The 861,243-nt window shown below is 38.2% G+C and overlaps 6 protein-coding genes, 3 long non-coding RNA genes, 1 other non-coding gene and 1 pseudogene across 15 annotated transcripts; 8 read left to right on the forward strand and 3 right to left on the reverse strand.

Moving 5' to 3' along the window:
* The first annotated feature begins 192,618 nt into the window (after nt 1-192,618).
* Nucleotides 192,619-193,510, forward strand: LOC147581026 (uncharacterized). The gene is made up of 2 exons (XR_015250825.1): nt 192,619-192,982; nt 193,317-193,510. It is a non-coding gene; the product is annotated as an uncharacterized LOC147581026 (long non-coding RNA).
* A 13,356-nt stretch (nt 193,511-206,866) lies between these two features.
* KCNQ5 (potassium voltage-gated channel subfamily Q member 5) lies at nt 206,867-735,306 on the forward strand. Of its 6 annotated transcripts, none has more exons than XM_025926156.2 (15): nt 206,918-208,522; nt 558,243-558,333; nt 591,777-591,903; nt 625,509-625,684; nt 626,791-626,916; nt 640,035-640,145; nt 646,915-647,010; nt 659,294-659,388; nt 663,375-663,401; nt 668,217-668,273; nt 672,098-672,318; nt 707,896-708,004; nt 727,537-727,668; nt 729,496-729,622; nt 730,926-735,306. In XM_025926156.2, the coding sequence occupies exons 1-15, from the start codon at nt 208,107-208,109 to the stop codon at nt 731,886-731,888; spliced, it is 2,874 nt and encodes a 957-aa protein (XP_025781941.1). In that variant the 5' UTR covers nt 206,918-208,106; the 3' UTR covers nt 731,889-735,306. The 6 variants fall into 6 exon arrangements, with proteins under 6 accessions (XP_086563351.1, XP_025781941.1, XP_086563350.1 ...); XM_086707224.1 differs by lacking the exon at nt 668,217-668,273 and adding an exon at nt 670,824-670,844 and having other exon boundaries at nt 206,920-208,522; XM_086707226.1 differs by lacking the exon at nt 206,918-208,522 and adding an exon at nt 540,781-541,388.
* Nucleotides 294,526-294,631, forward strand: LOC112862976 (U6 spliceosomal RNA). Its single transcript, XR_003223832.1, has one exon. It is a non-coding gene; the product is annotated as a U6 spliceosomal RNA (small nuclear RNA).
* On the forward strand, nt 308,189-315,115 carry LOC147581027 (uncharacterized). Its single transcript, XR_015251324.1, has 2 exons — nt 308,189-309,967; nt 310,241-315,115. It is a non-coding gene; the product is annotated as an uncharacterized LOC147581027 (long non-coding RNA).
* A 6,532-nt stretch (nt 735,307-741,838) lies between the features above and the next one.
* KHDC1L (KH domain containing 1 like) lies at nt 741,839-742,565 on the reverse strand. Its single transcript, XM_086708393.1, is given in 3 exon segments — nt 741,839-741,870; nt 742,155-742,322; nt 742,439-742,565. Coding segments are annotated over 3 exon segments (327 nt in total).
* A 7,630-nt stretch (nt 742,566-750,195) lies between these two features.
* LOC147581029 (uncharacterized) lies at nt 750,196-752,437 on the forward strand. Its single transcript, XM_086707227.1, has 3 exons — nt 750,196-750,443; nt 750,669-750,848; nt 751,814-752,437. The coding sequence occupies exons 1-3, from the start codon at nt 750,266-750,268 to the stop codon at nt 751,969-751,971; spliced, it is 516 nt and encodes a 171-aa protein (XP_086563353.1). The 5' UTR covers nt 750,196-750,265; the 3' UTR covers nt 751,972-752,437.
* Nucleotides 752,438-755,172: 2,735 nt separating this feature from the next.
* On the forward strand, nt 755,173-755,782 carry LOC112862511 (cancer-related nucleoside-triphosphatase pseudogene; annotated as a pseudogene).
* A 56,729-nt stretch (nt 755,783-812,511) lies between these two features.
* Nucleotides 812,512-813,628, reverse strand: DPPA5 (developmental pluripotency associated 5). Its single transcript, XM_025926090.2, has 3 exons — nt 813,466-813,628; nt 813,213-813,392; nt 812,512-812,788 (listed from the first exon to the last, which is right to left on the reverse strand). The coding sequence occupies exons 1-3, from the start codon at nt 813,575-813,577 to the stop codon at nt 812,730-812,732; spliced, it is 351 nt and encodes a 116-aa protein (XP_025781875.1). The 5' UTR covers nt 813,578-813,628; the 3' UTR covers nt 812,512-812,729.
* Nucleotides 813,629-830,210: 16,582 nt separating this feature from the next.
* On the forward strand, nt 830,211-832,290 carry KHDC3L (KH domain containing 3 like, subcortical maternal complex member). Its single transcript, XM_086705944.1, has 3 exons — nt 830,211-830,379; nt 830,571-830,774; nt 831,010-832,290. The coding sequence occupies exons 1-3, from the start codon at nt 830,211-830,213 to the stop codon at nt 832,074-832,076; spliced, it is 1,440 nt and encodes a 479-aa protein (XP_086562070.1). The 3' UTR covers nt 832,077-832,290.
* Nucleotides 832,291-835,628: 3,338 nt separating this feature from the next.
* Nucleotides 835,629-839,241, reverse strand: OOEP (oocyte expressed protein). Its single transcript, XM_025925856.2, has 3 exons — nt 838,966-839,241; nt 838,576-838,755; nt 835,629-837,975 (listed from the first exon to the last, which is right to left on the reverse strand). The coding sequence occupies exons 1-3, from the start codon at nt 839,153-839,155 to the stop codon at nt 837,896-837,898; spliced, it is 450 nt and encodes a 149-aa protein (XP_025781641.1). The 5' UTR covers nt 839,156-839,241; the 3' UTR covers nt 835,629-837,895.
* An 86-nt stretch (nt 839,242-839,327) lies between these two features.
* Nucleotides 839,328-847,679, forward strand: LOC147581030 (uncharacterized). The gene is made up of 3 exons (XR_015250826.1): nt 839,328-839,432; nt 844,712-844,818; nt 847,295-847,679. It is a non-coding gene; the product is annotated as an uncharacterized LOC147581030 (long non-coding RNA).
* The last annotated feature ends 13,564 nt before the right edge of the window (nt 847,680-861,243 follow it).

The raw sequence follows: 861,243 nt of genomic DNA on the forward strand, positions 1-861,243 counted from the left end.
GAACCAGACAAGACCCCGAATAGCCAAAGCAATCTTGAAGAAAACCCGAGCATGAAGCAACACAATCCCGGACTTCCAACTATACTACGAAGCTGTAATCATCAATACATTATGGTATTGGCACAAGAACAGACACTCAGATCAACGGAACAGAAGAGAGAACCCAGAAATGGACCCACAAATGTACAGTCAACTAATCTTTGACAAAAAAGGAGCGAATATCCAATGGAATAAAGACAGTTTTTTCAGCAAGCGGTGCTGGAAAAACTGGACAATGACATGCAGAAGAATGAACCTGGACCACTTTCTTACAGCATACACAAAAATAAACTCAAAATGGATGAAAGACCTAAATTTAAGACAGGAAGCCATCAAAATGCTCGTGGAGAAAGCAGGAAAAAACATCTTTGATCTTGGCCACAGCAACTTCTTACTCAACACATCTCCAGAGGCAAGGGAAACAAAAGCAAAAATGAACTATTGGTTACCTCCACAAAATAAAAATCTTCTGCACAGAGAAGGAGACAGTCAGCAAAACTAAAAGGCAACTGACAGAATGGGAGAAGGTATTTGCAAACAACATATCAGATAAGGACTAGTTTCCAAAACCTATAAATAACTTATCAAACTCAACACCCAAAAAACAAATAATCAGTGAAGAAATGGGCAAAAGACATGAATAGTCACTTCTCCAAAGAAGATATTCAGATGGCAAACAGACACTTGAAAAAATGCTCAACATCACTCATCATCAGGGAAATACAAATCAAAACCACAATGAGATGCCACCTCACACTTGTCAGAATGGCTAACATTAACAACTCAAGCAACAGCAGATGTTGGTGAGCTTGCAGAGAAAGAGAATCTCTTTTGCACTGCTGGTGGGAATGCAAACTAGTGCAGTCCCTCTGGAAAACAGTACGGAAGTTCCTCCAAAGATTAAAAATAGAACTACCCTACAACCCAGCAGTTGCACTACTAGGTATTTATCCAAGGGATACAGGCATGCTGTTTTGAAGGGGCACACGCACCCCAATGTCTATAGCAACACTGTCAATAGCCTAAGTATGGAAAGTGCCCAAATGTCCACAGGTGGATGAATGGATAAAGAAAATGTGGTGTGTATGCGTGTGTGTGTGCATACACACACACACACACACACACACACACACACACACACGCATGCATACACACAATGGAGTATATCCAGCAATCAAAAAGAATGAAATATTGCCATTTGCAACTACGTGGATGGAACTAGAGGGTATTATGCTAAGCAAAATTAGAGAAAGACAGATAGCATATGACTTCACTCATGACGACTTTAAGAGACAAAACAGATGAACATGAGGGAAGGGAAGCAAAAATAATATAAAAACAGGGAGGGGGGCAAAAACATAAGAGTCTCTTAAATATGGAGAACAAACAAGGTTACTGGAGGGGTTGTGGGAGCAGGGGATGGGCTAAATGGGTAAGAGGCATTTAGGAATCTTCCTGAAATCATTGTTGCACTATATGCTAACTGGGATGTAAATTAAATAAATAAAAATTCAAAAGAAATTCTTGCATTAGCTTTACATTTTTTTTTCGTCAAAGACGTTTCCCTTTTTTCCAAGCTTTTATTTTAACCCATTAACATAGATTGTAATATTAATTTCAGAAGTAGAATTTAGTGATTCACCACCTTCATACAATACCAGTGCTCATGGCAACCATTGCCATCTTTAATACTCTTCACCCATTTAACCTATCCCCCTGCCCACCTCCCTTCCAGCAACCCTGAGTTTGGTATCTGTAGTTAAAAGTCTATTTGGGGCACCTGTGTGGTTCAGTCAGTTAAGTGTCCAACTCCTGATCTCAGCTCAGGTCTTGATCTTAGGGTCATGTGTTTGAAGCCCTGTGTTGTGCTTCACTCTGGGCATGAAGCCTACTTACAAAAAAAAAAAAAAGTTTTATGCTTTGCCTCTCTCTTTTTTCTCCCCTCTATGTTCATATGTCTCATTTCTTGAATTCCACATATGAGTGAAGTATGGTATTTGTCTCTCTCTTATTTTGCTTAGCACAATACACTCTAGTTCCATTCATGTCATTGCAAATGGCAAAATTTTATACTTTTTAAAAAATATTTATTTTTGAGAGAGAGAGATAAACAGAGTGTGAACAGGGGAGGGGCAGAGAGAGAAGGAGACACAGAATCTGAAGCAGGCTCCAGGCTCCCAGCTGTCAGCACAGAGCCCGATGCGGGGCTTGAACCCACAAGCAATATGATCATGTCCTGAGCCAAAGTTGGATGCTCAGTGGACTGAGCCACCCAGGTGCCCCAATATTTCATACCTTGATTTCACACCATATTGCTGAGCAATATTCCATTATCTATGTTTATTTATATATTCAAATATTCATATATAAACATACACATATGTATGTATATCCCAACTTCTTTATGCATTCATCTGTCAGTGGATACTTGGGCTTTTTCCCTAATTTGGCTATTACTGATAATTCTGCTATAAACATCGGGGTGTATGTATCGTTCAAATCAGTATTTTTGTATTCTTTGGGTAAATACCTGGTAGTGCAATTGTTAGATACTAGGGTAGATCTATTTTTAACTTTTTGAGGAACCTCCATCCTGTTTTCCAGAGTGGCTGCACCAGTTTGCACTTTCACCAATAGTGTAAGAGGGTTCCCCTTTCTCTGCATCCTTGCCAACATCTGTTGTTTCCTGTGTTAATTTAGGCCATTATGACAGGTGTGAGGTGACAGCTCATTGTAGTTTTCATTTGTATTTCCCTGATGATGAGTGATATCGAGCATCTTTTCATGTGTCTGTTAGTTGTCTGGATGTCTTCTTTGGAAAAATGTCTTTTCATGTCATCTGCCCATGCCTTAACTGGATTATTGTTTTTGGGGGTGCTGAGTTTGATTGTCCTTTATAGGTTTTGGATATTAACCCTTTATCAGCTATGTCATTTGCAAATCTTCCCCAATCCATCAGTTGCCTTTTAGTTTTGTTGATTGTTTGCTGTGCAGAAGCTTTTTATCTTGATGAGGTCTCAATAGTTCAGGTTTGCTTTTTTGTTTCCCTTGCCTCCAGAGACATATCTAGTAAGAAGTTGCCAAGGCCAAGGTCAAAGAGGTTGCTGCCTGTTTTTTCCTCTAGGATTTTGATCATTTCTTGTCTCACATTCAGGTCTTTAATCCATTTTATTTTTTTTTTTTAATTTTTTTTTTCAACGTTTATTTATTTTTGGGACAGAGAGAGACAGAGCATGAACGGGGGAGGGGCAGAGAGAGAGGGAGACACAGAATCGGAAACAGGCTCCAGGCTCTGAGCCATCAGCCCAGAGCCCGACGCGGGGCTCGAACTCACGGACCGCGAGATCGTGACCTGGCTGAAGTCGGACGCTTAACCGACTGCGCCACCCAGGCGCCCCTCTTTAATCCATTTTAAATTTAGTTTCCAAACATGCAAATAGATGCACATAATGTTGTTTGTGTGTCCTATACTTTATTGCATAGTGTATGGAAAAATAATTTTCTTCTATGGACTTGTGCTTTCTTCTACCACAAGGTTCTTAATCTGTTGTATCCTTTGGACCCCTGTAAGGCCTGGTGAAGTCTATGGATTCCTTCTTAAAGTAATGTTAAACTAATTTAAAAACTACATAGGATTCAAAGGAAACTAATTACACTGGTAAAATTAAAAATATTTTAAAAATAACTTGTGATGTAGTAATACATGACTTCTTTAATGATGTGCTAAATAAAGTGACAGATCGAATGACTACTGTGAAGTGGTGATGAACATAAATGATAGTTCAAAGTATCTGCAACAACTGTAATATGATATAAAAATATGTTATTGTATTGACAACAAGGTCATAGGTACTGCTATGCTATTGTTATGGCTTGCTGCCTACAGTATCAATTGTAAGAAATGATAATTTCAATTAGAGGTAGGAAAGACAAAGGAAGGTGCAGTGTTCTGTTTTGTTGTGTTTCTGATCCAAATTCACAAACTTACTGAATTGCTTCCAGGGTCTCAATTTACCTTGGCTGCAATTACAATTTTCCCTGCCTCAGTTTACCCTGATCAACAATTACACTCTCATATCAACTGTAGTAGAGCTAATGGCTAGTGTATTTTTTCTCCCTTTTATGCTTTATTCCAATATTGTTATAAGGAAATGGCTTGATGAAGCTCTTTGTAAATACTTTTGAAATTATTCAAGGTAGAAACAATGACATAAACTAGTACTTCAGTCCCTGGCACATAGAACATGTGCAAAAAATGACTGTAGGGGCCCCTGGGTGGCTCAGTCGGTTAAGCGTCCGACTTTGGCTCAGGTTGTGATCTCATGGCTTGTGAGTTCAAGCCCCATGTCGGGCTCTGTGCTGACAGCTCAGAGGCTGGAGTTTGCTTTGGATTCTGTGTCTCCCTCTCTCTCTGCCCCTCCTCTGCTCGTGTTCTTTCTCTCTCCTTCAAAAATAAATAAACATTAAAAATTTTTTCAAAAAATGATTGTAGAATGAGCAAATGACAGGAAGATTGAGAACCCTATTTTCTCCTAGATCACTGTTTTCAGTCTATTAAAACTCGATCTCCTTTGGATGAAAATAAAAATTTCAACTCCTACATCCAACATGGCTAGAGTTACCATGTCCAAGGGGTCTATAGCCTTCCTGCAGTTGAGAAACAAAGTAAATTCCATACTTTTTTTGTTGCTTCTAGTCAAGATTTTTCTTGTATGCTATTCTCCCGCTTGTATTCTAAAAACAATACTTTTGATTTGGGGTAACTGGGTGGCTCAGTATAAGCATCTGACTTTGATTTCAGCTCAGGTCATGATCTCACAGTTTCCAGGTTCGAGCCCCATGTGGGCTCTGCACAATGGCCACCTAGAGCCTGCTTGGGATTCTCCCTCTCTCTCCCTCTACCCTCTCTCTCCCTCTCTCTCTTTCTGCCCCTTGCCCACTTGTACTTTCTCTGTATCTCTCAAAATAAACTAAAAAAAAAAACACTTTTAGTTTGCTTCTGCTTTATCTAATTGTATCATTATATCAAAGATGTTGTTTTGATTTCTCAAATTATTCATACCAATATGGAGACTTCTACACTGGAGATACAGTAGTTTAGCTCATTAAAATTACAAGTATAACCAATATAAAAGGTGCTATGATAAAAGGATCCCAAATGTTACTATTTAATTGTTTCTTAATTATCACAACAGTATAATTTTAAATTATAAATTGATTTAAACTCTACAAATCCACCACCACTCTTGCTAGCAGTTGGCCTATTGAAGCCTTTTCCTTCTTGCTTTCTGAAAGTAACTAAAGCCAAGGTCAAAATCTCTTCCACTATGTTCTTTTGTAAATGTAAACCCTCTGATAATATAAAGGAAAGTACACATGTCCAGAGAAAGGGGGTGGAGGAAGAGGAACTTTGAGAGCTAAAAGAGGAACAGGGGGGGACATTCTTAGAAATGTCCAGTGAGAAGATAAAGGGCAACTTGGCCCTAATAATGGATGGCCTTAACAGCAATAGCTCAGCACTGATCAGACATTATCCCAAAGTCAAAAAAACAGTGGGCATTCATTGTTCAACTTCCCTTTTGTACTCTAATGTTACAATTGAATTTTTCAAAAATTTGTGACAGGTCACTATCACTTAAGAGAAATGATTTTGGAGATGCTATTTCCTATACAACAAAATAGTTTTCCATATTCTCTTTCTTTGTCCTACAGTTATCTCCCTACTGTGACCCACCCACAGCTCCTCCAGTCTAAAATGTCTTTTGATTCTTCTCTAAAGAAAAGAATGCAGATCTTCCCCTGTGTTCTCCACCAAGGAGCTACTTGCTACTCACTCATCTGAGCCCTCCTACCCTATCTAGGCCCTATTTACCTCAGAGGTAGCTGAGATCAGTGCTTCTTAAACCTCAATGTTGCAACAATTCACTCAAGATTTTATTATAATTGAGGTTCAATTTTAGAAGTTTGAGGTGGACCTCATATTATATATTTTTAAAAAGCTTCCAGGCAGGATATATTATGCTCAATGCAAAACAAAATACAGGAGTCTCGTGTTTAAAAATTAAGAATTTCAAGATGGTGGCAACAGAGCATTAAGCCAAGTGCTGCGCCTTTCCAAGTGCAAGGCCCCAAGTGACTGTACAAGTTTATGTACACCTATGAAGCCAGCCCTGCTCTCAGGTGATGCAGGAGTTGGTGGATGTTACTTTGAGTAGAAAACTGTGAATGTCCAGGCCTAGAAAGCAAAACCTTGTGGTTAGCCATCCTTTCCGGTAACTTTTTCTCTACTAAGAACAGTGCCTAGGTAAAGATTTTTCAACCATTTAGATCTCTGATTGATTTGATTAAAATTGGTAAGTTGATACTTCTGAAGCAATGTTCTAGGAATTCTCCCCTCCTTCCTTTGGAACACCGTTTCTCTTAACAAGAGCTTTTCAAATGATGTTCTAGAGAAGTGAGGGACAGTTTCTGTCTCTAGATATTTGTAGAAAAAGATAGGTCTCAGAACCTTCACTCTTGCTCCAACCAGAGCTCTGAGCTTTCAACCTGCCTAGAAATTTCTCTAGAGGTTGGAGAAAGAGAATGTTGGTGAAACTCAGTCAGGAAAGTTCTACTGTTGTGAAAAGTTAAATGGAGACAAAGAGAATGATTCTTCTAATCTAACAGAAGCCACACACCAACTATGAAATCCTATTTCCTAGTACCTTAGGCCATCAAAACCTTAGTTGTTTGGAGAGTTAAATAAACAAGTAATCTAACAAAAGTTCCAACAATTTAGGATTAGGCGGCCTCTCAGTTCCAGGCATAACAAGAAGCCCAGTAGCAGACTGGGGGTTAGCTAGCCTCCTGAAATCTGACCCTCATCATCCTCCTACTCCAAGTGCCTGAGTGTTGGCTACAACTACAGAATAGGATGGGTGGGGATTAAGAAAAGAATTGGAAATTCAAAACAGTATATCTATGTGGAATGTTTTCACCCCCAAGGAGGCTGTGTAATATTTGTGAATTTCCACTGATTTAATAATAAGCAAACAGAAGTTGTATTATATGGTCCTTCTTAATATTCAATTTCAAATCTCACCCTGCCATAACGGTTTAATGCCAAAAGCTCAAAATTATAAACAAAGGTTTCTGTCTCCAATCCAGGACCTCAATCCCTGCCCTCTGTTGGTAAGAACTGAAATCTCATCAAACAAATGGGAGTGGTGGCACAACTCAGCCACAAGATGGCAGTAGTGCTTCACGCAGCTCAAGGAAGCTGCTACAGGCAGAAGTACCCGTGGAGGGGACAGTACCACTGTGGAAGTCTTAAGTAGGGAAGATTTAGACTGGGACAGACTGAAGTTTAAGATCAAGGACAAAACTTGGGGAAAACAGCTTCTTTCAAGGAAAACATACCCAAAGCTTTCCTTATCTTTATTTCCATTAAGAATTAGTTAAGAGGTCTTATTTTGTTGAATGAATTCTGAGTTAGGACTCACCTTCCTTAAGAGTACAGTGGGTTTATTTCAGTCCACAAATATATCTGCTCATAAAATATAATTTCCATGTATTTAATAGTAAACTGCCCTATCTCCAGGGCTAATGCCACCACACTCCCCTCTAGTTGCCATATAGATATGCCAAGCTGAGGCCACGTGCCTGAGACACCAGGACAGAGCATCAATAGCACTGTGAGCCGCTTTCCAAGGCAGGACCATTTTTAACCCTTGAAAGATCTGGAAGGAGTTGCTTGTTAGTTCCCTAGGGCTGCCACAATAAATTACCACAAACCTGAAGGCTTAAAACAAGAAAAATGTATTGTTTTACAGTTCTGGAGGCCAGTGTAAGCAGGACCAAGCTCCCTCCAAAGTCTCTAGTGAAACAAACCTTCCTTGCTTCTCTCAGCTTCTGGTGACTCCTTGGATTGTGGCAACATTACTCCATTCTTTGCCTCCATCTTCATATGCCGTTCCTGTGTCCCCTGTGTCTTCTTCTCTGTGTCTTACAAAGACAGTCATCATTGGATTTAGGGTCCACCCTAAATCACCAATGATCTCATCTTGAGATCCTCACCTTAATTAAATCTGCACTCTTCTTCCAAACCAGTTCACATTACGGTTCCAGGTGGACTTTTATCTGGGGGTGGGGGCACACCATTCAACACACTACAGCTTGGAGGTAGGTTATTCCCTGACATCTAATTATTCTCACCAGAATTATGGAATTTCAGTGAATCTGAACAGCAGCCAGTAAATATCAGGCCAAGTATCAAAGTTCACTTGACTATGAATATGGGAGTTTCTGAAGAAGCATCATTGCTAAAGAAACCCCCTTCCCCAGAAAGATGTTTCTGTGAACTTTTCTGTGATCTATGACATAATTTCCTAGTAACCTAAGCCCTCTTTGGTTTAGAGCATTTCAATATTGTATGTGTGTGTTTAATAAGAGTTCTCCTAATGCATTTCTAATTCATATATGAACATTATAACAAAGATACTATAATAATGACAAAAATATTCTATTTGGATTATTATTTTGTGCTAAAACAGGAAAAATTGGATCTGAAATCTCATTAGCTATGTGTCACTGTGGAAAAGAAAGAGGGACGGTACTACCTACATGCTTGCCTAAGGGGAACATATATTAAAGTATTTTAAAATACTGAAAACGCTGAAAAAATGAGAGGTGTATTTTGCTTTCTCTCCCATATTCATAGCAAGTGCAGGCACACATGTAGTCACAGGAATAGACATAGAGCCTGAGCTCTGGCTACTGAAAGTCCAGTCCTCCAACCAACAGCAGCAGCATCACATGGGAACATGTCAGAAATGCAGAACCTCAGGTCCCACCTTAGACTGAATCAGAACCAGGTTCCCTGCTCCCTGGGTGATGCACACAGATGCTAGGGTTTGAGAGGCCCAGCTCTGTTTGGACAGTTTCATACACTCAATGGTGATCCTCAATATTTTCCCCATTATTAGGAGCTCCTTGGGAACACTCCAGATATGAGCAGTGGTTGACAGAGAGAAAAGTCACTCTTTCCTGCTATGTGGACCCTCTTCACTGACAATCCCCAGCCAGCCAGATTACATACCACAATCACAATGCCTGGCTTGGACATCAGTTGAGTTCAGTTTTGATTACTGTGGAAGATCAACGGGGCTATACTGATTGGGGAACCATACAAAATTCTGTGATTTTCACCTCAATATTTTAGTACTGTAGTCTGGCATTTTCTCAAGCAACTGAAAGAGTAACTGCGAGGGAAGGCCACGCACATAGTTAAAAATAAAAATAAAATAGGAGAACAAAAGAGCCCCCCAGATAATCCTTTGATTTTTCTTGCTCTGGATTCCCTACAGGAACAATGGGAATAATGACGACATTCTTCTTGACAGGGTAAGACCCATGCTGCAAAAGCATTTCTGCTTTAAGGTGCCCAGATGAAAGATGCTGTACAAACACAAAGTGATGGCAACTAGGTTGGCATTTTTGCAAGAGAGAGAATCTCTGATGTGGTCTCTTAGTTTTTAAAAGCAGAGAGAGTGCTGACACTCCTGCAGGGCTTCCCTCCGTCTCACTGTGGTTTGGTGAGCTCTGGGGTTGGGGCCCTGGTTGTCAAGGAAACTGCTGCGAGAGAGACTGGGATGGCCTAGGTTCTTGCTTGATTGGTGGAGCTGAGAGCAGATTTCACATGAAAGACATATATTTTGAGTGACCAGGGAAAAGCAAATGATGGCCAATGAAAGGAATCATGCCCATCTTCTCCACAGAGTTCACTTGAATAGAAACTCATAACAATTTTTTGCTTCTTTAGGAGCAAAAAACAGGATGTACAAACCTTAAGCCTAGACTGTGGGCTCTATGGAGAATCACTGTCTTAGCTGGGCACAGGAGCCCTATCCTTCTTCTTGTGGGCCAACCTGGGTACGTAATGACTAGGTCAGCCTCAGATAATGTCTTTGCCTTGTCTTGGCACAATGCTCATAAAGGACCGTAGAAAAAAAATGTTATCTTGCCATCTTCTCCTCTTGGAAGAGATACAGGATTTGGATTTGCCATTTATTTGTCTTGTTTACTGCATATCTTTGAACTCTTCTCAACTGCCTCCAGATAGAATTAGTTATTCCTCTGTGTTCCCAAGTACAATATTCCAGCCTTTATTATCACATTCTACTGTAACTATTTTGGGCCTGCTCCTTTTACCACTCAAGTAATTTCTTTAAGATCAAGGATAATGTTTATTTCTCTATTCCAAGTATCTGGCACAGTGTCTGACATGGTTGGTCCTCAGTAATGATTTGAAAGAAATACCTGCCTCTTAGTGAAGTCTGAGAGAAGGTGGAGCAGACATAACCGAACAATGAGTTTTCAGAAAAACTCAGTGATGTAGAGACAACATAATCACTACACTGAAGACTCACTAGTTGCCAGCACTTTATATAGCTACTGCACTTGGTTTTAATGTTCCCACCAACACTATAAGGTAGGTAGGGTTGCCCTAACCTATTGAAAAAGAAACAGATCCTCCAAAAGGTTAAGTAAGTAACACAGGTGCCACAACTAGTCCATTGCTGAGACAGCATTTGTATCCAGGTCTCTCTAACGCAAAGCAATGTTCTTAGCCATTAATGCCAGAATATTCTAGGGCCTTGTAAAGGGTCATGTAGAGCCTCTAATATGTTATCTCTGGAGTAAAGAGCACAGACCTCTTGTAATGATAAAACCATCCTTGGTGATAAGGCATCAGGCAAGATATCAGGTTAGGTGGTATTCACTTGGAGCAGGTGATGCATGATTAATAATGCCAGTACAATTACAGACAAAGCACATTGGGGAGCAAATCCATGTTGCAATAATCCCTAGCTCTGTAGCCTTTTGCAAGTAACTTTCACTGTACTACTCCAGAGCGATCACTTTCAAAGTGGGGCACGCAATGTCACTTTCCTAAAAAGGCTTCTGTGAGAATTACATTAGGCAATGTATGCAAATATGCGTAGTACAATTCCCAACACATAGTTAGTAATGAGTGCTCAACAAATTACAATTATCATCTATATTACCTATATATCATACTAATAATTGGTATTATTTCTATTATATAAAGGGCTTTTTAAGGCTGAAGGAGCTGCTCAAATCTGAGCATCATCAGAGTATCATTTGAAAATCACCCCTTCTTTAAAAGCTTAGAGAAGCTGGGGTGTCTGGATGGTTCAGTCTTTTAAGTGTCTGACTCTGCTCAGGTCATGATCTCACAGTTCATGAGTTTGAGCCCCACATCGGGCTCTGTGCTGACAGCTCAGAGCCTGGGGCCTGCTTCAGATTCTGTTTCTCCTTATCTTTCTGCCCCTCCCTGGCACTCGCTCACTCTTGCTCTCTCTCTCAAAAATGAATAAACATTAAAAAAAATTAAAAGCTTAGAGAAGCTGAAAAGATGCCACCCAAGAGAAGAGGAAGGATTCTGTCTGGTCGGTTGGCATTCTCATCACAACTTTCCAACATATCATTGTGGGATTTGCATAAGTCATTTGACATCTTTTCCACATCTGTGAAAGGAAGTAGTAAGAGCAAATAATACTTTGTGGAAGTGCTTTGAAAACTAAGGAGTAACAAACAGAGGCTCTTATCTTCTTTCCTATTTACCAACTAAAATTCACAAAAACATTTTTTTTTCCCTATTTAATGTAGATAGACTGGAAGACCTTTGGGTCTCCTCACCTTTACACTGCCCCACTAGCTTGGTAGGGGTCAGGAGAGGAGAAAAACATGTTTTCTTTCCAAAAAGCTCTTTAACAGCCTTTTTAAAGGACTTGGTCTTCTCTTTATATTTTTTTGACATTTTTCTATTTCTGTAAATTCATTGTCACACACGAATCCATTTCCCCCACTCCCTCACCCCCACACCAGTAGAAATAGAACACTACCCTGTAGAAGCCATCCACAAGTAATGTGATAGCCCGCACGCATGCTTTTCTAGGGATTCTGTAACCATGAGCTGCCAATCAGCAGCCCTGCTGAGGAACCCACACCACTGAATTGCCCTCTTCTAGTATTTGCTGCCAAGGCTCCTCCTCCACTTTAGATGAGCTGCCGTGGTCCTCAGTGCTTAACAAGTGTACATGACTGATAGACTGCTCTCCATTTCTAGTGTTCTTCCTGCTATCATAAGACCTGGGTCCTGTGGATGCCACCGCCAATATACATTGTAATTGGACATATTGGTAACATGCAGAGAACACAATTTACCTTCCAGAGACCAGTGGTGACCTTCTGAGAGCTCCCTGACAGCTGAGATGCAGAACTTGCTGACTTTCATCCCATAGCGTTTGGGCAATTGGGTTTGCTTTGCTCCCAAGTGTTTTGTTTTAACACTGCAAAAAGGTAATGTATTTACCGAAGAGTGATTTAAAGACATTACGGTTTTCTTTACAAACAAATTTAAGAACAGGAATTGTCCACTTTTTAAAACCTCTACATTTCACCCCTCCATATAATCCACTGAATGGCCTGTATCAAAGGTAATCTCCCTCCCCATTTGACTTTCCAAATAAATTTCTATCATTTCTTAATTATCTTGGGTTTAGGCACTCCTGAAAAGTCTCTGGGCACAGGTTATAGAAGGGCAGGTTTTTTCATCTGCAATTGAAAATAAAACCACCAGGGAGGAGCCAAGATGGCAGAACAACATGGGAGGTTTTTTTTGTGTCTTGTGTCCATGAAATACAGCCAGATTAACACTAAACCATCCTGCACACCTAGAAAACTGATCTTAGGAGTAACACAAAAATCTGCACAACCTGAACCACAGAACTCAGCAGGTACATGGCACGGAGAGGTGAACTGGGGGAGAGAGAAGATGTGGAGGGCACGAAGCCATTTATCCTTGAAGAGAGAGGATGGAGATGGTGGGTGGGGGTGGAGAATATGGGAAAAGCACCCCCCCCAAAGCAGCTGGAAAGAGAGTGGAAAAATGGAAACAGCTGCAGGGACTGAAATAAAAAAGGAGAAAGGAGAAAAGAGAGGGTTTAAATTCCATTAAGACTCTATAAACAGGGGGATAACAGAGTCTGAAACTCTGCAGCACGATACCTGGCAGTGCTCTGGTGAGAAGGTTGAATCCCCAGGAGCAGAGTGAAGTCCAGAGGTTTTGGGGCCACATGGGAAGAGGCAGTTCCCCTGCTGGGAGGACATCTGGTAGAGGCTGTGTGGCACCCCCACAGGCAAAGGTCCCAGTGGACCAGGGAGAACAACCACATTCCCTGGTGCTGGAACAACATCGTGGAGGTGAAGCCTGATCCCAGATGTGTGCTATGATTTTTCATAAGTCCTGATATTGCTGCTACATGATGGCATGAACTTTTTCTGGGGTGGGCTGGCACCTAGCTGCAGTCTCTGGGCATCGACAGCAACACAATCCAGCGAAGATACCTGGGTGCAGCCAGCAGCAGGCTACTGCTTGGTGATACCCTCCCACAGAGGGGCAGAATGGGTCAAAGCTGCAATCCCTCACAAGTAAGCAGTCAGGAAAAATAGCTGCATATGAGATAAAACTCAGGAGGGAGGTGCTGCCTAGGGCTTGGTCACAGACAGTATAAAAGCGAGGAGTGGACTTAAGCCAGAGACAAAGGAAGGGTGCATGATTGCAGATCAGGGAGAACACAGTTCTGATACTAGAGACTGGGTAGCTGAGTGACGCCATTTTCACCGCTCCTGCGCATGCGCATACGCACCTACAAGGACCACAACAATCTGCCACAGTAAGCTATGCAGCGCCATCTAGTGGAGAATGGAGCCATTACACTAAGTCCTGCCCAACTGGGCCAAACTGGCTCTTCAGGAACACAAATCTCTCCGCCTGCTTAGTTTACTGACCACAAAGCACTCATAGTTTGACTTCTAGAGGAAAGTGAAGTAATTTCAATCATATTTCAGTCCGTTCAGTGGTCAATCTATTCAATTACCTATTTTTTAATTTTTGTTTCTTTTCTTTTTCTTGAATACAGAAAGAGAAAAAATTACTTTTATTTTCAATTTTTATTAAAAATATTTTCTTTAATTTTTTCTACTATATTCTTTACTTTTGTGTAAACTTTTTCAAATTCTATTTTACTTCCATCATTTCATTTTATTCTATTTCAGTGTATTCATTTTTTCAAATTTTCAAATGATTTCTTCTTTTTTCCTTTCCTCTTTTTTCTCTAAACTCCCAAGCCCCTTTCAACACCCAGAAGCAAATACACCTAGGATATAGCATCATTTATTTGATTTTTTTTGTCTGTGTGTTGTCTTTAATTTTTTAATTTAAAATTTTTTTAATTTTAATTTTTTTTTACCTCATTAATTCCTTTTCTCCCTCCAAAATGATACAATGAAGGAATTCACCCCAAAAGAAAGAGCAGGAAGAAATGACAGCCAGGGACTTAAAGAACACAGATACAAGCAAGATGTCTGAGTCAGAATTTAGAATCACAATAATAAGAATACTAGCTGGAATCAAAAACACATTAGAATCCCTTTCTCTTGAGATGAAAGAGTAAAAGCTAGTCAGAATGAAACAAAAAATGCTATAACTGAGCTGCAATCTCGAATGACTGTCACGGTGGCAAGGATGGATGAGTCAGAGCACAGAATCAGCGATATAAAGGACATATTATTTATGGAGAATAATGAAGCAGAAAAAAAGAGGGAGACTAAGACAAAAGAACATGATTTAAGAATTAGAGAAATCAATGACTCATTAAAAGGGAACAACATCCGAATCATAGGGGTCACAAATGATGAAGAGAGAGAAAAAGGGGTAGAAGGGCTTTGTGAGCAAATCATAGTGGAAAACTTTACTAACCTGGGGAAAGACACAGACATCCAAATCCAGGAAGCACAGAGGACTCCCATTAGATTCAACAAAACTGACCATCAACAAGGCATATCATAGTCAAATTCACAAAATACTCAGGCAAGGAAAAATCATGAGGGCCTCAAGGGAAAAAAATTCCTTAACCTACAAGGGAAGACAGATCAGGTTTGCAGCAGACCTATCCACAGAAACTTGGCAGGCCAGAAAGGAGTGGCAGGATATATTCAGTGTGCTGAATCAGAAAAATATGCAGCCAAGAATTCTTTATCCAGCAAGGCTGTCTGTCATTCAAAATAGAAGGAGAGATTAAAAGTTTCCCAGATAAACCAAAATTAAAGGAGTTCATGACCACTAAACCACCCCTGAAAGAAATTTTAAGAGGATTTTTCTCTGAGGGGAGAAAAGATGAAAAAGAAAAAAAAGACCAAAAGCAACAAAGATTAGAAGGACAAGAGAACACCAACAGAAACTCCAAGTATACAAGAAAACAAAATTGCAATAAATTCATATCTTTCAGTACTCACTCTAACGTCAGTGGACTAAATGCTCCAATGAAAAGACATAGGGTAATAGAATGGATAAGAAAACAAGATCTCTCTATATGCTGTTTACAAGAGACCCACTTGAGATGTAAAGACACCTTCAGATTGAAAGTAAAGGGATGGCGAACTATCTATCATGGTAATGGTCAACAAAAGAAAGCAGGAGTACCCATATTTACATCAGACAAACCACACTTTAAAATAAAGACTGTAACAAGAGATGAAGAAGGGCATTATTTCATAATGAAGGGAGTCTATCCACAAAGAACAAGTGGAAACATTTATGAACCAAATGTGAGAGCACCCAGATATATAAATTAATTCATCACAAACATAAACAAACTCATTGATAGTAATACCATAATAGTAGGAGACTTCAACACCCCACTCACAGCAATGGACAGATCATCTAATCAAAAACTCAACAAGGAAACAATGGCTTTGAATGACACACTGGACCAGATAGACTTAACAGATATATTCAGAACATTTCATCTTAAAGCAGTGGAATATACATTCTTCTCCAGTGCACATGGACCATTCTCCAGAATAAATCACACACGGGGACACAAATCAGCCCTCAACAAGTACAAAAAGATTGAGATCATACCGCGCATATTTTCAGGCCACAATGCTATGAAACTCTAAATCAACCACAAGAAAAAATTTGGAAAGGAAACAAATCCTTGGAGACTAAACAATATCCTACTGAAGAATTAACAGGCTGACCAATAAGTTCAAGAGGAAATTAAAAAGTACATGGAAGCCTATGAAAATGATAACACCACAGCCCAAAACCTCTGGGACAGAGCAAGGGTGGTCATAAGAGGAAAGCATATAGCAATCCAGACCTTCCCAAAGAAGGAAGAAAGGTCTCAGATACACAACCTAACCTTATACCTTAAAAAGCTGGAAAAAGAACACCAAATAAAACCCCAAACCAGCAAAACACAGGAAATAATAAATATTAGAGCAGAAATCAATGCTATCAAAATCAAAAAAACGTAGAACAGATCAATGAAGGCAGAAGCCGGTTCTATGAAAGAATTAACAAAATTGATAAACCACTAGCCAGTTTGATCAAAAAGAAAAGGACCCAAATAAATAAAATCAAGAATGTAAGAGATCACAACCGACAGCAGAAATAAAAACAACAATAAGAGAATATTTTGAGCAATTATACAACAGTAGAATGGGCAATCTGGAAGAAATGGACAAATTCCTAGAAACATATACACTACCAAAACTGAAACAGGAAGAAACAGAATATTTGAACAGACCCATAACCAGTAAGGAAATCAAATCAGTAATCAAAAATCTCCCAAAAAACAAGAGTCCAGGGCCAGATGGCTTTCCAGGGAAATTCTACCAAACATTTAAGAAAGAGTGAACACCTATTCTCTTGAAGCTGTTCCAAAAAAAATAGAAATGGAAGGAAAACTTCCAAACTCATTCTATGAAGCCAGCATTACCTTGATTCCAAAACAAGACAGAGACCCCACTAGAAAGGAGAACTATAGACCAATTTCCCTGATGAACATGGAGGCAAAAATCCTCAACAAGATAATAGCCAACCGGATCCAACAATACATTAAAAAAATTATTCACTATGACCAAGTGGGATTTATACCTGGGATGCAGGGCTGGGTCAATATCCACAAAACAATTAACGTGATTCATCACATCAATGAAAGAAAGGACAAGAACCATATGATCCTCTCAATAGATGCAGAGAAAGCATTTGACAAAATGCAGCATCCTTTCTTGATAAAAAGTAGGGATAGAAGGAGCACACCTTGAGATCATAAAGCCATATATGAACGACCCAATGCTAATATCACCCTCAATGGGGAAAAACTGAGAGTTTTCCCCCTAAGGTGAGGAACAAGACAGGGATGTCCACTCTCACCAGTGCTATTCAGCATAGTATTGGAAGTCTTAGCCTCTGAAGTAAGACAACACAAAGAAATAAAAGGCATCCAAATTGGCCAGGGGAAGATCCAACTTTCACTCTTCACTCTTCACAGATGACTTGATACTCTATATGGAAAACCCTAAAGATTCCACCAAAAAACTGCTAGAACTGATCCATGAATTCAGCAAAGTTGCAGGATATAAAATCAATGCACAGAAATTGGTTGCATTCCTATACACCAACAATGAAGCAACAGAAACAGAAATCAAGGAATCGATCCCATTTACAATCACACCAAAAAACATAAAATACCTACAAATAAATCTAACCAAAGAGGTGAAAAATCTATACACTGAAAACTATAGAAAGCTCATGAAAGAAATTGAAGAAGACACAGAAAAATGGAAAAAGATTTCATGCTCCTGGATAGGAAGAACAAATATTGTTAAAATGTCAATATTATCCAAAGCCATCTACATATTGAATGCAATCCCTATCAAAATAACACCAGCATTCTTCAGAGCTAGAACAATTAATCCTAAAATTTGTATGGAACCAGACAAGACCCCGAATAGCCAAAGCAATCTTGAAAAAGAAAACCAAAGCAGGAGGTATCACAATCCTGGACTTCAAGCTATACTACAAAGCTATAATCATCAATACAGTATGGTACTGGCACAAGAACAGACAGATCAATGGAACAGAATAGAGAACCCAGAAACGGACCCACAAATGCATGGCCAACTAGGTTTGACAAAGCAGGACAGAATATCCAATGGAAAAAATGCAGTCTCTTCAGCAAGTGGTACTGGGACAACTGGACAGCAACATGCAGAAGAATGAACCTGGACCACTTTCTTTACAGCATACACAAAAATAAACTCAAATTGGATGAAAGACCTCAATGTAAGACAGAAAGCCATCACAATCCTCAAGGAGAAAGCAAGAAAAAACCTCTTTGATTTTTGCTGAAGCTACTTCTTACTGAAAACGTCTCTGGAGGCAAGGAAAACAAAAGCAAAAATGAACTACTGGTATCTCATCAAAATAAAAAACTTCTTCACAGTGAAGGAAACAATTAACAAAACTAAAAGGCAACCGATGCAATGGGATAAGGTATTTGCAAACGACTTATCAGATAAAGGGCTAGTATCCAAAATCTATAAAGAACTTATCAAACTCAACACCCAAAAACAAGTAATCCAGTGAAGAAATGGGCAAAAGACATGAATAGACACCTCTCCAAAGTAGACATTCAGATGGCCAACAGACACATGAAAAAAATGCTCACCATCACTCATCATCAGGGAAATACAAATGAAAACCACAATGAGATACCACCTTACACCTGTCAGAATGGCTAACATTAACAACTCAGGCAACAACAGTTGTTGGCAAGGATGCGGAGAAAGAGGATCCCTTTTGCATTGTTGGTGGGAATGGAAGCTGGTGCAGCCACTCTGGAAAACAGTATGGAAGTTCCTCAAAAAACTAAAAATAGCACTACCCTATGACCCAGCAATTGCATCACTAGGTATTTATCCAAGGGATATAGGTATGCTGTTTCAAAGGGGCACATGCACCCCAATGTTTATAGTAGCACTATCAACAATGGCGAAAGTATGGAAAGAACCCAAATGTCCATCGATGGATGAATGGATGAATGTCATCGATGGATGAATGTATATATATACAATGGAGTATTACTCAGCAATTAAAGAGAATGAAATATTGCTGTTTGTGACTACGTGGATGGAACTGGAGGGTATATGCTAAGTGAAATTAGTCAAAGAAAGATAAATATCATATGACTTCACTCATATGAGGACTTTAAGACACAGAAAAGATGAACACAAGGGAAGGGAAACAAAAATAATATAAAAACGGGGAGGGGAACAAAAACATAAGAGACTTTTAAATATGGAGAACAACCAGAGGGTTACTGGAGAGGTTGTGGGGGAGGGGGATGGGCTAAATGGGTTAGGGGCACTAAGGAATTTACTCCTGAAATCATTGTTGCACTATATGCTAACTAACTTGGATGTAAATTTAAAAAAATAAATAAAATAAAATAAAATAAAATAATATAAAATAAATAAAACCACCCAAAACTAGAGGTCTTTCATCACACCCTGGCTCTGCCAAGATCCCTTCCCTGTGCAATTCCGTCATCAGTAGCGACAGCATCTCAGACTGTGCTGGAAGCAGTGGGCAGGCTCTGGCCCCAGATCTTGCTGTGGGTGGGGAGCTGTTTAGTTCACAGAAGAGGGACACATGTGATCCTTGTTGGTGACAGACTGCTGAGCATCTATACAGCTGGTTAGAAGAAAACTAGTGAGCTTGTTCAAGAGTCTGCCTGTGGTAATCACCTTCTGGATGGGGAGAGGACACTAAAGAGGGCTATTCAGTCCCTAAGCAGCTTTGCCCAGGGATGGAAAGGTTCCTGCTGCTCAGTTGCTATTACTTTGTAAATAGAAGTATTTCAGCCCAGATATTCATACATACTATTCAGTTAATAAGGACTTTTGATTTTGCAGTTTATCTAGTTATTAAGAGTATAGCCTCACTTGAGATTCCTGCTGTTTTTCCATAGCCAATTCCAGAAAGGCTGCAGTTACAGGCAGTACCGTTTGAACGTGCTCAACACACCCAGGCTATCAAGCCTTAAACCAAACAGGCTCATCTCAGCTTAGTAAAAGAAGCCATAAACAGAGACAGAAATGCAGTTCAAACATTATATTTAGCATTGCATATGCTTAGGTCAAAAGCAGCCTTACAAAGCAGCAGTGCCAGAAATCTGGTTTAGCTCCCTAAGTGTGATTGAATCCCAAATTACCAATGCTGGCAGGAACTACTCATTTTATAGAGGAAGTGACTAGGCCTGGAAAGGTGAAGTGACCTTCTCACACTCCTAGTTGGGGGCAGAGCCAAGACTAGAACCAGGTATCATGAAACCTGGGACACCCGCACTAGTGCCTCTGGGTGTCTTGTTTTTGTTTGTCCATCAGAGGTAATAAACAATTCACAAACCTTATCTCATTTGATTGGCACACTTGTTATATTGATTTCTATATAACAATCTATTAAGTGAAGATGGAAGCTTCCTGATTTTCAATTCCCCTTCCTCTGCCTCTGGAGTTTACTCCTCAACTGGAAAGATCTCAATTCGGATTCATTCCGGTAATGTCAAAATGCCAGAAGTCACATATCCATGTGCACATAGGCAGCTTTGTTCCCTTGTTTTTCCTCAATACAGGCTCAGGGATTTCAGAGATCTGAGCAGGCTCAGGAAGAATTATTCAGTGACAGACACACAAAGGAAACAAGAAAAAAAAAGACATGAGAGAGATTTGTTTTAGAAGAGTCATTCCTGGCATTCGCTGACATTCAGAAGGATCAAGACGGAATGAGGGGAAAATGACTAACCCAGAAGTCTGTTCACCTCAGAAGGTGCTGTTTCTGTGGCTCCCTGCATGGTAGGGGGGTGGGGGGAGAGTAGGGCAGGGTTGTGGGGAGGATCCCTGAGGAGGCAGCTAGGCCAGCACAACTGTACGTATGTGCACTGAGTTTTGTCAGGAGGTTTGGATTCCTGCACAGCCCTGCCATGAACTTGTGCAAATCATTCACTCCTTCTGAACCCCTCTCCTAGGACATATAAGAGTTGAAACATATCATTGTTTCCAAAACTTATTACTATTGTTAATATTATTATTATTATTGTTATTAGTATTATTATTTGTGAAGTAACAGGTTTTCTTTAGAGGAAAGCAAAAGCTTAATCTGTAAAAGAGCTCTTTTTAATGGCCTGGCTTTGGTGGTTGTGTGGGTAACTACACTTGCGCTGCAGGCCCTCCCCTGCCCAGGTCCCTGGGGTGGCCCCTGCATGCTCTGTGGAGCAGGGTCTAAAAGCAAAGGGCTGGTCTCTCATTTCTTACCTTATTATTTTTGCTTCCATGCAAATCTGTCCTCTGTGCCAAGTACCTTCTAACATATCACCAGGAGGGGAAAAGAATCCAGATGGTTCACCTCATACTCTGATCCCCAGAGTCAAAGTGAACAGTGCCATCCAGATGGCACTGAAAAGAAGAACTGCTCCCCCTTCTCCCCTCTCCCCCCCACAAACACACACCACAACTGAACCGTTTAAGACTCATGGCTGAAAGGTAGAACTTAAAAAGATTTCTGTTTTTGTCACAAAAAATGCCTTGAAACATCTAAACACCATTTGATAAAAGACTAGTTCTCTTAGTGAACACAAGGTAGGAGCTATATGTAAATTGACTTGAAAGTCCCCTTTTTAATAAGAATGATATCAAACAGGTACCTTTCTCAGTTTCATCTTTCGTCTTTAGGAGTATCTGGGCTGTCACTAGGTCCTGCCTTTTTTGTTTGGACAAAAACATTGGTAGGCACAGGGCAATGGCATCTTCCCCTTCAATCCTTTTGTTTTTGCTTCTTTTTCTGTATCTGGTGTGAAAAGAATGAAGTTCTAGATCATGATTTCACGCAACAAAGATTTTTCTAAGTAGTATTCAGTAGAGTAGTAATAGGTAGACTTTCCCCAACTCTCACTGATTTCTTTAGCTCCCAGGCTTTAAAATCACTTGAGTCCAGTAATCTGTAGATGGAAATTGCGAGCCATTTTCTGTGAATGCTCACGTCTATCAGTGTCATGTACCTATAAGTGTTTATCACCCAAATAGGATTCTTACTAATTCCTAAGAGGTTTTACAAAACCACCAACAACCACATTTTATAATACATTTTTTCCCCTGAAATGTCATGAGCAACATTGCCTTAAAATGATCGCAAATGCAAGAGGGAGGACGCTAAGTGTGAATTCCCTGTTGTTTTAGAATTTTGGCTAAGGCCCCAAAGCTGATAAAGAAGAGTGTTAATTGTCTGCACATTCTAAAAGGAGATGCCAGAGCATTTAGACAAAATTTGCTAAGTGGTAATCCAAAACACAGTTTGGCCACCTATAACTCCACACTCCACTTCTAGGGTATTTATGAAAAAGGGACTGTGGGAAGGTTAGGAGTAAAGATTTTCTCTGGGGACAGTTGCCAGAATGCAGTGTATCACCCTTTGGGGGTAAGAAAAGAGCTGGCTTTGCTCCACAACAAGCTATGTGAGGAGAGCTTCCAGGGAGCCATGCATGGGCGACATGAGCACTTGCCAAGACCAGGGAGGGTGACCACCCACTCCTGAGGGATGTTTGTTAAGCTGCAGAAATCTGCTGGCCCCACAGCCTCCGATTCTTACAGATACTCCCTTGGTTAGCTGGGATGTAGTGTCATAAGGACTTGCACTGGACTCTCACCTGGGGAAGACTAAGGGATGAAGGCAGTCTGTAGATTCCCCCAAGGCAGGATGAACACAGAATGCTTAGGATGTAAACAGCACTCCTATCATGGGTCTCTGTTGATCAAGACTCTGCTCTAGAGCACTTCCTTCCAGGTGGGGGCATCCCTGGCAGAAGGATTACAATTGGAGGGGATGGAGGTGGGTGTGGGTGCGGGTGTTGTAAATGGCCAGCCAGAGATTGCATTCTCACCTTGGAATTGGGGCTACAAGAAGGCCCAAGTGACAGGATTCACAAAGTCTGTGTGCATCCCTAAACGTGACCCAGCACTGAGCATTTGGGCACCTCCCACACTCTGGAGCACACCAGTGCTGGACCACAACCTTGTCAGTCCTCACTTTCTCTTCCCAGCTCTCAAGATAGCAGCCAGAAGTGCCACAGAGAGGAAGTCGAGATATGGAAAGGAAACGGATTATACCCCACTCTGTTCTGTAGATTTCTGAATCCGAATCAAGCCCATGCTGGCGAAAAGTGAGAAGCTTAAGTTGGATGAGAGGCTGAAGTTGTGATATCAGACTGGACTATACTTTTCAAAAACTTATGGAAAATTTCGGTCATATGAAAAGAGAACAGTGTAGTAAGCTTCCACATACTTATCACCCAGTGCAAATGGCTATTATCTAGATATACTCTACCCATGCCCTTCTGCACATTAAGTTCAAGCTAAACTATATTGGACTATCTTATATCTAAATTCAAAGACTCCACTTTGGTATTTGGCCACTAGCAGCTTTCAGGTCTCACACTTCCCTTCCTTTTTCTGCCCCACTCAGAAGCCAGTAAGAAAGCTCGGGGTGTTCCCTCCCTTGGTGCAAACCACATAAATGTGTGACTATAAAGATTCCATAGATCTTCTGGTCTTTTAGTTATTAATAAATAGACTTAGTTTTATTGTTTTGTGGTTGTCCTATCAAGGGAGAAATCAATCCCAAACTTGATATTGGTCTGGGTATCAAGACTGATGGTGACACGCACGTACCCAGAGGATATGAAGAGGTTTGTTAATCATAGAGTAAGATTTTCTGGGGACAGCGTGGCAAGCACCCAAGCTTGATCTGGAATGGTTGAGCCAAGTGAGGAACAAGTGGTTTTGGCTTTTATTGTAGTTAGGAGGTTGGGCCTGGGTGAGTTCCCTGCAGCTTGCAGAACACCCCACCCCCTACCATCACCTCAGGATATACCCATGCTTCCTGTGCTTGCACTCCTCCTGGCGGTTGAGTCCTGAGGCAGTATATAAACGGAGGGCTGAAAGTTGCTGCAGATAGCAGTTCCTTCCAGCACAGCACTGTTGTGCCAGAATGCAGAGGCCAGAGTGGTGTGGCACTTTTCCCAGTATCAGCTCCTACTGGGAATGCTGAATGTACATTAATAAATTAAAGCCCTTTATACGTGAGTTTCTAGGAATATTTTTATTCCCTATTTTCATTACTTGTTCCTCTTGACCAGTTGATGCTAGAGGCCATCACCAATCCAAAGAATTAATTCAGCAAATCATCTGGCAACAATACCAAAAATCTACCTCTGGCTTATGTAGCTGGACACATTCCTTGTTTTTAATTCCAGAACTTTGAGATCAGCTCATCACCTGAGAAACTATTCAAGGTCCTTGAATGGAATACCATAAAATCTCCTGGGGAAAACTGTTTCTTCTCTCTAGATTTTTTTTCAAGGAACAAACCCAGTGTACCAAAAAATATTATAAAGCCTCAATCTTCCAATCCTCAAAACAGTTTCCTTCAGGAATTTATCACTTCTCAACTAGTAAGTGCCCATTTTGACAGGATATAAACAGTGGTATATTGAAGCCAGGCTAAATGAACCAATGGTGCATGTCTCTTCCCAACTCTGTGTTCAGCTATGTCATGTTAGTATCAGCCATGGTAGGAGTAAACTTCCACAGAAGTTGGTAAATGCTATAAATCAGGGCTTTTCATATTAGACAGCCAGTTGTTAAACATTTACCAGCATACTGCCAGTTAAGGTTGAACTGGGAGAAGGAGAAATTAATGGAACTTCAAAGATTTTACCAAAATGTGGCAAAAATGTGTAACTTTTTAAAAAAATATACTTACTTTTGATAGGAAAAAAAATGCACACCTGCAAATGAGTTGGGAGGGGCAGAAAGAGAAGGAGACAGAGGATCCAAGCAGGCTCTGCACTGACAGCAGAGAGCCCAATGTGCGGCTTGAACTCAGGAATCGAGATCATGACTTGAGCCGAAGTCAGATGCTTAACCTACTGAGCCACTAAGGCACCGTGCCCCCAAAATGTATAACTTTTAAAATGAAATGACCTGATTCTTATCTCTTTCCTTATCTCTCACTTATCTCCTTGCTTGTTCCATATATGAGAATAAAGCGGTGCCCTGTAATATATCTTCAAAATTCTAGGTTTGATGTAGTATGAGTCAAATTCAGGTGAGTCTGAAGTCAGAATTCTGGCTCTTCCACTTTCTAACTACATGACCATCGGAAATTTTCATTAAGCTTGAAAATATATTTCCTCAACAGCAAATATAAATAATAAGAACTTTCATTTTATGAAGTTATAATGAGAAATAAATAATGCCTGGCACTTAGTGGCCACCTATTAGATATTTGTTAAGTAAATGCTGTATGAATGCTTATAAAAGCATTTTGTCAATGCCTGTCATTAACTGAACATTTAATAAATGTTAAATAGTATAAAATTAATTTCAATAGTGTAAAATTACCATAATTAAGTCATTCATTTTTGAAATCCTTTCCATATACACACTAGCCTCCCCAAATGTTACAAGTCAGGATCCATTTTTAAAAATCTGACTACAGATGAAACAAGAGACATTTATTTCCCCTCAAACAAAAGTCCATTCACTGCTCTGACAAGCTAGAGAAGGAGACACTAGATTAAGGATGACAGACGAGAGTTGATGCACCCACACATGACAGCTTGCAGATTCTGGGTGTGCTATAGCATATTCTCAAATAATATTTATCAACCATCCTTCTGTGCCCACTGCTTTATGTATTTTGACAACACAACCTTTGAACACACTCACTGTAACATTCATTTTTATATTCAGATTTTAAAATTCATCTGAACAAGTCATTAACAACTTTAGCCCTTATAAAGTTCAGTTATCTTAGAGATTAACAAAATATTGAACTAAAGAATACAACTCTGGGGCGCCTGGGTGGCGCAGTCGGTTAAGTGTCCGACTTCAGCCAGGTCACGATCTCGCGGTCCGTGGGTTCGAGCCCCGCGTCGGGCTCTGGGCTGATGGCTCAGAGCCTGGAGCCTGTTTCCGATTCTGTGTCTCCCTCTCTCTCTGCCCCTCCCCCGTTCATGCTCTGTCTCTCTCTGTCCCAAAAATAAATAAACGTTGAAAAAAAAATATTAAAAAAAAAAAAAGAATACAACTCATTGCATATAAAATGAGAAAAAAAGTCATGTTCCCATATTTGTTTTTAATGGACTACTTTTTGAGAAGTTTTAGATTTATAGAAAAATTGGGCAGAGAGAACAGAGTTCTCAGGGCACCTGCCTGGTTCAATTGGTAGAGCATGCAACTCTTTTAAAAAAAAAAATTTTTTTTTTAGTGTTCATTTATTTTTGAGACAGAGACAGAGCATGAACAGGGGAGGGGCAGAGAGAGAGGGAGACACAGAATCTGAAACAGGCTCCAGGCTCTGAGTTGTCAGCACAGAGCCCAACGTGGGGCTCAAACCCACGAACCGTGAGATCATGACCTGAGCTAAAGTCAGACGCTTAACCGACTGAGCCACCCAGGCACCCCACAACTCTTGATCTCAGGGTCATGAGTTCAAGCCCCATGTTGGGCACAGAGCCTATTTAAAAAATTTAAAAAAGATTTAAAAAAAAAAGGACAGTTTTCATGCCTCCTCACCCCCTTCCTTATCCCAGTCTCATCAATTAGCAACAACTTGCATTACTGTAGTATGTTTGTTACAATTGATAAGCCAATATTAATATATTAAGTAAAGTCTATAGTTTATATTACGGTTCACTTTTTGTGTTGTATATTCTGTGGGTTTTAACAACTGTATGATGCCAGCTATCTACCATTACAGTATCATACATAATTCTTTCACTGCCCTAAAAATGTCCTGTGCTCCCCCTGTTCATCCCACCTTTCCTCCTTCCTGTGAACTCCTGGCAATCATTGATCTTTTTATTTTACTATCTCCATAGTTTTGCCTTTTCCAGTATGTCACATAGTTGGAATCATACAGTATGTCGCTTTTTCAGGCTTCTTTAACTTAGCAATGTGCATTTAAGTTTCCTCAATGTCTTTTGGGGCTCAATTGCTAATTAAAAAAAATAGTGGAATAATATTCCATTGTATATACCAGTTTGTTCATACATTTACATATTGAGGACATCTTGGTTGCTTTCAAATTTTGGAAGTGCCATATTTTAAAACTGAAATGCTAGATTAAATAGAATGTCCTAAATTTCATTTACTTACCTTATAGAGTATGTTATTTGTTATTTCTTAAATAAATGTACAGGAGCATGTGAATGGAGTCATGGATGGTCAAATAAGTTGAAATACAATTTTTTTAAAGACTGTTATCTAGCTTAAAATTGCGTCATTTTTAATTTAAGTATCTATTTCTTTGAGGATCTGTCTTATCTGGTACTGGGGGCAGATTTATGTCTCTCTGTAGAACTTATTGGATAGATTAATGGTAGCAATAACTGTTACAGGAAATAGAAAAAATAATGACTATTTGCTTTGGATAAAAAGGAGGAAAAAAAGAAACAAGCTGCAAATTTAATGAACTGGTAGTCAGCTGTCAGAAGAAACTGTGCTTTCATACAACAGTGAGTATACAGCAGCTTATAAATCATATTTAAGACAGACAGAACTTTCTTAAGGAAAAGTAATCAGAATTAATGGGAATCTATATAGAATTCTTCCCTGTTGATTCCCTACTACCACTATTTCCTGTTTCTTCCCCATTCTTTGAAAAATGGTACAAATTCAAGCGTCAGCAAATGAATTGCATGAGTATTAATAATCCATCCTGCAGGGAGATTTAATTTAGTTAATCCAGATCATCTTTTTATAACGTTCTTCCCTTCTTTTCAGCAAGCCTATAGGAAGCCATACCTCAAGTAATAAATATATGCCAGACATATGTGCAGGGTTTTCTTGGGGTGGACAGTGCAATAGTATGAAACATGATACCTGCCTTCTAAAGTTTACAATCTACATAGAGAATAAAGATGTGGACACATGCCACAATAGTGAGCAATACTGTACTGCATATACTTAACTGCTAGTTATACACAGTTCACCAATTAGTGAAATAATTCTGATGGGACAGAAGTCATTAAGACTCGAGGCCAGTTGAAATAGGATTGAACTGGACTATCAGAAACATGTAGTATTTGGATACTTAGGGAAAACTGGAGACTTGGGAGTTGGGGCAAAGTGCCTGTCAATGAGAAGGCTAGCAAGATTGGTGGAAGGCATTAAGAACAAGCTATTTGATCTAAATCTAATCCTTAGGGCAGGCATAGTCTAAAAAATAGTTCTATGTCTTCATGGGGTTTATATCTCATTTCCTCAGCAGCTGGCTTATCTCTTTTACTTTATAATGGAACCCCAAAGTGTTGATTTTTCTTGTGACTTCTATGCAGTTAATATAATCTGGTTATATTGGATTTAATTCATTTTTACTTCTCCTAGGTGCAGGTTTTCAGTAGATAAAGGACAAACTGGAAATCCGTCTAGTGAATTTGCTATATCAAAATGCACCCATATTACTGTTTCCTACCCAGGTTGTAGAAAACAAAATAATCGGAAATCTCCTTTACCTTTTATATCACAGAGTGGTGGTAAACATTATGATTGCTTCATTTTAATATAGTTCATTTTAATAAATATAATACTAGAAAAAATGTTAAACCATGTAATCAACAGCCACTACTAAAATATCCATAAAGGTGACAATGTGTTCTGCCAAAATCAAATTCACAGTTGGTAGATATTAAAATGCTAACTGCACAAGTACATCCATACTGGGCTCTTAAAATCACTTTCCTTTTCATCATCAAACCTAGCAGATGATTTTCACAAGATAAGAATGATTCAGAGTTTTCATCTGCAACATCACAGGGAATATTAAAATGGTGGTTATAGTGACCATCATAAAACTGAGAATATTGGAATAAGTAAACACCCAAAAGTAGCTGGCCTGGACAGAATAGGCAATAGCCAAAAAATTAAAAATAAAATAAAAATAAAGTGAAGTTTCACAGATGAGTGAATTTTTAAGGCAGATTTAATACCAAAAGCTCTGGGAAAACTTTATTTTACTTCTTCATCACTGTTCACTTAACAGATGGTAATTAAAGAAATAAGTAGAAACCTAAGGGCATATGAAAGTGGCAACATTTAAAAAGTTTTAAGGCAGTCCAAAATTTTAGTGCTTGCCAAACTTATATTTTAATTAACCTCTGTTCAACATATTGTACTCCTTGGTTTCTTAGTCACATACTTACACTCATTGTGTTCAGACTGACTCACTCATCTGTTCAATATCCTTGACCAATCTCTCCTAACTCTTAAACAACAGAGGTTCCGAGTGCAAATAGCTGTTCTCATTGTTTCTAGAAATCATCTGTGGGATATTTGGATCTTTTCTTTAGTCACCTCAGCAATGGTTACAAAAAAGGGCAGTGTCGTGGGCCCAGTAACAGTAAAGATCTTCTGGTGTCCAGAAGCCAAATTAGTGGTGCCTGAATTTTTATTCAGCCATCACTAGTACGTCCTGCATATGTCCCTAAACTGTCATCCCACTCCTCCTCACATCCCCCATGCTCATGCCACAGACTCTTGCATTTCTGCTATCACCATACTGACATACAGGTTTTTTCTGTGTTGTTAACCCTGTAGCTCCAAATTAGAGAAGCACTACTTTTGGTTGCTAAAACTTCAAATGTAGTAATTCCCTCTTTCCTTCTTTCCTTCCTTCCTTCCTTCCTTCCTTCCTTTTCTCTTTCTTTTTCTTTTTTCTTTTCTTTTCTGATATCATGATACATTTTTCTGTCAGGGTGTATCTTGCCCTAGAAGCTGCCTGACAGGCTTACAAGGCCACCATCATTCTCCAACCTTTCTAAGGGTCTCTGATCTTTTGTCATCTTCCTTCCCATGACGATGCCTCCAGAGGTACATGGACTCCTTGGCCAGATGTCTTTGCCACCAAGGAGTTTCCAGTCTGATAGGACAATAAGCATGTAAACCAATAGTGACCCTCTGGCATCATAAGCACTTACAGAAGAATGTGCTGTGGGAACAGAGGGGAAGAAGGCACTGACTGCACCCAAGAGTGTTAGAGGAGGTTGGTGAGGGGATTCACTGGAGGGGAGAGGAGACCCAAAGTACTGAGCAGGAAGGGAGGCATGGCCAGGGCTCAGCTGCCTGCCCAACACAGAAGATCCCAGAATCACAAGTGTTGGGCTGGAATTACTACTATACACAGAAAGTATTGGGTAATAACACAAGGAAGGAAGAAGAACCCAGATTTCGAAGGTTCTTTCATGCTTAGCTATGGAATTTTCATTTTACATGCTAGGCCATGGTGTATCTCTGAAATAATTTAAGAAGAGAAATAAGACCTGCCTCTCATTTCAGAAAGAGAACTCCAATAGCAGAATTAGAAACCTGGGGGCATACTTTAAGGATATTTTGGTTTTAAGGAACATGAACAAATGGGCTAAAATTAACAAAAAAGGAAATTTGCTGTAAAATGTTATCTCATTTCTTTGAGGAAGTTATTAACAACTAAGACAATGGACAGAACCAAGGGTGCTACAGGAATTGTGGGCAGTCTACCTAAAGTGGCACCATTACTGTGTATCAGTTCCACCAACTCTTGGTCTCTCTGTCCCTCTATTCAAAAATATTTCAGATTTTTAGAAGAAAGAATCTGATGGCCCAACCTGGATTACCATTCATATTTAGGAAATGGGGTTAACTAATAGCAGCCTGGCCATTAAGTTTCCTCTATTAGAGCTGGTGATTTGCTAAAATTGAGTAGCCACTTACCAAAGAGAGTTAGAAAGCAATTGCTCTATAGTAAAATGGGACAGTTAGGATTAAAAGGAAAATTATATAACATATTCTACATGTATTTGTCAGAAACAACATAGATTTGGTAAATGATTGAATATGGAAAACAAAGTAGACTAGAATGGCTCTTCTGGCTTGGAAGATGGGATACAGGCATTACTAGTCATCAATATAGAAAACAAAGAAGGAAGAGAAGATTTGAATGAGATGACTGGTTCCATTCTAACCCTTTTAAATTTGAGAGCCCTGTGTTCCATACCCATGAAGAGATAATCAATGGAGAGTTACGATCTAATTTGGGAGCTCAAAGAAGACAAAACCCTGGATATCCTTAGTGTGACTGTATCCCTGGAAGCCATGGATGTGGATGCTATCACCCAGGGAGACCATGTAAAGTAGGAGAGAGAATACAAGACTCCTGAGCACATGGCATAGAAAAGTCAAGTAAGAAAAAGAAGGAATAAGTGTTAATGTATTTATTTAGAAAATTATTGGTGACTTTTGTGAACAAAGGGATGACAAAGCAGAGACATGGTGACATGGGACTGAATAACAAATTAGAGGTGAGAAAATATAAACAGTAAAAAAAAATTGTATTCTTTTTTTTTGAGAGAGAGAGAGACAGCAAGACAGAGTACAAGTGGGGGAGGGGCAGAGTGAGAGGGAGACACAGAACCTGGAGCGGGATCCAGACACTGAGCTGTCAGCATAGAGCCCAACGCAGGGCTCGAACCCACGAATCGCAAAATCATGACCTGAGCCGAAGTCGGATGCTTAATCAACTGAGCCACCTAGGAGCCCTGAGAAAATATAAATATTCGGTATATAATGGTGTTATTCTTTCAAGAAATTTGCTCAAGGTGAGAGATAGAATGGATTGTATTACACTGAGTTGTTTTTGTATATAGTGACATAATACATAAAAAACTTGGAAAATAAAGAAAAGCATAAAAAGCATATATTGCAGACTTTAGTAACAGTTCAGAAGAAATGGATATAAGCATTTTACTCATGAGGAAGAGATGTTTATAAAAAGCTGAAAAAGTAAATAATGGCAAATCTTTGGAGAAACCAATAGTCATTGTGAGGGATTTGTTTTAGGAAGAAAACACTTCATCCTGTGAAATGGGAAGTAAGCAAGAAGGAAGCTGAGAGGACTTGTTAGTTTCTTCTCACTAGGAAGTAGAAGACAAGGCCCTCTGCCAAGAAAGACGGGGTGGGGGACTTGAGTTAAAGTGAGGTACTGAGTTGAAGATAGTGGTGGGAAGTGGGAAAGTGATCTTTCCAAGAACAAGGAATTCAAGGCTACATAAAAGGCTCAGTGGATATTGGAAATCATACATTTGTACAAACTCCAATCTGAAAAGTTTTTGAGATATTTTTTTTTCAGCAGGCTTCCTAAGTCTTCAGGTAGGAGGAGAAAAGGTAAATGGATGAATAATGGAGAAATGTGGCTTCACATATGTGAGGTAATAGAAAAGATATATATTGGTCTCTGTCCCTCATTCCTGACACAGGGATCCTGAAACCTTGTAAGTTCCTAAGTGATAAGAGCACTAGGACCACCTTTTGTTCTAATATTTGGTCTTTGACCCTGGTTCTTGACATAGGGTTCTCAAGTCCTTTGTAATTTCCTGGGTGATAAGAGTATCTTTTGTTCTTTTTCTTTTTCTTTCTTTTTTGTTTATAATATACATCCTTAATTTGTTTCACAGTCTGCTTAGAGTTAATATTTTATACTTCACATAAAATGTAAAAATCTGACAATTGTATAAGTCCATGTACCACCCCAAACTTTATATTACAGTTGTCACATGTATTACAGTTTCTTATATTATAAATCTCCAATATGATATTACAGCTTTTTGTTTAAATATATATGTATTCTGTGCATATATAATATTAGAATATATATGAAATTTGGGGGATTTAAAAAAATTTGTTCTAATAAAGTGACTCAGGATGACTCCTGAATGGGGTCTGTTCATAAAAACAAAAACAAAAACAAAAACAAGCCAATGTTAGAAGCTTGGAACTTTCAGCCCCAGTCCCATTCTCCAGGGAGAGAAGAGGGACTAGACATTGAGTTAATAATTGATCCTGGCTACATAAGGGGTGTCCATAAAATGCTAATACTGTTATGTTTGGAGAGCTCCAAGTTGGTGAATACACCCATGTACCAGGAGAGTGGTGTACCTCACCTCTACAGGGATAGAAACTGCTGAGCTCAGGACCCTCCCAGATCTCACCCTTTTTATCTCTTTGTCTGAGTGTTCATCTGTAAACTTTAATAAACGGATATACATAAATGTTTCTCTGAGTTCTATGAGCTGTCCTGGAAAATAATCTAGTCCAAGAAGAAGATCATGGGAACCTCCAATCTGTTGCCAAGTTGGACAGAAGTTGTGGGTAATATGGAGACCTACTACTGGCGACTAGCAACTGAAGTGGAAGGCAGTCTTGAGAGACTGAGCCTCTACTGTGGAATCTGATTCTATCTCTGGATGGGTAGTGTTAGAATTGAGTTAAATTGTAGGGCACAGAGCTAGCGTCCCAGAATTTCTTGATGTGGGGAAAACATCTGGTGTCAAAAGAGGTTGCAGTGACAGAGTAAAGACAACACCCAGGAGCAGTCGGTTTTCCTACACAATATATCAGACAGAACAAAAACACAAGTTGGTAAGACTTTGAGACACTGGGAAGGACTAGTTGAAATAATTTGACCACAGTATTCAAGCCATAAAGGGAAGAAGAAAAGCCAAAAGGGAACTGATCAAATGGAATTAAAGAGAACAATCTAAGACCTACTGGTCTCAGTTAATGAAAGATTTAATAAAAGCAAATGAGAGTGAAAGGAGAGGAAGATTTGGTTGTGGAGGGGAATATCAAAGTTGTGTTTAGTTAACAATTCCAAGAAAGAATATTGATTAAATAGACAAAAGTAATTTGATTTAAAATGATTATGAAACTAAGCCTCATCTATGGGATGTACTGTTTCCTTTGAAAACTGAATTCTTCCAAGGTTATGGCAGGAATTGGAGGTAACACGGTAACTGACACAAATATTAAACTTCTGAAAGAGGGGGCACCTGGGTGGCTCAGTCAGTTGGGCATTTGATTCTTGGTTTTGGCCCAGGTCATGATCTCACAATTTGTAGGTTTGAGCCTCACATCGAGCTCTGCACTGACATCATGGAGCCTGCTTGGAATTCTCTCTCTCTTCTTCTCTCTCTGCCCTTTCCCCAGTCATCACACATTCTCTCTCTCTCTCTCTCTCTCTCAAAATAAATAAGTAAACAATAAAAAAAAAGAATAAAATCCTGAAAGAGTGTGTATCAGTGACATGAAGAACAGTGATGATTATATTGTTTACGGCCAGAAGGTGGTACAGCTGCACAATATGAATCTAAAAATAACTCTTTGTTTTTTAGAGAAATGTGAGACAGCAAAAATTCCAAAGTGGCAATGGAGAATGACATGAAAGTCTTCAAAATGCCTTTAAATACCTAGGAGTGGAGCAAGAAGAATGCTGTTAAATCAAAATAGCTTATTAATAAATATAATACTTTCAAATATGCTGGTTTTTATAACTCCAATGTTTCATTTTTTAAGGTATGTTAGACATATGAAAAATAAAATAATTAGTAAATAAAACAGTCCTTAAATTTAAATATGACACTAATGGAAGGTTTACTATCTTGTCAGGAAACAGATCTTTCTGGTGTTAAAATAGGGAGTCATCCTATTTGTTGACCAAAAAAAGTATGTGTGCATTTATTGTGAACATTTTATGTTAGCAATAGAAAAATATCCTCAAAACTCCATAAGACTGCAACTTAAGAATACTGTACATTTCCAGGGCGCCTGGGTGGCTTAGGCAGTTGAGCGTTTGACTTTGGCTCAGGTCATGATTTCACGGTTCATGAGTTCGAGCCCCGTGTCGGGCTCTGTGCTGACAGCTCGAGGCCTGGAGCCTCCTTCAGATTCTGTGTGTGTCTCTCTCTCTGCTCCTCCCCTGCCCACACTCTGTCTCTCTCTCAAAAATAAATAAAGATTAAAAAAAAAAATACCATACATTTCCAAATGACCTGGGGTAAGAGGTTGTTAAAAAACAAAAAACAAAAATATGGAATGACTTCCAGAAACTATTCATAAGAGCAAGTGGCTTTTTATTTCCAGAAGTTAACCATTTCACTTGTTATAGTCCCTTTGAAAGTCTTTAGGAAATGCAACTAGGGCTGTAGGAAAGAAGAAAACACGAGGCTATTAAGAACCATAACTGAGTGCCTATAGCTCAGAAAGAAGAATTTTCTGGCATATGTTTCCAGTCAGACAACAATTAACTAATGATTATACTTATGGATGGTTAAATTTCATAATAAAATGTTCAAAATATTAGAAAACTTCTGGAGTCACTCATCAGGAAAAACATTTAAAAACACAAGCTAACACCAAAATGTTAACAGAGATTATCTCTAAATGGTGGATTACAGGTGCTCTTTTCTGTAGTTTCCAAAATCTCTATAATGAACATCTATAGTTTCTAGAAGACATACCTTCACTTCTTTGGATTATTGACAACCTCTGATGCTAAATATACATTCTTTTTGCAATCCTTCTAAAATAAGTAATTAAAAGATGAAACATATATGTAGAAAATTTTTCCTGGGTTGATAGGTCGAAAATTTGGAAACATTCAGAAAAGAGCAAAAATTTTAATACATGGAGTTTTTTTTCTTCCAATTGAGAAAAGTGGGAGTATGTAAAAAAAACAGCTCATGGTTAGGTCTTTAGTTCTCCCCTAAGTATTATTCAGGGCCCAGCACATCTTTCCTTCTCCCTCCAGGATGGACTCAATTTGCTCTGATCTTCCAGCTACCTGAAGCTCTACATTACCAGATGTAACACTAAATGTAGCACTTATCAATTTTGTGATTTTAAAGATAATGTGTTGGGGCGCCTGGGTGGCTCAGTCAGTTGGGTGACTGACTTCACTCAGGTAATGATTTCACAGATTGTGAGTTCAAGACCCATGTCAGGCTCTGTGCTGACAGCTCAGAGCCTGAAGCCTGCTTTGGATTCTGTGTCTCTCTCTCTCTCTGCCCTTTTCCCACTCATGTTCTGTCTCTCTTCTTCAAAAATAAATTTAAAAAATTTTTAAAAATTTAAAAAAAAGATAATGTGTTAAAAAAATGATACTTTCCTATACAAAATACACATATAAATGGACCTGTAGTAACAAAGCCCTCTGTTCTTGCTAATTGGGAAAACAGTGCTTCTCATCATCTGCTCCCAGCCCTGAGTGCTGACCATTATCTTCAGAATCCCAGCCAGTGGAGGACTCTCTGAGTTGAAAGGATCCTCTGAAGGCCAACTGAACACCTTGCCCAGAGGAGCAAACCATCTGCAGGGTTAACTAACTCACTGAAGAACTGAAAAGAGGATACTTTTTGAGAAGCTGAAGACATGCCACTCTTTCTGCCTAGATATTGTGCCATTAACACATTAAGAGAAAACTCTGTGGCACTGACAGCACCAATCAGAACATTTCAAGAACTTTCTCAGAGAGTAGCCTACTATAGGGTGGAATTATTCTTTCAATTTCATTTCATGCTGAAATGCTTTTTCCTGCTCTGGGCCACCAAAATATTAATTCTGTATAGACATACTTTTAACAATTTGACATAAGAATTGATAGTCTTCTCCTTCAAGAAGATGAGTGCCGAGACAGCGGAAGATGGCTGCGTAGGAGGACGCTGGGCTCACCGCGCGTCCTGCTGATCACTTAGATTCCACCTACACCTGCCTAAATAACCCAGAAAACCACCAGAGGATTAGCAGAACGGAGTCGCCGGAGCCAAGTGCAGACGAGAGGCCCACGGAAGAGGGTAGGAAGGGCGGCGAGGCGGTGCGCGCTCCATGGACTGGCGGGAGGGAGCCGGGGCGGAGGGGCGGCTCGCCGGCCAAACAGAGCCCCCGAGTCTGGCTTGCAAAAAGCAGAGGGGCCTGACGGACTGTGTTCCGACAGCAAGCGCGACTTAGCGTCTGGGAGGTCATAAATTAACAGCTCTGCTCAGAAAGCGGGAAGGCTGGAGGACAAAGGGAAGGAGAGCTGCTGAGCCCCCGGACGACAGAGCTCAATTTGGTGGGGAACAAAGGCGCTCGCCAGCGCCATCTCCCCCGCCCATCCCCCAGCCAAAATCCCAAAGAGAACCAGTTCCTGCCAGGGAACTTGCTCGCTCCGCGCAAACACCCAACTCTGCGCTTCTGCGGAGCCAAACCTCCGGCAGCGGATCTGACTCCCTCCTGCTGCCACAGGGCCCCTCCTGAAGTGGATCACCTAAGGAGAAGCAAGCTAAGCCTGCCCCTCCTGCCCCCGTGCACCTTGCCTACCCACCCCAGCTAAGACGCCAGATCCCCAGCATCACAAGCCTGGCAGTGTGCAAGTAGCCCAGACAGACCACCCCACCCCACAGTGAATCCCGCCCCTAGGAGAGGGGAAGAGAAGGCACACACCAGTCTGACTGTGGACACAGCGGTGGGCTGGGGGCAGACATCAGGTCTGACTGCGGCTCCGCCCACCAACTCCAGTTATACACCACAGCACAGGGGAAGTGCCCTGCAGGTCCTCACCACGCCAGGGACTATCCAAAATGACCAAGCGGAAGAATTCCCCTCAGAAGAATCTCCAGGAAATAACAACAGCTAATGAGCTGATCAAAAAGGATTTAAATAATATAACAGAAAGTGAATTTAGAATAATAGTCATAAAATTAATCGCTGGGCTTGAAAACAGTATAGCTGACAGCAGAGAATCTCTTGCTACAGAGATCAAGGGACTAAGGAACAGTCACGAGGAGCTGAAAAACGCTTTAAACGAAATGCATAACAAAATGGAAACCTCCACGGCTCGGATTGAAGAGGCAGAGGAGAGAATAGGTGAACTAGAAGATAAAGTTATGGAAAAAGAGGAAGCTGAGAAAAAGAGGGATAAAAAAATCCAGGAATATGAGGGGAAAATTAGAGAACTAAGTGATACACTAAAAAGAAATAATATACGCATAATTGGTATCCCAGAGGAGGAAGAGAGAGGGAAAGGTGCTGAAGAGGTACTTGAAGAAATAATAGCTGAGAACTTCCCTGAAGTGGGGAAGGAAAAAGGCATTGAAATCCAAGAGGCACAGAGAACTCCCTTCAGACGTAACTTGAATCGATCTTCTGCACGACATATCATAGTGAAACTGGCAAAATACAAGGATAAAGAGAAAATTCTGAAAGCAGCAAGGGGTAAACGTGCCCTCACATATAAAGGGAGTCCTATAAGACTCGTGACTGATCTCTCTTTTGAAACTTGGCAGGCCAGAAAGAATTGGCACGAGATTTTCAGTGTGCTAGACAGAAAAAATATGCAGCCGAGAATCCTTTATCCAGCAAGTCTGTCATTTAGAATAGAAGGAGAGATAAAGGTCTTCCCAAACAAACAAAAACTGAAGGAATTTGTCACCACTAAACCAGCCCTACAAGAGATCCTAAGGGGGACCCTGTGAGACAAAGTACCAGAGACATCACTACAAGCATAAAACATACAGACATCACAATGACTCTAAACCCATATCTTTCTATAATAACACTGAATGTAAATGGATTAAATGCACCAACCAAAAGACATAGGGTATCAGAATGGATAAAAAAACAAGACCCATCTATTTGCTGTCTACAAGAGACTCATTTTAGACCTGAGGACACCTTTAGATTGAGAGTGAGGGGATGGAGATCTATTTATCATGCTACTGGAAGCCAAAAGAAAGCTGGAGTAGCCATACTTATATCAGACAAACTAGACTTTAAATTAAAGGCTGTAACAAGAGATGAAGAAGGACATTATATAATAGTGACAGGGTCTATCCATCAGGAAGAGCTAACAATTATAAATGTCTATGCGCCGAATACCGGAGCGCCCAAATATATAAAACAATTACTCACAAACATAAGCAACCTTATTGATAAGAATGTGGTAATTGCAGGGGACTTTAACACCCCACTTACAGAAATGGATAGATCATCTAGATGCACGGTCAATAAAGAAACAAGGGCCCTGAATGAGACATTGGATCAGATGGACTTGACAGATATATTTAGAACTCTGCATCCCAAAGCAACAGAATATACTTTCTTCTCGAGTGCACATGGAACATTCTCCAAGATAGATCATATACTCGGTCACAAAACAGCCCTTCATAAGTTTACAAGAATTGAAATCATACCATGCATACTTTCAGACCACAATGCTATGAAGCTTGAAATCAACCACAGAAAAAAGTCTGGAAAACCTCCCAAAGCATGGAGGTTAAAGAACACCCTACTAACGAATGAGTGGGTCAACCAGGCAATTAGAGAAGAAATTAAAAAATATATGGAAACAAACGAAAATGAAAATACAACAATCCAAACGCTTTGGGACGCAGCAAAGGCAGTCCTGAGAGGAAAATACATTGCAATCCAGGCCTATCTCAAGAAACAAGAAAAATCCCAAATACAAAATCTAACAGCACACCTAAAGGAAATAGAAGCAGAACAGCAAAGGCAGCCTAAACCCAGCAGAAGAAGAGAAATAATAAAGATCAGAGCAGAAATAAACAATATAGAATCTAAAAAAACTGTAGAGCAGATCAACGAAACCAAGAGTTGGTTTTTTGAAAAAATAAACAAAATTGACAAACCTCTAGCCAGGCTTCTCAAAAAGAAAAGGGAGATGACCCAAATAGATAAAATCATGAATGAAAATGGAATGATGACAACCAATCCCTCAGAGATACAAACAATTATCAGGGAATACTATGAAAAATTATATGCCAACAAATTGGACAACCTGGGAGAAATGGACAAATTCCTGAACACCCACACGCTTCCAAAACTCAATCAGGAGGAAATAGAAAGCTTGAACAGACCCATCACCAGCGAAGAAATTGAATCGGTTATCAAAAATCTCCCAACAAATAAGAGTCCAGGACCAGATGGCTTCCCAGGGGAGTTCTACCAGACGTTTAAAGCAGAGATAATACCTATCCTTCTCAAGCTATTCCAAGAAATAGAAAGGGAAGGAAAACTTCCAGACTCATTCTATGAAGCCAGTATTACTTTGATTCCTAAACCAGACAGAGACCCAGTAAAAAAAGAGAACTACAGGCCAATATCCCTGATGAATATGGATGCCAAAATTCTCAATAAGATACTAGCAAATCGAATTCAACGGCATATAAAAAGAATTATTCACCATGATCAAGTGGGATTCATTCCTGGGATGCAGGGCTGGTTCAACATTCGCAAATCAATCAACGTGATACATCACATTAACAAAAAAAAAGAGAAAAACCATATGATCCTGTCAATCGATGCAGAAAAGGCCTTTGACAAAATCCAGCACCCTTTCTTAATAAAAACTCTTGAGAAAGTCGGGATAGAAGGAACATACTTAAAGATCATAAAAGCCATTTATGAAAAGCCCACAGCTAACATCATCCTCAACGGGGAAAAACTGAGAGCTTTTTCCCTGAGATCAGGAACACGACAGGGATGCCCACTCTCACCGCTGTTGTTTAACATAGTGCTGGAAGTTCTAGCATCAGCAATCAGACAACAAAAGGAAATCAAAGGCGTCAAAATTGGCAAAGATGAAGTCAAGCTTTCGCTCTTTGCAGATGACATGATATTATACATGGAAAATCCGATAGACTCCACCAAAAGTCTGCTAGAACTGATCCATGAATTCAGCAAAGTTGCAGGATACAAAATCAATGTACAGAAATCAGTTGCATTCTTATACACTAACAATGAAGCAACAGAAAGACAAATAAAGAAACTGATCCCATTCACAATTGCACCAAGAAGCATAAAATACCTAGGAATAAATCTAACCAAAGATGTAAAGGATCTGTATGCTGAAAACTATAGAAAGCTTATGAAGGTAATTGAAGAAGATTTAAAGAAATGGAAAGACATTCCCTGCTCATGGATTGGAAGAATAAATATTATCAAAATGTCAATACTACCCAAAGCTATCTACACATTCAATGCAATCCCAATCAAAATTGCACCAGCATTCTTCTCGAAACTAGAACAAGCAATCCTAAAATTCATATGGAACCACAAAAGGCCCCGAATAGCCAAAGTAATTTTGAAGAAGAAGACCAAAGCAGGAGGCATCACAATCCCAGACTTTAGCCTCTACTACAAAGCTGTCATCATCAAGACAGCATGGTATTGGCACAAAAACAGACACATAGACCAATGGAATAGAATAGAAACCCCAGAACTAGACCCACAAACGTATGGCCAACTCATCTTTGACAAAGCAGGAAAGAACATCCAATGGAAAAAAGACAGTCTCTTTAACAAATGGTGCTGGGAGAACTGGACAGCAACATGCAGAAGGTTGAAACTAGACCACTTTCTCACACCATTCACAAAAATAAACTCAAAATGGATAAAGGACCTGAATGTGAGACAGGAAACCATCAAAACCTTAGAGGAGAAAGCAGGAAAAGACCTCTCTGACCTCAGCCGTAGCAATCTCTTACTCGACACATCCCCAAAGGCAAGGGAATTAAAAGCAAAAGTGAATTACTGGGACCTCATGAAGATAAAAAGCTTCTGCACAGCAAAGGAAACAACCAACAAAACTAAAAGGCAACCAACGGAATGGGAAAAGATATTTGCAAATGACATATCGGACAAAGGGCTAGTATCCAAAATCTATAAAGAGCTCACCAAACTCCACACCCGAAAAGCAAATAACCCAGTGAAGAAATGGGCAGAAAACATGAATAGACACTTCTCTAAAGAAGACATCCGGATGGCCAACAGGCACATGAAAAGATGTTCAGCGTCGCTCCTTATCAGGGAAATACAAATCAAAACCACACTCAGGTATCACCTCACGCCAGTCAGAGTGGCCAAAATGAACAAATCAGGAGACTATAGATGCTGGAGAGGATGTGGAGAAACGGGAACCCTCTTGCACTGTTGGTGGGAATGCAAATTGGTGCAGCCGCTCTGGAAAGCAGTGTGGAGGTTCCTCAGAAAATTAAAAATAGACCTACCCTATGACCCAGCAATAGCACTGCTAGGAATTTATCCAAGGGACACAGGAGTACTGATGCATAGGGGCACTTGTACCCCAATGTTCATAGCAGCACTCTCAACAATAGCCAAATTATGGAAAGAGCCTAAATGTCCATCAACTGATGAATGGATAAAGAAATTGTGGTTTATATACACAATGGAGTACTACGTGGCAATGAGAAAAAATGAAATATGGCCTTTTGTAGCAACGTGGATGGAACTGGAGAGTGTGATGCTAAGTGAAATAAGCCATACAGAGAAAGACAGATACCATATGGTTTCACTCTTATGTGGATCCTGAGAAACTTAAGAGAAACCCATGGGGGAGGGGAACAAAAAAAAAAAAAAAGAGGTTAGAGTGGGAGAGAGCCAAAGCATAAGAGACTGTTGAGAACTGAGAACAAACTAAGGGTTGATGGGGGGTGGGAGGGAGGAGAGGGTGGGTGATGGGTACTGAGGAGGGCACCTTTTGGGATGAGCACTGGGTGTTGTATGGAAACCAATTTGACAATAAATTTCATATATAAATTAAAAAAAAAAAAAAAAAAAAAAAAAAAAGAAGATGAGTGCCTTGGGGCACCTGGGTGGCTCAGTTGGTTACATGTCTGACTTCGGCTCAGGTCATGATCTCCTCATTCATGGGTTTGAGACCCTCGTCGGGCCCTGTGCTGATAGCTCAGAGCCTGGAGACTGCTTCTGTGTCTCCCTCTGTCTCTGTACCTCCCCTGCTCGTGCTCTCTCTCTCTCTCTCTCTCAAAAACAAACATTAAAAAAAATAGTGCCTTGCTGTTGTGTGCAGGTGTAAAGGAAAACTGTGGATTTGTATAACCGTTGTCTTTAATATCACTTCCAAAGTAGCAACACCTCATTGCTTGGCAGGTGCTCAGCATTTGATTTTGTTGACCCATGTAAAGGATAGAAAGGAGAATTGAAAAAAACTTTGAAAGTCTAGATTAATCTAGATTATAACTGAAGAACATTTGATGGACAGTTTAAGAGAACAAAAGCTGGTAGGAGGTACTCAGCCCAACATAAATTTAATGTGGAGATAGTTTTGGAGGCTAGGGAAGAGACATTCCCCCAGCAGCTTGTATTCCTGGTGAGATCGTTGGGAAGAAATGGGGAAAGAGGCTTTGAAGTTACTTTCCATGTGATGTGAACATAAACCTCTTTTGACACTGGGTTGAGCCACTGCAGTAAAGATTTAAATTGCTCTTCAGTTATTTTGGATTTAAGATTTGTGTGTTTTTGGCTAAAACAGTATGTGTAAACTTACTCAAAGGCTGCCTGGCTTTGTGCAGGTGAAATGAAACCATCAACTGGGAAAGGTTTTCCATTAATCTGAGATACTAAACGTTAAGAGAAGGTGTCATCCTACAGATAATGACTATGTCTACATTTCTGATAAGCAATTTCCCAACCAAGAGTTTTAGCGTGTGGATTTGGGGGCAGATGCAATGGTGAAAATGTCCTGAGCAAATATAACAGATGACATAGTGGTGGAGGCAACTTGCCAGAAGGAGCAGAGTGCTTCCGCACAGCCTCGATGGCAATTGAGCATTACACTGAAGCTGAACGATGACATCCAAAGGAGAAGACGGATGGAGATAAAACACAGTGAGATACTGCCTTTCTGGGAAGCAACCAGGCTCTGTTTTGGTACAGTGAGTTCCATTTTTTGTGTGTGTGTGTGAGTTCCACTTTTTAATTGTTTTTAATTAATCCTGATTCTCCCCTGCTGTCCTGTTGGCATCTTTTAAAACTAACAGATAGTTAATTTCCACCATTTATTTTTCCTTTGTCCTTGTAAAAAGCAGTTAACCATTTTTTCTCATCTTTACTAATGAAACATTCAAATCACAGCTGATGTTGTCAAATGCCCTTCTTCCATGGTCTTGAGGTAGGCAGTTCAGTAACTCCTCAGGAAGTGACATTTATATTCTCACACCCCTAACCTTTAACTTACTTCTTGCCCATTTCCTCCACCACACAAATGAAACCTGTGATTTTTACACACAACTATTGACAACCTGAGTCCAAATGAAGAGCAGATTCATTCATTTCTCTACATCCAAATAAGTTATGTAGAAATGCTTTTCTAAACTTCACCAAAAGAGTTACACTTCTGCTTTTTTCCAAAAGGTATAATGTTCTGGTAAGAATCTTGTTGGAATTATCAAAGGTCACTACTGGTAAGAACATTAAAACAAAAGACCCTTCTTCAAGGACCTCAGCATTGCCTGACAAAGTGAAAATAAAAGAAATATTTCTAAAGAAGGGAGAGAATCAAATGAAAGTCATTCCAAAGAGCACCATATGGCCCACAAGATGAGGGTATGGAAGGCTCATGTGCTGAGGGAAACACACAGATTCTGGAAATCAAAAATGACCCCCCCCCCAACAAAGTAGGTCATCCCTCATAACCAGATTCCAAGACCAAATTTCTGTTGCATTAACATCTTATACTTCTAATTTAGTCTACCTCTGTTGACATAAATGTGTCTTTTAAAAGTGAATTCAATTCTCATCTCAGCATGGTTCACATTTGTGGTAAAACTAAATGGCTTCATCTCAAGGGTGATGTTGTAGAGCATATGTTACTCAATTATAACATCATCTGATTTGAACAAAAGAGAGAGAGAGATACATCTGAACTCAGTTTAAAAGCATTTAGATGCAAAATTTCTATCCTTTACAAATCTAGCTAGCATTGTCATAAAAGTTGAATGAAGTTTAAGAAGTAGGAAAGAACTTTTCTAGCTTCCTTCAGGGCAAGGCTTCTCAATTTTGGTACTATCGACATTTTAGGCTAACTAACTCTCTTTTCTTAAAAAATAGATTTTTAGAGTAGTTTTAAGTTTACAGTAAAACTGAGCAGAAAGTACAGACAGTTCCCATATATCCTTTGCCTACCATAATCTCTTTTTTGTAGGGAGCTGTTGTGTGCACTGTAAAATGTTTAGCTGGCCTCCCTGGCCTCTAAACTCTAGACACCAGTCGCATCCCCCAATTGTGACAAACAAAAATGCCACTAGACATTGCCAAATGTCTCCTGGTGGGCAAATTCATCCTTGGTTAAAAACTACTGTTTCAGAGTTTGGCCTTACTCCTAGACGAAAAATAGGAACTAGATTCTGTCAAGTTTCTTAAGAAGTATCATTTTTTTTTAAGTTTATTTATTATTTTCAGAAAGAGAGAGAGAGAATGGGAGAGGGGTAGAGAGAGGGAGAGAGAGAATCCCAAGCAGGTTCTGCACGGTCAGCGTGAAGCCTGATGCAGGGCTCAAACTCATGAAACTGCAAGATCATGACCTAAGCCAAATCGGAGAGTCAGACACTTAACCAACTGAGCCACCCAGGAACCCAAGAAACATCATTTTTGAGCCCTGTTTCACTCAGACAGAAGAACTTAGCTAGACATTTTACAAGAATTTAATCTCTTCAGATAAAGCCACTACAAACTCATTCATAAATATTTCAGAAAGATAAGACAGTTGGGGTAAAGGAGAAGGGATTGGGAGGAGGAGGCCAGAGATATTCCTTAAGAAAGACCTTGCACACGGAGGTAATCTAGGGTCTTTCTCAAGCCTGACATGTCCAGATGCTCAATATATTGGAAAGAATTATTAAAGAATTGATCAGATTCAGGGCTTTGATTCACAGGAACAGAGCTTATAATTGATTATTAAATAGAACAACCACAACTATTTGTTAATTTACAATGAGAAACCTCACTGTGAAAGAACTAAAATACACATTGGCTATAACTGCACAGTCTCCTCAAGTAGGTTAGCTGTATGGAAACTGAATTGTTGGAGGGTGCTTAGTGAGCATGGAGTCAAAACAGGGGAAGTACATTTGTAATCTGACAATGTAAAGGGCATCTGGGTTTGGTTAGCCTGAAATGCCCATCTGCACATTGGGATCCTTCCTTCTGCTCTGGGGCAGCTCTGGGGGAGTCATGTCTGAATCAGTGCTCCCACAGGTGAATGGGCCAAAGAAACATGAGAAAAACTTTGTTTTTAATTTTTTTAATGTTTAATCATTTTTGAGGGACAGAGACAGAGTGTGAGCAGGGGAGGGGCAGAGAGAGAAGGAGACACAGAAGACACAGAATCTGAAGCAGGCTCTAGGCTCTGAGCTGTCAGCATAGAGCCTGACATAGGGCTTGAACCTAAGAGCAGTGAGATCATGACCTGAGCCGAAGTCGGACACTTAACTAACCGAGCCACCAGTCACCTCCATAAAACTTTTTAAACTTCAGATTCATGGGGGTGCTTGGGGAGCTCAGTCGGCTGAGCATCTGACTCTTGATTTCAACTCAGTTCACAATGCCAGGGTTGTGGATTGATTCCACAACCCCTGTGTCAGGCTCCACACTGAGCATGGAGCTTGCTTAACACTCACACTCTCTCTCTCTCTCTCTCTCTCTCTCTCTCTCTCACCCCCCCTCCACCCCCTGCCCTTCCCCTGTCCACACATTTCCACACACTCCCTCTAAAGAAATTAAAAATAAAAATTTTAAAAATTCAGATTCATGGACTCCTCTTTCAGAGATTCTTATTTAGTAGGACTGAAATGGGGCCTGCTCACCAGCATTTTAAACAAGTGTCCCAGATGCTTAAGAAACACTGAACTGTGGTCGTCTTTCAATCTGCCTATTTGCCTCTACTTCCACAGGATTCTGATTGATGCTGCTCTGGTTAACACAGTCTTCCTCTTGGCCTGTTAACAGAGGGCTGTAGGCCTGTAACCTACTTCGGAGGTTGCAGCAAAGCCTGTCAGCCTGGACAACTCTGTCTCTGTAGGTGATGATGAATCCATGGGTATTGATTTCCCTTAAAAGTGTCAGCATATCTCTCTCCCTTATCGGGAATGGAGAGTAGAAAGTAGAGATACTACAGTTTCAATCCCATGTGACATCTATAAATACTAAAAACAATGTTTTCCAAAAAATATTGAAGATAATTAACTTCAGGAAAGGACATTCCTCTCTTTCAAGCAGATTGAGACATTTAAGTGTTAATTTCAAGTTATTGATATTAGTGATATTATGTTGCAGACTAGGAGTCTGGAGTTCTCTCTTGTCTAGCAAGAGAGTAGATGCAGAATTAAATACCAGAGGGGCTAATGTCCGGGAGAAGACAAGAGCCCCGAGCAAGGGTTTTGTCTCCATATTTACTGAACTCACAAGATATTACCCACGTGGTGAACATGAAGAAAACAAGATCTTACACAAGTGGTAAACATGAAGAAAACAATCAGCTAGCAATCATTAACTTGTGTAAGAAGCAAAGGGTGGGGGGGGGGGTGGGGCAAGTGATGTTTGTGATCAAGGTCATTGGTGTCAGATGGAAAGTAATTTCCTACACATGATATAACAAGTTACTTGTGATTCCATTACAATATCTTGCTAGCTAACCTCAGGTGCTTTCACCCCATGATGGTGGCTTTTCCACCCTAAGCTTTTTTTTTTAATGCATTTATGTAAGTAGAACCTATTTCCCCACAATATTATAAAATAGGAGGGCAGAATCTTTCATACTAAAAGTCACCCCCATTTTTCTCCTAGTCACCCAATCACTAAATGGAATTTCTTGTTCTTCACATTAAAGACTCATCTGTCTATTCATTCTAGAAACATTTATTGGTTATGTAGCAGCTGCAATTTTTAGTTTTTGAGTCATAAAATCTCTTCTAATTCTCGCACAGAATTAAAAGACTGGGACTGAGGTGGGAGCAGAGAAACAAGCAAAGGGTCTCTGGGTTTGAAGAGAAAGACACAAACTCTAACAGATAAGGATGTGGTGTGGGAGGAGAAGGGCAGCATGCAAGGTTTCTCACACGATGTTACACCTGAACTGACTAGAAAGGGTAAAGAGGAGCTTGCCAAGCCAAGCAAGGAGAAGATGACATGCTAATGAGTGAAATGGGAAGTGCAAAGACAGAGTGGTGTGAGAGAGCCTGGAGCATCCTGAGATCTCTGTTACTGGTTTGGCTGGAGGATGGGGTACATAAGGGATGTGGGATGTAATGGGAGGCAAGCAGGAGCCACTCCATGAAGGATCTTATGCTGAGGAATTTTGATTCTATAGATCAATGTGAGGACGAGTCCTCAGATGCTCAAAAGCAAAGGAAATGACATTACACCGTGTATGATTAAGAGAAAAAAAGGTTTCCTAGAGTGAGAGACTTGAGAAGAGGCTAAAAGTTTGGCATGAGGAAAGAGCATAACCAAGGAGAAGGCACAGAACTGTCCAGCAGTACTGAGCATCTTGCTTCAGTTTTAAAAACTGTAATGCTCTGAACAATCAATTTGCTTTGGGGACTTTTTTGGCAGTGCTCAGAAGTCCAGCTGCATAGCAGAGAAAGATTATGGTTGAATTAATTCACAGTGGTCATGTGTAATTTTTCTAGATCAGGGAGTCAGTATTTTTAGGTCTGAAGAAGACATGTGGTAGAAGGTGATGGACAGGGAGGAAGGGGAAGGAAGGGTCAAATATATAAGGGCTTAATGAATTTGAGGAACATGTGTGTAATAGTAATGAAGAAGTAAAAAAGAAATAGGGAGATTGGTTGTGATAAAGATTAGACTACTGAAGAATAACATTTAAGAAACAGACCAATTGTAGGTCATGAGTTAATACTGTGTACGACCATATAGGAAGTCTGTGTGATAGATACCTTTTCAGTTATCTGCCTCATCTACCACTCATCCCTCCCTTCTAGTTTTTAATTGAAATACTGACATACAACGGTACACATGGTAATCAGTTCAGATATACAACATAGAGATTCGACAACTCTAAGTTATGCTGTGCTCATCACAAATGTAGCTACCATCTGTCACCATACAACACTATTACAATACTATTGACTATATTCCCTATGCTGTATCTTTCATCGGCATGACTTATTCATTCCATAAATGGAATTCTATACCTTCCACTTCCCCTCACCCATTTTGCCAATCCTCCCACCCCCTTTCCTCTGGCAACCACCAGTTTGTTCTCTGTATTTATGGGTCTGTTTCTGCTTTGTTCATTTTGTTTCTCAGATTCCACATATAAGTGAAATCATATATTTGTCTTTCTCTGACTTATTTCACTTAACATCCTCTAGTTCCATCCATGTTGTTGCAAATGGAAAAATCTCATTCTTTTTTATAAGTGAGTAATATCCCATATTATACATATATCACTTATCTTTTATTCATCTCTCGATGGACCCCTAGGTTGCTTCCATATCTTGACGATTGTAAGTAATGCTGAAAAAAACATAGGGTAGCATGTATACCTTTACATGTTAGTGTTTTTGTTTTCTTTGGGGAAATACCCAGTAATGGAATTACTGTATTGTACAGTATTTCTATTTTTAATTTTTTGAAATTAAAAAATTTCCACAGTGGCATCAATTTACATTCCCACCAACAGTGCACAAGGGTTCATTTTCCTCCACATCCTCACCAACACTTGTAATTTCATGTGCTTTTGTTACTAGTCATTCTGACTGGTGAAAGGTAATATCTCATTGTGGTTTTGATTTACACTTCCCTGATAATCAGTGATGTTGAGCATCTTTTCATCTGTCTGCTGGCTATCTGTATGTCTTCTTTGGAAAAATGTCTATTTGAGTCCTCTGCCCATTTTTTAATTGGATTATTTTTTGGTGTTGTATTGTATGAGTTATTTATTTGTGGATATTAACCCCTTATTGGATATGTCATTTGCAAATATCTTCTCCCATTCTGTAGGTTGCCTTTTCATTTTGTTGATGGTTTCCTTTGCTGGGAAAAAGCTTTTTATTTTAGTGTAGTCCCAATGCTTACATTTGCTTTTGTTTCCCTTGCCTGAGGAGACATATCTAGAAAAATGATGCTAAGGCTGCTACCAAAGTGATTACTGCCTATGTTTTCTTCTAGGAGTTTTATGATTACAGGTGTCACATTCAGGTCTTAAATCCAGTTTGAGTCTATTTTTGTGTATGGTATAAGAAAGTGGTCCAAATTCATTCTTTTGCATGTAGGTATTAAGTTTTCCCAGCACCATTTATTGAAGAGATTCCTTTTGCCATTGTATATTCTTGTCTCCTTTGTCGTAGATTGACTATATAAGCATGGGTTTATTTCTGGATTCTATATCCTTTTTTATTGATCTATATGTCTATGTTTGTACTACTACAGTATTGTTTTGATTATTACAGATTGGTACTTTTTCTTGAAATCTGGGACTGTGATACCTCCAGCTTTGCTCTTCTTTCTCAAGATTGCTTTGGGTATTCAGGAACTTTTGTGGCTCCATAAAAATGTTAGTATTACTTTCTCTAGCCAACTGAAAAATGCTGTTGGCATTTTGATAGAGGGTTCACTGAATCTATACATTGCTTTGGGTAGTATGGACATTTTAACATTAGTTGTTCCAACTGATAAGCATGGAATATCTTTTCCATTTGTTTGTGTCACCTTCAATTTCTTTCAACAATGCTTTATAGTTTTCAGCGTATAGATCATTCACGTCCTTGGTAAAAAGTATTTCATTCTTTTTAGTATAATTATAAATGGAATTGTTTTCTTAATTTCTCTTTCTGCTATTCTGTTATTAGACTCACTCTCTTCTCTTACCACTGAAACCACAGTGGATAGGATGGAGGACCCTGTGTTCATATTGTGGCAACCCTGACTAACTGAACTCATCAGTTTTTCACTCTTGGGGATCTAAAATCAGAATATTAGTCACTCTTTTTTGTTTGAACACTGGTGCTGTAATGCACCATCATCTTTGCCAGTGCCTAACTCAGCAGAGAAAACCGACAGAGAGTAGAGAGAGAGAGAGAGAGAGAAAGAGAGAGGAGAGGGGAGGGGAGGGGAGGAGAAGAGAGAGAGGAAACATGCAGAAAGAAACAAATGAGAACCCTTATACCCATAAGAGAGAAAATCTATTTTTCCAAACGGCTTCCCAGTTCTCAGGCTCTTTCCTTGGATGTTCTTGGTACAATTGGTTTTCCTAAGCTTGCCCTCCTTAGGGGAAGAAAAGCTCATCCACACTCAAACAGTTCAAATCTAAACATTATTCACTTATCAGATTGGCTATAATGTCACTGTTCAGTAGTTGCTTTGGTGAGTAGAGAAAAAGTAAAATAAAAGGTAGAGAAAATATAAGAAAAATACTCTCATATTCATTTGCAAAAGAATATGAATGGGAACCATCTTTTTGAAGGACAATTTGATAATATCTTGTAAATATTCATATATACATTCCTTTGACTCAGAGATTACATCTTACATATTTTTAATAGTACACAAAATTTTCTGTATGTATAATTCTATTCATTGAAATATTGTTTGTAATAGAAAAAAAAACAAGTTAGAAATGTGGTACATGTCCACAAATGAATTACTTAGTTACATTATGATATATTTATATTCTTACTATACAGCCTTCACATGGGATGGGATAGATCTTTATTTGCTAATGTAGAAGTTTTCTAAGAAACATTGAATGAAAAGGCAAGGTATCAAAGAGTTTGAATACTCTAATTCCATTTGTGTGTATTTTAAAACTATATATTTTTATATGCAGATATGCTCATAATATTTTCTGACTGGATACACAAGAAAGTGATTAATTTGTGACAGATTTGAGTGGGCTCAAGGAGAAAGGAAACTTTCTTTTCATTCTATGCCTCCTTTCTGCACTGTTAGTTTCCATTTGTTTTGTTTTGTTTTCAGCATGTCCATATGTTGCTTTGGTTTAAAGAATAAAATCAACTTGCTCTCAGGAACAAATCAAATATGGATCATGTATACCAGGGTTACTCAAAGTACTGGTCTATGACAAGTTCAGGTGCTTATGTCAAAATGTAAATCAACACATTGCTTCTCCAGCAAAATAGTTTCCCTGAAAAATAATAATGTCAGCAGAACTGAACAGTATGCTCAGTGATGTAGTCGATTTACATTCCAAGGCAAGCTTTTCATCCTTCACTGGTTGGCAACAAAAAGTTCTTGTGTGGTTTTCAATCACACACTGAATAACACTAATGTATACTTTAAAATGATTTTAGGAGAAATTCTCACCTCTTCCAAGCATATTTGTACGTCCTAAGCATATGGTTAAGGTATTTCCTTGGGCAAAATTCTTGGTTTTTAAAAAAATTTTTTAATGATTATTTTTGACAGAGAGAGAGAGACAAATTGTGAGCTGGGGAGGGAAACACAGAATCCAAAGCAGGCTCCAGGCTCTGAGCTGTCAGCACAGAGCCCAACATGGGGCAAGAACTTATGAACCACCAGATCATGACCTGAGCTGAAGTCAGCTGCTTAACCAATTGAGCTACCCAGGTGTCCCCAGGATACCTTTCTTAAGGCCCCTGGTCCACACAGGCATTCAGGGACTGAGGCTGACAGAGGCTCTGTCATCTTTAACATGTGGCTTTAATTGTAGCACTATGTGTCAACATTGGCAAGAACCAGGATACAGTTCTCCCTAGATTCAACAGCGCCTGGGATATGCAGTCCCAAAGTACACGGCTTCTTCCTAACAACAATCTGACACTATGGAAGAGAAGGGTGAATCTTTTGGCTATCCCTGTCACAACAATCTGCATTATCTGTTCCAGCACTAAAATGTAAATCAAATAGCAATCAAATATGCTTTTTATCAAATATTCATTGATATAATAAGGGGTTAAAATTCTGACCATTAACTTTAAATACATCTTTTCATATATGTAAGTACATGCCTTCCTTACCAAACTATGAATGGCAATCCATATTAAAACACTTTCTAAAATATATTTAACTTGAAAATACAGGGTGACCTGGTAACTATCTGGTGATTTAATGTGATGCAGTAACCTAACCTACTATGGTGGTAGGCCTGTCTTTTTGGTTGCTTCCCCAGACTACTCTACAAATAGCTCACCTACCCAAGTGGATGAATCCTGGAAGTGATGCTTAAATTCCATAACCCAAACTCTTTTTTTTTTTTAATTTATTTTGAGAGAGCACGAGTAGGGGAGAGGCAGAGAGAGAATCCCAAGCAGGCTCCCCACTGTCAGTGCAGAGCCCGATGCGGGGCTTGAACCCACGAACTGTGGATCATGACCTGAGCCAAAACCAAGAGAGGGACGCTTAACTGACTGAGCCAGCCAGGTGCCCTCATAACCCAAACTTTTGCCAATTGTCTGAGGTGAACCTGAAAAAGCTGGGCTAATCAGGGATACAAGAACTAGTTAATGTCTGCCAGGCTCTTAACCACAAAATGATGCAGTGGTGGGCTGGAGTGGCTATATTGGCCCCAGAGAAGAAAGGTATCACACAGAGAAGTGAAGATGAGAAAGCATGTGGCCCTAGAGAGTGAGAGTCACTGAGAAAGTAGTGACTACATTCTGATGGCTTTCCAATCCCTCTGAGGTTTCCTTGTACTCCTATCTTTATGATTAATTGACCCTTTGTTTTTCTTTAAAAGTTAGTTTGACTGGGTTTGTGTTATTTGAAACAGCTGTAGGACAACTGTCTCAGTCACCCCTTACAAATTTCTTGCTTCTATAGATTAGGGTGTGAAGGGAAATCTTCCTTTGGCCCACAGAACTCAGATGTCTACAACTTTTTAAGGTAGACGTGACCTAGGGACACCGTTGTATGTTGGTTTGATATAATTTCCACTCCATTTGTTTATAGCAAAAATGAAACTGTTTTTTAAGAGTGAAGTTGTTTTGATATGAGTGAGGTAAGCTGTGACAGGATATCATCATCTCATCTGTTGTCACTGATAAGAACTCAGTAGTTCAGCTGCTAAGGGGCCCCACTGGGGCTTATCAATAAAAACACATGAAACAGCAACTATGGCAAGGGAGGGCACATTCAGACTATAAATACCAAAAGTTTGTAAGGACTACCTGAGAGTATTTGGCCTGGGTGAGGGGACTCTTTGCTGATCTAAACAGTTCTCTGAAGGCCTTGGGGCAATTAGCTCCCACCACAGTAAGGCAGTAGTAAAAATCATGCAGTGGCCCCCACAAAGGAAATCCTCTTGCCTGTCAACACCCCACACCATCCTTGCTTAGCACTGTGATCCAGCAACAGGAGACTTTTACTCTGTCAGCTGAACATCAGTTCTCAGTCAGCTAAGCCATCTTTTTGAAGTACCAACACCTATATAGGTACACCTCAACTAAATTTGGACTTTATCCTTTCATCTCCCTTTGCCTGGAAGAAGAATGTGATTAATCTATCACTGGCTTAGAATATGTTACTCCTATATAAAGCTTATTAAGAGACATTATCCTGTACGGTAGTGGCTTGTGAAATTATAATTCCCACAGTGAACCGGTGTTAAATAAATTGCTGGCAAAGATTAAACTCAGTCTCTGAGCATTAATTTGCCTCCCAAAACACAACAGCCACTAAATCTATTTTTTGAGCAAAAAATACAGATGGGTCTGCTCCCATGTTTTGCTCATGCAGACATCTCTTGCAAAAATAGGTGAAAGGCACAAAACAACTGCTAATTTGTTTTTAAGAACAGATTTTTTACTTTCTTATATGTCTATCTCATATAGCACTAGTAGCCTCACTTTGTACTTTGTACCTGACTTTATGAAAGATACACTGGACTTTAAATTGCATGAGCTTGTCTAATGTGTGCTGTATTTTTTACCTTGTGGCTCTTCACCAATTGTGGATTCATAATAAAAAAGTCCTCAAAGCTTTTGCTTGAATGATAGCCAAACTCAATTTGCTGATTTTGATCCTGAAACCATAACACCAGACATATTATCCTCTTGGGCCCACGTTTACAAAAGTATACAATCGTGTGAACAGCAGTAATTTCAATTCAGTCATTGTCAATGATCAATTCTTTTATACAATCTTAAAGTATTGAGCATATTTTTCTTTAATTTACTTGCCTATCCAGATGAGTATGTCTAAGTGGTTTCATTGGAAATACATTTATTCTTACTTCAAAAATGCATCCAGTGATCAAGAGGAACATCAGTCTTGTGGCTTTGTAGTTTGTCTCTACTACACTAAAAAATATTTCCTCCCTAATTCATTCAGCTGAGCACCTTGTTCCTTTCCTACTTTGAATTTCCAGCAGGCCTTCCTGTGGCCTGAGGGAACTTGAGAAGGAAGCTGTAAGCTTTGGGGACAGGTTGAAGTCAGATCCTCTGATTAGGTCTGAGGAAAGGGTCCATGAGGAGGTTTGATTGGCCTCTTTGCTGATTCCTAGCCTGAGATTAAGGTGCTAAGGTGTGAATTTGGAAAAAAGACTTACCAGACATTTTTAATGAGCATGATTTTAAAAATGTGTTGAGTTCGTACTAGTCCTTCCCATATTTCCCCATTTATCTACCATTCATGAAAACTATGGTGTTTAAATATCTTTTCCCAAGAGAACTTGAGTTTTTGTTAAAGATTTGAGGAAAGAGGTTTCTGGGCAAGGGCAAAGTCCCAGAAAAGTTAGTCTACTTTAGCCACTAGCTCATTGATTTTCATGGTGTAATAAGATTGCGGTTGTTCAGTGTTCTTTCCTTAGGTGACTTTTTTTCTTCAATAGCAGGAAATACCAACCAAGGAGAAAGATTTTTTTTCTCAGTGGGACTTTATATGAATCTATAAAATCCAGCCTGTTTCTATGGTCTCATCTTACCCACATCCGTTGGTTCTCCCTGTCTCTATCTCTTCTCTCTAGTTGCTTCTATCTACTCTTAAACCAATTATTACAAACTTCTTTTCCTTTTCAGTCTTTTGTAATGCCCCTGTCTTATACCTGCAGAGCTGCAGCCACATAAAGTATGCCCAAATAAAATTTGTTTATTCTAATGAAAACTTGAATTGCAGACTGTCGTTTGCTCTCAAGCTCATTCTAAGTGACATTTACTCTGGATTTCTTTCTCCGTTTAAAGGGCGATCTTCCCAGATCTCTAGTCCTTTATACTTTATTGCTCTGTAAAATGGCCCGTTTTATTTAAACTTAATAGCAAATCTCTTAGCGACCACTTAAATGTGGCAGTTATGTGCTTAAGTATTGTTTTCTTATATATGTGTTAAAACAAAATCCTAACCTTTTTTTCCTTTTCTTCCCTTGAGCCAAACTCACCGGCACCAGGATCCCTTCCGAACTTCCAAAGCGCCACACCCGCACTGGGCTCGGGAGGGTGAAGATCCAAGCCACGTGGCTGGGGCCTTGGGGAAGGTACTTCCGGTTCTGCCTTTGTTCTTTGGCAGCCAGCTGCTTCCAGTATCTGCCTGACTTCTCCCAGGTGCGGTGCAGGGGACGCGTCCCAACCACCCAACTCCCTTCCCCTGCACACACAGGTGATACGTGCCCTGGTGGTTACCCGTGGGGCGCCACGGTGTGGTCCTTACTGCGCTTGGCTCACTGTCGCTCTAGGAACCCCGGCAGCAGGGCACATGGGGTAGTGTGCCCCGGTTCGGCTGTGCAATCGGCCTGGGACGGTTCCAGGCGCCAGGCTGTGATAAGCACGGCCAAGTAAAGCACAGGGGGTCAGCAGCAATGTCAGTTACTCAATCCATCTGGAAACAGCCATGAGAGAGTCAGCGGCTCACGTGAAGGCGGCTCACCTGAAAGCCGGCGTGGCGCACCTACTGCTGTTGCTGCTGCTTCAAGAACCCGAGTAAGTTTCTCCATCGATAAAAGATGTCCATTCATCCTCTTTTTGATTGTGAAGTGTTAGAGGATTGGGGAGCGATTATCAAGAAAGATTTGAGGTTGAAGTTCACTCTCCCAGCATCATGCTAAACAGGAAATCCCTTTTCACAATCCTGTTAACTCTTCTTACCTCTTCTATTAACTAATGCTGTTTTGTTTATTTTGTTTTGTTTTAGTTTCTCTGAGTCTCAGTTTCTAAATCTGGGAAATCAAGGATATAGGGTTTTGGAGTGGTGGGGATTCAGAGCTGACATCCAAGAAAGAATTCTTGAAACATCTTTGGTGCAAAAAGGTGATTTTATTAAAGCATGGGGACAGGACCCGTGGGCAGAAAAAGCTTCACTGGCGTTATAAGAAGTGACTGCTTATATACTGTGGAGTTGGGGGAGGTAAAGTCGAGAGAAAGTTTCTTAAAGGGATTTCCATATGCTAAGGAAGACTCACAGATTGCAGGAGGCCTAGCTTTTATCAAGCTAAGGTTGTTTTTCCCTCTGACAAAGCATTAACATTAAGCTAGTAGGGAGTTCCTGGAGATTGGGCTATTGAAAGATTGCCTTTTTCTTACAGTTTACTAAGATATTTGTGAACTGATGGAGACTCTGTCGGTTTAACCATTTGTTTTCTGTCCTTTCCTCTGTTCTTGGGCAGCCAGGAGTGCTTGAGGAATGTCACACATAGCCCACCTGGGAGGGGTGGGATGGGAGGAGGAGTTGTTAGCTTGTGTTTTGCCCTCAGCTCACCTTATGCTCCCTCATCAATAGTGCTTCTTCTAACTCCAAAAATCTTGTCACCTTATTAATAAATCAGCAATTTTTCCTCTTTACAAACATCTTTAGAATTCCCTCATGAAAACTAATGAAGAATATGCTCTAAGATTATGATTATCAATTCTCTAAGCCTCAGTTTTCACATAGAATGAGATATTTTTTAGATTCCTTTAAGACGGATAACACTGTTATGCATGCGATAGATCCTTGCTGTCTTTTCTATTTAAGATTTTTTTTCCACTACAGATTAATTTGTATGTTTTCTGTTGTCATAAACCAAAAACTCCAGAACCTTAGTGCATTTCCTGGCTATAAGAAAGCTTAGAGCCAAATTCATTGTCCAAATGATGTAATATGCCAAATGCTGTGGCTGAGGAAAGCATCTATTTCCTTTCAGATATATTTTGTTCTCTATTATCCTCAAATGCCTTTACTTGGAGAATTTCAATTTGTAGGTGTGAGCAGAATGCAAGATATAAATTCAATTCACAGCACAATCTCCAATTCCATGCTGATGCATTTTCAAGTTCTTGGTTATAAATTAATCCACTCACCTCCCAGTCATTTGGCAGAAGCCATGAGTAAAAATTTATTCTCCTCTGTCAGCATCTCTGTCCAGGGATTAAGGAACTGTTTTGAGGGATTAGAGTATGAGAAGTTGGTCCCAGAGAGGCATCCTTGGGGCCAGAGTGGACAAGCTGTCCAGAGACCATAGCAGTTTATGCAAGAATTACTTGTTCACCTGTGCTCTAATGGAACTGTTTTGCATAGGTGGATCTGTAGGTTCCCTAAGCCTGCATAATTTTCAATCTTCTATACCCCAGTGGGCATCACTGGTGCAACATAAATGTATCTGTTCTTATGCTGATAACTGTAGCTCCTTAGTTCCTTTCTATCTCAAGGTCCAGGATTATGATTTTTTCTCAAGTTAAAGCAGTTATGTACAAGGTTAATGGTGTGCTAAAGATGTGCAGTGCATAACCTATACAACTGTAAATAGCTGCCTTATGGAATGTTTCTTATAATCTGGCTCAGGAGAACTGTTGTTGGTTTCTACTTGTAGCTTTGATCAATCCAGCATTAATCCGACTAGTAAATGTTCAGCAATCTGTTTTTAACTAAGAAAAATCATGCCTTTCAGAAATCACACAATAGATAATATGCACTGAAAATAGTTACCACTTGTTTTTGAACTACCAATTTTTTTGTATCCAGTATGAACTCCGCAGCTAAAGCAGACAAAAAAAAGTGACTGATTTCTGAGAAACAAGAAAATAAATGCATTAGCTTAAATAAACTCAAGAATGTATTCAGTTTCATGTTTTTTAAAAATAGCTGTGTAAAATAAGCCTTATTAAGTATTTAAAAAGTAGAAATGGGTTTGAGTTTCATCTAGTGGAATTTAGTTTAGTTTAGACTTCAAGTTAAGTCATGAAAAACTCTCCAAGAAAGATACAGGGCTATCAGTCTGACTATTCCTCAAAAAGCAAATTAAATAAAATAAGAAAAAAGTAAACTTTAATGTGCATTACCTCCAGGTCCCATATCAAGGGCTAAATTTATAAATAATGTTTGTTCAATCAGATTTTGAAAACACTTTGTTTCTATTTGCTGTGTTTCAGTTTTAGGAGAAAGGGACACATTAGCAAGGAGATCAGATTGACACTTTTCAGTGTCACTTTTCAGAGGAGGTTCTGGGGTTAGTACACATTTAGTTTAATTTCTTACTACATCAGAAGATAAAGATGAATGAATGCTATTGAGAATAATCTAGTTTATGAGGGTCTCAAACATCCACAAACCATTTAACTGTCTCGATTTAACCATTCTTTTTCATGCAGGCATAAGAAAAGTGCATGATTTAGAATCTCAATGGTAAGAGAACAGAAACATTTTAACCTGACTCCTGAGCTACATAGTACTACTTCCAAGCTACTTCTCCTAGAAAATAAAAATCTCATGATGTTATGCGAATGTAGAAATGAGACCCACACCCCCTGATTGGAAACTAGTTTATGGAAAGCCGCAATGTGAAAGGCAGATCAGTTACCAGATTACTTCAGGGATTGTTCAAGAATCTCAGAAGTTTTCCCCACATGCGGGTTTTGTAGTTTTCCCACACCTGAAGAATACCATCTCTATTCCTGGAGAGTTTCCCAGCATTGGCAAATACATCTGCTGTCTGACGAATTTTCCCTATCTACCTCCCAAACCAGCAGACTGGGTATACAAAGACCAGCATTCAGTATTCCACCTTATCTGAGTTTGTATCCTTGCTCTGTTCCTTCATTCAACTTTGTCTTCAGAGCACTTACCACTGCCTGATGTTATTTTAACTATTTGTTTATTACCTGTCTTCCAAATGAGAATGCAAATTCTAGGAGAACATGGAGTTTGGACAGTTTTGTCCTTTGTCATAACCCAAGCACTTAATGTAGTGCAAGGTACCTAAAAGTCACTCAACAAATACTTTTTGAATAAATGAATAAATACATTTTGGCAAATGTATTTATTTGGACACTAGTGAATTGTCCCTTTTCCACTTTATTAGGTGTCTAGAAGAGAATGCTAGTTCAAGTGATTCCATTTTTATGGTACCCTGAGTTATTAAGTAAATTATAATGAACACTTAAAAGTTATTTTTATTATATAAAATACCTTTTATTTTATTATATAAAATAAAATATCTTAAGTGTTTGATAGTTCTTTGCTTTTGATTGCTTTTTCCCAAGTTATTTGTCTAGGCACTAATTAAGAGATCTGAATCCTTACCATCAGAGTAAAAGTTCATATAAAGCAAGTATTTTATTTCACTAAAGTGTTTAGCAGGGATAGGCAATCCATCACCAAAAAAGGAGACTTTCAGCAAAGCTAGGCTGTGAGCGTTCAATGAAATATTTTTCCATAGGACACTAAACATTTTTGTAAAATGCAAATTTCTATTAAAAGTTAGTAAGATAAGACATCTGATTCTCATTTTGACAAGTGTAAAAAACATCTTTTCCTTTGTTAAAGAGAAACAGGCCCTCCCTAATGGGCTTTGAGGTGACTTCCTCCGTTCTTGTATCTTTGTATTGCTTGATTTTAAAAACATAAACAAGCATTTACTGATTTAAAAAAAAGGGGGAGGGGGCGGTAAAAAAAAAAAAAAAAGAAACAGGCCCCAATTGGTGTCACTTACATTAAGCACCTCCAGGACTTAGTACCTAACCTAATTGTGGTTTCTGCCTCCCTCTGAAGTGGAGTTTTAAGCAAATCAGTCTGGAATTTCCTGGTCAGCACTAGTGAGATAACCTGCCAGTTAAAACCTCCTGCCTTCCCTTAAGGTAACCTTACTTGAAATAATCATATCTTTTGCTGATAACTGATATGCGAAACAAAGGCAAAAGAAAAAAATTAAACTTTCTTACAACTTGTAGCCCATTGACAAATCTTTGAAACAGGCAGAGTGGCCTCCCTCTAGGAACTCAACTGCCTCAATGATGACACTTTGCTAAGGGCAAAAGGCAATCTTAGCTTAACATTATCCCAACCTCCAGGATCCTGTAAGTCTACTTTAATATATAAAAATTCCTTTGGAATCTTCCTTTGTCTCTACCCCCCAAATATATGTTGGCAATCATACTCCAAGCATATATCTGAAGGGTCTCATGACTGAGTTTTACTGAACAGTAATAAATGACCTTTTCCTAATAATAGCTAGCCTCCTCAGGGTCCTATAACCCTTGTATCCAAAATACCTTACAGGCTTGTGCTATCCCTACCCCTCTCCGAACTTGAAAGTATGTAATCAGCCACTTTTCCTGACCCCAGTGAAGCTCTTTCTCTCCACGGATCCTGTATAAAACCACCTTTTTTGCACCAAAAACAGCTCAAGAATTCTTTGTTGGTAGTAGGCTCCAAACCCCAACATTTCCACGTCAGTAACCTTGTTTCACCACATTTCTGCCTATAGAATCTTTCTGCCTATAGTTCTTGAAGCTCTTTTTTACTTGCTAGATGGGATGCTGTGCAATTCATGAATTGCTTAATAAAACCAATTAGATCTTCAAATTTACTCAGATGAAGTTTTTTAACACCTTAATAGATATTTATTTGGGGTAATGTTTAATTATATAAAACTTTACTCCCCATGAATTTAAAAAACAGTCTTGTAATGAAACAGAATAAATATACCTAAGAGTACATAAAACATAAATTAGCAGCTTACTGAAAGATAAAATAAAAATCTTAGTAAACTATACTCAGGTAAAAAACAAAACAAAACATATATATATTAAATATTACTGACATCTCTCAGAAATTCCTTTCTGTCCTTTCCCTTCTCAATAAGAACCAATATCCTATACTTTACTATAACCAATCCTTGATTTTTCTTTAAAGTTTTACTACCCAATCATATACCCCTAAACAGTGTAGTTTAATTTTGCCTGTTTTTGAACTTTTTGTACAATTCTTTTATATTCTTCACTTAACAATATGCCTTTATAATGCATTAATATTATTGTATAGAATTGAATCTGTAATTTGTACGGTGGAACATATACAGTATTGTTGATGGATATTTGAATTGTTTCTAGTTTGGGTCTGTAACACAGTGCTGTATGGATATTCTTCAACAGGTGTCATAGTGTACATAAGCATGTGTTTCTTTAGGATGTATATCTGGGAGTAAAATTGCTGATCATGGGGTATTAATATAATAAGTTTTAGTAGTTACCCTTAAACATCTGTCTAAAATTGTATCCATTTATACTTCTCCCAGTAGTGAGAACATATTCCCATTTGCTCTACAGGATAACAGACTTTTAAAATTTTGCCGATATACTAGGTATATAATGGTATCTCATTGTGGTTTTTATTTGCATTTCTCTGATGGCTAATGAGGTTGAGCACCTTTTTATATGTCTTTTTAGACATTCAGATTTTTGTGAAGTGACTTTTGTCCATTGTCTTTGTTTTTAATTGATTGTGGACCAATGTATTCTAGATGTGCACCTAAAGACACCTGTGTGTGTTGCATATGGTTTTTCCCTCTCTGGGTTCCCTTTCAGTGGTGTCCTTTGATGAACAGAAATTCCCAATTTTAATGAGGTGGTGGGGTAGGAAAAATAATGTTTTCCTCTACTCTTCTAGGTTCTTGGCTGAGATCCCCCTGCAATAAAAGATTAATAGAAGAAAAACAAAAAGTTTAATAACCTGTATACCTCCTGTACACATGGGAGAGACCCAGGAAAACTGAGTAACTCTCCCAAGTGCCCTAAGCCCTCACCTTAAATAACATCTCCGACTAAAGACAAAAGGAGTGGGCAGAGGAGGCCAGTTATGGGAGGTTACAAAGAAAAGCACAGTAAACCGGGATAAGGTTTTATGCATATTTAAATCCTTACCTTCACCATTGATAAAGGGTTTCTAGAGATTAGAGTCATTGTTCTCTTCCTGGTACAGAGGGGAAGACAACCTTATAAATGGAAATTTCCCTTACAAGCACAAATGTCTTTTATAAAAGGGTAACTTTTACTTGTTTTTCAGAGCTTCTCCTGGGTCTGCAGGTTCATTAAAAATATGCAGCTTAAAATAATCCATATGGCAAAGAGGCATATTTTAGGGTGAAAAATTTCTCCCCTTCTAGATTAAATTTATCAGTATTTTTCTTTAAGAGTGCTTCTGGTATCCCAATTAAGGAATTGTTCCCTAACTATCATGAAGATAGTGTTCTATATTGTGTAAAAGCTTTATTGTTTTCATTTTCACATTTGTGGCTATGACATATCTATAATTTATTTTTGTGAATGATGTGAGGTAGAGGGTCCAGTTTTTCCCCCATATAAACCCAAGGGTCCCAAAAGGGAACAGTGCAAGCTCCATAGTAAATCTGCCTCTGACTATACCTTTATAATAAGATTTAATAGCCATTAGAACCTCTTCTCCCAATTTGCAGTTCTTCTTCAGAGTGTTTGTGTTACTCTTGGCCTCTCCATTTCTATACAGATTTGAATTAAGCTTGTCTTGTTCCACAGAGATCCGTATAGGGATTTGGACTGTGTAGGGATTTGTGTAGAGATTGCTTTGAATTTATAAATCAGTGTTGGAAGAGCTGACATCTTTACAAAATTAAATTTTCTGATTTATGCACAGAGTATTTCTCCATTTATTTCAGTTTTAAAAATTAACTTGTTAAATGTGTATTAATTCCTACAAAGAAGTCGTATGCATCTCTTCTTAATTACTAGTCCTTAATATTTTGTTGGTATAAACTATATATTTTATAAATTTCATTTTGTAATATTTATGGCTGTCACAGAGATAGATATAACATTGTGTCATAGAGATATAACATGGTTACAAAGTTTAGTAACTTTGCTAAATTCTCTTAAAACTAACATTTTGTCTGTGGGCTCATTTGAATATTTTTTGTCAAAATTTGTGAAACATAACATTTCCTTACCAATTCTTATGTTTCTTTTTCCTTGTTTACTGCAGTTGCTAAAACCATCACCGTACAGATGAATGGAGATGATGATAATGGCATCCTTAGTTTCTGTGTCAAAATATACCAGTAAGTACAATGTTTCTTGTAGATTTGTTTTACAAATACAGTTCATCCTTTGAAGAACAGAAGTTTGGATTGTATTGGTCCATTTATATGTGGGTTTTTTTTTTTTTCAGTAAATATAGTACTATAAATTAATACTCTTTTATGATTTTCCTAATAACATTTCCTTTTCTGTAGCTTACTTTATTGTAAGAATATGGTATGTAACACATAGAACATACAAAATATGTATTAATTCACTTTTTATGTTGTCATTAGGGCTTCTGGTCAACAGTAGGCTGTTGGTAGTAAAGTTTTGAGGGAGTTAAAAGTTATACACAGATTTTCAACTGCCCAGGGGGTCAGTGCCCCAACCCTGTATTGTTCAAGGGTTAACCGTCCTCTTTTCAACCTGAGGAATTTTTATTTTTTCTTAATTTTAAAGTTTTTAATTATGAATGAATGTTTAATTTTATCAAATGGATTTTCTGCAACTATTAAAATACTATAATTTCCCTCCTCTAATGTCTTAGTAATGGAAAATTCTATTGATAGGTTTTTGAATGTTAAACCAATATTGAGTTTCTGGAAGTTACTCAATTTAGTCATACATATTACCCCTTTATAAATTGTTTATTAATAATAATTTACTAATGTATTAGTAATAAATCTGTTAATTTTCAAAGGATTTTTGCATGTATGTTCACTGGTGAGAAACGCTTCTATAATTTTGCATCCCTAGTTTTAGAATCAATGTTATATTATCCTCATAACCTGATTTGGGGAGTCTACCCTTTCATTTTACTACTTTTTTTTTTTTTTAATTTTTTTTTTTTCAACGTTTATTTATTTTTGGGACAGAGAGAGACAGAGCATGAACGGGGGAGGGGCAGAGAGAGAGGGAGACACAGAATCGGAAACAGGCTCCAGGCTCCGAGCCATCAGCCCAGAGCCTGACGCGGGGCTCGAACTCCCGGACCAGGAGATCGTGACCTGGCTGAAGTCGGACGCTTAACCGACTGCGCCACCCAGGCGCCCCCTCATTATACTACTTTGAAAGAGTTTTGGTAATATTACAACCATTTGGGCTCAGTGTCTTTTTTGATAAGAATTTTGATTACTATTTATTTTAATATTTGTAGATAAATTCTTGAGGACTTTCTTTTCTTCTTTCTTTCGGTTTCTTATGTCAGTTTTGGGAAGTTTTATCAGTTTGATTTTCTTTTAACAAAACCAGCTTTTGGCTCTTTTGGTCTCCTCTATTGTACAATTTGTTCTGTTGTATGAATTTCTGCTCTTACCTTTATTTTTTCTTTCTTTTACTTTCCTTTGGCTAATTTTCTTTCTATAACTTCTTGATATGGTTGCTTACTTCACCTATTTTCAACATTTCTTATTTTCTAGTGATTGTGTTTTAAATAAAAATATTCTCTAGGTAATGATTTAGCAGCAGTTATGAAATCATATTTTCTTTATCATTCAATTTGAAATACTGTCTAATTCATTAGGATTTTTTCTTTGAACCTATATATTATTTACATGATTATTTTTATATTTCCAAACATATGGATATTTCCTAGTTTTATGGTGGTTTTTCTTTTTTTCCATGTTTATTTATTTTTGAGAGAGAGAAAAAGAGACAAAACCTAATCAGGGGAGGACAGAGAGAGAAGGTTGGGGGGCAGGGGGACAGTGGGACACAGAATCTGAAGCAGGGTCCAGGCTTTGAGCTGTCAGCACAGAGCCCCATGTGGGGTTTAGACTCATGAGCCATGAGATCATGACCTGAGCTGAAGTCAGGTATTTAACCAACTGAGCTACCCAGGCGCATTGGTAGTTTTTCATTTTTAACATAATTGTCTTCTGATGCAAAAAACCATAGTCTCCAATATTTTAATCCTTTAAATATATTGAGCCATGCTTTATGGCCAGTATATGGTCAATTTTTAAAAATAATAGTACGTGCTTGAAAAGGCTGTGAATTCTGCAGTTAGTTGTATGAATTTTTTTTTTTAAATGAAAGAACGATGTAGTCTTGCGCTGTTTAGTGCTAGCAGAGCAAGAAAACATGAGTTACCCAAATAGGATTAGAAATCTCTTTTGTTCTTCCTATCCTCTATATGTTCCTAGAATCTTTTAAAGCAGCTGTTGGTTAGATAGAAAAGGAAGAATCAGTTGTGTCTGCCTATGGGTTTTTCAACTTTGTTTATCTGAGAGGTTCACAGCAGTGTGGTTATGTCCAACTTTTGTTTGTTTTTCCCCACAAGTCAAGAGACAGCATATTTTTAGAATTTCAAATATCAGTAAATAATACATCTGGGAAAGAAAAACTTGCTGTTAGTAACATACACCCACTAATCTATAATGAATAACTATAAATTCAATGCTGTTCCTTAGAAGGAATCTCAGAGGGTAATATTTGAAATCATTACTTTTTAACCTGGGCATTCATTTTTAGCTTAACACTATTGCAAACAGAGTCAGTTTTACTTTTTACCTGTCTAGCATTCTAAAGAATCTTTTCAGTGAAAGTGATTTCATTTTGTATCAATAACATACCTAGAATACAATGATGTCAAAACAGTGGGGGTGCCATGTCCAAGAAAAGCAAATAAAATGGGATACCAACCCCCAAGTATTGAATTTCCAGTGAATTTATATTACTAGAAATTCATGAGATCAGTTCACATGACACTGATTGATGTCCAGATAGCACAGAATATAGTGATAGACCAAGTCTTCTTTTGAATCTTGTTTTAAGTTGTCCAAGTTCAGGTAGGAATCCCGGGAGGCCATGGCTCCATTTTTTATTAAGTTTTCTATTATTTTGAATGAAATGGCTAGAGCAATATCCACTGAGGATGGTGGTAATAATTGAGAAGTGGAAACAAAGAAGCTTAGCGGAGATGACTTCCTATCCCTTCCTTTGGTGGCTGTGGGACCTTGAACAAGGGACTTAACCTTTGTAGCCTTGGTTTTCTCATCTGTGAAATTAGAAAAATCATTCAAACATTATAAGGTTGCTGTTTAGAATCACATATGATTCTGTGTGACTACACAACATACACACATGTTAAGTGTATACGACGCTTTGAAGATTTGATTATTTCTATGATTATGAAATTAGTATTAGCTTCTGGAGGAAAAGAACCTACAACATGAGAGAGGGACTTACCGGTATTAGGAGGCAAATGGATTGAGGCTTTTAAATGCAGCCAACTCTCTCCTTATGGCTATTTCCCAAAAGCAACAATTTCCATTTAAATCTTTGGAAATACAACAAGATAAAGTGCTTTTCAGATGACAAGGTCCACTCCAAGACACAAGTGGCTTTTACATAGAAAATAACTGGATAATGAAAACAATATCCAAAGCCTCCTGTCAGATACTGTCCTTTTCCACTGTGATTTATTTTACTTGAGGTACAGCCATCTCTGTGTCATTGTGTGGTCTGGTTCCTTTTAGATGTCCTTTCAGATAGAAAGGAAAATGATTTTTCAGGTTTTCTCAGACAGGAAAAACAAAATGCAACTAATTTATTTATGATTCTGTTTTGTTCAACTCAGTAAGTGTATTTTTCTTTTGAGCTTTGTTCCAGAAAAATAAAAATATGGTTCTCTTTACCAGAAGGATTTGAGAAGGGGGGACTTTCTGAATGCCATCAAATAATTCGTTGTGTTCCTTAGGGTAAGCCACCAAGTTGACATGCTGCCATAGAAAAATGGGTAGTAATGATTTGTTTCTTCTTTAACCAAAAAGACACAAAAAGACAAAGTTAATACAGCAATGATAGTAATGATACAGTAATAATATAATGTAGTAATACTAATTATAAATAGTTACTTCTAATAATAAATAGCTTATATTTATTGATCACTACTTATAAGTCAGATACTCATCCAAGCACTTAATTAATAAATTAATAATGTTTTAATTCTCATTATAACCCTATATCAAAGCTTTTTGAATTATCCCCATTTTCAGATGAGGAAATGGAGGCACACAGAGGTTATAAATAACTTGCCTAAAGTCTCAGGACTAGTAACTGATGTATTTAAATTCAATCAGCATGTTTCCAGAGCCCATGAAAAACCTTGTTGCTTTTCCAGTGAAATGACAGATGTTAAATTCTCATCCCCAACATCAAACATTTAATGGGTCAGCAGAGATCAGTGTTGAAATGACTATTAAAGTTTGCTTGTTTGTTTGTTTGTTTTAAATAAAGTATTGGGGCGCCTGGGTGGCGCAGTCGGTTAAGCGTCCGACTTCAGCCAGGTCACGATCTCGCGGTCTGGGAGTTCGAGCCCCACGTCGGGCTCTGGGCTGATGGTTCAGAGCCTGGAGCCTGTTTCCGATTCTGTGTCTCCCTCTCTCTCTGTCCCTCCCCCGTTCATGCTCTGTCTCTCTCTGTCCCAAAAAAATAAATAAACGTTGAAAAAAAAAAAATAAAGTATGTCCCTCATGTCTTAGCTAAAGCTAAGTATATGATTACTTTTCTCTTGTGGCAAGAAAAACCTGGTTCTTTGTGAACATTATGACATATAGAGGGTATACTTCTTTTAGTCATTCTACAGTAACTTCACTGTGGTTCATCCTTTGAGTTCTAAGGCTTTATTTCGCATACTTTCTCATAAGCCTTTTTTTTTCTTTCCTTCTGGAAATCTTGGTTCATACTGACTTGCCCACACCTCAGCATTCCACATCTACATGCTTAGAATATCTACAAAGCTAGTTGCATCTGTCCTTCATAATACTCTTGGAGCAACCTCCCCTCCCCAACAATATACATCTTTCGCTTGAGGTTGTTTGACTTCATTTGAGCACAAAGTGCAAAGAAGCCTACCAAGTCAGGGAAGAATTGAAATTGACGCTACTTCACTTGAATTTCTCTTTCTGTTGCATCTCACATTCTGCTGTCAGAGTAATCTCCCTTGAGTATCAGGCAGTCAGCTTTATTGATTTCCATTTTCCTACCACAGAAAGTGAATGTATCACCTTTCTTCCCAGGCCTCCTTGACCGAAGCATGCCCTGATACCTAACCTTGCCCTTGCATCTCTAGTTGAGCTGAAACACTGCTTAACATGATTTTAGGCCACTTTTTCAGATGTTTTGTGCTGCTTGTTCTTTTTTTTTTTTTTTTTAATAAATGTTGCTGGAACACCTACTATATAGTGGGTATAGAGCAAGGCACTTACCAGGGATGACTTCCTTTGTCAGTATTTCTTACCTATATTTCAAACTCCACTTACTCCATTTTTCTCATAAACAACGCTTGGACTTTTCCAGGACCCATTATTCTTTATTAATTTAATTCTGTCCCCTCAATTAGGTAAGAACTAGCTGCTAATAGGCTTTAGACCTTTGTATTCGTCTAAAGTGCTTAACATTGTGCTGAGTAAATTAGCAAAACTACTTGTTAATAGAGGGACTCCAATGAAATCCTTTGCCTTATTAGAATTTCAGTCCAATGAAGGTCTCCACCCTTTGCTTAGAAAGTGATGATGAGTTGTTAGGAAACTGATGAATTATTATTGCCATCTGTGCAGATGTAAGTGAGGAACATAGAGTTGCTTTTGCTTTTTAAAAAGAATGGTGTTGATAAGTGTCTGAGGACAGCGGGGGTGGGATGCAAGGGGAAGGAAGGAACTTACTTTCATCTTATACAACCCCCTCCAAATCCCTTGGTTTTCTTCCTTGTATCTTTTTACCAGTACAAAACTTTTTTTGACATATCATAGTTTCCAGTTCTCTGCATTTTCTAAGCACACTTTTGAGTGTTCTTTCTTTTAGAGCTAGGAATTAACCCAGCTCTCTGACCCCTTGCCTTATACTATAAGATCATACTTTCTGAAATTCTTATTTTATGCTAGTCAGTCCTAGAACTGTACACACAACGTTTTCTTCATTTATTTTGTAACATCTCTAGCCATTTCCAACATATCATACTGTAAGTAATTTGGCTTACTCATTTAATCAAAGACCCATTTTGTTAATGTTACTTTGTAATTCAGTTCTCAATTCATCTTTTGCAGCACAATTGTTATGAATTTTCAATTTATTTTTATATCTATTTTTATAGCTGCCACTTTTACAATGTGGCAAGCTTTTTTTTCTTAACTTTTAAAAACATCATTTCCTAAAGAAAGCTGTCCTGAAATCTGGCTTTTTCAGCAAACTCAACACCCACACAATAAAGATAGAATGACAGAAGTTAGAGGTGGAAAAGATGCATAAGGTCACCTTGCCTATTTTTTTTTAAGCAAATACAAAAATGTGTGCACAATAATGTTTGAACCTATATAACTTAGCATTTTAAGCTTAGAAAATATTGTTTACAGCCCCCATTATATTTTATCTTATCTATAGGTTCTGCTAATAAAACTATATTACCTTTGCTATTCACATTTTTCTTCAAAATCAATTTGTATCTTTGTGATAGAATGTGAGTCTGATTGATTCTAAATTTATTTTATCTTTTAAAGTATAATAATAATAACTTTTCTTTTTTTACCTTTTCCCTCCTGTTCTGAGGAGTAGCATTTTCCCTGTCTGTTGCAACAAATCATCTCAAAACCTTAATAAGTTAAAGTAACAGCAGTCATTTGTCATTGTTTGGCAGGGAAACTGGCCTCAGCTAGGCAATTTTTGTCCATGGTCCCTTATGCAGCTGCAATCAAATGGTGTTGGCTGCTGGAGTCATCTTAGAGGTTTTTGTTTGTTTTTATTTTGTTTTTTAAGAGAGAGCAGGAGTGTAAGTTGGGAAGGGGCAGAGGGAGAGAGAGACAGAGAGAGAGAAACTTAAGCTCTGTGCCCAGCATGGAGCTGTACTTGGGGCTCAATGCAGGGAGCTCCATCTCACAAACCGTGAGATCATGACCTGAAGCGAAATCGAGTCAGACGCTTAACCAACTGAACCACCCAGGTGCCCTAACTGCTAGAGTCATCTTAAACACTTTCTCATACACATGGCTGTTGGCTGGAACCTCAGCTGGGGCTTCCAGCCAGAACATCTATAAGTGGCAACTTGATCCCAAGGCAAGTATCTCAACATAGATGTAAAGGCTATACTGCCCTATATGGCCTAGCCTCTGAAGTTGAAAAGCATCATTTCACCAAACAGTCACAAGGAAATGCCCAGGTATAGGTAGAGCAAGGTGGGGGATTGGTTGAAGGTGGGGAGTAGATCAGATGGGGAAATCAACCCACCTCTGGATGAAGAGAGTGGCAAAAACAGGTGGAATGAAAGACACTGTTACTGCCATCTTTGGAAAATAAATCTTCAATAAATCGTCATGTAATATAAATAGTTATATAATCAACTACTAATTCTTTGCAAATGTATAGAGAATTAAAGTTTTCAGTTTAGATTCCAGTTTCAACCTCTTTATACACCAAGCTTTCATAGGTGCCACTGATAAATAGGTCTAGAAATATGCACAGCTCTTCACTTTACTTATTTTTTCAGTGTTTCCGTATCACTCCCTTTAAGAAAGGTGAACTCAGCAGAGAAGAAGAGAAAAGGGGCTTGGTAATTCATAATCTGCACACTCTATTCTATTTATGAGCTATTGGCTATAATCACGTCTTCAATGAGTCCAGCTATTTCCCTATTCAATGTGTGACCTTGAGTGCCAGTTGACTTCCTGAAGTCATTGTGGTTAAATTGTCCTGAAGTTCTCTTTTAACTCTCATGTTCTGGAATTCTAACTCTTATATCTGCAGGTTTGAAACTCTATTTTCATCTGCTAAATAAACATCATTACCAGTATTACCAGATAATTATCCTAATGAATGTGCATATGTTTATTTTTCTATTTTGAACCCCATGGAAAACCATGAAACCCAATTCCTGTCACATGTTCCCTCTTCACAAATAAAATAAAAGGATTATGTTTCTACTTGGAGTGGAGTTTATCTAAATTACACATATTATTTTTCCTCTCCCTTTTATCCTAGAATAGTCCATGAAGCCTCAACAGCTTTCCCATGGAAACAGTAATACTCTTCAGACAACATATCCTTACTTGGCTTATTGATAACATTTTCTCTATCAAACATGAATCTGTGGTAACATGATAAAATGAAAAATCTGGATTCTGTCAGAAGCATGAAACTCATTAATGAAAGTAGTTATTAGTGTGTGGAACTTAACACAGCACAGCAATAACCTTGTGGATTTATAGATAAACATGAAACCTGAATCTTTGAAACAGCCTCCAAAATTGTCTAAAGCAATGGCCAACAGAGGTGGCAAAGCAGTGGTTAATACTAGTCTGTAATGTCACTCATCAATAATCTTTTATTAGTGGAGTCACTTTGAATAAAATCTTTGGTTAGGTACAGATAAGATCTTCTTTCTCTATCAATTACAACTTTCAGCGTTTAATTCACACTTTACTGTATCTCCTAAAAGTATTTCTATATCCTTCCACAACCAAGTTTTTACCCTGTCTTGCTGTTAACAAGATGATTTTTCTCCCACAATTTTCTCTCCCATTTTGACCTTGAAATCAACACGTTCTTCTCCCATCTTTTATACATAAACTGTTCCCTCTAACAATTTTTTTTCTGTTTATACTCCTGTCTAAATACAAATTACAGTCATAGATCAAATCCTCTGTGAATGCCTCTGCTTGTATTCATGGCTCTACTTACAAGCATGTGTACTAACACATAACTAGACATTGGGGAAATCTTATTTATCTTCCCTACCTTTATTCATTGTATTTTATTCGTTCTAACATCAGTCTTGACTGTGCCTTCAAATTGATTTGTGGGAGCCAAGCCAAGAGTAGTGAGGAGCTCTTCAGCTCTGGGTCTTTGCAAGCTTCAGGTCCTGGCCAAGGGCACTGCAGGAGTACAACAAGAAGACAATGAGAATACAGGCTGTGAAGTCTCTCCTCCTTTGAACCATCATGACTCATGCTCCTGAGGGAGAAAGTCAAAGGATTTGTTGGCATTTCTCTCCATCTCTCATGTGCCAACACTCCATGTAAGCACAACATTTCTAAAGTCAGCTTGAGACTAAGGGGACAGAAGTGACCCACACTGAAAATGCCACTGTGCTCATCACAGCCTGTCATCCAAATTAGCATTTGGAAAGTGGCCGGACCCAACACCCAATCAGTGAATCCTGTTTACTTAATGATCTCATCCAGAAATATCTGGCTACTGAAGGGAGAAGGAACATAGCTGCTCTGACATTAGCAACGTGCCCCATGCTATGTAGGAAGGCAGCCCACCAATGCAGGCAGACCCTATAGAGTCCTCCTGAGGAAGGTAATTTAGACACCTTGATCCATCACTGCAGGTTTGAAGCTGCTTTTTTCCTTTCCTGGAAAAAAAAAAAATACTTATTAAGCAGCCTGATAGGAAAAATATAGTTTCCTTTCTTCTTACTTGCCCCTTAAAGCAAAAATGCAATTTTCAACATATAGAAAAAACAGACTGAAAATTCATAAAAATCAGCATTGCTTTTACGCTTCTTTTCTGTCTTCCTCCAAAACCAGTCTTTTTTTAAGTGGCCAGTGAGAATACATAAATGTAACTGGATTAAAAATTTGCTTTTAATATGTGAAGAGAATACTTATAATGTGAAAATATTCTAGAAAAAAAGAAATTTCCCTAAGAAGCGTAATTAAAATCAAGGAAAGAAAATTAGAGGAAAGATATTGATAGCCTACATGGACTCTGATTAAAATTAAAATTAAAAGCATATTGGAATAGACTGATATGTCTGGCTGATAGATCTCTTTTTCTTATTATTTCTCTGCACAGTAGCAGAGAAATGGAGGTGAAAGGCATTTAGGAGCCTTGAGAATTAGCTGTATTTCTTAACTATCTCTTTTCATATAAAACAAAATTCTATATGGCTACATATTTGTCTTGGGGTGTGTAGGTGCATGTGTGCGTGTGCATGTGTGTATGCCTGTAAATTAACATATAGAATAGAATTTTAAAATAATTGTAATGGAATGAAATTCTAATGTATCTAATGTGACCAAAATTTCAAAAAACAAATATGGTGTTGAAGGTGGGGAACTAGGCTGTTGGTGTTGTCTCGTTGGCAACTCTGGGGTGTTTCTTTGGTGGAATGTTAAACTGCACTGCCCCCCAGTCTACCCTACACTGTGAGCTAAATGAATGCCTCATTCCTCAAACTCCAGATCTGGACTTGAGGTAGCAGATAAGAGGTGGCTTCCGGTTTGGGAGTATCATGAATAAAACTACTAAAAACATTTGTATTCATGTTTTCGTGTAAACATACATTTTCATTTCTCTGGGATAAATGCCCCGAGAGAGCAACTAGTGGGTCACACAGTAGTTATACATGTATTTTTGTAAGAAACTGCCAGTTTTCCAGAGTGGCTGTACCACTTTACATGCTTATCGACAATGTATGAGTCATCCAGTTTCTCCTCATCCTCACCAGCATTTCTTAAACTAAGTACTTTTTATTTTAGTACTATTTATTTATTTATTTATTTATTTATTTACTCATTTATTTATTTTAGTACTATTTATTTTATTTTATTTTTTATTTTTATTGTTGCCAGGCACACACTCACTCACAGACTTAATATACCCACAAACCAGCTGTGTTCGTGGGTAGTACGGGGAGGAGAATATACACTCACGTATCATAAGTGGCCACCACAGCACTTCTTTTCCTAGCTCTAAGAACATTTTGTGTAAACTTGAAGACTTAAGTGGTTAAGTAGGTACAATGTTTACTTTTAAAATATCAAAATTACCAAAGTTTGTGTCCTTGACTGGGCCTGCGTATTTCCGTTTAGCCAGAAAACAGTGCATTATGGATGTCTCAGTAGGGTGTGTTAGGATGATGGATGAAGAGTTTCTTTTTTTTTTTTTTTTAAGTTTATTTATTTATTATCTTGAGAGAGTGAGAGTGCAAGCGAGGAAGGGGTGGAGAGAGGGAGAGATAGAATCCCAAGCAGACTCTGCATTGTTAGTGCAGAGCCTGACACAGGGATCAAACTCACTTAAGTGAGATCATGACCCAAGCAGAGATCAAGAGTGGACACTCAACTGACTGAGTTTGTTATGTGAGGCAATTACACCAGAATAACAATTCTGGTCATCCAGAATTCAAGTCAACATTGATAGGCTTTTATTAAATAAAACTTATTGAGGCAACTGGGTGGCTCAGTTGGTTGAGCATTGGACTTCAGGTCATGATCTCAGGGCCAAACCCTGCATCAAACCTGTGCTGACAGCTCAGAGCCTGGAGCCTGCTTCGGATTCTGTGTCTCCCTCTCGCTCTGTCCCTCGTCTCTTCCCTCCCTGCCACTTGTGCTCTCTCTCTCTCAAATATAAATAAACATTAAACAAAAATAAAAACAAACTTATTAAATAACTGTATATTCTGGCCTTTGTCTGCAAAATGATGTCATATCAGTTTTTAAGATCCACATGTCCTCTTGTGATGTCACTATGTCATCCTTTTCAGAGACGTTAACAGGTAATTGTTAGAGTCTCCAAAAGGAGGATGAAACTGGCATGAAACTGGCAACTAGTCTGTCAGCTGCAGCCCATGTTCCATGTTTTCCATCTTGTTCTTTAGCTCCAGCTCCCACTTGTCCATTATCATTGGCCATGAATCTCTATGGAGATCCGCAGACATTGTTGACTATGCCCATTGTGAGAACACATAAATATCAAAGTTGTGTCTCTCGGAGTTTCCAAAACTTCCAGTCTTTGGTTCTCAGAGTAGTCTGGGTTTTGGAAAGAGTGTGGAGAATAATGTGCTCTTCCATTGTCTCTTTCCCATTAGCTCAGAGTTAGCTTATATAGATCCCTCAAAAACCGTTTTTCTCTGATCCCATTCTTTTCCCTCTAATGAAAATGTTTTTCTTCTCAGAGCTACAAAATCTCTTCAATCTCCATTTTAGTACGGGTTTTCCCTTACTTATGCATAAACAAAACAAAACAATACGACCCCCTCCATACCAAATTTTTTTTTTTAATTTCAATATTTTACCTAAAATAAAGCATCTGAAGCAAAAGAGATTTCCAGTACTTAGTTCTTATACATAGAAAATAACTGGAAGTTTTGAAATTATAAGGTTTTGTTTTTATTTTGTTTTCGTTTTGTACCGCCCCTCCCCCAATAAAATTCTTGGCTTAATTAAAACTGCTTATAAGACGTATACTTATGTCCTCAGCAGTCTCTGATAACACATGGTCTTTTTTTTAAAAAAAAAATTTTTAATGTTTACTTATTTTTGAGAGAGAGAGACAGAGAGCAAGTGGGGGGAGGAATAGAGAGACACACAGAATCTGAAGCAGGCTCCAGACTCCAAGCTGTCAGCAGAGAGCCTGATGCCAGGCTCGAACTCACGAACCGCAAGATCATGACCTGAGCCAAAGTCAGATTCTTAACCCACTGAGCCACCCAGGCACCGCATGATAATACATTGTTTTAAATGAAGACCTAGGGGCGCCTGGGTGGCGCAGTCGGTTAAGCGTCCGACTTCAGCCAGGTCACGATCTCGCGGTCCGTGAGTTCGAGCCCCGCGTCAGGCTCTGGGCTGATGGCTCAGAGCCTGGAGCCTGTTTCCGATTCTGTGTCTCCCTCTCTCTCTGCCCCTCCCCCGTTCATGCTCTGTCTCTCTCTATCCCAAAAATAAATAAACGTTGAAAAAAAAAAAAAAATTTAAAAAAATAAAAAAATAAAAAAAATAAATGAAGACCTAAATCATGTAATGATGACAGCAGATTCTTAAATGATGCATCCTTGCAAAGCCCTACTCTAGAAATCATGATTCCTTTGTTCCTATGTATGTAAAACACCATACCAGATGCTTTAGAACATGCCAAGATACCTATCCTCCATGGCTTATAGCCTGGAAGAAAAGGGATCGATCAATTGATCTATGTATCTACCTATCTTATGTGAAAAATTTATTTCCAAGATAGTCTGGGAATAACCATGATTATCTAAGGGAAGAAGAGTATATCTTTGGTTTGAGTTTTTAAGAATTCTTGGAAGAGTAGAGATTTGACTTAGGCATTGAGAGAGAAATGATACATCGATAGGCAGCTGTGAAGGAGAATGTCCTTGCCCGCAGCCCTGAAGTAACCACCTGGACAAAAGTATGGATGCATTGAGATGTCAAAGGATGGTGAAGAAGGAATATGGTGAAAATTGAAGGTGGTAAACTGAAATAATCAGATTATTGAGACACTTGAGCAGCTGGCTAAATGTTTGAACTTAATTCTCACTTAAGTGAATGGATATTGGATTTTTGAGGCAGAGGAAAAGTATGATCAGATTTGGGCTTTAAGGAAAATATAAAACCTGTCAACTTAAAAAGTAATAGATAACCTTAAAATAGAGAAAATGGGAGAGGAGAAATATATAAGTGTTTATTGTAGTGTTAAATGCAAGCAATACGTACCAAAGACACACAGCCTATTAAGATTGCCACATGACATCAACAATAATGACACTAATAGGAATTGTGTACTTGTCCCTGCTTAGCTCAGGATCAAATACCAATTTTTTGCTTCTTAAAAAAAAACAAAGATGAATATTTTATTGAATTATATTAAGTTAAATGAACCCCATCCAGAAACAAACTGCCTTGCTTTAAGGAGTCTGTTTTCTCTAAATGGTCTCATTGTTTATATAATAACAATAGTGGGGAACCTGGATGGCTCAGTCAGTTGAGCACCCAACTTTGGCTCAGGTCGTGATCTCGTGGTTTGTGAGTTTGAGCCCCACGTTGGGCTCGCTACTGTTAGTGTGGAGCCCACTTTGGATCCTCTGTCCCCCTCTCTCCTCTCTCTATCCCTCCCCCCACTCACACTCTCTTTCTCAAAAAAAATATAATATTAATAATAACAACAACAATCATGAATTGTGGTTGTAAGATTCAGTATGGATTTGTCTTTAGGTGCTGTCATCTTGAACTGTATTGCAGCAGTCTAAAAATGTTTTCAAAATTGTTGTCCCTTGGAATCTAGAAATAGGCCTGTTGGCCATGAACTATGAGACTAGCTGAAAAAATAGCAAATGAAATGCACATTATTATTCATAGGAACAATTAGGCTAGTCATGCTATAATCAAGCTATCAATCTTACATTGAGCTGTTTGCTGTCCCTGATGGCTTCATTATACAGCTAAGTCAGGAGGAGGATACTGCCAGTAAAATGAAGAATCCCTTCCACTAAAAACAAAAGCACTAGAGGTGGGGATACAGGAAGGTAGAAGTAGCTGATGTATTTATAGGGAAAGTTTTACCTTCTTACTGAATTATCAGGGCTGTACATAACTTCAGAAAGTTTAATTCCAAAATCTCATCACCATTATCTCTTTACTGGTTATAATCCATAAATGTTGCTTGATGATTTATTCAAGCAATGTATACCAGGCATTCATATAGCTCAAGAGGTTGAAAAATTAAACGTAGTTTCTTGATATTTTGCTATTAATCCACAGGGTTTAATTGCTGTTCTTACAGCTTTTTCATAGGAAATAAGTACTTTCTCCATAGAGTTACGATGCCGTATCACTAATGTGTGTGTGGAGCACAGGCTTTCTCTAATTAAAAAAGGAAGAGAGAGAGAGAGAGAGAGAGAGAGAGAGAGAGAGAGAGAGAGAGAGAAGAAAGAAAGAAAGAAAGAAAGAAAGAAAGAAAGAAAGAAAGAAAAAGAAAGAAAGAAAAAGAAAAAACTCATTTATAGCAGAGGTCAGGAAACTGCAACCCCTGGACCAAATGTGGCCTGCCGCTTGTTTATGAAAGGCCTACAAGCTAAGAATGTTTTTTACATTTTTACAATGGTTGGTTAAAAAATCAAAAGAAGAATAGTATTTTATGACATGTAAAAATAAAATGAAATTCAAGTTTCAGTATCCATAAATAGTATTATTGGAATAAATCATGCCCATTCATTTATGTGGCTGCTTTTAAGCTACAGTGGCAGAGTCAGGTAGTTGGAACAGAGACCCTGTGACCCACAAAAGCAAAAATATTTACTATCTGTCCCTTTATAGAAAATGTTAGCCAAACTCTGGTTTATAGCATTCCCGGAACAAGGAATCATATAAGAAGTTAAGAGTCACTTTGTTTTTGTTTTTTAAGCCAAGAAGTTTTTAAAAAATTATAGCTATCTAGTAAGAAAGCAAAAGTTTTCTTTACAAGGTTTCGGTTTGTGTGACAGAAATGCCAGAATTCTTACTCTGGTGCCTAAAAGAATGTGATTTTGAACCATGTGGAAAAATAAGGGTGAGCCAGTAAAATAATACATGAAAGGACATAGTGTAGGCCTGAACTCCCTGCAAGGCTTGAGAAAATATAGAGAGTTACGGAACGTGTGCCTGTTTGCATTTCTTTCTGGCAGGCATGTAAAACTGAACTATTTATAGTGAGTCAGGCAATGGCTACATGCACTTCAGCTAGAGAACTACCTTGGAAAATAACAGGAACAGTTTTCTGGATGAAGGGGAAGAAGAAAAGCCTCCCTTAAATAAACCAGGATTTTAAAAAGTCAAAGAAAAAGAAGGATGTGGTACATACTTGAAAACATGAGAGGTCATGGCTGCTACTCTGACTTGAAAACTCTGCTTTCACCAACTCTGAGGACTTCACGGTCCCTCTACCGTGCAACTGGCACAGCCACGGGTTCAGCCCTCTAAACTAGTAGCTTAAACCCATTCCAACACACACAGCTCCTGTTTCCAGTGCCCCCCATGTAAAACAGAAGAGGAGAAATAAATAATCTTTGGAGGTGTCTGTTTTTATTCTCTGTTCCCTACAGATCAAGAAAACAGAACCCGTCTCAGTGGTTTTCAGGCTTCCGTGGCAGCTTGTGGTGTTTAGTGGCACCACAGCACAAATCAAAGGAGCAGATCAAACTGCCGCTGCTATGGAAAGAGACGCAGAGCTCAGAGGGAGCCATTTACAGTCCTCTAACGTGATGCAGAGCCTCGTTTGGGCTTCTAGAGCTCTGAGGACGTACCAGTTTGAGCATATTTCAGTGTACATCACTAGGATTCATCTGTTGCTTGTAAATAAAAGGACGAGCTCTGTGTTTCAGGACTGAAGCCCCCAGATATCTGAACAACACCACTGTGCAGTGCAGCTGGTATTACAGAACCAGAACATGACACTTTCAGGGACAACTGTTGCTTCAGGGCCAGCATCCTACTGCTTTATTGGCATAGCTGTTGGCTGTTTCGCTAGCTTAGCTGTGTGGCCTTATCTGGTTTTGATTTGATTGCCCTAATTTATTCCTCGGTTCATTGAATTTGAGCAGCTGCTCCTAGATTCACTCAACCTTTTCTTGCTATCATCCATCCTTGCATACAGCTCCTTATCCCTAAGTATCGAAAAACGGAGAAGCATTTTCCTTTGCTAAAACAAGTAAATTGTTCCTAACTAACTGGGTGGGTTTAGTCCGATAGATCTGATTCTCACATCTATACTTTCTCTGAGATGATTCTATGATTGTTCTGAGATCTTGCTATAGATTTTGCCCCCGTTTCCAGTAATCGGACAGATAACATACTATAATTTAGCAATTTGGTTTTAGCTGTTGGTTAACTTTTCTCCAGGTGTGATCCTGGAGTCTTCATTTCTGATTCAGATGCTTGGTTTACAGCCTTCATGTAAATTCAGAATTTCATTGTGTGAATCAGTAATATTTTAAACGATGTTAGAAAATTGACAGTCATCCTGTAAAATGTAATGAAGACAAGAAAGAAAGCAATAACGGAAGATGAAATAAGTGCTAGAGGTTGGCAATCAACAAAAATCGACATCTAACTGTATCTAACAGTTTGTATCTAATACTTGCAAAAGTAAAGTCTTAAGTCCAATGATAGAGAGGAAGATTCTATTCTATTAAGAGCATTGTATGAAAGGTAAAAAGTACAGAGTGTTAGGTATATCAATTTTAGAAACATTATACATATAGAGTAGAGATTAATAAAAAAAAAAAAACTACCCCTTGTTCTATTACATTCTAAACTCTAAAATCACACTTAATCTAGGGGCGCCTGGGTGGCTCAGTCGGTTAAACGGCTGACTTCGGCTCAGGTCATGATCTCACAGTTTGTGAGTTCAGGCTCTGTGCTGACAGACTCTGGGTCTCCCTCTCTCTGCTTCAGATTCTATGTCTCTCTCTCTCTCTCTCTCTGTGCCCCTCCCCAACTTGTGCTCTGTCTCTCTCTCTCTCTCAAAAATAAATAAACACAAAATAAAATAAAGTCACAATCTGGACTCCTCCATTTTAGCAAAATGTACAATACTGTGTTGATGGCTAACAATTCAATCACTCCCTTGTGGAAAGAGGAGATACAAGATACTCAAAAAGAGTTATTACAAAATCTCTTCAACTATTCAGTGGAAAATGCAAGTGGCAACTGTTCCAACAAATATAAAAGCACTTATAATGCATGTAAAACAGACCTTTAAAATTATGATCCCTAACTTGTTATAAGCAAGGGCACACAGGATTTGGAATAAATAGTCCTGGGTGATTAGGACAAGTCATTTCAATTTACCAAATCTTAGTTTCTTTCCTATAAAATTGGGGATGGAAAAAAATAAAAGTAAACACACACACACACACACACACACACACACACCACACACACACACAGTGGGGATGGGAATACCGGCCCCCCAGAGTCTGAAGAAATGAGATAAGTATGTGCGGAATATTTACATAAAATCGATTTGTAAGTTAGGGAGCAACTACATGAAAGTGATTTTGATTCAATAAACTTTCTGTCTGATGCCAATAATAGTGATATTGGTAGTAATTGTTGTTTCTGGAGCACCTGGTAATATTAAGTCTTCTGCAAAGAGGTTATATTATACTTTCTCTAACCTATATGACGACCCTGAAAAGTTAGATACTGTTATTACTCCTCTGACTACAGGATACACTTCCTGGGAGCTTAGTTCCTAATTATATGTACACAGCTTCTTTGCCAGCTATTTTGTAGATAAAGGCCTAAATACCGGACTATCTTATTTATCCTTTAAAAACTGGCTTCAGCTGCACCCATGTCCTCACACTGGGCCTAGGACCCTTCCTCTTTGCTTCAGTGGCAGTTCTTCCCTTCTCTGAGAGTTTAGACAATATCACAAATAAACAATGTAAGATACATAAGGACTTTTAAGGAAGAGGAGGAAAGAGGAATTCTTCTGATTTTACATATATGACCCAAAAAAGCAGTGATTTGGAAGGAAGAGCTCAAAGATAAAATTAAAACTGTGGGTCTGGGGCTGAAAGATGTTAATGATGCTATTGGTTAAGGGGGCGGGGGAGGGTATTCTGTTCCTTTAAAAATTTATTTCTTCTGGGTTTTCTTATTTGTTTTAGAACTGTGAGAGCAAGTGCTTCCCTCCATGAACTGCAGATTTAATTCTATAATTTTCTAGGTGAAAGAGACATCTTGATGAATGACAGTAAAGGGATTTAGTGGAAAGAACAGGAGGCAGTAAAATATCGCCTGCTGCGGTGCCAAGGTGGAGTTGAGGACACGGTTCCCAGGCCTTGCTTTTGCTCAGTCTCCGATTTGATGCTGCCCCAGGGCTGTGCCCACCTGAGTACCCACCTCATGCAGGCAGGCTCTGTTATGGAATGATGCCAAAGCATATTGTGCTTTAGATTATAAAACTCCTGTGTTTTGGGATATTTTTACAAAGAATAATAAATTGTCAGTTCTCAAAGAGACACACTGAGATGTGTGGGAAATGGTAAATCTGTGAATGAGAAAAAGAATCTCAAACAGGTGCTCATATTTCCACACTGATAAATTACAGAGAAATGTCTCTGGCACAGTTCTGCTAAGCCTGAATATTGCTCTGAATGGTTGTCTAGCCATCACTAAGCAAGCAGGGCTTGTTATGACCTTCATGGCCCTTAGCCACTTTTGGCTTTGTGGGCCCCTTCCTCCATAAAAGTCATAATCAAAAATTTTTAAATATTTATTAAAGAATATATTTTAAAGGTATTCATATAAAGATGAATATATTTATATTGTATATTGAAACATTTTATTTATAAAATTTATATTTTTATATATTTTTATATATTTATATAAATATAATATATTTATATTTTTATATATATTTATAAATTTATATTTATTTTATTTATTTATTTATTTATTATATTTTGACATCAGCATTACAATACCCTGGTACAAAGAATAGGGAATTTTCCTTCTATTTTATGTTTCAGAACTAACTGAATGTTGTAGAGTCATTTTTTCTTCAAACTAAAACCTATCTGTAAATGCATTTGAACCCAATTGCTTGAGGAAAAGAGAGTTCTTGAGCAACTTTTTTTCACTTCTTTTTGGTTTACTAATTTATTTCATGTTTCTTCTTCATGTAAGCTAATTTTATGAGAAAAATTATCCATTTTACCAATTTCCTTATATTTATTGGCCAAGAATTATATATCATGTGTTCCTAAAACTTTTATCGCTCTCAATCTGTGGTTGTTTAATACTTTTCATTCTTAATGTTCATATGGTTTTCTTTCTCTTTCTCTGGATTTGCTATGCTAGAGAGTTGGTTATTTTAATCTCACTTTCTAGTGAGATTTTTGAGGTTTATTGATCAAATCTACCATTATGCTTTTAACTAATTTTTATTTCTTTTTTTTTTAATGTTTATTTATTTTTGAGAGAGACAAAGTGTGAGTGGGGGAGGGCCAGAGGGAGAAGGAGACATAGAATCCTAAGCAGGCTCCAGGCTCTGAGCTGTCAGCACAGAGCCTAATGTGGGGCTTGAACTCACAAACCGTAAGATCATGACCTGAGTAAGTAGGATGCTTAACCAACTTAGGCATCCAGGCGCCTCTGTTTTTATTCTTTATAACTTAATGAAGGAATTTAAATGATATATTTTCTTCTGACTTTAGCTTTGGCTACAGGCTGTATGTTTTTGTATATAGTATTTTGGTTTGGTGATTTCTAAAAAGCCTTTGTCATTTTAATTTCTTCATAATCCTATAATTGTTTATGAAAATTCCAAGTGATTATTGATTAATTCCAAGTCATTATTTTTGCCACAGTTAAAACTTAAAAAATAAAATTTCATTTTCATTTCATTGTGCTAAATATTTGGGCTGTACATTTTCAGTTTTGGAATTAAGATTTTTTTCTGGACTAAGAATTTTTAGATGTTCTGAAGACAATGGAAAATAAGATGCATTCTCTATATGGTAAAAGTTCAATATAGATATTTTAAATCTAATTGTACTATTCAGATTATATCCCTCTCTTTTTTTAGTGTTTATTTATTTTGAGAGAAAGAGACAGAGAGGCAGAAAGAGACAGAGAATCCCAAACAAGCATGGTGCTGTCAGCACAGAGCCCTATGCAGGGCTCGATCTCAGAAACCAAGAGATCGTGATCTGAGCCAAAATCGAGAGATGCACACTTAACCAACTGAGCCACCCAGGTGCTCTGGGATTATGGATCTCTCAAATGCTTATTTGTGGTCATATTACTTTGTCAAAGATTAAGGAAAATGTGTTAAAAATCTCTCCAGTTACGTATTTCTACAAATGTTTCCTTTTATTGTTTAGTGGTTTTTCTTCCTTTATGTATCTCACTGTGACATATTCAGTTCATTAATGTTCATTAAAATTACACCTACATAATGATTTGGACGCTGTTGAGATAACACAGTCACTTTAGTACCATAGTTAACATTTTTTTATTCTGCATTATTTTTTGTCTGATAGTAACTTCTTCCTTCTTTTCTCTTCCTTTACCTACTATCCTTATATTTGATATCTTGTTATCACTTTTTGATATATTTCATGCTTAGCCTATCAGTAGACATTGTTTTTGACTCAGTATAAGCGGTTTCTTTTTTTTTTTTCTTTATGTCTTTATTAGGGATATTTAAGCTATTTATATTTAAAAAAAACAAATATTAAAACTTTCTGTCACTCAGTTCTAAGATATCTGGGTTGAGTTTTGTGTGTGTGGTTTTTTTTGTTTGTTTTTAGGTTTTTTTTTTTGCTTCTAGAGAATTCTTTATCTCTGCTCTTTTGATATATATGTTATTCTTTTTTGTTCCTTTGATTTGGGCTTTCCTATAATTTTGAAAGCTATATACTTTATTTTTCATTTTGCTGATGTTTAACCCTGCATTTTGTAAAAGTAACCTCTTTTTTCCTCTTTTTCTCTTTTTTTATCCTCTTTAACCTCTTTTTCTCTGATTACTAAACACAAAAATAAAATATCTTTTGAAAATTTGAAACAAATGTTTAAAATATTTTTATTTCTCCTTGCTACATGTTGAATTTTCAGTCTTTATTAATGCAATTATTTTGAATATATAATATTACCATTTTTATTACTAGTTTTTTACATTAATAAATTCTCTTTAACATTTAAATTTACTTTTAAACAGTGTTCCCTCATCCCTTCCTTGTGTTTTTACAGATTTTCATAGGGGAAGGGAAATGTTCAAAGCTTATTTATATGGTCTGTGAATTTCTCAGTTTGTGCCCTGATCCCATGGGCTGGATCCCATGACCTTGGGATCATGACCTGAGCCAAAATCAAGGGTGGGATGCTTAACCGACTGACCCACTCAAGCACCCTTGCTGAGACTTTTATATATGAATCTGGAAAGAAAGAAGTGCTTTCTTTCCTCAAGTCAGATAGTATAAGGATGTGACTTAGATGCTCCTTATGTATATAGAAAAGCCTGAGATAATGAGGCAGGCTTACAGGAGAGGATGGGATAAGAGATGAAGGGAAAAAGAGAATGTCTTGAAAGTATCATCTAAGTCCCTAGAGAAAGACATTAATGCCTAAAGTCAGCTCCTAGTGTTTCTGTACATCACATGAGCTATTAAATTTCTTTAGTTAAATACAACGTTATGCTAGTTAAGTACAGTATTTTCTTATTCATCTTTCAATTATAAGTACTTGGTATACTGCCTGGCTTGCACATAACAGAATCTCAATAGGTGTTTGTTATACAATAGATGTTGTTCATTTTATAGCTTCTCCATAGTGACACATGTCTTTCCTATCTCAAAACTTCAGCACCCAACAGTAAATCCATTTCATTCATTTCCCCCTGTTTTCTTCAACCACAAGTGCTTGGAATTTTCCCTGGAAATGTGGCCCAAGATGGTAGTTCTCCTACCAAGTTCACTATGATGCTAGTTTACTGGGATTAAATTAGGGAGGAAAAATTATATATCTAGGGCCAGTTCAACATTTTCCACTTTTTTGGTGTTTGATCTCTATCTTACTTTTTTCAATACTTGCTCCACTCATAATTGGAAAAGGTAAGGGATATTCTGTTATTGAGTGCAACCTCTGGGAAGACTTTCCATGGCATAGCCCTTGGCCATGGGCCTTAGAGGCTATTGGAAACCTCAGGAGTAGAGTGTCAGGTTCCAGGTACAGTCTAGATTTTTTGACCAACTTATTGTGTGACTTGCACAAGTAATTTTGCTTCCGAGGTTTTCAGCTTTCTCACTTGAAATACCAGGATTTGGGTCAGATGTTTTCTAAGATTTCTTTCATCACTGGCATGGTATGATTTCATGAATCTTTGCAATCAAAGATGTTTCATCAAAATGAATTTTGTTGTGTGTCAATTATAGGAAAACAGTGTTCCTTATATTTGTAGATATGTCCTGATATTGATATTTGATCTTAAAACATATAGCATGCACTCTATCAGCATGTATCTCTGAAGGATTGTTCTTTATGTGTCTTAAATATTAGAACTAAGACACATTTCCAGATATAAAGGTATATATATCTATATGTAGGTCAAATACTCTGTTATGGTCTTTCATTTTTTTGTATGTGAAATTAAAAACACTGCTTGAATAGGTAAGAGTAATTATTGTGTACATTGTAGTAAAACAATATTGACTGGAAAAGAAATTTCCTTCTATGCACCTCCATTTTAATATAAAGAATTTGACCTAAAGAAAAATATCACTCAATAAATTGACAGTAATACTTTTGGCAAATAGGTTAAAATGGTGGGCAAGGCACACATCAGAAGTCAAAATATTGTGAATATTTATATTGTTCTTTGTAGATTTCAGGTTCTCCTTTCTGCTAATATTACAACTGTGCCATAAAAATTTTATCTCAGGAATCAGAGTTTAATTTTTCTCCTTCTTTTGACTATGAATGAAGAGTGATTTATGAAGAAATATATAAAAAGAAGAAAATATTTATGCATTCTCTTATCAGTCACCTCATGTAATTTTCACACAATCTTTCTGTATATATTATTGTATAATGAAAGAAACTGAAACTCAGAAAATGTAACAGGCCAATAAATGAGAGCAAGAATTGAACTCAGGTGTGTCTGACTTATTGTACATAACATGTAATAAGATTCTAAACAGCCCTTTCCTTGTAATTGGGAAAGTATGAACAGTTTGTTATATGGTTTATAAAACATTCAAAACACTAATACCAGCTTCAGAATTGATTACAAGTCAACTTTTTTTTACTCATAGTAATAAATAGCTGTCAAGCACTTGCTAAGAATGAGACATTGTACAAAATACTATATGTGTATGACTTTATTTAATTCTCATACAAACCCTGTGCAATAAGAACAGAGTTCTATTTCATAGATTTACATTTTACAATTCTGAGAGGTTAGGTAATTTAATTTGCCCAAATACACAGTTGGTAAATGGAAGAGGTGGATCTGAATCCAGGTCTCCCTGACTCAAAGGCCCATGCCCAATCACTCTACTGTAACACTGGTCACTAGATTTAAATAAAATGAAAGCTGAGTTCTATGCTAGCTTTTTGCTAGCTCCCTGAGTAACTTTCATAACTAATTTAACTTCTTTTGGCTTTGGTTTACTTCTATATAAAATTAGGGAATTGAATGAGAACACTGTAAGGATTTCTTTCTCTTTTCAACATACTTCGAGTTTCCATGGCCTGAGGCAAGTACCTGGATGAAGCACTCCAGACTTCTTCCACTTGACTTTATTCTTACCTTAAAAAAAAAAAAAAAAGACTGGGTCTGCAATCTCTGAACTTGAGCTCCATATCAATTTTTTCTTTGAGAGGTAGCAGGGGTTTCACACTGCCTGTGAAATACTGGTACAAATCCCAACTTATGTTGTACAAGTTGTCCTCCTGGGTTCATTTAAGAATCCGTATGAGAGAGTGCAATGGATTTTAGAAGAAGGACCTTTTAAAATTATTACTTCTTAAAAAGCAGAATAAAAACAGAAGAACCTACATCAAACCTGTAGAGTTTTTTCCCAACATGCAAAAATTTGGATACGAAGGAAAAGTCTGCATCTATTTTAATCATCAAAGTTTGGGTTGGTGATAAAAATCTGCAAAAAAAAAAAAAAAACTGTACTTTTACATGTTTCCTCTTGTACATTCTTTTTTAAAAAACATGAAATATACACACAGCAGTACTCTTCTTAATACACAACGTGTACATATCAGCCATCTTAAATAAATTACAAGCACCTTAGAATTCTCCTCTGTGCCTCTCTCAGATCACATCCCCCAACCATCCTCCTGAGTTAACTTCTAACCTGAGTTTTGTGTTAATCATTCCCTTGTTTTTCTTTATAATTTTACCATTAGTGTGTATACCAACAATGTTATGTTTAGTTTTGCCCGTTTTTGAACTGTATATAAATGAAATGGTCAGACTATGTGCATTCTTCTATGACTTGCTCTTTTCATTCTCTATTATTCCTTTAAGATTCATCCAAGTAGTGTGTAGCTATTGGTTTTTCCTTTGTGATTAATAATATTCTGTGGCATTATATATACCACAGTTTATCCATTATATTGTTAATGGATCTGTAGGTTATTTCAGGTTTTGTTTTGTTTTTGCTATTACAAATTATGAACATACATTTATCTGTTTCCTGGTACATGTTTGGAAGCCCCTCTAGCATTATACCTGGGAGAGACTGTTAAATCTTAGGGTATGCATTCCTTAGCTCTACTAAGCCAGTTTGGTTTAATTGATAGTTTAAAAAAATTAATCTGTTGTAAATATTTAACATTCTGGAGCATGAAAAGAAGTCATAATCCTATTGAATTGTAAAATCTGGCTAACCAAGATGTTAGTAAGTCCTACTAGAAGAGCAGAACATTACCCTGTGTTGAGCTACTAAAATAAAGAGGTAGTGTAGTTTGTTAAGAAACAAGAAAAACAGCATAGATAATTGCCACAACATGGATGGAGCTAGAGTGTATTATGCTAAGTGAAGTCAGAGAAAAACAAATACCATATGATTTCACTCGTGTGGAATTTAAGAAACAAAACATGAACATGGGGGGGGGAGGCAAACCATAAAAAGACTCTTAATTATAGAGAACAAACTGAGGGTTGCTGGATAGGGGGTGGGGGGATGGGTTAATGGGGTGAGGGACATTAAGGAGGGCACTTGTGATGACACTGGGTGTTATATATAAGTGATAAATCATTAACATTCTCCTGAAACTAATATTACACTATATGTTAACTAACTGGAATTTAAATGAAAACATGAAACAAACAAAAATAAAAATAAAAATAATTAAAAATAAAATGAAAATTTGAGACAATTATAATTTTATTCTCAAATTTTGATATAAGTAACTAATTTCCTTTTTTATAAAATAAACACTAATTATAAATTTTAAAAAAAGAATGGCATAGGAATGGCTAAATGAAGAATATAGGAGACCATTCTGTTTCTAGAAAAATAATTTAGAAAGATGGGCAAGTCTTATTTCTTTTCTATTAGTAATTAGATTCTTTATAAAAAAAATGTTTATGCATTTATTTTGAGAGAGAGAGAGAGATAGCATGTGGGGGGGAGGAGGAGGGAGAGAATCCCAAGGTGGAATCAGGACAGAGCCCGAAGCAGAGCTCAAAGCAGAGCTCACAGTTTGATTCATTATAAAATGACCTGAACAATACAGAGTTCATATTTATCTTATGAGTTTATACTTTTTTCCATTATGGAATCTCTTGGAAGTTATTCTATATGGCCCTCAAAAATAATTGCTTAAATGTCTCTGTTTAGGAATTGTTCTGAGCCTGTATGCCATGGACTTTAGTGGGTACTAAGAGCTATTCCATGTGGACATGGACACATGGACAGTAACTCCATGTGTACAGTAATATTATCAGTGAATGAAGAAATGTAACACCCTAGGTTAATCCTGTGTAGGTTTTCTATCTTCTTAGTCAATAGATAAATAGATTTCAGCTATTATCATGCAGGTAAGAAGAAATGTTTGATATTAAAGATGTTGAGATCTGAAAGTTTGGGAACTAACTGCTGTGTAATGTACATCTGTATCTCTAACGTGTGTGTGTGTGTGTGTGTGTGTGTGTGTGTGTGTGTTCATTCAAACAGGCACACACATGTCTCTAGATAGGGTTTATGAAAATCCATACCACCAAAGGATAGCAGGATATTAAGAAAAAAATTTTCTGTAGATATGTACCTTCTAACTCTGAGACAGCATTTTAAATTATTAAACAGAATATTTAACATTTGCACTTGAACATTTTATTTGTAAACATAAATTAGAGAACACCATTAAATCAGCAAGATTTCTCACACTGCAGAAGGAACATAGGGTCCCTTTTAGTTTCATCTTTGTAAACATTATTTATAAATCACTAAATAATAGGGAGAGGATCAAAAGCTAAGTTGATTAAATATGAGTCAGAAAATAAGATGAAGCAAAAGTTGAGTAGTAGTATCTTTTCTTATTTATTGTCCAGGTATTGAAAAATTAAGGTTCATTTTTTTTCATTTTGCCAATTCAGTTTTGTTACTGAAAAGCACACAATTTCTTCCAAACCAGGAAGTAATTTTGAGCAGCCCTGAATATACATGTGGGTGCATTTATTTTCCCTTCATTTGAGCAAAATTTCCTTCAGTGGAAGAGACTAATCTTTTAAAAATAGTATAAAAATGATACCCCGTCCATACAGTTCAATTTATAATTGAACTCTTCAAAGAAAATAAAAATAACAAGAATGATTTCTTACACGGTTAAAATTCAGATAAAGATTTTTCTTGCTAATGCTCCTCCAAGAACTGTTATGGAAAATCACTAACCTGGCTTCTGACAGTGTTTTCATGTAGAACAAAATATAAATGACAGTATTTTCATTACTGCTAATAATGAAAATATTGATGTCTAAATGTTTATACTCTGGAAAACTATATGAGAGCTTAACTGAATAAAACATGTGTTGATCACTGAAATAGATTTTTTTAATTTATAAAACAACCGGCATCTAATGTCCCACATGGGGTTATATCTTCTCCCCTAGTGATGCTTAAGAGAAAGAGTTAAAGTGAAAAACAAAGTGAGGCAAACATACCAAGAAAACAGTAAACATTAGAAAAATTCTTAATTAGATGATTCATGAGGGGCACTTGGGTGACTCACTTGATTAAGTGCTGACTTAGGCTCAGGTCATGAACTCACGAGCTGTGAGTTCGAGCCCTGTGTCCGGCTCTGTGCTGACAGCTCAGAGCCTGGAGCCTGCTTCAGATTCTCTGTTCCTCTCTCACTCTGCCCCTCTCCTGCTCATGTTCTGTATCCCCCCCCCCCCCCCGTCTCAGGAATAAATAAACATTAAAAAATGAATAAAAAACAAGATGATCCATGAAGTCCCTACACTTGTTTGTGCCGCCCCTGCCCCCCGCCCCCCAAGGGTCATTCAATAAATAACATGCTTCAGGGAGTTTGTGTAAACAGTGTCTTGGCACCAGGGAAAGGTGAGATTAGAACCAACTCCTGGAATCAGTCCTGGTAGCCTGGCTGAACTCTTCAGTGGTGTGAGTTGATGCACAGAGATTATATGCAGTGTAGTTTGTCTTTCACATCTGCTATGTTTACAGATGTGAAAATATAGATATTGTAGCATACATACAGATGAATAGCCATTTGAGAACATTGAAATCTGTTACTCTTTTAACACAATTATTCCTTGCTTTTGCTCTCCAGTAGAAAATTTTCCCTTCCCACAGAAAAACAAAATGTCACTGTGCAGAGACTTAACAAATGAGATTAGTGTTTGGAGAATGAGGGTGGCCTTTGTGGAAGTGTTTGGAGTCCTTGGCAAACTTTATCTACTAACAAGCAGGGGACATTTACAAGGTCAGACTCCTTGCAAAAGGCTGGACCTGCATCTCAGAAGAAACCACTGCAGAGTTCATCTATTCAGTCAGAAGACAGAATCTCCTTTAAAGCACAGTCCCAAAACAATGATTATTTCTCATTTTGAGAGGACGATGGGAACTCATCTTTCCCTCCCGACACTTCTCCATTTATTCCACGCTGCAACAATATCCCCTTAGCTAATAGATACCTACCTAGAGGTAACTTTATAGTCTTTCATCTACTAGATTAAATTCATTTTCCCCCAAAGGAAAAGTGTCTATCTTTTTACATATTCAATTTTTGCTTATACTTTAAGAATATATCATTAATTTGTTCATCATCAATTTGATTAGGCATAAAATATAGCAAGAATGGCAATGCTTTACTTCTATTTTCTAAAAGAGCATAACCAAGCAAGCATCGACCACTATCAAGTAATTTCTAATCTTTCTTGGCATCTGAGGTATTTAAGTTCTGGTTTTGACTGCTTTAAAACAACCATGATGTTGCATGGCATTGTAACTTAGAATTTGTCTAAATATAACATTGAACTGTGCCATCTTCAAGGCTAATATATAAGAACAATTTATTTGGTCAAGTTGAATGCACTAGGCTAAAGAATTCTGTAATTAAAATTCACTCATGTTACATAGTACAGTAACTCATGTACGGTACAGTACAGTGATAAAAACTTTGCTTCTTGGAAAAATGATTCCCCAAAGAAGCTATGCCTAAAGTTACAGAGATCCTCCAAACTGAGGATGTGAATGATCTGAGGAGCTCCTTACAAATATCAGAGGTCTACTGACTCAGTGAATATCTCCTGTTTTCATAGCATAAATTCAGCTCCTTCTAAAAACTCTTTTTTTCTAAGTTTATTTATTTGGAGAGAGACAGAGACAGAATGAGCAGGGGAAATGCAAAGAGAAAGGGAGAGAGAGAGAGAGAAAGATAGAGAATCTCAAGCAGGACCCATACCTTCAGCGCAGAGCCTGACGTGGGGCTCGAACCCAGGAACCATGAGATCATGACCTGAGCCCAAACCAAGAGTCGGCCGCTTAACCGAGGGAATGACCGAGGTGCCCTATCCTTCTAGAAACTCTTGAAAGCACCAGTGTTAGTATTCTGAGTTACATGTGACAAAAAACCAACTCAAAAAGATAAAAAAGACATAATGAAATTGAATGGTTTACATAACTGAAAAGGTCAGGGCAACAGGGACAGTTTCAAGTGTGCCTTGATGCAGAGAATGGTAGATGTCACTAAGACTCTTCCTCTGGATCCGTGCCTCATGTAGGTTCTTCCTCTCATGAAAGCAAGATGCTTGTAGCATCTGCAGCAACCTCACATCCTTCCAACCTCAAGTCTAATGGAGAGAGGACCTGCCTGTCTCAATATTCCCAATTGAAAGTTTTATTATGTCTCCTTGGCTTTGATTGCATTACCTGTCCATCCCTCAATCAATTACTCTGATCAGAAGAATATAAGAATACAAAGTGCCATTAGACTTGGGCTTTAGGCACCTGTTCCACTCCTAGAGTTGAGGATGGAGGCCATTATGGAAAGGAAAGAATGGGGGAGAATGAACCTTAAACTAAAACTGGAGCTTTTTAGGGGTGCCTGGATGACTCAGTTGGTTAAACGTAAATAAAAAACAAAACAAAACAAAACATAAAACGAAAACAAAAAATGGAGCCTTCTGCTGAAAGGAGGATGACTGCTGGGGACACCAACCATGAAATTCACTGTTCCACCCTCCTAGAAACCTTTGCTATCAGCTCACCAGACACAAGCTCATCTAGTATTATTGTTCCTTATGTGTCAGGGATGTTTAACAATTCATAAATGAACGCATAATTTTATAGGCCTAATACTTACACTCTCTAATACAATATTTAATTTTTTTAAGTTTATTTATTTATTTTGAGAGAGAGGGGAGAGGGACAGAGAGAGAAAATCCCAAGCAGTCTCTGCATTGTCAGCACAGAGTCTCACATGGGGCTCAGTCTTATGAATTGCGAGATCATGACCTGAGCCGAGATCAAGAGTAGAATGCTTAACTGACTAAGTCACTCAGGCGCCCTAATATTTAAATTTTTTTCCAGTATTTAAATTTTTAATGAAATTATTAATTATTTCAAAGTTAATACTAATTATTCCTTAAGTGGATTCTTTGTATTAACATCCACAAACACCTGGTTTTTATTTTTTATTTTATTTTTTTTTTAATTTTTTTTTCAACGTTTTTTATTTATTTTTGGAACAGAGAGAGACAGAGCATGAACGGGGGAGGGGCAGAGAGAGAGGGAGACACAGAATCGGAAACAGGCTCCAGGCTCTGAGCCATCAGCCCAGAGCCCGACGCGGGGCTCGAACTCCCGGACCGCGAGATCGTGACCTGGCTGAAGTCGGACGCCTAACCGACTGCGCCACCCAGGCGCCCCAACACTTGGCTTTTAAATTCAGGATGTACAATTCAAATTATATTGTAGTCAATTTTTTTTTAATTTTTTTTCAACGTTTTTTATTTATTTTGGGACAGAGAGAGACAGAGCATGAACGGGGGAGGGGCAGAGAGAGAGGGAGACACAGAATCGGAAACAGGCTCCAGGCTCCGAGCCATCAGCCCAGAGCCTGACGCGGGGCTCGAACTCACGGACCGCAAGATCGTGACCTGGCTGAAGTCTGACGCTTAACCGACTGCGCCACCCAGGCGCCCCTGTAGTCAATTTTTTTAAAGTGATCAACATTTTAAAAAAATTTTTTTCTTAATGTTTATTTTTGAGAGAGACAGAGACAGAGTATGAGCAGGGAAGGGGCAGAGAGAAAGGGAGACAGAATCTGGAGCAGGCTCCAGGCTCTGAGCAAGCTGTCAGCACAGAGCCGGACACGGGGCTTGAACCCACAAACCGCGAGATCATGATCTGAGCCGAAGTTGGACACTTAACCAACTGAGCCCCCCAGGTGCCCTATATTTTAGTCAGTTTGAGGGAAAGGATGACATTAGGATAATTTACAGTTGCACAGAGGTAAACCAAGTCATCAAACTCTTTCCTCCCTGATAAGAAGGCATTATATGATACTGCATTTAATTTTTATTATTAAAGACCCTTAAAAATAGGAAGAGCAAAGATTGATTATAAGTAATATGACTTACAAATAGGAAATAATAAAAAAGCATATTACTAGGTACAGACATTCCAAGTATAAAGTTATCATTTAATATCATATTAAGTACTAATTTTTCATGGCTGGAAAGAACTATAGAGATACTTCAATCCTAGAACTTCATAATAAAGATATTTTCTTTATTATGGTAAGTTGTTTGTCATTATTTTCTCATAAGACAGAACGTCCAGAAAAACACATTTATATTAATATATCATTGTGAAATGGATTAATTTGGGCTGATTCTATAAAGAACTCTCTGCTCATCCAAGAGGACACAACTGCACCCCAACTTAGCTGATTCCTTCTCAGGGCTTTGTTCATTCCAAGAGTCATTGAGCCTCTCCATATTCATAGCTCTGTGCTAGGTGCTGGGATACAATGATGAATAAGATAAATGTGGCCCCTAATCACACGATGCTTCCAGTTCAGTGAGGGTGACAGACAGCAATTATGTGACAGTTGACCCTTGAACAACACAGGAGTTGGGGGTGCCAACCTCTCCATACAGTCAAAATTTGTGTATAACATTTGATCCCCCCCCCCCAATTTTACTAATAGCCTACAGTTGACCAAAAGCCTTACCAGTAACATAAAGTCTATAAACAAATGTTTTGTATGTTACATGTTTTATATACTGTATTCTTATAGTAAAGCTAAAGAAAACAATGTTAAGAAAATCATGAGAGAAAATGTATTTTCAGTATCATACTCTAAGAACTTGCATATAAGTGGACTTGCACAGTTCAAACCCATATTGTTTAAGGGTCACCTGTATTCACCAAATCCAGTCTTCAGTACAAGGTATAATTTTTGTTATAAAAGAAAACTTCATTGTCCTGTTACATCATCTCCAAGTCCATCTGGCCAAGTCTAGAGGCTTAGGGAAATTGCCTTTGAGTAGAGAATAAGAAAAGGATGAACATCTGGGTGGTATCACATGATCAAGGCTCTGACAGCCGTCTGCCCATCTGGAACACAGAGGACAAGGTAAGGAAGTTACTTTGGGGCTAGATCATGCAGGAACTTGTAGACTGTAAGGATTTCAGTCTTTAAAGTTTTGGGCAAAGGGTGACATAATCAGATTTGCATTTGAAAAATCACTCTAGTTAACATGTAGAGAATAAATGCAAAGGTTGGTGTAAAATTATGTCAGGAAGCTGATAGAGTGGTCCAGGTGAAATAAGATGATGCAGTGGTGGCATGTCCTAGAGTGGCACTGTTGGAAAGATTTGACAGATTTGAGAGAGATTTTAAATAAAAAATAAAAAGACGCATTGGTTCTCACAAGTTATGAGTCATTATATGCCAGCAATTTTTTTTTCAGTGTACTTTCTGAGGCCAGTAACCAGTCTGTTTTCCTACTGAGACTCAATAAATACTGTCATTCTCTGACAGTCATATTCCTTTGTTTATTATGATATAGCAATACCTGTAGTAATAATGATGCCCACATCCTATAGCTTTCCAGTTAATGCAGATGCCTTTTGACCATAGCCTTCATCTCTCATCTTGTTAATTCAAGTCTTTTTGCTCCTGACTACACTAACTCATAGACACCTTCACGAAATGTAAAAGCATACAACAATCTAGGGTGCCTATATACCTGAAAATATTCTGAGTTATATTATAGTTTATAGATATCCATTCCTTAAATCTTTATAGTAACATGATCTGGAGAACTATGGAAGTCAGTAAAGATAGCTGACCTGACATAGCACACTATATGGATATTTTTTTTCCTTTAGCAAATGCTCTATCCTGAAATTTAAAATCCACATTTAGACTAAAACGATGTTGTATGATTACATGCCTTGCAAACCTTCTATTCTGATTCTACCTTCTCTTTTCCCTCCCTGATTCCTACAGTATTGGTGTTCCCCAGAATCTCTCTGTAGGCCCTTTGCTCTTATTCTAAACCAGAGATAACCAAATCACTGATGCTGCTCCTGAGCTGTCCACCTGAATGTCCAATTGCTTGTATGTTCATTCAGTTAACAAACATTTTTGAGAGCCTGTTCTATCCCACCTCCTATTAAGTGCCTTCATAAAATGGTTCTTCAAAAACCCTAATCACATACCTGAAATTAAATCCATCAGGCCCCCAAATCTACCCATCACTCTCATATTCATCATTTCAGTGAAAGTCAACATAGCTCACTTGCTTTAACTTCACTCAACACCTGCCCCTATCTCTCCCTCCCTTGCTGTCCAGTCACAAGTTCTATGGCTCTTCCGTTTAGACCTCATTCAGATTCACCTCTTTTCCTGCCTTCCTTCACTTTCAGGGCTTCAATTTGCACCTTGTCACCTCTAGTATAATAAGCTCACACTGTATTTCCCTTCCTCCAATGGGGGCCCCCTTGCCAATCATTCTTTCCAATCCAAGTCATCTGTTATGAAGGCTGATCTAATCATGTGACTCATAGAAACCTCAAGGGTGATGTTTTCTCGTTAGGATAGAATACTAGCATCTCAGTACAGCAAATAGAACCCTTAGGAATGTGTTCTTTAACCCTTTAGCTACATTCTAGTGCCATCAGCCCACTCCCCTTCAGACTCTAGATGCAAATCATTTCTTGTTCAGTAGGTTGTAACATGCTCATGTCTCTGCATTTGCTCTCCTTTCTGCCTGCCTCTATTATTACACTTCACCTTCAAGATTCTTTTCAAGTATTCTTTGCACAGGATTTTCAGCATCTGTGCTGCTGAAGCGAGCACTCTGCATGGGGTTTTCAGCTTCAGGCCCATGTGTGCCCCTGCCATTCTACTTTGTCCATCTATTTATTGAGACACTCAGATAACAGCCTACTTCTCTTTTATTCACATTTCACTCTGCCACTCAAACCAACTTTCTGGAGCATAGATCCTTTATCCCCTCAGATCTACCCATAGTACATGAAATATAATTAAATGATCAACAACATTTGCTGAACTAATGTTAATAATTATAATATATTTAAATGATTTTAATGATTTGTATGATATGGTTATTATGATTATAATTATAATATATTCAAATGATTTTTAATGGTTTTTAAATGATTTTAATGATTTGTATGTGCTAAGTATTTTTTAGCAAATCTGGGAGAAATGCACGCACACCTATTAAGAAACCAAATACCACCACTACTATTAAATGACAGCAAATGGGTCGTTATGAGAATTTTTTGGACATTTTTCATGCATATTGCAATCATTGGAAGCAGACTGAGTTATCGGAAGCAGGATTTGCAATCACTGGATTGGCCAGTTCCCATTTTCAATCTTCAATGCTGAGTCTAAACAGCAAATCCATGCTTCCTGTTGTGAAAGAGTTAAAGCTCTCCAATGGTGCTCATTTCTAACAGGTGTTCTTTCCTTATTTGTTTTTTTTTAATAAAAAGCTTTAGTATGAGATACAATTATGGGGTAGTTTTCCTGAAATGAAACTAGCAATAGGAGTCAATTCAACATATATGTGAAGAATCATTTCAGAATATTCTTTTTTTCTGATTTCTAGACAACTCTATTATTATGAATAAATCACATGTAGTTCTCTTGTCACCATAGTGTTTGGCAAGGAAATTTGCAGTGTTTCTTCTTTAATCTTAAGAAGCACATATCTGCCAACTTTTATGTTGCTCTTGGAAAGTAATAAATAATTACACTTCATATGTCAGCATATCAGTACCTGGTATAGGGGAGAGAGTATTCATTGGTTTTCTAAGTGAAAGAGTAAAAAATTGAGAAAGATAAAGAGGTTTTGCCGGTGTTTTTCTGTAGAAACATTTTTCTTTTAAAAAAATATATGCTACAAAAACTATACTAGCAATAGGGATGTTTATCATGATATATATACTTTCATGACGAGCGTGGTGAATATTTTGATTGAGACTTTGAACAGCACACTTGTGTAAATAAACGTTTTTAAATAATTTATATTTCAAGACAAGATTTAAGCTGTGCTGGTAAGTCTGTCAAAATTACATTTCCATATCCACACTTCTGCTAAGCATAGTAGCATAGCTGCCATGAATCCTAAATTTGAATACACAACTTCTATAAGTGGGACATAGAATGCTATTTCTCAAATATAATATGGGGTCTTTTTGATCTGTCTGAAGGCCATGGGTTTCTTTACTCCATTTGGTGGTGATACGAACACAGAAGGCTGGAAAATGGTATTGTAGAGGAGGGAGGCTATCCATATTCATATAGGTATTTTTCTGAATGTATTTTATGAATTGGAGAATTGTTTGTACCAGAAAGTGTCAAAATTTTATTAGAAATATTCCCTACAGTTTGGTGGACTAACATAAAACGAAACGAAAACAGGAGAGGATTTTTTTTTACATTCTTTTACATAGAAGAGCAGCCCTACACATGGTGTGGGAGAACAAGCAGGGCGAGCAAGGGATCCACGTGGTGGGGAAGGAGAAGTAGGGCTTTGCAGATGCAGCTGTCTAGTACAGGTGTCAGTGCCTGAGTAGGATGAGGAGTATATCTGAAGTGAGGATGAAATGAAGTATTGCAGCTACAGTGGTGTATGTAAGGGAATGCTCAGGGGGCAGTAGTGAGGACAGCCCCAGGCAAGTGGTGTCCGAGCCTGAGCAGAGTTAGGAGGGTGTCAGTGCAGGGAGACAAGTTGCAGTTGCAGTGAGGCAACAAGGGCTGATGATTGGTTACATATAGGGGGTCTGATCACAAAAATGTATTAAGGATGATGGGAGCCGGGTTTCTTATAGTCGAGACGGGAAGTACAAGTATGGAAAAGTAGGAAACTAGGATGAATCCTTCAGTGTTGTATCAAAATGGGAGATACGATATGAACCTATGTTTTATCACTTACTGAAATGACATAGAAATAGATACAGAGGTAAATATGTGTGTATTCGGATTCTCCATAGAAGTAGAACCAATATGCCTCTGTGTATGTGTGTGTGTTTATGTATATGGTTTGTTATAAAGAGCTCACGTGATTATGAAGGCTGAGAAGTCTCAAGATCTTCAGTTGGCACACTAAGACCCAGGAAAGCTAGGCCAGCAGGCTCAAGACCCAGGAAGAGCCAATGTTTAGGTTTGAGTCCAAAAGCAGGACAAAACTGATGTCCCAGTTCAAAGGCAGGCAGGAGGAATTTCCCCTTACTTGTAGAAAGATCAGTTTTGTTGTTCTATTCAGTCCATGAGTGGGTTGGATGAAGTTGCCTGCACTGAGAAGAGCAATCTGCTTTACTCAGTTTACTGTTTCAAATGTTAATCTCATGTAGAAACACCCAACACCCTCACAGACACAACCAGAATAATATTTGATCAAATGTCAGAGCACCCCATGACCCAAATTGATACATAAAATTAAGCATCACAGTGTGTGTGCTTGGGTGTCTGTGTTTAAAAACAGCTAGCTTCCAGATCTTGGTTACTAAATACTATTCTCCCTAAAAGTGCTCCTTAGAGAAATGGCTGAATCCAAGGCTGGGCAGGGTAAGTGTAATATGATCCTGGAACATCTTGTCATACCATATAAGAGTGCTCAAAGAATGATGAGGACATGTCAAAGAACACGGGAACCAGCTTGGAAAGGCTCCTACTGGCCAAAGCCGGAACAACTGGAGCATCAAAATAAGTAATAATAGCAACAGATTGTAACATCAGATAAAATAAGAATCCATGAGCCCATAATGTTTCATGAGACCATCCCTCATATTTACATAATCTCAAAGTACAAATGCACTAAATATGTACTAATTACAAAGAAAAATAATAATTTTTTCCGTGAAGAATTATGGTAAATGCTACTTTAAACTAATGGCCAATATTAACAGTAAACAATAATAGGACAACTGTATGTCTTCTTTGGAAAAATGTCTATTCGTGTCTTCTGCCCATTCTTAAACTGGATTGTTTTCTGGGTGTTGAGGTTTATAAGTTCTTTGTGTATTTTGAATACTAACCCTTTATCAGATATGTCATTTGCAGATATTTTCTCCCATTCTGAAGGTTGTCTTTTAGTTTTATTGTTTCCTTCACTGTGCAGAAGCTTTTTATTTTGATGAAGTCCTGATCGTTTGCTTTTGTTTCCCTTGCCTTAGGTAATACATCTCATAAGAAGTTGCTAATGCCAGTGTCAAAGAGGTTACTGCCTGTGTTCTCCCCTAGGATTTTATTGGTTTCCTGTTTTACATTTAGGTCTTTAATCCATTTTGAATTTATTTTTGTTCATGGTGTAAGAAAGTTTAGTTTCATTTTTTTGCATGTTCCTGTCCCATTTTCCTAAAACCATTTATTGAAGAGACTTTTTCCCATTGCATATTCTTGCCTTTTTTGTTAAAGATTAATTGACCATATAATTTTGGGCTTTCTGTTCTGTTCTATTAAACTATGTGTCTACTTTTGTATCAGTACCATACTGTTTTGATTACTATAGCTTTGTAGTATAGCTTGAAGCCCAGAATTGTGATGCCTGCAGCTTTGCTTTTTTTTTTTTTTTTTTTCAAGGTTACTTTGACTATTCAGGATCTTCTGTGGTTGCATACAAATTTTAGAATTGCTTCTTCAAGCTGTGTGAAAAATACTGTTAGTATTTTCATAGGGATTGAATTAAATGTGTAGATTGCTTTGGGTAGTATCATTTTAATAATATTTGTTCTTCTAATCCATGAGCATGGAATGTTTTTCCATTTCTTTGTGTCATCTTCAATTTCTTTCATCAGTGTTTTATAGTTTTCAGAGTACAGATATTTTACCTCTTTGGTTAGGTTTATTCCTAGGTATCTTATTGTTTTTGGTGCAGTTGTAAATGAGATCGATTCCTTGACTTTTCTTTATGCTGCTTCATTATTGGTGTATAGAAATGCAACAGATTTCTGTGTTTGATTTTGTATCTTATGACTTGACTGAATTTGTATCAGTTCTAGCAATTTTTTGGTGCAGTCTTTCAGGTTTTCTATATAGAGTATTATGTCATCTGCAAATAGTGAATGCAAACTGGTGCAGCCACTTTGGAAAACAATATGGAGGTTCTTCAAAAAGTTAAAAATAGAAAAAAAAAAATAGAACTACCCTACGATCCAGCAATTGCACTACTAAGTATTTACCCAAATAATACAAAAAATACTAATTCAAAAGCATACATGTACCCCAATATTTATAGCAGCATTATCAACAATAGCCAAATGATAGAAAGAGTCCAAATGTCTATCAGCTGATGAATGGATAAAGAAATTGTACACACACACACACACACAATGGAATACTATTCAGCCATAAAAAGAATGAAATCTTGCCATTTGCAACAACATGCTTGGAGCTAGATAGTATTATGCTAAGAGAAATAAGTCAGCCAGAGAAACAAATACCATATGATTTCACTTATATGTGGAATTTAAGAAACAAATGATCATGTGGGAAAAAAAGGCAAACTGAGAAATAGATTCTTAACTATAGAGAACAAACTGATGGTTAGCAGAGGGGAGGGGAGGTGGGGGGAATAGGTTAAATAAGTGATGGAGATTAAGGAGAGCACTGGTTGTGATGAGCACTGGGTATTATTGTATGTAAGTGTTGCATCACTAAATTGTACACCAGAAACTAATATTACACTATATGTTAATCAACTGGAATTTAAATGAAAAAAAACAGTAATAGGAAAAATCAAATTATGTATTGATAGGATGTAGTGAGACAAATGGAATATCACTTATGTGGTATTCCTGCAATAAATAAAATGCATATTCTGAATCTATGAGAAAAAAAAGACAAATGCAAATTGAGGAACATTATACAAAATAGCTGACCTTTATCTTCAGTAGTGTCAAGTTGTATGTCAAGGAAAGACCGAGGATCTGTTACAAATTGGAGGAGGAAAGAGATGCGACAACTAAATGCAACATGTGATTCTGAGCTATATCCTTCTGCTATAACAGACATTATTTTAAAATTCATAAAACATAAATGGCTATAAGATTATATAGGAGTGATATATTTATATTAGCTACCTGATACTGATGGTTTGTGGTAATGTAAGTTAATGTCTTCATTTATAAGAAATACTCATTGAAGTATTTGGGGTGAGGAGCATCACATCATCAACTTACTGTCAAATTCAAGGGGAGAAAATTTCTTTATTCTTACAGCTTTTCTCCACGTTTGAAATTGTTTCAAAGTAAAAAATAAATACATATGCTACAGGACATTTTATTGCATTAACAGTCTGAGATTTCACTTGTTTCCTTGAGAATACAGCTCTTTTGTTATATTCCCTTAACTATATTATGCCTGTTTATTTTGGTGTGAAAAGGCAGTAAAACTATATCCTTATAAGTTACTGATTATGACTTTTTACATCTTAAACATTCTCGGGTTTGGATTTTCATTATGCAAAAACCATATCAAAAGAGTGGTAGTTGAATACATCTAGTCACAGGGAATACGTTCTCATATTTCCTCCTTGGATACATCTCTCTCTTTCTGTCTCTTTAGGAACTTTCCCAGTATTGTAATGCTCCCTGCCATTTCAATGAAACTGCTTTAACAGTTGTTATCACCTGTCTCTCTCTTCATTTTTAAATTTTGAGGATAGTTATCAGTTCTTTCTTGATGTTGCTGAAACATTTGATATTTTTGGCCTCTGTCTCCTTGAAACTCTCAAGTCACCAGACTCCGTGATAAGGCTTTCTTGCACTCCTCTTGCCTCTCCAGGAATTCATTCTTCTTAGTGGAATTCATTCATAGATTCTTTTCTCTCTGAGAGCCCTTAAAATATTGATGCTTCACCAAGTTTTGTTCTGTTTCATCTCATCCCTAAATGCACACTTTTCCTGAGCCATCTCTTCAGAGTCTTGATGGCTACCTATTTGCTGATGGCCTCAAATTTCTCTTGTAGCAGAATAACCCACTGCCTACAAACACATCCACATTTCTATCCTTGAGTATCTCAAAGCCAGTAAATACAAAACTGAATTCATCATCATCTCCTATTTTCCTACCCTCCCTTAAATCCCCTCCACTAGGCTTGGTGCTCTTTTTTATTCCTCACATTGCCATCTATCTACCTAATGGCCAAAAAGATGTTTTTTAACTTCCTTTTTATTAACTGTATCCATACATTTCTTTTTCTCCCCTCCAGTGTCTTAGTTAAGATCACCCTTATCTCTGCTCTGGATTACAGCCTCATAGTTGGGTGTCCTGAACAGAAGCTTTGCCCCGCTCTCATTTGTCTTCATGATGATGCCAGAGCATACGTGGTAAAGCACAAATCTGGCTATGAAAATCCTCTGATGAAAATTCTATGTTGTCCCCATATTGCCTTTGGGCAAAAAGCAAAAACTTGTTAGCAAGATGTGAATGATCTTTCCCAGTTTGGCCACTGCTCACCTCTCCAGCTTCATCTTTTCTCATTCTCTCTTATCAGTACTGTGCTCCTTGCAGTTCTGTGACAAAGTCATAGTTTATCCAACTCCCATACTGGAATGCACTTTATGCCCCCATTTCCTTTCTCTTTTTTTCACATTGTTAACTGTTGGGCATAAATAGGAGATACCATGTCTTCCAAGGAGCCTTCCTTGATAGCCCCTCTGCCACTGGTTGTTTCCTCAGAATCCTGTGATTATCTTTTATTAGTATCAGAGCACTTATCATATTGTATTACTATTTTTTTTAACATTTTTAAATTTTTTTTTTATTTTTGAGACATAGAGAGACAGAGCATGAACGGGGGAGGGGCAGAGAGAGAGGGAGACACAGAATCGGAAGCAGGCTCCAGGCTCTGGGCCATCAGCCCAGAGCCTGATGCGGGGCTCGAACTCACGGACCGCAAGATCGTGACCTGAGCCGAAGTCGGACGCTCAACCGACTGAGCCACCCAGGCGCCCCATATTGTATTACTGTTTTAATAACCACAGTCAAGCTTAAAACCCTTCAAAAGCTTTGCATAACTCTCAGAATAAAATCTGATTGTTTATTGAGGTTCAGAAAACTTTATGTTATCTGACCTCACTCTAAATCTCCCACCTCATCTCTTACCACTCTTTATCTTCCTCAGTGCTCACACGTGTTGCTGGACTTCTCTTTGGTCCTCAGATTTGCCATGCTTATTTGGAGACTTGCTTGCAACTCCTGGTCTTTACATAGCTGACTCCTTCCTTGTCATTCATACCTTACCTTAAATATCATCTCAGCAGAAAAGCTTCCGACCACCCTATCTCCTGCAGCCTCTGTCAGTCTCTGTCACTGTATGCCATTTCAGTTCTCTGCATAATGCTCATCCTGGCTGAATGTTTTTCTTAATTATTAATTTTTTTCTTATCTGTGTGCCCCCAGCTAGAAGGTAAAACTCCGTGAGAGCACAGACGTTGTCTACCTTTTTTTTACATATCCCAAATGCCAATAAAATGCCTCAATAGAAAGAATGACTCCCTTATAAGACTATAGGATTCTTGAGGACAGATTCTATTTTAATAATGTCTATTTATATGGTATCATTCTTGATATATCAAAATCAGTAATCTCATTCATTCACTCAACACATATTTAAGGGATTTCTGTATCCTAAGCACTGTGTAGGAGATGCCAGTGAGACAAACAGTCCAGTGACAAAAATGCATAGTCTACCACGTATGCAAATGCAGTTCAATTTTACCAAGGTTGGAAGCTTGGAAGTTGTCCAATGTTTCAAAATCAGCCTTTACTTCGAACATGCAATATAAAATAATTCAAAAACCTATACCAAGTGAAATTTAGCACCCTTACTGATCTTACTAGGAATTCATCAGGGGATGAATTAGGTTTAGAAGCTATTTGTCACCTCTTGCCCCACATCCCTGCCCTGAGCTTCATTCTTGATGTCTTCATCTTTCTTCCTTTACTATCCCCGCTCCCCCAACAAGGGAATTTCCTTCTAGTCCACCAAAAACAAACTTGTTGTATGTAACTGACCTATAATGAAGATTTGGGGACTTATGGGGAAATTATAAATCAGAACAGAAAACAATCTTCTATTAAACAGAAGCTCCAAAGGCTCTTTTCCCTAACAAGAAAGTTCTTACTAACAGTATTTCTCCTTGGTCTACAGCCTGCCACTGTACTGGTAGATGCTACCTCTACCTACAGAGATCTTTCTCTCGGAAAGTTCCCATTTCTCAAATATTTAGAAAATTTAGCTTCCCTGTAGCACTCATCCTCTCCTAAATCAGTCCACATTTCTCATCACAAAGGGGCCACTAATAGGTTTTCCTAAGCAGAAGAGCTATCCACTCCCCTTGATGGGGGAGTGATTCTATTCAAACAGAGCAGAGTTATCATCTCCCTCACTTTAGATATTTGCTTTCTGTCAACAATCCCTAAAATTACACTTTGCTTTAGGTAAAACATACTGCACAATTGATTCATTGAAACTGTTTAGAATGATATCTTCAAGACTTTCAGAAAAGTTGCCCTTCAACTGCATCTCTGTCATTTTGCCCTTGTTTACATGGAATTTTAACTAAAGTACCGACATTTGTCCCTGATAAGTTTCATCATATTATATTTGGCCCATCATTTCAGCATGTCAAGATCTTTTAGAATTTTGGTTCTGGCGTGCAATATAAACTATCCCTACCAACTTCATGTCAAATGTAATTGTTTAAGTATATTCTCTATCCTCTCATCAGCTACCAAAAATGGATCATAGGCATGTGCTGCTTTGTTACAGGATTTTAATGGCTTTAAAAGACAAAAATCAAATGAGATTGATAAAAATATAAAGATAGGAAAAAAGGTAAAAATCAAATGAGAAGATTAAAATTTGCCAATTGAGACATCCAAAGACAAATGAACATCTCATGTTTAGGCATGTATCTCCCTCCCATTTCTCTTGATAATTCCTTCACTACTTATTTTGAGGTATAGGTAATTCTGGAGATGGAATGAGGCATGGAATGGGTGGTTGCCATAAAACATATTTTACTTTTATTTTTTATATTTTTTAAATGTTTATTTTTGAGAGAGAGAGAGAGAGAGAGAGAATGTGTGCTCAAGTCGGGGGAGGGGCAGAGAGAGGGGGGCGGTGGATCTGAAGCAGGCTCTGCACTGACAGCAGAAAGCCCAATCTGGGGCTTAAACTCAAAAACCATAAGAACATAACTTGAGCAACTCAGATGTTCAACGGACTTAGCTATCACAGCACCCCCACCATGAAACATATTTTAATGTGGCAGGGCCAGAAGTAGTCTAAGGCAACTAAGAGGCCAAAGACAGAAAATTTAAGGAGGCACTAATTCTCAGGAACTTGCAAGAGCAGGGTGGCCTTGCACAACTTTGGGAGTGAGTGCCCTTAAATTTCACATGGTAGGTTTCACTTGTCATCCTATTCAAAGTCCTATAATGAGGAGGAACATTTAACTTATAGAAGGTGTCCTTGCCAAAGTTTATTCCTTCAGCCTAAGCTCCAGCTGTCATATTTCCACCTTCCTCATTGCTAGCTGAAACCCCTTAGTCTTAGCAATCTTCAAACTATGCTTGAAATTTGTCCTCTCTGCTCATTTCTCTAGTGATCTAAGACCACAAGTATTAGGAGGGAGCTCCAGGCATCAGAAATAATAAGAAATATACTTAACCTACCTTTTAAATCAATAATATAGACCAAAAAGGCCAGTTTTTTTTTTCATTCAATACATTCTGTAACTTTTTGTATTATTTTCTTTGTTCTGCTTTCCCCATTTCCTTGCAGTTTGGTCCACCAGTCCAGGTCCATCACTTCAGGAAGGGCAGGGTCATAACCAATTATGGCTTAGTTAAGTATATTGGGATCTTCTTGGCAACCCTGTGTCGGTGCATACAATTAATTTGCTCTGTCCGGAACTGCTGGACATGCTTTCTTGGGGTCTGACTTGCTAGCCTGTATCCAAATCTCTGTTCCCCAGGACTGATGGTTAAATGATCATGGCATTTCTTCCTTTCTCTTTCTTCATGCCCATCATTATTATGCCATAGCTGCTGAGTACCTGTAGATGTTCTGTTCTCTGTTACAAAATTATGTGTCTCTTCACCTATGCTGTTTTTTTTTAATTTTTAAAAATGTTTTTATTTATTTTTGAGACAGAGACAGAGTATGAGCAGGGGAGGGGCAGAGAGAGAGGGAGACACAGATTCTGAAGCAGACTCCAGGCTCTGAGCTGTCAGCACAGAGCCTGACGTGGGGCTCGAACTCATGGACTGTGAGATCATGACCTGAGCTGAAGTCGGACACTTAACTGACTGAGCCACCCAGGTGCCCCTATGCTGTTTTTATATAGCATATATATTTTATATAGCCTATATATTTGTCTGGTTGAATACGCACAAATCCTAACTCTTTTTTGTTTTAAAAAGTAGGTTATTTCATGAATGGACAAATGAACTAAGGAGAATGAGCAGCAGGCATTAGGTGTCTCAACACTCAGAAAGCCTGATTAAATCAGCCAAGCTGCTAACGTGCCTTATGTAAAAACTTGGAAGCCAGGCAGATGGCTTCTATATCTTAATGTCTTTGGTATAGTTATTCCTCACCAACTGTGAGCATTGCTTTACTTAAGCATTGTAGTTGGAAAAAAATCATAATTGACAAAATTAATGCCTAGTGAATAAAGAGGACTCAGAGAAAAATAATAAAAATATATCCTGTATGTGCATGTTCATTTGCACACACATGTTCCCATGTACATACATGAATAGATGTACATCACAAAGGGCAGCCAGTGCCAGAAAAAGCACAATTCTTTGCCTCTCTTGTGCCAGTGTCACCCTTTTCATTATTCAAAAACAAGTAGCCAAGGTGGATTCTTAATGAATCTATGATAATATTATGCTAACTTTATGTAAAGCAGGTTGCATCCTCCTTAATGTTTTAAAATTTGATCCAACTATATTAAAATTTCATGGTTTTATTTTTTATTTACATATTTCCTCATGATGTTTTCACAAGTCCTATTTGCTCTTTCAGCAAGACTATTTTAAGACATTATTAGACATTACAATAGGCAGTAGTAATACAACAGTGAAAACATCTATAATCTCTACTTTCATAGAATTTATAAACTAGAGGGACAGACAGAATTAAACCTGTGTTTAAGGAAATATGTGATTAGAGATACATTGCATCTCATTTCCAATCAAACAGTTCCATTGCAATTTTATAAAGCCACTATCTAGAAAAGAAGAGGAGATGGGTCATAAACAAATAAGAGATTTTAGGAAATTTATGGAATACATAAAAGAGGTGGAGAAGTGTTAACTGGTGAATTAGATCAGAGGAACTCTCCAGCCTAGACTACACAGAGAGGTTTGTAGTCTAAACCCATCTGTAATGCACAATCTAGTCAATGCTTGGGACTGAAAAATGCTACACTCGGCTGAGGGCAAAGTTAGACATGAGGCTAAAAATAGGAGGAATAATAGAGTATCTGTTGGTGGCATGGTTAACTATCCCAACCTCTAAGTGAAACCAGTTCAAAAGCAAGCTCCTATCCACCAGGCAAGGGGTACTTCTCTAAGGAAGGTGAACAGTCCTAGAGAAAATAACTTATTTAAAGTTCCCTCAGCATAAGAAACTTAAATGTAGGATTCCCAGGCCCCCGCCCTGGCCCCTACCCCAACCCTGCCATCATTTTTAAAAAGTGCTTGCCTGTGAATTAGCAATAGAGGTACCAACATATAGAGAGAGGTTCCAATCAGCTCTTTTACCAGCTTATTTGTAAAAAAAAATAAACAACTAAGATTCACTAGAAGTCTGAAGAAAGCCTTTAATGTGGAAGAGTGGCCAAAATTAACATAAAAACCAACTTCAAAAAAAAAAAAAAAAGTAGGGGCACCTGGGTGGCTCTGTGGATTAAGCTTCTGACTTCAGCTGAGATCATAATCTCATGGTTCGTGGGTTCAAGCCCTCTGCTGACAGCAGAGAGCCCACTGCGGATCCTCGTTCTTCCTCTCTCTCTGCCCCTCCCCTGCGTGCATTCTCTCTCTCAAAAATAAATAAACAAAAGAAAGTAAACAACAAAATACTTCTTTTTTTTTTTAACGTTTATTTATTTTTGAGACAGAGAGAGACAGAGCATGAACGGGGGAGGGTCAGAGAGAGGGAGACACGGAATCCAAAACAGGCTCCAGGCTCCGAGCTGTCAGCGCGGAGCCCGACACGGGGCTCGAACCCACGGACCGCGAGATCGTGACCTGAGCCCGCGAGATCGTGACCTGAGCCCGCGAGATCGTGACCTGAGCCGAAGTCAGCCGCTCAACCGACTGAGCCACCCAGGCGCCCCAACAACAAAATACTTCTAATTGTTATCCTTAGAGGCTCATGGGGAACTTGAATCCACAAGATAAGAATAGGAAGCTATGAAAGTAACAACCAGAGAATTAAAATGAGTTCCTATGAAATATATTGCTGCCAAAAATGTTATAGGTGAATTGGAAAATAAAGATAAAGAATTCTCCCAGAAAATACAGGAAAAAAAACTCAACCCCTCCAAAACAAAACAACACAACACAACAACAAAGACTGAAGATGTGAGAGAAAAGAGAAGTGTGGAGAAACAACATACAACGCTGCGGCTTAAGCTATCTTCCTAAAATGCAAACCATACCTTCTATTCTCCAGTTCATAATCATTTAAGTTTTCCCAATTGCCCTAAGTAAAACTCTTTTCACATAAGAGATTTTGTAGTTTGATGCTTTCTCTCCAGTTGAGACTCATAATTTTTCCTGTTACCTCCTAGACTCTAGACTCTGTGAATACTTCTCTTTCAGAAGCAGCCTTCTTTCCCATTGCCTTCTTCACCTGGCTTTTCATACTCCTTCTAGAATAGCTGGAGCATTTCCTCAAGGAAGTTTTTCAGAATTCCCCTAATATGGAATTTTGTTTACTCATAAATGTCTTGCATTAAATTGTGAAGTTGTAATGGTAGGAACTGCAGTTTTTTCATTTCTATTAGATTAAACAGTGTGAAATTATTGGTTTTAGGTCATATATTCCCTAGGTCACATATAAGCAATTTTGTGTAATTTAACTTGATATATCCCAGCACTTAGTGTAATACTTGGAGCTTAATGAATGTTAGATAATGTTTTGTTGAAAGAAATATCGATGGGGAAGAATTATTCTTGAAATCTAGGTTTTTATGGTTTTGGAATAAAGGCTTCATTGTTATATTATAAGATCAAATATTTAATATTTTAAGATCAGAAACTAAACTGTCATAATTTAAATCAGCAAAGTGTGTTAAATTAATGATTTCAGCTATGCTACTATTTCTGAAACTCAATCACAAAATCTCTCTAACACAAGAAAGCAATCATTAGTTGGAATATAAGACACACTAAAAATCAACCAAAAATACACTTAAGCTCTTAATATATAAACTATGGATTTTTTTTAAATAGTCTATGTGACTGGACTTTTTCATATGGAAGAGAAAAGTAGATTTACTGTTGAAATCCTGTCTTCTGCCTCCCTGTGGTTAATTTTCAGCTAGCAGTATGTACTAAAATCAAATACTTTTTCAGTCATTCTTGGCTTACATGGATGTTTAAAAGAAGGTTACCCACTGAATTGGAAATGAAAAAAATATTGATTGAACATAGTGAATCAATTGGAACTTTTAGTGTTTTGCATCTATTTTGTTTGTTTCCTACAAACTTTCCAATTAATTCACTGATTTTGATCAAATTTGCTGTACTTCAATTTTAAGTCTCAGTATCAATGCCAATCTTAGGAGGGATCTTCCAGTGTGCAAAGTTTGTCTTCAAGAAATTCCTAACCTCAGGTGAGACTAGAACATTTCTTGAGCAAAATCACAAAGTATGTCTCAGATAGTGTCACATCTGTCTTCTGCATTTCATATGGTGTCTCTTTTCCTTATATTATGACTCAGACACATTTCTAATTAGAAATTGAAAAGTCTTACACCTGACATAGGAAGTGTAGACTTTGATGACAAGAGCAAGAGGTATTAACACAGGCAGACAAGTTTTCCCACTACCCTGAAAGCATCTCAGTTTCTACCTTGCTCTGTGGAATATGGTACTATATTAATTGTGAAAACATGAGAAACTAAACTCTCTGAGATTTTATTTTGTCTCAAAAGTGGATTAAAATACCACCTATCTCATAAGTGTGAGGATTGTACAAGAAACTGCATGTATACCTCATAACAGAGTGCCTGACATATAGTATGTGCTGTATAACTTTTAGCTGTTGATATTCTCTATTCCCCCAAACAGATGATGCCTAGCTTCTTACTTAAAATAGAAGTTCCATACCCTAACTTTGGCAGTCCTGTTTACCCTTCATCTAGATTTCCCCAATGGTGACATCCTGCCTGGCTATAATACAGTATACAGTCCAGAATATCTATATTGGTATAATCCACAGAGTTTATTCAGTTTTCACCAGGTTTGTGTGCCTGTATGTGTGTGTATGTATGTGGAGTTCGGTGGAGTTTTATCATATATGTGGATTTGTGCAATCACAGCAAGATACAGACTTTCATCACCAGATTCCCTTGTGCTACCTCATTTCTGACCTCATCCACTCACCTCACTTCCTATGTCTAACCTCCAACAAGCAATAATCTGTACTCCATCTCTATCTTTTTATTATTTCAATTGTGTCATATAAGTGGAATCAAATAGTACATACTATATAACCTACCCTGCTGCTGTGAACCTCTTCTCTTAGAAGATATGGCCTATTGGAGGCAATAACTTTTTCTAACCCAAACATTAAGGTCATCTTCTTCACTGTAATTTCTGAAAAATGTTCTTTCAAACTTCCCTGACTTGAGAACATCTCTGTAGAAATTTGGAAAGAAATTTGACAAAACCTTCATTTGAGAAGTGATTGAAACTTGTTGTCTCACTGGTGGTCAGAGAAACTTGACCTGTTTTCCTGTGTTGAGGGCACAACATGTATTTCTAATGAGGTGACTTTCCAGAAAGTGAAATTCCTTATGTTCTGGCTTTTTAAAAGTGAAATAGAAATAAATTCCATAATACATTTGAAAACAAAACAAACAGCAACAAGAAAAATGCCTACAAGCAGGACCTGCAACAGGTGGAGAGAATGAGAAAACAGGGCCCTGAGGAGGGGAGGGGAGGGGGGTGTGCCCACTGGGCCTCCATGTCCCCTCCAGGATCAGCTGTCCCACCAAAGGCCTGACTTCTTGCATAAAGAACAGGATAGGAGACAGTCTTCCATCTGCACACAATGCCACTTGGAGTGGTAGCTACCACATGATTCCTGTGCGTCTTGGAGCCCATCCTTTGGGTGAGGGACATGCTGCTGTGCTGCTACGGAGAGGAGGGGGGATCTCGTGCTGTAAAACGGTGCTCACTAGTGTGTGCACAGCCTCCTGCTTGCCCAAATGCTGCACCTGTTGGCTGACCAGCTGGCTGCCTTGCTGCACTCAGCTCAGCCACTGGGGAAGCATGAGAAAGATCAGAAGCACAGAAATCAGGAGTTGGATCTGTATAAAGAGGAGAGGTCCCACCTCAACACCCCCATGGAACATTTCTGTAGCCTCTGGACTCAGTGCCCAGTGATGCCAGGACAGCCCACAGGAGGATGCCATCTGCACTAGCCAAGACCACCTGTCTTCCACATGAGCAAGAAGGTGTAGACCTGGAGGATGAAGAGAAGCTTCTAAGATGCTTCAAGCCCCAGTGAACTCATTGAGCATCCCATGAGGGAATGGAGTGGGATGGAGGGTATGGGATTAGTGAAGAATTAATAAATAAAGTTAAGGCCTTTCGAAAAAAATAACAATAACCCTTTCCCTGCATATCCCATCTGGCGGAAATTAATAAAGCCATCTGTTGTCAATAGTTAATATTTTCTGTTCAACTCTCCTTCATCCTGCACAAAAAATTATTTGCAGGGTTAAGAAGCTACAGAGCATTTGGGGAGCTGATACCACCACACTTCTTTGATAGCTCCCAAGTAGATGTACACCAGTTCAATTGTCCCCTTCCTAAATTTCGCTGAAAGCCCAGTATCTCTCTAGTCTGAGCCAATGGCTTCTACTCCCCGAACTGTCACCAGTTCCAGGGGCTTATGCAGACCCAAAGGAAAGTCTAATCCAATATCCTCTTCTAACTCTTACTCAGGAGGATAAGAGCCCTTTGGGCTTTCAGTTGGCTATTGTCCCCCTACTCCTGCTGCCACATAAGGCATCAACCTTCTAAAACCCCAAAGATGCATTTCTCTTTCTCCTTCTCCCCCACCCCACCCCGCCACCTGCCTTGTCTCACCCTTGAGCTTGACTGCTCTGGGGAGACCATTTTAAAGGAGTCACTAGTCCCAAGGAACTTCCCAGGTCAAGGTTGAGCAGAGCAACTCAACACAAAGTTAGTCTTATCTTTGCCTAGACTGCCTGCTACACACATTCTTCCCATGGAGTTTAATCAAAGACTTTATTTTGAGACAAAACTCTAAATGTGAACAATTTGCCCTGGCAATAGGCTTTTATCTTTCTAGGAATCAGTCAACAAAAGCATCACATGAGTGTTGATGTATGCTGAAAACTGAAGGAGGTGCTAGGTTAGTAGAAGGATGTGACTGTGATGAATAGCAGCCAGAAAATATTTATGAAGGATAATCTAGAATCCCACATACTTTTCCATACATTTTCTTTAGCCTCTTAAAAAGTTTTAAAGGCAGTTATGAAGAGGAAGCTATTAGTACCAGAATATCTGAGAGAAGAACATTCAGAAATATTACTTCTTGGAGGAGTTGGTTACTAATAGCCTTTAAGTCCAGTACATTTCAGATAAGATTCCTAAAACCAAAGCTTCACTTCCACTTTACATATAAGAGATCTTAGGATCACTTTGCTCACCTAAACAGCCATACTTCTCAAGAACCAGATAAACTTTGGATACAAAATAAATCCCTCTCTTGGAAGGGAGCCTTGAAAGATTATGCCAAGAAACCTCTATCTCCTGCTTTAAGTGCTTTTCAGCTCCTGGAATGATTTCCTATTATTTCATTTTATACCACACTGAATATTTCTCACTTATTCAGCTTTCTTAATTCCCAAAAAGCATCTATTATTTCTTCCTTCCTTGGTGTTTCTTCCCTTGTCAGAAAGAAATGTCACTCCCACAGTTGTTTCCTTCTTTTATGTGAGAATAGATCATTCTAAAATTATTTCATTTACCAGGTGGTGAGGTCTTTTCAACCTCTAATGAAGTGCTCTTCACTGAACTTAAGCCACTTTCACAAAAGGTATAGTTTACAAATTCTTTTCTCATTTGTATGGTTAACTTTATTCTTGTGATACGCCTTTTAAGACTGTTCTATGTTGAGTGTAGCTAGCAAAAGTCAAATAATGTTTGCATCGTGGAGGGAGATCTCAACACTCTAGCACAGAAAACTGCAGGAGTTTTTCAAGTGCTAACATATCTATATGTATTTAGAGAAATATAATTGTGCGTTGCAAATGTCAAAAGCAGTTTATTTACACAGAAGAATTAAAGTAATTAGATCAAAACTAGGAGAATAATCATATAAAAAATTACATGAAAAGGACATTTACTCTTTCTCTTTAAACAGAGTTTAGCAATTACCTTTTTTCAGACTTTGCCCTTGAAAAATCTTACAGAAATCCAGGATGGGAGAGCTTAAATGTCCCCCAGATATAACCACATCCTTGAAAAATGATCTTTCAGCCTATTCCTAATCACCTCTAGCAATGGAAAATACCATTTCCAAAGACTGTCTTTTTTCCTGGATTTCTGGCTTTCCTGGAAGAACTCAGTGCATTTAAGTATAAACACTTCAAATAACCACTGCTCCCACCCAGGAAGCTGCCTCCTCGTTATCTATAATCATCCCTCATGAGCCAATATTTTTATTTCCAAAACTTGGACCCGTTGGTTCTAGCTTTGCCCTCTTATACCACACAGAAGAAATCTAATCCATCTTCTGGGTAAAAACACTATACTCAAAGACCACCCATCATGTGCCCTCCCTCAAGTCTTTATTCCTATAAATTAAACATCCCATTCTCCTACAACCATGTGATATGGTTTCTAGACCACTAGCTATTCTAAACACCTCCCTCTGGCTACCCTTCAGGAATCTCTTTAAGTATCCTTGGACAGATGATTCCTAGTGAGGTCTAATCAACACAAAACCCAGCAAGACCACTTAGACACACTCTATAAACCTAGCCTAACCCTCAGGAGCTTTCTAAGCCAACACATCTGCTCTTTATTCATTGAACTCACAGTTGGCTAAACCAAATATCCTCTGTCCTAGAACTGTACAATTTGATTTCTGAACTCAAACATATCACTTTGCTTTTAGACATCTTACATTACTTTGTTGTATTTACTTTAACAGTTATTTATGTTAAAAGTTATATTCATTTTATTTATTTATTTTACAGTTATATTTTAAGTTATTTTTGATTCCTGTTTTTTTCATCTAAAATATTAATCTTTCTAAATTTTTAATATCTAAGTTTGAGTAATATGCATCAATGTATTTTTCTAAGTCTATGTATTTACGCTGTTGAACAGAACAGGATGAAACACAGAGTCTTCTGTCGTGTTCCTACAGAAATACAACCAGATTGACATCAATCCAATAACCTTTCCCATTCTCTTTGTGGCATAGCGACTCTGGCCCAACTACTCCAGCCTGACCTTCAGAAATAGCCATCCCTCTCTACTGTTTCCTTTACACGTGGGAAGAAAGAGCAAAGTCTGTCAAGACTACCACACTTTTACAGACATTCCATCACTTTTCCCAGGTACTCAAAGCCATACTGACCTACCTAGTAGTGAATATAATCAAGATTCTTATTAATTATGAGTCACCGAATGAATGCATATGGGGATTCTTTCTTGTTCCAAGATTCTTTGCATAGCAAATCCTCTACACATATCATCCCAGATAAACGTACATCTTAGACATCTACCCCGTGTTTAAGAAAAGGAGCAGGTGTCTTCATCCCAGCCACCATCTTTCTGCCATGTTGTCCAATCTGAATCCTTCAACACTAGGAACTTCCTCATACTCCAGAATTTTCTCTATCTCACACACATCCAAAATTAGAGCATACAGCCCATGCTGGATGTTTTCATAAAAGGTGTGTATATTCCTAAATTAGCCCTTTTTATGCCTTTGAGTTAAGATGTTAATGTTGACAATAATTAAATGTTATTATTATTAATATTTTCATTTTAACAAAAGCTGTCAGTGTCCTGAACCAAAGAAGTATATATTGTGGATTCTTGACATCCATTTCATAAAAGCAGCTACATGCTTTCACTGATATGCAAACAAACCCTGAAACCATTACCATCCCTCTAAGGCTGGAAAAAGCTGATCAGTGTATAGATACTCCTCTGAAGTAGACTTGATTACTATATTTCTTTTTATTTTATTTATTAATGATGAGCCCTGTTAACTTTCCTAGTTAGAATTAAATAGGTGATTTTATTTTAAAATGTGCCTGATTAATAAGGATATTTTACTCCAAAGTTCAGTTGTTTTGTATATTTAAAATATCCTAATTAAGAAAAAAGTCAGAAAGGGGTGCCTGGGTGGCTCAGTCAGCTAAGCGTCCTACTTCGGCTCAGGTCACCATCTCATGGTTTGTGGGTTTGAACCCTGGGTTGGGCTCTGAGCTGACCGCTCAGAGCCTGGAGCCTGCTTCAGATTCTGTGTCTCCCTTTCTCTCTGCCCCTCCCCCACTCACACTCTCTCAAAAATAAATAAACATTAAAATTTTTTTTTAAAGTCAGAAAGATTTCAAAAGCAATACCTAAAAAACGGTTATCTACAAAAACAATAATAATAACACCAGTATCACCAAAGCATTATTGCAACTAACCTGGAATGTCAGCTTTTGTTTTAAGATCTTAAAAACTACCACTGAAGCTTCATCCCATCTTCTCATTAAAATGTAACCAAGTTTTTAAAATTATCATAACAGCATCTGTTCCTGAAAAACAATTTACCAGATCTCAAGTGTTTTATGATAAATTTTATCCAATTTAATTGAAATTAAACTACTTCATATGCATGTAAACATGAATGTATACTTTTTGAGTGCTTATATAAATTTTAGTCAAAATTTTATTTGTCTCTAAGAATTTTATGGCAGTCCCAGCAAGCTTAACAATAAAAAGGCTTGTTTTCAAGGATTTGCATCAAGTGGTTTGTTAAAGAAAAATTATCATTAAAAATGTATAGTATCACAGTGTCCTAGGATTTAGAAAGGATTTTGAAAAAAGACATCTTAAACTTTTAATTCTAGATGTTTAACCCAAAACTAAGCTCAGAGAGATGAGTAGCCATTCTTTTTATGGACAGTTACAGAAAAGATTTCATAACCAAGAGTTTCCACAGTATGTCACCATCCCTATTATTTATTACAAAAAAATTCTAACCACTTACCAAGGTCATAACAACCTTTACTTTCTAAAACTCCTCTTTGTGGTTTTCCTAGTGTTGGTGGAGTGGGAAGCAATATCCCCCTCTCTCCTAATGTATAGTGTACTTGAAATCCTTTCTCAGGTTATCATGAACTGGCTTTTTCTCAAGCTCAAATTCAGTGGGGATCACAGAGAAAGAGAAGAAATTTTCACAACGTTTATCTCCCAAAAAGTTTGCTTATAAAGGCTCAGTGAGTCTTTTCAGATTAGGCATTGCATGAACTTTACAGGATTATGGCTGTCTTTCACTGTCACTTCAAGTTGGTTACTGTCCCCATTTGATGGGAGGGCAGCAGATAATAGTGAGGATTGTAGAATCTAATTGTATGGGTTCAAATCACGAACTGTTTACAATACTGGGTAACTTGGGAAGTCATATAAGTTTTTAAGTTTTGGTTTCCTCATTCATAAAATGAGGGTTGATATAAAGAATTAATAACAAGATGTCATATGAGACTTAGTCCTGAGTGTGTATAAACTCTTCTCCTCCTCCTCCTCCATCATCATCATCATCATCATCATCATCATCATCATCATCATAACTATCCTCACAGTTTAATTAAGTAACTTACCCTGGGTCACAGAATAAGGGTTTAATCTAGACCCTCTGACTTTAATCCCCAGGCCTTTCTCTATATTATGCTGTCTCCATTATATATAACCTTGAACTATATCAGGAAAGGACAGAAGATCAAATAAATCAAGCTAAATCAACCTTAAGCTAGTAAGTGAGAAGCACCACTTATCAAAAATTGGCATGATCTAGTTAAGTCATTCTAGTGTAAGTTGACAAGTTATCATTTCATCAGCCACATAGGAAGAGAATAAAAAATCTCCAGTGATGTGACTTCTTATCAGACCTTCACAATAACACGTTAATCAGACAGAGCTGGTAACAGCATCTCTGAACACAGGTTCAGAGAAGATAAATGTTTGCCTAGATCACTGAGCGGCTAACTATGCTCAGTAAAATGGGTTCATTATTTCTCAGAGGAAGCTAGCATACATGTAGAACATTACTGGTTGAAAATCACTTCCTCATTCCAAATACATAAAGGGCTATTGATTATTATGTTACCCGTGAATTTTTAGCAGGTCCTAAATTAACTCTATTAACATTGGCCTTACTGTTGATCACTGTGGATTTTTATATGATATGCAGCCCCCGCATCGTTTAATCAGCACCCCATACTACTGCAGTCTTGGCCCTGATTATGAATTTTCTAAATAGTAACTATTTGGCTATCTGCCTTTCATTGTGGTTTGTTGAGTCTAAACCATGCTAATCAATCCTATTGCTTCTCTGCCTTTAGCAATCTGTATTTATAGTACTATGCCACCCTCAGAATTTTTTTTTTATTACAAAAGATTTGCCTATATAAAGATTTTATAAACCTAGCAAAGATAGATTTTGGTACAAAATAAGATTATCTTAGAGATATATGTAAGAACATTCACAAGTGTATTTATTAATATTTGATGCACTTGAAAAATCAGAGTGGGGGGAAAGCATCTGTGGTGAGATGAACATATGTAGCAAGTTTGTTCATTGCTTGTTTGAGACTGTTGATCTGTCAATATATATACTGGGTAATTACTCAATTTATAAGTGTTAAATCTGAGGGATCTGCTAAGAGAAGTACAGTAAAACTGAATACGTTAGTTAGTATCCAATAATAGAAACTATTAAAATGTATGGAGAAAGATGTTCCTAACTCAGTGCGTAATTTCTCTTGTTCGGTCATGGAAGAAACCATGTATATAAATTGTTTTAGTTAACACTCAAGAATTTGCAACAAGGGCATAAGGGAGAGGTGATGTTCTAATTTCTTATGAAAACTGCTTCCTGATGAATTTTGCTGCTAATTTCCAAATATTCTGTGCACTGTGAACAGTTTTACAAAGAAATGGTTTTTCCATGAGTTTATTCGAAGGAGAATGAACAAGATATAGAAGAAAATGTTTAGAGGAGCCCGGGTCAGGAAGATGGCGGCGTAGGAGGACGCTGGGCTCACCGCGCGTCCTGCTGATCACTTAGATTCCACCTACACCTGCCTAAATAACCCAGAAAACCGCCAGAGGATTAGCAGAACGGAGTCGCCGGAGCCAAGCGCAGACGAGAGGCCCACGGAAGAGGGTAGGAAGGGCGGCGAGGCGGTGCGCGCTCCACAGACTGGCGGGAGGGAGCCGGGGCGGAGGGGCGGCTCGCCGGCCAAGCAGAGCCCCCGAGTCTGGCTTGCAAAAAGCGGAGGGGCCTGACGGACTGTGTTCCGACAGCAAGCGCGACTTAGCAGCTGGGAGGTCATAAGTTAACAGCTCTGCTCAGAAAGCGGGAAGGCTGGAGGACAAAGGGAAGGAGAGCTGCTGAGCCCCCGGACGACAGAGCTCAGTTTGGTGGGGAACAAAGGCGCTCGCCAGCGCCATCTCCCCCGCCCATCCCCCAGCCAAAATCCCAAAGAGAATCAGTTCCTGCCAGGGAACTTGCTCGCTCCACGCAAACACCCAACTCTGCGCTTCTGCGGAGCCAAACCTCCGGCAGCGGATCTGACTCCCTCCTGCTGCCACAGGGCCCCTCCTGAAGTGGATCACCTAAGGAGAAGCAAGCTAAGCCTGCCCCTCCTGCCCCCGTGCACCTTGCCTACCCACCCCAGCTAAGACGCCAGATCCCCAGCATCACAAGCCTGGCAGTGTGCAAGTAGCCCAGACAGGCCACCCCACCCCACAGTGAATCCCGCCCCTAGGAGAGGGGAAGAGAAGGCACACACCAGTCTGACTGTGGACACAGCGGTGGGCTGGGGGCAGACATCAGGTCTGACTGCGGCTCCGCCCACCAACTCCAGTTATACACCACAGCACAGGGGAAGTGCCCTGCAGGTCCTCACCACGCCAGGGACTATCCAAAATGACCAAGCGGAAGAATTCCCCTCAGAAGAATCTCCAGGAAATAACAACAGCTAATGAGCTGATCAAAAAGGATTTAAATAATATAACAGAAAGTGAATTTAGAATAATAGTCATAAAATTAATCGCTGGGCTTGAAAAGAGTATAGCTGACAGCAGAGAATCTCTTGCTACAGAGATCAAGGGACTAAGGAACAGTCACAAGGAGCTGAAAAACGCTTTAAACGAAATGCATAACAAAATGGAAACCGCCACGGCTTGGATTGAAGAGGCAGAGGAGAGAATAGGTGAACTAGAAGATAAAGTTATGGAAAAAGAGGAAGCTGAGAAAAAGAGAGATAAAAAAATCCAGGAGGAATGAGGGGAAAATTAGAGAACTAAGTGATACACTAAAAAGAAATAATATACACATAATTGGTATCCCAGAGGAGGAAGAGAGAGGGAAAGGTGCTGAAGGGGTACTTGAAGAAATAATAGCTGAGAACTTCCCTGAAGTGGGGAAGGAAAAAGGCATTGAAATCCAAGAGGCACAGAGAACTCCCTTCAGACGTAACTTGAATCGATCTTCTGCACGACATATCATAGTGAAACTGGCAAAATACAAGGATAAAGAGAAAATTCTGAAAGCAGCAAGGGGTAAACGTGCCCTCACATATAAAGGGAGACCTATAAGACTCGTGACTGATCTCTCTTTTGAAACTTGGCAGGCCAGAAAGAATTGGCACGAGATTTTCAGTGTGCTAGACAGAAAAAATATGCAGCCGAGAATCCTTTATCCAGCAAGTCTGTCATTTAGAATAGAAGGAGAGATAAAGGTCTTCCCAAACAAACAAAAACTGAAGGAATTTGTCACCACTAAACCAGCCCTCCAAGAGATCCTAAGGGGGACCCTATGAGACAAAGTACCAGAGACATCACTACAAGCATAAAACATACAGACATCACAATGACTCTAAACCCACATCTTTCTATAATAACACTGAATGTAAATGGATTAAATGCGCCAACCAAAAGACATAGAGTATCAGAATGGATAAAAAAACAAGACCCATCTATTTGCTGTCTACAAGAGACTCATTTTAGACCTGAGGACACCTTTAGATTGAGAGTAAGGGGATGGAGAACTATTTATCATGCTACTGGAAGCCAAAAGAAAGCTGGAGTAGCCATACTTATATCAGACAATCTAGACTTTAAATTAAAGGCTGTAACAAGAGATGAAGAAGGACATTATATAATAGTGACAGGGTCTATCCATCAGGAAGAGCTAACAATTATAAATGTCTATGCGCCGAATACCAGAGCGCCCAAATATATAAAACAATTACTCATAAACATAAGCAACCTTATTGATAAGAATGTGGTAATTGCAGGGGACTTTAACACCCCACTTACAGAAATGGATAGATCATCTAGACACACGGTCAATAAAGAAACAAGGGCCCTGAATGAGACATTGGATCAGATGGACTTGACAGATATATTTAGAACTCTGCATCCCAAAGCAACAGAATATACTTTCTTCTCGAGTGCACATGGAACATTCTCCAAGATAGATCATATACTCGGTCACAAAACAGCCCTTCATAAGTTTACAAGAATTGAAATCATACCATGCATACTTTCAGACCACAATGCTATGAAGCTTGAAATCAACCACAGAAAAAAGTCTGGAAAACCTCCCAAAGCATGGAGGTTAAAGAACACCCTACTAACGAATGAGTGGGTCAACCAGGCAATTAGAGAAGAAATTAAAAAATATATGGAAACAAACGAAAATGAAAATACAACAATCCAAACGCTTTGGGACGCAGCGAAGGCAGTCCTGAGAGGAAAATACATTGCAATCCAGGCCTATCTCAAGAAACAAGAAAAATCCCAAATACAAAATCTAACAGCACACCTAAAGGAAATAGAAGCAGAACAGCAAAGGCAGCCTAAACCCAGCAGAAGAAGAGAAATAATAAAGATCAGAGCAGAAATAAACAATATAGAATCTAAAAAAACTGTAGAGCAGATCAACGAAACCAAGAGTTGGTTTTTTGAAAAAATAAACAAAGTTGACAAACCTCTAGCCAGGCTTCTCAAAAAGAAAAGGGGGATGACCCAAATAGATAAAATCATGAATGAAAATGGAATTATTACAACCAATCCCTCAGAGATACAAACAATTATCAGGGAATACTATGAAAAATTATATGCCAACAAATTGGACAACCTGGAAGAAATGGACAAATTCCTGAACACCCACACTCTTCCAAAACTCAATCAGGAGGAAATAGAAAGCTTGAACAGACCCATCACCAGCGAAGAAATTGAATCGGTTATCAAAAATCTCCCAACAAATAAGAGTCCAGGACCAGACGGCTTCCCAGGGGAGTTCTACCAGACGTTTAAAGCAGAGATAATACCTATCCTTCTCAAGCTATTCCAAGAAATAGAAAGGGAAGGAAAACTTCCAGACTCATTCTATGAAGCCAGTATTACGTTGATTCCTAAACCAGACAGAGACCCAGTAAAAAAAGAGAACTACAGGCCAATATCCCTGATGAATATGGATGCAAAAATTCTCAATAAGATACTAGCAAATCGAATTCAACGGCATATAAAAAGAATTATTCACCATGATCAAGTGGGATTCATTCCTGGGATGCAGGGCTGGTTCAACATTCGCAAATCAATCAACGTGATACATCACATTAACAAAAAAAAAGAGAAAAACCATACGATCCTGTCAATCGATGCAGAAAAGGCCTTTGACAAAATCCAGCACCCTTTCTTAATAAAAACCCTTGAGAAAGTCGGGATAGAAGGAACATACTTAAAGATCATAAAAGCCATTTATGAAAAGCCCACAGCTAACATCATCCTCAACGGGGAAAAACTGAGAGCTTTTTCCCTGAGATCAGGAACACGACAGGGATGCCCACTCTCACCGCTGTTGTTTAACATAGTGCTGGAAGTTCTAGCATCAGCAATCAGACAACAAAAGGAAATCAAAGGCGTCAAAATTGGCAAAGATGAAGTCAAGCTTTCGCTCTTTGCAGATGACATGATATTATACATGGAAAATCCGATAGACTCCACCAAAAGTCTGCTAGAACTGATACATGAATTCAGCAAAGTTGCAGGATACAAAATCAATGTACAGAAATCAGTTGCATTCTTATACACTAACAATGAAGCAACAGAAAGACAAATAAAGAAACTGATCCCATTCACAATTGCACCAAGAAGCATAAAATACCTAGGAATAAATCTAACCAAAGATGTAAAGGATCTGTATGCTGAAAACTATAGAAAGCTTATGAAGGTAATTGAAGAAGATTTAAAGAAATGGAAAGACATTCCCTGCTCATGGATTGGAAGAATAAATATTGTCAAAATGTCAATACTACCCAAAGCTATCTACACATTCAATGCAATCCCAATCAAAATTGCACCAGCATTCTTCTCGAAACTAGAACAAGCAATCCTAAAATTCATATGGAACCACAAAAGGCCCCGAATAGCCAAAGTAATTTTGAAGAAGAAGACCAAAGCAGGAGGCATCACAATCCCAGACTTTAGCCTCTACTACAAAGCTGTCATCATCAAGACAGCATGGTATTGGCACAAAAACAGACACATAGACCAATGGAATGGAATAGAAACCCCAGAACTAGACCCACAAACGTATGGCCAACTCATCTTTGACAAAGCAGGAAAGAACATCCAATGGAAAAAAGACAGTCTCTTTAACAAATGGTGCTGGGAGAACTGGACAGCAACATGCAGAAGGTTGAAACTAGACCACTTTCTCACACCAGTCACAAAAATAAACTCAAAATGGATAAAGGACCTGAATGTGAGACAGGAAACCATCAAAACCTTAGAGGAGAAAGCAGGAAAAGACCTCTCTGACCTCAGCCGGAGCAATCTCTTACTCGACACATCCCCAAAGGCAAGGGAATTAAAAGCAAAAGTGAATTACTGGGACCTTATGAAGTTAAAAAGCTTCTGCACAGCAAAGGAAACAAGCAACAAAATTAAAAGGCAACCAACGGAATGGGAAAAGATATTTGCAAATGACATATCGGACAAAGGGCTAGTATCCAAAATCTATAAAGAGCTCACCAAACTCCACACCCGAAAAGCAAATAACCCAGTGAAGAAATGGGCAGAAAACATGAATAGACACTTCTCTAAAGAAGACATCCAGATGGCCAACAGGCACATGAAAAGATGTTCAGCGTCGCTCCTTATCAGGGAAATACAAATCAAAACCACACTCAGGTATCACCTCACGCCAGTCAGAGTGGCCAAAATGAACAAATCAGGAGACTATAGATGCTGGAGAGGATGTGGAGAAACGGGAACCCTCTTGCACTGTTGGTGGGAATGCAAATTGGTGCAGCCGCTCTGGAAAGCAGTGTGGAGGTTCCTCAGAAAATTAAAAATAGACCTACCCTATGACCCAGCAATAGCACTGCTAGGAATTTATCCAAGGGACACAGGAGTACTGATGCATAGGGGCACTTGTACCCCAATGTTCATAGCAGCACTCTCAACAATAGCCAAATTATGGAAAGAGCCTAAATGTCCATCAACTGATGAATGGATAAAGAAATTGTGGTTTATATACACAATGGAATACTACGTGGCAATGAGAAAAAATGAAATATGGCCTTTTGTAGCCACGTGGATGGAACTGGAGAGTGTGATGCTAAGTGAAATAAGCCATACAGAGAAAGACAGATACCATATGGTTTCACTCTTAAGTGGATCCTGAGAAACTTAACAGGAACCCATGGGGGAGGGGAAGGAAAAAAAAAAAAAAAAAGAGGTTAGAGTGGGAGAGAGCCAAAGCATAAGAGACTGTTGAGAACTGAGAACAAACTAAGGGTTGATGGGGGGTGGGAGGGAGGAGAGGGTGGGTGATGGGTATTGAGGAGGGCACCTTTTGGGATGAGCACTGGGTGTTGTATGGAAACCAATTTGACAATAAATTTCATATAGAAAAAAAAAATGTTTAGAGCCATTTGTGATTTTTAGGGGGAGGAAAAGTTGACATATGTTTACTTAGCATCACCTTTATTTAACAGGGAGATGATATTATAACTACATGAGGAATGTGCTTCCCTTGAAAGTCTGCATTTGGACTATAAGCTACCCATGAGTTTGGTTTTCAAATGTAAACATTATGCATATACCAGCAACAAACCTATCTCCCCAAAATATTATGAAGTTTCACTATATGCCTAGATACATATAGAAAAAGAAGCACTTTGCCAACACTGTATTAAGTGATTATTTAGTTGCTTTTAAGATTTATGTATTCACCCAAAATGTTGCTCTTGTGAAATTGTATTGTAATTATTCTAATAGAATGTGTGGCCACTTTTCAAGATGTTCTATTAAACCTATTACTTATTAAAGTCTTTATTGGCTCTTTCCTCTTTACAAGTGAGAGGCAGTTGGAAGTATATCACTACCAGATGGAGTGGGAAATATATGCCCAGGCTGGGTATTGCTACTCTGACATCAAGGAATAGGAGAGTTTTCAGAACACTCTTTAAAAGTAGAGAAAACTACTCACTGTGCTTGTTTTCTTTTTGATACGGATCTTATAGAGGGCAGCATATGGAAGCAACATTTTCCAGATTACTGCCCCCTATGCAAAGGGTGGCGGTCAGGCCATTCCAACAGCATGCATCAGTGTCATGCCGTCTCTCCCTCACTGAGGGGTCCCATGGTGGCTCACAAGGGGTGGCACCCTACCTGCTAACCTGCCTTGCTACAATCAAAAGCTAGGAAAGACACCCCCCCCCCATCCTGCCTTGGGCCTTATTTCACTTCTAACAGCACTGTTTCTGATTCACAGTGGCCAAGATGAGTGGCACAGGGGAGCCATCTTATGCCCCTTGTGAAGGGCTCTGCCACTCCCCTGTGACTCTCCCTCTCTGCATCACACTGCTGACCCCTGGCTGCACTGGATGCCAAGCTTTTTCAGGTAACTTTCAGCTTGTTTGTGTCCCGCTGTCTGATCCATGGCTCTGGGGTAGAGTGTGGGCTTTGCCCTGAGGCTGCCTCACTGAGAGGCTGCTTCTCCTTGATATTGTTCTAAAGTGAATTTGCATCCTTCAAAGATTCATACACCACTCCTCCCCTCACATTTTAGGAGGTATTACTCCTCTGTATTCATAGGAGCTAGATGGAACCCCTTTTCACCAGCACCCTTAAAATTTGAAGCAGCTGGTTCTCATGCTTCTACCTGGAAATTATTTTCCATTACTTTAGGATTTCTTCCTGTGGGTCATCAGTGTCATAATCCCAGTAGGTCTTTATGTCTTTCTGATGATTTTTTTTCTTTGGAAATTTAAATTAAGGACATGAAGAAAAGTGAAGTCGATTCAGCTCTCCAGGAATATAATATTAGCAAATATGTAGAAAGACATGAGAAATAGGAAAGAGGTGGTACAGTGGTGCTGTCTTTAGAGTTGACAACGAAGACTCCTCAGCCAGGCATAGAAGTGCTGGCTCATATCCGTTGGACCCCAAAACCCATGTCTGTCTTCCCTCTACCCCAGTGTTCTACTGTATGATTCAAATGTCCTCCAGAAGCTGTATTGCAGAACATCCCCTTCTGTGTTTTAAGTGTGAAATAACTACTTCTCTTGATCTTGTGGAAGTCTCCAATTGGCATCCTGTGAGTGACTCAGTGTTGCTTAATAATCTGAATTTTAATGCCAGTAGAGAAGGTTTCATCAGGTTTAATAAGCCTTTGTCATTCTCTGTTACAATATGCTTTGCTGGCTTCACTTATTTGCATACTATGAGTTTTGAGCACCTATAGACCATGTCCTTTGAAAATCTCCATTGCCCTTTTCACTGCAGAATCACTGGTATGTTAGCATAGTGCCTAGCACACGGGGGTACTTAGTAAGTATTGAATGATAAATGAATGAATGAAATCTTTTTTTTGAAAAAAATGTGTGTGCAGGTAAAGAAAGAGACGTAAAAATATAATAATATATAAAATATACTGTGAAAATAAACTATACTAAGATCTGACTATGCAGAAATGTACACAACAGGTACCTCAGATTATCATACTTCCCCAACTCTGGTACATTGGATTTTCACTGCTTGGGTTGTTAAAAGTTTGTTGTGGTTGTTTTGTGTGTGTGTGTGTGTGTTTGATTCTAAACAGTATTGGGTGTTTTTTTTAATTTTCTTTTTATTCTTTTAAATTTATATCCAAATTAGTTAGCATATAGTGCAACAATGATTTCAGGAGTAGATTCCTTAGTGCCCTTTACCCATTTAGCCCATCCCTCCTCCCACAACCCCTCCAGTAACCCTTAGTTTTTTTCTCTGTATTTATGAGTCTCTTATGGTTTTTCCCCTCCCTGTTTTTATATTATTTTTGTTTCCCTTCCCTTATGTTCATCTGTTTTGTCTGTTAAAATCCTCATATGAGTGAAGTCATGATTTTTGTCTTTCTCTGACTAATTTCATTTAGCATAATATCCTCCAGTCCCATCCATGTAGTTGCAAGGGTTATTAAAAGTTTAGATTAGTGTGTCTTGATATCTTTCTCCCTATTTTTGCCCTAACTTCAATCTGCAAGTGGTACAGTTATCTATACTTTTTATTATATGCATGTATGTGCATGTGTGCATGTGTTTCAAGAGCTTCGGCGACATAAAAGGCTTATAAATGTTTGCCTCAAGAGTCTCAGATGATCACCGAACACTTTTGAGCTGAACATCTCTCCTTTGAGGCCAACACATTTGAACTTCAATAACTGTAACTAGGCTTGCATTGCTCTTGAGTATGGCAGATTTGAAATCCTTTGACATCTCTTTATAATTTCTGATGTGAAATAAATGTCTATGAAGATGCCTAGAAATCACATTCTCTTTACCCCTGAAAATTGTGTTAGGTTTTTCAAAGGTTACAGAAAGTTTCTACCTGACCACCATACTTTATCACCATAGCCCTGGCATGTTTGTGAATAGGACACCAATTTTTTGTTGATATTTATATTTTCAAGACTACCTTATCATATGATGAAAACATCTTCCCTCTGTTATGGTGTCTAAAATTTATGCTGTCCTCAATTGTCAGTTTTAGGCCTAGATATCAGAATTGGGTTTAGAATGATGATCATTTCACGTTTTGCATCCTACCATGTTCATACAGGTCTCTCTTATTAATTAATCTCAAATATTGATCCTGGCTTATGTGTGGTTTATTTGTAATTAAACTAAAATAAAATTTTGAACACTCATCAGTTTCATGAAGGTAATTACTGCTAAAATGGCATGTTTTTATAATTTTAGGGTAACACATACTCAGTTGTGGAAAACAGAAACCCCCCCAAAAAATCACATTAGGAAAAAAGTCATCCTTAATAACAGTAAGTACTTAAAGAAAGCTTATTATGTACCAGGAATATTTTAGGCACCATACATTTATTAGCTTAGTTAACTCTCACAAAAATCCTAGGAAATAGACATATAGGCCTTCATATGGTCCTAGGGAGTACAACAAAACAAAACAAAACTCATACTCTCTAAAATTACACACTAAAAATCACAGAGTTTATTGGAAAAACAGAGATAAGACAGTTAAAACTTAGGTATCATAGCACTATTACCATAACACTGAGGGAAACATTAATTTGTACTTTCAGAGACAACTTTGACAACTGGAAAGGCACTTCACAGAGGCTGGAGGCTCTCTCTGAGGTGGGGAATTCTGGCTTTTAGACACTGGCAGGCAATGCAGATGAGAGTGAAGATCTGAGATTGTATGGTGGCATTTAAAGTAGGCACAAGAGGAAGTGACACCTGATAAAAGCCCAAAACCATGCAAGACTGGAGGTCTGCTAATGAAATCAGCTGGGCTTGGAGTTTTCTTTGTGGGAACTTTTTAGATGACTAATTCAATCCCATTACTTTTTATAGATTTATTCAGTTTTTCTATTTTTTTTTTTTCCTGAGTGGTAGTTTGTGTCTTTCAGTGTCTAATTGTGTCTTTCTATCCATTCCATTAAGGATATCTAATTTTCTGACATACAATTTTTCATAGAGTAATATTCCATTATTTTACTTTTTAAATTTGGAAAATTGATAAGTCCCCTATTTTATTTCTGATTTTAGTAATTTAATCTTCTCTATTTTTCCTTTGTTATCCTAAGTAAAGGTAAATTATTCTTTTCTATCTTTTTAAAATACCGAGTTGCATAGATTTTGTCTATTGTTTTTTTTTTTTTTTTTTGCCATTCTCTATCTCATTTATGTCCACCTTCTTTATTATTTCCTTCCTTCTGTTTCCTTGGGTTTAATTACCTCTGCACAGTGCATTTCCTGCATCTCTTAAGTTTTGATATGTTGTGGTTTCATTTTAATTCATCTCAAACTATTGTCAAATTTATGCACACACCAAAACCTGGATGCAAATTTCTATAACAGCTTTATTCGTAATTGCCAAAAACCTGGAAGCAACCAAAATGTCCTTCAATAGGTGAATAGGTAAACAAACTGGTATATCCATACAATGGAATGCTATTCAGAGAGTTTTTAAAATGATTTTAAGAAGTCACAAAAAAAAGACATGGATAAATATTGAATGCATGTTGCTAAAAAGAAGCCAGTCTGAAAAGACTATACACTATATGGTTCCAACTATATGACATTCTGAAAAAGGCAAAGTTATGGAGGTAAAAGATCAGTGGTTGCCAGGAGGTCAGAGGAAGGCAAGAGGGTTAAGCAAGTTGAAGTACAGGGAATTCTTTTAGGGCAGTAAAACTATTCTGTAGGAACTCTAATAGTGGATACATGACACTATGCGTTTGTCAAAACACAAAGAATGAATCTTAATATGTGCAAATTAAAAAAATATTTTGGAGTTCAGAGAACCTAAAATGGAATTCAAAATTGACAAAACAGTCTAATTGTACTACAAATATTTGAAGCAACCTCACCGAAAGAGAAGTGTGTTTTAAAAAGTTGATAAAAATGTTTCCCATGGGGGTATGGGTTAACAATTCTGATACCTCTATAGATGTACCCTGGAATTGAACAATTAAGTAAATGGATGGATGGTGGAAGGTTACAGCCAGGTTTCTCACTGTTAGGCTGGGATGTTACATGTAAGCAAGAGAAGAAGGCTAGAATGATCCATGTCGTAATCAATCAGAATTGAAAACATTAATACGAATTCATTTTTAGCTTAATATACTTGTAAATTGTTACATATAGAAATATATATAGGTCTGCACACACTGATTAATAGACACATTTTCTTATGCTGCAGTCTGAGAGGGCCTAGAAGTAACACCATCCCAGTAACAATAGTCACACCTAGCTCCCATACCTTGGTTTCTAGTACATTATCCAATAAGGACAGGGAATTCCATGGAGAAATAACTGATTGTAGTACTGGCATAGGGAATATACAACATTATCCTGAAGTATCTTGTAATATCATAATTTTAGGAAATCCTCAAAAAGAATCTCACAATGATAATGGGGTAGTAAGTGTCCTTCCAAAATTCATTTTCATACAGAACCAAGGAATGTGACCTTATTTGGAAATACTGTTTGCAGATCTGAAAATACTCAAGATGAGGTCATACTATAATAGGTTGGGCTCTAAGTCCAATGACTGGTATCCTTATAAGAAGACAAGGCACTCAAAGACATCGCAAGGAAAATGCTATGTGAAAACAGAGACGAAAATGGGAGTGATGAGTCTACAAGCTAAGGAATGCCAAGAACTGTCAGCAAGCATCAAAAGCTGGAAGACACAGGATTCTTCCCTTCAGCCTTCAAAAGGATCATGGCCACGCCAACACCTTAATTTCAAACCTCTGGCTTCCAGACTGTGAGAGAACACGGTTCTGTTGTTTTAAACTACTGCATTTTTGGTACTCTGGTGAAGCAACTCTAGAAAACTAATATAGAAGGTATATATGAAAGAGGCATAGACAGCTGGAAGAGGTCCCAATGGCCAAAGCCGGAAAAAATTTAAGCAACAAAACAAATAAAATAGTATTGTATTATAACCCAAAATATAAAATACATATCCATAAGGTCATACTGATATAAATTACTAACTGAATAAATATATGTGGAAAGGGGGTAATCCTTTTGGTAATTCTTTGGTAATTAATCCATGCAGAATTCCAAATAATTTACTTTACTTTCAAGGAGCTGGAGCAAAATCCTCAATCCTTAAATGTGGGCTATTCATAGTGATTTTATTTTGAAGAGTATAGTATGGAAAAGGGGGGTTATAACTTCACAGTGGAAAAATAAGACAAACATTACTTCAGCCAAGTAATTAAGGACAACATCAATATTAAGTCATGTTGATAGTATACGGGCTTCATATGATGTGATGAAAATTCCATTTTCCCCTCTGTAATCTTCCTCCTAAGAACACATACAAGTGGTCTAATCAAGAGAAAATATCTGACAAATCCAAATTGAAGGATATTCTACAAAATTCCTGATCAATACTCCTCAAAACTTTCAAGGTCACCAAAAAAAGGGAACGGGAGCCTGGGTGGCTCAGTTGGTTAAGTATCCGACTTCAGCTCAAGTCATGATCTCACGGTTCATGAATTTGAACCCCACGTCGGGCTCTGCGCTGAAAGCTCAGAGCCTGGAGCCTGCTTCAGACTCTGTGTCTCCTTCTCTCTCTCTCTGCCGCTTCCCAGTTCATGCTCTGTCTCTCTCTGTTTCTCAAAAATAAATAAATGTTTAAAAAAAATTAAAAAGATCAGAAGTCTGAGAAACAGTCACTGCCAACAGGAGTTGAAGAAGCCATAATGATTAAATGTAATGTGGTATCATGGATGGAATCTTAGAACAAAAAAGACATTAACTAAAAACTAAGGAAATCTGGATAAAGTATATGCTCAAAAAAAATTAGCCAAAAGGATCCAAAAAATATTTGGGGTCTGCCCAAAAACAGCACATACAAATTTATTTTTAGTAGTCATAGAACATACACCAAGTAAAACCACATTCTGGCCAATAAACAAACAAACCTCAACAAATTTAAAAGAATTGAAATCTTGAAGAGTATGATTTCTGACCACTAGAGAATCAAGCTAGAAATCAATAACAGAAAGATACCAAGTAAATTCATACCCTTGGAAACTATACAACAGACTTCTAAATAACCCATAAGTCAAAAAGGAAATCTCAAGAGAAGTAAAAAATGTGTTTAAATGAAAAGGAAAATAAAACACGTCAAAATTTTTAGTATGCAGCTAAAGCAGTTCTAAGAAGGAAATTAATAATACTAAAATACATTAGAAAAGAGGAAAGTCTCAAATCAGTAATCTAAGCTCCCTCATCAAGAACCTAGAAAAAGAAGAGCAAAATAAATCCAAAGTACACAAATGGAATGAAATAATAAAGATAATAAAACTAGGGCACCCGGGTGACTCAGTTGGATGAACGTCCTACTCTTGATTTTGGCTCAGGTCATGATCTCCCAATTCTTGATATTGAGCCCCAAGTGGGGCTCTGCTTGGGATTCTCTCTCTGCCTCTCTCTGCCCCTCCCCCACTGTCTTTCTCACACATGCACAATCTCTCTCTGAAAATAAATAATTAAAAAAATAAACCAAAGAAGCTGAAAACAAAAGAGACAAAATTAATGAAACAGAAATCAATTCTTTGAAAAGTCCAATTCCAGGTTTCTAGATGGAGACCTTTACAGCTGGTCCCTATATACTTTTGATATGAACCCATCATTTTTTTTTTTTTGCCAGTTTCTTACTTTCTGATGAAATAAGATATTGTGAGATTATCTAGTACTTTCTATGTCCCAATCCTAGAATTGGCTCTTTGTCCCAAAAGTACTGATTCCTTTTGGAAAGAGTAGTATTTACAAACCAATGTCAGGTCAGTAGATTTACTTATTGCTCTGGTGTGTCATTGCTTCTAAGGCTTCTCAACAACAGAGCTTTACAGTGTGTGTGCGCGTGCGTGCGTGTGTGTGTGTGTGTGTGTGAAATGGATTAATTGGTATTAATTTCAATTCAATACCACTGGGTACCTTATACAATTTTTTCTTTCCTTATTTTTTAAATCCCTTCTCCAGCAGTGATAACCTTGGCTCCCATTATTTTTAAAATATTTATTCATTGGCATAGCATAATTCAAAGAAAGTAGCTTCAGAATTGTCAACCCATAATAAACCTGTTAATAAAAGCCCTTTTTATATGAACAGTGTATTTATTTTTCCTTCATTTTTTAAATGATATTTTTGCTGGGCATAGAAATATATGTTGACCAGTTTTTCTTACAGAGGTTAAAGAAGTCTCATTTTCTTCTAGACTGAATTATTTTTGAAGTTCTGTTGTCAATTTGATCCTCTATTCCACTGTATGTTATCATTTCTGATTGCTTTTTTTCATATTTATAATTCTATTGTTTTTTTTAATTAAGATACAATTAATACAGCATTATGTTAGTTTCAGGTATGCAACATGATTGCAAAATGCTTGCAATACCGACATGTACACTACATGATATTGTTACATAGATCATTTTACCCCATAATTTTACCTCTGTTTTTAAGATTGTCATTTCTATTGCTCTAACTTCAAGTTTATTAACCCTTACTTCTGCCATCTCCAATTTGTTGTTAAACCCATCAGTGAAATTTTTTTTCCAGATACTGAACTTTTCAGTTAATTAATTTCCATTTGGTTATTTTTCCCTTGTTTGTTAGTGTCCACTTCTCTAAGGAGATTCTCTATCTGTTCACTCATTAAGACTATATTTTCTTTTAGTTCTTGAATATGTTTATTATAACTTCTTGAAAGTGCACAACCACTAATTCTACCATCTGCATCATATTAGTGTCTATATCTATTGACTCCTCTCTCCCTTAATTACAAACACCTTTCTCTGTTTCTTCACATATCTGATAATTCTTAAATTTTATACTTAATTTTGTAGATAATCTTTTGTAGAGAGGGAATCTATTATTGGCTTCTGACTATGTTTATTTTGTTTTAGGAGGGAGTTCTCTTGGCTGGACTTGAACCATAAGCTCCGTTTTCCTCGCATTTGGCAGGAGCTGAATTTGCAGCTCAGTTCTCTCAGCATTTTAGCTCTTGTAATCTCCCTCATGCTTGCATAATTCAGGGTTCAACCAAAGATTTGGATACAGTTTTTTGTAGATTATTATTAGATGTTATTATTATCCACTGTATACATCCCTCCTTTTCCATATCCCCCTAACTCTTCAGTCACTGCAGTAGTACCTGACTTTATCCATTGACTCCTCTAGCCAGAAAGACAGTGGTTTTCTGCTCTAGTTAAAATTTCCTATCACTGCAGACTGGAAGAAAGCCATATGTATGGGAATCTCTCTCAGTTAACTTTTCTCAAAGATGATTCCCCTTCAATTTCTGCCTGCTTTTATCCTATGCCTTCAAATAACTGCCTTTTTAAGTAGTATTTTGTACAGGGCTTATAATTGTGCTCTACAGTAGGGTTGGTCCAAATGAAGGTAATCCACTATTACCAGAAGTAGTACCTCTGCCTGTTCATTTTTTTTTAAGTTTATTTGTTTATTTATTTTGAGAGAGAGAGAGACATGAGGGGGCAGAGAGAGGAAGAGAGAGAGAATCCCAAGCAGGCTCTGTGCTGTCAACACAGAGTCCGGCATGGGGCTCAAACTCACAAACCTGGAGATCATGACCTGGGCCACAATCAGTTGTTTTAACTGACTTAGCCACCCAGGCACCCCCTGCCTGTTCATTTTTTTATCATCTCTTTTCTCTTTCATTTCCTTAAGCATATTAAACTCACTTTATATTTTGCATCTAATCACTCTGATTACTGAATATTTACTGGTTCATTATTTCTTCTTTATCATAAGTTGGCTTTTTTTCATCTATTTGTGAAGTTTTTTCTTATGGGTTCATATTTGTTGATACTTTTTTTTTTTAATTTTGAGGTCTGTATTTAATGTTCTTTCCTGGAAAATTTCAGTTTACTTTTGTTTTACTTTCATTTTTTGGTTTGTTTTTGTTAGACATGGAAAAGGATCCTCCAATTCAAGATGACTTCAAACCAAATTCTTATTTTTTTGGAAGAATTATATATTGAGAATTATGGCTTCAAACCCATATGAGAAATTTCCCCCCTCTCTATCTAAAGCCAGATCTGTGAGAGGCAAGTTTCTTTATTTATGTATTTCACCCTTTAAGCATGGGTATTACCCTTCAGGGGGTAGGGCTTTGCAATAGGATGTCTAATCCAATATTTTCTTTTATATGAGAACTGAGCATTATCTACTGAATTCAGTCCCATCCTACCTCTAGGACCATATCTAGGGTTCATTTCTAGGTCATTGAAGCAATTTAAAAGATGCTCAGAGCAGCCATGGCTTCAGTTATTGCTTACTTCCCTAGACTTCTCCTTTACCTTAGTTTTTGAATTTTGACTTTTCCCTTACTTTGTTAGTGGCTCAGCTGGTCATTTAGAAATTTTTTTTTTTGAATCCAGAATTTTAAATGTTTGGTAGCCTAAGGGTTTTTCAGGATATCTAATATATGATGTCAAAAAGAGAAAGTTTTTATTCTAGTTTTGAATTTTTTTCCTTATATTTAATTTATTTACTTTTGTATTTAATCCAAGTGTTGAGAAAGTTGTGGGTGAATTTATTTTTCTCAGCAGGAAGGTCCCCTTTCGGGACTTTCTTCAGTGTAGTGTCCTGTACACTGCATATAGCAGGAATTTTGCACTATTGATGCTATATTTTTAAAGTTTCCCAGGCTGATGCTAGATTTATGTTCCTATTTGTAGTAATAAAATGTGTTTGTAATCTATAGTCATGCTACTGACTTTCTTGGGAACTGTGTTAGTGATACTACCTGTCTACAAAAATGGTTAAAATTAAGTAAGACTGTTAAAGAATTAAACTTTGTCTCAAGTGCAATTCTGTTTTTATGAATTTATGGATTTTGAGAGAGTTATGATCAGAAAAACATGATTCTCCTACTTCACGTAAGTGAAATTTGAGTGGCCATCTAATCATTTCATTCCTCTCAAGCAAAATGGTAATAAAATAGTTTTTTATAGATTAGAATGTAATCTATTTAAAAGATTTCCAAAGAAAACCACATTTAAAAAATGTATTTATTTTCTCTGACTCTAAGGAAACTTCTTTCTTCTACAAACATGGTCTCAGTCCCATATGTCCCACTCTTGTCTATTACAGTCCTCTTAGTTACCAAAGTTATCTGACCTATCTGAAGAGAAATGCCAAAGGTCTTTATAAATATTTAGGAAAAAGAATAATTCTCTTTTCATTTTGGCCCATTAAGCCATCAAAATTACTGTAACTTTGCAGGGTAAGGATGGCACAGATCTTTTGCTATCCCCCACTCTCACAGAGCTTACTATTGCAAACCACCACACCTGCCCCACCTGGCCTTCCACATTTTTGAGGTAGGTAATGCAACATTATTTTATTTTCCCCAAGTAGTTATGTTTAATACAGTAACTTGGTTCCACCTATTAAACCAATCTTCATTTTATCGCCACTAGTCAAGTTGATCCCTAATTCTTTTCATCTCTTCTCACAAATTCAGTTTTCATATCTTTAAATAATACCAATGGTTTTCCCCTGGTATTCAAGACTATGATCCTCACAATAATCTCAAGTCATCATCATTGCCCTTTTACATCTGAAAAATTTGTGCGTGCACACACACAGACCTACACACATGTATGCATACACACACACACACACACACACACACAACCCTGCATGGAAACATTTCAGTTCAGGTAGATTGACTTTGTTAGAACTTTTAATTCTAGGCTCACCTGTACAATTATAAATGTTTCTTTTTTATTAATTTTTTTAATGTTTTATTTTTTTGAGAGACAGAGAGAGACAGAGTGTGAGTGAGGGAGGGACAGAAAGAGAGGGAGACACAGAATCTGACGCAGGCTCCAGGCTCTGAGCTGTCAGCATAGAGCTCTATGCGGCTCTGGAACCCACAAATGCAAGATCATGACTGAGCAGAAGTCAGAAGCTCAACTGACTGAGCCACCCAGGCACCCCCATTTATAAACTTTTTTTTTAGTGTTGAAAACTATTAACCAAGGCTTTCTGACACTGGAAGCCTTGATGCTTAAGACGATGCTAAAGTAGAAATAGAGTCAGGTGGCATCATAGAATTTTATAGGTGAGATATATAAATATTTATATTTATTTATTTTTTAAAGTTTTAAATGTTTGTTTATTTTTGAGAGAGAGAAAGAGACAGAGCGTGAGCAGGGAAGGGGCAGAGAGAGAGGGAGACACAGAATTCAAAGCAGGCTCCAGGCTCTGAGCTGTCAGTACAGAGCCCAAATGAGATCATGACCTGAGCCAAAGTCGGATGCTTAACCGACTGAGCCACCCAGGTGCCCCTATTAATTTATTTTTAAAAACTCATGCCATACACTTTTTATGGTTAATGCACACAACATAAAATCTACCAATTTAACCATTTTAAAAATACAATTCAATGGCATTTAGTACATTCAAAATGTTGTGCAACCATTACCACTGTGTAGTTCTAAACATTTTTATCACCCCAGAAAGAAACCTGGTGCACATTTATTAGTCATTCCCCATTCTCCTTTCCCTAAGCCCCTGGCTACCATTAACCTGCTTTATGTCTCTATGAATTTGCCCTTTCTGGATATCTAATGTAAGTAAAATCACATGTACACAATATGTAGTCTTTTGTATCTGGTTTCTTTCAGTCAAGCTTCATCTATATTGTAGAATGTATCAGTATTTCATTTTTCTTTTTTTTTAATTTTATTTACTTATTTCGAGAAAAAAGAGAGCGTGTATGAGTGGGGGAAGGGCAAAGAGATAGGGAAAGAGAAAATCTTAAGCAGGTTCCTCATTGCCAGCGCAGAGCCCAACACTGGGCTCAATGTCATAAACTGTGAGATCATGACATGAGTCAAAATCAAGAGTCGGATGTTCAACTGACTGAGCCACTCAGGTTCCCCAGTATTTCATTTTTCTTGTGACTGAATAATATTCCACTGTGTGGATATAACATATTTTTCATCATTCCATTAGTTACTGGAGATTTTTTTCCCATTTATTGGTTATTGTGGATAGTGTTACTGTGAACATTGTTGTACAAGTGCTTATTTGACCACACGTTCATATATTATAAATTCTTTCGGAATTTTGGAAATTGGGAATTATGTGACAATTCTATATTTAAGTTATTGAGGAACTGCCAAACCATTTTCCACAGCAGCTTCACCACTTTACATTCCCACCAGCAATGCCTAAGGACTCCAGTTTGTCCACATATGCATTGAAACCTCTTATTTTCCATTTTTAAATTAGAGCTATCTTAGTAGATACAAAGTGTTATCCATTATGGTTTGGATTTGCATTTTCCTAATGACAAATGATGCTGAGCATCTTTTCCTGTACTTTTTGGCCATTTTATACCCTGTTTGGAGGAATGCCTATTGAAGTCCTTGGCTCTTTTTTTTCTTAAGTTTATTTATTTATTTTGAAAGAGAGAGCATGCATGAGCAGGGGAGGGGCAGAGAGAGAGGGAGAGAGAATCACAAGCAGGCTCTGCACTGTCAGCATGGAGCCTGATGTGGGGCTCGAGCTCACAAATCACAATATCATGACCTGAGCCAAAACCAAGAGTTGGCCACTTAACCAACTGAGGCTCCCAGATGCCTAGTCTGTGGCTCATTTTAAATTTGTGTTGTTTTTCCCTTTGTTGTTGAGTTGTAAGAGTTCTTTACATGTACCACACACTAGACCCTTATCAGGTATATCATTTGCAAATATTTTCTCCTATACTATGAGTTGTCTTTTCACTCTCTTGATAGTGTCCTTTGATTCACAAGAAGTTTTAATTTTGATGAAGTCCAATTTATCCATTTTGTTGTTGTTGTTGTTGTTGCTTATGCTTTTGGTGTCATATTTCAGCATCCATTGCCAAATCCAACATCATGATTTACTTCGATTTTTTTATTCTAAGAATGTTATAGTTTTGGATCTTATATTTTTGATCTATTTTGAGCTAATTTTTTAATATTATGTGAGGTAGTTATTGACCTTTATTCTTTTGCATGTAGATATCCAATTTTTACAGAATCATTTGTTGAAGAACCTGTTCTGCCTGCCTCCATTAAAAGACCTTGACACTCTCGTCAAAAATCAATTGGCCAAAGATGTAAAGACTGATTTCTGAACTCTCAGTTGTATTCTACTGAGCCATATGTTTATCTTTATGACAGTACCAAACTTTTTTGATTACTATAGTTTGTAGTAAATTTTGAAATTGGGAAGTGTGAGTCATTCAAGTTTGTTCTTTTTCAAGATTGTTTTGACTACTAGAGGTAATTTGCAATTTCGTACAAATTTTAGTATTTTTCTTTCCATCTGTGCAAAGAAAAAGGCCATTAGGTTTTGATAGGGGTTGCCTCAAATTTGTAGATCACCTTGGAGGGTATTGCCATCTTCATAATATTACATTTTCCAATCTATGAACAAACAGTATCTTTCCTTTTGTCTGTTTCTTTAATTTTTTCACCATTGTTTTCATAGTTTTCACTGTATAAACTTTGCATCTCCTTGGCTAAATTTATTAATAAATTTTTTTTGGTGCTTTTGTAAAAGATACTTTTTCCTTAATTTCCTTTTTTGGATTGTTCACTATTAGTTTGTTAAAATGTAACTGATTTTTGTGTGTTGATACTGTATCCTGAAACCGGGTACTTTAGTAGCTCTAATAGTTTTATTGTTGTTCTTAATTTTTTAGGATTCTCTCTATATAAGATCATGTCATCTGTGAAAAGAGAGAGTTTTACTTCTTCCTTTCCAATCTGTATGACTTTTACCTCTTTTTATTATTGCATAATTGTTTTGGCTAGAACTTCCAAGCAAAATGTTGAATGGAGGCAGGTGTTCTTCTTGTTCCTGATCATATGGAAAAATTTCTTTAATCTTTTAATTAAAATTTTTTTCGGGGGTTTTGTTTTGTTTTTTGAAAATGCCCTTTGTCTTTCTGAGCAAGTTTCTTTCTATTCCTTGTTTGTGGCATGTTATACCCATGAAAGATTATTGGATTATGTCAAATGCTTTTCTGTAACAATTGACATGGTCACATGGGGTTTTTCCCCCCTTTTTTCTATTTATGTGGTGCATCCTATCAATTAGTTTTTATATGTTGAACCATCTTTGCATTCCTGGGATAAATCTCACATGGCCATGGTGTGTGATCTTTTCAATATGCTGCTGAATTTGGGTTACTAAAATTCAATTGAGGATTTTTGCAACTATATTCATTAGAGATACTGGTTTATAGTTTTCTTTTATTGTAATGTCTTTTTCTGGCTTTGGTTTCAAAGCTATGCTGGCCTCACAAAGTGAACTATAAAGTTTTCCCTCCTCTTCTACTTTTTGGTGAAGTTTTCTTTATTCTTTTTTCTTTCTGCTTCTCAGACTGGATAATTTCAATTGTCCTATCTTCAAGTTCACTGATTCTTTCTTCTTCCTGCTCAAGTCTGATGTTAGTATATTCTAATGAAGTTTTCATTTTAACTATTATATTTTTCAGTATCTAAATTTATATTTGGCTTATTTTTATAAATTCTCTTTATTGACATTCTCTACTTGATGATACATTCTTTTCCTGGTTCCCTTTAGTTGTTGTTGTTCTTGTTCTTGTTGTTGTTGTTCATTATTACATTTAGCTCTTTGAGCACATTTTAAAAAGTTGTTTTAAATCTGTCTCATAAGTCCAAAGGGCTTTCTCAGGGATAGTTTCTATTCATTTCTTTGTGTGTGTGTGTATAAATAGACCATAGTTTCTTGGCATACCCCATAATTTTTGTTGACAACTTGATATCTTAAATATTATAATATAGTGAGGTGCCTGGGTGGCTCAATTGGTTAAGCTTCTGACTTTGGCTCAGGTCATGATCTTGTGGTTCATGTGTTCAAGCCCCACATCAGGCTTACTGCTATCAGCGCAGAGCCTTCTTCAAATCCTCTGTCTCCACCTCTGCCCCTGCCCTGCTCATGTTCTTTCTCTATCAAAAATAAATAAACATTAAAAAAATAATAAATAAATAAATAAATAAATATTATAATAAAGTAACTCTAGAATTCAAAATCTCCTCCTTCCCCAGAATTTATTGTTGCTGCTTGTTGTGGGTTTTACTTATTTGTTTAGTGCCATTTATAAAATATTTTTGGAGAGACTAAAGACTTTGTTGCATATGGCCACTAAAGTCTCTAGATGCCTGGAGTCAAAAAAAAAAAAAATCCCCCAGTCTTTGCAGCAGGGCTCTCTCTGTATGTTTGTTGGGACATGTCTTCAGTGCTCCAGCTGTTTACAATTCTGGCTTGGCCTTGTTTTCCTATTTGCATGGGCTTGAATGCCTATGACAGTTAAGAGCTTGAGATCTTCTCAAGTTTTTTCTGAGCATATTTCTAACTCTGATCATGAGCATGGCCTTGTAGATTCCCTGATATACATGAGAACTTTTCAAAGCCCTTATTCCTCAAAAGCATCTTCTTTCCAGCATTTCCTTCCAGCTTTTTTTTTAAATGTTTATTTATTTTTGAGACAGAGAGAGACACAGCATGAGCAGGGAAGGGGCAGAGAGAGAGGGAGACACAGAATGTGAAGCAGGCTCCAGACTCTGAGCTGTCAGCACAGAGCCCGACGCGGGCTCAAACTCACCAACTGTGAGATCGTGACCTGAGCCGAAGCTGGACGCTTAACCGACTGAGCCACCCAGGCGCCCCAACCTTCCAGCTTTTTTGAGGTGTCTATTGTTTCCCACAATTGATATCATTTGCCTTACATGGCAGCAAGTTCATTTGCCTTTGAATATTTTCAACCACTGCCTTCTGCAGCCATGTTACTGCTTCTCTTCTCTGAAAGAGCTTTGAATTAGAGAAATAAAAGCAAACTCTTTGCATTAGGCTTCAGGGAGCTCCAAGAGAGATCAAAACAGACAGCGATAATTCTTTGAAAACAAAGTTTTCTGTGTTCCCTTTCGCCCTAGGAGCCCACACTGGGGATGTGGACTGCCATCTTCAAGACTGCCATCCATCTGGGGGAAGTAAAGTCAAGGGTAAGTTAAATTCTTACAAAGTTATCTTGCCAGTGTTCAGTTGCCTTTTTATTGATTGAAAGTTCAGTTGATTGCTGTGAAACCTTTGACTGTTTTCCAGAGTTCTAACAAAGTTGATTCTGACAGTTTTTGCCAGGTTTTCCAGTGTTTCTGCAGTGAGACATGCTCTTTGAGTTCCCACCATTTTTGATGATGTCACTCCTACCGATATACTTTTAACTATTATTCTTACACATATAAAATATATTTGCTTGAACACAGAACAGAAATTATTTTTTTCACTCAGTATTCATATTGGGAACATACTAAAACCTATCCTAAAAAGGTAGATATAACCACAAACAAGGCAGCCTGAAATCTTATCTCAGAGGTTTATATGCTTCTGAGAACATACAAGATACCAAAGCTACCAGGTCAACTACTAGGACCCATGGGCTAGCACCTGCTTTTGTAAACATTTACTGGGATGCAGCCACACCCATTCCTTATATATTGACTGTGGCTGTTTTTGTGGTATGGCAGCAGACTTGAGTAGTTCCAACAAAGCTGAAAATATTTACTATTTGGTCTTTCACAAAAAAGCATTTGCAGACTCCAGAACTAAGGTATTGATACTGAATACTGAGTTTTGAAAAGGAAAAAAAAAAAAAAAAAAAAGGACAGAGCCCCTATGCATGTAAGCATGTGTACATGTTATGATTAAATGTATTGTATTTCAAATATGCAGGAAAGGAACAATAAATTATTAAAAGGTACTTATTTGATCTCAGTGTGGCAAATAAATTTCTTAATATTTTAAGAAAAATACCATAGAGAAAATACTAGTAAATCTACCTTCCAATTAACTATGCTACAGTTTTGCTTTTGTGTGAGTCTGAAATTTTTAATATAATTTTGACATCACTCTATTATTAAACTTTCTGTACGAATGAAAAATTATGGCCTGGACTGAAAATTATGGCCTGATCTTAGGCAAGAGCATGGCTCTAAAATTATGCAGCATTAAAGAAGATGTATTCCAAATTTACAAGATAGGCTTAGCCTAAACTGAAGAGGATTTGTATGTATGAAGCCAAGGAATATTATACACTTTCATGATGATTATTTTAGAAGCATAGCCACTTGGCACCAGACTGGACATTGACTGATGTACTAAATCTTAAAAGTAAGTAAATTCACCTAGAGACACAAGGAAACTGATGAGAATTGTCTTGCTGACTTTAAGAAAGAAAAAAACTTCAGGCTTATTTGTCACTAACAGTGTACTGGAGGGAGGACACAGTTTTGTGTATCAGAAAGAGGATATCAATATTATAATATTACGGGTGCAGAAGTAGGACCTAATAACCTGAGGAAATAAGTACTATAAAAATCACAAGGTTTTTTGTTTGTTTGTTTGTTTTCCCTTCTGGGCACAAAGATTAGAGATAAACATCATTTCTTTGCACCCTAGAGAACTAAGATGAGCACTGGACGTTTCTCTAGAAACATTTGAACTTGCTTCCTTAAAATCTGAAAGCAATTACCATAAAAATATCTGAACTATATATTACCACTAACTTCTAGGAGCATTGCTGGCTCATAAAAAGGCATAAACTCATATGCTTTTTATTGTCTTTCTTAATCTTGAAAGAATTGTTGATTTAATTAAAGCACAACTTCTTTTTAACACAAGACTCAAATCATCTATAAAAAGCAATATATTTCATGACCCCTAAGAATATCACACTAACTTGGTCTTTTAATACACCATAAGAATGTCAATTAATGTCAAATTTAACCCAAGATGGACACATTAAATTCCCATTGGCTTGAAATATTTTATTAGATGCTTTTGAATGTGTTCACTCTGGAGATTTTTCTGGTAATCATTAAGGAATGTTTGTACCTCAGAAGTTGAATCTCTTCCTCACATGTCTATACTGTTTTCCAATCATCTAAGTGTGATGTAGTTTTAACTGGAAATCACCGGTGATGAGACCGGCAAAGAAGCTGGCTGAAGCAAGCCAGATCTTACACCTGTAAAATTAGAAACAAGATACCTTAACCAAGTGGTAACTGTCAGTGGTTACATATGAATGTTATTTTTATGGTAGAGTATTACTCAAGCCTATTTTGAAAACCTCAAATTAACCAGCAATTCAACTGCTCGGGATTGTTAGGAATGAAGACACAATTAATTATAAAGAGGTTACAAATTTGCAAAAGTAATTTACACTGGGCTTTGAAATTATAAATATAAATGTTTTCATGACATTTATTTTTGTTTTGCATTTTTCTTGCCACTTTGAAAATAACAAGGAACTCTTAACACATTATTACCCTGTGTTCAGCTCTCTGCACCGATCCTTTGCTTCATTTGATGTGGAGAATAACAGCAAATCTGGCTGAGGAAGGAGATTTAAAGAATGTTAGAAAACAACAACAAATCACAATGCCACAGATTCAGGGTCAGAATGCTGAGCTTGTAAATGAGTACTGGCACCCAGATAATATAGCCATGTATTTGATAGAGAAGGAAAATTAGCTGCTTAAAAATACTTTCACATAAGAGTAGAAATAACAAACTTAAAAGAGATTTTTAAAAACTCTACTTTTTGATACTTTAGTATGGGTAGCAGTGATCTGGAGAAAGAAAACATGAGACATCCGAGAGAGGGTATAGAAGCTAAGCTTAATGTGCAGTTCTGAAGTAAGAGATCACAGAATATCACATCAGGTAGCAACATTGCCCACCAAGGTTGGTGTAATTCAGGGGATTACGATGGTACCTAGAACAAGTATGAGAGTGTAAATTTAGTGGGATTAATTCTAAGTGAGTGGGGCAAAACTGATAAGGAATAACCATGAAATGGTGTGAAAGGATAACTAACATTACTGGATCTTCCCTCCTGGTCTGTGGGAGCTAGGTCTGAGTTGGATCTATTTTGAGCAAAGGAGTATGCATCCAGCTTTTGCAAACAATATTAGGTTGTATAAACAGAAACTAAAACTAAATGCCATGGGGGAAAAGCAGAAGTGCTGTCACACAGTCATTTTTTCAGCTATATTAGGACTGGAAATAATAGACCAACAGAAAGTAAGAGCTGAACTAAACCTTAGAGATGTTTTGGATCATCACATTCTGGGATGCAGATATGAAAACTGAGATACAGAGTAGCTTGTGAACTAAATGTGTGTGTGTGTTATAAGTGTACACACACACACACACACACACACTGCCCTGATATGAATTACTGTCTACCAGTGTAGTTTTCTTCACTTTGGTATCAAGCCCAGTGTGAAAACTCTTTCATGAGTAGCATTGTTTGCCCGTTCATCATTAATAAACACAGGGGTCTAGGCTTGCTAGCACATATGTAATACAGGAAAGAATCAAATCTTTGTGAGACAATGCACTGGAAATTATCTGAAAGGGCATTCACAAAACCAACAACAGTACTTACCTCTAAAAAGAGAGTGAATGGAGAAAAATTAGGGTGGTGGTCAAAGGCAATTTTAGCCTCATCAGTTTTGGACAGAATGCCTTCATATACCATTTGTGGAAATGAAAAATCAATTTGAAAAAGTGTTTTAGTAGATATACTAAACACTAAGTTAATCTTAGCATATTTATACATACTTACATATGTGCTTTCTCAGATTTATGTTTTTAAAATTGCTTAAGACAGAAAACACATAGCATCATTTCCCCAATTCTAGATATACTGTCTTAAATAGCTATTTCTGAACAAGCATATCAAGAGTCAATTCTTTACCTTTCAGTTTCTACCATAACCTCATGTGTATTTGTTCTAATTGATAGATTACTATATCACAAAACCCACAAAAGACAGATTTTCTTTCTATTGCACCTGCCTCCAAACCTGGTATCCTATAACAGAAGTTACTATCAAGTAAAATTTTCTCTTAAGGTGCCGTTGGGTGACTTGGTCAGTTAAGCGTCCGACTTAGATTCAGGTCATGATCTCACAGCTCCTGAGTTCGAGCTCCGCAATGGGCTCTGTGCTGACAGCTCTGAGCATGGAACCTGCTTGGGATTCTGTGTCTCCCTCTCTCTCTGCCCCTCCCCCACTTGTTCTCTGTCTCTGTCTCTGTCAAAAATAAATAAACATTAAAAAATTAAAAAAATTTTTTTTCTCTTAAAATTTTAGGAAGTACCAAGAAACCAAAATATTTATAAAGAGAGGAATAGAATTTCAGACATTCAAATATTTCATGAAAGTATGCTAGATATACACAAACCAAAGATAATAACCCAGGGCTCTACCTAATGTTTACAGGTTTGTTATACCTTGATGGGAATCAGTCTCATCTACAGAGGCTAACTTCTGATGCTGTCATGTTTACCAAACTTGAGGCTAGTATTCACATTTACATTTTGAATATTGATACTTGAATATTGATATTTGAATATTGAATATTGAATTTTGATATTTTGGATATACTATAGTCATCACATTCTAATATAATGTGCATAGGCATATTATAGAAGTTGAGTTTTGGAGCTGGTAAGAGCCTTCAGAATCTTCTAATTCAGCTTCTTCAAATGAGATATTGAGAACCAAAAAATTATTGACTTAAAATCACTCAGCAAGTTAGTAGTTTGGGACATAGGTACTAATCCACATATATAAATGTAGTTTTTAAAATTTTTTTAATATTTATTTTTGAGACAGAGAGAGACAGAGTGTGAGTGATGGAGGGGCAGAGAAAGAGGGAGACACAGAATCCCAAGCAGGCTCCAGGCTCTGAGCTATCAGCACAGAGCCACACACAGAGCTTGAACTCACGAACTGTGTGATCATGACCTGAGCCGAAGTTGGATGCTTAACTGACTGAGCCACCCAGGTGCCCCTAAATGTGTTTTCTTATATGCAACCAAGTTAGAAATGTAAAATAGGTATGAGAAAGAAAGCATTGCAGGAGTTCATTAAATATTCTAAGGTACACCTAAGCAAAAGCTTGCCTCTAATAGATTTTTTAAAAAATATATTATTTTTCTATTTAACAAACCTTGCTTTGTCTCAGTTAATATTCTGCATTGTCCAATGCTTCCCAATTGCAGTTAAATTCCTAGCACTGTTCCTTTCAGATAGAGGATTGTTAAAACAAATGCACTCTTGCCAATTCCCCCATCAACTCGTTTTGTAAACTCTGTTTTTTGCTCTCTTCCTGGGACTAAATCAAACCTATGAAGTCCTACTGTGTAATTCCCCTTCATCTTATATTAAAAAGTGCTCTTTCTCCTGCAATCTGATGTACAATCGAAAATTTCATACTGCTAATAAACAGCATGGATCCCTGGGTCAGAAAGCTGACCATCTGTGTGCCAAACACCTGGGTGTAAAGTATGAAGCCTCTCAATATTGATTCAAAACACGGATATAAATTGGAGAACTCTGGAATGTTATCAGACAGAACATTAGAAGGTGCTAATAAACTCACAACTTCACACAGTGCCTTGTAGATGTTGCTTCAACTTCTCTTCAGTTTTTCTTTCTATCCTTTTATGTATAGACCTGCCAGATTTAACAAATAAAAGTACAAGATACCCAGATAAATTTGAACTTCAGATAAACAACAAATAAATGCAATATTTGGAACATACTATTTGGAACTACAAAATTCTTTGTAGTTCATCTGAAATTCAGATTACCTGAGTGTCCTGTATATTTTATCGGGCAACCCTATTTGTATACAAATAATTTTGAGCTACCTCTAAAGATATAATCTATTTGGCTTTTCCTATGAGCTAATATGTGATATTCACAAATTTGGGGGAAAGAGATTTTCAACAAGTAAATATCGTATGAACTCTGCTTCAAGACCTACCTAGGGAAATTTGGCAGACTTGGTTTATTAAGTAGTCAAACATTTTCTTAAAGATTCAATAATATTTTAGGCTTTGCAGGTCACACAGTTTCTCTTGCAACTCTTCCTTCATAGGGTTAAAGCAGTCACAGACAATACATAAGTAAGTGAGTGCAACCATATTCCAATAAAACTTTATTTAAGAAAACAGGTGTCTGGCCAGATTTGGTCTGCAGGCTGTAGTTTTCCAATTATTGTCACATAGCCAATACTCCTGTGACATTAAATTTATCTTATTGGAAAATCAGTCCATTCAGTTGGATAAAGCTGTACCTTCCAAAAATCATAAAAAATAGCGTGATCTTTAAGGGAAATGGAAATCAAGGTTTTGCATGTATACTCTGAAACTACATATCCCTCTGCTATTGAAGAGAGATAAGAATGACCATACGATTAATTAGGTTTGTAACACTAATTAGAACTAAGTAATTTTAGAACATTATACTATTACCTAGTTTATAATACAGAGACATTGTTGTTTAGCCAAATTACTACTTTTTAAAAAAAACTTAATGGACATATTTAACATTAAAAATGAAGGTGCAGGCTGGTATTTCAAAGAAGATAGAAAATTTAAACAAGAGAAGTAACACTGAACAAAGCAAATAAAAAAGGATATTGTTATACAAGTGCAGCTGAAAGGCAGAAAAATAACAAGATATGGCTGGTAGGATAAATTGAGAGAGACAAATTTTTTTTTTATTTATATATGAAATTTATTGTCAAATTGGTTTCCATACAACACCCAGTGCTCATCCCAAAAGGTGCCCTCCTCAATACCCATCACCCACCCTCTCCTCCCTCCCACCCCCCATCAACCCTTAGTTTGTTCTCAGTTCTCAACAGTCTCTTATGCTTTGGCTCGAGAGAGACAAATTTTAAGCAGTTTCCATGACTCATTGCTGAGCCACAGTAACCAGAGTGGTGCAGACTGATTCAAAATGGATATAGGGAAAGTGAATATGGTGTGGAAGAAGACAGACAAAGAGAGTCAGAGACCAAGAGAGGATGAAATGGAGTGATGTCTTAGAGAGATACCTTTCCTGGCGAGACGTGTGGAAAATAGAGACAGAGAGATTGGTTTTGTTTATGATCTCTTGCCAGCAACTACTTGCTTACAATATGGGAGTTAGGTCAAAGATGATGGGTGTATCTGATGATGACAGGAAAGCCGTTTTTTTACAGTGTGTTTTGCTGTCCTAGGAGTTTAGTCTGGTAGAAAGGACTCAGGCATACGTTTAAAATCAGTCATGCATGTGACAGCCAACAATGTATTTCAAATAATCCATTGAAACAAGTGTTTCATTTGCTAAATTTGAGGCACAAAGAGATGTAAAAGCAAATTGAGTGGAAAAAAATCACTTTATTAAATGTTTCTTTTTATCTTTTCATCAGCATCAAAGCCAGAATCAACCTGACACAACAGTAATTGTATAAATGGCTGAAATGAAGTAAAGAGGTTATTGTCATTGAATAGCTATCTCCATGGCAATAGGAATAGATTGTGTACAATAAAGAGTGAAAAGAAGTAAATGAATAATGAATAAATACAATGCATATTCTGAGAGAACTCAGAAGCAAGCTGATGGTTGAGAGGGTGCCAGAAAAGTTACCCAGGAGTTCATGATACCAGAAATGACCAACATTCTAACTTTGTTATTTGTGAAATAAAATTGTCCCCTAGTTCGAATGCAAATTTAGAGGAAATGGCCCAGGATAGCTTTAGCTAGGCACAGTCATCACAAAAACAGTAACTGAATTAATCTTAACAGGAGATTTTATATACTCTGATCAAATTAACCTTAAAAAAAAATCTCCAGCTCCTGTGTGAATATTTTGCGTTTGTCACGTTAAAATATATGAAGAAGTCTTTGTTTCTGATGAAGTCACTAGATATCATCAAAGGCAAAATATATCTTGCTGGATGCGTAGTAACTAATCTTTATTGAGCACTTTATAATGCCAGGCATGGTGTTAAGTGCTTTTATATGTCTCACAACAACCCTGGGAAGGTGGTATTTTAAATATCTCTATTTACATATGAAAAAAAAGAGGCCCAGAAAGGTTAAGTAACAGTCTCAGGGACACAGCTGAGAAGTGACAGTGCAAGTTTTCTATTGCCAGGCTGTCCAGTCTATATTAAAGAGTTTTATATATGCCCACACAGATGGTCACTCACCACCTCAGGCAATAGTCAGTGTGGCCTTCATTAATTTATGATGATGGCACTTGGGTTCTGTGTACAATCTTTCCTGTCCTGGGTCACAACCATGGCTCATCTCATCACTCATGATGTTGGTTCCTGGCTGGGAAGGTGATCTAGTGGTGTCATCTACTACCACACCGACTTCCAGAGTTGATTCTGTGATCTTACTGGCTAGAAAGGTGTGCCCTTCCAACCCCCTCAGTCTGTGGGCAGCCCTCCAGAGACCCATTCTTTAGTTGTAGATATTTATAGAAGCCATCATCTTTCTGAATGGAATTAGTAAAGTGAATGCTGAGGGTGGTTCTATTCAAAGTATGTTCCTCAAAATAGCAGAGCAGCAACACCTGAGGGCTTGCTCCAAAGGCAGCTTATTGGTCCTACCACCCAGCTTTACTATATCAGTATCTTTAGGATTTGCATTTTATGAAGACATCGAAGTGATTTGTATGCATGTTAAAACTGGAGAAACATCAACTTAGAGGACTTCTTCAGCCATCTCTTTTCCTCACATTTAGAAGATCCATTACTGTGTGTCAGGGGAGTCTTCCAGGACTCAGTCTCAGCTGACCAGAGATTTCTCTAGGAAGACATGGTAGGTGACAGTTGTAGCCACACTTGAAAATTGCTCTTATTCATAGAATTGTAAATTGGAAAATGTTTTTCTTGGAGCCTTAGTTCTCCTCAGATTGCCAATGAAATCAATGACACAAAAGTTTCACCTTGGGATCAGACCTGTCACAGTTTTCAGTTACTCCTTGACTTTGGTGTGTGCTTCACTGCATAAAAAAACTCAAAGCTGAAACTGAAAAACTATATTGAATTCAGGTCAATGTAAGATGGTGGAAATCATGGCAGCTGACAGTGAAAGCTTAGTGGCAGACTTGTGACACAGAAACACCACTCCTGCTTCCCATTCCTTCCCTTGATTCCTGGCTGCCTCAGCAGTCACCTTTCCCTAAATGTTTATTTAATATTCAGGAGATTAATTCTGATTAAGTGCTTAGTGCCAGAGTCTTATCCTGCCAAATAAGGGTTTATAGTCTACTTGAAGTGATGCCATCAGTGCCTAAATTATAGAAGGATAATGTAAATAAAACAAGAAGTTGCAAACAAAATCACCAATTATTTATATTACCAGCTAGGTGGAAGCTCTAGTGAAACAGAACCTGGTCTCCCTATTTATGATAAAGCCCCAACAAACAATCCACGAAAATAAGAAAACTTAACTTGAATGTCAGTTGTCCAGAACCAAGGGTCTTCAGTACAGATTACAAACCAATCAAGCAGTTTTTAAAAATCTCGGTTTTTCACTAGTGGTTAGTGTAGATTTCCTTTAACTTTAAAATTAATTTGCTTCTTATTTTTCATCTTGTACTAAAAATTTACCCCCACCTGTCTCCATATCTCACTTCCTCCTTGTCTATCTCTGTATCTGCCACCCTATCTTTGAAGTTTTTGCATCTCTTTCCTTGTGATCACACAACTTATTTTAGAACTGGCCAGGGTTTCTTTAGAAGGTTTCAATCTGGACTCCTAACACCCAGAATTTAAATTCATTTTGCATCCCGGACAAAGCAGGAATAACAGACTTGTAGAGACAGACATGACATGAAGACAGATGCCAAACACAATAGAGGGTTAAGGAAAGGCAGATGCCAAAGGGGGCAAAATTCAAATAGGAGAGAAATGAATCAATAAATACATACGCAGTTAAGAAGTCCAAAAGAGAGAGAGAGAGAGAGAGAGAGAGAGAGACTAAAGACCCCTTAAAAAGGACCACAGGATTTTACAAGATCCAGACAAAAGACTCTCAACTAATCATGGTCAAGATATGTGAAATTTAGCACTTACACTTACAGCTAACTTACCCATTTTATACATTAAATAGCATAATTACTCTTCAGTTGTGAATGTACCTGATTATACCCATAAGTGGAATGGTAAAAGTCATTGTTATATCAAAATTTTAGTTAAATATGTTTTATTTCCTAATATTATATTAACATCAGCAAAATTATTGCATATGCTGCATGTAACTTTTCAGAAAGCAAAAGTAAAGAAGCACTTTGGCAGGTGGGCAATATAGAATACATGGTCTATAATACAGCTTTCTAAAGCCTCTCCTGATTTAATAGTAAGACCCAAACAGAAGCAAATTGTCAAGTGTGCAGCCAAGTGGTCTGCTGAAAGAAAGTGGCCACATTAATCTGCATTTTGGCCCTCATGAGTATCTAACCCATTTCTGATATTTACCTTACTTTTGAAAAATAAAATATACAAGCAAACATAACTAAATATATTGTTTAGGAATACTTACAGATGATAATATTTTCCTAAAGAAAAGGGAAGCTAAACATAAAATTCAGGATAAATGTTATCTCCCAGAAGGAAGGCAGTGGAATGCAATAAGGAAAAGCACAATGGTATTGGTGATATTCTAGTTCTTAAAGTGAGTAATGAAAGTTCATTTTGTTGTTAACCGACATGCCTTATATGTTACATGTCTTCATATGCATAAAATTTTATGTAATAAAAATTTAAATAAATCATCCAAATATTTATTATGCTGCCAATCCATAGAGTGCTAATTAAAAAAAAAAGAAATTATGAAAATTCACAAGTTTGAATACTAATTATGTGGGGGATTAAAGGAGGTTTATGCCTTGAAATATTTTTCTAATTGAGTTGAAAACAGAGAACACATCACTCTGCCAGAGAAAAGGGAAGGACTCCTGGCCCTTCTGTTTCTTGGTTTTGCTTGAATGTAAGAATGACAATTCTGCTTTTTTCCAAGAATAACTCTAACCATTTTTTCTCAGAACAACTAACTATAAGTTTTACAGATAGTCTGTGATAGAGTTTTTCTTAAATACTAGAGTACCATGTATTTTAGTTTGGATAAATTTCTATAAATGCCACTAGAGGGTTGAAGGATCTACTGTAATTCTTTAAAAATCTTTCAATTTTTTTTTTAATTTTTTTTTCAACATTTATTTATTTTTGGGACAGAGAGAGACAGAGCATGAACGGGGGAGGGGCAGAGAGAGAGGGAGACACAGAATCGGAAACAGGCTCCAGGCTCTGAGCCATCAGCCCAGAGCCTGACGCGGGGCTCGAACTCACGGACCACGAGATCGTGACCTGGCTGAAGTCAGACGCTTAACCGACTGCGCCACCCAGGCGCCCCAAAAAATCTTTCAATTTTTAAAAGCTAGGCACATTAGAACAGGCAGAAAATGATAAAGACTTGTTGAAGATGTGGTTTGCCAACATATGTGAGTGTCTTAGAATATGGATATGAACAAGATAGATAAATGGAGACTGGGTAACAATGAGGTAAATTTACAACTTGTTAAATGACCATGCTCTAAATGTACTGACTCATCAGTGAGTGGTGGACAACAGGGCTCTTAACCTCAGGTGATCCAGTAGAAGTAAATAATCCGTACTAGGTCTACCAGATTGTATGAAAGTGGGAAAATTAGCTAATAAAAAGCAATATCCCAATGTTCTTCACAAACTAGACTGATGAACCCAATCCAACAAAATACATTTAATCAGAGTATATGTAAAGTCCAATACTTACTTTTAAAAATACATGGCAAGACAAATTTTTGCGAAAAGTTTCCAGAAGTGAATTTGATTTCTGTCTGCATGAATAGTGGTAGAGTGTCCAGAAAATGGAGGCAATCCTTCTCCACTCTAAACTGTTCAATATCCACTCAGGACATTTTCCATTTAAGTGCCACATCTTAAAGGAGATATTGAAGAAAACAACCAAGAAGATACTGAAGAAAACAACCAAGATAATGAGCTGCCTTGAATCAACATCGCATATGGAATAGTGGACGTCAAAACTGAAGAAGAAAAGACATGGCAAAGAAAGGAAAGTCAGAGTTCAACTATGTGTACAATTACTTCAGGCACTCTCATGTGAGTAATTAATTTGATTTGCACATTTCTGCCTTGAGGGGAGAACATAGCCAAAGAAAGGAAGAATTATCTAACACTTATTTTTCCTGGAGATAATTATGAGAATGCTAAAAGGGAGATTAAAATATTTGACTCAGGATTATATTAGATTAATTTTAAGATTACTTCCAAATCTAAAGAGTGTGTGTGTGTATGTGTAATTTTAAATTTAGGTACTTTTCCCAACTAATACAATATTTTTAAGATTAAAAAAATTATTAGCTGAATAAAATTTTGCCTTCAGCCATAGTATAAAGGCAGAGAGAAACTAGAATCAATAGAATCTAAAAGACCTGATGTTAAGAAAAAGATTAAAGCAAAGAAAATTCAAATATGGTAACCAAGACAGCCTTAACTTTCTCCTCAGCTTGACTAAACTTTAGACAGGCTACCTCCTGGCTTTATGCCCTGAATTCCCTTTTTCTTAGAGCATTTACTTTAAAAAACATAATTGTTTTCCAAAATGATGTCTCAGCCCCTTTGAGATGTAAATCTTCTCCTAGCCTCTTGCCTGATTTATGAGTAAGGAATGTCTTTCTCGGGGACCTGGGAACTACTACTTTGAAATGAAATCATTAAGGAAGATAGCACCAATTAGCAAACACCAATGGCCTAAAACAGACAAAAGCATTTATAAACTCAGGAATAACTCAGTGTTACAACCCAACTCACTGCTTAGCCTCTCCCGTCAAGTGCTTCAGTACTTTCTACTTGCTCACCCCAGCACTTTGAAAAGCCCTCCTTTCCTTCTGTTTCAAGAGAATTTATTTCAGACTGAGGTCTCTCTCCTATATTTCAATAGCCTTGGATAAAATTTCCCTTACCTGTTCAACTTTCTCCAGTGCCGTTTTAGTTTTGACAATGACAGCCAAGGTAAGACCCAAGGATAGAAAGCCAAGCAAGGTGACTGAGTGGCTAAGTCGGTCCAACAAATATTTTCAAATTCCTATCAGCCCTCTGTAGTATTTACAGACTACTGGCATAAAAAGGCATTGCCACAAAAGACTTTAATACTGAACAGAAAATGAGTCAAGTGGCTTAAGAGATCTTATAAAGTTCAATGAGAGAATCACAAATTTCTATGGTTGGTGTTAGAGATGAAAGGCACAAGAGTCATATGTAAAACTCCAGAGACAACAAAAAGCAATAAAGTTTTGACACAGCTAATACTAGGTCAGCTATTAGGCATAAGTAGCAATAGCGTTGTTGAGGAAGTGACATGAAGTATAAGTGGTGGAAAAAATGGCAGAGTCTGTCTCCACTCCTCATCTCTTGATTGGTATATGGTCACCAAGTGGGGTCTCCCTCCCTCCCCCTCTGTGTGTGTATGTATATATACATAATACATACATATATGTATATATGTATACACACACATGCACACATATATATGACATAAGGTATGTAAAACATTTGGCAAGCACTATTATTGGTTGTTGTTACTACTGTTTGTATCATTAAATTTATATTATACGTTTTAATAATATAAACAGTAACAACAGCAGTAATACATGGTGCCTTGCCAAGTGTTTTACATACCTTATGTCATTTAATCCTTCTTACTATCCAATGAGAAAGATACTGTTACTATTCCCACTTCTTTGATAAGGGAACTGAGAGATAAGTCATGCAGCTAGCACATGATGAGGCTGACACTTAAACTAAAGCTGATTCTAGAAGCCATATTCTTATCTAATTAATCCAGTGATCCTCAATTCTAGCTAAACAGTAGAATCACCTAGAGTGCTATTTAAAAATATCAGTATCCGGGTCCCATCATCAGAGATTCAGATTTAATTGATTTGGGGTGATACCCAGACATTAATATAAAAAAAAAAAAAACAAAAAAACAAAAAAACTAAAATTGAGTAAACTCTTCTCAAGGTGACTATAATGTTATTAACTGTGGCACTAAGCTATCCTGTTTCTCCTCCTACCATTTCTGTGGTAGAAATAATAGCATAAATCAATACCAACAGAGGCAAAGCCGGCTTTTCATCACTTCTTCACCTCTAATTCACATTAGAAAGTAGTTTCCACCCTCACCATACTCTCAGACTGCCCATGTTAAGGCTACTAACTAACTTCTATCTGACAAATCCACTGTCCTTGTTATACTCCATCTTCCTGCATCATTTGACACCATGATTAAAGCATCACCCCTGAAACTATACTTCTTCCCCGTTTTGTAAAATATGCTAACTGTCCTGCTGTTCACAATGGATTTTCTTCCATGTCTCATCTTTTTTTTTTTTTTTTATTATTTTTTTTAAAAATTTTTTTTTAACGTTTATTTATTTTTGGGACAGAGAGAGACAGAGCATGAACGGGGGAGGGGCAGAGAGAGAGGGAGACACAGAATGGGAAACAGGCTCCAGGCTCTGAGCCATCAGCCCAGAGCCCGACGCGGGGCTCGAACTCACGGACCGCGAGATCGTGACCTGGCTGAAGTCGGACGCTTAACCGACTGCGCCACCCAGGCGCCCCTTTCCATGTCTCATCTTTATAATTTTCCAGAGTTCCATCTTTGTTGTCTACCTTTCTCATGTGCATTCCAGCAGAGTATCTCACCAACTCCCACATTATCAAGTATCCCTGAAGGAAAACAAACTCTCCATTACTGTCTCCAGCCCCTCCTGGACCTCTGTTCCACACATCTAGCTGAATATTCCAAATGTCTCCACCTGCCTCATTGCAGACCAAGAGTGCTGGACCTTAGGGGAGTTACAACCCTCAAGCCTGGGGTCTCTCATTTTGTGCAGTATCTGTTGTTCTATGCATTGTTTAGGAGCAGGGTGGTCACTTACTCCTCAGCAACCAAGGGAAAAGTGAACCCATCATGCCTTCCAGACCCACCTCTCTAGCCTTAGAGGGCATCTATAGTGCTGATGGTAATGAAAAGCTTATGAAGAATATTGTTTTAATAGAATTTTAAGGAAACAGAGATCAGGGAAATATATTCTGTTAGGTCTTTTACCTATTTCCTGGTTCTTCTGTACACAGTTTATCTACCAGGGCACAAGCCAAAGGAGAAAGTGTTCATAGTCATGACTGGTTTGCTATTTCCCAGATTTCTTTATTCTGACTCTTTGTGCTGCTAACTAGAACTACTATATTTGAGTTTTTATCTTTTCTTTTTACTTCCAATATTTAAATAAAGAAATATAATTTATTTCCCAATTACTGTATATATAATTGATACATTTCCTGCTTTTTTCTCATCTCTGAGATCACATTTGTTAAAACATGCTACCTTGAAAAAACCAAATTGTTAATGTCTGTTTTTGATAAAGCAACATTGATTAATTTTACTCTGTAAGGTAATGAAAGAAATAATTTACTTTATTACTACTTTAAAATTTTATAGTATTATTCTTAACAGTCATGGTACTGCTGATGATAGTGATAACAGGTAAGCTATTTTATTTGGTGAACCTTGTTCATAATTTATAATGCCTATTACTAGAGTGTTCATCTTAAATTTTTATCTTTAATATATCAGAACAGAAGAATATTATAGCATCCTATTCTTTATATTACTAGAGTTATGAATGAGTAATAACTTAAAGGTATATAAATTAAGCACCTGGCTCAGTAATCAAAGTCCAAATGTATATGAGTTATAAGCCCTGAGGTGCCTGCTCATTATTAAGTGATAATTATCTGGGTGGATACGCTATTTCATTTATCAAAAGCGCATGTGTTTTGCAATTTATATAAAGACAAAAATCCAATTAGAAGTTTGCAAATGTAATCATTCTATTACTGAATATATTAACTTTGTCATATTAAAATAATCTCCCCTGTGTTAAAGTTTTAAATCAATATCTGTCATAATTTCCTTTTGCTCACAAGTTAATATGTATACCAGGCATACTGGATACATGATTCTCTTTTTAACTTCATAAGATGTAATACTAAAAAAACATTTCACTGTGCTCTAAGTAAGACTTGCTGAGACTTGCCTATGAACAGAGATTCTCCAAGATATTTTAATTTATTTTTATTTTCCACTTTCAGCATAGTTCTAAACTAAAAAATTGAGATAGGATGGTTTATAGTCTAATTTTTGATAGAAATTTTTGAACTGAGTTGGAATCTATTGTGTTTTACAATAGAAATCTTTTTTAGAGAATTAATAATAGGGAGAAAAACTCAAGCAATTTTCATGGATAATTCACCATTAGGAATGTTCATTATGATATCCAATTGAGTATGAAATAGGTGAATTAATGATGGATTTCACTTGCCCTTCCAACATGAAAGCACTGTCTACTCTGTAAAACAAAAAGCTTCCTGAGAAGTACGACCAATGTGTATTTCTGAGTAATAGCTTTAGGAAGAAAGAATTGCCTGTTATTGACTAATTTTGATCAATCCCAAAAAGTCTGGCATTTGGCCACTGCCTACCTGGTCCTGTATGACCCACAGACATGTGCACTGACTGCCAGGGAATCTGCCAGACACTTTTCTCCTGTAGCCTGTAGGCCACAGAAATGCAAATTGAGACAGAAATGCCCTTGGCTGCCTGCACAACTTCTCTCTTTGGTTGTCTGGCAGGAATACTCAGCCAAAATTAACAGTCTCCCATCTTCAACCTCCTTCTCACATTTCCCCAGCAGTGCAATTCCACAGTTATTAACAGTAGAGAATTCCTAGTTTGATACAGAGTCCAAGCATTAAAAACATAAGAAAATAACTTAAGTCAATGGAATCTTAAGGGTAGAAACTGGGAATATTGTTTTTGTGTGTGTATGCAGGATAGGATTTTGTAGTCACATGCCAAGGAAATAGAATGTCAGAAGACTACCTGATAGATAGCTCTAACAAAAGATGTGAGGACTAATATGCTCCTGGATTATTAAACCAAATACTGGGATTACAAAAGTCATAGTTTTCTCTGAAGGAAAAGAGCTATTTGGTAGTATCTGTCAATTTAAAAAATAGTGACAAGATGAGCACTCTGAACTCAGTCTCTACAGATTCTTTCCAGGCAAGGCTTCCATCTTGAGTGCACCCTTTGGAAGTTGGGATCAGGTATATCTAGGTGTCTTGATGTTCTTTTCAGCACATCTTTTGTACAGTGGAGTTAGTGTGATGGAGGGGGTAGGAGCATGAATGAACTTTAGAATCCTAAAAGATGGGTTTGAATCCCTCTTAAACCACCTAGTAGCCAAGTGACCTTAGGAAGTTTATTTAGCCTTTACTAACCTTTAGGGGTTTTTTTGAGCTTAAAAATGGAAATAATAACTGTAAGAGTTGTTGACACAATGAACTGAGATATCATTTACAAAGACATTAGCATTGTGCCTTCCGTGTAACAAATGCACAAATGATACTTAGAGTGCAAGCATTTTTATATTCTTTGATGAAATGAGTCCTTCTACCTTAACATCTTAAGTTGTAGCTCTTTTTCTTCCCATACTAAGCATATTTCTTCATTTTCTACTAACCATTTATACAATCTTGTAAATTCAAAGATTTGTGTTACCTTCTTTAATTTCTACTCCCTAGTTCCCTCTGACATATTTTCTGTGGAATAAATTCAGTAGTCAAAGAAAAACTGTACACTCACCTTATCTATAAAAGATTTTCTGATCCTTTCAGAAGAATCACTACCTTCCTCCCCTGTGTTCCACAAAGAGCATAGTATTTACTTGACTGTCTTTGGTTAGTTGTCTGTTTATCTCTATCCCTTGATAACATGTAAGCTCCTTGAGGGCAGAGATCATGGCTTACTTGTCTTTATTGAACTTAATAGTGTGAAAAACAGCTTCCAAACACATGCTTTGGGAAGACTAATACTGAGAATCTTCTGGCCAGCAATGTCATTTGGCATTTGGAAAGCCACTAGGGATGGAAAAGTACAATCAGACATTCTGTTCGATTTTTTATAGTAAATGCCACAGTGAAAAGTGACTGAGCATTTGGGAGGCCCCCTGGAGTGTCACATTTTGAAGTAGTAGCTTTTGAATGCTGTTTTAGGACCAATATCTGCTCTAATATTGTGTTGTTCAAAGACTATGCACAGCAGAGGATATCAGTAAGCAGTCTTTTACATTCTCTCTTTTTTTGTCTTAAAAAAATAAGAGAAAGATTGTCTTCTGTCTTTAAAGATTGTTAATTACTCAGGACTTCAACAATAATGATAATGTGATTTTGTTCCACTTAAAATTCTCAAGATACAGATATAACTTAAATCAAAATTCAGCTTATAGTTCTAAAATGTCAGAAAGATGAAAACCGAATAATTCATGATAATTATAGTCATGGGAGGTCAGTGCCATTAGTGATAGCAATTTGAGTATTAATTCACACTTGCTGGACATGTAAAATATAACAAACCTTAATTATCTTTTCTTGTTTCTTTTTTAAACTATTGGTGATCTTGCCACTTAATCTAATAAATACTGTGTTTACATAAATGAGATTTTTTAAGAGAAATGTTGAGGAAAAAGGTTCAATAAAACAAATCGAATATACCAAGAAGGACATATCTCATCTTTTCAGATTTTAGAAAAAAGTTTACTCATAAATGCAGCTTCTTAGCAATACCACACAATAAAAGCAGACTAATAAAACAAGTAAATGGTTTAAAAAATAGAATAAGTTAGGAGAGCCACTAATTTCTCCATCTTCTCCAATTACAACTTTTATACTAAAATTTAAGTGGACCTAAAAAGTACATTCCAAATGAAAATAAAAGCTAGTTTTGAATTTTAGCCAAAATATATAACTACTATTTCATAGCAGAGGTGGAGCAAAATGTATTATTATCCATCGTTCTAAAAACTAATGACCTCCACACAGTGATGATTTCTGATGAATTTTAATGGAAATAAAATTTCTAAAGTTTAATTATAATACATTTTACTGTATTTAGAAAGATCTAACCAAGTCTCATGTTAAGAACAGATAAAAAATTAAAATTTCCATTTTAACTCTTTCTTAGGTTTAGCTACTAAAAGATGGAGCTTAAAAGGTAATTTCATTTTGCTTTATAAAGTATTCTATCTGTTGTAATATCTAAAAAGGAAATTGACAGACTACATTCAGCCATAAAACACACCTTAACAAATTTAAAAGAATAGAAATCTTATAAATGTCTACTCCCAGACCACCCTGAAATTAAACTAGAAACCAATAACAGAAAGATAGCTGGAAAAACCTCAAAATACTTAGGGATTAAACAACACACTTCTAAATAGCACATGGTTCATAGAACAAATATCAGGAGAAAATAATATTTTAGACAAAATGATAACACAACATATTAAAATTTGTGAGATGAGGAGAAAGCAGTGCTTAGAAATTTATAGTATTGACTATGTATTACAAAAGAAGAAAGATCTATAATCCATAATCTGAGCTTCCACCTTAGAAAAGTATAAAAAGAATGAATTAAATTCAAAGTAGAGGAAAAAGAGGATGGTGAGGGTGGAGTAAGAGGACCCTCAGCTCATCTTGTCCCACGAACACAACTAGATAACTGTCAGATTATCCTAAATACCCCAGAAGTTGACCTGAAGACTGGCAGAACAAACTCCACAAATAAAGGAAGAGAAGTTCATACTGAAGAAGGTAGGAAGTGTGAAGACATGATTTAGGAGGGAAAGGGATCCTGAGGTGCTGCAGAGGGGAGGGAGCCATGGTTGAGAAGGGAGAGAGAGGAGCATCCAGGGGAACACACGAGGAAAATGTTTCCCCAAAGCCATTGGCTTAGAAAATGAGAGGGACTGAATTCACGAGTTCTTACAATCATTAGAATTTAAAGCCTGGACTTCTAAAGGTCAGTAGGCTTGGCTGGGATAAAGCCCAGAGAGCACTGCACTGCTCCTGGAGAGAAGGCAGGCAAACAACCCGGAGGCAGACAGCATGGAGGCAGAGATCTGATGAATGCCTGGGGCACACAGTGGGGCTATTATTTGCCCTGAGAGGCAGCATTCATTGACATGATATAAAAATATATATCTCACATTTTCTTTATCCATTCATCCATCGATGGACATTTGGGCTCTTTCCATACTTTGGCTATTGTTGATAGTGCTGCTATAAACATGGGGGTGCATGTATCCCTTCAAAACAGCACATACAGGAGATTAATTTTAGACCTAAAGACACCTGCATATTGAAAGTAAGGGGATGGAGAAACATTTATCATGCAAATGTATGTCAAAAGAAAGCTGGTGTAGCAATACTAAAGTCTAGACAACTAGACTTTAAGACAAAGACTGTAACAAGAGACAAGGAAACAATACAAATGTCTATCAACTGATGAGTGGATAAAGATGTGGTGTATGTATATACAAATGGAATACTCAGTGATCAAAAATAAGGAAATCCTGCCATTTGCAACAACATGGATGGAACTACAATGTATTATGCTAAGCTAAATAAGTCAGAGAAAGACAAATATCATATATTCACTCATATGTGGAATTTAAGAAACAAAACAGATGAACATAGAGGAAGGGAAGCAAAAATAAGATAAAAACAGAGAGGGAGTCAAACCGTAAGAAACTTAAATACAGAGAACAAACTGAGGATTGCTGGAGGAGTGGTGGTTGGGGGGATGAGCTAAATAGGTGATGGGCATTAAGGAGGGCATTTGTTGGAATGAACACTGGATATTATATGTAAGTGATGAAGCACTAAATTCTATTCCTGAAATCATTATTACACTATACGTTAACTAGGTTGGATTTAAATAAATTTTTTTAAAGTAGAATCAAACTAAATAGATAGATAGATAGATAGATAGATAGATAGATAGATAGATAGATAGAAGGGTACAAAGTACAATATCCATTCATGATAAAAAAAAACTCTCAACAAAGTAGGGTTAGAAGGAACGTACCTCAACAAATAAAGGCCATCTATGAAAAACCCAAAGCTAATATCATCCTCAATGGGGAAAAGCTGTGAGCTTTTCTAGGTAGGAACAAGACAGGGATGTCCACTCTCACCACTGTTATTTAATATACTACTGAAAGTCCTAGCCACAGCAATCAGACAACAAAAAGAAATAAAAGGCATCCAAATCACCAACGAAGAAGTAAAACTTTCACTATTTGCAGATGATATACTCTATATAGAATAATACTCTATATAGAAATAATCTATATAGAACATCCTAAAGACTCCACCAAAAAAACTGCTAGAATCAATAAATGAATTCAGTAAAGTTGCAGGATACAAAACCAATGTACAGAAATCTGTTACATTTCTATACACCAATAATGAAGCAGCAGAAAAAGAAATCATGGAAATGATCCCATTTATAGTTGTACCCAAACAATAAGACCTAGGAATAAACCTAACCAAAGAGGTGAAAGACCTGTACTCTGAAAACTATAAAACACCAATAAAAGAAACTGAAGGTGACACAAAGAAATGGAAAAACATACTATGCTCATGGATTGGAAGAAATTGTTAAAATGTTGATACTACCAAAACAATCTACACATTTAATGCAATCTCTATCAAAGTACCAATAGCATTTTTCACAGAGCTAGAGCAAAGAATCCTAAAATTTGTGTGGAACCACAAAAGACCCTGAGTAGCCAAAGTAGCTTTGAAAAAGAAAAGCAAAACTGGAGGCATCACTATTCTGGTATTCAAGTTAGATTACAAAGATGTAGTGATCAAAATAGTGTGTTACTGGCACAAAAATAGACACATAGATCAATGGAATAGAATAGAAAATCCAAAAATAAACCAATAACTGTATGGTCAATTAATCTTCGACAAAGCAGAGAAGAATATCCAATGAAAGTGTGTACACACACACACACACACACACACACACACACACACATATGCATACAGCAGAATATTATTCAGCCATAACAAAGAATGAAATCTTGCCATTTGCAATGACATAGATGAAGCTAGAGTATAATATGCTAAGCAAAATAAGTCAGTCAGAGACAGACAAATACCACATGATTTCCTTATATGTAGAAGCTATGAGATGAAACAAAGGAGCTAAGGGAAAAGAGAGAGACAAACCAAGAGAAGACTCTTAACTGTAGAGAACAAGCTGATGGTTACCAGAGGGTGGGAGGATGGATGAAATAGGTGATGGGGATTAAGAACTGCACATGTTGTGATGAGCACTAGGTGTTGTATGGAAGTGTTGAATCACTCTTTGTAATCTGAAATTAATATACACTCTATGTTAACTAACTGGAATTTAATTGAAAAAATTAAATTTACAGTAAGCAGAAGAAATTAAATAATACAAATTAGAACATAAATAAATAAAATTGAAAATAAGAAATCAGTATAAAAAATCACCAAAAGCTAGTTCTTTAGAAAAATCAATAAAATTGATAAGCCTCTAGCCAGACTATCTAAGAAAAAAGGAAAGAAGGCATAAATTGCTATTATCACAAGTGAAAGGGGACATCACTATAGATCCCATGCACTTTAAAAAGATAATAAAGGAACATGATGAACAACTCTCTGCTCACAAATTTTATAACTTAGATGAAATGAATCTGTTCCTTAAATGATACAATCTGTTAAAACACACAAGAAGAAACAGAAAATCTGAATATGCTTATACCTATTGAAGAAATAGAATTATTAATTAATACCCTTTCAAAACAGAAGGCTGGGTTTACTTGTGAGTTCTACCAAACATTTAAAAAAGAAATGACACCAATTTTCTACAATCTCTTGCAGAAGATGGTAACAGAGAGAATACTTCCTAATTCATTCCCTAAGACCAGCATTATTCTAATGTCAAAGCCAGACAAAGACATTATAAGAAAAGAAAAATACAGACCAATCTCTCATTAACATATATGTAAAAATCATCAACAAAATACCAGAAAGTCAAATTTAACCATATTTAAAAAGAATTATACACCACAATCAAATGGGATTTATCTCAGGTATGCAAAGTTGGTTCAATCAAAAATCAATTAATGTTCAGTCAAAAATTCATTAAACAGGCTAAAGAAGAAAAATTACATGACCATCAGTGTAGAAAAATATTTAACAGAACTCAACACCCACTCCTGAGGAAAACTCTCAGCAAATTAGGGTTACAGAGGAACTTATACAACTTGATAAAGTACATCTACAAAAAACAGCTAACATCATACTTTGATGGTAAAAAACTCAAAGCTTTCCCACTAATAGCAGCAACAAGGCAAGGATGTTCCCTCTCACCACTACTTTTCAACATTGTACTGGAAGTCTTAACTAACATAGGAATACAAGAAAAGGAAATAAAAAGTATGTATATTGGGAAGGAAAAAATGAAATTATTCACAGATGACCGGGTCACCCTTGTAGAAAATCTGGAACAATCAACAACAACAACAAAATCCTAGAACTAGTGCAATATAGCAAGGCTGTAAGATACAAAGTTAATATACAGAAGTTAGTCACTTTCCTATATACCAGCAATGAACAAATAGAATTTGAAATTAAAAAGACATTACCATTTACATTTTATCACTCAAAAAAACAAAAACCCAACAATACCTAAGTGCATATGAGAAAACTACAAGGCTCAGATGAAAGATATCAAGGAAGAACTAAATAAATGGATAGTCATGTTCATGGAGAGAGAGATTAAACATTGTCAAGATGTCAATTCTTCTCTGCTTAATCTGTAGATTCATTACAATTCCAGTCAAAATCCCAACAAGTTATTTTGTGGATATTGACAAACTGATTCCAAAGTTTATATGGAGAGGCAAAAGACACACAATAGCTAACTCAATTTTGAAGAAGAACAAACTTGGAAGACTAACACTACCCAACTTGCAGACTTACTATAAAGCTACAATAATGAAGGCAGTGTGGTATTGGCAAAAGAATAGACAAATAGATTAATGGAACAGAATAGAAAGCCCAGAAATACATCCCCATAAATATAGCCAACTGATTTTTGACAAAGGAGCAAGAACAGTACAATGGAACAAAGATACTTTTTTCAACAAATGGTGCTGGAACAGCTAGACATTCACATGCAAAAAAAAAATGAATCTAGACACAGACCTTAAATCTTTCACAAAACTCAATATTTGATTATAGACCTAAATGTAAAATGCAAAACAATGAAATTCGTAGAAGATAACATAGGAGAAAATTTAGGTGACCTTGAGTATGGTGATGGCTTTTTAGATAGAGCACTACGGTAACAATCCATGAGAAAAGGAACTGATAAGTTCTACCTCACTCAAATTCAAACCAAATAGAAACCAAGAACATCTTCAATAGGTGACTGGATAAATAAACTGTGGTACATCCAGAGAATGTAGTATAATGTAGTTCTAAAAATAAATGAAGCATCAAGTCATGAAAAGACATGGAGGAAACTTAAATGCATATTACTAAGTTAAAGAAGCCAGTCTGTAAAGGTTACTGCGGTATGATTCCAGCTGTATGACATTCTGGAAAAGGCAAAACTACGGAGACAATATCATTATCAGCGCTTATGGAGGAGAGAAGAATGGATAGGTAGAGCACAGGATTTTCAGGACAGTTAAACAATTCTGTATGATACTACAATGGTTGATACATGTCATTGTGCAATTGTCAAACCCCACAAAATGCACAGCAACAAGAGTGAACCTAGTGTATATTATGGACTTTGGGTGATGATAAGGTGTCAGTGTAGATTCATCAGTTTTAACAACACTGTGGTTGAGGGTGTCTATTGGGAGGAGGTTCTGCATGTATGAGGGCAGAGGGGCTGTCTGTACTTTCTGCTTACTCTGTTATGACTCCAAACCTCAAATAAAAATTAAGTCTACTAATTAAAAAAATGTTTAAGTAACAGTGTCATTTATTCTCTGTACACTACTACTCAAGAATTGGAAATGTTATCAAACCAGCTGCAGCAAAATTGAAAATAATGACTTACTACATGTATACAAAACTACCACTTATTATATATGTGAAAAATTTTTATTTGTTTCTATTCCTCAAAATAATGTAAAGACTTTGTTATTCCTGGGCCATTGACAGCTTTAAAATTGCTCTCCAGAATTGCATATCTCAAACTTATTTGATCCTAAAACAGTTTTTAAATTATGATGTATTGACAGAACCCCACAGGAATTCATTAACCTACAAGGTTTCATATGCCTTAAACATTGAAAATATAACCATTGTGTGCTAAAGGTACAAAACCAGACGGTGCAAATGAGCAGATGGTCTTCCAGCACACAGCTTTGGTGAATGCAGCCTCTGCTTTAGCACACTGTCTAATGGCATACTCCTTTTTTTACTTCCTAATACTCTCAGGAATTTTTCTTAAAGTTAGACTCTAGCATAATAATGAAAATATATATATATATAAGTATCTTAAACTTTTTATTAAGTTAAAAAAGTACATCTAGAAGGAAAGGAATTGTTAATAATTTTGCATAGAACACCTTACTAACATCTTAAGAAACACTTGTATTCTATAGAACAGGATTTGGAAAATTCTGCACTAGGTGATGAACTCTCTTCAGAATAAGGGAAGAATGTTCTATTGGAAGACCCCAAGTGAACAAACAGTATTTTCTTTCATCCTGGCAAACACTGACAAGAATTTTTTTTAAATATAATTTATTGTCAAGTTAGCTAACATACAGTCTACACAATGTGCTCTTGGCTTTGGGAGTAGATTCCCATGATTCACTGCTTACATCTGACACCCAGTGCTCATCCCAACAGGTGCCCTCCTCAATGCCCACCACCTGTTTTCTCCTCTTCCCTGCCCCCTCATCAACCCTCAGTTTGTTCTCAGTGTTTAAGAGTCTATTATTGTTTGCCTCCCTCTCTGTTTGAAACTATTTTCCCCCATCCCTTCCCCATAGTCTTCTGTTAAGTTTCTCAAATTCTACATATGAGTGAAAACATATGATATCTGTCTTTCTCTGACTGACTTATTTCACTTAGCATAATACCCTCCAGTTACATCCATGCTTTTGCTAATGGCAATATTTCATTCTTTCTCATTGCCAAGTAGTATTCTATTGTATATATAAACCACATCTTCTTTATCCATTCATCAGTTGATGGACATTTGGGCTCTTTGCATAATTTGGCTATTGTTGATAGTGCTACTATAAAATTAGGTACATGTGCCCACATGAGTCAGCACTCCTGTATCCTTTGGTTAAATTCCTTGTAGTGCTATTGCGGGTTGCAGAGTAATTCCATTTTTAATTTTTTGAGGAACCTCCACACTGTTTTCCAGAGCAGCTGCACCAGTCTGCATTCCCACCAACAGTTCAAGAGGGTTCCTATTTCTCCACATCCTCACCAACATCTGTTGTTTCCTGAGTTGTTAATTTTAGCCACTGTGACCAGTGTGAAGTGGTATCTCAATGTAGTTTTGATTTGTATTTTCCTGATGATGAGTGATGTTGAGCATCTTTTCATCTGTCTGTTGGCCATGTGGATGTCTTCTTTGGAAAGTGTCTCTTTATGTCTTCTGCCCATTTCTTCACTGGATTATTTGTTTTTCAGGTTTTAAGTTTGGTAAATTCTTTATAAGTTTTGGATACTAACCCTTTACCCCATATGTCATTTGCAAATATAGTCTCCCATTCCATCAGTTGCCTTTTAGTTTTGTTGATTGTTTCCTTTGCAGTGCAGAAGCTTTTTATCTTGATGAGGTCCCAATAGTTCATGTTTGTTTTTATTTCCCTTGCCTTTGGAGACGTGTCAAGTAAGAAGTTACTGCAGTTGAGGTCAAAGAGGTTGTTGCCTGTTTTCGTCTCTAGAGTTTTGATGGTTTCCAGTCACATTTAAGTCTTTCATCCATTTTGAGTTTATTTTTGTGTATGGTGTAAGAAAGTGGTCCAGCTTCATTCTTCTGCATGTTGCTGTCCAGTTCTCTCTGCACCATTTACTAAAGAGACTGTCTTTTTCCATTGGTTACTCTTTCCTGCTTTGTCAAAGATTAGTTGGTCATACATTTGTGGGTCCAATTCTGGGGTCTCTATTCTCTTCCACTGGTCTATGTGTCTGTTTTTGCACCAATACCATACTGTCTTGATGATTACAGCTTTGTAGTAGAGGCTAAAGTCTGGGATTGTGATGCCTCCTGCTTTGGTTTTCTTTTTCAGCATTACTTTGGCTTTTGTGGTTCCATACAAATTTTAGGACTGTTTGTTCTAGCTCTGAGAAGAATGCTGGTGCAATTTTGATTGGGATTGCATTGAATGTGTAGATTGCTTTGGGTAGTATTGACATTTTAAGAATATTTATTCTTACAATCCATGAGCATGGAATGTTTTTCCATTGTTTTGTGTCTTCTTCAATTTCTTTTATAAGTTTTCTGTAGCTTTTAGTATACAGATCTTTTACATCTTTGATTAGGTTTAGTCCTAGGTATTTTATGGTTCTTGATTATAAATAACATCAATTTCTTGATTTCTCTTTCTGTTGCTTCATTTTGGTGTATAGAAATGCAGCCAGTTTCTATGCATTGCTTTTATGCTCTGTGACTTTGCTGAATTCATGTATCAGTTCTAACAGCTTTTTGGTGGAGTCTTTCAGGTTTTCCATGTAGAGTCATCCATGTCATCTGCAGAAAGTGAAAGTTTGACTTCTTCTTTGCCAGTTTGGATGCCTTTTATTTCAATTTGTTGTCTGATTGCTGGGGCTAGGACTTCCAACACTATGTTAAACAACAGCAGTGAGAGTGGACATCCCTGTCATGTTCCTGATCTCAGGGGGAAAGCTGTCAGTTTTTCCCCATTGAGGATGATATGCACTGTGGGCTTTTCATATATGGCTTTTATGATGTTAATGTATGTTCCTTCTGTCCTGACTTTCTCAAGGGTTTTTAAGATAGGATGCTATATTTTGTCAAATGCTTTTTCTGCATCTATTGACAGGATCATATAGTTCTTCTCCTTTCTTCTATTAATATGATGTATCACATTGACTGATTTGTGAATATTTAACCAGCCCTGCAGCCCAGAAATGAATCCCACTTGTTCATGGTGAATAATTATTTTAATATACTGTTGACTTCAATTTACTAGTATGTTGTTGAGAATTTTTGCATCCATGTTCATCAGGGATATTGGCCTGTAATTCTCCTTTTATGTGGGGTCTCTGTCTGGTTTAGGAATCAAGGTAATGCTGGCTTCATAGAATGAGTCTGGAAGCTTTCATTCCATTTCTATTTTTTGGAACAGCTTGAGAAACATAGGTATTAACTCTGCTTTAAATGTCTGATATAATTCCCCTGAGAAGCCATCTGCCCAGGACTCTTATTTGTTGGGAGATTTTTGATAACTGATTCAATTTCTGTGGGTTTCTATGGCTATGGGTCTGTTCAGATTTTTTATTTCTTACTGTTTGAGTTTTGGTAGTATGTAGGTGTCTAGGAATTTGTCTGTTTTTTCCAGGTTGTCCAGTTTGTTGGCATATAATTTTTCATAGTATTCTCTAATAATTGTTTGGGGGCGCCTGGGTGGCGCAGTCGGTTAAGTCCGACTTCAGCCAGGTCACGATCTCGCGGTCCATGGGTTCGAGCCCCGCGTCGGGCTCTGGGCTGATGGCTCGGAGCCTGGAGCCTGTTTCCGATTCTGTGTCTCCCTCTCTCTCTGCCCCTCCCCCGTTCATGCTCTGTCTCTCTCTGTCGCAAAAATAAATAAATGTTGAAAAAAAAATTTTTTTAAATAAAAAAAATAAAAAATAATTGTATTTCTGTGTGTGGGTTGTGATTTCTCCTCTTTAATTTGTAATTTTATCTATTTGGGTTCTCTCTCTTTTCTTTTTGAGAAGTCTGGCTAGGGGTTTATCAATTTTGTTTATTCTTTCAAAAAAAAAACAGCTCTTAGATTCACTAATCTGTTCTACTGATTTTTTTTTGGATTCTGTGTTATTTCTGCTCTAGTCTTTACTGTTTCTCTTCTTCTGCTGGCTTTGGGGTTTCCTTTTCTGCACCACTTCTAGTTCCTTTATGTGTGTGGTTAGGTTTTGTATTTGCGATTTTTCTTGTTTCTTGAGATAAGCCTGGATTGCAATGTATTTTCCTCTTAGGACTGCTTTTGCTGCATCCCAAAGGGTTTGTACTGTCGTGTTTTCATTTTCATTTGCATTCATATATTTTTAAATTTCTTCTTTAATTGCCTGGTTGACCCATTCATTCCTTAATAGGATAGTCTTTAACCTCCATGCATTTGGAGGCTTTCCAAATTTTTTCTTGTGGTTGACTTCAAGTTTCATAGCATTGTGATCTGAAAACATGCATGGTATGATCTCAGTTTGTTTATATTTAATGAGGACTATTTTGTAATCAAGTATGTGATCTATCTTAGAAAATGTTCCAAGTGCACTTGAGAAGAATTTGTATTCTGCTACTTTTGGATGAAAAGTTCTGAATATATCTGTCAAGTCCATCTGGTCCAGTGTATCATTCAAGGCCATTGTTTCTTTATTGATTTTCTGCCTAGGTGATCTGACCATTGTTGTAAGTGGAGTATTAAAGTCCCCTGCAATTACCATACTTTTATCAATAAGATTGCTTATTTTTGTGATTAATTGATTTATATATTTGTGTACCTCCCAAGTTGGAGACACATTTACAATTGTTAGCTCTTTTTGATGGATAGACCCTATAATTATGATATAACACCCTTCTTAATATCTTGTTACAATCGTTAGTTTATAATCTTGTATATGTAGAAGTATATAAGTATGGCTACTCCAGCTTTCTTTTGACTTCCAGTAGCATGATAGATGGTTCTCCATTCCCTCACTTTCAATCTGAAGGTGTCCTCAGGTCTAAAACGAGTTTCTTGTAGGGGTGCCTGGGTGACTCAGTCAGTTAAGCGTCTGACTTTGGCTCGGGTCATGATCTCGTGGTTCATGAATTTGAGCCCCATGTCAGGCTCTGTGCTGACAGCTCGGAACCTGGAGCCTGCTTTGGATTCTTTGTCGCCCTCTCTCTCTGCCACTCCCCTGCTCACACTCTGTCTCTCTGTCTCTCTCAAGAATAAATAAATATTAAAAATTAAAAAAAATAAAATAAAAACAAAATGAGTCTCTTGTAGAGAGCATGTAGATGGATCTTGGTTTTTTATCCTTTCTGATACCCTATGTCTTTTGATTGGGGCCATTTACATTAAAAGTTATTATTGAAAGGTATGGATTTAGTGTCACTGTGTTATGTGTGGGTTTCATGCTTGTGATGATGTTTCTGGTCCTTTGTAGTTTTTGCAGCATTTCACTCACAGTGCCCGTTAGGATCTCCTGCAGGGCTGTTTAGTGGTCATGAGCTCCTTCAGTTTTTGTTTGTCTGGGAAAGCTTTTATCTCTCCTTCTATTATGAATGACAGCCTTGCTGGATAAAGGATTCTTGGCTACATATTTTTCCTATTCAGCACATTGAATATTTCCTACCATTCCCTTCTGGCCTGCCAAGTTTCAGCAGACAGGTCTGCTACTACCCTTATGTGTCTACCCTTGTAGGTTAAGGCCCATTTGTCCCTAGCTGCTTTCAGAATTCTCTCTTTGTGGTTTGTCAGTTTCACTATGATATGCCGTGGTAAAGACCTATTCTTGTTGAATCTGAAGCGAGTTCTCTATGCCTCCTTGATTTGGATGTCTGCTTCCTTCCCCAGATTAGGGAAGTTCTCAGCTATAATTTGTTCAAGTAAACCTTTTTCCCCTTTCTCTCTTCCTCTGGAATTCCTATGATACAGATATTATGTTTCATTGAATCACTTAGTTCTCTAATTCTCCCCTCATGGTCTAATATTTTTTTATCTTTTTCTCAGCTTCATCATTTTCCATAATTTTATCTTCTATTTCACTTGTTCTTCCCTTTACTTCTTCCATCCTTGCTGTCACTGCATCTAGTTTATTTTGCACCTCATTTACAACATTTCTTAATTCATCATGACTATTTCTTAGTTCCTTGATCTCTGCAGCGATAGATTCTCTGCTGTCTTCTATACTTTTTTCAAACCAAGCTATTAATCTTATGACTATTCTAAATTATTGATCAGATATATTGTCTATATCTGTTTTGTGCAATTCTCTGTCATTTCTTCCTGGAATTTCTTTTGAGGAGAATTCTTCCACTTTGTCATTTTGGCTAGTTTTCTGTCCTTTACATGTTTTAATAACTTGTTATGTGTCCTACACCTGTGAGCACTACTATATTATAAATGGGTCATACACTGGCCCTTCAGGAGGTGTTTTTGGAGTGTGTTGTACGCTCTCTGTTGGTGTAATTCTGGTTGCTTTATCTCCCTAGTAGTGGTGGTTTGGACCTTCCACCAGGTGTGCTTGGATTTATTCATTGAAGTAATCCTGGAAAAATTTTAAAGGAGGTGGTGGTGGAAGAAGCCTTATTGCATACAAAGAAAGAAATGACAGGAATGGGGAAAAAGAAAAGAAAGGAGAAAAAAATTAGCCAGGCAGAAAATCAGAGAAACCATATGGCTTCATCCAGAGAGAGAGAAAAGAAACTAAAGAAGAAGGAGATACAGAAGAGGTATAAAAAGAATAGACTACAAATGTCTGCTTAAACAAACCAACAACCAGAATAGAGAAGGGAAGAAATAAGAGGAAGAAATCAGAGAATGCAAAACTTCTAGAATGATATCTGATGTTGCCTTGGAACCAGTGGCTTCACTGGTCTGGAGGAGGGGCTGTCTGGTTCTGTCAATGTCAATCTTGCTCTAGTACATAAGTAGTTACTAGCACAGAGGGGCGGGGTTTGGTGAAGGCGGTCCCGACTCCACTGTGGGTCCACTGTTCCCTGAAGCCCCACTGTGTTGGTGACTGGGGAAAAAATGGTGATACCTCAGTCTCTCCTTCCCGGACCAGTGTCCCCAACCACTCTGTTCTGTCTGTATTCACATGCTGCGCAGGTTTGAGCAGACTGGTTTGTCCCACTGCAGTTTGCAGTGCCTCCCAGATGCTTGACTGGGATTCAAACCCCGATGTCTTAAAGGATCCTGCTGGCGCACCTTGGTTCCAGGGTAAAGCCACTCCACCCAGCCAACAAAGGGCCTCTGGCTGACAGGCACTTGCAGGGTCTTTTATCCTTGGAGCGGCTATGTTCCTTCTTCCAAGGGAGGGGACTGGTCTCTCCAGCTAGCTATGGATCCTGGGGCTGGCTCCCCCTCCCTCCAAGCACACACAGGGAGGCAGGCCTCGGCCCAGAGAAAGTACCACAACCCTGGATCTTCACTCTTAAGGCTGTTAGAAATCGGTTACTTCTCTGTTTTTTCTGTTCCCCAGTCCATGGTCTGGGGAGGTTTCTCTCTTTTCCAAATACAATCCTACACTCCACAGCCTCTCTTTCTCTTTCTTTTGTCTCTCCACAGAAGTGGATCCTTCCCCTCTGCACGTACGCCACCTGTTTTATCTCTCCCAATTTATAATCATGCCCCTGTGGCCCACCAAGTTGTCCACAAGGGCCCTGGGAGATGTTTCTGTCATTCTGTAGCCCGGATTCCTGGAATTCCAAGTCTTCTGCCTTCAATTTACTGTTGTGTATGCGGGACAATGGAACTCTGGGTCCCCCTACTTCTACGCAATGTTGGTTCCTCAAGTTAATTTTCCTGAAAAGAATATTAACAGTGAATTTGCTAAGCTCTAGTGTCATTTCTTCTCTTCTCTTAAGAGACACTGCTGGAAATGGGGGATATATTTATTCAAAAGCTGGTGATTCCTTGAGTATATGGGGCTGGCAGAAATTATTAAAAGCCTTCTTGAAAACAGAATAGGCTCTTCAAGAAATGATAAATATTAAATTCACAAGCCAGTATTCTATTTGTGTTTTAGTTTGATATATGGGGCTCCTAGGATCTCTAACTGACCTATATGTTATTTCCTTCCTCCCTCTATACAACCATCCTGGAGGAAACATTTTCTATATAAAGAAATGAGACAAGAACTACTTCATCTCTCTACAGTAGCTATCATATTTATTTTCATCTGTATTATATTTAGGATTAATTTGATTAAAGTTTCCAATTAATATCAGCAAAAAGCACAAAAAGTTTTTATAATTGTTAGTTTTGGATGGCATAAACCAAATAGAATAAGAAATCATTCATGGAGACAGAATGTCATTGAGTGATGCACATTCCCCAAAACCCAGGCTTTGTATATCCATGTCCTCTAATGAATTCATTTTCTTTTAATTAAGGTTCAGTTACTGAGAGAAGACTGAAAAGCTATTTTCCCCTTGTGTAGTTCAGTGTTCATTATATGTTATGGTTTTGATATATAAACATGTGCTATTGATACAATAATAGTTTGTATAACTATTACCTGTGGACAAAAAAAAATGATGAAATTAGCACTGTGGATACAAAAGAAAATAATCTAATAGTGATTTTTCTCTAAAGTACAACACTGACTTGAAAATGTCCTTGATTTCTATTTTCCATTGCAGATATTGGATTGGCTTCAGTTTTTTTCTATGGTTTAATCATATATTGTTGAATATCTAAAAATATCATAACTTAACAATACAGTCCTGCAACAAATATCAGTTTGCTCAAGAAAAGCCCAAGACAGAGAATAAGAGCATAAGTGTGACAAAAAATTCTACAGCACCACATCAGTGGAAATATAGGGAAGGAAGTAACATAGTGAAAGCATGAACAACATATTGTGGAAACAATCAGATGTTCGCTGTGCCATCTATTGTACGAATAATCCTTTTTTTGAGATATAAAAACTACACGTATTGTATTTTATGTTTCCAAGGTTAAAACAAATAAATGTGTTTAATCTGAAAATGAAAAGGTGGTGGCTGTGACAGCTCACATTTCAGAAAGTAGAACTTAAAGTTTCTACTGTGTAACTTAACTTGAGAAGGCCTGATTCAATTAGTTACTACATCTCATTTTTCAAGCAATTTTCAGTCCCTGAGGAGCAATTAAGGAAGGCCTCTTCCTGGCTGCTTTGCTAAATGTTCTTAGTGCCATCTGCTGCATGCTTCCGGCTACTGTAGGGGGGGACTACTCTAGTTAACAGGAGTTTATGGATCTAGAAAGAGTTGACATCATATTTATCAATTTGGAATCCATGTGAGGAAAGAAATCACACTATAATAGCATTCTCATATAGAAAACTCTTTTGAAACTATCTTAGAAATAGTTAACAATAATATGCTTTGTGATTCTTACACTAAAAATATTTATTCAATGTTTCTTCTATTTAAAAAGTGTATGTGTAGTAATGTCATCTGATATCTATCAGTAGCATCAGCTTCAGCTCTTCTAAAATGAAGCTATTATTATCTTTCAGCTTGCTCCTTAGAAAAGTAATGAATCTATTTTATTTGGAAGCAGCAAAAACAATTTGATGGCATTAATAATAAAGTTTATTTGGTATATTCTTTTTTTAATTAAAGGGCTTATTGTTGAGCTAAAAAATAAGTAGGAAGATAGAGAAAGACATTTTAAAAATAGATGACCCCATTATTCAGAAGAGTGTTTCCAAAGATACATGTTGATAGCTAACTACCGCCTAAGTGTAAAAGAAAGTCTATTTGTAATTATGTTGTTTTGAGGAATAGGTAAGTATCCAAGTATGCAACCCTATGACTCCTTAACCAATAACACCATTTGGAAACGTGGTCTGTAACTATTCTGAATATTGGTGCATATCATATAACCATATTCCTTTGATATTTTATTTCCTGACTTAGATTGTCTTTTTCTGAAATAAAACTCATTAAAATGTAAGGTCTGGTGTGTGTTAGGGTGGCTGCCAGTGAAGACCAAGCTGTTGAGTCTTTTCTGGTTGTAATCTGTCCCCTTATTCTAATTCTGAAGGTCCTGAATGTCCTTAAGTTTCAAGGAAATATGCCACTTGGAGTGACTCCATTATTTAATGGATGCTTTTCCATCACTCACCCCACCTAGTGGGTCATTCTTTGGATCACCTGCAAGAGGCTCAGTAAGTACTAAATTTCAACTCGATTTTCATACTTGCTGTAACAAGCATGATTAAACATGCTCTGTTAAGATAATTACACAGTTCAATCCTTAACAGTTGAATTTATTACCTAAAATATGTGGGTATAAAATGTCCAAAGAGGACTACCTGTCTTTATCTTTTAAACTACCTATTTGTAACAGTTACTCTTAGTAATCCCTTGAGCCAGATTTTTTCTTTTTGTTCCAAAGAATCAAACCTTTCTTTCACCCTGTCCACAGACCATCCTCATCTGGCAGGTAATTAATTCAGGAATCCTATTCCCAATAGTGTTTTAAGATGTTAGCCTCCTAAAAAGTACACAAGCCAGTTTCTCAAAATTGGAAATGAAGCATAATGCAATATAATGCAATATAAAAGATAAGCTTTGTTATCTTTTACAGTTAGTGATAGTTAAGTGATAGTTAAGTGATAAACTTTTATCACTCTGTCATAGTGCAAAAAGTGTTTAATTATGTATAAAGCAAATCTCAGTTGCAAAATGATGAAGAAATTAGAAGTATTAGAGTAAAAGACTGCATGGACAAATATGATCAGATGCCCTACAAGCTAACAACAAATATATTGCAAAAATACTTAGATTGTCAGGACTCTTGAAAGAAAGTGTCAGCTTTTATTTCTAAAAGCCAATTGATTAGAGCTGATCAGAACCTTTCCTAATCACAATGAAAATAATAGATTTTCTTTTTAAGTCACTAAAGTAAATGTTATTTTGTGTACAAAGAGGCAGAAGTTCACGGTGTTTGATGCAAGCCTAAGTGTACTCCTTGGTAATTCTTGTCACACACACACCCTATGGTGATTAGGAAAAGAGTACTAGTTTGCCAAGAATACCTGGCAATATCTGCTTTATTTATAAGACACCCTATTTGGGATTAATAAATAAAAGATATAGCTACTGTATTCTACCTGTCTTAAGTCTCTCTTTTTCATGTTCCATCTAGGACCCAAGTTTTTATGCTCTCCTGATGTCTCTTCTCCTAGATCCAAGTAATCTGATAAAGCCCATTCTCTCCACACTATGGTGAAATGGGAGATTATACATCCATAAAAAAACAACCATATGGGCAGGGTTGTACCTTCAAAATACTCGCATGTCAAAGTTAACTTCACCATAGCTATGTGATGGGCCAGTATTACTTACCTGTTATGGTTGGAAAGTGTATACTGCTCTCCCTATTCATTCTTTTCACTTGACGTTATTTAACCCATAATTGCTCAAGAGAAAATAGTAGTGAAACTGGCATGTGAGCCTAAGTCTACTGGACTCTAAAATATACTCCTTTCTCAAAGAACTATACTAACAAATATCAAAAAAGCTATATAAAACCCAGGTTTAGACCCAGGACATCTCTTGAGTTTCTGCCAGTGATCTAGTCTATGCTGTTCAGAGACTTGTTCAAGAATAAAAGTCCAAAATTTAGTCTTATTTTTCCACCTGTAGTTTTTTAAAGATATCCCTTAACTTAGTCACCTGCCTCTATCCTGACATATTTAACATTTAGTCCAACTCATTGAATATGTTATCCAAAAACATTTTCTGTTATCCCTCTCTAGGCCATCTTCACACTTAGTTCAGTCTTTCTTGCCTGCCCCTTCACCATTTGCCCTCCCTTTTGGATTAACCCACATTCTCCACCATACCAATTCTCTCTTTTCTACTTTTAGAAGAGGGACTTCTTGAAACATTCCAGAGAAGACAGAAGAGGTCTAGAAATGAATATAGTAAAACAGATGGGGGGGGGGGGGAATATAAGATAAAATTTGCAAGAATGGTCTGGGATAATAAAACAGAAATGAATGGAAGATTTACTTGTGTTGGAAGAATGGAACAGGCCATTTCTAGGTAATAGTGGCTCAACAAAACAAAAAGCCTCTTGAAAACCAACACCAGTATACAGAATCTAGTTTGCTTCTGAGAGAGCCTTTTTTAGGGTTTTATCAAGCATAAAATGTTCAGTATCTTTCAGTAGAAATGTGAAAAGGCACTCCTATGGCCCTGTCAGATTCATGCTTTGTTCAAAGCCTAAACATTAAACTTTAGTTCTATCCTATAACAAGAGCATATACTGAGCTCTCTCCACGGGATTTGCAGGAACGAGGCTAGCCCTCAGGAGACAAGTGGGTAATCTCAGATTCCTCTGTGAGTCTGCAGTGGGGGACACATTCTCTGCCCACTTAAAGATGTTAAAATAGTCACGTGCCTTGGGTGAGACTGCCCACATATTTTTTAATCTATTTATTGTATTGAGTATTGCTTTAGGATGCTATAATCGCTTTGATTTCCTTTACCATTCATTTTTCTGATTGTAATATTCACTCCTTTGCTGAATAAATTGGACCTGATTAAATTTCATGATAATAATAATTATATAATAAATGATATAGTGTAGGAATATATTCTTTTTGATTTGTTAACCTGATAGCACCATACAGTTGACCCTTGGACAACATGGGGTTAGGGCACAACCCCCATGCAGTCAAAAATCCAAGTATAACTTTTGACTCCCCAAACACTTAACTGCTAATAGCCTGCTGTTGAACAGAGGCCTTACCAATAACATGAAGAGTGTATTAACATATATTTTATATGTCACATGTATTATATACTATATACTTATAATAAAGTAAGCCAGAGAAAAGGGTATTAAGAAAATCATAAGAGGAAATACATTTATAGTACTGTACTGTAAAAAATCCACTTATAAGTGGACCTGCACAGTTCAAACCTATGTTGTTCAAAGGTCAACTGTACAAGTCAATATAACAAATTAAAGTTTAGTATTAAAAAGGTGCCTGTAATTAGCTTTTTAAAATTACTAATTGATGTGCTTAAAAAATATAAGGAATGCTTCCAGATAAACATGGCTATGAAAGTCAACATTTCCCCCCTTCTCATACTGGGAAACAGAAAAGCAACAAAAACCTAAAATCTACATTTTTAGTGAAACTGGGAGACATATATACATGGAAGGCTGCAAATGAAAACAATGTTTTGTTTCGTTTTTTAACATTATTACCAGCAGTGTATGAGAGTTCTATTTCTTCCACATTTTCACTCAACACATGATATGGTCAGTCTTTTTAATTTTAGCCATTTGAATAGGTGTGTAGTTGTATTTTGTTGTGATCTTAATTTGTATTTACCTAATGACCAGTGAGGATAAACACCTTTGCATGTGCTTATTTGCTGTCAGAATATCTTTGGTAAAGTATCTGTTAAAAGATGCTACTGATTTTGAAACTGAGTCATTTTTATTATTGTGTTTTGAGAATTCAAATTTTGCCAATCTGATGGTGGGCAGTGGGAGGTAGTATTGTTATTTCATAATGATTTTAACTGGCATTTCCTTGATTATAAATGAAGTCAAGCGTTTTTATAAAGGTTTATTGGCCTTTCAGACTCCTTGTTTGGGGGAAAGTGCCTGTTTGTATACTTTACCCACTTTTTCTATTGGATTTTCTTTCATTTTATTGATTTATATAAGCTCGTTGTGTGTTTATGGACATGAGTCTTTTATCTGTTAGTAAATATCTTCTCCCACTCTGGCTTATCTTTTAATCATTATTTTTAGAACCTTTTGATGAACAAAATTCATAATTCTGACATAGTCATAATCACTGATCTTTTCTTTTATGGTTTGTGCTTTTTGCATCTTATTTGAGAAATATTCCCCTTTCCAGATATCATGAATGTATTATGCAAATTTATTTCCAATAGCTTTATTATTTTCTTATCCCATTTTGGTGCTTCACCCACCTGTGAATGGTGTAAGATAGAGATCTACATTTACTTTTTTCCACATAGATAATTATTACTGCATTGTTTAAAAGGCATCCTTTTCCACTGCTCTCCCCACACTTAATCCAATGTCCATACATGCATGACTCTGTTTCTAGGGTCTCTCTTCTACCTCATTGAGCTGTCTTAAGTATTTCTCACTGCCTCAATGTTACTAGATCTTGATAACTGGTGGAGATATCTGATAACTTGTCATGTTTTACAAACTAACATATTTACCACTCTGTTTGCTTTTTATTCCCTTATACATCTTTAATCTTTCATCTGGAGTCATTTTTATTCTTATTAAACACATCCTTTACAATTCATCTTTAAATACAGCTTTGTAGGTGTAGAACACTCTCAAATTTTTTTTTTGAATTGAAGATATCTTTACCTTCATTTTACAGGATAACTTCACTTACTGGCTATCTATCTTAAAACATGGAAGATATTCTACTGACTGTAGAAGATGTCTACAGCATCTTCTGTTGCTGCTAAGGGTGAGCTATCAGTCAAGCTGCTGTTTCTTTGGAAGTACTCTGCCATTCCTTTCTCCTATTGTGCTTCAAATTTTCTCTTTGCCTTAGGTATTCTACATTTTCATTATTATGTGTCAAGATGTGTGCTTCTTGCTTAAATTAAAATTTAATTGAAATAATTGTAGATTCACATGCAGTTGTAAGAAATAATACAGAGAGATCTCATGCACACTTTCTCTAGTTCCCTCCAGTGTTAAAATTTGTGAAAACTGTGATATATATCACAACCAGGAGATTAACACTTAAACAATTCTCTGATCTTATTCGGATCTCTCGTTTTATTTGTACTTATTTGTGTGTGTGTGTGTCTTATGCAATTTTATATCATATGTAGGTTTGTCTGTCCCTTACCCCAGTTGAGATAAAAATAGTTCCAATACCACACGGATCCTTCAAGTTGATTTTTTATGAGCACAGCCATCTTTGTCTGCAGCCTCTTGGGTCTAGAGCAACATACTCTAGAATAATCAATTCCTACCTATGTTACTTTTTATTTTTTCAGTCTATGTTCTGTGTCTCTTAGCATATAATTTGCATTTTCCATCTTTTGTCCCTTCATACTGAATCCTAGAAAACTTACTCTAACCTATCCTCTAGCTCACTAATTTTCTTTTCAGTTATTTCTAGTCAGTTGTTAAACCTTTCCACCAAGTTCTTAATTTTAGTTATAGTTTTATAGACTGATTTGATTTTTTAAAAATCAGTATCATTTTTTAAATAATTTTCTGTGTCTCAAGCCTGTCATTTTTATATTTTTAGCTTTTAAACATAAGTTGTGTTGTAATATATGTCTTTTAATTTAAATATCTGAATTCTTTATGATCTCTTTCTATGGTCTACTTTTTTCTGCTTGTTCTATTTTATGGTGTTTTCTTTCCTGAATTGAATTAATTGAAAAAATTAATTGCAAGAATAATTTGAGGACTCGAAAGAGAATTTTTATTTGCTTTTGCTGGGGGCAGGGAACTACAAAAGTGTTTTCATCTCAGGCTGCAGGATCAAGCGAGGGTTTCTTTGCTTCTGGCTCACCTTTTCTCTGAGGGTATAGCTCTTTTCAGACTCTGCAGTTGGGTAGGAAATGATTTTTTTTAAATGATTTTTGAAGTCTGTCCTTTTGCCCCAGGAGTGTCCCAAAACCACAGCTCAATTCCACAGCTATTTCTTTCAATAGACAAATACCCTCTAGGCAAAAGTAGCTTTTTATGTTGGGCCTGGTCTGAATTTTAGTTTATCTTAGATTTTGGCCAGGTAACTCTTCACTATTTTATTAACTCATATGTGTTTTAAAAAAATTTTTAGTGGCGCCTGGGTGGCTCGGTCGGTTAAGCGTCTGACTTCGGCTCAGGTCATGATCTCACAGTCCGTGAGTTCGAGCCCCATGTCGGGCTCTGTGCTGACCGCTCAGAGCCTGGAGCCTGTGTCTCCCTCTCTCTCTGCCCCTCCCCTGTTCATGCTCTGTCTCTCTCTGTCTCAAAAATAAATAAACGTTAAAAAAATTTTTTTTTTTAATTTTTAAATGTTCTATCTGGATTTTTTAGTTATCATTTCAGGGTGCTGAGGGCCCACTAAATATCTTTCTACACTTTTTAAAAGTTTGAATCATGTAAATGTAGTTTCAATTTACAAATTACACACACACACACACACACACACACACACACACACACACACAACACATATTATGGAAGGATTCCAAAGATGCACTTGCGGGAGTAGGAAAATTTGGGAGAATTTTATCACGTCTATCCATGCCATAATACTGTGTAAAAGCAGCCACACAACCATGGAGTCTGTGTTTTGTTATTTACTTTTGAGGTTTTAAAAAAAGATGTACAGATTGCCAAAACTGCTTGGCACAAATACAACTAAAACACAGAATGAAGCATGGGGGTGAAGGAGAGCAGACTAATTTTCCATATTAATCACATAAGTTCATTTACTACTGAAAGGTTTTAAGGCAGTTGAATTTAAAATAATATATCAGCTGCATTTTTTGTTTGGTTTTGTTTTTTAATTTGAAAAACTGTGCCTTCAAATTAGCCAGAAGGAAGGGTGATAACTGGTACCATTACATTCGATTTGTCTTCAGTAGCCTAAGTTCTGGGAAAGCCACTAAATGAATCAATGAAGATAAAACAGTAAGAGGGGAATCCTGCACAAGAAAGCTCATGCCTTAATCTACAATTAATTGAGGGCACATCTCTATAAAAAGCAGCAACTACAAAAAGCAATAACTAAGTGCTTCTTAAACGTGCTCCTTGGTCAGCAATCATGCCTTAAGCAAAGAATTACAGATTATAAACTCCTTGAAGTGGGGAACTATTCGGATAACACTAATAAGGAAAGACATAAAGACCCACATAAAATTGAGGAAAAAACCTCCAAGAGTATATACTTGGTATAGATGTTCCTATTTAAAATCCTGTAAAATAAAGCAGCAAGTTAGTAGTTCATAATGTTGACTGAAAACAGTGAGATATTTCGCATAAAAAGAACTATAAATTAAGACAAAAGATCACGTGGAATGCCTGTAAATCCCATTTAACATTGTCTTTAAGTGCTTCCTACTTAACCTTAGTTAAAGTATCCCCAGACAACAAATTCACTCAAAGATCAGGCCATGTTTTATCTCAACATATTTTGTCCCTCCACTTAGAGCAATCTTAAGAAGGTCAAGAATCATAAAGATTTGTGAGCTATCATTATCCTGCTATTCATCTATTTTTTTTTCCTACCAATAATGGCTTAGTAATGTCAGATGGGCTCTACATTGAAAAAAGATATTTAAGAAGTTTCACCAGGAGTGACTTATTTAGAATCAGATCTACTCTGGGATGTTCTCAGGTAACACTGATGTCTCATAGGAAATCAACTATTAGAAGTTTCTCCAGCTATCGCGTTACGAAAATGAGTTTTCTTCACAGCTCTTATTGAAAATAGCTTTTTAAAAATTATTTTCGTTAAACATTGTGTAGATACAAAAAAGCACAAGTAAAATATGTATAAAGAACAAAAAACAGCAGTGCAGCACTTCAACAAATACATGCTTACCTACACCCTGGTTTCAGAAACCCAGCATTACTATCACTTTATACATCTCCTAAATGCTGTTTTCTAATCTCATCCTGTTTGCCAGTTCCCTCCCTCTTTCTCTCCCCCTCCCTATCTTTCTGTATCATTCCTTTGCTTTTTAAAATCGGTACAAAGTATATTTATACGTGAAAACAGCATATCATTTAATTTTTGCATGGTTTAGTACTTTATATAAATGGAATTATCAAGTGTCTTCTTGAATTTGCCTTTTTTTGTTCCTGAGATTCATCAATGTTGTAATTCACTCATTTTTTTGTTGTTGACTGTTCCCTGAATGAATACTCCACAATTTATTTTTTCAGCCTGCTAGTGGGTTGTTTTCAGTTTTTTGCTGTTAACAAACAATGCTTCTAATAACATTCTCGCACGTATTTCCTGGTATCCATGTGCATGTGGTTTTCAGGAATATAGACAAGAGTGGAATTTGTAGGTCATAGGATTGGTGTTATCTTCAGTTCAGTTGGCAAATGTCAAATATTTTTGAAATGTGTTCTCATTTATACTTCTACTAAAAGCACATAGTGGTCTGGTGGCCTCATACAGTAGGCAAAATATCATGCTCTCATATTTAAAATTTTTTGCTAATGTAGTGGATATTAATTAACATCTCATAATGGTCTTAACCATTTCTCTGATTTTTTTTAAATGTTTATTTATTTTGAGAGAAAGAGAGAGAGAGAGAGCAGGGGAGGGGCAGAGTGAGAGGGAGTGAGAGATTCCCAAGCAGCCTTTGTGCTGTCAGCTCAGAGCCTGATGCTGGGCTTGATCCCACAAACTTGAGATCATGACCTGAGCCCAAATCAAGAGTTGGGCACTTAACCAACTGAGCCACCCAGGTGCTGCCATTTCTCTGATTTTTAATGGATTGAACATTATATATTTTCTGGCTTTCTGTTTTTCTGAAGTGAAGTGACTCCACACTATTTTTTTTTCTTGTGGCCCATTTTATTGGATTGTCTTTTTTCTGTTGATTTTTGTGATTTCTTTACATATCCTAAATTCTAATGCTTTGTCAGTTATATATATTGCAAATATCTTCCAATTTTGGTTTTTTTCATTTAACTTATGGATATTTTGAGCAGAAGTTCTTTATATCAATGTCCTATTAATGCGTTCTTTGGGTCTTGTTTTTAGAGAGCTGTCTTTATCCTGTGGGCATAAAGATATTCTCCATCATTACATCAGTTAGAAATTATTTTTGTGTTTGTGTTTAGGCCCAGTTTCATTTTTCCCCATAATTATCCCAATGCTTTTTCTTTAAAAGTCCCTTTATCACCATTAACATGAAATCCCAGCGCATCATCAGTCCAGTTTATATGTTTCATTCTGTTTCTGGGCTCTCTCCTGTTTTGTTGACTATTTTGATTATTATAGTTTAATAATTATTCTTTACAATTTATTTCAGTAAGGAAAGTTTATTCTTTTCAGGAATGCCTTAGCTATTTTTGGACCCTTTGCTCTTCAATATAAATTTTAGAGTAAGTTAGTTTGTTAAGTCCCATAACAGAAAAAAAGCATACAAACAAAAACAGGTTTCATCAGAATTTTTATTAGAATTGCATTGAGTATACAGATTAACTGAAGGGAAAGCTGATGTTTTTAAATTATATATTCCAACCCATAAATATGGTGTTTCTGTCCTTTTATTTAGGACTTACTTAATAGTATTAAGTTTTATAATCTTCCCCATGAATGTCTTGCATATTTTTTGTTAATTTTTTAATATTTTTATTTGAATTCTAGTTAGTTCACCTACAGTGCACTATCAGTTTGAAGTGTAAATACAGAGATTCAACACCTCCATACAACACGCTGTCTTGCATATTGTTTGGTAATTTATTCTTAAGTCTAAATTTTTTAACTTTCATGTAAAGGTTATTTGTTTGCTAACATGTAGAAATATTATTGAAGTTTTTCATTGATTATGTCCAGCAGCTTTGCTAGATTTACTAAATGATTCTTTAAAAGTTTTTATATTAAAGAAATTATATCATCTGCAGGAAATAAATTCATTTTTTCTTTTTAAACTTTATACTTTTTCTTTTCTTCCCTTGCTGCCCAGGTAAAATGCAACTAAGGTGATAGCAGGAACCCTTGTCTCTGTCTTATCTTGAAAGGAGTACTTTCAAAGTTTTATCACTAGGTATACTCTCTGGCTTTTGACAATCCCTTGTATTAGAAAACATTTTTGCTTTCAGTTCTTAGTTTGATAAGCATTTTAACACAGAGAAATTTGATTTATCAAATGCTTTATCTTCATCCATTCAGACAATTGTACATTTCTCCTTAATTTGCAAATATGGTATGTTATTGAAATTTATTTTCGATTAAGCCACCTTATATTCTTGAATAAACATACATTTGTCTAATGTTAAGATTTTGGGGCACCTGGGTGGTTAATTGGTTAGGCCGTCTGACTCTTGATTTCGGCTCAGGTCATGATCTCATGATTCCCAAAAATTGAGCCCTGGTTAGGCTCTGTGCTGACTGTGGAGCCTGCTTGGGAATTCTCTTTCTGCCCCTCCCTCCCTCACACATGTGGTGTGCATACTCTCTCTCTCTCACTCACTTTCTCTCAAAATAAATAAATAAACTTAAAATAAAATAAAGATTTTAACATCTATGTTCACAAGTTAGTTTGGTCCATAATTTTCTTATACTGTCCTTTCAGATTTTGAAATCAAGGTAAGGAGAGCCACATAAAATGAACTTGGAATATTTCCTTTATTTCTATACTTTAGAATAGTTTGTATAGGATTGGAATTAATTCATCTATTAAATGTTTGGTAGAGGTCGTGCCTGGGTGGCTCAACTGGTTAAGCATCCAGCTCTTGGTTTCTGCTCAGGTCACGATCTTGTGGGTTCATGAGTTTGAGCCCTGCGTCAGACTCTGCACTGGCAGTGTGAAACCTGCTTGGGATTCTCTCTTTCTCCCTCTCTCTCTGCCCTTCCCTCACTTGCACTGTCACTGTCTCTCTCAAAATAAATAAATAAACTTTAAAAAAATAAAATAAATGTTTGGTGGAAAATAGGAGTAAGATATTGAGCGTTTTTGAGAACATGCCTGGGAGAAGAGATTTTAACTATTGGTTCCATTTCTTACTAGTGAAAATTTTATTTTTCCCATTTCTCCTTAAGTGTATTTAACTTATATTTTTCTAAGAATTTGTTCATTTTATCCGACATTTAAAATTTGTTGGCATAGTATTTGAATTTTAACTTTTTATCATTTAAACTACACATAATGCCTAGTTATGCCTCATCTTTATTACTAATAATATTTTTTCACCTTTTTTTCCTTGCTCTTACCAGAGTTTGTCAATTTTGCTATTCATTTCAAATAATCCATTTTCAACTTTGTTGATTATCTCTCTTGTATGTCTGTTTCTTTTCCATTGGTTCTTTATTATTTCCTGACTTCTGTTTTTGTCTGGTGAATTCAGGTTTTGCTAGTCTAATTTCTTATACCTATTCACTTTGAGATTTTTTGTTTTCTTTTTTTTTAAAGATTTTTTTTTAATGTTTATTTTTATTTTTGAGAGAGAGACCGAGCACGAGCAGGGCAGGGGCAGAGAGAGAGGGAAACACAGAATCATAAGCAGGCTCCAGGCTCTAAGCTGTCAGCACAGAGCCTGACTTGGGCTTAAACCCACGAACCACGAGATCATGACCTGGGCCAAAGATGGATGCTTAACCAACTGAACCACCCAGGGACCCTGAGATTTTTTTTCTAACATATTAACATAAAGCTCTATATTTTTTTTCTAGGAACCACATTAGCTTTATTACATAAGTATGATATGGAGCAGTTTCCCTGGCATTCAGTTCTCAGTACTTTCTTATTTTCATTATGATTTCTTCTTTGACCTACATGTTTTTTAGAAATGTTTAATTTCCAGAACTATGAGTTTTATCTTATTTTTTGTCAATTATTTCTAACTTGATTTCATTGTGGCCAGAAAACATGTTATACATGACACTAGTTATTTAAAGTTTGGTGAGCCTTGCCTTATGGCAACAATATGTGGTTATTAATCTTGTAAAAGTTCTAAGTACCTTTGAACAGAATAAGCATTTTACAATTGATCCATTAGGTTAGGCTTGTACTTGTGTTATTCAGATCAGTACTCTCATAGATTCGATGTGTCACTAGACAAGTATGTTAAAATCTATCAACTCTGATGGTGTGTGTCTTTTCATCCTTTTCATTTCATACACCTATATACAAATATGATATTAAGTAGATCTATACAAATTAAAATTCTTAAATTTGCTAGTAAATTGAAACTTTTCTGTACTTTGCAGTTATCTTTTTTATCTCTATTAATGTTGTTGCCCTGAAATGTGTTTTGTCTGATATTTACAGTTACAGCATTCTTCTTTTAACTATAATTTTTGTTCCAACCTTCCAAACTGTTCAAACTGTATCCTGAAGTTTTTTAGGTAGGTCTTTTATTTTGTAACAAAGACTAAAAATCGTTGTCTTTTAAATGGATCCTTATTTGCATTTTTATTCTTTTATATACCTGCTAAGAAAATTAGTAAACATAATAAAACAGAAACTGAAATCAGTTCCCTAAACACTGACATTCTAAAACTCATCTAACAAAGCAACAAAGATTTCTGCATTATATAGAATATTTCAAACCCAACTTATCAGGTTATTTAGTGCTTAATGATGTTTCTGAGTATGTTTCATGTAGTATATATTTATTATGTGCAGTATTGAATGCAAATTGCTTTGTATGTTTGATAAAAAAATAGATACTCTTACATAACTAAACAAAGAAATCCCTTTGTTAAATATGGCATAGATACTATCTAAATTGGATCTAGGTGTTAGTGCCTCTAAGTGCCTGACAGAAGCAAACACAGAAGCTAAACCCTCAGGAAAATAGCATTAGCAAGAGATAAGACATTATCAGGAAAACAACTGACATACATCTGCAAGAGCTGTAAAGTCTCTTTCCTGAACATACACAGAACTTAACATTTTTGCTGGTATATGGTATGCAGTTATATCAGAATTGGTTTTCATATCAGATAATAAATTTTTTATGAAGCATACGCAAGTCATTATTGCGAATACCTAAATACTGAGAGCTCAGAAGTGAAGGATATCTCTATTTGGAATGTCTACTCTTCTATTTGTGTGCCTTCTATTTGTCCCACTTTATCTGTTCCTTTTTTGTTTGTTCTAGCTTTCTATAATATTGATTGGATGTTTTTTCTCATTTTTCCGTACAGATTTGAAAGTTAAATATTCTATATCTCTTATTTTATTTCCAGGTGCCTACTTATCAAAATCTTAAATTATCATTTCATTCTTTTAAACAATGATCTTATTAAACTTTTCAATCTAATCATGACCTTCCTGACTTATATGTAATTTTTATTGGATATCAGTGTTCTACCCTGTTTTAAACCCCCAAAAGAAGTATTGTTTTGTGTATTCAGTGTTGTTTATATTTACCCACATATTTGCCACTTTATTTTTCTTTAATCCTTCTTGCCTCTTCCACATGCAATTGGTTTTCTTTTGCTTGGAGTACATCTGTTGAATTTTTTAAAGAGAGTATCTTCTGATACAAACTCTCTCACTTTTCCTCATCTGATAATATTTTTGTCTTTTTTTTCATTCTTCCAAGTTATTTTTGCTATGTTTATAATTCTAGAGTAATAGGTATTTTCTCTCACCACACCAAAATATCCCACTGTCTTCTGGCTTCCATTGTTGTTCCTGAGAAGTCAATTGTCAGCCTAAATATATTTCCTTTCCTTCTGGTAGTTTTTAAGATTTTTCTGTTAGTCTGTGGCATTCTGTACTTTAAGCTAGATACTCTAGGTGTTGATTTATTTTATATTTATTCTACCTTGGTTTCATGAATCTGTAATTGATACTTTTCATCAGATCAGAAAATTTCTCATACTTTTTTCTCTTCACATATTGCCTCTACCTCATTCTATCTCCTCTATTCCTAGAACTCCAATTATTTGAATCATATTAGATTTTTTTCACTTTGTTCTTCCTATCTCTTTTCTGTTATATTTTCTCTTTTACTCACTATGCTGCATTCTGGATAAATACTTCAGATCCATCATCTAGTTCACTAATCTTTTCATGAAGTATTTAGTTTTCCATTAAACATAACTACTGTTTTTATTTCAATTTTTTTTTCATTTCTGAAAGTTCTTTTTTTCAAGTCTACTTGTTTAATGTTATAGCACTTTATATTTTAATCTTTTCTTTTTTAAAGCAAGGATTTTAAAAATGCTAAATAGCCATTTTATTATCTGTCTGATGGATCCAATATCTAAAAGTTTTGCTAGTTGTTTCACTTGTTTTTTTTTTTACTCTGGTGGCCATTCACATTGTACTGTTTCCTCGTGTATCACTGTTCCTTGTGATTTTGACAGTGAGCTCTCATTCTTTGGAATGTCATTTGTAGTATTCCCTTGAAACCTCACTTGATAGTGGATAGCATTTTTGTTTCTTCCAAGTTCCTGAGGAAACTAAAACCTAAAACATCTTTGAACTAATGAATTACTAGTAGCCTTTTTGAACTACCTAGATGATACGACTTTAGTTTGCAAATGCTCTTGTACTGATTTGTTAAAATTATTGGGAAAGCCTCTTTTCCCCCAAACCCATTGTCAGGTTTTAAGACAGTTAATTTTTCTATTTTCTTCCAGTTAGCCCTTTAATTGGAGATTTAGCCCATCGAGATTCTATGCTGGGAGAATTACCTATTAAACCTCTTACCTTGAGTAGTTTTGCCTCCTGCCAGTATATGTCTTCAACACCAACAGCCTGTGAAAATTGAATTTCAAGTTCACTTGAATTTGGCAAATATTTCTTAAGGTAGGAACTCAGAATTCTCATTTTCATTAGTTTTTGGCTTGTAAGGGAGGCTGATCCACAATGCCAGAAACAGAATACCAATAATGTGTTTCTTTTTAACTTCAGGGTGGTGGTGGTGGTGGTGTGGTGTGGTGTGGTGTGGTGTGGTGTGTGTGTGTGTGTGTGTGTGTGTGTGTGTGTGTGTGTAAAAATATCTGCTTTCTAATATTGATCAGTGAAAAGTCAATAACTATCTGAATTACATATAATGCGCATGTCTGAGGATAATATCAAAATTCTTGTGTTTCTTTAACATTTTTTTATCACCTGCTGTTGTCAATTTGTGTTGTTTCAGTTTACCTTGCATTTGAATCCATGAGAACCCCTCAAGAATATGTTCTACACAAGTCTGTGGCCCCCAACAACACCACATAGTGAGTTTTCCTTCTGGAAAGGTGATGATATAAAAATTCAGTTTCTTGTAACCTCTCTCAGAAGACAAAGAACATATCATGTCATCAAACTCCCTGATAAATCTTTCCTTTTGTTTGTTGTTTGTTTATTTATCTTTGAAATTACATTTGCTTGTAATTTATGTTTCTATAAAATAATAGAGACATACAAGCATCTCAGTGTCCCAAATGAGGTAAGAAATTTGTGTTTGGAGCTCTTGTATAAATTAGATAATGAATCAACCTATATTGTTATTTAAAGGATCTATATTCTAATGCAGTCAAGAGAGAATGTCACAAAGAGCCCTCAAACTGGCCATTTATTTGTTCCCTGACTCTTTTACTACCTCTTTCATGTTGGTCCTATGGTACAGACAGGAAGATGTCAATTTTTAGATATAAGTAATTCTGATATTGCTTTAACCTTCTAGAATACTGCCGAGATAGCCATACTTTCTTGACATTCCCTGGTGTTGTATACATTGAAAGATTTTATTTTAAATGGAAAATATTTGTCTTAAGAATAACTAGCACCATTTTTCCAGGCATAGACTAAAACCTAAAATTCTAAATATAGAAGCAAATGGTATACAATGAATGACAGCAAAACTCCCCACCTCAATATCTTCAAAGACTGGCTTTAAAAGTATGTCTAAAGCAGGATTTCTCAACCTTGGCATTTTGGGTAGGATAACTCTGTTGAGGGTGTCTGCGCATCTCATTTTTGCTTATTCAAGGGCTTTATGGTAACCATAGGCCTTCCTGTCTTGATAAATGTCATCATGGTATTCCTAACTTCATTTTAAGAAATAGCATGGGCTATTTCAGGGAGATCAAGGAAGTTTCTGTTACTCCAAATATTCCAATATGTCTAATACATCCCAGAGAATCCTTGTAAAATTCATTCCTTTAAGAATTCAGTCCAAGGACTCACAATCTGGGATTCATAAACTTCAGGTTTTATAAATTGTTTCAGAGTGTCTGTGAACCCTGGAAGTTGTATGTAAAATTATACATATGCTTTTCAGACTTTTTCTGAGGCTTTCACCAAATTCTCAAACCTCTGACATCCAGAAGAACTTTAGAATGATAAATTCACAGGTACTCTAGGGTGATGAATTCAACACCTATCACCAAACATCTAAAATATCACATATATTTTAGAGTCAAAATTAAAAACTCATTAGCGCTTGAATATTGCTGTTAGAAGTATAATAATATCTGAAGATATATATGTTAAGGTTTCTTTTGTTTAATTATATCTAGTAACTTGTAATAAAGTATTATTAAACAACAAATGAGTGCATGGCCTGGTATATTACCAGGTATGGTTGCTTTCATTTGTTTCACAAATAGTTCACCTGAAAGCTATCATCTGCAAAATTTCTTAAAATTTTACTTCTGGGTTATTTCAAGGTTTACCCATAAAAGCCATATTTTGTTTACAAGTTCATATTTATTTTTTTAAAAATTTGACCTCAGATAATAGAACAAACGTGTCTGACATATTTAAATTAGCATAACGCTCATTAAGTTCATCCATTTCATCACACATGACTCAATTTCATCCATATTGTCACAAATGACAAATTTTATTTTTTATAGCTGAAAAATATCCATATATTCCATATATATATATTCTCTCTCTATATATATATATATATATTCTCTCTCTCTATATATATACACATATATATATTCTCTCTCTATATATATACATATATATATTCTCTCTATATATATTCCATATATATATATCCATATATTCCATATATATCCATATATTCCATATATATATACTAGCTGTGCAGAAGCTTTTTAGTATGATGTCATCCCACTTATTTATTTTGTTGTTGTTGCTTTTGCTTTTGGTGTCAGATTAAAAAAATCATCATCAACACCTATATCAGGAAGAGTACCACCTATTTTTTTCTAGGAGTTTTATGGTTTGAAATTTTACATAACAAATTTTAATCCATTTTGAGTTAAGTTTTGTGGATGGTGTAAGGTGGTAGTTGACTTTCATTTTTTTTTAATGAAATAGCTTTCATTCTTTTGCATGTTGCTGTCCAGTTTTCCCAACATCATTTATTGAAATGACAGTCCTTTCCTCATTGTATATTCTTGGCTTCTTTGTCATAAAGTAATTGGCCATACATGTGTGGGTTTCTTTCTTGACTCTGTATTCTGTTCCATTGATCTGTGTGTCTGTTTTTATGGAAAAACTACACTCTTTTAATTACTATACCTTTGTAAAATATTTTGAGATCAAGGAGTGTGATGCTCCAGCTTTGTTGTTCTTTCTCACAATTGCTTTGGCTATTTATAGTTTTCTGTGGTTCCATACAAATTTTAGGATTATTTATTCTATTTCTTTGGAAAATATCATTGGAATTTTGATAGGGATTGCATTGGACCTATAGATTGTTTAAGGTAGTATGGGCATTTTAACAACGTTGATTTTCCAATCCATGAGGATAGAATATTTTTCTGCTTATTTGTGTCTTCCTCAATTTCTTTGATTAATGTCTTTGTCATTTTCAATATACAGGTCTTTTGTCTCCTTGGTTAAATTTATTTTTAGGTATTTTATTCTTTTTAATTATAAATGGGATTGTTTTCTTTATTCTTTCTGATAGTTTATCGGTGTATAAAAAACAACATATTTTTGCATATTGATTTTGTATCCTGCAACTTAACTGAATTTTATTAGTTCTAACAGAACTAATGGAGTCTTTGGGGTTTTCTCTAATATCATGTCATCTGCAAATAGAGTTTTTCTTATTGCAAATAAGTAAAGTTTACTTTTCAATCTGGATGCTTTTTATTTATTTTTGTTGCCACATCAATGCTATGTTGAATAAAAGTAGTGAGAGTGGACATCCTTGTCTTGTTCCTGATGTTATAGGAAAGACTTTCACCTTTTCACAATTGAGTAGGATGTAAACTGTGGGCTCATCATATATGGCCTTTATTATGTTGAGGATCATTTCCTCTATACCCACTTTTTTGAGAGTTTTTGTCATAAATGGATGTTGAATTTTGTCAAATGATTGTTCTGCATCTGTTGAGTTGACCATATATGATTTTTGTCCTTTTGGCCTTCATTTTGTTAATGTGTTACAGTAAACTTGGTTTGTGAGCATAATTCATTCCAGAGACATGCTTGTAATCCAAAGCACTTGTATATCTAAGTGAATTTTCCCATAAGAAATAATGGAAACTCAGATGATTCATTCCACAACACAAAAATATTCATATAAAAATAATTATAATTCCATAATATAAGACACAATAAAATACAAAATATAAAGAAAAATAAACAAGTTAACCTGCACTTATCTTTGAAAACCTTCGTGGCTGGTGTGAGGGAGACAAGAGAGAGGAAGGTTATTGTGTAAGATGACTTCCACTATCACTAATGGAATCACCGCTATCTATTGGCTCATTGGAATCTTTTCCTGCATGGGGACCATTGTATAGGCTCACACAGATGTTGACTACAGTGCAGTATTAAAAAAAGTCTTGTCATATACTGCATTTAATGTAACTAGCAATAAGACAGCAGAGGAAAGGGTCTATATCTGCAAGCAGTCTGACCTAGAGTGAAGCAAAGCATTCTTAAGTTTACTCTTGTATGGAAAAGCAAAAGACTGTCCATAATTGCTTTGAAGTGACAAAAAAAATACACTAGTGCCAGCTGTGGGCACCTTCCAAGGTACTGAAAAATCACTGATTTCTGCCAAGGACCACAGCCTGAGACTGAGCATCGGAGCATGGGAGACAATCACCCACACTCCCACAGGGAGCGAGAGAGAAAAGAGTCCTTGGTTCAGTTGTGATCATGTGACATTTGTCATCATGTGCTACTCATATTGCAAGACATCATTTGTCTATCAAGTTAAAATTTATTAGAAATGTTTGCTTGTATTGCAGAACACTCACAGAACAAGTAAGTTACTTGCAGTCCAAGGTTTTACTGTATATCACATTGGTTGATTTGCAGATGTTGAACCATCTTTGCATCCCTGGAATAAATAACACTTGATTGTGGTATATGATCCTTTTAACATATTGCTGAATTTGGCTTGCTAATAGTTTGTTGAGAATTTTTTTCATCTTTGTTCATTGGGGATATTAACAAAGCCTATTTTTTCTTGTGGCATCCTTGTCTAGTTTTGGTATCAGGGTAATGCTGGACTTGTAAAATGAGTTTAGTAGAGTTCCCTTCTCTTATATTTTTTGGAAGAGTGTGAGAAGAATTGGTATTAATTCTTCTTTGAATGTTGACTAGAATTTACCAGTGAAGGAATCTGGTCCTGGACTTTTGTTTATTGGGGAAGTTTTTGATTATTGATTCAATCTCTGTAGTAGTACTGAGTCTGTTCAGATTTTCTTTTTCATCATGATTCAGTCTTTATAGATTGTATGTTTCTAGGAATTTATTCATTTTTTTTAGGTTGTCCAATTTGTTGGCATTTAATTATTCATAGTAGTCTATTACGATCCTTTGTATTTCTGTGGTGGCAGTTGTAACATCTCCTCTTTCATTTCTGATTGTATTTATTTGAGTCCTCTCTCTTTTTTTTGTTGGTGAGTCTAGCTAAAGGCTTGTCAACTTCATCTTTTCAAAGAACTGGCTCTTAGTTTAATTATCTTCTCTATTGTCTGTTTAGTCTCTACTTGATTATTTCTACCTTGCTCTTTGTTATTTCCTTCCTTCTACCAACTTTGGGCTTTGTTTGTTCTTTTTCTAGTTCTTTGAGGTGTGAAGTTAGGTTGTTTGAGACTTTTCTTGTTCTTGAGGTAGGTATTTATCACTATGAACTTCCCTCTTAGAACTGCTTTTGCTGCATCCCATAAATTTTGATACATTTCCATTTTCATTTGTCTCAAGGTATTTTTATATTTCTTTTATTTCTTCTTTGATTGTTTATTCAGTAGCATGTTGTTTAATCTCTACATATTTGCAAATTTTCCAGCTCTCTTTGTGTCGGTGATTTATACTTTCATACCATTGTGGTTGGAAAAGATGCTTGATATTATTTCAGTTCTCTTAAATTTATTAAGACTTGTTTTGTGGCCTAACATATGATATATCCTGGAAAATGCTGAATGTTAACTTGAGAAGAATGTTTATTCTGTTGCTTTTGAATGGAATGTTCTGTATCTATTAAGTCTATCTGTTGTTTAGAGCCAATGTTTTTGTATTGATTTTCTGTCTGGATGATCTATCCATTAATATATGTAAATTATTAAAATACCCTGCTATTATTGTATTGCTGTATATTTCTCCCTTTGGGACTGTTAATGTTTCCTTTATATATTTAAGTGTTCTTATGTTAGATGCATAAATATTTACAAAATTATGTCTTGTTGGAATGACCCCTTTATCATTTTGTAATGCCCATATTTGTGTCTCATTGTGGTCTTTGTTTTAAAGTCTATTGTGTCTGATATAATAACTACTCCAGCTTTCTTGTGGTTTCTTTTTGCATGGAATATCCTTTTCTGTCCCTTCACTTAAAGGGACTTATGTTCCCTTACATCTAAAGTGAGTCAGTTGTAGGCAACAAATAGATGGGTCTTGTTATTTTACCCCATTCAGCCATTTTGTATCTTTGAATTGGAGAATTTAGTCCATTTACATTTAAATGTACTTATTGCCATTTTGTTAATTGTTTACTGGCTGTTTTTGTAGTTCTTCTCTATTCTTATTTGGTGCTCTTCTTTTGTGGTTTGATGACTTTCTTTACTAGTACACTTATATTCCTTTCTGTTTATCTTTTGTGTGTTTACTATAGGTTTTCACTTTGTGGTTGCCATAAGTCTTACATATAAAACTTATAATAACCTACTTTAAGTTGATAACCATTTAAGTTTGATCCCATTCTAAAGCTTAATATTTTTATTTTCCATCCCTCATGTTTTATGTTTTTGATGTCACATTTCACATTTTTTAAAAGTTTATTTATTTTTGAGAGAGAAAGTGGGGGGTGGGAATAGGTGGGGGAGGGGGAGAGAGAGAGGGGACAGAGAATTCTAAACAAGCTCCATGTTGTCAGTGCAAAGCCCAATGTGGGATTCAAACTCACAAATTGTGGGGCTCGTACTCACGAGCTGTAAGATCATGACCTGAGCTAAAATCAAGACTCAGATGCTTAACCGACTGAGTCACCCAGGCGCTCCACATTTTACATCTTTTTATCTTGTGTATCCCTTAACTAATTCTTGTAATCATAGTTACTTTTACTATTTTTGCCTTTTAACCTTTACAGTAGCCTTATAATTGATTAATCCACTACCTTTAGTATATATTTATCTTTCCAATGAGATTTATTCTTTCATATGTTTTCTTGTTACTAATTAGCACCCTGTCTTTGCAGCTTCAAGGAGTTCCTTTAACATTTCTTGTAAGGCTAATTTAGTGGTAATGAACTAACTCCTTTAGTTTTTGCTTGTCAGGAAAGCCTTTTCTCTCTCCTTTTTGAATGTTAATTTTGAATGATAATTTTACATGGTAGACTACTCTTGGTTGGAATCTTTTTTCTTTTACCACTTTGAATATATCATGCCACTCCCTTCTGGCATGCAAAGTTTCTGCTGAAAAATCAGGAAACAGTCTTATGGATGTTGCCTTGAACATCACAAGTTCATATGTCTATAATTTGTAAGTGCTAAATTTCAGTTAAATGTTAAAAATTATAGAAGCTAATATTTCAGAAAATTAATCAGCTATTATTTTTAAATTGCAGCCTAAATAAAAAATTGAACCTAAAGTAAATCTTGGTATGCATGAATGTTGGTTAGTAGTAATAGTAGTTAGTATCTATTGAACACTAATTGCATGTCAGACCTATGCTAAGGCCTTTACATAAACTATTTCATTTAATCTTCACAAAAGCCAGTGATACAGACATTATTATCCCTACTTTATTTTTTTAATGTTTATTTATTTTCAGAGAGAGAGAGAGAGAGAGAGAGAGAGAGAGAGAGAGAGAATGAGTGAGGCAGGGGCAGAGAGAGAGGAAGAAAGAGAATCCCAAACAGAGTCCACATTGTCAGTGCAGAGCCCAACCCAGGCTCCATCTCAAGGACTGTGAGGTCATGACCTGAGCCAAAACCAAGAGTCAAATGCTTAACCTACTGAGCCACCCAGGCACCCCCTCATTATCCCTACTTTAAACATGAAAGAAATGAAGACAGAGAAATTCAGTAACTCAACCAAGAACCAGGATCCCACAACCTAGAAGTTTTTTCTGACTCTAAATCCTGAGCAGTTTAAAAGCAATTTATTAGTAATTATTGTTCCATGTTTGATTCTCACCACCCAAAATAATATTGGGTCTTGTTGCCCCCTGTTTCTTCCTCATTTTTAATCTTCCTATTCACATGGTAAAGTCTCTTCTTTCTTAAAACAATTTTCAACTTCGTACCTCTTTTTCTCAACATGCTTCAGTCTCACATACAAAATAAGATGCAAAAATAAAAACAAGGCAACTTGGTTGCAATCCCACTTTCTGTTTTTCAGGACACCTGCCTCTCACACAAACTAACTCTTTAAAGATTTCTACACAAGACCCAATGTTTCTTTGTACCATTTTGATCCTAAACCTTTCCATGATCCAGAGCATCCCTCCCACAGAGCTACAGACCTCAAGATGACCATAACCTCAAGCCAATGAGCTCCGGCTTTCACTGGCCTTCTCCTTTTGCCCCAAGTGGGCCATGAGTCTTACCATTTGTAGCCATGACTCAAAAAAGTAGGAAGTGTTACTGTCAGTAGCCAAGCAAACAGGACTAGTCTCTAAAGTCATTGGTTTTCAAAGATAATTTTAACAGTTTTTTTTTAATATAATGCTATTCAGAAGCCTCATAATAACAAATCCCCAGTTAAAATTCCAGGAACTTGGATGCCCCTCTCTTGTCAATTACTGACCTGTCTGATGGACTCCAGGTGTTCCCCTATAGCTCTGAGCAGCAGTGTTTGAAAACTGTGTTGAATATTTAAGAGATATCAGCCTTTTAAAGATACATAACTATATAACTATACACACACACACACACACACACACACACACACACACACATAGTGATATATAACTATAACTATAACTAAATATATAGGTAGATTCTCTTAGATGATCTGGTCAGTTCCTCAGCCTTCCCTTATAAATAAAATCAAACAAAAATATATTGTTTATCCAACATGCTTCTTCCTTCCAAGTAAAACTAAACATGAAAAATGCATATATTATATTAAATTGGACTTTTGTGTAAATGTTAGTTTATCATTTAAAAAATGATAGTTTTTATTAAGAATGTTATAAAGGTTGAATCAATAGAAAGTGTCCAAGTTGCCTCAGACCTCACAACTGGCAGTGAAAGAAATACTGTCAGTCAAAATTGCAGCTCTGTTGTCCCATCTAAATGACTGCTCAGACTCAGCTACAGGACCTGTGAGAGTGGCATGATGGCCACTCAAGTGTCACATGAGTCAACATTGTGTTTTGTTTAGAACTTTTCTCAAACCCAAATCCTCTGCTTGCTGCTACCTCTTTCTTACCCTTCTGAATCATTATCTCTGCTCCCTCATTTTTTAATTCTTTCTCTGCCCACTCTGACCTAATTCCCATTTCTACATTCTACAAGGAAACAAAAAACAGAAACTACTTCTTCAAATGATTTCTTTGTTGCCACATCCAAAATCCTTGTCTCATTTGATCTCTTTCCAACACTTCTCTGTTGAAAGTTCTTTTCTGGCTCTGGTGGCATTGATTCTTTGCAGTTACTCCACTTTCTCTGTTTCCATCCATCTCCTCTCTTTTTCCTTTCTTCCTTCCTCCATACCCTACCCTAAATGCTCATGCTCACCAACATTAGGTCCTCAGGCCTCTTCCTTTTTAAGCTGATCTATGTGTTTTCCCAGGTAATCCTATCCCAAGCTATAACTCTCATCCATTCCATATGTGTGTGTGTGTGTGTGTGTGTGTGTGTGTGTGTGTGTGTGTGTGTGTGTATGACTTAGTGCTTTACTCCTCTACCCTCCTCCTTACAGTCACACCAGCAAAAGCACCCTGGGCTCCAGCAGAACCCAACTTCTTGTCATTCTCAAAGCACAATCAGCTCTCTAGACTTCACATTTCCTCGAATGTTCTCTCTCTGAATACCCTGCCTTCATGTCTTCTTAAAAGTCCAGTTACTCCTTAAGACTTGGCTCAGCAATTGCATTCTTTAGGAATCCCTGTGTAGCTTCCCATAACATCCTTTGCAAAACTCTGTGAACTCGTCACTTATCCTTCTCCCCAACTAGCCCATGAACATCATAAGATTCAGGATTGTTTTTCATCTCTGTACCCATTCCAGCTAGCACAGCACCTGAAATTAATAATTGCTTGTTGAAAAAATGAGTAAGTTTTGGGAAGTTCATAAAGGATGCCTTCTTAATTCCTCTTTGAAAAAGTTTTGATAAAATGTGAGTACCACTAGGGGGCACAGAATTATAACACAATTTTCCAGTACACTAGCTCAAAGATGTTTTCCTTCTGTATCCGTCTCTTAACACAGTTTCTAAATATATGAATCTTTAAAAGATCAAATAGCTATATTCAAATTACCTTCAGAAAGAAGAACTAAAGTAGCTGGCAGAAAGAAAAAGTATTGCTGCCATACCAGCGTGTCAGAAAAAAAAAAAAAATGAAATTAGGCCCTTGTATCACTCTGCCAAATACAACAGAGTTTTATGAATAAAAATGAAGGTAGTATTAGGAAAAAGGTCACAATGTAAATACAATCTCAAGAAATTGATACTACAAGATTTGGGACTGCTTAAAATTTTCAGTAGAAAAAAAGTATCTATGAAAGAAAACCCTTCCTTCTTCAGGAAAAGTGAACAGGAATATTGAGGCTATATCTGTGTTTAGAGTGAAACCCCAAATTACTTTAAAACAACTAACAGAAACTTCCCAATCCTTTTCTTTTGGAAAGAGAAACTGTCAACATTATTAATACATATTAGTGGGCTAAGCTTCTTATTTCAAAAGTTTGGTATTAGTTTCATAGTTAAAAATCTAGGTTTTTGTTTTTCTTTCAGTGGGTTTTATTTTGTTTTGTATTAAACACCCATAAGTTTGAGTGCTGGCTCAACAAGTATTTGTTTTGAAAAATTATTAACTTGTCCACACCTCAGTTTCTTCCCCTATAAATTGGGTATGATTGCAGTGCCTACTTGTGAGGCCATTGTCAGAATCAAATCAAATAATTCTTGCAAATCACAGTGCATAAAAACACATGCTAAATATTATTGTTTTCTTTGACAATGGTTTTTAGCACATTGTTTTAGTAATTCCTAGGAAAATAAATTTTTATTAGTTGTTATAATAAAATGGATTCTTTTTTTCAGCCTCTCCTACTCTTTGTCTGCTCCCCTACCAGCCTCTCTTCACACCCATATACACTCCATCTACACCCTTTTTGCATCCCTGGGGCAGAGGCTTTTCTGAAAGGGCCATGCCTCATCCATTGTGTGGGGAAAAGCTGGGATCCCTACTGTGTTAAAAGCTTCATATATTCTGGCTAGGCCCAGAAGATCTCTGATATTACCCTGGGTTCTCTGATTAATTTCTGTTTGTTGGAGAAACATTTTGAGTAGCTTTTAACATTATATCTCTTACAGATAAGAATTCTTGATTGACTAAAAATGGTGCTGTGGTACACAATACCCATATACTTAAAATATTAAGAAAAGGTAAATATGTTAACCAATGGTTATAATAAGATACCTAACAAATGCAATTATAGTTGCTATGCTTGTTGGTTTGATTATGATCTGATAGGAGAGAAATAAAAGCTAAGGAAAATGATGGTATAGCTTAAAGGGCATTCTATTCAAGAGTTACGAGATTTCACTTCTACCTCTAGGTCTACAAGACAAATAGCTAAGCCTTGAGCAAGTCACTGAGCAGCAGCCAAACAATGGATTTCCATTTCATTGGTAAATTTCCTTTTTGCTCTAAGGTTTGAGAATTCTTCTTACCATTATTACTGTTCTGGTTGACCCAGGAATCTTACATGGATCAAAGTGCATCCACCTCACTAAAAAGTGGCATTTATATCACTCACTAGTTTATATGAACCATGAACATGACTTGATGGGAAGATATGTTGAGGGGGTAGGGCTGGGGCAAATGGGAAGATGGAAAGCCATAAAGAAAAAGAAAAGGGGGAGAGTAATGGGATCACTGACATTTTGTGAAACCAGCTCAGATCTAGCTGTTCTTCCCGAAAAGTCTTAACCTGGGCATCTCCTGTCTCTTGTATGGAATTTTCAATACTATTATTTAAGAGTACCCTTCAGAAGAAAAATATAATGGGATAGAAAACACACTGAAATAAAATATTTCTAGTAACTATTTTCAGTTGAAACCATCTCCATATAGACTTCAGAGAACACAAGTTTCCAAGGTCACAAATTTCAGGCAGTCATCTTACAATCTGTGGAGAATGAATGGTTAAAAGCAAACCTATCTCAAAGAATGGGGAAGGCTAATCAACTCACACTTTACACTAGCAATAAACATTTGCCTTTGGAAAAACGTGGTTGTCTTTTGCCTTTTATATCTCTCTATAATGCCCTAATATAATTGTTATGCACAGAATACACCCTATAATGTTTTTACTCCGCATAATATGTATTCCATCCTCTCTTCTGATATCTGGATTTTAATAGTTCAGGAAAATAAAAGGTAGTTTCCTAGCAACATTTGTACTCAAACACAACAACAGAGAAAGCTTCATGACAATACTTTGTTTTCCCCACAATTAATTCCTGCCTTTTGAGGTAAGTTAGCAGGTAGTAAAGAAAGCAAGGGACACACAAAGAGAATCTGGTATTAGAGGCCACGCAGCCTCACCTGGCTTTTCCTTCTCAGGTATGCAAGGGCTGAATGAGTAGGGTGTGCAGCTAAACGCCTCTTTCTGAAAGGTAGTTGACAGACACATTGAAATAAAACCATGTGCTCTTCTGTACCTACTCAGTTGGAGGTAAGGACTGTTTGATGGGATACTGTACTGGGAAGTGAGATTTCTGAGTTCCTAGCAACCCTATGCTATGAACGCTTGGGCAGGTCTCCTTACCTAAGCTAGCCCTCTAACTGGGGGTTACCCTAAAAGGTTACCCTAAAAGATCTCAAAGGTCGAAACCAGTAAGAAGCCGCCTCTAAGCAGCTACTGATTACCAGATATGATTTTTTTGTTTCATGGCATTTACTTAACATCATGGTTTTACTGATGACTGCTGCCCCGCCAGGAAAATATCACTGGGAAACTAAGCAGCAGGTGCTCTTCCAGAGAACCGTGTCGGTACCGGTTCTGCCTTCCCAAAACTTCCTGCCTGCACGCTGGGCCCAGCTACATTAAGTGAGATGGAAGTCACCTGACCTGCTCAGAGGTGGTGGTCAAAGTTTGCAAGAAGGGAAAACCGCTTGGTTAAGAAGAAATGGTATTTGTTTACTTGCCTGCAGAATAGCCAAGATTTTCAAGTTTAAAGGGTGCACACGAATCATTTTGACTCTAGATCTTTCGCCCTGAAAGTCCAAGCACAGAAACTCCGCTGGGAATCTAAATATAGCAACAGCAAACTCCCCCCACCCTCAGCTGGGGTCTCGTGCTGTTCTAGGATTGGAGAGCTTGCTCCAAGGCGCTCTCCGCATCTGCCTCGAATAGCAGGGCACAGAGCAATCTCTCGCACCTCCACAGTGCGTGGGTGTGAAGTGTATTAGGGGAAAGAGACAGTGACTCTGGGTACTGGTGGTTGCCTCACAGTCACGTGGCACCGCGGCCAGCTGCATCTAGCTGCTCCGGCTCTGAGCTAGTGACCTGACCGCCAAGAGAGGCTTGGGGGAAAAGGAGGGAGGGAAGCAGGGTCCAGCGGGTGACCAGGAGCCAGCGAGAGGGCTTCACGCAAACAACAGTGTAACAATGCAAAGTAAAAGAAAGTAAAAGTAAAGCATTGAAATGCAGCTACTGCCAGAGGCAGAAAGGAGCTGCCGCGGGCGTGGGTGTGAGTACAGGAGGGAGTTGAGAGAGTCTGTATCCCCGAGGGGCGGAGACAGCTGAAATAAGACTTTTGCTTTAGTATTGCCTCGGCTTCAGGCTTCTAGAAGGAAAAGGCAGACGGAATCAGTACCTTGAGATCATCTGCTCTGGTGGAACCTTAGTTCTTTCTTCAGTCTAACGTGGTGGTTGTTTTCTTTCGTAATTTTGTGGGGGTGGGGGGTGAGAATCCACTCTTTCGGTAGAAGGTCCCAAGCCTGGCTTCCTTTCAGTTTCCCCACGCTGACTGTGAGGTTTAACTGCTTATGCTTTATAATGCGATGTTGCTGAAGGCCAGAGGCCGAAGCCAGTGGCACCGTGGCCTCCCTCCTCGCCTAGGGCGCGCACGCTTTGGGTCCCCAGAGTGTCAGAGGTGGTGGGAGACTCAGCCAGCACTAAGTCGCCACATGTCTCTCACCGTGTAAGTTACAGCCTACAGGGGTGGGGGAAGGACCCCAAGAAGCCGGTGTCCTGGGCTCTCTTCCCTCCAGGATTTTTCTCCCAGACTCTGGGGCCGCCGCTGCCACTGCGGAGACTTAACAGTTTTGTGACTTTTTTCGGACTTAAATGGAGATTTCTTGACGAAGGGAACCCAGTTCGCTCTCTCGTGCTTTCGCGCCGCTGTCAGGCGAAGCCCAGGGGCAACTCCTTAACCGCGGAGGAGCCACTCAGTAGTTTTTATGCCTTCCCTACACTCCACCCCCCGGGCTGGGAAGGATGTCCAGTTACTCGAGGGCTTGCTGCCTGATGCTGGGATGGAAAGTCACAGCCCGAAAGCTGGAGTGAGCCGCGGGGAGATGCCCGCTGCCCGCCTCTCCGCCTTGGGAGTCGTGTCCTGCCGGTCTGCACACTGAACTGGCAGGGACCCTCCAGCTGTGCGGGGGACCCGAGCGCCACTTCCCGGAGCGTCGCCCCACGCGCTCAGGTACTGGCTGGTACCTGAAGGGCAGGTCAGGGCCGTTCCACACACACACACCCCTTGCGGAAAGGATAGCAGGACCTGGCCCGGCATCTTAGCGGTGGGAGTCAGCAGAGACCTGCATCTCCAGTTTCTCTTCAGGGCACGAGGCCGACTTACCTTCCGGACAGCTCCAAAGCCCCTGAGAGAACGCAAGCAAACTCGCGCCTCCGAGAGGGGCTTTCGAGCCAGGGGAGGGGGCGGACGCACTCTGGGCGTGGGGAATCTAGTGAGAGAGGAAAGGGGGGAGCCTGGGACTGGGTGTGCGCTGGGCGCGCGCGTGGGAGCGTCCCGCACTCCGCGGGTCCGGCCCTGGGGCACTTGGGAAGGAAGGGGCTCTAGCTGCTGTAATAAGAGGAAGCAAGGGAAACCCTCTCAAAGTGACGTCCCAAACAGGTCCTGATTTCGAATTCGAAGCTAAAGACTGCTAGAAATTGGGCCTCCTTCGCACACCCCTCTCCGCCCCCACCCCAAAGCCCCGGCGGTTTGCTGGCTGCTTGCTTCCCCGCCCCTAGCTCGGAGGTCGCGGGCCGGCGGGCGCTCCGTCGGCCGCGGCTTCCTCCTCGAAACCCGCCCGCGCGCATGAGGCCGCTGCCCCCGCCACAGGCACTGGCGCCCCCCTCGCGGTGCCCGTGGTGATGCCATGCCCCGCCACCACGCGGGAGGAGAGGAGGGCGGCGCCGCCGGGCTCTGGGTGAAGAGCGGCGCGGCGGCGGCGGCGGCGGCGGGCGGGGGGCGCCTGGGCAGCGGCATGAAGGATGTGGAGTCGGGCCGGGGCAGGGTGCTGCTGAACTCAGCCGCCGCCAGGGGCGACGGCCTGCTGCTGCTGGGCACCCGCGCGGCCGCGCTCGGCGGCGGCGGCGGCGGCGGCAGCGGCGGCGGCCTGAGGGAGAGCCGCCGGGGCAAGCAGGGGGCCCGGATGAGCCTACTGGGGAAGCCGCTCTCGTACACCAGTAGCCAGAGCTGCCGGCGCAACGTGAAGTACCGGCGGGTGCAGAACTATCTGTACAACGTGCTGGAGAGACCCCGCGGCTGGGCGTTCATCTACCACGCGTTCGTGTGAGTACCCGCGGCCCCCGCGCGCCCCCCGCCACGCCCGCTCCGGGGGGTCTATGTGCCTGGCCCCGTGGGACGCACTCCGCGCCCACGCCCTGGCCAGGCGCGCGCGCGTGCACACACACACTCTCTCACACACTCGCGCGCGCACACGTGGTGGCTTTTATTTCTTTGCACGTGTTTATGGTCTTCCTCCTAGAGCCTTCTACCTCCCTCAGCCCCACCTCCTCCACCTCTACGGACTCAGCCGTCTCCCCTAACACACCCAATGAGCTGCCCCGCAGTTTTAGGCACCGAAGGCGAGAGCCGGGCAGACCTGGGACTTAGGCTGCGCGGATAATTGGGAGCGATTAGGTCCCGAGATACAAAAATTTCAACCGCGAGGGGCGCCCGGGAGCTGGGAAAGGCGAAGGGAGGATGTGCGCCGGTGTGAGGGCTCGTGAGAGTGTACTGGAGAGGTTAGGAGGTGATGCCAGGGTAGGACCGGGTAGTGAGGGGAGAAACGGACGGCTGGGTCCTCAGTCCTGGGGGCGGAGCTGGGGAAGCTGCCACTTGGTGGGGAGGGCAGCTAGGTTTTAGGTGCGCCCGGAAACACGCCTCGCCACCATCTCCACCACTAACGGAAAATCTGTCAGTGCGTGTAGTCCTTTCTGCCACCGAGATGGCTAAGGTCTAGAAAAGGCGAGCTGGGCGGGGCAAGGTGATGCTCTCGTGCAGTGGTAGAGGCCAGTGCTGAGCCTGGGGCTCCGGACCAAAGTGCTATAGCAGAGGCGCAAATGAGCCACCTGGGACAGGGATCAGGCAGTGGGTTAAGTAGGCATTTGTGCCTCCGAGTCAAAGTGCGTGTGTGAGTGTGTGTGTGCGTGTGTGTGTGTGTACGCCTTCACCATCTAGCAGAGAATGAATGCTTAATGAGAAAATGATTGGAAGCAAATGTTTATTTTTCCCTTAGGCATTTAAAACCTTTCAATGGCTTTAAAGTTTACTACTGTTTTTCCCACAAGGTCCATTCATTCAGTCTCCTGTTAGAGTTAGCTTTATCTGGACGTTTTAAGGTAGTTTTATGCCATTACACCCTATCTAATTATTTCTCTTTTTTTCTCATTTTTCATCTCTTTTTAGTTTTTTTCCCCCCGTTTCTTATGTTAAAATGAAATATAAAGACATCAGCCTAAGGAGACCTGTAGAGAAGGTTTCAGGCACTCACTGATCCGTACCTTATTTCCTAGTAAAATAGGCTTTGAACACATAATCTAGGTTTCTTTTAGAAATGAGGCATGTCATCCAAACATAGTTCTCACCTGGGATGGAGGATTGGCATCAACAGCAAAAGCATTTTTTGAAATAACACGGAAGAAGGGGCTGGTTTTGTAAATAGGTGAACCTGGAATTTGACCATGTAGGAGTCCGGAAATTGGTGGAGTCTACAATCCGTGGGGCTCTGGTGTCTGGAAAATTTTACAGTCTCAGATTGATGTGAATATGTAGCATTAGGTAGAATATTCCAGCCAACTTTCCATGTTACAATGCACACAAGGAGAACACTGTGTAGCATCATTACCACATCAAAAGGTGTAACTTTTACTGTAAGATTCACATTGGTTTAGATGTGGTCACTGTACTAAATGATAGACATAGAGAAATACTATGATACTTTTCATGTTTGTCCTTTCTGAGTTGATATATAATTAATCATGTTACCTAGCAAGCCAGATAAATTCTTTTAACCTGTCAGGGTCTATTAAAACATTTAGCAATAATGATCCGTGTTCAATTTGGCAGCAAAGTATATACTGTATGGAAAATGATTTTTTTTTTACAAGCGTATGCTCAGAATATTTGTAGATTTAAATTTACAATATGATGCCATTGGTAAGTTTTAACTTTTGGTAAATTATGCACTGTATATTTGGATAGAGAGACAACTTTGGCTGATGCTCATGTTTTACATATCCTAAGTTTTGCCCTTGAACATGAATGAGGATTTACTGTAACGCAACATTGTCTTTTCAATATATTGGTGTTTAACAGATTTTTATGGCCTTACAGAATTTAGAATCTTTAACAAATAATTTTTCAAGAGGCTCAAGTTTGGATAATTCTCTACTCACCACACTTCATATCAACCTATCAATCAATGCCTTTAGTGGTAGATATGTAATAAATTATGTGTTTGTCAATACCATGTGCTAATAGGAAGTCTTGCTTTATACATTTCTAGACTCTGAGACTGTAATGCTTGAGCAGTTAGGTAGGGGTGCTAGATCCACATTAGCAGGGAGAGGGAATGGATAGCATCATCTTCTGGGAGGATTCTACACAACTATAGCCCACCCTGAGGGACAAGCCATCTTTGGCAATTGCTTCTTACTGTTTATTTAGAGAGCTGACTTTACACATTAAATGAGTAAAAGTTACTTTGAGCTGTGAGTCTAACAAGACCATTAATAATAAAGGAAATTATATGAAAATAATTTCTAAAGCAGTGTAACTAATTCCCTGCCAGCCTGGGAATCCCCAAATCTTACTTTAATAACAGTGTTTGTAGCACATTAAGGTTCTTGCCAAGAGCAAGTGCACTGTGATTAATGAGGTACTTCAGGGATGGATTTACGTGGTCGACCAGTGTTTTCACTGCCAAAAAGCAAGAAAAGTATGTTTAAAGTTATATTTCAGGTAAAGACAAGTTTCTATTAAATATGTAAAAATCATTATTATAATGGCATTTTAATGGTATAAAATGTGTTTTCAAGTGTGTATATCTACTGATGAGATGTCTGGCAAGAGCAAGAGATGACCTACTTCATACTTTCTTCCAATCTTTATGAATTAATGGGGATTAGGAGAGTCTGTTCCCTTACTATTCTTCAGGATTTACCAGACAGCTATGACTCCTCATTTCCTGTCTTCAGCTGTTCTTTGGCTGAATAGATGAACTATTCAAATATGAGGTGATATATTTATTTAAATGTTGTTTGTCCATTTTTTAAAATTTTATTTATTTACTTTGAGGTGGGGGGAGGGGCACAGAGAGAGAAGAGACAGAGGATCCAAGCAGGCTTTGCGCACACCCAATGCTGGACTCAAACTTACAAACCACGAGATTAGGACCTGAGTTGAAATCAAGAGTCGGACACTTAACCACCTGAGCCACCTGGGCACCTCTGTCCATTTTTAATTCATCCTCTTTTTGGGAAAAGTTTAGAAGAATAATGGTGGTAGTAGAACACATGATAGGGCTTCATATATAAATTTGCATTGATGCAGCAAATGTGGTTCTAAAAAAAAGCATGTTAAACAGGGTGCCAGATACACATAACCCCTACTTTGTCCAGAGTATCTTTGCCTGAGGTAATGCCATGGATCATAATTTATAGATATTTTAAATTAGAAGAAACAGCCCACTCACCCAAGCTAAGAAATTGCAATTCATCCTTGACACCTTTGTTTTTATGAAACTTGGTCCTGCTAGCCATCCAAAAGATCATTAAATTCTGTGTATTCACCTTGTAAATATATTTCCTATCTATTCCCTTCTCTCCTTTGCTATTGCTACTATCCCTCTCTGTTTCTCAGTATCTCTCCATTGGATTATTTGTAATATTCTTCTGCTTAATTATCCAGCTTCTGTTCTCAGCCTTCCAGCTTTCCATTCTGGCACCATAGTGTTTTTCCTAAAATGTAAATCTTATCATATCATCCCCTTACCTATAACCTTTGGGGTGAGGGTCATAAATGTAAATTAAATGGATTGAGGATGGTTAAGAGTCGGGAAAGTAGAGACAATAGTGTAGTTAACCAAATTCCTTGGAACAGTACACAAGACACTCTATGACGTGGCCTCTGTCCATCTTTCTTTCTTCACCTCCTAATGTTCACTCTGAGCTCCAGCCTTATTCCGTGTGTCTCGTTGCTGTGCTTTTGCTCATGCTGCTTCTTTTAATTCTTGCCACTCCATGCGTTCTGGCTGTCTAACCCCTGCTCTTTCTTCAAAATACAGTTTAAGGATTGCTTCCTCTTAGACACATCTCCCCACTCCCAGGATAACTTAGGTGCCCCTTGTCTTAGGTTCTGTGGCACTTCAGGATGTCATTATGATGGTGCTTGCCCCACTGTTTTCTCTGTGAGCTACTTGGTCTGACTCTCCCACAGGAGGGCAAACCTCCCACACAGAGGTAAGGAGAACTACTTATCTCTGAATTCCAAGCACCTAGCAAGATGCCTTGTACCTAGTAGGTTCTCAATAAATGCTTGCTTAATAATTAAGTAAATAATTTCTCTTAGAAGCCTTTCATTGAGGAGTTTCCAAGTGAACTAAAGCTGATGGAACTACTAAATCTTTTTGATTTTCTTAGAAGATATTGATGACTGATTCTGAGGAGAAAGGTATGGAGCTGGAAGTAGGAGACCATTGCTTTCCTTCCAACTTTCCAACTAATTAGCTTTGTGACGTGGAATAAACCATTTCACCATTTTGGGTATCCAAATCTGTATCTGTGAAATGGGCATGTCACTGTCCAGTGTCTGTGATGGAGCCATGATGGCGGAGGATGCTGCAGGTAGTCTAACATTTTATCACAAAGGGAAGGTATATTTGTAATAAGAAGGGATCTTTTATCGTTTCTCTTCCTCATTTTTAGCTGCAGGACTACTTCCTAAATGGTCACTTTAAGTTTTCTCCTAACTCCTGGTGAGGTTGTGTGCCACATAGTAACCAAAGTGACCTTTCTAAAGAGTTAAACAGAATGCATCACTCCTAGGCTTGGAGAAGGAATCAGTTTGTTGTCTGTCTCTACCCAACTCTTTAAAGGCAGGGACTCTTTCCATCTTGTCCTTTGCTGTATCACCAGCACCCAGCACAGTGTCTGCCACATAGAAGATGCTTCTGCTTACAGACTGATTCACCTACTGATACCCCCAGTCTCCAAAGTATACTACTGACTTCCTGGTGGAAAACAAGAGTTTACACTACTGGTCGCTACCTGTGTCAGGACTCAATTAGACCCAAAGAATGACTTTATTATTTACATATATATTCTATTCTGGATTAAAGCTATGTCCATAGAAATTGATATTTGCCTTTTATTTTTACTCCTACATTCCTTAAAGATCACCTATTTCCCTTACATGTAGAAGGGACTTATCCAAGTTATACTGCTGTATACCTTGCTAATAGGGTAACATAAAATGCTACAGATATATCCTTCAAATCGATTTGTTTTCAGAAATTTAAACAATGCTGTAGTATTTGAGGCTCATAGTAATATTGAATTAAAATATTGAAAGTGTTAAAATATTAGTATTGGGACTATTATGGCCTAAAGGAAATAAAACCTAAGAAAAAAACATTTCAAAATGGACTGAAGTCTTGATACAAGAAACACTATAAACAAGGAAGATTGCCAGCAGCCTTTTGATAATTGCTTGCAAAGAAGTGGTGCCAGTTTTAATTTTTAATTGCAAATGGCTATTTTGGCAGATGAAAATGCCAGCAGAGCATGTTTTATCCTAACCCAGTGGTGTGAAACGACTTGAAGTCCAATTGTTGAATAGCTGCAGTTCAGAGTTATGTTTAATGATTTGTAGATGTTTCCATTTTAATTTCCTTTTCTTCAACTATTTACAAGTATGCTATTTGAAGTTTTATTTTGTTGCAACCTGGGAGATAGATTGGCTTCACCACTGTATTTTTTATAATTACTGTAATTCTTTGATGGGTCTCAGAGTTTCAGCTGAGCCTTTTGATCCTTTGTTATCAGTGTGTCTAAAGAATGAGTTTCCTAAATGCTACTGACGTCATCTAATCCTAAACTTAAAGATAGTTTGAACTTCTCCATTATATAAGCATATATATGCGCACATATTCCATGTGTATATTCCATACACATACCAATACACATACAATACACACACATACACTGTCAGCGAGCAGAGAACTTGTTCATGAAAATATTTACATGCACTTTACTTTTGTTCCTCTAAAAGTAAGACATCTGAATAAAATGCAGGTTAAAAAGAAAAAGGATCTTAAAGTTACTCTTGGCAATATGGAGATTATATCATAATTTTAAAGATATTTAAGTATATATGGGCACTTGTTACAAACTCAGTCATAGTTCTGTTGCTTCCATTTACCAGTGAGGTAATTCTAGAATCTCTACTCTTTCTTAGTCAGTGGTAGGATGATCTTTTATAATCATGTTATAATTTCTCTTTTCTTTTTTTAATAGTCAATTTAGTTTAATATTTAATTAACAGCCATTATGTGAATCAGTTAATGTGCTGGTTGCTGGTGGTTCAAAAAAGGGAATGATGTGGACCCTGACCTCAAGGAAATTCTATTAGGGAATATAATTACATTTGGATTCAATTATCAGTGTTATTTGATTTGATAACTATGAGCAAGTTACTTCCAATAGTACTTACTAAATATGTAAAATAGGCATAATAATATTCCACCAAGGTATTACAGCATCATATAAATTATATGTGTATAATCACACTTAGAATGGTGGCTGTTAATAAAATTATAGAGAAAAATAGAAATAATGCAGTGGTTGGCTATATTGCTATTTTAAAGGTCTAGGATTTTATCCTGTAGGTGATAGGCAGTCTTTCAGTTAGGTGGGGTTTGGGCAGGTAATGATATTGAATTTCTATTTTAGATTGATCACTCTGTCAGCTCTATTAATGCTGGCTTGAAAGAGGAGATAGGAAAGATTTTGAAACTGATGTTTCAACTTAGGCAAGAGATAATTTGGACTTGGACTGGGGCAGTGGTAGTAAAGATGGGGAAAAATATGATGGAGTAGAAATGTATTAAAAATATGATGATTAAGTGGAAATATGATGATGAAGTTGAAATATAGTTAATGAAGTGAATTTGGAAAATGAAGAAGAGAGATAGATTTGTTATTTCTGGATTCCTGGTTTGGGTGGTTGGCTAGATAGTGGGGCCATTAACTGAGATCACAAAAACAGACAGTAGGGTGAGTGGAATGTTGGGGGTGATAAAATGAATTTAACAGTGGACATGTTGAGCTTTTAGTGACTGGGACTTCCAGCTATATGTTTCCAGCAGCTGTGAATAAAAATTTAAAATACATAAAAGCACAAATAAGAGTTAAAACTACAAGAAGTGCATGTAAAGAGAGAGGGCAAAAATAACTTAAGGATGGAAACCTGCGGAATACCAACATGTAAATGGTAAACAGAGGAAATAGGGGACATTAAAAGGAACAGACAGCAAGATAGATTAAACAAATGAACAATAAAACTATAAATAATCTATAAAACAATAGATTAAAAAAATGGTTAGATGGTCAGGGAAATCAAGGATGTTCCAAAAAGTGTGAAATGTAGACAGTGATTTAGAAAGATAAGGACTATGGAGTTACCATTAGATCTGGCAATTTCGAAGTCTTCAGTGATTTTGTAAGCTCACCAATTGTTCACCTTCAGTGAAGTGGTTAGGGCAGAGTCGGAAAGCTCTTAATTGAGAAATGAGTCAGAAATGAAGAGACAAAACAGCAAATGTGAGCCATGTATTCAGTTAACCAGTTAGCAAGAATATGTTTCAAGAGAGATTGGAACACTAGCTAGAAGGAAATACAAGACTAAGGGGGAAAGCAAGAGAGAATAAGTTACCATCATCAGTAGTCATTTTAATTATTGACCATATACTGGACATTGTCCTAAATTCTTTGTGCACATCAACTCTTTTAATCCACAGAATAGCCCTAAAAGATACTATTAATATCATCTCCCTTTAATAGATCAGAATACTGAGGTAGGGAGACGCTCAGTACTCTGTCTGAGGTCAGCCACTGAATTAATGGCAGAATAGGGCTTTGTACTAAGGCAGATTGGTTGAAAGCCCATGTTCTTAGCCATTATATCTTGATTGTGATGGTACCTGTGGGCCTAGGGATCCTCCTATCAGATAGCGTATTTACAAAAACTGCTTTTGGGTCTCTTATAGATAGCTCTTAGCAATGTAGTATATGCATAATAAATACTTGGTGAAAAAATGAACAATAGTCAAAATTCCTTATGAACTGGTACCAGAGAATTATATATAAATTAGTGGTATTAGGAATGTTTGTTCCTTTGTCTTCAAATTCTAACCAGCTCAAGTTGTAATTTTTCCATAAAGGTTTTCCTGATACCTTTGGCTTATTTCCTGACCTCTATTTACCCATTGCTTTTATTGTTTCGACTATTTACTTTAGCCCTGAATTACATTTTTGCATTGACTTCAAATTGTATCATTTATCTAATCACAAATAATTTCTAAGGAAACCAAAGAACCCTCTTTAGTATCTCCCAGATTTTCATTCTTTATTTTTAATCAAAATTCACCCTACCTATTGCTACCAATAAGATTGTTTGAATCTTATAATCTTTTGTTTTCCCAAACACGAATTTTAAGTTCTCCCAATTTAAATTGTAGAGCAATTTGTATTGAAGACCCAAATTGCTGTTATTGCTTCTTAGTACCATTCCCTATGAACATTAAATTTCTAATTTATACTTTCACTGCAGAATACCTAAGATTCATTTAAAAAGAACAGAAATTGCTTAAGTTTCATAATGGCTGAGCATAGAACCATTTTCTCCAAACTGAATTTACAGGATTTTATTTCTTTAAACTAATAAAAGAAGCTTGTTTTCTTCATGCTAACATAAATACATTTCATTTCTCCTCCATGCTTGTCTCTGTCTCCTCTTATATGTACATTTTTTTTCTGGGAGTTTCTCTTTTCTCTCTCCCATTTGTTCCATTTTCCACCCTCCTGCCCCCAATTAAGCTACTCTTAATTTTTTGTTTGTTTTGTCCTTCCTCTCCATGCACCCATCTTTTTAGAATGGTGTTTCTGCACGTTTCTTTATATCATGTTGTATAATTTAATTCTCTTCCTGTTAAAGCTGTCTACTCTTAATCAGGAGATGCATTGAGTCTGTAATTGCTTACAAGCTCCAAGAGTGCACTGCTCCAAGATATAAGTAAACTGGGCCACCTAATTTACACATTGTATTGCAGTAATTAACAGAAGCCTCCAGAAAGATGTGAGGGCTAGAGACCTCTACTAGACCTCTACTTTTCTTAGAGTTTTAGTTAAGGTCAAATTTCTTAGAAAATAAGGGAGTGAAGTCTTAAAATTGCTCTGAGGTTTTCTAATATCTATTTATTATTTCTGAAATCTGGGAATATTCAGATAGATATGCAATAAATAGTTTATAAAAAGCATATTTTTATATTGGAAACTGACTGCTATATATGGATGAGAAATAAATTGGAAATAATTTTTATTCCAGATGGAATTATAGAGAAAGGTACATTAAAGAAGTCTAAATATGTTTGTGATGTAAACAATAGTAGTTAACTTGAAAATATTCAACACATAGACTGCTATAGTCATGAGGGGTTTCCTTATTCATTGAGCCAAGTAGTAGATCAATAATTTGACAGCAGAGAGCTGTACTTTTCCTCTTTAATTGAGAGATTAAAGCATGGATTCAAAATGCAAGTGTCACAGGAGTACATATGAGATAGCAAACCACCTGTATTTTTTCCTACTTGGAAAGTTTTCCAAAGCATAGACCATGTGAAAGCTATTTCCATAACCTTTTATAGAAGGGGAGCCTTCCATTTCTCTAAACCTTTCTCTCATACCTGAATGAATCTAGGACTAGATGGAATTGAGAATTTGGATTCTTCTTCTCACATTTTGAGTTGTTGGATACATTTCTCAGCTTTCTGATTTATTTTTTAATGTGTATTTAAGGAGACTTTTTTTTTTATTTTTAAAAAATTTTTTTTCAACGTTTTTTATTTATTTTTGGGACAGAGAGAGACAGAGCATGAACGGGGGAGGGGCAGAGAGAGAGGGAGACACAGAATCAGAAACAGGCTCCAGGCTCCGAGCCATCAGCCCAGAGCCCGACGCGGGGCTCGAACTCACGGACCGCGAGATCGTGACCTGGCTGAAGTCGGACGCTTAACCGACTGCGCCACCCAGGCGCCCCTAAAGAGACATTTTTTAATGTGTATTTATTTTAAGAGAGCATGAGCAGGGCAGGGGCAGAGAGAGAGGGGGAGAGAGAATCTCAGGCTCACCGTGGAGCCTAACACGGGGCTCAATCTTAAGACTGTGAGATCATGACCTGAGTGGAAATCAAGAGTAGGACACTTAACTGACTCAGACACCCAGGCACCCCTCACCTTTCTGATTTGTAAAGTTAGGACATAATTTGGAATATTTGTTCAATAACCTGACCTCTTATTATGTGTATGATCCTGAGTAGGAACTACCAGGGCTAAATGGAAATAGAACACAACCTGTTCTCTCAAGGAATTTTTTACTCCAGAAGGATATTAGTTTACTATTTACTGAGCTACAAAAACCATTTATCTGAATTGACTTAGGATAAAAGCAAAGGTTGGCCCTTTTCCAGCGGCTTTTAGCTGTTGCTGCTATTGAAAGGGTTTACAAGGTAAACTCCAGAATCACCATATAAAGAACTGCTGATTGCCAGTTCTCTTGACCCCTTGGGAAACTTTGGTGTTCAATTGCCTGTACAGGTGGGCGTTCTGCTCAGGGCATTCCCACACAAAGACCAAATACAGGAGTTCCCACTGATCATAGTAATTTCCAAAGAGTAGTAATTAAACTAGTTAAACTAAATGTTCTAGTTAATAAAACATTCTGAGTATGTTTAATTTGCTCCAAATTATTTTTAAAAATAGAAAAGAAACCAGTGCTGCTTCATAATACTTTGTTTAGGAATGTTATTTTTTTTCTCCCCAAAATGGCTGAAGAACAATAACGTAAGCCAAAAATTTGTTGTTGTTGTTGTTGTTGTTTACATCAAATGAAATGCCTATCTTCAGTATATACTCAAGTTTCTAATATTGTTAACTTCTTTATTCTGGTACCTGGAAGGAAAATATTATACCCAGCTTTCCAGAGGGTCTAGAATTCATTCATTCATTCATTCATTCATTCTTGGATTCGTTCATTCAATAATTGAATGTCCACTGCATATCCTGTCCTCATGTCCTTGGAACACTTAGAAAATACTGCTTTGCATTTGATTGACTTTCTCTAGGCATGTGGAAAATGGCTCTCTTCTTCAGCTTTCACTTCAGAGTGAAAGTAAGATCAGTAAGTGGAAGAATTTGTGTTCATTGTGATCTCTAAGGTGCTTTTCACTCATCTCCTTAAGACTACAATCTAACCTTCAAATATATTTCTGAGCTAGATAAGCAATCAAGTTAAGGAATTACAAGATGAGATTAAATTAGTTTTAAATTTTCCATGCCAGATGGTAAAATCCTATGGCTCTGTTTTGCTTCATCAAATGGAAAAGGTAGAGAAGCTGAATGGCAATACAAAAGACTTTGAGGGAACCCATTTTTAACCTTCAAGATAGGATCTTGAACCCAAGGAACATTTACTCTTACTCTTGCTGTCCTTGACAACTAGAAATGACAGTCACTTTGTTTAGGAGCAACATTTTACCAAGCTTGCACAAATTGGTATCATGGTTTTGTTTTCTTTTTCCTTTAGAAGAAAGCCGGGTAAGGTCTTTTAGATTCAGGTCCACCAAAAGAGAAACACAATGTGATGTTTCAAAATCACCCCCAAAGGAATGAGCTACCCTAGTTATGTTACCTTACTTCAATCTTAAATTGAGATAGTCCTGCAGACCTTCTAAAGATAAGACAAGAGACAAAAAAAGGAAGAAAAAAGTATCCAGTCATCATATTTGTGCCAATCATGTTGACTTCTAGGTAGTCATTCAGGCCACCAGTTTGGTTTGACCATCATGCTTCAGTGGCCTATTATTGTCTTCTCTAAGAAGAAGGGAATAGTAGTCATCCCACTGAAAGTATAACTTATCTTTAGCAGGAAAGATTCTCTTACATGGTTCTAGAGTGTTCACTTCCAATGTTGGACTTGATGAGTTACTTCACAAATTACTGTTCCCAAACTAGTTGGGTCATGTTTCCAAGAGCTATTTTCCAGAGCTCATGGGTATGGAGTTTCATGCCAGGCTTTGGGGCAAGAAGTAGATAATAAAAATAAGTTTATAGATGGTCCTAAGTGAGGTAGCCTAGACAACCTTAAACAAGAATAATCAAGACGTTATCATCACATTGTGCTGGAGAAAACATAATATTCCTCTAATTCAAAGGTAGTTAACATAACTCACAAGTGCTGTCAGTGAGGGATTACATATTTTTCCTCCAAATAAGGTTTAAGGCAATTACCTGAATTTTTTTTCTCTTTGGTTGGTTGTTGGTCCAAAGTCCCTTTTCACATTGCAATCTTAATATAAGTTTGCAAAGCACATGATAATACATTTAAAAGTTATGTTTTATTTTTGTTCTTGTTTGTTTTTATTTTGCCTCAAGAGCCACACGTAAAGTGAGTGGTTACTCCAGAATAATTGTCTGGGAGTGGTATGGCCACATTGCATGACAAGGACTTGGCCTGGAGTGTTTGCTCTGAGAGTGTGAAGGGGCAGAGAATAGAATTCAAAGGGAGAACTGGAGGTCTTAGTCCTTGATCAATTTTTGGTAGGAAAAAGAGATGAAAGAATTAAAGGTTTCAAGGTTTCAAGCAAATGTGACTATGACCGAGTAGAAGTTGCTTAATTCTGTTTTAGGGAGAGACGGGATGCATGAGTGGACACGTTTGGGCATTGGGAGAGAAAGACTGAGGGTCATTAGTTACCAATGTGCAGGTGATGGATGAAAAAATAATAAAGGTGTTGGGAGAAGAATGTAGCAAGAGAGGTTTAGCAAATAGTGGCATGTGGGGAGAAAAGAGGGGAAAGAGGGGTTTGTGAAAGGGACAGAGAGGAGGAAGACCAGTGCCATACAGCATCCAAAGGAGAACCAAGACTCAGAGAAGGATTGCAGTGGGTCAAAAGTATTATAAAGAAGAGAAATGAAGATGTCAGTGTAAAAAGTAGCAATAATATGGAAAGCAAGATAAAGGGAGAGGGGCCAGAACCTACAAGAAAACTCAGTGATCTAGTAGTGAACAGCATTTGCAGCACTATGTGCTAGGAGGACATCTAGTATCACAGGGGGAAAAAATCATGTCCTGGAAAAAGGGCCAAAATAACTCAACAACCCGTTACAATGCAAGTATAGCAGTCAGCATTTCAAAAGGCATCCACAGGATGAGGGGTGTCCCTGAAGGTATGGAATGGGGACTTCAGGGGAGAGGGTGGTATTCAGAGAGCTTCCTGTGAAAGCAGGGAAATCTGGTTTGAAAGGGGTTTTGCAGTCCCTGAGAGAGATGCTGATAAGTGCCAAGCAGTTATAAAGAGTTTGAGATAAGACACCAAACAGTGCTTGGAGGGGAAAAGAAGGAGACAGATTAGGCTGCAGAATTGACAATTGAATGGGTAGAGAGAGAGAATGGTAGATAAGAGAGCAACAGTGTAAAACTAAACCTTTCTTTATTTCCCCAAGCAGCTGGAGGTGTGCACAAATATAAAAACCTAGGGAAAGGGCCCCTCTAGAAGAGGAAAGATGAATGTAATTGAAGAGGAACAGATCCTAGAAAAAGAGAGATAGGGATTTATGGTAAATAAACAGTTTAAGGCAGCAGACAGAGGTGAATAACACGATTTCTTAACAACGGCAAGGCCCTGATGGAGTTTGGCATAACCAGGTGGAAGACTCAGTGTGTGTGATTTGGAGAATCTCTCTGACGGTGGTGTGCAGAGGAGATTTAAAAAGCAGATGGAGCCATAACCCAGAGCTGGCAACTGTGTCTAGGGAATGAGAAATGCTCTAGGAGTCACACACACTAAACACGGGTGACCTTGGGCAAATCACTAACTTCTGTAAGCACCAACCATCTGAAAAATGTAGACATGATAAATGTGGAAATGTGCAAGTTATGAAAGCTCCTTATATAATTGCTGGCACACACACACACACACACACTCATACACACACGCGCGCACACACACACACAATGGTAGTTTTTATACTTCCTAACCAAATATAGTCTTTTAGCCTCTTCAGAGGAGGAGATACTGCAATAATAAATACATGTAAAAACATGTTTAGTGAATAAATGAGTGAATAAATGAATTACCACAATATATTACTTATTTTACAACAGCATTGTATTTAGTGCTAAGATTAGACAGTAAGAAATTTCCCTTTGTCTGTATAAGCTTTTTTAGCTTGAGCTAAAAGATTTTTCTCAGGAATCAGGAAATATTTTATAATGATTTATTTTTGAATACTTGGATAAAGGCACATTCTTAAAGCTTAAAGTTGAAAACACTGTCAAAGACTACTAATATGACACATTTAAATAATAAGATTATAGAGCTGGAAGGACCTTTGGTAACTGCTCTAACACTGTCTTTTTTTTAGATGGGAAAACTGAGACTCTGCAAAAATGTTAAGTAACTTGCACAAGACCAGTCATTTACTGTCAGAGCAGCACTGGTGGCCAAGCTTTCCCATTGCCCTTACAGAAATGACTTCAGTTATAGGTCTTGTGATCTGCCCTCACCTTGCTCTCCTGAAGATTCTCTATCGTTTTTAACATATGAACAAAAGAAGTGAATAATGACATTCATTAAAAATACTATTGTTTGTTCAACTATTATGTGAAGAGTAATCTTTAAAAAATTTTTTTTTAATTTTATTTTAGAGAGAGAGAGAGAGAGAGAAAGCAGGGGAGAAGGGCAGAAGGAGAAAAAGAGAATCTTAAACAGGTTGCAGGCTCAACAAAGAATCTGACACAGGGCTCGATCCCATGACCCTGGGATCATGACCTGAGAGGAAATCAAGGGTCAGACACTCAACTGGCTGAACTACCCAGGCGCCCCAAGAATAATCTTTTAAAAAGCATTTTCTCTCTTTCACTCTGTATATTATCAGAGAAAATATTTCTCTCTTTTACAAATTTCTAAATGCCAGAAAAGGGTATTAATTTTTATGACCTTTCTTCTAAAGAAGTTGAATTCTGAAAAAACGGTCTCTTTGGGGGTTAAAATATATATTGGCTTGTTCTTTAAAGGCTCCAATAAATGAATAGATCAAGTAAGATACTAATTAATACTTAGTACTTTCAGTTGCAGCACTGTGGTTTCTTTCAGATATCAAAATCTGGGGAGAAATATCTCCAGAATTCCAGTAAGTGGAAGTGGGAAAAGCACATACAAACATTATATGAGGATTCCAAAAGCCTCCCTCGCTCCCTCTTGCTGTCTTTTTCTTTCTTTCTTTCTTTCTTTCTTTCTTTCTTTCTTTCTTTCTTTCTTTCTTTCTTTCTTTCTTTCTCTTTCTTTCCTTTCTTTTCTTTATTTCCTTCCTTCCTTCCTTCCTTCCTTCCTTCCTTCCTTCCTTCCTTTCTTTTTTCTTTTCTTTTCTTTTTCTTTCTTTCTTTCTTGCTTGCTTGCTTGCTTGCTTGCTTTCATACACTCACACATACACACACAAGCAATCTCACTAGGCAGATTCATTAGTGAAAGCAAATGTGTTCATCCATAAGTTCAAATGAACTCGAACACCTGTATTTAAATGTGCCATGTTAAAGAGACCTAGCACCCAGCTTATATGCCCAAGAGAGCCTGGGCCATGACATACAGGAGCAGCAGGGAAAGATGACCCCAACTTCTGGAAAACCTTGCCCTACTTCATGAGAGGTGAGGCACCTCTCCAGCTTTGCAGGTACAATATATATTTTCTAATGTGAATGCCTAAAATTAACTTAAACTTGATTTCTGTCCTTCTGGTATTTTTTTTAAGTTTATTTATTTTGAGAGAGAGAGAGAGAGAGAGAGAGAGAGAGAGAGAGAGAGAGGAGTAGTAGGGGGGGACAGTCAAAGAGAGAGAGAGAGAGAGAGAGAGAGAAAGAATCCCAAGCAGTCTCTATGCTGCAGCACAGAGGCAGGGCTTGAACTCACAAACCATGAGATCATGACCTGAGCCAAAGTCTGATATTTAAATGACTCAGCCACCAGGTACCCCATCTTTGACTATATCAAATGTACTTTTTGTGGTTAATGTTATCATTAGAAAATTAATGGTTTCATTAATGAATTATGAGAGTAAAGGAATTTTGGTTACTGTTTAAAATTGTTGGCTTATAGGGGCACCTGGGTGGCTCAGTCGGTTGAGCGTCAGACTTCCTCTCAGGTAATGATCTCACAGTCCATGGGTTCGAGCCCCACATCGGGCCCTGTGCTGACAGCTCAGAGCCTGGAGCCTACTTCTGATTCTCTCTGCCCCTCCTCACTCGTGCTCTATCTCTCTCACTCTAAAAAAGGAATAAATGTTAAAAAAAATTAAAATTGTTGGCTTATAAATGGCAATTTTTTGCATGCATCTTGTATATATACATTGAGAGTTTGATGTGCTGTACGTGCTCCTCCAGGCATCTTCTCTGTAGATAGGAAAATTTTGAGGCAGAGAAGTGACTTGGAGAAAATGAAAAGCTCTCATTTATTTTTATCAACAATCCTTTGTGCTCTAAATTACTCCTGTGGTTTTTAATACCAACAGTATTTTTTCTCAGTCATCATAATCTCGACGTGGTCCTGATTCAGAGGTACTTCATTCACTACTCAAAGCTTCTTCATTCCTTACCCAAACACAGGGATGGGAGTGGGGGGAGGCAGATAAAGGAGAGGCTAGATTTTCTTTGACACATGGCTCTTGCAGTTTTCCTTAAGAATAGGGTTGGTTTGGTGCCACAAGACAAAGAGCAGTTTACAGAGCACTTCACATCTGCTCCCTTTGGTCATGGAGCAGATTTTTACACAAATGCAGAGCACTTACACTGATGCTCAAATAAAGGGATCCTATAGTTATGAAACCCTGACCTTACCTATGGAAGAAGGTCTGATTATGTGACATCTGTTTGTTTGTTTTTTTAATTTTTTTAATGTTCATTTATTGTTGAGAGATGGAGTGCAAGTGGGGGAGGGACAGAGAGAGGAGGAGACACAGAATCTGAAGCAGGCTCCAGGCTCTGAGCTGTTAGTACAGAGCCTTACGTGGGGCTCAAACTCACAAACCACGAGACCATGACCTGAGCCGAAGTCGGACGCTTAACCGACTGAGCCACCCAGGCGCCCCTGATTATGTGACATTTGTTAAACATGCTCAGTGTGGTAGCTGCTGCTCAGCCACATCAAATTCACAGGCCAAATCCACACCCTATGTAATAATACCAATCTGCTAAACATTTTTGATGGCCCTTAAGACAGCTGCAGCTGTTAGGTATTTGTTACAGAAGCCAGAATTCTCTTCATTCAGAGATCTGTGTAGTTTGCAAAGATGTAAGTATAAGAATGTTTCCTGAAGCATTGTTTTGTCATTAAAAGAAAATTCTATCATTATCAACTAGTTAAATCAACAATGGCAAAATTGTCCAAGGGAAAACTGCATTCTTCGAAAAGAAGGAAGTAAATGTGCATGACATGGTATGTCGTGATTTCTAAAATGAATTAGTAGGTAAAAAAAAATCAAGATATAAAATAGTGGATATAATGTACATAAGTATCCATTTTTGTAAATTAAAAATGTGCACACTAATAGATTCTCATTATTTGTGGCTTATAGTCTATAAAGTCGCTGTAAACACTGAGTTAGTGAATACTGAATCATTGCCCCTAGCAGAAATACAGGGTTAGGTTCATTATTATTACTATTTAATATGTAATTGTTTTATTAATATTGAACTCATAGTGAGTAGTACTATAACTCATATCTAAATGAAGCTTACCTTACATGTATTTTCTCTGGAATGCACACCATAGCTTACTTGTACTTAAGAACTAGACAGTGACAACAACAAGAAAACACCCTAAAAACAAAAACAAACCAACCACTAGACAGTGCTTCAGCACTATAACGGGGGCCTTTTTAAACAGTGAAATCACCTTCCTCTCAAAAAAACAACAAAAAAATGAAAAACATGGCATTAAATGCACCTTGAAAAGGACACTTGTTTACAATGGGAGCTGAAACAAGAAGGCAGAGAATTGCTTTCTTCAGTGTCAGTTGGGAATGTGGCTTCAGTAGACATATTTGGGGCCACCTTTTTCATGTCTACATGTGATCATGAGTGCCCAGCGAGCACTGATTTTAGGAGTAGGAAAATTCACAAATATGGAATCTGCAAGTAATGAGGATCAGAATATATGTGTGCACACACATACACACACATCCCTTTATGTGTGTGTGCAAATGGACAGTTCCTCAAAGGACTATAAGAAACCGCTAGATGGAACTGTTAGAGAATAAGACTCCATGGCAGAAGTAAGACAAGGTGCACCTTCCATTGTAACTCTCTCTCTGTCCCATGTGGCTGTTTTGTGTGTGTGTGTGTGTGTGTGTGTGTGTGTGTACGTGTGTGTACATAACATATACTTCTTCTCTGTCCTCTCTTGCCCTCCTCTACCACCACCACCATCTTTATTCTTCAACAAGCTGTATGCATTTTCTGAGGAGCTATAGGGATAAGATTTTATTTTAGCTAAATTTATCATAGTGAATATACACTGAATCAGGCTCTTGGCAAAGTTGGCCAATATAATTTTGCAAAGGAAGCGTGTTTTACAAATGTTAAGTATGACACTCAGAACATGAGTTCTCCGGGTAATTTGTGTTACAGAATATTACCCTATTTCCTAGCACCCTGAGAAAGCCTGGACTTTAGGGCACTTTAAGTCTGCCAAATACCCTTGCTTAAATTCTTAGCACAGGTTGTCAGATTGGAGGCTTAATAAGTAGAAAACTACTTAAATAATATTAATGATATTAATGACAACTATCAAGTTGGTATCTGACATATGTGTGGAAATTTTCTTCAGGTAGAATTCCAGTTTCTCGTCTCCTTTCACCTCCCTTGTAGAACAGAGGGGGCGGCAAATCCCCAGGTTTAGTCCCTTGGCTTTTTGCTGGGCTCAGAGTTCTCGAGTCTCCCTTCCACAGGATGCCCAGAACTCAAGAGCATCCATTTCTGACTTGTCCTCAGCTCATATGCTTGGCTTCTTGGGTTACTTTGAAGTCTTGCCTTATAACTTATAACTTTAGAAAAGAGGGAAAAGTTTTAATTTTTTCTGTTTCCTTCCTTGCATATGCCATGGCATTCTTTTCTTTTCACACCTATGAAAAGCCTGAATAGAAAGTAATCTCCCTGAAAATCTTTCTTCCTAATTAATCTAGAGATTTTCACTTCTGCTAGGTACTTCCTGTGATGTACTGTAGTCCTGGTTAAAAGCAAACTGAAGCTAAGCTGGCAATGGGTTAAAAAAGAAGATATATAAGTCATGCTCATTATTAGTTATATCTGGGATTCACTGGTATTAATGGCTTCCCATGGACTGTCACCTTATGCCCATTATTTGTAATCAAAAGTAACTAAAATTTCTGTATAATTTGGTTTCTGCCAGCAGTGTTTCGTCCATCATTCTATCTCTTCTCAAACATTGAGAATATTGTCTTTGAAATATGTTTGTATGCGTATACACATATATAATCAAAATGTGTGAAAACACTCCTTCATTTGAAAAAAATAACAGGCTTGTAAAGAATAACTTTAGCAACAAATGGTAAGTTTATTTTAAGAATAAACTTCATAAATGTATGGACCTCTAAAAATAAAAATAGTAAGATTTCTCAAACATTTATTTTCCTTACCAAATATGACAGTTATCTACAAGTGGAACAGATTGTAGTTATTGCCAATCCTATAAAACCACAAGGGTTTTAGGAAAAAGCATATGGATATCTATTGGTCTTCATGGTTTACAGTTGCATCTGTATATGGGAACCTTCAGTGAAACTAAAAGGGACCTTTTTGGATCAGAAGTAGTGTGAGTGAGTGTGTTCCACTGGTCAGGCTTTCTTGAGTTACTGAGGATGACTTCTGGATCGTAACTGGTTGGCATCAAGTTCTCTGTGATTGGTTTTAGTGTCGTTTGTTCCATGACTGTACATTGTAAAGTGTTACTGGTGCCCATGAGCAAGTGCACAGCCTAGGTGCATTGTCCCAATTAACAAATCACCATCCAGCCATGACTGTAAACCCTGACATATGAGTCACCATTACTTTGTACACTTTAGTCACATATGAAGGGGTTCTTTTTGCTTACTAGCCCTTGTAAAACTCTCTAATGAGTTAGAATACTCAAATGCATGTAACTGTCCAATTATCTTCCTGTAAACAGAGCCATGTGCAAAATCAAACCATCATTAGAAGGTGCCTTGGTAAACATAAGCACAGAACAATCAGATTTCTGGTCAAGTCTTGTAGCTCTGGAGTCAATTGCTTATTCCTGTTTTGATTCTATGTAAGGGATGTCAGTAGATTGTGTCCCATTAACACTTCCTTTTGAAATCTCCATTGCCTAGGCCAGGGGTCAGCACATTATGGCCCACAGTCCACATTCAGCCTGCTACCTGTTTTGTAAATAAAGTTTTATTGAAACACTATCATGCACATTCATTTATGTATTGTCCATCACCATTTTCACACTACATCAGCTGGTTTGCGTAGTCCCAGCAGTGACCTTATGGCCCACAAAGCTGAAAATGTTTACTCTCTGGCCTAGGCTGGAAAACTCTGTTTTCTACATTGTGTCATTTCCCTGCTGGCACGTGATTTATGGACACATGGGGTGAAAACATAAACATGGTGAGTCAATTGTCAGTAGAGTTAAAATTTAAAGGATGCCATTAGTTGGAGTTCAGGTCATGATCAATAAGGGAGAGTGCAATGTGAAGTTAAGGGAGCAGAAACCATGAATGAAGCAGAGGAACCTGGTCAGGAGACCAAGGGGGCCAGAACAGAGCCAGAGAAAACCACAGATGTTCTAAGATGAGAGAGAAGAAAACCATATAGTCTTCAGAGATTAGCTTGTTCTTTGAGCCCCCAGGGTTTCTGACAGCTGTCCAATAGACAGGCCTATGTACATAAACCTTATAAAGGAAGGAGCTATTTCATATGAGGGAAGACACTCTTCTCCTGGGCAATTAAAAGAAAGGGACTAAAAGAAACCATTATGTGTTTGGCCATCATGGGACAAATTTAGTTCTTTATGGGAATTTATAAGTTTCTATGGGAATAACTCCTTTTTTAGACTTCAGTATTGACAATAAACACTAATAGACTAATTTGGGTAGAAAAGTCATTTGATATAGTGGACAAGGGCCGTGTTGATAAAAACTCAAATGTAATGTTGACTGCAGTATGAAGATACCTCACACTTAATAAAATTAACATTTCCTCTTTTATTTCATTTGTTCAGTCATTCGGTAAATATTAAAGACTTACTAAATGCAAAGAACTTGTACAGTACAGCATGATGAATGAGAATATGTACATAACAAGACCTACTCCTGGGAAACATAAACAATCTTGTAAGAAAGTTGAGTCAGATACACCAACAATTACCATACAAGGAAACCAGCAGTAATTAAATTAAATAGTAAATATTTATAACAGACTTATTATGTGCTAAGCATAATGCCAGATACCATGGATACCAATATGGATGAGGCTGAGCCTTTGACCTTGGAAGAACAGTAGTGCTATTCATAAGAAGGGAGAATTCCTTCCTGCCACAGAGACCAGGGAAGGCATCATTGGGTCTTGTGCAGATGGGCACATGAGATATAACTAGAATGTCCATCTAACTAGAATGGTGGAAGGAATATATATTAATATATCCACAAAGAGAATGATGGATAAATAGTTGGCAGTATGATCATACAATAAAATACCATCCAGGAGTTGAAAGGAATGAACTAGAGCTACATGAAGCAATATTGGTAAATCTCAAACTTACTGAGCCAAAAATAAGGTGTGACAACATTCTTACACTATGAGAGCACCTATATAATATTTTAAAAAATGGGAAACCAATACTTACAGAATGCTCAGGCTAGTATACATATGTGGTATAAACATTTTATTGCTTAGAAGTGATACATGAAAGGATTGCTTTTAAATGAGGGAAGAAGGAGAGAACTGAGATTAAGGAGGATATGCTGGGTTTCAAATGTATCTGAATATTTTAATTTCGTTTCTTTTAAAGGCCTAACTCTGAAAGAAATACAGACAAATGGGCGATGGCTACATGGACATTCATTATATTATTCTCAGAACTTTTCTGTTTGAAATATCTCGGAACAGTTAAAAAAAAAATCCTAAGTGTATTTATATGGAGACATACCAAAGAAAGGAAATGTGAATGGTCACACTCAATTTGCCAGGCCAGATGATATGGATTAGGGCCCAGTTTTAGCTCTGAGCTTCTCAGTTTTATTGTGTGCTTAATCGGATTAGTCAACCAAGTGAAATCCACTTTGTGATAGAGTCAAGGCTCCACTTCATGTGGTCAAACTCATAAATGAAACCTGGAGAAGGCTATGTTTCAGCAGAGCCTTTGTCCTGCCCACAGGTGTGCAGCTGTGCAGAGCTGGACAGCAGCAGAAGGGATTTGAGAACTGACTGGCAAATAATGTCAGGAATCCTTGGCCAACACTTCTGCTACAAAGGCTAAGGTTTCAAATGTTTTTGGGCCATAGCTTCTTTCAGAATATGAAAGAATTATGAACCATCTCCTTAAATTTTTTTTTCAACGTTTATTTATTTTTTGGGACAGAGAGAGACAGCATGAAAGGGGGGAGGGGCAGAGAGAGAGGGAGACACAGAATCAGAAACAGGCTCCAGGCTCTGAGCCATCAGCCCAGAGCCTGACGCGGGGCTCGAACTCCCGGACCGCGAGATCGTGACCTGGCTGAAGTCGGACGCTTAACCGACTGCGCCACCCAGGTGCCCCATGAACCATCTCCTTAAACAAACACGCACGTGTGTGTACGTACACAAGTGACTGCATTTATTTCAAGAAGTTCTGGGGCGCCTGATTGGCTCAGTCAGTTGACCATCCGACTTCAGCTCACGTCATGATCTCATGGTTCATGAATTGCAACCCTGCATCAGGCTTGTCGCTGTCTACGCAGAGCCTGCTTCAGATCCTCTCTACCCACCCCCTCCCTCCCCACTCTCTATCTCTCTCTGTCTCTCTGTCTCTGTCTCTGTCTCAAAAATGAACAAACATTAAAAAAAAAAAAGAAGTTCATAGACCATGGGATCTGAAGTGATAACCTTAGATAAATTTGGTCAAATCCTCCAGTGAAGGCAACTAATGGCGCAGTTTCTGTGACTATTTATAGGCCCCTGGAGACAGAGCGATAGACTCGCAGTGAGCTTGTGCCACTCAATGAGACTTTGTAGGTGCATTGACTTAAGATACCCTGTTAACTACCATCAATCTCAGAGCACAAATGACCAAAATATACAGAATCTGTCCTTGTTCTAATTGTTTTATAATGGTTCTTGAATGGTTCTTTAAAGAAGGAAGCTCCTCGGCATAGAAAATTCTTCAGCTAGTTCTGTCACTTCAAATGCAATCACTAGGATGGTGTAATTCAGTTGAAGGATTACATGTGAAAGGAAATTCAGATGACAAGCAAATTCTTGGCAACAAACTCTGACCACCAATGCAGAATATGACTAAGGAATGAAATTTTTAGTAAAAGGTCAGAGACAACATGAACTTAACACATTTTTATTCACCAGGTGGCAAATAGAAATGAAATTCCAGAAGCTTGGTTCATTGAATAAATATTGCAGTGACTGACATATCCAAATATACTTAATACAGACAGTTTCTCATTGCAAGTGTTATGTTTTTTTCTGTTATGCGTTTTTATTCATGATTTAAATACTTAGTGGCCCTTTTATAATATGGAACTCCATTTTCCATTCTTCTGAAATGACATTTACAGTTTGATCAGACAATTAGAATGCACTTGTGTGAGATATAAACCAAGTTTCCTTTTCTTGTTTTCTCTTATAGTTTAATCTGTATTAGATCATTCTTCTAGTAATTGTTGTTCTAATAATTTAACCATTTTTTCCCCTCTGAACTGGCTGACTAGCTAAAGTATATAAAAACAGTGACTCATGGACATCTATTTTGAAATAACCAACATAAATAGGTGCAGTCTGGTATACCAAATTTTAAACAACTGTCCAACCAAATGAAATGCAAAAAGAAAAAAAATACTGCAAATGCCTTGAAATGTGTGTTTCAAGCTGACTTTCAGAACAGGTCTACATTTATATAGCTGTGTAAAAATCAAAGAAGAGAAACCAGAAATTCCAGAATATTTTCAAACTGGCTTAGACATTTTGACACTTTACTATTTTTCTCTGCCAGGGAAGTAAATGAATGGCTTGCCCTCTGGGGAGTAGTGCATTTAAAAGAGAAAATATTTTAAATTCTTACCTTGATGGAAGAAAAAAAAGAGTTCTTAATGGTTTCTTTTTTAGGGGGAGGCAATATATGTGTATGGGAGGGCACAGTGAAATGTCTTTATGTAGACTCTTATAATTATTCTTTTTTTCATTCATCACACATTTACAAGCAGAGCACTGATGATATGAAGTTGAAAGAAAAGCTCCCTGCCTTCAAGTAGTTAGAGGTTTAAGGGAGAAACTGAAGAGACAAGACAGTGTGCTAAGAGAATGAAATAAACAGTAACTAACCTTGTGGGACACAGTGGAGAGGATAGTCAGGGGAGGTGATGCTTATTTGGTGGATGAAAGATACAAAGGGTCAGCCTGTTTGAGGGGACATGTAGGAAGGAACAGGAACAGAGGCCAAAGGCAGGAGAGAATGTTTTGTGAACTGCTTTTGTGAACAGTAGATAGTACCGTGAGCAGGTGAGGTAAGAGGTGAGATTTCTGCCTTCTTAGAGTCTTGTTCTCATACCATTTGTCCAGATAGTTAATGTAACTTCCTCTTCATTATACTGCAATTACCCAATTACCCTTTAATCTGCTCTGTCAAGTCCTCAAGAGTAGGAACAGTACTTTATTCATTTCTGTTCTCTCGTGCCTAGCATAGGGCCAGGCACCTGGTAGGTGTGCAATGAATGCTCTTTTATTTGAACTGAATGAATGAAAGGATGGATGGATGGATGGATGGATGGGTGGATGGATGCTCTGGATTTAGAAAGAAATGTACTTGGGCTATGATTGCTTCAGTGGAAAAACCAACATAGAAGAAAAAAATGCAATACATTGGGTGTGGTAGAATGTAAAAATATTTTTGCTAGAAATACTCTTGGACTTGATTACAAATTAGAAATTATTTCCTCCTAAGTCTGGCTCTTCCAAAATTTCACACTCATGCATACACTAGTATACTTGTTAAATTGTTGGACTAAACTGTCCTTTGATTTAGATGTATTTTCTTTCATTGAGATGACAGTTTGTAACTAGAAAATAAAGTCTTCCAACTAAAACACTCTAATTTTGCAATGTGTACCTGAATTATGTGAAAATAAACTTAGTATACAGGAACAAAATCTTAATTCTGTTAAACTCTTTAAAATGGTATTACATATCAAGGAGTACACCTTTAAACTACCAATGGAGGAAAAATAAAATAGTTCTGGAGACACAAGGAGAGCAAGCAGACAGCTGGAATTTTTGGGAAATGTCTGTGGTATTTTGGTTTATTTTTAAGGGAAAGAAAAATTTTCCATTAAATTTTATAACATAATAATACTTAAAAACTTATACTCAATAAGAATCTTCATAATGCTTATTTAAAATCAGATTATTTTTTTTCATGAATTATGGTCTTTTTTGGTTTCTTTTCTTGTTGATGGGGGTGGAAAGTGTAAGAAACAGGTTTTTCTAAACTGTTTCCTTTATTTACTTCTTTCTCCTGTCTTGGTGCACAGACTTACACACGTATCTTTATTTTTATTTTTCATGGGACCTCTGTATAAACCACAGCACACCATATATAAATTAAGAAACAATCCAAGTATTCAGGTCATTAAAAGGATATCAAACATAAAATATTCTGCAATGTGTAGACAACTTTAAAAGTGCTTCAGACAGAAGCAAAAAAAGAAAAAGAAAGAAAGAAAGAAAGAAAGAAAGAAAGAAAGAAAAGAAAGAAAGAAAAGAAAAGAAAAAAGAAAGGCTTTCTAGTCTTGTCTTTTTTAGTTAGATATTTCAAAAGATGCAGATGTTTTAATTGTTTGCTTCCCTAGCAAAGTGGGATAATTAACTCCTCTGAATCATTCTCTCCAACTTGGAGTACCACTCTCATTTTTTCTCTCTCTTCTTTTTTCCCAGATTTTCCCTCTCTTCTCTTCTTTTTCCTTTCTCTCATCTCCCTCTTCCCACAAAAAGCCCAAACAGCTTGGTGGTGATTGAACAGAATAAACTGGGAGTAATTCTCATTTCCTCCTATTCCCTACCTTCTCCCAAGTGCATTGAGGGACAGGAAGACCTGTATGTCCTTGGATCCTTTAGGCATTTTCTGACCCATATCAGAGTCCACCTCTCCTCTCACTCCATCACGGGAATTGCTCAGAGACCTTTGGAAAGGTGGGAGGAACACTTATTCATATCAAAATTGCTGTATTGTGTTTTAATCCTGAAAAGAGGCTCTATACTAGCAAGAAAAGAACACTCAATCATAGTCAAAAGGCAGAATTCAATTCAGCTTCACAAATTACTGTGTGATCTTAAGTAAGGAAACCTCCAGGTTCCGGTTTCCTCTCCTATAAAATGACAATGGTTAGAACTACCTCATTGAAGTGTCATGAGGATTACCTGAAATGATATAAGTAAAAAGCCATGCACCCAACTTGTGCCTAGTACATCTTCCCTTCCCTGCGTGCTATTGTTCACAGCATCCTGGACTTGTTTCCCATTTCAGTCATCACCATTTACTCACAGATAATCACAGGTATTTGCAGATTATAAGAATCATAGTAACAATTGCTTACTGTCGTTTGTTTATTCCACAAGAGTAGTTTTAATTTATTTTAAAAGAGAGCCATTTCCCTTGGGTTTTCATTACAACAGTTTTCAGCAGCCACATTTTCTGACTCTTCCTCATCTTGAAGGCTTTGTGTTGATGTTTAATAAGCAGCTTGCAGGTTTTTGGAATCAGTGGAGCAAGCCATTTACTGTATATCTTAGATACGCTCAATGAGTTTCCCCCAGTGCTTCAGTTTTTGCTTTAAGGATTCTCTTGGTTTAAATATAATTTTTTTAATCAGTGTCTATTAATGTAATTTTACCTCCATCTCTAATTGTAAAATTTGTTTCATAGATGTTATTTTCTTTCAATACTGAGGATAAAATAATGTGTGGTACCTCAAAGAAAAACTAAACACATGTCTTTTTTTTGTATTTTTAGTGTATTTTGGTGATTTTTATCAGCTACATTATTTTATGATTGTGGTCATCATACATAGTTGTTGGAATTAGTGCATTAATGTCAATTTCTAAATAACATATTTATAAGTACAGCATTTTATTTAGCCAGTGCAAATATGTACTAAATAATAATTCCTCTTGTTAAATGTGCATATAAAAAGTTAATTCTCTTGCCAAATTTAATTATTTATACCAGTAAAGTGATATTTTCTTAAAATGTTTTCAAGAAAACTTTATCAATGCTTATTAGAGAAAATGTTCTAGAAAAAACTATAAATACTACGTATTTGACTATGTGTTGGAAATTTATACACACCTGGATATCAGACAATTTCATATATAACTATATATCCTTGTGCTTCCTTTTGATCAATAAATATTTTAAAAACTGTTTCTCATCTGTAAAATAGAAATAATAGCATCCTCTCATTGAGTTACTTTGAAAAATAAAAGTAATAAATAAAAATAAAGAATAAATAATACACACAGAACTCTGTGCCTAGCATTTGTGAAGGATTTAGTAAATGCTAGATATTGTGATTGACTTCATGCTATAAACACAACTTAGAATAAGACGTTTGGGACATAACGATAGGAATAATCAACATTTTAGATAGGGGAAGACAGAAAGGAAATAAACAGAAATGACTTCTATATAATGTAAGAATAGGAACAGAAAGAAATTGGGGCCCAGAGGGATGGAATTGAGAATGTTTGGGGGCTTGGAAAGGAAGGGAAATACTGAGTTGTGTTTGGGACACATTGAATTTAGAGTAGTAGAGGTCATTGTAGTGAAGATGTACTGTAGCCATCTAATAGATTGCACTGGAATTTTATGTTGTTTACTTATTTTTTCAAGAGATATTTGTTGTGGGCCAAATGTGTACTAGAAGCTGTGCTTAGCTGAAAAACTTAGAATGGGAATATGTAAAATTGGTGAGTCAGTTTTCTAAGGGAAAGCTAGGAGTGAAAAACAATGTGCTAAGCTTGAAGAGTGGGTCAATGATTACAAATGGGAGGGGAGAGGAGTAAATCTTTAAGGCACCAACACCAGAGGCTGATGGCATGTGAAGAAAGTGCTGCATTGGGGGAGAAGAGAGCTTCAAAAAATTATAGATGTTCAAAAGAATCACTTAAAAATTTTTTTAATGTTTTTTTTATTTTCTGAGAGAGAGAGAGAGAGAGACTGAACATGAGCGGGGGAGGGGCAGAGAGCGAGATGGAGACACAGAATCTGAAGCAGTCTCCAGGCTCTGGGCTGCCAGCACAGAGCCCGATGCAGGGCTTGAACCCACGAACCACAAGATCACGACCTGAACTGAAGTCAGATGCTTAACTGACTGAGCCACCCAGGTGTCCCTGGAAGAATCACTTTCAAAGCATTGAATATGTTTTTTTGAGTTTAAGATTATTCTCATAAATTACAGTGATAGAAGATGAAAGTAAAGGTAGCCTATTCCTGGCTTGTGTCTATCATATTTACATATGAAAATGGTTACACATATCTACTTATTCTGATATGAAATCATTGTGTTTATAAAAGTAAAGATATTGAAGTAGTTATTCAATGAAGAATGTGCTTTTGCCTCAATCCTGAATGTGCATTACTCAAATGTTTGAAAATGCTTAGTACTGCAATTTCCTGCAAAATTTGTAGTAAACCAGACCCATTTATAATAAATAATGTTTACATTCTTTTGTTATATTTAGTAGCAAGGATTTAATTTTTTAAGAAAACCGTGGATGTTTTATCTCAGTGGCTATGTGCAAACAAAAGGGAAGGGGTGGGGAAAATGCTTTCAGAATAAACAGGATGGACCTATAATGTTTATAACCCAACCCCCTGCCACCAAAAGAGACATCAAATACTGTTAGATTCAGTTCCGACCAACAAATATATATGTACTGCCCATTTGTGAGCAATGTGTTAGGTTTTGCAAACAATAAGCTCACAATCTTCAAGTATCAAAGATAATTAAGTCGTCAAGGCACAAAGGAGAGTGAGTGTGTTGATCACTGTGAGACATTTCCAAAAGATTATGGAGATTCTCAGGTGAAAGGGTCATCTGGTTGAGAGAGGGCAAGAAAAGGTTTGTGGAGGAGGTAGAGTTGGAGAGAAATGAGGAGTAGGAATGAAGAGTGATGCCGTGTTCCCAACAGCAAGAACAACATGAACAGAGACATGGAGACAGGCTTGGTGCATGGTGTTCCTGGGGAATGATAGTCCTGTTGGCTAGAGGAAAAGGAACATGAAAGTGGGAGAGTAATAGGAGCTTAGGGTAGACAGGGAGGTGTGAGGGCATATTGTGATGTGAGGAAATGTTAGTGTGAGGAAATGCATGTAGTTGGCAAGGCGGAGCCATCCATCATTCTGAATAGGGGAATGCTATTACTAGAGCAGCAGTTTAAAAGAGTGGTATGACAGCAGTGCATAGTATGGTCTGCAATGAAGACAGATGGGAATTGGGGAAACTGGCTGGGAAGCTATTGTTATAGCCCAGCTGTTAATGAAAGTGTGAACCAGGATGAAATAAAAAGGAAAAACTCTGTATATGGGTCTTCCAAATGCAAACATTTGGAAACATTTTATGTGGAACTCCATAGAGCACATGTCCAAATAGTTGTTTCAATTTTCCACTGTGCCCTCAGATATTTGGCACACACTGAGATGTGCTCTGATTTTGTGCAGGTGAATCTCAACTATAGAGAACCACTTTTGTTCTGGGATAATGGGATTTTCTCACCTTCTCAGGACCACAAAAGCTGATACATAAGTAAAGTCCATTGCTGCTTCTCATCTGCTCATCCTGGATAGTCACGCAGCCAAATCTCACTGGGGATCCAGGACCACATAAAACAGTATGATGTTATGAACTGGTTGCCCCAGGAGTTTTAGAGACACTTCTTAATTACTTTACAAAGGCAACCAACTGCTCTTCTCACCCAGTCTCACTTGGACATTGTGTGTTTGCTCTGTGGGTTCAGTTCTCAAATGCATCTCTACCTGATATTCCATCAGAAGCAATTGGTATGCTTGAAATTTATTGCTTTATTTATTTTTCATGAATCTCAGAGCATTTAAGAGCATTTAAGATAGTGATATTATATTATTTATTCATCTATTATATCTTTGCCACAATAAAATGCATTTAATTATAATAAAACTTCTAGCACAAATAACTATAAAAGAAGAATCAGAAGTCAATTAATCATTCTTGGCCTTGCTCTTATCTCCCTTTCACCTGATGAAAGGTAAATTTAGTTTTCTTCATTTATGAATCAAATAAACATGCTAGACTCAAATTCCTGTTATTTGTGCTCCATGAAGCTTTTGTCACCACATACATATAGGTCCATTTTGAGCCCCTTATCTCTGGCTCTGACAATTTTGGCCTGGACCTAATCACTCCCATTAATTAGTGCATCTGAGATGCATTTTGCTCTGTCATTAGGTGCTTTAGGACATTTTTACACCACATCATAAAACAAAAATTTTTAACCAAAACCCTATGAATCAAGGTACAGTTTAAAGCCTAATAAAATGATAGATCAAAAACTAAAAGACCCTGCTTTTAAAAATTCACTCCACAAATTATTTTTAGCTTCCCCTCAAGTACAGCATGTAATCAAATCCTATTTTTTAATTGAGAGAAGTCTTAGAAATGTGGTATGATTTTTAGCACTTAAAAGAGTCATTTATAACTTTTCCTTATCTTCTTTCAAAATCTGTCTCTTCATCAACTCACCCAGTTGATCACTGGAGCTTTTTCAATGAAATAGATTTAAGTCCTGTAATATACTTTCTCAGAGCATAAGAGATTATTTATTTTACTTTTAAAGCTTTTGGGAATTTACCTCATGGACTGTTAGAGCCTAAGGGAAGAAACAGGGTCTTGTTCACCCACAGTGGTTCCTAGGAGGCGCCTAATTAGTTTATTCAGAGTTGCAGAATATGCCAAGACTATGAAACACTTCCCTCAAATAAAGTCCTGTGTAGATAGAAATTCATTACTTATTTGTGAATGATGTTATGATATAGTCACAACTTTTATATTTGTCCACCTTGTATAATTATTATGATTTTATAAGAGAATTTAATAACAGCCTATAAAACAACATTAGTTAATCTTTAATATTCCCAAATCCACCCATTCTCAGTTGTTAGTCTTACTTTGCAACTTCTCCAACATCACTTTTTTTTGGAAAGGTCCTCAGAATCTGATACTGAAGTGACATTAAGATGTAAATAGGATCACACTTGTCATAATGTTTGCATTTTAATCAACTACTTAGATTCAAATGAGTCATAGCCATGTATGGTATTTGGAGCATCTGTAGGCCAGGAGTATGAAGGGCAGCCTAAGAAGCTTTCTTGGAACTTCTGAAATTCTTACCTTCTGTGCTTAGATCATTGATGAAGGTTTATTCTACCTTCCATGTTTTGTATGAATTGATGCTGTATTGAATGAATAGATGCTCAAGTACCCTTTGAAAATAAAGATGGTTTGTTTTGTGAATCATTTACATTTATTTTTGTCAACTTATAAAGTCAATTAATTAATTTTTAATGATGTGAAGACAGTTCAATTTAAAAGTTAGAATAGAACAGCTACAGAGGGCAAAGTAAGGCCTTTCATTGTACACTCCCTGTTCTAACATGCTTCTTCCATTCCATATTCTCAATCTTGCAAGTTCCTAGCTACCTTTAGATCCTTTTAAAAAGTCAGCTCCTCTCAGAAGTCTGTCCTGAGACTCCATGGATGGATCCAGTGACTGGCTCTATACCCATGTGTTCTCAGTACCTCCAGAGCCTTTAGTAGAACACATGGGAATTTCTCCCTCAACAATTGTCTATCCCTTACTAGGGATACTCCTCTAGGCTCTGGCTTTGGCTTTTCATCTTTATTTCAAATGACTGGATGGATAAATGCTAATTTATTAGAGACTATAGCCCACTGCCACGTTGAATTGTAGAGAGTTATTTTAATGTTTGAATCTTGCAACTAAGCAATGATTAGTGTACCTTGGGTCGACAGTTGAGATCTGTTGACTAAACTTGTCTCTTTCCTGAGTATTGGCCACTTCCTGTGTTCTTACTCAGATATGCACATTGCATGATAGACATTTCTTAGAATCATGAATTTTTTATAGTGATCTGTGACTTTAAAAAGTGTAAGATTTCCAAACATATTTAACAATATCCAGCTAATGCCAAAATGTGCCATGCATACAGCTCAACAATTGCTCAGATAATTTAAGGGTTTTCAAATAATCCCTAGTGGGAGAAAAATTAGTTTACCTTACAGTTAATTGTCCACTTAGGATTGTCTTCTTTCAATTTGCTATGTCACATTTGAGTAGCATTCCTAGCAATGTAATTTAACCAATGATGAATCTACTTTTAAATCTTCAGCCCACATCTCTCCGAGATCTTGTTTATCCAAATGCCTCCTTGACATCTCCACATGGATGTCTGATAAGCATCTGTTCCTGAACATACAAAACCAAACTCTTGGTTGTCCTCATTTCCTTATACCAAATCTACACCTGCATTATCATCCCAATCTAGGGATCTTACCACTTCAAACTCTGTCTTCTAGTCACTCAGACAAAAACATACACAACCCCTCCCCCAACAGACAAGTAAATAAAACAACCCCTTCCACACACATACACACGTTAATTATCTTTACTCTTCTTTCTCTCAAACCCACGTCCAGTCCACAAAGTAATAATCCAACATGCTATCTCTGTAACCTTCCCACTCTGCACTACTTCCTCCCCTCCCTTCTCAAGTTGGTTGTTACTACAGTGGCTGTTTACGTGCTTTGCCTGTTTCTATTCTTAGGCCCTTTGGTCCGTTCTCAATACTGAAGCTTGAGTGAACATTTTTTTTTTTAAGTAGGTTTCATGCCCAGCACAGAGCCCAACATAGGGCTTGAACTCATGACCCTGAGATCAAGACCTGAGCTGAGATCAAGAGTCAGATTCTCAACCAGCTGAGCCACCCAGGCGCCTCTTGAATGAATCTTTTAAAACCTAAGTTAGATCATATGTTTTCTCTGTTGAAAACCCTTTAGTGATATCATTGAAATGTTATGAAAATTATTAATGATAACTTAAGCTAATTGGTATTGATCACTTACTAGGTAGCAGAGCCTATGCTGAACTATACATGCCTAGTCTCATTTAATCCTCACCACAATGTCTTATTATTGTCACCTGACATATCAGAAAATTGAGCTGAAGCAAGATTAAACAACCTTCTGAAGATCATTCGGGTAGTGAGGTGGTAAAGCTATGGATGCTTTGAACATAAGCAGTCAGAGTCCAGAGTAGGGACACTAAAAAGCTAAGTTCAATTTTCTCTCCTTTCTTGGTAACTGTTTAACCTCTTCACATAGCATATTGTTATAAACAAGATCTATCTGATATTCCATTTTTACCAATGAAAAAAGCTAACAATAACAGATAATATATTTTGAAGGGTAACTTTGTGATAAAGTTTCTTAGCATCCTGTTTGTGTTAGAAGTAGTTTGCAGTACACTGGGTAACCACCAAATATTTCTCTTGATACTGATGGCACCAGCAGTGTTTTAGTCTTGCTGAAACTACCATTGCTAAGTTTTACGTTTATTTTGCACTTTAGTCCTAGTTTAAATTCTGCTATTGATGTTTTCTTTTTCACTATCACTGTATTTTTAAAATCATTGTTCATTAAGGTGATAAATGAGTGTAAGTGGTAAGTGCTATTCTCAGAAAAATGTATTAAGTTCTATTCTTTATGAGAAACTAGCATGAACTGAAAAGAATGTAATGGTAGATAAAGAAGAATTTTAGTGGCCCCGGGGTGGCTCAGTTGGTTAAGTGTCTGACTCTTGATTTCGGCTCGGGTCATGATCTCACAGCTCATGAGATCAAGCCCCACTCTGGGCTCTGTGCTGACAGCATGGAACCTGGTTGGGATTCTGTCTCTACTCCTCCCGCCTTCTTTCTCTCTCTCTCTCTCTCTCTTGCTCTCTCAAAATAAATAAAAATTTAAAAAAATAATAAGAATTTTGGGAAGTATTATTTGGGAAGTATATTTGGGAAGTATCAGTTGGGAAGTATTAATGTTACTGTATTTTACCAGTCTAATAATGATGACTGGAACCAAAGTCATTATAATCTAAATATCACCATATAATAAAAAGCACTGCTAAAAATGTATGGAAGACTCCTTTTTGTGGGTGGCAAAATTTTTCTTTTTTCTTGATATATATATATATCCCAGGCGCCCCAAAATTTTGTAAATCACATGAATTTTCAATGATGTTTACACAAGTATAAATTTATATATTTTGGGGGTGCCTGGGTGGCTCAGTTGGTTAAGCACTGGACTTTGGCTCAGGTCATGATCTCACGGTTAGTGGGTTTGGGCCCCATGTTGGGCTCTGTGTTGACAGCTCAGAGCCTGGAACCTCCTGGTTCAGTTTCTGTGTCTCCCTCTCTCTCTGCCCCTCCCCTGATCATGTTCATGTTCTGTCTCTGTCTCTCTCTCTCAAAAATAAATAAACATTAAAAGTTGTTTTTTAAATAAATAAATAAATAAATAAATAAATAAATAAATAAATAAATTTATATATTTTGTGTAATAAAACCCAGGTCTAATATGTTTCTTCCTTCCAGTGTTTATTAAGATATCCACATCTAAATAACTGTCCAAAGGAAACCCATTATACAAAGCAAGATGCAATCCTCTTGTCAAGAACTAAGTCACTAATATATTCTTTAGTCTTTATTGTTTTGGAAATGTAATATTTTGCATAACTGATTATTACTTCTATTTAGTATATGTGCTGCTGAAACAAGCACAGTTATTACTTCTATTTAAATTATAGCAGTCACACATTGTGAGTGTACTGAAGGAAGTACAACATAAAGTTAACATTATTTTACATCTTAAAGTACTTTTAAAACTTGGTTAATTTTTCTTTAGTCCTACCTTGGAAGGTTATCGACTTATTTAGCATGATAACTATTGTACAGTTATATAATCAAAATAATAAAAAGTGAGTACCTGCCTCAGGGTACTTTTCTTGAATTGAGAGTTACTCTTGGAAAAATACAAGTTAACCCACCATCTACAACATTATCAAATTATTCTAACATAGCTAAAGCACATAAGCACATAGATAATTTTTTTTTTCCATAGGAATCAGTTTCTTTGCATACATTTTCCATTTATTTGGTTTTAGTTTTCTGTGTTGATTTAGACTTGGAAATGTTTTTAATATTGTCCTATATTTCCAGTGATACATGCACCATTGTGGATCACTGGTGTGTAGTGATGAGATGAGCTTTAGAGACACAAAGACTTGGGCTTAAAGGCTGACCTGTCATTTAACTAGTTGGCTTTGTCCTTTGATCAAATTATTTAACCTTCCTAACCAAGTTCTTCATGGGTTCATATGTGTAAAGTGGATAGCATACTGCTTGACACATAATCAGCTATTTTTCTGGATTTGTAGAATCTCATCATGGACTAGAATAAGCTTCATGAGATGAAGGAATGCACTGATTTTAAGTTATTTATTTATTCATTTTCTCCATTATAGCACTAATCTCTAAGAGAAGGCCACATCAAAATGAGCACATGGGACACAGGAGGTACCATACTTTGTGGTTGCCCACACATTTGATCTTTTTCCGTTTGAGGTTTGTTTAATATTTTCTTTTCTCTCCTAAGCCTCTATTTGACATAATCTTTCTTCATCTTTCTTTCCTCATCTGATACATAGTGTCCACCTGTTATGAAAGGAATATGCATTATTGCTTCTTTCCCTTTCAGTGTATTTACATCCTGAACTTTATGGTGCAGCTAAGAATAAATTATAGTAACATATAAGCACAGTTCTTTAGACACAATTACTGTTCAATAATTTTTAATAATTAAAAGTAATACACATGAAAAATAGATATTTATATCCTAGGAATAAGATAAAATAAATAAAATTTCGTCATTTTCCTGTGTAGTCATGTACCCGTAGTTAGTTTCTATTTTATTCTTTTTAGCCACCGAAGAAATGTGATGGTGACATGATGACATAAATAACTTTAATCTGGAATATTTTTATTTGTTGAAAAGTAGGTATGGGAGCAGCTACTAAGTAGATAACATTACACTATGCTCATGAGAGACAAAAAATTTTAAAAACTAATAATGTTCACAAATAAACTGAAACAAGTAAGTGATCAAAAACTCGGGTTACTTCCTGAGAAAGAACATCTTTTTATTTACCTAAAGATATACTTTTCTTTTACCCCTAGAAAGGGTCCATGGTATCATGTCATTTAGCAAATATAACATTTTGGGCAACTTAAGATTGGCGTCTTAAGACTTTAGGCAACTTAAGATTGGCGTCCTTCATCCTTTGAGGAGATTCCTTTTATGTTTTTATTGCTTTGTTTTGTTTAAACCACCCTAATTATTGGTAAAAGAAAAATAAAAAAGGCTATTTCTAACATCTAAAACCTATAAATATGATGATCTAAAATAATTGCCAAACTTTCTCTGAACTTATAAAGGCATAGAAAGTCATATTGGGGAGTTTTGTGCCGCTCTTTTAAAAACCTGCCAAGATGAAATGTTTTAAAGGTCTTCCAGAAAACTCATGCATGGTACAATAGTAGTTGCCTGATCATTAAAATAGTCATGTTTCCAAGGAGGCCTAAAGTTTCATTTCATTAAGATTTGTCAAGGATGTGAAGCATAACATACTGCAATTATAATCACACTTGGTATTTAGCATAATTCACTTCTTGCGGGATATCCTTTTTGGCCAGTGGTTTCAAAATATTTTATCTTCTGCATATAAATGAGGACAGTGAACTGTGCTGAGGTCTGTTTCTCTGAAGCCTCGTCCTACTCCTCTATTCTTGTTCCCCATTCCCCATTCCCCATTCCATGGTTTCCATCTACCTCCTCTGGCTGTCCCCTCATCAGTAGTGGCTGCTCCAAGCATGGAAGTACCTTTGGCCTCCACACAGAAAGTAGAGGACAGGGAAGAGAGGACAGTTTAGTACCGCAAGCCCATGACACCTTTACGAACAGACAGCATTGCTAGCTTCAGTTCAAGCTCACTTCTCCCACCCACTTCTCTTCAGGATTGCTCTGGCAATCCCCAAGGAGTATTGTACAATTTGGTCATTGGAGGGCCCCTCAATGCTGACAAAAAATGGTGTTTCTCTAAGGAATCTCACAACCTATCTAGAATTCAGTCTTTGGATACTTCTCCCTGGTTTCATAAGAACTAAGAGCAACTTCATTGGAGGTCTCCCTTACATTATTTTCATCACACTCCAAAACTGGAATAAGTACAGGTTTCAAGAGTTATTGCCATCCCTGACATATGTAAAAAGGGCAAGGAAGGGACTGATCTAATAAGAAAAGGTCCTATAGAATGTATCACTGTGGTTGCAGAGAGCAGTGAGACCTGCTATTCAGGTAGCACAGCTCCTTAAAGGTGTAATGTGAGGCCTGGAAGAGGCACTCTTAAGAGCACATGGCAATTAATTTTAAATTTGTCCTTATACTACATGTAGCTGGCGTAAGGAAACCCAATATATTTTGGTCTGGTACTTGACAGTCCAGGATTCATGGGAGATCATTTCTGAGGTTGGAAAAAAGTGACAAAATGTCCATCCACATTTTCCAGGGGTATGTAGAGGCAAATTTTCCATAAAGCAAATGAACCCTAAGTTTCATTATCCCTTCACTTGCATGGCTCTTTTCAAGCCTCTGATTTTAATTTCCCAATTTAATATTTGTAATTTTGCTTTTTTTTTTCCTCAGAGAGATCAATCTTACGGTTCTGTGAGAAATTCTATCTAGTTTTAATATAACCCTAGTCTAATGAGAAGGAACTCTAAAAAATAGTCTCTATGATTTGCTGAATAGTATAATTTTATCTACAACATTCATCATTATTGTACTGAAATTTGGTGAGGCCCAGGATTACCTAAATCAGTGTTGCTTCGGAGATGCTTCGTGGTAGATTGAACCCTCTGACTCTCTGCCCTGGTATCTTCGGCCACCTACAATGTTGACTAAGACTAACTAGGGTGCCTAGGAGAGAGTACTCTGAAAATGCACCCCTCTTTCCTTAGATGCTGCCCAATGCTAAGTTCTTAGGATGTCACACTTCTCTAAAATTAAATGAAATTTTCTTACAGTAATGTTCTGATTTTAGTTATGAGGATGTAAGCCAGGAATAAATCTGAAATTGGCATAGCATGTCAAAAAGATAAATATAAATTCCCAAATGAAGAAATTAAGATTTTGAGAAGTAACCTAAGTCTAGGACTTTCTCACTATAGAGCCCTGCTTTTAAAATGCATACTTCAGGGGGCGTCTGGGTGGGTCAGTTGGTTAAATGTCAGACTCTTGATTTCAGCTCAGGCCATGATCTCGTGGTTCCAGAGTTCAAGCCTGGCATTGGGCCCTGTGCTGACCACTTGGAACCTGCTTGGAATTCTTACTCTCTCTGCCCCTACCCTACTTGTGCTCTCTCTGTCCCTCTCAAAATAAATAAATAAACTTAAAAACATAAAATAAAATGCATACTTCAGTTCTAAAATAGGCTTTTCTTTCAAAGGCACATCTTTTTCAAATATTTTGGGTTGAAGTACAAAATGTATACTATAAAAATACAGTTCATATTCATGAAATACAATTTTAGTAAATATCTGGAAAGCTATATGAGAGGTAAGGAGAATAAACTGAACTTGTGAAATGACAGGTTGAGAAAAATCATCTCATCAAATGCTTGATTTAAGGCCATGAGTTAGAAGAACTTTATTGTAATAATGTGAATTAAATAAATAAAAAAGAAAGCTTGTTATTCAGAAGCTTGATTAAGGCTTGTTATTGTCACTATTACTATTAAATCTGTTTGTCATTAATCTGCCTTGAATTGATAAAAACATGAAATGTTAGTGACAGATACTTTATCACATAGGGAGACAGACTGGAGTTTACTATGTGCAGATGTATTTTAGGATAAAAGCATTGTTTCTGAGACTAGAACAAAGCCTTTTTAAATATACAACTAAGACTTGCTTATAAATAGCAATGTTCTACATTTCACAAGATAGTATTCATACATTACCTGTTGCAACAATTAAAACTTTCAATTCTTAAGACTGTAATTTGGGGGAAAAATCCATTTGCATAATTTGATGTTTAAAAATTTCCAGAGTCTAAAGCTTATTGTCATCATTTAGATCTACCCAAGAATTGCCATGAATTTCTGGCAAGAGAATCAGTAGGATCCTTATAAAGCTCTAATTATAATTAGCTCAGTGTGGATTATTCACATTGTAGATTGGCCATTACATAAGAAACCACTTTCAGAATCAGCACTTGTTTGAGGCCATTAGAAGCATGGTAACTCTGCCCAAAGCAATCAATCTATTTCCTTTCCATGTAACTATATTTTTCATGGGTAGTCCACCTTTTTAAATTTCCACTTGTTTACTCTCATTGGTGTAAATCATCAAAAGCTGCCTGTGTGAAGGTGGTTACAGTATGCCAGAGGTTATGTAGCCCACACCCTGTTGTCCCTGAGGCAATATTCCCAAGAGGTCATACCACTGGTATACATTACAGGGGGATCTGTTTCTCAGTCTGGTTGGAATTGTCTTTAATCACTTAATGAACCACATAAGATCTTATAGTTATTATGAATAAAACCCCAAACCTGTCACTCACCTTCCTTACTGCTTTTGGCTTCTCATGACTCCATCTTTGTTTCTGTAATCAAAATAAAAGGAAACAATTCCAAACTAGTAGTTCCATAAATGGATTCAGCTCTTGAATATAACAGGAAAAATTTTACAGCTACATTTGATTGCATCTTCTCCATGAAAGTCAAAGACCTGTATATTCAGGGATTTGGTGAGGTTATTTCCACACTTTAAAAAATAAAATGAAATGTTATTTCTTTTCCAAAAGTTAATAACAGTAAAGAGAAAAGAAATAGAACCATGTGTCATGATTTTATATAGGCCTTTAATGTCATTATTAAAAAATTCCAACTGTAAACTTGTGTTCATTTTAGCAACCTATAAATATATAACAAATGAAATAATAAAAAATGAAGTAAATTTACATATTGATTTGTGAGGAAGCCAAGCCTTATCCCAACTTCTTGATATTATCAAATCACCAGTATCAATGTCATAAAACAATCATTTGAAAATGAAGGAATATTAATATTTTTTACCAAATTTAATGTACTGATAAGTGATTTACTCCTATTTTGAACAATTTAGATCTATAAATTTGAATCTTACTTAAGCCTTTAAAAAATTCTTAATTTGTTTTTGAATAACTTGAAGTATTGAAATTATACATGTGTATATGAAAAGATGGAAAACACAAAATACTAGAAGGTGATTTGAAATGTAGATTTATTTGATGTTAACATGAAAACATGAGAAATATTTTAATAATTATCTGTAATAGTTTTTTCATAATTATTTTCATGAACATTTATACTTAAAAACTTTTAAAGTACATTATTTTAAAATCACAATTAAATGTAGCAGAAAGTACAATAAAAAAATTATTAGGTTTAGTTATAATGGGTAACTAACTTCTAGCATTCCAACTAAATGTACAATCAGTAGGTTACTGTTTCCATTTTCCACAATTATATGTTCCATTGTTTATAGATATATTGCAATAAACATTCTGACAATATTGGCTAAGATCAAGCACCACATAAATTAATTAATAATGTTTTTAAAGGGTAGTACTACACTACTATAACGTTAGCAAATACTCACTACAAAATTTTTTTCAAAGAAGATATGAGAAATAGCTTTTGATAAGAAATATGTCTAAGTTCTGTTGCTCTCCCTCCCCTCCCCCTCCTCCTCCCCCTACATCTATTTCCTTTTTTTTTTAATTTGATTGAGAGAGAGAGAGTGAGCACACACACATGCGTGAGCATGGGAAAGGGCCAGAGGGAGAGAGAGAGCCCAGCGGGGAGCCTGATGCAGGGCTTGATCACCATGATCCAGGTATCATGACCTGAGCCAAAACCAGGAGTCAGGCTGTTCAGTTGGGGCCACCCAGGCACCCCACCCCGCCCCACACACATCTATTTTCAATTGTCTTTACAACAAGCCTTCAGACTAACTCAGCTCAAAACCTGGAGGAGGAGGAGGAGCAAAAGATTGTGATGGGCCTCATACATCAAATGAGAGCAGCCACCAGAGCTACCTATGCCCGAAATGTGTCTCTGCTCTGGATATGGATGCCCATTAACCTCCTATTATACTTGTAGTGATCCTTTAGACTCTTAATTTGTATTTCACCCCTTGCCTCAATATGCAGGGAATTCCAGGCCTTTGCTTTTTGTTTCTCCACAGAAAACTGCAGTGGATCAGTTTGTTTTGAAAATTGGCAGTTTAAAAGAATAAGGAAAGCTTGTAATCACCATTAGATAAACACCACAGAAATGATTCTTTCTACCAGGCTCTGCCAAGGGATGCTAGAATGAATTGATGAAAGTTGATGAAAAATAGGATATTTGCATAGTCTCAAGATACCCCCACCCCGGGGCGCCTGGGTGGCGTAGTCGGTTAAGCGTCCGACTTCAGCCAGGTCACGATCTCGCGGTCCGTGAGTTCGAGCCCCGCGTCAGGCTCTGGGCTGATGGCTCAGAGCCTGGAGCCTGCTTCCGATTCTGTGTCTCCCTCTCTCTCTGCCCCTCCCCCGTTCATGCTCTGTCTCTCTCTGTCCCAAAAATAAAAATAAAAACGTTGAAAAAAAAAAAAGCTTAAAAAAAATAAAAAAAAAAAAGATACCCCCACCCCAAGATATTAATTACAAGGGAAAATCTAATCACTTTATAGTGGAAAAACCTTGAAGACAACACTTTAACCAAATGATCAAGGTTAACATCACCAGTAATAAGATATATCTATGTGACAGATCACAATATGATGATAATAGGACATACTAAAATACATATCCATATAAGCTGGTATTTATGTTAATAATGCATAACCTCAATCTAATAACAAGAAACTATCATTAAAAACCAACTTGAGGAATATTCTACAAAATAATTGACTAGTAGTCTCCAAAAGTTTCCAGGTCATGAAACAAAAGGAAAAAATTGTTATAGATTAGAAGGGACTAAGGGGATAAAACAAGTAAATGCGTTGTGGGATCTTGTTCTGGATCCTGAGAAAAAATAAAGACATTAGTGGAAAACTGGTGAAACTAAAGAAAAGAACTCCTACAGTTTAGTTTGTAATGTTATGTAATGTAATGCTAATGTAATGTTATGTTAATTGCTGGGGTTTGATACACGTATAAGATGCTGCCATTGAGGAGACAGGGCACAGAATGTGCAGGAATTCTGTACTATTTTTGCCTCTTTTTCTGTAAGTCTAGAATGAATTCAAAATTTAAAAGGTTATTTTTTAAAAAGGAAACTTGACAGTTCAGATAAATGTAAGTCAATTGTATTGACTAAACATAATTACTGAGTACCCACCATGTGCTAAACACTGCAGAGGATACTATGATGAGTAAACACAGTTTCTTTCCTCAAGGAATTTACAGTTTAATGAGAACAATAAAATAAAGTAAGTCAGTGACATGAGAGCTGACACAAATGGGGCTGTGTGTGTGTGTGTGCATGCATGTGTGTGTGTGTGTGTGCATGTGTGTGTGTGTGTACGTGTGTGCACGTGTGTGTGCGTGCGTGTGTGCGTGCGTGCGTGTGTGTGTGTCATTTGGGTATAGTAGGTTTAGAAAAACTCAATAGACAATAGATGTATAGAACTTGAAGATTGAATTTTGACGGAAGACAGAAAAGAAGGATTCCAGGCAGAGATCAAAATATGAAAAGGCAAAAAAGTGAGCGTATTTGGAACTAATTGGTGGCCTAGTTTGCCAAAGCATAGACTGTTACTTGTGTGTTACTTTAGGTGATTAATGATGTCTTAACTCAGGCTATCGTAACAAAATACCACAGACTGGGTGGTCTGAACAATAGAAATGTATTTTCTTACGGTTTGGGGGGCTAAAAATCCCAGAGCAAGTTGCTGGCCAATTTGATTCCTGGTGAGAGCTCTCTTCTTGGGTTAGAGATGGCTGCTTTCTCACTGTGACCTCATATTTGCAGAGAGAAAGCAGGAGCTTTTCCATGTCTTGTCTTATAAGCACATTAATCCTGTCAGATCAGGGCTCTACCCTTATGACCTCATTTAACTTTACCTCCATAAAATCTTCACCTTCAAATACAATCATATTTAGGGTTGGGACTTGAACATATCAGTCCATAATGTTCCATCCCTGGTCCCAACAAATTCATGCCTTTCTTTTATACAGAATACAGTTGTTCCCTCCCAACAGCCTCAAAAGTATTAACTCAGTCCAGTACCAACTCTAAAGAAGTCCAAAACCTCATCAGTGTATCGTCTAAGCCACATGTGGGTAAGATTCAGGATAAACCTGTGGCAAAATTCCTCTCCAACCATAAACCTGTGAATCTAGACAAGTTATGAGCTTCTCAAATACGATGGTGGAACAGGCATAGGATATTCTCTTTCCAAAAGGAGAAGTTGGAAAGAAGGAAGAGATGACAGATACTAAGCACATCCAAAACCCAGCAAGGCAAATTCCATAGAATTTTCAGTCTTGAGAATAATCCTCTTTGGCTGGATATTCCACCTGCCAGGCCCACTAATCTTGGCAATGTGATTAGGTAGAGTGGGCCCACCCCTTCAGCGGGGGGTAGTGACCTTGTCCCCTCTGGCTCTGTGCAGGTATCCAGCCCTCTGAAACCTGTGAGGAAACAGCCTTGCTCAGGGGCTTGTAATGGCAGCCCTAAAGATCTCTGAATTGCCCAAGGAGTCATCTCCTCCTTTTCCTTGAGGAATAGCCTATATTCACTGCCCAGTAGCTCCTTTATCTGATCCTGTGGAATCTACAAAGTCTGACAGTTTTCCTTTATACTGTCCTGCTTTCTCTGTCCCCTTTGGTTCAAACTGGCAGTGTCTTGCTGGTATAATCACATCTTTATTCCTGGCACCTGCTGAGATGGCTGAGATGGACTAAATCCATTAGTCCAACTCATGATTTTTTATAAAAGCTTGTTCAGCCACATTTTTAGTGTCCAAGTGTTCTCTTTCTCTCTCTCTCTCTGCAATAGGGATAGGCTGACAGTTTTCCAAATCTCCAGTGTGGCTCCTTTTGACTTAACAATTCCTCCTTCAGTTTATCTCTCTTCTCTCACATTTTGCTATATGCAGTAAGGAGGACCCAAGTCTCACCTCCAATACTTCACTTAGAAATCTCTTCTGCTAAATATCTGCTTTCATTGATCATAAGTTCTGTCTACACAAACTCTAGACCATCACTAAGCCATGTTATTTGCCACTTTATAACAAGGATTGCCTTTTCTTCAGTTTCCAATAGCATGTTCCTCATTTTGAGACCTCACAGAATGGCCTTTAACCTCCATGTTTCTACCAACATCCTGTTCATGATTACTTATGTATTCTCTAATGATGGAAGCCTTTTTTCCAGGTCTTCTTTCTGAGCTTTTACCATAAGAATTGCTTTTAGTAGGCATACTTGTTTGTACCAACAGTCCATTCATGGTAATCGTGATTTGACTCAATCTTGACTCTAGCATGCACCTCAGAACTCTTCCAGCCTCTACCTGTTACACAGTTCCAAAGCCACTTCCACATTTTCAGGTATTTGTTACAGTAGCACCTCACTTCTAGGGCCCAAAATCCATCTTAGACCCTAATTCCCTCCTCATTGACACTATCTTTAAATAAAGTCGCACTGGGAGCTGAGGCCTCAATATATGAATTTTGGGGAGACACATTCATTCCATAACAATGGACAATATAGACTTTGAGAAAGCCAAGTGAATTACTTTCTGAGAGAGAGAAAGGAGCAGGAATATTGTTGAGTTTCAAAGAGGGTCAAGAGTGAGGGCTTGCAGGACTGTGTTGAAGGCTTAGATTTGTTTACTGTCAGAATTGCCAGAAGAATTTCTCATAGTTTTGTCACCAGCATTTACATTAAGTCTCAGTAAATTAGGATTACTGAGGTTGTCTTGAACCTTATCTCCAAGCCATATACCTTTGTGTTCTCGGGTTTTGCTTTCTAGAGGGACAAGGTAATGACAGTAAATACATTTTATTCATCACTTTAAAATTGTTCTGTCTCAGGGCACCTGGGTGGCTCAGTCAGTTGAGCATCTGACTCTTGATTTTGACTAGAGTCATGATCCCAGGGTTGTGAGATTAAGTGCCACATTGGGCTCTGTGCTGAATGTAGAGCCTGCTTAAGATTCTATCTCTCTCCCTTTGCCCCCCCTTCCCCACTTGCACTCTCTGCCTCTAAATAATAATAATAAATAATAATAAATAAAATAAAATACTTCTGCCTTTAGGTCTTAAATTTTCTAATATTATTTATTGAAGAAATAGCATAGTAATTTCACATTTATACAAAGCAAAGTATATTAGGATTGTCAAAGTAACCACAACAACATGCTTCCTTACAACCTAATCCATGCTAGCAGAGCACATGGGCATGCAGATTCTTAGCAAGAAATATTTGTTTGTGGTGTTATATAAATACAGATAGATAGGTATGTACATTATAAAAATTGTTAATATATATGTTTTGGAATTTAAAAAAAATTTTTTTTGTTCTGAAAGAACAGTTCACTAAGAGTGTATCATATGCTTTGGTATGAGTAGGCAGCCTAGCATTTTTAGAAATACAAAGTATAAAAGTTTTGGTGTGAGAAATCCCAAGTTCTAGTTTAATCCTTGGCACTACATGGCTGTTAATTCTTTGGAATGACAACCTTTTGGGGTTTCAATTTCCTCATTTGAGGAAGATGGGAGTTATATCCCCTGCCATACCTACCTTACAGATTTGTCAGAATCAGAAGACAACATGCCCAAGAAAGGACTTTGTAAAGTGTACTACATTTCTTTTACTCATTATTTCATTACTATGATAGTGATTATTTTCCAATATTTATCACTTTCACATTTCATAATTAAAGGTGATAGTGAAACTCTAGAGAAATCAGCATCAGTAAAAAATAGTGATAGAAATAAGAAAAAATACTTTTGAAAAGGTTAAATGATTTGTAGAGTTATACATGAGGAAGAGAAGGCCAATAGATAATCCAGTCATTGTCCTGAAGCACGTGAATACTATTCTGAAGAGTTAATAATAATGAGCAGAATGGAAAAGTTCAGCCTCGGTTATTTAGGTTAATTAAACAAAATAACTTAGCAATAGCGAGAGTAACTACAAAGCAGAATTGGCTTCTGGAGAGGTTGTAGAAACCCATTTCATGGCAGCTGCTCATTGGCTGGGGATGATTGAACTTCATTCTTGCCTTGGGGTCAGGGGCTTGGACTTCAGAGACCCAGGACTTCTTTAATCTGAGCTTTGTGCTCTGTTTCCATATGAATCTAGGGTGCTGTGATAATAAGGGAACCTCTTACTTTCCTGGTAATGATTGTTTACCTACAGAAAAATTAACAATGGAAAGTCACACACTGACTACACGGTGCATCAACTGTATTTCCCTCCTTGAAAAATGAAATGTTTAGTTTTTATTTTAAATATTGAGAAGAGATTTCTTTAACGAGTATAGTAAACAGTAAAACATTCTTCTTTCCAAAGTTATATTCATTAAAAGTGACTGAGATGGGGCAGGGGCGGGAGAGGGGAAGGAAAGGCTATGGGAGTGGAAGGATTCAGACAGACAGTAAGGGTTGTACAATGAAGAGTGGTGGAGGGTAGAAGCAGGAAGAGGTGGAATGAAGATATTTAGATTCAGTAAAGGGAACACCTACTGTCCATTTAGACTGACTGTGGAAATAAACACTGTTATCATTTATCTTCTGCCTTTGAAAGTTGGTTAACTGGTTAACTACCTCATCCAGATTGTCAACCCTCTGATTTCTTTAGCTCGATGCAGTAACTTGAGGGGGCCCCAGAGTGGACAGTGGAAACTGTTTTCTAGACTGCAGTGGCAGTGACAAAGCAGTTTCATTTGGATGAAAGCATACCAAATGTTCACAAACCCGAAGTTCTCCACTTAAGCTATATGATGAGGGTAACATGAATCAGCTTTTTATTTCTAGAATTTCAACCAGTCTCAATACAACATGCTACATTCCAAATGTTAACAAATTATTTATTTCATTCTAATGAAACATTATCTCATAAGCTAACTTTGAAGATTTAAAGATTGAAATTATGCAATGAATTATAAGTGTTACTCCAGATCTTTTTTTGGAAATAGAGGAAGGAAAATATTTCTATCCCTGTCTATCTAGCTAGCTAGTTAGCTAATTAGCTAGCTAGCTATCATCTCCAGTGGGTTTTTTTTAGGAGAAATTATTTTTCACCTCCTAAACCCTTGATAATAATTAGAGTTAAATTTCTTAACTTGATGGGTTGGAGGGTAGAATTAATAGATGCTAGTAGGAGGTCCTTAAATAGGTTGGGAGTAGGTGTGGCAAATTGTCTTTCTACAATCTAAGTAAGGCTTTACTATCAACTAAAAGGCTCTACTATCAACTAATTTTGATCCTCTGCTTCATATAATAAGTCTATATGTTTTATTGTTCAGTTAGTAAATACGTGTGTGAGCATAACTGCATGGATGCTACTAGATCTCTTACTTTAATATAATTATTATGTAAAGATTGATTTGTAGAAAGTTTTTTGCTAAGTTGCACTTAACATTGTTATGTCAGGCACTATATTTCAGTGTTTTAAAAATGCAGTAGTATTTTTTTTTTTTTTTGCTTTTCTCAGATCTTTCTGAGCAAAAACAAAACAAAAACAAATAAACCTTCTCTGTCTGTATTTCCCTAATGGCATTATATGTTGGTATCAAAGGACCACTTGATTTTTAAAATCGAATATCCAAAACTGTCTTAAGGACACATTAGGCTTGATCATGAACTTATTTGTTAAAATAGTAAATTAATTTTACATTTTATTCAATGGCTTTCCAAGAAATTATAAAATTGTCATCTGTTGTAAATAAAAGTTTAAAAGGAAGAATTAGAGAGAGATCTAAATTGTATTAATCTATGTTGGAATTGAAGTAATATTTAAGTTATAAACATTGTGTATTTTAATTCTGTTTTGAAAAGGCAGTCTTTGTCTATGGGGCACTGATTTCAGTTTTCAAATCTAGCCCTAGTGTCTGCTCCTACTTTGTCTTACAGTCTTGCTTCTTGCACAAACAACAGCCATCTAAGATTAACCGTCAGTGGTTAAGATTGAATGACTGGACAATAGTAAGAACTGCCAGTGAGATAATTACTGTGAACTTTCCTGGCATGTTTGTTGAAGGTATGTGTCACAGTTTTCCAGAATGACCCCTAGTGAAACTCTGCCTTTTTGGAATTCATCTCCCTTATTTCACTATAGATTCTTTTAAACTAAGCCTTAGGGTTTTACATTCCTGTAGCCTTACACTATTAATTTGTAGAGTGGTAGCTTTATGAGATGGGAGCAAGGGCTTAGAAGAATTGATCCGTTTTAGAATTGAGGGAGTAAATCGTTGGACATTTTAACCTAGTTTACTAGGACAGTCTTTCCTTTGTTTTTAAAATATATCCAATCTGAGCCTCTTATTGATTTTGATACTGTGTATTTCTCCTGTTGTAACTGTTTAAATAAATTCAGAGCACTGAATCTTTGGAGCTGCTATTGTAGGATCTAACTCTTAGAGAGACCTTCTGATTTTTGAGGTTATTAACGGGAGCTGACTAATCTGCCTTGAACTACCGTACATCCCGTTGAGCACTCCATGAAAAGGACTAGTTATTCTGTACTCTTCTCTTGAACACAAAGACGCCTCCTAGCATGTGAACTACAAATAGGAGAGGGGTATGGGAATGCAATACATCCAAAAGAATGGAAATTTTCTCTTTTTTCCTGGATTGTTTAAATATTGTTTTTCTCTCTCATGAAGTAATAGAATAAAAGCCCCATTACAAAGTATTTTATTTTATCATAAACTCAATTATACTGAGTCAGAGTATACTCAGGGATGACATAGGAAGGATGGCATACTTCTATTGTATGTCAAGTCTAAGAAGAAGCAGGCTGGTATCCATGCCCCTAGTTTTCAAAGTGAATTCCTGGAGTAAATATCTCAAACTTCCTTAGATTCAAGAAAGAAAGAAAAGAAAGAAAGAAAAGAAAGAAAGAAAGAAAGAAAGAAAGAAAGAAAGAAAGAAAGAAAGAAAGAAAGAAAGAAAGAAAGGGAGAGAAAGGAAGAAGGAAGGAAGGAAGGAAGGGAGAAAGAGAGCAAGAGAGAAAGGAAGGAAGGAAGGAAGAAAGAAAGGAAGAAGGAAGGAAGGAAAGAAAAAACAAAGAAAGAAAGAAAGAAAGAAAGAAAGAAAGAAAGAAAGAAAGAAAGAAGAAAGAAAGAAAGAAAAGAAAGAAAGAAAAACATAAATATTTCTGTGTGGAAATAACAGAAAACAAAACTTAGGTAATTAGAATATTATTACTATTTATTTATTCTGCAGTTGTGACATTAATTGATCAATATGCTAGCAATGTTTTAAATACTATCTATCACTTGCCTTTTTGTTAGTATCTTTTTTTTGTTTCTTCCTGTAAGTTTGACATTTAAAAGAACTGGGTGAGGGGTGCCTCGATGGCTCAGTCAGTTGAGCATCCAGCTTCGACTCAGGTCATGATCTCACGGGTCATGAGTTCAAGCCCCACATCAGGCTCTGTGCTGGAAGTTCAGAGCCTGGAGCCTCCTTCGGATTCTGTGCCTCCCTCTTTGTCTCTGCTTCTCCCCCACTCATGCTGTGTCTCTCTCCATCTCTCAAAAGTGAATAAGCATTAAAAAGTAAATTTAAAAAAAAACTGGATGAAATCCTTAATATAATAGTTTTGTCCTGATCCCTTATAAAATGCTGATCTTTTTTTTAAATGATAGTAAAATACTAAAATATTCAAGTTTTCTTCTCTTTTTTATTTATTTATTTTTTTTAATTTTTTTCAACGTTTATTTATTTTTGGGACAGAGAGAGATAGAGCATGAACAGGGGAGGGGCAGAGAGAGAGGGAGACACAGAATCGGAAACAGGCTCCAGGCTCTGAGCCATCAGCCCAGAGCCCAATGCGGGGCTTGAACTCCCAGACCGCAAGATTGTGACCTGGCTGAAGTCGGACGCTTAACCGACTGCACCACCCAGGCGCCCCTTCTCTTTTTTATTTTAAATCCAAGTTAGTTAACACATAGCATAATAATGATTTCAGGAATAGGATTTAGTGATTTATCACTTACAAGTAACACTCAGTTCTCATCCCAAAGAGTGTCCTCCTTAATGCCCATCACCCATTTAGCCCATCCCCCCACCCAACACCCCACCAGCAACCCTCAATTTGTTTTCTGTATTTAAGAGTCTCTTATAGTTTGCCTCCTTGTCTGTTTTTATCTTATTTTTTCTTCCCTTCCCCTATGTTCATCTGTTTTGTTTCTTAAATTACATAAATGAGTGAAATCTGATGATATTTCTCTTTCTCTGATTTACTTTTTTTTTTTTTTTTTTTCAACGTTTTTTATTTATTTTTGGGACAGAGAGAGACAGAGCATGAACGGGGGAGGGGCAGAGAGAGAGGGAGACACAGAATCAGAAACAGGCTCCAGGCTCCGAGCCATCAGCCCAGAGCCTGATGCGGGGCTCGAACTCACGGACCGCGAGATCGTGACCTGGCTGAAGTCGGACGCTCAACCGACTGTGCCACCCAGGCGCCCCTCTGATTTACTTCTTAAAATGCTGATCTTTAAAACCTTTTTATGTGGAGATGAAATTGATGTGTCTAGATCTTTCATTTTGTTTTTCTTCAAAGCTTGTATAGAATAACATAGGACCAAATGTTAGGAGGTCTTTGCTGGCCTCAACTCAAAGCATTATTTTTTGGATAGCAGGGAGTGTTTAAGTCTTGGGTACAGTTGCTTTTTTGGTTAGTATTTCTCTCCTTCAGTTTCTTTTGTTTGGGGGCGGGGGGGTTGTTTCATTTTGTTTTGCTTTGTTTTGACTTGGTGTGTGTATGTGTGTATGTGTATCTGTGTTTCTATAACAAGCTCTGAAATGTTTGAGGCTTACCTCCTTGAGCTAACAAATCAAATTAGTTCGGTAATTGTAGTCTCAATTCATTTTGTCTCCCCAACAACTGGTCAGCCAAAACCTGGTTCATAATATTGAATATACACCATGCCACACTAGTCTCTGAAGCCCTGCTCCCCAGCTGTGACATGTAACAAGCCAGCTGGGGGTGACTCACATCAGACCCACAGTAACTGGTCAACACTTGGGCCTTTCAGATGCTGCCGTCTGGAAACACCCCAACAGCCTTTATGTTTAAGATCACCTGATGAGATTGTCCCCAGGAATGGTGCCGATGGGATAGTTCCCAGACAATTTGGGAACCTCAGGAATGGGAATGTTTATATTAAGATGGCATAAAATAATTTTTTTGGAAAGGAGGAATCTTGAAAAGATTACTGTCACTGTTTACCGTACCATGAACTTTTCTAAATTACTTAAAATTTATCTTGAAATGCGATGTGTCCAATGACACAGAGAATAAATGTGTCCAGCACAAACATTTTAACGATGTTTGTCTTGCCTTTACTAAGCCTTATCTTGTAATTGACAAACTTGCTCATTTTTGGTTTTGAATACAGCATGTTTCAGAATAAGGTGTTTTGTTTCTTTTTTAACTTTTCAAAAACGAAACCCTAAATCTTGAACAAAACTTCCTAATTTTTTCCTAAGAGGATCACAGAACTTCAAAGTCTTAGGATAATCTTAATTACCAGAATAAGGTTTTAAAATTTAGGTAAGAGCATGTGTTAAGTTTAGGGTGTATCTGTGTCACCTAGCTTATTACTAGGGAATACAATTGAATGAGAAATTACTTACACGCTACATGTAACGCTACTGACCTGTAAATCAAGTATCCATATATAAGGTTGAGCGAGCAGCATTGTTCCCTTGTTTTCATTTTTCATTACATTGATGGATACCACATGTCTTTCTTAGGTGATTTTTTTTGCCAGGTGGATAGTAATTATAGCCATTATTGTCTGTGATACCGCAGTGCTCCTATAGCAGCTATTGTGCTTATAATCAGATGAACAAGATATTATGTTTGGCTTTCTTGATGGAAAAAAGGACATTTTATGAAGTTGTGGTTAGAGGCCTGTTAGCAAAAAGGATGTGTGGTTTCTTGGAATTATAATTTGAACTTTTTAGAGAAACAGAGGAAAGTGTCTCCCTGTAGGACTGAATCGGTTTGCGTCACTGCTTCTCTAGCGGAAATCTGTGGATTTTATCAGAAGTGTCACTGGAATAAGACATGATCCTATAAAAGGGCATTAAGCAATGCTACAAACAAGGTGATGATGATGCCAGTGGTATCAGCTGACCACATGCCCAGCATCCTACTAAGCACTTTAAATGTGCCATCGTTGAATTTTCTCAACCCTGTGTTATCATTTCATAGATGTTGAAATTGAGGCCTAGAGAGATTAAGAAACTTTCTCAAGGGCATTAGTAAGGGAATCAGGATTCATATCAGTCTGACTCCATGGCTCCTAATGCCACAATTGTTACACATTATTAAATTAAACCTTGCATTAATGATACTTCTTTTTTTAATTGTTTTTTTTAATGTTTATTTATCTTTGAGAGAGAGAGAGAGAGAGAGAGATCAGGGGAGGAACAGAGAGAGAGACACTCACAGAATCTGAAGTAGGCTCCAGGCTCCAAGCTGTCAGCACAGAGCCTGAAGCAGGGCTCAAACTCACGAACCCGTGAGATCATGACCTGAGCCAAAGTCAGACTCTCAACCAACTGAGCCACCCAGGCGCCCCATCATTAATGATACTTCGGAATGCATTACATTAAAAAATAAAGAGGGGCACCTGGGTGGCTCAGTCGGTTAAGCATTCAGCTTCGGCTTAGGTCACCATCTCCTGGTTTGTGGGTTTGAATCCCAGGTTGGGCTCTGTGCTGACAGCTCAGAGCCTGGAGCCTGCTTCAGATTCTGTGTCTCCTTCTCTCTCTGCCCCTCCCCACTCATACTCTGCCTGTCCTTTTCAAAAATAAACATTAAAAACATAAAGAAAAAAGTAACGCTGGTCATATGTATGTGTACAGTTTTTATAAAAATTGCATTAATCATTTCATTTTTCTGGAAATTTTTATGGCGTTAAGTTGGTACAAGACCAAAATGTAAAACTTGGCGTTTTTTTCAACATGTGTGTGTCATGCTTCTGTGTTTAAGATGTCTGTGAAACAACGTTTTATTTGAGAGCTCTTTTTTATTAATGTGCTTGATTAAGGAACTTATTTTTTCCCCTTTTGGGTATGCCCCATATTTGATCTGCTGCTGCTTTCAAGAAGCCATACAATATAATTTTTACTTAATTCCATTTTGACTCCACTTCATTACCAAAACAAAAGCAAACAAAAAAAGAAATGTGAACACTTATTTTATCCTATGAGAAAAGCCAATAAAAGGAAAGAATCACCCAAGGCAAATTTTTTTTAATTTAAATTGGCAGGAAATTTTGTTTATAAAACTATGGAAACCAAGTTGAGATTTACATACAAGGATTTCAAAACTTGTTTTGCTAATGCAGTGTCACTCAAGAATTCACTGAATCTCACAAGGTAAGCTTGCAGTGAATGTTTGTTTTGGAATATAGTGATGACAGGCAAGAATTTCCTACATTGAATATTGAGATATAATTCGCATGCCATGCAATTCACCCTTTTTAAGTATAAAATTCAGTGGTTTTTAGCATATTCACCGAGTTGTACAACCATTGTCACTATGTAATTCCAAAACATTTTTATCATTCCGAAAAGAAACCTCATATATTTTAGCAGTCACTCCGCACTCCTAGCCCCACCATCTCAGCCCCAGGCAGCCTCCAATCCACTTTCTGCCCCTGTGGACTTGCTTGTTTTGGACATTTACTATAAGTGGAATTATACGTTATGGGGTCTTCTGCCTGGCTTCTTTTACTTGACATGATGTTTTCAAGGTTTATCCATAGTGTATGTAACATGCTTCAGTCTTCATTCCTTTATGTTGCTAAATAATATTCCACTGTGGGGATAGGCCACATTTTATTTATTAACCAGGTGATGGATGTTTGGGTCGTATTTTTAGTTTATACTAAAATCTGAAGAGTAGGAGCTTGAATACAACCCATGCTAGTTTCTAATTGGAGAACAATAATTAACACTTGTGCCTTTTCTCTCATGTTAACAACATCAGTCTATGAAAAGATAACATTAGAAAGAAAACGCTGACTTCCATTACTCAGGTAATTAGAGAACCACGAGAATGTGTTTTCTCACTTACACGCCTCAGTAAGGTAATTTTGCTTTCCCTTACTTTGCCTGACACTTGGTAGTATAAATGCATTGGCTGGAACCCCCCCACCCCCAAAATCCACATTAACAAAAATATAAGAAGAAATATCTCTTTTCATTATTATACACCAAATTAAGTCTGAAAATAATCAATGTAGTGTTATGAAATGAAGAGTAGAAATTAGGGTTGTGTTTTCCTCCTCGTCCTTGGTGGATTATTCCCAGATAATGTTTCCCAAAGAGAAACATATATTTCAATTTATAGTGAATTTTGTGATCTGATACTTTATGTGGGTGTTTAGCAAGTAGCAATAGAAGAAAGAACACTAGTCTGCAATTACTTACTGCAAATCACAAGCTGCTAGAAATACCACTTACTAATTGTGTCCCAAAGAACTTGAGTAAAAAGGCATGGACAGGCCATGGAGTTTTGTTCATCCTGTTACTTGCTTCTGTAACCAGAATGCACATTGAGTGACTTGTGCAAGTTATCGTAGGTCTCCTGGGGGACACACAGGCCCTGCGTATTTGGGAAATCCCATGAGGGGGCTGAGAAACAGGCATGAGGGCTTGCTGTGTGTGATGGCACTTGTCTGTTCCTACAATGATGATAACAATAGCAAAGATTACAAGAGATAATAGCGGTGACTGTTATTCATCAAATACTTACTTAATCTATAGGGCGCATTGCATCTATATTTTATCGTTTAACTTCACAACCCTTCAAGATAAGTTGTTTTGTTACTATTTCACAGATGAGAAAATGTGGCACTGGAGAGTGAAGTGATTCTCCTGAATAGCATAGCTAAGAAGTAATGGAACTGGGATTCAGACACAGGCTTGACCAAATCCAAAGTCCCTCTCTTTGAATTAATCAAAGATGGGCAGTTAATGTTTGACATCAAAACTATACATGTCACACAGCCATAATATTGATGAAAGTGTGGTTTATTGTGGCCCAAAAGAGGAGATGTGTCATGCTTGCCCCAAGTAAATGTGTTTCGCCTGCTTTTGTTCTGGATCTTGTGACTTCATAGCTGCCTCTTTAAGCTTATTCCTGTGACTTGCCCTCATCCCTCATGCTGTGATCTTAAGTTACTCAGAAGGTATAATGGAGTTTTAGTGGAATCAACAAGTGAATCACCCTTTTTAATACCTTCAGGACCCATTTATGACTTACAGAATTTCAATCACCCTAGAGTATTTAAATCTTTCTTTGAGGAATCTCTGGATGTAGCCTGGACTCACTCCTGGGTTGCCTTGGAAAGTGAAAGTTCTTCTTACCTGAGAGGGAACTAGGAACCTCCTGGAGTCTCTAGGATTTGAGGATTTCTTGGAGTATCGGGAGCTAACCCATTTCTTGTGAGATCTTCAAATCTGACCCAGCTTTCAAATCCTTGGAGAAAAGAGCCTGCCTGAGCTATTTCTGTATAAGGTCACATCATAAAATATTCTGTTATGTATTTTAATGCTTAGGAATCCCATTTATAACATTGAAAGGACTGGAGAAATTCCTCCCACAGTCAAGTTCTTCTGGCCAGCACAGCACAATCACGTTGTCTTTGGGAAAGACACACTTGCTTAAGTTCTCCACAGCTCCCTCTGCTATCTTTTATATCATATTCTTCCTGCTTCCCTAATTAATATTCTCTGCCTGATCCCTAAAGCCATTTTTTTTCTGAAGCCCCCAGAAGAGATAATCCTCTAAACTTCTAACTCTACTATTCTCTGATTCTGTAATTATTTCCAGTTTGCCCCATACTCAGGACTTCCTTTGCCCCATACTCAGACCCTCCTTACTTTTCTCCACCCTACTTTTCTTCCCTTTAGTGCCCAGACGTCTGGTTCTTCCACCCACTCTTGGCTACAGTGCTCACTTGTATCTTGTCCCCCCCTTCAATGTCCTGATGCCCAAAGTACTGCCATATACCCCTGCTTTATTCTTTTTGCTATTCAATTGTCTATCACTATAAGGAACCATGAAAATGAGCTGTTTAAACTGATTCCTGCTGAGAACAAATGGCGTGGAGTATCTCTTACTTTACTATTAGGAAGGGGGTGGGGTGGAATGAGGAAGTGCTTATGAACTCCAGTGATTTAGTTGGTGGATTGCCAGGGTGGTGAGGGTAAAGGAATTGTGGAAGGAGAATTCTTCTTATTTTTAACACTGCCCAAAGAATGGAGAGAAAGGAGAGGCTGTGGCCCCGGCTACCAGGAGGCTCTTCTCCTTTCTATGTTGATAGGAGGACTGGTTGCTACCCTACATCTAGACATCCCTCTTCTTCCTCCCTGTAGTATGCACCCCCTATGAGGACTGCTCTGGCCCCAGCCATATCTGACCTGGGACTTCAGTGTCTACCTTAGCCTATGTACAGTGGATGGAAGATGCCATGCTTGATTCTTCACATGTTTGATTTACTTTGCTTTTAATTCTACAACCAGTTTGCCAGGGTGTCTTTATCACAGCTTTGTAAGTGGAGAAATTAAGGATAATTAACTAAAGGTCACACAGATAGTAAATGCTAAAACAGGTCCTCAAACTAAAGTGTGCCTGAATCCCAAAGCCAAGGCTTTGCCTCAAGACTTTCTTAGGTTCTCAGAATCCCCCACCTCCAGATACCTGTGGTCAGAGGAGGGAGAAATCCACACACACATTCCCACCCACTCCTGGACTCTGGTCTTCAGAGGGACCTCGAAGCAGGGTCTTGTGGGGCACACATACCTTTTCTCTTACACAGATAATCTTAGCTGTACTTGGTGTAGCTGTCTCATAACTGTCTCCAACTCAGCTGTTTGTGTAACTGCTTACCAATTAACTTAACCTAATTATGATGAGCAGAGTGATTATGTCAAAACATTCAGATTTACATTGCCTGGAGCTTAGTTTTATAACTGTCAACAACTAGCTTTCCTTTTACACATCCATATAAACCATTTGCTTGTCCTCACAGAAAATCTTACCTGTGAGATGGCTTTTAGTACCTTCATTTTAACAGTAATGAAACTGAGACTTGGAGAGTTTATACTGACCTGCAGTTAGTAATAAACACACAGGTCTTCTGATTTCAACTCCTATAAGTAAACCCTTCTCCTATATGTATGGCCTCATCACCTGTTATGCACATGGTGTGATTACCTGGCTTCTACAAAACAAAAACTAAATAAATACATTGAAAGCACACCCCCCCCCCGCCCCGCCCCCGCCGTGGTAATCCCAGCCTCCCTCTCACCATTCTGGATGAGGGTAATCTCACTCCACTCATTCAAGATCATTCCTCTTTCAGATCTAGGTGGTCTTGTTTTGCAAGAGTGGAGACCACATCCCCTGACATGTGAGGTCACTGACAGACAGGACCCTAGCGACTTGTCCATTTTAGGGCACATCCACATAGTGGGTGAGAGCTGCGCTGACAAAGTATTTGAGTTTATTCCCAAGTTATTACTCAGCTATTTTGTCTGGAAAACTCTGTCCTCTCTGACAGGCAGTAAAAGCTTTAAAAAAAAAAACAAAAAACTTCTATCACTGTCCTTTTGGGCAGACCTGCCTCTCCCACCAGGCAATGTTGTCAGGCCCCAGGCATTGCTCTATTCCTCCTCCATTGATGCTTTAAAAACATTTCCTTATGGGCTACATTCTTGGCATACAACATTGTCCCTTCTCTGTTCTGTTTGTTTATACATCAAGCCAAAAACAAATAAACACAAGTAAACACACAGAATGAAAGAGGGGGGAAAAAAGAGGCAATAAAAAAGGGTTCCAGAGATATCATCAAATTCATGCTTTATACACGCACAGCACCTTTCAAGACCTCCTGGGTGAAAAGGTTCTTAAGAGTTCACTCTTTCAAGAGTTTTGTTTTTTGTTTGTTTGTTTGTTTCCTCTCCTTCATTGTCTAAATCTAGACTGGGATCCAAATGTTACTTTGAGCGTTTCTTTATCTCTACATCTTTTCATTTGCTGCTGCTTATCATGCGTGGTTTGGGAAAACAGATGAAAAAGCTGGTCAGAATTGTATCTAGAAAAATACTAGGATACCTGTGATAGTGTGAGGTTCCTACTATAAATAAACATATGTACTGAATAGTGCCAGAGCTTGTGCAATCATTCTGTCTTCAGATATTTAAAAATTATTGTTAATTTTTCAGCAATGTTCAATACAGTTGAGGGGTTATCTAAGGACAGGTAAGATTTGGTCATACATAAAAAATAAAATATAAAAGTTTTCCAGGGGCACCTGGGTGGCTCAGTTGGTTGAGCGTCCGACTTCAGCTCAGGTCATGATCTCCCAGCTCATGAGTTCAAGCCCTGCATCAGGCTCTGTGCTTACAGCTCAGAGCCTGGAGCCTGCTTCTCCCTCTCTCTCTGCCCCTAACCTACTCGCATTCTGTCTCTGTCTCTCTCAAAAATAAATAAACATTAAAAAAAAAAAGTTTTACAGAAAACATTTAATCAACATTCTTGATACCCTTTGTTAAAATTGTGCCATATTTATCTGTGGAAAGTATTTACTTTTTATTTTTCCATTTGTTTTGATGGTGCATAATAATATAAAATCTCTATAATTGCAAAAAAAAAAGTGAGTTTTTGAAAATTTCAGTCTTTTAGTGTGTGGTTTTCTCATTGTACCTGAGTTACTAAAAAATATAAGCTCGGTAAATACCTTTCACCTTCAGGAATATTTCATGTCAAAGTTGAGCACACATAAAGTAAAAACAATTCTTCAGAATGAGAGGAGCATTATAGCTATAAGAATAATTGAAGAGTTTTTACTATTAAAAATGTCACATTAAGTTCTTAAACATTTTTTGTTCATTCAAAGTTCTCACATTTGGGAACTTAATTTACTGATGTCCATCTACAATTAACTTTGAAGTTTAAAATAAATTTCACAGAGACAGCCCTCTGGAGCCCTCTGGTTAGAATACAAATAGAGTGCAGCTATTCACCAGTGTGTGGGGATCTCTCCTGTCAGCAGTCAGGACAGGATGAGTGACGGCACTGACAGATGGCAGGGACTGGTGGACAGAAAGTCATGAGTCTAATTCCCCCATGGATGGAGTTAGCTTCCACACAGGAAAAGCAAAACAAAATCTCCAGCACAAAGAGATGTTCTCGAGTCTCAGGCAGCATCCCCACGCTCATCTAAGCCCTTCCCATAGTGTCCCATGTGTTATAAGGGACAACAGGTAAGAGAGCCCTGAGCAGCGCCTTCCAAACACTAAGAGTGTCAGGTGAGGGAAAGGTCTGGAGCAACATTCTTATATGCACAGAGTAGAACACGTTTGTGATAGATGAGCCCCAGAAGATTTCAGTCCCCCTGGAAAGAGAAATTTCAAAGGTGGCAGACTTTGTAGTACCTGAGAAGTTGTGTTCAAATAAAGATTCAAAGACCATATGTACTCATGTTTGTAAAGTATTAAGCAAACTGGAGTTTATCTATGTTCATTACATTTTTTGTTACTATTATTGTTGAGGTAAAATTTACATACATATGTGAAACGAAGTACAATTTGATGACATTGCATGTAGTTTTCAAGTAGTTTTTAATTATAGTTTTTTAGTTGAAAACAATAATTTTTGATGCAACCTCAATGCTGAAGGAAAAATGAAAAATAAAACAAAATCTCATCAGAAGTTGACAGTATCTGATTCAGTAACTGATTTATCTTCTATTTCAAGAGTTATTTAAGAGTTAAAGAGTACAAGATTACATTTGTAACATGTGAATTTCAAAACTTAGCTGGAGTAGCTTGCAAAAGCATGAAAACATGCTGTTTCTGCAGGATCTTTTTGCCATGCAATCATACGTGGTCACACTCCCATGCTTATTAATAATTTTATGGTCATCATCATCATCATATTTTCAAGTTACTCTTCCTAATATTTGATTTGCTTCCAGTAATCTGTGCCTTCCTTTCCCACTCCTCTTTGCCATATCTCCCTTGTTTCAGGAAAGCAAGGCTTGTGTCCTATTTAGGGTTGTGGACAGAGAGCACTAGCAAAATTTCATGTCATGTGTTGTTGAAACGAATGGACTTAATGTAAAACATTGATGTTAGCAATGACTAGGTGTCTTCCTGTAAGATTTACCATGGAAGAGGGAAAACCTGTGTAGAGTCAATGCCACTGCTGTCAATGCTGATGTCATCTCTGTTGCCCCAAGCACACTTAGAATGCTAATATGGGGCAAAAAGTGACTTCTAGAATCCGTGTCCAGAAAAGCCTAATAGCCCACAATAGATAGATATCTTAGGACACAATAGTGGAAGTGTTTTTTTTTTTTCCAGTTCCTTCCATTCTTTGGCTCATAAGAAGGATGCTAACGTATAGTATATGTTAAATATCACATAGAGTACTGTGCATGAGTTATATATATAAGTAGGGTTCAGAGAGCATAAGAAGAATGAAAATTACATGCATCCCTGATTTTTTCCTTAATAATAGATTAGCAATTATTATGTATCAGATAATAATTCAGAAGTATCCAGAATGATTAACTATTTAATCATAGAATTTATGAGCTTAAATTGGCTTTTCTTCTTAATATAGATTCTTGAAGCTTGAACTGAAATTAAAGATCAGTAAATTCAAAAGGTCTCAGAGTATGTGATATAATGTATCTGAAATGAGTATTTATTCCTTTTACCTCTCTGTTTGCATTAGACTTGTGTCAATTATATGGTTCCTCTCTATAGCCTCAATAATAAAGAAATTTTAAGTTGGAATGTATAGTTCTATTTTTATAAGTATTGTTTAGAAACCAATTTATAAACCCTGTGATTTATGAAATATTTGTGAACAAAACTCCCAATGTCTTTGGAATGCTCCAGATGAAAGAGAGTCTTGTATTGAGCAATTTGCCAGTTTGAGACCTGCCTTTTACAATTGCTCTGCAGTTGACCCTTTAGTCCTATTTTGAGTTACCAGATGAAAATAAGGTTTCCCTTCAAGTGGTGGTTGCTAAGGGCAACTGCTACTGACGCCAAAAGATGAATACTCTACCTCCTTAGTATAATGCCTACTTTGTGAGCTAAATAAAGAGCTAAACTGCAGAGAAAGAAGTCGTATAAATGTGAACTATCAAGAGAGGAATAGAAACAGGAATATTAGAGATGTGAAAATCAAAAAGAGAATTGTTATCAGCAGTTTTTTGGTAACTGCCTGATATTTTGGATAGATATCCTAATCTCCTGAGTACTCTGCATTTCCACGCATCATAGCTAGAAAAATAGCACCATTTGCTGGCCCAAGACTTTCTTTTGTAGCACAAATATTTCATTAGTTCTTGGTGGATTTTGAAAAAATGCAAGTGAGGTTCTGATGGAATTGCATACTAAGGTATTCGTCAATTTTTTGTCTTGTATCTTGAAAGCAGAGATAGCTTTTGCCATCACAATTGTTTATGCTGTTTGGAAAATTTGTAGCAGATGGGGTCAGTGATCTCTAACTGCAGTTGAGTAATAGATTGTTGTTGTTGTTGTTGTTGTTTTTAGCATGTTGGTTTTCCTAGTCAATAGAAAGTGTTTATAGCAGCATTCATAATTGCTTTGACCAAACTGTGCTATTTTAATATAGCCTTTGCTATGATTGCAAAAAATCTTAACGAAAGCTCTTCATTGTATCCTAGGCATTGCCATTCTTGAGGGGTGAGTTCATTACTCTTTCATTGGCATCTGCTCTGTGCCAGGACTGAGCAGACTGGGAAAATGGACATAAAATCAAGTAATTTAGATTAATATACACTGTGAACTACTCAAGCCATAAACTAGATGTTATAGGAACACAGAGGAAGAACTATGTTCCCTGACTGTCAAATTTAGCTGTGAAAGGATGTATGTGAGAAACACCTGCCTGCAGGGTCATTTCCTTGATTATCAAGGTTCATCCAACTGGTCTGTTTCTTTGCATGTCTCTTTCCTTTCTCTCAACTTCTGAAATTAATTCGTTGATAAAGAAGATAACTCAGCTAGTGAAAATTCTGTCTCCCAGAGTAGAGAGTCTGGAATATGTGTTTCTCTACCCAAGATTCTGTAAATCCATCTTATGTGAGCATGAATGTTTTTGACATTTTCTAAGATGCTGGGCAAAGAGGAAAAACAACTCTGTAGGCACAGCTTGGAACAGCCTCTGTTTCCTCTTGTTTCCCAAGACGGTCCTAACTTCAACTGAGTCCTCCTACCCTGGTGATGCTGTCTATCAGACTTTATGTCTTGATGCACTTGATTTTGGAAATATGGTCAATGTAGCAAAAATACACAGGAATGGAGGAGGACCTGTGCTGTCGTGTGAGGTTTATGATAAGGAGCAATAAGAATTGAGATTAAAAGCTAAGGGAGCACCTGGGTGGCTCAGTCTGTCAAGCATCTGACTTTGGTTCAGGTCATGATCTCACAGTTAATGAGTTCAAGCCCCTCCTTGGGCTCTCTGCTCTCAGCGTGGAGCCCGCTTCAGATCATCTGTCCCCCCATCATGCCTTCTCTCTCTCTCAAAAATAAAAAATAAACATTAAAAAAAGAGATTAGAGGGGCCCCTGGGTGGCTCAGTCGGTTGAGCACCCAACTTCAGCTCAGGTCATGATGTCAGTTTGTGTGTTCGATTCCTGTGTCAGGCTCTGTGCTGACAGCCCAGAGCCTGGAGCCTGCTTCGGATTCTGTGTCTCCCTCGCATTCTGCCCCTCCCCAGTTCATTCTCTCTCTCTCTCTCTCTCTCTCAAAATAATAAATAAACATTAAAAAAAGATTAGAATCTAACCATATAAAGACATATTATAGAAAGTTTTGTATGCAATAATAAGAAGTTTGGACTTTGTGCTCCAGGCACACTAGCCATCAATTTTTTCAATAAGAGGATTGTGATCATTTTTTTAAGAAGATAATAACACTAGTACGAAGATGGAGAATATATTGGGTTTAGGGTTTCAGGAAAGAGATTGAACTCAGAAGTATGAGTTATTGGGGCGCCTGGGTGGCGCAGTCGGTTAAGCGTCCGACTTCAGCCAGGTCACGATCTCGCGGTCCGTGAGTTCGAGCCCCGCGTCGGGCTCTGGGCTGATGGCTCAGAGCCTGGAGCCTGTTTCCGATTCTGTGTCTCCCTCTCTCTCTGACCCTCCCCCGTTCATGCTCTGTCTCTCTCTGTCCCAAAAATAAATAAACGTTGAAAAAAAAAAATTAAAAAAAAAAAAAGAAGTATGAGTTATTAACTTATAGATAATAATTAAAGCCACGGATGGGAGGAACTAGGGAAAGCAGGTAAAATAAGAAGATAGGCAGGAAAGAAGGAAGGAATCTTTGGCAGTATATGTGATTGGAGATGGAGGAACAAGCAAACAAGACTGTGAAGGAGTGATTAGAAAGAAGAGAACCAGGAAAGTTTATTTAGGATCCAGTCAAGGAGTGCATTTTAAGATAGAAAAGTTGGTAAGGAAGGGGTGGGGAGGTTGGCTGGGGAGGTTGTTGCTCCCCAGCAGTCAAGTAGGGTGAACATTGAAAAAGTACCAGTGGACTTGCAATCAGAAGGTCATTTGAGCCTTCATGCTGTTTGGGTTCACTTTGTCAAGGAAAAAATCTGTTAGTACTGGGGTAAGAAATTTTCTAGGGGCAAGAGAGGGAATCGAATGGAGTAAAAGTTTTTCTCTGTAAGGAAAAAAAGGGTTGCAGGAAAATGAAAACAATCTTACGGCACTAAAGGAAGCCCTAATCATAGAATTACAGGACTATTACTGGTTGTTTAAATTGTGCCACCATAGGCCAAGACTCCACCTAAACTATTTCAGAGGCAAATATTTTAATTGCTTATATTGAATCCAAATTTTGAGCTAATAAGCAGACGTATTAAAACTAGCACCCCACTGATTTAATTTGGAGAGAGACATTTATATTAGCTGTTTCTAAGACTTTTCTTTCAACCTTTCTCAAAACCATAGTTATTTCACAATTGGTTCTCAATTTTGAAAGTAGAACTGCTATAATAAAAAATATAGCTTCAAATATTTTAATTCCTAAAGGTGTCAGAACTCCATTCTCTTTATTCTTTTTGCTGGGTTTTGGAGAACATTGATTAGCCTAAATTTTCAGATTAATTTCTTCCTTTGGACCCTTACATGTGAATGTTAGCTACCTTCTGCCCAGCAAAAACTAAAACAGTCCCATTCTAGCCCACCCTGTTGTAAGCAGCAAGCTCACGGAGGGTAGTGAGAAAAAAAATTTTTTTTGTACTTGCCCTCTTCAATATTTCACAAGATACCATTTTCATGAGAAACAGTACGCAGGAAATATGCAACATCTGTGGCCCTCAGAGAGGCCTTGCATGGGGTATACAGGGAGGAGGACTTGGTTTACAGATAAACTAGCTGGATGACTGAGGGTTTCTGTTATCTTGGTCTGAATGCTTGACATGGTAACAGATGCATCCTTTCTTTGTGTCTGTCCTTTATTCTCGTGGATTGAGAGATGTAGAAGGGACATGTGGCAGAGTTAGGAGAAAGTGTCCTGGCCCAGACACATGGAGTCCTGGGCTTTAGTTCTGACTTAGGCCCATATTAACTCTATAATTGACTGTGGGCAAGTCAGTGAAGTACGTGGAGTCTGAATTTCCTCATTTCTAAAACAAAGGCAATAATGTACCCTGATGACCTTGCAGAATGGTTATGAGGATCCAGAGAGCAAATACCTGGACAAATGACCCAAAGAAGTGTGCTGTTGTCAATATATTAGAACCACATAATTCTCTGTTATAGGACGTACTATGGAGACATTTGGACACATAAATGATCATTGTTGTAAAACAAAAAAAGCACCATGTGTCAGTGTTTCATGACTCAGTTCCATTTAAAAGGACATTAATTTCAACCTAAGCTCCATTATGTTTTCAAGTCTCATTTTTGATTATGAATTTTTTTTTAATTTTTTTTAACGTTTATTTATTTTTTTGGGACAGAGAGAGACAGAGCATGAACGGGGGAGGGGCAGAGAGAGAGGGAGACACAGAATCAGAAACAGGCTCCAGGCTCTGAGCCATCAGCCCAGAGCCCGATGCGGGGCTCGAACTCACGGACCGCGAGATCGTGACCTGGCTGAAGTCGGACGCTTAACCGACTGCGCCACCCAGGCGCCCCTGATTATGAATTTTTAAGCTAATAGTAAAGTACAGAAAATATAGATGTTCCTCATAGATAGCATGGTATTACAATTTTGCATCATTTCCTTCAGATTTTCTTGCAAACAAATGAAGTTTACAAATACCACTGAAGCCCACCTTCCCATCTCAGTTTCTTTCCTTCTCTGAATGTTACTATTATCTTTAGTGGGCATCTATCAGTCTCATGCAGGCATGTTTTTATGCTTTTACTACATATCAATTTTCCCACAAAGTATATGTACATATATATAATTATATATTTTATATATGTGTATACATATAATATATGCACATATACACATGTACTGTTGTTTTGGAGGATTTAAACTTGTAAATAAATTATTTCATTCAAAAATAATGTTTGGGAGATTCATCCATGTTACACATATAGTTCTGTTCATTTTAACTTGAAAAGAGAATATGAGTTCTTATATTATTGGTAGGAAGGTAAATCTGGACAAATATTGAGTAGAATAATTTGGAAATACTGAGTAAATTTCAAAGAATGTATATCCTGAGCCAAGAAACTTATACAAAATCTTTAGAAACTCACACATTTGCAGAAAATGTGAATAAGTTTTTTCATAGTAGTGATTTTAATAATGAAAATATGGAAGTAATCTAACCCATTAATGAAATGGACAAATAGTGGAATACTATATAACAGCTAAAATAGCATTTTAATAAAGCAGTATATGATAATCTTAGAAAAATGATCAAACTATTAAAAACATGTAAGTATAGGCAGATGTTTTGTACCCCAATGTTTATAGCAGCACTTTCAACAATAGCCAAATTATGGAAAGACCCTAAATGTCCATCAACTGATGAATGGATAAATTGTGGTTTATATACACAATGGAATACTACTTGGCAATGAGAAAGAATGAAATACGGCCTTTTGTAGCAACATGGATGGAACTGGAGAGTGTTATGCTAAGTGAAATAAGTCATACAGAGAAAGACAGATACCATATGTTTTCACTCTTATGTGGATCCTGAGAAACTTAACAGAAGACCATGGGGGAGGGGAAGGGGGAAAAAAAAGTTAGGGAGGGAGGCAAACCATAAGAGACTCTTAAAAACTGAGAATAAACTGAGGGTTGATGGGGGTGGGAGGAAGGGGAAAGTGGGTGATGGGCATTGAGGAGGGCACCTGTTGGGATGAGCACTGGGTGTGTATGGAAACCAATTTGACAATAAATTTCATATTAAAATAAATAAATAAATAAAAACATGTAAGTATAAAAATAATACTTGAGAAAATCTATGTGTGAAAAATTATTTAATTTGGACACCTTATAAAGCAAAGTATATTTTCTTATACTTTACTCACTATAATTTTTATATAATCTATTTTTGTTCTAAAGCAATGTATTGGGATGGCATAACTACAGGAGAAAAATAAGACATCTCCAAAAGAGATGCAGGTTAGTAAATAGGCAAGATCTACTTTGCAATTTTACTTCAGTGTTTTTATGCAGTACTGGATGGCAACTCTTTACACTATATTTTAGTAAATTATAATCTAAGAAGTCCTTTAAATTAGTGTTCTTTAGGGGTTCTCTGTTTTAAGAAGATCTGGCATCTTAAAACATGACCTTAAATGTGTAGCAAATTGGGGATTCCCTAAAATGGAAGGATACAAACACTTCTGGATAAAGACACACAATATCTTAAATATGACTCAAAATACCAAGTTATTTTTTTCATTGCTTCCAGAATACATCTATTGCATAAGGAGTAAAGGTACATCCATAATTTGACAGATAGTTATTTTAGCACTAATAAATAATTGACATTTCAGTATCCCATTTTAGTGACTGTAGTGATAAACTCTATTAAAGATGCGGATAACCAGATTATTGCTACTCACCTTTCTAAAGTGTTATAGTTGCAGTCAATCATAGTATCGTTCTTTATTTTCATGTCTTGCCATGTTCATCACTGTGATGCTGATGGGATATTCTTAACTCATTCTGTAAAACTAATATGCTATAAATTGGGTGATCATTAAAGTCAAGCAAGGTTGTTTTGTGATTTCATTCTACTCAAGAATCATTGAGTGACCTTTTCACTGTGAAGCAGTATTACAGAGAGTATTGATTCTGCAGCTCTCATACAATGGTTGTTTTTACCAGCTATTCAGATTGTTCACATATCTGAATTCACATAAAATTTCTCGCGTATGTATTTCTGGGCACCATTTGAAATGAGGAAGGAGCAAGTGGGATGCAGGAGGTGGAAGGAAGGGCCATGTAGAAGAGTTATAGAATCAAGTAACTCATTATGGGTCACAGCTGTGTTTATTTCAGCATCTTCTCCTGAAATTTGGAATACAAATTCTAGGTTTATTCCTGGAAGAACATTTTTCTCTTAACTATATGCAAAGAAAGCAGGTGAGGGCAGCAAAACAAACTGTAATGCAAGATGAATTTCAGAATTGGAAAATTTAGAAGAAATGAGGAAGCGAGGAATTTTGCTCTAGTCTTCCTTCTGATATGAAATAGTATTTATCAGATGACTGTGTCAGGTTCAAACTAACAATGGCTGGAGATGAGATCAGTGGCTCAATGCTGACAAACTGCCATTTAGAGATTCGCAAAGTGCTCCACTGGCCAAAAAAGGATTTAAACAATTCCTTTATTCATGTCCGCTGATGAAGACCTTGCTTAGCTCTTCTCTTGATCTCCAAAATTAATGATTTAGGTCAATTTTTTTTTTAACTATAAGAGTTAAACTATCCTACTTGACTGATTATATTATCAAGTTCATTAGAAGAATGCCAAACCTCCAGCTTCATTGTGAGCTATATAAATATTACAATTGAAGAACAATGTCTCTGCTACTCTCAGAAATTTATAATTTGAGGAGTTGAAGTAAAACTCAGGATCTTTTAATCAGATGATTTTCATTCTTAGCCACTTAGTTTGGTTTATGTTGAGATGAAATGACTAATTTGAACTTTGCTTAATTTGAAAGTTTAACATGATATAGATTAGGCCTAAATATTCACATCTTGGAGTGCTCCTTATTATTTACACTGTTAAGTTAAACTTCTGTGAGAAAAGTAGTTAACATTTTTTTGAGCGTTAACTACGTTTGAGGCATACTTTCCATACTGCACACCTCACTTTTTATACATTATTTCATTATTCCTTATTTTTATTTCTAAAATTTTTTAACATTTATTTTGTGAGAGACAGAGAGAGACAGAGCACAAGTGGGGGAGGGGCAAAGAGAGAGGGAGACATAGAATCCGAAGCAGGCTCCAGGTTCTGAGCTGTCAGCACAGAGCCCAACATGGGGCTCAAGCTCATGGAGCATGAGATCATGACCTGAGCCAAAGGTGGATGCTTAACCTACTGAGCCACCCAGGTGCCCCTTATTTTTTATTTCTAACTCTTCATTTGTAAAATGAAGATAATAACTAGACCCATCTCAAATGCTTGCTTAAAAATTAAATGAGATTATTTATAGTCTCACTTTGAACAGTAGAGAGTGAACACTCAATAAGTGTAAGATACTAAAATCAGCTATTTTGATAATCAAAACAGCCACATGAGAAAAGCATTATTATTATTATTACAATTTTTAGTAAACAGGTAGTTCACATAGCTAGGAGCTGGCAACACTGAGATGCAAAAAATCCCAGTTATGTTTGGTTTTAGAGTCCAGTCCCTTCATTCAAAGAGCTAAATAGAAATTAATTTTTTTAACTTTAACATACTCCAAATTATTCAAACAAACCCTGACAGAAACATCCCCATCCCTATCATCACTATCCTAGCTCCATTCAAGCCCATCAACTCTGTCCTATTCAGTTGTTTTTCTTTTTTGTTTGCTTTAAAGACTTAATCAGGTTTAGATAGAGTTTCTCTTTTTAGAACACAATATCCAATTCTGAGGTTCTCAACCACAGGTGCCAGTTGTTAGGTGTGTCACAGGTAATTTAATTCAAAACAGTCAAATAGTACAATAAAGAACTAACGTTTACAAATGACTCTGTAAGCATAAATTATAGCGTATACAAAATTATCCTTAAAACAACATCCCATTCACTCCATTACAAACTTATGTTCTTTCTTGAGAGTGAGAATAGTCTCCTGGGAATCTCACATGAACTGCAGACCTATAATCTGCTCATGCCTGCAAAAGGGTCTTTCATGTCATCCATCACAGTTGCTGGGTTGAAAGACGGAGAATTGGCTGAGCAGACCCTCCCCCCGCCCTCAGCTAAACTTCCATGGAGGTTCCCTTCCTAACTGAACTGACCAGGTGAATCATCACATTCATCAGATATCCTGTAAGTTTGGGATCAAATGACATGTTAACTCTTCTATTATCTGACTACATTACTGCTTTACCAGGTTCATTTATGGTGTCAACTCATTTTAGAAGTACATCATCAACACCAACCTAAAGTTCCAGGTGGGAGTTTAATACCAAAAATATGGGGGGAAATTTTAGTAGCTTTGTTAATGACTCTCTGAGAAGATTGATAAATTGTATTCTGGTGGACTTTGTAGAAGGCTCAAGGTAAAAGCATGTTTAGTGAGAACTTTATGCTCATGAAAATTTAGCCAGCAATCCAGAAGAATCAGCTGAATTTTTTATCTTTTTGTACAAAGGTTAACCAAAACGCACACAATATTTAAGACTTTTTATCACAACTTTAGACCCTCTGAAACAAATTTCACTTGGTTTAACTTTTTTTTGCTTCTGATAAGCAAGTACCAAATACTGTGACCCAGTTTTTCAAATAAAATACTGTCTAAGAATTGGTAACAAATTTCACACTTTTATAAGTAGGCAGTATTATGAATTCTATAGCTAAGAATTATTTTGTGTTCCATGCATATGGCAGAAAAAAAGAGTATTGTGGACTGTTTTTTGATGTATTAAATAAACTCTGTATTACATCACTATACATCACTACCAGGAGAATGTTCAACTAAGTTGCTAAATTTTTTCCACATTAGAAATTATAGAATAATCTAGGGGCTCCTGGGTGACTCAGTCGGTTAAGCATCTGACTTCAGCTCAGGTCATGATCTCACGGTTCGTGAGTTTGAGCCCCGCGTCGGGCTCTGTGCTGACAGCTCGGGACCTGGAGCCTGCTTCTGATTCTGTGTCTCCCTCCCCTCAGCTCCTCCCCTGCTCACACTCTGTCTCTCTCTCAAAATAAATAAAAAGATTTTTTAAAATTAAAAAACATTATAGAATAATCTAAAACACTAAAATTATAAAACAATTCATAACAAATACAGTATTATTTTCTTGACTGAGGTTCTAAATTGTACATATTGTCCTAGATTATTTCCTCCTTCAGAGGAAAGCCAGTATTCATAAACTATTGTCTTTTCAATGAAAATGCATTATAAGGGTGAAAGTGAGGCTGAAAAAGTATAAAATACTAAATTCTGTGTAGCAATGTGAAATGCTTCTCAGATAAAAGGTAGGAATCAAATGCAGTCTCCAGTTCATGCAGCTCAAGGGAAATAAAGGTGGGAATTCCTGAATTATTGGTCAACTTGAAAGAAATATAGATTTTTTTAATGAGTATATAAAAAGGTTTAGGAAGCAGTTTTTTGCAAGTGATAAAAAAAAGTATTAAGTTCTTGGAATGTTGCAGTAAATAGCTAAGGTTCACATAGAAAAAGATGTGTTTTTGAATTTCAAGGAACAAAAACTCCCTTTGTTTTATTTCACTCTCTGTGGAAATACTTTAAGACTCAGCCCCAGGTCTGTGTGCAACAATCAGATCAGTGTGACTGTTGTTCTCCCATGTCCTCAGCACGTGACTCATTCACGAAGAACATTGACAAACAGATTCTCATTGTCAAGGAGTATGCATTACCCTAGACTTCATTGCAATTGAAGAAAAAAATGGTGACTTTACAATGAGATTTCATTTCATAAAGCTATACTTTTGGCAGACGCAAGTGAAAAACCATTATTTATATTTATTATTGTTGTTCCAAGTGTTCAGCCTTATTATCTCCATAGAATCAGTCATGATTCCTTTTAAAAATACTCATCTTTCTCCTCCTCTCCATCCCTGTTATTTCTGACCTGCCTCAAACCTATTCACTCTCCTATTTAAACAGCCTCCTAACTGGATTATTCTCCTCCATGTCTTCCTCAGGACAGCCACAAGGGTGGTCTGTTAAGGTGCAGATCTGTTGCCATTACCCCTTTGCTAGAGCCCTGCAATGACCTGCAGTTCAGCAGACAGAGGACAAGCGCTAATGAGGGCAGAGCACACCCCCTCTGTGCAGGAGCAGCCATCTCTTCATCTACTCTCCCCTAAACTCGGACTCTACTCCAGCAATCCTAAACTACTTGCAGTGTCTTGCCCTTTGCATCCTCTGCCTTTGCCCATGCTGCCCTTACTCCCCATCCTCTTTCCTTTACTCCAATTTCTCCCTTAGACTCCACTCCTAAGTCACTTCCTCCAGATGTGGGTCAGGTGGCCCTTGTTTGTGAGCCCATGGCCTGCGCCTGTCTTCTTTACTCCACTTCCATGTTACTTTGTAATGATTTGTTAAGTGTCTGCCACCCCCAGTAGATTAATTTGGGGGGGATAAAAACAGTGTCATAAGAATCCAACAAAACCAGAAAGGGCTGAAAATGTCTAGTTAAACCATTTCTTAAAAAATATTTCATTTGGCCAGAACCAAGGTACACAGACTTAAATTCTTACAAAGAAGCATTTGCAAAACTAGCAAGTTCAGGTGGTTTAGATACATGTCAGCATTTTAAAATATTCCTTCATTTGGTCTGATTTTTAAAGCATTTTTCTATTTATCCAGTTCTGTTTGGAATATGTGTTCTAATTTTCAGTTAGATTGCAAGAATGTACATGGCCCTGCAAAGGAAGTAATTACCCAGGATGAGGACATTTGATATATTTGCTGTTCCTGTGAAACTTGTAAAACTACTCATTCGAAGAGATTTTCTCTTAAAATAAGGTTTTAAAATAGGGCAAATTCAATAAATCGTTTACTTGTGGCTACTTTTAAACACCAATATTTTGTACTCCATTTTTGTGTGCCTTAAAATATATGACCAAGCCATACTTTTCTATAAAAATAAAACTGAATCCTACCTACTTCCTTCTGAATACTGATAACTGCACATAAGGTGTTGTGTTTTTAAATTTTATTAATAGCTTCTATTCCAGCCTTGAGCTTCACATTTTTAGATATGTTTTCATTATCATAATTAGGTTTTGGGAAGATCATTTCCTATTTTCTTCTTTTTTTAAATGTATGCAACACAAATCTTTAGAAAAAATATTTCTCCTTATATTTATAGAATGACAGTGAAATCATGTTAAGTTTATCAAAAAAGATTGTTTTTTAATACCCATAAGAACCAAACTGAAATATTTGCAAGTCATTATTTAAGTCTTTAAATAATACATTAACAACATGCAGGTTCTTTTTTATGTCTTTGTAAATTGCCCTGTTTCTCATTTGTCAGAGATTACCCAGTGAGAACCCTGTAGGGATATCTGCAAGAGGTGCTTAATAGATTCTTTTAGGCAACAGCAATAATGACCTTCTTTCCTTAGTACAATATGGTTAGTATTTTTCCAAAATGTGAAAATCATGTATAGAATTATATATGAATGCCAATATCAACTTTATGATTAGGGAGACTCCTTCCTAATAAAAAGGGAACATATAAAATATGAGTTTACATTTCCATATGTCTAGTTCTTGCTTTTTAAAAAAGGTAGTCATGGTTTTTCTGGAGAATAATTGTTGTATGTGGTGGAAAAGTTCCTTCCATTCATGTGAAATGTAAAGTTTCCTCTTTGCTTAGAATTACCATTTTTGTAATTAGGAGGGTTTCTTTTTTAAGTGGATTGCTATTATTTCATCTGTATGTATTTCTGACTTCCAACTCCATTCTATTACATTATCTTTTGATTTGGTGATACTGTATAAAACATACTATTTCTTTTCCTTCTTCTTCTACTCCATTAAGTTCATTGCATTTAAAAGAAGATTACTGTACTATTTCATTAAAATATAAACATTATTTACAGAGAAGATGTTACAGTTGAAGATTTGATTATGTCCCCTCAGTTTAGAAACAAAGAGAGAGGCACTCCAGTGCCTACCCAATAGCCTAGCCCAGCTTCCAAGTTATTTCTGACTTGACTCTTTCTTGGTGTCTTTCCTCCAAATAAACTGATTTAGTCAGTGTTTCTGCAATAACATCTATTCTTTTCTGCCTCTCTGCCTTTGCTCAGTTTCTTCCACCTGATGTGCTTTCCTGTTTTTGAGCCCAATCCCATTCACACCAGTGCCCTTTACCACATATGTGATCACTTTCTTGGTACTCGCATCCTGGGTGTCCTAAATAACTGCTTATTCACTTTGATTTAGATGGCTAAATTGTGAGGACAGAATCCTGGGTCAGTAGAACTCACTGCATGCCTATCAATCATCAGTAAATTTAAACAGCAGAAGCTAAAGCTAGAGTATGTCTTTATATTGAATCCATTTACTACTTTTGTCAGTGTTTGGTAAGTGTGAATAGGAAAAATACTTTGCCAAGATATAGATGGTAGGATTGCCTCCATAGATTACAAGAAATACTAGCTGCTGCCTTTTGGAGACTTTGTATTTTATGAGTAAGAACATTTAAGTAGGAGCAGGTTGAAATGTCATAGTGCATTTAATTGTGCAAGTATTCTTAAAAATATGCCCAGTGTTACTGCTGGTGGGAATGCAAACTGGTGCAGCCACTCTGGAAAACAGTATGGAAGTTCCTCAAAAAATTAAAAATAGAACTACCCTACAACCCAGTAATTGCATTACCAGGTGTTTATCCAAAGGATACAAAGCTGTTGATTCGAGGGGGCACATGCACCCCGATGTTTATAGCAGCACTATTGACAATAGCCAAATAATGGAAAGAGCCCAAATGTCCATGGACTGATGAATGGATAAAGAAGGTGTGTGTGTGTGTGTGTGTGTGTGTGTGTGTGTGTGTGTGTGTGTAATGGAATATTACTCAGTGATCAAAAAGAATGAAATCTTGCCATTTACAACAATGTGGATGGAACTAGAGTGTATTATGTTAAGCAAAATAAGTCAATCAGAGAAAGGCAAATATCATATGACTTCATTCATATGTGGAATTTAAGACACAAAACAGATGAACATAGGGGAAGGGAAGCAAAAATAAGATAAAAACAGAGAGGGAGGCAAACCATAAAAGACTCTTAAACACAGAGAACAAACTGAGGGTTGCTGGATGTTGGGTGGGGGGATGGGCTAAATGGGCAAGGGGCATTAAGGAGGACATTCATTGGGATGAGCACTAGGTGTTATATGTAAGTGATAAATCACTAAATCCTATTCCTGAAGTCATTATTATACTATATGTTAACTAACTTGGATTTAAATTAAATGAATAAATAAATAAAAATATGCCTAGCATTTTTACTGTCAAAGTATTTTTAAAATAAAACATGGCCAATGAGATAAATGAAAATTTGTAAAACTTACCTTCTCCTCCTGTAGGAGTTTTTGTCCCTTTAAAAAGTGAGGTTGGGCAGCAGGAGATTTTCTAAGCAATTGATCAGCCTTGATTTTTGAGGCAAAAAGAGCTGTTAGATTTTGTACTTTAATTACTTCAATTCAAGAGCTAATTTGTTATATTATTGTTATAATATTGTTACAATATTGACAGGCTCAAATTCCCTGAAATAAATGATCAAAGAAAGAAGTCTAGTATAAGATTAAAAATGTTTTTCTTTTTGATACTGTTGTCTTACTCAAAAAAGAAGATTTTTGTGTGTGAAAATTTAAACAAGAGAAAGAATAGCAAACTATTAAAATGAGGTATTATGTTTGCATAAATTATTTTTGAAAAAAGTATTTGATAAATGTTTACAGCATAAAGAGCTTCGTTAATTTACTTTGAAATTTTAGTGAAATAAGGGAGCAGATAGCAGAAATATTAAACGTCATAAAATTAAATTTGGTTAAAATGCCACTAATAGTGTAGTTGTATTTTCTCTTTTTAGAATGAATTTTGAGTGGCTCAGAAAAGAAGCACCTTATTGGCCACTGTAAATCTGGCTGTTGTTATCTTTCCTCTTATCAAAGTAGGAGCATTAAGATACTCTGAGTATAAAATGTGAAATGGAAATGTTTTCTGTTTAAGTTTGAGAGATTCTGATAAATCTAATAATTTATAAAATATCTTGTTATAATTGAATTTTAAAAGATGTCTGTTTAAAGAATCAAAAAAAGATATATTCACTCATCCATTAGACATGTACTGGTGCTTTCTCTTTGCCAGACACTGTGGTAGACACTCAAGATGGAGAGATGAATTACAACTGTAATTCCTCAGAGATTTGCAATACAAAGGGTGTAAATAAATCTATAAACAAATAAATACAATAGAAATAGTAAATGTTATGTAAATGTGTGTACGGGATATGGTAGAAGCATGAAGATAGTGACCATACTTGCCCATGGCCTCATGATAGGTTCTAAAATATTTATTATATATGGTATAATATATTTATATAAATGCATGTCTTTATAGTTGCAAAAATCTGAGAACATATGTTAATGTCTGTGTATGTACATATTCATATTTTCAATCAGTTATGAATATCAGGCCATAATGGTTTGTTTCATATTTTTCTCATGCCCAAATCACTTCTTGATATTATATTAAGCAAATGAGAAAGCACATCAACTCCATTAAGCAATTAAATCTTTATTTTAGTAAATTCCTACGTGGCACACTAAACTGGTGTCATGATGGCCTTGAAAGTATCAAGGTACCTTCCTAAAAGATAGATTTTCTATAGTAATCTGCAAGTATCATCTTTCTATGTTCCTTATCAAAAGAATAATACTTACAACCACATGTAATAATTTTCTATGCTCATTAATATTCATAAACATGAAGATACCCACACCAGCATAACCATCCTGCCTGTATTGTACTTAAGCTATTTTAGGGAAAATGTATTAACTTAATTGTTTCTGGTGTCCATAACGGGGAAAGAGATGTCTAGGTAACATGGTCATATAAACTGTGAGTGTGTGTGCATTTGTGTATACCCATTTAGACATGTATACCACCTAGGGTTTCCAATTGGGAATGGCAGTTCAACTTCATAAATGCTTTTGTATGTGTATTCACAAAGCCACCTGATTCTCTTTAAAGTATTACCATTTCCATTACTAAATGTGAAATCTTAAATCACAGATGTTGCCCAATCCACTGGAGAACCAGTGTTGATACTTTATTTGTTAATATCAGGGCAGAAAACCTAATTAAATTAATATAAATCAGTATCGATTTGTATCAATAATAAAAGTGTTCTGTATGTGATAATTCTGCCTTCACTGGCAGGCATTATCCAGTTTTTGATTATGTGTGTGTGTGTGTGTGTGTGTGTGTGTGTGTGTGTGTGTGTGTGCATGCATGTGTGCTTATTTCAGAACTTTTTAAAAATGAAATCATTATATGGTATATCTGGATATAGTAGGAAATGAAATAAAGTTTATGTTCATCAATAGAAATGAATATTATTGAAAAATATCCAAAAATAGCCCTTAAGATAAATTATAACTAAGATAAAATGCTTAGGAATGTTTAGTTCATTCCATGATTCTCCTGGAATTTAAAGTATATATTAATCAGAAAACAGTTAATCAAGGACAGAATAGAAATGCGTTACCAATTAAAAATTTTATATGTATATGTTTAATTGTTCAGTAGCTATAAAACTTACTAACAAAATCTGAATCAAAAATATTCTTTTTCTACTAGCACTCCAAAGCAAGTGGACAAGTGGTCAGGGTCTATAGCTGACATGGCATTTACTCAATCAGCTAGTACAGTCAACAGTCTGACTCTGACCTTTACCCAAAATCAGCTCCAAAACTATATAGCTCTTCTTGTTTTCAGATTCAGACCTTCCCCTCCATTTCTCTTATCAATCCTAAAGCTGTGGTCCCTACCTTTGTTGAGTCTCATCATCTGCTGTTAAACCACTCATCCAGAACTTTAGACTGCTTTTGAGGAAATCAATTTTTAAGAAATACACCTCCTGCTTAGCCAGACCTTCTATTTCCCCCTGCCATTGACATCCTGTCATATTTCCAAAGTAACTGCCTTCTATAAGCTCCTAAAGAGTTCTTACCTTTTATCTATTTCTTTAGTTTCTCTCATACTCTTTTTACCCAGATTTTTGCTTTGGACCTTTGTGAATATGTTGTCCATGACACCCGAAATGTACTTTCCTCTTAATATTGTCTTTCCAAATCTCATCCAGTCTTCAGAGCCCATGCCTAGTCGTGCCTTTAAGAAATCTCCCCCATGGGTTCCCCTCTGGATACTCTTTTAAGTCACTCAGGTATTTATTAGCAATACGGGACATCTAGAACTAGTGATAAAGGTTTTCTATTGTACTTCAGTGCTACTGTCTCTGTAACATGGACTCAGCGTTTTAAGAGAAGAAGCCATGTCATATTCTTCTCTTAATCCTCATTAGAACACAAAAAGACATAACAGGTCCTCAAGAAATACTCATTTATTGAGTGTAGATTACAAGGATCATTATGAAACTTTAAAGCAGTAGTTTTCAATCAGGGGCAATATGGGACATTTGGCAATGTCTGAAGACATTTTTACTTGTCCCAGTTGGGAGGGAGATCCTACTGGCATCTAATAAGCAGAAGCCAGGAGTGCAGCTGAACGTTCTAACAGTGCACGGGAACACAACAAAGAGTTATCCTAACCCTCCAAAAGTCAGTAGTGCTGAAGTTAAGAAATCCTGCCAAAATAGGTGTAAAATTTCACAGTAAACAATCTAAAATCTTATATATTTCCTCAAAAGCAAGAACCTTTAGGGATTAGGCCATGGAATGCCATTGTATGCATTTCTTCTCTTCTTACCACTGTTAATGGAAGATCAAATAAATGTTCCAAAGACAGCCAGAGGTGATTTAAAAACACTTCATTAAATATTCACATGGCTACCAACACAATAAGATCCAACATAAACTGAGTCTACACCACATTTATCAAAACATGGTAGGGACCACCTTATTCCTTTTATTACAACTTTCTTCATCCTAAATTTACTCTGATCTGTGCTCCTCAGCAGTTTTTACCCATTCTTATTCATATTACCTTCTGTTTTTGTCAACATATGTTTTGATATTGAAATTGTAATTACAAGTAAGTGTCAAAGCATTCATAAATTTGACTTTTTGCATGTATTAACACATATTTCATATGTATTAAGATATGAAATTAAAGGGAGTCAGGGTAGGAAAAAATTGAGAAAAAATTTGAAATGTAAAAAGGAAAATTCTTTTTAACATCTTAAGATGTTCTTAAAGACATGAAATTATTCAGAATTTTACCTTATTGCAAAGAGAGAAAAAATATTAGATTTGAACTTATTAAACAAATACTTTTTTCAAACTTTCTTCTAAATGAAGGGACAAATCAAAATAGCAAAATTATAGTTCCTCTTTTGACTCATGTAGTTTTCAATAAGTAGTTGGGTTGCTATCAGGGTATTTTTGGAGAGAAAGGACGTGATTCTCTAATGAATTACAAATATTACATATAAAGTTATTGTTGCACCTATTCATGACGCATTCAAAAATAATATATTACCTAAATATAATATTGATCAGTTTTCCTCCCTTTCAAAATCCTCCAAAAATAAAACAAGCATAGAAAAAATTACTTGGTTTGGAGTAGGAGTCACTCTAAATGTGTGCTTTTATTGCCTTGTTTTTAAGACCTTTATTTTAATCCATGCAAAACATCTAAATAATTTAGTCCTGGAATCCCATTCATTGGCAAACTAAAAGACCATCCAAATAAATAATCTGGGATTACTCTTGGTCCTTGGAAAGGAAATATTTCTAGAAATAAAAATACTGTTATTCTCTTTTTCCTGTAATTTTCATAGCACTCTGATGGCAGTTTTATGGCCACTAACAGAGATTTGGCCCAGAAAACCATGTTTAAACTGAGGGTGCACCCCTGCTAAATCAAAATGAATTGTGAAATAGCTAGAAATGCCACAACTTCTCTTCATGTTCTGCAAATTGTTTCAAGATGTTTTCTATAAACTTGCACTACTTTTGCTTTTATTTCTTTTTACTCATTCATTCAGCAAATATTTACTAAAAATAAATTTACTAAGAATTTACTAAGAATATAAAAAGAATATCCCATGTACCAGTCACTAGTCTTACATGCCCAGTCACTGGTAAGCATGGGCACACATTCTTCCTGTTTGACAGAGATTACAGTCTGATAGGGCAAGTAGATAAAGATCAAATAATTATATAAATAAAGACTTTTTTTATTCATTCAGGAAACATGCATTGAGTGCCTCCTGTTTTTCCAAAATGTTCTAGACTTGGAGGACACAGTGCCAAAACCTAAGAAGCTGACCTTCTGGCAGGCAAAAAAACAGTAAGCAAATAAAAATAGATAGATATTATCATGACAGGTGGTACTATGAAAAAAATTAAGTTATATGAGGGCATAGAAGATTTTGGGGATTGGGGTAATATGTTTCAAGACACAGTGGTCAGGAAATGTTAGAACAGAGACCTGAATGAAGAAAGAGAATGAGTCATGAGAAGAGAATTCCAGGCAGGAAGTGACTGACATATTAGGGAATACACAAGGGAAATGGGGTGAGGGAGGGAGAGTGGTAGAAGATGAGATCAGAGTGATAGGAAGGGGCTAGATCTTTTATGTGGCAAATACCTTTGGTTATTACAAACTGTGCAGAGTGCTTTATAACAAATACAAGTGTTAAAAAAAACAGATAACTGAGAGCCTAAGCTAACCTGGGGAATTAGAGAAGGCTTCTGTTGGGGATTAAATTGTGTCCCCCCAAATTCATATGTTGAAGTTTTAATTCCCCAATGTGATCATGTTTGAAGATAAGGTCTTGAAAGAGGTAATTAGGTAAATGAAGTAGAAGGGTAAGATCCTAATCCAATAAGACTGGTATCTTTATGAGAATACAAAGAGATACCAGGGACCCATGCACACAGACAAAAGGCCATGTTAGGATTCAGTGAGAAGGTAGATGGCCCATTTGCAAGCCAAGGAGAGGTGCTTGAGGAAAAACAAAACCTGCCAACCCTTTGATTTGGACACCTAGTCTCCAGAATTGTGAGAAAATAAATTTATATTGTTTAAGCCACCCAGCCTCTAATGTTTTCTTACAAAAGCAATAGCAGACTGATACAGCTTCCATGAGGAGGTGACCTTTGGGCCAAAAACTGAAGGAAATATAGGAGTTAACCACTTGAAGTAGCGTAAGGTAACAGTATGTGCAAGGATCCTATGTTTGAAAAGCATATAGTGTGTTCGAGATTCCGAAAGCCTGTTGGCTGCAGCTCTGAGAGCAAAGATAAGAACCGCACATGGAGAGATGGAAGAGGTTGAGGGAAGGTAAATCATACAAGATCTGGTAGGCTTTCTGAAGGATTTTGGCTTTTACCTTAAAGGGGCTCATATGATCAAAAAGATTTGGCATTTTTAAACATCATCTGGCTATGAAAATTGGAGTAGGGAAAGAATGAGTGCAGGGAGACCACTCTAAAGTCCCAGAGGGATGGTGAATAGACTAGACAGGAAAGGAAGCAATAAAGATGGAGAGAAGTAGATAGTTGCAGATGAAGCTGACAGGACAAGGATTACTCCTACATCTTTGGGCCTTGCAGATGGAAGGAAGTTGATTCCACTCTTGAGATAGGGAACACTGAATTCATAATTTTATCTCCAAACCTAATCAGTTCCATTTTGAACATGTTGAATTTGAGATGCTTCTAAAATATCCAAGTGGAGAATGAGTAAGTGGATAAATCTGGAGCTCAGAAAACAGATGGAAGCTGGAGATATAAGCTTGGGGTTCACCAGCATATATATAGTAATTGAAACTTGCTGTAGTTTCAGTTCTCTAGAGACAGGGATTTTATTTGTTTTGTTCACAAATGTATCCCAGGTGCATGGAACAGTGCTGACATATGGGAGGCACTCAATACATGTGTGTTGAATGAATTAATGAATAGATTACCTACAGACAGCATTTCATATGAAAAGAGAAATAGGTCTAGAATGAAACTTTGAAGAAAGCAACATTCATAGGCTGGGTAGAACTTACGGATATACAACAAAGGAACAGTCAGAAGAAAATCAGTAAAGTCTGAGGTACATGTAGCCAGAGGAAGAGTGTTTCAAGAAGAGAGGTGAGTTCATCCTCTGCAGTGAGTGGCATGCAGCAGCAAGCCTAGCCCATGAATGAACACTTCTGAATCCTAATGGTTTTAAAATACTTGAATTTATTTATCACTGTTGTCAATCTTTGAATCAAAAAAGATTTGATTTCTTATGTGCAGGATTTACCTCAGATAATAACAGTCTCTTGGAACCACATCTCTGACACATTCCCAGAATGGGTGTGTATATAATTTCATCATCATTCCATGCATTAATTTATGATCATAACGACAGTTGCAAATAACGTATTTGAGTAATGGAACACCAGTAGCTTTTCTTGACAAATGCATTTGAAGTCTTCCCTCTGGATGAAAACTCAACCGCTTTTTGCCTTACTATCTCCTCCCCTCCCTCTTTTTATTTCATTCTGTGCTTCCCTACACTCTGCATAACAAAGACTTTATTAGCTTCATGAATAACCACATGATAAGTCATAATTAAGACCTGAAAATGGTAAAAAATAATTTTATTTCACCACCTGTATACTGTCTACAAAAAATGTAGACTGGTTAATTAGTTAATTTATTAATTTCCAAAGTTGTGAGTATAATTTGTGTAATCCTAGTTATTCTCATATAGATTCTCCACCTTGCAGAAGAGCTATATGGAACCATCTGGGGACATTTCTTATTCTCATGACCATAGTTTTCTTATAGCTGAATTAGGGTCATGGACCTCAACTGAGAGATCAAGAATATTCAGCAGAAAATCCTGCCTCTCCATTTCTTCTGAATGGCCTCTTTCTTGAGGTAGATGACCCACTTGACTCTTATTCATTATTAGCAATACAAAGAATAAGGAGAAAAGTCATTAAGTAGTCCTTGGTTTTGATCCCAACTGTGGATTATAAATATTTAGTTTAAGGATAATTCTGTTTCTTCCTCCCTGCTTTATTTTTCTTCAATACACTTATCCTACTTGAAATTTTATTATATGTTTTTTACTTTATTTGGTCTTGGATTATCTTCCAATGGAAAATAAGAACAAGACAAGAACATTGTCTCTCTCAGCTTTGCTGCATCCTCACACTCAAAACTATGCCTGACATATTGCAGGAGCTCAGTAATATTTACAGGATAAATAAATAAATAGATACTTAAATCCTGATGGTGGGAAGTAGATATAAAATGCTGGTTGAGTTTGCTATTTAGCATGAAATGCAATTCTTGATATCAAGTCACACATTTGAAATATAGGCAAACTTTTTGGCTTTGGATTTAACATCTTTAGCTGACTTCTCCTAAGCACCAGCCCCACATTGGATGTTTCCACATGAAGATCCAAAAGGTGCTTTGAACTCAAGGTATCCCACCCAAACACCCTTCTTTTTTGTTTTCTGCCCCCCACCCCCCACAACCCTCACACCTCTTCCTCCTCCTCAAGGCCTTCTTATCACCTTTTACCTACCTGCTCCTTTGAGTTATAAAATCTCTCTCCTTCTGATACCCAACCTCTCAACCACATGGCCCCTGTCATGATTCATTGGATAACTCCCCTTTCCTGACAGTTGCAAGGCCTCCTAAGGACTTCTGGTGCCTCTAGTCTCCCTTTTTTTCCAGTCAATATTCCATAGTCCAGATATTCCACACTTAGCAGTGTGAATATTAGCTAATCAATACAAAACATTAAGTTTATTGTGTGTGCATTCTAGGTTCAAGGAATAGTCTAAGGCCAAATGGGGCTCTTTGTCTTACATGAGGGCATAAAGACTAGATATGCTCATGTCACTGTCCTTCTCAAAAATGTTCAAAGACATTTTCCCATTTACATTCAGGAAAACTTAATCCCTTAAAATGATATTTCCAAACTCTTTTGCCTTCCTAGTTTTATATCCAATCCTTCCTATGACCCTAAACACAAGCACTCTACATAATTCCTGTATTGTTTCTAGAAAGGGTATGCACTTCATCTTGAGTTGTGACTTCATCTCGTCCCTCTGACTGGAATGGATTCCTCTTTCCCCTTACCCACATGATAAGATCCCTTTCATTCTCAGATGCCTAACTCAAATGTCTGCTCACCTATGAGCCCTTTTCCACCACCACAGGAAGAATTACATCTTTTCTGTTTGCTCACAACTTTCATTTAGTCCTCTGTAAGAGCACTTATATCTGCTATGGAGTAGGTTCTGAGCACCTTAGAGACATGCTCCTGGTGAGTTCATTTTTTTGTTTAAGGGATCTTATTACTAAGCCTTAATTTCTCTACATATTTGAGATTTCAAGTTCATATCAAATAATGTCTTTCTAAAGTATTCCTACCTTTCCTCCGATATGTTCTATTAAGTGCTAGCCATGATTGTGCAACACTACAATAACTGCTATGCTCTATTTCTCTAAAATTCTCCATCCTTGAGCTGTAGCAATGAGGAGCTTTTTATAGCCCATTTGGTAGGAAGACTCACACCATCTTTAGAGTTCAAAATGGAAATGGATCCTCCACTGCGCTGAACAGATCCTCATAGAACGTCCTGTGCAATATGGCTAAATACTTTGCTTTCCCTTTTTTTGCTAATGTAGCTCAGGAGCAGTTGCTTGTGTACTTTATGCCTAATAATCCTGTGGTTACAAAAGGACATGCAAAAATCTCTTTTTGTCATAAATATAGGTAGTGGTAACCTCGGGTATTATTTGGTAGCTAGGGTGATTTCACTAATGACCAGCAGATACAGAGCTTAATTGTCAACTGATATATGTCAGAACTCCATATACTGGCTAATTTCCATCAGTTTCTAAATGGTAACTGCTAATGTCAAAGCAGTTCAAAAACAGCAAAAACTTGATTTCCCCTTAATATCCTGAGAATCATATTAATGGGCACCAGGGAGTCTGGGCAATAAATCTGATGGATTTTTGCCATCATATTTAGAATACAAATTAATGCTAGAAACAGTTTTCTAACAGGAGATAATAAAGGAAATGGGAAAACAAAAATAAATGTTACAAAGAGGAAAAATACAGTCTCTGTGAGCAAATTAATTGCTTTTGTAAATTAGATGGAACTTTTTAAATCTAGGCAAGAGTTTTAAAATTATATAATTTAGCTAAATAACATAGTATTTGTTCCTACCATCAAATATTTGTCTTTCTGTTGGGGCCAAAATTGATGTTTAAATATGTTTTATGACAAAGAAGTGGTTGCCAAATTATTTACTAGTGAATATTTCTTTAATTGGACTGAGGTAAGTGAGAATGTGATTCATCCCTAAAGTGGCCAATTTCAGGCAGGGTGGGTGTGAAGATTGACTCCCATCTCTATACCTACCAGTGAGATCATTAGAGACATGCAGTGTTTGTAGCACACAAACTGGACAGTATCTGGGTGTGTTCACAGTACAACTACACAATACAGGTTCTGCCAACCTGTCCCAAATCCTCAGGCCAAATCCCTTGAGGCCCTGGCTTTCACCTTGCAGATTTTGGCTGTTAATGACAGTTACAATCTTGTACACCAAAGGCTTTCAGAAAATGTTTGTGTTTTGATTATGACAAAGACTTTCTTGCTACAGAGGTTTAGACAAGGTTCTGAAGCATAAGATGAAATGGGTAATGAGCAGAAAAAGCCAAATGTAAGTTTTGCTGAGACCATTTCCTGCCTTCACATGGTAGTGAGTCTCCTTGGTTTCTCACTAAAATATGAAGAGGATGGATCCTCTCCTTGGCCGAGGACATGTACTTGCTTAATAGCGTATGTAATTTACTTTGTTGTTTTTTTTTTTTAATAAAAATTGTATATACTTGTGCTCACTTTGGAAGTATATGTACTAAAATTAGAATGATATAGAAAAGTTAGCATGACCCTCGCACAAGGTTGGCATGTAAATTTGTGATGCGTTCCATAGTTTTATAGGAAATATAGTTAATAATATTAACAACTATGGTGACAGATGGTAGCTAGATTTATCTCGGTGATCATTTTATAATGTATATAAATGTTGAATCACTATGTTGTACACCTGAAACTAAATTGTATGTCAACTACACTTCAATTTAAAAAAGAAATTCACAAACAATAGGTGTTTAAGAGTTCCCTTCCTTAAGATTCCATGAATCACATTTTGTGAAGTTGAACCAGACAATTTGAGAGTAAAGTGGCTAACTTATTCCTCTCAAATAATCTACATAAAATATAATATTGCTAAGTAAATTCTATTTCTAGGCCAAAAAAATATATATTTAAGATGTATAACATTGTGTTTTGATGTACATATATACTAGTGAAATGAATACTATGGTCAAGATAATTATCCATCTCACATAATTATCTTTTCTGTGTGTGTGTGGTGAGAATACCTAATATTTACTCTCAACAGATTTCCAGTACACAGTGCTGTGTTGTTAATTATAGGTGCCATACTATACGTTAGATCTCTAGAACTTATTCATCCTGCAGAATGGCTTACTTTCAAATATAGACACATATAAATTAAAAAGGGGAAATCAATTATAAAATCACATTTATAAAACATCTTAAAAATAATTCTTGTGGTTTATGCTATTGTATTTTAATGTTGATTAATCTAATACTATGAAATTATAATGATATCTCTTACTGAGTTCTTAAAAAGAATAATTATTTCATAGTATCTGAATATCCTAATATTATCTCAGTTTTTCAAGTCTTGAGAAATATTGTATCTACAAATAATTTTTCTCCATAGCGTGTATCAAAATTCAGAAGTTCAAGATTGATGTTTGTGGTATAATTACTTTTATATTGTTACATGTAAAATCGTGGAAATATGCTTGAGATCATAATTAAGCACCTATTTCAAGTCAATAAGAACTCTTGTACAGTTTGTTAAGGATGAAATACAGTGAGAGAACATTTGACTTGTAACATGAGAGTCCATGCCCAGAAACATTATGTGTATCATAGAAAAACTAATGCAGTGGATTTTATGTTTTATTTTAATTTTGAGAAATAGATAATTGCTTAATAGATAGATAATTTTCACATGGAAAGTATGTCATATGATTAATAACAGATTAAAAGATAGCTGATAAGCTCATTTTAATATTCTCACACAGTAGTGTTCAAATTTAAATCTTTTGGTGTCTTAAACTTTCCATATCCTTCCTGATGTTTTATTTAATGCAAATATTTTTATAAAATATGCACACATGTTTAAAGAAAGTACAGTAGCATATTTATAAGAACTTATGATGATAATTTTATGAAAGTCATCTAATAAATGAAACCTCTACTCTACAGAACTCTTAAATGATATGAAAACATCAAGGAGCCTTGAGGCACCTGGGTGGCTCATTTGGTTAAGTGTCTGACTCTTGGTCTTAGCTCAGGTCTTGATCTCAGGGTCATGAATTCAAGCTCTATGTTAGGCTCTGTGGAGCCTACTTAAAAAAAAAAAGCATTAAGAAGGGTTAATATCTGGGGTCTTACACAAACAAATAGATAACAAACCACACATGTCTACCTAAAAATTAAAAGAAGTAATATAAAGAATTGGTAGTGGAGGGGGGAAATCTAAGTTGAATTTAAAGAACTAGATCAGATCAAACACAGGTCAATTCTTCTTTTCCTATAGACCTTCTTGGGGACATAGATCCCATTGTATTTAAAATTTGAATACATTTTATTGGCTCATGGATTATTTTAGCTCTGTTATTAAAATTATATTTCACTTCAAAGTATGTCATTTGAAAGATTTGCAGCAATGTCCTATGTCTGATTTCTTTAGGAAAAAAATAATAAAGTCTTAAATGCATCTTTAAGGGATAAGGTATTGAGATTCAAAAATACATTTCAGTAAGACAATGTGAGTTGATCTTAATAGTTACCATAATAAGTTTTCTATTTACTCAAGTGATATTGCTATTGTTCAAAATTATTTTAGAGCTCTTCTTTTGGTTTTGCCTTTATAACCAAATTATGAACGACATTAAAAAAATTTCCAGTATGTTACAGTTGCATCTTGTTCTTAACCCAAATGCCATTGCCCACCTTAATTATTTATACTGTTTATCATAAGGGACTCCAAATATCCTTTTATAGCCTCCCACAATAAAATTCATTCTTTGAGTAAATTTAAAAGAAGGACACAGTTCCGAAGGAAATTAAAAAGTAATTTTGAAATACTTAAAAGGCTATTCATGAGAATAAATGAACGTATAACCTTATAAAGTAACTATTTTATAAAGGAAATCAATTATTTGGACGTATAAGGTATGGTATGTGCATGTAGTCATATGTTTTTATTCACATATTTACTTATGAATGAAAGACCATAATAGTGTGAAAAACTATTCTTAGCATCAAGGAGGCATTTTAAATGTTTCTCTTTTTGTTTTAAGGTTTTTTGCTTAGTTGAATATTCATTTAGCTTTTGTGCAATACCAAATGCAGTGGGTGAAAACCTGCTTTAGAGGCTTCTCCATGGTCTTTAATTGTTCATCTCAACAGAAGCTTTACTTTGTGCGAATTAATTCTGGGCACCACATTTTGTAAAGGCTGGGTCTATAGCCGCAAGATTAAATTTATATTCACGTTTTTATGGCATAAACAAGACCACTTATGTTTGGTTCACTGTTTTGTGGCTGTCATATTACTCATTATATAGTAGGTGTTCAATTACTGTCTCTTGAATGGATGTCAGATGTCAGACACACACAATTTGTCATTTTTAGGTTTTCTAAAAATGTTATTTGAGAGACATGTTCAACTTTGGTGAAACGAGATAAAATTATATTTTAACAAAAGCAATCTTTAAAGAAGAGATTGCAGGGATGCTTATTCATAAAACATACAAACCTCTTCTTTAGCCACTCTTCCCCAGTGCTACCTCAAAGCGGCAATTTAAATTCATTTATGCATTTTATCTACACAATGTTTATTAAACACCTACTATAAGCCAAAGAGTGTTCTAGGGACTGGGAAAATAGCTATAAACAAAATAGAGCTCCCACATAATTTGCATTTTAGTGGGGGCAAATGATGATTCTTGAAGATATTGTAATGTATTTGTGAGCATTGTTTTTGACTATTGACAAAATGTGAGTAATGATCCCAAAGCAGTGGAGTCTCACTGGCATAATTTGGTGAGCTTCGTAAACTGTATCACAAAAGAGAGTGCTTTCTACCCAGTTTGAGCAAATCTAGACAATCCGGATGCCTAATACCTAATGTTCTTTCACCAGTGTTAAAATGGTTTGCTTAAGAGGAATGGTTGACCACTTTGGATTTCTCAGGAGTTGCCAAACAATGTCTTCACTGAGGGGTCATTCTTGGATGACATATGCTTTTAGAAAATAATACATGTGAAGTGTTAGTATAGGAACACTTATTTTTGGTACATTATCTAATAAAGGCTACAGGCTTTGGGCTTTTAATCTTAGTATTAGCCACATATTTAAAGAGTAATGGACAGAGCATCACCTAAGTAAGTCTCTACTTAAAATCCGTCTCCATGAGGCTGCCTGTAGATATTTTAATGTGTATTTAAACCACAGAAATAAAAACTGGGTGAATACTTCTGTTTATGCATTCATGAATGAATTTCTTTAAAAACATGAAAAATTTCTCTAAAAACATGAAAAATGCTTCTAGTACTAAGAAGGCTTTTGAAAAATTATTTCAATTAAAGGCCATTTGTTGAGTAGATATTCACTCAGCTGTTGCACTACAGTAGTAACAACAGTAGCTAGAATCTGGCCTTGGAGTCTTCCCTAGCATGACCTCACATGACTCTCTTTCTGCCAAATATCACACTGCCAATCCTTAGCTGTAAATCTCTAGAGGGCAAAGACTGTATTTTATATGTGTACCCCTTCCAATCCCTACAGCCACCCCAAAACATACACAGTGCCTCATGCATGGAGTACCCGTATGTTTTTACAAATTGGTTTTGGTTAAGAGCTATAAAGAACCTTTTCTTCTTCCTTGCTTTCTATTGCTAAAAATTTCCCTTGAGTAGCTTTCCTGAAAAACTGAGGTTGCCCTGGCAGCAAGCATTTACTTTTTTTTTTCTAAATTTCTTTTGATAACTGGGATCTTATAAAAGAGTTCCTCTGAACTGATCTCTAAGAGAGTTTGAATAGTTATGTCACAAACGTGGGCCTCATCCTTTGCTGGTCTGCCTACTCTGCTTGCCACTTTTCCATCAGCAGTTGGTGGCATTCAGCAGCAGCTGCCTTATCTTTATCTTGCTTTTCACTTGAAGATTTGGGAGCTAAGCCAGGTCTTGAGATTGTTCCCTTCTGCTCCTTTTTACGGTCTTATTTGAAATCCTTTCACATACTTGGGGGGTGCCCAGAGAAGGAAGGACAAAAAAATGAGTTTCTCCCTACTCCCCAACATAAGTCCCATTTTAAGCCTGCTTTTGTAATTACTAGTATTTCATCAGTTGCTCTTTTTGTATTGAAATATAAAAATAATCAGGGCGCCTGGGTGGCTCAGTCGGTTGTGTCCAACTTTGGCTTGGATCTCGCAGCTCATGAGTTTGAGCCCTGCATTGGTCTCTGTGCTGTCAGCTGGGAGCCTGGAGCCTGCTTTGGATTCTGTGTTTCCCTCTCTCTCTCTGCCCCTCCCCCACTCATGCTCTCTGTCGTCTCTCTCTCAAAAATAAATATACATTAAAGAAATTTGAAATGCAAAAATATTCTGGCTTTGTTTTCTAAAAATAACTTCTAAGAAATGGTTCAAACATGGTTGTAAAATGGAATCAGTGAAAAAGAGATACTACTGGGATCAGAGGAAAGGATATTCATTCATTCATTCATTCATTCATTCGTTAAAAAACTGTTAAGCATCTACTATTTGTTTGGATCTGTAGGGCATACAAAGATGAACAAAACATAATTGTACTCCCTTAAAACATGCAACCTAGGTGGATAAATTGGAATCCTGCCCTGTACCAGCAGGTATCTGAACTCCACTCAGAATTTTAGACCCCTATACTATGCTAGGTTTCAGATGGAAAAGTATTATTCTTCCCCTGGAGAAGTATTTTGGAAGACTACTATAGTCTCCTTTCCCCAAAGATGAAGGACACTGAGATTGAAGACAGAAGCAGAGATCTCTCCAAGACATTAGGCATCCCTTGCAGTTCCATTCTACCTGCTACTTCCCAAAATAACCCCACTAGGAAGCCTCTTCTCTCATATGTTCCTCTGAGTACACCCCAAACTTCTTACGTAATGAAAAACCAAGAGAATAAAAAAAAATTAACTAACTGAAGTCCAGCTATGTGCCAGCAATATTTCATTCAATTCTCACACCAATGAGATGAGGCAGATATTTTACTGGTGAAAAGTCTGGGTACTGAACCACCAAGCCAAGTCAGGATTCAAAACCAGGTCCATGTGACTCCAAAGTCATACAGATTTTTAAAGTTATAACTTTGTGGTATCCTTTGATGTCCTTCCTATGAAGGTGGCATCTTTTCTTGGTGGTGGTGGCCCAGTGGGCCCTTTGTGGGTAGCTCTTCTTGGTTCGTCTCTTGTCTCTCTGGTTACTCCCTTGCTTCCTTGAACAATTCCTCAGGGTTTGGGCAGCACAGTGTTACTCGGTCGGCATCATCTCCAGAACCTTCTAGTGTTGGCAGTTCTCCAGACCTCTCCCAAGGCACTTCCTTAAGGACTGACACCCTCATCTTGGGCCCTGCTGGCTTTATGACATACAACCAGGATCTTTCACCTTTGTCCCAGACTACTGAAGAATGTGGCAAGAATCTCCTCTCTCTCTTAATTCCCATCCTTCCTATGCCTGATGTATAAGTAAAGCCTGGTGGTGACTCAGTAAATGTTGAGTCAGTGTTAGAGATTTGATCCAAATCCATGTATTTGTCTGGCATCCAAGGCAGCGCTCACTATCATTCCACCATTTGGTCTCTGGAGTGTCCTTTGCCCCATACCAAGGAGCTTCAAAACCTGTGCTTTTGAGTCATTGTGTCAGCTTTTTATAATCTTACTATTTTCTCCATTGCTTGTTACTTCTATAAAAGTGAGTGCACAGCTCACTTAACCTTCTGGTAGGTTTGCTGCTTTTAATCTGTCATGGAATGGATGCTTTTCCATATTTGACCTAAAATGAGAGATGACAAGACTCCTAGGGCAGGACTCCTCTGCATTCACTTAAGTTTTTGAATCTATCAAATTAATTGTTGTCTGTTCCAAGAATTTTTTTTGCTTCCTCCTTTACTCTCAACTATATCATATTATTCATGTTGCCGTATTCTTGGAATAAGTGGTAAAGGATATTTTCTTCTCCCTTTGTTCCCACAGATTCTAGGCAAGTTTTGAGCATGCAATTTTCTTCAATTTCTTTCTTATTTAGCCACTTTTCAGCAAAAGAGGTTTCTGCTAATACATGCAAGTCCCTTTTCAAGGAAACCATGATCAAATCAGTGTGGAGTGATATGTGATGTTTGATGTGACTCATAAGTGCTATAATCATGAACCTCCTGGAAGTTTGAAACAGTGAGGGTCTTAGAGATTATTTTGTCTGGTCCTTTTATTTTCAGGTCAGGAAAATGTAGACCATGAAGATGAAGGGCTATGTTCAAGATCCCAGAGATAGTGCTCCGAGAGCCAGGATAAAACCCCAGCCTCTGCTTCTTAGTTCATTGCCTCTCTCTCTCTCTCCACTCTTATTTCTCCTTCTTAGAGAGAATCAAGTATATCTATTAAATGATTATACAACTCATATTTAAATTTATGAGTATAGTAGTTACTATCCTTTGGGTTAGCATCCTGTAGAGGAGAAAGCCACAAAGTAAGAAGTGTATAAATTTAGAAGCCAGATAGACAATGACCAAATACCAGGTCTATCATTTTCTGGCTGTAATATTGGACAATCTGTTTAATTCCCCTAAACTTCAATTTTCTCATCCATAAAATGGTTATAATAATAAGCATGGAGTGAGAGTTAAATGAATCGAGTTAAATAGTGCTGAGAACAATGCTGGGCCTACAGTAATGTGTCCAATAAGAGAGATGCACAATTATCATATGCCTTCTTCTCCTTTATATAAAACAAGGAGATTTTCTCCCTTTATACTTAAAATAGTGACTTTTTGTTGTATTAAGGTTACTTTAGATTTTTGGTAAGTCCTACAAACAAGTTTGTAAATAGGTTTAAGTATGCATTTGATTTTCATGGTTTGTTTTTCTTTAATCCAGATCTGATTCTCTGCATGGAGTGGCAAAGAAGTGAGTGTATACTTACAAAGGATATTTAAGTGTCATAGACCAGCACTTCTCAAAGCACGATCTTAGAACATCTGCATAAGAATCACTTGGGTGGTCATTTGAAAAAAGGAAGATTCCTGGACTCCACAACAGACCCAATGAATAAGAATCTCTAATGATGAAGGGGTCCAGGAATCTGTTTTATGACAAGCTAAGTATGATTTTTATACACTCTTAACTATTGAGAACCACTGCTATAGATGAATCATCCTAAATGTCAGATTAGTCAACCTAAAATATTACTTTTAATTTCCTTGTTTAAATAATCTTTAGTAGTTCTTGGTACTCTCCAGTTTGGCAAGGAGGGCCATCAGGTTGTGTGAACTTGCCTATTTAGTCTTGTGATAGGCTGAAAAACGTCTTCCAAAAGATGTCCATGTCCTAATATCTAGAATCTAGAAGTAGAGTACCTTAGAATATGGCAAAGGGACTTTGCAGATGTACTTAAATTAAGGATTGTGCAGTGGACATTATCCTGGCTATTGAGGTGACCCCATGTAATCACAATGGTCTTTATAAGAGAGGCAGGAGTATCAGTTAATATGTGAAGATAGAAGCAGGAGATTAAAGTGATGGCAGGGAGGGGTACTGAGCCAAGGAAGGCATGCAACTGCTAGTAGCTGAGAAAGAAAATTAAACAAATTCTCCCCTCACAGCCTCCAGAAGGAACCAGCCTTGCTGACACCTTGACTTCAGCCCAGTGAGAGTGATTTTGGACTTATAATCTTAGAACCATAAGATACTAGATATGTGCTATTTTAATCCAGTCTACTTGTGGTAATTTCTTGCAGCAGCAATAGAAAACGAATACCTTTGTTTTCTCCAAGTACTCCTCTTTTCTAGTCTTTGGCTCCTCTCTTGGTGGCCCTTGCCCTCTCCCTGAACATAGTCTTATGCTTTCTCATCTCTGAGCTGTGCTCACTTGCCACCTACCTGGCATGTTCTTTTTTGTTGTTGGTGTTCTCCTTCTGTCTGTTATTTGACCACTTTTTCAAAGATCCTTTCTCCTATTTGCATAAAAACCTTCCTTGAGGGGCGCCTGGGTGGCGCAGTCGGTTAAGCATCCGACTTCAGCCAGGTCACGATCTCGCAGTCCGTGAGTTCGAGCCCCGCGTCAGGCTCTGGGCTGATGGCTCGGAGCCTGGAGCCTGTTTCTGATTCTGTGTCTCCCTCTCTCTCTGCCCCTTCCCCGTTCATGCTCTGTCTCTCTCTGTCCCAAAAATAAATAAAAGTTGAAAAAAAAAATTTAAAAAAAAAAAAAAAAAAAAAAAAAAAACCTTCCTTGATCCTCCCAGCCAGTAGTGATTTTCCCTTCTCTGACGTTCTAAGGCAATCAGGACCTGTGCAATTTATTGTGCACCCAATAATGAAAGCCTGCATCCAGGAATGGGTAAGCACAAAATCTCTCAAATCAGAACTCCTAGATGTAAATCCTGATTCTACCACAACTACCTTAGAGAAGTTTCTTAAGCCCTCTAAGTCTCAGTGTCTATTTCTGTCAACCTCATAGGATCATGAAGTCTAGAGATGCTTCACATAAAAGTGAATTGTCATGGTAGCTAAATCAGAGTAATGACTTTTAAATGTGTTGGTGATAATATGAAGTATCGTTCAGCATATCTCTGATTATCATCTTGAAGGGCTATTCAACCACACTGTTTAAATTTTAATGTGCTTGTGGTTTTTTCTGTATCTGTTAACTCTATGGAAATAAGCATGATAATAAAACAACAGTAACAATAATAGCAAAGTGAAATAATGAAAGGAGCATGATTTTGGAAGACTTTGTTTTAGTTCTGGCTTCACAATTTACTGGCTGTCTTGAAAGAAAGTGAATTTCTTCAAAAAAAAAAGAAGTTGAGTGTCTTCTTCTGTAAAATGGGAATAATAATGGTATTTACCTCTTAAAATTGATTTCGGGATTAAGTCAAATGATCAATTTAAATCTTAGCACCTAGAACATGATGAGAGTTGAATACATGTTAACCATTGTTAATGGGAATCAGTTATTCAATTTTCTTTTTACTTGTCTTTATTCTGTTATTAATCTTGATATTCCTGGTACTTTATATATGGCAATAATAAGATAAATGGGAGGAAGAAAATTGGGTATGTCTAATATATGGTGCTTTGCTATCAGATGTGTTACAGACTATGAGTCCCACAAGCTTTTAGGGCTTGCTGTTGGTGCAATACTCAAATGACAAAAGTGTGCAAGAAACACAAAACTTGGCTACTTTCTTTCCTCCCTCCCTCCTTACCTCACTCTCTCCCTCTCTCCCTTTCTTCTTTCCTTCCTCTCTTTCATCTCAGGTGATTGTATTAATAGTTTGGTATTTTAAATACTTTGAATACATTAGATTTTGGAACCATTTTTGCAAGAAAAAAAAACCCATGATTCAGTACATTGCCATTCATCATTACCTTCCCTTTACAACCTTTCATGCTATTTTAGTACAGACGAGAGCTCTCCTTATCCCAGCTAATTTGAATTCATTTTTCAAATGAGAGTTCATGAGCGACTATGCTAAAATTAAGATCTATTACATCTTCTGCACTTCCTTTGTCTGCTAATGTTATAAAATTTTTAAGTAATTGGGTTTCTTTTGACATGATTTCTTATTTAGAAACTCAGGCTTATTTGCGTCTTTTATCTATACATGTTTATATATTTCATATAGATATTTTCTCCCTGGTTGTCCTCTAATTATTTTAGAGAGACTTGGAATTACTTGCTTTTATTTAAGCCTTATAAAATAGCTTCATATCACTAAGGAAATATGATACAAGAATGCTAGGAAAATTTGGTAGTAAATGCTTTTGCCATTCATTAAAAGCAAGAAAGGAAAATGAAACTAATTCCTATAAAAAAAAGTGTACTGAAATGTACTAAATAGATGACTCAGAATTCACCCTTTGTCATTTATTATTTTTAAAGCAAGGAATGATTACCTCCTCTTATTCCTTTGGCCACTTTTATTCAAAGACTTAATTTTGTAATTTAAGGGATCAAATTTAAAAGACAATTGGGAATATCCCCCATCCTGTGGGATAGTCTCTTTTTTGTGTATTCTTCCTAGAATATAAAATGGCAGTCACAGTAGTTACAGGCCCTCCCTGGAAACCTTTCTTAGTGACCCAGTGCCTTGGAAAATCATTCATTTTGCCTTAAGGAGACACTAACTCTGGACTTAAACACACACACACACACACACACACACACAGTAAGTGAATTTAAAATGAGAAATGGAGACTTCATCTGACAAAATAGAAAGTGTCTGCCCTGTTGAGAGATTTATAGCCCCGTGTTCTCTTTGACCACAGTGCACGAGTGCCATGGTGGAGAATTAAGAGGCAGTGCCGAATGAAAACCATACTACTTTACAGACTTGGTGAGAGTGATTTTACTCACAAATAAGCAACAGTTCATGCTTGTGCAAAATGTCCATCTGTGCCCTCTCTTTATGGGTCTCTCTCATTAAAAAGAGGTATTTGAAGCCAAATAGAAAATATATTGTTTAATTTACCATAGATTTCAGAGCAGAAATACGAGTTATGTTTTACCTTATAACATGGTTACATTTAACAAATTTAAACAACTCAATATAATCCTAATGTATTAGTTCATCCATTATGAAGTTAACAACTTATCTTAAAGAATGTTATTTTTTCAATTTTTTGGTTTTTTAATTTTTTTTAATTTATTTAAAAATTTAAAATATTATTTATTGTCAAATTGGCTTACATACAATCTTAAAGAATGTTGAAATTGATGTCTTAAGTATTAAAATAAGGATGAATTTTTACTTAAAAAATTTTCCCTGCTTTTCCCCTAAACACAGTTTGTTTTTAAAATTCACCTAATAGAATCTAAATCATAGCAGAAAGAAAGAAAGAAAGAAAGAAAGAAAGAAAGAAAGAAAGAAAGAAAGAAAGAAAGAAAGAAAAAGAAAAGAACAGAAAAAATTAGCTAGTAGGGGAACCACAGTATCTTCTCAAATAGTTTTTTTAATGCAATATGAATTATATTGTAACCTAGTTGGTGACAAAATAACACTGAATTATAATCAACTCTTAATATTTAAATATATATTCCAAAAATGTATAAACTCAATATATTTAATGAAGTTCAAGTAGCAATCATTTTTCCTATGTTTCCCAAAAGATGAATTGATCATATCGATTGCTGGATGGGGTAGTGGGGATGTCACTGATTAATTTAAGTAGTAAAAGTAGTATATACTTTTGACTAAAGTCAAGTGGGCTTGACTTTAATAAGTGTAGTAGGAAAAAATAATTTCTATAGGAATCATTTTTAATTACCAAATATAGTATAACCTGGTTATTTTTATTCTTAGGAAGAATCCCATTTTAGACTAGAATATTTAAATTTTACAGTGAAGGGGCGCCTGGGTGGCGCAGTCGGTTAAGCGTCCGACTTCAGCCAGGTCACGATCTCACGGTCCGTGAGTTCGAGCCCCGCGTCAGGCTCTGGGCTGATGGCTCGGAGCCTGGAGCCTGTTTCTGATTCTGTGCCTCCCTCTCTCTCTGCCCCTCCCCCGTTCATGCTCTGTCTCTGTCTGTCCCATAAATAAATAAAAACGTTGAAAAAAAATTTAAAAAAAAATAAAATAAAATAAATTTTACAGTGAAAATAATTTATATACTCAGATATAATTTATCAGACAGTTTATTATGTAAGAAAAACGAATATGTCATTGTCATCTCTTTCTAAGTACAGTTTCCAAAAATGCCCTATTTCCAAAGTAATTTGTAAAGGGATCCATTGTATATAAAAGTTCTCATCTCACATAATCTAAAAAAATATTAACTTTGGTAAAGAAGAAGTTTTTTACTTAATAACATTATCCCTTAAATTCATCGGAGAAAAAGCATTTACAAACTGTGGATAAAACTTGTTTTTTAATATTGTCAGTTTCTCACAACAAATGACTTCTTCTTTTCATAAATTTCATTCTTAAAATTAAACAGGGCACTTTTTAAAATTCTTGTCAAAGGTGATTGGTCAATGTAGGAGTTGCAAATAAGGGGAGCTGGTAGGATGATTAGAAAGCAATGAAAAATAGATTATGAAATGTTATTGAATGCAAATATATATTAATATTATAATATATATTATTAAATATAAAATATATAAAATAAATACATATATATATATATACATGTATATATATATGTAATATACTCTTTTCAATTCTATCTTGTGGTTAAAGGAAAGAAAAACCAGCAAGGAATAAAATTAAGAGAATGTTATAGACTATGTTCTCCCAAAATACATATGTTGAAATCCTTACCCCCAGTGTGGTGATATTAGGAGGTGGGGCTTTTGGGAGGTCATCAAGTTATGTAGGTGGAGCACTCTTGAATGGAATCAGTGCACTTACAAGAAGACACATAAGAGTTCACTCTGGCTCTTTGCTGTCCATCATATGAGGATACAATGAGAAGATGGCTGTCTATGAACAAGGAAACAGCCCCTCTGGATGTTCTAGCACCTTGATCTTAGACCTGCAGCCTCCAAAACTGAGAGAAATAAGTATCTGACATGTAAGCCACCCAGTTTATGATAATTTGTAATAGCAGCCCTACCTAAGATAGAGGAAGGGAGACTAAAGGCAGAATTAAGGCCTTAAGTTCTGTGGCATGTTGATTAAAGGTAAGCTGTTCAGATCATACTTACTCATGGCATGCAGGAAAAGTAATTTCTTTTCAAAATATTAATCAGCTGGCTAGCTACTATAACAATTCAGTCCTTACACATGGAAAAGCTTTCTTGAAATGGAGCTGTTTTAACTATCATTGTTTAACTGTGATAGACCATATGCTGATTGGAACACAGCAGGATCTTAGTATAACCTGCCAAGGGGCAGCAGGGATGAGCCATTAACTGTTCTGAGCAGTAACATCTCACATAGAGTCAGTTTTAGCTCATGGGCTGGAGATTTCTACTTTTTATTTTGATCAAGATTTATGGGACAACATTAAGCCCACCTCTGAGGTAATGATTTCCAGTTTTTGTTTAAGATTTTCATTGTATAGGGGCGCCTGGGTGGCTCAGTTGGTTAAGTGTCCGACTTCAGCTCAGGTCATGATCTCGCGGTCTGTGAGTTCAAGCCCCGCATCAGGCTCTGTGCTGACAGCTCAGAGCCTGGAGTCTGTTTTGGATTCTGTGTCTCCCTCTCTCTCTGACCCTCCCCCGTTCATGCTCTGTCTGTCTCAAAAATAAATAAATGTTAAAAAAAAAAAAAGAAAAGATTTTCATTGTATACTACCCAAACATTATTCTTACTATTAAATAAAAATATTTTTACATGTAAATTCAATGCATTTAGGTACTCAGTGCCCCCTCCCTCTCAGAGACTCCCTATTATTTTCTGTGAAGCAGCCACTGATTTCACAGTTTTTCTGGATCTTTTTGGACTTTTGTAGACATGTACCAAATAGCAATGACTTCCTAACAGTTGCCCTTGAAATAAGTTGGAATCAATTTCTAGCAACTTTTATTCCCTCAGTAATTCTTCATACTCCTAGATTGGTATTAATTAGATATTAGCTGTTACCACAATAATACTGGATAATAGATTATCTAATCCCCAGGAGCATTCAGGAAGCATTTATTTCTTTCTCATGCATCGGTTGGGGCCGGTTCAAATTTTGCTGTTATAAACTGCCCTTAACTAGGCTTGGCTTTCAGTTGCATGTTTGATTTAGGTCAATTGTATCTTTCTTCCATCTTCCTTGGATCATAAGGTATGTGAGGCATTGTCTTCTTATGGTAAAAGGCAGCACAAATGTGCCAAAGCCCAACAAGCTGAGAACATTTTAACCCCGTACTTATGTACTTCCACTAACATTCTGCTTGTCAAAGCAAATCACATTGCCAAGCCTAACACCAAAGAGGAAAGAAAATATGCTTTGATTCTAGTGGGAGGTTCTGAACAATCGCGTGGCATATGGCATAGCTATGGGGAAAAGTTGGGAATTGGTAATAATGATGCAGTTCGCCATGCTTTACATTCTAGATCACAATTACGTGCCTTCCACACACAAAATACCTTCATTCTAATAATCTCCTTTCCCCAAACATCCCAGAATTATCATTAATTTATGGAGTCAGGTTCAAAGTCCAGGATTTTATGATTTATATCAGTTCTAGATGCAGCTTTTCCTCATCTGAAGACTTGTGAATTTCAAAGACAAATTGTCTAATCCTGCCCCATAAGAAACATTCTCCCAACACATAATTGTGAAATGGGGACAGGATAGCCACAATGAACAGTCCATTCAAAAAAAGTGACAGTGAGAGGCACATTGTCATCACTGGTCCATAGTAATTCTGAAATCCCACTGGACAAATGTTGCCAGGTCTCACTACCCTGGAGGAAGGGAATATCTCTTTATTAGGTACTGATTCTGCTCCCTGGGAATTAGCTAAGTAGGAAAGGATGTTGTATCAACTTTTGCCTTGTTGAATGTATTCAGAAGCATCAAGATTTTTGAGACAAGGAAAGAAAACACTCCTTTTTTCAATTTATTTTTGGCATTTTTTATACTTCTTTAATATGATATCTTCTAGGACGTAATCACACAGGTCTCCAGATTTGTAAAGGTCTCAATGTTATGTATACATATTCTTTCCTTTACTTTATGAAAAAAATATTTGGTTAATTTTTTGACTACATAATATATTGTAATCGCCCAAATATCAAAAAGTATAAAAGATATAAAGTGAGCCTCCCAATATCAAAAAGTATATGAAGATATATAGAGTGAACATTTTCATCTCTTTCTTTTACACAGAATTGTAGTATAGCAAAAATATTATACAATAGTCTTTTTTTCACTTAACATATCTCACAGATTTTTCCGTATCAGTGCAGAAAGTGATCCCTCATTCTTTAGAGCTATGTATTACTTCATTTAATGGATATACCATAGTTTTTTTAGCCAGAAGTTTTTTTATTTTTTTTTTATTTTTTTTTATTTTTTTTTTTTTAAATTTTTTTTTTTCAACGTTTTTAATTTTATTTTTGGGACAGAGAGAGACAGAGCATGAACGGGGGAGGGGCAGAGAGAGAGGGAGACACAGAATCAGAAACAGGCTCCAGGCTCTGAGCCATCAGCCCAGAGCCTGACGCGGGGCTCGAACTCACGGACCGCGAGATCGTGACCTGGCTGAAGTCGGACGCTTAACCGACTGCGCCACCCAGGCGCCCCAGCCAGAAGTTTTTTTAAAACGTTTATTTATTTTTGAGAGACAGAGAGAGACAGAGTGCCAATGGGGGAAGGGACAGAGAGAGAGGGAAGCACAGAATCCAAAGCAGGCTCCAGGCTCTGAACTGTCAGCACAGAGCCCGATGCAGGGCTTGAACCCACAAACCATGAGATCATGACCTGAGCTGAAGTCAGACACTTAACTGACTGAGCCACCTAGATGCCTCTACCGTAGTTTTTAATTAGTCCTCCATCAAAACCAGTTGTGGTGTTCCAAATATTTTGCTATTACAGATAATGTTGCAATATATAATCTGGTATGCCCGTCTTTATGCACATTGTTTAGTATATTTGTAGGGAAAAAAAAACCCAAAAGTGGAAATGTTGAGTCAAAGAGTTTATGAGTATGTAATTTTGAAAGAAACTACCAAATTGCCTTTGGTGGAATTTCTAACAATATTACTCCCACTAACAGTACAGAGAGGGCCTCTTTATCTATAGCCCTGCAACAGTATGTTAGCAGATTCTTGGAATTTGGCCAATTTCCTAAATGAAAAATGAAGTTGCATTTCTTATATTATGAATGAGGGAGAACAGATTTCATATATTTAGGAGCTATTTGTATTTTTTAAAATTTATATTAACTGTTCTTAGACTGGGACCAAGTTTCATTGGGTTGTTGGATTTTGTCTTATTGCCTTAAATAGATCTTGAGTAAATGAGTATTTTGTAGGAGCTGCATGTATGCCAAGGAAATTAGTCCTTTTTAGGTTATTTGAATTGTAAATATTTTTTCACATTTATTGACTTTGTAGTTTTTAAAAAATTATCTAGAAATTTGTTTTTCTTTAGTGTATGGCCTAATTTATCAATTTTTCTTTTATGTCTTCTATATTTTGTATAACAGAAAAACCTTTCTCTAAGGTTATAAAAAGAATTCTCATATGCTTTTCTTCTAGTACTTTTACTATTTTGTTTTATTACATTTAGTCGGATCCTTTAAAAAAATTTTTCTAGCGTATGTGTAGGATAGAAATCCAATTTTTTATCTATCTGGCCGCCCAGTTGTCTCAATACCGCTTACTGTGTAGTCCATCTTTTCTCCATGAGTATGAAATGCCACTTTTATCATATACCAAGATTCTGGTTTTGGTATCTATTTCTGAACCTTATTTTTTTCCCTGAAGCTTACAACTCTATTCATGTAATAGTTTAGTATTGGTTTCATTACTAAGGCTTTAGGATGTTTTATATGGTAGAATTACTCATTCCTCATTCTTGTTTCTAGAATTTTCCTGGATGTTCTTGTTTATTTTTCTATATAAACCTTAGAATAACTGTATTTCATTCCAAAGGAAAAAAAAAAAAATACTGACTTCTTTCGGGTGCCGTTACATTTACAAATTAGCTTTGAGAAGAAGAGTATGTTTATGGTGAGTTTCCTATCCAAGAACATGTATGTGTTTCTATTTGTTCAGGTTGTCTTTTATGTCTTTTAGAAGCATTTTCAAATCCTTCATGTGGTTTGCATACATTTCTGATTAAGTACTTTTCTTTCTAATTCTATGTATGGCTTAACATATGTGATGCTGAGAAGGAAGGGCTTGCTAGCTGTTTTAATCATAGCTCTACATCTAGATTCCTGCTGGATTAGAAGAAACAGATAATGTAGTAAGAAGGCAGATGAAACTTTTAAGTGCAAATAAGGGGACAGGTGGGAGGTGTAGCATACCTGGTGCTAACTAGCTTTTGTCATCCTGTCCAATGAAAGCCACCAGATTTGTCTGGAACACACAACATGGGAAAAGCAAAATGTATTTAGAAAGGCCACAGAAGGCAGAACAGTTGTCATTTAGAAGTAGATCTAAGAATTTTATCAATTAAACTTGGCTGCATATAATAGCTCTCCCAAATAACAAGGACTTCAAACTAGATAAAGGTTTATTTTTCTCTCCTATACATGAGTTCTGGGTGTTGACACTCCAGCCTCGGTGTGGTAATTTCATAAACACCAGTGATCCAGTCTTCTTGTTTCTTTTTCCACTACTGTCTTTAGTAGGTGGTTTCCATCTTCAAGTTTGCCTCGTGGTTCAAGATGGCTGATGAAGCTCTCACCAATATGCACATTTCAGGGATGAGGACAAAGAATGAGGAGAAGGGCAAAAATGTGCACCACCAAGCTAAGCCAACCGTCTTCCACAGCCTCACTTTTTTAACCTCCTGCTCCTTATCTGGGCAAGGGGATGCTCCCAAGTAGAGATTCTGCTACTAAGAGAGAAAGGAAAAATTGATTTCAGGAAGGCAACCTTCAATCCCTGCCACAATGAGAGCATTTTTTTCATTTTCTCCTCAAAGCACAGTGAGAAAGGAGAAGAAAAATACCAACAAGAAAATAGGAGAGCGAATAAATGAGTGCAGTTTGATTATTTTTTAGATTTTAGAATCATTTAAAACAATCTTTTGTTCAGCAAAATCTGAGCTGGAAATCACTGCTTTGGTTTGTTTAGTTTTTCTTCTTCTTCTTTATTTTTGGTTTTTGTTTTTGTTTATTTAAATTCCAGTTAGTTAACGTACAGTGTAACAGTTTCGGGAGTACAATATATGTAAGTGATTCATCACTTACATACAATACCCAGTACTCATCACAAGTATCCTCCTTAAAACCCATCATCATTTAGCCCATCCCCCTCCCCACCTCCCCTCCAGCAACCCTGGGTTTGTTCTCTATAGTTAAGAGTCTGTTTTATAGTTTGCCTCCCCTTCTCTATCACTTGCTTTGTTTGGTTGGGTTGTTTTGTTTTGTTTTGGGTTTGGGTTTTTTTGGTTTTTTAGTTTTTAACTTTAAAATGTTTTCAAGGGGAATTGGGTCACATGTTCTCTTTTTCTTCTTTAGACTTAAGGAACCTCAGTAAGGAGTTAAGCATAATCCCCAAAGGGCACAGTTTGTACAGGGCTCACAAAGATGATTAAGACACAGGCTCTGCCTTTGGATTCAAAGGGCTTCCATAAAATATAGATGATGTTTTTTTCTTTTTGGAAGCCACCAGACTGATCAGAGTTAGAAGCAGCTTCCTGAGGGGGCCTGAGGGAAAGCTTGGGTAGGTGTTAGAGGGTGTTTTTTTATCCTGTGAGTCTTGTAGTAGAGCTATAAAAGAGAGAGACAGATGGGGGAGGGGAGCAGGAAAGGAGGAAGATGGAGAACATAAAATGTATTATTTACAATCTGGGTGAAAAAGCTTCAAATACTACCTTAGAGGGCAAAAGTAATCTGTCGATGCAAGAGGACTGAGGACACTGACCCTCCAAGTCCTTCACATTCAAAACAACTCTGGCACCTGAAGCTTCACTCACCTGGACGAGGAGTTCTGGGGCTGCTTTCAATTCTCAGAGGCTACATTCTGTTATAGAATTCAGATATTCTCATGTGTAATATAATTTTATTCCTTAAATGACTATAAATACACTAAAATGTTACATTAAACTTTAGGTTCTCAACTGTAGCCTTTTAAGATTTTTCAGTATATTCAAAACAGTATGCAAATAAAGTGATAAGGTTTTCAATTCACTTATTCCTTAGAATATCTACCTTTTCTTCCCTTTTTTTTCCTTTTTGCTGTTATATTGCATTTGTTATATTACTTTCCATGGTAAACTACAAGAACTTGCATGGTAGCATGGAAAACATATTTTTAAAAGGAATTAGGGCAACCAAGATGTCTTGCAGTAGGTGAGTAGATAATGGTAGCACATGCAGACACTGGAATGTTATTCACTGTTAAAAAGAAATGAGCTATCAAGCCATACAAAGACATGGAGGAGAGTTAAGTGCATATTACTAGGTGAAAAAAGCCAATCTGAAAAGACTACATACAATATGATTCCGATTATATGATATTTTGGAAAAGGCAAAACTGTGGAGACACCAAAAAGATCAGTGGTTACTGGGGATTGCAGGGAGGAAAGGACAAATAGAGCAAAGGATTTTTAGAGCAGTGAAACTTCTATATGTTACTGTAATGACGGATACATGACATTATGCATTTATCAAAACCTATTGAATGTACAACACCAAGAGTGAACTTTAATGTAAACTGTGGGCTTCTGGTGATAATGATGTGTCTGTTCCATCAATTGTAACAAATGTACCACTGTGGTGGGGGATGTTAACAGTGTGGGAGGTGGTACAAGTGTGGAGCAAAGCCTATATGGGAAATCTCTACTTTCTGCTCAATTTTGATGTGGACCTAAAACTGTTCTAAAAAAATAAAGTCTATTTGAAATATTTAAAAAGAAATTAGGGGTTAATATAAGAATTGCAATCAGGGATAATTATAGGGAATTCTAGAAATCATTGGGTAATTCCATGGAGTAACTGCTGAAAAAGCCTGACGCTAATGCTCCATCTGAAGGATTGAAGCCACCATTTGTGATGTGTTATATGGGACTGATAAATAAGACACAAGAGGAAAAAAAACGTAAACTTTACCACATCCTGTTCTATCAGTGGCCTTGCCACTGCTCATTTTGGTTTTACTCTGCTGAGTGCCTGTTGCTTCTGAACTTTCATTTCCTAACAGAAACTCTGAGCCTTTGCTGCTTTACTAAATTTCATTTTTAAACATACTCTTTCTTAGGAATATTAACATAGACACCTCTCTTACAAACACAACATTTAAAGAAAATCAGAGTAGGGGCACCTGGGTTGCTCAGTCAATTAAGCATCCAACTTTGGCTCAGGTTATGATCTTACCATTCATGAGCTTGAGCCCCATGTCGGGCTCTGCTTCCAAGTCTGTGTCTCCCTCTCTCTCTCTGCCCCTCTCCCACTCGTGCTCTGTCTCTCTCTCTCTCTCTCTCAAAAATAAACTTTAAAAATAAAAAAAAGAACATTATAGCCCCCTAAATAATTTGTTTCTCTGTCAGAGAAGGCAACAGAGCTACAGATGGTATGTTCGGTGAGCCGAGAACTTGGGGCTGAGAAGCTATTAATTCTTACAGCAGCTCTTCTACTAATGATTTTATGGTCCCCGGAATTGATGTCATTCAGAGTCTGCTTCATACACTATAAATCTATAAAATGAGAAAAATAAAATTAGCTCTTGTATTTTAAGAGTATTTACAGCACTATAAGCCTAAGCTATTGTATTAGTAATCTATTGCAATGTAACAAATTACCACAAATGTAGTGACTCAAAACAACATAAATTTATTGTTTCACAGTTTCTTTGGGTGAGGTGTTAGGCACAACTTATCTGGATTCTCTGCTCTGGGTCTCACCTGATTGAAATCCAGACATGGGCCACCAAAATACTGAAGTACTTACCAAAGAAATAATTTTTCTAAATTTTTATTAAGTAGTCCTTCTCAATAAGTTTTGATATCTTCCCTGGATACAGTAGCATCTGCAGAGAGCCACCCTAGATTTTTCATTCCAATTATCTTCAGTTTAGAAATGTCTATTGAGTACCTCTTAGTTGTCAGTTCAAGGTATTAGAAATACTAGATGAATACGAGGACCTTATCTTAGGAAATGAATGACCTAGTAGTGAAACAAATTGGGGAAGGATGTTGAGGGAGATCAGGCCTGAATCATTTTGAGAAGAGGAAAGAAACTTAGAGTAACTGCCAAGATCAATTGTCTTGATCCTACAACTAGTGAGTAACTGGAAATTCTCTGCAAATGATAAATTTGTCATGGGCAGCTGTTGTAGTCTATGAAATAGAGTCTATGAATCAGTCTGCAGAGGTCATCTGAGTTGATGAGGACCGTTATAAGCCTTAAAGGCTAAAAATGATATTCTCAATGAAAGACCAAGTATAAGCAGCAGTTTTATGATAGTGTTGTAGTTGGGAAGATACAGCTTTGTTCACCCAGCCAATAAGGGAGATGAAATTCTGAGAGAGGATCAAAGGGCAGGTGAAGATTTTTCCAAACATAATTATGCAAAGGAAGTAAAGATTCTAGGAGGTAGAATTGTACGTTGAAAGATTCAAGAAGCTACTGGTGCCATCTTATATCTTGAACTCTAGGTAGAACCCCAGAGATTGTAGCTGCTAACTCTTGTCAGCTCTGTGTCCTTGTCCAGTCCTTTCCCATTTCCTCTAATTGTGAATTAATTCATGCTGGAATTGAGTATCTTTCAGGAGGGAGACCTAGGAATTGTTCCAGGATTTTTGGTGATGATGGAGGTCATGTTCCAGGGCTTGTAGTATAATTAAACTTGTACCTAAAGTAACATTAAAGGACTTTCTCTTTAGAATGGCGAAGATGACATTTGTCATCTATAAGTTAAGGAAGAGAGTCTCTGATGGGAGTTTGGACAGAGGCAGTGGTGTGCTTGTCTTTTCCCTGAGAGTGGGAAATAAGAGTCCAGATGTTCAGGAAGGTTGAGTTGGCAATGAGTTGAACCTTGCCTGGCTTAAACTGGGATGTAAGATTGTCCAGTAAATGGGTTCTCAAAGGGAGCTCCATGGTTAAGGTCTTAAAAGTCACATGAGATCACACAATGTCTCCTTTCCTGGGGCCTTTTGAATAGTAACAGATAACGAGGAAGACTGGTATAATGAAATGGATGGTGCTTCTTGACTTTTTACTTCCCTCAGGAGGTAGCCTGTGAAAGAGAGTCCCAAGGGCACATGATACGAAGTCTCTCAGCTGCAGAAGCAAGAGTCCAAATATCTCGTAGGGCATTGTTTCTCAAACATATATGATCATATGAATCATCTGGAAATCTTATTAAAATGTAGGTTAGCAGGATAGAGTTGATGAGAATTTGCATTTCTAACAAGTTCCCAAGTGGTACTGATGCTTCTGATCCACAGACCTCAGTTTAAGTAGCAAAACTTTGGGGCACTAGAATAGGGAAAATAAACCTTAGATGTCATTATGGTCTTCATACATTATAAAGCTGTAAAATAAAAGGAAATTTGGTTTATCCCTTGCAGCTGAAGTAGGAATTAAAGAACTCTTCAGAAATACTTATAGATGCACAGAAAAAACAAAACCTGAAAAGACACATTTGCTGAAGCAAATCTTTTTAAAGAGCACATCAGGAAAGAATGGGAAATGTGGCAGTTGCTAGAGAAGCAGACAAATCTAACTCCATTATCCTCCAACTCTGAAGGATATGATCTTCTGTTTTAGTTTTAGGGGCAACTTAATACCATCTGGTTAAAGAACTGTGTCACACTCTCACACCCCATTCTTCTCCCATCCCACCCCCTCATGCCCTGCCATTCAGCCCATAGCTGCCACTGGCTCTCAACTACTTCTATACAGTAAGGAAGAACTGAAGGTTCCTGGCCTGTGAATGAATTTTAGACTTGGTTGTCAAATAATCTAGAGTGATCTGGGTGAGGGTGAGGGGTGAGTAATGAAATCTCCCTAGGGGTGGAGTAATGGTGCAAGGCTGATTAGAAGATAGCTTCAGTATCCTTCATTGTAATAGGTTATTTGAATATTTAATGCAATGCAATTCAAGGATCACCAGAGAATTTGTATTTCTCTTAAAACTTAGTGCAGTAAAACTTCCCTTGTATAATAGATGCTGTTGTAATGCAATCTTGGAAACAGTTTTCAAAGTTCATAAGGGTTGCAAAAGTTCTACTTGATCTGTTCACATATACAAATGTGACTTCCCCTGCTCCTCTTTCTACTGCTATTTATATCAGCTGTCCTACAGATCAGCTTTCTTTGCAGTATCTGATATAAATAACCACAGTTCTCTATAATCTGCTCAAGATTTCCAGGTAGCTCATGGACTGATATCTGGTTATTTATATTTATGATTTGGTGGTGATATGCTTTTATTACTAATATAAATTAATACTTTTCAGATAAAATACAATGAATATTATACCTGAACTCAATGATTTTATTAAAAAACCACTCTTCCTAATGAGCAGATAAGCTGAGTTTGGACACTACAGGGACATTTAGAAACAAGTAGCAGTGGTGGTCTTTTGAGGCCATGCCCTTGAGTTGGAGTTTTCATGAGAAACTTCAAATGAAATCCAAATGCAGAGATGAACATAACGTACTCAGTAGAGTGCAGCTGTCTGATTGGCCCCCAGTCTGCGGTTAACTTTCAGACCCAAAGAGTGTAGGCGTCTGCTTATTTCCATGCCCCTAACTAAGAGAAACCTGAAATATTCTTGCTTCTTTGAGATAAATATCAGTCAACAAAACCTGGAATATGAAATTCTTTTTAGGGTGAAACCAACCAGTAATATTTTTGTCTTGAAATTGTCCAGGTTAAAGCCTACTCTGTCTCTTCTACACAAAATTCTGCAAAAACATTTGATCATTCTAACTACTTTAGTTGTGTTTTGATCTGAAATGCACTCTTGATTTTAGGAAATGTAGCAATAGAGGATTTAAAAACCAAAGTATGGGGGGCGCCTGGGTGGCTCAGTCGGTTAAGCGGCCGACTTCGGCTCAGGTCATGATCTCACAGTCCGTGAGTTTGAGCCCCGCGTCGGGCTCTGTGCTGACGGCTCAGAGCCTGGAGCCTGTTTCAGATTCTGTGTCTCCCTCTCTCTGACCCTCCCCTGTTCATGCTCTGTCTCTCCCTGTCTCAAAAATAAATAAAACGTTAAAAAAAAAAAAAAATTTTAAAAACCAAAGTATGGAAAGAAGTGTAACTGTATACATAAAAGCAGTAATCAGTAGGGTATAGTTTTTCTCTACTGGTAAAAAGTCCAAATATTATTAAATATAATTATTAAATTATTAATAATATAATGAATTTTATTAAGCATTTTTTATGATTTTAGTCGTTAAAATGTAATTTAATTATGTTAACAGAGCTTTAATGGAACTTAATCTAACATTACCATGCAGCTTCAAAATTTGAATTTTTAAATAAATTTGTAGTAAGTACAAAACTATTTTATTTTTATTTTTTATTATACAATACAATAGATGAAAACAGAACATAATAGCAATTTCACAAATTCAATTTATTAACATCTCTAGTAGTAACCATACCAGTATGATTCTTCAATAAACATATGCCCTTTTAAAATCCAGATCTTGCCCTTGCTATTAAGACCATGCTTACATTCATGTTGTATCTATCATGAGCATATTATAAAGGAAAGACTGCTAGACAGGATTCAACTCTATGGTTTGTATTCTTACCAGATTCATAACACTGAGCCTTAGCTTTCTGTTTGGTGACTTGGTAATTCTAATCTAAACCATGCCTATTTTATGGAGAAGTATTAACTGAGATGGAAATAAAGTATTGGATTCAGTGTGAAGTTTTGTTATTGTATCTCTCCTGATAGGCTCGGTTTTGCTGCAATAACGAAAGAAAAATTAAGCCCAGATCTCAATGGCTTGAAACGTGGAAGCCTAGGGGCGCCTGGGTGGCTCAGTCGGTTAAGCATTCGACTTCAGCTCAGGTCACGATCTCGTGGTCCCTGAGTTCGAACCCCGCTCTGGGCTGACGGCTCAGAGCCTGGAGCCTGCTTCTGATTCTGTGTCTCCCTCTCTCTCTGCCCCCCCCCCCCCCCCCCCCGTTCATGCTCTGTCTCTCTCTGTCTCAAAAATAAACGTTAAAAAAAAATTAAAAAAAAGAAACGTGGAAGCCTATTTCCCTCTCACGCTTCACATCTACAGAAGTTGAGCTCATTGTAATCTTATGAAACTCAGGCTAAGGAATGCTCCATGCTAATACGTGCTTCCACAATCACTAGGTGAGGGAAGGTGAGGGAAAGATGCGGGCAGATCACGCACTGGCACTTAAAATTTTCTCCCCAAAATGACATGCCAGTTCTCACATTTCATTGGCCAGAGCAAGTCATATGGCCACCACGAACTTCCCAGTGAGACAAGAGGGGAAGTGCAAATATCTATATATCTATATCTATATGATAAAAAGTATGAAGAAAGGTAGAGGGACACCACCCCTGCTGAGGAATCCTACAGCTAGAATGAGGAAGATTTTTGAGAAACATGAGTTAAGAACAGGATATTGAAAAATAGAAGGGGCATGGATTTCTGGAGAGGAAGTGATGCACTGAAATACAGAGAAGAAAAATTCCTTCCAGAAATTCTGATCTGGGGGCTCTTCTCAATGAGTACATTTATATTGTTTTTGTGAAAATATCAGGGCCTTTTAATCTAATGACTCAGCTTTTTGTGTCTGTTTCTCTTGCACTTTGTGTTATCACTTTACCATTTAAAAGTCTAGCAATGACAGAAATTTTGGAAACTATGCACATTTCAATGTGTGCGATCACTCCTTAAAACTGTAAAGATTAGTTAGGGAATCATTGGGTACTCCATACTTCTTTTGTCAACTGTAGTCAATTGCTTGCATCATGCTCTCCAAACTTAGCAATTCATTGTAGTATCAGATCAATAAGTGATTACATGTTTAAATCAAATACATGTGTGTAACTTGTACACTCATTGCAATTTCTGGGAGTCACTGCCAGTGTTCAGCATTGTCATTCAGTCATGGCAGCAGTCAAGGCTAAGATCAGGTAGGGTACTTATAACTTAATTTTCCTAAATTTTAACCTTATATTTATGAGAATATTGCAGTCATGCTGTCTTTAAACTGAGTTTATATTACTTTGGAATTAAAGCAACTTTTTAAGACAGAAATTAGGTGTCACCTTGATGCCAATCATAGTGAATTTCCAACTCTTTTTAAAGGAAGTGGTTTTTTTTTCTTTTTCAAGGGCTGCCATAACAAATTACCATAAACTGGGTGGCTTAAAACAAGAGAAATTTATTCTTTCATAGTTCTGGAGGCCAGAAGTCTGATATCAAAACGTTAGAAGGCCATATTTCCTCTGAAGACTCCAAGGAAGAATCTTTCCTTGCCTCTACCTAGCTTCCTGTGGTTCCCAGCAATCTTTGGTATTCCTTGGCTTATAGAGTCAATGCTACAATCTGCCTCTGTCAGCACGTGGCTGTTATCCTCCATCTTGCCCTGTGTAACTCCATATCTCTCTCTCCAGCTTTTTCTCTACTTATAAAGACACCAGTCATTGGATTTAGAGCCCAACTGTAACCCAGTGTGACCTCATCTTAACTATATTACATCTGCAAAGACTATTTCCAATAAGGTCATATTCACAGGTCCAGTAGGTTAAGATTTCAACATATCCTTGCAGGGGGGTGGGGGTATAATTTAACCCACAACAATGACATTATTGAAACTTCTCTGTAATTTTGTGGGAAAATTCTGTGGAATACCTCTGCTCCCAGCCCCCAAATGCATGACATAGACTAATTTCACCAAGATCATTCCCTTTGTTTCTGATTGCCAGTTTATTTAAAATTCTGCATTATTGTTTACTTGCCCTAAGACCTGGTTCCTTGATAACAACTCTTCTCTTCCTCTTGATTCTCTCAGTGGGACTTGTCAAACTTTTACCTTGTTTCTAAAAGCATTGGGAGACAGTTCAGACGAACCAGAGTAGACATGCCAATGATCAAGGGTGAGTCACTGTTTCCCCCCTCTGTCAGGGATCTGCTGACAGATACTAATGGTAGCTGTCATTGAACTAAATCTGCAGCAATGGTGAAAGAAAACAAAGTTTGCACTGCTTTTAATAGAGATACTTAGACTTGTTTTTCCTTCTTACTCTTCAACAACTACACTGGACAAATTTAGCTAAGTGCTTTTTAAAAATCTAAGCAGAATCTTGGAGCACCATCTTTTCCTTCAAAGTAATGTTAATATAATTTTGAGTATAAGAATAAAGAAAAAGTTAGAAATTTCCATTTTAGATTACAAATTGAGATCCAATGCAGCATCCTTTTATATTATACTCTTTGAAACTAATACATACCGTGTATTACATATACCTATAGTAATTGCCCAAAGTAATAAAATGACTTGATTCTACCTGGCAGAACTGCAAATCATTTTACTTATAGTAACAAAAGATGATATGTTGTATTGTAAACCTTGCCTAGAAGGAGATAGGGTTGTGGATTTTGAGATCTCTTAAGGATTATATTATTTTGTAATTCTAATACTTGTCCTTAGCTTAAGGGTTCATGACCTTAAGGTCCAGAACTTGGATAGAAAAAGATACATTTTTATGTTCACTAACTGTGATATTTGATATCTTCTTAATTATGAATGTAAGCAACAAACTATTGTATTATTGGCCACCAATAGAAATCATAGATTATTTTTGAATTGCATCTCAATTATTTAAAATATCTCATATCCTATGTACCCATCACTATTTCAAAATTATGTTAGCTCCAACACATAATGCTAGACCTTATTTTTTTTGTATTAATAATTATTTTAATATTTTGTTAACTATTTTTATAATTGGTTTTCATTGTAATGTCTTTATTTTATGCATTAAAAAAAAATGGCTCTACAGACTTCATGGACTGCCAGAATGGCCCATGACACAAAAACAGAGCCTCTGGGCTAGTTTAAGTACCCTCTCTTTCACAATGGCAGGTTAAACAACAGGCTCAAATGTCAGCATTAAATAATACAACTTCATTTTATTTTCAGTAAATCAATTTATTCATCATCTGAATTTTTTTTAGACTATTATGATACCTAGCTTTGGACTACATGAATTAAGATACAAGGTCTTAAAAATGGAAGTATAACATAATTCTTGTTCTCAATGATATTACACTTCAGTCAGTTACATAGCACATGAATTCCCATTGTTTGTGTATCTCAAAATAATAACATATTTAAAAATTTTTTAATGTTTATTTATTTCTTTTTGAGAGAGAGCAAACAAGCACAGTGGGGGAGGGGCAGAGAGAGACAGAATCCAAAGCAGGCTCCAGGTTCTGAGCTATCAGCACAGAGCCCGACGTGGGGCTTGAACCCACAAACTGTGAGTGAGATCATGACCTGAGCCAAAGTCAGACGTTGAACCGACTGAGCCACCCAGGTGACTCAATAATAACTTATATTTATATAAGGCTTTTAAAAATGTTTTCCAAAAGCTTTCCTACATAATAAAAACTTATTGGAAACTATCAACAGAGTTGTTAAATTGGTAGAGTAAGATCTTACCAGTTTACAAGGAAAGAAGTGACTTTCCCTTAAGCAGAGAGAGATGGGAGTAAGTAAAGGGTCAACTCTTCCAAATTGTAGTGCAGCGCGACAATCACTTCACATCACTGTTTCCTTAGAAAAATTCTACATTAGAAAATCCTTAGTCTTTTCAGTGTCTAGTCTACACATTTCTATAAAAGTATAAGATAGCTTATTAGGAATAAAATGGACCTGAAGACCTTGGAAAGAGCAAAGACAAAGAAGGGGAATGATGGTGGGTTCGGAAAGTAGTTGCTGTCCATGAACTTTGATACAGTTGATGTGCAATTGTTTTTATCTCAACATTTTTCTAAGTGCAAATACTCAACAAAAACTAGGAAAAGAGATAGAGTTAAGTGGAGATAAACCCAGCCTCGCTTCCATATCATCCAGTTGATTGTAACCTTCCTGTAAAGGAACAGTCCCTAGCGTCCTCTTTATTCAAGAATTGTTTTATAGACCAAGAGCTTGTTAGGGCATTACTTGGCAGCCTATTATAAATGAAATTCTTGAGCCCAGACCTACTGACTCAGAATTTGCATTTTAATGAGATCCTTGAGTGATTTGAATGTACATTGAAATTTGAGAAGCACTGATTACTTTAAGTTCAACTATAATAACCAAGACATTATTAAATTCCTACACCTTACTCTCATGGTTTCAGTTTTTAGCTGTTGTTTGTACCTTCATCAGGAGATATGAGGCCCATACTAATAAAAATGCATTTAATAATTACTTTGGGTGGAAATCTCATTAAATCAGGCAAATGTTCCTGAAGAGCTTGTAAACAGATTTTCATAATGGAGAACACAGTATATTAGAAAAATCAGCCCCTGTGAGACCACAAACTTGCTAGGAAAGCTTGGTGAACGTAAGTGGTGAATATTTAGAGGGAGCAAGAAGGCCCATGTATTGCATTTAGGCAAATCATAAGTACATGGTATGCCAGGGAAAATTAGTATTTTTCCCCGCACGAGGTCTGACATGTTCACACATGAATGTATTTCATTCAGAAAAAGTGAAGGCTCTAGAATGGCACAGTCAGGTTTTATGAGAAACAGATGTGTCGTGGTTCACCCACTCCCTGACCACCTGTGGTTTCCCCATGACTCAACTTTCTTGAATAAAGGGAGTTAACTCTTGGATCTTAAACAAATTCTAAATTACATATTTATTTTCTTCCTTCTCATATTTCTCCTCACTGCTCATTGCCATGACAGAACCTTACAATTCAGAGAAGTTTGAATAAACTACAGAAAGAATTCTCAACTCTAAAGCATTTTCATTTAAAGGCAAGTCCTCATTCTGATATTTACATTGAGGTTCTGTTAAAAGTTCAAACAGAATACTAATTTAACCAGCCAATTAGAAAGGGTGTTTTTTGTTTATAATTTAAAGCCACCTGGTTGTGAGATGTTTCTACTTACTGTTTGCTTATTAGTTGGGGGTAGGAATTATTCTCATTTAAAAATACACTTTCATGCCATTGGTCAGTCACTTAATCCTCAGCTACCACTATTCATGGAATAATGTGGGCAAATTAAAATCATTATTATTCTGTAAACTTTAGTACCTGCTATTAAAACTTCCTCTACACCTCTTCCTCCAATTGCTCACAAGTAGCCAAAAGGAAGGATTTGAACTTCATTAGATTTTATTTCTCCTGCCATGCTCTGCTTTCCATTCCACAGAAAATGGGCAGGGAAATGGTCCAAACATAGGTATGTGAATGGAAAAATACAATATGCAAAAAAGTCCACATAGGGAACAGTCACTGATACTTGAACAGTCATTGACAATATTTTTAAAATATTTTTATTTCCACTTATATAATCAATTTAGGGTTGTTTTGACATAACCATTGAAGCATTTGGTTATTCTTTTCACAGGATATTTTGTAAATTTATTTCTTCAGAAAGCATTATCTAATTAAAAGCAAACGTAAAAATTAATGTAGCCTGTCAAGGAAGCTCCCACCATTCGTGGTCAAATTATAATTGCAGTTGACGACACTTCCAAAAGAAGCAAAACTGTTTTTTGAGATCTATAATTACCTCATTGTTTATCATTTTAAAACTTAAATGCAGGGGCGCCTGGGTGGCGCAGTCGGTTGAGCGTCCGACTTCAGCCAGGTCACGATCTCGCGGTCCGGGAGTTCGAGCCCCGCGTCGGGCTCTGGGCTGATGGCTCAGAGCCTGGAGCCTGTTTCCGATTCTGTGTCTCCCTCTCTCTCTGCCCCTCCCCCGTTCATGCTCTGTCTCTCTCTGTCCCAAAAATAAATAAACGTTGAAAAAAAAAAAAATTAAAAAAAAAAAACAAACAAACTTAAATGCAAAGAACATGGATTTAAATTCCATAAAACTTTGGTGTGTATATCTTGGTATCAAAATGCTGTCCAAAATAGCAAATAGCAAATTTTACGTACTTCTTACAAATGGAGAAACACGAGTGACAAAAAAGCAAATAACCTGAATACAATGTGAGTCATTCACAAACTTTAAAAGGACTTCCAAATGCATTTCATAAAGTGTTTTGTGAATTCAAATGCACTACTTCTAACCGGTGGGAAAGAGTGCCCTGGAAATAAATAATTTATGAAGTCTGATATGATTAGGTATTAATTATTTAGCAGTAAAGATTTACCAGAAATCAATTTCAATGTCATTTTGAGTTTTCAGAAAATATCTTATTTCAGTACAGTAGGTTTGGAAACTTAGTACTACTAAAAGTTTACTCAGGAGTCTGATAGCTCTTAGTGAATTATCAATGTATTTTGGGATTTATTAATTTTATAAGCAATAAAATCAGGTGATGGTAGATTTTGATTGGAGTGAGTTATAGAAAAATGATGAGCTTTTATTGAAGTTGAAGTGATTTTTCATGTTGCCACAGTATGATACATTTTAAGTCCATTTGATTAAAAAACCCCACAACACTAATGTGGTATATATATACAATGAAATATTTCTCAGTCATCAAAAAGAATGAAATCTTGCCATTTGCAATGACATGGGTGGAGCTAGAATGTATTATGCTAAGTGAAATAAGCCAATCAGAGAAAGACCAGTACCATATGACTTCATTCATATGTGGAATTTAAGAAACAAAACTTATGAACATATGGAAAGTGGGGAGGGGAGAGAGAAAAGAGGGAAACAAACCACAAGAGACTCTTAATGATAGAGAACAAACTATGCGTTGACAGAGGGAGGTGGGTGGGAGATGGGTGATGGGTACTAAGGAGAGCACTTGTTGTGATGAGCACCGGGTGTTGTATGTAAGTGGTGAATCACTGAATTCTACTCCTGAAGCCAATGTTGCACTATATGTTAACTAACTAAAATTTAAGTTAAATAAATAAATAAAATTAAAAACCACAACACTAACATTTCAGAATGCAAAGTTACACTATATGATCAAATATCCTCTGATACATTAAAATCACTGAATTTGAAGTTAAAATGCTTTGAATTAAATAGATATGTAATAAAACTGCCTGATCCATTTGGTCACACTTACACTGATTTTGTATCTTATAAGCAAATCTACTAATGCTAGCTGGTTTCTACTGATGCTAAAAGGTTATAACTTGCCCAGAATAAATCACTTTACCTAATTATAGCACCCTAAAAAAAGAACCAGTCCTTCATTCTAACTCTTCAACGTATAATTTAGTGAGTTTCATCAACTTTTGTTACTCAAAAATATCTTCAGAGTATTCCAGTTGACCAAGATGTTATTTTAGATGTTTGCTTTTTGGGGCGCCTGGGTGGCGCAGTCGGTTAAGCGTCCGACTTCAACCAGGTCACGATCTCACGGTCCGTGAGTTCGAGCCCCGCGTCGGGCTCTGGGCTGATGGCTCAGAGCCTGGAGCCTGTTTCCGATTCTGTGTCTCCCTCTCTCTCTGCCCCTCGCCCGTTCATGCTCTGTCTCTCTCTGTCCCAAAAATAAATAAACGTTGAAAAAAAAAAAAAAATTTAGATGTTTGCTTTGATGGAGCTAGTAGTGAAATACAAAAGCTAACATACGGTTTTTACCATTAAGAAGTATGCAAGTAGCTCAGTAGAAAATCCTGCCCCAAATTAGCTTTAATACAAGAAGGGCTATCCAAAGGCATAGTGGGGAGGGAAAGGCATAGAAGGACAGTAAGAAAAAACGTTTGAACTGGGTTGTAAGTGATAGACAATGCTTTTAATGAAAATGTTGAAAGGTAATTCCAAAGGACAGGGTACAGGGTGAGCCAAGGCATGGACTCATGAAAGTACAGGGTACATTTAGGTAATGAATCATCTGATATGATTTGGGCTCAGTGTGGAAAAAAGGGTTGAAAATGTTGGTTGAAGCCAGATGAGAAGGCTTGAATGACATGCTTAAAGTTAAAGTTAAAGACTATTCTTACAGGCAATGAAGGACCAAGAAAGAATTATCGGTGAGTTTGGTGAGATTTTCTGTTACCCAGTCACATTCACATTGGTTGTAAAAAAGAGAAATGTAAGAAAATATACATATTTAGGATACAAAAGCATCAAATAGTTTGAATCACTTAAAATTATTGTTTTCGAAAACCAATAACCGTCAAATGTCACCAATGTCATAAATTCATCCTTGACTTGTCTTATGCAAAGAAACTCTTAAAATGTAACATAAGATTGAGCGAAGCATCGCTATGATTTAGTGCAAAAAGCAATGGATTGATTTTACAATTTTTTTGACCACCTGAGCACATTGTGAGGCACATTACATACCTCTATGTCATAATTGCTACTAGACTCATTTTAAGGATGAATTATGGCCAGAATATTTTATATAAATTTCCCCCAAATCATTAACAAGTAAATGATAGTGTTGGAATTCAAAGTATATTGTTTGCTTTTAGTTTGCTCGGGTTTTGATTTGAGCTTATATTTGAGTTGGGAGACAGATTAAAAAACAAAAACAAAAACAATACTAATTACAAACTAATTGCTTCACTAAAATCAAGACAGTACTGGGTAAGTAGGAAGTGCCTCAGAGGAAGAACTTGATCCTGGGGCAGGACTAATGGCCTCAGGCATTTAAGCTAAGACCTAAAGATGAAAAGGAGCTAACAGGTAAAAGAGCTGAGAGGATTTTAGGCAAAGAAAACAGCTTTCTCTATTTTTTTTTTCTTCTTCTTTTTTTTATTGGCTATATCTCAAAGCAAATGAGCTTGGAAATAAAAACCAGGGTGTTAAAGAACATCTTAGTTTCACTCTGGCTCTGCCCCACCCATTGATATGAGCACTCATCTTCAAAATTAACATCAGTTATATGAGTCTCCAGGTTATATCTTGTGTGCTCACTACCACAGCCCATTGCATATATAGGATCTCCACACCCTCCTGAAGTGATACATTCTAAGTTGCACATGGTTTAAACTGACAAACTGGAATAGCCAGTATATGTAAAATAGGGAACTGGCCTAGGCTATTCCAACGCTGTATCTGTCCCCAGTAATATTAAGTTTCTAGTTTTCTATACTGCTCTCATTTAAAATGTGGCTTTATTAGAAACACAGCATAGCAAACACATGCAGTGACCAAAGACAGGAAACAAAGAATCAATTGATCTAGATTCTTCTAGATTCTAGAAGAATACTTTCTGAAGAGACAGGAAAACTATATACCCATTGTGAATGTTTGAATGTTATTAATAAATTAATAAATAGAATTTAGTGCAATTCTTACCTGATAAAAAAAATCACTTTCATCTAAGAAAAGTTCTTATTTTTTGTTACAACAGACAAAGGATGTCAAACATTAAAATATGTAGGATAATAGGAGGAAACTTTGAGATTTGGGGGTAGAAATAGTGGTAGAAACCTTATTTTTGGTTTTAATCTTTCTTTTTTCTGATACTGAATTCATGAATAGAGCAGAGTTCGTAGTTAGCATCTCTATATGCAGTTAGCTTTATTTAGGGGTGTTTTCCCTCTGAATGTTCTACAAAACACCATGTCAGATACTAATGTATTTCTAGGTTTTGGTGATATGGTAAAACTGTATTAAGCATCCTCATATAGGTCTTTGTGTTTTACTTGGGTAAATATGTAGGAGAGGGAATTCTGGTTTTTATGGTAAGTGTGTGCTTAGCTTTATAAGAAACTGTCAACTATTTTTTCAAAGTGGGTATATCACTTTGTATTCCAATTAACAATGAATGGAGTTTCAGTTGCTCAAAACCTAAACCAGGACTTGGTAGCAACAGCTTTAAAAATTTTAACTCTTCTAATTGTTATATAATAATATCTTATTATAGTTTTAATTTGCATTTCTCTAATGATGCGTTAACCTAATGATGGTGAACATTTTTGCATACGTTATTTACCACCCATCGTTGCCCATTTAAAAAAATGGCTTCTTTGTTTTTATTATTGACTATATTAGTTCTTTAAAAATTCAGAATGGAAGAGTTTTTTATTAGACCTATATTTTCACTCCGCCTATTGGCATTATAATAGTGAGAACAGAGAACAGTCTTGCACGTTTTTGACCTTAGGTGAAAACATTTTTTCTTTCACCACTAAATGTAACGTTAATCGTAGGTTTGTTGTGAGTGTCCTTTATCAAGTTGAAGAAGTTTCTTCCTTATTTCTAGTTTACTGAGGATTATGAATGGATCCTGAATTTTGTCAAATGTTGTTTCCATATCTATTGAAATGATTATATTTTTATTAGTATTGGTTTTGGTCAGCTGAATATTGAATCGATCTGGCATTTCTGGGATAAACTCACTTTGGCCTAAGGTATTATTTTTTTCACACCACTGAATTTGATTTGCTAAAATATAGAATATATTTTATATCAGTGATTCTTAACTGGGGACAGTTTTGTTCCCCAGGAGACATTTGGTAATATCTAGAGACATGTTTTTTGTTTTTCTTAGGACGGGGAGGATTTGCTACTGGCATCTAGTGTGTAGCAGCTTAGAATGCTGCTAAATTACACAAGAAATCTCCCCCACAACAAAAGAAATGATTTGCTCCAAATGTCAATAGTGGCAAGTTTAAGAAATTCTGCTTTATAGGATTTCAAATCTTTAAAATTTGTTCACATTTGCTTCATGGCCTAGAATATGACTATTGGTGAGTGTTCAATGTACACATGGAAAAAAAAGTTAATTCTCTTGATTAGGGGACTATTGCATACATGTCAGTTAGGTAACTTTGGTTGAAAGTATTGTTCCAATCTTCTGTATCCCTATTGAATTTTTATCTATTGTATAGATTGCTGAGAGGAGTGTGGCCATCTCCACTGGTAACTGTGAAGTCTTCCCTTCTTTCAGTTCTATCAGTTTTTGCTTCACATGTTTTGAAGCTATGTAGTTAAGTACATTCAGGTTTTTATAAATTCTTGAAAAATGAACCTCTTCATCATACATGAGGTCACTCTTATTCCTTTAATACTTCTTGCTCTAAATCTACTCTTTTTTAAATTAATATAGCTACTCCAGTTTTCTGTTGATTGGTGATTATGTGATGTATTTTTTCATCCTTTAATTTTTAACCTGTCTGTGTCTCTGTATTTAAAGTGTGCTTTTGGGGAGCCTGCATGGCACAGTTGGTTAAGCATCCGTCCGACACTTGGTTTTGGCTCAGGTCATGATCTCATTCATGGTTTTGTGAGCTCGAGCCCTGTATCCAGCTCTGTGCTGACAGTGGGGAGACTGCTTGGGATTCTCTGTTTGCCCTCTCTTTGCCCCTACCCCACTCACCCTGTCTCTGTCTCTCCCAGAATAAACAAATAAACTTAAAAAAATAAAATAAAGTGTGCTTTTGTACACATCATATAGTTGGGACTTTCTTTAATTCATGTTGACAGTTTTGGTCCCTTAATGCATTTAGAGCATTTACATTTAATGTGATTATTTTCATGATAGGTTTAAATATATTATATCACTAGTTGTTTTCTATTGATTCCATGTGTTCTTTTTTTCTTTTTCTTCTTTTCCTGACTTTGGATGAATTAAAGTTTTTTTTTTTTTTTTTTTTTTTTTATGATTCTATTTTATCCCTATTATTGGCCTATTGTTTTTGTTCCTCTTTTAAATTTTTTTTAGTAGTTGTTCTGGGGTTTACAATTTACATCTTTAACTTAGCAGTGTACCTTCAAGTATTTTTACACCATTTTACCTGTAGTGTAAGAACCTTACAACACATATTATATTTACTCCTTCCCATCTTTTGTGTTGTTGTTATCATCCATTTCACTTCTTTAGATAACCTCACAATACATTGTTACTATTTTTGCTTTAGGAAGCCATGTAATCTATATAAGTGATTAAAGGTGAGAAAAAAAATCTTCATATGTACCTTTATTTTTTCCATTTCCAGTGCTGTTTATTTATTTGTATAACTACAAATTCCATCTGGTATCTTATGCATTCTATCTAAAGAACCTCCTTTCACTTTTCTTATGCCATAGATTTGTTGGCTTCATGGCTGTCCCTCAGCATCTGGTCACCTTCTGCATACTTCTGCCACAGCAGGGCCCTTTCTCTGTTCCTGTTCCCAATCTTTGTCATGAGCACCTAATGGAGGCCCATGGACAAAAGTTTATGAGCAAATGTGGAATCCCCTGTGCCTGGAGTTCTGTTAGTTCATGCTTGTCCTAATTTCTTCTTACTCCTCTATACCATCACTCCTTCTTTCTTCCATGCTTTGCCAAAGATAAAATACTTGTGTGTCCCTTTTATTTTTTTATTTTTTTTTAAATTTTTTTTTTTTAACGTTTTATTCATTTTTGAGACAGAGAGAGACAGAGCATGAACAGGGGAGGGTCAGAGAGAGAGGGAGACACAGAATCTGAAACAGGCTCCAGGCTCTGAGCGGTCAGCACAGAGCCCGACGCGGGGCTTGAACTCACGGACCGTGAGATCATGACCTGAGCCGAAGTCGGACGCTCAACCGACTGAGCCACCCAGGCGCCCCTTGTGTGTCCCTTTTAAAGAAACTTGTCACTCTCTGGAATTCATTTTACTTGGTTGTCTTACATTAAGGAAAGTTGTGGTTTTGTATATCATCTGGCATTTGTTTAGTGATAGAGGAGAGCAACACTCTCATGGTTTTCTACATCATCTACCTCCTGTGTTAAAGTAGGCCTTCTCTTTAAATGTCTTAAATTTAAAAAGCTGGTAATTAGTTTTGGATTTGAAGTAGCTCAAACCATTTTGGAACTCTACTGTATATGTATTTTAAGGTAGAGTCTATATTGCTCTGTGGTTTCTTATATTAGTTGTTTATTATTCAGAAGGATATATGTCACTATTAGCTCCTTGGAAATTTTTATTTTAGAGATTATTTAGCATGACCCCAAAGCGTCTATTTCTATATAAGATTTTATTTCTAGAATCATTTCCAAAAAGCAGTGATTGTGAAAGTGCTATAAATTCCATGGCTCAACATTAAGAGGTGTTTGGAGGAGATGGCATGGAATGAGATTAACCTTGTGATTTGCCTAAATTCCTATTCATTACATTGTACTTTAATACAGTACTATGTACTAATATATATATTTTTTTTCATTTGTATAAATTTTGTATATCAGATTAATAACCAAGTGATCTGTGAAACAAATTTATCACCCCCTGTACATATGTACTCAAATAATTTATATACACATACTTGACACAAATAAATTAAATCCACTTATAAAAAAATAGTTATTTTTGATTCCTTTGAATCTAGACTATATACAAAAGCCAAAATTTCAGGATTCTTTTAAAATATGTATACATTATTATATCAGAATTAAAGTCAGCTTCTGTATAATGAAAGCTGCCTTCCAGATGTATGGAATGTAATATAGCAATTCAAATATAAAGAATAATGTAAATACCCACAAAATAATGTCATCTTCACTTATGCTGGGATGAAAGGTTGTGAAGAAATTTAATATTGCCTATGGATTAATATAAAAAGACACTGGGCTGTAATAGAGCATTCAAACTGAGTTTTTCATGTAGTGCGCTCATATGTTAGCCTTTAAACAAATGTGAATCAGATTGAATCATAGCAATCGTGAGTGATGAAGTATAGATTAGCAAGTAAGACACCCCAGGAAAATGCTAATCGCATAGCACTACCTAATCAGTGTGTGCTTAAGCCTTCTTTTAAGGAAAATATATACATCCTTTATAAACAGGTCTTTATTAGTTTACTTTTTAGAATTTTCCACCATGGAAAATTGATATGATTAGGAAATTAACATTTGACTTAAATCCATTTCTTTTTTTAATTGTTTTTAATGTTTATTTATTTTAGACAGAGAGAGACAGAAACAGAGACAAAGCGTGAGCAAGGGAGGGGCAGAGAGGGAGACACAGAATCCAGAGCAGTCTCCAGGTTCCAAGTTGTCAGCACAGAGCCCCACTCGGGGCTCTAACTCACAGGGGATCTAACAGTGAGATAGTGACTTGAGCTGAAGTCAGATGCTTAACCGACTGTGCCACCCAGGTGCCCCAATTTAAATCCATGTCTAAGAACAGAAGAAAATAAACCAAGTTAATTATGAAGTTACAAGCCATATCAATAAGCTCCTTTTGGAGTTTGAGGAGTTTAGCATTTGGGTCCAAGTAATTCAAGAAATATTTATTTGCTAGGCACAGATCAGGTACTTCATGGCTGCAATAGCATAATCTCTCTGCTCTCAAGTGACTTCCAGTTTGGTAAGGGGATGATGGAAACTCAGCACAAATGCAAGAAAACAGAGCTACCTAGTATAAGAGCTGCAAGAGGCATGCACAAGTCTTCAAAATGTCCAGAGGTCTCCCATGCAGCCAGAGGAAGGAAAGCAGGAGGATGGAGATCATCTCAGGAGGAAAATGTGTAAAACAATCCCTTCTTCTCAGTCCCATGATACTGTTCGCTAGACTGTGGCCTCAAAATTGATCTTTTCCTGTTCACTTTTAAGAATGTGGAATTCCATATGGGATTCACTTACCTCTCCCTGCTCCCTTTTCTCCTGTTAGTAGGTACCTTTCTATTTTGTTGCTCATATGAATACACTTTAAAACTATGATATTTTAGAACTATTCTTATTTTTCTATGTATTTGTTTTTTAGGTTTTTAAGACATTTTTATTAGAAGATTTTAGTGATTTTGTGAAAAAGCATAACTATCAAATCTGTAGCCCACAGACAACCCAGGGGAGGGTTTGAGATGACAGGTGTAAGTTTTCTCCTTTTGTCATCAACAGTTACCTAACTACAAAGAGCTTAGGTCAAACCAGAATTCAAGACAGAGTAGAGAAGTGAAGCCTGAACTGAGAGCCAGTATACAGCAAGAAGCCTTTGACATCACCAGCTGCAAATTAGGAAAAGTGTGAGAAGAGGAACAAGTAAAGGAATAAAAAAGGGAGTCGGCAATTGTAACATATTTAGTTACTGCCTCTAGTCATCTTTGAGTATACTCACTTAGATTGTGCCCTTTGTGTTGCATATTTATTTATATTTTATTATTTCCATTAGTTTACCATTATACAGAAATAGTAAATTGTGGATCTCTAAGAAAGAGATGTGTCAGAGCTAGGCCCTGTCCAGAGTTCTTACTAACTTGGTTGATCTAAAAACACAACCAAAGGGATTACATAGTATGTTGGGAAGAAGAGGTTACTAGAACACATCACCCAGTTGTAATAGCATTGTGTGGGGGAAGCTACACTAGTGGTGAGCATAGCATAATGTATACAGAGGTTGAATCATTATGTTGTACACCTGACACCAGTGTAACATTGTGTGTCAACTATACTCAAATAAAATTGTTTAAAAATAATAAATCTCCCAGAATGGTTAGAAATTTCAACATGAATAATTACAAGAAAGAATCCATTGAAACTAGAGGTTTAGTATGTAGGGAAGGGTATCTGTGGCTTTCAAGAGCTTTCTAAAAAGTCAAAGGTGCTACATGATGTTTCTCATTTCAGATAAGCCTAGCTGTCCAGGACACAACCAGTACTAACAGCAATTCGAACTGCATAAAATCCTTTGGAGGTAAATGATCTCCTCATTAAGATCTGAGAATGTGAAGAGATATGGTCTAAACCGAAACACTGATCCATAAATTTTGAAGCTGTAAATCTGAGGTCAAAAGACATAAATCTTAAGCAAGCAAATTTCCTTTGCTCCAAGGCTGTCAGTCTCTCCCACTCCAGTTATAAGCAAACATAATTATGGCAGGAGACAGAATGATCAGTTCAAGCTGACCGTGGCTAAGTTTAAAGGAGGAGCATATCTAAGTTCAACCGCATATAATAATAGTCTGCCTACTTCCATTTTTATTTAGCTCCTCAATAGAATGACGGCTATGCAGCTGAGTATTCTGAAATAATTATTTCTAGTGGAAATGTTGCCCAGGTTTTACCTATACGTACACGGAGGACTGCTTCCTTATGCCTCTCAGTTTACCTGGTACAGTCCCAGTTTTATACCCCTTTTATTCTCAAAATATGTTTTTGATGAAAATACAAAGCCACAGGTCACCCTGCTAATGAGCCACTCCTCAAGAGATAGCTCCGCCCTAGAGGGGAAACTACTAGCTAAATATACCCACAGATAGTATTAAATACTGCTGAAAACTAAACTTATACATTTTTAAATGACATTAAAAGAAGCAATGCAAAAGAAGCACACTCTAAAGTAGAGGGATAAAGCTTCGTACACATACGCTCCAGTCTTTTTTCAAATTGAAATGCCTATGGGACTTAAAAATCTAGTAAGATGAAAAGGGAAGGAAGTAGATAAGACGTGCAGATGAGACAAACATTACAAAGAGGGTGAAGGGGCGAAGCGAAGCATAGCTGTTGCTGAACCGAGCAGACTGAAACACTCAGCATTCCTGTCCCAGAATGATGCAGAACTCCTCTCAGCAAATAATTTCATGAGAAACTCAAAGAAGCCTTTTTCCAGATGACAGACTTTTTCTTCACAATGAGGGTGTGCTCCTGTTGGACTTTGTCTATACTTGGTAATTTTTGTTAATAAACCATGTCCAGTAATTTATGCTGTACCAAGAAAGGCTCTTGTTGGAAGAGCAACATTAGCCTCCAGATTTGGGTCTAATACACAATGTAGCAAGGTCTCTAGGGTAAAGTTTTAAGAGCAATTAGAGCTAATTAAAAAGACAGGCTTGTCAGCACCTGAACAGTGTGGAAAAAGAGCCAGTGACTTGGCTTTTGATTTTGAGTTGCACCCAAGTTAAAGCTGAATACAATTGTTTTTTCAGGAGTGAGTGGGGCGGGGTGGGGGGGGCAGTATGTGAATGGGATGAGAGGGTTCATAATCATAGATACCAGATCAGCTTTGGAATAAAAGTGAAAGGCATTCTTAGTTGCTTTCAAAACCTCTAAAAATAGCCACACGTCTTTGCCAAAGCTAATATAGACAGGATTCCCATGGAAACCCTCTGGGCTAGAAGGGGCGGGTATTATTTTTTCATTGGTTGAATACATCTGCCCATTAGCACATCACTCTTCCTCGTAACTGAGACTGTATCTATTGTCAAAACTGATGAACCAAACCCTAAAGGCACGTACTTTATCTAGTCTACTTATCTAATGAGGAAAAAAAAAAATAGTACAGCCGTGACTGTACTTGATAGAAAATTGTCACAAGGAAAGCTGTTAAACAGAAAAAAAAAAAAATTCAAAACAAGACAAAACAAAGAAACGAAACCCACGTGCCACCTTGTTCACATTCTGTGCTTACGCTTTTAGTTTTCATAACTAGTTTCTAATTCCTAGTTTAAATCCATGGTCATGGCCACATTTTATTATATTATTTGTCCCATATATTCATCTGTGATAATGGCCACCCTTCTTTACCTTTTCTTATTTTGGAGGGTCCTGTTCCTGGATATATTTGTCAATTCTGAGAAACTAGGAATGAAAGAATATAAAGTAAGCCTGAATTTGACATCATGAAGTTAGCCCTAGGGCAGTCTTATTTTCTTCACTTTCAGATAGAAGGTAAAAATTTAAGAAAATATTAAGAGCCACGAATGATCAACTTGTCTCTTTTCTCTTAGAATAATTATAGCACCTTTGGGAAAAGAAATTTAACACAATAACCAGCTGTAATCACTATCATTTTACAGATACTAAGATCAAAAGAACTTAAGTATTTTTAAAGATTAAAAAAAGCAAGAGAACAGTAAAATTATAAAGTTATTTTCCACATAAGGTTTAATAGATAAAAATTAGGACTATTTTGATGACTGACAGTCATTTAAAAAAATCCTTCAGGGGCGCCTGGGTGGCGCAGTCGGTTAAGCGTCCAACTTCAGCCAGGTCACCATCTCGCGGTCCGTGAGTTCGAGCCCCGCGTCGGGCTCTGGGCTGATGGCTCAGAGCCTGGAGCCTGTTTCCGATTCTGTGTCTCCCTCTCTCTCTGCCCCTCCCCCGTTCATGCTCTGTCTCTCTCTGTCCCAAAAATAAATAAATGTTAAAAAAAAAAAAATTTTAAATAAAAAATAAATAAATAAATAAATAAATCCTTCAACTTCATTCTTCTGTCTTTTCCTCTTTAGCCTAATAGGTTATATTTTCTAAGCCATGTTATAAAAAATAATCAATGTATGTATGTGTTTCTTAATATCCAAAATACATCCATATAAATCATATTTAGTCATCACAAATATAAACATAAAAGGTTATAAAGTCATAATTTTTATAGTCATAGTTCTTCCAGAATTATTAAATAAGATACATATTCATCATGTGTCATTTCATTTCTTTATGTGGTTAATTTGACTTACAGTTCTAAAAGACATCTTTTCAGTAACTGCAATACATATATCTTCTTGCTTAGTATTTCTATCTTTAAATAAGGATCGGGGAGAGGATGCGCCAATCTAAAATATTACAGGTCATTATCCCTAAATATTTGGTGGAATTTCATTTTAGGATATTCTTAGCTCCAATAACAACAATGGCAGTTGGAAACAAACCTTTGATAAGCAGAGGTCACCAAGATTTCTAGATAGTATCTGGAAGTGCCCAAGGCCAGGTGCTGAAAAGGCCTGGTTTTCCTTTCCTGATCACAGTGGCCAGGATGCCTGGGTAGAGGAATTTGTGGGTTCCACACATACCCCTTTTCACCACTAGAGCTGGGTTTGGGGCATGTCCAGAAAATATTTTCATTATTCCCAGCCCCACCTGCAGGAGATATTCACTGTTAGCCAGAGAGAACCCCATTAGAGGGGCCCAATCAAAAATATCTGCTGGAATTGTATATATGAAGAATTCATAAAATCACATTAACATTTGAGGGGGAAATAAAGAATAGGATATCAGGAAGGAATGCTGGTGGTGTGTGTATTGTGCGTGTGCGTGTGTGTGTATGTGCATGTATGTATGTGTGTAACTTTACAGATTTAAAAATATTAGTGCATGGTTTTAATTTTGTAAGAATGCATTAGGAGGTGAAGAGGAAAGCACAATGTAAAAACCATAAACCTGTGTTTGAAACACAGCTTTGCCATTAACTAGCTGGGTAATCTTAATGTTATTTTTTTATATGTTTTAAGTTTGGACCCTCCATATCTTTTGACTGAAAAGAGGCACATTTAATGATGTAATATCAGATCTTTTATCATTTTAATCAGACATTAGCTATCACAGTGATCAGATAGCCCTTGACATTGAAGGATTTTGAACACACCAGGCAGTGTGTAATATGGCCAAAAATGTGATACTATTGGAATCTAGAAGAAAGTTAATTTAGATTAATATCCAAAGTTGGACAGTTTTTCCTAGGTACTAGAATAAACACAACCTACTGCCTAAATAATGAAAGTATGGCACTGTGTTGTGATTCAGTGAATAAGTAATGCTACATGTTGTTTGCTACTGTTTGAGCAAGTTACATTTACTGCTATGTCTCAAGAATTACTTAAGTAAATGTATTACATTCATCCATTTCAGTTAAATTTTCTTTTTTAAGCTTTCTGTTAAATTGGCCTATCATTGTCATTTGAATCTGATTTGAACATTTAATCTCATCTTCCCAAGATATAAACCATTTTAGTAGTGCTTGTGGTAAATACACACACAAAAAAACCTACACAATTATATTAAGCTATTATCTAGAATCAGATTCATTTTTATGTAACAATAATAAATGGTAGATTTTAGTTATGAACTCTAGATAACATAATACATCACTTATTTATTACAAAAACATAAATGTTCTCTTTCATATAAAGATATATGTTCTTATTTATTTTTCTCAAAACGTGCAAGTGCCTGGGGCCCTAGGTGTGTCACTTCACAACACATTGAACAATGTTAACAAACAAACAAACAAATTAATAACATTAATTATTTTTTAAACACACATAATAGCCCCATAGACTGGATGTGTTGGCCTTAAAGGGATGAGTTATCATAAACACTATCTGTGTAGATATTTGAAAGAAACAGCGTGGGAGTTAAAATTACAGGTTCAAGAACCTATTTTTCATCTTTCTCCCACACATATACTCATCTCCTGTCATATTCTTTCCTAAAAGTTTGCAAATTTCCAGTGTTTCCTAATAAACCCTTCCTTTAAATAAATGCATAAAATGTCAGTTATAACTCATGCTTGGTGCCCTTTATTACCTTGTGTGAAGATTCTTCATATCTGAATGTTTACCATATAAATTCTTGCAATTCCAGTGCTTTAGTACAGAACAAATTATGTTATCAGAGGAAAGGTGTTCGTTTCAGGTCTGAGACCTCTATTATAATTTCTATCACAAAAGGAAGGCTCCAGCTAGTACTTTCTCTGAATTCCATGGTATTCTAGTTAAGGTTTGTCAAGTAAAGAGGGAGAAAGCCTAAAGAGAAAGGAGCTTCATGGAGGAATATTTTTAACACTCCATGTTGCTAAGTAGTCCCTTGAGGGGTAATCCTGTGCTATTGTTGAAAGAGCAAGACATTTGGAGGAGTAAAAAGAAAACTAAACTGAGTTCTGGCTCCACCATTTTCTTATCCTGTATCATTTATCTCTTTGCACTTTAACCTCCATCTCAATATACAACACTAATGAATATAGGATTTGGGGGCAGATCAAAAACTTGATTTTATAAAATAACTCTGTAAATTCTAAGTTACCATACAAATATAAGGTCTAATGATAATTATTCTGATGGTGGCTAACTAGAAGAACAAAAGAAATCTAATCATGAGGAAACACCTTGCTAATTTAATTGAAAAATTGGTAAGAAATAAAAATTGCACTCATTTGGAATGATCAAAAATGAAAACCAACAAAAAACTGTATGAGACTTTATCAGGATATATTCCTTTAACTACAAGTTGGTGTTTTGTATCTGATAAGATGAAAAAAATATAAACCATTTGATGCAATAAATACATATTAAGCATATATTATGTGCCAACTACTATACTAGTTTCTAAGGATACTGTGCTGAGCAAGGGGGGCACAATTTCTCATCTCTTGGAGTTTATATTCTAGTTGGGGGGGGGGCAGAGAGGCACACAATCATCAATAAGTAAGAATAACATCAAGTCAAGATAAGGGCAATGGAGAGAACTAAAAACAGAGCAATGAGTGAGAGTGACTGGTGTCTGTTTTCCACTAGGTGGTCAGGAAAAGTCCCTTCTGATAAGGTGATATTTAAGCTGATATCTCAATGACCTGAAATAAGCCAGCCCTATGAAGACTTAAGTATGAGTGTTCCATGAAGAAGGACCAGTTAGTATTAAAAACGGCCCAAAGATAGTAGTGAGCTGCATGTGCTTGAAGGTCAGTGTAGGTGGAATGCACTGGTCAAGGTGGAAGTGTGGTCTTAGATACTGAGAGGTAGGAGACAGCTCATACCTACCTTTGTATACCACTTGTAAGGAGTTTGGGTTATATATGATTGTATTGTGTGCATTATGTTGTATTTGGATTGTATTATATGATGAGTTGCCACTGGAGAGTTTTAAGCAAGAGAATGACTTAATATGATTAGCATCTAAAAAACATATGCTCTATGGATAGTAGACTGTAAGAGACAAAAATAGAAGCCAGAAGACCCATTAGGAGATGAATGAATTGTTAATAAGAGACCATAGTGGCTTAAACTAGTATATTAACTGTAATGAAAACATTTTTAAATTCATTTGTTCATTCAGCAATATTTATTGATGGCCTGTACATGCCAAACCCTGTTCTAAGCATTGAGCTTGCAGCAAAAATCAAAAACAAAGAATCTGCCCTCCCTCATATAGTTTATATTCAGTGATGAATATAGACAAGGGGAATGATGGGTGGTGAGACTATTTTAGATAGTTTGGTCAAGGAAGAATTCTGATCAGACATAAATGAACTGAAGGAGCAAACAGTGCAGTTTGTAGCAAAAAGACCCTAGAATGGGAATATGCTGGGAGAATTGCAACAACAGCAGTATGGCTGAAGCACAATTGGGTAGGAGGCATGCGGCAAGAGTTGAGGTCTGGAGGCTAGCTAGGGCAAGATCATGCAGAGTTGGATAGACCATGGTAAGGACTTTGGATTTTGTTCTAAATTTTATGAAAATCCATTGAAAGGTTTTGTAAAGAGATTCTATATTTTATTTTATTTTATTTTATTTTATTTTATTTTATTTTATTTTTTATGTTTATTTATTTTTGAGAGAGAGACAGAGCATGAGTGGGGGAGGAGCACAGAGAGGGGGAGACATGGAATCTGAAGCAGGCTCCAGGCTCTGAGCTGTCAGCACAGAGCCCGATGCAGTCGAACTCACGAACCACAAGATCATGACCTGAGCTGAAGTCGGATGCTCAACTGACTGAGCCACCCAGGCACTCCGAGATTCTATATTTTAAAAGTTTCACTCTGGCTGCTTTATGAAAAGAGACAATGAATGTGTGGTGAGAGGAAGCAGGAAGATCTGTTTGAAGACCCTTGGAGTGAACCAGCAAGAGGTGATGGTGGCTTGGCCTAGGTATCAGTGTGAGTGGTAAGAACTGGTAATATTCTGGATATAGTTTGAGGGTGGAGCCTACAGAATTTGCTAAACTGTTGGATATTGGATGTGAGAGCAAGAAGCCAAGAAAACACCAAGCAAGCCTTGTATCCTAAACAATTAGGTTACTGGCAGTACCATTTCCTGGAGATGGAGCTAGGAGGGTATGGAATGTAGGAAGTGGTAAGGTAAGGTTAAATACCAAGTGTTTGCTTTTGGACATGTTAAGTTCAAGATACCTATTAAATAATCCAAGTGGAATTGTCTAGTAGAAGGTTGAATAGAAATAAAGTAAAGAATAGGAGATGAAGGGTGCCTGAGTGGCTCAATTGGTTAAGTGTTGGACTCTTGATTTCAGCTCAGGTCATGATCTCAAGGTGGTGAGATCATGAGATCAAACCCCACCTCTGGCTCCGTGTTGGGTGTGGAGCCTGCTTAAGATTCTTTCTTTAATTCTCCCTCTACCCCTCCCTTACTCCTGCTCGCTCATGCTCTCTCTCTCTCTCTCAAAAAAAAAAAAAAAGAAAAAGAAAAAGAATAAGAAGTGAAACTAAAGATTTAAATTTCTGTTATCATTACGTATAGATGGTATTTAAACCGTGGAACCAGGTGAAATCACCTAAAAAGTGAAGATAGGTAGAAAAGAGAAGAGAATACATATAATATGTGTTTTGAAGATAGAAATAAGAGAACTTGCTGAAGAATTAGGGAGAGACAGCAAGGGTAAATTATTGGCTTGAACAAGTAAGTATAAAGTGGCATTACTCACTGAGCTGGGGAAGACTGGAAAAGGAACAACAGTAAGTTTGTAGGAAAAGAATCAAGAGTTTTCTTCTGGCATATTAAATTTGGGATGTCTGTTAACATGCAAATCAACTTGTTAATATGCAGTAGAAATTTAAAACCAGGAAGGCCGGGCACCTGGGTGGCTCAGTCAGTTAAGCATCAGACTTCATCTCAGGTCATGATCTCACCATTCAGTTCCTGAGTTCCAGGCTTGCATCAGGCTCTGTGCTGACAGCTGAGAGCCTGGAGCCTGCTTTGGATTCTGTGTCTCCCTCTCTCTCTGTCCTTCCCCTGCTCACACTGTCTCTCTCTGTCTCTCAAAAAATGAATAAATGGTAAAAAAAAAAAAAAAAAAAAAAAAAAAAATTTTAAATAAGTAAATAAAACCAGGAAGGGGTGACATCAGCCAGTGGTGCCAGGACATCTTGATATCCTCATGCAAAAGATTGAAGTTGAACCCTTACCCCACACCATATACAAAAAATAACTCAAAATGGATCAAGACCTAAGTGTAAAAGCTAAAACTATAAAGTTCTTCAAAAAAAACCTTAGGAGTAAATCATCATGACCTTGGATTTGGCAAAAGATTCTTATATTTGAAGCCAAAATCATGAAGGATAGAAGAAAAAAATAGGTAAATTGGACTTCATGAAAAGTAAAAACATTTGTGCTTCAAATTTTTTTTAATGTTTATTTTTGAGAGAGACAGAGAAAGAGTGTGAGCAGGGGAGGGGCAGAGAGAGAGGGAGACAAAATCTGAAACAGGCTCCAGGCTCTGAGCTGTCAGACAGAGCCCATCACGGGGCTCAAACTCATGAGCCTTGAGATGGTGATCTGAGCCACAGTTGGATGATTAACTGACTAAGCCACCCAGGTGCCCCCAAATTTTTGTGCTTCAAAAGACACCATCAAGAAAGTAAAAATACAACCCACACAATGGGAAAAAATATTTGCAAATTTTATATCTCATAAGGATGTAGTACCCAGGATATATAAAGAACTTTTACAAGTAATTAACAAAAGGACAAATAATCGAATTCTTAAAATGGATAATGAATCTGAATAGACATTTCTCCAAAGAAGATATAAAAATGACCAACAAGTACTTGAAAAGATTTTTGATACCATTAGCTATCAGGGAAATGGAAGCCAAACAATGAGATACCACTTTACTTCAACTAGGACAGCTATAACAAAAAAGGTTAATAATAATGTGTTGAGGAATATATAGAGAAATCAGAACTGTCATACACTGCTGGTGAGAATATAACATGGTGTAGCAACTTTAGAAAACACTCTGGCAGTTCCTTAGAGTGTTAAATATAGTTACTTTATAATCCAGCAATCCCACTTCTAGATATATACCCAAGAGAAATTAAAATATATGTCTACACAAAAACTTGAATATAAATGATTATATCAGAATTATTCATAATAGTCCCAAAGTGGAAATAACTCAAATATCCATCAACTAATGAATGGACAAATAAAATATGGTGTAATTCAACAGTAAAAAGGAATGAAGTACTAATATATGCTATAACATGGATAAACCTTGAAAACAGTATGATGTCACAAAAGACCACATAATGTGTGATTCCATTTACATAAAATATCCAGAATAGACAAATCTATAGAGACCAAATATAGATCAAAGAAGAAAAGAAGTAATAAGAATTGGAGCAGAAATCAGTGAAATTGAAAATAGAAAATCAATAGAGAAAATCAATGAAACCAAAAACTGATTATCTAAAACAATCAATAAAATTGGTAAGCCTCTAGCCAGATTAAGAAAAAAGTGAGAGGACACAATTACTAATATTCAAAACGAAAGAGAGACATCACTACAGAGCCCGTGGACATTACAAGACAAAGAAATGTTATAAACAATTCTATGCCCACAAATATTATAATCTAGGAGAAAAGGATCAATTCCTTGAAAGACACAATTTGCCAGAACTCACACAAGAAGACCATCTGAATAGGCTTATAACTATTAAAGTAATTGAATTAATAAGTAATAACTTTCCAAAACAGAAAGCACCAGGCACAAATGGGTTCAGGTGAATCCCAAACACTTCAGGAAGAAACTGTACCAATAATCTGCAACTGTTTTTTTTTTTTTTTTAGTATCTTTTAATCTGAGGAAGTCTCTCTACTTTTTTTCTTTTTTCCTCATGGCATGGGCTTTTAAAACAAGTTTTTAAATTAATGTACAATGTTATATTAGTTTCAGGTGTATAATATATTGATTAAGCAGTTCTGTACATTACTCACTGCTCACCATAAGTATAGTCACCATCTGTCACCAAACAACATTATGATATTATTGTATTCACTACTGGATATTTACTTTAAAAAAAACAATAATTATCTACAATCTTTTTGAGAGGATAGAAGCAGAAGGAATACCTCTGAAATTATTTTATGAGGTCAGCATTACTCTAATACCAAAGCCAAATATATCACAAAGAAAAAGAACTACAGACCAATATCTGTCATGAACATAGATGGAAGCTTCCTCAGCAAAATATTAGCAAATTGAATCCTACAATGTGCAAAGAGAATTACCCACCACAACTGGGATTTATCCTGGGAATACAAGGTTGCTTCAGCATTCAAATATCAATTTAATGTAATCTATCACATCAATAAGGTAAAAAAAGATCACACGATCATACCAATAGATGCAAAAATAGCATCAAATGCTATTTGACAAAATCCAGTACCCATTCGTGAAAGTAGATTGGTGATTGCCTAGGGCAAGTGGGAAGGAGACAGTTAAAAGGAAATGGGAATGATTTCTAAAAAGTATAGAACTTCTTTTTGAGGTGATGAAATGTTCCAAAATTGATTGTAGTGATGCTTACACAACTCTGAATATACTAAAAATCATTGAATTATACACTAGGATTTAGTAAATATATGCTGTGTGAATTAAATCTCAATAAAACTTTTACCCAAAAATAAATAAATAAATAAAAGGAAAATAGGCATAGCAGCAAAGCAATGGGCAGTGAGCTAGAAGGAGAACTAGTGGAATACATTGCCAACAAGAGTGAGAAGCATGCATTTCTAGGGAAGTTGGAAGGGTCATCTGGGTTGAACATTGCAGAGAGGTTGACTAAAAAGAGACCAGAGAATTGACTATTGAGTTTGGCAATGTGGCAGCAGTTGGGGAAGAGACTTCTTGGTGAAGTTGAGTAGGGAAGGCCAACTGGAATGGATGGAAAAGAGAAAAGGGGTGAGGAAGGGAAGATAACTGCTGATAGCTCCTTCAAGAAATTTTGCTTAGAAGGTGAGATGGGACAGGAGCTGGGTTTAAGTGTGATTTTGTTTTTTATATTTGTTTCTTGTTTTGTTTTGTTTTTGAGCAGTTTTGTTTTCTAATGTGATTGTTCTAGTACAGAAGGAGAAATTGATGTACAAAACAGAGTCAGAGGATAATTACTAGAGCAAAGCCTCTGAGAGAAGATGGATCTGTGGCCTGGGTGGAAAGGGATGAGCCTTGGAAATGAGCTGGAACTCATCATCATCTAAAATAATTGGCGGAAGGATGGCAAGACAGAGTGGGTGCAAATGAGTGGCCCCAGTCATTATATTACAGTCTAGTTCATGAAATTTGTGGGCTCTTTAAGCTACCTTATTTTTTTTAATGTGTGAATGTATGTGTGTGTAATTTCTTTCATTTATAATAAAGCCAACTTTTAGTTCCTTTTCAACATGTCCCAATATGAGACCATCCTACATAATTTACATTTATAAATATTTCACTGTCCACTTCACTGCTGAAGCAAAGTGTTGGGCTTCAGCCAACAATCCTTGCAGTGGAGGAAAGGAAGGCATTTCATCATGGAATGGATGATGAAAAGAATCACTCCCCAAATAGCCAGTCTTCCTATCTTAGGCCCCAGCCAAGAACTCCCCAAATATTCCTCTTTCCCTAAATGCTTTTCTTTTCCTATTTCTACTTATGCAGTGATCAGAAAAGGATGAACTACCAGTAGAAGAACAGAAGAAAGTAAAATAATTTTAAAGTTAAACAGAGATACTATAGTATGCCAACTCATGTGTACAGAACAAATGCATATATTCTTAATTTAGTTCATCATTTCAAAAGTGATTTTTGAATTTTGAAAGTAAGATGGGAAATATATATACATATATACATATGTATATGCATATATACACATATATACATATAGTGTGCATATATATATATACACACACATATATCAATGACATAATGTTTAATGCTATGCACCTAAAAACACAGGCTTGAGGGTAACAGTGTGAGTTGTTTCATAGAATTATATAAGTATCAAAATAAATCAAAGCATTACCAAATTCAAAATCATACATACAATCACAAAATATACTTTTTACTTCATAGCTTTGTCTGAAAACAGTTTGTGTAAAGGTCAAGAAGCTAAATTGATGGCTTTTTCCTGATTTGTCTCAGGATGGGGATATAGAATAAAAAGTTCAACAGACTTAAGAGATGCAAAGGACTCAACAGCTGTTAATTCGATTGAAGTGGGAATTCAGCTGGACTATTTAAGAACTATTTTTAGGCACTGTGCTGATAGGTGATACCTTCTATCACACCCTCCTGTAGAGAGCTTGCCTGGAGTAGATGGGATTTTTAAAACCATGTTCAATAAAAGAAACAGAATCCTGTAAATCTATAAACAGAGCCAACAGCATGGAAGCTCTCTCAGTACCATCTGAAGGAGTAAGTTGAGAAAGGTTGTATGGGAGATATGGTTTAAAAATGGATTTTAATGGCTCATTTGACTGAAATTTTGTTTTCATGAGAAGTAAATAATAGGAAATGGTAGTCATACTGGGTGAAATCATTCTATATCAATAGTCCAAAAATAGAAGCAATGGGAAGAAAGGAAGAGGTAGAAGGATGCGTTCTATTCTCCAGATGACTAGATGGTATTGCTACAGAAGGACATCCAGAGACTTCTCACCTTCTCTTCAGTTTTTGTATTAAAGACATTAAAGCATCAGTAGATGATCCTGATAAGTGCCTGTGATGTCTAAGGAAGAATGACAAGGAGATTTACTTTAGGGGTTTGAAAGGAATGAAATATAATGAAACTAAGTGATATAATCTTTGAAAGGAATGAAATATGACACTAAATATAATCTGCAGAACAATCAATTTTGTTTTAAAAACTAAAATGACCCGAATTATTTTTTTTTTCAACGTTTTTTTATTTATTTTTGGGACAGAGAGAGACAGAGCATGAACAGGGGAGGGGCAGAGAGAGAGGGAGACACAGAATCGGAAACAGGCTCCAGGCTCCGAGCCATCAGCCCAGAGCCTGACGCGGGGCTCGAACTCCCGGACCGCGAGATCGTGACCTGGCTGAAGTCGGACGCTTAACCGACTGCGCCACCCAGGCGCCCCGACCCGAATTATTTTTAAATGAAGAACATTTAGTATGAAGCCAACAATTATTTCAAGTAGAGAAGAACAATTATTCATAGATGTGGGTCAGTCCATTGTCTCATACTTCTAGGGTGCTCTTATTGCAGGTGAACTTAGATATTACAACTCCTGTCTGTTATGGAGATTCATTTAATACTTCCATATGTGTATCATAGAATAAACTGAAAACTAAAAATAAGTACCTTAGAACTACTTTGTGTATGCAATCATAAATTAGTAAATATTAGCCCATAAAGGAGTTTTGCACTTCTAGTTAACAATACTGTATTGTGGTATAAAAATTTATTGACAGAGTATATCTCATGTTAAGTGTTCTTACGACACTACATTTTTTTAAGTTTATTTTTTTATTTTGAGAGAGAGCGAATGAGCAAGGGAGGGGCAGAGAGGGAGGGAGAGAAAGCATCCCAAGCAGGCTCCACCCTGACAGTGAGGAGCCTAATGTAGGGCTTGAACTCACGAACTGTGAAATCTTGACCTGGGCCAAAATCAAGAGTCCAACACCTAACCAACTGAGCCACCCAGGCACCCCGCTAAAAAATATTTTTTAAATAAATGTGCAACTACAGAAAAGATTCCTTTATTCATTTATTCATTCACAAACTTTTATTGTTTACTAATGTGCCAAACATTGTATCAGACATTCAGATTTGTAAATAAATATGAAATCCCCTTAACTTTCAAAGGACCCTAAGTCTATAAGTGGGATGTGGGAGGGAGCTTATATCAAAGATAGGCAAGAAATCAGATGCACTAAAGAAGTTCTTGCACATCTAGAAAAGGAGAAAATAAAGGAGCAGGCAATCTTTCTGGAAAGATGAGTGGGAAATGAAAGCATGAAAAAAAGCTTTACTGTGTGGATGCAAGTTTATGTGTGGCCAGGAAGGAGGGATTATTGGGGGGACTGTGATGGTAGCAGGTAAGTAGCATTCAAGGGTCAGACAAGATGGACATATATTCATATATTCTAACTCAAAAAAATAACAATATTCTTTCAGTTGAATTAAACTTACTTTTTTTAATATTTATTTTTATTTTTGAGAGAGAAAGAGAGGCAGAGCACAAGCAGGGGAGGGGCGGAGAGAGGGAGGCACAGAATCTGAAGCAAGTTCCAGACTCTGAGCTATCAGCACAAAGCCCGTTGTAGGGCTTGAACTCAGGAACTGGGAGATCATGACCTGAGCTATAGTCAGACACTTAACCTACTGATCCACCCAGGGACCCCTAAACTTACTTTTTTTTTAATAAAGTGCTTGAAAAATGGGATGGTTAGCCCATTAGGAATCCTAAGTAGATTTTTTTAATGTTTATTTATTTTTGAGAGATAGAGAGTCAGAGCAAAAGTGGGGAAGTGTCAAAGAGACAAGGAGACAGAATCTGAAGTAGGCTTCAGGTTTTGAGCTGTCAGCACAGAGTCTGACGTGGTCTGACAAACCCACAAACCGTGAGTGAGATCATGACCTGAGCTGAAGTCACACACTCAACCAAATAAGCCACCCAAGAACCCCTAGGAAACTTAAGTAGTTTTTAGTCTTAAAAATGGCTGTTGATGGGGGTGTGTGGGTGGCTCAATCAGTTAAGCGCCCCACTCTTGTTTTTGGCCCACGTCATGATCTCACGTTCATGAGTTCCAGCCGTGTATCAGCCTCCATGCTGATAGTGCAGAGTCTGCTTGGGATTCTCTCTGTCTCTCTCCCCCCAGCCCCTCTCTCAAAATAAATAAAATAAACTTTGGGGAGAAAAAAAGCTTCTGATATCAATATGATTTATACATAAGGACTTTTTTATCAGACTTCACAGGGTTCTGTGATTTGATAACAGATTTATTTAATAGTTCCTATGATCTGAGAAGCTGGGGGGACAGGTATAAGGGAGCAGAGGATGGGATCTATGGACAGGGAATTTATAGATTCAGAATGAGGACTTTAAAAACCCCTGAACTATTGTATGCACAGTGTGTGTGTGTGTGTGTGTGTGTGTGTGTGTGTGTGTGTGTGTGTGTACTTTTTCTGGGGAAGTAGTCTATAGTTTTCAACAAATTCTAAAATGATTCATAGTTTCAAAAAGGTAGATCTTTTGATTTAAGGTAAGAAATTATTTTATATATCTTCTGATACAGAATTTTAATCAATTCAGTATTCTTATTATTCTGAGTTTATGAAAAATATTGCTTTATGAAATTGGCCCTAAATTAGTGAATTATATATCTTGAAATGGTTCATCTCTGGTAAACACTTATATTTTTAAAACGGTGTATATATTTTAGAAAAAATATATTGTTGTAAAGATTATATACAAAATTACAATGTAGGCCAGAATTTATAATCAGCTATTACAATAGCCTACTTTATTGCAAAGTACAATGAGGAAAGTCTTAAGGCTAACTGTTAAAAAAGATAATACTTTACAAATTTTAGAAAATAGACACCAGTTTATAACATTTGTGCATAGTTCATTGTAAATTGTTAAGTGATTCTATACACTAAGCAGAAAAATTTTTGTTTATCTTAGTAAAATAAATGGGCTTTGTAGAAGTGAAAATTCCTAACATATTAATTGTTGCTTGTGGGATGAGAAGACAGTACTACTTTTAAAACAGACTTCACTGAACTGCAGCATTCAGAAAAAATAACAGCAATGTGCTCTCTTCCCCACCACACAGACACTCCACTGAGAAATGTTTAGGTAGAGCTTTTTCCTAAGAACTCTGAAGCTGCCAAAAAAGTTGTCTTTACTGCAAATATAACATTTGCACCATCTGAATTGTGGTGGGTTACTTTACACCACAAAATTTTAAACAAAATTTTTAAATTGAACTAAATTTCCCAAGGTATCTTTTCTTTAGTGTCACAGATAATCTAGATTTTAGCATATCAGTATTGCATCTTATAAAACACACAATATCAAATATATATCAATAAACAAAAGTAACGGTGTATGAAAACTATTAGCCTCAGTATTTTTAAAGTTAATAATTTTTTTGAAGCTTTATTTTGTATATGAAAACTATAAATATAAATATAGATATAGATTAGATAGGTAGATAGATACATAGATATAAAAGGGAAAGCTTTTTTTCCTACTTCCCTGACAGTCACAATATTTGGCAACATCAACATCAAACTTTCTAAAAAAGCATATGGAAGTGCAAAGGATGAGAATACCTACCATCATCTGGTGGGTTTGCATTACAAAAACCTAAGACCTATTATAAAATCACAACATTTAATATAGTACAGTATTGGTGTGTGGACGGACAGCAATAAATCAATGGAACAGAATAGTGTCCAGAAACAGACCCACACATACAGGTCCCCTAATTTATGACCAAGATGACAGTGTGGTACAGCAGGAAAAGGATTTTTTTTTTCACAATGAGATCTGTAAGGTTGTTGGAGAATAGCCTTATGGAAACAACAAATCTTGACCCCCTTATCACAACATACACAAAAATCAATTTTAGATGAATTTCACCTCTAAGGGTAAATTAGGATTTTTTTTCATTTGTTTGTTTGTTTAAAGCTTCTAAAATAAGGTTTGGCAAACTTTTCTTAAAGGACAAGTAGTAAATATTTTAGGCCTTGCAAATCATATAATCTCTTTTGCAACTACTCAACTCTGCCGTTGTAGTGTATTTGTAGCATAGTCATAGACAACATGTGAGAGAATGAGCCTGTCTGTGTTCCAATAAAATTTTATTTGCAAAAACAAATGACAGTCTGAATTTAACTTGTAGGCCATAGTTTTCCAACCCCTTTTCTAGAGCATCTCTCTTCCCTTCCAGTAAGTAAAGATTTCTTAAATTGAACACAAAAGGTTGCTGACAAATAATAAACGTTTGATAAATTAGACATTAAAATTTTTAAATCTGTTCACCAAAAGATACTGTTAAGATTTTGAAAGGCGAGCCACAGAGTAGAAGAAAAAAATTAAAATACATATATTCAACAAAGGATTTATATCCAAAATTTGTAAACACGTACACACACACACACACATACACACTCTACAGGCCAATTTTTTAAAAAGAGCCAACCTAATAGAAAAAAAAAGGGCGAGAAATTCTTGAATGAAAGTTTTACAAAAGAAACTCCACAAAAGATAAAATCCAAATGGCCAATAAACATATGAACAGTTCTTAGCCTCATTAGTTGTCAGGAAAATAAAAAAAAAATAAGGCTTCAATTACATTCTAATATGTATACACAAATGAAAAAAATCAGTAGTTCTAAGTGTTATCAAGGATATAGAATAAGTGAACTTTCATATCCTGGTAGCAAGAGTGTAAATGGAGTAACACCTTTAGAAAATGGAATTGTCTATGTGAGGTAATCTTAAGTATATCCTGTGATCCAACAATTATATTCTTTGGTATAAAATCAACGTGAATGTGTCTGTATATTCACTAAAAGACATGTACCTGGATGTCCCTTGTGGCACTATCCATAATTATCACAAGCTGGAAACTACCCAATCCACATCAACAGAAAAACACAAATATACGTGATATAGTCACACTGTGAATACAGCATTAAGAAAAATCTACAATTACAGACAGGGAAATACATTGTATATTCACACAATATATTTTCACACTATATAACAATAACAATAATCTCTAACTGCATGCAACAACATGACTGAATGTCTCCCTAACTTGACCCTCCAAAAAAATATTATGAAAGAAGCCAGACACAAATAGAATACACATATGATTCCGTTTGTATGAAGTTCAAAAATAGGCAAAGCTTATCTGTTAGAATTGAAAATCATGGTTACACAGGGTTGGGAGGACACAGTAACTGGAAGGGAAAGTTCCTGGAGGGTCAGTATTGATTCTTGAACTAGGTACAAGTTTCATAGATTTATTCAGTTTGTGAAAATTAATTGAGATGTACACTTAAGGGCACTGTTCTATGTACACTTTACTATAGTTTACTGTAAGGGGCTTAAGTCATTTGAAGAGAATTAGATTAGCATCAGGATAAGTAAACCCGATGTTTCTTGACTCCCTGTTCCCTTCTCTGCATCATGTTTATTTTGTTCTCCTTTGACTTCTACTTAATGTACATTTGATGTTGCACAAATAACCCATATTTCATAAGTCCAGTATGGTAAAAACAAGTGATTTAGTAAATTAATAAATGGGAGACAGAAGACAAATCTCTCATGCAGAAGAATTCAAATAATTTATGCAGATACTTGACCCTCAGGGAGGTGGACCATGCTGTCTGCCCCTTAAGAGTTAGGCTAGGGATAGGCATAGTGACTTCCTTCCAAAAAGTACAAGACGGAAAGGAAAGAAAGAGTAACTTTAGAGTATAGAAATCTGACAGACACTATCTTAGCCAGGTGATCAGGTCAACATCATCACCAATAGGTCATACTGACAGTATGAACTCTTTTTTTTTATTTTATTTTTCATTTTTTTACATTTACATCCAAATTAGTTAGCATATAGTGCAACAATGATTTCAGGAGTAGATTCCTTAGTGCCCCTTACCCATTTAGCCCATCCCTCCTCCCACAGACCCTCCCGTAACCCTCAGTTTGTTCTCCATATTTATGAGTCTCTTCTGTTTTGACAGTATGAACTCTTAATATGATGTGATAAGAATGATACATTACCTCTATGGTTTTCCTCCTATGGAGGTATAACCTTGCTCTAATCATAAAAAATCTGATAAGTTCAAATTGTGACACATTCCATAAAATACCTGAGAGCACTCCTCAAAACTGTCAAAGCCATCAAAAACAAAGAGAGTCTGTGAACCATCAGAACCAAGAAGAGCCTAAGGAGACACAACATCTAAATGTAATATCATGGGGGCACCTGTGTGGCTCAGTCAATTAAGCATCTAACTCTTGGTTTTGGCTCAGGTCATGATCTCACGGTTCCGTGAGTTCAAGCTCCGACATCGAGATCTGTGTCGACAGTGTGGAGCTTGCTTGAAATTCTCTCTTTGTCTCTCTTTCTCTCTCTCTGTGTCTCTGTCTCTGTCTCTATAAATAGGTAAATTTTAAATAAATAAATAAATAAATAAATAAATAAATAAATAAATAAATGTAATATCATGTCCTGGATGGGATCATGGAAGAGGAAAAAAAAGGATATTAGGTAAAAATTAAGGAAATCTGAATATAGTGTGAATTTTAATAATAATATATCCAGGGGCGCCTGGGTGGCACAGTCGGTTAAGCGTCCGACTTCAGCCAGGTCACGATCTCGCGGTCCGTGAGTTCGAGCCCCGCGTCAGGCTCTGGGCTGATGGCTCAGAGCCTGGAGCCTGTTTCCGATTCTGTGTCTCCCTCTCTCTCTGCCCCTCCCCCATTCATGCTCTGTCTCTCTCTGTCCCACAAATAAATTTAAAAAACGTTGGATTAAAAAAAATAATAATAATATATCCAATGGGTTCATTAATTATGACAAATTTACTCTACTAATATAAGAGGTTAACAATAGAGGAAACTTGGTCCAGGTGTACTGGAATTCTGTGTATTATCTTTGCAAGGGTTCTGTAAATCTAAAATTATTTCAAGGTAAAAGTTTTATTTAAAAGAAAAAATAACCTACATAATAAACACCGAGTTAAACTTAAACTACGGAATCAAGTTATTAACAGTAAGAAAATACAAGAGTAGGAAACAATGAATGGTTTCATAATCCAATAGCCAGTTATAATGCAGTAATTATTCTATGCCTTCTCTACAAGTTTGAATGTATTTCTAGTGATTAAACTTTATGAACATGAATTACTTTTGTTTACTTCAACACATTAAGGTGGGAACTTTATGTACTATAACTTACTCAGATATTTTAAGTTAAACTCTTTATATTAAACTTCAAGCAGAGTAGCTGAGTGATGAAATAGAGAATGTTTTTGTTAGTAATTACAGACTATTAAAAATAAATTTTCACTCCATTACACCCTTTCAACAAATATAATAGAAGCATCATAGAATGTTGGAACTGAAAGGGACATTTAAGAGATTAGTTCAGCTCCTTAACTTTATATGAAATAACTGATTGCCAGAGAGTTTGGGATTTGCCCAGGTCTTAATAAATTGGTGGGAGAGCTGGAATTCACTTATTCAGTTGAACAAGCATTTACCGATTATTTATTATATTTTAAACACTGTGATAGGTGCTGGAGATATAAAAATGAGTAAGACTTTATCCTTCCAGAGGAAGACACAGGGGTGGAGATAGATAAGGAAATGAATGGATGAATACTATACAATGTGCAAGTGAGCTAGTAGACATAGTACAGGGTGCCATGAAAATGAAGGAGCAGATCACCTGACAGAGCTAGGTGTCACTTGAGCCTTTGGAAGATAGTTAGAGTTTATACAAATGAGGAGGCTGAGAATCGACATTCTAAGCAAAGCTTGTCACCTGAGCCCAAGGCAGAAATGGTGAAATAATGTGTTGTATAGGAAACTTTGCTGTCTGCTGTTACTTCAGAATAGTGCAAGCAAGGAGCAGCAAAACTAAAACTGCTAAATCATGGAGAAGGTTTTATGCCCTGTAATGAGCTAAGTCTTTGTCTAGTAAGAAATGGAAAGTTACTGAAGGATTCTGAATTTTAGTTAGGTCACTCAGGTGTTTGGAAGATAGATCTGAAGACAAGATTAATTACTGAGAACTCAGTCAAAGAGGTTACTGCACTAGTTAAGAGATGACTGATGGTGGGGCGCCTGGGTGGCTCAGTCGGCTGGGCGTCCGACTTAAGCTCAGGTCACGATCTCGCGGTCCGTGAGTTTGAGCCCTGCGTCAGGCTCTGGGCTGATGGCTCAGAGCCTGGAGCCTGCTTCTGATTCTGTGTCTCCCTCTCTCTCTGCCCCTCCCCCATTCATGCTGTGTCTCTCTCTGTCTCAAAAATAAATAAACATTAAAAAAAATTTAAAAAAGAGATGACATGGTAAAGGGCTGGTTTAGGAAGGTGGCAGGTAATATGGAAAAGAGGTGTATTCAAGAAATATTTAAGAATAGATGATTGATGATTAATTGGGTGGGTTGAGGTCAGTGAAGTGGGTGGATGAAGTTGCTGACCATCCCTAGTCTATACCACAGGTCTTTGGATTTCAAATCTCAAGGAGTATACATAAGACCTGGACTAAATTTATCCATTTGTCCTCCAACATAGGAAACAGCTCTGAATACCCACAAGTCAAGCAGTTTTTGATAAATATTCAAAAGAAAGCAAACAACAATAAAACTCATTCGAGGACGAAAGGTAACTTCTACCCTGTGTTCACATTATCAAGAGAAACTACTGAGGCGATTCTTTGCAGAGCCAAGAGGATTTGCTTCCAAGGCTTTTGTTTTCACCCCTAGGCTCCAGAGAGTTCAACCTAAATTTTAAGTATATCTCCAAAAGGAGCACACGTTGAATTCCTGCCTCCATGCATCCCATGTTAGGCTTTGGTGACTGTGGAAAATTGAGCTGCCTATAAAAAGAGATTATGGGAAGAAAATCAGGACCAAAGATAACTAGTTCAGCTTTAAAGAAGCCAAATTTAAAATGCCTGTGGAATATTTAATTAGAAAAATTAAAATGGCATAATCAACTCTGAAACCTGGGGAAGACAACAATTTGAGAGTCAGAGGTTATAGTATGAAAAAAAAAATCATGAAAGTAAATTCCATTTCTCAAGGATAAAATAGCGGCAAGAATAGCAGGCCAAAGATGCAGGATCACCAACATTGGAATGAAAGTGAAGTCTTCAATAAAACATTCAGCGAAATAGTCAAAACTCTACCAGGAAACCTAAAGAGTGTTGTACCCCAACAGCATAGAAGTTTGATAGTTTTCAGGAGCGGTCAACGATATTGAATATAGAAGAGCCACTCATAATTGCACATTAAAAATCGGTTAAATTTGGCAATGCAGAGGACATAGGTGACTTCAGTGAGCGTTCTTTCAATGGAGTAATTGTTCTTAATTGCAGTGAGGTGGGTTAATAAGTATGTGAATGATGAAATAGTGGAGATTGCTTTTCTAGACTATTCTTTGGAGGTGTGGATGAGAGTAAAAGGAGAAAGGTGAGAAAAAAATCTAGAGACAGAGGCAGTGGAGACTCTTCTGTTGTTTTTTTTGGGATGAGATGTTTAGTAGATTTGTAAACTACAAGGAAGTGCCCCCTAGCAAGACAAGTGTTGATGAGAGAGAATCTAGTGAGGGAGATTCATGGACAAGGTAGGGGTATTGAGATAAAAGAAATACAGAGGGAGGAGATGCCATCCAACAGTTGAAGGAATATTTCCTTCTCTGGAAGGAAGGAAGCCAACATAAATTAACATATAGTCAAGTTTGTAGGAGTGTGTGAGTGTGTGTGTGTGTGTGTGTGTGTGTGTGTGTGTGTGTGTGTGTGGGTAGTGGGGCAGTACGGAGATGAAGATCATGCTTAAAGACTTTGCTATTTATTTATTTATCCTTATTTATTTTTTCTAGTAGGAGGTAGAGTCATCTGCTGACAATGAATAAGTTGAGTCCTAGGAGAACAGTGAGGGTTTGGATGAATTTTAAGGAGTGTAGGCAAGGGAGTTACTAAGGATAAAAATAAAAAAGATTAAACTGAGGCTAAGAGTGGGAGACTCTTAATGTTTGACAGCAACAATCTGCAACTTGTATGATTTTTTCAGTTATGCTCAACTGACAGAATTTTTAAAAGGCATTTATTAAATATTCCTTAATGTATGCTTGGCATTATGCATTGCTAACGTTACCTCAGCCCCAGTAGGTGATTATATTTATTACCCCAATTTACAGATTAAGTAACTTCCCCAATGTTGCACAGCCGGTAAAAAGGCAGAACACAGTTCTGTCCAACTCCAAACTCTATGTGCCTAACAAGCCAATATTCTATGTTTCCTCCCAAGGACTTAGAGCTTTAAGAATTGATACAACATTTTGCCTAGCTTCAGGGAACTTCTAATCCACAAAGGAAGATATGTGGATAAATAATCACAAGCAAATATCAGGGTTTGATATGCTCAGACAGTAGAGAAGAGGAGCCCATCACTCTGAACTTTAAAGGAAGCCTTATCAGGGAGCAGACACCTGAGCACTGAGCAGATCTGAGTCAATATTCACCAAGCGAATGAGGAGTCAGGGGCATTCCAGACTCAGGACTGCGTGTGAAAAATCAAGGAGGTATGAAGCCATCACACTTTTGCTCAAAGCACCTGGGGCATAGAGTGACTGTTGGGTGAGGGATGGGAGAGATATGAGAGCAAATATTAAGGGCATCAGACCTTACTGGTAGTAGCTGGCTGACATGGAAGGTTTGAAAGAAGAGAATGATGTCAGATTTTGTTAATTATTGAAATATAATTGGCCTTCAGTGTTATATTAGTTTCAGATGTACAATTGATTTGACAGTTGTGTGTTAGTGTTCACTACAGTAAGTGTAGTTATGTCTGTCATCATACAATGTTATTACAATAATATTGGCTATATTCCCTATGCTGTACTTATATCTGTGACTTATTTATTTTGTTAGTGGAAGTTTGTACCTCTTAATCCCCCCCATCTATTTCGCCAATCCCCCCACCCACCTCCTGTCTGAGAACCTATACTCTGTTCTCTACATTTAGAAGTCTGTTTGTTTTTTGTGTGTTTTGTCTTGTTTCTTATATTCCACGTGTATATGAGTGAAATCATATAGTATTTATCTTTCTCTGTCTGACTTACTTCACTTAGCAGTATACCCTCTAGGTTGATCCATGTTGTCCATGTTGTTGCCATTGACAAGATTTCTTTTTTTTTTTTACTGAGTAATATTCCAGTGTATGTATGTACATCTTATTTATCCATTCATCTAGCAGTGGACCTGGGTTACTTCCATATCTTGGTGATTGTGAATAAAGCAACAATAAACACAGGGACACATATGTCTTTTCAAGTTAGTGTTCTCATTTTGGGCGGGGGCGGGGTAAATACCCAATAGTGGAATTACTGGATCATATGCTATTTCTATTTTTAACTTTTTAAATTTTTTAAGGAAACTTCACACTGTGTTCCACAGTGTTTGCACCAATTTACATTCCCACCAACAGTGCCCAAAGGTTCCCTTTTCTCCATATCCTGTCCAGCACTTGTTATTTCCTGTCTTTTTGATACTAGCCATTCTGACAGGTGTGAGGTGGTATTATACTGTGGTTTTGATTTGCATTTCCCTGATGATGAGTGATGTTGAACATCTTTTCATGTGTCTGTTGGCCATTTATATGTCTTCTTTGGAAAAATGTCTATTCAGATCCTCTGCTGATTTTTTAATAGGATTGTTTGGTTTTGGGGGTGTTGAGTTGTATAAATTCTTTATATACTTGGGGTATTAACCCCTCATAGGGGTTGCAAATATCATTTGCAAATATCTAGAAGAGAATGACATCAGATTTTAGTTTTAGGACATGATCCTGCCAGTGACAAGCAGGATGGATTATACAAAAGTGAGACTAATAATTATGAAAACTATGAGCTTTTGTGTACACTGGATCAAACACTATGTAAGCAATTTACACAGATTTGATGATTTAATCATCATAGAAATCGTTTGATGGAAGTGTAGTCATTTCCATTTCACTGATGGGCTAAATTACGTGCCCAGGATCTCAAAGCTAAAAAGTGGCAGAGGCAGAATTTGAACCACAGGCAGGCTGGCTAAGGCAAGGATATTGGTTGGGAGCCTATTGCAGTGGCCTTGGGTAGAGATATTGAGAACCAGGCCTAAGGCAATAGCAGTGGATCTAAAGGAGAAAGAACCAGCTCTACGACCCTAGATTTGAGGCCAGTGTTCTTGCCATTGTTTTCTTATTTTTTGTAGTTTTTCTGTTTATATCTAAACATATATGTGATGACACTTGTAGTGGGTTTGGTGTCCCACCCCCCACAGAAAAATATTCACATTTGCCCAGAATCTCAGAGTGTGATCTTATTTGGAAATAGAGCCTTTGCAGATATAACTAGTTGTTAAGATGAGGTCATACAGGATTAGCGTGGTCCTTAAATCCAATGACTGGTATTCTTGTAAGAAAAGGAGAGAACACACAAAAAAGAATGTGAAGACAGAAACAGATTGGAATGATGCAGCTGTAAACCAGGGAAAGACAAGGATTTCCAGGACCCAGCAGAAGCTAGGAAGAAACAAAGAAGAATCCATTTCTAGAACCTTCAGTGTGAGCATAGCCCTATTGACGCCTTGATCTCAGACCTCTGGTCTCCAGACTGTGAGACTCTAAATTTCTGTTGTTTTAAGCCCAAAAGTCAATGCTATTTTGTTACAGAAGCCCTAGGACACTAATACAACACCCTTCTTTCCTTAAGTTAAATTTCCACATGGGGTTATATTCTCATATATTTCTAACTGCATATGAATAAGTGTATGGTGTTTGAAGGAAAGATCATTCACAGTTGATGATCTCATGAGTCTGCCATCTTTGTTGTATTTCATTGCCATTTGCCCAATAGACTAACCTCGTTTGGATTCCCTGAGGTTAGTCTTGCTTTCACCTTCATATTAGTACCCACACTTTAAATATATTGGGTTACAAAAACAGAATTCTCTTTGTTTGCTACCCTGGAAGTCCCATGAAGGTAAGACTTATTTTATAACCAAAACACCAACATCTATGTTTGATAATGGTTATAAAAGTGTATAAGCCTGCTTTAGGCTTGACTTTTGCACTGACCCAGGAGTTGACAGAGTCTGCTCTTATTTAAGACAGGAAATATCAAGAGCTGTTTGCAAAGCATATGATAAGCAATGTAAGCAATCAAACACAAAAGGGAGTCTTTTCACATCTTATTGGAAACTCTGAGTTTCCACAAGATAGAAGTGTAGGATTTTAGAGCTTTTCAGATAAAATTGACATGTAACTCCTATGTAACAAAAAAGGAATTAAAACATTTTAATTTCTACCAGCACAATGGCATTTAACCCTACATCATTTATTCTTTTCCCTGCAAACCATTTTCTTGTTGACACATCACTTACATTTGTTACCCGTTTCACAAATACTCCATTTACCATTCATTTTTCAGAGAAAAGCTGGACACAAATGTATTTGAGGTTTTCTGGGGCTGCCTGCTAAGACTTATCAGTCACAGAGACAGCTACACAGACACACACACACACACACACACACACACACACACACACACACACTTTCCCACAAGAGCTTGAGGTGCAACCTGATGGAAAAAGGGAGATTTGGTGACTTGAGCAGTTCTACTCAGACCATTTTCTCCACACCTGCTACCCTAATTACCCAGATGATGCAAATCATTTCATACTTTGCAATGAGCAAGAATATTTTAGTGGTTTGTGCACAAGTAAATGCTACCCTGTTCTCCAGAAACACAAATACACTGTGACAAAGCAGCTACCACTTTCCTTTTAAAATTCACTCCTGGAAGGTTTTTATGGTTGTTGTTTTGATGAATTAATAATATTAGGAGACAGGATGCAGGTCTTAGGGTCAGTGATGAGGAGATTACTGACATTTAGGTTTCAGCTGAAATATCTCCTCCACAGAGATCTCCAGTTTCTTTAATCATCACACCTACCTAAGTTTTCTTGTTCATTAATTTATTGTTTGATCTATTTTTTGTCTGTCCAGACTAGCAGACACTTATCTGCCTTACTCACTGTGCTCCCTACAGAGCCTAAAACTGTGCCTGTTGCTAATTAAATGTTTATTCAATGAATAAAGCAATGCATGCAGAGTAGGTATCCCAGGAACCATAAAGAGTGAGGATTGAGAAAAAGAAGCAATCATAGAAGTTATAGGTCATTGAAGACAGAGGTTCTTTACCAGTGTAGAAGCATGGACTCTAGTGGGAACCTGAGGTGAAATCTTGGGTAATGTTGGAAAAGGGTCGGGCTCACAATCTGCAGAGACAAGAGGGAGGCAGCCCAAGGATGAGCACAAGGAACCTGTAGGTCAGTAACAAAAAGGCAATTAATTCCTAAAGTTATGTTCTTTTGACAGGTGTAGAGAGAGGTGAAAAGGCATATGTAAGCTGAACATTTCTAAAGCTTGCCTATAAAATGTGACAAGTAAATCAGACTCCCAAAAAAGCAAATTGATGAATTCCCAAGTACCATTTCCAGGGGCTTTACAACAAAAATATGCACTTTGAAATCCTGTGTTTATGTGTATACTCCATGAGTAATTGAATTATAATATAGCAGTGGTATGCAGTGAAATAACATGCTGGAAAAAACAATTTAGACTTTGAAATGAAATAACTAAGTTCAAATATGCAGAATGCATTCAAGCAAACATTCAGGTAAGGCTACCTAGCTCTAGGATGTGCCTTTGCCTGCTCTCTCTACATCTGATCTCACACAGCTTTGTATAGGAAACAAGAGAGGCTAATTCCACCCAAAATATCCTAGGTATGTATTGCCAGATGAAGAAATTACAGAAAGAAAGCAGAAGATATCACTGTGTTGAAAGAAAAAGGAGAACTGTAGCTATATCAACATTGCCCAGTGTCACCTAGTTACATTAAAAAGTTCTGAGTAAACAGCTCAAGGGGAAAAAGACATTTTCCTTTCCTGAGTTAATATGTCTCTGTGCTGTTGTCTGGGCGTCTTTTCAATTTTCCTTTGTTGACTTGGCTGTTTTTGGATTGGAGGCTTCTTTTTCTTATCTGTGGGGAGGAATGCTTTTCTAACTAGAGCCTGATGACTTTGCTGGGATGGCAAGGCTTGTGTGGGTTTACCACAGAACACTAAAGCCTGTGTCACCCGTAAAGAACTGAAATATGTCGTTTAGTGCCCGAGAGCTCGCCAAGTGGGGAAATAAGATGAACACACCAACACAGAGAGCTGATACTCCACCTCACCTGCCTCTATACGTCTGGTGGCAATTTTTCCTCCCTCTGATCCCAGGCCTGTGTGGCCAAGGCTGTGGGCACACATTCAGCAGGGTGCTCTGATGGATACCTCTTTGCTTGGGGAGAACACAACCAAGTCGTCAGGGGGAGGGCTGAGGCCAAGGGCATTGGAGCTGTATGTGTTACTGATCATGGTTCTAAACCACCATTGCTGTTCAAGTTCTGTGCTTCTCTTTTATGTAACGTTTCCTGGGAATTCTGAATCTGCTGAGGCAAGACCTGATAGGGAGGAGAGAAGGGAGAGAGCAAGGGGCAAGGCAACTGGATGGAAGGTGTAAGAGAGGCATAGTCATTGAAAGATTTTTCAGGAAGGAAAAAAAAAGACTTCTATTATGTCATTGTTATAAATAATAGGTACTGTGTTAGTTAAGATTATATTCACTTCAAGTAATAGAAAACAGTAGCTTAACACATTCAGGATTTATTTTTGCCACACAACAAGAAATCAGAAGGAAGTCAAGCTTCCACACTGAAATTAAGGCTCTATCTGCTCTACCCAGCTCAGTTTGTCATTGTTCTGTTTGTTCTGTCATGGTCTCAAGATGGCTGCTCAACCTCCAGCCTCAGTTGCATTTCAGTCAAGAGGCAAAGAGACCAAGAAGTTCCTAGAAAAGTTTTGTCTTCTCATGAGAAAAGAGACTTTTCCAGGGACTTCTGCCCATGTCCCTTTGGCCAGAAATGAGTCCCATGAGAACCCTTACCTGTAAAAGACTGAGAGCTTGGGGGTTTATTTTTCCAGCCTCTGTGGTTCAGGACGGCACTGAGAGAGAAAGTGATGGTTATGGATTTTGAATGAACCACAGTAGATTAAGGCCAGATTCTCAAATAATCAAAGGAAAAGTGTATATATGAGTGCCCAAAGCACTTGCAAAGCTAATCAGGAATTATGATGGCCCAAGGTCATGCAGGTAGAACCACACACGAGTCAGTAAAGACAACAAAGAAAGGTCATTGACCAATACCAAAATGCTTTAGATTTTGCTTAATCTTTCTCTTGTAACATGTTTCTTTTTTTTTTTTCAATTTTTAAATGTATATTTATTTTTGAGAGAGAGATAGAGTGCAAGGGGTGAGGGGCAGAGAGAGAGGAAGACACAGAATCCAAAGCAGGCTCCAGGCTCCAAGCTGTCAGCACAGAGCCCCATACATGGGGCTCAAACTCATGAGCTGTGAGATCATGACCTGAATCGAAGTTGGATGCTTAACTGACTGAGACACTGAGGTGCCCCCTATCTTGTAAAATGTTTCTATTCTCTTATTCGTTATTGAAGAAAAAATAGGACAACAATATTTTATATAACTTATGTAGGCAGTTTTCTCTCCCAGGAGTTAGGAGAGGCACATGCCCCTTGGAGTCTCCCTGCACTAGCTGCTCTTTTGGTCTGGGTCAAAGATTGCAGCAGCAAAGGTTAGAGACACCATGGAGCTGAGAAGGTGACTAGAAAACATGACCGGGTAGGGAGTTAGTAAAGAAACAGGAGCAGGGCAGAATTTTTATACTTTGGTCATCCCTCTTCAGCTCCTAATTAATTTAGCTTCAAGTTCAAGCTTAACTCACCCCTTCCTTGGAGTCTGCTTGCATCTCATGCCCTCTCCAGTGGTTTAACAGTTTCTCATCCTGTGTGCACACATCACAGCTGGCATGTGCCTTTATCAGAGTAACGTTCTTTCCCTCAGCAAACAACTACATAGAACCCACCATGTTCCACTCTCTGCCAAAAGCTGTGTCTGGGTTTAGAGCACGTGGGCCTCAAATATAATGCAAGCTGCCTAGGTATTTGTAAGTTTTCTGTTATCCACATTAAAAAAGGTAACAGATACAGGTGACATTAATTTTAATAACACACTTTATTTAAATTAATATATCCAAATATTGTTTTAAATAATATTAAATATTATAGTATCGATATTATATCAAAATAATACCAAAATAATATTATTTTATATGGTTGTTATTATTACATGCAAAACAATTGTGAGGTATTTTCACTATGTATGTGAGATATTTTACTTTTTGTATTAAATCTTCAAAGTCCAGTGTACATTTCATACAGCACATCTCGATTCTGACTAACCACATGTCAAGTGGTTAATAGCCACACATAGCAAGTGGCTACCACATTAGCACTTTTCCGGAGTTTACAGGCCTTAAATAACGATTTATTATAAAGCTTGTTAATTATGCCTAATAAATGTCTAATATGCATGGTTCATGGCATGTGGTAAAAAGGGAAGCAATCTCGTGTAAAGAAAGCCAGCTGCCCTTTCGTCGACTCCCCAAAAGTAGGCATTTATCTTAGTGACTTTCCCATTGCCCAGAGTCTAGATCTCAACTTCATGGATTTAGAAAAACTTGATTTATTTGAAGTCCTAAAGTTGATTTACTTCAGAATCCTGGCTCCTAAGTGCCAAGATTCTGAGACTTGTGTGTAAAAATGAGGATCCAACCTAGATTATTTGCAATGAAATGTGTCAGAAGGCATATATGCATTTATGCCATCTCCATGGACCAGGGTTTCGTTCCCCTGGCAGGTGCCAACGCCAGCCCCCTACCTGTTTTTGTACAGCCATTAGCTAAGAATTGTTTTTATGCTTTTAAAGTTGATAGGAAATCAAAAGAAGACTAGAATTTTGTGATCCATGAAAACTGCCTGAAATTCAGTTATCAGTGTCTGTAAATATTTTATTGGAACACTACCACACTTTCATTTAAGTATTATCTATGACTGCTTTCGTGCTACAACAGCAGAGTTTTGTAGTCGCAACAGAGACCATATGGCCCACAAAGCCTAAAATATTTACTATCTGCCTTATTACAGAGAATGTTTGCCAACCTCTGCCATAGACCAGTAGCTCTCACCCCATGTTGTGTGTGTGACTACTTGAGAAGCTTTAACAAAGTACAAATATCTAGCACCCACCCCAAGTATTCTGCTTTAATTAGTCTCTGGTGAGGACTAAGCATTGGCATTAAATTTTTAATTCTAATACTATAGCCAATCTGTATAGGAAGACAAAATAACCAGGAAGTTGTGTGGAGAACATGGACTCAAGTCAGGAAAGCAACTTGAGTATCCAGTTCAGTCAATCAAGACCTGTCAGCATACACGCCACTTGAGTCAGCATGCCGAGGCACATTCCTCCAACTCAGTGCTCATCCAGAACCGCCAGTATTCTTTTCTGTGACCATGATGTTCCTCCACTTCCATACTTAACCAACTCCTGCTGATTGACACACTCTTCCTGTGCATTCACCAGTTAATCCGGCCTTATCAGCCTGGGGCCATTCTGTCTAACCTGATTTTGTTTATGTCTGTTCTGATTCACTATGTATGTGCTGCTTTTCTAGCTTTCTGAGGACCAATTTTATTTTTCTTCTTTTCTTTCCAAATTATTTCTTGGTTTCCTCAATGCCTTTGCCTTTGGCAACTTACATTCCAGTTGTTCCTATTCTTAGGTATCTTTGAGTCTCCAGCCTGATATGTCACTGAAGTGTTTCATGGATAGGTTCATTGGTAGTCAGACGAATGAATGAAAGAATGAATGAAAAGTTGGAATGGAAGAAAAGTTAGAAAAAATACACAGGAATTTTGCAGACTGTGTTGTGGGTATAGTGAGTTTAAAATCAAAGTGTCCATATTCAAATCCTGGTTCTGCTACTTTCCCTGGAGATCTCCATGGGAAGATCATTTCATATGTCTGAGAACAAGACTTTGGATATTTTAAGATGAGGAGAGTAAAACCAACTTCACAGAGTTGTATTAGGATGACTCATCAAATACAATAGTTGCTAGTATAATCCCTGACCCATAATAGCTCCTTAATACAAAGTTTCCTGGGTCCTTCCTTCTGCATGGCTAAGGCATCCTTTTGCCTGAAAAGGTCCTGAGTAGTTTACAGTCTTATTTATTAAATTATGCAGCTGATAACACTTATTAAGGATGACTTGGTAAACAGTGATTTTATTATTTGAACATATATTTTACAATACAAAATTTCAAATAATTCTAGAAAACAAAATTCTATAATTGACCTTCTAGTGCAATACCATGGTTCTAGTAATAGATTTTTTCCAAACTATAAGCATCACATAAACCTATTCACTTTGTAGGCCTTGTTTCTTTTTACATAACATTAAATTTTATTTTTTTTTCCAAAGGCTTCTTAAGTTTTGAGATGGAAAATTACTTCATGTGATCTCATATTTTATATACTTAGGGGAAACATGGTCTGCTCTTTAAAATGTTCTCCTCGGGGCGCCTGGGTGGCGCAGTCGGTTAAGCGTCCGACTTCAGCCAGGTCACGATCTCGCGGTCCGTGAGTTCGAGCCCCGCGTCGGGCTCTGGGCTGATGGCTCAGAGCCTGGAGCCTGTTTCAGTTTCTGTGTCTCCCTCTCTCTCTGCCCCTCCCCCGTTCATGCTCTGTCTCTGTCTGTCCCATAAATAAATAAAAACGTTGAAAAAAAAAAAAAAATAAAAAAATAAAATGTTCTCCTTTCCTATTTGTTGGTTCCAAAATAGTCCTAAGATCATGAAGAATCAAAAGTTCTTGACCCTGGTTTCATGTGATAATCGCTTGAGGAGATACGTTTAAAATTCTAATGCCAGGCTCCACTCAAGACCAGAAACCTTGAGGGTGGAGCCAGGGCATCATTTGTTTCCAGTCTTCCAAATGATATCAATGTATAGCCAAGATTGGAAAACACTTATCTATCCCACCTTCTGTTTAACATATGGGGGAAATGAAGCTCAGAGATTAAATGATTGATAGCCCCCCCCCCCCAGCTGAATTGGAACTGAAACCCAGTTTTTCTACCTCCAGACCAATGTTTCAAGCTTATCCTAAACCTAGAATTGTAGGATGTGCAGTTTTCTTGACATATACAAAAACTTTACTGTGTAGACTATTGCTTAATTTAAATGAGTGGATTTAAAGAGAATTATTAGTGGAAGAAGAATTAAAGTGTATATGTTTGGGGACACCTGGATGGCTCAGTCAGTAAAGGCTCCAACCCTTGATGTCAGCTCAAGTCTTGATCTCAGTGTCATGAGTTCAAGCCCTACATTTGGCTCTGTACTGGACGTGAAGCCTACTTTAAAAAAAAAAAAAAGTGTATATGTTTAATTCATTCTTTAAAATTCAATTAAGCACATTTTATGTATTATGTATGGTGACTTTCATCATTAGGTCTGTTTTTTGGGGTAAATATTACTGTACCCATTTTTTAAATGAGGAAATTGATACACAAAGAGGTCAATAGACTTGCATTCAGTCACACAGCGAGGGAGTGGCAAAGTCATGAAATGAACCCAAGTCATAGGACACAGTCCCGACTTTCTTTTCTGTCTCTAAAAATAGAATCTTACATTTGTATAGTTCTTCATCTTCTGTGATTTTTTTCCCCTGCAGACATTGTTATCTCAATTGGTTTAGCCAGTAATTTAATTAACCCTGGCAAGATTCTCTTTATTTAGAAAACCAGAGAAAGATGCATGAAAAGGTAAACTTGTAAGTTTTACAGGTTGTACCCAATCATAAAAATCATCTAAGACATCTCAGTAATATTTTACAGGGCTCTTTCTCATCAATTTAGTGTGGGGGGTGTCATTTTGTTTGGTTTCATTTTTTACGCTCGGTGGAAAAGACCCACTGGATAGGAGTGATGAGCAGGATGTACTTATGTTTCACAAAGGGCCATTTTATAATGAACTTGGATGGGTCCCAGTTCAAAAGAATAGAAGAATAGTATTGAGATGAGGGGATCCTACAGTGTCCAAACAAATAGAACTAGACTCAACTTGTCAAGATGAATGGTTGACATAACTTGTCTGTACAGAATTTGTTAAAATGCTGATTTAAACATTAACACACTTTTATTTTTTTTCTATTTTTTTAATGTTTATTTATTTTTGAGAGAGAAAGAGAGAGAGAGAGAGAGAGGGAGAGAGGGAGAGACACACATACAGACAGAGTATGAGCAGGGGAGGAACAGGGAGAGGGAGACACAGAATCTGAAGCAGGCTCCAGGCTCTGAGCTGAGGTGTCAGCACAGAGCCCGACACAGGGCTTGAACCCACAGACTGAGAGATCATGACCTGAGCTGAAGTTGGACGCCCAACCGACTGAGCCACCCAGGCGCCCCAAACATTAACACTTTCTTAAAGCAATATCTTAAGTGCTTAAAAATCTATACTACCAAGTTTTTTTCCCCCCCTGAAGTCTAGGTCTTTTACTGTCTATAGATTGAGAGTAATCACAAGAAAGACTCCCAAAATAGAGCTCTCTGTGTAAATAAAAGAGCTAGTGAAGCTAGGGAAGCTAGGAGAGCCACAGTAAGTATTGCATAAACTGGAAAATAGTAAAGGTAAATTTAGTGGCTAATGCAATTTAGCATCAATTTGAAATACAGAAAAAGAACTTGCATAATTATTTCTTTCTGTGGGGGTTAAAATCTAGTTGGTAATACTAACGTAGTTTTGTAAGTTAAGGAAATTAAAAGAATAAAACAAAAAGCATTAAATTTGTAGCTAAAGAACAGAATTTTAGGTCCAAAGCATTATATTCTATATTTGCTTATTCAACAAAGATTTTTAGTATCTTCTATGTGCCAGGAATTGTTCTAGGTCTGGAAGTAAGAATAGTAAACAAGACCGACAAGGACCTTGCCCTCTAACAGCTTGCATTTTAGTGGAGGGAAATCATCAGTAAACAGTAAGTCAACAAACAAGATCATTTAAACTTTTTAAATGCTCTAAAGGAAATGAACAGAGTGTGGTCTTGGAAAGTGACTGGTGGGTGAGAACAGCACCTTCCACAGAGTCAGGGAGGAATGGTACCTTCCACTGAGAGTCAGGAAGTGCTTGCTGAAGAGATCACTTTTGAGGTGAGATCCCAAGACTAAGAAAGAGCCACCCACAGGACAAGTCAGAGGAAGCACTTGTTAGAAAATGGAGTGGTTTAGACAAATGTTCAAGATAGCTGCTTTGCATACGACAGAGATAAAAAGGCCAGAGTGCGTACTAATGTATGTGTTTATGTCTGTGTCTGAGTGTGTGTGTGCATGTGTGCATGCATGCACTCTTGCACAAATGCTCATGCACACACACACACACACACACACACACAGAATGGTAACAAAGCGCAACATCAGGTAAACTGGTATACAGAAATCAGAATGGAAAAATACCCTTGATGTCCTATTTTGTGGTGTTCTAATTCCCTTCAATCCTACCCCCATTCCTTTCCCCCATCTCAAACACACACATGTACAGGAAAAGATTTAAAATATTAACTTCCAGAAACGTGCCTCTTTATCTCTAGTTCAGAATGTCATAGCAAATGACTGCCTGGGCTTGATTGGTGGGTGGTTTTTGTAAATTCAACTGTTAGGAAACCATTAGTTTCCAAACACTAGTATGCAGCAAAAGAAAGCTCCTATATTTTCATGGAAAGAAAACTAATATAACACACTATCTAAATTGAGACTCCCAGAGAATAAACTTCTTTGGAAGCCATGAGTATAAAACCTTGTTTTGACCTTCATTTCTTATTCATGGTGGTAACTCTGTGGAGAAAGCTAGTATATTGTATTCTAAAAATCTTTAAATATTTGTTTCTTTGTCCTCTTTTTAATGTCTCATCTTACAGTGTTTTTCCTTTACCACATCCATCTATTTCTCAAAGTTACTGTTCATGAACTTTTGCAAAATCTCATTTTAAATATAAGCTTCTTTTTGCTGTTGTTTCTTCTTTGGTGTAAGAGATCTTGCCATGTTGTTCTTCTGAAGCACTATAAAACAAACATTAGAGACAGCCTCTTGTACCACTATTTTGGAATCAATGTTTTTCTAGGTGTCTTACAAATAAATTAGCTCTCGAATGAAACAGATCTTTAAGTTAAATATGGCTCTTTAGATGGCTATATTCTGGAGATCACAAAGTCAAGAAACAGAGCATTTTAATGACAGGTGGTGGCTTTTTTAAAATCTTAATTTAGAATTTTTTAAATTGACTTTGAAATGCTGTTACAATTCAACCTGCCTCTGGTGTTTTATGTGCCTTAAAACTTGTTGCTACTGTATAATAACTGGGAGAGTATAACTGCAGGGTTCCAATTACTCTGGCAAAGGAACCTTATTACATTGTCTCCAACTAAGCATGTAATTAATGTCTCTCTTTCAAGTCCATTTCAGCAAATTCAAAACCCAAAGACTATCCATACATAGTTAGGGATGCATAGAAACACTGGTGATGTCTTCATTGCAAAGGACAGCAACACCAGAGGAATTTGAGGAAGAATATGGAATATTTTATCATATACTGCAATTATTTTATTGTAACTAAAGATGTGGTTTGAAATAAAACGTATCACTCTAAAACTTCTCAGTGGGAATAGAATCACCCCCTTAGGGAGAGTTTTTTAAATGGGTGAGATGTTTTCAGGTTGTCACAATATCTGTGCAGAGGTCAGAAATGCTAAATGTCTGCAATGCACGGGGGCAATTCAACTTTGAAATCTTGCTGGACATTTATGTGCGTAAAAAGCCCATTATAGTCATCTGAACATAAGCCTGTCTCCAATTTGGAAATAAACACAAGGTAATTTGGCACTATTTTAATACTCACTGAATTTTGCAAGAATGCAACTACTATGTAAATTAATAGATGACTGTAGCTAGTTTTATTTGGAACTTTACAAAGACTTGGTTATCATTTCAAAAAAAATTATGCCACTGACAGCACAGCTTGTGGTACTTGAGTTGCCAATAAACCATGCCTGCATTAAATGTATGTAGCAGTTACAGTCATGGGGATTCTGTGTTTAGATGACACCCTCCAACAATTTAATTATATCTTCTCATCAAGCGTATCATGCCCAAACATTTGCCTATTGAAATATATTTTTATTATAAATTACTCTCCTTATATGTTTCCTTTATATTACAGACTTTTTGGGAATATGTGTTTAGACAAATTGTTTTATTTATGAATTTCATTTCATGGTATTAGAGGGACATTATAAAATAATTATGTTTTTAAAAGAGAGTGAGGTGAGATAAGGTTAAGAATGATTCTTCTAAAATGTGTCTCTCCTGCGAGAAGAAAGGGGGATGCTGTGTGTGTGCACACGTGTGCACTTTAGTGCAAAGAAAGAAAAGACAGGAAAGGGAGATGAGAGAATTGGCCTTGACTTCAGCTCCTACTGTGCCAGGCCCTATGCCCAGCCTTTCAAATGCATGATCTAATTTTCTGTGCATGGTGCTGAGAAATGCCATGTGTGCTTTGAATCTCCTGGCCCCAGAGTGCCACATTCAGAGCTGTCTGCTTGACATTTGGAGAGCAGAGAATAAGAGGAAATGAGTAGGTGAATATTCTTGACATTGCTGGAATGTTAAAATTATTTAAAAGTTCTATTAAATACATGACAGGCTCAGAGCCTGATTTATGGTAGCTAATGAAATTTTCACAAAGAAGTATTATCATGAAGTTTGAAAAAAATCATAGTAGAAACACACACGAATTCATATGCATATGAATGTCACTGCACATTGCTGTGCTCGTGCTTCCTATTTATAGCTTTCAGGACACATCCGCAAGTGATAAATGAACATTGAAATGCTACACATATGTTTATATCCACTTTTAGCTATGGAGTTGTTTCAAAAGTGGTTATCTCCACTGAGCCAAATTCCAGGCATTTAGAAAGTACAAAAAATTTTAAATTTTTTAAATGAACCAAAAAGCAAAAATAAGGAAAAACAGAGACTGAGAGATATGGCAGTCATAAATCTGACCCAAAATTATTTTTAAAAGGTGCTGTGTATGAAAATTAAATCTTATCAGAATTCAATACTAATCCTTCATTGTTGGTTGATGAGAGTTTTTAAAGAGTGACAAATGAAGATCTTTCTGATACATAGATATTGCCTAGGCATTTTAAAGCATTGAAGATAATTTTACTGTGTAAAGAGTTGTCAATTTAAACATGTTATAATTTAGAGTAAGTGACAGATTGCTTTCTTTTTTAAATGCCTAGATAAAGCTAGAGGTTGGTGTTTAACGAGGAGCGCATATTTGTGTATCTCATTTTTCACTGACCAGAGTATTGCCTTACAAAAAAAATAAAACAATGTAGGAGGAGCCAACTTCAGGGGAGAGGATACCTATGCTAAAAAGGTGGTGTATTGCAACCACTATAATAAAGTTGAAGATGGCTAGAATCAATCTTTATAAACGTCTTTTCTTAGGTTTACTTTCAAGTTGTAGAACATAAAACTGGTAATAAAACTGGTTTAAGTAAAAAAGAGAATGTGCTGGCTCAGTTAACTGGAAAGTCCAAGGGTAGTACTTGCTTCAGGCATAGGTAGATACAAGGATTCAAATGACATTATTAAATGGGTGTCTGCCTTGCTCGTTTTCCATTTGACTCTGCTGTGCTTCCTCTGGATTGACTTCACTTAAAGTAGAGTCTTTCTCAACATGTTGGGTGACAGAATCACCATGACTAAATTATTCTTTTTCAAGCAGAGTGAAACTTCTTTTTCCCAAAAACTAAAACAGAAAACAAAACCCACACACAAAAGGTCCTACGTTGTGTCTTTTTTTAAAATTCCAGTAAAATTAATATACAGTGTTATATTAGTTTCAGGTGTACAATATAGTGATTCAACAATTCTATACATTTCTCAGTGCTCATCACAATAAGTATACTCTTAATGCGCTTCACCTATTTCACCCATCCCCCCACCCACCTCCACCAGTTGTTCCCTATATTAAGAGTCTGTTTTCTCATTTGTTTCTTTTTAAGTTTGTTCAGGGGCGCCTGGGTGGCGCAGTCGGTTAAGCGTCCGACTTCAGCCAGGTCACGATCTCGCGCTCCGTGAGTTCGAGCCCCGTGTCAGGCTCTGGGCTGATGGCTCAGAGCCTGGAGCCTGTTTCCGATTCTGTGTCTCCCTCTCTCTCTGCCCCTCCCCCGTTCATGCTCTGTCTCTCTCTGTCCCAAAAATAAATAAACGTTGAAAAAAAAAAATTAAAAAAAAAAAAAAGTTTGTTCATTTGTTTTGTTTCTTAAATTCCACATATAAGTAAAATCATATGGTATTTGTTTTTCTCTGAGTGACTTATTTCACTTAGCATTATACCCTCTAGATTCATCCATATTGTTACAAATGGCAAAAATGCATTATTTTTATGGCTGAGTAATATTCCGTTGTATACATATACCACACCATCTTTATCTAGTCATCTATCAATAGACAATTGTGTTGCTTCTATAATTTGACTATTATAAATAATGCTGCAATAAACACAGGGGTGCATATATCTTTTCAAATTAGTGTTTTCATTTTCTTTGGGTAAATACCCAGTAGTGGAATTACTGGATCATCTGCTATTTCTATTTTTAATTTTTTGAGGAACCTCCATACTGTTTTCCATAGTGACTGCACCAACTTGCATTCCTACTAATAGTACATGAGGGTCCCTTTATTTCCACGTCCTCACCAACACTTACTGTTTCTTGTGTTTTTATTTTAGCCATTCTGACAGGTATGAGGCAATATCTCATTGTAATTTTGATTTGCATTTCCATGATGATTAGTGATGTTGGGCATCTTTTCATGTGTCTGTTGTCCATTTTTTATGTCTTCTTTTGGGATGTGTTTTATTGAACCAATTTGGGTCACATACCTATGAAGCAAATACTGTGGGCTGGGGAATGGATGGATGATGCTGATTGGTCAAGCTAAGGTCATGTGCCTTCATAGGGGAAGGCATATCAGCCCCACCAGAACCTGAGCCGAATGCACTGAGATTGGAAGAGATGAGATGATATATCTTCCAACTGTTGGTGGCCTAACCTAAAGGGAATAGCCAGGTATTGACAAAATCTAGTTTATTTATATTACATTACATAAATCCTAATTTTCATCTTCCTCTTGGGATGTAAGAATGCACAGTTAGGGAATGACAGAATTTTAGAACCAAAAGAGACTTTGTAAATTATGTAGTTGAAAACCATCAATTTTAAGTAATTTTCAAGAATTTGCTCATCTTTAAATTGAGTTTTCTAATTGCAAGAACTGGTTATCTTACAGCAGTGCAAAATACTTGAGAAGGGTATTATAAAATATAAATTAGAATTTTATTAAAGCATTTATTGTATATCCCAAAGATACTTTGGAATGACTCTTAGGGTGGACTAACAGAGGTTATTACTAAATGCTTACATGAAATTTTTTTAAATCCTATGTTTTTTTCCCTTCCCAGCTATGTTTTCATTTCTCAAGTTTTTATCATTACAGTAACTTGTTACTCAGTTTAAGATGTTTATTGAAAAGAAATTCTGATTTTTTAATTCCTTATATTTTTTATTCCTTTGATCACTGTTTCTCCTAATTATTGTAGGTAAGCAAAACTGGTATACTGTCATTTGCAAGCAGAAAATAATCATTCCATAAATGTATAGGAGTTCATTTCAGAAAACATACACTTTTAAAAGGAATGCAATAAGAACCCCAAATGGACAAATTCTGGAGCCCTGACAGTGATGTGAAGCAGGTGTCATATTTCAAAGCAAGTCAGGACCACAGGGAGCCAAAGGAACTCATTTGTGTCTGCATCTGGTTACCTTAGTTCATTAGAGCTGGTGATAAGGAGGCCAAGGTCAGGGATCTGATCTCTGGGAGTGCCTGAAGGCACCCTGGATCCAAGGCCACAGACCAGAGAACTGTCATTATCATTAGAGGGAATAAGATGTGAAGATATGGAGAGAGTAATGTGGAACATTCCCTACCCTATAACCACATCTGTATAGCATGTTGTCCTGTGTTAGTAGCCAGACTCTTGAAAGGCATTTATGTCATAAATGGGAATTATAAAATGATAGAGAAAGTATTAAACTGATTTTTGCTGACCTGTGAAACTTTAAAGTTTCAACATAATTAGATGTCTTTGTCATATTAGAGATAGTGATATTAAATTTTGCAGGAAATACTGATTTTTAAATTTCCAAAGGTCAAAATTGAGATACAAATAGATACTGTAATAGGATTAAAAGACAAGAAGAGCTGTTGTTGGTGAATCTGTTCATTGAGCGTAATAAGATTATTCTCAGGCAGATGACTTCTTAGCTTAAACAAGAAAATGAGCTATGCAGAGCAGACATACAAGACTGCAACTTATATAAACTCACTACACTTTTGCGCTTTGTTAATATACCTTAATCCTGATTTCTTTTTAGAAAACAGAAACATTTATCATAGTAGCTCAGCAAAGCTTCATGGAAGTAACTAAATTTGTATTTAATCCTAAATTTACCTGAATTAACTATGTATTAACTATTCTTGTTGAAACAGAATATCAAATAAAAACTCATAATGACTCTGAACTATGTCCATTTTTTAATTTATTAACATTTTAAGCATAAACACTGTTCATCATAGTTACATTGGCAAATACCCCAATATGCTATCAGAGCTCAGCCAAGTAAGTTAATGATATAAGTAATAGGTTAGTATAGTGATATTATTTAGTGCAATTGAGATTTTAATTGTGTGAATAGTATACAATATACATTAAGAAATTTTATTAGACTTCTATAGGATAGTGACATTTCATTAGCTGCAACTATTAGCTATTTATGTGAATAAATAATAACAAAGTAAAAATCAAATTTTGGCTAGTATTTTTGTCAGGAAAATAAATATCAAGTTATAAGGATTCTATTTACAATTTTAAAACTCATTAATTCTTCATTGGAATGATATCTTCTCTATCCATTATTAGTTACATAATGAATAAATTATTCATTATTGTTAATCAATTCTTGAGTGCCTAAAATAAGAATGTCATAATAGATGAGACACCAGTCCTTATGTTGACATAAATAAATGTAAAAATTGTTGATCTTCTTAAGGAATTTACAGCCTACATGGGATGCAAGACATAAAATACTTACAATAACAATTAACAATATAAAGCATCCTGTAATACCTACTAAGCGATTTGGAGAGTAAATGCTCAAATAATTCAAAAACAAAGCAAAACTATTATGGGAATTGAACCAGGTCTTGAGAGATGCCTGTAATTCGTATCCATGGAATGTGATAGACAGTTCACATGTATGTCTAGATACTTTTTATCCCAATATCTCCTTAGCTGTAGTCAGTCTATATTTTTGAAAATATTTTTAAGCTGATATTTTAGTTTTAAGTATGAGGTTTCATAAGACATGTTTTGAGTCCCATTTTCCCACATAGGTACCTCTTCAAGTATATTTAATGTAAGACCTTCCTCTCTGTAGATATAGATATGGACGATATGTCTACACCCAACACATATAATAATGTGTGTTTTTAAATTTACAAACAGTTATTTACATAAATAGAAGAACATGTGTATTAGTCTGGATTCTCCAATGAAACAGAACCAATAAGATATTGAGAGAGAGAGTTTAGTAATTGGCTTATGCAGTTGTGGGGACTGACAAGTCTAAAATCTGAAGGGCAGGCTGGTAGGCTAAAGACTCTTAGGCAAGAGCTGATGCTGCAGTCTTGAGGTGAGGCAGAATTTCTTCTCTCTCAGGGAAACCTGTTTTGCTGTTTAGACCTTTCAGCTAATTGGATGAGGCCCTCCCACATTATCAAGGTAATCTCCATCACTTAAAGTCAACTGATTGTAGATGTTAAAACATGTCAACAAAATGCCTTCACAGAAACACCTAGGTTTGTGTTTGATTGGTAACTGAGTACTATTGCTTAACCAAGTTGGCACATAAAACTAGCCATCACACATGGCTTCTGGTGTCCTATTCTACTTAAGAACATCTCCCTCACCCCCATCAAGTAACTTTATTAACCTAAAATCATATGCATAGCTTCAACAAGGGAACATACTTATAAATTTAACTGAATTGTACACCCTGGTTCAACTAATGAAGAAAGCAGAGTCTGTATTCTCACAGCCTAGTCTAGTAACATTTTCCTTGAGATTAAACATGCAGACTCCAGAATAGAATGTGAAGTGGATATGAAGAAGACACTGAAACTGGTTATTGGCAAAACAGCTCTTAACTCTGGGACTGGCCCCTTGTCCTCTTCTTGAATGAGAATGATGATTAGGCTAGCACAATTCACTGAGCACATCCTAGGTGCCAGACCCTGGGCCAAGAACTTTTCATGCCCTTAATCCAACCACCTCTTAAAACTCTTACAAATAGTGTAACACAGACTTAATTTGTGTCCCTCCAGATGATGCTGAATAACTATCAAGTCTACTTCAAAAAATATATAGTTCTAATTTTATTTAATTATCCTTATTGTATCGAAATTTCCTAATAACTGCATTTTAGGACCGTTCAGAATAATTCAGATTAAAGCAGTGATGGGAAAAAAACAGTTTACTTTGATTATTAGCCACTACAATTAAGTGCTTTAGATCACATAATCTTAATAACCAGACTAATAAATAATTACAGGTTTTCCCTTTATCTGAGAGTAGAGTGTTCCTATGAAACCTTTTATAAGTCTAGATGGCATAAAGCAAAGAAGCAATTACCATTAATTTACATGGAAAATTTTTGAGCATTCCCAAATCCAAAAAATAACCTCTCTTAGTCTTTTCTGATACCTTAGGACACATCTTGCTAACGGATGCACAAAATAAATCAAGATAAAGCACAGATGTTCACACTGTTTCCAAGTTGTGGCGGGTTGATGCTGAGATGCTGAGTGTACTTCCCAGGGAAGGAGCTTGGTGGTGTCATGCTTACTGCTCAGGGTGCATGTTGCCTCTATAAAGGCTCTCAGGAAAAAACAAAGCCAAATGCTCTTTCCACTTGTCGCCCTTTTTTTACACTCCCCTCCCCAAAAAAGAAGGAAAATTCCATATTTCTTTTAGGTAGTAAAAGCAGGTACTAATGTAGGTCTTTTGTAAAAGCAAAGTGGTGGAACATGAACATTCAAAAAGCAAGGGACACGTATATGAAAGAATGCCTACCTTCATTCCCACCACAAATGCCACACTCCCCAAAATACAGTTTGGGTTTCAAGGAGTAAAGCTATACACACTTTTTAGGTGTTATTTAACCTCTCATACCTTATGCACCAAAACAGTGGTGGCAACTTTGGATTACTCAAACATTTTCTACTATAAGATAAAAAAATACCTTTTTTTTTTTTTACATATTCTGCTAACAAAATTAACCACTGACTCAGTTCAGTGTTCACTCATGTAAACAAAGCAAAATTCAACCCAATATCATTGTTTTAACTTACAAAGAATTCTGTTTGTGTTAGCTATAGTCTCATTTCAGTAACAAAGATCAATATAAGACATTTTTAAAGATGGGTTTTTTAATATATTTCTGAATCCAGGCATTTTGTTTAGAATGAGCCTCAAAGTCCATATAGAGTCATACTTTTAAGGTCCAAGAACTTATGTCCCATAGCTAGTTAAAAACAGAGCAGAGTCCAGAACCTTCACCCCCTACCCCAACTGCAGCCCAGTCAATTACACTGCATTCTGGTCTTATTGGAGCTCAGGCTCATAAAACTGCTTTCTCCTTGTAAACTCTTTCCTCATATAAACATGCATCTCTGTGTTGAACGTAAGTAATTATAATATGGTCACTGTATTATAGTGAATGATCCCATTTTTTTATGATTCTTCTACAGCCCTATCAATCCCCAGGCTGCATCAGTGTTGTTTCCAGAGATTATTAGAGAACTGTTTTAAGACATTGAGCCAGGACAATTATTCTGGTCTCTAAGACCAGTACCTGACCTTATTCTCAAAGCAGCCAAAGAGTCCCATCTCAGTCCAACCACAGTTAATATTTCTCTTGGACATAATCTTTTTTCCTACCATTATATTCCCATGGATTCCCCCCCCCCACTTTCAGGAGTGGAAGGGGTGTGGAATATCATCATATGTCAGTTCGTTCTCAGCATTTTAATTTATGCATATTCAAATATATGTAATGACTCAAGATAAAACCTTGACCAGGAACAGACACTTAATGGGGAAAAAGTCACCACACTGCTTCCTTGCTGAGTTCTAAAAGCCATGCATCTCTGAGTCTGGTGCTGGAATTGCCAAGCACATACATTTCTTCAAGGGTCATAACTCATAGGCTTTTCCAAAAGTTTATGCTTAATGGTTTCAATTTCCAAAAGTAGAGCTTGCTGTCTCTACCAGTAGGTCTGCCCAATCTGTCCACACCAGAATATCCCTACAAGCATTAGGTCTATCCTATAAATTAGTCACATATTAGATTTCCCCCCAAAATTCTACAGCTTTGACTGCATTGTGCTAATGCTTTAGATGTTTTATATACTTGCTAAAAAAAAGAGAAGATATTCCTAGTGTGTTCACTGGGAAGTATGGGTCCTACTTGCTGTCAGATATTTTTTACTTAATTGATTATTTGAATGCTTAATTCCGAAGTCTTTCTCACCTTTTTTATTTCCCTGGAGTCCTTTTTCAGAGATCCCTCAAGAAAGAATCTTCTTTGTTCTTAGAAATAATACTTTTGGTTGTGAATAATATAAACCCAATAATCTTCCCTTAGCGGCCACAAATAGGTGCATTTTAGGAGAGGAATAAAGCATAGCAGATGATAAAACTTAGTCTTGAATATAAGCAGAAGCATTTACAATTCACATTTATAGTAACCTTACATTTTACTGTTCTGGATTTTTGAGAGGTGCTTTATATCATTACTTTATCTTGGTGGCTAAAATCTACTGAGAGGCAGGTAGTGATAGAGACCTTAAGAAAGAGGCAGGGTGGAAGTGGAGTCCAGACGTATCTTGGGACTTGGACATATCTTTCTTTGATGGTCTGCCACAGTTGTCTTTTACTAACTTTCATGATGCTAAACAAGTTCCATGTACCTAGACACAAGCTACAGCTTGCAAGAGTGTTTTCTTTTTAACTTGACATTGATTGAGATCCTTGCCAAGTAATGGTAATTTCCTAAGTATGTTTATAACTGTAAGAGGAATGCAGGCATCATTCCCCACATCTACCACCTTCCAGTGGTGGAATCCACTGGCCCAAGAAATAAGACAGGCAAAAAATGCAAAAGATGACAAAACCTACACACCATGAGGAAAGGATTAGTCATCATCTAAGCAATGCACTTAAAAATATATTTGTCCCTTTATCTTACTCGTTGTAAAAGTAATATATATTTATTGGGTAAAATTAGAAAACTAAGAAAAATGGATAGAATAAAGTTTGCTAATAATCTCACAATTTTGAGTACCAGTACTTTTAATATGTTGCTGTATTTTCTTCTGATCTTTTTAGAATATTTGTGTTTTGACCATTTTTATCATAAAAGTATATTCTACTTATATTCACTTAACTTTGTAACATCATCATTTATTTTTGTTCTTGAGAATTCCTCACAAAACTTATTGTAATGGCTTGATAATAATCCATCATGTGGAATGTCCCAATTGATTAACATTTTATTTATTTCCAATTTTTCACTATTGCAAGTAGGGAATGCCTTTGTACTAAAATCGTGTGTGTGTGTGTGTGTGTGTGTGTGTGTGTGTGTGTGTGTGTGTGATTAACTCTGTGGGATAGATTTTGAGAAGTGGAATTACTGGTCCACAAGGCTATCTGCACACATATAAAATTGATTTGTCAAAGGGTTGTAGCAACTTAGTTTATAATTTCACCACCTTTTTTATGGAAGTCTTTATTGCAAAGCCTATCTGTGCATCATGGCGGGGGTAGGTTTTCAAGTACTAATGTAAATGAGAATTTTGAAAATGAGAGAATTTTACATAAGAGCTCTCTGGTAATGTGAAGCTTACCTGGTGTGCCATTCCAGAGTGACATAACAATAAATATGGAAATGTTAATATTAAAAGAACCACTTAATTGCCAGCCACCACTGATTGTCATTGATGAATTACATTATTATATTCATGGATATAAGCACTCAGGATGTAAAGGAGGTTAGTACAAACTACTGAGAAATAGTCCTCTTTTATCCTGTTGGTTGTCCTTTTTTCCTCTTTATGATTATAAAGCTTTTCTAAGAGTCTTAAAAAACAGAACCAGAATGTGTGTCTTTTTTCTCCTTTTATGCTCATCCGTGCTATTAATCATTCTCCACACACTGCTGTTTCCTCTTAAATGCTTTGGGTGGACTAGGGGGGAAGACTTTGTGAGCTCCAGTGCAGTGGTGTATCATGCAAGAGCAGAAGTGGAACTGGCTTGAAGAAGTACAGGCCAACTCGCCAGAATGGGATATTTAATTCCCTAGTTATAGCTACACTGGCCAAACATCTTAGAGTCTTGGAAGTTTCAAACAAAGTTCTTTTCCTCGTACATTCTACCTGAAATGACCTCGTAAGGTAGCATAAGCATTATTAGTTTATTCTTACCGCCTTACTTTATCTGTTGCTATTTTTTTCTTTCCACTTTGTCCTTAGGGCTTTTACTGAACTGGCTCTAATGACTTACCTTATGTTTTTGAGGATTAATCATTTTCTTCCTTTTAATTTTATTTGTTAATTTTCAGCCTTACCTTTTCACTCTATGGAAATAAAATATATAGATGATTTTGCAACTTGGAAATTTCTTTCCTATACATAATGAACATTCAGTACTGCAGCCTTTGTCCCTCATTTACTGTAATTATGTCTCATTTCTCATGAGGGTGTATCAATGAGAATTCCCTTAATATGTGTGGTTAAGTGCTTTATCCTAGTTATTTATTTGTTTGTGTATTTGTTTATTTTTGATGTCAGGAAATTCAATAGTTGGGTTATTTATTTTTAAATTTTTTTTTTAACGTTTATTTATTTTTGAGACAGAGAGAGACAGAGCATGAACGGGGGAGGGGCAGAGAGAGAGGGAGACACAGAATCGGAAGCAGGCTCCAGGCTCTGAGCCATCAGCCCAGAGCCTGACGCGGGGCTCGAACTCACGGGCTGTGAGATCGTGACCTGAGCCGAAGTCGGACACTTAGCCAACTGAGCCACCCAGGCGCCCCTGTAGTTGGGTTATTTAAATCATACAACAGAGTAGTATTGAAACAGTGCAGGTTTTGCTATCAGTATATCTGGATTCAAGTACAAGCCACCTCTTGCTAATGTATACAACATTCATACCATAAGATTAGGTTCATAATAAGTGGTCGGTAAATATTAATTTTTATCTCATCATGTTTATGTAGTATTTATTATGTGTGTAGCAATAGAATAGATATTTCAAAGGTATAACTAATTTATATAATAGTCATTTTTTCTCTCACTGGGAGATTAAACCTGTTAAGTTATAAATTATCACCTAAGATCAACATCTTTTGTACTTGGAAATCATTTCTCCACTTATCTTCCATCCTGATTAATTTTTCATATTTTTTAACTTTACCTAAATCCAAGTTAGTTAAAATATAGAGTAATAATGCTTTCAGGAGTAGAATTTACTGATTCATCACTTGCATGTAATACCTAGTGTTCATCCCAACAAGTGCCCTCCTTAATGCCCATCACCAATTTGGCCCATCCCCCCACCCAACACCCCTCAAGCAACCCTCAGTTTGTTCTCTGTATTTAAGAGTCTCTTATGATTTGTCTCCCTTTCTGTTTTTATATTATTTTTGCTTCTCTTCCCCTATGTTCATCTATTCTGTTTCTTAAGTTCCACATATGAGTGAAATCAAATGATAGATGTCTTTCTCTGACTTATTTCACTTAGCGTAATACATTCTATTCCATCCACGTTGGTGCAAATGGTAAGCTTTCATTCTTTTTGATTGCTGAGTAATATTTCATGGTGCACTACATCTTCTTTATCCATTCATCGGTCGATTATCCTGATTAATTGTGAGCTGAATCACTTGTTCTCAAAGTTTTAGGAGAGCTTTACAAATAGATGTCCAGGATGCACCCAAATCTATTGAATAGTGGGGCTTAGGCAATTGTGAGGCTCACTAGAGCTTACAGACCACTGAGATAAATCATTGTTGTTTAACATTCCTACATGGGTTAGTGAGGTATGCATCCCACATACCTCTTCTTTGGCCCCCAGCAAAACCAGCCTCCTAGCAGAAGTGACATCTGAGGTAGGATTTGAAGGAGAGGAAGGATTTGTTCTATGCAGGAAGCTGGGACAGAATTCAGGAAGGTGTTCCAGGCAGAGGGAGCTGAAAGTGCAAAAGCCCACAGAATAAGAGAACCTGTTCATTGAGGGTAACTGGAAGAAGTTCAGTAAGGCTGTTGTGTAGAAGGGGAAGTAGGAAGGAAGTAGGGTTAATAATTTGGACTTTATCCTAAGGGTAATAAGTTCCACAAAAGAGTTAACAATAGACAGGCATGATTGAATGCTTGCTTTACAAAAAATCCTTCTTCTGGCAGCAGTGTGAAGAGTTGACTCAGGACAGAAATCAGAGAGAGTCAATGATGGGCCTTATCCAAGGTAGTGGCAAAGGAAATGGAGAGAAGTAGGCTGATTTGAGCAGTGCTTATGAATACCTAAGGAAGAAGTTGTTGAATTTGAATTTTCAGCTTTAAGTGACTGAATGCACAGTTTAGACAGGACACAGAAAGGGCACCCCCAATGGAGGTGGGAAAGTGGTGGTATACAGCATAAAGAAGGAGCGGCTGAGTTATTTTTTTTTCTTGTTCGGTTTAGAATATTTAGTTAAGCCTCCATTTCTCTGGGTGAGATGTAACCTTACCAAAGTCATGTTACTTTTAGATTAGCCATAAGTTTACTTCTACTCCTTGTGTTAGCCATCCTGATGGTGCACTATATCTATTTAAAATAAATTGATTTAAAGCAGGGGAAAAAAAGGGAAGGGCCATTTTCTTTGTTATTTTTATGTCTTGTGCCTTTCAATTGGCAGAGGAGCCTTTCCCAAGCCAGGTGGTGAATGACAATGACTGAGGAAGGGACACCATTTTTTGAGTGGCATCCATGTTGACAAGGCAAAAACTTGCACACAGAAGAACACATGTAAAAGTAATAATCCATGCGGGCTAGATGCTGACTGCATTTGGTGGAAATTTGCACATAGAGCACTTCCCTACGATTTGATCCTAATAATGTCAAGCCAAAGGAGTGTTTAGTGACAGCCAGTCTGCTCTGATAACAGAGATATGCTGCTTTCTACTTTCACTTTTTCTAAAGTTCACAGATGTGCTCTTGATGTGGTCTGAGTATTTTTTTGAACTGCTGGAAAATTTCACTCACACACTAATGGTTCCAATGAACACAAAATACCTCTTCCAGAGTGCAGTTGCCAATAAGCAGTATTTTTAGAGGCACATGTCACAGTTTCTGTTTGCCTCTGTTGTGACTGTTAATGGGCCCTGAATGATTAAGAAACAGCCTCTGATAAAAGGCATTACCCCACTGTTTCATTATATACTATGGGCAGTAAATGTTTACTACACTTTGAGCTCAAACTAACATGTCATTAAACCCTGTTCCTATTAAATAAGCTCCCAGTGCATAGCTGTTACTCCCTCGAACATGTTTGTCATTTCCCTGTGTCTGAAATAGCAAACCATGCCTTTTGGATTCTTACAGCTAAATGCTTCTTAACAATGATGTCATATCATTTATGCATGCTTCCTCAGGAAGATATTTTAGCTTTCTGAATTCTTTGGCTAACTTGCCACTCTATCCCTGTTTCCAATAATATTCTCTGACCTGTTGAGTAAAAGAATTCTTTTGAAAGAAGAACTAGGAGTGAAAAAAACAGTACATAGATCTAAACACTAGATTTGATATGACATTTTATTGAACAGAATGCATGTACTATGATATTTTCATATGCTGGGGGTAGCGTTCCTCTGGGGATTGGAGAACCAGGATTTCTGGTCTGACCATAGTAGAAATCTATTTTTCTTTCCCATCTATTTTCTTTCCCATCATAGTAGTGAGAGTATCTAACTTTCTCACCCGCCAGATCTGCAGGAAACCTATTTCTTTTGCTGTATTTGAAAATGAAAAAGGAAGTGCTTGCTATTGAAAACAGTCCCAAATACTATAATGTGAGTGCTAGAAATTATGACTGTAAGCAATTAGAGGGGAAAAGTCATTCAGGTGCCATTTTGGCTTTCTGTAAGTATGGCTATAAAAATAAAGTGCCTCTTTGGGCATGCTTAGTCATTACTTTGGGGTTAAGAATGAAGACAAGGAAAAAAAATCTGACACAAACATGTGTTTTTCATTCTGACATATAGAGTTAACATTATTTTCCACAGCTACAACTCGGAAGGGGTTAGTATCTTTTAATTCATTTTCTAAAACACCATGGTAATATTTTTATGCTGCCTAACCTAGCGGTGCTGAGAATACTCTGTGTCTGGTTCTCTTTGGTACAGAGTATTCACTTTTTTAAATGGTGAGGTTCATTTCCATGTGTTTACACAAGGGCAAGAAAATGTCTTCTCGCCTAAAGCTTAGGCATGGCATCACTACATGTGGCTTTGCTCAAGCATAGACCTCGCCAGGTGGCTTCAAAATCCAGGAGGAACAGGGAGTTGCCAGGGTTGGAGCTTGTGTGCAAAGTAGGCTGCCACTGTTGGCATTGAGCTGCCTCAAAAATTCCCTGTGCTAAGTTTGAAGCAGAGGAAAATTCTGTTGACGGTCAGTTCTAAAAAGCATACTTTTGGTAGAAAGGAAGAATTGTAGGAGGAGATTTTTCTCTTTTACTCCTCTTCCCAGAAGGATCCTCTGCTTACGCTTCCTGAATCCAATGAGGTCTAATAAATTTTGAAATCTAGAGAAAGTCATGAAGGCTCATTTGAATATCTTCAGCTAGTCGACTTTTATGCAGCCTCTCTTAGTAAAGGATCAGAATTTATTTTTTCTATATTTGTGGATAGAGGATAAGTGATATAAGTAAGCATTTCTTTCCTACTAAAAGAGAATACTCTATTCCACCAGCATTTTCTTAAGACAAGTTCATCTCAGAATTAATCTTCTGTATCCCCACAGTACTGCAACAGTAACAGCACATCTCTCAGTCAGCATGTGTTAGAGTTATTTCTGCCTCACTGGACTGTGAGCCTGTGGGTGCTAGGTTCTAAGGCCCACTCCTCATACAATGCATAGGCCAGGACTTTATCCCTAGTAGGTGCTGAAATCTGATTCATTGAACGAAATCATACTGAAGGGGGAGCCCACAGGGAATCCCATTTATAAAATGCTGAAAAACATTTGGTGTCAGAATTCATTGAATGGCAAAGCCTCTTCTGTCATGGACTTAGTGCAAAAGTTCTGTGTATAGGGTCACTTGGAATTGTCATGATAAAAATTGGAGGGGGGGGGGGCAGAGAACCAGAGAGCCATTTTGTATGGGGAATAATCCTGGACAGAATGGAGACAGGGAGGCTTATTAACTCTTTATAGGATGGTGCTAAGATGATTGGACTGGCTTCAAAGACAAGATCTACTGAGAAGCCACAGTCAGTGAGAAGCACATGAAGTGCACCCAAGCTTCATTTCTAACTGTAAGGAAACATTGGAAAGGTTTTAAGAGCAAGTGAGAACAAATTTAAAAATAAGCAGCAAGCTGGGCGCCTGGGTGGCTCAGTCGGTTCCGCGTCTGACTCTTGATTTCAGTCAAGTCATGATCTCACTGTTCTGAGATAGAGCCCCGCATCTTGGGAGTCTCTCTGTCCCTCTGTCTTTTCTTTCTCTCTCTGCTCCTCCCCCTCTCATGCTTTCTCGCTCTCAAAAATAAATAAATAAATGTTAGGAGAAAAAGATAAAAATAAGCAGCAAGCTAGGATTTGCCCCAGTACCTACTGTCATGAGAATACTGAATCAAGGAAGGGGCATTTTTAATTGGAAACATTTTTTTAATGGACTAAAATACAAATTTCCCTAGGTGATTTATACTACCCAGGAAATATTCTAAATGTGATTGCTTTCCTGGTGAAATCAAGCATTCTTTTTTTTTTTTTCTTTCTTTCTTATTCCTTATCTGGAGATGCTATTTATTCACCTGTAAAGAACTGTGGTGTTTCATCTACTTGATTTTTGCAGTTCACTGTGTTTATCAGCTACCTATTACTAATGTGAACAGTCTGAGAAATATATATTTAAACCTAACAAAATATTTTAAAATAGCCTTCTTTTCAAAAGCTTATTTCCAGGATTCTCCCAGAATGAAGGTCTCACCCTGAGAATATCTTAGGTCAACTGGGGAAATAGTTATATTTTAAAACCTTCTTAGGTATAGCTTATTGCTGGGTAACAGTAATATGAGTCTACAAGGTTTTATTAGCATGGAACACATTCTCCGAAAATAGAGAAATACCTTCTTATTCAAATGAGCCTTTTCTTCTACTTCCCACAATTAATACTACTTTATCTCACACCCACTTCATATACCACCTTTTCAAATAGAGGCTTTCATTTAAATTCTCTTGTTGTATTCCTTAGGCCAGATATTTAGCATCATTTGCTGGGCTATCAGTGGGTAATCCTGGGTTTGCTGACTGTGTTGAGCCCTGGTTCATGCCACCATCAACCAGAGGTAATGGGACCAGGCAGGATGAGAGCAAGAAAGAGGGTAGGCAATGTTGCTACCAGAACAAGAGCATGGCCCAGCACAATGTTAGCCCCAAGGTCATTGATGCACAACACTTAAGGGTGAGGAACAAAATGGAAGGAAATTTCAGGGAACAGAGACAAAGAATGGTACAGCAAACAGAGCAGAAAAGGGCCAGGTTCCCAGTGGAGAGTGGCAGTGCCATCATGTCCCCTAGGAAGAACACACCGGTGGGCCCCCTGAGTACAGGATGAATTAGCTACTTTCCATTGTACCCCTCCGCTGCAGTGTGCCATAGCAGTTCACTCCTTAGCCTGCATTCAGGCTACCTTGCTTCAAATCCTCACTCTGCTACTTACTAATTGTACCACCTTAGGGAGATGACTCAAGTTCTCCTTGCCCCTATTTCTTGGTCTGTAAAATAGAGGTTATAAAATCATTATCAACCTTATAGATGCCTGGGAAGAGTACTTAGGTAATATAGAATACAATGGCTCATTCCTGTAAAGAGCAATACAAGGAATTAAGTATTTTTGCATTGCATGGTGTTTTGCAATCCAAGAGCATGCTTTTGAAGTCTTTAATTTCTATATGGCTTTCTTCCACCAAGACTACTTGCAAGAGTCTTTGTTTTCTTATCAAATCCTTTGCAGTACATTGATTTTCACATTAAATCCACATTGAGATTTACTCGTGTGGAACACCTACACATGGGGGTATAGTTCCAGTGTTTCCTTTTTCATCTTGTTAATTGACAAAGGCACTGGGGATGCTATCAATCCAAGTCACAGTGACAGTAAGAAGAGTAATTTTTCTGTGGCTGTTTTTTAATGCATTTCTTTTACAGCAGAATAGAGAGCCCTTGTTTAGAGTTTTAAGTAGGAAACAATTTAACAGAAAAGAACCCTTGTCTAGAGTGTTAAGTAGGAAACAATTTGGTATAATATTCATAATTCCACATGGATTTTCACATAGAATCTTGTCAGCTGAATTCAAACAACAGAGAGCAAATATCAAGCAGAAGAGAGCATGGGAAGGGGGTGGAGGAGTGGACTATAGTCAGGAAGTGTAAGATGCAGATCATCCGTTTAAGTTATGTATTATGTATGTATGGGTGGAGTCCCAGTGCTTGATGTTTTAGAAGATACAAAAAAAGAATCAGACATACTTTTCATTCTCAACGAGCTTATAGAGTCAGATAGGTGACTTGGGATGTACATGGGAACTTTACATCCCCACAACCTAACACATACGTGATACATAGAACTATGAATTGCTCACTTTTTATCCTCAGAATATAGCAAAATGAGAAAATATAATAAAAGATTAAAAACATGTGTTTATAAGTGCACTAAGGGAGATTACAATTTGATGGAGAGATGAGGGAAAGATGCGAAAGGTAAGCACTTGAGCCAGGTCTACTACTGATGTGCAGGATATGTGACTTTGTGGGCAGAGAGGACATGAGCAAAGGCAGTGAGGTTAGAAGATGCAGGAGACATGAGAGTGATTGTGAGCAGTATAGTTTAACTAAAGGGAAGAGGTTGAAAAGCAGATTGGCTCCAGACCAGTTCCAGTGGGCTTGGAATTTGGACTTGATTCTGTAGGCAATGAAGACCCATGGAAGACTCTAGAGGAGGATAGGCACATGATCAGAGCTGAGCTTTAGGAGGAGAATTATTTCAATGGATCAGTAAATTTCCAGTGATGAATACAATGGGAATGAGTATTGAACCATCTGGTAACAAGCATAGAAAAGGTGAGAGCAGTGCAAGGGGCACTTAGAAGTTTTAACTGCTATGACTCATTTTGCGCCTCCTAGTGACAGATGATAGTGTCATTAGCAGAGCTAGGCAGCCCAAAAGGAAGAGCTGATTTGACAGGGGAGATGATGAGTATAACTAGGGACGCATTGAGTTGAAGCTGCTGGCAAGACATTCAACACCAGAATTCATGAGAGAGATTTTCAGTGGAGAGATCATTCACATACAGAAGATAATTGAAGTCTTGGAATTAATTACAAAGTGAGAAAGGCCTGAGGACAGAGTATTAAGGACAGATCCTTAGGGAATACTCCCATTTAGAGAGTAGGAACACACCAAGAGGGAATGGCAAAAAATAAAAATAAAAAATAAAATAAAAATCGTGAACATCATGGAGTATCCAAGAAATCACAGAGGGAGAAAGTGTCAGAAAGGAAAGGATAGACAAGAGTTTTAGTGTTGCAAATAAATATGGAACCTGAGAAGAGATGCTGAATTTGGTGACTAAGAGGAAATTCATGACCTTTCATGAGAGCAAAAGAGTAGTGAGAGCCATGCTGTAAAGGATTAAGGAGGGAATGTGTGTTGAAAAAGTAGCAGCAATGGGCAGACAAGATTTTTTCAGGATGTTTGGTAGTAAAAGGAAAGAGATCTTATAATTATCTTAATTCTACTACTCTCTTAAAAGTCACCAACTTCACTCAGTAATTTAAGGAGATAGTAAAGTTAAGGTAATTTTGTAAGAAGAGGGAAACTCTAACAGGCCTATAAACTGAAAGAAGGCCTCAGGACACCATAAGGGAGTCAATTTGAAAACTAATAGTGGTGTTCAAAATCTCCAAGAAAGTGGTAACATATGGAACCAAGAACATAGTTAATATGTTCCAATTGTATGAAATCCATTATGCATATAAGGTATTATAACATTAAGCATATAAATTATTGTACCAAATAATGTGGTGTCTCAAACAGCTCACAACTGGCCATGAGGAGAATCCCAGTGGTGGATGAGCCATTTTATGATCCAGCCATGTAGCTGCCTATGGATGTGGCCTGTCTTCCCATAGAAGAGAAACAAACCATTGCCCTTCCATTACCATTGTCATACACCATAGTAATATTTGAGAAATAGACTGAGTCATCTCTTCACAAGAGAGTTCCTCAAGATAGAAAAGGAAGCCAGACTCTCAACAGTGCATTCAGGAGGAGGAAGGATAAAGAGTACTCCTAAAACCTGCCATACATGTGAAAGACAGGAACAGTAGAAGTATTTTACTGGCCTAAGAAATATGGAAAGATATTTGGGGTATTGTCCAGGAGTTGCTAGTATGCACTTATTGTCAATGCTGAGTAGGAATTGCTTCACAATAAAATATTGGGGAAGACATAATGATGATTTTCCTGCTTCCCCAACCAAGAAGGGATATATAAAAGACTCCATCTTAAAAATAAATTTAAATGCTACAATTAACATGACTATTATAATTATTATTATCAGTACTAATAGAAATAGTGAGAATATACCTTGCTACTAAATATCTAATTGAGAAATTGTCAGAATAAGGTGCAATTTATCCTGGTTTAGCAATGATTTAATTTATATGAGAAAATGACCATAGCATGTTCAAAAATTTATTTCAGTATACATTACTCAAAATTATATTCCAAATATAAAACAAACATGTTGCTATAGCACAAGTGCAAAGGCCACTAATAATACAGTATAAAATAAGGATAATATTTCAGGAAAAAAAATGCATTAAGATTGAGCACAAGGTTAAGAAAGTACCACTCAACGCAATGATCAAACCAGAATTAGAGCTGTGCGGGACCTCAGAGGTTCCTCTGACAGCCTCCTGCTTTTAGAATTGAGGAAACTGAAGCCCAGAGTGTCCAAGAACCTCATTAAATAAATACTCAGATAAACCCATCAAAACCCCTTCAATAAATCAGTAGGGCACATTAAACTATGACAGATTTTATATTTGTATATTCATCAGTTAATATTTTTTAATATCTAAGCTCAGTTTGAATGAAACTAAACTTACAGGAATTAGCCCTTTTATATCATGAATTGGAAAATTTGTGAATAAGCATTCACACATACATATTTAAACTTGTATTGAGTGTGAAGAAATGCTGATTAATAAAAAATTCCATTGAGAATTCATATGTTACTCAGCATGGTTTTTAAAAATTAACCTGCTTTCTCTGTTTATTAAAACCATAAATCTCTGAATTCAATAATTTTAAGGACACTAATTAGTACAGACTGCAATGTGGTAGATACTGTTAAGAGATTTTTATAATTTTAAGAATCTGTATTTGTTTATTACACAAAGTAAGCATATTGCAGGAGAAAACAGCCAGGAAGGATATTTTTCTGAGTGCTATACATTATAGTTATATTCATAGTGCATGTGTGACTATTTTAATTATTGATTTTATGAAGGCTAAGATCAGCTAATTTGAAATTTGTAAAAACATTACCATTAATATTTAGCTAAAATCTATGCATTACTTAAAATGAGTGTGTTGTAGGGGCGCCTGGGTGGCGCAGTCGGTTAAGCGTCCGACTTCAGCCAGGTCACCATCTCGCGGTCCGGGAGTTCGAGCCCCGCATCAGGCTCTGGGCTGATGGCTTAGAGCCTGGAGCCTGTTTCCGATTCTGTGTCTCCCTCTCTCTCTGCCCCTCCCCCGTTCATGCTCTGTCTCTCTCTGTCCCAAAAATAAATAAATGTTGAAAAAAAAAATTTTAAATGAGTGTGTTGTAATTGACTTCTATGTTACAGAACTATAAATATTACATCATGTATGTGATCCTCTTGACCCTTATGTGTGAAGAATTATTTTAGAGATATTTTAGAATGTTTAATAACAGAATTAGTTGATTTGAATAGTTTCTTGTTTCACAGTAATATTTCAGCTACATGAACATGGTTTGTTAGACATGATATATACTCTTAAAAAAGAGTTAATGTCTGTTTATTCATTCATTATGGAATAGAAAGTTCTTACTACTATTGACGTCCTTTATTTAATGATTTGAAAACTTGAAAAATTAGTAACATATATAATAGATACAGGGAATCAATATTCATCCAGCAATAAAGCTACTTTAACAAAAGGGAAATCTGTGAATAAGAATCCCAAGAATTGAAAATGAAATGATGACATCACATAACCTGATCCACATTTCTTCATAATTTGAAGCTCTTTCTTACAAAATCACTATGAAAATCAACACTGTTAAGTGCTTCTTCTAAAAGTATTCAAAAATAAGAATTATCTAATATTCCAACAACCCAGGTGAGGAGTATCTAGGATGAGTAGTCAGTAAAATTTCTAGGGCCTTGTAGGTGGGTCATTTTGCTCTAGGAAAGACAGCTCTCCTCATCGCCCACCTTCTGGCCCCAGGAACTCTGTGGTTACTCAGCTGGGATGAGGCATCATGCCAGGTTGGCATGTCCCACTCAATGGAGTAACTTCGTACCTATCATGTTCTGCCAGCTCAGCTTTGACCTGGTGCCGCTTGAGCTTCTCCGAAGGTGATCTAAGTTTCCTGTTTGTTTGCTTGTTGGAATAGCACCTGATTTCCACTTCCTAGGCAACCTGTTGACTTGAGAGGATAGCCCCACATTTGGTTTTCTCTCATGGAACCTTTTTCAGTTTACTTTTTGATCTCTGCTCCCTTCCTTCCTGTGCCCGGTGCTCTGCAGATCCCCTTAACAGAGGCTCCTGCAGCCAGGCATTGTACTACCTCCCCGCTTCCCTCACTCTCCGCATCTAAGGCCTTGAAGCCCATCTCTCTTATACCCATGTGGACCCATTAGGCTCAGATATTTCAACTTTCTGCCACAGTAATCATGTTTCAGTCTGTATTTTTCTTTGTGGACACCAATCAACTCCTCTTGTCATAGTCTGTGGAACTTCAGATTGACCAAATAGAGGACTTTATGGTTCCCATTCAAGGGTTAAAATACTATTATCGCAAACTGGATAGATGGTAGAACTGATGCATAGCGAGGTTAAGTCACTTGGACAGGCCATCCAGGTGGTGAGAATTATAGCTGGGATTCCAACCTAGAGAGTTGGAATGCCTGAGTGTGTGTTCTTAAACACTTACCTTGACAATATGAGCGTGGTATACCAGAAGACTCCTAACAAATCTAACCCATTCAAAGTCACCAGCAAGCCCTTATTTTCCTTTTTTTGTGAGTAAGTTTAAAAGGTGGTGAATTTATGTATAAATTCCAAGAAGTATGTGTATTCTTTAATAAGGAATGTATTTAAAAAATCTCATCTTCCTGTAGTAGAGAGAACAAAATGCATTAAAAACAGAACAACAGAGTGGGCCTGGGGGAAAACTTGAGAAAAAATGGCAGTTTTTTGCTCTCTCCAGTGTCAAGTCAAAGACAGACTTAGGAAAATACATAGGCAGCCCCAGAGATATCAATGAAATGTGTCATTTCCCTCTGCCATGAGGATCTGCCTCTGAGCACCAATGGAGCCCTAGAGCTACGTTCATATGAATGCTGCCTGTATTCGCCTTGTGATTGCTGGACTGTTTTATGACTACAGTTATAAATGTGGAGGAGATGCATTAAATGATCCCACTAGACTTTTAGCTGGACTTCTGGGGAAAAGAAGCTGATCTATCAGTAGTGGATACGCATGTTGTGACAGCAATGGAAAGACAAAGAAAGAAAAGTGACATGTACCACAGTGACAGTGTGGCTTTGAAGACTGACTAACAGTGAAGATAATAATGTGGGGATGTTGAGAGAAAGAGAAAGGTAAAGCTTCTAGTAACTGTGTGGGAGTGATGTTACAGATGTGGCAGGGGTTGCTAGTGTGTCCTATAAATAGTGGTGGAATATTCCACACAGTTACCTAGCGTTAGTGTCCTAAGTAATTCAAAATATATTCACAAAAGTTGCTCTCTACTAAAATTCTTGTTCCACACACCCTCCCAGCCACTCCATCCCCAATAAAGAACCACTCAAAAAGAAAAAAGAAAAAAAAAGAACCACTTCAAGAAAGGAGTATCAAAGATCAGTCCTGGATTCTAATTCTCTTCTCTCCAACATTTGGACACGTAAAGATGTACCCTTTTCCTTGAGCTCAACGGTAGCAGGCATGTAAATGAGAGACAAATTTACTTGTCTTCCTCCCAAATTGCCTTTCATTGAGTTTCATATATTATATCCTGTCAATGTGGAAGACATTTGGAGCTAAATATTCTATCACAACTGAAATGCCACAGTCATTTATCTCTCCTTCCAAATAATGTTTGTTGCAGAGTGGCCACTTGTGAAGTTTCAAGGGATTTTTTTAAAAATATATTACAGTTTTCTCCACATCTCTAGTCAGCTGGTAATTTCTGACATTACTGTTCTCTTAAATTATCTCTCCATCTCCTTTGCTTCTACTTTTATTAAAAAACAGTTTTTTCCTATCTAGACTATTATACTTCTCATATTATTTTTCGTGGGGTCTAGGAACCTAGTGCCCTCGTACTGAAGTACCTTAGTGTTACTGCCAAAACTTCCCTCACAGAACTCTGTTTAATGACATGTAGTTTTTCTCTCCAGACCCCTTGCAATGCTTCTTATTTCCTCATTAACTAGGATCAAGTAATTCAGTCTCTGCATTCAGGCTGTCATCACACCCCATGAACTGCCCCATTGCAGCCCTTATGCTTCCTGTCTGCTCCTCTCAGAAAAGTTATTCATTTCTTTATCAATCTTATCCCCAAGAACCTAGGCTCATAGCATGCTCCACACCACCTTCTTTTTCCCTCAAGGAATCTTGGAAAATCTATCTCTTGCATGCACCCTTTCCTGACCAACTTCTAGAGACTCTCAAATTCCTGAAATGAATAAGGATGCAGCCTCCCTGCTCAACAACACCAACCTGAACTGTCCTCATAGGAAAGACTGTTATTAACCAGTGTCTTAGCTTAGGCTGCTGTAACAAAATGCTATGAACTGGGTAGCTTAAACAACAGCCATTTATTTCTCATAATTCTGGATGCTGGGAAATCCAAGATCAAGGTGCCACAGATTCAATTCCTGATGAGAGCTTTTTTCCTGGCTTGCAGACTGCTGCCTTTTCACTGCATCTTCACCTGATGGGGCCGGGGGTTGGGGGTGTGCGGGGACGGAGCTCTGGTTTCTTTTATTTTTTTTTTTTTTATTTTTTTAATTTTTTTTTAACGTTTATTTATTTTTGAGACAGAGAGAGACAGAGCATGAATGGGGGAGGGTCAGAGAGAGGGAGACACAGAATCTGAAACAGGCTCCAGGCTCTGAGCGGTCAGCACAGAGCCCGACGCGGGGCTCGAACTCACGGAGTGTGAGATCGTGACCTGAGCCGAAGTCGGCCGCTTAACCGACTGAGCCACCCAGGCGCCCCTCTGGTTTCTTTTATAAAGACACTAATCCCATCATGGTGGGGGCCTGTCTCACTCTCATCATCTCATCTAAACCCAACTACTATCCACAGGTTCCATCTCCAAATAACATCCCATTTGAAGTTAGGGCTTCAACATATGAATCTGAGGGGACACAAGCATTCAGTCCATAACATCCAGTCAGCTTCTGCTTGTGTGTTTGAGTTTGCAAAGTCTCCACTAGCGACAAAGGATGTTTGTAAGAAACACTTGGGGATGAGTAAGTGTTTATTACAAATAATGCTGAGCCCCTGGCATCTATTGGAGAATGGGAGGACAAATCAATTTATAAACTCATTAATTTCCTATTGTTGCTGCAATAAATACCACAAATGTATTACCTTACGATCCTGGAGGTCAGAAGTCCAAAATGGGTCAGGGCTAATAGCAAGATGTTGGCAGTGCTGCATTCCTTCTACAGGCTCTAGGAAAGAATCCATTTCCCTCCCTTTTCCAGATTCCGGGGCCACTTGCATTCCTTGGCTCATGATCCTGCATCACTCAGACCTCCACTTTCATTGCCACTTCTCTGACTCTGACCCTCCTGCCTCCTTCTTATAAGGACCCTCGTGATCACATTGGGCTCACTCTGATAATTCAGGATAATCTCTCCATCTCTAGATCCTTAACTTATTACATCTCCAGAGTCCCTGTGGCATGAAAGATAGCATATTCACAGATTCTAGAGATTAGCATATGGACCTCTTTGCGGGGAGCATCCTTCTGTCTCCCCCGCTCTATTTAGTTGTCAATTTGAACTTGTGTATAATACTTTTCACATAATGCATTGAAAATAAACATACTAATATTCAAATAAATAGAGCAAAGTTATTTTTTAAGATCACAGGAAGCAGGTGCTTAATGATTGATAGAGCATTATATTGTGCTTTTTTAATGGAAGAATATTTATCACATATTCTTCATACACCATTAGAGTTATATATCAGAGTATCATTGATACATTTATACAATACATGCATATTCATAGTATGTAGCATTGAAAATGAGCAAGACCAAGGGCGCCTGGGTGGCTCAGTCGGTTAAGCAGCCAACTTCAACTCAGATCACGATCTCGCGGCTAGTGAGTTCAAGCCCTGCGTCAGGCTGAAGCCTGCTTTGAATTCTGTGTCTCCCTCTCTCTCTGCCCCTCCCCTGCTTGCACTCTGTCTCTCTCCCTCTTAAAAATAAATAAACATTTAAAAAATGTTTTTTAAATAAAAAAGAAAATGAGTAAGACCTTAAAAATGCCGGACTCCATTCAATACAAGTACCTATAGGACTCTTCTAGAATTTTCAAATGTAAGAACATGTCAAATTTATGAAAAATTCTCCCACTGACACTTTTTCCTACCCTCCCCGAGGTTTTTCTTCTGCATTTGTTTTGGACACAAACACTTTCCCTTGTAACAACCTATGAGCCAATGGCAGCTGCAGAAGGAAGCCCTGCATGTTGTTGGCAGGTGCGAGGGCTCCCTTCAGTCCCTGACCCCAGCTTGTTCTGAGCCTGCCAGATGCTTCACAGTTCCCTCACGTCCTGCTTCTGCCACACCAGTAAGGTTGTCTTTGCGGGCCACACCGTATGCTAGCTCACGGATTCAGAAACGAATGTTGAAGTGAGAAAACAATCTAATTAACTTTGTAAAACGTACATGGGTAGATTGTGGATCGTGAAGACAGCACGTTCAAGTACATTTCACATGCTGAAGTCCAGCCAACTTCAAACCATTAGTGTGATCTGCTTCCTCCAGCATGTTTGTCTATGATTTCTTTTCCTTCATAGTACACAACAGGTAGAACACTTTCGTGTGTTTTTTTTAGATTCTTTTTAATTTTTCCAGATTATTTCTGCTAATAACTACCATTTTCAATGTTCTTCCCTCTAGTTTTTGTTTAAAACAGAGCCACTGTATTCCAGTGAGACAAATATTAAACATGGCCGGTTTTGCTCCCATAATGTTTTGGAGAATTAGTTTTCTATTTAAATAATTACTAATATTTGAAGATTATGAGTCATAAACTAATTACAAGCTCCCTACCTACTATTTTAGAAGTAATTAAGGAATAGAAATGGTCTTCAATTCTTGATCACCAGTAAATTTAGGGAGGGGTAAGGTCTGTGACAATGAAGAAGAAAACTGAGTTTTTGAAAAGAGAACAAAAGTGATATCTAAATTAAGAATTTGTTAATTTCTTGTATGAAGATATTAATTAATTTTGATATCTGTTGTGTGTTCTTAAAAGACATACTTCTCTCATCATTGTTCCTTGTTTTCCGCTTGGCAATTATTGTTATTTTCTATTGCCTGAGTAATTTAAGAGGATGCAAAAATTAGCCTGTCTTTCAACTTACACATTCACTTACTAGGGTAAAGCCAATATTTTTATCCCAGGATTGAGCATGTGCTTTACAATCTAATGATAAGGAGACCAACCTCAGTGGTGTGGCAGAAACAGACATAAAGCTGTTCCAGCCAACAGCAGTGACTTGCAGGTGGGGTAGGAAGGGTATCACTTCACCTGGAATGAAATGATCAGCTAACAGCTTGATCTATATGTTTAGAAGCTGAGCCCATATTAAATCTTTTCCTCTCTCACCTGCTCTCTTTCTCTGTCCTTCCCTCCCATCTCTTTCTCATCTTGTTTTGGATACAAGAACATTCACTCCACTTATTTCTGACGCAATCCCACAATAATAATGCCTTGCCAATATGGAGAGCTTTCATTGTTTTCAAAGCACCTTTATAGCCATTCTTTCCTTTGATCCTCACAACAACCCTGAGAGGGGGGCAAGAGAGACAGTGCTATTCCCATTTTGACTCATGAAGCGACCTCTTTAAGCTTCAGCATCTCTGAGGACCCCTGGGCATTGTTATCATCTATGACTGCCAGGTGAACTTTGCTGTAAGAGCAGCCCTGGGAGAAACAAAAAACAAAAAACCTATTGGCCTGATGCACTTCTGGTGTTCCCTGACACCTTTTTCCCTATTTGCCCTAGCAAGATGTTCACCCCCCTACCTTCAACTGTTCCATGCTATCAGGCTGTCTTTTTCCTTATCACACCTCCGAATCTACTCTGCAGACAGAATATGACACCTGCAACAATCACAATGCTCTCTGTTCCCCCTTCCTACTTCCTGTGTTTCCCATCACACTTATTACTTTTGGGTGTACCATATATTTCACTGGTTTGCTCATTGTATTTGTTGTCTGGCCCCCCACTGAAATGGAAGATTCTTGAGGGTAAGGATTTTGGTCTATTTTGTACATGTGTCTCCAGCAACTGAAATAATGCTGGCAAAGGGCATGATCAAATGCAAACATGACTCACTGGGTGCAGACTGGACTCAACAACCAGAATATTGAGCTGGTGCCCCACTGGGAGAGTTCTCTCCTTTTCAGGGACAAGGGTGAAAACAGTCCTATAAGCAAGACTAATATAGTTTAAATTAGAGTAGTAAACAATCTGGCCTTAGATATCAAACCTTTACAAAAGTTTATGGGATCCCTATTGTCTAAGATGTGAAACCTGGAGGGCCCATGATAAGCTGAGTTTGGGAACAAGGTCCTCCTGCTTAGGGAAGATGAGTCAGTCCCTCACTCCAGGTACCTCATTCCCAAGCAACCTGGAAGTAGTTGTTAGGGTTTTCTGTTTGTATACCCACATTAGCAACATAGGAAGCATTTGTCCAATGAATAATGAATGAATGAGTGAATGAATGAATGAATGATAAATAAATAAATAAATAAATAAATAAATAAATAAATAAAACCAGTCATTTTATGTTAAAGTAAATCAATGGTATGGAATGCTTTATTCTTAATTGTAGAAAGAAAATTTCAGTGGAACAAAAGTCACCAAATAAAGGAGATATTTGGGGTCTGGAAGGCCAACTCAGTTGTCCAATTACATCTGCCTTCACGGGGTCAACCTCAGGTATTGTGCCAGCAAGCAATGGCACTTCCCTGGTTGATAACCACTTGATTCTGGGGACTTTTTCTACCACTTCCCTTCATAGATCCATGGCAGAGAGTTTTGGCTCTGGATACTATAATTTATACATACTAGTTCAGGGTATAAGTGCAAAACTATAAGCTTGCAAGGTAAAGACATCTGCCTAATCTGATCTAAGCATCGAAAGATATATACACTCATATATGACATTAGACACTAGTCATTCTTCCTCTGAGATTAATCATTTGACCCCCTGATTAGCCTTGTTAATGCCTGGGGGGAAAACAGATAACTATAACAAGCTAAATTTAGAAACCACAGTAATTTTTTGTGTATTAGAAATAGTGAAAGTCAGTGTCTCTCTATCAGTCTTTTCACCCCAGAAGCTACATAACATGATAGGAAATAATGAGTAAAAAGAGGTATGTTGTGCTTCTAATTAAAAAAAAAGGGCTATTATTTCCTCAGTCTTGCATGTCTATCTGCTTAAATATAAACATATTTATGTTTAATGTTATCTCCTAAGTGTTCCTGCTATGATCTTAAAATTTTTAAGTACTTCTGTTTTAAATACAACCCATGAAATAAACTTATATACATACACACACACACACACACACATATGTGTACATGTCTGTGTATATATTTGTATGATATATTGATGGTAAATCAGTTTGACTGTGGTGTGGCCCACATCTGCTTGTTCCTTGTTCATTTCTTTCCCAGTATACCCTGGCTCTCCAAAGATGCTCTCATATACTCCCCTGCCCAGGAGTCAATATGTGTCCCATTCTGCCACAGGATCTCTTATGGAGGCCCTTATCAACTAGCTCCTGCTAATTTTAGTACATTCTTAAAAATCTCAGAAACCTCACGACAACAAAGAAGTTTATTTTTTGAAGTAGGATTTCATACAGCAGTTATATACATGAGAGATATTTTGGCCAAAAGCATTTTTGTAGCACTCATCACATAAAGAGGCCTTCTTGGATCTGCTTGCCAGTGACTACAATCATATTAAAAGCCTCTCTCTCTCTCTCTCTCTCTCTCTCTCTCTCTCTCTCTCACCTCTTCCATTCATTCATTCAATACATACTTACTGAATACATTCTATGTATAAGGGACAGTGCTAGGAACTGTGAGGAGACTTTAGACTCATGAGACACATGATATATATGTTTAGAGGATATATATGTTTAGTACGAATTTCCCAGGTGAATAGTTTAGAGAATTGTGCAGATGTGATAAGGGCTCCAGGAATAAGAATGCTCTGGCTCAAAAGGATCTGAATTAGCAGTGACATCATTAAATGTAAGTAAAAGCCCTGTAAGTGGAGGAGAAGACAGAGAGATTCTAGGGTAAGGGAAGACATGATAAAAAAAACATGTAAGGGGGAGAATGAGTAGATGTTTGAGAGAAGGCAGATTTTCAAGTTTATGTAAACCAGGTTTCTCTAAGACAGTGGTGGGAGAGTAGGACTAGAAAGATTTGTGGGGGCACCTGGGTGGCTCAGTCGGTTAAGCGTCCGACTTTGGCTCAGGTCATGATCTCATGGTTCGTGGGTTCAATCCCCGCATCGGGCTCTGTGGTGACAGCTCGGAGCCTGAAGCCTGCTTTGGATTCTGTGTCTCTCCCTCTCTGTTCCTCCTCCATTCACACTCTGTCTCTCTCTCTCTCTCTCTTTCTCAAAAATAAATAAAGATTAAAAAAATTTTTTTAAAAAGAAAGATTTGTAGTGGACAGATTGTGAATAATCTCAAGTGTGGGCTGAGTGACCAGATTGGTGTGTTAACTGACAAGGAGAGCCATTAAGAGGATGTGGCATGATTAAAGAGCTCCTTTAGTAGGGTTAAACTGGTGTACAGAGATGATTGAAGTGGGGCTATTGTGAAGGTGATGTGGGCATGATTTCAGGGAGACTTTCAGGGCAGGCAAAGCCTATGTGATTGTGAGGGAGGAATGCAGGGTACCAGAGAGGGAGAATTCTCAGGTGTGGATCTCAGTGGGGCCTTTAATGGAATTGGAAAATCAAGAGGGCATTCTCAATTTCCTACAAGGATTATAGGTCATCCAGAGAGAAATATCCAGCAGACAGCAGGAAAGACAGGGTCAGGATTTGAGAGAGAGTCTTCCCTAAAGGGAAGACTGGGACTCACTCCCATAGCGATTAGAACTGATGAGATTGGCAATGGATGGTATGTTTGAAAGAATGAGAATAAAGAGAATTTTAATGACCAGCCCTAGCTTTTACTGCTCTCCCTGTTGTAGCTGACTCTACACTAGCCCTTCTCAACTGAGGTGGGGGCGAGGGGAGGATTTTGTTAAAAGTGCAGGAGGGGGAAGATGTGATGCACTGGCATCCCAAGGGTAAGAGGTAAGGAAAGCCAGTAAACATCCTACACAGGCCCACAACAAAGAGTTACCTGGTCAAAAATGTCAGTAGTGCAGAGGTTAAGAAACCCTGTTTTATATTTGCCAAAAGAAAATCTCTTCAACATCTTGTTTAGTCAGACAAACATTGTCTCCCAAATGCTTTTATCTCCTACAAGAATTTGTAGGAATCCTTTCAGAAGCACATAAGCTTTTCGACAAGCCTCTCCAACTCTTCACATCTCCCCCATAAAAGAAAAATTGAATGCTCAACATAAGAATACCAGCGTTGGGCCAAATTATTTGTTTTCTAAAATTTTTTAATGTTTGTTTATTTTTGAGATAAAGAGAGAGAGACAGAGCGTGAGCAGGGAAGGGGCAGAGAGAGAAGGAGACACAGAATCTGAAGCAGGCTTCAGTCTCTGAGCTGTCAGCACAAAGCCCGACCCGGGGCTCGAACCCACAAACTGTGAGATCATGACCTGAGCCGAAGTCGGATGCTTAACCGACCAAGCCTCCCAGGAGCCCCTGGAGCAAATTGTTTACACAAAAGCGAGCCAACACTCATCTTTTTCAAGTAATTCCAACTTAACACATATATGGTAAAACTGCTAGGAGGAAAACCAGGAACACTTAGTTCACACTTAGTCATACTTGTCCAGGGTGTTCACAGATGCACATGGCAAGTAAAGAACATGTTCGTGTCCTTGAGCAGCGCTAGTCTGCCGTGGAGCCTTCTCACCCGCCTGTCGACAGCAGCAGCGATACACAAGGGCTGGCTGGGCTGTGCCTGTGCTGCATTGCCCAGGTTCCTAGTGTTTCTGCACTTGCAAGTACGATTTTATTTTTGTAAGTTTCCTCAATAGATGCCTACTTAATTCATTGCAATAAAACTAGAACAAAAAGAAAATGTGAAAGAGTAAAGATATTCATGAACTCCTTGACAGGTCGCCTGTATACTTGGGATATCATTTTTGTAAGAGTGTGTGTATCTTTGGAGATCCCCATACTAAAAATATTAAGAGAGTATATGTTCATTTAACTTCTAGATTATGGACGGGGGCAGGTTTTGTTTGACTCTCCCGTGGTTGGTTTCTACATGGTTTGCATTGGAATTAAATTTTAAATTAGAAACCAGAAAACAAATTTTTTAAAGATAACAAATTACATGGTTGTGTTTTTTTTAGGATTGCTTTTAGAAAAACCTAAATGTCCATCTATCCATAGGAAAATATAAGATAAATTGTGAAATATTTATCTGATGAAATAACTATATAGCCATTAAAAAGAATGATCTACATCCATGTTAGTCAACATCAATAGATCTCAAAAACATAAGAGTTGAATGAATGAAAGAAGCAAGTTACAAAGTAGTATGTAAAATTATATTACTTGTGTAAATTTAATAAGAAATGTTAAATGATGCTGTACAGGTGTCCCTTGCTTTTTGAAAGTTCACGTTAGGCCACTTCCCTTTTATGAATCTGCATTAGTACCTGTGTTTGCTAACCAATAGAAATCTAACGAGGATTTTCACTTTCACAAAAAAAAGTTGAAAAGCAAAAGTAGGGTTCAGTGTTCATTTTGCCCTGAGCCCTTATAGAGGCCACACACACAGAGGAGAGTGGCACCACCAGGCTCCTTCCCCGGGAGCTACTCTCATCATCTCAGCATCAAGCAGCCTTACCTTTGAACTATGTCTGTGACCATCTGTGCTTTATCTCAATTTATTTTGTGCATCCATTAGCAAGGTGTATCCTGAGGTAAAAGAAAAGCCCAAGAGAAATTATTTTAGGGACCTGGGAATGCTCAAAAATTTTTCCATGTAATTTTTCCATATCATTCCTCCTTCGTTTTATGCCATTTCACCTTATGAAAAGTTTCTTAGGAAGTCTCTATCTTTGGATAGCTGGGGAAACCTGTAAATGGATTATGGATTACTGGATGTAGTAAGGGCATAAAAATATAGACTGGAAAGATACATACTAATTTGCTATAGTAATTGTATCTGGTGAGGGAAGAAGAGGAATGGGCTAGGAAGAAAAAGGGACCTCAACTTGATGAAAAGTTTTGTAGTTTTATTTATGTAATAAAACCAAGTGAATATACAAGAAGCAAAATGACAAAACATGAACATTTGTGAATTTAAGGGTTAGATACATGGGTGTTTGGTGTGTTTTTCTCTGTACTTTGCTGTATTTTTTAAGCGTTAGAAAAGAAAAAAAAAGAACATTTCATTAAATGGGGCTTGAGTTTAGAAAAAAAGAACTGAACTGACTGCAAAATAACTACCCCTAAATTAGGATAATTTGCCAAGACCTATACTGCTCAAAAGAAGTAACACCTATTTCCATTCCTGTGAGGGGTTCAGTATTGAATATTATGGGTATTCATCCGACTCTGAAGTATGTACCTAAATAGGATAAAGATTTTGTTTTTTGAGTAAAGATTCTGAGGAGAATACCCTGAAAGAGGCTTGAAGAATATAGGAATTGATTTTTATACACTGAGAAACCTGATTCCAGATAGTATAATACTTGTCAAGGGTTTTACACAAAATTATCCCACAGAACACAAGCTGCCTCTTGATAAAAAGGGCAAGACAATTAAATTCAACCCTATTCACTTAAGGAAACTTTAGATTGGCCTTCTGCTGCAAGACCCTGCTGGCCTTGCTTCTTTTATGTGGAAATGGGATTGTTATACAGCCTGGAAGGCTAAACCAAGGCCTTTAATCTTTTCTTAAAATGCATGTATAACTTCCGTTAACACATATCTCAAATAATACTCTGGCCTCGCTATTTTTGTTGTGTGGCTGTCAGATGGAAAACGAAAAATAACCAGGAATGTTGATTTTTCTTTCGATTCCAAGTCCCATTTGCTTTATATCATTTTCCAGCTGTCCCTCCCCCCAAAAACTGCTGAATTGAGACACTTTTGTTTTCTTGCTCTAACGTTGACCATAAATTAGATAAATTTTTTGTAAGGTCACCATAATATTTTAGTCCACCTCCATTTCAAATGTGCGATACTCCCCAAGCTTGGAAATATGTTCAAGTAGTATTTTTTTTCTCTTCTTTGCCAGCAGGCTACAACATAAATTATCTACAAACATTGTAGGCATAGACCTAGGTCTATCAAATTCATATCATGGTTTCTTTGCTCCCCATTACTAGCCATAGTGACTATTACTTACATATTAAAATGCTCTTTCCTGCCAAGCCTAGAAGCAGCCTCAGAATCCTTCTCAGCATTCAATTTCAGTCTGATGCTCAGTTAATCACAATTATTACCTGAGATGAAACCTCTTACTGCAGATGTAATCCACAATGTATGGACTCGCTTTCTGCCACAATCCAGCTAATAAAACATTGCTTCAACCATATTGGTTGAGACCATCTTACCCCTCTTAGTTCCTGGTAGTGGATTATCATCTGCTGTGTTGGTAGCAAAATTGACTTTCTCTTTGTAGATCACAAAACAAACATATTTTTCATCAACAAAATTTCACTCATTTTTTTTCCCAAGCAGGAACAGAGAGTAATTTCATCAACAATGTATTGTGGTGGTAACAATTTATAATAATACATGGAGTGTATTATTATTATGTTGCAGACACTGGGCTAAGTGTCATACAAACAATCCTTCATTTTATCTTTGCAGCAACTCTATGATGTAGGTACTGTAATTATACAGATGAGAACATTGAGGTATAGAGAAAGTAGATCATTTGACCAATAATCACTGAAAGTGGCTGCATCAGTTTCAAATCCATGTGCCGTACCCTTTAACCATTATACTACACTTAGTGTGGTAGAGCCTGCTCATGCTGGCTCACAACAGCCACCTGTTGAATTTTTAGGAATTTTACAAGCTGGTTGTTAAACATGGCCATTATTAAAATTTTAATTATATAAACTTTAAAGTACATTAAAAACAAAGGTAATAAATATTCAAAGTCCATCACTTCCTAATTATTTACTACACTTTACTATTATAACTCTTAAGGTTATTTGCATTCATTGTGTCTTTAGGGTGGGAAGACTATAAAATAGTGTATTAGTGAGCTTGTGTTCCCAGCTCTACATTTAGTGCCATCACATAGGTAGCTTGAAATCAGCCACGGAAAGAGAATTTATGCCACAGAAATTGGCAAATGCTACAAAGAGGGGTTTTGTTTTGTTTGTTTGAAAGACGGTTGTTAAACTGACAACCTTGGTGGTGATGTTCGTGGTTTTGTGTATTTGTTAATTTCGTAGTTGTTTTTTCCTTCATTGAATTCCTCACTAGTAACATAATTTGGGGTGAGTTGAGCTTTTGGTGAATTTGTCTAATCAAAAAGTGAGAAGAACAATGAGCTTCATTAGCTTTAGTCTAACTGTAGGTTACTAACAAAACAGGCCTGAATTTTAAAAACAGATATATTTATTAGATGACAGGGAAGTAGAAAGTTGTGCTTAACTAATAAACTGACTATGTGACCCTTAGACAAGAATCTGAAATTTAGATTGTGTTTATTAGAGCAAAACGAGAGGAGATTTACAAATTTGGTAGTTTATACATACCCATTTTTTCTGTAAGCATAGGTGATTTATTTTGTAATCTCCAGCCACCAGCAATGTCAAGAACCACTCTTCATAGCAGATAATCTGTCGTTTCAATTTCTCAGCAAAAGGTGTGAGTTTTGGAAAGCAAGGCCATGTCTTTTTATTTTTATATTTCCATTCTTCATTCTACCCTTTGTCTTTGAACAAATATGTTGCAGTTTGTAGTTGCAGATAAATGTAGAATTCATCTAGTCCTTGGATTCATAGAAGGTATTCTCTTTATCAATATTGTTGTATATTGTATTTCTTAGAAGTCTGTTAGAATTTGAAACAGTGAAAATTTTGTGTATTTCTGTTCTCACCTAGGATTGTCAAACAGTGTTTTAGTTCACTTTTATGTGAACCCTCAGTGAGCCATTTAGCACCTCTTGGGAAGCAATATGAGATAAAAATTTCAAGATAAAATTTCATTAATAAATTAGATGAAACTTTTTTTTTACCAAATACAATAATATAAGCCCAGTAACTACTTTTTTAGTATTACCTGTGTTCAAGGTTCTAATATATGCACTTCACTTGCTCTATCTTATACAAAACATGCAATAATAACTCTGTGAGGTAGCTCTTATTATTATTCCCATTTAAAAGATGAGGAAATTATTGTTGGGAGAGTTAAGTTACTTGTCCAGATCTAATCCCAGAGAAGTGTCTGGAAATTCTGAGCTTCTAAATTTAACACCTGTGGTGCTATGCAGAATGTCAGAAAAATGTAACCTCGTTATAAATACCGAAGAACTCCCAACTTCATTAGAGAAAAGAGGCATGGGAATGATTGCATAAAAAAGATCAGTGTATATCCATTTAGCCACATACACATGCATACAAAACACCAAATATAAAAGGCGGAAATGAAGAGCTTGCCTCTCAGTTTGTAATACTATATTTCCATTATTCTGTAGTCCACTTTTGCCCCTCTAAAACATTCGTACTATCAATCCTGAAAAAGTAAATTTGAGAAATCATCATATACATGTGTTACTACCCATAATATTTGGAGAATACACTACAGGTTGAATTAATGTGGCTAAATAGAAACCTGGTAACACATATCAACAACTTGATAGCTCTTGCATACTTTCTTCAAACAGCAACTCTCCAAATAGGGTGTCACTATCTAATAATACCTCAGTAAATCTCTTCCTCTGCACAACACTAATTGATTGAATAATTCCTTTGCTTTTTATCCTTATGTGGTATCCTAGAGAATTCTCATCAAAGAAGTTTACAAAACAGACCTGTATATTCCTTGAAGTCATAAACAACATATTACTTTGGAAAGGGAAATTAGTAAATGAAATTCAGTAATCATTCACAAATGTTCTCTACCATCTCTGTTACGCTTAATAATACAAACCATAACTTAACTTATAATAAATTGCTCACAAATTATATCACTCTCATTTTTCATGGATTATGCTTTTTATATATTTTGCATCATATCTAAAAGAAATACAGCATTTAGAAAAGAATAATTACAGAGCAAAAATTTGTGAGGACTTAACTTTACACACACACACACACACACACAAACACATGCACACACACACACACACATTTGGCTGGCATTTTCTTTATAAATGTTGTTATATATTGTATTTCCTGGAAGTCTGGTAGAGTATGGAATTTAGTGGAAATTTGCATATTTTAGTTCTCACATAGCATTGCTAAATTATGTTTTAGCTCACTTTTTATATGGGACCGATTGCAAGTATTTGAAAGTAATCTTTCCTGGGTTAATTTTAACTATTTTATGGCCTTCCAAGTGCAATAGGCTTTAGGTATTTTCCAGGGTTATATATTTGACTGATGGTCCATACAGTGCCTTTGTACAAATCAGGAAAAGACACCCTTTTATCCATATACTTTTTCCATTGCTTAGAAATTGTTGTAAGATACTATTTTTTTTAATGTTTAGTTACTTTTGAGAGAGAAAGAGACAGGACATGAGCAGGGGAGGGGCAGAGAGAGAGGGAGACACAGAATCCAAAGTAGGCTGCAGGCTCTGAGCTGTCAGCACAGAGTCCGACGCGGGGCTCGAACTCATGAATCGTGAGGTCATGACCTGAGCCAAAGTCAGACACTTAACCGACTGAGCCAGCCCCATACTGGTTTGTTTTGAAGTTTTCTTTGCTGAGGTTCTATATCATTTTCTTCTTTACAAGTACATTTTGTTTTGTCAACTTATTATATGATAACCGCCTTAAAGTCCTTGTCTTACAATTCCAACATCTGGGTCATCTGGGGTTGGCATCTGTTGATCATTTTTCCCTGGAAAATGGGTCATGTTTTCCTTACTTTCTGTCAAATAATTTGGAATTATATCCTGGACATTGTGAATGTTCCATTGTAGAGATTCTGGATTCTATTATATTACTCTAAAGGGCATTGATGTGTTCGTTTTAGCAGGCAGTTGTCATGGTTAGACTCCACCTGCCAACCCTCTCACTTACATGGTGGCAGCTTAGATCACTGTTCAGATCACTTTGAATGTGTCCTGCACACGAGAGCACTTCAAGGGTTAGTAAGAGACGTGGATAGAATTTATACACACACCTAGGAGCTCCCCTTCTCAGACCTCTCCTTTCTGAAATTTCCCCCTCACTTCCTCGTGCCTTCTTCCTTTAGTTGTCCTAGCTAAATTCAGGATAAAAGTGCAAAAATCTGAAAATCAGCTTGAGCTAGTTACTTCCTACAAATTTTTACTCCCCCTCAAAGTTTTCCTACTTTTGTTCATTCTCCAGAGTCTTATATTGTCACCAAAATTTGTAGTAATTTGCAGGAGGGTGTTAGGAGCTTGTTCTTCCACACCAGAAATGGAAACTCCTATATTGATTTTATATAAAAAAACATTTTTCCGTCATTTGCCAAAACCACATTGCAATACATACAAATTTATGAAGTCTGTGATTTAAATGGCTCCCTTGAGGGTTAGGCAGTTTACAACTCTGTGTGTATGCAGCACTGATTGTGTATATTATGCATATTGTGTTGCAAGCACACAGTTATTTTGATACAGTCATCATTAAACCTATGGGTGACTCTGTTCTACACAGAATCTAAGGCCATGTTTTACTTTTGTCCCATGTTATCACCTTCACCAAAAACATTCACCAGAAGACCTAGACTGTTGAGGTTTAATCCTGCTCTCAAGTAACTACAGAGAGATTTTTTCCATCATTTTCCAAGTAATCTATTGCAATACTTAATATACGATTGCCAAGAAAATCTAAATTAAATCTAGCCTACTGCCTCTGTCATTGCCATGACCTAAAAGATTCCACACCTCTTCACATTCCCCCTTTCCAGTCACACGGCATATTGTTCACTGGTTATTTTTTATAAAAGCATCATAATTCCCATTAGTTTTGTAAAAACACTATTTGACTGTAAACTTCTGATGATGAAGAAAAGCCCCGTACTTATTACTTAAATTGAGTAAAACTTTCTATCTAGCTTGAAAATACCTTCTTAAACTGAATTTATCTATTCTTTCAACTTTCTTTCCATGTTATGAACATGCCCCCCTTCATATTCTGTCATAGATATGCCAAGTCACTTCTCATCCAGAACTTTGCTACAAAATGCTTAGGATACTGAAAGAAATACCTCTAGACTCCTACATTATTTCTTGTTTTTATTCCTCCTAAAACTGTAATTGTTAAAGACTGTAGTGCCATATTTCTTACATGCTGTTTTTATTCACCATAAACCCTGAGCTCTTTCTCTGCCAATATTATACCTGATTATTCCTCAAGAACCATATGCCCCTTCTTTCAGTTAGATACATAATGCTTATTAAACATTGAATCCCAGTACTTATTTCTTAAAAGATGTAGAGCTCATATGTCTATTTCTATCAATAACAGATTAATTCTATAAATTACTGCAACTATTATGAAACACTTAAGGAATATTGATATTCAACTTAAATATAGTATCAAACAAATGTACCAAAAAATGATGAAATGAAGTAACTATTAGATGGTTGGTTTTGGATCTCAAGGGGTCCCTAATTCCTATACTCCTATTGACTTTCAATTAATGCACATAAAGTACAAAAATAATTTCAATCAAAGCTAGCTAAAGAATAGAATAAATAGGTACTTATCATAGGATCCCATTAACTAGAGATTTTCAAACAGCATAAAGCAACAGAGATCAGGCAAAATGTTTTCTAGTGAGGGAGGGTCAACTCTAAGAAATAACTTTTGGAGATGATGGGATGTGGAAATAAGTAAGCCAGTATGTTGACATCATTTGTTGAAATGATTTCCGGAAAGAGATGAAACACCTTTCTGTCTTATTAAGTCCATTGTCAAGTCTCCAATGTCCATTCTACTTTAGCTCTGTCTTTAAGCAAAAACTGGAAAGTATTTTCTCTGCCTGTAGGACTAGATAGCAATAGCAGTGATAACAAGAAGAATTAACAACTGAGATTCATTGAGTGAGTACCATGTGCATACACCCATTTGTGTGGACAGTCTATAAAGCAGTTACCATAATGCCCATTTTTCACAGAAGGAACCTGACACTCAAAGACATTATGTAATTTATCCAAGGTCACACTGATGGAAACAGCAGAAATGGGATTATAACCCCCATCTATCTAACTCTTAACCCTGAATTTGTAACTACTACATAACACAAGGAATGAGCTGATAAGAACACACTTTGTAAGCTCTCTCTGGAAAGGTTGCAATCATAGATGTGAAAATGTTTTGAAAGCCAAAGAATGCTATAGAGATGCAAGGCATTGTTCCTTCTTGTTTGCTCATTTTTCTTTGTTTTTACCCTTTTCTCTCATCACACTTGGTAAATACATGAGTCATCCTGAAAATGCGTGCTTCTCTTAGGTTTATTCATCTCTAAATCTATTCCATAATGAAACATACTCTTCAAAAGCTGAAGACAGTGTAAAGATAATAGAATTTAAATAAAATAAACCCCTATAACTCAAACTCTACATGTTAGTCTATGTTTTCTATTCATCTAATTTTTCATAACAACTAACTATAATAGGAAACAACTGGTAAACCAGGAAACATAGGAATCAACTGGTAAACCTTACTCAAGCTTTCACTTTAAAGTATTGTATAAAAGCAAAATTATAATGATAGAAGTAAAAGTCCTGTGTAAAACTCCTGCAAAGTACACAACTTAAAAAAATAAAACACATTGTAAAGCAATCGGTTCTATAGCAATAACATCCTTAACCTTTCCCTAAATTACATGAAGGTTGTGACATTTCATGGCCACTGGCACAGCTAAATATAAACAGATTATTCTGTGCCTGCTCCCTGTGCTTTTGCTGACTGACACAACAATTAAGGAAACAAGTTTCCTTTGTAAATTACAGCTCCACGCAGCTTTGAGTAAGCAGAGAGTGTACATTAGAAATATTTTTAGCTTGACATGAAACTTTCCAAAAGATCCTAATTAAGCATTTAAGCCCAAGAAACTATAATTGCAACTGCCAAAATAACTGGGAAATCATACCTTTGGTGGGATCAATCTTAAACTAAAACCATTGTTTGGAAAACCTTATGGAAAGGCTGTATTATTCTTCAACATTGTCTTACTTCTAATGCTGCCCACTTTACGAGAGATTCAGGTGCATTATTTAGTTGTAGATAATACATTCAGTAAATGTGTAAGCACATACAAGTGGAAAAAAAGACTGTAAACATCAGTCCTCTGTGACCAGAAGAGAAAGCTTCCCAAATCTTGTCCTACTGAACTCTAAAGCAGAGCATCACATGCCCATCATTTAACTGTGGACTCTGGCTGTAGAAGTTCAGCCATCAGAATCACCAGAAAAGTTCTTTTTTTTTTTTTTTTTTTTACATTTATTTATCTTTGAAAGATGGAGAGAGAGCACGAGTGGGGGAGGAGCAGAGAGAGAAACACACACAGAATCCGAAGCATGCTCCAGGCTCTGAGCTGTCAACACAGAGCCTGACGCGGGACTCGAACCCACAGACCATAAGATCCTGACCTGAGTCGAAGTCAGATACTTTGCTAACTGACCCAACCAGGTGTCCAGAAGAGATCTTATTAGAACACCATTTCACTTATAATTTGATCCAGAAATGACTTAATCTTTGCAAATGTGCAGCATTTGCAAAAGAATAGTAATGGAGTTTCATGCAAAATATTTCTATACAGCTCATATTTCAAATATTGTTACATGAAGGTAATATGCTTTTTATAGTTTAAATGCTAAGAGCTTTCAGAATAAAATATCGGTTGCTTTCAATGAGGATTTTTCAGGGCCATTAGCATATACTAATTTAAAATAACTGTCATCTAACTGCTATTGTCATAACAGTTCATGTTTTGGTCATGTGCAATTATGTAGATAAATCTTCTGTGGATATTTTTAGAAGATTTTCTATCCTTACATTTTTAAATAGTCATGTGAAAGTGATGTTATTTATTTACTATTTTTATTTGAATTTATTTAAGTTATTAATTATTATGATGATTCATTTTAATCCCAAACCAAGAATTTTGGCAAGACAGTGAGTGGCACAAAATGAGTTGTCAGTAAAACTTTGGTGACAGCTGACATTTGTGAAGAACTTACTGTGAGTATCAAACAGTGCATGCTTACTCACTGAATCTCCCCACAACACTAATATTATACCCATTTACTCAGATGAGGAGACCGAAGTCAGGTAGTCATGTCCAAGGTGACACAGTACAAAATGTCATAGTCGGATTTGAACCCAGCTAGTCTGGCTCAGGATCCTTCTCTTAACATGTTGATGGGCAAATCTTTATTAAATTGAATGCATGAATAAATGAATGATACTCCAGTTTAGAGGAAGACATCAACCTACAATAGAATATGATGGTAAAATAAAAAAGCTTGTTTTCAAACGAATACATCACATTGGTTTCATACGTATGGAGTTTCAGAATGTGCATCTTGGGACACTCTCTCACCTTATTATGCTAATGGCACCACCATTTCTCAAAACACTTCTAGAGCTGTCCTTGAGAATTTACTTTAAAGCAAATTTATAATACACAAACATACACAACTTAGCCTAGTGGCTGTGTAGTCTCACCATTTTTTTTAACCAAAGAGGATTATCCTGCATGATTATGCACATTCCTCACCAGAGTTGGCTCAGAATGACACTTGGCTGTTAAAAGAATCAAATCCACCCTCAAAGGGTGAAAATGTGCCAAGTGTCAAAGTATTCAAAGGGATCTGTCACGGTTTATTTTAATCACTTCTAAAATTGTTTTCAGTAATAAACCCATTGTTATACAGGTATCCACTAAATTGGAAGCTTTGGTGGGGATCCTATTCATTTGGATTAAATGAGTTATTCAAAAGACCCAAAACTAGCCCAGTTCTTCTACAATCCAAGTGCGAAAACCTCAGCCTTGCTCTATGTTCCATAATGGAAAATAAGGGATGAGTAGAGAATAGGGAGGTTTATCTACTGATTTATACCCCAGAATGTTATAAGATTGAGGTCTCTGGGAAAAACTCCTTGCCATTGAACTGAGTCTTTTAATTATGATGGTGATGATAGATGGTACAGATAGTAAACAAGGATTTACTAAAAGTAGAAGAGTAAAGGATTTTTAGTAGCAATTGAGAGTTGGTCTTAGGCAAAGCTTAGAAGTAGATACTTTGTTTGTTGACCCCCTATTAGCACCCTCCTCCCAGCCTTTATTTTGTCTACCAATGAGACTGCACCCTCCAATCCTTTCCTCCTCCACCCAGTATCTCAATTCTTTTTCTATGCTGGGTGTCAGGAAGGTACTAGCTAATGGCAGTTTGCTATGAGACCAACCACTAATATTTGCATTATGCCAAGACTAGTTTTAGAAGGAACTTTTAAAGAAGGAAACTTTTAAAGAAGGAAAATGCAGTCTAACTCAACCACAGAGGAATGCCTTTGTCCTCTGCACCCATTTCTCTTTACCAGACAGTAAATCAGTGGAGAAGGCAAGGATAGTAAGACTGTGATCTTTGCTGGGCACTTGAAGGGTCAGTAGTAGCCTTCTCATGTGATGCCTTTATGAAAACTCTCAGGATAGCCTTTGAGTATTGATAAGGTTTACCATTCACAAGATTATAATATTAATATCACAAGATATTAACTTTGGCCAAGGTTGACTCACTACTAACAAATGTACTTAGTTAACAAGATTAAAATTAAAGTTTTCTTGTGTGATTTGGAACGAAGGAAGGGGTATTCTGACCTGGCTTTGTAATTCAAATAACCCATCCCCAACAGTTTGTCTAACCCAAAAGGAAAGTGGCTAGCAGGCAACTTACAAAAACATCATTCCAGCCTTCAGATAGCTGATATATGCATCTAAACATATTTATCTAAAATTGCTTCACTGTAAAGACAGCCAACTGTGCTTCAGTTGAAAGTAAAAAAGAAGGGTAGGGCAATTTAACTAGCCAGATATCCAACAGAATTTGAAATTTGTATTATTAAATCCAAGTGTTCCCAGGCAATCATTAAATATTCAAGGAAATGGAGGAGGACCAAAGCAATGAACCAGGATCAGTACTGTCAAAATGCATACAAAGATGAAACAGATACTTCTGAATTCCTCCAGAGGCAATGGTTTTAAGCAGATCTGTGAGAATTACAGGTGAGTCATGAGCTACTACCACAGGCTCCATATTAACATGTGAAAAATTAATGGTGAGGCCGAATGCCCACCAAACAAATTCTGAGGAAAGAGGGCAAGGAGAGAGGGCTAAAAGATTCTAGCAATTTAGAACAAAAACAGTGTGGCCATGCTTCTTTATACTTAGCCCTTCATGATTATAGAGAGAGGAGCCTTCTTTAGAGTATTGCATCAACAATGGGAGAGTCCATGAACCATTGATCCTATCCTGTCTTCACTTCCTACTCATGAATGCTCCCCACCCCCAATCCATGGCATATTTACTTCCACTAACCCACAAATAGCCCTAGAATTTAGAATAAGCATTCAGAAATAAATCTTAAACACTCAAATGTTTAAAAACACATTTTTCTGCATCGAACATATTCCTTATCTAAATATATTGGTCTGAGTATGTTTCTTGAAGATACATGTTTTTGCTGGTTTTCCTGGTAAACTTAATCAATTTGTGATATTTTTAAAGAAATTTTGTAAGGTCGCGATCTCGCGGTCCGTGAGTTCGAGCCCCGCGTCGGGCTCTGGGCTGATGGCTCAGAGCCTGGAGCCTGTTTCTGATTCTGTGTCTCCCTCTCTCTCTGCCCCTCCCCCGTTCATGCTCTGTCTCTCTCTGTCCCAAAAATAAATAAATAAAAACATTGAAAAAAAAAATTTTAAAAAAAAAAGGGGCGCCTGGGTGGCGCAGTCGGTTGAGCGTCCGACTTCAGCCAGGTCGCGATCTCGCGGTCCGTGAGTTCGAGCCCCGCGTCGGGCTCTGGGCTGATGGCTCAGAGCCTGGAGCCTGTTTCTGATTCTGTGTCTCCCTCTCTCTCTGCCCCTCCCCCGTTCATGCTCTGTCTCTCTCTGTCCCAAAAATAAATAAATAAAAACATTGAAAAAAGAAATTTTGTAACATCAGGCTTTTGTCTTCTCAAAGAAGAAAATATTTATTTAGAAGTAGTTATGATTTCTAGTGGTTTATTATCAGGTAAGAGCTACAAAGCTGACTCAGTCTTGTATCAACCATTCACAGAGAGAACAGAATAACTGTCCAGTCCAGTGGAAGATGATTCAGTGTTTGGCCTTCACTTTAGATCTAAAAGTTTACTTATATGAGATGACCAGCACAATTGACATGATCTACAATGATATTTATTTCAGAATTTCTCAGGTCTACTTTCCATGTGAAGGAGTTACCAACCAGAAAGCTAAAGATGATAAGGTTGTTTACTCAAGAAAAGTGCCATTGCCCTGTGGGACATCCAGAAGGACCTAAAAGATCTGTGACTTCTGAGTTCTAGGCTGTGGACATTTAAGAAGTACAATGAGGTTAACCATAAACCTTCAGTTTTCATTCATGTATACAGATCACAGTACTTTTATCTTTCTAAATATGTGAATCTGAACTCACACAATCAAAGCCCACTTTTGGTTTAATTCTTTCAATATGAGCCCTTGAACGGATAAAAATTAGTTATGGTGGTGTGAAAATAAGAAGGAAGGAACCTAAGGAGGAAGAAGTAGAGAAAGGAAGGGTGCAGAAGCAGATCTGTGGCTGCTTATTAACTCAGGCTCTTATTCAGCTCCATTAAATGGTATTTTTTGAGAGCCTACTACAGGCATAGCAGAAGTACTCTATCCATTTCATTGTGACTCCTGGAAGACACATCTCCTGTATGACTCTTACCCCAAATCCCCTGTGAGAATAATAATCTTTCACACTATTTGTTTCCTGGAGATGCTGTGAAAACTGACAAGTGAATGTTTGTGAAGTACGTGAAATCCTCAGATTAAACGTGTTATATAAACATGGAAGAATGCTGCCTTTCCAGGCCACAGCCTGCATCTAGACCTTCTTTAACAAACCAGGTTTTCCTGGTTGGGTGCTACTGGCCTGGGACTATGTTATTCTGAACTAACTGATGTGCCTTATATTCATATATGTCCATGATTCATGGCCCAGTACAAGATAAAGGTATAAAGATCAAATTACATTTTACATGGATTGAATGTCTCCTAATCTCTTTTGTTTCTTCTGAATAGACTTCTTCAAATCTTCATGGTTCATTATACATAAAAAAGAGAAAAAGAAAAAAGAAAGGAAAAAAGAGAAAAAGAACAAAATCTTGCTTTTTAACTAACAAATATTCCTTGTGTTCAGGAAGATTCTGGCAAAGATATTTAAAACCTAGAAGTAATCCATGGCTTAGAATTTTTTTTGTTCTTTGAGATAGTAGTTGGATTCGTTTTTTTATTATTGAAATATAACTATCGTACAATGTAGTATTAGTTTCAGGTGTACAATATAATTATTCAATAATTCTATACATTATTCAGTGCTCACCAAAATAAGTGATCACCATCTGTCACCAAACATTATTAGCATCTTTATTGATTGTATTACCTATGTGTACTTTTCATTACTGTGACTTATTTATCTTGTAACTAGAAGTTCGTCCTCTTAATCCTTTTATCTGTTTCACTCATCTCCTCATTTACCTCCCCTGTGACAACCACCAGTTTATTCTCTATTTAAGAGTCTGGTTTTTTGTTTGTCTCTTTTCTTTGTTCATTTGTTTGTTTCTTAAATTCCACATGTGAGTGAAATCATATGGCATTTGTCTTTCTCTGTCTATTTCACTTAGCAGTATACCCTCTAGGTTCATCCACATTGTGGCAAAGGGCAGTATCTCATTTTTTGTGCCTGAATAATACTCCATCACACACACACACACACACACACACACACACACACACACACACACACACACACCTTTATCCATTCATTTATTGAAGGACCCTTGGGTTGTTTCCATAATTTGGCTATAGTAAACAATGTGCAATGTGTATATGTTTTTTCAAATTAGTGTTTTGTTTTCTTTGGGTTAATACCCAGTAGTAGAATTATTGGATTATATAGTATTTCTATTTTTAATTTTTTAAGAAACCTCTGTACTGTTTTCCACATCATTCCCATCAAACAGTGCACAAGGGTTCCATGGTTTTCCACATCCTCACCAGCAAGTGTTATTTCTTATCCTTTTTATCTAGCCATTCTGACTTGTGTAAAGTGATATCTTCTGTGTATTTTTAACTGGATTTTTCAGGGTTTTTTGGTGTGAGCTGTATAAGTTCTTTATGTATTTTGGGTATTAACCTCTTATTGGGTATATAATTTGCAAATATTTTCTCCCATTTAGTAGGTTGCCTTTGTTGATTTGTTGATATGTTCCTTTGCTGTGCAAAAGCTTTTTATTTTGGGGTAGTCCCAATGGTTTAATTTTGCTTTTGTTGCCTTTGCCTGAGGAGACATATGTAGAAAAATGTTTCTACAGCAATGTGAAAGAAATTACTGCCTAATTTTTTTCTATGATTTTTATGGTTTCACTTCTCATAATCAGGCCTTTGACTCATTTTGAGTTTATTTTCATGTATGGCGTAAGAAAGTGGTCCAGTTTCATTCTTTTGCATGTAGTTGTCCAGTTCTCCCAGCACCATTTGTTGAAGAGACTGTCTTTTACCCATTGTATACTCTTGCCTCCTCAATTTTTAAAGTCCTATTGAATTCCAAAGCAATTTAAGAAGTTATTGCATTAAAATGATGTATTATCAGATTAAGGATCATATTGTTATCACCTTTCCAAGTAGTTCAAAAAGTGGAAAGCAATTGATATTCAGGTTTTTAATAGACTTGCTGAACATCCTGCAAATTTATTTTGTAAGTTGCTGAAAACCTCTACTACATAAAGTTGTCAACATACATCTGAAATTATTAGTTCAATGACACTTTTTAAAAAATACAATTTTGTGCCTCTTATAATGTGTGTTGACAGTTAGTGGCATTAATTAGCACTCAGCAGTTAGGAACTGAGCTCATTTCCAGCTGTTAATCTGGGACCAACTCAACAAAGACTCCTATGATCTAAACAAGTCTGGCTACTGGTCCTTCAGTTCATAATATGCCATACTTTATGGAGAAAGCTTTATTACCATTTGGTTTTTTTATTACTCTGCACCATTATTGTCACTGATTGCAATTTACTAAAAAGGTCGCTTTGTGAAGAAGTTGGCACGTACATGACAAGATACAAAATCTTATGTCATGTGGATTACAGTTATTTCGATTTTTGATACATAGTCAACTTGAGTCTCCCTAACTTCTCTCTGCCCACTATAGTTGTTTGCATAAAATCTAAGTTATTCTGTAAACACCATAAGTGAAAATTAATACTTTAAAAAAGTGATCTATATAAGTTAATAAAATTAAGAATAGTTATGATTACTTTTGTGGAATTATATTTTGTAGAGTTACTTGTCTTGGGAAATAATTGAGATGCTTTTTCCAGAGCATAGTTTATAACATATGTAGATCAATATAGACAGATTTTACCATTTTAATCTATATATCTAGATAGTAGATAGATGACGGACTATAGATATAGAAAGATGGGGACATTTAACTACATATATAAATACACATGTTCATAGTATTAGTGTATAATAAACTATCTCTTTCATTTCTGATTTTTCTTCCAGAAAAAATTAACTATTAAAAAGCAAGTTCTTCCTCATTGCCAAGTAGTATTCCATTGTATATATAAACTACATCTTCTTTATCCACTCGTCAGTTGATGGACATTTAGGCTCTTTCCACAATTTGGCTATTGTTGGGAGTGCTGCTATAAACTTTGGGGTACAAGTGCCCCTATGCATCAGCACTTCTGTAACCCTTGGGTGGTAAATCCCTAGCAGTGCTATTGCTGGGTCATAGGGTAGATCTGTTTTTAATTTTTTGAGGAACCTCCACACTGTTTTCCAGAGAGACCGCACCAGTTTGTATTCCCACCAACAGTGCAAGAGGGTTCCCATTTCTCCACATCCTCGCCAGCATCTATAGTCTCCTGATTTGTTCATTTTAGCCACTCTGACCGGTGTGAGGTGGTATCTCTGGCCATTTGCAGCAATGTGGATGGAACTGGAGGATATTATGCTAAGTGAAATAAGTCAGGCAGAGAAAGATAGATATGTTTTCATTCATAAGTGGATCCTGAGAAACTTAACAGAAGACCATGGGGGAGGGGAAGGGGAAAAAAAAAGTTACAGAGAGGGAGGGAGGCAAACCATAAGAGAGTCTTAAATACTGAGAACAAACTGAGGGTTGATGGGGGATCGGGGAGAGGGGAAAGTGGATGATGGGCATTGAGGAGGGCACCTGTCAAACCAATTTGACAATAAATTATATTTAATACAAAAAAAACAAGTTCTGTGGCATTTCTAATAATATTTAAAATGAACTTTGGGGGCATCTGGGTGGCTCAGTTGGTTAAGCATCTGACTCTTGGTTTCGGCTCAGGTCATGATCTCATAGTTTTTTAGTTCAAGCCCCACATTGGGCTCCGCGCTGACCGCTCAGAGCCTGCTTGGGCTTCTTTCACTCTCCCTCTCTCCACCCCTTCCCCCAACTTGCGTGCGTGTGCTCTCTCTCTCTCTCTCTCTCTCTGTCTCTCAAAATAAATAAAAACTTTAAATGAATTCTGAAACAATATTAAAGAAAACACAAAGAGTGATTTAAGCATAAGTAGAACATACTTGACTGTATCTGTAGAAACATTAGTCTGCCTAGCCCAGCAGTGTGGCTGGAAGTGGCTCACACCAGCTTGTGAGAGCTGAATGTTAAAATTTCAGGAATTTTGTGAGCCATTTGTTAAATACGCATTATTAAATTTCTGATTATATGAATGTATAAGTAAATAAAGTACCCTTAAAGCAAAATTAATAAATACTCAAAACTCCTAAATCTCCAATTTTTAAATCTATGCTCTTGAAGTTATTTACAGTATCTATATGAAGGAATATATTGTATAATAATAAGCTACTGGACACCTCTTCCCAATTTCACATTCAGTGACATAACATTAGTAGCTTGATATTGGCTATGTTGGGAACATTTACACCTCAAAAATCAGCAAATCCTACAGTTGAAAGGGTGTTTTATTTTGTTTTGTTTTGTTTTGTTTTGTTTTGCTAGAAAGGTGATTGTTAAAAATATTACTGGCATACTACTGACGTATCCTAATTAAATTATTGCATAAATATCTAAATCTGTTGATTCTTTGTATCCATTAATCCTTCTTCTGATAGATTTTAGTGAAAATGAGGAAAGGATAATATTGTATATTCCAGTCTGTAGAAAGTGCTTTGAGATTTTATGATTCTAACCCTCTTTCTAAACTTGAAAATCAGGTGTGATCTTAAACAGCATTGAAAAATTCACTTCAAGTGTAGACTGGCAAATAATTTTTGCACCTGTCTTTAGGGCAGCCCTAGCTGATATGAAACCAGGTTGTAGAGCTTGCCCTTATGTCCAGTAGCAGGAAAAAAACTCTGTCAACATTCACTGAAAGGAGTGACCTTGGGCAAGGGGTAAGATTTCTCAGTCTAAATATATCTCACGAAAGTAATTCATCAGTAGTACCCTTTACAACAAAGCTCCAAGCACTGACAATTCAGTTTTCATTCATTTTTATTTTATAGTATATTATCATATTTCTTTTAAATGTTTAGAGAAATGTGTAATTGCAATATTCATGTATACACTGAAACCTTAAGGTAAAATTTCACCATTTACTGTACAGTTTCTAGACAGAGTCAGTTTGTCGTTTTCTATAACCCATTTCTAACAGGGACCACAACAAATCAGATCATGCAAATGCCCACTTTGTAGTGAAGTGTCTGTGCAGAGAGGTTACAATTACCTAATAAATAGCAATACAATGAGAATACTTTTTTTAAAAATCTGCTGCATGCAACATTACATTCAGATTTAAATGTGATTCTTAAATGAGCCCTCCTCCTAAAATATAATGCAGATCTTTACAACTAGTGGAAAAACATGCTTGTCCCAACTAGTAAAGTTAGAAAAAGAGGAAAAATGATATGTGAATGTCAATAAATTATCTCTTTACAATCTGGCTGTATTTAAATTTCAAATTAACTAACTAATGTTACATATACAGTACTTATAAGCACAGTTTACTGAGACAATGCTAAGTATGGGATGATCAGAATATTATCCAAGGTGGCAAAATTGTTAAGAGATTATGTAGCTTTAATTAATGGAAATGTTTTTTGCCATATATATATATATATATATATATATATATATAGTATATATGTAACATTCAGTATTACTGAATTTTGTCATAGTTTTAAGTAATCCAAAAAAAGTTTACAATGTCTATTATTAATTCTTAAGAGAGAATAATTCTTAAAAGAGAAAAAGAGTTAAAGGATTATTTTGTCATTCTTTAGTTCTTTGAGTGGTTGTATGTTTTTTTTCGTTTGTTTTTTTAAGTTTATTTATTTTTAAGAGAGAAAGAGAGCAGGAGAGGATCAGAGAGAGAGGATCTCAAGCAGACTCCTCACTGTCAGTGGAAAGCCAGAAGTGGGGCTCAAACTCACAAACTGGAAGATCATGAACTGAGTCAAAAATCAAGAGTTGAATGCTTAACCCGCTGAGCCACCCAGGAGCCCATGCTTTCTTATAATGTCAAAGCATGAATAAGTCATATCTAAATGACTTGCTAGAAAGTTAGTAACAGAAAAAAATGTGTATGTGTGTGTATATGTATGTATATACATACACACACAAAACCATCTTACATGGGTGATCAGAGCAAGTAGATTAATTTTATCATGCCAGATGAGAAGTGTCATTTATGGATTCACAATTTTCCTATTGTAATTACATGGCCTTTTGGAAGAAAAGACATAATTATCATTTTCAGTGTCCCTGGCCTCATTGAGCAAACGGCTCTTGATATTGACATTTTGTACCATGGATAATGATACTCTTCCTTCATTCAGAGGAACAAGAAGTGCTATATAAGCACTCACTCATCAATAGCCATTGTTTTATCATCAATTATCACACATTAGAAAAGGCACAGCACCAAGCCTAACCCAGCGCAAATTATTATGTTCTCACTAAGCCTCACCAATATTAAACATTCAAATTAAGTTCATGCTTTTGATAGGAAGATAAGAAAGTATACCATGGTAGGCCAAAATATTTTTTACCAGTTCTAGCATTTTAAATAAGATAAAGTAAAACTATTTGAAATTTAAAAGTTTATTTTTAAAGAATATGAGCATGCTAATAAAAATTAACTGAAACTAGAAAAATGTTTTTCAAGTCTTAGTTACATTAAATGCATTATTTTTCTAAAATGCTAGGTTTTTAAAAAGCAATTATTAAAACAAATAACAATTCAAATGCAGAAAGGCAAACTTTGTTTCTGATTATGTGAGTATTCACACACACACACAATAACGTAAGCAAAAGATCTTAGTTTTGTATACCACTGTCCATTATATTGGTAGACAGCTAGAATATAAATATTTCATTCAGTTTTGTTAAGTGTTTTCAGTTATTCTGATAAGACACCAAGGAATGATACTCATAGGCTTAATGCAGTTTGGAAAGTCACTCTGGTAAAATTCTGGCTATTATACTGGGGAGGAAAAAAGCACTGTTATGGAAACCAAGGGCTTGGAAGTAAGTGGTTTATGATTCAGGAGATATTAAGCTCTAGAATTAATGAGTGCTCCCAGCTGAGATACAAAATTCACCGTGCAAATTTCACCCTCTGGTATAGATGAGATTTTAAAGTAAATATAGCTAAAGGCCTATCTTCTGATAATCTTAAACTAAAAATGTTGATTTGAATTTGTCGGTATGTCTGAGTTTACCGTGAAATTTAATTAACCAAGAAGTTGAATATGGGATCCTATATAAAACCACTGTAACTCATATTCATACCTTTCTAAAAAATACACTAAAATGAGGGTTTTATTCCTTATTAACTGAGGAAAGTATACAGTCTTCCTGTTTAAATTTTGAATGAACATTTCAAAACATGTTTATTCGACACAGGTACATACAAATGGTGTTTCTATTTTTGCTCTGTTCTGTTAGAAGTTATGTCATTCTTGTCATTGACTGTTTTCCTCAACTTCTTCAAGCATTCTAAAAAGAGGTCTTCTGAGAAGTCAATGCACATGAAACTTTGGTTTAGATCAAAGCCTGCCTGATATGTATTTACTTGCTGAATTTTTTTTATTACAATAATGCTTGTGGTTGATAGCATTATTGTAATAAAAAAAATTCATCATTTTTTTCATCATTCATCATTTGGGGAAAGCTTCTTCTGTGAAAAGTTCAAAGATTCCTGCTGTGAATTTTAGTCTCTCAGTTAAGGGTTTTTACATAGTTGGAAATGTATGATTTAAGAAGAATTTGATAATAGCAGCAGGCAAACTTTAATTTTACCAAATCCTTGATAGCAATATATATAATGTATATGTATATGTTCACACAAAAATGAACAACGAAAATAAAATGCTGACAAAATGAAAATGCAGCAAAGAAACAAAAAGTAATAACACTGACAGTGAAATTCAAATCAAATGTAAATGGCATTATGGAAATAATAGCTAACTGGGAATGTTGGCACTGCCCCCATTCAACAGACTGTAAATATGCTGCCAAAGGAGCTTCGTGAAAGCAAATCTATTGATTGATATGCATGAGGAAAGTGGTGGCGATGAAAGGTTGAAGATGTCCCAGAGGAGGTGGCGCCAGAAAGAAAAAAGCACATTAAGGGAATTCTCAGAGATATATCATGCCATGAAAGTGCGGAGGACAAAATATTGGAAGCTAATCCAAACCTAGAAAGGAGTATGACAATTTTCCAAGCCATGGAAAAGATGCTTTTCCATATCCTAAGTGTTGTACAATTCACTAGGTAGCCAGGCTGTGCAGCCAAAGTTAAAAAAGCAGATAGATAAGTGCCACCCAGCAAAAAGACCAGTGCTTGATTCAAGGTCACCCAAGAACAAACAACACACACACCAGGCAAAAGTAGTACAACATTTACTTGCAGCAGGAGAAGAGAAAAAGTGCCCCAAATCCAGCTCTTTATAAACACATCAGCCCTCCATAGACAGCAGATCCACTCCAGAGCCAACTTGGGCAGTGTAGCCACATACTTCGTGCTGGAGTAGAAGGGCCCTGACCCCTTCCCACGGGGTCTGAAATATGGAAAGCTGGGGGTGTGCTTGAGAGCCACTGATGCACATGCTTAAAGAAAAACAAAAGAATCTATATCAAGCCCAAAACAGAGAAAGATACTCCCTCCAAAGATGATAAGCCCAGTACTTGAGGACTTGAGGACTCTTTATCTCCACATAAAAAAAATGTTTGGGGCCCAAGACCACCCTTTTTTAATGACTTTTTAACTTTATTGAGTAGATCTTAAGTGTTCTCACCACATACACACACAAAAAGCTACTCATGTTAACTATGTGAGGTAATGGATGTGTTCATTACCAAGGCCACTTATGAGACCATGCATGGGCCGGGAGCTGCGCATAACCACCCTGCCCAGCGGTAAGTGGCATGACAAGAAGGAAGAAAGTGTTATTTGAATTATAATTGGTTTTTTTACAAAGAAGTAAAACACTTTAATCCACAGTGTTTGTAAGGTTTTAAGTTATAGTATACTAGCAAGAAAAAAAAACTATTTTACCCATTTTTCATTTTCCTATACCTTTATAACTGACAATGAAGGACTCTAATGTTTTGACAAAAATTTTAAAGGTCAATTTTAATTTTTCCATTGGTTATCAGGATCACTTTGCATGGTTTCAGTTTGCGGTCTTTTTCACAGTCCCACACTACTATGCAAAGCAAAGACTGCCTGTATGCTTCTAATGTTGGCATATTCTACAGGAAGAACAATTTTCAGTACCAGGCAAGTTTGCAAGATGAACCTTTGCAGTTGTCTATATACTGACCTTGATATTCTGCCTTTTGGATTAAGCATAAAACTAAATGACTTTATGGGCCCAGCACACTCCTGCTGTTCAACTCTGCTCTAAATGACTTTAGAGTATAAATGAGCATTTGCCCAGTGAGATAATTTGTGTTTTTTGCATATTTACAAGTCAAGGGAGAGAAAACAATGGTGGGCTTATTGACCCAAGACACTGACTTATGACCTGAAACAATGGGAATTTTCTCAGTATGCATTACATTATCCAACCTTTTTATCAACAATTATTTACTAATAGCCCACTATGTATGTAGGAGAGGATACAAAATTACCTGGCATAGACCCCACTCTCAAAGAGTGTGCAATTTAATTAAGGGATAAAAATATATTCATTAATTTTTCAATAAACATTAGAATAGCTACCATGTTTCAGGCATCAGACAATTTCTTGGAATACATAAGAGGACAAAAATGCACAAAGAACTCTGCCTCAGAGAACTTGCATTCTTATTCTACAGCAATAAGTAAGGAAAGTGGTTAGTGAAAAATTATATGGATCAAAAAGGAGAACAAATAATAAGAGGTAAGACATTGGAAAAAGTAGAATTTTAGCTGAATCATAATGAATAGAACTATATATGAAGTATACATTAGAATAAAATTATTCAAAAATTTTCTCATGGAATTTAGATATAAAATTCTCTTTTGCTTTGGAAAATGTAATTATAAATATAGAGAAAAAGTGTTCAGATACTTATCTATGCATTAAAATTATTTCTATATTTCTACTAAAATATACACATGGCAGCATTGCAGAGGAAGCAGCCATTGTGAAGTTCTTTCTTCTTATTAGATGTAGGACAGCCATTGAGCGAAGTAATTTCTATTCATTAAGTTCTTTCCCTTCAGAGGGCATAATCTAAAGTTAATGGCCTTAAACCATTCTGTGACAGTGTGAACAATCAACTTCTTTTTCCAGACAAGTGCAAACTTTTGGCAAAACTGGGAGAATAGTATTTATGGAGAGAGCAAACATTGTTCATCCAAACTTAGTGGTTTTCTTGTATTTACAGAATTTCATGTCCTCTTTTTCTCCTCTCAGGGGAGAAAAAATATTTCAGACCCACATAATATGTATGTATGTATACAGATATATATGTGGCATGCGGACTGTATCATTCATAATCATAAAGCGAGAAAATGGCCTTTTTCTTGCCAAGAAAGCTAATCTCTAAGATTTCCAGGTTCTGAAGATGCAAAATATATTTAGCCATTGCATATATTTACAAAGGAGCAGTCCTCAAATGCACATTTACATATTTCTTCTTTATTACTCCTGTTCTCTTTCCATACCTGCTTTCAACACCAACACCCCCAAAATGAGAAATTCCTTGGTGTAAAAGAAAAAAAAAGTTCCTATGGATTCTTTTCCATCTCCAAGATAAAACTGTCATTCTGTGGCCCGTTCTTGGCTTTTGGTCACTTCTATTTCATATATTCATATGTCATTCATTGGAAGAGATAAGTAAAGGGCTTAGTGTCATGCTTGGCACCTGGTAGGTGTTTAGTGAGTGACTACTGCATTATTGCATGACTCTTAGCTGACTGAATCAATCAGGGTGCTTTGGCCTCAAGTAACAGAGTCTGGACATACTTAACTAAAACAATACAGTTTTATTTGATCACGTAACAAGAAGTCTAAGCACAAAATATATCCAAACCTAGTTCAGTGGACAGAGCTATGGTTCAGCTTCTCTGTGACTCTTATCCTCACCTCATGGTTGCAAGATGGCTGCAGCAAATCCAAGCAGCTTGTCCTCACAGCAGATCAATAGCAGGAAAGGAGACAGAGCTTCGTATCTCTTTTTCCTCTTTCTCAATCTCTTTCTCACTCTCCTTTTTTAATCTATGAAGAAATTTTTTCCTGGAATGCTTTCTAACATGCTTTTCTCCAACTTCCATCAACCAGGGGTAGATTATATGTCCATGTCCCCACTGCAAAGAAGGTTGCGAAAGCAAGTTCAACTTCTGTGGCAGGAGGTGGCTCTGTTGGAAAGAAAGAAGCGTGGAAAAATGGATACTGTTTGCAGCATTGGCATAAACATTTTCCCCTATGAAAATATATAATTCCATGAGACTTTTTAAAATCCCCATTATAGCTATAGTCTCTATCATCCATTTGCTTTGATTTGAGTAAAGCTTATTTATTTATAACATTTTTTTCTTAATGTCTATATCTCTATGTTCATAGAAATTTATTTCAAAAACTTTTTTGCATTTTTACAATGAGATCAGATGTTCCTATGTTTCTATCACTTCATACCCCTTTTTCAAGAAGAAAGGCTGTTTTCCTGACATGTGTAAATTTTTATTGGGTTTGAGCATTCTCTCATTGCACAACATGTCACATATATATTTATATTTCCCGAGTCTTCAAAATGTGATTTTTACATCTTTGCTCCTTAACCTTTATATTTATATTTTCAGCTTATTGTGTTTCTTTCCTTTATATTTAATTTTCCTCATTTTTTTCTTTTAAATATTCTGGCCTTATACCACATTTGTCTTTCTTAAAATAGCTTTCTTAAATATGGCATCTCTCTATTATCTGATCCCTCATTTTAAAAGGTTCTATATCCAGTTCTGTGTCTTGATGGTGTTGGTGGTAGCACAAATCTATACATGCAATAAAATTCCATAAAATAATACATACACATTCAAAGAAGCATAAAATGCTGAGTAAGGTCTGTAATTTAGTTAATTTTATTGTGCCAACACCAGCTTCTTGGTTTTGATGAAGTGTTATAGTTATTTAAGATAACATTAGCAGAACCTTGGTGAAGGGTACGTAGGACCTCTCAATACTATTTTTGCAACTTCTGTAAGTCTACACTTATTTCAAAAAAATTTTTGAGGTGTTCTCTCATTCCCATCTTTCTTCAAATTGTGCATGTTTATGCCACATAAATTTAAAAGGTTGACATACTCAAAGAGTGTATAAACTCTCTCATTAAAAAATTCCAAGTCTCTCTCCTATGATAATAAAGTTTTATTGTAATACAGTCTATGATAATAATAAAGTTTTCTTTTTAACTACATACACCCACCTATTACATAGTGCTGTAAGAAAAAAAAATCATCAAATAATACTTTTTTTGTAAGCATGGGTAGCAAAATTTATTTAATTAACTCTTCTCCAATGTATAGAAATGGCTGGCAAATAACTTCTAATTGTTCTCCCTACATTTTTTCAGTGTTTCTTTCAAACTAATTGCATTATATATCACTTCCTTCAATACGATTTTATCTTTGATTCTCCTAAAATATTTAAGCCCCATAGTGTTTTTTTAAGTTTATTTATTTATTTTGAGAGAGAGAGAGAGAGAGAGAGAGAGAGAGTGTGTGTGTGTGTGTGTGTGTGCGCGCCCATGCGTGTGCGCGCATGGTGGGAGGGGCAGAGATATAAGAGAAACAGAATCCCAAGCAGGCTCTGTGCTGTTCAGCACCAGCCCCATCTCAAGAACTGTGAAATCATGACCTGAGCCTAAATCAAGAGTCAGACATTAGTGGACTGAGCCACCCAGGCACCTCTGTACTTGTTTTTTTGTTTGTTTTTTTGTTTTATCTTTGTGCCTGCCTTCCTCACTTAGTCCTGATTTTTAAATACTCATTTATCTTTCTCTTCTTTATTTATAATTTTGTAATGTTACTGATCAAAAAATCTCATTTTCCTTTTGCTGTCTCAGCACTCAATCAGTAAATATTGATCTTCTTTGTGTAAGATACAGGACAGGACGCCAAAGGGAAAACAGTGCCCTTTTCTGAAAAGCCAAGGCCTAGTGGAGAGATAAGAAAAACAAGTACTCAAATACAAATGATACAAGGTTCATAGTGGTAAGTGTCACACATGCAGTGACACTTCCCCAGCTGTACCCCCATGTTTACTCTATCCAAAATGTCTTCCTCTGAAGTTTCACCTGCGAGATAGCAAAACATGCAAATACCTGCAACCCAATCCTGTTTAAATTGCAGCCCAATCTGATCACTTCAATAGGACCTTTACAAAGTGCTCAGTCTTCCTTGGGGGAAAATGTTTTTTAAAAAGCCCTGACAGGGGCGCCTGGGTGGCGCAGTCGGTTAAGCGTCCGACTTCAGCCAGGTCACGATCTCGCGGTCCGTGAGTTCGAGCCCCGCGTCGGGCTCTGGGCTGATGGCTCAGAGCCTGGAGCCTGTTTCCGATTCTGTGTCTCCCTCTCTCTCTGCCCCTCCCCCGTTCATGCTCTGTCTCTCTCTGTCCCAAAAATAAATAAACGTTGAAAAAAAAATTAAAAAAAAAAAAAAAAAAAAAAGCCCTGACATACAGGAATAGGAGCCCTGGTTTCACCTTTACCTAGTGTGCGAGTTTGACTTACTTACTTAATCTTTTCTAAGCTTCAGTTTCCTCATCTGTCAAATATTGGGGACACTAATACAGACCTGTTCTGAAGATTTTTGGAACGATTTGTGGAAAGCACTTAGCATACTACCAAAAAATTAGCTTATCCCTATATACATAATATATATTACATATGTTATATATTATATATATAATATATATATTATTTTTTGCCTTTTGTTAAAAATTTTCAGGATCAATGAAATTTAGAGAATCAGTTTATTCATTTTCTACTGTCAGAATGTTAATCAAGCAATATCCACTTTCCCTGGAAAAAAATCCATTTTTCCATGTATAAAATTCTCCCTTCAAAAACATTATTGTATTTCATACATTGGGATATGAATTTAATTCCTGTGGAGTTGTTTTTTTTTTTTTTGGTCTTAGTGTTAATGTGTTTCTGGTTCACTGTTGCCCTTTATGACTCTGTGTGTGTGTGTGTGTGTGTGTGTGTGTGTGTGTGTGTGTGTGTTGGGAGATAGAGGTAGAGAAAAGAGGCCATCCTCCACTCTGAGTAGTTTCCCTTTAATTGTACTTTTTGTCCATTTCTTGGATGTTAGTATTGACATACATAGTGTTAGAAGTTTAGCTGAAGTGTCCTAGATAGATCAGGGTTGAGAGCTCTCATTTTCAAATAGCAACACGAGTATTTCTACCCAGTCTCCTAAAGTATTCTCGGGCTTGTAGGATTACAAGAGTAGCCATGAATCCGTTTGAAATCCTTCTAGGATGTGACTAGAATGAAGTCCAGCCAGACAGGGAAACAGCATGTGCCTCATGAATTTTCTTTTTATTAATAATGACTCAAGAAGAAAGCAGATGGTTTCAACTATGCAAACCAACCAGCAAAATTCCAAATACAGAAAATAAGCATCAGAGATCCCTTTAAAGGATAATTTAAAACACAAGTAAATTCCCAGAGGGCCAGCCGCAAAATTGAAATAGCAGGAGGACCAGTGAAATGTGTGGGGAGTTAGAGAACGAATTAGTGGGTGTTGCCCTCAGAATCCCCAGAGCATGTACACTTCCAAAGATGGAATAACCAGAAGAAAGGATTCACCAGAATGTCCCTAATTAGGGGGTCTCTAGAAAGATTCCCTTATAAATCAGTCCTGATTCCTTCTGACGTGCTGCAGAAAATCCCCCCTCAGTGTGGTTTTGGACACCTCCCTCAGAAATGACCTGATTGTGAGTAGAGATGAAGGCCAAATGATTGAGTTTGAGCTTCAGGGCCTCTCACTTCAGCTTCATGGACCCCTGTACTGAATTCTCAACTGTAATTGTGAAATCTTCTGAAAGAATACTCCCAAAATGGCATATGTTTCAGGCCCCACAAAATGTGGATCCACCCCCAGTTGTCAAGTATAAAAACTCATTTAAATCAACGCAAGGAACTCCTCTTTCCTGGAGTCTTTCTATCTTGTTACTGCTCCTCTCACTCTGTCTACTTCACATTCCTCCCTTCTGCAAAACAGTTTTGCTCCCTGCTCGTGACTTCCCAGCCCTGCTAGGTCTCTGGGCTTGGGTGTAGTTCTCGCTGGCGGTGGTGCTAAGTTTGGCTCCGACCCTACATGAACTTTCAGACCAAACCCCTACAGGCAAGCAACTGACTCCTGTCCGTACGTTCCAATTCTAAATTCCTCAGAGAGAGCTCTCACTCCCTAGCTCAAGTCACTTGTCACCTCTATCCAATCAGTTGTGACGGGGCTCATTGTGGAATGTCCTGTCATGGGCTAGGAGAACTGTTTTGGGGGGAGTAGGAAGTCAAATTCTCTAAGGAGGAGTGAGTAGGTTGGCATGAATGTCATGTCTACTGTATTTAAAAAGGAAGTTGACTCAGTGTTTTTAATCTTCTTAAGATATACTAATAACTGAACAAGGAAGGGTGATAGCAAATGGCTTGCTTTCTCACTGTGATTCACATAGTGCTTGGAAGCCTCTCTTTTCCTGTAGTCTTTCTTTTGTTTTTCTATGACTTTCAAATCTCTAAGCAAATAGCTTTCAAAAAAGATTTTTACTAATTTCCAGAATACCTCATAAGCTTATTCTAGTGTTCTGGCAACCATCTAGTGACTCTTTTAGGCTAGGGAAAAACAAATCTAACCAATGTCTTTTTTTATATGTAAAGATAGATAGTAATACTTATTTGTTTTTCTTTAAGGTAAATACCTTTGCACTGTTATTCATAGTAACAGAGCCAAAAAAGAGAAATGGTGTTATCTTCTGGACAACATAGGCTGAAAACCTGAAAGTGGTTTATGGTAGATTAATTGATTCAATTGATTTTGTGTGTGTAAACATACTCTATGATGTGCAGAGGATATATTTCTTAGCAAGCAAATATATCTTAAATAGGCTAGATGTAAATACAGGAAAAGCTGATCCCAGACTCCTAAGAAATCACCCTTTTTCTGATCTTGTTTGTATGCCCATACTATATAGTCACAAAGAGACTACAATTTTTCCAGAACTCCCCTTATATGTTAATTCTTATGGGCAATTACCAGATGGCTCAACACAAACAGGGTCAAAGTAGTCTGTTCTCAGTAGGCAAGATGTGTCATGCTAATACCATAGATGTACCCAATTTAGAAATAAGTATTTCTTTGATCCAACTGTCTTTTCTCTTAATGCATTCCTAAAATTTACATTTTTAAATTCCTAATTTTGCATATGATTGCTCAAAATTTTTCTCATTTAAATCCAATGTATTTTATTGAAAGCAGTCTAGAGGGCTTAAGGAAAGTAAAATATAGCCGCTAAGAGAGCCAGCTAGACAGCTATTCTGAGAAATATTAAAAACTATTTTTTTAATAGCTCAATGATGAGTAAGATGGAATAGGTAGACCCAGAGAAGACTGGTAGATTTCTACCTGGACAACATAGTAGGTCATTAGTTCCCTCCAGACATAGGAATTTCTGTCACAAATACTTCTTTGGAGTATTGTTTTAAAATTTTTTAGGTGTTTTCTTATTCAAAAAAATAAATTTCTTTCAAACTACAGTTGGAAAATGGGTAACATCAAAAATTACAGCTGAGGGGTGCCTGGGTGGCGCAGTCGGTTAAGCGTCCGACTTCAGCCAGGTCACGATCTCGCGGTCCGTGAGTTCGAGCCCCGCGTCAGGCTCTGGGCTGATGGCTCAGAGCCTGGAGCCTGTTTCCGATTCTGTGTCTCCCTCTCTCTCTGCCCCTCCCCCGTTCATGCTCTGTCTCTCTCTGTCCCAAAAATAAATAAACGTTGAAAAAAAATTAAAAAAAAAATTACAGCTGAAAATACAAGATATTTCTTTTTTTTTTTTTTTAACGTTTATTTATTTTTGGGACAGAGAGAGACAGAGCATGAACGGGGGAGGGGCAGAGAGAGAGGGAGACACAGAATCGGAAACAGGCTCCAGGCTCTGAGCCATCAGCCCAGAGCCTGACGCGGGGCTCGAACTCACGGACCGCGAGATCGTGACCTGGCTGAAGTCGGACGCTTAACCGACTGCGCCACCCAGGCGCCCCAATACAAGATATTTCAATTTATATTGCACAAATAATTACAAGTGTTGTGTGTTGTAAGTAAATAATAAAAGTATGAACTTCCTTGACAACCACTTTCTCCTACTAGGGGAATGACAGCTGCCTGGTAGCAACAGTTAGCATTTCAGCCCATATTTGTCTCCTTCTTGTGGACTTGCAGATGGCCAGTATTTTTACTGTAAGCATCTTTGCCATAGACATCTTTGCCGCAAGCATTCTCATGCAAACATTCTCACCATATAACTAATTGGGTGTAAGGTAATTTTGCTATAAAAGATTAAAAAATAAATGGTTGACAGTGTGGTTTGGAAGTTTGATAGTTTCATCAACTGGTTGACAGTTTGTTTCATTTCTCCAATGAGGCAATATTCCTATTTTTGTATTATATAAATCTTAGTCCTTATAATGGTCTATGTAGTGGCACAGAGTTCTGAACCCACATTTCCCATAGAACTCTGGAATATCTATCAACATTCCAATGTGACAATACACCAAGAACAGACAACAGCATAGAAGGCTTTCACAACACAAAACAAAGCTCAGTTACAAATATTCATCCTAGTATTTGAAAACTGGTAACTCTCTAAGGAAGAAATTTTAGCAAAAAAAGAAAAATTGTGATGCCAATTTGATGAATTAACAAACAAAAAGATGTTTTTTAAAAATGTGTAACACTAAGAACAAAAGACTTTGAAGACTAGCACTTAGGTTCAGTCCACAAAATAGAATCAGTTATTTGTGAAGTATTGCCATGAATTTACACACATTTTAAAAACATTTAAATATTTCATATTTTTCAATAAATCTTTTTAATTTTTTATTCATTTTTCATGTTTCATTATGTCCCTCTAAATGAATGTTCCTCTTTTATTTTTTTGTGATTTTACCTTTTATGGCAAAATTGCCTTACTGCCAATTAGTTATGAGGCAAAAGTGTTGGCGGAAAAAATGCTGGAGGAAAGATGCTTATGGTGAAACTACCCAGAACCAGCATTGCAGAGAGATCACAGCCCTCCTATAAGTAGCTCGGTACCCCCAAAATATCAAAACTATGTCCTGACCCTGCTGTCCATGTCATAAATTTTTGTATCTCTACGTATCATTCTCCTATATGCTTTACTTTTACTTACACGACCTTATTACTGTGCCCTTTCCCTGTACTCCACACCTGTTGGAAATGCAGCGCACGTGCTGGCCTTTCTATGTCCCATGAATGCTACTTTCAATGCTAATGGGCTATCAGTATTAGTCAAGAAACAGAGCTACTTAGTATGCATGTGTAATAAATTACTAAGTATTATTCTAGTAGCCTTACTAACTTAATGCCAATTCCAGAATGCCAAACTCTTTCCCCAGAAGCAGTGTTTGCTCACTGAGAAAATCTGGGTCAGTACCTGACCTTAGTTAAGCTGCTTGTCTTTTCTTTATCTCAAGTTTTTTTCCTGCAATGTTAGCTTGGTGATTTGCAAAATAGCCTGATAGTCTCATAAGGTAACATTTATTAAACATGAAAATGTTAGCAGTAGCCAAAGCTTGAATGAATTTGACATTATGGAGCCATGTGGAATTATTTGAAAATGCTAGTTTCTATCAGTAATAGCATGAATACCTAATTTAGGTACACACACACACACACACACACACACACACACACACACAGTCCCAAAAGTCTTCGTGAAGTTTTAGGTTTAACTAATTTAAAAATATAAATGCTACAGTCCTACATACTTACAGATAAACATCATTTGAAAGTTTAATTATTTAGCTTTCTTTCTCATTTACTTATTTTTGTGAATGTTGAATAAAAAAACTTTAGTTTTGGTTTTTTTTGTTTGTCTTTGGTGTTTGACACCCTAATTCAGAGGAACTAAAATGTACTTCATGGAAGCAGAAAAGCTAGAGTCCTAAGAATTACACAGAGCTTTTCACATCTGAGTCAATAATCTGTATTTTAACATGGTTTTAATTAGCAGCTAATAAAGTTTCTGCTATTTGGATAACCACCCCATGAGCAATATTTCATGTCTTGGATCCAGGAAACACTTGTTAAGAGCCTTCTACATTACATTACTTATATTCCTTCACTTAATCATTACAGCATCTTTGGAGGTAGATATTAATCCATTCTTTGTAGGTGAGGACCTGAAGTCTAAGGTAGTGGAGTGACTTTACCATGATACTTAAATGTTGTTATGTGAAAACTGAGACCTGAATCCCAAATCCTCTGGATCTGAATCTCAACTTCTTTTCATGCCATTGTATTGTCATTCTGCCATTCTCCTTTCTGATGTTATTCAAACAGATGTGTTCTACTTCAAGTGTCAAAAGGTCATTATGAAAATGTATACGGAAAGACAGTCTTGGTCAAAATACAAAAACTAATAGGCAAACTGTCTCATAGATAGAATCTCCCTCATCTGCCATAATTAAAGGAACTAAGTGGAATCGGTGGATTCACTACAAGATCTTGAACCTGACTCAGGGTCATGTCACAATCCTACTCTTTGTAAGATTCAGTGCATCAACTCTTTGACAGGATAATCCCATACTGAGTTCTTTTGATCATAAGGGATCCTGAACAGGATGTTTTGCCATCCAGAAAACCAGCACTACTGGGATGCCAGCTGGAGACATGTCAGGAAAACTTGGCCCCAATTCCAAAGCCAATAGTGTGTTGAAATTAGGCCATATCATTTACTTAGTTCCTGGCTACATGCTTTGCAACTGACAACTGGAGATTATTATTAATGTCTTCTATGCATGTGTACCCTCATCCAGGAGGATTCCAAGTCTCATATCAATGTGCAGCAGCCCTTTCACTTTCTGAATATGAGGCACTTTCAAGTCCCCAGGATCTTTAATACGGGACAATGGGAAGAGAAATATTGTTTTTCTTCAGAGGAGGGCTGGTATCCACAGCCACTCTGTGTCAGTGGAAACTGGAAAGAACATTCATTTAAAATGAAAGAATGCAAGCTGGTGTTTCTAACCAGCATTGGGTCCAAATAAAAATTACAAATTAAAGATCTAAACCCAGCTGTCCACTCCTTTAGTCACTCTTGGTACCCTATTGCCTGTGTCAGTTTTCCTGATATACAGATATTAACAAACCTTTTATTGAACATATATCTATCCACAGAGCTTTACATAATATAATCTTAGTTCTTCCAACAGTGCCTCAAAATAGCTATTATTAACCCCATTTCACGTGCAGGAATACTAATAGTCAGATAAATTGGATAATTTGGCCAGATGTCACATACTATAAAATGACAGAGTCAAGACTGACACCATGTCTGTCTGACTCTGGAATCTCCTTGTGTACCCCTTTATTATGCCACTTCGAATCATCATGCTGATTCTCATTTCCTCCACCTTCTTAATTTCAGCCATCTCTCTTCTGGTTCTCCTCTATTAGGATCTTATCTACAAAAAAAAAAAAAAAAAAAAAAAAAAAAGCCGAAAAAGAAGATACGGATATGTGTAAAAAGTTACATGCGTAGGTTTGCCTCCAAAGCACATTTTATTCAGACCTTTTAATCTAATTCAGTACTTGCGGTGCATCCAAATTATCAAGCAGCTGATTAATTTAAAAACACAGAAACAGTTTTCAGATTTCAGTCTTTGCCGTGATCTAACCACCCTGCTGAAGGACCTTGAACTTCATGACCTCTATCATCAACATTTTCAATACCACTCAAAGCATAATTAGAAGATTCTTCCCTAATATAGAAAACTACATAAACCTCTTCATTTTTACCATCTCCCCTTTGTCTGTATGAGCTCAAATTATCTGCTCCCAATGTATATTTGAATGTTTTTCTGTCTAGCCTTTATGAAATTATTCTAATCCATTAAGCTCTGACACCACTACAACTGATATGAGGCACAGATTGCATATTATTTTAATAATTGAATGATAAATATATGTATGTACACAGACTTGAAGGAAGATAGTTTGAAAATATGCATGTAAATCAACATCTACTTTATGGAGGAAAATAAGTTACTGAACCTTAATCTAATTAGATTTATTACACAAAATCAACTTAGCTTTTGCCTTCTCAGAGTAACTTTCTCTATATTCCTTTTTTAAAAAACGATCTCAAGAAAATATAGTTTTGGTTTTGTTCTGTTTGATAGTTATTTATCTTAGAATACTTATTATTAAAGCTCAGAGTCTCTCTTGCCAGCCTGTTCCAACTCTCTGCAATCTTAGATTAATTTAAAAGAAGCACAGAATGTTGGAGAACAAGAGAAATTGGAATTCCACTGCACTCTACGTCAGTAAAAACCCACCTAGAGTATTGCTGAATTTGGTTTAGAGTGTGCTGAAAGAAAAATATAGGTAAATGGAAGTATGTTCCAAAAAGAGCCAACAAAGAGTGAAGGGATTTGAAAACATTTGTGAAGATGAATAATTGAAGGAACCTGGATGTTTAGCCCAAAGGGGGGAAAAAAACCTGCAGATGGAATGGAGTAGCTGTCACCAAATAATTGGAGAATTCTTTTGTGAAAGAGCCATTTTGACCTGTTTTTTGAGACTCAACAGGGCAGAACCAGGCACAAAAGCAAGCACTGTGTGTTATGTAGGCTCTGATGTCAAGTTTGTATAATAAAAATATTTCTATTAGTCATTAGTCTTAATTGATAAAATGTACTCCCTCAAAAACTAATGGGTCATTGGACCTCTAAGGCTCAAGCAATTGGATGACCACTTAATAGAAATTGCATCCTAATCATGATAGAGAGAGGCATAATGACCAAAAGTAGTCTGGGAAGGACAGGACCTGAGCCTCTATTCCAACACTGGCAGTGGTTGTTGAGAGAGTAGGCCCAGCTGGAATTGGAGAAAATGGATTCAGGCAGGTGTCATGTTACCTTCAGTGAATATTGTGATAGGTAGCAGCTGGAGCTAGTATCAAGAAGGATCAGCAAAAAGTAACAGACAGCTGGAGCATGGTCATGAGAAAGACTGGAACCAGGAAAGCCTAGAGGTGTAGCTAAATGGATGGCAGCCTATATATCAGAAAGATAATGTCTGGAGGTAGCAGAGCTCCCATTAAAAGGGGGTATTCTAATGCTGACAAAGATGTGGAGAAAAGGGAACTCTTGTGTACTATTGGCAGTAATGTAATAATAGAGTTTCCTCAAGAAATTAAAAATAGAACTACCATATGATCTAGCAATCCCACTTCTGGGCATATATCCAAAGGAAATGAAATCAGGATCTTGAAGCAATATCTAAACTCCCGAATTCACTGCAGCATTATTCACAATAACCAAGACATAGAAACAAACTAAGTGTCCATTGACAAATGAATGGATAAGGAAGGTATGGTACATATATGCAATGGAATATTATCCAAGCCATAAAAAAGGAAATCCTGCCATTTGCAACAACATGAATGAACCTTGAGGGCATTATACTAAGTGAAATAAGTCAGACACAGAAAGACAAACCTGTATAATATCACTTATATGTGGAATCCGAAAAAGCTGAATTCATGGAAGCAAAGTTGAACAGTGGTTACCAGGGGCTAGGGTTTGGGGGTATTGCGGCAATGTTGGTTAAATGATGCAAACTTCCAATTATGAGAGAAATAAGTTCTGGGATTTAATATATAGCATTGTAACTATAATTAATGATACTATATTGTATACTTGGAAGTTGCTGAGAGAGTAAATCACTACAACAACAAAATAGTAATTATGTTAGGCAAAGGATGTGTTAACTAACTAATGAATAAAATATAAAAATCAATTTAAAATAAAACACTTTGGGGGCACCCGGGTGGCTCAGTCATTTAAGCATCCAACTATTGGTTTCGGCTTAGGTCATGATCTCACAGTTTGTGAGTTCGAACCCCATGTCGGGTTCTTTGCTAGCTGACAGCACGCAGCCTGCTTGGGATTCTCTCGCTCTTCTTCTCTCTCTGCCCCTCCCCACTCATTCTCTCTCTCCTGCTCACTCGCTTGCTCACTCTTTCACTCTCTTGCTGTCTCAAATAAATAAACTTTAAAATTAAAATAAAATAAGACTGTTTTTAACCCTTTACCATAATCTGCAAGGCCCTAAAGCAAAGCATTCATAGACATACTCAGTTGCCACTGCTGGCTAATATTCCTCAATCTGGGAAGAATATATGGATAAATAAATTATGGCTCTAACATACAAATAAAATAAAACTACTTTTATGAAATAGGTGGCATTCTGAGGGACCTGAGGAAAGTGAGGTAGCCCCCATTCCCTAAGAAAGATAATGAAAATAGAGATGCATGCACAAGAAACCATTTTGAGAGTGAAGATCTGGTAGAGACTTAGTCTCAGATAGAAGGAAAATACCCAGTTCAAAGCAGTGCTCACTTACAGAGTGGGATTTGTGATGAGACCAAGTCTTCCAGAGTGTGGAACCAGGAACCAGGATTCCTGTTACCCTCACCATCTGCAAAGCTCAGCTTGGGGTCTACTGACGTCGCAGGGGAGGGTCAAGTGACTTGCCCGGAGAGCAGCCTTGTGAGACCGGGGTACCAGCCAATGTGAGGAACATTTGAGTATCTGGTCAGTGTTAAAACCACAGGCTTCTTGAGGTATTTTCCAGTCCTTAAATACTCTGATACTGTAATAATGTATGGAGTCCCTCGTACTTAGATTTTCCATTTTTACATGTACTTGAACTAAATGCAGGAGTGCTTTTTCTTCCGTAGGTTTCCTTGCTCATCTTTTACAAGCATAACACTTGTAAAGAACAGAACATTTTGACACAGCCTTTTCGAAATTCAGTCACTTCAAGTTGTAAAAAAAAAAAAAAAAAAAATTTAAACATATTGATGGGGATGATATTTTCAAGTAACGAGTTAAGCAGTGTTCCCCATTCTGTGCCATCCTTCATGATATTCTGCATACAGTGAGGCCAGACATGGGTTCCAGCATGACTTCAGGACAGATCATGCACTAGAATGTGGTGAATGTCTGGGAGAGGATGTGGATGGCTTTGTGCAAAGAACATGGCATTTTAAGAAGTTAAGAATTTAATGGTTTGCTCTTTGTGTCATATCAAAATGTTCCTTTGCCAAAATTTCTGCACTGAAGAGTCCATGGCATCAAAATGGCCATATCAGAATTTTACCTGCTGGTACTCATACTGTGAAGTACAACTATTTCTGAGTTGCTGGCATTTTGATTATATTATTTGACTGCTTTCTTTTAAGTATTAAAATTTAGAATCATGGTATAATTATTACATTATGTAATCAGATAACTGGATTTCTGTTGTGATTACAGTGACATCAGGATACCTATGCTATTCCAGTGACATATTTTATGACTCTTAATATTTCATGCTGATGTACCCTATAAGCTTGGCAAAAAATATAATAAACTCCTCATCTTCATTATAATGCACTGAAGACATCACTCATGTAATTCATGTTAAAGATATCTAACATGTAACCAGGTGGAAATTTCTTACCCAAAGGAAAAAAAATTGTATAATGTACAAATAATCCAGTAATTCAGATTTCTTGTGTATATCTTCATAATGACTATACTTTATTCTTTGTATACTATGTAGATTTTTAAAGTCAAATATTCAACAGAAGAGGATGGTTTCTATTTCTCTGCTGCTTCAGTTTTCTCTTATGTTAATTTTTACTTTTATGTTTTAGGTATTTGAAAGCAATACTCTTGAAAAGAACAAGTTTTCTAGCTTCCAGGTAGATGCCCTGAGGACTCACACACTTTGGCATGGGGTTGGTCTAACTAATGCTTTACACACAGTGATAGTTACAGTTGGTGAGCATCCCCTGTGCTAAGTGCAGAGTTCTAATTATTCTACTAACTGTATCCTTAATTATCACCAGACATCTTTGAGAAAAAAACTAGCAACCTCATTTAAAAGAAACACGCAGCACCAAGAACAAGACTTCTTAATTAAGTTATTTTTTAATTTGGAAAAAGAAGTAATTTAAATATACATTACTTCTATAGTCTGACTTCTGATGTTTTATTTGACCATGTAACATACTATTACTGATTGTGTAAAACCTAGCAGGAAATTCTGGGAAACAAATAGAAATAGATTGCTATAGCTTTTACCTTTCCTGCTATATCTCACTCTTTGTAATAGATTTACATACTTATATAGTAAATACTGTGATGGCTGCCAACTCCATCATTTAATCTGGTAAATAAACATGTGCTGGAATCATTAAAAAAGTAGCTATGCACTAAAGTTAAAGACTTATTTTACTTTGAGTATAATAATGCCCCTGTATCAGGAACTAGCAAAATTAAACAAAAATATTCTAAATTATACTTGCCATATTAACCCCAAAAGAACAATATTTCATCAGAATTTAATTTAAAAGCCACCTTGATGGGTCACTAAATACAGAATAATAAAAGCCAGAGAAAAATCAAAGGAACTGCCCCAGGTTCCATGAAACATACTCTGATTCTGTCCATAAAGATACGTCTTCCTCTCTCTCTCATTTCTCTGAATATTGGTCCAAAAATACTTTCCATCTAGAATCTGGGATTAGGCAGGCATTCATCTGCAACATCAGATTGTTTTTAACAGAGCACTGAAGAGATGAAAGTTCATTTCGAGGGTATTAGGAGAAATTTACTCTTACCCCCCTTCTGCCAGGATGAAATGTTCCCCCAAAGAGTAAAAACCAAAACCAAAAATACACAAAGAACAACAGCAAAACAAACCAACCTAGGCCTCCAGAGAAATATTTCAGTATTGCCAACCCCATGTAGACTTTCTATAAATATTTGATAGATAGAAGGATGGTTGGATACATAGGTGGATGGCCTGGTGGAGAGATAGATGGAGGGATGATGAATGGAAAAGGAACTGGTTTTCATTTAATAGCCTTATCCAAAACTGTAGCCTCTGTTTCACCACATAGCTCTCTCCCTTCCCTTTACTTCCTAAAAGAACTGTTCTCAGCACTACTGTGTCATAATATACTGTGACATGTGTTGTTATTAACCTGCTACTTAAATTAAGTACTGAAGTTTTTAATTATTTCTTATTTTAAGTTAGAACAGATTCAGAGTTATCTTTATAATAATGTCACTCTTGCTAATTTGCATTACAACGTACTTTTCGTGAAACAGTATGGAAGGGTGCTCTATAGAAGATGTACCAACAGGGTATACTGTACCTGTTGGACATTATCTGTCTGGTGAGTCTCAGAAAAAACAAAACATTGGGGACTATAGCTCTGAAATAGAAATAATAGCTGATACTTATTGACTAATTTCTATGTGCCAGTCATTTTTCCAAGAGCTTCACATATATTATTTCACTTAACACTCTCAAAAATGCTTTTAGGCAGTTATGGTTTTACAGACAAATGTGGTTAAGTAACTAGACCAAGGTCACACAATTAGTAAATGATAGATTCAGGATTTGAACTCAGCCTATTTAGCACCATTGGCTTTGTTTTGCTAATCTAAACTCTTCTAGAATTAATGTAGCTTTCAGTTTATTTTCAGTCAGTGAGACTAGATTTTCATTCTCTATAGATTGTTTATAATTAGATAAGTTTCCTATCCATCTTTTCTCTCTGGCATTAATATTAATAAAGCTAAAATAAAATGTAAGGTAATACTCATATTTATGGGGGCTTTTTGTCATAATTCTTAGAATTTGTAAGATATTCTCACTTTGGGTAACTTAAGAACAATCATTGTAGTTTATGGTTTTGTATTATATCCACTGCAAACATGATATGCTCTTCCTGAAGCACACCATCGATTTTGCAAAACAACCTCAAACCCCACTAAAAAAAGCAGATCAGCAGGTACTTACAGTCTGATTGAGACTTGATTTGACTCTATCAGAAATCCTTTCTATACAGTCCTCCAAACTTTTATGGCCAAGAAAAGAAAAAACATGCTTACAGGGTATTTCTGCTTCCAGATATCAGATATGATTTATTACTGAATGAGGCAGCTGGCACAATGGTTCAACTGGCTTAGAAAAGCCTAGCTGTACTTTCTCCTTAATGATATTAGTAGCCATCTTCATACTTAATTATATTTCCAAAGCATCTCATTAGAAGTAGTATGTAGTACATTAAAAATAATCCAGAAAAACTCCAATTGTACTTCCTAGACTAAGAATGAGGTAAGGTCCCTCGACCAGAAATATTCTAAGGTAGACATTTTAATTAGTGCACACATATATTTTGAAGTGCTTTCCCAATACACCTATGTATATATCCTTTACAAAATTTTAATGATAGTCCGCAAGTATATTGATAGTATGAGTTGAGAAAAGACTGTATAAACCATGATACTCAGTGATATACAAACTCTGAACATATATCTTTGGATTAAAGCTTCTCATTATACATGTGAGTAAACCTAAAAATAACTGATATTTAATGTCTTCATTATAATATCATTTAAGCATTAAAATTCATAGCTATTTAACCCAAATGAGAATGCTTCTCCTAACCTAAAAGGACAAGTATTTTAATAATATAAAACATAATTCACCTTTGCTATATTCAAAGTGGAAAAGTTAAGGAATATCCTAGTTTTAGTTTTCTGGAAAACACCCTATCAATAATTTTATCAAATTAATTAGATAAGCTAAATACAGGCTTAGTGACTTTTGTTTTTCGCAAAAAATGTTTTAAAGTGAACACATTCATTCACTGGAAGAGATAAATATAACCATCGTCCCCAGAGAAAGTAAGGCAGAAAAGTTACAGAAGTGGTAGGCAATATAGCTCTGAGACCTAACTGGTCTGTCAACGCAATTATCTATTGCAAATTATTTAACAATTGTGCAATGAGATTTTTTTGTGGAAATTTATTTTCACTTCAATCACTGAAATAACTAAAATCAAAACAGAAATCCTTATTATTTCTCAAGTTTAATGGGAGTGATTAAATGAGAAGAAAAACAAAGTTCTCATGCCTTTTGCCAAATGAATAATAATATCATAAAAAATAACAATCACAATCATAATAGCTACCTGTTATTGAGTATCTGCCATGAACACTATGCTAGGTACTTCATGTTATGTCATGCCTCCCAGCCCAGTGAAGCCCTCTCATCCCCATTTTATAGCTAAAGAAACTTGAGTTTCCTATACTACTTACAGGCAAGCCATGAATTCAATCCATAGCTGAATCCATAGCCCATGTACTTCATTAAGTTATATACTCACCTGAAATACTTGTTTTTAAAAGTTCACCAAAAAAGAAAAATATATATAAAATCAATTTGTACAAAACAAATTCCTCAAAAAAGCATGGCAGTTTTGGAATTGCCTGCAGACCCTGCAGCACATTCCCTTTGACTGTCTTTGCCAATGGAAAATGTTTGCCCGTTAGAGATGATTTTTCTTTTAGAAGCACCCTGAAAGCATGTAGAACCTTGTTTTATGCATAAGGTGGATGATTAAGGCAGTTAATATGATAGCTGCTCAAAAACTCTCCTACAAGTCCGTTGCGACATCATCCTAATGAAGTCAGCCATGGCTCTTCAATCCCTCAGTTTTGTTTTATGTGGAATCTCTCAAATGGATCCTTACTTCTTTATCACAATAAATTTGAGTATTTTACCCAATAATATGAATTCTCTGTGAATAATGTCATTGATAACATAGAAATAAATCATCCTTTATTTCACTTAGATTTTAGCAAGTAAACTTTTCTCCATGTTGGAGTTTCCACTGCAGACTTTTATGATTTATTTCCAGGTTTTATTGGAAAGAATATATTTTATCACCAGTTACTATTTTACTCAAATACACATTATTTTGTCCACTTTACATGAAAGAACACAGCAAATCTCAGATTGTCACTGTGTTAGTTCATCAGTCATAATGTATGAGACATGTTGACATCTTCTTTCATTCTTTTCTTCTAATTTTACTTCTTCATTTCTAACCTGTTTTGCTTTAAATGAAAATGTTTTGTTATATAATTTTAATTATCCAGCCACTGTCCTCACAGTTAATCTATTTAAATAGCCCAAGTCTATGTCCAGTTCACCACTTTTATTGGTCTCTTGGGTTCTTCCTATATTATTATTTGAAACTTCACAACAGATATCTTGAGAAAAATTGAAAAGACAATGGATAATAAAATTATCACCAGTGTACCTGCCACCAATAAACAAATATTTTGTTATGATTATTTCAGATTTATTGACAAATTAAACATTTCAGATAAAATTTCATGTCTGCTATATTCCCCTCCTCAGGTCACATTTTTATGTTTCCTGGTATCTATATGATAGTCCATCTACAATATATGGAGTTGTTGGTGTTGTTTTTGATAGATTTAATTTTAAAGCTCAGTTTTTTTAAGAATTCAAAGTAAACTTATGAATCTTATTTTTTAAAACAACAATTTTGCGAATACATTAAAATACTAACTTGTGGGGAGCCTGAGTGGCTCAGTAGGGTTAAAGCATCCCATTCTTGATTTTGGTTCAGGTAATGATATCGTGGATTGTGAGTTCAAGCCCTGCATCAGGCTCTGCACTGACATTGTGGAGCCTGCTTGGGTGGGATTCTCTCTCTCTCTCTCTCCCTCTCACTCTCTGTGCCTCTGCTGCTCTCACTCTCTCTCTCTCAAAATAAATAAACTTTAAAAACAAAATAAAGTAAAATACCAGCTTGTATTTGTCCTTGAATTAATATTAAATTTATTTATACATTTGGTAGATTAAAATCCTCTAAATACTTAAAAATATTTTTTAAAAAGTTAAGCAGACTGTCTTAAACATTTTTAAATAAAACGACAAATTTGATATGTCTGATTCTTTCAAGCACTTCAAACATCCAGGAAGGCATATTTTCAAATACTCACGAGAAAAACAAAACAAAACAAATCTTACTAAGCATTGAAACACTACTTATACATTCGATAAATCTAAGTGGATGATTCTAGAAATCAGGTTCCCTTGAACATCTAAACATTGACCACAAAGTTAAGTTAAATCTTTCTAAGTATTTCAATGAGAATCTCAAGTCTTTTGTGTAAGTTTTCTTTAAATATTTCTCTTTAGGGGCGCCTGGGTGGCGCAGTCGGTTGAGCGTCCGACTTCAGCCAGGTCACGATCTCGCGGTCCGTGAGTTCGAGCCCCGCGTCGGGCTCTGGGCTGATGGCTCAGAGCCTGGAGCCTGTTTCCGATTCTGTGTCTCCCTCTCTCTCTGCCCCTCGCCCGTTCATGCTCTGTCTCTCTCTGTCCCAAAAATAAATAAACGTTGAAAAAAAAAAAATTTAAATATTTCTCTTTAAAAAGAAGAGAGCACAAATACAAATCAGCAAAGTAATTACAAATCATTACTATACTTGCACTTAACACCAAAGTATTAATACTAAGAATGTGGTATGTTTCTCCATCAGTTCCACCATTTGTCATACCATTCCATGCAAAATTACTTGCCATGGAAACAACCATCTCAAGATGGCTGTTTAATTAGAGATTAAGTTTACATATTATAGAATTAGTACTTTGATATGTTTATACATTTAGATTATTAGCCAGAGATGTGAGACCAAAACATAGGACCTGGGTGTGCTTTCTTATAGGGTCCCACGGAGCCAGTGATTATTGGGATGTTATTCTTGTTATGATACACCTGCTGCTAGATGTCAATTAGTCTGTTGCTGAGAAATGGTTTCTCACATCCTGTCTTATGGGCATCCCTTAATTGTCACCCTCACCCATTTTCCTTTTAGTACCTCATACACAACTTTTTAACATGGCTTCCCCATTAAATTTTTACCATCTGAATTTTTCCTAATGGGATTGATGAAAATAAAATATACTTACATAGTTCAGTTGACATATGTATTTTCTATAGACATTACTGGAAATTGATAGATGCTGTTGCTTCTATATATTCATACGATTTACCTATTTTAAGTAATATTATAAACTCATGGACTTTGACAGGATCATTATTTTCTTTTGGTGCTCTGATTGGCACAACCCCTGGAGGCATATTTTTCCCTATAGAAACTGCCCTCAGACATCTTTGAAAGCATTCTCACTTTCAACATTTTGAAGGCATTTATTACTACTCATTTCAAGTATAACTTTATTTTCCCTACTTGGTAAGAAGGAATCAACTACTTTTAGGGATTCCTGATTCCTTTTATGGAACAAAGGGACCAAAATCTAGCTACCAGGGATGCATGTCAGATTGTGACTCTTGAGAATTGAAGAAAGACATGGTGGCATGTCATATTAAGACATGACTGCTTAATAACAGAGCTAGGAGAAACATTTTTTTTTTAATTTATGTGAACTTCATGAAGTTTATTATGTCTTTAAATTCAATTTTATTAAGTTTTGCTAAAAAATCTTGTTCTAATATAAATGTTTTCAGCTCATTCTGTTTCCTTTCAGACTATCATCTTTTCATCAGTCTAAATATGCCATGTAATAAGTTACCATATCAACTTATATGATTAAATTATAAGAATGTCTAGCCTTTATGTAATGAGATGTAATTACTGAGATCCTACATTCACTTCGGATACAACTGAATATTCTCTTCATCATGTAAATCATCATTTTATGTTTATTTTTTAGATAAATATTATGTTTTCAAGATCTTCCCATGTTTATATGTATACAGTAGTCCCTCATATGACTATACCATTATTGATCCATGAGATTTAGAGTGTTTCTAACTTCTTGACTATTAAAAATAATGCTATAAACAAATATCCTTAAATATATCTGTCACCAGATATAAGAATGTCTTTGGGGTGTATATCTAGAAGTATAATTATTAGGTTCTAGGTTCCATTCGTTTTTAACTTTACTAAATATTGGTAAATTATACTTCAAATTGGGTTCACAATTTTCACTTCCACCAAGAGCATGTAAGACTTCCAATTTCTCCTAATTCTTACCAGTACTTGACATTGTCAGACATTTTAATTTTTGCTACTTCTAATAACGTGAAAAGTCTTCTCTTTATTGTTTTACTTTTCACTGCTTTGATTACAAATGATACTGAGCATCTTCTCATAAATTTATCTGCTATTTGGGATTCCTATTTAGTGAATTTCCTAACCTCTTCCTTGCCCATTTCTCTCTTATGTCTTTTTCTAAATGATATTATATATTCTAAATATTACTATTTGTCTTATATGTTAACATATATATCTTGCAGGCACTTTACTCTTTTAGCATTGTGGTGTCTTTCATGGTAGAAAAGTTTTGTATTTTGATGTATTGAATTTGTCTATTTTTTATCGTCTTGTGTGTTATATAATAAATTCTTTATTGCCCTGATGTAATAAGGATATTCTTCTTTATTTTCAAGATTTTTAAGTTCTTTTTTCACATTTAGGTCTTTAAATCTTTTGGAGTTTATTTCTATGTATGGTATAAAAAATTAAACCTAATTTCATTTTGTTTTCATTTCCAAAGGCAATTGTCCCAGTATCACCATTAGTCCATTTTCTTATTTTTTCACTGGTTTATAATGCCTCCTGATAACATACCAAGATCCATGTAAACTTAAATAGGCTATGGACTCTCAAATTTTTTTGTACAGATCTGCTTTTTGTATATTCCTATGCCCATCAATATTCTTAATTATAATATATTTATCATCTGGTAGGGCATCTTTCCCTCCATATTTTCTTTTTTCTAGTTGTCTTGTCCAATTCTGGACCTTTACACTTCCATATGATAATAAAATTACTTTTTTATTTTGTCCCCTCCCAAAAACCTCCTTCTAGGGTTTGCTTGGAAATTGACAGAATTTATAGAAAAAATTGAAAAAGGTAATATCAAAATAATACTGTCTTCCTATGCATTCATTAATCCTAGCTTGAAATTCATGCTGGTTCTTTGTGAATAACAATAAATACCACAGAAACATGCATGTCTTTGTTATATTTATGCCTAGTAACCTTAAAGGTATTGTCACTATTATGAGTAGTATCTTTTTTCTATTTCATTTTCTGTTTGCTATTGCTGTTGTATAGAAGGACTACTGGTTGGTCTTCTATCTTTCCACCTTGATGAATTGTCTAATTAGTTTTAATCAATAACTTTTTAGTATCTCAGATTTTGTATGTAGATTATGAAGTCCATCAATTATGTCAGTGGTTCTGTCTACCTTCGCAACTCAGTTTCTTGTCTTATTGCTTTGGCTAGCACCTCTAGTGCAATATTAAATAGTAGGACTGATAGCATTCAAAGGGCAAATGACAAGAGCAAAAAAAGAAAAAAAACAGTTGGAGTTTTTCAAGGTTTATGGGATAGAAAGTAATTAAGGAATTAAAGATTACATTTGAAACTATTGACTGTGGTAATCCAGCTGAATGATGGTAATGATGGTAATGATGATAGCCAACATTTAATGAGTGAGCGTTACTACATATCAGAAATTGCACTAAACATTTTATGTTTGTATGATATCTAACTCTTAGGAAAACCATCTGAGAAAGGTAACTGCTATTATTACTATCTTAGGAATGAGAAAATGAGTCCTGGAGAAGTTTAGTGACTGGTTCATGGCCATACAACTAAGGACTGATGAATACAGGACACAAATCCAGCCTATCTCCCTTAGAACCCTCAATATTAGACATTAGTTAATTTCTTTATTTCTGTGAAGGACAGAAATAGAAGTAATGAACTTTAACTCTAGCATAAATCATTTTAAGCTCATGTTCACTTCTTTCTCAAATGTATCTCTGATTATTTTCTCTGGAAGTTTTTAAAAACAAGACAAAAATTCATGTTTCTTAGGTTCCACTTAAACAATTATTGAACATTATGTGATAAGCATGATGAGACACTGAAAGGTAGCTAAAATATCTTTAAAGAGATTTCAGTGTATTAAAGGAGACAAATGAGGATATGACCAATTATAACTTCAGGCAGAATAAAAGAAATGTTATAAGTAAAAATATAAGCAAAATGCTACTCGGGATTAAAGCCAAGGAATAGATTAGATTACCTTTTGAAACTCTTTCCAGCTGGTAATTCTGCAAATCAGTCTTTATTTTTCAGCTTTTTTACTGTTCACTCACCAACTAAAGAAATAAAAGGATAGAGATAGGTGAATTTCTATGGAAGCTTGCCCAGGCACATGAGTATTTTAATGAACAGAATGGAGGGGAAAAAAACAGTATGCCATCCCACTAGGTAATAATGTTATAAAATATATGATTGCCACTTCAAAAGCCAAAATATACCAATTTAAATTTTAAAAGTTCAGCACTATTATAGATATATTTAATCTCTGAATTTTAGTCCTACTGTACAGAGGGAGCTTGATGTTACAAGTGGACGTGGGTGGTTCTAAGATTCATTTGCATAATTGTTAGTAATGCAGAACAGGGTACACGCATCAACTGGGAAATACTCTTTTTTAAAAAGACTGAATTAGCACAAACAAATCTTGATAAACTTCTTCTAAATACATAAGATGTCATAAAAATAAAGAAAAATGCCACCAAATGTGTGGAGTAAAATGAGAGAATCCATCAGTAATGTCTTTAGGAAAAGCACAAGGCACTGACATTGTATAAAGTGGTTAAGAGAACAAGATTTAAATGCTCATAAGTGTAGATACTTTTACTTGCTTTCTCTTTAACTTTCAGATATTCATTTTTCTAAAAATTATTACTTTTCTAATTTACTATTGGGAATTTTGGAGTAACTACTATTATTCATTTCTTCTCTCCTTATCAGTACACTTCACAAACATTCTAGGGATGGTTTGACTAATTTCCCTGAATTCTATTGGGTTTGTGCTGATTGTGAGATATTTTTCTGAAGAATTGAGGGGAGTTTGACAACAATGTATGCATAATTATAGGAGCTTTATGGTCCTTAATGTTGGGAGCTGCTTTTTTTTTCATGTATAGGGAAAATACATCTATATTGTATTTTCAACTTGATTTAGATAGAGTTTTAATGTGACTAACAAGTTATGACTCATGCAGTTGTTGGTCTGTAATTAATCAGAGGCCTAAGATCTGTCAAAAGCCCACTCTTCTGTGAGATTTCCAGCACTTGAGTCTTAGACTCACCAATCTTACTTCTCTACCCTTAAGGTGTAACAGGTAATCATTGTCTGATTAGAGCTGCTGAAAATAAGAACAGCATCTATGCTGTCTGCACTTTTTGAAATGTTAAACAAGATGATTTTTCCTCTGGCAATGTTTTCCTCTATTTACTTACACCACCATTCCTTCTAGAACAGTTGATACTTCCCGTACTCAAATGAACAATGTGTTTTTTTCTGGGTGTACCGTCGTCATAAAACAAAGTGCAAAATTATAATGTGAAAAATTCTGATAAGACTTCTTTTCCTGCTGAGCTCATGCTCTATTAAAAACCCCTGAAGCAGAGGTGCCTGGGGGGCTCAGTCAGTTCAGCGTCTGACTCGTGATTTCAGCTCAGGTCGTGATTTCATGGATTCGTGAGATGGAGTCTTGCTTGCGTCAGGCTCTGCGCTGACAGCATGAGGCCTGCTTGAGATTCTCTCTCTCCCTCTCTCTCTGTCCCTCCCCTGCTTGTGTTCTCTGTCTCTCAAAATAAATACGTAAACATTAAAAAAAAAAATCCCTGAAATACCCATTGTTGGATTTTATAGACTCCTCTTGAAAATTCAGAGCCAAAACCTTTTAAAGGATTCAGGAAAAGAAAGAAGAAGAATCCAAAATGAAACAAACACTTAGGATGGAGCTGACTCAAGAAAAAAAAGAATCATCAGAATAGAGCATTTGCAAGCAAGGGGGGGAGAGATAACATCAGAAAGAGAGCATTGTGTATGCATAGAGGCCAGGGGTACAAGACAACTGAACAGAAAAGTTCCCATTGCTACCTGCAGGGAAATCTCATGCTGCAACTCATCATATAGTAGGCGATGAGTGAGAATAAGAGGAGACTAGGCAGCTGCCTGGGCTGCCACAGAAGATAAGGAAGTAAAGAAAACAAAGAATGTAAGAGGCTGGAACCTACGATAAGGCAGATTAAAATGATCAGGGGTTGGGAGAACTTCAAATGTCAAGTACAAGTGAGGCTGAATAAAGTACACATTGCTGCAGAAAGGATGTCATTAAATAAAATAAAATGCAACTATATGTTACATAGCAATTACTATTGTCATAGCTTGATACATTTCAAGAGTTCATAACTTTAAGGGTATATACGTCTTCTTCATTTTCCTCTTGCCACATACAAGTCACTTCTTTCAGCCTCAGTCTCCTCATTGTTAAAATGAAATAATAATAATGGCAAACTCAGAGAGTAATTGTGAAAATTAATATGAGACAATAAATATAAAGCATTTATCAGAACAGCCGACCATTTGGTAACTAGAAATGATTCAACAAATGTAAGCTTTTATTATTTTTAATTGTCAGCATGTTAAGTTCAGACACTGTTTCAATTTAGACTACCTTTGTATATACAACAACTAATTCAGCATACCAGGGCATGGTAAGAAATAGAAACTGAATATTTCTTGAATAAATATTTTTGAATATTTCTTAAATTAGTATATATTAAGAAACAACAGTTCCTGCCCCCAGGATGAACACAATCAACTGGGACAAATAGAAAATTTAATTGACAATTGCAAAAGAATGTATGCCATCAAATAGTAATTGAGAATACTGAAAGAAGGAACGAAGGACTTACCTTTTTTTTTTTTTAGTTTATTCTGAGAGAGAGAGAAAAAAAGAGAGAGTGGGGGAGGGGCAGAGAGAGGAGGGAGAGAATCCCAAGCAGGCTCTGCCCTGCCAGTACAGAGCCCAACACAGGGTTCAATCCCACGAACCATGGGACCATGACCCAAGCTAAAATCAGGAGATTTTGAGCCACCCAGGCACCTCAGGGACTTACCTTTCTAACTATATGATGGGACAGATACCCTGAAAATTCCTCTTAAAACATCACCTAAAAAATGCATACCGGAGCTGACAGGAAAGTAAAGGATTTCTTCAAAGGCCCAAATCATGAATCCAAATAGAAGGCAGTTGGCATGTTATCCTGTGCTTTTGCCCATGCCTAGTGGCATAGGGCTCAGATCACACATATTCAGGAGAAAGGAGGAAAAGCCTAGGGGGACTATAGAAGTGTCTCAAAAAAAGCTAAAAATGTTTGAGTAACTACCACAGAGAAATAGTAAAATAGGGTAGGAAAACCACTCTTAAAAGCAAGAGACTAATGAAATTTATTTGTCTCAACATTAGCTCTTGCTAGAGGGAGGAAAAAAGTCTCCACCAAGAACCGCAAACCAGCTCTTACATGAAATGTATACTTGAGTTTATATGAATTGTGTGTTCTCCCAAAATCTAAGTTTACCCCTGACAATAAGTAAAAGAAAATCCTCTCTAGAGAAATACACCTTAACCCAGGACTTCAAGAATTCTCACATTATATACTTACGAGCTAACATGAGTGAGGGTCAGCAAAAGAAACAAATACCAGAATCTGACTCTTAAAGATTGCACATACTGTATTTTTGCCATTTCAGAATATAAAACAGACGTGTTAAATCTGTTTAAAGAAATAAAGAGGGTCCCTCAAATATAGCTAAGGAACAAAGGAACATTAGAGATAACGAGGCACCATAGCTGAAAAAAGAATGAACAAGACTTCTAGATATATATGGGGTGTGTGTGTGTGTGTGTGTGTGTGTGTGTGTGGGTGTGTGATAAATGTTAGATAGCATTAGAGACACAGCTTAAGAGAGAATTACAGAAGTAGAATATAAATGTGAAAAAATTATCCAGAATGCAACATAAAGAAGAAAAACATGAAAATTTTTGAAAGAGGTACATTTAATCAGAATCCAGAAAGAATAGGGGCACCTGGGTGACTCAGTCAGTTGAGCGTCCAACTTTGGCACAGGTCATGATCTTGCAGTTCATGAGTTTGAGCCCCACGTCGGGCTCTGTGCTGACAGCTGGGAGCCTGGAGCCTGCTTCAGATTCTTTCTCTCTCTCTACCCTTCCCCTGGCTCACACTCTGTCCCTCTCTCTCTCAAAAATAAACATTAAAAAAATTATTTTTTAATCAAATTCTCCCAGAAAGCATATCTTGTCTGAAAGATAAGAAAGAATGGTGAACATAACTATGTAAATATAAGCAAATAAATTAAAAAAACTGATTGTCATAGTGTTTAAAAAAACCTACTGAGAAACAATGGGAAAGAAATTTTAAGGAGATCATCAGAATAAAAGTATCCTAAGAAAAAAGGAAATTTTTCCTCAAAGGAAATTCTAAGATGCAAGAAAGAATGGTGGGCAAAGAAAAGAGAAAACATAGATAAATCTAAACAAACACTGACAGTAAGTGATTAAAGATAGCATTTGATTTGCCCAATAAACAAAACAATTGAAAACTTCGGTAACAGCATACTAGTTGGGGGTGGTGGCAGTAATCAGGGTTAAAGTGTTCAAAGCCCTTGTATTATTCAAAAGAAGAGTAAATATATTGATTAAATTTAAGCTTTAAGTTAACTATGCATATTGGAAATGAGAGTAAGCACTAAAATACTAAAATTCAAGAGTATAATTCCAAAACTAGTAAACAAGGCTAAGATAAGAAACATAATTCAATTAATTCAAAAAGCTAAAAGGTAAAAAATTAGCAAAAGCATAAATATACTGCTAACCTAATAAGTGAAAATAAGCTACTCTAAAGGACCAAGCTTGACAGATTTTTTTACTATATTATGATAAGAAGCCCACTTAAAAATAACAACACAATATTTTAAAAAATGAAATCATGAGAAAATACATACCAAGAAAACTGAGGAGGAGGAAGTTGGTATAACTGCATTAAAAGCAGAAAAAGAAATTTGAAAACAAAAAACATGAGAGATAAAGAGGGCTACTACATAAAACATGAAATTGGCAGAACTACAAGAAGGAATTGACAGATTCACCATGCTAAGTAGTAGAGGGTAACAGTGCATCCTGGGCAATTCAGGGTAGGCTTTGGAGAAGGAAGATGACACTTGTGCTGAGATTCAAAGGATCCCAGGTGTGGGCCCGATAAATAGGCTAGAACTGCTAAAGGAAAACAAGTGTACATACACAGAGAACACAGCACTTCTAGAAAACTGCAAGTATTTGGATATGACTCGGTGCACAGAGGGCAAGCAATAATGAGGAAAAAATGAAGAACTACAAGTAGGAGTTTTATACATTTTGTTAGACTTCATCTTGAAAAAGTAGAGAGTCAGTGAAGACTGTTAGGCAGATGAGAGTCATGATCAACTTTTGACTTGAGATCAGTAATTCTGGTGGTGTTGAGCATAGCGGCTTAGATGGGGTACAGACCATGTGAGGAACCATGTATCTGGTCTTGGGATCAGGGAATGATGCAGCAGTGAAAGCAACTCCAAAACCAAATGTGTCAGTCCACATTTTATGGGTCTGTCTTCTCTCTGAAGTGCCCAGGTGATGAGTTTCCTGTTTCACATAGCCTTGATGAATATCCATCATTTGACCATATGTAGGGACGTCCTATTTTCTTGCCATGTTGCGTTACTGAATAGTCCTTCATTCGCCCATCTATTTATTCATTTAATCATTCAGTATTTATTGAGCAAATTACAACTGCAAGGTACTCTTTTGTAGGCATTGAAGAAACAGCAGCAGGCAAAAGGAAAAAAGTCTCTGCCTTCATGGAGCCCATATTCTGACTATCTGTGTGTACGTGTAGGAAGATAGAGATAATAAACATAATATAAATTATAAGGGTATTAGAAAGTGACAAGTATTACGGAAAAATAAAAGAGAATAGGGAGATAGTACTTGAGCAAACAAGGGGTTAAAATTTTAAGTAAGTGGTCACAGGGAGACCTTGCTAAGAAGGAATTATCTGAACTAAGACTTGAAAGTGGTGAGGAAGTAAACTGTGGAAATATCTGCAGGCAGAGTGTTCCAGGCAGAAGCAGGGTCCCTTTAAAATTTGTCATATATATTGACTCAAATGAGTTAAAGCAATTATTCTGATGCTTGAAGTTTTACCTTTGATGCTTCCTAGGAAACATACCTTACACACATCCCTACCTCTCCCATGGGATCAGAATATTACATTTAAAGCGGAAGTGAATACACAGAATTACCCCATGCCTTGAAGTTTTCCCTTTTCTTTTCTGACATTCAACCCAACAGCTCTCACTGTTACCTCTGTAGTAATTTGGTATTACTACAATAATAGTAATTGCTATTGAGTGGTGTTGAGCTTTGATAGATGGTCGTCATAACATCTTTGTTAGAAATGATATACAAATTGTTCCAGAAGATTATGCCTCAGGTTTTTATTCTGAAACCAAGAATGGCTATAAAAACAAATTTCCTTGTAAATCAAATATTAAGAGATGGTGAAAATGAATTTCCCTCCAGCTTTGTCTTGGTTGACAATTCTTTGGGATAAGGTTGATTATTTTTATGATTCCTCATGGAGACTGTCAGCTCTGTTTGATTAAGTGAAAACTAGCATAAGGAGATTGTATAAAGAATACTCTTCACATAAAATCATTTATTTTCAAGGTTAAAGAAGAAAATTTGTCTTACATAGAGGGAAATTCAGGCACTTAACATTGGTTGTCTTATTTTGATTATCAAAATTAACATTTTTATTTTAATTTATTTTTTAATATAATTCATTGTCAAGTTGGCTAATATACAGTGTATACAGTGTGCTCTTGGTTTGGGGGGGGGGGTAGATTCCCATGATTCATCACTTACATACAACACCCAGTGCTCATCCCAACAAGTGCCCTCTTCAATCCCCATCTCCCATATCCCCCACTCCCACTACCCTCCCATCCCCATCAACCCTTAGTTTGTTCTCTGCATTTAAGAGTCTCTTATGGTTTGCCTCCCTCCCTCTCTGTAAAAATAACATTTTCAATTTGATAAGATAACTTCAGAGGAGCAGTTAATCTCAGGGAGAGTAAATAATATGGTCACACAACTATCATGTAGTCAGACAAGTATTTTAATTAGATCCTCCACTGGAAACTAAAGCCCAAACTCTAAAGTAATTAGACACACTCTTAGCAATCAGTGGTTTCCTTCTTAATGAAGGACATGCAGTGGTTGGCACCTGAGGAAGCCCATGAGAACACACACATGTGGGCCTCAGATCCATACATTCTGATACAGGTTCAAGGTGGAGTTTGGAGTTTGTATTTTTAAAAACCTCTACAATGATGCAGATGCTCACCCCTGGTGGAGAAGCACCACACTGTGCTACTTTAATTTCAGCTGAGGTGTGAAATGACAGGATTGCTGGCCATCCATACATATGATGAATAATTCAGAAGCATGCTACTGAGAGCGTGATTTTTTTTTTTTTGGAAGGTGGGGGGTGTGGGGTGAGCAGGACCTTTTGAAGAGAAAAAAAAGCAAAAAATGCATGCAGTTGTAAAGGATTCGTTAAGAGAATACAGCACCAAAGAGAAGCAGGGTTAGGAGGAACATTAACTGATATTTTTAATTATTCATTACCCATGTACAGTTTAAATGGAAAAAGGACTTTAGAGGCTTTTTTCTTACATTCAAAATATTCTATATTAATTCTCAAAGGATTTTAAAGGGTTGCAACTTAGAAAGTGTTTGTATCCACTCCAGAGAATATAATTATTTAGTAGAAAATTTGGTGAGGTCCTTACTAGGTGAACTAGAAAAATTCTAAACCCCAGAAGTTGGACATTGCAGAAAATTTTCTTTTATTTTAAAACAATGTGCTTGAGTCACAAAAATAATAATTATCAATAAAAATATGACTTGAGTTCCAAAAGTTCATTTCTTAGCAAGTCTATTAAATTATAATGAGATTATTTGTAAGTTAAAATAAAATGGCCAATAAGAGTTTGTAAAGGAGATCGCATTGTAATTGAAATGTTATATAATTGCCCTGAAAAATAGTAGAAAATAATAGTTCTGTAATTACAGTATTTATTTTTTTTTAATATATGAAATTTATTGTCAAATTGGTTTCCATACAACACCCAGTGCTCATCCCAAAAGGTGCCCTCCTCAATACCCATCACCCACCCTCTCTTCCCTCCCACCCCCCATCAACCCTCAGTTTGTTCTCAGTTTTTAACAGTCTCTTATGCTTTGGCTCTCTCCCACTCTAACCTCTTTTTTTTTTTTTTTTCCTTCCCCTCCCCCATGGGTTTCTGTTAAGTTTCTCAGGATCCACATAAGAGTGAAACCATATGGTATCTGTCTTTCTCTGTATGGCTTATTTCACTTAGCATCACACTCTCCAGTTCCATCCACGTTGCTACAAAAGGCCATATTTCATTTTTTCTCATTGCCACGTAGTATTCCATTGTGTATATAAACCACAATTTCTTTATCCATTCATCAGTTGATGGACATTTAGGCTCTAAATCAAGTCTTTAAATTGATTGCTATAGAAACGGGAACCCTCTTGCACTGTTGGTGGGAATGCAAATTGGTGCAGCCGCTCTGGAAAGCAGTGTGGAAGTTCCTCAGAAAATTAAAAATAGACCTACCCTATGACCCAGCAATAGCACTGTTAGGAATTTATCCAAGGGACACAGGAGTACTGATGCATAGGGGCACTTGTACCCCAATGTTCATAGCAGCACTCTCAACAATAGCCAAATTATGGAAAGAGCCTAAATGTCCATCAACTGATGAATGGATAAAGAAATTGTGGTTTATATACACTATGGAATACTACGTGGCAATGAGAAAAAATGAAATATGGCCTTTTGTAGCAACGTGGATGGAACTGGAGAGTGTGATGCTAAGTGAAATAAGCCATACAGAGAAAGACAGATACCATATGGTTTCACTCTTATGTGGATCCTGAGAAACTTGACAGGAACCCATGGGGGAGGGGAAGGAAAAAAAAAGAGGTTAGAGTGGGAGAGAGCCAAAGCATAAGAGACTGTTGAGAACTGAGAGCAAACTGAGGGTTGAGGGGGGTGGAGGGGAGAGAGGGTGGGTGATGGGTATTGAGGAGGGCACCTTTTGGGATGAGCACTGGGTGTTGTATGGAAACCAATTTGACAATAAATTTCATATATAAATTAAAAAAAATAATAAAAAAATAAAAAATAAATAAATAAATAAATAAATTGATTGCTATAGTGGGTATAAATGCATCATTGGAAATGTCATAAAGAAAGCAAATTTTAACTTTGTGTACTGGGCCATAAAGGCACCCTCTATAATTGTTTACTCAATAAAATGTATTGATGGTGATCTCCATTATATGTTAGAGGAAGATTATGGAAGAAAAACACAAATGCCTACATGTTTAAAAAACATCTCAGAATAGTAGTTGTCAAACTTCAGTTAATAAGCAACTAAGGAGCCTGTTTAAAATACAGATTTAGGCTCAAATTGCAGAAATTCATATTCAGAAGGTCAGAAATCTAGGAGTCTGTATTTTTAAAATACAAAATAAGAAGCTGTAAAATTTGTCCATAATTGTTTTGCTTTTCACTTGTTATTGTCCTGGTATAATTTTTAATAACTCCCACTTCTATTCTCAGTGTATTCATTTGAATGATAAATTATGGTCAGCTGAAATTTAGAGTGGCAGATATTTCCAGAAGTCTTCCAAATGGTAAACAGTAATGCTCCTAGAATTCTTAGACACCACCACCACCACCACCATAGTCACTGGTGCCTTCAGCTGTGTGATTGTCACTGACCATCTGTCAAAAATTCACAGAAAAGTCAAGTACTGTAGAAACTACTTACTCCAAAGGAAGTCTCCTTTGGTATTCTCTTGCTGGGAAATCCTCAGAAGCCTTTTTTTTTCTAGTAAATTTTTGAGTTTTACATCCTAGTATTACAGTCATTCTAAGCAGAATGGAAACAAGAATGAAAGACTAAACATAAATATGCAGAAAATAGAGCACATTTGGGTGATGGTGAGAAGAACAGAATACTCCAGGAGTAGAAGAGGGTACAATTGTGTAGACTGGCCCACTGTGGGGCTCAAAATAACGGGGAATTTCACTCTACCAGCGTGAGAATTATTGAAGATATTTTTATGAGAAAATGAGGGCCAATCAGCTGAAACTGTTTCCTTTTTCTTGGTTAACTAAGAGAGTACATATGAAGATACTTGGTAAATAATAAAGGTTGTGAACCATTATCAGGGTTAGTGGGGGCTCAACAGAAGTAGAAACAAGAGAACAGATAGAGAAAGAAAAGAAAAAGGAGCAAGAAAGGAAGTACAAAATGGTTGACAGCAAGCAAGGGCTACATCAGGACATCCTAGAAGTGTGAGGAAGTAGAGAACCACAGACTGAAATTCATGGCTTTGTTGATGGGATATAGGGGAATGGGGTGGAAACTTTTCTAAGACTAATTTTAATATTAAATGAACTTCCTAGAAAATATTTTTACCTGACAATTGACAATGCCTTTATAAAAAATGAGGCTGTATCTTTCCTGTCTACACTACCAAAAACTTGTCTCCTGTCCATACTACCAGTGTAGAGCAAGGAATATTTTCCTTGAATATTTTTTTTTCAGTGATAAATATAAAAGTACTAACAACTTGCTATTTAGCTTAATATATGTGTAAAGCATTTTTTGTTTATTATTGAGTAATGAAGGACACAAAAGGGAAAATGTCAGTCTACTTATGTATATATTATGAAGCAAGTAAGTTCATGTCCACTTACATTTTAACAAAAGCATTTTCTCTTGATATTAGATGTTATTCTCTAAAGTCATTTTTACTAGCCATATACTATTCCAACTTGTACCAAAATTTTGTTTTTCTAGTAAATTTTTGACTTCACATTCTGGCATTACAGTCATTCTAAGCAGAATGGAAATCAAGAATAAAAGACCAAACACAAATATGGAGAAATCAGAGCATATTTGGGTAATAGTGCATTCTCAGGAACCATTGTCGTTCCTCGATACACTTAAGATTCTTTTTCTTGTTAAGTTTCTCAAGTTCACTTGTTGGGATGAGCACTGGGTGTTGTATGTAAGCGATGAAACTTGGGAATCTACCCCCAAAACCAAGAGCACACTGTACACACTGTATGTTAGCCAATTTGACAATAAATAATATTAAAAAAATAAATAAAAAATAAAGTTATCTTCCAAGTTAAAAAAAAAAAAGATTCTTTTTCTTGGGGGTGACTGAGTGGCTCAGTTGGTTAAGTGTCTGCCTCTTGATTTTGGCTCAGATCATGATCTCACGTTTCATGGGACTGAGCCCCACACCTGGCTCTGTGCTAACGTTGTGGAGCCTGTTTAGGATTCTCTCTCTCCCTCTCTGTCACTCCCCAACTCATGCTTTCATGTTCTTGCTCTCTCTCTTTAAATAAACTTAAAAAAATTTTTTTAAGATTCTTTTTCTTGTACATATAATAGTGAAATGAATCTTGCTGTGCATAATGTTTTTCCTTATCTCCTATTATTTGCTGAGGATGCATTCATATCAGTAAAATTACTGGGTCAAACAATATGAGTATTTTTAATACATATGATACATATTTCCAAATTACTTTAAAAATGGAGGAGGGATAAGATGGCGGCGTAGGAGGACGCTGGGCTCACCGCGCGTCCTGCTGATCACTTAGATTCCACCTACACCTGCCTAAATAACCCAGAAAACCGCCAGAGGATTAGCAGAACGGAGTCGCCGGAGCCAAGCGCAGACGAGAGGCCCACGGAAGAGGGTAGGAAGGGCGGCGAGGCGGTGCGCGCTCCACGGACTGGTGGGAGGGAGCCGGGGCGGAGGGGCGGCTCGCCGGCCAAGCAGAGCCCCCGAGTCTGGCTTGCAAAAAGCGGAGGGGCCTGACGGACTGTGTTCCGACAGCAAGCGCGACTTAGCGGCTGGGAGGTCATAAGTTAACAGCTCTGCTCAGAAAGCGGGAAGGCTGGAGGACAAAGGGAAGGAGAGCTGCTGAGCCCCCTGATGACAGAGCTCAGTTTGGTGGGGAACAAAGGCGCTCGCCAGCGCCATCTCCCCCGCCCATCCCCCAGCCAAAATCCCAAAGAGAACCAGATCCTGCCAGGGAACTTGCTCGCTCTGCGCAAACACCCAACTCTGCGCTTCTGCAGAGCCAAACCTCCGGCAGCGGATCTGACTCCCTCCTGCTGCCACAGGGCCCCTCCTGAAGTGGATCACCTAAGGAGAAGCAAGCTAAGCCTGCCCCTCCTGCCCCTGTGCCCCTTGCCTACCCACCCCAGCTAAGACACCAGATCCCCAGCATCACAAGCCTGGCAGTGTGCAAGTAGCCCAGACAGGCCACCCCACCCCACAGTGAATCCCACCCCTAGGAGAGGGGAAGAGAAGGCACACACCAGTCTGACTGTGGCCCCAGCGGCGGGCTGGGGGCAGACATCAGGTCTGACTGCGGCTCCGCCCACCAACTCCAGTTATACACCACAGCACAGGGGAAGTGCCCTGCAGGTCCTCACCACGCCAGGGACTATCCAAAATGACCAAGCGGAAGAATTGCCCTCAGAAGAATCTCCAGGAAATAACAACAGCTAATGAGCTGATCAAAAAGGATTTAAATAATATAACAGAAAGTGAATTTAGAATAATAGTCATAAAATTAATCGCTGGGCTTCAAAACAGTATAGCTGACAGCAGAGAATCTCTTGCTACAGAGATCAAGGGACTAAGGAACAGTCACGAGGAGCTGAAAAACGCTTTAAACGAAATGCATAACAAAATGGAAACCACCACGGCTCGGATTGAAGAGGCAGAGGAGAGAATAGGTGAACTAGAAGATAAAGTTATGGAAAAAGAGGAAGCTGAGAAAAAGAGGGATAAAAAAATCCAGGAATATGAGGGGAAAATTAGAGAACTAAGTGATACACTAAAAAGAAATAATATACGCATCATTGGTATCCCAGAAGAGGAAGAGAGAGGGAAAGGTGCTGAAGGGGTACTTGAAGAAATAATAGCTGAGAACTTCCCTGAACTGGGGAAGGAAAAAGGCATTGAAATCCAAGAGGCACAGAGAACTCCCTTCTGACATAACTTGAACCAATCTTCTGCACGACATATCATAGTGAAACTGGCAAAATACAAGGATAAGGAGAAAATTCTGAAAGCAGCAAGGGGTAAACGTGCCCTCACATATAAAGGGAGACCTATAAGACTCGTGACTGATCTCTCTTTTGAAACTTGGCAGGCCAGAAAGAATTGGCACGAGATTTTCAGTGTGCTAGACAGAAAAAATATGCAGCCGAGAATCCTTTATCCAGCAAGTCTGTCATTTAGAATAGAAGGAGAGAGGGGCGCCTGGGTGGCGCAGTCGGTTAAGCGTCCGACTTCAGCCAGGTCACGATCTCGCGGTCCGTGAGTTCGAGCCCCGCTTCGGGCTCTGGGCTGATGGCTCGGAGCCTGGAGCCTGCTTCAGATTCTGTGTCTCCCTCTCTCTCTGCCCCTCCCCCGTTCATGCTCTGTCTCTCTCTGTCCCAAAAATAAATAAATGTTGAAAAAAAAAAATTTAAAAAAAAAAAAAAAAAAAAAAGAATAGAAGGAGAGATAAAGGTCTTCCCAAACAAACAAAAACTGAAGGAATTTGTCACCACTAAACCAGCCCTCCAAGAGATCCTAAGGGGGACCCTGTGAGACAAAGTACCAGAGACATCACTACAAGCATAAAACATACAGACATCACAATGACTCTAAACCCATACCTTTCTATAATAACACTGAATGTAAATGGATTAAATGCACCAACCAAAAGACATAGGGTATCAGAATGGATAAAAAAACAAGACCCATCTATTTGCTGTCTACAAGAGACTCATTTTAGACCTGAGGACACCTTTAGATTGAGAGTGAGGGGATGGAGAACTATTTATCATGCTACTGGAAGCCAAAAGAAAGCTGGAGTAGCCATCCTTATATCAGACAAACTAGACTTTAAATTAAAGGCTGTAACAAGAGATGAAGAAGGACATTATATAATAGTGACAGGGTCTATCCATCAGGAAGAGCTAACAATTATAAATGTCTATGCACCGAATACCGGAGCGCCCAAATATATAAAACAATTACTCATAAACAGAAGCAACCTTATTGATAAGAATGTGGTAATTGCAGGGGACTTTAACACCCCACTTACAGAAATGGATAGATCATCTAGACGCATGGTCAATAAAGAAACAAGGGCCCTGAATGAGACATTGGATCAGATGGACTTGACAGATATATTTAGAACTCTGCATCCCAAAGCAACAGAATATACTTTCTTCTCGAGTGCACATGGAACATTCTCCAAGATAGATCATATACTGGGTCACAAAACAGCCCTTCATAAGTTTACAAAAATTGAAATCATACCATGCATACTTTCAGACCACAATGCTATGAAGCTTGAAATCAACCACAGAAAAAAGTCTGGAAAACCTCCAAAAGCATGGAGGTTAAAGAACACCCTACTAACGAATGAGTGGGTCAACCAGGCAATTAGAGAAGAAATTAAAAAATATATGGAAACAAACGAAAATGAAAATACAACAATCCAAACACTTTGGGACGCAGCGAAGGCAGTCCTGAGAGGAAAATACATTGCAATCCAGGCCTATCTCAAGAAACAAGAAAAATCCCAAATACAAAATCTAACAGCACACCTACAGGAAATAGAAGCAGAACAGCAAAGGCAGCCTAAACCCAGCAGAAGAAGAGAAATAATAAAGATCAGAGCAGAAATAAACAATATAGAATCTAAAAAAACTGTAGAGCAGATCAACGAAACCAAGAGTTGGTTTTTTGAAAAAATAAACAAAATTGACAAACCTCTAGCCAGGCTTCTCAAAAAGAAAAGGGGGATGACCCAAATAGACAAAATCATGAATGAAAATGGAATTATTACAACCAATCCCTCAGAGATACAAACAATTATCAGGGAATACTATGAAAAATTATATGCCAACAAGTTGGACAACCTGGAAGAAATGGACAAATTCCTGAACACCCGCACTCTTCCAAAACTCAATCAGGAGGAAATAGAAAGCTTGAACAGACCCATAACCAGCGAAGAAATTGAATCGGTTATCAAAAATCTCCCAACAAATAAGAGTCCAGGACCAGATGGCTTCCCAGGGGAGTTCTACCAGACGTTTAAAGCAGAGATAATACCTATCCTTCTCAAGCTATTCCAAGAAATAGAAAGGGAAGGAAAACTTCCAGACTCATTCTATGAAGCCAGTATTACTTTGATTCCTAAACCAGACAGAGACCCAGTAAAAAAAGAGAACTACAGGCCAATATCCCTGATGAATATGGATGCAAAAATTCTCAATAAGATACTAGCAAATCGAATTCAACGGCATATAAAAAGAATCATTCACCATGATCAAGTGGGATTCATTCCTGGATTGCAGGGCTGGTTCAACATTCGCAAATCAATCAACGTGATACATCACATTAACAAAAAAAAAGAGAAAAACCATATGATCCTGTCAATCGATGCAGAAAAGGCCTTTGACAAAATCCAGCACCCTTTCTTAATAAAAACACTCGAGAAAGTCGGGATAGAAGGAACATACTTAAAGATCATAAAAGCCATTTATGAAAAGCCCACAGCTAACATCATCCTCAACGGGGAAAAACTGAGAGCTTTTTCCCTGAGATCAGGAACACGACAGGGATGCCCACTCTCACCGCTGTTGTTTAACATAGTGCTGGAAGTTCTAGCATCAACAATCAGACAACAAAAGGAAATCAAAGGCATCAAAATTGGCAAAGATGAAGTCAAGCTTTCGCTTTTTGCAGATGACATGATATTATACATGGAAAATCCGATAGACTCCACCAAAAGTCTGCTAGAACTGATACATGAATTCAGCAAAGTTGCAGGATACAAAATCAATGTACAGAAATCAGTTGCATTCTTATACACTAACAATGAAGCAACAGAAAGACAAATAAAGAAACTGATCCCATTCACAATTGCACCAAGAAGCATAAAATACCTAGGAATCAATCTAACCAAAGATGTAAAGGATCTGTATGCTGAAAACTATAGAAAGCTTATGAAGGTAATTGAAGAAGATTTAAAGAAATGGAAAGACATTCCCTGCTCATGGATTGGAAGAATAAATATTGTCAAAATGTCAATACTACCCAAAGCTATCTACACATTCAATGCAATCCCAATCAAAATTGCACCAGCATTCTTCTCGAAACTAGAACAAGCAATCCTAAAATTCATATGGAACCACAAAAGGCCCCGAATAGCCAAAGTAATTTTGAAGAAGAAGACCAAAGCAGGAGGCATCACAATCTCAGACTTTAGCCTCTACTACAAAGCTGTCATCATCAAGACAGCATGGTATTGGCACAAAAACAGACACATAGACCACTGGAATAGAAAAGAAACCCCAGAACTAGACCCACAAACGTATGGCCAACTAATCTTTGACAAAGCAGGAAAGAACATCCAATGGAAAAAAGACAGTCTCTTTAACAAATGGTGCTGGGAGAACTGGACAGCAACATGCAGAAGGTTGAAACTAGACCACTTTCTCACACCATTCACAAAAATAAACTCAAAATGGATAAAGGAACTGAATGTGAGACAGGAAACCATCAAAACCTTAGAGGAGAAAGCAGGAAAAGACCTCTCTGACCTCAGCCGTAGCAATCTCTTACTTGACACATCCCCAAAGGCAAGGGAATTAAAAGCAAAAGTGAATTACTGGGACCTTATGAAGATAAAAAGCTTCTGCACAGCAAAGGAAACAACCAACAAAACTAAAAGGCAACCAACGGAATGGGAAAAGATATTTGCAAATGACATATCGGACAAAGGGCTAGTATCCAAAATCTATAAAGAGCTCACCAAACTCCACACCCGAAAAGCAAATAACCCAGTGAAGAAATGGGCAGAAAACATGAATAGACACTTCTCTAAAGAAGACATCCAGATGGCCAACAGGCACATGAAAAGATGTTCAGCGTCGCTCCTTATCAGGGAAATACAAATCAAAACCACACTCAGGTATCACCTCACGCCAGTCAGAGTGGCCAAAATGAACAAATCAGGAGACTATAGATGCTGGAGAGGATGTGGAGAAACGGGAACCCTCTTGCACTGTTGGTGGGAATGCAAATTGGTGCAGCCGCTCTGGAAAGCAGTGTGGAGGTTCCTCAGAAAATTAAAAATAGACCTACCCTATGACCCAGCAATAGCACTGCTAGGAATTTATCCAAGGGACACAGGAGTACTGATGCATAGGGGCACTTGTACCCCGATGTTCATAGCAGCACTCTCAACAATAGCCAAATTATGGAAAGAGCCTAAATGTCCATCAACTGATGAATGGATAAAGAAATTGTGGTTTATATACACAATGGAATACTACGTGGCAATGAGAAAAAATGAAATATGGCCTTTTGTAGCAACGTGGATGGAACTGGAGAGTGTGATGCTAAGTGAAATAAGCCATACAGAGAAAGACAGATACCATATGGTTTCACTCTTATGTGGATCCTGAGAAACTTAACAGGAACCCATGGGGGAGGGGAAGGAAAAAAAAAAAAAAAAAGAGGTTAGAGTGGGAGAGAGCCAAAGCATAAGAGACTGTTGAGAACTGAGAACAAACTAAGGGTTGATGGGGGGTGGGAGGGAGGAGAGGGTGGGTGATGGGTATTGAGGAGGGCACCTTTTGGGATGAGCACTGGGTGTTGTATGGAAACCAATTTGACAATAAATTTCATATATAAATAAAAAAAAATGGAGTTGTACTCTGTATTCTCCAGTATGTTAAATTATTTATCAATTTTTATTATTTTGATAATAAATTATATTTATTTCTTAATTTACATTGTTTTGATTACTAATTGAGTCAAACCAATTTATCCATAAATTTTCCTTTGTTGTAAGTTTTCTACTTGTATTATTTACTGCTTATTTACTAATTGTGATCATAACATTTTTTTTTAAAGATTTTGAGGAATTTTATAGTACATAGCTGTCATCACATTGTTGACCATACCATATTTTTTCCAACCAGATTGTGACCTACTTGCAAGGATTTCAGTGTATCCAGTATATATATCTGAAATCCAGTGTATTTCAGATCACATAGACACTTAAAATTTTTATTACTTTTACTGTGTTAGTTTGTGCATGCTTTTAAGAGTACACCCTTATATTGATTTTCTATAATTAAGCATTTATACTTTTATCTAGAATAAGCCTATTTGGGGGGTTATTATTTACAGCTATCCCCAATATATATGGAATCTCTTTTTGTTGGTGAAGGGTGTGAAAGACTTTTTTCATAAATAGCCAGACACTTGCCTTACAACAATTTACTCTTCCTTTCCTTTTCCGCTAACGATGACATTTCTTTCATTATAAGTAAAATGAACTTTGTGTATATTTTATTCTAGGCTATCTCTTTTGCTTCTTTGATATGTGTATTCTTATGACATTGCATACCATCTTAAATCTTTTTTGATACAAAACAAACTATCAAAACAGTTTATAGCAAGTCAGGACAATTTTACTTTATTTGGAGTAGAAATTCTGACATTCAACCTTCAATAACTAACAAAAATAGGTTAGTGCAGGATTCTAAGTAATCAAGTAAAGACTTTTCATAAAAAGTGAGTTTTAAGTACTTTTTTTTCAAGAGCAGATCACTTAAAAGATGGAATGTTCCAAACCCACATCATTAAGAGAATAAAGGATTAGTAGTGCCGTTTTCTGTTAATTATTTCTAACCACCTTTTATGCTGTGACACCGAAGGATATGTAGACTTTTTCTTTTCCTAAGTGATTAGTACACATAATGAACCATGACAAATAATTATCATGACCCTTGAAATTGTAATATATAGGAACATTGCCACATTGTTATTTTTAGACAGATCTCCTAAATTGTTTTCTACTTAATCTTTTTAAAAACATAGTCTGAAAATCCTTCAAATTAGTTCTAAACTCACCTGAGTGCCAGCATTTATTTTGTCTTAACCCACTGTAGGATGAGGTCCTCTGCTCCCCCCTTACATCTTCACAGAGAAGAATCCTAGTGAGAGGTGGACGCACATGTACAAAGCCAATAGTGGCTAAGCCAGGGCTTGAGTCCACACCTCCTTGACACCATTTTATTACTCTTTCAACCTTGCCCTCGTGACTTTCATATCTTCCCATGCTATTGTTTTGTTGCCTCATTGAGACAGATTCATAATAGTTCATCCTTATCCTGGATAGATATGTATATTTTCTTGTATAAGAAAATAAACATACAACATGGCCAAGTCTACACCAGTAATATCAATAGAAATGTGTTGACAAGCAAAGACATTTACTTCCTCAAGTGCCTTAACCTACCATGTACATTTGTTCAGCATTTCTATCATCAAGATTCAGATTTTTTTATCTTTATTTTCCCCTAGACATTTAAAAATATGTGAAAGAATATTCTTTATCCACAGGCAGATTTTCCATATCCATTTAACTATGGCTCTAGAGAGCATTTATCAACAGAAGCTAAGCATATGGACTTTCTAAAATTAAGAAAACCTTTTTGGAACTTTAAGAGACTTTTGAATAGTGTTGGATGCAACAAGCTGTAGTGAATTATTCAAAAACAGGAGACAAAGGAATAGGGGAAACTATTTTGTGCTATGGAACCAAAACTCTGTAAATTAATATGTAATGATATTTAGGATTATTGACTCTGGTGGAATGGAAGAGAATCAAATGAATTGAAGAAATTTTTATAAATTTATCTTCTTTTTTTAAATTAAAGATATCTGCTAATTTGAATATACCACCTCTGCTTTATACCTATCAACAGTTTCTTTATATAAATAAATTGAGAAAAATGCATTTAATTTCACAAACATTCCTCATTCTCTGCAATTAAAAATATATATACATAGTTTAATATTCTTATGAAATTAAATATATATAAAAGAAAAATCCTCAACAGACCTTTCTATATGAGCATCCTTTTGATATTTTAAATCTTTGGATGTTTCAAAATTAGAAAAATAACATTTCAGTGGGAAAGTTTTCAAACAAAAGGTAAAGTTATGGAGGCAGTCAGATCTTAAATCATTTGAAAGAAAAGGGTAAGTGTAAGGGAAAAAGTTACAGGTAATAAGATTTAATACTTGTGAGAAATATCAGACAAAAACTGATAGTGTTCTCTAGAGAAAATAGCTTTGGGGAAGACAGAAGAGAAATGAGGTGTGATACAGAGTGAGGTATTAGAAACAAAGAAAACAGAAACAGTAATAGAGAAAGAACAAGAATTAAAGAGAAGATTAAATCAGAGCATAGTATACAAGGGATCCCAAAACTTTCTCCTTGGTCAATCTGATAGAATGTTAAAACACCAAGAATAAATTTTGCCAAAGTTAGAATGATGACCTTTGGCTAACATCAGATTGTTTTTATGGATGGCAGCTAAGGAAAGGTAATTGTGGCACTTTAAATGGGAAAACAATCAGGGTACATCGTTGCTTGAGTCCAGACCTAGGGCCTTAAGAATGAAAATAGGGCCATGATGAGAGCCAGTGCTCCTATTTAGAGATTGCCATGCCTCTTTTTGGAGTTTTCTTAGCTTCCTCAATATAGAATATAGGCAATTTCAAGCAGAGATACCTAAAAAAAATCTAGGAATTTCTAAATAGGCTGGCATGGCTGATGCATAAAAAGAAAAAGTTCCAAACTGATAATCATGGACAATTCTACATTAAGTAAGATACAAGATTTAGGACATCCCATCAGGACTTCTGACATCAAACTCATGTTCAGTGGATAAAGTAAAAGGTGACCATCAGTGAAAACAATCCCAGAATTTTCCTTACTGTTAAATGTTACTGAATTTCTTTAATGCAGAGTTATCTTCCACAATGAAATGTAAGAAAATATATGAAATCCTTTATCAAATACAACTCAGTTTTTATCTTGAATTGCATGATACAAGCACATTACTACCACCTAATGGTTATACACCTAAATTGCAGGAGTATTTTAACCATATTGCTAATGTGATCATTATCTATGACATTAAGCTGTGGAATTCATTATGTTTACACATATGCTTTACACAAATGCTTACACATTTCTAAGACAATGCCAGTAAAGTTATTGAACCTAGAACTAGACACGACCTTAAAGTTCATTTCTTTTAAAACCATAAAGGTTAAATCTCTTTGTTGTTACATAATTAGTGACAGAGATAGAAAGGAACCACCTACCAGTGCATATAAATGCTTATATAGAATAGTGTAAGAATAACATTTTTATTACATATCACCTGTGAAGAATTCTTAGCTATCATTCTTCACCTGATTAGCTGATTAATTTGTAGACACTTATAAATTTAAGCTTTTTTATTTATAATAACTCTTACAGGATGGAAAGGATTTTCTGTGTTTGAGGCTGATAAATTATTGTCCCCTGTGTACCATTCTCCCGCACATACTTCTTCACTCATTTCCAGGAGCTCCTAATCTTCTTACTCAAATACCCTTGGACTCTAAATCTGGTTGTTCTCAGTGTCTGGACTACTTTCTTTCTTTCTTTCTTTCTTTCTTTTTTTTTAGTTTTTTTTTTAACATTTATTTATTTTTGAGAGACAGAGAGCGACAGAGCATGAGTGGGGGAACAGCAGAGAGAGAGGGAGACACAGAATCCAAAGGAGGCTCCAGGCTCTGAGCCGTCAGCACAGAGACCAACATGGGGCTTGAACCCACGAACCGTGAGATCATGACCTGAGCCGAAGTTGGACGCTTAACTGACTGAGCCACCCAGATGCCCCTGGACTACTTTCTAAATGAGAAGCTGGAAGAGGATAAAAATGAACATGAATTCATTGTAATAGTGTTGTATGGTGACAGAAGGTAGCTATACTTGTGGTGAACACAGCATAATGTATACAGTTGTCGAATCACTATGTTATACACCTGAAACTAATACAACATTGTGCACCAACTATACTTCAATTTTAAAAATTTGAAAGTAAAAAAGGACAGTCCGCCCCCAAATTCATGTCTTCCAGGATTATTTAAATAAATTTCAACTTCTTATTAGAAAACATGAACATGAGGGGCACTACACTGAGGTGGTTCAGTCAGTTAAGTGTCTGATGCTTGGTTTCAGCTCAGGTCATGATCTCACAATTCATGAGTTGGAGCCCTGCATTGGACTCTGTATTGACAGTGGGGAGCCTGCTTACGATTCTCTATCTCCCTTTTTCTGTCTCTGCCCCTTCCCCTCTCATCCTCTCTCTCACTCAAAAATGAATAAACACTTTTTAAAAATTAAAAATAAAATATGAGGAGGGCACCTTTTGGGATGAGCACTGGGTGTTGTATGGAAACCAATTTGACAATAAACTTCATATATTGAAAAAATAAATAAATAAAATAAAATAAAAAATGAATATGAGTAAACATATATGTAAAGTGACAAACATGAACGTGACTTAGTATTCACTGTATGAACAGCACTGAAGCAGGTATAGAGATTTACCCACTTTATTTCAGATGATCACCTCACGCATCCATAGATGAAAGACACACATTGTCTTAGACATTTGCAAGGGGGGATGTGTGAGAAGGACCTAAGGAAGCTCACATAACAAGGCCTGTGCCCATGACTCCAGCTTGAGCCAGCGTCAGGTTGTAAAACACCTTTGTTAGCTGTACTAAGGAGCTTCAAACTTTATCCCAAGAGCAATGGAAAGTCCATAGTTTATAGCAGGAAGATAACATGATCAGATTTGTTTTAGAAACCTTCCTCTGGTTTTAATGTGAACAATGGAGAAAGAGTGGTAAACGGTGAGAAAGACAGATACCTAGAATGGTGCCTGGAAATAAGAGGGATTGATAAATGATAGCGGAGTGTGTGTGGTAGCAGAGAGACTGATTATAATGCTGTTTCAGAGACCTGGGCAGGAGAAAGGTTTACTGGCCCAGCATGGTAGCTTGTCATCAGCTGTGCATTAGGATTAAGTGTCTGATACAAGTCTGCAAAGCTAAGAACATCTTATGTATTTATGTTGTGTGCTGGACCCAAAGAAAAAGTTCTCAATTTTGTTTGACAAGATAGCTTTTCCCTGATAGCAGTTTCCTTTCCTTAAAGATGTTGTCTGTTACCACTATGTTGCGTTACTTCTGAGCTGACAGTTTTGCTGATGGCTTCCATGCTTTGAGGGCTTGCCCATACATTTTCTGCTTTCTCATTTGGCAGTGCACATTTCTTCTCTCATTCTTCACAGCAAGGTTCAAACACATAAGCTTTCTAATTGTTAACGTCTGTGGGGTGAAGAGACTGGAGAACAAACATTCGAGAGTAAGCAGGTGCACACCCACTGAGTTATCGTAGAGAATCTCTATTAATTGACGGCATTATCATTCCAAATGTGGACAGATCAGTCTTGGGCAGGATTCAAAATACTCACTGTCACTGAAAATAATTACTTACTTGTGGGGGATTACGTGTTGCTGGCAACAGAGGGCCATGCACATAGAAGGCAAATGAAAAAGACTTACTGGGTTTACTAATCTGTAACTTTTTCATAAGGGATGTTAATGGAATAGATCTGTTTACTAAATTTATGGATATTTTCACTGGACAATAAAGCTTTCCACCTCCTTGTTAATCCAGGGTCCTTCTTGCTTAGTTTCAGAGCCATTTGTGATTTCCCAGAACTGGCAACAACCGTTTTCCTTTTTGCTGAATTAATCAGTTTGTGGCCTCATATAATGCAAAATGTTCAGGCTTCGGGGAGCCTGGGTGGCTCAGTTGGTTAAGCATCTGACTCTTGGTTTTGGCTTAGGTCATGATCTCACAGTTCGTGAGCTTGAGCCCCACATCAGGGTCTCCTCTGACAGTGCAGAGCCTGCTTGGGATTCTGTCTCTCTTCCTCTCTCTCTCTCTCTGTCCCTCTCCTGCTTGCTCTCTCTCTTTCTCTCTCAAAATAAATAAATAAAGTAAAAAAAAATTTTTTTTAAATGCTCAGGCTTTGCCATCATATTGATTTAGGTCTTGGGACACTTCAGCTTGGCAATCATGGATAAATTGTCAAACTTTTCTGAGTCGTTCTCCTATCTTATAAGTAATGATCACAATCTCAAATACGTGCTTGAGGGGTTTAATTAGATTATGTTAAAAAAAAGTGTACCACAATGCCAGACACAAAAAAGGAGTTTAGCAAAAGTTATATAAAATGCCTTTATGACCATTCTGTCAAATAAAAAAGTTTCCAAAGATATCTTTGTCATATTTAAAACATTAGATGGGCTAAAGACAGAAGCTCAAAGGTAAGCAGACTAATGTTATTTGGATTCTGTATTTCTATTCAGAATTTCATTAGATTATTTAAAAACAAAATGTACTTCTGCAACCTTCTTTCATAATATACACATTAAGCTTAATTTAATTTAGGTAAAATACTAACTTGAAGTGTTTGGAGTATTAGCTGTAATCAGGTGCCTTGTCCATGTTCTCTTTCCTCGCCACTCGTAGTTATCAGTTAGATTTTAATCAGTGGTATTATTGATGCTAAACAAGCCCTGTGGTAAGATGACAGAAATTCAGAATAAATCTGATCTTCAAGCCACCAGATCGTAAGGAGAGTTTAGAGTGATAAGTGGCATTGTGTCAGTCTATATTCTCTGGAGCAGTGGTTCCTATTGTGTATCCTGAGGACCACTAGGAGACTGAGTTGTGGCAAGAGGTGTGTGAGTCCATGGGTTTGCTAAGCATTGTCTATAGAAAATCAGTATTACATATCTCATGTATGTGTACAGCTGCTTTTCAAAGGTGTGCAGGTGCTATTGGGATTAGAAAAATTCATTCAAGGGGCACGTGGGTGTCTCAGTCAGTCGAGGGTCTGACTCTTGGTTTTGGCTCAGGTCATGATCTCATAGTTTTGTGAGTTGGAGCACTGCATCAGGCTGTGTGCTGACAGTGCAGAGCCTGCTTGGGATTCTTGTCTCTCCTTCTCTCTGTCCCTCCCCCCACCCTTCCTATCTCTCTCTTTCTCTTTTTGTCAAAATAAATAAATAAACAAAAAAATTTTTAAGAGAAAAAAGAAAAATTCATTCAAAGACATCAATGAGTTTGAGTAGTGTTTCATTATGTGCTTTCTCAACTAATAGTTGCATAAGATAAAACTGCTCCCTGTGGAACCTTTGGATATTTTAAACAGAGTCCTTGTACTTGAAGGTCAAAGGCTTGGAGTATAGCAACTTGTAACAGAGAAATTATGGTATGTCCAGACAACATTTGGAGAGGTACTAACAGTCCATGCTGGGGAATAATGTCATGAGGAACTTAATAAACGTAATAAAGAAGAGCTAGGAAGGATGCATGGGTTTGCTTTATTGATGATGGAAAGGGGAATAGATAATTTTTAGCCTGCAGATGCATTAATTTGTTTTATTACCAGACATAGGTGCTTCAGAGGTGGGGTTATCAACTCAACAGAGAGGCATTCAGGACCAGGTTGCCCTTGTGAGCTCAGCCTCTTCAGGGCTGATAAGAGGGAGAGGGAGCTGGTCACACATTTTGAGGCTCAGCTTCCCACTGACACATCTGCTGTGCCACAGGGCTCTCTCTTCTCCTGTTTTAAGTGTGAAAATATAAATAAAAGCCCAGTAAAAGCAGGTTTAAAAAAAAAAAAGTAAAATAAAGCAGGAAGACTTATGTTGCTCTGAAAAAAGAAGCACTGAGATTCTAAAGAACTGAGGGAATAAATCTTGGTTTCTTTACCAAGAAGAGCATTCTATGAGCATAAGAAGCTGGTGGGGGGAGGGGGGGAGAGGATGGGGCAGCTTTGCTGCAAGTGTTGGCCCTAAGAGAGCCATTGCCTGAATCCCTACACTCAGGCCTCAAGCCAGGGACTTGAGCAGCTGTAGATTTATATACCTGGGTTGGAGGGTGGTGGCCTAGAGCCTTTGGAAGAATGCAAGCTCAGCATGTCTCCTGGTCAAAGGAAACATGCAGAACCCAGGACGAAATAGTACTCTGGGCTGTCTCTGGCTTGCTCTCCCCACTCAACAGAGAACGTTGCTTCTTTGTATGGCTCTGCATTTTCAAAAAAGATGTGGGGAGAAAAGTTAGATCAGTGGTATTGTTGATACTAAGCAAGCTTGGGAAACTCTCAAGCTAGCCCCATGGTAAGATTATAGAAATTAGAAAGAATAATACAAGAACCAGAAAATAGAATCTATTAATTTAAATTAAAAAAAAAAAAAAGGTCAAGGAGTTGGGGCTCTTTAGCCAAGAGAAGAGATTCCAAAGGAAAGACTTAATAATGGCTTTTAGCAAAAACAAATATGTCGCAGTGACAATGTAAATCTTCTTTATTTTTGTAACCACTGAGGCAAAATAAGGCAGAGGTGGCAGCAAGGCCTATTTAGGCTAGACATGAGGAAGGACTTCCAGGTTATAAGGGGTGTCTATTCTAGTCAAAGGGGAGTATAGTTTTGCTACTTATGATGTAGTCTGGGTTCAAAGATATTTTACCTCTTATTTCTAAAAGATTAGGTAACTATTGACTCTTTGCTCCCAAATAAAAAGATTCACATTTTTTTGCGTTTTGTTTGTCTGAAAAAATGACCCCAAAGACTCAGAAAAATATTAATCAAATGGCTTCTATACTGAGTAATTTTTTTAATGTTTCTTTATTTTGAGAGACAGAGAGAGACAGAGCATGAGCAGGGGAGGAGCAGGGAAAGAGGGAAACATAGAATCTGAAGCAGTCTCCAGGCTTCAAGCTGTCAGCACAGAGCCCGATGTGGGGTTTGAACTCATGAACTGTCGATCATGACCTGAGCCAAAGTTGGACACTTAACCAACTGAGCCACCCAGGTGGCCCTTGAGTAATTTTTTTTTTAATTCACCCCAAATAAATATTTCTTAAATCTCCCTGAAAATAGAAGATACTATCTTAAGTATTTAAATTTTTGAAAAACATGATCTCTTTAAAAAAAGATGTGTATGTGTCTATACTACAGGCTTGAAAATTGTTGGATAACAGACGTTTTCCTGTGTGATGAGCTTCCCCTTGTATATACACACATACGCTCCCAGTCACACACAGGCACAGTGACTAAATTTTAAGTGCTATCAAAAATCCTCAACCAGTAGAAAAATGACAAGCTTATTCATTGTACTTCTGTTTACATATCTAACCTGTGTCATTATTTACATAAGATCCTGCTTGAATATTAACACACAAAAATGAATCAGGCTTGAAATGGAAGATCTATGAAATGCAGAGACACTACTAAAAATCATAACTACCAAGGTTCTCACCTAAACCAGAATTTGCACAGCAATTCAAGTGCAAACAGAGCCTCACACATGAGGTTGCTTTTTGCCTTCTTCCCTAGACTGTGGATATTAAGTGGCTTTGGTTTTATCCCTGATAGATAATCTTGGGGAATTAAGACATAGCTATAGAATCAGTCTTTTAAAGAAAAGTAATTTATTTTTAATATTAAATTATAAAAATTGAGCTCTTTTACACAACTCCAAAAAAAAAAAACTACAGTGACAGAGCAGAATCATTGGCAGTTTCTATGGCAGCAGTTTCTCATTTTATGTCTTCTTCCCAGCCACTTTATTATTACACAGGATTAGTAATGGATATTAATTCCTAATACAAAGTAAAAGCAATCATATTTCACCCTCGCCATTACATGACCATAACCCCATAATTTCCAGATATTGTGCCTGCCTGGAAATATTTAATATGAGACTGACAACAGCATGCTCTCTTAGACATTTTAGGGGAAACAGATCAGGAGATAATCGAAGTGAGCCAAAGGGGAATAAAAAATAGGGACTGTACTGATGACAAGGAGGAAGAGAGCCAGCACATACAGTCAAGGCGGCCCTCCTTAGGAGCGGTTTTGCAAAGACACTGCTTCCTGAGCAGATGGGGACAAGAGCAGGCTTTGTTCAGCTAGGTTATTCCAGCTGTAGGCCGTAGCAGTAAACCTTCTCAAATCTGAAAAGGAAAACATTTTCCTTGTTGCCAGTTCCACTGAGGTGGAAGTGAATTCTTCCCTTTCGGACCTAACTCTTAAGTAAATCGACAGTTTTCCTACACAACTGTCTTCTGCAATATTTGATTTAGTAATTTTGCTTTTATTTACAAACAAAAAAAAGTGATTAATCTTAATTTGTCAACAGTGACATATTAAGTAGCAGATTGAGAGAATATTTTAGCTTTATTTCATTCAAACTTGAAAAAAAAATGGGAGAAAAAAAGCTAATCTTTCAATACTTGGTATATTGAACTTCTCAGCACTTTTCAGTAGCTTTCTGGTCTGTGGGAACACAACTTTTCCGTATACAGTTGGCCAGTTGTAGTGGTCAACCAGTGGCTGTAAAGGTCTGGGAGAAACAAGTAGTACTGTTACACTGGGCAGGGACCACCCGCTACCCGCCCCCCCTCCAGTAAAGGTGCCTTTCCCTAAAGTGGCCATTCCATGACAAACTGGGGAAACTCCTTAGGGGTTGGGAAGGCAAATGATCTAGAGGAAGGGGCAAGAAGGAGTGTCCTTATTGGAGACAAGGAAAGAATCCACACCCCTACACTCTCTGGGCCATTTCTACCTTTGGCAATGATGTTTCCTAATGAAGAGTAATGCCTCTGAGATGCATCCTCAGTCAGAAGTTTCAGCTTCCACAGTTGCCTACAGGACGGTTTTGAGGGTGGAGAAGCAGACTGTACACTGAAGTACAGATGCCTGGTACTTTCTGGTGAATTTTCATTTCTTTGTTCTCTTTCTGCACCACGAACATACTCCCTGGCCCTGGAGGAATAAGGTGTCAATGTCCTTGTGTTGCAGGATTTTTTCCCACAATACCCAGGGTTCATGGTCTCACTGCTTCAAAGAATGAAGAAGTAGACACAAAATGAGCAGCAGGCAAAAGTTTATTAGAGTACAGGATCAGAAAGGAAGCATAGTAGGAAAGCTCTCTTTACAGAGAGGGGACATTCCAAGGTGAATACCCGTGACTATAGGCAAGGGTCCTTGTTTTATAAGGTTCTGGTCAGCCCTCCCTTCCTTCCCCCCCTCATTCCTTCTCAGGTTCTACCCTTATTAGCTTGATAGCTCTAGGCGGCTAGATTTGCTCAACTCCATTGTATGAGGAATCAGACTATGGTCATACTGTCCCTTGTATAACATAGATTATATGGTTTACTGTTTTTAGTTAAGTGTTTTGATTGTTAAATTCCTCAGGGGAACTTGAGGGGGAGTAGGTGGTGTCTGTTACATTCAGAAGAGGACCTTATGCCCGAGGGGGTTTGCTGTGGTCAACCGCTCCCAGCATTGTTCCAAAATTTGTGTTTTCCCCACCCAGGGACCTCAGGCCCTAATCTTTCCCTCTCTGCCCATTTTATCCTATCTTTTCCTTCATACTTGTACACTCACAGGAGTGAGCTCTCCATCTGGGAAGAGAGTCAGGGCAACCTCAGAGGCGCCCAGGACACTGAAGGAAAAGCTGATGCAGAAAGAAGGAGGGGCCGGAGCAGTCTCACAATCACCATGCTGTTGTAACCGCAGACACCTCGGCTACTGCTTATCTCCCGTGGCACGTGGGAGAAATAAATTAAACGGAGTAAATCTTGAGAAAGCATGAGGCTAGAAAAAAACTACCAATACTTATTTCACCCTTACCTTCCCTTTTATGTTGTAAATTTGCAATATTCTTAAAAGAATGAATATAATAGGACTGAGAAATGTGAAAAAGCTTTTTGTTGAACTAGGAACATCAGGGACCTGCAGAGAACTTACTCTGGTACAGATTCTGAGAGATTTCAGAGCTTTTCACAAAGCATTTTGCCCTGAGAAGGAAGGCTGTGCCCAGGAAGCCTGCTGCCCACTCTTTCCACCCTGTGCCTCAAGTTACCATTAGTATTACTAGATCAAGTTACTATGATCTGTAGATCAGGATTTCTCAACCTCAGCACTGTGGACATTCAGAGCCACATAACGGTCCGTGTAGGTGACTATCCTGTGCATTATAGGATGTTGAACAGCACCTTGGCCTCTGCCCATTATATGCAATAGCAACCTTCCACTCTCCCGAATTGTGACAACCAGAAATGGCTCCTGACATTGCCACGTGTTCCCAGGGAAGGTCAGGGGGAGGTGGATGGACAAAACTGTCTCTGACTGAGAACAATTGATCTAGATTAAACATACCAAACTGGGTTCTTATTTCACTATGCTCCATGAGAAAGTGGTATCTTGAGAACTGGTACACACTATCTTCTCTTCTTAAAGATTCCTTCTGCCCATTAGCATTTTTAAATCTCTCAGAAGTCCAGCCTAACTGTGGTTAAACCAATGCCAAATATATTTAACATGGTACCCCTGTTTTCCACTAACATCCATCAGTATTTTGCAAAGCTCTTTGTCCTTGAAACACACTTTGGATGGGCTTTGGATGATAGAGCCTCATATAGTAAATAATTCATTATTTTAAGGCTTCATGTGATCAAAAAGCTCTGAACATAACATAACCGTTCTTGTGAACATATTTCAAGGTCATGAGAAAGAGAAATCTCTTATTATGAGGAGAGACAAAGTTTGTTTTTCCCAGAAACTTGAAAATTTGGGGAAGAGTCAGAGTGACACAGAACAGACAAAGATGGAGCGGACAGCAAAGGTCCTCATAGGAAATTGCATGCTGACTGCCTTACATCCCTTTCCCCTCCAGAACATCAGACAAAACCAAACAAATTAACACAGTGAGAGGAAGATAAGCAACAGTACCTGGTCTAAAGAGCTACCCAGTGAAAGTTATATACTTCTACAATATTCTCATATATTATAGTGAAAAGAACAAAAATTCGTGTAAATAAGCAAGTGAATTAGTGGCTCAAGTAAACAGCAAGTTGGAAAGAAAAGTTGCATGAAGCCCAGAAAGCATTCATAGAGACTACAGCCGGCAACTGGGAAAACTTTAAGGTCCACATCACTTGCTCTCGTCCTGTTTGTTCCATTTGCTTTGCCCGGCCTTCCCTTCTCTTTCTCTTCTTCTTTCTCATGCTTGCTCTCATTCTCCCTCTTCGTAGCCTTTCTTCTCTCCTGATCTCAGAATGGCTGTTCCATCCTCCTGTCTGTGGACAGGCTTCTGCTTTCACTCCGTCCCAATCCTCACATCTGCATGTGGCACATGACTTTACACTGTCCTGAGCTGACTTTGGCCCTGCTTTTCACAAATAACTTGAGTATCTGTGGCCATCCAATGAACTGCATCAGGTGTTGGCCTCTGTTTTAGTAATCTGCAGTCAAAGGAAGAGGGGACAGACACAAATTATTTCTAGGGTCACCTGGACCTGTCCATTGAGCAGACTGTAAGGGCCTAGGCAGCTCTTAAAGAAAGAGATTAGGGATGAGACAAAAAACCCCAAACACAACTGTTACAACACACTATTGTATTTCATTTACAACAATGTGCTGACAGAAATAATAATAATAACAATGGCAACTAGCATTTGTTGAGCAGTTAAGTGCTAACTATATGTATGTTAGGTGCTTTTATAAATGTTTTTTGGTGGTTCACTCACGTTTTCTCATAACAAATCTATTGAGGTAGATACAACTGTTTTTCCCATTTTACAGGTGAGGAAACACAGAACCAGAGAAGTTCCCCAAATCAGGCAGCTGATAAATAATGGAACCTAGATTCAAACCTAGGCATCTGGTTCAGTCTATGCTCTTAGTTACTCTGCTGAACCGCCTCTCTGGGAAAAAAAATAAAATCAGAAAGAAAAACTGTAACTTTAGGCAACAGATGCCTGAATTTCAGCAAACTGTCCTGGGTGGGCAGGTATTTCAGAAAAAGCATCAGCCAATATTAAAGGAAACCTGCCTGTGGTTATAGATCAGTCATGTAGTTTGTGTCAGAATTTCCATACCCAAGATGGATGTGTTCTGTGTGAGTTCTCTAGTAATTTCCAGAGCTTAGAATGTGCCTATTGCTTGGAGCCCAAAAGCCTACAGCTCAGGGACCGTTTAGCACAATCCCAGCTGAGTCGCGGCTGCTCACTGAAGCTGTCTTACAGCAACATGCCTCCACCTCCACCTCCCTGAGAGAGGGGTGCTGTGTCCCTCCTCACCTTCCAGTCTGCCTGTCTGCCTCTGTCATGATCCATGTCTTTCTTCTTCATTGGTTAATCAGAATAATAGTGTGATCCCCCCCCCCCCAAGAAAATAATAGTGTGATCCCTTTAAAAATAACGGAGCATTCTGAACTAGGGTGTGCGAATCCACACCTAAGAAGATCTGTGGCCTTATGCGGATCCCTTATACTCCCCTTAATTTCCATTATTTTTTTTTTCAATTTTTTTTTTCAACGTTTATTTATTTTTGGGACAGAGCATGAACGGGGGAGGGGCAGAAAGAGAGGGAGACACAGAATCGGAAACAGGCTCCAGGCTCTGAGCCATCAGCCCAGAGCCTGACGCGGGGCTCAGACTCACGGACCGCGAGATCGTGACCTGGCTGAAGTCAGACGCTTAACCGACTGCGCCACCCAGGCGCCCCTTAATTTCCATTATTAATAGAGTAGCCATTAGAGCTACTTCCTGAAGACGACTTCTGCCACTCAGATGTTATTTCAGAATCAGGAAACTCTAACATTTTCCTGACATTAATTTCAGCGAAGAGAAAACTCATTGCTCTTTTCTTTTTCTGTGTTCTACATTTTTGCTCAGGATAATGTTAATAGTTCTAGTCCTTTGCCTGATTCCAACCTGTCTTTTAGAGATATTTGCTTCACTAAATCTTTTTTTTTATTTTATTTTTTTATGTTTATTCATTTTTGAGAGAGACAGAGACTGCGCACAAATAAGGGAGGGGCAGAGGGAGAGGGAGACACAGAATCCAAAGCAGGCTCCAGGTTCTGAGCTGTCAGCACAAAGCCGGACCCAGGGCTTGAACCCACAAACTGCAAGATCAGGACGCTCAACCGACTGAGCCACCTAGGTGCCCCTTGCTTCACTAAATCTAAGCCAATCCTTTTTATGTTCATATTTAGTCTGATTTTTTAAAAATACAATGGTTTTGCTACAACTAAGATTTGGATAGATCAGTCATCTCCAACAAATGGTCAAATATATGAACAAAGACATGGAAACAGGAGCACACACGGCAAGTTAGAGTAGTGTGAAGGTTCATTGGACTCAATAGCACATTAAGTGTAGGGGAAGAATGAGGGATGAGCCAAAAAGAATTGACCAGGGATACTTCTGGAAAACCTGAGTGTGTAGTGAGTGGCAAAGAGCAAGATAGCAAAACCTGGAATATCAGAGTTTGAGTCCTAACTCTGTCACTTACTAGCTGTACTACCTCACTTGCACATAAGAATCTATTTGACTTCAGTTTCTTCCTCTGTAAAATGAGGAAAATACGAGGATCTATTTCACTAGGTTATAGTAAGAATTACATGATCTAAATCATGTTAAATTCTTTAAAAAAATTTTTTTGATGTTTATTTTTGAGAGAGAGAGAGCGCGTGCAAGCAGGGGAGGGGCAGAGAGAGAGGGAAACACAGAATCCGAAGTAGGATCCAGGCTCTGAGCTGTCAGCACAGAGCCCCACACAGGACTTCAACTCATGAGCCAGGAGATCTTGAAATGAGCTGAAGTCTGACGCTTAACCCACTGAGCCACCCAGGAGCCCCAAACATGTTAAATTCTTAATAAGTACTCAACAAATACTTATTAATAAGTAATCATAATAAGACTCAAAATTCGTTAGCTAATCTTTTATCCTAGAGAGACTTGAATTGAATGTTTTGACCGTAAATATTCCAATTCATAATTCATTGCATCACTGAACCCAAACCTAATTTTGCTTTGTGACCCTTAGATAGTAACTTTGTCAGTTAAGGATGTAAGGAAAATTTAGGGCATATGGCTCCTTCAGCCTGAAATCCTTGATACTGTCAAAGGGTTTTATTCCAAAAGTGGGGGAAGGGAGGTTTGCCAGGAAACAATGCCAGAAAAACCCATCTGCTTACAGCTTACTAACAATGACAATGGTACATAACTAGCAGTTCACTCAAAAGATATCTGAGGTACCAGCTTCAGACCTGTATTAAACTGACCTCATGTTTGTGGCCATATTTTATGTATCACCTTATGAACAAATCTAAACATATAGCAAATGCTCAGTCAATACTAGTGGCTTTATAATAGAAGAGCATACCATTTTTCTACCTGTGGTTTAATTACTCTATTCTTTATATGATCTTTAAATAAAAGATAAGTATAAACACAGTTTTTGTCCTTGGGGATGATTTTGAACACGATGGTTTCCATTTCCGGTCAAGATGAGTTTGGAAAAGAAGTATTAAAATAATTCAATTCCAGTTTACTAAACTAGAACATTTCCTGATATTTCATGGGTAACATCAATTAACATTCAACTTGGGAGATATTTATACTATTTTCCATTTTAATTCCTTTTTCCAAAGAATTTTTAACGTGAAAAGAAGTTTTCTTGTAGTTCATCTTCTAATCATTGCATGCCATAACATGCCCATCTGCAATTTACCATTTTCAAAATAACTTCCAGTGTAGCTTAGAGGTGAGCTTATGACATTTTTTGAAATTATATGGCAAAAGTAACAATTCTTTTCTGAACAGAAATTAATATTGGAACTATCAAGTTGTAGAATTACCGTTCTATATGAAAGTCAAAAGTAGGGTCACTAAAATCCCACTTAGAGACCTTCAGTGTGAGGTAAAATTGCCTGTTTTGGTGGGTCTTGGGAAGGAAAAAGTTTTCATTGACACTTGTAGAGTTACTGGCTGTGTCTGAATAGTAAACTGACAAAGACAGATAAACAGGAGAAAAACATACAAGTTTATCTAATATAAGTTTTATGTGACACAGCATCCTTCATTAGGAAATGAAGACCCAAAGAAACAGACCTGTATATTTTTATGGGTAATTGTAGTAAACTGAGGGAAAATTAGCAAGTCCTGTTTGTTAGGATTCTTCCAGATCCCTTTATCTTTGGAGATAAGGATACTCCTTTCTTCCAGGTATAAGGAAGGCACCTCTTGCATGATGAGTGTTTTATAACATATATCGGGGGAGAAGGGGTGGGAAGGTCAGAGTGACCTTCCTGCTTCTGCCTTTTTTCTCAGACTTCTTCAGCTTCAAATATTCAGTAGGCCAAGGTGCCAAATTTTGAGGTAGCGTGTCCCAAACCCCATCAATCCCCATTCCCACTTTGGTTATGGATGTCATCTTGTCCCTCCAGACCCCCCAGTCTGATTGTCATCAACAGCACATTACCAGCTCTGCACTTGAAATTTGCTTTTCAAGCTCAAAGCTTTCCCTCACGTAGCAGATTCCTCCCTTCCCATCCCAGAGCTGTACAGGATTCTCCTCTTCTCTCACCCTCCTTTCTCCACCCCATGACACATGCCTTCACCCTCTGACCTCTCTCATAGGGTGAGCAACTCCTGTCCCAGTTTGCCCACAACTAAAGACTGCTTGGGATTGTGGAATTTTCAGCACTAAAACCAGGACAGCTGGTACCACAGGTGAAGAGTGATGAGAGAAGAGGTAGTGAGAGGTACCTGGCAGTCCCTCATCGTTCTTCATTTTTTTTCTTGCTTTCAGATCACACAAACATGTGCTCATGATCTGAGCCAAGTTTTCATTATTTTTGTTCCCAAAAGTCTTTGAAAAAGAAAGAGAGGGTGCTTTTATTGTTCAATTATTCCTTCTCATAATTTATCATTTTAAGGAATGATCCTCTGAATTCATTTTATAAACCATGAAAATGTTTGTTTTTATTTGATCATATGTGGCAGGACCCACCATTGAAAATTATCCTTCAGTCAGATACCATATGTTTTCACTCTTATGTGGATCCTGAGAAACTTAACAGAAACCCATGGGGGGAGGGGAAGAAAAAAAAAAAAAAAAGGAGGTTAGAGTGGGAGAGAGCCAAAGCATAAGAGACTCAAAAACTGAGAACAAACTGAGGATTGATGGGGGGGGGGGCGTGGGTGATGGGTATTGGGGAGGGCACCTTTTGGGATGAGCACTGGATGTTGTATGGAAACCAATTTGACAATAAATTTCATATATTGAAAAATAAATAAATAAATAAATAAATAGTAAAAACAACATTTTTTTAATAAAAAAAAGAAATGCTATTGTTATAAAATATTCTTAAAAAAAAGAAAATTATCTTTCAGTGAAATGTTAACAACTCTTAAGAGAAGAATGGTTTTAATGGTTTTCTTTAAGAAAGGTGTATAAACAAGTATGCCCAACATTCTGGATAAGGATGCTCTCATATAGCTTCCTGTGAATAAGGCAGAATGGGCAAGTGACAAAATATCAATGTATTGTGGAGCCTTAGAAATCTAGATAAATTCCCAAATGGAGATCTTAAATCCAAATCTGTCAATTCAGTAGAGATGTTTATAAAAATCAGTCAGAACATCTGTCTAGCATTGAAGTCAATTAAATGCTTTATTACACAGCTAGGGTTTGTTTTTTGTTTGTTTGTTTTTTGTATCTTGTAATTATATCCCTGAGAGACCAATATCATCAGAATGGATCTGCAAATAATCATTCATTTATTCATCTAAACATTTTCAAATTGAGCACCTACTAAATGCCAGTTGCCATTCTAGGCATGTTGGAGCCAAGTCTCAGGATTTGGCATCATGGAGTTTATAATACATTGAGGGTATAGAACCAAAAAAAAAAAAAAATCCAATAGATAAATAATTAAAACACATGATATGGGCTTTGGAAGAAAAATAAACGGGTACAACAGAAGGGAGAAAACACAAGGTGACCTTTTTGAAATCCGAAGGTTGCCATCATCCAGATAGGGGTGAAGGAGAATTCTGGAGACAGAACAGTTTGTGTGAGGCAGAAGTTTGCTTAGTAGTTTGGGGAACCTGAGGGAGACACTTTAAGCGGAACCTTGTAGGCAAAGGGGAGATAATGCTGAAGGAGAGTCACTGATTGCCTAGAACCTTGAAGCTAAGGCAAAGGCTTTGCATTTCATATGAAGTGTAATGAGATGCCATCTAAGGGTTTTAGGCTTGGAGGTGTGGTCCAGTTGATGTTGTAATAAGATTACTCCATCAACCATGGTGAAAACAGACATGGAAAGGCAAGAGAAATAGCAGGGATCCCAAAGAGGCTGCATCTCGGCAGCATGATGGACCCAGGAATACTCTGCAGCAGTAGTAGGTGGAGACTGAAAGCAGAGATTGGGGGTTTGCTTCCTTGCTCTTTTGCCTTCAGGGATCCACCTTTATTCATTCCATTCACTGCCAGGGAAGATGATAAACAGCTCTGCCTCACAGAATTTTATTGGTTTGGGACACAGAAGTGGATAGAAAAAGATCAATTAATATTACTGCTGCAAGAAATTATCAGCTCATGAAAAGCTACACTGTGTTAAAAAAAAAAAAAACTAACATGCTTACTTTGTTTATGGGAAACATCTGTTTATAGTGTCTGCTGGGGCATCATTTCAATTTCCACTTTCCTCTTTTCTCTCTGGCACTGTATTCTGGTTTCTGGAAGTCCATATATTTTTAACTGTAATTATTACTTCTGATCACATAGTTAGTTATATAAGCAATGGTACCTAATGACTCCCTAAGCCTCAAATTATATTAAAAGACAATAAGCATTATTTAAGAGGTGCCCACAACCCTAATGTTCCTTAGAATTTTCAATTTAATTCTTTGGTAAGTGGGGAGAAATTCCTCTGTGAAAATTCCAACTCCTTGTCATATAACATTTTTAAGGGAAATATAAGACTTGTATTTTTATTAAAAACATGTAGGGACAAATGATATGCTCCAACAAGTTTCTCATTACCATAGCAACTTCTTATCTTTTAAGTTCAACAAATCATTTTTACTACTTGGCAAATGTTTAGATAGAGTCCAGATTCAGAGGCTTCATTTAAAAAATAAAAATTGAAGCCTCACAAAACATTGACACAAGAAATTAAATTCTACAAACCTGGCTAACTTTGGTCTCACAGCAGGAAATTTTATAGTAGTTTCAGTAGTACTTAGTGGTTCTTTATTAGCCATGTGGAAATGCTAAAACTTTTACAACCTAGAATTCTGTAGTTTTAATATGTGGCAGATATCCCTGGCCTAAGTAACACTGAGCTTCTCAAATATTTCAGCTATGATAAGCTTAATTTTTTTCCAGAAAATATGACTTGTTCATATCTCACTTTGGAAAACTGTTTGTTTATAGTACAAATCAGAAGCAAGTCACCTCATATTTTATGGTAACTTATTTTTTTATGTGTTTCCTATGATTCCGGGGATCCTAGTGATTTCTACAATGGCTTTAGGCCCAGTGTGTGTGACGATGAAACTAACACAAGGAGAATTTCAAGTAAAATCAGTGTCTCAAAACATATAATCATTTCAGTACTCAGAAATGAGAAAATGGGTAGGGAGGGAGAGAGGGAGGATAATCCGGCTAATCTCTTCCTATCAGGAAAGAAAATATTTAAAGACCATGAGGTAAATAGCAATAATGCTAACTCAGTCATATTCTGTGCTTTTCTTTACCATTGCATACTTTACTGCTACCATTGACTGAATTTTCTACCTAAGATTGCATTGCATTTATCAATTTGTATTATTTTAATTAAATATATCAACATTTATTTGGTCATTTATAGGTGACCAATGCATGTGGTTTTTTCCTACTTATTTTTGTAAATGGTAATTCTGGAATTAGAAATACCTAGAGGGGTGCCTGGGTGGCTCATCTGACTCTTGATTTAGGCTCAGGTCATGATCTCACACAGTTCATGTCATTGAGCCCTGCATCGGACTCTGTGATCACAGTGTGGAGCCTGCTTGGGATTCTCTGTCTCCCTCTCTCTCTCTGCCTCTCTCTCTCTCTCTCTCAAAGTAAGTAAATAAATAAATTAACATTAAAAAAAAGAAGAAGAAGAAATCTCTAGAGACTGTTCCTGGCCACAACAGGCGTTCAACAAACATTTGTTCCCATTCCTATACCTGAGATCTCCAAGCACTGCAGGAAGAAAAAATAAGCCCTTTGAAAACTGTAGTCCAGGGAGTAAGTATATGAATAGAAGGAAGGATAGAAAAATTACATGTTAAAAAAAAAATGTGTGTGGGGCGCCTGGGTGGCACAGTCGGTTAAGCGTCCGACTTCAGCCAGGTCACGATCTCACGGTCCGGGAGTTCGAGCCCCGCGTCAGGCTCTGGGCTGATGGCTCGGAGCCTGGAGCCTGTTTCCGATTCTGTGTCTCCCTCTCTCTCTGCCCCTCCCCCGTTCATGCTCTGTCTCTCTCTGTCCCAAAAATAAATAAATAAACGTTGAAAAAAAAATTTTAAAAAAAATAAAAAATAAAAAAAATGTGTGCCATTCAGAACTCTTTAAGCAACAAAATTTTTGTTTCTGTTAAATACAGACAGGTAAAGATGCTTGGGAAGAAACCAAATCCTTCATGTTACTCTCTTATACTTGTGTCAAGTCCTTTAAGTATACCATAGATTGTTACCTCTTAGTTTGTGATGTTCTCATTTAACTGGCTAAAAAAGAAATACATCTTTGCTGTTATACTGTTATACTGGGCAAATATTTTACTGGATGCTTCATAGAAAGCATTCTTAAATTGAAGAGGAGGATGTTCCAAAATATGCCTGAACACCTAATGGCATGGAGTAGGTCTTAAACCCTACCTGGATGATGGCGTGAGAACTATATGCAACGGAAAGAACCCATTCCAAAAAACTCTGAGAAATCTTGGAGATTCCACATAGTGTGCTTCATAAATGCTCTGTGAGCTACATTTATATTAATATCCTTTCTACATAAGAAGTATCTTAGCATTAAATAATTTTCTATTAGCTTTTAACCACTTCATTTCATAAATTTATGAACAACTTTCACTTAATTTTAATGAGAGAAAGTAAACAAAAGGCCCCATATTTTTCAGATCTGTGATGGCATGAAAAATCTTAATTTTATTTTCAAATAAGTCTTAATTTAGAAAAGAGAAATTCCTGGGGCGCCTGGGTGGCTCAGTCAGTTAAGCATTGGACTCTTGGTTTTGGCTCAGGTCATGATCTCATGGTTTTGTGAGTTCAAGCCCAGCATTGGGCTTGGGATTCTTCCTCTCTTGCTGCCCCTCCCCCACTTGCACTCTCAGTCTCTCAAAATAAATAAATAAACTTTAAAAAAGAAATTCCTGGGGCGCCTGGGTGGCGCAGTCGGTTAAGCGTCCGACTTCAGCCAGGTCACGATCTTGCGGTCCGTGAGTTCGAGCCCCGCGTCGGGCTCTGGGCTGATGGCTCAGAGCCTGGAGCCTGTTTCCGATTCTGTGTCTCCCTCTCTCTCTGCCCCTCCCCCGTTCATGCTCTGTCTCTCTCTGTCCCAAAAATAAATAAACGTTGAAAAATAAATAAATAAATAAATAAATAAATAAATAAATAAATAAAAAAGAAATTCCTAGGTAGATAGTATAGATATAGTTGCAGATAGAGTATTGTCTAATTTATGTCTACATGTGTTATCTATGAAGAAAAATAATTCTTAGTCTGCAATGGAAATTAGACATTAAAATAAACTGCTAATTCCCCCAATACAGTTCTTTACTCAGCAGAATGAATTTGATTTTCATTCATTAATTTCTTCACTCAATCAACCAGCAGTTATTAAACATTCTGTGCCCAACACTTCACTATGTGTTGGAAACAAAGATAAATAAGACTTGGTCATTGCAGTCCAAGACTCACAAAACATCCTAAGGCTGTCTCCCAATCCTGAATCATGTATATGGGAGTAGGAGGATCACATGTATATGAATTTAGGAGGATCATTATGATTATATAATTAATCAGTTATGCAAGTGATATTTTAAAATCCTAGCCTCATAAAAGCTGACTCATAACTGAGGCTAATTAACTAGTTGTAAAGCCACAAACAAATCCTTTAACCTCCCAATGAGTGGATGAACTCGAATTGTAAAATGCAGTGCTGAAACTAAGATTTCTTCTGTATGTATAAAACTGAGATGAAAGGGATCGTTAATCAAATGCCTCATTGATGTGGATGAGGAGCAGAGAGCTAAAAGCTTGTGTCAGGTAACCAAAGGAAAGAGAAAGTAGTAAAGTTTAGGGGAGCAAGACCAAATGGGCAGTGTGAACTACCCACTCCTCCTAAGCCTCCCACAGGCCAGAAAGTGACTGCCCGAAAATGCACCTGTACTTATCTAGGTTCAAGGAGATATGTGTCTCTTATTTATTGAATTCTGAAATATATTAAGAATCTTACCTTTTGGAATTACAAAATCAACTCCATGTGTTTCATAAGATTTTAAACTGCAAAGTTGCCCATTTACAAACGTTTGGTTGTACTGAATACAATGTAAGGAATACAACAAATTGGAAAAAAAATAGATTGGAACAGATATTTAATAGGATAGAAGAAAATGGCCCAAGATAAGAATATGTAAAATCCAGTGCATTAAAAATGTTCATTTTATCCAGGATAATTTAAAGTCTGTGAGATTTGTTAAATACAAAAGTTAATAAAATTGATACAGAATATCAAGAAAATCATTTGATAGATGTTAATATTAGACACAGCCTTGTGACAGGAAATACCAACAGCAGGGACTATATTTTATTTATTTTTATGTAGATGAAGCCTATGGAATTTAACTTGTTTTGGTTCTTTTCCCCATGAATATTAGAAAACTTGGTGTAGATTTGATAACACATTTATAGTAATTGGTAACTACTTGGGCTCTTCTTCTGACCTTATGTTTAATTTTCTTATTCTATGTTCATCTCCTTAGATGAATAACTATTTTGATAAGCTATCCTGAATCATCTTTGCAAAGAGGTGATATATAATAAGAAAAAAATATTTCCCTTGGTATCAAAGAGTTGAATAGAGCTCCTTATGCAAAGTAGCAGCTGAACACACATTTGCCACATTGAGTATAATTTTGTTGAGTCTTGCATAAGTGAAATAAATAAAGAGAAAAAGACATCAATTTATTCAAAGCAATTCAAGCTCATCTGAGAGGAGCAACTATGGTATGTTTTATAACCTTGAAATTCAAAGGAAGTTTTGGTTTTTTTTTTTTTTAATATGGACTATATCAGTTATTTCCAGAAAGATTGATACTTGATTTGGCTTTAGCGTATATTAGTCAGTCATGGCTTTCTATATTGTTTTGAAAGCAAACAGGGCATTTGAGCCATGTTGCTGTCAACTAAGAAATAAATCACAAGGCTTCAGCTAATTTTTTGAGGTCATTAATATAATCACCTTGGTTAAGACATATGGGCATGTTGCAAAAAACCTGTGCCAGTGACCCTCAAAATAAGGTTAAATAGATCTAATTTGTGTTAAACTTTAATTAACCATATGCACTACAACATAATAATGTTCATACATATGTTGCTTACATTAATTGCTTTTATAAGTTAATTACTGCAACACACTTTGGCTTCTGTTCATTTGGAACTTAACAAATGTTCACACCAGCTGTGGAAGTGATTGAAGGCAATAAAAGAATAAACCATTGGTTTACTTGTTTAAATTAAATTTGCTATCTCAAGCTGTCCTGTGTCTTAATACATTAGAAAAGACACTTGGGAAGTGATGATCGTGTAATTCCAATTTTAATCACCGTTTAGTCATCCTTAGTTAAGTAATAGAGTCGTGAACCTTTACGTTTGTTTCCACCTGCTGCTGTCTGGAGTAAATTGGGTCATTATTAACTGTGCTTTACTTTTGTGACAGAATCTGTACTTCCATACAACCAGACATATACCTGATCCTTATATAGAAACACAGACTGTGTCATGCTTGATGTCCTTTATGGCCATTTTTAATTGGATACTAATGTTTGTATTTAGAGAGATGATTCTTACAGACAAGTAACCCTTTTTAGATAATATAACTCATATTTCATTAAGACAAAAGTTTACTTTTTTAATTTCATCGGTTTGTTTCCCTGAATCTATATCGTGTTGGCAAATACAATGTGACAATGCACTACTACTAGACTATCTCATTTAAAAACCAGTATTTTTCTTAAATACTATTTATTGTTTTAACATTTATTTATTTTTAAGAAAGAGAGAGAGCACGAATGGGGGAAGGGCAGAGAAAGACAGGGCAGAAAGAGAGGGAGACAGAATCTAAAGCAGGCTCCAGGCTCCCAGCTGTCAGCCCAGAGCCCATCTCGGGTCTCAAACCCATGGACCGCAGGATCATGACCTGAGCCGAAGTGGACACTCGACCAACTGAGCCACCCAGGAGCCCCTCTTAAACACTGTTTAAATTATTTTTGTTAAGAGTCATATCTCAGAATCTCTGGATAAATTTGGTGAATTGAACTCATGCATTAGCCATAGATTCCTTTCTGAAATCCCAATAAAGTGACTATAAACTGCTGTTGTTTTTTTAAAGATCCTACCTCATTAGGACACAGGAAATAAAATCGAAAACACAAACAACCCTGGAAAGCACATGGACAAGTGGTAACTGATTTAGCAGAACCCAGAAAGTTAACTTCTAAGTCAGCAGCTGGGAAAGCCAAGAAGCCACCTGACTTACACTACAACCAAAAGGCTCAGGACTCTCAACACTAGGCACCCAGGAAGTGGAAGTGAGATGGGCACTCTGACAAGGGCTTATTATAAGTTTGCCAAAGAGGCAGTTAGACCCCAGAGCCCCGCCCCAACTCCACACAACCACGAAATTGACCCTCCCAAACCCTGGCAAAAATGGGAGGTGCATTCTTTAGAGAGACTGCCCCAGAGAGCTTTCAGACTGTGGTCCCCAGGCACTGTTGAGGGAGGGCTACTGTACTGAGAGCAGGCAGGTAAAATGAAAGATAACACATTATGGGTAGCTCTCTCCCACCTGACACCCAAAACATTGAAAAGAGGATTACATCCTCCCCCAGGCACTGGAAGCATGGTTCTCAGGAATTTCTGTGGCCTAGGAACAAAGCCCTGGCTCCTTAGAAATGAGGGGGACAGGGAGGGGAACAGTTCCTCATGAAAAGGCCCAACCGGATCACCCAATGCTGAAGCTCAACAGAACTCTCAGTTTTTACTCTTCTCACTGAGAGAGATCAGCTGAGGATAGGGATTGTATGGTCTTAATAATAGAAACACTGAACATGGATCCTACCAAAAATATGTACCAACTCTCTTGGGAGAGTGAGAGCTTGGGCACAGAAAAAAGTGCGTGCGTGCGTGTGTGTGTGTGTGTGTGTGTGTGTGTGGTGAGGGTGGCAGGGAGATGAGGAGAAAGAGAACTACATCTTTAGCTTTCTAAGAGGAGTCAATAGATAATGCCTGAATAACCAAGAAGCAGCAGATAGCCATCTTATTTAGATTTTTTTTAATTTTTTTAATGTTTATATATTTTTGAGAGAGAGACAGACTGAGCAGAGCAGGGGAGGGGCAGAGAGAGAGGGAGACACAGAATCCAAGGCAGGCTCCAGGCTCCAAGCTGTGAGCACAGAGCCCGACTGGGAGCTCGAACTCAGGAACCATGAGATCATAACCTGATCCGAAGTCAGAGCCACCCAGGCACCCCTAGATTTTTTTTTAAATCAGTTAGATCTGAAAGCATTTGGCTTGGGAGGAAGAAACTATGTGACTCTCAATTATATGCACATATCACTTTGATAAAAATAAAAACTAAATTTAAAACTATAATAGATGCTTACATAGTTCTTCTCATTTAAAAACAAACTTTAAACAGAGTAAGAGAAAGCTGCTATTCTTTCTTTACCAATTTCCCAGTTTGTCTTTTATAACTTATTTTCATCTATACCTCATTGATTATCTGTCATCTTAAGACCTACATAGCCTTAGGAATTATTACGTTTGGATGCCCCATCCTATGTCATATCAAATAGCTTAAAATACATCTATACCCTGCATTAAATATAAATATAAGATGTTGTATAAAATTTAAGAGGATTGGAGTGCCTGGGTGTCTCAATGGTTTAAGCCTCTGACCTTGGCTTAGGTCATGATCTCACAGTTCGAGAGTTCGAGCCCCACATCTGTCTCTGTGCTGACAGTGAGCGGAGCCTGCTTTGGATCCTCTGTCTCCCTCTCTCTCTCTGCCCTCCCTCTTTCAAAAATAAATAAACATTGGGGCGCCTGGGTGGCGCAGTCGGTTGAGCCTCCGACTTCAGCCAGGTCACGATCTCGAGGTCCGTGAGTTCGAGCCCCGCGTCAGGCTCTGGGCTGATGGCTCAGAGCCTGGAGCCTGTTTCCGATTCTGTGTCTCCCTCTCTCTCTGCCCCTCCCCCGTTCATGCTCTGTCTCTCTCTGTCCCAAAAATAAATAAACGTTGAAAAAAAAATTTTAAAAAAAATAAATAAATAAACACTTAAGAATTTTAAAAAAGAAAATTTTGCTTTTATATTATTATTGCTTTAAGGAATCCATTTGCTTTATGATTTATTTATTAGCATTATCACTCTCTGTGTACTTTATTTTACACTAAAACTACTCTTAAAATGTCTGGAAAACATTTGTTGAAAATTCTCATGACTGTGAAACATTTTTTGTAACTAAGAATATGTCTGTCAATTCACTATGATTTATTTGAAACACAAATTAATTATATTGCTCTAAAACGGATTTAAGCATGAAAAAAAACAAAAGCAGTGTCATTCCTGAGTGTCATTTATTCTCAATAAAACAGCAAGAAGGGAGAAATATCTTAATTTTTAAAGGCCAATATATTTTGGAGTATGTTAAATGAAAATCACCTTTAGATGCTCAGATTGGAAAGAATTCTGAACAGAAGGCATTATGTTAACAATTTTTAAAATTGACATTAAAAACCATTAGATTAAGACTCACGTGAAGGGGTATTATGAAAACCAGAGCGTCGGAGGGAGCTACAAAATTATTCTCTCCTGGCCACATGTTTCACCTTTCCATATCAGGCTAGTTTCTATCACTTGTGGAAGGATGGTGCCTTTGCTTCTAGTCAAATCCCAATCATAATTCTTACAGGATGAGCATCTCACCCAGTCCGAGTGTGTTGGGAGAGTGGGTGTGGGGGCGGCAGGCAGTACACTTATTTATCCCCATATCCTTCTGGGGATTTACACCTTGCCTCTGACCACATTATATTTCCTTAGTCTCTGCTGCAAGTACCAACTAACGATCTTCTGTCATCTATCCCAGGTAATTAATTCTACCTGGTTATGTCACATTAACTTTATTGGGTTGAACAGTACTTGTCTTCCACTCCACAAGTCGGTCTAGAGAGTTTTTAAAAATAAATTGATAGTCATGCTTCAAAAATACAACATATAGGGGTGCCTGGGTGGCTCCGTTGGTTGGGCATCCAACTTCAGCTGAGGTCATGATCTTGCGGTTCCTGAGTTCGAGCCCCGAGTCCAGCTCTGTGCTGACAGCTCAGAGCCTGGAGCCTGCTTCAGATTCTGTGTCTCCCTCTCTCTCTGCCCCTCCCCTGCTAGCGCTCGCTCTCTTTCTCAAAAATAAATAAACATTTAAAAACAAAAAACGAAAATACAACATACAAATTAAGTATATTCTCTTCAGGTTACAAACTGCAACTTTATTGATTTAAACTGATTGTACTGAGGTCACAAATCTCCTCCTAATAATAACAGCCACTGTATGTAAAGGATTTTATAGTTTACCTTTTCATTCATCATTACTCTAAGCTATTCCTTGTTCTGATCTTTAGACAAGGTCCCTGATTTCATAGAATTTTTTTCTTGAAAGAGGCAATACGAACAATAAAGTAAGCAAATAAATACAAGTAAACAAGTAAAAAAATGTATATAGCCTCTCCCATTAAAAAAAGATAATTCCAGATAGTCGTGAGTTCAATAAGGAATAAAACTGGGTGTTTTAGGAATAGAGAATGTCAGAAGGCAGGGCGTCCTCCTTTAGTTTGAGTGATTGGGCTTCCCTGAGGAGGTGACAGTTGTTTGTTTGGGTTTTTTTATTTTCATTTTTTTATTGAGGTAAAGTTGACATTGCATATATTATTTAGATATTGTATTACATTTTATATTATAGTATACCTCATATATTATATTAATAGTTACCATCTGTCACCATATAGTGTTATTACAATAGTATTGACTATATTCCCTATGCAGTATTTTTCATCCTTGTGACTTACTTATTCTATAATTGAAAGTTTATACCTGTTAATACCCTTCACCTATTTTCCCATCCCCCAACCCTCTCCCCTCTGGCAGCCACTAGTTTTTTCTCCATATTTATGATTCTATTTCTGTGCTTTTTTGCTTGTTTATTCACTTGTTCATTTGTTTTGTTTTTTAGACTCCACATGTAAATGAAAGCATGTGGTATTTGTCTTCTATCTCTGACTTATTTCACTTAGCATTATACCCACTAGTTCCATCCATGTTGCTTCAATGGGGAGATCTCATCTTTTTTATGACTAATATTCCGTTGTATATATTTACCACCTCTTCTTTATCCATTCATCTGTCAATGGACACTTGGGTTGCTTCCATATCTTGGCTATTGTAAATAATGTAACAATAAGCATATGGGGTACATATATCTTTTCAAATTAGTGTTTTTGTTTTCTTTGGGTAAATACCCAGTAGTGGAATTACTGGGTCATATGATATTTCTATTTTTAATTTTTTAAGGAACCTCTACACTGTTTTCCACAGTGGCTGAACCAATTTACATTCCAACCAACAGTGCATGAGGGTATCCTTTTCTCCACATCCTTGCCAACACTTATTATTTCTTGTCTTTTTTATTCTAGCCACTCTGACAGGCATAAGGTAATATTTCACTGTGGTTTTCATTTGTGTTTCCCTGATGATTGATTATGTTGAACATATGTGTCATATGTCTGTTGGCTATCTGTATGTCATCTTTGGAAAAGTATCTATTCAGGTAGGAGGTGGCATTTGAACTGATGACTGAACAACCTGCTGAGCAAAGATCCGGAGACAGAATGTTCCATGCAGAGCCAGTAGAAAGACCCCAAATAACTTATAGCCACCTATATATAGCAGTGGTGGTGGTGGTGATGATGATGATGATGATGATGATGATGATGTGTATGTAGTGATGATGGTTATGGTTATGGTGAGGATGAGGTTAAGGATGATAGTGATGGTGATGACAATGGTGGTGGTGGTGGTAGTTCACTTCTTTTACAAATGAAGCTCAAAAACTAAATACAGGGGCAACTGGGTGGCTCAGTCAGTTAAGTGCCCGACTCTTGGTTTTGGCTCAGGTCATGATCTCACAGTTCATGGGTTTAAGCCCCGCATCAGACTTATTTTGACAGTGCAGAACCTGCTTGAGAGCCTCTCTCTCTCTCTCTCTCTCTCTCTGCCCCTCTCCTGCTTCATCTTTCCCTCTCAAAAATAAATAAACATTAAAAAAAAACTAAATACAATGCCCATGGTCACCTCATAGTAAATGATACAGTCCCCAAACCAAAATATTTAGTAACAATGAGATATTTTTTTTTTACGAGAGTGTCCTTTACAATTTGTTTTAAATTACCCTACTATGCGTAACCATAGTTTCAATTTTTTTTTAATATATGAAATTTATTGTCAAATTGGTTTCCATACAACACCCAGTGCTCATCCCAACAGGTGCCCTCCTCAATACCCATCACCCACCCACCCCTCCCTCCCACCCCCCATCAGCCCTCAGTCTAACAGTGAGATTTAAAAGGCAACCTGAACATTGGCCTTTTGACTGTTATATCAGAGGTCCCCTTAGAGAATTGGCTTATCTTTACAAGAATCCCCTGACTTCAAGATTCTTTAAGCACTTCCCAAACTACAGGAGTTTATTCTATGTGGAAGGATGCTGGACTCCAGCTTGATAACAAGCTGATCTTTTCCTTTTGTCTGGATTCCCGTGACCTGCATACCTCAGCTCTGTTATTTTATTCCACCCATCAACAATGTCACCAACTTTGAAAATCTGATTTCAAGCCTCTCACTTCCTACCCTTGCAACACTTAACTTTCTTGTTACCAATGCCACTAAATCTTAAGCCAATGAGAACCTCCAGTCCAGTGACCCTAACACTTTAACTACCCATTACCACCCTTATGTGCTCACTTCTTTCTTTTCACTAGTGTAGATCCCCTGTATCTTCACTATGACACACATACACTTTCAATCCCCTCTCTCAACAAAACTCCAACCTGGACGAAACCCAAGTATTGGCCTCCTCCTATCTTGTGCCTGAGAAACTAAACTGCACTTGAGAAAATTACCCACCATGCTGACTGGTCTCTCTCAAATTCATGACCATTTGTCTCAAATGGGTCCTCATGCCCCTGCCACATGTTCTTCTCACCACTCAGGGACAGCTGCATCAAACCTTCACTCCTTTACATGATTAAATTTTTCCTGCCTGTTCCATCATTCTTAGCAGCGATTAAACACAATTTACTAGGGGCGCCTGGGTGGCGCAGTCGGTTAAGCGTCCGACTTCAGCCAGGTCACGATCTCGCGGTCCGGGAGTTCGAGCCCCGCGTCAGGCTCTGGGCTGATGGCTCAGAGCCTGGAGCCTGTTTCCGATTCTGTGTCTCCCTCTCTCTCTGCCCCTCCCCCGTTCATGCTCTGTCTCTCTCTGTCCCAAAAATAAATAAACGTTGAAAAAAAAAAATTTAAAAAAAAAAAAAAAAAAAAAAACACAATTTACTATTTCTCGTTTAAAAAAAGAAAAAGTTGGGGCACCTGGGTAGCTCAGTCAGTTAAGCATCAGACTTTGGCTCAGGTCACAATCTCATGATTTGTGGGTTCAAACCCCATATCAGGCTCTGTGCTAACACCTCAGCCTGGAGAATGCCTCAGATTTTGTGTCTCCCTCTCTCTCTGCCACTCCCCACTCATGCTCTGTCTCTGTCTCTCAAAAATGAATAAAAATGTTACCAAAAAAATTTTTTTAAAAAGAAAAAGCAAATATCTCAGAACTCAGATTCCCATCAAGCTTTTGTCTACTCTGTTCCTCTTCACAGCCATTTCCTTAGCTTCTCGACCACTCTCAATCATTCCCATTGTGGTTCCATCTTTGCTTTTGCCAGATTCCAAATCATCACGATGCCAAATTCAATGGCATCACCCCTGTGCTCTCACTTTACCTCACAGCAGCATTTCATGCAGATGACCAGCCTCTTCTAGAAGCTTTTCTCTCTTACATTCTAAGATTCTACACTCTTCTGGTTTTCTCCTGTCTCCCAGAAGAAGCCTTCTCAGCCTCTTCTCTTCTCTAACCTGCCTCTACACTTGGGATTGTCCCAGGACTCAGCACTGGGCCTTCTTTATTTTCAAATCTCTCTTTGATGCTGTCTTCAAATCTCATCTCTATGCTGATAATGCCTCTTTTTTCTTTTCTGTCCTAATCTCTTTTCTGAACTCCAGGCTCACACAACTAGAAGTCTCCTTGACATTTCCATTTATTTGTCTGAGAGTCATCTTAAACTTAGCACAGCCAAAAAAAGAACTCTTAATGTCACACACACAAAAAATATTATTCCTCTCTAGTGATCCACATCTCAGTAACTGGCACCTTCCACTTGGTTGTTTATACTGACTACACATATTCTTGATTCTTCCCTTTTCCTTGCTGTACAGCAAATCCTGTCAGTTCTATGTCTAAAATGTTTTGAATCTGTCCATGTCTTAAACTCTTTTGCCTATCCCCTCCCCCGGCTGCCATTATGAACTCCCATCTTTTTTGCCTGGGTTATTGTAATACCAAACTAACTACTCCCCTTCTCCCACTGTTGCCCCCTATGATCGAAACAACAGCCAAAATAAGCAGTGTAAACTAGATTATGACTCTGTTTCACTTGAAATCCTCCTGACTTTCTTTTACCCTTGAAATAAATTACCACCTCCTGAGAGAAAATGCACTGTCTGGTCCCTGACTGTTTCTTCATGTGCTTCTACATTCTCTCCTCCCTCACTCATTTCCAGATCCTTTCACTCCTCAAACACGTTAAGCTTGTTTCTGCCCCCAGGGCCTTTGTACTTGAGGATCATTCCACTTGGAAGGCCTTTCACACCTTGCACTTTTTTTCTCACTTATATAACATTTTTTGTTAATATTAAGGTATAATTGCAGTGCTTGGGTGGCTCAGTTGGTTGAGCGTCTGACTCTTGATTTCAGCCCAGGTCATGACCCCAGAGTCAGGAGATGGAGCCCCACATGGGGCTCCACACTGAGCATGGAGCCTGTTTGAGATTCTTTCTCTCTCCCTCTGCCTCTATCCCCCACTCACACTCTCTCTTTCTCTCTCAAATTAAAAAAATAAAAATAAAAATATTAAACTATTGTACTTTTAACTATAGTTAAAATGTTGTATATCTCTCAGACTTATTTATTTTAAACTGGAAATTTGTAACTTTTGACCCCCTTCACCCATTTATTCCCATGCCTTGCTTTTCTTGGAATATTCTTCTCCATTCAGGCCTCAACTCAGATGTCCCCTCCATAGAAAAGATTTCCCTGACCATCTGATCTAAAATAGCCTCTCCAGACACTCACTATCCCATTGCCCTTTTTTAGTTTCTCATTGTACAAGTCACTCTCAGAAATATTCATAAGATGAATAAGATCAGGGTACCTAATGCATAATGTGACTGTAGTTGATAGAACTGTAATGTATAACTGAAAATTACTAAAAGAATAGAACTTAAATGGCCTCATCAAAAAAAGGAAAAAAGAAAAAAAATAAAGGAGATGGGTGAGGTGATGGATGCATTAACAACTTGATGGGGGAAACTTTTTCACAAAATATACAACCATCATGTTGTACTTAAATATCTACAACCTTATTTGTCAATTATATCTCAATAAATCTGAAAAAAATAAAAAGCACTGCAAGAGAAAGAAGGAAATGGAAGGGAAGGGAAGGGAAGGGAAGGGAAGGGAAGGGAAGGGAAGGGAAGGGAAGGGAAGAAAGAAGGAAGGGGGGAGACAGAGAAAGAAGGAAGGAAGGAAGGAGAAAGAAAAGAAAAAAAGAAAGAAAGAGAAAGAAATTCTTACTAATTTATGGATTTTCTTGTACGTAATAAGCCTTCCTTCTAGAATATGAGTTCCATGAGGGCAAGAAGCTCATCTGACTTATTCTGGCTTTAGGGCAAGAGCACAGAACACCTGGTTCACAGTAGATAGTAAGTAGATTCTTAGTGTAAAATGAATGAATGAATGAATGAATGAACACTTCGACTTTAACCTTAAATTTAACTCAATCTACATGAAGAATTTTCCTAAAATGAGGGAAAGTAGCATAGAATTAGATGTTGTCTTAAAATCAGTCACTTGCAAAGCTCTGAACTGATAAACTTTTCATTTTCCAACCTCTTACAACTGAAATTTCAACCATTGTAAATAATTTTATTATATTTTAATAAAATATAATATAAAGTACATTTTTATAGTTAAGTTCAAAATTTATATATATTAAGTTAATCTGTTTTTATAAATTAATACATTTACTTAACTTATTAAAATGTAAATTCCATAGCAAATTCTTGGCATTTGTCAAAACCTCTGTCTTCCTCAACTTAAATTCCCACACATTGTTTAATCTCTCTAGACCTTAGTTTTTTCATCCTTGGACTTGGTGATTTCCAGTTTTCAAATTCTCTGACCCCATCTGAATATTACATCCTACAAATGTGTTCATGTGTTTGCTTCTCTCTGTAATTGCCCCAAAATTTCAATTGTGCATTTTGCATAATTAGTATAGAACCGTAGCTATAACAGTAATTGGGGCTGTAAGAGTCCCCAGGGAGTTGGAAGTATAAACAAAACAAACTCATAAAAACTATTCATATTGATAAACTATACATATAAGCTGGGATTGTAAAGAAGTAAATGAAAATTTTATTGTGGTAATTTACAATAGTGCTCTATAGAAAGTAATTACAGCTTTAGATGCCCAGAGAGGCTCACATCCCCTCACTGTTTGGATATTCAAGGACTACAAGACTTGAAGGTCCTGTGCGATATTCTGTAAGCCTGGGACAAATTCAGCTCCCAGCTGAAGCCCAGGTCACTTCAGGCAAGGACCTGTGTCATCCTTTGCTTGAACCAACAAGAATCTGCCCAAAGGGATATGATAACAAATTTCCTAGGGCATGAGCCAGCCATGACCACTTTGAAAGAAAATTCATGCTTCCTTCCACCATAGAATAATATATCTGTAAAATATAGCACAAGGAAAATTAAGATAATTTGATCAAAAAAAGATAATTGTAATCAAGTTGAAATATATTTTAATTTAAAAAGGTAATTTCCTTTTGTACATTTTTTAAATAATTCTTTCCTCTATCACTTTGGTTATATTAAAGTAGGTAAATCATACTTTCTTCACCCAAAACTAAGGGCAAGATTGGACAACCAACCACACAAAGGGGTCCTCAGAAGGCTGCATGCTCTTGAATTAGCCAAATAATAGGATTAATGTGTATTTTTAGAAACCGTAAATAATTTCTTCAGTTCTTATTTATTTTGCATTTGTAAAATATTTGTAAAATTATATGCTTTTTGTTGTACTATTCAAATAAATTCAGGGTTAAAGATGGGGGAGTTTTTATGTTAGGTTCTATGTGAAGTTCCATATATATTTATGTGTACCACAAGTTTTCTCCGTTTTCTATCACCTCTATTTGACCACAGTGGAGAACTGACTATGTAGTCAGAATGTAGTCAAGAGGCATAGGTTTATCCCTTGCAGCTGGTTGACTTGAGCACATCATTTATCCTCTCTAAATCTGTTTTCTTGTTTGTTGGTTGGTTTTCGTTTTCATTTTGAGAGAGAGAGGAGAGCATGAGCAGCAGAAGGGCGGTGGGCGGGGCGGGGAGAGAATGCCAAGCAGACTGCACTCATCGCAGAGCCTGGCGCAGGGCTCAATCCCACAACTGCAAGATCATGACCTTAGCCAAAATCAAGAGCCAGATGCTTAACCGATCGAGCCACCCAGGTGCCACATATCCTCACTATATCTGTTTTATCATTTTCAGAAAGCATCATCTTGCCCTGTCTGCCTCACAATTTGTTCTGATGAACAGTGTTTTCACATTAAAATACTTATTATACAAACAAAAGGTTGGATTTTGTTAGCAGAAAGTGCTATGTATCTAGTACCGAATTAATTAATTAAGACATTAAGAACAAATTTTTATTGAGTGACTACTAGGTGCCCAACATGTCCCAAGGCACCAGGGCTTCAAAAATGGATAGAGCAGAAATTTAGACTGACGGTTGCCTAGAACAATGGTAGGGGACAAATGAAGGCAGATGAGCATGAGATTTCTATTTGGGGTGATAAAGATGGTCTAAAATTAGATGTGATGATGGTTGCCCAATTCTGTAAATTTATCAATCATCATAGAATTATACATTTAAAACAGGTGAATTTTGTGTATGTATATTATACCTCAATAAAGTTTTTTTTTAAAAAAATAGATAAGATTTAGTCCCAACTGTCAAGGAGCTTGTTGTAGTCTAGTGAGAAAAAAGTACATAAGGTATAGTTCCTACTCTCAAGGAGCTTGTAGTCTATAATGAGAAAACCTCACATATAAATAAAAAAGCACTACAATATACTGGGAAAACAAGGATGCTATTGGCCTATAGTTGTATATAATTGAAACTTCAAATGATTTAGAATTTAAAAGTAAGTTTTAATGTACTCCTAGCTTAGCAATACTGGTTCAAACCCAGAACAGCTTTCAAGCTTTATTGAGAGACATACAATATCTAAAATTTGGAAAAACTCATTAACCCTTGTACTGAACTTGGCATGCATGAGGTTTTAGTTTAAGAAACAAGGCCTTGACATGCCTGGAAATGTTGCCAATGTTGTCAATTTGACATTCATTGAGCATAACAGAACCCTTAGTGTGGTTTGGAGAGCTGGTAGAAGCCAGGCTGAGGAGGAACAGCCAAGCCCTGGCACACTCATTTGCTTGAACCCAACCCCTCCGGGATGCTGCCTGGCAAGGCTCCCAGATCATCACTGAACAGGCAGAATGGAAGGGGGTGGGCAGAACAGCGACCTCAGACCCTCCACAGCTGGGAGCTCTGCTTCCATTTGGGAGGAATAAGTCTGTGATTCCAGTTCATGCTTTCTATTTCCAGAGACACTTTACTGCTTTAGGAAAATATAAAAGACTCCCTTTCTCTGGGTTTGAAATTAGATCCCAACTCTTCCAAGTTTTCTTGTATTTCCAACAATTGTCCCAGTATAAATCCTACACCCCAAACTCCTTTTCCACTTACAGACAAGTCCTCCTTGGAGAGACATCTCTCCACAGAGTGTCTGCCTCCCTGAATGGGCTCTGGATATTATTTTCTTCCCGCTTGATCTATATGCCTCAGATAAGAGAAGCCCTACATATGCCCACTGATTAATCTGTGTATCCTTTCATTCACTCAACAAATACTTATCAGGCCTTGTTATCTGTTTAAAAGTTATCCAAGCCTATAAAATCAGGTCATATTTCTGATACCAAACTACATAAACCTACATGGACATTTCCTAACAGAGATCCTGTATTTGGCCCCTGACTACCTCATAGGCATGTATTCTCTTAGCAGAGAGAGGTCAGCATTGCTTTATAGTCACCTCTGTGGAAGATGAATAAAATGTGTAAATGAGTCAAAGATGAATAGCGACAATCATTGTTTACTAGTTTTCTCAGTTTTGTAAGTAAACGTAAGGACAACATATGAAATATGTTTATTCTCTATGGTGTCTTTCCCTCTGCATGATTTTAAGGCTTGAAAGAAATACTCACTCCTCTTAAACTGTCTCTCTGGATCTTAAGTTTTTTTCTATCATAAAATAATGGCGTTTCATTCATGATTTCAAAGGCCTCTTTAAGCTTAAACGGTACATGATACCCCAAATTGAGTCCATAGCTTCACAGCAAGAAGCACAGGTTTACAAAAAAACAAATGGGACTGATTATTCCCCAAAATAAAGCTTAATAAGTTGAGTGTGTCTATCAGGGGAAACATTTTATCACGCTTAATTATTTACACATTATTAGTGAAATGGTTACCATTTCAGTCAAATTATTAAAGCTTCACCAGGAAAAACCTTTTGGCCCAGCTGTTTCTTCCCGTGAATAGGATGGGTTATCGCCTAACCTGACTTAATCTTGTCTGACAAGAGAGTATGTCCTCATCCCTCCTCACACTGCAGGGACTGCAGTGTTCATGTCCAACCACTGATGGTGTCCTTGAGCCGGTGAGAAGACAGGCAGGGTGTGGCCAGGACTCTGATGCTACCCGCTCTCAGTCAACACTCCCAGACGGGGGCAGAGATGGCATTAGTGCATATGTCCGGATAAACCATTCTGGCCAGAAAGATAAAAGCTCCTCAGACAAATCACTTGTGTGTTCCACAGTCTGTTCTATGAAAAGAGGCAGTACAAGATGGTGATCAAGCACCTGGGCTCTGAATCTGGAATACTTGGGTTTGAATCGTGGCTTTGACTCATGCCTGGTGACCCACAGCCTTAGTGTTTCCTTTTGGTAAAATGGGAATAATAATAGAGCTATTTTAAGGATGATATAAGGTAGTATATAGAAAGTATTTAGAAAAGTACTTGGCACATGATAAACACTCTATGTTCATTATCTGTACATTATACTTCCATGTAGAAAAAAAGTAAAAATAAGCTACAAAGAAAAGAACATTTAGATGGGCAAAGTAAATGTAGTATAACATGAAGGGTGCTGGCATTGGGTGGAATCTTATGGAACATGGATTCAAAAATCTCTGTTCTCTAAGATGGTCATGAGGCCAAAATGAGATGTTTATAAAGTACCTAGAGTAAAGTTTGGTCTCAATAACTATTCCCTTCTCCTGCCCAATATTCAATTTTATTTCTTCTACTTTCATTTCTGTATTTATTTTCCCTTCTTTATCTCTCTTCCTCTATTTCTTCCTTCTTTCCTTTTTTCTCCTCCCCCTTCCTCCTCCTCCTCCCCTCCTCCTTTCATTCTCCTCTTCCCCCTCCTCCTCCTCCTTTACTTCTCGTTTTCCTCCTCTTACTCCTCCTCCTCCTCTTCCTCTTCCTTCTTCTTCCCCACCCTCCTTTCCTTTCTTTATTTCTCTTTCAACTAACAATCACTCATTTCGTCCTCCATGCCAGGCATGCTGGGACTCTGGGAATTAAATTGGGGGATGAACCAACATTGTTCTGACTCTCTTACAGTCTAATGGGGGAGAAAGGTTTTCCTCAGATTACCTCACTAATGAAGGTCTAATTTCAAACTTAGGTAAGTTTCCTTATCCAACAAAATGCTGTTTTGTAAGGGCATATGTCAGAAGCACTTGACCTATAAGAGAATGTTGGGAGCGTTACCTAGATCTAAAGGCTGTGAGAGGCAAGATTTATGCAATCTGAAGAAAAAGACAGATATATGTTTTCACTCATATGTGGAACTTGAGAAACTTAACGGAGGACCATGGGGGATGGAAAGGGGAAAAAAATAGTTTCAAACAGAGAGGGAGACAAACCATAAGAGACTCTTAAAGGGTTGATGGAGGGGGGAGCAAGGGAGGGGAGAAATCGGTGATGGACATTGAGGAGGGCACTTGTTGGGATGAGCACTGGGTGTTGTATGTAAGTGATGAATCACGGGAATCTACCCCCAAAACCAAGAGCATACTGTATACACTGTATGTTAGCTAACTTGACAATAAATTTTTAAAAATTTAAAAATTTTTAAAAAATAATAAAGGCTGTGAGAGACTTTACCAGGCTTACAGAAGGGGACAGCATTCTCCATGGAAGCAATAGCTCATACAGAGACCTGTGGCCAGGGCGCCCATTTTTAGAACAAGACTGGAGTTCCAGGAGAGAGGCAACAGTGGTGCCCAGGCAGAAGAGAGCTAAGTTGGAGGGATTGGAGGGAAGTATGGCAATATCTAGAAAAAAGTTGCTCTGCCATACAGAAAACCAAACAGTGGCTTGTGATTTATTCCTAAATAAGAGTTTCTTTTTCATTTACAGAATCATGCATTTTAAAAATACATAGTTATTCATTGATTGACCTGGAGTATTAAAATTAAGCCTGTTTCTCTTGTTCTACATAAATTTGTGTTAACATAATTATCAATAATTACCGCCATATGTAGCCAAATATTCATCAAGGGTTTTATGATTATCCTATAAAAATCAAGAAGTGGAGTCATTCCTGACATCTCAGCTCTGTAGCTGTCAGGTTGGCATCCAGAATAGGCTCAAAAATATATTTTATGGATAAAAAATTAAAAGAGATTGACAGATAAAAGAGTTAAAGAAATCATAACCTCAGTTGCAGAGACATTCTACTTTCAGTACACTAATTGCCTTCTAACTTTTCAGATTATTTGGGGAAAATTTGAATATTATTTGGGGAAAATTGAAGCTTTAAAAGTGTAACTGAGTTTTCCAAAGTAGATATATAGGTTTCTTTATTTTTTTTTTGCAAATGTTCACTGTGGTGCCATAGAGACTCTAAGGTGACATGAAATGGCTACAATAGAGACAGTGTCTAGAGCTAAAATGACAAATTAAATTGGCTAAAAAGTTAATCACTTCAGCCTTGGCCAGAATCTATGTATACAAACCTATTTGACTGATTTCAGGAAAGAAAATGGTTGTAATTTTTAATGGAAAATAACCTTTGTGAAGTTTTAGTCTTTCACTTTATAAATAGTGTATTTGACATACTGGACCATGTTTCATAGGCCGTTTAAACTTTTAAAGTTAAAATAATTTGAGGGGAGATTTGAAAGTTAGATAATTGATTTCTTTTTTATTCTCCCATGATCCTACCTGTGAAACAGCTAAAGGGTCAATTCGATATTCAAACAAATCTACATTTACTACTTAAATATAATCTGCACTATTATCAATACATGTTACTGGTCCATATTTTTTTTTAATTACATGTGTGGCTCAACTGTTCTTCAAATGCACCAACCTCTTATACAGTCACTAAGAGGTAATCTTGCCCGTCTTGTGTCATGTAGAATCTGCATGGATACATCCTAAGCTACAGCTTTGCTGAGGATCCATCACCTCAGATGGGAATTAAAATTAGGGATTTGTTAGTGTCAAACGAATGCAGAGCTGGTCTCACTGAGATGAGATTTATTTTTAGTTACTAACAGTTTTTGAAGACTAAATTACAGAAAATAGCAATCATTCTCTTGTGCGTTGGCTCTTAAAATTAATCAGGCAACTGGGTTAATAATAGCATTTTTTATTAATAACAGAAATACAGAAACACCTGTATTTATTCATCCGATGTCTTCAAGATGATATGCTAGTCAAAGAGTGTCAAATTATCATTTGAAAATTATCGAATAAATTCTAGGAGCAGTTTATTACTGAGTGAACTAACTACATTTTCAGTACATTCATTCGGTGGCATAGAGGTTAAGAGCACACAGTAGGTTAAGAATTAAAACTACCTTGGTTCCAACCTTAGTTGTGTTGGAACTTTAGTTTAGCTCTGTGATCCTGAGCAAGTTACTTCTGTGTGCCTCAGTTTCCTCATCTGCAAAATGGGGATGATAATAATAATACATAATGGTTGCTAACATTTACATAGCTCCTACTTTTCACTGGACACTGTTGTAAGCAAGTGAGAAACAGACAGAGACAGGCAGAGAGATACAGGGAGATAATAGATATTCCATGCCTGGTACAATTCTAGGATCAATTATCACATTTAATCTTTACAACAACCATATGGGGTAGGCACTATTATTTTCCCCTTCTCACAGATAAGGAAACTGAGAAACCAAGAAGTAAAATAGTTTTCCCAGAGGCAGCTAAGTGCCAGAGTGTGAATTGAGAACCAGGATGTCTAGCCCCCAAGCCTATCTTCAACCACAACTCTACAATTCCTGGTGCACACATCAGTGAGATTATATAATAAACCATGTATACCATTGCATGTTTCTAGTAAATATTCACTGAGTATTAATTACTATTATTGGTTTATAAAAACTATAAATCATAGTTTACTATATGTTTCTCTTTTATTGCATTAAAAACTTAACATTTCACTAAAATTTTCTCTTTTTTACACCATCTTCACCTATGTTTTGTAGGATTTGATAAGGTTATGTTGGGGTCAACATATACCAAAAAACATCATGCATTTTTGATTTGTAGAATTTCATACACCAGAGTATGCAAAAATCAAGAGCAATTTTTTAAAAATCATTCATTCATTTTTTTCTGTAAATACTTATTTGCAGAATAAGGCACCTACTACATGCCTGGCATTATTCCAGAACCTATTCTAGGGCATTCAGCAAAGAGCAAGACAGACAAAGTCCTGGCTGTCACAGAGCTTACCTCCTAGTAAATCATTTTGTCATTGACTCAATTCCAACTTGAGCCTTTAATCCTGGGAAACAGTGCCACAACTAAAATTGAAATCTTCCATCATTAAACACTTGGGACATTAGTAGGGTAATGCATTACACAGGCCACAGTCCTCTCTGTCACTGGTTTTTGCCCCATGCGCTTTAGAGAAGGCACTCTAGGATCTCTGAGAACTACATCCATAAATGAAGCCCACTGGGAAAGAATGTGCTGGCCATGTTTTTCTCTACTGACACATGAGTGGATGTCTTGAAATTTAACCCATTCTCCTCATAACTGCATGGAGAAAAGCCATCAGAGTTCCAAAATAGAAGCTGGAGATTTTAGACTCCTGAGAAGAGAATCTAACCATTTATCTTATTTTCTTATGTTGTTTTCTCCTGTACTTACTCCTTTTTAAAGATTTTTCTCATTCTCTGCCACTATCAATAGCGTGTGAAATAATTAAATTAGTGAATGCTTTTCGTATCAGATTATATCCTTTGACTATGCAAAGAAAAACAACTTATTATAACAATATTATTCAAGATCCTTTTTTCAGTCATTTTATTATTTGAGAAGAAATTCTTGAGTTTATAGAAAATTTAATCCCCTAAAAATTTAAGGAGAGAGAACATTTATTTCTTTATTCTGCAATTTTCATGATCTCTTCCTAAGAGATGAAGGGAGGGAAAGGAAACTTACATATATGGGCCACTTACAAATATAATAAATGTCATCTCACTTAATTCCCGCAACTCTGGAAACAAGTACATTTAACCATCATTTAACCATGTGAAAATAGTGATTCTGGAAAGCCATGTATCTGGCCCAAGTTCCCCAAGGTAGCAGAGCCAAGACTAGACCAGTTGTGTCCAAAGCTCATGGACATGTCCTTTTCATTGAAACCACAGTGTTTTACTTGAACAGAGATCGTGCAGATGACTATAAGATCACTGCTGTTCAAGGGAAAGAAGTTCTGAACAGTTTTTATAGACTTTATTGTTATACATGTATCACATTATCATTAGCATGAAGAACCACCTCTAAATGTTTTTCTGTAACTTATCAAAAAACCATTGAATTAATAGCCATCTGCAACAATTGTAAATCAATTATACTTCACAGATAAAGTGCTACCCTTTTAACAAATTATACCTGATGATCCATTAAAAAGAATAAAAATAATGTAATTGGCATGGATGAAATTAGCACCTTTCCCATTCATTTTATGATATACCCTTTAAACTCACCATTATCATCAAATAATATTACACACTAATTCCTAGAAGTAAAGAGTTCAGACTGGAAAGCATAACTAAGATACAGGTAAAGCAAGATTTATTGCTTATTTAACAGTTCGTGAGCCATTTTAACTGCAATAGAAATGTTATGTACTGATTTGAAATATTTTTATATCCATTTGTAGAAAAAGTGGAAAAAATCAAAAGCCTTACATATATATATATTTTTTTATGCCTTTGAATTAAACTGTTCCTTCCAGGAAACCAAACACACTTGTTTCTTCCTTACCTAAACATCTATTAAACCTAATTGGGAAAGCAAAGAGAAAATGAAATAAATATGGACTTTGGTAAAGTGCTTGATGTTGCTGTTAATTATAATTTGACCATAGAACAACTTGTATACGGAAATTTTATTTTTAAAATATCTATCTGGGGGTGCCTGGGTGGTTCAATTGGTTAAGCATCCAACTCTTGAATTTGGCTGAGGTCATGATCTTGCGGTTCGTGAATTCCAGCCCCACATCGGGCTCTGCCCCGTCGGTGTGGAGCTTGCTTGGGACTCTCTGTCTCTCCCACTCTCTCTGTGCCTCCCTCGCTCACTCTCTCTCTCTCTCTCTCTCTAAAATGAATTGATAAACTTTAAATATTTGTCTCATGTGCAACATACAGGGAGGAAAATTCCTTTCTCTTATTTTCTCCACCTGAAAATGAAGCAGGGCTAGGTGATGTGGAGTTCCACTATGAGGTATGTTGCCGTGCCCAGCCCTTAGACTGTGAGCCTTATGGCCTTCCAGGCAGGCAGAGTTTCACAATTCTTCCTCTCCCTAGGTTATGCAGCTAGTCTTCCACCAGTGATTATTCTGACTGTATCCCTAGATGATTAACCCCACAAGAGCCTTTAAGCCTCGATATTAATTTCGACTGTATTAGTGAGCTGCCAGGGCCTGTATGTAGGCTGTTATGGGTCATAATTAATAATAACGAGTTTCAAAGAAACAAAGGTAAAATTTTGTTTGGAAGTTGAAACTAATAAATATACTCCACTTGACATGTTGTTTCTCCTGAGCTTTGAACATGAAAGAAGCATTGTTTCACACTGCAAATCTGTCAGGCAGTTTTTAATTTACTCTTTTGAATCTAAGTCAGGAGGGAAAATTTTGGACCATCTAAAATCATCATCATCATCACATAATATTTATTACACAGAATAAGGGCAAGGTTTGGACTATTAAACATACCCGAGATATAAGACTTCTTGCATATTTAATAGGTTATAAGCCCGTTGTGTACAGTTTGGGATATCTAAAGGTCAGTGGAGGGAGTATCTCTAACAAACACCACTGGAAGTGTTAAAGGTTTCTCACTTTAATATAAAATCCTAATAGATATAGTTGTGCCACAACTAGAAACATTATCCATTCTGTACTCCAAAAAGCAAAACATGTGATTTATCTTATGAAGAACCCCCACGACATTTGTCACTATCAGTCTAACTATAGTGACCACATTTATTCGGTCAAATTTTAAAAATGAGATTTATTATTGCAGCCACACTTATACAGATAAGTTAGGTGGAGATTGTTTATAGTTAATTTTGTTTTACAGTATAAGACTTTCACTAGGACCTTGGCATCTGTACAATTTAGATATAGTAAAACTATATACAACCATTTTTAAAAGCTTCATATAAGTCCTAGGGGCCCAATTATACAATGTTATGAAGAAGTACCAAATGCTGGGGTTTTCCCAGAACACCAAAAGAAAAAAAATCAATTAATGTATCACCACATCAGTCTAAAAAGAAATTATCGCCCTTCCCCATCATCTCAGGGTCAAATTACATGCTGGTCAGATACTTAATTTAAAATAATTGCTTGACTGAACTTTGATTAACAATACCACAAACTTGAAGGAAATATGTTAAGGTTCCCTGAGGTTATTCAAATGAAATTATTTGAAAAAAAAAAAATGGATTGGCTTCACAAACAGCCGAGACCTTTCTAAAACCCAGCTGGCTTACAAATTCAACTGACCTGTCCTTACCATATTTCACAGTTAAGAATCATTAGAACAACTTGTTCTGAATCTTCTGGCTAACTTCCCATGCAGAGTGAGCATTGAGCATCTTCTATGATTAAGATATAAACAATGTTTTATTAGGCTTGGCTTCCTTTCTCACATGGAATGGATAATTCTTTCTCATGGATTTATAGTCACTACCAACTTTTTCTCTCGAAGTATGTATTAGGAGAAAAGAGAAAGTGGATATTGAATGTATGCTATCTTTATACACTCGTCAGTTACTCAAGTTGCCAGTTATCTTGAGGTTGAGCCTACCCCTACGTAATGTATGTTTTCATGTTTATGAAAAATACTGCCTTAAGTTATTGTCTGTATTTCAGTTTTTAGGTTACTTGTCATACTAATATATTAACACATGCCAATAGTTCATTATAGTTTTCCTTAAATAGATTCAGGAAGGAAGGTTTGAAAGAGTTTGAATTTTATCAAGAGAAGATGAAGATTTTATGTGATTACTTTAATGATCAATGTTAACAACATTTATCTTTTTGAAATTCCATAGGAAAGGATGATAGCAGATATGTTGACCAATGGAAATTTTAAACAGCAAACAAGTACAAGTATGCAGTCTTGCTAGAATCTCTAGTCTCCCCGCTACTTTTTTTTTTTTACTATTTTTTTTCACTGTCTTCTGGTTAGTATTATTGGATCAAAATTGTTGTTGAATTGGCAGTGTTCATATTTACTTACATTGATTCAGGAAAACTCAGAAATGATTTAATTTTCAATTCATTAAAATTAAAGTAAAACAGTGACACAAGATCCCTCTCAAATGGGCATTCCAGCTTGGAAAGTTGAGCCCCGGCTTGCGCTTAAATTTTAATTCTCTCCAACATTATACAAATCATCTGCCTGTGCTATCTCACAGGAAATATGAATAATGGAAGTATTATTTCCCTTCTTGGAGTTACTGTGGCTCTTGTTTTTCATGTCTGGAGTCCAAAGGCACAGAATAGAATTACATGTGGCAAATAGCATTTGCAACCATGTAAAGTGGAGCGGGACACTTGGATCCACCATGTTGGAACAGAGCCTTCTGGTGTAATGATAGGCAAGGACAGCTGTGAATACCCTTGTATTTTCATGTTTCACCCATTTCTTTAAAATTGATTATGAAACATCAACAGTAGTCAGTGTGAGACTTTTCTGAGTTTGTGTGCTATCTGCTTATTATAATGTCAACATTACAAACCATACAAAAAATTTGAACTACATTGATACAGTTTTAGAAACATCCTTATTGCACTAATTTTTACGTATACATCAAGTAAATATTGTACCACATTTGATTTTTATCATTTGTTCAATGGACTGTGACTGGTCTTTTCTGCAATGATTAATAAATAATTCTTGTCATTGTTTTTCATAAATCATGATAGGAATTAGTCTAGCTGCATGTCTCACCAATTTTAAAATGGGAAGCAAGAGTAATGTTTGCCTTACCCTTTCCCCTCCCCCCAGTAAACTAAGTTTATTTAAAAAATGATTATCAATTTAATGCTCTTTTTAATCATGAAGGAAGAACAAGACTTTTTTTTTCAAAATGCTCTACCCTCTCAAATTAATTTTTATTCAAAAACTGTCTTGCATTAAAAAACTGTCTTGCATAATCTTTTTATTCAAAACTTTCTCCCTTTTTAATATTCCCAAAAGAGATGCAAGAAATCTGCTTTTGTTCTTTCAGGAACAGAAGTAGTATATCAGAAATTTCTCTTAAATAATTTTTTCAATAACTATTCTGGTATATCAGATCACTAAAACTCAAGAATAGCTAAGAAGACCAAAATTGTGCTCTCAAGGACCATTAAAAATTTGATTTCTTATTGCCTTTCTTAAAGGTTTGTCTTGATAGCCATTTGTATTAAAAAAAAAAATAGTAGAGTATCCAATATCCCTTTTTTATGATAGCCCTTAGCAGCCAGTTTTGGTAAACAAACTGATTAGAAGATTATCTGTCACCCAGAATTTCATCATCTGCTACACTGATTCACATGTTTGGAGTCAGGATACAGTCTAGTGTCCCTGAATGGAGTTGATGAGGCTATTGCTTCACAAAAAGGAAAACTAAAATTGTTGTCCAAAAATCAGGCAGAAAATCCTCACTGATTATTGCCAACTTGCATGATGCATGAAAGAAAAACCCAAGTGGTTAGTAAAACTCTAATGGTATGCCTGGTCTGCATTCATGGTCACAAGAACCGCAGGCTACCAGAGCCTCTCTCAGCTGTCTCACTGCTCATGCCTTGTATTCAGCTGGTGACAGTGATGATTAAGACACTCATGGCTGCTGCAGTGACCACACCAATGGGGGCAATTGGTTCACAGCCATTCATGTGTTAGAGGGAACTGGCAAAGGCATAAATTCCAAGGATTTGGACAGCAGAACAGTCCCAGTTTGGCATGGTCCATCTTGAATTCTAAAGATGTGTTTTCATAATTTGGAGGAAGTTCATATCTTGAAAGGGGGAAACCCAAATATTGACTCTTCTGTGCTCTACAAAAGATCGTGTGAAATCACATTTCTATTAATGATTAGATTAGATGTCTGATCCCAAGACCTTAAAACAATCTTCCCTAGCCTTTTCTGCTGCTGGTTTTTGGATCTGAGAATGTAGATTGTTTTTCTGAAAACTTTGAGCCTGATTTCCAGTACCATCTGCTGCTCCCCAAATCCTGAAAACTCAGTGTTGAGAATTTGAATATTTTCACATGCAGAAGAAGCATTTGAACAGGGAGCAAGAGTGGGGATGTTCTCTCATGATCTGAATTTTAAACTCTCTTCTTCCCAGATCTTCTTTCCCCAAAAATTACTCTCCCTTAGTTTTACTCCTTAGCCTTCTAGTATAGAAACGTATATCCCCCTCTAAGATATGCAATTTGTCAGTAACCAAGAAAATATACATCTGTGTTTGCTAGTTGGTGATGGTGTTTTTATTTTATCCTAATTCACAGCCACTTCCCATAGGACATCCCAGAGAACAAATATCTTTTAGGGAGAGGATTTTGTACCTAGAACAAAGGGCAAAGTTTAGTTCTTAATACATGGCAAAGCTGATCTCATTCCTGAAGAGTGTAGAGAAATGTACTCTTACAACTTCATATTCTATCCAAATTCATTAAATTAAAAGAGAGGTTGAAGGATCTGGGTGGAAAAGTAGTTAACATTCACCAAATAAAATGGGGTCATGTCTCTGAAATTAAATAGCTTGGCTTATAACTGTGGTTAGATATGAAAGGGTAATGTTTGTGCCTGACAACTGAAGTCATTACTTAAGAACAATTTGTCCATGTGGGAGGAAAAATGGCCATTGTAAGTTTGCCAAATCGAAGTAGGCTAGAAGGGTAGGTAGTGAAATAGAAGCAAAGAGGAAAGATCCAGTGACATTATTAAAGTATTTTTGAGGGGCGTCTGGGTGGCTCAGTTGAGCATCTGACTTTGGCTCAGGTAATGATCTCACAGTTCATGGGTTCGAGCCCCATGTCAGGCTCTGTGCTGACAGCTCAGAACATGGAGCCTGCTTCGGATTCTGTGTCTTCCTCTCTCTCTGCCCCTCCCCCATTCTCTCTCTCTCTCTCTCTCTCTCTCTCTCTCTCTCTCTCTCAAAAATAAATAAACATTTTTAAAAACATAAAATATTTTTGAATGAGGACACTGTTGTATCACACAAAGGAGTCAACTCCAGAGGTCAACTTCAAAGAAAACTTTGCAGGAAAGCACACAGTTGTACATATGCATATACACACAAAGCAAACACAAATACTCAGTACTTTCTTCCACTTTTGTCAGCAACTTTACTATTCATTTGGCCTAGGATTTTCTTTTTTTATTGCGATGCCTCATTATTTGCACCATTGAAAAGAAATTTTATTGATGCTAGTTTCAGTTTAGGACCTTGCATTGAACATTTCTTTAACATACATAGCTCAGGGACACCTGGGTGGCTCAGTTGGTTAAGCATCCAACTTTTGATTTCGGCTCAGGTCATAATCTCACAGTCCATAGGTTCAAGCCCTGGGTAGGGTTCTGTTCTGACAGTGCAGAACGTGCTTGGGATTCTCTCCCTCTCTCTCTCTCTACCCCTGCTGTGCTCATGCTCGCTCTCTCTCTCTCTCTCTCTCTCAAAATAAATAAATAAACTTAAAAAAAATACTCTAGAAACATGCATAGCTCAGAACTTTTCCTTATAGACCACAGTATTCTAGAATCTGTGTCTTCAAAATGTTTCAAGAAGCACTACAAAATTTTCGAAAGAAACTAGTTTTATAGTGATGTGAAATAACCTTAATAAAATTGGAAAGTTGACAAAAATATTCTAGCTTTGTAAGAGAGGAAAAATAATTTTTCCTGTACCCTTCTTGGTTCTTGGCTGAGACACTCCCTGTAATTAAAAAAAAAAACAGATTAACAGGAGAAAAACAAACAGATGTTTAATAACGTATATCTCCCATATACATAGGAGATACCCAGGAAAACTGAGTAACTCCTGAATGACTCAAATCACTATTTTAAATACCATTTCCAGCTAAAGACAACAGAAAATGTTATGGGAGAGGAGTAGGCCAGTTATGGGAGGTCACTAGGACAAGCACACTAAACAAGGTTGTTATGCAGATTTAATGACTTCTCCTTTGACAAAGTTCTAGAGATTTAGAGGCATCCTTTTCTTCCAGGTGCAGAGAGGGAGTCACCCTTCGAATAGAGATTTCCCTTATAAATGTACATTTCCTTTACCAAAGGGTAACTTCCACTCAGTTTTGGAACTTTTCCTATGTCTGCTGTTTCTTAAAAATAATCAGCCTAAAATAAACTTTATGCCAAAGAGGCATATTTTGGGGTGACAGTTTTGCTCCCTTCAGCCTCCTACACTGATGCTGAATTTTAAACCTAAGACTATTTTATAAATTATTTTCTAGCTTGAACTGACTTTAGACATTGTGAAACTCAAAGCCAAATATCAGATTCCACCTTCTTTGAAATTATCTTTTCTACTTTGATAGTAACCCCTTTCTTTCTCAGTAATTTTCTAATTATAAACCTCTTGGAGACCTTCATCAGGAATCCTCTCTACCATTTATTCCCTCTTTTATCATCTTGCCAAAACCATTCTTTAGCTGAAGTTTTTTTCTTTTAATAGCCCAATTTTGTTCTTTTAAGTCAAAGATCGTGAACTTGTATGCTACATCTAGATTATAAATTCCAAAAACAAGGATCTGTTCTCTTTCCTGCCTTTTATTTTTCTTCTGAGAACCCAGTAGTGTGCTTCTGAATGTAATAAATGCTGAGTAACAACTTTTCAGTAGGCTAGTTCCATATTATTCTGTGATTCATTCATTTGGTGATTATTTGTTGAGTACCTAGTATGTGCCAGGAATAGTACTATGCTCTAGACGCACCAGGTGAGTGAAACGGACTTGGTCCCTGCTCTCACAGATCTTACAGCCCAGTGATGAAGCATACAAAATGAGAACTTCTCCTGACACACATCTTATTCAGACACATATATTTGTATAAAAAGTTTGATTAACATTTTCCCAAGTGGACTTCAGGCTGATTTGCAGCCAACTAGCTGTAAAACAAGATTTTCTTTTGTAAGAATTTCCATTGGCAAATTGTGAATCACAAGACCCTCCTAGCCCTCAGAATAAGAGCTGGTAATTCATTCTTTGGTTCTAATAGGGGAGATTATTAGCTCAATGTCACCAATGCCATTGGTATTAGACTCATGTGTTTTGGTTGCAGAATATCTTTCTCATACTGTGGGAAATGACATCAACAAATTGCTAAATATCTAATACCACTAAAACAACTGTTACACTTAAATCCACATTCAAATTTGATGAATCATATTAACCTGTCATCTCTGTCTCCTCTTCTTCCCCACCAAGCAAGAGTCCTCTTAGGACAGCTCCCCTCCCCTGCTCTATCTCTGCTGCTCCTTCTAGGGGAGGAAAAAAAATCTTTTTCCTTATACCCTTCTAAGTTCTCATCTGTAGCCCCTGTAACAGAAGACAGATTAACAGGAGAAAAACAGTTTATTAATATGCACATTCATGTATACATGGAAGAAACTCAGTGATGAGTAAACTTAAATATGTGGCTTAAAATTGTATCTTCAACTATAACAAAGAAAGAAGGGTGTGGAGGAGGCAAGTTATGGGAAGGTGACCAGGAAAAGTACTATTAAAAAGAGTAAAGTTTATCATACAGATTTAAATGGGTGCCTTCCCCATTGATAAGAGTCTGTTGTGATTTAGAGTCATCCTTCTTTTCCTGGTACAGAGAGGGAGACACCCTTGCAAATGGAGATTTCCTCACAGAAGAGCAACTGCTACTCTGTATTCCGAGCTTCTGTGTCTATTGCTTCTCAAAATAATCAGCTCAAAATAATCCTTATGCCAAAGTGCATATTTCGTTTCCTCTGCCCCCTTAAGATCCTTCCGTGTCTATCCCTTCTCTGTCAGTAAGAAATCTTGGTCTGTTTGTACCTGCTTCAAGAGAGTACTCTCATTTTTGTAGTTATCTGTGGAGGTGGAAGCAGGGTAGACAGAGTGGAGTGGCATGAGACTCTCAATTTACATGTGTTACAGAGCTTTGACTTCTAAAACATAAGAATGTTGGGGCGCCTGGGTGGCTCAGTCAGTTGACTGTCTGACTCTTGATTTCAGCTCAAGTCATGATCTCACGGCTTGTGAGTTCAAGCCCCTCATCAGGCTCTGTGCTGGCAGCGCAGAGACTGCTTTGGACTCTCTCTCTCTCTCCCCCTCTCTCTCTGCCCCACCCCCGCTCACACTGTCTCTGTCTCTCTGAAAATAAACAAACTTTAAAAAAATTAAAAATTAAAATAAATAAATAAAACATGAGAATGTGTTATCTATTCAAAACAAAAGCAAACAAAAACTTAAAAGAAAAAAATGTTAGGAAAATAGAGGCAGTGTGGTGAGAAAAAACAAATGGCTGGAGAAGGCAGCACAGCCAATATTTTATCCGTAATCATTACTCTGTATATCAGAGGTTTCCCTGGCATGGTTTATGAGACTTCCATCATAATGACCATCCACCAACAAAGAACAGTAACAAAACTGAGTCAACAAAAGATCTTAGCTACTGAAGTTCAAATTCCTTGGCAATCTTTCAAAGTTTTTCATTGGCAGACCTCGGCACTTCTAAGTAAGAATGTCTCTGGGTTCATCTCCAGGTACTTTATCCGGCTTTCTTATCTGTGACACAGTACAAGATTCACAAAGAGCATGCCAAGCTTCTGGTTCCAACTATGGGCCTGTATTAGAGAGGCTCACCAGGGGCGCCTGGGTGGCGCAGTCGGTTAAGCGTCCGACTTCAGCCAGGTCACGATCTCGCGGTCCGTGAGTTCGAGCCCCGCATCAGGCTCTGGGCTGATGGCTCAGAGCCTGGAGCCTGTTTCCGATTCTGTGTCTCCCTCTCTCTCTGCTCCTCCCCCGTTCATGCTCTGTCTCTCTCTGTCCCAAAAATAAATAAACGTTGAAAAAAAAAAAATTAGAGAGGCTCACCTGAAAAATCAAGCATGTCATGTCCAGATCTGCCTGGCTTCAGTGCTGTGTTACACAGGAAAGTAGAAGGAGGGGGAGGAGAGAAAGGAGGTTGGTGGGGATGGAGATGATAAAGAATGAGTAAAAATAAGTACAAAATAATGCTGCAGAAAAACAATTTGAGATAACTAAGACAGCATTTCAATGTATCTACTTAAGGAAAGATTATTAATGCAATTATACTTGTATGGAGAAGGAATTAACTTAGAGTATAATTGTATTCTCAAAAGATGAATTTTCAAGATTCTTCAGTGTAGGGAGGCATGTTTTGATAAAACTCTCACTTCTTATAAACTTAGAATAAGCTATTTCTTCTTAATCTACCTCATAGGTATAGAAAATGTCACTGGATAGTACAGGGTGACAGGAATTTAAGTTGAAAGGGTAATACGGTGACAAAATATGCTTTTCTGGATATCCAGTCCTTCCCCAGATAGACTTAGCACCCAGTAAGTTGGTTTAAGTGGTCAGTTTCATATGTGTGGTAATAGTGTGTTTGACATGTGTTTAATGAGTACATGATGCTTGAAAAGAAGGGCAGACTTCAGTTTCGAACTTGAGCGAGTCAAGGAACCACAGCACCGTGGTGTGTGTGTGTATGTGTGTGTGTGTGTGTGTGTGTAAGAGAGAGAAAGAGAGAGAATGAGCTCATAAGCTCACACACTCTCCCAGTCTTGTCAGCTGTTACTACCTTTTTATCTGGATCCTGTTAACTTGAGATTTGCTCTTAGCTCATGGAAAAGGTCCCCTTTGTTTTCTTCCTACAGATAGGAGAAGTCTCTTGGCAGAGTTCTTCAAAGGCAGTTGAGTCAGTAGCATCATGGAAAATTGGCATTGAGTTGAGGACTAGGACAGATCTAAACATTAGTTTAGGTTATTTTCACAGACAATTGTTCCACGATTTTTCATCTCTTTATTGTAGCAGTTAGCATAATCACTCACAGTGTCATTCCCAAAGTGAACCCACTTGTCCATTCTTATCATTATGTAGTCTGAGTAATCGTAAAATTTAAATTTAAATCGGATACATAAACATTATGACAAAACATGAATAAATCATCCAAAGGCCTTCTGAATTGTTCAGTTTACAGTTCTTTAAAGTTAATGCAGAAAGTCAAATGGAGGCCTTTGATTAAATAAAAAATTGAACAACTGGGTTACTTTGATGTATTTCATCTCTGGTAATTTTGTCCTCTTGCCTTTTAAATCCTTTTTAATTGCTCTGAGTGTTGCCAAAATGCATGCTAACTCTCATCTATTATAACTACGAGTAGGAACTTTATGCCTCCAACAAAAAGAGAAAGATGTATATTGTAGGTGATTTAATCTACCACATATTGGTTGGGTTACTTGGGGAGTGATGCAGGTTGATATAGAAGGAATGAGGACCTGGTTCTTGAGTCATGTCTCAGATATTAACAATCTTGAAACTGAACTATTTTGCATTTTGTAATTTGGAACACTGTGATGCACCAAAGCACCATAGAAATGGGTCTTCTCGGGTTATATTTTCTAAAGGTACCGTGCAAAAACAATAGTTTTCAAATAAGGCCAACCATAACATATTTTTAAGTGCTAAGTTCTCTAGCCTATAATTCTGTCACCGTTTAATAGAAGCTTTTCCTTTAAGCTGTCACCTAAAAGAGAAGAGAGGGAGTGAAAATAATAAACTTGAACACACACTTTCATGTTGGATGCCACACTCAGCGCTTTTCATTTCCCTTTTGTGTGTGCTAAATCGTTTACTGCACTCATCATTTCATGTAATACTTGGCAATAACCTAGTGATAATGTATTTGTTTTATATATGAAAAACACTGAGACTCAGAGAGGTTGTTCAAAGCCACATACAGCAAGTCAGTTATCTGAACGAAATTATTTAGGAGTCTCACAGTATCTTGCCTATAATGTCTAACCCTCCTCCATGCATAAATACTCTTTCAAGGATAGGAGATATAATTTAAACAATACTAAATAAGAACTCAAGTCATTATTTTCCTTGAAGTGGGGGAGGATAAGACTTTAATTGGTGCATTTTAAAGCTTCTTTTTAGCTTTGTTCTTGACATGAAATCTTAAGGGAACACCTGCATATTAAACAGACAAAAACGGAGATACTCTGATTACAGGAGGAGAGGGGCAGGGCAGGCTAAACTGAAATTCTGGCTTTCCCTGTCTCTCACCAAAATGAGTTTTGACATCTCAAAGTTTTGAGTGATGTCAGACATTCTAATTGTTTAATAGAGTTACTGTTGGTAGATGATCCAAAGCTTCCTCAAAAGTCAACATAGATAAAAGCAGATGTTGGGAGCATTTGAGTTCAGACCTATTTCGTTACAGTGTCCAGAAACTAGCAGGCAGTCGCAGCTCTGTTCCTACTTTACAATGTGATCTTGAGTGCATAACTTAGCCTTGTGGATCTGGGTTTTTTAAGCTTTGAAATGAGTAAGGGTTGACCTACAACAGTAGATCTCAGCCCTGGTTCTACATAGTAGGAAGCTTTTTGAAATTTCCAATACCTAGGTGCCACCCCCAAGGAATCTAATTTGCTTACATCTTTGGATGAAGCCTGAGCATCAATGTTTTTTAAGTGCTCCTTAGACGATTCTTATGTGAAGCCAGAATGGAGAACCACTGATCTGAATGATATCCTTGTGTCCTTCTAAACTGATTGCTGTCATTGAAATGCTAATGAGGACATTCTTAAATATCTCAGCTATGCTGCTGCATCACATCAGGAGCTTAAGTTTCATTTTTATACATTTCTCTCTCCAGTGTCCATATTATTCATGGGCTGGATTTAATCACACAATTGGGCTTTTCCACAGAAAACCTGAGAAAAAGGCTAATAGCTTAAGGAGTTCCCCAGGAAGAGGATTTTATTCTTGTTCTCATCTTCCTTTTCCAAGTCATTTCCATGTTTTTGATCAATTATTCTTGAATGCTAAATCTCACAAATTGTGAAAAAAGAAAAATTCTGCAGCCTCTTTGAGGATCACTACATTATTTTACTAGATTCCTCAGGGCCTTATATGCTTTATGAACTGATGTGTTCCCAGTACCTAATACACTAAATAACCTGGTACATAACAGGTGCTCCATTTTTTTTTTCTTAACAAATGAAAGGCATCCAATTCACCCAGTGGACTCTTGAAAGCTGAATAGTGTCATATGGATATGGCTCCCTCATGAAGCCTCTACCTACCTAACTACTAACAATTTGATCATACTGTTAAACAAATGGGCAGTGTGACATTCATTATTACAGCCTCTTCACCCCTATCTCAAGTCTACCAGTAGTTGATTTGATGGAATTATAGCATTAAGTATAGAGATCGTCTCAAATAACCTGTTCATAGCATAGTTAGTAGAAGCACAAAACTGTTGTTGTGTTCAGTTTATCAACATTGTTTCACAATTGTTTTTTATATAAGGTATAATATTCTGCCAGTCTGACCCCAGAAATCCATTCTACACTCCCTCCCAACATACCTACAGGCACAAACAAAGCGTTCTCCTCTATCCAAAGCATGCTCACTTTCTAAGTTCTCACTTTAAATTAAGTGTCTGTCTGTAGGCAATTAAAGTCAAACATTGCCTCCGTATTGAACAGTATGGTAGAGGAATTTACATATTTTATGCTGATATATTAAGGTACAACAAAATGTGAGACACACAATAAATATATGTTCTGTTAATGTTGAACAGACCTTACACTAAGGTCAAGAATCAGGTAACAATTCCATTGACATTAATGGAAGAATTGCTCTAATTGGCACTACAGGTACATGGTTTCTAAACATTTTCAAAGTACAATACATTATCTAAAAACAGGAAAACATGTGGTGGCCAGCTATTAGTACCACAGCATGAATGCTCCTATATCACAGCTAGGACCCATTTTACTAATAACAGCAACGAATACAGAACTCCATGGAAGCCTGTTTATGTGCTCCCTATTTACTGCAGTAAAAGTAACAGGAAAGTTTTGAAAGCATTTATCCTTCTCTTTTCTTTTCTATTTCTATATTTTAATATTTGGGATGTTACCAGCCAGCCAGTACTCTTTGCTTTCCCTTTTGAAAATGTTAACTGTAAATCAGATTTTTTGCGGGAGAAAATGAGTTTAATAATCTGTGGTCCTGTTATGAGGCAGAGCCTGCATTGATAAGCAAAATAAAACATGTTTAGCTTTCAGGGGAGGCTTGGCCAATAATGATCCTGCAAATCAGAGCTGGAATTCTAGCTGCTCTCTGCCTGGGAATCTTGCCCGGAGCCTTTTTGGCTGTCATTTTTGCTGTTTCATATTTGCTGTTTCATTTATATGCATCGAATTAACACTAACTTTCATATTTGGGCAAGAAAAGAAAGATGCTTACAAGTAGCTGGAGTTCAGGAACTCCAAGAAATTCTCCAAGGAACACAGCTTCCAAACAAGGTTCAGGTTTCTGTATTTTTAGAAAACATGTATATAAATGGATTACCTACAAAGACATTCAACACACATCCATAATTCTAGAATTGTGCTTTCAATTAAGGATGCCGTAAAAATTTTAGGAGACATGGTTTAGTACAGTATATCTGAATCTAAAGAGTACCAAGCAATATTATTTTGGTTATATAATGTGTTGGGAAGCCCTGAGATTCAGAAATGTTAAGGAAAACAAGAACTTTCCCCCAAAAAATGGGGGAAATAAATAAATCACACTTTTTTACTTCAGAGTTTATAATTCAAAATGATAGTTTCATCATTTTTTGAGAAATTGCTTTGGGGAAAAAAGGCAGACTGAAATTGCTGCTGAATAGAAGTTTATTTATAAACTTGAGGATCTAGGAGAATCACAATACAATTCAAATCTAATTACAGGAATGACATCCCAGAGCACAAAAGTATGGGAAGTGTCTTGAGTGTGTTAACTTTTTAACTAAACTTTGAGCAATAGCTCTTTTCATCTAACACTCTAAAACAAATAAACATAATATAGAGTGATTTTGCACTGCTAAGAATTTTTGAAAACCTGCCAGCCATGGACCAGAGTGAAAAGGAATGCTTTGATGCATGTTATTTTATGTGTGCTGAGTTTTCATCTGCAATAGATTGGGATCACAATGAAAGAAGCTTGACAACACAGTCCTTCTACAGGCATTGTGACATCTGAGCTGTCACATAATTCAAATTACCAACATTAGACTCAGAACTGGGGGAGGGGTGGGATGGAGTCCCCAAATGGACCCACAGACTTTCAGCCAGAGTATCACTGGCAAAAATAACCAACACCTAACGGTAGCTCATTAAGATGACTTTTTAACTATCCAGTGCCAACTGATAAAAATATTTATTAAAAAGACTTCTCTATTCCTTTGTTTTCTTACCTTTTTAATAAATATTTAATATTTTCCCTCAATATTCTGTTTCAGTGCTACCCAGATGTGTTATTTTTATACAGGAATATTATCATTTGAAATATAAAAGTAACTATCCTTATTAATTAATTAAAGCATTCATTTAATTAAATTAATTAGTTTAATTAAACCATTCATTTAATTAATTAATTAGTTTAATTAAACAAATGGTTTAATTAATTCACTTCTAACACTGATGCAATTTAGTAAAGTGAAAAAGGGTAAAATATGACCCTGACCCTCATCATCTGCTTGTAGACAAAAATGATATAAATGGTTAGATGACATCACACAGCAGTATATAATCATATCTCAAACTGTGCAAGACAATAAGCATTTTAGGAGATGGTATCAGGAGAAAGTAGACGATAGTGTGCTGAACAAAGTGGGGTTGGTGGAATTTTGTATGGGCTGAGATGATAAGATTTAAAGTATCTCAGCTATGAACTTGAGGCAAGATGCCAAATGAGCGTGAAAATGAAGAGACCTACCCAGAGATTTGTGCAAGTGGAAAACACTGGTTGACAGAGAACAGAAAGACCAGGTCTGGCCATGATGCCCTTGGAAGGCAGGCAGAACCTTGTTCAGTTCAAGAGGCCATAGGGAGCCACTGAAGGTTGTTGGAAGTGGAAAGCGAAGTGATAAAAGGAGGATTTAAGAGCAGTTTGTAGACTATATGGCAGCAGAAAATAAGTGAAGCCAGAGAGACTAATAAGAAGCTAATGACAGCATCTAGTTGTAAGGCTTTTGGAGCCTAGACTGGACAGAGTCAACTTTATTGCCTCCTAGGGCCACACAAGTCCCTCTGCAAAGACCTTCAAACTTGTCATTCTTTAATGCCCAGCTACAGTCAACAACTATCTTGCATTTACAATGTTTTTACCTGAGGATTTAGATTGATTTTAGATATCATTAATTCTTTTTTTCCCTCTACATTGATGAAATTTATATCTTACACGTTTCTGAGGAAAATACAGTTTCATCCAAATTTTAATACGTACAAGATAAAACATTAGATCTATTACTCAAAAAAAAAAAGGTTACCTTACATATTTACAAAAGAAAAAACATTGTATAGCTGGTTGAGTTTAAGTGACGGGAGTTATTTTCAGACATTTTGGAGTCAGTTTCTTTTGGAAACAGTGAGATTGGTTTAAACTGCAGATTCTGAAATATTTCAGAAAATCTCCTTACGTTGTTTACAAAAAAGCAGAAAGTTATCTGATGGAGATGGAGGGGAAAAAAACCTCTTTGCTTAACCACAATGCAATACATGGACTGCATTCATGGAATTCATATTTGTGGATAATCTCCTTGAAGGTTAAGTGAAAATATGATTTAACTAATATATTTCACAGAACAAACCTTTGTCTTACTGAAATGATTTATTTTAATATAGGACTATTCTTGGAGTGCCTGGGTGGTTCATTTGGTTAAGCATCTCAGGGTCTTGAGTTCAGGCCCTGCATTGGGTTCCACACTGGGTGTGAAACCTACTTAAAAAAACAAACAAATAAAATGTATATGACTATTCTTTCTACTAAATGCGATAGAAAAAGAGCTGACACCTGCATTTCTAATGTGAAATGCCTAAAATATAAAAGTATTGTTTAGCAAATATACATTACTTAAATGAGAGTAGAAAACACTCATGTTAAAGACTGAGTTTGAGACCTTCAAGTAGATTGCAAAGGTTGTTAATCATAGCTCCTAACTGTTAAGATGGCAAGCTTATATTTCTTATCAAGTCGATCATAATGAGTCTCAGTGCCTTGTTTGAGTTCACACAATTATCCATTGTTTGAGAAAATTAAAAAGAATGGATATCTACTTAAACAGATTACAGTGATGTTGTCTTGGCCACTTTTACTTGAGTGAGGGTCTTGGTAGCTTTGTACTTATTTAGTCAATGGACTCAGTAATTGTAATTGTGCCCTGATAGACTTTTAAGTGTACACCATGAAACATTAAGAATGATAGCATTGTCTAAGTTGCACATTTTTATTTTCTCTATGACTCTTTCAATTATATGTGGATTATTGTAAGGACATGGCCAAATGATCTGTGCTAATCAATAGGAGAAAGCCTCAGTGCTCTCAAGTTCCTGAGAGTATTTGCAGCCACCGTGGTTTTTTATATTGTAACTCCTGTTTATTTGTTGATTCTAAAGCCATGGTGAAAGTATGCATTATGGTACAGAAAGATTTTATTTTTTTATGAACTGTCAATACTTTATTGTTATACTTCATATTTATAAAAGAGTATTCTTTGAAGCTCACATTTTCCATGAGTTGATATTAGTAATAAGCATTCTTGTTAAATAAAGTTATATTTAGGTGTTTACGTATTTTGAATTTATATGCAGTTTATACATACAGCCAATCCTCATTACTTATGGATTCCATATTTACAAATTTGCTAATTCACTAAAATAATTTTGTGAGATGAAAATCAGTACTCCGGCCACTTTTATGGTCATTAGTACAACAGTGAAAAATTTCATTCTCCCAACATGTTTCCAGCTGGGGCTAGACAAAGGTATCCCTGCCTTCTTGTTTTAGCTCCCATGCTGTAAACAAGTGTCCTTTTCACAGTCTACTTATTGCCACATTTTTCATAGTTTTGGCTTTTTATTGATTATTTCACTATTTTTAAATGGTCCCTAAGTGTAGTGCTAAAGTGCTGTCTGGTGCTCCTTTAAAAACAAACAAAACAAAACAAAACAAAACAAAGCAAAACAAAACAGAACAAAACAAAACCCTGTGATGTGCCTTAGATAGAAAATACATGTGTTAGATAAGCTTCTTTCAGGCATCTGCCATAGCACTATGGGCCAAGAGTTCAATGCCAGTGAACCAGCAATATATATTAAATGAGAATTAAACAGAAATATACATAAAACAAGATTATCTATTGAATGATTGAAAAAACTGTTGTGACCAGATGCTCACAGGCACCTACTTCTGTATTTTCTCTAGGAGCAGTGATTCAGTATTGGATAATTCAGTGTTCAAAGCAACTTTACAGAACATATAACTACCAGCAATAAGGAGAATCAACTGTTTTTTTCTACTTAAAAAATCAAACTGGTTTTTTCTTTCCTAGAAGGCCATTTTTCCAGTATTTCATCATGAGCCATTATGGCCTGGCTGTGAATGTGAAATGTGTCACCTGAGCAGGCGATTTTATGCCCACTTTTGTTGCACTATCCATTGACCCACAGCATCAAACAGTTGGCTGGAGGAAAGTGGCTCAGTAGTCTCCAGAATTGTTAACCACTGTATGCTCATGTGTTTTTAAATCCAAACTTCAATAAGCAGGCTGCTCTTAAAGTTTGAATTGATAGGTTTAGACATTATCATTTCAATTTTTAGGAAAGGCTCATAACTGGAATGAGTACAGTGGAATTCTATTACTTTAGAGCTAGCAACACCTAACAGAGTGCCTTGTGTAAAGAGAGTCACTCACTTTATCTGTGTGTGAGAGGGTCGAAAGCATGCTTTTACATGGAATAATAAATAGTGTTGTCAATTTCAGTTTAGCTGGAAATGATGTTTGAATTTATGCAGATTAACCTCTTGGTTTTGCAGAAGGGAATGCCAGGCCTAGAGAGGTTAAGGTGCCTGCCAAGGCCACATACTGGGGCAGAGCTGGAGGCACTGCCTTCCAGTCCTAGGAGTACCTCCCTCCATCACGCCACCCTTCCTAGGAAGTCCTGAAGCCAACTACAGAGGTCAGAACAGTTTTTGCTAGTTTGAGTTGTCATCCCAAGCCCAACAGGAATTTCTTATTGTTACCTTATAAATACCTTTTGTTTAAAGCATATTTATTAATAGAAGTAAAATATTCCCAAATAACTGAGAATCTGAATTTTTATCTTTTCATTTTAAAAAGGAAAGCAGTATTTTGCAAAGCTTTCTCCTATTAATTTGTGATGACACTCAAATATTTATATTAAAGCCGAACTTTCATGAGGAAAAGAGAAACTCAACTGTGTTCAGTTTGAAACTCACGTGTGGGTTTTGAGCAGGTCAAGGTAGGAGGCACTGTGGACCGGAGAACATTGCAAAGGAAGTGCTTTGAAAAGAATACACTCCATACAGACTGTTTTGGGGAGTCCAGCACTTCCTCTGTGGCTCCGTAACTGGCACAGGTGATTGGCAGCTTCTACCAATGGCTGAGTTCAATAGAACCCACTTAATTATGCCTTGAAGATTTGTTGTTTTTGGAAGGAGTTGGAGAAATTAAGGAACAAGACCTGTTTTGTTTTATATCTTATAGTGGCCAGAGGAAGATATACAAAGACAATGACATATTTAAGGTACTATATTTTTCTTCTTCTGTGCATTTTATTACACGGAGCAGAACTTCGGCACTGGCTCCCTTCTGCAATGACAAAGAAGAAGGTCCACAGTTATAAAGTTTTCCATAAACCTAATGATATTAATTATAGGGTTTTATTTTCTCCTTTTTATAACCTCTTTAGGGTAAGAACACATTCCTTGCCCAATAAGAATTTTAGTCAGTAAGTTTTTCAAGTTCTCTCGATGATTTTATAACCAGTGCCTGCCTGTAACCCTCCTTTGCAATGACTTGGTCAGCATAGTGAAAGATAATGACATGACATAATTTTAAAGTACATCGAAAACACAAGGCATCTCTTTTTTAAAAATGTTTATTTATTTTTGAGAGAGAGACAGAGCATGAACAGGGGAGGAGCAGAGAGAGAGGGAGACACAGAATCTGAAGCAGGCTCCAGGCAGCTGAGCCAAAGTCAGATGCTTAATGGACTGAGCCGCCCAGGTGCTCCAAAAGGCATCTCTTTATTTATACAATGTAATAATTATTTTATTTTTATTTTTATTGAAGTATAGTTAATATACAGTGTTATATTAGTTTCAAGTGTACAATATAATGATCCAACAATTCTATGCCTTACTCAGTGCTTATCAAGATGAGTGTGCTCTTAATCCCCTTCATCTATTTCACCCATCCCCCACCCACCTCCTCTCTGGTAACCGTCAATTTATTCTCTATAGTTTAAAGTCTGTATTTTGGTTTGTCTCTTTTTTCCCTTTGTTCATTTGTTTTATTTCTTAAATGCCACATGTGAATGAAATCATACGGTATTTGTCCTTCTCTGACTGGCTTATTTTGCTTAGAATTGTACATACTCTCTAGATCCACCCATGTTGTAGCAAATGGCAATATTATGGCTGCTTCCATAATTTGGCTATTGGAAATAATGCCTCGTAAACATAGGGGTGCATATAACCTTTCAAATTAGTGTTTTTGCATTTTGGGGGTAAATACCCAGTAGTGGAATTACTGAAGCATATGGTGGTTCTATTTTTCATTTTTTGAAAAACCTCCATACTGTTTTCCACAGTGACTGCACCAATTTGCATTCCCACCAAGAATCAGTGCATGAGGATTCCTTTTTCTCCACATCCTCACCAACACTTGTTATTCTTTGTCTTTGTAGCCTTTCTGACAAATGTAAGGTGATATTTCATTGTGGTTTTGATTTGCGCTTCCCTGATGATTAGTGACGTTCAGCATTTTTTCCTATGTCTGAGTTTATTTAATTAAAGGTAATTTTTTTAAATGTATGGTGCAAGCCTTTGGCACATCCTTCGCTATATTTTTCATTCCTTACTTCTCATTTTCCTTCAACCATATAAATAAATCAATAAATAATTATTGAATACTTGGACGTTTTCAGAACGATGCTATGTACTACAAGAGTCTCACATGAATAAAGAACATGTTTCCGGCTTTCAAGAATGTAATGTTTACCATGCCAGGTTCTAAGAAATATAACTGTCACTTAAGATATCACTAAGAGGGGGCACCTGCATCAGTTAAGCATCTAACTCTTGATTTCAGCTCAGGTTCTTGATTTCAATTTGTGGGTTCAAGCCCCACATCAGGCTCTGCGTAGACAATGCAGAGCCTGCTTGGGATTCTCTGTCTCCTCTCTCTCTCTCTGCCCCTCTCCTGCTCAAGCTCGTGCTCTCTCTCTCTCTCTCTCTCTCTCTCAATCTCTCAAAAATGAATAAACTTAAAAAAAAAAGATATCAGAGAATTGGTAAGAATGGTGTTCCTTGATCCAAGCTTCAGAAATATACTACACTAAAAACTTCCCCTAGAGCTTCACCATTCACATTAGATGTCAAAGATGTTTCACAGGCCAGGGGCACCTGGGTGGCTCAGTCAGTTCAGCGTCTGACTTTGGCTCAGGTCATGATCTCATGTATTGTGGGTTTGAGCCGGCATTGGGCTCTGTGCTGACAGCTTGCTTAGAACCTGGAGCCTGCTTCGGATTCTGTATCCCTCCCCCTCTGCCCCTCCCCTTCTCGTGCTTTGTCTTTCAAAAATGAATAAACGTTAAAAAAAAAAAAAGATGTTTCACAAGCCCTGTGATAAGGAAACCCAGTTACTGTATTTGACAGAGAAACTTTTTTTTTTGAGTCAGACCTAAGAAAATTCCTTCAGATACTGATATTCTATGGAAACAGTTTAGAAAATTATGGATTAAAGAGCCTCATAAGACATTTTATTATTAATGTTTGGCTGCAGACTCAGGGCCCTGAAAGTGTAGAGAAGAAATAGATCATTATGATACAGCTTAGTGAAGAAGAGAACCTCAGAGGAGGTTGGCCTTTAAAAGAAATAAAAGTGTGATTGAAAAAAAGCAGAACACTGAGGTGAGGAAAGGGAAACTCATGTCATAACTCCCAAAATGTTAAGATTGATTATTTTGGGGGTTCATGGGGAGTGAACAAAGGTGCAGGCAATGATTACTAGGAATTTTGACTTTCTAAGTTATACATTTCTGTATTTTTTATGTGCTTGTTTTTACAATACTTACTGTATAATACAATGGCTTGTTCTTATAATCAGATGCTATCTCCCTAAAACTCACTAAGGTTGACCTATCAGATTAAGAATATGTGTAGATGGTTCCTCATAATTTGTGGGCACGTGTGTGTGTGCATACGTTTACAAACAGGTGTGCAAATATAATATCTTGGCCAAAACAAGTTGAAACACCAAGGTCAACCTGTGTTGCAAATGTGGTCAGCACCTGTTGTTTATTTCTCGAGTGTGGCTGACTTCTGGGATAAGAATGAACGATGTGGTCTCTTACTAAATCTCCCTTTTGGTTAGTCATCCAGCCACTATGTGGTGAATTTATACCTGAAACTAATGAGCTGGAGACTAAGCTGAAAACAGCCAACTTGTGTTTCCTCACTATAGTTTGACTTCTGTGAGAACTATTTGGTGGTCTCCAATTTCAGTGTATTCATTTTTTAAAAGTATATTTTATTTAAAAAATTACAAATTCAGTTTTTACTTAATATTTAATGAGCCACTTATGCCTAAGGCACAAGATATGATTTTGATCTGAAAGTATAACCAAGTTTGAAGGTAACTAAACTGATAAAACCCTCTAGACAAAGGAAATATTTTATAAATATTGATGTCAGTTTGAAAAGCTATTTTTTCCTTCATCTCTCTAACATATTATTAAGGAAATTTTCTGAATCTAGGAAGAAAGACACATATAAATTTTTGTGTTGAGTGTATAAATAAATGAATACACATATATGTATAGCAAAGTATAAGCATAGTGCAGGGATAATATGTAAGGTTGGACCATGTAAAATTGCTGAAATTTGTTTCTGACATCCAGGAATGACAATCGCTCACTCATTAGTGGTCTCTCCTCACCTGAGTAGACAGTTTACCAGTTGCGTTGGGATGGTATTTTGACTCCACCTTGGGCCAGAATTCCTCTCTTCTTGCCTCCTCCTGTCCTGTGTCATTTTACTCTGTCTCTTATTGTCTCCTAAACATTACCAGACAGACTGATTACTTACAGTAGTCCTTATATGCTAATCCATTTCTTGGTTGGCAGATTCTCAGACCTCTGGTCTCAAAGGTCAAAGGAAGTTCCTATGTCAAGCTCAGTAGCACCGACACAGAATCTGTCAAGTATTGTTGATCTTTCCTCCGTATCTGTTCCTATTCCTGTTACCTTCTAAGAGCATCTAGAGGATCCCAGAAATTCAAGTGCCTGAGAGGACTCTGTGTACATGTCAACCTTCTGTTGTCTGATGTCACTTCTGAATTGGTTGACAGGAGTTCTAAAGGCCTGTATAGAAGACTGGCTCTGGGACAAATGCTGTAAAGAAAATATGCTCCCCAAATTCAAGCATGCTTATTTCTTTTCTGTCCCCTACATTTCATTCTCCATCGCCCCCTCTATGTTTACAGACTGAAATAACTATCAGCTTCCATGGATTAAGTATCTAAATTTTGATGTGACTGTTCATTAGTTTATCACCATGTATGTATTACGGACGCACATGTATACAATGTCAACGCAATGATCTGAAAATAGAAAATTGCGATGGGTTTTCTCCACATGCAGTTTTAGTAATACCAAATCAAATTACCTAGTTGAGGAGAATGAGACTTAATAGGAAGTGCTAAAAATGATCTGAGTTTTGTGACAGGCATTTTTTAGTAGAAACAAATGCAATTGTTTGTTATGGCTTTTGCATGGCATCAAAGGCTGCACTGCCTTCTTAGCTATTGGTAAAGAAACTCTGTAACCATAATAGCATTTGTCTCAGCCTCTGGCTCTGAAAACTACTATCAGAATGAATGCAAGCTACCATGCCAAAAAAGCTGGTTTTCAGATTATTCCTTTCAGAAATCTAGTGTAGAAACAGACTTAAAAGATACTGTATTTTCTATTCACCAGTGAATAAATGAATATCTGTTTGCCATTAAATATAGCATTTAACTGGTACAAGTCAATGAGTAATTTTTGAGCTACTTCTTTATGTAAGGCCCTGGTGGGTAATATTGGTGCCTGGTAGGTGTTCAATGAATTTTTCTTAAAGTCAAAGAAGTAAGACAAAGGCCTGCTCTCAAGGACTTCATAATCTTCTCACTGGAGTAACATGTGTCTGTAAAATGCTTTTATTTCATCACATACATAATCAAACCATACCTATGCAGGTATTAGACTTCTCATTTTACAGAAGAGGCAACCAAAACACAGAAGAAATAAGAGATAAGAGATTTGGCCAAGAGCTCTGTATTAGTCAGTGTTCTCCAGAGAACCAGAATCAACAGGAAAGATAAATACAAAGGATATTTATTGTGAGGAATTGGCTCATGCAATTATGAAAGATTAAAAAGTCCCACGATCTGCCATCTGCAAACTAGAGACCAGGAAAGCTGGTGGTGTAATTCAGTCCCAGGGCCTGGGAACCAGGGGAGCTGAGGCTGTAAATCAGGAGAAGATGAGATGAGATGTCCCAGCTCAAGCAGGGAGGCAGGAAGCAAAGGGTGAATTCTTCCTTTTCCACTTTTAAGTCTATTCAGGCCCTCTAATAGATTGGATGATGCCCCCTCCCCCACATTGGAGAGGGCAAGCTACTTTACTGAGTCCACTAATTCACATGCTAAGCTCATCCAGAGACCACAGACACACTCAGAAGGTTTAATCTGGACACCTCATGGCCAGTCAGGTTGACACAAAATTAACCATCACAGGTTCCGAGTTAGTTTAATGAAGCCAAACTAAAAACAAGCCCTTCTAATGCCTAATATAACACAAGTTTGATCAAACCTCCCCTAAGGCTTACTAAATCAGACTGGAAAGGAAGCATCTTGGCACACAGAAGAAAACAATATCCTCTCCTTCATTCGCTGATGCCCCAAATGAGTAGAAAAAGTAGTGTCATGCTTTCAACATGTGGCCTTCAGTTAATAGTTTACTGTCATATAGTTGTTTGCTTATCACAGTTGTATCATATTGTAGGATTGTACATTTTTTAGTGAGTAAAAAGAAAATCCACATCTTACAAAAAAAAATTATTTTACTCAGTGGAAAGAAAATGTTAAAACCTTGGGGTCCACAGTACTTTTTCAAGATGCCATGGATTTTTTTCAAACATTTAATGTTGGAAAGTTATTCTCAGATGCATTTTTAATATATGTATGTATGCACATTAAAGCACTTGCTTTTTTTATTGGAAGGTAAGGGTTTTGTAGAAATCCTTTAAAAGACTGATTATTATGGAAAATCATTTTGAAATTTGAGAACATAAATTACTTTCTGCCTTCCAAATCTTCATGGCAAAGAGACATGCTCTGGAAAACTTTTCAAGCTCTTAAAATTTTACAGTGATGGAAAGGTTGCCTGACATCCATTACAGATAATAGTGCCTGTTACTCTCCTGTCGTTCTTCTCTCAATCATGGTTTTCCACCAAGCAACATTAAACAGAGGAGATAAAGACCAAATACTCTTCTGATAGGCTGATACCCATTTGATCTAATACAAATGACAAAACAGGAATAATAAAGAGAGAAAACTGCTTTCCTCCTGGTTCTGTCAATCACAAATAGTACTGAATTTAGTTCTACCTCTCAAAATTTCAAAATATGTGACATTGCTTTGTATGCATCTATTTGTCCTTTGGTTGTTTCTGTATTTAAAGAGACAAAAAGTGTTCATTACATAAAATCTTCCCTATGTTTTAAATTTATTTTGAATGATAACCTTTAAATCTGAAACAAATTCTGTGGTATAATTACACTTAAGATGAGCCCTTTATCACAAGGACTTGAGTAGGAAAAGACTTGCTGAAAACCTTTGGGGGGATGAACTACAGCGCAGAATTACAGTAGTCTTGCCAGCTGAAATTGGAAGTCATATTGTTGCCCCTCAACTGAATCGAGGGCAAATCTGGCCCACTGCCTGTTTTTCTAAATAAAGTTTTATTAGAACACAGCCATACTCATTTCATTTCTTCGTTGTCTGTGGTTGCTTTTGCATTGCAACTTGCAGAGCTGAGTAGCTACAAGAGATACCATATGCTCACAAAGTCTAAAATATTTACTATCTGGTCCTTTACAGAAAAAGTTTGCCAAACCCTGTTGTAAATATTTCTCCTTTGCCTTCATCTCCTGCAGACAGTAATAACCAGTGGGAAAAGACATAGCCTAAAATCTCTTACGACAAGAAGCAGAACATAATGCATCTTTTTCCTGGATTGTGCAAGTGATATTTCTAGGCCCCTGACAGCCTCATACATTTCCAAGGGCCCAGCAATCAGAAGTCATTTCTGGGTCTTCAATAGCATGGCCTTCCTGCACTGTCCTCTGAACAGACACAGAACATCAGAGTATCCAAAACTATAATTTTTTAAATGTTTTATTTTTATTTTTATTTTTATTTTTGAAAGAGAGAGAGAGTGTGGGGGTGGAACAGAGAGGTTGGGGGACAGAGGATCCAAAGTGGGCTCTGCGCTGACAGCAGAGAGCCTGAGGCGGGGCTCCAACTCACAAACCGTGAGATATTGACCTGAGCCAAAGTTGGACGCTCAACCAACTGAGCCACCCAGGCACTCCCAAAACTACAATTTTAACTGGTGGTGATGTTAGGGTTCATTTAGTGCATTCCTGTCACCGTACTGATGAGAAAACTGAGGTATGTTTCCAGTTTAAAATAAAAGGATGGGTGCCCATGAAAACTGAGGATTTAGGGCAAAACATCCATACTATTAACTACTTTTGACTTTTACATCTTCCATTATCACTTAATTTGTTTTAGTTTCAACTCTGCACCTGAAACAATAACAAAATTTAAGTTAAACACATCTAGAATTTTCAGTGGAGGGAACAGTATTACATTAGCTACAGCCACATTTTGCCTCCTTTTTTTTCCAGTTGTGTTTATATCCACATGGAATCATCAGCTTCAATGTTTTGGTCACAAAACAAGCAAACAAGCAAGCAAAACTTTGATGTCTGTCTATACAACAGCAGGGAGAGAATGCAGACCCTTTTACTTACTTACGAGACCCTGGAGGAGTGTCTACGGTTTTTAAAGCTGACTGCAAATATATTTTTGGAGGCAGGAAGTACGTGCTGTCTAGTGTCTGTTTGCTGCTTGCCAACTTTGCTGGTCCATAAAATACTTCAGTGACTCCACATAGTGTGGTGCTGGCTTTCAGCTTCCTTTCAACTCAAGTCACCAAGAGCAACAAGTGGCATTGTAGACGGATCCCAAGAGAAACATGTATCTTCCATATCCCTTGGGCAGGTACTTACATATAGTTTCAGTTTATGGTTATTACTCTCTGGGGACATCTGTCTGCTGGGTTTATTTTTTCCTGATGTTGTACCACATCATAAAGTCTAGTGCCAAGAGCCCTTTAACTACTCAGGAAGATTTTGTTTTCTGTTGTTTTAGTCACTTTACTACTTTATTTCTGCAGGCCAAACGGAGTAGAGAAAATCAGTAGCAACCCTCCACTCGACAGCCTCATAGCTTAACCTGGCTGTACTTGGTTGCAAGTTTTTCTTTTGTGAGAGCTTTAAATCTCTCCTTGCATGAGAAGTGATGGGCCCCCTTGTGTGTATGTGCAAGAGAGTTGTACTGAGATTTCCCATGAAGTGTGAAGGCTCTCAGAAAACCTTCCAGGGAAAATTTGGTTTTAAAGCAAGTGGATCAAATGGGTCTCATCAGTTGAAAGGAACAAAATTCATAGTTGATGTTTTTATTATCAGCTATAGTACTGTAGAATAGCTTGTGTTTGCAGGGAAAATTAACTTTAAGCCTATTTTTGTTCCCTTTTGTTGCTCTCAATAGTACTATTTAAATAAATGTAGTTAAGAATTTCTATTTCTCATTTTCAGATAATTTAATGGTTTTTATCATATATTTATATAAAATTATAGTGATTAAGTCATTATTTGCCTAATAAATCTACAACCTTTTTGTGGAAAAAAATTATTCAGGTCAGACAACTATTGTCAAACATCTTTTAACACGTTTTCAACCTTTGCCATAGCTTCTTGCATAAACAGACCTTTTGAAACAAAGCATGGAAAATTTAATCCACCTGGGCTCATATTATCAAAACTAGTAGGCTGGATTATTTTCCGTGGTGTCAGCACCAAGATTATCTCTTGAAAATATGACTTTAAAAGCAACATTCACATAGATATTACAAATGTTGCCTCTCCCTCACTGTTACGAATAACCTTTATTTCTATTTTTTTTAATATGAAATTTATTGTCAAATTGGTTTCCATACAACACCCAGTGCTCAACCCAACAGGTACCCTCCTCAATGCCCATCACCCACTTCCCCCTCCCTCCCACCCCCCATCAACCCTCAGTTTGTTCTCAGGATTTAAGAGTCTCTTAATGGTTTGGCTCCCTCCCTAACTTCTTTTCATTCATGGCTGTAATTAGCATCTTCTCATGCAGCCCCTCTCTCAGTCCACACACACAGATTGCCTGTTCTTTAGCAGTCACTAGTGACCTTTTTTCTTAATGCTCATTTATTTATTTTTGAGAGAGAGAGAAAGAGAGAGCATGCAGAGAAGGGGCAGAGAAAGAGAGGGAGACACAAAATCTGAAGCAGGCTCCAGGCTCTGAGCTGTCAGCACAGAGCCCGATGTGGAGCTCGAACTCACCAACCGTGAGATCATGACCTGAGCTGAAGTCAGACTGAACCTTACCCAGGTGCCCCAACTAGTGATCATTTCTCTGATTAATCTCTACCTGGTCAATTCAGCCAAGGCTCATTCCGTGTATGACTGCAGCCCCATGACTTCACAATGCTACTACACATTTATTTAGGGCAGCCTCGTGTGTCTTCCGAGAATCCAGAGTAGTGAGGAAGAAGACACGGAGGTCCAACTCACCAAAGCTGCTTATGTCCAAGAAAATACCGTGACTAGTCAACCTTGAGAACATGATCACACAGGTTTGAACTATTACATCATCATTCACATGGATTTGCTCAGACACACAAATTACTTGAGCACCTCAGACCTTGCTGCACAGTTTCATGTTTTCAATTTTCAAATGTCTTGCTTTAGAAGCAGAGATTTTAGATGATAAGTCACTTGTATTCTTTGTCACAGTTGTTAATAGTGTTAATAAAACCTTGTACAAAGTATGCAGCAATTACATGTCAATGTGATGCTCAACTGGCATTTTTAACTCAATTTGGTATGTGTGTGTGTGTGTGTGTGTGTGTGTGTGTGTGTGTGTGTGTGTTGTGTGTGTGTGTATTTTTTTATGTTAAAACACAAATTCTGAGTTCAACACTATCTCAGTCCTTAAAACAGCTCCTAGGGAAAGGCAATGAGGTATCTGGAAAGGAGGCTGAATAGGACAGAGGTCTGAGCATGAGGCCCAGCTGACCTGTGACTTGTAGACCGCGGCTGCAGGCAGGGGAAGCAGCACACAGAAGACAAGATCCCTATTATATCACAGGATTATATTACAGCATGATGTTGTGCAGAAAATAAGAAGGAGGCAGGCCTGCCCACATGGTCTCTCTGAAAGAATGGGGCAATTCATGTTCTAATGGGGATCTTAAAGTCCAGACAAAAGAGTTTGGATATGACAGTGAGAGAGAGGAACTATAAGTTTCAAAATAAGGAATTGGCATGATAAAAGCAGTCCTTTAGGGAGCAGGGTCTGGAACGCCTAGGCAGGTTGCATTCCAAACGCACTGTTGCTTTGGCTTGATGGGTCATGGGATTTACTGTTGAAATGTCACCTTTTTAGTTAGACCTGCCCTGGCACTCTATCCAAACTTGCAAATCCCTCAGCACCCGCTGTGTGTGAAGTTTTTTTCCTCTTTAGCAGTTATCACTCTCTGACACTGTATGTATTTTATTTATTTACATTGTACGTGACCCAGCTCTCTGACTAGAATGCAAGTTCTGCAGGAGCAGAGATTTTTGTCTGTTTTATCCACTACTGTGCCTTCACCACCCAGAACACTGCCTTATGCATGGCAGGCCCTGAGGAATACGTTCTGCATGAATTAATGAATTTATTAGGACAGGTGTCTCCGCTTTCAGAAAGCCTGCATGCCACCCACTTTGCTTTGACCGAAGCAGACCCACATTAATGCCTGTTTTTGCTAACCAAAAGAAATCTGAAAAGGATTTTCACTTTTACAAAAAAAAAAAAAAAGCTGTTACCGTACTAAAGTAGGTTTTTCTTAACAGCAAAGTGGTGTAACACAACCTTTTGGAGCATGGGGTTGGAGGGAAGGATGAAAGGGGGGGACACTCTAGGCCATTTTGGCTTATGAAAGTTTTTATAGTAACACTTTATTTTTGCATAGTAGGAAACCTGTACCTGTACCAGGCCTGATTCTGGTTACTGGTAATTAAGGAGCAAATAAGAGGGATGCCTGGGTAGCTCAGTTGGTTGGGTGACTGACTTCAGCTCGGGTCATGATCTCATAGTTTATGAGTTCGAGCCCCGTGTCGGGCTCTGTGCTGACAGCTCAGAGCCTGGAGCCTGCTTTGGATTCTACCTCTCTCTACCCCTCCCCTGTTCACTCTATCTCTCAATAATAAATAAATGTTAATTTTTTTTTTTTTTTTACAAAAAGGAGCAAATAAGAGAGACAAGGTTCCTGCCCTCATGGAGCTTATATTCTAGAAGAGGAGACCAAAATAAACAAATACTCCCAGATGGTACTGTGCTCAAAGGAAAATATAACAATGTAACAAGAATACAAAATGTTAAACAGAATGTTCCCCTATTGCATGCACTGAATAGGTGACAGTTGGAAAGACAGTTTTTGTTTTTTACTTTAAATTCATGGTCTCTGAACACTATCCAGTGGTTTCCACTCTCAGCTATGTTTCCTGGCAACAGTCACAGAAACAGAGCTTGCAGAGGCAAGAAATTGACTGACGGGTTTCTGAATTGCAAACCTCAGGCCCTTTAAGAAATAGTGTGCTGTTACCTTGTTCTTTCTATTCAGCATGACGGTTCCCAATTGTTCGATTCATTCATCAGCTGCCTACATAGTCTACACATAGAATGGAAAACGTATCTTACTGCTATTGAAAAAATAGAGATTTTCAATTTAATTTTGATAGGCCACGACCCATTCAATTCATTCCAGACCGAGTGAGTGTCATCACAGGACTCGGACTGGTGATGGATACCTGGAAATGAGACAGCAATGGAGAAGAGTCTGAACTTTCCCATCTCAGGGTGCCTGGGTGGCTGCAGGTTAAGCGTCCAACTTCAACTCAGGTCATGATCCCATGATTCGTGAGCTCGAGCCCCACATAGGGCTCTCTGTGCTGTCAGTGCAGAGCCTAATGGATCTGTGTCTCCCTCTCTCTGCCTCTCTCTCTCAAAAATAAATAAACACTAAAAAGAAAAAAAAAAAAGCTTAAAAAAAATGAACCTTCCCATCTCGAGGCCACTTCTTAAGAAGGTTATGATACTTTTAAGAAAGAGACTGAAACAGACCAAATATAGATGAGGAAACATGGTTAGAAGTTAGAAAAACAGTACTTAACAACAGTAAAAACAAGAGATTTAAACTCTGGACACAGATGTAGAAGAGGAACTAAAAGGAGCATCAAAAGAATCCTATCTTGTCTACCCAGAAATTCTTCAAAAAATTCAGGTATTTACTCTGTATTTTTAAAGATAGAGAATTCTTTTACAGAATACATCTTTTACAGAATCACAGTCTTTAAGAATAACTTCGGATGGGCTAAAAGCCAGATAAACCAGAACATGCCACCCCCCCAAAAAAGTCTTCTTTTTCTTGAAAACAAACCAAAAAAAAATAAATAAATAAAAAACAGGAATAGGAGAAGATACAGTCCTATTGTTGAGGACCAAATTGTTACTATAACACAGAGAAAACTGAGCTATTCAAATCCTAACTTACACCTTCTTTGACATTAAAAAAAATGGTTTTTAAACTAAAAGGGGTTTTTGTAATGTGATTCAGAGAAAATGAAAATATATGATGGGCAAATTATTGGTCACTTTTAATGAGTTTCTGTTGCTGGGTCTGGATGCCATCAAAGGATTTGTGGGTGAAATTAAAGAACTTTTATTAATAAACTGGAATAAATCTTGAAAACTATAGGGGTGCCTTAGTGGCTCAGTCGGCTAAGCGTCCGACTTCGGCTCAGGTCAGGATCTCGCGGCCAGTGACTTCGAGCACCACGTTGGGCTCTGTGCTGACAGCTCAGAGCCTGGAGCCTGTTTTGGATTCTGTGTCCCCCTCTCTCTCTGTTTCAAAAATAAATAAACGTTAAAAAAAAATTAAAGAAAACTAGAATAGGAGCCAAATGACCAGAGAAAGGAAAATATCCTGAGTGTCAAAAAAAAAAAAAAAAAAGAGGAAAGTAGGGACCCTGGATTTTGTTGTATGTTGATAAGCTCAATCACAACTCCTAGAAATTCTCCAGATAGAATATAAGCAAATGATTTCTAATCAATTCAAATGGATGACTGTGGTTCCTAAAGAGAAACACAAGTTCACCAAGAGCAAGGAACACTAAACTATGCTCATTTCCTAATTTTTTATAAGTTTGCCTGCTTGCTCTATCAGGGGAATAGAGCAGATGAAATGTCTTGATTTCAGCAAAGCACTGGGAAGTGTTTTATTATATCCTTGCAGAAATCCAGGCAGGACGATGTGACTCTTATGAGGATCTGTACCTTGTGTTGGAAGTCTCCAGAGATGAGCCGTGGTTTTTTGTAAGAAAACTGAAGACGAGTGTAGGACACTTGGCGATGTCCTTGGAGTAGGGAGTTGGTAGCTCATGCTGGGAATAAATGAATCAAGATTAACATAATAAAATGTAAAAATAACAAGTGTAAAAAACTTTTTAGTAATCCAACTGAGAGATATCTCATAAGTTTGGTTTACATGAAGTTAAATTTGAGCCAATGTTGTCATTTGCTTCTTTAAAAATACTGTAACTTTATTTATTTATTTTGAGAGAGAGAGAAAGCGTGAGTCAGGAAGGGGTAGAGAGAGAAGGAGAGAAAGAGAATCCCAAGCAGGCTCTTCACTGTCAGTGCAGAGCTCCACATGGGGCTGGAATCCACAAACTATGAGATCATGACCTGAGCCGAAGTCAGGCACTTAACCGACTGAGCCACCCAGGCACCCCCAAAAGTACTATAACTTTAGGCTGCATTAATACTTCCATTTCAAGTAAAAAGTAGTGATAGACAAAACCACATATTTATCACTTTTTGTCGTTAGTCAGGTATACCCCCAAACCCTGTATCATTTAGAAAGGACTTGAGACTGCTAACAAAATACGTATGGTATAAGTGGTTAAGAATAAGCAAAAGTCTGTCTTCCCACTAAATTGAAAACCCTATTAGGCACAGACCATCCCTGAGTTTCCAGTGCCTGCAAATATTTGTGAAATAATACAATGAAGGTAAGTTAATGATAGGATAATATAAACAGGTCAGGAATGAAGTTAATCCATAGATGGGTATACCAGAAAAAATCTGTGTCATTATTAACATAGGTCACAAATTCACCTCTGAGCTTCCTAGCAGCCAAGGCAAGGAGAAACATATATCCAAAGATCACTGTCTCCATAAAGTAAAATCTCATAATTTTTTCAAAAAGCAACAGATGATGCATTGGCTTGATGGATTATGGGATTTCACTCATCTTCAGAGTTTTCTTACAAAAAACCATGGCTCATCTCTGGAGACTTCCAGCACAAGGTACAGATCCTCATAAGAGTCACATCGCCCTGCCTGAATTTCTCCTTCTTTCCCTCAAGGATATAATAAAACACTTCCCAGTGCTTTGCTGAAATCAAGACATTTCATCTGCTCTATTCCCCTGATAGAGCAAGCAGGCAAACTTATAAAAAATTAGGAAATGAGCATAGTTTAGTGTTCCTTGCTCTTGGTGAACTTGTGTTTCTCTTTAGGAACCACAGTCATCCATTTGAATTGATTAGAAATCATTTGCTTAATATTCTATCTGGAGAGGGGGCGCCTGGGTGGCGCAGTCGGTTAAGCGTCCGACTTCAGCCAGGTCACGATCTCGCGGTCCGTGAGTTCGAGCCCCGCGTCAGGCTCTGGGCTGATGGCTCAGAGCCTGGAGCCTGTTTCCATTTCTGTGTCTCCCTCTCTCTCTGCCCCTCCCCCGTTCATGCTCTGTCTCTCTCTGTCCCAAAAATAAATAAACGTTGAAAAAAAAAAATTTTTTAAATATTCTATCTGGAGAATTTCTAGGAGTTGTAATTGAGCTTATCAATATACAACAAAATCCAGGGTCCCTACTTTCCTCTTTTTTTTTTTTGACACTCAGAATATTTTCCTTTCTCTGGTCATTTGGCTCCTATTATAGTTTTCAAGATTTATTCCAGTTAATTAATAAAAGTTCTTTAATTTCATCCACAAATCCTTTGATGGCTTCTAACATAATAAATCCAGACCCAGCAACAGAAACTCATTAGAAGTAGCCAAATTTATTCACCATATTGCAAGAAAAATCTCCTGGAGAAGAATTTTCTAAATTTTCACATGATACCTTATTGAACAAATACAGTGTGAAGTGCAGAGAAACTCTTATAAATGGTAAATTGGTTAAATGTTTTTTGTTCTTCAAGAAAATAGCAAAAAATTGGGGCACATGGGTGGCTCAGTTGATTAAGCGTCTGACTCTTGATTTCATTTCCTGTCTCATGATCTCATGATCTCATGATCTCACGGTTTTGTGAGTTCCAGCCCCACGTCAGGCTCTGGGCTGACAGTGTGGAGCCTGCTTGGGATTATCTCTCTCCCTCTCTCTCTCTCCCCTTCCCCAACTCATGCTGTCTCTCTCTCTCTCTCTCTCTCTGAAACTAAATAAACTTTAAAAAATAAATAAATAATTTTTAAAAAGAAAATAGCAAAAAATCACAGTTTAGTGAAAGCAATTCCATGAGTGATCAAGGCAATTAGGTTAAAATACACAGGTTGTCATGAGTCATGTTTGCTCTAGACCCTGTGCTGTGGTGGGAAAGATGCAGGAAAAGAAGGAAATATATATCTCCAAGACAGTCCTTTTTGAAACCAAACTTTTGCTAGTAACTGAGCACTGAAGAATTTGAATTTGGATTCCATGGCAAGAAGTGACAGTACAGATACTTTATGTTGACAGCTAAATCTTAAATCTTTTGTTTAGATGCGAGAATAACAATGGGCCTGTATCAAACTTGGAGAGATGTAGGACTAAACTGCGTATGTGTAAAGAACAGTGACAGGGCATTGAGGAGGGCACGTGTTGGGATGAGCACTGGGTGTTGTATGTAAGCGATGGATCATGGGAATCTTCTCCCTGAAACCAAAAGTACACTGTATACACTGTATTTTAATTAACTTGACAATAAATTATATCAATAATAATAATAAAGAATAGTGACAGCGAGATTGACAGATGTGGACATTGTTTCATATGCTAAGTAGACAAAGAACTGAGCTGAGTGTAATCTGAAGACTGACAGGAAGGTCATGAGGATGAAACCAGCCCCAAATATCTGAAAAACTAACACTTGGAGGAGGGAACACATGTGCTTGTAGTCCAGAGCCTGACCCAGGACCTGTAAGTAAAGGGCCTGAATAAGGAGACTTGAATCAGAGGGGAAGTAGTCTTCCCACAGTAGCGTGGGCTATGCCAGTACTGTGCTGCCTTAGTGTTGGGAGAGTTCTGGACACTGGAAAGGCTCAAAGAGGAACTTCACAATCATCTATCCGTAATGTTTTAAAACTAATCCCCGTCTAGAGAGGGAGCTCAGTCAGAAATCCTTCAAACCACAAGGATTCCCTGATCCTGGGGTGAGAATCAGACTGAGCATGTCCTCTGCCTGTGGTTAGTCAGTTCCAGGGGCTGCTCTGAGGGGACGCTCTCGAAGTGCTGATGGGTTCTATTGCCTTGTTTTAGTTCATCTCCATTACCCATAGTCCTCTACAGAAACATACTATGCAAGCAGAAACAGCTAGTTCCCATACGCTCTAATTTCCTCGTAACACCACACAGGTAAAATGCCACATTTCGTTTTTTAAAACTGTTAGCTGATGACCCTATTTTTGCAAATTCACAGAGATTACAGTGATAGTATTTATTGATTAGGGTCTTTATTAATATTTAGAGCTCATTGCACCTGAAAAGCAGAATCATGCAGTGTGTTTTTTTTTTTAGTTTCAAGTTTTTGCATGCAGTGCTTTTAATCAAATATTCCAAATCACCTTTAAAGACACCAAAAATGTCATATTTAATTTTCATTGCTTTGCAATGGAAGCTGAGTGTGCTGTGGATAGATTTCATGTGCAAAATGCCCTTCCTTTATGGAAAAATTATGCAGAAAGGACATTTTGCAAAATGCCAAGTTTAGAAAGAAGGGGTAAACTTAGGAGGATGGAAGAGAAAAGTGGGCTCCAGCCAGTCCTCTGATAATGAGGCTTTGATTTCAGTAGGCGGCACATCTTCTAGGTAAGTCATGTCAGCCAGTGGGTCATGTTTGGTCACTAATGTTAGCATGTGTACTCCAGTCATCCTAATTCATGATGCACTCACGAGGCTTTCCATCACATGTACTGAAACACACACTTTATCACAGCAATACTTAAAAATGTATGAAAAATCAAAGGCAGGGCTAAATTTCCTTCAGAGGATATTTCTGAAGAATTGTTTTCTTGAAAAAAAAAAAAAACCCAAAACTCTCTATCTGCTTCCTGTTAGCATTCTTTATTTTAAGCCCATGATTCCATTCCACTTAAGACATTAAAGACCTCCCCTCCCTTAATGCTTTCTTCATAGTTGACTGACATGGACAGTTATACTATGGAGAGCTTATCATCCACCAAAATACTTGCAAAAAACACTTGCTAGGTGGAAATGTGTGGTAGTTTCAGTCTGCAAAGCCCATGCTGTTAATTTGCCTCCTCGTTGAGCTAAGTTCATTGAAATGTCTACTGTAAACATCAGCTCCATTTCTCCTGTCTTCGTTGCATTATTCATAATTGCTTGTGAGTGGCCGGGGGTTGTGTGTTTGTGTGAATGACATTGTGTAACTTGCCATGGTTCATTTGGCAAACATCAGCAGAGCTTTTCTGAATGCTTTATTTTCACATCATTTTAATTCTTGCTAAATGAACCCATGCTTAAAGCACAAGTTCTGGAAGCTGGACATCATCTGTTCCTTAAGCATCCATGATATTTCCAGGTAAAGCTTTTTTGTTGTGTTTTATTTTTTGCCGAATTAAACCTGACAAATTGATTCTTAATTAACCCACAGAAAAAGTTGATGGTAGTTTTCTTGAGTGATAGAGGCCTTTGAACTGGTAATATTTTTGTATCATAAATATCCTTCTATGCATACAATAATCTTTGCCGTCTAAAGTTTTAGACAAAGGTCTGCATTAAAGATAATTTCCTCAGAAATAACATATAAATTATTGCTTTTGGCAAAACAAAGGCCGATAGCTGTTATAGGATATCTCAGGATTAATATTTAAAACAAAAATATCCATATTTTTTCAAACTGATCTTAAAACTTACCTGACTAAGTTGGTGACTCATGCCAAAATGGGCCATTCTCCAGCTCCCAGCTCCTGCCTTCCTAATCTTCCACTATAAGTACCTAATTTTTGTGTGTGTGTCATTGATCCTTCAGCAGTCTGGTGAAGCTTATGAACCATCCCTAAGAATAATGTTTTTAAATGTATAAAATACATGTAATTGTAAGAGAAAAAATTATATTGAAATACTGTTATTAAAAATTTGAGCAATTTTCTGGTATAGTAATATCTATACTTTTTTATTAATACATTTTTTATAAACCTAGCAGTGGCTCTAATAACTACCATAAATAATCTTGAACTAGCAATGAGCAAAATATGTATGCAAGATGAAACAATTATGGTTTCATCTACAACTATGAAATGGGACATGACAATATCTGTGCCTTCTATGAGTAACAAAGTCACAAGTACTGCTAATACCATCGTGGTTTGTTGCCATAGTTCGTGACAAAGAGGTCATTTTTTTCCCATCCATGCTCACAGCCCTCCTAACTTCTATCCACAGACCCCTTGGAAGTTCATGGACCCTGGATTAAGACACTCTGCATCCAGTGACTCTTGCCACTGCTTCCAATTTTATTCAATCGGTAGAGAGATGGAGTGGGGTAGTGGTCAGTTGTCAGCATAGATCTGTGTGAGACCCTCAAGAGCAATGGTGTCAGCAGAGCCACACTCACACCCCAGTGGTCTACCATGTCACTGCCAATGAGCCCAGCGTCTGAACACTGTCACCTCAAAGGGGTCATTCTGTGTCAGTTCACTGCTTTCTCCAGCCAGGGAGTCTCTCTGGAAATACTACCAAAATCCAATTAGTAGCAGAATGTATTTGTTATTCCCCATGATGTCATTCTCCAAGATCAGGAAATGTTCCCCAAATATCCTTTATGTTTATTTGCCTAAACCTTATATGCTCGGTCTGCACTTTCCCTAGGAGAGCGTGTTCTCTACGTTCATTTCCTCTAGGAAAAAAGTACTTCCATCCCTTTAAACTGGTGTTGTGCCCGTGATTTAGACCCACAGTTCCATGTGGATGTTTAAAACTGGATTTGTCCTTTTCTCAAAATCAATTTTGTCTTCTGACCTTCCCGACTTTTCTCCTCCTGACTTCTTAGGTACATCACAGTAACTATATGTGGAAACCTCAGACTTTTCAGCCACTCCACCCCCTTCCCAAACTCTACTGCCCAATTTAATAACTCTCCAAGTCAAGGAGCTCCTATGTTTACAACTTCCCTCCAGTGTCCCTCTCTATCCCCTTCCCATTTCTACCAGTTAGTTTACAACCTAACTTGGATCACCGTTACTCTTGCCCTTGCTTCTCAATTACTCAGATAGGTCCTAACACACACTGCTGTCAACTTGATTTTCCCAGAGTGCAACTCTGATGATAGTTCCCTGTTCAAAAATCTTCAATGGCTCCCGGTTATCTACTGAACTAAAGGCAGGCCCTGCCATAAAAGCCTCTCCACATCATGGCCCCAGACTCCCAATCCAGCAACTGTCTTACCCTGTGCTACAAACTTGATAATGCTTTGTTCATGAAACAGGGAACAGATATTTTACCTCATTTATTTTTTGCCTTATTACCTTTCTCATGTTGTACTCTCCTTCTGAAATGTGTTTCTCCAGAATGTCCTCTTGTTGAAACCTTACCGTTCCTTCAGAGACAATCCAATCTCAAGCATCATCCATTTATAAAGAGACTTTCTTGATGTGCTTCCACCATTCCCAACTGAATTCCCACTTTTAGCCTCTATAGCATTTTTCTTAGCATTTATCAGCCTCTACCCTTCATTATGATCCAGTACAGTAGTCTCCCCTTAACTGCAGGGAACACCGGGGATGCCTGAAATAATGGATAGTACCAAACCTTATACATCCTATGTTTTTCCTATACAAACAGACCCATGGTAAAGTTTAAGTTATAAATTATTCACAGTAAGAGGTAAACAATAATAAATAATAAAATAGAACAATTATAATAATATTCTGTAATAAAAGTTATATAAATTTGGTCTCTCCCTCTCTCTCAAAATACTGTACTCAACCTTCTCCTTCTTGTGATGATATAAAGTGATAAAATGCCTCTGTGATAGGTGAAGTGAGGCGACTGACACCAGCATTGTGATGTAGTCTTAGGATACCTGTCAGAAATAGAATCATCTAGGGGCACCTGGGTGGCTCTCGGTTAAGCTTCTGACATCAGCTTAGGTCATGATCTCATGGTTTGTGGTTTTGAGCCCCGCGTCAGGCTGTGCTGACAGCTCAGAACCTACTTTGGACTCTGTGTCTCCCTCTCTCTCTGCCCCTCACCCACTCATGCTCTCTCTCTCTCTCAAAAATAAATAAACATTAAAAAAATTCTTAAAATGTATAGGATCATCGGCTTCCGTACTATGGTTGACCACTGGTAACTGAAACCGTGAAAGGCAAAACCACAGATAAGGGAGGGACTACTATATGTTCATCTTACCAACCAAATTAGATTTTTTAAAGTTTCTATTTAAATTCCAGCTGCATTAGATTTTTAATCCCTTAAAAATAGACTGCTTTAATTTATCCCTTGTACCTCAGTAGTGTTAGGCACACCATTTTTACAATGAGTACTCAGTGTATGTTTTCAACTGAACTGAAATGATTCCTATGCAAAAAATGAATTTGTCGGGATGACCCACTTTACACTTTTCATGTACTACTGAAGGATAAGCTAGCTAGCATGTGTTCACTGACTCGATTTATTGATTAATTGGTAAATTTTAGTGATGCTGTGCTTGCACTTGGCCTTCCACCCACACAGTCTCATGCACTAGAGTGCTCCTTCCTCCCCGGCCATTCCAATCATTGTGCTAACTCCTGCTGGGCATTCGGGGCTCAGTTTGGCCATCATTTTTGCCGGCAAGGCTTCCTAACCCCAAGTCTGGCTTCATGCTTATTCAACCTGTGTGTTCCCATGGAGCCCAGCACTTAGAAGGTTGCCACAGTTGGTGCCATACTTTGCTGTCAGCATCTTGAAATTTTTTTTTTAACATCTTGAGATAGTTTTTCAACAAAGGGCCCACATTTTTACTTTGACTCAACTCCACTAACGGAGTAACCAGTCCTACCTAACCCCTCCTTTCCTGCATATTCCTGTTGTCCCCTATATTTTCCCAGTCTTTGCAGTCATCACTCAGAATTCTAATTTTCTGTTTACATCTGCTGAACGTTTATTTATTTAATATTATTTAATTTAATTTAAATTGAATTCATTTACATTAAAATAATTTAATAAATTTCATATTTATTTAATTTTCTGTTTATTACTCTTTATACCTCAACAGACCCTAAACTCTGTCAAGGCAAAAAAAATCTTATTATTGTATCCCCATGACTCAGCCTAGTATTATATACTTAATATTTGCTGGTTGACTAAATGGATGAATGGTTGAGGGAAGGAGGAATTAATTAATTAATTAATGTATTTGTCTATCGATAGCCCTTTGGGCAGCCTGAGCAGTGAAGGTCTTTGGCTTGCTGTCTTCAGATGGCTCCTATAGAAATTCTAGTTCGGAAACTATGCTTGTTAGAAAGGAGTGTAAGATTGGCTCAAGAAAGGGGCACCTGGGTGGCTCAGTTGGTTAGGTGTTTTGACTCCTAGTTTCGGCACAGGTCATGATCTCATGGTTTGTGAGTTCAAGTCCCACGTCGGACTCTGCACTAATGGCATAGAACTTGGGATTCTCTCCCTCTCTCTCTCTTTCTCTCTCCCACTCTCTCTCTCTCTCTCTCCCTCTCCCCTGCATGCTCACTCTCTCTCTTTACCTACCCCCGCTCTCTCTCTCTCTCACACTCTCTCTCTCTCTCTCTCTCTCTCTCTCAAAATAAATAAACTTAAAAAAAAAAAAGACTGGCTCAAGAAAGAAAAGGGGCAAAGTAGTGGCATGAAGGAAAAAGTTTAAACAGCACCCAAATATTATCGAAGAAGGAACTAGCAAAGGACTCATGGTATAGATCTGTTTTGAACACAAACGCAGAGATCATGAAGCTACTACCATTGGGATGTTCTTGGAGGAAGAAGATACCTTAGTGATTAAATAATGCCCTGCTTGCTTTTTCTAATGGTTTCTGGTCAGCCTGGATTCAGAGAGCATGCCTAGATAACAGCCACTCACAAGAGGGGAAACATCTGTCACTGTCTTTATTTGATGTCGTATCATCCTCCCAACTATCTTAGTGATCGCTGAATTTCGTTTTCTCATTAGTAGCTTAGAGGTTTGTAGGTGCACTGGAATTTCATTTCTGGCTTACAATTTCCATTTCATGAAGGCCAATTTAAGGTGTAATTCAAAGTATCCTGAATTGTTAGATACAGGAGTGAAAAGTATGGTGAGTTGTTATTAACAAAGTATACTAGGTTTTTTTCACTAGTAGACTCCTCCTTCGAGACTCATCTATTTGAAATGATAACTCCTTCCCTCTCAGTTTGAAGAGATATAGAGGTATCCCCAAAAGTCTTGCAGAACCAAGAATGTTACTGCCATTCTTATCTATCCACACTTATTCAGCAACACTCTGCGGCAGCTCAAGGACAAACAATGTTGGAACCCTCTTTCTGCTACACAGTCTTGGATGAGTTAAAAAATGTTCTTAATTCTCAGTTTTCATATCTGTAAAATAGGAATAGTGATATTTCTATTTGTGAGGATAACATGGATAACACATGTGAAAGTGGCTTAGCACCATATCCAGCATATAGGAAACCCTCTATGAATGTTAGTCATTGTTACCAGCATACAGAACATAGGCAGTTATGAGCTTCAACTTGATTCTGTTTTGGGATAGGTATAAAGAAATAAAGAATACATGGTATCAGCGAAAGGTCCACAAACTTTTCCTCTAAAGGGTCAGAGAGTCCATCTGTTAGTCTCATGTGCCATACTGTCTCTGCCACAGCTACTTAGCTCTGTAGCTGTAGGGTGAAAGCCACTGTAGACAATACATAAGCAAATGAATGTAGCTATGTGACAATAAAACTTTATTTACAAAAAACAGACTTCAAGAGCCAAATTTGTTCCCTAGGCCACAATTTACCAATCCCTGGCTATAGGTCCTTGGGAGTTCCCAGTCAAATGCTATAGAAAGACTTGGACGACTTGTCAGGGCAAGCCGAAAGGAGACATGGACGAACTCCACTACCATACAAAAGAATGTGGAAACTGGGGCGACTGGGAGGTTAAGCTCTTGATTTCAGCTCAGGTCATGATCTCATGGTTCATGAGATTGAGCCCCATATGGGGCCCCATGCTGTCAGTGAGGAAGGAGCCTACTTGGGATTCTCTCTCCCTCTCTCTCTCTGCCTCTCCCGGACTCTTGCTCTCTCTGTCTCTATCTCAAAATAAATAAACATTAAAAAAAATAATGTGGAAACTGGTATTTTAGGGGAGATTACTCTATGAGCTTCCCAGAGATAGGTAAAAGTAAAAAGTATGTCCTAGAGCAAGTAGCTCAGGGATTGGTGTTTTGTTGTTGTTATTGTTTTCAATCTTGCATTTCAGGATAAGTAACTTCAACTTTAGAACAGAGGCTTCTCCGGGGTGCCTGGGTGACTCAGTTGGTTAAGTGTCTAACTCTTGGTTTCAGTTCAGGTCATGATCTCATGGTTTGTCAGGAGTTTGAGCCCAGCACACAGCCTGCTTGGGATTCTCTGTCTCGGGTCTCTCTCTGCCCCTCCCCCACTCATGCGGGCTCTGTCTCTCTCAAAATAAATAAATAAACTTTAAAAAAAAAACAGAGCCTTCTCTTTTTATTAGACATTTTCCTTGGGAACTCAGCTCCCCCTCTAGATCTTGAGAGTACCACAATTTTAAGAATGAAAATGTCTGTAGATTGATTGGTAGAAAATGCTGCTTCTCACTTCTGTCCCCTATGACTGCCATATGAATAGACAGAGCTGAGGAGTCATTTCTTTAGCAGTTTGTAAGGAAATGGAAAATACATGGGTAGCAGAAAAAATCATTCCCTTCCCTTACTGTTCTTATGAATATTATAAAGGAATGACAAATATCCATAAACAAAATTAGACTGTGAAAATGAGCCAGTGGCTTAGTAGTGGCTTAGAACACTTGATGGGTCACCAACGATGCCACATGTGAGGTGGATTCTGCCTCTTTGAAAGGAGATCAGCTGCAGCATGTAGTCCCGGGGTAGGATGGCAAGAACACACTGGGGCCTTTCTCAGGATCCCCACTTGGGAAAGGATTTATGGGAAATTCACACATTCTTAGTTGCAGACATTTAAATACAGCATGCAACACACACACACACACACACACACACACACACACACACACACAGTTCTCTTCATCAACAAAGTTGTAAAGGAACTCTATGTGCACCATACATCATATTATATTTTGACATTCAAAATGGCTAGTCCCTTCCAAGGTTTTTATTATTTAATTAGTGCCATTTCAAATGGGTCTGGTGCTTTAAACTATAGAAAAGAAATGAAGTCTGTCATGATAAGTCAAGTTTCTTATCAGATTTCTCTCTTTTTTTGTTGTTGTTTTACAGTTTTCTCCTTGTCTTTGGTTGCTTGATTTTGTCAGTGTTTTCCACCATCCCTGAGCACACAAAATTGGCCTCAAGTTGCCTCTTGATTCTGGTAAGTGATACATATGAGCAAAAATGTATATAAAGTTTATATAAGAACTGTGTATAATATTTATGCTATGCATTTTATCCCACCACAAAGTTCCATCTAGAAAAAAAAAGAGTTACTGTGAAGTATAAAACTTTCAAAGATCACTGAAATATTGGCCTACCATTTTACCTTTTAGCCAGTCCTCAGGAATGTATACAGATATTCAGCATTACTATTACATAGCAATATCTTATGTTGCAGTTACATCAAAGCCAGAAGGCAGGACTTGGAAGCAGTTTTACTTATGTTTATTTATTACAATAAGCAAATTATAAGAAGAATAAAAATATCCATGAGGTCTCTCATTACATTGCTAAAAATTAAAAGGTAGAGAGCATTTTCTAGTAACTGCAATGTGGCAGTAGGTAAGTGTAATTAGCCAAGAACTAGGAGAATATAGCACCTCATAAGAAAACAGAAGGCTCCTTCATGCTCTTTTCGAACAACAGACTACATTCTGAGTTTTGCTGCTAACACAAGTCACCTGGTAAGAAATTCTGCAGTTAGCTCTGTTTCCATTATGCTGTCAATCCTCAACCATACAGAATTGCTCAATTCATTTTAAAATGGAAAAAGACCCCAAGATATTTTAGTCTGAATTATTCTGGGCCTTTTAAGCTCTTTTACTTTCTATTACAACTAAACTGTATCGCTGTATACTCAAATTGCATCTGATTGAAAGTTTGGTTCATTTACATCCATTTTGATCCAGTCACTTAGTCCAAAAAAATATCAGACTTGACAGTCTCAGAACTGTCTCAATGAACTATAAGTTGGAACAACTCACTTCTATAAAACCTTGTGGACTACATAGAAGGAAAGAAAAAGAGGGTATGGGGTAAGCTGCCTTTTATGTGCCCTAATAAACAGATATGGGTTATGTACAGCAATAAACATTTAATATAAGAAAATTATCCTTACCTTGAAGATGAAGACTGAAAGATCTCAACTCATATAAACTGACTGGAGGGCAGCTGTTCCTGCTACCTATGCTTTCAGTTGGCCAGTTTGTGCTTAAAGTTACCAAGACTTCATCAAGTCTCCATCCTACATCAGAGAGAAATCATTGTTGAGCCTGGAACCAATCTATCCCAATTTGTTTCCATACAAATTGTGCTCAGCGGTATATTGTTAATGTTGAGGATGCTATTTCAAAACCAAACATAGAAAACAGACCAAAAAGCACACTGGGAATTTGCTTCACTTACAAGGTTTCCATTTGGGTAGCAAGTGGGCTTTTAGCCTTATGCACCCCTTTGATAACAACAAATGATCTGAGCCCAAGGTCTAAGGCACAGCTGGCCTTTAAGTTCATATACAGAATTACAAATAGGAATTTGAGATTGAAAAAGTAAATCTGATTTTTAGACTCAGAAACATGAAAAACTTGGTCTACTGCATGACCAATGATTATGAATGAATGAATCAAGCATTAAGAATCCCATAAAAAGGAATTTTTCACAATCAGGTCAAGGATTCAAAATGTTAGGTTTACATCGTTCAAATCTCCGAAACATAAATTCAGCCTTTGCTAATGAGTTTCTAAATAGTCCAAAGAAACATATTCCTAAAAATCCCAAAGCTGATTTTTACCTTGATTTTTAAAACTTTCTGAGCAGTGAACAAATTCATGAGAGTTTAGTAACTAGGGTGCATTTGAGTAGATAAGAATGTAGATATTGTCACATATTCCTCAGTTGTTTTCTTTGTGCCACCTTTATTCAGATATAATTGATGTATAACCTTGTGTAAGTTTAAGGTATGCCACTTGATGACACATATATATTGCAAAATGATTGCCACAATGAAATTAGTTAACACTGCATAATCTCATATCGTTACCATTTTGTGTGTGCCTGTGATGCAAACTTCTAAGATCTACTCTCAGCAGTTTTCAAGTATACACTACACTATTGTTAACTATAGTCACCATGCTGTGCATTAGATCCTCAAAACTTACTTATCTTATAACTGGAAGTCTGTGCCCTTGGACCACTTTCACCTTCCCTGCCTCAACCACCAGTCTTCTCTGTTTCTATGAGTTCAGGGGTTTTTTGTTTTTTAGATTCTACATATAAGTGAGACCATGCAGTATTTATATTTCTCTGACTTATTTCACTTGGCATAAGGCCCTCAGGGTCCATTCATGTTGTCACAAATGGTGAGATTTCCTTCTATTCAAGGTTGAATAATATTCCAATGTGTGTGTGTGTGTGTGTGTGTGTGTGTGTGTGTGTGTGTGTGTGTGGTTTTCTTCAGATATATACCCAGAAGTGAGACTGCTGGATCATATGGCAGTTCTATTTTTAATTTTTTGAAGAGCCTCCATATGGTTTTCCATAGTGGCTGCACCAAATTGCATTCCCACCAACAGTTCTCTATTCTCCACATCCTTTCTTGTCTTTTTTATAATAGCCATTCTAATAGGTGTGAGGTGGTATCTCACTGTGGTTTTGATTTGCATTTCACTGATGATTATTGATATTGAGCACCTTTTCAATTGAGTACATGCTGGCCATTTGTATGTCTTCTTTCCTCCCTCAGTCTTGAATGCCTTTGGATTTAGCAAAGCAGAAACCAGTCCCATTTGTTTTCAGCAATGCAGTAATTGCTGCAGATACATGTTCTCAGAAAGGTTGCTCTACTTCCCCAGGGAGAGTGCTTGCTTATTCTCCTATTGTTGCACTATAGGGATAAATGGTCAAGGTGTATGTTTTAAACCAAAGCGCACTCTTAAAACCTACCTAGAAATATGCAGACTGTGTTGCAGGTCTAAGGTTTCCCTGATGTTATTCTTCTGCATCAACATTTCTCCAAGAAATATGTTTTATTTAAAGGTTTCATGCTCTCCTGAGTTAGCTGAGTGAATGCTAAAATACACACACACACACACACACACACACACACACATCATGTAGAAAAAAAAATAATTCAAGTATAAGCTTTGTTTTTATTTTTGTATTTAGTAATTAATAAAATGAAAAAGCATGCACGTTTTAATTCTTTTTCACAATTAGTTAATCTAGGATATCATAAAAGTTCAGTTGGTTGTAAAATATTGGAAAAAGCCAAGAGATACCTTCTTAATGGTTTAGGGAATCTCATTTATCCTTTTAATATGTATGTTTGAGACAGTTAATCTGATTTGAAAGTCTGTCTATCCTCTGAACATCTAATCAAACAGAATTCATAGAACACAACTCTGACTAGCAATGTTTTTAGTTCCCAAGATAAAATATACCTAAAGAATTGCCATCCAAATAGTCATATGAATGGCTTTTAAAATGTTTGCAAAAATTTATAATAAAGTCACTTTTGTATACTTTTGGCCACAAATAAAGCACCAGAGAAATAAGTTTAGAACAACTCTATATAAATCATGCATCACGGTTGTATATTTTTTCATAGCTCTGTCCCATGTGGGCTTTTTTTTAACACTTTAAAAGATGTTCCCATATTCTAACTGTAATTCCATTTCTGTGCAAGTAACAAGCACCCACACTTCTGACGGAGCACATGACAGGCCAGCTGGCTCCTGGACAAACTTGCCAAGCCCCTCTGTGACATTCATGCTTTCCACCTGTGTTTGAGGGAACCAGTCTTTGGACTTGGTCTTGCTCTCACAGAGTCTTTGGCTCTCCATCTCCCATCCCAAGGGAAGAGGCCTCATCATTCTCATCTAGAATTGCACTCCCAATGCTACTTATAAACTTGTGACTTACTGGCCTTGGTTACCAGCCAAATGGATACACGCAAATTCTGTGTGAATTTGCTCTTTTATTCTTCCCAGTTGTGTGGACTGAGGTTTCATACTATGCACCAGGTTCCCTTATGGCTCTCCACAGAAACATGGCACAACAGCCCTAACAATGTGGTGTAGACTCTGGAGCTGGGTACAATGAGTCCAGATTCTGCTTCTACCACTCTTTATATGTGTGCCTTTGGGAAACCACTTCTCTGTGCCTTAGTTTGCTCGTCTGTTAAAAGTGGATAATAATACAGCCTACTTCATAAAGTTGTTGTGAGGATGAGTTAAATTCAATTGCTGAGAACAGGGCTCAGCACAGAGAAAGTTGGCAAATATTGTAACCACTGGTTCTTCCATATTAGTGAAGCCTAATAAGGACAGTGAACAGTGGAATATTTGAAATTGCTACATTTGAGAAAATATCACACTTTTCTAATAGAAAACAAGGATCTTTGCTAGAATTTTCTCACCACAAACACGGCTAATTATGGCAGCTTTCTTTTTTTCTATGACAGCTTTCTATACAAATGTGTTCATCTAACTAAAAGTGACTCCATGGCACACATTCACCATGAGGCCTGTGTTCATAACAACCACTTACTTTTGGTGACTAATGAAACATTTTTATTGTTGTAGTTCTTTGATAAATGCATCTGATGAAAATGCTCACGGCTTCGTAAGTTCTTCCCTCAATATCTGCATCTGCTGGGTGCAACGTGAGGCAGGGATAACTAGATCTGCCAGAATGGCTTGCTCTGCCCTCACTCTGCGGATAACATGTATGAACTCAAGACTATAATACAAAACTGTGTACCCACATACCGAAGGCAATTCAAAGCTGGTGTTAATTTCCTATGTCTTGTAAAGAATTCTTCAAAACTGAAGGGGAGCTAGCTAGCGTTTTTTTAAGTACCTTTCATTTATCCGACTCGTCGATTTCTTATTAAAACAAAAACAAACCATAAAAACGTTCAATTTAAGTAGTAGTTCTCTCATTTACCAAATGGCTAATTACATTGTGCAAGATCATGCACTGGGTCTAAGACAGAGCCAAGATGCCATCTTAGGCCTGGCTGATGAAAAGCCTGGGCTGTCTTCTCAGTAGCCAGCAACCTCATATTCTCCTGCCTCTTAGTCAAGACTGACAGGTACTACCAAAGTGCATTTGCTGCTGCTCAGTGAAGCAATCACAAAGGTGTAAGGCTTCTTTTGGGCTCTCTCTCTATATATATATGTCAAGTGATGCCTACAATCCTTTTACTTAGAATAAGTTAGGTTTTTTTTTTTTCATAGAAAGTGTACTTACTAAGTTATCATAAATGGGTGTATCAGTTTGGACCACTATAAGTTCTTTGTATCAAGAATTCTAAATACTGCTTTGTAAACAAGCAAAAGCCTGATCTGTGGGGTAAATAGTCAAGTATAAAGTTGTATTTTCTAGTCCCAGCTCACATTGCTCAGGTTATCGTGGTGCTGTTAAAGGAAACTCTTCTATTTCCAGGTTAAACTATTGTGGAAAGTTTTGTTTTGGTTTGTCTTGATTTCCTTAGCCTGAGGTCATATATTTTAGCATTTTGTATCCCACCTTCTTAAGAACAATGCTGTTTAGAGTGCAGTTCCTCTCCACTGGATAACTTCTGGCCTTCCAGATTAGTTTTAGACTAGTCATTTTAGGGCTTTAAATGCAGGTTGTTCAACCCACTGAAAATAGATGATCTCTCCACTTAATGAAAGTGATGTGTATTATATGTAGAATTTTCTCTGAAGATGGTCATTTCTAAAATGCCCAACCACAAGCAATCAAAAGAATGCCATTATCATTTTAAGGAAGCTAGTGAATGTCTCAGTATATTTGCTTCTCTACCCTCCTGCTGTGTTAGAAAGACTCCAAACCACAAATGGATTGTGCAAAGCATCTGGTCGAGTACTCAAACACATGGTCAAATATTCAGGTTTTCCCAAACATCTGGGTGTTTGGCACCTTCTAAACAGAGCATATGCAGATTTGCTAGTTTTGCTGGTTTTGCTTCATGTAGTGAAGCAAACATGGGTTTGCTGTTTCTTTGCACAATGAATCAGTTCCTGAATGTGTATGAATCCAATTTCGACAGATCTAATTATATACTAAATGCACTAGTGGAGCTTACTATTTAAAGAAAATCTGTAGTGAATTCTTTTGTAAAGTGAACAGTCCCCTTAAAAAGCTAATAACTACATAATTAATCTGTGTTGCATGTTTGTTTTCTTTTTCTAATATGGGTGCATGTGGGTTTTTTTTAATTGCTATATAAGCATCCATCATCTAACATGGCATTGAAGAATTAGAGGTGTGGCCACTTCCCATCTATCAGTATTAGGAGCGTGGAACATCAGCCACAAACACATGTACTAGTCCTTGCAAAGTAGAAATGTTTGTGCATAAAATTATATGGGTTTGATGTAGAAGATTACATTAAGTCTCTACATTTAAAGTTCTGGCATTAAACATTATAAGAGAAGATAACAAAGGATAAGGATAAGAATCCATTTGAGGATATTAAATCGTATGTTTGTAATGGAAGTGACAGAGTATGAGATATTAAGCAGTCAGATATGAGGAATGAGTGATCCTTCTTTATGTTTATCACATCTCTGTAATTTACTGCAGAAAGCTCTCAGAATACCCCAATGAACATTGAAAACTGCAATTATTTTCCTTTGCTTGTCTTTCATCAAGAAAAATGCAAATAAACTTTCAAATGATTCATGGAGACTAACAATCCTCATCAATCTGCTGATGACTGAAAAGAAAGAGCAGGAGTAGTTTAACACCTACGCTGAATCTTAACTGAGGGATAATAATATAGTAAGTTATCCTGTGAAAAGTATTTCAGATACCAGAGAAAAGGCTTGTTCGAGTTAAAGATAATGAAATTGTGCCTGAAAAAGACCACGTCCCCATCTGTAGTCAGGAAAGCAAGAACTTTACATATTTCTCATGTGAGTATCAGTGCCTGACCAAGTGGCCAATCTATCACAGAGCCACCCTGAGAAACTCTGTTTCCAGACTTGAGGAGCAACGCAGCAGACATCCTTAGAACTGTGAATGAACCACACTCCATTAGGTTCACGCCAATGCTGATGTCCTGAGCTCCACAAAAGTATATTCAGCTGAGAAAGAGAGAAGCAAGGTGATATGATGAACACCAGAGGGATCCTAGAAAATAACAGAGTCCAAGATGGTTGGCAATGGAAGGAAGAACACTCTTCCCTTACTACCCTTCCAGGCTTAAGTAATGTCCACCATTTGAAACCTGGGTCAAATTTAGTTACTTGCTCTTCCTGGAATAAACTGTGTCTTCCTTCTAATTTCCTTTGGCATGGGTTACTTGACATTGTATCTCCTCCCTTATTCATTTGTTTAACATAATTATGCAGCATCCATACAAGCAAGGCATTCTGTTGGGTGCTAAGGACATGGCAATGAATAAAATAGGCAAAATCTCTGTCCTCATGGAATGCACATTTTTATGGGGAAGATTACAGTAAACAAATTGTCAAATTGATATATTAAGTGTTATAAATAAAAGGAAAGCAAGAAAGAGGAATGGATAGTATATTTAGAGAAGTCCACTGGAAAGGGTTGCATTATAGCAGAGACTTAAATGAAGGTGAAGCAAAAAGCCATGCAGAGATTAGAGGAAAGAACATTCCAGGCAGATGGAACTTCAAGGATAAGAGCCTTGGGCAGGAGCATACCTAGTGAGCCAAGGAAGGGCAAGAAGCCCAACAACAGCTGAAGGAGACTAAGCTGGGGGTGAGTGAGGGAAAATGACGCACCGGTTGGACTATAAATTTCCTGAAAAGAGGCTCCAAAGCCAATTCAGCAACAGCCCTTAATATGGTGGTACCCGGTACAAATTATCAATAAATATTCTATGAAAGAAGAGGGCCAGTTGTTTAATTGCACAACATCAATATTGAAGTTTCACAGTATCGTAGATATAGCACCAAAAATAAAACAAGATGCAATACCTGACCTTAGAAAGCACGGGAGTAGGATTGAAGCCATTTAGGAAGCAATTGAAGTCATTCATACGAAGCATGATGGAGCCCTCAACAAAACAGAGGCACTGTGAACTGAGGAGAGGAGATGAACTAGAGCAATATAGATGGTTTAGAGGTTAAATCAAAACTGTAAATTCCGAATCATTGGTCGGTGCCTCACAGAGAGTCTGAGGAGGGCTCTTCTCAGAAGTGAGATATTCTGCCCCTCGCATACTACATAGCTCCAAATTGTTTGTTTCCTGCCTCATTTCAGATGCTATCTTCTCTCTGTAGATTTCCAGATATTTCCCTGGATCCTGACTAATTAATTCACTGCAGTTTTAACTCAAATATATATTAAAAGTTTCCTATACTCCAGTCTGTGCCAGGGACTGGAGTCTCAAATACGAATAAGACATTATCCCGCCCTGGAAGGATATCATAAAGTATATTCTCATCTACAACCTCTGACTGAGTCTAGAGCAAATTAAAAGCCTGGAAATCATGGGTTTGCAAAGAATAAATGGCGAAATTAGGAGATGAAATAAAAATGGGTTAATTTGTCATTTTTTTAATTCCCACTTTGAGACATAAGCACATGAGAGAATATACCTTTCTCATCTGTTTCTCATAAAAGTCACAAATAAGATTATCAAAAACTATTTTCAATATAAATTACTACGAATCGTACTCCTGTATTGAATATTGGGTTAGTGCCGTACAAAACCAAAAGCTAGAAGCAATGGGGTGGGTCCCCTTTCCCACACAGGCAAACATCAGGGGTCACAGTTAAGGTGAGAAGACACATCACACTTCTGCAAAGTAGATTAGAGAAAAATTTTCCAAGCTGTAAATGGCAGCTTGACAAACACCATTACAGGCTGGATTCAATGAAAATGCTGCAGACCTGGCTTCCTCTGGGGCTATAAATCACAATGAATCCACAGAACATTACTGGAAAATGGAGAACAGGAAAGAGACTGCGAGGGTGACAAGCCCTCCAGCCTTGGCTTGCCCGCAGACTAATTGAGGGAGATTCAGTGCTGCAAGATCGCAGCACCATGGGAAAACCTGGAAAGCCCTCCTCCCGAAAGAACACAGAAGAATAACCTTCACAAAGAAATGCAAACCCCAGACCCAGACCACCTTTGGGCGAGGTCAGGAGTAGAGAACGTGAGGAAACACCCCCTCCCCGAAGTGCAAGTGCCAGAGAGGACCCACTCTCTCACCCTCCCCACCAGTCACTCTCTTGAACGTTTTTTTTATTATTTTTTTAATTTTTAATATTTATGTGTTTTTGAGAGACAGAAAGACAGAGCACAAGTAGGGGAAGAGCAGAGAGAGAGAGGGAGACACAGAATCCGAAGCAGGCCGCAGGCTCTGAGCTGTCAGCACAGAGCCCAACATGGGGCTCGAACTCACAAGGTGCGAGATCATGACCTGAGCCAAAGTCAGTAGCTCACCAACTGAGTTACCCAGGCACCACATGAACGTTATTTTTTAAATCAGGTGAAATCAAGGATGACTCAACGTCAAAAGCAATCTTAAAAGAAAGAGGGGCGCTTGGGTGGCTCAGTCAGTGAAACATGCAACTCTTGATTTCAGTTCAGGTCATGATTCCAAGGTCGTAGGATCAAGCCCCATGACGGGCTCTGTGCTGACAGCATAGAACCTACTTGGTATTCTCTTTCTCTCTCTCCCTCTGCCCCTCTCCCCTACTCACGCTCTCTCTCTCAAATGAATGAATGAATGAATGAATGAATAAATAAATATGTTTTTAAAAATTAAAAAAAAATAAAGAGAAATCTCAATATAATTGGAGGTGTTATGTAGAAGTGTATGGGTGGTGAGCCTCCCTGACTCTTTGACTTCATGCTAATAATGACTGGAGAACCATCCATGTAAATCTGGACAGTTTTCTGTCCTACTTGGCTGACCCATCTTCTTTCCAGCAGGCTCCTTCCTCAGTCTCCTTCTGGTTCTCTTCTGTTCTGATGCAATCCTCTACAAAGTGCATGTTCAGCATCACAGTAGCCAGGCAAGGGCCAACTGACGCAAAGTGGATTGTATAACCAGGTTGGGGAGGTTGTCTGTTCATAGAGTTGGAGAGTCTAAGCTGGGGGTCAGAGATGAGAAGCACCCAGCTACGTCTGAGGGCAGAGGTTGTGAGGACATACATTTCCTTGAGTCACCTCTACAGACAGAAGGATATTTTTTTTCTTTGCTTTATCTTGTGCTGCTTGCTGATTCATTCATTCATTTATTCACTCATCAAATATTCACTGAGCACCTACCAGGTATGCTGTGAGCCAGAAGCCTGGCACACATCACACACCAGCTGTACACTGAGATACTCATACAGTCCCCATCCTTGTCTGCGATGGTTCTTTAAGATTATTTTTCTAGTTAAGTCAGGTGGAGAATTTTGACTATTATGCGTATGCAGTCTATTCTGTTTCCATAATGCAAATCACCTCATATGCAATTGTAAATAGGGTAACGATGTCAACGTAACATGGAAGCTAAAGATGATTTTTCCCAAATAACAGCAGCTGAGCGTAAAGCATACCAGCCTAGCTAAATGCAGCAAAGCTGAAAAAGTACAATACTGCCCATATCCACTCTTCAGGATGAGCACTGGGTGTCATATGCAGGAGATGAATCACTGGGTTCTACTCCTGAAGCCAAGACTACTCTGTGTTAACTAACTTGAAAATAAAAAAATTAAAAAAAAAAAAAAACCACAATGGTGCCCATATCCTCCTTCTAATTTTGGACACTTGCTCTGCCTTGGAAGCACTTATAAGTCAATTTTCCCTAATCTTATGCAAAAGACACAAATGTAAGGTTAGAAAGGAAATAATCCATCTTTAATATCACTGCATTTTGTGCAAAGCCTATGCCTTCCTCTCTACCTATGACATGTGATATAGGGCCCTTGTCCTCATGATCCAACCACCTGTGCCCTTCCAGACATCCCCTTCCATCAAGCTATCCTCACATTGGTGTAGGTGAAGTCTGGAATTATTGCAGCATTTCCTTGTTAGAATTTGATAAATCTTTTTAAATGCACTAATGTCTTATTAGGATTGTTGTTTTCACTAGATTTCTTTTTTTAAGTTCCATAGGTTTCAGGGCGCCTGGGTGGCTCGGTGAGTTGAGTGACCAATTCTTGATTTTGGCTCAGGTCATGATCTCATGGGTCATGAGTTCAAGCCCTGGGTCGGACTCTGTGCTGACAGCGTGGAGCCTGTTTGAGATATTCTCTCTCTCTCTCTCTCTCTCTCTCCCCCCACCCCCGCCCCCCGTCCCCACCTCTCTGTTTTCCCCAGCTCACCAGGAGTTGTTTCTTTCTCCTCTGTGTTCTGGGGTCCTGCACAGCTCAGAGAGAATGGTCTATAGTAGTGGGTGGTCTTTAACAGCGTTCGTTGTCCTCCACTATGATCACTGATTTCCGAAGATGTATTTCATTTCTGCAAGGCTGAAAACTACATTAGAATAGGGACTATATGTTAGTAGTCTTTGTATTTCCTAGTATGCCTGGGCCTAGCATATAGGAGATGTTCAATAAATGTGTGAAAACTAAATGTCCTGGCCATCCAGTCTAAAGAAACTGGTAGTAATTCTCCACGTGTATCCCTGTTTTGTTGTCTCTATAGCATCTACCATTATTTGATATTTTCTTGCTTATTTGTCACTGTTATTCATTACTGATTTCTGTCAACACAATACAAGCTCCATTAAGAGTGGCCCTTGGGGGCGCCTGGGTGGCGCAGTCGGTTAAGCGTCCGACTTCAGCAAGGTCACGATCTCGCAGTCCGTGAGTTCGAGCCCCGCGTCAGGCTCTGGGCTGATGGCTCAGAGCCTGGAGCCTGTTTCCGATTCTGTGCCTCCCTTTCTCTCTGCCCCTCCCCCGTTCATTCTCTGTCTCTCTCTGTCCCAAAAATAAATAATAAACGTTGAAAAAAAAAAAAAAAAAAAAAAAGAGTGGCCCTTGTTTTGTTCATCACTTTCTCCCCAGTGTCTGGGACAAAAGAGGTACTTGATATCTGGAAGAAAAGAGGTGCAAAATAAAACTATTAATGTACAGTGGCAATGAGAAAAAATGAAATATGGCCTTTTGTAGCAACGTGGATGGAACTGGAGAGTGTGATGCTAAGTGAAATAAGCCATACAGAGAAAGACAGATACCATATGGTTTCATTCTTATGTGGATCCTGAGAAACTTAACAGGAACCCATGGGGGAGGGGAAGGAAAAAAAAAAAAAAAAGAGGTTAGAGTGGGAGAGAGCCAAAGCATAAGAGACTGTTGAGAACTGAGAACAAACTAAGGGTTGATGGGGGGTGGGAGGGAGGAGAGGGTGGGTGATGGGTATTGAGGAGGGCACCTTTTGGGATGAGCACTGGGTGTTGTATGGAAACCAATTTGACAATAAATTTCATATATAAATAAAAAAAAAGGGAAAAAAAACTATTAATGTACAAAATGAATGACTAGAACCAGATTTTACTCTCCTCTACTCATACCAGGCTTTTTCATAATTAGTATATAAGTTCAGTGCCTCCATGGAGACATTAAAATACTCTGGTTTCAATTAATCTTTTAATTTTAGCAGTATGAAATTCCAAAAAACAATTTTTCACTCCTTTGGAAGATCTATAAAGGCAAATATAATTAAGTAGTAGAACACAATTTTCAAAATCTAAAATACAAAGATTATTTGCTAACTTTCACCTCTTCTTTTTTCACTCATTCTTATTTTCTGCTGAGTTTCAATACCCTTTTGAATCTAGGATAATCAAGTATTCATGTTATTAAAGCAAGTACTCTTACCTAATATCAAAGCAGGCTGATCATTGACATTAAAGAATAATAGTATAAAATGATTCTGTAGCCAACATTAAAAATGAATAAGATTGGGAGGCGAGGGCATCTGGGTGGCTCAGTCAGTTAGGCATCTGACTTCAGCTCAGGTCATGATCTCACAGTTTGTGGGTTTGAGTCCTGCATCAGGCTCTATGCTGACAGCTCAGAGCCTAGAGCCTGCTTCTGATTCTGTGTCTCCCTCTCTCTCTGTCCCCTCCCCCACTCACTTTCTATCTCTGTCTCTCAAAAAATAAATAAACATTAAAAAAAATTTTTTTTAATGAATAAGATCACACAACAAGAGAGATATTGCAATGACCTAGTCAGTTATTCAACACTAACATATTTTAATTAAAAAGTCATTTACTGGGGCGCCTGGGTGGCACAGTCGGTTAAGCGTCCGACTTCAGCCAGGTCACGATCTCGCAGTCCGTGAGTTCGAGCCCCGCGTCAGGCTCTGGGCTGATGGCTCAGAGCCTGGAGCCTGTTTCCGATTCTGTGTCTCCCTCTCTCTCTGCCCCTCCCCCGTTCATTCTCTGTCTCTCTCTGTCCCAAAAATAAATAAACGTTGGAAAAAAAAAATTTAAAAAAAAAAAGTCATTTACTAATGACTAAGTCATTCACTAATGATCTCTGAAGGCAAAAGAAATAGGGACTAAAGTCTCCAAATAGCTTCCTATAATGGCATTTTAGATTAACTGAGCCTAATCAAACTGAGACATAGTTATCACTCCCTCCTCAGACCTCACATAATAACATTGCCCATATTTCACTTTTGACACGTATTTTGCTTTAAACCAGGCATTAGACAAGCATGTCTTTAGTGCCTATTATATTCTAGGCTTTATGCCCTAGCCTTTTCCCTAACCTCATGTAAATTATTCTGTCTAGAGTTTTTAAGAGAGAGTGAAATTCCAAACCATTTTTTGAATTAAAAGGTCCAATTTCTTACCTTGAAAGAAAGAACCAAAAGTGAATGAGAGAACCAAAAGTAAGTGGAATTAGAGAGTAGGTGATCTATAAATACGATGGAGTAATAGAAATGTGTAAGAAGGGGAGCCCAGGTGGCTCAGTCAGTTAAGCGTCCAACTTTTGATTTTGGCTCAGGTCATGATCTCATGGTTTGTGAGATGGACCCCATGTTGTGCTCTTCACTGTCAGCATGGAGCCTGCTTGGGATTCTCTCTACCTCTCTCTCTCTCTGCCCCTCCCTGGCTTGTGCTCTCTCTCTCTCAAAATAAATAAATAAACTTAAATTTTAAAAAAATTGTTAAAAAAAAAAAAAAGGAAAGAAATGTGTAAGAAGAACAATTAGTTACAGCAGAGGAAGTAAATGATTCTCCACTGCCAGTTGGGGAAGGTGTCCAGAGGTGGGGATATTTGAGCTGGGTCTGGAATCACAAAGGTCTGGGGCAGTCTGGCCAGATTTAAGGTAGATGAACAGAGAGGCTCAGAGGAAGGTTGGAACCAGACTGAAAAGAGCCTAGTTTTCTAAAGCCATTTGGATTTTATGCTGTAAGTGATGGGAATCAAAAAAAAAGAAAAATCTTTTGATGAATAGCACAATGACTTGATCAAATTGGGTTTGAGAAAGATAATTCTCACTACACCTTGGAGGATAACTGAAAAAGAGAAGGAGCAGTGGAGGACAGGAGAGAATGGAGGCTGCTGCATTGCCCTGAGTCATATGGTGAACATCTGGACTAAAACAGAAGCAGAAGGAATAGAAAGGAAAAGCTGAATTCAGGGGACTTTTCTTTTTTAAAAATGTTTATTTATTTTTGAGAGAGAAAGAGATGAGCAGATAAGAGGCAGAGAGGGAGGGGGACAGTGGATCCAAAGTGGGCTCAAACTCAAGAACCATGAGATCATGACCTGAGCCAAAGTCGGACACTTAACAGACTGAGCCACCCGGGTGACCCCAGGGGACATTTCTGAGGCCAAGCCAACAAGGAGTAGTTGTTTAAGGTGAGAGATTGGAGGTGAGGATGCCTGCACTTTCTGACTTTGGACTGTGGTTAGATAGTGATGCCATTATGCAAGACTGAGAACACAGAGCATTTGACAGGTTCAGAAGAAAGGCTACTTTTAAATATATTAAAAATATCTATCTATAGTCCAGGAGATATGGCAGTTTATATTTGGAGATCATGGAAATGTAGGTAAATGAAGGAAACCTGAGAGGTGGAGAGTGAGAAAATTGTACAAGAAAACAACAGTAGCCACCATTATGATGAGTAAACCGTTCTAAGATCAGACCCAATATTACTGCTCTTCTTTATGCCATGTCCCCTAGAAATCTTAATGCCAAGCACGCCTTCTGTCTAAATTTAGACTTGAGGCATTTTATTAGGTGCCTTCCCAGGACATGGCTTACCACCCATCATCTTCAATGCTAGCATTTAACTAATTAGAGTATTAGCAGACAGCAGTCTTCATCCAAAGTCTAGTGGTCTTGAGTGATGGAAGCAAAATTGTGGATAGAGCCTTATTCCTTTAAAGGATGTATGGATCAGTATTGCACTGAAGACTAAGGGAAATTAATTAATTTGTTAAAAACAAAAACAAAAACAGAAAAACTTTAAAGGACTTACTAAGAACCATTCTTAAACCTAAATGTAAGATTAAAAAGCCCTGAAGCTTTAGGGGAATCACCTGATGCTGTTCATTGTCCCATATGACAGAAGATTGGAGTTCTCCCAGAAACAAAGCACCTTGGATAGCTTAGTTCCTTTCCTCTACATAAATGTCCAAGGTTGTGTGGGATCAGTGCTTTGCAGGAATCTAGCATCTTACCCGATATCATTTCCCTTTCCAACAATCATTGGATGAATCAAAATTGCCTCCTAGCACTTCATGGGTAATGTCCTGCCCTCTTGAGAACCACTCACTAAGCTATTGTGAACTGTAAAAAGTCAGCCCTTAGACTTAAGCCTCTGACATAAATAATCCTGGTCAAATACCAGAGCAGCAAATTATTAGTAGAAGAGTTCAGTCACAGGCACAAGTATTTGCACCATTAGGACAGAATGATTGCAAAGGGAAACAATTAAAAAAAAAAAAGCTTTAGGTTGCCTACATATGTATACTTCCCTTGATGCGTCATCAAATGATAGCTGGAGATTTAAAAAATCAAAGTTTGAGATTTTTAGGAGATGAAAGCAGGAAAGCCAAAGAGAAGGGGAATTAATTGTTTGGGAAAGTCTCCAAGAAAAATTCATCTGAAATGAGGGATTACTCTTTCTCTTGACTCAGTAACATTCAGAAATATAGAGGGATGAAATAAAACCTCAACATAATCTGACCCTCACCAGAGCCAGAATTCATCTTTATGCTTCTGTTGACAGCCAACAACTTTTTGTTTTTAATTATAAGATGGAAATTTCTAACCACCATGGTCTAGTCACTTTTTATAAGGCTCACATTTCAGATGAACAAAAACATTATTCAAGTAGGTTCTCTTTCCAATAAACAAACAAAAAAATCACCAAAGCAAATAACCACACTCAACTTCTGTGAATCATGGCCCAGCCTGAGGATGCTGAGATGCTAAGAGCACTCTGCGTGCCCAGTAGTCACCCACAGCTCAGCACTGCTTAAAACAGTCCCCTGAATTGGGGCACCTGGGTGGCTCAGTCAGTTAGGCATCCAACTTTGGCTCAGGTCATGATCTCATGGTTCGTGGGTTTGAGCCCTGCACTGGGCTCTGTGCTGACAGCTTGAAGCCTGGAGCCTGCTTCAGATTCTGTGTCTCCCTCTCTCTCTGCCCCTCCCCCACTCGCACTCAGTCTCTCTCTCTCAAAAATAAATAAACATTAAAAAAAGATTTTTTAAAAACAGTCCCCTTAACACTCAAAGATTTCAACATTTATGTAATAGTATCAATTATGAGTCATGTATTTTTCTTAACATCTTGAACACAGAAGATTTGGTTGAGAGATGGGGGAAGATTATTATTTTGTCCATAGCTTCTTTAATAATATTTTCACTTTATGGTCACTCTTTTACATGGAGCCCTAAAGTCAAAAAATAAGGGAAATTTGAAGTCTCTTCTCCCCAGCTTCAGCTCAGCTGTCAGAAAAGTAAAGAGTGATCTGATTCTCACTATCTTCATCTTATCTCAGAGAATTTGAGCCAGACATTTATCAAATTTGAGGAAAAAAGTGGCAATTTTACCAAAACTGTTGCAATATTATTGATGCTCTAGATTCCCAAAGAGAGAAGCATTTAAGCAGAACAGGATAAGCAAGGATTGTCGGGTTTTATATCCTACAAACTTACAAATAAAAACATTTCATGTGTTCTGAATTTCCATTTAAATTTATCTTGTTTGGAAAGCACATAAAAATTAAATAAAAAATAATTTTATTCTGTATCTGTTTCTCTTCTTTCCTTTACTGCTGATCAATCATATCAGAGCTAACATTGTTTCTCATCTCCTCAGAGTGGAAGCTCTTGGAAGCTTGTCAGTTCAGGGCCACATTGCAGACTAGGAATGAAGACCTGTGGGTTGGCACTTGGCAGTGAGCAGAATAGTGTCTACTTGAAGGTTCTGATAATTATGGAAATCGTCTAATGAACATATGATATATTTACAGCTTCAAGCTTCTACTTTAGCACATATCAGGGAAAGCCTATTCTCAGAGTAGAGCCTCATTTCTATCCTCTTGCCTAGAATAGACAGACATATGGGTCCTGTCTGAGTTTCCACACCCTGCTTCTTCCATTGTTGGTGGGTGCCCAGTTCCTCTCAGAGAGATCTTCCATCTTTACCAAAACCTGGAGAATGAACAGAGCAGCTATGGTGGGTGAGGAGACAGAAAGCAGGCTGGTTCTTCCTAAGGCCTTTGTCCTGGAGAACACATTCCATTTCTCTCAGAGTAAAAGCCAAGGTTCTGGGGCACCTGGGTGGTTCAGTCAGTTGAGCGTCCAACTTTGGCTCAGGTCACTATCTCACATTACGTGAGTTTGAGCCCTGAATCGGGCTCCTCTCTGACCATGAAGCCTGCTTGGGATTCTCTGTCTCCGTCTCTCTCTGCCCCTGCCCTGCTCACTATATCTCTCTCTCAAAATAAATAAACATCAAAGAAGAAAAAAAAAGCAAGCCAAAGTTCTTACAGTGACCTAAAAGACCCACTTACAATGACCCTTAAAGACTGTCTGGCTGTCCATTCCCATCTGTCCTCACCTCCCCCTCTTCTCCCCTTACTCAATCTACTTCAGCCCCCCTGTCTCCTTGTTCCTCATCCACACTTCAGGGCATTTGCATCAGGCTTATAACTACAACCTCTAGTCTGCTCAGAAAGGCCTACCCTGACTCTCCTGTTTAAGGCTGGACATCCACCAGCCCTCCTCAGCACATTTCCCCTCCTTTATCACTCTCAGTGGCACTTATCTTCTGATGTCTGTAACATGTGCTTATTTATTATGTTATTATCTGCCTCCCTCACTAGAAGCACCAAGAACACAGGAGGTTTTGACTCTGTTCACTTCTGTATCTTCAGCATCTAGAAATGGACCTGTCATGTAGTAACCACTTATTGAATATTAGATAATGAATTCATTTTATTTAGCACTTATAAAGTGATTTCTACTTGTCAGGCACAGTTGTAAGCACTGTACAATATTAGGTCATTTCAACCCTGGTAACAACCCTTAAAGAAGGAATTTATATCCCCATTTTATAGAAAAGAAAACTGAGGCACAGTGTGGTTAAGATAAATTGCCCAAAGTCACACAGCTAGTAAGTGGCAGAGCCCTTCTGTGCTCTGAACCCCTGCTCTCTGCTAAGTGAATTAATGAAACATGGTGGAATCTCCATTTTCTGCACTTTGTCCTAAGTGCCCTACTAGGACCAAATTAATGATCCCAGTGTTTGAAAATGACCTAATCAAGTCTTTGTGCTGACTTTCTGTTTCCTTGGAAGGGAAATTTGTAGTTTATAAGGTCTCTAGGGGCTTGTACCTGGGAGGGAGAGGCAAGTAGGCCTATCTACCGGGTCAGGTCACAAGAGAGATACAAAAAGGACCAGAAAAGAACACAAGCCCTTTGGATCAGCTACGGACCCTTCCTCCTGCTCCACTTGTCATGCTTCTACTAGGTTGGGGGCTGCTTTCAGTGATCACAGGATCCTGGAGATACCTATAGCACAGACTGATGCATATCTGTATACTAATTTATGAAGCTAGCTATAGCTTATTGGAATGTTTACCTCAGTGTTTGGGAAACATTTAAGATGATTGAAAGGGGGTAATTAGAATTTGGGAGAAGGCATATTTCTTACCAATTTCCCATTGAGTTGATACTTAGGGAATCTCTGCTAACTGTTGCCAAATAAAGATCCTGCTGGGTTTTCTTTAATTAATGAGATGGCTTGGTTGTAATTATTCCATTAATTGTTTAAATGCAAATAAGTACTATTAAGGATCTTGAAAACTGTTTCCTCTTAAATATGTTAAACCTTCCCCCTTGTCCTCTCATTTCTGTTCTTAATTTGCCTAGTAAATCCTCTTTGAATAAATGGCACAAAAATAAGTGTTACCCAGACTCTAGTGGAATTATCACAAATTCCGAATTAGAGAAGGCTGAATGGAAGTAATGAATTGTATTTGTGTTCTTTAAAAAGAAAAGATTCCACTGAGCCTGCATTTACTATGTAAACATGCAGAGTAAAATAATGGAAGAAGTTGTAAAAATGGGAACTTTTCGTAAGTATAAATAAATTCTACTCTCTGATAACTCATTTTAGATATATAAAGCTAGTCTTTGAAAACTACCTTCAGTAACTTTTAGATACTCTTAATTGGCCGAGAGGGTGGTGAAATCCTTGCTTTAGTACAATTCTATTCCCTGCCTGTCAAGATATGGAGCTGCGAGGTAGGGCAACAGCAAGGAAGTCTCCCCTACAACCACACCTAGTGAGAGACTGTTGGGGCTTTGACCATAACTAGAGGCTGTGATACACACAGCTGCCTAATCAGACTATCTTGCAGTGGGCCTGACAGCATTTCTTCACTGGAGACTTCATGGACTAGCCTGGAAGGCAAATGAGGATGATAAAGGGGAACACAGACGAGAAAGAAGAGAGAGTCGGTTTCCCTTTCAGTGGAGAAAATTTCCCAGGGCCCTTTTGCTTCAACAGGAGAATCCAGCTCTGTTGGTAGATGTTCCTTTTCCCTTCAGCCCATCACCTCCCCACCCCCCTCACTCTGAGCAAATTTACTTTCAGCACACCTTGCTCCAGGACTTCTTTTGTCTAGATTCTACAAAAGGTCAACTTGACACTGCTATATCACTTTACATCTATTCAGGCATTCCATGCTGCTTCAGAAATGGTAAGGAGTGTACTTTCTCCAGTGCATTCTTTTCTGGGGCAGTGCCTTACTTCTGAATAGATGGTTATTTTTGCTCAGGGCCCACTTTTTGTTAGTGTCCCATAAAGTCAATGTATGGGTCTGTATTTCCACAACTTTCTTCACGAACTGTGTACGGGATGCTTTCTTAGTTAAAATTGTGAATCAGTCCTCTCGTATATCACTATACTACTACTGTGGTCTCCAAATCAAGTGTCGTGTTGCCAGGTAGGAATAAGTCTTCAACCAAATAAAAGAGCAGGAGAGCAGAGCAGGGTTTCAAATTACTGTGACAGATCAGTTCCCTCCTACACTAAGTAATTTTCCAAATCAGTCCAAGTGATGGCAATCCATCCTGCAGAACGAGGCCATCTCCAATCAGAGGTTGTTTGGCAGGTGTGCATAACGGGTGACAAGAAGTCGGTAACGTATTAATTAAGATACGTCAATGATGTGAGGAGAGACGTTTGGCAGAAATAGCATTCCACATACTATTATGGGCAAATAAGGGTACTGGCTAATGTACAATCGGAGCCATCTCTGTCTGAGATAAAGGCTAGATGTAGCAAGTGAAGTCATTTTTCTCTTCAGCAGAGAAACTTCAGAAAAACAAATTAGAATCAAAACATGGCTTGGTGAATAACACAACACAGAAATAGGTTATGATTAAAAACAAGGGATAGCCCCAATATTCCTTGGATTCTGCTGCCAGGATAACTTACTAGTAAATCAAATTGATAAATACGTGCCATCTGCTGTCTTATGCTTAGGGATCATAAAAGCTGGTATTCTAAAACACTTGGAAATTTCCCAAATATCTTTCTCATTTTATCCTCATCTCAATTTTTTCTTAAGCTAGTAGGTATAGAAGACATAATCATTCTTTTCTTTTTTAAGTTTATTTATTTTGAGAGAGAGAGCAGGGGAGGGGCAGAGAGAAAGGGAGAGAGAGAATCCCAAGTAGGCTCCTGTGCTGTCAGCGCAGAACCCAACCTCGGGCTCAAACTCAGGAACCATGAGATCATGATGTGAGCCAAAATCAACTGAGCCACGCAGACACCCCAAAGACATATTCATTCTTAATCTATTGTTTAATGGTGCAAATGAACAATAGGCAGAGGAACTCATTAAATTTGTTCAAGTTTATCAGTGAATAGGCCCTCCATCTTACCCAATTTAAGAGTACACTTGATTTATAGCATGACTAGTCTTGAATGATCTTGATGGATCACTGGAAACAATTAGACACATAAATAAATATCCCAGGATCATGACAGATTTCATAAAAGATGATTCACATGAAGATTCACATGGCTAATAAAATTGAAACTATGAAAATAAGTGATCTTGCATATATTTTATTTGTCTTTATGACATTAATGTTCAAAAGGTCAGAAAACTTTAAATTTTTCTCCAATTTAGAACGTGTTATTAATGGAACATTGTGACAGTGCCACTGACTCACATACTTTGGGGATAGTTAACATTTTATATTTATGAAAGATTGCCCTGAGAACAGATATGCATTTTCTATTTGTGTGGTATGTTTTGTTACTAGGGTCTCTTGTAGATTTTCATTCTTAGATTTCTGTCTCTCCTTTTCTTGAACATGAGCCTGGTTGACTGAATCCCAATATCAGCTCTGAAAGCTTTTGCGCAAGTGCACATACAGGTGTGTGTGCCAGCACATGTGCAATATGTACAGAGTTAGGTATGTGTTTTCCTACCCCTCTATGCTCACCGAAGGATACTGTTCTTGTTACCATAGAGTATACTAACACCAATAAGACATACTATGGTAATGGGGTGGGGGGCATATACAACGTTAGGTAAGAAAATGCATTTTGATGCTTATAAGAGAAAACAATTATTATGGGCAAGAGAGGAGGAAACCAAGACTGTTTTAAATCAAAATAGCTCCTGTTCTATCAGGAGGCCTAGAAGAAAGGTGGGTTAGATGACCCAAGAAAGCATGGGGATTTCTCCCAGTAGCATATGGAGGTCTGCATTGCAGTCTATAGCTTATGGACATGGAAAGAAAACAAGAAAGTAACTGATTTATGCTGGACTCCATCACCACCCTGCCCCATAGCCTTTCCTCCTCAGAAAGCCATGGTCCCAAAGGTTTCTATTTCTTCCATATTATGCCCACTGTTTTCATGGTCTACCAACAGGCAGTGTTTTCCCCATTGGACAGCTCAACAGTTGAGGTTCTCAGAGTTCCATCCCCCCATCAACACAGCATCTGCCTTCCTCATTACCGAGTTAACAAAACACTGGCTGCTTCAGGAGAGCCACTTTGGCTCTTGCCTGAAGTTCCATTTCCTCCAAACATTAAAACATTTGGGGATTCCACCCAAACTATACTCAGATAAAAGGAACAAACTGCCCCTCGCTTTCTTTTCTTTTCCCAGTCTGTCTTAAGAGTATTTACTATCTGTATTGACCAGAGATAGTGTGGTCAATTTACCGAGCACAGGGTAGTTAGAGTTGGTTTCAAAAACTGTCAGAAGGAGTTTGAGAAAGTTTGAGTACAAACCCCTTACTTGAAGTCACTGTCCTTTCTCTCTCGAAAATAAATAAAATGTGGAGAAACATTTTCTTAAACTTTCTTAACCAAAGGCGAAAAATTCTTATCATTCTAGTAGTAAGATAGTAAAAAGAAAAGAGATATCATCAGGTGACCCCAAGTGAAAACAAAATTGTTCAGTGCTATAAATCATAAGAGTGAAATTAGGTAATTACTGTTACTATTCTGTACCTTCGATTAATCAAAATAAGCACACACTGACACTGAGACTTCTTGTGGTGAGAACCCATTCACTCTCCAATTGCAATTAGCGTAATAGTGCTGAATAGGCAGGTTAGACCAAAATCATAGGCCAATTAACTCATCCTAATTTTTCTACTTTAACCAGCCCTTTTTCAGAATTTTGATCTTAATGGATTGATAAAGCTGGATGCTAATTAGTTTTTGCTGAACCTGAAGTTTTGAACTGAAGGAAACTTCAACAAACATTTGAAGTTTGTTTGTTGTGAGGGCCTGCCTGGGTAGAGGATTTGCTACAATGAGTGAGGAGTTTCTCCAGAAACAAAAGACCACCACTCAGATAGCACTTACTGCACATAATTTTATGAGTGTTCTACTATGCATATCTTATAGTGCCAAATATATTATAAACTCAAGGGTGATAGCCACATTGCCCATCTCTCTACTGCATGGTTATGGTATTCAGTATACATTTGTAAAAGGAATTCATGAAAAGCAGAACACCTATGAATGAAATAAATGTTGCAGAAGAGTTAGTTATACTAAACTATGCAAACACCCTGAAAGAAGAGGGAAGGGGCCAATTTTCTAAAAATCATGGGACCTCTCATTATCAGAGTAATTTCTTTGGTCCAAGCAAGGGTAGCTATAAGGGCTGAGACATACTCCCAACAAAAGTAAAAAGTTCTAAAAGTTTCCTAAGAATATGCTCAGTCCTGACCTGACTCTCAGCCTCTTGGTAGCACAAAATCCATTTGTCTTAGTCTGCTTGGGCTGTTGTAACAAAATATGTAGACTGGGTGGCTTAAGCAACAAATGTTTATATCTCACAGTTCTAGAAGGTAGAAGTCCAAGATCAAGGTGATGACTGATTTTATTCCCCAATGAGGGCCCTCTTCCTGACTTGCAGACAATTGCCTTCTCACTGTGTCCCCATGTGGTGGGGGCAGGAAAAGTGGGAGAACCTGTAAGCAGCTCTGTCTCTCTTCCTTTTACGGACACTAATCCCATCATGGAGCCCCACCTTCATGACTGACTCTAAACCAAATTACCTCCAGAGGCCCACTTCCAAATACCATCACACTGTGGGGGCTGAGGTTTCAACGTCTGAATTTTGGAGGGAACATTCACTCCACTGCAACTATCCTAACTCTTGTCTTGTCGCAGGTGTTCACCACAACCTTCAAGAGAAATTTCACCAACAGGAAACAATAAGATTTGCTTTATAATCAACTTGGCTGACATGTACCAATTTCATAAGTACAGGAATGTCTTTTTATTGAAATATATTACTTGTTATTTTAAGGAATTTTATTTAAAATTTTATAAGTATTTTAAATTTTTATAAGTAAGAAAAACCCATTGCCTTTACATATTTTCATATTATAAAACCAATAGAATAGGCTAATTTTATTTCTAGTAGCAATGTTAATTTTAAGTTGTTACTTATATTGTTTGGGGGCAAGCTCATAACAGTTCCCAAGAGAAAGAAAAGCCTATAAGATAATGAGAAATTGACAAATTAGCAATTCAAATCAAATGAAAACTTTGTTTGATTTCATTCATTTTGGAGACTTTCTTGGTGTTCCCATTTTGATCTGATTCAGAGCTTTTAGCTTCAATTCCAACTTTAACAGGTTCATTTGTGATTTTTTTTTTTTTTTTGGCAAAACCATAGCAGAATGAATACCTGGGTTTAGTTCAAGGTACAGCAAACTGTTTTCAGTTTTTCTAGCTTTCAGTTCATGAATCCCTGCTACATACACATGTGGCTGCATGTAGACACGCCCATATATAAATCTCCAACCCATTAAGGTTTAATTTGGTTTGGGATGGGGAACCAAAAAAGTACTCAGTGAGACTGCTTTCTTTTCCCAAAGTGGGGGAAGGAGAGAATGCGCAGAAAGCCCTACCATCAACTTGGGCACCTCATCAGAGAGCACCACTGTGGCTCTGTACCAAGGACAGAATTCTCCAACCCACGATGTGGCAGGTGGAGTAGAATGCGTAAGCCACCCTTTCCCCTGATGTAGATGTGACTTTAAGAGCACAAAACAGGAACACAGAGGGGTCACTTGGATGACTCCTTCATACCAGGCAGGCATTACAACACTTGACAGCAACCAACCTATCCCTAAGTGTCTAAAGTCACTACAAGAGGGGCGCCTGGGTGGCGCAGTTAAGCGTCCGACTTCAGCCAGGTCACCATCTCGCGGTCCGGGAGTTCGAGCCCCGTGTCAGGCTCTGGGCTGATGGCTCAGAGCCAGGAGCCTGTTTCCGATTCTGTGTCTCCCTCTCTCTCTGTCCCTCCCCCGTTCATTCTCTGTCTCTCTCTGTCCCAAAAATAAATAAAAATAAACGTTGAAAAAAAAAATAAAGTCACTACAAGAGAGCAGATATCATCATGGCATCTCATCTAGCAACTAAGATGCATAGGACCATTGCTAGGCTGAACTGGGGTGGTGGGGGGGCGGTGAGGGGGAATAAGGAATGTCCTCTGTTCCTCACTCTTGTCCTCTGTTCCTCTGATCTTCTCCCCACCACAAAGGAGGCACTGCCTCCTACCCCTCGCCCATATGCTCTCAACCTGTGACCCCAACACCTGATAAAAACCTGCCCCTGGTCCTTTGGTAGTAACATGTAAATAAGTCATTTGGGATGAGACATTTTCAAACTACCCCCTTCCCTATGCCCCAACTGAAAATCCTCTGGGATAAATGAATGTTGCATCTAAATATGGTTGATGAATTACTTTTCAGAAGGATATTTGCATTTTAATAGGTATGAAAATCTTGAAAGGATAAAGTATTTCTAGACAACTTTCAGGAATCAACCAGCCCAAAAAGGAAGACCTTAGGAGGCACTGGATTTTCCTGGTGCTCCTGAAATGGATTTGTCTATCAGTGACTTTCAAAACCATCTCAATCGCTGTTTCTGAAGGCAGGCAGCATCAATGCCCCTTCACATTTTGTTATGGTCTCCCCATCCCTCCCCTAATGCTAGTGCCATGTCCCCTTTCTCTGCACACCCCCCACTCAGTGTCCACTAAGCAACTTAGTAAAGTTCCGTCATATTCTCACCACTCCCCTCCCTGGATGCAAGCATAATCCTGAAGGTATTGACTCGTCTTCAACTCCAGGTCAAATCAGCCCCATTGGTAGAAACATTCATTCTCTCAAATTCTCTTCCAATACACTAATAGTTAATGTACCATCCCCCAAAATAAGGAGAAATGTGAAAGGAAGCTAGAGTGACAATGGATGCATGTAATGGCCTCTCGGTGATGGTTAGTAAGCTTGTGTTTAGGGTCTTTTTCTGTTCTAGGAAGAAACGAAAATCCAAAAAATGACTTGCTTTTGTGTATTTATTTCCACATTCTGATTTAAATGTAGAGTGATCTCTAGATCTTACTTTCACTTCCTTGATATGTGTTATACTAGTAGAATTTTCCAAATTACAAAGAATTATAACTGCAACCCTTCTGACTGATGCCTTTCTTTGAAATTTATGACTCAGTTGACGTCACAGATCCTTTCCCTCCAGGGATTATGTGAGGAGGCATGCTGGCCTGCTAGCCCTGTGTTACTTTAAGTACACACACAACACACACACACGCACACACACACACACACACACACACACACGAGCCAAAATAGCTAGAAATTGATTATGTTGATATTCTGAATAAAGGCAGTAGTTCCAATTTTGTATGTCTAATTAGCCACAGCTCTTCAAGGATTGGTGGAAATGTCATGGGGTTTATAATGTTGGCATTTCATCTTCACAAAAATGCCATTTGATGGCATAAAACCAGAAAAAACTAATGGTCACATTAGACAGCTTGTAGATTAGACAAAGGTCACTGTGTTTTAATGAACAGTGCTGTTAATTAATGAGAAAACAATTAGAACATGAGCTGTTAGGCATTGTGAATTTGTACAAAAAAAATCAATCTGTACCTAAAACCACTTTGAGAAACTCAAAAATAAAGTAGCTGCAAAAACAGAATTTAAATCTTGAATTACACAACAAAGTCATCTATATTAATGAAATAGCATCACAGTTTTCTGGTGTGAGATATAAAGATTCTTCCTTAATATCTAGAATGGAAAGTTAGTACTAAGTTAGTATTCTCAATAAATATTCTAGATAGAACCTAGGACTAGCCCTACCACTGCCCATTAGGTTTCTTAATTTCTATATATATTGTTTTTAGTCTATAAGAATAGGAAAGGTATTCTGTGTTTTATCAAAATTCTGTGAGTAGAAATGAGGAAACACTATAACTTCTTCAAGACAGGTGATAAAAATAATAAACATTGCCTTTTGTTCTATAGACAACTGTCAAAGCCAAGCTTTTAGAAGCTTCAATAAAGGGTAGAACCATTATTAATAACGCCAACTTTACATTATAGCTTTCCTCCAAGGAGGTCAAGTACTCCAATAATGATTCACTAATCTCTTTAGCAACCATTTGAATAAATAGTGGATATTTTATTTCAATTAAAAACAAGCAAGAGAAAATGAACTGATTTATCCTGAGGTATGGCAACAAAGGCACCAGAACCTGTCACGTGGCTAGTCCAAAAACTATTAGAAGAGCCACCCCTAATTTAAATCATTTCAACTGAGCATAGCAAATGTTTGTATTTTTATGTCGTTTGAAAATAAAATAAGAAGACTCCATCCAAAGGGCCATTTAGAGAGCATCATTAACTCAAAACACGGTGAGAACAGATCTAGTATCCCAGTCTGAAGAGGAACACATTTCCTTTAGATGGTGGGGGATGGCTTTCTTTTTTTCATTGAAGTTTTTTTTTTTTTTTTTAACAATTGTTGATTCGCATTCAGCTGTAAGAAATAATACAGATATATCCTACATACACTTCACCAGTTTCCCCAAATGATACAATTTTGGAAAGCTATAATATCACAACCAGGCTAATAATATTGATACAGTCCACAGATCTTATTCACATTTCCCCACATATCCCACATTTCCCACATTGCGCTTAAGGTATTTGTACGTGGGTATGTATGTATTTGTATACGGGTGTTCAGTTCTATACAATTTTGTCATATTTGGAGGGTCATGTCAAGACATCAAACAGCTCCATCACCACAAGGATCTGTCAGGTTGCCCTTTAATACCTATAGTCACATCTCCTTCCCACTCGCATACCTCTACCCCCATCCCTGACTTCTCAAAACCACTAATCTGCTCTGCATTTCTAAAATGTTTTCATTTCAAAAATATATAAATGGAATAGCATGGTATGTAACCTTTTGGGATTGCCCTTTTTTCACTCAGCATAATTCCCTAGAGATTCATCCAAATTGTTGTGTGTATCAGTAGTTCATTTATCTTTATTGTGGAGTAGAGTCCATGGTGTGGATGTATCAGCCTGTTTAACCATTCACGTGGTGAGGACATCTGGACTGTTTTCAGGTTTTGGTCATTATGAATTAAATCCACTGTGAACATTCATGTACAGTTTTTTGTATAAAAAAAATTTTTAATTTCTCTGGCATGAATGCCCACGAGTCAATTGCTGAGCCTTTGAGGAACTACATGTTTAGTTTTATAAGAAATGATCAACTTGTTTTCTGAAAGGGCTGTACCATTTTACATGGTCACCATCAGTGCATGAGTGATACAGTTTCTCTGAATTCTCCCCAGCATTTTGTGTGGACAAAATTTATTTTATTTTTGCCATTCTGCTAGGTGTGTGATGTTACCTCATGTGGTTTTAATTTGCATTTCTCATATAGCTAATGATGTTGAATATCTTTTCACATGCTTATTTGCCATCTCTATATCCTTTTCAGTGAAATGTCTATTCATGTCTTTCACCCATTTTCTAATTGACTTGTTTGGGTTTTTTTACTGTTAAGTTATGAGAGTTTTTATATATCCTAGATACTAGAACTTTATCAGATATGTGGTTTGTAAATATTTTCTCCCAGTCTGAAGTTTGTCTTTTCATCCTCTTTTGATGAAGTCCGGTTTATCAATTTTTCCTTTTATTTCTTATGTTTTTGGTGTCAAATATTTGCTTAACACAAATTCTAAAAATTTTTTCCTATGTTTTTTACTAAAAATTTTATAGCTTTAACTTTTAAGCCTATGACCTATTTTGAATTGACTTTTTTATAAGATGTGAGTCAGTTAAGCATCCAACTCTTGGTTTTGACTCAGGTCATGATCTCAAGATTGGTGGGTTCGGGCCCAGCATCTTGCTCTGCACTGACAGTATGGAGCCTGCTTGGGATTCTGTCTCTTCCCCTCTCTCTGTCCCTCCCCGCCCTCTCTCTCTCACACATACACACTCAAAATAAATAAACATTTTTAATCTATATTTTTGTACCTCTATCCAAACCCATATTAGTCAGGGTATATTTCTAAGTTCTCTATCCTGTTCCATTTTTCTCTGTGTATCTTATCCTCCACCAATACCACGTACTCTTGATTACTGAAACTATATAGTAGGCTTTAATGTCAGATAAAGTAACTCTTTATTCTCCAACATTATTCTCCCTTTTCAGGATCTTGTGACTTTCCATATAAATTTTAGAATAAGCTTGTGTCTACAAAAAACACTTCCTGATATTTTGATATAAATTACATTAATCTATAGAACCTTATGAAAAGTTAATATCTTTATTATGTTGAATCTTCCAATTCATGAACGTGGTATTTCCATTTATTTAGGTCTTAGAATTCTGATTTCTCTTATCAAAATTTTACAATTTTCAGCATGCATATCCTCCTTTTATTAAGTGCATAGCTAAACATTTTATTTTCTTTGGAGTGGTTTATAAATAATATTGTGCTTTTAATTTTGGTTTCTATATCCTCATCATTAGTGTACAGAAATGTGATTACATTTTGTATGTTGATCTTAAGTCTTGCAACCTTACAGGACTCACTAGTTCTAAGCATTATTTTTGAAGATTCCTTGCAATTTTCCCTGAAAACAATCATGTCATCAGCAAATAGAGACAGCTTTATATCTACCTTTCCAGTGTATGCCTTTTATTTCTTTAACTTACCTTACTGCAGTGACTGTATTTCTCAACTATGTTGAATGAAAGTGATGAAACTAATATCTTGCCTTGTTTCTTGATTTTAGGGTAAAGGATTCAGTCTTCCACCATTAGTATGACATTAGCTATAGGTTTTTGTAGATGCTACTTGGTTTATGTAGATGCTACTTATCAAATAATATAGTAAACCTCTATTCCTAACTTGCTAAGAGTTTTTACCATGAATGGGAAAACTGTATATCCACATGCAGAAGAATGAAATTGGATCCTTTTCTCACTCTATATACAAAAATCAACTCAAAATGAATGAAATACTTAAATGTAAGCCCTGAAACTATAAAACTGCTAGAAGAAAACATAAGCAGCTTCTTGACATAGGTCTGTGCAATGATTTTTTTTTATTTTTTTTAATGTTTATTTTTCAGAGAGAGAGGGTGTGAGTGGGGAAGGGCAGAGAGAAAGGGAGACACAGAATCGGAAGCAGGCTCCAGGCTCTGAGCTGTCAGCACAGAGCCCGACGCGGGGCTCAAACTCACGGACCGCGAGATCATGACCTGAGCCGAAGTCGGACGCTTAACCGACTGAGCCACCCAAGCGCCCCAATGTTTATTTATTTTTGAGAGAGATGCAGAGACAGAGAGACAGAGAGGCAGAGCTTAAATGGGGGAGGGGCAGTGAGAGACTAATACTGTATTATCTCACTTATATGTTGAATCTAAAAATGTCAGACTCATACAAGCAGAGAGTGGAATAGTGATTACTGAGGACTGAAGAGGTAGGGGGAAAGGGGAGATGTTGGTCAAAGGGTACAAAGTTTCACTTGTGCAAGATGAATACCAGTACACAGCATGTTGACAGATCTATTCCCCACCTGTCAGATTTGGGATGCCCTCCCTTCTCTGACTCAATAGCATTTTGTTCCTTATAATTGCAGTAAAGTGTATATTTCAGGAACCAATAGACGGAATTTGGTCAAAGTGGTTTTCATGCTTTTGTTCCCTATTACATAAGCCCCAGGTCCTTGGGAAAGAACATTTCCCACAGCCTGTAGCTCTGGACCTGAAAGAAATGCCCCATAGTCATCCGCTGAGCTCTCCCACTGCTGCTTACTCAAGGATTAGAAATTTTATCCCCTATAGAGAACACTAAGTAATTGCCTAGTAAGGAGAGGAGAATTCTGACCCTAGTGTTACTTACCCCAAGGCAGAAATTGTGACCCTGTGGTAAAGTCCAGTTACAACTTCCTCTTGCTTATTTGGAAATGAAGGATTTTTCCCCTAACCTCTTAAAAAAAAAAAAAAAAAAGCAGCAAGCAATATTCCTGAACAAGGGGCCATGAGTTAAGAACTTGTAGATATAATTTATCCTGCCTCAGTGCAACATAGAAATGGTACAGTGATGGTCTACCTTACTTTAGAACAATGGCCACACATCTATTGGTTTCGTCTGTTGCTATGAAAAAGAAAATTCATGGGGTGCCTGAGTGGCTCAGTAGGTTAAGCGTCTGACTTTGGCTCAGGTCATGATCTCACGGTTCATGAGTTCAAGCCCTACATCAGGCTCTGTGCTGGCAGCTCAGAGCCTGGAGCCTGCTTCAGATTCTGTGTCTCCCTCTCTGTCTTTCCCTCCCCTGTTCGTGCCCTGTCTCTCTCTCAAAAATAAATAAACAATTAAAAAAATTTTAAGAAAAAAATTCATTGCATGATGTGCTTAGTTGCTCAAGCTACATTCAGGACTCTCTTGGGTATCCCTTATTATATGACCTCTCCCCAGTGGCATGCTGGACTTCTTGGCACAAGTAGGAGCTAGAGGCAGGGATTTAAAAAAAGCTGACCTGCCATGAAAACTAGATTGGGCTTCATGGGCATCTTAGGCCTCTCAGCATGTTTTCTTTATGTGGAAAGATGTGCTGGATTAAATATAGGTGATCTGGCACTTTGTCCGTCTTAGTGAAGGAATAGATTCAACTACCTAGATATATACGCAAAACCAAAATAAAATGAAACCCTCATATCATTAATGAGTGTATGTTAACCATAGTTTCGGTTATCTGTGCATAAAATCATCTTTGGAGATTTATTCTGTAAGTAGTTTTAAGTCACTGTAAGCAGTGATGATATTGGAGATTTATTCTTCATCATGAGAAATATTAGTGGGTCACTTAGTGCAAAATAACAGAAGGATAGAATGATATATCTCTACTAAGCTTTGCAAAAGTGCAACATATTATCACATGCACTAACTAGAGACATTTGCCTGAAACAACAAAAATGCCATTTTTCTAAATTTAGTAACAGTTTTTATCTTGGGACATGGGGTGGGAGATTAGGACCTTTACTCTCTATGCTCTATATGTCTGTGATGTTTGAATGTTTTAATAAAGACTACTTATCACTTTTATAATTAATTAACTATAATAAAAATCAATTAGTAAACATTGTCCTGCATGATAAATGCTAAGTCAGCCCTTGTTTAAAAACAAGAAAGGGAAGGGGCACGTGGGTGAGCCAGTTGAGCGTACGGCTTCAGCTCAGGTCATTAGCTCACAGTTTGTGGGTTCGAGCTCCCAGTCGGGCTCTGTGCTGACAGCTTAGAGCCTGGAGCCTGCTTCGAATACTGTGTCTCCCTCTCTCTCTGCTCCTCCCCCACTCATGTTCTGTCTCTGTCTCTCCTTCAAAAAAAAATAAAGACATTAAAAAATTTTTTTAAAGAACAAGAAATGGAATTATTTTTTTAAAGAAAATAAATTTCAATAAACTCAGTGCCTACCTATCCCTCTAAAGGGACAACACAGTGACTATGATAAGCTTGCTCCAGAGATGCTTTATTCTTAACAAATTCTATTTGGCTTCTCATTCTATGACCCACTACTTAATGAGCCACTTTAGTTGGCCTTTCCCCAGGGCTCATTCACAACTGTTCCTAAATAATGTCAGTCCTTTTGCTGGAGCAGGTGTTATTTTCTGGGCATCTTCACCAAAAGGCAACATAAAAATTAACAAGCTTCAGATCTGGAGGATTCAGGGTCTCATTTCAGGCAAAGAATATATGTGTCACACACACAGTAATGCTTTTGGAACTTTCTGTCTAATAAGAAGATTTTGACATCATAACAAAAGAACTCAGTATACTTCTAAATGTTTATTTCCTTTTCTATAAGAGCAATTCTTAAGGGCTAAGGTATTATATCATTTCTTGCAGCAAAATGAAGGTCTGTTTTTTGTACAAGTGTAAAGCTGTGTTTTCAGGGTCCCCTCTTTCATTTCAAGTATCTCGCATGCTACCAGGTAACTAAGTCAGTTACACTGTATATTCCACACAGGGAAGATCTATAATTCAGCCTGCCCGTTTAGTATTAAAACCAACTCCTAAATTTGCAGTATTAGGAACTTGCATAGGACTAGCATTCCAAGGTAGAAGTACAGACAGTGTGAGGTTCAGATGTGCTCTGGGTTTAGAGGGAATGTTAACGTTAGTGATTAACAACTATATGTTTTATAGCAAATGTCTAAGTGTCCAGAAATGCCCATGGAGCTTCTTGCTCTGGTTTGCTCCATAATGCCTCTCTCTAACATGTCTTATTTCATGTCTTAGGAGTTCGTGATGATTGTCGTCTTTGGTTTGGAGTTCATCATTCGAATCTGGTCTGCAGGTTGCTGTTGTCGGTATAGAGGATGGCAAGGAAGACTGAGATTTGCCCGAAAGCCCTTCTGTGTTATAGGTGAATATCAAAGTCCTAGATATGGATTTACAACACTGCATCCTTTTTTTTCTTTATTGCAATATTTAATCAATATTAAAAGATAACATTCATGGAACATTTACTGTGGGTCAGGGACTTTGTGTTTTAAAAGCATTGACTCACTTAATCCTAACCATAACACTATGAGGTAAGTATTTTTATTATCTCCATTTTACAAATGAAGAAACTGAGACAAAGAGAAGTGAAAGAAAGTGGTGGAGTTGGGAGTTTGAGGCAAGTGGTCTGGCTCTAGACTATTCACTTATATCCAGTTAAGTTACAGTGAAATGTATGGTTCTCCAGTATTGTCTTGAATTAGGGAAGCATTGATTTCAGTATGTATAAAGCCCCCTTTTTTCTTTACAATATGAGCAATACCCCTTTTATGCTCTTGACAAACTGGAGTGGATAGCAATGTATTAGTCCTGATAAAGCATCTCAATTAGCATGCCTCAAGGATGATTACAAGTATGGCTTACTTTATGTATGGGCAACTTTAGACCTGATAAAGTGTTTTACCCTGTTAAATTTGAGTTCCCCCACAATGCAGTCCCTAAATAAATACCACTTCTTTTCAGCTCTCTAGCTCCTGTGGTTTCAGAGGGATCCCATCACCTGGGTACCAGCCTGAAATTATACATTTTCATGAAGATGTCATACAGCAGTCTGGACTTAGGATCTGGCAACTCCCAGGAATATATTTAAAAGTATACCATAAGATTGAAAACTTATTCAATTATATCTCAATTTTCAAATTTTAAGTAAATTGCCTACATCACAGCCCTTTATCCCCAAATATTTTGGTGTGGATTTCCTAAGAATAAGGATATTCTTTTACATAACCCTCCATAAATTGAACATTAATACTTTACCTAATCTGCTGATTGTATTCCAGTTGTATCAGCTGACCTAATTATGTTCTTTATAGCATGCTTTCCTCTCCCGTGCTGGATCCAGTCTATGATGAAACACTGCACTCAGCTGTCCTGTCTCTCTAGTGTCCTTCCATCTAGAATAGCTCCTCAGCCATTCTTTGTCTTGTAGGACATTGACATTTTTGAAGACTATAGCTTATTTTTTAAAAATAGAATGTTCTTCCTTTGGGGGAAAAAAACCCTAGATATAAAACCTGTTGTTGTTGTTGTTGTTGTTGTTGTTGTTGTTGTTGTTGTATAAAAGCTACATTTGGTTTTCTTACTCTTTTTTCCTTCCCACTTCTTTGGCAGCCATTCAGATCCAAATACTAAAAGTTCTTGGTGAGGCTTACTTACTTCAACTACTTCCCATCTGAGGAAGTAGGTTTTTATTTATGAGCTTGTTTATACTATCTTCTTCATCGACAGCTAGTTTTCCATTTTATTTGAGGTTTCAGGAATTGTTGATTAATCTTCTTAGTCTCCTCCTTTCCCCCTGTTCCCTGCACTAATGGCACAATGGACTTAGGCAGGTCTTGGAGAAAGTATCTGCTCATCCTTGGGCACTGTTAAGAAGAATCCTTTCTTCCAGCCTTGCTGTATAGATGGAGCACTGTCCTGGGGATGGGAGAAAAGGTAGGCTGTCCATATGCTCTTTGCCACTGAGTTAATTTCAGAGTATGCTTGTTTCAAAAGAGTCACCATTCATTTAACCGAAATTTATGGAAATTCGGTTGTGTGTGAAGCACTGGAATTACAGTAGTGAATCCAGTAAAATGTTAAATGAAACCTATCTTAAAATACCTGGTTTGGCTTTCACTACTGCAGTCTACTTGTCCAGCTGCCTGTCTTCTGCGAGAAATGGCTTTACTCCTTTCTGGAAGCCATTATGCTAAGATATGGAGGAAAGTAGGTAGAAATTACCCAGCCCCCAGGCATATCAGTGAAGGCATTTGATTTTTCTCTCCAGAGACTTTTCTCTTTTTCAGTTCTCTGCTCCAGAAACATCATGAAGGACTTTAACTTGGTGTGAAACTATTGCACAAGTACTTTCTGTCCTATAAGGGCCCCAAACAAAACAATTCACAAGGCAGATGGTTGGCCAAGATTCACTCAGCTTCTACAGGATGAGGTCGGTTCATGGATGACTGAAGGAATGTTTCATTCCAGATTTTAAAACCAATTAAAAATTGGCTTTGTTCCAATTCCAGAGGCAATGCCGATGTATTTCTGGCCTGCAAGCTAAAAAGAAAGTCCTTTCCCAGATGCCTGCTGCCTTTTGATAGCTGTTTTCAGCTTTGGATACCTCAGTACATCTTAGTCCTTTAATCTGTCTCTTCCTGTCTCAGATCTTCGTGGTCATGATAGAATATCTTTAAAAAAAAAAAATATGTGGCTCTAAAACTGATGTCAGGATATCTGTAATCTTAATATCCTAATCACCTTTGGGCTTATTGTGGCCCAGCTGAATTGATGTAATAGTGGAGCATGTTGAAATGTGGATCTTCGTATGATGTCAGTAAAATTTAATCTACACAGAGGAACCAAATGTCATCTGCCTGAAGGCAGCAGGCTGTGGCAGGTGACTGTAGAAACCCATTCTAGGCCTGTTTAATAGGTGCATAAAAATGATTGATACCACTGATAAAATGATAAAGTGCAATGTAAAGTGAGCCCTGTAATTCCCTTGTTCAACCTAATTTACCATGGCAAAATGAAAAAAAAAAAAGAAAGGAAGAAAGAAATGGGGTCTCTCATCTGTGAAAACTATTCTGAGTTTGCAAATGTAGCTAATATCTCTCAAGGCTCCATGTATTTGTAAGAGTTGATTACCCTGCACACGCTAAATACATGCCCAAATGTTTTCAGCAGTCTTGAGCATTCCAGAAAAGGATACAGAAAAAACTGTGGTAGCCTGGCTATGCCTTCAACATGGGAAATCCTTTCTGTAGGCACATCAATGTTGTTCTTTCCAGTTGGAAACAGACTGAAGCTACTGCAGTGGTCAGCTAGTGGACCTCATATAGTTTTGAGTCTGAGAGATCAACTGATAGTATTTGGAGTGGCTAGAGGCCCCACAGGCTAATTCCCAAAGACTGGAACTTCCCCCTCCTAAACTGCCTACCCCCTCCAGCCCTGCATTCTAGGCAGAATGAAGAACATTTTAAATTACAAAGTCATCATATACTTGTGTTTGAACAATATATTTTAAACAAGTATAACCAAAGGGAAGAAAAAGTTTATTCAATTTTTTAAAAATTAAGTGCTTTCTTTCATTACTATATTGATTTATCTCTTCTTGGTTTGGGGAGTTTGCTTTGAAAACTGGTAAAAATTTTATCTTGTATTGCAAAATTCTTCCTTATACCTGTGCGTTCAATTTACATCCTCTAAGACTCTTTTGAAATAACATGTGTATAGTTGTAGGCAATAATCAGTGCATTACCAATTTGGAGAGTCAAGTATATTTTGGGATAACTACCCCAAGATGCCCTTTCACTTATCTAGACTGGCTGCTTTATGAGTTCTCTGCATTCAACCACCAATCAGTGGCCTCAGTATTGAGAATGTGTGAAATACACTCAAAGACTAATTTCATAGTCATTCTTTTTTTTTTCCTGCTTTCATTAATGACCTCCCTGAAAATTGCAAATAGTACCAAAGGCTGGTACTTAGATCACAATAATGAGCCTGATGTGTCAGGAAGCCAACAAATTACTTCTAACAGTGGCTTTTTTGGATTCCCTGGTGACTCTTTCTAAAGACATATATAACAGAGCCATATTTCTTGGTCTTGCAGTATGTCTCAGGGAAGCAGAAAATACCAGCCTGTTATTAATCTTGGGTCTGTATTTGATGCTAAATATAAGTTGATTTCTTCTTGCTATTTTAACAGTTTTCCTTCAGCATTAATATTTCCACAAGGGGACAAAAAAGGCAAACCACAGCACAGATGTTTCCCGCATGAATTGGGCATATACGTTTTTGACATGAGATAACAGTCACTCAGGAAAATGTCAACAAGTGCATTTTTTTTAATGAGAAAAAAATAACCAGTTTCTTCTTTGGCTAAAACCAAATTGAAGCCCTTATTAAAATTAACCACACAGCCAAGGCCACTCTAATATATCTGTGAGTTCATCTTATTAAAAGGCAACATAAGCTGCTAATGTGTTCAAAAGTTTTATCAGAGACTCCCAGAACTGTCACTGGCTTCTAAACTGAAGATTTGAAACATCATTTTCCATTTCTCCTCCTTCCCCATCTTTTGTTCTAAGAGACATGCTCTTGAATTGCATCATTTTCTCTATCTTCCAATCTTTCCTGTCCTTTAGGAGAAATTCTGTTCTCTCAGATTATTTTCTGTCAGTCATTTACTCTTCTGCTACTACTCTTTACTTCTAAGCATTGAAACTCCTTTAGACTCTTTCCATATGATTGGCTGGACCATCTGAGAACAATTAAACTCTGATTAATTGATCACAGAATACTAACGTCATTTCAATCCTTCTAGTTGATAAATGATATTTATTGAGATTTGCTGTATGCTAGGTACTGCACTAAGCATTCTATAAATATTGTCTTATTTAATTCTACATAGGTATTATAATATTCTATTTCATAAATGAGGATTTATGAGGAACAACTCCCAGAATTCAGGAAAATGCTTTGCTTACTGTTATCAGTTTATTATAAAAAATATATTCAGGAACAGCCAAGTGGAAGAGATGCATAGGGTAAGGTACTTGGGGCAAGGGAATGGCTAACATGGAGTTTCCATGACCTCTACAGGCATGCCACCCTCCCAACACCTCGGTGTGTTCACCAATCTGGAAGCTTTCTGAACCCCATGGTTTAGATATTTTCATGGAGCTTTCATTACATAGACATAATTTATTAAACGTTGGCTATTGGTCATTAAATTCAATCTTTAGACCCTGTTCCCTTCCCAGATGTCTGGAGGATAAGGCTAAAAGTTCCAACTCTCTAATCATGATTCGGTCTTTCTGGTAACCAGGCATCATCTTGAATTTACCTAGGGACACCCCCACCACCACCACCCCCCAGGTACCAGTCATCTAATTAGCATAAAAAGACACTTATCATTCCAGAAATTCCAAGGGTTTTAGGAGTCATGTGCCAGGTTCCAAGACAATGAGTATTTCTCATTGAACCACACTACCCAACTGTAAGAAAATTGCTCTTATTTAAGTTTATTAGTATTTTTACATTAATTTTTAAGTTTATTTATTTATTTTGAAGAGGTTGCAGAGGGAAAGGGAGAGAGAGAATCCCATGCAGGCTCCGTGCTGTCAGTGCAGAGCCCAAAACAGGGTTCATACCCACAAACCATGAGATCATGGCCTGAGCTGAAATCAAGAGCTTAACCAACTGAGCTTAACCAACTGAGTCACCCAAGTGCCCCTAAAATTAAATATAATTGAAACTTGTCCACTGTCATCAACTTACAGACAAAGAATCTGATACTTTTATGTTCATCATTAGTAATCTAAGATCTTTGAATGAGAAGCCTGGCTTTAGAAAACAGCATGAATTGCAGTATTGGCCTTACATATCAGCCTTATTATATCAACTAAATCAGGTTATCTATTGCAGCTTTCTAACCTAAAAGGGAAATGGGTCTCTAAAATAGACTTACTTGCCTTGTATAAAATTGCATATTTTTTTAAGCAATGTTATCATAAAGTTCTCTGGGTATTTCCTAATTGGGGATATCTCCAGAGTAAGTGATCTTACTCCCAGAAATGCCTTCTCATGTTTGTTAAGGTTAGTAGACTACTGAGAGACTTGTCTAAACAGATAGTTGTTGACTTAGTACACAAATTTGAACTTATAAGGTGGCTTGATTAGCTGATATGACTTAACCATATAGAGAATGCCCTTAGTTGGAAATGAATACCTAAAGATTATTTCCCAACTGAGAGCCTTTCCTCTACAGTCAGGAACAAGACAGGGATATCCACTCTCACCATGATTATTTAACATAATACTGGAAGTCTTAGCCTCAGCAATCAGACAACAAAAAAGAAATAAAAGGCATCCAAATATACAAGGAGAAAGTCAAACATTCACTATTTGCAGACAACATGATACTCTATGTAGAAAACCCTAAAGACTCCACCAAAAAATTGCTAGAACTAATACATGAACTCAGCAAAGTTGTAGGATGTAAAAATCAACAGCAGAAATCCGTTGCATTTCTATACACCAATAATGAAGCAGCAGAAAAAGAAATCAAGGAATCAAACCCACTTGTAATTGCACCAAAAACAATAAGATAACTAAGAATAAACCTGACCAAAGAGTTAAAAGATATGTACGCTGAAAAATAGAACACTTGTGAAAGAAATTGAAGAGGACACAAAGAAGTGGCAAAACATTCCATGCTGATGCATCGGAAGAACAAACACTGTTAAAATGTTTACACTACCCATAGACATTTAATGCAATCCCTATCAAAATATCACCAGTATTGTGCTCACTTCGGCAGCACATATACTAAAATATCACCAGTATTTTTCACAGATCTAGAACAAAGAATCATAAAATTTGTATGGAACCACAAAAGACCCCGAATAGCCAAAGCAATCATGAAAAAGAAAGCAAAGCGAGAGGCATCACGATTCTGGATTTCAAGCTGTATTACAAGGCTGTGCTGATCAAGACAGTATGGTGCTGGCACAAGAAGAGACACGTAGATCAATGGAACAGAACAGAAAACCCAGAAATGGACCCACAAATATATGGCCAACTAATCTTTGACAAAGCAGGAAAGAATATCCAGCGGAAAAAAAGTCTCTTCAACAAATGGTGTTGGGAAAACTGGACAGCAACATACAAAAGAATGAAACTGGACCACTTTCTCACACCACACACAAAAGTAAACTCAAAATAGATGAAAGACCTAAATGTGAAACAGGAAGTCATCAAAATTGTAGAGGAGAACACAGGCAGCAATCTCTTTGACTTCGGTGAGAGAAACTTCTTACTCAACATGTCACCAAAGGCAAGGGAAACATAAGCAAACATGAACAATTGGGACTTCATCAATATAAAAAATTTCTGCACAGTGAAAGAAACATTCAACAAAACTAAAAGGCAGCCTGTGGAGTGGGAGAAGATATCTGCAAATGGCATATCTGATAAAGGGTTAGTATCCAAAATCTATAAAGCACTTACCAAACTCAACACCCAGAAAAACAAATAATTCAATTAAGAAATGGGCAGAAGACATAGACACTTTTCCAAAGGCATCCAGATGCTAACAGACGTATGAAAAGACGCTCAACATCATACATCATCAGGGAAATACCAATCAAAACCATGATGAGATACCACTTCATACCTGTCAGAATGGCTAAAATTAACAACACAAGAAACAACAGGTGTTGGTGAAGATGCGGAGAAAAGGAAACTCTCTTGCACTATTGGTGGGAGTGAAAACTGGTGTGCCACCCTGGAGAACACTATGGAGGTTCCTCAAAAAGGTAAAAATAGAACTACCCCATGATCCAGCAATTACAGTACTAGGTATTTACCCAAAGGATACAAAAATACAGATTCGAAAGGGTATCTGCACCCCAACGTTTATAGCAGCATTATCAACAACAGCCTAACTATCCAAACTATGGAAAGAGCCCAAATGTCCATCAACTGATGAATGGATAAAGAAGATGTGGTGCTTGTATATATGTATATATGTATATATATATATATATATGATGGAATATTACTCAGAAAAAACTGAAATCTTGCCATTGGCAACAATGTGGATGGAGCTAGAATATATGACACTAAGCAAAATAAGTCAGTCAGAGAAAGACAAATACTATATGATTTCACTTATATGTGGAATTTAAGAAACAAAACAGATAAACATATGGGAAGAGGGGGGAAAGAGAGAGAGGAATAAACCATAAGAGACTCTTAACAAAAGAGAACACACTGAGGGTTGATGGAGGGAGGCGGGTGGGGGATGGGCTAGATGGGTGATGGGTATTAAGGAAGGCACTAGTTATGATGATAGTACATAGTACTATCATAGTACTGTATTGTACTGTACTGTATGTACATAGTATTGTACACTGTATCTGTGAAATTCATTCACAGAGCACTTATGTGCCAAACATGATCTTTGGTGCTAAAGACACAAAGATGACTAAAACATAGTCCCTGACTGTGCAAGTATGGTCTCCTTTGTCCTTAGAAAAGGGCAGAACCAGTAGGAGGGAGACTAATTATGCTGATACAGAGAAAAGGTGATGGAGGTAGAAGTTGTCACGGTAAGAAGGATATAGAATATCATGATTGATTATATGAGACAAAGAAGCAAAAGATACCCAAGGTTTTGAGCTCAGTCATTCAACAAACATTTATACAACACCTACCATGTCCAAGCATGGTTCTCTATGCTGGGAGGCTATGTTGTGCCAAATGGCCCATGGCCTCCTTGTAGAGTAATATTCCAGTGGATGGAGAAAAATCCTATGCAAACATATTTTTGAAAAACAAGGTAGTATCAACTAGAGATAATTGCAATGAAAAAAATAAAACAGAGAGATTAGGGGCAGAGAGACTAGGTGGTCCAAGAGAGTCTTTCTAAGGAATGGACACTCAAGTTAACCTGAATATTAAAAAGGAGCCATTCGTGAGATTTAAGCACAGATTTTCCAGGCCAGGGAATAATAACTGCAATATTCTTGTGACCCAACAGCTTATCTAAGGAAGAGACATAAGGTCATTATGGCTGGAGTTCAGTGAGCAGTGGGCAAGTAGTAGGAAACGAAAGAGGGACAGTCACACCCTGAAAACCATGTAGGCCATTTGAGGCCATATAATAGTTGCCTGATACAGGACAGCTTCCTGAGATGGGGCCCTAGCAAGCATCCAGTAGCTTGATGACAGGCCTAATGGTGAATATTTGGGTTGAAAAAAACAAGAAAAAAAAAATTTTATCAGGCAGTGAAAAGTATATAAGTCTCAGGGTTTCATAGTCATCTGTAACTGTTCGAACTTGTTATCAGCAATATACAAATTATTATTTATTCAGAATATAAATCTATTCCCTCTGACTTTTCCATGTATCCATAACATATCTACCCTTAGAAACATGAAATTTCAAAATTAAGAGAAAATATGTTATCTTCTATGAGCAACTGGAATTAGGAGAATGTGATGGAAGGTCTTTTATGGCCCCACTGGTAACTATCACCAATGAGCGGTCCCCAAGGGTCTGCTTCCCAAAGGACTCTGCTGCAGACTCTTAGTTATGATGGTTGCAATGCAGATTTATTTCATTAAAGATTATTTATTTCCTTTGAGACATTGTCCCTTTTTGCCTTGAGATGTTATCTAAAGACTTATGATCAATAAGAAGCATTAAACTATCACTATGGGGTAAATTTTCAAAGTGGTGCTTGAAATTTGCCAGTATGAGTCCCATTAACTTCAGAGGAAGTCCTGCAGTTAAAACCACTGCACATGGCTTTAAAAATGTTCTACAGTATATCTTCGTGGTGCTGCTTTTTTTTTTTTTTTTAATAAATAGCACAGAGCAGCTCAGCGCACAGCTGATTGCAGTATTTAAGAACGTGGATAATGTACTGTGCAGTAGGAGGCTTTTAAAATTAGATTTTAAAGCTTTATTCCTATTAAGAGTCACAACAACAATATAAATGCATCTTTAATTCTTCAAAGAGTACCTTTCTATAAAGGAATTTGGAGCTCAATTAGAATATAGAGCTCATAAAGCAGCACCATGTTCCTCTGAAACATTGTTTATCTCCCTCCATAGATAGAAAAAAATTGAGGCTCCGGGAAGTGGGGGTGCTTTGTGCTCGGCCCTTAAGTTAGCAGTGAAGCTAGGAATAGAATGCCAGCCTCCCTATAGCTCACTGCTCTAAAGCACTGCCTCTTGCAAGAGTCAAATTTAATTACAGTATAATCCATTTAATCTACACATGGAAGAATAATGAAGGTGCAGGAAAAAATGAATTCATTAACAGGTTGGTGAGAGACCATGTTATATAGATTAGCTTCTTTTTGGGGTCCAAATTTTCAGTATGTTCTAGTTGGTGTCTGATGCTGTGACAGATGATCCTAATTCTACTGACCACAATTAACAAGAGACTAATTGTTTTTTCTTACTTTGAAACATAAGGAAGGGTTCCAGTTGAAAATTCTGCAGAACCATCTTTTTTGTCAGAAATAAAACATAAGGACTGTTGTTAAATAAGAGAGAAAATCGTGCATAATTCCCCTCTGTGCTCCTTCTGGGTTAAAAGAAAGAACTATATTGAGTTAAATGCACAACTTACAGCCTTCCTTGAAACAAAAGATGAGTGAGATTTTGCTTCATTTTTTACTTTTGTTTATTTTTCCACTAATTCACTGTGTCTGTGTCCATGCTAGTCCATCCATTCTCTATTTCCTATATGCACATTAAAAAAGAGACAATAGTTTTAGAGCTGTATTTAGATAAGAAATCTTCCTTTGAAGAGAAAAATAACAGGAAATTAAGAGTTGTGGTACCTGGTGTTATATGAACAGGAATAAAATTTCATGGTTTAAGTTGTAATCATGCTTATAGACTATCTCATATAATTCATAATAATCTTATTGAAGTTGGAAGAGATTATGATCCCTATTTTATATACTTTTTATATACCAAAAAACAGAAACTTAGAATAAGGGACTTATCAAGGATCACACAGCATATAAGCAAGAGAATAAAAAAAAAAAGAAGGAAGAGATTTACTCATATCAAATTCTGACTTCTTGCTATGACACCACATTGTCTCTCTACACAACCCGCATGTGGCATAGGAACAAATAAATAAACCATGCGATGAGGTCTGATTCCTACCCCCAAATCTCCCCAAACCCCATGGGAGACATTTACTAATATGAAGTCTAAAACAAAAGAGATGTTAGTATCATAAAAAGGTGCAGTTCCTTCTGTCAACTGTCATCTTTCTAAGATCTGGCCTTTTTTTCAACTTTTTATTTTGAAATAACTTCATACTTACTTAGAAATTGCAAAAACAGCACATAGAGTTCCCATGTATCCGTACCCTTTACCCAGCTTCCCCCAATAATAATATCTTATATAAGTGTATTACAATTATCAAAACCAGAAAGTTGATGTCGATATAGTGTATGAACTAAACTGCAGGCCTATGCTTATTAACCAATAATGCTCTTGAGATCTATCCAAATCATTGGATAGATCATTTCCAAATGATCTAGTTCCAAGTTGTTCATTTCTTTTTCTTGTTGAATGGTATTCCATGATATGGATGTACCACATTTTGTCCATTTTCATGTAAAAGATCATTTGGATTGTTTGTAGATTTTGGCTATTATAAATAAACCTGCTATGAATGTTCATGTAGAAGTTTTTTGTATGAACATAACTTTTAATTTCTCTAGGGTAAACATCCAGGAGTAGGATTAGAGGGTCATATGGTAAGTGTATGTTTAACTTTATCAGAAACATCCAAACTGTTTTCCAGAGGATGGCCGTTCCTTTTAAAATACAGAAATGCCTAGGCTATTCCATGGCAGTAAATTACATCTATGCTGACTTCAATGACATTTTTTATTTTCATAGAAAATGTATGTTTCTGCTTTGTCTGTTTTTCTATAAAAATTATTTTAATAAGCAGAGTTTCTGAAATTCATGTTTAACCATTTGGGTCAAGAAACAAATGAAAATAGAGCCTATTAAGGAGGAGTTCTTCATTCTCTGGCAAATTAATATAAATTTGACGTTTACATAGATGAAGTATTGAGAGAGCAATTAATGTTAAAAGCCAATGCTGTACAAAGTCCTGAAGCACCACTATTTAAATCTAACTTTACGCTGCAGAAAGTCCATATCCAAGTAAACTTTATTGAGACCAATAATAATTATGTTTGCCTGCTAAAGGATGTATATAATCACATGACAGCCTCGAAGGATGACTCCCACAGAATAAAATGTTTAAAATTGCCACCAAGGCCCAATGGTGCTTTATGGTAAGTTGGAGCCCTTATTCATGGTCCTAAGAGGATGTAAAAAGAGGTCATTAGTCCTCCCTGATCCCAAACGTTTTGAAAATCCCCCTGTTCTTAAACCTATTCTCTAAGACTCTGCTTTTCCTCCCAAACCCTGCTTAATGTGTCCCAGTAGATCTTACATTATAACTAACAAAAAAGTCAAAAGTTAGTAACTACCCCATGTGGCCAAATTCGTGAATTTCAACTTCATCCTCATTCTGGTCAGAACCAATGTTGGAACAACTAATTACTCATTGGGGAAAAGTTCAGGTTGGATCTATATTTATCTCATCATATATCAAGATAACCTACAAATAAATCAATGGTTTACATTAAATAAGACCCAAAAATACTGGATGCAGAAATGGGTAAATTCTCTTGTGACCTTGGAACCAAGAAGGCTTTTCTAACTATAACTAAAAATAAAGAAGTCATAGGGGCATCTGGATGGCTCAGTCGGTTTAAGCGTCCAACTTCGGCTCAGGTCACGATCTCATGGTTCCTGAGTTCAGCCAAGTGTTGGGCTCTGTGCTGACAGCTCAGAGCCTGGGGCCTGCTTCAGATTCTGTGTGTGTCTCTCTCTGCCCCTTCCCCACTCATGCTTTCTCTCTCTCTCTCTTCCAAAAATAAAAAACCATTTAAATTTTTTTAAAAAAATAAAGAAGCTGTAGAGGAAAATATTGATAAACTTAAGCCAGATGAAAATTACTAATTGATAAAATTAGGCCACATAAGATTAAAGAATACTGCATGATAAAACAAAAGAAAACAAACAACAAGCAAAATCAAAAGACAAATGTGGGAAAATATTTACAACTTCTATCAGAGACAGTTAATCATCCTAAACTGTATAGGAGCTGCTGAAATCCAGAAGAAAAGCCCAACAACCCAGTAGAAAATAAAAGAAAGGAAATGAACACGAACAGATAGTTCACAAAAAAATAAATACATATATGACTCCTAAACATACTCAATCTTATCCTAACCTGTCAGGTTGGAAAAAATCCAAAATCTGACCACAATCATTTTTAGTTAGACTATGAGTAAACAGGCCCTGATACTCCACAGGAGTGCAGACTGGTATCACTCTTATGGAAAAGTGTCAATATTTACTAAAATTACATAACATTTACTCTCTGACCCAGGAATTCTACTTCTTAATATTTCCATCAATGTATAGGACATGTTCAGTATAGCTGAATAAACAAAGAATGCAAAAAGGAAGGTCTTTCTGTATTGCTATAGAAGGATCCAAGATACATTAAGTAAAAAAAAAAAAATTGTAATATAGCATATAGAGTATGTCACTTTTGGTGTAAAAAAAATAAAGAGTCTATATTCACATTGCTTTTATCTGTATAAAGCAACATCAGAAGAATGAGTAGGAACAAAGTGAATGGCGCTGGGGTGGAAGAAATTAGATTTCTCGTCATTTACTTCTTTTTTGTTTTTAAGTTTTTATTTAAAAAAAAATTTTAATGTTATTATTTACTTTTGAAGGAGAGAGAGACAGAGCATGAGCAGGGGAGGAGCAAAGAGAGACATAGAATTTGAGGCAGGCTCCAGTCTCTAAGCTGTCAGCACAGAGCCCAATGCAGGGCTCGAACTCCCAAACTGAGATCATGACCTGAGCCAAAGTCAGACGCTTAACCAACTGAGCCACCCAGGTGTCCCACGTTTTTTATTAAATTGCAGTCAGTTGACATACAGCATAATATTGTTCTCAGGTGTACGATATAGTCCTTTCACACTTCCACAAGACACCCAGGGCTCCTCACAACAAGTGCACCCTTAATCCCCATCCCCTATTTCACCCATCCCCCGCCCACCTCCCCTCTAGTGACCATCAGTTTGTTCTCAATAGGTAAGAGTTTGTTTTTTGGCTTTCCTCTCTTTTTCACTTCTTTGTATCATTTTCATACTTAAACCATATATATATATATTAACTATTCAAAACTAAGTAGAAAGAATTGTTGCCTACACATAGTAAGCACAGTGTAAATGTTTATTGTCATTATCATTGCATAGCAGTATCAGGGTCAGTTGGTTCATATAATGTGCAGTTGTGCAAGATCTCACACCCACTCAAAACATTTTTATCATTGCAAAGAAGGACAATGCCAACGATAACTTTCCATAGGATTTTCACATGAATGCCCACAATCCTAGACTGAAATAACATAACATATAGCATTTTTAACTCTCTTAATAAAGCCCTATTCTAAAAGGTCATCTGCGATTTGCTTTAATGTGTTCTCCATATAATTCTTTAATCTTAAACTTGGAATTTTAGTTGTATCTTCTCAAAAAGATTGCTCAAGACGATTAAATGAGGTAGTGCATGCAATGTACTTAGCTAAGTGCCTGGCACATAATAAATACTCAACTGTTAGGGATAGTAAACTGAATCATAATAGTAATGGATTCATTGTATTCTCATCAATCCTGGAAGTGATAAATATAATCAGAAAAAAAAATCAACTTGGTAAGACCTCTCTGTATGTTTTTGTTGATTGTTTTTTCTTAAATTGTCTTTCTCAAAACTAAACTTTTAGGGGTTGAAAGTGTATGTATCTTAAGAATAAATTTTATTTTAAAAGAGGAGGAGAAGGAACCACACCAGGAACTTTTTGAGACTAGAGCTCTATAGATGTGATTATTGCAGAAATGGTTGTGTTATGGTGCCTAAAGGGTGTTGGGTTAAATAAGACGGGGTTTGTAGCTTTGTTTTTGACTGGTTATTAATTATGGTTTCACCTATGTTGCCCCCAGGAGGGCTTTCTGGCCACATAACTAGGTTCCTTATATTTCTCCTATCATAATATCCATCATCCGAGATTGTGGTCTCTCCATTCAGTGTCTTCTATGCCAAGTGTCCTTTCACCCCTGTATGGGCAAAAAAGGTGTCTGTCTTGACCACCTCCTCCATGCCCCATCCATGCCCTTTATTATTATATACTCAGATTCTAGCAGTTTCTGACCACAATAAATGTGTATTAAGTGAATAAAAAATTTAAAAACTTGCCAACTAGTAGATATTCACATGCAGAACCTCAAGCCCCATTGTACCCACATACACAGTGTAAAAAGAACAATATGAAGAAATAAAGAAAAAAATGTGTGGCAATTATCTAAACAATGAAAGATAGAACATAGCACCTTTGCCTCAGCTATCAGGAGTTTTCAGAAGAATTATTTTTGCCTGCATTTTTTTGTCTAATTGCTTCAGTTCCCTACTTTCACTTGGTCACATGAACATGATGACATTTTTAAATAAAGTGCTTATTTTGCCTACTTATAAAATTGTAGGCTCCTTTACAGAAGGCTCTTCTATTCCCATGCTGCCTTTTTCTCAATATTTTTACTCCTGCCTTTTGCAAAAACGCTTTAAGTATTTGATTTTAGCCCCTACCACAGACTCCGAATCTGTGTTTGGAATTTGGAGATCAAAGTACTGATGCTAATCCTCAGGACGTTTGCCAACGTCTGACTTAAGAATCCATCTCTTATCAGGTTTCTGTGGTTTTCTGGAGTATTTACCAATCATAGTGTTCAAATGTGCACATCTGAAACTATTTTTTACTTACATTTTCTTGATACTTCCCCATACTTAGTTTGTGGGAAAATGTCCGGCTTCCGAATGGTATTGAACTCTGTCAGACCTTCTCCATCCTCTTTATAAAGGATTCCTAGGTTGTATCACCACATGTTTTCAGTAAACCTTGTTTTTTGTTCTCCTTTAAACAGAGCGTGTTTTATTCAAAAAGCTCATGATGGTAGGAAAAGAATTGATAATGAAAAGAAACTGAGTCCAAAGTAGGATTTTTCCTCATAGTGTTAGGATTTGTTATGAGGCAATATGTTTCCCAGTCTGAGCTACAGTTTGCAGAGTCGGTTGCCATGAATTCTAATCCTGTCTCTGGAAGTAACATTGTATTATCTTACACAAGCCTCTCTGGGACACTGTTTCTTTCCTTTAAAACTGCAATATACTATGTAAGGTTCACAAGCAGTAACACACAAAAGCAAATGTGAAATTTTAAAGGTCTTAAAACTTTCCTTTATCTACCGCCAATGAGGGCAAACTTGGCCAGGATTTTATAATTAAAGATGGAACTTATATGTGTAATTAAACAAGATCTATTTGGTTATTGACCTCCTAAAAATACAGATAGATGGATAGAATAGATCTGCACATGGCACCAAGTATAATGAGTGCCAGGTATCTATTTGTGGCATGTATTTACTCAAATTCACTCCTTTAAACCACTCTTTTCATTCTTCACAGAAGGAAAAGTCCATTTTCACACCCCAGTGTTTATCCCTAAGGATTATCCAGAAGCCTAAACTTTATCCATTTCTTATTTCTAAAAATAAGAGATTGTGTATTGAAAAAGATTAAGAGAGCCAGGTGTACCAGGTAATTCTCAATTTCCCCAGATAATACTTAGAATGAATTGCCATCCATAGGTGTCCTTTGCTTAGTGACATTTTAGCTGAAATGGCATCTCCATCTGCAAAACCCAAATAGCACAGTGTATTCAAAGAACTTCCTGAAGATATCCTTTCAAAAACTTTAGTAGTAGGTGATGATTAATCATAACCTGCATGTCATCTGAAAATAGATATCAAGTTTCTCAAGGAAAGATTACATATCCCAATACTAACCGTAACCGGCTGCCAAGATTTCAAAGAGCCAGTATCATTCAACTGCTTAGGGTAAGTGGAAAGCATTGAAAGTTAGGAGTTTTGTTTTTACTCTGTAAATTTAAACCTGTAATGGCATTGTTTGACTGATATATAAACATTCAGGCTATGACTCTGAACGAGATATCTAAGCATTGGATTTCATCATAGGATGTTAGGGGATTTCCAGTAAAAGTTTCAACTTTGATCATTCACTGGTGGGAATCCAAATCTTTTTTTAGACCTGTAGTCAAATACTGGTATGGGGCTCTGTTGAATTGAAACTGACTGCGGAACCATTTGGTATATATGAAAATAGGTGCTAGGAGAACGTTTTATTTATTTATTTTTTTAACGTTTATTCATTTTTGAGACAGAGAGAGACAGAGCATGAATGGGGGAAGGTCAGAGAGAGAGGGAGACACAGAATCTGAAACAGGCTCCAGGCTCTGAGCTGTCAGCACAGAGCCCGACGCGGGGCTCGAACTCACGGACCGCAAGATCATGACCTGAGCCGAAGTCGGACGCCCAACCGACTGAGCCACTCAGGCGCCCCTAGGAGAACGTTTTAAACATCTGAGGATGTCAATGTGGGAAATTGCTGCTTCTAAAAGCCTTTCTTGTACTCTCTGTATCAAGAAATATAATATAAAGCCATCATGTCATTGCCCTAAAACATGTTCTGAATATGAAATACACATGACTTTTCATCTTTTGATGTACTGAGGACTGATGGGATTACACCTAGGTAATTTACCTAAGATACTACAGTGTGCCTTGAATAGGATGTGTTTGCCTCCTACTCATTACCGTGATTCTCAGAGGACAAATGCTTCTTTCATGTTTTATAAATACAGAAACACAGCTTCTTTATATCCCCCAATGTGTACCCCACATCTGAAATTAAATGTTTGTGATCGCACTCTGAAGCAATAGTTTCAGTATATTACTATTATTGGAGATTAGTCCTGTAGCATAAAACACATGTGCATGCACATATGCACGCTCACACACACACACACACACACACACACACATCTACTGCCTGACTCTGCAGACCTGCTTTCTCTCTCAACTCCAGATTCACCCACTGTCTACCAGATGTCTAGAGGGCATCTCAAAATTAACAAGGCCAAAACTGAACTGTTCATTCTACCCCTCAAATGGCGCTCCTTTCTGCTACCCACCCACCCAACTGCAGTATTCCCCCAGCTCAGTAAATAGCACTTCATTCATCCAGTTGCTCAGGCCAGAAACCCAGAAGTCACCCTCCGCTTCCCTTCTTTATGTCACAACCCACAATCAATACTTCAGCAAGTCTTGACATCCCAGCCTTCACAACTTGTCCCACATCCCACTCCTTCTCAGCTCCTCCTCACTTTAACTTTGCTCCTCTAAAGCTGCCCTCCCCTTTGTCCAGACCATCAGGTGGCTTATTAACTGGCCTCTGACTTCCACTCTTGCCATCCAGCCCCATCTTGATCTGTTTCCCAAAAGCAACCAAAGTAGTCTTGTAAAATACAAACCTGATCCGGGGCGCCTGGGTGGCGCAGTCGGTTAAGCGTCCGGCTTCAGCCAGGTCATGATCTCGCGGTCCGTGAGTTCGAACCCCGCATCAGGCTCTGGGCTGATGGCTCGGAGCCTGGAGCCTGTTTCCGATTCTGTGTCTCCCTCTCTCTCTGCTCCTCCCCCGTTCATGCTCTGTCTCTCTCTGTCCCAAAAATAAATAAACGTTGAAAAAAAAAATTAAAAAAAAAATACAAACCTGATCCTGAACTCTTCTGCCCCAAACCCATCACACCTCTAGGGATATCTAAAGCCCTCACCAAAGTCACCATGATCTGGCCAGGGCTCACTCTCCCCCTCACTCCACTCAAATTAAGTTGACCTTCTTACCTCCCCTTGGACACATGGACCATGCTTCTGCCTCAAGGTCTTTGTATTTTCTGCCTGGAATACTTCTTCCTAAATATTGTCATGGTCAGCCCTTCACTTCTCTAGATCTGGGTTCAACTGTCATCTCCTCAGAGAAGTCTTCTCTAACCTTCCCAGCTGAGAAAGCACCCCCTCCTCCCCTGTGACTCCGCCCCTTTCCCTGTTTATTATTTCTCAAGAGCCTTTGTCACTACCTGGCATTGGATTCTGTACTTATTTATTGGTTTAATGTCAGCCTACCCCAATAGAACATAAGCACCTGAGGGCAGCAAAGTTTTCTGTTTTATTCACTGTTCTATCCCCAGAGCATGGCTCACAGCAGACATGCAATAAAAATTCTTTGTTGGATAAACTAGTGCTTGGGGGCACCTGGGTGGCTCAATCAGTTGAGTGTTCGACCAGCTCAGGTCATGATCTCGCGGTTCGTGAGTTCGAGCCCCGCCTCAGGCTCTATGCTGACAGCTCAGAGCCTGGACCCTGCTTCGGATTCTGTGTCTCCCTCTCTCTCTGCCCCTCTCCCGCTCGCACTCTGTCTCTCTCTCTCAAAAATAAATAAACATTAAAAAAAAATTTTAAAGAGAAACAGATATATGATATATAGTTTTAAATTTCCATGTACTTTTGAAATAAAGACTAATAGGGGTGCCTGGGTGGCTCAGTCAGTTGAGCGTCTGGCTTTGGCTCAGGTCATAATCTCATGGTTCCTGGGTTCGAGTCCCACATTGGGCTCTGTGCTGACAGCTCAGAGCCTGGAGCTTGCTTCGGATTCTGTGTCTCCCTCTCTTTCTGCCCCTTCCCCACTTGTGCTCTGTCTCTCTCTATCAAAAATAAATAAAATGTAAAAAAATTTTTTTAATAAATAAAATAAAATAGTCCTTGAATGAGTGAATTGCCTTAATATTTAATCTAAGAAACAATCATTTCCAAAATAGTCCTACTGATGCATCGTCACCCAACCATTTAATGTCCCAGCTAAGACTATCACTTTGATTATAGAAACTTGGACTTAGAAAGTATCCTTGCTACTTTCCACTTCAGTGCATCTCATTTTGAAGATATGGAAACCAGACCCAAGAGATAAGTGGTGACAAAGCTAGTAAATGGCAGAACTGATCATTAAACCAGGTATAGTTCAGTGTTCTTTATGCGTTCACACTTTGTTCCTCATCTCTGTTCCTTTTGAGAGGTTAGAATGTTGTGTACACTGGCAAATATAATGGAACCACAAATTTTTAATTCCTTCTTGTCTTGCTGCTCTACTGGCAATAAAGTATCTGGCACATGATATACACGGGACACTAAAAAATGACAAATTCATGCAGAAACTGTCCCACATAGGACAGGCTGACCACTCTGTTATATTCTGCTATCTGGTTGGGACAAGCTAAAATATAAAAACCTGTTAATTATAAGTTTGGGCTAGATTTATCTGAATGCCAACTGTTTGTAAGTCGTTATATCCCCTAGTCTTAATAACACTTTTTGGAGTCTCACATTTAAGCCTTGGTTGACTGCCTACATCTCTGTTTACTGGTTTCTTACTAGAGAAAAATTATCAAAAGAGAAGCATGGAATAAAATGTAAGCAGTTTATAATAAGACAGATATGAATTTGATTCTTGGCTCCATTTACTAACTAAATGATCTTGGAAAAGATTCTTGAACCTTCTTAGTATCGATTACGATCTATAAAAGTGTGTATGTGTATATAAAATAAGTTTCTTACAGTAACATGTAGTCAGGCACATTAAGGCAGACTAAGAATTTTATGTATATGATCTCATTTAATCCCCATAACAGCCCTGTGAGGAGAGTGGTTCTAGTCCTTATTTACAAGTGAGGACTCCAAGATTCAGCAAGATTAATAGGTCTGAAGTTAAACAGCTAGGAAAGAACAGAAGTAGGAATACCTGGGATCTCTCATACAACGTCCACACTTCTAACCTCTGTGCCTCCTTGGAGGGCCATTATGGAGAAGGATTGAAATAGAGTTTGTGTACTATGCAAGGCACATAGCCCCATAAACATTTTCAATGTTCATTTATGTTTTTAAACTTTTTTTAATATTTATTTTTGAGAGAGACAGAGATAGAATGCGAGTTGGTTGGGGCAGAGAGAGAGGGAGGCACAGAATCTGAAGCAGGCTCCAGGCTCCGAGCTGTCAGCACAGAGTCTGACGAGGGGCTCGAACTCACAAACTGTGAGATCATGACCTAAGCTGAAGTCAGACGTTTAACCCACTGAGCCACCCAGGCGCCCAAATGTTTATTTATTTTTGAGAGAGAGACAGAGACAGAGACAAAGCACGAGTCGGGGAGGGGCAGAGCCAGAGAGGGAGACACAGAATCTCAAGCAGGCTCCAGGCTCTGAGCTGTCAATACAGAGCCAACACAGGGCTCTCACAAACTGTGAGATCATGACCTGAGCTGAAGTCATACACGTAACCAACTGAGCCACCTAGGTGCCCCACCAGAGCTTCTTATTTTAAATAAGTAATAATTCTCCTTTTCCTCGTTACAAAAGCAATGCATGCTTATTATAGATTATTTGGAAGAAAAGAGGTATGTATAAAGAAACTAAACTTGACACATAATTCTACCACCCAAAAATAATCCCTGCTAGCATGCAAGTATAGGTACTTACAGTATTTATTTTTATATATACTATAAGAGCACATAATCCTTTGAAGGCAAAATTGGAATCATCTGCGTATTCTGCTATGTAATTAGTTTTTTACATAATGATATATTGGAGGAGAAATTTTCTTATTTTATCAACATTCCTCTAAAACATGATGTCTTGAGGTGCCTCGGTGACTCAGTTGGTTAAGTGTCCAATTCTTGATTTCAGCTCAGGTCAGGATCTCACAGTTGGTGAGTTCCAGCCCGACGTCGGGCTCTGCACTGACAGCATGGAGCCTGTTGGGATTCTCCATCTCCCTTTCTCTCTGCCCCTCCCTTGCTCATGCTCTTGCTGTGTCTCAAAATAAATAAATAAGCATTAAAACATGATGTCTTGTGGTTACATAGTTATCCATGGTAATACTACTACTAATAATAATAAATTAGATAAAATCTATTGTGCATTAGCGTTGTACTAAGATCTTTCAAATGCATTAACTTATTTGCTTCTTACAACAACTCTATGAAATAGGTAATTTTGTGATTCTCATTTTGCAGATAAAGAAGTGGGGGCAGAGAGTTCAGTAACTTCATCTGGGTAACCCAGCTGATACGAGGCGAGCCAGGCCTGAAACTCAGGCAAGATGAGCTCCATAGTGCTTGCTCTGGAATATCTAGACTGCATCATTTTTTATGAATCCATTTTTATTAGCAATTTGGATTGTATCTAATTTTTACATTTTTTTAATGTTTATTTCTGAGAGAGGAGACAGAGCACGAGTGGGGGAGGGGCAGAGAGAGAGGGAGACACAAAATCCAAAGCAGTCTCCAGGCTCTGGGCTGTCAGCACAGAGCCCGATGCAGGGCTCAAACCCACAAACCGTGAGATCATGACCTGAGCCAAAGCCGGATGCTTAACCTACTGAGCCACTCAGGCATCCTACAATGTCCAAAACTTTGCTGTGAGAACCATCCTGAATAGTAAAAGTCAGTATGTTAACTAAGTGAGCATCTAAATACACCAAAATAAAATCTAGGAAAATATTTTTATAATCTTGGGCAAAGCCTTTCTAGATGACCTGACTTCTTTGACTTCTAAATAATCTGAAATCCAGAATCAGTAACGAAAAAAAAGTGATGTTTTTGCCTATCATGTTGGCAAAGATTACAAATTTATAATATTCCATGTAATACCTAAAAATGCTTAGAACAAGGTCTATCAGACAGTAAACTGTTACTCTTAGTTGTTACTGTTACTATTGTTATTTTACATTTTTAAGTTTTTTTATTTATTTTGAGTGACACAGAGAAAGAGCAAGCAAGTATACTCGAGTGGGGGCCAGAGAGAGATCATGACCTGAGCCGAAACCAGGAGTCAGACACTTAACCAACTGAACCACCCAGGCACCCTATGCTATTATTATTTTTATTACCATTAGTTTGTATTAACAAATAGACAGAAAAATATTTACCTTCATACATTGTTAGTAACAATTGGTACCATCCTTTGGAGGGTATTTTGATATCAAACGTCAAAATGTGCCAACATTCAACCCAACAATCCAATCTCTAGGAATTTATCCTTAACCTACAAAAATATGTGTAAGGAACTGTCTATTTCAGTATCATTTTTAGAGCAAAAATTAAAGTAACCTTTACTTCATTAATAATAATTGGCTAATTAAATTTATTTGCTATCTTATACTACATATGTCTAGTGTTTTGATATTTTATAGCAGCTACTATTTTTATAATTTGAAAACATAGAGAAAGATTTTACTTAAATCATCCAAAGTTAGCTTATAGTGAGGCCACTAACAAGAGCTCAAGGATTTAGAACAAAAAAGATGGTGGGAGAAGAATATTGTATTTGTTGCACTTCTGTTTTTCCCAGAGATAACAGATGAAATGAGTTTAAAGTGCAAGAAGGAAATTTATGTTCAACATCAGGGGAAACTTTCTGAGACTATTACATACTTTGCAAAAATTTTAAAAGTCTAAATACTCCAGACAGTTTTTAGGAGTCAAGATGTACCCCCTTTGTAATTTACCTCTACAGAATCTATATGTCCTTACAATTACTGATTTAAAAGTGTTCAGCCATGTTTTCTCAATCCATAAGTTTTCATTGTTCCAATAATGATTTTAAATTAAGGCAGGTATAGTAAAATATACTTTCTAATAGATGTATTATGTCATATAATTGTAGCAACAAAATATATCCCGTCAAGTTCAGGTGTACAGTTGATCTTGCTTTTTTTTTTTAAACTTTTGTTATAATTCCAGTTAGTACAGTATTAGTTTCAAGTATACATTATAGTGATTCAGCATTTCCATACATCACCCGGTGCTCATCACAGCAGGTGTGCTCCTTAATCCCTGTTGCAATTTCACCCATCCCCCCACACTCCCCTCTGGTAACCATCAGTTTGTTCTCTATAGTTAAGAATCTGTTGCTTAGTTTGTCTCTTTCTCTCTTTTTCCCCCTTTGCTCTTTGGTTTGTTTCTTAAATTCTATATATGAGTGAAATGATGGTCTTTATTTTTCTGTAACTGAATTATTTCACTTAGCCCTATAGTCTCTAGATCCATCCATGCAGTTGATCTTGCTTTAACCCAATCTTTGGGTCCTTGTTAAGGTAGCCTTAGATATGAATCCACCTTATAATGAGGGATTTTCAGTATTTCAGTGACTAATCCCTTTTACACAAACTCCAGGGTGATCAATTTATATTGATTTTGCTGATGAAAAAAATATTAGAGCAGAGTTCCAGTGGAATTTAATAATATGCTCTTTTATAGTCCCTATGTGTCTTAAATATCATTATAGTATTTACTTCGCTCAAATCTTTGCAGTCTCCTCAAATCTCAAGGATTCATCCATAAATCATTCTAAATGATTCAAAAGTGTGTGAACCTACTTCCTAGCACCTTATGAGCCTATATTTCACATTTCTAATGGGCTGCTTGCAATCAATAACTATTCCTTCCCCACGTCCCAACTTGTTCGCATCTGTTTCTCTTGGGAGAGGTAGATTTTAAGAGCTCAGGATTATGTTTTTGTTTTCATGCAATTTGGATCTCCCCCTTGTTTATTAGCAGTTCTATTTCTTCCTCTAGCCCCATTTTCTCTTGATGTATCTATAAAAGTACCATCTGTTTTTAGTATCATTTTATTTCTGCATTCTGCTCTCCCCTGAATGTTTCATGTGATAACAATTTATTCTTGCTTTAGTATCCACCTGCTTTCCCAGCCCACCCTCTTCTCCTCATCCCACTGCACCCCTTCTCCCCAACCCACCCCACCCATGTCACCCAGCGTTTTATTAATCCAAGGAATGGTGTACCATAATTTTAAGGGCACAAATTTTGGTGTCAAGGAAGGGACAGCTCAGCCACTTAGGATATTGGGCCTTGGCTAGGTGACCAATGCAAGTCTTAGTTGTTCATTTATAAGAAGGAGTTGGTAATAATATTATCTACCTCATAAGAGGACTAAATAAAGTATGTACATCAGGGTTTCCCAACCTCGGCACTATTGGCATTTGGAACTAGGTAATTCTTTTTTTCTGGGGACTATTTGGACATTGTAGAATATTCTGCAGGAACCCTGGCCTATCCCACTAGATGCCAGTAGCAATCCCCTTCCCAATTAAGACAATCAGATATGTCTCCAGACATTGCTAAATGTCCCCTGGGAGGCAAAATCATCCCCATTGACAACAATGATGTATGTAATAAGTACTTAGGACCAGATAGATGGATGAATATTCATTTCTAATGCAAGTATCCAACAAAATATTTGAAATTCAGTTAACTCCTTGATGCATGAATGGATAAACAAACGAATATGAAGCCAATGAGCTTTGACAGTTGTCTGTAGTTTGTACCTTATACTAAAATGTGGTATCTTCACTTAAGACAAGGCTCCTCTATTTCAAAAACCACTTTAGATGATTAACTAATTTCACAACTTAAGCTATTCTCTCTGATTTTTTTCTCCAGCCTTATTGAGATGTAATTGACATATAACAATGTGTAAGCTTAGGATGTACAACCCATTGATTTGATACACATATATTGCAAACTGACTGTTCGCTAACACCTCCATCACATCACATAATTATCATTTCTTTTTTGCGGTGAAAACATTTAAGACATTCTCTCTTAGCAACTTTCAAGTATGTAATAATACAGTATCATTAACTATCATAACCATGCTGTGCTTTAGATCCCCAGAACTTATTCATCTTATAACTGGAAGTTTATAATCTTTGACCAGCATCTCCTCATTTCTCCCACCTCCTCTCCTGATAATCAAAATTCTGGTCTCTGTTTCTATTAGTTCAATTTTTTTAGATTCCATACATAATTGATGTACAGTACTTATCTTCCTCTATCTGGATCATTCTAGTTAGCATAATACCCTTAAGGTCTATCCATGTTGTTGCAAACATTAGGATTCTCTTCTTTCTCATGGATGAAAAATATTCCACTCTCTATTCCACTATTTTTAATTTTTTGAATAACCTCCATACTGTTTTCCTTAATGAATATACCAGTTTATATTCCCACCAACAGTTCCCAATGGTTCCCTTTCCTTTATATTCTCACCAATATTTGTTATCTCCTATCTTTTTTATAATAATCATTCTAACAGGGATGAAGCGACATCTCACTATGGTTTTGGTTTGCATTATCTCATGATTAGTGATGTTGAGCACTTTTTCATGTATCTGTTGGTCATTTTTATGTTGTTTGGAATAAAGTCTATTCATTTCCTTGCCCATTTTTTAATTGGATTATTTTTTTTTATTTTACTATTGAGTTGTGTGAGTTATTTATATATTTTAAATATTAACTCCTTATCAGATATGTGATTTGCAAGTATTTTCTCCCATTTGGTACATTGCCTTTTCATTTTGTTACTGGTTTCCTTTTCTGTAGAGAAGCTTTTTGGTTTGATGTGGTCCCACTTGTTAATTTTTGCTTTTGTTATCTATGTTCTTGGTGTCAAATCCAAAAAATCATTGTCAAGATCAGTGTCAAGGAGCTTACTCTCTATGTTTTCTTCTAGGACTTGTACGGTGTCAGGTATTACACTTCAATCTTTAATACATTTTTAGTTGATTTTTGTATATGGTATAAGATAATGGTCCAGGGACACCTGGGTGGCTCAGTCGGTTGGGCATCCAACTTTGGCTCAGGTCATGATATCACAGCCTGTGAGTTCAAGCCCCACATCTGCCTCTGTGCTGACAGCTCAGAGCCTGGAGCCTGCTTCAGATTCTGTCTCCCTCTCTCTCTGCCCCTCTCCCACTTGTGCTCTGTCTCTCTCTCTCAAATATAAATAAACATTAAAAAAATTTTTTTATTAAAAAGAAAAGATATTCATTCTTTTGTATGTGGCTGTCCAGTTTTCCCAATACCATTTATTGACAAGATTATACATTCCCCACTGTGTATTTCTGGCTCCTTTTCATTATTAATTGATCGTGTATGCATGGGTTTATTTCTGAGCTGTCTATTCTGTTCCATTGTTCTATGTGTCTATTTTTTTGCCAATATCATTCTGTCTTAATTATTATAACTTCGTAATATAGTTTGAAATCAGGGAGCATGATGCTTCCAGCCTCCTCTTTTTTCCTTTGCATAGCCAGGTTTGCTTTGGCTATTCGGTGTCTTTTGCCTTTCTATATGAATTTTAGAATTGTTTGTTCTATTACTGTGGAAAATACCATTGGAATTTTGATAAGGAATGCATTGAACCTGTAGATTGCTTTAGGTAGTAGGGACATTTTAACAATATTAATTCTTCCAATCCATGAACATGGAATATCTTTTCATTTATTTGTGTTTTTATCCATTTCTTTCATCAGTGTCTTATGGTTTTCACCAAACAGATCTTTCACTTCCCTAGTTAAATTTCCTAAATATTGTTCCTAAATATTAGGGTGCCTGGGTGGCTCAGTTGGTTAGGCATCCAACTCTTGGTTTTGGCTCAGATCATAATCTCATGGGTTTGAGCCCCGCATCAGGCTCTGCTCTAGCAGGGCAGAGCCTGCTTGGGATTCTCTCCCCCCCCCCGCCCCTCCCCCACTCATGCTGTTTCTGTCTCTCTCAGAATAAATAAATAAACTTTAAAAAATTTGTTTGTATTTTATTCTTTTTAATGCTATTGTAAAGAGGATATTTTTTATTTCTCTTTCTCAGACATCACTGTTAGTGTATAGAAACACAACTGATTTTTGTATAATATTTTGTATGCTACAACTTTACTTAATTCATTTATTATTCTAATAATGCTTTGGTGGAATCTTTAGAGTTTTATATATATATAATATCATGTCAACTGCAAATAGTGACAGTTTTACTTCTTCCTTTCAAATTTGAATGCCTTGAATAACTGTTACTTGATCAAAATGTGTGATCATGATCATGATGTGCTAAATTTGAAACCTGACCCTTAGGCAGCAGTTTTTAAAGTAGGCAAGTAGAACATCCTTTCATGTGTCTGTTGGCCATCTGTATGTCTTCTTTGAAAAATATCTATTCATGTCTTCTGCCCCCTTTGTAATTGGATTATTTGCTTTTTGGAGTGTTTAGTTTTATAGTTCTTTTTTATAGTTTTATAGTTCTTTTTGGATACCAACCCTTTATCAGATGTGTCATTTGCAAATGTCTTCTTCCATTCCGTAGATTGCCTTTGAGTTTTGTTGATTGTTTCCTTCACTGTGCAAACGCTTTTTGTTTTGATGAGGTCCCAATAGTTTATCTTTGTTTTTGTTTCCCTGCCTCAGGAGACGTGTATAGAAAGAAGTTGCTATGGCCAAGGTTAAAGAGGTTACTGCCTGTGTTGTCCTCTAGGACTTTTATGGTTTTAAGTCTCACATTTAGGTCTTTATCCATTTTGAGTTTACTTTTGTTATGGTGTAAGAAAGTGGTCTAGTTTCATTCTTTTGCATTTTGCTGACCAGTTTTCCCAACACCATATCATCAGGGAAATACAAATCAAAACTGCAATGAAATATCACCTCATACCTGTCAGAAAGGCTAAAATCAACAACACAAGAAACAACGGATGTTGATGAGGATGTGGAGAAAGGGGAAACCTCTTGCACTGTTGGTGAGAATGCAAACTGGTGCAGCCACTCTGAAAACAGTATGGAGATTCCTCAAAAAGTTAAAAATAAAACTACCTTTTGATCCAACAATCATACTCCTGGGTATTTACCCAAAGAACACAAGAACACTAATTCAGAGGGATACATGCATCCCTATGTTTATAGCAGAACTATCTACAATAGCCAAATTATGGGAACAGCCCAAGTGTCCATTGACAGATGAATGGATAAAGAAATGTTGTATACACATATACCATATATATATATATATATATATATATATATATATATATATGAGAGAGAGAGAGAGAATGGACTATTACTCAGCCATAAAAAGAATGAAATCTTGCTATTTGCAACAACATGGATGGAGCTAGAGCATATTATGCTAAGCAATGTAAGTCCATTAGAGAAAAACAAATGGCACATGATTTCACTCATATGTGAAATGTAAGAAACAAAGCAATCATAGAGGAAAAACCAAGACACAGACTCTAACTATAGAGAGCAAACTGATGGTTACTGAAGGGAGGTGGGCAGGGGAATGGGTAAAATAGGTGATAGAGAATAAAGAGCGCACTTGTGATGAACACTGGGTGATGTATGGAAGTGCTGAATCGCTATCTTATACACCTGAAATTAATATTACACTGTATGTTAACAAACTGGAATTTAAATAAAAACTTTTTTAAGTATGCAAATAGAATCCTTTTAGAGAAAGCCTGAGAGATGGACATTTCTGCCTGTGCCTTCTGTACTGAGCCCTAGGGTGAGAGCCATAGCAGTGCTCACACCCATTAATAACTGCTTCTTTGTGCTATAGTTTTGTGAATCCTGTGGATGCAATCCCCACTGGCTTTCAGAGCAAGGTGTTTGGGAGAACTGTCCCTGAAGTGGGAGTCTTAAAAGTTAGGAGGCTAAATGTGGGATCCAAACCCCTAGCCTCTCAGGGAGAAGCTGGGAGTTGCAAGTTAGCTCCCGTTTGGCACTGTACCAGGAGTGACGTTTATGGCAAGATTATGTCTCATCAGCCTTTCCTACCCATGTGGGTATTTTCTTATTTGCCAAATGTGTGGGACTCCCTCAGCTAGTTTCTGGATTTCCTTCAGAGGGAATTACTCCACGTGCAACTGTGTATTCAGTGTGCCTATGGGAGGAAGGGAGTTCGGGAGCCTCCTATGTCACTGTCTTTAAAAACTGCCCCTACCTCTCTGCTTAAGGAGACTGCTTAAAATTCTCTCTCTCTCTCCCTCTGCCCCTCTCCCCAGCTCATGCTTTCTCTCCCAAATAAAAAAAAAAAATTTTTTTTAATAAAAAAAAACATAAAAAAAAAACTGCCCGCACCTAATTTTATAAAAAGGACATGTTGGGGCTCCCGGGTGACTCACTCAGTTGAGTGTCTGACTCTTGGTTTCAGCTCAGGTCATGATCTCACGGTTCGTGGATTTGAGCCCCATGTCTGGCTCGCACTGACAGCATGAGGCCTGCTTGGATTCTCTCTCTCTGCCCTTCCCCACTCGTGCATGTGCACGTGCTTTCTCTCTCAAAATAAGTAAACTTTAAAAAAAAAAAAGGAAATCTTAGTGAGAGTTATAACTTTAATAGATGATAGCTATGAATCGATATGTTGCAGTAGACTTCAAGATAGAATACTGAAATGATCCCTTCATTAATTTAAGAGTATTTTAGGGGCACCTGGGTGGCTCAGTCAGTTAAGCATCCAACTTTGGCTCAGGTCAGGATCTCACAGTTTGTGAGTTCAAGCCCCGTGTCAGGCTCTCTGTTGACAGCTCAGAGCCTGGAGCCTGCTTCAGATTCTGTCTCCCTCTCTCTCTGCCCCTCCCCTGCTTGTGATTTGTCTATCTCTCAAAAATAAATAAACATTTAAATTTTTTTAAAAAAGAGTTTTAGATGATGATTCTAGTTATTAAGGCAGTGATATGGTAAGAGAACAAAAATCAAGCTATTTTTAAGTATTTATTAACCAGAGTTCATTCTATAAATATTTATTGAGTGCTTACTATGTTTCAGGAACTACACTATGTACTTGGGACACAAGTATCCAACCTTGTGGAACCTCCAATCTATAAAGTAATGGACTACAGAAATAATAAATACATACATAAAAATAAAAATAAGGAGTAGTCATAACTTCTAAAATATGGGCCTGGGAAATATTTCTAGGTGGTACTGACAGCAAAATTCAGTGGAGGACTGTAATCCAACCAGAAACATTGTTATGACTGCATTCATCATTTGCCATTTGGTCGCTCATCTATGATTTCATTTTACTGAACTCTGACTTTCTCATCTGAACTGAATTACAATGAGGGTGTTAAATCATATCTGTAGTTACCTTTGCATATTTTGTGACTTCAAACACTTAGATTATGATTCACTGTGTGCATAATTTTTTAAATTGTCTCAAACCGATACTGTTGCTTTTACTTTGTCTAGGTTTTCTCTAATGAGCTAGCATAACTTCATAGCTTCATACTTTTTGTGCTGTAGTCTGACAGCTTGATGGCTGATTCTTTTAAACTAATACAGTATATGCTTTTTGTGCCTCACTTTTCTCATCTGTACAATGGGATCTGTAGATGACCTAACCAACAAACAGAGTTGTTATAAGGATCAAATAATGAGCATCATAAAAAAACACAGAACTATGGGCACCTGGGTGGATCAGTCGGTTGAGCTTCTGACTTTGGCTCAGGTCATGAATTAGTGGTTCATGGGTTCAAGCCTCGCATCAGGTTCTGTGCTGACAGCTCAGAGCCTGAAGCCTGGAGCCTGTTTCAGATTCTATGTCTCCTCTCTTTCTCTCTGCCCCTCCTCTGCTCACGCTCTGTCTCTGTCTCAAAAATAAGTAAACACTAAAAAAAAAATTTTTAGGGGCGCCTGGGTGGCTTAGTCGGTTAAGCGTCCGACTTCAGCCAGGTCACGATCTCGCGGTCCGGGAGTTCGAGCCCGGCATCAGGCTCTGGGCTGATGGCTCAGAGCCTGGAGCCTGTTTCCGATTCTGTGTCTCCCTCTCTCTCTGCCCCTCGCCCGTTCATGCTCTGTCTCTCTCTGTCCCAAAAATAAATAAACGTTGAAAAAAAATTTTTTTTTAATTAAAAAAAAACACAGAACTAAAGAAAGTGCCAGGTACACAGTAAGTTTTACATGCTGTATTTTCTGCACCCCTCTCAGTCATTTGCTTATTTCTACTATCTTGAATATTTTAACATGGTAAATGGGGTATTGTTCTTTTTCCTTTCCTTTGTACACTTGGTAGGAAGCAGGTTTACAATGAGAAGTAAAAGCAAATATATATCTAACAGGACCATATAAGAAATGTCTTTGTCTGTAAATCACTTATCTCAGGAGGAAATCCCTCCAAATGATACAGACCAAGAGATGTTTTTACACTTAACTCTTCTCTAAAGTTTTTTTCTGGGCACCTGGTGGCTCAGTCGGTTAAGCATCAGACTCTTGATTTAAGCTCAGGTCATGATCTTGCGGTTCGTGGGTTCAAGCCCTGAGTCAGGCTCTGCACTGACAGTGTGGATCCTGCTTGGGATTCTCTCTCCCCCTCTCCCTCTGTCCCTCCCCTGTCTCTCTCTCTCTCTCTCAAAATAAATAAATAAACATTTTAAAAATAAAGTTTTTTTCTGATTTCAAAAGTCATTTTCATTGTTATAAAATTCAATATTACAGAAATTAATAACTCAAAGTAAAAAGTCCCTTTACCCACATATTCACCCCACTCTCTACCCCGAAGGAGAATTAATGGTAATAACCTGTATATATTCTCACATGGCTTTTCTAGTCATATATTTTTTATTAAAATAAGATCACATTGTATATATAGCTTTACAACTGTCTTCTTACTCTCTTAAAATATGTCTTTGGTGTCTCTGTCAACACATTTAGTTCCTTCTCATTTCCAACAGCAGCACAGAGCTGTAACTCAAGGAGGTGCTGTGGCTTCCTGTGTACCTACTCACAAAGTCCTATAGTGTTTAGATCTGATTGGAAAAAGCCCTTTAGCTGACCCTTGTACCGCCAGCCACTCCAAGTCCTGACCCAAAAAGGGGACCAGAAGAGTCATTCAAAAGATGTGCTCAGTCCACACCAGGAGACCAGAGTTTGCTCAGTACAGGGAGAAGGACTCAGCTGGATGATGAATACAGATTCATACAGCAGTTAATGCTGAGGGTCACAGAAACATTATAAATCCAATGCCCTTGAAGTGGAACCTGTCTCTGGAGTATGGACACCCAGTCATTCACAGCCCACTTGGAGTGGGAAAGAAAATTTATTTGAGAACGTTAAGGTCAAGTTAACTTATTTTAAAATTGCCATAGGAGGCCATTCATCCCCACTTGACTTCTCCCTCTTCAGAACCTACTTGCCATCCCTCAGATATTTGCCCTCGGAGCAATTAAGTCCTTTTTTTTTTTTTTTTATGCTTTCATTAGCTGCTCTTTTTTCTCTTTTTTAGCTTACAAAAGGGCAGATGTATTTTAAGCCAAATGTCAATGTCAAACATCAAATATCCATTCCCATGCAATGTACAGTGTATATAATTACATGCTCTGTTGTAACAAATGTAGTATTGTTTCATTTGTATACCAAACTTCCATGTAACTGACCAGGCGTAAAGAGTACTCTGTGCAGAGAGCCTAGAGGATGCACCTCAGTTAAGACCTTTGTTAAATGGTGCATGGTTCCCCAGCATAAGGGAACTTTTTGGAGAAAGGAGCTATGAGTTTCCTTGGCAAGAAAACCAGAAATAGGATTATACCAAGCAGCACGTTCAGAGCCGTGCAGGCTGTGGTGCCTCTGTGGCATCACCCAGGAAGCCACCGTGGTGGGACTGAGGCAGAAGCTCCTTTCTGCCAGACGTGAATGCTGAGAAACCAGAGCCGTACAGCCTCACTGCTCCCTGGTACACTGAACTTTCTGAAGGCCACTGGCCATCCAATTCATCAAAGGTTACATAGCAAATGGTTCAGAATTGCATACATAAAGCATAGAACGGCCAAGGGGTCAGAACTAAGGCAGTTAAGTAGGTTTTCTTCCTTCCCTTTTCACTCTTCAGTTATCACAAAGCCCAAGTAGCACCATTCCAGGCTGGGGTTGGATCTGTTTCTTTGTGCCTCAAATAGGTCAAAGTGAAACTTTCTGAAACATTATTTTGAGAAATCAAAATTCCTAGTCCTGCTACTTACGATTGTTTCAACCTGTTTCTTTCAGATACCATTGTTCTTATCGCTTCGATAGCAGTTGTTTCTGCAAAAACTCAGGGTAATATTTTCGCCACGTCTGCACTCAGAAGTCTCCGTTTCCTACAGATCCTCCGTATGGTGCGCATGGACCGAAGGGGAGGCACTTGGAAATTACTAGGTTCGGTGGTTTATGCTCACAGCAAGGTAAGATCTGCTTTCTGAATTGCAGAACAAGACTTTTGAAACGTTTTCGTTGATTGCTGTGGGAGAGTAGAACCCATCAAGCAAACTGAGTCATTTCAGAAATTGGCCACAGCACAATGTATAATGGGTTGCTCAAAAGTCGTCAGACGGTTGCCAGAGGGAAGGAGATTGGGAGGAGAGGCAAAGTGGGTAAAAGGGAGAGGGAGGTCTAGGCTTGCAGTTAGGGAATGACTAAGTCACAGGGATAAAAGGGACGGCACAGGGACTATAGACAGTGATACTGTAGCAGTATGTGTGGTGACAGATGTCAGCCACACTTGTGGTGAGCACAGCATAACATACAGAGATGTAGAATCAGGATGCTGTACACCTGAAACTAATGTAAGATTGTGTACTCAAATAAAAAGCAACGCTTTCCAAGTCCTTACGCCTCAAATAAATTACAGTAAACCCATACATTTAGAATACTGTACAGCCATTTAAAAAAGAAACCTGAGGAAGTTGTCCTGTTCACTGGGACATCCACTGAATAAAAAAAGCAAATTCGGGGCACCTGGGTGGCTCAGTTGGTTGAGCATCCAACTTTGGCTCAGGTCATGATCTCGCGGTGAGTGATTTCGAGCCCCACATCAGGCTGTCTGCTGTCCACACAGAGCCTGCTTCAGATCCTCTGTCCCCTCTTTCTGCCACTCCCCAGCTTGCACTCTCTCAAAAATAAATAAACAGGGGCGCCTGGGTGGCGCAGTCGGTTAAGCGTCCGACTTCAGCCAGGTCACGATCTCGCGGTCCGTGAGTTCGAGCCCCGCGTCGGGCTCTGGGCTGATGGCTCGGAGCCTGGAGCCTGTTTCCGATTCTGTGTCTCCCTCTCTCTCTGCCCCTCCCCCGTTCATGCTCTGTCTCTCTCTGTCCCAAAAATAAATAAACGTTGAAAAAAAAAATTTTTTAAATAAATAAATAAATAAACATTAAAAAAGGAGTAAATCCTATAAATAAATAAATATTATCATAACTATCCAAAAAGTAGTAAAATGAATGCATAGGTTTTTTTTTTCCCTTTTACACGGATTTTTTACTTCTAACGATCTTTCAATTCCTTTTATATCTAGGAATTAATCACGGCTTGGTACATAGGATTTTTGGTTCTTATTTTTTCATCTTTCCTTGTCTATCTTGTGGAAAAGGATGCCAATAAAGAGTTTTCTACATATGCAGATGCTCTCTGGTGGGGCACAGTGAGTATAAAAATCTAGTTTTGTTTTTTGGATGTTGTGAAATGTTTCCTTTGAATACAGTGTAATGATTCCTAGGAATCATTTATGAAAGGTCTCAATAAAAACATTAACTTCCAAAAGAGAGTTACATGAAAATATACAGCACTAAAATTGTCTGAAGAGTTTTCCCATCTCTATAGCTCAAAAAAATCAAGTTCTCTTATAAACCATCAGAAGTATTTCTTGAGTGCTAGATTGTTGCCAAAATAAGAATACATTGTTTTTTTTTAACAGTGATTAAAATCTTAATAGGCTTGTTTGTTTGTCTTAACTTTGTGGAGCACAAATTTAAATTGCCAATTGTTGCATTGGCTTACCTCTCATCAGAAAGTTTCTCTGAGGTTAAAAAAAAAAAAAAAGGAATAATAGCTGAATGAAAGTTAAAGAAAAGTATGGCACAAGTGAAAAAGAGAAAACTGATAACCATCTGTGAGATCAGAGATTATAGACACCTAATATCAAAACTTTCCATAATAGGCACCTGGGTGGCTCAGTTGGTTGGGCATCTGACTTTGGCTGAGGTCATGATCTCGAGGTCCGTGAGTTGGAGCCTGGTGTTGGGTGCTCTGCTAACAGCTCAGAGCCTGGAGCCTGCTTTGGATTCTGTCTCCTTCTCTCTGCACTCCCCCTGGTCTCTGTCTCTCTCTCCCATTCTCAAAAATAAACATTTAAAAACAATTTTTTTAAAACCTATCCATACAAAAACCTACTTTTCATTTAAATTGTTACTAAAGGCCACTCTTGGGTGGCTCATTAGGTTAAATGTCCCTCAGTTTCAGCTCAGGTCACTATCTCACGGTTTTGTGAGTTTGAGCCAACTGCATGGGGCTCCCCACAGAGGCAGCATGGAGACTGCTTGGGATCTCTGTCTCCCTCTCTCTCTGTGCCTCCCCCACCCACGCTGTCTCTGTCTCTTTCAAAATAAATAAATAAACTTCAAAAAAATGTTTTTAAAAAGAAAAAAGATATTAAAAAAATAAATAAATGGTTGTTACAGAAAACTTCACCCAAATAAAAAAATCATAACTCTCATACAGACACATGCTAAAGATTTTAACTCCTTTTTTAAATTTGTCATGATTAATGAGGGAACCAGTAAGATGTTACATCCAGTTCAAAGAGCTATCCAAGAACATTACCACGTAAAGATCAGGAATATTGAAATGAACCTGGTTTCTTCCACAATGTGAGAGGGATGTCAATTAAACCTCCACTAGACAGAATTTATTTATGTGTCTATAGACAAGAATTACTTTCCACTGCTACTAGTTATCTACAACTTACAGAGTTGTAAAGTAGCTCAAAAGCCGTGAAAGATGCAGAGCCCCATAAAATCAGAAGTTGATAACCTGGAAGGGTGTGCTCTAAGCAAGGCACAGTTTTTCATTAAAGCAAAAATCTTGTCTGCATTGTAAAGAATCTATAAAAGTCATTGAAAAATGTGCCCTAATAATAATGTCACAGGCTAGGGGAGTGCTTTTGGCAGTGTATAAACTATATTTCTTTTTATTTTATTCCTTAAGACATTCCAAAAGTGTGTTTTGTGAAAATGTACAGCATTTTTAACTGTCTAAACAGCTTCCCATCTCTTTGGTCCAACAAAGTTAAGTTCTCTAATAAATCATAATATTTCTTGAGTGCTAGACACTCACCAAAATTAAAATGCCATTTTCTTAAACTGTCATTAAAATATTTATAAGTTGGGGGCACCTGGGTGGCTCAGTCGATTAAGCATCCAACTTCAGCTCAGGTCATGATCTTGCATTTCGTGTATTCGAGCCGTGCATCAGGCTCTGTGCTGACACCTCAGAGCCTGGAGCCTGCTTCGGATTCTGTGTCTCCCTCTCTCTCTCATTCGCACTCTGTCTTTCTCTCTCTCAAAAATAAATAAACGTTTAAAAAAATTTTTTTTAATATTTGTAAGTTGGTTGTTGGTTTTGTGGAGCATGGATTTAAGTTACCAATTGTTGCATTGTTCTGCTACCCATCAAAAGCTCATCAGGGAGAACTAGAACCCTCGTCAAGAACAAGGACAATTTGTCAGGGCTTGTATTAAGCAGAACTCGGTATGTTTGTTGGCTGCACAGCAGCAGTAAAATGAATAAGAATCAGAAATATATTCACCTGAAGGTTAGGATTTTTTTAATTAAATTATCAGAGTAAATGTCTACAAGATTATGCCATTGATAAGAAAGCGATCTGGTGGTTTCATAACTTGGTTCCCAGCTCCTTCCTTCCACTTCACAAGCAATAATGGACATTTTGAAAGGAGGAAAGTAGAAAACCTGAAAGAGAGCAGTCATGTGACATTCTTAAAATACCTTTTATATGTAGAGAGCAAATGAAAATCTATGACTCATTGTGGGATAAACTGTGTAAACTGAGAAAACAGGAGGCTTTTCTAGCCAGCAAGGGGACGACAGTTTATTATCCCAGGCTTCAAAGCAACAGTTTGAATTTTAAGTTTAGTTTTTGTTTCTCTCTGATAATTCTAACGTACTTACATTATTGAGACATTCAGGTGTGCCTGTCCCACTGAGATGCAGTTGTTGGTGCGTTCAGCCTGGCAGCTCTTTATCTTTCTTCCCAATAGCCTTCCTTTTCTCCTTATTACTAATACGAATTGCTGTATTGTGTGTTAAACAGTGTGTGGGAAAGTCTTAATATACTTCTCACTTAGTCACCAGCTTATTTCTTTTGCCAGAATAACCCACGTAGCAGGTTTTCAAAGGTCATATCTGTGACTTTCAGAGGGGAAGCAACATATTTTCATTGATTCCCATTTCACTTGTGCTATTTGGACTGAAGTTTAACCTGTACTTAACAGGTTCTTTGAATGACCTAATTATGTCTCTATTAAAAAAAAAAATCTAGCCTTGAATGCAAAAGTCAAAATCTTCTACGATGTCAGGCTTCTAGGAAAAGGCTGTGTTGGTCCACAGTGAGTTTGTTGATATTAACTGAGTCATTGATGAAATTGTCTGAATCCTAGAAATATACAAGAAAGCGAACAAGAGTGTGTATTATTTCTATTCTTTATAAGAAGAACATATCCTAGATCTCCAGTGTGAAATAAAATAAATTTAGAACACTATACCTTTTATGATATATTGATCAGACCTTAATGAAATATATGGCTGGATACTTTTTAGTTGAAATTGTCCATTTTGCACATAATGGACACCTTGCTAACTATGGAAGTATCCATAATAAATAGAGAAATAAAAGCATCCTGAATTGGAGTATTTCTAAGTGGTAGGCTTTCGTTTAAAAAAAGGAAATTCTTGGGGCGCCTGGGTGGTTCAGTCAATTAAGCGACCAACACTTGATTTCGGCTCAGGTCATGATCTCACAGTTCATGAGTTTGAGCCCCACATAGGGCTCTGTGCTGATGGTGTGGAGCCTGCTTGCTCTCTCCCTCTCTCTCTACCCCTTCAGAGCTCGCTCTCCCTCTCTCTCTCTCTCTCTCTCCCTCTTTCAAAATAAATAAATAAACATTAAAAAAAAGGAAATTCTCTTTATTTAAAAAAGCCCAAATTATTGACATTAAGTATCAAAATGCAATTTGTGGTCTATGGATACAAAATCCCAGTGAATTCTGAATATTAAATATTAAACTTCTCTCATTAAGAAAATGGTGAGGGCCATCTCCAAGGCCAACTTTTGGGAGGAATTCATGGTGTGATCAGCGCTACTCAAAGCCAATAGCAATTCAAAGAACTCTGATCCCTGAAAACATTCCATACTATTGAATATCAACACCTCGCTCATTAGGTGGAGTAAGACTAAGACCACAGCCATTGCCCAAAGACGGTAGCTACTGTTGCTATGGACATTTCGTTGTGGATGTTAGATGGAAACACCTTTATAACAAAAAGAACAAAGAGCTATGTACTTCATGTCAGACCCACAGCTTAAGCACAGAAGGGGTTTGGGGATTGGGGGTTACAGTGAAAAGATATTCTAGGTTTTGAAGTAGCAACTAAAGGGACATCTGTGACAGAGGAAGTAAAAAAAGGTGCAAGGGGACTTAACTCTGGTGGTTGAGGCACTGACAGCTACAGGAAAAAAGGATCTTCTGATTGTTAAGCGTAGCTCCATTTAATATTATTTCCTATTATTATTTTCTTCCTTTTTGGTTGCTTTAGATTTATTCTGAAACAATTTAAGAACAAGTCTTCCTGGAGTTATTTCCTATTATTATCTCCTTTCCTGTTATTATTTTTCTCCTTTTCAGTTAGATTTATTCTGAAATAACATAAGTTCAGGTCTTCCTGAAGTAATATTGCCTGATATGACCTGTTCTCAAAGGCCAGTTTGTTCTCTATTTACTGATATTTCTGTGATGAAGACAGTGTTATGGGGTAGCCTTTTTTTTTTTTTTTTTAAGAAGCATACAGCAGCAGGTAGTATAAATCTATTCTGGAGTAACCATCTGAGCACAACCCCCACCTGGGACCGTGTGCTTCAAATGATTACTTCAGGCATGTAGAAGTATTATTTCTAGAATTTATGCTGAAAATCTTACAGACTTTCTGAAAGCAAATAATATAGAAGACTCTATGTATGGTGCACTCAGCAGGTTGTACAGCCCAAATGTATGCCATGAGTTTCATCCCCCTGCAAAATCTAAGAATAAGAAATGGTGTGGGGCACCCGGGTGGCTCAGTCGGTTGAGCGTCTTGACTGCAGCCCAGGTCATGATCTCACAGTCTGAGTTTGAGCCCCTCGTCGGGCTCTGTGCTGACAGCTCCGAGCCTGGAGCCTGCTTCCAATTCTGTGTCTCCCTCTCTCTCTGCCCCCTTCCATTCGCACTCTCTCTCTCTCTCTCTCTCAAATGTAAGTAAACATTAAAAAAAAAATTTAATTAATAAGAAATGGTGTAAATTTTTGAAATGAACAAAAATACCCTTTTCTTTGATAATACCAGGAATCAACCCTCTTTAGACTGGGTTCAACAGTACAAAGTGTTTTCTGCCACTTTTTTAAGCTGTTGTTTTCTGACACAGTGCTGATCCATTAAATAAAAGTTAACAGTTGTTTCTCACCACCAATACACCGTCTGATGTATCAGAGCTTCACTTGGCCACAAGATAATCAACACACCAACCCCCAACTATTCAAGAACACTGTCAAGTACCAAGCAAACACTGAAACACACATACCCAAGCTGCTACCCACCAAAACATCCTAGCTGCTGTGAGCATCTACAAGCCCTGTGCCTACCCTGATGGCACGGATCTTTGAAGTATATTGGTCAGAAGCCTCTTTGGGGAAGCCTTTCCTAAGAAGTCTCTTCCTTTAGTAACGTCATCTCACACATGGTTCTGAATATTTTTTGCTTAGATTTATTCCATAAACGTTGAGCACATACTTATTGGAAAAGAGCAGAAGAATTACAGTCAAGAAACTTGGCTTCCAGCCCTACTGTTATGATTTAGTGTGGTATTCAGCAAACATTTACTCTCTCTATAAAATTGAGAAAATAATATTACCCAAATACAAAGTTGTTATGTGTATTAAAATGAGATTAGGACACGTAGATGTGCTTTATCAGACACTGGACAAATGTTAGTCACTACTGGTATTACATATTTGACTATGAGCCTGGAAGAACAACATGAAATGCTATTGCCCTGAGCTGCCTGCCACGACAGAACCCAAATGATATGATACCACCACCACAAGAGATTCGGTGTTTGCAGATGGAAAACCTTTCTCATCTAATGGTTCACAAACTGCTAATGTGAATCATCCTCGTGTAAAAGACCACCTTACATGGAAATGATACTGTGCTTTGGAAATCTACAAATAGTATGTTTTTAGTTTGTTTACATGAATACATTAGCTATAAACTAGTATTCATGATTGTATCCTCAAAGTTAAACCAATAAATGTTTATTGATTTATTACTGGAAGAGAAGGATGGGTTTATACCTACTGGTTTAGAATTAATTCTGTTATTGAAAGAAAAAAAACTACAGCCTAACCAGTTTCCAAATTGTAATCCGACCATAGCATCTGCTATCTCACAAAAAAAGAAAAGAAAAGAAAAAGAAAAAAAGCTTGGGTCACAAATGTCCCTCGACTGGTGAATGGATAAAGAAGATGTGGTGTGTGTGTGTGTGTGTGTGTGTGTGTGTGTGTATGCATATTGTATACATATATATATATATATATATATATATATATATATATAATGGAATATTACTCGGCCATAAAAAAGAATGAAATCTTGTCATTTGCAATGACGTGAATGGAGCTAGAGTATATTATGCTAATTGAGATAAGTCAGTCAGAGAAAGACAAACACCATATGATTTCACTCATATGTGGAATTTAAGAAACAAAACAGATAAGCATATTGGAAGGGGTGGGGGAAAGAAAACAGAGAGGGAAACCATAAGAGACTCTTAGAGATAGAGAACAAATTGAGGATTGATGGAGGGAGGTGGGTGGAGGATGGGCTAGATGCATGACAGGTATTGGTATTAAGGAGGACACTTGTTATGGTGAGCACCAGGTGTTGTATTTAAGTGATGAATCATTGAATTCTACTCCTGAAACCAATATTGCACTGTATGTTAGCTACCTCGAATTTAAATTTTAAAAATTAAAAAAAAAAAAAAAAAAGAAAGCTTGGGCCAGGATTTACATTTGTGTTGCAGTATTATTCCTGAAGAAGAATTATGGGTTACTAAACACACTAAGGAGCCCCCAGTCTGCCTTTGCTACTACAAGTACATATCCATGCCAACATTTGCAACCCACAGATTTTTCATAAAATATGTTTTTTCACCTGCATGGCTGCAACTGAGTATATGGAAGATGAGGGCAAAAATGTATCTGAACTGTTCACGGCTGCCACATCACCTTCCAGTAGATAGTCCGACTGGAGACACGGCACACACTACCAGCTTTCCTGAGGTCGACTGAGGAGGGGCGACAGGGTGCAGTGGGCCATTCCCTCTCAGATCCTAATCTGTCTTGTCGGGCTACAGCCTGAGAATGCATCTGCCAGTTTCCACCTCAGGTCACAACACGTGGCAATAAATGACATCCTTTCCCTTAAGGAAAGTAGTAATCTCCCTAAAACTGCACTGGAAGAGATACTCGAAAGTTTTTAAACTTATCTTTTCATTTTATAAGTAAATTCAAAACTTCCCAATGATATTGTAAACACCATGGTCAAAAGTCAATGAGTAGGAATCAATCATCAATATGTAAGTACGTATGTAAATACATTTTAAAATTTTAATCTATTCAGCACTTGTTAACCAGCATATCTCTTGTAAGCTCCGGAAGTAGGTAAAAAATGGAATGATGTCCAATATGGTGGATGTCTTCCAATTCCCTAAAGATGACATACGCACCCTCTCAAGTTTCTCTGAGACAAGCTGCTCCCCCAGAGCATCTCTGCGTCTCGATCCAAATGAAACTAGTCGTCACTACGTTCAGCCACTGAAAGATTCACAAGATTTCTAGAAGACAGAAATGGGTTTATTGTTTGGTGCAAATGTGGGAAAAATAAACACCGAAAGAGCTTCTGCTGCTCAGTTCATGTACAAAGGATCAGCTGATAATCACTAGCAGGGCGTTCCAGATGCTAGGAAAAGAAGAGAAACATAATGTAGTTGTACTTTTCCAAGGGGACACACCAGTACTTCAAGGACAGCTTGACCTAAAAGTTCTGAAAATCAATGAACAACTATGTAGGCCTCATCGGAAGATGGTTTCATCGCATGTACCAGTTACTGCTTAGAAAGCCAGCAGCCGATCAAGCTGATGGGTCAGTGTGAATTCATAAAGAAGTTCACATCTTTTTATTGTTATGTGCATTTTAGAAATGTCACATTTTCATCCCTGATGCTACCTGTCTGTTAACTATCAAGGAGCCCAGTTGCCCCCTTTGCAGCCATAAAAAAAGACACACTCCCACCAGGCACAAAACAAAGGCAACTCCCACCAGCCCACTCCCCAGAATGGACTGAGACAAAACTGCCACCCTGTTGCCAGATCCTCCTCAAGCCCAGCTTGGCAACAAAAGGCCTCTATGCTTTCAACCAAGCAACATCCTGAGAGACTTTGAAATTGGAGTGGAGGAAGTTGTCGCACCTGAGCTTGGCTGCCGTCTTTCCAGCCACCTGCAGGCAGTGGAACATGGTCATCGGAAGCCTGCACCAAGTGCAGAGAGAAGGTGGGTGGTCTGGAAGCCTGAACCGGAGTGCAGAGAGGTGAGCAGAGTCTTTGCCATCCCCAGGGGGCTCCAGGGGGCAGCTCCCAGAGTTGAAGCATTCTTTTCTCCCTGAAAAAGGACACATGTAAGAGGGAGGACAATTATAAATCCAGAACGAGATAGAACAGGCATTCTTCTCTACTCACAATGAAATACTGAGTACATCATTACTTTGCCGTGTCTCATTCTTCAGAGTTAGAGGCAGCGATTTAAAAAAACAAAACAAAACAAAACAAACAAAAAAAACGCTCTCTGAAGGATGAGTCAATGAGAATAACTTAAATGCAGGGTAGTTCCCCCTTATCCCTGGTTTCTCTTTCCGCTGTTTCAGTTACCTGCAGTCAATCTGCCCTTGGGAAGTAGATGGTCCTCCTTCTGTGTTTGGTCAGAGGTCAGTAGTAGCCTAATACTACTTCACAATACCTACCTCATTCACCTCACCTCATCTTATCACGTAGGCATTTTATCATCTTACATCATCACAAGAAGGGTGAGGATATTTCAAGAGAGACCACCACATTCACATAACTTTCAGTATGTTGTTATAACTGTTCTTCTTCTTATTGTTGTTAATCTCTTACTGTACCTAATTTACATATTAAACTTTATCATAGATATATATGTGTATAGGAAAAAACAGCATATATAGGGTTCAGTACTAAGTGTGGCTTCAAGCATCCATTGGGGGTCTTACAATACATCCCTTGTGGATAAGGGGGACTACTGTATTATTAGAATGTAAAGTTTACCATTATTGCTGTGACCAAACCATGAAATATCTCCTTTAATTTATTATTATTAAACTGCTGTAAAAGGATTAAGCTACTTTGCAGAAAATTTATAGATTAAAATCTTTCCCAGGTATTTTAAGATTAGGAACCTATAATAAAATTGAGGCAAGGGGTGCCTGGGTGGCTCAGTCAACTCTTGGTTTCAGCTCAGGTGATGATCTCGGGGTTTCGTGAGTCAGAGCCCCACATCCGGCTCTGCACTGTCAGCACAGAGCCTGCTTGGGATTCTTTGTCTCCCTCTCTTGCTTCCCCTTCCCCACTCACGCTGTCTCCATCTCTCTCAAAATAAATAAATAAACTTTTTTTAAATGTTAAAATTGAATATTTTTTCTGCAATCTCAAGTAATTCTTTTGAGAGCCCCACCACTGATAACGCTGGTGATGTGTGATTAACTTGACTACTAGGTTCTACTACAAACTCCCTCTCTCCAACCTTGGATGAGCCTCCCCCACTCTGTAGACCACTTATTGATCTGTCCTTGACACCCTCTCACGCTGTCACAGCCCCAAGCCTTTTCCCTGCTCTAAGCCTTTTGCTCCCCATGGCTGATCCCACCCTCTCTTTTACTGGAATTGAAGATGACCATCTCAAGCATCCTCAGTGCTGCTCTTCATTCACACTGTGTCCCCATCTTTTCCCCATGGGGCAAGAGGTGTTTTTCCATACTGCCAAGGCTAACCATTCCAACTGTACCCTTGATCCCATGTTCCTTCCTCCACGGTTGCCTTACCCTGTATAAAGCTACCAGTCTTCCCCCCTGTCAGCCTCATTCTTTCTTCAGACATGCATAAATACATCCTAGAAAGCCTGCCTTCAAGTCAGAGGTTTCTGGGAGCTCTTGCCCTATTTTTCTCACTCTATTTGTTGCCAGTGTTCTTGAAAGGATTCAATATTTACATAATTTACTTAATTTACTCATGCTAGATGTTAGAGAGATAACAGAGTAAAGACACAGTTTCCCTTCTGGTAAAGGAAATAGAGATCCCTCCCCAAAGAAACATACAGAAATCTACCACTTATGGTAAGTGATATTAAGAAGCAAGGGGCTGCAATAGAAAGTGACTGGAGGCCCCATTGTAGACAGAGTGGGTACGGGAGATCTCTCTGACAATGGAGTATTTTGGATAAGACTTGAAGAATGAGAAGAAACCCTGGGAAGGGTGGGGAGAAAAACAATTCTGGCTGAGGAAACAAGATATGCAAAGGAACTGTGGCAGAAATAGCCTGGCCTGTTTGAGGAGTTGAAAGGACATTGTGAATAAAGTATAGTGAGCAAGGGTGAAACCGGAATCATCTTGGAGAGGCAGGTGGAGACTAGATCAGGTAGGCCCATAGTTAGGAGCTTAGGATTTATTCTGGATTCAGTGAATAGCCATTGAAGGATTTTTAAAAGGAAGTAACAAAATAATTTCCCTCACAGGTTTGGGAGAAGGAACTGGAGGAAATCAAAAGCAAAAGCAGAGATAGCAATTAAGACATTGCTGCAGAAGCCTGGCCTATCATGGTGGCAGGGAAGACAGTGCACAAGGGATGAATTTGCAGTATCTTTGGGTAATAGGATCCATGGGACTTGATAGATTCAGGGAGAGGAGTGAGGCAAACAAGGAATGAGGACAACTGAGACTTCTGACATGAGCAACTGGGTGGATGGTGGTGCCCTTGATTAGGATGGGAAGGGATACATTTGGGGGAGTTACAGCTTTGGGGGCGATAAGTGCTCTGTTATAAACATGTGAAGTTCAAATGACTGTGTGTCATCCAAATTGAAATATCAACTGTACATATGTGAATCTAGAGCCCAAAAGAATCTTGCCTGAAGGTATAAATTGGTGTGTTCACCATAAAAATTTAAATCCATGAGAACACTTAAGATCACCTGGGAACAGACAGAAATAAACGGGATAGAAGAGAAAGGAAAGTGAGAGAAGAATAGAATTTTTTAAAAGAGAGAAAGACCCAGAATTAAACCTTAAGAATCCAATAGTCAAAGTTTGATTAGCATAGGAGGTCCCACATAAGGGGAGCCACCAAAGATACCTCATGGAAGTGAGGAGAGAAGAAAGCTAGGAAGGGCTTATCAGCTGAGCTGTAAGTTTCTGAAAGGTCTGGCATCACGAAGCATCATCTCCTTCTATCATTTCTGTCTCTCAAACGTAACCCCTCCTTCAAAACCCAGGTAGGATGATAAGACCAAAGCAACCCCTTTCCTAGAAATCAGTGACTATCTATCTCCATAACCAGTATCTTTTTTCTCAGTCCTCATTCTCCTTGTTTTCTATGAGACTGTGATACCAGGGATCACCTGGTCCCTTATGAAACTCTCTTCTTCATTGAGTTTCCATGTATTTTACCCATTTCTAGCTCCCTTACTTTTTAAAATATTTATTCTTCTCTGACTCCTTTCCCTTCCATCCCTTAAATGTCTATTTCCTGAAGTGTCCTTGGACCCTTTCTTTGCACACTTTGCAATCTCATTTACTCACAAAGTTTCAATAATCATCCTGTGCCTGACTCTAAAATCCAAATCTCATGCCAAACCCAGTCTCTGGCTTTCAAGACTCAAGTTCTCTATATCAGTTTCCTGCTCGACATTTCTAGATCAGAGTCATACTAACATTTAAAAACCACTTATGCAGAGTGCCTGGGTGGCTCTATTGGTTAAGCATCTGACTTCGGCTCAGGTCATGGTCTTGTGTTTTGTGAGTTCGAGCCCCACGTTGGGCTCTATGCTGACAGCTCAGAGCCTGGATCCTCCTTTGGATTCTGTGTCTCCCTCTCTCTGCCCCTCCATGCTAACATGGTATGTGTGTGTCTCTCTCTCAAAAATAAACATTTAAAAAATGTTTAAAAAGCATTTATTTGCAAAACCAAACTCTCTATCTTTGCTCCAAAATCTTATTTTTCTCATCATATTTCTATTTATACTGGAGCTGTCTTCTTAAAATTTTTAAGTCCTAGTTGACTTAGTCTTCCCCTTCATCCCAGATGATTAACAAATGCATTTCTATTGAACTTCATAAGCACGTCTCTTTACTTTGCACTCCCATACAGCCTCGTTGCCACTGTTCCAGTTCACTTGCGCCATCATTCTTCCAGATCGTGCACAACCTCATGGGCCCTGGAAAGGAGCTGGGACTTTGTTCTAAGAAGCATGGGAAGATCCTGGAGCAGTCTGATCATGGGAGAGACATGATCCAAATATCGTTTTTCAAAGACACTCCCTGGCCTAGCAATAGCATATTTAGTTAATCTCCTCTTCCGCTAATCCTCTTAAGACCCACCATGCTCCAACCCAACTAAACAACTTATGCTTTCTAGAACCTACCATATTTGTTCTCACTGCTGTGCAGCTGGTCACCTGTTTCCCACCCTAGATCACCCTCTTTATCATTTTTGCCTTGCAAAATATTGCTTCTCCTTCAAAGCCTCCTTGACCGCCTCCCCCACCCCCTCCAAGCTGGAAACAATCAATCTGTTCTTTGAATCCGCTTAGCAGATTATTTGTGCATCCATCATAGTAGCTGTCTTGCCCTATTTCGTGTTTTAATGATTTGTGTGTGACGTGTCTCCCCTCTTGTGCCGTAAATATCTTAGGACAAGAACTACGTACCTCTAATTTTTGTTCCACTACAAATCATAACACGTACCTTGCACACACCAGACCTCCAGGAAATGCCTGCCAAGGTAATAAATAGACAGCCTTAATTAACATAAATTATTGTTTTGTGTACTGATCCAGTCCTAAATCCATGGTGCTATCATTTCTGTATCTCTGATGGTTATCCGCTTATTTAAATAACCTTTCCTTGGAAACACTTAGAAAAGATGGAAAATTGTGTTATAAGGGAGGAACAAGTATGTAGGTTATTCCCTTCCTTAAACAAAGAGAAGCTCTGTTATGCGTCACGGAAAATTAAAGCACAGTAATAAAATGCGCCAACAAGGCTTGTTGAATAATGATTTAGTGGAAACGTTGCTTTGCCTCCTGTTCATAGGTCCTAACTTTCCTCTCAAGTACTTAAGCTGCACGTTCTATTTATTTTGTTTTTAGATTACATTGACAACGATTGGCTATGGAGACAAAACTCCCCTAACTTGGCTGGGAAGATTGCTTTCTGCAGGCTTTGCACTCCTTGGCATTTCTTTCTTTGCACTTCCTGCCGTGAGTATCTTTGCAGAAATAAAACAGTTTCAATTAGATCTTAGAGGTTTATTAGCATGAGCTTTCACAAATTGGTTTGCCCAGAACGTATCTATATCGCTACAGATATAATTTTATTAATATAATGTTGACTTTTATACATACATCTAGTTGGAAAATTTGTGAAATATGGTCTTCCCTTGGAGATACTTAACCTGAGAGTTTTATGCCCTTTGGTCTTTATGACCAAATAATAATTCAGATGGCATCACCTCTCATTCAATGTGCTACTAATACATTTAAAATATGTAGAAAGATTTAAAGATATCTTCTTTTTAAACTGATCTCTCCGATTTGGCTTATAACATGTGCTGCTTAAGAGCTGGATGTGATAAGTGGAATATTACCTCTTCAGATCCATTTGAGTGAAAAGCATATGACCTTAAAGGGTTTCAGTGTGTCAGACGATTTATTCTTTCTGTCACCATCACTGATTTTTCTTAGTGAACAGCTTCTGCATCTGATCAGAATGAAGAGCACATTTATCTTCTCCCAAGCCTCTGATTATTTTCTCCTTAATGGATGATGCTTACTCTCTGATCATTTTATCCTCTTGTTTTTGCAAAGGCAGCTGGTCAAAATATTACAATTTGCCTCCATCCCCAAATTCTCACTTTGCTCACTCCACCTCTTGTAGGGGAAGAGAGCCAACAAAAAGGAGGGTTACAGTGTAGCAGCAGGCATGCTTAAGGAACAATAACTTCACTCTTGCTCCAGACACTCTTGCTCTGTACTTATCCGTGAGTGGCATCACGGTCTCTGCTGAGCAGAGACCCCAGAGCATCCCTCCACAGGAAGCCAAGGGATTAGGGATTTTCAGCATCCCAGCCTTTGGCTCACAGGGCTTCATCTCTGCCTGTGAATGAGTGCAGAGGACACTCATGTCGTTCCCATGGCCAGACCCCAACTTCAGATTGACTGGCTGGTTCTGCCCCAGACCATACGAGACCACAGAGAAGACACCGAAAAGACTATGCATACACTTGAGCATTAGATCTTGGCTTGGATTTAAAGCCACATACTACCTGGTTTTGTCACGTACACCCATGCGACTATATTAGTTTGCCAGGGCCGCTATAAAGACATCACAGGTTGAGTGACTTAAACAGCAGAAATTTATTGTCTCACAGTTCTGGAATCTAGAAGTCCAAAATCAAGGGGCAAGCAAGGTTGGTTCTTGTTGAGGAGCATGAGAGAAGGATCTGTTCCAGACATCTTTCCTTGGTTCACGGATAGCAGTCTTCTCCCTGTATCCTCACATTGTCTTCCCTCTGTACATGTCTATGTCCAAACTTCCTCTCATAAAGACACCAGTCATATCATATTAGGGCTCATCCTAATGACTTCATTGTAACTTGATTACTTCTGTAAAGACCTTATCTCCAAATAAAGTCACATTCTAAAGTACTGGGGATTAGGATTCCAGCATAGGAATTTCAGAGGGATACAGTTCAGCCAATAATAGTAACATGGGGTATGTTTCTTGATCTATATAATAGAAGAAGAATTATTGCACCCACAGAAATTTTGTCAAGAGCAACATGGTGATATAAGTCTAATGCTTGCCATGTAGAAAACCTTCATGAATTTTGTCTCCCCTTTTATGTATGAATCTAGATGTATTGTTTTCTGTTGTGAAATGACAAAATCAAGGAGAGTCAAAAAAAATCTCACTTATCCAGAATCAACTCATCTGGCAAACTCAACAATCCATAACAGAGCAGAGACTCATTCAGTAATCAAATTCCCCACATGAAAATACCTTTAGAAACAATAAATACGTTCTTGGGTTTTTTTACCAAAATACTGCTGCTTTAGTGTCTATACTTATCCTGAGACCACATATAAAACAACCTGTGTGATCCAGTGAAAAACTGTAAACAAAGAAGCAGGCAACTTCTGGGCTATTAAAATTGACAACAGTGTATGTGTTGTCCTCATAGGAGAGCCTCTTGAAACCTAAATCATAACCTGTTCTTAATTTAGAGAAAATTCTGATAAGCTGAGCTACATAGTTTTACAATTCTCTGAAGATTATAAACAGCAAAGGCAGAGGTCCACTGATTGAACAAACAGTATAATGGGAAGAGATGGTGGAAAACTAACAACAAAGGAAGGGGAAAATATTTGTAAGAAGCAAGCAAACACGAGTGTTCAAAATCTGTAAGGACCTGGGGCCCATTAGTGTTAGGGTCAACCCATCTCTGGAAACTGGCCGTATCCAGCACAGCAAAATACCAGTCCCCATAAGGAAACTCTGGACTATCACAGGAAGGTTAAATTGTGTTATTCTGTTAGGTTAGAGGTCAGACACTAAGTTGTTATGCTGGGAAATGTTTCCCAATAAAGTGATTACAATTTTCAGATATGCAAATTAAATTAATATGTGTTGGAAATCTAAATAAAATGTTAAAAAAGGGGGGGTGCCTGTGTGGCTCCGTCAGTTAAGTGTCTGACTTCAGCTCAGGTCATGATCTCACGGTTCGTGGGTTCGAGCCCCATGTCGGGCTCTGTGCTGACAGCTCAGAGCCTGGAGCCTGCTTCAGATTCTGTGTCTCCCTCTCTCTGCCCCTCCCCAACTTGCACTCTGTCTCTCTCAAAAATAAATAAAACGTTAAAAATATATATATGTATTGGAAATCTGAGAAACTTGCTTGCACAGAACACTCCCTAACAATTCCAAGAAACGTTGGCTTACCATATATCTTTTATTGCAACCTCATATTTACTGAATGAAAGACTAAATGGTCCATATATACCTTTAAAAAAGAAAAAACTAAATGGTCCATATACACCTTTAAAAAAAGTGGCTGGAGGGGCGCCTGGGTGGCGCAGTCGGTTGAGTGTCCGACTTCAACCAGGTCACGATCTCGCGGTCCGTGAGTTCGAGCCCCGCTTCGGGCTCTGGGCTGATGGCTCAGAGCCTGGAGCCTGTTTCCGATTCTGTGTCTCCCTCTCTCTCTGCCCCTCCCCCATTCATGCTCTGTCTCTCTCTGTCCCAAAAATAAATAAACGTTGAAAAAAAAAATTAAAAAAAAGTGGCTGGAAATACCATTATGTCTTGTGTGCCTGCTGGCAACAGTGTTATATGATTGAGATTTAGGAGAGCACATTTTGCTAGGAAACTTAGAGGTGAGACGTGAGCCATCCCTGGTTGGATTTCCTCCCACCCAGGAAACCAAGGACCAAGAAAGAGAAGAGCCTTTCCCCATCTTTCTTCAAAGCAGAAGGACTCTTCTGCATATCATAGAGCCATATAACTACCCTTCCAAACTCCACTGGAAGATCACTTTCCTTGAGGCCCACAGCATCCCTAAGCTAATGAGCAGACAGAAGCAGTCAGCTCCTCAGCATCGCCCTAAGGTGCAGGCCTTTCCCTTCTTTGGAACACTCCCTTCCTTCCTGCTAAGTGTATCTTTCAGTGTAGCCTGTCCTTCTGCACTACATTAAGCTCCTTTAATCTGGGAGATAAAAAGGGATAGATACTTAAATGTTTACCAAAACATATTTTCTTTGTACTTGATGTTTATGTAATACTTCTCAACATAGCACTAAAACATAAAACCTAAAAATTTAAGTCATGTGATCTTAGGCAATGAATGAAAACAAAAGTCAATTTTTTTTTTTAAATTTTAATGTTAATTTATTTTTGAGAGAGAGAGAGAATGGGTGGGGAAGGGACAGAGAGAGAGGAAGACACAGGATCCGAAGCAGGCTCTAGGCTCTGAGCTGTCAGCATTAGAGCCCGACACGGGGCTCAAACTCACAAACCATGAGATCATGACCTGAGCCGAAGTCAGACGCTTAACCAACTGAGCCACTCAGGCACCCCAACAGAAGTCAATTTCTATGAAGTTTCATTTTATTGATGTTGCTATTTGAAGGCATGGCACATGGATTATATACAAGGTAACATATATATATCCCATAAGTTATAGATATATATTTATATATGTCCCATAAGTTTTATATATGTATACATATATATGTGTGTGTATATATATATATAACATAATGAACTTTATTTTAACAGACTTACTGAAGTTCACTGAGCTGTGTAGAGAGGTGGAAGAAAATTGGAATGGAGCCATAATGAGACAATGAGCAGACCTGGTTTAATAACTGTTGTAATGTACAATCTGGCACAAGAGATATGTAGCAAACATTTGCCAACTACTAATATATATTTCTAAGCAATGCCAGTGTGATTTTTAGCACATTTTAGTTTGTTTGGCAAATGCTGAGTTTGTGCTAGGCCTGTCTTTATTTTCCAAAAGGGATTTACATTTAAACCTCATTTGCACATAATAAATACCAAAAAATGGTAGCTATTACTGTTAATTTAATGTCTACAAAATCTGAATTATGCTCCATGAGTGGATTGTGTGCCCTATGCATGTAATGTATGTACACACAATACATATAACAAATATGTAATATACTCTAATGCCTTCTATTTTCTTACATGTATGTGCTTCATGAAAAATAACATTAAAAGGAAAATAAATAAATCTTTCCTAAGTCACTTCAAATAGCAGTAAAAAATTTAGGAGTTATGAGTGACGAGAGTTGGAAGGCCATTTTTATAACCTCTACATGGAGGGAAATGTTGTTTAAATTGACAAACAAGACCATACGGACCAGGTTTTTAAGTTTGCACGAAGTTTGGTTTGTGCATCCTCAGCCTAATGAAGATCTTAGACAGCATGAGACAATCACAAAAAAAAGGCAGATGGAAAACAGAACCTATAATGTAATTTCTAATTTCACGGTACAGTCATTCATCCTAATTAATAATGGAGATTATTGCTCACTAATAGCAAGCAGTATTATCATGTAACTGTATTTTAAACATAATTGTATAGGGGCGCCTGGGTGGCGCAGTCAGTTAAGCGTCCGACTTCAGCCAGGTCACGATCTCACGGTCCGTGAGTTCGAGCCCCGCGTCAGGCTCTGGGCTGATGGCTCAGAGCCTGGAGCCTGTTTCCGATTCTGTGTCTCCCTCTCTCTCTGCCCCTCCCCCGTTCATGCTCTGTCTCTGTCTGTCCCATAAATAAATAAAAAAAAAAAAACGTTGAAAAAAAAATTTAAAAAAAAAATAAATAAATAAACATAATTGTATTACTGATTACCTGGCTATTGTCACAGATGTGCTCAGAATTGTAATATGTAAGATAAGAAGGGGACATTAAAGGTGATCTAGAGCCCAGATATATCTTGGTCAAATTGTCATCCAGCCGAGACTCAACACCTTCTAAAGATGAGAAACTCACCACTTGCCTAGGTAGCTTATACCATCTTTGAGCTACTTTGAAAATATAAATAAAAGATGGGGTGCCTGGGTGGCTTATTTGGTTGAGCATTCAATTTTGGCTCAGCTCATGATCTCACGGTTCATGAGTTCATGATCTCACTGATAGCGCGGAACCTGCTTGGGTTTCTCTCTCCCTCTCTCTCTCTCTCTGCCCCTCCTCCCCTTCTCTCTCTTGCAAAATGAATAAGTAAACATATATATATGAAAAGAAAAACAACCATTCCCTATCTACAGCAAATACTGACCCAGTGCTTATAAGACATTCATCTCTAGCTTAAGAGTTAGACTCCTTGAAGTTTAATAAAAAGGTAATAATTTATAGCTAGCAAGTAAAAGCCACAGACTTGAAAGCAGTAGAGATCCACGTCCCATGCCAATAAAGTGGAAACTTATGAACAAAGCCTAGAGACTGAATTTAGCAAGCTCCAAAAGCCAGCCCAAGACTGAAACAAAGCATCTTGATTCCACAAATGTTAGACCAGAGCAAACTGAAAAGAGGGAGGCATTTCAAAGAGCCAGGATTCTAGCAGATCAAAATGATAAGCAGAAGGAGGCAAACCAGCCAAAAGTACTAATATAAACATAGGAGACACATTCTAGTCTGACTAACTCCAAAATCTGAAAAAGTGAGCTAAAACCAGAAAGGTAAGGAATGCTAAAAGTGTGAGATTAAAACTCAGGGAAGTAGAAATGTTCTTAGCAATAACCCGAGCTCTTGTCTTTGTTGTATAAACAGGCAAAATGGAAAACTTTGTCTTCAAAACTGAGTGTCTGGATAACTATCTCCCCCCACCCCTTTCACTCTACTTGGGTAGGCGTAGAATTATAGCATCGTAGAGAATTAAGCTGGGACAGATTTTAAAAATACCCCACCATTTCAAGAATGGAAAATATAAAATTTCATAGTATCATCAAAGTGCTAGAAAAACTCCCATGTCCACAGTAGTGAGACTTCAAACTGTCCCAAATTTTAAATCCACCTCTGCCCAAAACCAGAATTCCTAGCCTCTGAATTCTATCACATCCCCTAATTCCAAATGGGGAATTTCCTCTAACATATAAAGAAGTGTCACAGAGAAGGTCACACAAAAAACATTTTTAAAAATTGTGATTTTTATTTGTAATTGTAATGCCTCTTACCATACTGTAAGAAATAATAAATGGCATTGCCTGGTTGATTTACTAAAGAACAAAAGTTGTTACATTTCTTGGCAGTCTTGCCCCACAACTTGCCATTGCCAGTGGTATCATACAAGAGGTAAATACTGTTTGTTTTAATAAGTAATATGTTTACGAACAGGTTGAATAGTGTTTGTCTTTCCTTAGACTCATTTGAGGTTTTTTTTTTTTAATATTTATATTGCTTAACAGTCCTTTTGAAAAAAATTTAAGAACTATTTTTGTATTTTGTTCCAGGGCATTCTTGGCTCGGGTTTTGCATTAAAAGTACAAGAACAGCACCGCCAGAAACACTTTGAGAAAAGAAGGAACCCAGCTGCCAACCTCATTCAGGTGAATGTCAATGTAATAGGTTGATGGCAACATCTGTCACTGTAAGCGCTTGCCGGGTCATTTTCCAGTCTTTGTGCTTCAGTGCTTAGTAGAGCTTCTGATTTGTTTTGTTTGTAAAAAAATGAAATTGGAACTTAATGTACAGTCTTGGATTTGGGCAAATGTTCCCCCCTCCCGACTATATATATTTTCAGCAAATGGCCCGTGTATTGCTCAGATTTATTAACCATGCCAGCAAGGCCATGGAGAGGTTAGCAGTTGTGTTGCTCCTGGAATGACCTAATATGTCTTGCGAATTACTTGATGAAACATAATTGATCGTTAAGTGATAGAGCAGAACATGGGATTGTTCCCTGCATTGCGATTACTTTCTCCAGGCAGATGTGTGCTACTATTCTGAAGAACAGCATATTTGTTCAGGATGTCAAGGTTTACTGCCCATGAGATTGTTTTTAATGCCATCATTAGAGCAATAACTTGAATATCTTAAGAGCTGGTGGGATTATGGAATATGTCAATGTTTGAGAATATGAACTAATAAGCATATTATTTGAAACTAACTCATAATATAAGGTTGTTTAACATTTCATTCTCTTTTCAATATCTCAGGGTTTGCTTCAGGCTTAAAAAGGAATGCTTTTCCCATTGCCATTTATATCTTTTGAGAATAGAACCATCCTAAAACCAGGTTGCCTGAGAATCACAAAATATATTCTTCTCTAAATCCATACCATGAAGTTGGTATTTAATTATGCAGACAATGATTATACAGCCTGAAATTGTTTTCCCTTTCTGCCAAGCAGTGGGAGATGCAGAACTTCTAAACTTAAGGGTTTTAGGGTGGTGATCTGAGATGTCAGGAGATTTATCTTCATGTTGTAGTAACAGCACACTGTTGTTGTTGTTGTTGTTGTTGTTGTTGTTGTTGTTGTTTTAATATAATTTATTGTCAAGTTGGCTGCAGTTGGTTACTGTATACAGTGTGTTCTTGGTTTTGGGGCTAGATTCCCATTGATTCATCACTTACAAGCAACACCCAGTGCTCATCCCAACAAGTGCCCTCCTCAGTGCCTATCACCCGTTTTCCCCTCTCCCCCACTCCACCCCCATCAACCCTCAGTTTGTTCTCTGTATTTAAGAGTCTCTTATGGTTTGCCTCCCTCCCTCTCTATTTGTAACTATTTTTTCACCTTCCCTTCCCCCATGGTCTTCTGTTAACTTTCTCAAGTTCCACATATGAGTGAAAACATATGATATCTGTCTTTCTTTGACTGACTTATTTCACTTTGCATAATACCCTCCAGTTCCATCCACGTTGCTACAAATGGCAGGATCTCATTCTTTCTCATTGCCAAGTAGTATTCCATTGTATATATAAACCGCATCTTTTTTATCCATTCATCAGTTGATGGACATTTAGGTTCTTTCCATAATTTGGCTATTGTTGAAAGTGTTGCTATAAACATTGGGGTACATGTGCCCCTTGGAATCTGCACTCCTGTATCCTTTGGATAAATTCCTACTAGTGACAAGATACTGTTTTCATTTAGATTGTAGGTTTAAGTGGGTGGGTTGCTGGGGGATAGCTACTACATAACCCTATCTTTAGCCTTTGCCCATGGCTATGATATGCAGTACCTCCAACAGAAATGGAACAAGGGAAAGAAGCAGGGGAGGGCCGTTCAGTTATATCATGAAGGACATCTTTTTGTATCTAATGACAAAATAAGTATTAACTTTTTAATGTTTATTTATTTTGAGAGAGAAAGAGAATGAAAGTGGGGGAGGAGCACAGAGAGAGGAACAGAGGATCCAAAGCAGGCTCTGTGCTGACTGCAGAGAACCTGATGCGGGGCTCGAACTCATGACCTGAGCCAAGTTGGACACTTAACCAACTGAGCCACCAATAAGTATTAATTTTTAAATCAAACTATTCTACAACTATTGACAAACCATTGGACATGACTTCTAACGCAAATCACTGAGAGTCTCTATTTTTTTAATTTTTAGGTTTTAAAAAAGCATTAAAGATAAATTTTGTTTTTGTAAATAAAAAGATCCTTACGCAGTAGAATTTTAAGATCTGAAACCAGGTAGATAATCACCATAATTAAAACAAATGTCACACATTTTAGTATGCACACAAAATACCTGAGGCCCAGATAGCCTTTCAGCCTTTGGTGCTTCTTAACTGGTTATGAGGTATTAACACAATTTCAATGAATTTTTCTTCTTACTATTTTTATCTTTTAATTATCTTTAATTTACCTCTCATCTTTTAATTCTAGAACAATGTTTTCCAACTTGTGAATGCAGACATTATTCTATGAGTTCCTTACATCTATCCAGGCACTAATCATATATGTCTACCTATGGAACCAGTCATATATCTTCCCCATATCTAGACTACTTGCTCCCAGGATACTGTAGATACTGTTATCAAAAATAAAGTTTAAATTCATTTAAAATCCTTGCTAAAGTATTTATTAACTTTTTTATTGTACATTTTCTCAATCAACACATACTCAAAATACAACCACTTCTAGGCACATATTCTTGATAATTCTGGACATTAAAGTGGAACTCTATATCAAAAAACATTTTAAAATATCAGCTGTTCTGTTAGAAACTGAACCATTTGGGGCACCTGGGTAGCTCAGTCGGTTTAACATCCAACTTCGGCTCAGGTCATGATTTCATGTTTCATGGGTTCAAGCCCTGCATCAGGCTCTGCGCTGACCATTCAGAGCCCGGAGCCTGCTTCAGATTCTGTATCTCCCTCTCTCTTTACGTCCCTCCTTTGCTTGTGCTCTGTCTTTCTTTCTCTCTCTGTCTCTCTCTCAAAAAATAAACTTTAAAAAAAATAATGAAAAGAAAAGTGAGCCCTTTGAGGCATTTCTCATGCATGAATCCCTTGTAATAATATAGAACTATGATGCCCAATACAGTTGCCAGTAGCTACATGTAGCTATTTAATTCATAAATTCAATTCCTCAAAGGCACTAGCCATATCTCAAGCGGTCAGTAGCAATATGATGGCTACTGGCTACCATATTGTACAAGACAGATACAGAGAGTATTGGAGAAAATTCCCTGATCTAACTTATCAACTACTAAATTGTGCAAAAACAATTTGCAATTGAACTTGGAAACAGATTACTACTCTTACAGCAAATCTTTGGACCAGAGGTATTTATATATCCACAGATAAAGCAAGATAAGGCCTTCCTCTCAGGTAACCCATGAAAAGTAAAGAGTCTGATTGAACAGTTTTGCTTCAAGATCTAGAATCTCATTGTATGGAACTGGGCTATGTAATATTTATTGTAATCAGTGATTAAACTTGTACAAGTAAGAAGCTTTTGCACAGCAAAGGAAGCCATCAACAAAATGAAAAAGCAGCCTTTCTTAAAATGGGAGAAGGTATTTACAAATGATGTATCTAATAAGGAGGCAATATCCAAAATATATAAAAAACTTATACAATTTAACACCAAAAAACCCGAACAATCCTATTAAAAAATCAGCAGAGGACCTGAATAGACATTTTTCCAAAGACATACAGATGGCCAACAGACACATGAAAAGATGCTCAACATCACTAATCATTATGGAAATGCATGCCAAAACCACAATGAGATATCCCCTCACACCTCTCAGAATGGCTAAAATCAAAGAGACAAGAAATAACACATGTTGGCAAGAATGTGAAGAAAAAGGAGCCCTTGTGCATTGTTGGTAGAGATGTAAATTGATACAGCCACTGTGGAAGACAGTATGGAGGTTCCTCAAAAAATTAAAAATAGAAATAACTTATGATCCAGTAATTCCACTCCTGGGTATTTACCCAAAGAAAACAAAAACACTAAGTTGAAGGGATATTTGCACCCCCTATGCTATTGCAGCATTATTCACAACAGCCAAGATGTGTCCATCAATAGATGAACAGATAAAAAAGATGTGGTATATTTATGCAATGGAATATTACTCAGCCTTAAAAAAAGAAAGAGAGAGAGAAATCTTGCCATTTGTTTCAGTATAGATGGACCTAGAGGGTATTATGCTAAGTGAAATAGGGGAGACAAAGAAAAATACCATATGATTTCACTTATATGTAGAATCTAAAAAACAAAACAAATGAACACACAAACAAACAAACAGAAACGGACCCATAAATACAGAGGGGGGTGGGGTAAAAGATTGGGCAAAATGGGTAAAGGAGAGTGGGAGATACATACTTCCAGTTATGGAACAAATAAGTCACAGGATGAAAGGTACAGCATAGGGAATATAGTCAATGGTATTGTAACAGTGTGGTATGGTGACAGATGGTAACTACACTTGTGTGGAGCACAGCATAACGTATGGAGTGGTCCAGTCACTATGTTGTACACCTGAAGTTAATGTAACTATGTGTCACCTATGCCTCAATAAAAAGTAATAATTAAACTCACACAAATGTAGGTAATACATATAAAACCATTAATTCTTATTTTACTTAAAACTCTATGTTATGCTGAACAAAAAATAGTATAAAATGAAAGACTTAACATATTCAAGAATACCTTTAAAATCTAATCATAGTTTCAGTAATCAAAGTAGAATCTACAAATTTTTTAAATTTTATTTATTTTGAGAGAGAGACAGAGAGAGAGAGAGAGAGAGAGAGAGAGAGAGAGAGAGAGAGAGCATGAGTGGGGGAAGGGCAAAGAGTGAGGGATAGAGAATCCCAGGCGGGCCCCACACCGTCAGCTCAGAACCCAGTGCTGGCTCAGTCTCACCAAATGTGAGATCATGACCTAAACCAAAATCAAGAGTCAGACACACAATCGACTGAGCCACCCAGGTGCCCTGAATCTACAAATTTAAAAGGTAATTGTTCCCCCATCCAAATGCAATTGATTTTTTATGAGACATAGGAATAATAATATAATTATTAAAGGTATTCATTGTTCTTCCTTGCTGTGACCCTTAGCCAGAATTCAGGGCTTTAAGCTTTGATTATATATTGCAGAAATTTATTTTTTTTTTTAATTTTTTTTTTCAACGTTTTTTTAATTTATTTTTGGGACAGAGAGAGACAGAGCATGAACGGGGGAGGGGCAGAGAGAGAGGGAGACACAGAATCGGAAACAGGCTCCAGGCTCCGAGCCATCAGCCCAGAGCCTGAAGCGGGGCTCAAACTCACGGACCGCGAGATCGTGACCTGGCCGAAGTCGGACGCTCAACCGACTGCGCCACCCAGGCGCCCCAGAAATTTATTTTTAAGAATACACTAGATTGAATAGCAATCCTCATTTGCTGATCCATTTATTTTCTCACCCAATAAACCTGCCTTGGTTTGCTGAACACACAAAGCGTCAAGACCAAGAGTGATGTCATTTGTTTTAAGCCAGAGCTGCTATCTTTCTAAAAGGGCATTGAAGGGAGACTAAACTCATTGTGGCGATCATTTCACATACATACAAATATCAAATCATTAGGCTGTACACCTGAAACTAATGTTATATGTCAGTTATGCCTCAATTAAAAAAAAAATTAAAAAAAAATAAAAGGGCACCGAGATGCCCAAATTGCTTTGTCATTTGGTTGGTGAGACAATTAAATTAACCAGCCTTTCTGGGTTTTAGAGAAAAGTTTAAAAGCCCAGCAGCTTTCAGCAAATTTAGCTGTGTCAATATCTTTGCATGATTCATTTAAATTAACTTTTCATTTCAAGTGGAGCAGTCTGGGAAAAGAAAGCAGCTTGAATACTTGCCCAAATGTCATAACTTTTATTAATAATACCCAGGACTAGCAAAGTGTTTTTCAGTTTGTAGAGTGTTTCTAATACATGATGTCACTTGATCTCCAGGCCAACTCTAGGAAGAGTTAGAACTCAGTCCCTGGGGTCTGAATCATAATCAAATAGCAGCAGTTGCATCCTCATTTATGTATGCCTGAAAGCTTGGGGCTAGCATTTAAAGATACTTCAAAAGTGCCGTGTTAGAGAGTTCACATCAAGAGAGACTGGACCAGCTCAAGGTGGAGCCAAGATGTTTACTGGAACGGAAACAGGGGAATTAAGTGAAAGTTTGTGAAGTGGATGCTGGCAGACAGGCTTATTTCCCAGAGATACTGCTATGCCCCCCACCAAAAAAAAAAAAGTAAGGCCACCAGTTAATACACTCAAGCCTTATACAGAGATTTCATAATCTTTTTTTAGTGCTTTAGTCATAAAAAAGAACAAACTGAAAAAAAAAATTTCCTAGAAGTGAAAAATGTGACAGCAGGAAAAAAAAGAAAACAGAAGGTCACTAAAATTGTGAAAACTTCCCAGAAATTAAAAGGAAAAGACAGAGAAAATGAAACCAAAAAATAGGAAAGGTAGGTGACCTTACCAGGAAATCAAATATCCAACTAACAGGAGTGCCTCAAAAAGAATACAGGGAAACTGTAAGGGAAGAATTTTATCAAAGTCATGTTACGTTATGATTCTCCAGAACTGGTGGTCACAGGAGAAGGGCTACCAAGTGCCTGGCACTTCAAACAAAACAATACTTGCAAAAAAGGGGATCCTTGGGGTTGCCTGGGTGGCTCAGTCAGTGGAGCATCAGACTTCTGCTCGGGTCATGATCTTGCCCTTCAGGAGTTCAAACCCCACGTCAGGCTCTATGCTGACAGCTCAGAGACCGGAGCCTGCTTCAGATTCTGTGTCTCCCTCTCTCTCTGCCCCTCTCCCGCTCGCACTGTCTCTCTCTCTCCAAAAATAAATAAACATTAAAAAAATTAAAGAAAAAAAGACTACATAACAGTACTTTCACAATTATGGAAGAAAATGATCTCCAACCTAAAATTCTGCACTCAGCCAAACTATTCATGGAGTGTGAAAGTAGCATAAAGACATTCTTAGACATGCAAGATCTCAAAACTTTATCTACCATTTATCCTTATTCAAGAAGTTAGGCACCGGGGTGGCTCAAGCATCCCACTCATGATTTCAGCTCAGGTCATGATCTCATGGTTCCTGAGATGGAGCCCTGCCTTGGGCTCTGTGCTGACAGCATGGAGACTGCTTGAGATTTTCTCTCTCCCTCTCTCTCTCTGTCCCTCCCCTGCTCATGCACACACACACACTCTCTCTCTCAAAATAAATAAATAAACATTTTTTAAAAATTAATCAGAAGCAAAGTGGAGAAAGGAATTGCTTGTTTTCATCCTAAATCTTTTAGTTCTCTGACCTCTTAAATTCTGTACCTTGGAAATAATCAGATCCATGTTAATTATACCTTTGGGAGGTGACCTGAAACTAAAATTTCCAGAAAGGGTCAAATGTGCCATAGCTGTTAAACTCTAGACAATACAAAGTAAATACTCCCTAAAAACTTAATTATACCGATATTATACTTACAATTATAGACCAAAATCTGAAATTTTTGGCTGCCTAAAGCACCAGGGTCACCTGATAAATGGTAAATTTGACTTTCATTTTGGTTTTTGTTCGCTTATCCTTTGGATTATATATGCCATGTACATCATATCCCTCTGGGGCATTATTTTTCTCATGTCAACCACTATGTGATTTTGACTGTAAATACAGAAACATCAGCTACTTGAACATGTAGTTGTGGCCTTGAGGTTCAGGTACTTGAAGCCAATTAGCTGAGAGAGAGAGACAGAGCTAAGGACAAGACAAAGTTATTAAGAGTATAAGACTAATGGAGTTACACTTTCCACTTCTATCTTGACTGTTACCTAATATCAGCCCCAATATAGATGCCACTTGCTCCTTCTGTACCTCCCATTTACAAGACATTTCTGGGAGAAGAGTAATGAAAGGAATAAGAGCTTAGCTATTGAGATCAATGTGATAGAAAAAGAGCAAGAAACCAGGTCTCATTTTTAAGAAAATATTCAATTTTCTAAAAGAGGCTTCTCTTGCCCCCAGTTCTTTATAACATTGGCAGGTAATGCCTTAGTTCCACTTTTTATTATATTGTTTGGGATTTTTGTCACTGGTATCTAATAATGCACAGACTTGCTGTGTGCTTCTAGTTCTACATGGGTCATGCTTTCAAAGCATCTGAATTCACATATATATGATGCCTTCTATGAAAATTGTTAAATTAAACCAGCCATATATGCTATCAAAGCATTGGAAGTTCTCTGGGCCTCACTACATGAGAAGCTGCAATAATAAGGGCACCTGAATGACTCAGTCAGATAAGTGTCCAAATCTTGATTTCAGCTCAGGTCATGATCTCATGGTCATGATCTCACAGTTGTGAGATCAAGTCCCTCATGGGGCTCTGTGCTGATAGTGTGGAGCCTGCTTGGGATTCTCTCTCTCCCTCTCTGTCTGTCCTACCACTGCTCATGGGCACACACACGCACTCTCTCTCTCTCTCTCTCTCTCTCTCAAAATAAATAAATAAACTAAAAAAAAGAAGAAGCTGCAGTAATAAACCCATGTGTTTTCATTGGTTACTCGAGGTCACTCTGTAAATTATGTTTGTACAATATTTGCAAAAACTACCATTTCAAGATGAAACAGTAATTGTTTTACTCTTTAAGATACCAAGATATTTAGCAGAAGTTTTCACAGATCTGTAGGATAAATCAACATGAGCCATGTAAGCAAGGCTCCAGGCAAGAAACCCTGCTTCAATTATTTAAACCTTCCTTAATAATATTTAAAAATATATATACCCTCAGGTCTTACTATATATTTTTCTAGTTTTTTATATCACTTCTTGAACATTTTATTGAAGTACAATGTGAATACAGAATAGAGCACATATCTAAAGAGAACTGAGCACTGCTGTGTAAACAGTACCCAGATAAAGAAATAGAACCTAAACAGTACCTCCTATATCCCTTTTCTCAATCACTGTCCCTCACTGTGCTGGTGTTCTAACAGCATAGCTTTGTTTTTCCTGTTGCTTGTACTTTATGGAAATGGAATTACACAACATGTACCCTTCTGTGTCTTGTTTCTTTCACTCAACGTTATTCATATGAAGCTTGTCCATCATCGAGCATAGTTCCAGTGTGCTGTTACTGTTGTAATAGTGTACCATTCCATTATGTTAATGTACCACAACTTATCTCTTTAATTCTACTGTTAGTAGGAGTTTGAACATTTCCAGCTTCAGTTTATTAAGAGAGCAGTGCAGTTTTGAACACTATAGTACATATCTTTTGATGAACATATATAAACACACCTACTGAGTATGTATGTAGGAGTATGTAGCTATATCGTAAGATATATATACATTCAGCTTTAATAGATACTGCCAGTTTCCCAAAGTTGTTGGGTCAGTTTTTAACTTTTTTTGTTCAGTACACATTTATTTAATGATATTCTCTTCATTGTAAGTTTTGACTATTGATCAAATGATCAGTGATCATTGATCACTGTTCTCTTCCTTATAAGTTTCAAAATCATGAATGATAGTTATTTAGCAGGGATATGACCCATTTAAATGAATCGGCCCAATAAAGTAGAATGCTTTGATTTATGAATTGTAATAAAAAAAACTTTTCTCTTGGGATATTGGAGTAATCACTTGGTCATTAGAAATGTTTGCAGACTGGGGCACCTGAGTGGCTCAGTCAGTTAAGCATCCGACTCTTGGTTTTGGTTCAGGTCATGATCTTATGGTTTGAGAGTTTGAGCCCCTCATCCCCTCATTGGGATTCTCTCTCTCTCCCTCTCTCTGTCTCTCTCTCTCTCAAAATGAATAAACAAATTTTTTTTAATAAATGTTTGCAGACATTAAAAAGGAAAAAAATCACTTAAATCTATATGGAAAGTACGTTCAAGCAATCTCTCAAATGGACAGTTTAAAGGAAAACTTTTCCAGCAATAGTCAGCAAGTAGTAAGCAAAGGACAATAGAGGGATTCTAAGACCAAGAACCAGGCAATCTGAGATAATGTCTCAACTCTACCAACCACTTAATTTATCTGAGCCTTTATTTTCTCTTACACAAAATAAGAGTCTTAATCCATACTCTGAGTGTGAAGACTACATGAAAATACATTGTATTGTATGTATCAGGTGTAATTATGTATAAAGTAAAGAGAGCTTATGTTTTACATCAAAAAGCCATAAACATAATCTTAGACTATGACATTAATTTTTTTTAATTAAAAGAAAATTTTAATGTTTATTCTTGAGAGAGAGAGAGAGAGACAGAGCACAAGCGGGGGAGGGGCAGAGAGAGGGAGAGACACAGAATCCTTTTTTTTTTTTAATATGAAATTTATCGTCAAATTGGTTTCCATGCAACACCCAGTGCTCATCCCAACAGGTGCCCTACTCAACGCCCATCACCCACCCTCCCCTCCCTCCCACCCCCATCAACCCTCAGTTTGTTCTCAGTTTTTAAGAGTCTCTTATGATTTGGCTCCCTCCCCCTCTAACTTTTTTTTTCCTTCCCCTCCCCCATCGTCTTCTGTTAAGTTTCTCAGGATCCACATAGGAGTGAAAACATATGGTATCTGTCTTTCTCTGTATGGTTTATTTCACTTAGCATAACACGCTCCAGTTCCATCCACGTTCTACAAAAAGCCATATTTCATTTTTTCTCATTGCCAAGTAGTATTCCATTGTGTATATAAACCACAATTTCTTTATTCATTCATCAGTTGATGGATATTTAGGCTCTTTCCATAATTTGGCTATTGTTGAAAGTGCTGCTATAAACATTGGGGTACAAGTGCCCCTATGCATCAGCACTCCCGTATCCCTTGGGTAAATTCCTAGCAGTGCTATTGCTGGGTCATAGGGTAGATCTATTTTTAATTTTTTGAGGAACTTCCATACTATTTTCCAGAGCGGCTGCACCAGTTTGCCTTCACACCAACAGTGCAAGAGGGTTCCCGTTTCTCCACATCCTCTCCAGGACCTATAGTCTCCCAATTTGTTCATTTTAGCCACTCTGACTGGCATGAGGTGATATCTCAGTGTGGTTTTGATTTGTATTTCCCTGATGAGGAGTGACGTTGAGCATCTTTTCATGTGCCTGTTGGCCATCTGGAGGTCTTCTTTAGAGAAGTGTCTATTCATGTCTTCTGCCCATTTCTTCACTGGATTATTTGTTTTTCAGGTGTGGAGTTTGGTAAATTCTTTATAGATTTTGGATACTAGACCTTTGTCTGATATGTCATTTGCAAATATCTTTTCCCATTCTGTTCGTTGCCTTTTAGTTCTGTTGATTGTTTTCTTTGCAGTGCAGAAGCTTTTTATCTTGATGAGGTCCCAATAGTTCATTTTTGCTTTTAATTCCCATGCCTTTGGAGATGAGACACGGAATCCTAAGCAGGCTCCAGGTTCTGAGCTGTCAGCACAGAGTCCGGGAGGCTGAAACTCACAAACAGCGAGATCATGACCTGAGTTGAAGTTGACTTAACCGACTGAGCCACCCAGGCACCCCAACCATGACATTAATTTTTAACTTTCCAATTATATTCCTAGAGAATACATTTCCCTATCTTGTTTTAGCCCTGCATTTTATTACCACTGTCTCCATTTTTAGCATTAGGAATATTACACAGTTCATCATGGAATTACACTAATTCACGTACATTAATGACTCTGGTGGTCATTAATTTACTAGTTAGTTTACTAGTTGCATTGTGGGTTTTCAGTAGTCCTTTGCCACTATCTTATCAAATAGCGATTACAGATGTACAGTTGGTTCCCGGAAGGCATGTTCATGCTCAGATAATTTACCTCAAATAAGTCATATCTCTTCCTAGCCAATTCAAAAATTGCTTCATGTTTTACTTTTTGGTACTTTTATTCTTTTTTTTTTTTTTTTATTTACTTCTGAAACAATGTTGTTAAGTAATTGCTGGGCTCTTTCTTTTTTTTAATTTTTATTCTTTTTTTGAGAGGGAGCGTGAGCAAGTGGGGGAAGGGCAGAGAGAAAGGGAGACAGAGAATCCCAAGCAGGCTCCACTTTGTCAGCACAGAGCCCGACTTGGGGCTTGATCCCATGAACCGCAAGATAATGACATGAGCTGAAATCAAGAGTCAGATGCTTAACCAACTGAGCCACCCAGGCACCCCTTGGTACTTTTTTTGTTTGGTGTGAGTTGTTTGGACAAACAATTCTACTAATGTGAAAGAATATGCCAAGGTAGTCTTTTTCACCCTTTGGGCATTTATCAGGGCCAAGTATGACAAGGAAAAGATTCTTAAGATATAGTAACTTAATAATCTCCCTTTTCATGTTATTCTGTTTTCTCCTCTCTTTTGTTTTTGTTTTTTATGTCCTCATGTATGCCACATGCAGTGCGTTTGGCGTAGTTATGCAGCTGATGAGAAATCTGTTTCCATTGCAACCTGGAAGCCACACTTGAAGGCCTTGCACACCTGCAGCCCCACCAAGTAGGTATCAGTGTGACAGCTGATGCTGTCATCAAGCTTCCTCAAGTTTGCAAAATAAATCATACACACGCACGCACACGCACTTGCGCGTACACCCATGTATGCATGCGCACACATGCACACACACACGTGTTGACTTTTGGCTTGTCTTATTCTCTGCTGCTCTTTGAGAGATTCAGCCCTGTTCAGCAGCAACTCAGGCACAAAACTAAATGGACTCAGGATCATTCCTCACCATTCATAGACTGAGCTTAAAGATTAAAGGAATCCAAATTTTTATAGAGATTTATTTCTATTATTACATGTTTATTTTCTAATAAATCATTTCATAAAACCCACCAAAATTCTAAAGGTAAGCACTAGGGCTCCTAAAAAACAATGACTGTTTAAACTCCATCCAATACCTGACCCCAAGCAGGGAACACTTTGAGAGCAATGTATGTTTGCATGAAGTCCCTCAAAGCCCTCTCTCATCTGGATCTCCTGACAGGATGGTCCTTGAGCTTTCACTTGCTGATCAAACTAGTATCAGTAGCAAAAGAAGAGCTGGAGTCCTAATAGGATTATAACCTACAGTGAAGCCATGGGACCAATCAAATTAAAAGTTGAAATAAGCATTCAAAATTTGAAAGTAATATGGCTTTCATTCACATTCCATTGGTCAAGACAAATCACCTGACCATGCTTCAACTCAAAGAGGATGGGAAAGTGCAATCATACTATGTGCCTGAAAAAGAGAGGAGAACCAGAAAAATTATGAATGGCCATAATGGCTACCACAGTGATCTTTAATTAAAAAAAAAAAAAAGTCCTTGGTCCTGAAATCCTAGACTCCAGTTCAACTAGCAGAACATACTAAATCATAATCACCATCTAATTAAAGAAATCAGTGAAACAAGCAAAGCAACCAAGTCAAGGGAAAGGCTTTCTGTGTGTCACCCAGCTTGATTACAACAGTCCATTCCTCACATTGTTCAAAAGTTATCAAAGTGCTTATCTGACTTAGTATTTTAGAGCACTTGATGTTTCCCTTCCTAGTCCAACAAAACCTTAATCCTAGTCGCTGAAAAGGGTTCAAGGCATCTAACTACTGTGATTCAGTCAGAAAAACCTCCTTCTTATTTGATGTGGAAGAGGAATCATCTGGGGAAACCTCCATGACTTGTTGCCTGGAATTTCAGTCTCGAAGGAGATTTGTGATGCTTCAGAGTGCATGCTGTTGAGAAGCTATAGATGTGTCACTGTCAGGATCCGTTACATTGCTTCCCTAATCTTCCTTGGGCCTCAGTTTTCCCATCTACCAAGTGAAGGACTAAAGGTGAGCAAGATAACCTCTAAGCTCCGATAGGACATGTCTCCTAGAAGTTGGAGTCAAAACTTTGTCAGCACTTGTGACAGATATTCACAGAACCCTAGGCTTTAGAAGAGATGGAACCTTAGCAAGGATAGAAGCATGGATAGTGTTGAATGAACGCATGGATGAGAATTGTCTTTTTGCATAGATCTTAAAATTTAGTTGAATTTCCTCTGTTGAGTATAAGACTCTTTCAAAATTGTGGTATTAAAAACAAAAAAGGGACATAACTCATGCCATCTAGTACTTGGGGGTATGAATCAGAAATGGGAATTGTATAGATGTTGCATGTCTTGTACTCATGAAGTTGTCTGGGTTAATTTGTAAGAGGAAGGCTAGTAGAAAAAAACAAAAGAAGGTTCTCAAGTGACAGAAGAGAGTGGTCTCTTATCATGTGATAATTTGGCTTTCTAGTTTCGCAAGTTTTTGGATTAAGGTCATTCTGAAACCTAGAAAAAAATTAATAATGAGTCACATTCTCCCAATGCATAAGCTATTATTTTACTCACATAATTTCTCTGTTTCCTCTGATATCTTCCATTTTAAATGGGGGGGGGGGGGGCGGGCGGGTAGAGGAGAATTTATGCAAACACCTGTATTCATCCTATTCCACTCTGGCTATCAGCCATCCCCTTCATTGTCATCTCCCTACACCCCCCCACACACACACACACATTAACCTCTGAATCTCAGTCCCATTTACTCAATAACAGGTACTTGTCCAGAATGACACAATAGTCACTGGCAAAGTTCATAGGAACCTGGATGTCCTAACATCTCTCCCTTTAGTGACACATTATTGCTCCAAATTGTGTGGTTCTTAATCTTTATTATTGTTGTTGTTTTTGTTAAACCATTGAGAATGATCATAATTATGGACTCTTTCCGACAAAAAATATTCAATGCACAAAAAATCAAAACTTTGCCTACCATTTTAATGTATTCACGGACTCCCTGAAGCCAAGTTCAGAACCTTTGCTTTAGAAAGCATACCTGCTTTATTCAAGTTTGTAGATCTGTGAAGAGAGTAACTTACAATAACTTAGATATTTTGACATTTATAATTAGCTGGCTTACTGAGTGCAGAGTGATGTAGTCAGAAACAGAGTGAAACTTCTTTTTATTTACATAGTATATTTCCTATAACATTCAGAGTTTAAGAACTTCTGAAGGAAGAAATGATTCATTCATTCATTCATGCATTCATTAAATAACTATTCGTTGAGTACCTATTAGAAATGTAGCAGTGAAAGAAAAAAAACAAATAGATTAGAATCTCAGGCTGCAGGGAATATATATTCAACAAACATTGGGAAGAGAAAACAAACAAACAAATAAATATGTAATATATTAGATGGCAATAGTGCTAAGGAGAAAAGTAAAGTAGGGAAAGAATTTAAGGGACATTAGGGACTGCAATTTTAAACAGGTGGTCAGGGAAGAGAGATCATATTATCAACAGCAGCATCATCAATGATATTGTTATTAAAAAACACGAACTCATGCTCTTCTCCCCAGCAGTTTTAGAGATGAAATGAGATGCTTTGACTCCTCAACCTTATTCCAGGGAGTAGGATGGAAGAGAGGTGTGACAAGTGTGCGGGGGAGGGAGGGGCATGCCATACCCACTCAAACCTGCCAGGGATACACACAGCAGTTTCCGACTCTCTCCTTTCTGGTCTGGCTGGTCTCACCTACATTTTCAAGGTCTTAGCAGTTGCTATTTCCAAGTTCTGTTTTAATAACAGAAGGATTTACAGCAGGACATATTTTTTCTTGATTTTCTTCTCCGAGAAAATGAAGGCTATGTAAAGTGTATAACACAGGTAAATGTGCTCTTTTAAGGAATGAGTCTGATATTTTGTGAAGCTGTGGGGAATTATCAAGCTCCAAGGATGCCATGTGATACTTAAGAAGTCAGAATTTAGACATTATTAATCTAACGCGTTCAATTTATTCATAAGAAAATCAAGGCCTACAAGAAAGTAAGATGTTTGTCCAAGGACACACAGCTCATTCCCAAAGAGCAGGGACCCTACACCAGGTTGCACAGACCTGAATCTGCCTAGATGGGTTATTAAAAATGCCATCCAACACTAGGCTAGGAGAGTTGTGATCAACTTTCTATGTGCCTAATTTATTCCAAGAGAATTCCTATGGTATGCAACATGAAAACAAAATCTTCCTCAACAAGTGATTAAAGTACAAGGCCACAGTCACACATTAATGAATCCAGATTTAGGAACTCAGGAGTCTGCCTAAAGCACAGGACTACAGCTACAGTGTTGCCAGCACCATTCTAAGAGTCTTTGCTAATGCCAGTTAGATCAGAACCACTTTTTCTTAACTATGGATGGATAACTTCAGCTACTGAAGAGTCTATAGTTTTGGGTGACATGTGAGCACTGTTGGTCTTGCTAAGTAAACGTGCCAGCTCAGGTCTGTGGCACAAAAAATAGATGTTTAAAAGTTAGGCACACTTATTACAAAGACTATTGCTTCTATGGATCTTGCTTGAAAAGAAATACTTAAGGTAATTTTATTCCCCAATCTCCAATTTGGCCATTATCAAGTGCTATACATGTATTCACCAGTTTATCATCATTTCTCTTCTGCCTGCACGCACCTGAAGGAAAGAACAAGGGGAAACATCAAGCAGGTTTGTGATTTCTCTTCTGCTACATGTTTGTTTATAAATCTGATGCCTAACAGATGTTTTAAATGTGTCTCATGTGAGTAAAATTGATCACAAACTGGAAATGATTAAAAGTGACCTTTCACAATATTGCCTGCAAAGGTTGCTGTTTCATTGATTCTTTTTTTTTCCCTTAGAAGCATAAGTGTCTCCGTAACTCACTCACTGCTTTTTACAATCGGCAGGGCATGGAACATTCTTGGGGAAAAATAATAACTACGGCTTTTGGTTATTTCATGCTACCATTTTCTCAGAGAGAAGTCTTAACCCAAGCATTCAAATTCCAGGAAGCAGTGTAAGATATATTCCCCTTCTTCAGGGTCCTTCTTTTAGAATAAGAAATTGAGTTTTTTTTTTTTGGCAAAAGGAACACTGTGTATAGAAGGTAGGAACAATCTTTCTGTGACATCTCCAGCTCATTAAGCGCTGAGGCTTACTCAGGTGACATGCTTCAGGAGAAGAGCTCCCCCTACCCACCCCCCTCACCCACCCACCATCCTTTAAGAAGAAGATAATCCTCCCAGAAACTTCACCAAGTAATTTATGGTCATTCTTTCATGCCTTTCAAGGAAATGCTTTATCAGATTAAAAAGCAGAGAGTTAGACATAGGGGAATAGGAGGTGAAAGAGAACATTTTATTCTGTGTTAGTAAGTGCCAGGAAGGATCTGAATTTGGGAGCAAAGCTTCAAAGGACAGAGCCAGGTGGATCTCAGCACTGATGGTGTGAGGAGTAGCAGAGGCAGAACCAGCAGAAGAAACCCAGGTGCCTGAAAGGGAAGAAGAAAAAACTTTTTCCAGTCACTGCTGTTTGTTTCAGTATTGAGGGAACACCGGCATTCCCTGCCCCCCCCCCACCCGCACAGAATTGGCCCCTCAGTGGGGACCAACGGGAGTCCAAGGATCATTCATTTAGTTTTGTACTGTCCTACTAATGACATTAATTGCAATACATGTATACAGTACTGAAACTAGTTTTGGAAGTTCACTTGGGGTGATGAGACTCTGGCCCACCCATTTCTGCATTATGTTAATTAACACCTAAAAAGATTCACAAGCCAAAACATAAATGCACCTATCATGGGAGACAGATGTGGTAGGATGCACAACACTCCTTTGGGGTAGGTAAGCCTACACCGGGGTGGCATTAAACACCCTTTTCTTCTTTGGTAGACAAGGAGTTAGAGCAAAGGTCTTTGGATATTCCTGGATGATACTTCCAGAAAGTTTTAAAGCCTGAAGATTTGGTCTTCTCCACTTTAGAGATATTTCTGCCCAAAGAGAGGTTCTGGTCATCAGACTCAGAACATTCTTTGTATAGACTCTAGAAGAGGCAGGCTGACCAATTCTGACCCTTTAGTCCTCTTTTGTCTAGACTCCATCCATACAAACCCCACCATCCTTCTGTCATGACAATTTTACCTGAAAGGAGTTACACAAAATGAATCACAGCCATTATAAGCTCTTTTAGTCTATCTGATGATATTTGAAAAGTTTTCCTTGTTTTCGGAGCTATCCATTTACAAAGGGTAATTTATCTCCAAATCCTAAAGGCAGAAACTCCAAATCTTTGGCACAAACTCCACAGTTGCCTAAGAGTAAGGTCACCTGTCTTGGTTTCATCCTCCAAAACAGAGCTATTGGTGCCTAAAAGGGAAACTTGTGAGTTGTGTAAAAATGCTTGCAAAAGTGTGACTCTTTATGTCAGTCCTGAGGGAGGGGTCTTGCACACATGATCTTGCACTTTTTCCCAATGTCACCGAGGCAGAAAGTAAAGACAAAACTAAAGTGTCACTGTTGAGCTTCTGCTCCTCACTCCAACAAGGAACCTCCTAGTCCGCTGTTGTGATTCAAAAAGACAACAACCAAATTTTTTTAATTTCATGATGTTCACATATACCTAAAACGTTAAAATTTATTCTACATAATTGTGACTAAGGGTGTCAAAAATAACTCACCTTCAGTTTTGAACATATACAGAAACACTGAGCTATGTAACAGAGATTTCTTGCTTCTCTCTGGTCATGGACATTTGGAAAACACTGTGAAACAGGTCCTCTGTTACTATTTAGCACGCGTGCCTTACTTGATGCTTCTTCATACTTCATACACTTAGGTCTTCTATCCCCCAATTATGTATCCTATCATCCTGTGTAAAGCTATGACAGAGAATATGCTCAATATACAGTTCTTGGATGGAGTAATAAAATGTTCCTGACCTCAAGTAGTTTTATGAAGAAAAACACCAAAAAAAATGAGAAAAAGGAAATACATAAAAAGAGAGAAAATGAAAAAATTAAAACATTTCATTCTGAAGGAAACAAGCTGAAACTCCCATTTTAACATTAGGTTAGCTTTCACCTTGTGCTCCATAGGCAATGGAATTTCCAATACTGCATAATGAATGCAAAAAGACTATTGTATTAACAACAGCAACAGTGCCACCTTAAGAAAAACAAATTTGCCCTTACTCCAGCAAAATACAAACAAAAGAAAATGCATTTAGAATAAGGACTGTTTCTTGGACGAGAGCAGATCTGGGTTTAGACTAATAATATTGATAATCCTTGTCCCAGTTTCAAGTGGATTGATCAACACCACCCCAGTGCAAAGCCCCTCACTGTGTTTGGGGCCACAGGGTTATTGATGGTGATTCAGAGAAGCAGAAGAGAGAAACTTTAGCCAACTCTGTTATCTTCCAGATATCTCAGAGCCTAGAGTCTCCTAAATCTTTCCATATGGTTTTTCATTGTGTTAAGAACTGGGAGTAATTCAAGTGTAGATGAGGTTAGTCCAGTAGCCAATAACTCTCTCCAGGTGCCTGGCATTTGTTACCTCTGAATGACGAGGCCATGCACAGAGAGGCTTTTCTCTCTGCAGAATGTAGTGAAGCCTCACACATTCATTTACCCCCATAGTTAACAAGGTTCCCTGCTTTGGAATATTCTTGTTAGATTTTTGTCTTTCTACACTGAGGTTAGGGTATGTTTAAACAAAATGTATATATGATGTTTTGGCTAGGGAAAGACATCCAGTTCCATGATGCTTTTGCATTGTTCGTGACAGGTCCAAAATTTTTCTTTAAAATGCAAACCAACGGTCTCAAGAGCTCAGCTGAACAACAGTTAAAATAATGTCTCTTTGTCTGGTACAGGGTCAGGTACATTACTGTTAGTGTCAATGGAGCCTGCTCTGTTCTTCCTTTACTTAGACCATAAATGAAAGTTGTTTAGCATCATTTAATTATTCATTTGTTTTCCTCTGTCTTCCCAGTAAAACAGTTCTAATCTCATATGTGGTGAATATGTTTACTGATTTTATTGCAATTAATCATTCCATTAAGGAATTTTCCAACTCATTTTTTAAACTGGATAGTTTTTCCATTTTAGTATAAATTGTCACTGTCAGAAAATAGAATTTACCTATAAACCATCTAACCAGATTAAGCCAGTATTCTCACCTTGAGGTTTTATGTCCTCCTCCTTTCCTCCTTGACAAGAAAGTCAGTTAGCCATCGAGAGCACACTGCCACAAAAAGGCTCTTACTTCTTCCTGCCTACTAGGTTTTATTGCTACGAGAATAGATCATGCCAATGGAGGTTTAGGGATGATCTGTAAATCTCGCTGCCTCTGCTTACCCTGTCTCCTTAGTCAACAATTGTTGGCTATGTGCCTGCTCCATAGTTAAGCTGCCTTGATCACAGTGTATAGCTTTAAATAGAACTCTGTCAGACTTATTAGTAGACTATCTAAAGTTGCTTTAACAGGTTCTTGTGAGACTGTTACAAGGATGCATGTCTTAAAAGTTAAAGCATAAATGATACTCTTTTATTATGTTATCATCTTGTGCTGTGATCCACTGAGTGCTCTGTCCAAATAGCTCCTATGTGGTTGGCTTCATAAGGTTCTGAGATGAATGGCTCTTAGGAGAGAACTCTAGAATGCTGACAGAAAAGACTGTGTGTTCTTGTATTTCGTCTGCATTTATTTTCCATTATTTACATTTTCTTTCTTCTGTGCGCAAAGAATGATCTGCATGTGTTGTTAAACTAAGTAAGACTAGACTTCTTTTTTCAGCATAATCAACTTGTGTCCTTATGGGCAAAATGTTAGATTGTTTCAAAAATAATCTTTTAAAAATGGTCTCTCCTTCTGTTCTCATTTATTGATAGACGGAAAGGATTTAGTCTTTTAAAAACACATCATACGACTTACAGTAAGAAACTCTTTTTTTAACAAGCTAGTGACCTAGAATCTTTTCTTCTGACTTTTTTGAGCATGTATTCTGACAATTATTTACCAATATTAACTATAACTACAGGTGTCTTATACAAATCAAGAAACTTTTTTTAAATATTTCAAAGCAATTAATGGTATCAACTTCATTGATTCCTATAAATATTTATTTTTTTAAGTTCTGAAATATTTTGTTCCTCATTTCTACTCTGTTGCATTGCTATTTATTACAAGGATTGCTATTTCTAAAATATTTATCTTCTTAATTTTCATATGAATCAGATGCTAACACATAGACGTCCATCATCTGTAATGCCCTATTTCACATCCAGTTATTTCAGCCTAACCATTAAGAGCACTGGTTATATTTCCAGCAGCACGATTAAACTGCATAGTTAGTACTCACTGCTTAAATAGTCTATATACTTATATCTGAAAAACAATAAAGCCAAATGGCTTTGTTCTAAAAGAAAAAGAAATCCCTGAGCACTTTCATGGTGGTGAAATGCTTAGTAATGTGCTGCTCTATTTCCCTCACTCCTAGTAAGTTCTGTAGTAATAAGCAGAAGCTCTTCAGAATGTACACCTCACGGAAGCAGAGGTACCCAGCATCCCGGCTATTGACATGAAATTTGAGAATGCCAACTAACCTCAGGTGCATGACCAGGTTACACCGCCATCCTACCTGAGCCCTGCTCAGACTCACTCTTCCTAAGGACTTCTTGAATGAGGTTTTCAACCCGCTTGTAATTTTCCTTGTTGCCTGTTGCCTGCTTTGATACTCTACCCCAGGGACAAATAGGCAGGGTCCCGCACAGCACTGGCAGTCAGCCCCTTGGCGCCCCCTTGTGGTAGGACAACTGCTGAGCTGCCGCACGCACTGGATGGTTTTGGCTCAGTTGCCATATTGTGCCTGGGGCGAGAATTTGTTGAATGCTTATCCTATGAAGGGCTAAAACCGTAATTAAGGATAACAAGAACTATAGCATTCTAGGTCCAAGAGGATTACTCTGGGGTTACAGTAATGCCACATAGTTCCCTGGCAGGGAATAACCGGTAGTAGCCTGCATGTTGGGCCATTTGAGTAACTTGTACATCTGGTTCCTAGAGAGGGAAGAATTCCCTTGCAGAATTCCCAGTAGTTGTGCAGGCTCCCCCACTATAGTCCTCAGATGGGAAGGTGGGACTGCATACTCAAAGATGCCGAAATCCATGACCACGATGTCCTTTTGGTTACTTTCTCCAGAGAGAGACCACCTTGTTGGTCTCCTGGGAATAATCTTTGACAGTCTTCCTAAAAATATTCTTACATAAATCTTCCTCAAAAAATTGTGTTTATAGATGTGGCAAAAAAGCAGGAAAATAATGCAAACTTCAATGGACCAGCAAAGAGTTTATATTTTTAATCAATGTGCATTTTCAATAACATTCATCTAATCAAGTTAATAGTCATCTAAACAAGATGTTCTGTTGATTTCCAAAGGGGAAAAGAAGTAGAAAAACTAACAAAAGTAAGCTTTTTGTAAGAACAGGTCTTTGCTTTGGAGAACGAAATTTTTGCCTGGTTAAAAGTTCTGGGTTAAGATCTTATTCTTAACTTTCATACAATTATGTCAAAAGAGAGAGTGAAAACATTACATCTTTTTTCTTCTAATTTCATAGGTAATATGTTGGATTCAGTTAAAAATAATTCTGCTATTTTTTAATATAGACATTGGCAAATAAATATTCATGCAGTTGAGAAGGACAAAAAGGGAAATAGTACCTGAATTCATTTCTATCAACTTTAAGTGCTTTAAATAATATTAAGATTCAGAGACTAATATTATTTTCACTTTCCATTGATTATTAGAGATAATATCAAAATGTTTCATACAGACAACTTTTAAAAAATATTTCCATAGAAGCAATTGCTTTTATTTTTTTTTTTTAAATTTTTTTTTTCAACGTTTATTTATTTTGGGGACAGAGAGAGACAGAGCATGAATGGGGGAGGGGCAGAGAGAGAGGGAGACACAGAATCGGAAACAGGCTCCAGGCTCTGAGCCATCAGCCCAGAGCCTGACGCGGGGCTCGAACTCACGGACCGTGAGATCGTGACCTGGCTGAAGTCGGACGCTTAACCGACTGCGCCACCCAGGCGCCCCGAAGCAATTGCTTTTAAATGTTTTGTTACTGCAGATAAACCATGACAGGTGTGACACCGATGCTTATTTCAGATTTTTTTACTTTTTCAGTAATTGAAATTTTTAAAAAGGAAAAACTAAATTTCATATTAAATGGTTTTATGATTTTTTATCAGTTTCCTCTTCATTTAGTTGGTATAAGAAAGAGATAAATCTTTAAAGTTTGAGAAAATGATTTGATATTAACTAAACTCGGCCTTCTGTAGTAATTAGCATCTATTAACTCCAGAAAAGATAATCAATTAGATGAAGTATAGTGAGAATACTTGTAATGATAGCTGTGTAAACTTGAGCCATTCATTAATTGAAATAAAGGTGCAGAGTTGAGCATATGTTCCTGACCCCGATCATCATAAATTTAAATGATGGAACAGATGTGCTGAAACTGAAGAGATATGAAATCTTTACTATTTAAAAAAAAGAAAGAAAGAAAAAGCTTGAAAAGGGTAGACATTTTGGGGCCTGTCCCTTTGAGGATTTGTTTAAATAATCTGAAGGTTTGGGATGACGTGAAGAACCTAACCTGAGCATAAAAAGATGCAGTTTTATATGTTATTGTTGCTGTTGTTTAATGTGATCTACCATTTAATCATGCATTTGTCAAGTACAAAGGAAGCCTTTGACTGATGCGATTGTTTTAAAGAACTCTTGAACCCACCTGACCCCATCACAAAACTGCCCGGCCTGTTCCCTGCATGTGCCTTCAGCTAGTCACGCTGGACTTAGCTATGTCTGCATTTTAGAGGGGGGGCTGTCAGCTGCATGGTCAACTTGTTTATTGTTACCAGGACTTTCTGATCACCGCAGTTCATTATTTGATTTGTCTTCATGTAAACACATAAAATGTGGTGTCTTTTTAGAATATCATTTGTTAAGCAACTAGGCATGGAAAAATAAATGTTACTGTTTCTTGTTAGCTACAAAACACATATCCACTAAACACATTTGCTGTTGGCATGCTGCAGCTGGGGACAGTGGACATTGCGGTAAGTGGAAAAAACAAGGACTCCACTTCGTCTCAGATAATCCGTGTCCATGAGAACACTGCCTCCTTCATGCCCCACAAAGGCTGCAGCATGACTGCAATCTCAGCATCTCAGAGTGGCTGCTCCAAGTTACTGCCCTCAGACCCTTCACCCTTCATTTCTTCAGACCCTATAGAGTCCCGGGCCTGTCACTGGGTAACAGTGTCAGTTTCTAATGAGTAACAGTGGTTTAGAAATGAAACAAGAACACAAACAAAATGGGTACACGACAATTCCTACCATTCATTTGATTCCCACAAAAATCTCTTAGCAACGCTGCTGTTTTCATCTTTATGTTGGAGCTGAGGACTCCAAACCTCAAGTCTCTTTGACTCCAGCCTGCCCTTCCCACCACATCACACTACATCTTTTGATTAGGAAAGCACAGAGATGCACTTTGGGTTTTGTTGTTGTTGATGCTTCCTTGATCAGCACACAGCATTTCAGTCCTAGCTGGCATCTGAGAACTGAATGTCTGAACAAATATAATTTACCAGTAGCTGCCACAGCAAATCAATAACCTGTTTAATAGCAGGAAATTGTGTTAGTGAACATAACATCTCATTCCGTTAATCAGTCATCACATTCATTATATGTTGGGGCTGTTCTACATTGTGTGGTTTTTGTCTCACAAGAATGAATGCGAGCATTAAAGAAATGGGTGTTAAGTGTTGTATGTTTAATATTATGTATGCAGTACCACCAACTGATATGAGATTGCATGAATTTATGGATATCGTAATCTTGCCTGGAATATGAAATGCATGCAGAATGTAGATATATATGTATATGTAACTGTCATCCCTGTAGAAAGGCTTAGAAATCACAAAGAGATATTTTCCCAAATAAAAAATAACTTTTTTTTCATCTGTAAAGTTGAGGTTAAAGCTAAAGTCTGTTTCTAAAGCAAATACCGAACCAGTTCTTGGTTGTTTCCAGGGTAATTTTGTACAAACTACCGTGCCCGATCTCAGTCCTTTCTATGAGGAATCCAGGAAGGGTGTGCATACCTGTCTAGTGAGATTGAGCTCAAATGAATGCAAAGAGAGAGTTTAAATAAAGCTCAGATTTTCAATAAGGGAAGAATATATTGCTATGCTCCTACTCGCTGAAAACACTATTGAAATATAATATACAGTTTCATCAGAGTATTTACCCAAGTGGAGTGGAAGAGATTGCTTGAAATGGAATAATCATGCCTCTGTTGTCCACAGTCAGAAGCTAAGTTTTAAGGAGCGAGTACGCATGGCTAGCCCAAGGGGCCAGAGTATTAAGAGCAGACAAGCCTCAGTAGGTGACAGGAGGTCCCCGAGCACCGACATCACAGCCGAGGGCAGCCCCACCAAAGTGCAGAAAAGCTGGAGCTTCAACGACCGAACCCGCTTCCGGCCCTCGCTGCGCCTCAAAAGTTCTCAGCCTAAACCAGTGATAGACGGTAAGCCCTGTTTTTCCATAACTATGTTTAATTGGATAAGCTATCATGAGCAAGATTATGAAGTAATTAATTCTCCATGGTACCACTTGAAGATAGAAGAAAACAACCCCAAGGAAAGAATTGTTTGTTTGTTTTATTGGAAATTTATTCATTGCCTTGGGCAAATGTACAGAACATAAGTTTACTTTTGGGAGCAACTTTGGCAGCTAAATCTACATTACAAAGAAGTCAAACTGCTATTAATTCTTCACTCTTATCTACAATACATTATTCTTTCTCAAAGTCCATATCAAGATCAACGTGACTGTCCTTCTCATGTATAGGTTATGTCTGACCAGCAAAGGTCCATGGCCCAAAGATGACCAGGTGCTCTGTGAATGTCTTGAAACACAGTAAGAAGGGTAACAATCCCTTTCTGGACAACAATGAAGGTGCTATTCCCTTTTCTACTATGCTCTATCCACCAGTAAATCAGAGACCATGGTTTATCTTCCCTAGAAAGATTCCTGTCGAAAGTTCTTAATCTAACGATAAGTAGAATTCAAGTTCTTCCCCCAAGAGGAGCTAGCCTACTTTATTTATCATACAATGTGTCAGGAGTTTACTTGCCAACACATTTTATTGAGTGCCGTATAATTTTCATGTTTATAAAATAAAATAGTTCCTTTTTCATTTAAGATTAGCTTGGTTTTCCTTTTAAGTATGCCCCCCTGGGATCTCTTATACTGGGCAAAGAACCAAAGTCAAACAGCATCTTCCATTAATGCATAAAAACTGCAAAGGCTATCGGGCCTTCTGTACTCATTCCCTGGTATAACCTGTATTTTCCCAGGCCCTGAAAGCCTGAGGGATAAAATTAACAACTAGGGGTCATAATCTCAGTGATCTCAGGCTCCCTGCAGTAAAATCCCTGGAACCTCAGCCGAAGGGTCCCTCCCAGCCCATTCAGAGATCCCCAGAGATATGATCCCCGCTATCAAGTGAGCAACATGAGTCCCCTCTTCACACCTCTTCATTCTCCACAACTCCATGGATGCCATGCTTTCCCAGTAGATGCCTAGGTGCTAACCCAACGAGGCCTCTCCCGCTGGAGCTTGCAGCTCCCGTCTTGGCCACAGGACATACTCGTCCTGCGAGGCTCCACTCTGCCTATCACTGTACCAAGGTAGGAAATGCCCCCTCAACCAGCACTGGACACTCCCCCATCAAGCCTGTGAGTGTCCTGAGTCACTGGCAACACAGATTTTCAGTGTCCTCTGGTTTCCACATTCTCCTCCCCAGGAATTTGGCTGAAAGCCCATGAACAGCTGAGTAAAGAGTTACCCGTTACAGGGCTTTATGTTGCACTCAAAATAGACTTTCTGAATATAAATGGATGCATCGTTTCTGGAAGGCAATTTGGCAACATATATCAAAAGCCTGTACATATGCCTAGGCTTGGACACATCCCACCCACCAATTCCATTTCTAGGATATAATCAATATAATGAAATAATAACAGACATTAGAAATGATACTATAAATCAAAAATTATTGACATGGAAAGATGGTCATAAAAAAACAAACTATTCCATTTTGCTGTGCTGTGTGTGTGTGTATGTGTGTGTAAATTCATGTATTTATAGGAAAAGGTCTGGAAAGATTTACAACAGTGTATGAACAGTTACCTCCAAGTGGTGAGATCATAGTTGCATTTTGTTTGTCCATTTTTTTCATCTGTATTTCCCATTATTTCTACAGTGAGCATGTAAAGTTTTGCAAAAGAAAACAAAGGATGATTTTCTATTAAAAAAAAATTGAGCCTTCTTTTCATAATTCTCTCTCCCTTTCCCCAACTCTAGGGGCCCTTGGTCTAGCTGATGGTCACCAAATCCCTCTCCTTAGGCTGATTCCCTCTCCCCAGCTGCCAAGAGGTAGAAAGAGCACCTTGTCTTAGCACTGGGGAACAGCCTTTGTTGAGTGTAGACATGGATTGTCTAATGAAGTTTAACATAGTGCAAATAGAGCTGTATTAGGCTCTAGGGTTGCCATAACAAAGTAGCACAGCTGTGTGGCTTACACAGCAGACATTGATTTTCTCATAGTTCTGGAGGCCAGAAGTCTGAGAATCTCCTTGGCTTGTAGATAGCCACCTTCTCCCTGTGTCTTCACTTCCTCTTCCCTCCATGCATGTCTTTGCCCAGATTTCTTCGTCTTATAAAGACCCCAATGAGATGGGATTACAGCACACCCTACTGAGCTCATTTTAACTTAATTGTATCTTTAAAGACCCCATCTCCAAATAGAGTCACATTCCTGAGGTACTGGAGGTTAGGACTTCAACATATGAATTTCGGAGGGACACAATTCAGCCAGTAACAGAGCTCCTGCTCACCCACTTCATAGCATCCCTGGACAAGCTGGGGTGTGCTGATATCTGCAAACCTAATCCTGAGTTCTCACTGTGCTAGAAATTCATGCATGACCCACAGTGGGTCCACACTCTTCCAATGGGGGGGAGCCTCAAAAAATATACTTTGTGCTGTGAGGTCCTGATGGTTGGCTGAGCACATCTGCATATAAAATCAATAGGATCTGGTTCCTGAATATGGAAAATTAATTCTACTTGTATGTTTGGCCAGAGGGAAAACATTTTTCAAAGACTCCTAGAGTCAGCACTATCCATCACAGTATTTCAGTTACTGCAAAGATGTCTCAGAGGTCAGACAGATAGAAATAGAAGTCCTATTCTCTAATAAATAACAAATTGGAAAGGTCTCCTGCCATCCATTTTCTGCATCATTTCATACAAGTACAGTTCCATTGGTTAGAAAGGAAGTGTTTTTCCCTGGTTGATGCCCATCTCAGTTGGTTCTGAGTTCCGCAAGTGACAGGAGGCCTGATTGCTGTTCTGTGGAAGCAGCCTTGTTGGCTGCCCACCTGCAGAAGATCATGTCTCCTGATTCCCCTTTTTGTCCAGTAGTCCAGAATCTTTACCTCTGGTTTAACTCAATGTTAGGGCTTGGGAAAATGGAAGCTTCTTTTTTTTTTTTTAATAAAAAAATTTTTTTAATGTTTATTTATTTTTGAGAGACAGAGTGCAAGCCAGGGAGGGTCAGAGAGGTAGACAGAATCCAAAGCAGACTCCAGGTTCTGAGCTGTCAGCACAGAGCCCAACGTGGGGCTCAAACCCATGACCTGAGCCGAAGTCAGACGCCCAACCGACTGAGTCACCGAGGCGCCCCTGGAAGATTCTTTTTATAGAAAGAAAGAAAAAAACCAGAAGTAACTATCAAATAAAATGTTGACTTCAATTATAGATTTTTATTTATAGTGTCTCTCCCAGTTTTAAGTATGTCTAAAAACCACTTATCACCCATAGAAAATAATATATAGCACCACAACCACCTCCCAATTATTCCAGATCTATTTGCTCATTCACTTCTGAGGCTCTTTTCTTCTACTTCTCTTCTTCCTGTACATATTTTAGGCATTTCATTGCCCATGAACAGCTCAGAGAGAGTGGATGAATAACAGAAAGAATAATGAAAATTCCAGTTGGCCTTTAACTTAGTAACTCAGTTACATTTGGAAAATAATGGGCCTGTAACTAAAAGATACTATCATAGAAAAACAAGGGAAACTTAGGGTTAATCTGTAATTTTAATAATTCCTGCCAAATCTGATACCTTTTACTACAGATGGTATTATTTTTATAATTTAATGACTCTTACAAAAGTTATTAAATATCCCAAGTTAGGCTTTCTTGCTGTAATTTTTATGAAATTTTATATTGCACTTAAAAAGGGCATAACTGTCTTCCAATATTCCACATTCATGTATACCAGAGAAGTGGAAAGTAATAGGCAGATGTTGAAGTCAGAAATTTACATATGGCTGAAGGAAGAAATTAAACTATAAGGGACTGGTGTGCTATTGCCATAGCAAATTTATTTTGAACAATATGATATGAATAGTATTTTTAGTTTATAAATCCAATAATAAGAGGTAGAAATTTTCCATTGGTCAATCAATAGTATTAAGCTTCTTCATATAATTTTTAAAAGTAAGTAGGATATGACTTTTTTAGATTCCACATATAAGTACAATCATGCAATCTTTTTCTTTCCATGTCTGTCTTATTTCACCATTTTGTTGCAAATGGCAGGATGTACTTTTTTAAGTATGAATAGTATTCCATTATATAATTATACCACAATTTCATTTCAATGCATATATGTATATCAAATCATCATGTTATACACTTTAAATATATGCAGTTTTAATTTTTGAGATAAAATTTTTAAAAATTAGGTAAGGTAGAAATCTTTTTTTTCTCAACATATAAAATAATGATGATAAAAGTAACATCTATTGTATCTTTCTTTGTGGCAAGCAATGTTCTTAGTGCTTTAGTTCTATTATTTCATTCAAGTTTTCCAATACCCCTATGAAGTGGGTACATTATTATCCCCATTTTATAGATGAGGAAACTGAGACTTGAAGTTGAAAAACTTGCCCAAAGACTAACACATAGAAGTAAGGGAGCCACAGCACACATCCAGGCAGCCTAATTTCATGGTCTTCTCCTAGGACACATTTGTAGATGTGCTCCCAAATGTCATATCAATTCCCCTTTAAGCCTCTTTCATTTCTTCTTTTTCACTGCCACCTTCCCCCCACTCACTTTCACTCTTCCCTCTTTAATTGGTCAGATTCCCTTCCCACATAAATAATTTGACCTTGACACTATCCCATCCCATCTTGCCTTTCTCCCAACGCCCCCCCCCCCCCCCCCCCGCCCCCACTGCCAAACCTATGAACTATATCATCTTCAAAGACTGCCAGAGGTGGAAGATTAGGCAAATGAAGGAAATGGCCTTTACATGACCCTTTCTGTTTTGATCTAGTATCTGGGAAGAGCCTCAGGATAATAGCCGTGCTGATCTGTGTCTGTTTACCCAGGGAGGGAGGCAAATGGTGAGGTCATCTAAGGCCGGTTTCAAGATGCAAAAGGTAGTGTCAGGGGATGGACGGCTATCAACAACAGACAAGCAAATGGAAAGTGGCGTACTGCAAGTAAGAGGAGTACCAAGCAGCCAAAATCCACGAGAATGAAACTAGAGATGGGGAAAGTCCAGATTTCTGGTGGCTAGTCTGCAGTCAAGGAGGGCTATACTTGCTGGACGCTGCTGTACTTGGGAATGCCTTTCAGAAGTGCACTCAAAGATACAATAATCTTGACAGAGAAGGGTAAGGAGGTAACTTGAGGTAGCTCCTCCCTGTCGTGTTTAAAAAAAAAAATCCATCCCACGTACATGTATAAACTGCATGTCTCAACATGTGTAACACTGCTTCCGCTTTAGGGGAATGTAGAGACTCTGCTGGACAATCCTAAGGGCTCATGCTGGCTGCCATGAGAGGCACATCCTCACCAGATGTTTCTGAGAAAGACTGGCATGGCCTGAGTGCAGGAGATATGGGGGGTTCACCTGAGCAGAGGCTGAGTGGGCTAAAGATGTGGAATACTTTCCAATAGTGGGGATCCCTTGTGGCCAGTCCCCTGTTGCAGGCACTGTTAGTATCTCTTCTCTCTTCACTTCTCCTCCATGTTCCTTTCTCCCCTCAGCCAGTGTACCAGTTAGGGTGCATTTGGCCACAGGACACAAAAGAAGCAGATTCAAATACCTTAAATAATAATGAAGTGTATATTACCACTTAAAAAGAAATTCAGAGGTAAGAAAACTCCTGGCATCAATCATCCTGACTTGATTTAGATACCGCTTCTCTTGGGTCTTCTTTTGACTCCTCCCATCTGTGTGCCCACCTCCTCCTCAGGCTGGGAGCAAGATGGCTGCAGCAGCTCTAAGCATCTTATCCAGACACAACACTTTGAGAGGCAGAAAAGGGACCGAATTGCAATGGTATCTCTTGTTAAATTGAGGAAAACTGCCCATTTGTGTCATTTTGTGGCATTGGGTCTCATGCCTGAAATGATTGGGCATCTGCAGTCTCAGTCAGGATCCAGTACCTGGATCCGGGGCCAGACTCCCCAGAAACCCTTGGATCAAGCAGGGGAAAGGGAGATGGTAACTGGATAGATTTGAGGATTTATGTTTGGGAATCGGCTATTGGGAAAGCAACCTCTAGTAGTGTCTGATACAGCCAAGAAATCTTTTCTACTTTGTGAGGCTGAGGAGGAAGAATGCCCTTAAGCATGTTTTCTCCCAAACATTCTGTTTATATGTCATTTCTGTTCTTCCAAGTGTCTATGGTTTTTAAACGTACAAGCCAGATTTAGAAATCTTTTTTTTTTCTCCTTTCTTTTACCACATAATTTCCATGAGGCAGTGAGCACAGACTGGCCTACCTCCTTAAATTTTAAAAGAAGACAAAATAGTAAAGGAAAATGTAGGGAAAAATAAATGAATCCCCATTTAGATAAAATAATCCCTTCCCACACACAATCAGCCAGTACATTTCCTATCATTACCTTGACCAAGGCAAACAGGCGTGGGGGGGGGGGGGGCCTCTTGCCTTCCTCACCACCTCCTCAAGTAGCTTCCTTAGAGACTCCTTCCTCCCTTTCAGGCTCATAATAATTAATGGAGTCTCACCTAAAAATAGCAACAGAGTTGAAATGCACAGCATGAGATGAGAGAACCCTCAACTCCTCTTAAAGATACTAAGTCCATCCATCCCCTTCCTCTCTCCTCTAACCTCTGTCTTCCAGGCCCCAGACCCACCATTCCTAAAACTCGTGCTTGAGATTATCAGTATAAGATTGACAAGAATACTGACAAAAAGGAAGGATTTTAGTGCAATGGTTTTGACAATATCCTGAATTAACAGACTTCTGTACAAACAATGGGATATTTTTTCCAAGCAGTATAAATCACAAGCCACCAACATTTCATATTTGTCTAATTTATGCACATGGGTCTTTCATCTTATACTAATCCTCTTTTACACTTATTTTCCAATGGCATCGTCTTCCCTCATGTTTTTCTCAGTCTCCCCAGTTGACATTTTTGGTGTTTCCACAAAATGCCAAGCATCACATTGCACTTAACGTTTTTCCTGATTTTCCCTATTGATGGCCTAGCTTCAGCCAGACTTTGATTAAAATTTTCCACAAAATATGATGCTTCCTGGCACTTTCTGAAATTACCTGATAATGACTCTGCATTGTGTTGACAGAAACAATTCTTGTCAAAGTGGTTTTCTATTAGGGCTTCCGCTTCGGTTTGTACACATTCCTGGCAGGGTATCCCTGAGTGAGAAGCATGCCCACTCCTGTGAGCTCTATCTATTACAAAATGTGAGGGTTTTCTTTCACGATAGAACATACTTCACTGTATGCCCAACTTACTTGTTAGCATCCTTCTATGCAAAAGCCTATCAAGGGTACTCAGTAGGGTTCTGAAATACACTTTCAGTCCTTCTTCACTAAGGAGTTGGTGAAAACCATTACCTGGAGAAATTTTCTCAATTCTGGTCAATAGGTTTCTTTTTCCTTTAGTTGTCCAGGTTCCTTATCCATTCAGTCTGTTATTCTTCATTTGGTGACACATCCTAGTTCTCTCCTGTGTGTCCTATACTATTCCTGCCCCCCGCAGATCAGCTTCTTTATTCCAATGTTTGTATTATTATAGTGGGGATGGGGGGTGGATGGTAGGGGAAGAACCCTCAATATCTGGTTACAGATTGTAAGTGATTAAGTCCAGGCATACCTCAGAGATATTGCAGGTCGGGTTTCAGACCACTGCAATAAAACAATATCACAATAAAGAGAGCCAAAGGAAATGTTTGATTTCCAAGTGCTTATAAAAGCTATGTTTACACTATACTGCAGTTTATTAAGTGTTCAAAAGCATTATGTCTAAAAATAAGAAAAAAAAAAACAAAAAAACACTATGAGGGGCACCCAGGTGGCTCAGTCCGTTAAGCATCCAACTCTTGACTTCAGCTCAGGTCATAATCTCACAGTTCATGTGATTGAGTCCTGCATTGGGCTCCATGCTGACAGCTGGAGTCTGCTTGGGATTCTTTCTCTCCTTCTGTCTCTGGCCCTCTCCCACTCTCGCATGTGTGTAGAAACACACATTCTCTCTCTCTCTCACTCTCCCAAAATAAATAAACATTTTTAGAAAGTATGCATACCTTAATTTAAAAATACTTTATTGTTAAAAAATGTGAACCATCATCTGAGCTTTCAGTGAACTATAATCTTCTTGCTGGTAGAGGATCTTGCTCAATGTTGATGGCTGCTGACGGATCAGGGCGGTGGTTGTTGAAGGTGGGGGTGGCTGTGGCAAATACCTAAATAAGACAATAATGAACTTTGCTGCATCAATTGACTCCTCCTTTCACAAATGATTTTTCCATAGCATGCAATGCTGCTTGATACCATTTTACCCATGGCAGAACCTTTTTCAAAATTCTAGTCAATCCTCTCAAACCCTGCTGCTACTTTCTCATCTACATTTATGCCATGTTCTAAGCCCTTTGTTGTCATTTCAACAATCTTCACAGCATCTTCACCAGGAGTAGGTTCCATCTCAAGAAACCACTCTCTGTGCTCATCCATAAGAAGCCAACTCTTCATCTAATCAAGATTGATCATGAGATTGCAGCATTTCAGTCACGTCTTCAGTCTCCACTTCTAATTCTGGTTCTCTTGCTATTTCCACCACATCTGCCCTTACTTCCTCCACTGAAGCCTTGAACCTTCAATAAGAAAAAAAAAAAAAAAAAAGCAGTATCTGTGAAGCGTAATAAAGCAAGTATGCCTATATTTATCGTATTTCTGGGAAGGGTTGCTTTTTCCAATACTTTCTGTGAAACGCCTGTTTTTGGTTTTTAATTACTGAAGAAATGTGTTTCTATTTTGATTGGACTGGAGTTCCCCCTAGCTTTCTATTCTAATCCAAGCACTCTTTGTAACAGAATATCTTTCCAGATTTCTCTAGGTTCTGCCCCAATGTTTGTTGCCACCCTATAGTGATAGGGAAAATTATATTTTGTTCCTATGGGTGGAGAAAATAGCTTCCTGCTTAAGATATAGGCTATAAATGAATCCCACCTCCTTCCTTCCAGCAGAAACTAAGCTGTCAAATGACCTATGCGTGCAGCTTTAAACCATATATATATTTTTTTTACTTCCACAGATCCAAGTCTTCCTGGGAAACCGGGTTATAAACCAGAGCTCTGAATTTTGTTTCACCAGCACATCATAGTGTGCTGATGTGTCCATTGGTGCTTTAAAGTGAATTAGAATACTGTATTAGTTATCTATTGATACATAACAATTTGCCCCAAACTTGGCAGTTAAAAACAAGGGACACATAATCTCACAGTTTCTGTGGTCAGGAATTCAGCAGCAGCATAGATGGGTGATTCTGACTCAGTCTTTCATGGGGTTCCCACCAATTATTCCCTGGCCACAAAAGTCATCTTAATGGGAGAGAATCTGTTTCCAGGTGCAATGGAGCATTTGCTGGCAGCCTTCGTTTGTTTCCTTGCACACATCGGCTACCCCATAGGCTGGAGTGTCCTCCTGACGTGCATCTGGCTTCCCCCAAAGTTAGTAATTCAATAGAGAGTGCATGCTTGAGAGAGGGACAGTGTACCCAAGATAGAAGCTGCAGTCTTTTATAACCTCACCTCAGAAGTGACACTTCTTTCATATGCTAGTGGTCATACAGACTAACTCTGGTACAGTGCAGGAGGGGACTATTCAAAGGGGTGGGTACCAGGAGGTAGATATCATTAACAGACTATCTTAGAGGCTAGCTACCACAAATAACTGTGTCTTTCAGGTCACAGAACCCACCACTCTCCGTTGTCTTTCTAGGAACTCCAACCACCAGCTTCCCATCTCTTTCAAATGTTTTCATTACCTGCCTGCTTCTAAAGGCATTTGGGTTTGTGACCTCTAGTCTAAACACTTCATGTCCAGTATTCTATGTAGTATATTAAAAAAAAAGAACAAAAACAAAAACAACCAGTCACATCCTGACCCTCAACCTTGGTCACATTATAACTAGATTATTACATTCCATTCTTAGTGCAGCCTTTCAAAAAGTAATATTAACAAAATATTGAGCATTCAATTAGTGTGACAAAAAAATAAAAGAAAATGAGGGAGCAGGAAACCAGCTAGTCAGTAGCAAAACCAGTGTTCTAACATCTATTCTAGCACACTTTCTTTTAGAAGGTGGGGCCCTAGGGGCACCTGGGTGGCTCAGTCGGTTGAGTGTCTGACTTCGGCTCAGGTCATGATCTCATGGTTTGTGAGTTCGAGCCCCGCATCGGGCTCTGTGCTGACAGTCCAGAGCCTGGAGCCTGTTTCAGATTCTGTGTCTCCCTCTCTCTTGGTCCCTCCCCTGCTCATGCTCTTTCTCTTTCTCTCTCAAAAATAAATAAACATTAAAAAAATTTTTTTAGAATGTGGGGCCCATTATCAGCTACTTCAAGAGCCTGAAGAGATGTTCTTGGTCACGTCAAAGGGCAGAGCTAGAACCAAGTGCACAATACTAAGTTTTACTTATATCATGACAGGCTAACAATTAGAGACCTCACACCAATGGAATGGAGTCCATCATCAAAAGCTTTCAACCCAAACTTGGAGGATCGACATTCAGAGATTTCTAGGCTCTTCAGATGGAACCAGACAACCCCAAAGAAATTTTCCTCCAAACCTGGGCTTCTATAGCTGCTGTTCTGGTTCTTCCTTAACCATTACCGTTATCCTCCTGGCAATTGCAAACTGAAAAGTGGATAACCAGGTGGGGCATATGGACAGGTGGGGATTGGCTGAGGGACTCCAGGGGCTCGTTTTCTGTCCTGACCCTGGTCTCATCTCTCTGTGAGGCAGAGTGCTTCCCATTGGTTCTTCCCTCTCACCAGTCCCCCTTCTTGATTTCCCTTCTCACTGTCAGCTATAGCCCTGAGAAGTGTGTCAAGTAGGCCCCATCTATCCTTGCAAGGTGTCTGTGTGTTCTCTGCAGTGGAGCATTCACAGGATTTGGATATGCCTTTAACTGGCACATTTCAATTCAAGTCAACAGGTATTTGGGGGCCACTGCTCAGGGCTAGCATTTTCCTGGGCACCAAAGGGGCGAACGAAGTAAGTAGACATGACGAGGACCACCTCGAAGAACTTCCATTTGCCTGTAAATTTTACTGCCCAGTCCCATCCCTTACAGTATTGATTGGCACCCAAGAGTAATAAAAGGCATCTTCCTCACTTTTCACACTTGGTACTTTTCAGAAATAACCTGTGGGTAACCTCTGAAATTCGCACAAAATCAGCACAAAGTTAGCCATTACACAAATCACAGGATTTAGCCCATATTTAAGAGAAGCACTTTTCAGCTGCATGGTGATTTTTCATCCGTGGATCGCAAATTATTTCCTTCAAAGGCACACTTAGTTGTGTGCTTCACAAAGAGAAACCAATATGACACAATTTTAAAATTATATTTAATCGCTTTCATGGGGTGTTCTACTTGGTAAAGAAGAAAATAAAAGGTTAGAGGAAGGCCGGGATCCTTTCTTTACAATGGACAGGAACGAGACAAGCCAGCCAGGCTTCCTTTATGCTATCTGCAGTATGAAACTCACTACATTGTCCCGAATTCCTTTTATTTTATTTTCAATGTCTAATTTTTCCCAGCTTTTCTTTCCTTGCCATCTTTTTCCTCTGTTGCCATGTACAATGCATAACAACAGTTCCTGGACTCCGAAAATGCAGAAACCTCACAAGAATATTGCCTGGGGAAAATTAATCTCTGTACCTCCAGTTACAAAGATTCATTTGCACATGAAACCCCTAATTCCCCACTGGTGAGAAATTTGCATTTTTCATTAATCTAATACAGTAGCAACTGGTGTACCACATCATTCTGTTGAAGTCAGTGACTAATCTTCCCCAAATTGTTTTGAACCTGTGTTCCCATGATTTTGTGTTTCAGTTGAAAAATGTCACGACCTCATGTCTTTTTACATTTGTATAGTTATCTGTTACAGCAAAACTATTCCCTTCCCCCCAGATTCAGTGGTTCAAAACAGCAACCATTTAGTTAGCCCGAGGTTCTGTTGGGCAGTACTTCTGTTCTCGGCTAGACTCACTGGTACATCTGTGATCAGTTGCTGGGTTGCCTGGGGGCTGACTTGCCTAAGGAGGCCTCAGCTGGGCTGACTCATCTCTGCTCCATGTGGTCTCTCAGCCTCCAGCAGGCTGGGCTAGTTCCCTGCAGTGGAGGTAAGCTCTTAAGAGCCGTGTGAAATGAACCTGCAAGGCCTATTTGAAGCTTAGGCTTAAACTTTCAGAGGACGGGTGCCTGGGTGGCTCAGTCGGCTAAGCGTCTGACTTTTAGCTCAGGTCATGATCTCACGGTTCATGAGTTCAAGCTCAAGCCTCACATCAGGCCCTCTGCCATAAGCACAAAGCCTGCTTCAGATCTCTCTTTGCACCTCCTCTCCTCATGCTTGCTCTCTCTCTCTCTCTCTCAAATAAAGTTAAAAAAAATTCTCAGAGTCAATCCCACTGCATCCTGGCCAAAGCAAATCACAAGGACACCTCAATTGCAAGGGGTGGAGAAAGAGGCTCCACCTCTTAATTCGAGGAGCCCTAAGTATTGTCAGCAATATGGCAACCTGTTGCCCTAGTCACTGGGAGCATATTCGCTTTTATTCTTTGCACTATGCTATTGGTTCTGTTAACCCATGTGTTGGTGTCTGATTTGTTTTGCATTATTGCCTATAGTTTCCTTCACTTCTAGAGCCTAAGAAGGAAAGGGAAGGAAAACAGCATTGTTCATGTCTGATGTATGCCAGGCATTGACTAGGCATTTTCTATTGGTTCATTCAATACCCACAAAGCCATTTTGCAGATAAGAAAATCAATATCTAGAAAATATAAATAACTTGCCCATGTAGTTCAGTCTAAATGCCAGAATTGGGATTTGAAATTGCATTTAGAGGGGCGCCTGGGTGGCGCAGTTGGTTAAGCGTCCGACTTCAGCCAGGTCACGATCTCGCGGTCCGTGAGTTCGAGCCCCGCATCAGGCTCTGGGCTGATGGCTCGGAGCCTGGAGCCTGTTTCCGATTCTGTGTCTCCCTCTCTCTCTGCCCCTCCCCCGTTCATGCTCTGTCTCTCTCTGTCCCAAAAATAAATAAACGTTGAAAAAAAAATTAAAAAAAAAAAAAAAAAGAAATTGCATTTAGATATAATTCCAAAGCTCTTATATGTTGTACCATGTTGTTTAGCATCTTTCTTTCATGTAGGTCATTTCACTAATAAATGAATGAATGAAATGTGGTACAAATCAGCTGTAAGTTTAGTGTTAGTCAAATGATTTTTTTGTCCTCTGTTTCAATTAATATGGAAAATCTCAAGCCATGCCCCTTTGTCACTGTATATACTACTACAAGGACTCTCCCCCATACCCTCAAGTGTCAAATAAGGGAATGCACCACAGTAATTCCCATTTGTTTTTTGTTGTTGTTTTGGTGGGGGGTTGTGTTTTTTTAAGTTTATTTATTTTGAGAGAGAGCGAGCATGAGGGGGGAAGGGGCAGAGACAGAGGAGAGAATCCCAAGCAGGCTCCGCATTGTTGGCACAGAGCCAGATGCAAGTTTCAGTCTCATGAACCTTGAGATCATGACCTGAGGTGAAATCAAGAGTCAGACACTTAACTGACTGAGCCACCTAGGCGCCACTGCCCCCCACATTTGTTTTTTGAAAGCAACACTTAAACATTGCTATCTCTGGACAACCTAGTCCAAGTGGTATCTAAAAGGTTTACACAATGGCATTTCCTGACAGTATCAATGCTAGCCTAATAAAAATTGAAAGCTGAGAGAAAATTTTGCCAGATCCATTTTGAATTCCCGAATAGATTTGATTAATGAATAATGGAGATTTGTAACTCTGCAGTCTGACAGGCCATTGCAAACCATGACTTCCTTGGTTGAGGTCAGATGTCTCTGAATTTGATTCAAAGAAGACACATCTCATCCTTTTGGAGATAGGATTAAATAAGTTCTTTTAAGCCACTTTGTCATTGATTCAGAATGTTTCTCCCTACGGTGAAGTACTGTCTGTCTTGGTCTCAAACTCTTGTAATTTGACCTAGTTCAATTATTTTCCTATATGAGGAAGCTGTCTGAGATGATGCTATCAGGCACAGATCATTGACTCTCCTGGTTACCTGCAAGTGGTTGGCCTTTGCTTTGCTCTAGTCACTTGGCTTTGCTAGGATTACCTGAACGTTTGTTCTAAAAGGCATTCCTGCTAGCCTATCATGTGCCCTATATTACAAATACTTAAGTGATTTACTAGTGGAACTACAAAAGTCTACAGAAGTATATTTGTGTATATGAATTTTTTTAAAATACATTTTCTCAAAGTCGGGAGTTGTCCGTTGAGAAAACTCACAGTGCTTTGAGTATGGTGAGTTCTTGAGGAATTTTTTATGAAAACTGAATTAACCCAACAGCAGTTAGAAAAACCACTTTTGATATAAAAACCAGTTTGGGAATAAAATGAAGCATGTTTCAAATCCTAGTTTCCCCACTAGATTAGATGAGATGAGGCAAGTGACTTAACCGCATGGCACTTTAGTTTATTGTCTCTCTCCCTCTCCCTCCCTCTTCTTCTCCCACTCTCTCTCTCCCTGTGTCTGTCAAGTAACTGAAATAATACCTACCTAACAGGGTGTTTGTGTAATAATGAGATATAACGTAAATGTAAAAAAAAGGCGGTGGGGGGGCGCCTGAGTGGCTCAGTCGGTTAAACGTCCGACTTTGGCTCAGGTCATGATCTCAGGTCATGATCAGGTGAGTTCGAGCCCTCCATCGGGCTCTGTGCTTGAAGCCTGGGGCCTGCTTCGGATTCTGTGTCTCCTTCTATCTATGCCCCTCCCCCACTTGTACTCGGTCTCTCTCTGTCTCTCAAAAATAGATAAATGTAAAAAAAAATAAAATAAAAAATAATGAGATAGAATGTGTGTAAAATCCTTGCACAATGCCCACCACAGAATAGTCACTCAATAAGTTGAATGGACTGTTATTATTTATTATTTCATTAATACCAATTTCTTCATTAATTTTAATTAGTTGAAGTCCTAGTCTTGATTAATTTTCATGTTTTCATCTTCTCTTCTTCCAGTACTTGATGGCAGTTCCTATCAATGGTAAACGGAAGTTTTAAAGTTATATATTCATACAAACTTTCTTCCTATATTCCTCAGACTGAATTTTAGGAGTCCTCCTGTTGAATAATTTATATAATCACCGAAAGATGAGGTTATCTTTATTATACCTCATGCTATTACTATTTATCCAGGGGTCATTGCCTTTGTTAAAGATGACAGAAATAATTCATTTGTTGGGGAAGAGAGGCATTGGTTTACTATAGGATAGTACAATGTGTGGCAACATAATAGTTGCTTAGAAAATATTTATTGTCAGTGAATAATAGTGAACAGATAATGAACAAATAAATGATTTAATATTTAGTTATTCAGGAGTCAACTCATGAAACCTCATTGATAAAAATTGCTTTGGGATTATAAAAAGCTACCACACAAATGAGATGCATCACTGAAGCCTAAAGAGTGATACTATTAAAAGTGTTTACTGCTGAATCACTAAATGCTGAGTATTCAATAAAGTGGGCATTGAGTGATTTTTGAGAAGATAATGAAATTCTTGTATTGCTTTATAGTTGTAATAATTTTAAAAGAACATATACCCCAGTGTTCCCATTTTGAATAGAGACAGTCAATATAGTAACGTATGCAATTAAAAAGAAGAAAACTGTTTTTATATTTTTCCTTTTTACCTTATGGGCAGTTACTAAGCCGGTATTATGGTATCATCAGCAATTTTAGCAGAAGAGACCATTTAATTGTTTTTGAGAACTCTCTGGTGCTTTATATCATCACTCAGAACAGAAAGATTCCTTTTAATTAAGTGTCAGGAACTATTGCACGAAATTTTGCCAGCATTTCTGTTAGCCAGTAAGGTTAATTGACAACCCTTAATAGAGAATCTTAGAGAAATTCATATCATAATTAACATAATTTAAGATGCTGATAATGCATGAATTATCTACTCAATCAGTCTAAGTGGGATCTTTGATCTTAAAAAGAAAATGCTCAAGTGCAGTAGTATCTCACATAATAGATCCCTCATTAGTGTGAATTAGTATTTCTGGGTGTTGCTAATTAACAAACCTCAAAACAAACACACTAAAAATCATATTCACCAAATCGCAAGAGTGCCGGTTAGTGGAGTTGGAAAGCATGTTTAGATTAGTATTTGGATTGACTCCCCCAGCAGTCGAGTTTCCTATAGTTGGTAGGCACTAGGCACATGATGTTTTACCTGCCTTGGAATAATCAACTATTGCTGAGAGTTTGTCCTGAAAGTTGAGATAAATAATATTTTAGGAAGTTAGCAAAAATGTAGCCCTTGTGAAGAATAAGGAGATGGTGTTCTATTTGGGAGGTGATTGTAGAAAGGTACAGAACTTTAAAGAGAAAGTAGCAGGAATACCTCTCATCTTCCCAGGCTTTAGGTGTCTTAGCTGGCACTGAACTTACCAGTGCTCTCCCTTACACTTTAGAACTCGTGGCACATATTACGTGTGCCGCTTTATAAGGAAGCACGTGAAAAGGACACAGGCAAGAAACCTCAGGACAAAAACAGTTTTTTTTATTATCTTCCTTTTGAAATGCAGGGGGTGATTTTTTTTTTAAACATCTCAAACAGAATTGATGGAGAGGTTAAAAAAAGAAATATTGAACAATGAGGGATGTGCACCAAGCAGGAAAGACTGTGTCTACTGTCCTTTTCAATCTATGGTAGGGTGCCATGAAATCAAGCTAATTTCATTAGCATTTTTGTAATGAAATGAAACAAGGTGAGATGGGAAGGTACGGGGTAGGAGGGATAGGGTCGGATAGAATAGGAATTAGTATGTGTCACAAGGAGTAAGAGTCAGCATTGTTTCACAAGTCTTTCAGGTTTCTTTCAAAGAATTTCTGTGTTGCCATAGTAATATGCATGCCTAGTTTTAACAGTCAAGTAATAAAGATTAACACAAATGAATCACAGACTTAATTAATGTAAAACATAAAACTGTAAAACTTTTGTTAAAAAAATAAGAGAAAATCTTTAAGTTCTAGTTAGTTAACATACAGTATAATAATAGTTTCGGGTGTAGAATTTAGTGATTCAACACTTGCATATAACACCCAGTGCTCATCACAAGTGCCCTTCTTAATATCCATCACCCATCTAATCATTCCCTGCCCACCTCCCTTCCAGCAACCCTCAGTTTGTTCTCTATAGTTAAGAGTCTCTTATGATTTGCCTTCCTTTCTGTTTTTTTTTTTATTTTTTTAATGTTTATTATTTTTGAGAGAGGGACAGAGTGCAAACGGGGGAGACACAGAATCTGAAGCAGGCTCCAGGCTCTGAGCTGTCAGCACAAAGGCCAGTATGGGTCTCAAACTCACGAACTGTGAGATCATGACCTGAGCTGAAGTCAAACACTTAACCTACTGAGCCACCCAGGTGCCCCTTCCTCTCTGTTTTTAATCTTAGTTTATTTTTCCTTCCCTCCCCCTATGTTCATCTGTTTTGTTTCTTAAATCCCACATGTGAGTGAAATCATATAGTATTTGTCTTTCTCTAACTGACTTATTTCACTTAGCGTAATATACTCTAGTTCCATCTACATCATTGCAAATGGCAATATTTCATTCTTTTTGATGGCTGAGTAATAGTCCATTGTGTGTGTGTGTGTGTGTGTGTGTGTGTGTGTGTGTGTGTGTATACACCACATCTTTATCCATTCATTTTAGGATTTAGAACTAAGCAGAGGTGCCTGGGTGGCTCAGTTGGTTAAGCATCTGACTTCAGCTCAGGTCATGATCTTATGGTCTGTGAGTTTGAGCCCTGCATGGGGTTCTACGCTGACAGTCTGCTTCAGATTCTGTATCTCCCTCTCTCTCTGCCCTCCCCCCACTTGCACTCTGTCTCTCTCTCAAAATAAATAGACATTTTAAATTTTTAATAAAAATATGGGGCACCTGGATGGCTCAGTCGTTTAAGCGTCCAACTTCGGCTCACTCATGTTCTCATAGTCCATGAATTCGAGCCCCGCATCGGGCTCTGTGCTGACCACTTGGAACCTGGAGCCCACTTCAGATTCTGTGTCTCCCTCTCTCTCTGACCCTCCCCCGTTCATGCTCTGTCTCTCTCTGTCTCAAAAATAAATAAACGTTAAAAAAATTTAAAAAAAAATTAATAAAACAAAATAAAATTTCAATAAACATAAAGATTTAAAAAAAGAACTAAGCAAACAGTTCTTATATTTGACACCACAAGCATTTTTCATGAAAGGAAAATTGATAAAGTGGACTTCATCCGAATTAAAAACTTGTGCTCTGAGAACTACCTCATTAAGAGGATGAAAGACAAGCTGCAGAATGAGAGGAAATACTTGCAAAACACACATCTACAAAAGATAAGTATCTAGAATATATAAAGAACTCTCAAAATTCAATAAAGAAAATAATTATATTAGAAAATGAATTAGAAAGTTGGTGAAAGACATGAACAGACATTTCACCGAAGAGGGTATATACAGATGGCAAATAAACTCATGAGAAGATATTTAATATAATTAGCCATTAGAGAAATGCCCACCAGAACTGTAGGAGACATCACTACACACCTATCAGAATGACTTAAAAAAAAAACAGTAACAACACAAATTGTTGAGGAAGATTCAAGATGCTGGACCAATCATACATTGCTGAGGGGAAAGTAGAACATACAGTCACTCTGGAAAATAATTTGGTTGTCTCCAGTGAAACTAAACATGCAGCTACCCTATGACCAAGCAAATGTATTCCTAGACATTATCCCAAAGAAAATTTTTTTTTAATTTTTAAGTTTATTTATTTATTTTGAAAGAGAGAGAGAGAGTTGGGGAGGGACAGAGAGAGGGAGAAAGAGAGAATCCCAAGCAGGCTCCGAGATGTCAGCACAGAGCCCAATATGGGGCTGAGTCCCACAAACCGTGAGATCATGACCTGAGCTAAAATCAAGCATTGGATGCTTAACCAGTTGAGCCACCCAGGCGCCCAAGGAATGAAAACTTATGTTTATATAAAACCGGCACATGAATGTTCACAGCAGCTTTGTTCATAATAACCCAAAACTGAAAAGAACCCAGATATCCTTCCACAAACTGTAGAATACTATTCAGAAATGAAGGTGAATGAACTATTGATATGCACAAGAACTTGGATGATGAAGAAATTGTACTGAGTGAAACAAACAAACAAAAAACCCAAAAGGTCACATACTATATGATTTATATAACATTCTTGAAATGACAAATTTAATGGAGATCGGATTAGTGGTTGCCAGGGGTCAGGGCTATGGAATAGGAAGGCGGAGGGTATGGTGTAAAAGGACAATGTGAGGAGATGAAAATGTTCTGTATCTTGACTATATCAATGTTAATATCCCAGCTGTGATATGGTACTATAGCTTTGCAAGATATTACCATTGGGAAAATCTGAATAAAGGGTAGACAGGATCTCTGTATTATTTCCTACAACTGCATGTGAACCTACGATTACAAATTTAAATTTATGATTACCATTTATAAAATTGAAAGTTTAAATTGATAACTCCAGTCAAATAATATAAACCCTTTATTAAAGAATATGGTGGTTCCCTGCTCTGCTCTTCTGCTCTACCCCCAGGCCTCCATTCCAGAAGCAACTCTTTCTTTTCTTTTTTCTTTTTTAATGTGTATTTATTTTTGAGACAGAGAAAGACAGAGCATGAACGGGAGGGTCAAAGAGAGAAAGAGAGGTCAAAGAGAGGAAGACACAGAATATGGAGCAGGCTCCAGGCTCTGAGCTGTCAGCACAGAGCCCAACGTGGTGCTCGAAGTCACTGGCCGCGAGATCGTGACCTGAGCCGAAGTCAGATGCTTAACCGACTGAGCCACCCAGGCACCCCTAGAAGCAAATCTTTCTATTTTTTGGCTGTTTCTTCTGAGATTTATAAATTTCCATATTTTTGATAGCAGGTGTGTATAACTACCTTCTGATTAATCAGTTTTGAACATTATCTATTTACTTCCAATTTTAGTAAATGAAGATTTAGCCTTTTTTTCTTTTTTGCTTTTTTTGCTATTTCTCTTCTGCAGACCCTCCCATCCTTCCAACCTAGGCTTTGCAAATTTTTTTCGTTTTATTTTTTGTTTTCACTTTTATTTTTTTTATTGTTTTGGTTTTGTAATTTTTTGATAAGTCAAAATTCAGGGTCTACATTATGCTTATGTGTTACATTGCACTACAGTTGTTTCTTACTTTTTGCTGTCCCTGTAATAAATAAATGTCCTGTTTATTATTATTGCTTTTATAATTCTCCCCACATCTTCTAGTAATCTGTCAGTAAGATTTTCCACAGGATCAGTTTCATCAGGTAACTGATCAATTCCATTGTGACTTTTCTTGGAGAATTCATCCTGGAATGAATCCTCCTTAGAGCTAAGCTGACTGTTCTCTAAGCCTGCTCCACAGCCATTATCTTTTGAATTTCTTTTGACTTTTTCCTGGATTGAATTCCCAGTTTATAGGGACTCATATTCATGTCTTTCTTGATTTCAGATAGTAAAACTCCAATACCTTTTCAGATAGTAAAACTCCAATACCTTTTCAGGTACAAAGATGGGATGTTGACAGAAGGCATGACACTGACAGCAGGCAGTGTGCCTGTCCCTTGTCCTGCCTAAACCAATTACCATCTTCACCTGGCACACTGTGATCACACAGAAGTTTTCCTTCACCATCATTCTGTGATTCCTGTTGTGTCTCCTGTGCTTGGGTCCTCCTCTCTCTTGGTTTACTTTCCTATTTTGATGAGGTACATCAAACAGTACATTTTTTGCAAGGAAAGCAAAAAAAAAAGTGACTTTCCATGTCTGAAATGGCTTTTTTTTTTTTTTTTAATCCCCGTGCTACTTGATAGTTTGCTTGGTATCGAATTTTAGGCTGGAAATAATTTCCCTTCAGAATTTTGAAAACATTGCACCCCTGTGTGCTTCTTTTCAGTATTGTTAGGTCCAAAGCCATTCTGATTGTTGTATGTGACCAGCAGTGAGTTGTTTTTGTCTTCGGTAGCTTGTAGAATCCACTTTTTGTCCCCCGTGTTGTCTGTCCCCTGTGTTCTGAATTTTCATTATGATGTTTTTTGGTATGGATACATTTTTATCCACTGTATAGTAGGAGTAACTCCACTCAAGGAGTTATTTCAAACTGATAATTCATAATCTTCTGTTTGTTTCTTTGTTTTTAATGATCTCTCTTCATTTTCTCTGTTGTCTCTTACAGAAATCCATAAGCTGTGCCTGTGGACTGGCCTTCTGATTTTTTTCTTTCCTCTCACTTTTCCACCTCTTTATGATTTTGCTGTACTTTCTAGGAGTTTTGGCCAATTCTAGGGTTTATGCTCCAACCTCTTACTGAGATTTTTATTTCTGCTATCATTGCTAAGTTTCTCTGTTGATGTTGCTGTTTACTGTGTCCCTTTATTTTAGCTTCCATGTTTGTTTTATAGATATACTCTCTTACCTTATCTCTGTAAAGATATTAATGACAGTGTTTTGAAATTTTCTTTTTCTTAGTCTCCTTCTAGTAGATTTTGGTGTTTATCTTTGTTTGGGAAATTTTCCTCAGATATTTGGTAAACCTTGCATGTCTTTTCATAATGAAGGGTGGAAGGTGACGAAGGTGACTGGAATTTCTGAGCATATGATTGGGACTGATCACCTTTGATCTTCACATGCATTGACCTGGGGTTGCCATTTCTTGGGGAATTTCCGGTGTCAATACCTTTAGCTCTTTTTTCTTGGGCTGATCACATTCTGCAGAGAGTACCCATCCAAACTGCTACCTGGAGAGCAAAGGTCCAGCTGCCAGTGTTATGATGGTGACAGGGTACCAATGGGTTTTCAATGTTCCGGCTGTTTATGGTCACTTGATAGCCTTGTTTGGGGTATAATACCCCTCCTTCAACTGTGCCTGATGACCCCTTGTCCAAAGGCTTCCATTCAGTCTTCTGCTGGAAAAGGAGAGGAGCATACACCCAAGGTTGTGGGACAGATTGCACACAGCCTGCCTTGTCTTAGTTATCCCCAGAGATACCTAGTGCTGCCAATTCCTGAGCCTTTTGAGTTTTCTGAAGTGTAAATTTTGTTATTCCTCAGCTTTTCCCAATGTTGGCATAGGGTTTTCTCTCTGGTATCAGCTAGTCAGTTACCTAACTTGTCCATCTGCTTTCCCACTTCCAAAATTATGTCGTTGCTGCCTCCTCTTCTGTTCCTTTTATGGGCTTATGTCTTTTTAAAAATAATCTCATCACTATAGTTTTAGTGGGTTTTTGAGGGATCAAGATTAAATGTGTATGTTCAATCTACCATCTTAACCCTGAAAGGAATTTCCATCTTAAGTTTGTGTGTGTGCACGTGCGTGTGCACACATGGGCTGGATCACACTAGTATGTGTATTTCTTACTGTGGCTGGAAATCAAAAAAATTGGAAACCACTGCTAGGCCACGCCAATAAAAAAGTAGTCAAGTCTAGTCAAAGGTTAACTGTATTTTCTTTTTTTATGAAAATCTTCCATGGAGCTGAAGGAGTTTTAAAAGCATATAGGCCATATTGTCAGAATGTGATATTCACAGGATACACTAGATATAACTGTCTTTAGGGGGGAAGAAAAGTAAGCTGCACTTCCTCTGATAGTGGATTTGAATGTACCTCGTCACTTCTGTTGTGGGTACTAGGACTATTCTGGGTCCCAAATTTTCTGTTCCCTGTCAAGAATGTCATAGCACCAAAAATAATAATAATAATAATAAAGTACAATACACAGCGAGCACAGCTAAATTATGTAATCTTAATTTGTGCTAGCAAGATTTGCTATATAAATTGCATCTACTTTGGTTAAAAAAAATACACAGGAAAATTCAATTACTTGGTCAAAATATTAAAGTTATATCTTTAACTAGAACATCACCTTAAAGATTCAAGAGGATATATTACTTTGAAATCAGTTTATGTCACAGATAAGTGTACTTGGGTTTTTTTTTCAGTAAAAATAAATTTTTGGTTTTTCAGAATTTTTTTCAAATATGATATAGCATTTTAATTCTCCAATCTAGAAAAAAATTAATGGGAATATGTTCACAGATGCAAGAAAAGTTTCTTTATAAAATTATTTTTTTTTTCTATGGGAATTCAGTAAGATGATTTCCAAATTCTTAATGAGAACTCATTTTTAAGTTACTTACTCCAAATCTCCTAAAATTCAGGACTGAGTGAACAATGGCCACATGACTGAAATTTCACGATTTGTCCCTACAATATTAGCAATATAAGATACTGGAATAAATGTCACATTTGGAAAAGCACAAAGGTGTGAATATCCAAAAGTGACTATATGAAGTTATGCTGTATCTCACTCTAATATAATTACATTTTCATTAATGTTGCATTGTTCCTGAAGGGAATAATAAATCTGGATTGCCTTTATTATTATATCAACATGGATGATATAGATAGCTAGAGAGAAATCCCTCTTGCTTATTGTACGGATATTAAATTTTTTTCTATTATTTACTAATCATAAACTTACAGACCCAAAATTTAAAGTGGACCTACAAGTTGCATTTCACCTAAAAATAAAAGTATAGTGTGTGACATTCACTCAACAGATATTCCCCAGGTTCTACTATAGAAGTTATTCATTCATTTACTTGAAACTTATTTTGCTTCTTAAATATTTTCATGGACCACTGGAGGAAAATCCTATTTTATTTTCTTTTTTTTAATTAAAGTATACTTGACACACAATGTTACATTAGTTTCAGACATACAACTTAGTGATTTCTGTTGGTATTTTGATAGAGATTGCATTAAATCTGTAGATTGCTTTGGGTAGTATTGACATTTTAACAATATTTGTTCTTCCTATCCAGGAGCATGGAATCCTTTTCCATTTCTTTGTGTCCTCTTCAATTTCTTTCATCGGTTTTACAGTCTTCAGATTACAGGTCTTTCACCTCCTTGGTTAAGTTTATTCCTAGGCATTTTATTATTTTTGGTGCAAGTTTCTTTTCTTGTCTGAATGCTGTGGCTAGGACTTCCAGTACATAAATAAATTTTAAAAAATGGTATGAGTGGATACCCTTGTCTTATTGCTGATCTTAAAGAAAAACTGTTTCTCACCATTGAGTATAACGTTAGTATATGAGTGTTTCATATATGGCCTAGAAAACCCTATTTTAAAATCCTGTATGGGGCGCCTGCGTGGCGCAGTCGGTTAAGCGTCCGACTTCAGCCAGGTCACGATCTCGCGGTCCGTGAGTTCGAGCCCCGCGTCAGGCTCTGGGCTGATGGCTCAGAGCCTGGAGCCTGTTTCCGATTCTGTGTCTCCCTCTCTCTCTGCCCCTCCCCCGTTCATGCTCTGTCTCTCTCTGTCCCAAAAATAAATAAACGTTGAAAAAAAAATTTTTTTTAAAAATCTAATTTTTCCTCATAATGCTTAATTTTTACAGGATTTTTTTTAATTTTTTTTTTCAACGTTTATTTATTTTTGGGACAGAGAGAGACAGAGCATGAACGGGGGAGGGGCAGAGAGAGAGGGAGACACAGAATCGGAAACAGGCTGATGGCTCAGAGCCTGACGCGGGGCTCGAACTCACGGACTGCGAGATCGTGACCTGGCTGAAGTCGGACGCTTAACCGACTGCGCCACCCAGGCGCCCCGAAAAATTAGATTTTTTTTTACAGTAGGATCTCAGAGTATACCTAGTCATGAAAAATCACACACACACACGCACACACACACACACACACACTACAGTAAAAGAGAAAACAGCAAGGTGGCCAAAATCCAGAAGTTAGTTAGTAAATTATACTTTGTAACCAGTAAGATAGATCCTAGAGTAGAAGGGACTTCCCTTACCCTGATGGTTCTCTTATTAAATATTAGCACACTGCTCCTCGAGGTGAGTGAGATACATCAGAGAACAAGATACTGGCCTTTGTAGATTTTACATTCTAGTAGGGAAAAGAAATAATAAACACCAACAAGTAAATCATATATTAACGTGAGTGCTGTAGAAAAAGCAAAAAGGAGCGAAAGGTAAGGAGACACACAGATTGGTGGAGTAGGGAGGTATGTACTTACAGAGGGTGGTCCAGGTAGTTCTCCTAAAGAACTGATACTGAGCAGAGACCCAAAGCAGCTAAAGAGGCTCCAGGTTTTCTGGAGACAGTTCCTCAAAGATAGACCTAAGAAGAGGTGCAGGCTCCTTTAAGGAGCAACTAGGAGGCCTGTGAGAGAGAAGAGAAGCCTGGAGGGAAAAGAGCCAGGGGGAAAATGATGGGAAATGATATCAGAAAGGAAATGGAGGAGAGACAGACATACAGGGCCTTGTAGCCCTAGAAAAGACAGGCTTTTACTCTGGAAAAAATGGGGAGCCATTGGAGACTTGCACACAGACAGACATGATCTCAATTTTATTGCTCTGCCCTTAATAACCCTGTATCTTGGGCAGTTATTTAACCTTGTTCAGCTACAGTTTCTTCATCTGTAAAATGAGCATAGCATTTCCAAACTGGCAGTCTTATGTTTTAAATTACAGTTTGTACTGTAAACCACCTCACATAGAAGGGCTAAATTAATTACAGCTATCATTACTAAAATAAAGGGCCCTCCAGGCCACAGAGTGCTCAAGGCAAAGGCTCTGAATTCATCCATCTCTGAACACAAAGTTGAGAGACTAGGGCCATCCTGACTGCTCAGCTGACAACTTCTTCAGTGAAGACACTTGTCTCTCAACTTGGGGAGGTGATCCACCCAGTAAACAAGAACACAGTGAAACGTCATCTGCCCAACCACCAAATTTTAAAATCCTAAATCCAGACATTATTGAACAGGGACTACTGTCACGGAGCCTAGGGGAAATGCTTCATCACTCATGAGCCAAACATTCATTGAGTGTGTTCTCTCAACCATGCAGTGTTTTAAGAGCAGAAGGCACATGAATGAGAAGAAACATGGTAGATAGACACAAAAATTAAAAGACATGGCCCCTGCCCTCACAGAGTTCATGTCTAGCAAGGAAAGGGGCTTGCAAACAATCAAGCATAATACTTTGTAACAACTGTCAGAGAGCTATGTGCTCACAGTGGAGGAAGACGGCTGAGTCAGTGTCGGGCATCAGGCTGCCTTTCACGGAGGTGGTAAACTCTCGAAGGGCTTATAATTGCAGAGCTGGATCCGAGGCTCTAAACTTTGTCATGCTTCCCTCTATAGCTCACCCTCTCTGTTTTGGATAACTCAAAATATCAGTCATTGCTAAGCATCAAGATAAAATTCTAGTTTTCAAAATGGTGCAAAACTTTTATGCGTGCTAAAATGTAAATTTTTTTTCTGAATATTCTAATGTTGTCCCCACGGGGAGGAGGGTGCCTTGTTTTTGCGGTGCCCTGCACATAATATAATCTATTGATTGAAAATTTAGCACCCAGAGATTGCCAGCCAAAAAAAAAAAAAAAAACGGAGGAGAATGGATAGGGGTGTGTCGACACTACCCTTGGGGAGAGTATCCAAAGTTAACTGACGCCTAAACAGCACCTGGAGAAACCTTTGGTAGTCTGGTGCAGCTGGAGGTTGGGATGGAAAGGCTATATATAATGAGGTGAGGTTGAATGAAGCTGAGCTATACGAATAAAGTTCCCTCACACGGCACCCAGAGATGTCCCAACTTGCAATCTGTGTTGAAAAATTGACTTTGACATTAAATAGCAGATAATGCAGAGGAAAAGGGAGTGGAAGGGAACAGGCCAAAATTTAATAGGATCTGCTTCAGAGTGTTAAAACTATAAACAAATTATTCTCATTCTTTATTATTCAATTTAAACTTAAAAGTTTTAGAGGCGCCTGGGTGGCTCAGTCAGTTAAGCGTCCAACTGCAGCTCAGGTCATGATCGAGTTCAAGCCCCAGGTCGGGCTTTGTGCCGACAGCTCAGAGCCTGGAGCCTGCTTTGGATTGTGTCTCCCTCTCTCTCTGGGCCTTCCCCACTTGCAACTCTCTCTCTCAAAAATAAATACACATTAAAATTTTTTTAAATAATAAAATAAAATTCAAAGTTTCTACAGTGAGCATGTATTATTATTATAATGGGAGAAGAACAAGTTTTAAAAAGTATTGGAAAAGGAGCACCTGGGTGGCTCAGTCGGTTAAGCAGCTGCCTTCGGCTCAGGTCATGATCTCATGGTTTGTGGGTTCAAGTCCCACATCAGGCTCTGTGCTGACAGCTCAGAGCCCGGCGCCTGCTTCGGATTCTGTGTCTCCCTCTCTCTCTGCCCCTCCTCCATTCACACTCTGTCTCTCTCTCTCTCAAAAATAAACAAACATTTTAAAAAAGTATTAAAAAAAGTATTTGAAAAGAAAAACATCTAGAACAAAATATCTATTAACTGGAGTATTTTTCTAGGTTCCTTATTAGTACCTTGAGAACCCAGTACATCTTGTTGATGACATAGCAGCATCTAACTCAACAAGAAAAAAGCCCTGGCCAAGGACATAGTGAAATGAAATCGCACTACTACAGCAGGGCCCAAGCAGCTATTCTAAACTCTAACTGGATTAAAGGAATTGCCTTCGGACTAGCACATGACGAAAATGGAATCTCTAATTTTAGGATGATATTTAAGGTGTTGGAAAATGATCGTGGGGAAAGGTAATTGAAACACAACAGCCACAGAAGGAAGGAATGCTTGGAAAATAAACTATAAATCATAACAGAATGTAATAAATTAGTTATCACCGCCATTAACAGTGGCCACTTTAATGTATGCTCCCCATAGCATAATGGAATAGAATTTATAATAGGCTTCATTTAAATTCCCAAAATAAAAATGTATTGTGAATTTCCATCCTCCTCAATTTTATTGTAATAATTACATTATAATAATTGTTTCCTTTAAGTTCTGGAACTTGGGAAGATTTTTTTTCTTCACTCTCATTGTTTTTCTATTTTTCAAATACTCCATTATAATATTTTTGTGATAGAAAAATATCTTTAAATTCCTTATGGAATTTTATTTTTTATTTTTTTTTTATTTTTTTTTTCAACGTTTATTTATTTTTGGGACAGAGAGAGACAGAGCATGAACGGGCAAGGGGCAGAGAGAGAGGGAGACACAGAATCGGAAACAGGCTCCAGGCTCTGAGCCATCAGCCCAGAGCCCGACGCGGGGCTCGAACTCACGGACCGTGAGATCGTGACCTGGTTGAAGTCGGACGCTTAACCGACTGCGCCACCCAGGCGCCCCTTATTTTATTTTTTTAGTGTTTATTTACTTTTTGAGAGAGAGAGGGAGAGAGACAGAGAGCGAGCACAAGCGGGGGTGGGGCAGAGAGACAGAGGGAGACACAGAATCTGAAGCAAGCTCCAGGCTCTGAGTTATCAGCACAGAGCCTGACATGGGGTTGGAACTCAGAAACCATGAGATCATGACCTGAGCCAAAGTCAGATGCTTAACTGACTGAGCCACCCAGGCACCCTTCCTTACAGAATTTTAAAAGTAATACAAATCATTTATAATTTCATGCTCAGTACAGCCAATTTTATTTTTATATATTCTGTTTCCATTGGTTTTCTTTTTATGTATCACTGTACATAGTTATAATCAACATGAATATTTAGTTTCATATTTTAATTTTACTGAGCATTTAAAAATGCATACTTTAATATTATACTGTACTACTCATAATTATCTTTTTTGTAGCTGTGTAGTACAGCATCATGGTCAAATACTGTAATTTACCATAACGGACAGTTTCCTACTTTGGGACATTGAAATTTCTATAACTATTTCTCTACAATGGACAATAATGCTGTAAACATTATTGTATTAAGCTGTCTTTATTTTCTTTTTTGAAATTATTTCCAAAGAAGATGTCTCTGGTGTAAAATTATAAGATTGCTGATTATAAAATTTTGTTCCAATTTACATGGTCACTAGCAATGTCAGAGTCACCAGATTCACCTCAGTATTATTAGTATTAGTCATTATTTTTTTTTTGCTAATTAAGTTGGTGTAAGCCCATACATTCACATAGCTTTAATTTATATTTATTTTATTTCTAGTTAGGTTGAATAGTTTTCTGTCATTTTTTGATACTAGTGGTCTCTCCTGACAGGCTTATTTATACATTTACATTTTGAATTTTGATCCCTTCAAATAAGCTCTTTATGCATTACAAATATTAAGCCTTTTTATATCTTTCCATTGTTTTCCTAATCAAGCATTTTTCTTTGCATTGTAATTTAGTTATTTCAGGTAGTAACATTTTCTGTATTCATGATCAAAGCTGTCAGCTGTGTCCTTTATAATTTCTTCTACTGACCCAAACATTAGGACATTATCATTCCTCTACAGACAAAACAAATATTTTCTGCTACATTTTGACAATTTGATTTTATTTTGAATGATGAACATGTAAGCCTCTTGTGCATAAAAACAGTGGTGATTCGTTTCTAGGAGAACAATGCCAAGGCCAAGAGAACAATGCCAAGAGAACAATGCCTGTAAAGAGTGGGGTTTCAGATGACTGAGTGATAGAAGCAAGAACTGAGATTCTGAAAACTGAGGCCTTTAGCTGTGTAAAAAAACTGAAACCTAGCTCCTATATCACCAATTTGTCAAGGGATGTTTTTAAAATTGTTTTCTGGCAATCATTTCCTCTTTCTGTTGAAGCACCTGTATTGTCTCAAATTGTTCCCATGAAAAATATACTAGTGGTATTGGGGAAAACATGGAGAATTAGCCCAAATCCAATGGCAGACTAGTCAAACACACTCCTAAGCTCTGGCTGAGAGGAAACCATGGAATGTCATTTTTTGGCCTGGATGCCAGCCCTCAGTTTCCTCATGTTATTAGTCCTGAGGATGTTCTGGGTATTAAGGTTTTTTTGTTTGTTTGTTTTTTAATACTCCCCAGCTGATTTTTACATACAGGCAAGGTAGAAAACCATTGTAACATTTCATTAAGAAATGTAGAAATAAATCTAATCTGCAAACGGAGGTGACCAAGAGAAAGAACTAGAAACTACTTCTCCTTTTTTCACAACTACCTACATCTTGATGGCAGAATTTCATAGTGGGAACAGAAAAACAGTCTTGGGATATAGCGGAAGTTTTCAGAATATCCTTTACGTCCTCTCTCTTCATCATCTAAGGTTTACATGATCTTTTCCAAACACTGTGAAATAGATTTTCCAAAATGTAGGGAACAAAGTATTTGAAAGCAAATTTTGAATACTGCTAATTAATAGGAAACAGGAGAGGGTTGGGAGAGATAAAGAGTTGTATTTTAAACTTCTTTTATCTCTAGGCACAGATCTTCCACTGGGTCAGGTTCCCCACACCTGGGAGGATTGCCCGCAGGGAGTGGGACTTCCAGGGAGCATCTCACTCTATTGGCATCTTGCTTTCTGTGATTAGGTGTTGTGCAGACTGATGCTCACATGAGCTTATGTACCCATAACCCACATCTCCCAGAATGCAAGGGAAGAGAGCCAGATATGATTGGAGAGCAGATAGCCAGGCTTGGCTGAAAATGTAGCCCCATCTAGGCGCCTTAAAATTCACTAAACGTCTTAAGCCTCTAGGAATCATGTGAAAGACATGTGCTATTAACCTCACGGGAAAGAAAATGGACATCTCAAGATAGTTATGAAGGAGAAAGACTGCATTTTCCCCATTTTTGTGGCTTTGAAATAAGGAGAAAAAATTCCTAACTCAGCCCTTGCTTCAGTACATGCCAGCAAAGATATATTTCCTATTCATTTGCTCTGACCTAACCTACAAAAAATATCTCTTTAAACACTGAGAATTTAATTTATGCCTTGAACAATCAAGTTATTAGTGGTATAACATTCCACAGTAAGGTGCATTTGGATATGATGCAGTTGGTGACTGACTCCCACCTTCTGCCCCGCCTGTATGGCTAAAACTAAAGCTAACTGTAAACAGTATGGCTAAACTAAAGCTCTTATTGGGGTACAGGACAGGGGCGAGGTGAAGCAGAGTTAAGCTGGATGGAAACTGTCTCGTAATCATTTGGGATGTTTCCAGTTTCATTCACAATCAGTGAGAACATTATAGTTTCATTATCTTTACCTTTTGTGCCTATTGTAACAGTACACACCTGCTGATAAAGTTTTCCACTAACCTCATAATTAAAGGACCTAGTATTTTATGCTATTTAATTGTTTCGGACATACATCATTGTGCTATGGCTGGTTACATGGAATTTTCAAGCAGATAAGCCATTGGCACAGGCATCGCAGGATCTGCCTTCCTTGTAGCCTCTCCAGTGTTCCCCAGATTTCTGAGATATGAAGTGGGACCATGTTAGAAGTACCTCTCATTAGAGTTCAGATGAGGAAAGCAGTCACAGATTCCTTTTTTGAAGGACAGCGTAAAATACTTTTGTGGATTCTGTCCTGAGGATCCTGATTAAGTGCATTATTTGATATTTCTTGAAGGGAGCTAACATCTGGACATCTCAAAGTGTTCCACAATAGCACCCAAGGACCATCCAGCCTCCATGGGACCTATTTCTAGGTCTCCTTCGGCACTTGGCCATGGAAATCACACTCCTCTGAATACAGTTCTCTCTCGGTGTTATGGGATCACTTCAGCTGAGACCATGAGAGCCAGCTGCACACAGTCATGTGGATGAAAATGTAATGCAAGAGAAGGGAGTCCAGATGACAAGAAACAAGAAAGACAAATCTTGAAGGAGTCAGAAGTGAGTCTCAGGGTTAGGAAATATTTAATTAATAGTGCAGCTCCAAAACCCAACTGCCCACATTTAAATTCTGGTTCTGTCACTTACTCTTCATTTGTCCATGGGAAAGCTTCTCAGCTTTCTGTGCCTTGCTTTCATAGTCTGTAAAATAGGGCATTATTTAATATAATATGACATATATTATATTAAATATATGCTTATATTTCATTTTAATATCATGTTAAATATAACAATAAAACATTACTACCCATACCTCTTGTGGGATTTGAAGCAATTAATTAAATTTCTTGGCACATAATTAGATTTCCCTAAAAAGTGCTTATTACAGTTATTATCATCATTATTATTGTCCTTGAGTGAAGATTTAGAAACCATGAAGAAAAGTTTTCCCCACTGTGTTAATTTCCTAGGGATGCCATAACAAATTACCACACACTGGGTGGCTTGAAACAACAGAAATTTCTTCTCTCACGGTTCAAGAAATCAGGGCAGCACCAGGGTTGGTTCCTTCTGGAGACTCTGAGGGAGAAACCATCCCATGCCTCTCTGTTTTGTGGTTGCCCAGAATTCTTGGTGTTCTTGACTTCTAAATGCACTATTCCAGTCTCCACTTCCATCTTTTCTTTGTTCCTGTATCTTCTCCTTTTCTACCTTATAAGGACATTTTCATTGGATTTAGGGCCCACCCTAACCCAGTATGACCTCATCTTCAACCTTACCTTAATTACATCTGCAAAGACCCTTATTCCAAATAAGGCCATATTCTAGTGTTCCAAGTGCATATGAACTTTAGGGCAATACTATTCAGCCCACTCCACCAACTAAAAACAGGTTAGGATCAAATCGGAGGAAGAAATTGCAAACAGTTCCTGCAAGAATGTCATCTAACCTTGGGCATGTTGTGCACTGAAAGGGCTGTGTTGTGTAGGTGGTCAATCAAGGGAAACGGGCCAGCTACCCTCAAGCTCATCACTGAGTTAGAACCAAGTGTCAGACTGGGTCAATACTCTCATTTAAACTGTCATGAACTGGGGCACCTGGGGGGCTCAGTCGGTTGAGCGACTGACTTTCGCTCAGGTCGCGATCTCACGGTTCCTGGGTTTAAGCCCGGCATTGGGCTTGTAACTATCAGCTCAGAGTCCACTTTGCATCCTCTGACCTCCTCTCTTGGTCTCTCCCCCACCCATGCTGTCTCTCTCAAAAATAATTAAATATAGGGATGGGCTAAATGGGTAAGGGGCATTAAGGAATCTACTCCTGAAATCATTGTTTCACTATATGCTAACTAATTTGGATGTAAATTTTAAAGAATAAAAAATTAAATTAAAAAAATAATAATAATTTAAAAAATAAACTGTAGCAAACTCTTCTGGAGAGAAGTTGAGAACATACCCCCCAGGGATATGCTGCACCAATGAGGCTTGCGATGATCTCTCTCCCCTGCTCTCTCCTGGCATGTTGCACGCCACTCCTGAACCCATTATGGAACCCTGAACCCATGCTGACACTGGGTAATGCAACGTAAAGCGCAAAGGCTTCACAGACTCCGGAACTGGATTTTAACCACATGCTCCGCAATTTACTGTCTCCACTGACCACTTTTGTGGCCTCACGTGAGATACTTACCTTCTCTAAGCCTCAGTTTTGGCTTCTAAAAACCAAGCATAATATCACCACCAACTGGGAGAGTTGCTATAAGTGAGAAAACTAATCGTTGCAGAAGCTTCACCTAAGTGCCTGGCATAAATGTCAATGAGTGGTTGCTATTATTTTCATTATCGTGAAGTGGTAGCTCTGTCTTACCCTCTCACTAGGCTTGAGGGCAGGAAGGCCAGAAGGACCATGAAGAAGGGTTATGAAGACCCATTTACATATCTTTCCATACCACTACTTCTGCTCTCAGCACACAATAAACTGAGTAACCACACAGTAAATAGTCTAAATGATGCACCAGCTGCAGTCCAAATATAAGCACTGCTTCAGTGAATGGACTTCTAATAGCCTTTTAGGATTTTGAACCCAACCAAGACAACTCACGGCAAATTCTCTTCTTTTCATGACTTAGCAAATGAACACTGGGCAGAGCAAAGGCAGCAGAAAGCGGTGTTAATCCTTTAGTGCACCTTAACATTTAAGGAGGCTGAAATAGTATTTAGAGGCTACATAACTCATCTCTCATGAGTGTATTTTTATTACTTTATTTACTTTACTACCAAGGTAATACATGTTCATTGTAGAAATTTTAGAAAATTATAGCTAAGTAGGGTGCCTGGGTGGTTCAGTCAGTTAAGCTTCCGACTCTTGATTTTGGTTCAGGTCACGATCTCATGGTTTGTGAGTTTGAGCCCCACATTGGGCTCCATGCTGACAGTGCAAAGCCTGCTTTGGATTCTCTCTCTCTCTCTCTGCCCCTTCCCCACTTATGCTCATGCACTCTGTCTCTCTCAAAATAAATAAACATTATATAAATATATATATATACACATATATATATATATATATATAGCCAAGCAAAAAGAATAAAATCATTCTTAATCCCAGATATATAGATTTTTTTTTTAGAGGCACCTGGGTGAGTTAGTCGGTTAAGCATCCGACTTCGGCTCAGGTCATGATCTCGCAGTTCGTGAGTTTGAGTCCCCTGTCGGGCTCCATGCCTACAGCTTGGAGCCTAGAGCTTCCTTTGGATTCTGTGTCTCCCTCTGTCTCTGCCCCTCCCCTGTTCTCTCTTTCTCTCTCTCTCAAAGATAAACATTAAAAAAGATTTTTTTAAGATATATAGATTTTTTTAAATAATAAATTGTGACATTATCCCAGTCCCTAGTCTTAAACATCATTTTTAACAGCTTCCTAATATTCCATTGTATAAACATACCAATATTTATTTAACCCATCCCCCATTCCAGAAATGTTAACTTGTATTCAATATCTTGTTGCTGAAAACAAAGCTTCAATGGTATGAGCTTATTCCTTATGAATTTTATAAGTCTTTATTAATTTGGTATTTATTATAACCCTTCCCCCTTTTCCAAATTTTGCAATTAACCCAAAAATTAATTTTCTCGATTTATTAAGAACTGATTTGATTGTCCAATCTGAAAATCTCTCAGCTTTGGCTGTACTATCTTAAGCAAACTCTCTTCTGAGCTGCCGGTTTCCAGTAACCTATAAGTAGTCAGTATTCTTGGAGTAGCTGCTTACACACTTGTTCAGGGCCTGGGGCTAATGGGGTCAATGACATGGGCTTCAAGCTCTATATTTACAGGCCAGTTAGTTAAGTATCCAAAGACTGTTTCCCTAATTCCAAACAGCTGTTATTTGAATGCTGGCAGTTAGTTTCAAAAGAACTGGGCAAAAGAGCATGGGTGGATCAACACAAATCCATCACCACGACTGGAAAGACAGTGTGTCAACAGCTTCATCTTTCCCGTGGAAAACAGCTCAGAAAGGTATTCATCTCAAATCACATAAAATTAATGAGGTTGTAGGAAAAGGAGGAGGAATAACATGGGGAAAAACAATTGGCTGGCCTTACACATATCTCGGTTTATAAGCTTAGTCTGTGAGTTCCCCCCTATTCCTATGTGAGACAAATTCAGCAAACATGTTGTAAACTGCTGGTGGTGGTATTATTTAACTGGTAATCTTCTCTTGCAGCTGACACAGCGCTTGGCACTGATGATGTATATGATGAAAAGGGCTGCCAGTGTGACGTATCAGTAGAAGACCTCACCCCACCGCTTAAAACGGTCATTCGAGCTATCAGGTTGGTGGAAAGCCTTTGACAAAATGAGTCAGAGACCTACCTCTGATTATGTGAATGACTATGTTGCTAAGTGCTTTTTCCTACAGGTAAACCTCCTGAAATAATTAGTTTCTCTGTTCCTATTCATTCACATGCCTATTAAATTCTGAAATATATTTTCTTAATACAAAATTCTACTGTGCACAACACAAAGTGCGTTATATAAAAGGTCGGCAGGATTTGAAATGCCAGGCCATGCCAGAGAGATTCCATGAGAATTGGCTCACCAGAAGAATTTGTGGCTTTCAGGACATTTAGTGTATAGATCCAGTTGGATTTTTAAAATTATTTTTATGACTTGATGCTCCAATCCATGTTCTGTATCTTGTGTCAAGGAAAAAATCCCACTAGGTTGTTTCAAAACAGGTTGAGTTCTAAAAAAGAGGAAACGTGAAGTACTGGGCAGTGACTTGCTCCTATCCTGCTGAAATATAATGTCAAACACTGATCTTTTGTTTTTTAAGTTTTTATTTAAATTTCAGTTAGTCAACATACAGTGCAGTATTAGTTTCAGCTGTACAGTATAATGATTCAACATTTCCATACAACCTCAGGTGCTCATTACAGCCAAGTGCGCTCCTAAATCCCCATTGCCTCTTTAGCCAATCTGCCCACCCTCTCCCTACTGGTAACCATCAGTTTGTTCTCAATAGTTAAGAGTCTGTTTCTTGGTTTGCCTCTCTTTGTTTTCCCTTTGCTCATTTGTTTTGTCTCTTAAATTCCACAAATGAGTGAAATCATATGGTATTTGTCTTTTTCTGACTGACATATCATTTTGCTTTGCATAATATTCTGCTCCGTCCACGTCGTGGCAAATGGCAAGATTTCATTCTTTTTATGGCTGAGTAATAGTCCATTGCATATATATACCACATCTTCTTTTCCTTTTTTTTTTTTTTTTTTTTTTTTTCCAGATCTGGGTTAGGTTTAGAGTTAAGGCCATGGTGAGGCTGTTGCCTGGTATCCTGCAGGTTTGAGACCTCCCATAAGGTTAGGGTTAGGAGTTAGGAGCAGGGTTAGGGTTCGAATTAGAGTTAGGTTTAGGGTTAGGATTAGCATTAGTTTTTAGGAGTCATGGGTAGGGCTAGGGTTCAGGTTAGAGTTAGGTTTAAGGTTAGAGTATGTGCCTGGTAGCCTGCAGTTCAGAGACCTCTCCAGAGACTAAAACCCCATCCTTCTCTGGTGAGAATACACATGGCAGCCATCCACCAGGCCGAGGCAAGGAAGGAATTTGGGCCTCTAAATACTCTTTAAATAGATATTCAGTTTAAACACTGATCTTAGTATGCTTTCTCTCCCAATGGCAAAAGCTAAAAGCGTACCCAAAGTAACTTACTTTTATACTTCCAGGATCCACTCCCTCCAAAACCCAGCTTCTGGATTAAATAAACTGCTGCGTGCTCATCCTGCCTAGTTTTGATCCCTTTGGGAGAATTTTAATCTGTCAGGGAACCCAGAGTGACTCTCTTGCAAAGAAATACCTCTGGTCTTTTTGGCTTTCTCTGTCTCTTACTAAAAAGCCAAAAGAAAACATAAAATATCCAACCCAATATAGCTCTTCAGATACTTAGTCTAATTTCAGAGATCAGCGTGACTGATTATTTACTGCTATTTTTAGTTGGTCATTTAGTATCAGTAGACATCGCTTTACTTGATGTTTGGGAATCACTGGGAAAGCAGAAATGAGTTATAAAAGATTTTGGTAAATGTTTGTGATGGCAAAGCAAATCATGGTTGATGAAAATGTGTACCCCTAGAAGATACTTAAATCTTATCTGTAATGGCACTCCCCCACCCTGGCCAAAAAAAAAAAAGTGAAGTAAAACTTGGTTACTTCTCAACAGAACCCTCAAGCAACAAACCCTATAAGTAGGGGACCAACCTTCTTTTGTGCCCTGGGCCATCCCAGAGTATGCCTCTTGTCTCATCATAATTGGTCATTGTTAACACACCCTGTCTTTCTCAAAGTATCCCAGTATGGACAATTGTATGATCACACTACTCCAGGGGAACCTAGAAGACTTAGGTAATATTAAAGCCCAGAAAACCCAAGAATATGTAGTAAAATTATGCCTGAAGTCTTCAGTGAAAGGAACAGAAAGGACCTGAACAGCATTGTCCAATATAGTCACCAGTGGCCACATAAATCTAATTAAATTTGAATTAAAATTAAATAAAATTTAAAATTCGGTTCATCAGTGGCACTATCCACTTTTAAAGTGCCCAAGAGCCACAAGTGGCTACTATACTAGGCACAGAAGATATAGTCCATCATCTTTGCAGAAAGTTTTACTGGACATGGCTGGCTAAGAAGTCACCTTGAAATTCTCTGCATTCATTCATTATACCCCTCAAAGACCCTAATGTGAAGGTGGAGTAGTTCATCCACAGATTAGTGTGACTTGCAACAAGTACCATAAAATCTTATCTAATGGGAACAGATTAGGTTTCCTAAAAGTCATACTTAACCCAATTTGTTCATTTCCCAAGACCTTCCATAGCTTTCTGCTTTTGCCTCACACCCTATAAAAAGAATTGTGAGCTGAATGAAAGAAAATCAAATAGGTTTATTCCGCGAGCTAAGCACTTTAGTGGCAGCTTAAGACTTACTTTTGTACCATCCTCTTGAAACTTGCCTGATTTTTGTGAAGTCCTTTGCAGAATTCCCTTGCTTTTCAGAATCCTTTCTTGGTTCTTATTTTTAACAGGACTTTATTATTTACATGTATCTCCTTTTTGTGAATTTCTGAAGCTTTCTGCTTGCTACTTTGTGACACTCAAGGGGGATGTTTTTCTCTCCCATATCCAGATTCTGCTTATTGGGTTTTTAAAAACTCATTTCCAAGTTCCCCTTAAAATTCACGGATTCTCTAAAAACATAATAGCTACACCCAAGAGCTAATAACTTAATTGGAAATATTTGACTTACAGTAATACTTACTTTCTTAAAATACATGATTAAAAGACCAACCCATATAATCAGCAGTTCTGAAAAGGAGTCTGTTGGTATAAATCCCTAAATCTTATGCAAAAGTGTCCTTTTCTTGATTCAGCTAAATAAATAAGCTGAATAGCAGTTGACTGGAATGTCTTTGGCCAGAACATACCCATTTCTTACAGCTCACCTAAAGTGCTGTTTTATATGTATGTTGCTGATTGCAATTGTGAACCATCTATTATTCATCTCTAAAACAGCAACTTTGTTTTGGCATTTTCCTTGTTATTTCTCAATTGTTTGATTATTTACTATGAGTAGTTGAATATACCTTTTGTCCTCCAGTTGCTCTTACAATAATAATAGTTTTTCCTAAGAGCCAAATTAAAATTTAGATGTATAACAGAAAATATGTATTCCACTGCAAGGATGACAACATGGAAAGCAATGCTACTGCACCCACAAAGGGCAAAATAGGAGTTCTCGTTTGGGTTATTAATATTTATTGAGCATCTGCCATTTTCTAATTTGTAGTTATTTTTGAGAGTAAAGATTCTCTGAGATGACTAAAGCCACTGTCTTAACTTGTCTGGATTACATTCTCCAAATGCACTTGGAGACTTTTTTTCAATGAATGACATCACTTTTTATAGTAATAAACAATGGCTGTTCTTAGACATTTCCAAAATACATCTTAAAAGTCAGAACAATACTTAGTTTTGTGTAATCCCTCCAGGATTATCACAGATTATTCTCAAAATATTATTTAGTGGGAATGCACAAAGTTGCCAGAGATGTGTTTTAAACCCATAATGGGAGGGAAGATTATACTTACTTCTAACAAAAGTTCTGTATCCTGTTAATGATTTTTTTATCTTGTTAATTATTTAATTCAAATAATGTTAAGTCTCTTTTCATTCACTCATAGAAATTAGTTTCTAAATAGCAAGTTGACATTGGCAGGGAAATAAGCAGATTGGCAGGCAAACTGATAAACTCTTGAACTTTCTACACACTCACTTTTCATTATATCATGGTACATTCATCTGCTAGGGCCACCACAACAAAATACCACGGACTGGGTGGCTTAAACAACAGAAATTTATTTTCTCACAGTTCTGGAGGCTAGAAATGCAAGATCAAGATGTCAGCAGGGTTGTTTCCTCTGAGGCCTCTCTGGCTTGCAGGCAGATAGCACCTTCTCACTGTGTCTTCACATGGTCTTTCCTCTGTGCTCCCACACACCTGAATCCAAATCTCCTCCTCTTATACTAGCCCCAGTCGGGTTGGATTAGGCCCTACCCTCATGGTCTCATTTCAACGTAATCACTTCTGTTATTAAAGTCCTGTCTTCAAATACAGTCACAATAATACAGGTACTAGGGGCTAGGGATTTAACATATGAAATTTGGGGGTACACAGTTCAGCCATAACACATGGCAAGATACCAGTTTTCCTATCACTGTTTAAAAAATATTTTCTCAGGCACAATACCAAAAATTTCCAATTAAAAGTAAACCCACAAATTACCTAGATATGTTCCCTCGCAATATCAAACATCTGGATATTTGAGAATATCTGAAGAGGTTGACTATTACCTTTCAAGCTTGTACTCGGCATTGTGTAAATACTATCTAAGTGAGAATCTTGTGTAATATTTCACACAAAAATTAATATATGCCCATTAATTCAAAATAATAAATATAAATAAATAAGACATAATAAATAAGTTTTTAAAGTTATATCCAATACAAGTCTATTTATAAAAGCGTTCTAGAATAGTAACTTTTATAATAATTTTTTAATTTGAGTTGAACACAATGCTACATTATTTTTAGGGTACAGTATAGTGATTCACCTTCTCTATATGCTTTGCTCACCCCAACTGTAGCTACCACCTGTCACCATACAACACTATACACTATTATTGACCATATTCCCTATACTGTGCCCTTTATTCATGTGACTGACTTATTCATTCCATAACTGGAAGCCTGTATCTCCTACTCCCCTTCACTCTTTTTGCCCAACCTCCCACCCCACTTACCTCTGGAAATCATCAATTTATTCTCTGTGTTTGTAGGTCTGATTCTGCTTTTTATTTGTTTATTCATTTGTTTTGTTTTTTAGATTCCATATAGGAGTGAAATCATAGAGTATCTGTCTTTCTCAGTCTGATTTATTTCACTTAGCACTATACCGTCTAGGCTCATTTATATTGTCATAAATAGCAAGATATCATCCCTTTTATGGATGCATAATATTCCATTATATATATAGCACATACTGTTTATCCATGCATCTTATGGTATTTCAATTTTTAATTTTTTGAGGACATCCATACCGTCTTCCACTGTGGCTGCACCAATTTACATTCCCACCAACAATGCAAAAGGTTTCCTTTCTGTCCACATCCTCACCAACACTTGTTATTTCTTGTCTTTTTATTATTTTAGTTCTCAGAATAATAATTTTTAAAAATACAAGAGAAATGTTTGTATTTGTTTTCCTATACTGAACTGGCTAGATAAATTCTTAGATTTGCACACCTAGGCAACACAGAAGTGCTGTGTAGACGATTTATTAGGCAATCTGCGAATGAGCTCTGTCTGTTAAAATGATGCAATGCAAAGCTCACTTGCTTCTTGCCTGCATTTTTTTTTTTTTTTTTTTTTTAAATTTTTTTTTCAACGTTTATTTATTTTTTTGGGGACAGAGAGAGACAGAGCATGAACAGGGGAGGGGCAGAGAGAGAGGGAGACACAGAATCGGAAACAGGCTCCAGGCTCTGAGCCATCCGCCCAGAGCCCGACGCGGGGCTCGAACTCACAGACCGCGAGATCGTGACCTGGCTGAAGTCGGACGCTTAACCGACTGCGCCACCCAGGCGCCCCGCCTGCATTTTTTTCATAGAATTACTATAGCTAAGATCAAAGCCATTCTGAGTGAGATCTTCAACAACTGTTCTCTTGTCAGCTTGTCTTACACAACTATTTTGGTCAGTTGTCAAGAAATGAATAAGAATACCATACAACCTATTCTTCTTGTAAAGATAATCTAAACAACCCAATGGACATTACTCGGTATTCTGAACAGAAATGACCAAGAAGCTGTTGGTTATATCCTGTTCTTGACTTCTCTTAACATAATCACCACACCTGCTATCTTTGACTTGTACGCACCCTATTGTTTCTGAAGGTCAAACCAGCCTTCTAGAAAACCAAATGAATAAAGTTTGGGAGGAAAACTCAAAGAATTCTTTAGTTGAAGCTGCAGCCAACTTTACCCTGGTGTCATTAGCTAATGCTATCCCCAGCCCCCACCCTCCTGAGAACTGCTCAGGAAAAGTGATCCAAGAAATGACAGCCTCTGTGTGAGCTTGGGCAACTCATGTCAGCTCTCTGTGCCTCGTTTCCTTGTTGGTGAAGTGAGGATGGTAATAGTATTGACCTTGTAGGGTTGTGGTGAGGATTAACTGAATTGACATTTGCAGAGCACTCAGAACCGTGCTGGGCACATGGAAGCACTACGTAAGAGCTATTTTAACCTCCAAGTGTCTGGGCTCCTTACTGTCTTCCCAGCATGCTGCCTACTCTGCCCATCCTCCACTCAGGCCAGACCAACTCCCATGTATATCATGGGAGAGGAGCACTTCTTTCTCTCTTCTGAGGGGTGCTCCCAACTTCCAAATGTTTGCAGCCTTGCCTGCCTGCACCTCCTTCCCCAGGAAGCACTTGCTGTTACCCCTTGAGGTTATGTCCTCACCACCTATGTTGAGGAATCACTCAGAGTAACGCCACTCAGGGCTGAAAGGGCATTTTTTCCACGCAACCATGAGGCAATGTTCCAGGTAGATTTCTCCCCCTTCCTCCTCTGGATGAGCTTGCTGCCTTCCCAGGAACCCTCCCAAGAAAAGGACTGTGAAAGGGAGAAGTTATTTCTCCTTTTCCTCCCCTGCCCTCACAGAGGCCTGACTATAAACTCTTTAGTTCCTCCCAAAGGATCCTACACTCAAAAAAAAAAAAAAAAAAAGGTAGAGCTTCTACTTTGCACCAGACACCAGGATAGACATTAACAAGAAAAATGGATTCCTGCTTAGAGTTTTGAAGGGCTGACAGAAAAGTACAGAGTCAATTATGATGCAGAGCAACATATTGCTACAATAATAGAAGTCCAGGATATTTGGGCAGAAAGAATGTTGGCACTTATGTGCGAGATGGCATTCGGGAAGTCTTTCTGAAAGAAGGGGTTTTCTAGCAGAGATCTGGTAACTTGGTAGGTACCAGCCAGGCTATTGAAAAGGGTGTGAGTTTAGCAGAGGGAACTGCAGTTGCCGAGAACCAGATCTGAAGATGGCATTAGAAAGTATATGTGCTGGGGGGCGCCTGGGTGGCGCAGTCGGTTGAGCGTCCGACTTCAGCCAGGTCACGATCTCGCGGTCCGTGAGTTCGAGCCCCGCGTCGGGCTCTGGGCTGATGGCTCAGAGCCTGGAGCCTGTTTCCGATTCTGTGTCTCCCTCTCTCTCTGCCCCTCCCCCGTTCATGCTCTGTCTCTCTCTGTCCCAAAAATAAATAAAAAACGTTTGGAAAAAAAAAAAATTTTTAAAAAAATAAAAAAAAAAAAAAAGAAAGTATATGTGCTGGTAGGGGGTAGAGAACATAGGGAGGAGAGGTCAGACTCAAGGGAGGAACAGGAACCGTTTTAACAAGCAGGAAGGCATGGAGGCTAAGTACAGACGTAAATTTGTCAGACTGGTGTTTTATTCTAATACTTAGAACAATGACTAACCACAGTGCAAGGAACAGATTGGAAAGAGGGGACCATTGTTGTTACAATACCTGGATCTGCTGGGAGCCTGAGCCAGCCAGTCGTGAAGGATGGATTCCAGAGCTCTTTGGACAGGAGACAATGACAGGATTGGAGATTTACTGGTTGGAGAAGACGGAGTGAAAGAGCAGGAGGAATCAGGGTGGTACATCTGGGGGGCTAGTCACACAGAGGCTGGCTTGTGGGAAGATGGTGCGTTGTTGCAACTGTTGAGTTTGCACAGTTACGGTGGGGCCCCTCAGGCAGATGAAGCCCTGGATCTGAAGTCCCAGAGAAAAATCTGGAATGGGAGCAAACTTCGTAGTCATCAGCACAGACATAGATGTTTTGCAGAAGTGTCATCCCAAGGAGAGTATGGGAGTAAAGACAGAAGATGGTCACCACAGAAGTTAAGGCTCACAAACATGTAGGGAGATGCAAAAGGAAGAAGGCTCAGGTGAAGACTAATGAGGAAGCCAGACTGAGGGAAACTGGTGTGGGGGGGGGGGGGGGTGCGGAGGATGGGCTAGCAGACAGTGCCTAGGAGCAGGAGGCCCAGGTCCACTGTGTTCAGTGCTGCTAAGAGGTCAAGATGATAAAGTGTGAGAAAGTCATTTGGAAGTGGCAACCAGGAGGTCATCAGTGACTTTGGGAAAAAAACAATAATGGCAAAAGGGTTGGAAGCCAGACTGTAAGCAAAACATTTTTTAGAATTACCTATCAGAATCTTTCATTCTAATAAGAACCTAGATAAAATGTCAAGAATTTCTTTGCAACTAGCAAAGACTCATCAACTCTTCTAAAATTGCTCAGATCTGATCAGCAAAGAGAAGACCCATGATGATTTGTCAGAGTCTCTCAAGTGATTATGCAAATCAGGCCTCTCTGGAACCCTGGGTTGGGCGACAAGGTTTTCCAGTTTTCTTGCCCTTGCATTCTTCCTATTCTGAAAGGCAGCTACAGAACCATTCTCTTGACCATCCCCTAAAATGCATTCTCATCTCTGAATCCTTCTTAAATCTCACTCCATCCTTCAGACAAGAACACTCCACAAATAGAGAAGAAGAGGCACATGTTTGCCGTTGTGGGTTTTTGTTAAATCTACAAGCTGTTTAATCATCACCAGTTCTTAATTTTGCTGATAGCATCTCTGCTATTTTAGCAGAGGTGATGAGTCTTTGTTTGCAAGTCACTGTTAAGACATTCTTGTCAGCCAAGTCTCTGGCATGTTGCAGTAAAGGACGCTGTTAGAAGAACATTTTAGGGATCATTTAGCACGTATTTTTAAAATCAGCTAATATATTCCCTGGAATATTCTTTTTGTTTGTTTCTGTTTTGAAGATAATTGCTTGTGGCCACATTTTGCTCTGAGGCTGCATTAAACTAGTGTTTTCACTGAAGACACACTTACTTTGCAGCCTCTAATTTCTAACCTTTTATTTGGTTATAATTTAAACTGAAACTCCCATTCATTGCTATGACTAAAAATATTCAAGAGCAATCAACATGTATGGGTACTTTATTTATTTACTTATTCACTTCATATTTTAAAGTTTTTGCAGAATTTTATACTCCTGGGAAAACAAAATTCCCAAATTTAAATACTGGATCAGTGCTCACAAAATCCTAAGAGGAGAGTTAACCATTTGCAGACTTGCGTGAATCTAGAAGTTCTTGCTTGAGTTCTACTATTCTTATCCTCTTTAAAAAAAAAAAAAAAAAATGAGGGGCGCCTGGGTGGCGCAGTCGGTTAAGCGTCCGACTTCAGCCAGGTCATGATCTCACGGTCCGTGAGTTCGAGCCCCGCGTCAGGATCTGGGCTGATGGCTCAGAGCCTGGAGCCTGTTTCCGATTCTGTGTCTCCCTCTCTCTCTGCCCCTCCCCCGTTCATGCTCTGTCTCTCTCTGTCCCAAAAATAAATAAACGTTGAGAAAATAAATAAATAAATAAATAAATAAATAAAATGTGTAGGAGAGTCCACCAAATCCTGAATATAAAGCATAATAATAACAAGCATTAGAAAAACAACTCTACATCCAGTGTGGCAGCAGTGTGGCCACAGAACTGGTCCTGTGGCTGATCCCTAAGTCAGCCACATGGGGTACCTGACTGCCCCTGCAGTGAGGACATCTGATAGACTGTGTAGAAGTGCTGGTCAGTCCATCCAGGAACTCCTGAGGCTCTTTCCCTGGCTAGTAGCCTGATCTAAGATGAAAGAAGGGTAAAGGAGTTTGGGATATATAATTCTATAACTAATGTTGAAAGGTTTTCAGAGTCTAATGTGTACACAAATGTAAATCTGCATTATTAAATCATGTTTATGTATTAACAAAGAAGGAACATTAATAAATCATCCAAACAGGTAACACATATGCCTTTAATAAGTGACCCAAAATTTCAGGTTCCACAAACCTAGTTATCGTGGCAAACTTGCTCCATGATCAACATCATCCCCTGACCAATCTCTGAAAGGCAAAAGAGGTTGCTGTGGGGAAGTTTCAGTAATTAGAAGGCCCTGTATCACTTCAAGAATGAGTCCAAGGACTCTTACTTTCAAGGCAGATGGATGCTGTATTTCTTGTGAAGAGTCAGAAGTCACGGGGTAGAAACATCCAAACTGGGAAAGAGAGGGATATGGAATGCATATCAGTACAGTAAGTCAATCCAACTGGTCAACATCAGGTAAGAAAAGGGGTCAGCAGGAGAAACACACATCTATGCCAAAAATATAAGATCTGGAAACATAAGGGGCCATTTGTGCGGCCTGGACAAATTCGGTAATATAGGGTGCCTGGGTGGCTCAGTCGGGTAAGTGTCTGACTTCAGCTCAGGTCATGATCTCACTGTTCATGGGTTCGAGTCTTCCCTCCATCAGGCTCTGTGCCGACAGCTCAGACCTTGGAGACTGGAGCCTGCTTTGGATTCCGTGTCTCCCTCTCTCTCTGCCCCTTCCTCTCTCTCTCTCTCTCTCTCTCAAAAATAAACATTAAAAAAAATTTTTTTAAGAAAATTAAAATTTGGTAATATAATCCTCAGAGGTGGAGGTACAAAGGGTGAAGGACTGTCATGTCCTGAAATTGCTTCCTATCGCTAATACTAATCTGAGTTAGCACTCCTGCTGGCCTGAACCTCCCACCACCTTGCTCTCACACACAGTCTGCCCTACCAGACGCGAAGTGCTCAAGCAGCAAGATTTATTTTCTTCATCACTGTGTGCCTGGCATCCAGCACAGAGCCTGGCATGTGGTGGGCACTCAATAAATGTCTGATAGGTGAGTGATAGAATCCATGAGTGAATTCTTGAATCCCACGCATCAGACACGCTTGTGGCATCGCTCAGGGAAGCGGCCACACTGAGCTCATGTAAAGAGCTTCTGGCTCTGAACAAATGAGGCTCTTGGATCCTGTCAGAGCTCCCGGCCACGGGGGCTGCTGCCTCCACCAGGACTGGAGAGAGAAGAAACTGGAGACAGATAATCACTGGAGCCTCCTTCACCTCTGCCATCTCCTTTTCAGCAGAGGCAGTGCTCCTCCGGCACCTAGCACACACCCCAGCACGCAGTGGTAGGCGCTCCACGAACACTTACTTAAAGAAAATCAATCAGTCGTCGCCCGGCACTCCCTTTCCCTTCCGAAAAACAAATGGAACTTCTTAACTATTCCTTGTATGAGAGTTCAGGCCTCACGCAGGGAGGGGGTCAGGAAACATTCAGGTTCTGATTGGAGGCCTGACGCCAAAGCACACTGACCCTCTGCCTTATGGGTATGACAGGTGTAACAAAGAAGACCTAGCAACACCCACCATCACTTCTTTGCGTGGGGGCAGAGAGCAAGGAAATCTTTCTGCCATCTCCCTCTTCCCACCTCCATTTCAGAGGCTCTGAACCTGAGCTGCACGTTAGAATCCCCTGAAGAGTTTTACAAAATCTCTGAACCACACCCTGGATCAATTACAACGGAGGTGGGACCCAGGCATGGGCGTTTTTTACAGCTCGCAGCCGGTTCCAGTGAGCAGCCAAGCTTGGGAAGTACGGCTGTCCTTACAGTCAATCAAACTGCCTCTTCGGTTCACAGTCGGCTGAGCCCTCTCCGCCCTGCCCGCGCCTTGGCTGCCAGCCGGGCCCTTCCATCTGTTCCGTGGCGGCCGCAGTCACTGCCGCTTGTCTTTCTAATCGTTCTTATCTCTGCATATTTATATGCAATGTTGTTACCCTGATTTAGAGGACTGGAACAAGACTTTTGCAAGATTTTATAACTCATGGCAGCACAACAAATGCACCTACATTTCCTTATAAGTGCACATGTGTTTGTGTGTATATATAGATATATTCTACCCAGAGTTTAACTTTGCTTTAGTTATTTCTTCGTGCTCAGAAAATTGTGTGAGCAGACTTCCTTCAGTTTCAACACGAGGTGCCAGTTTATGAAGTTTGTGATGAATCTTTTTCCCCCTCTAGTGGTACTACAGGGCATGTCAGCTTTGCAAGAGGTTTCCTTTTCTCAGACTCCTAGCCAGCTTCTCAGTTCCCGACAGCATCAAAGGAAACCAACTTCAAGGGCTTTTGCTCTTTGCTGCTGCATTAGCTCCAGTGGTGCAATTTACCCTCATGAAAAAAAGAAGCCAGTGAGAGTGTAACTTACTCCTCAGTCTTTTTTTTTTTTTTTTTTTTTTTTTGGTCCTCCAAAAGACCTTCCAACAAGCCCAGTAAGAACAGGCCATTCACTTAGCAGCTTTGAGAACCTACATGCCAGGCACATGTGAGTGAAAAGAGCTGTATCATATGAAAGGATCTTTGTTGTTGTTGTTATTCTGTGTCAAAATATAAAATCTTAATATTAAGACAATAGTACAACATTGTGATTAACAGCTCAGCACTGGAACCAAACTCATTCAAATCCCAATTCCACATTTACTAGCTATCTAACTTCAGGCAAGTTATTAACCTCTCTATGCCTCAGTTTCCTTATCTACAAGTGGAGATGACAATAATACCCTTCTCATAGGGTTATAATTTAAACTACTGCTTGGCATTATTATCTTAATTGTGAAATGTTTCTTAACAGTCCTAATTTTACTCTAGAATGACCTGATTAAACATTCCTTTCTACCAAGCAATATATAAAACATTTTAAACTTCTTTATATGCATGTAGGGTACCACCGAGGTCTTCTGCATCTTTTCCCCAGGCCAGTGCACAGGCTTTTGTGTATTCCTGGCCTGAAGCCATTTCCTCATTGCTCCTGCTCCCCACATCTCTCTTATCTAGACCATGGGGCAGCAAACTACAGTGGGGAGCCAAAATCCAACCCAATGTTTGTTTTTTGTAAATAAAGTGTTATTAGAACACATCTACACTTAACTTGTTTATGTATTGTCTGTAGTTGCTCTCATGCCACAATGCAAGATGAATGGTTTCAATAGAAACCATACAACCCATAAAGCATAAAATACTTACTATCTAGCCCTTTATAGAAAAAAATTTCTGCCCCTTGTCTACACTTTGAGTAATTCTGGATTTGTGCTCCCTGAAATATGTCTGAAGAACTCCAATTTAATTCTAAGGCATTCTTTCAAGAAGACCTCTACAAGAGCCTGCCTTGCCACAAAACAATGTAAACAACTTTGAGCAACTAGAGTAGCTGATCCCCATTCATTTCTTCAGCAGGCTTTTGTTGAACCTCTAATACTTGCCAGGGATTGTGCAAGACATTAGGGTAAAAACCATAGCCCTAACATTGATAAAGTCCAGTGGGTGAGATACAGTGCCTCAGATTTAGCTACAGGACAGTGCATTTGAGGGCACAAAACAAGACCATCTTTCCCTATAGAGGTGATCAAGAAAGACTTCCTAGAGAAGTCAATGCTTGGGCTGAGTCCAGAACAGTTAGCATTTTAGGTAGAGTACAAAGACAGAATCCTGAGAAATGAGCACTTTGGTGACAAAAACTCCAGGAGGACTGGAGGGCAGGCTTCTTAAAGAGGAATGAATAGAGATGATCATGTGGAGAGAGAAGGTATGAGGTCCCCATCCATTACCCTCTTCTCTCTTGGGTGGCCCACCCAGTCTCCTTGGTAGAGCTTCTAGACAAACAAACCTCTCATGATCATTAATCCAAATGTTGGATTATCAAGGGGAGAGGAAATAACCCTTCATTCAAGAACGTTATACAGTCTGGGGAAGGAGGCAAATGTATAAGCAAATAATTACAGTGCAGTGTGCTAAGTACTAAAGTAGAGGTTGATATGCAAGTGACCAACTACTTTGGAAGAATCACAGAAATTTCCATAAGAGAATTGACTTTAGAGCTGAGTCTTTAAGATATCATATGGGGCGCCTGGGTGGCTCAGTCAGTTAAGCATCTGACTTCAGCTCAGGTCATGATCTCATGTTTCATGAGTTCAAGCCCCACATCAGACTCAGTGCTGTCAGCATGGAGCCCACTTCAGATCCTCTGTCCCCTCTCTCTCTGCCTCTCTCTTACTCATGCTGTCTCAAAAATAAATAAATATTTTTTAAATTTTTTTGAAGATATCATAGGATTTCAGGAAGAGGAAATAGCATATATAAACAATTGAAGTATATAATTGATTGAATGGTGTTTTGTGGCCCTGCAAGTTTTTGTTGTTGTTGTTGCTGGAACCTGAAGTTCCAAAGGTAAAGTGGAAGGGGATGGGGTGAGAGAAGTCAAGAAAGGCCAGTCCATAAACAGCATTATTATGATATACTGAGGAATTTGATGTTTACTTGACAGGCCATGAAAACCAATGAAGGATCTTAGGAAGGGGGAAAGATGTTCTTACTTTCACTGTGAAAGATTTATTCTTTCAAGGTTACAGTATTGCAAATCAAAAGGAGGGGACAGCTTTGGGAGCTATTAGTACATACTTGGTCTGTCCTTAACAAAGGCAAAATGAATGTCATCATCCTTCATATAAATTACTGGTTTCCAAAATATGTATGCTATTAAACATTCCCTCCACATTTATAAAACATATTGCCCGATTTTGAATTTTCATATCTCACCTTAGACCTCTTCAATGTTTTCACTTTCAACCTACAACAAAGATGGTTAAGAAAATCTATTTGTTGTCCAGGGGTGCACAGCTGGCTCAATCAGTGGAGCATGTGACTCTTGATCTCAGGGTTGTGGGTTTGAGCCCCATGTTGGGTGTATAGATTACTTAAAAAATAAAATAAAATAGGGGCACCTGTGTGACTTGGTTGAGCATCTGACTCTTGATTTAGGCTCAGGTTATGGTCCCAAGCTCATGGGATCAAGCCCCACATGGAGCCCCACATGGAGCCCCATGTCAAGCTCCATGCTGAATGTAGAGCCTGCTTGTGATTCTCTCTCTCTCCCCCTCTGGCCCTCTCCCTTGCACATGTGGTCTCTCTCTCTCTAAAATAAAAATTAATTAATTAATTAATTAATTAAAATTGTTAAAATCTATTTGTTTCTATAATAGAAAACCTAATCCTTAATAGGTACAATGGTTTTGTCACACTCACTGATGCCCTAGTAAATGCTTAGCAGTCCTAGACGGGAGGTTGATTGTCTTCTGTAGTGTTTCAGTAGGGCCACATGATGCTTATGCAAAGCTGAGTCAATGTTAAAGTTCTTAATAGGCTACACATTGTATCATTCCTTGGGGGAATTGCTTTCCCTCCAATGCTTTACTTACAGATTTGCCTAGTTTCATGTTTAGGAATTAAAAATTGGATTAATATTATTTCAATTATTTGAAAAGGAGGGATATATGCAGGGATGGACTGGAGCCAGCTTGTACTGACTTTCAGGAGCTGATTGTTACATTTTTAGGAATTTTGCTGGTTGTTAAATACAGTCATTATGAAAAAGTAAATTGTATAAACTCACAATAAAATAAATTATATTAAAAACAAAAGCAATACATATTCAACACTCACTACTTCCTAATCATTTTACAACATATTACTCTCTCTGTTCTTGAGTTATACACATCTATTGTGTCTCTGTGGTGTAAATACGATTAATGATATAATATTGTACATCTCTTCCCAATTTCTTATTCAAATGATGTCACATTGATAGCTCGAAATGAAGTATGGTAGGAGTATTTATACCACGGAAATGGGCAAATAGTACAAATCCAAATTATAAATATTGATCAAAATTATTAACAATGAATTTTCTTTTAATCTGGCTAGCTTATAAATGGTAAATTATGTAAATAAAATGATCTATGATCTGCTTAAAATATGACTAAGGGCTAGAGTGTAACACTGTCTGTTGAATGCTTTCAAATTGTTCTTCTGTTAAAATATTTGTGAAAGGTAAAGAGAAAAGCAACATTCAACTCTGAGACAAATTACCATAGAGAATTCACACAACTCCCTACAAAAAACAAGGGCAGGCCCCCATTAGGACAAAACAGATCATTCAGTTTGGAGACATGTGGGTCCACCGCTGGGCAGCCATGCCACAGGCCACAAATGCCTGAGCTACAGTCAGTGGGAACACACTAACTCATGCCAAAGCTTGTCCCTCTGCGTGTAGGGTGGTTTCTACCACTATAGCCAAGAAAAATTGCCAAAGATCCCAGCCAACCTTTTCAACATCTCCAGAATTTATGCCATGGGAAACCAGGAGGTGATATAAAGGTGAGAACAGACAGCTCTGGGTGGAATCCTGGCTTTGCCTCATACTGGTTGCTTGTGTAGGGACAAGTCTTTGAATCTCAGTTTCCCTAAATACGAAAGGGAAATAAGAATATCTTTTCTTTTTATTTTTTTAATGTTTATTTATTTATTTCTGAGAGACAAAGAGAGAGCAGTAGAGGGGCAGAGAGAGAGAGAGAGAGAGAGGGAATCCCAAGCAGGCTCAATGCTGTCAGCAAAGAACCTGATGCAGGGCTGGAACCCACGAAGCTGTGAGATCATGACCTGAGCCAAAGTCAAGAGTCAGAGGCTTAACCAACTGAGCCACCCAGGCACCCAGGGAAATTAAATAAAAATATCTTTTTTTTTAATTTTATTTTTTAAAATTTACATCCAAATTAGTTAGCATATAGTGCAACAATGATTTCAGGAGTAGATTCCTCAGTGCCCCTTACCCATTTAGCCCATCCCCCTCCCACAATCCCTCCAGTAACCCTGTTTATTCTCCATATTTATGAGTCTCTTATGTTTTGCCCCCCTCCCTCCCTGTTTTTATATTATTTTTGTTTCCCTTCCCTTATGTTCATCTGTTTTGTCTCTTAAAGTCCTCATATGAGTGAAGTCATATGATATTTGTCTTTCTCATACTGACTAATTTCACTTAGCATGATACCCTCCAGTTCCATCCACATAGCTGCAAATGGCAAGATTTCATTCTTTTTGATTGCTGAGTAATACTCCATTTTATATATATACCACATCTTCTTTATCCATTCATCCATCGATGGACATTTGGGCTCTGTCCATACTTTGGCTATTGTTGATGGTGCTACTATAAACACTGGGGTGCCTGTGTCCCTTCAAAACAGCACGCCTGTATCCCTTGGATAAATACCTAGTAGTGCAATTGCTGGGTCATAGGGTAGTTCTATTGTTACCTTTTTGAGGAACCTCCATACTGTTTTCCAGAGTGGCTGCACCAGCTTGCATTCCCAGGGAAATAAAAATATCTTAAGTGCTCTTGAAGACAAGACATCTAAAGTACTTCACATAACAAGTGGTATTGTTATTGAAAACACAAACAACAACACCTAAAAACCACCTAGGTTGTGTAAGAATGATTTTTCCCTTCTTCCCACCCACCCAGGTGCCATTAGCTACTCTGACATTAAGTAAAGAAGTGTCTGGGCTTTGGCTTAGCTTTTCTTTCAGTTTTATCCTTAATATTAATCCTTAATATTAGCCAGATTCACAGATATTTTCTTTTTCTCTTTCTTTCCTTTCTTCTCTTATTCAACAAATATTTCTTTCTACTGTGTATCAGGAGCTGTGCAAAGCTCTGAGAACACAATGTTGAAGAAAAATGGTAGTAGTAACAGTCATAGTAGAAGTACTGGTGGTAACAACAGCTAACACTTATTGACCACTGACCATTGTGTAAAAGAGACCCAGCCCTGCTTTCATGTAGCTGACAATTTAGTGTGGGGAAACAGGTATTTTAAAAATAATTACGGCCAAAAATTTCAGAGAGTACATATTTCACTATTTTTTCTCCATTTTTTAATATAGGAGACTGAACCCCAACCAAATTTGGTTAAAAAAAAAAAAAAAAGAACTAAATCTAAATACTAAGAGGTTAAATTAAAAAAGATTTCCTTGGGCCATCTGGGTGGCCCAGCCGGTTAAGCATCCATCTTCGGCTCAGGTCATGATCTCACAGCTTGTGAGTTCAAGCCACACCTCAGGCCCTGTGCTGACAGCTCAGAGCCTGGAGCCTGCTTGGGATTCTGTGTCCTCCTCTCTCTCTGCCCCTCCCCCACTCACGCTCTGTCTCTCTCTCCCTCAAAAATAAACATTTAAAAAAATAAACAAAAGTTAAAAAATGAAAACAAAAAATATTTCCTTTACTTTCCTGTGAATAACTTTGCTTACATATTTTTGCAAATAAAAACAGACCAAAAAACCCTGAATAAAAAAGAGCTTGTTGGAGAAAATGTGGTAGAGAGAGGGAGAAAGAATATTATGGATAAATGATTCCAGAATAATTAGTGTGCAATTAATTTGAAGTTAATAATACAATTACAAGAAAGAGTTGGGGCTTTTTAACCAGTAAAACAATTTGGATTCCTTGCAATCAGCTATCAGGGTAGGTAATGAGTATTTTCTGTTTAAATCCTACATTTATTCCCAATCTTCCCACTTTCCACCGGGGGACAACAAATTTTGGTTTGCAGAGCCTAATTGACTAATTCCCAGCCTGGGATCCATGAGTGTGATAACGGGAGTCTATGAGCCATTTAATGGTTGAAAAAACACTGGCAGGCTTAACATTTACCTGCAATAAGGCTGCACAGACTCATTAAAATGTTATGCTTCTTTGATTTCTTTGGGAATAATATCAAGTTATTGCAGTAACTGGTTATCTTAGGCAACTTGGCTATTATGGCATCATGGGATTTATTGATGAAACATTGTTTTAAAACAAAGGTCCATGTTGGGGGAAGCACTGTAATAAAAGAGATCTCTGGTTCTGAAATCTTAGATCTCCAAGCTCAGTGGATGTGTGTTATGTCTGAAACAAAAGGAACGTGGCTGCCTAATGGAGCAGCATTCTGCAAAAGTAATTTATGAAACAGAATTTTCAAAAATGTCTATACAAAGGTACATTTCTCTAGAGAGAATAAGAGAGTTTTGCAGACGCATCTGCATCTGAAATTGCATATAGGTACACAAAAGACCATTTTAACAACTTTATATTTTTTAAGGAATGCAGTGTGTTATTTCTTAGACTTCCGAGGGTCACATAGGAAAGGCAGGATTGCATTTTAACTTTGATTTTAATTTGAGGTTTCAGTGAACACTGAAAAGGTATAACACTTAGTATTAAGTCTCTTTTTGTGTGTTTTTCTACTCTCAATGTGTGCATCCCATGAGATATTCTTAAATTGCCTACTATAATCTTGGACTTTTATGTTGCATTTCTGGAGGAGCCTAAAATAATTTGATGCATGACTTTTTTTTCCCCAGAGTTTCTCATGTTTACTAGCAAGCTATTTGGGTAACTTCTTTTAGCAAAGTTATGGAGATTAATATGGAATATGTTGCTTTTACAGGATTATGAAATTTCATGTTGCAAAACGGAAGTTTAAGGAAACATTACGCCCATATGATGTAAAAGATGTCATTGAACAATATTCTGCTGGTCATCTAGACATGTTGTGTAGAATTAAAAGTCTCCAAACACGGTAAGCAATAGAAATGAGATTTGTTGTGAAGGAATAGGGATAAAAACTATCTGAGAAGAACTTTTTGTAGAGAAAACTCTTGAATCTCATATTTCTAATTCATTTTCATGGATAACTGCACCTTTTCTTTTAACATAGATTTTTATTGAAGGCTGTAAATCAGGCAATAAAAGCCTCCAACGACAGTATACAGTATCTCAGTTTCCTCATCTGTACAAATGGGACTCATGTTAGTGCTTGCTTCATAGGGTTGTCATGAGGATTGAATGAATTAATACACATTAACTAAATGCTCAATAAATGTTAATGGCTGTTGCTGATGTCATTTGAATAATTGCCGCTATTGTTGTTTTGTTATTCTCTAAATCCTAACCATCCTTCAAGAATAAGTAGTCTTTCTCCTTCATTAAACTTGACCCGACTATCTGGCCCACAAAACCAGACCTTTCCCTTCTCTGACCTCCTACAGCATTTAGAACTACTACAGAGCATAGAAACACTCATAATCTCGGTATACTGTGCCAGAGAATTGGGACTGAAAAACAAGGGGTTGGTTCCCATGTTGTTTCCTGGAGGCAAGTTTATTCCTCTTGTTCATGACTAAGACTGGGCCTTTCTCTTCTTTAGTGTCCTGTACAGTGCTAGGTACACACTATCTCTCCGGTGAGCATCTTAGTGAGTGATTAAAAGAAATGAGTTCAATATGTTCCTCCAACCACATTTGATTGTGTTATCTTGAAGCCAGAATGTTCAGTCAACTCAGTTTTTTAAGAGTCTTGCTTCACTCTCAGGCACAAATTACTGGTGTTTGTGTTTGAAGAGTTCTTAAAACACAAGGAGAGAGTCTTAAACATTTGTTTTTATCCCACAGCACACTTAGCCCAGTGGGATATAATGCACCCTTACTAAAACGCCTGTTCATCAATTATAGGAATCATAATCTGTTCATTCATTCATTCACTCATTCATTCATCCAGCAGACAATTATTGAGTCCTGAATGTGTGCCAGGCACTATGGACATTCAGAGATTAATAAAATAATGACTTAGTCCTTGCAGAGCTTGCAGTATAATAGATTAGATATGACAGAAGGTAGGCACTGCCTGTATTTCTAGGCAGACAAAGCAAACGGGAATGTTGAGTCAGTACTCCTGATAATTCAGTTCTAACACACACACAAAAGAAGACAGTAATCCCCATTTCAGTTGATCAAGTCTCCTTGGAAATTGTTTTAATTCATTCTGTAGTCATGTTACAATCTCTGCCTGTGTGGCCATGGTCTTCCAAGTCCTTTAATAGTACTATCTGTGGCTCCAAGCATTTTTATAAAGTTGAAATGCTACAGAATTTGTAGAACTAATCTTTACATTTCCAGCTCATGCAGTGTATATTCCCCAACAAGAATTCCAAAAGATGGAGGTGATCACTTTCTTATCTGCCTATCTCTCACATATAAGATGTACTAAATAATCTGTTCTATTAACATGAAATAATCATAATTATGATTTTGTCATTTTTTCAGCAAATTCAGGAAATGCCTGGTCAGAGATGGAAACAGACAAGTTATCTTGTAGTTTAGGACAATTTGCCTCCAGAAGATAGCCCATAAGTGACTTCATCACCGACCGGAGTAATGAAAAAATTAATCTCATGTGTAATTCTCATGTTAAGAAAATAAGCACATCAACTGGAACAAGATCATTTTTATTTCATCTTACATAAATTAAAGATAATCGTCTTTAATTTTTCTTTTCAAAACACTTCATTCTGGCCTAGGGCAATCTCCACCTTCAGCATTTATAATCAGATCTCCTCTTTCCTTGATAGTGTCGACCAAATTCTTGGAAAAGGGCAAATCACATCAGATAAAAAGAGCCGAGAGAAAATAACAGCAGAACATGAGACCACTGATGATCTCAGTATGCTCGGCCGTGTGGTCAAGGTTGAAAAACAGGTACGGTTCAACTACACTGGTTAACTTTTAAGTCAGAATATTTTTAATCAAAATGTTGGCAATTAGATGTATTTTAGTGAATAATGTATTTTAAAGACATAAAACCAAGAAAGAGTGAATGAAATTACATTTTTTGTGCATAGACAGTGTTCTCTAAAACACTTGGATTTCCACATAAGGAATAAAAAATTTCATCTCATCAATTAATACTTGAGGCAACTATAGATTTTCAACAGTAAAATAACAAAGATCTATTTTTCATTTGTGTTTTGGTGGTTATCTTTTTCACTCTTTAAAAAACAGAACAAAACCTCATTGTAACTATCATGGTACATTGAAAGTTGCTAACCCTGAAGCTGTATCTTCTCATACAAAGATAATCGTCCAAACCAAGAAACAGACTCTTAACTAACTATAGAGAACAAACTGATGGTTATTTATGGTGGCCTGCAGGGGGTTGGGGGAGGGGGAGGGGTGAAATAGATGATGGGGATTAAAGAGTACACTTATGATGAGCACTGAGTAATGTATGGAATTGCAGAATCACTACATTGTTCACTTAAAACTAATATAACACTGTATCTTAACTATACTGGAATGAAAATTAAAAACTTTAAAAAAAGACAACTGTCCAGAAATCAAACTGCTCCCCAGTCTAATCAAAAATATTTCAAGTATTAATTCTGAAGCATTTTATCCCTTTATTTTTATTTATTTATGTATTTTAATTTACATCCAAGTTAGTTAGCATATAGTGCAACAATGACTTGAGGGGTAGATTCCTTAATGCCCCTTACCCATTTAGCCCATCCCCCTCCCACAACCCCTCCAGCAACCCTCTGTTTGTTCTCTATATTTAAGAGTCTCTTATGCTTTGCCCCCTGGTACCTTTATTTTTAAATTTGGAATCACCTACATTGATATTTAAGGTCTCGCTTTCATTATAGAAGTTCCTGACCAGACTGCAGTAGAGTCCCAGAATGATTTCTTGGAGGAGGCTTAGCCAAAGGCAGCTTGATTGGGCTGGGAGTCTTGAAGTTGCTTTCTTACAGTGCTTATATGTTTTTTGAGAACATCAGTTGTCCATTTTAAAGAGTTAAGGGGGTGGGTCTTGGTAGAGATTATGTAGAAGCCAAATCATACCTCTCCTCTGAAATCATCCCTTGCTCCCACCACTGCTAACGTACATTATACTCAATATTTAACTGTATTGAAACACCCTGACTGCACTTTTTAATTCTAGAAATGAAGCCCATTCTTATGACAGGTTATACTCATATGTAACCATTTTCCCCATTTTTAGGTGCAGTCCATCGAGTCCAAGCTGGACTGCCTACTAGATATATATCAACAGGTCCTCCGGAAAGGTTCTGCCTCTGCCCTCACTTTGGCCTCATTCCAGATCCCACCTTTTGAATGTGAACAGACATCTGACTATCAAAGCCCTGTGGATAGCAAAGACCTGTCCAGTTCCGCACAGAACAGTGGCTGCTTATCCAGATCAGCTAGTGCCAACATCTCTCGAGGCCTGCAGTTCATTCTGACGCCAAATGAGTTCAGCGCTCAGACTTTCTATGCGCTTAGCCCTACTATGCACAGTCAAGCAACACAGGTGCCAATGAGTCAAAGTGATGGCTCTGCAGTGGCAGCCGCCAACAACATTGCAAACCAAATAAATGTGGCACCCAAGCCAGCAGCCCCAACAACTTTACAGATCCCGCCTCCTCTCCCAGCCATCAAGCATCTACCCAGGCCAGAAACCCTGCACCCAAACCCCGCAGGCTTACAGGAAAGCATTTCTGATGTCACCACCTGCCTTGTTGCCTCCAAGGAAAATGTTCAGGTTGCACAGTCAAATCTGACCAAGGACCGTTCTCTAAGGAAAAGCTTTGATATGGGAGGAGAAACTCTGTTATCTGTCCACCCCGTGGTGCCCAAGGACTTGGGCAAATCCCTGTCAGTGCAAAACCTGATCAGGTCAACGGAGGAACTGAATATACAGCTTTCTGGAAGTGAGTCAAGTGGCTCCAGAGGCAGCCAGGATTTTTACCCCAAATGGAGGGAATCCAAATTGTTTATAACTGATGAAGAGGTGGGTCCTGAAGAGACTGAGACAGACACGTTTGACGCTGTGCCGCAGCCTGCCAGGGAAACTGCTTTTGCGTCAGACTCTCTAAGGACTGGAAGGTCACGATCATCTCAGAGCATTTGTAAGGCAGGAGAAAGTACAGAAGCCCTCAGCTTGCCTCATGTCAAACTGAAATAAGTTCTTCGTTTTCCTTCTAGCATAGCAGTTCCTTTAGCCAGACATATCATTGCATGAACTATTTCGAAAGCCCTTCTAAAAAGTTGAAATTGCAAGAATCAGGAAGAACACGAAAGAAAGTTTATAAGCCCGTTATCTTTTAATTGCATGAAAATGCATGTTAGGGATGGCTGAAATTCCAAGGTACATCAACATTAACCCACTCATTTAGTAATGTACCTTGAGTTAAAAATCCTGAGAAACCAAACACTGCTAATGCTTTGGGGTGTGTGACAATGTCAAGATTAGGTCATTTAGAAGATTTGACTCTGTGTTTTAAAATTATGGGAGTAAACAACTTCAAATTTCAGGCGTTTCTGCTTTGTGATTAAATACAAAATACATTTTCAAAATTAGGCCATAATGTATATGTAAACACAATGGCTACCATCAACCGCTGCTAACAAGGTATCAAGGAAAGCAGAACTTGGGAATAATAATAGAAACGGCTGCTTATTTCAAGATATATTTACCAACCCATTCCTATCCAGTCATTTTATTATTAATGTAATTTGAATGTCAATCTGTGTGCTTTTGGTGATTTAACGCTGTGGCAAGCAATTTTGCACATCATTTTCATGTTGTTCTTTAGGACGAGAATGTTCTTCAGTTAGAAAGTGTGCAAATAATGAAATTCAGGGCCAGTGGGGCAAATAGACTATTTGATACATGTGAGTTCATGGGAAGGTATTCCTCGATGGCTAAATCACCTTTATAAGTGGTTGACTTCTACACAAGCGAATACAATACGGATGAGTAGAAGGACCAGTGCGGCTGGGCTGATCTCTCTGCAATGGCGCCACCCCCGGCTTGCTGTAGTGTCAGAAACCATTCCCGCCGAATTGACAGGCAGGATCCTGGGGAATTAGACATTGGAGTGAGACTGAAACGGGAAAGGCTTGAAAAGAATCCAGACACAACACCAGGAAGTGGGTGAAGTTAATGAAAATAGCCTCACCCTCAGAGGGTAAAGAGAGGGAGAAAAAACCAAAACAGAAGAACTTGATCTTTTTAGAAAATGAATATTACTAGGGAATCTCAACTACCTAAACATCCCTTCGTCTTATATATAAACAGAGAATTTTGCAAGGTATTTATTTTTTAATACGCCCTGAATGTTTTTTGCTATTATGTAATACATTTTGCATACGGAAGGCTATAACTAAACTTCCTTTACTTTTTATACTGTAGCAAACATTTTCTATTCTCCCCCAAGAATGTTGCCCCAAATCTATAATTATTGGTTCCGTTTCTGGTATATACATTTATAGTTAGAAGCCAGGTACTCCTGGCTGGGTCTGCAAATCAAAACACTTAATCATATAGCCGCAGCAGCAAGGACCCAAGAGAAACAAAGTGAAAGATGCATTTAAGAGAAAAGCAAGCCACGCTGACTGCTTGTTGGAAACCTCTCTAGCTGTCTCAGAACTTCAGCCAAGGTAATGGCATTAAAAAAAGCAAGGAGAAGCCAGAGAGCACTTCAGTTCAGTTAAACTCCAGCCACAGAAGGACTTATGAAAGGAAGAGTTTTTTTCCTTGGCAGATAATGCTCCTCCAAAAAACTTTCATCAGCCAGGAAGACAAAGCAGGGATAGCACTGGCTGTCCAAAGGCAGGAGGAGGCCCTGAAATCCACCAGTCCTTCCCAACTGTCTTCCCCAACTGGCTTTCTCCACCCCTGACTCTCCTACTCTTCCTCTCCAATAACTTACCAATTCCCTGCCACTATTTTGCTCCTGAACTTCACCAGGCCTTACCCAGTCTCCATCCCCAAGTAAGCGACTTCTCTGCTCTTCCTCAAATAGGCTTCTCAACCTTTTAAAACCCTTGCCCCTTTTGATAAGCACTGAAATTTTAAAAGCTTTTTCTTCTCAACCCACCTGGATTCTAGCATCCTCCCCTGGAGTGTATCATTCAGAATCTTCTTGGCTGCTGGAGACATACAGAAGTTAGGGTCTCAATTCTACACTCCAGTTGAAAAAGATTTTATCAAGCTTTTAAAGCAATTATTTTCATTTTTGAAGCACAGAATTTTAGTAAATTATTAAATGAAGTTTTTCACCTACTATGTCTCTCCTCAACCTGAAGTTGCGACACACTCTCCCAAAGAGGTTGGACACACACGCGCGCGTGCACACACACACACACACACACACACACACACCATTCCTCTGACCTAAAGCCAGACACCTGCCATGCACTCTGCAGGCTCTCTCCAAATATCAGTCGAGGAAGAGGAGGGAGGCAGCAACTTTCAGGTAGCACTGATTCCTGGACATACTCTGTCCTGGGTCGAACCCCACTGGCAGCAGGAATTCTGAATGTATTGGGGACCCCTCCTTAGGCCTCTTTAGGCTTCACACACAGTATTCATCCAGCATTGCTGAAGACTGAAGATTCAGAAACAAACCCTAAATGCATCACTGAGGTCTTAATCGTAGCAAAATGTGATAAACCATGATGTGAAAAACTTTTATACATTGAAGCCATGACCATTTTGTGTCTATCTTACTCTAGCACAAAAACTGTTGGATGTTAAGAGATAGTCGTGCTATATGCAAACTGTAGGGTTTTGTCTGTTGTGCTACTCTCGACGGAGTTGAGAGGGGTCTCCCATTTACACTTAGCAAAGTCCCATTGGTCCATGCCAAATGGTGTCTTGAAGCACAATTTAGCTGAGCACTGAGCAGTCACATGCTCAGAAGTTTGTCTGCCTTCTTCAATATGTAGGGTTGATGAAGCTAACACGCACTAGCAAACATCCCTTCTATGAGGTTGACTAAAAATATTGCTGTGTCTGGTCTAAATGTTTGCATTTTGTTCAACTAAATTAATATCTGTAGGTTGCAAGTTTTGTTTTAAGTAAGACACTTTATTGAGTTTTTAAGTCTTTATCTCCTGTTCAAACCAGGTGCCTTTCTCACCTCCCATTGACTCAGTGATTCTGAAAGTTCATAATTTGCAGGTGAAACAAGTCTAATAGGAGGAAATCAGGCACAAAGTGACTAATTCTCATGCCCATTTGCAAAGCAAAACTACAAGAAAGGATGAAATCTGAGCAACTAAATTAACGGATCACTTCATTCAACCAGACTGAGAAAATGTCATAAACATTAATGTATCTCCCCAGAAGCTGATATTTTTTGCCTTAAATGACATGGTTGTGTTTTTGTAAGAGAAACTTAATATAATTATGTGCATTTTAAGTGAGCAGTTCTAAAAGTCAAGTATGACAATACAGTCGTCTGTTCCTGAAAACAAATAAATCAGGAACATCATACCCATCTCAAGCTATCACTGAAATGTAATTTCCTTTGCTCTCTTTTACTGGGATCATTTGTTTTAAAGTAAAACATTAAAAATATGTCTATAAACAGTTAGCGTGACTGTTTTTATCTGGAACTAACCGGTTGGTTCTGAACTCACTGGGCCCAGTGAACGAAATGGGGTGTGTACAGATTTTGGACTGAAATATAAAAGTTCCCTTTCTGCAATGTGAGTGAAGAAACCATTGGTAATTTGGGGAGGGGGAGATTTGCAAATGTTTTTGAGGGTGTATCATAAGAAAATGAGGGGCGCCTGGGTGGCTCAGTCGATTGAGCATCTGACTCTTAGCTCAGTTCAGGTCTTGATCCTGAGATCATGAGTTCAAGCCCTATGTTGGGCTTGGCACTGGGTGTGAAGCCTACTTAAAAAATAAAAATAAAAAATAAGAAAAATTAATTTGATATTGATCAAAATTCAGGTAAGCAGTGCTTGTGTATTAACTAGACACATGTCACATGTGCTTTGTATTAACTCTAATAAAAGGATTTGCTAAACAAGTGACAGGAAATCACTGGGAGACCAGGCAGGTGCCTAAAGCTGCAGCCCCTGGCTACCCAGAATTACCATTTTTAGCATCTAGCCAGCAACACCATACCAAAGAAGGACTTGAAAGTGGGGGATGGGCATTGAGGAGGGCACTTGTTGGGATGAACATTGGGTGTTGTATGGAAGCCAATTTGACAATAAATTATATTAAATAAATAAATAAATAAATAAATAAATAAAATAGCCCATTCCTTCTATTCTCATAGGAATTTTGCACTAAGTATCCATGATTAATTCCAGCGGAATTATTTTAAAGGAAGCTCTGAAGGTTAGGACTCTGGACTACAAGGTAACAAAGCCCTAACAGAAGCATTTGAGACAGGAGGAAGAAGGAAGAAGGAGTGTTATCCCGCAGAGCAAAGTGAGGGGACTTCCCACCACGGCTCTAATGAGACCAAACACGTCTATGCCTATTCTACTACCTTCTAGAGATGAGTGAAAATAAAACTGTGTACGGAACATGCCTGCTCGACCAACTTAAAAGTGTAAATCACTTCCAAACACGTTTGAACTTGTTTAGCACTACCTTTCACCCCCACCATTTAAAAGCAAAATTATACTTCCGACAAATACTGTATCTTAACCATAGATAAAAACAGGTTCCCAGGGACACCTGCATGGCTCATTCAGTGAAGGATCCAACTCTTGATTTCTGCTCAGGTCATGATATCACGGTTTGTGAGTTTGAGCCCCACACTGGGCTCTGCACTGGTAGTGCCGAACCTGCTTGGGATCTTGTCTCTCTCTCCCTCTCTCTTTGCCCCTCTCCTGCTCTCTCCCTCTCTCTCTCTCTCTCTCTCTCTCTCTCTCTCTCAAAATAAATAAATAAATAAACATTAAAAAAAAAATAGGTTCCCAGACCTTGGAAACTTTTATTAATGTGGCTTTCACTGCTTCAAAAATGTGATGCAAGTAAAAATTGTTTTCAAAAACAATTTAATTTTGGGGCGCCTGGGTGGCGCAGTCGGTTGGGCGTCCGACTTCAGCCAGGTCACGATCTCGCCGTCCGTGAGTTCGAGCCCCGCATCGGGCTCTGGGCTGATGGCTCAGAGCCTGGAGCCTGTTTCTGATTCTGTGTCTCCCTCTCTTTCTGCTTCTCCCCCGTTCATGCTCTGTCTCTCTCTGTCCCAAAAATAAATAAACGTTGGAAAAAAAAAAAAAATTTAAAAAAAAAAAAAAAAAAAAAAAAAAAAAAAACAATTTAATTTTAATTGCAACAAGGCTTCACTTTCTAGCACACCTAATTGCAAATTATACATTTCAAAGCAGAAATTTACCAGATGTATTGTGTGTAAACTATAGATTTATGCACTGCCATGGAAATTACAACACCACAAAACTGGTAAATGGCAAAATGTTTTTGTTCAAATAAATAGAAAATCCAGAGGTACACTGGTATGACTTAGTTCTCTTTGCCCACGATTCACTTCATGTCTATCATAATTTTAAGTCTGGTGTTCTCTAGGAGAGACATCACGATCTTAGCATTCTCATATCCTGCCACAACACCTACACCTACTTTTTCAACCACATGCATTTTTTCTTATTTTTAGCGATGCTCATCTCTCCATTATTTGCTTCTTCTTCCTTTGCCTACATTAGTGTGACTTCCTTCCTGGATTGCCAATCCCTGCTCATCCCTGTGACCCCAGGTAATGAAGTATTCATGTGTCCCCTTATTGCCACTTGCTCTCATGTGAGCCATGAAGACATCACACCAGAGACACCTGGGTGGCTCGGTTGGTTAAGATATGACTCTTGATTTCGGCTTAGGTCATGCTCTCACATTCGTGGGTTCAAGTCCCATGTTGGGCACTGTGCTGACAGTGTGAAGCCATATAATCCTTACCACATTACCACGGGTAATATATCCAGGAACACTCTGGATGAAACAACCTTAAATACATTTTGTATAAAGAACATTTTTGGGGTGGCTGGGTGGCTCAGTTGGTTGAGTATCTGCCTTCAGCTCAGGTCATGATCTCACGGTTCGTGAGTTCGAGCCCCACATCAGGCTCTCTGCTGTGCATGCAGAGCCTGCTTCAGATCCTCTGTCCTCCTCTCTCTCTGCATCCTCCTCTGCTTGTACACGTTCTCTCTCTCTCAAAAATAAATAAATAAAAACTTTTTTTTTAACTTTAAAAATATATATAAGAACATTTTATTATCTAACACAGTTGAAGTCCAGAGGTAGGATGGCATAATACAGTTTGCCCGATTACATCTTCAAGGTTCCAGGTTCAACGTTTTTATCTCTACTGTCTTCCTCATCAGGATAGTATTGATGATTCTTCTCTTGTCCACATGATGGCTGCCAGAGGCAACTGCTGCCACACACACCCTTAATCACAGCCAACAGGAAAGGGGAGGAGGTGGGGAGCCTGCCACTCACCATGGAATACAAATCCTTTCCTGACACTTGATCAACCTAAAGCAGATCACATGTTCATTCCCTTTTTTTGTGTTTTGCTTTGTTTTATTTAAATCCAAGTTAGTTAACATATAGTGTAATATTGGTTTCCAGAGTAGAATTTAGTGATTCATCACTTACATGTAACACCCAGCGCTCATCTCAACAAGTGCCCTCCTTAATGCCCATCACCCATGTAGCCCATCCCCTCTCCAGCAACCCTCAGTTTGTTCTCTGTAGTTAAGAGTCTCTATAGTTTGCTTCCCTCTCTTTTTTTTAATCTTATTTTTTCTTCCCCTCCCCTATGTTTATCTGTTTTGTTTCTTAAATTCCACATACGAGTGACATCATATGATATTTGTCTTTCTCTAACCGGCTTATTTCACTCAGCATAATACACCCTAGTTCCATCCATGTTGTTGCATATAGCAAGATTTCATTCTTTTTGATGGCTAATATTCCATTGTGTATATACACCACATTTTCTTTACCCATTCATCAGTCAATGGACATTTGGGTTCTTTCCATAATTTGGCTATTTTTGATAGGGCTGCTATAAACATTGGGGTGCATGTGCCCTTTTGAATCAGCATTTTTGAATCCTTGGGATAAATACCTAATAGTATAATTGCTGGGTCATAGAGTAGTTCTATTTTTAATTTTGGGGGGAAGCTCCATACTGTTTATCAGAGTGGCTGCACCAGTTTGCTTTCCTACCAACAGTGCAAAAGTGTTCCCCTTTCTCTGCATCCTCACCAACATCTGTTGTTTCCTGAGTTAATTCTTGAGGCTGGTAACAGTCACCAAGTATCTGCCCTGATTGGCTTGAGCCAATCACAACTCCCCTTTTGGAACTAGGGAGAAGGGACCCACAGAAACATAGTTCTATTGGAAGAAAAAATTTAGGCAAAATATATATTATATACAATATAAAATATAATAAATATATATATTTTTTGTCATACTATATAGTTACAGGTAGTTACTATTAGATGAGAAAACTAGTGCACTGAGAGATTACTAACTTGCTGAAGATCATAAAGCTTTTCAGTGGTAGAGCTCGGTTTAAATACTTGTAGTCTCACTCCAGGGTTTGAGATACTACTTTTTTTTTTTTTAATATTTATTTTTGAGAGAGAGACAGACAGAACATGAGCGGTGGAGGGGCAGAGAGAGGGAGTCACAGAATCTGAAGCAGGCTCCAGGCTCTGAGCTGTCAGCACAGAGCCCAACACATGGCTTGAACTCACAAACCATGAGATCATGACCTGAGCCAAAGTTGGACGCTCAACCAACTGAGCCACCCAGGCACCCCTGAGATACTAACTTCTACATTTTGTTTGTTTGTTTGTTTGTTTGTTTGTTTTTGAGAGAGAGAATGCAGAGGGAGGGGCAGGGAGTGAGGGAGACAGAGGATCCAAAGCAGGCCCTGTGATGACAGCAGAGAGCCAGATGTGGGATTCCAACTCACAAAACGAGAGATCATGACCTAAGCTGAAGTTGGTGCTTAACTGACTGAGCCACCAGGCACCCCACTTCTACATGACTAATATGTGAGTGTGCCCATACAGAAGTCTTTGGTGAACTGGATTTAGAGATCAGAATTACAGTCCCAAGAAGACAGAATGTTAATTTGATAATTCCTAGTGTGAAACTTAATTGAGGGAGAAAATAGTCTTTTTTGCAATTGTCTTTTTTTGTTTGTTTATTTTGAGAGAGAGAGAGACAGCACATGCAGGGAAGGGGCAGAGAGAGAAGGAGTGAGAGAATCCCAAGCAGGCTCTGTGCTGTCAGTGAGGAGCCTGATGTGGGGCTCCATCCCACAAACCGCAAGATCATGACGTGAGCTGAAATCAAGAGACAGACACTCAACTGACTGAGCCGCCCAGGCACCCTGAAATTGTCTTTTTTAATAAAATCTTTCCTTCTAGTTTGTGAGCCATTAATATTTCAATTATCAATTAGAAAGTAAGCATAATGTTCCCTTTGAAAATAGTATGATTGGCTTTCTTCCAGCCAGACTGTTTTTCTACTATGAACCTATTCTTACTTGTGTTTACAACTGGCCAAAAACTATGAAATTAACAAATCTTGAGGGGTTTAAAATAGACTCCAAATTCAACCACTTCCTAGCACTTCCACCACTGCACTGTATGTAGTCCAAGGCACCATCTTTCCTCACCTGCAATAGCCTCATTGTGAGATCCAGGCTGCTGGAGGAGGAGAAGTTCAAAGTGAGGACATGTTTAGCTTGTCATAATCTTGACTAGAGAGATCCAGCTGTGGATTTGCCGTTCAGGAAAGTTCTAGAAAGGAGATTTAGGAAAGCTTATTGTCAATTTATTCATAGCTTAAGGGACTTCAGGATCTTTTGCTCCTGGAACACCCCATCACCACCCCCGAACATTTAGCAATCAAGGACAATGCCTGGGTACCTAAGGTTCTCCAGGCTGCCTGGCTGCCTACTTCACCAGGCAGTTGAAGTAGGACCAGTTTCTGTCTCCATTTAGACCCTCCACCACCACACACACACACACACACACAATCTCTTCATTTCTTCTCACATGAGTCTGCCATTTTTTTTAAATGTTTATTTATACTTGAGAGAGAGAGGGAGACAGATCGCGAGTGGGGAAAGGGCAGAGAAAGAGGGAGACACAGTATCTGAAGCAGGCTCCAGGCTCCGAGCTGTCAAACCGTGAGATCATGACCTGAGCCAAGGTTGGACACTCAACTGACAGAGCCACCCAGGCACCCCTCATTAGTCTACCTTTTAAAGTCCAGGGGAATGTTGGGGAGGGTCCCTTCTTTTCTTATTTTTTTTTAACATTTATTTTTGAGAGACAGAGCATGAGAGGGGGAGGGGCTGAGAGAGCAAGAGACACAGAATCTGAAGCAGGCTCCAGGTTCTAAGCAAGCTGTCAGCCCAGAGCCCAATGCCGGCTCAAACCCACAATCCGTGAGATCATGACCTGAGCCAAACAAAGTCAGACGCTGAACCGACTGAGCCACCCAGGAGCCCCAGGGTCCCTTCTTTTCTGGAAGCCCCTGTCTTCATTCAACCTAGAAAAGCCTGACCAGGCTTCACGTGTGAGAGAAGCAGTTTGTGGGAGAGCTCTTTTCCGTTTCCTTCTCCAGTACTGGGCCGCATCTCTGGGAGTCAGCACAGGCGGCACATCATGGTTCTGAAGACCTCAGTGCTGGACCCGCCCAAAGCCCCTCCTGGGTCGGATAAGCTTATCCAAAGGAAAAAGACAGCACATCAGAGACTTTATACATGGAGTCACTTACTTTATTGGAAGTGGAAGAACACTTTCTTACATTTAGGAGACGTGTCTCAGACATATGCCTAGAAGGTCCGAGAGGAACAAGATTAGGTCATAAATTCAAACTTCTATCAATGCCATTTCTCACCAAAGCTAAAACTTTCCCTTACCTCCTAAATGCCAAGGGGAGATCAGTCCTTTATTACTAACAGAGTGAAATCTAATGGAATCTAGGACAACCAACCCATTGGTAGGGGAAGCCTGGGAAAGCCTGAGAGAGACAGTCCCGCCCACCCTCGTAGGCAGACTGGGCCCTGGCCCTGGCACTCTGGGGGAGATGGCCAGGTCGTCCTCGGTCAGGGCCTAGCTCCAGCCAAACTGCAGCATCTGAAGGTCTGTGGAGACAGAGGCAGGGCTCACAACTAAGACCCAGGGCAGGCCAGGACCCCCAAGGAGACATTAAGCAGTGTTACCCCAACCCGGGCCTTCCTGGCTGTGCCTATCCACACACCTCCCTGCTACCTTGCTGCAATTCCAGACTGAAGACCACCAAAATGGCTGTGGCTCCAGGGCACTATCTTGAAGGACTCTCTGGAGTACCTGGATTTCCGGCCACCCAAGCGATTCCTGAAGAAATCAAGAAGCCGCACAGCTCTACAATTCAGCCAAGGACACTGACCTTGAGCCTGCCAGTCGGAGTCCCAGCTCCCCATGCTCCACATCATATCACATAGCCACTGCCTTGCCACAGGCAGTCCAACTACGGCGACATGGGTCTGGCATGTGGCTATGAACCAACCTTCCAGCTGAATGAGGGTGTAGCTGTGCACCTCAATTCAGTGAAGGTCTATGTCAAGGTGGCCTGCAACCAGAGGAGGGACGTATGAACCTCCACCCCTAGGGGTGTGTGCTCTGGGACAGATTGTGGGAGAGTAGGGGAAGGTTGGAAACCGGGGAGGGGGCATGGCATAGACAAGAGCCACCCAACAAAGATGCACTCCTCCTGGTTCTCTTCCATGTCAAATACCAATTGAAGGGAAAAGTTCTCAGCAGATACTGTCAACCATGGCTTCCTGCTGCAAGTCCTCATATCCTTGCCCTGAATTGCTCACACCTGGTTTGGAATAGGGGCAAGCTAAAATGACCTGTCAAAAAAGAACCTGGAAGAAGTCAGGATAGGCGCAGGACCTGTGCTAAATATTGGCACCTGAACAACCCCACATCTTGGACAGCCTTAGGGGAAGGGCAGCCCATGCCTACAACTCCTTTCAATAAAATCCATCCCAAGTAACTGTCTAATCGGAGCTTAATCCTTTCATGCCAAATTGTATTTTCTCCTCAGTGCTTGCCTCTCTGATGCCCAAGAATCCAAAATTATCTTCATTCTAATTTCAAAGAAATTTTGGAGCATATCTACTGGGCATGAGTGAGGGCAGGGATTGAGGGATGGAAAGCACTAGAACAGGAAGATTCCAAAATGGCCTTCCTAGATTTGGACAGGCATTGTTTTAGTTGGCTCACACTACAAAATATTATAGACTGAGGTGGTTTATAAACAAGTACCGCGACGCCTGGGTGGCTCAGTTGGTTGGGCAGCCAACTACAGCTCAGGTCATGATCTCACGGTCTGTGAGTTGGAACCCCGTGTAGGGCTCTGTGCTGACAGCTCAGAGCCTGGAGCCTGCTCCCAATTCTGTGTCTCCCTCTCTCTCTCTGCCTCTTCCCTACTTGCTCTTTGTCTCTCTCTCTCAAAAATAATAAACATTAAAAGAAATTTTTAAACAAGTACTTATTTCTCACAGTTCTGGAGGCTGGGAAGGCCAAGATCATGGCACTGGCAGATTTGATATCCGGTAAGATATTCCTGGTTCGTAGAAAGCCTTCTTTTCACTGTGTCCTTACATGGCTGCATGTCTGAAGGGGCACTCAAGCTTTCTGGGGACTCTTTTATAAGGACATGAATCAGGTTAATGAGGAGGAACTTTCCCAAAGGCCTCACCTCCTAATACCATCACCTTGGGGGTTAGGACTTCAATATGTGAATCTGGGGAGGCATGCAAGCATTCAGGCCATAGCAGTTACTACCAGCCAACCAATGATTACACATGTGTGGTCAAACCTGAGCTTATTTGGTATGCTGCTTCAAGAAAGAAGCAACAGTCCAGAAATACAGAGCCTCTTTATACAGAAGAGTTGTGGAGAGCCTATTATAGGATTTGACTGGGTGATTCTGAGAGCTGTTTAGAGAAGCAGAGGCCAGTTTTGTAAAAAGAGGGCAATCTGGTGATTATCCTGATGATTTTCATGTAGGAGGCAGGTTAATGTGGTCTTGATTGAAGAGTGTCATTGTCTCTGTCTGGTTGTACACATAGTTTGTAGTAAATGGCCTTTCTACATCTTGCTGCATCACAATCGCTGAGTGGTCTTGACTGGTTAAAGTATTCTGCAAGAGTCGTTTATGTTTAGTAGGGAACATTAGAGTTTACCTTCCAGCTGCAAGTTCTTAGGGTGTTTTTTGGTGGTTTTTTGTTTTGTTTTGTTTTGTTTTGTTTTTTTACTTTTCCATCTCCCCTTTTGACCAAAGGACAGTGGCCAGCCCTCAGGACATTCATCTGCATGGTCCAGATCCACACTATCACCAGAATCCATTGATCACAAGGCTATTTGGAGAACACTGTCTGCATTTGTACTATAGTTAGTTTTGCATGAGTCTTTTATTACAAGGTGAGATGCTGAATTATTTAAGAACATAATGACTGCACAGTAGCATTTAATAGGGACACCTGTGGATAGGGACACCTGGGTGGCTCAGTTGGTTAAGCATCTTGATTTTGGCTTAGATCATGATCTCATGTGAGTTCATGGGTTTGAGCCCACTGACAGTGTGGAGCCTGCTTGGGTTTCTCTCTCCCTCCTCTCCCTCTCTCTGCTCCTCCCCCGCTTCCGCACATGCATGCATGTGCACACTCGTGCACTCTCTCTCTCTGTTTCAAAATAAATAAGTAAACTAAAAAAAAAAAAAAAAAAGACTGGACAGGATACATGGGTCAACTAAAATACAGGTAATTACTGGAAACAAAGTGATTATTAGTCCTATTAACAGGTTGCAAAGGAAAGAGCCTAGATTTCAAACCCAGACCATGAAATCAGATCCCCAAATCCACCTGAATGTGTTCTAGAGAGCCAGATAGTCTTTCTTCTAACAACTACTAACTGCTCTACCTAACCAATAGTGTTTTAGGTAGGTGCTACAAGCAGTGTTTTCTATAAAGCAAACACTTAGCTAGCCAAGAAGAAACCAAAGGCCATTTAATCATCCATAACCACCATGAAACTTTAATTTAATCTAGTTTATTGGACCTCCAGAGCAGAGGTAGTGTCATTTATGACTTCTCTTAGGTTCAAAGACAAATTTTGTACCAGCTTTTCTTGTTGTATTATTCCTACTATTGAAATTGCAGTGGGAGTCGATTACATCTCCTGGGAGCTCTTCTGAATAGTCCATGCTTCCCTTGTTTCAGGTCTCGCAGTATCTTTCTTAGAGAAACAGTTCCTGTAGGAATAGATGCTTTAAATATTGCAAATTCTCTAAAAGTTACTCCATACTATTACACAAAATAGGTTTGTGTAATAATCAGGTGAACGCCTGATGTCCACATAAAAAGTAGTAACTTACTGTTGCACAAATTGAATAGGAAGCACAAGTATCATTGATCACAATGGGAGCAGGACAATCATTAGTCCCTTAATATGTAAAGATTCCTCAAGTGGAGGCTGGGGAGTCACTGAAGACAACAGACCAATACTGCAAGGATAACCTTAATATTTGTTTTTATTCTATAATCTTGTTTCATGAGTCAGGCTAAGTATTGGGTTCAATGTTCAATATTGATAGAGCTGAAGGCTAAGATTAATACTGTCAGGAAGATTCAGATTCCAGAAGAAAAAAAATTTTTTTGAAGTGTTGAAAAGAACAGCTATTAAATTTTGGTTAGTCAAATCTGGTGGAGGATGACAACTCCATTAATCAATTAGATTTAGAAAAATATCTATAGCCTGGACACACACACACACACACATACACACACAGAAAGAGGTTTGCCTCTCCTCAAGTGGAAGAGAAATACTACAAAGGATTAAGATTAGACATGTAACTATGAGAAAGAATTATGAAAAATTTCTCTTCACCTCTAGGGGGCACCAAAGTACAATAATAAGTAGAGCAAAATAAAAAAAGGAGGGCAGAGATACCAAAAAATGTATCTTGTTTTATTGCCTTGGGTTGAAGCTCTCTACTTCACATCATTGGCTTTATATGAAGTTCTTGGTTTGGTAGTCTTCTTCCAAAGATCAGTTATTCCTGGAGGATATGTAAGAATCCTTTGAGGTTTCTCAATGAAATTCTTTCAACTGAGGCCAGAGATAATTTTTCCCATAATTTTTGGAAGTTTAGTCTCTTTCAAAAAACTAAATCTCCAAGTTTCCAAGCATGCAGAAGCTAGTTAGGTAGGATATTTGGGGAATATTGCTTATACTTACTGATGATAAATTTGGGCACAAAAAAATGAATCCTTTGTAATACTTAGAATTATATGCTCACAGTTATAAATTATTGGATTATTACTTTCCTGAAGTTCCCTGGCATGGCCTTTTCATAAAGGGCGTTTTGGAGCTGCTCTTTAGTACAACAACAGTGAAATGTGTACCCCACATCACCAAAGACATCAGTTAGATTTCCTTAGGTCCAGAATAAAAATCAAGCAATTTACCCTCAGAACCTTGGCTATCCATCAGGAGTATCCTCAATCTATCCTGTAAGTAAACAATAGCCAGTACATACACCATCACCGGGGGCAATTTCTTTGGTCAATGCTTGCTTGGCATAGTGATAAGCTAAGGTATTTCCTTGGAATTCTGGGTCATTACACTTTGAAGTTAGCTTCCTTCAGTTGACCAAATATACAGATGACCAAATATATATATCTCAGATATATTTAGTCTTCATCCACAGTTCCAGAAAATGCTTCAGAACCATAAAAGGGAAATGGGTGTCTCATTATCAATTAAGGTGACTTTTGGACCCCATCCAAGGGAGGCCACTGGTTTCCAGGAAGACCAACCATGTGATTGAAGAGTGTGAACTTTCAGTCCTACCCCCTCCCAGTCTCTGGTGGAGGGAATTGGGGCTAGAGGTTGAATCAGCCAATGGTCAGTGACTTAGCCAATTATGACTATACAATGAAGCCTTCATTAAAACCCAAGTGGACAGCTTTTTTAGTCTTTTTTTTTCCCCCTGAAAGCTTCCATGCCTGGGGAACCAGAAAGCTCCCACATGCTGCTGAACCAGGCCTCAAGTCCATGAGAACAGAAGCTCCTTGGTTAAGAACTTCATCCTATGTATCTCTTCATCTTGCTGTTGATTTGTATTCTTTATCTTATCATTTAATAAACTGATAAATTTAAGTGTTTCCCTGAGTTCTGTGAGCAACTCTAGCAAACTAATCAAACCTAAGGAGGATGTCTTAGGAACCTCCAATCTTTAGCTGGGCTGTCAGAAGCACGGGTAACAGCCTGGGGCTTGCTACCTGCATCTGAAGGGGATAGGGATGGGGACCAGTCTTGTGGGACTGAATCCTTAACCTGTGGAATCTGATGCTATCTCCCAGTAGACAATGTCAGAATTGAGTTTATTGGACACCCTGCTGGTATCCAAAAATTGTCTTGTATGTGGGGGAATCCACCTGATACACACACACACGTACACACACACACACACACACACACATTGGAATTGGGTCCAGGAAGTCTAAAAGAGTCACCAATCTGCAGAATTTTCTTTTTTAAAATCAATGTGTTGATAGTTATTGTCAATCTGTATAATGTATAATGAACAAGGGTTTGTTTTTCACTTTAGAAGTACATAATGATTTTATTAAAATTAGCCCCAAAAAACTCAACTTTTATTTTGATTTGTCAGTTTTTTATATTCTAATTTGGCAACCAAAAAAAATTCATAATGTTTGAGTTACTCAAAATTTTAGAATGTGAAGCAAACCTGAATATTCTATTTTTTCCTTTATAAACTAAAAGAGAGAAAAAAAAAAGAAAAGGTATCTTAGAAGTTTGATTATTTTGGATTTGGGGGCAAATTTTAAGAAAAAGAAGTTACTTCAACAATAGGAAACATGGATTTAAGGTGCACTTTGAAGATGAAGCAAGCAAGATTTTCTGACTTAATGATTTTAAGCAAGTAGCTCCAAAAAAAAAAAAAACTTTTTTCAGGGCAGGTCATGATCTCCCAGTTTGTGGGCTCAAGCCCAAAATCCAGCTGTCAGCACAGAGCCCACTTGGGATTCTATCTCTATCCCTCTTTCTCTCTCTCTGCTTGCCTCCATTGCTCTCTTTCAAAATAAATAAACATTTAAAAAAAATAGATTATTGCTCTCCTGTGGTACCCTGGTATGGCCTTTGTGTTGGGGGGCAAAAAAATTTCAAAACATTTGTAAGTAAGTGATGCTAGTATTATCAGGAGGCTTCAGTTTCTACTCCGACAAAGTTAACCTTCTAGTTCGCTCTCTATGCACGTTGATATTCACTTTCTCAAACATCAACCCTTTGGTGAAATAAAGCAACTGTTTCACTTTTGTGATGAGAAGTTTTAAAAATCAGATTTGGAGTGCCTGGGTGACTCAATCGGTTAGACGTCCAACTCTTGATTTCCACTCAGGTCGAGATCTCACCGTCAGTAAGATCGAGGCTCACTTGGGGCTCTGTGCTGTCAGCAGATAATATTTTTAATTTTACATGAAAAAATTGATGTATTTTTTTCAAAAACAATTTTTCTACATTGAATTTGATTTTTTTTTTTAATGTTTATGTACTAGTTTTTGAGAAAGAGAGAGAGAGAGAGAATCCACGTGCAAGTGGGGGAGGGGCAGAGACAGAGGGAGAGAGAGAATTCCAAGCAGGTTCCACACTGTCAGTGCAGCTGGAGCTCTCTCTCATAAGCTGTGAGATCATGACCTGAGCCTTAATCAAGAATCTGACTCCCAACTGACTGAGCTACCCAGGTCCCTCAGGGAAGTCCATTTCTTATTCAGCATCTCTATCACTCTGCCAATCTCTGGCTGACAATAGGAAAACATTTTCAACTCCCAGATGACTTGAAAATATAGAAAAAGAATCTTGTAGTGATGATGTGAGTAGCTCCTAATATCAATTCAATACCAGGTTATTAGATTAATCTTGATAATCTCATTTCCCTTCCTGGTGACCTGAGTAGGAAATGGCATATGTCTCAGTTTTTAAATGAGGTAAAGCCTAAGAAGCTTCCAGAATAGGTTTTCTCATTTCTGAAAAGAGACATAAAAATGATTTTGTCCCTCCTCTTCTTCTAGTGGTAGGGACTACATATGATTTGGGGAAGAGCTATAAGCATCTTGCTACCAGCATGAAAATGAAGCCAACACAATATGAAGTGGGAGGGGAGGAATACACAGAAACTGGATCTGAGCCCTACTTGGACTTACTGTTATTGGCAATGTTTCGTCTCTATTGGTTTTTATCTATCAGATTTATCCAGATTTTTTGAGGTATTATAGAAAATAAAAGTTGCATTTATTTATCTGTACAATTTGATATTGTTTGCTATTCAATAGATAGTTACTGATTCCATCCTATAAGAGCACTTTGCAGAACACTGGAACCCACAGGTGGTTCCTGCAATTGAAGGACCTTATACTCTAGCAGATAACCTTAAAAAGCATCTGGAAATGTCATTTTTTATTGAGATATAATTAACATATTAGTTTCAGGTGTCTAACATAATTCAATATTTGTATTGCTTAAGGAAAAAAAAAAAGGGGGTTGCCTGGGTGGCTCAGTCGGTTAAAGGCCTGACTCTTGGTTTCAGCTCAGGTCAGGATCTCACAGTTCATGGATTCAAGCCTCACATCAGGCTCCATGCTGATGGTGTGGAGTCTGCTTGGGATTCTCCCTCTCCCTCTCCCTCTCTGCCCCTCCCCTGCTCAGTCTCTCTCTCAAAATAAATAAACTTAAAAAAAAAAAAAAAAACCAACCAAGTAAATAGCTTCTGAATAAGACATATAATTCTCTTAAAGTACCTGGGAGGGAAATGGGCCATGTTCATTCAGAACCATGATTTTTAAGTTGCCCCTTCCGCAAGAATTGGCAACCTGATGAAGGATAAAGTAGTCTAAATTCTGTGTTTGGGAATCTATGGTCACTATATAATATATGCACTTCTGTCCTAGTCTCACCACTTCCACTTCCTAACCTGTAAAAGTGGAAATAATAACTGTATCTTCCTCACAGGTTGTTATAAATTACTTAAAAAGACCACAATTTGTCATATTAGCTGTTTGATACTACAGAGGCAATCCTCATACAGGTGCATCCAGTGCTGGGGAACATGAATCTCTCTGAACTATACCTAATGTTGGTGAGCAATGTGCTTTTCATACTCCCACAGTTTTGGTAACATTCATTATCAGGAAAACAATGGAACTCATAATGGCCACTGTTGGAATCCTGCTTCCGCCATGCTCAGCCACGATGACATCAAACCTCCTGACCACAGGTTGGCGCTAGGCACTGCTGGGACTCTGTTGCCCTACCCGGATTTGAGGGAGCCAATGGGCAAGCGCTCCTGGAGTGGGCGGAGCCTGCGAAGGGACCAACCGGGCTGTAGACAGACTGCTAGCAGTCTCGTCCCGCCTCCCGGCCACGTGGGATTTTCTCTTCCTGCGGATAGCGGCCCAGGCACGAGCAATGGCGCCGTATCTGATGACGACCCAATATAGATCGCACAGCCAAGGAGCCAGCAGTAAGTGTTCTCATTATGCGAACTGGCTCCTTTTGCACACTCGACGGGACTGGTGCAGGTTTAAGCACTTTCTGAAACCATCAGTGCTTCACGTGGAAGCACGTCGGCTAGAAAAGATTTTTGGTGAGTACACGCGAATCTTTACCACAGGGCCCCACCTTGGTCTCCGGTAACCACATTGAACCACCCACCGCAGACCTAAGGCACTGGCTAGTGTATCCCAGTGACCTTCCCTCCCCCCCCCCCCCGCCCCCGCAAACTCCTGGTGTGGGCCCTCCCTCCGCCCTCCCGCCCCGCCCCCCCCCCCCCCCCAACGCTAATCCCTTGGGAACCCTGCATTCTCCACAGGTCCAAGTAGAACCCTCCTCCCAAGGTTCGAACAGGAGTTCAAAGTCCTGCTCCGGATGGGAGAGCCCGACTCCGAGGGCAAAGTTGAAATCTTTATCTTGGGGAAGCGCCGATACCGGAAGCGTGCCAAAAGCCTGATTCGCATTTTGGCCGCGAAGCCAGAAAGGAAACTGTATGGAGGTGAGGAGCATGCTGTGCCAAGGCACGGGGTGCCGCGGACCTGGGCTGTGCCACGGGAACTTTGACTTCTGCCACTCCCCTCCCACAAGCCTGGGACTCCTTTCACATCCTGGGACGCTAGGATTTCTAGGTTTCTAGGGGAATCACAGAAACCCTAGAATACGGCACTGTGGGAGACAGCTGGCAAACCCACGGAAGGAAGAACCATAAGGAACCCTAGTCCCTTCCCACCTGTCTTTTCAGAAGTTGGGAAGGAATCCATCTGGACCCCACTTTCTGAGATAAAACTGGAGCCTGGGAAGTCCTGTACTCAGGGATTCTCAGACTTCAAATGAACCCAAGAGCACTGTAGAAATGCGGGTTGATGGGGCGCCTGGGTGGCTTGGTCGGTTAAGCGTCCGACTTCGGCTCAGGTCATGATCTCATGGTCCGTGAGTTCGTGCCCCGCGTCGGGCTCTGTGCTGACAGCTCAGAGCCTGGAGCCTATTTCAGATTCTGTGACTCCCTCTCTTTCTGCCCCTCCCCTGTTCATGCTCTGTCTCTCTCTGTCTCAAAAATAAACAAACATTAAAAAAAAAAAAAAAAATGCGGGTTGTTCACCACCACTTTCCCCAACCCCACCTAGGAGACCCCACTTAGGAGTTCGGCATATTGGCAAACCAAAACCTCTTTGTTCCTCAGTCTCCTTACCTATAAAATGGGTCTAGTTGTTGTAACCTACATAGAGGTTTTTCCCAAGGATTAAATGAATGAATACAACAAAGCACTTAGAATACATAGAAAATACTTGATAAATATGAGCTGTCATTATTTTGTTGGGTGTTCTGGGTGATTCTAACATAGGTGGCCTGCTCTAAGGTGACCAATAAGGTAGACTCAGCAGTGTTTTCTGTGGAGTCACTTTCCCTGTTTCCTTTGTGTTCTCCTGGACAGTATACTTGCTCAATTCAATGCTTTTCTTACAGGCATAATGATGCTCAGCCTTAAGAAGTCTGTTAAAAGAGAGGATGTTCATTCCAGTGCTTCCCTCTCCACTGCAGTGATGACCAGCCTGGATGAAGCCATGCAGTCACTGGAAATAGGTTCGGAGACTGTCCAGGAACCTGTTACCAAAACAGTGTGATCTTTGTGATCAGGACCTTAGTGCAGAGGAGGGTGGTCTGAGTCAGGAGACTTACCCTCAGAGGCACAGTCTATTATCTGCCTTTGCTCCTGTGACTAAGGGGAAACTAGTGTCAGTGCTCTACCCACCTTTCTCCTGCGTAGATGCTTGTTTAAAGGTTCAAACATGTTATAATTAAAAAAAAAAAAAAATTAAAAAAACATTTATAGATACATACATAAATATACATTAGTATTGTCAAGGAAAGCAATCTTGGTTTGCTTGCTCCAAGATGGGAAAAGTAAGAATTACAAATGGCTGATTCTAACTTTCCATAGTGTTTTGTATTAGGTGAGTGTGGCTAGAATCTTTAATGTTCCAGGGCACTTTTGTAGATTGGGAAGAACATTACTGTTTATTCTTTCATTGATGCTAATTTAAAAAATAAAATGTTTCATTGATATTAAACAAGATTTATAAATCAGTTCTTAAGTGTTGAAACATTGATGACAAACTTATTCCATTCTTGGCTTTTAGTGAAAAAGAAGCCTATTTTTCTTTGTCATGTCTTTTTTAATAGCTTAAAAAGCAAAACACATTAGTACAGAATTTATTATGACTAGAACAAAAGCATCTATAAGTGTTCATTATTCCTGTAATTCCAAATAGGATAGGTTTCCTGGATTAAATCATTTTATTAGTTACTTTACTTTCTCAGTATTATAAATAAAAGGAAAAGGATTCCATCTTAGCCTGAGTATGCATATCCTGGGTTCACTGACCAATTACCTCTGGATCAGATCCCAAGAATACCATTTATGGAGCATTTGGTGTAGGTCAGGTTCTGTTTAGTGCTTTATATACATTATTTGACTGGATCTTCATAATAATCCTATGAAAATAGATATGATTATACCCATTTTACAGATGTGGAAAGAGCAGGGTGAGAACATCAAATAATGGGTTGTCCTGCCTCTTTATCACTTTTCATGTTGATACATTTTCACATTACACTATAAACTCCTTATGGCATTAGGGATGATTCAATTTTCTTTTACCCCTGAGGCCCTAGGCAAATAGCTAAACACTGGATTATTAACTTAGTTACAGTGATTGTCTTCATTTACTAACCAGTCAGCCCTAGTTAATGCAAATAGTGGTGTTAATAAAAACCAGGTGTGCAATGTGACCATTTGACCATGTATGAATCCCTGTATATACTATACAACATCAAAAGTCCTTAAGTTTCATAATAATGTAATCAGGAAAAATTATTGTTTTTCCCCATTTCTCTTAGTGGTAACATGGTACTCCAGATTCAGCCTACAGAATTGAGGAAGCTTCTGGCTGGGTTTAAAAATATCTCTTGCAGTAGGTACTTAGGGCCCACCCAGGCAGCCCTGTAGGAAGTAGCCAGGGTCAGCCACTAGCCCAAAGGCACAGGGTGAGTAAATTGGAGGTTCCAGGAAAGCTCCTCTGGCTCTAGGTCATGTCACAAGACCGTAGGAGAGAGAGGCCTGGCTTTACCTCAGGGCCTCAGCAATGGGCTACAATTTGCAAGGGTAAGGCCTTGAAGACCTTCCCAGGCAGAAATGTGGAAAGTTTGTTTATAAACTTACATATCTTTCAGCTTGGTCACAATCATATACACTCTTAGGAATTCAAATTTGAGGTAGACTGGGGCAGCATTCAGGTGCTTTGGAACCTCAGACATCTGTGGATCTCAAAGACTGGCCCCCTGCCACAGGGGGTGTTCTTTCTGCTCTGCCATGTGGTCTTTGTCAGTGACCTCAGGGTTCTGCCCCCACTGACTCTAGGAGTGGTAGGGCTCCATTTACAGGTGCAAGCCCACCCTCTCTCTCAGACTCCCCTCACTTCCCCTCCCCCCTCACCCTCCTCTGCCTCACTCCTGGGAGTACCTGAGAGATGCAGAGAAAGCAGCTTCCTGCCAGACCTGCCTGGGCCCCTTTTTATAGTCCATATTCACCTGCTATAGCCTTGGGACTTCAGGTTTCTTGTTTCTCTCCTTAAATGATACAGGCTTTGCTTGATAAGTGTTTTTGTCATTCTATTGTCTTTGTCATGTATTGACCTGGTCTATTTTTTTTTTAACTTTTATTTATTTTGAGAGAGAACAAGTGAAAGAGGGGGAGGGATGGAGAGAGGGAGAAAGAGAATCCCAAGCAGGCTCTACACTGGTATTGCAGAGCCCAGTTCAGGGCTTGAACCCATGAACCGTGAGATCATGACCTGAGTTGAAACGAAGAGTCGGATGCTCAACTGAGAGCCACCCAGGTGCCCCAACCTGGTCTATGAATAGTTCACAACTTCTCTATCGCATTTACATGGTAGCTGTTTTCTTAGAACATTTAATCCATTATTATTGTGAGGCACCATTGGACCATCTCTCTGTTTTGTTCTTTTGCATGTGATCATCATTGTTGCTCATTCTTCCTATTCTTGGTATACTTTTTCACATTCCTTTGGCCTAGTCACAGTTTACTAAATCCACCCTTCTCTATATAGAGAAAATGTGCATACTTATATTTGATAGCCATTATCTATACTTAATCGAAGAAATAATACCCAGATATTTATCCTCCTACAATAATTACAGATTAAACATATCCATTTATGTTTCTTATTTATGAATTACAATTATCTTTAAATTTGTACATTAACTTACCACTTAGGTCATGACTAAGAGTGAGGGACTGTAAGGACCAAAAACTTTTCCCTTACCTTCTAGTTTCTTTCTAGTCACTAAAGTGACATAAGACAGATTAACAGGAGAAAAACGAATTTCATATGTATGAAATCCCCAAAGACATGAAACCCAAAGACAGGCAGTGGAAGCTTATATGCCATCTTGAGCTAAGGAGAAAGGGGTAGGGGTCTCAAGCGTCAAACGGGAGGAAGATGAGGTGCCTAAGTGGCTCAGTCAGTTGAGCATCCGACTTCAGCTCAGGTCATGATCTCACAGTTTGGGAGTTCAAGCCCCGCATCAGGCTCTGTGCTGACAGCCTATTTCTCAGGTTTAATGTCTTTTTTTTTTTAATCTCTTTACTGGACTGTAATGTGGCTTTAAATGTAAAATTAGATATGTCTGCCATTCTCCCTGGAACCTCCAGCTTGGAGACATTTTTCTTTTTCCTAAAGTATGTCCTTTAAAAGTTCCATTCAGGGACCCTGACCACAGCCCTGACCCCGACCCACCTAGGTATGGCCCTGCACGTATTCCTCACGGGGCCCCCAGGAGTTGGAAAAACAGCGTTGGTCCAGAAACCCAGTAAGATTTTAAAATCCTCTGGTGTGCCTGTCAATGGATTTACGCAAAAGTCAGACAGGGAGGAAATAGGATTCAACGTTGTCACATCATCCTGCAGATGATCCTAGACCTGAAGTTTGGTCTAGAATTGGGTCAGAGCCTCTGCCTGGAAAACGCCAGTGCGGAGCTCGGCAGTACGTGGTGTATCTGACTCCTTCGGAGCAGTCGCCACTTCGGTCTTGAGGAACGCGGGTCCCAGCAGAGGCCCAGGGCAGAGGGTGTGTGTCATGGATGAGACTGGGAAAGTAGAGCTGCTCAGTCAGCCTTTTGTCCAGGCTGTTCGTCAGACGTTGTCCACCCCAGGAGTGTGTAGTTCTGGGCACAATCCCACAACTAAAGGAAAGCCGCTAGCCTTTGTGGAAGAGCTGAGAAACAGGTACGATGTTCGGGTGTTCAGCGTCACCAAGGAAAACAGAAACCACCTTTCACCAGATACTGTGACGTGTGTGCAGAGTGGCAGGAAGTGAAGACGGTTTGCGGCCCTGCCTTGTGCACTTGAAGAGATGTGCGGGTTCACACGTAACCTCATCAGTGCCCCGCCAGTCAAAGATGTAGGTGTTGGGGCTTAGGAAGCCTTGTGGGCTTTTCCAGAGAAAGCCTGACAGCTGTCCTCCATAAAATGTTTAAAAGATCACTTGGCCTTAATACTCGATTGACGCTCCAAGATTAACACTCTACTGTGACTTATTTATGCTGAGGGGTTTGTTTATTTCCTCTTGCAGTTGTGCATATGATTTTGGTAAGTTATGAAATGAGAAATGGCTTTCAGAGTATTAGATGGAACTCACTGCCATTGAAGTTTATAAATGTGTTCTGGGGAAGGAAGAGAAGAGTGGTCCCCACCTAATTCGTCTTGCATGTCATGAAAATTAAATACCTCCAGGTGCAGCTGCAGCTTAAAGGGATACCAGTTAGTTGGTTTTTAAAAATAGTTCAGAAAAAAAGCCGGTTTAGGTCCTCCCCACCCATCTCATTGTGTATTTGTTTGCTTATTGCTTAATAAAAATAAATGTGGTGGTTGTAAATAAATAAATATTCCATTCATGAGGGTAAACTCTTACTTTCCTCCCAGAAAAGACCTTCATTCCACCTGTGTTCTTAAAAGGAGAGTTTTGCTAGATAAACAGTCTTCAGTTGACTATTATTCTCTCTCAGCCCTTTAAAGTTCTTACAGGGTCTGGCTGCCATTGCTAATTAAGATTTCTGCCTGGTCTAGGATCACCTGGGTGACTCAGTCAGTTAAGCCTTCAACTCTTGGTTTCGGCTCAGGTCATGATCTTGAATTTCACAGGTTGGAGCCCACATGGGACTCTGCACTGAGAGTGCAGAGCCTGCTTTGGATTCTCTCTCTCCCTCTCTCTCTCTGTGCCACGCATCCCCTCACCCCCTCACGCTCTCTCGCTCTCAAAATCAACAAATTTATACAAAAAGAAAAAGATTTCTGCCTCATCTAATTGTTTTTCTCCTGAAAAGGCTTTATTATGCACAGAGGCGGGAAAGGACTCAGGATTCAGTCCTTGGCAGCCGCTTTCCTCATGGCAGCCAGGACAGTACTCAGCTCCCCTCTCTTCCTCTTGGCAGATGTGTGTCTCCACCTTTTTCTTGAACCTCTGGGCCTGCTTCCCCTTAGCTCCATGGTGAGCCAATTGTATGTAGCAAAGCTGCACACCTCCCAGATCGTGTCCCAAGTACTTGATGTGTTTGGTGAGGCCCGCAAGGCAGTGGTAGCTGTCCTCAGCTAGCTTCATGTTTCAGTCACTGTGTCCCTTATTGAGGGTCACAGCAGCCATGGGGTAGCGCAGAGCCCCATGCTTCCTGGAAAGGTGGTCTAATTTTTTTTAATACCTGTGGTGCTTGTCAATATTTACCCCTCTTCATACTAGATTTTATCAGTATCTTCTTTATTTCTTGGTAAGGCTTGCAAGAATTCTTCCTACTAATTTTTTTTAAATAAACTTAATTTTTTAGAATAGCTTTAGATTTACAGAAAAATCTTGAAAATAATACAAAGAATACCCATTTACCCCACACCCAGTTTCCCCTATTAACATCTTATATTAATATGATACATTTATTGTAATTGTTGAAAACAAGACAACAGGCCCAAAATGGAGTTGCTTATGCTAAGCACCACATCACGAAACCCATCAAACTGAAACTAAATTTAATTACACTTTCAGCTCTCCCAGAAATGGAGTCTTAAATCAATTAGTCAGGAATCGCCTGGTCAGCACTAGTTAAATAATGATAGACACCTGTCATCCCCTAAAGGATTAATTTTGTAATAACCAACTTGTTTTTTGCCTAGTATAACTTCCTTGTTCCTCTTCCCTTTTGCCTATAAAAGTCTTTCATTTTGTACAGCTCCTTAGAGCTCCTTTTTATCTGCTAGATTGGATACTGCCTTATTCGAATCAATTTTTACTTAAATAACTATTAAAATTTTAATACGCTTTTTATTTTTTAACACAATTGATGAACCAATATTGATATACTATTATTAACTGAAGTCCATACCTCATTCTGATCACCTTAGTTTTTTATCTAATGTCCTTTATCTGTTCCAGGATCCCACATTACATTTAGTTATCATCTCACCTTAGGCTCCTCTTGGCTGTTAAAGCTTTTCATACTTTCCTTGCTTTAATTACCTTGACAATTTTGAGGAGTACTGGTCAGCTATCTTATTAGATGCCCCTTTATTGTAATTTGTCTGATTTTTTTTCTCAAAATTAGATTGGAGTTACGGGTTTGGGGGAAGACCACAGAGGTAGCCTCCCATTTCATCACATTATATCAAAAGTACATACTATGAAATGACTTCACTTTTGACGTTGACCTTGATCATCTAGCTGAGGTAGTCTTTGACAGGCTTCTCCACCAGAAAATCACACACACACCACTTCCCCTACTGTACCCTTGTAAAGAAGTCACCATGTGCAGTTCACAGCTAAAGACAAAGGAGGGGCCCCTGGTGGCTCAGTCAGTTGACTGTCCAACTCTTGATTTCGGCTCAGGTTATGATCTCACGGTTGTGGGTTCAAGCCCCACATCAGGATCTGCACTGACAGCACTGTCTCCCTCTCTCTCTGCCCCTCCCCTGCTCACTCTCCCTCTCTCTCTCTTTCCCTCTCTCTCAAAACAAATAAATAAACATTAAAAAAAAAAAAAAACAGAGCAAGAAGTTAGGCTCGACTTCCTCAAGGGCATAGTATCTATATAAACTATTTGGAATTCTGCATACATTTGTCTATTCTTCCTCATTTATTTATTCAATCATTTATTTGCATCAGTATGGATTCACATCTTACTATCTTTTTTAAAAATCAGCTTTTGGGGGCACCTGGGTGGCTCAGTCAGTTAAGCGGCCAACTTCGGCTCAGGTCATGATCTCGCAGTCCGTGAGTTCAAGCCCTGCGTCGGGCTCTGTGCTGACAGCTCAGAGCCTGGAGCCTGTTTCAGATTCTGTGTCTCCCTCTCTCTGACCCTCCCCCGTTCATGCTCTCTCTCTGTCTCAAAAATAAATGTTAAAAAAAAAAAAATTATAAACCAGCTTTTGGTTTTGTTATTCCTATTTTGTTTGTGTTTCATACTCCTTTGGTTTCTGCCTTAACCTTTTTTTTTTTTTTTTGCTTTGTTTCCTTAAGATTATTTTTTCTCATTTTTAGAGTTGAATGTTTACCTCATTTGTTTTCATTCTTTCTGATAGTACCTTCTTACTGCAGTACAAGGAGGGATCCGCAACTTTTCCCCCCACCCCACTTCCATCCACTCAAGGATCCCTCTCTAGAGCTTTGGAATCACTGCCCGATGGCAGCAGCCTCTTCTGCCAGGCTTAGATATCAGACTTTAGGTCTGCTCTTTGCTGCCCTTTGTCTTGGGATACCAGCCTCCTCCACCACTGGAAACCTTCCTATCAAAGACTGCCTATGAAGGAACTGCAGCTGCATTGTAAATATCCCACTCTGTAAATTTCCACAGGTTCATTTTGCCATAGAAAGACAACTGGTTACTTGTTATACGTCTTCTTTTAAAGTCTTAGCAAGAATCCACAAGCCCTGACAAAGGCTGTACATTGACCCTAATAGTTTGGCCTCCATGCCCATTTGTGTGCTTATTACAATTGCTTCCTATTATTACTCTATCATTATTTTTTAAAGAATTATGACATTTCCAAATTTGGTCAATTCCTAGTTCCCAGACCTGATCCCAAAGTTAGCCACAAGATGGAATGCAATCTTAATTATATTCCTGTCTAGTTGTTTAAAGGTAATGAAAGGCCATTTGCCTCAGAGATTTTAGGCTGCTTCCAAAGTAGGCCAATCTTTTTTTTAATTTCCTGTTAATAACCATACGTAGAGAAAGGGCAAAGAGAAAAACTATTAAGCTCATCTATCTATATGATTCAACAAAACCTTCTACTCAAGAAGGCAAGATTTACAACCCATTTAAGTAGCCAGGGAGAGTTCTGTACCTATCCCAGACTTATCCTGCAGCCAGATAATACCAGAAAGATCCTGTTCCTTGCTTATTTAGTTTAGTTTTGCCTTTTGCTTTGCTGTGGTTTGTTTGTTTTAAGCAGTGAAGGAAAAACTTGGGAACGCTGACAGAAATATATCAAAGGAGATATCCAAAATAGTCCCTTATATCATTTACATAAGATGATATTGGTAATAATTAGATATTACCCACATTAACTTCTTACTCTCTGGTCTTGAGTATTTCTTTCCTTGAACTATGTAAAAATTCAGAACTATGAAGAACTATGAACTTCTTCCTTCATTTATAGCTGAAACCACAGTGTCACTCACAAAATCAACTTTTCATTTATCAGTTAAGGTACCAAGAGTTCTGCCTCATCTATTCTCTAAAGAAATATTACAAAGATTTGCATGCAGACCTTTTCATGACAAAAAACAGTATATAAATATTTTGAAGAACTATATGGTGCTTTCACCTTCCCACTTTCCTCCTCCTGCTTGATAAAACTTGTCAAATCTCTCATGACATAAATCTTGCTTTCCTAGGTTCAATCAATGGCATTTTATCAAACCTGTCTTTGTCTATGATGAAGGAAAATACTTCAGACAGTGTGCTGAACTCTGAATTGTGTCAACCCAATCATCCATCAAGAAAGAACCCAAGGCACCTGGGTGGCACAGTTTGTTAAGCATCCAACTATTGATTTTGGTTCAGGTCATGATCTCACAGTTGGTGAGTTTGAGCCCCACATCGGGCTCTGTGCTGATGGCTCGGGGCCTACTTGGGATTCTGTCGGTCCTTCTCTCTGTGCCCCGCCCACCCTCCCCTTGTTTTTTATTTTATTTCTCTCTCTCTCTCTCGAAATAAACTTTTTTTTTTTAAAGAAAGAACCCAAGCTAAAGAGTTTGAAGCAGAAATCCCTCAGCTGTCAGAAATATGGGCCCTGCCTCCACTGAAGAGAGATGCCTCACTAAGAAATGTCTTCCCAAGACATCCCACTATAACTACAAAGGGTCCTCTTTGTTCTGCAGAGGCCTGGATAGCTGGCTGATGCCATCATTTAGCCGGCATAAGCCCAACTTCTCTCTCTGCTGAGTCCTGCTTCCTTCCCCACCCCTCCACAGGTGTTGATCCCAAGAGTGCTCCCTAATGAACATCCTACACAATGCTACCATCTCAAAATCTCCTTCCTAGGAAAGTTAACTTGCGTTCATTACATCACAAGTGGTGGGGTACCTGGGTAGCTCAGTTGGTTAAGCATCTAACTCTCAATTTTGGTTCAGGTCATGATCTCATGCTTCGTAGGTTTGAACCCCACATTGGGCTCTGTGCTGATAGTGTGGAGCCTGCTTGGGATCCTCTCTCTCCCTCTCTTTGCCCCTCCTCTGCTTGTGCTTTCTCTCTCTCAAAACAAATAAACTTAAAAAAAAAAAAAAAGTGGTAAAAGAAAGGGGGTGGGCAATAGGACGGGGTTTGGGAGCTAGATCACTACTGCTTGACTAGTAATGATCCAACCATCATTAGTGGTTAGTGGAGCACAGATAGCCTCTGGCATAAGGCCATGATCCAATTGTTAGAGTTTCATCACTACTCAATTTGAATAGTGTACAATATCAAGGAAATATGATGACAGTAGAATTAGGTGGCTACTAAGCTTAATTAATGCTCTAATCTAAAATAGTGATTCTCTGGGGGACCTGGGTGGTTCAGTCGGTTAGGCGTCTGACTCTTGATTGTGGCTCAGGTCATGACCTCACAGTTGGTGAGACTGAGTCCTACATCAGACTCTGCACTGACAGCACAGAACCTGCTTAGGATTCTCTGTCTCCCTCCCTCTGTGCCCCTCCCCTGCACACGTGCACACACATGCACACACATTCTCTCTCTTAAAATAAATAAACTTTACAAAATAAAATAAAATAGTAATTCTCAACTTATTGGTTTTTTTTAATTTATTTATTTTGAGAGAGAGAGTGTGTGGTGGTAGGGACAGAGAGAAGGAGAGCAAGAATCCAAAGCAGGCTCCATGCTGTCAGCACAAAGCCCAGAGCAGGGCTCTATCTCATGAAATATGAACTCATGACCTAAGCCAAAATCAACAGTTGGGCACTAAACCAACTGAGCCACCCAGGTACCCCATAATTCTGAACTTTAGAATGCATTAGAATCACCTAAAGGGCTTGTGAAATGACAGATTGCTACACTCTGCCTCCAGAGTTTCTGATTCAGAAGGCAATGAATTCTGAGAATCTGCATTTCTAACAAGTTCACAGATGAAGCTAGTGCTACTTATTGGGGACCACACTTGGCGAACCACTGCTTGAGAAAAATTCAGTGCAAGGCTGAATGCAATTAGCACAATTGAGAGTCAAGTCATTGCTAGTAAAAAGGTTCCCATCTACAGCAGGAAAGCAGAAAAAGCTGAGGTCCAGGCCTTAATCAAAAGAGAGTATGACTAATTTGGATGTAAATTTTTAAAAAAAATTTTTTTAATTAAAAAAAAAAAGATGGTATGGGGCGCCTGGTGGCTCAGTGAGTTGAGCGTCCGACTTCGGCTCAAGTCACGATCTCACGGTCTGTGAGTTCGAGCCCCACGTCGGGCTCTGGGCTGATGGCTCAGAGCCTGGAGCCTGTTTCCGATTCTGTGTCTCCCTCTCTCTCTGCCCCTCCCCCGTTCATGCTCTGTCTCTCTCTGTCCCAAAAATAAATAAACGTTGAAAAAAAAAAAATTTAAAAAAAAAAAAAAAAGAGAGAGAGAGAGTAGCTGAGTTCCAAAGTTGAACTTCCAACAAAGGAAGGACTACTTTGCCAAGGTTGGAAAAGAATGGGACCCTGATATATAGGATAAGACATCTGGATTAATGCCCCTGAAAATCTTTGAGTTTCCATATTCCTGTGAATCCTCTGAGGCTGCAAAATTGTCTTATCTGAAGAGAGCTACCTCACCCAAGGTCATACTCCCTTCCTAGGGCAGGCCACATTCAATAATTGATCAATGTAGGGATACAAAATCTTGGTCCTCTTACCCCAACTCAGGACAACTTAAGGCCTATTCCTGATCCAGAAATCCCCTGCTCCTCCAGATGAGGCCTTCCTTAGGCCTGCATCTTAACTCACTTAGCTGGAGTGGCTTCCTTTCCCTCCCCTCCACAGATGCTGATCCCTAATGAGCACCCTGCACATGGATAGGCTTAAAACACCTGCTTCCCAGGAACCCAGACTGCAACACACGGTGAGGCAAGACTGCCCAGGGTTCCTGACGCTCTCACTGACAGCCACTCACAGCTTCAGATCTGCCAGAGATAACTAGTTACCAAGTCTCTGTCACACAGTTCAAGTCAAAAATGGGGGGAGTCAAAACTTGACATTGTCTGCTAGACTTTTTCACTCCTTACTTTATGGCAGGATGTAACAGAGTCAAAGTTTTACAAGCAGCCACTCTCCTTGTGTCCTGGCTCCTTCTAGAAAAGTAATAGAGACCAAATACTGGAGGGTAGATGATCCTAAGAACGCTGATGGGAACAAATTGCAGCTGCTGCTCTTGAGCCACTTTTTGTAATATAACTAGAAAAAATAATTTAGGTGTGAATTCATATTTTTTTTCACTATATTTCTTATAGAATGAGGTATCATTAATCTTAAGACTTTACCACACTGACAAAACAGTTGGTGGAAAGAAAGGATAAGAGAAATGCATATTGATGACTTCTGTCCTGAGGAGGATTAGGCAAGGACATTGGCCAAGCATTAAAAAGAGAGAGAGAGAGAGAGAGAGAGGTGAAAACTAGTTATGAAGAGAATAGAGAGCACGAGATAAATCCAGGCAACTGGGAGTGCCATTTGAGATAGATGATCATGCAATATCACTCGGTGAGTCTGTCTATGGAAAATGACAAGCTAATTCTAAAAGTATTTAGAAATACAAAGGATTAAGAAGAGCAGGACTCGCCTGTAGGGGAAAAATAAGAAGGTAGAGCTTTTTTTTACTTATTAAAGTTTATTTATTTACTTTGAGAGAGAGCGAGTGCATAGTGGGAGAGGAGAGGGGCAGAGAGAGACTCCCGAGCAGATTCCAGAATGCCAGTGCAGCACCCCAGGCAGGCTCCATCCCAGCAATCAGGAGATCACGACTTGAGCCGAAATCAAGAGTTGGACACTTAACCAACTGAGCCACCCAGGCACCCCAAGGTAGAACTTTTCTACTGCATATTTAGACCCTTTTAGATATATATTTTTTTCCTTTTAGACATTTTTTAAATTGCAACAATTAAGACAGTGTGGTTTTGGTGTGAGAATAGACAAATACACCGATGAGAAAAGCAAGAAACCCTAAAATAGACTCATGAACATATGGAGACTTGATTTATAGCAGAAAAGGCACTTCAGAGAAGTGGGGGAAGGGTAGTCTTTTCATAAATGGTGGTAGGGCAGCTGAATACATATCATTTAAAAAGGAAATTAAAAGGGGTGCCTGACTGGCTCAGTCAGAAGAGCATGTGACTCTTGATCTCAGGGTTGTGAGTTTGAGCCCCTTGAGGGATGTAGAAATTACTTAAATAAATAAAACTTTAAAAAATAAATAAGTAAAAAGGAAATAAAAGGAAGAAATGTGATCCTACCTCAAACTATACACAAAAAACAATGGGGAGGAGGGGGAAGAGAAGTGGTTGTGATGTAAAAAGCACAACACGAGGGATCCTTATGGTATCAGAACTGTCCAGAACCTGGACTGTGGTGCTGAATACACAAACCTATAGGTCAGAAAAACTGTATAGACCTGAATTCACACACATATACACACAAACACAAACAAATACAAATAAAACCAGGGAATAGGTCTGTATCAATATCCTGGTTGTGATATTTTACTACAATTTTTCAAAATATTTCTATTATGGGAAATTGGTAAAGTGCACAAAGAATCTTTCTATGTTACTTCTTGCAACTGCATGTGAATCTACAATTATCTCAATAAATTTTTCAATTAAAAAATAAATTATAGATAAAGTGTAGATTAAATGCAAAAGGCAAAACAACAAACTTTCTAGAAGACAAATAGGGCCTTATGACCGCGAGGACAGGAAAAATTTATTAAACGGGACACAAAAGCACCAACCATAAGGGAAAAAAATTGATAAGTTGAAGGGCATTAAATTTTTAAAATATCTTCAAGTGATACCATTAAAAAGGTGAAAAGGCAAACCATAGAACAGAGGAAATATTTACAACACATGTGATGAACAAAGGGCTCATATCCAAGATATATACAGAGCTCCAACAAATCAGTAAGAAAAATACAGACAACCTAATTAAAAAAGTGGGGAAGAGACAAACAGGCACTTCACAACAGAATAAAACTATGAAAGGTGTTCAATTTTATTCAGGAAACTATGAAATAAAACAACTGTGAGACCCCGTTAGTTTTCCATAGGAATAGTTAAATTTAAGATTGAAAATACTAAGTATTGGCAAAGATGAACAACATGAACTCTCATATACTATGTTAGGAAAAGTGTAAATGACAACTTTAGAGGGGCAGCTGGGTGGCTCAGTCAGTTAAGCATTCCCCTCTCAGTTTCAGCTGAGGTAATGATCTCACAGTTTCATGAGTTCGAGCCCCACATCGGCTCTGCCCTGACAGTGCAGAGCCTGCTTGGGATTCTCTCTCTCTGTGCCCCTTCCCTACTCACGCTGTCTCTGTCTCTCTCAAAATAAAGAAATAAACTTTAAAAAAATGACAAGTTCAGGAAATACTTTGGCATCATCTTTTAAGTTTCAGAAAACACACTACAACTCGGCAATTCTACTCCTAGGTATACCCAAACGGTATAAGCCCCTAGCTAGGTATGTATCTCTACCCCCAAGAGATTTGCATTTGTACGTACACTGGGAGACTGTTACAGACTGAACTATGTCCCTCCCCAAAATTCATATGGTAAGGCCTTATACCCCACGGTGATTATCTAGAGTAGGACCTAATTAAGGTTACATGAGGTCATAAGATCTGCTAGGACTGATACCCTCTTAAGAAAAGAAAGACACCAAAGCTCTAGCTCATGCACTCACTCTTGCTCTCTCTCTCTGCACACTCAGAAGAAAGACCATGTGGGATACAATGAGTAGGCAGCCATCAGCAAGCCAAGGCCTCACCAGAAACCAACCCTTGGATCTTGGGCTTCTAGCCTCCAGAACTGTGAGAAAATGAATTTCTGTTGCTAAGCCTTCAGTCTGGTATTTTGTTCTGGCAGCCTTAGCTGACAAATAAGAAACATACGAGAATGTTTATTGTAGCACTCATTATAATAGCCCCAAACTGAAAACAACCCCCAAACCCATTAATGTTAGAATGGATAAATGAATTGTGGTATATTTATATAATGGAATATTATCCAACAAGGAAAATAAATGAAACAGCTATAGGCAACAAAATGGAGAAATCTTACCCTGAATAAATAAAGCTAGTCATGAAAAGAAACAATATGCATTCTTTTACTTTTACTTTAACATCCATTAAAAAAGAAAAACTTAAGTATAATGTTTAGGAATGAATGCTTAGGTGATATATAATTACAAAGACAAGGAAATGATTACCATACAAGAACTTTTGTTAAGGAGGGGAGGGACTGGGAAAGGCACAAGAGGGACTTCTAAGGTGCTTGTTGACAATAGTCTATTTTTTTTTTAACTTAGATGATAAACACATGGGTGGTCACATTGTGATAATTCATTGACCTGTACATTTATTTGTGTTTTGCACACTTTCCTACTCATATACAGTAAAACCTTGGATTGCGAGTAACGTGTTCTGCAAGTGTTCCACAAGACGAGCAAACATTTCTAACAAATTTTAACTTGATAAACATGCGACCTCTTGCAATATGAGTAGTACCTTATACCAAATGTCACATGATCACAACTGAGCGAATGGCTCTTGAAACTCACTTTGATATACAAATGCTTTGGATTATAAGCATGTTTCTGGAATGAATTATGCTTGCAAACCAAGATTTTACTATATTTCACAATAGAAAAATTTTAAATATTTCCGGGAATGACAAAATATATAAAAAAAAAAATTTCCTAGGAATTCACACTACAAATGCTCTCTCATATATGATGCTTATCATAGCAGAAGGCTAAAATTAACTAAATGTCCATCAACTAAGACCAGCAAAATAAGTCATCTTATTTTAATGTCATAATACAACATCTATATACTTAATTATTATTTAGCATTTTTTTTCTTCTTTTTTTATTTTAGAGAGAGAGCATGCACAAGTGGGGGAAAGGGGCAGAGGGAGAGAAAGAGAATCTTAAGCAGGCTCCAAGCTCAGTGCAAAGCCCTATGCAGAGCTCAATCCCACGATGCTGGGATCATGACCTGAGCTAAAATCAAGAGCTGGACGCTCAACCAACTGAATCATCCAAGTGCCCCTGTTTAACATTTTTAAATGGTTTATTTCTATATGTACTAATATGGAAAAATCCCCAAGATAAAATTATGTTTAAAATATACAGATGATGGGGCGCCTGGGTGGCGCAGTCGGTTAAGCGTCCGACTTCAGCCAGGTCACGATCTCGCGGTCCGTGAGTTCGAGCCCCGCGTCAGGCTCTGGGCGGATGGCTCGGAGCCTGGAGCCTGTTTCCGATTCTGTGTCTCCCTCTCTCTCTGCCCCTCCGCCGTTCATGCTCTGTCTCTCTCTGTCCCAAAAATAAATAAACGTTGAAAAAAAAATAAAATAAAATAAAATAAAATAAAATATACAGATGAACATATGAAATGTGTTGCCACATATTAAAATATATGTGCATATATAAAATATGCATGTACAAACATATATTTATTTGGACATTTTAGCATCTTGTGGTGCCAAAAAGTAAGGGAGTACTAAAACAAAGGATGGATACATATTGAAACAACACACCATAGAAGCCAACCTGGACAAACTTCCAACCCAAAAGAAAGAGCCAAAGTTGGGTCAACTTGAGCAACAAAAATAATGATAGTATTGAATTATACCCCAAATAATTTTTTTCCCATGCCGCCTCCCCTCCCAAAGAAATTGTTTTAATCCACAGTGCATACTAATATAAATGAATTAATTGGAGAGAAGCAACTGTTAAAAAAGATTCCAATTAATAAATGTAAATGAAATGAGAGAAGTAAGAAATCACTACAACAGCACAGTAATCATTGCCTCTGACAAGACTTACCAATAGATGCTAAAATTAGTAAGTTTAATTAGAAGGTTTAATGAGAAACAAGATATTTATATAGTCTCAGTGTATCTCCCCCCAAATATTTAGCAATCACAAATGGAAAAATAGTAAGTTTACAGTACAGAATCTAGGCAAGTGATTTTTTTAGCCAAGTGATCAAGGTTAACATCAGAGTAGCACATACTGACACCATATATCCCCTGATATGATGTAATGAGAAAAAAACATGATCGCGTCATCTCTGTGGCATCCTTCCCAATAATGCCCAACCAGCTAATCATTAAAAAACATACAAATCCAAACCGAGGACACTTTACAAAATAAGTGACTGGTATTTATCCAAATACCATGTCAAGGTCATGAAAGACAAGGGAAGACTGTGGAACTGTCAAAGATGAGAAGAAACAAAGGAGACAAGACAACTAAATATGATGTGGGATCCTAAATTGGATCCTCAAACAGAAAAACTACATTAGGAGAGGCGCCTGGCTGACTCAGTCAGTAGAACATGCAACTTTCGATCTCAATCTCGGGGATGTAAATTCAAGCCCCACGCTGGGTGTAGAGATTACTTAAAAATTAAAAGCCTTTAGGGTGCCTGAGTGGCTCAGACAGTTGAGCCACTGACTTCGGTGCAGGCCATGATCTCGTGGTTCGTGGGTTTAAGCCCCGAGTTGGACTCACCGCTGTGGGCGTGGAGCCGCCTTTGGATCGTCTTTCCCCCTCTCTCTCTCTGCCCCTTCCCTACTCACCCTCTCTCTCTCTCTCTCTCAAAAATAAACACTTTTTTAAATCTTTAAAAATTTTTTTAAAGATTTAAGGGAAAAAACTGCATCAGTGGAACAACTGTTGCAATCCAAATGATTTCTTAGTTTTGAAAAATGTTCTGTTATATAAAATGTTTACTTAAGTAGAAGTTCAGTGAAGGATATATTGGAACTCTGTAGTATTTTTGCAATTATTTTGTAAGTTTAAAATTAGCTAAAAATTTAAAATAAAAGTATAGATCAATGTATGAAATATCCTGCCACACATTAAAATACATCTGTATATGTACATATAAAATATGCATATATAGACAGACATAATATCTCTTGAGGGGCAATAAATGAGAGGCTTACCTTTCTCTACATACCCTTTTGTATCTTCTGAATCTGCATGTACATGCATTACATATTTTTGAAACTAAATTGTTTTTAAGCAAACTCTACACCCAACAAACTCACCACTCCAAGATCAAGAGTAACATGTTCTACCAACTGAGCCAGCCAGGCACTCCTTGGAACTAAAATTTTAAGTAAAATGAGACTTAACGAGTGGCTGCTACACTTGACTATAAAATGGCACTTAGCCTAGAAGCACCTGGGTGGCTCAGTCAGTTGAGCATACAGCTCTTAATCTCAGCTCAGGTTTTGATCTCAGGTTGATGAGTTCAAGCCCTGCATTGAGATCCATGCTGGGCATAGAGCCTTCTTTAAAAAAAAAAAAAAAAAAAAAAAGGCACTCAGCTTAATGATGAGTTCAGTTTTCACAGAACTACCCTATGAAACAAGGTCCAGTTTCCTTCCAGAATCCATCAGCTACCAATATGTCTGATCTGAGAGGGTTTTACTTTCCTTTTGGGATCTTAAAAATTTACTGAAATCCAAAGAAAGCATAAACTTATTTCTGGGTAATATTATTGCAACTCTGGGAATATATCATAAATATCATTATATATAATAATATATATATAATGATGCATTCCTAGAGTTACATATATATAATATATATTATATATATAATATATATAATATATATTATATATATAATATATATAATATATATTATATATATTATATATAAGACATATATATTATATATATAATATATATAATATATATTATATATATAATATATAAGACATATATATTATATATATAATATATATATTATATACATATATACATATATGTATTATATATATATTATATATATATTATATATATAATATATAAGACATATATATTATATATAACTTATATATAATATATAACATATATATTTTATATATATATTATATATATATTATACATATAAAACTTGTGCTCCACTCAGGTATTAAAATAAGTACAGAGATAATGAAGAAACTAAAGTCTTGATACTAGCATTTCTCTAGTTTTAATGAAACTCTTATAATCTATTTTGTACTCACTGTAATAGAAGAGCAAGACAACATAAAATTCCAATTCTAACTCTGCCACTCACAGGCTGTGTGACCATGGCCAAGTGGCTTCGTTTCTCTGTGTCTAAGTTCCAAGGGAATGACCTAAGCACCCATCTTATGGGTTGTTTTGAATATTGAATAAGATCACACATCTAAAACAGAACATATCTAGCACTTAAACTTTCAAATGTTAGCCAATGTATTTTGAAAACCTTTTGGCTCCTTTTTAAAGCTTTTAGCATTTAAGAGAATCTAAAATATTAGATTTGTGACCTAATTACATTTTAGAAGTTTCATTAAAAATAATCATTTTAGGGGCACCTGGGTGGCTTAGTCGGTTAAGCGTCCGACTTCGGCTCAGGTCATGATCTCGCAGTCCGTGAGTTCGAGCCCCGCATCGGGCTCTGTGCTGACAGCTCAGAGCCTGGAGCCTGTTTCAGATTCTGTGTCTCCCTCTCTCTCTGACCCTCCCCTGTTCATGCTCTGTCTGTCTCTGTCTCAAAAATAAATAAACATTAAAAAAAAATTTAATAAAAAAATAATCATTTTAAAATTTAAGCAAATTACATTTATAAATACATATATTTTGGGTTATTATGAAGGAGTATATATGTATTTAGTTTTATTAGAGAAATGTTAATAGTCATAGAATAAGTAATCAGATATCAAACAGGTATATGTAAGAGTATCCTTTCTCTTTAGGCAGAATGACTCTCCACAAAGCCTCCTGAATCCTCACCCTTCTGGCTTCCTGTTATGTATGTTCCTCCACCTCACAGGACCTGGTCCCTCCACCACGGCTTTGGGCAATATCCCTCTTGCTTTCACAAGGGCTTGAAGGCCTCAATTATCCCCTTCTGCCTCCAGATTGTTAGCCTCTCCCTTCCATCGTGTCATCCCTACCCTGACCCAACATTCTGTCCTTTTCTACAGCAAATGACAAGCTCCTTCTCCATTGCCAGCTATTTCTTTGTTCCCCACCTCAACAAAAAACTATCCAGGTTTTACTATCCAGGAGCTTCATCAGTTCCACTTGTCAAAAAAGTCTACTAGACATACTTCATGTGCATCTCCATTTAAGTCCTTCAACTCATTCCAACCTAGTTTCTAAGAACCCCAGAGTGGCAACTGAACTGTTCTACAAAAGCTAGCAGAAAGCCCTGTGCACACAAACCAAGGAGCAGTTCTTTGCCCTCATCTGACTAGACTGCTAGGCAGTATTCCCAACAGACAACTCCCTCCTTTAAACTCTCCACTCTTACTGGCAGAGAACCAGGCAAGAAAGGAGAGATTGATTCTACAGCAGGGGGGCATTGAGGAACTGGTCCGAAAAAAATTTCACACGGCCCCCAAAAGTGAGAAGCTGAAAATATATTTTGAAAAATTTTGTCTTTCCCCCATCATAATCTGGAAGAAACACTGATCAACACAAAGCCAGTGAAAATTATTTATTATAAAACCATTGAAATGGCTCTTAAAAGTTCGAGTTTGTACTATCAACAATAGCCAAAATATGGAAAGAGCCCAAATGTCCATCGATGGATGAATGGATAAGGAAGATGTGGTATATATATACAATGGAGTATTACTCGGCAATCAAAAAGAATGAAATCTTGCCATTTGTAACTACGTGGATAGAACTGGAGGGTATTATGCTAAGTAAAATTAGTCAATCAGAGAAAGACAAAAATCATATGACTTCACTCATATGAGGACTTTAAGAGACAAAACAGATGAACATAAGGGGAGGGAAACAAAAATAATATAAAAACAGGGAAAGGAACAAAACATAAGAGACTCTTAAATATGGAGAACAAACAGGGTTACTGGAGGGGTTGTGGGAGGGGGATGGGCTAAATGGGTAAGGGGCATTAAGGAATCTACTTCTGAAATCATTGTTGCACTATATACTAATTAACTTAGATGTAAAAAAAAAAAATTCGAGTTTGCAAAAACTTGAACGTGACACAATTAAGAACAGATGCCCCCACACCCATCCTCATCCCCATCTTTCATGGCACAAAACAAAACTGGATGGAGCCTTGGCCTCCTATTGCCTGGCCAGCACTTCTTCTGCAATCAATGTCATTCCTGTCCCGAGGTCAGCCACAAGCATGTTGTCTGGATAAGGGAGTAAGGGATTCCAGACAGGCCCCAGCCTTAAACTGAGCGTGGAGGTCCCCGCAGAATTTAGCAGCCATCTAAAAAGTGGCTAAAAAGAAAGCAGCTGGTCACGTGCATGTTTTGTGGTGATGACCCCAGAGCAGTGGTTCTCCAACTTTGGCATGCATCAGAATCATCTGCAGTCTCGCTAAAACACAAGTTACTGAGCCCCACCTCCAAAATTTCTGATTCTGTGGGTATGGGATGGGCGCCAGAGTTTGCATTTTTTACAAGTTCCAGGTGACTCGGCCTCTGCAGGAGGGACGATGCACTACGTTTTGAAATCCGCTGGCCTAGGGTATCTAGTATATCCACAAAAGAGATCTGGCAGAAGCCTGACCCCTGAAGGAGCTGCCCAGAGAACTCACTGGGGACTTCTAAGCCTGGCGTGAACAGATATCCTAGATTTGCCACATTCAGTCTAGCCACAGACTCCTTCCCAATCGCATCTCATTCTTCCTACTCAGGCGCCAGGGCCCACACCCAGGGATATTTAGATTTAGTGACTGTTTTCAGAATTGTCCCAGACTCTTACACTAAAGAAGTGGAGTGAGCCAGAAAGATACGGAAAGCGAAAGCCCCCTTCCCAGATCCCTGGGCAAATGAAGCTTTCCGCACCAGGGCCCCTGAAGCTACTCACCTCGATTTCGGCGGATCCGAAGCTGAGAAGCCATTGTCGTACTCAGGAGCATCGCAAGGTACTGGTAAAAGGGCCATCCAATAATGAAGATCAGTACTCCGCATCCCGGGATGTCTTTCGCCACGATTAAGACATCGAAGCACCTCTGGAATACCGTCAGCATTTCGCCACTCTGGCCTGTGAAGGGAAGGGGACGCTAAACCACAGCCGGGGACAGCCAGGGTACCGCAAGGCCAGCCGGCAGGAAGGACCAGTTATGAGCTTTAGGTTACGAAAGAAAGGAGCACTCGGGGTCAGAGTCCACCCAGGCTGTAACAATGTACAGTTTTGAGTTTTTTTGGATCCAAAATCTGCTTATTGGTATAGTTTCCCACTCATGTTGATTCAGGGTGCTTTTAGTGCTGCTTCCGTCCGAAGGAGCATCCTTCCGTGAGCCTTGCTTTTCCTCCGGTCGGCTGGCACAGGCCGGTGGTGCAGCCCACGCACACCACCACCGTCTGAGCGTCGCTGAACACTGTGGTGATTTTGTAGCACCCGGGGCACTTCACGTTCACGAAGTAGAAGTTGGGGCTCTGCACCAGGCGCTGGGCGTGTTCTCGTGGGGAGGTCGTCACCGTCGGCAAAACCCTGTATCAATGTATGGTTTAGAGTTCCAGGAAATCTCGAGGACCACTGGGTTAAGGCCTCCACCCTGCGAAGGGAGTAACGTAGGCAGGCACCGGACGATATGCTGACAACGGGACTTCGAAGGGCAGGAGCTTCGCACGCACGCAGCAAACGACGTCAGTAACATCCACAACTCGACACATAAACGATCTCTGGGTTCTGACCGTCCTCTAACGACGGACGGTCCCAGGCGCTGGCGGGGAGCGCGGAGCCATATCCCGCCCCCCAGCCTCCGGGACTGGGAGTGGGGCGCTGTGCTCTCGCAGCGCGCCGGGCCCTCCCCTTACGCGGCCGCTCCTCGCGGCCGCTCCTCCCGGCCGCTCCTCCCACCCGCTCCCGCTGTGCTACCCCCGCCGACTCCGCCGCCCGCCGTTTCCTGTAGCCTCCGAACGAGCATTTCCCGCGTTCAGTCATTCGGTTACCTACCCTGCCGTCTAGGGGCCCTGGAAAGTCCCCAGGACCGCCAGGCTCCGAGTTTTCGAGTGTCTCTGGCCGGCTGCGCAGCCACGTGCGTCTGGCACGGTTGAGACTGGAAATGGGCCCCCCGGGCACCGAGGGACCAGCTAGTTAGGGTGAAAAGCAGGGGAATCTGGAAAAGGGGATAGGGGGAGAGAAGGGAAACCTCTGAGAATTCCACCATCTTCAAAATCTCCACGCCTTCGAGAAGGCCCTTCAGTCCTGCGTCCTGCCACAGTCGCAGGAACCACACCTGCCCTCCGGGGGAGAAACTGTGACGGCGCTCAGATCACGGCGGCGGGACTTAGAGCCGCGTTGACTGTCTTCTGCGGGCTGTGTGCTGAAATCGTAACCACCTACGAGAAAACTGAGGCTCCGGAGACTGAAACAACTAGTTTGGAAAGAGGGGAACGTGCACTAGGATCCAAGGCCCTGTGGCTCGAAGGTCCGAGATGTCCCTGCGATACCTGATTCCCCTACCTGGGCATTCTGTCTTACATACTCTAACTTCAGATTCCAAGACAAAGCAGGTCCGCTGGAACCTTCCGGGCAGGTGAGCTCCGTCCTGGGCACCGCTTTCCTCATCCAGTCCCCCAGGCGCCCTTCCCGTGTGTGCTCTGCACCTGGGCAGCTCCCAATATTACAGTGCCCAGCAACGCTCGCCCCCCCCCCCCCACCCTCGCTTCTCCGACCCAGGCGGCGGGTAACCCTTGGCAATCATCCGTACCGTGAGATCGCTGGGGACTCAAAGCAGGATGAGGTCCGTTCGCAGCCGAGAGCGAGCCCCAATCCCTGGCTCTTTGGAACCATCTCAGATTTAGCACCCCCGCCAGGTTCACCAGGCTCTCCGAGTTGGATAAAATTTTTCATCTGCCCTTAAACCGCGGATCAACTTTGTGAAACACATATATGCGCTGTTTGTATTGTGGTTTGGTAATTACTGCAATTCACACATAAGTGACGCTTTTTGGTGCATGGGGTTGAGTGTTGGGAGTTTTTTGCAGTCTGTAATAATTTCCTGGACCTGGCCTTTATCAAACCTCTTATTTTTGTTAGTGTATTTTTTAATTAAAAAAATGTTAAGTTTGTTTATTTTGAGAGAGAGCAAGAGTGAGAGGGGAAGAGGGAGATAGAGAGAGGGAGAGAGAGATGAGAAGCAGGCTCCATACACCTGAGCCAAAATCAAGTCTGCTGCTTCACCCCTAACCCATTGAGCCACTCAGGCTGCCCTCAAACCTAGTCTTCTACTCTCCTTAGCACAGATTATTTCTTTTTCCTATTACATAAAAAAAAAAAAAAAAAAAAAACCTAAATATTTCTGGGTTCCCCATCTGCAAGGCAAAAGACCTCACCTTAGGCAAACCACCTCTCCTTCAATCACCGGCACACTTTTTCACTCCTTTCTTTGAGCCTTACCTTTTATCTGCAACTGTGTTATAAGTTTCAGGTCTATATACCACCATTTATGTTGTGGTCCCAGAGCCTGAGCTATAGCTATTGGTAAGCACTGGAGACCTCACTTACAAGTCTGGATCTGGACAGCTCCTGGCATGTGCAGGACTATTAAAAGTGCCCAAACAGCCTTCACAGTTCACCACACCATCTATCAACATGCAGGGAAGTGAGAACAAATTGGGAAGGTAGCCTAAGGAATAGTACTAGGCCAAACTTAAAGTCCTGATTTGGTCATTTACGGGCTGTTTGATCTTGGGCAATTTATTTATAGGAGATTGGGTTTGCCAGCCTAAAAAGGAAAATAATCTTCTTCTCCTTGCAAGAATTGGGGGGGGGGGGGGGGGGGCAGATTTCAAGTATTTGAGAACTACTAGGCGTAAACTATTGCTGGTATTATTTTTACATGTCTATGTTTCATGGAAAAATGCCTCCACTTGCCTTTCTACCCACCCCTCCCACACAATCCATTCCTCTAGTGGTGAATAAGAAAAGATAGAGGCAGCCTCTTCTTTAAATGTAGCTGCCTTCATGCCTTGCATTTACAATGGCTACTTTTAAAGATACAGCATTCCTGAGCCAAAGGCACTAAAGCATATTTTTAAAAACCAGCTTTTCTCCTGTTGTGGCTGCTTGACATTGCATGGATTAATGCCTGTAGGACCCACAGTCAAGATCCAGGCAGTCACAGAATTTTGTAGACTCGTAATTTTTCAGTTATTTCAAGGTCAGATACTGACCCCAAAATAAGGTAGGGCATGCTAACTATAGGAAGGGATTTACCTAAGATCCATACTAGGGTCATGGAATTTGTACAGGCCTCAAATTTGCATATGCAGGTCTCAACAAATTCTCTAGAACAGCACTAACAGGCCTTTTCTTTTTGCAATGATGGAAATATATATTTGTACTGTCCAATATGGTAGCCACTAACCACATGTGGCTATTGAACACTTGAAATATGGCTAATGGTATAAGGAATTGAGCTTTTAATTTAATCTAACTTAATTGCAATTGCCGCCTGTGACTAGTAGCTACTGTATTAGTGCAACTTTAAGCAATCTATTACCCACCATCTCCCCCAAAATTAATAAGCATAGATTTAGAATTTAGAAAATTTTCTCATAAACATGTAATAACCTAAAATTAAATAACAGAATATTAAATTGAAGCAAATCCTTTCAGTGTTTCCCCCTCCTGAATGAATCACAGACCCAGCTTTGCAAAAAAAAAATAACAAAATCTAAGATGAGAGGAGAGGACATTGGCATAGAAAAACAAAGTTGGGGATGTATTTGTCAGCTTTTGCTTTGTTACACATGTAACAAAGAACCACTAAATTTCAGTTGCTTACAATCACAAAGGGTTTTTTTCCCTCATTTATCTATAAGTTGTCTTCACTCTCGGACCCAGATAAAGGGACCACCTCCATGTAAGACATGCCAGTCATATGGCTGATATGAAAACAGGTACATGTAATAGCTCTTGAAACATCTTCATTTTTCATTGGCCAAAAGATGTCAAGCTTTGCTATATGACATGAATAGAGTGGGAAGTATATATGCTCCTCCCTCAGGAAGGGGAACCAAGGAAGAAATAAAGAAAAAGAAAGTAGCCTACCTTTCCATCATAGAAAATGAGTGAATAGAGTTATACATTGTATTAGAAAGCAACAAAATCTGTGGTACTTCCATACAATGGGCTACTATTCAGCAATGAAAATAAATGAGTTATCAAGACACAAAAAGCTATGGAGAAAACAAATGCATTTTGCTAAGAAAGAAACCAGTCTGAAAATGCAACACACTGTATGATTCTAACTATATAACATTCTGGAAAAGGCAAATCTACGAGACAGTAGAAAGATCAGTGGTTACAGGGGTTTAGGAAGGGATGATTGGTGAAGTACAGGGTATTATTAGGGTAGTGAAACTATTCTGTATGATATGATAATGGTGGCTACATGACATTATTCGTCTGTCAAGCCATAGAACTTTACAACACAAAGAATGGACTTTAATGTATGCAAATTAAAAAGAAATAATTTAGGAGATTGGGGGAATCTCAGAAAAGAAATCAAACTGTTTGCAAATGTATGAAAAAAACTCACTGAAGGGGGAAGGGAGGGAAAGGTGCTGCTACAGGTAACTTTGAAAATGAATTAAATCTGTCAAAACTAAAAGCAAAAGAAGCTGCACATAAGCGGTGTACTCTAGTTGATAAAGTTGTTTCCCACCGAGACACAGATTAACAGTGCTGATACCTCTATACATACATACTGGAATGGAACAATTAAGTAAGTGAATGGTGGATGGTGGAAACCAGGTTTCTCATTGTTGGAGTGGGAATTTACAAATAAGTAATGATCTATACCACACAGAATGATCTATATAGTAATGGATTAGAGTTGGGGACATCAGTAGGAACTCATATTTAATTTGATAGATACAGATGTTTAATATAGAAATATTTGTAGATAGGGACACCTGGGTGGTTTAGTTGGTTAAGCATCCAACTCTTGGTTTGCCTCAGGTCATGATCTCACTGTTCATGAGATTGAGCCACACATGGGATTCTGTGCTGACAGTGTGGACCCTGCTTGTGATTCTCTCTCTTTCCCTCTCCCTCTGCCCCTTACCCACTTATGCACACACTCTCTCAAAATAAATAAATAAACTTTATATATATATATATTTGTAGATACATACACAAGTTAATAAACACTTGTATATTTCTTTCCTCTGTAGCTGAGATGGCCTAAAAGAAACAACATGCCAGTAGCAACAAGCACATTTAGCACCCAAATTTTGGTTTCTAATACCATTCTCCATTAAAATGGGCTCCTTGGAAAATTGGCTGATGCTAGGAATGGGCAGGAAATATACAAAAAGACTCTGGAGTATTTTTTTTAAGATTTAATTTAAAAAAATTTTTAATGTTTATTTTTGAAGGAGAGAGAGACAGCGTGAATGGGGGAGAGGCAGAGAGAGGGAGGCACAGACTCTGAAGGGAGCCCCAGGTTCTGAGCTGTCAGCACAGAGTCTGATGCGGGGCTCAAACTCACAAGCCATGAGATCATGACCTGAGCTGAAGTTGCATGCTTAACCGACTGAGCTACCCAGGCATCCCTTTTTAAGATTTAATTTTGAGGGCACTTGAGTGACTCAGTCAGTTAAGTGTCTGACTTGATTTCGGCTCAGGGCGTGATCTCACAGTTTGTGAGTTCAAGCCTGCCTCAGGCTGACTTGATTTCAGCTCAGGGCGTGATCTCACAGTTTGTGAGTTCAAGCCTGCCTCAGGGATTCTCTTGGGAATTCTCTCTCTCCTCTCTCTCTCTCTCTGCCCCTCCCCCTGTTCACACTCTCTCTTTCTCTCTCTTTCTCAAAATAAATAAATAAGCCTTTTTTTTTTTAGTTTATTTTTAAGTAACCTCCACACCCAACATGGGACTTGAACTCACAAGCCCAATGTCAAGAGTGGCATGATCCATGGACTGAGCCAAGCAAGCACCCCAAGCCTGGAATATCCTGAAGTGCCAGAAAATAAGGAAGTTTTAGACAGATAGGTAGGTAGGTAGGTAGACAGATATACATTGCAGGAACACAGGAGCCAAGTCAAAGAGTTCCCAATGGTCAAAGCTAGAATAATTTACAAAATAAGTAAATAAATATTGGATTATAACCCAAAGTATAAAATAAATACCCTCAAGTCTATATAGATATAAATGATTGTATAAAATAATAAATGCAGAAGAGACAAATCTATGCAGAAGAATTTCAAATAAATTATGTAGAGACTCCACCCTAAACATAACTCCTCACTCCTTAAGTGTGGGCTGTGCTTGGTCACTTCCTTCCTTGGTACTTGGTACTTCCTTGTACTTGGTGCAGCATGGAAGGGGGTGAGGGGAGTGTGTGGCAGGGAAGAATATCTCTACAGTAGAGAATCCTGACAAACACTGCCTTAGCCAGGTGATCAAGGTCAACATCGACTGTCATAAATGGGATGAAAAGGGCACTTGACCTCTGTGATCTTCCTCCAAAAATGTATAACTCCAATCTGATCATGAGAAAAACATCACACAAATTCCAGTATGGGGCAGACTATACTACATCTGACGAGTATTCCTCAAAACCATCAAGGTCATCAAAACCAGTAAAAGTCTGTAAAAATGTCACAGTCAAGAGGATTAAATATAACATATCCTGGATGGATCCTGGAGCAGAAAATGTATAGTAGGTAAAAAAAAATTAATCTGAATAAAGTATGGACTTTAATTAATAATTGTCACTATTGGTTCATTAATTGTAACAAGTATAATTTGTTAACAATGTATATGATACACTTAATAGTAGGGGATATTAATAATAGCAGAAACTGGGGGGGATATAGTATGGAACTCTACTATCTGCTCAAGTTTTCTACAAATCTAAAACCGTTATAAAAAAATAAATAATAAAAATGAAAGAGGAAATATTTATAAATATGTCTAGAACTTGCCTCAAAAATCTAGACAGGGAATATGATAAAACAAGATTATTGATAATTCTTGAAGCTGGATAATACATTGGGCTCATTACACTGTTCCCCCTACTTCTATTTATGTTTAAATATTTCATAATAGAAAGTTTAAGAAAAAAGAATGACTTAAATCTGTATGCCTAGATATATGAAAGAAAAAAAAAGTCTGAGAGTAGGTTATAAAGAAAAGTGGGTTAGGAAAAGGAGTTTACTTTTCCTCTTACATCCTTCTGTACTGTTGATGTTTGTACATGTGTGTTAAAAAATACAAAATTAATCGGATAAATTTGGCACACTTGCTACAGAAGAAGGAAAGTCCATTTGACAATTCCATCTTTAGTTGATTCTCCAGTCTCAAGGTGTCTTTTTTTTTTTAATTTGTTTTAATGTTTATTTATTTTTGAGAGAGAGAGAGAGAGACAGAGCCTGAGCAGGGGAGGGGCAGAGAGAGAGAGAGACACAGAATCAGAAACAGGCTTCAGGCTCTGAGCTGTCAGCACAGCGCCTGATGCGGGGCTCAAACTCACAGACAGTGAGATCATGACCTGAGCCAAAGTCGGATGCTTAACCAGCTGTGCCACCCAGGCGCCCCTCAAGGTGTCTTTTTAATACAGACTCGCTGAATTAAAAAATCCAATCGCATCTTATTTCAGAAAAAGTTTTGTTTTAAATAAAAGACATTTTTTTGATGCAATGGGAAAATAAATCTTCCTACCTGCCAGCCTAGCTTACTGTGTCATAAATTGGGATCCATGAAGGTGGTGATGAAATCTAGGAAGACATTTCAATAACTGAAAAAGCCCAATAAAGGTACATTTACAAAGAATAAAGCTGCCCAAGACAATTAAAGTGCCAGGAGTTAGGGGTGCTTTTTGCTGTTGGTAGTTGATGTTGTTCTTCTTGATTCGCTTTTGTTTGGAATTATAGCAGATGCTGTGGTAACTGCTCCCCTTCTGCAGAGCCAAGGTTCTAAGCAGCTGTTGTACCATGAACCCTTGAACAAGCCAGACTCAGCAGGTTGAGAAATCTGACTATTACTAAATAAAATCCTGAGTAGCAAATAAAAGGATCTTCACCAAAAAAAAAAAAATTTTTATAATATCTGTCTTTAAAGTTCTCAATCTTATACTCACTGATATATATATAATGTTTTATTTATTTTTGAGAGAGAGAGAGATAGTGCGAGCAGGGGAGGGACAGAGACACAGAGACTGAAGACAGGCTCCAGGCTCTAAGCTGTCAGCACAGATCCCAACGCAGGGTCGGACCTCATGAACCGCATGCAAGACCATGACATGAGCCGAAGTCAGGCACTTTGAGCCACCCAGGCGCCCCTGCTCATTGCTATTTTAAAAGAAAGAATCAGTTTAGGACCTGGTAAAAAAAAAAAAAAAAAAAAAGAAATGTTTTTGATTTTTGGCTACAAAGTCACCTAAACCATCTTGGACAGATTGCAGAAGGCTGACTGAACACAGAACTTCCCTGACTCTGAGCACAGTTGTGAGACTCCTCCTCAAGAAGAGATAATTTTTTTTTTAATTTTTTTGATGTTTTTATTTATTTTTGAGACAGAGACAGAGCATGAGCAGGGGAGGGGCCAAGAGAGAGGGACACACAGTATCCGAAGCAGGCTCCAGGCTCTGAGCTGTCGGCACAGAGCCCGATGCGGGGCTCGAACCCACGAGCTGTGAGATCATGACCTGAGCTGAAGTCAGATGCCCAACCGACTGAGCCACCCAGGTGCCCCAAGAAGAGATAGTTATTATACTGAAACGTGATTGGTAAATGAACTTGCAAATTCGTCCCTTATCCTTTTTGTATTCCTTTTTTAAATTTTTATTCATTTTGAGAGGGGGGGAAGGGCAGAGAGAGGGACAGAGGATCTGAAGCAGGCTCTGAGCTGACAGCAGTGAGCCCAATGTGGGGCCTGAACTCATGAACTGTGAGATCATGACCTGAGCTGAAGCTGGAGGTTCAACTGACTGAGCCACCCAGGTGCACATCCTTTATATACTTGATGATCTGTGGGGAATTTTTTTAAGTTTATTTTTTTTATTTTTGAGAAAGAGAGTGAGCACAAGCTGGGGAGAGGCAAAGAGAGAGAGGGAGACACAGAATCCAAAGCAGGCTCCAGGCAATGAGCTGTCAGCACAGAGCCTTTCGCAGTTGTTGAACCCACACAGTGTGAGATCATGACCTGAGCAAGGTTGGAGGTTTCACCATCTAGCCACCCAGGTGCCCCCAGATCTGTGGGGGGATTTTAAGAAGAAGGTTGCTTTTAAAAATGTCTTAAGGGGCGCCTGGGTGGCGCAGTCGGTTAAGCGTCCGACTTCAGCCAGGTCACGATCTCGCGGTCCGTGAGTTCGAGCCCCGCGTCGGGCTCTGGGCTGATGGCTCGGAGCCTGGAGCCTGTTTCCGATTCTGTGTCTCCCTCTCTCTCTGCCCCTCCCCCGTTCATGCTCTGTCTCTCTCTGTCCCAAAAATAAATAAACGTTGAAAAAAAAAATTTAAAAAAAATTAAATAAAATAAAATGATGTTAAGAATTGTAAGGCAGAGGTCAAGTTACCTCTTAAATGGGACACCCAGAAATAGGGTACACAAGAATCAGCATAAATAATATTCTAGCTCTACCTAGTGGCCAACAATGGGATTAACTCTGAAGCTAGAAATTTGTCAAATTTACAAAGATGTGAGCATTCTTAACAGAAAGGAAGGAATGTCCATATGGTAGGTTAAAAGTGCAGTAGGTAAAACAAGTGCGGCCAAATGTTCAATCTGGCAGTACTTGTGCTTTTCAGCTATGCTCTTAAAAGATGACCAAGAAGAATTGACTGATTCTTGTATTGGCTATTTACAACATAGAAGCATATTGACAGAAATAGTCTTTCACAGGAAAACCTTGCAAAGAGGAGGGTCTGGAATAGCAGAAAATCCTCACAGCCAGGATTGTCAGATAAAATACAAGATGCCCAGTTTTATTTGAATTTTATATAAATAATGCTTTATATAAGCACGTTTCAAATACCTAAAACTTAAGTCCTTTCAACAAATGAGAGTTTGGAGAAAGGAGGGTGGGAATAGGAGGTGGGATAAATGGGTGGGCTGTCAAAAGGTACAAACCTCCAGTTATAAAATAAATAAGTACTAGGGATGTAATACAGCATGGTAACTATAGCTAATATTGTATAGTATATTTGGAAGTTTCTGAGGGTAGATCTTAAAAGTTCTCATTACAAGGAAAATAATTGTAACTATGTGTGGACTTATGGTAATTTTGCAATATATACAAATATCTAATCATATTGTACACTTGAAGCAATTACATTATATGTCATTATATGTCAATTACATCTCAATTTTTTAATTAAAAGATGACAACATGATGTTATCAAATTGATGACAGATTTCAAAAAGATATTTGAAAACTTAAAAAAATTGCAAATAAAAACAGGATGAGTATCCCAATAGAAAAATGGACAAAGGAACATGATTAGGCAAATCACAGAAAGGGAAAATAAATGATTTACAAGTATATGAGATGATGGGGCACCTGGCTGGCTCAGTCAGTACAGCATGTGACTCAGTCTCAAGGGTGTAAGCTCAAGCCCCATGTTAGGCATGGAGCCTACTTTTAAAAAATAAATAAAAAGTAAAAACAAAAAACACAAGTATATGAAATGATCTACCTACCCGTTGAGAAATGTAATATTAAAACAATAAGATGGAGAAAAAGTCAAAGGAATGACACCACCTGACTTCAAGACTTACTATAAAGCTACAGTAATCAAGACAGTGCAGCATTCACAAAACAAAACAAAACAAAACAAAACAAACAAAACAAAATAGACAAATAGGTCAATAGAACAGAGTCCAGAGAGAGTCCAGAAATAGACCCACATAAAATACAGTCAACTTATTTTTGACAAAGGAACAAAAGCAACACCATGAAAAAAAAGTTTTTTCAGCAAATAGTTATGGAAGAACTGGACCAACCACATACAAAAAAAAATAATAATAATAAAAAGCATCACAGAGCTAAATAATATGCAAAACTATAAAACTCCTGGAAGATAACATAGGAGAAAATTTAGATGACCTTGGGTTTGGTGATGACTTTTTATTTATTTATTTTCAATGAGGTATAATGGACATATAACATTATATTAGTTTCAGGTATACAGCATCATTCAATACTTGTATACATTGCAAAATAATCACCACAGTACAACAAAAAGGTTTTTTTCTTTTTCTTTTTGTGATGAGAACTTTTAAGATTTACTCTCTTAGCTTTCTTAAGTTTCATATATGTAATACAGTATTATTAATTACAGTCACCATGCAATATATTACATCTCCATGGCTTATTTATTTTATAACTAGAAGTTTGTACCTTTACTCACTCCCCCCCTTTACGTTTGGTAACCACCAATCTGTGTTTGCTTTCTGTTTGTTTTGTCTTTTAGATTCCACATACAAGTGAAATCATACAGTGTTTGTCTTCTCTAACTTATTTCACTTGGCATAGTACCCTCAAGGTCCATCCATTTTGTCACAGTAGCAAGATTTCATTCTTTTTTATTGTTGAATAGTATTCCATTCTGTATATTGGTGGTAACTTTTTTGATGCAATATCAACGGTACAATCCATGAAAGAAATAGTTGATAAGCTGGACTTCATTAAAATTTAAAATTTATGCTCTGTGAAATCTTTCATCTAGCATTTGCTAGAAAATATTTGCAAAAGACATAACTGGTAGATATGTAAATATATAAAAACACTTAAAATTCAACAATAAGAAAATTAACAGCCTGATTTAAAAATGGGCAAAACATCTGAAAAGACACCTCATCAAAGAAGATATACTGAGGGCTGGGGTGTCTGGGTGGCTCATCGTTCTCTTTTTTTTTTCTTAATTTTTTAAATGTTTATTTATTTTTGAGAGAGAGAGAGACAGAGACAAAGCATGAGCTGGGGAGGGGCAGAGAGACACACAGAATTCGAAGTAGGCTCCAGGCTGAGCTGTCAGCACAGAGCCCAGTGCGGAGCTTGAACTCAGGATCTGTGAGATCATTACCTGAACCGAAGTCAGACACAACCAACTGAGCCACCCAGGCGTCCAAGCATCGTTCTCTTGATTTAGGCTCAGCTCATGACCTCATGAACCAAATCATGAGCCCTATGTCAGGCTCTGCACTGATAGTGCAGAATGTGCTTGGGATTCTCTTCCTCTCTTTCTGCCCCTCCCCAACTCATGCATGCTCTCTCTCTTGAAATAAATAAACATTAAAAAAAAAAAAAGAAAGAAAACATACAGATAGCAAATAAGTATGTGAGAAGATGGTTCACATGATTGTCATTAAGGAATTAAAAATTAAAACAACATTGAGGCATCACTACACACCTATTAGGAAGGGCAAAATCAAAAACACTGAAAACAACAAATGTTAGCAATCATTCATTGCTGATGGGAATGTAAAGTGGCACCCTCACTGAAAGACAGCTTGATAGTTTCTTACAAAAGTAAACATATTCTTACTATATGAGCCAACAAATGCACTCCTTTGATCTACCCAAGTTGAAAACTTATGTCCACACAAAAGCCTACACACAGATATTTATGGCAGCCTTATTCATAACTGCCCAAACTGGAAAGCAACCAAGATGTCCTTCAGCAGGTGAATAGATAAATAAACTGTGGGTACCCAGACAATGGAATATTGCTCAGTACTGAAAAGAAATGAGCTATCAAGCCATGAAAAAACATGGAGGAAACTTAAATGCATATTACTACATGAAAGAAGCCAATCTGAAAAGGCCACATGGCGCATGATTCCAATTATTCTAGAAAATGCAAAACTATGAGGCAGTAGAAAGATAAGTGGTTGCTAAGAGTTAAGGGGAAGGGAGGGTTGAATAGGCAGAGCACAGAGATTTTTAGGGCTGTAAAAGTATTCTGTATGATACTATAATGGTGGATACATGTCATTATACATTTGTCAAAACAATAATAGAGAGGCTGTGTGTGTGTGTGTGTGTGTGTGTGTGTGTGTGTATGGACGTTTCTGGAAATCTCTATAGTTTCTGCTCAATTTCACTGTGAACCTAAAACTGCTCTAAAAAATAAAGACTATTTTTTAAGGGGTAGTAGGTGTGGCAACTCTGAGCCCATTGCCCACCTGGAGGTTATAAAGGGGAGGCTTGGTCACTGGTAAAGATTTGATAGAAATAAGTGAGAGAACTTCAAAGGTACCACTCAGAGAGCTTGACCTGTATTCTCTAGAATTTGGTAATGAAGGGGGTGGTCCCCATGCCTAAATAGTCTTGAGGTAAGGAGCTGACTAGTTACTCTGACTCCCAAGGGGAAGAAGTGTGTTCAGGAGAAACAGGCTGCACTTCCTTAGAAAGAGAAGCAAAAGCACTTGTTTCCTATGGGTTCCTTGAAGTAGAAGCATCCTGAGTTGTTTTGAAGACACCAGCAAAGTGACTCAAACTAGCCAGGTGAATGTGGTAGAAACACAAGACAGGCAAGAAAATAAGAAAGAGTTCAGGGGCACCTGGGTGGCTCAGTAGATTAGGCGTCCAACTCTCTATCTTGGCTCAGACCATGATCTCATGGTTTGTCAGATCGAGCTCTCCATCAGGCTCTGTGCTTACAGCATGGAGCCTGCTTGGAATTCTCTCTCTTTCTTTCCTCTCTCTGCCCCTCCACTGCTAGCTCTCTCTCTCTCTCTCCCTCCCTCTCTCTCTCTCTCAGATCAGAATAAAAAAAAAAAAAAAAAAAAAGAGTTCCAGTTCAAGACATAAAAATTAAGTCTTTTGAGAGAGATTGTATTATGTGCCAGCCCCCAAAATGATTAGACAGGATTTCTGTCTTTGCACTTTTGAGCCAATAGAAGAAAAATAAGTATTCAAAATTTTTCAATATAATATAATGCTGAGATTTAGATTTTATACTGCAGGGACTTGATGCCATTGCTATTGAAAGATATAAGCTGTTGAAAGTGGATCAGATTTGATGGAAATGTGGATGGATATGATGGAAACAAATATGGAGCCAGAGAGACCAGTCAGATCACAATATCAGTTTCAAGCTCAAAGTGAGTGCTAGGGGACTGACCTAAGAAAGTGGGAGTAAGTATAGAAAAGAAGAAGCAATTCAGGTAAAATATGAGAAAGAGGCAAAACCTGGCTAAGCTTTAAGACTATAGATAGATTTAGGGGTGCCTGGGTGGCTCAGTTAATTAAGCATCCGACTTTGGCTCAGGTCATGATCTCATGGCTCCTGAGTTCAAGCCCTGTGTCGGGCTCTGTGCTAACTCAGAGCCTGGAGCCCACTTTGGATTCTGTGTCTCCCTCTTTCTGTGCCCCTCCCCTGCTCGTGCTATGTCTCTCTCCTTCAAAAATAAATAAACATTGAAAAAAATTTTTAATGAAATAAAAAAGTAAATAAAGACTGGATAGATTTAGGAAATGAGGGCCAAAAATTTAAACTAAAATTTACAAAATAGGGGTGTCTGCGTGGCTCAGTCAGTTAAGCGTCCGTCACTTCAGCTGAGGTCATGATCTCACAGTTTGTGGGTTTGAGCCCCGCTTCGGGCTCTGTGCTGACAGCTTGGAGCCTGCTTCAAACTCTGTGTCTCCCTCTCTCTCTCTGCCCCTCCCCTGTTCATGCTCTGTCTCCCTCTCTCTCAAATATGAATAATAAAACCTTAAAAAATTTTTAATAAAATAAAAAATAAAGCAAACAAAATGAAACAAGTTTTTTGTTTTTGTTTTTGTTTTGTTTTTTTTTTTTGGTGGTGGTGAAAGAAATAAGGATTTGGTTCAGAAAATACAATAAGATTCTATTGTATTCATATCAGACTAGCAAAAAAACTAAGCATATCAAATTTTTGTGAGCACATTAAGAAACTGGAACCTTATGAAATTTTGGTATGACTGGTATGACCATTCTGGTGTACCATTTAGCAGTATTTAGTGAAATTAAGTGTGAGAAGTAGGAACATAACCTACATCACGGAAAGCACACTACTAGCTAATTGCCTGAGAAATTTCCCCACATGTCCACAAGGGGGCATATATATAAAGACGTTAATAGCATTGTTCTTGGAAATAGGAACTAAAAACAATCTAAATGCCCATCATTAGGGGGAAACATAAGTAAAATGTGGTAAATGCACACAAAGCAGATGTCAAAAGCAATTAACTACAGATATGCCCAGATGATCTTTAGGACATGGTATTAGATTTTTTAAATAAGCAAGAATTAAATCTATAGCATAGTAATATTTGTGTAAATTTTAATCATATGCATACCCAAAGCCATAAGATATTTTCACAAGGTCTTATGACAGGCACATTTGAGTAGAAACCTGCAGAAATATGAAAGGGGTGAAGGATAAGAATCAATGTGAAGATAGGGGATGGGGGGGGCAATATTCATATATATGAAACAGGAGAAGGGCTTTACATGGACCTATGGGACCCATGCATCCTCAACTGAGAAGAATCATGGCCTCAACATTTTCTGTTGAAGTCTAGGGGGAAAAATTAAACATCTGACAAAGCTACCTACACATTTGCAAGGAAGTAGACAACAACTATATAAACACACAAGGAAGAAGGGAAGAAGGTAGAAAGGAAGGGGAGAAGGTATGATGGGAGGAAATGCATGCAAGACATCAAGTTCCCTAAGTACAAAAAAACATAACTCTCGAGGAAAAAAGGAAATTCTTGACAATTATTTCAAGTTATGGAAAAAAATATACCAATATGCTTTTTTTCTATAATAGAAAAGTTGAAACTGAAGTTTATATGGAAAAATGAACATTGCAAGAATAGCTAGGAAAACAGAAAAGACTATGAAAACACTGAAATGGAAGAACTATGAGTGGGAACACATTCTACCAGATACTAAAATGTACTACAAAACTTCATAATTGAAAGAGTGTGGTATCACAACATGAATAGACAGACCAGTAAAACAGAATAGACAGTCCAGAAATAGGTACAACATGTAGATATCTAGACTGTGATAAAATCAGATCGCTGAGACAAAGATGGACTTTTCCCATCCATATATTTGGACAAATGGATAGCCCTTTACAAATAGAGAAAACTAGATCCATTCAAATAACAACATAAGAAAAACTCCAAATGGATAAAAGATCTAAAAAATTTTTTCTATTTTTTTTCAGCCCTCAGAGTTAAAAATTTTTATTTTTATTTTTATTTTTTTAACAATTTTTTTTTTCAACGTTTATTTATTTTTGGGACAGAGAGAGACAGAGCATGAACGGGGGAGGGGCAGAGAGAGAGGGAGACACAGAATCGGAAGCAGGCTCCAGGCTCTGAGCCATCAGCCCAGAGCCCGACGCGGGGCTCGAACTCGCGGACCGCGAGATCGTGACCTGGCTGAAGTCGGACGCTTAACCGACTGCGCCACCCAGGCGCCCCTCAAAGAGTTAAAAATTTTTAAATGTAACTACAAAAGTCCTAGAGGAAAACATGAGTGAATTCCTCTAAAAGTTGTATATAGAAAAAAAAAATCTTCTTAACCAGGACAAAAAATTAATAACATTCATTTCATAAAAATAAGTAAATGTGAGCATCGAAAGATAGCATAATATCAAAGGAAAAAGCAAATTGGAAGAAAATATTTGCCATATATACCGTGTTCCCAAAAGAATGCTCTGATTCCTCCCCTGGAGAAGGAAGAAGGTGGAAAAGGGGGTGATATTCAAAAGTTCTAACATCCCTAATATATAAAAAACTTTTAAAGTTCAAGGAAAAGACCAGGGCACCTGGGTGGCCCTGTCGGTTAAGCATCCAACTTCAGCTCAGGTCATGATCTCATAGTCCGTGAGTTTGAGCCCTGCATCAGGCTCTGTGCTGACAGCTCAGAGCCTAGAGCCTGCTTTGGTTTCTGTGTCTCCCTCTTTCTCTGCCCCTCGCCTACTCACGCTCTGTCTCTCTCTCAAAAATAAATAAGCATTTAAAAAAAATTTTTTAATAAATAAAATTCAAGGAAAATAGCAAAATCTGATAGAAAATGAGCAAAGGCATGAACAACTTACCAAAGAAAAATTAAAATAGCCTTTAAACATATGAAAAGATGTTCAATTTTACTCATACATGCAAACTAAAACTACACTGAGAGAGCATTTCTTTTTTCTTTTCAGGAACTGGTATTTATTATCAAAGTCATATTTGATGTCAACAAGATGCCACAACTACAGAAAAAAATTCACACGTTGCAGTCTCAATGCAAACAGTCAAATGGAACCCCAGTCATTAAAAAAGTAATTCAAATTACGCCAAAAAGCAACTGAATTTTTATTTATTTTTTTAAAGATTTTATTTTTAAGTAATCTGTACACCCAATGTGGGCCTCAAACTCAGGACCCCGAGATTAAGAGTCACATGCTCTTCTGACTGAGCCAGCCAAGCACCCACAACTGAATTTTTAAAATATTTTTTAATATTTTTAATTAATTTATTTATTTTTTTACATTTATTTATTTTTGAGAGACAGAGAGAAACAGAGAGAGACAGAGCACAAGCGGGGGAGGGGCAGAGAGAGACAGAACCTGAAGCAGGCTCCAGGCTCTGAGCTGTCAGCACAGAGTCCAACGCGGGGATCAAACTCACAAACCATGAGATCATGACCTGAGCTGAAGTCAGATGCTTAACCAACTGAGCCACCCAGACGCCCCTTTTTCTTTTTTAAATATTTATTTATTTTGAGAGAGAGAGAGAGAGCATGAGCACACTCATGAGTGGGGTAGGTGCAGAGAGAGAGGGAGAGAAAATCTCATGCAGGCTCCAAGCTGTCAGCACAAAGTCCGATGCAGGGCTCAATCCCACAACCCTAGCATCATGACTTAAGCCGAAATCAAGAGTCAGACACTTAACCAACTCAGCCACTCAGGTGCCTCTAAAACATCTTTATACATCCAGCCAACAAATTGAAATGGTTAACAAGAAAAAATACACATTCAGAGGTCTGGTATTGATGTTTTAAAAAGGCACTTGTTTGTGCATTGCTATCTATTTGAACCTCAATCTCTCTGCCAATCAGCTTCTTCTCATTCATCATCCCAGAGACTCTTTCAGCCACCTCTGGCAACTCACACTTAATCACAGCGCACCCCTTGGACTTCCAGTTCTCCATCTTGTTGTCAGCATACAGCATGTGACCACATTCTTTGAATTTGCTTTTTAGCATCTTCCATGCAAAATCAAATAGAAGATTCCTCACAAATATCTAGCAGGTCTTCCTGGCCACCCCAGGAGCATGGGAGAGGCCGTTTCTTACAAAAGTCAAAAGTATGGGGTGCCTGGGTGGCTCAGTCAGTTAAGGGACCAACTCTTGATCTCAACTCAGGTGTTTTTTTTTTTTAATTTTTTTTTTCAACGTTTATTTATTTTTGGGACAGAGAGAGACAGAGCGCGAACGGGGGAGGGGCAGAGAGAGAGGGAGACACAGAATCTGAAACAGGCTCCAGGCTCCGAGCCATCCGCCCAGAGCCTGACGCGGGGCTCGAACTCACGGACAGCGAGATCGTGACCTGGCTGAAGTCGGACGCTTAACGACTGCACCACCCAGGCGCCCCTCAACTCAGGTTTTGATTTTAGGGTTATGAGTTCTGGCTCATTGAATCCTTTGGTAGGGGTGAAGCCCACTAAAAAAAAATAAATAAAAGGCATGATAATACACTCAGAAGGTAAATCTTGGGGGCGGGGGCACCTGGGTGCTCCAGTCAGTTGAATATCCAACTTTGGCTCAGGTCGTGATCTCACGATCATGAGTTTGAGCCCAGCATGGACTCACCACTGTTAGCACAGGGCCCTGATTCAAATCCTCAGTACCTCTGCCACTCGTGCTCTCTCTCCCTCTCTCTCAAAAATAAATATTGTTTTTTCAATATATGAAATTTATTGTCAAATTGGTTTCCATACAACACCCAGTGCTCATCCCAAAAGGTGCCCTCCTCAATACCCATCACCCACCCTCCCCTCCCTCCCACCCCCCATCAACCCTCAGTTTGTTCTCAGAAAAATAAATACTTTTTAAAAATTCAGATAAAAAGGGGCTGCCTGGGTGGTTCAGTCAGTTAAGCGTTCAACTTTGGCTTAGGTCATGATCTCATAGTCTGTGAGTTTGAGCCCTGTGTCGGGCTCTGTGCTAACAGCTCAGAGCCTGGAGCCTGCTTCAGATTGTGTCTCCCTCTCTCTCTGCCCTTTTCCCTCTTGAGTTTGGTCTCTCTCTCTCTCTCTATCTTTCAAAAAAATAAACATTAAAAAAATTTTTTTTAAATAGGGTAAAGGAGACTTGGAGGAAAAAAAAAAGGAGCCTTGGCCCAGTGGGGCAAAACCAAGGATATTACCCACAGGATGTAGCAAGGAAAGAAAGGGGGGCATAGAGAACTTTGCAGATTATCTGTGTACGTTTCTACTAATAAAACATTCTATTATCCCAATCTTCATTTACCTTAGACCACTCTGCTACACCCTTACAAAAACAAAGGGATATATGTTGAATCCCCTTCATTCTTCAAACCTCTCCTATCAGCTTCTGGCTCTGTGCTGGATATCACCATTTTGCACCTTTGTATCCACTCTCCTCCCATCTCCACCCTGTTCTGTGTCCTGGAGGGCTGACCTGCACTGATAGCTATTATATTATATATTCAAAGGACTGAATATATATATTCAAATTCATCCCCTATGAATCAATAAAAAAAGACAAAGCAATAGAAAAAAGCAAAAGACATAAATAGTCATTTCAAAGAAAAAAAAGACAAATAGCTTGTAAACATATAAAAAGATGTTCAACTTGGGGCGCCTGGGTGGCGCAGTCGGTTGAGCGTCCGACTTCAGCCAGGTCACGATCTTGCGGTCCGTGAGTTCGAGCCCCGCGTCGGGCTCTGGGCTGATGGCTCAGAGCCTGGAGCCTGTTTCCGATTCTGTGTCTCCCTCTCTCTCTGCCCCTCCCCCGTTCATGCTCTGTCTCTCTCTGTCCCAAAAATAAATAAACGTTGAAAAAAAAAAATTAAAAAAAAAAAAAATGTTCAACTTAAAAAAAAAAAAAAGATCCTCCACCTCACTGGTAATCAAGGATATGGAATTAAAACACAATGAAGCTTTATTTCATATCTACCTGTGATAAGTAAGGGAGATGATTCATTTTCAGAAATACCAAATATAAGTTGTGCTGTCTAGTTAACAATAGGCTTAGAACCTATTGGAAATATGTATGAACACCCCCCTCCCCCACAATAATGTAGTCCCAAACCCTTAGACACTTCACTTCCTGGTTCTTCTTCCCGTCTCCATTTCACAGGCTTTTTTCCCCCTGGGCTTTGCAATGAGCCTGAGCCAAAGAACTAAAGTCTCTGCATCACCTCAAGGAATGTATATTTGTTTCAGTCAGACTACATTTTGCCTCACGTGGGCATAGGCGACTTCCTACGTAAGGCTGCAACCTCTGTAGTACTCAGCCAATATGGAATCAGAGGAGGGACTTACACGAGCAGATAAATTGTCATCTGTAACTGCCCCAAGTGTGCCTGTCCATCAGATACCTGTTCTTGCAAGAATGTTGATTAAAACCTCCCTTCACTGTGCTCTGAGTCTCCACGTCCCTCCTTTGATTGGGTCAGGGGGCTTATTTCTCATGCCACCATGCAGGAAAAAATTAAGTCTAATGAGACAAAATGATGATCCTATGTGACCCAACATAAACTCTGAGACACTACCTGTGGAAGCACAAATTGGTATAACTATTTTTAGCACTTCCCAACTCATTTTAAGAGGCTTCTATTACCCTATTATTAATACTAAATGATAGCACCTAAGATCAATATCTGCCATAAGTATAAACGTAAAAATTCTCAAAAAAAAGCTATTACCCTAGTGGCACCTGGGTGGCTCAATTGGTTGAGCATCTGACTTTGGCTCAGGTCATAACCTCACAGTTTTTAAGTTCAAGCCCTACATTGGGCTCACTGCTGTCAAATGTCAGCATGGCCCACTTGGAACCTCTGTCCCCATCTCTCTCTGCCCCTTCCTTGCTCATGCTCTCTCTCCCAACAATTAAAAAAAAAAAAGGAATGCAAGCGGGTGTAGCCACTCTGAAAAACAGTATGGGGGTTCCCAAAAAAACTAAAAATAGAACTACCCTACGACCCAGTAATTGCACTACTAGGCATTTATCCACGGGATACAGGTATGCTGTTTTGAAGGGACACATGCACCCCCATGTTTATAGCAGCATTATCAATAATAGCCAAAGTATGGAAAGAGCCCAAATGTCCATTGATGGATGAATGGATAAAGAAGATGTGGTATGTGTACACACACACACACACACACACACACACACACAATGGAGTATTATTCGGCAATCAAAAAGAATGAAATCTTACCATTTGCAACTACGTGGATGGAACTGGAGGGTATTATGCTAAGTGAAATTAGTCAGAGAAAGACACAAATCATATGACTTCACTCATATGAGGACTTTAAGAGACAAAACAGATGAACATAAGGGAAGGGAAGCAAAAATAATATAAAAACAGGGACGGGGACAAAACAGAAGAGACTCATAAATATGGAGAATAAACTGAGGGTTCCTGGAGGGATTGTGGGAGGGGGGATGGGCTAAATGGGTAAGGGGCACTAAGGAATCTACTCCTGAAATCATTGTTGCACTATATGCTAACTAATTTGGATGTAAATTTAAAAAAATAAAAAATTAAATAATAAAAAAAAAGAAAAGCTATTACCCTATCAAACCCAAAAGGTTATAAAAGGAATAAAACATCACAATAAGAAAAATAATCCCGGGGCATCTGGGTGGCTCAGTCGGTTGAGCGACTGACTTCGGCTCAGGTCATGATCTCATGGTTTGTGAATTCAAGCCCCGCATCGGGCTCTGTTCTGAGAGTTCAGAGTCTGGAGCCTGCTTCTGATTCTGTGTCTCCCTTTCTCTGCTCCTCCCCCGTTCATGCTCTGTCTTTCTCTCTCTCAGAAATAAATATTAAAAAAAAAAAATTAAAAAAAAAAAAAAAAAGAAAAAGAAACCTAGCAAGGCAAGACAGTTTCAACATTCAAAAATAAATTAATGTGGGGCACCTGGGTGGCTCAGTGGGTTAAGTGTCCATCTAACTTCGGCTCAGGTCATGATCTCACAGTTTGTGAGTTTGAGCCCCATGTAGGGCTCTGTGCTGACAGCTCAGAGCCTGGAGCTCACTTGGGGTTGTGTCCCCATCTCTCTCTGTCCCTCCCCAGCTTTCTTTCTCCCTCTCTCTCTCAAAAATAAACATCTAAAAAAAATTTTTTTAATAAAAAAGCAAAATTCAATCAATGTTGAATTCCAGTCCAAGATGGCAACATTGAAAGACCTCACTTCCTCGCAGATACAACAAATCTACGCCAATAAATAGAGCAATTCCTCCTGAAAAAGAATTTAGGGCTGATTGAACAGCTTCTGCATAACAAAAGACATAAAGAATGGCAGGAGAGATGGTAACAAAGGGAACTCCCACCCCCAATGCTGAGAACTGCAGCTAGGGGAGTGATAGTACTGAGGTATGGTGAGCAAATTTCTCTGCCCTGGGGCACAGAGAAAAAGCTGCAGTTTAAACCGGCAACTATAATATAAAGAAACCAGCCCTAGAACCTTGCCAAATGTCAGGGAGCTTCTGGAACTCTCTCCAGGTCAGAAGGGCTGATGAGCTCCAGAGTTTATGTTTCCCCTCCATCTTGATAGCACAGACAGAAACAGTCCTGGCACCGTAGCTGGCCTGCCACCTCAGTGTTCCCTGGGCCCCTAACCCACACCAGTCCCAGTCATTCCAGCAAGGCAGCTCCAGTGTGGAGCACACCAGAACACCCCTAGTCAGTCTCACTACAGTTCCAGCCATCTTGACAAGATGACACAGGTGAAAAGCACCCAGGAACACTCCAGGCCTGTACCACTTTGGCTCCTGATAACTTGCCAGGGCACCCGGAGCAAAGTACCCAGTAGCCCACACCTGCCTCAGCTCCAGCTGCTCCACCAGGGTGCCCTCTGCATGGAGCACCCTGAGACATACCAGCTTGTACCCACTTCAGCTTCAGCTGTCCTACCAGGGTGCACTCTATGCAGAGAGCCCTGGGACTGCCCCACCCTGCACTCACTTCAGATCCAGCCATCCCACCAATGTGGCCCAGAACAGAGTGCCCCAGGATTCCCAGCCCATGCCAGCCAACCACAGTCGCCATGCACACACAGTCTACACAGGCAGTGACCATACACAAAATCATTCCTTCAAGTTAGAAGTAGCTGTTCTGCCTAACACATAGAAACAAACACAAAAAAGTCAAACGAAATGAGGAGAGAAAAATATGTCCCAAAGGAAACCAAGACAAAATCTCAAAAAAACATAAATGAAACAGAGATAACAATTCACCTGATAAAGAATTCAAAGTAGTGGTCAAAAAGATACTCACCAGACTGGAGAGAAGAGCGAATGAACTCAGTGAGAACTTCAACAAAGAGACAGAAAATACAAAAAAGGACCAAAGAGAGTTGAAGAATATAGTTACTGAAATAAGAAATACACTATAGGGAATCAACAGTAGATTAGAGGGTTATAATCTTGAAGACAGAGTAATGGAAAGCACCTAAGCTGAAGAACAAAAAGAAAAAACAATTTTTGGGGGCGCTTCGGTGGCTCAGTTGGTTGAGCATCTGACTTTGGCTCAGGTCATGGTTTCTTCATTCATGGGTTCAAGCCCCACATCCATCGGATAGCCCACATAGCCTGCTTTGGATCCTCTGCCCCCTCACTCTCTGCGCCTCCCCTGCTTGCCCTCTCTAAAACATAAATAAAACATTAAAAAAAATACTGAAGTTTAAAAATAAAAAATAATTTCTTTAAAAATGAAGGTAGAAAAAAACAAAAAACAATAAATAAATAAATAAATAAATAAATAAATAAATAAATAAAAATGAGGGTAGGTTGGGGCTCCTGAGTTGTTCAGTTGGTTGAGCTTCTGACTCTTGGTTTTGGCGCGGGTCATGATCTTGTGGTTCCTGAGTTTGAGCCCTGAATTGGGCTCTGTGCTGTCAGTGTGGAACCTACTTGGGATTCTCTCCCTCCCTCTCTCTCTCTCTGCCCCTCCCCTGTTCTCTCCCTTTTTTTCTCCTCTCTCAAAATAAATAAATGAACTTTAAAAAAAAAAAAAATTTTTTTTTAAGTGTTTGTTTATTTTGACAGAGGGACAGAAAGCGAAAGTTGGGTAGGGGCAGAGAGTGAGAGGGAGAGAAAAAGGATCCCAAGCAGGCTCCACACTGACAGCACAGAGTCTGACTCGGGGCTCAATCCTACAAACCATGATATCATGACTTGAGCCCAAATCATGAGTGGGACATTCATCCGACAGAGCCACCCAGGCACCCCCCACCCCAAAACTTTTTTAAAGTAGATAGGTTAAAGGATGTCTTGCTCAACATCAAGTAAACAATCATGTGCATTACAGAGGTCCCTGAAAGAGAAGAGAGAGAGAAAGGAACAGAAAATTTATTTAAAGAAATAATAGCTGAAAACTTCCCTAACATGGGAAGGAAACAGGCATCTAGGTTCAGGAAACAGAGAGACTTCCAAATAAGATGAACCCAAAGAGGTCCACACCACAACACTAAATAATTAAAATGTCAAACATGAAATATAAAAATTCCTCACCCAGAACTTAAAATTAAATTGAAATGAAATTAAAAGCTCTGAGAGGGGCGCCTGGGTGGCGCAGTCGGTTAAGCGTCCGACTTCAGCCAGGTCACGATCTCGCGGTCCGTGAGTTCGAGCCCCGCGTCGGGCTCTGGGCTGATGGCTCAGAGCCTGGAGCCTGTTTCCGACTCTGTGTCTCCCTCTCTCTCTGCCCCTCCCCCATTCATGCTCTGTCTCTCTCTGTCCCAAAAAAAATAAAATAAACATTGAAAAAAAAAATTTAAAAAAAAAAAAAAAAAAAAAAAAAAGCTCTGAGAGTAGACATGAAAATCTTCATTAAACAAGCACTCCATGTGACTTTATGTTTACTAAAGAGGTACTTCGTATTAGAATTACAGATTTTTAAATTCCTTAAGGTTGCTTAATGCAGGTACCAATCTATAATGAAATGTATGGTGGGGGTGGGGAGTGATGGACAGGGTAGGAAGTGTGCTGAAGCTTTGCTAGACCTACTAGTCTGGAAACTTGTGGGACCCAAGGAATTTAACAAAAATCCCCTACCCCTGGACAAGCAGAGCAAGACTAACTCCATTTTGTGCTACACCCACCATCTCATGTATAACCCCCACATGGCCTACTTATTGCTTAAGACACTCCCCCACCCTAGTCAAGCCGCTGAGCACACCCTTACTGGAAACCAGCTCATAGAGGAATGCGGTACCGCTAACCACCAATTCTTAAACCCCGCCTTTTGCCCGCCAAACTTGCGCGCCAATTCTGACCAGAGTGATAGGCTAGTTCAAACAGTTACTATAGGGTAAATGGTAATTCAATTGGCCACCTGCGTGTGGACTGACATGACTATGCAACTCTCTGTGTGTGTTACAATCTCATTGGCCACTGGCCCCTATAAAACTGCTACCCCTCTTAACCTAGGGGTCCAAGTCCCTGCTCTGCTGTGTCGGGTATACTTGGGCCCAAGCTCGAGCTTGCAAATAAACCCTCGTGCATTTGCATCGGTATCGGCTCCTTGGTGGTCTCTCAGATTCGAAATCGGGGGCATTACAAACTGGTTTTGAAAATGACAATTTTCCTGAGGGTGGAGAGTGTACCAATCAGATAGGGTGACAGAAGGTATAAGAACAAGCACTGGTGACTGAAGTGTCTTAAGTTGTGGGTGCTTAATGGCTGTGGTTCATCACATAAGTTCTTCTGTGAAGTAAACTGCATTTTGGTGACAGTTTTCCAAAACTGTGGTGAGAAATAAACTAGATAGACTGATATATAATATAAAATGTATTTAGGGGCTTCTGGGTGGCTCAGTTGGTTGAGCGACTGGCTCTTGATATCGGTTCAGGTCACGATTTCACAGTTTGAGTTTGAGCCAGTGTGGGGCTCAGAGCTGACAGCAGAGTCTGCTTGGGATTCTTTCTCCCTTTCTCTGCTCCTCCCCACCACACATGCACACTTTCTCTCTCTCAAAAATCAATAAACATTAAAAAAATTACATACACATGTATATATATATATACATATATATGTGTATATGTGTGTGTATATATATATATATTTAAATTTGACTTATTACTGGAGCGCCTGCCTGGCTGGCTCAGTGAGAAGAGTGTTTAATTCTTGATCTCAGAGTTGTGAGCTTAAGCCTCATGTTGGGTGTAGAGATTGTTAGGGTCAGGCGCAAGGCAGGGTAAAGATAGGAGTCAGAGGCTAAAAAATTTTAGCAAAGGCTTTATTTGGGAACTAAGGTCTCAGGCGAGGTTCCGTGACTCAGGGAGAGAGAGAGACAAGTCAAGGAAGTCGCAACCAGGTGTGGTGGGGTGGAGTTTTTAAGCTGCAGCGGTTCTGGGTTTAGGTCCGGGTGGGCCTTTTTCGCATCAGGTCGTGCTGTCGCTCGGTGATTGGTTGACCCCAATTCGTTCTGGCACGCTACTAGGGGCTTTTCATTGGGTTGCTCTGGCAAGATGGCCATCCCCTCTACTGTGGTTCCAAGGACATCCTAACAGAGATTACTTAAATAAATAAATAAATAAATAAATAAATAAATAAATAAATTTGCCCAATTACTAAAAGATAAAAATTGAAATTTTTAGGAGTATGGTATCCTTTTAAAGCCAAAATAATTCATTACTCATTATTTTGGATAATTTTTATCACCACCAATCACTCTCAAACCAATATATAACTTTAACTTAACGAGCTATAACCACCAGGTTAAACAATTTGAATAAACGGTTGATCTAATTTCTTAAATTTCTTAACTTTGTTAGGTAGAAGTTAGATATGAGCAGTGGAAGGAATGCAGGAGGCAGAGTCCCAACTCCTTGAGGGGGGGAATGATAGAGACTTGAACAGGAGGCAAGGATGATGACAAATAGGTCCCAGATTAGAAGGTAAGGGTGGGGAGATCCACAAAATCCCGACTTTGCAGTTTCCAAAACCTTGGGACTAACAGACCAAGAGTCACAGGTGCAGAGCAAGTGCTCTCCTCTTCCATCTCTGCCCCAGGGTAAGCCCTACATTCATTATAATGCATTTGCCTTGTGGTTAAAACTCTCCCCCACCCCAGTGAGAAAGACTGCCATGATGGTCTGGTACAAACCTTGCAGGGTCAAAAACTCCCTGTACCCATCTGTAGTATGAGTCCCACAAATGATTGAAAGCAGCCTCCATGAGAGACCACCCCAGTGTACATCTCGGCTCCTTCCAGCCCAGGAAGACCCAACAAATAAAATTCTAAGGGCAGTTGTATCCCGAGGAACCTGCCTGCTGTCTCTTAGAGAGTGTACTGTTGCTTTAATAAAACTGTTGCTTTCACTTTGGACATCAATCTCTAATTCTTTATTGCTAATATTAGTGCCAGGAGTCAAGACAAAACACTTTTCACGTTGACAACCTCAGTGCACATTAGCCTTGGAACTTCTCTTTTCAAAAGATAGATAACTTTTTTTTTTTTTAAGTTTTATTTATTTTGAGAGAGAGAGCATGAGCAGGGTAGGGGCAGAGAGAGGGAGAGAGAATTCCAAGCAGGCTCTGCAGAGCCTGAAGCAGGGCTAGAACTCATGAACCATGAGATCATGACTTGAGCCGAAATCAGGAGTCAGACACTTAATTGACTGAGCCACCCAGGCGCCCCTAGATAACTTTAAATACAGACAAATATAATGAAGGCTTTCTACTCTATTAAAATTTGTCACTAATGTTAAGCTTACCTATTAAAGAGAATGTATGTGAGAAAGAAAGAATGTGTGTGATTTTTGACACTTTCCTAATTTCACAGAGCATGGTAATATCTCTCTTTTCTAAATTTAAAATTTTAGTTAAGAGATAATCAGCCCATTAAAATAAAGTGTTTTCAGGGAGTCTGGGTGGCTCAGTCAGTTAAATGTCTAACTCTTGTTTTCGGCTCAGGCCATGATTTCATGGTTCTTTTGATTGAGCCCTGTGGGCTTTGAGTTGTTAGTGGGAATTCTCTCTTTCTCTCTCTCTGCCCCTAACACACTCGTGTGCACGTGCTCACTCTCTCTGAAAATAAGTAAACATAAAAATAAAATAAATAAAATAAAATAAAATAAAGGGTTTTTTACTGTCTGAAAAATAAAATAAAATAAAATAAAATAAAATAAAATAAAATAAAATAAAATAAAGGGTTTTTTACTGTCTGAAAAAAGCGGGGCACCTGTCTGGCTCAGTCAGTAGAACATGTGACTCTTGATCTTGGGGTCATGACTTCAAGCCCCTTGTTGGGGAAAGAATTCACTTAAAAAAAAAAAAATCAATGTTATCCACCACGTTCCCAGACTAAAGAAGAAAAACCACGAGATCATACCAGTTGATGCAGAAAAAGCATTTGATAAAATTCAACACCCATTCAAGACTTAAACAAAACAAACCCAAACACTCCAGTAGGTGGAGAAGAGAACTGCCTTAACCTGAGTGATATTTGATTTACAATAAAATGTATACATTTGGCCTCCATCCCCTTTTTGGTCCAGAGAGCTCCTAAAACCCTTAAAATTTCCTAAGTGAGGAGAGTGGTAAGGGTGCCTTTTGTCATGTTAATGAGGTGACTTTTGGATCCCATCACTGCTTAAGTTTAGAGGGTATGTAGAGGGTTGAAACATTCAGTCCCACCCCACTGACCTCTGGGGGAAAGGAGAGGGGCTGGAGGTTGAATCAATTACCCATGGCCAGGGACTTAATCAATCATGTCTTTGTAAAGTAGCCTCCTTAAAAAAACAAAAAGACAGGGTTTGGAGAGCTTCCAAGAGTGTAAACATGTGGACATTCAGGGAGGAGGCATGGAAACTCTGTATCATTTCCCCATACCTTGCCCTATGAATCTGTTCATCTGGCTGTTGCTAATTATATGTTTTATAATAAGCCTGTAATCTACTAAATATTTTCCTGAATTCCTGAGCTGCTCTAGCAAATATATTGAATGAGCCTGGGGAGAGGGCAATAGAAACCTCCAATTTATAGCTAGTTGGTCAGAAAGCAGGGTTCAACTGGCATGGGGGAGGGGAAGCAGTCTTGTGTAGACTGAACCCTTAACCTGTGGGATCTGATGCTATCTTTAGGTCGATAGTGTCAGAATTTAGTTTAATGGGTGCCTGGGTGGCTCAGTTGGGGCTCTGTGCTGATACCTGGAAGCCTGCTTTTTGATACTCTGTCTCCTTGTCTCTCTGCCCCTCTCCTACTCATGCTCGTGCTCTCTCTCTCAAAAATAAACATTAAAATAAAAAATAATCAATAGCCAAAGTGTGAAAAGAGCCCAAATGTCCATCAACAGATGAATGGATATAGAAGATGTGGTATGTATACACATTGGAGTATTACTCGGCAATCAAAAAGAAAGAAATCCTGCCATTTGCAACAATGTGGATGGAACTAGAGTGTATTATGCTAAATGAAATTAGAGAAAGACAAATATCATATGACTTCACTCATACATGGAATTTAAGATACAAAACATGAACATAAGGGAAGGGAAGCAAAAATAATATAAAAAAGGGGAAGGGGGACAAAACATAAGAGAATCTTAAATACAGAGAACAAACAGGTTCATAGAAGGGGCTATGGGTGGGGGGATGAGCTAAATGGGTAAGGGGCACTAAGGAAGAAACTTGCTGTTATACAAAGGGGATGAATCACTGGAATCTACTCCTGAAATCATTATTGCACTATATGTTAATGAACTTGGATGTAAATTAAAAAATAAATGAATTAAAATAAAATAAAATAAGAATTTAGTTTAACTGTAGGACACCCGGCTGGGGTTGCAGAAGTGCTTGGTGTGGGAAAGCCTACACACCTTTCATAACCAGAAGTGGCAGAAGTGAAATAGTTGTAGTAGAGTACTGAGAGGACAGGAGACACACAGGAGGAGTTTTTCCTAAGCAAGTTGATGAAAAGCATCTACAAAAACCTCCATCTAACATCATATTTAATGGTGAAAGACTGAATGTGTCCCCTCTAAGTCAGTTCAAGGCAAGAGAGGGACAGGAGAGAGGAATTATAAAGGAGCAAGAGAAAACTTGGGGATTTGGGAGATGTTCGTTATCTTAATAATGGTGATGGTTTCACTGGTATATACAAATATGTCAAAACTCATCAAAATGTACACTTTTAGCATGCCATTTATTCTGTGTCATACTTGTTAAAATTTTTCAAAAACAAAACAAACAAACCACAACTGGATACTCCTATATATTTATTAAAAAGCTAACCTTTTTAAAATAACTTTTCAGGGGCACCTGGGTGGCTCAGTCAGTTAAGTATCTGCCTTTGGCTCAGGTCATAATCTCATAGTTCATGAGTTTGAGCCCCACATCAGGCTCTGCGCTTTAAGTGTGGGGCCTGTTTGGGATTTTCTGTCCCCCCTCCCCTCTCTTTCAAAAAAAATAAATACAGTTTAAAAAACAAAATAATAATTCTCATACCAAATCCTGGCAAGAAACATTAATGATTTATAATAGTAAATTGAGGACTAACTCAGATATAAACAATAGCCGATATTCCTCTGTATACAAAATACCAATACCAAATAACAAATTTTCCCACCAAAGCCCGTAATAAGATGTTAAAATAGGACTCCTAATCTTTGTAGTTTTGTCTGAGGCCCCAAAGCTGAGAAAAATATATATCAAGTACTCTCACATTCAACAAGAGGAAGTTATAACACCTATAGAGGGCTTGTAAAGCAGACTGCTTGGCAAAAATCCAATTCCACCAACATTAGCCCATCACCCAATTCCAGGCTATATATAAAGAAGGCTAAGATTTAAATGAGTTCTTTTTTTTTTAAATTTTTTTTTTTTCAACGTTTATTTATTTTTGGGACAGAGAGAGACAGAGCATGAACGGGGGAGGGGCAGAGAGACAGGGAGACACAGAATCGGAAACAGGCTCCAGGCTCTGAGCCATCAGCCCAGAGCCTGACGCGGGGCTCGAACTCACGGACCGCGAGATCATGACCTGGCTGAAGTCGGACGCTTAACCGACTGCGCCACCCAGGCGCCCCTTAAATGAGTTCTTTAAAGACTTGTGTCCACACCATGGGAGAAATCTAGGGATCTTTCCCCAACCCCTTCCCAAGCCAAGAGAGGGGTCTTCAGGAGAACCGCCAAGAAATTTTCTGTGTCCTCTATACTTGATGGAACACAGAGACTGGTGGGTGGGTGAGTTTCAGATCTGCAAAAGTCTAAAGGCAAAGGGCCAACCAATTGTCCAGATGGCAAAACATGGAGAGAGGACTAGTGTGAAATGCAAAGGTGTTTCCTTGCCAGTGGGGCAAAAGTGCCTATGTCCTGTGGACCTAGAGAAAAAAGCCACCTTGAGTCATCTTGAAAATGCTGCTCAACAGAACTCCATGGAACTCCATTCCAGACTCTATGCAATCCTCTGGTGGGTTCCTCAGAGATCCCTCCAGCGAGGGCCCTTTGACTACAGGATCCCATCAAGGGTGAATCCTCCTCTGACTGGCTATTTGACTCCTTAGTTTTGGCTCACAGCAAATCAAACCCTTGGAATTTCCTGAGGCAGAGCCATCGAGGTGTCTTTTTCTATGTTAATGAGGTGACTTTTGGACCAGGATAACCAACCACTGATCAGAGGGTTGAAACTTTCAATCCAGCCCTTAGACCTCCAGGGGATAGGGGGCAGGAAATTGAATTGATCACCAATGGCCAACGACTTAATCAATCATGTCTGTGTAATGAAGCCTCCATTAAAAATCCAAAAGGAGAGGGTTCGGAGAGCTTCCAAGTTAGGGAATAGGTGGAGATTTGGAAAGAGTGGTACATTTGGAAAAGCATGGAAGCTCCTTGCCCTTTGCCCATCTCTTTCATCCAGCTGTTCTGTGTTATCCTTTCATAATAAACTGTCAGTCTAGTGAGTAAATTGGCTCCCAGAGTTCTGTGAGCCACCCTAACAAACCCAAGGTGGGGTGAGGGTCATGGAAACCTCTAATTTATAGCCATTTGTTCAGAAGTACAGGTAATAAGCTGGACTTGCACCTGGTGTCTGAAGCCCCCAAGGAAGGGGGCATTGGAAGCTCCAATATGTAGCCCATTGTTCAGAAACACAGGTAATAACCCAGGTTCATGACTGGCATCTGAAGTGGTGGTGATGGAGGGAGGCAGTCTTGTGGGACTGAACCCTTAACTTGTGGAATCTGATGCTATCTCTGGGTGGGTAGTGTCTCCCCTCTCTATGTCCCTCCCCTGGTCGCTCGCTCTCTCTCTCTCAAAAACAAATACACATTTAAAAATTAAAGAAACAAAAACAAAACAAAAAAAAATGGGGCACCTGGGTGGCTCAGTCGGTTAAACGTCTGACTTCAGCTCAGGTCATAATCTCACAGTTCATGGGTTCAAGCCCCACATTGGGCTCTGTGCTGACAGCTCAGAGCCTGGAGCCTGCTTCAAATTCTGTGTCTCCTTGTCTCTCTGTCCCTCTCCCTCTCACTTTCTCTCTCTCAAAAATAAACAAAAAAAATAAAAATAAATAAGAGAGGAATTGTCTATCTGTTCTCCCTTTTAGTTCCTTTCTTCATACCCAAAGCCCTGATTCATTCCACCCTAGTTTCTTTGCCTTACCTGTCCCTCATTAAAGTCCCACACCTGTGGCAGAAGTTCATGCTAGCAGTCCTTGAAGGTTGGACATTTTATTTTTCTTTTTCAACAATATAGCTGAACACTATTTAATTTGGCAGCTTAATAAAATTAAATCTTAGACATCCCCTGTGCAACAACAATAACCATGCTTTCTGCTAAAGTTAGAAAGAAAAACAGGGGCACCTAGGTGGCTCAGTCAGTTAAGTGTCTGACTCTTGATTTTGGCTCAGGTCATGATCTTACAGTTCGTGAGTTCAAGCCCCATCGGGCTCTGTACTGACAGTGCAGAGCCTTCTTGGGATTCTCTCTCTGCCCCTCCTCTGCTTATGCTGGCACTCTCTCCCTCCCTCCTCTCTCAAACTTAAACTTTTTTTTTTAATGAAAAAGAAATAAAAACAAACCGCATGAAATTAGGTCCAGATTTTGATGGCTGAAGTCAGGTTAGGATAACCTAGTGTTTCCAGAACTGCTATTGCAGAGATTACAACATGGACCTGGTACAGCCATCTCTCTTTGAACAAAATCTAATTCCCAAATTCTACATGCCAAACAGATAAACCTCTTCTTCCTCATTAGTTAACCATACAATTTAATGTTTCAGATTTAGTTCCTGTAAATCACGTTCCAGATGCTTGCTTTCTGAAAATATTCCCCAAAATCCTGAAAATGCTCCCTGGCCACATCTTCATTTTTGTTTTCTCCCTAGAGCAAGCTTCCTGAGCAGGTGGCAAAGCAGACACTCAACAAAAGTTTCCAGATTAAACAAACTGATGGGAGCAGGGGGGAGGCAAGGCAGAGGGATTAGAGAGGAATCGGGATGTAAACTGAGATCCTAGCTGGAGGGGAGACAGAAACTGAACTTGAGTGGTTCTGAGGAACCAGAGCTTCTTCAACAGCTCACCATCAGTTTAAACCCCTGGATGACTTCTCCTGCTCTTAGCATGGTCTGCAAGGCCTTGGGCTGACCTGCTTCCTCCCTTCCCAGCCTTAACACCGTCTGCTCTGCTTTACTTCAATCCCAGCCACTCGGCCCAAGCGTTGGTTCCCAAGGTCTCTACTGGGTGGCGCATTTGCTCCAGTCCCTTATGCCTGGCCAGGCTCACTGCCAGGCTCACAGACTGACTTACTTGGGGAAACTTCCCTAACCGCCCCCCCCCCCCCCACCACCACCCAGGTCAGTCCCAAGCACCCTGAAGCTCCTCCAAAGACTTGATGGCCAGACAGCCTCACTCCCAGAGATGCCCTGGGTCCTGGGAGTCCTGGCTGCACCTCCTGGGGAGCCCACAGTGAGAGGGAGTGGAGATCTTTTTGGGCACTCCTGTGGGTCCCAACCAGGAATGCCTACACCTGCTAGGAATCTCCCCCTTCCCCCACTCCATGCAAGGAGTAAAATTGTTTCTTGTAATCTTCAAAACTTATATACATATTTAAATGTGAATATATGAATCATGAGGAGGGGGTGTGACTGATGAGCCTTGGTTTTCCTAATCTGTAAAATTACAGTATTGAGAGAATTAGGTGAGTCACTAAATGCAAGATCTTGATGGAGTTCCTGGCAGGCAAGAAGGCCTTAATCAGCACTGGCTATTGTTAACCACTTTTGGGCCAAAGGATTTCACTAGATTGGATTTTGTTCCTGTTCATCAATTCTGTTTTGTAAGCAATCCAGGCTTTCCTTGACTAAATCCTAGATTTTCCTCCTCTCCAAATCTCATCAGTGCCAAAGTCTGACCTTCCCTAGGGCAGACCCCTCATCTCCATTACAATGAAAGTTGTTTTGCCTTTCATAATCATGCACTTATCCTTGGAAAACTGGTCAAAAGCTTAAAACTCAAGGGGGAAAAAAAAAAGGTAGCCACCCCCAAAACAACCGTTTTTTTTTTTTTTTATCTTCAGGTTATTCCAAAACCTTTCTTATGAATTTTCTCAAAGTTTTGTGTATGTGTGTGTGTTTTTAAGGGCTAAAACATCTTCATTCCAGGGTGTGCATGGAATCTATGGCATATTCTTAAATTTCCAGATTTTGCTACTTTGACCCAGATTAACCTAAAGATGTTTTCTACCCTTGGAAGCACTGCCCTCGGGACGAAATTTGTAGATTTTAAGTGCAAGGACAGTTTTTGTTGTCGTCGTTGTTGTTTTTAATGTTTATTTATTTTGAGAGAGGAGAGAATCCCAAGCAGGCCCCTGGAGGTCAGCGCAGAATCCCACAAGGGGCTGTATCTCACAAACCAGGAGATCATGCCCAAAGCTGAAATCAAGAGTCCGATGCTTAACCGACTGATCCACCCAGATGCCACATAAGGGCAAGGACAGTTTTGTGTGTTTCATTTGCATTGCAGAATTTGGATTCCCAACTCTCCAGTTTACATTTCCACACACATTCATTGCAAACTGATTGTTTGAAGGGTGCACTAGCCAAGGACAATTTGAGGGAACCACAACTGTTGGTCTACAGAGCAGACTCAAGCAAGAAGTACAGAACTCAGAAAGACTATGCATTTTAACAGATCAGCAAAAGAAGAGTATGCCAACCATCTCTGGATGAACTTGTAGAGAAACAGGCAATATTACTGCTGGGGGTGAAATTACCTTAACCCCTGTGGAAGGCGATTTGGTAATATCTATCAAAATTATATATACTTTTTCTTCTCTGGACCAGCAATTTTCCCTAGAATGTAGCCTACAGACTACTTGCAAACTGGCAAAACAATGACTTTCAAATATTCACCACACCTATGTAAAAGCCAAAGGTTGGGAACAACCCAAAAATCCTTTGGTAGAGAACTAATTAAATGGAATAATGCCCAGCTATAAGGAAGGAGGAAAATAATCTACATTTATAATTGTAATTGTATTAAAAAAAAAAAAAACAACTCTGGGAGAGTGTGAAAGGAACAATCCAAATGACAGCCCTGCCTTAGTTTAAAGCTAGGTTCTCTTTTCTGCTTATTATGGATCTTTGATAAGAAATACAATTGCTGAGAAGTCTGTTTTGCTTGCTGTTTGCTACGAGCATTGTGAAGCCCTTCCTGAATGTAACCCACTGTGTAGTAGAATGGGTTGTAAACCTTCCTAAATGTAGTCTGATAGGTAATGGAATGAGTGATTGTACATAAACTAACCGGCATTTCTCGCTTCTGTAAACCTGCTTGCTTAGCACATTCCCCACCTACCCTACCCTCTTCCCCCTTCCCCCTTTTTCCTCCCGCCACAAGTAACGGACAAAGCCTTCCCGCCAAAGGACAGACAAAGGACGCCCAATCAGAGAACAACAAATGTCCTTACTTTAAAATCAACCAATCAGGCCCCTCATAATTTGAAACCTCCCCTATGCTATTTGTCTCTGTCTATAAAAACGCTGTACCAACCCTGATCGAGGCCTCTTGCGTCACCGGCAACGAGTGCGCAGAGGACCAGGTTCGAACCTGCAATAAACGACCCTTGCCGCTTGGCTTTGACTCACGACTCTGGTGGACTTTTGTGGGAGGTTTCGGAACTTCGGGCATTACAAGTGCATAGACAGCTTTTTATTTTGGGAGAGTAGAAATAGGTAGATAAATGGATAATAATTTTTATAATCCTATAAATGATAGGAAGGAGACTTTTCTATCATTTTGGGATTCTGATCCATGAGTGTGGTACCTATTAAAAATTTGCAAGTAAGTGTTAAATATTACTGTTACTTAAGAAAATGCTGTTTATTCCAATATAACTACAACCAGTACTCTCCCCTTAGTCCATAGTTCTCATTACATTGCAACCATTGACAGGTTTTCAAAAATATCCTGCCCAATGCTGTTCCGTTAAAATGTGCCCAAAGCCATGGAGAACCACCATGAGGTGACCACGATTCACCAACAATCTCTTCCCTGGAAACTAAGATGGCACCTGCCAACAGCCCACCTCATCCCAAACGAGCCCCTCCCCAGTCTATGGAGTCTTGGGCCCTGGTATTGCCTCTGGTCCTGGCAACCAATGATTCTGCCATGACAGGCCATGAGATCTCCTTGCCTGCAAGGAACAAATGTGCAAGACAGACCAACCTTTGTAAATAATCAAGCCCTCTTACCGCATGGAGCTAAGCCAGCTTCCCCTCCTGACATTCCAAATAGGAGGAAATTCATTTATCTGTGTCTAGTTCTTCAAAATCAGAGGTACAGTTGTTTTAACAATCATTTCTTGTGGGTGTGGGAAAGGTGAGACTGATTTCCCCCCCAAAATCTTGGGCAGGAGCTGCTTTCTGACCAGAGTATTGGTACAATTCTCAAGGCTGTAAGGGAGGGTGTCAAAATGCCAATTGAGGTACATGCCTGGTCTCCTGCTCTACTCGCCAAAGGAACTTCAACAGTGTGCCAAAATGCATCTTTGTTTTCCCAGTTACCCAAAAGCTGTATGGTGTGCTAAAGACCCCAAAAAACAGGACAAGCATTCCACACTTTCAGGAGACAGAAAAACAAGGCCCTTTACAAAGGATTTCCATGGCTTCTCCCATTGAGTCTTCAATAATGAGAACCTTAAAGGATTGGGCTGGAGGCCGGAAGGGAGCAATCTAGTTCCAGTGGCAGTGGATGAAGAGCAGCCTTCCTCCTACATTCAAGAAGTATTTATTGAATGCCCATTGTAAGGGACATTGTTCTAAGACTTGACATAGTCTTAGGACATAGTCTTGGCTTATTTAATCCTCACTACAACACATTGAGATAGTTATTATCCTCATATTACAAACAGGACACTGAAGCACAAAGGCCGACATGCGCGTGGCTCCAAACCTAATAGGTAGCTGATAATTTTTCAAACCCAAGCAGTCTAGCTTGTATCAGCGTCTTCTGAAATAACCCTTAAACATTCTATCCTACATATTGCCTGTTTAAAAAAAAAAAAAAAATCCCTGTCTTGCTGGAGTTTACACTATAGTGGAAGAGAGGAGGAAAATGAGCAGCTAACACTGTCAGTAAGGTTTACAAATGCGATGAAGAAAAGTAAAGTAGGTTAAGTAGAGACTGTGAAGGAGTGGACCTCTCTAGAGATGAACATGGACCAGAGAGAAGGGATCAGAACAATTTGAAAATGTGAGAAATGTTCCCGGCTCAAGAGAGAAGGTAAAAGCCCTGAAGGGGTACCAAAATGGTTTGCCTGAGAGGCAGCAACAGGATAATAAACTAGATTACACAGGGCCTTACAGGTCAGGCTAAATAAATGTCTCTCAAAAATAAATGTTAAAAAATAATAATAATAATTAAGAGTGGCTGAAGAACAGATCGTGAGATAACTAAAAGAGAAACCATTGAAACCTGTTTGAGTCTCTTCCAGGAGTCCTGGCAAGGGAAGATGGGAGTGGAGACGGCAGGGCTGGAGAAAATGCAGGTGCAGGAGGGGCTTCAATTTGGGTTATTGTTTTGAAGTTAAAGATGATTGGGCTTGCTCCTGGATTTCATGTGAGGTGTCAACGATGGCTCTTAGTTTTTGGCCAGAACCACTGGGCTAAAATGGTGGTGCCATTCATTTAGTGATAGTGAAGGGGGTGGGGAGCAGTTATCTGATGGACATGCCACCTTGGCCTCTTGCAGAAAACATCTAATTGATAGTTTTCTCTCCGAATTATTGGTCAATCTCCCGAAGAAATAGTCAACACTTCTTACTATGTGATGCCAGTTATAAGTACCATACATATATAAACAGCTAAACCTCACAACTTCATATGGAGTCAGATGCTATTATCTCCAAATTAGAGACTGAGGCAGTTGAACAACCTAAGGTCATAGGGCCAGAAAGCTCCCTAAGTGGGATTCATTCTGATCTGTGAACTACCAAGCTAATCTCTAGTAGGGAAAAGTGTAGTCCCCAGTCTGACTGTCCCTCCACCATCAGGATTGAGTCCCACCTATTGTAAACCTTTTCTTCAAATTCCAACCGAAATAACATTCTGCAGCAGACTAAATGCAGAGAACTCAGCTAGTGGTCTTCTATTTGGTTTACATGTATATAAAAGTAGTACACTGAGAAGGTACTGGCACTTCTATATTTGTTTGAGAATATTTGCTTTTCATTTCATACATGTTATGTTCACCTATTATAGTTATTTTTAAAAGAATCCAGGTCAGGGGCGCCTGGGTGGCCCAGTCGGTTAAGCGTCCGACTTCAACCAGGTCACGATCTCGCGGTCCGGGAGTTCGAGCCCCGCGTCAGGCTCTGGGCTGATGGCTCAGAGCCTGGAGCCTGTTTCTGATTCTGTGTCTCCCTCTCTCTCTCTGCCCCTCCCCCGTTCATGCTCTGTCTCTGTCCCAAAAATAAATAAACGTTGAAAAAAAAAAAAAATTAAAAAAAAAAAAAAAAAAAAAAAAAGAATCCAGGTCAGTTCCAGACAATATCACATTTCCCCTAAGACTGACTGAATTTTGGTCAAAGCTGCATCTCAGAACCCAACTCCTAGACCCTCCCTTTTTTTTTTTTTTTTTTTTTTTTTTTACCCCAAGTGTGCTCTTGTACATTTCTAGCTTTGAAAGTTTTAATTAAGGGTTAAACTCAAGGGCCACCTTGTCTGTGATGTTACCCAATATCTTCAATGAAACATCAAGGAGCTATTTATTCAAAATTTTATTCTTAATTAGCAAACTTGGGAGGGGAGGGGAGGGTGGCAATGGTAGCCACATTAGGACTCCGAGGCAAAGCCAGAGACCACAAACTGTTGGTTTTTCCTTGCCAAGCTGGAGCAGACTTTAAACCAGGCCAGATCATTCCAGCTCTGACCACAGTCTACTCTCAATCCTGCATCCAGGTGCGTTGGTTGCTAACTGGCTTCACTTCATCCAAGGACCTAGATGCAGGGCCTTCATGGCATCCTCCAGCTTGAGCATCCCTGCACCAGAAAGCAACAGATGTTCATGAGGAGAGAGGGTAAAAGCCTGGGCAGTTCTCAGCCTCTTTAAAGGTTTATTTCTGGGACTTCCCAGCCCAGCGGTCTGCACCTGGAATTCTTGGGAGTCCTCAGAATGTGGGGTCGCTGAGCCCATTCCAATATCCCCCAAGAAGCTAGGGGGAGTGTTGGAGGGAAGGGAAGAATGGGGGTCAGGTCTCAGATAATCTTCCCCTATGAGGCTAGTCCCAGGCAGCCTCTCTTCGTAGTCTTAATCCAAGGTCTCTAGGACCAAGAGACGGCATTACTGGGGGCCGCCCGGGTGGTGCCTAATGTGCGGGTGGTGGTTGCCAGTGGAAGAGAGGGAGAGTTGAGAAGGGCTACAGAAAAGGGAGTAAAACTACCCAGGCTTCCCCAAACCTCTCACCTCGTTCCTGTCGCTGGCGGTGCCACTCGGCCATGGACTGGAGCATCCATTTGGCCCTAAGCTTGTACAAGTAAGAGCCATAAACCACGACCTCGGCGAGTCCCGAGGATTCCAGAACCTTTAACTCAAGCATGACTTTGCTGACTCGCTCGATGTACGGGATTCGAGATCCACCTACGCCTGTTTGGGGAAGGAGATGAGCGCTCAGGACCACGGAGACCGAGACGCCTGGGTCAGGGCTGGGCTCACTCACCAAACATAGCTTCCAAGAGTTGTGTCTGGACCTGAAACACCTCAGGATCTTTCAAGTCGTCGGGAATTTTCACCCACGGTGGAATATCTTTTCGTTTCGGCAGCGTCCCCATCTGCACTGGTTTCAAAACCAATTACACTCCAACCCAACCTAGGCCTAACACAGTCAGTCAGCCAGGGCCACGGCGCGGGCTGGAAGTTGAGCACCTGGACAGGCCCCGCCTACAACAAGCCCCGCCCCCTGCCTGGGGCCCTAGGCGGCCACTCACATCGCTCCGCCGGCCCGCCAGCGCTTAGGTCGTGCACGTGACCACCTCCATCACCTTACTCTCTCCCCAGCACCGGTGGGCCCCGCTGCCTCAGAGGGTATAAGGGTTTCCGTTGACTCGTTGCTTCCGCACCAGAATCTCTTGGCCTGGGGAGTGTGTGGGGGAGAGGGCGATGGCAGCTCTTCCCCTGGGAGCAAGCGGTTGGGCCTGAACCCCCAAAAGTCGAAAACTGAGGTTTGAGGGTGCGAGAACCACAGGGTAACTGCCAAATCAAGTTCTTGCCTCCCACGTTCCAAAGGAGGGTTCCATTTCCCCTGGACCTAACGGGGCCCAACCCTGAGTCTTCACTGAGACCCCTACAACTCATGGGGACTTGGGAATTAAATTGCTGCCATTTAACAAATGAGAAAAGGAGATTCAGAAATTATTTATCTTCAAGGAATGTGATGGGGGCTCTAAACTGCCCCTGCTGTCCACGTTCCTTGAAGCCCATGAGTCTGGAACTTTTAAATCTATCCAGATTTCAGAGCTCAGGTGTGCCGCACCTGGCCATTTTGGCCCAAACTGTATGTTTTTAATGTTTATTGATTTTGAGAGAGACAGAATGTGAGTAGGAGAGGGGCAGACAGAAAGGGAGAGTGAGAGAATACCAAGAAGCCTCCACACTGTCCAGACTTCTGGTTCTAAATATTTTTGTTTAGGGGCAGGTGGGTGGCTCAATCAGTTAAGCACCCAACTTGGGCTCAGGTTATGATCTCAGGTTTGTGAGTTCGAGTCCTGCATTGGGGATTCTCGCTTGGGATTCTCTCTGTCTTTCTGCTCTCCCACCACTTGTGCACACACACACACTCTCTCTCTCAAAATAAATAAACTTAAAAAAATAGTTTTATTCATTTAAAAAGCACATCATTTGTAGTTCATACATGGGATTCACCCAATGAAAGTGTGATTTCAATGTTTCGTAGCTTCATAAATGCAGAGATGAAGCTGACTTTTCCCAAGACCTTGTTCTGGTAACATCTAAGCCCATGAGCTTACTATTAAGACTATTTCTTAGGGCAGACTTCCTCATATTCAGTCAAAAACTAGGTTCTTGGGGTGCCTGGGTGGCTCAGTTGGTTGAGTGTCTGACTCTTGGTTTTGACTCAGGTTGTGATCTCACAGTTGGTGGGTTCAAGTCTGGCTCTGTGCTGACAGTGTGGACCCTGCTTGGGTTTCTCTCTCTCTCTGCCTCTCCCCCCTTCTCAAAATAAATAACCCTTAAACAACTGTAGGATTTTAGCAACCACCAATGTAATCAATTTATATAATTATCCATGGCTAAAACTATCAAATATTCAACTATTAAGGAACTGGATATTCACAAGGTCTGGAAGGAATGACAGGAGAGAATGTTCCTTTACAATATAGAGTTGGAGGACAGATGCCACCTCAACAAAGACCAGAATTAGCTTCACCAATAGGACAAATGGACTACTGGTTTGTCAATGTCATATAAACAAAAATGAAGACTTTTATTAATAAAGAGACAATGAAATGCAATGCATGATTCAAATCCTGAATCAAAGGCAGAGACAGAACATTTTCGACCAATGGGGGCTGTTTTTTCTTATAAGATTTTATTTTTAGGTGCACCTGGGTGGCTCAGTAAGTTAAACTCAGGTCATGATCTCATGGTTCATGGGTTCAAGCCCTGCATCCAGCTCTGTGCTGACAGCTCAAAACCTGGAGCCTGCTTCAGATTCTGTGTCTCCCTCTCTTTCTGCCCCTCCCCCACTCATGCTCTGTCTTTCTCTCTCAAAAATAAACATTAAAAAAATATTACAAATGATTTTATTTTTAAGTAATGTCTACACCAACATGGGGTTCAGACTCACAATGTTGAGATCAAGAGTCACATGCTCTACAGACTGAGCCAGCCAGGTTCCCCAGTGGGGACATTTTAATATGGACTATGTTGTAAAGTAATATTTGCATATATGTTCTATAATACAGAACTTGTAGAACATGACAAGTATTTTTTAATTTTTTTTAATGTTTATTGATTTTGAGAGAGAGAGAGAGAGAGAGAGAGAGAGAATGTGAGTGGGAGAGGGGCAGACAGAAAGGGAGAGTGAGAGAATACTAAGAAGGCTCCACACTGTCAGTGCAGAAGCCAACATGGGGCTCCATCTCACAAACCCTGACATCATGACCTGAGCCAAAATCAAGAGTCTGATGCTTAACCAACTAAGCCACCCAGGCACCCCAAGTATTTTTATTATATAAGGGAAAGTGCTGTTTCTCATGAGAAACATGCTGAAATATGTAAAGTGAAGTGTTGATATCTACAATTTACTTACAAATATTTCAGCCCCCTGCCAAAAAAAAATGAAACACTATCATTTTCTATGTATATATAGAAAGCCAATGTGACAAATGTCAACAGTTGATTCTCAGTAAGGACATACAGAATTCTTTTTACTTTTCTGTGGTTTTGCTTTTTTGCTTTTTTATTTTTTTTAAGTAGGCTTCATGCCTAACTTAGAGCTTGAACTCATGACTCTGAGATTAAGAGTCACATGCTCTACTGACTGAGCCAGCCAGGCTCAGTTCAAAACCTGTGGTTTTGAATTTTAAGGGAAGGGAGGAGAAGTAATTGTGTGTTAGTTAGCTAATACAAAGCAACACTATTGGGGGACAAAAGTGCAACCCATCTCCTCAGTGAGAATTTTCTTACCATGCTTTCTAAATACTTTCTCATACCTACTCCCACAACATTTCTTTGGCTGGAAGTTCAATGTAGTATGTATGCATGTATGTATTTAAAAGCTCCTATTTTTAAGGGGTGCCTGGGTGGTACAGTTGCTTAAGCATCCGACTCTTGATTTTGGCTCAGGTCAGGATCTCATAGTTCGTGAGTTCGAGCCCCACATTGGGTTCTGCACTGATGGTGTGGTTCCTGCTTGGGATTCTGTCTCTCCTTGTCTCTGCCCCTCCCCTGCTTGTTCTCTCTCTCTCTCTCTCTCTCTCTCTCTCTCTCTCTCTCTTTCTCTCTCTCAAAATAAATAAAAATAAACTTAAAGCTTTTTAAAAAGCTTCTATTTTTAAGCAATCTGCATACCCAACATGGGGCTCAAACCCACAATGCCAAGATGAAGAGTCGCATGTTCCACTGACTAAGCTAGCCAGTCATCCCACCAATATAGTATTTAAAGAAGCAGATAGAGAGGCACAGGAATTATGTCTAACTTGAGGGCATTAGAGACAAGCCTGCATAACTATACAAACTTATTTCAAACTTGTAAAACTGTACAGACTTAGAGGGTAAACAACCAAGACTTAAATTATTGGTTCAGAAAGTATGACCATCCAAAAATATTGGATAATAATGACTAATGTCCCTTCTAAAGAGCTCATGCACAATTAAATCAGCACAAGTGTCACATCAGCAGCTTATAAGTACTGGTTTCCCCACTCCTATCAATGATTCCCCCACTGTCTGCCTGGCCCCTAGGATAAGTGACTATGGAGCCTTGTTGCTTTTTCACTTACCCATTTTGATTGTAGTTTCACAAACTGCTGGTTTGGGGGCCTATTTGGCAAGTGGTGTGATTTACTAAGGGGAATTATATTCCTGTCCCCAACCCTTCCTCAGAAAGTGTGCTACTACCAACCCCTTCTTGCTTGAGGAATACCTATCTTAACTTTTGTTATTTCCCAGGATGCAAGTATTTACGTGTCTCCCTTTAATTTCCCAGTCTGGTTAACCTTCTGACTCTTGATTTCAGCTCAGGTCATGAACTCACTGTTCGTGAGATCCAGCCCCTACAATGAGCTCTGCACTGACAGCATGGAGCCTGCCTGAGATTCTCTCTCTTCCTCTCTCTCTGCCCCTCCCCCACTCATGCACACTCTCTAAATAAATAAATAAACAGTTAAAATTTATATGAAAGTGTGGCTTAGTTGGTTGACTCTAACTCTTGGTTTCCACTCAGGTCATATCCCAGGGTCGTGGGATCAAGCCCACATTGGGCTCTGCGCAGAAGGTGGGGCCTGTCTAAGATTCTCCCTCTGCCCCTCTCCCCTGCCCATTCTTGCTTTCTCTCTAAAATAAGAAATTAAATTAAATAAAAAATAATAAAATTTATACGAAAAGGCTAAGGAACCAGAATAGCTAAAACAATTAAAAAAAAAAAGTATGATTAATCTGCCTAAATTTAACTATCATTTTATAGCTATAGTAATCAAGACTGCGTGGTATGGGCAGATTAAATGTAAAATATATGGACATAAAGACTTTAGGGAAAAATATAGGAGTAATCTTTCAGAAACTAGGCTAATCTAAGAGTCCTTGGGTTTGTCACCAAAAGCTTGATCCATAAAAGAAAACATTGATCAATGGATCTCATCTAAAGTAAAAACTTTTGTTAAGAACCTGTTAAGATGAAAAGGCGGGATTCCTAGGTGGCTCAGTCAGTTGAGCATGAGACTTTTGGTTTCAGCTCAGGTCAAGATCACAGGTTTGTGGTTCGAGCCCCAGTCAGGCTCTGTGCTGACAGCATGGAGCCTGCTTGGGATTCTCTCTCTGCCCCTCCCCCACTCACATTGTCTCTGTCTTTCTCAAAAATAAATAAATAGACTTTAAAAAAGAAAGAAGAAGAAGATGAAAAGACAAACTATAACTGGGAGAAAACATTTGGAAAACACATATCTCACAAAGAATGAGTGGATCAGTTAGTTAAGCTTCTAACTTCAACTCAGGTCATGATCTCAAGGTTCATGAGTTCCAGCCCCACCTCGGGCTCTGTTCTGACAGCTCGGGAGCCTGAAGCCTGCTTTGGGAGAGACAAAGTATGAATGGGGGAAGAACAGAGAGAGAGGGAGACACAGAATCCAAAGCAGGTTCCAGGCTCTGAGCTGACAGCACAAAGCAGGATGTGAGGCTCGAACTCACGAATGGTGAGATCATGACCTGAGCTGAAGTCGGATGCTTAACTGACTGAGCCATCCAGGCACCCCTCTCTCTTTTTTTTTTTTTTAATTTTCTTTGTAATCTTTTTTTATTTTTGAGGGGCCTGGAGCCTGCTTTGGATTCTGTGTCTCCCTCTCTCTCTGACCCTCCCCAACTCTTGCTCTCTCTCTCAAAAATATATAAAAATATTAAAATTTTTTTAAATGAATAAACATTATCTCGAAACTAGAACAAGCAATCCTAAAATTCGTATGGAACCACAAAAGGCCCCGAATAGCCAAAGTAATTTTGAAGAAGAAGACCAAAGCAGGAGGCATCACAATCCCAGACTTTAGCCTCTACTACAAAGCTGTCATCATCAAGACAGCATGGTATTGGCAGAAAAACAGACACATAGACCAATGGAATAGAATAGAAACCCCAGAACTAGACCCACAAACGTATGGCCAACTCATCTTTGACAAAGCAGGAAAGAACATCCAATGGAAAAAAGACAGTCTCTTTAACAAATGGTGCTGGGAGAACTGGACAGCAACATGCAGAAGGTTGAAACTAGACCACTTTCTCACACCATTCACAAAAATAAACTCCAAATGGATAAAGGACCTGAATGTGAGACAGGAAACCATCCAAACCTTAGAGGAGAAAGCAGGAAAAGACCTCTCTGACCTCAGCCGTAGCAATCTCTTACTCGACACATCCCCAAAGGCAAGGGAATTAAAAGCAAAAGTGAATTACTGGGACCTTATGAAGATCAAAAGCTTCTGCACAGCAAAGGAAACAACCAACAAAACTAAAAGGCAACCAACGGAATGGGAAAAGATATTTGCAAATGACATATCGGACAAAGGGCTAGTATCCAAAATCTATAAAGAGCTCACCAAACTCCACACCCGAAAAGCAAATAACCCAGTGAAGAAATGGGCAGAAAACATGAATAGACACTTCTCTAAAGAAGACATCCGGATGGCCAACAGGCACATGAAAAGATGTCCAGCGTCGCTCCTTATCAGGGAAATACAAATCAAAACCACACTCAGATATCACCTCACGCCAGTCAGAGTGGCCAAAATGAACAAATCAGGAGACTATAGATGCTGGAGAGGATGTGGAGAAACGGGAACCCTCTTGCACTGTTGGTGGGAATGCAAATTGGTGCAGCCGCTCTGGAAAGCAGTGTGGAGGTTCCTCAGAAAATTAAAAATAGACCTACCCTATGACCCAGCAATAGCACTGCTAGGAATTTATCCAAGGGACACAGGAGTACTGATGCATAGGGGCACTTGTACTCCAATGTTCATAGCAGCACTCTCAACAATAGCCAAATTATGGAAAGAGCCTAAATGTCCATCAACTGATGAATGGATAAAGAAATTGTGGTTTATATACACAATGGAGTACTACGTGGCAATGAGAAAAAATGAAATATGGCCTTTTGTAGCAACGTGGATGGAACTGGAGAGTGTGATGCTAAGTGAAATAAGCCATACAGAGAAAGACAGATACCATATTGTTTCACTCTTATGTGGATCCTGAGAAACTTAAGAGAAACCCATGGGGGAGGGGAACAAAAAAAAAAAAAAAAAAGAGGTTAGAGTGGGAGAGAGCCAAAGCATAAGAGACTGTTGAGAACTGAGAACAAACTAAGGGTTGATGGGGGGTGGGAGGGAGGAGAGGGTGGGTGATGGGTACTGAGGAGGGCACGTTTTGGGATGAGCACTGGGTGTTGTATGGAAACCAATTTGACAATAAATTTCATATATAAAAAAAAATAATAATAATAAAATAAAAAAAAATAAAAATAAATGAATAAACATTAAAAAAAGAACACATAAAGAACTCCCAAAACTCAAGAGTAAAAACTAATACAAGTAGAAAATAAAAAACATAAAGACATTTCACTTAATGGGATATAGAGATGCCTAGTAAGTACATGAAAAGATTTTCATTATCATTTGCTATTAGGGAAATGTAAATTAAAATCTAAATAAGATGGGGCACCTGGGTGGCTCAGTCAGTTGGGCATCTGACTTTGGCTCAGATCATGATCTCACAGTTTGTGGGTTTGAGCCCCGTGTCAGGCTCTGTGCTGATAGCTCAGAGCCTGGAGCCGGCTTCGGATTCTGTGTCTCCCTCTCTCTCTGACCCTCCCCAGCGCTCACTCTGTCTCTCTCTCTCTCTCTCAAAAATAAATAAACATTAAAAAAAAAAAAAACCTAAATGAGATACCATACACAACTATTAGAATGACTAAAATTAAAAATAGGGACAACCCTAAAGTGAAGCTTCAGAAAAACTAGATCAGTTGTACATCGCTGATGGGAACTCTGAAGAGAATCTGACAGTTCCCCAAACAATTAAACAGAGTTACCATAGGACCCAGCAATTACTCTCCAAGGTATTCACCCAAGAAAAATGAAAACATATGTCCACACAAAGACCCTCACACGAATTTTCAGAGCAGCCTTATTTGTAATAGCCAAAAGCTGGAAACAACACATATGTCCTTCAACAAGTGAGTAGTTAAATAAACTGTGATATACTTTACCATAGAATAGTACTCAACAATAAAAAGAAACAAAGTGTTAACAGAAACAGCCTGGATGGGGGTGCCTTAGTGGCTCTGTCCGTTGAGCATCTGACTCTTGATTTTGGCTCAGGTCATGATCCCAGGGTCATAGGATCAAGGCCTACATTGGGCTCTGTGCTGAGCATGGTGCCTGCTTAGATTCTCTCTCTCTCTCTCTCTCTCTCTCTGCCCCTCTCCCCTGATAGCTCTTGCTCTCTAAAATAAAAAATTAAATTAAAAAAATAACGAAATTTATACGAAAAGGCAAAGGAACCAGAATAGTTAAAACAATCTGGAGGTGGGGGGGTGTGTGTGGAAAGAATGACCAGCCCCAGGTGGAGCTCCATGCTGAACATTGAGCCTGCTTAGGATTCTCTCTCTCCCTTTCTCTCTGCCCCTCTCCTGCTTTCTCCCTCCCTCTCTCTCTCAAAAAAATAAATAAACATTAAAAAAAAAAAAGAAGAAGAAGAAAGAAACAACCTGGATGAATCTCCATAGGATAATGCTGAATTGGGGGGGGGGGGGGGAAGGCCAATCCCAAAAGTTTACATACTATATAATTCCATTTACATAACATTTTTGAAATGACAAAATTATTGAAATGAAGAACAGATACATGTAAGTGGTTGCCAGAAATTAATGAGGGGGTAGGGACTGAAAGGACGTGGGTGTGGCTATCAAAGAGCAAGATGGGGGATTCTTGTGAAGGAAATGTTCTGTGTCTTGACTACACCAATGTTGATGTCCTGGTTGTGATATTGTACTAAAGGTTTGCAAGATATTACCATAGGAGGAAACTGAGTAAGGGTACATGGGAGCTCTCTGTATTTTTTTTCTCTCTGTATTTTTTATTTCAACTGCATGTGAATCTACAATTATCCCAAAATAAAAAAAGTTTAATTAAAGGAATGGAATCAGAATTTTAAAATTTCTGGGGCGCCTGGGTGGCTTAGTCAGTTGAGCATCCGACTTCAGCTCAGGTCATGATCTCACGGTCCGTGAGTTGGGGCCCCGCATCAGGCTCTGTTCTGACAGCTCAGAGCCTGGAGCCTGCTTTGGATTCTGTGTCTCCCTCTCTCTCTGCCCCTCCCCCACTCATGCTCTGTTTCTCTCTGCCTCTCAAAAATAAAGAAAACTAATAAAAAAAAGAATTTTAAAATTTCAATATCTGTCTGAATTTCAGTCTCAATCTTGGGACCCCTTTTTAGCTGCCATATACCATTGTGTTCTATTGGTAGTGAAAGGTGGATAGTTAAGAGACTTAAAGAGAACACTGTGGTACAAAATGATTAACAATATGTTCTTACATAAAGATCATTTCCTGCTTAATGCCATTCACAGTAAAGTCAACTACATATTTTTTAATTATTTTTTTAATGTTTATTCATTTTTGAAAGACAGAGACAGAGCACAAGCAGAGATGGGGCAGAGAGAGAGGGGAGGGACACAGAATCTGAAGCAGGCCCCAGGCTCCGAGCCGTCAGTACAAAGCCCGATGCGGGGCTCGAACTCACAGACCGTGAGATCATGACCTGAACCGAAGTCGGATGCTCAACTGACTAAGCCACCCAGGCGCCCCTAAAGTTTACTAGATATTAAACATTATAACTTCAGGTTTTTTTCTTATTGTCTAATTCATTTGCTTTTCTTCTGTTGGAGAATGTTTACATCCTTTTGCATTGAGCATCTCTATTAAGTAGCAAATAATTGGATATTTTAATCCACTCAGGTTTAATTCTGGTTGAAAACTTCAAAACCATCTGAGTGTGTTATTAGGGTAGGCCTTTCCATCATCTAAACACTCACTACCCCTCAACACCTGTTACTAGCTATAAAAGTAAATACTTTCTTGACTAAAGAAGGTAGGATGGGAGTAATGCAAGAGGTGGGAGGGTGACAGAGATCTTCCAAAAAGCTGAGGTCAGAGTCTTCCTGGAAATAGCATTCCAGAGCAGCTGGTGGCTCCTTTTACTGTTAGAAGAAATAATTTTAATTATTTACTTTTCAGGCCTATAACACAGTATAAGGACACTGGAGCCAGACGCATCCATGTTGATAATTACAACATGAATTATTCATTTATTTGTTTATTTACTTATTCATTCACTTGTTTATTTAATTTTAGAGAGGGAGAGAGAGAGAGAAAGAGAGGGAGAATCTTAAGCAGGCTGTACACTCAGCGTGGAGCCCAAAGAGATGCTTGATTCCAAAACTCTGGGATCATGACCTGAGCTAAAATCAAGAGTTGGACAATCAACTGACCTAGCCACCCAGGCACCCCACGACTTGTATTATTTAAAGTGGGATGTGCAGAAGATGATAAAGCTTTCTTTACAGTGGAGTTCAGTGTTTTTTAATCTAGACCATAAGAGATACAAAGCAGGAGTAGAAAGACTTAGAACAAAAGATGTAACTAGAAATACTCTTTTTTGTTATAGTTGTTTTAGGTAGTATAGAAAATTTATTTCTATAGTAGAAGCATCTATTTTGATTACAGAAAAAATAACAGTCTTTTAAAGTCAAGGTAATGAAGCAGAAGTATATATTTTTTCTTATATGTCCATACTCAAATATCACATATGGTTTTAAGACATTCTGAAATTAACAAGGAACAAATGCAGAATCAAAGTAGTATCTGTGAACAGAAGAGATGTATTAAAGCTACATGATCAGCCCTGGAAATTGGAAAATCCAGAGTGATCTCATATAGTGATTCTCAACTTTCTTGTGCCTTAGAATCACCTGGATTGTGGAAAAAGCACCTTCAGGGGATTGAAGACAAATCACCAGGTTAAGCAAGTCCTTGGTCTCAGAATAAATACCAAAAGGAATAAAGATTCAAACTGTTCCTCAGGGAGGGGAAAAGACAAAATACACCAAGATATGAGATCCGATTTTCATTCACTGTTATTTCTGCGAGCCTCAGATTCAGGAATAATAATCACTACTACTCTCAAAATTGTTCCACAGATTAGGTCACATAGTGTGTGATTAGTGCTTCCTTAATTCATTCACACACAGCTACTATCATTATTTCATCCTCATCATCATCGCCATCCTCTAATACAGAGGACATCCTTCCCCCACCCCAATACCACTCCCACATAGCTGTTATTATTTATTTAAAAAATCATCACTCATGGATTTCAAGCTCATGGACTACTGGCTCCATTTTTATATTGGTACCATTTTGACTAGCTTCAAGCATTCACTTACATTAAGATTTCAGTACACGGTTGAAATGACAATTTTTCTATCTAAACTAAGACAATGAATTCAAAGAAAAAAGGAAACTAAATTTTAAAAAGTGTGTGTTGCTTCTAAAGTATGCAGAACTCACATAAGGGGTGGCCAGTGGAGAGAACACTGAAACATCTCATGAGACTGCACTGGGATTCCCACAAAAAAATTCTACACATATCTCCCTCAGTGAATGTTGGGTGTAGACAACCCTACATGCTCAGAGCTTCTAATTAGTTTTTTAGTTCCAAACTTTAGTGATTACCAGACAAACAAAAACAGCATAGGGCAAATGAAAAATAAAAGAAAAAGAAGAACACTGGTCCAGAAGGCCAACTTTTGAATAACAAGAGAAAGAGACAGGAAACACAAGGGGGAAAAATGTGTGTGTGTGTGTGTGTGTGTGTGTGTGTGTTTTAAGTTTATTTATTTAAGAGAGAGAGAACACAAGTGGGAGAGAGGCAGAGAAAAAGGGTGACAGAGGATCTGAAGCCAGCTCTGGGCTGACAGCAGAGAGCCCAATGGGGCTCAAACTCATGAACTGTGAGTGGAAGTCAGATGCTTAACCAACTGAGGCCACCCAGGTGCCCCAAAGGAAAAAAAAATGTTTAGTGAAATAATTGAAGATCATTTCCCAAAGATTAAGATCAGAATGGCCTAAACTTGTCAAAAGCATCAGTGGAAGCTAGAGGACAATAAAGTAAAGCATGAAATTTTGAGGGGAAAATTATTTCAGTCAAGAATTCTAAGGCCAGGGACAGTTGGGTGACTCAGCCTGTTGGGTGTGGAACTCTTGATTTCAGTTCAGGTCATGATCTTGCGGTTTGTGAGTTTGAGCCATGTTGTCAGCACAAAGCCTGCTTCAGATTCTCTCTCTTTCTCTTTCTGCTCCTTCCCTGCTTACACACATGTGTGCACTCTCTCTCCCTCTCTCTCTCTGAAAAAGGAAAAAATTTAAGGCCAAATGTCCAAATAACTATCTGGATAGAATAAAAATATATTCCAACATGCAAGGCCTCAAAATATGCATTTCCTCAGAAAATAATAGAGGATTTACTCCATCAAAATGAAAGGAAGTCTCTCTCTGAAGAGAAGTCAAATAAGGAAAACTTTGCCTCAAATATTATGAACTTGGTGAGAGAATCTCTGGTTCTCAGGGTGAATGTAGCCCAGGTTAAGCCCAGTGTAAACCACCACTAAGAGTCCAAATTCCTTATCCCTTACCTGAACTCTCCCACCACGTTCCCCAAACCCATTCACTCCCCAGATGCAAAAACACCCCCAAGCATTTGGCTAAGGCAGGTAGTAAAGAGCAACAAAAAGGGTTAATCTTTGTACTACTGAAAACTCCTTTTTAAAGCTAATTGTTAACCCAAATTAGACTCCAAAACTGAAGGGACAATGAACGATAATGAAATAACTGCATATGTCATATATATAATTTTAAAGTACTGTAGAATGAACCAATCTATCTGACAGTCTTTGAAAATTATAGGAACTACAATATTATAGCTAGGAACATTAGGCTAGAAAGCTGACAGCTATGAAATTTCTGAGTGAACTTCTTAACTCTAAGCCACCTTTACATGGTTCAGTAGAAGAGAACATTTTATTTCAAAAATTCTCTTGAAACTTGCTTTTATTTTTTTTGTTGCCTACTGCTCTTAAGTTCCACCTGAAAAAATATATTTCTCATCTTACTAAACCTAGCACATTAGGCATCAGCATCTATTGCCACAATTGCCTTTAATGCTTCCACTGCATGTTTCAGTCTTGTTATCAGCTTGCAAGTCTCTATTTCTTTGTTTAGCCTGAACTAATTGTGCTCACAACTCTGCCTTTAATTTTCTGCTGCCTTCCTGGAATTCAGCTAGCTCAGTCTCAACTTCTTAGAAGCTGATCAGAAACAAAGTGGGAAGCATAAGTATAGTAGAAACCACAAGGATCCTCTTGAAGATGATTATATATAAATTTAATAATTTTTGCCTGAATGCTATTGATACTACTATAAAATCTACTAGACAAACAAACAACAACAACAAAACCAAACAGGCACATGCACAAAGAAAGGAAGTCATGGGATCCAGAGAGCCCAGGACCCAACACCAGAAAAAGGCTGTGGTAAACTACAGGATGATGGGCCTGGAAAGCAACTAACTTAGATTAGAACAGTTAAGACTGAAGGAGCAATACTGTCAAGATGAAATGATAAAGTGCCTGCTGGGCTTGAAAGGACAGGAGAAATTTACATAGTTGGGCAGTTTGGAGATAAAGGAGGAACACATAGAAATATAAGCATTTTTTAAAAGTTTATTTATTTATTTTGAGAGAGAGAGAGAGAGAGAGAGCAAGTGGGGGAAAGGCAGAAAGAGAGAGAGGGAAGGAGGGAGACCCCCCAAGCAGGCTCCACACTGACAGTGCTTCCTTCCTGGAAGGAAGCTCAAACACATGAACCAAGAGAGAAGGAACTTTGAACACATGAACCAAGAGACCATGATCTGAACTGAAGTTGGACACTTAACTGACTGAGCCACCCAGGTGCCCAGAAAAGTAAGCATTTTAAAAAGAAAAAGAAGGGGCGCCTGGGTGGCGCAGTCGGTTAAGCGTCCGACTTCAGCCAGGTCACGATCTCGCGGTCCGTGAGTTCGAGCCCCGCGTCGGGCTCTGGGCTGATGGCTCGGAGCCTGGAGCCTGTTTCCGATTCTGTGTCTCCCTCTCTCTCTGCCCCTCCCCCGTTCATGCTCTGTCTCTCTCTGTCCCAAAAATAAAATAAAAAACGTTAAAAAAAAAAAAAAAGAAAAAGAAGCATTTGAACAAAAAAGCAATTAATAACATCAAGAAAAATAAAACTTTACCCAAGAAATCATATTGCAGTTTATGAATATTATTTACAAGGTCATAATAGTATAAACTTGAACACTGCTCTAACAAAATCATATTACTGAAGTGGGGCAGGGGGTACCAGGTCTGATAAATATAGGTAAGCTGGGAGAGGAGGGTGAAAGACGGTGTATTTTTTCTTTTTTGGAACCTTGGGGGTGATTTATGTGCATATAAAAGAGTGTTTAGAGATTTCTTTGAAAATTAATATTTCCTAAAACTGTAAAAACCAGGGGCGCCTGGGTAACTCGGTTGGTTGGGCGGCTGACTCTTTGTTTCTGCTCAGGTCATAGCCTCACAATTTGTTAGATCTACCCTGAGTGGGCTCTGTGCTGACAGTGCAGGAGACTGCTTGGGATTCTCTCTCTCCCCTGCTCACACGTGCACTCTCTCTTTCAAAATGAATAAACATTAAAAGAAATATATTTTCGGGGCACCTGGATGGCTCAGTTGGTTAGACGTCCGACTTCAGCTCAGGTCATGATCTCGCGGTCCATGAGTTCGTGCCCCGCGTCGGGCTCTGTGCTGACAGCTCAGAGCCTGGAGCCTGTTTCAGATTCTGTGTCTCCCTCTCTCTCTGACCCTCCCCCATTCATGCTCTGTCTCTCTCTGTCTCAAAAATAAATAAAAACATTTAAAAAAAATTTAAAAAAAAGAAATATATTTTCAAATTGTAAAAATCAAAACTTTAGTCCTTCCTTAAGCTTTCAAGTTTTTCTTTCAAAACTCACTATCCTATTCATAAGTCTAGAAAGTTTTAAAAGTTATGTTTAATGGGCTATGAATGACATAAGGTCTCCTTGACAAATTTGATTAACTAAACAATCTCAGAAACAAAACAAAACAAAAACAAAAACAAAAACAAAACCCATTCTCATACATGGCAAAGAGCTTTGCAAAGTACTTTAATAGCCTCAAATAACAAGAACTTCTCAATTACTAAATAATTCTTGTAAATAAAATAAATAAAACGTATGAATAGATTGAAACTGAAGTTCTTCTCAGTGATCCAACACTGAATATAAACTAAGATTTCATCTTAAAGTCATATATCTAAATCCAAGACTTAACTATATATTTTATTTTTTACTTTTTTATTTATATATTTTAAATTGGAGTTACAAAACTGTTTTTCTAATATAATAAATTATCTAAAATATTACAGCAATATAAAATACCATGTATAGGATTCCTTTCTTTTTAAACCACTTTGAAGAATAAAGCACAATAAACTGCTTATATTAAAATGTGTACAATTAACCAGTTTTGACATATAAACCATATCCAGTGAAGCCATCACTGTAATCAAGATAATGCACATTTCCATCATCCCCGAGAGTTTCCAAATGCCTCCTTCCAATCCTTTCCTCCCTGCATTCCCCTCCCTGGGCAAGTACTCCATGCTTTCAATCCATGCTTTCTATCCATGAGAATACTCCATGCTTTCTATAGATTAGTCCACGTATTCTAGGATTTCATATAAATGACAGATCACTTTTAAATATTAATACTCTAATTTTAATTCTCTTAAATATTTCCATTCCTAATTCTAAAACTTCAATGAAGTAAAAGATCTCTACCCGTACATAATGACAATAACATGCGTAGAACTCTAAGTATCCTCTTACACCTACTAAGAAACAATATATTATCGTATATCATTTGCTGTAAGAAAGAGATTTCAGACTAGAGATTTTCATGGAAATACTTCTCAGATTGGATTCTTTTTGGCAGTACTGATGGGACATTAAAATTCAATTTATAGTTGCTATGTTAGTGAGTCCGTAACCTCCAGAGGGGATAGTTATGGAGCCCAGATCCTTGGGTGTCAGTTATAGACTCAATTGTTCTGTCTACCCAATCGTTCTGCCAATCCATTCTGTGATTCTTTGAATAGATTTTGCCCTTCTTTGGCTCTTAATTCACATTCTGCTTAGGTCTCAAGACTTTTGATCCTGTCAGACACCTACAAATTTCTCATGCACTTCTTTGGCCTACAGAACTCCCACAGAGGATACAAGTTTGAACCTGAGTTCAGAGGATCTCTCACCTCTGGGCCTGGGCATGACACCCCAACTACTAAAGTTATATAACTTTATCTTCCTGAGTAGCAGTTCATGGGTAATGCTTTAAACTGGACAAAACAAAACAAACAAACAAAACCAAGACATAGAAATAACATGTTACTTAGAGAATTTGCTCTGGATGTGCTCAGCTGTCTCTGACAAGTCAAGGAAGAAGCTGGAAATGTGACGGTCTCTGAGGAGGGAACTCAGTATTCAGGGTTCAAGATAAAGTGGGACTTACTTTAGCCCTTGAACACCTTTTTTAATCCTTGAATTTTTACTTCTTTAATGCATTTCATTAGGTTTTCCATGAAAAAGTCATTCCAACCCCTCAGGAATGCTGGTCCCATTTGAACCGTCTGAAAAGCACCTGTGGCTGCGCAAATATCAGTTCGCTTCTCTGAAAGGTATTGTCCAGATGTTGGATCTTCCCATGCCTCTACCGGGCCGTCCTCATCTCCCCGGGCCGTCCTCATCTCCCCGAGACCTGCTTCCCAGAAGAAGCTCCACCTCTGGCTCCCAGGGCCTGGGGAATTGGGCGGGTCCAGACCAGTGGCCCCTCCTACAGCGCCCAGGTGCTCTACCCAGTGCACTCCTGCAATCTCGGGAAGAAGCCCAGGCTGCGGAGTTTGGGAGGCGGATGGGGAGGGGCTTACCAAAAGCCCTTGAAATAAGGCCCTGGCCAAGCCACAACTGCCGCAACTGATACTAACCTTGGCCTTCTTGGTTTGCAGCTTCACGGCCGCTAGCAGCAAGGCCTACTGCAGCATGGCCACTCCTAAGCGGTTTCCGACGCTCGTACAGCTGGAACAGAGAGAAGGGACGCTATTCGAGGTGCTCGGTAACCTCACCAAGCGACCCTATTGGTTCCACTCCGAGTATCTGAAGAGTCCGAAGGCTGTTCACCTCGAGGCGTGGCTGGTGGAGGCGATTTTCGGTGAGTGGGTCTGAGAGCGGTGGCCAATGCGGTCTTTCCACCCCCGACACTCCTATCCACCCCGCCCCCCAGGCTGGCCGCGTTCCAGGGCCAGCCTCTCCAGTGGTCCTAGCCCCAAACCAGCGCTACCTTCTCCCGCCGCCTTCCCCTCCCAAATCCCGCCCCTCACAGCCTCTTTGCTTCCTGCACAGGTCGGGGAGGAGAGCACATACCACACGTCGAGTGTGTGTCACAGACCCTGCTTCACGTTAATCATTGGGACCCCGAGGGCGAGGCTGAGATCTTGATATTTGGTCGGCCCTATTACCAGAAAGATGTATCCAAGATGATCATGAATTTGGCTGACTATCATCGCCAACTCCGGGCACAAAGTATGAAACCGGGAATAGTGAGGGGTACCCTAGGTAGGCCATGGGTTCCTTGGTAGAGATCTTGATGCTTCCCGGAGATCACCGGGCAGCGGTCTCATCCTCTCAGTCCAGGAGAGGGTTTCCTTCTTGCAAGGAATATAGAAGGTCAAATTAATCCTGCACTCTCAGGTTCCAGACCCTAATCCCCCAGCCCATTTGGATAAATCTTCTTGTGGAGAAAGTAGGGGACACAGGTAAGGTCTCCACACTGTTCTTCCAGGCTCAGAGAAGGCCCCTGCCCAGGATGTAGGGACGCAGCGGTCCCCCGACGCTGTCCCGGAGGCGGGGACCCAGAGCTCTCCAAAGTCTGTCCGGGAGGCGGCGACCCAGCGGTCCGACGACGCAGCTCCGCAGGTGGCGAGCCAGAGCTCTCCGAAGTCTGTTCAGGAGGCGGCGACCCAGAGATCCCCCGACGCTGCCCGAGAGGTGGCGACCCAGAGCTCTCCGAAGGCTGTCCGGGAGGCGGCGACCCAGCAGGACCCCAATGCTGCCCAGGAGGTGGCAACCCAGAGCTCTCCGAAGGCTGTCCGCGAGGCGGCGACCCAGCAGGACCCCAGCGCTGTCCGGGAGGCGGCGACCCAGCAGGACCCCGGCGCTGTCCGCGAGGCGGCGACCCAGCGTTCCCCCGGCGCTGTCCGGGAGGCGGCGACCCAGCAGGACCCCGGCGCTGTCCGCGAGGCGGCGACCCAGCAGGACCCCAGCGCTGTCCGGGAGGCGGCGACCCAGCGTTCCCCCGGCGCTGTCCGGGAGGCGGCGACCCAGCGTTCCCCCGGCGCTGTCCGCGAGGCGGCGACCCAGCGTTCCCCCGGCGCTGTCCGCGAGGCGGCGACCCAGCAGGACCCCGGCGCTGTCCGGGAGGCGGCGACCCAGCGTTCCCCCGGCGCTGTCCGCGAGGCGGCGACCCAGCAGGACCCCGGCGCTGTCCGCGAGGTGGCGACCCAGCGTTCCCCCGGCGCTGTCCGGGAGGCGGCGACCCAGCGTTCCCCCGGCGCTGTCCGGGAGGCGGCGACCCAGCAGGACCCCGGCGCTGTCCGCGAGGCGGCGACCCAGCAGGACCCCAGCGCTGTCCGGGAGGCGGCGACCCAGCGTTCCCCCGGCGCTGTCCGGGAGGCGGCGACCCAGCGTTCCCCCGGCGCTGTCCGGGAGGCGGCGACCCAGCAGGACCCCGGCGCTGTCCGCGAGGCGGCGACCCAGCAGGACCCCAGCGCTGTCCGGGAGGCGGCGACCCAGCAGGACCCCGGCGCGGTCGGCGAGGCGGCAACCCAGCGCTCCCTGGATGCTACCTAGGGCCCGGTTACCAGGTTATGAAGGAACTTCGGGCCCGGAAGCAGAAGCCTGGCAAGGTTGAAGTGGAAGATCTTACTGGAGCTCTGTTCACCTAAGTCCTGATTCTTGCTGCAGAAGCTGGGGAAAGAATGGTGTGGGTAGTTCTTGGTCCCTGCCCCCATGTTAAATGTTTACAAACACTGATCTAAAGAATCCTAATAAAGAATTGAATTTCCCTAGTGTCTGTTAATTATCAGATAAAAGGGGAAGGAGAGGCCATTCTTCCAGCAGCCAGTATGTGCCCTAGGCTGCTCTCTACCCAGAGGCAGGTGAGACGTCTTGTGTTCTTTAATCGCAAACATCTGGTTTTACCTGTGAAGAGGCTTCTCCCGCCCATCGAGTCCGTCTTCCTTGGAAAAGTTAAAGCCTGTGGTGTTTCTACTCTAGGTGATTGGGATGAAAAAACTTGGTTCCAATACTGTCCTCCTGGCTGGGCATATCGTGGCGCTGGAAGCCGCGAGTGACTTCTAGCCCGGCCACCTGATGGCGAGGAAGGAGAAAACTGGGAGAAAGAGCCAGGACTGCCCTGGTCCTCGAGTTTGGGTCAGGTCACCCGAACTTCGGTGAGTTTTATCGCAAGTGAGACACTAGCAGTCCTGGAGACTCCTCCCTTACTAATCGCAGCAGCGAAAGTGCACTGGCGGGGGATGATGGCTAGCCTTCTTTGTCACTTTTTAAAAACTTTTTTTAGTGTTTATTATTTCTTAAAGAGAGGCAGCATGAGCGGGGTGGGGCAGAGAGAGAGAATCTGAAACAGGATCCAGGCTCTGAGCTTCCAGCACAGGGCCCGCAGGGCTGGAACCCACAAACCCAGAGATCGTGACCTGAGCTGAAGTCGGAGGCTTAACCAACTGAGCCACCCAGGCGCTTTTTTTTTTTTTTTTTTTTGATTGAAATATACCTGACCTGTAACATTGTGTAAATGTAAGGTGTACAGGTTAATTTCAGATATTTACATATTGTAATATGATTGCCTTTGTAGTGATAATCAGCACCTCTATCAGTTTCGCTTTCTGCTCTACTCCTAGCAGCTGGGAGCCAGTGTCTAGCTAGCAGAAGGAAGCAAACTGTGAACAGCTGGGTGCTTGGATAAATAAAACATACATTCATCTTGATTGTGAAAATTTTCATTTAAAAATTTCAAGGAAACCTAACTTTAAAAACCAAGGGAGTGGTATATCTATCATACACTCTTTGGCCACCACTAATGGATGACCACTCCAATTTTAAATTAGCACTTATTTTAATAAGGGAAATAAAATGCAAAGCTGAATTTTAATGGATTATTAACTGTTTTTAGAAGAAGCAAAGCCTGGGTGGAGTGAACTTCAAACATTTAAGACTCAAAAACAATCCAGGCTCAAAATTTCAATTGAGGCCACCTCAGAGTAGAATGAAGACTTGATATATCTTTTTAATCCAGAAGGGGAATATCAGAGTAAATAAAGGACAAATGTTCAATTAAAAAAACAAACAAACAAACTATTAGGGGCTCCTGGGTGGTTCTGTCAGTCAAGCATCAGACTTCTGACTTTGGCTCAGGTCATGATCTCAGGATTTGTGAATTCGAGCCCCATGTTGGGCTCTGTGTTGGCAGCTCGGAGCCTGGAACCTGCTTCAGATTCTGTCTCTCTCTCTACCCTTACCCTGCTCACATTCTGTCTCTCTCAAAAATAAACATTAAAAAAAATTTTTTTTAAAAGCCCTATTAGACTCTTAAAGTAGGGCATGAAGCAGTGCCACCTGAGTTTTCACCCAGCTGAAGGTCTCCAGAGCTCTCTATCTGCCCTTTTCAACCTATTCTCTTACGGAAAATCACTTTCAACAGTTTCACTTGTACTTATGTCCACGTGTGTCACTTCTCTATTTTTTTCAATACCTATCCCATGGTTCTAACTATGTAGCTTTATAGAATGTTTTAATATTTAACAGGACAAGCCTCTCACTGTTCTATTGGCACTCTTGGTCATTTGTTTTCCAGATAAAGGAACTTATTTAAAAACAGAAAATTGGTTGAGAGAAAAGGTGTATACAGATGCCTTCTAAAAATATTGGGTTCTATTAGGGTACACTGGAGTGCTCATTTCATTCTTTAAACTACAAATACATTATATATGCATTACAGAGTATGTTTTACCAACTAAAAGAAGATGGTGAGTTAGATGGGAAACTCTGGGAACTGAGACCCATGGCAGTCAATGAAAAGATTGTGAAGGAACAAAGGCAAAACTGCAAAAGTCTGGAAACGATGACATGTTTGTATATTTTTTCAGGTAAAAGTATTGACAGCTAGTAAAAAGGTCAGTCTGGACAATTTTTGAATAGGCTGATTAGAGGCATCAAAGAAAAAAGTTCATGGTTCATAGAATCTGTAGAACTAACTTCTGAGGTTAGCTGTAGACCACACATGTAGCCTATCTCAAGGTCTTCCCACAGCTTCATTTTAGTTAAGCCAGGTTGGTACTACTTAGCACATCAGAATCTCTCAGTTTCACACTTTTGATCAAAATAAGGCCTTTTTATTTATTTTTGAGAGAGCATGAGTGGGGGAGAGGCAAAGAGAGAGGGAGACACAGGATCCGAAGCAGGCTCTGCACCGACAGCAGTGAGCCCGATGTGGGGCTCGGATTCACAAACCATGAGATCATGACCTGAGCTGAAGTCTGCTGCTCAACCGACTGAGCCATCCAGATGTCCCAAAACAAGGTTGTTTTTGTTTTTTTTTAACATCACTAAGACTGGGACAAACAAGGGGTGCCTGGGTAGCTCAGTCAGTTAAGCATCCAACTTTTGATTTCAGCTCAGGTCATGATCTCACAGTTCGTTGGGATGGAGCCCTGTGTCAGGCTCTCATGCTGACAGTGTGGACCCTGTTTGGGATTAAGTCTCTGCCCCTTTCCCTCACACACTCTCTCAAAATAAATAAATAAACTTTAAAAAGTCAATATGGGGCACCTAGGTGGTTCAGTCAGTTAAGTGTCTAACTCTTGGTTTCAGCTCAGATCATGCTCTCACGGTTCATGAGTTCGAGCCCCACGTTGGGCTCCATGCTGACCGTGCAGAGCCTGCTTGGGATCCTCTCTTTCCCTCTCTAGCTCTCTCTCAAAAAATAAACTTAAGAAAAAAGAAAACGAAAAACCATGTTGTCCCTGATTCTTTACAATTAAGAGGTTTATTCTAATTGCTCTTAAAAAGAAATAAAAACTATGAGATGAGTCTAAATTCAGGTGTGGAGGAAAAATGAAAGCACGTGGGACAGTATAAAGAGTTTGGATCCTGGAATCAATGTTTTGGTTCAAATCTCACCCATCCATCCCAATGTCCTAGCTCTGTGACCTTAGCAAGTTAATCATGTTCCAAGCATCATATTTAGGTGCTTGGCATAAGGCCTGGTAGGTGATACAAGCTCTAATACTTAGCTAATATTACCCCCAAGTTCTGAAAAGAATGACAATCTTTTTATTATTTAATTTTTAATTATTTTTAATTATTAAGTTATGAAGGTAGTAAAAATACCGTATCAGCATACAGTGAAAGGGAACACAGAGAAAAACCATACTAAATGTGTATTAGTTTGCTAGGGCTGCCATAACAAGACAACACACCGGGTGGCTTAAATATTTTCTCAAAGATGTGGAGGCTGAAAGTCCAAAATCAATGTGTCAGCAGGATTGGTTTCTTCTGAGGCTTCTCTCCTCAGCTGGCAGATGGCTGCCATTTTGCTGTCTTCTCACATGGTCTTTTCTCCATGCACCCACCTATCTCTGTGCATATTTCCCCTTCCCATAAAGGCCCCAGTCATATTGGTTAAGGTCCCACCCATAGGATCTCATTTCGTTTTTTCTAATGTTTATTTATTTTTTAGAGAGAGAGTGTGCACGCAAGTGGGGGAGAGGCAGACAGAAAGGGAGATAAAGAATCCAAAGCAGGTTCCAGGCTCTGAGCTGTCAGAGCAGACCCCAATAAAGGGTTCAAACTCACAAATCATGAGATCATGACCTGAGTTTTGAAGTCAGACACTTAACCAACTGAGCCACCCAGGCGCCCCCCTCATTTCACTTTAATTAGCTCCTTAAAGGCCCTGTCTCCAAATACAGTCACAGTCTGAAGTACTGGGGGTTAAGGGCTTCAACATGTTAATGTATGTAAAGGATGAAAAATGCACAGGATCATTTAATAATTCTGGATAATTTTTAGACAATTAGAATGTTTTAAGCATAATCCTCTTCCTCCAAATAACATTATAAAAAGTGTTTAATGGTTTTGTAGATATCCCAGTAGAAATAACCTGTTGGAATTTTTTTTCATCAAATTTCTGCAGAAGGATAAACGCAGGAGTACCTAGGCTTAATTAAAAGGGGTTGGGATGAGGATGAGGGGAAATCAGACAGAAAATAATTAGTTTAACTACAGAAAATGGAATTTTTTCGTATACAAAAAATTTGAGAAGCAAAGGAGTGGAAAATATTGGTTATAATGGGCCATTATTTGTTACAAAAGCTCATACAGATAATAAAAATTCCTATCTTCAGAGTTGAAAGAAGGAATATAGGAATAAGAAATGTAAAAGCATTTTACAAAAATGTGAATTAGAAAAACGTTCGATATCACCTGTAATCAAAGCAGCACATTTAAAGTTTTTTAATGTTTACTTATTTTTGAGATAGAGAGCATGCATGAGGACACACATGAGTTGGGAAGGGACAGAGACCGAGGGAGACAGGATCCCAAGCAGGCTCTGCCCTGACTGCAGAAAGCTGGATGCAGGGCTGGAACTCACAAACTGTGAGATCATGACCTGAGCAGAAGTCAGATGCCTAACTGATTGAGCCACCAGGAAACCCCCTCCCCAAAGCAGCACATTTTAAAAGACTTGTGTATGTGTGTGTTTACAACCCTTGCAAACAGCTAGAATCCATTACTGATAAGGGGTAAAGAAATTGCAGGAGTTGAATCAATTCCACTCTGAAGCCACAGAGCTCTCCATAACCTTTCCCCTAAGAAGCCTGCTTCCTGAAAGTGGAGGCAGTGTTAGGTGGGGGCTATTTTGCACAAATTAGTCCTAGCATGGTAATGGGTAATGGAAAAACAACCCAGCTCATGCAGAACACCTGTGTAGGCCTCGGAGCGAAAGGAGACAGCTGGCTTGGTGGCAGGATGCCTTCCAATAGTCAAGATGCCAAGGACCCTGGCTGTACTCTGGTGAATCACAATGCCAACAGAATAAATAAGCAGTCACCTCAGGTTTCATGTTGGAACACCCAACCATGTGCAGGGAGGAAGGCTCCACTCCAAAAAGAAAATGCACTGTAGGTGGTACCCAGGGGCCAAACCACCAAATTCAAAGTGAGAGCCCTAGAGGAGAAGCATTGGTATTACCTGTGAGCTTATTAGAAATGCAAATTCGTGGGCCTGTGCTTAGGGGCCTGACTGTGGCCATAAAATCATAAAAGGGCTAGGAGATTCCAAATGATAGAAGCAAAGGAAAAAATAAGACCACTACCATCAGCCTTTTACCCACCTCTCACATCAAGACATGAATGAACAATCTTTTATGTATTTGCTTAATTTTAAGTCAGCAAAGTTCTTTATAGCATTGGACAAAAAGGAAATTCAGTTCTTTACTAGAATGGCACTACAAACTCACTTTTGCATCATAATAATCAGAGCACTACCCATCAAGACACAGGAAAAAAAGAATGCAGAGATTTACGCATACTTGCTTCTCTTGAACTTTAGCAGCAGAAGCAGGACTGTTCTCACAATCCTCCTGAAAATAGTTACACAATACGATGTTCAGGAGTCTGGGGACCTGACGCATGGGTCTTCAAGAACTCCTCAAGTTGATTCATCTTCTCAGCTGGATAAGGAAAAATGCTCACTGTTCCAAAGTACTCAGCATTGAGGGGGGGGGGGGGGAGGGGAAGTGCTAGCAGCATCACTTCTCAGATGGAGACTCTGAACCTGAGAGCTGGACACAGTGGTAAAACCAAGCTGAGGATGCGTGCGCAGTGACGGGCTTGAATGTGTCAGATTTGCTTTCCCAAGGTCCTATTTGCACTCCTCTCACAAAGGGATGCCCAGAGGGGCGCCTGGGTGGCGCAGTCGGTTAAGCGTCCGACTTCAGCCAGGTCACGATCTCACGGTCCGTGAGTTCGAGCCCCGCGTCGGGCTCTGGGCTGATGGCTCAGAGCCTGGAGCCTGTTTCCGATTCTGTGTCTCCCTCTCTCTCTGCCCCTCGCCCGTTCATGCTCTGTCTCTCTCTGTCCCAAAAATAAATAAACGTTGAATAAATAAAAAAAATAAAAAGGGATGCCCAGAAAACTGGATGCATGCAGAACACTGGAGTTAAGAAACTGCAAAAGGTTTTGCTATGGTAATAAAGGCTGGAAGAAAGGCAGGTACCGCCAGGTGGTTAACCAGTGGCTCCCTCCACTTGCAGGTTTTTAGAGACGCTCACCTCGGGCACGATGTTTCCGGTGCCAGTTTGCCAGGCTCAGGAGCACGCTCTTCACCCGATTCTGTACACGGGGCCGTCCGAAGATGGTGATTTCAACTAAGTCCCCAGAGTTAACTATGTCCACCGTCAGCAGGACTTGGCTCATCCACTCTATTTCTGGAATGATGGCTCTGTCTGGGCCTAAACAGGAAAAGAGAGACTGAGGGGAAACATGGTCGAACGACGGTCAGTGGGTTTTGAAGCTAGATTTGAAGGCCAGGAGAGGAAAGCGCAGGAAGGTGGGCATCTTGGTGTCAAATGTGGCCTGCAAATCAGGCAGAGACTGTCCAGAGTTGCTCTGGATCGTCGGACTGGAGGGGTTACAGCACCAGCACACCTAGGGTGGCTCACCAAAGATCGAGTCAGCCAGCCATGCCTCCAGGTAAAACACCAGTGGGTCTCTCAGTTCCTGCACAGGAAACCACCATGGCCGGATGCGAATCCGAGGTGGTGGAAGTGGTAACTTCAGCAGCCTGCCCAGGGACTGGGCAGGCGTGCATTGGTCCCCCTGGGCCTCAGCAGCACCTGCATCGTCTGCCATGCTAGTCCCGCAGCCCAGGAAGAGCAAGGTCCGAGCAAGGTCCAAGCAGCCCCCGCAGAACTCCAAGGAGGCGCGAATCCTGTGCTCCCTTTTAAGTTTCCCGGCCAACCCCGCCTCTTCCTGCGACCCCGCGCGCGGTTCCGGGTGAGAGCACCCAACTGACCCCCGCACCGGCGCCCCTGCTCGGTGGCGCTGAGAAGGCGGCCCCCGGATTTCATGCTACTAGCATTTGAGTTCCAGCCCGCTCTCAGAAGCTGTCCTTGGTCATCACCGCTGCGTAAGGTCTCACTTAGCCTTTAAGGCCCCTGGTCCGGCACATAGCTGATTAACAGTGCGGTTTGAATTGGCAGCCTCATTGCCCCAAATCACTTTCCGTGTCTAGGTTAAGGTTTCTATGTTACCTTCCAGGAGTAAGTAGGTAGATCAGGCCAAGGGCCGGCTCATTGAATCTACACTTACTTTCTTCTGCTCCCTGTTGTCTCCTGACTCTACGGTTGGTTACTGCTTCAAAATGATTCAAGCAAGTGTGTCCTGTTTTAAAATATAAATGTTAGAGGGGTGCCTGGGTAGCTCAGGTTAAGCCTCTGATTCTCGGTTTCCGCTCAGGTCATGATCTCACCGTTTTTTGAGTTCGAGCCCCGTATTGGGCTCTGCGCTGACAGTGTGGAACCAGCTTGGGATTCTCTTTCTCTGTCTCTCCCTCTCTCTCCCTCTCGCTCTCCCTCTCTCTGCCCCTCCCCTGCTCCTGCTGTCTCTCAAAATAAATAAACTTAAAAAATAATAAAAATTTAAAAAAATAAAATATAAACGTTAGAGGTAGTCCTTCCAGAAAATGTAGCAACTATGAATCCCGTTTAATTCTAACATCCTAAAACAACTAGTGTTGATGCACATTTCTTCCCAATATTCTTAATTATAGGTAAAAATTTAAATTATGAGAGATTTCACACATTCAAAAAGTTGTATAACAAATACCTATGTAACCCCCACCACCTCCCCCATTTAACAAGATGTTAACACCTTCCCACTTTTGCCTCACCTCTCTTCTTTAAAATAGATGTCACTTAGGGGCACCTGGGTGGCTCAGGTCATGATCTCCAAGTTCGTGGGTTCCAGCCTCATGTGGGGTTCTCTGCTGTCAGCACAGAGCCCATTTGGGACCATCTGTCCCCTTCTCTCTTTGCCCTTCCCCCACTGGTCCTCTCTTTCTCTCTCTCTCTCTAAAAATAAATAAACTTAAAAAAAAAAATTAAAGGGATACCTTGGTGGCTCAGTCGGATCTCATGGTTTTGGAGCCCTCACGGAGTTGGAGCCCTCAAGCTCCATGCTGACAACTCAGAGCCTGGAACCTGCTTGGGATTCTGTGTTTCCTTCTCTCTCTGCCTCTGTTCCACTCATGCTCTGTCTCTCTCTCTCAAAAATAAATAAACATTTACGAAAAAATTTAAACATTAAAAAATGTTATAAAATAGGTATCACTTAAAGCATCTTTCCCTTCCCACAGGAAATCATTGTTCTGAAGCTGATATCTCATGCATGTTCTTATACTTTTTCTAATGCATTTCTAGAAATCTTGTTTGGTAGTTGTTCTAGAATAGATAGCATATTGTGCAAACTGTTTTGTTCTTAACAATTAGCTATGATGCGTTTGTTTTTAAAAAATCTTTTTAATGGAAAATTTTGATAATTTACAAAAGGGTGATAGTTTTAATGTCCTGAATTCCCTCATCCACATCATCTGGGCTACAACACTTATCAGATAATCTCTATGAGAGGAGATACTGACTCTAACTTTAGTGGATATTTTTATTTCTTCAATTTAATTTTAAAAATCAATATAGTACTTGCACATTGTAAAAGAAAACCTCTCAAGGATATAAAATAATATATGAAAGTTCTCCCTTTCAAAAAAAATTTTTTAATGTTTATTTATTTTTGAGAGACAGAGTGTGAGTGGGGGAGGGGCAGAGAGCGAGGGAAACACAGAATCCAAAGCAGGCTCCAGGATCTGAGCTGTCAGCACAGAGCTGGACACAGGGCTTGAACCCACAGACCATGAGATCATGACCTGAGCTGAAGTTGGACACTTAACCGACTGAGCCACCCAGGCACCCCTAAAGTTCTCCCTTTCTTTTTTTTTTTTTTAATGTTTTTACATTTATTTATTTTTTAGAAACAGAGTGAGACAAAGCATAAGCAGGGGAGGGGTAGAGAGAGAGGGAGACACAGAATCTGAAGCAGGCTCCAGGCTCTGAGCAAGAGGTCAGCACAGAGCCTGATGCAGGGCTCGAACCCACTAACTGTGAGATCATGACCTGAGCCGAAAGTCGGACGCTCAACCGGCTGAGCCACCCAGGTGCCCCTAAAGTTCTCCCTTTCAAGTATTCTCCCTCAATCTCTTACTAATCGATTATTTTTTCAGTTGTGTGTATTGTGAATGTCTTCTAGTTTAAGTTGTTTTTTCATGTTGGGGCACCTGGGTGGCTCAGTTGGTTAAGCGTCCGACTTCAGCTCAGGTCATGATCTCACGGTCTGTGTGTTCCAGCCCCACGTTGGGCTCTGTGCTAACAGCTCAGAGCCTGGATCCTGCTTTGGATTCTGTGTCTCCCTCTCTCATTCTGTCTCTGTCTCTGTCTCTCTCTCAAAAATAAATAAACATTAAAAAAATTTTTTTAATTGTTTTTTCATGTTAAGGTGTCTTTTGATGAGTAAAAATTTTAATTCTAATATAGTCAGACTTGTAAGTCTTTATAGTAAGTGCATTCCATGTCTTGCTTAAGAAATCCTTCCCTGCACTAAGGTCTAAAGATACTCAATATACTTTCTACTAAGAATGCTAAAGTTTCTATCTTAACATGTAAATCTTTGAATGATCTGGGGTTAATTTTTTAAACTTGGGCATAAGGCATGTAATTTCATCTTTTCATAAATTGATCATTTTTTTCTTCAGCAATTGTCTTAATGATACATTCAGCTTGAGGCCACTTCAAATGATCTCCTTGAAAAATTTCAGATTCCTATATACAGTGTGAGTTAGCCACAAGGCTGGTTTGTGATAATTATTAGGTCAAGACATACTTGAGGAAAGGCAAGGTCTAGACATGTTCCTTTGCCAATCACATCTAGATAGCAAAGTTTACTTCAGATTTAGTTTTATTTTGGAAGTATAGTCATTTGGGATCTTAGCTTTATGCAGAAACTCCATATTAAGTTTCCTACATTTAGCAAGTCTTGAGTTTTATTTGCTGACCTTATGCCAGCGTCAAACAGAGTTTTTTTGGGATTTAGCAGAATCTGCCAATATGAATCATTATATTACCTCCAAGGCTTCTTGATTTAACTTTGGTGCAAGGGGTCATGATTTGAATACTGCTCCAACATTTTCTAGCTCTGTGGCTGAATGCAAGTTAAGCTGTCTCCACCCCATAAAGTAAAAAAAAAACAAAAAACAAAAAAACCCACCAAGAAGACTTCAGCAGATCGCATGCTTTCATTTTCCTAGCTTAGCCCTGGAGGAACCAGTCTGGAGAGCTTTGGGTTCAGACAATAAGTATATGAGTGAATTGATTTTGTAAATTCTCATTGAGAAGCTTTGTTCTTCATAACCTCACTTCTTGCAATTTTCAGGTCTTAAGAAATATCTACACAGTGAAAAATGGTACAAAGCCTAATGATGACATAACACTGATTTTTTTGCATCAAATAATAATATCACAATGTATGTCACAGGAAAAATGGTTAAAATGAAGAAAATAAACTAGTAAGGAGATGATACTCAACAAATCAGTCAGACTAGGAGCAATTATGCAGAAAGGAATATAAAAAGGCCTAATAGTTGTGAATATATGACATTTTTCTTTTTTTTTTAGGACATTTTTCTAATGTTTAAGAGCATTTACAAACAGTAATTATACACTAGTTCTCTTGGATGGATGGTTGGATGGATGGATAAATACAGAGACATTATACCACACTACTAAATAATACTCAAAGTAAGAAATGAAAATCATCACTGATGGGCTATTTAGAATATAAGGATAATTTACAAAGTACATTTTAAAACATTATGGGAAATGTACATTTTTAAATCCCCTCTAATTTTTAATCCCCTCTTGTTTATCCTGTCTTCTCCTCCACAATATAGTTAACTATCATTCATTTTTGGATTATCCTCCCATTGAAACAAATGTATATACAAGTATCTGGGAATTTTTGCTTTTACTGTTTTGTAATATTACATATATTTTATTGTACTCCTTTCCCACCAACTTTTTATTTTGAAAAAATGTAAACCTATGGGTATTAACAGATGTATGATATCTACCATTACAATATTAGACTAGGTTCCCCTTCCTTTTGTGTGTCATTTTCTTGTTCCGTCTCTGTCTGTGTCTTGGAACTTCTCTTTGTCCTTCAGTGTCCTGATGAAGTGCCTGTGTAATTTTCTTTTACCCATTACGTTGATCAGTCAGTCAGTGTGCCTTCTCCATCTGAAAACATAGGCTCTTACAGTTCTGGGAACTTTTTTGAACTATTTCTTTGGCAATTTGCTCCTCAACATTTTCTCTATTATTTTCTGAAATTTCTGTTAATTGATTGCCACATTCTATGGTCGATCTAGATTCTTCCTGTATTTTTCTTATATTTTCTTTCCTATTTGATAAGCCTCTTTTATTCTTTGGATATTCTTTTTATGATGTTATTTCATGAATTTAATGTCTTATCTTTCAGAAGATATGAATGCCTTTTCAAGTTTTCTTCTGTTTACTACATTGTTTCTGTTTTCAGGTTTCTTTTTCCTCTTTTATGTTAGAGATTTTCTGGGAACATTGCTCATTATATATGGCTGTTCCCATTTTATTTTTTTTTTTACTGTTTATTTATTTTTGAGAGAGAGAGAGAGAGAGACAGTGTGAGTGGACGAGGGGCAGAGAGGGAGACACAGAATCTGAAGCAGGCTCCAGGTTCTGAGCTGTCAGCACAGCCCCGAACTCACCAACCTTGAGATCATGACCTGAGCTGAAGTCAAAGTCAGATACTTAACTGACTGAGCCACCCAGGCACACCGGTAAGTTTGTTTAAAAAGATAAGTCCAGGGGCACCTGGGTGGCTCAGTCGGTTAAGCGTCTGACTTCAGCTCAGGTCATGATCTCGCAGTTTGTGAGTTCGAGTCCCGCGTTGGGCTCTGTGCTGACAGCTCGGAGCCTGGAGCTGCTTTGGATTCTGTGTGTGTGTCTCTCTCTGCCCCTCCCTGTTCATGCTCTGCCTCTCTCTCTCAAAAATAAATAATAAAACATTAAAAAAATATTTAAAAAGGTAAGTCCATTTGTTCCTCCCCTCCCCTCCCTTCCACAAAGCCTCCCAACCTTGACTCCTGAGCTTCTAAATTTCTAGGTGAATTGTTAGAGTCAGCACATCCTGAGTATGGACTAAGAACCGAGTTCTGCAAGTGGGAAGTGCCTGGGGGAATTGAGTTGTATGCCAATCACGTGCCTGTTTTAAATTTCATGCCACAAGTTTCTTATTCTAATGTGACTGCTCTTCCCTCCTCTGTAGGGCAACTCAGACCTAAGGAGGCCAAGGAAGCCCTCAGAGAATGACTCTTGAAGGAACTGAATCATATTGCCCATGTACCATGAAGACAATTGGCCCCACCTTGTGAGGTAGGCTGGGCCCTGGAAATTGGAGAAAAACAAGTATACTCAGATCCTCACCTTGCTTTGGCTTTCTTGTTTCTTGAGCAAATAGATTTATTTCAGAGCTCACCACTAATCTGAAGAGTTAAAATTTAAAAAGACAGTTCTGTGCTGGTGGCCTTGTGGGAAAGTGTTTGGTTTCCCAAGAGGTTGAGAGTAAGAGTGAGAGAGATGGTAGAGTTGGCCTGTAGTCACCAGGACTCTGGTTTCATGGGCCTTCCTGATTTTAAACACAGGCTTGAAGTAGCTGGGGGTGGGGGTGTCACTCCTGGCCCCAGAATGAGTCTATGTTCACCTCCCCTCACAACATCCCATAGCTGTTGGTGGGCGCCTGAGGTGCCCTGAGGTGTGTCTGGGGTACAAGACCTTAGTGTGGAACCTTCATGTTGAGACCTCTTGGGGGCTCTGGACTAACATGGCTAATTCCCTCAGTAGGGAATTTCTCCAGAGGCCCTGTAGTTGGAACCACAATTTAGAACCATGGCTCTGAGGGCATCGGTGCATGTTTAACTCCATGAAGAAGAGTGCCAGTTTCTCCTGCAGGACACCCTCGTCACTGGTGCTGAAAGACTGACATAGGCTCTAGTCCACATCCTTGTGGCTTCCACCTCATGCTTATTGGTTCTACTTTGTCCCTGCTCTCTCTGCTTTATATCATCTTCCCTTTCCTTCCAACTGTCTGCCCAGAGGTCTTCAAGTTGCAGCAACTGCTGCAAAGCTAACAACCTTACAAAGACTAACCAGCTTCCACAATGATGTCAGGTCAAATCCTGACAATGAAGGGAAAAATCTGTCATTACTAGCAGATGATATGATTGTTGAGGGAAATAAATAAAACTATTAGTACTAATGAGAGAGCAAGTTTATCAGATACAAGAACAACATGCCAAAATCAATAGTGCACTAGTATACTAACAGACAATGATAAACAGAAAACAACAATTTAATACCTTTTTTTTTTTTAATGTTTATTTATTTTTGAGACAGAGAGCATGAACGGGGGAGGGTCAGAGAGAGAGGGAGACACAGAATTGGAAACAGGTTCCAGGCTCTGAGCGGTCAGCACAGAGCCTGACGCAGGGGTCGAACTCACGGACCGCGAGATCATGCCCTGAGCCGAAGTCGGACGCTTAACCGACTGAGCCACCCAGGCGCCCCCAGAAAACAACAATTTAAAGAAAATCTCAAATAATAAAAAACACAAAGTAATAGACCAAATAGAATAAAACTATAAAAGTTTTCTAGACCAAATAGAATAAAACTATAAAAGTTTACTGTAAGATATAAAAGAGGACCTAAATAAACAAAGGACTATACCATTCATTCATCAACCTAATGACTGTCCACAGCCAAATCCCAAATTCCAACAGATTAGTCACTTTGGAAGCTGACAAGGCACTAAGTCATTATGCTGGAAATTGATATATTGTGGGTAGAACCAAGTATTTACACCACATTTCTTGTAGAAACTCTTTTGGAATAATCAAGATAAGGAAAGCACCTTATTTAGAACTCAAGCCAGTGATAATAAAAAATAAAAGGTGGAATTAAAATATTACCATTTTGCAATCACTGATGGGATAATAGACCTAAGCAAATGATCATCAATGAACACAAAAACTATTAGATGAAAGGCAGGTGGAAAAAGTCATAATAGGTGAATCAGGATGACAACACTTGAACCCACTGGTTAGTTTTCAGTATTAGAAGTGTATACATGCCTCCTGATATTCAACAGGAAGTAAAGACCACTGGAGATAAAGTCTTCCTTCCAAAAATAAAATTGAACCTGAAACTATTCAAGCTTCTTGCTCTAACTACCAGTTTTTAGGAAGCATGGAGATGGGTGAAATGAAGATACAATCAGCAAATGAAGCATGGAAAAATAACCTGGTTTTCTAGGTCATACACATGTAAAACTTAAAAAGACTGAAAGACATTAATCAAATGTGATGGGAAGGTCTTTCCAACATCTGGATTCAAATAAGTAACTGTAAAACTTGAACAGGATCTGGGCAGGATATATTAATAAGCTGCTGTTAATTTTATTAAACATGATGATGGCATTAAAGTTATGGATTCTCCTCTACCCTCTATCACCAGTCCTGACTTCTCCATGATCTTCCCTCTAAAGCTTAGTGTTCTGGAGCACCTGGGTGTCTCAGTTGGTTAAGCGTCCTACTTGGGCCCAGCATGATCTCATGGTTCCTGAGTCTGAGCCCAGCATCTGGTTCTCTGTTGTCAGCACAGAGTCCTCTTCAGATCCTCAGTCCCTCTCCCTCCTCCTCCCCCACTTGCATGAGAGAGAGAGAGAGAGAGAGAGCTCTCAAAAATAAACATTAAAAAAATAAAGTTTGGTGTTCTGATGATCCCATCCTCTAGTTCTATTCTTGTCTTCACACTTGCTTCCTAAGAATTCTTATTGATTCCCAAATTTGACCAGGTTTCTAAACCCTGATCTCCACCCAGAACCTCTCTCCTGATGCTACCAGATCCACCAACTAACTATGAAGTCCTCAAGATATCAGAAATTCTACAGGTTCCAGTCTCAACTCGGTGTCTCATTCTTTCCATTTAACTTGCTTTCCAGAACAGATGACCAGCTTAATAACCCTGAAGCATCTTCTTCAACTCCCTTTTACCAATCCCACATACCTGGTTGAATACTGAGGGACCTAACAACTTCTGTGGGAGGGTGCTCTTCACTAACTTCTAATAAAAAGGATATACTTTTTAAAGATATAATTTGTCACCTACAAAAATGTAGTTTGCAGCCTCTATGACTTAGTAGTTAAATGTCTGGGACTCTATCCTACAATAACTCACAAATAAAGCAACATGAACAAAGTTTTTTCATTTCAGCATTGTTTGCTATAGTGCCAGAGTTTTGAACAAAAAAAAAAAAAAAAAAAGAAAATGATTAAAATTTGGGAACCAATTATCTAAATCACATAAACGTAATACAGTGCATTGCAAGCGTTAATACACACACACACATACTAGAAAGAATGAACAGAATATCTTTGATGTACTGTTGACTAAAAAGACCAAGTTATAGATTCGAACAGCATGACCTCAATTTTGTATCAAGTCCTCAATAGCCGTGGCTGGTGCTTCTGGTACCGGACAGGGAAAGCTGCTGAGGCTGCAGACACAGACAGCCATGCGACAGTGGGGCCAAAGCCTAGGGTGCGAGTGAAGAGACGAGTCGATCCCAGGATTGGTGTTGCAGGTGCTAAGTCCAGGAGACTAGGTGCCTCGCGTCCAGCCCTTGCCACCCACCGGGGCCCCGCGGGCAGTGGCAACCTGCGCACAGGACCAAGTCTCACAGCGGCCACTTCTGTGCCTTCAGAGACCGACCCACCCGGGTCTACTTAGGACTGAAAGTAAAGAACATAACCAGAAAAAAAAAAAAAAAGGAGACAGAGAAAGTCCCTCCCCACTCCGCGGATGCGACTCTGCCTTACCTTCTGACTACGAAGGAAGCGCGTAAAGAGCAGCGGATCGCGAGGTCCCTAGTTGCTAGAATTGGATGGCCCCGCCCCCACATGCCCTGCGGGCCAATGAGCGACCAGGGGCGGGGCTCAGCGACACCTCCGAAATTTGGCCGCTTACTGTTTTTCTGTTCTTGGCTGTGCACTCCCTAGGTGAGTTGAGCTTTGGTTTCTCTTTGTGGCCTGATTATATCTGACTTTAATTCACGACTGCAAGTGGACCTGGGAACCTTAGGAAGTTCGGCGGTGGTCTTCTCCACCTGGAAGCAAGTCTGGCTAAAATGTGTTTTGGTGAGTGAGCACAGAAGTGATGCCCACGTGAGGCCCTGTCCCTCCTCCTCCCCAGGCCCGCCAGCACCCGGGACACCTGTCCGAGTCCCGCTCCTCCTCCCCCCCCCCCCCCCCCCTCCACCCCAAGCTCCCCCAACTGCCCAGCAAGTTTCGGAAACTTTCCACCCTTGGACCCATATTCTCTTTTTTTTCTTTTTTTTCAAAAATTTTTAATGTTTCTTTATTTTTGACAGAGCGTGAGCGAGGGAGGAGCAGGCAGAGGGAGACACAGAATCCAAGCAGGCTCCAGGCTGGAAGCTGTCAGCACAGAGCCCGATGCAGGGCTGGAAACCACAAACCCGGAGATAATCACCTGAGCCAAAGCAACTGAGCCGCACCACCCACCCCCAACCCCCAATGTTCTTCCCTCACACAGGCCTTAACTTTGAGCAAGTCCCAGCAAGTCCGAGCAATCGAGAGAAGTGACTGCAACTGGGCTGAGGCTTGTAAATTCCCACTTGGACCCAGAGGAGGTTGCGGACCAGGGATCACTGTTGCTCTGGGGGCTGGGGACCGGGCCACATGGGTGAACCAAGTCCCCGATGGATGGCGCTCCTGAGGTGCTCGGGTGGAGCGTTGTTTCCTTCCCACCTCAAGCTGAATTGTGTACTGACAGGGAGGGGAGAATGATTAAGCCAGGGCCCACTTCTCCAACAGGTTCAGTAGACACAGTGCATGAGACCCATGACAATATTTTATTATTTTTTTATTTCTCTATTTATTTTGAGGGGGGCAGGGCAGAGAGAGAGAGAGAGAGAGAGAGAGAGAGAGAGAGAGAATCCCAAGCAGGCTCCATGCTATGAGCACAGAGCCCCACGAGGGGCTCTCTGATTCCACAAACCCTGAGATCATGACCTGAGCTGAAATCAAGAGTCTCCGCTTAACCAACTGAGCCACCTAGGGTGCCCCACCCATGACAATGTTTTAATTAAAAAATATTTTAATCAGTGGCACTTGGATGGCTCAGTTGGTTGAGCATCAGATTCTTGATCTCAGCTCAGGTCTCGATCTCAGGGTGGAAAGTTCAAGCCCCACACTGGATGTGGAGCCTACTCAAAATAAGAAGAAACCTCCCCCAAAATATTTTAATCAGTGGGGTGCCTGGGAGGCTCACTGGGTTAAGCATCATACTCTTGATCTCAGCTCAGGTCATAATCTCGCAGTTCCTGAGATGGAGCCCCGCGTAGGGCTCTACCCTGACAGCTCAGGGCCTGCTTAGGATTTTCTCTCTCCCTCTCTCAAAATAAATAAAATAAACTTAAGAAAATATTTGATTCAGAAAAAAAGAACATTATAATAATGAGCCCTGTCTCATTATATTTGTTTTTATGTCAATGCCATGGTAAAGTACAATATTTATTTACTTAGTCTTATTTAATGGAGCCCTTTAGGGCCCAAGAAGGCATAAGTGCTCAGGACCCATGAAAGTGATAATGCTTTTATCTAGTGATGTGGAATCCCAGAGGCCAAAGGACAGTGGCAAGGCTCTTTTGGGGGCCCAACTCAGATGTGCATCTAGAATTCCATTTTATGCTGCACTTCATGGAGCAAGACCCAAAGCCAACCCCAATCCCGCAAGCTACAAAAGTTAATGGTTGCTGAGGTGTCAAGGAAGGCTCAGATTAGAGGCCTGCTCCCAGCCCTGAATTTGAAGACCAACATGTTCTCATTTTCCACCTTCCCTTCCCTCTGTATTTGCCTATGTTATTATAGTCTGGAGTTTTTATTGGAACTATAAAAAATGCATTTCTTAACCTTTGGATTGACTGATGGGGGAGAAGAAACTTATCTTGTACTTAATTCTCTTTTTAAAATTGGACTTTCCTTGCTGGCATACTGACTTGAAATGGCTTGGGGCAAGTCAAGGTAAAGGTGAGCTCTATGACCCTTCCTACAGTCCCCTTCAAGCTATCTCTTTGCTGACAGAATTAACCTTTTCTTAGGTAACAGAGGAGAGAAAGGAAAAAGGAAAAAAGTAGCTCAGGGTGAGGAAGAAAAGTCTGCCCTGCTGATTACAAGGCCAAGAGGACAGGCACTGATAAAGCCAGCTGCAAAGTTAACAAGAAAGTGTTTCTCCCAAAGACACACTGCACCCATAAATTCATAAATTGTAATAATGATTTCCCCTTCCTCCTTTGAATTTTTTAAAAATATTTATTTATTTATGAGAGGGAGACAGAGAGTGAGCTGGGCAGGAGCAGAGAGAGGGGGAGACACAGAATCCGAACCAGACTCCAGGCTCTGAGCTGTCAACAGAGAGCCCGACGCCGGGCTCAAACTCACAAGCTGGGAGATCATGACCTGAGCCCAAGTCAGACACTTAACCCACTGAACCATTCAGGTGCCCCTCCCCTCCCTTCTTTGTTTTTTTTTTTTTTTTTTTAAATTTTTTTTTTTTTCAACGTTTATTTATTTTTGGGACAGAGAGAGACAGAGCATGAACGGGGGAGGGGCAGAGAGAGAGAGGGAGACACAGACTCGGAAACAGGCTCCAGGCTCCGAGCCATCAGCCCAGAGCCTGACGCGGGGCTCGAACTCACGGACCGCGAGATCGTGACCTGGCTGAAGTCGGACGCTTAACCGACTGCGCCACCCAGGCGCCCCGCCCCTCCCTTCTTTGAATGACTACTGTGTTCTTACTAAATGAGAAACTTTGCTTTCCAAGATTATAGACTATCAGAAACTGCTGTTTGAAATTCTATCAGTAACAAGGAAACATTCCACTTTTGCCTGGAGGACCTAGTCACTTTGACAGAGAAGGAGTCTTGATTTACAAGTCAGTTGCAGAGTTTCAGTTAAAGGTCTACTGGAGAGGCACCTGGGTGGCCCAGTCAGGCGTCTGACTTCGGTTTAGGTCATGATCTCGCGGCTTGTGAGTTCGAGCCCCGAGTTGAGCTTTGTGCTGTCCAGGCTCGGAGCCTGGAGCCTGCTTTGGATTCTGTGTCTCCTTCTCTCTCTGCCCCTCCCCCACTTGTGCTCTGTCTCTCTCTGCCTATCAAAAATAAATAAAATAAATGGAAACAGCTACTGGATACAGCATTCTAAATGTATCTCAGTTTTGCAGTTTGCAAGGAAATAGGACCCCACTTCACAGTTAAGATCTGATGTTCATCTTACACCCACAATCCAAAGCAACATTTTTATTTATGTAAAGTTTACCTACACTTCATTCTTCCCCAAATCCTGTAAAAAGAAAAAAGTTTTTTGTTGGTGAGATGCTCCATGGTTTTCTGTTATGCATTGTCCTTCATTAGAATGAGTCCATAAATCGGGGCGCCTGGGTGGCTCAGTCGGTTAAGTGGCTGACTTCGGCTCAGGTCATGATCTCGCAGTCTGTGAGTTGGAGCCCCTTATCGGGCTCTGTGCTGACAGCTCAGAGCCTGGAGACTGTTTCAGATTCTGTGTCTCCCCCTCTCTGACCCTCCCCTGTTCATGCTCTGTCTCAAAAATAAATAAACGTTAAAAAAAAAAATTTTTTTTTTTAAAAGAATGAGTCCATAAAACTGGCTTTGTCAAACTACAGGCTTGTCCCCAGTAGTCTTATACTGACTAGTATTTGGGCTAGGACAATTTGGAGGAGCGTCTGCTGAGGTTTGCTTGTGAACCTCACTGCCACAGACCAAACTCTCCCCTCCACTCAGTAATAATGTATACCTCCAAGACCAAGGCCCCTGTGTTGTACTCGCCAAGGACTCTGTCTCCAACTGTATGTTTGTTTCATTTCTTCCTGATTCTGGACTTGATCATCTATCTATTTGGCACTTTTTTTTTTTAACGTTTATATATTTTTGAGAGAGAGAGAGAGCGAGCAGGGGAGGGGCAGAGAGAGAGGGAAACAGAATCTGAAGCAGCTCCAGGCTCTGAGTTGTCAGCACAGAGGCCAACATGGGGCTCGAACTCACAAACTCCAAGATCATGACCTGAGCTGAAGTCAGATGCTCAACCGACTGAGCCACCCAGGTGCCCCTATTTGGCACTTTGATATCAAATTTTTTATTTATCTAGTGAGATTTGGGGCATGCTCTGGTGAAATATGGTTTTCAACTTTATCTCCCCTCAATGTGCTTTGCTACCATCTTGTATGTTGTCTGTATTTCTTCAGTCTTGTCTGTGCATGAGAAATTCATCTGGGAAAGAGCCTCTGTGTGTGTTCTGCCTCCTAGAAGCATGCTCATTTCTTCAGCCAGCAGTTGGGGTGGCCATTCCAGGACTCAAGTGAAGTAAGTGAGATGCCTCGGATGCAGAATTTAAGGAGGTAGTCATCTCAGGGGCATGTAAGTGCAGTGACAATGTAGTTTCTTCCTAACTGATCAAATTAAAATTTCCCCGAGAGAGAGAAAGAAAGGAAGAGTGTGAGTAACTTTGGATACATATGAAGTTATCATTGAAAAAGCCCAATTTTCTGTTGTACTTTGTTCATCGGCAACAATCATAGTATATTTTATGATGTAAATCAAAAGGTCCTGGAGGTCTGTCAATATCCTTTTTGTTCATAATATGTTCTTTGACTACAATCTTATGATTATGTTTTACCATTAGAATTCCATTTTCTTCCATTCTGCTATTGCTGATTTATAACGCATTTTCCAGATATATTTAGCCTTATTCTCCTGGCAGAGATAAATTGATTAGTCTTAAACTAGCCCTGATGAAAAAATGTAAAGGCATATCCAAAAACGTTTCTAGTGAAGTCCTCTTTGCTGATAATATAATCCGATAAAAACTGTAAAGATGAAACAGGACCTGGAGCCAAAACCTCAAGACCCCTTTAAGCACCTCCAAATAGTTTTTATTGTGTTTCCCCCAGCAGCAGGATTTAATGTTTAGTCATTACATGTCTATTTTCAGGATAGACCAAAGTTTTTCCCAAAAAAGTGTTGGGTTGGTGGCATGTGGAGATGCTTGATTTTGTGTTTCCTGCCTAGGAAATCCTGAGTTCTACCTCCAGTGATAGAGACACCAGAACCATTATGAAGGAGCTTTGTAAGATATTACATCTTGCTCATGATCTCCCTGTCCATCCCACCTTCATTCTTCAGGTATGATAGAAAGGATAAACAGAACATTCAAACACCTATGTTAGCCAAACTTTCAGAGAATTCTAAATTTCTTCGATATAAATCATTACTGATAATGACAACTCCCTCAGGAGTGCATTATTTTCTCCCTATGAACTGATAACCAGGCTTTCCCATATGTCTGGACATACTGCTACTTATCTCAATGTCTCATATTTAGGCTAACATTAGCTAAATATTACAAGTACATATTGTCACACTCAGTTGGTACCAGAAGCATTTCTACAACATCCTCTTCGCAATTTAAATCATCTTTGGCCACCTGGGTGGCTCAGATGGTTAAGCATCTGACACTTGATTTTGGCTCAGGTCATGACTTCATGATTCCTGGGATGGAGCCTGCTTTGTGCTGATCCGGCTTTGTGTCGAGAGCCTGGAGCCTGCTTGGGATATTTTTTCCCCCTCTCTCTCTGCCCCTTCCCCACTTGGGCTTGTGTACTCTCTCTCACTCAAAATAAATAAATAAACATTAAAAAAGTAACTTAAAAAGCAATAATCCTGCAGGAGCAGATGATGGCATGTAGGTGACCCTTTCATCTAAAAAGGCTAGATGTGGTGACACTGATACCAGTTCTTTGACACATTGTTTCTTCACAGTACCCACATGCCTGCTTGTTTTATGAACATACTTGCATCCTATGATTCAATAACTTTACTCCTAAATCTACTACATGAGTAAGCTAAAGAATCATCAAATGTATGATTCCATTTATATCAAGTTCAAACACATGCCAAGAGAAGGGAAGGTCCAAGAACCCTGGTAATATTCTTTCATTTGATCTGGAGGGTGTTTACAGCTTCCTTGAAGACGCATTGAGCTTCAGCCTTATGATTTGTACACGTAAGTAGATAAATTAAAATTATTTTAAAAAAAGAGTTTAGACATCTACTGATCAAGTACAATTAGCATGTAGTCTTAATAAATTCTGATTTATCTATAAATTTGAAATTATTTCACAGAGGCCACAGAACAGAGTAAGTGCCCAGAACACAAGAGATAGCGATCAAAAAAGGAGGAAAGTAGACCCAGGTTTACAAACAGGATTTGGACATCCCTTTGGATTTCAGTCTCTGAGTCAGAGTTCTGCCTTCAGGCACTGGAGAGCTTCACTTTAGATATGTAGAGTAAAACAGCCAGTGGAAAGAGCTGAAGCCCAAAGCTACTTGTTGGCAAATCCCAACATTGAAAATCATTGAAGAAAATATCATAGCGGAGGGAGGAAAGGTTGAGAAAGTGAACTTTTACTTTGTCAAAGGCTGCAGTGGTCCAATTGGGGTACCTGGGTGGCTTAGTCGGTTAAGGGTCCAACTTTGGCTCAGGTCAGAATCTCATGGCTAGTGAGTTTGAGCCCTGCATGGTGCCCTGTGCTGACAGCTCGGAGCCTGGAGCCTGCTTCAGATTCTGTCTTCCTCTCTCTGCTCCTCCCTTGCTTGCACTCGGTCTCTCCATCTTTAAATAAACAAACAAACAAACAAACAAACAAACATTAAGAGTCACATGCTCCTCCAACTGAGACAGCCAGGCACCCAGCTGCCTCTATTTTCTTGATCAAGTAGTTTGCAAAATTGTGTATGAGCCAGGAGGACATGATCCTATTAGTGGGCAGTGAAAGGGTCCAACAAGGAAAATGACAAGGATGTGAAGAGTAATTGCAACACAACCTGAAGGAAGGAAGTAATAAAGTGAAAAAATCTACTCAGTAGAAAACAAAACAAGTCAAAGTAAAAAGTGGGTCTTTTGAAAAGACAAACTCGACAAATCTTTAGCTCGACTGACAAAAAGATTTAAATTACTGAAATCAGAAATGAAAGAAGGGATATAATCACTGACCTTACAGAAATAAAAAGAATTACAAGGGAATACTATGAACAAGCATATGCCAACATGTTAAGTTACCTGGATGAAATGGAAAACTTCCTAGAAAAATACAAGCTGCTGGGGTGCCTGGCTGGCTCAGTCGTTAAAGCATGTGAGCCCCACGTTGAGTGTAGATATTACTTAAATAATTCAAACTTTAAGGAGTCAATTAATGTAATATACAACGTTAATAAAGAACATATGATCATCTTAACAAATGCAGACAATGTGAATAGTGTTTTGGGGTGATGGTGAGATTCAGAGCCGACAGCCAAGAAAGAATTCTTAAAAACGTCTTTGGTGCAAAAAGGTGATTTTTTTTTTTTTTTTTTTTTTTTTTAATCATGGGGACAGGATCTGTGGCAGGAAGAGGTGCCCTGGGATTATGCTGAGTGACTGCTTATATACTGTTGGAGTTGGGGGCGTAAAGTCAAGAGAAAGTTTTTTAAAGGGATATTCTTATGCTAAAGAGGATTTACGGATTACTGGAGGCCTAGGTATTATCAGGCTAAGGGTGTTTTTCCCTCTAGCAAAGCATTATTAAGATGGTAGGGAGTTCCTGGAGATTAGGTTATTGATGAGATAATTGTAAACTGATGGAGACTCCATCAGTTTAACCATTTGTTTTCTGTCCTTCCCTTTATTCTTGGGCAGCCTGGAATGCCTGAGGAATATCACACATATCCCACCCTGGGGTGGGGGGAGAGGTTGTGCTAGCTTGTGCTTGGCCCTCAGCTTGCCTTATGGTCCCTCATCAAATGTATTTGACAAAAATCCAACATCTATTAATGATAACACTACTAGGAATAGAAGGCAACTTCCTCAACTTAATAAAGGTCATTATCAAAAAACACACAGCTACCATCATACATCATACTTAATAGTGAAAGACTGAATTCTTTCCCCAAAAATCAAGAACAAGGTAATGATGCCTGCTCTGACTTTTATTTAACATTGTATTGGAGGTTTCTATCCAGTGCAATCAGGCAACAAAAAGAAATAAAAGGTATGCATACTGGAAAAGAAGTAAGACTGTCTTTACCCACCAATAAAAAGATTTTGTATGTAAGAAATCCTAAGGCACACACACACACATCACTATAAAAATGAGTTCATAAAGGTTACAGGGGGCAAGATCAATATACACTAAAATCAGTTATATTTCTATATACTAGCAAGGGACAATCTAAAAATGAAATTAAGAAAATTCCAGTCATAAGAGCATTAAGACACTTAATGCAGGGGTGCCTGGGTGGCTCAGTCGGTTAAGCATCTGACCTCAGCTCAGGTAGCTTAAGCATCTGACATCAGCTCAGGTCATGATCTCACTGTTCATGAGTTTAAGCCCCGCATCTGGCTCTGTGCTGACAGCTTGGAGCCTGGAGCCTGCTTGGGATTCTGTGTCTCCCTCTCTGTGCCCCTCCCCAGCTGGCACTCTGTCTCTCTCTGTCCCTCAGAAATAAATAAACTTTAAAACAATTTTAGAAAAGTGGGTGATGGGCATTGAGGAGGGCACCTGCTGGGATGAGCACTGGGTATTGTATGGAAACGAATTTGACAATAATCATATTTAATAAACAATTTTTTAGAAAAAAAAAGACAATGCAAAAGCTAAAACTATGAAACTCTTACAGAGGGAGACACAAAATCTGAGCTGTCAGCACAGAGCCTGATGCAGGGCTCAAAGATACGAACAGACTTGAGCTGAAGTAGGACGCAAATCCAGGCGCCATGAGGCAAGGGTTTTTAAAATTTTTTAAAAAGAAAGTGCACATGAGGAAGGGGCAGAGAGAGAGGGAGAGAATCCCAAGCTGACTGCATGCAATCAGCACAGAGCCTGGGGGGGGGGGGGGGGGGCTGAGCCAACAGAAACAGACAGCTAACCCACTGAGCCACCCACATGCCCTGAGGCAAAGATTTTAAATAAGCTGTACACCCCACTGGTGCCCGGAAAACAAAAAAGGAAATTTTAATGACCTTGGTTTAGGCAAAGTTTTTTTTTTTTTTTTTTTTTTTTTTTTTTAGAGTTAGCTTTGTACCCAATTGTGGGGCTTGAACTCAGGACACTGAGAGATCAAGAGTCCCATGATCTCCTGACTTGAGCCAGCCAGGTAACCCTAGGCAAAGAGTTTTTAGATATAATACCAAAAGAGGGGAACCAGGGTGGCTCAGTTGGTTAGGCATCCAACTTTGGCCCAGGTCATGCTCTTGCAGTTCACAAGTTTGAGCCCCACATCAGGCTCTGTGCTGACAGCTTAGTGCCTAGAGCCTGCCTCAGATTCTGTGTCTCCCTCTCTCTCTGCCCCTCCCCTGCTCATGCTCAAGCTCATGTTCTCCCTCTCTCTCTTGTGTGCACGTGCTTTAAATATATATATATAAATATATAAATATATATAATATAAATATATATAATATAAATATATAAACATATATAAAATATATAAATATATATAATATATAAATATATAATATAAATATATAAATATAATATATATTTATATTTAAAGCACGCGCTTTAAATATATATATTATATATAATATATATATATATATATATATATATATATATATATATATATAAAATACCAAAAGCAAAAGGGATAAAAATGTTGCTAAGTTAGAGTTCATCAAAATTAAACTTTGTGCTTTAAAAAAACACCATCAACAAAGTGAAGAGACTGACCACACACTGGGAGAAATTACTTGAGAGTTCTATATTATATAAAGGATAAATATAGATCTTACAACTTATTAAGACAACCAATTAGAAATGGTCTAAAGAAAAAAATGGATAGAAGATATTAATGTATCTTTCACCATACAAAAGGCCAATAGCACATAAAAGGATCTTCTATATCATACGTTATTAGGGAAAAGAAAATTAAAAGCACAAAATAGCACTAGAGCACCCAAAATGTCTAAAATCAAAAAGACAGTAACAAGTATTGAGGATGTGGAGAAACTAGAGCCCACATACACTTCTGGTGGGAATGTCAAAAGCCACCTTGGGAAAGTTTGCCTGTCTCTACATGAGCATTCCTGGATATCTGCCCAAGAGAAAACAAAGTCTTCTAAGCAAATGTTCATAGCATTTTTTTTTCCATGACATCCAAATGACAACAACCCAAACATCCATTAATTGGTTAATGTATAAAAAAATTTGTGGGGCACCTGGGTGGCTCAGTCGGTTAAGCGTCCGACTTCGGCTCAGGTCATGATCTCACAGTCTGTGAGATCGAGCCCCGCGTCGGGCTCTGTGCTGACCGTTGAGAGCCTGGAGCCTGTTTCAGATTCTGTGTCTCCCTCTCTCTCTAACCCTCCCCCGTTCATGCTCTGTCTCTGTCTCAAAAATAAATAAACGTTAAAAAAAAAAAATTGTACTATATCCATCTTATGGAACACTAGTTCAAACTAAAAGGAAGGAAATACTTGGGGCACCTGGGTGGCTCGGTGGATTAAGCGTCTGACTTTGGCTCAGGTCTTGATTTCAGTGAGTTCAGGCCCTGAATTGGGATGTCTGCTGTCAGCACAGAGCCCACTTCAGAGCCTCTGTTCTCCCCTCTCTCTGTCCCTCCCCCTCTCAAAATAAACTTAAAATAAATAAAAGGAGGGGTTGTGTGTGAGGGGATGGGCTAAATGGGCAAGGGGCATTAAGAAAGACACTTGTTGGGATGAGCACTGGGTGTTATATGTAGGGAATGAATCACTGGATTCTACTCCTGAAATCATTATTGCACTATATGCTAACTAACTTTGATGTAAATTTTAAAAATAATTAAAAGAAAAATAAATGAAAGGAAGGAAATACCGATGATTGTCATAGCATAGCAGGATGAACCCTGAAAACATCATAATAATTGAAAGAAGCCAGACACTAAAAGATAAATATTATTAGGATTCTGTTTATGTAAACCTTTATAGAGACAGAAAGATTGCCTGTGGCTAGAGGCTGGAGTGATTGCAGATGCACAAAGTTTTTTGAGGGGTGATGGAAATGTTCTAACATTATATTGCAGTGATTTCTAAAATTACCACATTGTACACCATACTAAACTGCAGTCCAAAATTGTGCTAAGTATGTTGGCAAAACAAGAGTCATCATCTCACTCAGTATTAAAGAACTGAAATTTTATTTAACAGAACCACTTGTGATCTTTAAAACAAGTTTCTATTAATAGCAAATGAAAGGTAACAGAATGACACCCCAAAATGACTGTAGAAGTTCAGGATATGCCGCCCCCAATAAGCTGCTTTGATACACTGTTTTGGGCTGTAGGTGGTTGAAAAACAGCAAATGCAGGGACAGGCTTTCTCTGAACTCCCTTTTTCTGCCCAAAGACATACTCCAAAAGGAACTCAACTGGCATAAACACCTCCTGGCCAGAGTCTCATAAACGAGATTAAGATTGATAAAAATGGATGACACCCAGGCAAACTGTCACAAATCCTCAGACCTCACACCTATTCTTCTGAAGGGCCCATTTATCTTTCTAAAAATGACTTCCTCTCCCCTAAGAGATTTACATTCCTCCTCTTTTCCTATTAAAATGGTATTTAAGCCTAAATCCTAAGGGGTTAGGCGGTGTTGCTTATTTTTTCCTGTATCTTTCTCTTGTTAATATGTCTTTTGTTGCAGGGGTTTCAGCCAAGAACTCAGGAAAGTAAAGCGCAAATAATTTTTCCTCCCCCCCGCCCCCCAAAAGCAGGACAGGCACATTCTGTGACAGAACTCCAAATGGATGGGCCTCTTGATACCCACACTGTGCACCCACACAGCCCTCCCACTCTCTTTGTGTTGAGGTGAGCATAAGGAAAGGCCCTGCATCCCAGTTTTCTCACCAACAGCTAATACAGACGATCATCATGGCTTCCATTAGCTTCTCCTTCTCTGTCTCCAAAAGGAAAAACCTACAAGACTTTCAGTAGTTCACAGGGCCACCCGTAATACCTTGCTTGTTGAAAATCCCTCATCCATCGTTAAGTGAAACCAGAGAAAGCCTGCCCCCGCTTTTTATCCTTGGGACTAAATTGAGCATGTGGTGGGTACCCTTTGAGGTTAGGCGAGTAGAGGGCATGCAGAGGGGACATGCCGATTCTTTCCCTTCCATCACCCGGCTAAATCTTCAAGGACCCCGGAAGACTGCGGTTTCCCCAAACAGAGTGGGCGGGACGCGGGCTCCAGAAAGCTCGCGAGGCCTTGCAGAAAGGCGAACAGCGCTCCCCACTCAGGACAGTCCCTGGGTTCATCCCAACCCTGCCCTTAGTTCTCAGACTCGCCCAGCCACCCCAGGGCCCGCAGTGGTCCTTCCTAGCCTCAGGTGACTCATGGACTAGGAGCTGCCTTCTTCCGCAGAGGATAATGGACTAAACCTTTTCCTTCTATGACAGTGGGAAAATGGAGATCCTGGCCGCCCTGGGGTCCAAAATTTGCACTTACAGCAGGAGCTTGGTCCATTGCTAGAAGTGTGTAATTTGGTTCTTGGGTTGTGCGCGCGGCGAGGAGGTGGTACCGGAGAGGATAGGCCTGAGCTGGCCGAGCGATTGTACCAGGGGTGGCCGGAGAAGGAGCGCGCCTAAACAGGCCTCATGGTGGGCGGCCCAATTCCAGCACTCACCAAAAATCTTTGATGCG

Source organism: Puma concolor, chromosome B2, assembly GCF_028749965.1.
Source record: "Puma concolor isolate L17-30 chromosome B2, mPumCon1.1.hap2, whole genome shotgun sequence".
NCBI classification, from domain to species: Eukaryota; Metazoa; Chordata; class Mammalia; order Carnivora; family Felidae; genus Puma; species Puma concolor.

Coding starts and splice junctions, on each gene's coding strand:
- KCNQ5 (XM_025926156.2), top strand. CDS start 208,107: ATGCCCCGCCACCACGCGGGAGGAGAGGAGGGCGGCGCCGCCGGGCTC. Junction 208,523..558,242: donor TTCATCTACCACGCGTTCGT/GTGAGTACCCGC, acceptor GTTGTTTTACAG/TTTTCTCCTTGTCTTTGGTT. Junction 591,904..625,508: donor AAAGCCCTTCTGTGTTATAG/GTGAATATCAAA, acceptor TGTTTCTTTCAG/ATACCATTGTTCTTATCGCT.
- LOC147581029 (XM_086707227.1), top strand. CDS start 750,266: ATGGCGCCGTATCTGATGACGACCCAATATAGATCGCACAGCCAAGGA. Junction 750,444..750,668: donor TCGGCTAGAAAAGATTTTTG/GTGAGTACACGC, acceptor CATTCTCCACAG/GTCCAAGTAGAACCCTCCTC. Junction 750,849..751,813: donor AGAAAGGAAACTGTATGGAG/GTGAGGAGCATG, acceptor CTTTTCTTACAG/GCATAATGATGCTCAGCCTT.
- DPPA5 (XM_025926090.2), bottom strand. CDS start 813,577: ATGGGGACGCTGCCGAAACGAAAAGATATTCCACCGTGGGTGAAAATT. Junction 813,393..813,465: donor ACTCTTGGAAGCTATGTTTG/GTGAGTGAGCCC, acceptor TTCCCCAAACAG/GCGTAGGTGGATCTCGAATC. Junction 812,789..813,212: donor CCGCCAGCGACAGGAACGAG/GTGAGAGGTTTG, acceptor TTTCTGGTGCAG/GGATGCTCAAGCTGGAGGAT.
- KHDC3L (XM_086705944.1), top strand. CDS start 830,211: ATGGCCACTCCTAAGCGGTTTCCGACGCTCGTACAGCTGGAACAGAGA. Junction 830,380..830,570: donor GCTGGTGGAGGCGATTTTCG/GTGAGTGGGTCT, acceptor CTTCCTGCACAG/GTCGGGGAGGAGAGCACATA. Junction 830,775..831,009: donor GAAACCGGGAATAGTGAGGG/GTACCCTAGGTA, acceptor CTGTTCTTCCAG/GCTCAGAGAAGGCCCCTGCC.
- OOEP (XM_025925856.2), bottom strand. CDS start 839,155: ATGGCAGACGATGCAGGTGCTGCTGAGGCCCAGGGGGACCAATGCACG. Junction 838,756..838,965: donor GCTGGCTGACTCGATCTTTG/GTGAGCCACCCT, acceptor TTTCCTGTTTAG/GCCCAGACAGAGCCATCATT. Junction 837,976..838,575: donor CCGGAAACATCGTGCCCGAG/GTGAGCGTCTCT, acceptor TTCCTTATCCAG/CTGAGAAGATGAATCAACTT.